Source organism: Eschrichtius robustus, chromosome 1 (genome assembly GCF_028021215.1).
Source record: "Eschrichtius robustus isolate mEscRob2 chromosome 1, mEscRob2.pri, whole genome shotgun sequence".
NCBI classification, from domain to species: domain Eukaryota; kingdom Metazoa; phylum Chordata; class Mammalia; order Artiodactyla; family Eschrichtiidae; genus Eschrichtius; species Eschrichtius robustus.
This window is the reverse complement of record NC_090824.1, coordinates 196,072,831-197,206,231: the sequence shown is the minus strand read 5'-3', so window position 1 is coordinate 197,206,231 and position 1,133,401 is coordinate 196,072,831. Positions and strand designations below refer to the sequence as shown.

Below are 1,133,401 nucleotides of genomic sequence, written 5' to 3'. Positions count from 1 at the left end.
GCTAATTAATTGCTGCAGGACCTTAAATAAGTCACTGCAACCCTCTAGTTTACTCATCTGTCTAATGAGAATGATTCATACCCTGTGGGCTATTGAGAGGGTTCAATGAAATCACACACAAAATGCCGACCTCATTATGTAGCACCAAGCACATTCTGTCAACCGCTGGTTATTGATTTCTAAACGTTCCAGGAACCACGGTAAATAAGAGACGCTCTCCCCTCTAGTGAGCAGGGCAGGCTTTAAAACAAATACTTGCATAACTAGGCATCTAGTAAATGTTGGAGCCATTCCACATTCATATAAGAAGCCATCCCCTTCATCGTGTGTGTGCAGATACATGTGAACGGGAATGAGTCCCATTTCCCATGAGATGTTTCATTCTTACAGAGGCATCTATAAAAAAATAACTTCTGTGGTGACTGTAAGTCTGCTCCAATTTGAGAAATGCCTTCATGGTTTTCCAAATCAAACAAATAAAGACTCTAGTCAAGGTCAACCAACCAAGAAATAATTGTTGTACTTCAGGTAAGAATAATGCCCAGGGCTGGACACCATGGGAAATAGAGGAAAGCATGAAATCCATGGCCTTCAGGTATCAGGTGCTTTTAAAAATAAGCCATTATGAATGTCTGACTTGGGCATGTTTTGGTTTCTTTTCCCTTCCTGTGGATGTGAGGTGTATAGTCTAGGTTGGGAGATTGATGAACAATTTGCTATTCATCTCTGAGACTTATGGTCTGTAAACTTTAACATGGAAGACTGCCTGATAGCTAATCCTGTCATATTTTATGTAACTAATTTGTTCTATAATATAAACAAGCACTATGACCAAGAAAGATCTTAAGACCTGAAAATCAGTGCAATGAATTCTAACAGGAAAAGAAGGGTCCTGATATCTGACAGCAGCCCCGTCTGGGACATCTCTCCAGGCTCCTAGGACTTTCCTAACTTCTCGGAGTCAATTCTTCTCTGTGAAGCAGGGATAATATCCTCTTCTTCTCAGGGCCTGGGGGTGGGGGTTAAAAGAGACAATGGATGTTCACACTGAGTGAATGAGAGCTATTTCAATCACCATCCCCCTTCTCTGGTGCAGTTTGAAGTCACCCATTTCAACCCCCAGCTCTTTGTTCCGATTCTGGCCTGTTCTTGCCTGGGTTCCTGCGACAGCCTCCTTGCTGATCTCACGCCAAACCATTCCCTATCCTGCTGCTGAAATAATGTTCCACAACCTCTTACACAGCAACTTAAGAGACTTTCAACATCTTCTTTTATGAAGGTATTACTTACATGCAGTCGAATTCATGTATTTTAAGGTATTTGACGAATTTTGGTAATTGTGTGTAATTGTGTAACTGCCATCACAATAGTCCCCCAAAACGCACCAACTGCCCCTCTGTAGTTGGGTGCCTCTCCCTACCCCCTCCTCTAGGCAAACATTACCTTTATTTATTTATTTATTTATTTATTTATTTTTGGCTGCGTCGGGTCTTCGTTGCTGTGCGTGGGCTTTCTCTAGTTGAGGCGAGCGGGGGCTACTCTTCGTTGCTGTGTGCGGGCCTCTCATTGCGGTGGCTTTTCTTGTTGTGGAGCATGGGCTCCAGGCACATGGCCTTCAGTAGTTGCAGCACGCAGGCTCAGTAGTTGCGGCATGCAGGCTCAGTAGTTGCGGCATGCAGGACCTAGAGCATGCGGGCTTCAGTAGTTGTGGCTTGGGGGCTCAGTAGTTGTGGCTCATGGGCTCTAGAGCACAGGCTCAGTAGTTGTGGAGCACGGGCTTAGCTGCTCCGCGGCATGTGGGATCTTCCTGGACCAGGGATCGAACCCATGTCCCCCGCGTTGGCAGGCGGATTCTCAAGCACTGTGCCACCAGGGAAGCCCCAGCTTCCCATTACCGTTAACAAATAAACTTTAAAATTTTAGATTTACCAAAAAATTGCAGAGCTAATACAAAGAGTTTTCATATACCCCAGACCCATTTTCCCCATCACTAACAACGTACATTAATATGGCATATCTGTTATAATTAACAAACCAATATCAATACATTATTATTAACTAAAATTCATGCTTTATTCAGGTTTCCTTAGTTTTTACCTAATACCCTTTTACTGTTCCAGGATCCCATCCAGGACACCACATGACAGTTGTTCGTCATATTTCCTTGGGCTCCTATTGACTGTGACGAGTTCTTAGACTTTCCTTGTTTTTGGTGATCTTGACACTTCTCCTCATTCCTTTTTAATTTTAGATACATATTCATTTTTAATTGTGGTCTTGGAGGCCCTCTGATAGCCTATCCTACCTGTATTAGATTACTAGGGCTGCTATAACAAGGTATCACAGGCTGGGTGACTTGGCAATTTATTTCTCACAGTTCTGGAGGCCCGAAGTCCAAGATCAAAGTGTCAGCAGGTTGGTTTCTTTTGGGGCCCCTCTCCTTGGCTTGCAGACGGCCACCTTCTCAACGTGTCTTCACAAGGCTTTTCCTCTGTGTACACACATGCCTGGCGTCCCTCTGTGTGTCCAAATTTCCTCTTGCTATAAGGACACCAGTCAGATTGGATTTGAGCCCACTTTTCTGGCCTCATTTCAACTGAATAACTTCTTTAAAGACCCCATCTCCAAATACAGTCACACTGTGAGGTCCTGAGGGTTAGGGCTTCACCTGTGGATTTGAGAGGGACACAACTCTGCCTGCAACATTACCTTTCACTCTGCCTCTAGCCCCAGCCCCACATTCCTCGCTCCTTTCTCCAGCATCCATCTCCAAGCTGCCCCAAGTTTAGCAGCTTTTCCACCAGTAAAGCTGACCTAGAGGAGAAACAGGTCACTTCTGCCCTGCGGCCACCACCAGTCAGTGTGCAGTGTCACTTAGAACTTCCTAAGAAATGGCTTTATTTATCTCTTGGCGAAAGGAGGCACTTCTGAATACAGAATCGCCATTCTTCTTGTTTGCCAAGCCATAAAATGCAACTACCTAGTCCTTGGAAAGTGTACTACAATTACCTTTTGTATAATTTATGTTGCTGTTTCTTTGCGGGTATCCTGAACTCATGGTCTTTCCTGGATTCAACTTGTCCTAACTACATTAACGATAACGTGCATTGTTCCAGAGGCTGTTTTCACAGTGGGAGACTCTTTAAAGCAAGTTGTTTTGCCCTTGAGCTCTGTTTCTCGCCTCCTTAAAGGCATCCTTGTTTTTTGGCAAAACATGATGTTCCAAAACCGTCCTGATTTTTCTCGTCCCAAGACATGGAATCAGGTACCCTCCAGGATTCCTTTCTCCTATTAGTAGAGGATAATATTAGGGCCCAACAGTTGTGATTAAGTAAATAAATAAGCTGCCATTGCTGTGGGACCAGATTTAATTGTGACAGAGCTAGAAAATATATGTCTTTTTTAAAGCCAGTGTCCATGATGATTTTTCCATCTTTACATCTGTTACTACACTTTCCTTTTCTTATCAGCAGGGAGTTTCATCTTCGTGTAGCGAAGAAAAGCCACTCCTTAGCAACAAGAAGGAAAATCTCATTCTAACTGCTGAAAATTCAATTCGCCAAAACCACTCCTGGGGAACATTACCTCCTCCAAAATCATCCATTTTGACTTCTTAGCCTATTTAATTAAACCAGTACCATAACTGGAGCATTCTGAACTCTCTGGGGCCGAAGATCATCTCCAAAATCAGTGCACGACCGCTGTCAGTGTTACCATAACCAAGCTTAAATGATTTTCCCTCTGTTTTCTAGGGACCTTGGGAGTGCAAGCAATGAAAATTTTAGCTTGCACAAAGGTTTTGCAGACGGTTCTCAATTCTCATTGAAGGGCTTTGTGTCCTCTTAATTTGGGGTTTCTTAATTATCCAAAGGCTGAACGCTCTGAATCATTCACATGTCTCTTTCATAACATTAAAAATTGAACACTTCCATTTTTAGAGCAGGCAATTTACTTCTATTGGCATTTCTTGGGTAGTCTCCCAGCCTTCAGGACAAGTGACTTACTTTAGCTCTGTTTCTGGCCTCCTTACAGGTATTCTTGTTTTTTGGCAAAACATGATGTTCCAAAACCATCCTGATTTTTCTTGCCCCGAGACGTGGAATCAGGTACTAACTGAGATCACAGCCACATTCTCAACTGTGAGCTTCCATTCCTGTGAGTTGCCCAGACAGGGGGCACTCTTCAGCCTGTCAACACACATTTATTGAGCCTTTATGACACTCCTGGCCCAAATATATATAGGAAATAGAGGTTGGGAGATGAAAACCATTTTTTTCTTTCCTCTAAGACACCTCTAAAAGCTAGCCTAGCCTTTCAGAGCCAAGGATGCAGTACAATACTTCTACGAGGACCAGTTCAACTGCTCAGTGTTCCGTGGGAATGGGGTCAGTCCTCACGATGACTCATGGTTTCAATCTGGCCTTGGATAGATCAGCAGTGGCCCTGATTGTGTGTTTGTTATACAGTGGGAGGAAAAAGAAAGGGGAGATGCGGAATAAGGAGGGAAGTCAGGAAGTGAAAGGACCACAGACATCCAGACAGGCCCTTCCTGGAGGGATTTGAACGCCAGATCTGGCCCGTGGAGGACCCCTTGGACCACACTGAAACAGACTCAGAACCCCAAGGCTGGAGCTCTTTTCCCATCCAGGGAAAGCTGATCGGAGGCTCATCTCATTCCATTCTATTTCACATGAGTCCAGGCAGCTGCTCACACTAGCACCGCCTCTTTCCTGGGATCAATACTGCACCTGCCGAGAGTGTGTTTCCTTGCACTCGGAGTGTTTAGGGAGCTAGTAGGAGAACTAGTGTTTCAGACACCAAAGAAATTGTGTTTGTTTCAGAAACAAGTTTCAGCATTTAATCCTTTGGTATCTCCAGATGATGATCTTCTCTTCCTTACATTTATTCCTTCACTAATTCATTGACTTAGCAAATTTTTTTTTTTAATTTGAAAGTTGAATTGTTTCATTCTTATTTATTTATTTATTTATTTATTTATTTATTTATTTATTTATGGCTGTGTTGGGTCTTCGTTTCTGTGCGAGGGCTTTCTCTAGTTGTGGCAAGCGGGGGCCACTCTTCATTGCGGTGTGCGGGCCTCTCACTATCGCGGCCTCTCCTGTTGTGGAGCACAGGCTCCAGATGCGCAGGCTCAGTAATTGTGGCTCACGGGCCCAGTTGCTCCGCGGCATGTGGGATCCTCCCAGACCAGGGCCCGAACCCGTGTCCCTGCATTGGCAGGCAGATTCCCAACCACTGCGCCACCAGGGAAGCCCCTGACTTAGCAAATATTTATCAAGATCTTTATGTGCACAGAGCAGTAATTAAGAAGCTAAGGTATTAACAAGAGCAAAATGTATTCTGTACATAGGTAACAGCAGGAATTATAGAGTGTGACAAACCCACAATTTAGGGACAACTTTTGACAGTGACATTCTCCGAATTTGAAGTTAATTCGAACAAAACATAAAGTGCATAAGATTAGCCATCGATAGAAGTTACTCCACCTGGATGATATGGATGTATCTGTCTCCCCTGAAATGTCCACTATAACTGTAACTTTATTTGTGACTTGGGGAAACAGAACACGAGGCTGTGTTGTAATGCTGTAATGACAGAAGCATTAGTGTCTGGGAAAAAAAGTTGGAAAAGAAAAGTATTTACCCGCGTGACTCCAGTGCTGTCCAGGGAAGAGGAAATCATACATGAATATTCATTATCTAGATGGAGGTACCTCCAGAGACAAGGCTAATAACGCTTGCAGAGTGCTTTAGTCTATGAAGTGGCTTCGTGTACATTATCTCTTTCAACATTCACAATTGCCCCATAAACTCAGTGCCATTATCAGTTCTGTTTTATTGAGGTGGAAATGGAGGCTGGGAAGCTAAGTGACTTTCCAAGGTCACACTGCTTGGGGGGAGCAGACTATGAGTGATCTGACTTCACAGCAAGACTACTCTCCACCACCCCTTAGCTGTCTAACATGCACCAGAAAACCCCACCACCCTAAGTTACTGGGACACGCGCAGCTTCTTGGCAACACCCAACTTCCTATCTAGGCTCACCAAGTCACCTTTTGATCAGTAATTTGGACTCTTGGGAGAGGCCAACCTCCAGAAGATTATCATTGCACTCAGGACATGCTTCATGGGTATATAACCAGTATAGTTCCCCAGGGCTCTGTGCTTGGAAAGGCCTCTTGGTTTAATGCTTTGCTGTCACTGTCCTGAAATTTTTAAGGATTTTTGAACAAGGGGCCCAGTATTTCCATGTTTTCACCAGATCCCACAGATTAGGTTGCTGGTCCTGACTGCACAAATGATGGCTTCCGTCTGGGCATGGGTCCCTGGGTCATCAACCAATGCCTTGGGAATTTAAGGGAATGTGGGATTTAGGAATGAGGACGGGAGAGGAAGTGGAGGACAGTCTTGCTGGGGGAGAAACTTTGGGAAGGCCGAGTGATAGAGCTGACAAGCCATGTTCTCAGCAGTAATACCATGTTGCAGGCTTGCTCCCTTTGGTTCATTCCAAAATATCACTGACAGAAGAGTTCTCACAGCAGGTCTGTATGCTTACTCCTTACATGTCTCCAAAGGAACCATGATTGACCTTTGACCAACACCTAGGAATGCGACCCCTGGAATCTTCTTTATGTTAGCCATTGATAATTTTGTTATATATGCTTGGAGATAATGGGTCATGCTATACTGGCTGGTCAGGTTGCTTTGCACAGATCTCAAGAGTGATGATGTACACCTGTGTTGATGAGTCTTGATGTTGGTTGTCATGGCTGTTTGTGTAGCAGAATATACTTATGTGACCTGCCCCCTATAAAGGGACAGGGACATTCCACATAATCCCAAACAGCTCGGCCAGAGAGAAAGTGGTCCTGTGTGATCTTCAGGGAAAGACATCAGAAGCCTGTGCTGAACCTCTCTGGACACACGGATGCACATCTGTTTCCTGCTGCTTTAGCTCTGCATGCTTTGCTGTAATACATTTTAGCCATGAGTGTAACCTGCCACTGAGTCTTATGAATTCTTCTGGTGAGTCACCAAACAAAACAGTCTTCTACTAACTTCAAAAACAGTTTGTGCACCATGAAAAAATGCTCAACATGACTAATTATTAGAGAAATGCAAATCAAAACCACAATGAAGTACCACCTCATGCCAGTCAGAATAGCCATCATTAAAAAGTCTACAAATAATAAATGCTGGAGAGGGTGTGGAGAAAAAGGAACCCTCCTACACTGTTGGTGGGAATGTAAATTGGTGCAGCCATGGAAAACAGTATGGCGGTTTCTCAAAAAAATAAAAATAGAGTTGCCATATGATCCAGCAATCCCACTCCTGGGCATATACACAGACAAAACTATAATTTGAAAAGATGCATGCGCCCCTATGTTCATAGCAGCACTATTTACAATAACCAAGACATGGAAACAACCTAAATGTCCATGGACAGATGAATGGATAAAGAAGATGTGGTATGTATATTTAATGGAATAGTACTCAGCCATTAAAAAGAATAAAACAATGCCATTTTCAGCAACATGGATGCAACTAGAGATTATCACACTAAATGAAGTAAGTCAGAAAGAGAAAGACAAATGCCATATGATATCACTTATATGTGGAATCTAAAATACGACACAAATGAACATATCTACGAAACAAAAAGAGACACCAACGTAGAGAACAGACTTGTAGCTGCCAACGGGGAGGGAAGGTAGGGGAGAGGGGTGGGAGTTTGGGATTAGCAGATGCAAACTATTATATATAGGATGGATAAACAACAAGGTCCTACTGTCTAGCACAGGGAACTATATTCAATACCCTGTGATAAACCATGATGGAAAAGAATATGAAAAAGAATATCTGTATATATGCATAACTGAGTCACTTTGCTGTACAGCAGAAATTAAATACAACATTGTAAATCAACTATACGTCAGTGAAGTTTTAGAAAACAGTTTGTGGGCTATTTTCTGCTTTTTTAGTGACAGAGTCATGTGTTTTTATGGAATATAGTGATTTAATCATACTAAAAACAGATAAGGGCAATATTTATAAATTATAAACTTTAATCCCAATGTATCTTTTCCCTTAAACCCCTTTCTAAACTTTGAAAATTGTTTGTTTTACTGAAGATTTTTAGAGTCCGGTTGGATTTGAAATGATTTTAAAAGACCTAAAAAAAAACAAAACCTATAAGATTCAGATGCCATTTGACCACTTGGAGAGTATCTTTCATTTTGCAGACATGTGCACTTGCTAAAATAGACTTGGAACAGCTCACAGAGCACATACCTTTGTGTCCTCTTGGGTTGATTACTGCCATTCTTTCTTCTCCAACATTCCAGAGGTACTGACTCATAGATTACAAGTGTTTCAAAATTCTATCACATACTTCCCTGCCAACCATAGCTTAATTTGTCTATCTTTGCAAAAACTTGGCCTCTAATGAGGTCTTAGGTTTATTTTATAATCCCTTTAGTTAAAAATAACGAGTTAAATTTCCTTTATAAAATATTTGTCTCTATACTTAGCTCTTATATCAATAGTATCAGTTAAGACTACAATTAAAAAACCTAAAGGTATATTTAGAAAAGGTCTAATGTCTAAGTCTTCAAAGTTAATTTCTTTCACTCTATCTCGCCTGGCCATCAGGGATGCTCTTATTGATATTACGTATATGGCTATTTTACAATTTTAACACCTTTAAAACTTCTTACTGAGAGACTTCCCTGGTGGCGCAGTGGATTAGAATCCGCCTGCCAATGCAGGGGACACGGGTTCGAGCCCTGCTCGGGGAAGATCCCACATGCCGTGGAGCAACTAAGCCTGTGCGCCACAACTACTGAGCCCGCGCACCACAACTACTGAAGCCTGCCCGTGTTCCACAACAAGAGAAGCCACCACAATGAGAAGGCCACGTACCACAACGAAGAGTAGCCCCTGCTCACCGCAGCTAGAGAAAGCCCGCACACAGCAACGAAGACCCAACGCAGCCTAAATAAATAAATAAAATAAATAAATTTATTAAAAAAAAAAAAACTTCTTACTGAGTGTTGAAATAGATATATATATATATATATATATATATATATATATATATATATATATTCCTTGCTTTGCAGAATATGTGTATTGTAATCAGTTGACTATTAAAGGCAAGTTTCTGTAAACTAAATAGAATCTTTATACTTTCATCATCACAGCTGAGGTCTGTGTAGAATGCTCACTATTTTACTTGATCTCTCAACTATCCTAGGAGTCAGGCGTTACGTGAAGTGAAGGAAATTGCCACTGCCCAGTGGTCATTCACTGGAGAAGCTGAAGTTCATTTTGCTATCTTGTAATTCAGAAATCTTCAAAGGCTCTCCATTTCCGAGCAAATCAAGTTGGAACTCCTCTGCTATGATTTTTTTAAAATAAATTTACTTATGTATTTATTTTTGGCTGCGCTGGGTCTTTGTTGCTGCGCACGGGCTTTATCTAGTTGCGGTGAGCAGGGGCTACTCTTTGTTGCGGTGCGCAGGCTTCTCTTGTTGTGGAACATGGGCTCTAGGCACGCGGGCTTTAGTAGTTGTGGCACGCGGGCTCAGTAGTTGTGGCGCACGGGCTTAGCTGCTCCGCGGCATGTGGGATCTTCCCCGAGCAGGGCTCGAACCCGTGTCCCCTGCATTGGCAGGTGGATTCTTAACCACTGCTATGACTTTTAATATCTTCTGTAATCTGGCCCCATCCAACCTCCTTGACCTCATTGCTAACCATTTCCCGACATGGGCATTTAGCTCCTCGTTGTGCTTAGAACAATGCTGAGTACATAGTAAGTGTTCAGTAAATGCACACTTATTGATGGATTTTTAAAGGTAAAAACAAGATATTCCTATAGGCTATCAATGAGATACAACTCTGAGGCTATTTTGAAATATATTTCTAAGACAATTGGGACAAGTTGAGCTTTGACTAAATGTTTGATATTAAGAGATTACTGTTACTATTTTTTCTTTCATTTTTTAAAAAATTGAGGTATAGTTGATGTACAGTATTATATAACTTTCAGGTGTACACCATAGTGATTCACAATATTTAAAGGTTATATTCCATTTATAGTTATTATAAGATATTGGCTATATTCCCTATATTTCCGTGTAGCTTATTTATTTTATACATAGTAGTTGGTACCTCTGTTGTTAGTATTTTTAGGTGCGATAATGGTATTGTGTTTACATTTTAAAAATCGTTGTATTTTGGACTGAACTGTGTTCCCCCCAAATCCCTGCCTTGAAGCCTTAACTTCCATGAGAAGATAGGGCATTTAAGGAGGTAATTAGGATCAAATGAAGTCATAAGGATGGGGTCCTAGTTCAGTAGGACTGGTGTCCTTATAAGAAAAGGAAGAGACACCAGAAATGCACAGAGGAAAGGCCATGTGAAGACACAGTGAGAAGGAGGTCGTCTGCAAGCCAGGGAGAGAGGTCCCACCAGAAACCAACCTGTCGGCATCTTGATCTTAGACTTCCAGCCTCCAGGACTGTAAGAAAATGAGTTTCTGTTTAAGCCACCCAGTCTGTGGTATTCTGTTGCGGCAACTTGAGCAGACTAATGTACCTGTTTTTAAGATATCTACCTATTTATCTATCTACCTATCTATCTACCTACCTACCTACCTACCTATCATCTGTCTAAATGGTGTGATGTCTGGGATTTGCTTCAAAATGCTTGTTGGAGTAGATGGTGATAGATGAGACATCATTGATAACTCTTAAACCTGAGGGATGGATACTTGGGAGTTAATTATACTGTTCCTTCTCCTTCTGTTTATCTTTAGAAATTTTATTTTAAAAGTTTTTAAATTTTGGCAAAAATGAAAAACTAGCAACAAAAACTTGTGACTGAGAGGAGGCTGCACTTGTTCCCAGGCCAGTGATATAGGCAGAGAGTGGGGAGCTGGGCAGCGAAGACTATGGGACTTTGTGGCTTTGGAGACTATCAAAACTCACCTGGCTCTAGGAGGTCCTTTTTCTCAGTGATCCCCCTTGCTCCTCCCTATATCTTTTTGTAGGCCTTTCTCCTGATTCCATCCAATCATTATGAGATGGAATAATGGAACTGGCTTGACCTATCAGTGAAATAGTTGGATACTTAAGAGGTAGGTCAGAAAGACCACGTCACCAAAATAAAAAAAACCACTTTGCTTTGCTCTGTCATCATGCCTGAAGTTCCCTGAACTAAAGCACTAGCACCAATCAACGGGCTGCCTTCAATAAAAATAACACACACATACACAAGCACAATCATACAAGGTATAACTTGCTTCTCCCCTTTAGGGCACAAATACAGTCTTGTCACATGTGTACAGTTGATTGCTTCCACACCTACACGCTCCACTCATAACGTCTTCTTAAGGACCCTTCCCACCTCCAGGTGTTCAAATCCCCCAACTTCTGAAGTACCATCCCCCGACACACACACACATACACACACACACACCTGCATTCATGCCAGGCAGAGGGGGAGTTGGAGACTCCACAGTCCCTCTCCCCATCCCACCCCTCCCCCACTGCTCCTTGCAGCCTCCCTGTGTTGTAACTGAAGGCTGGCCAACTGTAGTTTGGCAGAAAATGGTTGTCGACCATTACTGGGATGACTCCATTGGTTCATATTTCTGCCCGAGCCTCAGATGCACCGCCACATTGGAGGCTAATGACTCTTCTTAGTGAACACTCTTCTCCTCAGCCATTGCTCCCCAAGGCACAAATTGCCAAGGTGACTAGGCCTGGAGTTGCTTTGAACAGCAACCACGTGCTGGGTTGTGTATAGTTTTCCCACCGTCCCCACATGCTGAGCTTGAGTTTCCAACCTGGACGTGTGTCCTTGTCAAGTTTTTTTTATTTAAACCATCTCCTGGCTCTTCTCTGGACCCACCTCGATCCACTCCAACCAGCCTCTCCAACACTGACCTTTGAGGATCAGGGAATGGATGACCAGGCCACACCAAACCCAAGACAAACACTGAGCTCCTCAACTGGTCTACCACCATCTCCCAAATATTTTTATATCAATGGAGAGAAGTTTGGGAGGGAGGGTCAGCTTTGTTAATTCAAGGAAGAGATCCACTTGAACTCTGAACTCAGGACCAAGAGATCCTGCTGAACATTATTATTGCAAAACTAAAAGGGCCACTGAAGTGACCTTCACACAACCTAGAGGTTCTGCTTCATGGTGAATTTCTGTTTCTCTCTATACAAAGAATGTCTGCCACCTTCATTCAAGAAAACAAGCAGGACTTCCCTGGTGGCATAATTGTTAAGAATCTGCCTGCCAATGCCGGGGACATGGGTTCGATCCCTGGTCCGGGAAGATCCCACATGCCTCAGAGCAACAAAGCCCGTGTGCCACAACTACTGAGCCTGCACTCTAGAGCCCGTGAGCCACAACTACTGAGCCCGCATGCCACAACTACTGAAGTGCCTAGAGCCCGTGCTCCACAACAAGAGAACCACTGCAACGAGAAGCCCACGCACCACAGTGAAGAGTAGCCCCTGCTCGCCGCAACTAGAGAAAGCCCGCGTGCGGCAACAAAGACCCAACGCAGCCCAAAAATAAATTTAAAAATAAATAAATAAAAAAGAAAACAAGGAAGAATTATTAGAGAAATGCAAATCAAAACAATAACTAAGTAGCACCTCACACTGGTCAGAATGACCATCATCAAAAGGTCTGCAAATAACAAATGCTGGAGAGGGTGTGGAGAAAAGGGAACCCTTCTACACTGTTGGTGGGAATATAAATTGGTGCAGCCACTATGGAGAACAGTATGGAGGTTCCTTAAAAAACTAAAAATAGAACTACCATATGATCCAGCAATCCCACTCCTGGACATATACCCAGACAAAACTATAATTTGAAAAGATACATGCATCCCTATGTTCATAGCAGCACTATTCACAATAGCCAAGACATGGAAACAACTTAAATGTCCATCAATAGATGATGGATAAAGAAGATGTGGTACATATATACAATGAATACTACTCAGCGATAAAAAAAGAATGAAATAATGCCATTTGCAGCAACATGGATACAACTAGAGATTATCATACTAACTGAAGTAAATCAGAAAGAGAAAGACAAATACCATATGATATCACTTATATGTGGAACCTAAAATACGACACAAATGAATATATCTATGAAACAGAAACAGACTCAGAGACATAGAGAACAGACTGTGACTGCCAAGGGGGAGGGAGGGTGGGGGAGGGACGGACTGGGAGTTTGGGATGAGCAGATGCAAACTATTATATATAGAGAACGGATAAACAACAACGTCCTACTGTATAGCACAGGGAACTATATTCAATATCGTGTGATAAACCATCATGGAAAAGAATATATTAAAAAAGACTGTATGTATATGTATAACTGAATCACTTTGCTGTACAGCAGAAGTTAACACAACATTGTAAAGCAATTATACTTCAATAAAATTTTAAAAAATGAGAACAAACAAAACTTATTCTGTTTATAAATATGAAGGATATACCTACCACATCATCCTATCTAAAGAGTGGGTTTACAGGTGATTTTTATTTTTCTTGCCCGTACTTTCTGATTTTTTTCTTTGATGACCATGTATTTCTCATGAAATAAAAAGTCAGTATAAAAGAAATTTGAAGCAAGCAGGCCTTAAAAGGAAGACAAGAGGATTCCAGATAACCAGCGAGGTCCTACTGTAGCATAGGGAACTCTACTCAATCTTCTGTAATGACAGACATGAAAAGAATTTGAAAAAGAATAGGTACATGTCTAAGTATAATTGAATCACTTCGGTGTACACCTGAAACTAACACAACATTGTTAATGAACTATACTCCAATCGAAAATAAAAATTAAAGGGACTTCCCTGGTGGTCCAGTGGTTAGGACTCTGCACTCTCACTGCCTGGTGCCCAGGTTCAATCCCTGGTCAGGGAACTATGATCCCGCAAGCCACGTGGTGGGACCATAGATAGATAGATAATAAAATTTTTTTGAAAAGAGGATTCCAGAAACACAGTGTGAGTACTCTTGAGCTCTGCTTGGTAAGCAAAGGTCTCTACAAAACGTCTTCTCTATACAAATAAGCTATAACCATCCAGGAAACAAGACTGCTTGTTGGTGGAGAAAGAGAATGCAAAGTCCAGCTATTAATGGTGTCAAAATTCGTATTCTGAAGAGAATTCTGGATTGCTTCTTGCCCAAAACAAAACTAAAATGAAGAATAAAAATTCAATAAACTTTCCCTAGACAACTTTACACCTGGAACCTCTTTCAAGTCCCATTTCAGGTTTCATTTTTTAAAAATAGAACCTTGCTTTGCCTTTTTTCAACGCATTCTTTTCTACTCAAACCTAGTGTTTTGGCTCTAAAATTTAATCCCATGGGCAATGAAAGAGATTCCAGGCCCAGAGGTTTTTATCAGGTGGATCCGGAAACTGCTCCTTTTTGTTCTTTTCTAAATACCGGAGGACTATGATTCAACCAAAGCAACAAAACAAAAACCAAAAACCAAAAAAGCCCACTCCACCAAATGAAAACATAAATGTCCCTTTGCTGCAGTTTTGTTTATATTGTGCTTACTTACTATCTGCAAAGAGCCATGATATTCAAAGTGTTGTCTTAGGGATAAAACGCAATTTAACTCGAGCTGTTAGACACCAAGACAAACCAGGATGCTCTGGGCGTCGGTTGTCAGGAGCCAAGTGGTGGCTTTTGCTTCCCACCAGAGAGGCACCACCTCCCTAGGGGAAGCATTCGGTGCCAGGGAGCCCTGAGAACTGACAGACCTAGGCCCTGGTGGGCACCCAAATGGGAAAGCGAGTCCTTTTGCACCATGGCTTTTGGTAGGGGAACCTCGGCTGAACAATGGTGATTGTAGCTAAAGTAGATGGTAACACGCCCCTGGGGAGTCCTTGCCAGGGAAAGTGCCCCCCAACCCGACAAGGGGAGAGAGTATACGGCTGTCTTTGTTCATGAATCTTTTAAGCTTACGGGGGAACTGGCTGACCTGCTGGAGGCTGGTCTCTGGGTGGGAGTGTATGGGAGGTGGCCCAGAAGGAAGAGGACAGACACAGCATTAGCTGTTTGGATAAGCACAGATATTGAGAGGGGATTCTGAAGGCAAAGACTGGAGCTGATTGTCTTTTTGTTTTTACTTACAAAAATACAGCACAACACAAGGGATACATGTGAACCTGTATTGTTACTTAATGGGGGTTAAGCTTTCGATTCTGTGATTGTCTTATTTTACTTACTATTTCTTACTAGAAACCCTCAGATATCACAGAAAAACAAATTTCAAAGGAAGAAATTTTGAAAAAAAAAAAAAGATGCTTTTTCCTACATCCTACTTACTCTTTGAAGTTAGACAAAGAGGGAGGTGGCTTTTGATCAAGTTGGGATCAAACGGCACCTTAAAGTCACTAAGCTGGATATTGTGAACAGTGCTGCTATGAACATAAGGGTGCAAACTTTATCTAGAGAATGGATAAGCAACAAGGTCCTACTGTGTAGCATAGGGAACTATATTCAATATCCTGTGATAAACCATAATGGAAAAGAATATTTTAAAAAGTCAAAAACTGAGTCACTTCGCTGTACAGTAGTAATTCACACAACATTGTAAATCAACTAGACTTCAATAAAAAAAAAAGTCACCAAGCTGGGAGCCAGTACAGCACTTCAAGGGCAAAACTTGGTGCTTAGATATTTAACACAGGGACAATGGGAACGTTGAAAAGAAGATGTAACACTACTTTGTCTTTTCAGTGTTCCTCTGAGTCATTACTTTATGTCTTTTTCTACCTACAAAGATGGATTTACATGTGTCAAAGCTATCTCCTTGTTTGACTTGGGCACAAGCTCTTTGTGGCAACCCCCAGACCTGTCAGTGTCATGATGATTCATGTGACGTGTCCAGGAGGGCTGGCGGTCCACCTTGGGAAGAACGGACCTGCCGGCTCAGACGTGCTGGTTTGGTTCAACGTGGTACATACTTATTAAGCCACTACTAGGTGCCAAGGCTGACTGTGGAGAGAAATTTAAAAGATTAGTAACATGCTTCTCAATGGAGACAAAGGAAGGAAAGGCTAGTTTGGGGTAGAACAGTTGGGCAAGATTTTACAGATTTGAGCTGGTCCCTGAAGGGTGACTAGGGTCCCAGCCGGCAGAGGAAGAGAATGCCCTGAGATGCCTTTGGGGTGTGGTCAGAAGCCTTGCAGGTTCCAGGGATTCCTGGTGAGAGGGAAGGCAGCAGAGATTAGGATGTAGTACACTTTATGTATCTCAAGGCTTTGGGGCACGGTAAAGAGTAGGCTCACCTCCGCAGGGGACCTCTGTGCTCCTGAGGTCGTGATTAAGGTAGGATCCAGGACCTGGCTGGCTGAGTTAAGGAAGGAAGGGGTAGATGTTCACCAAGCAGGAGCAAGATGCTGCCAGGACCTGAGAGCCTGGATCCCTTCCCCCCTGAGACCCAGCATCGTTTCTTTCCTTGGGCTCCATGAGACACTTGTACCCTGGAATAAGTTTCTCTTTGCTTTAGCTAGTTTGAGTTGGGGATCACATACACCTTATCAATCCAGTATCATTGTTTTCTCTCATAAGTCAACAATTAAATCCAAGCTCTGATGCCTTTTCATCTCTTTTTTTTTTTCTCTTTAATCACATTTCAAATATATTCACCCGGCTAGAGAATCACGTTGATCACTCATGGCCTTGGGCCGTGGGAATGCAGAGTGACAAATAGCCCCAATATGGGAAGGGTGGGCAGTACATAGAGAGCTCTCAGCTTTGGGGGTCACACAGAGCCAGGGATCCTTTCTGAAAAGTGTGCTTGGGTAGGGCTCCATAATATGGGACATATCCTGGGACTCTAACAAAAAATACTTAGTTGCATGAAGAATTATCCTGTCTTCTAACATACACACACTACTATATATAAAACAGATAACCAACAAGGACCTACTGTAGTACAGGGAACTCTACCCAATACCCTGTAATGACCTATATAGGAAAAGAATCTGAAAAAGAACAGATACATGTATATGTATAACTGAATCACTTTGCTGTACACCTGCAATTAACACAACATTGTAAATCAACTATACTCCAATGTAAAATTTAAAAAAAAATTTTAATGGGAATTCCCTGGTGGTGCAGTGGTTAAGAATCCACCTGCCAGTGCATGGGACACAGGTTCGAGCCCTGGTCCGGGAAGATCCCACATGCCTTGGAGCAACTAAGCCCATGCACCACAACTACTGAGCCTGCACTCTAGAGCCCGAGAGCCACAACTACTGAGCCCGCGTAACACAACTACTGAAGCCTGTGAGCCTAGAACCCATGCTCCGCAGCAAGAGAAGCCACCGCAATGAGAAGCCCGCACACCAGGCTTCCCTGGTGGTGCAGTGGTTGGGAGTCTGCCCATCAAGGCAGGGGACACGAGCTCAAGCCCTGGTCTGGGAAGATCCCACATGCCATGGAGCAACTAGGCCTGCGTGCTACAACTGCTGAGCCTGCGCTCTAGAGCCCACGAGCCACAACTACTGAGCCCGCGTGCCGCAACTACTGAAGCCTGTGCACCTAGAGCCCATGCTCCACAGCAAGAGAAGCCACCACAATGAAGAGTAGCCCCAACTAGAGAAAGCCCGCATGCAGCAACGAAGACCCAACACAGCCAAAAATAAATAAATAAATAATAAATTAATTAAAAAAAAATTTTAAATGAAAATAATAAAGTCCACTGATTAGAAACCTTAAAAAAAGAACATTAAAAATATAAAAATCTGAAAAAAAAAAAAATATAAAAATCTGTTCCATAAAAAAGAAGGATTCTCTTCTAAACTACTTTACAGTTCCTCCCTTGCCCCAACTTGCTCCTCCCCGTCCCCCAGGGATTCTCAACAAAGGCTGAGTCTCAAAGACCCTTGAGACAAAGGCCTATTCACCAATGCAGTGGGAAAGGCAGCAATCTAGGCATTTGCATGAGTGAAGAAAATAATTGTTTGTGTGAATTTTTAACCTTTCAAATCTGTTTGTGTTGCCATGCAGACACAATCTCACTGGTGCCCCTTAGTTCTCAGACTTGAAGAATTGAAAAAGAAGTTTTTGTATCTTCTTATCTCTGCTATTGTAAATTTCAACATGGGTCATTTTCAATTTGATCTCATTAACTTACAGCCGTGAATTTTTTAAAAAAATTCTTAAGTGATCATAGCATTCAATATTTTTCTCTCATTTATTCTCTACGGTTTCATTATTTGTCAAGACCAAACTCTTGTTTCTTATTCATCAGTTCCTGTAGCATTTTCTAAGATCTTGACTGTTCATGGGCTTTTATTTTCTGTCTTCTTCTCTTACCCTCAGCAACATGCTTTTGAGAACACACTTTATCAAGAATGCAACTCACAATGCCAAGAGACAACTCCAAAAGTACTGTGTAAAATCACCATAGGTTTAGTCCAACCTTTTCCCCAAGTCTGATGGTTAAAGAAGTATCCTTACCTAGACCTGGCCAAACATTACCCAGCACTCTCTCTGAAAGGCAATTAATGAAACAAAAGGAACTTGCAGCTTCAAATGACACAGAAGAGCTTGGATAAGATCCTGATGACCCAGCTCTGCCTGATTCTGGTCCAGGCACCAGATCCCAGGTCCCTGCATTACTCCTGAGTTTATGATCCATATAAGTACTTCTCTAATTCTTCTAAGCAGATGTCCAGGTTATCATTTGTAGGTCCAGGTATCACTGAAGAGCCAGAACTAGCCTGTCCATACCCAACAGGTGTACAATACAAGCTTTGTCAAGGGCTTTTTTTCAGGAGCGCTCACATTTGTGGCCTTGTGCCCAGACTGCTTCTGCCTAAATGAGCTATTATTGCCAAATAAACTTTTAGTCTTAGAGGCTTAGTTTAGCCTCTCCCAGACGCTTAATATATTGGCCTGGTTTCCTGCAGTTACTTCCCAGCCCTTAGCCTTACATCACGAATCCTCACGGAGATTTTTTTTCCCTCCTCCTACTTGTGGTCAAACAATCCACCTTTTCTATGTGAGTGGTGAGTGGTTTTCAATCACATATTTACTTCTGCTTATCGCTTCATACATGCAGGGTTGTCTCCCCAGATACAGTCTAAATTGCCTGTGGGAAGGGATCCTGGGTGTGTTGTTTATATCTCTCTGCCACATCTTGCGTGGGTACATCTGATGGCCAGTTAAGGGGAGACATCTTTCCAGTGGAAGAAAATATTGGATAGACAAAGAAATAAAGAAAACCTTTCTAACAGCTGAAGAACAGAGATAGCTAGAAAGGGAAATTAAGGACAGGGGAGGCAATAAAAAGAGAAAAGAAAAGAGAAAAATACACCTTTATTCCTTGGACCACTAGAATTCTTCCTCATCTGAGAGTTAATCTAGTAGGTGCTCTGTCATAATAAACAAAATGTTCAAGCTTCCTATATTTTATAGTCCATTTCTAAGGCATTTTAATGTTTACTCCCACTTTAATTTCTATGTGATGTTGATTGTAAAGGTCCCCCTTTCACTATTCACTACAGCAGGAAACACAATTTTGTTCTTGAATAAAAATTGAATCGGGGCTTCCCTGGTGGTGCATTGGTTAAGAATCCGCCTGCCAGTGCAGGGGACATGGGTTCAATCCCTGGTCCGGGAAGATCCCACACGCCGTGGAGCAACTAAGCCCATGCGCCACAACTACTGAGCCTGCACTCCAGAACCCACATGCCACAACTACTGAAGCCCATGCGCCTATACCCCATGCTCCGCAACAAGAGAAGCCACCGCAATGAGAAGCCCATGGACCGCAGTGAAGACCCAACACAGCCAAAAATAAATAAATAAATAAATTTATTAAAAAAAAAAGAATCATTCTTTTTCAACACACATATCTTGGTAGCATAGTATGAGGGCATATATTGGATAGTCTCAGTATATCTCATTCCTATAACATGTTTAATAAAAGCAATGCAGGTATAGAAAGTACTTTCTAGTATCATAAAATAAAAGATAATAAACCATAACGGAAAATAATATAAAAAAGAATGTCTACATGTGTCTAACTGAGTCACTTTGCTGTACAGCAGAAATTAACACAATACTGTAAATCAACTATACTTCAATAAAAAAAAATTTTTTAAAGGTAAGCATTAAAGACCTAGTTGTTATTAAATTCAATTTTGTATTCTTTTTTGCAGTAGGGATTTCTCATAATTGTGGTTATATATAACATATAACTATAGCTAATACAATAGCTCTTTACTTTGACCTATGTATAAAGTGTTGCCTATAGTTCCAAATATTCACATGCTAAAAATGCAAAGTGTCAAAAAAATGCCATGTCATTTCTAAAATCAGTACTGTAACTCGGAGACAATTGAAATTGATCTCTTACATGTCACATCCAAGGCAGGTAAGAGCATGGACACATTTCTCACAAAGATGCATTGAAACACAGGGCTGCCTTTCTTTTCATATCCATTTTAAAGCATCTATTCAGAATCCAGCTCCGTGCTCTGGATTGGAGTCAGTTTTTGTCACCGATATGGGTGAAAGGCTCGTCACTATTTATCCAGGATCTTTGACAAGTGAACCATATCCAAGAAAGTGCTGGCAGAAATCAAAGATTATTTGGAACACCCTGGAAGAAAGCTAAAGACTTGGATGTAATTTTTAACCGGAAGAAAATTCCTCTTCACCAAACATTCCAAGTTCTTACACTATTATTTATCAATATAGTCAGAGAAAGATCTTTTCACCTATTTAATTTCATTCAACTTTCCATTTTTTAAGTTCAGAGAATGTCTATTTCTATTATGTGTGTGGATATCAAGGGCACCCACTGAAGACATGCAGGAAAAACAACTAAGGATTTAAAATTATGGAGCTGAGGTTATCGCTGATTCAATGTTAATTAAGTACCTTCTTCTTATTTTTTCTTTACCAGCACAAAGATGATAAACAGTGGTTCTAGCCCCAGGTCCAGAGGTGAAGGAAGGGAGTTGATCAGACAGCTCTGCTAGGAAGTTTGTCTGCAAATAGGAAGGTTATTTTTACCAACAATTACAGACGCCAGAGCATATATTTTGACTGTATTTTCTGGGTGTGTAGGTGTGAAATCGAGCAGGACACTGTGGGGTCCTCCAGGGTACAAAAGCCCCTCTGTGTCCCCCATTTCTTGTTTGTAGAAAAAGGCTTTAGTCTCCTAGGCCTTCCCTGAGTTCCAAAGAGCAGACTCAAGCAGTTACTAATTAGGGAAGTGAGGGATTGCAGAAACAAAGGAAAAGCAGGTAAGCAAAAAAAGTAATGATACCTTAAACAATAGTTCAGAAATAAAACAGAATTCCTCCTCAAGAGATATATATTATCAGTCTTATGCATCTCTTTGAGTTGTTCTTCAGAAACTAAGACTCCCGCCCATGTGGAAGATGCTGACTACATGCTGACAACAAGCACACAGACCCCAGACTGGTTGGAACCAGAAGGTTGATGGTTAAGATTTCTGAAACATTGCCCTGTTACCTCACCACCAGCCAATCAGAAGAAAGTCCACAAGCTGCAACCCTCACCCCAAATGCTGCCTTTAAAAACACTTCCCCAGGGACTTCACAATGGTTAAGAATCCACCTGTCAATGCAGGGTACACGAGTTCAATCCCTGGTCTGGGAAAACCCCCATGCTGCGGAGCAACTAAGCCCGTGCACCACAACTACTGAGCCTGCACTCTACAGCCCACGAGCCACAACTACTGAGCCCACGAGCCACAACTACTGAAGTCCATGCACCTAGAGCCCATGCTCCGCAACAAGAGAAACCACCGCAATGAGATGCCCACGCACTACAACGAAGAGTAGCCCCCGCTCGCCGCAACTAGAGAAAGCCTGTGCACAGCAACAAAGACCCAATGCAACCAAAAAAAACCAAAAACCAAAAAACCCTTCCCTGAAAGCCATTGGGGATTTTGGGTCTTTTAAGCATTAGCTGCCCATTCTCCTTGCTTGGCACCCTGCAATAAATACTGTACTTTCCTTCACCACAACCTGGTGTCAGCAGATTGGCTTTGCCAGGCAGCAGGTGAGTGGACCCCAGTTTGGTTCAGTAACAGACGGTCTGGGTAGAGCTATTTTCCTCTTTTGCTCAGGTCCCACTGTCATCCAATACATAATATGTGGTCCTGAACACAGTCTTGTCTGTGACTCTAACGAGGATCCAACTCATGACCTTGACCTCCTGGACATAAGGGTCTAGAGCTGTGCTGACCCATACTGCAGTCACTAACCACTTGTGGTTATTTACACTTCAGTTAAATTTAAAACTTCAGTTTCCAGTACCACATTTCAAGTGCCCCACAGGCAAATATGATTATGGCTCATGGCTACTGTATTGAACAGTGCAGATACAGAAGATTTCCATCATCACGGGAAGTTCTGCTGGACTGTGCTAGCTAGATCCTGGGGACTCAAAGTCTGTGAACCAGCAGCAGTGGCATCGCCCAGGAGCTTGTTAGAAATGCAGAGTCTCAGTTACCCCCAAATCTACTGAGTCATAATCTGCAGTTTACAAAGACTGCCAGGTGATTTATGCACCATTCAAGTTTGAGATGCATTGCTCTAGACAGTGAAGGAAGCAGAGCCTCAGGTTTAGAACAAGGACAGAACTGTATCCAGGTTGGGTTCACGAGGTACAGGGTCACTTCCTGCAGGAAGATGTGTTACTGTGGCTTATTAACACCAGGAAGAACATAAGGTTACTTCCAGCCGTAATTTAACAATCAACATCCCTACCAATTGCTGGTGTTGATACATGCCTTCCTTCCTCTTGATCCCCTCAAAAGAACCAAACATTGATTAATCCCTTACTCTGAGCTATACCTTGTTCTAGGTGTCTCATATGTTTTGATTCATTAATCCTCACAAACAACCCAATAGGTGGCTTATGTTATTAACCTCATTTTACAAATGAGGATTTTCGAGGTGCAGAGAATGGAAGTAAGCTAAGGTCACCATGGCCAAGCCAGGGTTCCATGGAACTCACACAAGAGGGTCTCTCCAGGCTGCTGGCAGTTCCTGGAAAACTACAACTTTGGGGGTTCTTACCAGGTGCTCTGAGCTCCAAAGCCAAAGGGGTGGAAAAGATTACTTGTTTGTCCTGTGTTCCTCTTGGTTCCACTTATCTCCCTGAGAGGCTCCGCAGTTCAGATTTGCTGTCACCTACTTTAAGGTGATGGCTGGCAAAACCCCACATTTCCTTCCTATTTGTCTAGCTTAGCTCATCCGAGTGCTCAACTCTCTCTCCCCAAATTCCCAGGAAGAACCCAAGAAAGATGGAGAGCTGCAGTTAAACTCCTGCCAAGACCCTAATGCAACCTGCCCACCAGGGGATGCAGGCCCCGCCTAGAATCAGCTGCTTCCTGCCCTACCTAATGGCTCAGCGTGAGTCATCACTCTCCCCAGCCCCACTAGGGCGTGGCTCCTCTGATCCCTTACCAATAAGGGATCAGTAAGGCCGCCCAGTATGGCTGGAGAGCCAGCTATTTCTCCTTTGCCTCTCATGAATTTAAAATGACTGCACTTAAAGCCCCAAAGTGCCCACAGAGCTGAAATTAACTCTGTCGGCCTTTGGCAGACACCAAACGACCTGCATGCATTAAAGCCCAATGAGGGGTAACTGGGGGCTTGCCAGGGCCTTGCCTCTCACATGGCTACAGAGGGACCTGCCTCAGCATCAGCCTTGTGTGGTTATTCACAGTGTCAAGTTTTGTGGAACCAATAGGACACACCACCCAGGACCTTAGTTTCCTCCCCTCCTGTACTCTGCTTGGCTTGCTTTCAGTAGGAAATGGTACGTTCTGGAAGGACAGAGATTGTGTCTCTGTACCCCGTGGGTGTCCAGCAGAGGGCCCTGCATGCAGTGGGTGCTCAATAGATGTTTATTAAGAGAAGGAATGCAAATGAATGGGGATTCCAATGATTGCTGTTACTACTCAATAGCCAATAAGAGCAGCACGACACTCTGTAGCCCTCTAGGAGCCTTCTGCAATAAACTTAAAGTACTCTATAAAATTTCAGGTGATAAATGCATATACTAGTCTTATCTGATAACCGGGAAGGCTGATGTTAAGTGAGGTTATGATGTGGCTACCATCGAACCTGGCAGAATAAAATTCAGTCTTTTTTGTTTGTACCTTGAACCTCTATAGTCCAGGAGGAACTGAGGTCTAAGAGGAAAAAGGGTATCATAAACAGTCACTGCGGCCGACTGATTTATGTCCGTCTGAGGGTGACCTGAGACAAGACCACTGGATTTGCTAATAAAAAGGGTACAAATGAACTTATCTACAAAACAGAAATAGAGTCACAGATATAGAAAACAAACTTATGGTTACCAGGGGATAAGGGCGGGGGGATAAATTGGGAGATTGGAATTGACATATACACACTACTATATATAAAATAGATAACTAATAAGGACCTACTGTATAGTACGGGAACCTCTACTCAATACTCTTTGATGACCTATATGGGAAAAGAATCTGAAAAAGAGTGGATATATGTATATGTATAACTGATTCACTTTGCTGTACACCTGAAACTAACATCACTGTAAATCAACTATACCCCAATAAAAAAAAAAGAACATTGGATTTGCTCTGTGGCTGCAGAATGTTTCAGGGGCAGAAACAAAGCCAAGGGGCAGGGCCTCCAGAGTTGGTGTGGACTGCTGCATTTTTCAGCCTGGAAAGGAAGAAGGGTGAGAGGTCGGGGTGGAGTAAACCAGTGAGATTCCGATGTCACCTTTGGAGGGCACAGGCCAGGGCTGGGCCCCGTGGCATCCGTCTCTGCCCGGACACGCTCTAGAGCACCAGTGAATGGATTCTGACGAGAGCACTTATCTGAAATATTTGCCAACAACTTCACCCTCCTTGGAAACTGAGAGGAAATACTCTAGGGAGGAGGTGATTACATCATGCTGGCTTCTGCCCTCTTCCTGGCTCTGAGGGCTGCGCCCTGTATTGTCACCCCGCATTCTGCCAACACCCACGTCTCACTTTTCCCTTCAAGCTGGTGAGATGGGATAAATGGATTCTTTTATGTCCGGAGAGGCGTCTGATCCTTAAAGGACCTCATTGAAGAGAAAGCATTTTTTGACAGTCATTGAGTTTAATGGGTCTTTATGTAAAGACGGACTTTCCAAAATCCCTCCTGAAGAAGGCCATTTGCACCACTGTCTTGAATATTGGTGTCCTCAGTACAGCCTCTGAGGAACTGACTGTGGATGAGGTCAGTGGGTGACAGAGACCACAGGGGACTTTCCACCGCAGAGAGGACGCAGGTCTTTGCATGATGGCTTACAGATGACTTGGACCTTTTATTTTATCTTACTTATTAAAAGTACTAAAAGTAACATGGTTAATTATTAGAGAAATGTAAATCAAAACTACAATGAGGTACCACCTCACATCAGTCAGAATGGCCATCATCAAAAAGTCTACAAATAATAAATGCTGGAGAGGGTGTGGAGAAAAGGGAACCCTCTTGCACTCTTGGTGGGAATGTAAATTGGTACAACCACTATGGAGAACAATATGGAGGGCCCTTAAAAAAACTAAAAATAGAGCTACCATATGATCCAGCAATCCCACTCTTGGGCATATATCTGGAAAAGACAAAAACTCTAATATGAAAAGATACATGCACCCCAATGTTCACAACAGCACTATTTACAATAGCCAAGACATGGAAGCAACCTAAATGTCCATCAACAGATGAATGGCTAAAGAAGATGTGGTACATATATACAATGGAATATTACTCAGCCATTAAAAAGAGTAAAATAATGCCATTTGCAACAACATGGATGGACCTAGAGATGATCATACTAAGTGAAGTAAGTCAGACAGAGAAAGACAAATACCATATGATATCACTTATATGTGGAATCTAAAAAAATGATACAAATAACTTATTTAAAAAATAGAAATAGACTCACAAACATAGAAAACAAACTTATGGTTGGTTACCAAAGGGGAAAGGGGAGGGGAAGGATAAATTAGGAGTTTGGGATTAACAGACACACACTACCATATATAAAATAGATAAACAACAAGGACCTACTGTATAGCACAGGGTATTATAACCTATATTATATATTATATTATATATAATTATATAATATTATATATTATAACCTATAATATCTTGTAATTTTATGTATTTTGTAATTATATTATTACAACCTATGTATCTTGTAATTATATTATTATATTATAACCTATAATATCTTGTAATAACCTATAATGGAAAAGAATCTGAAAAAGAATATATATATATATCTGAATCACTGTTCTGTACACCTGAAACTAACACAACATTGTAAATCAACTGTACTTTTAAAAAAGAAGTACTAAGAGTGTAAATTGTGATGATGATGTAGCAGCAACCATCATACGTAGCACTTTATTTTTTCAAAGTCCTGAGGTATTATAGCATTCCTCTCCTTCTTTAACCCCAGGAAGAATCAGCCCTGTCTTATGTGTCCTAAGAGGACATATCTCTAGCTGGGATGAAGGAGAGAGGGCACTGAAGTTAAATGAGGTCCTGAGTTTGCATCCTGACTGTCACTGACCAGTTGTGGGGCCCTGAGCAAAATATTTCATCCTCTGAGCCTTGGTTTAATTATCCGTAAAGATAATCATAAAATTTATCTCAAAGAGTCATTCTGAGGACTATATGGGATCTCAAGTGAGAAGTTAAGCTTTCAGCAAATACTTGATGGGAGAATTAACTACACTGTCATAATTCATGGGTCACACGCCTCAACAGCAGTGTAACCTTCCTGCCAGTGATGGAACAGATCTCACTCATCTGTGTACACCCGGCACCCAGCCAGAGCCCCACCCATTACAGTGCTGAATAAATGTTACTGAATAAATGAATGAATGAGTCATATAGCTCATGTTGTTTCTAGGACCACTGGGCTGACCAGTGTTGTCAAGAGCTCTGCTGGGCTGGAGGGGCTTCCCTGGCGGTCCAGTGGTTAGGATTCCATGCTTCCACTGCAGCGAGCTCGGGGTCCATCCCTGGTCGGGGAACTAAGATCCCGCATGAGAGAGCTCTGCTGAGCTGGAGAGAGCTGGACTGCCAGGTGTCTTTTGGAGCAACCGATTAGGCCAGTGAAAGTAACGGTGAAAGTCACAGTCAAGGCTTTGATTACTCACTGCCATAGAAGAAGTAGGAGGCTGGGTTGGAGAGTGAGCTGGTGCCTCCTGTTCCATTTCCCCCTGAACAGCACCAAGTGAGGGTCAGGAGTAGCAGCACAGATGGGGCATTTCTCACTACTGGGAAAGCCCTGAGCCAAAGGTGCCTGCAGTTTTGTGGACCCGGGCTGGGATGGGGGTCGGCGTGGAACAGTTCTGAATACTAAGTCAGCATGGAGAGGCGTCTTCAAGGTTTCTCTATTAGGAGGGCTTAGCAGTCTCCTGAAGAAGACATCTGCCGAAGGCTCCCAGTAAAGATGCCTCCAAATAGAGACATCTGGCCTGGGAATACAGATGAGTGCAAGTGCAAGTGCAAGGCCAGGGCACGGAGTCCTTCAGTTCAGCTCCCTCGGAGGCTGCAATGCTCGAGGCCTGGCAGGTAGAGCCTGAGGGTCAGGCCTAAAACCCACATGTGGGTGTTTGGTCAAGAGGTAGACTCTTCCTCCAGTTTGCCACATCAGACACATAAAGTAGAGGGAGACACAAGACTTTAGCTGTCTTGTCTAGGTTCACCTGATCTGGCAGGTGCAGAGCTGGGATCAGAAGAGAGTTCCTTCGGTTCTACCTTGATTATTTCACACTGGACCAGCAGTGGATAAGTGAGCACTTGCAGCCCCCAGTATCACAGGAAGTTGCTTCTGCTTTGGGAGGTTGTCCAACCCTAACCAGAATAGCCGTCGACTTCCAAAGTCTGTTGGGGTAGGCAGAATTTTGACCCCATGATCTTTGCCCCTAGTGTTAGCCTGTGTACTTCATTACACAGCAAATGGGACTTTGCAGATGTAATTAAGGTCATTAATCAGTCGACCTTCAAATAAGGAGATTATCCTGAACTATCTAGACGGGCCCAAGGTAATTCCATGAGTCGTTAGCATAAGAGGAAAGCAGGAAGTCAGAGAGAGAGGTCTGAGGCTTGATGAGGATTTAATGCACTGGTGCTGGTTTGAAGATGGAGAGGACCATGAGCCAGCGACGCGGGTGGGCTCTAGATGCTGGGAATGGCTCCCGGCTGACAGCTGACCAAGACACAGGACGTCAGTCCTAAAATGCACAAGAAGGGACTAAGTTCTGTCAACAACCTCAGTGAGTCTGGAAGCAAATTCTCCCCCAGGACCTCCAGATAAGAGCCCAGGCTGGCGACCCCTTGATTTCAGCCTCATGAGACCCTAAGCCTGGTTAAGTCCACCTGGACAGGTGGCCTAGAGAAACTGAGATAATAAATGGGTGCTGTTTTAAGCCACTAAGTTTGTGGTAATTTGCAGCAATAGAAATCTACCACGTGGGCTTCACAGATAACTAATAAGGATCGACTGTATAGCACAGGGAACTCTACTCAATACTCTGCAATGACCTCTATGGGAAAAGAATCTAAAAAAAGAGTGGATATATGTATATGTATAACTGAGTCACTTTGCTGCACAGCAGAAACTAACACAACACTGTAAATCAACTAGACTCCAATAAAAATTTTTTTAAAAAGCGCAGTGTGACGACCCATCCTGCCCCCTCCTCCTCATCCCCTCACTACCACCTGGTAACCACTCCCTTGGTCAGTAGGTCTGGGGACCCTGGGGACAGGCTGTTGCCAAGCCCAGTGTACACGTTCATGAGTGTAGCTCAAAGTTCATTTTAAGCTTGTGGGTTAGGAAGGCACTGGGACTACTTCTCTGATGTCAGGACACTTCATGATGGTATCTTTATCCCTTCTGTCTGTGTGACATCTCAGTGGAAAGCTTTCAGGTCAAAGAACTAGGGTTGCCAGGTAAAATACAGGCTACCCTGTTAAACTGCAATTTCAGATTAAAGAACAAGTAATTTTTTAGTATGCCCCAAATATTGCATGGGACATACTTTTACTAAAAAAAATAATAGATATTTTAAAGTCTGCCAACCCTATAAGCAGCAGACATTAAAAATTAGAGTTTTCCAGAGCAAGTAGCACTGACTAGGAAAGTATGAAGTGGTGATGTAGATTTGACCTGGCCTCCCTTTTCTGGGACCAGTGCCCTTTTGTGCCTGTCGCAACCAAATCTGGTATCAGGAAAGGACCTCATATCAGGTATTCACACTTCAGTGGGAATTGTCAGCAGGCGTGTCTGCCTCTTTTTTTTTTTTTTTTTTTAAATATTTATTTATTTATTTATTTTTGGCTGTGTTGGGTCTTCGTTTCTGTGCGAGGGCTTTCTCTAGTTGCGGCAAGCAGGGGCCACTCTTCATCGTGGTGCGCGGGCCTCTCACTATCACGGGCTCTCTTATTGCGGAGCACAGGCTCCAGACGCGCAGGCTCAGTAGTTGTGGCTCACGGGCCTAGTTGCTCCGCGGCATGTGGGATCTTCCCAGACCAGGGCTCGAACCCATGTGCCCTGCATTGGCAGGCAGATTCTCAACCGCTGCGCCACCAGGGAAGCCCCTGTCTGCCTCTTTAATGTTCTAATGTGGAGCGAAGGAAGGACCCTGCCTCCTGTTAAAAGTGAAGTGGGGCATCACTGAGCAGGGGGTGATAGATCTTTGGTCTGAGTTCCTTCCCAAGACAGGAGGTAGGGGGAAGACGTGGACTTTCAGAGTCAGATGGTCTTCAGATCCTGGCCTGTTTCTTCCTGCTTTGTGATTTGCAGTCAATTATTTCTCAGTGCATTTATTCTCACCTATACTACATTTACCTTCAGGGTTATCGTGAGGATTGATTGAGTCTATACATGTGAAGTATCTGGCACATAGTAGATGCTCAGTAAATATTATTTATCTTTTTTTCCCCTGAACTCTGACCTTGTAGCCATGTGCTTATTCTATGTACTGGCAAAGACGACCATGTCTATCTGAGGCTATCTGTAGGTACCTATCTAAAATGCTAACCTGGAATGTTACTCAGCCATAAAAAAGAACAAAATAATGCCATTGGCAGCAACCTGGAAGGACCTAGAGATTGTCATACTGAGTGAAGTAAGTCAGACAGAGAAAGACAAATATCATATGATATCGTTTATATGAGGAATCTAAAGTAATGGTACAAATGAACTTATTTACAAGACAGAAATAGAGTCACAGATGTAGAAAACAAACTTATGGTTACTGGGGGGATGGGGGAGGGATAAATTGGGAGATTGGGATTGACATATACACACTACTCTATATGAAATACAGAACTAATAAGGACCTACTGTATAGCACAGGGAACTCTACTCAATACTCTGCAATGCCCTATATGGGAAAAGATTCTAAAAAAGAGTGGATATATGTATATGTATACCTGATTCACTTTGTTGTACAGCAGAAACTAACACAACATTGTAAATCAACTATACTCCAATAAAAATTAAAAAGAAAATAATAAAAAGCTAACCTGGGGGGTCTTCCCTGGTGGCACAGTGGTTGAGAGTCTGCCTGCCAATGCAGGGGACAGGGGTTTGAGCCCTGGTCTGGGAAGATCCCACATGCCGCGGAGCAACGAAGCCCGTGTGCCACAACTACTGAGCCTGCGCGTCTGAAGCCTGTGCTCCGCAACAAGAGAGGCCGCGATAGTGAGAGGGCTGCGACAGTGAGAGGCCCGCGCACCGCGATGAAGAGTGGCGCCCGCTTGCCACAACTAGAGAAAGCCCTCGCACAGAAACGAAGACCCAACACAGCCAAAAATAAATAAATAAATAAATAACCAAAAAAAAAGAAAAAGAAAAAAAAAAAGCTAACCTGGGGACTTCCCTGGTGGCTCAGTGGTTAAGAATCCACCTGCCAATGCAGGGGACATGGGTTCAATCCCTGGTTGGGGAAGATCCCACCTGCCACGGAGCAGCTAAGCCCGTGTGCCACAACTACTGAAGCTGGTACGCCTAGAGCCCGTGCTCCGCAACAAGAGAAGCCACCGCAATGAGAAGCCCGTGCACTGCAACGAAGAGTAGCCCCCGCTCGCCACAACTAGAGAAAGCCCGAGTGCGGCAACAAAGACCCAACGCAGCCAAAAATAAATAAATAAATAGAGTAAATAAGTAAGTAAATAAATAAATAAATTTATTTTTAAAAAAGAAAAGAAATATTATCTTTTTCAAAAAAAAATGCTAACCTGTAGGGTTAAAGACCACATATAGAATTACATAAAAGGGACAACTCTTCCCCTAATAATACATTCCTACAAACCGTTTATTGGACACTTACTATAAGAATGGTAGAAAACACGTATAAAGGACATATTATGTGCTTAGGATGGTTCTAGATGCTTCACACATATTAACTCATTGGATACCCAAAACAGCTCTATGAGGAGACACTATTATTATCATTTCCACCCCATTTTGGATGAGGAAATGGGAGGCACTGAAAGGTCAAGTCACTAACTCTACTCACCTGCCTAGTAAATGGTAGAAACAGATTTTTGATGCAGGTAATTGGAACGAGCATCCCTACCATGAACTACCTCTTTCTACTGCTTTCTGTGGGCTGGATCTCTGATCCATGCCCCTTCTCTCATTTAAAACCCATGAAGTAGAGATTCCTAAAATCTTTCCCAATTTATAGTTTGACCAGCTGCTGGTTAGTGGCAGAGCCCATCTCTGAGAACAATCAAGAAGATGGTATGTGGGCTCTCCTGGTGGCGCAGTGGTTGAGAATCTGCCTGCCAATGCAGGGGACACGGGTTCGAGTCCTGGTCTGGGAACATCCCACATGCCGCGGAGCAACTAGGCCCGTGAGCCACAACTACTGAGCCTGCGCGTCTGGAGCCTGTGCTCCGCAACAAGAGAGGCTGCGACAGTGAGAGGCCCGTGCACCGTGATGAAGAGTGGCCCCCACTCGCCGCAACTAGAGAAAGCCCTCGCACAGAAACGAAGACCCAACACAGCCAAAAATAAATAAATAAATAAATAAATTTATTTAAAAAAAAAAAAGATGGTATGTATGTATTCAAAACACTTTGAATCTTAATATTGTTATATCTGATACTGTTGAATTGTGGACGTTTCATCCTAGAGATGGTGAACCTCCCAGAACTGACACAGTTAGGTGCTCTCATGTGTCAGGACATCGTCTGTTCAAGAACGTTCCCCTGGGGTCTCAGAGAACCTCCATCCAACCCCTGGGAGGGGCTGCCTTTCTGGGCTTTTCTCTGACGCCTTCTTCTCAGCACACAGGGTGATCAGCTGTGTGCTGAGAAATAGGATCCCAGGACGGAGGTTTTGTCCAAATCCTCTGATGCAGCACTCTGGGTTTTTTTTTGGTGACAAGTGAATCAGGTTTCCATTAAAAACACTGATGCCGAGAGAGAGAAAGAGAGGAAAAAAAAAAACAACCTCCGACATCATTTTGGAGGGTGATTCTTTGTCTTAATCCTGGAACCCAGAATGGAAAATTGGCAGCTCAGCCTGAAAGATGAGAGTGCGTCAGGCAGCTGCACGGCCAGGAGATAAAAAACCACAAAACGGGGGCAACTCGCTTAATCTGAACTTGGATGGGTGGGTGGAGGAGGGGTGGCGAGAAGTAAGCGCCACGTTAGAATCCAGGTCTCAGCCTCCCAGGGTGGTAATCATGTTGCCTAATCATGACATCACTCAAGTCATTCCCACGCCTTTGGCCCACTTTTGAAATTACTTAGCAATGGGCACTGAAGCCAAATTGGAAAGAAATTACCATATGACTCAGACTGTTCATCTCTGTTTTGATAACCAACAGCAAATCATTGGAACTTAGCTTCTAATTGGTATGAAAATATCCTAATGCGTTGCAAAGTTCTCCTTAATTTACCCCCTGCCTCAAGAAACTGCCAGTTGTGTGCAGGTGAAAAAGCAGATTCACGTGCATTGGGGGAAAATAGCTAGGATTCCTCTTCAGCAGAAAGCCTTGGGGAAGAAGCTGAGAATGCAGCCTCTGGCATCAGATCCACATTTGAATACGGGCTCTCCACCCCAGTGCCCTCCTCTGCAGGTGGCAATGATCATATGACCCACTTCGAAGGGCTGCTGGAGTGATCCAACGAGATGAAAATTTCTGGCATGGTAGGCATACAGAAAAGGGAGGCAATTGTTATTTATACTTCTGTTTGTAAACACATAGTTCAGAGCAAAAAAAAAAAAAAAACCCCAAAAACAAAAAAGAAGAGGAAGTCGTTGATCCTGTTGGTTATAATTTCATGCAGGTGGGGGGTTTTATAGCTACCTCTTCACAATGAAGCCCTGAACACCTGGGAGTTTCTGGAAAGCGTGTCGAACCCTCCACCCAAGTCATTTAATAGGAGTGTTGTATACCCGGCCTCCCCTTAGAGGCTGTGGGATCTACGGTCCAGGGACATCTTCTTTCTCTGATACAAGTGACTGTGAGATGCAAGAATTAAACTCACACCAGGTGGCCTTCACCGTGTTTCCTCCAGTGACACAGACTCACATCACTCCACCCTCTCCCCTCTGCTTTCTTCCTTTTACTGTTGTTATTTCTCTGCCTGTTTATCCATCTGATTTGGCTCTCAGCTTTGTGTTATCTGAAGATTGGTCCATGAAGCAAAAACAGTTTCCTATGGTTTTCACCTTGTCTTTCCTCTAACCAGAAATTAAATCATTCACGTTTACTGCCTGCCTACAACTTGCTTGGGTTTCTGAATTCCAAAAGGGAATTCACAAAAATTCTTCAAAGTTCCAAGGAACTCTTTTGACTCTTACCTCAAATACCTCCCTGAAAGCTGGATGGGTTCCCCTCCTGGGCCTGAAGGAGCTTTGACCCGGAGCCATTTGCCAGCCCTGCTGCTTCCTCTCCTATTTCTGTTATTTACCCTCCTACCTCTTTTGTGCCCTGTTCTATGTCTTTTGTGGTCTTTCTCTCTGCGATACTATGATTTATAAAAAAATATATATTTGGTCATTCAGATGACAAACATATATTTTTCATCTATGTTTGGTCTTCGGCCACAGCTCCTGGTTTGCAGCTCCTCAAACCCTTGGAATATCCTGTGTTGAGAGTGATAAAGGTGTCATGTGAATGAGGTGACTTTTAGAAGCATCTAAGTGGGGACTTGTTGCCAGGAGAACCAACCCTGTGATTAGAGGGTTGGAACTTTCCTTGATTTCCAGGGAGGGGAATCAATCATCAGTGGCCAATGATTTAGTCAATTATGACTACGTAATGATGCCTCCATTAAAAAAAAAAAACACAACAAAACCCAAAGACAGTTTTCTGGCTCTTTTTTTTTGGAGAGCTTCCACATGGGGGAATCAGAGCACCTCCACGTGCCACCGTGCTGGCCTCACACTCCACCAGGACAGGAGCTCTTTTGTTCAGGACCTCACCCTATGGGTCTCTTCATCTGGCTGTTGACTAGTATCCTTCAACATCCTTTTATAATAAATCAGTAATCTAGGGAGTAAATGGGTTTTCCTGAGTTCCGTGAGCCGTTCTAGCAAATTAATTGAACCCAAAGAGAGGGTCGGGGGAACCTCTGATTTATAGCCAGTGGGTTAGAAGTACAGGTAACAACCCAAGCTTGCGACAGCATCTGTAATAGAGGGTGGTCCTGTGGGACTGGGCCCCTTACCTGTGAAATCCAATTCTATCCCAGGGTAGATGGTGTCAGAATCGAGCTGCATTCTCAGACAAGCTGCTGGCATCCACGAATTGCTTGCTGGTGTGGGTAAGCCTCCAGACACACGGAATTAGGTCCAGGAACCCTATTTACCCTCCTTTCAAAACCTTATCATCCCCTCACCCCTATAATCCTTGTAAGACAACTGGATACTCTGCAGTGGACATCTAATATATTTGCCACCCAGCATTTCTCCCTTCTGCTAACAGCACTTCCCTCCCATTTGGTGGGTGGGGAAGGGGAGGGGCAGGCTGTCAGTCACAATAGCCCACCTCCTGACCACAGTAATGGGCCCAGGATGGGCATGTGACAGGACAGGTCAATCAGGGTCCTTTCCTGGGGTGTTGCATTTATGTAGGTAAATAGATAGGTAGATAGATAGATAGGTAGATGGGTAGGTAGATAGACAGGTAGGTAGGTAGATAGATTAGATAGATAGATAGATAGATAGATAGATAGATAGATAGATAGATAGATAGATAGATAGATATAGATGGCTAGCTAGATAGGTAGATAGGTATAGATAGACAGGTAGATAGATAGGGATAGATGATAGATAGATAGATAGGTATAGATAGGTAGATAGAGATAGATGATAGATAAATAGATACAGATAGGTAGATAGATAGATTTAGATGGCTAGCTAGATACGTAGATAGATAGCTAGATAGATATAGATGGCTAGCTAGCTAGATAGAGATAGAGATAGATGATAGAGATAGATGATAGAGATAGATGATAGACAGACAGATATAGATAGGTAGATAGATATAGAAGATAGATAGATATAGATAGATAGATAAAGATGATAGATAGATAGAGAGATAGAGAGAGAGAGAGATAGACAGACAGAACCCCTTGTCTCTTGGATCTACAGCTCTAAGATGGTTACTCTTTAGTCATGTCCCTTGAAGGAAGCCTGGCTACTACAGGACAAAATGAGACCACTTCACAGAGAGAAGAAAAACTAAGAGATGAAGTTATGTGAGCTAGTAAATTTCTGGTTTGCTTAAACTGGCTGGATTCAGATTTCTGTCACTTACAGCCCCAAAAGTCCTGATTAAGATATAACCTTCTCACGAATTTGAGCTATTTGTAGTGAGGTGGATGGACCTAGAGTCTGTCATGCAGAGTGAAGTAAGTCAGAAAGAGAAAAATGAATATCGTATGCTAACACATATATATGGAATCTAAAAAAAAAAAGAAAAAGGTTCTGATGAACCTAGGGGCAGGACAGGAATAAAGATGCAGACGTAGAGAATGGACTTGAGGACACGGGGAGGGAGAAGGGTAAGCTGGGATGAAATGAGAGAGTAGCATTGACATATATACACTACCGAATGTAAAATAGATAGCTAGTGGAAAGCAGCTGCATAGCACACGGAGATCAGTTCGGTGCTTTGTGACCACCTAGAGGGTTGGGATAGGGAGGGTGGGAGGGAGATACAAGAGGGAGGGGATATGGGGATATATGTATACATATAGCTGATTCACTTCGTTATACAGCAGAAACTAACACAACATTGTAAAGCAATTATATTCCAATAAAGATGTTTAAAAAAAGATATAACCTTCTCATTTTTAAGAATGTCTACTGCCTTCCATTCATATGTTATCATGATGTCCTATATTCACTTTGTAAAAAAACTTTTAATTTCGAAATACAGTCTGTCCTTGAACAACATGGGTTTGAACTGCACGGGTCCAATGATATGCAGTTTTTTTCAATAGTAAGTACAGTACTACCCTTTCCACAGTTAGTTGAATCTGAGGATGTGGAACCCCAAATATTGAGGGCCAATGATTGGACTTGATTATCCATGGATTTTGGTGTCTGCTGCGGGTACTGGAACCAATCTCCCATAGATACCGAGGGGCAACTATAATTATACATTCACGGGAAGTTGTAAAGATAGTAAAAGGAAGTCTGTGTACCCTTCACCCAGTTTTCCTCAATGGTTACATCTTCTGTAGCTATAGTGCAATACAATATCAAAACCAGAAAATTTACGTTATTGTAATGTGCATGTGTGTAGTCCTATGTCATTTTACCACATGTGTAGACTCATATCATCACTGCAATCAAGATATAGAAGTATTTAATCACTACAAAATCTCTCTTGTGCTAATCCTCTATATGCATAACTTATCACAGTCTACTGATATCAAGATTTAACCAGTTTGAGTGAAGTGTACAAACTTCACCTCCCTTTACTTCCCTTTACTCTTCCCCATTATAGAATTGTCTTGAATATTTCCACTACATACACTGAGAACCATATCAGACAGTGTTATATTTCTTGCTTCAACTGTCAAACAAAATTTAGAAAATTCCAGAGGAGAAGGAAAGTTTATGATATGTACCCATATTTTTACTCTTTCTGTTCTCTTTTCTTTCCTGATGTTCCAATATTCTATCATTTCCTGTTTAGAGAACTTTCTTTAGCCCTGCTTTTAGAGCAGTTCTGCTAGTTTAAAATTTTCTTAGTTTTCTTTCATTTGAGAATGTCTTGATTTCCCTTTCATTCCTGAAGGGACTTTTCACTGGATATAGAATTCTGGGTTGACAGTTCTTTTCTGTCAGCACCTGAAAAATGTGGTGCCACTTTCTCCTAGCTTCCATGGTTTCTGGTGAGAAATCTGCTGTTACTCCATTTGTTTCTCTCTTATAGGTAAGGTGTTTCTCTCTCTCCTTGCTCTCACATTTTCCGCTTGTCTTTAGTTTTCAGAAGTTTGACTGTAATGTGTCTTGGTGTGGATTTCTTTGAGTTTTTCCTGTTTGGGATCTCTCAGATTCTTGAATCTGTCAGTTTATGTCTTTTGCCAAATTTGAGGATATTTCAGCCATTATTTCTTTAAATATTTTTCTAGCCTCATCCTTTTCCTCCTCTCCTGGGACTTGGTTGACATAAATCTTTTGGTGTTTTCCCACAGGTCCTTGAGGCTCTGTTCATTTTTTCTCTCTCTGGTGTTCAGATTGGGTGATTTCCATTGTTTTACCTTCTGGTTCACTGATTCTTACCTCTGTCCCTGAATTCTTCTGTTGAGCCCATTCAATGAGGTTTTCATTTTGGTTATTGTGGTTTTGGTTCTAAAATTTCCAGTTTGTTCTTCATTATAGCTTCTATTTCTTTACTCAGACTATTTTTCATTTATTTGGGGCATGTTTGTAATTGCTCTTTGAAGCATATTTATCATGGCTGTTTAAAATCTTTGTCAGATAATTCTAACGTCTGTGTAAAGTTGGTGTTGGCCTGTTGATTGTCTTTTCTCATCCAAGTCAAGATATTCCTGGTTCTTGGTATGATGAGTGATTCTCCACTGAAGCCTGGACGTTTTAGGTATTATGATGGGAAACTCTGGATCTTATTTATTTGTGTTTGTGTATATATATATATATATATATATGTATATATTTTAAGATTCCACATATAAGTGATATCATATGATATTTGTCTTTCTCTTTCTGACTTACTTCACTTAGTATGACAATCTCTAGGTCCATCCATGTTGTTGCAAATGGCATTATTTCATTCTTTTTTTTTTTTATGGCTGAGTAATATTGGATCTTATTTAAATCTTCTGTTTTAGCAGGCCCCTCTGACACTGCCCTGGGGTTGAAGTTCAGGTTTTCCACTGTTTCTCCCTTGACACCTGGGGGAGAGGGGATCCCTGCTACTGCAGAGCAGGAGTGGGAGTTTAGGCCCCCGCTAGTCCTCCCTGATACCACCCTGGGTAGGAGGCAGAGGGATGCCTTGTTACTCTCCCTGTGTGTCCCCTAATGAGACCAGGACGGGTGACCTCATTACCTCTGGGCAGGGGTGAAAGTTTTGACTCTCTGATGGGCTTCCTCTGACACCACCCCAGGAGGTGTCTCATTACCCCAAACCCGGGAAGGGTAGTAGTCTAGGCTCCCCACTCAGCCTTTGCTGGTGGGAGTGAAGGTGGAACCACAGTTTCCTCTGTAGTGTTTGGCTGGAATTGAGTGGTCACTTTCTGCAAGCTTTCTGTCTTGCCAGACTGCCCCCTTTTCTGTTTCACTTCTACTGATTGATCTGTTCAAGTTACCTATTTCTTCTTGATTTGGTTTTGATGGGCTCTATGTTTCTAGAAAGTTGTCCATTTCTTCTAGGTTGTCGAATTTGTTAGCTCTAGCCTCCTCTTTTCATTCATGACTCCTCCGTGAGCAGGGACTGTCTCCCCCGGGCTCCTTTTTCAGGACCTTTCCCCCATCAGCTTCCCATGAGCCATTGCAGCAGATGGTCAGGGCCCCAAGCTCTACCTTTTCAAAGGCCCCTAGAGTTTTCCACATCTTAATGTGTAGTCATTCTGGGGACACTTGGAGAAACGGCAGGTCAGCTCACCGAGTGATGAGGGTCATGCAGGCAGCCAGCTACCTTATTGGGCACAAGACCAAGCCCAGATGTGACCTTCATTCTCTGATTTTGTGGCTAGTTCTTTTAATTGGTAGCTAAATGTAAGCAGTGCCTTTTTTTTTTTTTTCTGATTTGGATAGCACAAAAAGCATTTGGGATAAACAACAAGGTCCTACTGTATAGCACAGGGAACTATATTCAATATCCTATGATAAACCATAATGAAAAGAATATGGAAAAGAATGTATATATGTGTATAACCAAGTCACTTTGCTGTACAGCAGTAATTAACACAACATTGTAATTCAACTATACTTCAATAAAACAAACTTTTCAAAAAAAGGCATTTGAAGGGCTGTAAGCTGTTATACGGTCTGTAATTTATTTTTAAGTACTTCAGCAAAGGTGGGGTTTGTGTGTGTGTGTGTGTGAATTTTGATCTTCACCATTCCTTTTTTTTCTTAAAGATTTTTTTGATGTGGACTATTTTTAAAGTCTTTATTGCATTTATTACAATACTGCTTCTGGGTTTTTTTATGTTTTGGTTTTTTGGCCACTAGGCATGTGGGATCTTAGCTCCCCAACCAGGGATCAAACTCGCACCCCGTGCATTGGAAGGCGAAGTCTTAACCACTGGACTGCCAGGGAAGTCCCTGATCTTCACCACTCTTAACTGGGGTTTCGATTGAGGGGTGTTTATTTAGTTTGAAAGACTAATCAGAAGCCCATATTCCAGAGAGGAAATCTCTAGGCCTTTCAGTTAGCTTTCTCTCTGATCATCATGGGGCTTTGATAATTAGCATAATGGGTTTTATAACTGACTTGACTTTGGTGAAATGACTGGGGTGAAGCCACGTGGACCGGCTTCCAACATCGTGGCCTTGCTGGGACCCTCCTGCCCCTGCCAGCCTGTTGCTGCATACTTTGGAACAGAGCCCAAGGTTCCAGACGCAGTCCTGTGTCCAGGCTTCCGGACACCCGGTCCTGACCACGTCTGCCGAATCCTCCTGCTAGGATATCATGGAGCCTGCCTTAGGCAAACTTTTCATGCAAGGTCCTGGATGGTGTGTCTCAGAGAACAGAGCTGCCATTTCATGGAACTTACAGAACAGGCTCCGCGACCAGGATTTGCCAGCTCGCTAGTAAATATTTGTAGGTGTGACAGTTCTCTGAGACTTGCCTTTATTGTAACCACCTGCTTGATAGATAGTGGTGTTATGGAACAAACTCACCTACCTCTGTCTTTGTGTGATGACCCACAGCCATGAATCCTTACAAGGGCCTGATGATTATGAATGGCCAATTTGTCTCAGGTAGGTCACAACATAAACAATCTCAAAAATGTTTCTTCTTCTTTTTCTTCTTTTTTTTTGGCCACGCACGCAGCTTGTAGGATCTTAGTTCCCCGACCAGGGATTGAACCCGGGCCCTTAGCAGTGAAAGCGCAGAGTCCTAAGCACAGGACCACCAGGGAATTCCAAAAAATGTTTCTTCTAGACTTGCCCACCCTCCAACAGAGTTGGATCAGCCCTGAGGGAACCTCCTGGAAAAGAGGAGATGCTACAGCCAGCATCAGTTGCCCAGAGGTGCCCAACCCCACCCTACCCCAGAGAACCTAAACCTGTAACTGCAACGCTGGCCCGTGGGCTTTCTGGGAAAGAACACGAGGCCACCTGCGTGTGTGTGGTCATCTATCCCGATGACCAGAAAAAAGCAGAAACTGGAACAAAATTTCAAAAGAGTTCTGCATCACACTTTTGGGAACATACAGGACGTCAAGGACCTTAACTGGGTTCAAAAGCAATTCCCAGGAGTTTGGGGTTGGTAGACGCAAACTATTAAATTTAGAATGGATAAACAACAAGGTCCTACTGTAGAACACAGGGAACTATACCCAGTCTCCTGGGATAAACTATAATGGAAAAGAATATTAAAAAAAGAACGTCTATATATGTACAACTGAGTCACTTTGCTGTACAGCAGAAATTGACACAACACTGTAAATCAACTACACTTCAATTAAAAAAAACACAACAATTCCTGGGTTTGCTTGGTGGGGCCCGGGCTTGGGTAGGTGGAGGGATGGTAGAATGAATATGGTTTAATGAAATTTGAAGAAAAATGTGGGTCAACCTACTTCTCTAAATAATATAATAAGGAAGATACTTCGTGTGCTTCTCATGTGCCAGGAATTGTGCCGAGCGCCTGAAATGGATTATTTAATTCAATCCTCCCAACAAACGAAGGAGGTATGTGCCATTTTCTTCTCTCTTGCTGGAGGATAAAACTGAGTGGGTTCGTCAGTTGCCTCGGTCACAGAGACGACAAGTGCGAGAATCAGGACTCAGACTCAGGAACGTCTCATCCCGGAGTCCAGGCTCCCAGTTCCTGCTTCTGAAAGAATTGAAGCCACGGGTATTCAGAGGGCAGAGTAAGCTGAGTCCTTGGAGACTTTCACCAGCAAAACCACACAGAATCTTGTCTAAAACCTGCTACTGTGTTGTTCCATCAAGTATCTGAGTCACAGGGAATGAGGGTGTGGGGAGGGTCCTAGCTGCTGGTGAATCAATGACGTCTGTGTGGCCTCTTCTCTGCCCGCTGTGTGTGTTAGGGGTGGGCTGGGGAAGGGTGTGGAGCCTCTTGATGACCGGGCGGCTGGGGATGGCAGTGCCCCAGGAGCGTTTGCTCATCCTTCTCAGGTGAGAGTAGGAGCAATGTCCGGCCCGAAGCCACTTCCCAAGAGAGAAGCAGAGAATGAGGAAGATCAGAGGGAGAGACCCTGAGGAGGAGGGACAGCTGTGAATGGAAGGGTGTTAAGGAAGGAGAGCTTTGCCCGCAAGGTGAAGCTTTAATGGTCTTGCTTTAATGGTCAGGAGTTAACACCTGGCGATATTTTGGTCCTCCCCAGGCTGGCATCTGAAGCACTTTGACCACTTCTCCTTCAGTTACACCCTTGCTAAGCCCGGCCATGAAACATGACATACGTTGCTCTCTACAAGGTCGGCAAAGACTGGATCGGGTACCCCAGACTCTTTGCCCATCTCTTGTCTGCATTCAGTAGTTAGCACTATAGTGTTAGTTTAAACCTGTGGCTTGATATAGTCCAGCAATCCCATTCCTGGGCATATACCTGGAGAAAACTCTAATTTGAAAAGATAATGCCCCCCAATGTTCAAAGCAGCACTATTTACAATAGCCAAGACATGGAAGCAACCTAAGTGTCCATCAACAGATGAATGGGTAAAGAAGATGTGGTACATGTATACAATGGAATATTACTCAGCCATAAAAAAAGAATGAAATAATGCCATTTGCAGCAACATGGATGGACCTAGAGATGATCATACTAAGTGAAGTAAGTCAGACAGAGAAAGACAAATACCATATGATATCACTGATATGTGGAATCTAAAATATGATACAAATGACCTTATTTACAAAACAGAAATAGACTCACGGACATAGGAAACAAACTTATGGTTACCAAAGGGGAAAGCGGGGGAGGGATAAATTAGGAGTTTGGGATAAGCAGATACAAACTGCTATATATAAAATAGATAAACAGCAAGGTCATACTACAGGGGAACTATAGTATGTACAGGGAACTATATTCAATATCCTGTAATAAACCATAATGGAAAAGAACATGAAAAGAATCACTTTGCTGAATCACTTTGCTGTACACCAGAAACTAACACAACATTGTAAATCAACTGTTCTTCAATTAGAAAAACCCATGTGGCTTGGATGGTTTTGCTGGTATTTGCAATGTCATCTCCAATTATGGAATGAAATACCTAAAGTTTTTATTGTCACTGGAGTGGATGGAAGAGCAACACGTGGGGAGAGGAGACGGGGATTCCTTCCCAGGTTAGAGACAGTCTAGGTCATGCAGCAGGGGGCAGCCCATTGGTCGAGGCAGGGGTGTATTCAGCAGGCATACACCGTAGACACAAGAACCACAGGGAAAGCTGCAGGCAAACGCAGGGATGAAGAACATCTCCTTGGAGCCACACCTTGTCTCTGAGCACCAACACAGCCCCAAGCCCCGGAGCCTCTCCCATGATGTGCGCACACTGAACAGTCTCCTGGCCACAGCTTGCGTGCACCTCCCGCCCCAGGGGAGCGGGAGGGGCCAGAGACTGATGCGGAGAAAGGAGGTGATCTGTACTTAACTATAGAGCTGCTGACTGACAGTCCTCATAGAAACCAACCAGAGCCGCCCAACGAGAGGGAGGCTTAACACGTAAATGTTATTATTATAAGCTGCTGATCACAGCAGAGAAGAGACAAAAAGAAAACCCGAGACGTGGTCATGCTGACAAGTGTTAGTCTCTGGGCTTTGACGTTGGTAATAGATCTTCTTAGAGTAGATCTATCTCTGGGCAATGGGGCGTTTTGTTCCAGGGAAATTTACTGAGTTTCTTGTTTGCGTTACGTTAGTATGTGGGATGCGAAGTTACCAACAAAGTCTTTGACCCCAAGGAACATACAGTCTAGTCGGGGAGACAAAACACATGACTACTGTGTAAGGTAGAATTTAAGACTTGAAGCATTTAAGGATTAAGAGGAGAAAAGAAGGTAGTCAGGAAAGGCTTCAGGGAGGAGGTGAGGTTTCCGCTGAGCCTTGAAGATGAGCACGCTTTTAACAGAAAGAGGTGGGCGAAGCCGAAGGTAAAGTGAGCAGTTTAGTCTGATTCACAGAAAGAAGGAGAAACCCCGAAAAGGTAGTTGGGGGGCAGGTCACAAGGAGGCTGAAAGCCAGGCAGTGGAATCGGTGCTTCGTTCTGCAGGCGGTAAGAGCCACTGCAGGCTTTTTCAGGGATCCGGGTGCAGTGACTGGCCGGAGGGCCACTGTGGGCAAAGGGGTCCCCCTACTGCTGCGGACGCTGCAGAGGCTGTGGACCACGCCTGAGAACTGACCTCCCACCCCCCAGGCTGGGGAAGGTGGTGTGTTTATCCCCCATCGCCCCTCCCCCCGGCCACGGGCTGAGGGTCGCTGCTGGGCTTTAACTCTGAGGCAAAGCTCACAGGGAAGCCCTGTCGTAGGGAACTTGTCTGTAAGGGACCTCTGGGGTTTGCGGAGTGTGTGCGCGCGTGTGCTTGTGAGCGTGAGATGGGGAGGTCCCGCCAGGGTCGGCTGCGGGCCGAGGAGGCTCTTTGGGTCCGGAAAGGGAATCCGAGAGCCTGGTGCTGGGCACACCCGTGGGCCGGAGGGGAGCACAGAGCTCGGCACAGAGGCGGCCCTGGGGGAACCCGCCGGGCTGCTCTGCGGGGATGGTCCCCACGTGCCCAGGGAACCAGCCTGAAAATGTACCGGGTGGTGAGAAGGGAGCGAGGGACTCGGGAAACAAGCAGATTATCCATCATGATCAGATTTCATTTCCAGCTTCCTGGAAGTCACCTGATTTGCGGGAAGATTGGGATTGAGGAAGGTTTTGTTTTATTTATTTTATTATTATTATTTTTTGGGGGGGGTTACTTTTTTTAAAAGAGTAGTGTCATGTTCACAGCCAAACGGAGAGGAAGGTGCAGAGATTCCCACGTGCCACCTGCGCCACAGTCAACATCACTCACCAGCAGGCACGTTTTTTTACTAAGGATGAACCTACACCGACACATCATTATCACCCAAAGTCCAGAGTTTCCATTAGGGTTCACGCTCGGTGTTGTACACGCTATGGGTTTGGACAAATGTATAACGACACGTATCCACCATTATAGCATCATACAGAGCGTTTTCACTGCCCTAAAAATCCCCTGTGCTGCACCTGTTCATCCCTGCCCCACCAAACCCTGGCAACCACTGAACTTCTCACTGTTTCCATAGTTTCTTCTCTCCCAGGAACATCATATAGTTGGAATCATACAGGATAGAGCCTTTTCAGATTGGCTTCTTTCACTTAGTAATATGAATTTAAGGTTCCTGAGGGGAGATCTTTTTCACTTTGAAATATCGAAAAGAGGAACCTGTGGGAATTTCCTGGCCATCCAGTAGTTAGGACTCTACCCTCTCACGGCCAAGGGCCCGGGTTCGATCCCTGGAACTAAAATCCCACAAGCCGCGTGGCATGGCCAAAAAAAAAAAAAAAAGAGGAACCTAAGAAAAGTTAGGATCCACAGTCATATTGCTTCTGGTAAATGAAAACCTCAAAGTGTATCATTGAGTATTTACCTGTGAGACTTGGGAAGCAGACGACCAAACATCACGATGTAAACAGCCTGCCAGTCTCAGCATCACACATGGTTTACCTTTAAGGGTTCCAGCGGCGTTCCCTGCATCAAGAATACCTTCCCAGGCTTCCCTGGTGGCACAGTGGTTGAGAATCCGCCTGCCAATGCAGGGGACACGGGATCGAGCCCTGGTCCGGGAAGATCCCATATGCCACGGAGCAACTAAGCCCACACACCACAACTACTGAGCCTGCGCTCTAGAGCCCGTGAACCACAGCTACTGAGCCCATGCGCCACAACTACTGAAGCCCACGAGCCTAGAGCCCGTGCTCCGCAACAAGAGAAGCCACCGCAATGAGAAGGCCGCACACCACAACGAAGAGTAGCCCCCGCTCGCCGCAACTAGAGAAAAGCCCGCGCAGCAACGAAGACCCAACGCAGCCAAAAATAAATAAATAAATAAATTAATTAATTAAAGAAGAAAAAAAGAATACCTTCCCAACGTGGGGTGACCCACACCAGCCCGTCAGGGAACTGCAGGACGAGGAGCCCAAATGGTTGCTAGGCGAGAAGCCCTTGATGGGTAGAAAGATGCCAGCTGGAAACTTCACATCCACAGAATCAGCTACTGCTCAGGCAGCCCCTGCAGGGCTGGGGGCAGGGACACAAGAGGAGTTAGTTCTCCCACTGTGGCCACAAGGCCACAGAAATGGTGTTCCGGGGCCCAGCCCAGGACAGGCCGGCCTCCTCACTGCCAATCACTTACTAACCTAACCCTGGCGGGAGCAGCCACCTGATTATGCTTGAAGGATGATCTGACTACGAGCAATTCCTATCTAGGTCTGAGTTGAGGCACCTGCTGAAATCCACATGACACGAGATGAGGATCGCCTCCATTTCTCTGAAATCCACCACGTACAGGAGCACAGTATCTAACATGCTGTTCTACGCTGTTCTATGCGGTACTTTGTAATCCTATCAAAGAAATCTGGTTAATTTAACACGATGTATTGTCTAATTGGGAAAATGCTGTCTCCTTCATTTCACGTGGTTCCTGTCAAGGTGATTATAGAATCAATATCTTATTTTCCCAGCTCCTGAGGTTAAACTAATTGACTTTATTTTCCCGGATTTTTTTTCTCCTTCTTTCCTTTAATTTGCCCTTTTCAAATACCTTTTTTAAAAATCTATGCTCCAAAAAAACTTAGTCAAAGGGATTTATGATCCTGGCTTCCAGGATGGACATTTGCCAGGTCCATTACAGTTTTACCCCTAAAGATTCCAAATCCATCAATAAATAGTCAAGATGCAGCAGAACCCTGTTATTGTACCAGGGAGAGAGGCCCAGGACAGCAGTTCCATCCCAGGCCTCAGCATCCCAGGCGAGCCTGTGTGGCACACAGGGCAGGACATGAAGCTGGAGGCCCAGAGGCAGGTACCACTGATAAGTTGTGGTACCCTGGAGTTAAGTTAACCTCAGGGTTTCAGTCTCTACCTGTAAAATGAGAAAACTGGATTAAATCATCTCAAATATCTACATGTCTAAAGTAGCTAAATATACAATTGGGAGGTAGACTGTGATGTAATTTCTGGTTTTGATTTAGAAGGAGAAGTCTACAGTAATAGTGACTTTAGGAAAAAAATTCCCCAGAAATCTGTCCTGAAAAACAAGCACAGTTCCCTCTGAGGAAAGACACGTCATTTGAGCATCTGCTGGAAATGTGAGTAGGTCAGGGAAGAAATAACTTTCAGCTAAAGGTTTGTCAAGAGGAAAACCCACACGTGTCTTGCTTAGGCTCAAGGGAGGAGAGTAGAGGACGCAATCATATATGATGTGGTCTCTGCCTCAAGAAGCTTATTTTAGGGGCTTCCCTGGTGGCACAGTGGTTGAGAATCCACCTGCCAACGCAGGGGACACGAGTTCGAGCCCTGGTCTGGGAAGATCCCACATGCCGCGGAGCAACTAAGCCCGTGTGCCACAACTACTGAAGCCTGCACGCCTAGAGCCCACGTGCCGCAACTACTGAGCCCGCGTGCTGCAACTACTGAAGCCTGTGTGCCTAGAGCCCGTGTTCCGCAACAAGAGAAGCCACCGCAATGAGAAGCCCGCCCACCACAAAAAAGAGTAACCCCCACTCGTCACAACCAGAGAAAGCCCGTGCGCAGCAATGAGACCCAACGCAGCCAAAATAAATAAATAAATTTGTATTAAAAAAGAAGCTTATTATAGAACCATCATTCATCATCATCACCATCATCATCATCATCATAGCTACCCTTTGGGAAATTCTTACGTTCCAGGCAATGTTTATATCTGTTAATTCATTTAATTTACATGGTCATGGAAAAAGGTTCTCACATCTGCGAGTCTTTGAACTCCCCAATTCTGTATCCCTCTCTTGCTTTTTCTCTCTTCTACTTACATATAAATTTACAAGAAGCTTCTCTTTTGCTTTTCATCCTCTGCTCGTGAAGACAAGTTACAGCAGTGACATAGTCATAACAAAGAAGACTGGGGGAGACTGGAAGATGTAAAGAAATCAACTGCTTATGGCAATGCTTGGCAAAACTTAGGCCCTTAAAATTCTTTAGTTTCCTTTCTTTTTCTTACCACCGTTTTGGCTGTGTCTGCACTAATCATTCATGACACTAGATGGCAGACTTTTGGCCTAAAATCTACTCTGACAAATTCATACCTTAAAAGATTTCTTGGGTTCTCCCTACCTGTAATACATGGTGGCTTTTGATGTGCCAAAGTAATATAAATCTATTTGTTTGTGTCCCAAATAATGGCAAACGTAAATATGTAGGCAGCAAAGAGCTGTTAGGTGGGAAAACTGTCTAAAGCTATGCCCTGGCCGGTACCAAGCACATAATTCTGCACAGGAGGAGTGATCTCTGTTTATTGGGTGTTAAATGTCTGTTTATCTCACAATGTCTTCAGCGTTAACTGGTGACAGTGCTTATTTCAGGTTTAAGAGCTAACCGTATTTGCAGGAATATATATATATATATATATATATTTTTTTTTTTTTTAGGAATATATTCTTTGAAGTAATTATGTTGGGGAGATTGCTGACCACAGACAACTCAGTTACCTTTCTCCTGATGGAAGGAGTACCATCAGGAGTTCTTGGAGTCACACTGTGCTTTGGTTATGGGTAACCTGAAACAGTTACATTCGTAAGCTGAAGCTAAGATGCCTTTGGTACCCTTAGAACCATGACGGATGCCCTCATATCATGGGGATTTTCCCAGCCTTCTTTGTGGCAGCCCAGTAGTCCCACCTTGTGGGCCATGGAGGGAGAGGCAAGAGGCAGGTTCTTTAGCAGGAGGCCTGTTTGCCTGGAAACAAGACCGAAATTCAGAGAGTAATCCTGCCCCTTGGTGAGCTTGGGCTAAATCTGGTCATAGTGTATCTGTACTTAGTTCTATAGACAGTTTTAGTGGTGATCTTTTTTTTTTTATTAATTTTTTTTGGAGTATGGTTGCTTTACACTGTTGTGTTGGCCTCCACTGCACAACAAAATGAATCAGCCAGACACATACAGATATCCCTTCCCTTTTGGATTTCCCTCCCATTTAGGTCACCCCAGTGCATTAGGTAGAGTTCCCTGTGCTCTACAGTATGTTCCCATCAGTTGTCTACTTTATACACAGTATCGATAGTGTATATGTGTCAATCCCAGCCTCCCAATTCCTCCCACCGCCCCCCCTTCCCCCTTGGTATCCATACATTTGTTCTCTGCGTCTGGTGTCTATGTCTTATAGACAGTTTTAAATGGGCTTCTTAGTGGGGAACAAAAGCCAGAATTGCTGGCTCGGGTCTACCCGAGTCCCCCAGGCCTGACCCAACAATCTTCGGCTCTCTGCAGGAGCATACAGTAGTGCATTAGGATGCTTTAGAGCACCTCGGGGACTTCCCTGGCGGCCCGGTGGTTAAGACTCCACGCTTTCACTGCCGGGGGCCCGGGTTGGATCCCTGGTCAGGAAACTAAGATCCCACAAGCCAAGAGATGGGTCCAAAAAAAAAAAAGCAAAAGATGCTTTAGGTGTTCAACATGTGATCGCCAGTCTGGAAACGTGGTAGAAATGCACCAGGCCCCACTGAATCAGATACTTTGCAGGTGGGGTCCAGCAACCCGTGTTTTTACAAGTCCTCTAGGGGATTCTGATGCCCTGGAAAGTTTGAGAACTGCTGCGTTCGATTTTGAGAATGGAGTTGAACTGTAACGGAGAGAACGGGTCAAGGCTCTAGCTGCTGCCCTGGGAGTGTGCTGTTTCCAACCCTCTCTGCAAGCCCACCTCCCTGCGTTGAGGGCAAGCCTGCCTCTTTGAGAGCAGTAAGATGCGGGGAAACACGGATGTGGGTGGGTAGGATTCCACTAGCATAAAAGGCAGAAATGGAGCCAAGAGTTACCTTATTGCCCTAAACCTGGCAGCTCCTGGTGGAGAGGAACGAGGGCAGAGACACCTCGAGCCAGTCCCACGTGAGGCTCCCATGCACCGAGATCCAGTCACGCCTCATCCAGAGATAGACCCCTTCCTGCCCTGCCCTTAGAGTGGGGGGTTGGCTGATTATGCTGTTTGGTTTTCCGGACAAACTGATTTCAAGAGCTAAATCTGACTTTAAAATGTGACCTCCGTGGTAAACACGCTTTAAAAGGCAGCTGTTGTCTATTTCTGTTTTGGTAAATCAAAAACAGAATTGATCTTCTTATCCCGCAGAAATGCAAGAGGGTGGAAACAGCTGTTCCGTGTTGGCCTTAAAAAAGCGCTGGTCCTCGTAAAGGGCTGCACAGCTGTGGGGTTTGCTGGGTCAGCTCTTAAACCTACTCCTGTCCTGCTTTTCCGTGGACATATGCCACCGTTTGTGGGATAAAAGTGAACGTGGACAAAGGCCACAGGAAAACGTGGAGGAAGAGGGCGGGGATGAGCAAGATAAAGCAAACGAGTGACTGAGGCTGGCACATCATTAACAGAAAGGTGGGAAGAGCCCTGTGTGCCCCGGGCAGCGCTTCTCATGCTCTGATGTGCATCCCAGCCACCGGGGAGCCTGTCACGGTACAGATTCTGATTCTGTGGGTCTCGGGGGAGCCCCAGAGCCTGCATTTCTAATAAGCACCCTGATGGCGACAATGCTGCTGGTCCAAGGGCTGCACTACACCAGGCAAGCTCTAAAGATGTCAAGTGCATGTGATGAGGTTGCCCTCTAGTGATAACCCCGTGCAAGGCCACTTGAACAGAGAACCAGGTCAATCAAGGTGTTGCTTTTTTTTTTAAATTAAGATTGTTAAAACAACAAGGTCCTACTGTATAGCACAGAGAACTATTTTCAATATCCTATGATAAACCATAATGGGAAAGAATATAAAAAAGGGGGACTTCCCTGGTGGTCCAGTGGTTAAGACTCTGCACTCCTAATGCAGGGGGCCCGGGAACTAGATCCCACATGCATGCCACAACTAAAGATCCCATGTGCCACAACTAAGACCCGGCGCAGCCAAATAAATAAATAAATTTATTTTTGAAACAAAGAATGTATCTATCTATCTATCTATCTATATAACTGAATCACTTTGCTGGACAGCAGTAATTAACACAACACTGTAAATCAACTATACTTCAATAAATAAATATATATAAAAGATTGTTACCACCAAATTAATTAGAAATTTACTCAACTTTACAGAAAAAGAATCAACGTCAATCTTGTTGCTATTTACATTACTTCAAACTCCCCTTTACTGTATAAATGGAGAATCATTCACTCTCAATCTTCTGCCACTTTTCAAGACTGGGAATGCAGAAGCCAACTTTATCCCACATTCATCTTTGTCCAAATGGTCACCACAACTTCCGGTAATACTGTTGTCATCAAATTGTTTCTTGAAAAACATTCTGCAGCTCTCCTTAGACACAGCGTGAAGTTCAAACGCCAGTCTGGTAGCAGAGCCTTGACAACACGGCTCTAATCCTCTCCAGCCTCGTTGGAGTTGGATTGTTACACACACATCATAATTTTACAATACTCTCTTTAGTGTGTATATCCCGTACAAATGTGTTCTATTATCACGTGTGTAGTGAGCACCATGCCTGCCAGGTGCCAGGGGCTGTAGAGCTGGGGCCACAGGATCTTGCCATCAAGTAATTTACTTTTTTTTTTTTGGTCGCGCCCTGTGGCATGTGGGATCTCAGTTCCCCGACTAGGGATCGAACCCGCGTCCCCTGTAGTGGAAGCGCGGAGTCTTAACCACTGGACCACCAGGGAAGCCCCTATATTTTTTTTTTATTCTGCTCTTTTTCATGTACTATTGGTTTATAGAAACACTCCTAGGCATTGACACAGCCCATTGTGTAACTACATAGAGTGTTCGGAATGTTTTGATGTTATTAATGTGCTGTTATGTACACATATCTTTTCTTCTAGTTTTTTAAATTGAAGTATAGTTAATTTACAATGTTGTGTTAGTTTCAAGTGTACAGCAAAGTGATTCAGTTATACATATATATTTATATTCTTTTTCAGATTCTTTTCCATTATAGGTTACTATAAGGTATTGAATATAATTCCCTGTGCTCTACAGTAGGTCCTTGCTGTTTATCTGTTTTATATATAGTAGTGTGTATATGTTCATCCCCAGAGGCACATCTTTGTGTAAGAAAAAGATGCCCTTCCTGTGGATGCATGCAGCCCCACGACAGGCAAGAGGATTAGTGGTGGGAGCCTGGGCTGGACTTCAGCCCCCTTCTCGCATCTTCAAAGTGCACAGCCTGACTCTTCATCTGTGGGGCTGTGCGTTTATTTAACAAACATTTTGAATCTCTGCTAAAATAGGTAAAATCATAACCTTAATGCAAATATATAAAAACACATTTCAAAGTTTTTTTCCAATTCATTAATTAATGAGGAATCCAGGAAGATGTTAATAATGGCTCCAGGAGCATTTGCAGAGCGGGGCACTTACAGGCAATTTAATAAAGGATTTTTAGGATGAAATTGCTGGGTTAGATTAAAAACTGTTTAATATGCTACAGGGCAATAGACTGGAACTTGTGGTTATCTTTTCCACCAGACAGATTATTTGCATCACTACCAGACCTCTTTAGGTTCACCTTTAAAGAGTTGCAAAACAGCCCAATCAATAGAAAGAAAATCAAAGGGCAAACCTAGCACTGCACTGAAAGAACACCCAGAAATCTCTTTTGTCTGTTTTCAAGTTTTGCATAAATATTCTGACAGTTTCCCTCACTTGCAATCAGAAATAATGGCCAAAGATTGTTTTCGATCCGAGAAAGCTGGTCTCATTAGATTTGCTTGGCTTAATTATTTACGTGCGTGTAGCGAGAAAATTAATTACCTATCAGGCCAACTTGAGTTTACTCTGCAACCCAGAACCATACACTACTGGGCAACTACCACTCCTAAGACACTCTAGTTACCAGATTTCACCAGCAACACCTATTTAGACCTGACTGAATCAGAATCGTTCTCAAATAGAGCACTCTGGATATGATCCTGATTGCACAAGTGAGTTTTCCATTATTTTCTGGTAAAAAGGAGGACAAATTATTATTAAACCTATACAAATAATGGTAGTATAAAGAGAGAGGTGATTCAGTAAAAGCGTTTTCTGAATTCTGAGTGGTGAGTGAGAATCAGATACCATTAAAAACGTACAAAAGTTTGAAAAAGTTTGTACATTAAAAATGTACAAATGTTTCAGTTTACCAAAGCATGGGATACTAAATTGAGAGCTATAACTTAAAAAGATAGAGACAGGGCTTCCTACTCTTTGCATGGAAATTAGAGTATTAAAACTAATACCAGCAATATTCTAAACAAAATACCAGAGTGAAATTTCCCTCAGTTCAGTCCTATGGAATTGATTCTTACGTGGCTGGGTCTGGGGTCGGCAATCTGCTTTCATAGGTATGTCTGCATGGATTAAAAAGAGTCCTGGAGGGACTGCCCTGGTGGCGTAGTGGTTAAGAATCCACCTGCCAACGCAGGGGACACGGGTTCGAGCCCTTGTCCAGGAAGATCCCACATGTCGCGGAGCAACTAAGCCCGTGCGCCACAACTACTGAGCCCATGTGCCGCAACTACTGAAGCCCACGTGCCTAGAGCCCGTGCTCCGCAACAAGAGAAGCCACCGCGATGAGAAGCACACACACCGCAACGAAAAGTAGCCCCCGCTCGCCAGAGAAAGCCCTCACGCAGCAACAAAGACCCAACGCAGCCAAAAATAAATAAATTAAAAAAAAAAAAAAAAAAAAGAGTCCTGGAAACCCCCGCTGAGTTCACTGAATCTTTTGCATGTTATCTAAGCAACGCCAGCTCACAAGCCTGTACACAGCCATCTAGTCTTTGAATTATCAATAGTTTATAAGTACCAATTACAGTCCTTTCCATAGGACTCTGCAACTGTCATTTCATGAGGAACAAATCCTGTCTTATCTCTGAGCCTTCAGACAAGCATCTGAGGGAAGCAGACACCTGTATGATCATGAGACCAAATAGCTGTGGTTAAAAGATTACCGTAAACATGGTATCAGGATGGAGGAAAGTAAAGTTCTCTATGGGGGTCAGTACCTTACTATTTCATCAAGATTTAATCCGTGCTTCCCCTGAAAGTAAGAATACAATAGAGATACTGAGGGCATTTATAAATCTCCAAGACCTTCCCATTAAACATCCAAATTCCAGAATACGGATAGTAATGACATTTTACTGATACAAACTTAACGTAGGGAAGGCTGAACATCTCTTCTGATTTGACGGTTTATTCCATGCAGTTCTTACAATAGTGTTGAGCTAATAAAGAAATACGGAGGGGAAGGATGGGCTGGGAGTTTGGAATTAGCAGATACAAACTATTATATATAGGATGGATAAACAACAAGGTCCTACTGTAGAGCACAGAGAACTATATACAATGTCCTGTGATAAACCATAATGGAAAAGAATACTAAAGAAAGAATGTATATATATATATATGTATATATATATATATATATACATATATATATATATATATATATATAAAACTGAATCACTTTGCTGTGCAGCAGAAATTAACACAACACTGTAGATCAACTATACTTCAATTAAATTTTTTTTAATTAAAAAAATATGGAGCATATCGAGCAAACAATTATTTCTCCTTTTGTAAGGTGAAAAGAATACATCTTTGTGATGTCCTAGGGTCATCTAGGAGATATCAAAAATAGTTTAAGTGTAAAAGATATCTCCCCCTTTTTAAAATTTTAAGGCTTGATTTTCGAAAGACAAAATCAAAAGAATAAGAAGAAGATATTTGGATACTTTACTGAGATAGGATCACAGGGAGCCTGAGAATCATTTCTCAGTTACTTATTTAACTAACGTGAAAATATTTAAAAATAAACATGGAAGAAAGCTCAGGATTGTAAGGAACCTTGGCTCTTTCACAAGTGAGGAACATTTTGTGTTTTGTTTTGAATAATCAAGGACATTATTCTGGTAAGCTATGGAATTCGAGCAGATTTCCGAGAAGGTAAAGGGTAACCTTTTTAACCCCCCAGAGCCCCTGGCACGAGCTCTAGGACCACTCTCTCATGCAACAGGTAGCAAACCATGTCCTAGTTGTGCATCAATAGAACTTATGAAAGTAAACATCTCGTGATGCTCCCCCACGTCTACACAGTTATTTAGTGAATAAACCTGTCAAAACTGGCAAAGTTTGTCAAAATTTAACATGTATCATGGTGTCTTTTCAGACTCAGGGAGTATAAACTAAGGCAAGTAAACTCCCTTCACATGCTCAGCAACTGGTTACTCACTCAAACTGTATCTTTCATCATATTCATGTATTCTGAAACAAAGTTTTACTTTTAAGACAAAACTACTCTCTTTTTTCTTTGAAAACAAAAACTCATCTAATTACTTTGCATACACGCTTGTAATTTTCTGTCACTATTGCCGCTAGTGTAGTCTTAGCCATGAATATCAATTATAACTTTTTTTAAAAAATATTTTTATTTATTTATTTATTTATTTTTATATTTATTTTTGGCTGTGTTGAGTCTTCGTTTCTGTGCGAGGGCTTTAGTTGCAGCAAGCAGGGGCCACTCCTCATTGCGGTGCGCGGGCCTCTTCACTATCGCGGCCTCTGTTGTTGCAGAGCACAGGCTCCAGACACGCAGGCTCAGTAGTTGTGGCTCACGGGCCCAGTCGCTCTGCGGCATGTGGGATCTTCCCAGACCAGGGCTCGAACCCGTGTCCCCTGCATTAGCAGGCAGACTCTCAACCACTGCGCCACCAGGGAAGCCCCAGTTATAACTTTTAACTAAAGTAACTAAATTGTATTTCAAATAGAAAACTGGGAGCTAGGTAACAGAGACCTGTTTGTTACAAATAAGCATTTCAGTGACTAGCAAAGCTCACTGATATACATAACACAACTCTCTATAGCCACATACATACACCTTATTAAAGCAGCAAAATGAACACATTTTTTAACACAACCCAAAGATATAACCACTCGTGCATTAAAAAAGAACCCCAAAAGTAAAACCCCAAAACTTAAAATCATGCTTATTAATTGGTGTTCACTATTCAGTCTTACTTCGAAATTATTCAGGTATCAAAAAATAATTCATTAATCAAATGGATTTATTAATCCAAGTTCTTAAGTTACCTAAGGATCTTGGAAATGATGTTTAAGCTGACATACTATAAAACATAATTACTGTTATAAAAACATTAGTCAAAATTATGATTCAGTTTAGTTGACTACAAACACACATTTTAATAATCTTAAACAGTATATAGGAGTAATGTTAGCTTATTTGATGAGTAACCAATATAAGAAATTTATGAAGTTCAAGTTAACTAATCTCTCTATGACAAAATAAACCTAAATGGGACTTCCCAGGTGGCACAGTGGTTGAGAATCCGCCTGCCAATGCAGGGGACATGGGTTTCATCCCTGGTCCAGGAAGATCCCACATGCCACCGAGCAACTAGGCCCCTGCACCAAAGCTACTGAGCCTGCGCTCTAGAGCCTGCGAGCCGCAACTACTGAAGCCCACGCGCCTAGAGCCCATGCTCCGCAACAAGAGAAGCCACCGCAGTGAGAAGCCCGTGCACCGCAACGAAGAGTAGCCCCCGCTCGCTACAACTAGAGAAAAGCCTGTGTGCAGCAACAAAGACCCAACGCAGCCAAAAATAAATAAATAAAATTAAAATTAAAAAAACCTAAATCTTATGAAAAAGTAAAATGTATGCTTATAGTTTACTTAGTACTGATTTTATCTTTCTGTTTCCCTCCTTGTACACTCTGAATTCATCTACTTGGAAATCACTCCTGGAATGAAATATGGGCATTTAATAAATACTTTTGTTTCTGTTATTTGCATGTACTTAACAGACAGCTTTTGTCACTTGTATTCTCACATATGTAATTTCTTGACTGTTGTTTTCTTTTTGACGTGTACAAAATATGTTCCATTATGCGATTATATATCTTTAAAATATCCAAACATCTTAGAACTGATAATAACTTTGACTTGTTCATTCATAAGTTTATTTATCTTTTCCAGCTGGTTGTGCTAGTGCTTTATAGATTTTATATATTTTAATTTTTTTTAAATCCACTTGTAATAGTTTGCAGTTTGGGGACTCAGACAGATTTGTCCATCTGCTACCCAGCTGTAGACTTGTTCCAACAGTATTTATTAGTTTCCTTTTCCCCTCTGCTGTGGTACTCCTGGGTTTATAATTCCCTACATCCAAGTAATGGTTGAAGTTAATTTCTGGAGAGCCTTGTTTAGTCTTAATTGTGATTTTAAAGTACAGGCAGGGGCTTCCCTGGTGGCACAGTGGTTGGGAATCTGCCTGCCAATGCAGGGGACACGGGTTCGAGCCCTGGTCTGGGAAGATCCCACATGCCGCGGAGCGACTAAGCCTGTGAGCCACAACTACTGAGCCTGCGCGTCTGGAGCCTGTGCTCCGCAACAAGAGAGGCCGCGACAGTGAGAGGCCCGCGCACCGCGATGAAGAGTGGCCCCCACTCGCCACAACTGGAGAAAGCCCTCGCACAGAAACGAAGACCCAATACAGCCAAAAGTAAATAAATAAATAAATAGATAAATTTATAAAGTACAGTCAGCCCTTCGTATCTTCAGGTTCCACATCCACAGATTCAACCAACTGCGGACTGAAAGTATTCAGAAAAAAAATCCAGAAAGTGCCAAAAATCAGTACTTGAATTTTCTGTGCACTGACAACTATTTACATAGCATTGACATTGTATAAGCTATTACAAGGAATCTAGAGGCGATTTAAAGTATAAGGGAGCATGTATGTAGATCGTATGCAAATATACACCATTTTATATCAGGAACTTGAACATCCACAGATTTTGGTATCTCCAAGGGGTCCTGAAACCAATCCCCCCAGATGCCGAGAGAAGACGTGATTTTTCTCTTTGTAGTATTCATTTTAATTAAAATTCTCAAAGAATATTTTCTAGAACTTTATAAATTTGTGATGAGGTTTATCCAGAAAAAACAAGAAAGAATATTAAATATTTTTCTATACTCTAATGAGGATGGACTCGGTTTAAAAGTCTCCACTTTGATTTTGCAGTTTTCATTGATTAGCTCTCTTGGTTCCTAAGTTAAATTAATGCCCAAGTATTTTGAGTCTTATTTTGGTGGCAGTAAGGTCATCACTGTGAATGAAATCTTACCTTTTAATTATATCTTTTAGCTGTATTTCATTGACAGGAAGACTGTGTGATAGGTTTTCTAGTTTCACGGGCAGGAGACTCTGCTTAAGGTATAAACCCAAGATATGACACCAAAGCTCTCCTCCCAATTAGAGGCAGTGCAGAAGGCAGTCAGGAGTCCCCAGGTCTGAGTGCTGACTCTGCCCTGTCCGACTTTCAGCAAATCAGTAAATTAGTAAACTTCTCTGTGCCTTGGTTTCCTCAGCTAAAAAGTATGAATAATAATAGTACTTGCCTCATACGATTGTCTAGAGGATTGAGAAAATATATGCATAGCTCTGAGGCCATATCTGGCTCATAGCACACACTCAATAAATATTAGTTACTACTACTATTATTATTATTAAGGTTTACCTAACCCTTAGGTGAGGGCAAAGAAACAGAGAAGCACTGCAGCTGATGAGAGAATTGTATGTCTTTGGTGATTGGGCCCTAAACAGCCAGATTTGCCTTGAGTATTTAACGTGCAAGATCTGCACCAGGTTGTCACAAACACCTTCCAGAAACCAGAGAAAATCTTGAGTAGAATCCTTTTTATGATCCTTATTGCTGTTTCCATAACCAGTGAATTTTTACCTTACAATGCAATTTAGTAAACATTCCTTATTTTGCTTTGTGCATTCTACTTAAAAAAAAACAAAAAAGAATTGGCCACATGTTCCAAGAAGAAAACTTGATTTTATTCTCCATATGCAAAGCTGCTATCACAGCCACTGGTTTTGCCAGTGTTCATTATGCGTTCTGTTTTGCTTCGATTGGCATAATTTCATGCTACATTAGCCCTAGGAGGAGGATTCATGGCGAATGATATCCAGCAGTTTCAATTAGCAAAGATGCCAGGTGTGTGGTGTTGGAAAATTGTAATGGGAAGATTCTAACCTTGTTCACAGAGCACCCTCATTGCCCAAAACATTATTTTAACATCTGTTCAAGTCACATTCATCAGCAGGCATTTGCAGTATTGTGAATGGAATACTGATTTCCAAAGACAAGGCAATCAACAGTTGCTTGATTTGGAAACCAAACAGTTCCTGTTATTTTGCATGACAGTGTCATCCTGTGGCTGCAAAGAATGCTGTTCTGGTTTGCCTAAGAGAAAGCGGCGCTGACTGCAGGATTCTCTAGAAATCTGGTAGGTTTGTGGGAAGGGCTGGAGAGGGCCTTCCCTTGCGCTGTGTCTCCCAGCCGCCACGGAGCCAGCTTTTCCACTGGCCCAGCGTGCCATCTGCCCACCCTCTCCTCGTTCTGCCCAGCTGTGGCCGCATCAGTTCCCACGTGGGCTGCTACACAGCTGCCTGTCACTCCTGCTTGTAGCCTTGTTCCCTCCAGTGGTTTCTCCACGTGGCTCCTGCCTGAGTGAACTTTCTAACATGCAGATTGTTTCGCCTCCCAGAACAAAATCATTCAGCGGCTCTCCGCCAGCCACAATGAGGCAAGTGAAAATGTGGCGCTTGGCACGCTAGGCCCTCAGGGTTCCTTCCTGTGAAGCCTCATCCCCCTCTGTCCCCATCCAGAAACTTCATTCCCTCTCGTCACCCTTCACCTTTCTGCTCAATTGCTTTCCTCCTGAAAGAGTTCCGGACACCCCCCACCCCACCCCCCCCCGCCCCCCCCCCCGGCAGACCCACTTCCCTGTGCTCCTATAGCACTTTGTAATGTCAACCAAAACAATAATGCAAGAGGCTGCAGATCAGAAGAGTTTACTGGGGATCTTAAGAACTGCAATTCGGAAGACAGATTCGGGTAACCACAAAAGAGTGTTCTGGGGAAGAGAAAGAGTCAGGAGCTTATAAAGACAAAAAGCCGTGAAGTTGTTAAAAGTTGCCTGACAATAATTGTGATGGACTGTGGCGTAGGTCAGAAAATATATTGTCCCTAAGGAATCACAGGTGGTTTTAGGATAGGTGTCTGATAAACAGAAAGACTGTCATGAGTTATTATTTTAGGATAAGTGTCCGACAAGTTGGTAGGTTGTCGGGAGTTTCTGGCAGATGTTCTGGATGACTTCATCAGGTCAAAAGGTCAGATTCCATCCAGGCTGAGACACGCATAGGTCACCTTCTCTTGATGGCCTCCTGGCTCCGTCTCAGAGAGCTCTCTTGCCAATACTCACTCCATTTGTACTTTCCTTTCAAAGTACATAGTCCATAATAAGAAATAAAACATTGTGACGTCACTAGTTGTTTAGTATCTCTTTCTCTCCACTAAAATGAAAGCTTCTTGAAAGCAGGGGCTATTTCCTTCATTCTCATCTTTGAATTCCCATGGCCTGGCATGCTACAGGCAGGCAATATCTATTTGTTGGGTCAACTTTAAATTGTAAATAAATAGTATAAATGTATAATTTCACCATAATTTAATTAAAAAAATAAGTTAAAATGTTTAAAACATAGTAGCTACCTTTCATTGTGTGTTTACTATTTGCAGGCACTTGGGTAAATATTTTTTGTTTATTTATTTTTTCATATTTTAAAAAATTTATTTATTATTATTTTTGGATGCATTGGTTCTTCATTGCTGCGCACAGGCTTTCCTTAGTTGCGGCGAGCTGGGGGTACTCTTTGTTGTGGTGCGTGGCCTTCTCATTGCGGTGGCTTTTCTTGTTGCGGAGTACGGGCTCTAGGCGCGCGGGTTCAGTAGCTGTGGCACATAGGCTCAGTACTTGTGGCTCACGGGCCTTAGAGCGTAGGCTCAGTAGTCGTGGCACACGGGCTTAGTTGCTCCACGGCATGTGGGATCTTCCTGGACCAGGGCTCGAACCCGTGTCCCCAGCATTGGCAGGCGGATTCTTAACCACTGCACCACCAGGGAAGTCCCAATACTTTTTATTTTGTTTTGTCAGTGTTTCCCAAATTTCAATGTGTACATTTTTTTAATTTGATTCATGTTTACTAATATAAATGTATTTTAAAAGAAAAATGTATATGACTACCACATGTGAAAAAAATAGCATCACTTGCCATAAACAAACATAAAGAAATAAGCCATGTAATATAAGCAGAAGTGTATTTAATCAATTTGTCAAAATGTTCTCCAATGAAAAGAAGAAAAGTGTTTAAGATCAGTCAGGAAATAAATATTCAGTTCAGTTTCTCATAGCTTAAGAAAAAAGTATGAGGATCTACAGTAATGTTTCAGTTTTGATGTAAACTTGCACCAAGAATTCTATTTCACGTGCATTCATAGTTTGAGAGGTGATTACATATAATTATTCTTTTGACAGTTCCTAACAAAAGTGATGAAAGCGATTTTTGTTCAACAAATTTTAGTTAAGAGAAGCCATATGGGGCTTCCCTGGTGGCGCAGTGGTTGAGAATCTGCCTGCCAATGCAGGGGACACGGGTTCGAGCCCTGGTCTGGGAAGATCCCATATGCCGCGGAGCAACTAAGCCCGTGAGCCACAACTACTGAGCCTGCGCGTCTGAAGCCTGTGCTCCGCAACAGGAGAGGCCGCGGCAGTGAGAGGCCCGCGCACCGCGATGAAGAGTGGCCCCCGCTCACCGCAACTGGAGAAAGCCCTCGCATAGAAACGAAGACTCAACACAGCTAAAAATAAATTAATTAATTAATTTTAAAAAATTGCAACACTTAAAAAAAAAATTAGAAAAATTGTTGGAGAAAAAATGTATAATCTTGGTGACGGAAAGCACTTTTTCAGAAAGATGAAATCCATAAGACATAAAGGAAAGGCTGACAGGCCTGAGGGTGAAACATCCTGCACAATATTCCTGTCAGTGAAAGAAGTGGCATCACTAGGTTGCACTCCTCGTGAGTTTCCAATTTTGAGAGACGTTGTCACGTTGTCTTCTAAATAAGAAGTGCGTGTTTCCATTTTAAAATGAACAAAGGGGCTTCCCTGGTGGTCCAGTGGTTATGACTCTGCCTTCCAATGCAGGAGGTGCAGGTTCGATCCCTGGTCGGGGCGCTAAGATCCCACATGGCTCACGGCCAAAAAACCAAGACATAAAACAGAAGCAATATTGTAAGAAATTCAATAAAGACTTAAAAAAAAAAAAAAGAACAACAACAACATCAAGTAACTAGCTGCCTTCTTGAGGGCCTTGAAGGAAGGTCGGGGACCAGAGGTTAGACCCCAGACAACCACGAAGCACTAGAGATGCTGAACATATTTCAGAGAGAGAAGGATAAAATTCTCCCATTATGATTCTGCCAGGGTCAGCCCTGGGTTGAGGTGATATGATGGGGCCTTGGAACCACATGTCAACATGTGCCCATCCTCAGGAGTCTAAAGACATATGGCAGTTTCTCAGTAGAATAACCATAGAATTACCATTTGATCCAGCAGTTCCACTTCTGGGTATACATAGAATAAACTGAAAGCAGAGACTCAAACAGATTCCTGTACACAGTGTTCATTATTCACAATAGCCAAAAGATGGGAAAAACCAAATGTCCCTCAACAGATGAATAAATAGGACTTCCCTGGTGGTCCAGTGGTTAAGAATCCGCCTGCCAATGCAGGGGACACAGGTTCAAGCCCTGGTCTGGGAAGATCCACATGCCACAGAGCAACTAAGCCCATGTGCCACAACTACTGAGCCCACATGCCACAACTACTGAAGCCTGCGTGCCACAACTATTGAAGCCCGTGTGCCTAGAGCCCATGCTCCACAACAAGAGAAGCCACTGCAATGAGAAGCCCGCGCACCGCAACAAAGAGTAGCCCCCACTCGCCGCAACTAGAGAAAGCCCACATGCAGCAACAAAGACCCAACGCAGCCAAAAATAAATAAATAAATATATATTTTTTAAAAGATGAATAAATAAACTAAATGTGGTATATACATACAATGGAATGTTATTTGAGCTTAAAAAGGAATGAAATTCTGATCATGCTATAACACGGGTGAACCTTGAGGACATTATACTAAGCAAAATAAGCCAGACACAAAAGAACAAATACTGTCTGATCCCTCTTTCATGATGTTATAGACTGAACTGAGTCCTCCCACGGTTCTCATGTTGAAGCGCCAACCCCCAATCTGACTGTATTTGGAGATGAGGCCTTGATGAAGGTAATTAAGGTTAAATGAGAGGAAAAAAGGGGATTTCCCTGGTGGTCCAGTGGTTAAGACTCCACGCTCCCAATGCAGAGGGCATGGGTTCAATCCCTGGTCGGGGAACTAAGATCCCGCATGCTGCATGGCGTGGCCTTAAAAAAATAAAAAGGTTAAATGAGGTAATAAGGGTGGGGCCCTAATCCAATAAGATTAGTGTTCTTATAAGACACCAGCTAGTTCTCTCTCTCTCTCCTTCTCTCTCTCCTTCCCTCCCCTACTCCTTACCAGGTGTGGACATAGTGAGAAGGTGGCCATCTGCACGTCAGGAAGAGAGCCCTCACTAGAAACATCCTGGCACCCTGATCTCAGACTTCCAGCCTCCAGAGCCATGAAAAAATCAATGTCTATTGTATAAGCCATCCAGTCTGTGGTCATTTGTTATGGTGGCCTGAGCTGACGAAGACATATGGGGTATCTAGGTAGTCAAATTCATAGAGATAGAGAGCAGAACAGTGGTTACCAGGGGCTGGGGGGAGGGGAAGTGGGAGTTCTCATTTGATTGGTACAGAGTTTCAGTTTAGGAAGATGAAAAAGTTCTGGAGCTGCATAGTGGTGATGGTTGCACAACAATGTGAATGTACTTCATGCCACTGAACTATATGCTTAAAAAAATAATTAAAATGGTAAATTTTGTTATGTATATTTTACCACAATTAAAAAAGTAAAAATTTTTTAAAATAGGAGGAAAATCTCCAACAACCTTAGCAACTAAAGAATCTCAGGGGCCTCTTGTGGCCTTTCTGAAACCCTGATTCTGCACGATCATCCAAGGCCAAGGTGCCATCTCTCCCACGGCCATGGACACAGTGAAGGTGCCCCGCTACTAGGGCCTGTGGAAGGCACAAAGTTCAGCAGATAACAAACTGGAGAACAGTTTAAGTTCTTTCCGAATGGGCTCTGGAGCTCCGCTGTCACTGAACTGAAAAGTCTTTTTCCCAAGAGGGAAAGAAAACTTAAGAAGAAAAATATGTTCGCAGCTGGAGCCTGAATTAGCAGTTTTGTCTCCAAAGACCGGAAGGCACCTGGTCCCAGCAGACTTTCTATTGAATTTTATATGGCTTTCAAAAATAGACTCATTCTGAGCTGACTGGCAAGATTTCGTTCTGTTTGGTTGTCTAACACAATTTTATCTAAGCTCAAGCCATCACACAACATTTTATTTATTTTTTAGCAGGGAGAAGGCTACACAAAATTACTGTCATAGCTTTCCTAGATTGAGCTGTAGTTTTGAGAACTCAGGAAGCTTAGAACAGAGCAAAACACATGGTATCAGAGAACAAAGCAGTCAGGGGTACAACGGACCAACACCGCATACCAGGGAAACCTGCTTTTCTGAGCAGGTTCTGTGTCAGGCAATATTTGCATGTTCTCAGAGCTTGTTGGAAATGCAGGACCTTCCACCCAGACCCACTGAATCAGAATGTGCATTTTAACAATTTCCTAGGGCTTCCCTGGTGGCGCAGTGGTTGAGAGTCTGCCTGCCAATGCAGGGGACACGGGTTCGAGCCCTGGTCTGGAAGGATCCCACATGCCACGGAGCAACTGGGCCCGTGAGCCACAATTGCTGAGCCTGCGCGTCTGGAGCCTGTGCTCCGCAACAAGAGAGACTGCGATGGTGAGAGGCCCGTGCACCGCGATGAAGAGTGGCCCCCACTTGCTGCAATTAGAGAAAGCCCTCGCACAGAAACGAAGACCCAACACAGCCATAAATAAGTAAATAAATAAATAAAGCTAAAAAAAAAAAAAACAAACCCCAATTCCCTAGGAATGCATGTTAAAGTTTGAGAAGCACTGCTCCTCAGAAGGTGTTCTTCAGACCCCCCTCAGCCAAATTCCCTGGGAATATTTATTAAAAATGCTTCTTCCACATACCTGGACAAAACTCTAATTCGAAAAGATCCATGCACCCCAATGTTCACAGCAACACTGTTCACAATAGCCAAGACATGGAAGCAACCTAAATGTCCATTGACACAGGAATGGATAAAGATGTGGTACATATATACAATGGAATACGACTCAGCCATAAAAAAGAATGAAATAATGCCATTTGCAGCCCCATGGATGGACCTAGAGATTATCACACTAAGTGAAGTGTAAGTCAGACAAAGACAAATATCATGTGATATCACTTATATGTGGAATCTAAAATACGACACAAATGAACATATCTACAAAACAGAAACAGACTCATAGAGAACAGACATGTGGTTGCCAAGGGGGAGGGGGTGTGGGGGAGGGATGGAGTGGGAGTTTGGGGATTAGCAGATGCAAACTAGTATATATAGGATGGATAAACAATGAGGTTCTACTGTAGAGCACAGGGAACTATATCCAATATCCTATAATAAACCATAATGGAAAAGAATATGAAAAAGAGTGTGTGTATATATAAGTATAACCGAGTCACTTTGCTGTACAGCAGAAATTAACACGACATTGTAAATCAACTATACTCTAATAAAAAAAAATTTTTTTTAATGCCCCTTTTTGGATCCTGCCCAAAAACTAGGAGAATTACCTCTTATGATTATTAGGCAAAGCAGTGTGAGAACTGTTGCTGTAGTTCTCCCACAAAAGCAGCTTAAAAACTCGCTGGAGGATTCGGCTTCCCCTACTCCCAGCCCAGCCCTCCCCTTTGGGAACGGGGTTCTAGAATGTGAGGTCTCCTGAGGGGGGAGGGGGGAGGGAGAAGTGAAACTGTGCAGGCGGGATTCTAGGTGGCGCTGACTCTACACACCCGGTTTGGATGGATTTTTAAGGACGTTTCTGTCTCTCTCATTTCATTCTCTGAATCTCAAGGTCTCTTTCTCATGCATATGCGCGCGCGCACACACACACACACACACACACACGCTGACACACACACACGCTCACACTCACACATACGCTCACACGCTCACACACTCCCAGCAGGGTTGAGATAAGAAAGGGAGTCGGGGGAGACCTCTGCACGCCAGGCTTTGAGGGATAAACTGCCGTGAGGCTCAGACCGTCCCCCCGCGGATCTCCGAGTCGCTGACTGTTGTCCCCGGGACCGGGTGTGGCTGTCACTGCGGCCTCCTCCCCGCTTTCTGCAGTGATGGTGTCACCGGCCTGGCAGCTGCTTCCTCCGAGGGTTGGCCTGGAGTAAAGACAAGTGCGCGGTGAGACCTGAGGGGCCCGGAAGGTCCTCCCACATTTGGCAGTGGTGTCCGGCCCGCCTCACCCCCCGCCCCAGTGCCCCTCGTCCCTGCTCCGCGCTTGGCACGTGCAAACGTCCTGGGGCCTCCACTGTGCAGGAGGCCTTGGCCCCGGCTGCAGAGTGGGCTGGTCGCTAGGGCCCTCTGGGCCGGGCACTAGCTGAGAGCGTGATCCTCGTGGCTCGAGAGAAAGGCCGGGAGCCTGGGGTACCGGGGGGGCCTACGGATAAGAGGGAAAGGACACGAGGAGAGATGCCACTTCCTTGGTGGATTCTGAAGACCAGCCTTGGTGGGCTTGGAGGAAAGCACATCCTGGACCGCCTTTCACGCCACCACCCCAGCCGCCGCGGGGCCTGGGTGACGCGAGTGACCAGCACGGGATGCTGGGGCTAGAACAGGATGGCAGTGTCTGTCCTGCCCGGGGTGCTGCAGGTGAGGGTCCCGACGCCCCAGAGCCCCGGGCGGCCTCCGTGAGCCCAGGGTGCCGTGCAAGTGTGGGGAAGGAGGTCTCGGAGAGGACGTGACCTCCAGGTGACCTGCACGTGGACCGGCCAGTCGGACGCTGCTCACGCCTCCGCTGTCCTGGGACTGTGCCTTCCGCCTACTCTTCCCCCGCGAGCAGCGGTTTGGAGGAGGAAGCCTTGAGAGTGCGCGGGTGTTGAGACCATCTGGCCTGAATACCTGACTGAGTCCCCTAAGGCCTGTCTGGTGGGTGGGCGTGGAGCTCTTCTTGACTTTATGCTTGGCGCCCGAGACCAGCCTCTATGTAAGTTCCCTGCTTGTTGCACCTGACGCCAACCAGTCTGGAGCGGTCCCCTGTTTCTTCGCTCTCAGGGGTACCTGATGCAGCTGGTCCACACTTACAGTAGCGAAGATATAAAATGCGTGCTTACCAAGTGGGAGACTTAAATTTTTTTAATTTGTAACTTAAAATATTGAAATAATTTTGTATTTTCAAAAAAGTTGCAAAACATAGTGCAAAGAAGTCCTAGAGGCTCCCTACCTAGCTTTCCCAAATGTTAACACTACACATGTAATCATAGTTCAATTATCACAATAAGGACTTTTTCTTTCTTTCTTTTTTTTCTGTGCCGTGTAGCATGGCTTGCGGATTCTTAGTTCCCTGACCAGGGATGGAACCCAGGCCCTCGGCAGTGAAAGCTCGGAGTCCTAACCACTGGACTGCCAAGGAATTCCTATCAAGGACGTTTACGTTGAAATATAGCTGATGTACAATATTATGTTAGTTTCAGGTGTACAACATAGTGATTTGACATTTGTATACATTATGAAATGATCACCACGGTATAGTAACCATCTGTGCCCATACAAAGTTATTACAATATTGTGGACCGTATTCCAAAACAAGGACATTGACATGGAAACAATACTATTAACGAATCTTCAGACATTTTTCAAATGCCTCACGAATATCCTTTTCCTGGACCAGGATCCATCCAGGAGCACATATCACACTTAATTGTCCTGCCCCTTCAGTTTCCTTTGACCAGGGACAGAGTCAATGAGAGCCTTTCAGTGACAGATGGCTATGACAACAATCACGACCCACTTGAATTTCTGGCTCATCTTTGAATTCACGCGGTTCTCAAACATCAGTGTTCATAAGAAACACCTGGGGAGCTTGTTTAGCACGTGCACTCCCAGAGAAACTGAATCTGTAGGGTTTGGGTGACGTTTGGGAATGTGCATTTTTAAAAAAATGTTTATTTATTTATTTAGGCTGCATGGGGTCTTTAGTTGCAGCATGCGAACTCTTAGTTGCAGCATGCATGTGGGATCTAGTTCCCTGACCAGGGATTGAACCCGGACCCCTGCATTGGGAGCGAGAATCTTACCCACTGGACCACCAGGGAAGCCCCCGGAATGTGCATTTTTATCAGCGTACTGGGGACTATGATGCAGGCCGTCGGATGGAGGACGAGACTTTGAGAAACATGCCCAGGTGAGGCTGGCACAGCTGCAGTTAACACTTGCAGTGCAATCCTCCTTCTACAAGGACAAGCTGCCTCTATTTCTTAAAAACATTTTCTGAAGCGTTACGTTGACTCAGCACATTTCTAGAGACAGTGTAGACCTGCGTCCCACCACTGCCCCCATTCATAACATAAGTGCCAGAGCAGCACACATAAGTGCCAGAGCAGCAGGTCACCCTGTTCTGCGCTTGTTGTTGTCACCTTTCCTTTTCCGCGTCTTCTGGGCAGTTGGGGGTTTGCTCTTTTGCAAAGTTTGCCACAAGGGGGCACCAGTGACTTCCTCCTAGTGCTAATATAATAATAGCGCTCATCAAAGTTGCCAAATTAGCAAACAAGTAGCAAGTCTTTGAAGAAAGAGTCATAGGACACCTTATCAGCCGGACTTTACCACCTATGTCCTCAACGATCCGGATCTTTTTGCCTTTGGTGGCATTAGGATGAATCCAGAACCACTTGCTTTGGGCCGTCTCTCCGCTGATAATAGAGAGATCTATTTGCATAGAGCTGGGTGTGCAGGCTTAGTTTGGTTTGCAGGGTTTGATCTGGGCTGTCCTGGGCAGCAAGGCCACTGTGAGTAATGCAGCAGTTGTGTAGAGGCTGAGACACAGAACTGCAGGCTTGACACACTCTCCCCATCAGGTCCTTGTGATCTTTTTCTTTTTACATCCCTTTCCCCTGGGGCCAGTGGCAGAAGTAAAGCTCTTCACACGTCTCAACACTCACCCTCATTATCCCGAGCACTGTGCCGGTGGAGAGTTTATCGTTCAGCGGCAGACAGGACTGAGACCAGCATCTCTGCTGAGCCTCGTGGTGGCAGGTACATATTCAGCAACCAGCACTCCAAACAAACAATTTTTAGTGTTTCCCAATTTCTGCGGGGGGTAAATACTCCCATCATGGCCGATTTCAAGCTATCAACGAGATGTCCTTGAACGCCGAGTTGGGAAGTGATGTGCAGAGGCCCAGCTGTACATAGTAGGTCTACCTCATAAACACAGTAGAAGTAACCTCAAGAGTGTAAACTGGGTAGAGCGAAGTAACTAGGAAATGATGAGGTCTGTTTGTTTATTACCTTTGATTTAAAAAAAATTTTGTGATAAAACACACGATATAAAATTTACCATCTTAACCATTTATTTCAGTAGCGTTAAGTATATTTACATTGCTGTGCAAGCCCCAGAACTGTTCTCATCTTGTAAAACCCAGTCTCTGTACCCATTGAAGAATATCTCCCCATGTCTCCCTTCCCCCAGCCCCTGACAACCACCATTCTACTTTGTTTCTATGAGTTTGACTACTTTGGATACTTTATGTAAGTGGAATCATACCGTATTTGTCTTTTTGTGGTGGGTTTATTTCACTTAGCATAATGTCCTCAAGATTCATTCATGTTGTAGCATATGACAGGATTTCCTACTTTCTAAAGGCTGAATAGTATTTCATTGTATGTATATAGCACGTCTTCTTTATCCATTCTTCTGTTGATGAACACTTGGTAGTTTCCACCTCTTGGTTATTGTGAATAATGCTGCTGTAAATGTGGGTGTACAAATAGCTCTTCTAGACTCTGCTTTCAATTTCTTATACATATGTGCCCAGAAGTAGAATTGCTGGGTCATATGGTAGTTCTGTTTTTAGTCTTTGGAGGGACTATCACACTGTTCTTTTAGCATTTGAACCACTTTACATCCCCACCAACAGTGCACAAGGGTTCACATTCCTCCGTGTCCTCACCAACACTTGTTATTTTCTGTTTTTTCTTTTTTTTTTTTTAATAGTCATTATCCTAATGGGTATGAGATGGTAGTATCTCATTCTGGTTTGGGTTTGCATTTCTCTAATGGTTAGGCATGTTGAGCATCTTTTCATACGCTTGTGGCTATTTGTAATCTTCTTTGGAGAAATGTCTTATTCAAATCATTCACCCATTTTTTTTATTGGGTTATTTTGTTGTTAAGTTATAGGAGTTCTTTATATATTCTTTTATTTAAAAAATACTTTTTAATTGAAGTATAGTTGATTTACAATGTTGTGTTAGTTTCATGTGTACAGCAAGGTGAATCAGTTATACATATATACATATATCCATTCTTTTTCAGATTCTTTTCCCATATAGGTTATTACAAAATATTGAGTAGAGTTCCCTGTGCTACACAGTAGGTCCTTGTTGTTTATGTATTTTATATATAGTAGTGTATATATGTTACTCCCAAATTCCTAACTTATCCCTCCCCCCACACCTTTCCCCTTTGGTAACCACAAGTTTGTTTCCTATGTCTGTGAGTCTGTTTGTTTTGTAAATAAGTTCGTTTGTATCAGTTTTTTAGATTCCACATATAACTGATCTCGTATGATATTTGTCTTTCTCTGTCTGGCTTATTTCACTTAGTATGATAATCTCCAGGTCCACCTATGTTGCTGCAAATGGCATTATTTCATTCTTTTTTATGGCTGAGTAGTATTCCATTGTATATATACCACATCTTCTTCATTCATTCATCTGTTGATGGACATATAGGTTGTTTCCATGTCTTGGCTATTGTAAATAGTGTTGCAATGGACATTGGGGTGCATGTATCTTTTTGAATTATGGTTTTCTCCAGATATATGCCCAGGAGTGGGATTGCTGGATCACAGAGCTTTGTGGTAAGTTTTAAAATCAGGAAATGTGAGACCTCCAACTTTGTTCAAGATAGTTTTGGCTCTTCAGGGTTCCTTGAGATTCTATATGAATTTTAGGATGGATTTTTTTCTATTTCTGCAAAAATTGCCATTGGGATTTTGATAGGGATTGCTTTGAATCTGTAGGTTGTTTGGGGTTGAACTGACATCTTAACAATATTAAGTCTTCCAATCCATGAACACAGGCTCTCTTTCCATTTATTGATGTCTTTATTTCAGCAACGTTTTGTAGTTTTCAGTGTATGTCTTTCATTTCCTTGTTTAAGTTTATTCCTAAGTATTGTATTCTTTTTGATGCTATTGTAAGTGGAATTCGTTTCCAATTTCCTTTTCAGATTGTTCATTGTTGGTGTGTAAAAACACTACTTATTTTTGTGTTTTGATCTTGTATCATGCAACTTTGCTACTTTTGTGTATTAGTTCCAATAGGTGTTTTTGAGAAATCTTTAGGGGTTTCTCTATGTAAGGTCATGTCATCTGTTACAGAGATAGTTTTACTATTTCTTTTCCAATTTGCATGCCTTTTATTTCTTTTTCTTGCTTAATTGCTCTGGCCAGGACTTCCAGTACTGTGTTGAATAGGAGTGGTGAAAGCAGGCATCCTTGTTTTGTTTCTGATCTTAGAGGAAAAGCTTTCAGTCTTTCACCACTGAGTACGATGTTTGCTCTGAGGTTGTCCTATAGGCCTTTATTATGTTGAGATAGTTTTCTTCTATTCGTAGTTTGTTGAGTGTTTGTATCGTGAAAAAGCATCACATTTTGTCAAATGCTTTTTCTGCGTCAGTTGAGATGATCATGTGGGTTTCTTCCGTCATTCTGTTAATGTGGTGCATTATATTGATTGACTTGTATATTAAACCCTCATTGCATTTCAGGTTACTTGGTCATAGTGTATAATTCTTTTAATGTGCTATTGAATTCTGTTTGCTCATATTTTGTTGAAGATTTTGCATTAATATTCATCAGGGATATTGTTCTGTAGTTTTCTTTTCTTGTATCATTATCCTTGTTTTTATGTAATTTATTTATTTGTAAGTTTATATAATTTACTTTCTAATAATGGCTGTTTAAGAACCAGTTCATAAAATCCCCAAAAATTTAACAGTTGATTCTCATGAGTCAATGTGAGCTGGCTCCAGTATATTACTGTCCAGACTTTTCATGTGTCTTTTCCTTTTGCAATTTAGGCCACAGTAGATTGAGAGACTTACTTAATTTCTCATAATAATAGGAAGGGCAAGAAACGAAGGGTACCTCTGTGTGTCAAGTTATTTGGCAAAAAATAACAAAAAACAAAACCCCAGAACAAGTATTAAGCTGTGAGTTATTTTCCCAGTTCCCACCTGACTGCATCGTCTTGACAAAATGAAATTTAATTCTTTTTAGGGGAAGGCACTACATTCTTTATCTTTTTTTTTTTTTTTTTGAACACTGGCCTGAGTGAGTACTGTACTTGCATGGTCTCATTTAAATCTCCCAACAATGTAGGTGCTATTATTTTCCTTGTTTTAGAGATGAAGACACTGGGAGAGGTTAAGTAACTTACACAACGTTACACAGTTAGGCGTACAGCCAGAATTTGAACCAGGGCTGCCTGGGCTTCAGTTGTCATCTGAACACAGATTGGCACATGCTAGGATATATGGGGCCCCATCTGATCCTTGGTTGCTGATACAGAACTGTGTCCCTCGTCCTCTGGTGCTGACTCTCTACAGCTCTGGCTCCATCTAAGTAAGCTCTATCCACACCTCCTTAGAAGCATGGGGTAAATTTCAGCTGCTTTACGATACCACTCCTGGACCATGAGAAACTATGTAGGTATCTCAGGCATTAGTCACCTAGATATGGCACACAGTCATTTTTGATTCTTACTGGTCATAATGTCGTATCATTTGTATATATTGTTGCAATTGACTTGCTAAAAAATGTTAAGCATTTTTTGTGTCAATGTTCATGAGGCACATTAACCTGTAGTTTTCTTTTGTTGTAGTTTTTTGTTTTTGTTTTTAAATCTATTTCTTCTGGAGAGAGCTTTGGTAATTTGTGTCTTTTAAGGGACTTTTCCATTTCACCTAAGTTGTCACATTTATTGGCATATAGTTTTTAATGTTTCCTTGTATTTTAATTTCAGTAGAATCTGTAGTAATGTTTCCTCTTATACTCCTGATATTGGTAAATTCTATCTTCTTTTTATTCTAATTTGTCTGGCTAGAGGTTTATCAATCTTATTGATCTACTCGGAGAACCAGCTTTTGGTTTCACTGGTTTTCTCTATTGTTTCACTTTTTAAATTTTCCTTCCATTCTGATCTTCATCATTTCCTTTCTTCTCTCTGCTTTAGGTTTAATTTGCACTTCTTATTCTAGTTTTGTAAGGAGGTAGAAGTTTAGGTTATTGATTTATTTCTTAATTTTTGGTATAAATTTCCTTCAAGTGCTGATTTAGTTACATCTCACAACTGTTGATATGTATACTTCCATTTTCCATAGTTTTCCAGTGTCCATAGTTCAAAATATGTTCTAACGCCCCTTTTGATTTCTGCTTTGACCCATATGATATTTAGAAGTTTGTTATTAGGTTCCAAATATTTAAGGGCTTTCTAGATCTGTTAATAATACTAACTTTATTCTAGTCAGAGCAAATACATTGTATGATTTAAATCCTTTTAAATTTATTGAGATTCTCTTTATGGCCCACAGTACGGTGTACCTTGCTAAACATTTCATTTGCATTTGAAGCAAATGTGTATTCTGCATTTGTTGGATAGAGTGTTCTAAAAATGTCAATTAGGGCAACTTAGTTGATAACGTGGTTCAAGCCCTCACTGATTTTCTGTCTACTTGCTCTATCAAGTATTGGAAAGGGGATACTGAAACCTCTAATTTTAATTGTATATTTGCCTATTTCTCCTTTTAATTCCATCACTTTTGTTTCATGTATTTTTGAATTTCTGTAATTAGATGAATAAATGTTTAAGAATGTTATGTCTTCTTGATAAAGTGATCCTTCTATCATTATGAAGTGACCTTTTAAAATTCCTGGTAATATTCTTTGCTCTGAAATGTACTGTCTGATATTAATACAGCCACTCTAGATCCTGATGAGTGTTAACATGGTATATCCTTCTCCATCCTTTTACTTTTGTCCTATTTGTGTCTTTAGATTTGCAGTGGGTTTCTTGAAGGCAGTATATAGACGGGTTTTTCTTTTTTTATACCATCTGACAATCTTTGCCTTTCACTTGGGTTGTTTAGACCATTAGCATTTAATATTATTATTGATGTGGCTGGGTTTAAATCTACCATGTTCATATTTGTTTTCTATTTACTCTGTCCTCTGTTTCCTTTTTCTTTTTCTGTTTTCTTTTGGGTCAATAGAATATTTTTTACGATTTTACTTTCTTTTCTTTCCTGCTTATTAGCCGTACCTCTTTGTTTTGTGATTTTAGTGGTTGCTTTAGGACTTGAGTATACATCCTTAACTTACCACAGTCTACCTTCAAGGGATATTATACCATTCTGAGTGTAGGATCAGGCCCTTAGGCCCTCTTCCTTCCCTGACCTTTGTGCTACTGTTCTCATATATGTTCCTTCTCCTTGTGTTACAATGCCATAATACACTCTTATTATTTTTGCTTCAAAAAGCCGATTCTTTTAAAGACTTAAAAGATCAGGAAAAGAGTTTTAATGCATACACATATATTTACCATTCCTGATGGTCTTTTGTTTGCGTGCACCCAGATCTCTGATACCACTTTCATCTGCTTCAAGGACATCCTTTAACATTCTGGTATCGGACGTCTGCTTGCGATGAATTCTGTCAGATTTTGTATGTATGAAGAAATATTTCACCTTCGTTTTTGAAAAACAATGTTGCAAGGTTTAGAATTCTAGGTTGAGAGTTTTTTTGTTCAGTAAGGGTATTGCTCCACTGCCTCTCAGCTTGCATGTCTTCCAGTGAACATCTGCCGTCATTCTTATTTTTCTCTGTAATACGTCTTTTTAAAAATCAGTTATTTTTAAGATTTTTCTCTTAATCATCGATATTTAGCAATTTGATTATATGCTTTAACAAATTTTCTTCGTGTGTGTGCTTGTGGTTCGTTGATTTCCTGAGGTCTGTGGACTGTCTTCATCACATTTGGAGAAATTTTGGTCCTTTACTGTATTCTGAACACCTAAGCCAGAGTGAGCCTGTTCTAACCACATCACTCCTCTGCTCCAAAATCCTAAGTCCTTAAAGTCACCTATCAGGCCCGCCACGAGCAGCCTCCCCGATGCCCTCTGACCTTACCTACTCCGCTCCTCTTTGCCTGTGCACCAGAGCCACACTGCTGTTCCTTCAGCAAACCAGGCACGCCCCAACCCTTGTATGTATCCTCTCCACCCCCCTGCCCCATCATCTCTGTGGGCGCTTCTCTGCCCACCCTACCGGAAACGGCAACCTCCACCCCATCCTGGCACTGCTTCTCCCCTCTCCTTGCTTTACTTTCCCCCCAAATACTCACCATAATACAATTTAAATTTTACATATTCATCTTGTTTTTATCACTCAATGAAATTATAAATTCCATGGTCATAGAATGGGCAGGAATTTTTTTCACTGTAGTGGACCTAAAACAGTCCCAAGCATACTAGGTAATCATTCAATAAATAATTGTTGAGAAAAATGAACTGGAAAGTAATTGCTCACGTTCCCATGACCGGCCCTGCCCCCCGCTTTACTGAATGATTTTAATTAAAGTCACACAAAAGTTCTTGGGTTGAAAATAAAAGCAAAAGACCACTACACATTAGTTTGTCAACATGTAATGCCCTGGGTTTATTTTGTGAGAATTCTATCACAATTTTTCCAGGTGGGATTAAAAACCTTAAGGATAATGTATGCCATTGGACTGGGCATTCAGACTTCGGTACTGACAAAGCACTAGTAGTAGTCTGTTAAGTACCATTCTCTTCACAGAAGAGAGGTCAAATATTTCCAAAGGAAGGCACCCGATATTTGTGGTTCTGGCCTCGCAGCCTTCTGGAGAATCTTAAAAGGAAAAAAGCTGGCTGGCTGTTTTTAGAAACTGGAATGATGATACACGTACAGCAATTACTGCATTCTTCTCCCTTATATCCTTTTTGTAAGAACAAGTAAAGAATGAAGTCTTTGAAACAATTCGACAATAAAAAAGTACAATTTTTTTCTTGTGCTAAAAAAAGGGCAAGACAACATAAACTCCAGTTGTAAGGACTCCATTTGCATACTTGATTTAACACTTTCTGGTGTGGAAGGAAATGGGACTACTGGGCTGTTTGCAGAGCAGCAACATAACATTAGTGCTTTAAGTACCAGAAACTACCCACAGCTCCGTGGGCAGGTGGGGATGGGAAGATTCAAGAGACTTCATTTTTAGCTCGTTACTTGTCCTAATGATAGTAGACCAGGAAGATCCCCATTTAACAGTACATTCCCCATTTTTAAAAAACTGATGCCTTTTTTTTTTTTTTTGTAAAATTCTGTATGTATGTCACCATTTTTTTTCACATGATACACAGAAAACTCAGGGACCCAGAGGGGAACCAAGTTATGTTATACCATTTACAAAATACCAAGGAGTCCACAGCTACCTAACACATTCACTACAGCACAGGAACCAATGAAGGTACAGTGTACAAAACTGTAAACACGGCACAATAAATAGATAAAACAGCAGGCTCTGCACCATGCACATGATGGGATGACACCTCATCTCTACACACTCTCACATCATCTCACACTCTTTGTTGCAATTTATTTCCCTCCCCCCCCCACCCCCAAGTGCAAAGCATCACAAATGAACATCTCTGTATTCAAGTAACATATATACAAGGGTATTACAAATATGCAGTACTGTACAGATAATTGCTGTATTCTTAATTTACAGATGTTGATTTTTTTCCCTATTAACAGTAAGAAAAGAAAAATGGAAGCATGAGAGATGAGCATTGCTGTCGAGTCCCCACAGCTGCCACAGAAACGCACGTGCTGCGTTCCATCATCCCTTGCATTCAAAATGCTACTGATGCATAGCACCTAATCAAGTCCCCAGGCTGCGGCTCCACTCCTGAGGAAGCTACGTCACCTCCATCGCTACTGTATTGTCTGCTATGTTGTTTAGTGCTGGCTTTTCTGATTCATGATTCTCCCTGTTGAAAAAAGTTCAATAAATTACTTATCTGCAATCAATTTAACAAATCAAGATGATCTTCCCAATAAAAAGTTTAAATGTTTTTAATAATAGAAAGAGATCTGACTCTTTTGGGACAGGATAGCAAGTAGAGGAATATGAACTTTTATGGTTTATCATTCGGAACACACAACCGGAAGTCAGGCTTGTGTCCGCTGCACATTCCATGGTCAACTACATTACCAACAAACCTGTTGTAGCACCCAAGCAACCTAGGTGTTACAACACATAAAGAATAACCAAGCTTTAGTTTATAGTTTCAATCTCCTCCTCTATTAAACCTTTCCTAAGAGTTTTAAAAAGGAACAATGTGAGTGAAGGTCATTCATGTCAGGACTTTGAAGTCCGAGTTCTTTCTCTACGTGGAGCTGAGCAATCAGAAGACCAGGGTCCCCGCTGCCCCTGCCCCTCGACTGCCGACGTGCTCGCAGAGCTCAGTTCCCTCATCTTTATTTATTTATTTTTAAAATTTTATTTTATTTATTTTTTTATACAGCACGTTCTTATTAGTCATCCATTTTACACAGATCAGCGTATACATGTCAACCCCAATCTCCCAATTCATCACACCACCACCCCACCCCCCCGCTGCTTTCCCCCCTTGGCGTCCATACGTTTGTCCTCTACATCTGTGTCTCAGTCTCTGCCCTGCACACTCAGTTCCCTCATCTTTAAACAGAGGAGCTAAAGTAAGTGATGCGAACGTTTCCCTTACACTTCGAGTCTCCCGCGGTTATATAATTCTGTAGCGATGAAAACCACGTATTATATATTTAAGTAAGAGCTATAGTTGTTTGGCTAGCTATGACTAGACCCAGAATATTAAGAATGCATGAGCACTGAGCAGACGTGACTACCACTTAAGTTCAGAAGCAGAAGGGATGCACGGGTCCAGAAACTAATAGCTGCAGTCCGTTGCTACAAAGCCTGCTCCCTGCCCTGGGCCACTCCCAGCTGAGGAAGCCTACGTGTCAGAGCGGCAGCCAAGACGCCTCAAAGTCCGGCCGCCAACCACTCCAACTTCTACCACTAATCTTCCCAAATCTCTAGACAAACTAGGTTACTTGTTAACCTCTGAAACACATACGTATTTCCCCAACTCTTTTTTCTTCCTCCCTTCTGCCCAGCCAAGATGAAATCTGATTTTTTTTTTTTTTTTGGTAGAACATTCCCAGAATATCCCTGGTGTAAAAAATATCTCTTATATTGAAATTATAGCCATACTCTATACATGCTAATTTGACAAGCATATTATACTTTGTGATACCTCTAGAACAATTTTTACCTATCACTTACAATTAATATTACTTAACTTTTCACACTTTTATGCTCATCTTCTAACTCAGCTGAAAACCCCTGTCTTTCTCTTTTTGTTTCCCCTCAAGTAGACAGCAAGATTTGAATTCCCGTTAATATTTAAAACAGAATAGAGCCTGAGCAAACATTCTAAACCGTCTACTGAAACCTAAGAAAACAAGTTAGCACAGAAAATAATGGTTTGATTAAAAGTTGACCTGGCATGAATACTGTAACCCTTTACATTATTTACATTATTAAGAGAGCCTTAATTAGTGTACTAGCCATGGTGGGTTTTATTAATTCTGTCTACGTGAGAAGCTGTGGAAGAAATTATAAGCAAAAGAAACATTCTAAAGACAACTCCTTCGATCCAAAGGTCAAATAAAGAGTGAGAACACTATAAGCTCTTATTAGACTAAGTCATGTCCCAATCATACATGCAATATTCACTATACTCCCTTTAAAGTTCAAATTCTCAGCAATATTGAATTACAACATTTATCTGTTTATTTCTTACATAAATAAGGAATTCTCATCTATACATTTTTAATGTATATAAGGAAAAGAGCAAAAAACACCAAGAAATAAGTAGAGAGCAATGCCAGAGAATTTAAGTCAGATTTCATATTTTTCAAACACTTTGGGCTCAAATAACTACTCACCGTGGAACTGCATCTACAGAGGATGAAGACGGGACCTTGGAAACTTGACAGTTTGCTGCGGCAGCCAGCTTTAAGGCAGACGATGGGACAGCACTTAAAGTCCTAGGTATGTGTCGTGCGTTTATGGGGGCAAGAGAGTTTACAGTGGCGACTGATGAAGGTACAGTTAATCGGATGTTGTTCCCAATCAGAACCTGAGTTGTTGCAGAACCGGCAGCAGTCCCTGGGTGACTCGGCCCACTGTGGGAACCCGCTGTCTGGGTCATGTTCGCAGGCTGTAGCAAAGCTGGCCCTGCCGTCGACGGACTCGTGTGGACAAGTGCCGGGGGTGTAGTACTACTGAGGTGTAAGCCCTTGTATACTCCTACGGAAAAGGAAAGAAGCAGTTGAACAACCGCCAACTCTGCTCCTTGTTTATTACAGACGTACGTTACAGACATTATCAAAACACCTTAAACGTCTTTACCCTTACCTGAGGTTGGAAGGACGCCGTTCACCCCAATTCCAAGCACCACATCCTCCTTCATCTTGAATCCCATCAGCTGTTCTGATGTCACCAAAGCAGAAGCAGCAAATTGAGCGCTAGCAGAATCCAAAGTCTTGGAAACAAAACCCTAAAAAGAAAATACAAATCTAATCAGCATCACTTAGTCTCAAATTATTATTAAAGCTACACAGGTTACCAAAATCAGTCTGAATATAAATGACAGTCGCAAACCACTGAAATATCTTCATCTCTCCGACAGGCATAAATTTGATTAATGTTCAAATCATCTTATAACTCAACGATTATGAATTTTGATCTTCTTATGTGACAATATATAATATGGAATTACCAAAATAAACCTTTTATAATGTGGAAACAGTAAACATCCAACACAAAGTGTTGGACAAGAAATATGCTAGTAAAACAATTTCAGTGATTTGCAATGAATGAATCAATGAATGAATAAATTCATATAATTTGAATAAGTAAGTATGTAAAACTTCCTTCATCTAACTTACACATACATATACACACGTGACCAAAGGCACCTTTGGGACAGTAAGATAACTATCCCTTTAGAAGAGAAGGAACAAAACATCACATTCTAACTCAGCCTAGAAATTAAGAAGCCCCTTGAATTTTTTTAAACGAATTTTTCCTCTAAGATGCTTAGAGACACGAATCTCAGCCTTTAGTTAAGCCTTAAATATGTTTAAATGGCACACATTTATCATGCTTTAAGTTCACAAGTGATTTCTTTTAATAGTAAAAGAGGTTATTTTAGCATAAATTTTAATAATAATTCAAACGCTCCACATAGAGAGCTGGGTGGGGTTGTATATTAAAGAGGTACATTCACAGACTACAGGTCAGACTTGAAGACAGGGTCTCCATCTCATCGGACTATGCTTTTTAGTTTTACTTTTTAAAAGAGGGAGCAGGGGGGCAACAGCTTCTATACTCACCTGTAACGTTCTTTCTAAACCCTGTATAGAATGGCTATGATGTAGATTCAGGTGAAAGCCACTTTTCTGCTGGTTAGATGCAAGGCTCTATGGCAACAGTTGGTAATTAGAGATGAACTCTGGTGGGAAACCACGAGGGATAATCATAAGACAGACAAATCCCTCACCTGTGACGTGGCGGTGGAGGAATGACTACTTGCTTGCTGTTGCTGAATTTGTGCAAGCTGCTGTTTCTGCATGAGCGCCAGCTGATGCTGGTGCTGCTGGTATTGTTCGGCTGTAAATGCTGAACATAAAATGAGAAGACACTTTACAAAAGGGCACGGCTGTCACACACATCTTACAGTACACTAAGACAAATTTTAGCATTTAAGAAAAAACTAAAGCATTTTAGCATCCCGTTAAAGATCACTTCCGAACGGAAATTTCAGCATTTTTATAACCACACTTAACGAGAGTGGCGTGAGTTTAAAGAAAAACAACATGAAACTTTCCGAGTTGCACAGAGGAAAGAGAAGTGCTCACTTCCCACGTTTCAAAACCATTATTTTTTGTAAGCTGTGACACTTGTGCTAGACAGTGTGTAAAAGGTAATACCAGCTTTTTTCATCCGCGTATTTGAAATTCAACGTTGCACTGAGCTTGAGAAGAAATCTGATAATCACCATTTAGTTTCTAGTTTATTCATACTACTGTCCCAATGCATTCAGATGATCCCTAGCAGTTCTGTGTAGAAATACTAATTGTTCTACATATTTTCTAATTTTAGTCATTACAAAAATTTCCTTCATATGAAATATAAGGTTGTTGGTTTATCACTTTTTTTTTTAAAAAAGAACCCATCCTTTAAGTTTAACAGGAAGAAAAGAGGCTCCAAAGGTTAATTAATTTTCCCCACCCAATTAACCCACCTGGAAAAAATCCAGTCAATAAGAACGGAGATGTTTATGTTGGTTTACTGTACAGAATGATGTCTGAGGAAAGACACTGTGTTATGCTACTTATGTTTGTCTATGGAGAGCTCAGTTCTAAAAAAAACAAACAAAAAAATGTTCATTTATTACTCCCCCAAAAAGTGTGTGCAGTTTTTAAAAAGGAAACCTTTTTCTTTTTCTTTTTTTTTTTTTTTGCCAATTTAAAAAAAAGAAAAAAAAAAAAGCACATACAATCACAACATCTGACTTTAAGGCTTCTTTTAAGAAGCCTGTGACGGTTGGGTAAGAACTATTTAAAACAGAAAAAAAAGGGTTATCATGCATCCCTGGGTACTAGGGAATCTATAAATCATGCATATTTCCTCAATCTAAAGTTTAATGTTTTCAAAATACTGCCAGCTAATTTGTTGTTGTCTTTAGTTAAAGACATTTTGATAATTTCTTTAGAATATTACTTCATCAAGTTTTACAATTTGCACTTGTAACTCATAAGAACCTTTATCCCCCAGGATACAGCTTCTGCCTAGGACAACTACAAAATGCTTAGACAGATGTTAAGTAGAAATTCTACCACATTTTGAACGAATCAGAAAACTGTGAAATAATATTTAAGAAAACCTCAGAAGTTATTAGTATTTACACAGGCTTTTATACTTGCACTGAACTAATTTCTTGGGTTACAAAGGCAAAAAATAATTTCTTGTTGGAAAAATTCTACTTTTCATTTTCTTATTTTGGGTGTTACAAATCTGTTTAGTTGATATATGCCCTTTGATGAGTTTCTCTTCCTACTATGTTTATAATTCTCAGATCTGAATTCTACTGGAAAAAGCTTTTATTGATAATAGGATAATCCCTAAATACTGACATAAACTTTCTGTCAACGTGACCATTTCCATATAACAGAAACGTGTTAAACCAGAACTTGAAGGAAAAAAAAAAAAAAAATGCTGCCCTGAAAGAGTGATTATAATTAAAACAATATCTCTATGTTGAAAAAAAATCCATAAAAGCAATTGTTTAAAACTAAAGATCCTTAATTTATTAGATGGGTTTGCTAATATGTTTTTGCGATTTCTACTTTAATTTCCTAAGCTTGAGTGCGTTGCCTAAATCTTGAATTTCCTGGTAGGAGATATTTAATAAACTTAAAAAAAGACAAAAAAAAAAAAAAAAAGGACCATTTCTGGAAGGTCACGTCATTACACATCTAGAAAACAATAATTTAGCATTCACTGTAAAGATCTATATACAAAACTCCATTTATATGAATGAAAATATTCTTTTGCAGAATTCTGCTGGTGTTTGTTTTAATTTAAACATTAGCAATATTAAACTGGAAATCGACTTGAATAAAGGTTCCAAATATTTTTGCCCTGTTTAAATCAACATTTCAGTCCTTAGTCTCTGAGGGTTTTGTGAATTTCACTTTTTTTAAACAACTGTTAACTTCCTTCAAATACAGATTTAGAAATAAAAATGCAACTGACATTTTAGATCACTAACGCTCATTGAGATTTTGGATCCCTATGTTAGCCTATTTCTTACATATCTCTATACTCCAGAGACCAGTTATAAAAATTTCCCTTGGACATTTTTGATAAATGTTCTAGAAGAAATGCACAGAGTAACATATAAGCTAGAAGTGATGGTAATAAAAACCATGGGTCTAGGGGCCAAGAGATCTTGATTTTTTCTTTCATTCTCAGCTCCGTCATAACTGGCTGAGTTCACCTGAGCAAGTTATTTAATCTTTTGGGGCTCAGTATGTTCATCTGAAATACACGAGATTAAATTAGGTCATCATTAAAGTCCTTTTCAAGCCATGAGATGCTAAGATTTTATATTTCTTCTGAGAAATAAAATTCCAATCCAAAAGGCTGTATGAATGAGTAGGAAAGCTTGGACAAAGGTAAGGCAGTAAATTTGGGCAAATAAAATCTGAGCTGGGTTTTGCACTATTACTTACACAGGAAACTGAGAAGACCTTGGATGTCATTATAATTCAAAGTCTAACCAAATGCTAAGTGGAAATAAACCAAAATGAGCATATTTCCCTGTATCTCTATCAAGGTGACGTTTTTAGGTTGTATGTCTACCTCCAGATATCGTGTGGCCGTCAAGTTTGCAGTTCACATAGAGATGGACACGGTGGTTTTGTGGACAGATCACCAGACCCAGAATCAGAATCATTTCAAAGGACCAAAAAATTTTAGATCAGGAGGGATTCTTGGAGATTTCCTTCTATAATCTCATACTAGAGATGAAGAAACTTTCATGTGAGGTCACAAAGATATTCAGTAGTGGAAGGGGAAACAAAACTACCCCCAAACCAATGAGATTTTAAATATAAAAAGAAATAGACAAAAGTCTGTTTTAGATTTAATATTATTTACAAAAAGTAATCAAACTTTTTATGTACCAACAGTGTGCATCATGCTTTAAAAGAAATCTCATCTATAGAGCATCTGACAGACAGGGGTCTAGGGAGGGGAGCAGAGTCACGGGAGGCACAAGATTAAAAGCTGAGAACAGGGAAGGAGCACGACAGGACTTCAGATATCTGGAGGACACTATGATGTGGGAGAGCAAGAAAACTTACTCAGTGTGCTTCCAAGGGCAAACAGGACCTGCGGGTTTAAATTTAAGGAGGCAGCTTTTGCTCGATATATGGACAAACTTTCTAAACAAGACTCCCAACTGCAGAATAACCTGATCTAGAAAGTTGCTGAATTTTAATCTGCCCCTAGAGGTGCCGAGGCAGAAGCCAGAAACCACCGCTGTGTGGGTAGCTTCTAACAATCCTCTGGGGTAGGAATTTAGATGAAATAATCTAAAACTTTACGAGTCCACGCCTTACGCAAGGACCTATCACGTGGTAGGTACACCAGCGCCGGGAATGGCCTAGTGTTCAGCCTGCTGGCCTTTAAGTCACATTCCTGGAGCTGGAGCAGATCAATGGAATGACTGGGGGCGGCAGGGCTGTGGGGGGCAGGAGGTGACAGGTACTTAAGAAAAAGTAAACAATTTGAAAATTCAGTTTGAGAAGATGGATTCCAGATTACCAAAATGTATATTTTGTTAAAAAAAAAAAAAAAAAAACACCAACAAACCCAAACACCTGTTTTAAAAGATACTCCTCAATTAGAAATTTCTCTGAGCAGTACACAGGCAGAAAATTATTTTAATACAGGAGAGAAGGGTAACTATAAAGAAACAAACATAAGCTGAAATGACTGCAGACAGTATTACAGTGTGACCGCCTAATCAGTAAGCCTGAATTGATAGTCTGGAGGTTCATGAGCCCTTATCAGTTACCTAAAACATCCAATCTGAAAACAAAAGTTTGTTGTAATTCATATGCCAGCAAAACACGACCAAACCTGAATTCATCTGGCTGCAAACGTCTTGAACGTCAGGTTATTTGTGGTCAAACTTTCCACTGAGTGTGACTATTCTCGCACTTCACTACACAACTGTAAAACTATTAATGTATTTCACTATGGGTGTTACTCCAGAATCTGCTGAGGAAGTAATTCCGAGTTTTGAAACACATCTGGGTAAGGATAAGGTCCCACAAATCTATAAAATCTAACAATGAAAATATTCAGTGTTCAAATCTAGAGTTCCTTTTTTACCATAATATTAAAATTTTATGCTAATAAGGACCTGTGTAGAGCACAGGGAACTCTCCTCAATACTCTGTAATGACCTATATGGGAAAAGAATCTAAAAAAGAGTAGATACATGTGTATGTATAACTGAGTCACTTTGCTGTACAGCAGAAACTAACACAACATTGTTAATCAATTATATACTCCAATAAAAATTAAAAAAAAAAATTTATGCTACAAGTAGAAGTAAACTGCACTGCTGAGTAAGCTATAGATATTGAGACTTATTAGAACCTATCATTCTTGCTACAATTTCTTATTGACTTATGAAAATAAACCAAATCTATACTGTAGATATGGGAGTTTGGAAAAATGACTTAAAATGCTGATGAAATTTCACTGGGAACTAGGAATTCAAATCCTGAACATATAATGGTTTTAAAATCACTTTTCTGTTTTCAGTCTTTCTGAATTACAGAGTCCTTCCTAATTATGAAAAAAGGTATTAATTCTGAATCTGATATCCCCTCAAACACATGCAAATGAATACTTAGTCACTGAACAAACACTAAGCTTTCAAAGATTTTTTTTATAAAGTTTTTTTTTTTTTTCCTTTTCTCTTTTGGCTGCACCACCCAGCTTGTGGGATTTTAGTTCCCCGAGCAGGGATTGAACCCGGGCCCTCGGCAGGGAGAGAGTGCGAAGTCCTAACCACTGGACCGCCTGGGAATTCCCCAAAGATATTTTTGTAGATAAGAAAAAATTAGAAAAATGTATTTGGAAACTGTCCAAATCACATATTAACTAAAGATTATTTCAAATACACAATTTATCCTTAAGTACTAAATCGAGTCCTAAAAATTCTAACACTGCGTCATTCTGCTGTACAGTATCCAGAGGCCCAAGCACTCTAGCACTGACTAACCAGGCTACTGGTCTGACTGCACAACTCTGCAAAATGGTCAAGACAGGGAAGCAAGCACAAAAGACTCCAAGCAGCAGCTGACACAGAGGCTACGAGAGCTGGTGTGATAAAGCTCAGGCCCTTTACCAAAAACAACGGCTCCTGACAGCCTCATTAGAATTTCCTATTTCAAAGTGAGAACAGGCCCTTATAGAGGCTTATTTAGAAAAGGGATAATCAGTCCAGAGGGCATCACTATGTCACAGCATACACATAAATATTAGTATTTAAAACAATGATAGAATAATCAAAAATGGCTAAATCAAAACCCACATATTTGGCTTAGGCGGCAGGCAAGTATATCAGCTGACTCGTAGGTCATATAATGACTGGTTAAGTTCTAAAGTCAGTGTGGTAAAAATTAGGCCTTAAAAATTCCTTTAGCGTGTACCACGACGGGTCCACCTCCTCCTTTCAACAAGCCCGACACGGCCGCGTTGCCTCTGGCATCACACTAGATCGGAGCTTCTGTGGCTGAATACCAGACGGAGCAGTTTGGTTTGTACCTGGGGGCTATACCAAATGAAAAAAAAAATCTTTAAAACTACAACTACATCGACAAGATGAGATGCTTAAGAGCAAGGCAGCAATGCAGGCACTGACGCTGCAAGAGGAACAGTAATAGACTCACTTCTCCCGTTCCCAGCGTGGCTCACTCTTTTAGTTCAACAGTACTTAGAATCCTGTATAATATCTGAACTGCTAAAATTTTAATTTTTTCTCCAGGGGCCTATAGCTGAATTCCCTTAAGTTAAAGCTATACATGATATCAGTCCATTGTTACATACTTTATAGAGCACGAAGAGAAAAGCTTTAGGTTTCTGGAATGTTCACAAACATGAAAGAATGAAGCATTATCCTAAAGCAACCTGCAGGTAATCTATTCTCTAAGTATACAGGAAGATCTAGTAAAATTTAAGGGAAAATTGAAAACAATTAGATGCAACAGAAAAAAACTGATAAACCCATTTAATTTTGTCACATATACAGGGGAAGGAAATGATTAAAAAGAAAATTATATGGTTATTAAAGATTTTTTTTCAGCTATACTTTTGGTAATACTACTGTTCCATGTTCACCTTTTAATATTCTTTGGCAAACACAAATCAAGTAAGTTTTACAGTATCAATGCTTACTTAAGTAGTATGGCAAAACAATTTACATTAAAAAAATCACTGTAAGAGCCTTAGGATAGTTATATGACTTTATTTTAAGAGGTGGAGAAGATGAGGAATTGACAGGACAAGCCAATTTTCTACGTCTAGTCTCAAAAGAATTTTAAACAACTTAAAAATCTTTATCAGGGAAACATATTACAAGTTTATACTATTAAAATCTCTACACTCACACCAATATATAAGTCCTCCTTCGTACTGAAAAATTCTTCATTTTGATTTTTAAGACTATAAAAGCAGAGAGAAACTGACTCTTCATGATATAGACTCTGAAATTAATGGGATTATAAATAATCTGTTAGGTAGGCCTCAGAATAAGTTAGATTATCTTCTACTTGATTTCTGAAATGTTATTATTTTTCTTATGAGCTGAAAGACTTCCGCTTCGCAGAAGTACTTTATTTCTAACCACAAAGTAAATTAGTTTATTAGACCTTTTAAATTAGTTTATTAGACCTTTTCTGAAGGTCTTTAAGAATAAGAAACACATTTTCATATTTATTAGGTTTAACTGTAGCCTTACAGATTAATTAGGGGGACAGAATCAACATCTTTATAAAAATCTGTATGACAATTTTAACAGTGAATTTCTATAATCTACATGCCTCAAACAACAGATATTTGCTTTAAAATAGAAAACTAAAATTTGAGGAATATTTTAAGTAGATGGCATTTATTTTAGACACATTGCACAATGTAGGCATAATGCTAAAGTAGGTATTACCTGAAAATGTTTCCAAAATTATTAAAATAATCCTTACACAAACGTTGTTCTTTGAAAAATTAGTTTCCCTCTTACAAATTATTCTGAATGACTGTGTAAGCAGAGAAAGCTTGTATATCTATCGACTTGCTGGCTTACTTTAAAGCAGTCTAAGTAAAAGACCAGAAAAGTGTCCAAATATAAAACACTATCAATTTATGGTCCATTTTCTTTTTTTTATTATTTGAAACATAATAGTTGAATCTTGGTTGGTAGTTCACAAAGTGTATCCAGGAAACAAATGTCATATATTAAATAGCAATAAACATCTTACGTATGCAGAAATGTTTAAATGAAGACACACGTACAATCAGGACTCAAATAAATACTTAAACCTAGATTGTTAAAAAATACTATTTTAAGAGGAAAGGACTTTTAGCTGTAAGTATAATAGACCACATATTCCAAAAACTGATGAACCCAATGCTTCTACAGAAACGCACGTCATAATGAATGAACATACCAAAGTGCGCTGAGCCACTGCCGCTTTTACTCTGCGCAGAGGCGCTGCATGTCTGGGTCCCGGGTTGTGCTGCTCCTGTTCGACTTACATTCCGATACCATTTTCTACAGGAGACTCCATCACTGTCACTGTCACGTAGGGATGGTGTCCGAGGCCTAAAATGCCGCCATCTACATGATTTGATATTGACTAGTATCTGACTGAGGTCTTTAGAGAAAGATTTGTCCGAGGTATTTGTTTCTGAGGTATTGGCAATCTGATTGACTGGAGAATGTTGTGGTGAGGAAAGCATTTCCAAATCCAGATGGCGAAACATGCTGTCATAGTCCGAGTGAGCTCTGTCCAGTAAGACCCTGTTAAAAATAAGGCACAAACAGACATGTAAAACAGCTACTCCCCCAAGTCCCCAAAAGCCACCTCATACTGAATATTTAAGAGCTATAAATTTGATGATTTCGTTATTTGGCTCTATGGGCTAAAATCTCAATTTCTGTTAAGGTTCTTCCACTTTATAATGATTCGATTAAAGAAGAAAGTAATCCGCCTTAAAGAATAAGGTATACTATCCATCTTACAACAGCTAGAGTCTTCTAACAGTTCTACGGTTGGCTTTACTGTCACCATACAAGAGAATCTGATTTTTCACTTCCATTATAAAGCACCAAAACATTCATGAAATATTGCTAACATATCTGTTCTTTATTTAAGCAAAAACTTCATTTTTTTTTTTTTTTGGAGGGGGTAGGTAGGAGAAAAGCAGTAAAAGGTATGTGATCTTTGGATATTTACACTACTTAAATTTTTTATAGACAAAATATTTGAAGCTACCACTCGAGAGGATATATTTTCATTTTATTTATATAAACTTTATAAATGATTCCATCTTAAGATGTTAACACTGACTCATGCTAGTATCGAATAAAATATAGCCCATGTAGAGGATTTTCACTACTATGATGTCAACATAATGATGGGGTTGAAAAAGCGCTCAATAAAATGTATTTTAGTGACTGGATAATTCTAAACTAACGGTGAAGTGATCATAACTGCCCTCAAGATTCAAAAATGAAAAGAAACGTGTACAAGTCATTAACTGACCGTAAATTATACCCTTAGCTTTCTTCCTCAAAGCACCCTGATCATTTATCTGTTTTGCCTTTTAATTTCTTTTCACTAATATTATACGAGTGTCTTTCTTTTCCTTCGCTTTCATGTGTTCTGCAACTCCTCCCCCCTCCCACACACAACTTCTCACATAAAGGCATCCAGAGTATGAAGGGCTCTATCAAGGTCTCAACAAAGGCAGGCGTCCTGACAAGCTGATGTCAAGATCAGGTCCTGCATGGACCCTGGAGCCTTTCCACTGACGAGTTAACTCAGTGTACCAGTTATATGACATTTCTTAGCTTACTTAATCCTTTTTCTCAATATCTCCCAGAACTCCTAAAACGATTTTTTGTAATCCTGATTTACACTTGCCTTCATCTATCTCTGAGGCTTTCGATCTTGGAAAGAAAAGCAGATCCATTAGGGAACCATTAGTTATGCATTAAAAGCTACGGTTGTATAAGAAACAGGTAATAAAGTGGTGAAGTACCTCAGTCAAAAAAATCAGTTAAGAATAGCAGACAGGAACAAAACGAGCTCTTTAGGAGGATCACCTCACTTTAAGCTTTAGATGCCATCGCCCACCAGCTAAAACATCCCTCTGCTAGGAACACAGAAACGCCTTACCTTCCACCGCGCCCAACCCGTCTCCGCGCAAATCCGATACACCGCTGGGGCACGCTCAGGGTGGTCAAGCAGTAGCGGTATCGCGCGTCCCCTAACCCTCCGTCGCTAGGACTGGTCCAAGGCCAGTTGCCAGTTTGGTCTAAGTGAGGCTTAAAAAGAAAAATCTGAATTATTTTTTGTTTTGTCAGCTCCAGGTAAACAGTTTGTTACTTAAAAAGAGAACCGGAAACTTACAGCATAGTACTGACAGCCTGCCTTCCTACGGAAAGCAAAAGGACCATCGGGATCATTCTCTTCCTCAGCCTCCGAAGAGCCAGACAGAACCTTGAAATAAAAGGAAGTGAGTCAGAACATGTGCCTTCCTCCATTCCTCCTCTGCGTTCATGAGAAATCAGAAATCCTTCCACTCACCTGGGAGAGAGGTTCTTCGTCCGAGCTGGGAAAGTCATACTGGTTCAGGTCTTTAGCGTTGAAGACGGGCAGCGTGGCGGGGCCGGCCTGTTGAGGGGCAGCAGCAGCGGACGGAGGTAAGACTTTGGGCTTCTTCTCATATTTACGTTTAGGTCGGGTAAGGTCGGCCTTATCTGGCTGCAATACAGTCACGAATTACACACTAGCAACCATGTTCAACAAACTGAAAGTCTGGGGGGAGTTTTAAAAATAAGTTTACTGCTAAAATGAAGGCATTCCCACTCATAAGAGATACAAGACCCTTGGCATTTTGTCATCTTCTATTGTAAAGTCTTAGAGGTTGGTCTCTGTGAAAACAGGAATATGTTTCTACAACCTACACATAATCATAATCAAGTAAAAGAAGAGAACAGAAGTTCTCCAGCTGCTGAAATCCTTTAACAACAATGAGTCTTTACTGCTGGCTCCTGTATCTGTTTCTTAATTTTCTATGAAAATTCTAGGAGAGAATTTTTAAAAAGGGATGTCTAGTCTTTATTCTAAAGAATTAACAAATCAATATTGGGAAAGTAATAATGAAAACATATACACAAAGCAAACTTCAGATAACTGTGAACATAGTGAAAAATAAATCCATAATGCTGAGATATTAAAAAAAATAAAGAGTAGTAAGGACTTGCTAGCTGAACAATGAAAGTGAATTGTGAGCCGTTTTAGAGGATAAAGATACGAAATCATTAAATAGAGAAACAACACGGGAATAAAACACAGAGGCAAGAGTGACAGAGCAATGAACACAGTGCATGTCAGAAATATGTATGGCAGGTGAGGGCAGAGCCTAGGAGAGGTATGAATTTGAGGTACAGGCAACAGGCAAGAAAGATCAGAGGCAGAAATGATATTTGTTAGGAAGAAAAAGATCACGGCAGGTATCACGGTTGACATAAATATTTATACCAAGTTTTATGCAGTTTATGGCATTACGGTTTTTAAAGAAAAGTTAATTATTAAACTGTAAGGTATCTCTCTTTACAAGTTCTACTGCTATATCCACAGGCCAGTCTTAAATCAAACGCTGGCTTTCACGGTAGGGTTTATATACATATTTTTTCTATTTCACTCTGAATCTAGTGATAAAATACCACTCAACATGATCAGCTACTACTGCCCACAGAAATTTTTATCACCTTATTAGCTTTAAACTCCTTCACGTCCATGGCTTCCTGGTGTTTGAACTGGCCGCTGTTGGTGAGGGCGACGACGGGGATGGAGTAAGCAGGTTTCATGGGCTGTCTCTGCGCCATGACCTCAGACACGATCTCGCCACTGTAGTCACCCAGACTATACCTGAAACGGCAAAGAAAGGAAGTCGAAAAAGTTAGTTCAGGAAGTACTCATCCTCGTGACGACTACTAACTAACTGAGCTATAACTACAAACCCTGATTAGACCTAAGGTAACACTGCAGGTAAACTACTTGCTGAATGCTTATTAAAACTAAAGATTACATAATTCCTATTGTTTCTTTCTTTTGCTTTTTGGCTTATAGCTTTATCTTGGCACCATGAATAGATAACTGTGGGAAAGAAAACAAAGGTTTAAATTTTAACCACCAGCAATTTTGGTGAAAGATTTGGTGGAGATGTTGAAATTCATGCCTAAAATGGTGCTGAGGAACTTTCTGCTAATTTGAGTTGCCTGGGCTATAAAACTAACTTTTCTGAAATGAATCACAATAAACTGATTAGTGGTTTTCTTTGGGAACAGGGGCTACGAAATCGGGGAGTGAGGCTTGACGTTTTCACTGTGCTCCCGCTAAAGGATTACCTGAGTGGTAAGATTATGGGCCTCGCCCTCTCCCCTTCTTATACTTCCCTGTTAAAAAGCCCAGTTAAGTGTTAAGAAAAAATTCAGTAGCATCTAGTAAATAAAATAAAAACTTTAGAAGTGACAAATGTTCTCTCCCTCACAGCCCTGCACACAACTCAAGTAAGGGCAAAAGAATATGATTTCAAAATGTAAATACCTGGCATAACTTAATAACTTAATTTTACTGAACCCAGTCACTTTAAAAGTGAAAATAAAGAGAAGAACGTATGTAAAATTATACAAAGCACACCATAGCACACATTTCAGTAGTCTCTATTATTAAAAGAATATATTTCTGGAGTTACAGATAATTGCTTAGGACACAAATTAACTCTACACAAAATTCTAATGGTACCACGCTGCTAATGCTATTAAAATATACTTTACCTCTTTTCCATAATTTCCAGTGTTAAATGCAATAGCTCTCTTTTACTCTTTTCTCTTCTTTTTATCATCTCTAGAATAGTCACAGCCCGACTCAGATCTCGACGCAGCTTAAGCATTTTTTCATAAGAGGCCTCATCATTTTTGCGATTCTGCAAATAGGAATTTGCTTTGTTTATGTCAGTAAGCATTTCTGACTACTGGCATTCTGAGTATGGCTAGTGATATGTTAAGAATATATATATTTGAAGGGTGAGATTAGAATTTAAAGACACTGAAAGGGAACATGGATTACCAGGAAATCAATTTTGAATATGGTTTTTAATGGATTAACATTAAAGTATATGATTAATAACTCTAATGAATTTTAAGGCTGACATTTTAAATTAATATTTTTCATTACAATATATAGAAAGTCTGTCGAAACACAAATTAAAACACAGCCTTCAGATACTGAGATACTCATAATTATAAATAAATTTTCTTACATCAAAAAAAATTACAAAAAAATTTCCCCAGGTTCTCTTACTTTTCGAGTCTGCATTTTTTCAGTACGTCTTCTAAAAGCCACATAAGGATCATTTGTGCTGGAACCATCTCGCTTCTCTTGTTTTACTGATGGGATAAGAGATGGCCCTCGACAGTTTTTTCTCTTTTTAATCCAGTATTCATAAACTTCTCTAATTAATTCATCGTCTTCTTTTAGCAGTAGTTTGGCTTCCTGCAGACTGACTGGCTAAATGTAAAATCACTATGTCATTTTCACATAATACAAATAAAAGGCTCAAAAGTACTTCCAAAGTTAAATGACAATAATCAAAATAACAGCATTAACAACAACAGACATGCTGAGTACCTTGTACGTGTCAGACCATGAGCTAGATGCTTTATATAAATTATTTAATTTTCGCAACAATCCTGCAATGTTTATCCATCTATTTTACAGATGGGGAAAGAGAGGCACAGAGAAATTGAAACATACTGAATATTACACAGGCCAGTAATGGGCAGAGATAAGATATGAATTCATGCTTGTCCACAGCCTGCTCGCTTACCCTCTCCCCAGCATTACACTGTTTCCATATGGAAGCGATATTTATATAGACATACACACACACTTAATATATATACAGTGAAGCTGTACCTGCTGACCACTGCCTTTTTCTAGACGGTCGATCATCTCCTCAAATTGCAGTGGGCAGATGTCCATTTTCTTCTTCAGTTTATTCACAAATACTTCATCTTCAGAATCCAAATCATAATCGGGCTGTTCAGCATCCAAACTAAAAGCTGACAGAAGAAACCATAAGCAATCGTTTACTGTGTGAATACATGGACAAAACCTCTCACGGATGTCTGGATAATCTCTAAAGAAATAGGAAAGATTTTTGAAAGATTTTGTTTTCAGACTCACAAACAATCGAAGCTTCCCACACTTAAAGTTTAAGAAAAAAGGGACTTCCCTGGTGGCGCAGTGGTTAAGAATCCGCCTGCCAATGCAGGGGACACGGGTTCGAGCCCTGGTCCCGGAAGATCCCACATGCCGCGGAGCAGCTAAGCCCGTGCGCCACAACTACTGAGCCTGCGCTCTAGAGCCCGTGAGCCACAACTACTGAGCCCGCGAGCCACAACTACTGAGCCCACGAGCCACAACTACTGAAGCCCGCACACTTAGAGCTCGTGCTCCGCAACAAAAGAAGCCACCGCAATGAGAAGCCCGTGCACCGCAACGAAGAGTAGCCCCCGCTCGCCGCAACTAGAGAAAGCCCGCGCACAGCAACGAAGACCCAATGCAGCCAAAAATAAATAAATTAATAAATTTATTTAAAAAAAAACAAAAAAAAGCCTTTTCTAGGTCACTCCCCTTCTTACTTTACAATCTTATTTGTTAAGCATTCGAATGTGCTTGATCTCCCAGAGAGGAAGCATTGTGTCTTATCCATCTCTGTACATCAGTGCAGAGGCAGTAAACATGTTCATCTTGTATGCCAACTCTGCACGCAGTACTCTACTGAAAAGCATTTGGATTTTGACTCTATTCAAGTGGGAAAAAACCCTGAAAACACCTGCAGTCGGCGTGGTGACGTCTGTGACAGGAACAGGTTGGGGGGGACTCTGCCTGCCCAACATGTGCCATCCCTGCTTCAAGACTAACATAGTACCTGGCCCATAGGAACCCAACGAATATTTGTGGAACTATAACGCTATGTTTCATTTTCATTTTGACCTCTATCACACTTCTGTAACATTCCTAGTTAAAATAAATGAATATTCAGATCCTTCATAAAAATCTCTATACATTACCCTCTCTGCACCCATGTTTCCTGCACCATCGGCCCTTCAGTGATTTTCCACCATCTAATTCTGTTTGCTGTTGCTATGTAAACAGAGATTTTGGAGATTCCCAAGTGGTTTAAAACCGCTGGATTAAACACACTTGTTGTTTTGTCCCTAACCAAAAAAAACCACATCTGTGGAGTAACCACTAGCCATGTGTGACCAATTAGATTTAAATTAACTTAATGCAAAATTCAGTAGCCACATTTCAAGTGCTAAGTATTACATGTGGCTAGTGGTTACTGCTGCTACCAGATGCTACAGATTATAAAAACATTTCCATCATCATTGAAAGTTCTATTAAAGAGTGGTGATCCAATAATCCAGAAAGCCAAACTGATAGGGGCCAACTATCAATGTTCTGCCTCCTTAAGGGTGTATTTTATACATGTTTAGGGTCTTGTTTATACATTGCTTTGGCACCCTCCACTATAAAATTTATTTTTCTTTAGAGCAAATCACATTTACAAAGCTTAATGATTCATAAAAATGAAACAAGCCTGCCTAGTATCACTTTACTTATGCACTATCAAAATACACTTGACATACTTCTGGCATACCTTATATCATCAGTGACAAGTCACATCCAACAAATTAAGGAACAGAATGGAGATGGGAAAGGAAGAGTCCCACCCTAGGGAGCTCCATGTCTTTGCCACTGAGGTTAGCAAGTACCTGAGCGGCTGCTCTTGCCTCTGCCAGAAGCTTTTCTTTAGTTAATGCAAACACATCTAAGACCTTCACATATGAGGAGAACCAAATCTTGTTCAGATATAAAATATTAAAACCCTAGAGAAACACTAACATGTAAAAACTCACTTTAGGATTTCATTTGACCAAAAAACCACAGCCAATGATTGAAGTGTAATTTGGCTTCAGCCAAATGTCCAACTCACAGCTCAGCTGCAGCTGATAAAGATGTAACGTATGTATCATGGTTCTAGAAACAGGAGTATTTTCAAATTTTCTGGGCCATGTTACTGAGCGCAGAAAACAAGGCCTAAAGAGAAACAGGCAAATGAGTTGCCTCTTCTAATTGAGTTCTACCAATTACAGTGAGCCCTAGTTAGCCAATGATTGTTAAAACAAGGGGAGCCATACTGCAGAAGCTGACTCCGTTTAAAACATTCTGCTAGAGATAAACCCAGATATGTATACGGCTAAACAAAATACAGTATTCTATAAAGACGGAGGAGAAAATTCTACAGAAAATAAACCTCATAAAAAGAACACAACAGTAGACGTAAATTGATTATATTATTTTAAAGGAGAAACAAAGTGGTACAAACCCCTGTGCTTAGAGTCCAGTAGTAGAGGTGAAATGCACATAAATGTCTACGTAACAAATGCCATATTACGGCTCAGACTAAGTGTGCACAGGTGGGTATGTCCATAACTCCAAGCAGCATTTTTAAATTACAGGAAGCAAAGAGTGAAAGGGTATTTGGGTCCACAAAATGGCCCAAAATGTAGACTGGGAACAGAATATAACTCCTGATGGAAAGGAAGGCACACTATTCAAGGCTGAGGAGAAACTTCCCACAGCAGGGATGGCACACAGGTTTCCGCTCAAGCACTAGGCTCCCCATGACTGGTAACATCTACTTGCAAAGACCCTGGAATAAATTCTGGGCAGCAGAAAAGACCATCGTAACAGTGGTATTTACTGTGGGGTGGTAGGTATTTGACATCCTTGCTTGGACCTAAGAAGACAAAAGCGATCACTGGCTAGCTAGATCATGAAATTCTTCAACTTCTTTATACTTATAAACTACAGAGTCACTTCTAGAATGTACCTGGGGAGAGTAAACAGAGAATCCCAGATCTGAAAGATTTGAAATCCTACATATGAAGTCCTCTGTAGATAAAGTTCTGCTGTATCTGCATGGTTGGTGCTATGGATTTTATCTGTGAGAAAGCAGAACCAGGAGAATAAAGGGGAAAGGGAAGGAGCAAATGTAATGTTTCAGATTCAGGGCATAAAGAAAGGATACATCTGTTCTGAGAGGTAACAAAAAAAGGAGGCTCTACAAGGATCTATTTTTTTTAAATCTTTTAATTTATAAATAAATTCAAACTTATAAAAGCCTCCAAATAAAAACAGCACAAGGGACACCTGCATATCCTGTACCCAGATTCACCTGCTGTTAAAATTGTACTCCATTTGCTTTATCACTTGCATGTGTGTGTCCTCTCCCCTCTCCATGTGTATATACACACACACACTGCACACATATACACATCCCACACAGACTATTTTTTTGAGCCACCAGAGGGTAAATTACCTTCATAAGGGCTCTTTCCTGCTAAATACTTCAGAGTGTGTTTCCACATAATCACAGTACACTCATCAACTTTATATTCCACTTTTGCCAGCTGATCCAATAATTCATAACATTTCCCACTACAGTACAGGACCACTCTGGGATCAGGTATTATTTTTACTGCCGTCTCTTTAGCCTCCTTTACTCTGGAACATTTCCACAGCCTTTCGCTGTCTTTTAGGACACTGACGATGTCTGTTTCAGGAGTATTACCATTCCCACCACTAGCAGGTCGCTCACTCTGCGTCGGTGGGATTTTCCCCACTGTGATTAGGTTATTCTCTCTTAGCTGCCACACCACTCGACTTTATTCTTAGTCCTTCCCAGGGCCTCACACCTAGAGGCACACGATGTTCATCTGTTTCTCCTAAGTGGTGATAACTGTGGCCACCAGTCAAGATATTGCCCCATTACCCCGCCGTATAACTGCCGCCCCCGCCTGCCGCCGTAACTAATGAGCAGTTTGTGGGGAGAGTTCAAGGCCACGGAAGTGTCCTGCCCCTCATGAGAATTTCCGCTTACAGCGAGCACACACTGGCGATTCTTGTGCAGCTCAATCTCGGTCGCGCTTAGTGCGAAGATGTTTCTCCAGCGCTCCCTTCCCACAGCACCGTTCAGCTCTTGGCATTCTGTACTGTAAAACCACAAGACTACACTTCTCCCCCATTTAGCACGGCTTATTACCAGTATGGACTCATGAATTCCTACTTTTTCCATGTTTATAAGTCGTTCTTGTACCCAATTATTCCACTGCTTAAAATGTCCCCAAATTAGCCAGTGGAAACTCCTATGTCCCCCTGTGATATGCCTCTGCCATTTTTGTGAGTTCTTAATTTCTGGCATAACAAGATGTTCCAGGTTTATCTTGTACTTACCCTGCCCCAGCCCTGGGATCAGACATTTCTCTGCGTATTCTTGGCCCTATTTAGTGGGGAACAGATCAGGGAATAGGTGCTAGGTGTGCTTATTGCTACTGAATATTTTTCGCTTCTTGGCTCCACCAGTGGACAGAACTGGAAATGCACAGATCTGTTATCTATACACACACATATATACATATTCAAATATACACCAAGACTGCCTGTTAAAAAACGATTTCCTTTGAGGATTAACAGGAGAACCTTGAGACCCAAGCGCAAGGGGAAGGGAGAGACAGAATTGTTCCTGCCTATTCTGGTCAGAACTGTTTTTGTCCTTTCTGCCAGCATGAATAGGAAAGGAGAAGTCCTAGCTGTACAATCCAGAAGCCTTCCAGATCACCAATCAAAAGAGAAACAACATTAAGACCCTTTGGAGCAGGAGATGTTGAATAGCACTCTGAAATAGTTTAGAAAGTAACCACAGTTTGGAACTATAAGAAGGGGATGATGGTTTTAATACAGGTTTCTTCCTTTACAGCTCTGACAGGAGAAAATTATGCTCTCTTTCCTAAGCCTGTTAAAGACAAGAAAAACGTTGAGATTTTCCAAATAAATGTTCAATGAAATGTTAACAGATAATATGTAATGAATATATTTGGAAAATGCTGGGTTAAAACTTTCTTTTTTAACTGCAAGATTCCCAGAGCCTATAAGTAATGTGCATTGTAACTCCGGGGGGTGGAAGGAGAATATAACAGGCAATAATTCTCAAACGTGTTTATCATTACTTTTTTAGGCAATACTAATTACCATCTTAAAAACTCCAAGGAGCAGTTTGTGTAAATTAGTTTAAGAGTTTTACAAAATAGAAATTATGAGAATTGAAATGAACCGGTCTACATACATAATTCAAGGCAATGTACCCTTCATAAGCAACTTGTTAGACCACCTGGCATTCAAGATTCAATTTTAACTTTGCAGAAATTTGAAGTATAACTTGCCTTTTCTTGTGTATTGTAGTATACTAAAAGCCAATACCAATTTTTAAAGAATTAACATCAATTTTACACAATTTCTTCCAGAAAATAAGAGGGAACACTTCCCAACTTGTTTTATGAGGCCAGTATTACCCTGATACCAAAACCTGACAAGGCAGAGCACACACACACAAACAAAAGACTACCAACCAACATCTTTCATGAATTTAGATGCAAAACTCCTCAATAAAATCCCACCCAACAATGTATGAAAAAAATAATACCCCACAGCCAAGTGGGATTTATTCCAGGTATGCAAGGCTGGTGCAATATTTGAAAACCAACCAGTGCAACCTATCATATCAAAGGCTAAAGAAGGAAAAAAAAAATCACATGGCCTTATCAATTGATGCAGAAAAAGCATCTGACAAATTCAACAGTCATGATACAAACTCCCAGTACCCTAGGAATACAGGGGAACTTCCTCAATCTCATAGAAGCAACTACAAAAAAAAAAAAAAACACCCTACAGGTGACATAATACTTAATGGTGAAAGACTGAATTCTTTCCCTCTAAGATCAGGAACAAGGCAAGGATGTCTGCTCTCACCATTCTTATTTTAAAATCATATTCAAGTTCTAACCACTATACTAAGGCAAGAAAGAACAATTAAAGACATACAGGTTGGAAAGGAAAAACAAAACCATTTCTATTTGCAGACTACGACATGATTTTCCATTCAGAAAATCCCAAAGAATCTGCAAACATCTCCTAGAACTAACATGTAATTTCAGTTAAGGCCACAGGACACAAGCTCAACATACAATTAAGCTGCATTTCTGTATACAGACAATGAAAAAGTGGAAACCAAAATCAAAAGTGCAATACCGTTTTCAATTGTTCCAAAGAAAACAGGTATAAATCTAAAAAAAAAAAAGTACTAAAACACCATGGCTCTCTATGATGAAAATTATAAAGTGTCAACTTTATAAAAGAAATCAAAGAAGACCTAAATACTTGGAGGGTCACACGGTGGTCATGGACTGGAAGACTCACACAGAAAAGATGTCAGTTCTCCCCACAACGATCTATAGGGTTAAATGCAGTTCCTATCAAAACCTCAGCAGGCTTCTTTGCAGATACAAACTTGTTGTAATATTTACAGGGAAAAGCCCTAGAATACCCAAAACAATCTTGAAGGAGAAAAATAAAGGAGGAAGTACTCTTCCTGATGTTAAGGATTATCATATAGCTGCAGTAATCAGGACAGTGGTACTGTCTTGGGAAAAACACAGAAATCAGTGGAATAGAATACAGAAGCCAGAAATAGAGACACATCAACATGCATAATTTATTTCTGGCCAAGAAGCAAAAGCAATCAATGGAGGAGGGATCACTTTTTCAATAAATGGTGCTGGAACAATTAGATACTCAGAATGGGGGCAGGGGGAACACCGTGACCTAAACCTCACACTCAAAATTGATCACACACTTAAATGTAAAAGGTAGGGACTTCCCTGGTGGCGCAGTGGTTAAGAATCTGCCTGCCAATGCAGGGGACACGGGTTCGAGCCCTGGTCCGGGAAGATCCCACATGCCGAGGAGCAACTAAGCCCGTGAGCCACAACTACTGAGCCTGCGCTCTAGAGCCCACGAGCCACAACTACTGAGCCCACATGCCACAACTACTGAAGCCCGTGCACCTAGAGCCCATGTTCCACAACAAGAGAAGCCACCGCAGTGAGAAGCCTGCGCACCGCAACGACGAGTAGCCCCCGCTCGCTGCAACTAGACAAAGAAGAGTAACCCCCGCTTGCTGCAACTAAACGAAGACCCAACGCAGCCAAAAATAAATAAATTTTAAAAAATGTAAAATGTAAAACTGTGAAACTTCTAGAACAGGTCATAGGAGAAAATCTTTGGACCCCAAGCAAAACAAAGAGTATTCTTAGAGTTGATACCAAAATCATGATCTGTAAGAGGAAAATTGGTAAATGGATCTCATCAAAATTAAAAACTTCTGCTCTGTGAAAAACTGTTAAGAGAATGAAAAGACAAATTATATACTGGGAGAAAATATTTCCAGATCACATATGACAAAGGCGTGTGTCTAGGATACATAAACAAAACAAAATCCTCAAAACTCAACATTAAACAATCTAATTAGAAAATGGGCAAAAGACCTGTGCAATGATTTCACCAAATAGGATATATAGATGGCAAACACATGAGAAGACGTTTAACATATTAGCCATTTAGAGAAACACAAATTTAAAGTACAATGAGATATCACTGCACACCTATTAGAATGGCTAAAATTAAAAAGTAATAACCTCAAGTGCTGGCAAGGATACAGGAGAAACTGGATCACACATACACTGCTGATGATCATGTAAAACAGTACCGCTACTCTGGGATACAGTGTAGACGTTCTTGTCAAACCAAAAATGGATGACCCAGCAACTACTCTTATGGTATTTAAGCCAGAGAAATAAAAATTTATGTTCACTCAAAAATCTGTACATGAACACTCATAGCAGCTTTATTTGAAATATCAGTAGTTAAAATCTGGACACTACCCAAATGTCTTTCAGTGGGTGAGCAGTGAGACATGCGGTGCACGTGGATCACGGAAGACTGCTCAGCAAGAGCAAAGAAGGATGACTGATACATGCAACAGCTTGGATGAACGCCAAGGAGGCTATGCTAAGAGGAAACAGTCAATCTCAGAAGGATATATACTGCATGATTCCATCTATGTTACCTTCATCAACAAACATAATTACAGAGATGGAGAACAGATCAGTGGTTGCCAGGGGCTAGGGGTGCATTTAAAGGAGCAACAAGATGGAGTCTTGTGGTGATGGTACAATTGAGTATCTTAACTGCGGTGGTGATTATACAAGGCTTCACATGTTCTGTGACTCTATAACCATCCAAGACAAAATGTTAAAAGAAATCCAAAGGCAGCTAACACTAATTTAGCTTATTAACATTCCAATGTAATACATCTTTCCAAATTTGTACTGATGCAAAAAATTTTTTCCCAAATAATTTACAATTCTGCTCCCATTTTATTACTATTATTTGATTACAATGTCAGCAAAGTCAATTCCTTTTTAAATACAGTCCCTTTTGACTCTTCTGACCACAATTTAATCCATGAGCTACGAATAAAATGTGGTTTGTGAATTTTGGTCAATAAGCAACTATTTGTAAAACATGCATTCGAATTTTTTTTTCTGATAGTAATGATAATGTAAATTGATTAATGTAATTTTATCTTGCTCAATGCTGCTTTAACCTAAAAGCCTATATTCGTGAGATAATAGAGCCTGTGGCTGTGGAACGCAATGTGGTTCTAGTTAACACGTAGAGGAAGGATCAGCTCTGGAACTTTCACACTGACATGATTTTCCAGAGAACTAATTTTTACGTCCTAATATTGGTCAAAATTGTTACGATGTCTGTGTCTTACATGTTATTAAACATGTGAGTGGGCAAGAAAACACATGCCACTTGTTTGGTTCACTTCAAAGTAGCCTTTAATAAATTGGAAAAATTTCTCTTTTTTCTAAAGGAAGTCAGTAAGGTTAGGTACAAGTCAGAGGTAAAGATGAAAAAACATTACAAGTTAAAAATATCAAATGCCAATACAGAACTGGTAAGAGTCAATACAGGCATTATGTTTACTTTTAGTTTTCGTACTCAAGAAATAGTTAAAAAAAAAAAAAAAAAAAAATGCTTAGAATCCAGGACAGGAACTAGATCATATGGAGAGAGGTTAAATGAGTCAGAAAAGTAGTTAATAAGTTGGAAACTGGTTAAAGCTAGTTTCTCTATGTCCCTAGAAAGAACAATAAAGACAAAACAGATTTATATTGTCCTGAGAAAAAGCTGAGGCAGGCCCCCGGAAAAACCTCTTGATGATAAAGGTCAGCAAGACCACAATGAAAGCTGTAGCAATTTTACCTTAGTAACCTTTCAATTATGTGTTTAAGTTGTCCACTACTTGGGGACTGAGTGAATGAAATACATTCCCCTAAGTCTACAAGCTCTCAGCTGTTCATCATCAAGTGTGATTAGCTATCCAAGGATCACTTCCAATGAAGAGCCTATCAGTACCAAGTGAGACAAGTTACCAATTAAAAACGCTAAATTTTTAAAAATTAGGGGAATTCTCTGGCGGTCCGGTGGTAAGGACTCAGCACTTTCACTGCCAAGGGTCCGGGTTCGATCCCTGGTTAGGGAACTAAGATCCCACAAGCCGCGCAGCTCGGCCAAAAAAGAAAAAAATTAGTAGAAACACAGACGGGGTTGGTAAACTACAGCCCGTAGGCCAATACTGGGTTGCCATCTGTTTTAGTCAATAGAGTTTTATTGGAACACAGAGTAAATAGCTGTGACAGAGCCTGAACGACCCACAAAGCCTGAAATACTTACAGAAAAGGTTTGCTGACTTCTGACTTCTATTGAGAAATTCTTTAAGGCAATTAACATTACTATTTCTGAAGAGTAAGAAAATGATTTCTACATCTAAGGTATATTCTTTATCCTACTCATCTCCAGTAGCATAAGGTCCCATGTTGAGATGAAGCTAAAAATCTAGGATGAAAATGCTATCTTTCCTGTCAGGCAGAGAGCTCAAGCACAATTATAAAAGGTGAAAATGGGTTCTAATAACTCTCAAGCTGGTTCCGGTCGGTGAAATGGGTACTGAAAATGGCCCCGAACTGATAAAAACCTGTCGAGAGTTACAGAAGAAGAGACTGCAAAGTACAGCTACCAAAAGAGGAATTACTTACGCTGTATGTGAATGAGCTGCTTTGGCATCCTGAACTCCCCGGGGTAAATGGACTCGTAGTACGCGATGTTGCTCTCCGCCTCCGGGACTGGAATAACCATGTTGTCCCTCTTCTCGCCATACACCTGCTGTGCCGAGATAGCCCGCTGAAGATGGTGTTCCTGAGGAGAGGGAAAAGGACGTAAGCTACGTTTTAAAAAACCAGCAAACAGAACATACAGCCTCAGGAAGAGGTGTTCATTTGTTTTTAAAATAGAGGGATTTTAGTAGCCTTGCAAGGATGCTAACAATACAGTTGTGGTAAAAACAATTTGAATAGAAACAAGAGTTGGTTACATACACTGTATATTTCCGCAATTTAAGAAGAGGTACTACACCGAAATTGAGAGTTAAATTATACAAAAGATTCCGAAAACTGACAACACTGTTACTAAAGTTTGCTTTTTACAGGGACTTCCCTGGTGGCGCAGTGGTTAAGAATCGGCCCGCCAATGCAGGGGACACGAGTTCGAGCCCTGGTCCGGGAAGATCCCACATGCCGCGGAGCAACCGGGCCCGTGAGCCACGATTACTGAGCCTGCGCGTCTGGAGCCTGTGCTCCGCAACGAGAGAGGCCGCGACGGTGAGAGGCCCGCGCACCGCAACAAGAGAGGCCACTGCAATGAGAAGCGTGCGCACCGCAACAAAGAGCAGACCCCGGTCGCAGCAAGTAGAGAAAGCCCATGCGCAGCAATGAAGACCCAATGCAGCCAAAAATAAATAAATTAATTAATTAAAAAAAAAAAAGTTTGCATTCTACAGCTGAGACTTTTTTAAAAAGAGGGTTAAGGGCTTCCCTGGCGGCGCAGTGGTTGAGAATCTGCCTGCCAATGCAGGGGACACGGGTTCGAGCCTTGGTCTGGGAAGATCCCACGTGCCGCGGAGCAACTGGGCCCGTGAGCCACAACTGCTGAGCCTGTGCGTCTGGAGCCTGTGCTCCGCAACAGGAGAGGCCGCGACAGTGAGAGGCCCGCGCACCGCGATGAGGAGTGGCCCCCGCTTGCCGCAACTGGAGAAAGCCCTCGTGCGGAAACGAAGACCCAGCACAGCCATAAATAAATAAATTAAAAAAAAAAAATCAGAAGATTCCTACATTACAAGTGTATATGAATTTAAAAAAAAAAGAGGGTTAAAACAGTCGAACGTACTGTATGACAAAAGCAGGCTATGTATAAAAAATATTTTATCGATTCTAATTGCTTATTCATACAGTGTTTCATAAATGTCATACAAATCAACTAATATGATCATTCCAAAGAAGGGTACAGATTATTGTCTCCATTTTTCATTCACGAAGCTGACACAGATTCAAACCTCGTCTTTGTCTCGAGTAATAACCTTTCTTCTGAATTTCCAGAGCCCTTTTTGAACAGTAGTAAAGTACAGGGATTGAAGGCAAAGGCTCCAGAGTTTGTGACTCCTGGCAAGACACTTCATTCTTCTAAATCTGTTTCCTCCAGGAAAAGAAAAATAGAATCTTCCACGGATGGTTGGAGATTTAAGTAAGATAAATGTGTATTAAATGTTTAGTACAATGCCTGGCATGTTACAGGTGCTCAAAATAAGCTTTGGTTGAGTTGACACACAAAGATTTTTACCAGCTGCCACAGAAAAATATCTGTTCTCAACCCACCCCATCATCACTGAATTTTGGTAAACATTTCATTAAATTTAAGCTAGTTTTTAAAATACTATATATAAAATACAAGTTGAGGGATGAAAAACATTCCAACAGTATGAAAACAAAAAATTCCAGCCTTCATAATAAGTAGCCTCTGTTAATTTTATATATACGTATATATCAATTCACAGCTAGGATTCTGCTGCGCAACATACAGCGCTTTATCCCTAGGGCGTTGGTCCCTCGACATACCTTGGAGATTTCTCCATCCTGATACTTTCACTACCATTTTTGCAACAGCTGCATTGTATTCCACTATGTGGATGTACCATAACTTATTTAACCAGACACGAATTGATAGGGAAAGAAACCTGGGAGCAACTTAAATGCCTATCCTTCTCCCTGAACGCTGCAAAAACCAATCCTGTACTACTATATATATGAGACACCTTTGTGAGCCCGTGAAAGCATCTGTAGGACAAGAGACGGAAGCACTCAAAGGGTATATGAAGTTACAGCACATATTCCTACCACTCCTTGTAGTAACTCCTTAACATCTCTTTTCAATTTTAAAATGACCCATCTTGTTATTTTAGGTTAATTTCTTTACAATGAGTTTTTCTTCCCTTACGTGTTGCTGTTTGCTCATTTTCAAAAGTGCTGCTTTTCTTTTTCTCATTGATGTTTTTTAAATATGTGGATTATTTTCCTTTTCAATATTAAGGAAATTAGCCCCCATGTAATAAAATTGACAACTATTTTCCTAAAGTTTGACTTCTGACTTTGTTTAGAGTATTTTTTCCACGCAGGAAAGTTCTATTAGTCAAATTTATTAACCTTTTCCTTTATGATTCTGTCACCCTTAGTAACAGGTATAAATCGTATAGTCACAAACTAGGGTGTGTAAACAAAACCTTTCATTTTTATAACTCATCTTTGATTCAGGCTGCCTTGTGGCTCCTGGGAGCTGGTAGAAACTCAGTGTGAAGGGGCGGGAGGGGTGACTCCGAAAGCCTGTGGGCATGTGTACTGGCCCTTGTGCCCTCTGACACAGGGTGCTTCTGAGCCCCAGCTGGGAAATCAATCACAGGTGTACTCTTCTCCTCTCAGATACCCTCAAAGAGCGAGAGAAATGTTCTGTGACCTACGCCCCCTACTTACATCAAACTCAAGGAGGCAGCGGGGGAGCGGGGAGCGAGGCACACTACATTCTTCATTTGCATTTTGTCCTGAATCCATTAGCATTTCTCTGTGTAGGTGAACATGTGAGAGACGGTTTATCTATTTTTGTGTATAAGGAGAGATAGCAAGCCACCTCAAAGGGTATGTGAACGTCATGCATAAAGTCACCTATTCCCCTTAATGACTAAAAATGTCCCTTTCTCAGAAATTCCACTTGCACTTGGGAGTATTTCCAAGTTCTTTTGCCCTCCTCTACTCAACTGCCTCCTATGCTAGTATTTAATGTGTTTTTAAAAGTGCAGCCTCAGACTACATTTTATTATCTAGTGCTGACCAGATACTAAATTCACTCCTCACAATTCTTTTTCAGAAATTTCCTGGCTACTTCATTCATTTCTCTAGATGAACCACAATGAAAATTACTTTCTAGGTGTGAAGTGGGACCACTAGGGGCTTTAGATTTTTTATAGGCACTGTGGTATGGTGGTTAAGAACATGATTTGTAATCAGAATCAGGATTTGTAATCATGATTTGTAATTTGCTCTGGATTTGAATGTTGGCTCCACGGTTTACTAGCTCCATGACTTTGGGACTTGGGACAAGATATTCATACCAGCAAGTTTTATTACCTATAAATGTACACTGTGTACCTACCATATGGGATTGTGGTTAAGATAAAATGCCTGAGACACACTACCTACCTAAAACATGGTAGCAAATGTGTACCTTTCATTACTAGAGAAGCTGAAGATTTACCATATGCTTGTTACCATTCATATTCTTCCTCGTGTTAACAGCATTCTGTAGAAAGACTTCCTTATCTTTATATCCATTTTTCTATAATCGTGAAATCAAACTTTTTATCATATTACAGTAAATACTGCTTTAAAAAAATCTTACATGTGTTTTATAAAATATTTGACAAAATTTCCTCATAAGGAACGTAAGGAACCAAGATGTGTACAATATACAACAAATATGTCCTTCTAAGCCTTAAAAATCACTCCTCAACAACTGGTGTGTAACTATAACCTTAAACCTTCCTATTTACTGTAGCCCTGTGTATGTGCAAAGACTCGAGGATAGGAAGGAGACCACACACAGGTGCCGGTGTGGCTGGAGCACGGGGAGTGAGGGTGCACAGGGCGTCGGGATCAAATCACGCAGGGACATGGGGCATGCTAAGGATTTGTCCTTGTACTAAGAGCGACAGTGGCTGAAGGACTTTAAAGGTCACCCTGGCTGCTGTCTAGAAAACGGACCATATTCTAGAAAACGGAACATGCATAGCCTTTAAATGGTTCAGAATAATATTTAATGAAATGGAAAAACCCATCAATTTATTAAGTAAAAAGACAGATCTGAAAATTGTATGTTCAGGATATTTGTATTTAATCTTTTTTAAAAGCAAAAGACATAACTGAACACACACAAATATAGGAAAAAGTCCAAAAGTAGCTAAACACGTATTTAACAATCCTTCTCTCTATGCCCCTTTATTCTATTCACTGCTATATTTTTCCAAAGCTCTTACAGTCCTCTGACATGTCATATCCTTGGTTTGTTTACTGTTGTCACCCCTTCCTCCCCACCCCAATCTAAGCATCGTGAGGGCAGGGATTTTTGTCTATTCTGTTCACTGCTAAATAACCACCCGAAAACAGTGCCGAGTACAAAGCATGGTGCTTAAATATTTGTTGAATAAATGAATATGTATGTAGGTATCTGTGTATGTACACACACACACACACACACACACACACACACACACCACAGATGCAAGCAGGCACACATATGTGTCAAGTTTCAAAGTATGTACACCAAACAGTTAACAGATCACCTCCTGGTGATATAATTTTGAAATAGTCTTCTATAATTTTCTTTATTTCCCTTATTTTCTAAAATTCTTTGTAATTCTTTTTGACAAAAAATATTTGAGTATATCTCACTACATGATTTTCTAGAACAAAGGTAATTTCTGAAAGACACTATTTAGTTCAGTAAAACCCTTCCCATTTAAGTCAAGTTTAGTTCCAGAGTAAAAACATTACACTTGCAGCTTTCCAGGTAAAGAACGTATTTTTAAAACCCCAAACTATATACATCTATTTCCAAGAAAAAAACATTAAATTATAAGTGAAAATGACATTTTTGCTTTGAGTAGGAAGCTGTGAAATGGTGAAGCCAAGTAATACATGAAATAAATTAGAATAAGATGAGCTATGAATTCAACTCAATAATTACTTATTGAATGCCTTGACTAAATAACTAAGATGATCCGATCCTAAATTACAATTATATAAAATGCCAGATGTTCCTGGAAGATAATATCTGTCAATGAAACTTCTAGATACATCTACTTGCAGCACTGAATAAGCCAGCCTTCCCAAACTGTGTTCACTGGAATATTTAATTTCAAATTATCAATAGGTAGTCCAATAATGAGTTTGACAGTTAAAAAAAAAAGAGAGAGCGTTGGATTTTTAAACTTTTGGAATGAAAGCTTTTAACACGCCAATGTAAACTGTGGTTGCTCATGACGGAGGGTTCAGTCATTCCAAATCTATGACCACAGAATCATTTTTTCAGAAAGTATCCATTAATAGCTCATGGAGAACTTTTGTAATGCAGTTTGGGACATGCTGGTATAGGACAACAAGTGGAGATACAGGGCAGAACATCTGGGCTTAAGCTTCTCATTAACTAACTTAGTCTATACTTACTGACTGCCCACTATGTGCCTCTCCTGGGAACACAATGGTAAATAAAATAGGACAGTTCCTGACACTGTAGTAGAGAGGACAGACACTAATAAAACAGCCCTAAAAATAAACTGTAAAGTGTGATAAGTGCTGTGAAGGAAAAGAACAATGTGTTAATGGGAAATATAAATAGGAAAGGGATTTCAAGGACAGTATCACTTTCACTACTGCCAAGTGACATTTAAGCTAGAACAGGAGTTAAAAGATTATTTTAAGAAAAGGAAATAGCTGTGTGTGAAGACCACTTACTTGCTTGACACCTTGGGAGGGTAAAGTTTCTTTATATCATAGAATATTTATAATAATTAGGCTCAGTTGCAATTTAAGAGTTAATCATCAAAACACCAGGATCAATTCCCATTTTTCATAAAATAACAGAGGCATACCCTCTCAAATAAATCTGATCTTACAGGGAACAAAGTAAATACTATTAAATAATCTAAAGAATTTTAAGATATTCAACCTTACATAAAATGGAATCAGATGAATCGTAACTTACAATTAAGCAAATGACTTTAAAAGCCTCTTGCGCTGCAAGTAATGATAGATCATGTTTTCTATACATAGCAATGTGAACAATAAAAAAGAGGATCAGAAAAGACTGAACGATGATCTTCGGGAAGTTCAGAGGCACACTTTCGTGTCCCCATGAACCCTGCAACTGCAGGCTCCGAAGATTCACTTTTGTTACTTCAGCCCACCTGGTGCACTGCAAGAGCGTGGGCTTTAGAGACAGAAACCCAAGCAGGAATCTTAGCTTCCTCCTCAGACCCGAAGTCCAGCAAGCCACTCTGCTACTTATTTTTATTATTTGTTTCACATACATATATCTTTTTTTTTCTTACCCATCTTTCCCTCTTTCCTTTCCAGCACTTAATGTTTTTTCTTTTACTTTCCCCTTTGTTATTTCTGCTTACCCCTAGAAAATTTCTGCCTTTTCAGGTGGTAATGGTCTCTTTGATAAAAGCATTGGTAATTAATGCAAAATGGTTAACTGGTTATAAACAGGGCATATCACATATTTGAGAGGTCAGAAAATATCATTTTTATTGATTAAGAGTGACATTAAGTATCGGTAGATAAGACCCATCCGAAGGGCCAGTACTGTGTCTTAAACATCTGTTGTGTGCCTTTGCTCACACAGATGGACCATACGCCAGCCCCACCCCCAAGAAAATTCCCATTTGTTCTTCAAAGTCTGGTTTAAAATGATCTTTCTTTTTGTCTTGTTTATAGTTTCCTTTGCTGTGCAAAAGCTTTTAAGTTTCATTAGGTCCCATTTGTTTATTTTTGTTTTTATTCCCATTCCTCTAGGAGGCGGGTCACAAAAGATCTTGCTGTGGTTTATGTCAAAAAGCGTTTTTCCTATGTTTTCCTCTAAGAGTTTTATAGTGTCTGGCCTTACATTTAGGTCTTTACTCCATGTGGAGTTTATTTTTGTGTCTGGTGTTAGGGAGTGTTCTAGTTTCATTCTTTTACATGTAGCTGTCCAGTTTTCCCAGCCCCACTTATGGAAGAGGCTGTCTTTTCTCCAGTGGATGTTCTTGCCTCCTCTGCCGTCACCATCATTAATCATTAGAGGAATGCACATCAAAACCACAATGAGGCCATCATCAGAAAATCTACAAACAATAAATGCTGGAGAGGGTGTGGAGAAAAGGGAACCCTCTTGCACTGCAGGTGGGAATGTAAACTGATACAGCCACTATGGAGAACAGTATGGAGGCTCCTTAAAAAACTAAAAATAGGGCTTCCCTGGTGGCGCAGTGGTTGAGAATCTGCCTGCCAGTGCAGGGGACACGGGTTCGAGCCCTGGTCTGGGAAGATCCCACACGCCGCGGAGCGACTAGGCCCGTGAGCCACAACTACTGAGCCTGCGCGTCTGGAGCCTGCGCTCCGCAACAAGAGAGGCCGCGATAGTGAGAGGCCGGCGCACCGCGATGAAGAGTGGCCCCCGCTTGCCGCAACTGGAGAAAGCCCTCGCACAGAAACGAAGACCCAACAGCTAAAAATAAATAAATAAATAAATTAATTAATTAATTAAAAAAAAAAAAGGACACATGCACACGCCACAACTACTGAAGCCCGCGTGCCTAGAGCCCGTGCTCCACAAGAGAAGCCACCGCAATGAGAAGCCTGTGCACCGCAACGAAGAGTAACCCCCGCTCGCCGCAACTAGAGAAAGCCTGTGCGCAGCAATGAAGACCCAACGCAGCCAAAAATAAATAAATTAAATAGATTAATTAAAAAAAAAAAAAAGAAATGCTAAAGAAAGTTCTTCAGATGGAAGGGAAACAATAGCAGATGCAAACAGATTTATCAGGAGCGAACAAAGAACCAAATTATGGGTAAATATAAAAGACTGTTTCCCTTTTCTTAAAATGCATGTGACTGTTTAAAGCAACAATATAACAATAAACTGCGGGTTTGTAACAACAACAAAAAAAGACACATGCACCCCAATGTTCATTGCAGCTCTATTTACAATAGCCAGGACATGGAAGCAACCTAAATGCCCATCAACAGATGAATGGATAAAGAAGATGTGGCACATATATACAATGGAATATTACTCAGCCATAAAAAGAAACGAAATTGAGTTACTTGTAGTGAGGTGGATGGACCTAGAGACTGTCATACAGAGTGAAGTAAGTCAGAAAGAGAAAAACAAATACCGTATGCTAACACATATATATGGAATCTAAAAAAAAAAATGGTTCTGAAGAACCTAGGGGCAGGACAGGAATAAAGAGACAGACACAGAAAATGGACTTGAGGACACGGGGTTGGAAGGCGAAGCTGGGGCGAAGTGAGAGTGGCATGGACATATATACACTACCGAACGTAAAATAGTTGGCTGGTGGGAAGCAGCCACAGAGCACAGGGAGATCAGCTCGGTGCTTTGTGTCAACCTAGAGGGGTGGCATAGGGAGGGTGGGAGGGAGGCTCAAGAGGGAGGGGATACGGGGATACATGTATGCATATGGCTGATTCACTTTGCTGTACAACAGAAACTAAGATAGTATTGTGAAGTAATTATACTCCAATAAAGATCTATTAAAAAAAATAAAATAAAATGATCTTCCCTCCGCTTCCCCTATCTGTGCTTTTACAGCACTACATTCTCTACTTAAGAAATCGTGCTGTAATCATTTATTTGTCTACATACTGATATCCAAAATGTTATTAAGTTCCTTAACATTAGATGCTATGTCTAACTAACCTTTATATCTTTTCCTTTAAAAGATGTATTCTCTTATAGTATGGGGAACTCTAAATTCTTTTAAGGATGAGGACTAAACAAGATTGTCTTTGTAACCTACTTAGCAGCTAGAACTATATTTTCCTTACTGCAGGTACCCAGTATTTTATAAAGTATCATTATAGAAAAATAAGGATAAGTCTAAATTGAATGAAAAAAATGAAAAAGGTATTTCTACCTGCTCTATAGTAAGTTCTAATAAATATTACCAAACCAGAAAGAGTTATTCAAGGTTATACTGGGCAAATTCCTAAACAAAGATTAAATTATATTAACTTATTCATTAAGTATTTATTTAAGCAAATAATGGCCTTAACGGTCGGTCAGCCATAACAACAATTAAGACCACATTTAGACCTTTTGGGTTACTGAATTAAAAACAGGTTATTGAAAGCAACAATATTGTATAAGATTTCTTATGGGTAAATAAGTGATGACTAATTTGTAAAAAGCCACTTAAGAAGTTACTGAACCCCTGCTTACTTATGCATGGAGGGCTAGACTCCACTGCTACCACAACAGAAGGGCTGAGCCAAATCACTTCCTCTGCTGCTTCCTAATGACATCCTAAGAACCAGACATCCATGCCTATTCAGGAACAGTGCTCCAGCAAGGGCTCCCAGGTTCTGCATCCAAACACCCAACTCTTGCCTGGCGCATTACGACAGCCTTCTGACTGGTTTCCCTGCTTCCATTTCTGTCTGTCTTCATGCAATAATCAGAGTAATCTGTTAATATACAAGTCAGAACCATGCCATTCTTCCGTTAGAACATTCCAATTATTTCCCACCTCACTCAGAATAAAAGCCAAAGTTCTTAAAACTGCTTACAAGGTCCAACAGGATTTGCAAATTCCCCTTCCTTGTTGTGCCCAGGCAACCCTTACTTCCATTCTGCTCTTGTCATACGAGATTCCCTGCTCTCTGTCAAACTCAGAATGGCTTGCTTCCTCACTTTCTTCAAGTCTTTGTTCCGAAGTCCGCTTTGCAGACAGAGCATTCTTTACCAGCTCTTCCACTCTACAGCCCCCAGAATGGCTACAACTGAAAAGGCTGACCACGCCGTACGATGGTGAGGATGCGGAACAACTTCAACTCTCAGGCACGGTTAGTGAGAAAAAGGGGCGGCAGATCTCACGAAACCAAACATACACGTTCCACACAGCCCAGCAATCCCACTCCTAGGTATTTACCTAGGAGAAATGAGGACGCAAGCCCACAAAAAAACCTGAATAAGAATGTTCATACGGTTTTATTCATAATAGCCCCAAAGTGGAAACAGCCCCAACGTCCATCATCAGGGGGACTGGTGCACAAACTGTGGCTTGGTGACACAGTGGAGGACCACCCAGCAACACAAAGGAACAATCCACCTACACACAACACGGGCAAGTCCCCACAACACTGGGGTGAGGGAAAATAGCTCCGCACAAGAGAGTCCATACTCTGAGTCCATTTATGTGACGTTTCAAAACAAGCAACATTAACCTATGGTAAAAAAAAAAAAAAAAAAAGAAAAAAGAAAAAATCAAAACAGTAGCTGCTTCTGAGGCCTGGGGGCAAGGATTGACTGGAATGGGAATGAAAGAATTTTCTGGGCCGACGGTAACGTTCCATATCTTGTTGGGGGCTGGGTTATACAAGTAGGCGAATTTGTCAAAATCCAGCTAATATACGCCAAGTATTTGTGAATTTCTTTGCATGTAAATTTTACCTCAGAAGAAAAAAAACAGTAAATAAATGCTGAACTCTAATTAATGATATGTATGCTGAAGTATTTAGGGGAACAGGCACTGATGTCTGTAATTTACTTAGAAATGCATCAAAACAAGAAGGATTGATAGATGGAGAGACGAACAGACGTGTGATAAAGCAAAGCAGAGTAAAATGTTAATGGTGGAGTCTAGCCACGGGGTACATGGGTGGTCACTATAAAATGCTTGCAACCTCACTGTACGTTTGAAATTTTTCATAGTAAAATGTTGCAAAAAATATGGAATCTCTCCCCCTCAACCCTATTCTATCCCCCTACCCTGCTTTATTTTCCTGGGGAGCACGTCCCTCCTCACAGACTACTGAATTTACTTATTGTTTCATTCATTGTCTGTCTCTTCTCCCCAGAATGTAAGATGCACGAAGATAGGAATTTTTGTTTTGCTTTGTTTACCCCAGATCCAGTATTGTGCCTAACACATACAAGTATACAATAAATGTTTGTTGAATAAATGTGCCAGTGAGACTACAACAGTTATTTAAGGTCCACAAACTGTTCTGGTTTGGAATGGACTTCCTTAAAAAAAAAATAAAATTAAATTTCATAAAAGCAAAAAAAAAAAAAAAAAAAAAAGACAAATACATCTTGCTTTTGTGCTTAAAATACTCAGGGTAAACACTTAAAATAGTTGAAGACAGATTAGACTATTTGGCAAGAAAAAGAGCAGTTCAATCCTTATATTTTCTACAAGAAATAAATGGTAAAAGATTCTATTACTCTCTACTCCTCTCACTTAAAGCTCAGTACTCTGAAATTGCTTTTACTTCTAGACTATGAAACAGTAAAGGAAGACCTTTGCTAAGGTATGGGTAAAACTGTCCAGTCTTGTTGTTTCTCGTCAGTGTGAAGTATTTGTCAATTTAGTACTTTCCTTGTAACATATTCAGGACTTAAAGTTGCTAAGTAGCACAGGAAAGGCAGCCCTAGGCAAAATTCAGTTTAATTTTGATCTCACCTTCTCATGTCCCTTATTTGTACCCCTGACATCCCTTTCGACGTGGGCCGTTAGTGCTGTGCTTATTAAGAGCCTGCCTGCCCAGTGTGATGTTTGGCAATGTGAAAGGGAAGGAACTGAAATTACGTTTCTTTCTACTCTCATAAAATTACAGTCTAATCAGAATGTTTCCCTAAAAATTAAAGTTAAAACAGCTCAAAAAGCTCTTGTTTTTGTTTATAATCTTTATGCTGAGGATTTCTGCACCTCCAATGTACCCCAGAGAGCTAGTCACCTGCCGTTATTTAATACCTTTTAACCCATGCAGTCAAATAAAATACAAAGATGTTTCTCATTTTGGGGGGTTAGACCCTAAAGCAACAGCACTGAATAAACTGAACATCTAATTTAAACTTATCTAAAACTAAACATGTTTACATAAGCTAATCCAAACAAATGCTCTACCAAGGCTTAGTCCTTAGCCCTGTACATACTCACTCTCGCAATTTCATCCACTACCATGGCTTTAACTACCATCTGCACGCTGATGACACGATTCAAAATCTTACTCTCCAGCACAGATTTCTGTTGAACGTGAGGCACATGTAGAAGACCTCTTACTATACGTTCCACTGACATATCTCGTGTAACATCAACATCCCCGTCTGCCGGCTCTCCAAACCTGTCCCTCCCTGTGTCTTGCCAAGTTCAGTGACTCGCACCGTCATACATCCAGTCACCCAGTCAGAAGCCTTGATTTCCCAGCTCCCTCTTGCTTCCTACGTCCCCATTTCCAAATCAGGCACCGGATCTTATAAATTCCTCCTTCATGTCTAGAAATCATTCAGTGCTCTCTCATCCCACTGTCACATCCAGGCTGCAGCTAGCCTTCCCACCTCCAGCATCACACTATTCTCCACTTCCCTTCTGTAGCTACTGTCAGTGGTCTTTCTCAAAAAGTATGGGGAACTCCCTGGCGGTCCAGTGGTTAAGACTCTGAGAGTCCACTGCAGGGGGCACGCGTCTGACCCCTGGTCAGGGAACTAAGATCCTGCAGGCCACGTGGTACGGCCAAAAAAAAAAAGAAGAAGTATGATCACGACACTGTCACACTGAATCCTTGGCTCTCTGTTGCCTTTACGATCTTGGCCTGGCAAAATGGGGTCCCTGATGGCCGAGCTCTAGCTAATTCTGCCAGTCCAACACCATACCACTTTCTACCCTGAACTTCACGCTCCAGCCATAGGGAACTTTCTAGTAACATCTGTATGTGATGCTGCTTCCTGTGTTTTAAGTCCATCTCAACCTCTCTCATCTCTTTATAATTCTACTAGCATGTCTACCCCTCTTTTAGAAAGTCTTTGACGACAGTTACAGGAGACTATCACAGTGGTAACAAAGAAAACAGGTACAGCTGATTTTTAAAATGTCTGTTCAATTAAGATCTTTATGAAATTGGAAACCAAACAACTCTGAATCCAGAAAGAATATTTCCTGATAGTGGTTTCACCCCTTAACTTCCTGTCTCACACATACCAGAAGGGACAGGGTACAGCAGGTAGGAAAGAACACCAAGACAAAGAACAAACTCAGTAAGAAGATACTTTAAAAACACATTCATCTTGGATAAAATGTTAATCTTCGTGGAAGAAATGACTTCGGGAAGTCTTTTTTAGCTTTGGGTTATAAAGCCTTAGGCTTTATTACTATGCCTATTAATTCGTATTTCCAGAACTAAAATAATAGCTGACATTTGCTAAGCATTTATTACATGCCAGGCCTGAGCTTCACATTATTTCATTGTTTCATTTAAAGCTCATAAACAGATAGACAGATAGATAAAGAGATGGCAACAACCTCCCCTATTTCACAGATAATAAACTTGCCTATGTTCATACAGTTAGCTGGATTCGAACCCAGCTGTGACTTGAGTATATATAAGCTCTTAACAACTTTACTACATCGACTCTCAAAAGGATGTAGATTCCCCACAGATTACTTATTAATTCAAGGGAAAACTAGCAACTATACAGTGGAGACACTGGGCCACACCTTGACTGGGTGATCAAAATTAACATTACCAATGAGGGGCAGAGAGATATATGTGCCTCCTGATGTGATGCCATGAGAATATAACATCATTTATAAAATGTGCTAGCTGGGAATGCAACACCTGAATCTAACTGAGAAAACATGAGACAAACCCAAAATGGGATCACCCTATTCAAAAAAAATCAAAGGGACTCTAATCTTCAAAAATGTCCACATCATAAAAGATGAAACACTTGCTGAAAATTTAGGGGTAAAGGGCCATGATATAGGCAACTAATCTCAAATGGTCTGGAAAAAAAAAATACATGCGTGTGCATGTGTGTGTATGACAGAATGGGTGTATGGAAAAACATAAACAAAGCAAATGGGACACAATGGTAACAATCAGTATACATGGGTGTACTCCTCTTTTTCTTGCAACTTTTCTGTAAGTTTGAAATTATTTCCAAATACAGTTGACGACCCTTGAACAACTCGGGGGCTAGGAGCATCGACCCTGCCCCCCCCATCAGTCGAATATCTGAGTATAACTTTACAGTGGGCTCCCTGCATCTGCAGTTCTGCATCCATGGTTTCAACCAACCACGGATCTGTAGTGGTGTAGTTTTTTTTTTTTTTTTGGGCCACTTGGCATGGCATGTGGGATCATAGTTCTCTGACCAGGGATCGAACCCGTGCCCCCTGCAATAGGAGCACAGAGTCTTAACAACTGGACCGCCAGGGAAGGCCTGTAGTGGTGTAGTTTTTATAGAAAAAAGTCCATGTATAAGTGGATCTGCACAGTTCAAACCTATGTTGTTCAAGGGTCAACTGTAATAGTTGTTTTCTTTAAGCTAAGAGCAGAAGGAAATTGGGGGGGGAAATAGTAGACTATACGCAAGAGCAAGAGATGTAAATTCTTCTTCCAGAATTGCTGCTAAGTAACTGCATGATCTCCTAAGTCAGTGAGACCAGAGAGCCTCAGAATATCGTCTTCTGAATATAGGTCTAGGGACATAATTAGGTGTTCTATGAGGAGTTCTGTGATCAAATAATTTTGGAAAACGCATAGACAGTAACAGACAACGTTGAACAGTTTCTTTACAGAAGCACCCTCAGTGGTTTCGCATTTGCCAAAATGCACCATGATTTTTCCTAATGAGTAATACAGAAGTCAACATTTCCTAATTATGTACTGACCACTGTTAGTGTGATTTATATAAATGTTTGGTGGGACCAAGCCTTTAATTTTCAGTATTAAAAAGTAAGGTTGGGGGGTGGTGGTGGTGGTGGGATGAACTGGGAGATTGGGACTGACATGTATACACTGATGTGTATAAAACAGCTAACTAATAAGAACCTGCTGTAGAAAAATAAATAAAATAAAATTCAAAAAACCAGAAAGAGTAAGGTAAATATTAAAATAAAGTTGCAGTTAAACAGTGGTACAGGAAACACTCTCTTCTACAATAACAGACTTTATCCGTTTGGGGAAATATAACCTCCTGACTCCACTGTTCAACTCATAGTGAGGTAAGTTCACTAAATTTATTTTTAAAAAGGAGGGCTGTATTAAGATGTAAGACTATGAAATCTCTGGCAATAGGTCTCCCTTGTAGGGACAATAATATACGGACGAGGGTTTGGCAAGCTGTCGCCGGCGGGGCAAATCTGGCCCACCACCTGTTTCTGTAAATACTGTATTAGAACACAGCCGCACGTGCTCATTTACATATTGCCCGCGGCTGCTCTGCTCCATGACAGCAGAAGAGCTGTGACAGAGACTGCAAGGCCTGCAAAGCCTAAAATATTACTATCTGACTCTCCACAGAAAGTCTGCAGCCTCTTCATGCAGATACAGTTATTTACGCTCTGTTTAATGCTTGAGATTCAGCAGTCTGGTGGATCGCTGGCACACACAGAGCACGCTCTACTATTTACACGATGAACACGACAAAAGAGGGAAGCTCATTAAGTAAAAAAACTTATCACTATATTAGACCCTATATTAGACACTTAGTCTTCATTCTGAAGGTGTATTATTATAATACCTATTTCGCAGGGAAAGTGAAGCTCAGTAAGGTAAGTCACTTGCCCGAAGTGCTGGAAGTAGGATTTGGACTGAGGTCTGACTCCAGAACCCCATGGTCTTTCTACTGTAGTTTAATTCCTCCTTCTTGTCTTCTGCCTTTCCCATGAATGGCTGAGCTCTGGCTGGTACTCAGGGGAGGACTCAGAATACTAAGAGAGAAGCAGAAAGGACTTTAAACAGCTGCAGAAATGAGTGACAGCATCGTGGGTACAAGGATCGTGGGGAAGCTACAACCAGGTAAGTTAAGGAAGCAAGGGCAGATTTCCTCGCTTCCCTTGCAGGATTCTCTTCCGAGTACTTTACTAGATGGCAGCTCATGAAGCTTAACAGCGGACACCACCCAGGCACCTGGATATGCAGGATGGAGCCGAGGAAGATTAAGCCACAGGAGAGCCTAGACCGGGTACCTATGCTCCCCGGTGTAACTAACTACTCTTAATCGCCCACATATACAGAGGTTCATAGTAAAGGGTAAAGTATAGTCTTCTCTAATAAGTATTGTTTTACCTTGCTGTATGGGCAATAGGAAGAGCATTAAAATTTGTTACTTCTTCCCCTGGACTTCCAACACTTTTGCTTACTGTTATCTTCGACACCACATATACCAAATGCGGAGCCAAAGTAATCTTCTTTTTATAGAAATAATTAGTAATATGAGTTTCCCTCAAAGAAGGGAATCAGCTTTCAGTTAAAAGGAAATTATGAAGGACTCACTTGGCTTTAGAAGTACTTTGTTTAGGTACGATTATATAATCTACTATAAAAGTAGTCGGAGGATACCGAATGATTTACCACCCCAGAGAGCTAAGGACTCCCTGATGGACTAAGAAGGCTGAAACAAAGTCACAAATTTAGACCACACCGGACCATCCCCTGTTCTTCTATCAAAAATAACAGATTTACCTATTGTAGTTTCCTACCAGTCAATGTAGCAATCAAGACTTGGCTGTTGATACACTGCTTTTATTAATACTCTGTTTTACCCATCAAAAGTGTAAAACTTTAAATAGACTCACAGACATAGAAAACAAACTTATGGTTACCAAAGGGGATAGCAGAGAGGGGAGAGAGATAAATTAGGAGTTTGGGATTAACATATACACACTACTATACATAAACAACAAGGTCCTACTGTATAGCACAGGGAATTATATTCAGTATCTTGTAATAACCTGTAATAAAAATGAATGAATCTGAAAAAGAATATATATGCATTATATATATATATATATATATATATATATATATATATATATATATATATATATATATATATAAAACGGAATCACTTTGCTGTATACCTGAAACTAAGACAACACTGTAAATTAACCATACTTCAACTTAAAAAATGGTTAAAAAAGAACATACACAAAACTACTTTAGGGCTTGTAGGAATGCTAAGATTTGTCCAAGTTTAAGGTAATTGTGGAAAATACTATAACATGGTTAGTACGGGAAGAAGTGATAGTTCATACATTGTACTTATTATTCACTTAGGACCAAAGCTAAAAATAATCTTACAAAATTTCCTTCCTTTTCTTAACTAAAATCAAGTCCCCTGGTTTTACCAAAACCATAAAACTCCCGTGTAATTTCTGAAGTTGTGTCTTCTGGAGTGGCTAAAAAATAGAAGGGGCTCTGATAATCTCAAAACTTTTTTGTTTAATGTTTGTTTCCCTCACTTAAACTCACTCCTTTATTTAAAGGAACAAACACATTGATAAGACGAAAATAAATATTTCATAATTTCAAGTGATTTTGATTAATTTAATGTTATTTGGTACCATAAATTATTTTCTTATATAAAACATACAGTACAGAAGAAAAATTTCTGACTTTATTAGAATATGCTATCGGGATTCCCTGGCGGTCCAGTGGTTCGGACTCAGTGCTTTCACTGCTGGGGGGGGGGGGGGGGGCGCCCTGGTTCAGTCCCTGCTCAGGGAACTGGGATCCTGCAAGCCACACGGCACGGCCCAAAAAAGAAAAAAAAAAAAGAAAGAATACTCTATCAAAAAAAAAAAAGACATAAAAGGTCATACTATTTAAGAGCACACATTCTTCTATGTCAGAAACCTGGATTAGAATCCCAATCCTGCCCTTTACTAATTGTGACTTAACATCCCTAAATTCTAATTTCCTTATTAGTGAAATGAGGGAACTGCCATTATAAGGATAAAATGAGATAAGACATGCAGGGAAACCTCTTAGCACAGAACCCAGCACCCACTTATTAGCTCTTTGTACTATAAATAATGAAACCAATTTAACCTTCTTTCCTACTAGTAAAGTGCAGAAAAAGCTACCTACCTGACCAGGTTGCACTGAGGACTAAATGAAGTTATATCCATAAAGCCCTGGGTCATTATTATTGTTAACAGGCAAATTATAACAACAACTTAAATTAGTAATAGAAATTATTTTACTGTAGCTACATACATGAATTAGTAAATTAATAATAAGCCGAATTCCAAATTTACCGTGTGTGTGTGTGTTTTAAACCCTATAAAGGCAAACTAGCTGCTGAAGTTACACCTCTGTCTTCACAAATGTCTTCTAAACATGAGAAGCCAGCACACCGCCAACAATGCAGGGAGTTATAGGATGTAATTTACAATAAATACCCTCTTTTCTTCATCTTCAAAGATGAACACCGAACGTGTAATAGACAGCCTCTAGTTTTGGTCACCAAATCATTTCTGGCCTCCTGTACATGCTGGGGCTAGGTGACTAATGCTGGCCATTGAGTTGTGAGTCAAAGCGACTTACGTTACTCCTGGACCAGAGTATTTAACTGCTGGTGGAAGATGCAAATTTTTCAAAGCGCTCCTCCCGCCTGTCCCCACGTTGGAGACCTCTGCTGCATTAGCTTGGCTGCCCAGCTGATCCATGAGAAAATGGGACACAAACAAGAACGAAACTTTTGAGACTGTCTGTAATCACACATCATAACCTGGCTATCCTGACTGACATAAACTGGTCCCAGAAGTGGGGTACTATTACAACACAAAGACTAAAATACATGCCATTAGCTTGGGGGTCAGGCAGCAAGGAAACTTCTCAGAGGCTGAAAGGGTGGCATTCCATAGTAGGCAGTACAAAATATTTGGTAAAAGTCAGTTACCATGACTTGGAAAGCAGATCATGTAATTAATAAACTTGTAGCTCTAGAAGAGGTTAAAAAACCTGGACGTTAAAATGGTGTGTTGGTTGCTTTGTTTGGTATTACAAGAAAGAAGCAAATTTAAAAACTGACTAGTTTGTAAGCAGGAATAAAAGAGAAGAGGCCAAATATCTGAGGATTTGCAGTGCTTGAAGAGTGCTTCTCAACTCAACCCGTAAATTAACAAACCAAGAAGAAGGCCTTTGACTAACAAAGATGGTAAGGTTTAAACCAAGGTATGGCCGGGATACCCACGGTTAAAACACACGAATGGATTAGCGTCTCAGAGCAGAGACCCAGATAAAACTGGACACACAGTTAAGTGCTTTCAGTTGAACAAAATGCTCAGAGGAAAAAGAGAGACAGAGACAGACACTAAGGATGCAGCTCTTCCAGCAAAAGCTAACAGGCTTCTGGGATCAGCATTCAGGAGACAGACACACACCTGTAAAGAACTGAGAGGACAGGCCATCTTGCACACTGAGCTAAACGGAACCACGTTACGAGCCTACAATGTCGTGCTGCCAACAAACAAGCAAAACTCAAGAGCCCAGATTGATTTAAAAGTACCTCAGGTCTCCTAGCTTCTACAGGAAGGGAGCAGGCGGTGAAGGGCTCTGGCCCCCAATACCTACTTCAGAGGAGGCTAAGAAGATGATGGAAAGAAAGGAAGCATCTCCTGGGTATCAGTGCCAAGAGCCACACAAACCAGTGGACTGGGAGCCCCTCCAGGAGCCTGTACTTGGTACCGACGTAGGAACATTCCTCACATCCAGGGAAAGGGGACCCCTATAAAGCCAGCCTGGTGGGAGTCTGGAGTTGCTATGCGTCAGGAACTGCTGTTTCCATCAGCCAAAGGGGAGCGTCACTGTGGTGATCATGCCTCTGTTTTTCCAAAGTAAACTGGATGGGGGGCGGGGGGGGGGGGGGCAGATAATATTTTCACTCACAGATCTCCAGGTCAAGGGGAAGCACATCCAAACCTGACCCAGGGAAATATGTGTATCACCTGGAAATCCTAATATTCCACGCTTGATGCTGTCTAGCTGGTTTCTTGCAGGCTGGGTTCACGGGGGAGGAGATGAGTATACTTTGTCTGTGGGAAGGACATTGATCCAAATCTTTGGTTGACCAAGAGGGCTGATCTGTCATTAACTGCTGTTTGCCAACTATTTCTGTTCTTTGCCATCTGGTCATCATGGCAGGACTGTATCTCCTGGTCAACGATACGGTTAGGTGGAGCCATGTAACTCGCTCTGGCCAACGAGTTGTGAGCTGAGGTGATGAAACCCTCAGGTCTGGCTTCTGGCCAGAGCATGTGAGTAACTGATACAAGACAGGAGACCTCCCAGAGCTCTTCCCTCTAGTAGAGTGCCCAGCAAGGCTCAGAATGGAGGCTGTCCTGTCAGCTGGGTCCTGGAATGGGGGCACATAAAACAGAACCCCCAAATCAACCCAGGTGACAGTGCAGTTAGAAGCCAGTCTTTGTTATAATGCCACTAAGGTTTCACGGCTGTGTGTTCACAGTACAACCCTGCCTACCCTGTCTGATAAATGGAGGGAAACCCTTAACGCCGCTGAACACGTGAGTCAGAGGCAAACTTAGAGATCAACTAGTTCAGGTTCCTTCTACAACTGATAAACACGAGGTCTGCCGTTAAGTGACTTGTCTGATCACAAAGTAATCACATGGTAGAAGAATTTGATGGAACCATCATTATCCTCATGGAATTCTAAATTACAGAGGGAGTTATGTTCTAATCTCTAAACACAGCTCTGGGATAGACTGAACTGGAAACATATGAATAAATTAGCAATAGGCCAATCCAGTCATTCACTCAACAAGTAATGGTGGCATTAAGCTCCAATGCTGAAAGGTACTGGGAGCTCCGAGTCATGTGGTAAAGACTAATCAAACATCTCCATAAATGGACCGGAAGTTCACAAAAGTAAATTGCTAAGAACGATACTATGGGAGCATGTAACCGACCTCTCTTAATGGGTAGATATCTAAGCAAGTGACCTTGAGAGGAGATCTGAGAGATCACTGGGAGAGTACTAAGCCAACCCGCAGGGGAATAATGTTTCCGTACATGGGATAAATGAGGAATGATCCTGTTGTTGGAGGGAACCTGAAGGCTTTGGAGGAACAAAACGGAGGCAGGGGCCAGATTACATAAGGCCTCACAGATAAGCCACTTCAAGAGCAATGGAAACCCTTTACAGGTCTTTCGCAGGAAGTGACACAATGAGATTTCAGTTTTCAAAGGACGCCTGGTTGTGCTAAGAATATCAGGGAAGCAGCAACTGTACTCTTGGGAAGACCTGTTAGGAAGGTACTGAAATCTAGGCAAGAGATGTTAGTACCCTGAATTAGGGAAGTGCCACTGAAGATGATAACATGTGAACTATTTAGGAAATTAAATACCACTACACTGGAATTTTTATTCAAGATATTTTAAACTCTTGCTAGCCTCTCTGAACTTTCATCCTAGTTCTCTAATTTCTCCACTCTGATTCACAGTAAATCCAAATACATTAAACTGAGTGAAAAGACAGCATGACACCAACATGATACGGCTGGCATAACACATTTATGTCACGAGATACCTCTCCAACAGGCCCCAGAAGCACTTTAAAAAGATACACATATTACATTCCATTGTTTCCCACATGGTAAGGCAGGCTACTTAGTGAAAACTTTCTAGACCAGAATCTTAGAAAGCACAGATTTTTAAAGTTCAAATGTAAGATTTATTCCAGGAAGGACTTAAAATGGCTGGGTCCAGAAATTAAGGGACATTATAGTTTTAAAATTGGCCTCTGGCTAGTGATCCAATGTATAAGGCACCCCTGAGAAACAGTTTTAGATATGAATAAGAGTTAAGGTTCAACTGAGAAATTTTACATGGAAAAAAACCAGGCCTAAAAATAGAAAGATGAGGAAAAAAAAAAAATGTTAATCCTATCACAAGCATTTCTTTCTTCTGTCCATCTTCAAAAAAACAGAACAAAAATGTTTCATCAACTACAAAAAGATAGGAAGAATTTCTGAGGTATATTCCACAAAATCACAGCCTAAAAGTTCAGACGATACATAAAGTAGAACTCAACAGATGTTTTTAAATGGTGGATGGAAAAACTCAAGACAAAGGAATCAAGGAACATATTTTTATGGAATTGATTCTATGATACTTCCTGGTATACAGAAAAAAAAAAAAAAAAAAAGATGGCTTTTATTTCATTGGAATTGCAATACAAAGGAAAAATTCACCAAGGCAAAAAAAAGTTCATAAAGAATTTTCACAAATAGTGTCAAGATACCACTACGATAGATGAAAAGGAAAATTCAAAGACGGTGATAAAAACATAAGTGCAACCAAAATTTTGGTTTTCAAGCCACTTTCACATCAGAGAGAAAGAATTTTAATGTAAAAACTTACTTTTAATGTAAAAAACTTTAATGTAAAAATGTTAATGTAAAAACTTTCGGTAAAATAATTGATTTTGATTTTTGCATGATTCTACCTATATTTACTTCAAATGGGGGGACGAAAAAAGAGATGACTTTCCAGGAACTCAATGTTAGAAGTTGGCTTACACAGTTTTGTTAGACTCTGAGTGATAACGTACAAATTTACCCAAAGTAAAAATAGACATTTCTGATCTTTACAACAAGGACTTAAAACGACTGCCTCAGATTATGGTTTATTTACCACATGAACTCCAAGCTCCTTAAAGGAAAAGACATGTCTGTGGACCCCATAATATTTAGCATTATACTTTGTAAGTATAAGTTTACAAATATTTGATACATCAACACCACATAAAATAAGTGCTTTTAGCAGAGCATTTCACAAAACTTACTTCTGGAAAGGCCAAGACATTTTCTCTGGCTTAACATTTTGGATTATTAGAATGTCTCATGTCCCTCGCGATCGCAGAGAAAAACATGCAAAGCCGTAGCTTAAATCCTACTTTTACTAGCCTACTCCAAAAGCTCAAAGGCAGGTAAAGCAGGTAACTGACCACCATTTTAGAGTGCAGATAATCATAAAGTACACCTAGATTTTTCCAGAACTATATAAACACTGATTAAAGAAACATCTGTGCCAGAACAGTGTTAAGTTTCTGAGCTACAACAGTTTCTGCTTTCAGAGGGCTTCAAGTGCAATGAAAGCAACAGTCATATAACTGAATTTGTTCTCTAAAACTCCCGGCGAGGTCACTCGGGGAGGTAAGTCAAGAAGGGCCTCAGAAAAGCTGAGTAAACGTGGGGCCCGGAAAGGCACGCGGGGTCAGGGGGCGCAGCGAGCAGGCGCGGACGAGAGGAGCTGCAAGAGCGTGGACCCGCCTTACCGAGCAGCCGGCCTCCAGGCGGTCCAGGCACGTCCTGGTCCTCACACCCTGGGGCGGCCCTCCCGCCGTACCAGGGCGGGCCTGTGTGACCCGGGGCTGTGGCCCAGGTGATGGCGGCCACGCCCAGGGCGCTCCCGAGTCCGAGTCCGGCGGCGCGCTCCCACCCGCCTCCGCACACCTGCTCCTGGCCGGCCAGCTGGGGGGCGCGGGGCGGGCAGGTGTCAGGCTGTGCGGACACGCGGGAGGGAGTCACAGAGAGGCCCGGCGATGGCTGCAATGCCATCAGCTTCTGCCGACACCGGGCCACCCGGTGAAGTCGCTCCCAGAGTCGGGACCCTCAGAAGCCGGGACCAGTGTCTGCTGCCGTGAGCGGCTCAACTCTGGGTAAGCAGTCACGCGGCAACGGACGGCGCGCACACACGTGGGTACAGAGTCTCACTGACTAACACAACCCTGAACTGCTGGAGGGGTCGGGCACGGGGCCCCGGTCTCCGAGGACAGTGTCGGGGAAGAAGCTGCTCATAAAGCCCTGTGGTGTTTCACGGGGCGAGGCGAACGTCCCTGGAAGCCAGAGGAAGGGGTCTCCCTGTCAGCAAGGCGCACACAGTTTACCGACCCTGACCCCGAGCCCGTCAGTTCTGTGAAAAGTGGAAAATCCACCTCACGAGCTGGGTGATTTAGCTACTGAGGAGGTTTTCCACCCTCTGAGGGCCGGAAGCCCTGCCTTGTTCTTCTGCTACACATGGTGGAAATGAGACGATGAAGTGAAGAACGTTACAGAGGAGCCAGGACTCGACGGTTTGGACGATATGCCGTCTCCCCAGACTGAAGACGGGGCTCAAATCCAGAAATGGATTCTGACCCAAGATCAAAGCCAGGGCTCCGACAGAAAAACGCGGCCTAAAAACTACGCTGGGGGAGTGACGAGAAAACCCTCTGTTGAGACCTCCGAAAGACCCAAGATGGCGTCTCAGAGTGCTGTTCGGTCAGACAAAAGGCCTGCTAACCAGAACTACGGGCTTCAGAGCTTCTCTCGGCCGTGAGGAAGCTTAAGGGCGTTGCCTCAGCGGGAGCTCGAGGTAGTAAAAGGCTTACCTCAGAGAGGTTCATGGGTGTGGCTTTTGGCTAATGGAATAAAATTCAATAGAAGACCAATACAACGCAGGGAAGACCCACAAAGCTTTTAAAAGAATTATATAGACAGAAACATTAGCAGCTTGACCTAATGGAGACAAGAGACAATACAAAATGAAAAGAGGCCTTCAGAGTCCTAAAAGCAAGTTAAGGGCTTTGCTGGCAGGAAGCAAGTTAAGAAAACCCAGTAGCAAACAGGTTCTACCTTCCTGAAAAGGGAAGGGTGAACCAAATGCCCAAAGGGCAAAAGTGACACCTTGCGTGAATTATACCCAGGAGCTGACACTCAACCAAGGAGTTACCATCATTTTGCCTGACTGGATTTCAGAAATGCTGTGGACCAGGGACTCCCCTCGAATAGGAACGCTTTATAGCGGTTATCCCAAGCCTGAGCCAACACTCTATACTGGTGGTGGCACAGGGTGGGAGCAGATGTCTCTAGCTTCACAGGTTGAGAGGAATTTGTACCTGAGAAGCTATACGTAATGAACTGCATTTGAGACGCCTCAGCTGTACCTGAAACCAATCTGGATGAGACCCTTATGCTGTAACGGGGCGAGACTTTTGGGGGCTCTGGGAGGGGGGAGGGACAACATTCTGCATGTGGTCAACTGCGGTAGCCAGCCTCCAATGATCCCTGTCTCCTGGCATGCACAGCCTTGTGAGGCGCCCCCCACACTTACCAGGGTTGGTGTGTGTGACCAACAGCAAGAGACAGAAGTGACGATGTGTAACTTCCAAAACTAGGTCACAGGAGACTGTGTGTTCTCCCTCTCTTTTGGACCCATTCCTCTGGGGGAAGCCTGCTGCAGCCCTACTGGGCTGCTGTCCCAACAGCTTTGCTGGGACTCTGTGAAAGACCCGGGGCCAGTATCACCCACGTAAGCTGCTCCTAAGGTTCCTAGCCCTCAGAAGCTGTGTGAGAGAGTTAAGCGTTGGTTGTTTCAAGCTACTAAGTTTGGGAGTAATCTGTTATGCAGCAACAAACAACGAATACAGGGCTGAAGGAGGGGAAAGGGGAAAGACTGGGGATGGAGGCAGCGGTCACATCCTGCAGGGCCCAGGGAACCCCACTGAAAGGTTTTTGCATTTTATTCTATCAGAAAAAGGAGCAATTTAAGAATTTTAGATAGCAAAATAACAACCAGACTCACACTTAAAAATATCATCCTGACAACTTTGAGGGGGGTGTAAATTTGAAAACTAGAGTAGGGAGACCAGTTAAAAAGCAATTATAAACCTTTCAGAATTAGAGTACATTCTAATCTTTTAACAGAAATTCTTAGACCCAGATGCATGGATGTACGTGAAAGAGCAGCCTCAAGAACTAAAAATCTGTACAGCACAGAGAACTATATGCAATATCCTATGATAAACCATAATGGGAAAGAATATATTTTAAAAAATAATGTGTGTGTGTGCGTGTGTGTATATATATATATACACACATATATTTATATATATATATATATATACGTACACACACATATATATAACTGAATCGCTTTGCTGTACAGCAGAAATTAACACTGTAAATCGACCATACTTCAATAAAAAAATTGATTAAAAACGTCTAAACATTTTTTAAAAACAGAACCAAAAATCACTAAAATGTACAGAACCTGTTAAAAAGTACAGAAAACGATTTTTTCCAGCAAATTCTTTGAAACACATTTCATACATCTGAGGCTGGGAAACCAAGCATGTATTTAAGTTGAGAAAATAATCCATTTGAGTTGACTTCCTTGACACGACTTAAGACCTTGTTTTTTGATACCTTGCTTATTATCTCACATTCTGTCATAAATACAACTAGATACGTATAAAAACCATACCCACTATCAAAACACTCCATATCAAAAATCATTTGCGGGGCTTCCCTGGTGGCGCAGTGGTTGAGAGTCCGCCTGCCAGTGCAGGGGACACGGGTTCGAGCCCTGGTCTGGGAGGATCCCACATGCCGCGGAGCAGCTGGGCCCGTGAGCCACAACTACTGAGCCTGCGCGTCTGGAGCCTGTGCTCCGCAACAAGAGAGGCCACGATAGTGAGAGGCCCGCGCACCGCGATGAGGAGTGGCCCCCGCTCGCCGCAACTAGAGAAAGCCCTCGCACAGAAACGAAGACCCAACGCAGCCATAAATAAATAAATAAATAAATAAAATTAAAAAAAAAAAAATCATTTGCTATCATGGAAATCTGTTGAAATTTTAAAATCCTATCTAAAAAACACATTTCCATCCTTCAAGGACAAAAATTAAACTAAAATAATAAGTAAAAAAGATCCGAGCACTTACTATAAGTAAAGCACCATGCTATACACTTTACACAGGCTCATTTCATTCTCATACCACACTTAGAGAGACCTGGGGTAAATATAAGTAGCACAGCCAGAACTTAGCTCGTGTTCTGAACCCAGCAGAACAGCTGTTTTCAACCCTGTCAGACCCAATGCTCCCTTTTTTCAAATTACTCCACTCTTCTACTTATGCACGTTTTCATATAATCAATCCAAGGATCTAACTGCAAAACCAAGTAGAAATTAAAGGAAAGTTAAGTTATAATAAAATACTATGTGTTTCAACATGTAAATAATTGGGATATGTACCCAGGAAGACAAAACGAAGTAACTACAGAAGCTTACATGTCTACAGAGAGCTAAAAAACCAGACTTTTTGCAGGCCTATACTACTGTTGACTCAAATACCACTAACAGTGTTGATAAAGTTATTACTATGTCCAAAACGGTAACAGTGACTGCAAAAGTTCTCAACAAAATAAAGTACAACATTCCCTTACTTTATACACAGTTGCAGCCCTGGAAATTTTAGCGTATACCAAAACTATACCAAAAACACTTTACAAGTAAAATGGAATTAGGTTCTTGACTGAGATAATCTGTAAATGGAACCTCACCAACTGGAATGTTCTGTGGGACAGTCAAAAAGTCAAACAGGCAATTTTTTGTTTTGCCAGGCTGTCCTCTGCGTGGTGGCACTTGCATTGTTCCTGGCCCGCACAGCACCTCCCCCAAACCTGTGACAATCAAAAACACCCCCCCCCCAATTTTCCAGAATGTTCTGAGGGTGAGCGACTGGTGCAGTGTCGAGAAGCACTGCAGAGGAGGGAGAGTTCTCAGGCGCGCAGTAACAACCGTAAAGGCCCATTTCCTGGGTCCTGAAACAAGCGTGCTGTACAAAAGCTCTTCTCTGTACAGATTATTACACACCTGAGCGGCAGGAGTGACCGGCCTCGGCGTTCATCGAGCCACCAGTGTCTGTCTAGTGGGGCCGCCCGTCCTTTGGGCTCTCACCCCACCCCCAGCGGCAGGAAGGTATTCTGAGCCACCTGTGCCTCTGAGGTTGGCTGGATAAACCCCATCATTCTTCACATCCGTTACCAACCGAGTTCACGACTGGACAGCATCACTCTAGCTCTTGCTACCGTTCTGATCTAATGTCCCCTAATCTGACCCAATCTTCTGCTCTTCCCCACCCTCCCGAACACTTCCACTCTGTTCTCTAGAATAAAGATGTATCAGTAAACTCCTCTTCACAGTCTCAGCCTCTTTCAACGTTCCCTCACCCCCTTGCTCTATTTTAAGCCTGGCAGTGTCTTCCAGAAACAGCACTCCCTGGAGCCCTTCCAAGCAGAAGCTGTGTATCTTCCCTCGTCCCACACACTTACAGACGGGCTAAGTGTTCTCCTTGCCCCCCACTGCCAGGCCACACCATTTCCTCTCCACTGTCCTTTCAGAAACCCTAACCCCTCAGATGTTCACACCCTCACTCCCTCTCCCCAGAGCTGCCGTACCCACTGTGTTGCTCAGTCAGAGCTCACGGTCTTCTTCTCAACTATTCCCACACGTTCGGCATCACTGAGTAACGACGTCTACGTGGACGATACACCGCTGAAATCGAAACTCAAGCATCTCACTCTTTAACTGGCACCCTCCTGGCTCAGGCTCCCCCAGTTCCAGCACGGCACCCCTCCCCCCGCAGAGCCATCCCGGTGTGTCCGACCACTTCCCCGGTCCGCACCAGCTCCCTGAGGCCTTCCTTTCCCTGCTTAACCAGTTTGGATCCCAGGTCTATCATGATCATCTACCTCACACATACTTTTAATGCCCTCATCCCTCTTTCCCCCCTTTGTACTTGCTGGGCAAACCTCAACCCTAGAAAAACCTTATTATATACCTACTTTATTCTTGAACTCAAGGTGAATGCTTGCATTCAACTGCCCAAGTGAGCAGACTGGTCTCACTTCAAATGATCACAAACCCTGAGCCCCCAGCTAGCCCATCAGTCCTGTTACACTTCTCTAGCAGGTGAGCTTCCCACACATACCTTCGTCTCAAGGCCCCCCCTTGCTCTGAGGTGATGATGTCACCTCATACTGCATAGAGGCAATAGAATCATAGGATAAATTCTCCACCCTCCCACTGCCAACTCTACCACTGGTCATATCATACTCTTCCTTACTTCTAAAAAGGAAAAAGTACTTCTGCTTAAATCAGTGACCAAGCCCTCCATGAAATCAATCCAGGAAAAGATAGGAAACAGTTTTTAGGAACAAAGTCCTCGAGTAGGAGAGGAAATAGGATTATTTCATCCTTTTTAATGGTATTCCAACGATTACACTAGTTCTAATAACTTATTTATCTACAATAGCCATTTTAACATTTTTGTCTACTAACTCTATTACCTGGGTATTTCTACATCTCTTTCTGTTGTTTAACTTTTTCCTTAGTTATTGGTTAGATTTTCCAGCATCTTTGCATACCTGGTGATTTTTTTTTTAATTGGATGCCAAACACTGAGTTTTATGTTGTAGGATCTTTTAGTATTTCTCTAAACATGGTGGGGCTTTACTCTGGGACACAGTTATCCGAAATTAGTTGGCTCCTTTTGAGGCTAGTGTTTAGTCTTTATTAGGGTAAGTCCAGAACAGTTTAGTCTAGAGCTAATTTGGCCCTACCACTAAGGAAATGACCCTCTGAGAACTCTTGTCTGATGCCCTCTGCATTAGGAGGTCTTTCCACTCTGGTCACTGAGGACGTAACATATTCCCAGCCCTGTGTGAGCTCCCAGAAATGTCCCTCCTACTTCTTTCCAGGTGCTTTCCTCCCCCACCCCCCACCAGACAGGCTCAGACCAGTTTTCGGCTAGAGACTCCAGGGGACCTCTCTGCAGACCTCGGTGCATCTCTGGTACCTAAGCCTGAAGCCACTGTAGCCTCCCCAAACTGAATTCTCTGCCTCTACAACTCCAGGAGGTTGGCAGGCTCTATCCGGGGCCTCCCCTACCTGTGCCTGTAGCCTGGAAACTCTCTAGGTAGTGGCCGGGGCAATGGAGGACTCAGCTTTGCTTCCCTCTTTGCGTCTGCCTGAACTTTGTAACTAATTTTTAAAAGAAATGATTTGTTGATGCCCCCAATCCCCCTCAGCTATTTTTTCAGTGCCTCTTCCCAGCACAACTATTCCAAGGAGTCGTCTATACTTGCTCTGACCCTTTTATTTATCTTTCAGTATTTCTTCAATTCCACTCAGGCTTTCCTTCCCACTATGCCATCAAAATAGGCCAATGGCACATACCTAATCAAATCAAACGGTCACTTTCCCCTCACTCATCTTCTCAGTGGACGGACTTAACCAATGTCCTTCCTTCTTGAGACACCTTTATCCTTTCTTCTTAATTCTCTAATAGCTCCTCCTCTTCTTGAGCCTTAATGCTTTAAAAACACCTGTAACCCAAAGACCTTCAAATTTATCGTACAGCCCATGACTTCTGAATTGTGCACCTCTAGTGCAGACTGCTCTAATGCTTACATTCTTGCGTATCCAGCTAAACACAAATGAGTAAGAGGCACTTCAAACTGAGTAATAAGTCCATCCTTTATATACCCTCCCTCCTCCAATTTTCCCTACATCAGGAAGCAGGGGCCTAATCACCCATCCACCCAGCTGCTCAAGGTAAAGATCAGGGATTAATCCTTGATTCTTTCTCTCCATCTAGTACACTCTAATCTGTCAGCCAAGTTCTGTTGGTGCTACCCTCAAAATATACCTCAAGTTCATCCATTTCTCTTCTTCCCCCCCACCACCCTAGTTAGAGCCACTCTTGCCCGTACGACTCATTCTGCACATGGTAGTGAGAATAACCTTGAAAAGACATACATCGGATCATGGCACTGCCTTGCCTGAACCTCTCTAAAGGCTTATTACTTGACCTCAAAACACCCCAAGCTCCGTGTAGTAGCCTGCACCGCCTCACCAGGTACGCACCCCCGGCGGGGTCCTCTGCGCCCTCGCACTGCGCAACCCTCTTCGCCTCCCTCTAGCACGCTGGCCTTCAGCTCCTGGCCTGGGCTCCCTGCATCTGCAGTCTCTCTGCCTGGCATGTTCTCCATGCAGCCCTTCGCAGGGCTGGCCCCTCCCACTGCAAGTTTCAGGGCCAGCGTTCCTTGACCCTCTACACAAAGACATCTCTGTCCTCCTCCTGCCACCTGAAATTCTATACGGTCTTGATCCACCGCCACTTTCATTCATTCGCTTTTTGTCTCTGTTTTCCCATTAGAAGTCAGTCATTCAACTAAACAAATACTGAACACTTACTATGTGTCAGGCACTATTTCAGGCGCTGAAAAAACATCAGTGAACAAAGCAAACAAAAAGTCCTGCCCTCATAGAGCCTAGGTGCTAGAATATGAGATCCATGAAAAAGGGAACTGCTTGCTGACTGTCGGATCCACAGGGCCTAGAAGAGTCCTTAGTTCACTGTAAGTGCACAATAAATATTTGCTACAAAAGTGAATGAAATTGGATTTATCTATATTTTCTTAGTCTTTGTACAATATACCTCAAAAATCTTCACTTAGCCATTAGAACAATGATCAAATTCTTGCTTTAGACTTCAAAACAGCCATATTTATATTTTGTTTCCCCTTCAGACTCTTATTATCTTATAGATAAAGCACAAATTTGCAACCATCAATACAGTATTCTGATTCTAATTTCAAACTCTCATAACAATAAAAGCATTCTGTGACTACTGCAACCGACTTATATTCTTTAAGTGCTTTAAAACATAAGCCTTCTAGACTAAACTGGAACCAATTATCCATGCATCCAGGTTACTTACTTCTGTGTAAACTGTGTCTATGTAGAGTGCAAATGAAGCCATCAACTAATTAAAGATTTAATGATTATTCTATAAACACATAAAATACATAAGTTAACAGACCTAAATGCATTGGTAACATAATATGCTCATTACTACAGGAAACTATCACGGCCCTACTTCATCTTGCAGTTAAGAAAACCCGGGTGTGTGAGAGCACGCAAGCACGCGTGTGTACACACAGTCAGAAGCTGGACGAGGTCTTAGCTCTAGTAACTCCCAGCTTGATGCTTTTCCCAATTAATAATTACCTAAATTTAAAGACACAACTTTTCACAACTACATCATACGACTCTCTGAGGATAGACAACACATCTAACACATTTATACCAGACAATCCTAAATACAAGGGATTGTACAAATGTAAGTAGTTTTGAACAGCAACAAAAAGCAAGGCCACCGTGAACATTCACTTAGTATTTGGTAATAATGAAATGCATGTGTACAGCATTTTCACAGATACCGTCTGACTCACTCCCCAGAGCTATACCTCCCACATAAGGTAGGTCAGGAGAGCATTGGCACATGAAGAAACTAAAGTTCATCCAGTAAGCTTAAGTGACTTGTCAAATGCCACAAATGCCGAAGTACCTTCCTCTCAGAGGATATACAACTGGTACTTGCGATTCTAAGATAATCAAAATAATTCATCCCAATATAGAAAGAAGATTTGAACCTCTAGTAAATCACCCACAGGATATTTCAAACCTCAGTTTACCTTTGCCCCTGGATTTACCCTAAGGCTGCGTTGTACTTCTTCAGCCAGCACTTGCCATACTGAAGGAAATTCAACCAAAATGATTTGCTTTAATAATGTGTTGCAAAGCTCAGCAAACTGTCACCATGCGTATCTGAAGCTGAACCAACTTCTTAAGGATAACCTCCATGACAACAAATAATCGAAGAAGGGCTTTATCTTTTAAAGAACTGATTATATCCCTACTCATTAAAGAGACAACTCAGACCATGGGTCGCAGTAGATTTATTAACAGCACGTTTGTTTTTGGTTTTCATCTACCTACAGTGGGGCTGGTGGATGAAATTCAATTCATACATTTAAAGGTGCAAAGTTAAGTATCCACTCTGCTTAAAATACTGAAATTGCTCAAAATCATTAACTATTATCAGAGGCTTTAGCAAATTTGACCAAGATAATAGGCAGAAGTCAACAGTTAGCTTCAAGTAATTCACTGAAAAGTAGTTCTAGCAAGTTGTTTAAAACATCTGAATCGCTTCTCTTCCTGGTGATTTCCCTGTAAATTGATTTATTCTTACAGAGGAGTTATTGTAACGTATTAATATAAGTCACACTTCAAGGGTTCAAAAGCTTACTTTAAAAGTAAAAGACACTATCTAGTTCTGCCTATGTATTTCATACTTTCATACTGCTTTTGCACTTGGAAACTCAGAAGTCATTTTATTCCCAAATTACAATATAAAATTCTCATTTCCTTGTGGGTTGTCTTCTCCTAAGAAATAGAATCACAAACCATACCATCATTCCATTATATAAAATGCTACCCTCTACTTTAAAATTATGTTTTAACCAATCGCTGATAACAAGTACCCTTAACTTTTCAGAAAAATGGAATCCCACAGTCAGAATCCACACCTTCATCTCTTGCCATTATGTACGTATGTAGATCCACATACATCTTCCATCTGTTTCTCTCCCACTACTACTACTACAGACCACGATATAGTAGAATGCAATATACAGACTAAACTAAAACCTAGTCTTAGATACTATTAGGAATAGCTAGTTTAATATTTAATCCTAGCCACAAATTCATGAACCCGTAAGCACAGGTTATTATTCCTTATTTACAAGATTTAAGCTCTCCTGTATTTAGATGGCACTTTTAATTAAGTCCTGTTGATTAACAGAAAGAAAAGGTAGTTCTGCACAAATTCCATTACAGATCACAAGCACCCACAAAACACCATTCGACACGTAAGCCCATTAGTTTTCATTACTGTTTTATAAGAAAATGAAGTCTAAGTACAAATGGTACTAATCCAAAATCTTAAATATCAAACAGCACACCGAAACAAGAGCTAATATTAACACTTTAGGCACCAGGCCCTACAGTTTTCAAGAGGCTCCTTTTGTAGGTAAGAGTGCTCAGTCTTCCCGAGTTGCCGATTAATTTTTCAATTTTTCTTCTCTGATTAAGTCTATGTAATAACTTCCATACTGATGAAACCAAAATGACTGTTGAAATTTCTAGAACGGCAAATCTTAACCTTGGGCTTTCTGCCTTTATCAATACCTTGAGAAACTGATGACAAATACGAATTTTCTCCCCAGAAAAATATACTGTCACAAAACTGTATATGCGTATCACGGGAATTCACTACTTCTAGCATCATTTCCGCATAACCCTCAGAACCCAGCTGACACACTCAAAAATATCTTGGGCAGGATAGAAAGTTGGAACTAGACTTTATTATTGCTTCTCAATTATCTTTGACTTTAATTATTTGCTACTTAATGGAAAACCCCAAATATCCTCAATTCCTTTCTAATTCAAACTAGCTGTAAAAATTAAGCTTTGCTTCTAGTACAGTGGCGACTTCACATATTTCTTTTCACTTCCAATGCAGTGGACAGAATGGAGGAATCTAGATTAAGGACTAAGAAATCTTGGTTTACAAAATTTTAAAGGAAAAAAGGATTCTTAGTTTCTTTAAAAAAAATGAGAAATTGAACTTTTAGACTTATCACTTAAAGTGATTTAAGCTTGTTTTTATAAAACAAACTAGATTTTTATCATTTTGAAAGTGTAGTGCTTAACTACTTTTCCTCTGAACAGAGATATGTACGTATTTCCACTTTAACCCCTAACTGAAAACAAAAAACACCTACCTGTCTACTTTACAAACCTGGTTTTCATAACGTTGTATACTGGCCACTAATGAAGGATACAGTTTGAAGAGAGGAAAGACAGGGGTATTGAGACTACATGCCTGATTAGAACCCTATTAAAACCAGGTGTTGGACTGCGATGGCTGGGCCCGACACCCCACAGTCCCAAAGGTGGCTGCGTAGGGCAGTAACAAGGCGGTATCATCATTGACGTTCTAATCACCGATGTCCTCCCCGTCCTCCCCTTCGTCTGGAGAAGCGAGGTTAAGCCTCCACCCCTTACACTGAATGGAGTCACACACTCTGGCATCCCAATGAAAACAGTTCAACTACTAGAGGAACCAAGCAGCTCCACTTTGTTGAGTATCACTTTAAAACCAACTTTTTCAGAATGTCTTTCCTAAAGTGAGAAGTATCCATAAAGGAAAACGTAAAGCTCCAACTGTAACGAAAACATTCAATTGTACTGATATCTTGGGAAAACTACCCTTTCATTGAAAGGTGAAGCCATGGCACTAAGTAGTATTTCAACATTTCTAACCTTAAAGATTGTAATCTTAAAATTAAAATGTTAAAAAATTATAATGGGGCAACCTCTGCCCCCCCCCAATGTGTTTAAATTAAGGTACTTATTTATTTCATATTTAGAGCTGACAGCCTATTGATTTCCCATGATGTGAAAATTACTTGCTATTCATTAAATCAAAGCCTTTATCAACTGTTGCTTTTTGATGTAGCAAGTTACAATGTATCCCATTATACCAATTGAGACACTGAATCTCTAACATCTATGTCTCAGTCAAGTCCTTCAGTTTATTACAATCTGGAGTTATTTCTCAATCCTCATCAAAAAAGGACTAACAACTAAGTTCTAAAGTTGAGTAAAATTCATGTTTGGAGGGGAGGAGGGGACTTCTACTTAAAGTTGTTTCTTAAAAATTAAGAGGCATTTCTAATTAAGGCAGTGCTTTCAGCTTATTATATTAAAATTAGTTAAATGGGAATATTTTAATAAGTGTTATTTTCCCTGTGTTTAGACCTAGCATTTCTGCCACGTTTACCACAGAAACAAAATATGGTAACAGTTAGCAGGTACAGTTCACATGACAATTTTCCAGATATATTTGATCATAAAATGCCTTCTTAATGAGGTGACATATATGCAATACTGTCCTCATCTAATTATGCCCTATCTTTCATGATCAACATAGGATTACACGTTTTCTAAACTAGACACTCAATTCAGGTTCTAGATCGCTCCTGACCCTGACGTGTCAATAGGAGGCATAAGTTCGTCTTTATAAGAAGCACATCATTCTTGAGCAAATTATCAAAAAGTGTGTTCTTCTCAGGCTATAACCCGTAATTCAATTACCTTTATTTGTGCTTGGTATACATTTCAGGGCTAACACGCTACTTTCAATCCTGTGATCTACAGAGCCTCCTCCCCCCGCCAGCACGCGCCGCAGGACTGGAGAGCAGCTGTTTGCCTGGGACTGTTTACATTCTTCTGTTCAGTTCAGTGTCTATTCCTGAAGTCTATGTTTCACTGGTCATAGTTTTGGTTGGATGTGAAGTGAAACAAATTCTACACGGACGATGGGAAAAGGTAGTCTGAAGGGGGAAAAAAAAAAATCCCTCAAAAATAGGGACTCCGCATGTTAGAAAACAATGAACTACAAAACGTCAAAATCATTTCAGTGAACAGAAATGATCCGTAAAAACTTCATAAGCCTTGATACTTCAGTTGAGCTCAGCTCTGATTTCAGGTTGGGGCCCTTGGGACAGTCCAAAGTGTTCCGAGGAACAAGAGTTCACTGAATTTCTAAGGTGTGCTGCAGTGGTATCTGTTCTTATCAAAGCTCTCCCCTTTCTTGGCTGCAGAACAGGAACTACCAATTAATTTCCAGGGCAGTGTTACCGTCGACACCCCAACTTGAAAGTATTATCTGGAAAACTTGGAAACAAAAATAAAACCAAAAGACGAGATTCTGCAGTCACAAGTACTTTAATTCTTAAAAACAAATCACTTATTTAAAAATAAACAAGCGGCACCATTCTACTCTGCCGCTGATACAAGTGCAACAAGTCGAGAGGTGGTGTCTCACAGGCAACGTGCTAAAGGTCGGGACCGCGCTGGACAATCTCAACTACTCCACACGCTAAGACACTACTCTCGGAAGGAACATGCGACGGTCACCACTATTCGACTTTGAAAGGTCAAACAACCCAAAGAGTTTAAACAGCTTTATTTTTCGAAATCGACATTACAGAGCAGGATTTCTGCATTTTAAAAATTCTTACAGCACCAAACACAGGTATGACAGAACGATTTTCCGCCACAAAACTGTAGCACCAATCCAGCGACTCCTCGACTTCCTGGAACTGTCAACACACTGCCCCCTGTTTAAGTGGCTGTACCTGAAAACCAAGGTATGCAATTCCTTAGGGTGAGAAGCCATCAAGCGACCCTGCCAAGGACCTGGGGGAACGAGGGGAAGAGCCTATTATCCGTGGGTCTGAGCCCAACTTCCACGAGCGGGGAGAGACGCAGCTGCGGTACGGCGTCCGGGAGCCGTCGACACTTACATGCCGAAACCCCCCCAACCGAAACACCTCCAGGTTAAGATTTCTAGGAAGGGGTTCACTTAACCTGAGTTCGGTGGCGGGTTAAGAAAGCCCTCTTCCAACAGGTATATCTCTTAACACCTGCTTACATCGGGGCCTTTCTCCCCTAGCTCGAGAAACCCAGCCATCGGGCGGACTCAGGTTCTATTAGGAAAGCAACTAATAACGTTACAGGCTCCAGAAGAGCCACGTAGTACCCCGCCCCCCAAAATCCGCAACATATTCTCAAGGATCAAAGGAAAAGTCAGGAGGAGGAGGAGTCGTCCGACCAGGTAGGACTGGGGAGGGATGGAGGCACAAGTCCCACAAAGAGGACGCAGCACCTAAGTCGGCTCCGGGCGGCTCGGGGGCCGCGACCTTCCGCGGCAGGGCTCCCACCGCCCCCGCCCGGCCCCTCGGCGGCTCCACGTGGGCCGCGCCGGCCCCGCCAGCCTCCCCGGCCGCCGGGAGAGCACGGCCCCCAAGCGCCCGGAACCTGCGCTGCCGGCGCCGGCGGCGCGCGAAGGCCGAGCCGGCCCCAGAGCGCCACCCAGCGGCCCGCGGAGAGGCCTGCAGGCGGGGCCTCCGCGGCCCGGCCGCCGCATCCCCCGCCGCCCGCCCGCCCGCCCGCTCCCTCTCCGGATGCACAAGGCCCAGCCCAAGCACTCCGACCACAAAATGGCTGCCGGCAGCCTCGTCACGTGACCCCTTTGTGCCTTGCGGGCGCCCGAACTCCGCGGGGCCCGGGTCCGAGGGGCCGGGGTCGGCGGGTGGCACGAGAGGAGGCCCCGCCGGGCCGCGGCGGCCGGGGGGGGAGGCCGGGGGCGGCGGGGTAAAGGCCCCGCCGGCGACGGGAGTCGGCGGCGGAGAGAAGATGGCGGCCATTTTGTGTGGGTCTGCGCTCCGCCGCCGCCGCCGCAGGCAGCGGAGGGAGCGGGGCCCGGCGGCGGGTCGGGCAAGGGAGTTAACACGTACCGACTCCTCTTCCTTCTCCATTCCGGTGGGCATCTGCGGCACGGCCCGGTTTATCGAGGCGTATTCGTGCAGGTCGGGCAGATCCTCACAGCGGAAAACCGGCAGCGGCTTCGAGGCGTCTAGCGCCCGCGCCCGAAACGACAGTTTACTCATCTCAGGCGCAGCAGATACCTCTCCGCTCTGGGGAAACGGCCCCGGCCAGCGGGATCATGGAGAACCGGGGGTTCGGTCCCCACTCGCCCGCCGCTGCCGGGGACTGGAGGGGCGGAGCGCGGAGCCCGCCGTCCGGGCACTCAGAGCCGCCGGGAGGTGGGAGGCCGAGCCGCTCCGCTCCTCTCTCGCTCGCTCTCCTCAATACGCCATGGCCAACATGGCGGACATTAAAACTCCACTGTGCGCTCTTCAGCCAACCCCAGCCATTCCCCACACTGCATCGCGCAGCGGCGCGGGCACGCGGGGGGGGGGGGCGCGGGCTCGAGGCCGGGCGCCGGCACGGAGCGCGCGTCCCGCCAACCCCCGGCGCCCGGCCCCGCTCCCCGCGCCGGGCCGCCCGGCCCCCGCCCCCGCGGCCGCCGAGAGGCCGGGCCGGGACGCGCGGGGCGCTCGGACGCCGGGGTCCACGGCCGGCCTTCCCGCCCCGCGCGCCCGCTGCCCGCCGCCCGCGCTCGCTCCCGCCCGGCGCCGTTGGCTGACAGGCGAGGGTGCAGGGAAGCGACCGCCCCTCGCGCGCCGGCTTTCGGCGCGGCGGCGGCTGCCCGGGCACCTGTCACCGCCGGCGGCCCGGCCCGGGAGTGGGAGAGCGGGCGTCCCCAGCCCGGGCCGGCGCGGCGCTTCACGTCTTATAACGAAAATGCAGACGGCATTCGGAGCAGGATGCTACTTTGCGGGAACTTTTACCAGCCATTATCTTTACGTCTAACGAAACTCTGGATTGCATTTGATGGGCTCCGCGTGGATCCTGGGTCAGTTCCCATCATTGCGCTCCGTGTAAACAGGAGGCGTCCTACGTTGCTCCAAAGTAGGGTTTTGATGGGGTTTTTTTTTTTTTTTTTTCATCCTGCATTTTATCGACCCGCACTCTTTTACTGTCATCGAAGCAAAGGGAATAATTATTGGACACCGTAACCTTCAGGGAAAATTTTTTTAAAGCAAGACACTGTTCAGAATTTGAGAGCCGGATGATTTTTCTACACTGGAAGAAAATGCTGCTTCAACATAGCCATGGGTTGACACTTACCATTTGTCCTCTGAAAAACTTTATACAACTGAATTATATGAAGACCTATAGTGCTCCTGTCAAACCAAAAAGAGAAAACTTAAAAAAAAAAAAGGAAAAGATGTATTGTTAGAAGAGATTTAGATGGATGTGATGGCTACCATGTGGCTTATATTACACACGAAAATGAGTATCCAGAGAGCTCTTTGCAGTAGAATATTTTATAAATCCGAAAGACTGTTGCGGTGGGTTTAATAGGTTTGACAGCAAATTTTCAAATATTTGCCGAGACACAAAAATGTCCTGTATCTCCACTTTTCTCCCCGGGGGATACCTAGTAAAAATAATCACTATTCTTAAATACTGGATTGGATGGGAACTGTTATCGGCTTAAGGCACAGAAGCAAAGTGCTGTCTTTCAGGCTGGCTTCGCTACCACCCTCTGGGGTGGGGAGAAAACAGATTGCAGGTCGCCAAAATTATCCTCAAGCTCTAATACTGACAGCTCACCTCCCATGCGGCAGATGGACATTCATCTACATGTCCTATTCTAAGACGATGCATTTATTCATTCAATGAGCAAACATTTTTTGAGACTTCACGGCCCTCTAAGTATGCTGCTAATTACTCAGCACCCACAGGACTCCCGGAGGAGATTACACGGTGGGAGCAGGACCGGTGGATGGCAACTGCCACACCTGGGGTAAGTGTGAGGGCGAGAGCTCAGGCTATTTGGAAACAGGCAGGAGTGGCACCCAATCCGTGGGGAGTGAGTGGCTCTAATGAAAGCATTCAGGAGAGGCTTTTTGGAGGAGATGATATCGGGGTAAAAACTGTGTAGGGTAAGTATGGGTCAAGGTTGCAAAAATGAAGAGAAGAAAGGTATCTTGGGCCAGGGGAGCAGCACGTGGGAAGACCCAGAGCCCGGCGAGGGTGTGTCACATTCTGGGATCCTCACCGCACTGCGGACCGTGACACTTAATTAGCCAGGTTGAACAGTTCTGAAAATGCTGGATATTAGTACAGTAAACCTCGCCAGCCTGCTATATTAGATTTCTGAAAATCCTAGTAGTAGAATTCGGTTGATTGAGGAACCTAAGAACTAAAATAGAGTCTTAAGTCATGAGTGAACCACCAAGAAAGTGAATATAAAAAATATATAAAACCTTCATTAAAATAACAGCCTATTGATAACATTCTCCATATCCTACACTAGTAATAATGGGCACTATACAACTAAGTTCCTTGTTCTCTAGAAATTCTAGACTCACCCTCCGTGGCAGTTTCAGAGACATGCTTACCAATCAAGCTTGCCTTTTGCAGGTGATCTGCCTGCCGAGAGACATTTTCTTTCTACCACCGGTACCCATCCAGCTCAGTGCCCTGGATTTCTGACTTGTAGGTCTTACTTGGTTCCCACAGACCCACAGGCTGGAGTCCCAAGCCTCTTACATTCAGTTCACTTCCCTCCCTCCTATGGGGCAGGAGTGCAGCAATAAAGGCTCCGGTTTACTTTTCCTCAGCATCCTTTATCCAACCAAAAGGTCCCTTGCAAAAATGGCTAATCCTGCACTGTCTTTCACTTTTTCTATTCCCAACTCAAACTTCCCTTTTTTTCTAAGTACCCCCAACAAGAGTGAGATGAAATTCGCAATGTTGCAAAAGATACATACTAATGTAAAGCTGTATATACTAGCCTTTCCCCAAAGGGAAGCTTTTGGTTGGGAAGGAACTTGCAGTATTTAAAATAGTTTTCATTCACGCCACAAATCTTTATTGAATAAGTAGGCAACACACAGTACCATCATGGCGGGGGATACAAATAAGATCCTGCTAAGGGGTCACCCCGTTAACAAAATGACCAGGACCAGGCAGGATGGTGGCATGCAGTGCTCTGGGAGTTCAGAAAGAAGGCAGTCAGTTCCAGGTGGGTTGATCAGACATTATGGGGAAGATAGCGTGTGATTTGGTTCTGAAGGATGGCTAATATTCCAACTGGTAACGGGAGTGAAATGGTAGAAGAAAAGGTCTTTGTGGGAGAGGGCAACTCTATGGACAGAAAGCGGGGCAGAGGCACCTGCCAGGTGTGTGTGGAGATGAGAAGGTTGACTTGGCCAGGGTTCAGTAGGAGATGATAACAACACAGGTATAAGATAAAACTGGCAAGAACTTGGGTGGAGGGAGAAGGAGTAGAAAGGAAGGAGACATATGTTTTAACAGTAATAATAATCACTCATAAGCTCATCACCTTGAAACATGATTCATTGCGATTGATTTCACATACGAAACGTCTGCTTAAACAACAACGAGAATATGTCAAATGCTAGAGCTCCGACGCTGCACTTTGCTATATATGGTAAACCTGAAATACAGCTCTGGATACTAGTTTATGCCCAGTATGTGCCCAAGTCCCATTAAATGCTCTTTGAAATTGTTTCTAGGATTTGCCTCCTTATTTCCTTTCCCGCTGTCTTCACCGTCACCTCAGCTTTCATCCCATCCCACCTAGAAACAACCTCCAAGTCCAAGTCTCCTTGATTTCGCTCCTTCCTTCAATAAGCCTCGATGAAACTCCTACTTTATAGGCGACGGGGCTACCGCTCTCCTAACAGTGGCTGCTGGGAACCAACGGTGGCTTGTCGAGGCTGTGGGTCCCTGGGGATATGAAGATACAGAACAGACCGCCCTTCAGGCATTCACGGTGCGGTGCAGGCCCCCAAATCAGTAAGCCTGAAGCCCCATTTCCATCTGTATCCTCCCTTCCCCAAGTCACTGATTGATTTTGCTCATTAGCTACGGCCAATTTTTCTTTTTTTTTTGGCATGGTTGTCGAGGCCTCATAATTTTGCCTCACTCTCTCCAACATCATTTCTCCTTACTGCTTAAGACAAAAAAGCTCTTCACTCTGGATTTTACATCTCATCACCAGCTTTAGAAATCGGCCAAGTTTTTCCTGTCTCCAGGTTTTTTCTTTATTCCTTTCTCTCTATTCTCCCTGTCCAGCTTCAGACCATCTACTTCTAGCTACTGAAATGCTACTTCACAGGAATGTTTTGAAGATCAAATGAAACAATCCATGTCAAGCATTTATACGGTCTCCGGTCCACAGTAAACATTCAATAGATGTTAAGCTACTGTTGTTATCCTTCAAAATGCAACTCAGTGATCTTCCTTCATGAAATTTTGACGGCGTCACTTCTCTGGGTTCTAATTTCCTAATCTGAAGAATGAGTAAGTAGTTAGGTGAATTCAAAATAATTTTTAAGCCTTCGTCAATCTTTCTCATCTCTGAACTCCTATTAGAGTGTTCAATCAGTGAGAACGATAACTACCACTTATCGAACGTTTACTGTGTGCCAGGCAGCGCAGAAGTACATTTTAAACGCATCATCTCACTTAATTTTCAATATCTATGAGGTGCGTCCTGTTAAGAGAGGTTGCAAGTCCTGCCTCTCAAAGCTGGTGAGAGGCAACGCTGAGACCAGAATCCCTGAGGTCTGACTCCAGAGTGGAGCCCCAGAAACCAGATGATAAAGTGAAGTGAGGAGTGAGCTGGGAGTGAGCCGAGAGAGAGGCTTGGCAATCAGGGCAGGAGGAAGAGAGAAAGAAAGGGGGACGTATCTGGCCACCAGTTTCGTTGTTTTTGAAGGTGGGAGAGATGTGGGCATGTTTGTTTGCTGACAGCAAAGAATCGTGTAAATGGATTAACTTTAGGACCGACTTCCTCTGAGGTTAAATTCTCAGAGAAGAATTCCAAAGAAGATAAACTCTCATTGATGGGACAATAGATTAAAAATAATAATAATAATAATAATAATAAATCCTGATACCAGTTTGGGTAGCAGGAGTCCAGATTCCTCCTCCTTCAAGCATTCAACAAATATTTCCTGGATGTTTACAGACAGCTAGGCAAAGCTGTTTGTGCAGAAGAACAATAATAAACCAGACATGATCCCTGTAGCCTCACAGAGCTAAGAATAAAGTAAGATACTGCGTTTGTATTTACTTGGGAAATGTGCAATTAATCTCTTTAAGACATGTGATGCACAATGATCTCAACATTAAAAAAAAATGATACAGTGCTCTAGTTGAGAGCATTGTGCAAAAGTACTAAATACATCTTCACCTGCAGTAATCATTTTCCTTCACTTTCTTTTTATTTTCATAATAAGCTATAAAGAAATGGCATCAAGTAATTCTTCCAAAATAACATTTAGGAAAATAAAAACTGGAAGCCCTTTAGGATGTGTTGTATGTTAGAAAGTAAATGTTGCAATTGCGTTGCAGCATATTTAATAGGGTGTCACAGAAGCAATATCTGAACTGCTGATTTCTCTACAGAGTTGATTTATGCATTGGATTCAGTACATAATATTTAAGAACTATGTTTTGTATAAAATAAAAAAGTTCAGAATATATCCAGAAACAGTCTGCCTCTACCTTAAAAGAATAAAAGGCGAGGGCTTCCCTGGTGGCACAGTGGTTAAGAATCCGCCTGCCAGTGCAGGGGACACGGGTTCGAGCCCTGGTCCGGGAAGATCCCACATGCCGCGGAGCAACTAAGCCCGTGCGCCACAACTACTGAGCCTGCGCTCTAGAGCCCGCGAGCCACAACTACTGAGCCCACGTGCCACAATTACTGAAGCCCGCACACCTAAAGCCCGTGCTCCCACGCACCGCAACTAAGAGTAGCCCCCGCTCACAGCAACTAGAGAAAACCCATGCGCAGCAACGAAGACCCAGCATAGGCAAACATAAATAAAATAAATAAATTAAAAAAAAAAAGAATAAAAGGCAAATGATTAATCCTAGCAAACTACAGCAGGACAGACTCAAAATTATTTCAATTTAACTGTGTCTCCAATATACATGACTGAAACCAAACAGGTCTGTCTGAGAATGAGTTAGAATTTTTAAAAATCCACAGAATGGTTCCAGCAGTATTGGGGTTAGAAGAAAAAAAGAAAAGATAATGAAATATGATACATCTTATCGTGTAATGTAAAATCCTAAATTTATAGAAAACCTACTCCTAGCACAGCAAGGATTTTGCCAATATTTAGACCACCATCCTGCTCGGGGTGGGGGGCAGGTGGTGATCGGTTAAGTCTGACCATTTTTAGGCCTGGCCTTTCGTAATTCCCAGGTCCCCTAAATCATCCGATCTTTTCCTCACCGTCCTGGTGGGCAGCTGATGAGACCTCTGTGGCAGCATTTTAATGAGGACACGACTAGATGCAGTTCGGGAAGTGGTGGGACTCATAAATAGGAAATCATTTGGAACTCGAACAGTAACAATTTAGTACTTGAGAGGAATGTCATATATTCCAACAATTAATTTTCCAGAAGAATAAAAGTACATCTTAGAAAATAAGAAAAATTGAAAAAAAGTAAACCACATATATTAAAAATATGTATTTCGTAGTATTTATCTAAACTGGATTATGTTAAATTACTGTTTTTTTAATAAATTTATTTATTTATTTTTGGCTACGTTGGGTCTTTGTTGCTGCGCACGGGCTTTCTCTAGTTGCAGCGAGCGGGGGCTACTCTGTTGCGGTGCGCGGGCTTCTCATTGCAGTGGCTTCCTGTCATTGCGCACCGGCTCTAGGTGCACGGGCTTCAGTAGTTGTGGCTCATGGGCTCAGTAGTTGTGGCTCGGGGGCTCTAGAGCGCAGGCTCAGTAGTTGTGGCGTACGGGCTTAGTGGCTCCGTGACATGTGGGATCCTCCCGGATCAGGGCTCGAACCCGTGTCCCCTGCATTAGCAGGCGGATTCTTAACCACTGCGCTGCCAGGGAGGCCCCTTAAATTACTGTTGCCTTATTTAATCCAGTGACTGGCACTTACTGACAGACACTGTAGCCTACGTGTGGGTCCAATGTTGTAAGGGCAGAAGGACAAAAACGAGAGGGAGGAGAGAAGGAAATGTAGGAACCTTTAGGTGCCCTACAATCTTGAGCATATGAAACATACTACTTCAGTGTTACACAGGTCAGTATGGTATAAATGGTACATGAGGGGTGAAGGGATGAAACTTAGAGGAACAAGAAAAAAAGCTCTTTAATGAAGTAGAAATTTATGTTGAAATGTTGCAGTCAAAGTTACCAGTGGGTGGTGGACAAAGAGACCTTGACAGAGAAGAAAGCATTCAAGAGGGAGACTGTGTGAACTGCCTTTGCTCCTATGACTCAAGGAAGGAAATTACTTCTATATTCATCTGAAACGTAATATTAGGGAAAGAAAAGTTTTACTTTCACTACATGTATTCTTCTTTACGATACTTTGAGTAACGTTGTGCCGATTGCTGAGATAAGCACTCTGGGTCCGGTTCCTCCTCTCTTCCAGAGATGCGAAGGGCAAGTGAATGGTCTCAAACCTGAGGAGTGTGGTTATGGGTGTGAAGAATGATTCATGGAATGAAGAGGAGGGTCTGGGGATGGAACCGCGGGGAACACCAACATCTAGAAGACAGCAGAGGCGGAAGGGCCGGGAGAAGATCAGAGGAGGCTGGGAGAAGCCAGATGACTATTCAAGGAGGTGATCAATGAGGAGGCCCCTGGAGACGCAGCAATCCCGACTGCCACAGGACAACGTGGGCGGAAAACTCACTCTGGTGAGTTGAGGCGCGAGCTGAAGGAGTCACGGGCTGAGCAGTGCCTGAAACGTGTTAATCAGTCATTTCCCAGGCAAGTCAAGCGAGGTCAAGTAACGAAGTGCCTTGTGAGACTTTTCTAGGTTCTCGCTCACAGGTGCGAGAGCATCTTGAAGGCAAAGCTTAGCCTCAGGACACAGCCAGGGACACATCATCAGCACCGCCCCACAACATTACACGTTAGAAGAGAATATATTGCGCTATTTCTCAAGTCCTCACAAAATCCTGGTGACAGGAGGAAGTGAACCACATCTTCCATCTTTAAAGCTGCAGAAATAGTAAACAAATGACCAACCTGACTTGTTTAAGTGAGTTACTGACAAGAGCATACGCCACACCCAGATCTTAAAATTTCTTCTGCATTAGGTTTCCCAAACACTAGACTACACTATTAGGTACAAGCGACACAAGGACACTGTGGTAACACATATATCTGGATATATATTTTGGTGTTAATAGATTTATTCATAAGCCAGTTAAATTTTTGATGTTTTTATTCCCTCCAGTCTTTCTGGCTTTGTTTTTGTTTTTCACTTTCTTATTTTATAACATTGGAATAATACTGTATATTATTTTGTGGTCCTCACTTCTCAGTATAATTTGAGATAGTCCCACCTCATTAAATATTCTTCCCAAATGTTAGCTTAGCGTTTTTCAGAAGTATGGTTCATAAAACACTAACCCCAGAAGTTATGTTCTGAGATGAGAGTTCCATAAAGAGTTACATATAAAACCGATAAGTCAGGGAAATATTGCCTATTATATCTTTCTCTTTAAAATACATATAGGCTCACAATGTATAGGCTCAAAGAAGTCCTGCAGAAATTTATTTACTTAGAACAGTGTTTTCCAAAGTTATCTCACCTTGCAACCCCTTACCATGCATGTACTATCAATTATTACCTTTAGTTTTTTAAAAGCGTACCTTGGGAAATTCTAACCTAGGCAATTCAAGGAAAGAGAAGTTTTATCTGATCAAGTTATCTAATTACTTAAGAAGTCTTACATGTGAACTTTGAAAAAACATAAAGTTCTTATAAATGTAAAAATGTATCTTTATTAACACTTAAGATTTTTATCCTGGTAAAAACAGTGCAAATAAGACAGGCACTAGAATTGAGCAGGTCGCTATACTTTGGCAATATATTTGGTGTTTAATACTAAATTAACTAAAATGTTTAGCTACATTTCTTTCCAAAAGTGTCTCCACTAAAAAGGGCATGTTGAACTTTGATTCAGAGAGTTTTTTTATTTTATTTTATTTTTTTTTACTCTTACTTATGCTCTTGGAGCTGCAGTTTCTCCATGCATAAGATAGGAATCATGATGCAATCTATCACCTATGTTGTTACATTGATTCAATGAAATCATTAATGCAAAGAGTTTAGCAGGGACCTGACACAAAAGTCAGGATCAACCCACATGAGCTATTTTTTTAAGGATATTTTTTATTCTATTCCTTTGAATAGGTCATTCTACTTTTCTGAGCTTTACTTTTGTACATACAGTCTAAAACATAACACTCATTGTAAAGGCTTCAAAACTCTTAGCTAAGGAAACAAAACTAAGAAACCCTCAAATGAAACCAGAGACCGATACATATATAAACTAATCTATGTAAACTCTTACACTCATCTTTTTGTTTTGTTTCCATTTCGGAGTTTTGTTTCCTCTGTTGAAATCTACAAGGACCTCTGCTGTACCCCCTCCCCCCATTGCCAATTGATTGACCAGGCGGTGGCCCAGTGACTGCTTAATCTCCAGATCTGGTCAAGCCACCTCCCCAGGGGGTCAGGGCCTCTCTGCACAGGTTGTTAGGGTTTCTCTCAGGGTGAGCCTATGTGAAAAAAGAGTCCAATGCTATGTAACATTTTGTATTAAAAGTAGCAACATAGTGTAGTGAGACACAGCATTACATACTGGAAGGAACACTGGCTTCCATGTTGGAAGATGCAGATGCTCATCTAAGGCCCACCATTTACCAGCAGCACGAGCCTATAGAAATGATTTCATTACTGGGCCTTGAGCTTCTCGTATGCTTTATCTAAGAGAATACTTTTTCTCCTCCCCTCATAGACCATTATGAAGAACAAATAAGATAGTATTGTGTGTTCATTGCAGCTCTATTTACAATAGCCAGGACCTGGAAGCAACCTAAGTGTCCATCGACAGATGAATGGATAAAGATGTGGCACATGTGTACAATGGAATACTACTCAGCCATAAAAAGAAATGAAATTGAGTTATTTGTAGTGAGGTGGATGGACCTAGCGACTGTCATACAGAGTGAAGTAAGTCAGAAAGAAAAATAAATACCGTATGCTAACACATATATATGGAATCTAAAAAAAAAAAAAGGTGGTCATGAAGAACCTAGGGGCAGGACGGGAATAAAGACACAGACCTACTAGAGAATGGACTTGAGGACATGGGGAGGGGGAAGGGTAAGCTGGGACAAAGTGAGAGAGCGGCATGGACATATATACACTACCAAATGTAAAACCGATAGCTAGTGGGAAGCAGCCGCGTAGCACAGGGAGATCAGCTCGGTGCTTTGTGACCACCTAGAGGGGTGGGATAGGGAGGGTGGGAAGGAGGGAGACGCTAGAGGGAAGAGATATGGGGATATATGTATATGTATAGCTGATTCACTTTGTTATAAAGCAGAAACTAACACACCATTGTAAAGCAATTATACTCCAATAAAGATGTTAAAAAAAAAGGAGATAGTATTGTGAAAAATCTTTGACAATTGCAAAGTGCCATATAAATATAAGGAAGAATATGTTATTTAATTTCAGTTTCACCATAGTTGGTTAGGAAGGGCATAGGTGTATTTGCCCCCAAATAACACATTGAAACAGAACATCTATCAGCTGTTCAAATCGTGCAGTTGATCACAGAAGATTTTATTGCTAGTCTAGGGCCCTTTAGACATTTTCTTAAATAGGAAATCTTCAAGACAACACCAAAATTCACCCACTTTATTTAGTTTTCAATAGTCTTTCTTTCACCACTTTTAATTTATCTTGCCATATTTTTTCAGTTATTCTAGAGAGAGTGTCTAGCACAAGATAAAAATTTAGGAAATCTATGATAAGTTTGAATTATTTTGAGATAAAAAATGTACCTGTATTATATTTTTTATGGTTATAAATTTTTATAGTTTTCTCAAATTTTTCCTTATCTAAACCCCCATTTAGAACAGAAAATAAAAATGTTTTCTTGGCTTTGTTCACTAATTTACCTTTAAAGCAGCATTCAAGGTTTCTGGCAGATGATGATACGGAGGAGATTTAAGAACAATTGTTAAAAGAGTGTAATATAGTGGTTAAAAGTGCTGCCTCCAGAGTCAGACACGATTTGGGTTTGAATCTCAACTCTGCTCTTTCCTAGCTCTGTGAATCTGGATAAAATTCTTAACTTCCACACTACACTGAGATAGTGCATACTTCCAAGTATTGTTTGGAATAGATAAACAAGCCACATAAACAAATTTACTGAGTTCTTACTTTGGCCTGTGTGCTTTACTTGCATGATCTCATTTAATCCTTACAAAATCTTACAAGATGGCTTCAGTTCCTGTCATGATACTAAGATTTCAATAAGTGTTAGATATTATTTCACCAAAAAACCTGAGTGTTTTTCTTATAGACTAAGAAATAGTTTCCAGTGGAGGGTGGAAAATTGGTTGCTCAGGTAGGGTGACCCAGGTCCTAATTACCTTCATTTTAACATAAACGCTACACTGGGTTTACACTAGCTGTTTAGTCCTCCTTTCTCTTGAACAAAAACATTCAAAACCCAAACCTTAAAAAAAAGAAATGCTATCTAAATAAAAAAGTGTTCCCTCTTGAATAATTTTCCAACCCCCATCCTTTCTCATTCCCTTCACAAAAATACCAGTGCCCGTGGGCGCATGCATGCACACACATACACACTTTTTCACATCAGGCTTGTAGGGGACACTATTGCGTGTTTCTCCAGCATCTGTTATCCTCCTTCCATCTTAACAGAATTCTCTTTGCCTTTATTTTCTTGGGTTGTTCCATAGCCTGTGGTTTTTTTGAATAACTAAACTTTCACGCTCTCCTTGAAAAACAATGATTCTTCAGCATTAATTTTTAACAATATTCTATATAATGGTCTTTCTTAATTCCCCATGGGAATAAAAAACAAAACAATTTTAAGTATACAGGAAATAGTCTAATTTTATAATAATATCGCCTCCATTATGTGAGTTTTTAAGACTAGTTTTTAAAAGCAAAGAGCTTTTTAAGCCATGTTACATTTTTATAATTGAGTCATCAATGAATTAAAAAATAATTCACACTAGGCTATCTCATCTGTATTAAATATTTATTTATTAGCATTTTACTTTAAAAGATGTAGGTTCCAATCCTGGCTTTGCCACCAACTAGCTGTGTGATCTTGATCTTAATTTCCCTGGACCTCAGTATCTTCGACTTTGAAAAAAAGGCCTAAGACTTATGCTTCCAACTCTCAAATTTTATGATTATCTCCCCATTGCCGTAGTTGGTCGGAAAAAAATGGGGATACATGAAATTTTCTAAATGTAAAAAGCTAAGAAAAGAAAATTAAATTTGAGATATGTGATTTCCATGGAAACTATGCCTTCAGCATTTCCTGACTATATGTTTACATAGTATAGAAGGCCCTTATGAAGAGTATGAGAGCAAATAAAGTCCTAGAAGATATGCCTTAGGGAGAGTAATTTCAATGAGTGAGTCAAGATGTTATACTGTGTTAGTTGATAATTAGTAACACTTGATGATTAAACAAAAAGTTCTTAAAGGATGCTTAGTAGAAGCAGTCTTGCCATAAGTGTGGTCAAATGTGATCTGAGAAATCCATGTAGCTTACAAATACATCATTAAAACTGGAAAAGATTCAGAATTAATATGGAAAGAAAGATAAAAACTTTGAAGCAAAAGCTGAAGCAGAAATGGTCAAAATAATTAAGTCTGGTAATAAAACATCTGCAGTTAGTCTGATATTATCACTGGGAAAGTGCAGGGAATTTCTATGTAATAAATTAAGAAAGTAATTGACACAATATTATTGTCCAAGCACTGAGAAGAAAATACCAAACAGCAACAATAACAACAATAATAGTAACAATTTAACCAATAACAATTTGAAAAGTATGATGAAAGTATGAAGAGTACGTTTAAATATTACATCAGAAAACTAGGTTACATTTTATATACTTTAATAAGTTTTCCTAACATTGTTTCATTTATGGGGCTCCATCTCTGTGCAAGCATTGTATTACGAACCATGGGAGATACAAAGAAAAAGATGGTATTGTCCTTAATGAACTTAATTTGTGTAAAAACAAACAGGGTATGCCCTGTGTGCATATTCTGGAATACCCTGGTTTGAAAGGAACATTTAAAATAATTTTATATCTTTATATTTTCAGATTTACAAATGATTGAAATAAAGTATACTGGAAATGTTTCATAAATTTACTTTACAAAGTGGTTTATTTTCATCTCTTTCCATGATATTTAAGAACTAATTTTCAGGTTAACTATCTTAAACAGAAAGTTTATTCATCATTTCAGATTTTCCATAATGAAGTTGGAAATCAATATTCAACCATCTTGGAATAGTCAGCCATCAATTTATGTGACTATTCATCATTAAAAACTCTACAAATAACAAATGCTGGAGAGGGTGTGGAGAAAAGGGAACCCTCTTATGCTGTTGGTGGGAATGTAAATTGATACAGCCACTATGGAGAACAGTATGGAGGTTCCTTGAAAAACTAAAAATAGAACTACCATACGACCCAGCAATCCCACTCCTGGGCATATATCCAGACAAAACTCTAATTCAAAAAGATACATGCACCCCTATGTTCATAGCAGGACTATTTACAATAGCCAAGACATGGAAACAACCTAAATGTCCATGGACAGATGAATGGATAAAGAAGATGTGGAACATATATACAATGGAATACTACTCAGCCATAAAAAAGAACAAAATAATGCCATTTGCAGCAACATGGATGCAACTAGAGATTATCATACTAAGTGAAGTAAATCAGAAAGAGAAGACAAATGCCATGATATCACTTATATGTGGAATCTGAAATATGACACAAATGAACCTATCTTCGAAACAGAAACAGACTCACAGACATAGAGAACGGACTTGTGGTTGCCAAAGGAAAGGGGGTCGGGAGAGGGATGGAGTGGGAGGTTGGGGTGAGCAGATGTAAGCTATTAGATACAGAATGGATAAACAACAACACATACTGTATAGCACAGAGAACTATATCCAATATCCTACGATAAACCATAATGGAAAGAATATTTTAAAAAGAATTTATATCTATCTATCTATCTGAATCACTGCTGTACAGCAGAAATTAACACAACCTTGTAAAGCAACTATACTTCATTAAAAAAAGTAATTTATGTATCTATTAAAGTGACAATGGTGTTATGGCAGTACATGGAAAGAAGCACCTGCAGCAAAGGTGAAACGAGGGGGCAAAGAGTAGTACATGAGGAACCCACACAGGGATCACGACCCCCTAAACATCTACGATGGACAATGAGAGAATCACGAAGGAACAGAGAGGAGAAAGTTCCTCCCTAAGTGTGTGAAGCAGTGTGATACCACCTTCCTCACACACCTGAGAGAGAGAGAGAGTTTCTCTGTTGGGTGTCATGTAGCATTTGCAACGGTAAATTCCAGAGCTAAAAAGAAACTACCTGGAAATTTCCAATTTTCCACTCTTAACATCACTAACCATCCAAACCTTTAAAAAGTTTAGTGTGAGGTGGATTACGCCAGAAAAATCTTATGAAATTTAGTGTAGCTAATCTTGAATTTTAGATCTAAAGAATAAACAGTTTTAAAATAAAATTTCATAATCATAAAAACCCAAAATTTGAAATTCCATATATTTGGTATGTCAAATAGAATGTGTATTTAAAATTTCTATTCATTGTTTAACTCAGATTTTATTTTCAAGATTTCCCCCACTGTTTCACTAGTTCCTTTAACATAGTGTGGTTGAACAAGTGTGCTTCCAAAAAAATGCAAAATCTTAGAGTCAAAGATGTGTTTCCAATTGAAATGTATACTTTTAAATTTTATACGAAATTTGAGTTCCCATACATTTGGAAAGGAAATAATACATAGACAACCGTCTATTTTTATGGTCTCAAATGAAGAGCAATGTCATTCTGCCATTAGCCAGCCTGTTATTTTTCTTCTTTTCTCTTTACATTTCTATTCATTTGGGGAAAAAGAATACTAAGTTATTATCAATACAAGTAGCCTTAAAGATACAAACTCGTAATTGTCAAGAAATAGTAAACAAAAGCAAATAAATCCCTTATGCATTCTTGCAATTCTTCAGTGCCCTCATGCTGCCCCCTGCTGCCCAGTGTCCACACTTAACTGAAAATTGTCCCAGACTTTCAACCTATTTTACTTCTCTTTACTCTTCCCATCAAAACTTATCTGGCCGGAGATCCAGACCACTGGAGTTTTCCTCTACCAGCCTAATGGGTAAACAGGTTTATATAACAAAGAAGTAGCTCCTCCCTATTTATCCCATCACCATTTTCTGGCCAGTTACAAGCACTTGAACTGATGTTTGATGGGCAATGACTGACATCCAGGTTCCCAAGCTTGGGATTCCAAGTCCTCCCTGTGCTGTTTCCCAGCTACCATCATGGGTCTATCTCCCCCCAGTCTCTAGTCCCACGCATTACAGCTTACTGTCTACCCACACTGGACTTCTAGCTGGTATTCCCAAGTGCCATAGTGTTTTCTCTCCTCCTTGCCTATGCTCACACTGCTTTCTTTACCCGAATGTCTTCTCTCAATTTCTACATGTTGAAAGCCTATCCACCTTCCAAGGTTCTGGTCAAAATTACCTGCTCCACGAAGTTTACCCCAATTCCCAAATCTTTCTCTTCTGTTCTCCCTTTAATCCTTTAAGGCTCTGCACAATATAGTTGTTGTTTTAATGTAGTAGAAGCTCAATAAGGATTTATTTAATGAGTGAAGAGCAGTTAGCAAAGGAAACTTAATTCTTGGAGAGGCTAGCTGACTCCCTGACTTTTTGTAGAGGACCTGGGAGAGGACAAAGGGAGCCTCTCTAATATTGCAACAACCTTCCATCTGAATGGAGTGATCTTTTTAATTCCCATCACACCAAGTAAGGCTGATTTTGATCCCTAAAATCAGGAGTGACTGTGAAAAAATGAACTTAAAGCTCATACTGAGTGCTTATGTCATGTCAGGCACTATTCTAGGTGCTTTAGATGCATGAACCCCACTGTAATCTCACAGCAGCCAAGTGAGTAAGTATATCACTTTGATTCATAGAAGAGAAAACTGGGGTTCTGGACAGTTAAGTAACTGGCCAAAGGTTATACACGTTGTAAAGGGCACACCGAGGAACTCAGATTGGTCAAAGCTGTGTATTTAAAGTGTTCTCATAATGTCTTCAACAGAAATGTGTATGGAGAGACTTCCAGTCAGCTATCTGGAAGTTAAAAAAAAACCTTGTCAATAGAATCGCCTTGGAAATTGTGACCACATAGTCAGACCAAAGCCATGAGAGAGATTCAGTGTCAGTTAAATCTGTTAATATCTGCAAGAGTTGATTGTCCTACAAGACAGAATGTGAAAGAATGTAGGAGCCTGCAAGAATTATTGATTTCTTGACTGGAATATTCTATATTTGTTTAAACTAAAGCGAGCCTAATGATGCTATATGTACATTTTTATTTATTTTGTTTCTTGGTATTTTTATTATATGACTTGCTCTGAGCTGTATGCTATGGCATTTTGTTTTCTTGATTAAGAAAAGTAACATCAAATAGTATAGGGTTTTTTGGGTTTTGGTGTTTTCCCCCCATAATAGGATAACCGGAGGTTTTTTTGGCCTTTTTCTTTTTCATTTACATCTTCCACATTTTAATACTACTTTATGAAGATAACCTGGAACGGGAGGGACTTCTGAGTTCTTTGAGTGCTTGTAGCTTGTAGCAGTGGTTAAGAGCAGGGGTTCCAAGGCAGGCTGCCTGCATTGCAATCTTGGCTCCCCTGTTCCCTAATTCTGTGGCTCTTGAGACAGTACTTCTCTAAGCCTCCATGTTCCTCTCTGGAAATTGGGGGCACGGTAGTATTCACAGGACTTTGAGGGTTACACGGCATAATTCACTTTAAGCCCTTAGCACAGTGCCTGAAACACAGTAAAGCTCAATAAATGGTAGCTATTATTTCTATTATTATGATGATTGTTATTTTTCACAGGAATGGGTATAAGTAGCCAGCTCTTAAGTTTTCTCATAACTGTAATTGAATAGTTACTTATAAGTAACGCCTGCCTTTTCTACCGAGCTACATCTATTATCAAATGCCATTTTTGGCAGATGGGAAGTAAAACAAGATTGTCCCCATGGGGAGTGTTCTTATGTGGTGGGGGAAACTGAAATCCTTAAATCTGAAACATGTTTATTTGTATCTACACAAAATAAAATTATTAAGAGAACTAAAAAAAAAAAAAAGAATGTAGAAGCCTGCCAAGTTCAAAGGTCTCTAAGGGACAGTTATATATTCTAAAAGATTAAGAAATACGAAATCCAAATATTTGTCAGTTGATGTAGCCACTTGTACGGGGACCAATGATTCTGACCTGACTTGAAAAAAAGGTAAAGATATGACTCAATATCTCAGGGAAGTAGGCTTTGAGAATAGTTTTTGTTTTGTGTTTTTTTTTGGTACAGTGAACATAAATAAGGCTCATTGTGTCACATCAGTGTCTCAGACAAGGATCTAATTGTGTTCTAATCAAAATCTCTGGTCATCAAGAAACTTCAATTAGCTGAGAAGGCAGACAAAAAATAAACTTGAGAAGGCAACACCACAAATTGTTTGGTAGGATAACTCTTTTCTTAGTAGGTAAGAATCTTTTAACTTCAGAAAGATTTAGAATAAGTACAGAAATGTTTTTTAGTCTATGTAATTGTTCTGTTTCAGAACATTTGACCTAGTGGAGTAAGAGGTTAGCTTATTACACATTTAAGTAGAACTCCTACTAAGTTATATGAAGTATAAACATTAAAGAGAACTTAAGAATCACCATATTTAGAAGTTCAATTTATGAGATAGGTAAGGCTTTCTTAACTTCTTAAAAATGTATGCTAAAGTACCAAAGTAGGCAATCAGATGTAGTAAATGTATAAATGTATATAAAAAGTTGGGAGGTGTTTGTATAAGTGAGACCGAAAGTCCTTCAGTATACAAGACTATCTATAGTCTTTCAATATACAAGACTCACTCTTGAGGTCATCAAGTAACTTGTAACTGAAGAGTGGCAGTTGATCCATTTTTCTTCCAACTAAAGTTGTTCATTAGGCAATCAGCATATGTTGACAGAACTGGTTGGACTGTCCAGTTATTCTTTCAGTTTGAACCTTCCTCACTTCCTAGAAGATGGATTGTAGCTTTTGAAAGATTGAGACGAGAGAAGAAGTAGCAACACTATCTACTGACCACCCCAATTTTTGGTTTAGTGGCTCTCTTCCATAGTGTCACTCAGCAATTCTCTACCCTGGCTACATATTATTGATAGAATCACGTGGACAGCTTTTGGAAAATACTTACGCCTAGATTCCACCCAGATCAGCTAGAACCTCTGAGGATGGGGTGCAGGCATTTTATTTTTAAGTTTCTGGTTGATTCTAAGTGCAGAGTTGAGAACCACTGGTCTACAGTGTGAGCCTACCGTGGTCTGAAGTTCCAAGAGAACTTTCCACAACTATGGACATTGCTGCAGACTGAATGTTTATGTCCTCCCCCCCCCATCCAATTCATATATTGAAATCCTAGCCCCCGATGTGATGGCATTTGGAGGTGGGGCCTTTGGGAGGTGATTAGGTCATGAGGGTGGAGCCTTCATGAATGGGATTGGTGCCCTTGTAAAAGAGACCCCAGAGAGCTCCTTCTCCCCTTCTGCCATGCGAGGACACATCTATGAACCAGGAAGTGGACCCTCACCAGACACAGAATCTGCCGGCACCTTGATCTTGGATGTCCTAGCTTCCAGAACTGTGAGAAATAAATTTCGGTTGTTTATAAGCCACCCAGTTTATGATATTCTGTCACGGCAACTTGAACGACTAAGACAGAAACATTCCATAAATCTGTTGTCCAATAACCACCAGCCAGGTGTAGCCACTGAATGTTTAATTTTAATTACTTCAAATTTAAATTCACATAGCCACATGTGGCTAGTGACCACTGTTCTGGACAGCACAGTTCTGGCAGTTCTGGCCATTTTAAATGATGTGTGTCTGTCATTACATAGGTGCTAAGTGACGCTTTTTGATACTGGACAAAACCAGTACAAACCTGCCTCTTCGGGGTACTTCATCCCAGCTTCTTGGCAAGGCCTCCAGTGGATACAAGGATAGCTCAACGCTTATACAGGCTTCTGGAAATGTTAAGGACATTGAATTGGCTGACTGTTTTTTACTCATTTATGTGGGAGGTTTGTTTCTTGGACTTTATACTTTAATGAAAAATGAGCAAAAGCCTTCAGAGCTAAATTATTTCTTTTTTTTAAATAAATTCATTTATTTATTTTTGGCTGCGTTTTGGTGCGCAGGCTTCTCATTGCGGTGGCTTCTCTCCTTGCGGAGCACGGGTTCTAGGCGTGCGGGCTTCAGTAGTTAGAGCACACGGGCTCGGTAGTTGTGGCACACGGGCTTAGTTGCTCCGCGGCATGTGGGATCTTCCCGGACCAGGGATCGAACCCGTGCCCCCTGCATTAGCAGGCGGATTCTTAACCACTGCGCCACCAGGGAAGTCCCTAACTTGTTTCTTAAGTCTCAAAGCAGTGAAGCAGTTAAACTCTTGGAAAGGCCCTCTTGGCTCCTTGGCACGTGAGAGTGTTTTTCAGCTGGAGGTTGTGACCTCTGTCTTGAGAGGATGGAGGGTTTCCAGTGCATTGGGGCAGCGGCCTGAGTTTCAGAGCTAAATATAGGTCATTGGCATGACGGCCTCTCTTTCTCAGTCTCATCGAAACTGTGTCCTTTTAATGAAAGTGGGGCTTTAGTGGCTGGTGGGATAAAATCTTGAGAAAAACCATCAAAATGCCACAGATACACAAGTCCTTTTCAGATGTAACTTGCTACCGAGTACAACTAAGTTCTATTTTTACTTGCTTTTAAAAATAATTGGTAAATTATGGATTACTTTTTTTTAAGTTAAAAATACACACATATATGAACTGATGGAAAAGTAAGTCTCAAATCTGTTGTTCATGCTGAGGCATAAGAGGAATCCTCCTTCAAGTCATCGCTCAGCTCTCAAGCAGGCTATCCTGACCAACTATTCAATCCTGCATATGTATTTATTCATATATTCGCCACTTATGAAATGACATCCTTTACAGTTTGGCACATTTCAAGCCAGCATATTTACCTTGGCAGGTACCATCTGATCCTCTAGAGCAACATCTCAAAGGCTGGTCTCTGGACTGAGAGCATCGCAGCATGTGGGGGCTGGCAACCTCTCAGGCCCCACCCCGGACCCACTGATCCTGGAACCCCAGGTGTGGGCCCAGACGCCTGGGTTTCAGGTGATTCTGGTGCACACTCAAGTTGGAGATCCACTGATCCAGAGTACACTGAATCCCCCAAAAATATCCCAGAGGGGAAAACTTCCATACATCCCAAAGGTGGAAAAGATGGAAACATTTTGTACATAAAATTGACCTTGTAAGTTGTGAAATAGGAGCCAGTATTCTCTTTCGACCTAGTGTTATGAATCATGAATTTACCCACTTCAACAAAGCCTCACTGACTCTCTACTCTCTGATCTTTTTTTCCCTATAGAAATGCAACTTATAAAAGAATTTCATGAGATGTTCCTGACGAGATGAGATGCAGTACATGTGCCTTCAGCAAATTCAACATACAAAAATTCAGATATGTACAACTGATAAATTAGGTAAGCACTACTCATCTTAAGAAAAGATTATTAGATTTATAAAATTAGTCACTAGAGGATTCATTTAAACAGGGGTATCGTACAGTGCATTTAAAATATGCCAATTTACAGAACATAAATTCACAAATATCCAGTGTGACAGTATAGAAGAATAGGTAGTTATACAGGCTCTGATTTCAGACTTTCCAGGTTCAAACTCCAGCTTTTTCATTTACTGTGTAACCTGGGCCAAACCTCTCTAAGCCTCAGTTTCCTCATTTGTAAAATGGGTATAATAATTATCCTATCCCCAAAGTTTGTGTGAGGATTTAAGGAGATATTTAATAAAGGTAGCATTTAACCTAGAGGCTGGGACATAGTAAGCTCTAATTAAATGTTTATTTTTTCTAAATTAGCTGCATCCATGAGCAGTCTGGTCTCTATGAAAACAGATATTCATGTTTTATCACTGAAGAATGTTTTTACAAAGCCATTAAAGTTTATACAAAGCAAATGGGAGCTAGCCACATTGAGCACTGGCTACTCAGCAGGTGTTCACCTTTCGAAAAGCTCCTCCCTAGCTAAACTGATTAAGGTAACTTCAATCTCCAGGTCAGTGAAAGGGTTTAGGTATGAGCATTTCCTACAAACCTGGCCAAAGAACTGTAAGAAGCAGTGTGCTGTGGGCCTCTGGGAAAGAATTTCTTCCCTTCTAAAAAGATACATAAGAGAAACTCTCCTCCCTCTGGAAATTGTAATATCAGGATGTGATGCTTGGAGCTGCAGCAGCCATCTTGTGACTATGAGGAAAGACACTGCTGACATTACGGCAGTGTAAAAGAATGGAACCTACCAAGGAACTTGATAACATTGTTGAGCTATTGAACCAAACCTAGAACTGGCTTGCCTCCTGATTATTAATTTAGTTGAAATAATAAATTTCATTTTTTCACACCATTATCAGTAGGATCCTATGTTAGTACAAAAGCAAACTATATGATATAATACATTTAGTATCTTAATTGGCTGTATGACAAAATAATTTGGTGACTTTATTCTGGAGGTGATCTTAAACCACGCGTAGAGATTTAATGAAGAGTTCCTTCCCTTCCAATTCATCTGTATATAACAGCAGTCTTACTTTCCTGCTCCATATCTGATGTACTTAACTAATTACCCGTTAGCTAAATGTCTAATTATATTACCTTCATAAATTAAAATACAAATGGTTATTATAAAAATTTCTGTTACATAAATATCATTAAAATTTTCAGAAGGTTTCAAAATAAAAATAATTATCTTAATTCTAATGTAATCCTTCAACACTATAATTGTATTTCCCTGCTTCATCTCACAATTTTTATTGACATTGACATTTATTTCATGACAAGGGGAGCAAAATGTACAAAATGAGGCTTCACCACGTTAAAAAAAAAGTTTTCATTAAATGGACCTCACAAGGACACATCCAAAATTCCTACGACCAGAGTGATCCCCGTCTCCTTTATTCTCAAACGAATAAGTTAATATTTTATTTCTCAGTTTGCAAAAGGAATTTGCATTAGCTAACCAGCTATTTATATAGCATCTGTTTGGGCTATATCTAAAATCTGAGGGCTATCTTCCCCTCACTGTGTCCCAAATAATGGTCCTTCAGTAGAAGGACAGAAGGACACTTGTTAAATCCTATATAAATAGATTAAAAAAATTTTTTTTAAGTTTTTACCCCAGAAATCTTATTTTGCCTTTATTCTCAGATGGGAACCTCCCACATCCAAGACCTTAGATTTAAGTATCTTTAAAATGTTGAACCACATTGGACTGTAAACTCCCTGAGAGCAGGGATCCTTGCCTCTTTGTCTTAATATTGTATCTCAGCCTTTTAGCATCATAGCACATAATAGGAGGAAAAACTAGAACAAACAAACCCCCCAAAAGAAAAAAGTGTTGAATAAATCAAGTATAAAGGATACTCCTTTCATCTTTTTCTTCAAGAAATCATTATCTTTGCTTTACTTTCCCTTTAGAGTCTCCATTTGAGAATCTTTTGGGAAAGACAAAAAACAATGTCATAACACAAACACCCATTTGGTCTCTTATTTTCTTTCCCCGTCTCTCCCTTTGCAAAACATGTAATATGTCCAAGAAATAGCACAGGTAAGTACGCACAAAAAGAGGGTGGAATTAGAAATATATACAGTTTCATGTCTGTATTGAACTTGGTTTTCAGAAGGCAAAATTTTTAGCTATTTTTCCTTCTTTTAAAAAAATTTATTCCAAGGTATATTAGATTGGTTCTGGCTAATATTGATCTTTTCAGCATTTTATGATGTCATCTTAATATTACTGTAAATGTTTCTTCCCTTTGTTACTTCATCTTTCCTAATAGGTTTGCTAACCTGAAAATTTCCCCAATCTTTAGCAATAGTAATGCATACAAATTAATAAATTAGGAAATTATGTTGGTTCACTAAATGAAGTCTTAATAAAATTTTCAGTTTATTTCCATTATTGACCAAGCTCATAATTTCAAGTTCATATTTCTGAGGTTTATTGTTTGGAATTTGATTTACAGATTTTCCGTGTCTTTGGCATTATTTATTTCTTCTTTCTGCAAACTGTTTTTTGGCCATTTCACTACTCATTGACCCCTCCCCCTCCATGAGAGGGATGGGCAGGGTGAAAAAAATGATAACGATATTTTAACATAGTCAGTTTTGCTACTTGCTACTATCTCTGATAAAAAGGTGTGCAAGAAAAAAAATAAGTGTGTAATTGTTGACTGAAATGACATTTCAAGATTAAAAAAATAATTCTTTATTGTTCATGATCTAGCAACTGTTACTATGAAAAACTGAGTTAGTTCCCTATACACTACATTTAATAAATAAAGATTTTTTCTGATAAAACATAGTTTATTATAATCATTCTAATCATAATCTCACCAAACTCAAACTAAATGCCTACAAAATGTTGTCAATAAAAAAAAAAAAAAAATTAATGTCTAAAGAATCAAGAGCTAAAATGAAGCCCAAGGTGGATTTAAAAATGGAGAATAATATAAAACAATGAATTGTTTTTGCCTCATAGATTTAAACCTCCTTATTTAGTGATGTAAGAGTCACAGATAGAAGAATATCTTTAACATAAATATCTATGGGTGATTTTAAAAAGTGAAGATGTAACTATAATGGTTACTCATAATCAATGATGTAATAGTCAATGATATAGGAGAACAAAGAACATTGCATAGCTACATATGGACTTCACAGCATCAGTCTGTTTTTAAAAGGGGGGGGCTACATTATATAAACATTTTTAGTTTTCACAAATTAAAATGAAAAAAGTCACCAGCTGAATAACAGAATATTTTAGCAATAAACATATTGGGCAGTATATTTTATTCAGTAGATTAACTTCAGGGAACTAAACTCCAGCACAATCAGGGGGTTAGATAATATATTTATACCTGCAGTATTTCATTCTATAAATAATCTATAATGTCAAAACCAGTCTTGATGGGGGCATTTAAATTTTATGAAGAGATAAAATGTTACAGTGAACATTTTCAAATTTTTATAGCAGAGTATAAACAAAACAAAGGCATAATATATAATTATTTTTGAAGTTCAAGGAAAGGGTCCTACACAGATAAATAAATTATAGGGACACAAAAATCGGAAATACTATTCCTAGTCATTTTCACACATTCTTTTACTTCAAAATTTTAATGATTAGTGAAATGAGCATTTACATATTTCAAAGTGAATAAAACCACTTAATAATAACTCCAGAAATTTTTACTCAAGAAATCATCTCTACAATCATATGAAAAGGTGGTTTAGGATACTATCTCAGTTTTTTTGTTTGTTTTATTTGGCAAAATAATGTGTTTTTAGGTACAATGACTGATTTCTCCCACTTTCTTTTTCAATTAAGGACATACTTACTATCTTCATAAACAACTAAAATGTTCACAGAGACCAGCAAAAACTATGTCATATCATAATATACATTTTTGGTCTTGGGAGGCTTTGGGCCTAAATCCCATATTCTCTAATCAGATAACTCCCAATAAGAACAAAGATGGAAAAGATTTACCCTGCATTTAGATATGCAAATACCAATATTTTAAAAGTTAAAAGCAGTTGTATCCATATTCTTAAAAAAATTATCCTATTCCAAAATATTTGCTCTTTTTAAAACAAGGATGTACATAAATTCAACTGAAGTATCACTTCAAAATAAAACAAACAACAATGTAGGCATTCTAATATGTCAAACTCCTAGAAAATTCCCAGGAGAAACTTAGAATAGTTATTTAAGAAATTCCTAGGTTCAAAATGAAATTCAACTTTTACAACGTTCAGTGAGCTAAAACGCAAAACGTTTTGTTCAATTGAAGACATTAGCAATGGATGATATTGTAACAGAAGGAAAACGCAAAATGTTACTGAGGAAAGAGGGGGTAAGCTGACAGCTTACTATTGAAAATTTTCTGATCTAGAGATAATCAGATCAGAAAAACACAACTGCAAACTGCATGCTCGGCCCTACTGCTCCCCGGACGGGCTGTGACGACGTGTCTCTTCTCACCCTTCACAGTTCACAGAAAACATTAAACTAATACAACTGAATAATTTCCTCTGACCAAAACGAACTTTCTTTAAGGAAATAAAGGGAGAGGATAATAGATCAAATCTTGCCCCACCTCTTTTTTTTTTCCTCCTTTTTTCTTTTAGTGAAACTGACGTAAATTGTTGAGGAGAGCTATACAGCGCCACCAGCACAGATCCATGCAAAACAAAAAAGATCGCCCACCGTGTGCAAAAAGAGAAAAAAAAAAACTAGAAAAATGCCAAAAATTACAAAATGTCTCCCAAATATACCTTTTTGGAGAAAAAACAAGATAGATCTGCAAAGATTATCTAATGAGGAGCCTCAGAGAATTACTATCATGGAACACAAGTTTAGATCTCATCAGCAAATAAAAGATCCACTATTTAGTAACAGCCATAACTTAATATAAACCCGGTTATGTCAATCTCCACCTTCATTATACCAAGGGCAGCTTTTCTGTAGTTTGTCTCCAAGTAATCCATCAAGAAAACCACAATAGGCCTATTTCAAACCAAACTACATCCATAGTTTGCCTGCTAATCATTTAGTCCTGGACAGATTAGGTAATACATCATTTTTATAAAGAGGATATGCACATATTTGGCATTACCAACACTGCTGGCACAAAACAAGTCCATCTTGAAATAGCTGAGTTTCCCTTAGCTCACAGTAATTAAAGTATAATTTATATCATAAATATTTAGCTTTAGTCATGGGGTTAAAAAAACCACGACAAAACACTAATTTTTTTTTTCTTTTGGTAAAAATTAGCCAGACAAGATTAGCTGGAAATGTGCAGAGATCAAAGCTCAAGAAAAATACAAAGATTGGTTTTGTTAGAAGAAACACAATGAAAATCCTTCTTAGCTGGCGGCTCGTTCAAAGATGTAATGACATAAATGTTTAAAATTACAAACTTACCATCAGCGGAGGCGAAGAAGGAGCCAGTTCTGGAAAAAGAATTGTAACAATATAGGCTGGACACTTGTGTCCCTAGAAACAACGGCCTCCAGACGGCACACGGATCTTCCAACATCTTCACAATATTGGGTAAATAAAAAGTCATACTTTCTTCCCTGATCGGTGGCTGCTCGCGGTGGCTTCTCCAGGATCTGTGGGCGTTTGGGAGAAATCGGAGAAACATCCGCGGAAGATTAAAAGCAGAGGAGGCCGAGGCAGCCTTAGAAGACTCTGGGGTTAACAACTTTGCGATGGCAAGCAGGCGGGCTCTGATTGGCTGGGAGGCCAGTGTCCCCCGCTCCTCCCGCCTCCTGCAGCTCGGAAAAAAATGCAGTGTGAGTGCCATTTTACACTGGGCTTTTAAACACACAGCCCCCCAAATGACAAAGTCTGAGCTCGCTACGAAGTGACACTGCAAAACAATAGCGCCCACGACCGCCCGTGAGCTCAGGAAAATGTCCCTTTGACGATCCGGCAACGCTCTTATTTCTTGCATGTGGGTTTTTAGGGAATAGCATGCTTTTCTTAAGCAGATGGTCATTCACCGACAGCGATGTCTAATTTGGATACCAATGTGGCCAGTGAAAAATGATTCCCATCAAAACATTTTTTTTTCTTTTTCCATTGGACGTCCTGAAGGTACCTAAAGAAGCCTTGCACAAAATTCATGTCGTTTGCAGCTTTAACTCCTTGGGGAAAAAAAAAAAAAAATAGAATTGGTTAGCCACAACAACTTCCATTTGTGCAGAAAATAAAAATAAAATGATGATTTTTAGCGGCTACATTACAAACAATAGGCATACTTTTTTTTTTTTTTTTCCTTCTTAAAAATTGTTTCAGAAACCTTTGCCGGCTGATAGAATTCTACCAGTCTGCCTTACAAACAAAATGGCTGTGGTACTGAGTTTTTTTGGATCCTCCCACTGTGGCTTCTCCAGGCCTCCAGGAAGTGGTAAAAATCCGAAATAAATACAGTACTAAAAGTACATTGTGCAGGCTGAACTCCGGTGAAGCCTTGGGGGCCTGGGGGGGGGGTGTCTTAGAAATGTGCTGCTTTTCATTAGTTCTTTTAAAAAACTGTTTTGAAAAGAACATCAATCACTAGAGATTTACTTGACTGTAATTTGAACTTCCTGTTTTACATATTTATAAGGCCTTTCACCTATCTTGGCAGGCTTTCAAATTAAGTGGGCTGGGAAATTTGACGCTCTGTGTCTAGCTGTGAGCTGAGTCAGGTATTTGGTGGTTGCAACTGGGCTTTTAAATAAAAACGAAGTTGAAAACTTTAAAAAAGGATTAACATTAAATGAACGCTAGAGTATGATTGATTGCAAATGTAAAGCCACGAAAGTCAGCAAATATGGAAATATGTCAAATACTGCATACATGTGTTAATTGAACACATTCGGTGTAAAATTCTTTGCCAGCTAAATTTCTAGTGAGCCAAGGGTAGAACCAGGTTTAAAGAAATCGGCTGAAGAAAGGAGTGGGCAAGTGCCTGCATTCTACATATCCCTCCCCCAACCCCATACACACACACACACACACACACACACACACACACGCTCGGTCTGGTATCCCTATTCCCGCCTGGCATTTAATAGGTAACATTCTTAGAGAGCAATAGCTAGGGTGACTATACAATTTATTGTCTAAACCAGGACATTTTTTGAACGTTTTATTCTGTAATCTCATCAGTAGTTACCTGATGAGAGTCGATTTCAACGACATTTATGTGATCACAGTCAGGAAAACATCCTTAAGAAGTCATCCAGTGAGGAGAGTAGACTACAATTCTTGAGAAATTGTTAAGCAGTTTTCCTTCCAACAGAAAAAAAATTGCTAGGGGCCATTTTCACTATATACTATTTTGTCTATCCACCTCCCCAGCCCCGTCCTTTTCTCTCCCATCCCTTCCCCCACTCTTACATATGCACACAGATTCATATATGTATATATACATACAGTTATACATGTAAATATAAGTATATATGTACATCCATATATAAGTATATGGGTGTGCATGTCCATATATACTTTTATTACCTGTAGATTAGAATATTCTATGCATTTTCCACAATACACCTATTTCAAGTTATGTACTTCCCAAAGGCAGAATTTTCTTCAGAGTTTTTGAGACAATATTCATGATAGACGTGATCTGAGCATCTTTTGTTTTGGTAAAAGTCAAACGTAGAGTGAGATGTTTTGGAAAAATTATCACTGAAAGACATAGGATAAATAATTCTCATGTTGTTTATTCAAATAGTTCTTGAGAGCTTAGGGTGTGCCAGGCATGATGCTTGGTGCTACATACACATTAATGGACAAGCAGGAAGTTCCTCTCCTTCATGAAGCTCACAGTCTCGTGGGAAGACAGAGAAACAAGCAAGTAAACAAATACATAATTGCAAATTATAATTGCTACTAAGAAATAAACAGAGTGCAGTCTTCCAGAATAACAGGGAGGGAAAGACATAGATAAGAGGGTAAGGAAAGTTATTTCTAAGAACATGGCATTGATGATAGACTTGAAGGATGAGAAGCAGCCAAACTTGAAAAATGCATGAGAAATAGCAGACCTGGAAGTGGTTACAGCGTGTGCAAAGGCTGTGAGGCAGAGTGGAGCTTGGAGTATTCCAGGAAGTAAAATGAGCTCAATGGCCCTGCAGCATATTGAGAGAAAGGGAAAATGACAACAGAGGAGGTCAGAAATGGAGTGACATCCTGCCAGAAGTTTTTAAGTTACAGAGAGGAGTTCCACATTGAAGAAAGTGAATCTTATTTAGAGAGTAAAATGTTGGAATTTGAGAGTTTGAAGGCTTCAGTGTGGGTAAGATCCAGAGCAGCTGTGGTGAAGTGACAAAAAAAAAATCCACGCTAATTTTGAATTCACATAGCTGTATCACAGTGTTTTGGTATTATATTTTTAAAAATCCACACTTCATTTGCATTGTTGCAGACATTGATTATGACTATGTTCATGAAGAAATATGAGCAAGAAACAAATATCTAAGATCATACACATTACTAGTAAAACCAAAAGGAAGAATTAAGGCAACTGTGTGCCTCAGTTTTGTGCTTCTCTTTAATAGTGTCGATTCTGGTATTTTTTATTCAAAAAACCTCACATTTCATATCAGTTGAACGAAGCTCAATTAACACTTTTTTTTAAACAAATGAGGCAAAGCATTATTAAAGCTAGAATTTAACTCATATAGTTGGAATAAAAACAGTTATTGTTTTTGAATTTACTAACTGGTTGTTAGCAAACAAAATCCTATGCACACATGGGCAGAAACGATGTGTTCAATTTCTCAGATTCTAAGACTTAGAACAGCAGGTTCTTAGACTTTAAAAGCAGGTCAAATCAATGATATGTAATCCCTTGAATGAGCTTTGATAGTAATAGGAATCTCTAAACAAATCAAATTGTGAACCAATTAGGTAATGCAGTTTTTAAGATCTCTACCTCTCAGAACTGTGTGGGGAAGCAAGATTTGTTTTGGAACTCAGATTTTTAAAATAATTAAAAAATAGTAATATGATGCATTATCATAATCACCCCATAATCAAATACAATAATATATTGTAATGAAATATGTGATCAGTCACACTAAATGAGGTAAAGACAGACCATAAGAAGCCCTATATTAGATCAGGTCAGCTTTTGTCACCAAACAGATACTACAACTTTTGAGGAAGCTTTCAGTTTTCAAAGATATGGAGAATTCTTGACTGTGGATAAGGGATTGTGCAACCATGGACTTTAATCCCATTCCAGTTGTTTCTTAAAAAAATATTCTTAGCTTAAATCAAAGCTCATAATCCTAATGATTATAAACAGAGTTACAAAACAACAAGGTCGTACTGTATAGCACAGGGAAACATATCCAATAAAAAGAAATAAACAAAATTACAGTTTGGAAATGGTCAGATTTCCATTTGTGGGCCCTAATAAATGAATGTACTCTGTACTAACAAATTACTTTAGTTATTTGTTCGGTCTTGGACAAATCCTCTAAATTTTACCCTCTGTGGTTTTCCCCATACTTTCCTTCTTAAGAATAGTGAGATTCACTTTGCTGTACAGCAGAAGCTAACACAACATTGTAAATCAACTATACTTCAATTAAAAAAAAAAAGGAATTGGGGCTTCCCTGGTGGCGCAGTGGTTGAGAGTCCGCCTGCCAATGCAGGGGACACGGGTTCGAGCCCTGGTCCGGGAAGATCCCACACGCCGCGGAGCGACTAGGCCCGTGAGCCACAACTACTGAGCCCGCGCGTCTGGAGCCTGTGCTCCGCAACAAGAGAGGCCGCGACGGTGAGAGGCCCGCGCACCGCCATGAAGAGTGGCCCCCGCTTGCCGCAACTAGAGAAAGCCCTCGCACAGAAACGAAGACCCAACACAGCCATAAATAAATAAATTAAAAAAAAAAAAAAAAAGGAATAGTGAAAGTTATGCCTTTTTGGCCAAGTATTTTAAAGCAGCACCACATCAGACCTTTTCTTTCCCAAATGTTTGAATATTATGTCTTTGGCAGAGAGGCTAAGAGTGTTTACTTCAGATCTCTTTACCCATTGTGGGATGACTTTAGATCGCATTCATCCACCGCAAGCCAAGTGGCATTTTCTAGAAGGGTCATTCCCGGGAGCAGTTTGTAGACCATCAGTGTGGCCGAGACTGCTCGCTGACTAACCAATATCCATCCTCCCTTTCTTTCTTCCTAATAAAATTGGATTTTATATTGGATTTGCCACCCAGACCTGTGTTTCTCACACAGGTTTAAACAGTGAGGTTTAATCAGAGGTCCATTGGTTGAGCTGCTGAGAAAGCCTGTGAAGGGGGCTGACTCAGCGGGAGGCGCCTTTTGCTCCTCACCTTTGCCCTCTTGTTGCTGGGAGTGTGGTCACCACACCTGGGTGGAGTCAGGAGTTCTAATTTTGACAACCGGGAGGAGAGCTCAAGGCCAAGGGTAGCTGAACAGAAAGAAGCTAGGCTCCCTGCAGCCTTCCTACCATCTGGATCTTTTTTTACATGAGAGAAAAAAAAAAAAAAAGAAAACCACCAATTTGTTTAAAGCACTGCTTTGTGGGGTCTCTTCCTCATAACTAAATGCAATTCCTAGTACAATTAATGTGAGTAATCTTCAAAGTATTTTCTCTGTTAAATTCATCTACTTTTTTCCCCATTTTTTGGCCGTGCCGCGCAGCACGTGAGATCTTATTTTCCCAGCCAGGAATCGAACCTGCGCCCCCTGCAGTGGAAGTGTGGAGTCTTAACCACTGGACCACCAGGGAAGTCCCTAAATTCATCTACTTTTTAAATGCTTTGTAGTACCAGGCTGAGAAGGAGAATGAGGGGACTTCAGGGAATGCAAGAAATCTGTCTTAATCTGGGTTGTGATTACATAGATATGAGATATGAATTTATCTATGTCCATGTATGTGTCATATATGTACACGTATATCATATATGTAAAAATGATTGAGCTGTACATTGATGCGTGCACTGAATGTGTTTTATTGTATGTTATCCCTTAATTAATGAGAGCTATTTTAATGTGTTACAGAGTGATGATGAAACTGAAACTGAACGCCTCAGATGGGATTCGAAACCAGCCAAAACTCAGTTTCGGACCTGAACCCTTGGGCTGGGACTCGAACCCACTGTCTTTGAATTAAAATCACTCGCCTGGGGTCAGCACTTACTGAAGCTCAGGTCCTTTATGTCTTGGCGAAGTAGGAACTCAGCAAGAGGCAAAGTGATTGATAGGTAAGAAGTGGATTTATTAGTATCATTTGCAAAGAGTTTGCAGGATAATGGGGCATGAGAGGATGATTATGTCCCAGGTCTCAGGTGAGCCCCTGGGGTGGGCCGCCAAGTGAGGGCCCTTTGCTTCCTGCAGGAAAGAGTTCAAGGACGAGCCATAACAAAGTGAAAGCGGGTTTCCTGAGAGAGAAACATACTCCATAGACAGGCTGCAGTCTGTCTCAGAAGGTGAGACCGGCCTGAAATATGGGGTGGTTAGTTTTTTTGGGCTTTGGAATTCCATAGGCTAAGGAGTGGGAGGATTATTCCAACTATTTTGGAGAAGGGGCGGGGATTTCCAGGAATTGGGCCACTGCCCACTTTTTGGCCTTTTATCATCAGCCTTGGAACCATCATGGTGCCTGTGGTGTGTCATTTAGGTGCTGATGTGTTGCAATGAGCGTATAATGAGGCTTAAGGTCCGCTGGAAGTCGAAACTTCCGCCATCTTGGGCCTAATTTGTTCTGACCACTTTTTGTTGTATCCAGTTTTTCTCAATGGCTGTGTCATTCTTTAAGGGTTGTGCCCTACCCCCTTCCCTCCTGTCTCAGTGGGATCTGATAATTTGAATATAGACCCTGTAAAAGAGCTGGACAGATACAATTCTTTCAAAAAATATTCAATAATCTCTTTGATCTAAGTGCCTAAGACAACTGCCCATTTCCCCCATTTAAAGTTGGTTCTCGGGCTTCCCTGGTGGCGCAGTGGTTGAGAATCCGCCTGCCAATGCAGGGGACACGGGTTCGTGCCCCGGTCCGGGAGGATCCCGCATGCTGTGGAGCGGCTAGGCCCGTGAGCCACAACTACTGAGCCTGCGCGTCTGGAGCCTCCGCAACAAGAGAGGCCGCGACAGTGAGAGGCCCGCGCACCGCGATGAAGGGTGGCCCCCGCTCGCCGCAACTGGAGAAAGCCCTAGCACAGAAACGAAGACCCAACACAGCCAAAAGTGAATAAAAAACTTTTATAAAGTTGGTTCTCTTGGGACTGCCCTGGTGGTCCAGTGGTTAAGAATCCGCCTTCCATCGCAGGGGATGCGGGTTCGATCCCTGGTCGGGGAACTAAGATCCCACATGCTGTGGGGAAACTAAGCCCACGCGCCACAACTGCTGAGCCCATGCGCCTTAACTAGAGAGCCTGCGTGCCACAAACTACAGAGCCCACGCGCTCTGGATCCCGTGTGCCACAACTAGAGAGAAGCCCCCGCGCCACAACAAAAAGATCCCACATGCCGCGACTAAGATCCCGATGCAGCCAAAATAAATAAATAAATAAATGTAAAAAAATCGTTAGCTTACATTTCTACTTGTTTCCCTGTAATCACGTTGCTGACACAGTGTTCTAGAGCCACATATTCCATCACTACTCCCTCTCTGAATATTCTTTTTCTTATATTCTTCTTTGAGAGCAACGTGCACATCTCCATCAGCAGCAGTCATCTTCATTTTATGAACCCTAAGTCTTGGGCCACTCAGATTTCTTATTCCTGTACGGCTTATCAGAATTCCAGGCTCTGTGGTAACTGACCTATCGTGGACCTAGTGAAATGGTTCAACAGCAAAACCTCGGGTTGGAGTTTTTTTGTAGTATGGTATTGGAAGTATCATAGTAAAAACACAACAAAGGAATTTTTCATCTAGTATTCAATATGAAAGTTATTCTTTTTGCTGTTAAAAAACTGGACTGTCTAGAACTCCCTCCCTGACCGCCCCACCCCACGCTGGACTGCAGGGTAGTGATGATAAAAAAAAAAATCGTACATTGACAGAGACCATACTGCTTAAAACTTCAGCATTGCTTATCATCAGAGAAATGCAAATCAAAACCACAGTGAGATATCACCTCACACCCGTCAGAATCATTATCATCAAAAAGTCTACAAATAACAAGTGTTGGCCAGGGTGTGGAGAAAAGGGAACCTTTGTGCACTGTTGGTGGGAATGTAAATTAGTGCAGCCACTATGGAGAACAGTTTGGAGGTTTTTCAAAAATTAAAAAATGGAACTACCATATGATCCAGCAATTCCATTCCTGGGTATATAGCCAAAGAAAATTTAAACACTATTTTGAAAAGACCCATGCACCCCAATGTTCATAGCAGCTCTATTTACAATAGCCAACAACATATGGAAGCAACCTAAATGTCCAACAATAGATGAATGGATAAAGAAGATGCGATATACACACAATGGAATATTATTCAGCCATAAAAAAAAGAGAAATTCTGTCATTTGCAGCAACGTGGATGGACCTAGAGGGTATTATGCTTAGTGAAATAAATCAGAGTAAGACAAATACTGTATGATATCACTCATATGTGGAATCTAAACAAAATTTTTTTAATGAATGAATATAACGAAACAGAAACGTACTCACAGATATAGAGAACAAACTAGTGGTTACCGTGGAGAGAGGGAAGGGGAGAGGGGCAAGATAAAGGTAAGGGATTAAGAGACACAAACTCCTGTGTATAAAATAAATAAGCAACAAGGATATATTGTACAGCACAGGGAAATATAGCCATTATTTTGTAATAACTTTAAATTGAGTACAATCTATAAAAATGTCAAATCACTATGTTGTACACCTGAATCGAATATTGTAAATCAACTACACTTCAAAAAAGTGAGTCTTACTTGCTAAAACTATTTCAGCATTGCGTGGATTTATGAGGTCAAAAGGGACTGGAATAGCTGTAGCAATAGAAACACAGTTGGTAAAGCCTCTGGATTAAAGTATGAACCTGAACAATCATAGAAAGAGAGACGAGAATTTTCTGTAAGAGATCACTACAGCTTCCATACAAGAAAGACCGTTCACTGTCACGGAACATGAATCATTATTGGAATAAAAAAAGCGTCAGCAAGTAATTCAGGCCTAGGATGACAAAGGAAGAGGAATTTAATAGGATCAAATTGTAAATTATTTCCCTAGCTCTATCTAGCTAAGAATTCTTCTAAGTCCTTCGTGTGGAGGGAGTAGGGGTGGATGTTAATGACAGAATCTACACAGGGGGTTTAGTGTATCTTAATATTTAGTCGGTTATTCTTAATGGATCCTACTGTCTATATTGTATAACATTAAAAGAACACGATAGGCACCGTTATAAGTTAGATTTGGGGACTGAAGAACTCTCGACTGGCAACTGCCATCAGAACTCTGGTGCTCAGAGTGGTGGTGAAGAGAAGCAGAACCTCTTACAGACAATGTGCTTTTACAAGGCTTATTCCTGCCTGACTGGGTTAACACCTTACGGGGCCTTACACTGGAAAGCAGGGGCCTTGATTTTGCTAATTAAGTGTAACTAGTAAAAGAGAAACAGTTTTTGCAAAGCTGGATTGCTAGTGTGATAATTCATTTCAATCTTTTGACCATTGAATGAATCATTATTTGACACATATGTGAGATAAATAAGTAAGTAAGTAAATAAATAAATAAATAAATATATATATATATATATTTATACTCAACAGACTATTATCCAATCTCAAATCTAGCTTTCAGATTTTCTTATTGATAAAAATAAGCAATAGTCTAAGGGACCTTTACTCTTTTCTTGCATATTATTCTCTTCCATTGTATTTATTTTCTTTCCCAGATGGTGAAAGTAATATAAACTCATTACCAGCCATTTGGAAAAGGTGGAAATGTGTAATGAAGACCATACTAACCACTTGTAGTCCTGCTTCTTTGGATCTCTTTCCAGTGTCTTTCCTTGTACTTCTTTTTGTGTTGGCAAACTTTCAGAATAAAGGGTGCCAAGTCAGAGATCCCTATTATGTAATTGAACAAGTATATATAATAGCAGTCACAAAAATAACTCAGACAGAAATGATTACATAATTAACACAGTTGCACCCTGCCTTGATAAAGGGCAGAGATTTTGCAAGAACTGTCCCTTCTATAGCTCTAAATCATTTGTAAAATCACAAGTACAAACTACTTTATTTATTTTTAACATTTATTTATTTATTTGTCTATTTTGGCTGCTCTGGGTCTTAGTTGCGGCATGTAGGATCTATCGTTGCAGCATGCGGACTCTTAGTTACGGCATGCATGCGGGATCTAATTCCCTACCAGGGATCGAACCCGGGCCCCCTGCATTGGGAGCATGGAGTCTCACCCACTGGACCACCAGGGAAGTCCCAGTACAAACTGCTTTAAAAGAAATAATCAGATTGCTCTTTTGCTTCCTAATCATTTACCAAGATCATCTGTTAGCTGAATGAATGGGGTTACATGGGAGTGAATGTTGAAGAGAGGGATAACTTTGGGGCAATAAACACTTGGAAAACAGGGAAAGATAGCCAATGGGCAAAAATGAAGATAGGGAATTCCTTGGGGATGAGGGAGAAGAGGTGTCAGGAGAGGGAGCTGGGGCATAAAATAATATGGGATGGTGCCAGATAGGGTGACCAGATAGAGTAAAACCCAGAACATTTTCAAGAGTGAAAATGGCACCATCAGTAATTGCGCTGGGGCAACAGGCTGGATTGTACAGGGTAAATCAGGAAATATGGTCATTTTATATAAACTTTAAAAAAACAAACCTACAGCTCTGGTGGCAGTCAACCGTTGGCTGCTCTTACCATATATAGGACAAGTTTGATATTACCATCCTTAATGTTTTTTATAAATTTATTTATTTATTTTTGGCTGTGTTGGGTCTTTGTTGCTGTGCTTTCTCTACTTGCGGCGAGTGGGGGCTACTCTTCGTTGCGGTCCGCGGGCTTCTCATTGCGGTGGCTTCTCTCCTTGCAGAGCACGGGCTCTAGGTGCACAGGCTTCAGTAGTTGTGGCACGTGGGCTCAGTAGTTATGGCTCACAGGCTCTAGAGCGCAGGCTCAGTAGTTGTGGCGCACGGGCTTAGTTGCTCCGCGGCATGTGGGATCTTCCGGGACCAGGGCTCAAACCCGTGTCCCCTACATCGGCAGGCGGATTCTTAACCACTGCGCCACCAGGGAAGTCCCACCATCCTTAATTTTTGACCCCCCATCATTCACCTCTTATCTATTTTCACAAACAAGGAAATGCCAGGTGGGTTCTGTGGATCCTCACTGAGGGTCCTTTAAAGAGATTGTTTATCTAGAAGTTAGTGTAAAAGGTTGATGAGGCCAAGATCAGGGTTCGGTCGTCATGAGAGTGAGTTAGAGTCACTCTATTTTAGGGTCCAGACTTCACTCTCAGAACTGCTAGTAAAGATCTGTGCTATTGGCTCTTTATTTATGGTAATTTTGGGCCAGAAGCTGGCACGATGGACTCTGTCTCGGCCTCTCTGTAGTGACTGTTGCAATATATTCAGTGTCATCATACAAGTCTTAAAATGTAATGTCCACTAACAGATATCTTAAGCTGTTTGTATTTTCAAACCAGTTTGCTGGGTCCATTGTGCATGTTTGGAAACCAGTACATCAAACCTGAGTTTGCAAACCATAATTTGAGGGATACATGCAATTGGAAACAAGACTAAATTCTTTTCTGCTTTGAGCCAATCCTGAAGCAGTGCTTCTGGACCAGCTTTCACCCTGGGAAGCTGAGGAATAGAGGCTGAACTAACAGGGATAGGGTCGCAATAATTACAGAGAGGTCCTCAGGTCACCTGCTTTTTTAGGAATACCCTGTAGTGGGATTTCTCATTGAGAGCTGCAACCCGTTAGGCTTGGGCCTCTGAGCGGCTGTGATGCAGGGAATTGGCTGCTGCCAAAAGAACCCCAAAGAGCCTTCGGTAACCCCGAGCCCCTTGGGCCAGCGTGTGGCAACTGGTACCATCAGGAGAGATGTATTGTAGACGTATCTCTTCCTGCTGTTCCTCTCTTTCCCCGGTGGTCTGTATCACAATAGGACTCACTCTAGCTGGATTCCCCACCTCCAGGTGCCCCAGAGAGCCGAGGGTGCACGGGAGAAAGGGCTGGAACCGTGAAGGAGTATGGATGGAACTTGGGAGACTTTCCACTCTTCCTAGCTGGAAATGCTCCAGGGCTTTCTGTCAGGCAACAGACTGGGATAGGATTGAACATCAGATTATTTAGAAGTCATCTGCTCACCTGCTTTTTAAAGAATATTCTGTAGTGGGATTTCTCAAACTAGAGATTCTGGTGTCTGTGAGCTCTCCGTGAAAATTTTTTAATTTTCCATTTTCATTTAAATAATAACTTAAAAGATAATATAAGCAGGTTCTGGATCATCTAAATGATTTCCCTATAACCAAGCGCTACCCTGCAAGTTTAGTCTTGGGTTTGTGTTTGTAATTCAGTTAGCACTGAGCAGTTCTATTTTAATCAGGGAGCTAATGAGAAAGAACCAAAGCAGATTTAACATGCAAATGATGCATTTATGCCAAGCGAAGGCCACATAATATCACAACAGGCTGTAGGAATAAATGGTTTACAGTGATTTGAATGAAAAAAAAGTGATGGAGAATTGTCATCTCACAGTACCTGGTCGTCACCTGGTGACGAGGAAATTCATGCTACAACTGTTGATGAGGAAAACAATATCATCTGTCACATTAAATTAAGCTTTTAAAACTTTCTGGTTTTATTGCTTGGTGTATATTCACTTTATAGACTGGTACTTTTTATAGTCACATAAGCTCTATAAGTAGGAGTTTACATCTAGTTGCATGTGAGGACCAGGATGGTTAAAGGGCATGAACTCGGGGCCAAATTTCTGGATATCAGTCTCAGCTCTGAGTAACCTTGGGGACGCTCGACCTCTTTGTAACCCAGTTTCTTCATCTGAATGGGGATAATGATAGCACCTACTATTATTCTGAGGAGTAATTGAATGCATTTAAATTATTAGTATAGTGCCTGGGCCTGCTAGGTATTCCTATGGTAAAAATAATTTAGCTCATTAGCATGCTAAGTGAAGTAAGTCGGAAAGAGAAAGACAAATACCATATGATATCACTTATATGTGGAATCTAAACTATGTCACAAATCAACATACCTATGAGACAGAAACAGACTCACAGACATAGAGAACAGACTTGTGGTTGCCAAGGGGGAAGAGGGGTGGAGGAGGGATGGATTGGGAGTTTGGAATTAGCAGATGCAAACTATTATATATATATATATATATATATATATATAGAATGGATAAACAACAAAGTCTTACAGTATAGCGCAGGGAACTGAGGTCAATATCCTGTGATGAACCGTCATGGAAAAGAATATGAAAAAGAGTGTATATATATGTATAACTGAGTCACATTGCTGTACAGCAGAAAGTAAGACAACACTGTATATCCACTATTCTTCAATAAAATAAATTTTTAAAAAATTTAGCTCAGAAATAAGTGAAGATCCAACAGTGTGAGAAGCCTTCTCTGTTAGATAAATTAAGGTATATAAAATAATAAGTAACACAAATGACATCACGTTTATAAGAAAACTTTTTCAAATATATTATTCTACTTAGCCTTCAACATCTACCCTGGAAGCTAGATATTTTTGTTGTTGTTATAAAGATGAGGAGACTAAAGCTTGGGCAGTTGAAGTGATATGCCCTGAAAAACATGTTTGCCATGAGCATTTGATATTTTTTTCCCTCATGGAGAATGAAGGAATATTTTGTAACTGAACATTTTCCCCATTTTCTTTTGGGTTGCTAGGAGGCCCAGAGCTAATTTTGTAGTTGGTCCACATTAGTACTTGTAGAGTACTTATTGGTCTGGACAGCTATGTTAGATTTTCTCTCCTGGTCTTGATTTTCTGTTCTAATTTATATCTTCTCTGATTCTGAAGATTTATGCATTGTTTTATTATTTGGAATTCTTATAATCTGCCTCATGTGCATATTGGAAAACTTTGAGCATAAACAAATAAACTGATCCATGGTTACATAACTAGTAAGCTTCAGATCTTGACCTGAGCTCTTTCGGCTTTGCGGGGAAGTCACATTTATTTAGCATCTAGTATGTCCCGGTGCTTTATATGCATAATCTTATGCAATCCACCCATTAGCTGGTGTTAGGTCGCTCAGTCACTGCTGTCTTTATTTTCAGATGAAGATACTGAAGCTTATAAAAGTTTGAAGACGTTCCCAAGGTTAATAAACGTTGTTCTAACTTCTGGTTCTATAAATTGTTGACAATTTAAACGAAAACACGCAGTGCCTCTCCTACAGCCAGATCTTTATATCCATCTCCCCATCCTCCGCGCCCCCCACGCCCCTCCCCTACCCCTGCCTCTCCACCGCACGGTTTTTCCTCTTAAGGCTTTGCCAAGAACAAAATTACCATTCCAACTATCTGCTGTTTAAATAAGCTATTTATCATTTTTTACTTAGATTAATACTTGCTATGACAGCAGTAACACAAATATCCAGCAAAGATGGTCCCCAACTTACAGTATCCTTAGTGGGCTTTCAGGGTTTCCCAGAGCACTGCTCTTTTTGTCACGGTTGTACACTTGCCCAGGACACCTTCTAGAAAGAGCCGGAAAAGAGGGAAACTCAGAGACTGGGGTTCCAAGGGTGAGGTGGCATGTACATCTATGCCCCCTGATCCTGGCCAACTTGCCTGTTTCTTTATTAGGGTTAATTTTCCGGCCTTTACAGGACTTGAAGTCTGTCACCCAGATCGGCCCCTGTCAACGTATTCCCTGGCCGTTGCAAACCTGTGATAGGATTTCTTCTCTAATCGCCAGCCAGCGACGAGGGTGGTGAAGTCAGCCCTTGGCTGGATTAAGGCAGAACAGAAAGTGTAGGATTGGCTCTTGCCATTGTGACCTAGATCTAAATCACAAGGAGGCACAGGAAGTACCATTAGGTATCATCCAGAGAATAGAGTTAATGACAGTGGAATCTCAGTAGCCCAGCCATAATTATTCACCAATCTCTATAGTGTTTCCCAGAGAGTGAGGTTTCATAGACTTCAGTCATTTGATTGTCACAGTTTTTGCCATATCCTCATATCATCTTTACTATAATATATTTCAATGTTCTTAAACGATAGTTTTACTTAAATATGTTATTGTAAAGGGAGACTTTATGTTGCCACCATTAATGAGAGAACAGTTTCACTTACTATGATAGAAGATTATCTTAAAACTAAATATAATGATGATAAAACAATACTATTAAATTCTTTGCAGACACAGGGATTAGGAATTAGGAGGCCTGTTGTTTATTTCTAACCATCACATAAACTGCTACGTAAACTAGCACTGTAACGTTCTGTGCCATCGCTTTCCCCATTTGAAAAAGCTTCAAAACCATTTACCTTCTTCATCACAGGCCATTATCTGTGAGCAAAAGCAGAGAGAGTTCCCTTTGCCAGTTGCAAGAAGTAACCGGAGACTGTAGGGCATTAGGCTATGGAGGGAAGGGGCCAGTAGAGGTTTGAAACCACAAGGGAGGACCACTAGCCGACACAGAGCTGAGTCCAGGGGATACCAAGTTTGGTGACCCCTACTTGCAGATTCTGAGTAGTAAGACCGGTAAAGAAACGCAAAAACAGTGTCAGTTTAGAACAAAGGGCTTAGAAGCTGTTCAGATGAGGAGAGGAATCACAGCAGTGGAGAAATTAAAAGTGGAAGAAAAAAGGATAATAAATGTTCTTGGTGGGAAAAATGACAAGTCCTGATTCCTAAGCAAAATTCTGCTTCATTTCACATTCATCTATTGATTTTGGAAATATACACACATCCTGAAGGGTTTCTTTACTTTTTTTCTTTTTTTTTTCTAGCCTCGTCATGCAGCATGCCGGATCTTATTTCCCCCACCAGGGATCGAACCCGTGCCCCCTGCAGTGGAAGTGTGGAGCCCTAACCACTGGACCGCCAGGGAAGTCCCTCTTTCCTTTTTTTTTATAGGCTTATAAAATACTACCTGGGTTGCTTAGGTGGTAGCTACACTTGTGGATATTATTGATCACTGGATGAGCAAAGAAAGGCCAAGAAGTCTCTTAGGAAATGTACGCAGATCATGGTACCATTCTAAATATAATTTTTTATTCAAGAAAGTTCAAATAAATCATCTATTGACCAAATATAGGGATTGTTTTATGAGAGCCCTGATTAAAATGCAATTGGGAATGAGTTTCAGACATATTCATTCAAGGATTCCGCTGCCAAGAATGAAGGAACATAACTTGGTTAAACCTTGGATGACTTGCCATGGAAGTGGTAACTTGTGATTTATTTTGGAAGAAATATATGGAGAACAAATGAAAATCGCTAGTTAGATATTATAGCAATTCTATGAATTGGGCTGAGAATAAGGCATGGTTACAAATAATTATGAACGGAAAAAGAGCTGCAAAGATGACATAGTAGCAATGAAAAAATGTTAGAAAGTCTCTTTAAATCAGTTGAGCAAGATCTGGGTGTGGGGACTTCCCTGGCGGTCCAGTGGTTAAGATTCCACGCTTCCACTGCAGGTGGCACGGGTTTGATCCCTGGTCAGGGAACTAAGATCCGGCATGCCGCCCAGCCAAAAAAAAAAAAAAAAAAAAACTAGGTGTAAATGAATGTGACGATAATAATGATAAGAATAAGCCACCAACCTTGAGCACTTTATTACAGAGCAGTGCTGCTGTGAACATATCAGCAGCCGCATACCTCCATTAAGTGTGGATCTAGGGAACAGTTAAGTACATGTTACCTTAAGATTAAATTGCTTCCTAGAAAGCTAAGTGAGAGTTCAAAAACTTTTCTGTGATTAACATTTTTTGCATCCTGCGGCAAAGGACGAGATAAAGAAAGAAATCTCATTTTTCTTTTTCCCCTTCTCCAAAGTGACAGAAATCCAAATGTCCCCCACCAGTTTAGGTCCCATAGCTATAAGTGTGGTTGCAGGCTCCCATCATTTTGAAGGGGCAAAGAATCTCTTGGGGAATGGGGGGCTTTCAAAAATATCTGCTACGTTAAGACTAAAAGATGGGATACGAGCTCAGGATCTCAGTACGATTGAATTTAATCTAAAGTTCAACATTTTAAAGAAGACAGTTGACTTTTCCTGCCTTCTGGCAGTGTCCAGCTGTCATCATTGGGTGTCACCACCTCCTCAGGGTGAGCAGTCTTGATACTGAGGAGGCTTTTAATCACATTATCAGCAAATTTGACTTGGGTCAGTTTTCTCAAAAATATGGGTATAAGCATGAAGGCTCCTCACCTCCAAAGGTGCTCTAGCCACAGAATGGTACCCACTTGGTATCAGAGGTACCTGATTCAAATATATAAAGCTAAGGCTTACTGGAGTAAGCTGACATTGGGACAGATGAAAAGACCACTGCCATAGCCGGGGACATAAAGAATTCTGACTTTTCCTGGATATGTTAGCAAGTGACCTATGAATGGTCTTTTGTCCCCCAAAACTTGTGGATACCCTTAAGCATCGATGGTGTTTCACTCAAGGAGTCTTTTGAGTCATACTTACTTTACTGAATTTAACATACATACTAAAATATATATATATATATAAATTTAAGAGTATATCCTGATGAAATTTTAAAAAATGAACAAGACACAGATGAAGAAATAAGATGCTATTAGAATTCTGGAAATCCTCATTACACCCTCTTTCAGTTACTCCTCGACAAGTAACAACTATCCTTACTTCTAACACAAAAGACTGGTTTTGTCTATGTTTGAACCTTATGTAAACCGAATCATACAATGTGTGCTTTCATGTTTGGTTATGTTTGTGAGATTCATTCGTGTTGTTGCATTATTCATTGCTGAATAATATTCCACTCTGGAATCGATCACAATTTATTTATCAATTCTGCTGTTGGTGGACAGATGGGCACCATTTTGATCACTTACTAGATAGACTTGGCCCAGAAATTTGACTTCTGGACTTTAAAGGAACACTTCTAAAAGTTGGCTTAGATAAGATATCGTTTGAGGAAGGCTTAGATGAAAGATTAGCTGTGAGCCAAGGAGGGTCCAGGTTATCGTCAGGATTTGCTAAGTCCTCTCTGTCTAAGAGGAAGTAAAGAACATTATTCATATATTGGAATCCTGCTGAGGTCTTCCAAGCATAATCAAATATTCATACCCCACACATGTCTGTAAGGTAATTTCCTACCTTTCTCCAAATGCAGCTATGCGACCTTTAGAACTTTGTAAATCGCAGAGCCTGTTATACATCATTACTACCCTGAAAAAGTCAGAAACCATCACTATTTATGTCTAAAAAGAATACCAAGACCTTTCCCAGGGAGGATGAAGGCCTGAGAACCCTTTATAAAGGTATTCTTGTCTTTATATTTGGTCCCCAAGAGCCTGAGCTTCCCTTAGAAAAGCTTCAGTGGGGAAGCATTGTTCTTGGCATCTTGTGTAGGCTTCTTTTAACACAGCTACGGTGGCAGGGTGGTTGATCACGGACGAGCACGTGAGCATGAATTAGGAGACATGTAACCGTGGAGCCCGAAAGGGGACACTGCGGTGGCACCGGCAGCAACATCCTCAACCATAACCTCATTGTCTGTAGCAGAGCCTCCATAGTTCTCCTTGAGGCCGCAGTGAACAGGAGCTTTGTGTTGCTGCAACAAGCACAGACAGTTGACTCTCCATTTCTCTTCCTACGTGGCGTTGGGAAACAGTATTGAACCCTTCCCTTTGAGTAAGCCTTGGTTGTTTTTGAACAATCTGTAGGTGAGAAGCCTTTAGATGGAATTAGTGCCTTTCTCCTTCCCTCTCTCCCTCCCTCCCTTCCTTCCTTCCCTCCTTCTTTTGTTTGTTTGTTCATTCGTTCTTTCATTCGTCCATTCGTTCCTTCCTTCTTTCCTTCCTTCCAATTCTGTCACTCTTTCTCCCCATTCTCCTCCCTCATGGAGCCCCTGGAGGCTGAGGAGGCAGCTGGCATGGTAGACGGATCAATTACACGCAGGGACATTGAGCAAATAAATACACACCGTTTCTCCCTGTTGGAGAAGGGACTTACAAATATGGAAGGAGAGAGGCTGAAGAGAACCCTGAGGTGCTGGATTGGAGCTGAAAGCATTGGTGTGTAAACTAATCAGTTGAAAAAATAGATACACTGAGAGGTAGGGAAACATAGCTGTCTGTGGAGTCTGTGTGTCTGTGGGTCTGTGTGCACACACGCATATATTTCCTAGCTCGAGTCTCTGAGAGGTTTACAAACGACAGCCCAGTAGAAATAAACGTTCTGAGTGCCCAGATCTTGGTTTCCAAATATCAGTATCCACTAAAAGGAACCAGGACTTGTTGGAAATGGTTGGGCTCAGGATTGAAGCAGAGGAAGTACAAGATGATTGTGGATCTCCTGCTGCTCAAGAAAGTAAGGAAATGCTCAAGGAATCATGGACACTTGTCAAAGAACAGAAGCCAGCTTGAAGGGATCCCCACTGGCCAAATCCGGATCATTTTAAGCATCAAAGTTAAGTAGTGGTAGTAATAGATTACAACACATTAAATAAAATAGGAATCCACATATCCACACAGAGGTAAATACATAAATATGTAAGGAGAAGGAAAGCTTTTCCTTACAGTAGAATGTCAAATTTTCTGTAAATCTGAAATTATTTCAAAAAAGGTAATCTATGCACTGTAATCAAATAGTGTTTCTAACACGAATAGAGTTCCAACATTGTACAATCTTAAAAACACAACAAAGTGAAAATTGGCAGGATTCCAAGAAACACAGTCACAGAAAAACAACTCCTAGATGAGATTAAAGGGGCATATGTTACTTTTTCAGGAGGAACAGGGCCTTTCTTCCTCTTGCACTGAGAGGTCCCAGCAGAGATTCCTTCCATGCAGCCCCCCACTAACACTAGTACCCCGCTTTCAGCAAATATCACTCATGGCGAGAAAAACGAAGGGCTATATTATCATTTCCTTTAGACACATGAGGGAGAAGGCAAGTAAACATTGAGCTATTTACTTACTTAAAAAAAAGGAGAAGTTGCCGGACTTTGAGCTAAAATAGCAGGAGAGAGAGAAAACGAGAGGAAGAGAGACAGAGCGAGGAGAGGGAAGCTTATTTCTCGTTTGTGCCCTGAGGTGCAAATATACCGGCCGTATTAGTTACAAGTCCTGATGCGGGTGTGGACCACTGGGGTTAATGCGGTAGCTGGAAGAAGCCTCCTCTCTCCCCACCGGCGGAGGCTCGGTTTGGTGCTATGAGTCGGTGGAAAGGGGGAGAGAAGCATGAGCTTGCAGCGGGTAGTGCCCCAGCGCCAGGAGGCTGCACGTTGTCAGGCAGAGGTCCACCGCCTCGTGTGCAAATGTGTGCAAGCTCTCGTCCCTGTTTACCGCCTCAGCCTCACTCTCACCACGCTAGGCTCCAGCCGTCCTGAACGACTTGCAGTTCTAGCATATGGTATATCCTTGTCACCTCCTTCAGAAGGCGGCAGGCTCTGTTACCCTTCCCAGTACCTAAAATTCTCTCCCTGAACTTGCCTGGTTGCCAGGACTTCCAGAAGAAAGAGTCCCCACGTGCCTCGGTGTATTTCTGAGTAACACTTGCTCTGTCTTCCTCATTGCTGAGGGCCACCACCCATCTCGACAGCCTGTGCTGAATTCATCTGGGTTCTGTTGACTGTGACCACGAGCTCCCGTGGGACCCTGCACCTCTTAGGGCACTTCCCATGCCTTCGATTATTTAACGTCGGTCTTTGCCTTGAGCTCTGGGAAAGCGATGACTGCCTTGTTTCCTACTCTGGTTTTAGGCTTAGCACAATACCTGTGCTACGGTATTATGACAGATATTCAGGAAATTCAATGTGGACCGAATTTTCTAGTACCTGAGAAGGGCTGTGTTCTTCCACTGTCTGTCCCACATCATTGGTGGTTGGGCTCCAGATGCCAACCTTGTCCAGTCTGTTGTGCTACCTGGAGAAACTGTGACTTACCTGGCTGTGTTCTGTAGTCGGAAAGCTACAAAGACGGCATCAGAGATCAGATTCTGATTACCTGAACCACTACTGTAGTTTCAAAACAACTGACTTCTGGAAAGTAACCCTGTGATTCTTTTTTAAATGTATTGATTGATTTTTTGGCTGCGTTGGGTCTATCGTTGTGGTGCGTGGGCTTCTCATTGCGGTGGCTTCTCTTGTTGAGAAGCACGGGCTCTAGGTGTAGTGGGCTCAGTAGTTGTGGTGTGTGGGCTCCGGAGCCGTGGCTCGTGGGCTCAGTTGCTCCGCGGCATGTGGGATCTTCCCGGACCAGGGATCGAACCCGTGTCCCCTGCATTGGCAGGTGGATTCGTAACCGCTGCGCCACCAGGGAAGTTCCTACCCTGTGATTCTTATTAAGGCTGAAAAGGATGTTTGCCAAGAGATTCAATCTGATCAAGAGGATTTTAAACTGAATATTGAGGGAGAGAGAGAGAAAATAATTACTTATGTAATTAAAATAGTTAACTAATATTAATAGCTACTATTATCCAGCGCTAGGTACTGTCCTAAGTGATTTACATGCATTAACTATTTAATCCTTGCGGTAACCACATGAGTTGAGGATTCTTATTATGCCCATTTTAAAGATGGAGAAAACCAAGCCATTTGAGTAACTTGTCCAAGGTCAAGTCAGATGCTAGTTGGGATTCAAATTGGGGCAGTCTGGAGTCTGTGCTTGTAACCTCTGTACTAGTCTGCCTTTCAAAACTGCAAAGCTTAATGCTCTGAAAAAAACATTGTGTGATAGAGACAAAAAAATTAATATTTCTCAGAGAAAGATAAATACTGTATGATTTCACTTATATGTGTAACCTTAAAAAACAACAACAACAAACTTGTAGTAACAAAGAGTAGAATGGTGGTTACCAGGGGTTGGGGGATGGGGGAAATGAATAGATGTTGGGCAAAGAGTACGAAGTGCCAGTTGAAAGGTGAGTAAGTTCTGGGGATCTAGTGCACAGTACTGTGTTCATAGCTAATAAGATTGTATTATATACCTGAAGGCTTCTAAGAGAGTAATCTTAAACGTTTTCACTACAAAAAGGAAATGGTAATTATGTGACAAGATGGAGGTGTTAGCTGAGGCTATGGTGGTAATTATAGTGGGGTGTGTAAGTGTATCAATTCAATAGATTGTGCACCTTAAAGTTACACAATGTTATATGTCAATTATCTCAGTAAAGCTGGGGAAAAACATTGTAACTATAGTTGTGCAGCAAGGAAACATTGATCATTAAAAATCTTTCAAAATCATCATTAATATGTTTTAAAAATTGATCTATTCTGCTGATGATTTAGAAAAGGCTATGTGATAGCTTTGAAATAGTAAGTTACTAGGCTATGATGTGTGAACTTTCACTGCTTTCATCTTTTCTAGATGCTTTAGGCAGAGGCCTATACCTATGCAAGAAGGGACGTACAATATGCTTTCAGGTTGGTATTTCTGTTAATAGTGTTTACCTTTACAGTCACTTTTAGTAATGTAGAAGGCAAATGTGATTGACAGGGAGAGTGTAAACACTACCAGAGGACACTTAAAATAAGAAAAAATGTATTTACATAGAAACAGTTAATGGAGTAAAATCTATTTGCAGTCATAATGCCTGGATGCTTCCATGTAAAGCGTATTTTCAGAGGCAGTTTTACTAAGTATAATATATTAATTATTATTCAGAAAATATTCACTCTACCCATCTCCACTCTCTGTCCATTGACTTCCTCACTCCATTGACATTGGACTTGGTCAAAAGTCTTCCACTGGTTGATTCAATAGGGCGAAAGTGATAGCCCGCCAGTTCCAAGTACAAGTTAAGAGATGTTATGCTTACTGTTTTTCCCCTCGGGCTCCTACCACCTGCCGCGCTCTAGGTATCATTTAACCTGAGCTCCAGAATGAGAAGATACGGGAGGCACGCTTGATCCCAACCTTCAGCCTGGAGCCACGTCCAGATAACTTAGCCAAGTGTATCTGAACCAGAACAGACCTGTGGACCTGAGAGTGAGAATTGAGTGTTCATTATTGTAAGCCACTGCAACTTGGGGGTTGTTTGTGATGCAGCATTATCACAGCAAAACCTGATGAATACATTTCCCCAAATTTAGTAGTATCTTTTCTATTTTTATTAAAAGAAAAAAACAAACAAACAAAGAAACAGAGGACTTGTTCCAGTTGTTAGTTCTTCCTTAAACTTATTTTCACACATGACCTATAAAATAGTAGTCAGTCTTCTCCATGCTGGATACCATCTGTTTGCCCCTCCAAATGCACTCTCCCTTCTCTCCCACCAGGCTCTGCGCTTTAAGAGGCTTAACGTCACGTTTGGCCAATGGGGAGCATTGACAGAGAATGGGAGTGGGAATTTTTAATTCCTGAACATTCCCCCTGCTGGGTCGCTGCAAACTGGCTGCTTCCAGTGGCCAAAGCACATAGTCTCAGCCAGGCAGCCCTCTCTCTCTGCATTTCAGTCACAGCTCACTCCCTTTGTCCACGGGGGTGGGGGGTGGGGCCTTGGGGTGGTTAAATCCTGGTCACTAGCCCCAAGGTGCTGCACTGTCCCTTGTGGTTTCCTTATACCCTGCCCTCACCTCCACAAAGAACCCCTTCTTAAACTTCCTTCAAAGTGCTCAGTTGGAGTGTGACATCCATTTCCTGCTGTGATCTTGACAATACAACTTCCTTGGTTAAATTTTATAAGAAGTATTGAAGTGGTGGAAGTTCAATTTAATCTGGTGTTCTGACTGACACACTTTATATCAAAAAGAAAACTGAAGCCCACCTATGTGGAAAATGTGCATGGCTCCCAGCCTTATTTTATTCTCCCCTGGAGACTCATTTTGTACTTGATCAGGCACGTGAGACCTTTTTCAGGGGCCCCCTTTTCTGTCAGGCACCTTGATATTACTTCCAGCTCCAAAAGTTTATGCTAATTCACTCAAACTCTCATAGCTTTTCGCTGTAATTTACTCCATAATTGCTAGACTAACTTAGCTTTCAAATTTCTTCTCAGGATTCATAAATGAGAAAGACAAGTGAAGCTAGAGTGGGGGAGGTAGAAGAATAGTTCTTCTCTTAATTCTCTAAACTTTCGTTGTAATGACCCTCTTTTTTTTCCCAGTAATAGGCAATACTATTTTCCTAGGCTGCAGATCAGCTGTGAGACCTTAGGCAACATATTTGTCCTTTCTATACCCCAGTTTCTTCAGGACTAGCATGTCAAAATCAGTACTAGAATATCTACTTTCAGGTTTATTGTGAGAATTTAATACAACATATGTAGAAGTGATGAACCTGTATGGGGACCCAACAAATGCCCATTTATTCTTTCTTCCAACTGCATACTTTAAAATAATGCATTTCATGTACTTTTAAAGTTCATTCAGTCCTTCTGCAACTGCTTTTCAGAAAGTCTGGGTACTTGGAGGACTTCCTTTTTTCCCCCTTACTTAATATTTTTTTTAATTGTGGAAAAATATACATAACATAACATTTACCCTCATAAACATTTTAAAGTATATGGGTTCAGTATTGTAAAGTATATTCACATTGTTGTGCAGCCAATCTCCAGAACTTTTTCATTTTGCAGTTTTGAAACTCTATACCAATTAAATAACAATTGCCCATATCCCTCTTCCCCAGCTCCTGGCAACCATGACTCCACTTTTTTTTTTTTCCCCAAAACTAGAGTCTTTTTTTAAAAAACTGAATGGTAGTTGATTTACAATGCTGTGTTAGTTTCAGGTGTACAGCGCAGTGTTTCAGTTATACATATATATAACTGAATATATATACACATACACATACACACACACACACACACACACACACACACACACATATACTTTTTCAGATTCTTTTCCCTTATAGGTTATTACAAAATATTGAGTATAGTCCCCTTTGCTCTACAGTAGGTCTTTGTTGGCTATCTATTTTTTTTTTTATATTTTATTTATTTATTTATTTAATTATTTTTTTGGCTATCTATTTCATGTATAGTCGTGTGTATCTGTTAATCTCAAACTCCTAATTTATCCCTACCCCCTCCTTTACCCTTTGGTAACTATAAGTTTGTTTTCTATGTCTGTGGGTCTATTTCTCTTTTGTAAAGAAGTTCATTTGTATCTTTTGTTTTTAGAATACACATAGAAGTGATATCATATAATATTTGCATTCTACTTTCTGTTTCTATACATTTGACTATTCTAGATACCTTAGGTAAATGAAATCACAGTGTTAGTCTTTTTGTGACCAGCGTATTTCACTTATCATAATGTCCTCAAGGTTCATCCATGTTGTAGCATATGTCAGAATTTCCTTTGGTGGACTTCCTTTTTTTTTTTTAATTTTTTGGCCACGTTGCGCGGCATGTTGGATTTTAGATCCCCCACCAGGGATTGAACCCGCACCCCCTGCATTGGAAGTGCTGACTCTTAACCACTTGACTGCCAGAGATTGGTGGACTTCCTTTTAAAAGTGAATTTTCTAAGATATACTTACCAAAATTCCTACGTATCATTTAATATTACATTTCTTCATGTGTTGAAAGTGCCCCCAATGCTGCATTATGGTGAAACTGCAGAAAGTGTAATATGTCCTTAGAAAGCATCCTTTAGTTACTAATATACTCCTTATGAATATCCCATTTTGTTTGGTAAGTGTCCACATGGGGATACGTATTATCCTGAATCAGCCAGCATTCTCTTCCACAGCCTCTTCTCCATCAGCGCTCTTGCTTAGAATTGTTTAATGAACAAAAAGGATTTCTCTAAAAAAGCATATTTCAAACATTAACTATGTAGACCCTCCATTGACTCTGGAATTCCTGAGCAATTTTAATTTAAAATGCTCATTTTCCGCACTCATGCCTCCAGTGACTAGATTCCTTTCCAGGCTCCACTTCAAGCCTGGATTTCCGTATTCTTTCTCCCTGTTTGGAAAGTTCAGCTTCCCAGCGTTCCTGGAACTCTTCCGAATGTGAAGATTTGGGTCTCTTCCAAGACCTTCGCTGAATGCAGATGCGCCACTAACTTCTCCAGAGCCCGCCCCTGGGAAACAGGCACAAGGCAGTCTTGGTGGTGAGTAGAAAATACTCTCTCGGAGTCAACCTAGAGCAACTGTTATTCACTCTTTGTAGCTGTGGGAACAATTTCTGTTCTCTCTCTGCTTCATGAGGAAGTGGAGGTGCAGTGTGCAGAGGAGGGTGATCCAGCTGTGGAGAATGCCCCAAATAGGGTCAACGTTGCCCCTTCCCCAGTTTTATTGAGATATAGTTGACATATATCATTGTATTACCTTAGGGTTTGAACACGATGATTTGAAATATCTGTATATTGTGAAATGATTACCACAGTAAATTCAGCTAACATCCACTGCCTCACATAATCACAACTTTTTCCCCTTGGGATGAGAACTTTTAAGATTTATTCCCTTAGCAACTTTCAAATATACAAGAGTATTGTTAACTACAGTCACCATGCTGTACATCACATCCCCAGAACTTACTTGTCTTATAACTGGAACTTTGTACCTTTTGACCCCCTCCACGGCCACCTCATGCCTCTAAGCACCCATCTGTCATCTGTTTCCACGAGTTGGATTTTTTAAGATTCTACGTATCAGTGAGATTGTACAGTATTTGCCTTTCTCTGTCTGACTGATTTCACTTAGCCGAATGCCCTTAAGGTTCATTCGTGTTGTCACAAATGGCAGGATTTCCTTCTTTTTTTATGGCAGAGAAAAAAATCTATATCATATATATATGTATATACACACACACATATATAGAATCTCACATTTTGTTTATTCATTCATGTGTCCATTGATGGACACTTAGGTTGTTTCCATGTCTTGGCTATTGTGAGTTATGCTGCAGTGAACGTGGGGTGCTTGTATCTCTTTGAGATACTGATTTTGTTTCCTTTAGACATACACCCAGAAGTGGGATTGCTGGGTCATATGGCAGTTCTATTTTTAACTTTTTCAGGAACCTACATGCTGTTTTTCATAGTGGCTGCACCAATTTCTATTCCCACCCACAGTGCACAAGCTTCCTTTTTCTCCACACCCGCACCGACACTTGGTATCTCTTATCTTTTTGATGACAGCCGTTCTAACAGCTGTGAGGCCATATCTCATTATGGTTTTGATTTTTGTTTTCCTGATTACTAGTGATGTTCAGCATTTTTTCATGTACCTGTTGGCCATTTGTATATCTTTGTTGGAAAAAAGTCTATTCAGTTTTTAATCAGATTGTTGTTTTTGTGTGTTTTATGAGTTCCTTATATATATACTTGGATATTAACCCCTTATTAGAGATATGATTTGCAAACATTTTCTCCCTTTTCATTTTGCTGATGGTTTCCTTTGCTGTGCAGAAGATTTTTTGTTTGCTGTGGTCCCACTTCTTTATTTTTGTTTTTGGTTGCCTTTGCTTTTGGTGTCATATCCAAAAATCACTGCCAAAACACATGTCAGGAAGTTTACTCCCATGTTTTCTTCTAGGAGTTTGTGGTTTCAGGTCTTACACTGAAGTCTTTAATCCATTTTGAATTTGGGGGGGAAGGATGATCTAGCTGTGGAGAATTTTCCAAGTGGGACCAACATTATGTGTCTTATACTTTATGTCTCTTAAACGTTCCTAAGTTTCCCAGTTTTAAGAGTTAATTTATTTTTAAAAACTTTTTTTAAATTAATGACCTTTATCCCTGGCCCTCTACCACAGCCCCACTTTTCGTTTTCTTTTAGACTTGCCACAAAAGGTGTTTTCCTCATTCAGAATAACTTACCCAAGTGCCTCTCTACCATTCCGCAGGTTTCCCGTCCTTTAAATTCATCTAAAACTCACCTACCTCAGGGATCTTTCCCTAATTAAAAGGCACTGCTCTCTGTAGTAATCTGTTTACAAGGAAGTGCATTATACTTTATATAAGAGAACGATTCCTGAAATGCTTGCAAATTACTTTCTTTATAGATGCAGTATTTTAATGCACTGTCAAGCTCTGTGCTTAAAAGAGCTCTATAATGGGATTAATCACCCTTTTAATTTCTCTGTTGTGTTGTAGGAATGTATACATATGTATATATAACTTAAATATAGATGTTTATACGTATATATCTTAAAGTTAATTATAATGAAAATTAATTAGTAGTACTTGTGTTGAATACTCTTGAGATAAACTGCCTTGTAAATATTTTGGTTGTGATATGTGATTAAGTGCAAGGACTCTGCTACTTTTTTGTGTTCCTCAAAAGCAACTGGCACACTGCTCAGGCTATGGTGGACGCCTAATCCCGTAAATTTTTTGTTAACAATTGCTTTATTTTAACCAAATTTTTAAAAAGTTTATTTATTTATTTTTGGCTGCACTGGGCTTTCTCTAGTTGCGGCGAGCGGGGGCTACTCTTCGTTGCAGGTGTGAGGGCTTCTCATTGCGGTGGCTTCTCTTGTTGTGGAGCACGGGCTCTAGGCGCGTGGGCTTCAGTACTTGTGGCACGTGGGCTCAGTAGTTGTGGCACACGGGCTTAGTTGCTCCACGGCATGTGGGGTCTTCCCAGACGAGAGATTGAACCCACGTCCCCTGCATTGGCAGGCGGACTCTTAACCACTGCACCACCAGGGAAGTCCCTAGATTATAACGAGTTGAAGGTAAATGACAGGTAAGGAACTCAAGATGGTAAATGTAGATTATTCTTTGGATTATAAAATGAAAAAGGCATAAAAAGTATTAACTAGAGGAAAACTGAAGTTGGAAAGGAAGGGGTGTGTTAAGGTAGGAAAATTCCTGAAGAGACAGAATAATTGAATGAGTAAATGATCAATGTTTAGACTCACCAGTCACGAATAATTAGGTTGAAATAGTCCTCTGCCACTTACTGCTTATATGATGTTAGGCAAGTTATAAAACCTCACGATAGCACAGTTTGCTTATTTGTAATATGGGGATAAGAATAATAATATTTACCTCATAGGCAGGCATAGATCCCGGTTTTGTGGGACCTTGGAATTCATACAATTTGGGGGGTCTTTTAAAGAAAAGGAATAAAAGATAAAAAATTAAAAATTAGACAATGCTTTGAATGACTTGTGCAATTGAATGCTTTGAAGTTTAAGGTTCATTAGTCTCACAGTAAATCTGCCACTGCTCATAAAGTTTAATCTCAGAGGATTAAATGCTATAATGAAGCAGACCATAGCCTAATGCCTGGCACCTAGAAAAGGCTCAATAAATGTTGCTGTGACTATTATTTGAACCTGTTTATAGAGTGGTGGGTAGAACCTCTTTAAACGGAGAGCGTGAAGATACAAGTGAGAGAGTGAGATAGAGACAGAGAGAGTGAGAGAGACAGAGAATCACCAATGGAGGAAGACACAGGTGGAAATGAGATGTTAGAAAAGAGAGGCAGGTGAAGAGGATAAGTTTTCAGAGGGCAGTTCTTAGTTTGCTGAAAAGGAGTTTACATGTATGCACAAATAAAGTTTTTAGGTGTATAGGAGCTCTTGATTCAAGAAACTCACGATTAATTGCCTCTGTCTTATCTGCAGGTTAGAGGCAAAATCACCTGTTGTGCGTAGAAGAACCCAGGTTGATGATACTTTGCTTTAAAGAGAACCTGTATTAGTTTCTTATTGCTGCCATAATGAACTACCACAAATGTAGTGGCTTAAGACAACACAGATTTAATATTTTGTAATCTGCAGGTCAGAAGTCTGAAATGCATCTGCAGGGCTGTGTTCCCTCTGGGGGCTCAGGGAAGCATCTGTTCATTGCCTTTTCCAGCTTCTAGAGGCTGCCTGCCTCCCTTAGCTCGTGGCCACGGCACTCTGGCTTCCATCATCACATCACCTTTTCTGATTCTGACCCTCCAGCCTCCCTATTATAAGGACCTTTATGATTACACTGGGACTTCCTGGTTAATCCAGGATGATCTCCCCATTTTAAGGGTCCTTAACTTAATCTCACCTGCAAAATCCCTTTGCCATTCACAGGTTCTGGAGATTAGGACATGGACATCTTTGTGAGGGGGAGAGGGGGCTATTATTCAACCTACCACATCATCTAGCTGAAACAATAATCAATATTGATTGACTACTGACCCACTAAAAACATAACCCAACAAAACGGCTTGTTTGTAAACTTTCCATTTGTGTTCTATTTGTCCTTTTTTAAAATTGCCCTCCAAATGTAAATAAACCTATTAGAGAACAGTTCTGCTATAGCTCATTCTTTGTTGCAATTTACAAAAACTTTCATACGTAGTACATAATCTTATTTAATTCCTAGGGTAGAACTCCATTGTCAGAAGAAACACGCACCACAAGTATAAAATTCTGGAAGATAACGAGTAATGCATAAGGCTCCCCAAAGACGGAAGTGTTCCAGACATCTCTAGAAAAGAGTTGAATTAAAATGATTACAATAACAAATCATCTCCATGATTTATGTAAGTTAATAGGTAGGAAGGCAGAAATATGGGTGTAAATACTGGTGGGTCCATAGAAAGTTGGAATTTCTTCTTGATTCTTTCTTCCCCTGTCCTCATGCATCCACCTAAGTCACTAGGTCCCACCGAATGCCATGTGTTAAATGTCTTTCACATCTACCCACCTCCCTCTGACCCCATTGCCTGGATTACTGGAACTGCATTCTGATAGGTTTTTCTGCCTCTGTTCTTGCATCAATTGGAGACCTTTTCCCACAGTCATCTGGCATGATCTTTTAAAAATGTTACATGAATCTGAGCCTGTTACTCTTCTGCTTTGAAACTGCTTAATGACTTGCCATTGGCCTGAGATGAAGTTCTTCCTTGCTTACCAGGGCTAACAGGAAACTTCAAAATTAGGGCTGGGGCTCTCTCTCTCTCCATGCTATACTCTTGCCACTCAACCCCTCCCATACTATGTACCAGCTTTGTACACGACAATTCCTTCTGCCTGGAATATTCTCATTTTGGTCTTTTCCTCTTCCTCCCCAGTGTCCCTCACCCCTCCTGCCTGGTTAACTCCAAGTCAGCTTTCTGGTTTTAATGTAACCATCTCCTCTGGGAGGCCACGTCTCCTTTCTGAGAGGTTTCTGTGCTCTTTGATTCAGTTTTAGATTAGATTAAATTAGATTTTCTTGCCATTTCCTCTGCCTTGCACCCCATATTGCCCTAGTTTTAACATTCATCATCTTTTTCACTGCTTAATAATTTTCTCTACTTCCAAAATAGACTGTGAACTCTATGAAGGCAGTTGACTGTTTTCTCTGGCTGCTCTGCCTGAGTACCCAATGCAATGCTTGTTGCTTACTGACCCTAAATAAATACTTGCTGGATATGAATGATAAACTATTCTTATTGGTTCCGTTATTCACCTATCAATATATACCGAGTGCCTAATATGTGCTAGGTACTGCCCTAAGGCTGGGTCTACAAAGGTAAGTAAGACTGACATGGAACTTAATGTTAGTTTTCATCGTAGCCTGACCTATATTTTGGGTAATTATTTAAGTGACTCCATCTCTGCCACCGTGACTACTTCTTTCATGTGCCCATTGTGCCAGGCATGGGGTGGCTGAAGACAAAGGCTGGCTAACATCAATGGGCTGAATCATTCTGTCCAGTAAGTTGTTCAGTGCTTCCTCGGTGGTGGATGCCTTCTGGTAGGCAATTACATGTGATGTGAAAATTTTCATATGTCCATCCACATGCCTCTGCCTAAGATCTTGTCTCTGACCTTTCAGTCTGTTTTGTTCCATGCCCTTGATGAGCAGGCCAAGCAGTTTGCTGCCACCCAGGAGTCAATATATAGTCTCATCTTGAGCCACTTCCTCCATGCAAAGTGGGTAGCAAATACACTGCTCACAGATTCTCTCATCAGGAAAAATTTCCCTTGACACAGTCATTCAAGGTCACCCCTAACTATGACTGTAGTCCCACCACTATCTATTTTTGTTTTCTACCCACATACCTAGACAACTGAACTGAAAACCAACCTCTAAATTTTTCTTCTCATTCAGCTGGTAGTAGAAAACCCCGAAAGAGCCAGAGATGTGAGCTGAGGGAGAAGCACTGGTGCAACTGTGGTGGGTGACATGGGGGTACAGGTTACTTCCTTGTGTAGATTGCTCTTGTTCATGCTTAATCCCAGATGTACCTTTTCCATCTCATGATGGGTTGCTGCTGGGTTCACGTGTATTTATGACTTGGTGGATCTAACAGAACCCAGTTTGTGATGGGCATTTTTTTTTTTTTAACTTGCTAAAGGAAGCTTTATTGACTACCAAGAATTGACAACATTTTCTCTAGGGTAATCAGATGGGTCATCATACTGTATGTGACATTCTTCCAGATGAATGGGAAGATACTATCGATAATGCTATTGATTGCCCAGATAGAGATTATATTTCGGTAACAGCAAGACAAGAGGACAGACCTTTTTCTCAGACTTGCTCATTTTTCCAGACAGATATTTAACGCCTTCTCTTCTCAGAGAGTACTTGGCACACGCTCTCTCTTGTGTATCACATTAATTGCTTTGAGATCTCTCTGCCAGGGAGTGCAGCCTGCTGTAAGTATTTTGCTGCGTTGGTCTAACCTCCTCAGGAACTCTCTCAGCCACTAAGGCTTGGCCGAATCGTTGGTTTGGTTTCCCACATTTCCAGGTCCATAATCTTTCGACTTGTAACCTCCAGACTTGCAAGCTCCATCATCTCCACCGATGAGGAGACAGTAGGTCCCAGCTTCCTTTTCCAGGGGGACCTGAGGAGCTGCTTGTACTGCAGTTTCTGGCCCTCGGTCTCGGTTCTGACCTGGTGCAGCTGCTCCTCCAGGGCCCCGATCTGAGGCCGGATCCGGGCGAGCCGAGCACAGTAGCTGCCCTTGGTGTAACAGGCATTTTCTGACACTTACGTTCTGGGGTGGGGTGGGTGGGGAGATAAGCTCTTCAAGACTCTGGGACCCACCACTTCAGTAAATACCTTAGAGGTCAGGGGCACGTTGGTACATCCTCTCCAAAGGATGTCATTTTTTGTTCCGTCTTCCCTTACAATACATTGATTTTCAAGCTTGTTGTCATTAATGCCCTGCTAAGGAAACTTTTAAGATATTTTTTTTGTCTAACAACTTCCCCATAATGGAATATTAACAGTACAGGTATACTGTATATTTGTTGAGGTTACTGTGGCCTTTGGAGGACCACAAACCATTGTATGGTAAACATTTTTCGCCCCCTTAGAACCACCTTTTGCCCCCATTACGATGACATCACCCCCAGTAATAATGCACACACTACTACAAAGAAGGAATTACAGTATCTGGCTGGTCTCTTTGGCTTCTGGTGGCGACACGTCCTACAACTCCGAGTACTGACCCAGCACGTCAAGCATGTGACGTGGAAGACGGCCACATTTGAATTGGGCCTTGGGCAGAAAAGGGGTCTGCATCGCAGGTCCAGGCTGTGATGTAAGCTGTATTGCTGCTTGGGCAATACAATCTGTCTTTCTTTATGGATTTGGAACTGTTAGTGATGGCAAAAGATGCAGTGTGGAGATGATGGCGAGCCCAGGGGGGACAGCCACAAATTTGAGGGGGTGCTCTCAGGGCTCACACGTGAGAGCGAGGGCCTCCTTACGGGGTGCACACTAGGGGCCTCTCTTGCCTCATTATAATCCTAGTAATCCATAGTCCCAGGGGTCAAGTTCTCTTGACTGCTCCTCTGACCTTGTTAGCTGTAGGGTAACTCTGGTTACTCCTATGTTTTATTCTAGAAGCTTTATAGATATAGATTTTACATTTAGGGAGGTCTAGGATCCATTCTGAGTTAATATGTACTTATGGAGGTTAGTCTCCCGATGAATTGAGATTGATAGATTTCCAGCCTTTCCTAGACTTTTTTTTTCCTAATCCTCTCATGCCTTCTTCATGAAATTAAATATTGAGAAATAGGGTTTTTATGTTTTTTTTGGGGGGGGGTAAAAGGAAAGTTTTGGAGCATCACAAATTGAGATTAAGATTATATGATTAGATCTAAGATTTTGTTTTGCTCTCCCCACATTGGGGGCCATATCACCCCATCGAGAACACAAAACCCCAATGACCCTTATATGGGTGTATTCTTATAGGGGGCTTCTTCTTCGTTTTTTTAAAGCTTACATTTTCTTTTTATTTATTGATTTAGGCCACACCGCATGGCATGCGGGATCTTAGTCCCCCCACCAGGGATTGAACCCAGGCCCCCAGCAGTGGAAGCATGGAGTTATAGGTGTCTTCTTTTGCTTAGGCGATATGTATTTACTATGCCAACTTCAGATCTGTAATATGGACCAACTTTAGAACACCAAGAGACCTCGTCATCAACATAACCGTCACTTCAGTAATGTCTAGCCAAAGATTGTCTAAATGTCCTCAGCACTGTTCACAAGTGCTGAACTAGTGAACTAATGTCCAGCAAATACAAATAAATGCTTTATCAGCACTTCCTTTCTCTGGTTTACAGAGCTATCCGTCCATTTATTCATCTACTCCTTCAATATTTGAGCGCTTCTTACATGGTAGGCACTGGGTCTGCAGCAGTGAGGTAAAGTCTCTACCTTCTCAGAGTTTACAATCTAGTGCCCCTTGTTCCTTCCTCTCCCTTTTCTCCTAGATATCGATTCCAAACATTATTGGTGCTGTGGTCACAATCTTGAGGTTGCAAAAATTCCTTTGGAAATGGCTGGACTAGACATTTTGCTGATCACTTTCAGATGATTTAGCCACAGAAGAATTCCATAAATTTACTGAAGAAATATGCCGTGGTGGAAAGAGTAGGTATTGGTTTTAGAAGCCAGGTGGCTACGGTCTTTATCCTGACGTTCTCACTCATTGTGAGAGAGTGTATCATACTTTTAAAAACACCTCCGTGTGAGATTTAAAGAGAAAAAGACTTAAGAAAAAACTTCCTACAGTTCTGTGTTAATGACAACGGTGTGTTTCAAAAAACACTGTCTCGGAGACAGAATTATTTCTAGTTTCCTATTCAATCATAGGAAACTCTGCGACTTTCATTAGGTCCCTTCTCCCTTTGAATCTTTCCTCACCTGTAACACAAAGACTACGCCAAAGGTCTCCCGAGCTTTAAAGTAGAAATCAGTTCCGATACAGGGAACCTGTTAGTGTTATTCAACTAATTGTAAAAACTACCTGTGCGTTTTAAAGTTTTACCTGAGCATGTATGGATATTACAAGACCATTAACCCAGCTTTTAAAAATGTGAATAATGTTGTTTATTCACAACTGAAGTCAGACCAGCAAGCCTAAGAGAGGGAAGGTAATTTCAGAAAATCAAAGGGTGGATGATAGGCCCAAATAAATTCTGGTTTCATTCTTTCTTTGGAGGTCACCTAGCAGGTAACTGATTGACTCCTCACCTTATTCAGGCTAGCACGACTCAACCCTCCCCAATTGGCACCCAGCTCTGCCTGCCCACCTCCGCCCGACAGCTGGCCCTGTTTGCAGGTCCCGGAGGCAGCTCCTCCTCCTCCATCCCCTTAAAGCGCCCGCCCAGGCCCGCTGCACGTGGATGCGCCGCGGGCGGAGCTGGGAAACTCCGGAGACGTGACGTAGCGGCAATCTGCGGCTGCGGATTGGAGGGCAGGGGAAGGAGGGGTGGGCCGCATTGCCGGAAGTGACGCATGACGGAAGCGGCTTTCTGCCGAGAAACAGGGGCCGAGAGACTGGAGATTAGGCCGCGGTGTTCCCAGCCTGGTTTCCACATCTCTGCCCAGTTCACGGCGGATTTCACTCCTCACGGCTCTTTTTTTTCTTCTCTGCAACGTGAGTGGCATTGCCTCGCAGTGATTTCCGTGGGCGTCGCTAAAGAAGGCCCTGGGAGGAGAGGAAGCCGCTCCAAACTGGCCAAGCTCCAGAAGGCGTGGAAGATTTCTCCGCGTTTCCCATTTTAACTCGGCGTGAGCAGCGCGCTCTTCCCGGGCATCGGTGGTCCCGGCACGTTGTGGGTGGGATTCATTGCCCAGACGCTCCGTGTAATTCGGAGAGAGAAAAACCACCGTTTTCCAGCATTTCTCGTGGAGGAGGAGAACTAAGCGATAGGAAAATGTCTGTTTTCCCTAAAATATCTTTGAGACTTGAGGTTGAAAACTATCTGAAAGCGGGCTTTATGAATGAGGAGGTAGGTCAGATAAACACGTTAGATGCTATTTGCAAAAATTCAAATATGTACACGCTCTAGAGAAACAGAAAAATAATCTAAAAGGCAATCAAATGTTTACAGCCGTTGTTTCTTAGTATTCGTCTTTCCGAATGTAAAATATGCTAGTACCTTTCTGCAGGTATTTAATGAATGCTTTCCGAGCTAAGAGGTGTATGGGGTGTATGTTTTAACATTTAGGAATGGGAAAGGAGGGAGGGGGAAAAAGCGGTTGTGTGTCTGGCGGCAGGAATGCACTGAAAGGATTACAAGGGTGAGCAAGACAAGATCCCCGTCTCCGAGAATTTAAGTCCTGTAGAGAAGAAACGCCTGTACTCTTACAGCGCCTGCCTTGGCACTCAGGTGGAAGGTTTACTATCATTCAGTGAGTGCTTCTTAAATGCCACCAGTTGTGCTAGATGAACTGCAGACCTTTACATCTCAATCTGCGCAGTCTTTTTTTGGTAGAGATTTCCTCCCCATTTTTTATAGATGAGAGAACTGAGGGTCCAAAGAGCGACGTTACTGAATCAAATTGACACCGCTGTCATGTAACAGTGTCGAAATGTGAAGGTAAAGAGCTCAGGTCGAATGGGAAAAGGAATGGATTTGGGACCCCAAGCCCCTGGTTTGCATCCCAGGGCTTTGAGTCAGTTACTTCACATCCCTTAACCTTTCTTTCATTTTCTGTGAAATTTGAGGACGGTTAACAGTACTAAATTTTCAAGGTGGTTGTTTTAACGACGTATTAATCATAAGTGCAAGCACCTGGCATCGCTTTGGCGCCTAATAGGTCCTCCACAAATGCTCCTTCTGTGTGCTGTTGGCCGTGCAGAGCACAGAAGTCCTCAATGAATGTTGATTGTCTTTTATTGCCAAGCCTGTGCTCTCTCCACCTTTCCACCGCCCCTGTAGGCAACTTTGTATTTTCCAAATCTTTGGTTTTCTATTCGAAGTGAAGCCGCATAAATGTTACTCATTTTCAGAGATGTTGGTGAAGCCATGACTTCTAGGTTTGATTTCTACATTTTATTTCCAGAGATTATGTTAAGGGGCAAGACAGTATGGGAGAGAAAATATCTTCTTGACTTAAAAGAACTTATACTATAAGGAGCGTATTAAGAGAAATAGAGGCGGTCAGCAGTTTTTTTCCCCCAGCAGTTTTAAAAATGGTTAACATTGTTTTATAAAAGAAGATTCAAATGTCTGTCTTTGACACCACTTCTGCCTCAAACCCACTAACTATACGATTTTACAAAAAGAAAAACCATCCCTTTGTAAAAAGTATCAAAGGTAATGGAATATTCAGTTAAAAAAAACCTTGAGAGAGTACTAATATTTTTAGGCTAGTGGATTATTAGGCTGGCAAGTGGTTTATGAAGATTCTGTGAGGCAGGGTATAGTCAAAGATGACAAAAAATGGGGAAATACGTGTCTCAAAAGCTTTAGTTAATTACAAGGAAACTTGGTCGTTTGAGTTTAACTTTATATCTGACGGGTATCTTGCTACCTGTCCTTTTTGGGACAATATCTATCTGTTACATTTAATAATACCATATTAAGAAGCTGATGTTACGGGGGATCTTTGGGTGACGGTATCAGTGTTACTTATTCTTCAAATATTGGTGTTTTAAAACGTTACTAACCAATTTGCTCTAGGATACGAGGTTAGCAAGGAACTAGTTCTACAGAAGTGATGTAACAGTTAATGTTTTTAGAAATAAGTAGAGTGAAATCCTGAATTTATATGAGTAAATGTAGCAGAGATGTTAAAATGTTAATAATGCTTTGAAGTGAGGCAGTGTTTTTAAAAAGTTTTTTTAAATTATTATTTTTATTTTTGGCTACGTAGGGTCTTCGTTGCTGTGCGCGGGCTTTCTCTAGTTGCTGCGAGCGGGGGCTGCTCTTTGCTGCCGTGCGCGGGCTTCTCATTGCGGTGGCTTTTCTTGTTGCGGAGCACGGGCTCTAGGTGCACGGGCTTCAGTAGTTGTGGCTCGCGGGCTCTAGAGCACAGGCTCAGTAGTTGTGGCGCACGGGCTTAGTTGCTCCGCGGCATGTGGGATCTTTCCAGACCAGGGCTCGAACCTGTGTTCCCTGCATTGGCAGGCAGATTCTCAACCACTGCACCACGAGGGAAGCCCGAGGCAGGGTTTTCTAAGCCCTTTTTGTCTGGTGTTTCACTAGGTGTTTATTAGCATAACCCTGTGAAATATCGCGATTCCCTTAGTGTTATTAACACATAAACAATACAGAAAAGTGAAATGGAACCGAACAATTGCCAAATGATGTTTCATTAGTTGGAACAAATGTATAGACATATAGCCTGCTTAATATTTTTAATTTGTATAATGAAACTGAAACATTAACTTGTTCTTTTCTTCTTTTCAGGTTGTATCTGCTTTAGGTAAAGAAGAAGCAGAAAGGAAGTTTGAAACTCTGTTACATAAGTTGTCCCACCCTCCATCATTCACTACTGTCAGAGTAAATACGCATCTAGCCTCAGTACAACATGTGAAAAATCTGTTATTTGATGAGCTTCAGAAGGTTTGTGCACATTTTTGTCATTATGTACAGAATTAGATTTCTACAATCTATGTCATGTCACTCCTCACTAATATCATGTGAACGATATACTATTACAAGTTTATAGGTGAGGAAATTGAGGATCACGAATGTTGTTCAAGGTTACATAGTGAGTGCTCATGCTAGAACTTGAACCTAGTACTTCTGATTCTGAATTAATTTAGTGACTGGATAGGTCACTCAACTCCTCCGGGCCTCCGTTGCTTTGTCATTAAAATACATAAGCGGTCCATTCTAACCCTAAAAGTCTGTGATATTGTAATAAGCCGCATATAACGACCATGAGGGCAGGTCAGATAGCCAAGGTGAGCCCAGAGGTAAGGAGGTGCCTACTGATTACCTGTAGGATTATATTTTTTATTTTAATATAATAATTTAATTAAATATAATAAAAGCAGGAAATTAAATAATGTAAAGGTATATTTTAAAGATAAAACAACACAAATTTTTTTGTTCAATAAAATAGTTTTGGCATAATACTCATTTTCTATAAGTGAGAACAGTATTATAAAATGGCATTTTTAAAGTTCAAGCAGAAAAATAATATCGGAATTTTCTTGTTTATATTGTCTTCTTTGCTTTCAAAAGCTGTAAATTTTATAAGTGAAATAAGTCACATAGTGAAAGATAAATACTGCATGGTATCACTTATATGTGGAATCTAAAAAATACAACTAACTAGTGAATATAACAAAAAAGAAGCAGACTCACAGGTACAGAGAACAAACGAGTGGTTACCAGTGGGGAGGGGGGGAGGGCAGTATAGGGGTGGGGAGTGGGAGGGACAAACTGTTGGGTGTAGGACAGGCTCAAGGATGTGTTGTACAACATGGGAATACAGCCAATATTTTGTAGTAACTGTAAATGAAAGGTAACCTTTGAAAATTGTATTAAAATTTTTTTTAAACCAGAAAGAAAACCCCAAAGCTGTGCATTTTGTGTTTCATACACTGTGCACTGAAACTTGCCTCCAAAGAAATGTAAGATGGAGGAAAACAGATGCTTGAAGGGGGTACTTCAAGTTGCATTTTGTAGTTATTAAATCTCTTCTAACAAATAACCATGATAGGTGTCAGCAGACCTATTTCTACCTAATTACTGCCTAAACGAAAAGGAAGAGGTAAGCATGCTTAAAAGACTTGCATTTGTATATCACAGGCTGCGTTGTCAGTTTACTCTGGATATAACTTACAGAAATTTTCAGAGAATTTTCACTGGTATTCTTTTTTAAAAATTTTATTGATGTATAGTTGATTTACAAGGTTGTGTTAATTTCTGCTGTACAGCAAAATGACTCAGTTATGCATATAAATATTCTTTTTCATATTCTTTTCCATTATGGTTTATTACAGGATATTGAATATAGTTCCCTGTGTGTACAAATAGGACCTTGTTGTTTGATTCATTTATTTTTTGTCTTTAATCTCATTACATTTATGGAATGTTTATCATACTCTCTTTAAGAGCAATTCTATGAACTTCAAGTTGTGAGGAGATGACCAGGTTATAAGAAGAACCAGCTACGATTTCTGGCTGTATGAGAGCAAAACTTAGTATAATAATTTTAAATAAGACTTGGAGAAAGGTTAATGTGATTTTTAATAAGAGTGGAAATTTTATTGAGAGTAATGGCATTAGGCATAAAATATAAGCAGTTCCTCTAAGCAACTAAGATTATTACTTTTATGTAGTCATGCATGTAGGTTTTCAGTATGAAGGAAACTGTTCTGAGGCCTGTAAGGTGTCCATAACTTAGGCAGATCCAGATTGTTTTCTTTTCTAGCAAATTATTCCTAGAGCTTAGATAATCTAGGAGCCCACTCTGATGGGAATAGAAGATCTCAGGGGTTGTATCTAAGATCAGGCAGACGAAATCACTCCGGGCTTTTGAGGCCCTTTCCTTGAAGGTTAAGATAAGACTGAGGAGGTTGGGTCATGGGCACTAGGTAAGAATCTGGTGGTTTGAGCAGTGCCTGTGTCTAGCAGGAAAAGAGATCCGCAGGAGGTTTTAGATCGTACATCTCCTTTCTTTTGCCATGTCCCAAGCTCATGTGTGTCCTAAAGACATACCCTGACGGTATATGAGTGGGTGCTTTGTCTCCAAATATTTGTGTCACATATTGAAATTTAATCATTTAAAACTTCATTTGACTGGTGAAGGATGTGGAGAAACTGGAACCTTTATACGTTGCAGGTGGGCAAGTCAAGTGGTTTGGTTTCTTTGGAAGACAGTTTGGTGGTCTCTTGAAAAGTTAAACATAAATTTACTGTACAACCCAGCAATTCCACTCCTAGGTGTCTACCCAAGAGACATGAAAACATACGTCCATGCAAAGGCTTGGGCATGAACATTAATAGCAGCATTGTTCATAATCACCAAAAGGGAGAAGCTATCCAAATGTCCATTGACTGGTGAATAGAAAAACAAAACGTGGTATGTTGACACAGTGGAACAGTACAGCAATGAAAGTGGTGAACTGATACATGCTACCACTTGGGTGAACCTCAGAAACTCTGTAGTGAGTGAAAGAAGCCACACACAAGACAGTCTGCATTGTATGATCCTGTTTATATGAGATGTCTCGAAAAGGCAGATTTCCAGAGAAAGTAGGTTAGTGGTTGCCTGGGGTTGGAGCTGGGAACAGGGATTGGCTGCAGATGAGCATTAGGAATCATAGTGTGTTGACGGACGGGATCTAAAATTGGATTCTAGTGATGGTCGCACACTTCTGTAAATTTACTAAAAATCATTGAATTGTGCATTTAAAATGGGTACATTTTATGGTATGTAAATTAACCTCACTAAGGCTGTTTTCAAAAGGGCATGGGGTGGAAACAAACAGAAAAACAAGCAGGTGATATGCTTGGTTTAAAAAAAAGTTTGTGGTGTCTTATGGAAGTTACAGACGTGTGGTTTTATAAAAGTTTTATTTCTGTATCATTTTAATATCTGATAAAAAGGGAGAGAAGGAAAACCTTGGCCTGAAGAGGATTGAGCTCTATGTAGAATATTTCTATAGTATAAAGAAATAGTACTTCCAAAGCAAAACAAAAACAAATGGCAAAATTCATTCTCTTCTCCTTGGAAGGATCCATAGTCTGGATGCTGTAAGGTATCAAACAATGAGAGAACGTGAGGGAGAGAGGGGAAAAAAAAAGGGAGAGAGGTTTGTTTGAATGAGTTTGCCCTTAAGATTCCTTACTATTCTGTTGGATATGGTTAGTTCACAATATCCTTTGCCTGGAAGAAGCAGAAGGCAGAAGAGCTGTTGACTTGGTAGAAATATAGTTAGATTTCTGAAATCTGAAGAATCTTTTTTTCTCTTATCAACTTAGAAATAGGTTGATTTGGGAAGTTTTCTGTAGGTAGTGTATGGATGCTACAAGGCAATGCAAATATCTATTATGGTCACTGCTCTTTGGTGTATTACGTGAACATGAGTGAGTTGATAATCCCTAGCCTACACGGCGGAGACTTGTTCTCCAGTATTTGCGTGTTGCCCTCTGACAGGGTACACAGCCCTTGCTGTCCAGTCCACTCTTCCGCGTGGAGTGCCCAGTTGTCTTCCGCCTGCAGCTGTGGTGTGCTGGTACATCCTGCACAACCCACTTTCTGGGAAAAATAACGCTGGTGTGTGGTGTTTGCTGAGTTTTGTGGTATAAATGTCCCACTCTGGTTGATTTCAAGCTACCAGCATGACCATGGCGTTGGGAAGAGCTGCACAGAGTTGGCTCCCATGAGACTGGGAGTTGGCCCCAGCACCTATGCCACTGGCCCTGCACTTATTTCCAGTCTGAAGGCCAAGTATGGTAGAGGATACTGAAAATCCTGAGCCTTTGCCAGAAAGCATCATCCAACTGACATGGCAGCCAGTGTTGATAATATATAATAAATAGCATTTAATAATCTCAATCTTTAATGTCCTATTCATGCAATTCTATATTGGATACGTGTTTTCAGAGTAAGTCACTTAAGGCCAAAATAGTTCGTGCTTACAAAGTCAAACAGTAAGCAAAATTGAGCCTTTTACTTGTAAAGAAGTCAAGATACTTGAGAATCAAATTGTAGAGAAAACGTTGTTGTTTTGAAGTCTTTGAATTTTTATAGTATCCCGTGGAATAAAGTGAAAATACCCTAAATCACGCTCATTACCATGCTCTGCTAGGTAATGACACTGAAAAGCTCTGTAATTTGAAATTTAACCAGTATATTGATTGCTTTGTAATCCTATGTGTTTATTTTTAACAGCAGTTTAATGGATTAAGTTTTCCTATTCTTCAACATCCAGACCTTCAGGATGTCTTACTTATTCCTGTTATTGGACCTAGGTTTGTAACTATTTCATTTTCAAATTGTATTCTTCTAAGTAAAAATGTCACAGGTTCTTTTTTACTGTTTGGTGAAAGTACTAAGTTTCTCCATTATTAGCCATTTTATTTAGATAGGGATTCACAAACTTGATAAATGCTGACTCTATAGTCTTTCATGGAAAATATTACACAAGAACACTAGGAATGGGCCCAGGTACCTTGAGAGTAATGCATTGTAGTTGCATTTAGTGCAGTGATTGATTTTTTTTTTCTGTGTTATATCACGTTTTCTTTTTTTTTTTTAAACATCTTTATTGGAGTATAATTGCTTTACAATGTTGTGTTAGTTTCTGCTGTGCAGTGATTGATTTTTTTCCATTCTGTAAGAAAATTACGTTTGTTTACTTGTATATCTTGATTCCACTGCTAAATTAAAACTTTTTTGAGCTACAACAAAAATACAAAGCAACGTTTCCTACTTTCATAATTGATATGTTTGTAAAATTTTATTAATTCACAGTTATGTTAAATTACTGTGTTTGTTCTCTGAGTAGAACAGATACTGTGTGTTTGGAAGGGATGTGTTTAAAAATTGAAAAAATAGGCTTTCATATTATAATGGGAGTTGTATTGAAAATCCCTAATTGTGATAAAATTTTTTAATACCCCTGAGACTTATAATAAACATAAAAATGCTCATTTTGTTAAAGCTTTAAAGTAATTTAGTGGTCAACAGTAGAGCAGTGGTTTTTGGTTTATCCACGCAGTGGAATGTTACATGGCCTTTATTATTATTATTTTTTATATGACCTTTAATGTGGGAGAATTATATGTACAAATAAAAGGTAATGTTCTCGATAAATTAAATACCAAAAGCATGTTGCTCTGTGTAGGAATGTAGGAAATCACATTTGTTTTGCAATTAAAAAACACACACAACTACAGATTTATATATATTTATTTATATACGGAAAAAAGTCTGGAAGGGTATAACATACCCAACTGTTGACAGGGATTAACTCTGAGGAAGTTGGATTGGGAGAAACTGGGTAAGAGGAGATTTTCACTTGTAACATTTCTGTCTTATTTTTTTTAACTGGAAGCACGTATTACTTCTGCAATTAAAAAAATTGATTTTGTAAACTCTTTTTTTTTTGGCTGTGTCGGGTCTTAGTTGTGGCACGCGGGATCTTCGTTGAGGCTTGCGGGATCTTTCGTTGCGGCACGGGGGCTTCTCTCTAGTTGTGGTGCATGGGATCTGTAGTTTGCAGCACGCGGGCTCTCGTTGAGGTGTGCGAGCTCTGTAGTTGTGGTGCGTGGGCTTAGTTGCCCCGCGGCATGTGGGATCTTAGTTCCCCAACCAGGGATTGAAACCGCGTCCCCTGCGTTGTAAGGCGGATTCTTTACCACTGGACCACCAGGCAAGTCCTGATTTTGTAAACTCCTTCTTCTAGCTCATTGTTAAGGGGGAATTTGCATTAGTGAAATGCAGAGATCTTAACTAAGTGTACTATTTGCTGAGTTTTGGTAAATTCATACAACTGTGTAGTGAAGACTTACCCCCTTCAAGATATACACCATTTCCATCACCCAGAAAATTCTCTGCATTCTGCCCGCTACCAGGAAACCACTGTTCTGATTTCTTTCATCTCCTAGTTTTAAACTAATTAGTTACTACAGTTGATAACAGTCACAGGTCTTTTGAGACCTGCGATTCATTTCAGAATGTACTGTGGACTCCATAGTTTTCCATAATCCTATATAACATTATTTCATTCTTTTTACTGGCTACGTAATAATCCTTTCATCTGTTCTTTGTAGTGAGCTAAACTACTCATTAAAACATTAGTGGGGACTTCCCTGGTGGTGCAGTGGTTAAGAATCAGCCTGCTAACGGAGGGGACATGGGTTTGAGCCCTGGTCTGGGAAGATCCCACATGCCGCGGAGCAGCTAAGCCTGTGCGCCACAACTACTGCACCTGTGCTCTAGAGCCCGTGCGCCACAACTACTGAAGCCCATGCCCGTAGATCCCGTGCGCCACAACAAGAGAAGCCTGAGCACCGCAACAAAGAGTAGCTCCCGCTCACTCCAACTAAAGAAAGCCTGCGCGCAGCAACGAAGACCAAAAACGCAGCCGAAAGTGAATAAAAAGTTAAAAAAAGTTAAAGCGTTAGTGAACTATAAAACACAAATGGTGAGTTACTACAGGAAAGCACTAAGAAATCTTTTAGGATTGTGGATTCATATACCTACCTTTCGTTTCTAAAAGGAGCAGTTCGGCTCTTTTTTGCCTTTTAAACTCATCATCACTTTTATTAGGTATCTTTTGACTTTCCACTATGAAAATTGAAGAAATTCTTATGCTTAAATTTGCCCTAAAACCTCCACCAACCAATTTTTATTTACTGTTAGTTTTTTAACATTGTAAAGCCTTGTAACATTTTTATTCTACAAGCATAATTCAAATGAATGCAGTGCTTGCTTGTAGCCCTATTGGCAGTTTATTTCTGAGTTCTTTATCTTAATTGATCTCTTGGTTGATCGAATAGCGTCATTTAGCAGGTCTCCAGCGCCTGCTTCCCTTCTCCCAAGTATGTCTCTTGTACGCTCTGTTTCCTTTCTCGCTTGAGAACTGCTTGTTGCCTTTATGTTTAAACAACAACTTATAGGCTGATTATAGTCATTTCAGGTCACATGTTATTTCCCTCAGCCCTTTGTAGACACTGCTTCTACAATCTTATGGCCTCACGTGTCGCTATGAAGAAATCTGAGGCCAAAAAATATTTTCCCCCTTACAACAGAATCTTGATTTTTCACTTGGAGATCTATGGGATTCTTAGGCACTGGACTTTAGAAACTTCGCTGGGATATACCTTATAATAATAATTATTATTATTAATACTTATTATAATAATTATTATTCTCCTTAGTTTTCATTGAAATGCAATGTAATTTTTAAATTACAAGTCTTCTGGTAGTTCTTTGAATATTTTTCTGTTCCATATTTCTGCCCTCTCTGCTAGGAGGACGCTGGTACTCTGCATGTTGGATTTCCAGTACAGATGCTCCCTGTTTTGGGACACCCCCAGGCAGCCCAGGGTCTTGTGACGGGCTGGAAGGACTCACGGGACTCAGCGTCTAGTCGGGCTCATGGCGGGGATTTATTACACGAAAGGGGTACAAAAGCAGAATCAGCAGAGGGAGAAGGCATGCGGGGTAAAGTCTGGAGGAAACCAGGCGCAAGCTTCCAGGAGTCTCTCCCCATGCAGCTACCAGGACAGGCTTCATCCCTCCAGCAGTCAGTTGTGACGTGTGTAGAACCATTGTCTATGAGAGGAGCCCATTAGAGACCCAGCACCCAAGGTTTTAGTTGGGTGCTGGTCATCTGGGCGCCCTCTGCCTGGCATGTAACGAAATTCCAGGCTCCCAAAAGGAAAGCAGGTGTTCAGCATAACCACGCTGCTTGGACGAACAGTTTAGGAACAGTAATTCACTCTTATAAGAGGTGGTTTTATATCAGCGCTGGGAACTGTTTGCCAGTCAAGTTTCCAGATGCTGGCCAAGGGCCAACCTTCCAAGCTGGCCTTTCTAAGAATAGCTGTTGCAAGCCTGTTACATTAACTGTTTAATTTCTGAGGATTTACTATCCTTTACTTGCTGAGCTTGGCTAGTTCACTTTTGTTCTTTATTTTTTTAATCTTGTTGTTGTTATATCCCTTTTTTAAGGTTCTTTTTAATTTCTTTGAAACTCTAGAGAGTTTATTTGAAATTCTGCGCTTTTTTAGTCTGTACATTTTGTACTGCCTTTTGTTTATTACAACTTTGTTTAGTACTACGGATGTCCCTTGGTATCCATGGGAGATTGGTTCCAGGATACCCACCCCCTCCACCCCAACATACCAATAATCACAGATGCTCAAGTCTCATATAAAATGGTGTAGTGTTTGCATATAACTCATGCACATCCTTCAGTATGCTTTAAATCATTTCTAGATTACTTAACAATACTTAATACTATGTACGTAGTTGCCAGTGCACAGCAAATTCAAGTTTTGCTTTTAGGAATTTTCTGGAATTAGAAAAAAATTTTTTTTTCGTCTGTGGTTGGTTGAATCCATGGATGCAGAACCTGAGGGTAGACAGGGCCATCTGTATCTACACATAGTTCCCAGTTTGAATGAATCCTTGAATGAAAACTTTCACATAGATTCACCTAGTTTGCACTTCGGGTCAAGTGTATGCCTAGACAACTCATCAGATGTGTCTTTCAGAAACACTTTCACCAGGTCTTTCCTAGTGGCACAACTCTAGTCCTGGTGAGCTGAGCTGAAGAAGACTAAGGCTCCGTGTGAGGGGGTCCAGCTCATAGCTTTTCTGTTGGGGGCTTTAATTTTTGTTTATGCTTAGTGAACTCAGGGGAGGAGTGACAGAGTTGGGTGCACTTTCCCTTCTCTTCCCTTAGCTACTTCTAGGCAGTTTGTCCAGTCTTGTTACAGAAAACACAGATTGTCTGCTTGTGCCAATTTTGCCAGTCCAGATCCTCTTTCATCTTTATCTGTAGGGAACAGGACACTGACAAGACATTCCCAGATTCTCCTTTTTTCTATCTGACCCTCTGGTCCTGGATCTAAGCAGTAGATATTTGTTTAGGCGCCCAGAAGCCTTTCCTTTTCAGAAGCATTCATACCCTGTTGAGGAACTAGGTTTGATCCAAATTTTACTGTGTTAGCTAATTATTCTCAATCATTTGGGTAATAGCTGTTTCTTAGTTTTCTTGCAAATGGAATTTTCTTTCAGATTTTTCTTTCCCCATTTCTGTGGGCTTTAGAAAAAGGAATATATTTATACTTTTACTCTTTGACTAATCTTTTACTAGAAGCTCAACATCATCCAATTATTTAAGATATCAAAACATAGGTTAAACTATTTATAGACAGTAAACAATTTAAAAAGTAATTTCTCACCATAAAATTCAGGTTCCCTCATTTTATTTAACATGCTATTTAATTTACTGATCAAATATATTTTAATGTTAGGAAGGTTTTATCACTGGTAATTAGATTGAACATAAGGTTGTAATGCTGATTTTGATGGTATCAATGTCAACTTTATTGAAAAACTTAAAGAGAAAATTGAATGCCAGGCTTCTCTTGATACAAGAGTATTTTTTATTTTTTATTTTTTTATCAAATTATAGTTGATTTACAATGTGTTGTTAGTTTCAGGTGTACAGCAAAGTGATTCAGTTAAATATTCCTTTTCAGATTCTTTTCCCTTATAAGCTATTACAAAATATTGAGTATAGTTCCCTGTGCTATACAGTAGGCCCTTGTTGGTTGTCTGTTTTATATATAGTAGTGTGTATATGTTAATCCCAAACTCCTAATGCATTCCCCCCACTCCCAATACAAGAGTATTTTTTAAAAAAATTTTTATTGGAGTATAGTTGATTTACAATGTTGTGTTAGTTTCTGCTGTACAGCAAAGTGAATCAGGTATACATCTACATATATCCACTCTTTTTTAGATTCTTTTCCCATATAGGTCATTACAGTGTATTGAGTAGAGTTCCCTGTGTATACAGCAGGTTCTTATTAGTTATCTATTTTATATATAGTAGTATGTGTATGTCAATCCCAATCTCCCAGTTTATCGTTCCTCTCCCCCCCATGACCGTAAGTTTGTTGTCTACATCGATACAAGAGTATTTTTTAAAAAATGTTTATTTTACTATTTATTTTTATTTTTGGCTGTGTGCAATTAAGTACCTTCTTACTATTTTTCCTCCAATCTTTATTACTGTTCAATTGGAAAATCATCTTTCTTTAATGTTGTTGCTTCACTCCTTTATTTAGAAACAGTTCAATAAAAATCAAGCTTTTAGTATTTTTTATGGCCCTACGTCAACTTTTACATTTCCTCGCTAAAATTTCCGTGAAGCTGACGTACACCTTGCCACTTGCATATGCTATCTTACATTTTTATACAATTACTTCTTGTGTTGAGGGATCCCCAAGACCACTCCCTGGCTCTGTGATTCCCTGGGAGGACTCAGAGGACTCAGCATATAATCGTATGCGTGACTATGATTTAATCAGGGAAAGAATCTGAAGGAAAATCAACAAAACAAAAGGTGCATGGGATGAGGTCTAGGGAAAACCATGTGCAAGCTGTAGGGTCTTTTTCCAGTGGAGTCATACAGGGTGCACTTAAGTCCCTCAGTAAACAAGGATGACAACATATATGTGAGATGTCACCAACCAGGGAAGCTCTAATGAGACACGGCATCCAGGATTTTCATTCAGGGCAGGTTGTGTGGGTACCTCCTGCCTGGTATGTACCCAAATTCCAGCCTCCCAGAATGAGAGTCAGTGTCCACCATAAACCATATTATTTGTTTACAAATACATTGTTACAGACAGTGTAGGCACAGTGAGCTACCCTTATCAGTTAATAGTGGGAACTCCCCTGATTCTAAGTTCCAAAACACTAGCCGAGGACCAGCCTTGTCACCAGGCCTCCCAAAGAAAGGGTAGCAGTTCTGGCCCACTATGTTAAGACTCATCTTTGTGGTCTCCCATTCTCTTCTCGCCATGAAATGGTTTTTCTCATAAAAACTTTCTGATTAACACTACAAGGTTCCATTTCACAGGATATTCTTTGAATTGGTGCTATGTGTGAGACGCGAAGACGTTACAAAGATGGATGAAACATAGTTTCTAAAAGCAGGGAATATTGGTACAAGTCAAACTGCAATAGATGCCATGGTAGGGGTGTGAATTAAATACTGTTAGAGCGTAGAAGAAGAAGGGCTGAGTGCGAAGAAGTGGGTAAAGATTTTCTCCAAATAGATGTTACTTCAGTTGAGCCTTGAAGGTGAGTAAGAATGAGGTGGATGAGGAGATAAAGTAGGTAAGGGTATGCGAGATAGAGAGAAAACATATGCAGAAAGTACAGAGGTGTGAAAATAGATGGTGGTTCACGACAAAAGTGATCGGGTTTGGCTAATGAGTTCTCAGAGAGACGGGTGAAAGAAGATGCTGAAGTAGTTAGGAGAGGTAGACTGTGAAATGTGAAGGGCTTTTGCTTTTAAACTAAGGAGTGTTTTGTTTTTTGCATAGAATATAGGAGCCAAATAATTTTTATTACAGTCATGATTTTAGAAATACAATACTGGTAGTAGCATACAGGTATGTTTTCCAAACTGCGTGTAGATCATGACCCATTAGTAGGTTGTGAAATCAATTTAATCGGTTTTTTTTTTAATATAATGGAGTATTTTGCATTTTTTGTTTAAAAGGAATTACTTTATTTTTATTTTATTTATTTATTTATTTATTTTTGGCTGTGTTGGGTCTTTGTTTCTGTGCGAGGGCTTTCTCTAGTTGTGGCAAGCGGGGGCCACTCTTCATCGCGGTGCGCGGCCTCTCACTATCGCGGCCTCTCTTGTTGCGGAGCACAGGCTCCAGATGCGCAGGCTCAGTAGTTGTGGCTCACAGGCCTGGTTGCTCCGCGGCATGTGGGATCTTCCCAGACCAGGGCTCGAACCCGTGTCCCCTGCACTGGCAGGCGGATTCTCAACCACTGCGCCACTAGGGAAGCCCAATTTAATTGGTGTTTTTTTTTTTTTTTTTAAAACGTCTTTATTGGAGTATAATTGCTTTACAATGGTGTGTTAGTTTCTGCTTTATAACAAAGTGAATCAGTTATACATATACATATGTTCCCATATCTCTTCCCTCTTGCATCTCCCTCCCTCCCACCCTCCCTATCCCACCCCTCTAGGTGGTCACAAAGCACCGAGCTGATCTCCCTGTGCTATGCAGCTGCTTCCCACTAGCTATCTATTTTACATTTGGTAGTGTATATATGTCCATGCCACTCTCTCACCCTGTCGCATCTCACCCCACCCCCTCCCCATATCCTCAAGTCCATTCTCTAGTAGATCTGTGTCTTTATTCCCGTCTTGCCACTAGGTTCTTCATGACCTTTTTTTTTTTTTTCCCCCTTAGATTCCATATATATGTGTTAGCATACTGTATTTGTTTTTCTCTTTCTGACTTACTTCACTCTGTATGACAGACTCTAGGCCCATCCACCTCACACAAATAACTCAATTTCATTTCTTTTTATGGCTGAGTAATATTCCATTGTATATATGTGCCACATCTTCTTTATCCATTCATCCGATGATGGACACTTAGGTTGCTTCCATGTCCTGGCTATTGTAAATAGAGCTGCCATGAACATTTTGGTACATGACTCTTTTTGAATTATGGTTTTCTCAGGGTATATGCCCAGTAGTGGGATTGCTGGGTCGTATGGTAGTTCTATTTTTAGTTTTTTAAGGAACCTCCATACTGTTCTCCATAGTGGCTGTATCAATTTACATTCCCACCAACAGTGCAAGAGTGTTCCCTTTTCTCCACACCCTCTCCAGCATTTATTGTTTCTAGATTTTTTGATGATGGCCATTCTGACCGGTGTGAGATGATATCTCATTGTAGTTTTGATTTGCATTTCTCTAATGATTAATGATGTTAAGCATTCTTTCATGTGTCTGTTGGCAATCTGTATATCTTCTTTGGAGAAATGTCTATTTAGGTCTTCTGCCCATTTTTGGATTGGGTTGTTTGTTTTTTTGTTATTGAGCTGCATGAGCTGATCGTAAATCTTGGAGATTAATCCTTTGTCAGTTGCTTCATTTGCAAATATTTTCTCCCTTTCTGAGGGTTGTCTTTTGGTCTTGTTTATGGTTTCCTTTGCTGTGCAAAAGCTTTTAAGTTTCATGAGGTCCCATTTGTTTATTTTTGTTTTTATTTCCATTTCTCTAGGAGCTGGGTCAAAAAGGATCTTGCTGTGATTTATGTCATAGAGTGTTCTGCGTATGTTTTCCTCTAAGAGTTTGATAGTGTCTGGCCTTACACTTAGGTCTTTAATCCATTTTGAGTTTATTTTTGTGTATGGTGTCAGGGAGTGTTCTAATTTCATACTTTTACATGTACCTGTCCAGTTTTCCCAGCACCACTTATTGAAGAGGCTGTCTTTTCTCCACTGTATATGCTTGCCTCCTTTATCAAAGATAAGGTGACCATATGTGCATGGGTTTATCTCTGGGCTTTCTATCCTGTTCCATTGATCTATGTTTCTGTTTTTGTGCCAGTACCAAACTGTCTTGATTACTGTAGCTTTGTAATATAGTCTGAAGTCAGGGAGCCTGAGTCCTCCAGCTCCATTTTTCGTTCTCAATATTGCTTTGGCTATTCGGGGCCTTTTGTGTTTCCATACAAATTGTGAAATTTTTTGTTCTAGTTCTGTGAAAAATGCCAGTGGTAGTTTGATAGGGATTGCATTGAATCTGTAGATTGCTTTGGGTAGTAGAGTCATTTTCACAATGTTGATTCTTCCAATCCAAGAACATGGTATATCTCTCCATCTATTTGTATCATCTTTAATTTCTTTCATCAGTGTCTTATAATTTTCTACATACAGGTCTTTTGTCTCCTTAGGTAGGTTTATTCCTAGATATTTTATTCTTTTTGTTGCAATGGTAGACGGGAGTGTTTTCTTAATTTCACTTTCAGATTTTTCATCATTAGTGTATAGAAATGCAAGAGATGTCTGCATTAATTTTGTATCCTGCTACTTTACCAAATTCATTGATTAGCTCTAGTAGTTTTCTGGTAGCATCTTTAGGATTCTCTATGTTAATTGGTTTTTTATGGGCTTTTTTTTTTTTTTTAAAGAAATGGGGTATTTTATAATATATTGGATTGTACATAGTAAGGTATTTCGTGAAATGTTTGCTATAAATGTATGTGTGTGTATACACACGTGTACTGGGATGTGATTTAAGTGCATTTCTTACCCTGGGTTACAGCCCAAAAAGCTTAAACACTTTTTTCAAAAGAAGATGAATTGCAAAACTGGAGCCGAGTTAGGGAACTACTTCAGTCTTTTATTCCCAGCAATACGGTGAACTAGATAACTTGAGGATGTTTCTGCTACATAGGACTAGGAATACTGACTTAAAAATAGGTCATAAAATGCACAGTGGAGTGATTAAGAACATAAGTGAAATATTCAGTGGTTAGAATGAAGAGTAACTGAAAACAGAGCAGTAAGTGTGTGAGCTAAGATTAAGGGTTGGGGGATTTGAGGGAGAAAATGCTTGGTCCCCTGAATTTAGGGGCTTTGGTTTTTAAAAAAAATTTAATTAATTAATTTTTGGCTGCATTGGGTCTTTTATTGCTGCACACAGGCTTTCTCTAGTTGTGGCGAGAGAGGGCTACTCTTCATTGCGGTGCGCGGGCTTCTCATTGTGGTGGCTTCTCTTGTTGTGGAGCATGGGCTCTAGGCACATGGGCTCGGTAGTTGTGGCTCACAGGCTCTAGAGCTTAGGCTCAGTAGTTGTGGCTGGCGGGCTCTAGAGCCACAGGCTCAGTAGTTGCGGCGCACGGGCTTAGTTGCTCTGCGGCATGTGGGATCTTCCCGGATCAGGGCTTGAACCCATGTCCCCTGCATTGGCAGGCAGATTCTTAACTACTGTGCCACCAGGGAAGTCCCTGGGTGGGGGCTTTGGTTTTAACAAGAGGATTCTAGTGCTAGGCGGTGAGAAACATCCAGTAGTCAGTACAAGGCAGTAATTAGGAGTTGGATCTCTCTTGCCTTGGAGTTTTTAGTTGGAGGAAAAAAAATCTCTGAGATGCAGAATTCAGAGGTTTCATACCTATAAGGGCTTGGAATTCAAATTCATATCACCCAAGTGGTCTGGAAACCTGCAGTTTGGGAAATTAACATAAAAATTGGACCCTAAGCCAGTTCCTGAGATGCTTGAAACCACTCTGGAGTGGCACCCGTCAGCCCAGGCCATGCACCTTTCTCACAGTTAGAAGCCGCACTAAGAATCAAACCACCACTAGTGAGGACCAGTGTATACAACAAACTGAAGGGATTAGATTCCCCCAGAACTGTAGCAAATAGAGCTAACTGGTAGAGACTGTAAAATCAGTCTCCTTGAAATGATAAAAAACAAAGGAAGAATCTAAAACATAAAAGACCCTAAGAGGGAAAAAAAGAATTGAAAAAGAATTTCTAGAAATAAAAATATCATTAAAATTAAAAACTCATTCAATGAGCTAAACTGAAGATTAGACCCAACAGATGAGAGAATTAATGAACTAGAGGATGACTCATAGGAAATTACCCAGAATACAGCAGGTAAAGAAAGTAAAGCAGTTGAAAGTATGAAACTGAGTCATGGAAAAAAGAATGAAAAGGCACTACACGTTTCTAATGAGTCCCAGATGTATAGATTAGAAATAATGGGGAGAGACAATATTCAAAAATATAATGACAAAGAATTCTCCAGAACTGATGAAAGTCAAATTTCAGAAATACAATGTCTGAAGCCAAAAGTAAAGATAAATCCATATCTAGGTACCTCAGAATGGAACTGAAGAACTCCAGAGACATCAGGAGGATCTGAAAGCAATCAGAGATAAAACGTGGAAGCTACTCAGTGATCAGGTTAAGAGGCGATGCACGTCTGATGTCAGGGGATGGGCCCCGAAGACCTGTCAGAGAGTTAGAGGTGGCATCACTTGGTAACTCAGTGAATGTTCGAAGTTTTCGGAAGAAGAGATTTAAGGTGATGCCAGGCTTTCCAGTCTGGCTATTCAGATAGATAATGGCACTTTGTTCAAGACTGGAGACACAGGAGGATGAAAAGCATTGGGGTGTTACCAAGGATTTGAGGAGTGGGTCAGAGAATCATAACATTGTTCAGGACTTGTTGAGTTTGAAATAACTGTGGGACATGTATATATAGCTACCTGCAGGTAATCAGTCTGGAAAGGCTAATCATTAGAATATGTGGGTTAATAACAAGGTCCTGAAAACATAGGAAGAACACTCTTTGACATAAATCACAGCAAGATCTTTGTGGATCCACCTCCTAGAGTAATGGAAATAAAAACAAAAATAAACAAATGGGACCTAATGAAACTTCAAAGCTTTTGCACAGCAAAGGAAACCATAAACAAGACCCATAAACAGGACGAAAAGACAACCCTCAGAATGGGAGAAAATATTTGCAAACGAATCAACGGACAAAGGATTAATCTCCAAAATATATAAACAGCTCATGCAGCTCAATATTAAAAGAAGCAAACAACCCAATCCAAAAATGGGCAGAAAAACTAAATAGACATTTCTCCAAAGAAGACATACAGATGGCCAAGAGACATATGAAAAGCTGCTCAACATCACTAATCATGAGAGAAATGCAAATCAAAACTACAATGAGGTATCACCTCACACCAGTTAGAATGGGCATCATCAGAAAGTCTACAAACAACAAATGCTGGAGAGAGTGTGAAGAAAAGGGAACACTCTTGCACTGTTGGTGGGAATGTAAATTGATACAGCCACTATGGAGAACAGTATGGAGGTTCCTTAAAAAACTAAAAATAGAACTACCATACGACCCAGCAATCCCACTACTGGGCATATACCCAGAGAAAACCATAATTCAAAAAGACACATGCACCACAGTGTTCATTGCAGCACTATTTACAATAGCCAGGTCATGGAAGCAACCTAAATGCCCATCGACAGACGAATGGATAAAGAAGTTGTGGTACATATATACAATAGTATATTACTCAGCCATAAAAAAGAACGAAATTGGGTTATTTGTTGAGACATGGATGGATCTAGAGACTGTCATACAGAGTGAAGTAAGTCAGAAAGAAAAGCAAATATCGTATATTAACGCATGTATGTGGAACCTGGAAAAATGGTACAGATGAACCGGTTTGCAGGGCAGAAATTGAGACACAGATGTAGAGAACAAACGTATGGACACCGAGGGGGGAAAGCGGCGGGGGGGTGGTGGTGGTGGTGTGATGAATTGGGCGATTGGGATTGACGTGTATACACTGATGCGTATAAAATGGGTGACTAATAAGAACCTGCTGTATAAAAAAAAAATGTGCTGTGTTGATAAAATGTTTAAAGAAAAATAACAAGGTCCTACTGTATAGCACAGGGAGCTATATTCAGTATCCTCTGATAAACCATAATGGAAAAGAATATGTATGTGTATAACTGAATCACTTTGCTATACAGCAGAAATTAGCACAATGTTGTAAATCAAATATACTTCAATAAAATTAAAAAAAAATATGTGGGTAATTTTTGTGATTATTGAAATCCTGAGATTGCCAAGATTTAGGGTTCAGAGTGAGATGAGCTGCCTGGCATGCTTTAGCACCTGGGGGAGTGCACCTCTTCTAGAGATAGCTAGAGAACGGGCAGTGAGAGTGTGGGACCAGGAAGGAGGATAAAGCTGAGAAGTTTACTGAGGTTTGATCATTTCGAGATCATGGGAAGAAAACGCACTTAATTCCCCCAGCAAGGAGTTACGACAGCACGTGTGAAATGTTGCCAACCAGGGAAGCCCATCAGACATGCAGTGCTCAAGATGTTTGTTTGGGGTAATCACACAGGCACCGCTGACCTTTGAAAAAGGCCGCTCTGAGTGTTGGAAGTGATACCCAGGCTTCAGTGATTTGAGGAATGGATGGGAGGTGAGAAATTGGAGAACACTCAAAAAAGCTGGATAGCAAAGGAAGAGAAAAAGACTTACCTTTGTCTAGTTTGAAATATTAATAACTTACTGTGCACCAATCTACCACTTTAGAAATATTTTTGAATTCCTCATATGTTGTCTATTTTAGTCTTTGAAGGCAGGGACTTTATTTCTCTTCTCTCCTAATGCTGTTATGAAACAGTATGAAACAGTAATGCTTGTTAAATGGTGAAGCAGTTTTTTTTTTTTTCCTTTGGGGGTTGTGATTTTAATCCACATAAAGCTTCATTGGGTGATTAGAATAGAAACACTTGATCATGTCCATTCTAACATGAAACGCATCAGAGCTGGTGATGGCAGATACCAGTCTGAGCCCCAAGGGGTCCCTTTTCCTGTTCTACCCTGTGTGTCATTTCCTGTGACCTCAGTCCCGCCTAATTACTTTAAATTGAGGTATAGCTGATGTACAATATAGGTTACATGTGTACAGTATAGTGATTCACAATTTTTAAAGGTTATGCTCCATTTATAGTTATAAAATATTGTCTATACCATTGGCTACTTTGCTGAAATAATGCCATTTGCAGCAACATGGATGGACCTAGAGATGATCATACTAAGTGAAGTTAAGTGAGAAAGAGAAAGACAAATATCATATGATACCACTTACGTGTGGAATCTAAAAAAAAATGATACAAATGAATTTATTTACAAAATGGAAATAGACTTAGAGACATAGAAAACAAATTTATGGTTACCAAAGGGTAAGGGGGTGGGCGAGGGATAAGTCAGGAGTTTGGGATGAACAGATACACACTACTGTATATAAAATAGATAACAAGGTCCTACTGTATAGCATAGTGAACTATATTCAGTATCTTGTAATAACCTGTATGGGAAAAGAATCTGAAAAAGAAATATTTATATCTGTATATCTATATATATAAAACTGAATCACTTTGCTGTACACCTGAAACTAACTCAACATTGTAAATCAACTATACTTCAATAAAGAAAAAAATATTGGCTATATTCCCTGTATCATATAATAGATCCTTGTAGCTTATTTTATACATAATAGTTTGTACCTATTAATCCCCTACTCCTTTCTTGCCCTTCCCCACTTCCCTCTCCCCACTGGTAGCCACTAGTTTGGTCTTTATATCTGTGGGTCTGCTTCTTTTTTGTTATATTCACTAGTTTGTTGTATCTGATGAAGCAGTTTTTGGTGCCACTTACTATCTTGCAATAGGATCCTCTTTCTATTTTCTTTTTCTCAAGTGTCCATCTTCTTTGTAATTTTTTTAAAAAACTATTTCTTCCGTATTTATCTTTTTTCAGCTTTTTCTCATTTATTCATTAGTGGCAGTCCCATGGGACAGTTGAAGACCATAGAGGTTATTTACTTAAGGTTCAGATTGAAACACTGAAAAGGTTGATAGGCGCTGGAGGTGTATCACTGTTCACTTTCTCTCATCTTGCATCCCTAGGAAGAATATAAAACAACAGCCCTGTGAAGTTATTGTTGGAGCCCAGTGTGGCAATGCAGTCTTACGAGGAGCCCACGTCTATGTTCCAGGAATCGTGTCAGCCTCAAAATGTGAGTATAATGTTCAGGTTTCTCTGTAGAACAGCCACTAAAATTTATGTGTATCATCAAATGGAGAATTTATTAAATCATCACGCAGGTATATTTCAGATTTACTTTAATAAAGATATTTTCCAAGTTTTGCATTTAGTATAGCCGGTTGAGGGGTATATCTGATAAGGACTAACAAGTGAGGCATCCGTATATGGGTTTTGTGCCCATTTCTTTTATTCCCTTTGAGGACGTGTGTGATGTTTAGAGGATCAGGACTGATGAATAGAGCGTAAGATGTCAGTGAAATTTTGTTTCATATTCTTTACTCTGTTGCCCTAAAACCTCAGGCTGCTGTCCTGTCATTTGTGAGGGGAACATTCGGAACCTGGAATCTTAAATATTGGGATGAATCTCAGTATTCTTAATTTACTCTTTTAGGGAATGTTAGGTTTGGGAAAAATAATTTAAATAGAAGATATCCTTCCTTTTCTGCTCAGCTAAAGACTTCCAGCTGAGGTCAGATGTTTTGAAGACTGTTCTGTATCTTTGTTTTCCTAGGGGAAAAAAAGCATCAATTCGATTTATTGGCAAATGTTTGAAAGTAAAAAGTTACATTTTCTATTAGGGGTTACAGTGAGACAGGTTAGTCTGCTTCATGCCCACTACTGATGCCCCTAGGCGTCCCCAGTCTTAAAGCTTGAAGGCTTAAAGCTTAAAGAATTTTCACTATTCTGCCAAAGTACAGATAGATCAGTGTGATATGATTTTCTTCTTTCTCTAGTTATGAAAGGTGGAGATGTTGTTTCCGTGTACTCTGATATTAAAGGCAAATGTAAGAAAGGAGCCAAAGAATTTGATGGAACAAAAATATTTCTTGGAAATGGGATTTCTGAACTAAGCCGCAAAGAGATCTTCAGCAGGCTCCCTGAACTGAAGTATGTCGGCAAATGCCATTTGGGGGAAATAAGCATCCTTTCTGTGGTTCAAAGAAAATGAAAAACAATGTAAAAAATGTATCTAGAAAACTTTAATGATCAAAGGGCTTTTTAGTCCAGACATAGATGTGGCTGCCTTAACTCTGTTTTCTATTAACGGAAATATACTTCACTGACCTTAAAAAAAATATATATATATATCTAGTTGCATTATATGAATGATTTTTTTTTTAGTGTAAATTCAACTGGAAAATACTTTTTTAACCCATATTGCCATTTTTGGGGGGGACATATCCTTTTAGGTAAAAGAGTAAATGCTCAGATTAAGGAGCCTATTGTATATTAAGTTGAAAAGTTTTGTATCTTTGGAAAACATTACTTATCTTGATAAAGGATGAATTAGACCACCTCTCCAGATCTTTTTTTAACAGTCTGTGTGAAAAGAAAAGCTTATGGTTTTAATATTAAAAAGAAAAAAAAAATTAACTAAAAAGTTTACCAGAAAGCCAGTACTCACATGAATACTTGTGGTCAAAAATTAATGTTTGGACTTACACCGAATTAAAATCCAAGTTATGTTAAAATCATCTCCGGTTGCTACAGGTGCTGAATAAATTAAATTGGTGGACAATCCAGTTTCTTATAATTTTTAAAAACTGAAGTATAGTTGATTTATAATGTGTTAATTTCTGCTGTACAGCAAAGTGACTCAGTTATACATATACATTCTTTTTTATATTCTTTTCCATGATGGTTCATCACAGGATGTTGAATATGGTTCCCTGTGCTCTACAGTAGGACCTTGTTGTTTATCCATCCTGTATGTAATAGCTCACATCTGCTCACCCCAAACTCCCAGTCCGCCCCCTCCCCAATCCCCTCCCCCTGGGCAACCACAAGGCTGTTCTCCATGTCTATGAGTCTGTTTGTATTTTGTAGGTAGGTTCATTTGTGTCTTATTTCGCTTAGTGTTTTCAGGCTGTTTTAGGAATCCTGTGGACAGCTCTGTTACTCCGCAGTTGACAGCTGATGGAAACATGCTGAAAGCTGTGAATTTATCCTGCTAGGACAGAGCCACATCTCTGATTCCTGGGACAGTTTTTTATATTAAAGCCATTTGGATTTATAGTTGAAATTAGTTCTTCTAAAGAAATAGGCTAGTCTCTCCACCTAGAGACCGCAGTACTTTCCAAATGGCCAAGAACAAATATTTTCTTCTCCTTCTGAAGGAAGCACCTTCTGAAGATTATGCATACATCTGCTGTGTTAACCTTTGGGTCTGTAATGGGGAGTTGATAGCTTGACTGCTTCCTTTAGTTCGTTATTAGTCGTACTCGCTTTATCCTCTTATTTGACATGGTGGTTCCAGTAACTGGGTCCACAGATTTCTGGGTACTGTTTTCTTTGTTGGTGGGAGTAGGAGGCAGCCATCTTTTAAGAAACTGTTGAGTTTAAAAAAAAAATTTATTTTTTATTGGAGTACAGTTGATTTACAATGTTGAGTTAGTTTCAGGTGACAGCAAAGTGATTCAGTTATACATATACACATATCTATTCTTTTCCAGACTTTCTTCCCATGTAGGTTATTACAGAGTATTGAGCAGAGTCCCCTGTGCTATGCAGTAGGTCCTTGTTGGTTATCTGTTTTAGACATAGTGGTGGGTGCATGGTAATCCCAACCTTCCAATCTTTCCCTCCCCCACACCTTTCCCCTCTGGTAACCGTAGGGCATTCTCTAAGTCTGTGAGTCTGTTTCTGTTTTGTAAATAAGTTCATTTGTATAATTTTTTTAGATTCCACATATAAGTGATATATGAAATTTGTCTTTCTCTGTGTGACGTACTTCACTTAGTATGATAATTTCTAGGTCCATCAATGTTGCTGTAAATGTCATTATTTCATTTTTTTAATGGCTGAGTAATATTCCATTGTATATATGTGCCACGTCTTCTTTATCCATTCATCTGTCAGTGGACACTTAGGTTGCTTCTATGCCTTGGCTATTGTAAATAGTGCTGCAACGAATATTGGGGCGCATGTACCTTTTTGAAGAATGAGTTCCTCCAGATACATGCCCAGGAGTGGGATTGCTGGATCATATGGTGGCTCTATTTTTAGTTTTTTAAGGAACCTCCATACTGTTCTCCATAGTGGTTGCACCAATTTACATTCCCACCAACAGTGCAAGAGGGTTCCCTTTTCACCACACCCTCTCCGGCAGTTATTGTTTGTAGACTTTTTGATGATGGCCATTCTGACTGGTGTGAGGTGGTACCTCATTGTAGTTTTGATTTCTCTAATAATTAATGATGTTGAGCGTCTTTTCATGGCCATTGGTATGTCATCTTTGGAGAAATGTCTGTTTAGATCTTCCCATTTTTTGAATGGGTTGTTTGTTTTTTTTGATATAGAGCTGCATGAGCTGTTTGTGTATTTTGGAGATTAATCCCTTGTCTGTTGCATCATTTGCAAATACTTTCTCCCATTTTGTGGGTTGTCTTTTCATTTTGTTTATGGTTTCCTTTGCTGTGCAAAAGCTTTTAGGTTTCATTAGGTCCCATTTGTTTATTTTTGTTTTTATTTTCATTACTGTAGGAGGCGGATCCACAAAGATATTGCTGTGATTTATGTCAAAGAGTATTCTTCCTATGTTTTCCTCTAAGAGTTTTATAGTATCAGGTCTTACATTTAGGTCTTTAATCCATTTTGAGTTTATTTTAGTATATGGTGTTAAAAAATGTTCTAATTTCATTCTTTTACATGTAGCTGTCCAGTATTCCCAGCACCACCTATTGAAGAGACTGTATTTTCTCGATTGTATTGTCTTGCCTCCTTTGTCATAGAATAATTGACCATAGTTGCTTGGGTTTATTTCTGAGCTTTCAATCCTGTTCCTTTGATCTACAAGTCTGTCTTTGTGTCAGTATCGTATAGCTTTGATGACTGTAGCTTTGTAGTATAGTCTCAAGTTAGGGTGTCTGATTCTTCCAGATCCGTTTTCCTTTTTCAGGATTGCTTTGGCTATTTGGGGTCTTTTGTGTTTCCATATAAATTTTAAAATTTATTGTTCTGGTTCTGTGAAAAATGCCATTGGTAATTTGATAGGGATTGCATTGAATCTGTAGATTGCCTTGGGTAGTATAGTCATTTTGACAGTATTGATTATTCCAACTCAAGAGCATGGTGTATCTTCCTATCTGTGTCATCTTCAATTTCTTTCATCAATGTCTTATAGTTTTCAGAGTACAAGTCTTTTGCCTCCTTAGGTAGGTTTATCCTTAGATATTTTATTCATTTTGTTGCAAGGGTAAATGGGATTGTTTTGTTAATTTCTCTTTCTGATCTTTTGTTGTTAGTGTGTAGGAACGCAAGAGATTTTTGCATATGAATTTTGTATCCTGCAACTTTACTGAATTCCTTGATGAGCTCTGGTATTTTTCTGGTGGCATCTTTAGGATTTTCTATGTATAGTATCATGTCATCTGCAAACAGTGACAGTTTTACTACTTCTTTTCCAATTTGGATTCCATTTATTTGTTTATTTTGGATTCTGTTTATTTATTTATTCATTCATTCATTCTTCTCTGATTGCTGTGGCCAGGACCTCCAAAACTATGTTGAATAAAAGTGGTGAGAGTGGACATCCTTGTCTTATTCCTGATCTTAGAGGAAATGCTTTCCACTTTTCACCATTGAGAATGTGTTAGCTGTGGGTTTGTCGTATGTGGCCTTTATTATGTTGAGATAGGTTCCCTCTATGCCCACTTTCTGGAGAGTTTTTATCATAAATGGGTTATCATAAATTTTGTCAAAAGCTTTTTCTGCATCTATTGAGATGATCATATGGTTTTTATTCTTCAATTTGTTAATGTGGTGTATCACACTAATTGATTTGCAGATATTGAAAAATCCTTGCATCCCTGGGATAAATCCCACTTGATCGTGGTGTATGATCCTTTTAATGTATTGTTGGATTTGGTTTGCTAGTATTTTGTTCAGGATTTTTTGCATGTATGTTCATTAGTGATAATTGGCCTGTAATTTTCTTTTTTTTTGTGGTATCTTTGTCTGGTTTTAGTATCATGGTGACGGTGGCCTTGTAGAATGAACTTGGGAGTGTTCCTTCCTCTGCAGTTTTTTGGAAGAGTTTCAGAAGGATAAGTGTTAACTCTTACGAAAATGTTTGATAGAATTTGCCTGTGAAGCCATCTGGTCCTGGCCTTTTGTTTGTTGGAAGTTTTTAAATCACAGTTTCAATTTCAGTACTTGTGATTGGTCTGTTCATATTTTCTGTTTCTTCCTGGTTCAGTCCTGGGAGATTGTACCTTTATAGGAATTTGTCCATTTCTTCTAGGTTGTCTGTTTTATTGGCATATATAGTTGCTTGTAGTAGTCTCTTATGATCCTTTGTATTTCTGTAGTGTCCATTGTAACTTCTCCTTTGTCATTTCTGATTTTATTGATTTGAGCCCTCTCCATCTTTTTCTTGATGAGTCTGGCCGAAGGTTTATCAATTTTGTTTATCTTTTCAAAGAACCAGCTTTCAGTTTCATTGATCTTTCCTTTTGTTTTCTTTGTCTCTATTTCATTTATTTCTGCTCTGATCTTTATGGTTTCTTTCCTTCTATTAACTTTGGGTTTTCTTCTTTCTCTAGTTGCTTTAGGTGTATGGTTAGGTTGTTTATTTGAGATTTTTCTTGTTTCCTGAGGTAAGATTGTCCCTCTTTGAACTGCTTTTGATGTGTCCCATAGGTTTTGGATCGTTGTGCTTTTGTTTTCATTTGTCTCTAGGTAGTTTTTGATTTTCTCTTTGATTTCTTCAGTGATCCATTAGGTTGTTTAGTAACATATTGTTTAGCCTCCACGTGTTTGTGTTTTTACAGTTTTTTTTCTTTATTTCTAATCTCATAGCGTTGTGGTCAGAAAAGATGCTTGATATGATTTCAATTTTCTTCAGTTTACTGAGGCTTCATTTATGGCCCAGCATGTGATTAATCCTGGAGATTGTTCCATGTGCACATGAAAAGGATGTATATTCTGCTGCTTTCGGATGGAATGCTCTGTACATAATCAAGTCCATCTGGTTTAATGTGTCATTTAAGGCCTGTTTTTCCTTATTGATTTTCTGTCTGGATGATCTGTCTGTTGATGAAAGTGGGGTGTTAAAGTCCCCTACTATTATTGTGTTACTGTCGAGTTCTCCTTTTATGGCCGTTAGCATTTGCCTTATATATTGTGGTGCTCCAGTGTTGGGTGAATATATATTTACAATTGTTATATCTTCTTCTTGGATTGATCCCTTGATCATTATGTAGTGTCCTTTTTTGTCTCTTGTAACAGTCTTTATTTTAAAGTCTATTTTGTTTGATATGAGTATCACTACTCCAGCTTTCTTTTGATTTCCATTTGCATGCAATACCTTTTTCCATCCCCTCTCATTCAGTCTGTATGTATCCTTAGATCTGAAGTGGTTCTCTTGTAGACAGCGTATGTATGGGTCTTGTTTTTGTATTCATTCAGCCAGTCTGTGTCTTTTGGTTGGAGCTTTTAATCTACTTACATTTAAGGTAATTATCGATATGTATGTTCTTATTGCCATTTTGTTAATTGTTTTGGATTTGTTTTTGTAGGTCTTTTTTCTTACCTTCTTTTGTTCTTTTCTCTTGTGATTTGATGACCATCTTTAATGTTGTGTTTGGATTGCTTTTTCTTTTTTGTGTGTGTATCTATTGTAGATTTTTGGTTTGCAGTTCCCATGACTTTTATATATATACACAAGATTGTTTTAAGTTGCTGGTCTCTTAATTTCCAGTGCATTTCCGGTATCTGGCATTTGTACTCTCCTCACGATTGGTGGTTTTGATATCATATTTGTGTCTGGATGATTTCCTACCTTTATGTTTGCTTTTACTGGTGAGCTTTTCGATTAGTAATTTTCTTGTTTCTAGTTGTGGCTTCTGTTCCATCTAGAGAAGTTCCTTTAGCATTTGTTGTAAAGCTGGTTTGGTGGTGCTGAATTCTCGTAGCTTTTGATTGTCTGTCAAATCTGAATGAGATTGTTTGCTGAGTAGAGTATTCTTGGTTGTAGGTTTTTCCCTTTCATCACTTTAAATATATTGTGCCACTCCCTTCTGGCCTGCAGAGTTTCTCCTGAAAAATCAGTTGATAACCTTATGGGGAATTCCCTTGTATTTTATTTGTTGCTCTTCCCTTTTTACTTTTAATATTTTCTCTGTCTTTAATTTTTGGCAGTTTGATTAATATGTGTCTCGGCGTGTTCCTCCTTGGGTTTATCCTGTATGGGACTCTGTGCTTCCTGGACTTGGGTGACTGTTTTCTTTCCCATGTTAGGGAAAGTTTCAGGTGTTATCTCTTCAAATATTTTCTCAGGTCCTTTCTTTCTCTCTTCTCCTTCTGCGGCCCCTATAATGTGAATGTTGGTGTTTTTAATGTTGTCCCAGAGGTCTCTGAAACATTCTTTTTTCGTTTCCATGGCAGTGCTTTACACCATTCTGTCTTCCAGCTCACTTATCCGTTCTTCTTCGTCATTGTTCAACTCGGTTGTTTAAATCTGTTGGCTCTTTCTTAAACATTTCTTGTATCTTCTTGGTCTGTGCCACCATTCTTTTTCCAAGATCTTGTATCATCTTTACTGTCACTACTATGAATTCTTTTCCTGTCTCCACTTCACTTAGTTGTTCTTCTGGCGTTTTATCTCGTTCCTTTGTCTGGAACATATTCGTCTGCTGTCTCATTTTGTGTAGCTCTCTGTGTTTGCAGTCCCACAGGCTGCAGGATTGTAGTTCCTCTAGGTGTGTGCCACCTCGTGGGTGCAGCTGGTCTAAGAGGCTTGTGCAGGCTTCCTGGTGGGAGGGACTGGTGCCTGCCCACTGGTGGGTGGAGCTGGGTGTTGTCCCTCTGGTGGGCAGGGCATGTCCGGTGTTGTGTTTAGAGGTGACTGTGGCTCAGGATGACTTTAAACAGTCTGTCTGCAGATGGCTGGGGCTGTATTCCCACCCTGCTTGTTTTTTGGCCTGAGGAATCCCAGTACTATATCCTAAGGGCTGTTGGGTGGGGTCAGGTCTTGGCTTCAAAATGGCGGCCTCCAGGACAGCTCATGCCAATGAGTGCTCCCCAGTACCTCTGCCACCAGTGTCCTTGTCCCCACAGTGAGCCACAAGTGCCCCCTCCCTCCCCAGGAGACCCTCCAAGACCAGCGGGTAGGTCTGGCCCAGGCTCCTATGAAGTCACCTCTTTTTCCCTTGGGTCTCGGTGTGTATGAGACCTTGTGTGTGCCCTCCAAGAGTGGCGTTTCTGTTTCCCTCAGTCCTGTGGAGTTCCTGTGATCAAGCCCCACTGGCCTTCAAAGCCAAATGCTCTGGCCTCTCTTCCTCTTGATGCCAGACCCCCAGACTGGGGAGCCTGACATGGGGTTCAGAACTCTCACTCCTGTGGGAGAACCTCTGTGATATAATTATTTTCCAGTTTCTGTATCACCCACCCAGCGGGTACGGGATTTGATTGTATCATGAACGTGCCCCTCCTGCTGTCTCGCTGTGGCTTCTTCTTTGTCTTTGGAAGTAGTATATCTTTATTGGTAGGTTCTGGCCCTTTTTTGTCGATGGTTGTTAAGCAGTTAGTTGTGATTTTGATGTTTTCATGAGAGAAGGTGAGCTCAGGTCCTACTGCTTCTCCATCTTGTTAGGAAACCAAGATACTGTGGATTTTTAAACTCAGCATTCAGGTAGGCCGTTACGATTTCTTTCTCTGCCTATGTGAGAAAAAGCATGCTTCTACAACAAAGAAATGTAGCATTTAGACACTGTTTATTATTTATATTCTTTTAAAACTTAGGACCAACTCTTTTAACAGTACATTTGTACAGTCAGTCAGTGAATTTGTGCCCTTTGGTTTCTTGAATGCCAGCTGAGTTGAATCACTAGTAGACTCAGAGATAGATTAGTTTACTAACAGATTGTTCATCCTATGAGGTGTCGTATTTTGCATTATTATATGGAGGTATATGGTACAGAAATAGTTTTAAAGGAAACATGTCAGCCCATACCTGAACAATAACTGGCTCAAATTATTCTTTGTCATGTTACTTTAAATTAAATACCGTACAGATGGACACTCTTGTGCTGGTAGGCGTGGTCAGTGGGAGGTAGTCCAAGGGGAACCAGAACTTGAAGCCCTGGTGGGAACTGGGTTAGGGAGGCAGGCGTATAAGCGTTCGTTTCAGTATTTTGCAGAGGGCTGGAGCCCTGCAGGTTAGAGTCACTTGAGTGATGATTCAGGGCATTGAGTAATGGGTCTAAATGCTGGTGCTGGGGGCAAGGTGTTGATCAAGGTTGGTGCCCCAGTTGTCTCAACAAAGGACTGACTTTTGAACGTGAGGCAGTGACATTTCGCAAGTTCCTTTTGTGTATTTTCTGCTCAGGGGCAAGAACTATTTAACTAAGAAGTGGTTTGATTAGATCCTGACTGGAACAAGGACGAGGCTTAACTCTGATTAAAGGTGCAGATTTGGAGATACCAGGAGTTGCACAGATGAGTGAGGGTAAAAGGCATGGGAAGAAGAAGAAAGGAGTTAACACTGGTAGTCAGACCCACCGCAGTGACAGGCCACAAATGCCTGCAGAAATTATTTCACTCTTAAAGGTCAGCATAAACCTGCTCTGCTGTGGCATAATAAGAAATACATAAATAATTTGATCTATGTCCCAGGTTGCTGGCATACAGACCCAAAGCCCTTGGAATCTCAGGAGTGGTAAGAGTGCTTCTGTACCCCCGCCCGGCAGCTTCAGGATGGGGCTGTTGGCCGGAGCAGCCAAGCACGTGATCAGAGGCTGGCACTTGTGCCTCATCCCAGACCTCCAGGGAAGAGAGAGGGCCTGGAGACTGAGCTAGCCACCAGTGCCCGTGATTTAATCAGTCATGCCCATGTGATGACACCTCCCTAAAAGCCACTGCACGAGGGGCTTGGACAGCTTCCAGGTTGGTTAACACATCTAGGTGCTGGGAGGGTGGTGTATCCATGCCCCCTCTCACACCTTGCCCGATGCATCCCTTCTGTTTGGCTGTTTCCCCAGTTGTATCCTTCATAGTAAACTGGTGACCGTAAGTGAAGTCACCAGTTTTTTTTTTTTTTTTTTTTTTTTACAGAAAAGAAAAACTTATTTAATGAAAAACTAGAATTAATAAAAATTAGCAAATACACACACACGAAATATACACACACAGCAGCACTGTGTATTGACTCACATAGGGGAAAAGCAGTGGTCCAAGACCTCTCAACATGGCTTGTCAGTTAAAGAAAAAAAGACCCAAGCACACACACACGCGCGCGCGCACACAAAAAAACAAAACAGAAAACAAGAACCCAATATTTTTCAACAGTAAACTCAATCTACAACCAACACAAATTCAGAATTATTTTACAATGCTTCCTTTCTTAATACAAAAGATGCCCATCTTGGGTGTGTATATATATATATATTTTTTTTTTTTTCAGTGGTTTACTGTTGACTTATTTTTAAATACATTAGTGTTACTGCATGCAACTGTTTCCTGTATTTTAATAGCCTTTCCTTTTATTTGCCTTCATGTGTCAAAAGCTTCCGGTTGGTAGGCAGACAGGTAAATTGTTTTCCTGAGTTCTGTGAGTCATCCTGGTGAATTGTCGAAGCTGAGGAGGGAGTCTAGGAGCCTCCAAATTCATAGCCGGTCAGTCACAAGGCCAGGTGGCAGCCTGGGAGGTGCAGCTGGCACCTGGAGCAGGGCCAGTCTTGTTGGACTGAACCTGTGGATTCTGACGATGACCCCAGGCAGTCTGTCAGAAGTTAAGTGAATTGTAGGACACCCACTTGGTGTCCAGAGAGGTGGAGAGTTGGTGGGTGAGGGAGAAGCCCACACATGTGGTGTCAGAAGTGTTGTGAGTAAAATTAGCCCATCTACATCACGTAGGGTACACACCGTCTTTGTAGGTGTTTCTTTGCCACGGTCAGTTCATAGACTCTGAACTTACCTGCGTGCCGTGTCTGCGGGCCCCCTTCTTCTTTCCGTGCCCCTTTAATCCCTGGAACAGCACGTTGATTTTCCCGTTTTCTCGCTGTCTCTCGTGTGGCCTGTGCAGCTGGCCATGCTTGGCTTTTCTCTAACAGTGTGCTTGTGTACCTTCTCTCCCCTTGGACAGCCTCTCTGACTGCGATGTTTGTCTTAGTGGATCCCCGTCCACCAGGCCATCCTGGGCCCTGGCCCTTCCCGCTCCGATCAGGTCCACTGCCACTCACAGTTGGGGACAGAGGTGGCAAAGGTCATCCTGTGGATGGTGTCAGTACTGGGCAGTTACTCTCTAACGAGATGAGAGGGAAGCAGTGTGGCACGTTTGTCATGGCTTATCACCAGCATGATTCTTAACATATGTTTTTATTTTTCATACAAGTACCGAGCACAGTGCCTGGCAAACTGAAGGGATCACAAAATGTTTGTTGAATTGAAAGGCTAATAACAGTGGTCATAAATCTGTTACCAGAAAGATGAGAATGCATCAGTGCATAAAGACTCAGATGGTCTTCACTTTTGGTCTTCACTTTTTAGTCTGTGCAGATCTCTAAAGGAATGCAGTGGTGCTTAAATGAAAATTTTATGTAACTTTATCCTTTTTAGTGCTCCCAGTGGCCTACTCTCCTGTGGGTAAAAATCCAGAAACACTTCACAGGAATACTTTTAAGTATTTTGGTGTTGAGTAAAAAAGGTTTTAAAAAGGCACAACATCTTATATTTGACATGTTACTTGTGTATATTCTTAGAAATGGAGATTGTGTAGATTGTCTAATTTATACTGAGTAATGTTAGATGTCCTGTTTTTCAGAGGCATAGGCATAAGAATGACAGACCCAGTGTATCTGAGCCCCTCATTTGACAACGTACTGCCTAGCTACTTATTTTTACAAGTAAGTATTTGTGAAAGCAAAATATTTAGTGACATTGAAATATATACTTCAATGAATTATTTGAAATCTAAGGGTTTGTTTTTTCGCTTCTATTAACTTTTTTTTTTTTTTTTGCAGTGTATTCATATGTTTTCTGATCTACCTTCGGTTAAGTAGTAAGGAAAAGCTTAGTAAGCACTTTCTCTTTTTCTCAAGTGATTGACTACCTCTCCTCCCTTCCTTTGCCCAGCGGTGCTTATTGTAGGGTAATAAGGAGGATGAGAAGGCGTGCACAGGGGTGCTGATGTGATTGCCGCTCACCCTTAGGAGAGGAGAGGCTCCGCCATGTGGGACGGCGGGGTCTGTGTCGTTTCTCTCGGGCACCAGTTCTGAGCTTTAGTTTGAGAGCTTCTTCCTGAATGTGCTTTCCTCCCTCTTTCCTTCCTACCGTCAAGTTTAATAAATGTGGTTGTACTTTTCTTACTATAAAATAAATGTCTGTAACTGCTGTAAAAAAAAAAAAAAAAACTACTTACTGTAGCTTATTGTAATGGTTGCTTTCCATTTCCACTATTAATCCCTAAATAAAGCATGCACTTGCTATACATGTACGTGGTCCATGTGTAACTCTGAGTGAGTTTCAGATGGTTTACTACTAGCAGATTTTGGTCAGATGGTTATCAATTTCTGTGATATAACAAGTAATTTGTTTTCCCTTGTCCAGTTTATGATGTACTTTCATGTACATTAGCTCATATGATTTGTTACAGTCTGCTTGTTAGGTGGTATTTTTATTATTTTATTATTAGTAGTATTACCAATGTAACATGAAGATACTGAAGACCGGGTCTGGTCGGGTTCTTGAATAAGGTCGCACAATTGGTAGGTAGTAGCATCTGTACCCTAACTTAAGCGTAGATGACATTTGCTTTCTGCTCTGCTTAGTATGTAACCAGAAGTCATTTTATAAATCCAGAGGTTAATTCTGGGGTGAACAAATAGAAAAACAGATTTACGTTTGTCATCTGATTCTACATTAGTGATGATGTAGACCATTAGGACGCATAACCTAATATAAAGTCATACGCGGTTATATAGAATCTTCTTCAGTAGTCTTTGCCAGCCTTTTTTATTTCTTTCTGTTTTTTTTTTTTTTTTATTTATTTTTGGCTGTGTTGGGTCTTCGTTTCTGTGCGAGGGCTTTCTCTAGTTGCGGCAAGTGGGGGCCACTCTTCATTGCGGTGCGCGGGCCTCTCACTATCGCGGCTTCTCTTGTTGCGGAGCACAGGCTTCAGACGCACAGGCTCAGTAATTGTGGCTCACGGGCCTAGTCGCTCCGCGGCATGTGGGATCTTCCCAGACCAGGGCTCAAACCCATGTCCCCTGCATTAGTAGGCAGACTCTCAACCACTGCGCCACCAGGGAAGCCCTATTTCTTTCTACTTTATTTTTATTTTTTAATTTTTTTTTTTAGAGAAACAGTTCCCAAGACTGCTCTTCTTTTTTAAAAGAAATTTATTTATTTTGTTTATTATTTATCTTTGGCTGCGTTGGGTCTTTGTTGCTGCATGCAGGCTTTCTCTAGTTGCAGCGAGCGGGGGCTACTGGTGGTTGCAGTGCACAGGCTTCTCATTGCGGTGGCTTCTCTTGTTGAGGAGCTCGGGCTCTAGCTGCATGGGCTTCAGTAGTTGTGGCACGTGGGCTCAGTAGTTGTGGCTCACGGGCTCTAGAGAGCAGGCTCAGTAGTTGTGGCGCACGGGCTTAGTTGCTCCGCGGCATGTGGGATTTTCCCGGACCAGAGCTCAAACCTGTGTCCCCTGCATTGGCAGGTGGATTCTTAACCACTACGCCACTAGGGCAGTCCTGCCAGCCTTTTAAAAAGTGTGGTGGTGTGCTGGGCTCTTTGAATATATTATCACAAGCCTGCACTGACTGTAACTGAAGAACACTGATACCATTTCTTGAATGATGTTCAGCAACCTCTTAACTTGTGAAGATGAGGTAGTTCGTAGGGTGATTGGCTCTATACCTTGTAAGCCCCAGAGTTAGGCAACTAGTAGTTTGTCCATTCTGTGTGATTATTGAAGGTACTTTACAGATAGGTAGAATTATATACTTGGGAAAATCCCTGGTGAAATTTGTGGGGTGTTTTTTTTTTTTTTTTTTTTTTTTTTTTGATGCCTCTTGCCTTGCCTTTCTCTGGAAACCATTATCCCCAAATCTGTACTGTTACTTGTTTGCAGCAGCTAACGTGGAAGCTTCACATTGTGGGTTCCTTGTTGAGGAGAGAAGGTTGTAAAGGGCTGGTGATAATTGATTATTTCTCATGTTAACACTTGAAGTTACACAAGGATGTACTTTATAAAGTTAATTGGAGTGTTGCACAGAATCATTAAAATCACGAATGTGCAATATTGTTTGGTTTTTCAAAACCACAAAGGAAACTTTTGATGTGCCTGACCACAATCCACAGAAGTACAGAAATGCCTTTGATGTCTTTCGCAACTGAAATGATTGACAGTGAAAGGTTTAACACTTAAATATTTACAACAGCTGTTTTCAGTTATAGTCTAATTACGTTCTAGGTTATCTGGAATCAAAAATGGTGCTCAAAAGTTGATCTTTTCATTGCCTGGTTTCTTGGAAATGATTGATTTAAAAGCCAGATGAGGTTGGGTAATCTGAGAGCTTTAAATACATACTGCTGCCTGGACTCTACCATAGGAATGGGTTTTAGTTGGTCTGGCTGGGGTGGGGCTTGGGTCAGGATGGTGCAAAGCTCTCCCAGGTGGTTCTAGTTTGCAGCTAAGGTTGAGAATGGCTGTAGCGTAGCAAGGGTGCACAGCTAGCTGCACGTTAGAAGCACCTGGGGAGATCGTAAAAACACTGATGCCTGGCCCTGTTGCCAGAAATTCTGATTTAACTGTTCTAGATGACTGCACATTAAAAAACAGCAAAAGACAGAACTCACCGGGTGATTCTGTCATGCAGCCAGGATTGAGAATACTGTAGAGAAAGGTAGTAGATGAAATTGTTTTAGGGAAACTTTGTCATCATCTAAATATTTAATGAAGCCTCTTCACTGGGACTATTTCATGCTTTCAACTGATTGCATACCAGAAGGTTCTTAATGTATTACGTTGGATTGGAAATTTGTCATCTTTGGCCATTACATTAACGTTATCTTTGTTAGGGGTGAAGCATCACTATCATCTCTAGATGGAGAATCACTGAATCTTCAGTGGCCACATACGTGTTTTAGTGTCTTTATATTAGAGTTCAGTGTTTAATGTGTCGTGCATGTGTGTGGCTGTCCTGTGAGATCGTAGGACACCCTGGGAAATTGTTAATATCGCGACACTGGTATGTCTACAGAAAACATACTCTTGGCCAAGGACGCTGTACTGGGTTACCTCCAAAGATTTCTTTACATCCTCTGATTCTGAAACTTAAAATGATCTCTTGTCACTGATAACAAATTATTATTTTTTTCCTTATAGAATTTGCCGTCTGCTGTAGTAAGTCATGTTCTGGATCCTCAGCCTGGAGAGAAGATTCTAGATTTGTGTGCGGCCCCCGGAGGCAAAACAACACACATTGCAGCGCTGATGCACGATCAGGTGAGGCCGTCGTCACGCAGAGCTGCTCTTGATACACTGCGTGTCTCAGTGATGGAGGTGGGAGTATGTGTGACTTATGGAACATTATACAGACATTCATAATCTGGTCGATTTCGATTCAGCCAAAGAGAAGGCTGCTCAGTAATGTCATGCATCACATATTAAGTTCAGTAGACCATTGTCATTTGTGAAGACTATCTCAAGGCCTTCTTGAATCCCAGATTTGCCTAATACATTCATGGAATAGAATTTTTCCCTCAAATAATTAAGTCTAAATGAAACACTTAAGAGAGCTTTTCATGTTCTTAATTACGGGACTTGACACTTTTTAAACTATTCAAATAAATTCTACCACCGAAAGTTAATTTGGCAGTCCATTATTAAAGTGTCCAAATATATATTGTTGATATATATGCAAATATAAAGATGATAATAAATATATTGGGTTGGCCAAAATGTTCGTTTGGGTTTCTCTGTAAGATGTTTTTGGCCAACTGAATACATGCACACATACTGAACATCTGTATGTGTCCGTGTCCTTCTTGCCTTGGGGTTCATAAAAACCATGATTTGGCTTAATTAATAAAGCCTGCTTCATTGTCACAAAAGAAAAGTCTGTCCTTGGATAACTTTAGCTCAGATATTACTGCTTTTTCCTATGTATGCATATTTGCTGATGTGTTTTCTTGCATCGTGCGCTAGTTTTATCTGTGTTCTAAGCTGTGTGGCCTTGTAACCACTCTGCTTCAACTGAGATTCTTCAGCTCGAGAAGGATACGGCCAGTTGATGCTATCTTTCCGGTTTGTTTCAAATTCTGTAAAACCAAATGGTTCCTAAAATATTTGCACATGCTAGTAGCTTCACCTACAGTAGCTTTCTTGATCTAGAGTCAGATTTTAATTGATGGACTGATTTAAAAAATATTGATTTATTCTTACTGTGTGCCAAGTACTGGCGTACAGCAGTAAACCATAGTGACCACCGTTTCCTTCTTCATGGAGCTTACATTCCAGTAAAAGGACACAGATGAGAAACAAATGAGTGAGTAAAAGATAAGGCATATATAGCTGTGGGAGGGGTTTGGGATTGGGAATACTGGGGAAGGGAGAGTGAGTTTGCAGTTTGAAGTGGGTGGCGAGGGAGAAGCCCAGTGGGAAGCTGGCATTTAGGGAAGACTTACAGGTGGGAAGAATGTACCAGCCAGAGGAGACGTAAGTGCGAACGCTCTGAGGCTGGACGCTGCCGACTTGCTAGGGAAACGGGTTGGGGGGGACCGTGGTAGTTTTGCGGCGTAGACTAAGTGAGGAGCGGGGTTGTGGGGGGAAGAGATCAGAGAGTGGGGACCGGGGCATGGGCAGAGCAGCTTCGCGGGCTCTCCCGGGACTTCACGTCCGCTCCAGCGATGGGACGTCCTTGGAGGTTTGGGGCAGAAGAGCGACATAAGCTTGCATGCTCCTTACCTTGGCTGCGGTGTTGCAGACAGGCTGCAAGAGGACAACGGCGGAAGCAGAGAGACCGCTTAGGAGACAGCAGTTCAGGGGCGTCATGGAGGTGGTAAGAAGTTGATCAGATTCTGGGTGTGTTTCGAAGCTGGGGCTGTTAGGAGTTGTTGGTGGATTGGACGTGGGTTGTGAAAATGAGAGGCCAGCGCAGCGTGACTCCTTAGGTTTTTGGCCAGAGGACCTGGAAGGATGGAGCTGCCGGGTCTGGAGGACTACGGGAGGGGCACGTTTTGCAGGGAAAAATCAGCCATTTAGTTTTGGTTCTATTACAGTGCGGTCCCATTAGACAGCCGGGTGGTTCTATTACAGTGCGGTCCCATTAGGCAGCCGGGTGGTTCTATTACAGTGCGGTCCCATTAGGCAGCCGGGTGGTTCTATTACAGTGCGGTCCCATTAGGCAGCCGGGTGGTTCTATTACAGTGCGGTCCCATTAGGCAGCCGGGTGGTTCTATTACAGTGCGGTCCCATTAGGCAGCCAGGAGATGACGTGGAGCAGGCAATGGGATATTTGAGTCCAGGGTACAGGGGAGAGGTCTGCATTGGAAATGGAAGTCTGGAAGTCGTCAACACATGGATAAAACATGCGAGGCCGTGAGGCTGACGCGGGGCGGTAGAAGGTAGGGGAGGCTGGAAGGCGAGCCTCGGTGCTGCGGAGCGCCGACACTCGGGGCTCGGGGAACCAGGAGCAACGGCCACTGATGCGGCAGGACCACCAGAGGCCCGTGATGCCCTGGGCGCCGCGCCAGGAAGGGGTCGAAAGGGGACGGAGCGAGCAGCTGGGTGAAACGTCCCGGCTGGGCCAGTGAGGTCCTCCCCGTGGACTCAGCACCTCGTAGGTGATGGGCGTGAGTGGAAATGCCTGCTTGGATAGAAAATGAGAGGAAGCAAAGAAAGTGAATCAGGACAACTCCTTTGCGGGGGCAGGGCACGTTTGTACCGGAGGGCAGAGAAATGGGGCACTGCTTGGAGAGTGGACTCGGGGAGTCCTTTTTTAAGATGAGGGAAATAGCAGTGTATGCTGATGGAGAAGAGAGATTAAAAGGGGAAATTGGTTACCCCCGAGGGAACAGGAAAATGGCTGGAACAGGACCTTGGGGTAGGTGAAATGGGACAGGATTTGATGCACAGTGGCTTTAGATGGTGGCATGAGACAGTTTGTCCATGGAAATAGGAGGTGAGGCCGAGGATATGGGTAGAGGTGTTGGTGGGCTGGTACACGTGGTGGGAGACTGGGAGTTGGCTTCTGGTTGTTCCAGTTTTCTCTGAAAAGGAGAATGGGGATGGGAATGGGGATGGGGAAGGGGAAGGCAGGGGGTCAGGGGTTTGAGAAGACAGGAAGTATCTTCAGATACTTCAGATGGGAATGGGGATGGGGAAGGGGAAGGCAGGGGGTCAGGGGTTTGAGAAGACAGGAAGTATCGATCTAGGATAAGGAGTGAGAATGGCCTACGGATGCGTCATGCGAATTCAATTTTGCCCCAAGGGCCCCATGAGTACAGCAGTCATGGATTTAGAGTGAGATGAGTTGGGCTAGTGATGTGCTTTTTGGCTGCGTGGGGATAGACAGGAAGTTGGCGAAGGCCTGGGTTTAATCACAGCTGAGGTTTTGTCCCTTGGATGTGTGAGAAGCAGACGCACGTGAGTTGAGGATGTATATACGGGAGTGTATGTAACGTGCCGTAGAATCTCAGCCGGGTGAAGGGCAGAGCAGGGACACGAGAATAGTGAGGGCCGGGTATCTGCTGTCGCTTTTCTAATTTAGCTCAGATTTATTCAGCAGTACAAATGCTTACGTGCCTAGGAAACTCAGCGGTTTTCTTCCTAGTACTAATTTATAAATAAGAAAAAATTACCTACTGAGGTAAGACTTTCTGGCATGGAAACCTCCATGAGGCTGATGTAGCCAAAAGCCTTTGCTCCAGCTAATTTGCCTGATAAAAGATACAGTATTTCCCACTCTCGCAAGTGCCAGTTGTTGGACTTTATCAGGTGATACATTTTTAATCCATATTTGATGATGCTTAGGACTGTCAAGGGATTTACAAGCAGTCTTGCACAGAAAATAGTTGGAACTTGTACTGTGTCAGGATGAAATTGTAACTTTTCCCTTTCATTAGTGCAGATAACTTTAATTGTCCGAAGACTTCTGATGAAAATTGTCATTTCTTACACATGCATATTTCACACTATTAGAATTTCTGAAACATTCACAATGTCACAAATGGGGATAAAAATATATAAATATAAAATTGTATATTTTCAGTAAATACACTGAAGGCCTAAACCCGTCATCTCTGCATTATAAATGTGTGTGTGTATATGTGTGTAAAATCCATACACTGTCTATATGCTCGTCACATATACACAGACACTTGCAATAGCACTAGCATAACCTCAATGAGCAGCCTTAAATCTAAGAAAGATCTCCAATAGAAAAAGGTATTTGTTGTTTAAATATCGTGGAATTGATACCCATGGTTCATTAGAGGAGATAAACTTGCCTATTAACTTACACTACTGTTTGTCGAAAAAGAATTTAAGGTGGTAACAGTAAAAAAAAAAAAAAAAAAACTCTAGGGCAAAAATGCACTAAATACCACCAGTGTGTAAAATGAACACAAAACAGAAGGGTTCATTTTATGGAGTTGTGGTATTTAATGCAAATCATTTTTCAGTTTTCCTGAAAGCTCAAATGTAAAGATTATATGCTTTGAGGAAGTGATAATTATCCCCCTTACTTACGGTATGATATTTATTGTGTTTGCTTAAAAGTATATTCACTCAGGTATTTTCTGCTCTCCCGTAAGAAGTCTTTCAAAAGAGAGGCTGGATATTAGAGGTGTGTGCATTCTCTGCTGGTTTTATAACGCTGTGTGAAAACAACCACACAGCCTCGGTGGCACTGCGTCACCTCCAGAGTCTGGGGTTCAGTCGATGGCCCCCAGCCTGACTCTGGCACCTGGTCAGCTGTGGGTTGGCCGGAGTTTCTCGTGACCTTGGGTGGGCTCACTCACTTGGGTTCCTGCATCTCTTACCCTCCTGTGGGGCTAGGACACTAGCACAGCAGAGCGCAGTAGGTGAGGGTCAGCAGTGGCAGAGGACAAAGCAGAGCAAGGCCAGCGTTCTGCGTCTCTCCTTGCATCACTCCTACTGTCATCCCGTTGGCCAGTGCAAACCAGGTGGCCGAGCCTGACTCGGACCAGCCAGGTGTTGCAAGGTCAACGGCAGAGGGTGGGGATACATGGAGACTTGAAGAATTGGGGCCATTTAGGCAATCTCCCAGTGGGCCAGCACCTAGGAACCTGAACAGAAATATTTGAGCCAGAATTGAATCCCAGATTTTGTTAATACTTTCAATTTGTCATTGTTGTTGATTTTTTTTTTTTTTTGTAGTTAAGCAGAATTTTGTATAAGTGAGGCTTCCAGTCTTGTACTGTTGTAAGAGCAGCCTTCAGCCAGTGCAGTTTCTCCTTCACTGTAGTTACAGTGGAACCTTATTCTGGTGGGTTTTGCCTACTTTTCCAGTTCAACTCACTTGAAATGGTTTCCCTGTCCGTCAAGGTATTAACTGGAACTATGCTGGCCACTGAACCTGGTGTCACATTCAAGAACATAATCAGCAAATCTTCAGTATTGTAGTCTATGCAGTCAATGCGTATGTCACAACAAAGAGGAACAAAAGCCAAAAAAAATACATTGAAACGTTTACATCACCATCTCTGCAGAACATTTCATAGTATGTTTTAAAATACCATGTGACTATCACAACTCATTCACAAAACTGTAGCCTCTTGTCTTTATTGACTTTGGCTTAATTGAAGTGTTCCCATGTAAAATTATTTTTGAAATACTACCAGTGCAGAACATTTTGCTGTGATATACAGGCTTCTATTTTTCTGTCTTTAGTTGTCAGAATACACATGAACTTTGTTATATGTATGTATCTCAGGAAGTATTGGGCTGAGGATTGATTTTACAAGTAACATTCGTCTGTATCTCAGAGGACCAGATGGCAAATGTCTCAGAACGTTAGTTCATGCTCTTCCAGAGGTGAGCAAGGCACATCAAATTGGCGATTTTTTAATATTTATCTCAAATGGGTATTTTAAAGTTTCTTTAGAAGATTGCAAACACTGCTTTTGCTTTTGAGTTTTGCGGATTAAAAGTAGATGGGCATTATAAGAAAATTATCTGGCAAGATTGTGTCCTTTAAAAGGTAAGACTTCAGTATTGGATGTAACTTTGATATTCATTTGGATGATGACTTCAGCTTTAAAACTGGGGATAGGAGGAAAGTGGGGAAGACTAAAATTGTCCGTTTTTCTCATTATTAATAACTTTCATGACTGCTTTGGAAGTTCACTTTTTTATGTGTTTGTTTTGTTTTTTTAGGGAGAAGTGATAGCACTGGATAAAATATCCAACAAAGTAGAAAAAATAAAGCAGAATGCGTTACTGTTAGGGCTAAATTCCATCAGGGCATTTTGCTTCGATGGAACAAAGGCCCTTAAACTTGATATGGTTAAGGACACAGATGGTGAGTTAAATTTTATCTTTTTTTTTTTTTTTAATTTTTAATTTATTATTTATTTATTATTTTTATTTTTGGCTGTGTTGGGTCTTCGTTTCTGTGCGAGGGCTTTCTCCAGTTGCAGCAAGCGGGGTCCACTCTTCATCGCGGTGCACGGGCCTTTCACTATCGCGGCCTCTCTTGTTGCGGAGCAGAGGCTCCAGACGCTCAGGCTCAGTAGTTGTGGCTCACGGGCCCAGTTGCTCCACGGTATGTGGGATCTTCCCAGACCAGGGCTCGAACCCATGTCCCCTGCATTGGCAGGCAGATTCTCAACCACTGCGCCACCAGGGAAGCCCGAAATTTTATCTTTTAAAGGCTTTTATAATTGGCATTTACAAACAGATTGTCAGATTTTGCTACCTATGTTCTAGCCGCTAAATATCCATAGGGCCTTGGCATGGATCTAAGGTATTTTGCCATAATAGATGTCTTTTTGCTTTTCATCTCATCTTTGAATATCAAGTTTTTAATACAGAATCAAACCTCCAAGACTTGATCAAACTCTTTGTTCTTAACCTATTTGTTTTATTTTTTTATTGAAGTATAGTTGATTTGCAGTGTTCTGTTAATTTCTGCTGTACAGCAAAGTGATTCAATTATACATATATATACATTTTTTTTTTAATATTCTTTTCCATTATGGTTTACCACAGGATACTGAATATAGTTCTTTGTGCTATACAGTAGGATCTTGTTGTTTATCCATTCTATATATAAAAGCTTACATCTACTAAGCCCAATCTCCCACTCCATCCCTCCCCCAGCCCCTCCCTTTTGGCAACCACAAGTCTGTTCTCTGTGTTTGTGAGTCTGTTTTGTAGATAGGTTCATTTGCGTCATATTTTAGATTCCACATTTAAGTGATACTATATGGTATTTGCTTTCTGACTTACTTCACTTAGTATGATAATCTCTAGTTGCATCCATGTTGCTGCAAATGGCATTGTTTCATTCTTTTTCTATGGCTGAATAGTATTCCATTGTATATATATATATGTACCACATCTTCTTTATCCATTCCTCTGTCAGGGGACATTTAGGTTGTTTCCATGTGTTGGCTGTTGTGAATAGTGCTGCTAGGAACATAGGGGTGCGTGTATCTCTTTGGATTAGAGTTTTCTCTGGATATATGCCCAGGGGTGGGATTGCTGGATCATATGGTGGCTCTATTTTTGGTTTCTGAGGAATCTCCATACTGTTCTCCACAGTGGCTGCACCAATTTACATTTCTACCAACTGTGTAGGAGGGTTCCCTTTCTCCATATCCTCTCCAGCATTTGTTATTTGTAGAGGTTTTAATGATGGCCATTCTGACTGGTGTGAGGTGGTACCTCATTGTAGTTTTGATTTACATTTCTCTAATAGTTTAGCAATGTTGAGCATCTTTTCATGTGCCTACTGTCCATTTGTATTTCTTCTTTGGAGAAATGTCTATTTAGGTCTTCTGCCCATTTTTCGATTGGGTTGTTTGTTTTCTTTTTGTTGTTGAGTTGTTTGAGCTGTTTGTATATTTTGGAAATTAAACCCTTGTTGGTTGCATCATTTGCAAATATTTTCTCCCATTCCGTAGGTTGTCTTTTCGTTTTGTTGATTGTTTCCTTTGCTGTGCAAAAGCTTGTAAGTTTGATTAGGTCCCATTTGTTTATTTTTGTTTTTATTTCTATAACCTTGGGAGACTGACCAAAGAAAACATTGGTACGATTTACGTCAGAGAATGTTTTGCCTATGATCTCTTCTAGGAGTTTTATGGTGTCACGTCTTATGTTTAAGTCCTTAAGCCATTTTGAGTTTATTTTTGCGTATGATGTGAGGGAGTGTTCTAACGTCATTGATTTACATGTGGCTGTCTAACTTTCCCAGCACCACTTGCTGAAGAGACTGTCTTTTTCCCATTGTATATTCTTGCCTCATGTGTCGAAGCTGTGTGATTGACCGTAGTTGTGTGGGTTTATTTCTGGGCTCTCTGTTCTGTTCCATTGATCCATATGTCAGTTTTTTGTGCCAATACCATGCTGTTTTGATTACTGTAGCTTTGTAGTATTGTCTGAAGTCTGGGAGGGTTATGCCTTCTGCTTTGTTCTTTTTCTTCATGATTGCTTTGGCAATTCTGGGTCTTTCATGGTTCCATATGAATTTTAGGATTATTTGTTCTAATTTTGTGAAAAATGTCATGAGTAATTTGATAGGGATCGCATTAAATCTGTAGATTGCTTTGGGTAGTATGGCCATTTTAACAATATTAAATCTTCTCATCCAAGAGCATGGGATGTCTTTCCATTTCTTTGAATCATCTTCAGTTTACTTTTTTAATGTTTTATAGTTCTCAGTGTATAAGTCTTTCACCTCCTTGGTCAGGTTTATTTAGTATTTTATTTTTGAGGGTGTGATTTTGAAAGGTATTGGTTTTATTTATTTATTTTTTACATTCCCTTTCTGCTATTTTGTTGTTAGTGTAAAGAAATGCAACCGACTTCTGTATGTTAATCTTTTATCCTGCTAACTTGCTGAATTTGTTTATCAGTTCTAGTAGTTTTTGTGTGGAGTTTTTAGGGTTTTCTGTATATAGAATCACGTCATTTGCATATAACGACAGTTTTCTCTCTTCCGCTCCAATTTGGATACCTTTTATTTCTTTTTCTTGTCTGATTGCTGTGGCTAAGACTTCCAGTACTATGTTGAACAGAAGTGGTGAGAGTGGGCATCCTTGTCTTGTTCCAGATTTTAGTGGGAAGGCTGTCTGTCAGCTTTTCACTGTTGAGTATTATATTGGCTGTGGGTTTGTCATAAATAGCTTTTATTATGTTGAGATATGTTCCCTCTGTACCCACTTTGGTAAGAGTTTTTATCATGAATGCATGTTGAATTTTGTTAGATGCTTTTTCTGCATGTATTGAGATGATCATGTGGTTTTTGTTTTTTCTGTTGTTGATGTGGTGTATCACATTGATTTGCATATATTGGACCATCCTTGTGAACTTGGGATGAATCCCACTTGGTCGTGGTGTATTATCTGTTTTATGTGTTGTGGATTCAGTTTGCTAATATTTTGTTGAGAATTTTTGCATCTATATTCATCAAAGATATTGGCCTGTAATTTTCTTTTTTAGTGGTTTTCATATCAGGGTGATGGTGGCTTCATAGAATGTCTTTGGGAGTGTTCCCTCCTCTGCAATTTTTTGGAAGAGTTGGAGAAGGATCGGTAAGAGTTCTTCTTTGTATGTTTGGTAGAATTCACCTATGAAGCCACCTGGTTCTGGACTTCTGTTTGTAGGCAGTTTTAAAATTACAGATTCTATTGATATTTCACTTCTAGTGATCAATCTGTTCAAATTATCTATTTCTTGATTCAGTTTTGGTGGGCTGTATGTTTCTAGAAAGTTGTCCATTTCTTCTAGGTTGTTGAATTTGTTGGCATATAATTGTTCATAGTATTCCCTCATGTTTTTTTGTATTTCTATGGTGTCGGTTGTTATGTCTCCTTTTTCACTTCTTATTTAGTTTATTTGGGTTCTCTCTCTTTTCTTCTTGGTGAGCCTGGCCAGAGGTTTGTCAATCTTGTTTATTACCCTTCAAAGAACCAGCTCTTGGTTTTATTGATTTTTTTCTATTGTTTTTAATCTCTATTTTATTTATTTCCCCTCTGATCTTTATTATTTCCTTCCTAATGCTGACTTTAGGTTTTGTTTGTTCTTCTTTTTCTAATTCTTTTAAGTGTTAACCTATTTGTTTTAGTTTAATATTACAGCTCAGAAAGCTGAGATTTGAGACAAGCCTTTCAGTTTTATGATTCTTCGTTTTTCATTTTTCTTGAGGAATTGGGGATATAGAGCCGGAGGGGAAAAACTGCCACATATCTTGTTTTGTAATAAAATAATACATTAGTTAAATTGCTGTATTTCTCTCTCTTTGTCTCTATTTAGATTTGGTTTAATAAAGTATTCGAGAAACTTGCATATTTTAATGAACTAATTGGCGTTAGTTTTTCTAGAATGTTCATTGATTAAAGATGCTATTTGATTCATGATGACTTTAAAAAATTAATTTACTTATTTATTTTTTTATTTTCTTTTATATTGGAGTATATTTGATTTACAATGTTGTGTTAGTTTCAGGTGTACAGCAAAGTGATTTAGTTATACATACACATGTATTTATTCTTTCCCAGGATTCATGATGACTTTTAAAACGCCTGCTACATCAGTAGTAATGTGAAAATCCACATGCCTTTAAGAAATTATTTTGTAACTTCTGCGTAATATGTAGTAAGTCACACGTGATTAAAAAGCCAAAATAAATGAAGCACATGGAATACTTGCCAGAAGAACAGGGAATATCCTGAAGAAGAGTGGGAGCAGGTCGGATTGAATTGCCTAATTACATGACAACAATGTGTCATGTCAGTGGCTTGTCAGCCCTAAAGTGTTAGCCAGGGGTTTGCAGGAGTTTATATCAGTGTGTAGGCTAGGGGACTGTACCGGAGAGACCGAAAATACAGTGACTTAGAAAAGATAGGAGTGTTTTTTGGTTTTCTTGTTTATTTTTGTCTCACTGAAAAATTAAAGAGGTGGACCTCCAGTGCTGGGAGCTTCATCTCTGGGTCCAAGACAGCTGTTCCAGTTTTTTCCCAGGGGGTAGGGAAAGGGACTGGGAGATGCACAAGACCTGGAAGTGGGGTGCATCTCCCGCTGGCCACAACTTAGTCGTTTGATCAACTTAGCTGCAGGGGGGGCTGGAAAACGTAGTCTTCAGCTGTGTTGCCTTGTGCCCAGTTCACACCATTTCTATAGAAAAAGAGGATAATTGTTACTGAAGAACAAATAGTCTGTCAGAAGCTTTGTACTATTAAAAGTGGAGATGGTGACTGTTTCCATTTTTTTCTTTTATTCATCAGTAAAATTTTTCTTCCCCCTTTAAAGTAAGTAAAAGAGCTTGAAAGCCTCTGAGTGGGTAAGTGAGGTGCATAGTATAAGGTGCAAGGAGTGACCCAGTAATTGTATGCTAGCATCAAGCTATGTGGTAGTTTTCCTACACAATTTGTTCTGGTTATGTTCTGCTGTTATCCCACATCATGCCACCACTTAGTGATGAAAACCACAGTAATCATTTCATTATTATTCCTCATAATTCTGGGGGCTGACCAGACCCTCAGGTAGATGGTTCTTACTCGCAGTATCTCGTGCAGTTGCGGTCATGTGGTAGTTGAGGGAGATGTCATCTTGAAGGTGCTCTCTTTCACATACACGTCGGGAGGATGATGGTGGCTCTCTGCTGGGACCTCTCCACGTGTCCTGGATACTCTCAGCGTGTTGATTGGTTGGGTTTTGAGGGCGAATGTTGGAATACCCCAGGCAGCAGCCACGTCCCCATTTATGACCTATTCCAGACGTCACTTAGCATCGATTCTGCTGTTGCCCAGAATAAAGGAGACGGAATATTACATCCCACCTCTTGTGTCACTATGATGAGCGTCAGTGTCAAATTGTAAGAATGTATGGAATGGACGATATTGTGGCAGCCATCTTTGGGAAGTATAATTGCTTTCACAGCCGTAAACTATTTTTATTAAAAAAAAAATTTATTTATTTGGCTGCGCCGGGTCTTTAGTTGTGGCACACAGGATCTTTAGTTGCGGTGTGTGGGATCTTTGGTTGCGGCATGCGGGATCTTAGTTGTGACATGCGGATCTAGTTCCCTGACCAGGGTTCGGACTCAGGCCCCCTGCCTTGGGAGCATGGAGTCTTAACTGCTGGACCACCAGGGAAGTCCCAGATTATTTTTATTTTTGGTTATACATTTTTATATGCATAATGGATTGTTAGCTGAACACAGGAAGGATAAGGAATACTGACTTGAAAATGCAAGAGTGTAAAAGTAGTAATGATTCTGCAAATTTACATCAAGGTGATTTTCACCAGTTCTGTAGATTGCAGTAAATATGATTAAAATTCTTATATAGCATTCTAAGGTGATTTCAATACTACAGAAAATCTAAAAAGAGAGAATAGAATGAGCTATATGTTCAGTTGGGCTTTTATTTATTAGGAGTAGAGGTTAGCCACGCCTGTAATGTTTTAGTTACTTATAAGGGGCAGCCTGAATCCAGTCTTGTCCCTCAGAAGGAAACAAGTTGTTTTCTAGTACCTAATGTAAGTACTCCAAACATTAGTCCTTGGCAGTTTTTATTTTTGATGCTGAGGCGAACGTTTGTCATATTTAACGTTTTTGAAAAATTACTCTTTTTCTTTCGTAATTTTAAATTATGTCAAACTATATCACTTGTTAAATGGGAGAAAAAATATTTTTTTCTTCATATTCAAGGATGAGTAATGTTCTAGTGTATGGATAATACCACATTTTATTTATTCATTCATCAGTTGATGGACATTTGGGTTCTTTCCTTTTTTTGTCTGTTATGAATAATGTTGCTATGAACATTTGTGTATAAGTTTTAGTGTGTCTTATCTCTTGAGTATATACCTAGAATTGGGATTGCTGGATCATATGGTAACCCTCTGTTTAACCTTTTAACAGAATTGTCAAGACTGTTTTACAAAGCAGTTTGCAGCCTTTTTCAATCCACTAGCAATGCACTGAGGGTTCATATTTCTCCATATCCTCACCAGTACTTAATATCTATCTTTTTGGTTATTGCTATCTTGGTAAGTGTGAAGTGGGATCTCACTGTGGTTTTCATTTTTATTTACTAGAAGCAGATTTCCCAGATGGCTAATAATGTTAATCATCTTTTCATGTGTTTATTGACCATTTTACATCTACTTGTCCATTCAGATCCTTTGCCCATGTTTTAATTGGGTTGTGTTTTTATTATCAGGTTGTAAGAGTTCTTATATATTCTAGCTATAAGTCCCTTATTAGATATATAATTTACAAATATTTTATGCCATTTTGTCAGTTGTCCATTTACTTTCTTGATGATGTCATTTGTAGCACAAAGGTTTTCAAGGATGTCCATTTTATCTATTTTATCTTTTATTGCTTGTACTTTTGGTGTCAGATTCTAAGAGTTTTGTAGTATGACCTCTTACATATAGATGTAGAATTCGTATTGAATTAAATTTTGTATATGGTGTGAGAAAAGAATCCAACTTTATTCTTTTTCATGAAGATATCCAGTTGCCCCAGCATGGTTTGTTGAAAAGACTATTTTGCTCCATTGAATTGTCTCGGTACACTTTTCGAAAATCAGTTGACCGGCAATGTAAGGGTTCATTTCTGGACTCTCCGTTCTCTTGCATTGATTGATATTTCTGTCCTTAAGCTGATAACACTGCCTTAATTACAGTAGCTTTGTAGTAAATTTTCATCTGCAAATAGAGGTAGGTCAGTTTCTTCTTTGCTAACCTGGATGCCTTTTGTTTCATTCTGTTGCCTCATTGCCCTTGCTAGAACCTTAGTACAGTGTTGAATAGAAGTGGTAACAGAGGACATCCATGTCTGATGTTCCTGATCAGTCTTTTTTCAAGTGGCTTAGAACTGTAGGTTTGTCATAGATAGCCTTTATCAGGTTGAGAAATTACATGACTATTTCTGGTTTGTTGGATGTTTTAGATCATGAAATGGTATTGGATTTTGCCAAGTGCTTCTTCTGTCTTATTCAGACGATAATGTGGTTTTTGACCTTTATTCAGTTAATTTTCAGATTTGGAATCCACCTTGCATTCCTGAGATAAATCCCACTTGGTCATAGTGTATAATCTTTTTCATCTATTGGTGGATTACGTTTGCTTGTATTTTATTGAGGATATTTGTTCCATATTTGTAAGAGATACCGGTCTGTGGTTTTCATTCTTGTGATATCTTTGTCGGGTTTTGGTTTCAGAGTAAGACTGGTCTCATAGACTGAGTTGGAAATTATTCTTTTCACTTATGTTTCTGAAAGAATTTGTGAAGACTTGGTATTATTTAAAAGTTTGGTGGATTCATCAGTGAAGTCAGCTGGGCCTGGGTTTTTCTTTGTGGGATTTAAAAAAGTTACTGATTCAGCCTCTTTACTTACTATAGGTTTATTCAGATTTTCTCTTTCTTCTTGTATCAATTTTGATAGTTTGTATCTTTCTAGTAATTTGTCTATTTCATTTATCTATACAGTTTATAGTATTCCTTTATAATCCCTTTTCTTTCTGTAAGATCAGTAGCAATATCCCCCGTTAATTATTGATTTTAGTATTTCGAGTCTTCTCTCTTGGTCAGTCTAATTAAAGTTTTGTCAATGTTGTTGATTTTTTTTCAAAGAACCAATTTTCAGTTTTGTTGATTCTTGTTTTTCTTTACTCTATTTCGTTAATTTCTGCTCTAATGTTTTTGTTTTATTTAAAATTTTTAATTTTATATCGGACTATAGTTGATTTCCAATGTTGTGTTAGTTTCAGGTGTACAGCAGAGTGATTCAGTTATACATATACATATATCTATTCTTTTCAAATTCTCTTCCCATTTAGGTTATTACAGAATATTGAGCAGAGTTCCCAGTGCTATACAGTAGGACCTTGTTATCTATTTTAAATATAGTAGTGTGTATATGTCAATCCCAAACTCCCAATCTATCCGTCCCCCCACCTTTCCCCTTTGGTAACTGTAAGTTTGTTTTCGAAGTCTGTGAGTCTGTTTCTGTTCTGTAAACAACTTCATTTGTATCATTTTTTTTTAAGATTCCACATGTAAGTGATATCATATATTTGTCTTTCTCTGTCTGACGTACCTCACTTAGTATGATAATATCCAGGTCCATCCATGTTGCTGCAAATGGCATTATTTCATTCTTTTTAATGGCTGAGTAATAGTCTGTTGTATATATGTACCACATCTTCTTCTTTTTTTTTTAATTTAAAGAAAAAATTTGTTGAAGATCTGAAAAACAATTTCTAAAAGATTGACTTTTCCAGAAAACTGTAGCTACACAATGCACTGTGTCTATCATGTTAAAACCCGCATTAGACACAAATACAGAAGCCATGAAACAAGCCACCATTCTTCAACAATCTGAGCAAAGATAAAATGCCTAAGGAACAACATGGATGACTTGCAAAGGATGGGCTCTTTAAGCACCATTAAAAAAAAGGGGGGAGCGCAAATGGACGAGTGTTTTCAGTTATACACACTGAATTGAACCTTTGGCACTAGGAATCAGGGCGTTTTGTCATACAGCATTAACACATTATAAAAGTGTGTGGTGGCAAAGGAATAGAGCCACCAGCATTCAAATGCAGCTTTGTCAACTAAGCAATAAAATACAGTATGTCTTTCTGTTGTCCATCATTGAATACACTGGTAGCAACTTTGAAATGAAAGAAAAGAAAAAAGGAGCTGTAATTCCTTTCATTTTCTCTGTTTAAATATCAAACAGAAAACAGACATCAATTCTATTATACACTGACATTTCCAAAGTACCTCATTTGTACAAGAGAAGGACTAAGAAACAAAAATGCATTTACAGACATCCAAACGTAAGTGAGTATAAGCACCTCACACAGCTTTCCGATGGTACTCAGGGGGAGCCACTTCGTTAATCGCTGGCACTAAGCAGAGTTGCAGAGTTCTTTGCCAGGTGTTTTAGGAAATCATGAAGATAATTCAGTAATACAGCAAGGCTCTTCTCATCCAGAGGTGTGTGGGCCAACATTGCTCCAGTTTGTACAGATAATCTCAGTAGATGCGGCGCTCCGTGCACGTGGGACATGGGCGTCATCAGGGTGATCTGCGAGGATTTCAGCATACTGTGGTCTCTCATATTTGCAGAGCAGCTGAGTGCCCAGCATTACATTGAAGTATTCCTTTATCCCTGCCACAACTTCATTAACAGCATACTCCTTGTTATCTGTGTTTCCTTGCGATTTCTTGTGATTTGCATAGTCCGCTAGAATGGAATCCACGTTCTTCTTGGCAGGAAGATAAAGAGCCGTTTTTGCCGGGTAATTAAGTCCCAGTCATCAACAGGCCTCGGTTTTAGTTCTTCAGGAATCTTTACTGTAACTTCAGCTCGGTTCGTGAATGTTTCCTCATTGTCAACCATAGGATCTACCTGGGGCCTTTTCTTGTAGGAGGCTGAGGTGTCTCACTGGTACTGCCACTATCTCCATTTCCAGGTGTTTTCTGTTTGTTCTTTTTTGTTTTCACTTCAGCATTTTTCTGTTGCAGACCAGAAGTCTTCTTTCCAGGGGCAGCCCCTTTCATCTTCCCCTCTGCGTACTGCTCCTGATTGGCTTTTTGAAGTTCTCGTTGTTTGGTGTAGATTGGTGTCCACGTATTTGAGTACTCTGCTTTCTAGAACCCATTCATCTCAATTTGTATTCCAACCACTGTAATGTATAAAGTATTACACTTGTTTATCCTTTATGGCAACCTTTACACACTTTGCTTCATAAAGAAGAGGCCCATGGAAGCACAGCACTCTTTCACCCTCCTGGAATTGAGGCTTTGGGTCCTGCTTCAGTGCCATTTATAAGTGATCGCTGCTGCCTCCTCCTCCCGCCATCCCCGACTGCTGCCCCCTACTCTCGACCCCACCCAACTCTGTGTCAGACGTGCCGTCAGGCACTGCCAGCTCTACATCCACATCTTCTTTATCCATTCTTCTGTCGATGAACATTTAGGTTGCTTCCATGTCTTGGCGATTGTAAACAGTGCTGCAGTGAACATTGGGGTGCATGTATCCTTTTGAACCATGTTTTTGTCTGGATATATGTCCAGTAGTGGGATTGCTGGGTCATATGGTAGTTCTCTTTTTAGTTTTTTAAGGCACCTCCATACTGTTCTCCATAGTGGTTGTACCAGTTTACTTCCCACCAACAGTGTAGGAGGGTTCCCTTTGCTCCACACCCTCTCCGGCATTTGTTTGTAGACTTTTTTTAAAAAAAATTATTTATTTATTTGGTTGTGCCGGGTCTTAGTTGTGGCAGGTGGGCTCCTTAGTTGTGGCATGCGAACTCTTAGTTGTGGCATGCATGTGGGATCTAGTTCCCTGACCTGGGATCCAACCCGGGCCCCCTGCATTGGGAGCATGGAGTCTTAACTACTGCGCCACCAGGGAAGTCCCTGTTTGTAGACTTTGATCATGGCCATTCTGACTGGTGTGAGGTGATAACTCATTGTAGTTTTGATTTGCATTTCTCTGATAATTACTGATGTTGAGCATCTTTTCATGTGCTTTTTGGCCATCTGTACGTCTTTGGAGAAATGTCTATTGAGATCTTCTGCCCATTTTTTGATTGGGTTGTTTGTTTTTTTGACATAGAGCTGCATGAGCTGTTTTTGTATTTTGGAGATTAATCCCTGTCGGTCACATCATTTACAAACATTTTCTCCCATTCTGTGGGTTATCTTTTTGTTTTGTTGATGGTTTCCTTTGCTGTGCAGAAGCTTTTGAGTTTAATTAGGTCCCATTTGTTTGTTTTTGTTTTTATTTCTATTACTCTAGGAGACGGATCAAAAAAGATATTGCTTCAATTTATGTCAAAGAGTATTCTTACTATGTTTGCCTCCAAGAGTTTTATAGTATCTGGTCTTACATTTAGGTCTTTAACTCATTTTGAGTTTATTTTTGTGCATGGTGTTAGAAAATGTTCTAATTTCATTTTTTACATGTAGCTGTCCAGTTTTCCCAGCACCATTTATTGAAGACGCTGTCTTTTCTCCATTGTATAGTCTTGCCTCCTTTGTCGTAGATTAACTGATCATAGGTGCATGGGTTTATTTCTGGACTTTCTGTCTTCTTCCATTGATCTGTATTTCTGTTTTTGTGCCAGTTCCATACTGTTTTGATTACTGTAGCTTTGTAGTATAGTGTGAAGTCAGGGAGCCTGATTCTTCCAACTTTGTTTTTCTTTGTCAAGATTGCTTTGGCTATTCAGAGTTTTTTGTGTCTCCATAGAAATTTAAAATTTTTTTGTTTTAGTTCTGTGAAAAATGCCATTGGTAATTTGATAGGGATTGCACTGAATCTGTAGATTGCCTTGGGTTGTATAGTCATTCTGACAATATTGATTCTTCCAACCCAAGAATATGGTATATCTTTCCTCTGTTTGTATCATCTTCGATTTCTTTCATCAGTTTTTCATAGTTTTCAGAGTACAGGTCTTTGTCTCCTTAGGTAAGTTTATCCGTAGGTATTTTATTCTTTTTGATGAGATGGTAAATGGGATTGTTTCTTTAATTTCTGTTTCTGGACTTTCATTGTTAGTGTATAGAAATGGAATAGATTCAATGTTTTAATTTTGTATTCTGCAGCTTTACCGAATTCATTAATGAGCTCTAGTAGTTTTCTGGTAGTATCTTTAGGATTTTCTATGTATAGTATCATGTCATCTGCAAACAGTGACGGTTTTACTTCTTCTTTTCCAATTTGGATGCCTTTTATTTCTTTTTCTTCTCTGATTGCCGTGGCTAGGACTTCCAAAACTATGTTGAGTAACAGTGGTGAGATTGGACATCCTTGTCTTGTTCCTGATCTTAGAGGAAATGCTTTCAGCTTTTCACCTTTGAGAATGATGTTTGCTGTGGATTTGTCATATATAGCCTTTACTATGTTGAAGTGAGTTCCCTCTATGCCCACTTTCTGGAGAGTTTTCATCATAAATGGGTGTTGAATTTTGTCAAAAGCTTTTTCTGCATCTATTGAGATGATCATACGGTTTTTATTTTTCCCTTTGTTAATGTGGTGTATCACACTGATTGATTTACAGATGTTGAAGAATCCTTACATCCCTGGGATAAATCCCATTTGGTCATGGTGTGTGATCCTTTTAATGTATTGTTGGATTTGGTTTGCTAGTATATTTGTTGAGGACTTTTGCATCTATATTCATCAGTGATATTGGTCTGTAATTTTTTTTTCTTTTCTTTTTTCTTTTTTTGGTGGTATCTTTGTCTGGTTTTAGTATCAGAGTGATGGTGGCCTCATAGAATGAGCTTGGGAGTGTTCCTTCCTCTTCAGTTTTTTGCAATAGTTCCAGAAGGATAGGTGTTAGCTCTTCTGTAAATGTTTGATATAATTTGCCTGTGAATCCATCTGGTCCTCTACTTTTTTTTTTTTAAATAAATAAATACATTTATTTATTTATTTATCTGTTTATTTTTGGCTGCATTGGGTCTGCGTTGCTGTGCGTGGGCTTTCTCTAGTTGCGGCGAGCGGGCTTCAGTAGTTGCAGCACATGGGCTCAGTAGTTGTGGCTCGCAGGCTCTAGAGCGCAGGCTCAGTAGTTGTGGTGCATGGGCTTAGTTGCTCCGTGGCATATGGGATCTTCCTGCACCAGGGCTCGAACCCACGTCCCCTGCATTGGCAGGCAGATTGTCAACCATTGCGCCACCAGGGAAGCCCCTTGACTTTTGTTTGTTGGGAGGTTTCAATCACAGTTTCAATTTCCGTACTTGTGATTGGTCTGTTCATATTTTCTCTTTCTTCCTGGTTCAGTCTTGGGAGATTGTGTTTTTCTAAGAGTTTGTCCATTTCTTCTAGTTTGTCCATTTTATTGGCATATAGTTGATTGTAGTAGTCTCCTATGATACTTTATATTTCTGTGGTGTCCATTGCAACTTCTCCTTTTTTATTTCTGAGTTTATTGATCTGAGCCCTCTCCCCTTTTTCTTGACGAGTCTGGCTAAAGATCTATTCTGCCATCTTGTCTCAACACCCCTCAAAAATTGAAAAAAAAAAAAAAAAGTGCTTGTTACTGGTTCTTGTTTCCTCATCTCTCAAGCTGAGAACCAGTTTCCAGTAGGGCCTTGAGCCCACTGGTCAGGGCTACACGGTTTCCCTAGCTGAGCTTTGAGGTGAGAGGGAAAATCCACCCTTCTTCAATCCTCTGTTCTCTTCCCCACAACGATTGCGGTGTGGGGTGATTGGCACTGGGGTTGGAGACACACCTCTGGAGCCCCTTTTACCCCTGAGGGCCGCAGGCCAAGCTGAAGCGACTGCGGCCCTGGCGTCGGGGGAGCCTCTCTGCTCTAATTTTTATTATTTTCTTCCTCTGCTTCATTTTTAGTTTGCTCATCTTTTTTCAGTGTCTTAAAAATGGAAGCCTAGTCTGGAGCCTGTGCTCTGCAACAAGAGACGCCGCGATAATGAGAGGCCCGCGCACCGCGATGAAGAGTGGCCCCCACTTGCCACAACTAGAGAAAGCCCTCGCACAGAAACGAAGACCCAACACAGCCATAAATAAATAAATAAATAAACCCAAAAGTTAAAAAAAAAAAAAGACTCTCTTGAGGTTGTTGATGGAGAGCAATTTAAAAAAAAAAAAAAGAAGCCTAGGTTATTACGTTGAGACTTTTCTTTTTTCTCTTTTTTAAAAAAAATAAATTTATCTATTTATTTTTGGCTGTGTTGGGTCTTCGTCGCTGCGCAGACTTTCTCTAGTTGTGGCGAGCAGGGACTGCTCTCCATTGCGGTGCGCAGGCTTCTCATTGAGGTGGCTTCTCTTGTTGCAGAGCACGGGCTCTAGGCGTGTGGGCTTCAGTGGTTGTGGCACATGGGCTCAGTAGTTGCAGCACATGGGCTCTAGAGCGCAGGCTCAGTAGTTGTGGCACACGGGCTTAGTTGCTCCATGGCATTCAGGATCTTCCTGGACCGGGACTCGAACCCATGTCCCCTGCATTGGCAGGTGGATTCTTAACCACTGCACCACCAGGGAGGTCCTGAGACTTTTCTTTTTAATGTACTTATTTACAGCTGTAAATGTCCCTCTAAGCACTATTTCAGTACTTCCCATAAGATTTGGTACATTGTGTTTTGTTTTCGTTCACGTCACAGCATTTTAGGATTTACCTGTGATTTCTTTGACCCACGGTTATTTAGGAACATGTTTTTAAATTTCCACATGCTTGGAATTTTCCAGATTTCTTTCTATTACTAACTTCTGTTTTCATTCCATTTTGGTGGGAGAAGAAACGTTGTATGAGTTTAACCTTTTTCAGATTTACTCAGCTTTGTCTTATGGCCTTGCATATGGTTTGTCTCCACATGCACTGGAGAGGAATATGCATTCTGCTGTTACATAGTGTTTTCTATTAGGTCTAGTTGGTTTATAATGTTGAAGTGTTCTGTTTCCTGGTTGGTCTTCTGCCTCTTTGTTCTTTTCATTAGTAGTAGTTCTGTTTTTAATTTTATGAGGAACTTCCATACTGTTTTCCATGGTGGTTGCACCAGTTTACATTCCCACCAGCAGTGCATGAGGGTTCCCTTTTCTCCACATCCTCATCAACGCCTATTATCTCTTGTCTTTTTGATGACCTGTGGTTTTGATTTGCATTTCCCTGATGATTAGTGCTGTTGGGCATCTTTTCATGTGCCTGTTGGCCATCTATATGTCTCCTTTGGAAAAATGCCTGTTCAGGTTCTCTGCCCATTTTTTAATCGGGTGGTTTTGTTTTTTTGATACTGAGTTTTGTGAGTTCATTATATACTTTGGATATGATATTAACCCTTATCAGGCAGATCATTTGCTACCATTCTATAGATTGTCTTTTGGTTTTGTTGGTGGTTTCTTTCACTGTGCAAAAGCTTTTAGGTTTGATTAGGTGCCAGTTGTTTATTTTTGCTTTTGTTTTCCTTACCTGAGGTGAAACAGAATTGCTGAGACTTCTGTAAAGAAGTGTGCTGCCTCTGTTTTCTTCTAGTTGGTGTATGGTTTCTGGTCTTACATTTAGGACTTCTGTCCATTTTGATTTTATTTTTATATATGGTGTGAGAAAATGTTCTAACTTCATTCTTTTGCATATAGTTGTCCAGTTTTCCCCAAATCTCTTATTGAAGACTGCCTTTTCCCCCACTGTGTACTTTTGCTTCCCTTGTCATAGATTAATTGACTATAAGTGTGTGGATTTATTTCTGGGCGCTCCAGAAGTTTAGGGGCAAGGCTCCCTGGAGCTGGGATTCAGAGCTCTAAGGAAGGGGGTTTTACCTAGCTGCTGTGCTACTCAGGGTCCAGAGCAGGTGACTGCAGTGAGCTGGGACTTACAGCTTGAGAGAGGGCTCTGTCCACTTCAGACTGATACTTAAGGGAAGAAGCTGGAAACTGTACCTGTCAAGGCGAAGGGCTGTTACTGGGATTGTTTTGACAGAAACAACAAGCCATCAGGAAGGATCAAGTCCTGTTCTCTACCCCTTTTATCTTTCATCCTCTTCCCACCCCCATCACTTCTCTGCCTCCTGTTGGTGAATCTTGAAGCCAACAGGCAGAGCAGAATTGTAGTTCACAGAGTTCCCGCCTCAGCATCACACAGCAGAGTAGAGGAGGGTAAACTTGGAGCTCAGAAGAATATAGCTTAATAACTAGCATATTTGGAGCAGAACAGATAGTCCTTGAAATAGGTTCAAATGTATACTAAAATTTCGTATATGATAAAATTAGCATTGCAAACCTAGAGGGAAAAGTAAATTAATAAATAGCTCTAAGATGATTTTTTTGTTTGGAGGGTTGGGGGAAAGGTTTATGCACAAAAGTAACTTTAGGATGGATTAATGTTTACTGTCAAGAATTAAACGGAAAGTAACTAGAAGCAGGTATAGATGAACATTTATTTGACTTCATAATGGGGAAGATTTTAAAGCATGAAAGCCAAGCTAGAACTCAAAAGAAAAAAGATAAATTTAATACTCAACATTTATGTATGTAAAAAAAAAACTGTGGCAGATGGCAAATAGTGGGAAGTATTTGTAAAATAGTTAAGAAAGGTGAGATTACTATTTTTGATGTACAAAGAGCTCTTCTAATCAATACAAAATAGACAAGTCTCAGTAGAAAACCAGCAAAGACGATGTGACCATCTAAACAAAAAAATACAAATGGTCAATAACATAATTATCAACTTCGATGAGGATTTTGGGGAAAGTACACTCATGACACTGGAAGTGTAAATTGCATATAGTCTTTCTACAGGATTTTATCAGTATGTATTAAAAACCTTAAAAATAATTGCTTACTTTGAAAAGATATTTCTTTGGAGGCAGTCGATAAGAAAGCAAGGATGGTTGTGGATGGAGATGAGTTAAATTGATAAGAGCTTGTGTCTCACAGTTTTGCAGTCAGGAAAGCAGGTTATCTTGGGGTGAGACCCAGAACACTGCTGTGGGCACTGTAGGAAAGCAGTCTGCAGTAATATCTTGCCTACAGTTAGGTACCATAACTATATGAGCAGACCTGCTTGGTTTCATGATTTTCTCCAGTAACCTTAAGTAGCTGAGAAGCTGGAGTGGAGAAAGTTATGTAAGCAAAGGCAGAGGGAAACCTGTGGAAGATTGGATTCGGGGCTATGTGGACTCGTTGTAGAGCATAGCCTTGCTGACGGCCACGGAAGTAAGGAGGCCGAGGAACCATAGATCCAGGATGTTTGCCTAGAACCTAAAAGGTAGTCTCTTTTTCTGGGGCTTGTCTGCAATAAGATTTCCTAAGAAAAATACCAGCTCTTAGAATGACTAGAGTTAATTTCATGTCCTAGCTCTGATGAAGTGTGGCTTCTGACATTGGGGGTACTGGTCTTGTTTGATTAGGCCTTGGCTTGCGCTACATCAGTTAATCCTATAATAATCACATCTTTAACCTCTTTTACCTGTAAGTCAGTTAGCTTAACCAGCTACCTGATGGAATGGAGGAATTGTTATGCATTACTTTCTATTCTAGATTATGATGTTAAATTCCGATAATTGCATCTGTTTCAGGAGTTTTCTGTGCTAATAGGGCAGAGAGCAAATAATGTTTAAAATTCTCTTTATAGGAGAACCTCCGTTCTTACCAGAATCTTTTGACCGAATTCTTCTGGATGCTCCCTGCAGTGGAATGGGACAGAGACCAAACATGGCTTGTACTTGGACTTTGAAGGAAGTGACATCATATCAACCATTACAGCGAAAACTCTTCACTGTGGTATGTGATGATCTTTTGCTCTGGGAGAAAGGTGACCTTTACTAGTTTGATCTTTTAAAGACTGAGAGCAGAATTCATAGCAGCATTATTCACAGTAACCGAAATGTGGAAAAAGCCCAGGTGTCCATCAGCAGATGAAGGGAGAAGTAAAACGTGGTACGTCCACACAACGGAATATTGCCCAGCCTTAAAAAGGAATGCGATTCTGATACACGCTACAACGTGGATGAAGTTTGAACACATTATGCTACGTTATATAAGCCAGACACAAAAGGACCACATGGTGTGTGATTCCGTTGATCTGAGTATCAAGAATAGGCAAATTCATGGAGATGGAAAGTAGAATAGAGGTCACCAGAGGCTGGAGGGACAGCAGAACGAATGGGGAGTCCCTGTTTCAGGGGGTCCAGAGTTTCAGTTTGGGGTGATGAAAAAGTTCGGGAGATGGGATAATGGTGATGGTTGTAAACAGTGTGAGTGTACTTAATGCCATTGAATTGTACACTTAAAAATGGTTAAAATGGTAAATTTTATATACGCTGTACCACACATACAGAACACCAGAGACCTGGTTTTCCTTAATGTTGACTCACTCTTTCATCTCAGGCAATAGTAGAATTTCTTCTCTGAGACATTTAAGGAATTTCAAACATTCTGCTCTGTCTTAAAAATAGAGCGTTGTTGGGACTTCCCTGGCGGTCCAGTGGTTAGGACTCCGTGCTTCCACTGCTGCAGGGGGCCCGGGTTCGATCCCTGGTCGGGGAACTAAGATCCCGCACGCCGCATGGCATGGCCAAAAATAAAGGGGGGGTTGTTAACATAGTTACTAATTGATGTAAAACATTTGGGTGTAAAATAAATTACTTTTTTATAGGGTTCTTGGATCATCTTAGTGAATTAAAAGTGGGAAATCCAATAGAGGCGAACACATTCATAAGATTGGGAAGTGACAGCATCCAGTGTCAGATATAGAAGGACCATAAAAATGTAGCAAATCTAACTGGTCTACAGTATGTTGCAGAAGAAGCCCAGATGGAACATGTGAGAATTTCTGTCAGTCTTGCCAACATGATTTCATAGGATGTAGACAGCATTTGATCAGAGATGATCCCACCATTTCCTCTGAGTTCTCTAATTATAAATACACAGGCTGCAGCAACAGTGGATATGCTCTGATGATTCCGTCTCTGAAGCTGTCTTTAAGTACATTTCTTTTCAGCACTCCTGGTGTCTCCTTTCCTACACAAAAGTGGCACTAAGAGTGGATTGTTTAAACTTCTATTGTATATGGTCTTCAGAGAACACATCCTGGAAGTTAAAACAGCAAGCAGCAAAAAAAAGAAGCTTTGCTTATAGCTGCAACCCAGTTTGATGTGAGGGTAAAATTAGGACCCTGTTTTAAGAGACCTGGCTCTTTGTTCTTTTTAGCTCATAGCAAAAAGACATTTTAAGAGGCTACTTGGGAGGAGATGTGTTGGTCTCAGTGACAAGGAGCAGCTGACCGTGTGCAAGAGAGAGTGTAGAATCTAGTGGGTGTGCCATTGGGTGAGGGTAGGAGTTGAGACCGTGGACACAGTGCCTCCACATAAGTTACTCTAGGTACCTGGGTTCCCATATGGGAGAAGTGGGTAGGGTAACTCCCCCTGATGGGGCTACAGTTCTCACGGCGGTTATAAGATTTGTTGAGAAGAGCCGTGTCATGTGCTTAGAACAGCAGCTGGCACCCAGTAGCAAAGTTTAAATTTTGATCAGTGTACTGTGGTTAAGAAAGCATAGTATATGCTTTTTTTTTTTTTTTTTTTTAAGATTTTCATTAACATTTTTAAAAAATCTGGGGATTTGAAAAGAGAAACTTTAGTTATTTGGGACAAGTTCATTTTCATATTACACCTTATTTCCTGGACAAATACTCATTGGGCACCTCCTATATGTAATACACAACTCTAGGTGCCGATGACATGCGAGTCAACCCCTGACCTTTTACATGGGGTTTCTGTTCTAACTGGGGAGGAAAATAAACAGCCAGTTGAGTTAGAGATTTCTTGTATTCCAAGGCAGTGACCCAATGAAGCAAACTTTAGAGAGGAAGGGGGATGGGAGCGCCTGATCGGAACAGTTGAAAAGTGTACATGGGCTGGGCAGGGAGGGCGCTGCTGAGACGCCGAAGTAGAAACAAAGATAAGAGGGTGGGGGGCTTCCCTGGTGGCGCAGTGGTTGAGAATCTGCCTGCCAATGCAGGGGACACGGGTTCGAGCCCTGGTCTGGGAAGATCCCACATGCCACGGAGCAACTAAGCCCGTGTGCCACAACTACTGAGCCTGCGCGTCTGGAGCCTGTGCTCCGCAACAAGAGAGGCCGCGATAGTGAGAGGCCCGCACACGACGATGAAGAGTGGGCCCCGCTCGCCGCAACTAGAGAAAGTCCTCACACAGAAACAAAGACCCAACACAGCCATAAATGAATGAATAAATAAATAAATGAATAAAAAAAAAAAAAAAGGTAAGAGGGTGGTGAGGAGGGAGCGAGCACTGCAGGGACGGAGCAGAGCTTTCGGGCTGGTGCAGAGGTCCTGAGGTCGGTGTGTGCCATGCACATTCCAGAACAACAGAGGCAGGTGGTGCTCAAGCAGGGCAAGCCAGGCGCACGAGAAGGGAAGGCCGCGAGGGGCCTGCTGTACGCAGGGCCTCGAAGGCCACTCTGAGGACGTGGGCTTTGACTCCAAGGGATGACGGGAACATTGGAAGGGTTTTTTTGTTTTGTTTTTTGGCTGTGCCATGCGGCTTGTGGGATCTCAGTTCCCTGGCCAGGGATTGAACCTTGGCCGTGGCAGTGAAAGCCTGGGATCCTAACCACTAGGCCCCCAGGGAACTCAGCATGGAAGGGTTTTGAGCTGAGAAGCCACTGATCTGGCTGCTGTGTTGAGAATAGATGGTAGGAGGGCAGGGAATGAAGCAGGTAGGAAACCGTTTGAATAATCCAGGCGAAAAATCATGAAGCTTGGAGCAGAATGATAGCAGTGGAAGTTGGTGAGAAGTAGCCAACTTCTGGATATATTTTGAAGGTAGAGCCGATGGCATTTGCTTGATGACTGGGGAACGTGAGAGCAGGAGGCATAAAGGATAATCTGAGATTGGGGCCTGCACCCCCGGGGAGGACGGGAGTCCGGCTCCAGGAGGTTTCAGAGGAAGAAGGTAGGAGTTCAGTTTGGGATGTGTCACATCTGAGGGTAAAAATATTGAGAATGCAGTTGAACATATGGGTACAGAATTCAAAAAGGAGTCTCACCTAAAAATGTAAATTGGTGAGTTTTCAGCATAAAAATGGTATCTAAAGCTGTGAAACTGAATAGTCATATTTGGGAAAGGCTTGGTCCAGATGGACTAAAACAGCTCCAAGATAATGGAATGCATCTGGCCTGGAACACTCTAATTAAAGAGGGAGTCCTGGTCATACAGACCATCACGTATTTATCCCAGACACTTGAAAAAGGTATCATATATGTTTATATTTTTTCTTTATACATCTTTATTTTGTACACATTTATAAATGTGTGTTACAACAAGCCTGACTTACTCTTCCCATTTAAAAAATAAACCATAAATAATATAAAGGAATCATGGTCCTTTTGTCCTTTTATAAATCCTACCCATGAGTCTTTTTTTTTAAATAACTTTTTTTGGAGTATAGTTGATTTACAATGTTATGTTAGTTTCATGTATACAGCAAAGTGATTCAGTTATACATATATCCATTCTTTTTCAGATTCTTTTCCTATATAGGTTATAACAGAATACTGAATAGAGTTCCCTGTGCTATACAGTAGGTCCTTGTTGGCTATCTGTTTTATACATAGTAGTGTATATGTGTTAATCCCAAACTCCTAGTTTATCTCTCCCCCATACTGTTATCCCCTTTGATAACCATAACTTTTTTTTCTATGTCTGTGAGTCTATTTCCGTTTTGTAAATAAGTTCATTTGTATCATTTTTTTTTAGCTTCCACATATAAGTGATATTATGTGATATTTGTCTTTCTCTGTCTGACTTGACTTCACTTAGTATGATAGTCTCTAGGTCCATCCATGTTGCTGCAAATGGCATTATTTCATTGTTTTTTTATGGCCGAGTAATATTCCGTTGTACATATATACCACATCTTCTTTATCCATTCCTCTGTCGATGGACATAGGTTGCTTCCATGTCTTGGCTATTGTAAATGGTGCTGCTATGAACACTGGGGTGTGTGTATCTTTTTTTTTTTTAATTTTTATTTTATATTGGAGTAGAGTTGATTTACAGTGTTGTGTTAGTTTCAAGTGTGCAGCAAAGTGACTCATTTATACATATACATATATCCATTCTTCTTCAGATTCTTTTCCCATATATAGGTTATTACAGAATATTGAGTAGAGTTCCCTGTGCTATATAGTAGGTCCTTGTTGATTATCTATTTATATATATGGTAGTGTGTATATGTTAATTCCTAACTCCTAATTTATCCCTCCCTGCCACCTTTCCCCTTTGGTAACTATAAGTTTGTTTTCTATGTCTGTGAATCTGTTTCTGTTTTGTAAATAAGTTCATTTGTATCATTTTTTTAGATTCCACATATAAGTGGTATCATATGATTTTTGTCTTTGGCTTATTTCACTTAGTATGATAATCTCTAGGTCCATCCATGTTGCTGCAGATGGCATTATTTCATTCTTTTTTTATGGCTGAGTAATATTCCATTGTATATATGCACCACATCTTCTTTATCCATTCATCTGTGGATAGACATTTAGGTTTTTTTCATGTCCTGGCTATTGTAAATAGTGCTGCAGTGAACGTTGGGGTGCATCTATCTTTTGTAATTATGGTTTTGTCCAGATATATGCCCAGTAGTGGGATTGCTGGATCATATGGCAACTCTATTTTTAGTTTTTTAAGGAACCTCCATACTGTTCTCCATAGTGGCTGTATCAATTTACATTCCCACCAACAGTGCAAGAGGGTTCCCTTTTCTCCACACCCTCTCCAGCATTTATTGTTTGTAGGCTTTTTGACGATGGCCATTCTGCCTGGTGTGAGGTGGTACCTCACTGTAGTTTTGATTTACATTTCTCTGATAATTAGTGAAGTTGAGCATCTTTTCATGTGCTTTTTGGACATCTGTATGTCTTCTTTGGAGAAGTGTCTGTTTAGATCTTCTGCCCATTTTTTGATTGGGTTGTTTGTTTTTTTGACATAGAGCTGCACGAGCTGTTTGTATATTTTGGAGATTAATCCCCTGTCGGTCACTTTGTTTGCAAATATTTTCTCCCATTTTGTGGGGTGTCTTTTCGATTTGTTGATGGTTTCCTTTGCTGTGCAAAAGCTTGTAAGTTTAATTAGGTCCCATTTGTTTATTTTTGTTTTTATTTTCATTACTGTAGGAGGTGGGTCCACAAAAATATTGCTGTGATTTATATCAAACAGTGTTCTACCTATGTTTTCCTCTAAGAGTTTTATAGTGTCTGGCCTTACATTTAGGTCTTTAATCCATTTTGAGTTTATTTTTGTGTGTGGTGTTAGAGAATGTTCTAATTTCATTCTTTTACATGTAGCTGTCCAATTTTCCCAGCACCACTATTGAAGAGACTGTCTTTTCTCCATAGTATATTCTTGCCTCCTTTGTCACAGATTAATTTTCCATAGGTGTGGGGTTTATTTCTGGGCTTTCTATCCTCTTCCATTGATCTATGAGTCTGTTTTTGTGCCAGTACCATATTGTTTTGATGACTGTAGCTTTGTATTGTATTCTGAAGTCCGGGTCTCTGATTGATTCCTCCAGCTCCATTTTTCTTTCTCAAGGTTGCTTCTGCTATTCGGGGTCATTTGTGTCTCCATACAAATTTTGGTGTCAGGGTGATGGTGGCCTCATAGAATGAGTTTGGGAGTGTTTCTTCCTCTGCAGTTTTTGGGAAGAATTTCAGAAGGATAGGCGTTAACTCTCCTGTAAACGTTTGATAAGGTTCACCAGTGAAGCCATCTGATCCTGGACTTTTGTTTGTTGGAAGATTTTTAATCACAGTTTTTTTTTTTTTAAATAAATTTATTTATTTTATTTATTTTTATTTTTGACTGCATTGTGTCTTTGTTGCTGTGTGCAGGCTTTCTCTAGTTGTGGCGAGTGAGGGCTACTCTTGGTTGCGGTGCGCGGGCTTCTCACTGCAGTGGCTTCTCTTGTTGCGGAGCGCGGGCTCTAGGCGCGCGGGCTTCAGTAGTTGTGGCTCGCGGGCTCTAGAGCGCAGGCTCAGTAGTTGTGGCGCACGGCCTCAGTTGCTCTGAGGCATGTGGGATCTTCCCAGACCAGGGCTTGAACCCGTGTCCCCTGCATCGGCAGGCGGATTCTTAACCACTGCGCCACCAAGGAAGCCCTAATCACAGTTTTAATTTCAGTACCTGTGATTGGTCTGTTCATATTTTCTATTGCTTCCTGGTTCAGTCTTGGGAAATTGTACCTTTCTAAGAATTTGTCCATTTCTTCTAGGTTGTCCATTTTATTGGCATATATGTGTTCATAGTAGTCTCTTATGACTCTTTGTATTTCTGTGGTGTCCATTGTAACTTCTCCTTTTTCATTTTTCATTTTATTAACTTGAGCCCTCTCCCTCTTTTTCTTGATGAGTCTGGCTAAAAGGTTATCAATTTTATCTTTTCAAAGAACCAGCTTTTAGTTTCATTGATCTTTTCTATTGTTTTCTTCATCTCTATTTCATTTATTTCTGCTCTGATCTTTATGTTTTCTTTCCTTCTGCTAATTTTGGGTTTTGTTTTTCCTTTCTGTGGTTGCTGGTGTAAAGTTAGGTTGTTGATTTGAGATTTTCTTGTTTCCTGAGGTAAGATTGTATTGCTGTAAACTTCCCTCTTAAAACTGCTTTTGCTGCATCCCATAGGTTTTGGGTCGTCGTGTTTTCATTGTCATTTGTCTCCAGATAGCTTTTGATTTCCTCTTTGATTTCTTCTGTGACCCATTGATTTTTTAGTAACATATTGTTTAGCTTCCATGTGTTCATGTTTCTTACAGTTTTTTCCCTGTAATTGATTTCTAATCTCATAGCATTGTGGTCGGAAAACATGCTTGATATGATTTCAACTTTCTGAAATTTACTGAGGCTTGATTTGTGGCCCAAGATATGATCTATCCCGGAGAATGTTGCATGTGCACTTGAGAAGAATGTGTATTCCGCTTTCGGATAGAATGTTCTACACATATGTGAATTAAGTTCATCTTGTCTAGTGTGTCATTTAAGGCCTTTATTGATTTTCTTTATTGATTTTCTTTCTGGATGATCTGTCTGTTGATGAATGTGGGGTGTTAAAGCCCCCCAGTATTATTGTGTTATTGTCGATTTGTCCTTTTATGGCTGTTAGCATTTGCCTTATATACTGAGGTGCTCTTATGTTGGATGCATATATATTTACAGTTGTTATATCTTCTTCTTGGATTGATCCCTTGATCATTATGTGTAGTGTCCTTCTTTGTCTCTTGTAACAGTCTTTATTTTAAAGTCTATTTTGTCTGTTATGAGTATTGCTTCTCCAGCTTTCTTTTGATTTCCATTTACATGGAATACCTTTTTCCATCCCCTCACTTTCAGTCTGTACATGTCCTTAGATCTGAGGTGGTTGTCTTGTAGACAGCATATATATCGGTCTTGTTTTTGTATCCATTCAGCCAGTCTGTGTCTTTTGGTTGGAGTATTTAATCCATTTACAATTAAGGTAATTATCAATATTGTGTTCTTATTGCCATTTTTGTAAATTGTTTTGGATTTGTTTTTGTAGGTCTTTTTTCTTCCCTTCCTCTTTTGTTCTCTTCTCTTGTGATTTGATGGCTATCTTTAGTGTTGTGTTTGGATTGCTTTTTCTTTTTTGTGTGTGTCTATTGTAGATTTTTGGTTTGTGGTTCCCGTGAGGTTCTGATACAGCAGTTTATATATATACAAGCTTGTTTTAAGTTTCTGGTCTCTTAATTTCCAGTACATTTCCAGTATCTTGCATTTCTACTCTCCTCATGATTGCTGGTTTGGATATCATATTTGTGTTTGGATGATTTCCTACCGTTACTTTATGTTTGCCTTTACCAGTGAGCTTTTCCATTTGTAATTTTCTTATTTCTACTTGTGGCCTTTTCTTTTCTGTCTAGAGAATTTCCTGTAGCATTTGTTGTAAAGCTGGTCTGGTGGTGCTGAATTCTTTAAGCTTTTGCTTGTCTCTGAAGCTTTTGAGTTTTCCATCAAATCTGAATGTCGTATCTGAATGAGGGCATTGCTGAGCAAAGTATTCTTGTAGTAGGTTTTTCCCTTTCATCACTTTAAATATACTGTGCCTCTCCCTTCTGACTTGCAGAGTTTCTGCTGAAAAATCTGCTGATAACCTTATGGGGATTTCTTTTTATGTTATTTGTTCCTTTTAATATTTTTTCTTTGTCTTTAATTTTTGTCAGTTTGATTAATGTGTGTCTTGGCATGTTCCTCCTTGGGTTAATCTTGTATGGGACTCTCAGCGCTTCCTGGACTTGAGTGAGTGTTTCCTTTCTCACGTTAGGGAAGTTTTTGCTATAATCTCTTCAAATATTTTCTCAGACCCTTTCCCTCTCTCTTCTCCTCCTCGGACCCCTATAATGTGAATGTTGGTTCATTTAATGTTGTCCCAGAAGTCTCTGAAATTGTCCTCATTTCCTTTCATTCTTTTTTCTTTATTCTGTTCTGTGGCAGTGATTTCTACCACTGTCTTCCAGCTCACTTATTTGTTCTTCTGCCTCATTTATTCTGTTATTGATTCCTTCTAGTGTATTTTTCATTGCAGTTATTGTATTGTTCATCTCTGTTTGTTCTTTAAATCTTCTAGCTCTTTGTTAAACATTTCTTCTGTCTTCTTGGTCTGTAGCTCCATTCTTTTTCCGATATCTCGGATCATCTCTACTACTGTTACTGTAAATTCATTCTCAGGTAGATTGCCTGTCTCCACTTCACTTAGTTTTTCTTTTTGGTTTTTATCTTGTTCCTTCTTCTGGAACATATTTCTCTGCCATCTCATTTTGTCTAACTGTATGTGTTTGTGGTCTCCGTTTCTCAGGCTGCAGGACTGTAGCTCCTCTTGTTCCTGGTTTCTGCCCCCTGGTGGGTGAGGTTGGTCCTGGGGCTTGTGCAGGCTTCCTGGTGGGAGGTGCCTGCCCACTGGTGGATGGAGCTGGGTCTCATCCCTCTGGTGGGCAGGTTCATGTCAAGTGGTGTGTTTAGATGTGGCTGTGAACTCAGTATGGCTTTAGGCAGCCTGTCTGCTGATGGTTGGGGCTGTGTTCCTATCCCACTGGTTGTATGGTCTGAGGTGTTCTAGCACTGGAGCCTGTAGGCTGTTGGGTAGGGCTTGGTGTTGGTGCCAAAATGGCAACCTACTGGAGAACTCAGGCCAATCAATATTCCCTGGGACCTCTGCCACCAGTGACCTTGCTCCCATTAGTGAGCCACAGTCAACCCCTGCCTCCCCAGGAGACCCTCCGAAACCCACAGGTAGGTCTAGCCCAGGTTTCTATGGAGTCACTGCTTTGCGCTTGGTCCCAGTGCATGTGAAATCTTGTGTGCGCCCTCCAAGACTGGAGTCTTTGTTTCCCCTCGTCCTCTGGAGGTCCTGCACTTAAGCCCTGCTGGTCTTCAAAGCCAAATGCTCTGGAGGTTCCTCCTCTCGATGCCAGACCCTCAGGCTGGGGAGCCTGACCAGGGGCCCAGAACTTTAACTCTTGTGGGAGAACCTTGCGCTGTAATTATTTTCCACTTTGTGGGTTGCCCACCCGGCGGGTATGGGATTTGCTTTTATCGTGAAAGCGTCCCTCCTACTATCTCATCGTGGCTTTTTCTTTGTCTGTGGATATATTGTAACAAACTGTCTTTTTTGGTAGGTTCCGATCTGTTTTTGTTGATGGTTGTTCAGCATTTAGGTGTGATTTTGGTGTTTTCGTGAGAGGAGGTGAGGTCAGGTCCTTCTACTCCGCCATCTTCTCTGGAATCGAGGGCTGCTTTTGGTCTGGATGCTTGCTGCCTCTTTCCTCAGTGTGCGCTGGCCGTTACCCACTTGATACGGGGTGTGCAGGTGCGGTGGCCTGTGCGCGCTCCCGGTACGGCTGGGGCAGCCGTTGGCACCCTCTCCCATGTCTCCCAGTGGTAGCAGCGGCCCGCATGCTCCTGGGGATAGCGGGGGCGGCGACGGGAGCCCACTTGCGGGTCTCTTAGTGGTGGTAGTGGCCTGTGCCTGCCTCTGGAGCCCATGATGGCAGTGGCGGCTCGTGCCCGCCCCTGGAGCCTTGTGTAGGCCGTGTCCTGTTGCCTCGGAGCGCGTGTAGGGAAAGACGCTCCTGTGGTTTTCCCACCCCTCTCCTCGCGTGCCCCACCCAACAGTGGTGCCTTGCCGTCTCTCATGGGCCCAGGCTTCTTCTGAGTGCAGCCTCAGTTGCGATTCTGCAGCCTCTTCAAGGTGTCTTCTCACAGCCAACCCTGGTCCTCTCCCTGGGACTGTCTCTGAAGCCAAAGCTTCAGCACCCAGCGCCCCGCCTCCCCATACCGGCAGCTGAGTCTCAGGCTGGGGAGCGCAGGGCAGCGGGACAGACCGCCTGTGCAGGTCACTGTCCGTTTTGCCTTCCGCAGGCTGGTTGCTGCGTTCATCTCCGGGGCTCCAAAGCTCCGCTTCCATCCAGGCTGGTCCTCCTGCCGATAAGGGGACTTCCCAGGGTGCAGGGAACTTTCCTTCTGCACAGCTCCCTCCCAGGGGCGCAGGTCCAGTCCTGATTCCTTTCTGTCTCTCTTTTTCTTTTTTCTTTTGTCCTGCCTGGTTATGTGGAGGTTTTCTGGCCCTTCCAGAAGTCTGAGGTCTTCTGCGAGCATGCAGTAGATGTTCTGTGAGAATCGTTTCACTTATAGATGTATTTCGTGTATATATTTGTTTACATACATTATATTTAAAATGTTCACTTGCTCTTGCGATACTCATCATTCGATCACACCTGTCTTTAGGCAGCTGAGCTGCTGAAGCCGGGGGGTGTGCTGGTGTATAGCACGTGCACTGTCACCCTAGCAGAAAACGAAGAACAGGTCGCCTGGGCCCTCGAGACGTTTCCTCACCTTCAGCTTCAGCACCAGGTGAGGGCCATTGCCATTGTCTCTGGGTGATCCGGTAAGTCGTGGGAACTTAAGCATGTTGATAAACACAGAGAGTGATAACGAAGAGACGTGTCAAGTAAAACTTCTGAAACAGATCTTGTGGTACACAGGGTTTCTCTAATGAGAGCTGTTCCAGACAGGCCCCTAGAGGATTTTCACATCCTGACCCAGTTTTTCCAGGCCTTCACTCTCTACAGTTGTGTTAAAATGCCACAGAGCTCAGGGGGATTTTTGTTACATGTTTATTTGACTTGTGGCTCTTGTTCATGTTACTCAGAATTTTGTTTCTAAAACCCTTCCTCCACCCCTCAGTCCTATCATTTTTCTGATAAGGCAAATGTTGAGCAGTTTTCTCATATCACACCACAGCCCAAAGAGGCTTTAATAACTGGGATATCAAAAGACTAGCCAAGGGGGGAAAATGGTTCAGGATTATTGCTTCCTTCTGGATTCTTATATAAGATAGGGAACATTTAAAAAGGTTTCTTGTACTTTATTTTACCTAGCACTGTCTTTCTGTTCTGGTTTTTATTAAAACTATATTTATGACTAGATTTTTTAGCCCGTGATGTTTGAGATTAGGTTTAAATCTGTGGTAATGCTCACATTCATTCAGATAAACTGAACATCTAATGTCAGTTTTTCCAGTACAGAATTCTAGTAAGTAATTGGAATATATAAACAGAAGGCAATCCAGAGATGGTTTCTAGACTCAGAAATTAAGATAAGTGCATTGTAGATGAAAAGAAGACTTGAGAATTCACTTGAATTTGATGTGTGTGTATATACATATACACTCAGTATGTACCTAAAAGAGATGGAACTCCCCTCACACACACATGGGTTAATAAACAATAGGTTTTCAGATATAAACCTAAGAAAATATATCTTCAGTAACACAAACATTTGTGAAATGGTGACTTAAGTTAGGCTTATGCATCTTTTGTAGTAGTGGTTTGCACGGATCACTCAGTTCCTTATGATTCTGTATTCCTCTAAAACTAATCGAGGCAGCTTTAGTTTTCTCATCTCCTTTAATATCCTAGTACATTTAAAAACAACAACAAAAAAAGAGGACTTTTATCATCCAATAGGTATGGGCCAGAGAGAGGCATCTTCAGATGCCCAAGAAGCTCCTGTCAGTTTTGGGGAGTCTGACAAAGAAAGCTGGGTTTTCACCTCCTGCTGTAACTGATAATAATGTTCCACTTGCTAAGTGCCCACTCTGTGCCAGGCCCGATACCACCTTACTTACTTAAGCCTCAGATCAGAGTATTTCACCTGTTTCGTAGATGAGGAAGCAGGTAAGGTAAGTTACTTTCCTAAAGTCACACAGCTACGCTGTGGCAGAGCTGTGATGTGAATCCACGTGCTTCGAAGTGTGGAGCCCAGGTCTCTTCTGCATGTCGTGGGCCTTGATAAGCATAAGGGCCACCCTAGGGACTCAGACGTCAAGTGGCTGCATGTTACCACCCTCCCACTCTACTACCAGGAAAAGCAGCGTGTCCATTTCACAAAAATAAAAGGTATTTACTCATTTTTCTGTTTCTGGAATTGGTGGTAGGTACAGCTCAGTTTGTCCTTTTACGTAAATGGTACACAGGCACACTTCCCGACGTGAGGATGTTTGTCTGTGTTTATTTGTCTCTCCGAGCAGGACCCTCAGGTTGGAGGAGAAGGGATGCTGGGAGCCGGCCTGTCATCTGAACAACTGAAACGGCTGCAGCGATTCGATCCCTGCGTGGTGCCGTCACAGGACAGTGACACTGGTTCTCTCAGAGACGCCAGGATAGAAGACACGATTTGGCTCGCAAATAAGGATTGTATAGGCTTTTTCATTGCAAAATTTGTAAAATGCAAAAGCACCTAGGAGAAGGATCCTTAGAGATGAAAGTTCCAAACGTTTTACATGTTTTTTTTTTTTAAACCAAAAACTGTTGTCAGGCCACATAATTGATGCCGTGATTGCTGAGGAAACAGAAAAGGCTGCCGGCTGTCCCACCAGGAATCAAGAGACTGTACTTCACAGAGGAGGTAGCCGGGGGGTGGAGAGGGGGCACTTTGAGACTGTATCTTGTGTGTTTAAAATACTTTTCCTTTATGGATTTAGCAGAGTATAAAGAAAAGGAGATGCCTGAAGATGTCTGGAACATATTTTCATTTGGGGTCTTTGTTTTAATTCGTAAAGAATGCAAGTCATTTTTAATGTTAAAATCAGTGGATTTAACAAAAGGAATAAAATTAGCAGTATTTAATTTGGTTATAAAACACGTTTTCCGTTATTGAGTTCCTTCAGAATTCAGGGTGTGGGAACTGTAACTTATTTATCAAGTGCCAGGAACAGAGCTGGGGATTTTACGTGACTTTTTCTGTTTACTATTTGGTAAATCAACCCTCTTTCAAATGAATTCTGGACTACTCCCAATGACAGTCTCCCTTCACTATGTTGACTTTTTTTTCTTCTGTCATATTTTAAACTAAAAACTAAAATGAATTTTTTTAGAATTCTGTAGATTAAAAATGAGACTGTCGCACAGTTCGGGTACCTTTTATCATCTAACGGAATACATGCAAATTCTTCGAGATGTGATTGGTGAGAAAGCCATCTTGTGAGAGCTGGGAAGTGGCCGCTCTCAGCCAAGCCTTGGTGTTCTCCCTCTGAACAGAAGCGACTCCACAACACCTTCCCCAGGCCAAGCAGCTGTGACTACATCACAAGGAAACAAGACCACTTCACCATCAAACCTGAAATCGCCCAGACTGCACAAGTGACCAAACATCACCCATGGTGGCCAGTATAAGTGGATGGCCTCTTTAAAATGAATTGTAACTGTAGGCTTGCTTTTCATCCTACCTGCTTTTTAGATAAAATATATTAAAATACCCAGCCATAGTTTAAAAGCTATCTCATGTCGTGTTAAATACATCTCTTTTGTTAATTCAAATCACCTCAACATTCCTGAGCCTCGGGCAGTTGCCTAACGGTTTTTTTTTCCTTCATAGGTCTCGGTCTCCGTTAGGAATTTCTTGCAACTTCCTTGGATCCGTGAAGAATGCTAATCTCACCTCGGATCAGGTGAGATCTTCAGAGGCCTCTCCTCTGAGGAAGCCTCTCTTGCAGACCCTTCTCTGGGGCTGGTCGGGCATGTCTCTCTCTACACCCCTCGTACCTCTGTCTCCTCCTGTCACGGCACTTGACACATCACTGTAGTGTACGAGGCATGCCCTGGACCGCTGCCCCCAAGCTTGGGAACATTCCAGAGGCAGGACTGTGCTTTCTGTACAGCTTCAGAGCAGATCATTGTTACACGCTTATTGAACGCGGGAAAAACCCTGTCAAGCTCCCTAAGATTCAAACACGTGACTGACTGCTTTCCATCCCTCATTCTGCCTGATATCCAGTAGATGTCATCTGCCTAAAGAGAAACACTGTTCACCTGTGGTACTTCTGCTTCTAGGGCTCAGCATACTTCCTCGAACTTTCAATACGTTTTTGAAAAATACAAAAAATCCATCCCTTCTTATGCTCTCTGCAGAGCCTTAGGTGCTAGGCTGGGATGGAAATGGTAGGGAAGGAGCCTAGTAGCAAATGTGTGAAGTTTTGATTAGTACCAACAAATATCAAAATACAAGCAATACAGGCAAAACAGAAGAAAAATAATTTGCATATTGAAAACAGGACAAATAAAAAATATTGCTAAAATTCGTTTCTTTAACATAGACATTTTTCAGTGGGTTTCTTTCTTTCAAAAAAATAAAACAAATTGGAAAATAAAACACATTCAATCTTAAGGAACACAGACATTTAAGAAAAAATATGATAAAAGGACAAAAATCAGGGAAATGTGGAAGAGAATGAATATATTCTCTTTTAACATATTTAATGTTACCATAGTTATATCTGTGAAACAGAAGCATTTTAATTCAACAGTGAGTACGTTTTACTTCAAAACCGTGTATCACATTTTAAACAGTAAAGTACAAATAGTTAAAAATATAACACGATTCAACAACTGACCCAGAGCCCTCTGATTGCCTGTTTTCTCCAACAGCATGACTCTTGACGCGTTAGTGAAATTATCCAGGGCTAGCAGCATCGTGTCACTGAGCAAAGGGCGAGGAATTACATTTGTCATCAGAAGGGATCTCCATTTTAGAGAGGAAAAGTACAGTTCAGCATCGGAGGCAAGAATTGCAGAACATATAGGATGAAGGTGGGAGAAAGTTGGCTTTGCCGTGCTCAGGCCTTCAGAGGCCTTTGACCTGCCGGAAGCTGTCACTTCTCAGATGTCGTGGGGAGATGACCACAACCCATCAGTGACGGGCAGCACCCCCCAGGATGAGGCGCCACACACAGGAAGTGCAGGTGAGTATTTTACATACTTTCAGCTGTAAGAATCATTCCTAAAATGGCACTTAATACGACTAATAGTAGACAGTGCAGAAGCCAGCTCTTTATTTGTTTGATATGAATGGATGACTTTAAACCAGGCTTGTTGAACAGTTCAGTGTAGCTGACAGTGAAGGTTTAACATGAATGCAGAGCAGACCATGTTAAAATGTGGCATTGTCCCAAAGTACAGAATAACTAAGACATCCTACATTTAGCAGCACCTTTTTGTAACAGTAACTTAAATGAGCAGTAGAGAAAGAGCAGAGGAAAGGCTGAAATGGGTGTGACAAAAAAGACAGAGAACTATTCGAAACATTTCCAGCATTTTCTAGGTTAACTACAACAATCATTCTACAACTGAGTCGGTTAAGATTAAACCTTTGCTGTGTGAAAAGACTAGAATTTTACATTCCACAAGTCAGTGAATATCCCATTGTCCTTGGGATTATTTCTTCAATTACATATTTAGTACACACCGTTTACACATATGCCCACTCTACAGTTTTCACTTATGGGTGCTCTAAGTACTGCAGTAGAGATTTTGCAGAATACTCTGATTTGGACTAATGTGTTTCACAGTAAAGTGAGAAACGAAGAGTCCAAGTCAAAATTTAAAAAATGGAATCCGTTAGCATGATTCTTTGAAAGGGATTAATGGTAGCAGCAAAAAAGATACATACCAGTTGTACTTCAAGAATTTACATATTCCAAAGTCATGAACTGGGATGAAACTTTGTATAGGAAAGGTCGGGGCTGGTGATCATCGATATGGTACCGTGATGGACAGTTGATGGGAAGTATTTTATAAAAGTAACTTTAATTGGAATACGGTTTCCCAATGATGTGAATATTTTACATCAAAAATTTATATATTATGACTACTGTTTTTATATTCAATAAATAAAGGTATGTCAACAGTACAGAGCTAATTAACAAAGAGATTGAGGGAAATGGTTCCTATATTAGCTGATAAAACACTATATATGTTAACTCATTTTTACAACTCTGAGTTTTCTTTGGGGGAGAGGAATAAGGAGTTAGATGTGAAACAGTTGTACTTATAAAGGTCCAAGAATATTTGGCAAGAACCTGGAATAATCAAAGAAGCGAAACAAAAAATAGCTTAACTTATTTAACAAAATAGTAATTTTTAATGTCCAGGTCTGAAGGTAGGCAATCAAGACAGGCGTTTTCCAGGGACAGACTTCAAGTGCCAGGTACTTGCACGCCTAATACTGTCTGTCTTACCTGTCCAGTCATAGCTGGACAGACGGACACTTAGGAGAGACAGAGGAGGTTTCAGGCTCAGCGTGACCACCACCTCGTGGGCTGCGTTCGGCAGTGTCCCTGACGCAGGGCCACAGCATCTTCTGGCGTCCCCTCAGAGCAGGTGTCTGACGCAGGAAAACCTCCTCAACGTCTTGTTCACTTCAAGTCACCTCATTTTGCCCTGATTTCTTCCGAAGAGCAGAAGCTTTGGTTATAAGAAGCACTTGGAGATTGTGACGGACAGTGAAAAGTGTCGGAGAGGGCAGCGCGGGGGACACAGCAGGCACAGCGGGCGAGGTGAGAAGAGGAGATGGGGGAGTCGGGAGCATCTGTGTAAACGCTTCTCCCTCAGACGAGAGGTCGTCGGACATTTCCAGTGAAACACTCAGTCAGAGTGGCCCGTACGGTCCCTCTCCAGGAGCCAGCGGGGGGCAGCTCTCCAGGGCGTCCCCTCTGGCGGTGAGCGCCCTCCTGGGCCCTGACGGCTCGGCCCCGGGCTGGCTGCCGCAGTCGTCAGCGGGCACGCCCGTCACTGGCTCGTGCGCACGTGGCTCCCAGACCCCAGTGCCGTGACCTGAGACACTGGCTATGCAGGACGAGGCTGTCACACTCATCAGTGTGAACTGCACGGAGCGGAGCAACCCTTGGAGTTTGGTTATATTTCCCCGAATTTATGGTCACGAGTAACGTACAGGGATGGTGAAACATTCAGAAATCAAACCTTTTCAAGTCAGGCGGTCACACGTATTTACAGTATGTACAGACTCTCTACTAGAACGGGAACAGGTGTCTAGACGACGTTATTACAAATTTCCTGAAGGTGGGCATTTCTAGTCCCTGTAATTCAGAAAGCAAATCTGCTGGCTTGGCATTAAGACTCTAAAATAGTGTGATCAAACTGATTGATTGATATATATATATATATTATATATAATTGTCATAAGAAGGTGTTTGCAGAAATAACATTTACAAACTGTCTATACAGTACACAATACTAGTACATAGAAAATAGATTCTGACTTTGATCCCCTTTGTGTAAGGCAAGACAATCTGTCCCCAAATTTAGTCAGTCAGCCAGAGGTACAAGCAAGAAACAGTGGTCCATGGACGAATAGCAAATCAGGTGCCTACATATTTAAAAATCAGGAGAATCAAGAAATTCCACGTTTTATGTGGGCCGATTGATTCTGGCCCGCTGGATACATCAACCATATTTTCGAAAACATCAGCTATGCTTCTTATAATCCTGATGCCACCTGGATGGCAACAGACGATATTGTTCAAGGGGCAGCGACCCTAGACAGTTTTCAAAGTCCAGTAGACAACCAGAGGACTGCAGCCTTTCCAGGCGAATTTATATAGCACTTACTTACAAAAGGAAAAAAAAAAGTATATTCTCTATTTCATGCTGTTGCTATCCAAGCAACAGCAGTACAAAATATACAAGACAGATCACATATGATTGCAATGTAGACCCCCAAGATTGAGTTGGAGGGTGGTGGTATACAAGACTTGAAAACCAACGACACAAAAGGGCGAAAGTCACTGGCGGATGTAAACCTCCCTGTTCCAGTCCCCAGCCTCGTGCCGTCTCCTGGACACCCCTTCCCCCTCCCTGTCACAGTAGCGATCCTTGGATTTGTGGCGGCTCCACTGTTTGTCGCCCTCGTTGTGGTCCTGCTCTCGATCCGGGTCCCGCGAGCGGTGCCGGGACTCCCTGTGTCTGCGCTCCCCACCCCCGTGGGTTTCCTCTCGGTGGCTGTGATCTCGGTGCGGGGCACAGTGGTCCGCGTGTTCGTGGGAATAATCTTCCTTGGGCTCCGCGTACGCGGAGTCGCGACTCTCCTGCGTTTCTGAATCCAAGGTCTCCTGCCTGGAGAGGCCTCGGCTGGCCCCGCTGCGATGGCTGTGGTGCTGGGGTTTCTTGACCGGGTCTGGGCAGGGTTCTTCTTCAGCTTGGGAGGCAGAACGGGCGGCAGCCGCGCGATCGGTCCTCGGATCCCCTTGAGAACCCTGGAGGCGAAGGAGCAGACACAGGTCTCAGCCAAGGTCGGGGTCTGGGGAGCTGTCACGAAGGCCAGTCCATAGAAGTCTAGTCCCTTTTCAAAGTCTCTAACGTGCTGAAATGAAATCTCACCTAGCTCGGTTGCTTAATTTGTTCGATAACATCCCGTAGCATTTATATTGTGTTGGACTTTCTGTTAATCTGTAAGCGCCTAGAACAGCACACAGAGTAACTTTATTTTTTTAAATGAATGAATGAAGGAGGGAGGGCATTCTTTTATATGTTCTCTTGTGGTTCAAATATAGATACAGGTGCCTGAGATCTGTCTGCACATGGGTGGACACTTAACCACCTCTGCTCGAATACAGGTGGGAAGATTAAAAATTCGTAGGATGTTGGCTTTAAGGGAAGAAAATGATAAAATGTCAAATGCTTAAGTGGCACTTAATATGAGACCAGCAGTGTTATGAGACAGTCGCGTATATTGACTGATTGATTAAATACAACAACCCTGTAAGCCAATCTCATGAGAAAAGTCACATGACAGCCCCACGAGGTAGGGTCATTGGTATTCCTGAGGCAAAGGGCAGGTAAGGATTTTATCCAAGGTTAAACCCCTGGGAAGGGGTGGAGAGGGAATTGAACCCAGGTAGTCTGAGTCCACAGTCTGTGCTGCCGGCCACATAGAACGTTCCTCTATCCTGGCCCTAACAGAATATGGGGAGAGCGGATTTTACGGTTTATATACAGTAAGTCCCCTACATACAGACCTTCAGGTTGTGAACTTTCAAAGATGCAAACATAGCTTCGCATGTCGAATCACGTAAGTTAGATCATTTGTCTGGCGTACATTGTCATGTGCGTGCATCCTCTACAAGTGGTTGTGCTTTTGTGTTCTTTACTGTACCGTATAGGGTACGGTAGTACAGTATCTTTATATCAAGCCCAGGATGGTCGGAAGCGAGCGTAAAAGCAGTGGTGACCTAGCGGGTACTACTGTCCTTTTCAAGGGACTGTACTGTAAGGTTAAAAATGTTTTATCTTTTGTTTTTTCTGTATTATTTGTGTGCAAGGTATGATAAACCTGTCACAGGACAGTACTATAGAGCTGATTGGGTTAGTGGGTAGCCTAGGCTAACTTTGCTGGACTTAGGAACGAATTCTCGGAACGGAACTCGTTCGTATATGGGGGACTTACGGTACTTCACAGGATGCTGTTTACACTCCTTCTCTTACAGGTGCCTGGCTCACGCTGGAGACACTTAAGGGACCCGGTGTTCCACCTCATTCTGGACAGGGCTGCCCAACCGGAACGAGCCCGGGACCCCAGTGACGCGAGCGGAGAAGGGAGCGCCCCTCACCTGTGAGCTGGGGACCAGAGCAGGGCTGACGGGCAGGGTCGAGGTGGCCAAGGTACGGCTGAGGAGAGGGTTGGGGAGGCTGCTGCTGGGAGGGTGGGTGGCCTTCCAGTAGGCCTCCAGGTAGTCGGCAAGGTGCTCACAGGCGTCCTCGAGCTGGTTCTCATCCAGAATCACATCGAACAGCTCCTGCAGGGGCAGACAGTGCAGACGGCACGCTGACGGCAGCCAGGGCCCGCCCGGCGCCTCCCCGCACGCGCGGGGCAAGGAGGGCGCCCGAGAGCTGCGTGCCGCGTCCCTGCCCGAGGCGACGGGCTCCTCCTTCCTCCTCGCCTTGGCGGGCCATCCACTAAGGTCAGGTTATGCGCGTCTGGCCTCAGGTCGCTGTGGAGGACACGGCTGCTTCGCCGTGTGAATGACCAGGAAGTGAGCAGGTGTGATAACAGTTGTTAGGGCCACCAGAGAAAAGTGGCCCACACTGAAAAAAGGAACTGATCCTATGCTAGGGGAGAGACGTAGAAAAGAAAATGAGACTATAAGCCAAACACACAGTACAGGAAGAAGCCTGTCTTTGACAGAGACTATGAAAAGCTGAACCTTGGAAATGACTGAGGTGAGGTGAAGACATGAGGAAGCCGAAGCCTCTAATGATTTGATGTGGTCCAGACTGCAAAACAGTTCAGAGTTCTTATAAATGTTAACGTACTCCCAGTAATGACACGTGGATCTGATCATAGTTCATAAGGCTTCTGAGATACCTTCATTTTAAAAAAGCCAGAACAAAAGCCAGAAGCATACGGTCCCAAAGCGTGGTATGCAGAGCAAGGGATTCGAGGTAGGAATGTGTCCAGGGGTCAGAATCTGGTTACTGAGTGCTTTAGAAATGGTCTCAGATCAATTTCTTAGATGGTGATGAAGAGCCAGCAACTTGCTCCCTGATTAGAAGTGAATAATAAACCAACCCCAAACAGAGCCGTCTTTTAAACCAAAGTTTTTAAACAACGATTGTGTTTCATGTAAGATACTAACACTGAGGTGTTAGATTAACAAAGCGAGGTCACCACGGAACACACCGTAGCTGTTCGTAAGCCACGACCATGACCTAGACAAGTGCTTGTGCTCGTGGTAAGAGGTAGACCGTTCCCGTCTTTGGGAGGAAACCCACTGTTAATGGGCAGGGTTCTCTCCCTGGACAGGCGTTTACCTGTCCGTCTGGTTTTTGTTAACAGAATGTGGGTCTGAAGCCTTCAAGTGGATTATACTGCAGAGAGAGACTTACCGGAGGGCACTGAGCCAGCTTATCTGCTGCTACCATCTGAACATTGAGGTGTTTAGCTTGAGATTTCCCTCGAGATTTTATTAACCTTTGTAAAACCTGTAAAAGATGAGATTCTTAAACTGGGGTATCTGCACTCAGGTAAACAAACAACAAGGTTCATTATTCATTCCTTTCTCTGGGGTCTTTTGCATACAGCACTAATGGTTTACAAGTAGACTGAGCTAGAAAACAGAATCTTCAAGATGATCAGCAAAATTAACACGTTAACATAAATCTCAGTCGCAAGCTTCAAAAATCACCAGCGTGGAGGTTTTTATGAGTCTTGTCTTTTTTCAAGGCTAGCAGTTCTCAAACTCTGTCTCATGATTTATGTGTTTAAAACCTTTGGAGAACTCCCAAGAGCTTTTTATGTGAACTGTAATAGTTAGTTACATATTAGAAATTAAAACTGAAAAATTCATTTAAGAATGACCAGTAAACCTCTTATATGTTAACATGTCACACATTCGGATAAAAATAGCTAAATTATTTGCAGGTTTCTCTAATGCCCGGCTTCACAGAAGCTAGCTGATGTTCCCTGCTTCTACAACATTTAATCTACCACAGTATATTGTTTGAAACAGGCAAAGAAAATCCACTCCCCTATAGATATGTAATTCAGAAAAGGAGTATTTTAGTAGCCTTTTCAGATAATTGTGGATATCTTTCTTTGATACTACAGTAAACAAGTGGTAGCTTTTTAAAGACTAGCTCTCATGTGAAATCTAAACCCCTATCAATGAACTTTCCTTACTCTGTTACATTAAATTCCATTGATCTGTCCTGAAATTTGAAGGACATGTCAGTTGTTCTTTCCAATAAAAATGGTGTTCCAGGATGAAAGTGGCTACTTTGGTTTATGACTTGAAGAATCACACTGGTACCTGCCCTCAAGATAACAAACAAACAGACTTCGAGTACGTAGCTAAAGAACTTGAAGAAGTGTACTTCCCATTTCGTTACATAGAATATTAGAAAGGTTTGTACTGAAGAGTCAAAATTTAAGCATTTTTACTACTTCATCAGGACATTCTTAAGTGAAACTGGGTTGTGTGTTTGTTTGTTTTTTTAACCTGGGAGTGCATGGGGAGGGAGAATGCCACAGCTGCTACTGCTACTGTGGTCTTGATTCCTGCTTAGACATCACCCACCACTGCTTCTGCACCATTGGTGCAAAGGTCAAACCAGTGAAAAAGGGGGAGGATGTCTGAGTATTAGATAATGCTTAGATAATAATCATCATGGAAATGGTTCTGACCTCATGGACCCTCTAAAAGTGTTTCAGAACCTCCCCCACCAGGAATCCATGGACCACACTTTGGGAATCACTCTCCTAAGCCATGAAACTCATCATCATGCTCGCTTATATGAATCTTAACAATTCTCGGCTACCACATCTCTCTTCAGACCCTTTGTGATGGATAAAGACACAGCCAGTTTATAATTGGAAAGCAGACTATAAATACACATTTTAGTAAAGTTCCATTACAGAGCAAACAGTAACAACCCTACTTACCTTAGGAGAAGAAATCTTGACATACACTATAATAGGGGCCAGAGAGGTTTTACTAAGTTGTGCTGGATGATTAATAGTATCTGCATCAAGGACCACCAGTTGCAGTGTTCTTGCAAGTTCAAAAATCCTTTCAATTTCACTCTGAACTTCCGCTGTAAAAGGTTAAGCAGAGTTTGATTACTTGACGTACAGCATTTTTAGACCAGATTGAGACAAAGTAAAACGGTACTCAGGTAGGTGAGGTTGATGTCAACAGGTAAGAGAGCTGGTAACAGGTATCCTTTGGAGAGAGCCGTTCCTTCACAATACCTCTAGCATTTAGGGAATTCCTCTCTCAACCAGACATCTAACAAACAAACACGATGTTTGTGAGAGTCAACATTTCTGGCTCTCTGTGCTGACGTGTTTTTGGTGCTATAAAACTTCACTCCATTAGGTCATTTCACTAAAGTGTTGTGAAATAGAAACTTGAAGAGAGGTCTTCCCTGTGTTTGTTTCTGACCACACTAGCCTAGCACCCATCACCAGCCTTCCTGTCACGCTTATCTGTGTTTATATGCCACCTATTGGTACCCCTTCTGGAGATGATTGATAGAGTCTAGAGATGCTTATTATTACCAAGCTGAACTACAACAGAAAACTGGAGAGATTTTAAGAGTGTCTACAACAAACTTGTCCAAAAACACGCTTCTCATATTTCCCACCAACAACAGAACAGCCCTGTAACATTCATGCTTTAAAAGGGCGGTTATATATTAGAGACAGCATTACAGAAATACAAACTATATAAACATCCAAAAATCTACGTGAATGCCAAAGAAATTTTATGCATTTCATCTGCTTCTCCATTTCTGTACCACTGCTGTCCAGTATGGTAGCCACAACCCTCATATGCCTGTGGAGCACCTGAAATGTAGCACTTGTGAATGAATGAATAAATTTCTGAAATTTAATTTAAATAAGTAAAATAGCCAGAAACTACTAGACATCATAGGTCTATAAAGCATAATATGTATTTTACAGTCCCCACTGCAGTCATGAAGGGCCAATTCCATGAGATTCCTAGACCTACAGAATACCATTTCATTCTTCTTACGCATTTGCATCCATGCAGAAGATGCCTGGAGATAATTTTAACTAGTACATTATTCCAGAAAAGGCAAGTCACTATTGTCTGCCTCACAGTATGTTATGACTAGAGTCCTTTCATTCAACCTGGCTGTCTTTAAAATCAGGGCCCAAACCACTTGAGATACTGGCTTTAAAATAATTGGTCACATTACCACCCATGACATAGTTTTGCTAAAAGGAAAAAAAAAAAAACCCATTGAGCTTCTGGAGCTATCAGTTTATAAGAAATACAGGGAACAGACAATTATATATAAACTATGCCAGTGTAATGCAGTTAGCAAAATTCACTCTCTGAAAACCCTGCAGAATAAGTGACCCAGTTTCTTCAAAAAATTACAAGGAAATAAAAAAGATATATTGAAAACTAGATTAAGAGATTTAAGGACCTAGGAAACATTTGCAATGTATGGACTTTATTTGGATCCTGATTCAAACAAATAGTAATTTATATATTTATAATGCATAAAGTGAATATAATGCATATAAGTGAATAAAATGTTTATATATAGAATACTTACATATATAAAATGTATGTGTGTATATGTATAATACATGACAGTTGGGAAATGATACATGGCTGAGTGGCAACCTGATGATATTAGGGATGTACTGTTAAGGCCTATCGATAATGGCATTATGGTTTAAATAAAAAGGGTCTTCAATGTTTAGAAATACATACTGAAACATTTACAGATAACATCATATGATGTCTGGGATTAGCTTCAAAATAATTCAGAGACAGGAGAGGAAGGCAGGGGGAAGACTGGAAATGAAACCAGACTGGCCATGAATAGATGATAGTTGAAACTAGGTGATGAGTACCTGAGGTTTCCTAGAACATTCTTTACTTCATATATATTGGAATTCCCTTAAACAACAGTTTTAGAAATAAAAGTGGCCTTTTGATCATTTCTTTCACAATAGAGTTCTAAAACATTACTGACACTCTTATTTGCTCTCTTTTCTCGTGCTCTTTAAAATTTTATTCCAATATAACCTTGCTGCTTTGTGCCCTAAAAATGTTTTCACAGCCACTGATCCCCAACAGTCAAGTTCTGATCTAAGTTAGTATTTATTGTAAGCATTAAGAAATTTGATTAGTCCACAGCCAACACCACACTCAATGGAAATGCTGAAAGCTTTTCCTCTAAGATCAGGAACGACACAGGGATGCCCACTCTCACCACTTCTTTCAACATAGTATTGAAAGTCCTAGCCAGAGCAGTTTGGCAAGAAACAAATAAAAGGCATATAAATTGGAAAGGAAGTAAAACTCTCACTGTTTGTAGATGACATGATAGTATATACAGAAAACTCTTAAAGACTCCACCAAAAGACCGTTAGAACTAATAAGCGAATTCAGTAAAGTTGCAGGATACAAAATTAGCTTACAAAAATCTGTTGCGTTCCTGTACACTAATAATGAACTATCAGAAAGAGGAAGTAAGAAAACAATCCCATTTACAGTTGCATCAAAAAGAATACCTAGGAATAAATAAAACCAAGGAGGTGAAAGACCTGTACTCTGAAAACTGTAAGACACTGATGAAAGAAACTGAAGACACAAATAAATAGATATTCCATGCTCATGGATTGGAAGAATTATATTGTCAAAATGTCCATACTACCCAAGTGATCCACAGATTTATTGCAATCCCTATCGAATATCTAATGGCATTTTTCACAGATACAGAACAATCCTAAAATTTGTATGGAATCACAAAAGACCCCAAACAGCCAAAGCAATCTTGAGAAAGAACAAAGCTGGAGGAATCATGCTTCCTGACTTCAAACTATATCACAAAACTATAATAAAATAGTATGGTACTGGCGTTAAAAACAGATCCATAGATCAGTGGAACAGACTAGAAGAGCCCAGAAGTAAACCCATGCGTATATGGTCAATTAATTCATGACAAAGGAGCCAAGAACATACAGTGGGGAAAAGGACAGTCTCTTCAATAATTGTGCTGGGTGAAAACGACAGCCATGTGCGTAAGAGTGAAACTGGACCACTATCTTACACCATACATGAAAATCAGCTCAAAATGGATTAAAGGCTTAAATGTATATCCCGAAACCATAAAACTCCTAGAAAAAAACAAAGGTGGTAAGTTCCTTGACATTTGTCTTGGCAATGCTTTTTTGGATTTGACACCAAAAGCAAACACAAGAAAACCCAAAGTAAACAAGTGAGACTACATCAAACTAAAAAGCTTCTGCACAGCAAAGGAAACCATCAACAAAATGAAAAGGCAACCTGCCAAATGGGAGAAAATATTTGCAAATCATATATACAGGCATATATCAGAGATATTGCAGGTTTGGTTCCAGACTACCACAATAAAGCAAGTCACATGAACTTTTTGGTTTCCCAGTGCATATAAAAGTTATGTTTACACTAAATTGTAGTTTATTAAGTGTGCAAAAGCATTATGTCTTATAAAATCCATGTACATAATTAAAAAATACTTGATTGCTAAAAAATGCTAACCATCATCTGACCCTTCAGAGAGTCATAGTAGTAATGAAGATCACTGATCACAGATCACCATAGCAAATATAATGAAAAAGTTTGAAATATTGTGAGAATAACCAGAATGTAACACAAAAACACGAAGCGAGCAATGTTAGAAAAATGGTGCCAATAGACTTGCTCAAGGCAGGGTTGCCACAAACCTTCAATTTGTGAAAAACACAATATCTGCAAAGTGCAATAAAGTGAAAAGCACAGTAAAATGAGGCATGCTTGTATAGGATGAGTTAATTTCCAAAATATATAAAGAACTCTTACAGCTTAATAGCAAAAACCAAACAGTCCAATTAACAAATGGGAAGAAGACCTGAATAGACATTTTTCCAAAGACGACATACAGATGGCCAACAGGTATATGAAAAGGTGCTCAACATCCCTAACCATCAGGGAAATGCAAATCAAAACCCCAATGAGATATCACCTCACACCTGTTAGGATGGCTATCATCAAAAAGATAATAACAAGTGCTGTGGTGATAATGTGGAGAAAAGGGAACCCTCCTGCACTGTTGGTGGGAATGTGAACTGGTGCTGTCACTATGGAAAATGATATGGAGGTTCCTCCAAAAATTAAAAAGAGAGCTACCATGGGATCCAGTGATAGAATCTTGACTGAAATGTGGAATTGGAGGAAAAAAAAAAAAAGCATAGGTAAAAAGAACAGATTGGGGGTAGCCAGAGGTGGAAAGTGGGGGGTGGGTGAGGGTGGTCAAAAGCACAAGTAAGTCCCACGGATGTGATGCACAGCGTGGTGACTATAGTTACTAATACTGTATATTTGAAAGTTGCTAAGAGAGTGGATCTTAGGAGTTCTCCTCACAAGAAAAAAACTCGTAACTGTTTGTACATAAATTTGTAACTAGACTTTCTGTGATCATAACACAATATATACATGGGTCAAGTCATGTTGTATACCTGAAATAGTCTAATGGTATATTTCAGGAATGTCTCAATGAAAAGAAATTTGATCACAAAGATTTTCATCCATGTACTCAGTTAAGTAACAGTTAATCACACAGAGTCCCACACCTTAAAAAAACTTCATTTTTCTTAGCGGTTTGAATACTATGAAAAAAAAAGATTATAAATGTAATACTTGTTCATTGCATAAAATCTGAGTAACAGATAAACATAAAAGAAAATAATCCATTATCTTATTATGTATCCAAAAATTACTCCTATCAACATATGTCAATTTCTTAATATATGTATCATGTATATATGTGTATATATATGCATATATTTATATCTTCTAGTATTCTTACATACACAAATATCTTAACACTTTTTAAATTAAGGGGGGAAATGAGATATTCATTTTAAAATTTAAAGGAGATTTTTTTCAGAATCCCAGTGCAACATATTAGTAAGTAAACCTTAAAAAAAGATGACCAATGAATTATGAAGAAAATCCTTTTAACTTCCAAGTAAAAATGATGCTTCAAAAAGAAATGTATCCATACTAGTGGTTTTTCTTTGACAGAGTACATCATGCTTAGAATTTATTTCAAAAAAGAAATGTCAAAGACAGCTGATGTTCATTTCTGAAACTGAAAAGCCTTATTCAAACCTGTCCAAATTGCAGTCACTTAACAGCCATTGAATTAAAACTGGTGCTGATACTATGGAAAACAGTGTGGAGGTTCCTCAAAAAGCTAAAAATAGGGCTTCCCTGGTGGCGCAGTGGTTGAGAATCTGCCTGCCAATGCAGGGGACACGGGTTCGCGCCCTGGTCTGGGAGGATCCCACATGCCGCGGAGCAACTAGGCCCGTGAGCCACAACTGCTGAGCCTGCGCGTCTGGAACCTGTGCTCCGCAACAAGAGAGGCCGCGATAGTGAGAGGCCCGCACACCGTGATGAAGAGTGGCCCCCGCTTGCCGCAACTAGAGAAAGCCCTCACACAGAAGCGAGGACCCAGCACAGCCATAGATAAATAAATAAGTAAAAATAGCTTTAAAAAAAAAAAAAAGCTAAAAATAGAGTTGCCATATGATCCTGCAGTCCAACTCCTGGGCATATACACAGACAAAACTATAATTCAAAAAGAGACATGCGCCTCTATGTACATAGCAGCACTACTCACAATAGCCAAGACATGGAAACAACCTAAATGCCCATCAACAGATGAATGGCTAAAGAGGATGCGGTACATATATACAATGGAATACTACTCAGCCATAAAAAAGAATGAAATAATGCCATTTGCAGTAACATGGATAGACCTAGAGATGATCATACTAAGTGAAGTAAGTCAGAAAGAGAAAGACAAATACCATATGATATCACTTACATGTGGAATCTAAAATATGACACAAATGAACTTTTCTAGGAAGCAAATGGACTCACAGAACAGACTTGCGGTTGCCAAGGGGGAGGGTGGTGGGGGAGAGAAGCACTGGGAGTTTGGGATGAGCAGAGGCAAACTAGTATATATGGGATGGATAAACAACAAGGTCCTCCCGTATAGCACAGGGAACTGTATTCAATATCTTGTGATAAACCATAATGGAAAAGAATATTAAAAAATGTACATATATGTATAACTGAATCACTTTGCTGTACAGCAGAAATTAACACAACATTGTTAAATCAACTGTACTTCAACTAAAAAAAAAAAACTCAGCTCAGAAACAATCATGTTTTCTGGAAGATGAGAAAGAAGGGAAGTGCGTTCGTTTGGAAAGACATTTCTATAATTGAACAATACTGTAAAAACAGGCGGTTGTTACACTTTGTAGCTAGCATTGGACGACATCCAAGCGGTCAGTCGAGAATTAATAAGACTTGCGATGGCTCTGGTATCAGTGATGTAATGGTAATTCCAACGCCATTTCATAATCACTAAGCACAGAATTCTACTTTTGACAAGTTCCTTACTTATCCTAAAAAACGAAATCTGTAAAGCCCCCTCTAAGCCTCTTTTCCTTTCCCCAGGCCCAGGGAGGTCTGCCTCTGGGCACCCAGTCCCAGGCACCAAAGTGGCTTCCTCACTTCATAGAGTGTGTGATCCTTGGGTGACAGGCTTCATTTCTTGGAGCCCCCTAAGTGTTCTTTTTTGGAAAATGGAAATGAGGACTAAGTGAGCCAACGTGCAAAGCATTTATTGTGGTGCCTGGCCCAGAGTAAATACTTAATAAATGTCAAGTATTGCTTTGTGCCTACCTCTGTTAACATTTATTGCATTGTATTTTGATGATATGATTGAAAACTTTTCCAACAGGCAGTGAACTGATAGAAAACTGGCAACAGTACATAATTACTTCCATTCCTTCCCTCAGTACAGTGCTTGGTACATGCTTGGCACTCAAAAACTGTGTTGAAAGAATGTGTTAAAAAGGCAAAGAAAAAATATAATCATTCAATATATATATAATGTAACATTTTTTTGCCTTTTTAATTGACTATGTATTAGGTAGAAAGAAGCTGCTGTTGTAGAAAAAAATTCATTAAATAAATCTTCAAAAACATGAATAATGAATTTGACTGCCAAAATATATTTAGATGAAGAACTCCCTTTGGGTAGAAATATTGCTATAGCTGCGCCATTGGAGCAATCTTGTGGAACAAAAAGTGCTAATTTATTAAGACAGACATAGCTACGCTGGTAATGGATAGGTCACGAGGAGGGAAGAAATGAGATTGAAAACATCAATAGTCCCGTAAATTTCACATCAATTCGCAAGGCTAGTTTTAGAGTCTATATCATCCGCCCTTCATTCTCCATAAATTATTTTTTTCTCTTCCTCAGAGAAGGCAGAGATGTAATTAGCATCACGACACTGCTCAATGGACAAAATCCTGGAGTGGCAGTCAGGACACCCAGGGTCTAGCCTTAGCCTTATTCGTTAGTAGGTGCCTTACCCACACTACATAGATCCCTTCACTTCCTATGGCTCTCAGATCCTTCACTGAACAGTGATGGGCTTGAACCAGATCGGTAGTTCTCAAACTCTGGCATATGGTAGAATCACCAGGCAGGCTTGTTAAACCAGAGATTGTAGGGTCCCACCTCCAGAGTTCCTGATTTTATAGGTTTGGATGGGGCCTGAGAATGTTCAGTCTTCACTATTGCCCCCATGATGCTGATACTGTTGATTTGGAGACCACACCTGAGAAGCAAATAAGGGGTGCCCTCTCTGGTGTGTCATCCCCGTTCCACAGTCCCTGGTGCTACCAACATAAATGATGAACTTTTCTTTAATCGACGCTTCTGTTGAGATAACTGCAGGTTCACAAGCAGTTGTAAGAGATAACAGAGAACCCTGTGCCCTTTACCCAGTTTTCCTCAATGGGAACATCTTGCAAAACTGTAGTGCGATATCACAACCAGGATATTAATACAATCCACCCATCTTATTCAGATTTCCCCAGTTTTATGTACTCATCTGTGTGTGTGTGTGTGTGTGTGTGTGTGTGTGTGTGTGTGTGTGTGTGTGTGTGTGTGTGTGTGTGTGTGTGTGTGTGTGTGTGTACTGAGCTCTATGCAGTTTTATCATGTGTAGGTTCCTGTATTCATCACCACAGTTTAGAGACAGAACAGTTCCATCAGGACAAGGTGAAAGAGACAGACTTTTAACAAATTATCTCAGCTGACTCCTCAATTGGACTAACAACATTTACCAAGTTGTAAACATTATTATCTGACCACCTAGTTGCTAATATACAAAGTAAATGCCTTCCCCTGCTCCCTGTGTGTTATCTGTCAGTTACAACTGTTGCCATGTGCATGGCTAAATCTAGCTTCACTTCCTTTACTCTCTTATTTGCTGATATTTTCCCACTTTCAGTACATAGTTTTCGCTATTGTATGACACAAATAGATCCCACAACCGCAGAGTTGTGTACAAACGGGTGCAAAGATGTAGCATAGTTTCCTAAATTGATTTGTCCCTGGAAAATTGCTTGGGGTAAAACCAAGCCACAATTTGCAGACAGTATAAAGTTGGGCAGATTAAAGAAACTCTGAGGTGAATTATTTTATAAATATTATTTTTTTATTATTTTATTAAGTGTCTGAGTTTATTAGTTTTAAAAGTTTGGATTTGGAATTGGCAAATAACTGTATTACCAGGCCCTTTACTATTTTAATTTAATATTTTTGCTTCTAAGACTATAATGTAATTTATGTGCATAGCTAATGTAGATATTTTAAATTATGATGCTTGACCAATATTACAACTGAGAAAAAAGGTGAGAAGTTTTTTGAGCCCATATAAAGCCATCCATACAGGCAAAGAAGTCCTGTACCACTCCAAAAACCTGAGTATGTACTTAAAGCTACAAAATTTTCAGGTTTTTTTTCATGATGTCACACAGTGGTACATTAGCATAATCAACTCCAAATGCAACATACTATACTTTCGTTTATGCAATGAAAGTTTTCTAAAATCTCATGTATAAAGCAAATTTTTACCTATCAAATTATATCTTCAATATACAGGATCTTTCATCCTATCAAATTATATCTTCAATATACAGGATCTTTCATCCTTTCATAAAAGAAATAATTGCTGTAATTGATCTCGTCTATTAAATTTGAGGTAAATTTTCTCTAATTTTTTACTAAATGTATACAAGAAAACGATGCTTTTGAAGTAAACTCCCCGGGACTTCCCTGGTGGTCCAGTAAGACTCTGTGCTCCCAACGCAGGGGGCCCGGGTTCCATCCCTGGTCGGGGAACTAGATCCCACGTGCCGAAACTCAGAGGTCACGTGCCACAACTCAGAGCTCGCATGCCGCAACTAAGAAGTCCACATGCTGCAAGTAAGATCCTGCGTGCTGCAACTAAGACCTGGGGCAGCCAAAACAAGTAAATATTAAAATAAAAAATAAACTCCCCCGTTTGCCCCTACCTGCCCTTGGGTTGAAAGAACTTCCAGGATAATAAGTAATGCTTGAAAGAAGAAGTTCTTAGCAGTTGTTTCTGCCCCCAAACTCAGTGTCTGGTTTACCTTTCCTCCAGCATACACTTTCCAGCAGTTCACAAACACTGGAACATAAGCACTGCTTTAATTTGACTTAGATCTTTGAAATGCTAATACTCTTTAAAAATAAAGCAACATTGCAGAGAACTTATTGTGCAGACTGAGGAAAATATGCTACATAGAAACTGGTTTAAAGGGTAAGAAAAACTGACTTCAATAAAAGCAAAGATTGGAGTGTTGATACTTTAATACAGACAGTTTATCCTCTTATGGGGCAATATAGCAGCAATAATTCTCTTACCCCCCCAACTTTAATATATCGTTAATGTCAGCAAAACTACAGCTTAAAAGAATACCACGATAGAGAATAACTTGTTTTCCCTGGAGAAAATGCAGATTTGTGATGTACAACAAACACTGAATGCAAAGCCATTTTCCAAGTTTGCATAAACACAGAGGACAGAAAATCAAGGTGTGGTGCATTCGGGGAGAGAGGCAGTGTCAAGGTGTGACTACCCACTTATCGCATATTTTTTTACTAAGCACCTACTTTGTGCCAGTCAGTGTGGGATGTACCGGGGAAGCAATAATGAGCCAAAAGAGATCCAATCTCTGAGCTCACAGGGCTTATCATCGAGTGGGGGAGACAGGCATCAATAATGCACTCACGCAGTGAGGGTACCATGGCGGCCCTTCCCATGATTCAAAGGGGGTGTCAGGAAAGGAGGGAACAGCAGGTGCAAAGGCCCCGCAGCAGACAAAGGACTGAGTGAAAGGCAATGTTATGGATTGAACCGTGTCCTCCCCCCACCAATTTCCTATGTTGAAGTCCCAACCCCCAGTACCTCAGAATGGAACCCTATTTGGTGATAGAGCCTTTCAAGAGGTAAAGTTAAATGTGGTCCTACAGGTGGGCTCCCATCCATGTGACTGTATGTGGCCACAGGGCCTTCAAAGAGGTGATTAAGCTAAAATGAGGCCAGTAGGATGGGGTGGGCTACATCAGTGTGACTGGTGTCTTCATAAGACGAGAGAGAGAGAGAGACACCAGGGAGGTGCAGACACAGGAGAGGTCATGTGAGGACACAGCAAGAAGGCGGCTGTCGGCAAGCCAAGGAGAGAGGCCTCAGGAGAAACAGACCTGCTGACCCCTTGATCTTGAACTTCCAGCCTCTAGAAATGTGAGAAATAAGTTTGTTTCCGCCTCCTGGTCTGTATGATTTTGTTACTGCAGCCGTGGAAGGTGAGTGCAGACGGTGTGGGTTAAGTGGCAGGAGCGAGGCAGAGCAGTGTGAGGTGAGGCTAAGAGCTGTGGACACTTGGAGTCCAGGGCCAGGTCCAGGTCGAGGAGTTCTGCTGTCGTCCGAGAACAGTGCAGAGACATTTACAGTTTGAAGCAGGGATGTGTCCGGAACAGATCTGCTCTTTGAAAAGATTTTTTTGGCTGTGGCATGAAGAACTAAGGGATGCAGGTCAAAATAGGTGTGAAGCACTTACGGTGCCTCGGGGCCCTTGGACTGGAGCAGTGGTGTAAACACTGCACGTGATGAGACAGATGGGACAGAAATTCAGGAGGCGAAACTGACAAGACCTGGGGATGTGCTGGGGAAGGAAGTGCGGGAGCTCACGTATCAAGAGGGCTACAGAGTCTCCTGGTTCTCAAAACGGAGATGAGCATCCCGACTGTTGTGACTCAGATAAGAAGCCCTGGGAAATTATCAGAACACGGGAAAGATGATAAATTCTCTTTAGCATGTGCTAAGTTTGAGGAATATACAAGGCAACACCGTCAAGTAGGATGTATAACTGGAGTGGAAAGCCACTGTCAGCTTGGGATACAAACTGTGAGCTCTCTGCATATAGGAAGTAACTGGAGCCAGTGGTATGAATAGTTGTGCTGAGAGAGAGGGACCAGAGAGAGGACCCAAGAGGAACAGTTAAGAACTCCTCACAGTCTAAAGAAGATGTGGCCTACATGTATATATACATATTGCTCAGCCATTAAAAAGAATGAAATAACGCCATCTGCAGCAACATGGATGGACCTAGGGATTATCACAGTGAGTGAAGTAAGTCCGAAAGAGAAAGACAGAGACCATGTGATATCACTTCTATGGGGAATCTAACATACGACACAAATGAACTTATCTACGAAACAAACAGACTCACAGCCATAGAGAACAGACTTGTGGTTACTGAGTGGGAGGGGGGTGAGGGAGGGAAGGAATGGGAGTTTGGGATGAGCAGCTGCCAACTCACTAGTATATAGAGGATGGATCAACAACAAGGTCCTACTCTATAGCACAGAGAACTATATTCAATATCCTGTGATAAACCATAATGGAAAAGAATATGAAAAATGTATATATATGTGTAACTGAGTCACTTTCTGAACAGCAAAATTAACATTGTAAATCAACTCCACGTCAATAAAATTAAAAAAAAAAAGAACTCACATTCAAAAGCCACATAGCATAAGCCTGCAAAAAAAGGAAAGGCAGGAGGGCCAGAATCAGTGCTGTTGAGGAATCCAAGAGAAGGGGTGCTTCAAGGAGAGGGGGACAAATGTCCTCCAAATGTCACTGCAACGTCACGTAAAACAGACTGCAACATGTCCACTGGACTAGTGACAGGGAGGTTACTGGTAACTTCTTTATAAACAAATTTGGAGCCAGCTGGAGAGTGAATAATAGTGACTGAAATGGGGACACTAAGTTTGGAAAACTTAGATTTTGGGGGGCTGTGTTCAGTCAGGTGGTGGGGACAGAGAGAGAGGTCGAGGCCACTGAAGGGACTCTGTGGGTCAGGGCAGGGTATTTTATGGCATTTAAATTTTTAAATGGAATTAAATTAATTATTGAAAAAAAAAGATCCATAATTTAGGAAAAACCCCAGTTGATAGCACCAAAACACTGAGAAGCTGGCGGGGGATAGGGAAAAGCGAATTTTCTTCTCCAACTGCTTTTCTTACAATGCTTATTTCTCACAATTCTATAGAAGCAGCTTCAAGTGTGTTTTTATGTTAATTTTAAAATTCATGTGCAGTGGGGAACTCCCTGGCGGTCCAGTGGTTAGGTGTCTGCATTCTCACTGCCAAGGGCCCGGGTTCAGTCCCTGGTGGGGGAACTAAGATCCCACAAGCCGCACAGGGCGACCCCCCCCCCCGCCCAGAAAAAAAGAAAAAAAAAGATTGAATTAATGTGCAGTGAAATTGACTTTTTGAGGGGTGTCCAGCTATATGGATTTTCACGCGAGTACCCATTTGTGTAACCTCCAACTCCATCGCTTCCCAAACTGCTATCCCTTTGTGCTCACACCCTCCCCCACGTAACCACAGCTGTTTGTCACTAGAGTTTTGGCTTTTCTAGGACGTCATATACACAGAACCATACAGTATTTGACCTTTCCAGACTGGCATCCTTAACTCAGCATAAGACCTTTGAAATTCACCCAAGCTGTTGCGTGATGCAATAGTTGTTCCGTGTTATTGCTAGGTAGTACTATTTTATTGCATAGATATACCACAGTTCATATATTCACCCACTGAAAGACATATGGGTTGTTTGCAGGCTTCAGCTATTATGAATAGAGCTTCTATAATCATTTGTGTGTAAGAATTTATGTGATTTCTCTGGGGTAAACAGCTAGGAGTATGATTTCTGGATCATATGGAAGGTTATATTTTTAAAAACAGCTTTATGAAACATTAAACTGGACATATTTAAAATGGACAGTTATGTAAAATTTGACATTTGTATACATCCACAAAACCAACAACACAACGAAAGTAGTGAGATATCTATCACTCTCCCAAGTTTCCCTGCACTGCTTTGTAATCTCTCCTTCCTACCCTTTTCTGGCATGCCTCTCCAAGCCCAGGAAGTCCCAGATCTGCTTTCTGTGGCTCTAGATTAGTTTGCTTTTCTCAGAGTTTTACATACATGGAATCACACAGTAGATACTCTTTTTAGTTTGACTTCTTTCACTCATGATTCTTACGAGATTCATCAGTGTGTATACCAATAGCACAGTGATTTTCCATTGTCTGGATATACCACGATTTGTTTATCCATCCACCTGTTCGTGGCATTTGGGTTGTTTCCAGTTTTTGATTACTGCCAATAAAGCTGCTATGAACATATGTGTTCACATCTTTATGTCCAATATACTTTTGTTTTTCTCTTGGGTGAATACTTATTAGTGGGGTGAGTGGATCATAAGGTGGGTGTATCTTTAACGTTTTAAGACGCTGACAGATTTTCCAGAGTGGCTGTACCATTTTGCATTCCCACCAGCAATGTGTGAGAGTTCCAGCTGTTCTGTACCCTCACCCTCGCCAGCGCAAAGTATATATTTTTTCTTTTTTCTTTTTGTACCATCTTTGTTCAATTTTGGTATAAGGGTAATAGGGACCTCATAAAATAAGTTGCAAAGTGTTTTTCTCCCCTTTTTTGAAAGATGTTGTGTAGAAATGGAATTATTTCTTTTTTAAATGTTTGGTAGAATTCATCAGTGAAATCATCTGGGCTTGGAAATTTCTTTTTCTGTAAAATTTTTAGCGGCAAACTTAATTTTAAAAATAGTTACAAGACTACTCAGTTTATCTATTCCATCGAGGGTGAGTATTGGTCATTTGTAGCTTTCAAGGAATGGTGCATCTCATCTAAATGGTCAATTTTATGTTTGTAGAATTGTATACTTTTCATGGCTGTGGGGAAGCGTGTAGTGTTACTTGCTTTCTTGTTCATTATGCGGTAATTTGTGTCTTCTCTCTTTTTTCTTTGTCAGTCTAGCTAGAGGTTTGTCAGTTTTATTTATCTTTTCAGAGAACCTGCATTTGGTTTCATTGATTTTTCTCTACTAATTTTTTTATTTTCAATTTCACCGATTTCTGCTCATTTTAAAATCATCTCCTTTGTGGTTGCTTTAGGTTTATTTTGCTCTTTTAGTTTCTTAAGATTTTATTATTGACATAGGACCTTTCTTCTTTTCTAATAGGAACATTTAATGCTGTAAGTATCCCTCTAGGGACTGCTTTGGCTGTGTCACACAAATTGATATATTGTTATTTTCATTTGTGTTTAGTTCAACATATTTTATAAATTCTCTTGAGATGTCTTCTTTGATTTGTGGGTTATTTAGAAGCATCCTGCTTGATTTCAAAGTACTTCTAGAATTTCCTATTATCTTTCTGTTATTGGTTTCTAGTTTAATTCAATTATGGTCAGAGAACATACTCTGCAAGATTTTAATTCTTTAAATTTGTTAAGGTTTGTTTCATATCCCTGGATATGGTCTATCTTGGTGAATGTTCCATGTGAACTTAAGAAGAATGTGCATTTTACTTTTGTTGAATGGAATGCTCTATAAATGTCAATTAAATACAGTTGGCCAATGATGCTGTTCAGTTCTTCTATATCCTTGCTGATTTTTCAGTCTACTACTGCTATAGATTACTGAGAAAGGAGTATTGAAATCTCTCCCTATGATTGTGGATTTATCCTTTCAGTTCCATTAGAGTTTGTTTCAAATATTTTGATGATCTGTTGTTAGGTGCAGACATACTTGGGATCATTCTGTCTTCTTGGTGAATTTACACTTTTATCATTATGAATGTCCCTCTTTACCTCTGGTAATCTTCTTTGCTCTGGAGTCTAGTGTGTCCGATATTAATACAACCACTCCATCTTTCGTTTGACTAGTGTTTGCATGGCATACATCTTTTCATCCTTTTATTTTTATCCTACATATATCATTATATTTGAAATGAGTTTCTTGTAGACAGCATATAATTGGGTTACATTCTTTTAATCCATACTTACAATGTATTTTAATTGGTTTGTTCAGACCATTTACATTTACTGTATTTATGGATATGTTTAAATTTCCACCTACTATTTTATTATTTGCTTTCTGTTTATACCCTTTGTTTTTCTTTCTTCTGTTTCCCCTTTCCTGCTATCTTTTGGGTTAAACATTTTCAGTATTCCATTTGAATATATCTATTGTGGTTTTGTTTTTTTTTTTTCTTTTTTTTACTGTATCTCTTCCAATCATTTTTTTTAGTGGTTGCTCTAGGGATTACAATATGTATACTTAACTTTTCATTATCTATTTAGGATCAATATTTTATGACTTCATTTGGAAATTATAGGGCCATATAGATAGATCCCTTTGCTTTCCCTTCCTTCTGTTTAATTGTCTTCTAATATACCCACGTACATTGAAAAATCTCATCAGACGATGTTATACTTTTTGCTTTGAACTGTCAAACATATTTTAAAGAACTCAACAGAGTTAGGTTAGGTTATTACATTTACCCAGACAGTTACCATTTCGGTTACTTCATTCATGATCTTTTAGGTTGCCCTCGGACATAATTTCATTTCTTTCTAGGACTTCCAGCGGTAATTCTTACAGAGCAGGTCTGCTGGCAATGCAGATTCTTCTAGGATTCTATCACCTGACAGTGTCTTAATTTCTCCTTTATTCCTGAAGGATCTTTTTGCTGAGCATACAATTCTGAGTCCACACCACTTTCAGCAGATTGTTCCACGTCCTTCTGTTCTCTATGGTTTCTGATGAGAAACTGACAGTTGCTTGAATTGTTTCCCCATCAGTTATGTGTCATTTTTCTCTGTTCACTTTTAATTTTCTCCTTTGGCTAGTTTTCAGTGGTTGGTTATGACATGGCTAGGCATGGAGTTCTTTGGGTTTCTCCTATTTGAGGTTAGCTCACCTTCTTCAACCTGTAGGTTTATGTCTTTTGCCAAGCTTGTAAAGTTCTAAGCCATTATTTCTTCGAGTATATTTTCAGCCCCACACTCTTTCTCCTCTCCTTCTGGTACTTCGATGACATGGATGCTAGATTTTTTTGGAACTGTTCCACAAGTTTCTGGGGCTTTTTTTTGTTATTATTTTCAATCTTTCTCTTTCTGTTGTTCAGATTGGATAATTTCAATTGATCTGTTTTCAGAGTTCATTGACTCTTTCCTCTGTCATCTCCATTCTTGAGGTTTGTTTGTTTTTTAATTTAGCTACTTATTTACTTACTAGTTATTAAATTTTTCAGTTCTAAGATATAGTTCTTTTTATCAGATCTAAATTCACATCTTATATACTTTAGTTAATGAGTAAAAAATAAGAGAATTATATAACCTATGCACTGTGTTTGAAAAATTAGAACTAAAACTACTAATAATAGCAGCCACCATAAACTGATCTGCTACTACATACCACAAACTGTATCATGTGCTTCTCACAATACTCCTAAGAGATATCTTGACAGTATCACCATTTTAGAGATGGGAAATGGACTCAAAGACTAAATAACTGCTAGTTTAAAATCAGTAAGAAGGATAGGAAAGACTTAAGAAAAGCAAGAAGAATAAAATAAAGACAGCAAAATTTACAAAGCAAAAAACAGGAAAAATGGTAGCATTTAGAACTATGCACAGTCTTAACAAAGAGCATCTACACATATACTTACATACCTGGAGTACTAAAGTATCAGTTTTGTACAAAGTTAGAACATGTTTCCTATAGGGTCCACCTAACACCCATAACATGTTATTTAACATGTTTTACTGGCAGGGGAGAGAGAATCCTCTGACCATTCTCCTACCGCTATATTTTTTCTTTGTACAGTCATGTATTCCTCGTACTACCCTAGGAAAAACTAAAAATCCTCATACTTACAAAGAATTAGTTAATATATAATACATACAACACATTCCCCTTCTTTAGAAACTATTAGAAAGCACGCATGCATATTGCATTTCCTAGGAGAACAGATGACACGTATGCCTGTGTGGATCCCCTACCCATCCTCTGGGCTCTGGCCCCAGGCCACCTTCCACATGGTCTAAGGACTCTGCCCTCTGAATCCCCCTGCTTTGTTTGAGCAGAGCTCTAAGTCAAGGATGGAAGTTCCCTGTCAGCAAAATCAATGGATATGGCCAGTCGTTGTCTTCTTTGATCTTTCTGTAGCACCTGGAACACTAAACCTTCTCTCTCCTCACTGTGGCCCTTCTCTTCCATGGTTTTCCCTGTCCTGCTCTGGCAGCTCTTCTTTTTTTTTTTTTTTTTTTTTTGGCTGTGTTGGGTCTTCGTTGCTGCACACGGGCTTTCTCTAGTTGCGGTGAGCGGGGGCTACTCTTCGTTGCGGTGTGCATGCTTCTCACTGCGGTGGCTTCTCTTGTTGCAGAGCATGGGCTCTGGGCGTGCAGGCTTCAGTAGTTGTGGCACGTAGGCTCAGTAGTTGTGGCTCACGGGCTCTAGAGCGCAAGGCTCAGTAGTTGTGGCTCACGGGCTTAGTTGCTCCACGGCATGTGGGATCTTCCCGGACCAGGGATCGAACCTGCGTCCCCTGCATTGGCAGGTGGATTCTTAACCACTGTGCCACCAGGGAAGTCCCTGGCAGCTCTTCTTGTTCCCAAGGCTTTTGCAGTCATTCAGGACGCACATGCACGTGGTGGCAGAACACTGGAGTCCCTCAATGCACACATTCTCAGCTGAGGTCAAACAAGTTGACGCTCTGCCCTCTGGTTTCAGCTCTCATGCTGTAAACTTGTGTTCTTCTTGTGGTCTATTTAGTGCCAGGTTCTTCTCGTTTTTGTGCCTTTTAAAAATTTCACTGTTGAAAACAACCTCCACATGTAGGGCTGAAGTACCATCTAGTGTTCCTGATGGCAAGAAGGCTAAAATATGCCTTATGGAGAAAAAGCTTCGCTGAGCTTTATTCAGGCGTGATTTATAGAGCTGGTAGCTGTGAGTTCCATGTTAAGGGATCAACAATATCCATCAATTCAGGTGTCTTTAAATAGAAACATGCATCCAACCAAGTGATGTACGGGTCAGTGGATGAAAACGTGGGGACCAGAGGCTTGCAGGAACCTAACTCTGCATTCCCCCGGAAGCAGTGGCTTGGGATTCACGAGTTCAGTGTTTGCGGTGACTTCATAGACCATAACTCCCATGAATACCGAGAATCCACTGCATGTTAAGCCCTGTCCCCTCTGTGGAGTTCCGGCTCTGTGTGTACAATTTCCTGCTGGATATCTGGATGTTCCATAATATTGCAAATCCAGCATGTGTACAAACGGAGCCGTCATCTTCCTTATCCCCCTCCCCGACCCCTACCCTCCTCCTTCCCTCTGCCACCGTCTTATTTAAGGCATCTCTTATTCTCTAACTTGAATGAAGACAAGTGTCCTAGGTGACCTCCTGTCCAGGTCTTTGTCCCACCTCCACCCTGCTGTAGGGATTATTCTAAAGGCACCACTTTTAAAAAATTCAAGTATAGCTGCTGTACAATATTATGTAAGTTACAGGTGTACAATAGGTTGATTCACAATTTTGAAAGGTTAACTCCATTTATAGTTATTATAAAATATTGGCTCTATTCCCCGTGTTGTACAATAGACCCTTGTAGCTTATTTTATACCTAATAGTTTGTACTACCTCTTAATCCCCTCCCCCTCTATTGCCCCTCCCCCCTTCCGTCTCCCCACCAGTAACCACTAGTTTGTTCTTTGTATCTGTGAGCCTGTAAAGGTGCCAGTTTTATTGTGCAGAGTGCACTATTTCTCTCTGAAGCTGCTTCAACAGAATCTAAATTTCCCCTCACCTCACTCCTGCCCTGTTCCTTTCCCTTCTCCACAGTGCTGTCAGTGATCCTTCTAAAATGTACGTCACCTCGTGTCACCTCTCTGCTTCCCTGCATCTTCCTATTACATCCACGATAAAAGGCCTAAAAGTGCTACCTGATCAGGCCCTCCACTGTCTCTCTGACCTCATCCCCCCCGATCATTCCACTCCAGTCACACCAGCTTCCCTGCTACCCCTTCAACCCAACCCATTCAGACACACTCCTACCTCGGGGCCTTTGCACCTATCGCCCCCTCTGCCCAGAACTTCTCTCTTTTCTCAGGTAGCTGCAAGGCTAAAGAATTCACAACACAAATGATTCTGCTAAAATGGCACCTTCTCAGGGAGGTCTCACCTGACTTCCCCATATAAAATCACACCCTCCTCCTCAGCTGACTCTCTACCTGCTGCTTCTACCAGGACTCATCAACCACTGACTGACTATCTCTAACTGTTATCTGTCTACAGCTACTTCTATTAGCTTCTGTCCACACCTTCTCTGTGGAATGAGAGCTGTATGAGCGTGAGGATGTGCTGTCCTTCACGTCTGTGTCCCCGGCACTTACAGTGATGCCCAGCACATGGGTGGTTCTCAAGTGTTCGTCGATGGATGAATAAATGCCTAAAATCTAGTCATGGTTCCGTCGAGCCTTAAGGATAAGCCCCAAATTCCTTAATATCCCCCCCACCCCATCCCCGCCCCTTATCTCTCTGGTGTCATCTCCCACTTCTCTCTTTTTTAAATCATACACTCTGTCAAAGTAAAGCACGTATGTTTTCCAGAAGCCTCTGTGGCTCTTGAAATCCCTATCATGCCCTTCACTCTGTTGCCCTTTTTCCTTGGCTAAACCCTATCACGTTTTAGGTCTCAGCTCGGGCTTTGCTCCTTGGAGAAGCTGTTCTGGGTGGCTACACCTTCCTGCAGCCTTAGGTCTTCAGCAAGCAGTTCAACGCACGAACAGCTTTCCCAATCACCCTCCATTTCAATGAGCTGACAACTTATTGGTCTTATTGCTACAAGCTCCTTCATTTTTTTGTTCCCAGACTTTAGCATGATAGTCACTGTCTAGTGTATGCTCACTACTATGGAGTGCAGGAGTCACTGAACAGTAATATATAGTTGGTAGTTTCACAAAAGCCTTGGCAACCAACACGAATCTGTGAAGCCATTGATTCAAATGATGAGTCTAAACAAATTACCTGACTTCGTTCATCAGTTGAAACAATGGAATGAGCATTTTGTAACTATTACTGTGAGCATCAAAAATGTATACAAAGAGTTTTAAGGGTCACAGATGATAAGGATAGGAAATCACTATAAACAAAATGTAGGATCCCACCCCCCAAATATGTTTCTAAAGCTGGATGACTGAAGTTTAGTTAATGAGGGGCTGCTGGGGGAACAAAACTGGGTTCTATAAGGTATTATACTCATCACAGATAAGGGTTATTGTTTTCAATAGTTTCTCTATTTTTTATAGAATATACTTCAGAGTTAACTAAAAAGTTTGACGCTAAAAGCCAGTTTCTCAAAGATCAAAGATCTCACACACCATAAAAAAATTTACTTTATAAGAATAGAAACCTAATGCTCAGTAAGCTACATGTGTAACAGCAATTAATCTAAAACTTCAAGCAGGTGCCAAACAGATGAAATAGTTGCCAAAGCTCTTTCACTTGATCAAATTAGTACATGATAATACACAGTGTTCAAACACAACCCTGTAGACATGTTAACTAAAATCTCCAAATTGTTTTTACAAATGAAACAAAAATATTGCTATCACTACGATACAATTATATTTCTTGATATAATTCAAGTATTAAGGGATTTGGGATCATAGCCATTATTTATGGAAGTCATACTATGTTTAATCCTTCTAATAATTCTACAGTTAGTTACTATTCTCTCTCTTTTGCTGTTTAGATGAAGAAATGAAACCGTATACAAGCCCCATATCCCTGTCCTTTGAAGTCAAAGGCTTTTGCTTTAGTCTCCCAGGCCTCCCTTGAGTCTCTAAAGGCTGGCTCAAGAGTTAATAATTAGGAATGTCAAGATGTAAAAACAAAGAATAGCTGTTAGGCTGGAAAACTGGTAAAGATTTAGACTATAAATCCACCACATAGCAGAGCCACCAAACTCCCAGTTCCCTGCAAGATAGAGATAAAGGCCTGACACATATCCCTTAGTTGTTTTTAAGCAAGCAGACCCCCTCCAGATGAAAACTGCTGACAGCAAGAACGAGAAGGTTGAAACCAGAAGGTTGATGGTGCTTGAAACTTGATGCCAACCAATCCAAGAATTGTGCATGAGCTGATCACACACCCTAGGGCCCCCTCCCTTACACTGCCTTTAAAACCCCCTCCCTGGAAGCCATTGGGGAGTTCGGATCTTTTGAGCATGAGCTGCCCGTTCTCCTTGTTTGGCACCCTGCAATAAATGCTGTACTTTCCTTCACCTCAACCTGATGTCAGTAGACTGGCTTCACCACATGCAGGCAAGGGGACCCAAGTTTGGTTCGGTAACAGAAACTGGGCCTTAAAGAGGCTGATGACATTGCTTGTGGTAACAATGATGCAAAGCCAGGAGTTTTTAGAGTCTGCAGACACCAGAGCTCACGTCCGTGAAAAGAGACCACAGCCAAAACATTCATGCTGACAGCCTGTGGAATTTTTAACTCAAAACTTTCAAAACAAATCCTTCCATACCATGAAATCACTAAGACGGCAGCAGTGGCTACTGGTGACACGTGTCTGTATTGTCTCTGCGCTATGACACATAGAATTATCATCTAGTTAGATCTGCTCACCAGCAGCCTCAGGAGAGAAGGGTTTAAATGGCTTCAGCTCATCGGCGATGCACACACTTACCTAAACTTGACCTTGTGTTGGATCTTTCTATTATGGCGTGTTTACTGGGATTGTTCAAGACAGAGCGTTTGGCCAATGAGATGTCAGCAGTGACCCTTGTGATGGAAATCCTGTTGGGGAAAAAGCAACAGAGGACTCTGAGGTTATTCATTGAATAAAAGGGGACAAAAGTGCATGCCCCGAACTCATCCAAGTATTTTATATATATATATATATACATATATATATATGTGTGTGTGTGTATATATATACATATATATATATATGTATATATATACACACACACACACACACACACACACACACACACAAGTACATACACAGTGACCATATTTTCAACCCAAAAAATGTTGGGGCACTTAATCGTTCATTTCTTAAAAATCCTGCACTTACGTAACTTAGCATTTATTGGTTGCTTATCAAGTGCCAGGCATGCACTCAGCATTATTTCATTACCCAGACTATCTCATTAAATCATTCCAAAAACTTTATTTATTTTTAAAAAAATTTATTTATTTATTTGTTTTTATTTTTGGCTGCCTTGGGTCTTCACTGCTGTGCGCAGGCTTTCTCTAGTTGCGGCGAGCGGGGGCTACTCTTTGTTGCGGTGCGTGGGCTTCTCATTGTCGTGGCTTCTCTTGTTGCGGAGTGTGGGCTCTAGGCACGTGGGCTTCAGTAGCTGTGGCATGCAGGCTCAGTAGTTGTGGCTCGCAGGCTCTAGAGTGCAGGCTCAGTAGTTGTGGCACACAGGCTTAGCTGCTCTGTGGCATGTGGGATCTTCCCGGGGCAGGGATTGAACCCGTGTCTCCTACATTGGCAGGTGGATTCTTAACCACTGCACCACCAGGGAAGCCCAATCATTCCAAAAACTTCAGCGGAGAGGATATCCTCCCACTTTTGCTGGTGAAAAAAAGTGACCCATAGGTGGATCGTTTCTCCACGGCTATATATTTACAAAAAGTGGTGAACCTGGGATTTGAACCCAGAACTCCCGACAGCCTATATTCTTAGGCCCTGTGCTATAATCCCTCCCACAGTATGGTGCTGTGATAGCCATGAGGAATAAGTAAGAACAAGACAAACAAGGTCTTCCTCAGTGCTGAGAGTCTAGTAGCAGATATGGGTCATAAATAAGAAAAGAAATTAATAAAATGATTACAGGTTAAGATGGCTGTTCAGAAGAGGACACAGAGGGTGCTGTGACAGACAGTCATGAGTTGTGGGGGTCATTTTAGACAGGCTAGAAATGAGAGCAACAAAATCTGGGAGCTGGAAAGAGTAGATGACTTAGACTGGAGACTTAGCCGAATAAACAAGCCAGCAGTAGGGAAAGTGCAGAGCAAAACAGGGGACTCACAAAACCTCTGAAGAAGAAGGTGAAGGGGGGACTAAAAACAAGAGATTTGGTTAGAAGTCTGTTTCATAGTTAGATCCCTCCACCTCCCCTCCACTACATCAAGCCACAAGGTGGCCATCCTTTTCCCGTGTGGTGTGAGACCATAAGTTTAGTCTCTCCAGGCAACAAAACAGAGGGCATCTGACCAGGGGATGCTATGCAGAGCAGGGACAGAGAGAAGAAAGGATGCTAAATGTTGAGCCCCTAGCTCTCTTCCTCATCCTAGAATTTTGGTAGCTAAGTTTATATCATCCAGGTGTCAAGCATGGAAGATTCTTCTCTGGGGAATCTGACCACCAAACAGAAAAGACCCAAAGATAAGGACTTTGGTGGTTTCCTATGTAGATTGTCCAGTGAGGTTGTCCTACAGGGAGACCCAAAGGGGACAAGCTGTACCTATGAGCACAGAATTTCCAGTTGATTCTTTGATGCCCTGTTCTTAAATTTGAGCACAGCAGTGTTCCTTGGGCATCTTAGGAAAACTTCTAAAATGAGAGACCAAAACAAACAGAAAAAAATCAATTATGACTAACACCTAAAGTTGAAAGCTAAGAGATGATTATATCTATGAAACTAGAACAAACTTCTATTTAAAGACTCAGACTAAGAAAGAGTTTTTGGAAACTAAAAATATAACAGTAGAAATGAAAATTCAAAAGAGGGGCTTAGAAGACAAAGTTAAGGAAATCTGCTAAAGAGTAAAACAGAAAAGGCAAACAGATGGAAAATCAGAGAAGAAAGGCATAAAAACTAGAGAATAACCCAGGAGGTTTAACTTCCAAATAACAAGAGTTCCAGAAATAAGACAATAAAGAAAACGCAAGAGAAGTAAAAAAAAAAAAAAAAAAAAAAAAATTCTAGAATTAAGAGTTTGATTTTCCAAATGGAAAGGGGGAGTCCAGCACAAAGGATGAAACTTCCGTATCCAGACATATTCTTATAAATTTCATGACACTGGGGACAAAGAAAAACCTAAAAGCTTCCAGAGGAAAAGGCAGGTCCCATACAAAGGGTCAGGAATGGAAATGCCTGTACTTCTCAACAGCAAGAATAATTAACACAACACTGTAAATCAACTGCAATAAAAAAATATTAAAACTGAAAACAAAACAAAACAAAAAACACAGCAACAATGGAAGACAGAAGGCAATGGAGCAAAAATCCTTGAAAATTCTGGGGGAGAATTTTCTAATCAGAATTCCATAACTATTTTAGCTATCAATTAAATGGGAAGGTTGATTAAAGGCACTTTAAGACATTCAGGGTCTCAAAAAGTTTTAATGTCCTCTTTCTAAGGAAACTATTGGAGGATGTTTTTGACAGAACTGATGGGAGTAAACCTTGAAAGAGATCAAGTGATCTAGGAAAAAGGGGTTCACACCCCAAAAGAAGTTGAAAGGCATCCCAAGGATAATGAGGAGAGATGTCTCAGAATGACAGATGTGCACTCAGCACAGAGACACACCATCCAGACCCGAGCAGGACAGAACATTCCTGGAGAGAGGTTCAAGAAGGCACAGCTGAGGGACTACTGGATGTGTATGAATATATCGTGAGGAACTTGAGACAACCAGGGGAGAATGTGGGTGTGGGGCTCGACTGGTGCCAACTATATAGAAAATTAAGCATGTGTAAAAAGTAAAATTATTAATCGCACAGAGACCACAAAGAAAACACACAAGAAAAAAGTAATGTGAGTGTACAACATGGCTCATTGAAATTTTATTTACATGGTCATAATGCATCCAATATACGGAACCAGCCAAAATTATGACTTAACTGTTGGGAGACTGGAGGATGAGATGGATGCAGGTGCGTGTATGTGAGAGCGGAAGGAGGAATATGCACGAGAGAGCTAAACAGTCTTCACGGCAGGAAGCCCAGAGATAATGCCTAGCAGTGAAAACTCAAGCAGCAAATGAAGCACATGATTTAGAGGCAAAGAATAAATACCAAAAGATACAGTTAAAAGAGTTAAAACTAGTTGCCCTCTGAGAGCAGGACATTCAGTAAAGTGTGGAAAGGGAATTACTGGCTTTTGCAAAAAAAAAAAAAAAAAAAAAGAAAAAGATCTGTTGATCTATATACTGTAAAATCCATCCTTTACTGTGTACACTTCCCTGAATTTGGACCAATTCATAAAGTCCTGTATCCGCCAACACATTCATGACGCAGGACAGTTCCATTGCCTGCCCCACGCCTCCCCTGTCAACCACGGAGCTGTTTTCCATCCCTATGGTTTTGCCTTTTCCAGAGCATCACTGTAGCCTTTGGAGCTGCACCTCTTGCACTTTGCATAATGGATCTGAGATTCATCCACGACGTTGTGTGTATCAATAGTTCATTCCTTTTTATCGTGGAGCGGGACTCCTATTTATAAAAAGTAAGTCTATTTGATTAAGCTTTTTGTACTTTGATGACAGTATTACTTAACGTGGAAAAAATGATAACCAGAAAAGAGATACTAAACACATCAACTTAAACATATTTAGTTTCATTATGACTTCCCATGGCATTCACAAGTGAAACCAGACTGCTTACGTGGTTCGTTCTGTAGGCTGTGGAAGGACAGCCACGGTTCTATTGCAACTCCTTAAGTCATTACTAGAAGTTCTGCCAAAAAACAGACCTTGAATGTCTTAAGGGCCAAATTCTGGGGACAATTCACTGTAGAGGAGCGGTCCTCAACCCTCACAGTGTATCGAAGTTGCCAGAAAAGATTTTACAGTTACATGAAGTCCCATCCTAGACACTGGGTTTCACTTAATCACAGGTGGGATATAAGTCTTTGGTGGGTTTTTTGTTTGTTTGTTTTTGTTTTTAAACCTCTGCAGATGATTCTAATATGCAGCCAGGGTAGATAACCACTGGTTTAGAAGAAGCTGTCTCACATCCAAGTACATTTCCCACCTGACAAAGTGATGTAATGTTTTCCAGGATGACTGATTTCCAGGAATATTCCTTCACACAAGGTCATGGACCCATCCCTACAGAATTCAGTATGCATTCTGAACGCTTCTGTGTCAAGAGCTGACATTTTCAAAATCACTGGAGAGGACAACCGAATTCATCACTGATGGTGGCTTTCCTTCTTGCCCCCGATTTTCTTGTTAATTTACCTGTCGTGCTACTAGGTGAACAGGAAGATTGCTTTGTTCACGGGATGACACAGTTGTTTAGGGTGGATCCGACTGTAAATGGGCTCCTCTACTGCACATAACAGAAAGGATAATGATTCATCATCTCTTCTTTGACCTGACACACTTAATGCTATTTTAACAACGAGGATCATGATTCTGACAACTCTCCAGGGCTTCCACAAATGAACCTAACCGGGTTTCAGACAGAAAAGAATTCCTGTCAAGAATCTTTTCATCCCCAGCCCTTCCTTTCCTATTTTCTCCCTCTTGGGCTTTACATTTTTTTAAAAAATAAATTTTGTTTATTTAATAGATAATTCAGGAGTCATTCATTTTTCCCTTCTAGAATTACATGTCTATTTAGAATTGGACACACCTGATACTTGTGATGAATTTCCACCCTCTGCTGCTGTCTGGCTGGCCAAAAGCAGACACTGAATGATTCAGTAACTCTGGATGTCTTGCCTTGAGTAAAAAAGTCAAAGTTTTTTGCACGGCTTTTTGAAATTCTCCCTTATGGACCCTATTACTTCCTTTGAGGATCTTTAATTGGTGATCACAGGTCTAGAGTGTTGAACTCCAGTTTTATGAGTTCAGATGAGCCAGGGCAGATCCACTCATAAAGCCATATGGAAATTACTTCTGTCCAGAAACAAAAGACTGATACAACATTGAGATATTGCCTTTGTTTGTTTCTTAAATGAAATCAATCTGGATGGCTGATACTTTAGAACATGGGTCCAAGGTACACCCTATGGCTGGAATCTATCTTCCAAGTTCAAAATTTAGGTTGAAATAGAAGTGGTAAGTCAGGAAACCCCATCTCATTTCCCCATCTTTGGCATTTAGAAAAGGACAGTGGGTAAACTCGGGCACGGAAAGCAAAGTGCCTAGTCTAGCAGAATTTTCTGGGTAAGCACACTTGTGTAGACAATTCCAAATGGTGATAAATGACAAAGTCAAGAATAAAGAGGTGAAAGCTCTACATGGGCCCGATTAGAGGTATGCCTTTTATACGTGGCCAGAGCCTGATAGCCTTGGATCAAGCCAAAGGTCCAAGGACCAAGCTGTGTTTCCTGGCATGAAATAAATTATATTTCATAAAGTTATGAAAAACAAAAATATCTAATTAGGAGCATTTGGTTAGGTAGACTTTGACTCTAAAGTCTTTTTTTGAAACATAGATTCTATTTTTTTCTTGAAACATAGATTCTATTTTTTGTTTTCTATCTCTCTGTCCTTTGCTTGATGACTAACAATATTTATCCTGCTATAAAAGTTTCCCTCTTTGCCCGCCTCCCCTCCTGACTCCTGCTGTGGAACAGCTGGAAGAAGGACTTTGGTCCTTGTCTTCTTTGAAGAAAGAATTCAGCAAAGAGACAGTGTTTATTAGAAGCAAAGTACGTGTGGAAGAGCACACGGGTGAACTTGGCGTGAGCTTTGTGCAACTGGGGTGGCTGAGGTTGCTTATATGGGGGCAGTTTTCCGGGTTGTCTCTGGCCAATCCTCTTGCTTGTGCCCATCTTTGGTCTGTCAAAGGGCAGTGGGCAACCAGATGCGGCTGCTCAACCTGGGGCCTGTCTATCTCCTACCTCATGACCAGAAGTCAGTATAAATCAGAAACAGTTGTAGGAGCCTGTGTGGTCAAGGAAGAAAGTAGTCAACTGAGAAATCTAAAAGAACAGTGAAACCTACAGATTCCATCTACTGTACTCGTAACTGTCAGGTTGGAGAAGAAAAGGAATGTGGAGAAGAGAGGCACCCAACTTGTCTCATTCAAAATACAGAAGTATACCCTCGCTCTTTGTGCTCCCAGGTCCCCGATAATCTATTCTGAGTTTAAATTTGGAAGTTTCCATTTTAGACTCCAATCCTATCTTTGATGCTTCAGGAGTTGGCTTAACCTTTACTATGGTGCCCACTGGTTATTCGATTCAAGGCTTCCTTTCAATAGACCCTAAGTAAACTCCATGAAGCCAAGGCTGTCGTCTGATTTTGCGTCTCACGACGCTTGGCTCATAGAATATGCTCAGTAAGTATCTGCTGAAGGGATGGAGAGGGAAAGGACTGGACTAAGTCCAAGCTGATTAACATGACACACTAAAGATGGGCCTGGCTTTGTTACTGGTCACCCCCTACCCTAGGGACTTCACCTGAAGACCTCTAGGTGGCTTCCAGGATGCTGTGTCACACCTTGATGGCTGCACACACTTTAGACCCTCTACTGGACATGACCTTCTCCTCCTAACTCACTTGGTAGAATCTTAGGCACCATTTAAAACGCTTCCTGGATGCTGACATCCCTAAGTCAGTGTTAATCCGTCTTCCCTTTATGCTGCTGTACCTCGGACACATACGTGCCGAGCTGTCTTTTCCTTCACTTCATATTTTACTGCTCAAGGTTTCAGTTTATGGTTTACACATGAGCTCCTCACAGGCAGACACGGTGAATGGCTTCAACACCTCTGCATCCCTCTAGCAGACATGCTTTCAACATCCATCCATTCATTGTTCACACTGAGGACTGTTCTAGGCCTTGAGAACACCACCGTTCACAAAACAGATTAAAACCCTTGCCCTCGTGGAGCTTATAGTCTAATTGTGGGAGAATGACAACAAAGGAAATTAATTAATAAAACTCATAAAAGAGTTACGGGGAAAAAGTCAGGGAAGGAAGAGAGAACGTGTGTTTGTGTGTGTGCGCGCGCGCACATATACCAAGGAGAATATCTGAGGGAAAGTTCCTAGCACAGGAGCTGCAAGTGCAAAGGCCCCGAGGTGGGCATGCATCTACTGTCTGGAACACTCATAGGACAGCAAGGAAGTAAGAGGCAGGAAGAGAATGAGCAAAGGGAAGTGGAGTACGAGATACAGTCAAACATAAGGAGGGGGTGGGGATGTGGATGGTCAGACCATACGGGGCCGTGTAGGCCACTAGAAGGACTTTGATTTTCACTCTGAGGGAAAGAGAAGCCACCTGACGGATCCGAACAAAGGAGTGATGAGATCCAGCTCACAGTGTGACAGGGTCGTGAATTGAGAGCAGACTTGAAGGAAGCAAAGCTGGAAGCAAGGATACAAGTTAGGAGGCTATTTATTGCACTAATCTTGGGAGGGGACGATGGTGTCTCAGACCAAATGGATAGCAGAGGATGCGTGAGAAGTGGGGAGATTCTTGATATATTCTGAAGAGACAGACAACAGCATTTGGATGTGGAACGTAAGGGGAAAAGAACAGTCAAGGACGAGGCCATGTTCCAGGGCTGAAGGTCTTGGGACTGAGAGACGAAGAGGTATGGATGGAGAGATGGAAGACGGAAAGGGGCAGATCGGGGATGGGGGGAGTTGGGAGGTCAAACTTGAGAAGTCCATGAGACACCTCAGTGATGATATTGCACAGACAGTAGGACATATGGGTCTGGGATTCAGACGAGAGACCAGCAAAGAAATGCTATTTAAAAGTCCAACGTCGAATGGAATCACCAAAGGAGGGAGTGTGGATAGAGGAGAGAAGACAAAGGACAGCCCTGGGCTCTCCAAGATGTCAAGCTGATGATGAAGAGCCAGCCAAGGAGACAACGGAGCTGCTAATCAGACAGAAGAAACCCGGAAAAGTGTGGCTCTAGAAACCAAGCAAATGAAGTATTTAAAAGAGGATGGAGTAGGCCGCCATGTCGATTAGGAGGAGGGCTGAAGATCCCCTCCTGGATTTATCAACGTGAAGGTCACTGGTGATCTGACGTGACTAGTTTGGGGTAAGTGATGGGGAGGTAACTGGGGTAGGTTCAAGAGGCTCAGGAGAGAGCAAGTACACACAACTTGTTCAAGGAGAGTTGCTCTAAAGAAAAGAAGGAAAACGGGACAGCTAGAGGGGCATATGAGGTCAAATTTTGCCGAAGGGGTAACAACTCCATTTTAATATGCTGATGGTGTTTCCATTAGAAGGAGAAATACTGCCGAGGAGAGAGGGCAGGGCTGTGATAGCTGTGTTGGTGTGGGGATGGGGAAATGGGATCTAGCACCCAGGTAGGGGGTTGGTCATTGCTCACAGTAACAGGAGAAAAGGCAGAGCATTCAGGCAAATACACAAGGGGGGATGGGTGTGGTGGTGGGATCGCTTGGACCGTCTCCTCTGTTTCCCTCTGTTTTCTCAATGAAATAGGAAGCAAGTTCCCGGGAGAGCTCGAGAGGAGAAGGGTTTGATGAGAGAGGAAATGGTGTGAAAGCCTTTTAGAAGAGTAGAAAAGCGCATGGAAGAGGCATATAGAGTATGATTTCTGGGCAGCATTGAGGGCCAGCTGATCATGAATTTAGGGTGAGATTCGTCAGCAGGGGTTTGGCCAAGTTCAGCTTACGGATGCAGGTGTAAGAAGAGAGAGCTGACGATGTGCCAAGCAAATACGACAAATACTGACTGAATCCGATCGAACTGAACGGAACTTTCTTCCTGTCACCACAGAGACTTCAGAAGCGAGTTTCCTCTTGGGATCACATGCCTGTCCCACCCAGGTTTCATCACCTTCACAACAAAAATCCACAAAACCCAGAATTCTGAAATACTCACCGCCCTTCGAATCTGTGTTTTAAAAAATCGAACAATGCTTTTTGCATCATATCTGTGACCTGCAATTGAGTAAGCAATAAGAGACAATAAAATATTACTAATTATGATAAAACAATTTTACTACCTTTAAGAATGTCTGAAAACCTGGGCTTTCCACTGGGAAAAAGTAGCATGTGAGGTCACCCCTGTTTTCCATTGCTGAGCTCTGATACAGTAACAATCAAAAAGACAGAGTTCCCCAAACTCACTCTCGGAGTGACAATTAATGACATTGCAAGGGGTTTCAGTCACTCTCCATTTGATACTCTGTCTCCAGACTGAGTCAACTGTAGCTCACAAGGCAACAGCCAAGAAAACAAAATAGAACAGAACAGGTAGCAAGGTACACTGTGGCTTGAAAACAACATGCTTTGCTGCCCCAGCTCTTTTCTAAGTTCAAGAGTCAGGAGAGGGAGGTGGAGTTGCAAAGCAGTTCAGCATGCAAAGTCAAGGGTACTCCAGAGGGCAGCTACCTACCTCGTACCCCTTCAGAGAGGGGCCCACCAGGACCACAGGTCGCATAGAAGGGACCACGTCATAAGGAGAGGTGTGCTCTGTCTGCAGAGAGAGAGGAGATGCCTTCAGATGGTTAAAAGGCAGCAGCAACTCAAATATTTTAGGTATAACCTGTTCTGTCTCAACTCTGCTATACGAAGCACTACCTTTCCAGACATTTCCTTTTTTTTTTTTTTTTCACTTGCCTCTTTTTCTAAATAAACCCAATCCGAGACTGGGTGGGTTTATTTCCCTCACGTTTCGAAGTGATTGAGTTCTCTACAGTTTTCTGGCTCTCCTTAAAAAATGCTCCTGACGTTCCTAAAGCAGGAGGGTCTGCTTTTGAACAGAAGCCAGTTGGTAGAACAGACAGAAACATGCCTCATGCAGGAGAGGTGCTTATAGGCTTGACTGGAGGTTAATATTGCTTTTCAGATGGCATTTGAGTTTTCTCAAGAGTCGAGCGATCAGACCTCCCGTGGTTAATTACAAAGAAAAGAATTTGGGTCTTAGATGCTGGTCTTACCTGGATAAAACCTCATTTCAAAACATTACCAAATACTTGATAGTTTCTATTTTGCTGTGAGAGTTTAGATGAGCCCATGTGCTTGTTCCAGTAGATGGAATCACGATCACTATTCACAGCTGAGGGATTCACATTTTGAGATTTTTGGAACTTAAACACTCACAATGTAAGGTTTATGTGCCTTGGAGGGAAGGTGGTTCACGTGTGTGTGATAATATATCCAAGCAGGCCTCCGTGCCCTCAAAAGGTTCACTGTCATCTTGCACATCTCATATGCTTCTTAAGAACCGTTTAGGAGGCGCTTCTGTTACATAACTAATTCATGCCCTCCCACAATAATTTATTTCTTTTTTAGAAGAGCAGGGGGAGGACCGAATTTTGTAGCAATTTCTAAAACTTGCAACAATTTTCAGCTCTCCTGCTTCCAATAAAATAATGAAAATAAAGCTTTTTCCAAAAATTAGATAACTCATTTGTTTGATGATCTTAAAATCCGCTATTTTAATAGCAGAAAATGTTAAAGTGACCCAAAAAATGACTTTTTTTTTTTTTTTTAAATGTAGAAGAAAGAGCTATGGCCTGAGACACTGGGATAAACAAATCATGGTGACAGACAGGAATGTTCGTGCATTGAAGAGTGTCTGAAAAAATATATATTTTAAGAATCACACAGACCCAGAGAAAAATCTTCTCTGAACTATTTGAAGAATTTGATACACATCGCAAATGTGAATGTCATTATTGCACCAGGCGGGTGCTCAAGAACATGTCACTGATGCTTAAAATGGCCCTTTACGAACTTTCTGACTTTGATCGAATTTAACTCGCTGGGGGGAAGGGGGAGGGGATGAAAAAGCATTTCAAATTCAAAAAGTTCCGTCTGAGCTTTTGCCAATAGTCACAGACAATCTAATCCGAGGCGAGAAAATATTACTGTGACTGTGCTGTCAGATTTTACTGCTGAAAACTTTAGTGTTCAAAATGAATTTTAATAGACACAATCAAGGTAGAATACATTTTTAAACAGAAGAAAAAAAAAACCAAGACAAACATAATACAGTGACAGCACAAATGCCACACAAGCACCACTCTAAAAGCAACCTAAAACATGGAAAACAATCTTATCATTGCATCTCAGTTTGTTTCTTTTGGTTTCTGAACTCTACATTGAAGCTGACCACATCATCAATAACATAAGAAGAATGAATACCAGTGCCGAAGGCATCATAAGCATATTCATGAAATGATTACATTAAATTAATTCATCAAATTAATTCATGAAATTATTGCATTTATACCACCTGGGATCATGTTGAAAGTGTTTAGAAACCAAGTCCTTATAACTATGCAGTCTAAGAATACCTTTTCCACTGTTATAAGTTGCACGCATTTTAGGAACAGCTCCCAAGAAATTTTATTTCAAGTCTTTAAATATGCAGTGGCCCAGTATTGGACAGGTCTTGGGTTCCTTCGATTTGTGACTGCAAACTAGCAAAGTGTCACCCATGCTGGTAATCAATCAGCCTCTTTATCAGTAGGGTAGCAGAAATTACCTTATTTGATGGAATATTGGTACTTTGTGCTCTATGGGTCATGACACCATCCTTTTTATCTATCCTTTCCTGCTAAGTGTAATGTGTTCCAATTATTTAGTGGAAGAACTACGATAAACATTTTTCAAATTTTGGAATTTAAGAGTCAGCAAACTTCAAAAACCTGTCAGCGAACGTGGTTTTCGTTCCTGTCGCTGTTCTGTAAAGCCCAGAGCAGCCGAGCAATGCTGAGTTTCTAGGTTTCTGCTGCTCTGAACACTGGTAGTCATGTGGCTGCATGTTTTAGCCGTGACAAGAAGACAGGACCACAGAAATGGACCCACTGTCGTAGATGGACATCCAGCTGGGGCTCTCGGTGTTCACACAAAAATCCAGGTGTCTCAGTTTGTGCCTGGAGTGGCTAGGTCTTCCATGATGAAAGCAACCATAATTTACTTAAAAAAAAACAAAACCGAAACACAGTTCAGCATCTGACACCTCACTGATGACTCAGAGTTCCTCCACAGGGCAGAATCCTTGTGCACAGAGAAGAGCTCAGGGCGTGGACAGTTGAAGGGGGAGTAGACTCTACTCCACCCCTGCGTGTCATGAGAGGTTGTGCCGGACTTGCTGACGTCACAAAGAATAACTCTAAAAAGACAGCGCAGCACAGCGGGCGGTGGGCAGTGGTGTGTAAAAGAAGGGAAGGAAAGAAGGGGATTGTAGGGGAGGTATCCTTAGAAAATAGTGCTTTGGAGCTACAAAATGTGCTGGAGGAAACAGACTTTGGAATCCGTGGAGCGCAGCAATACCCCAGTTTCCAGTCAGGAGACAAAGAACATCACTGGGTAGCATCTTGGTCAGCCAGTGGCAAAGGCTCTATGCATAGCCACCGCGCCGCCGTCCGATGGGGGACACTGAGGTCTGAGTAACATCGGGGGAGGGTTTATATATGACAATAGGAGAAACTCACAGTAAACCGCCAAAACAAGCCTGCAGTTTCCCACTGGTCTTGTTCATCGGCAGATTTTGCACCTAGTGCGTCAGAAGTCTAAATGCTGACTAAACTAAAAATTGAAGAATTGAAAAAAATGTTTTAGTACAAGCTATGTATCTGGATATCATAAATCAGAATCTAATGATGGTTTTAATAGGCTTGATGATCAGTTAAATTTCTGCAGAAAAGAGAGACAGAGACAGAAGCATGCACAAGAGAGGTGCATTTCATGGAGGTGTCAGCGTTTGACGTTCCTTGAATGTTGGAACGAATGCCCTTGGGGGGTAGATATTATTCCATCAAAAAGGCTAAGTACTGCAATGGTGCTTTCACAGGTCACTCACTGAATTTAGTTGGTTGGAAAATGCATGGACTCAGTTAGCGGCTTGGTAGGTTCTTTTCATAGGACAGAACTGATTGTATTGAATAAAACTGTGGGATTGAATGCTAATGATGCCAGGGGCAGGATAAACACAGCTTATGTCAATCTGAACTTACCGATTTCTGCTTCTGCTTAGCTACAGCAGCATGGAAAAGAAACAAAGAATAACAAAGCATGCATGTTATTGGCTTTATCAAGGACGCAGACAGTCCACAGGACTAGAAATGTGACGTAGTGCAGTCGAGCACGTGGACAGACGCAAGCTTGGAAGTTCATGTTACCTTCTTAAAGAAGGGCATTCTTTTCTCTTTGGAGTGGGGTGACGTTACACTGTTTGCACTGGGTTTAGGGGAGCGGTGGTTTGCTGGAATATCATTGTCTTCTGCATCTAAGCCAGTTGCATCTATGTCTATAGCTATATACAGACAAACAATTCAAAAATCATCAGGTAGACAGGAGAGGAAAAATCGGTTATCAAAAAAATAAAACGAAAAGCAAACAAAACTAACCACAGTCAGAGATCTATCATGAGTGCTCAGCACAGTAAACAAAGTAAAATTTCAAGGTAAAGCACATGAAGAACATAATCAAATCAAACAGAAAGATGCTCTCATAATATCTGTGTGCTTGGACACATCAGTTTCATGCTAAATCTCTCGAGTAAGATTTTTCAGAGAAACGAGTTTTTAATTTGTAGTTTTGTTTCAAATATAATATTGATATTTTCCAAATCAACTGTCTATGAGTAACAGGACAGAACACCTTCACTTCTTCCCAGAGCTTAAACCAGCTTTCAGATAATCAGCAACTACATGGGAAACCTTTATCACATTGTGCCTCTGATTTCTTATTGCGCTCGGTTTTGTGTGAAAATAAGGGCAGTGTGAAAAGGTTCACCGAAATTACAACAGGCTCTTGAGGGAAAGAGAGAATAGAAAATCCTAAACCCAGCAACACAAAGAAGTTATACACAAGGCAAATGATTCTGGAGGGACCAGGATGGACCAGATTAAAATGATTTCACGATAATGTGGGCACCTCCGAGGCAGGCCTGATTGAAGACTAATTAGAAACCACTGGATCCAATGATGTCCAAATGAAATGAATCTTATACAACGACCTAAGGCGCCTCCCGATGATGTTATATAAACTCACTGGGTTTACATGAGAGGCAGTGCAGAAGGGCAGGTAGACCCGAGAGAATATGCCACCGACCTCCTCATCTGGAGAATGAGGGGTTTAGATTTGTGGTTCCACGTGTTTTCAACTTTATAACTCACGGGCCCTGAAAACAGAGCACTGGAGAATTAAGTCTCCAATGAAAAAAGATCCAGCATCTCACTGTGAGGTTTATACAGTGCATCCACACGCGATCAGTAGAGAATTTGATACTCGGTAGAATCAGAGCTGGAAGGCATTTGAGAAAATCAACTGCAACTCTCTTATATTTCAAGATTGAAAAGAAATTCTCAGAGTTGAAGGGACTTGTTTTTGGTGAAAACTTGGAATCTAGCTCTTCTGCCTCTGTGATGCTGTACGACTCTCCGGCCGAGGTCCTGCCGCAATCCCGGTGCCCTCATCCAATTCCCTAAGCTTCCCAAGTGGGCTCGTGTCCTCAGTGTCAGGATTCAGGAAGATATTACAGAGCTGAGCTCACTAGAAAATTATTGTGTCCTTTAGGTGAGGTCAAGTAGAAGAAGAGAAGAAGAAATCTACTCGCCCCAGGAAAGCATCATATCACACATGTAGTAGCTCTCTTTAACAAAAACCACAGTACATTGAGACTTAAGGACCAAATGACTATTGTGAAAGGACGGACGGCTCAGAGTTGCAAAACCTTAGCTTCCATTCCCTGTGAAACATAAGCTGCCCTGGTGCTCATGACAGCCGCCCTGAACCTTTCCAAATGACTGGAGATCATCTGACAGGCATCACGTTATTTTTCAGTGTTGAAGTTATTACGGATATTAGATGATTCACTCAGCCTTTCGAAAACTAGGCTCTCCTGTTGAATTGTTCCGCTTCGTTTGATTAGGTCGAAACGCCGGGATGGAGCGAACACCTGACATTGTTAGCACAGTGTTGCAAATGTCAGCTCTTGCTTGCATGAAGATGAGGTAAGGACGCTTTTCCTCCAGTGACAGTCATAACAGAATGAGTTCATTTCAGGTATATAGTTAGGCATACCTGGCAAATATGCCTTTCTCCTTGCCCCATCTATGCCTTTGCATAAGCTAAGAGGTTCAGCACGTGTTGTACAGTGGAGACATTATGAAATGTGCCCAGTGGTTTGAACTGATGCTGACTTGTATACCACCCGATGATGCTTTTCCTTGAATCCCAATTTAGGGAGCATGTTATTCATGTCTTCCTGGATAAGATGGAGAGGATCTGGCTCAGTTTTTCATTATTCCTATTGTATGCCTTAAGCCAAATCAAACAAGTTTCCCTTTTGGTGGTCAATTCCCACATGCTTCTACCTTTCTAGTCTTTTATGGGGCTTATAAAGGCCACATTCAAGGGACAGTCCCCTTGAGAGCCTCTCTGAAATTAAGGATACCTAATGGCCTGTCAGCGTTGACAGGACCCTGGGATGGCAAAGTTCATGAACTGAATTTTATGATTTGTCCATTGGGTTTTTTATTTAAAGGAAGAGTGGAAACGCGTAGTAAGTTGAGCTGCGCCATTGCCCAGATATTTGGCTGCCCCCTCACATAGCCTGAGTCAGGTTTGAAATTTACCTGTATTTGGACACAAGGGCTCAAAATCCCAAACTGAGGACTTTGCAATTTACTAGTCCTGATTTTGGTTAACTGAAATCTAAAAGCATCTGGGTTTGCCCCGAGACACAGAATCCTAAAACATTTGGCTACTTTCAGAACACGTTAAAGAAGTTTACTATGCGTTAAGAAGCACCTTCAACTCTTTTCATAGTTCTGTATACTTTATTAGGCTCAGATGGTTCTCCTTATACTGAGAGATGTGAGATGTTCCCCTTTCTAATTTCATACTTGCATTGGCATACCTTGGCAAACCTTAGTACTTACTTGGGAAAAACTGCTTCCTTTAAAAAATAGCTTCTTTTCTTCACTAGCACGCTTTAGTTTAAAAATTATTTATTTATTTATTTATCTGGGCAGAGACCCTTGGGAACATTTTTTGAACTCTAAATTTAAACGTAATCTTAGACAGTTGGGTCGAGTTGAGTGGCATGCTGGGGCAGCGCGTGCAGACACATGTGTAGGTATGGGGCATGCGCTGTGCAACCAGCTACTACCTCATTCCCCAGGGGTGAGGTGGAAATTTTTCCTTTTCCACATCCTGGAGAACCTCCAATTATATTTACTCCGGGCAAATGCTTCTGTTCTTTAGTCTCGCAATGAGTGAGGTGAATCGTAGGTAGGGCCTCGGGAAACAAAGATGATAATGATAATCGGAGGCCATCCACATTTGATAGATTAGGCAGGTTTCCCTGCAGGCGGGATGGAGGACTCTCTCTGTAGAATTTTCTGATGTCTTCAGTTAAGTAAGTTGTAGTATTGATACGAAAGTTATAGCAGGAGCCTGATGGACCTATTATACATTTTGCAGTTGGTTAATATTTCCTGTTCACTTAGTCACAGTGTTTTCTACTCTTGGGATTCAGAAAAGTGATTCCAAAGTCCTGTCTCTGTATAAAACTCCGGGAGTGAAGTTTACAACCTCTTTTTTTTCTTTACACTGTGGTTTTTATTTTTTTACCAAGTAAAAATGTCAACACTTCCACATTGTAAGGCAAAGATGATGGAGAGATTGTTTTCCAAAAACAAAAATTATCCATGTTTTAAGGAACATAATTCGTAGTTAACTTGTCTTTTTTTAAATTGAAGTATAGTTGGTTTACTATGTTGTGTTAATTTCTGCTGTACAGCAAAGTGATTCCGTTATACATATATATATCTATATCTATATATCTATATATCTATATATCTATATCTATATCCTCTTTTATATTCTTTTCCACTATGGTTGATCTCAGGACATTGAAATAAAAAATCATCTGTATTATATGAAACTCTTAATTGAACTTGATGTTTAGGAATGACTAACATCTGGCTACAAAAATGAAATGTTATTTTCCAAACACACTAACTTATCCTTCAAGATGCACGTGCCAGGTCTCGTTATGCGGCCGAAACGATGAGAAGGCTACATTTCGCTTAAAGGGAATGGAAAACCCCTCCTGGGTGACGGAAGTGGGGTTGACAATCTGGGGGTGGAGCTGCTACTTTATCACAATGTGAACTGGCATTTTCCCATTTCTGGAGCCTCGTGACAGTCCTCAGGACTCTCCGGGACAGTTTTGAAGACATAGAGGAAGAGTATAAGGTTTGTATCATAATCCCTGCAACTCCACCCATTTGAGAAGGAGCAGAGATAAGCCCCCTTTCGCCTGGGCATTCAGGCAATATCTACTCACCAGCCATCAAGAGAAGACATCAACCTCACATCATACCTAAAGGATCTCGATGCTTCATTTCAAACATACTATTTTACTTAATTTTGGGCAACTCAGAATTATTGCTAGTTGTAAGTACATGGTTTTGGAAATCAGGATGCCTTCTAAAACTATTTCTTATTGTGCTCAGATTTTGCTCACTCCACAGGTCCTCTAGTTTTTACTAAGAAGCCCGGGATTGTCTCTAAAAGCTGCCAGCATCCAGGAACAAGGCACGATCGTCAGTAACCAGGGGGATCCTGCTCTTAAGGCAGTCAGATTGCAACTACGTTGTTCCTTGACTTCTCCACAGATGCATGCTTCTCTGTCTTTGACCTCTTCCCACTTCCAGCTTCCTAGAAATACACAAAAGCTCCACTGGCCAACCCTTATCATGTTACTCTGACTCTCAATTGCACCTCTTCGCAAACTAAGACTCTGATCATGGGTTTTCATCCAATTCGACCAATTCATCTCCTATGTATATAGAAGTCCAAGTTCAACACAGAATGGCAGAGTTGCCAGATTGAGCAAATACAAATTCAGTTAATGAATTTCAGCTAGACAATGAAGAAATTTTCAAGTATGTCTTGTACAATATTGACTTATACTAAAAGTATTATTCATTGTTTATCTGAAATTCACATGTATGTTGGTGACCTTCTTCAGCACTTTGGAAAGAAAACAGTACTCACTCTTCCTACAAGCGTGGTTGTAGGTGGATGTTCATCCATTTACTGCCCATGACACTGCCGGGGACCATGGCGGAGGGCAGGGCTAGAAAGTCAAATCCGCTCATCACTTTGATCATCTAAGCAGTGAACACACTGACACCATTTCTTTTCTTTCAAAGCCAGAAAAAAAGGTGCCCAAATTGTTCCTACCTCCAGGTGGCCATTCTCATTTCTGATCCCTTTGAACATCTCAAGGGTTAACCTAGTGATTCAGTCTATGGAAACTCACACAACTAGGTAAAGATGGAGGAAAGCATGAAATGCAGTATGTACTGTTCAGCACTTACTACCTACTTACCAGATGATGGAGGTGTAGATTTTCTGGAACTAGGTACTATGTCACCCAAACTGGATGATGAATTTCCTCCTGATTTACTGGAGTAAAGCAAAAATTTATATTACAACTGACACTTATTTCGGAGATTAAAACATTTGTAATGCTCAATAAACATGATTACTCATTATGTTTTTATTGAACTTTAAATCTGTCTTGCCTCCAAGGAGGCAAAGAGTAATTTCCCAGTGGAGACTCCTAGAGTGCTCGACACAGCCGTGTCAAGGTCTCTGTTGCAAATTCAAGGATTAATTTGAAAAGGCCCTGAGAGAATGGAAGAAAACTTGGGTACTTGCTGCAGTCCTCAAATTCTCTGCCAGGATCCCAGACAGATAAGAGCAAAGATTTCCTCTGCTTCTTATTTTCAAGACTCTCAGAAGCAGTGCACAAACCTGCAGGCTAACAGCCAAACTTCTTGTTTAACTCTTGTTGGGTTCCTGCTCCTTTGTCTTAGCTGGCTTCTTTTTTAGTGTACTAAGATGGAAAGTATTCAAGTTTTTACAAGCAACCTATTAAAAAATCCCCAACAACACAGCTATGCTAAAACCTGCCAACCTTTAAAAGACACACGAGGGAACACGAGAAAGTGTTCTATGATTTAACCCTCAGAGTGTATCTGGAACATTCCTCAAGCATGGCTGAACGTGGAGGATTCAGCTTGGTTCATTTAGGAACCATCTGAACAGCGTATACTTCAGAACTACCAAATTCTACCATTAATCCAAGACACGCTTCAATGTCTTAGAAACTTTGGGGTTAATATTAGAACAGTGGCATTTATGTTTTTACCAGTGGCCAGCGTGCTAAATAATACACCACACGGCCCCTTCATAGAGGTGGATGGAAAGGAACATTTTAAAAGAGTGACACAGAATTTCAGCAAGACAGTCTCATGGCCAAATATTTATTGTCATAGCCAAGCCAGGGTCTAGTGGAAAGAATCCGCTACAGTGTCTATGCATCCAAGGGTCATATTTAATATTTTGTAAATATATACATGTATTTACTATTTCATGAATATTAGTATGAAAATATAAGTTCCACTAAAATACCAGTGACAGGCTGAATTTTACTGCTACCATTCTGGCATTTTAATGTATAAAAAAGACAACCATCAAAAGCTTTAAGCAAGAACCAGGAGCCCTCTGTATCTTTTTAAGGTTCTTAAAAGATATCCCAGCACGTTTAATAAGGATACCAGATGATATGTAAAAGTAATAAACAGTGGTATTTAGAGAAGCCATTTCTGGCAGTTATACAAGAATACCCATTACCAAGACCAAAGCATTTTCTTCCACAAGTTTTTTTTTTTTCTTTTTCTAAACTGCTAAGTCTAATTCCAGTTCAAACTTGGGTTTGTTTTACATTCTCTTCGAATTTCCGTAACAGTCAAAGTATTATTTGAATTGTGTAAAATTGTGACAAACATTGCAAAGAGTTAAAACGTTCAGAATGCAAATTTGCCCTTCATGTCTAATTCTATAAAAATGCTATGTTCTTGAGCTGTGCTCCAATTCTACTGCCTTTGATTTCTGCTGATTTTTTATAATTTACACATCTGAGTTTTATAATACTGCTGAATTCTAGTTATGCCCTCAAAACATAAGTGTATTTAAAATGTTCGGAGACAAATGTAAAAACCTCTGAAAACAAGAAGAAGTATTTTCCCCTATGTAGGCAAAAGCTTAGGTTAAAGAGACAGGACAAAATAAAATCCAGAAAATCAAAGGAAAATGAATATGGTTATAGGAAAGGTAAACGAATTCCTTAGAACAGGTATGAGGTGTTACACTACGCAAATACAGATAATTTATAGTTCTTTAAGGAAAAAATGCAATAGCAAAACAATACGGCTAATACAGTAAATAATAACAGATGGCAATAATAATAACGATTTGTTCTGTGCTTGCTTGGTCAGGCCCTGGTTGCACGATTTCACAGCACAAAGGCCTCTGAGGTCAAGCTACAGACAGATTGATTTTGTTTACATCCTGATTCTACCTTACTTGCTGTGCAGCCTTGGCCAAGTTCCCTAAATTCTCTTAGCCTGTTTCCTCATCTGCGAAGAGGAGGCCCAAATACCTGCCATTCCTGTAGGTTCTTATAAAGCTGAGCTGATCGCTAACGGCTAGACCAGGGATTCCCCAGCTGGGAGGCAAAGGAAACCCTGCCTTCTTAACAATTTGGCAAAAATGTCTCCCATCCTACTCCTTGAGAAGTAGTTTTCCTTTCTCAGTTTGTATATGAAGAAGCACAGAAAGATTTTATTAACTAGTATTAAGAAACCACTATCAATACAGAGAATAGAAAAAGATACAATAAAGCCAATACAAGACTAGAAATCAAATAAAGGGTATCAGATCTACAACGTCCTACAAGAAAAATGCCCAAGCTTTGTATATCTACACGCATCTACTTTTATATGACTAAATGCATTCACAATCTGAGGGTCCTCAATAACCCAGGGATTAATACAAGTCAAATATGGGCTAGAGGTCTTGAAAAAGGGAAGAATCCATCTGAACTAAAAGAGCCTGAGAGTTATAAAATACTAGTGAATGAAGATGGGTGTTCCAAACCACAAAGCATCTTCTATTTGACTTGTTTGTGGGCACTTGGAAAAGTTCTTGCTAACACTGATATATGGTCATTGACAAAGGATTTTGCATTACTGTGGAAAAAAATAAAATGTAACCTTCAGAAAACAGAAGGCTAGCTACTCACATTAAAGAAAAGACTTGCCAGTAACACATCCTTTCACAGGGAAAAGCAAACCATGTTCTTGGACTTGTCTGCAGGGGGCTCAATTTAAAATTCACTCCATATTTGAGGAGCCCTTCTAATTATTCTAGTGAGGGGCACACAGCCTCAAGAATCCCAGGAAAAAAATCATTTGGCCCCAGCCTATTACATAACTCGTCTAATTGCTATCTGCAATGACAATTTACTAAGTTTCCCTTTAAGTGTTGAGCAGTGGGTAGTACTGAAAATTGAGTTTCTTAAGTGAAAATGAAATTAAAAGACCACGAGAGCTGCTCTTTGCTGAAATCTGAGATGGTCATTTCTGAAACGTCTTTCGGCCATGCCAGGCAGCTGTGGACATTGGGATTAGTCACCAGGATTGCTCGATGCCAGAGTATTTTCAGCAAAAGATTAAACTTCAGAATTTCCTCTGCACTGAAGCCTGAATTTAATACTCTATGACCTTAGCTCTTTTCATTCATGATAATACTTAATTTGACTCTCTCCAGAAGGGGATGAAAATGAGAGGCTGGATGAAGTTTTTTAAATGCAGGATTTGTGATGCTCTCACCAGTCTGCTTTTTAACACATAATAAAGATTGTAGAATACAGCAACTGACAGTACACGAATGATAGTACAGTCTGAACTCTGACATAAACACTTGATATTTTTCTCCTACCTGGAGTAGAATTTCCCTTGCTTGGCTCTCTGTTCATGCTGTAGCCTCATATTTTCTAGCTTGACTGGGCTTGGAATGAATCCGATTTCACAGCCTTCTTTAACCAATCGCCCTATCCACCAGTCATTGTTAAATTTCTAAACGGAAAATCAAAATTGTTAAAATCAGTGCACAGAAGTTAAACAAATCTTCACATCCTTTTTCTTCCCCATTAACCATTTTCACTGGAGATAAGTATTATGGCAATTACAATTTATAATGACCACAGTCCGGCGTTCACAAATGACTTCTCCACTTATGTGGATGTTGGCAATTTCTCTCTTGTGCCTGGAATACCTATCCTAAATCTTTAGGATACGGTTTGATGTCCCTCGGCTGAATAGTATTTTTCAAGCCTGTTCTCGAACATTTCAAAGAAGAATATCCACTCTGTTTTTCTTTTCCTTCTTCTCTAAGCATCAGCCCTTGGGGATGAGAGCCTGGATTCATCTAACTTCCTGTTGTAAAGTGAGATTCTAGGCATGCCATACTTCAGAAATTTTTTTCTGTCTTCCCTTCCTGGCCAAATAGAAATAACAGCTCTTTTGAAAAGTTAAAGAAATGGCAGGCTCTACATTCTCTTGTCTCTTTTCATTGGCGGTTATCACCTCTTGCTTACAGCCTTTAGTGCCTGAGCAGTTAAACCGACATATGCTCCATCCTATATATGATAGTTTGCCCCTGCTAATCCCAAACTCCCATTCCTTCCCTCCCTTACTCCCTCTCCAAGAATATTACAAAGAATATATATATGTGTATAATGGAATCACTTTGCTGTACGGAAGAAATTAACACAACATTGTAAATCAATTATACTTCAATAAAATTTTTTAAAAAATCCTTAGAACCGTAAAAAATTTTTTTACAAATGTTCCCTAGGAGAGACTGTCCCCCAGATGGAAGAGCCCCAATTGTAAATTCCTGCAGGTTCAAGAAAACCTCATACTCACACACCTAGAACATCATGTAAGGGGAATTTCTGGCCATTTCATACAGTGTTCTGCAAAGCAGGCATTTGATAAATGTTGACTCAAAATAAACCTTAATTAAGAGTGAATTTTTCCAATTTACAGATTGAGTCATTGTTAACAAAAAGTGGAGGCTTTTGGCATGGTGGAAAAGGGATGTTCCTGATATCTGTTTCTTGCCTTGTTGGCTCTGATTGCATCCATTTCCCCTTCCCCTGCAGAAATTTACCACCAAAGAAGGAGAATGGGCAAAAGTGGCCTGAGTTTAGACCCTGCTGGCAGAGAGGAGAGATCATGAATGCTAGATACTATTATTAAACCCTCCCCAGATGGTTAAACTTGGGACACGAGGGGAAAATGACACACGGTCAAGGTTAAACATTAACACAAAAAGTACAGGTTAAGTATAAAAAAAGGATCGTCTACTGCAGTGGTTCTCAATTTCTGGGTCACAGAGCCCAGGGGAGCCTTGAGGTTATTCCAAGAGGCCTGTGACTTTTTCTTCTTTAAAAAGGTTATATTTATATTAGAAAAGCTTGAGAGGCACTGATTTCATGTGTATGTTATCCAACCGCAGCTACACGCCATGCTATTTCACAGCAATGAGAAGTAAGAAATGATGCTTCAAGGTAAAAAATTCATGTGGACAGAAATTCCAATTATTCTCCTTACTTCCTTAACATGCAGAAAATCTTTTGCTTCGAATGAGATGGCCATGCCTGGCACCGGGATGTCGTCTTCATGGGCTGCACTGTAGCTGACGTTTGTCCGGACTGCAAATGCAACGGGCTTTGTCTAAAATGGGAAAAGGGAGAAAAAAATTAAAAAAAAGAAAAAACAGTGTTCCCTCTCTTTTCCCCTCAAAGTACAAACATACACTGAATAACTGTTGTCACTTTTGTTGCTTTTCCCAACTTTGGTTCTTTATCACAAAACAGCTTATTAGTATTTACAAACCTTCGAGCGCTCAGCTATATATACTACCCATTTCCGAAATAGAAAAAGGCCGCTGTGCTCTTTGAAAGCATTACAAGTAATGAAGGTGAAGATGAACTACTGAAATATGAGTTTACAACATAATAGCTTGTAGCAAATGGAAATCAGGAAAAATACACAGGATTGAAATGCCCAATTCTTGTGTTTCAGTGAAAAAGACTTAGCCACTGCCATCTCCACCCCAAACATGTACTTTAATTAATAATAAATGGCATAATTCCAAAAAGTACAATGTTTTGGATGAAGAAAGAACCACGGAATATATCTTATGACTACAAACTCTATATTCATGGCTGCCGGGCATCATGAAAGCAATGACCTTTTATTCTATTATTTTTCCTCCTTGAGTTCACTCAGCCACTAAAGATGATAACATTCATTAAGCTATCCTTCATTATTTGATGCTTTGCAAATATACAGATACATATTTGTCCTCTATCTAGGCAACACCTGTTTAATCACAAGGTGAAAAAACAGGCAAACTCAGAAACGGTGAAAAGAGGTATTGCTCTAACTGGCACTGTGTTTCTTTCGCATTGTGGGCAAGTGGATTTCTTCTGAGCAGGTTCTTCCTATTCAAAGAGCTCTTCATCGGGACTGCTCACGAAGGACAAGAGGGAATTAGAACAGAAAGAGCCCATCTTCACTTCGGAATCTTCAGAATTAATCCATTCTAGCTGACTACTGTCTGGGTTGAGGACTGAGCTCATAAGAGCCACGGAGTTACTCAGATCCATGCACACTATGCAGAGTGGGAAAGCAGGACCAGGTTCTAGACATGGGCACAGTAGACAGGAAGTGGACTGAAGACATGAAATGCAATTCTTGGCATCCCTTACGATTTTTTATTAAAAATATAAGAGGGGCTGCTCCTCATATGGAAATACAAAACTTAAAAAAATAGAAATAGGGCTTCCCTGGTGGCGCAGTGGTTGAGAATCTGCCTGCCAATACAGGGGACACGGGTTCGAGCCCTGGTCTGGGAAGACCCCACATGCCGCAGAGCGACTGGGCCCGTGAGCCACAATTGCTGAGCCCGCGCGTCTGGAGCCTGTGCTCCACGACAAGAGAGGCCACGATAGTGAGAGGCCCGTGCACCGCGATGAAGAGTGGCCCCCACTTGCCACAACTAGAGAAAGCCCTCACACAGAAACGAAGACCCAACACAGCCATAAATAAATAAATAAAATTAAAAAAAAAAACTTAAAAAAAAAAAGTGGGGGCTTCCCTGGTGGTGCAGTGGTTAGGAATCCGCCTGCCACTGCAGGGGACGCGGGTTCGAGCCCTGGTCCGGGAAGATCCCACATGCCGCGGAGCAACTAAGCCCATGCGCCACAACTACTGAGCCTGCGCCGTAGAGCCCGTGAACCACAACTACTGAAGCCCTCACGCCTAGAGCCCGTGCTCTGCAACAAAGAGAAGCCACTGCAACGAGAAGCCCTCGCACCGCAACAAAGAATAGCCCCTGCTCACCGCAGCTAAAGAAAGCCCACACGCAGCAACGAAGACCCAATGCAGCCAAAAACAAAGAAATAAATTTATATATAAAAAAAAAAGTGGATGACATTAAAAAAAAAAAATAGAAATAAAAGTTGCCTATAGTTCTACCACTGAAACACAATTCTTGATAGTGTGATAGTATTTCCATATTTTCCTGAAATTAAAAAAATTTTTTTGATTCCCATAGCTATAATCTTAATATTTTACCCAATTCTTACCCGATTTTTACCCAATTCTTAACATAGTAGTTTTTCAGGTGATACACTTTTTTATTTTTTTTAATTTTTAAATTTTTATTTATTTTTTTTAGGGCATCATTCTCTATTTTAAACAAAAATAACTGAGGGCATATTTTGAAGAGAGGGCTGAGCCACTTATCACGCATCTGGTTTTAACAGATGATAGACTTAAAAAAATCTACCATTTAGAAAATTACCTCAACCATTCAAAACTTTTTTTTGACATCTGGGTTTAAAATTTTTTTCACTATGATAAATATTCTGCTTTGAAAAATCTCTGTATGAAAAGCCTCTTTCTATTTAGAATTCTTTCCTTGGGACACATTCCCAGAGGTAGCATGAGCAAGCCATGGGTTATCAAGACCTTTTAAAATTCTGTTCCAAACTACTGTCCAGATGGGCTGTGCCATTTTAAACTGCAAGCAGCAGTATATGTTGGTGCCTTTCTCCATAAGATGCAGTCTTAATCAGACTCAGTTTTACTACTAGAAATAGCATTTTCTTGAGTATATTGATCCATTATTCAAGAGAGTTTCTGATCCCAAAAATATAAATCCAAGATTTTTTTCTATGACATGATCTCTCGTCTCTCTCAGGGACCTTTTAAAAAATTTTAAAAAGATACAGAGCTTAAGTGTAGCCTATATATATATATATATATATATATATATATATATATATTTTTTTTTTTTTTTAACCACTGGAAGACATAAATTTTAAATGTACATCTCTACAGAGGATCCCATGAAAATCTCTTGTCTTTTATCCAAAGACCAACTTTTCAGACTCTTCAGGAGTAGGAAGAGGGAACACTGAGAAAAAAAAAATAAAGGGGTGGTAAAGGTTAGCCTATAATAAGCGGGGCCACAGACAATGATTTTATGTTCTTAGATTAAGACTTCAATTCAGAATGTGGAATTCCCTTCTTGGCTCACCTCCTATCATCAACCATGCTCCCCTTAGACAAGGAGCTTCATACAGGAATCAGCTTTACAGAGCATACGGGTAGGAGAGAAGAAAGCAGAACCCCGTCCCTCAATGTCTTTACTTCAGGAACTATATTTCTAACTTAGAATGGAGAATAGACAGAGTGGAGAGAAGATAAGAAGGCTTATCAGCTTGAGAGAAAGAGGCAGGATGCTGACCAAAGGGGATCAATCGACGACGTCATTTTTGATTCACTGAACTCACTTCAGCTCCATCTAGCTTAAGCAGCACATCTATGATATGGAAGATATTATCTACATCAATTCCACTCATGTGGCTTCAAGAACAGAGGGTTTTAGATGAACCTGGGTTTGAATGTTGATTCATTTACAGGGAGCGTGGTCTGAACAGATTCCTTTAATCTCACGGAGCGTGTTTCCAAGGCTAGGCTACTGATTGGTACATAGAGTGAGCTCAGCACATGAGCATTTTCTCTAGACTAAAAGAACGACCATACGTACATGAATGTTTCCCAATAGTCACTCATCTATTAAGGCTCAGAACCAGTGGTTTCCCCTGTGCTCTGCACTGCAACACACCTCACACCAAACTAGTTAACACAGGTTAATGCCTGCCACGGGATGCACGCTAAACCACTCATATTCAAGATATAGCCAAGAATTCTCTCCAGCATGGACTCTTCAGTTAACACAGGTTAATGCCTGCCACGGGATGCATGCTAAACCACTCTCATATTCAAGATATAGCCAAGAATTCTCTCCAGCATGGACTCTTTAGTTAACACAGGTTAATGCCTGCCACGGGATGCATGCTAAACCACTCTCATATTCAAGATATAGCCAAGAATTCTCTCCAGCATGGACCCTTTCACATTCTCTCAGGTATGAGAAACGGTATGGTTTCCCATATTCATGCTGCGTATAGGACCCTCTCTGCTTGCTGTGTCCGATCTGTCTAGTTCTGATTTTCTTTGCTAGCCCTTAGACACAGAGGCTTCTTTTTCTTTGAAAGCAACCTGAAGTCCCAAGGGAACATCCCTTACAGACTCTTTGAATTTTTAAGCCCATGAAACTATTTTTCATCAAACGTATCCTGATTTAAGTTGACATCTGCATTTTTGGCCGACTCAGTATATGCTCAAGGTCTTCATAGGACTTTCTCCTGCCGTCATTCAGGGCTCTCCCCCCACTGGCTGCCCCTCACTGGCTCACTTTCGGTCCGGAAGCCTGCCGTACTGTTTTGGTTTTCCAGTATCACTTCTCTCATCAGGGCCCTGGGACCACTTCCCTCTCATGTCGTCCATCCTAACAATTGGTGACTCTCATGGATGCTCGGGGCATTTATTTTTTGAGGCCAGTGGCCATTTACTCTCTTTTTTTGCTCCCTTATTAAGATAAAGCAAAGTCCTGAGACGCAAGAACAAATAAGAGCCCAGAAACCTTGGGTCCTTACAGAGGCCTCATGAGAACACCAGGTCAGAGTGGACCGTGGTGACTGACCAGAGCTCTAACACGTGCTGGGACCCAGAAGGTGTTCTGGGCACTGAGGGAAGCGAAGTTGGTCCAGACCCCAGGACTGAAAGTAACCGCGAGCCCCAAGCAGCGGGTCCTGCCCCAGGTCATAGGTCCCCCTGCTTCGAGGGGTCCTTTGTCCACCCTCTAAAACTCCAGGGCTTCCCAGGTTTGTCTGAAAGGCTTGATCATGGCTGGAGGGGAAGAAAGGCAGAAAACCTAAATATAAAGATGGCTCTCAGCCCTAGGCAGGGTCCCATCAGGACTGACTATTGTGAATGGTACTTAAATCCAAATTCAGATTCAGATTTAGATTCATCCGACTCTACAGAATCATTAGGATACCGAGGAGAAAATATGGCCCCCTTAATTCCACTGTCTTTCTTTTCAGTCGATCCCCTTCATATCCTGGGAACTTTATTCTCAGGCCAGTGCCCTAGTCGGAGTCTATTTTGCTCTCTCCTTCTACCTGGGTTCCTGGCTAACTTGTCTTGTAGCTGTGGAGGACCGGATACGTGATGGAGAGGCACACAATTCTATCAGCCTTTGCTTCTCCCTCTCCTGTGCCAACGAAAAAGGGAACAGATTGGTTCTCTGCCTTTTCTGGTACCTCCCATCCAGTATACGTTACGTAGCCTCAGGGTGGTTGGTAAACCACCTACCTGTACCTGGTAGTCTACCTTTTGACACAGAATTAAACGTTCACTGCCACTTAGCTTGTAGACTAAAGTGCCAATAAATACCAACTTACAGAAGAGGAGCATCTCGTTATCCGGACAGTAATGCAAAAGTGCTTTAAAAACTCTAAGGCTGTGTCATTTCACCCTGGTGTCTGCAGTCTGTTTTCAAATAACATTTCAGAAGAAGGCAATGAGTGAGTGACACAGGTGTAAAGATGTCCTTACTCTCCTCTTCCAGGTCCTTCTTTGTCTTTGACATGGCACGACTTACGATGAAATGATAAAAGCTACTACTTTGGATGTCTGCGAAGTGCCGTGCTGTGTATTATGCACAGATTTTTGCATTTAATTTAATCCCGGCAACAACCATTCCTCCCAGATGAGGAAACTGAGTTTCAGAAAAACTTCTCCAGGGCCACAAGCAATGGAGGTGATCTTCAAATCCAACTATCTCATCTGAAAGCCTGAGTTCCTTCTGCAGTCCTCGCCTGCTTTTCATTCAAAGGGCTACATGGATGGCAATTTTTGAGCATTTAGATGTCTGTGTGAAATTTGTGAATGCTGGAAAGTAATAATTTACAGAATGCTACAAATTGTTTGGTACCAAAAAAAGGGAAAAATGTAGGCCTAAGTCTGCCTTGTAGCCTAATTTAGTCCATTTTTTAAAATGTAAAACATTCAACGAGCAGTGTCACATGTTAGAACTCCAGGCATTCATTATAAAGGCCATGTATTGCTGTATCTTTGCCCTTCAATCAGTTTGTGGTCCAGTAAACAATATCAAATCATGATTTTTATTTATTTAGATGTGACTTTTCTTTTTTCACGTCTCTTCTTCACAATACGTAAAGCTCTCTTTCATTCAAAGAGGACTGAGATAGTAAAATACACGTGGTTTCATAGTTTCTAAAAGTGCCACCAAGGACGCTGCACTGGGAGAATTAAAGCCCTCGGCTACTACAGTCCTAAAAAGGTAAGAAAAAGTCACTCCAAGTTCCTTACGGTGAAATGTTTCGTGGGCTAACTTTAAGGATTTTTAAGTAGCCTGAGAGTTATTTTGGGAACATTCCAAGTTGGCTTAGTCAGTTTATGACTCTTGGTTTATGGTTCTCAGGATGGACTTCGTTTGATGGACGACTGCACTTAGTTACAAATACAGCAGGAGGCTGCCGAGGATGCAAACCCCCTGCTTTCCTCATCTCCCTCCTCCTTCCGACTCCAGCACCAATATATTCTGGCCCAGCAATGTCCACTGAACCCTCCCAAACTTTCCTGATGTTTCTGCTCTGACTCAGGCCCTCTAGCCCCCATTCTGACTCTCACCATGCTGCCACTTGCTCTACTCTGCCTAGAGAGCGACATCTGAGCCAGTCATTAACAGACGTGCAGGGGAGCCCATCTGGGAAGTTCGGGGGGGATGCTTGTGGACAGCTCTGGGGCCACATGACTTGCTATTTCTCACAACCCAAAGAAGTTCCATCAGCACCATGGAGGCCTGGCCTATGGAAGCTCATAGGCTCCTGTCAGAGATACGTTTGAAGTTTATAGCAGGAACCATCTTTATTTTCTCACAATCTTCTACAATCACTAGACCTAAGGCTGTCAGAAAACAATAATTGTAAGTAGGAGATAATTAACTTAAGAAGATCTCTTTGGATCCATCAATTCCACTTCTGGGCATACATCCAAAGGAAGCAAAAACACTATGCTAAAGCGATATCTAGACCCCATGTTCACAGCAGTGTCATTTACAATAGTCAAGACAGGGAAACACCCTAAGTGTCCACCAACAGATGAATGGATAAAGAAGATGTGAGATACACACACACACACACACGAATATTATTCAGCCATGAGAAAGAAGGAAATCCTGCCATTTGCAAAAACATGGACGGACTTTGAGAGGATCATGCTAAGTGAAATAAGAGAAAGACGAACACTGTCTGATCTCACTTATATGTGGAATCTCAAAAGCGAAACAAAACAAAACCCCAAAATTTCTGGTCATGAAGTAAGATAAGACAAATTATCACAAATTCATGGCACTCTTGAGTTTTCTTCCTAAACAACGACTTAATGAGTTAAGAGGGAAGCTAATCATCTTAATGGATACAACAAATGTTTACCTTTCATTTATTAAAAATGTGCTAATGAATGATGGAATACTTACTGTTAAAAAGCAAAATGAAATTCACTCAAATAAGAATAAAAATAGAATTCTGATCATGATTAATAGCTACTTGAATTTTCATGCATCGATTTCTTCATTTCTTAATACAGATGCATTTTATTATGCTGAATAGCAAAGTATGTTTTTCCATTTTCATTTGGAGACCATTAATAGCTAATAACATACAAGGAAAATCCATAATTTGTTTTAATGTCTACAATGGATTGTCTTAAATATTAACTACTCCCAACTTATAGTATTTTCTTAAAGAAATGGAAAGAAAAATGTAAAGAATTTAAATGAGCCAGGTTCCTATTATAAGAGACTACAGAAAAGAGAGCTTAAAAATCTAATGAGATTTTGATCCATTTTCTTGTACACAATAATTTCCTATAAAACTTGCTATGCTTTTCTATGATTTTAAATGACTCAAATGGGAGTGTAGCCATTGAGTCTTACAATGGAAATACTCAGACAAAGAGAGGGTGAGGTACTTTCAGGAATAAGATCAGAGCTATCTGCTTTATTTATTACGTATTAATACTTGCCGATCATTGAACTTTTCGAAAATCTTTGCTTAATTTATTATAAAGTATCGAGGGTAGTCTGAGAATTCTTTAATAGTAAACCAAAGGAAACCACAGTGATAAAAAGAATGTAACAACCAATTATGTATCCTGCTAACTGAACACTGAATCAGACTGAATAAGCAAATAATCACAGATTTGTCATAAGATAAAATTTATATAGGCAGTTAACTGATTTGAGAAATTCAAATTTCTTGTCTAGAATGGATTCACTTAATGAATATTTATTAAGTACATGCTTACTATCTCAAGTTCTTATGCTCACACAGTTTAACTTATATTCTAGTAGAGGAGATATCATAAGTAAGATAATTGATAATTTCCAATAATGAATAAAGTAAAACAAAGTTTTGTGAGTACAGAGGAACCACAAGTGAAGGATGGATTGGCAATGTGAAATGGGGTGTTTAGGGAAAGCCTCTTTTGAGTTCTTAATGATCTCTTCATCCATCCATCCATCCATCCATCCATCATTTATGTTTCAGGTACTGTTTTGGACCGTTGGGCTACATCAGTGACCAAAAGAAACTAAAATTCCCTGCCCTCTAAGAGCTTACTTCTAGACGGGAGAGACATATCATAAGTAATAGACATAATAAACAAAGTATCTAACATGTTAGGAGGTGACAAATTCTGTGGAAAAAGAAAAAGAAAAACAAGGTAAGGAAAGCCACAGTGTCAGATGACAGGGCAGGGACAGTTTCACATGGGAGTGGAGGTAGTTTGCCTTGAGGAGGTAACATTTGGACAAAAGCATGAAGAGGTGAGGGAATGCAGGTGCCTGAACTCCGGGCGGAGGGACGAGCCAGTGCAGAGGCCCCAGCGTGGGAGCAGGCCAGACGGGCTGGGAGAGGACAAGGAGGTCAGAATGGCTGAGTGGAGGGGACCAGAGAAAGGAACAAAAGATGAGGTCAGAGCTCTCAGGTGATGCCTGGCTTTGCAGGTCAGAGTCAGGACTTGTGGCTTTTGTTCTAAGTGAGATGAGAACTCACTGGAGGGTTTCCAGCAGAGGAGTGATGGGTCTGACATGTTCAAAGGGCTATGATGGCTGTTGAACTGAAAAGAGGCTTTGGGGACTTTGAAGTGGAAACAGGGGAATCAGCTGGAGATGCTTACAGTGACCCAAGTGGAGAGATGATGGTGGTTAAATCAGGGCGACAGCAATGGAGGTGGAAAAAATAAATGGTCCAATTCTGCATACATTTTCAAAGTAGAGTCAACCAAATTTGCTGATAGATTTGATGAGGGCGTGAAAGAGAGTGAACGACGATGCCAAATGTTCTGGGTCTGAGTGATTAGAAGGTTGATGTACCCATCAAGTGATACGGGGCGGCGGGGGGGGCGGGGGGCGGGGCAGGAAGAGGGCTACAGTGCTCAGAAGGCAAAAATAAAAAATTTTACGTTTCTTTTAAATTGAAGTATGGTTGACTTACGATATAGTAGTTTCAAGCGTACAACACAGTGGTCTAATATTTTTATAGATGACACAAAAATGTTACACGTTTTGAACATGTAAAGTTTGAGATCGTATGAAACATCCAAGTAGAATTTGGAAGAGGGCTCAAGGTCTGAAAGTTTGACAGAAAGATCTGGGCTAAAGCTATAAGGTGTCAGGGACTTTCCTGGCAGTTCAGTGGTTAAGACTGCACTTCCACTGCAGGGGGCACGGGTTCGATCCCTGGTCAGGCAACTAAGATCCCACATGCCACGTGGAGTGGCCAAAGAATAAAAAAATTGAAAAAATATAAAGTAGTAAGTCTTAGGCATGCTGGTGACATTTAGAGGCATGAGTCTGGATGATACTGCAGAGGAGATCAACGTACGTGGTGGCACTCCAACTACAAAAGAGCCTCAAATACAAAAGAGTGGAGAATGACGGCTAAGACCTTGGTTTCCAGGAAGTGTCTCAAGGAGCAGGAAGTGGCCAGCTGTATCAGATACTGCTAATGGGTCAAGTACGATGAGGCCTGACACGTGCCATGTGGATTTCACAACCTAGAGGTCGCTTTTGACAAGAGCCCATTCAGCTGCTTGCTGGGGATGAAAGTCATATTGGAGTTAAAAGAGATTAAAAGGAGAGGAATTGGATATGGTTAAGTATAGACCATTCTTTTAAGGAATTTTGCTATATAGGGAAGGAAGAAATGTGACGGGTGGTAGGAGAAGTGAGTCAAGATTTTTTTCATTTAAAGTAGGGGAAATAGGCTTCCCTGGTGGCGCAGTGGTTAAGAATCCTCCTGCCAATGCAGGGGACACGGGTTCCATCCCTGGTCCAGGAAGATCCCACATGCCGCAGAGCAACTAAGCCCGTGGGCCACAACTACTGAGCCTGAGCTCTAGAGCCCATGAGCCACAACTACTGAGCCCGCGTGCCACAACTACTGAGCCCGTGTGCCGCAACTACTGAAGCCCACATGCCTAGAGCCCATGCTCCGCAACAAGAGAAGCCACCGCAGTGAGAAGCCTGCGCATCATGAAGAGTAGCCCCCACTCGCCACAACTAGAAAAAGCCCGCGCACAGCAATGAAGACCCAACGCAGCCAAAAATAAAATAAATAAAAATAAATTAATTAGAAAAAAGGTAGGAGAAATAACAAAAATCGAAGCTGATGGGAATGAGTAGAGAGGAAAAAAACACGATGGTGTATGAGCCAGTGGATAGAACTGCTAGAGCAACGTTTCCGCTTTGGCAGACGAGACAGTGGGATCCAGTGTTTAAGCAGAGGACGTGGCCTTAGACGGAGGCAAGGAGGCAGCATGAACAAGGGCAGATACCAGCTATGGAGGTGAAGGAATGTCCACATTCCCAGTGGAACAGGAAGGTGGGAGTAAAGACAGGGAAGAAGGTATTAGAGGCTGAGAAGGGAGGAAAGAACTCAAGACAGTCACCCACGAGTGCGGAAGATTAAATGAACAAGGGAAGTATGGTGGGATTGCCCGGCAGTATTAAAGGCCCGCTTGAGAGTCAAGGTCATGGATTTATAGTAAGCTAGCCATGCCACGTGAGAATGTCAGGGCATCATCACAGAGGTAACGGAGTTAAAGCCATCATCCTTCAGCTCTAAAAGATCATGGCCTTCAAACTACCTTTTCCCATCTTGCTTTGATTCTTCCACGGCAATTTCATAGAAATGCCTATTACGCTATATATTCTGATACAAATAGAGTCTATATATTTGGGAGCATTTTAACCTACTTTTCTGATTGATCTCTCAACTAGGTTATAACCCTTTTCAGGTAAATGATTTATACTCCTATTTACTTTTTATGTCAGCCTCCAAGCCTTTACCGCAGTGCTAGGTATACATTAATAACTGTTAAAGGACTCAATTAAGGGATTGATTCCTTTCTGTTAGAGGAATCAATTATCAGGAGCTTATCCAGCACCTGCTCTAGGCAAAGTTCTGTTACCATGGCTCCAGGGCCCATAAAAATCAAATGGCTGAGTTATTACTGTAGTAAGGTTGATCTCATCAGGATTTTGTTTTATATGATTAATATGCATATATGTAAGTGCAAGTGTACATATATATTTATGAAATTGAAACTAGCTATATTAATTAAGAATCAAGCAAAGGAGCAAATATTTAAAACAAAATTTGAAATAGTATCATCCTAAAGGCTACTGAAATGACTTACAATCTCCATATAAGTTAAATTTATGTGTGAAGCAAAAAGATAAGGCATATCTGTTTGTTTGTTTTTTTTTCTTTTTCAGTAGATGATTAAAAAGTAGATAAGCTCTTGCAAAAGTGTTTTGGGGAGTGAATAATGGTAATTTAAAAAATATTATACCGACCCTAAAAAGCTGAATTGAAATACAACATTTATGAATGCTGAAATCAAGGTAGTACTCAAAGTTACAGAATCAACATGCAAGGTGAAGATTAGAATAATAATGACATACAGATCTATCTATCTGTGTAGAAAGAAACATAGCACCCTTTCAATTTGTTTATCAGAGAAATCTTCACTTGGGATCTGAGGTCTTCAACTAAGGTTTATAAAGGATTAATTACCAGTCACCAGGAAAAGCAAGCATCCATGGAAAAATTTATCAAAGGAGAAACCCTATACGAAGAAGAGAGACACTATCTGAGATTTTGGTGCAGCCTGCTATCATTTAGCGTTAGCAGAGCGTTCTCTTTCAGCAAGAGCGTACTGAGTTCATTTCCCCGGTGGAGCTGTCTCTCCCCAGAGCAGTGTCTTCAAAAGGCACTGCAACTCTTCCAGGCCACTGGGAAAGAAACCAATACGGCGAGAACGTGCTTGATTTTATTTATTCTGGGTTATGAATATCTGTCTCCTTGCCTTAGAAGAAAGGTGAAGTCATTTTCAATCAAGTCAGCCTCTTAAGAAGAACAGAACTGTTTATATTTAATTTTACTATTGATTAGTCTTACCAAGCAGGATAACAGTAGTTCTCAGGTTATTTAGGAGCTAATGGTATAATTCAGGGGCAAGCAATTTTTACTTTAGGCGTGTTGTAAAAACAAAACAAAACAAAAAACCCCAAAGCCCAGATGTGTTTTCTTCTTCAGTTGTTGTTATGGACTCAGTGTTTGATTAGAGAAGGTCATAGGGGTGTGGCCTTAATCCAAAGGGATTGGTATCCTTAGAAGAGGAAGAGGAGACACCAGAGACGTCTCTCTGGGCGCACACAGAGGAAAGTCCATGTGAAGATGCAGGGAGAAGGCGGCCACCTACAAGCCAAGGAGAGAGGCCTCACCAGAAACGGACCCTCACCAGAAACAGACTGTGGTCAGAACTGTGAGAGCATCAACTTCTGCTGTTGAAGCCACACAGACTATGGCATTTTGTTATGGCAGCCCGAGTAGACTAAAATAGTTACCTTCACCAAATCAATATGATGGGTCTATATTGCTAATGAAAAACACAGGTTTAATCTATATTATTTTGATATCGAAGTCATTCGCAACCAAAGATTATTTCTTTATCCAAAATTCCTATAAATGTTTCAGAGAAAATTAGGAAAATGTCAAGCCAATAAAACTTCACTCCTTTTTTCTAACATATGTTTACTTACCATCTATTTTGTTTAAAATCCAGCATTGGACACTTCAAAGGACAGGATGCTACAGGATACAGGGTTTCCTTCCTTAAGCCCACTGAGATGCTAGTCAGGGAGCTTGTGTCTACACCAGGCCAAACAACTTCAGCTAAGAGGTGGCTGAGTTCAAACATGCGTGTTTACTCTCTTTGGCTATTGTTTGGCTACATCTTTTGTGCAGCTGCTGCTTCCAAGTCCTGAATAACAACCTCACATTTCCATTCTTTCTCTTTGCTTATCTGTTAGATTTCACACACATAGCTGTCCCATTTCTTAGCTGGTTTTCCCTACTTCATACTAGTTCTATTTTTCTGAAAGTACAAACATTTAAAACACAAAATAAAAAGCGTGGTGATGTAGGACCACCTCAACAGGGACCAAGCACAACATTCTATGAAGCACCTCAGTCCACAACGGACAGCTCAGCAACATCCAGAACCTCAAAATCCAAGTGGTTTTATGTGTCACCATCATGGTTCTGCTCAGTACTTTTGTTCCACGACAAGGATAGGAATGAAAGAGTTAAGAGGAACCAACAGTGGTATCCCTTCCAAACTACTGCATTGCATTTATTTAATTTTTTAACATCTTTATTGGAGTATAATTGCTTTACAATGGTGTGTTAGTTTCTGCTGTATAACAAAGTGAATCAGCTATATGTATACATATATCCACATATCTCCTCCCTCTTGCGTTTCCCTCCCACCCTCCCTATCCCACCCCTCTAGGTGGTCACAAAGCACCGAGCTGATCTCCCTGTGCTATGCAGCTGCTTCCCACTAGCTATCTATTTTACATTTGGTAGTGTATATATGTCCATGCTACTTCCTCACTTCGTCCCAGCTTACCCTTCCCCCTCCCCGTGTCCTCAAGTCCATTCTCTACATCTGCATCTTTATTCATGTCCTGCCCCTAATGCCTTCAGAATCATTTTTTTTTAGATTCCATATATACGTGTTAGCATACAGTATTTTTCTCTTTCTGACTTACTTCACTCTGTAGGACAGACTCTAGGTCCATCCACCTCACTACAAATAACTCAATTTCGTTTCTTTTTATGGCTGAGTAATATTCCATTGTATATATGTGCCACATCTTCTTTATCCATTCACCTGTCAAGGGACACTTAGGTTGCTTCCATGTCCTGGCTATTGTAAACAGAGCTGCAGTGAACACTGTGGTACATGACTTTTTCTGAATTATGGTTTTCTCAGGGTATATGCCCAGTAGTGGAATTGCTGGGTTGTATGGTAGTTCTATTTTTAGTTTTCTAAGGAACCTCCATACTGTTCTCCATAGTGGCTGTATCAATTTACATTCCCACCAACAGTGCAAGAGGGTTCCCTTTTCTCCACACCCTCTCCAGCATTTATTGTTTCTAGATTTTTTGATGATGGCCATTCTGACTGGTGTGAGGTGATACCTCATTGTAGCTTTGATTTGCATTTCTCTAATGATTAGTGATGTTGAGCATTCTTTCATGTGTTTGTTGGCAATCTGTATATCTTCTTTGAAGAAATGTCTATTTAGGTCTTTTGCCCATTTTGGCATTGGGTTGTTTGTTTTTTTGATATTGAGTTATATGAGCTGCTTGTAAATTTTGGAGGTTACTCCTTTGCCAGTTGGTTCATTTGCAAATATTTTCTCCCATTTGGAGGGCTGTGTGTTTGTCTTGTTTATGGTTTCCTTTCGTGTGCAAAAGCTTTTAAGTTTCACTAGGTCCCATTTGTTTATTTTTGTTTTTATTTCCATTTCTCTAGGAGGTGGGTCAAAAATGATCTTGCTGTGATTTATGTCATAGAGTGTTCTCCCTATGTTTTCCTCTAAGAGTTTTATAGTGTCTGGCCTTACATTTAGGTCTTTAATCCATTTTGAGTTTATTTTTGTGTATGGTGTTAGGGAGTGTTCTAATTTCATTCTTTTACATGTAGCTGTCCAGTTTTCCCAGCACCACTTATTGAAGAGGCTGACTTTTCTCCACTGTATATTCTTGCTTCCTTTATCAAAGATAAGGTGACCATATGTGCATGGGTTTATCTCTGGGCTTTCTATCCTGTTCCATTGATCTATATTTCTGTTTCTGTGCCCGTACCATACTGTGTTGATTACTGTAGCTTTGTAGTATAGTCTGAGGTCTGGGAGCCTGATTCCTCCAGCTCCGTTTTTCCTTCTCAAGATTGCTTTGGCTATTCGGGGTCTTTTGTGTTTCCATACAAATTAAATTTTTTGTCCTAGTTCTGTGAAAAATGCCATTGGTAGTTTGAGAGGGATTGAACTGAATCTGTAGATTGCTTTGGGTAGTATAGTCATTGTCACAATGTTGATTCTTCCAATCCAAGAACATGGTATATCTCTCCAACTGTATCATCTTTAATTTCTTTCATCAGTGTCTTATAGTTTTCTGCATACAGGTCTTTTGTCTCCTTAGGTAGGTTTATTCCTAGGTGTTTTATTCTTTTTGTTGCAATGGTAAATGGGAGTGTTTCCTTAATTTCACTTTTAGATTTTTCATCATTAGTGTATAGGAATGCAAGAGATTTCTGTGCATTAATTTTGTATCCTGCTACTTTACCAAATTCACTGATTAGCTTTAGTAGTTTTCTGGTAGCATCTTTAGGATTCTCTATGTATAGTATCATGTCATCTGCAAACAGTGACAGCTTTACTTCCTCTTTTCCTATTTGGATTCCTTTTATTTCTTTTTCTTCTCTGATTCCTGTGGCTAAAACTTCCAAAACTATGTTGAATAATAGTGGTGAGAGTGGACAACCTTGTCTTGTTCCTGATCTTAGAGGAAATGGTTTCAGTTTTTCACCATTGAGAAAGATGTCGGCTGTGGGTTTGTCATACATGGACTTTATTATGTTGAGGTAAGTTCCCTCTATGCCTACTTTCTGGAGGGTTTTTTTTTTTTTATCATAAATGGGTGTTGAATTTCGTCGAAAGCTTTTTCTGCATCTATTGAGATTACCATATGGTTTTTATCCTTCAATTTGTTAATATAGTGTATCACATTGATTGATTTGTGTATATTGAAGAATCCTTGCATTCCTGGGATAAATCCCACTTGATCATGGTGTATGATCCTTTTAGTGTGCTGTTGGATTCTGTTTGCTAGTATTTTGTTGAGGATTTTTGCATCTATGTTCATCAGAGATATTGGCTTGTAGTTTTCTTTTTCTGCGACATCTTTGTCTGGTTTTGGTATCAGGGTGATGGTGGCCTCGTAGAATGAGTTTGGGAGTGTTCCTCCCTCTGCTATATTTTGGAAGAGTTTGAGAAGGATAGGTGTTAGCTCTTCTCTAAATGTTTGATAGAATTCGCCTGTGAAGCCATGTGGTCCTGGGCTTTTGTTTGTTGGAAGATTTTTAATCACAGTTTCAATTTCAGTGCTTGTGATTGGTCTGTTTATATTTTTTATTTCTTCCTGGTTCAGTCTCAGAAGGTTGTGCTTTTCTAAGAATTTGTTCATGTCTTCCAGGTTGTCCATTTTATTGGCATATAGTTGCTTGTAGTAATCTCTCATGATCCTTTGTATTTCTGCAGTGTCAGTTGTTACTTCTTCTTTTTCATTTCTAATTCTATTGATTTGAGTCTTCTCCCTTTTTTTCTTGATGAGTTGACCTAATGGTTTATCAATTTTGTTTATCTTCTCAAAGAACCAGCTTTTAGTTTTATTGATCTTTGCTATTGTTTCCTTCATTTCTTTTTCATTTATTTCTGATCTGATCTTTATGATTTCTTTCCTTCTGCTAACTTTGTGGGGTTTTTTTTCTTCTTTCTCTAATTGCTTTAGGTGTAAGGTTAGGTTGTTTCTTTGAGATGTTTCTTGTTTCTTGAGGTAGGATAGTTCTGCTGTAAACTTCCCTCTTATAACTGCTTTTGCTGCATCCCATAGGTTTTGGGTCATCATGTTTTCATTGTCATTTGTTTCTAGGTATTTTTTGATTTCCTCTTTGATTTTTTCAGTGATCTCTTGGTTATTTAGTAGTGTGTTGTTTGGCCTCCATGTGTTTGTATTTTTTACAGACTTTATCCTGTAATGGCTATCTAGTCTCAGAGCGTTGTGGTCGGAAAAGATACTTGATACGATTTCAATTTTCTTAAATTTACCAAGGCTTGATTTATGACCCAAGATATGATCTATCGTGGAGAATGTTCCATGAGCACTTGAGAAGAAAGTGTATTCTGTTGTTTTTGGATGGAATGTCCTATAAATATCAATTAAGTCCATCTTGTTTAATGTATCATTTAAAGCTTGTGTTTCTTTATTCATTTTCATTTTGGATGATCTGTCCATTGGTGAAAGTGGGGTGTTGAAGTCCCCTACTGTTATTGTGTTACTCTCGATTTCCCCTTTTATGGCTGTTAGTATTTGCCTTATGTATTGAGGTGCTCCTTTGTTGGGTGCATAAATATTTACAATTGTTATATCTTCTTCCTGGATTGATCCCTTGATCATTATGTAGTGTCCTTCTTTGTCTCTTGTAATAGTCTTTATTTTAAAGTCTATTTTGTCTGATAGGAGAATTGCTACTCCAGTTTTCTTCTGGCTTACATTTGCATGGAATACCTTCTTCCATCCCCTTATTTTCAGCCTGTATGTGTCCCTAGGTCTGAAGTGGGTCTCTTGTAGACAGCATATATACGGGTCTTGCTTTTGGATCCATTCAGCCAGTCTATGTCTTTTGGTTGGAGCATTTAATCCATTTACATTTAAGGTAGTTATCAATATGTATGTTTCCAATACCATTTTAATTGTTTTGGGATTGTTATTGTAGGTCTTTTCCTTCTCTTGTGTTTCCTGCCTAGAGAAGTTCCTTTAGCATTTGTTGTAAAGCTGGTTTGTTGGTGCTGAATTCTCTTAGCTTTTGCTTGTCTGTAAAGGTTTTAATTTCTCTGTCAAATCTGAATGAGATCCTTGCTGGGTAGAGTAATCTTGGTTGTAGGTTTTTCTTCCTTCATCACTTTAAATATGTCCTGCCACTCCCTTCTGGCTTGCAGAGTTTATCCTGAAAGATCAGGTGTTAACCTTATGGGTATTCCTTTGTATGTTATTTGTTGTTTTTCCCTTGTTGTTTTTAATATTTTTTCTTTGCATTTAATTTTTGATAGTTTGATTAATATGTGTCTTGGCGTGTTTCTCCTTGGACTTATCCTGTATGGGACTCTCTGCACTTCCTGGACTTGATTGACTATTTCCTTTCCCATATTAGGGAAGTTTTCAACTATAATCTCTTCAAATATTTTCTCACTGCCTTTTTTTTTCCCTCTTCTTCTTCTGGGACCCCTATAATTCGAATGTTGGTGCATTTAATGTTGTCCCAGAGGTCTCTGAGACTTTCCTCAATTCTTTTCATTCTTTTTTCTTTATTCTGCTCTGCAGTAGTTATTTCCACTATTTTATCTTCCAGGTCACTTATCCGTTCTTCTGCTTCAGTTATTCTGCTACTGATTCCTTCTAGAGAATTTTTAATTTCATTTATTGTGTTGTTCATCATTGTTTGTTTGCTCTTTAGTTCTTCTAGGTCCTTGTTAAACATTTCTTGTATTTTCTCCATTCTATTTCCAAGATTTTGGATCATCTTTACTATCATTACTCTGAATTCTTTTTCAGGTAGACTGCCTATTTCCTCTTCATTTGTTTGGTCTGGTGGGTTTTTACCTTGCTCCTTCATCTGCTGCATATTTCTCTGTCTTCTCCTTTTGCTTAACTTACCGTGTTTGGGGTCTCCTTTTTGCAGGCTGCAGGTTCGTAGTTCCCGTTGTTTCTGGTGTCTGCCCCCAGTGGGTAAGGTTGGGTCAGTGGGTTGTGTAGGCTTCCTGGTGGAGGGGACTGGTGCCTGTGTTCTGGTGGATGAGGCTGGATCTTGTCTTTCTGGTGGGCAGGACCATGCCTGGTGGTGTGTTTTGGGCTGTCTGTAGCCTTATTATGATTTTAGGCAGCCTCTCTGCTAATGGGTGGGGTTGTGTTCCTGTCTTGCTAGTTGTTTGGCATGGGTTGTCCAGCACTGGACCTTGCTGGTCGTTGAGTGGAGCTGGGTCTTAGTGTTGAGATGGAGATCTCTGGGAGAGCTTTCGCCATTTGATATTACGTGAGCTGGGAGGTTTCTGGTGGTCCAATGTCCCGAACTCAGCTCTGCCACCTCGGAGGCTCAGGCCTGACACCCGGCCGGAGCACCAAGACCCTGTCAGCCACACGGCCAGGTACATGGGGAGTTTCTTGCCTTTTGGGAAGTCTGAGATCTTCTGCCAGCGTTCAGTAGGTATTCTGTAGGAGTTGTTCCACACGTAGATGTATTTCTGACGTATTTGTGGGGAGGAAGTTGATCTCCTCGTCTTACTCCTCCGCCATCTTGAAGGTCTCTGGAAACTACACTTCAGCGCCGCTGAGCTCGCCAGACCTGTCCGAGCGCCCGGCCAGCTCCCGGTCCTTGCATTTAAACTGTTATAAAAATGTCTATTCTGTACTGATTTAGAAAATTATACACTACAAAGAATTTCCAAAGAAGCATTCTAAACAAACACAAGGAAAGCCTTTACAAAGTACAGGCTGACAAACAAGGAGAGACATGTTATATTTTGTTTTCATCCTGCAATCTTCACTTTCTTCTTCACTCCAACAGCTGTGATTTTAGCTAAGGCCACACAGTTCTAGGGATCAAAAGTTATGCAACCCTGTTTTGTGCTTTTGCTTCTCTTCAACAGAGAAGAAGAAGAAAAAACAACCCACAACAGAGCAGAGGATCTCTAGGACCGAAACCAAATGTTGTGGCAGGGAATAAATCAGTTCAGAGAGCTGTGGGTGCCAAGTTCTAAACATGAGACCCGGTCTGATCTCTCTCTAGAAACTTTGAAAATGTGTGTTGCTACCCGGACTTCACTGCTGTAAGACTCTCCAAAGTAAAGCTTTGTGGCCGACTGCAGCACTGTGCTGGAGAGGGCAGAACAGGGTCCTAGGGGTTCCTACTGAAGTTGGGCAGAAGTCAGCTTAACGGATGAATATTTTTCTAATCATGACAAATGCTGACTATTGACTGAGTTGTCTTTTTAGATGCAAAGTTATCATCTGAACACCTACTATTAAACTCTGACAGTAACCTGTGTCACAAGAGAAACTGAAGCACATCAAAATTTTCACGTTTTTATTTGAGCAAACATCGAATCAGATCAGGTAGCACCAAATCAAAAGTGATTAGGGACACTCCACCAACAGAAGCTAAGGGAAAGGCTTTTAGAGAGAAGACAGAGAAGCAAAGCAAGGAAATTATTTGGTTGGCTACAGCTTTAGTGGTTGCCTTGTTTGGGAAAACCTTGTTGGCTGTTTGTGATTGAGTGTTCTTAAATTTTATTTTCTGGGAAAGCCTGCACTCAGAGGTGTTAGGCTCTGGCTTAGGTTTTGGTGTGCTTACGTTGGTTACCAAGGCATTAGAGACACCCCCGTCTAATGCCTCCTGGTTTAATTACTTTAGCACTTGTAATTACTCTAAAGGTCTTTACTAAAGGCACCTCAAATATCTGCTCAAGACATTTTCAAGCAAGTCAGGGGATATATCCAACTTCCTGATGGCTTTCTGTGAGTCAAGGTTTCAGAGAATGCAGTTGGCTCTTGGGTGCAAATGAAGAAGTATCAACTTTGATTTACTTGAGCATATACGTGGCAGTAGAAAGATACAGCTTAGCTTGGTAAACAGACTTATTTTCTCAAATATTATCAGACCATAATAATTAATAATTGCCTGAATTCATTGAGTACTTACTATGTAGAAGAAATTGGGCTTAAAGGTCTCTTTCAGTCTCCATAAAAACCTTATAGTCATGAGTCTAGTAAGTGAGGATCCAGGATTCAAATCTAGGTATTTGTTGGCTACAAAAGCACATGTTCTTACAGCCACTGTACTGCCATCAAGACAGACCACAGCCTCTTCTGTAACACTTTCATTTTCATTTATTTCTACTCATTCTTAAATTTTCCCTGAGATCCTATTATATGTCCCAATATCCCATGGAAATACTGTAAAGTTTACTTATTTCGTAACTTCTCATAAAGTTTCACTAATTCGTATTTATGATAACTCAATTTAAATTCAGTGTTCCTTCCTTAGGGCTTTTACATTTGTTTCTATTTCCCAGTTGAAATTCTTACCAAAAAAATACAAAACTGAATTTTCGCTTTAAAAAACTTAACTGCAAACCAAAGAAAGTAAATGTCATCTATAATTCAATCACATAGCTAACTTTTTAGAGATTATACAAAAGCTTTTTAAAAAACAAAAATACTATCATATTAAACGTACAATTTTGTAACTGGTTTTTTTCACTTCAAAAGCTGTTGTCTTTCCACATCGTTTTTAATGGCTGTAAAAATCCACTGAATAAATAATAGGTCTTATTTAACCCATTAGATAACCTCTCAGTTCCCCAGGAAGGAGGAGCTGAGGCTAAGTGTTTATAAAGGAGAGCAATTCCAGGGAACAGACGTGAGGGACCAGAGTAAAGCAAAGAAGAAGAGAACGAAACAAGAGGACCCATTATTGACCTGGCCGCCACTAGGTATGATGGATTGCTCAATCCTTCTGGACCATCCTCTGAGAAGCCACTTTTACCATATCTTGGGACAGTCTGTCAAAAGGAGGGGGCTATTTAACTGCTCTGATCACCCACTGGTCAAAGGTGTGCCCCTTAGAGGTGTGACTCTCCTGTGGTTCCGTGGACCTGACATGATGAGGACGATGATTCTACCCTAGGACACCTTGCTGTCATCCAAAGGGACAACCTGGAGTGGGGACAGAAGAGAACACCAGGAAGAGTCCTCTCTTCTTCTGCATGGGAAGAGCCCATGAAGAGGGACTGCACAGAGATGGACGGAACAAGAGGCAGGTGAGGCTGAGAGCAACTCCAGGGGTACAGAAGAGGCACCTACACTATTAGCAGACTTTTTTTTTTTTTTTTTTTTTTTTTTTTGCTGTTTAAAAAACCATTATCTTAGTTCAGGCTGCTGTAACAAAATACCATAAACTGGGTGGCTTATCAACAACAGAAATTTATTTCCCACTCTACTGGAAGTTGGAAGTCTGAGATCAGGATGCCAGCATGGGTGGCTTCCAGTGAGAGCACTCTTCCAGTGGCAGGCGGCCATCTTGTTTCCTCATGCAGCCCAAAAGAGGGCGAGAGAACTCTCTGTGGTCCCTTTGATAAGGGCCCTAATCCCATTCACGAGGGCTTCACCCTTATGACCTAATCAACTCCCAAAGGCCCTACCTCTTTTATTTATTTATTTAATTGGAGTAAAATTGCTTTACAATGTTGTGTTAGTTTCTGCTGTACAATGAAGTGAATCAGCTATGTGTATACATATATCCCTTCTCTCTTGGACCTCCCTCCCATCCTCCCACCCCCCATCCCACCCATCTAGGTCGTCACAGAGCACCGAGCTGAGCTCCCTGTGCTTTATAGCATGTTCCCACTGGCTATCTATTTTTACGCATGGTAATGTATATATGTCCATCGTAATCTCCCAATTTGTCCCACCCTCCCCTTCCCACCCCGTGTCCACATGTCCGTTCTCTACATCTATGTCTCTATTCCTGCACTGCACATAGGTTCATCTGTACCATTTTTCTAGAGTCCACATATATGCATTAATATACGATATTTGTTTTTCTCTTTCTGGATTACTTCACTCTGTATATCAGACTCTAGGTCCATCCACGTCTCTACAAATGACCCAATTTCATTCCTTTTTATGGCTGAGTAATATTCCATTGTATATATGTATCACATCTTCTTTACCATTCATCTGTCGTTGGACATTTAGGTTGGTTCCATGACCTGGCTATTGTAAATAGTGCTGCAATGAACAGTGGGGTACATGTGTCCTTTTGAATTATGGTTTTCTCAGGGTATATGCCCAGTAGTGGGATTGCTGGGTCATATGGTAGTTCTATTTTTAGTTTTTTAAGAAACCTCCATACTGTTCTCCACAGTGGCTGTATCAATTTACATTCCCACTGTAGGGGGAATGTAGGAGGGTTCCCTTTTCTCCACACCCTCTCCAGCATTTATTGTTTGTAGATTTTTTTGATGATAGGCCCTACCTCTTAATAACTTCACACTGTGGGTCTAGGGTTTCAACATATAAATGTGGGGAGAGGGGACAAAAAATTCAGTCCATTGCACACACCTGAAGTACTTCATCCTTAATTATTTCCTTACATACATTTTTAGATCAAGGGGCATTCATATCCAAAAAGATTTGATGCACATTAACAAATTTCCTTCCAGAAAGGTGTGTTAATTCTCTTGCCCACAAACAGGGGATGAGATTATCGATTTCCTCTTAGCCCTGACTATAGATCCTAAGCTCTAGGAATCAAGATGATAGGCTAGAGATATAAAAATTCTGAATTTTGTTATCTGCAGCTGAGCTACTTACACTTCGTAGAATTAGCTCAGTAATCAAATAATTTCTTCTTTAACTGATCATGTATTTATTGAGTTCTTCTATGAGCAATATGCCCTCTTTACGGAGCTCAAGAGAGAGAAGCGTTTTGCTCTGTGAGGCTGATACCCTAGCAGGAGAGAAACAATGAAGTAATAACAACATTATTCACAGCACTTGTGATAAGTTTTAGAAAGGAGTTGCGTTATATGTGATGGTACATACCATAGTTAGCGCTTCAACAGAAGAACTCACCTTATTCTAGAGGGTCAAGGAGAATCAGCCTTTTAGTAACCAGATTGGTAACCAAAAGAGAAAAAAAATCCCCACACTTCTAATATTTAAAATACAAATTAAAAAATGAGCTGTGATCCTCAAATAATCACAGTAATTTTTTTTCTAATCGAGCATATATAAACTATCCAAGTTGGTTGTGACGCCTTCAAGAAGGTATTCTTGGAAAAAAATGTACATTTATTCCAGAGTTCCTTCCACTGTTTGAAATTATTTAAAATTCAATTTTTTGAAAGTGTCAACAAAATCAAACGTATACTATTTTGAATGCCCTAAATATTGATAACTCACTTTCCTTTGCGGACAAGTTAGTTTATCTGGAATAGCCCAGAGTCATTCAAAGCCAAGTTTAATGGATTGTGACCAACCTAGGAGATAAACTTTTAAAATGAAAAACAGTGCTTGACTCTTAATGAGTCCTCCTTGTGTACTTCAAGCGTTGCCTCGGAGGACAGTCCTAATAATCTGTCAACACCTTTTGAGAGAAAGTCAGTCCCTACCATGGGTCCCTGAAGTTTTCTTCATTTTTTATTCTCATGAAGCTGTCTTCTTGGGAATTTTTATTAAGAATTGCAGGTTTGCCTGCAGAAATTTATCAGCACAGGGGATCATAGACTCTTGTGGTTATTTGTGTTTACTCCTGGCAGAAAAAAAATCAGGGAAAGTGTTTCAGAAATATACATATATAAAGAGATCTACATCTATATCTATACCTTTATCCATCCAACAAAATTACATCTTTCTACATTTAAAAAGAAATGCTACATATTAGCCACAATTTAAAGCATCCAAGTGGTCATAGATTTACAGGATTTTTTACACCTCCCATGTGCAGTAGAAGAATTTGGGAGAAGTAGTAATGCAGAAACGAATTACAAAGTATGTCTTTCCTTTTGTGTATCTTGCTCATTTGATTTAAATTCAGGTGTACTAGGTTTCTCATAATTGTTTAGGCTAATAAGTACTTTGTAGTGCACCCATGGAGGGAACAGCCTTGAAGAGAGTTTTCTTTTCTAAGCACCTCTTTATTTAAAATTCCAACTTTATTGAGGTATAGTTGACAAATAAAATTGTAAGATACTGAAAGTGTACAACACCATGATTTGATATACATACACATTGTGAAAGGATTTCCCCATCAAGTTAATCAACACACCTATCACCTCTCATATTTACTTTTTTTTTTTTTTTTGAGAACATTTAAGTTCTACTCTCTTAGCAAGTTTCAATTCTACAATACTGCGTTGTCAACTAGAGTCACCATGTTATACATGAGACCCTTAGGCCGTATTCAACTTACAACCGAAGGTTTGTACGCTTTTAGCAACCTCTCCCTATTTCTCCCACCCCTCACCCCCAAATGGCACTTCTTAATGGGTGGGCCCACTATGAGCTCCGGAATAGCTACTGATAGTCCTGCAGGGAACTTTTAACCTGGATCTTCCTATAGACAACGAAAGAATTAAGAAAAATGGAACCTCCATTATGGAATGAAAAATATGTCCAACATATCTTGTTGCAACATAAGAATGATCATATGTAAATAAATTGCAAATGGTGTATTGCAGGGTTTGATATTAATTGCCACTTATTCCTTCTATGGGCAGATGGCTCAGAAATCTTCTATCCTGATCCAATATAATGCTGCCTTTTCTCACAAGTCTAGGCTCAGCTGACACATCTCTGTTCAGGATGACAGCTTTTCTCTGTCTATAAGGCCCCTTAATACAATAGCAGCCTATCTGCAATTGTCTGAAGTTCACTATAAATCTACACTTTAGCAAATTTATGCAAAAAAGGTGTTTCTTTCCAGGGTTCTCTCTTAAAAAGCAAAAACAAAACCTGATCCAATTACTCAGAAACCAGAGAATGTCTTTCTTTTCTACTGTGTGGTCCTTATCTCTTCTTCTACTCTGTGTTCTTCTCATATTCCATGGTCTGTCTCAAGCTTAAAAATAGCCCTAGTTGTATCCATACGCTGCCTGTCTTGTGGGAAGAGGAGATTCCCAACTGGGTCACACATGGATTAAAACACGGAGGCCACCATCGCAGGGCTCCCAACTAACAGCCTCCCCTTATGAGAACATAAAGTCACTACTCATGCAGTTCATGCTCTAAATCAAGTGGCTGTGCCAGCATGCCACCTATCATTCACTGTAAACACTTAAAATATCCTAATGGATACCTTAAAATACCCAGCAGTCCCACTCCTGGGCACATATCCAGAGAAAACCATAATTCGAAAAGATACCTGCGTCCCAACGTTCACAGCAGCACTATTCACAACAGCCAAGACACGGAAGCAACCTAAATGTCCATTGACAGAGGGATGGATAAAGAAGATGTGGCACATATACACAATGGAATATTACTCAGCCATGAAAAAGAAGGAAATAATGCCATTTGCAGCAACATGGATGGACCTAGAGATTATCATACTAAGTGAAGTAAGTCAGAAAGAGAAGACAAATACCATATGATATCACTTATATGTGGAATCTAAAAAAAATGATATACATGAACTTATTTATAAAACAAAAACAGACTCACAGACTTCAAAAACAAACTTATGGTTACCAAAGGGGAAAGGGGGGGAGGGGTAACTTAGGAGTTTGGGGTTAACATACACACACTACTATATATAAAATAGATAATCAACAGGGACCTACTGTATAGCACAGGGAACTCTACTCAATATTCTGTGATACTCTATATGGGAAAAGAATGTGAAAAAGAATGAATACATGTATATGTATAACTGAATCACTTTGCTGTACACCTGAAACTAACACAACATGGTAAATCAACTAGACTCCAATATAAAATAAAATAAAAATTAAAAAAAAAAAATTATAGCCCTACTTCTAGAACGTGAACCAGGGAATCCCCAGTGGTCCAGTGGTTAGGAGTCCACGCTCTCACTGCTGAGGGCCCAGGTCTGATCCCTGGTCAGGGAACTAAAATCCCACAAGCCACATGGAGCAGAGAGAAAAAAAAAAAAAAAAAAGAATGTGGTCCCTGGCTGAGCACGCACCCCAACATTTAGTAGGCGCCACTAGGCTAGCAAAGCCAGCATTGAGTCTGATCTTCCAAAGGGCAAGTTGGATGCTTCCCTCTGCTTCCCAGCTGCAAGCCCATCCCACCCCCCCAGCCCCCAGGCCTTCTGTCCTGGGACAGTGGCACAGTCCCCGAGTAAGAGGGCATGAAGGAGGAAAACGGGGTGAGCTGGCATCCCCTCACCTTCGTACAGCCTAACAGTTCACACTGGTTGACTCACGGTGCCTTAGTTCACGAGCTTGACTAAGCCCCTGGCCTGGTACCAGGAACTGAGGACAGGACAGAGTCCCCAGTCCCTGGATATCACCCTGCCTCCCTGTCCCTCACGCCCCCGTATGTGGGCTAACAGCTCTGCAGGTGCTCCTGAGTTCTACCACGAGCTGATCCTGCGAGCTGCGGCCGGGTCCAGATTCGCAAGGTTCCTCTCCCCCTCCGCGAGAGCTCCTTCCTACTCAGAAAGTCTCATTATATATTTTTCAAAGGCCCATTTTCTACGTGAGAAACTTCAGTGAAATATCTTGAAACATAATGTTTCATCATCTTGATGTGTAGAGCTAGAAGAGCCTTTGTCCAGCAAATCCAAGCCTCGCATTTTCAAAAAGAAAAGACGAAGCACAGCAATTTGGGGTCTCGCTCAAGGTCACGGATCATCGAATGGCAGGAAACTGCATGTGGGGCTCCGAGCCCCTCATCCAGTGACACCCCGACTCTGGTTATGACAACACGGAAAACACAGGAGAAACCTCAGGAGACGATTTTTAACTTCACGTGGTAGTTTTCCACTGCTATTTTACAGTCAGAAAAAGATAAGTATTTTGAAGAAGCAAGAACAACTGAAAAGTCAATCTCCTTCCCCACTTTGGCTATTTAAAGCAAGCTGTGTTAATTCTCCATGCAGCTCTGTACTGACAGGGAAGGCATACAATTCTGGCATCACTTCCTAGCACAACAGTGCCCCAGATGAGTACTGACTGACAGCTTCAGACAACTAATAAGTCCAGGGTCTGTTCCTCGGAAAATGCTTTGCATGCGTCATTAAGGCTATTTTAGGGCTTGCTGTCTTGAACTGAATGTAAACTAGCACTGGTGATTCTGAATTTAGATGTGATTTCATTGAGGGAAGAAACAAGCATAAACTACTATTTGCAGGGACTGGTGGTAGCAATATGGAAAAAAAAAAAAAAGAACTGGTAGTAAATCTATAGACTTTTATAAGATATTACATCTATACATTCTTTAAATAACAACTCCAGTATTGCCCTTACATTTACTAACATATTAACTTAAATCAAATTGGAATACTGCTATCCCAAGCATGCATTTATTTCTACTGCAGATGTATCATACCATAGTATGCCAAAGAGAATCACCTGTGGTAATTTTCTTCTTTTTTTTATTGGAGTAAAATTGCTTTACAATGTTGTGTTAGTTTTTCCTGTACAACGAAGTGAATCAGCTATAAGTATACCTAGATCCCCTCCCTCTTGGACCTCCCTCCCACCCTTCCCCCCCATCTAGGTCATTACAGAGCACCAAGCTGATCTCCCTGTGCTCTACAGCATCACCTGTGATACTGATACTTTTAAAGACCTAAAGGTGCTGGACCCCACCTGAAAACTACTGCACTGAATTGCCAGCAGGTGGAGCCAAACCGTGGATATTTTTCATCAGTGACCTTAAAAAGCACCATGGCTGACCCTCACACATCTTCAGTTATGTGATCCCTAGAACACAACGCAAATTTTCCTTTACCATGTTACCATCTCCCCATGTTCAGGAATGGGAATCTCCACCTGAAGAGAGAATGTATTCTACGGCAGTCATGCTCAAATTTTGTTTTGCATCAGATTCAGTTGCTGGGGGGGTGGGGCTTGGTAAAAGTACAAATGGCAGGTCTGCCCCAAACCTAAAAAACTGCATTTTTAACAAAGCTATACAGAATACTCAGAAGCACACAGAGTTGAAGGACTAAAGCTTTCTGGAAGATTTCCTAAAAGGCCACATGGTTTCTAAACATTGAACCGAAGATGGTAAACCCAGAAGGTTATTAAGGAGATGTAACTGTGTCAGACCTAATTGAAACCAAGGTCACTAAAGCTCTTCTGTCAATTCCCCACACCCTCACTCTCTGTGTTAAGAGGTTAAGGACGTGGCTAACATCATGGAACCAAGGGGGGCAGGTGGAATGCAAGGATGGTTTGAGTGTCCAAGAAATTGAAACTCCTTATTCAAAAATGGCTCAGCTGGTCAATCATGGGGTTTAAGAAGGTAGAAAAGGAAGTGAAGCCAGGAAGGTCTGTTCCATCCAAGAAAATGGAGGAACCTATACTTCTAAAGTGCATCTGAGAAAGAATAGTTATGGGGCTGCCCTGGCAGTCCAGTGGTTAAGACTCCGCACTTCCACTTCAGGGGGCGTGGGTTTGATCCCTGGGTGGGGAACTGAGATCCCACAAGCCGTGCAGTGGCATGGCCAAAAAAAAAAAAAAGATATATATATAAATGGATCACTTTGCTGTACGCCTGAAACTAACACGACATTCGAAGTCAACTAGACTACAAGATAAAATAAAAATTAAAAAAATACAAAAGTAAAAAATACAAAAGAAAAATGAGAGTCAGAATAAAAAAAGTACATCTGAGATCCAAGAGCTGATGTAGTAGCCAATGGGTGTGAAGGAGCCATACAGAGACAAGTGGGTAGCTAAACAGGGAGATACTAGAGTTTAACACATCTGGGCTGGGACATATTTCTACTTTATAGAAAGCAGTCATGGAAGTACTCCAAAGGCAGTTAAGCAGAAAACAAATGTGTCACGTGTTATGATGTTGGGACATGATGTCTGTAGAGGAACTGGGACTCCTAAGACATCTTACAATTTCATCCTTTACTGCACACATCTCTCTACCCAGCCATTTCTTCTGTGCCTCGATCGATCGTGAATTGCAAACTTCAAGATCCCTTCTGAGTCAGAACGTGAAACACTTTCGGTGGGTAAATGAAGTATTATTACTTCCACTTTGCAAATGAAGAAAATCAGAGGGCAGGCCTAAAATCGCATGGCTCGATGTGGCAGAGATCAAATTCTAACCCATAATTCCAACTCCAGTGCACCATGATTTCTGCTAACTAGTGCTCCAGAGGAAGTGGAAAATCCAGAGGGTTAAACTAAGGGCGATTTAATAAAGACCAGTGACAGCCAGATAACAGCTTCTTATCCTGCAGCAGATAATACTAACAAGAAGAAATGGTTAAGACGTTACGATACATATTTTAATAACGTCTTGTAAGGGAAAAGGCAGTCCTTTTTTATCGTGTGCAAAGAATTCCTTACTTCTAAGGTCTTCCGGAAATACTCATTTGACCAACTTTCCAATCCTTACACCTAACACCTTACTGTTGGCCACGTGATGTGGGCGGGGCTTGGAGTGGTGTCCGTCCTACCATGAAAGTTCCTAGCTGAAGCCAGGAGAATGGAAGCTGACATGTCTGGCTCCTCGACCAGACTGAGTCCCTTTGACGGCCGATGGTGTTTCCATTATCTTTTCATTCTGCCACCACCACTACCCTTCGCACCAGCATTCAGCAAAGATTTCAACCAACACTGACTCTTGTGAGCCAGACCCTGAAGACAAGCTCAGTGCTTGGGAAAATCAGTCTAAGAAGTGAACAGCCACAGGGTCAGAGAATCTGCTGAACTATACAGTTTTGGTGTGAACAAACAGAGGGAGGCTCAGAGAAGAAGAAAAGGCCAGAGGAAAGAACTCTGAACCATATTACTGTATCCAGCCTGTGCCACATTTGAGAAGTTTATATTTAATGTAATGTATATTTAATGTACACATACATACATAAATAATAGACACTGATGTGCAGAAATGGAGACGGCAGTTTTAAATACATGAAACAAAGTATTGAACATTCATTTGAGAAAACCCAACAGGGAACTCCCTGGCAGTCCAGTGGCTGGGACTCCGTGCTTTCACGGCCACGGGCCCGGGTTCGAGCCCTGGTTGGGGAACTAAGATGCTGTGAGCCACGTGGAGCAGCCAAAAACAAAGAAAGAAACAAACAAATAAACAAAAAACAAAACCCAACAAGTCGTAAGATGAATATTCACATCATTACTTAGCGTCCTCGATGTATCATTGGCATTTTACCCCCCAAAGATGCTATCTTTCACTGAAAAATTTAAGCTACACTTTGTATTTATGTTAAGGCCATTCATATAGTCATATATAATTTAGCAGAAGTTTTTCTCCTGCATACACTTAAAAAAGAAAAAGCCTGGACTCTTTTGACTAGTGTAAGCGTATGGCTTCCTCAGATAAAGAAAATGCATTCCATAAATTTATATCCAGGTGGCAATTCCTAAGCTGAACACTTTAAATGTGCATTTATTAATTCACATACATTTTTGACTGCAAAATGGATTTATAGTATGACAAGGCAAAAAACATTAAGCACATTCTATGCTGAAGCTGTTGGGCTCATACAAAAAATCAATAGATCCCAGAATCTCAACCTCAAGATACCTGCGACTTGTCAGGGTCGGAAAAAATGTTCATCAGTGAGCACAGATGTGATGAAGGTTTTAATAAAGCACATGGGGAATTGAGAGAAATTGCACCAACCACTAAATTGATTCTGTTTTTTTAGAAGGCACTCTATATTTATTGAAAAAACTACTCAATAAATAAGTGAAATGAAGGAATAAGGCATTTCCATAGTAGGAAATATTCGTTAGAAATTTTGATAAAATTCTCTTCCTTCAAATCTAAGCCAGAGTCCCCCTGCATCCTGCCTGTTCCTTTCCCCAGTGTACAACTCCTTCACTGAATTCATAAACTCCTCCGCAATACTCACAGCTTCATTTTTGTTCTAATTGCTCCATATATGGCTTATCTGCTCAAGTAAATTAGAAGCTCAAGAGCGAGAGCCATGTTCGGGTTTTTCAATCCTCCCCCATGACTGGCAGAGAACAAAGCACACCAAAGGTATTCAGGAGATAAATGCTTCTTGACTTAATTCCATCTCTGCATTTCATGACCCCTCCTATATCATTCTCACTATGATACCTATGTTACTTTTTTTTTGAATTTTATTTTATATATTTTTAAACAGCAGGTTCTTATTAGCTATCCATTTTATACATATTAGTGTATATATGTAAATCCCAATCTCCCAGTTCATCACACCACCACCACCACCCCTCGCCACTTTCCCCCCTTGGTGTCCATATGTTTGTTCTCTACATCTGTGTCTCAATTTCTGCCCTGCAAATCAGTTCAATTGTACCATTTTTCTAGGTTCCACATATATGCGTTAATATATGATATTTGTTTTTCTCCTTCTGACTTACTTCACTCTGTATGACAGTCACTAGATTCATCCACGTCTCTACAAATGACTCAATTTCGTTCCTTTTTATGGCTGAGTAATATTCCATTGTATATATATGTACCACATCTTCTTTATACATTTGTTTTGTCGATGGGCATTTAGGTTGCTTCCATGACCTGGCTATTGTAAACAGTGCTGCAATGAACATTGGGGTGCATGTGTCTTTTTGAATTATGGTTTTCTCTGGGTATATGCCCAGTAGTGGGATTGCTGGATCATATGGTAATTCTATTTTTAGTTTTTTAAGGAACCTCCATACTGTTCTCCACAGTGGCTGTATCAATTTACACTCCCACCAACAGTGCAAGAGGGTTCCCTTTTCTCCACACCCTCTCCAGCATTTGTTGTTTGTAGATTTTCTGATGATGCCCATTGTAACCGGTGTGAGGTGATACCTCATTGTAGTTTTGATTTGCATTTCTCTAATAATTAGTGATGTTGAGCAGCTTTTCATGTGCTTCTTGGCCATCTGTATGTCTTCTTTGGAGAAATGTCTATTTAGGTCTTCTGCCCATTTTTGGATTGGGTTGTTTGTGTTTTTAATATTGAGCTGCATTAGCTGTTTTATATTTTGAGAGATTAATCCTTTGTCCGTTGATTCATTTGCAAATATTTTCTCCATTCTGAGGGTTGTCTTTTCGTCTTGTTTGTAGTTTCCTTTGCTTTGCAAAAGCTTTTAAGTTTCATTAGGTCCCATTTGTTTATTTTTGTTTTTATTTCCATTACTCTAGGAGGTGGATCAAAAAAGATCTCGCTGTGATTTATGTCAAAGAGTGTTCTTCCTATGTTTTCCTCTAAGAGTTTTATAGTGTCTGGTCTTACATTTAGGTCTCTAATCCATTTTGAGTTTATTTTTGTGTATGGTGTTAGGGAGTGTTCTAATTTCATTCTTTTACATGTAGCTGTCCAGTTTTCCCAGTGCCACCTATTGAAGAGACTGTCTTTTCTCCATTGTATATCCTTGCCTCCTTTGTCATACATGTGTGGGTTTATCTCTGGGCTTTCTATCCTGTTCCATTGATCTATATTTCTGTTTTTGTGCCAGTACCATATTGTCTTGATTACTGTAGCTTTGTAGTAGAGTCTGAAGTCAGGGAGCCTGATTCCTCCAGCTCTGTTTTCTTTTCCCTCAAGACTGCTTTGGCTGTTCGGGGTCTTTTGTGTCTCCATACAAATTTTAAGATTTTTTGTTCTAGTTCTGTAAAAAATGCCATTGGTAATTTGATAGGGATTGCACTGAATCTGTAGATTGCTTTGGGTAGTATAGTCATTTTCACAATATTGATTCTTCCAATCTAAGAACATGGTATATCTCTCCATCTGTTGGTATCATCTTTAATTTCTTTCAGCAGTGTCTTATAGTTTTCTGCATACAGGTCTTTTGTCCTCTTAGGTAGATTTATTCCTGGGTATTTTATTCTTTTTGTTGCAATGGTAAATGGAAGTGTTTCCTGAATTTCTCTTTCAGCTTTTTCATTAGTGTATAGGAATGCAAGAGATTTCTGTGCATTAATTTTGTATCCTGCAACTTTACCAAATTCATTGATTAGCTCTAGTAGTTTTCTGGTGGCATCTTTAGGATTCTCTATGTATAGTATCATGCCATCTGCAAACAGTGACAGTTTTACTTCTTCTTTTCCAAATTGTATTTCTTTTTCTTCTCTGATTGCCATGGCTAGGACTTCCAAAACTATGTTGAATAATAGTGGTGAGAGTGGACATCCTTGTCTCGTTCCTGATCTTAGAGGAAATGCTTTCAGTTTTTCACCATTGAGAATGATGTTTGCTGTGGGTTTGTCGTATATGGCCTTTATTATGTTGAGGTAGGTTCCCTCTATGCCCACTTTCTGGGGAGTTTTTATCATAAATGGGTGTTGAATTTTGTCAAAAGCTTTTTCTGCATCTACTGAGATGATCATATGGTTTTTATTCTTCAATTTGTTAATATGGTGTACCACACTGATTGATTTGCATATACTGAAGAACCCTTGCATTCCTGGGATAAACCCCACTTGATCGTGGTGTATGATCCCTTTAATGTGCTGTTGGATTCTGTTTGCTAGTATTTTGTTGAAGATTTTTGCATCTATATTCATCAGTGATATTGGTCTTTAATTTTCTTTTTTTGTAGTATCTTTGTCTGGTTTTGGTATCAGGGTGATGGTGGCCTCATAGAATGAGTTTGGGAGTGTTCCTTCCTCTGCAATTTTTTTGGAAGAGTTTGAGAAGGATGGGTGTTAGCTCTTCTCTAAATGTTTGATAGAATTCACCTGTGAAGCCATCTGGTCCTGGACTTTTGTTTGCTGGAAGATTTTTAATCACAGTTTCAATTTCAGTGCTTGTGACTGGTCTGTTCATATTTTCTATTTCTTCCTGGTTCAGTCTTGGAAGGTTATACCTTTCTAAGAATTTGTCCATTTCTTCCAGGTTGTCCATTTTATTGGCATAGAGTTGCTTGTAGTAGTCTCTTAGGAGGCTTTGTATTTCTGCGGTGTCTGTTGTAACCTCTCCTTTTTCATTTCTAATTTTATTGAATAGTCCTCTCCCTCTTTTTCTTGATGAGTATGGCTAACGGTTTATCAATTTTGTTTATCTTCTGAAAGAACCAGTTTTTAGTTTTATTGATTTTTGCTATTGTCTTCTTTGTTTCTATTTCATTTATTTCTGCTCTGATCTTTATGATTTCTTTCCTTCTAGTAACTTTGGGTTTTGTTTGTTCTTCTTTCTCTAGTTCCTTTAGGTGTAAGGTTAGATTGTTTACTTGAGATTTTTCTTGTTTCTTGAGGTAGGCTTGTATAGCTATAAACTTCCCTCTTAGAACCGCTTTTGCTGCATCCCATAGGTTTTGGATCATCGTATTTTTGTTGTCATTTGTCTCTAGGTATTTTCTGAGTTCCTCTTTGATCTCTTCAGTGATCTCTTAGTCATTTAGTAACGTATGGTTTAGCCTCCAAGTGTTTGTGTCTTATATATTTTATCCCCTGTAGTTGATTTCTAATCTCATAGTGTTGTGGTCAGAAAAGATGCTTGATATGATTTCAATGTTCTTAAATTTACTGAGGCTTGATTTGTGACCCAAGATGTGATCTATCCTGGAGAATGTTCCGTGCGCACTTGAGAAGAACGTGTAATCTGCTGTTTTTGGATGGAATGTCCTATAAATATCAATGAAATCTATCTGTTCTATTGTGTCATTTAAAGCTTCTGTTTCCTTATTTATTTTCATTTTGGATGATCTGTCCATTGGTGTAAGTGAGGTGTTAAAGTCCCCCACTATTACTGTGTTACTGTCGATTTCCTCTTTTATAGCTGTTAGCAGTTGCCTTATGTATTGAGGTGTTCCTATGTTGGGTGCATGTATATTTATAATTGTTATATCTTCTTCTTGGATTGATCCCTTGATCATTATGTAGTGTCCTTCCTTGTCTCTTGTAACATTCTTTATTTTAAAGTGTATTTTATCTGATATGAGTATTGCTACTCCAGCTTTCTTTTGATTTCCATTTGCGTGGAATATCTTTTTCCATCCCCTCACTTTCAGTCTGAATGTGTCCCTAGGTCTGAAGTGGGTCTCTTGTAGACAGCGTATATATGGGTCTTGTTTTTGTATCCATTCAGAAAGCCTGTGTCTTTTGGTTGGAGCACTTAATCCATTCACGTTTAAGGTAATTATCGATATGTATGTTCCTATGACCATTTTCTTAATTATTTTGGGTTTGTTTTTGTAGGTCCTTTTCTTCTCTTATGTTTCCCACTTAGAGAAGTTCCTTTAGCATTTGTTGTAAAGCTAGTTTGGTGGTGCTGAATTCTCTTAGCTTTTGCTTGTCTGTAAAGTTTTTGATTTCTCCATCGAATCTGAATGAGATCCTTGCTGGGTTGAGTAATCTTGGTTGTAGGTTCTTCCCTTTCATCACTTTAAATATGTCATGCCACTCCCTTCTGGCTTGTAGAGTTTCTGCTGAGAAATCAGCTGTTAACCTTATGGGAGTTCCCTTGTATGCTATTTGTCGTTTTTCCCTTGATGCTTTCAGTAATTTTTCTTTGTCTTTAATTTTTGCCAATTTGATTACTATGGGTCTCGGCGTGTTTCTCCTTGGGTTTATCCTGTATGGGACTCTGTGCACTTCCTGTACTTGGGTGGCTATTTCCTTTCCCATGTTAGGGAAGTTTTTGACTATAATCTCTTCAAATATTTTCTCGGGTCCTTTCTCTCTCTCTTCTCCTTCTGGGACCCCTACAATGCGAATGTTGCTGCGTTTAATGTTGTCCCAGAGGTCTCTTAGGCTGTCTTCATTTCTTTCATTCTTTTTTCTTTATTCTGTTCTGCAGCAGTGAATTCCACCATTCTGTCTTCCAGGTCACTTATCCTTTCTTCTGCCTCAGTTATTCTGCTATTGATTCCTTCTAGTGTATTTTTCATTTCCGTTATTGTACTGTTCATCTCTGTTTGTTTGTTCTTTAATTCTTCTAGGTCTTTGTTAAACATTTCTTGCATCTTCTCGATCTTTGCCTCCATTCTTTTTCCGAGGTCCTGGATCACTTCATTATCATTATTCTGTATTCTTTTTCTGGAAGGTTGCCTATCTCCACTTCATTTAGTTGTTTTTCTGGGGTTTTGTCTTGTTCCTTCATCTGGTACATAGCCCTCTGCCTTTTCATCTTGTCTATCTTTCTGTGAATGTGGTTTTTGTTCCACAGGCTGCAGGACTGTAGTTCTTCTTGCTTCTGCTGTCTGCCCTCTGGTGGATGAGGCTATCTAAGAGGCTTGTGCAAGTTTCCTGATGGGAGGGACTGGTGGTGGGTAGAGCTGGCTGTTGCTCTGGTGGGCAGAGCTCAGTAAAACTGTAATCCACTTGTCTGCTGATGAGTGGGGCTGGGTTCCCTCCCTGTTGGTTGTTTGGCCTGAGGTGACCCAACACTGGAGCCTACCCACGCTCTTTGGTGCAGCTAATGGTGGACTCTGGGAGGGCTCACGCCCAGGAGTACTTCCCAGAACTTCTGCTGCCAGTGTCCTTGTCCTCACGGTGAGACACAGCTACCTCCCGCCTCTGCAGGAGACCCTCCAACACTAGCAGGTAGGTCTGGTTCAGTCTCCTATGGGGTCACTGCTCCTTCCCCTGGGTCCCGATGTGCACACTACTTTGTGTGTGCCGTCCAAGAGTGGAGTCTCTGTTTCCCCCAGTCCTGTCAAAGTCCTGCAATCAAATCCCACTAGCCTTCAAAGTCTGATTCTCTAGGAATTCCTCCTCCCATTGCCAGACCCCCTGGTTGGGAAGCCTGACATGGGGCTCAGAACCTTCACTCCAGTGGGTGGACTTCTGTGGTATAAGTGTTCTCCAGTTGTGAGTCACCCACCCAGCAGTTATGGGATTTGATTTGATTGTGATTGCGCTCCTCGTACTGTCTCATTGTGGCTTCTCCTTTGTCTTTGGATGTGGGGTATCTTTTTTGGTGAGTTCCAGTGTCTTCCTGTCGATGATTGTTCAGTAGTTAGTTGTGATTCTGGTGCTCTCGCAAGAGGGAATGAGAACACGTCCTTCTACTCCGCCATCCTGAACCAATCCTCTCTTAAACTGATTCTTACTAGGAACCAGATAATTCCTTCCACAGATATAGTTAAGATTTTATAGTAATTGCTGGTTCAAAGCATGAGAATTCTATTGAATTTGGTTTATTAACAGTAATTCTCCAACTTAGGAAAATCATTAAATCTAATTCTCAGTTTGCTTAAATGTAAAATAAAGGGGTTAGAACAAAACTATCTGTCATCTCTTCTAAAGTAATTCTATGAAGCCCCTACTTAGGGTCAGACTTCTAGGTTTTGGTATGTTTTGGAAATTGGCCAGAAGTAAGCAAAAGAGCCTTAGGGCACCTAAAATAGCTTTTTAAAAAGCCTCTCAAATCCATGACTTTGATTTTCATTCAAAATATAGTTGCTAAGAACATTTCCTCACACCATATACCAAAAAAACTAAAAAATGCATTAAAACAATAAATACTGGAGAGGGTGTAAAAACCAAAACAAAACAAAAACAACAAAAACAAAATATAGTTGCTAACACGTTGGGTTATCTGTTGTCCTAGCCAATAGCATATTAAAAACAATATGATATATGGTGATGGAGGTTAGTTAGATTTGTCGTGGTGATAATTTGCAGTATATACCAATATCCATACATTATGTGTATACCTGAAAATATAACGTTATATGTCAGTTATACCTCAATTAAAAAAAAGCAATATGTAAGATGTCACAAGAGAGGCAGAAATATTAGTGACATAACAGTGATGTCAGGGGATAGGTTAGCTGATACACTGACATGAAGCAAGGAATGAGAAAAACCAAGACATCCAGTGGTGACGTACACGGTGCTGACCCTGAACTCCCAAGAGCAAGACCAAACTATCCACGGCACTTTTTACTTAAGAAGGCAGGAGGGAATTTTACATACACTTCCATCAAAATTTTAAATACTTATATGCTTGTTCACAGCCGCCAGGACCAGTTATCTATAAAACCAGTATGGAACACCTCATTCCCAAAGACGTCAACTAAATAAGATATCCTTTTTAAAAAAATTTTTAAAATTTTATTTTGGAGTATAGTTGATTAACATAAATAAGATATTCTTGTCTGTCAGTGATTCTCAACCTTGGCGGTACATCACCTAAGTAGGGAGCTTGAAAAAAAATCAGATGCCCAGGTCTCATGCTTTGAGATTCAGACTTATTAAGTTTGGAGTGAGTCTATGTTATCCATATATTTAGAAGTTTTAAGTAACTCTGAGGTACAGTGAGATGTGAGAACTCCTATTCTATGGGCTACTTAATTTTCTTTATTTCTGACGACGATGTGCCTGATAAAGGTCCTTGTTTTACTGATTTAAAAATGCAACGTTGTAACCTTCCTTCAGGGCTCATCTTGTATCTTGTGAATTCATTCATTTTTCTATTCACTCAGGCAAGAAACACTTTCTGGGGGGCCACTCACAATATTCTAGGTACTACATGGGGCAGGAGGGCTTCAGAGATGAACGAGACAAAACCTACAGTCTCCATGAGATCAGAATCTCGAAAGAGAGACAGATGTGCCAACAACTGCAATGCATCCCAGGTTCTTCAGTACAGTTAAGAAGAAAGAACAGAGGTGTCAGTGCTGCAGAGAAGGGATGGATCAACTCTGCCTGGTGAGGGGTTTAGAAGAGGAGCAGGTTGATAGAAAAGCTCCATTAGGTGAAGCCACTTGAGTGGGGTGAGAAGTCAAATAAACAGGGCCCCCAGGCTCCTGGCTGCTGCTTCTGGTTGGAATAAATTATTCCCCAACCACTCTTACGTAGCCCACCAGATTCTCCCCGCTGGGAAATCCTGTAGCATTTTATATGTATGCTACTCCATTGGTAGCTGGCACTGACCTGTTTGTAATGCTCTGTATCGTCTATGCAGGTCTTGTCTTACTAGACTGCAAACGGTAAGGCTGTAGAGGTAGGAACCACCTCTTTTTCATCATTGTGTTCCCAGTGGCTGGCACAGGCCGGGCACTCAGTTAATATTTCTTGAGCTCAACGTTCGACTTAATGCTCCCCGAGAATACGTATGGTCTTCAAGTGTGAAGCATCTAATACTGAAGTTTTAAATACGAGTGCTGACCACCATCAGTAAAGATTTGATGTTTGTGATCAAAGGAGATTGCAATGTGAATTTATCATTTCAACGGAACGGTTTTAGGATGGATTATTTCAGATTCTCAAAAAATAAGAATGCCTTTCTATGTCATCTTCTCCCACTTAAAACATTATGTCACCATTATTTTCATGTTATGTAAATTCCACATTTTGTTTAGACTTATTTAAACCCAGGGTCCAGTTTATGAACATGTTTCTAATAGTTGTTGATCTAGAACTTTCCCTACCACCAGTAAACCAGACTTTTTAGATGAAGATTGTGAAGTCCCATTAAAGTGAGTCTCTTACTCCTTCAGCAATTGCTAATAGCCATGGTGGATGACCAAATTAAGTGGCTACAAAGGAATCTAATTTTCTTCCTTCTGCCAAAACTCCAGGATAGACCCTTCCACGTGGGACTTTCATACAATTCAAAAATTAGCAGCCATACTCATAAAATGAAGCTTATCAGGAGCATGGGTGAAAGAGACAAAAAGAGACCCCAGTTTTAGTGCCTGGATGTTAGAATTAGTTTGACGGCTGAAAGGTTTTGTTTGCCGCTTCGAGATTCTTGGCTTCGTGCACCATAACGAGAATGCCAGATAAGTCATCCCCAGGGGAGGGAGGTGTAACTGTATTTGTTTGTCAAGTGCTGTCACTCTCCTGTTAGGTCCAGATAATTGAAGATGATTGAGCGCCAAAGTGTTCAACAACAAAACCCTTATAAAGAAAGGGAACATACGTGCTTATCTTTGTGCATAACAGGCTGAAAAGGTACACGGGACACCATGTTTCATTTTGCACGCATCCTGGGGAGGGGACAGCCAGGGGTAAATGGAGGGGGTGTGCAACTGGGAGGAGAGGAGACATGGGGACTTGGGTCTGAAAGAAGAAACAGAGGAGAGATACAAGGACTCAACCACAGGCTCAGAAGCAGGACTGACACTGTTGTTTTCTCAGCTATACATCTTCCCCAGGTGATTTCATCACTTCCATGGCTTCAGGTATAACCTGTAATGGATGATTCTTATGTTTGTATACTCAGCCCTGAAAGTTTGGTTCTAGTTGTCTATATCCAACTGCTTCCAAGAATATCCATCAGCTTATCCACAGCTTGTTATGTCCAAGGATCAAGTCGTCTAGTCAAAACCTTCATAATTTCCCCATGTTCCTTAATGGCACCTTAGCCTGGACTCCTTCCTCTCAGTTCTTTCCCACTTCCCACCGGCTTACTATAGTCTGTCTGTCCTACTTGCTTAATATATATATATATATATATATTTATATATATAAATATTTATAGTATATATAATATATACTATAAATATAATAGATAAATATAATTTATAATACAAATAGAAATATATAAAAATATTAATATATTAACCATAATATATACTTATTAATATATATTCATTGCATTATATATTTATATATTAATAAATACATACAAATATTAATATTATAAATATAATATAATAAATATTAATATATAAAATATATTATATATTTATAATTACATATATAATTATATATAATATAATAACATAATACATTAAATAAATAAATATAAATTATTAATTTATTTGTAATAATATAAATATAATATAATAAATATTAATAATGTATAAAAATATATATTTAGTGTATCCCCCTCCTCTCCTATTCCTACTGTCCTTGCTTAAATACAGATGCCGCCAATTTTCTCTAGTTTTACTTCTTTAACAAGGTGGAAAGGAGCAAGAATAGGAGCAGAATCCAGATGAGAGATGACGGTGACTTGGATTCGTGCGGCAGTGGTAAAGCGGGGTACAGAGACGGAAACGAGAGGACATGCTGGGGGCTGAGGCCATTCCTGAATCGGAGAACTTGAGAGAGCCACCCGTTGGGCCGTAGAGGTGGGCGATCAAGTGCTCTGATGTGGACAAGTTGAGTCTGAGCTCTGTGTGAACACGTAAGTGGAGAAGCTATAGAGGAACTTGCAAAGATCGACCGGAACTCAGAGTGGAGAGAAAAGAAAGAGCCAAGTTCTGAGTGCTGGAGAATTCCAACTTTGAGAGGCCGAGAGGGAGGGGCCCACCCCACCGCCCAAAAAAAGAAAACTGGCAAGGGATGGCCAAGAAACATGGTGTCACAGAAGCCAAGAGCAGACATTTCAAGCTGGAGAGCCATCAACCGTGCTGAATGCTGCTGACAGCCTGAGAAGGGCAACACAGAGCTTATGACTTGTTCGACAGCACAGAGATTGCTGACCTCGCTTGGAGCAACTTGTTGGGGTCGTTGCCACTGCGGGGGTGAAGTGTGGACTGGTGAGGGGCGGGGAGGGGCGAGGTTACGTGCACACCGCTGGTTTGAGAAAGTCTGGCTGGGAAGCGGGGTGGAGATATGAAGCTGTGGCTGGAGGGTCTGGGATGCAGGGTTTCCGACTTTTAGGATGGGCGCCTCTGTACCACGTCATACGGATGGAAAGGTCCAGTAGAGAGGAAAGACTGGATGCTACAGGACAGAGAAGACGCTGAAAGCAGGAAGTTCTCGGAAGGTGGGAAACAGGACAAGAGGATTCTGACAGCAGGAGAGATACCTCTTCTGTTCTCGCAGGAAGGAAGGAGGGAAACACGACGCGGAAGGAAGGAGGGAAACACGGACGCAGAACGAGACTGGTGGTGATAAGATGACGGCGTCACCACCTGCGAACTTGTGTTTTCTCAGTGAGGTGTGCGGCGAGGGATGAGCTAAATAAGTGAGAAGTATTAAAAAAAACAAGCAAACTAAAAGTGAAGGAGTGTAAGAAGACTGAGGAGAGAGGAGGTGGGAAAATCATCTCGAACTATACGAAAGTGAACTATCTTGCTTAATCAAGAGCTCTTACTTGCTGTCTTATGGGCAGGGTGAGAGCTACTTCTGTTTTTATACATTCTCATAGTTTCCTATTGTAAATCTTCTGTCCCAGGAGCCTTGGACATTGTGCAGGGTTCTGGAAAAAGGCTGTGCCATCAAGGCTGCTGGGAATCTCATGCTACTGGTTTCTGCACGTGGAAAATGGCCAAGATGGAGTATTAATTCCCCAGAACTGGATGACTTCTTGACTGTGAGGGTGGAGAGGTATCTCTTTCTGGAATGAGTGAACATCCCAGATGGGAAGAAAATGAAACCCGAGCCCTCTCTCCAGAGCTCCAGGAAGATTTCAGCACTCTGAGACAGCTACGTCTGAACTCCTTGCTGGGATGACACGGGCTAGATTGGGACCATTGGCTTTTCCCACCCATTCTGTCTGAGGAGTTCCAGACTTGGGTAGAAGTATCATGACCCCCAAACGGAGATTTTTATCAATATGCTGAAAACCAAGGACATACAGTCTGAAGATCTAAATTTATCTAAATAGAATCAAGAGGGAAAACATGGACACTTGATTCAAAGGGAACTAGATAGGGGGAATGCTCTCAGACAAGGAAGTAAAATTTTAAAAGGGGTCAATCCAGAGAGGAATATGTCCACACCCACACATCATTCTGGACAAAGGTCAGAGGAGATGGCCGGACCATCCCCAGCACCCTGAGGGGTGTGGTCTGTAGAAATGAGGGTCATTGGAGAAGGGACTCCAGGGATGAGAAGTAGAACAACCACAGGGGTCCAATCTCAGGAGAGGGTTTCAGACACATCATCATCTGCCGAGAAGAGAATTCTACCTGGAATGACGGCTGAACTCAGTCCCCACACGTGTGTGCATCAGAACTCCCACAGGAAAAAAAGATGAATAACTTGAAATATTCCTACAGATACTTTTAAAAACAATCAGTCCTACTTAAACATCAGAGCTGTGACTGCATAAATCCTATATAGTAATGAAGTTGGGAAAGCCTTCCCTCAAAACTAATTCCTACCCAACCTCTGAGAACTCATCACTGAGATGAAGACTACAGATGTGGAAGCAGAGTCCAGCCTATCAGGCTAGAAAACCAGCTCCAGTTCTCCCCAACCTGCTTTATGTTAATATTTCGAGAGCCACAAACAGGGAAGTAAAACGTGAATTAACACAACACTCCTGATTTCTCTCACACCCTCCTTTTATGCCTTATGGATTTCCGTGATTTCATTTGCCATTAGAGAAGACATATATATGTATGTGTGTATCTATACATGCGTATATGTACGTCTGTATATGTGTGTATGTATATGTGCGTATACATATATTTTATTTATATATATACACACACAATAAAATGTGATTTTCTGAAAAGAACCCCTGAATATGTTAGTACTCTAATTTTGCAAAATGCTGGGGAGTAAGAACTGCCCAATTTATTATGCACAGTGTCTAGAATATTATGGATATTTTAAATTAGGAATAAATGGATAACAACATAAAAGGGTGAAAAGATTATTTGCTACGTTTGGTGAATTTCATTCTAACCTTGGTCATGGAACGCTGCCCAGGTAAAGGATTTTTGTCTCCTGGGCTGGCAGCATTATTGCATGGCCCTCCAAAACCTGAAGGATTTGGTATGCCATGGCACAGAGGTGATCTGTCAGCTGGGGTCGCCTGCCTCCCGCTTCTAATAAAAAGGTCAGAGCCCAGAAAAGTACATGTCCAGTTGGATGATCTGGGCCACCTCTTTCCTTTAGAACTGTTCCAGAGGACAGTGACATTTCTGCAGAAGAAAGAGCCCATCAGGAGCGATAGGGTTAGCAAAGTTAGCTGGGAGGGGCAAAAGATAATCGGTCTCAAGTTCCTAATGCCATCAATGTATGCCATTTTAGTATCCACAGCTGCAGGTGTGAACTTAAGGCAGCAATAGCCCTCTTTTCAGAAAAGCCCAAACTACAGGTTTTTTTAAAAAGTCACATAAAAATTCATAAAGAGAGTCAATCTGCAATGCTAAGTTACCATCAAGAACAAAAAATTTTTAAAGAGCTTAGTAAAAGTTCACCTTCTTAACTTCTTTCAAACTAGCAAGAGTAGGCCTTGAACTAGCTGGTGATCACAGGATGATAATAAAAAGTGGAAAAAAAATCAATTTTATGGGTATTATATTACTTAGGCCCTTTGTAATTTTTTGGGTCTTATATAGGACATTTCTTAAAATTCCGTTTATTAATTTCACTTTAAGGCATACAGAAAGTCTACACAAGAGTTTCCAAATCACACTGCTAGGATAATTCATTGGTTTGTATCCAGGATCTAATTAGTACCTACTGTGTGCAATAAACAAAACAGACAAAATCCCCATCTTTGTGGAGTTTACACAACCACTTAGAATCAATGCAAGTAGAAATTCACTACGTGAAAATGAGTAGTGGAACATGAAAGTGGTTGTTAGGTTAAAGTTTTCACATGTTTTCTAGACTTACACACTTACTTGTTTTACCAAATATTTTCCAATAGGAGCTCAATATTCTATCTTGAATTGCTACTGTCTAGGAGGATATGAATTCGCCTGCAACTGAACACCTTACGGGACTTTTTTATTTTTAAACGTAAATGTTTGCACAGCCTAAAATGCTTGTACACACTTAAAGGGAATGTTTCATAAAAGCCAATAAAGTTCCAGAATTGGTAAAATGGTTCCCTTCGGCATCATTAAAATACTTCAAAAATAGTTGGCTGACTCAGTGAAATGTATTTGTAGTCCAAGATTGGTGATTAACTAAAACAATCAGCCGTGTTGAGAACAATATAATCAACTAAAAATAAGTTGTTTTTTATATTTAGTTCTCCTAACATTTTCCCCTAATTTTCTTCCACTCTATAAATAAGTGGCTGAAAAAGATCATTATTCTGCCAGGGAAGCTGGTACATATTTAAATTGAGAAGTACTGTTACCTAGCGGCATTTTAAAATGAGGCATTACATTGTGTAGGAGGAACTCAATTTATGCCATACAGTCTAAGGTAAGATAGCCTAACTTTTCAGAATATAATTAATAGAGCTTCCTTTAAAAGTTCCCGGAGGTATATTTGTACACTCATGTTCATAGTAGCATTATTCACAATTGCCAAAAAGTAGAAATAACCCAAGTGTCCATTGACAGATGAATGGATAAACAAAATGTGGTATATACATACAATGGAAGATTATTCAGCTTTAAAAAGAAAGGGAATTCTGATACATGCTAAAACATGGATGGACCTTGAAGACATTATGCTAAGTGAAATAAGCTAGTCACAAAAGAATATTGTATGACTCCATTTATATGAAATACCTAGAACAGTCAAATTTATAGAAGCAGAAAAAAGAATGGTGGTTGTTGGTTGTTGGCAGTGGGGGGTAGGGGAATGGGGAGTCAGTATTTAATGGGTACAGGGTTTTAGTTGGAGAACATGAAAAGGTCTGGAGATGGATGGAGGTGATGATTGCACAACCATGAGAATATACTTAATGGCACTGAACAGTATACTTAAAAATGGTTAAAGACATAAATTTTGTTATGTATATTTTACCACGATAAAAAATTGCACCGCCCAACATTATAGAAAAATGAAAAAAAAATTCTTTTCTTTTTTTTTTTCCAGCTGCACCATGCCACTTGCAGGATCTTAGTCCCCGACCAGGGATCGAACCTGCGTCCCCCGCAGTGGAAGTACAGAGCCCTAACCACTGGACCGCCAGGGAATTTCCACCCCCCCACAAAAAACTTCTTAGAGGTGAGTCATCATGTTAATAATCTGCGAACTTGTAAGCAAGGGGAAAATTTTCCTAAGGGACAAACTGTGTCTAGACGCTCATCCAAACAACTGGTGTCCAATGTCGTTTCTCATTTGTTAGTTAAGTGCTCAAATAACAAATGAGATTTATGTAACATCCATTTATTTAGTGCAGTCATCACGACACATATCTAGTGTGTCAATGTACACAGCAGCAAGCCATCTCAAGGGCTGGAACACTGGCTGTGTTAAAACTTGCTAAGTCTTAAAAGAACTCAGGAGGTTAATTTATACAGTATCAAAGGAAGACTAAGTAGGGTGACAACTACAAATTCAAGCCCTGCTAGAACTCAGAGTAAGGGGTGTTCACTTTGTTTTGAAGTTAGTATGAAAAGGATTCATTACATATGTAATAAGCCCAGATCTGTACATAGAATATGCCCAGTAATAGAAGGCAGAGGTCGGGGCACTAGAAGAAAGAAGAGTAGGAAGGCTGTAAACATGTGACCGGGGAGATATTGGGGGTGCAGCTAAAGGGAACAGGCATTAAGGAAAAGAAACGGATTAGACCTTAGAGTTTGTGTTTGGAAAGAATAGTGAAAAGGAAAGCCTTCATTAGAGAGTAACGTGGGTCAGCCACTTAATGAGTTCAGCAGTCTGCGGGCAATACGGATTAGCAGGAAGTAATCACCATCAAAGTGATGATTTACATTAATCTGTCAAGAAAGTGACGATGACACTAAATAGCAGAGGAAGAATAACTGGCAACAAGGAAGCTGATTAAGTAGGAAATGGAATAAGAGTAAAGGATGTAGGAACCCTCCTACACTGTTGGTGGGAATGTACATTGGTGCAGCCACTACGGAAAACAGTATGGAGGTTCCTCAGAAAACTAAAAATAGAGCTGCCATATGACCCAGCAATCCCACTCCTGGGCATATATCTGCATAAAGCTGTAATTCGAAAAGATACATGCACCCCAGTGTTCATAGCAGGACTATTCACAATAACCAAGACTTTGAAGCAACCTAAGTGTCCATCGACAGGTGAATGGATAAAGAAGATGTGGTATGTGCACACAATGGAATATTACTCAGCCACAAAAAAGAATGAAATAACACCATTTGCAGCAACATGGATGCAACTACAGATTATCCTACTAAGTGAAATAAGTCAGAAAGAGAAAGATGAATACCATATGATATCACTTATACGTGGAATCTAAAATATGACACAAATGAACCTATCTATGAAACAGAAACAGACTCATAGACATAGAGAACAGACTTGTGGTTGCCAAGGGGGAGGGGGGTGGGGGAGGGATGGATTGGGAGTTTGGGATGAGCACATGCAAACTATTACATAGAGAATGAATAAACAACGAGGTCCTACTGTACAGCACAGGAACTATATTCAATATCCTGGGATAAACCATAATGGAAAAGAATAAAAAAGAGAATGTATACATATGTATAACTGAGTCACTTTGCTGTACAGCAGAAAGTAACACGTTACTTCAATAAAAAATAACACAACTATATGTCAACAAAAGATAAATAAAAAAAAAAGCAAAGGATGTATATATCTGTAAAACCAGTAAGTATCTTGTCTCTTGTAGAACTGCAAAAACTATCCTTGGTATAAATAGGAACATCAGCTTTAAAGGAACTAAACGTCACCCTTGCTGAGCATCTTTCATGGACCATCAGGCTAAGTCATGCCTCATTTCACTGCACATCGGTAAAGCTCCATTCCACTTGGCTAATGAAATTCTGCTAAAAGGACAGAATTAGAAGTCCACCGCTTCTTGGGGGTTATGCCCTTCTTATTATGATAATGAAGCAGAATCCATTGGCAGTTGCCAAATAACAGCCAGAATACAAATGGAGCCTACAAAGTTAAACCATTTAACCAACCTTAATGCTTCAACCTTCTTAAAATTCCTGAAAGATAAGCTAGTGGAAAGCACTGAGATATAATTTGCCCTTGGGCTAACTTCCACGATTAAGAACTCCTCCCCCACCATTTGCCACTCTCACGCTATACAATCTTTACCCTCCAAGGAACAGCCACTTGGTATTTACCTGTTTTAATGAACAGAATTGTTCCAAACAGAACTCACCTCCAGCTATAGTGACAGTAGGGTGTAAGCCAGACTACCTGCTCTTTCTCTGAAAACGTTTTCTTATCTCCATGCACCTTCCACACAGAGCTCTCCTACCCCTAATTCTTCCAGGTAAATCGAGCAGCACTCATTTACCTAATAATTTAATTACCATTTCTAAATCATCTCTTAGGCAACACCTTCTTACTAAGTCATCTTCCCAACATATCACGAAGGACTCTCAGAATCAACCAGCCCCCATGTGTTCCTTTCCAAACTGTGCATTTGTCTGTCACATTTTTCCCTAAAAATACAAGTTCCTCTGATGCAGCCTTTAACGCTCTTGTTCATATATTGGAGGATATTATTATGTGAACGCTTGTTATGATTTTAACAGTGACTTTCCACTTCAATGAACGCATATATCACATTTAAAACAAATTTCATCCCTTTGTCCTCCAATGGAAAAAAAAAAAACCACTTTTTTTTTTTTTTTAAAGAAAACAGTACCTAGTCCATTGGACATTTAAAGAGCAAGTACTACAAAGACGTATCCACTGCATTTTCTTCAAAACTTGGTCCTATGATTTATATTAAATGGTTTAATACGTACATTTTTAAAAATAGATCTTTATTGGAGTATAATTGCTTCACAATACCGTGTTAGTTTCTGTTGCACAACAAAGCAAATCAGCCATGTGCATCCCCATATCCCGTCCCTCTTAAGCCTCCCTCCCACCCTCCCTATCCCACCCCTCTAGGTCATCGCAAAACACTGAGCCGGACCTCCCTGTGCTATGCGGCTGCTTCCCACCAGTCAACTATTTTACACTCGGTAGTGGTTTAATACATACATCTTCAATGGGGGAAATTTCACCTACAAGAGGGTAAAAATTTGGTCTTAGCAGATGAAAAAAATTACTCTTTTTCTGTACAAAGCATAGATCTACATAGAATACATAAACAGATACACAGTATATTTGTGGTATAAAATTTCAGTGGGAAGAGGAGATAGTGATTAGGGAAAAATTTGTCTAGAAAAGGCTCCTCCTCAAGGGGGTCATGAAAAAAAGGTTGAAAAACACTGCTTTGATGTAAATATTCTGAGAAATTCATTGGTAACGCTGTAACCTCCAATATAGTTGTTTATTTGTGAGCCTTGAAATCTCTAGACAACATTTCCTCGCGGAAGCTTCCTCTCACGCCTAAGTATTTGGTGCTACTTCTCCAGGACACTCCTAGGAGGCGGTATCCTTTCCCCATCATAGCACCCGTCGTGCTATATTACAACTGCCCACTGGACTTCATCCCCTCATTCCTCTGTTGACTTCAAGAGAAGGGAGACCATGAAGATAGTCTCTCGTAAGAAAGGCGCTGGGCTCAGCCCTGGAAGGACAGTGACAAGTGAGCCACATTAGGACACTGGTCTCCCTTAAGCATCTTCATTACCCACATTTCTTCATCCCAATGAAAACAGCGTGGTTTCTAGAAAGAGACCTCTATGTCAATGCTCAGTTCCGTAGAGCTAGCACCTGCGTTAGGTTTTATTTCCCCCGTCCATAACACAGAGACAGGGCCGCCAACCCTGCAGGGATAACGGATCAGGTATCAGGTGTGTGTGAGCCCCGGAAAAGGTGGACGGAGGTAGAGCAGTTAGCAGAGCCATGCGATTGCAGGGTTGTCTGGCAGCAATCACCGGTTAGTTTTCTTTACATAGCTCTGTATTACTTGATTTGTGAAAAAAATTACTTTCGTAATTTACAAAAATTATATAAATTAAAAAAATCAAATAAAGGAAGAAACATGTTAAAAAAAAAAGGACACTGGCCTCCTGGAACTCACATCCTACTTGGGACCAAGACAGATGAGAAAGGGGGAGCCACACACAGGACACGATCATAAGCTACCCTGGGAAGGTTCTGTGGCGGAAATTACAGAGTGGGAGGAAAGTCAGTGCTGGAGAAGAAACCTCTGAGGTGGCGACAACTAGTTGGGACTTAGAGGGTGAGGGGGAGCTGGCCGTGTGACAGGGCCACGAGACTCCAAGCCTGAGGGACAGAGTCTGGGCAGCCGGCTGCGGAGACAGGGACGGGAGACCGCTGGTGTGGAGGGTGATTTAGGGGCTGAGAGGCAATGACACTGGACAGTCAGGCCGATGGAAGCCGTTCTTATCCTAGGGAAACTTCTGTTGTCCTTATCCTAGGGACTTTCTGACAAGGAAATTCTGGTAAACATGGCATCTTTAAATGATATCAGTAGAGATGTGTGTATGAAGTGGCTGGGATTATTTGAAATGCGGTAATTAAATATTTGGCAGAAATATCTCAACTTCTCCCTCCCCCCAACTATTAATATAAATTCCTTACCAATTTATTAGGGAAACAAATCATCTGCAAAACTTGCAGCAGCCTATCTCAAAGGCAAGCAAGCGATTAAGAAAAATACTCTGAAATTTGAAAATTCAATTAGTTGAGGTGGCGAAGTTAAAGTTGAATTTTATGACGAGATGAAGCTTCACAATAAAGACGACCAGGACCAGAAGATAACACAGAGCAGTCGCTTTACTAGAGGAGCGGTTCCCAAACATCAGTGTAGATTAAAGTCCCCTGGAGGGTTTGTTAAAACACAGAGGGCTCGGCCTCACCCCGAGTTCCAGCTTCAGCACACCTGGGGTGGGGGCCCAAGAGCTGATGTTTGTAACAAGTTCCTGAGTGATGCCGCGGCTACTGGTCTGGGGGCCACGCTTTGAGGACCACTGTACCGGAGAAAATGTTAGGTTGAGGATAAACATCAGCTGAACCACTGTTTGGATTTGACCTAAGAGTGAACATTGCCAGAAAAGTAAAATTGGGTGTTATTGAGTTGTTTGACCAAAAAGCTCATGTGCACGTGCAAAATGTATACAACTGCCGAATTTAAAAAAAAAAATTTTTTTTTTGTTTGTTTTAAATGTAGTCTATGATACAGGAACGGAGAAGAAAAGGATATTTCTTCTTTTTCTTGAGGTTACCTTTGTTTCACAATATGGGATCTGCTGGGCTTTTCCCCAAAGTATGAATTTCTGTAACATCAAGGCCTGAATGTAATCCAAGGTACAGAGAAGATAAATCTGGCAGTCTCTGACTAGGTTGTCTTGGTCCCCTCACCAAGCCTGATGTCAGGGTGAAGCCCTCCTGAATGGGACACTAGCGTCTTTATAAGAGACCCCAGAGAACTGTTTTGCCCTCTTACTGCCATGTGAGCATAGAGTAAGGAAATGGCCATGTGCAACCAAGAAGAGGGTTCTCACCAGAACCTAATCATGCTGGCACCAAGATCTCAGACTCCCAGCCTCCAGAACTGGAAGAAATAAATGTTTGTTGTTCATAAGCCACCCATAAATGGTATTCTGTTATAGGAGCCCGAACGGACTAACATACAGGGATGGGAACGGGAGTACTGCTGGAAAAAAGGTGTTCATGTGTGTGTGGGGACAGGGGGCAGTAAAGCCAGATGTGAGGTTGGACCACCTCTTTTACCCTTGGTGACCTGAATTTATACAGATGCTAAAAAGTTGAAATGAAAACCACAATAGACTACAAAAAACACAAAAGGGTATAACAAATCGGGCCCAATCTGGATGTGGACCGTGACATTATGACCTGGTATTCTATTGGATACATACTTGCCTTCAAAGCTAAATGCAATGAAAATGCAGGTTTCACTAGCCTGTCTGTATCTGTCGTGCTGATAATGCACTAGGTGGCCATCGGTGGTTGTGAGGGGCAGAAATGTTTCCCCGACAGACAGAGCTACGACAGGGCAGAGTATGTAGGTGGAGGAGACTTCGGGGTGAAGGGCTCGTACTTGTGAATAGCTTCCCTCGTCTATGGGAGAAAAGTAGTGAAGAATATGGTCAAACATTTTCTGTCGGGGGAAAAGGTGTTTTAGCGGAAGAACACAGTTTGAAAGCCATTTGGTTTCTTAATAAATACTGAATCAAGAAAGCTTGGAGCTTCTCTGGTGGCGCAGTGGTTGAGAGTCTGCCTGCCGATGCAGGGGACATGGGTTCGAGCCCTGGTCCGGGAAGATCCCACATGCCGCGGAGCAACTAAGCCCGTGCGCCACAACTACTGAGCCTGCGCGTCTGGAGCCTGTGCTCCGCAACGAGAGGCTGCGACAGTGAGAGGCCCGCGCACCGCGATGAAGAGCGGCCCCCGCTTGCCACAACTGGAGAAAGCCCTCGCACAGAAACGAAGAACCAACACAGCCAAAAATAAATAAATAAATAAATAAATAAATTTATATAAAAAAAAAGAAAGCTTCACATTGAACAAATCTTACTCAATCCAGTTTAAAACAGTGCTAAATCGACATGACAGATTGGTCGTATCTTGATGACAGAAACACTCAACCCATGACCACACCATCTACAAACAAAATTTGAAACAAAGCTGGGGACAAGTGGGAACTTTTGGGTCTAATTGGTTCAGTAATGCTAGACCCGCTAGAATGACTGTAAACCTTTTCTTAGAATCGCAGCTGAAAATTTATAAGATTAAACCACCCAGATGGCTGCTTCTTCATTTCTGATTCCTCCACTAAGCAGGGTGGGATGAGAGGCAAGGAGAATCTCAAGAAAATGGAGGAAATGCTCAAATGTTCCCAAGTCCTACTCATCCCTCAAATCCCTGCCCAACAGGAATCCCCCCCACCCCCTGCAAAATCTAATCCAGGACACAAATGATCTCTTAACTTGATAGATCTTTACCACGTTTATGATCGAGACGACAAAATTTGCCATTGATTCCCTAACTGTGTGCTACGATAGCTGCAGAAATATGTCCCACTTTCTATGTTGAAGTATGAGGAGTGATTCTTTTTCCCCTCAAAAAAAAAAAGAAAACGGGGGTGGGCTGTGGGAGGGACGGACTGGGAGTTTGGGGTCAGTAGAGGCAAACTATTACATATAGGATGGATAAACAACAAGGTCCTACTGTGTAGCACAGGGAACTATATTCAACCTCCTGGGATAAACCACAATGGAGAAGAATATGAAAAAGGATGTATATATGTGTACAACTGAGTCATTTTGCTGTACGGCAGAAATTAACATTGTAAATCAACTGCACTTCATTAAAAATAAAATAAAAAAACAAATAAATAAAAAACATTATTTTGCTCCCTCCTGCTTACGCTAAAATGCTTTCATAACAGGAAGTGAGAAGGGGCACCCAAATCTTGGGGTTCCCTTGCCGCCCACATTCTACCTTCAGCTGCAACTCTGTGAGCTACGTCATCACAGGACTCACCGCATTCTCTACGTATTCTTTCTCAATAAATTCCTAAAAGCACTGGTTTTTAGGTGAGGAGGTAAAATGCATCCAAAAATCCAGCAAGAAAATGAGAGAACTGAGGTAGTGAAAGAGACTGCTCTTCTCAACTACTACTAGCTGAAACACTCTCAGCCTCATTCGACGTGTTGCTGGTCCCGGGGTAGGAAGAAGCATTTTCTCCATTTAAACCCCATGATTCAGTATCGCTGGACTTTTATTTTCAAAAGGACAGATATAAAGAGAAATGTAGCACGGGGGTGTGTTTTAAACCAATCACTCCTTAGGACTGTAGGAGTTGTGTGTTAATAGTCTAGTTCTGGAGTTTACAGAATTCTTAACTTGAGAAGTACATAGACGCAAGGGACAGACGGAGAAAACAGACGTTTTTACACTGAAGAGAACTGGTGTCTCTGGGTGGAGGAAATGCTCCCCTACCTAATGCCCCCCGCCCTGCCCTTCCATTCTGGTGAGAAGGGGCTCTTTTGAGGGCTCTGGATCTGTACTACGAGTCGTTCTGTCCCATCCTGCCCCCTGTCCCAGACCCAGGCACTGGAGCGTGACACTGCAAGGGGCCCCTTCTCTACACTGACGGTGCATGCCCACCAATCGTGTCCAGGTAACTGCAGCTCGGGAACAATCCAGTAAGATGGAGCGCAGCCCCTGGGGTGCACCCCAAAGCCAGCCCCTGGGGCGCCCATTCTCCTCATCAGGCACTGGCTCCTGGGGAAGGGGCCCAGCAAAAGGATGATGGAAAGTCAAACCGCCAAATCAGCTCGGTGAGGTTCTGTCAAGCTCCCCAGAGACTGCGCTTGAATTCCATGCCTGGCTTCATCATCTACTAATCGTGTGAACTTGGAAAACTACTTCATTTCTCACGACCTCATTTCTTTAACTGTAAAATGGGTATAACAGTACCCACCTCAAAGGGTCCCTGTGAGGATGAAAAAGAGTTAATACATGCAAAGTGCGGGGGAAGGCCTTGCTAGTCTCGTCAGACCCGCCTCTCACTCCGCCTCTGCTGAAACAGCAATTCAGCCTAATCACATCAATTCCCTCATGACTTCCTGTAGTAAAGGCTGCGGGCTCTCTTATTCTTTTTAACTACAGGAGCTTGGATGGTACCCATGATACCAATTCTAGTCCACAGGACCCCACAATCATGACCCATTTCACACAAGACCCATTCATTCCACTCATGCCCACCGCAGGGGACCAGAATATGCCACCCTGAATATGTCATGCTTGGCAAAAGGGTTCCTTAGAGCTCGAGGTACATGAGAGTCAACAGAGGCAGAAAGATGCCTTCTTGGAGCTTCCCTTAAGTGACTAAAGGTAGAAACTTTGGAAAAATAGGGCCTGCCATAAATCCCCTCTTCCAGGGAAGCTCTAGGGCCATGAAGATGATGGAAAGTTGGTGCCAAAATGGACCTGCACAAACAAACCTTACTGCATTAGCTTTCCCATATATATTTACCTTCCCACAATTCGTCACCCTAGAAACTCAAACCCTTTTCCTCTGTCTTGTCATTTCTCTGAAAATCTATTGTTCTTTTGTTCAGATGCCATTTAAGCCCAAGTTCTTATTGCCCCTTGGAGTTAGTCTTAACTGAGGTTTCTCCCGTGTGGTGTGTACTGCACATGCTTTTCTCTCATGAATCTGTCTTTTGTCAACCTAATTTTATAGGGCCCCAGTGGGAGAACCTAGGAGAGTAGAAGGAAGGAGAATTTCCCTCCCCTACACCAGCTTCCTTAATGGTTTCAGCACTGGGCTCAGAGGCTTTTCTCCTATCCAGTCCATCTTTATGGTCATAACTTCAAGATCCACAGTGTCAACTTTGTGGATTCTACTACATATTCTTCAATTCCAGAAGCTGGCATCACTGTTCTTTCCCTACTTCAAATTTTTATGTGTCTTTGCTTTTTCTTCAAGTTTTATGTGACTTTATTCTCTGTTTCTTCCTTCACGTCTGGTCATTTTCTGACAAAAATGTGTCTTCTCTCTCTCCCAAGGCTCACCTTCCACCTGCAACCTGGGTTCTACCTTCTCCCTTCTCTAGAGCAGAGGTTCGCGGATTGTGGTCCTCAGATCAACAGCACCAGGAGCACATGGGAACCTGTCGGAAATGCTAATTCTTGAGCCCCCAGATCTACTGAATCCAAAAACTCTAGCGTTTGGGGGCTGTGGTTTTGTTTTTTTTTTTTTTTTTTTTTAAAAAGAATGTGATTTTATCTTTTAAAATATTTACTTATTTATTTATTTGGTTGCACTGGGTCTTAGTTGCAGCAGGCTGGCTCCTTAGTTGCGGCTCGCCAGCTCCTTTGTTGCGGCATGCGAACTCTTGGTTGGGGCACGCGTGTGGGATCTAGTTCTCTGACCAGGGATCGAACCTGGGCCCCCAGCATTGGGAACGGGGAGTCTTACCCACTGCGCCGCAAGGGAAGTCCTGAGGGCTGTGTTTTTAACAAGACCTCTAGAGATTCTGATGCAGGCCAACGTTCAAGAACTTCTGATCCCAGGAACTTAGTGGTAAAGCAAGTATTTCCCCACCCCCACTGCTCCTTCTTTTCTTCTACTTAATCATGTTCAGGTGTCCCACAACCTTAGAGAAAAGTCTGAGTCCTACTCCTCCTAAAACTTCCATTAAATACTTATTTCATTGATGGCATTCTCTACACAAGGAATATGATGTACTTTCTATTCATGCTTTCTCTTTAAGTCACCCCAAGACTCCTTAAACAGGGCTTCCATCTCTATCACGTTCTATTCAAACTGTTCTTTCCGAGGCCAGTAACTTATTTTCCAAATTAAAGCTCTCCTTCTTCCTCCGTCTCTCTGCAACATTTGATACTGCTGAACACTTCCTGAGCCTTGAAAATCCCATCCTCATTTCCTAAAGGAGAAAGATCCCAATTCTCCTTCTGACCATCCTTTTTCAGCCTCTGTTGCCACTCCTCTCTCTTCTTCTATCCCACAGATGTCTCCCAAAGTTCTCTCTTCCATACTGATCTCACCTTTGTGGATTCAATGATCATCTCTAGACGATAACTTCAAATTCATCTTCCTACCCAAACCTCTCCTCTTAGCTGAAGTTCCAGGAAACATGCAAGCTTCTAGATGCCTCCAACTTGCCTGGTCTCTGGCACCTCAAATTTAACACCTCCTAATGTCAATGTTATTTATCATTCTAGTCCAACCAAATTCTCACTCCAGTCTTCCAGTTTTTATTGATCACATCACCATTCTCCAAATGTAGTAGAGCACGTCCCAAAATAACGTTTCCGAAAAGGCAAGATTTTTTAGAAATCCATTAAAAAAAAGATGTTTCTATGGACAAATAAATTTAGGGAAGAGGACAAGACCATCTTCTTCTAGGAGATTCACAGCGCATGTTAGCATATTAGAAGCTCTGAGAGAGGAGATAGAGAAGAAAACACACAGGCAATTGCAACTTGATTTGGGCAAGGTCTTAATTTCTTTGGTGATGCTAAGTAATGTCTTGGAGAACATCTACCAATACACATTCAGGAAGGCTACCTTTATCACCTGTCTCGTCTCTGCCTCTTACATCTGATTATTTGCCCAGGCTGGTTGATCTTTCCTTGCAGAGATCTCATTCCCAGTCCTGTGGTCGCCTCCCCAGGTCAGGCCTCTGCTTTCTCATCCAAGCAATGCATCACCTCACTTTCATCCCCTTGAACTTTCAAGGCAGCCTAATGTTTTGAGGTCAGGTTACTTTGCTTCAAGTACAGCTTAGATCATTTCACTCCCTGGTTCAACATCTTCTCTAGACTAAAGAATAACTGTCATTATACAGAAAGCACGTTCACCGTCCTTTCTAACCTAGTATAACCCCCTGTTTGCCATCCGTGTCCCTCCCTCCATCCTTCAGTTCCCTGTGTTTCATCTAATATGGACCCTGACCTTCACCTTGCCTCACATCCATGCTCTGGATCACACTATTCTCCTGCTGTATGGTGAGAAGCTCTCCAAAAACATTGCGGTTTCTCAAACACAACCTCTTCTCCCCAGCTCAGCTACAACACCACCGCTTCTGGGAACTTTCCTGATGTCCCCGCCATCAACTGTCACTACTCCTTCTGAAATCCCATAGCACTGCGTTCGTCGCACTTGCTCTATCTGTCTCCTGTCTTCAGAACAAGGCACGGTAAGGACATAAACTCTCTCTCATACATATTTATCTCCCCAGCTGTACCTAATGCAGTGCCTTGTTCAGAGAGCTCTAGAAATAACCGGAACAAGGATCAAATGATAATGATCTGTCCATAGAAAAGGAAAGGAACGCTCTTAAATTCAGAACCAATGACACTGGAAAGTCCTTTACCAAAATGTGACCAGAACACGTGTGATGGAAAAGAAAATTCTCCACGTTCTTCCCTCAAGTGCAAGCCTCTTTTGAATACTAAGTCTGCAATTCTGTTAAATTGAGGCTCTGTTGCTAGCTGTAAACACCATAGCTCAAGATAAACTATCAGACACAGCAATTTGCACCAGTTCTCGGAGTGCCAGCTGCTAGGAAATGCCCTCTCCTGTCCCTGAGAGGGATCGGATGGGGTCAGTTTCCCAATAAAACTTGACACTAAACTGAAAAAGAACAGAAGCATGTTAACAGATTATTTTTTACCAAAACCACCATGGGCAGAGGCAAAACATACAAGTGATTCCACGTTTATCCTCATTACACGAGACGCTTCTGATATGGAGAAATTGGGACGAATTCAATGTTATATAACAAACGAGCCACAGATACTAGGGTAAAAACAAAACCCCAGGGCTTCCCTGGTGGCGCAGTGGTTGAGAATCTGCCTGCCAATGCAGGGGACACGGGTTCGAGCCCTGGTCTGGGAAGATCCCACATGCCGCGGAGCAACTAGGCCCGTGAGCCACAACTACTGAGCCTGCGCGTCTGGAGCCTGCGCTCCGCAACAAGAGAGGCCGTGATAGTGAGAGGCCCGCGCACCGCGATGAAGAGTGGCCCCCACTTGCCGCAACTAGAGAAAGCCCTCGCACAGAAACGAAGACCCAACACAGCCAAAAATAAATAGTAAAAAAAAAAAAAAAAAAAAAAAGAATATAAAAACAAAACCCCAAACTTGGAATTACTAGTTCAACAAGAGTTTTGAAACTTTCTAAAACACAAAGGGTCAAACAAGGGAAACTTAGTTAAACGGTTAGACAAAAGTCCAAAGAAGTCTGCTCTTTTTGGTCTGTTTCTCATGACGTCGTTGTTTACGCTTTGCTCCCTCAAGTTATGATTCCAAGCACCGTGATCTTTCACCAATACTTCAGCCAGTATATTTGTCACTTTATCCTGTAAATCTACATTTATTTACATATTTACATATTACATACATCCTCTAAATATATATGTATTTATAAATATACATATTTACATATATAATGTGTACACATTATATATGTATCTATATTTATACCTATCTATGTATGAATTGATGAAATATAAGGAGAAAAGGAAGCTAACACTTACTGAATTCTCACAACAACCACTGTCAAGTAGTTATTATTTTAAAGAGTCCAAAAATCCACACCAGAACAGCAGGGTGGATAAGCGCACTAACTCCGGGGGCAAACATGTGGATTCAAATCCTGCTTACTTAGTTACCAGATGTGTGATTTTGAGCAAGTCACTTAACAATCCTCCTCTTGAAAACCAGAATACTAAAACGTTAAGTAATTTAACTGCTAAGTATCTGAAATATTTTTCTCTTAAATCACATTTTGGAGTAAAGGTAAAATTTACATGGGGTTTTATTTATTTACTTATATTAATTAAACATTTTAATTAATTAATTTCTGAATTGAAGTATAATTGATTTACAATGCTGTGTCAATTACCACTGTACAGCAAAGTGACTTAGCCATACGCACATATGTGTATATATATATATATATATATATATATATATATATAGAATTCTTTTTTAATATTCTTTTCCATTATAGTTTATCATAGGATACTGAATATAGTTCCCTGTGCTATACAGTAGGACCTTGTTGTTTATCCATCCTATATATACTAGTTTGCATCTGCTAATCCCAAACTCCCACTCCATCCCTCCTCCGGACTCCCCCTCCCCCTTGACAACCACAAGTCCATTCTCTACGTCTGTGAGTCCGTTTCTGTTTTGTAGATAAGTTCATTTCTTCGTATTTTAGATTCCATATGTTAGTGATATCATATGGTATTTGTCTTTCTCTTTCCAATTTACCTCCCTTAGTATGATAATTCTAGTTGCATCTATGTTGCTACAAATGGCATTTAAATTTTTTTTTATTGAAGTACAGTTGATTTATAATGTGTTAGTTTCCAGTGTACAGCAAAGTGATTCAGTTATATATCTACCTATCTATATATATATATCTACTCTTTTTCAGATTCTTCTCCAATATAGGTTATTACAAGATATTAAATACAGTTCCCTGTGCTACACAGTAGGTCCTTGTTGGTTATCTATTTTATATATAGTAGTGTGTATCTGTTAATCTCAAATTCCTAATTTATCCCCTCACCCTTTCCCCTTTGGTAACCATAAATTTGTTTTCTGTGTCTGTGGGTCTATTTCTGTTTGTAAATAAGTTCACTTGCATCATTTTTTACATGGGGTTTTAAAATGAAACATTTCACAAGAAATGAACTCTTTCAGGGGGCCCACTCCCTCTGTGTGCCCAGCCCCCGCTGCTCCTCTGCTCGTGTCCGCACATCCGACAGGTCTGAGGCGCCACAGAGTAGGGTGCTGGGATCATCAAGGGACCTCAGAGAGATGAAGAGGGACCCTTTTCCAGGGTCTGGGCTAATGTGATGCATACACGAGCGGAATCATCTCGTTAGTTTGCTGCACCCAGGTGCGGGACAGAACAGTATCTTTGGATGTTATACTGGATTTTCTTGGAAGGCTAAAGAGCATGTTTGTTCTCGCCAGGATGATATTTACTCAAATGGGTTGATGCCCTTCAAGGCTACCTAGAGAGTTGGGTCTACTACTTCCCCTTTAGCTGTTCAGGAAACACAACAAAACAACAGACGAACAACAGCAGAAGCCCAGGAGAGACACAAAGTGCTAGGAAGACTCCCTGGGCTCCTGCTGGCGCCACACGTGACTCACCACTTCTCCGAAGCCTCGGGGGTCACCCAGTCTACCTGCCAATGAGCCTGGGGGACGCCAGGTCAACTTTGGGGGCCGCCATCGCGGTGCCTCTCACCTGGAAATGCCTTCTTCCTTCTGCCCCGCTGGGATGCTGGCTAACTTGCCCCTGGCTGCACAGACTCACTGATTCACCCTGAGTTTAGCACCTGTTATGACCCAGCCACTCCGCTGGGGACACAAACATCCACAAGACCTACTTCAGCCCCCTCGAGACCTCACGGTCAGGTGAAATGCAGGCTCCAGTAAAAGAAAAACGGGTAGAAAAGGAAATAAGATTTGTTGAGCCCTGAAGTTGCAGGAACTGAATATACTTAAGCTTTAAAATTTTCTGCACTGCATTTATTTCTCAGAGAAACACTGTCGCCTTCATTTTATGCACAAGAAAACGGAGTCTAATAGGAAGAGCCACGTTCAATCCAGGAGTGTCTGCCAGCAAGGGCAGGCCCTTTCTGCTCCCTCACATTGGCTTTGTCTGCCCACCTCATTCAGAGGACTGGCTTTCCAATCACAGAATGTTCTAGAAGGAATTAGGAGGAGACTAGCTTGAAGGTACTTAAGAAAATAAAATCACAATTGCTAGGCGTCAGCAAATGTTGATGAACAACAAGCCTCATTAAGCAAATCTTATTCTCTTTTTGAATGGTTACGTAGTTGGTAGGCCAAGGAACATGCTAAACATAGTTGTCTGGACAACTAGTTCGTTGCTTGACTGTTTCCTGCTCCACACTTGCTCCCGATTCCACAGGCTTTCCCACAAAACAGCCAGCGCTTTGCTTTGCTCTTTTCTTTTCCTCCCTCCCTCTGTCCCTCCCTTAAAATTTACTAATTAAATCAGATCACATCCCTTTCTCGCTCAACACCTTCCACTGGACACGACAACACTCACAGGAAAGCCCGAAGCCTTCCCCGCGGCCTGCGAGCCCCCATGTGACCTGTGACCCACCTGCCTTTGTCGTTCCCTCTGCCCGTTAACACGATCCACCAGACACCCACACGCACACCCTCACCCCATCCAGGTTTCTGCTCAAGTGCTACCTCCTCAGAGAAGTCGTTTTTGATCATTCCCCAAACTCCTTACCCTCTTGCTTTTCTTAATGTGGTTTTTAGCACTTCCTACTAGAGCACAGTATGTATGTATGTGTTTGGGTGTGGCCTGCTCGTCCCCAGTAGACCATAATCCCCCTGAGGGCAGGGACTTTGTTTAGTTTACAGCTATTCCTGGTGACTGGGACAGGGCTTGGCACACACTAAGCTGAATGAATGAATGAAGAATGAATGAGTCTGCATTTCAGTCAAGTGTCAGATGAGACCTCTTACCCTTGTGGAGAAGCTGACAGAAGCTGAATGACTAACTAATCAAGCTGACTTATAACCGTAGAAACCAGAGAACCTCCAGGATCCTAATTCATGATGTGATCATCTGAAGAGAGATTCAGAGCACGATTTTGAAGGCGGTAGTGAGAGGCTGGGGGCTTATGCCCCCAGAGGAAAGCAGTACAGAATCACTGGAATGGGGGGCTGGGGGTAACAGGCATCAAATTATACCTTGAAGGGAATCAGAAAACGTTGCTCCAAAATATGCCGCTTTGGCATAAGGATTATTTCGAGATGAAGGCAATCCAGCACCAGCAGGTACGGGAAGAATCAGCTCTCTGCTCTCCCCTTGCCTGCCCAAACTCAGGGTGTAAATTCTCCTTGTGAAGGTGTCTCCCTCTCCCAAACCAGGAACAGGAGAGAAACTCATCCCCAGACGTGGAGCCTTGGCCCCAAGATGAGTCTACACAAACAAACCCGACTAAAACAGCTTTATCTTCCATTAGGGTCCCCTATTTGTTTCTTAGTCACTTCCCCCTATTTTATTGGGAGCCCAAACCCCCTTTCCGTTGTTGAAAATGGCATATAAGCCCTTGAGTCTGACCACTTCCTTTCTGTGAACTCTCATGCACGTGAAATTAATAAAACTGGATGCCTTTTCTGTTAGTCTGTCTTTTGCTAGTTTAATTTGCAGGTCCCCGGAATGTAACCCTAAGAGGATAGAGGAAAGGTTATTCCTCCCCAACAACCTTCACTTCATCACCAATCCACGTGTCTTCCTCGTCCATTTGATTTAGTGCTTGGCCAGATCATGACAAAAGTATTTAATTCAACACGTGCTCTGCTTTGTAAGAGGTATATTTATAGCACATTCAGACAGGAGGAGTCAGAAGAGGGGCACAGAAACATGTCATATGAAGACTTGGGGATCCTTAGCTTGGAAAAGAAAAGGTCTAAAGAAGGAGGTGATCATATACGCCACAGGCCCACAGGGGCGAGAACCGGCATCAAAGAGTTTATGTTAAAGCAAGTCAGACTTCACTGTACATAAACCAGAACTTTCTAACAGAACTGTTGCCAGAAGATCCTGGCTCCTGGCCAAGAGGAGAAGCGATGACCTTTTGGAGAGATGTGGGGCAGGACAGCAGATGGATGCCTGGCCTGGATCACTGAAGGCGGACAGTATAAACACAGGCAGTGCACAGGTGATCTGGGAAGGTGGGGTCTCAGCTAACACACGCTACCACCACCAATCTGGGCATCAGGTCCCTCATCACTAAAGCAAGGTGGCTTTTTTTTTTTTTTTTTTAACTACTAACATTTACTTTATTTTTCTTTAATGTAAGTATTTATTTATTTATTTTTACATATACATGTATCTATCCTTTTTCAAATTCTTCTGCCATGTAGGTATTACAGAATATTGAGCAGAGTTCCCTGTGCTATACAGTAGGTCCTTGGTGGTTATCTATTTTATATACAGCAGTGTGTACATGTCAATCCCAAACTCCCAGTCTATCTCTCCCCCCCCACCCATCCCCCCAGTAACGGTAAGTTCATTCTTTAAGTCTGTTTCTGTTTTGTAAATAAGTTCATTTTTATCATTTTTTTTGAGATTCCGCATATAAGTAATATCATATGATATCTGCCTTTCTCTGTCTGACTTACTTCACTTAGTATGATAGTCTCCAGGTCCATCCATGTTGCTGCAAATGGCATTATTTCATTCTTTTTTATGGCTGAGTCATATTCTGTTGTATATATGCACCACATCTTCTTTATCCATCCATCTGTCGATGGACATTTAGGTTGCTTCCTTGTCTTGGCTATTGTAAACAGTGCTTCAGTGAACACTGGGGAGTATGTATCCTTTCGAACCATGTTTTTCTCCAGATATATGCCCAGGAGTGGGACTGCTGGATCATATGGTTGCTCTATTTCAGTGGTTGGCAAACCCAGTTCCTCAGAACCCAAGGTTCAGAGGCAATGGCTCAGGGATGCTTTAGTGGTAGATGGAGAGAGGAATCCAACTGGACAAGGCTCCAGGTCCTCTTCCCTGAGTACAGCCATCTTACCTGGCTTACCATTGGAGGTTTCATAGAAGATTTCATTCAGAAGGGGGAAAAAAAGTATTATACTAACAAGAAGAGTTTAAAAGCCACTGGAGTAGATCTATGTCCCTTTCACTTCTGAAATTCTATTCTTTGATGTCATTAAACCAGATAACAGTTTTGAAAGAATATGGAACTTAAACAATAATTTTTTGAAAATAGAATTTAAAATAATTAAACAGACATTCACTCATTATAGTTTAATGCAACTATATTGAAAAGTCAGTTTTACTACATTTTCATGTTATTTCTATGTCAATTTCTCTTGATTACACAAACCCTTTTAAAATCTAGTCATAAATGATTTTCTGTGATTTGGGAGTTTTGAGGCAACTGTGATATGCGATGGTGGAGCAGTGGTTGAGAATCCGCCTGCCAATGCAGGAGACACTGGTTCGAGCCCTGGTCTGGGAAGATCCCAAATGCCACGGAACAACTAAGCCCGTGCGCCACAACTACTGAGCCTGTGCTCTAGAGCCCGTGTGCCAAAACTACTGAGCCTGCGCGCCTAGAGCCCACATGCCACAACTACTGAGCCTGCGCTCTAGAGCCCATGAGCCACAACTACTGAGCCTGCGCTCTAGAGCCCGCACGCCACAACTACTGAGCCTGCGCTCTAGAGCCTGCGCGCCACAACTACTGAAGCCTGTGAGCCACTACTGAAGCCTGCGCGCCCAGAGCCCATGCTCCCAACGAAAGAAGCCACCACAATGAGAAGCCTGCACACTGCAATGAAGAGTAGCCCCCGCTCGCCGCAACCAGAGAAAGCCCGCGTGCAGCTATGAAGACCCAACGCAGCCAAAAATAAAAGAAATAAAATAAAATAAATAAATTTATCTAAAAAAAAGATATTGTGCTTTATAATAAGAAATATTGATATGTATTTGGTTTTCATCCCAGTTCCTGGCATGGAGCTCCTAAAACCCTTAGCATTTTCTAAGTGAAGAGCAGTAACTATGCCTTTGTTAGGTTAATGAGGTGACTTCTGGAAAGATCCAGGTAATCTAAGGATGGAGACTGGTTGCCAAGGGTAACCAGTCAGCCCCATCCCTCCTGACCACTAGGTAGAGGAAAGGGGCTAGAGATCAAATTCGATCACCAATGGCCAATGATTTAATCAATCATGCCTCTGTAATAAACCCTCCATAAACCCCCCAAATAATGGGGTTTGAAGAGTTTTGGGGTTGGTGAACAAATGGAAATTCTGGGAAAGAGTGGCACTTCTGGAGAGCATGGAAGCTCCCAGCCCCTCCCCCATCCTTTGCTCTATGCATCTCTTCCATCTGGCTGGTCCTGAGTTACATCCTTTTGTAATGAACTGTTCATCTAGTAACTAAACTATTTCAGATTAATCAAACCTGAGCATGGGAACCTCTGCTCCATAGCCTGTTGGTCAGAAGCACAGGTGACAACCTGGACTTGGTCAGCTAGCATCTGATGTGAAGGAGGTTGGGTGGTCTTGTAGCACTGAGCCTTGAACTTGTGGGATCTGATGACATCTCCAGGCAAACAGCGTTAGAGCTGATTTAACTGCTTGATGGTGTTGAATACCACCGCCCCCCAACACACACATACATATACTGGAATGCCCAGAGAATGAGATTCCAAGTATGAGCTCACATTTTACAAATGACAAATTTAAACCTCTTTTTGGCCAACTCTTAGCATCACAGAAGACAGTCAAATGCTGTAACATAGACTCTAGATGTTCCCTGACCCCTGCTTTCTTCCTCAGGATCTGAACAGCTCCATTTCTAGCCTTCCCTGTAGTTAGGTGGAGCCCAGGTGACTGAGTTGCAGCCAGTGGAATGTGAGAATTGATGTCTGCCATTTTCCAGCCTGGCAGTAAAATAACTCATGGCCTTACAAGTTGTTTCTCTTTCTTTATAGCAGGTCTGGAAGCTATGTGTTAAAGATGGCAGTGTTGGGCCTCCCTGGTGGCGCAGTGGTTGAGAGTCTGCCTGCCAATGCAGGGCACACGGGTTCGAGCCCTGGTCTGGGAAGATCCCACATGCCGCGGAGCAACTGGGCCCGTGAGCCACAACTACTGAGCCTGCGCGTCTGGAGCCTGTGCTCCGCAACAAGAGAGGCCGCGATAGTGAGAGGCCCGTGCACCGCGATGAAGAGTGGCCCCCGCTCACCGCAACTAGAGAAAGCCCTCACACAGAAACGAAGACCCAACACAGCTAAAAATAAATAAATAAATTTATAAAAAAAAAAAAAAGATGGCAGTGTTGCTGGAAAGATATCCCATGCTCTTGGATTGGAAGAATTAATAATGTTAAAACAGCCATATGACCCAAAGCAATCTACAGATTTAATGGCATCCCTATCAAATTACCCATGGATTTTTTCACAGAACTAGAACAAATAATCCTGAAATTTATATGGAACCATAAAAGACCCAGAATTGCCAAAGCAATCCTGAAGAAAAAGAACAAAGCAGGAGGTATAACCCTCCCAAACTTCAGACAATACTACAAAGCTACAGTAATCAAAACAGTGTGGTACTGGCACAAAAACGGACATACAGATCAATGGAACAGAATAGAGAGCCCAGAAATAAACCCACACAGCTATGGTCAATTAATCTTCGACAAAGGAGGCAAGAATATACAACTGGGAAAAAGACAGTCTCTTCAGCAAGTGGTGCTGCGAAAGTTGGACAGCTGCATGTAAATCAATGACGTTAGAACACACCCTCACACCATATACAAAAAAAAAAAAAACCACACTGAAAATGGCTTAAAGACCTAAACATAAGACATAACACCGTAAAACTCCTAGAAGAGATCATAGGCAAAATATTCTCTGATATAAATCATACCAATGTTTTCTTAGATCAGTCTCCCAAGACAATAGAAATAAAAGCAAATAAACAAACGGGACCTAATCAATCGTACAAACTTTTGCATAGCAAAGGAAAGCATAAATAAAACAAAAAGACAACCTACAGAATGGGAGAAAATATTTGCCAACAACGCGACAGACAAGGGCTTAATTTCCAAAATATACAAACAGCTCATACAACTCAACAACAAAATAAAAAATAACGCAATTGAAAAATAGGCAGCATACCTAAGTAGACATTTCTCCAAAGAAGAAATACAGATGGCCAATAGGCACATGAAAAGATGCTCAACATTGCTAACTATTAGAGAAATGAAAATCAAAACTACAATGAGGTACCACCTCACATTGATCAGAAATGGCCATCATTAAAAACTCTACAAACAATAAATGCTGGAGAGGGTGTGGAGAAAAGGGAACCCTCCTACATTGTTGGTGGGAATGTAAGTTGGTGCAGCCACTATGGAGAACAGTATGGAGGTTCCTCAGAAAACTAAATATAGAATTACCATATGATCCTGCAATCCCACTTCTGGGCATATTCTAAACTCTAATCCAAAAAGATACATGCACCCCTACGTTCACAGCAACACTATTCACAATAGCCAAGACATGGAAACAACCTAAATGTCCATCAACAGATGAATGGCTAAAGAAGATGTGGTACATATATACAATGGAATACTACTCAGCCATAAAAAAGGAACGAAATAATGTCATTTGAAGCAACATGGATGCAACTAGAAATTATCATACTAAGTGGAGTAAGGCAGAAAGAGAAAGACAAATACCATACGATATCACTTATATGTGGAATCTAAACTGTGACACAAATGAACCTATTTACGAAACAGAAGCAGACTCATGGACATAGAGAACAGACTTGTGGTTGCCAAAGAGGAGGGGGTTGGGGGAGGAATGGAGTGGGAAGTTGGGGTTAACAGATGCAAACTATTATATATATCGATAGAATGGATAAACAACAAGATCCTACTGTAGAGCACAGGGAACTATATCTAATATCCTATGATAAACAATAATGGAAAAGAATATATAAAAAAGAATGTACACATATGTATAACTGAATCACTTTGCTGTACAGCACAAATTAACACAACATTGTAAAACAACTATATTTCAATAAAAAATAAAAAAAGATGGCAGTATTGCAAAACAGAGTCTGCACCCCCATGCCAATGCTTGGAGGAGAGTCACTCAGTGGATGCTGGATTGTGACATACATGAGAAGTTAATCTTCACTGGTTTAGACCAATGAGATACCTAGGATCATTTGTTAGAGCAGATAGCATTACCTGTCCCAACAGAAATGTCTACTTAAAATATAGTTACACACACTATTTAAATATCACATTATATATAAATATACAAACATAGAAATATTCATCTTTCCAAACCCTTATTCAGATTTCATAAAACAACCTTTTGTAAACTTTACACCTGTCTCATGGACATCAGTAGAGACACAGACTCCTCTAATCCCTTTCCAGAGGAAACTTCCATCCAAGTTGTTGGAAACAATACTTTTTGGAGTCCTTAAGTTCACCATAGCCCATATTTATCATTGTGAGGTCATATTCCCAGAAATAAATGTTAAATTTCTATTTAAATTTTTAAGTCCAATTTTCAGGTGACTTATATAAACACCCACCCAAAAGATCAATCAAAAAGATTGATCCAGGCCAATGTATTTTCAGCAAACAATGCATTGTTATTCAAAAGAAAGTAATTGAGAATGTGCTCCCTGCACCAGCAAAGTTAGTGAGGGTTCAACTATAAGGTGACTCTCTTTTCTGAGGAATAATTTTCTGGGAAGAAGCTTCATCTTATATCCAGGGCATATGGGGGTAATCTTTGGCAAATTTATATTTCTGAACATTTATTTTTGCAAATTCTCTTTCTAAGTGAATATGGGAAAAAGAAACACGATTTGTTTTTGTTCAGTTGTATAAGCTCATTTAGTTTTGGCATCTCCATGGAGTGGGAACCTAGTAACATTATGTATGTATAAGAATCTCTGATTATTTTGTCAGGTGCCTTTGTGTTTAAAAAATACCAAATTTGCTTTGCAAGCAACAGTACTTCTGATTATAAAGCCATATATGTCAGAGAGAATTAATTCACACATGTATATGGTCTAAGTAGCCCTTTCAAGGACCAAATGTTACCCACAAATCCTGTTCTAATTTTTCTTTACTGGTAGAGGGCAGGCAATGATTAACAGAAAGGAAATAGCACTATTTTGGTTGGATGATTAGTTTTTATTTATTAGTTAGTCTCTGCTTTGTTCACCATGAATAAATTATTCCTGAAGGTTCAAATTTATACTTTCCTGCCAAAATTGCTGGCTTAGCAAAGTATGCTTGAAATGGTTTCTAACATTTTGTTCAAATTTGAAATAAATAGACATTTCTCAACTTCTCTACCAAAGAGAGGAAAACTCTTTTTTTAAGTAGACTAATCATCAATGAACATAAAATGTAAATTAATTCACTACCTGTGCCTTACTCTTCTTTTATTGAAACTGGCTTACAGTTTTTCAAGGTAATATCTATTTAACTCTTATCCTTTGAAACATTCTTGATCGAAGGTATGATATTCATTTTCATTCTGAAATACTCTTTTTATTAACCTTACTGATTCTCTAAAAATGACCTAAGAACACTCTAGATTTTTATGATGCTTAAAGAGTTATTCTACACTCAAGGCCTAACCTACAGGACAAGGGCTAATATTCTGGCCTCACCGACGCTACAGGTTCTCGAAATAGGACCAGAATTTGTTGGGCTCTAAATAGATCTCAATGATTTTGATGTGTGTCTGCAGCACATACACAAATATGTACACACAAAAACAAAATTTCAGGAGAGATAAATCTACTGAAAATTTCTGGTGAAAATAGTGAAAGATTTATTAGGTCATTATTTCATAGCTTTATTTCTGTCAAAGACTGAGGCAAAAGGGTGATAATTGGGAAGGACTCTGGGAAATTTATGAAATAGCAAGGACCCTACCCTCATAGAAATGACCCTTCACGTAGCTGCTATCATGTCAAATCAGGTGGATTTTCATGGCTTTAAAATGAAATGTTGTGTTGGATTATCTGTTGCCAATTCAGCCCTTCCCCATACTCTCCCATATGTCAAAGGGCATGGATGCCTGGGAATTATATTTACAGAACTCTGCCAGCAAGGAACCTGGTTGGATTCCCGCAATGAAAGGTACTTGTGTGAGATGCAGAAGGCAGGAGAGAAGCCATATTATTGTTCTACCACCAGCCATTGAGAGGTTTTCCAGTAAAATAGGCCAGCAGTTCTCAACATGTGGTTCAGGAACCCGAAGAAGTCCCTGAGACCCTCTTAGGGAGTCCACAGGTCAAAACTATTTTCATAACCACACTAAGACATTATTTGCCTTTTTACACTTTCATCCTCTTCCCACTGTACAGTGGAATTGAGACAGGCTGGAACCTGGGATCCTTTGCTGCAGTGCTTGCACCTGGACAAACGTCTCCTCCAGCAAAAAATACAAAGAAACTGTAAGGGACTAAAAATAACTGTGTGCATGCACAGTTGGGGCAAATTATGGACAAGAAGATACAAAAAGACCAAAACCCCAACTGCCAATTCTGAGGAGCCGGGAGCAAAAGCAGGATACTGAGCATGCCCCCTGCACTCAACCCCACCAAGGGGGTGGGCAGACCACCTAAGCCACGCCTCTGGCCCGACCCCTGGACACACCCCTACCCTCACACCATATAAGGAAGCAGCTCACCCCCCTCGGGAAGGGAACCTCGACCAAGGGAACCTGTTGCTTGTTCTCGCTCCCCGCTGCTGCAGCAGGAGCTCCAGGAAAGCCTTGCCTGAATTTCTTGTCTGGCCTCTTATCAGTTTCTGTTGATTAGGGAAGGCCAAGAACCCTGGTCGGTAACAGAATTTTCCAGAGGCTACATGACCTGTGATGACATCTTGCCTCTGAAGGCTACGGGAATGGAATGTATATTTGTGTTTTCTTTCTTTCTACATTTTTCTTTTCATTTTTAATGCAATCAATATCAATAGATGTAACCTATATACACAAAAGTTCTTTGAGGTGTTCAATTTTTAAGATGATAAAGGGGCTGTGTCCTGAGAATCACCCACTTGGTGCCTCAGGCAGCTGCAGTTATCAGTGGTGATTTTCTGCTATTTCAGCAATTTCTTAATTCTCCCAAAGCTACTGGCAAACCTGAGAACTGGTAGCTTTCTCTAACTTCATTTCTTTAGTTCCTTTACATTTTGTAAATTTTTAATTCCCTGTATTAACTTCTTCCCTCCATGAAATATTTAAAGTGGTTTTTGTTTTCTTGACCAAACCATGATAGGATTGAATTGATGCTCAATGCAAGGTACTATGAATTTATTTTAAATAAATCTATAAAATCATACCATGTGGGAAATCTCTTTCCATCCTCCACCTCTATCCCCACTACGAATTAAAAGAACCTCCCCTCAAAACATTTCCTTTTCAACTTGATGGCCAAAACTCTCATTGTTCTCTGTTTTAAAATGGTTATTCCATATTAAACACTCTATGTGCCTATCAGAGAAAGCTCAAAATTAACTGAAAAGCTTTACAGGCAGGCAACTCTACCAGAGTTCTTGTTGAAATGGATATGAATACTGTAACACAGTGTGTTCTAACACAGTAGTTACATTTCAAGCCATTCCATGTTACTAAAAAAACAAACATCTGATTAAAAACAATAGTTTTGATTGTGGAAAAAAGAACTGAGGCTAGAAAGTGTCCAACTTGCCATAACAAATTTATTCTTCCCAGTGGGTATTTATATAAGCTTAAAAGTTTAACCACAAATACCACTCACAACCCATCATCTGATTACATCTGTCATTTGCAAAAGAAAGGGCTTTTCTTGGCTTATCAATACCAGCCAGCCTCTGCATATATGGAGTCTTAGACATTCTTCCCACTCCTGACCCATTTTCTGATAAACAAACCCAGTTCAAACAAAGCTGCTGAGTGGTAAAAAACAGCAGCTATTTTTTTTTTTTTTTTTACATGCTTGGTCTTGATCACCACAACAATACTATCAAGAGGTATCTACACAATGCAGACCCTGATGCTTCATCACATGGTTTCCAATAAAATTGAGTTACAAGAAATGTTGGGTAACTTTACAAAACAGAAACTGGTTCTTGGGGTCTCTCATACAGTTATATTAAACTGCTGTTCCTAAAACCAATCTTCCTCTCTTGGGAGCACGCTGGTCCCCTTGCATGAAATATACTACCTTGATCATCTTTGTATCTATCTGCAGCACTGCACACTGTCTAGTAACAAATAGACTCTCAAATAAATAGGTAAATGTACACACATACACATATATGTGTGTGTGTTTGTATACATATTTTTTAAATAAATAAATAGTATTATCTAAACAGTTACACTCTAATGAGGTCAAAAAATAACAAGCACAGCATCATGTAGCCCAAAGGGAAGAGATGCTTGGACAGCAGTATTAAGAAGAGGTTGACACAGGTCGTCTTTTCTCTCAATGGTGTTAAAACATTTATTTTGGTTGTATTCCCTGTTGTTTTTGAAACACAGCACCAATGAATTTCTTCTTCCTAGAGACTTCTGAAATTGTTGTTTCTGAAAACTTATTTTTATATTTTTGTTTTTAACAGTTGTACTGAGGCCTAAGTGGTGTACAATTACACACACACACACAGAGTACAATTTGGTAAGTTTTAACTTTTGTATCTAATACATGTAACTACTGCAATCAAGATAAGCATAAGGTATCAGGAGGCACAAGAAGGAAGGATGAAAAAGGAGCAAGAGGAAACTTCTGGGGGAGACAAATAATGACCATTTTTATATTTAAAATTTTAAATCTGACTTCAAATAGAAAATATGTGGTATTTTTGTTCAATCTGTGGCTAGTTTCAGAGTTTAGGGAAAGTCTTAGTGAGTAGCTTGACATTTTGGATGATTAAAGAGTTTTCATTTTTTTCCCCACAAGGCTTAGAATCACATTGCTATTTCTAAAATGAATCTATTCTTCCTTAAAAAGATAAATAATGGTCTTGTGACAGATATATGTCCATAGAAAGGAGATGTTACAGGATTAACAAAAATATACTTGGGGCTTATCCCTTTTGTTTCTTGACTTTTATCAGATGCACAGACAGTAGTTTTGTCTCGGTTAATTTCCTTGATTTTTTTGGCTTTTTCAAGGAGCAAAATATGCTATTTACGTGTCAAGCTTTTAGGCAAAGGGAAAAAACATGGTTAGCTCTTTATTTGTCACATCATGGATTATCAGAAGGAAAGCCTGTATTTAAGTTGACATTTTCACTAACTCCATGGAAGTACATTCCTGATTTAAATACAATATATTTGCTCTTAGAAGCAATAACCATAGGAAAAGGCCAAATGGGTTTTTTAGGCAGTGTTGGGAAATTGATAAAAAGAGCTCAGAGCCTACTGCAGGCATCAGGATAGAAGCAGACTCATTTTATTCCCACAGACAAATGTAAATGGATGGGGAAGGCAAACAAGACATTGACTGTAGGTTGTTAAAAGTACCTAAAATCTCAGAAAAGGACACAACCACATATAAATAGAAAAATAGAAGCATCTGACCAAACCCAGATATAAATGATTAGAGATTATCTACTTAAATTCTCCATTTGGTTAACATGAAATACAAATTTATAAATGCTTTTCATGGGGATAAATAGGAATCAAATACATATGTACTTAAGCACACTCCCCCAGCTCATTTATACATCAGAATCCCATCTACTCTTCTTGGTCATTTCTTTTTGGAAATATGTCTCAACAACTCAAATCACAGGTCACAGCACTTCATACTGCCTAGTGTCAGTTGAGACACTGAACTCTAATGAAATACTTTTAGAAGGTGACCAGCAACCACTAAAAAAATAACTCTTATATGTAAACGTTCTGTGCGACTATGAAGTTCTAAGGCAGGTTTATGGATTACTCTGACTTGGACTTATCATTTTAGAGCAGGCTTGATCTCTGCTCATATTAGTCCCGACCTACTTAAACAGTTTCTTTTTCCCCATTTTTTTTGGGTACTAGGACCCTTTTAAAAAATATTCTTGATTTTCTGTTTAGGCAGATAAATAATTATAAAGTAAAAAGAGGATTTTACCAAAATTCAGATGCAATAAAGTAGCATTTCTCCCAACTCTGGCAATGAGACAAACTTGACATTTGGACAACCATTCCACCAAAGAATAGCTAACAATGCTAGATTAATTATTACTTTTTTGAACTTTTCAGAGATAACTGTTGAGAATTTTCCATTAGTAAAATACTCGAATCCTCTGATTTAAGAGAACAATGAATTCCAAACAGAATTGAAAAAAAAAAAAAGGAAAATCTGCATCTTGACAGAACATAGTGACACTGCAGAACAGCAAAGACAGAGAGAGGATCTCAGAGCAGCAAGGAGAAAAAGAAAGTGCATACAAAGAATTGACAGTCACGCTGAGAATTGGCTTCTCAACAGCCAGAAGCCAAGAGATGGTAAAATAGCACCATCCAAGTGCTAGGAAAAAATATCAACCTAAAATTGTTTTCAAGCAAAACTGTCTTTCATAAATGAGTTTTTTTTTTTTTTACAGAAAAATAAAGAGACTTCCTCATCAAGAATGTTCTCATGGAAGAAACTCAGAAATGATCAACTTCAAGAATAACAATGGTATCAGAAGAATCCTTAATACCCGAAGGAAATGATGAACAAAGACAGGAGTAGTGAAATGCATAAATCAAAACAAATACACAACTGTTTTTAAAAGATAAATAGTAATAATACTACTACTATCTACTATGTAGGATTAAAAAGCAGATAAAATGAAATTATTAGCAGAAATATGTTAGGAAGGAGTTATCAGGTTTAAATGTTCTAAAGTCCTTATATTGTCCAAAAGGAGGGCTAAATTACTGATTAACTTTAGATTATTTTAAGAATTCATGCTGAAATTTCCAAGGTAGCCACTAAAAAACCAGAACTATAACGTACAACTTGCAAACTAGTAAAGAGTAAAAACAGATTTAAAAAAGAAATTCAATCATCTCAAAAGACAGAAAAAAATATTGAGATGGGAGATAGAATAGAAGACTGAAACATACTAAAAGCACAAAGTAAGACTGTGGTGCAAAATAAGTACAAATATGTATAATCTCAAAGTAAGAAGATAAACTGCTATATTTTAAAAAGACAAAAATTGTCACGTTGAACCAAATAAATAAAACTGAGCCATGTCCCATTTGAAATAGACCTAAAATCAAAGGACAGAGAAAGGACAACAGTAAGATAACCTGCACATATGTGGGAATTAGCAAATTCCTGAATAATTCACAGCTCAAATAAGGAATCAAAATGAAAACACTTAAAACTGAACAATAATGAAATCCTACATGTCAAAATTTGTGGAATACAGAAAATACGGTTCTTCAATAGAAATGTAAAAAGCATATATGATTAACAGAGGAGAGGATGAGAAATAATGAGCTAAGTGCCTGACTTGAATTAAAAAAGAAATTAGAAGGAAATTTTTTAATAGGGAGAAATTAATGAAATAGAAAACAGAGAATTAGAAACTAAATTTTATTCTCTGAAAATATTAATCAAATAGATAAATATTACTGAAATTAAGTAAAAAATTGAAAGGGAAAAAGAAAATGTAACTATAGATACTGCAGAGATTAAATAAAATAATGAGAACATTACGAATAAGTTTATGGCTAAAAACATCTGAAAACACAGATGAAGTGGAAAAAGAATTAGAAAGGTTTATTTTAACAAAAGATAGATTAATTTTAATTAGAAAGATATTCTATAATAAAGAATTTAAATCAATAATTAAAAAATCTTCCCATCAAAAAACAAAAACCACAGCATGTATAGAAATTTTCCCAGTGAATTCTAGAAAATATTCAAGGAAGAAATATCAGAACATAACATAAATGCTTCCAGGGAAGAGAAATTAAAAGGAAAAAAAAAAAAAAAAACACACCAAAAAACAAACCAATTTCATGCGAGTAACAAACTTCAATCTCAAACCACATAATAACAGTAAAAAATAGGGAAAAATAGGGGTGTTTCCCTTGCAACCACACATACAACAAATACACGCACACACACACACACACACACACACATCTTAGAAAGTTAAATCCAGCAAGATATTAAAACAGGTAGAACATTGTAAAAATGTTGTTTATCCCAGTATGCAAAGTCATTTTAATGTAGAAAATCTATTAATATAATTAACTATAATGAGAAATTTAAAGAAAAAAAATCACATAATGATTATCTTAAAAGATGCAAAAAGGGTTATTTGATAAAATTCAATACCAATTCATGATTTTTTTTAACCCAACAAACTAGAACCAGAAGAAATCTTCCTGTTAAAGTCTATCTGTAGAAAACCCACAACAAATATTTTACCTAACAGTAAAATAAAAGCATTCTCTTTAAAAACTCACAAACACCAGGATGCCTATCATTACCATGTATAATACAACCAACATTGCAGTGGAGGGTCTAGTCAGTGCAATAAGATGAGAACAAACTGAAAAGTTAAAAGAACTGGGGAGGAAGAAACAGAATTTTCAGTATTCATACGACAAGACTGCCCTATCTATGCCTGATAGAAAACCCAAGAATCTATAGAAAATTTATTAGCATTTATTAATTGCTAGAAAGACTGATGAATGTAAAGATTTTTCATAGAAAATCAACTACATTTCCATACATTAGCAAACAGAAACTAGAGCTTGAGAGATAGAGAGAGAAAGGGAAAATGTGAGATGAATGGACTGTAATGGTGACTAAAAAAAAAAAAAAAAAAAGATACCTAGGAACAAATACAAAAAGTGTAAGCATGGACCTTTTGACCTTTATGGACAAAATTATAAAACATTCAAGAACTGAATTAATGGAGAGATATTTCATATGCATGGATAAGATGACTCAATATTACAACAAAGGCCTTTTACCCCAAATTAGTTTACAGACAAATGCAATCTCAAATCTCAGTTGAGTATGTTTGTATTTGTTTCTTTTTTCTTTTTCAGCTGAATTTCACACATGTTATCTAAAATTTATATAGAAGAGAAAAGTCCAAGAATAGTCAACTCTGTCCTGAAGAATATTAATGGGTTGACATGCCCAATGTTTATTTTAACACTACAGTAATTAAGTAGTATGGCGCTGACACAGGAAAAAAAGCCCAGAAATAGACCTACTCATATGTTGAAAATTGCTTTGTGACCAAGCAGGCATTTTAGACCAGCAAGGAGAGAATACTCTAATCAATAAATAGCTCTGGAACAAACAGATGTCTTAAATGAAATCAGATCCCTATCTCACGCCATATACAAAAGTTAATTCCAGAAAGATTAAGAGCTTAAATATGAAAAGACAAAATTTCAAAACTGTTAGAAATAAAGTTAGAAGAATTCTTTAGGAATTCTTCAGGGTAGGGAAGAATTTCTTAAACAAGATCCCCAAAGCACAAACAGTGACAGAAAGGATGGATAAACCTCAATTATAATTAAGAAAGCTATAAAAATGTAAGAAGAGCAGCTATAAGCCAAAATCTTTCAGCAAAATAAATAACCAGTAAAATAATCAGATACAAAATATATAAAATACTCCTATAAATGAACAGAAAAAGACAACTTGATCAAAAGTCCAAAGCTATGCACAGCCACGTCATAGAATTAGAAAACAGAGGTCAATAAATATATTTAAAGTATTCCATTTTCTAAGTAATCATGGAAATACAAATAACACCACCCTGAGACTTTTAATTTTTCACCTGCTAGATTGGCAGAAAATAAATATATAAATCTGATGATATTAAATGCTGTAGAGGACGTGGAACAAAAGGAACTCTCCTACCACAATGGTAGGATTGTAAATTAAGACAACCTCTTTAAACACCAACTACCGCTATCCAGGAAAGGTAAAAACACACATACCTTATAAGCCAACAATTCCACTGCTAGTTATACATATCCTAGAGAAATTCTTGCACACATGGACCAAGAGACAAGTGCAAAAATTTCCACAGCAGGACTGTTTGTAGTCACTTAAATGTCCATTGACAGGAGAACAGATCAACTCAGGCAATTCCTATACTGGGATACCATATATTGGTAAAAGTGAATAAATTACTGTGACAAAACAACAAGGTCCTACTGTATAGCACAGGGAACTATATTCAATATCCTGTGATAAACCATAATGGAAAAGAATATGAAAAAGAATGATATATATGTATAACGGAATCACTTTGCTGTACAGCAGAAATTAACACAACACTGTAAATCAACTATACTTCAATAAAACTTTTTTAAAAACTTACTGTGACAAAAATCAACATGAATGAATTTTATGCAGGTAACCTTGAGCAAAAAAAAGCAAGTTACCAGAAAACCACCGTAATAGGATGCCATTTAAATAATGGTTCAAAAACACAAAAATGAAGCAGTATGTTGTACGGAATATAAACATAAGTGATATGACAAAATACAATGAAAAGAAAGGGAATGAGAAACACCATGGGTACATAAGTTTTTACCTTACTGTTATAAGTACTCTTTTATACATACTATTATTTAATTTATTGAAAAATATAATTGAGAATCTGACATCCTAATTTTAATACATGTTTATTTTGTGATCATATATTTATAGTTAACACCTGCAAAAAATGTCACTATTGCATATCACTCTTCAATTAGAGCATACTTATCAGTACATAAGGGACAAACTCTTTCCAATGACCATGAAGTCACGTAATTGTAATTTTTTCATCAGCTGTATTCCCACGTTACAGAAGCAAATTGAATTATCTGATAGGCTGCGCATGGGAGTACTTAGCCATTTTAATGTCTTATGTTTGAGTCCTTCATATTACTGTCTTTCCTCTTCACTAATTACTCCAAAAAGGACAACAATTAGACTTCAAAGGGACCAAGAATTCTGGACATCTGTTTGTGGAAGACACACAGTAGATTTTATATATAGACCTCATTTTACAGGAAAGATACCCCAATTTATAGTACAGGACAGCTCCGCAGAAACTGAGCTGGAATAGACCCTTGCCCAAGACAGGGAACAGAAAGCCTGAGCAGCTGCTAGTTGGGAATCTGGCTTCGGAGAGGGACCCCTTTCTCCTGCGAAGACCACCTCTGCTCAGGTGTGGTTCCTGCTTTCATCCCATGCCTTGTGCAGCAGCACTGGGGGTGGGGGGGACTCTATGAAACAGAACATTTTCTGAAAAGTCTTCTTCATGTTATCTTCAGCCAAGACTATTCAATGATTGTTATTTACTAAAAAATGCCCTAAAGTAACCCAAAGTCATTCTTCATATCACTCCCTATACTAGCTGGAGGGAGACAGAAATGAACTACACATCCTGATTCCCCCCTCTGAGGTCACATGTAGTTGTAGAGACAAGACAGAACCTCATAGAATAGTTAAGTTACAAGACGCAGGTGGCAAAATGTGATTACATCCAAAGGCTTAGGGTTCCCTTTGCACATTTCCTATTACTCAGTAGATCATGTGATTCATTGAGTCCACAAATATTTATCCCACCTCTACCAAGGAGTCAAATTGCTAAGTGTCAACCGGGTAAGTCTCAGTCCAAGGTGCTCCCGGTTTACATGTTGGAGAAGAGAAACATATGGTCTGATAAAGGCCTCAAGAAGCAAGGATAAGTTATTTGGGGCAGGAGGTGACAGGTGAGGACACAGGGAGGGTTGATGGGACAGAGCAATGGACCACGCCAGACCAAAGCACATAGCTGCTGAATAAAAGGGAACCTCTCAATGGAATCCTAAATCTTTGGGCAGGAGAACGTCCTGCTCCTGGGAACATTTAATATGTCGTTTTTTTCCAAGAAGCCAGAAAGACGGCAGGAGATTTCTGTCTAATCAAGGGAAAAAGAACAATCAGGCAACAGATAGCCTTAATGTTCTGTAATCTGCAGGTAGGGTCTCCTCCACACATCTAGTCAACGTCCTGGTTATCCCAATCCAACAGGTAATCTAAGCAACAATAAACAAGAGCCAATACGTAGATGATATTTTGAGAGTTAACACAAGACAAAGCACGTCAGAAACTCACAGACCAGTACATCAACCACAGAAAGATTCGCTCCCACTATCTGCTAAACTTGAAAGGACTTTTCAGTTCTGTGTCCCTTCATACAGGCCATTGGAAAATCTGAAAACAAAACACAACATTGAAATCACTCATCATTGACAACTGTTTAAACTAGAACATCCTTTATGGTCATATAACACATGAAAGTATTTACAGAGTATCATATATCTGCCCAGCCTCCGCTTCCACACTAGACTAAACACTATAGCTGAAATAAGAATTCCAAGAAGAATGTATGTGGTCATCGCCTCAAGTATCTGAGAGCAAAGGAAAAACACTTCCCAGATTTAGGGCAACGTCCCACAGTTTTTAAGGCATCAGCCATTCTAACTGAAGGAAGACTGGGATTCTTAACAAAGGTTCTTGTACTTTGTAAACCCTTAGGGTACATGGATTTGTTTCAGGGGTCTATGAAGGCCACCATCAATTTCCTCATTTATAAAATGGGGTAAACATATCTGTCCTCCCTTCCCCATGAAGTAGTTGCAAGGACCAAGCAAAGTAATACACAGGGAATTTCAACACTGAGACACTGAATAAACATGAGCTACTACTTGCTGATGGTACGTAAGCTGACTGTTCCTCTGGAAAAGGCTCGAAGATTTCATCATATATTCAAAGGCATTCATGATCCAGAAAAGATGAAGAAATAGTTTTTTAAAATCCTTAAAAAAAGGCTCCATGTTGATGATGTTAACAATAAACATTTTTTTTTCAGCCAAGGAAGTACCATATATATTTCAGGGAAATATAAAAAATTACTTCAAGAGCTAAGATTACAAGGTACCCTATTTGTCTAAGTCAAATGGATAGTTTTTCTTGGACCGCAGTTAACAAGTGTGACTGACCTTTATTAGTATCAACACATTTTACGTAGACAGGAATTTTTAGGGAAAAAAAAAATTCAAACTCCTTTTTTATAGAGTTACTACAATTTACCAAATGCCTGATTTTTCATTTTACCAAAACATTTAGCAAAAGTATAAGAATGGAAACAAATGGTTCATGTTTTGTAAAACTAAGGTATTCAGGAGAAATTTAACGTTATCGTTTTGAGGTATAAACATGACAATGTTTTAAAATTAAAAATGCTTTTCAGTTCCAAATCCCTTTGGATAGGGTCAAACTCCAACACCAGGCTAAATTCTATACTGAAGACGGTTGTCTGGGTATAGCTGAGACTTCAAGTAGCTGATTCATGCTCAAAGAACAGGCCTTGGTATTATAGCAAAATATTAGTGAAGTGTACATTTCTTAATGTGTTAAGCTTAAATAAAATATTTAAGGTTGCGATACATCCCTTTAGCGGAGTTTTGATCATTTGGATAAGAGGATATGCTGAGGCACTGCCCCCTCTGAGATGCCGACTCAGATGCAGATCACGTGGTAAAACAGACGCAAAACATAAGGCAGCTCGTAAACTCTAGTGCACGGTCCGGAGTTGCTGCAGGACCTGGGCTTCAGGGTGATCAACTTCTCTCTTTCATTTTAAAGTGAGGAGGTGAAGAAGATAGCATTGTACATTACCATGGGGCTACTAGTTAAATGTCCTTTTAGACTGCACTCCTGATGATTAGGGATCAAGGCTTAATCATTTTATATCCTCTAGCATCACCCATACCGCAAGGGAGGTGATCAAATATAGGTGTGTTGAATGAATAATGCCTTCATTTAGCATGTGGAGATTTTTGTCTACTCAAAGGATTTTTATACTTCATTGTGTATATCCATTATAGGATTATTATATGTTTCAGATTACTTAAACGCACAGAATTAAGCTAGTAGCATATGCCAATGATCTGCTTTAATTCTGCGTGACTGTGTGTGATACAGGGTTGCCTTGTAAACCAACGTGTAACGACTTGCATCTGCAAGGAATGTTGGTTGACTCAAATGTAGGGTTACAATGGGTCCAATAAATATTTCATTCAAGGAAGACCACAGTTCCTCTAAGAAGAGGAAAGTAAGAGTTAAGGTGTTTAAAATTCAGCGAATGGATCTAGAAAGCAGAAAGACTGGACAACTTGATTGATGATTGACTGCTGACATTTTTGCTTCCTTCCTGCCAAACACACTTCCTGGTCCCATCTTGGGAGGTAGGGTGAGCAGAGTATTAACCTCACTTTTTTTTAAAGTGAGGAGAAGGACTTTTTTTTTTTTTTTTTTTTTTAAAGCAATCAATGTTAATCTTGCAAATATCAGTAGAAAAAACTCTTAGTAGGGAACCACTAGATCAAAAATAACTTTCCCAGCTAATGTCATCCATCTTCCTTCCTTAAGACAGGATTTAGTTAAAATAAATGAACACTTTCTCAAGCCACACAAGTTTCTTTAAAACCATCACTAAGGCAGTTTCCTAGTTTTTCTTTACAACACATTCTCATCTCTCTCAAGTCAATTATAACATCTAACTTTACATTTTTGGCTGCTATAATTTTTAGACCATTCCTTTCACCATTTTTTTTCCTTAGGAGGAGACAACACTTATGAAATCTCTTTTCAAATAGCTTCATTGTAATTTCAATCCTCTCTCCCTTGACCTACTTAAACTCAATTTCTTCAGCATTCTTCATCCAACCTGTTTCCTAGATATTTGATTATTTTTCCATTTCTCTATAGGAAGACCCTATTCAAACATTTTTAGGCACATCCCATTTGCATCTCCGTTTAGCCAAGAATACAGTACACAATATATCCTGAAAGTTGTGGTTGTTTTTTTTTTTTTTTTGGCCACACCACGTGGCATGCGGGATCTTAGTTCCCCGACCAGGGATCAAACCCAGGTCCCCCTGTAGTGGATGCGTGGAGTCAACCACTGGACCGCCAGGGAAGTCCCCTGAAAGCTCCTCCTTTAATAACATATTAGATTGAAGAAATTTTAGCTCAAAATTTTTGTTTAAAGGATATTAAAATGTAAACAAGCACTCATTCCAATCAGTGGCATAAGTACCATAAGGTAAACTCTAATTGTACTATCTGGATGCAATAGCTAAATAAAAAAAAAAAAAAAGAAGCAGAGGTGGTGTTTTTATTTTTAAATTTGTTTTAATAGTTGCCACGCTGGGGTCTTTTTTGCTTTTGTTATTTAAGAAAAAAAAAAGTTTGATTCCTTTAATCCCTCCAGAACATGTAACAAAGAGGCAGCATTATTAGTGCATTGTCAGTTTATCCTTCTAAGGGGGGCTCACTGATTAGGTGAAAGAACGTAGGACAGAATTCTACCAAACAGAAGCCTGGGTCCTTGTCCTAATTCTGCCACTTAAGAGCTCAATGAGCTTGAACAAGACTCTTCAATATCCACCATCAATTTCTTCATAAAATGGGGTAACCACACCTGCCCTCCTTTCCCCACTGAGTAGTTGCGAAGACCAAGCAAAGTTATACTTTGGGATACTGGGGACTGCAACACTGAGACACTACATAAACATAAGCTACTAATGGCTGATGGTACAGCGTAACAGCATCATTAAATAAAAGTCCAGGATACACACACACACACACACACACACAAAATTCTTTACAGCATTATTCACAGGAGCCAAGAGGTGGAAGCAGCCCAAATGTCCCTCAGCAGATGAATGAATAAAGAAAATGTGGTTTACCTACATAATGGAATATTATTTGGCCTTGAAAAAGAAGGAAATTCTGTCACATGCTACAACATGGATGAGCCTTCAGGTCATGATGCTAAGTAAAAGAAACCAGTCACAAAAGGACCAGTACAGTATGATTCCATTTATATGAGGTACCTCGGGTAGTCAAAATCATGGAAACAGAAACTAGAATGGTAGTTGCCAGGGACTGGGGGGAGGAGGAAACAAAGAGATATTGGCCAACAGGTAGAGAGTTTCAGGTTTGCAAGCTGAGAAAGTTCTAGAGATGCAACACAACAACCGTAACATAGTCAACACGACTGAACTGTACACTTCAAAATGGTTAAGAGGATTAATAAAATCCACTCTGGTGTGGTTAGTTTAAGGTAAATTGCAATTAGATGGGATTTAAACAAAATTAAACCAAAATAACAGCTTTTGTTGGACCCTCAGTTAGCAATCTTGATAACCTTAGAAAAAAGCACATCACTGGATAGCAAAGGCTCTATCCCCAAAGAGACATCCACTTCATGGTGGGGCATCTATTCCAGCCCTCCCCCACCCCAGCAGTATCTCCCATCCACCTACTTCCCATTCCTACGGCCTTTGGCTCACTGCTGTTAGCCCATCACTTATCACCTTATGCTCCGTCAGGACACACATGTCTGGCATCATCATTAATTAGACCAGGAGCTTCTTGAGGGAGAAACCACATCTAGCAGATCTTTGATACTCCTTCTTCTAGCTCCTAGCTCAATAGCACAACACCACCCATCAAATGTTTGCTAATTGAATAAATTCTACTGTCTTACAGTTTTCAACATCCTTCCTTTAGTTGTTGGTGGGGCAAAAACTCAAGAGCAGAGAGAAGTTGAGTGTTTTAACTGCCTAAAGGTCTTTGTGCTGTTCCCCGTTCATATCTGGTAGAGAGAAAAAGAGGGAAGAATCGTGTATTTATAGCTGTGTTTATAAAGATACCACAAAGATGTTCAGTTACAGCTCTCAATGAAAAAGAAGGCTTGAGCAGCAAAGTTTACAATAATCCTTCCCCAATCCATTTATGGTTTTGAAACAGCCAGAAGTCTGTATTATATTAACAGTCCTTAAAAGGGTTCTTACACAAGAGTGCAGTTTGAATGTGGGCAAACCTCAGCACCCTAGAACTCCCATTAATAAAACCCATAAATCCACTGTAAGAGAGTGTTGAATTAGAGTATCGGGTTCCCTTTAATACATGTAACTCTTATCCATTAGAAACTTAAAACTCACTCCTGGGTAGATTGCCAAGATAAATATAGCCATAAGGAAACAGGGAACGATATGTAATTTTATTCCTAAAATACTCAGGTGTTACTCAGAAGAGAAAACGTGAGAAGAGCAAGAGAGCATTGTGTTAACTTGCTCTTGATAATGGAGACACGAATCTACAGCCACAAGATTAAGAAGCACAGAGCCTGCCTTTACTCTCAAGGGGCTCAAAGTCTAGTGCAGGGGACAGGACACTGCCTCTGTCCCGGGGATGGATAGGGGTGCGATTGGACCTGATCGATGAGCTGCTGTCAACATCACGTAATAGTCCAAATGCCACTCAGGGCAGCTGTCACTGGACAGTACAGATGTGCCACCCAGCACTCACTACCGAGTCAGAAACAACTCCAAGACAGTAGTGACCACGTAACGGAGCAGAGCCCTATGGGGCCTTCCCAGGACAGAACCCCCCACCCCAAGTCCTCTGCCTGCCTCGTCTGTAGAAAAACTTGAGCCAAAGGATACGTTTCATCAGAGAAGTGAGAAAATGCAGATACAAAGGAAAACCGTCAAACAAAACAAAACAATAATAATTTAGTCATTAAACAAAGTCAAGGACCTTTAGTTCCTCTTCAAGGGCTACGGATAATATTCTGAGGCGGATAATGTCCTGTGAGCTGTTGTGCAGATACTGAAACCCCACCAGGTGGAAGAAGTTAACTACATGATGACCAGACTGTAGCCACGACATAAGCTGCCACAATGCCAAAGAAACGGGAACAAACCAATCCTGGAACTGAAGACTAACTGTACTTAAAACAATCAAGATGACGCTGATCAGACCCCCCCATGACCAAATGCAAGATGACTGTCAGAACTGACTGTGCTGTCCTGCATGAAGCCCCCTCCCTCTACCTACACACCCCTGAAACTCCCCTTGAAAAGCTCTTGCCCCCGATTGGCAATGGGGAGTTGGTTCTTTGGGACGTGAGTCCACCTTCTCCCCAGGACTGCTGGCCTCCTCAATAAAGCTATCTTTCCTTTTACCCAACACTTGTGTCTCAGTACTGGATTCTTGAGCAACAAGCAGTCGAACCTGAGTTTGGTAACAACCATATATAATGGTGTATGGTGACCTTGCACAACTAAAAAGGGAATGAAAATAGCAGTTTCATTGCTTCTAATACAGACTCCCCATTAGACACTGAATCTGAAGGCAGGAGCAGTGTGTACCAGCCACCTGTGCCCACCCCAGTCCCCTATCTGGGAACTCTGGACTGGACGTGTACAGCTCATGCAGTTATCACTGGAACCAAGAGTGTCACATATAACTTATCAAAAGGTCAAGCAGCCAGTCTACGGCAGAGATGGAATCCAAATCCAGGCTTTCCTGAGTTGAGCAGTTGTGACAGAGACCACATGACCAGCAGCACCTTAAACATCTCCTATCTGACCCTTTACAGAAAAAAACCTTCTGACCCCTGGACCAAGGCTTTGAGCTTGGGAGGATGAAATTAACATTGACGGAAATAAGAAAATGCAGAGAAGAAAGGGTTTGAAGGACAAAAATGGGGAGCTCCATTTTAAACGTCAGAACTGATAGAGATGCCGTAGAAAGGAAGATGTGAGATACTAACACTAGGGAGAGAGGCCAAGGGCAGAGGTGCAGACTTAAAGTGATGATGAAGCAGTGAGAAGGACGAGATGGTAAAAGGAAAGATGGCAGTGGTTTAAAACTCGTTATGGACATGAAGCTCTCTATTCAAAAGGAGAACTTACACTGAAGTCCCAATATGTCAAACAAGAAAAAAAAAAAAAAAAAAGAGAGAGCTGCTTTGGCTGAATCTAGGAAGAATACACCAGAACTCAAGCTGCTGGGCAGCCCTCTGCCTCTGTAGCAGCTCCCAAGAATCCACCAGTTTGTAAACCAAAGGCATGCCTCCAACGATAAAAGCCAGAAGGTCAAGGTTGGTGCATTTGGCTGGATGAACTTCCACACTTTGGTGGAGGGAAACAGTGGAAGAGATTGAAAAGGAACAACCAGAGAGGTAGTAGAAATAGGCTTATGTTGTAGCCAGGACCTGCCCGACAAAACTGAACACAGTAGAGAAGAACAACCCTGAGACCAGTGTGAGAAAGAGCCAGCCAGCCTGCTGGGGGATGGGGGACCACCCAGAGGAGAAGGAGCCACCCAAGCTGACAGCTGCCAACCTACAGACACAGGCAAGAGGCCATCCCAGATCAGCCAGTCACCAGCTCACCTGCCAGCTGGCCAGTGATGCATGGAAGAGCATCGTGACCTAAGCCACTAAACGGAGAGCAGTTTGTTCTGATGTAAAAGACAGTACAGGAGTTGATGCTGTATGTACTGCGTGATCATAACTGCTCTAGAGGATTTCAAAAAGCTTTGCTTTTTCCTCTTCTATCTTTCAAATTGGCTATCATGAACAGTAATCACTCAGTAAGTGTTGTCAGGACTGTGTTATTACTATTATTGTCAATTAACACTGGAGATGGGTGGAATTACAGCACCAGCGTATATGACTGCACCTACCCAGCGATGTTTATGAGTTACGCAGAGGCCTAACAGGTGCACAGGGCTTTCACATACTTTTGCTTTCTTACAGGTAGAAAAAAATGCAACCTAAGTTAATATGTATTTCAACAATAAATGAACTCACAATGTTGGAAATTAGACATATTTTGCCAGTTTTCTAGCTGTATTTGGAAGGTAGTTGCTATGAGCAAAAGAGGGCTGACGGTGGTTCAATGCAAAAATCAAGAGACAACATTAAAATCAACAATGGGAAAATAATTTGAGCCTAAAATATTTTCCAGAGAATGTCTCCCATACTTCATGTTTTTGGTGATGAGACCTCTCTACTGGATTTTATTTCTTACCAATTAAATGTGTTATTTTTCCCCCTATGTGTAGCCATCTAGTTTCAATACCTGCCACATGTTCTTGGGATTTTATCCAATAGTCTATTTTGTGGGTTTAAGAGAGTATGTGATACAGGCATACACACATACTTCTCTCCTACCCCCCACGTGATTTTCCCAGTAAGATTCATTTTTAAAAACATGTCTAATGTTTCTTGAATAAAAAATTCATCTTTGGGTTGAAGGTGAATAACCACATTCCTGTTTCTTCTTTCTTCTGAAAAGGCCAGGTAGGGGAATATTTCCAACTGGGTAGGATTCTCCCAGTGTCTAAGGCATTTATGGACTAAGGTAATATGAGAAACATTTCTTTCCTCTTTTATAGTATGTTTATTGATAAATGTGGGGAATAAAAACATGGTCAACTGAACAAATGCTTCCTCCTGAAAGTTTTTTTTTTTCTTTTTAAAGTCTAAACCCATAGATGCAAAGAACAAAAAATGAAATGGGAGTAGACTAAAACGTAGGGTAGAGAAAACAATAGGCAGTGGCAATTCACAGAGTAGAAAGAGTGAGAACTAAAGTATCAAGAGACTGTGGACTCCTTTGGGGACACTGTTCAGATGAAAAGAAAAGCCACCCCCCACCACCACCCTATAAAAGACCAGCAGTCAAGAAGCTTCTGGTCAGCTTTATGTCATGCTCCTAATTATGAATGGATAACCCCAAATCAAACTTCTGAAGAAAGTCTCCAGATGCAAGAATAAAATCCAAATAAAAAGTTTAAAAAACACTGACAGTACAGAAAAATCTTTAAAAGATAATCTTAAGAGATATAAGAGAAAATACTATAGCCATGGAATAAGGACAAGAAGCTATAAAAGGGGAGATAAGAGGAAAGCTCTTGGGAATTAGACATTTTCAAAAATAAAAATTTCAATAGGTAGGTTAAAAGTGGAGAAGAACTCGGTTAGTAGTACAAAAAGACAGAGGGATAGTAGGGAAAAAATGAGTAGAGAAGAAAACTCTAATCAGACACGTGAAAAACTAGAGAACCAGAAAGAAGAGGAAAGAACGGGGGAAGAAATTATCAAAAACAAGTAAGTAGACAAATAAACAAATAACACACTTTCCAGAAGTAAGTGACTGGCCCTTCACACTGAACATTCACACGAAGAGCCGGGCACAAGAAATAATAAGCCTCACACCAAGGCGAAATTTCAAAATTCCAAGGGAAGAACAGTTCTCAAAATATTAGAGAAAATTATATAGAAATCGAACTCAGAGACAGAATGACATGGGCAGTCACAACAGCAGTGCTGGATGCCAGAAGAAAACAAAACAATGCCTTTAAAATTCTGAAGAAAAACGCTTTTCATACATCAATACTATACCCAGCCAAACTAGTAATTAAATGTGAGGCTAGAATAAAGACATCTTCAAGTTGGTAAGGTCTCAGAAAAGTAACCTTCCTCTGGAAGGTTCCATGTTTTCTGGCTGCTGAGCCTTTCCTAATGTTAGCCATTACTCACATTACTTATCAGGCCTTCCCTCTTCTCCACTCCCCACTTCCTACTTTACAAGCTAAACTCCATCCTGGAAGGTATAGTTCGAAGCCATCACCACCTCCAGGAAAGATTTTCTGTTCCTGCCAGCAGGGGGCAGTCTATTCCTCTGGAGACTCACAGACCTCTTTACTCCCCTAAAATACTTCTGCTTCTGACTAGTGTGATTTAAGGCCACGACTTTTCTCCCTAAACAAATACTAGAAGTTTTCTACAGCAAAATAATCTGCCTGTTTTTTTCTTGTGGCTCTGGTCTTGCAATGCCTTCCCTACTCCCAACTGTGACTAATACACTTTCTTCAATATAGTAGACATTTACTGATAAGAGAGCAATTGACTTAAAGTTTAGCATTAATCCATTCTTCTAAGAATACCACTCCAAACCTATTTCATCTCTGCTCCAATGCCTTCCACAATCAGATTTCCCAACTCAGAGTCTCTGCACGTAGGGCAGGAAGGATCATTTTTGGGGAGTGAAAAGGAAAAGAAACAAAAAATTCTTTCAATTAAAAAAAAATGATCTTAGGACCCAGCAACATCCATGCAAAAATTTGTAAATGAATGTTTGTAAGAGCATTATCCACAATAGCTTAAAGATGGAAACAACCCAAATGTCCACCAACTGATAAATGGGTAAATAAAATGTGATATATACATACAATGGAATATTACTCGACAAGGAAAAGGAATGGAGTACTGATACATGCTATAACAGGAATGAACGTTGAAAACGTTATGTAAGTGAAAGCAGCCAATCACAACAGACCTCCTACTGCATGATTTCATTTACATGCAATAACCAGAACAGACAAATCTATAGAGACAGAAAGTTGAATAGTGGTTGCCTAGGGCTGAGGTGGGTGGGGAGAATGGACATGACCACTAATTTAGAACACGGGACTTCTTTAGGGGACAATGAAAATGTTCTAAAGTTGATTATAGTGATGGTTGCACCATGCTAAATATTCTAAAAATCACTGAATTATACACTTTATTTTTTAAAAAATATCTATTTATTTATTTATTTAATTTTGTCTGCTCTGGGTCTTAATTGCTGCATGCGGGATCTTTTTTTTTTTTTTTTTTTTTTTTCAGTTGTGGCACGTGGGCTTCTTAGTTGCGGTATGCATGTGGGATCTATTTCCCCGACCAGGGATAGAACCTGGGTCCCCTGGATTGGGAGCACACAGCCTTACCCACTCGACCATCAGGGAAGTCCCGAATTGTACACTTTAAATGAGTGAACTATGTCTCAATAAACCTATTCTAATAAAAAATGTGGGAATAAATTAAATTTCATCAATGAAATAAATTTATGATGAAATTTATGATGAAATTAAATTTCATCAATGTGGGAATAAATTAAATTCCTATATTATTTGTGTTTAAGACAATATTATTTGTGTTTAAGAGCACTAGCTTAAATAGGCCAGGCTTTGTAAAGTACGGCAAACCTGAACAAGATCAAAATGTGCATCTGGGATCAGAAAACACCAAGTTGAAAAACAAGGTCATATCAGTTACTTGCCTCAAAATAAATATTTAATCTGTTCACTGTAGAGCTTACTAGTTTAAGAGAAGCCATAATAAAGCAGTAGTGAAAACTACTGGGTTTTATGGGAATCACAGACGGCCTGGTTATATAACCTTACATAGGTCACTAAATTTCAAAAGGTATTTTCTCTAGTTTCACTCCTTGCCAATCACCTTATTTCATGGGTGTATTCTTGGCAATTAATGGATAATATATTTCATATTTACAGAGTGTCAGGATATGAAAGCACTGTTGAGGTTTATTCCAGGCATTTGCACACACTTAGGGCATGGGATCTTCAGGGTTGGTAAGTTAAAGCACCCACTTAGAAAGGCTTCCTGTTTGAGGGATGCAATCATAGTTACAAAACAAATGTAGAAGAGGTCTGAGTCTTCCAAAATGAATGGAAAAAGTGTTTGAAACTCTCTGAAAAGTAAATAATGATTTCATATATTTTTGAACTTTAAGGTTTCATTTTGAAATAGGTCCCACAAAGGCACAATGACATACTGGTGGAGGAAAGTAGATTAAAAATAGCCTAATGAATGACCCATCTACAATCCTTCTTTTGTACACCTTCTTCAAAGATATCAGAATTAAGAAATCAGACCTACCAAACCATGATTTTAACTAAAAGTAAACTTAAATCCGATTCTTTGTATCTTCTTTCAGAACATATTCCAATTCTCACTCACCCTAGTGTAACTCATTTGAATACATCAGAGGTTTAAGATATGGGCCTAATTTTAAAGAAGAAAAATGGATGTAGGTAAACTATTTTCATTAAACATACGATATAGCCCTTCAATTATTTTGCCTTTGTTTTAAATTCTCTTCATTTTCTTTCATCTTCTACTTCACTTGTAACTATAAGCTTTTTTAGTCTGTATGACAAATAACACGAATCTGGTTTGATTTAGGAATAATATTATGATCCACGCTGGGTTGAAAAATATTTAAAAGTTCTATGCAGCTGTGTCACTGAACTCAGAACTTACAGCAGTGAGAGACAAAAATGCACCAATCGGATAACTAAAGACTTTGTGGTTTGTGAAAAGCAAACCTACAAGATATTGGGTTGTATGATGATGTGATATGAGCCTGTGAAACTGTTTAATTTTGGTCTGTGAAAAAATCACATGAATAAACGAGTGCAAATAGAACACTCTTATTTCTGGAATACAGACTCTTATTTACTTTTCTTGACTTTTCTTTGCACCCAGGTGCAAAATATAGAGTGTAGAATTCAGATTCTAAATTGCAACTTATATTAGCTACACCGCAAATTTGGGGCAATTAACTTCACTAGTCATACATTCATTATTTAATTTCAACTTCATAATTTTTCTATTGTAGTAAGAACATTTAACAAGAAATTTGCCCTCTTAACAATTTCTAAATGTAGAGCAGAGGATTGTGAACTGCAGGCACAGAGTTGTACAGGAGATCTCTAGGACTTATTCATCTTACATAACTGAAACTTTCTCTCCGGGGAATAGCAGCTCCCCATATCCTCCTCTAGCCCCAGGCAACCTCCATCCTGCTCTCTGCTTCTAGGAGTTTGACTACTTATGATACCTCGTATCAGTGGAATCATAAAGTGTCTGTCCTTCCGTGATCGGCTTATTTCACTCAGCATATGTCCTCCACTTTCATCCATATTGTCACAGCATAATGTTTGAAATGGTTCACTTGGGTAGAGCAGATTAGTTGGTGGCAACTGGGCCACACCTTGCTGTATAAGTTTCCTGCCTCTGCCCTTTATGAATCCTCTCGCAGTCAAGACTGTGTCACACTTGGAGATGACTTCCCTGCTCGCTGAGGTGAGAACATTGTTTTGATGTCCGGAAGTCCTGCTGTTTTTTTTTTAAAAGTCAAGGTCTCCTGGCAGCTCCTCTGCAAACTACTATGGCAGCTGGGCTACAGGTCACATGCATATTACATAACGGCAGTCCATGCATTCAAACGAGTATCTCCAAGCCACGATTTCCATAGCAACACACAGAGATTTTACTCATCTCAGAGATGAAGCAGCCAGCAGAAGTATTCTAATGTTAGTTACCCTTGATTTTCTTTTCTTTTCTTTTTTTTTTTTTTTAAGCAAGATCAACACAGCACTTTTTTCGAAGCAGTCATTTTTTCAAAAGAAAACCGATGAAAACTGTGTTAAAATATGTTCATTTAAAAGTTACCGAGTATCACACACACCAAGGCCCTTTGAACATGAACAACAGTCTATGCTTTAGAAATAGCTGCTATTTGAACGAATGCATGGGACAAAGAATCCAAATCATGACCATTAGTGAAACGAGACAGTCTCAGCTAAATTCTGTACTTCTACGTTTCATATGTCTTTTCCAGCCCCCCCCCTCCCCCTCCATATATATGCACTTTATTGTTGTGGGATGGAGAAGAAAGTGCTCCAAGGGAACAATTTTAATTAATAAAATCCTTTCTTGCTTTATTTTTGAAAAGCATAATGCAATCCATTTTTTAAATATAAGAAAAATGCCATCATAAAACACCTAGGGAGTAAAATTTGGGAGAAAGATTGTTGACTAAGAGAATAAACATTAGCTTGAAGAATGTTTGTTTTTCTGAGCAGAGAAATGGTTTCCTGAAAAAACTGAAGTAAAATCCTTTTGACATTAGAAGGAGTTTTTCCTCTTTGTATATTCAGGGATCCTTTTTGTGTGTCTAAATAAAGCATCCACCCACGGAAACAAGTTGCTTGGATTATAAAACAACATAAAAGGCAAGACCACTCTTATATATCACACTGCCTTTCTCTGCCAAGGGAAGAAAGTACATTCCATTTCTTGTACCTCTTTTCCGCCAGAGAGACCACATGTGCACTTCAGGAGGAACTTCCACAGGTGGCCCATCACGGACCCAGCATGACATGCAAAGAGCCTGACAGAGAACGGAGGGTTTTACCTTTGCTTTCTCCAGCTGGGCCTGGGCCTGTCGTCGTGCTTCTCTGCGCACCGTCTCCCGATCTTCCTCCAAAGAAACATCTGAATCGGACGGACGGCTGGTGTAGGAGTCTGCCGAACCCTGGAGAGGGAAATTGACCTTTTAAAAGAGATTGCGTCTATGAGGTTTGCAATGGACACGTCTCACTGACACGGCAGTCAGCTTCCTAGACCGTGCTATCCATTCCTGAAAAGAGGAGAAAATAATCCACCTGGTGGCAAACCAGCTCCGCACATCACGCTCTGGTCTGCAGACCACGCAACTAGGAGAGCTGTGCCTTCCAAGTTACCATTCCTTCCCAAATCGTACGGGCCAGTTAGCGGCAGCCTTTCTGGAAGCCAGAACAAGTTCTTTGTATCACCAAACCAGCTCTGTGCTGCAGTGCAGCGTAGGGCACAGACGGGTTTCAAGGAGAGCTTCAAGAACAGTCTACAGCTACAGCAAGAATTTACAATTAGAAAGAAGCCAGGCTAATAAAACATACAGGAAAGTCGAACGAGTTATCAACTTGAACTCTCTGAAATGTCACTACCATAGATGTCACCCGCTTTCATCTTAAGCATCCTTTTGTACCTACCTCTGTATTCACCTGATGCCTTCTCTGACAAAACTGTAATGCAATACCCGCCAGCTTCCCTCAATCTTTAAGCAACGCATTTTTTTTCAATCCCTTTAAATAGAGATTTCATCAAAGCTGTCTACAGAAAACACCTGCCCGGGAGAGCTCCTAGGGCGATAAATCACAGCATAGGAAAAGGAGCCCAGAGGATTAGAGGATTAGAGGACTCTCTCCGGCTCCCTCTCCAGCAATCAACATATTACTCATCACCGGCGCCCCGGACAAGCCTCACTGTACCAGCAGCAGAAACAACGACAAAATAACGTCTCCCCTCAACGAGAGCCCTGGAGCTTACACAGATGTCCGAATTCTTCAGCCTTCCTCCCTTGGCGCGTTTCAGAAGCCTGATCCAGGTGGCCTTCATCAGCCAGACAGCGCCCTTCCCGTCCGCAGCTGCAGCCCCGGGCACCGGTCCTCAGTGCGCGCTGAGCCCCGCAGAACCCCTTCTCTGTTCCCGTCCATGCTCTGGGCAAACCCCTCCTCTCCGTCCCTTTCTGCCTCCGGGGCTTTCACTTCCTACCCCGGAGGACTCCAGTCCAAGGAGATTCTTATTTTCCCATCCCAGCCAGTGGGGAGGGGAAACAAACACTCGAATGATTTCGATTGCTTGAAAGATAACACTTCAAGCGCATCCAAAGGCATCAACTCGTCCTAAACTTCATGCATCTTATTACCCTATTCTCTTCCCGACTCTTGGATCGTTAAAAGACGTTAGTTGTAAGAGAGCCTTTAAAACACACGCACACACATACACACACAAACCAACCTAGTGCAAAACGTATGCAGTGACATTTGCAAGTGCAAAGGTCAAGCCTTATCTTCAGAGATCTGGAGGGGGAGGGCGGAGGACGCGCTCACCGCACTGGGCATGCTCCGTGTGTAGCCTTTTTACGCAGACGCTCACATCACATGGTTAGTCTCTGTCAAATTGCCGTTTTGCATCCAAAGTGTAAACATCTGGAAAGGGCTTTTTACTTCTATAGTAACAGGCACCTGGAATGTTTGGCATGTTTTTACTTCAGATCAAACATTCTCTCAAAAAATAAAGTGTAATCTCTCGCTCCCTCTTTTTCTTTTTTTTTTCATTTAAGGATCACTTTCCATTAATCTGCTGCAGAAAGTATATCCTATGCCACTGGACAATTCGTAGATAATAAATGTGATATACATTGATGGGCAACCGGAATCAAATCACGCTCATCCATCCTAATATCAAGCCGCTCTTGATGGCTCTTGATTTCCAAAACAAAATGTGAGAGATTTGCCCATCGAATTAGGACTTGAAAGTAATCACAGCGCTAAGCAATGCGTTTAACTGAGCTCAAAATGACGTCGAACTGCTTCTGCAACTGAGAAACTACCTTTCCAAATAAAGTCACTGGAATAAATAACAGTGTGAATTGTTATCACGTAATTATGAAGAAACTTCAAAGCTTGGTTGATTTATTAGGTGGAGTTAAGATTCATAGAACAAACTCTTCTTACAAATAAAGCGATTGGGGCTTGGGAAAGAAAGATACTTATTCATTTCCACTACTAATGGAATTACATTTTCGAAAGTTTATGAAGAAACACACACTTCCAGGTTTCTTAAACATAAAATACTATCACTGCATTCCGAACTACATTTCTGTTTGAGTGTCCTGGTGGGGATTGTTTTGTAAATTCTCATGCGAATGAAAGAAAGGATTCTTATGAAAATCTTCCTTACTTTCCCTCCCTCCCTCCGTCCCTTCCTAACCCTCCCCACCCCCATTCCTTTCATTTCTAGGCTAAGACCAATCTTCATGACTTAAATGCCGGAAAATACAGTAGAATAGAGGCTTTAGAATAAACGTTGTAGATCAAATGCACCCTCATTGTGGTATCATAACATAAATTAATAAATAGATTACCTACCTTGTTATCAAGTGAATGTAAAATGCATGAGGAATAGAAAATGCATTTCAAGTTTTTCATTCTAGTACAATTCACAAGGGAGATAGGGGTTTTTCTACACCAACACACAGGCTAGGGGATTCCTAACTTTCCCAGAGGGTTTCCTATAGCAGGGATAGTACAGTAGAAAATTACCATGAAGCACGATTATATCCCATAAAGGACGTCAGGCCCCATAGTCACAAGTGCTGGCATTTTAAACCCAGTCACCCTGCCATAGGGTCAGGTCACGCCTCAGTGAAGATACGAAGTTTCTGTCATTAAGAAGCCCAAAATGAGAGGAAGAGAGTAACACACACACACACACACACACACACACACATAATTGTGTGTGATCTCATTCCCTTTTGAACAAAATAAGATTTAAAAAATCCTTTGCTCATAATCAGATGTAGCTTTTAATTACATGGTCATTTTGAGTCCTGTTTCCAGGTTGAAATAATTAAGTAGTTTAAAAGGCCCTCTCCACTGAGTTTTGGCAATGATCTTTTTTTTTTTCTTATATATTTTTTAACATCTTTATTGGAGTATAATTGCTTTACGATGGTGTGTTAGTTTCTGCTTTATAACTGCAATGATCTTTTGAATATTTGCAACAATATATTAACCTTTGACTACTTAACGATATGAGGTGTGACTTGAACTGATGTCCACGTGACTTTCATTCCTTGGATATGTGAAGTACACACTTTCCAAATACTTTTCATTATAGAAGTTACATGTATCCATTATAGGACAAGAGACACACAGATAACATTTACTTTAAATTCTCCCATCCAAAGAGACTCACTATTAAATGGTAGCGCTGTTTAGCTTCCAGAGTTCTTGCATTTTTGAAAGTCACCCTCCAAATGTGTGTGCCTTACAATTAATCTCCTTCCTTTCGGGAGTGTGGATTTATGCAGTTAGAAGTGGTCTATCTAATTAAGCTTTCGCCTTTGGTACCACATGGACTTTCTGGGCCATACTGCCTCAAGTAGTCTTCAATCAGGAAGAGCTGGCAGTCATTTCCGTAAATCCAGAAAATGTTATCACAAGATGTACCCCTGATCTCTCGGGTTCCTGCAACATGATTAGCTGAACTTTTGTAGTATTTGTCCTGGCAGGTACATCACAGATTTCCTTTTCCACATCTTAATATTCTCATTCCTTATCATACAGTTCCAAAATGCAACCTGCAGCTAATGTCTACCAACAGCTCACCTGGGATCATTTACTTTTATCCGCAGGAGTCTCACTCCCAATTGTGTTCTTTGCTTATAGGAGACTTTAGTTAATTGGATTAATTGATGCTTCTATCTATTATTCAGTTTCTGGCGTTTTCCAACTTATGCCAAATATTTACACACAAAGCATCACGCTTTTCCTTTAACACTTTTTTTTGCTATTTATAATGTTTGCTTTTTTCATGCTGTACTCTACGGTTTCAATCATGTCTATTCCCAGGATTGTTTTTCTTGAGTGTTCTTGTACTTCCTCTTTTAAAGCCAAAAGGGTAAGAGTCATCAGGCTATTGAAGACTAGCATCTTGGACCCCAAGTGGGTCATCCATTTCTGTAGGAACTCTTCATATGAAGCCTAAAGCAATGCTCTTGGGCAAAATCAATTTCTCATAGTATCCCAAGGCTACCTCAATTTTAGACAAAGCTGTGTCCCATCCAAAATACTCAAGACTTCAAATATATAGGACTCATGCATAGGACTCCTCGTGTACAGGACTCTGCTAAGTTCAAAAATGACACAGGCTATTCAGATGAAGCCCATTTTCATTAATATTGTATACTCTGGTTTGCCAATGTCACAAAATTACTATTCAAATCCATTCAATCGTGAAAATCTCAGATGTGACTGGCCTGCCATTTGGCGAAACTTGAAAATATCAACAGAGGTGATGGTAATAAATCTATGCAAGTTCATCCCTGGTATGATTAAGTAAAAGCTAAAATATTAGCTTCAATTTTCTCAGGAGCATAGGAAAATTTGTAAACTTTGTGTAAGTTTCATAAGTACTGGCGAAGAGATTAAATTTGGCCCCGAAACTAAACCAAACCAAACCGAACAAAAACACACACCATATGCATCTATTCAGTACTTACTACTTTGGAACCATAAGTGCTATAACTGTAAGTTAAATGCTGGGACTATGATTTTGTTTCCATCATGGAGCTTGATACTCTAGTGAAGAAGACCAATTAAAATAATCATCAGAAGAATAATTACAGTGAGAAAACAGTGAACAGGCTGAGATGAGAGAATGATGATGGGAAGACGCTACTTTAGTTGGGAAGACAAGATGATCAGCTGAGATGATATTTAAGCTGAAATATCCCAAAAGATAAAGAAAAGACAAGTTAGCCTTTGGATGTGCTGAGAAAAGCAACACAGGAAAAGGGAATGGGATATGCTAAGGCCCCGAGGACAAGGAATGCTTCGCAGTTTGAGGACTTGAACAGAGATCAGTGAGGCTAATGTGCTATCTTGCAGGTGTATTTATTTAAGCCTCCTCTCCTTTCCCTTTTTTTTCTCTCTGCAGTTGACACACCTGGAATACGTATTCTGGGAATCCTTTTCATTCATTTATGTGGCATTACCTCACAGAAAAACTCCTTATACATGTTTGATTTTCTTAATTAGAAGTGGTATTTAAGTTGTCAGTAAATTCCACATTATTGGGAAAATCATGTCTTCCGAGGTTTAAACGCAGTTCTCTGAATTTCTTCCTTCTAAATCCAGGGCTATCTCTTAAAGGCTAACATCGGTATAGTTTTGAGATTGTTCTATATTACATTAATTCGAGCAATCAATTTATTAAGGCTAGACTATGTAGACGAGTGATAAGAATTGCTAATTTTTAATGAATGCTTACACTGTACTAGGCACTGTGCTGATTCGCCAGTGTTACATAATTTAATAATTAATTTTCTCCATTTTTCACTGAGGAAGAAACCGACACAGAGAAGTTAAGTTACCTGAGTGAGGTTACAAAGCTAAAAATCGATGGGGGTAGGAATCAACCTTCAGCAATCTGAATTTAAGTTCCATGCATGCATCAGTTCAGAAAATTAAAAGCCAGAACAAATCCCTACATGCAACTGATGTTTCTATTAATCAAAAACATTTTTCCTTTTTTTTTTAAATTGAAGTATAGTTGATTTACAATGTTGTGTTAGTTTCAGCTGTCCGGCAAAGTGATTCAGTTTATTTATACACACACACACATACTATATACATATTCTTTTTCAGATTCTTTTCCAGTATAAGTTATTACAAGATATTGAATATGGTTCCCTGTGCTATAGAAAACATCTTTTTCTGTCTGCCAGGCACACGTATAAACTTTTCTAAAGGTCGTAATGTGTCATGACGACTTCCAAGTTCTCATCTCTATCTCTGCTGAGCTTGGCGCCCTCCCCCACTTCCTTTCTGCCCGTCCCTCTCCCTTCCCCATCCCCTCACTCAGCCCCCACACATATACATCTTCACAGATTCTCAAATTTTATCTTTCTCAAAGGCACAATGAAGGTGCAATGAAACAGATAATTTCTCATTCATCAATGTAACACAGTTTTGTGAAAAGTTGCCTGATACCCTGAAATCTTCCTCACTTCAGAGTATCTCAGTTGTAAAGCATTCTTTTTTTACTTATCTGCAATGGAACGTAGATAAGTAGAATAGGAAAACAATGGAAGTCAAGAAAGCAGGTATTTAAGTTTTCCCCTTTTCCCTGAAAATGAACATAACTTTGGCAAGCTGGCTTTCAGCAGCCTCTTTGGCAGCTACTCTGGCCTGAAGCTGGCTGGAATTCAAGGGTCTCCTGACTAATCTTTCAGTTCATAGGAACAGTTGCTAGTTTTCAGCACTGAAACTAAAGTTACTACAGAGTAGAAATGATAGGTCCAAGTCTCAGAGATGTGACTAACTTACATATTTTTAAAAGTAATATATTAAAACACCATTATTACCAAATTATTCCTCGAATTGAGGGTATGATGGATGTTTACGTTTCGTAGAAGAGTCCCATATTTGTAAAATGTGACACTGTTAAAAAGAACCACCATGAAAAAGCTAATATTAGATGGGAAATTTAACATTATTTTGAGTTTAGGATAAATAGGATAGGATAGGATAAATAAGCGTAAGATAAATAATTTCCCTTCACAATTACAACAGTGTTTGTGTATGTTGGGGGAGTTTTTTAGCCTATAATATACATTTATATACTATATACATATATTATATAATATATAGCCTATAATATATATTTCAGCCTATAATATATATTTACTGATGGTGATAGATTACAAGTGTTTTTTCATGCTAATATAATTTCTTTCTTTTTTTTTTTTTTTTTTACATGGATGACCACAACAAAAGCAACAATGATTGCAATTACCAAACATGAAACACACTCATACTATGTCATAATATTGACATTCAGTCCAGTAATCCTCCACTGTAACAGCTCCTTTACTTTGCAGTGAAAATTGATTTGTATATTCTTTGCCTCTGAGTCCTTGTTGGATTTTTTTTTTTTTAATTCAGACAGAAAGTCACAAAAATTATACTCATCCTCATCAGTTCACTCAGTCCCAGGTAATTAAATTTTTTTTTTTCATCTTGATCTTTTGTTAGCACTTTTATGAGTTCATCAGTTTTTCATTAGAGTTCTGAAAATGCTTATTCATTCAGTTCAGCAGTACAGTAAAAAATAAATAAATAATTTATTTTTCATCCATGAGAATAAAAATGAACAGGTAAGAAGAAGAAGAAAATTAGTGGCCTGGGATAGTTGGACTTACTCAAAATATTGCTGAAAAAAATTAAAGGAGTGAATGAAGCACACACAGGAAATTCTGGGTATAGGAATTCTTGATGGGTATGGATATAGCAAGAAACTCTGAGCGGGCATCACAACCTTTAGTCTTCTACTGAATCATTCCACTCAGCATACACACATGTTATTATTTCCCTCTGCCTAATCAATCAATGTGATACACCACATCTACAAAAGAAAAAAAACCACATGATCATCTCAACAGATGCAGAAAAAGCATTTGATAAAATTCAACATCCATCCGTGATAAAAACTCTTACCAAAGTGGGTTTAGAGGGAACATATCTAATAAAATAATAGCTAAATAGATATAAAATAATAATAGATAAATCAATATAAATAAATAATAAATATAAAATAATAATAGGGAAATAATAAGAAATATTAATAATAGGGAAATAACAGGAAAAATAATCATAATAGGGAAATAATAAAAGCTATTTATGACAAAACCACAGCCAATATAATGCTCAACGATGAAAACCTGAGAGCCTTCCAGCTAAAGTCTGGAATAAGACAAGGATGCCCACTTTCACCACTTCTATTCAACACAGTATTGGAAGTCCTGGCCACAGCTATCAGACAAGAAAAAGAAATAAAAGGTATCCAAATTGGAAGGGAAGAGGTAAAATTGTCATTATATGCAGATGACATGATACTATTATTTCCCTCTACCTAAGAAAACCTCCCCTGGACTTCATTTTCTCTGCCAGCTTTCACCCAATTTCTTTGCTCTCCTTTGCAGAAAAAAAAAAAGCCTAAAAGAAGTTGCCCATGCTCACTTCAGTTCTTCTCTGCGGATCTCTCTTAAGCCTACTCTCTCCCACTGCTGTCCCCAAAACTGCTCAAGGTCATCAGCAATGAATCGAATCCCAGGGCCAATTCTCAGTGCTCATCTTAACCTACCGGTAGCATTTAGCCTGGTTGTTTAATATCACTCTCCACCCTTTATTCACTCACTCAAAGTTGCTTTCTCAAAGCACTCTCTCTCGGTCTTTCTCTTACCCACTGGCTGCTCCTTCGGAGTCTGCTTGGCTGGGATCTCCTCTTCCACCCCTCTCCTCCACCCTCCCCTCTCACACACAACCTCCTTCTTTCTGCTCCAACCTCACTGATGCCCCTCACAGGCACCAGGAAAGCTCTCTCCCTAGATTTCCACACGATGATCACTTCCTTCAAGTCTTCGCTCAGTTGGCGCCTTTTCGATGAAGACTTCCTCTACCATCCTATTTAAAACTGCAATCCCCACTGCCCTCCAGCATCGCTCGTCTCACTTACCATGTTCAACTTTTTAAAAATAGTGCTTTTACCTCCTAGTATACAATATAATTTACTTATTATGTTTATTGTTTAGTGTCTATCTCCCTCCACTAGAATACAACATCCATGAGGGCAGAGATTTTTTTTTCTGTTTCATTTACTCATTTATCCCAAGTGCCTAGAATAGTGCCTGGCACAGAATACATGCTCTATAAACATGTGTTGAATGAATGAATAGGGTTACCAGAGAGAGAGAGAGAGCCTTTGCTTCCTCACATCCTAGATCCTGAAGCTCTTCTGCTGTACAGGGTCCTCCTTAGCATTCCTGAACATTTCTAAACATTCCTAACTATTCTCATGTCTCTTCCTTACTAAAAAAAACCCAACCAAACAAAAAATAAAACGAAACAAAATAAAAAACACCAACATCAATCTTACCCATAGTTAATGTCAATAAATATTTGCTATGATGAGTAGAAGAATAAAACAAAAACGTCAGCCTGAAGATATACTTGGTATTTTATCATAAACCTCAATAAATACCAAGTTCATTAACGTAGTATAAATGTCAACTGTCTGATGATTAAATAAACATGTTCCATAACAAGCAAGCTACTAAAAAGAAAAGTCATTACACTTAAAACTTATATGGTATCCTTCCAAGAAATGTAAGAGAGATTTTGACATTTTAAAAATGTAATTAAAGCTTATTTTCTATGAAGCGTCTTCTTTTCCCATTAATTGCACTTCTTCATTCCAGGGACTTAAATTTCCAATCCTAACACTGCTAATGACTCATTGTGTAGCCACAGGCAAGTCATGTAAATATTCCCCAGGCTAATTCCCCCTCTGAAAAATGAGTACAGTAAATCAAAGCTACCAGAAGGAATATTCTTGAGAATTTCCTTACAGATGGTTGAAAATACATTGTAAATATGACATATTCAAATAGACTGTTTACAGACTGTTACTTCTCATACACTGCTCCTGCTGGTCCTATGAGAATAGAGTTTAAATTCACAGCAGAAAAAAAAACGTGACTGTACATATAACTTCTAGTAAGATGGAATGTTTAAAAAATCAAGCCAGCACAGGAGGAGGATATTTCTTCAAGCAATTTTGGATCATATATTTAAAAGGAAAGCAACTATTAACTGGACAAATACACAACTCTGGAACATCTTAACTACTGGCTCTCTACTACTAAATAAAGATCACATCAAAAGATGGCATGTCCAGCTGCGAGCTTTTTCTTGAGTGGCAGAACAATCAAACAATGAATCTTGGATCCTGCCTTCCAGAGAGAATTCTCCCATGTGGCAATGAACCATCAATCCACAGACATTAAAGGATAGTCAGCATGTGTATCCTCCAGGGAACCCCAGAGCTGTGATAAGGGATACGGCTTCAGTCCTTAAAGATTGTACCCTCTAAAATTTTCTTTGCATATACCTAAGTCTTTCTCATTGATACGAAACCCAGTAAGAGAACAATAGACACAAGCAGACAAAGGTTATGGATACAAGATTCACAAAAAAAATCAGTTACCCACAAGCATCTGGAAAAAATGTTCAGTCTCACTAAATTAGACACAATACCATTTCCTCATTAAACGAGTACTCTCTGCCAAGTGCCAATTCACAATGTTATGAGGACACATTACAACCAATGCTTTCACATCTTGTTCATAGTTTTACTTTAGTACAACCCTTTGGGAAAACCAGGTTCTTTTTGTTTGTATCTAGATATGTATCTAGACTAATATGTATCTAGATTAATGATTTCACTTCTGGGACCTGTCTTTAAAAAATTCTTAAATTATGGTTCATAAACTTAGATTATTATACAACCTTAATAATTGTTACAGAGACTAAAGGGCATTATAGGCAAATGTTTATCATGATCGTATTTGGTAAAAAAAAAAAAAAACAAAGAAAGAAAAAAAAAACCTGAATCATTTCTATAAATACATCCATTCATGTATGTAAAAACACTGGGAGTACACAAAAATAACAGGAGATGGAGGACTAGATTCATTTTTTTTTTTTAATCCAGGGAACTAATTTTAATTTTTTTCTGTAATGTTACCATTTTTGTGATTAGAAGTAAAAAGCTCATGCTTGTTGCAATTGAAATGTCTAACAAAACACTCTGAAATATTTTTGGTGTTGCAAAAAGAGTGTTTGCAGATTCATATTTTCCCTAATTTGTTGCTTTAACCTTGATAGTTTTTTGCCTGTGGGGAAGGGAAGCAAACTTGGGATCTTCTGAAAAACTCCTGATTCAAGTCAAAAAAAAAAAAAAAAAAAAGAAATAGAGTAAATGTTGATGCAGGAATTGTATCAGGAAAGAAACAAGAATTAAAAGAAAAATATTTCCACATGAAATGTTAACATTTTAAAGTATTACATTTCTCTGTAGACAATGTATTAAAATGATTATTTGAAGTCTCCACTGAAACACTGGGCTTTTCTCATATGACTGGTTAAATGATTTTTGGTACTAGGTTAGATACTTAAGCAGGCCAAATGACTCAGTAATTTGGTAATACATTATTAATATACTGTTCTAAAAGTCTAACCTTCCAGAAAGATATGACTTTGGTTCAGAGAGATTTAATATTAAAAATAGGCTACACGATCAGGGAGTTGACAGGAAAAGGGCCGGTGGTGTGTAGCACTTGGTGATAAAGCACCACAAAGTACCCTACTGACCTAAAATAGTTAACGCATCCTTTAAGCAGCTAACCTACCTTCGGGAGGTGATTTAAGAACTAGAGACAATTTGGTTCATTACAAATCTATGTTTAGAAATATGCTGCAAATTTTAGATTGGTTAGCTGGAGATGTGCCGTTGGTTATATTAATATATTATTAATGTTAGAAAATCCAGACTCTATTCAGAATGTTTCCCAAAACACTGAACATATACAGTTGGTAAAAAGCAATTCATGTAATATTTCCTGTCTCACAAATAAGAAAGCTTTTTTTTTTGGCCACACTGCGTGGCTTGCGGGACCTCAGTTCCCCAGCCAGGGACTGAACCCAGGCCACAGCAGTGCAAGCCTGGAACCCTAATCACTAGGCCACCAGGGAACTCCCAAGAAAGCATTTTTTTAATTGCAAATATTCAATACATGGTGCCATTGGCTGAATGCTTGTGTCCCCCCCAAATTCATATGTTGAAACTGGATCCCCAAGGTGATGGTATTAGGAGGTGGGGCTTTGGGGAGGTAAAAAATCATGAGGGTGGAGCCCTTATGAGTAGGATTAGTGCCCTTGTAAAAGAGACCCCAGAGAGCTCCCTTGCCCCTCTAACAAGTGAGGACATAATGAAAAGATGGCCATCTATGAACCAGGAACTAGACTCTCTGCCAGCGCCTTAATCTTAGACTTCCAGCCCCGAGAACTGTGAGAAATTTCTGTTGTTTATAAGCCACTCAGTCTGTGGTATTTTGTGATAGCAGCCCGAATGGACTAAGACACGTGGAAATACACGCTCTGCTTTAAGTTTAAAAGTATAATGAACTTCAACGATGATAAAACTTCTATCAGGCAGGGCAACACATGGCTTGACAGTTTGGTAAGAAGAGAGTTTGGTAAAGGTTAGAAAAGACCTGGTGACTGCTGGCCATGCCTCTGACCCTTGACCTTTGGCCTGGTGACACTGTTTCATAGATGCTACAGCATGCTTATGCTACATGCCAGAGGCTTCTACTGTTAGAACAGACAGCAAACTCGGGCCCTCCAAACCAAAGCTAAACCGACTCTGTCTTTCACCTCATTTAAATGACAGTCATTCAATATTGTGGACAGTTAAATACTATTATCCTCCCTCTCCAACGCACACATACATTAGAATGTAATGTCCATGAGGAGGGCAGGGATTTTTTTTTTTTTTCACCTCCGTACCCTCGGCGCCAGTGTGTATGAGACGAGCTGGGACCCGGGACCCTTGGCTGCAGTGCTGGCACCTGGACAGACTCCTCCTTGAGCCACAAAATACAAAGAAACTATAAGGGGCTAAAAATAACTGAGTGCATGTGCAGCTGGGGCAAATTATGGACAACAAGATACGAAAAGACCAAAAAGCCAACTGCCACTTCTGAAGATCCAGGAGCAAAAGCAGGGTGGGCAAAAGCATGGTACTGTATACGACCCCTGCACACAACACCACCAAAGGGGTGGGCAAGCCACCTAAGCTGCCCCTCCAACTCAACCCCTGGACCTGCCCCTACCCTCACCCTTTATAAGGAACCCACTCGCCGCCCCCCCTTCCCCCAGGACCGAGTGAGCCAGGGAACCTGTTACTTGTTCTCGTTCCCCTCTGCTGCACCAGGAGCCCCAGTAAAGCCTTGCCTGAATTTCTTGTCTAGCCTCTTATCAATTTCTATTGATTAAGGAGGCCAAGAACCTCGGTCGGTGACATATACATCAGGGAAGAAGACAAGATTGGGGGCCTTTACATTCCAGAGAGGGAGACAGATGTGACACAGGTAAATAACACAAAAATTATTTTATGACTGCCATATCATACAAGGTAGCTCTACATGGTCTGGGTACTAGAGACCCTGGGATTCTCTGGCCAAATGGCCATGAGCCCATTTCTCAGGACTGTCTGGGCCTCTTCTCACGTTCATCCTTCTCAGGATATACTTCCCCACCTGCGTGCGCACCCCGAAACCCAGGGGTGGCCAAGGGCAGCTGTCTGCTGAGGGGGGAGTGATGAACAGGAGCTTGAATGCATAGGCTTGGCTGTCCACTCACATCAGGCACCTTGACCGAGCCCACCGGGATATGGGGCCTGCGTGCTGGCTCTCTCCCCACTGCCGCGTTCCCACGGAGAACTTCAAGGACAGTTCTAAACTCAGACTGGCCTTCTCAGTCATTAGAAAGGTATGCACTCCGCTGGTCCTCTTGCCCCCATCCAGCAGAGGCCGTCTACCACAATGCCAAGGACTTTGCTGTGTTAATATCTGGATCTTCCGCTCCTGGCTGATGACCTGCCACTCACCCTGGTGCACACCAGGTGCTCAATAAGTTATTTTGGGTAAATGAATACAGTGTATGTCTATCATATCAAACGCTGGGTGATACTGGGTGTTCAACAGGTACAAAGTTAATTTCGTGACCTCGGTAAATGTTCCAAAAATTGTTTGGCCCATAAGATAGCATCTATATTTCCTGCCAACGGGGCATCCAATCATGGGTAAAACAACACCTGCACCATCCCATGGTCTGAGAAAACACAGAGGAAAGACACCAAGCAAGCTCAACAAGGAATCTTCAGTGCAGAGAAAAGAGAAAACTGCAGTAAGCAGAGAGGAAACCAGTTCCTGACGTGATAGGCATTTGCAAAGCCCATCAGAGGAGACAATCCTCCTGAAAAATCTGGCAAAATCTGGATGATGCTAGAAGACAGGAGATCCAGACTGAGGCTGGGCATGGTCTTTTTCCTTTCCTTTTCTTTTCCTTTCTTTTCTTTTTTCTCTCTCCTCCCTCCCCTTCCTTCCTCCCTTCCCCCCTTCCTTCCTTCCTTTCCCTAAGAGTTTTAGCCTTCTTTAATACGCTTTAAGAAGGCTTTAATAGCCTTCTTTAAAACACAGATTAATATCAGAGCCCCACTTTATATTATTTATACTTGTACGTAATTTTTTTTGAGGACCATATGCTAAAAATACACGAAAGCAAACAAACAAACAAACAAACAAAAAACTCGAAAAGCCTCACTCCGTAATGGAAGTTCAATCCTGTTCAAGTCATCCTTTCGTGATGTCCATGAAGCACTAAAGAATGTTTCCACATAGTATGCAGAGAGATGCCTGGAATGGGCAGGGCCTCTGTGCCTGAGGCCGGCAGGATTTCAGAGCGCTGGGTGAGACACACCACGAACGCGTGGCTGTCCATGTAAACTGTGTATATTTCATGAAGGCCAGGCTGACGAGTATGATTCTAGCCCTCCACGTTCCCACCTCTGCAGGCAACTAAATCACAGTAAAACCAACCTCCTCTTAGGGAGGAGGGGTGCGGGCTCCTGCCTGTGATTCCCGACAACGCAACCAAAGGACAGCAGCTGGCAGTATAATTTCCCCAGTGGGCACTGCCTCCGAAGATGTGGTCTTAGCAGTGAGGATTAACAGCTCTGTTGATCTCACTTCTTTCTACTTTCAGAGAACCCGCTGCTCTCATTCTCAGATTGGCTTCTGGGGGGGCTTACAAGTAAGGCCGCCCACCATGAGAGGGAAATGCGCTAATTAATATAAAGTTTGGATTGCATGGAGAAAAGTCTATACATTTTCTTTTTTTTTTTTTTTTTAAACATCTTTATTGGAGTATAATTGCTTTACAATGGTGTGTTAGTTTCTGCTTTATAACAAAGTGAATCAGTTATACACATACATCTGTTCCCATATCTCTTCCCTCTTGCATCTCCCTCCCTCCCACCCTCCCTATCCCACCCCTCTAGGTGGTCACAAACCACTGAGCTGATCTCCCTGTGCTATGCGGCTGCTTCCCACTAGCTATCTATTTTACACTTGGTAGTGTATATATGTCCATGCCACTCTCTCACCCTATACATTTTCTAAAAGTGGGATTCTCCCAGTTGGGATATTATTTCTTCGCCTTCCTATTCATCTTTTCTTTAGTGATCTAAAACGTTAAGACTAGCCTGATGCGTCTTCCTCTAAAAATAACCTGCAAAAATTAGCGTTTCTAATGAATCATTTCTCACTTACTTTGAAAAATAATTGAAATCAGGAACATTCTCAAAATAGTTCTTGACCCCCATGCAAAGAGTGAACTTTGATTTTCACAGTTAGTTGTAATACTCAAGGGTTTTCAACCAATAAATCCTTTCATTTTTTTGGCTAAAGCAAAGACAAAATGAAAATGTGGCTTGGTGATTCAGTCAACATTAAAATATATATATATATTTTAAAGGAATTAGGAATACTGTTGTTCTTGAGATAAAAGCTTGAACCTGACTGAATTAAAACTAAAATTTTTAATTTAAAAAATTAAAAAAAATGTAAAAACATGGTTTTTTGTTGGTTTTTCTTTTTTCAATAAATCTTGAAGCTATTATGCTGAGTGAAAGAAGCCAATCACAAAAGGGTAAATGCTGTATGGTTCTACTTCCACGAGGTACCAACAGTAGTCACATCCATAGGGACAGAACGTAGAATGGTGGGTATCAAGAGCTGGGGACGAGAGGGGGTGGGGAATTCGTGTGTAATGAATGCACTTGATGCCATAGAATTGTACACTTAAAAAAAATGGTTAAAATGGAAAATTTTGTTACGTATATTTTACCACAATAAAAAAAATTACCAAAAACCCCCCAACGTGGTTTCTGGTAGGGAAATCCTCATTAAGCTTCCAAACTTAAAAAAAAAAGTGACAGAGAGTGAGAAATTCTATTAAGCCGACAAATATAACAAAGTCAGCTCCTGGGATTGACACATATACACTACTGATACTCTGTATAAACTAGACAACTACTGAGAACCTGCCGTAGAGCACAGGGAACTCTCTACTCGATGCTCTGTGGTGACCTAAATGGGAAGGAAACCCAAAAAAGAGGGGGGTATATGTATACGTATAGCCGATTCACTCTGCTGTGCAGTAGAAACGAACAAAACATTGTAAAGCAACAATACTCCAATAAAAAAGCAAAACAAAACAAACCCCACCAAAGTCAGCTCCAGGAAAGCAAGGCCTGCTCTCTGCTTTTTTTGTTCCAGGGGGTTTGGAGGGGAAGGGAGGAAGGGGAGATACTTTTTTGTTTTCTAAGTTGAAGTTTGAAATTCCAACCAGCCTCAAACTGTTCCTACACTGCTTCAGGAAGATTCTTACTACCAAAGTCACCGTGGCATCTAATAATTATGGTTCTGAATTAGTAATTGATCTAAAGCGTGTGCCTCAAATACATTCTGTATAAAGCAATCACATCTAGAGAAAGAAATTCTGCGTGTGCTATATAATTATAAAAATCAGAGACCTTCGGGATGTGTCAGTGTTTTAGGTAACAAATAATTTCAGCACTAAGATACCCAATTAACACTCATTCAGAATTAAAATGTTGACATATCACCAAGTATGCTGTCGTGAGTGGAGGAGAATAATTCAAATATAAAAATTGACACTTTTCAGGATTTGTATTCAGGCCTACCAAGAAGTTTACTATAATTACTGGCTGGGTTTTCTTTGTCACTGGTCCCTGTAATTTCATCCTTCCAGGTTTCTTCTCCTGCACAACCACTCCGCATCCCCATTCCGCCGTGAAACACACACACACACACACACACACACACACACACACAGGCTCTTGACTAGACCATTTCTCTAACAAGAATACCTTTCACAAGCAGCAGAAGCATCATGTCCCTGCATCCTAATTAACATAAAGACAATGACCCAATCAAACAGCCAAAGGAAGGAGTTCAAGGACCCTGTGTATTTCATAATCACCATTTTCATTCAGTTCCTGGATCTGGGTGGAAACTGAAACATAACATCTGAATTAGGAGCAAAGGGTGTTTGAGTTGGCAAATATAATTTTCAGAAACCTCAAAAAAATAGCTACCTACCGAGGGACTCCTATAGTACATTCCCAAATTTTATACCAGGCTCAAGGAGAAAGCATTACACGTTTCCTCATATAAAAATATCTTCAGGGTTCTAACCACACAGATTCTAGCAGGGACCAGCCAGCCCGCTGCCTCTTTTTGTACGCCTTGTGAGCTAAGAATAATGTTCATGTTTTTAAGTAGTTAAAAACAATCAACAGAACAATATCTCATGATGTGAAAATTACATGAAGCTCCAAGTTCCGTGCCCATAAATAAAAACTTTATTGGCACATAATCACACTCAGTCAATTCCACATTTCCTCTGGCTGCTTTTGTGCTACAAAAGCAAAGCTGAGTGGTTAAGACAGAGAATGTATGGCCTGAAAGCCAAAAATATTAATATTTCCTATCTGGCCTTTACAGAAAGTTTGTCAACTTCTGTATTACGTGATAACGCCAGGCTTAAAATTACATAGCTTGCATAGTAGTGATATCTAATTAATCAAATTATTCTGTACTCCAATTCCTTTTTTTTTTTTAAATTTTTTACAAGAGCAACTGAAGGGTTTATTTTTGGAGGACATCTGTGTGGCACAAGAAATTTCCTGCCCTTTATAGACATTCCCTAATCAAAATTATTTATACTTAAACTAGCATCTTAGTACAGTTGGTTTTCAAACCAGTGACTACGTCAATGGATGAGAAAAGAGTTTTCTTCTCCAAATCCACGTCCAAGGCATGTGGAAGCAGCTTCATGGTAGTTTTCAGCACATTAAGAAACCAGGAAAATTAAAGCATCCTTCAGACAGAGATACAGGCAACACCATTCATTGAGGCATTCAGTGTGCACATCTGCTGATAATCATGTCCAGGCCCCTGAACATCAAGGCCGTCACTCAGCGCACGGGCCCCTGTGCATCCCCACTAAAGGTCAAGGAGAACTGAATTTTCACTTGCTCACTAGCAGTATTTTGTGACAAATATTGCCTTCCGTTTCCCAGTTTCAAGGAACTAGAATACTTAGGAAAAAGTTTTTGTTTGAGGTCTTCATCGATTAAAAGCTGCGTTTTCTAATTTCAATTGCCTGACATTTTCCCAGTGCGCAGCTTCTGAAAGCTGGATCCAAAGAGTAAACAACATCTCTCAGAGGATTTAGAAAATGATTAATTTAACGATGGACTTCATCCCCATTAGCACATTGAGATTGTCTTTACTTTAATAAAGATACACGGACCTTTCTCCTTTCCTGCACTGATACACAACGGGGGTAGGGGTGAAATCACAGGACAAAATAAAAGACAACAGGATGCATCAAAACACCCACCTCTCTATTACTTTCGGGCTCTAATATCACGGAAAGTAGGAACTGCTCCCCAGGCTACCTCTGAGACACAGCCTTTCTGTCTTTACTAAAGGACCTTTTTTAAATAAAATTTTTTATTTTCATTGAAGTCTAGTTGATTTACAATGTCGTGTTAATTTCTGCTGTACAGCAAAGTGACTCCGTTAGACATATATATATTCTTTTTCATACTCTTTTCCATGATGGTTTATCACAGGATATTGAATATAGTTTTCTGTACTATACAGTAGGAACTTGTTGTTTATCCATCCTATATATGCTAGTTTGCATCTGCTAATCCCAAACTCCCACTCCATCCCTCCCCCCAACTCCCCTCCCCCTTGACAACCACAAGTCTGTTCTCTATGTCTGTGAGTCTGTTTCTGTTGCATAGATAAGCTCATTTGTGCCATTATTTTAGATTCCACTTATAAGTGATATCATATGGTATTTGCCTTTCTCTTTCTGACCTACTTCGCTCAGTATGATCATCTCTAGGTCCATCCATGTTGCTGCAAATGGCATGATTTCATTCTTTTTTATGGCTGAGTAATATTCCACTGTATATATATATATACCACTTCTTCTTTATCCATTCATCTTAAAGGAACTTTTCTTTAGGGAGCAGTGTAACAGATATTAAATTGGACACTTCTTTGTTGGGTGGTGTTGGACAAGCTATAGAACATCTTTAAGGCTGAGTGTCTTTATCTGGAAAATGGGAAGGAGACAGCACTCCAGGCAAAGAGTTGTTGTGATGCTAAATAATGCTTGAAGAGGGCAGTGCGGGTGCAGAGGTGCTCAGGAACTGAGCGCCATGTAGCCTGCTCTGTTCTTGTTGTACAGGACATGAAAGGCTAAGTAAGGCATCGAGAGCGCTAAGCACTTTACACAGCAAAGAAAACCTACCTGGGTGACAAAGGATGTCCTTTGAAACACAGCTCAGCAATTCATGAGCTTTGACTAACCTGATATGGCCTCAGTTTTATCTCTCAAGCCACCCCATTCTCCTTCACTCCAAACCAAGGAGACACCTCTCTTCCTTATTAATTCAGGATTAACCCCTCAGTTAAGGGTGATCACCAGTTAAGGGTGATCTTGTGATTCTATCTGCCCCCTATCCCCCAGTTCTACCTGGCACCTCTTAGCCACGGACCCTCCCCTAAGCCCTCTCTACCTTCCGGAAACCTGAGATAACATCTCATGCTCAAGTCGTTCTCATTCATCAACTGTCCTGCTTAGTAAGGCGTTCTGGGTGATCTCTGCATCTCTTTTAATGTCCATTGAAACATGACTTTATGTTTTGTGTCTCTATATAGTTTCCTTTTCCTCTGTCATTCTGTCGATCCTGAGTCATAACTCACCCTGATGTACCTGTAATTATTTGTTTTTTCTCTAAATCAATGCAGGAATTAAGATGAAAATGGGCGGAGGGAAGGAGGGAGGTTACTTATTATTATTATTATTTATTTATTTATTTTTTACAGTCACTTCTATTCCCCTCAGGGTTGAACATCAGTATTACCTTGGAGAGAACACCAATACGAGTGTGTACCAATGACACATGGACTTCTTAGAGCTCTATGGGATAAATACTTCCCCCAAAGGAAATCACAGACCGACTGGCTTAACAATTCTAACACATTAACCATCATATAAAAACAAAACAAACTCTAAGGAAAAATCTGAAGGAGCATATAGGCTAACCCCAAAGGCTTAAGAAAGCGAATGGAGAAACCACGAGAGGAGCAGCACAGAGCAATGGAGGGCTTGGATTTTGCCATCAGGTTGACTCAAGCTTGAATTCCGGTTCTACCTCTTACTAGCTATGTCATCTTGGGTACCTGTTTAAACTCTCCAAACTCGGTTTCCTCATCTGTAAATTGTGGATGGTAAAAAAATTGTTTTGAATAATTACTATATGTAAATCACTTAAATTAATGCCTTACACATAAATATTCCATTAATAATAGCAGCTGTCTTCCTCCCCATCCTCCCCCTCCTCCTCCCATCCTTCCCCTCCCCCTCCCCTTCTTTCCCTCCTCCTCCCCTTCCCCTTCCTCCCCCCTTCCCCCTCCTTCCCCTCCTCCTCCCCCCTCCTCCTCCCCCAAACCAAACCAGTGGCTCTAGGGTGCTTCCTGAACCATCCACAGTGAAAACCTCCAGGGAGAGCTGCACGCAATTTGGAGCTGCACGCAGGATGGTGGTCCTGTTAAGAAGGCGCTCAGCGGCTCCCAAGAAAGAGATGGCTGTAGCAGAGGATGCTGGAGGTCTCACGGGTAGGTTCCTTCCCTCGGGAATCATAACAGCAAAGTATGGTGTCTGGGGAGCACTGAGGGACTTGGAATTTCTGAAGTCAGTTGCACAGAACCAAGTCAGGATTGGGAAACTTTTCATTTAACGAAGTTCCTTTCTGGTTCATGGGTCATAGGGTGGGTAAAAGCAAAAGTTCTCAGTCCATTAGGAGACACCCCCCTGCCCCCCGCTGGGTGGTGTGCAGTCATTGAAAAGGCAACACTCCTGGGAGAGTGGGATTAGCAGATGCAAATTGGTATATATAGGATGGATAAACAACAAGGTCCTACTGTATAGCACAGCAAACTATATTCAATACCCTGTGATAAACCATAATGGAAAAGAATATGAAAAAGAATGTATATATATGTATAACTGGGTCATTTTGCTGTACAGCAGTAATTAATATAACATTGTAATTCAACTATACTTCAATAAAAAATAAATTAAAAAAAAGAAAGATAACACTCCTGGGGGGGAGGGATAAATTGGGAGATTGGCACTGACATATACACACTACTATATTGAAAACAGAAACCAACAAGGACCTACTGTATAGCACAGGGAACTCTGCTCAGTATTCTGTAATAACCTAAATGGGAAAAGAATCTGAAAAAGAATGGATATATGTATAACTGAATCACTTTGCTGTACACCTGACACAACGTTGTAAATCAACTCTAGTCCAATAAATAAAAATCTAAAAAAAAAAAAAGATAAGGCAACACTCCTAAAATGTCAGGTAGGCCTTTTGACCATACATGCCCCTGATGATCGGGATTATGATCCTAGCAGCCAGCATGTAACATCTGTCGTGTGCAAAATTACCGCCCTAGGTGATTTACACGTAGATTAACTACCTTAATCCTCACAACAACCCATGAGGGAGGTACTACTACTGTCCCTGTTTTACAGGTCAACTGAGTGTGCCTGAGATGTTACACAGCTAGTAAGTGACAGAGCCAGGGTCTGAACTCAGGCCAGATGGCTCCAGAGTCTACTTCAACCACCATGCTTACATCAATCTATTTTTAAAATTGATATATAATTGACATATAAGATTGTATTCATTGTAAATGTACAACATAATGATTTCATATACACATCTATTGTGAGTTTAATTAACATCCATCACCACACGTTGTTACAATTTTTTTCTTGCGATGAGAAATTTTCAGATCTACTCTCTTAGCCAGTTTCAAACAGACAATAAAGTAATGTTAACTAGAGTCTCTATGCTGTACACTATACCCGCAGGACTTATTTATGTTCTAACTGGAAGTCTGTACCTTTGGATCACCTTCACCCGTTTCACACCCCATCCCACGCCTGCCCCCCCGCCCCCCCACTCCCGTCTCTGGCAACTACCAATCTGTACTCTCTATCTATGAGTTCAGGTTTTTGTTTTTTTTAAGACTCCACATGTAAGTGAGATCATTTGTCTTCTTTGTCTGACTTATTTCACTTAGCGTAATGCCCTCAAGGTCCATCCATGTTGCCGCCAATGGCAGGATTTCCTACTTTTTTATGTATGAATATTATTCCATTGCATCAAATTAACCTTTTTAAAAATGACAGTCGGATAAAGAAGATGTGGTACATATATACAATGGAAAATTACTCAGCCATAAAAAAGAATGAAATAATGCCATTTGCAGCAACATGGACGGACCTAGAGATTGTCATACTGAGTGATGTAAGTCAGACACAGAAAGACGAATATCATATGATATAGCTTATATGTGCAATCTAAAAATATGGTACAAATGAACTTATTTACAAAACAGAACGAGAGCCACAGATGTAAAAGAACAAACTTATGGTTATCAGGGGGGAAAAAGAGGGGAGGGATAAATTGGGAGATTGGGATTGACATATACACACTACTGTATATAAAATAGGTAACTAATAAGGACCTACTGTATAGCACAGGGAACTCTAGTCAATACTCTGTAATGACCTATATGGAAAAAGAATAAAAAAAAGAGTGGCTATATGTATATGTATAACTGATTCACTTTGCTGTACAGCAGAAACTAACACAACATTGTAAATCAACTATACTCCAATAAAAATTTAAAAAATAAAACAATAACAATGATAGTCAATATTACAGTGACATGAACTCAAACACTGTTGGCGGACATCTAAATCAGTGCAACGTTTCTGAAAAGCAGTTTGGAAAGACATATTCCTCTTCTAAAAGTACATATTCAGTAAATCTGTTTTTTAGAATCTACGTTAAGGAAATAAAGATGCAGAAGAAATAGTTATGTACGAGAATGTTCACCATGGGATGATACACACACACACACGCATGTGTGTACATATACGTACCCGTGTATGTGTGTGCAAAGCAATCTAAACGTGCAACAATGAGAGAATGGTTAAATTATAGAAAGTACTTTGAAAATTATATTGTATAAGCATGGATGACTTTTTTAGTGCCAGAAGAATGATGGGAATTTTAAATAAGTATGAGCTTTTATTTTTAACTAGCAGACTACTCCCACCCTCACTCAGACTAGCTCCCTGATGAAACTCCGTTTAATAGAGATGAAAACTTGTGACTAATAGCTTGAGCTCACCCTGGGTTCATTCTTTTTAAAATAGAATTTGCTGAAAAGGAAATTCTGGCTATATTCCAAAGAAGGCCTGCCAGACACATCCTTCCACATCTTGCAAGCAGGAGGGCAGAACTTCACTTTGCTATGGCCCCAACCATGAGTTATAGAGGGGGGCAGAATTTATAAGACATTTTACTGGCTGTCTGGGGGGACTCCATAAACTCTAAGAGGGGAAGGCAAAGAGGAATTTTAAAGGAACCGAGAAGCGGCTGCTACGCTCTGGTCTCCAGTTTAAGGACCCTTTGATAGTTCAAAGATGCTGAGTCATTATTTCTCACTTTATTTATTAACATCTTTATTGGAGTATAATTGCTTTACAATACTGTGTTAGTTTCTGTTGTATAACAAAGTGAATCAGCGATACGTATACCTATAACCCCATATCCCCTCCCTCTTGCGTCTCCCTCCCACCCTCACTATCCCACCCCTCTAGGTGGTCAAAAAGCACCGAGCTGATCTCCCTGTGCTATGCGGCTGCTTCCCACTAGCTATCTATTTTACATTTGGTAGTGTATATATGTCCATGCCACTCTCTCACTTCGTCCCAGCTTACCCTTCCTCCTCCCCGTGTCCTCAAGTCCATTCTCTATGTCTGCATCTTTATTCCTGTCCTGCCTCTAGGTTCATCAGAACCAATTTATTTTTTAGAGTCCATATATATGTGTTAGCATATGGTATTTGTTTTTCTCTTTCTGACTTACTTCACTCTGTAGGACAGACTCTGGGCCCATCCACCTCACTACAAATAACTCGATTTCGTTTCTTTTTTATGGCTGAGTAATATTCCATTGTGTATATGTGCCACATCTTCTTTATCCATTCATCTGTCGATGGACACTTAGGTTGCTTCCATGTCCTGGCTATTGTAAATAGAACTGCAATGAACATTTTGGTACATGACTCTTTTTGAATTATGGATTTCTCAGGGTATGTGCCCAGTAGTGGGATTGCTGGGTCGTATAGTAGTTCTATTTTTAGTTTTTTAAGGAACCTCCATACTGTTCTCCATAGTGGCTGTATCAATTTACATTCCCACCAACAGTGCAAGAGGGTTCCCTTTTCTCCACACCCTCTCCAGCATTGACTGTTTGTAGATTTTTTGATGATGGCCATTCTGCCTTATCCCAGGAATGCAAGGATTCTTCAGTATATGCAAATCAATCAGTGTGATACACCATATTAACAAACTGAAGGAGAAAAACCATATGATCATCTCAATAGATGCAGAAAAAGCTTTTGACAAAATTCAACACCCATTTATTTCTCACTTTAATCCTAAATATATAATATGCAAAAATATCACACCAGAAGACTTCAGACCCTCTTTTCTTTAAGACAGGTAACCTTCATTTGAGACTTTGCAAAGTCAATTTAGATTTGGAAGAACAACATACCCAATCATCTAAGCCTGCTAAGTTTAGCCTGCCTGCCTTACTTTGAAAGGCACAATGTTATGTAATATGCATTAACAACAAGATGAGTTAAAACCATCCTTTACTGAGGGTTTACTCTGTGTGTAAACACTTTGCAAACATTATGTCAGTTCATCTTCCTGGCAGCCAGACAGGTACCATTTCATGAGCACCCCATTCTTACAGAAGGGGAGCTGAGCCTTCTACAGGTTGATTTACCCAAAGTCACTTAAAGCCAACAAGTGGCATAGCTGGGTTCCATCTTCTTGTCTAACCTCAAAGTCTATACTCTTAACCTCTCTTTGAATGCCAATAATTAACTTCTCTGAAATGAAAGAATTGTAGACCTGAAGAAGTTGGAACGCTCATGTCATCTAACCATCCAGTCTGTGTAAGAATGCCTTTGAGACCAGCTCTGCTAAATGATAATGCGCTTATGAATCGCCCGGGGAATCTTGCTAAAATGTGGATTCTGTTTCAGTAGGTCTGAGGTGGGGCCTGAGACTCTGCATTTCTAATAAGCTCTGAGGTGATGCTGAAAATTGGTCCACGGATCACACTCGGAGAAGAAACGAGTCTAGTAGAAGCCATTTAGATTTACTTACAAATTCAGTTCTTCAGTTGCCACATTTCAAGTGCTCAACAGCCACGCGTGGCTAGTGGCTGCCATATTGGACAGCATCAGTATAGAGAATTTCCATCATCAGGAAAAGTTTTACTGAACAGCACTGGCTAGAGCATGACAAAAGCAGGATACAATACTTCCTAGAAATGGGAAGTTGGTGGCTCATTTCTTAGTGGGTTCACTTATTATTTTCTAAACTGAAAAGCAACACACCTTCCCCTTTCCTCCAGCTTCCACTACTGGCCCCAGTTCCAACCTCTACCAAGACACGACAAGGAAATATACCTTCCTAAATCAGGTGGTCCTCTCAAATGTAGCATCTTAAAATATATTTCTTATTAACATATGGTTCTTATTAAAAATAAAACCACATTAGGGAGTTTGGGATTAACATATACATACTATTATATATAAAATAGATAATCGACAAGGACCTACTGTATAGCACAGGGAACTCTACTCAGTATTCTGTAATAACCTATATGGAAAAAGAATCTGAAAAAGAATAGATATATGTATATATATAACTGAATCACTTTGTTGTATACCTGAAACTAACATAACATTGTAAATAAACTATACTCCAATATAAAATAAAAATTTTAAAAAACATCATATCAATGATCTTAAAGGAAAATGGCAATATCACTTTCTCACAAAAATAAAAATTCTGATATGGATGCATTAAAAATATCAAAGTTTAGACTACTGCTACCTATACAATACAAAGTACAGAACATTTTCAATAATAATGACTCATCTGCAAAAAAAATATTAGTGGCACAGACAGCATATTTGATTGACAGGGAGAAAAGCAGAAGGACTTTGGACTTAAAATAAATGGAAAACAATTTATTTTTTTAATGCATATAACTGTTCTTTATGACTTCAGTAAAATTAACCAGTTCTGGCAAACTATAAAACCTAGAAAAATTACCAGGGTCAATTTTTGAAATAAGTTATGTAGATCTCATCTTACAGAACAAACACACTCAAATCTAAGTAGTCAAAGAATATTCTGATCTAGTTTTCAGATTTTTAAAAACATTTCAATACTTAACACAAGAAATGTTCCAAATTTGGTCTCAATAACCAAAACGGCCTAAATTAATGAATTTACAGTGACTTTAAATTAATAGCATATTTCAGATGAGCATTATATCCTTTAAGTCTCTGTTGTCACATTTAGAGCAGCATTTTTAAAAAAATATAGTGACTCATGCTGTAACTGTTTAACATGATCGCATACATTAAATATTCTTTTCTTCATTGTAGAGCATATGGTTTCTTAAATTATGTAGAAAATGATGCAAATTATTCATGAAAAAACTGGCTCCTGTGCATAATCACATACAACAGGTGCGTATTTTAAACACATGGTGGGTAATTCATGAATGTTTATATTCCTAAAATACTCTTTGGGGTGTATTCTAGGAAATAACTTCTGCATTCATTTATACTCTTTGTTAAAAAAATCATGAAAACCTGGAACTCCTTTTCAGGAATGCTTTCTTTAAAACGTTACCATCATTCCTCAAGATACTTTTCCTGTTTGACAGCATATGCTTGCGTGCAACTCTTAGGTAGCTTGAAAATTCTGCCTGAGCCACGTGCAATGGAGACGATAACAGTGGAAAGTGACCCTTCAATACTGGACGCAGTTCTGCATTATTTATTTAGTAGGAGTTTCACATGTGTCATTCTGAAAATTTTTAACTTGGCAACCACTTTAAATTCCTGGGAATATTCGAATGGAGCCATACCCCAATCTTTAAAAAAAAATTTGCTTATTATGATGGTGACCTGAGAGCAAAGAACAAGAGACAAAAATAATTTTTCTTATTTATAAGAATTTATTAGGTATTATAACTTATAATGTGTTATACATAATTATTTTATTATTAAAAGTAATGGCCATATCAGAGAAGACCATTTTGAAATTTCTAACAAAAACCCTCAACTCTCATTCTGAAATGCTATCTATCGTAAGAATCCTATTCCGAGGGATGAAAGGAGGAAATCCCATGAAATAGAAAAGTGTGTGATTTCAACTTGCTGTGTTTAGAGTTCAGTTGCTTTTTGGGAAATTTCTTCCCTCCTCCCTATCTGACAAGAAGTGAAATCACCTCCCTCTATTGTGCTCCTATGCACACCTAACAGGGAATTTGGTTTTCAGTAGACAATGACCAGAAAGCCAAAATTCATTTTTTCATACAGGGTTATTTCTTGACAGTTAAACTGTGGTATTCTTAACTTTGAGCTTATACATCTTTCTAAAATTAGATCAAATTATCATCAAAATTCATCAAGATATTAAGGAATCAGTGCACTCTTTATAAATGATCCAAAGAAATCTAAAAACACGATACAAGTGAACTTATTTCAAAACAGAAACAGACTCATAGACATACAAAAAAGCTTAGAGTTCCCAAAGGGAAAAAGTAGGGTGGGAGGGATAAATTAGGAGTTTGGGATTAACATATACACACTACAGTATATAAAACTGATAAGCAACAAGTACCTACTGTATAGCACAGGGAACTCTACTCAATACCTTATAATAACCTATAATGGAAAAGAATCTGTAAAAGAATAGATATATAGATATATGTATAACTGAATCACTTTGCTGTACACCCGAAACTAACAGAATATTGTAAATCAACTATACTCCAACATAAAATAAAAATTAAAAAAATAAATGATCCAAAGAAAGTTTTACCACATATAAAGATTCTCAATTCGATTACTTTCAATTATGTTTAACAGATACAATTTCACCAGGGAATCAATTTCTTTTTTAAAAGAATCTAAATTGCCTTGTAAGGACTTTTTAAAAAACCTTTTTAAAAGATGTGATAAGATATTGATAAGTATTTCAAATCCAAGTTCAGGTACAAAAACGATCTCAAGTACAACAGATAATAAAATTACAAAGTATGTTCGTTACTTTCAAACTTTGAACTGTTTCAACATTTGTGCTAGTCCCTCAGAAACAGGCTATTTGTTTTAAATTACTGTTAGTGACACCAAGCACTTGGGAGGAAAGTTTAAAAACAAATTCTGAAACGATTTAAAAAACTGATGAAAAATGCTAGATGTCAATGAGCAGGAAAAGAGTTTCTTACCACTTCAGAATGCTCACTGCCATCATCGTACGTGTTTCATACACACCGCGGCCACAAAGAAGCCCTTTTATAGGCAGCTCGGGTGCATTATCACAGTGATACTGTTTCCACAGCAGGAATACAGTGCGATTAGTTTCCCGTGCTTGGCAATGCTCTTCAAATAGGCTCTCAGACACCAAAAGACAAAAAAATGACTTTTTGTAAGCACTTCAGGAAATGATGGGTCTGGCAAATTGAGTGAAAATTCCACAACCAAACAATTCAGTTTTTGATGTAATATATCCACTGATTCCTAAAAGCAAACAGACCAAAAAAAATTGCTGGGCCAGGGGACATTCATTCATATTTCTGTTAAGTGGCTTGATCACATGACCCAGTATTCAATGGGGGGCTAGCCAACATTATAATAATTATAAAACATTACAGTAAGAATGTACTGAGCAAGATTAATTTCCCATTTATTTAAAGAAGTAGAAAGAGTTCCTAGGAATTTAAAGGAAATTTGAGTGTTAGTTTGGGTAAAATTAAAGGACTTAGTAACTTACTGGATTTTATATCCCGCACAAACCAAATTATCTAACATATTCCTATCATTCTTATCTCAACAAAGATACTTCTATACATTTCTTTTCTTTCTGCATCTGCATTTGCTTCAAATTGTGAATAATTTGTGTGGGAAGGCTTACAAAGAAATCCATGAATGATTAATACTACACTGGTCCTTAAACAAAGAAGAAAGTGGCTCCTTTGTCCCCTTTCAGGTATAATACAAATGTCACACTGTTCTGTCTCAACATTATGATCCAAAGAAAATATTTCAACAAAACATTTCATTTTCCTACAGGCTTTTGAAAAATAGTAATACAAACCTTGCCAAGCACCCTTGTAGTACAAGGACAGGATTTCTGCCAAGGAAGCTGTTATGTTTTAATTAGAAATAATTTAACCAAATACTGGACAAGCTTAATTGGTTGTACAGACTGAAATACAGTAATGTCGCAAAAGAAGTTCAATCTTGGGTGGCACTGAAAGAAACACAAAGGCAAACCACGTGTAAGAAGCCAACTCACCTTGTACTAGTAAATAATTGGCCATCAGAAAGTTGTTAAATATGATGAAAGAAGTTTGAGAATTATAAAGATGCCCTGAAGAGTAGATGGTCCTCTCATTTCCTGATGAGGATCTCAAGGACAAGGAGGTTAAATACCTTCTCCAAAGCCAATCAGCTCGACTGCCTGCTGGGAACAAACTAACCCCTAGATAATGTCCTTAACTAAACTCTAGGATGGGAAACACAATACAGTGGCTAGCAAAAGTGAAAAGAAACAAGCATGGGCTGAACTCCCAAAACAGTCTTAACTATCAACACAATCGGTAATCAACTTTGAGATCCAGGGCAAGTCACTTAACTCTCTGGACATTTGCTTTCAACCCTAAACCAAGCAGACTGGATTTGAGTTTATCTCCCTCCTGCTACCTCTAAGCTCCCAAAATTCTGTGCATACAAATAAAAAAGCACTTGCCTAAAATGCTACCGTAAAAAAACAATATAGACGGAGTGGGAGTTTGGGGTTAGCAGATGTAAGCTATTACATACAGAATGGATAAACAACAAGGTCCTACTCTATAGCACAGGGAACTATATTCAGTATCCTATGATAAACCGTAATGGAAAATATAAAAAAAAGAATGTAAAAAAATAATGAATAAAAATAAAAGGTCATTGCCAAACACACACACACACACACACACACACGCAATAAAAACGGTAAAGACTTCTGGATTTTATGGGAATTCTTTAATCTCCTGTCAGTTTTAAACCCTATTATTACATAACAGCAAGAAAGAAAGCTAAAGAAGAAGAAGAAAGAAATACTGCATGGGAAATGAGATTTGACAGAAAGGAAAATTGGGAAAGAAGAAAGAGAGAGAGAAAGCAAGGAGAGGAAAGTAGATCGACACACATGGGAAAAAGATGCAGGTCACAGGCAACAGTATGTAGAGCAGGCAGGGGAGAAAAGATTAGGCTGAGGAGGTTGAAACAGAAGAGAGACCAGAAGAATAAACTGCACCGAAGGCCACTTTATTTCAAATAGCATTAACAAAAATACTGCCAATATTAACACTATATAGCAGCTTATGAAGGAGATTGTATAATACTTCCTCCAAACTGTTTCCTTGTTCTTAAACCAAGCGTACTCATTTGGTATTATTATCCTTATTATTCTACAAAAAAAGGAATTGATATTCAGAGGTTTTAGATATCATAGCCAAAGTTGCATATAGGTTCTTGGAGTACATAAAGCAAGGATGTGAGTTCAGACTTTCTGGCTCAAATATTTGAGCTACCATATCATGCTGCCTGTCTAGTTATAGCTCTTAAAAAAGCATGCTCTTAAACACTATATGACTAGTACTTACTAGTACTAGTAGTACTCAGGCTCAGTACTAGTAGTACTCAGTGACCTTCAGAGAATACACACTCTTTGACAACCCGAGATGGAAACATGTCGGCAAATGACTAGCAAGACAAACAGTAAAGAGAGCTCAGCAACATAGGATGGGCCTCCATGGGGAACAGAGAAGATCCCAAGAAGGAACAGAATTTGAGCCAGGCCTAGGGAGAAAGCTAGGGTAATCGGTACAAGATATTCTTAAGTGAATAGACTTGCAGGGTAGTAGCCAACCATTCATTCATTCAATCAATCAGTCAGTCAATCAGTTAAAAGTCTGTACAGGAACCACAGATATTACATCTGAAAAGCCTGAGCCACCCATCCTGGTGAGAGCCCAGAGTGCCACCCTAAGCTTGAAATTTATCCTATAAATAATAAGGAGCCATCCATGATCTTAAAACAGGGGGTTGAGATATTAGAATCTTTACTTAGGAAATCTATTCTGCTGTTTCCAGGAAAAATGGCCTACGAAGCAGAAAGGCCAGGGAGGAGACTCTGAGATGTGTCAGAAACCAGATGGGGGAAAGGAGCAATGTGTGAATGTGAACAAGAAAGGGGATGGGCAGTAAACTCAGACCAGCAGCCTTTTCCTCACTGGCAAAACCAACCAGCACCTAGTTTATGAACTCACTTAATGAAGAGTTCACTGAAGATTCTATTCTCATTAGCCATATTTTAGCAACATTTAGCAATCTTATGTTATAGCAGTATTTTTATGGACTTTACTTTTTTAAACATCTTTATGGGAGTACAGTTGCTTTACAATGGTGTGTTAGTTTCTGCTGTATAACAAAGTGAATCAGCTATATGCATACGTATATCCCCATATCCCCTCCCTCTTGCGTCTCCCTCCCACCCTCCCTATCCCACCCCTCTAGGTGGTCACAAAGCACCGAGCTGATCTCCCTGTGCTATGCGGCTGCTTCCCACCAGCTATCTATTTTACATTTGGTAGTGTATATATGTATGGACTTTATTTTTTGTGGACTTTAAAATCTACTACCTCACAGGTTATTATTTTTGCTATCATTTTTATTTCAAGAATTTTAAGATCTATTCTCTTAGCAATTTTCAAATACACAATGCAGTTATTTTTAACTCTAGTCACCATACTGTACATTACAACCCCAGGACTTAGATATTTTATAACTGGAAGTTTGTACCTTTTGACCCCCTTCACCCATGTCTTCACCCATTTATTGAGAGAGTATATCTTAAAAGTTCTCATGGCAAGGAAAAAAAATTGTTACTATGTGTGGTGATGGATGTTAATTAGACTTACCTTGGTAGTCATTTCACAGTATATACATATGTAATCGTTATGTTGTACACCTGAAACTAATGTAAGGTTATGCGTCAAATATATCTCAATTAAAAAAAAATTTTTTTAATCAATTCCCTTAAGGCTACTTCTGTGTTAAATCTCTAAAATGACTAGAATAGAGTCTTCATATAATCACTTCGGGAAAAAAAAACAAGGAGAAAATTGTCATCACAGAGTGTAAAGGAATAATTAGATAAAACTAGTCAAAGTTCTATGAATTTTACAAGTATTTATTGCTACGAACAAAACATTTGGAAGAAAAGGTCTTCAGAGAAACATCTTTTAAGCAGTTATTCAAAACAAAAATACCCACAGTGCTAATTGGATCAGTACTTTTCTGAAACACAAATTAAGTTGAATTTTTTTTTTTTTTTTAACAAACATGTTTAAGTCCTTCCAAGCCCAAAAGATGGCTAAAAAGAAGAGGATACCTGGATGGATACAGAAACAACACTTCTTAAAAAGAGGCTTAAATCATTAGGTGAATCATCATCAGATAAACCAATCATTCCTTGTTAATGAAACTGACCTAGTCTTGGGTAAACATGTAGTAATAATAATATGGACATTAGAAACGGAGTCAGTTTGGCATGATTCCTGAGTGTATGCTTCCTGCACTCAGTGGAGCTTACTGGGAAAGAACAATTAAGAATTTTGCCTCAAACATGCTAACATGGAGCAATCATGGAGAGATGTACAACAAGCCATTGCACTTATATGACTGGGTTATTTTTTTAAAGTTCTATTAAAGGCAGGCTATGTAAAGGTGACGGTTGAATCCAGGGAGTAGATGAGAACTCCGCAAGACAGGTTCCCACAGCAGATAAAAAATAGCGAGTTTAAGATGAAACGTCTGGGAACACTCACAGTTAGTAGATGGGGGGAAAAGCCAGCCACGAGGGAGAAGTTATTCTCAGAGAAGGAGGCAAGAAAAAACAGAACCTGGTGAAAGAAGATGAGCTCAGGGCTGAAAAGAAAGATTAAGAGGCGTGAGGATTGTGGACAACAGCCCTTGGCTTTGATGATCAGAAGACATTCACGTCTCACTACAATCAGTAGAGAATTCACTGGGTTTGCAGCAGAGGATGGTGGAAACGACGTGGACTTTGAAATCAGACAACTTTACTCCGTTACTTGCCAGCTGTGTATCCAGCAGGTCCCTCACCTAACACCTGAGATGCAGTGTCGCCTAGTAGTTTAAGGGGACAAGCTCTGAAGTCTGCTTCCTTGAGTCACGCCCTACCCCTTCATAATCTTAGCTCTGTACCAAAGCCGGCACTTAAAGTTCTGCACCTCGGTTTGCTTATCTGTAAAATGGCAATACAGACCCATTTCCCATGACTCTCATAAGGGATAAATGAGTAATTATAAGCACACAGTAAATGTTCGTTTAAAAAACCAAACTCTTTAAGCCTCAGTTTCCTTCTTGATACAGCAGAGAATAAATACCACCTGTTTCTGAGGTTGTTTGGAGAACTGACATCAAAGACATTTCAGTTTTCATTCTCTTATCCTTCCAATGTTGACTCACCATCCATTTATTAAAGTAATAAATCTTTCCTGAGTGCCCATCCTGCAATACACTGCACAACTTCACGCTCCTGCGATGTTGTTACCCCCAGCATAAGATCCTGTTGCAGTACTGATGGCTCACTTTGAATACAGAAGAGTTTAGTTTGCTGTTTGTGCTGGAGACTCAAATTTACAACCCTGGGCTCTTCAGTGCCACTCACAATGGCAGAAAGCATGAAAGTCAATCTCAGCATCAGAAGAATTCAGGGAATAATATTTAAAATTCAAGAGTTGTGGCCAAGAAACATGCCAGTTTAAGAGGGACATGACTTGTTAATTCCAAATATCATTTGAAACTGACATCTACCCTTCATTGGGGCAGGCAGGCTTCTTGAAGGGCTCTGGCCATTTTAGTTGTAGGTTGTTCCAGCAAAATAGGTCTCCAAATAATCCACAAGTGAGAAAAAGGGAATGGCAGCCAGAGTTTTAATGGGTTGTTAAGACCCCCAAAATGTTTCTTTTCAGTTGTGTCATTTTTTTTTTTCAGTTCCTTTAGGGCATACAGTATATTAAAGCTGACCTAACATCTCCCACTGAAGTTTCCAGAATTGCAAGCAAGAACATTCAACTTCTAACACTCGCATTCAGCTATTGCCAACTTCCCTCAGTCCCTTTTGGCTCCCAGATTGATTGGCATCTTGCTGAGGGACTGCTTCAACAGAGGATAGTGGTGAGTCAAAGCAAATACTACATAAATGTGAAAATAAAATGCTCAAATGGATGCCTCAACACTCAGGTTTACAACTTAACCTAATTTCAAGGAGGCACATCCACTGCGTCTTAACACACCGACTATGTAAAAGGTATCGTGCAGGGGAAAACGGCCACTGAAAGCACTTCCATTATTGTACATATATGAGAGCAATAACAACATTTTCTGGATTTAAATGTTTTGGTCCTTGATAACTAAGTTATTTTCAGGCTCTCATTTTATTAGATTGTTTCTCAAGCACCACTCACAATTCTGTCACCAACCTGACTTCTTTCCACTGCTTTTTATCCCCTACCCAGCTTTCTTCCCTCAATTGACTTAACTATATATGGTCAGCATTCTGAATTAAAGAAAACTGGATGCACCAAAATTACAGTCATATAGGATATCTAGGTGTACTGCAGTCATGAAGTAGTTCCATATATGGAGACAGAGCAAGTTCTTTAGAGCAGGGAATTTGTCTCATTAACTGCTGTGTTCTTAGGTCCTAGAACAGCACCTGGCCCATATATGAGTTGCTCAGTAAACATTTATTAGTTGAATGGATGAATGCATTTCCCTGTTTCCACGTTTTCCCTTTCATTTATCCATCCATCCACTCTTTCACTCATTCCTGCCTGAAATATTTGTCCTGCACTGCTATCATAAACAACATTTGCTAGACGTCAAGGCTTCTACAGTTCAAGGCAAACATGGTGCCTGCACTCAGTGGAGCTTATAGTCTAGATGGGTCATTCCAAAAAGAATGTTCCAGAAATCTGTTGCAGCATTTTTGGTTGTCTCAACAATTGAGGGACTTTACAGGCTGTTTGTGGACAGTGGCCAAGAATATAAATGTCCTGAATTGGGCACAACAGTCCTGTGTAATAATAAAATGGGTATACATCCCTCATGCCCTTTGACAGTCCTGCTGGAGTTCAGGCAGGAGAAAAATCTGTTTATAAAATGACCTGAACCTAGAATCTAACCCTATTTTGCATATAGGCACAAAGTTTTGTATAGTTGTTAAATATATTGAATTTTCTACAGGTGCAAGTACTGTGTAAACCGATGGAAGATTGGCTTTTGTTTGGAACTTTACCAAGAATTGTTAACCATGGTCTCCCATAGCCACACACCTGTGTCACACAACTCTGTTAATGTGCACTTACAACTGCCCCATCCACGCTGCCTACCTATAGGGGCAGGCAGGTGACTACCTCATCCCGTCTTCCAGAGTGGACATGCCTGCACAACCACAAATTGAAAAAAATGCTACTCAGAATAAAAAAAATAATTACTTTTTGAGGTTTACAAGTTTTGTATCTGTTGTTTGCATTAACTAGGAATTTCATTTGAGGATCAGGAAGGAGGCATGCTGACGTACTTGTAAAGGAAATGGAGTCTGCTAGAAGTAAGAGCCACTAGTCTAGACCATACAGAAGCCAAAGAGTTACATTTGCAAGAAGCAAAGAAATAGGGGTCTGTGATAGAGACTAAGGGAGGAACCACTTTATAGAGGGTAGGTGGGGAAAAGCTTTCTGAGGACTGAAGTTTAACTGAGACCTTAAGAACCCGAGGAAGGTACAGGAAAAACATCCCAGGAAAAAGAATAGCATGTGCAAAGGCCGGGAGGCTGGTTAGAATTTGGCTTGTTGGAGGAATTGGAAAAAAATCAATGATGATAAAATACAGAGAGTCAGAGGGGGCATGACACTGCAGATGACAGCTTCCTGGTGGTACCCAGAATAAGCAGGACCCAAAGGGGTGATTTTGGATTGGCTAGGGATATCTGGATGAATTGGGCAGCAGTGTGGCAGAAACCAGCTGGGTAGAGGTCCAGACCATGATGGCGCTCGTGGGTTCCTGGAGCTCCAACCTATAAAGTCAGGGTGATATGCAAGCAACACCACAGGCATGAACAGCCTGCAGAATCCAGTCTTCTGGGATTTAGAGGGGGCACTGCAGGCCTGGTGTACCAGAAGTATTCTTGTGAAAACCTTCCAGAAAGGTGGTTGTTTTGTTTTGCTCTTTCATAATTTACCTGTTAGTTAATTCAGACACCACAGAAGAGAAAGAAAAAATCAGATCAGACTCTGGGAGCCTCAGTAGCTGGGTTTGCACCAGGTACTTCTTTGATTATAACTAGAGCTCTTGGCTTGGGCGGAGGCTCTGCTGTAGTATAAAAAGAAATAAAATCAAGGCTACATTTTTTCAAGTGTTCTACTCATTCGTGTGATATCACTTATCATCCCAAGAACAAATCACATGTAAAATTAACGCCAAATGGTGAGTGACATATGAAAACCCCAGTTTTTAAAAACTTTTTTTTTTAACCTAATGACTTTTCTAAGTAGATTCATACCTAGAAATGAATAGCTAGAAGTAAGATTTACAAAAGGTAAGCTCCTTATCCAGAATCCAAAAATCAGAAAAGTTCAAATACCATGAGGTGTTAGAAGTATTATGTTAAGCACCGTGAAACACTGTTAATATCTTCCCTTCAGAAGTGACTTCTGCAAAAAGGAAGCACATGTGGTTCTAACAGTTGTGTTATATTTTCATTCTCTGAACTCTCCCAATCCATGTGTAGAATATGTAGATAACTAACCTATGTTCACATTCAAAGAAGCTAGTTCCTACTCTTTGCTCTACCTTACTTCTTGTAAGTACCCCATTCCTCTGCTCTTGGGCCTTTGGCCCCATTGTGTCTTGAGACAGTTCTAAAGATGGTCCCCTCCTCCCTGGGGCCCTAATTGCAAAACAAATGAATAAACATTAACAGTGTCAGCAAAATACAAATAAACAGAATGACTCTGGCTTTCTTTTCAGCCTTAATCCTCTGTGGCCTTGGTTGCACCCAACACAGTTGACTACCCTGTTATACTATTCAGCCCACCCTTAGGCCCCATTACAACTGTCTTGTCGTGGCCGCCATTTTTCTCTCCTTAGGACCCTTTCAACAGCTTTTGGGACTTTTCAAAGACTGAGCGAACTGGTAGAGGGATAGAAGGGGTGGAGGGTGAATTGGGGGTTGGGACCAGGCACGATGGAAGTTCTCATGGGACTTTATTGAGGGAACTGTTCCCAAGAGAGGTCAGATCTCCAGGCAGGAAGTTTGTGCTTTACTATTTTCAAGATTTTCACATATATTAGATTTGATCCTTGAGGTCAAGAGGGCTCATATCATTATTCCTTCAATTGCAAAGATAAGGCAACTGACTGTCAGAGATACTGGGGAATGCGTCCAGCGTCACTCATCTAATTGAGGCCTATTCCATTTTCTTTTTTTTCAAAGAAACATAAATTCCACCGTAATCCTAATCAAGTACTCACCAGCTTACCAGCCACTTGCTGGTATTAATAAATATCAAGAGCCAAAATATTAACCAGAATACTTAAGAGTTTGACCAGTGCCTAGAAAGGTTTATTGTTTATCCGAGGAATACAACTTTGCTTGTAATATTTCATAATCATGCCTTTGGGCAAAGAAAAAGATAATGGCTGTTGTCAGAGTTAACAGGCTAAGCAGACATTCTAGGATAAATATGATTAACGCAAAGCCCTCACCTTTCACAGAGCAGTATAAGGGAATTTTTCTTAAGAACTAGGTGGGAAATCTAAATTCATACTATCAATCTAGATTCCTGTGAATAAGAAATGTCAATAGTTCATAATCCCTGGAGTATTACATTCTCTCTCACCAAGCATTTGCTTTCTTTTTCCCTTCAATTAGTTTTAGATGTCTTTGTGGTTCATTTTACTTTGATGTGGACCTTACACTGAATGAACACAGATCAGTCAACTGTCAAGAAAAGAAATGCTTACACAGTTCATATCGTAAAATTATTAAGCGAGAAACAGTTGAGAAGAGTCATGCCCTTAACGAAGATTTTTCTAAGAACATAAAAATAGAGATTTCCTACACAATCATAAAATTTTTGAAGTCCAATGCTAATTTTAAAACATACGATCATCTAGAATTAAAGTGTAAGCCATATTATTGTTTAGGAATCATGTTCCTCTAAAAAAAACAAGATTTTTCTTTCATTTCTTTTTTTTAACTGAACAGATCACATTTTTGTCCTACTGAACATCTTATAGCATTTCATGAATAAGAAAAATAACCTTATTAAAATATTATTGTAATTTACAACTTTACTAGAGATGACATTCATATGTTTGATATATTCAGAATATGCCAGGACAGGAATAAAGACGCAGATGTAGAGAATGGACTTGAGGACACGGGGAGGGGGAAGGGTAAGCTGGGACGAAGTGAGAGAGTGGCATGGACACATATACACTACCAAATGTAAAATAGATAGCTAGTGGGAAGCAGCCGCATAGCACAGGGAGATCAGCTTGGTGCTTTGTGACCACCTAGAGGGGGGTGGGGTAGGGAGGGTAGGAGGGAAGGTGACCCAAGAGGGAGGGGATATGGGGATATACGTATGCATATGGCTGATTCCCTTGGTTGTACAGCAGCAACTAACACAACATTGTGAAACAATTATACTCCAATAAAGATATTTTTTAAAAAAATGCCCCCATATTCCATTGACAGATTTTATTGATACAAATGGACATGTTCTTTCTTTTGCTCAGAAGATGAGAAAATGCAATATACTAGCTGATCATTTCCAATGGTGCTAAATCTTACATGTAAACACTCTCCCTTAAAAACAGCTATGAAATGCTATGAAGAAATGGCTCCTTTCTGTATGACTTGAAACACAGGTCTGCGACTAAGCCCATGTTTTCCCTTGTCCTTCATATAACAATTAGTACATACTTTTAAAAAATGACGAATATAATTAAGAGAAACTCTTCCAAGGCAACAAACGGGGAGCAAAATAAAGTAAATAAGAGTTCTGATAAATGAAACTCCAGGAATGCTTTTAAGCCGTGTACTTGCTTATCATTTGCTGACTGTTACTGGCTTCTCTTCTCTTTCGCAATTTATCAATCTGACTGTTGGCTATTTCAGTACACATCCATGATAACGTTAGTCACTGACCAAATTCCATAACCTAAGAGCATTCATACAGTGATGACATGTGCTATCTTCATTGTCCCTTGTGATAAACCAATTACATCCTCCCGGTGTTGTTAAGAATTAACAGCCCCAGATGCCATGTTTTCCCTGCTTCACAGAGGAGCTCTGTAATAGGACACGACGCATAAAAGTCACCTCAATTCATGCCATTGGAAAGAACACATGTACACCAAATAAAGAGGCATTATCTTTCGTAAGGGTAAGCATGAAGTATAATGAGATTGACTTGGGTGCTGAAATGGTCCTTTTAGGCTGAATTCTCCATCGGTGAATAAGGCCCATCTAGCCTGTCGGCTCAGGACTTGCACTGAATACACTGAAAGAACAGACCTGTAAAAATATCATCTGTCAGAGCCCGGCAAGCAGGTCAAACGCCTTATTAGGAGAAACTGAACTGGCCTTGAGAAAGCATCAGGAGGGTAGAGGATTTGAAATTCTGCGTGTCTATTTTTGTATTTTAAATGTCATAAGTATTTTTCTCAGGTTTGTGAAAACTGTCAGCATTCTGACTGGCTGAATTGAACTCATCAGGAAAAAGCTTGGAGTAGAAATCGCATTTTACAAGCGATGCAACGACTTTGAAAGGAACGTGAGCGTGGAATCGTTGAGGTTAAAAAGTTTCCTAATTCTGTAATTAAGAACTTGATTTAATTCATTACCTTGGCCTATTCTTTTGTATTCAAGTTCATCACCTTGCCCAATTAAAAAATATAGGTAGATGGGACTTCCCGGGTGGTCCAGTGGTTAAGAATCTGCACTTCCACTTCAGGGGGCCCGGGTTCGATCCCTGGTCGGGGAACTAAGATCCCACACGTTGTGCGTGGCCAAAAAAAAAAAAAAAAAAAAAGTAGAGAAATGTAAAGAGGCAACGGTCAGTAGGTCGCAGAATCAGCAAAATCTCTGACTCAGTCCAATTCCCCTAAGCACCTTATTCCTTGTTTTATAAAACTAATTGTATCACAGAACGGTCTTCTAATCTGTAATCCAACAGGATGATGGGATATAGAACATACCTGGTTCAAAGCCAGCAATTGCAAAATAAACGAATCGAAACAAAATCAAAACAAAAATGAACCAAAAAACCCCTCAGGTGAAATCTGGTTAGAAACACAGATTTCAGCAATGAAAAATGGAAAAGGGAAAGAAATGGTACATATGTATTCTTTACGAAAATATCCTTACTTGGCTTTTACATATATTCCCTTTTGGAAATGAGTCTATGCTCTGTTTTTTTTTTCTGAAAAGTAGCTGGGACATATGATAAGGGGGAAAAAAAGCTCTTCTTTAAAAAAATTAAAAATAAATTTCTAATGGACCTTTCTAGAAGATAAAAAACACCATTTTATTAGAAGTGGCTTGTTTAGAGAGGGTTAAGTGATTTTCAGAGAACAAGTTAATTTTGAGAACCATCTCGGGAGCAAGCCGATTGGGTGATTTTCATGGATTCTGCCTAAGAAGCCAGGACGCAGCTGGCTTTGGGTTTTGTTGCTGGAAAGGCCGGTCGGGCCTGGCTGACTTCTGGAGCGTTGGGGGAATGGCCTCACCTGCTACAGGACACTCAGGGCTCAAATGTCAAGGAGGAGCCCCGAGAACCCTGGTCCCTCTTCCTAAAGAAAGGCAGCAGTAGTGGTGTCAGTCTGAACACTTAGAGCCCAATTATCACAGGGGGAAAAAAAAAAAGGAAGCCATGCACAGACAGGTGTGTGTGTACATGGCAGGCTGAATGCTGGGCTGCCATCCCAGCTTCCACCACCGTCCCCTGAGTGGACTTAGACTTGTGACGTTCCTGCCCGTGCTCAGACCAGATTCTTCATCTATAAATTACAGATAATAATGTGTCTCCTGCACTAGGTTGCTACGAGGAGTAAATAAGATAATACATAGAAAGCACCTGGCCTCATGCAACATACATACGCACTAAAGACTTTTTTTAATTGATTTTTAAAAATTGTAGTAAAATAGACACAACATACAGTGTGCCATTTGAGCTATTTTTCGGTGTACAGTTCAGTGGCGTTAAGTCCATTCACACAGTTAGGCAACAATCACCACCAGCCATCTGCAGAACTCCTGCATCATCGGAAACTCTGTCCCCCTTAAACACTCACTCCCCGTTTCCCACTCCCCACAGCTCCTGGCAACTAGTGTTATACTCTCTGTCTCTATCAGTCTGACTATTCCAGGTACCTTGTATAAATGAAATCACATAGTATCTGCCCTTTTGTGACTGGTTGATTTTCCATAGCATAATGTCTTCGACTTTAATGGCGTTATGAGTGCTAAGAATGAAAAACGCTGCTAGAATGAAAAGCAGTCCCAGAGAAGGCAAGTACTCTCACTCAGCTATAGAAATTAAACAAATTAAAGAAATTATAGAAATTAAAGAAATACATATTTTCTCAACGCAAGAGCAGATACTGCATCAGGAATGGGGAACTTTTATCATTCACACAGATGCTCTCTTATTATCTCTTATTAACATGGAGCTCCATGACAGCTGTCCTTTTTGGGCCTCTTTAAAGAAACAACCTTCAGCGTTTCCACCAATGAACTGTTCCAGCTACAGTATCACAGCTCTCAAAAGTTATGTAGAAGCAGTGAAGTGATGGCTCTCAGGGGAACTCTGAATCCTATCACACTTTCTATGATGGCCTGTGAATTCCTACCCTTCCTATGAAATACAAAGCAGAGGGAGCAGGTGGGAGAACTGTTTAAAACAGAAACTTCTACTGAGCTCTAATTCAGCCACGTTAATCATCTTGGACCTCCGTATTCTAGCTCTACATAGTTGAACTAAATCATATTAAAGAGACAGTTGACAAACCTATTCTTTCATGGTTGTTAAACTGAACTGAATTCCATAACTTCCGAATTTTCAACCAATCCTTTACCCTGAGAATTCTCTAAACATGTGTGCTGACCATAATCTAGAGATTTATGTTTCTTTATTCCTCAATATTTGCACAGAGGCATACATACTTTTTATCTTATGTTATCTGAATAAATAATAATTTCCCCAACAATAGAGACCACATTTAATCTCACCTGGGTAGTACTCAACACATATCATGTGTAGGTGATTGATACTTTTGTTCAATATCATGAAGTCACTTCCTTTTCATACTGCTATATATGAGTGCATATGGAAACTTAAAAAAAAGAAAACCCAAACATCAAATTAGTATTAATTATTCACAGCCTGCTGTGAAAGCCCATCGTAAAAGCCTTGGAAGCAGAGCTATGAAGGATGCACAGAACCCCCTCATGTGGAACTTGGCCTTGGAAAGTTCCAAGCATGTACATGTTTTTAGTGAGCATTAAACCTTATTAAACTGAGTTATGAAAATGGTCATAAACCTGGACCCAACAGGAAGGATCTTGGGCTCATCAGGTTTCAAGCTGCAGAAACACCTGTGTTGGTACCAAGACAGGAGAGGCCCAAAAAGAAAAAAAGGAAAGAAAAATGCAAAGAAAAAGAAAAAGACCTGAGGTTAAAATACTTGACTGAAGACATACTGATATTGAAAGCACATTCTTCAAACAGTGACTAGGGCTTCAAAGGAAAGACAAAACTATAAACAGCTGTTCTGAGATGCTTTAAGAATTTAGCATCGCCCCCTATGGGCCTTCAGAGGCTCCCATAAAGAGTGATGGAGAGATAAGAATGATTACTTTCATTTTACAGGTGATAAAGCAAGCCTAGAGTAACTAAGAAGACTAGGAGACCCAGGATGGTACAACATCGACTTTGTAAAGGGGGCACTGGTATCAGAGGGTGGGAACCTTCTGGAATGTGGCAGATCTATTTTACATGCTAGTTGCATGATAAGGATCTTAGATATGACTGCAGGGGTCAGAGTTTTCTCTTTTCTGATGCCTAAAATGCCACTAACAGGTAACAAAACTGCTATATAATTGGACCAAGACTTAAAGGCATGTAACTAAATAACAAATGCTGGAGAGGGTGCGGAGAAAAGGGAACCCTCCTACACTGTTGGTGGGAATGTAAGTTGGTGCAGCCATTATGGAAAACAGTATGGCGGTTCCTCAGAAAACTAAAAATAGAGCTACCATATGATCCAACAATCCCACTCCTGGGCATACTCTAAACTCTAATTCAAAACTATACATGCACCCCTATGTTCATAGCAGCACTATTCACAATAGCCAAGACATGGAAACAACCTAAATGTCCATCAACAGATGAATGGCTAAAGAAGATGTGGTACATACATACAATGGAGTATTACTCAGCCATGGAAAAGAATGAAATAATGCCATTTGCAGCAGCATGGATGAACCCAGAGATTATCATACTAAGTGAAGTAAGTCAGAAAGAGAAAGACAAAGACCATATGATATCACTTATATGTGGAATCTAAAATATGACACAAATGAACTTATCTACAAAACAGAAACAGACTCACAGACATAGAGAACAGACTTGTGGTTGCCAAGCGGCAGAAGGGGTGGGTAGAGGAATGGAGTAGGAGTTTGTGGTTAGTTGACGTAAGCTTTTATGTATAGAACGGATAAACAGCAAGATCCTACTGTATAGCACAGGGAACTATATTCAATATCTTATGATAAAGCATAATGGAAAAGAACATTAAAAAAAGAAGGTATATATATGTATAACTGAGTCACTTTGCTGTAAGGCAGAAATTAACACAACATTGTAAATCAGCTATACGTCAATAAAAAATAAATAAAAAAAAATAAAGGCATGTAAGTACCGTTTGTAAGGTTCACAAAGGACATCAGATTACATTAAGGTCAAAATGACGCTTCCCTTACCAAGAAAGAGTATAGAAAATTCCAGTTCTCTAACCCTAGGGGAGGGGGGAGAGACAGGTCCTGAATGACCACTGGAAGGGAGAGCCGCACAGGAAGCTATCAGGGTGCAGGGTTCCTTCTGAGCTGCGACAGCCCTGATGTGTAAACAAAGAAAACGAAGAGCGTTGCCCACCACCCAAGTTCTAGGAGGACTAAGTCATTTTCCACTGCAGCCGCCGACTGACCATGCACCCTGAGAAGAATTCAGGATGAAAAACAGGGTGAGGCAACATGCGCTTTGGAAAAACAGGCCCCTTGGATAGTTAGATGTATCTTTCAGGGATAATTTTAATGAGCACAGATTCTTGCATCTTCCCGTACATAGGTGAAGCACTAAAGTCATTAACTGGAAATACCTGTTCTTTGTGACTAGCAGTAATCTTTTACCAAGATGTACGCTTAACTGTATGTATCCCTGAGCCAAAACTCATGTAGAAACTGGCTTCTTCCCCACCTCTTTGAAGCTGTCTTTCGAGGCTGTCTCCCAGGCTATAGTCCTCAGTATGGTCCCCGAATAAAACTTCAACTCACAACTCTTCTGTTGTGCATTTTTCCTTAGGTCAACAGAATCAACAACAACTTGACAATCTATTGGTCCTTGCTGTCCTTAATGCAAAATCTATGACCCTCAAGGTGAGACAGGACACAGTTTTCGTATGAACTACAGCTTGAGTCAGATGTGGTCTTTTTCTTATTTGTATAACAGTTATTAGCTCTCTGCAGAAAATAAGGTAGATATCTGAATAAAGTCAAAAGCTTTGTGTCCTACTTTCCAAAATGAAGGCTTAATTCTTTGACTGGTCTAGTGTCAATTTCTAATCAAACTAATACTCTGTTGTCTTACACTAATGTACCCTCTAGTGATATGAGCAGGGTGTCACAATACAAATATCAGATTCGTTTTTATGAGAGGAAATATTTTGATAGGTGAGACTGGATAGGGGAAAACTGTCTAATAGTTTATTCTTTAAAGAGGTACTCTTACTATCTAACAAATAAACTTAATACTGTAATCTAATACAAATTTCTGATAAATATAGACCTTTGCTAGTTAATCTACTAAACAGAAATTAAAGTGATGCTGTGTAGTTATTTACATTTGAAGGCAATTATTAACACCTAATGTGGGGTGTATTGTGACAAAATTAGCATAATAATAATATTATGTTCTTACTGTCGACTGATATAATCATTTTGAAAAGAATGATGGAAAGGCATAGCCAGAGACATAAGAACATTCAATCCCACTCACTTGCGCAAATAATTCCACATCCGAGAACTTATCCCAAAGAAGTTATTTGTTAAAAACCATATGCTCAAAATTGTTATGATAGATTTATTTATCTATAAAAACAACATTATGGAATTAACTAAAAGTCTAACAATCAATGTCCACTCTCTTTGGAAGAGCTATGGTAAATCCACACCATGCTGTATCGTTCTATGATTAGAAAGTGACTTCAAAATACAGTTGAAGGAAAAGGGCAGCATCCTAAACAGTCTGTGCACTGTAGTTACAACTATAAAAGTATGTATGCTTGTGGAGAAGGAATGGGATGTGATTTGCCAGAAGAAAAATATCTGACCCAAAGCAGTGAGATTCTGGAGTGTTCCTACGCACATTTCCTCTAAAATTTCTTGTATTTTTAATACGAATAACTTTTAATTAATTACTTTGACATGGAAAGCCCTCTCTCAAGAGTTTTCAATTTTAACAATAAAAATAACTTGGCAAATCTCTTTGGTATTTCAGAAAAAAAATTTTTTTTTTTTTGTATAAGCCCATCTGATTTATTTATTTACTTACTTACTTAGTTTTTTAGAGGGAAGGATTATTTATTTATTTTTGGCTGTGTTGGGTCTTCGTTTCTGTGCGAGGGCTTTCTCCAGTTGCGGAGAGCGGGGGCCACTCTTCATCGCGGTGCGCGGGCCTCTCACTGTCGCGGCCTCTCCCGCTGCGGAGCACAGGCTCCAGACGCGCAGGCTCAGTAGTTGTGGCTCACGGGCTTAGTTGCTCCGCGGCATGTGGGATCTTCCCAGACCAGGGCTCGAACCCGTGTTCCCCTGCATTGGCAGGCAGATTCTCAACCACTGCGTCACCAGGGAAGCCCTCAGAAAATTTTTATTTCCACAAATTGATTGTTTTATGTGGGCAAACATTCTGGCATTTCCAGGTGATAAATCACACATTCCCGTGTTCACCCTTTAAAGAATCCTTACATATACTAGCCCCCAAGCCTTTCTAACATTATACATCCATTTAAATACAAATGAGACCTGAAAAATGGTGCAGAAATCTGTAGCCTTAGACCACTATTTGTTTTATAATATATGGGAATACACAGACTCACATCAGTTTCCTTTTTTCCTCCTAAACTGATGAACGATATAAAGGTAAAGAGAAATAAAGAGTTTGAAAATTATTAGACTTCTTAGAATATTTAACCTCCATCATATTTTTTGTTCTCTAGGGCTTATTCCCATTCAAGAGCTCTGGTTCTTGACCATTTGGGAGTTGAGGGCCACTTGGAGAATCTCCTGATGCTAGAAGACTCTATACACATAGACTCAAATATGTGCATATAGTTTCGGAGGGTTTATACTTGCCTTCTGCCCTCCCAGCCCTCTGATACTGGATCCACAGATATCCTATTAGGAGTACCACTTCACAGGGTTGTTATTTACTTTAATCTTTCTTTCTTCTAATATGCAAACAAGAAACAACTCACAACTTTCCCCTGCTGCCTCTCCTAGATATCATAGTTTGGGATCTCAGAGCTAAGTTCTTTTATTATTAGCCACTGCAGAAAATGTAGGTGGGTATGTGCATCCCCTTAATAACTGTAGGTATTATGCTAAGCAGTCTATATGCACAGGGATTTTTAAAAAATTCTCACAAATATCTAGAAACATAGATATCAATTTTCCTAATTTTACAGATAATGAAATTGAGGCTCAGAGAAGATAACACTTGCCAAATTAGAGAGTTGTTAAGGGGATGGTGTAGCATTCAAAGTCAGGTCTCACTGTATCCAAGCACTTGCTTTTTTTTCATTTTAATACTTTTTATTTTTTATTTTTTTAATTTTTATTTTATATTGGAGTAGAGTTGATTAACAATGTTGTGTTAGTTTCAGGTGTACAGCAAAGTGATTCAGTTATACATACACATGTATCTATTCTTTTTCATATTCTTTTCCCATGTAGGTTATTACAGAGTATTGAGCAGAGTTCCAAACACTTGCTCTTAATCACAGTCAGAAAAAGCTGAAATCATGGGTAACAGAACTAAATAAATGGAAAAACCTGCACAAATCTGAGAGGTCATTTTTATTTGGAGGAAGGAAAGGAGACAGAGGGAGTGGCCATCTTGGTCTAAAAAAAATGGCACACATTTTAGTCATAAAGGATATTATGCTGAAGAAACTTACAACGCAATAATACCAGAATTCATAAAAAGATAACAAGTATACTTAATACTAGTTGGAGTCATATTTTTTTAATTTGAATTTTATTTTATTTATTTTTATACAGCAGGTTCTTATCAGTTATCTATTTTATACATACTAGTGTATATATGTCAATCTCAGTCTCCCAATTCACAGTGTCATATTTTTTTTTGCCCTTGGCAATGAAAAAGTAATTACCTCTACCAAACTGCACTGGTTTATTCATTGTATTTTAATGCAAGATGAGAATTAACTGTATAATTTCCAAATGTGCTTTTTATGCATTTGGGGTTTGTAGTGACTTCAGAAAGTACAAGTGATAGAAAAACTGAAACCATACATGATTAGAACAAAAAAAGACCACCTAATTTATTCAGCATCCTAAAAAATTATTCTATAATACATATACATACACACACAAAATATACACATGTGTATTTTAAAAAATTCTCTCCCATTTATATTATTGTCCGAATTGAAAGAAAAGTCTCTGTCATTGGGGAACTTTGCGAATGACTAAATGAAAAGTGTTACATGGGGACAGAATAAAGTATTTATTCAAGTACAGCTGACTTAATATACTATTTTAGTTTCAGGTGTACAACATAGAGATTCAATATTTTTATAGACTATATGCCATACAACATTATTATAAAATATTGACTGTATTCCCTGTGCTATATATTATATCCCTGTGACTTATTTTTTTATAACTGGACTTAATACCTCTTAATCCCCTAGAATAAAGTCTTTATAAAGACTTATTTTACACCTTAACCATTAAAACAAAAATCCATGTATTTATCAGCCCTATTCAAACACAAGTGTTAGTTAAAATGAGGCGTGACTAGGCCTTAGGAAATAAAAATCTAGATTTGGGAAAGAGGAGGTAGCTTAAAAGGGTGAATGTTCTTGGGCAGATTCTCCATAATACTTCAAAACCGAACTGAAATTAACTAAAGGAGAAATTATTCAGGTAGCTATTCTAGAATCATACAGACTGACATTCCAATTTTAAAAACTGTGACATTTTTTGTGCCCAATTTCATGGCTGAAAATATTCAAAATGATGGGTGGAATATATTTGGCAGTTCGGATACTTGGCAGTCTGGGTTATGGATTAAACATTTTTCAAGTTCATAATAGAAATCCTCGGAAGAAATGACTGTAGCAGCTATTTAGCGTCTGATAATATTCTTAGAAAGTGGGCAAGTTTATGGAAAACGATGATTCCAGATGCCCTTCAAAGCAAAGAGGTACTGAACAATTTCTGAATTAAACTTGAGTGGCACTTGAAAAGCTCAGAAACTTGTGAAGTATCTAACATCCCAAAATCCTTTATAATTAGTGTATATGTTGCCAGCCATGTCAGAGCCTAAAGAAATATAATTGAGGTATACAAAGTCTAATGGGGGCCAACACAAGCAAGGAAAACTGTCTCTCTGGAAAATTTTAAATTTTATATATATATGAGATAAACAACAAGGTCCTACTGTATAGCACAGGGAACTATATTCAATATCCTGTGATACTGGAGAAGAATATGAAAAAGAATGTATATATATATGTATAAGTGACTTTGCTGTACAGCAGAAATTAATACAACATTGTAAATCAACTATACTCCAATAAAGTAAATTTAAAAAATAAAACAAGGGCTTCCCTGGTGGCGTGGTGGTTAAGAATCCGCCTGCCAATGCAGGGGACATGGGTTCGATCCCTGGTTGGGGAAGATCCCACATGCTGTGAAGCAACTAAGCCCGTGCACCACCACTACTGAGCCTGTGCTGTAGAGCCCACGAGCCACAACTACTGAGCCCATGTGCCACAACTACTGAAGCTCACGCGCCTAGAGCCCGTGCTCCACAACAAGAGAAGCCATTGCAATGAGAAGCCCACGCACCGCAACGAAGAGTAGCCCCCGCTCGCCGCAACTAGAGAAAGCCCGTGCGCAGCAATGAAGACCAAACACAGCCAAAAAAACCCCAAAAAACCAAAAACGCAATATAATAAAAGATCATTGAAATCCAACAGATTAAGCAAAGCATCTCACCATTTACTGACTGTGCTATACTTTTATATGATCCAACCCAAAAGAAATGATTACCGAAGTACAGATATTTTTCTCTGCAAGCATTTTTTTTCTCTGTTAAACTAAATTTAGTGAAGGTTGGTACAACTGGAAACAAAAGAGGTAACCTGGAAAGAATTTTTAGACAAGCTGTACTTTATTGATTCTACAATGATATTTTCGTGTCCAATTAGCACAGATATCTGTAACTGTATGAGTTTTATAGGCTACGATTTACATTTGGGTTCTAGAATTTTTTATTTTTTCCCCCAAAGCCTTCCCTGGAAGGGTACCAATAATGATAGGATCTTTTCTTTAAAAGTTCTAAACCAAGTCCAAAGACGCAAACATCCATTCTTTGTGAGGTAAAGCTCTCTGCTTAAGTATTTTAAACAGTAGACTCTCATTTCTGTACTTCATTACATTAAAAAAACTTTTAGTGTGACAAATAGCAATCAAATCTTAATTTACAGCAGCACGGGAAGTCACATCATTCTGAGTTACACAGAAAAGCCTCAGAAACAAAAAAAGCTCAGTGGCTGGGCTGTCCGTGAAGCGACAAGTGACAGCCGACAGCTGGAAAAAGCATTTTCAATTTCCACCAAGTTTCCCCGCCTCCCTCTTTCTCTTCCCATCTACTAAGTCGATCTCAGTAAGATACACTTTAAAACCAAAGCTCCAGTTTTACTTGCTTCAGCTCCCTGGACATTTATGTATTCACACTGTGAATGACAGCATTTCTGGCAAGCTAAGAAAAGCTTTGAAAAAGTGAAGCCACCGACGTGATTTGCTCGAGTCCCTTCACAAGGCAGTACATCCCTGCTTTCTTTCCACCACACCGTGCATCTGGCCTGACTCCCTGCCCACAAGCTTACCCCAGGAAGAAGGCACTTAGTTTGAGGAGACATGAGGCGTCTGTCAAACATAGCAGCCCGGTTCCAAATGAGCCCAGCTCTCCAGAGGCCTTCACAGGAGCAAGAACTCAGTAACAAAGCTCCAGGCAGCCAAGTCTTGTTTTCCTGACCAGCATTTCAACTGCTTTCCTTCTTCCTCGCTGTCTTGGGGGGGTGTGCAGTCTTGGACAGGGTGACTTTCGAAAGTTCTTCAGATTACAACTGTGCTCTCTGGTCCAGAACCACTTAGCCAGGCAGAGGAGCCCATCAAAGTCAATTAACCAGTGCAAGTGGGAGGGGCTTTTTCTACTCTGAATGACGTCAGCTGGCTTGCAATTGAGAAGCCTGCAAACTTGTGAAAGCCAAGTAACGTTTCATGAATATCAGATGCACGCCTTTGGGCAGCTCTGTTCAAGACAGCACTTAAAAGACACTGCCTTCACTAGAGAACTGCAGGTTGCAAAACTGTTAGCCTTCAAGGAAATGAGTGGAACTGAAAAAGAGTCTGGAATAAAAGTGAGGAACATTCTACTTCCGCCCAATGAAGAAATATTTCCTCTTTTCGCACCCAGGAGAGCGGTATCTTCCTTTTGTGGTTACCTTTCACATTCTCAAGGTGTATGAAAAATATAAAATTTTTTTCACAGTCAAGTAAGTATCACTTGGATACATTTAGGGTTTTTTTTTAAATTAAAAAATTTTTCATTGCGAAAAAATTCCAAAACAATTACAATGGTAACATTAAAGATCACAGATCACCATAACAAATATAATAATAATGAAAATATCTGAAATGTTGCAAGAATTACCAAAATGTGACAGAGATATGAAATGAGCAAATGCTGATAGAAAACTGGTGCCGACAGAGTTGCTCAATGCAATACTGTGAAGCACAATAAAGCCAAGTGCGATAAAACTAGGTATGCCTGCGGCTGTAGTACTACACTTATCTTACTATTAGCAGTCCTTGGTCACAGTGAAGCCCTCCAGACAAATGTTAAACCTTTCCTGGCTCTCAGTCACTTCAGTCTTAAGATTCCTATTTACTACCCACCCTTAAAGTCAGCCTCCCACAGTTTAACATGTTTAAATGTCCTCTAGTTTCTTCATGTGCTTTAGTCTTCTTTTTTTGATACATTTAGCTTTAATTTGAAAACTTTTCATCAAAAGATACCTTTCAAAAGTGAAATGGTAACCACAATACTCTGAGAACATTTGCAAACCATACAACAAAGGATTCCTAGCCAGAGAATAGAAAGAACTTCTATAAGTCAATAAATAAAAGACACACAATCTAAAATACATATATATGGGGAAAAAAAAACCCCACAAAGAGATAAATCATTGAAGAGAAAATCCTAGTGGCCAATAAACATGATAAAATGTTTGACTTCACACTAATCAGGAGTACAAACTAAATTCACAGTTTACCATTTCCTACCCAGGAGAGTGGAAACATTGAAGGTATCTGAAAATTCCAGATCTTGGAGAGGATGTCAAGCAAGGGTTGGCAAATTATGACCAGGTGACGAATCTATCCAGCCATCTGTTTTGCATAACCCACAAGCTAAGACTGTGTTTCGTATTTTTAAATGGTTGGGAAAAAAATCAAAAGAAGAATTGTATTTTGGGACACATGAAAATGATATGAAGTTCAAATTTCAGTGTCCTTAGATAAAGGTTTATTAGAACATTGCCAGGCTCATTCACTTAGGAATTGTCCATGGCTGATTTTGTGTTCAGTAGCAGAGCTGAGTAGTTGTGACAGAGACCGTGTATGTAGCGCACCAAGGCTTAAAGCTTTCCTATTTGGTCCTTCACAGAGAAGGTCTGCCAACTCCTGACGTAGAGCTACCAGACTTTCGTGCACTGTGGGTGGGAGTATAAATTGGTACAGTCAGGTAAAGGACTTAGCAGAGTGTTGTAGAGGGCAGATGTGAGTTCCCATTGATGGGCATCCCACTCCTCAATATGTGCCCAGAGAAACCCTCGCACAAGTACACAGGGAGATGTAGGTACAGAATGTCCCTAGCAACACGGGGGTTATAGTAAAAAATGGAAACCAACCTCCATGTGTATCAACAGGAAAGTGGATAAACACAGCTGTAGACAGTACCCAGCACTAAAAGTGAATGAATTCTAAGTGACTACAGGGATAGCTCTCCACAAACGTAAGGTGGATAGAAAAAAGCAAGTTGCAGAATCTTAATACCTTAAGAACCTGTGATATAATTTGTACAAAGTTTGAAAATATGCAAAAATACCATATACTTTATGTAGGAGCTACAAGTATAAAGATAAATATGAAAACAAGTACCAAACCCAGAGCAGTGGTTCCATCTGGATAGGAGTACATTTGGAAGGTATTTAATTGGGGGAGGGGGCAACTCTATGAGCGATATTTTATTTCTTAAACTAGGTTGTATCTATACCATTGGTCATTATATTGCTGTCTACGCTATTTTGTATTCTGAAAAAGTTCATAATAAAGAAATGAATGAGGAAAAAGAGTGAAAAGAATCATGATATAAAAAGTGCCAAATCATTATAGAGATATTAAAATCATAGACATAGGATATGATCTTTGAGAGTAAGGAAAAGAAAAAAAAGTAGCCTGCCAATTTTTTTTCACAATAATCACTCCACTGTTAAAAATATTTAGAGGGGCTTCCCTGGTGGTGCAGTGGTTAAGAATCCGCCTGCCAATGCAGGGGACATGGGTTCGAGCCCTGGTCCGGGAAGATCCCACATGCCACAGAGCAACTAAGCCCGTGCACCACAACTACTGAGCCTACACTCTAGAGCCCGCGAGCCACAACTACTGAGCCCGTGTGCCACAACTACTGAAGCCCACGTGCCTAGAGCCCCTGCTCCGCAACAAGAGAAGCCACCGCAATGAGAAGTCCGTGCACCATAATGAAGAGTAACCCCTGCTCACCGCAACTAGAGAACGCCCGTGCGCAGCAATGAAGACCCAACACAGCCAAAAATGAATAAATAAAATAGATACAACATTAAAGAAATTTTAAAAAATGTTTAAAAAATATTTAGAAAAACAGTTGTAAGAAAACATGAATTCTATTTATAGTGGTTGCATCTGGGTAGTGGTTTTGAGCATGGTTATTTTCTCTCCTTTTTAAAAACTTAGTGTTTTTAAAACTTTCTACAATAAATAGGCTTATATTACTTTTCCAACCTCAAAAAAAGTTTTCTTAAGCATTTAACAGGCAACCAAGGATTGTCTAACTTTTGAGGGAAATTAGAAACGTTTGTTTAGCTCAGTAATTACTATGGATTAGGATATTTTATATCTCTGTGAGAGTAGATATCAACTTGTAGAAAACTGATAGAAATGCAAATGAATTTGTCCAGCAGACGTGGATCTGTCTAATGCTAATGGTTTCTGTACAAAAGATAACCACCCAAATTATTATTTTATCGCCCTGCAGAGCATCAACCAGTTGTGTATCTAATTTAACAATCTTAGCCCAGTATTCTTTCTTAGAATAGCTATAAGTACTTATGTCTCTCCCATAGTCTTTTAAATGGGCTTTACCATCTTGCTGGTTCCCTCAATGAATTAAGAAAAAAACAAACTTTAGCTCATATTCATTCTCTATTTGTTTGAGAGAAATGGTCTAAAATTTTGGGAAAGTTATACGTGGACACCAGTTTTCAATTTGAAACACAGTTTCTTTTCTGACAATGGCATATATGATGGCTAGCTCTCCAAGTCTTGCCCCACATTAATATATAATGCCACTAAAATGCCACTACAATGGAAAAATATCTAACCAACATTGATGTCAGGCAAGCAAAAAACACCTGGGGTTTGAATAAGAGAAGGATGACGATGGAGATTCTGAATGGACCATACAGGGATTTCAATGCCTTTCCAAGCATCTATAAACTTTGTAATACAAAACAACAGTATTTTCTTGTTACAGGTATAGCATTCTTTTCACACATTAAATAGGACTTTTTTCTTGCTTTCAAAATGGGATTGAGGGATATTTTCTTGTGATCTCTGGAAAGAGGATGAAGAGAAAAGCTGAAAAAGCGAGATTAAGGAAGCAGTGTAGACATCAATGACAAATAGACTACTGAGAAAGAAAAAGAGGCTTGGGGATAATTGAGGTATAAATTAACGGGAGTAACTGTGAGTAATTTCTCTGGTTATAATCCATTTTCATTGTTGGGTACTGGAAAATAAAGAAGGACCCAAAAAATAAAACTGAAAAACACCACCACCACTATCCTTGCCATCCCTCAGGTTTCCAATCTATAAAAAGGAGATAAAGGCTTCAAACGATAATGATCTGGATTACATAAAATATCTAGTCTATATCTGGCACATCAGAGATGCCAGATAAATATTAGTTTTCCTTGCTATAACTCAGTGGTTCTCAACTGGGGGTGATTTCATCCCCCAGAGACATTTAGCAATGACTAGGGACATTTTTGATTGCCCCATGGGGAGGGGTGGGGAGCTTACTGGCATCTGGTGGGTAGAAGCCAAGGATGCTACGATGCCCAGCTCACTTCCACAACAAAGAATTATCCGGCTCAACACGGCAACAGTGAGGAATTTGAGTAACTTGAAGGTGCCCTTTGCGTCAACGCCGTGGATGTGAAGAACTTTAAATTATAACCCAAGGTGACACGATGTGAGATTCCAATCAGGTTGTCTGAATGCGGGCGAGGGGGCTGGAGAGGCAAAGGGGAGGGACAGGAGAAGAAGACCACTGTGACTTTGCAGCAACTCAGAAGCAGCCCCTGCGCGCTCAGCCGTGTGCCAGGTGATCCTATGATTCTCTACGGGAGGAGCCCCCAGAGATCACTGGAGTTGCTCGGCATCAGATTTCAGATGGAAGGACCTGAGCTTTCTGCAGTCCCTACCGGCACCCACACCCCTAATACTTTGCCTTAAACTTGCTTCCAATCCCCTTCCACCGCACCCCGAGCTTGACCTCCAAGTCTTTGCTAAACTGTGAAAAAAGCTTAATGAAAATGACATTACCACCAGAGAGCTCCTCAAGTGCTATTTTTATAACTAAAGAGGCATGCTCACTAATCCTCCAAGAGAAAGGTTCTTTTTATTGCTGCATTTGTATTCCAAATTGTTATTGTCTGTCTATGTAAACAGAAAAGGCAGGGAGGGCAGCTTCAGCTGTACCAAATCCTCATTCGGAGACAACTTTCCCATGTGTTGTTTTCAAATCTAAAACAGCAGCAGACCTTTCTGGATGAGGAGGTGGTGGCCAAAGGATAAATATGTTTTGTTGCCAGGAGTCAAAAAACAATGTGGAGTTTTTCAGGTCACATATTTCGAATGGCCACTCCAAACTTCAAAGTCCAGACTGTTTACCTAACAGGCAAGGACTGTGAAAAAAAATTCCCTTGATCACACCCCAGTTTAGAGCTTATGCCTTCAATAGCATTGTCTTTGATTACAAAAGGCCATGATATGTGTACAAATATGGATAATTATGGCATGCATTAACCAGACAGTGAATCGTAACAGCAAAACAAATCTCTAGCCTGTGTGGATACTCTAAGCCTCACAATGTGTTTTTTGTAAATAACAGCCAAACACATGGTTTTCTCAAGAAGTAAAAATAGCAAACAATTCCAAATGTCAGAGTAAACAAAACAAAAAAACCCCCAAAAAACGAAAAACAAAATGAAAATAGTCTCATCCTCAACTGAGTTTTCTTTCCACCTAAGAAGTTACTAATAAATTAAAAAAAATTTTTTTATTGGAGTAGAGTTAGTAATAATTTTTTTTTTTTTTTTTTTTTTTTACTTCATGGCACAATTCCAACAGAGCTATCAGTTATTGACTGAGAAGACTGTAAGCAACAGCAAAGTAATTTTGTCCCAAAGCTATACTATTTAACCCAAGTACTTGTACTATTGAATCTCCTTCTTCAGACTTTATTCTTCTAAGTAACCCATTATCGACTTTGCTCCCAATTCATCTAAGTGCAGATGAGGAGAAAATCTTTATTTAAATCAGAGCCACTCAAATCAATAAAGGCCTTCTCTTTTTATTTTATAAAAAATTTAGCAGTGAGAAGAACTCAGCTGGCTTTCGGCCCCTCTTTTCACCTTGATAAAATAGCTGCCTTTTTCCCATATCATGGGCTTTATCACTAGTTAAGAATTTACACTGGCTGAACAACTTCCTTTTTGAGACATGTTAATTTCAAACACATTACAACCAACTGACCACAAGCACTGAAAGGGACTCTCTCCTGCAGCCCCCCTCCCACTTCCCTATGACTAGATAAGATATACTTGAAAATACACTTGAGTATTGTTATTAAGGAGAAGCCACAGTAACTTGAAGTCAAAGCTGCCGCTTTGAACAATTCTAGGAATAATGGAAGGAGGAGAAGGTGTTTTGGGGGGCCCTTTGACCTCTTTATCCCTCAATGGATCTGTTCCATTGTGAATCTGACCCTGAAAGGTATAGTGTGTAATTTTTTGGTACTTACAACCTGCACTTAACATAGTAAAACTCTCTTCCCATATCATTAAACGTCTTTCCATGGATAACGATAAAAGAAAAATTGCTAGCATTATTTACAATTGTCAAGACATGGAAGCAACCTAAGTGTCCATCAACAGATGAATGAATAAAGAAGATGTGGTACATACATACAATGGAATACTACTCAGACATAAAAAAGAATGAAATAATGCCATTTGCAGCAACATGGATGGAGCTGGAGGGTATTATGCTAAGAGAAGCGAGACAGCGAAAGACAAATACCGTATGATATCCCTTATATGTGGAATCTAAAAAATACAACAAAGTAGTGAATATAACAAAAAAGCAGCAGCCTGAGAGATATAGAGAACAAACAAGTGGTTACCAGTGGGGGGGGGAGGGGCAGTATAGGGTGGGGGAGTGGGAGGGACAAACTATTGGACAAACTATTTGTCCAGGCTCAAGGATCTGTTGTACAACACGGGGACTATAGCCAATATTCTGTAGTAACTCTGAATGGAAAGTAACCTTTAAAAATTGTATAAAATTTTTTAAAAATTCAGGAAAAAAAAGGAAAAATGGCTAATTATTTTCTCTAGTAGTTGAATGCATCTATGTAAGTCAGTGCACTATGCTGAATGTTTCAGTATTTCCCCTTAATACAACTGTCATTGAATTATTCACTGTGAGGTGTGTCCTGGGGGGATCAGGAAGGTTACATGACGTGTTGGGTTTTTTCCCCACTGTTTTGAGATATCCCCTCTGGTCCCACTTCCCAATCCTCTTCCCCCAGCCCTTCTTTATCTTGCTATCTTAAGGGTTTTCCTCCTGAAATTTCCACTTCTCACCTGTGTTGAAGGAATAATTATTTCCTACTCCTGGATCTCCTTCTCTCAGTTTCTGTGACGTGTGGTCCTAAATACTCTAGCTTCTGAGTACCAGGCTCTTGGATGTGACGCCAACTAGATACCTTCCCATGGCTTTCCAGCAGCCTTCTCAGGCCTTATGTGCTTCCGAAAGAACTACTGATTCTTCCCCCGACGTGGCAGTCCTGCACACTACAGTGAACAGAACCCCTACCCACTCCTGTGATCCAGACCAAACTCTCATCAGTGAGTCCCGTCCACTCTAGCGGCCAACCTTCATCATCTCTCTCATGATGTCCTTAGCGAGAGCCCCTAACTTATTGCAGGGCTGCTGGTCCGATCCCCATAGAGCAGCCAGTGGTCTTTTTTAAAGCATGGATTCACTTCTCTCACTCTGCTGCTTAAAATCTCCTAATGGGGGCCTTCCCTGGTGGTCCAGTGGTTAAGATTCTGTGCTTCCACTGCAGGGGACATGGGGTCGATCCCTGGTGGTTGGGGAACTAAGATCCCGCATGCTGCACAGCACGGCCAAAAAAAAAAAAATCTCCTAATAGCTTCTCACTGCAACTGATAAAACCATCATGTGCAGGGCCTGGTGAGAACTGGCTCCTGGCCACATCCCTGACCTCATCTCCCTCGCTCTGCCCTGTCCCTGCCATGCTGCCACCACACCGGCCTTCCTTCTGTCTGCAGACCACGCCAAGCACGTGCCTGTGTCAGGGCTCTGCACTTGCCCTTCATCGGCTTGGAAAGCTTTCCCTGTTGACATGAGCCTGGCTACCTCTTTTTCACACCATTCAGGTCTCACTTCAAAACTCATCTCCTCGAAGAAGCCCTGAGCTCCCCAGGACTGAGGTGGAACTACTCTCCATCACTTTACCTTATTTAATTTTCTTTAGAGCAATAGCAAGAGTTGAAGGCACCTCATACACTGATTTCTACACCATGTTTGCCTTCGTATTTGGATGAGGGTAGAATTTACAGCCTGTCAACTAGGCTGGTTTCAGCTTTAACGCCCCCACCATGAATGCGCTCTCGTGTTGCTGTTACAGCCACGATCCCGTGCACAGCGCAGCAAAACCGGGATGTACGTTCAGGAAAGTGGAGAGTATGCTGGACTCAGAGACAGGAGAACTGAGTAAGTTCCCACTCTGCTGCCGCAAACTAACTGGTTAAGTGACTTGACATGCCTGAGGCTCAGAGTCTTCCAGGGCAGAGAGAGGTCGTTCAACTAGTCACTCAAACTACAGGTTAATCACTTGGACCACTGTTAGCAATTCTAAAACTATTATTCTGTTAAACGTGTTCGATGAAAAAGACTTTAGGCGATACTCTCAGAACTGCCAATGATAATCTCTAGGACATTCACAATCAATTCAGGTTAAAAAAAAAAATTGGTCAGAATAACTAGTACTTGCTTGGTTAACTGAACTTTCACCTAATTTTTATTTAAATGAAAGCTCTTGTAAGTCAGAAAGGGAAAAACAAATATCACATGCTAATGCATATAGATGGAATCTAGAAAAATGGTACAGATGAACCCAGTGGCAGGGCAGGAATAAAGACGCAAAAGTAGAGAATGGACTTGAGGACACAGTGGGGGAAGGGGAGGCTGGGACAAAGTGAGAGAGTGGCATGGACATATATACACTACCAAATGTAAAATAGATAGCTAGTGGGAAGCAGCCGCATAGCACAGGGAGATCAGCTCAATGCTTTGTGACCACCTAGAGGGGTGGGATAGGGAGGGTGGGAGGGAGACGCAAGAGGGAGGAGATATGGGGATATATGTATATGTATAGCTGATTCACTTCTTTAAAAAATTATTTTATTTTATTTATTTTTGGCTGCGTTGGGTCTTCGTTGCTGCGCGTGGGCTTTCTCTAGCTGTGGCGAGCGGGCTTCTCACTGTGGTGGCTTCTCTTGTTGCAGAGCACCAGCTCTAGGCACGAAGGTTTCAGTAGTTGTGGCACGCGGGCTCAGCAGTTGTGGCTCGCAGGCTCTAGAGCACAGGCTCAGGAGTTGTGGAGCACGGGCTTAGTTGCTCCGCGGAATGTAGGCTCTTCCAGGACCAGGGCTCGAACCCATGTCCCCTGTATTGGCAGGTGGATTCTTAACCACTGCATCACCAGGGAAGCCCCACTTTGTTGTACAGCAGAAACTAACCCAACATTGTAAAGCAATTATACTCCAATAAAGATTAAAAAAAAAAAGGAAAAAGAAAAAGAAAAAAAAAGCTGTTGACATAGTGAGTCCTGAAAGGAGTATACCTGATGTCTAGCTGCGTTTGCATTTGATTATATAATATATATGCATATGGAGCCTGTCAAACATTTTAAGTATTAAATAAGGAATGTTATTTTAATGATTTATTTGCATTATCATTAAAAAGAACCTCGAATTCTTTTAAAATTTCAGCTTTACTGACGTATAATTGACATATAAAATTGTAAGATATTTAAATTGTACATCTTGGAGATTTGATATACACATACTTTTTTATTGAAATATAGTCGACATACAATATTATGTTAGTTTCAGGTGTATTACAGAGTGATTTGACGTTTATTATTACACAGTGATTTGACCATTGTGAAATGGTCACCACAGTAAGTCTAGTAACCATCTGTCCCCATACAAAGTTATCACAGTATTATTGGCCATATTCCTTATGCTGTATTTTATATCCTATTGGCTTATTTATTTTATAACTGGAGGTCTGCCCCTCTTCATCCCCTTCGTCTGTTTCTCTAAGCTCCCACTCCCACCCCTCCGGCAACCAACAGTTTGTTCTCTGTATCTGAGTCTGTTTTTTATTTTGTTTGTTTTGTTTTTTAGATTCCACATATCAATGCAATCATACAGTATTAGTCTTTCTCTGCCTGACTTATTTCACTTAGCATAATACCTTCTAGATCCATCCATCACATCACATATGGCGAGATTTCATTTTTTGTTTTTTTTATGGCCGAGTAATATTCCACTGTATATATACACCACATCTTCTTTTTTTAAAAATTTTTATTGGAATTTAGTTGATTTACAATGTTGTGTTGTTTCTGCTGTACTCAAAGAGAATCAGTCATACATATACATGTATCCACTCTTTTTTAGATTCTTTTCCCATATAGGTCATTACAGAGTATTGAGCAGAGTTCCCTGTGCTAGGGAACTCTAGCACAGGCAACAGTAGGTCCTTATTAGTTACCTATTTTATATATAGTAGTGTATACACCATATCTTCTTGATCCATTCATCTATCGATAGACACTTAGGGTGCACACCAATGTTCTCTGCAGCACTATTTACAATAGCCAAGACATACACAAACATTGTGAAAGGATTCCCTCCACCAGGTTAATTAACATATCTTTTCTCTCTCACATTTACCTCTTTTTTGGGGGGGGAGGCATGAGAACATTTGAGTTCCACTCTCTTAAGAAATTTCAATGATACAGTACAGCCTTATCAACTATGGTTGCCACGTTTTACATGAGATCCCAGGCCTTATTCATCTTAGAGCTGAAATTTTGTACTCTTTTATCAACCTCTCCCCATTTCCCTCACCCCCCCAGCCCCTGGGAGCCACCATTCTACTCTCTGATGAACCTCTAAGTTTTAAAAGCATGAATTTATGAATTCAATATAATCGAATAAAATAAAGACAAAGAAAATAGATCTGGGGGAAACAATGAATTCGGGATAAAGGTACTACAGAAAAGAATATATAGGACTGCTGAAAATAAGCTCATGAGCTAAAATGTAATAGTTCTTACCATGTGATTTCACTTTACTAATTCTCCAGTGAAGTAGTGAAACTAATCCTACTTTCTAGACATAAATTTATGTAAATCACAAAAATGTGATTGTTTGCTCCCTGATTTTGACTACAAACACATATATTTTTTAAGCTTCTATCTCCCCCATACCACTGTTTTTATAGTAAGAGATGATTTAGGAGTACCAGCTCTAAGAAAAAAAATATTCCAACCATATTTCATCAATAAAAACACTAGAGACATGATTCATCATTTGCTTTTTTGAGAAGAAAAACTTGAGACTCTTTGTTTTGTTTGTGGAACTTTGGGATGTATTACAAGCTGAACCTTTCATGTTTTAAAATGTGATGAACAACTGCTTAGGACTTCATTTGGGCGAATGTTTTTTCCTGAGTGTTTATCATTCTTTTTTGTAATACAGTTGTGTATCCACATCAATAGTATTTATTTCTAAATGGCCCAGAGTACACACATTTAATCTGAATGTATCCTGGACCATAGCTGAGTGACGAAAGGATTAGGGAGGCAATTAAAAATAAAACTAAACTCCTCACAAGTGAATGACAGAGCACATATTCCTACCACAAGTGAAAACTGGAAAATATTTCTGTGTGTGGATTTGGAGTCCTGACTTCTTTCAAGATGCACATTCCTCAGGTCAGTGGTTCTCAAAGTGGGGTCTGAGGACCCTGAGACCATCTCAGAAGGTCTGTGGAGTCAAAGCTATTCTCTGAGTATCAGATGAAAAACTGGAGATACTGTAAAAACAAGTATTTGGGAGAGGTGAAGGATTTTGTTTCTTTATTCTCTAAATATCAAATGAGTTCATATATTACAAATCTCCAACCTAGGGTTTGGTCCATACAAATAGGTCAGGAGCCCTGCAGCTTGCCTAACCCCAGATAATAGTGATTTATTTCATTGAACCCCAGACCTACTTCAATATAAGGAGTCTCTTAGGATAAATGTCTTAGTATTCCACACTGGCCTTTTTTTTTTTTTTTTTTTTAAAGTATAGTTGATTTACAATATTGTATTAGTTTCAGGTATACAGTATAGTGATTCAGTTATTTTTTTCTGATTATATCCCGTTATAGGTTATTACCAGGTATTGAATAAAATTCCCTGTGTTATACGGTAAATCCTTGTTGCTTATCTATTTTATATATAGTAGTTTGTATCTGTTAATCCCATACTCCTAATTTGTCCCTCCCCACCTCCCCTTTGGTAACCATAAGTTTGTTTTCTATGTCTGTGAGTCTGTTTCTGTTTTTGTATACAGATTCATTTGTATTATTTTTTAGAGTCCACATATAAGTGATATCATATAGCATCTGTCTTTCCTTGTCTGACTTACTTCGCTAAGTATAATATTCTCTAGGTCCATCCATGTTGCTGCAAACGGCAATATTTCATTCTTTTATATATATATGTGAGATATATATATATATACATACACACCACATCTCCTTAAACCATTGGTCTGTGGATGGGCACTGGGTTGTTTCCATGTCTTGGCTAATGTAAACATGCAATGAACATTGGAGTGGATGTATCTTTTCTAATTAGAGGGTTTTTTTGTTTTTTTTTTCAGGATATATACTCCTTTTAAATTAGGGTGTCAGATTAGCTGTTCCTTACGGAAGTCCCAGTCTTTGATGATGTGTGTTGAGACCTAGTTAGCAGAACTCCTTAAGCGTATGTGTAGACCAACCACGTAAGTGTAACTTAAGTAAAAGTATTCTTAAATCTAATAGTGGTCAGCCTGTGAATTACGATGCGTAGGATACACAGGTGGACAAACCAGGCCAAAAGAATCCAGGTAAACACTTCCACTTGCCTGAAACCAGTGGTCCTCAGCCTGGTTACTAAGTGGAATCACTGGTGCCTGCGTCCCAGCCCCTGAGATTCTGACTTAATTGGTCTGGGATGCAACTCGGGCAGATGGAGTTTGCAAAGCTCCCCAGGTCATTCTGATAGGCAGCCAAGGTCGGGAACTACTGTTTCAGGGCCAGGTAGATTCTCCTGGCCTTTGTGGGGTGCAGTGCAAAATGAAAATGTGGTGCCCTTTGTTCAAAATTATTAAGAATTTCCGAAAAGCACTGATAGAGTATCAACCCTCAGGTAGGACCTTTCTAAATAAGCACAGGTCACATACCTGGAGGCACTAACTGTACATCTTTCATGGGGCTAGTGTGAGGAATACATCAGTAACATACGTAAAGTGCTAAGCACGGTGTCTGGCACCCATAAGTTCCCAATCAACAGTAACTATTTAACAAATATTATTTCTGTTGCTCTGTATTCTTCTTCCCGATTGGCTTACTTATTTCTCCTTGAACATTCCTTCATCACAACCATCCATTCATTCCATAAGTATTTGTGATGGCAATGACAGCAACATTACTTCACTGTAGGATGGACCTCCCCCTCGGACTCCCTGGGCTGAGGCCAACCCACATTTTAAGACCCAATTCAAGCTTCGCTTCCTTTCAGAAGATCTCTGATCTTCTCAGAGAGAGAACTTCCCTTTGTTGTCTACTGCATATTCCTCTGTCATAGCACCAATTACTCTGTATAGGCAAACAGTTATCTCATATGCTTCTCTTCTCCATAAGTCAGTAGCATGTCATGAGGAGAAACTCTGTTTACACATATTAGTGTCGCTGTGGTCTAACACATAGCTGGTGCCTAATTAATACACGATGAATGAATGAATGAATGGCCTATTAATTCTTTGTAAGCTAGAGTATTATCCAAGATTCATTCACCTCCCTTGTCATTACCTTCACTCATAGGCTCAGTTAGATGTTTAAACTAGCATTTCTTCCTACCCTTGTATATGGCATCTTGTATATTCCCCTACATTGTACCATTGCGCAGAATGTTCTGTCTGCTATGTATCAGCAGGTTATTGATGGCACGCAATGTGTCGTTTTCTATAAATGCCTTTAAGATTGAGATAACTGGATTGATGCTGTCTGACTTGGACGTGTTTGAAGATCTGTGATCATACTGCAACTCCTTAAAAACATGCCTGAAATAAATTCAATACTATGATTTTCTGGGTGGAAAAATAAAAGGATAGGAAAATCTATTAGCAAAATGCAGCTTCCTAGCCTTCTGCTTCCCAGTGCAGTGTAGTTACTGAACGTAATTACATCTTTTCATTAGGACATTCTAAGTAAGCGAACTTTCTGGTATTGAGTCACTCTCTTACGTGCTCAAAAATATCATGTTTAGATGCGTTCTAATGTAAATAATCTCCAATGCCATATATCCTTATATCAAATATATGGAAACCGAGTGCACCTTTTCTTGATGACTCAGGTTCATAATTATAAACATTAATTATTGCACTATGATTTTATTAAGACTCAGAAACTAGAAACAGCTCAAATGTTCCCAGCAGAAGTGGATACATAAATTTTCTGGTGAGTTCCCTGGTGGCGCAGAGGTTAAGAACCTGCCTGCCAATGCAGGGCACACGGGTTCGAGCCCTGGTCCGGGAAGATCCCACATGCCGCGGAGCAACTAAGCCCGTGCGCCACAACTACTGAGCCTGCACTCTAGAGCCCGTGCTCCGCAGCAAGAGAGGCCACCTCAATGAGAAGCCTGCGCACCGCAACCAAGAGTAGACCCCACTCGCTGCAACTAAAGAAAGCCCGTGCGCAACAACAAAGACCCAACACAGCCCAAAATAAATAATAAATAAATAAATTTAAAAAAAAAGATATCCATACTTTATTAAAAAATTTTTTTCTAATATAGGTTCTACAATGGAATATTTTGTAAACAAACATCATAGACCAATCTTGGAAATGTAATATTTAGCGAAAAAAAAAAAAAACAAGTCTTCAAAGTATATATACCCAGAGTATGATTTCATTTATATAAAAAGTGCAAAAAAGGGGCAAAACAACTCTATAGTGCCTAAGGCTGTGTGCAGGAGTGGTAAAATGACAAAAAGTGAAGTGTTTATCACCATCGAAGTCAGGATCGTGATTACCTCTAGGCAGTGGGGACCTTGTAGTGATTAGAAAAGATAAGGAGGTGGAGGGTTATTTCCGAGGGCTAATGGGAAATGTTCTATTTTTTAGATTTTTTAAAGGGGAAGTTACATGAGAGTTATATTTAATAAATTTATGACTACTGCACATATAAAAACATTAAAAGTGTATTAACCTAAATGACTTAGCCAGCTGTGGTCTCTAATGCAAAAATAAGCCATTTAAAGAATTTATTCCTTTAATGCCGTGTTTTGACAATGCGTCATCTCCTGAGGCTGTAGGCTCACAAATATAGTCATTATTTCTCTCACGTTGATTCATTTTTGAAATCAGAGAGTAATATAACTAACATAAAATACCATTCCATTTTCTTTAGAAGAAATAAAATCATTGCAGTAGTTAGAGATATTTCATAGCCCTCAAATCATTGTCTCTAATCTGCTTACTCCACCTCATCCAAGGTCATTTTGTAAAATTAGAGAAATGCAGGATCTTTAGTAGGACTGAGGAATTGTTACAAATAAACAAACGAAACACTGGCTGAGTCAGTGAACAGCAAAGAACCTTAATAATCAACAAGTACGAACCACAAAACATCTGCCCACTGTCTGCTCATCATAAATCATGAGGTTTCAGCCGTGAAAGATGAGTCACATTCTTTTCCGGGTGTTATTCAGCTGCGTTTAATGATTCTTGCCATTAGCTTTGCTCTCTTGGAAAGCAAAGCTTACTACTCTCAAGGGACTTCTGTGTTCTAGAAAGGTCTCTCACTATTGACAATCCCCAACTCCCCCAAAAATTTAAAAAGAAAGAGCAGAGAGCAAAAGGTGCTTAGTTAATCAGCCAAAACGCCTAAGAGGTCGCGGCGCCTGTTGTCGGCCCTCATCTGGACTATTAAAGTGACAGAAACACGGAAAAACAATCGCCTTCTGGGTCACTAATTTGCCACATTCCTGGCAGCTAGTGGAAGAACTTCATTAAATTCTCAAGGTACAGTGGCATTCCTGAATGCATGCAAAGACCCCCCAAAACATGCTAAGACAATCTCCCCAAGTCTGGTTGCATCGCTGCACTTCACTCGCAAGTTGCTCTAATAACGAATGGGACTGGCTGTGTTGGGGGGGCGGGGGAGGGGCGGCGGTTGAAACTGCAGGGACTCAATACCAACTTCTCGCTGGTCTGAGAAAATGTCTCCGGACCTGCACGGATGCATCAGAGTTCCGCAGCTCGAAAACAAGGGCCATTCTTGCCTTTCCAATTCCCTCTGTTTCTAAGACACATGTTCCTCCAGGCTTGCTCTTTAGGAATTTCTGCAGTTTGTGGTACGTGCAGCAAAGAGTTTACTAACAGTCCCCTTAGAAGGAAAAATGTGAGCTTTCTGTTGCCCTTCAGTGCTGTCGACAGTAGTTCTAACCACAAATCAAGTAAATTGAGTGAGGCGATGATTCTTTTAGTCAAACCCTTAGTTTCTTGGCTATGGTGATTCTACTCGTAAAGAAACGACTTTTGAGGGCACTCCAAAACTTGCTAAAAATCAAACAAGGATCGCTTGACACGTACATGAAAGTCAAGTACACTCCATTTATAAACTAACAGTGTGCAAAGTTTTTCAGCCTATCAGTAAAGAAGAGCCAATAGCTATGGAGTTCTATGTTCTTTGCTAGTACTTCATATGCATTTAATCACTCAACCTAAAGAAATAACCCTATGGGATGCATACAACTATCCTCATTTTACAGATGAGAAAACAAAGGCACGAGAGGTTAAGGAACTTGCCCAAGGTCGCAGTTAGTAAGTAGCAGGGCTGGGATTTTGTCCCAGAAGTCTAGGTCCAGACTTCAGCTCTCAAACATTATATTCTACTGTTTCTCATCAACATGTCCTTTTTTTGTGTGCAAGGACTTAATTTTGTAAGTTATGCTTGAAGCACTAGTTTTTTTCATATTTTGCTAGGACAAAATTCTTTAGTTAAAGACTCACTTATTCAATTAAACAAACACATTAAAAAAACATTTATTTTGTACTTGTATATCAAAGAACCAAAACCCAAAGAAGAACAACAAGAAAGCCGTTGTCCCTGCTGAAGAGTAAATAAGATGAACTCCTGTACTCAAGAAGCTTCCAGGATGATTGAAAAATTGAAGAGTACATAAGGTCTGGGTATAAAAGGGTCAACAGAGTTTTATGTAAGAACCAAAGAGGAGGAAATTGGTTCTAACTGATGAGTAATCATTTTATGGAGAAACTGACATAGAGTCCTGGGGGGAGGGCATAAAGAGAAGGACCAGGGGCTGACGGAAGGGAAGGACATTTAGTGGAAGATGCCCTTGGAGGAGACCAAAGGGCAGAGCTATAGGAGTGGAACCACAAATCTAACCGCTGCCTGCCTGTCTGACCTCATGTGCTGCCATCCCCGCCACTGGCCTTCTACTCTAGCTACCCTGGCCGTTCTGTTCCTGAATTAAACAAGGCTCGGCCCTCCTCAGAGCCTTTGCACTTGTGTCTACCTGCAACACTCTACCACTCAGATCAGTGAGTGATGACTTTTCCTTGTCTTTCAGGTCTTAGTTCAAAGGTCACCTCCTTAGAGAAGCCTTCACTTTACTAAACAATCTGTTGATTTTTTTCGTTGTATTTATTTGCTATCTTTCTCAGTTAAAGGAGAAGCTTTAAGAGACAAAGACCTTGTCTGTCTTATTCGTGGCTTATTTCCCAATGTCCAGAGTGATGGCTGGCTCTGAGGAGAATGCAATAAGTATTTGGTGAACGAGCAAACAGTTAAACGTAGGAAATTGTTGGGACTTCCCTGGCAGTCCAGTGGTTAAGACTCTGTGCTTCCACTGCAGGGGTCATGGGTTCGATCCCTGGTCAGGGAACTCAGAACCCGCATGCCACGCAGCGCGGCCAAAAAAATAAAATAAAATAAAATTTAAAAAAATGATACAGTTTTTTTAAAAAGTAGGAAATTTTCAAGAAAGAATGGGTGTTTGTTAGGGTCAAACGCTAGGAGGAGATCTGGTAGGATGTAGCCTGAAAGAAGTCATTAGATTAAGCAAGGAGAACAGGCTTGGAGACCTTTGTGAGGACAGCTTTGGTAAAGTGGGCTGTGGGGTAGACGGGGAACAAAAGCATATTGCTGTGGGTTCAAGAGAGCCTGGGGGAGGTTGTTGCCTTCAACTCCTACTAGGTTGAGGAAGGGGCAGAAGTAAAAAGGAGCATTTGTTCCTGGAAAGGAAGCTCACCTTTTCTCTTCTTTACTCTCCTAAGAAATATGGCCTCCCTTGGTGGAGGTAATTATCAAAAGTAACACCTCAGAATGAAGTTGGGAGCGTCTGCTAGGGCCACGGGTCCCTTTAGACTCTGCATGACGCTGGGAAGGAAACGTGCAGACAATCTAGGGAGGACCTTTGATTTATTCTCATGGGATTCGTATGCAGGTTAAGACCTTCTCTATTCACTGATATGGATTAAAAAAAAATTTTTTTTTAATTTTTATTGAAGTATAGTTGATTTCCAATGTTGTATGAGTTTCAGGTATACAGCAAAGTGATACTGATAGAGATTTTTAATTCAGAGATAATTTGAGGTAATACCAGCAGGGGCAAACTGAACTTTCCGTTGGTTTACTGGGCCTATTGTTCACATTTTTAAGATCAGTCAGCTACCCAGAATTTATTGAGAACTTAGTACATGCAGGTTCCTTTTTTATGCACTAGGCCTATAGAAGTAAACAAACGTACACTAAGAATGCAAGGAAATCACTTTAAAATACTTGGGAAATAAATGTTTCAAATACCTATTAACCTTTTAGAAAACTTACATATAATTGGAAAAATCTTAGCGTGTTCTTGGAGCTGGCCTGGATGATTGTTAAAATTTCAGGAATTTTGAGGGCCAATTGTCAAGTACAGCCATTACTACACATTCAATGATAAAACTTACAACTACTTAAAATAAATAAAAACAAAGATAATAAATACTCGAAACATAATTTCATGATTATTTTACTACACTTTGCTACTATCTATACTCTTAAGGTTATGTCTATTGTACCTGTATGATGGAAATACAATAGTATTCATAGCATTAGACGTAATGTGTGCTAGTGAGTAACTCTTTTCAGCTCCATTTCAGAGAAGTCACAATTGTAGCCTGAAAGTGGCCACAGCGGGAGTGTTTACACCACAGAAATTGGCAAATGCTACAAATCAGAACTTTTTTTTGATAGCTTCATATTAAACATTTACCAGCACATCACCGTCTCTACATAGAAAAAGCTTTTTATTATATAGTAATTTTTTTGTTGTGTTTGCTGTTGTTTTTCTGTAGGGTTTATGCGTATTGAGAAACATGTTACTTTATGGTAAAAAGTACTTGAGAGGTAACTGAGAGCAAAGGTAATTCATTGGTTTGGTAATTTTGGATGAATGTTTAGTGGCTCACATATTTTTTTCCCATGAATGTGGGAAGATGAACTGTGGAGTTTCAATTGTCTAAATATGTTTTCACCTTCCGGCAAGCAATTTTTCAGACTTGAACAAGGAGGAAAAACAGAAAAAAACCCACAAACCTCATCTTGACTGATATAGCAATTTCCTGAATAACATCTTTGAAGTCTTCTCATCCACACTGAACAATTTTACTAACATTCAAATTCACTAACAAGAGAAATATTCCTTGGGATAATTTTATGATGGGTTGATCAATTAAATCATTCTTTCTTTCCCCACATCCCAATTTTTAACAGTGGTACACAATGCTTTTATAACAACTCCCTTTTCTAGAACGCAATTAACTACACTATTGGGATTATTTTATGATAATAATAAATATAGAGTTTCCATGTGATAAAATCCAACATATACTTATGTTCATTCATCCATTCACTCAATATTCAATATTTACTGATTATAAAAAGCTAATAACACTCTAAGGCTACCGTGTAATCATAGGATGTTTTACACTTCAAATTAAAATATGTATTGGTTGTCTGGAAGCCTCTAGTTAATTGATTCCTTTCGTCAAAAACTTGCAATATTTCAATGAAGAGCAATTAATTTTATTATAAATAGATGACCTGCAGGTCATTATTTTTGTAGTAACCACAAATAGAAATAGCTCTTTGAAAATGATTAACTAGAAAAATATGACGTTTTGCATTAGTGTGGGAACTTACCACCTCCCTCAATGGAATATATCTGCAATTCTCTTAACCAGCAACAAACTTGAGAAGCAAAGTCAGACTTACAAGAAGTGCTACCTGATGGGTTATGGGAAACATTTCCCCCAATAGGTTGATTATTAATTTAAATAAAGCTTTGAATTTAATCTCAATTACACTCTCATCTTTAGAGCCTGAGCTTGGGAGAAAAAGGAAGTGATGACATATTCCATCCTGCTTTTAGGGCAAAAGATAGAACGCTCCAAAAATAGACACCAAGTTCAGAGAAGCAAAAAGGAAAATACTTTTTAAAAAAACTACCCAAATTGGTACCATTATAAAACAGTGGTTCCCAACCAGGGGTGGTTTTGCCCTCCCCAGAAGACATCTGGCAAGGTCTGGAGACATTTGGGGTTGTCACAACTAGAGAGGGGCTGCTACTGATGTCTAGTGGGTAGGGGCCAGGGATTCTGCTAAACCTTCTACAGGGCAAGGGACAGCCCTCCACAGTGAAGAACTATCCAGCCCCCAATGCCAACACTGCTAAGGCTGAGAAACTCTGCTAGAAAGCTAAATTATTATTGTAATCATACTAATAAAATATAACTCAAAACAAAGGAGAAGATACGGGAGACATAAAACACCAACTATCTAAACAGACACATAAAAGTTTCTCTCTCATCTAAATATGAATAATTTTTATCGACAGCACTTTACCTAACATAGCCAGAATAAATAAGAGTCATTATCACTTGGTAGTCCTTAGTACGGAATACATACTGCGTTATGCACTTGACTTGCATTATCCTGACTCGAATTCATTAAAGCCATATGATGTCAGTGCTGTTATTAATACAGAAAAAATATCATTTATTGCATTAAGTATCCTCTAGAGGTCAGCAGTCACTTGCTCTGCTTCTATCAGTAATTGTCAGCAGTGTGACCTTGGATATTGTGACAGAAAAGTCAGTGTTATGAGAGCTCTCTAGAACTCAGTTGGATATCATCTGAACACCCTCCAAGAGTTGTGTGGTCCTAAGTATTCTAAAGTACGTGAAAAGGAGGAAGGTTTTATCAAAGGTATTTAGAGTTAGATGGAAAGGCATACACAAATCTCAAAAGCTACAGAAAGGCAAAAATCCAACCCCATGCACACAGGAGGTACACCATGGAGCAGAGGAAGGATTTGGACAACGTGGGTTCGAAGAACACTTCCCCTAAGTCAGACAGAGAAAGACAAATATCATACGACATCGCTTCTATGTGGAATCTAAAAATAAATGGTACAAATGAACATATTTACAAAACAGAAATAGAGTCACAGATGTAGAAAACAATCATATGGTTACCAGGGGGGGAAAGGGGAGGGATAAACTGGGAGATTGGGATTGACATATACACAGTACTATATATAAAATAGATAACTCATAAGGACCTACTGTAGAGCACAGGGAACTCTACTCAATACTCTGCAATGACCTATAATGGGGAAAGAATCTAAAAAAGAGTGGATATATCTATACGTATACCTGATTCACTTTGCTGTACAGCAGAAATTAACACAACTTTGTAAATCAACTGTAATCTAATAAAAACAAAACAAAACACTTCCCCGTCCTATCCCACACCCTCATGCCCCCAAACACATACATTTAAAGGACATTGATAAAGTGACCTAGAAAGCTAAGCATGTCTCATTGTAATTGTTGACGAAGATTCATTTAGAATATGGGCCAATATTTCTGGTTGTTATATAATCTTAAGTGGTCAAGATGGGATGATATAAATTATTTTCTTGGTGGGTGAACCTAGAAAAATTTAGAATTCAAATGAGAATCATTTCACTGACTAAACAAATATAATTAATATTTTGTTGCAAAGGAGGTTGTGCCTATTTCATATTGTATATATTTTTAAAGTTTAAGAGAATTTGGCTCAGTACAAACAGATGAGCCTTTTCATTCCGATCTAAAATATACAACTGAGTAATTGGTTTAGACTTGGGATTTTGAGTTGAAAATTTATTAAGTTTACGGACGATACTGGATATTTAGGAGACCTTAAATTTCACCATATTTATAATTTTACTGTATTTCATAAGATTTTCTTGGAAAGTTTATGGCAGACAACATACATACTTAAAAAAGACAAGGGGTATTAAATATATAAATGCGTTTTAAAAGGTGTTGGGATGGAAGCACTTTAAGGTAAATACTGACATCCTCAAAAGCGTGGAAAAGCTCTATTGTAGCGGAAGAAAAAAATAGGTCTTCCCAGGAGTGAACTACACTAAGTGCTCCATCTCCAAGAGTTAAAGCCTTCCTAACTTGGGCGATTGTGGGGTTCCTCCCTGGTGGTTCCCTGATTACACACCCTACAGGGAAGCCTGACTGCCACTGAATCCTACCCATCATTGCAGAACCCCGGCTGGCCCTGCCATTCAGAGATAATGGGCCTATTGGGGAAACAAAACTAAAAACTTACAGGCAGACCCTGGAGATACTGCAGGTTTGGTTCCAGACCACTGCAATAAAGTGAGTATTGCAATAAAGCAAGTCACAAGAATTTTTTTGTTTCCCGGTGCATATAAACGTTGTGCTTACACTATACTGTAGTCTATTAATGGGGAACAGCATTATGCCGAAAAAAAAATCAATGTACAAAATTAAAAAATACAAATCAAAAAATCAGTTACCATAGTAACATCAAAGATCATTGATCACAGATCACCACAACAAATACAATAATAATGAAAAAGTTGGAAGCACTGCAAGAACTACCAAAATGTGACACAGAGACAGGAAGTGAACAAATGGTGTTGGAAAAATGGCACTGATAGACTTGCTGGAAGCAGGGTTGTCACAAACCTTCAACTTGTAAAAAAACGCAGTATCTGCGAAGCGCAATAAAGTGAAATGCAGTAAAACGAGGTCTGCCCATGCCACCTGCCTATATGAAGCAATGGAGGTAATCACTCACAAATATGAATGAGTGAATAAGTAAAACCAGACATGTGAAATATAAAGAAAAAGAACAGGCTAAAAGAGACGATGCAAAATAAACAAATAGGAAAACTGACCTTTGTGGAAACATAAATAAAGCAAAGTTGAACATAAGCAGATTGAAACAAAACAAAAATGCCAAATTAGTATCTTCAGAGCCAAGAGATGATTGCATTTATAAGAACAAGAAGCTATTAAAAAGTGCCCATGAGGCAATAAGAATATCCTTGGAAAGTAAAGTATACTTGCCAGCATACAAAAATTCAACAGGATAATTAATAAAATGGATGTGTTTGAAGACCAAAGTGGAGGTATATAAAATCATAACAAAAATTGATAGAAAATATGAAAGAGATTAAGAAATATGGATAGCTCCTGGTGTTTCAACATTTATCTTCTAAGTGAATGAAGAAAATGTAAGAAACATAGATGTATTTGGATTGAAATCTCTTCCCAGTGCTAAACAGCATGACTGAGAAAAACACTCATGCCTAGACTTGTCCTGATGAGAAGGTGAAATTCAAGAATTAAAGGTAAAATATGAAAAGCTCCTAGAGAGGAAAAAATAAAGCAAGAAACAAAAGGAAAGGATCAGGTTGATATAGGTTTCTTATCAGCAACCCTGCCTCAGTGAAGAAAGACAATGAAAAAAAGTTCTGAGGGAAAAAATATATTTTGAAATTATAATTCCATACCTAGATAAAGTATTAATCAAGTACAAGATCAAAAGGAAAAAATTTTTGAAAGTACACACACTATATATATATTTAATTTATATATAGTATAAATATACATATTTACATACAAATATAAACATATTTTTAATTATTAAAGGTTTTCCAGCAAACCAAAAAAGAATCCAAGAATAAAGACCTAATGGGATAGCAACCACATTATCAGCTGAATGGGACTAAGTAGAGGAAACTTGAAAGAAAATAAAAGAGAACCTGGCTGGAGGCAGCTTTTAATGACATTAGATTACATTTCCTTCTCCAAGGATGCCATATATAAATGATATTCTCATAATCATGATCTTGTAAATGCTGTCTATTAGTTTTCAATTAAAAACATCATACAACAGAATGAAACTAAAGGCTTAATTCCAGTTTCAAAACAGAGTATAACTGATATGAAAAAAATAACTACCAGAAACTGGGAGTTATGAGAAGTAGGAGGTAGTATATTTCAAATTCCTCATCTTTCAAAGTGTCTGAAGTTAGTAAATTACTAAGTGGGGGATAAATGATAATATATTTTTTTATTTTGTTATTTTTTTGAAATTTTTATTTATTTATTTTAAAATTTTTATTGGCATATAGTTGCTTTACAATGTTGTGTTAGTTTCTGCTATACAGCAAAGTGAATCAGCTATACGTATATATATGTCCCCTCTTTTTTGGGTTTCCTTCCCATTTAGGTCACCACAGAGCATTGAGTAGAGTTCCCTGGCCTGCACACTAGGTTCTCATTAGTTATCTATTTTATACATAGTAAATGATACTATTTAAATCTATACTAGTAATTACTATATGAATTAAAATTTATAAATAATTTTATAAATTATGAAATTTATAAACAGTGTTTTTTTCCCTGAGGAGTAAAACCGAGAGAGGGGACTGTATGGTGAAAGAAGATATTTGCTTTTCATTTCATATCCTTTTGTTCTATTTGGACATTTTCCTTCCATTGCATGCATTGTGGCCAGAATTTAAAAAAAAAAAAATAGGCAAGAAAAAAAATATATAGTGTAAGAACAGAAAAAGTTGAGAGACAAAAACTTTCAGAAAAGGGTGACTGGATAAATAACCCACATATTTTACATATCTAACTTAAAAATTAAAAAAAAAACTTTTTCTATGGCATGTTTTTCTTGGCTTACACAGACTAAACCTACTCATTACCATGAAAGTCAACTTAATTTCAGAGAGAATAAAAAAAAAGTTGTTTTGGGGGATTCCCTGGTGGCGCAGTGGTTGAGAGTCTGCCTGCCAATGCAGGGGACACGGGTTCCAGCCCTGGTCTGGGAAGATCCCACGTGCCGCGGAGCAGCTGGGCCCGTGAGCCACAACTACTGATCCTGCGCGTCTGGAGCCTGTGCTCCGCAACAAGAGAGGCCACGATAGTCAGAGGCCCCCGCACCGCGATGAAGAGTGGCCCCCGCTTGCCGCAACGAGAGAAAGCCCTCGCACAGAAACGAAGACCCAACACAGCCAAAAATAAATAAATTAATTAATTTTTTAAAAAAAGAAAAATGTTGTTTTGGAACTATAAAATCCAACCGTAATTGGCAAATTCTAGAATTTCCAAGATTGAGATTTAAAACACATTTCTGAAAATCCAGTAGAAAAAAAGAAAAAGCTGTACTACTCAAAGTTCAGAATAAACTATTTGAAAATAAAACAGATATTAGAAACTTATAACTTAGTATTCTACCAACAGGCTTGGAATGAGTCACACTGCCGTCATTTTGGAATATTATCAGAATCATGCATCAAATTCCAGCTTCCTGGAGCAAGCGTTCATGTGTGTGGTCAAATGGTACCTTAGCAAGAGAGGCCTTCTCTGAATACCCTTTAGAGAAATGCATCCCAAGCCGCCCCCATCATCATTTTTAATCTCCTTACCCTGCTTCCTCTGTCTTTAATACCTGCCATACTACATATGTACTTGTGTGTTTCTCTCGTGCCTTCCCCAGCCCACAGAAGAATGTAAGCCCCTTGAGAGCCAAGACTTTGCCACTGATTTCTCAAGACTCAGAGCAGGTACTCAGTAGTTATCAGGTGGATAGATAAAATAAATATTCTTATAATATTTCTTCATATAACAACTAGTCTCAGAGATATCTCTCTGTTTTATTTATTTCAAACTGGCAAATCACATGTTAATTTCAGATTACTTTTCTAGCTCCATCCTAATTGTCTAACCAATAATCCATATATTATATGCATGATTAAAAACAGATGCCTGCCTCATTCTCAGTGGACTGTTTGTCAGGACATCCATTCTGAAACAAATAGAAATTCCTGGGTCAAATAAAATCAGTGGCTTCTTAAGGGTCTACCATGTTCAAGGCCTTGGATGGGGGATGAGAGCCCCACGTGGCTCTGACCCAGAAGCTCTTGTCTTCCGATTCGAGGGGAAAGCTTAACTTCCTAGTCAAGTTCTATCATCAATGTAAACAGTCTTGGCAGCTGGTATTAATGTAACTGCTGGGGATATATTGACATTGTCTTTCTCCCTGTTTCAGAATATTCCTCTATTTTCCCTCTCTTTAGAAAATCCAGGACTCACTCTCATTTCTCCCTTATATATATATAAAGCATAAAAGACTTAGTCTAGAAAGTTACCATCCAATATTGTAAAATTTGGGGACCATGTCAGACAACAGTTTTATACAGATGGCCAACAAACACATGAAAAGATGCTCAACATCACTAATTATTAGAGAAATGCAAATCAAAACTACAATGAGGTATCACCTCACACTGGTCAGAATGGCCATCATCAAAAAATCTACAAACAATAAATGGTGGAGAGGGTGTGGAGAAAAGGGAACCCTCTTGCACTGTTGGTGGGAATGTAAATTGATACAGCCACTATGGAGAACAGTATGGAGGTTCCCTAAAAAACTAAAAATAGAACTACCATATGACCCAGCAATCCCACTACTGGGCATATACCCGGAGAAAACCATAATTCAAAAAGATACATGCACCCCATTGTTCACTGTAGCACTACTTACAATAGCCAGGACATGGAAGCAACCTAAATGTCCATCAACAGAAGAATGGATAAAGAAGATGTGGTACATATATACAATGGAATATCACTCAGCCATAAAAAGGAACAAAATTGCGCAATTTGCAGAGATGTGGATGGACCTAGAGACTGTCATACAGAGTGAAGTAAGTCAGAAAGAGAGAAATAAATATCGTGTAATATCGCTTATTTGTGGAATCTATAAAAATGATACAGATAAACTTATTTGCAAAGAAGAAATAGAGACAGAGACGTAGAGAAGAGATCCATGGATACCGGGGGGGGGGGACGGGTGCGGAAGAGGCGGGGGATGAATTGGGAGATTGGGATTGACATATACACGCTACTATACATAAAATAGATAACTAATGAGAACCTACTGTATAGCACAGGGAACTCTACTCAGTGCTCTGCGGTGACTTCAATGGGAAGGAAATCCAAAAAACAGAGTATATACGTAATAGCTGATTCACTCTGCTGTACAGCAGAAGCTAACACAACATTGTAAAGCAACTGGACTCCAATAAAAATTAATAATAATAATAGTAATAATAAAAGAGTTTTACTTTAATCCTGAAAGTGCTAGTTTTAGTGAAAAAAGTGGTTGACAATAAGGGGAAAAATACAATCCTATCACTCACAGGGCATAAACTTAAATTAAAAAATAAGTAAAGGCAATTCTGCTATGCTTTCAAACCAAATGAGAATCGGAGTAAGTTCATGTGCATATATTACTCTTGCGTTAAAATGACATTTTAGAAAGTGCTTCATTTTCTGGCTGACATCAGCAAATACACATCTGTAAGCTGATGACATTTCATACAAAAGGGACAACCTGTTCACCCAAGAAAGTTGTCAAGTCATACCCTTGACTCATTTTGCCAAGAGCCAAAGGTGTCCAGCATACCGTCTGCCTTCTGTAAGTTTGCTGGCTCCTATACTTAGGGTTGTTTTTGGCAGGCTGGTACATATCCAACTCACAATCATTATGACCCCGACAACCAGATCCCATGTATTGTTGAACGTGACCTTAGGGCAAAACTCAACGGTCACCCAAGAAATCCCTGTGACTGCTTCTACAGAGTAACAGTTTAAAAATATATTTCCCATTTTATAATGATCTTCCAAGGATGTGAAACTCTAAAATGCTGGTGTATGGCAAATATCTGCAGGGTAGCAAATGTCTGAATTAATCGTATTTCTTTTCCTATAACTGATTGGACATTTTTCTCTTTTATGTTTTTATCGAGAGACAAGCTCTTTCCTGCCACTTCCACAACATTTCCCACTCCTTAAAGTCAGTGACGTCACATCTTTTTAAGCCCATGACATCAAATTATGTGACCCTCCCCCCCCTTTCCACCTCCGCTGCTGCCTTTTAATTTGTGTAACATATACTTATCGGCCATGTTTGCTAGGAACCATCACTGTGCTGGGAACTAGGTATTATATTCAGTGGTGAAAAAAATAGATAAAATATAATCTTTGTCTCCAATTTAGCAGAGAAGAGGGATATAAAAAACAAACAATTTGTACATGACTGCAAATTATGTCAAGTGCCATGAAATAAAAGTATGGTGTCCATTTACCAATTTTGGAGGCATTTCCCCAGGTTTTTCAAACACTGTTTTACTTGGCTTGGTTTTCCTCTCCACTATGTTCTCTGTCATCATCCACGAGGTCCGAGGCAAAATTCTGTCCTTAGGTCCCTGGCTCTACTTTGCTAAAAAGACTTTCACAGCCTCACCCGAAATCCACTTTGCATAACTCTTACCTCTTCTTTTTTTTTAAATTGAAGTATAGTTGATTTATGATATTATATTAGTTTTGGGTGTATAGCATAGTGACTCAGTATTTTTACAGGTTATACTCCATTAAAAGTTATCACAAGATAATGGCTATATTTCTGTGCTGCACACTATAGTCTTGTTGCTTATCTACTTTATACACAGTAGTTTGCACCTCTTAATCCCATACCCCTATCTTGCCCCTTCCTCCCTTCCCTATCCCCACTCGTTTGTTCTCTATATCTGTGAGTCTGTTTCTGTTTTGCTGTATATATTCATTTGATTTATTTTTTAGATCCCACATATAAGTGATATTATACAGTACTTGTCTTTCTCTGTCTGACTTATTTCACTAAGCAGAAATAAGTGAATACTCAATGAATATGTGAAGTTTGTGTGTGTGGTTAATGCCATGAATTTTGAGTTGATATTTGAATTGACATGTCTTATTTGGAGTACAGTAAGTCCCCTACATACGGATTTTCAAGGTGCGAACTTTCAAAGGTGCAAACGTGCGTTCGCATGTCCAATCATGTAAGTTAGTTCACGCATCTGGCATTATGTTGTCACGTGCGTGCATCCTCTACATGTGGTCTCTAGGTCCATCCACATAGCTGCAAAGGGCAGAATTTCATTCTTTTTTATGGCTGAGTAAATACCTCTTCTTGATTTTACCCCACACTGTTTTCATGAAGGGACCTCAAACCCTGAAACTTTCTCTGATCATAACCTGTTTTGCTCTTACCTCGTCTGCTCCTCCTCTTACTACAAACTTACCCTTCGCCTTCCCATGACACCGAGTTCTTTCACATCTCTGCAGAAGCTTCGGTCTCCTAACCTCCTCTTGGAATCACTTGCTTCTCTCCCTCACTTCCAAGGTCCAACACTGCAGCAATTACAATCTTTAGCCACTCAGGAGCCCTCACTCCTTAACTATCTTCAGCTTCTACCTATTAACTATATAGAAAATTTCAGTCATTTTCTCCAGGGTTACTGCAAATTGCTGGAGATATTCAATACATATCATCTCACCCAATTTCCCCAGGACTCTCCATGATGCTCACAGTGACTTCATAACAGATGTTTGTTTCCTATTCTTCCTCCTACTTCACCCTCTCTCCCTCATTTTCCAAGGACCTCACCTCTACAGTAAGTCCCCTACATACGAACGAGTTCTGTTCCGAGAGTGTGCTCGTAAGTCCAATTTGTTCTTAAGTCCAACAAAGCTAGCCTAGGTACCCAACTAACACAATCAGCTATATAGTGCCGTACTGTACTTTTCACACAAATAATACGTAAAAAACAAACACAAAAAAAAGAATACATTTTTAATCTTACAGTACAGTACCTTGAAAAGGACAGTAGTACCAGCTACATCACCACTGCTTTTACGCTTGCTTCTGGCCATCCTGGGCTTGAAATAAAGATACTGTACTACTGTACTCTATACAGTACTGTAAAGTACACAAAAGCACAACCACTTCTAGAGGATGCACACACGTGACAACGTATGCCAGACACATGAACTAACTTACATGACTGGACAGGTGAATGCACGTTTGCATCTTTGAAATTTTGCACCTTGAAGATTTGTACGTAGGGGACTTACTGTACTCCAAATAAAACATGTCAACTCAAATGTCAACTCAAAATTCATGGCATTAACCACACACACAAACTTCACATATTCATCGAGATGTTCTGCTTCCCTTTACAGTCTTAATTCTTTCAAAGATTAACCCTAGACCTCTGTATTTGGTCTCATCTTCTTCTTTTTGTTCCAGAAATGTGTTCTCTATCTACAGATATGCCCACATCGTCCCTCAAATTACTTCCGCTCCAGTGATTGTGGTCTACTTCCTCCTTCTGGAAAATGTAAGCTATATTTTGCTTGTTTCTAGTCTTCATCACCCACACATTCTTTGTAACTCATTGCATTTGTACTGGACTGTCACCAACCCCTTGAAATTCCTTTTCTAAGATCACCAGTGATCACCAACGCCCTTTCACTAAAGCCACTTTGGTCCCAGTGGATTCCACTCCTCTTCCTCCTGAAAACTCTCCATCCTTAGTTACTATGGTGTCAAAGAGGATCCCGTTTCTTGTCTTACCTCCGTCAGTTTTATTTGCAACCTCTTAACATGTGAGAATTCCTTACGATTCCCCCACCAGCCCTCTTCTCTTCTCCCCCTATATCGGGGGTCATGAATGGCAAACATGAGCATATTCTGGCTTCATGTATCAGGTTTGTAAGTTTTTACTGACGTCAACACTTATAAATTAGGAGATTGCACATAAAATATGCAGTTCCAGTTTGTCTTGACAATCCATAATATATACCGACCACAAAATAAAGATAAAAGAAAGAAGAATGTCAAATAGATATAAATGACTGTTTGACAGCTAAGTAATAATAAAAGACTTGCTTCCTCCATCACATGGGAACCAAAACGCATGTTCATTACAGATGCTGAGGATTTAAGCTGCTTCCCACCAATACTATAAGTTCATTCTATCAGTGTTCTAGTCCCATCTTTGTCAGACTTTTCACATCTTCACTTCAATCGTCACAGTTACTTGCTTTATCTTATTCTCCAATCTTATTTCAAAGAGGATTTGATTCAGAGTTCTTTAGTTTACTTTTCCTCGGAATATTGAATTTACCTAATAAAATCTGAACAATGAAACAAGTGAGATAATAAAACAGTAGAAGATATAAGTTTTAAACTCCAAATTCTTTTCCAGTCACATAGTCTGTTTAGTTCATGAAGTAAGTGATAAGGAAAACCTTTGGATTACATATTCTTTTTTTAAAATTTATTTTATTTTTTTATATCTTTATTGTAGTATAATTGCTTTACACTGTTGTGCTACTTTCTGTTGTACAACAAAGTGAATCAGCTATATGTATATGTATATCCCCATATATCCTCCCTCTTGAGCGTCCCTCCCACCCTCCCTATCCCACCCCTCTAGGCTGTCACAAAGCACCGAGCTGATCTCCCTGTGCTATGCGGCTGCTTCCCACTAGCTATCTGTTTTACATTTGGTAGTGTATATATGACCATGCCACTCTCTCACTTCGTCCCAGCTTCCCCTCCCCACCGTATCCTCAAGTCCATTCTCTACTTGTACGTCTTTATTCCTGCTCTGCCACTAGGTTCATCAGTACCGTTTTTTTTAGATTCCATACACATGCGTTAGCATACGGTATTTGTTCTTCTCCTTCTGATTTACTTCACTCTGTATGACTCTTCACTCTAATGAGTCCATCCATCTCATTACAAATAACTCAATTTCATTCTTTTTTATGGCCGAGCAATACTCCATTGCAAATATGTGTCACATCTTCCTTATCCATTCATCCATCGATGGACACCTAGGTTGCTTCCACGTCCTGGCAATTGTAAATAGCACTGCAATGAACATTGTGGTACATGTCTCTTTTTGAATTATGGTTTTCTCAGGGTATATGCCCAGTAGTGGGATTGCTGGGTCATATGGTAGTTCTATCTCTAGTTTTTTAAGAAACGTCCACACTGTTCCCATAGTGGCTGTATCAATCCACATTCCCACCAACAGTGCAAGAGGGTTCCCTTTTCTCCACACCCTCTCCAGCATTTATTGTTTGTAGATTTTTTGATAATGGCCATTCTGACCAGTGTGAGGTGATACCTCATCGTGGCTCTGACCTGCACTTCTCTAATGATTAGTGATGTTGAGCATCCTTTCATGTGTTTGTTGGCAATCTGTATATCTTCCCCAGAGAAATGTCCATTTAGGTCTTCTGCTCATTTTTGGATTGGGTTGTTTGTTTTTTTTGATATTGACCTGCATGAGCTGCTTGTATATTCTGGTGATTAATCCTTTGTCTGTTTCTTCATTTGCAAATATTTTCTCCCATTCTGAGGGTGTCTTTTCATCTTGTTCATGGTTTTCTTTGCTGTGCAAAAGCTTCCAAGCTCCATTAGGTCTCATTTGTTCATTTTTGATCTTATTTCCATTACTCTAGGAGGTGGGTCAGAAAAGATCTTGCTGTGATTTATGTCAAAGAGAGTTCTGCCTATGTTTTCCTCTAAGAGTTTTATAGTGTCTGGCCTTACATTTAGATCTTTAATCCATTTCAAGTTTATTTTTGTGTATGCTGTTAGGAAGTGTTCTAATTTCATTCTTTTACATGTAGCTGTCCAGTTTTCCTGGCTCCACTTATTAAAGAGGCTGTCTTTTCTCCATTGTATATTCTTGCTTCCTTTGTCAAAGATAAGGTGACCATATGTGCGTGGGTTTATCTCTGGGCTTTCTATCCTGTTCCATTGATCTATATTTCTGTTTTTGTGCCAGTACCATACTGTCTTGATTACTGTAGCTTTGTAGTATATCTGAAGTCAGGGAGCCTGATTCCTCCAAGCTCCGTTTTTCTTTCTCAAGATTGCTTTGGCTATTCGGGATCTTTTGTGTTTCCATACAAATTGTAAAAGTTTTTGTTCTAGTTCTGTGAAAAATGCCATTGGTAATTTGATAGGGATTGCACTGAATCTGTAGATTGCTTTGGGTAGTATAGTCATTTTCACAATGTTGACTCTTCCAATCCAAGAACATGGTATATCTTTCCATCTGTTTGTATCGTCCTTGATTTCTTTCATCAGTGTCTTATAGTTTTCTGCATACAGGTCTTTTGCCTCCTTAGGTAGGTTTATTCCTAGGTATTTTATTCTTTTTGCCACACAGACCATTTTGGAATCCCAGTATTATGTTCTATGCATACAGCACATTTCTTCAGTGAAGGATCAGACAGGGTCATCTGCACAGTGCAGTGCTGTGTAAGAACAGAAATTTCAGTACCACTAATAGCAGAGTAACCCTGCATGGAGCTTACCCTCTACCTCTACCTTGAATAAAGAAATTCATTACATGTCAGAGTTGAAGAAATTTTAGAAAAGAAATTTTAGACTTTAAGTCTGTGGGCCACATATTCATAGACATTTTTGTGGATTATATATTATTAATTTTGGAGGTGATAAAGTTTCTATGGGGAAGAATATAAGAAAACGGTGGAAAGGTAGAAAACTCTGCATACGAAAAGTCATTTTAATTCATTTTCCTTTTTACTCCCTTGTACCAGATTCAAAAATCTGGCAGTAATTAATCCTAAACCTCTATTTCCCAATGTTGACATGTCAGTTTCCATTACATCTTATTCCAAGAATAACATATACATTTCTCTGCAGAGGAAATAAAAAGTGAGAGTGAAAAGTACAACATGACCTACAAGGAAAAGAACTACCCCTGTTTTAATTAAGGAAGAGCAGAGATTGACTTCTCCTTTGTACTTATTCAACTACATCAAAATGTTACCTAATATGCCATGATTTTAAAACTCCTAATAGCACTGAGCTTACATCTTGAAAGATTTACTTATGTTTTGAAAATAAAAATCCATGCAAAACACATGGAGAATGAATTTTCTGTCCAACGGAAGCATAAATCACAGTTTTGTTAGCTGCATTTGATTTCTTCCTTTGGTGCCTTGCTAGCCCACTAAGCCTGGTTGCCAGGCAACCATGGCAGCTTTGCTGAATATAGATATTAACAGGTTTAGGTTATACTGAAAAACATGGAATGGAAATGAGCACAGACTTATCCTTCACCTGGAAATCTGGGGGAAACGAGCAATCTTTTCAACTCAATATTTGAAACAAATGCATTTATTATCTTTTCTTACACTCCATTCTCCGAGCTGGTCATGGGAGCTCATTTCCTCATAGTGGGGAATACACTTGCCCACTGTCTATTAAGAAATAACCTTGTCCATTGCCACCATGCCTTGCAATTCTGTGTTTAAAAACACTGGTGGTTTTTCTCGAAACACAGTCTCATTTTCATCAAATAAGAACACGTTTATAATGTTTTACAGTGTCAAGACACAGAGATCATTTGGCACAATCTGAGGTGAACAGGATAGAGATCACTCCCCACGTGGATCAGACTAGAAAACTGTCTTCATAAAGATGAGTAACTAGTGCCCCAAACGGTCAAGGGCAGAGCTGGGACGTGCGCTCAAAACAGATAGCCTGTCTCAAGAGGCAGTCCTCTGACAGAGCTCTCTACGGTATTTTTACAAGATTATTGAGAAAGTGGCAGGAAATGAAGACACTCATGTGAACTGTCAACAGCTTCTGAGGCTTCAGTATCAGCTCTAATGAAGCAAGTGTGTCATCTGAGACCGGTGGCACTGAGATGCGTTTCTTCTTTATTTTTTCCTTCTCTTAAACATTTCTCACACCCCTCTTTTTCTGTCTGTCCTCCTGCACAGCCTTTAGGGGAAAACAAAAACATAAATAAACTCTCTCTATTCCTGTATCTCCGGAGGTGGCAGCAGTGGCCAACAAGGCGATGACTCAACTTCCTTTACTTGGTCCACCATGGGACCAAGGACGCCAGAGAGACCCCGTGGAGTTTCAAAGTTTGAAGGACACCTGTTTACTGGTATGGACCTATAAGAAAGCTTATGACGAGAGCAGGCTGTGTCCATTTAACCCAGATTGCACCAGGCTACAATCCGTCTGCCAGTCTAGAAAAGTCTGCCCCACACCTGACTGTCACTCACATTTTAAAATATGTGCTTTCTGCAGCCACTATGGAAAAGAGTATGGAGGTTCCTCAAAAAACTAAAAACAGAATCACCATATGATCCAGCAATCCCACTCCAGGGCATGTATCCGGACAGAGCTGTAATTCAAAAAGATACACACACCCTATGTTCACAGCAGTGCTATTCATAATAGCTAAGACATGGAAGCAACCTAAATGTCCATGGACAGATGAATGGATAAAGAAGATGCGGTACATATATACAATGGAATACTACTCAGCCATAAAAAAGAATGAAATAATGCCATTTGCAGCAACATGGATGACCTAGAGATTATCATACTAAGTGAAGTAAGTCAGAAGAAAGACAAATACCATATGATATCACTTATATGTGGAATCTAAAATATGCCACAAATGAACTTATCTATGAAACAGAAACAGACTCACAGGCATAGAGAAAAGACTTGTGGTTGCCAAGGGGGAGGAGATTAGGGAAGGGTCGCACTGGCCATTTGGGATTAGCAGATGCAAACTATTATATATAGAATGGATAAACAACAAGGTCCTACTGTATAGCACAGGGAACTATATTCAATATCCTGAGATAAACCATAATGGAAAAGAATATAAAAAAGAATATGTGTGTGTGTGTATATATATATTCACACCCACACATATATATATCTGAATCACTTTGCTGTGAAGCGGATATTAACACAACATTGTAAATCAACTATACTTCAATTAAAAAAAAAACAGGGGCTTCCCTGGTGGCGCAGTGGTTGGGAATCTGCCTGCCAATGCGGGGGACACGGGTTCGAGCCCTGGTCTGGGAAGATCCCACATGCTGCGGAGCAGCTGGGCCCGTGAGCCACAATTGCTGAGCCTGCGCGTCTGGAGCCCGTGCTCCGCAACAAGAGAGGCCGCGATAGTGAGAGGCCCGCGCACCGCGATGAAGAGTGGCCCCCGCTTGCCGCAGCTGGAGGAAGCCCTCGTACAGAAACGGGGACCCAACACAGCCATAAATAAATAAATAAATAAATAAATAAATAAAATTAAAAAAAAACAAATAAAAATGTGTGCTTTCATTGCTGCTCCTGCTGGTCACATCTGCAAGCAGCTAAGAAGATCGCTGTGGTAATAAGAGCCCTAGCCAACTACTCCGACACAGTTGTGTAGGTTCCAGGGATCACTGTGATAATATCTCAGAATCCTAATTCCATTATGATTTCCCTTGTGTCAAGCTGGGATGCCTGATGCTGGTGATTTTGAGAAATCTATGACAGTGTGATTTCTTCCTTCTGCTTTGATAGGTTGGGAGCATTTTTAGTTCCCGCCTTTCTTGAGGCTATGCTAATTTAAACACAAGGCATAACTTGGGTTCTTCTCTCGGGCCCCAGGAAAGGTGAGATATTCACATCCTTTCTAGGCACCAGGTCAAGGCTCACTAAGTCCGCTGTGTGGAGCTTGTTTCACCAGTGGAACAGACGGACGAACCCTGTCACCCTGGCGCCTTCCTTCACGCGGGCAGGGCTGTCAGCTCATTTCACTCTCTTGATTTGACTTGGGAAGTTAATAATGATCATTAATGTAAGAGCTAAGAAGGAACAAACTGTGTCAAGATAAAAATACCAAACCTCCACGGTGAGGCGAATACTGATACGTTTGCACTCCTGAACTCGTGAGCCTCCTTTTATGAAAGGTTTGGGGGCTTTCTTGGCATTTTGAGAGTCTCCACCTCACCTTAATTTTTTTGGTAGAATGCAAATTGAAATAGTGCTCTTCCCTCACTTATTGTCTCATTTTCTTGGATTAGCCTTAGTCCTTAGGAGGAATCCCACTTTTCTTTCCTCCCCAGAGTATTCTGAATAACCTGTTAATTTTTTTTCCAGAAGTCATTGTATCATTGCTGATGATAAAAGTGAACAGATTTTGGTTGCATTTCAAACGTGTTAATTATCGATGACATAATAAACACGTAGAATTTTGAAATTTGTTATAGTATGTTCTACCAGTATGAATGACTTAAATGCAAACTTCCTTTACACAAGGGTGAAGGTAACTCTAATGATCTCTTTTACTTCACATGGCCTTTTCCAACAAGACTTAGTTTGGAACTTGGCTCAGAAATAGTAGCAATTAAGTGTCAGGGGTGTGAGAGTCAACGCAGCAGGGAACAGAGGCACAGCGGTGTGAATGCACCACGTGCGTTCGGAAAAGTTGAGGTTCCTCTGTCTATGGAAGTGGCAGGGAACTGGGCCAGAAACTTACACTGGGACTGGACCAGACCTGACATTCTTTAAGGTCAGGCTAAGAAATCTAGATTGGCAGCAGAGGTAACTTCATGCAGCATGGCCAGGTAAAAATCCTTGCCAACTCTTCTTTCTTATGACATGGCTCATCCCCATCCCATATCTTCCTTTCATTCTTAGGAGTACTCCTCACAACCATGTGAGGTAAGTACAATGATTCTCATTTCGCAGGTAAAGAAAGGGATCCCTGAAGAGGTTAATTCACCTGCCCAAAGACACAGGGCTGATGCCTGCCTGTCTGACACCAGGTTAGTCCATTGGTGTACCTGCACTTCCCTCCTCAGGCTGAACTTCAAGCTTGCATTTTCCCAGTCCTTCTTTTCCCCACGCCCCTCCACCCTAATCATTCATTCATACTCTGTTGTAACAATGAGAGGGGCCGTGTAATTTGTTGTCCAAATCAGAATACTTCTGTGGATGAAAGAAGACACGATTAATAATTGTGAGGCAAGAGGCCTAATTTGGGACTTCTGGTCACCCTAGTTTGAAAGAAGCCTTGAAACAGGATTAGCATTGATTTGATAACTTAATTTGGAATCGCTCACACTGGAATCTCTCCAACCTGTTCTCCAAAGGTAGCGTCCCTGAACTTGACTCCATCTAACTGCTCCAAGGGGCGGCCCATCCCCACCCCACACAGCAGTTTTCTCAGGGTGGAAGTAACCACCCCATCCTCATCACTTCCGCTTACCTTTTACTTGTATAGGAGGAGGGCTGCCACACTTGCCATGGGATTGTGGGGGTGTGGCATATTTTCCCTGAAAGGCTTGCTGCTCACAGCGGCTGTCACTCACAGCCAGCTTGCACTAAGGCCAGGGCAGTAAGAACAAAGTCCCCCAACTGGGCACCGACTCAGATCCCTGTGAACAGACTGGGATTTGGTAACCCACTGCAAATTATGTCACCTCTTGATTTTAGGGAACCATTCACAATTGGCCCTCCCATTCCTGCACCCTCAAAGCCTCAGATGTGCCATCGAAGATGAACTATGATATAGATCAACACCTCCTCCCTGAAATGTCACACTTCTTGTTTAGTATGGATACAGCACTCTCAAGTTTAGATTTTCCATGATATCTTTCATGCACCTGCTTGAGCACGCTTTCTCTCTCTCTCTTCTTTTTTAACTTTCACCCAAATAGAAAAAGGGGAAGATTTCAGCAAAAATACTTAATGACTTACAGATGATTATTTGATTTTCCTCACCCTTCCCGATCCACATTCTGTCGGCCTTCAGTCATGATGTTTAGACTCAGGAATACCTGGGCAGAGATGCTAGCCCCGAGCGCAGGGTGAACCTCTGCATGAAGCGATGGCGTACCCCAACCGGAGCTCAATCTCTCCCTCACTCTCAGACATTAGCTCCATAAGGACCAAGGACGTCCTCCCAGGAAACGGGAAGAGAAAGAAGTTCCACCAGCTGGAAGCTCATCTTGTCCAAGCCCAAGGCTCAAACCCACAGGAAAGGAGCCAGAGGAGAGAGCAGAGGGCCCTTTGGCTCCATCCTGCCCCTGATTCCAGACCTCTCAGTTGTCTTCTTTGTGAAAGGAATCAGTTGACCTCAGGAAGGTTTAACTTTATCTATGGATGGTGAGGCATCTATAAAGGATTTGATCTGCCAGAAAACTGATGAAAATCTAGGTTTAAGGGAGCTTACTGACTAGGAGAAGCATTTGGAATGGACTGGAGAGGGGAAAGTTTGGAAGTTAGTGCTCAATATGGAGGCTGCGATGGGTAAGGATCTAGTAGATACAAAAAATCCCTGAATTAGTGCTATAGCAGTGGGATTGGAAAGGAAAGGACAGAGGAAGGGAGGAAATTGGAATTGAACACATTACTTGTGAGTGCTAGCAGTATGATTAGCACTTTACACACATTATTTTTAAAATACTCCTAAGGGAAAAGTTTTATTATCCCCATTTTATAGACGAATAAACTAACTCTCAGTGGTTAATAACTTCTTCAAGATCTCACAGCTAGTGGAAGTACCAGAATTTAACAGAATATTACTAAGCCATGAAAAAGAATGAAATCATGCCATTTGCAGCAACATGCCTGGACCTAGAGATTATCGTACTAAGTGAAGTAAGTCAGAAAGAGAAAGACAAATACCATATGATATCACTTATAGGTGGAATCTAAAATACGACACAAATGAACTTATCTACAAAACAGAAACAGACTCACAGACATAGAGAACACACTTGTGGTTGCCAAGGGGGGGAGGGGGGTGGGGGAGGGATGGATTGGGAGTTTGGGGTGAGCAGTTGCAAACTATTATATATAGAATGGATAAACAACAAGGTCTTACTGTACAGCACAGGGAACTATATTCAATATCCTGTGATAAACCATAACGGAAAAGAACATGAAAAGAATATATATGTATAACTGAGTCATTTTGCTGTACAGCAGAAATTAACACAACATTGTAAATCAACTATACTTCAATAAAATTTAAAAAAAAAGAACTGGGAAACAGGAAAGCTGGGGAAAATGGTTAGTTTGGAGGCAGCAAATGATGATTTCCTCCCTTTTAAACGTATGGGAATGCTCTAAGATTATTTTTATAGGGTATGCATTTTAATATTAAAAAATATAATTAACAATAGCAGGCTTCATGCAAGTACACCCTTTTTAATGCTTCTTGGCTCACTATATAAAGCACCACGCATCCATATTTACTAGAACCACCTGGTGGAATCTCTCAGGTTTTCCAAGCCGAGATACAGAGTCCATTTATTGAGTGAAAAAAATATTCATTGGAAGAAGAAAAAACTGTCCTCATGTGTGAATTTCTGGAAGAATCTTAGCAGCTGTGAGCAAATGTAAATAATTTATCTGTATCACCAGGCACCCTGATTTCCTGTCAACTGTGAGTGAAGTTGAAAAAACAAATAAAACCTGCACAGGTGTTGGAAATACGTAAACCCTTTAATGTATCCCAACAAGGAAAGAGAGGAGAGAAAACAAGAGGGAAAGAGTATTTCTGATGACACTGGTATATGTTTGGAGCAGAAAAAGGAAAAGATAAAATTGGATATTTTCAGAAACTGTTATTGTCTGAAACCAGTAATCTAGATGCTGCAGTGAAACATACATATCAAATGAAGCACAACCAATGAGAGGTAAATCTCTGACAGTCATAACTTAATGCCATTCGGCCTTAGGTTCATCAAGACAGACTCACATATCTACAGTGATCAGACAGGTTAAAAAAATGAGAGGAACAGTGATTCTTGACAATTTGAGAGAGACATCTACATGGAAATAAGATGAAACATCTATGTTGGAGTCAATGACCAAGGAAAGGAGGTATTCCTTCCCTGCAGGACACCTTTTCCACTTCAGAAGTGAGCCAGTGTCCCATTCTACATGGAGAGTGTTGAATTTTCATGTTAGTCTTTTAGCCAATTTCTAGTAACATCTATTTTATAATAGAATAACATGCACATAATAATGCATTTGCTAGAAGCATCTGTAGAAAGCAGACCCCAAAGTTCTGAGTTCTTATTTAACCTCAAGTACTCGGTTATAGGATTGTAACTCCTTTACATTCTTTATAGCCTCTCTTTATTTTCTTAAATGAATTTTATTAGTTTCTTATGGCCCATAATCAAAAATGGAAAAGCAGCTAATGAAATATACTCTACACAAATAGTAATCATTACATATAGGACCACAGATTTGGAATACCAGAAAGTTCAGTATGATTGATTTCAGATCTTGAAGATTAAAAGAACAGCAAGGGAGTTTGCACCACGACAGGATCCAAAATGGGATGTTATTTTTGTATTTCCAGGGTGAAATGACTTTTCAACAAAGTAGGTCAGCCTGGCATAAAGTCCGATCTACAGTCTTAAGGGGACCCTACAGCTTTCATGAACAAATGTCCACAAGACCACGTCCCCCAAAACAGACTTTTGGAAGGGCTTTTTATGGTCCAAGAATACATGGAGATTCCACGATAAAGTTCTGTATTGCGTACTTGAGTACTCACAAAAAGTAAGAATTGCTCTTGGAAAAGCTGTGTTCCCTAAATCTGGATCCTTACTCCTAAATCCTCTTTCTTAATTCTATCTGTAACATTACTTTAAAATTTATTCTAATTTCTGTTATTCCAGAGCAATATCATCACGCTCCTCCGTGAAACTGTCTCAACAACATTAAAAAATAATTAAAAAACAACTTGTCAACTCTTAAGGGCCACATGTAAAGCATGAGTGTGTCATGATGACCTGTCCTCTCTCCGTCCTTCCTGCTGCCTGTCACCTTGCTGGTTGTACAGGTGCCGGGTGTGCTGTCCCGTGAAGCCTCTATGTACCTACTCTCTGGGGATTGGAAGGGAGGGATGTCGAGGTGCCTTGGAATCCCCAAGGAAGCAATTACAACAATAGGCAAGTGCGCACAAGAGACTCAAGGAAATTCCAAGAACGTAACCACAGTCCGGCCACACTGGCCTTCCCACACTCCTCACACGCTCCAGGCTCAGGACCTCGCACCTTGAAATCTTCTTTGCTGGAAATGCTCAATTGCTACGTTTCCCCTATGGCTGACTCTGTTACCTACTTCACATCTTCGCTCAAATAGCTGGACCAAAAAATGTGCAACACCCCCTCCCAATTCCCAGCACTTTCTAACCCATCTCCTGTTTGACTTTTGTTTTTAAATTGAAGTATAGCTGACTTACAATGTTGTGTTAATTTCTGTTGTAAAGTGATTCAGTTATATGCATATATATATATATATATATACACACAATACATATATGTATATACACACACCTTCTTTTTTATATTCTTTTCCATTACGGTTTATCACAGGATATTGAATATAGTTCCCTGTGCTATACAGTAGGACCTTGTTGTTTATCCATCCTGTATATACCTGTTTGCATCTGCTAACCCCAAACTCCCAATCCATCCCTCCCCTATTCCCCCTCCCCCTAAGTAACCACAAGTCTGCTCTCTATGTCTGTGGGTCTGTTTCTGTTTCACAGATAAGTTCATGTCTCCCGCTTGACCTTATTCTCATGCATCTCCTATCTCCCTTCACTAGAATGTCAGCTCTTTGAGGACAGGGATTTTCGAGTATCTTACTCACTGCTGTTTGCTCAGTGCCGAGAATATCACAGAAGAGGCAATCGATAAACATCTGTTGATTGACTGTTGAAGCCTTATAGCAAGATGACTTGCCAAACCTCACTGCATCTCAGAGAAATAGGTAGTTAACTACCCTCTTGTTCATCTTACAGCCAGGAGACCTCTCAGTCACGTTTAACCAGACACCCAGATCAGATACCACGCTGCCAGAGAGTGTGCACCCGGAAAAGAAAAGTGGTGTTTCGCCCTGAGCTTGTGATGTTCGTATTTGTGTTTATCACTGCGGGCAAAGTATGTCTAAGGAATATTCTAGAGGAACCAGGGATAGAGAGATACATGACCTATTCTCACCACTGCGAGGTTCACGATGTAGTTCGAGATGAGATGAATCATTTCATTCTCCTCTTGAACTCAAGTCTAAATGAATGTTCAAGTGAAAACTGGCAATGGCAAAGGCAGGAATACTGGGTACATTTCACTCCACACAGTCAAAGAACTCAGAGAAATGTCATTCAACGCCTAAAACAACCACAACTGATTGAAATTGAAGCGATGGCCAACATTTGAAAGTGTCTCTCTACACCCTCTATTCAAAATAAGGCATTTTATAATATTCATAAACATTGATTATTCATTCCTTGCACAAAAAACACACACCATCCAAATTACAATATTCCTTGTAAGGCAACAGTCATTAAATTTCTAAACTTTGCTTTCGACAAACTCTGGTACGGAGACAAGTGTAATCAAATGGAATATACCAGGAACATTCTAACCTAAGAAAATACAAGTATTCTGACTCTATTAAAAGAATTGCTTCCAAAATTTTAGCCAACAACTTGAACTTTTCAAAAAATACTAGCATCACTGAGTCCAAAGGAAACCAAACCTAATGGTGGTCTAAGATTCTAAAATGTTTCAAGTTTTGCCCTCATGGCAGGCACTGCTTTGGGAGAATTAATCTTTTACGAGGATTAAACAGATGAAGGAAGGGATATACTTTTGAAACTACTCCTTTCTTTGGTGTTTATATACCAGGAGAAAGTGGCAGACACCCCTATGGGCATCAGAATTAGCTGCGGGAGCCACCTGTAGAGGAAGGGAACGAAAACTCACTGGTTAGGCCAAGGGTCCCTGAATCCTATTTCTTGATTATACTAGGCGGCAGGGAGGATAAAAAAGCAACAGTAACAATAATATCAAGACAAGAAATATTAATTTTTAATAATGAATAACATGGAAAATTTTGGAAATAATTTTGGGAGTTGTGCTCTAAATTAAGATACATGTCTTTTCATTAAGTACTCTAAAGAATATCTACCCATAATAGAAAAAATCACAATCACTGTTTTCAGACAAATCGTGCTACATCATGTAAAGTAAGAATAACCTAAATAGTGAATTTCAAGTTAAGGTAGTCAAAATGATTTCTTTAACCAAAAAGATGGAATCATTTATTTTTCTGTTATCTTAAGAAAACTGAAATCATAATCATACATGTCAAATTCTGTGACAAGTATGGTTGGGTTGTATGTGCCTGTACCAGCTAAAACATCGCTGTTAGAGACAAGTTTATTTGGAGAGTACAAGGGAATCATTTGGTCTGTTAATTTTAATATACCAAGCTCAGTAAATATGATACCAGGGAACTAAAGCCACTCTTTTGGGTTTTTTTTTTAGGAGTTTACAGACTGTTCTCATTATATTGAGCTCAATCTATTTTATATTTTTGGTAGGAAACTAACCTGAGACAACATTAAAGAGTTAAATTCGATTAGGAGTAACATATTGTTATCCCTGGAATGTTAAACTTTCACTACACATGTCTATTATGGATTGACAGAAATTAGATGTGAAACTGACAAATATCTATTGCTATCTTGTTCCTAAGATAATAGGAACATAACAACAATATCCCCAAATAATGAAAACTCTGCACATCCTACCTTTAACATTGGACTTAATGACCCCCAAAGAAATCAACACTATCGTTATTGAACCTAAAGAATTCTGGAGTTAAAAGCATCTTAAAATCATAACCTTGACTTTGGATTCATATATTTTAAGTTCCGTGTGTAGATGTGACTATGAAACAACTTAAAAATGCCAAAACAAGCGAAGAGTTTACGTCCTATAGTTCATATTTTAGCAAACACACTGTCATGTTTTTCCAAAGGATTTCTGACAAGTATAAAGCTCTTTATATGCTTTCCTAAGGCAAATACTTTCTGAAGTTCTCTCAAACATGAAACTCCTAGATGCCTTTAAGTTCTCAAATTATGCGTTTCTGCTTAAAATATATTTTGAAGAGACAGGAAATCATCCTCTACTTACCCAGGAGACATTTTTACCCTTAGGTGTCTTTAGCATGGCAACATGCAGTGCTGAGGTGGCCAACAGCAATTTCACCAACATGGACAATCCAATGAAGTAGATTCCAAAGGTCTCTGTCACCCAAACGCAAAAAGTTCCCTGGTTTGCCAGACACAGATATCATAAGTAAAAATAAAGATCACCTTCAGAGAACCCATTTTTCTTCGCAGGGCTAAGCATGTAAACAAACACATCACAGATCACCGCTGTAATCACCCAGTCTATGGAGGCAGACGCTGTCACATGGGTATCTTCTCTACCTCTGCAAAATCCAGAGTGGAGTCTTTCCTGAAAAAACAGACTTGATTCCAGGTGGAAACGTCCCAGCTCACAGAGGAATTCTTCCCTCCGCTGCTAAACTGCAATTCCCAAGGACCCCCCAAGATTGAACAAAAAACTCGGTAGTGATGTTTGGCTATTACCTAGCAGGAAAAAGAGGAAAAGCAAGTAGCATTTAGAAGACTTCGTAGGTTAGCTGCTGGTGGCATCCATCTTAAGAGGCGCCAGACTCCAGGGCTGCCCCGAGGATAAAGAGAAAGCCGAGCTCAGTTTCAATAAATAATACAGAGTCTCAGGTACAGCGTGTACCTGGCGGGACCTTCTGCGCAGCCCCGAGCCTCCGCGTCCACCTGCTGTCGGTGAGGATGCGCTGTGAAAAGCTGGTCTCCTAACAACCAGGAACATTTGTTTATAAGGGAAGAAAAAGAAAAGCCCCAGAGGGGAGCAAATGAGACGCTCCAGATGGAAGAGCAAGGCTGCAAATCAGTGCCGGTCTCCTCCCCTTGCTTCTGTGTCCTTGTGTCCCGTTTCTTCTACCTCCTGTCAATCTAGATTAACTAAGCAGATCCAGGCTAAATTTTGCTACTATCAGTAGTGATTAGTTTGAGTTGAGGAAATCGGATTATGCAGGCGGGCCTCTGCCTTCTCCCCCGGCAAGCCACACCACGCGACTGGAAAGCCTGTTGTCCTTCTCTTCACCCGACTAGAGCATTCTGGAAGGTTCTGCCGGGGGAGTTGGCTCCCAAGAGAAAACCTGGCCACATGAAGCTGCTCAGACACAAACAGAGGGGGATGAAACCAGCTATCTCACTTTGTACTTTGGTATTCTTCCAAATTCTAATGTTCTCTCAGATGGAAGGTTAAATTACTACAGGGAAAAAAAAAAACAAAAAACGCATAGCATTTTTCCATTTCGTCAACATTCTTTTTCCTGGCAGGGTGACTACTTTGACCAAGAGATGGAGGTCATGGGAGACCACGGAAGGTGCTTCACTGGAAGTCACTTTTTTTGAGCAGCTATTATATGCCAGGAACGGCCTGAGGAAATTTATATATTCTCAGACCAAGCAATCCTGGAAGTAGGGATAGAACTTTAAAGAGGAAGAAACTAAGATTTAGAGATGTTAAATGCCTCTCAAGGACGATGTGTTGAGCCAAACCAATGCTGTTTCGATTCCTCTCTCAGTGAAATCAAACGGCATCTGGATTTTCTTCCTTGGATCTTTTCCAATCTACTATTATATATATATATATATATATATATATATATATATATATATATATTAGAATTAAAAAAATTTTTTTCCTTCCAGTTTTATTGAGATATAATTGGCATACAACACCGTATAAGTTTAAGGGGTACAACACAGTGATTTGACTTACATACACCATGAAATGATTACCACAATGACTTCAGTGAACACGCATCATCTTACATAGATACAAAATTAAAGAAATAGAAAAAAAAGGTTTTCCTTGTGAGGAGAACTCAAGGGAAACAAAAGCAAAACTAAATTGTGTGTGTGTGTATTTTAAGGACCATATGTTGCCCTTAAGTGTTTAAGAATTCTCTGGAATTATGGTTCCTACTTATTTTGAAAATAATAATGTTGTAGGGCTTGTCATAAGAAATATTTTGGGGGACTCCCCTGGTGGTGCAGTGGTTAAGAATCCGCCTGCCAATGCAGGAGACACGGGTTCAGACCTTGGTCCGGGAAGATCCCACATGCCGCGGAGCAACTAAGCCCGTGCGCCACAACTACTAAGCCTGCGAGCCACAACTACTGAAGCCCGTGCACCTAGAGCCCGTGCTCCGCAACAAGAGAAGCCACCGCAATGAGAAGCCTGCGCACCGCAACGAAGAGTAGCCCCCGCTTGACGCAACTAGAGAAAGCCCGCTCGCAGCAACGAAGACCCAACACAGCCAAAAATAAATAAATTTATTTTTTTAAAAAAGAAATATTTTGGATCAAATTTTTGTAAAGTATAAAATAGCTCAAGTGGGGCTATACAGTTAACCATGTAAATATCAGTGCTGCGAGCAGAGGGTGTGACTGATGATTTTGTGCTGGATCTTCAACAGGTATGTCAATAATAATTGCTGACATTTATTGAAAATGTGGTAAGTATGTTACCTTTCTGATCTTACTCAAGACAACAATCACCTCATGAGGGGGATTTCAAATGATTTTGGTAAAGTTACTATTAATCGATATCGAATTTTAAAAAACCCTGATATTGCAATTAAAATTACAGATATGAACTAAAATTTCCACCCATTCAAAATCAGAAGAAAAATTAAAATAGACACAGACGTGGAGATAAAAGGATTTTTTAAATGAAAGATTTCCTTTATTGTGAGTACCCTGTGTGTGAGTCTGTGTGTCTGTGTGTGTGTTTGTGTGTGTGTGTGTAAATCTCATCTGCCTTATGATGCTAGAACTCCTTAAGGACATGGTCCATGTCTACTACATTTTTTCTCTTATGGGAAATAGTACTCATTGTTGTTCAGTAGCTGTTGTTGACTAATTAGTTGCTGTTCCATTATGAATTTTAAAATGGTTCTTTGAATATAATTTTCTGTTAAAATTTTTTGCAGTATAATACTATGGAGAAAGAGATAAAGCAACGTGAAACCCAATGTTTTGACTAAAACATGAACACTAGGGATTCCTTATTTAAATGTGTGTTTTTATATTTTATATTTCCTAAAACTCATGAAGGGCTATTCAGCACAAGTTGAGTGTTGGAGAAGGGAGTTGTAGAAAACTAAGACCAGACTATGTAACTCCAGACATATTTAATTTCAGATCCACCTAGAAATATTTGGTTTCAAACTACAACTAAACTTTTGTTCTTTTGAATCATCATAGTTTGATGTTGTTATGGGTTGAATTATGTTCCTGTAAAAAGATATGGTTAAGTTCTAACCCCCGGTACTTCACAATATGACCTTATTTGGACATAAAGTCTTTACAGAGGTAGTGAAGTTAAAATGAGGTCATTAGGGTGGACCCTAATCCAAACTGACTGCTGTCCTTACAAAAAGGGGACATTTGAATGAAGAGACAGACGTGCATGGAGAGAAGATGATGGAAGACACACAGGGAGAAGACAGTCATGAGACTGAAGTGATGCATCTCCAAGCTAAAAAATGCCGAGGATTGCTAGCAAACACCAGAAACTAGAAGAGGCAAAGGAGTGTTCTCCAGAGCCATCAGAGAAAGCGTGGCCCTGCAGATACGTCAATTTCAGACTTCTAGCTTCTAGAACTATGAGACCACATATTTCTTACTGTTGTAAACCACCCAGTTTTTGGTACTTACAAAAGGCTTAGCAAACTAATTTAGATGTCAATTCAATAATTCTTCCTTTCTTTTTCTTTTCAATGACGCTTTGGAGTATTCCAAGCTTCTTTCATTAATTTCCCTACAAAATCCTAAAGGTAGAAATGTCAGAATTTATTTTTAAAACTTGAGTTTTAAAGTATACCTATATTATTTTACATAGTTGACTTCAATTTTCACTTAATTTGTAGACTATCTGCACATTTCACATAGTAGGTCTCCTTAACCTATGGCCCTTAGATCCCAAGGAGTCTATGGGTAGAATTTAAGAAGTTCACGACCTTGAATGGAAAAAAAATGACATCTTATTTTCAGTAATAAACTTCAGACAAAAAATTGGCATTTCTTTCCATTATGAATGTCAGCAAAAAACCATAATAATGTTGGCAGTACCTATGAGGAGGCCAGCAATAGAAATCACAGATATTTTCATATCAGGTTATAATTGTTTCAGATAGTTTGAAATACGTCCATATTCTAGTTTATGATATACATGCTGAGTTATTTAGGGGAAACCTGCAATTTGCTTTGCAATTTACACTGACATGCATAAAAACATTAGGATGGTTTGATGATGCGAGGCTGGCTGGCTAGATGGATATGTGATAAAGCAAGTATATTAAATGTTAATGGGAGAATCTAGAGAGAGTACATGAGTATTCTCTGAAAGGTCATTAGTATTATTATTTAATACATAATAATAAGTACACACATTATCATATCAAAGATTTGGTTTTTAATATATTTTGCAAACTATATCATCATATGATTAATTTCCCTTGTAATTCTACAGATTTCATATTATGCGCTTAAAAATACTGTTACAAGAAATACTCCCTTGGGATTGACCAGACTACAAAGGGTCCAAGGCACACTAAATTTAAGGATTTCATCTATATGGCCAATAGGCACATGAAAAGATGGTCTTAATCGTTGATTATTAGAGAAATGCAAATCAAAACTACAAATAGAGCTACCATATGATCCAGCAATCCCACTCCTGGGCATATATCCAGAGAAAACCATGGTTTGAAAGAATACATGCATCCCAATGTTCATTGCAATGCTGTTTACAAAGCCAAGACATGGACGCAACCTAAATGTCCATTGACACATGAATGGATAAAGAAGATGTGGTATGTATATATGATGGAATATTATTCAGCCATTAAAAATAATGAAATATTGCCATTTGTAGCAAGATGGACGGAACTGGAGATCATCATACTAAATGAAGTAAGTCAGACAAAGACAAATATCGTATGATATCCCTTATATGCAGAATCTTAACAAAAATGATGCAAATGAACTTATCTACCAAAGAGAAACAGACTCAAAGACTTAGAAAACAAACTTATGGTTACCAAATGGGAAGGGGGGGGCATAAATTGGGAGTTTGAGATTGAAATATACACACTATTATATTTAAAATAGATAAACAACAAGGACCTACTATATAGCACAGGGAACTCTGCTCAATATCCTGTAATAACCTAAACAGGAAAAGAACTTGAAAAAGAATAGATACATGTATATGTATAATTGAATCACTTTGCTATACACTTGAACATAGCACAACACTGTTAAATCAACTAGAGTCCAATAATAAAAAAAAACAAACCACAATGAGATATCACCTCACACCAGTCAGAATGGCTATCATTAAAAAGTCTACAAATAATAAATGCTGGAGAAGATATGGAGAAAAGGGAACCCTCTTACACTGTTGGTGGGAATGTAAATTGGTGCAGCCACTATGGAAAACACTATGGAGGTTCCTCAAAAAACTAAAAATAGAGTTGCCAAATGATCCAGCAATTCCACTCCTGGGCGTATACCCAGACAACACTATAATTCAAAAAGATACATGCACCCCAATGTTCATAGCAGCACTATTTACAATAGCCAGGATATGGTAACAACCTAAATGTCCATCGACAGATGAATGGATAAAGAAGATGTGGTACATATATACAATGGAATATGACTCAGCCATAAAAACGAATGAAATAATGCCATTTGCAGCAACAAGGATGGACCTAGAGATTATCGTACTAAGTGAAGTAAGTCAGACAGAGAAAGACAAATACCATACAATACCACTTATACGTGGAATCTAAAATATGACACAAATGAACATATCTACGAAACAGAAAAAGACTCACAGAAATAAAGAACAGACTTGTGGTGGCCAAGGGGGAGGGTGGGTGGGGGAGGGAGGGACTGGGAGTTTGGGATGAGCAGATGCAAACTATTAAATGTAGGATGGATAAACAACAAGGTCCTACTATATAGCATAGGGAACTATATTCAATATCCTGTGATAAACCATAATGGAAAAGAATATGAAAAAATATATCTATGTATAACTGAGTCACTTTGCTGTGCAGCAGAAAGGAACACAACATTGTAAATCAACTACACTTCAATAAAAAAAGAATTTCATCTATGAAGTTATCATGAGGAAACTGATAAAGCAACAATATTATTCCACAAAGCTATTTCAAAGGGTTGACTTTAGGGTAAGAAAAATGTAAGAAAATTGAATCTTTAAATTGTCATGTAACAACCATGTGTGGAATTAAAACCTGGCTGATATCTAAGAAATACTTGATTTATATTCTGTGCCAGTTAAGGACTGACGTGTAACAAATATTCCAAAACTTAATGGCTTAAGCAACAATTTACTATCTCTCATGGTTCTGCGGGGTCATGGGGCTCAGCTGTGCAGTTTCCGTTTGGGGGACTCCGATGTGGTTATGGTCAGTTGGTTGCTGGGCTGAATCAGCTGAAGCCTTGACTGGGTCGGACATCCCAGATGGCTCACCCACATGCCTAACAGATGACGTTGGCCATCAGCTGGGACCTCAGCTGGGGCTGGTGACCACAGAAAAACATGTGACCTCTCCATGTGGCTGGAGTGTCTCACAGTATGCCATCTAGGTTCCAAGAGCAAGCATTCCAAGATACCCTGGGGGGGGAGCTGCAAAGATTCTTTCCTAACCTTGAAAATCACACAACACTACTTCCACCATAGTCTACATGTCAAAACTGAGTCACAGGACCAGCCCAGATTCTGAGGGAGGGGACTATACAAGGGCATGAATACTGGCCATGTGGCTCATGGTGAGGGCAGAGGGGCATCTGTGGACACCAGCTACAACACATCCAGAAACCACCATACACAGCTGGGTGAAGAACTGAGGATAATTCTGTATTTGATTAGCATGAGACTTCTGCAAGTCATGCTCACCTGTGTCTCCAACTTAGCTAATTGATATTTAGCTAATTATTTCTCACAGAGCCCCAAATGAATTCCTTTCCAGTTGAATTTCTTATTTTGGCCTTGGATAGGTGAAAATGGGGCCAAATATGTGATTTAGTACTCCCTAGTTTCCCATTATCTCTAAAAGTTCAACCATTCTCATTTAACTCCTTCAATAAGTGCGATCTGTCTTGAAGACAAGAGATTCATTATTGGTTGTTGTTTTTTTTCTTCTTCATACCCTTTCCATATGAAAGACCAAGCATACTGCCTAGTACCCAGAAGTCCCCCCAAAATAAACAATTTTCATCATCATAAAATTAAGATGTGCAAAGCTCTTATGGCCTTGGAAGTGGGTTAGGGGAATAAAACAGAAGTTATCATCAATATGAACTCACAACCCGTATGAACTCACATGCCAACTCTCCTGGCTCTAGTTTCTGAGGAAAGAATGAGAGGAAGTTTTACTCCTTGATGTGGTTTAGCATTTTTCTTTCAGGGCATGTATTTGCAATAAAGGATTTGAACTTTATTGTGTCCAACCAGGTATGTCCCATTGGTCAAGGATACCTCAGCAGATTAATCTCTTAACTGACCTTTTAGTAGAATTTTAAAAAGTAGAAACAGATAAACTAGGTGAATTAACAAGTTAGACTATAAAGAAAAAAAAATGAAAAATAAACTCCCGTTCCAGTCAATACAGGTCTTTCAGGGTCTGTATTTCCCCAAAGATTCAGAACTCACTAAGAATTCTATAAAACATCATCTCATTGAATTAATTAGTCTTCTTAATAACCTATATGGCAGGGACTGTTACTCTTTCCAGTTTATAGGAAATGTCAAGTGACCACCACTGGCAACACCTGTACAGTCTGATGCCAACATCTGCTCGCTTGGTTGGTGTATCTTTCAGTTATAATAAGAACAGCTGACCAGTGCTGCCACCCACTGTGGGCCCTGAGACAGGTTCATAGCATCCTATTCTCTCAACCCACCTCTGATTTCAGCCACAACTGCCATTTACTCTGTGTCCTACTTCAAGCCCAAGACAGGCAACTTCCCACTCTCTGCTCGAGTCTTAGATCCTGCAAACATCTGCTCAGTCTGACAGCCAGCACAGAAGTGTGGGGGGACTCACTGACCCTAGAGTCAACTCTCAATGAACAGCAGACAGGAGCTGGTGAATACATGCTCCTGACGGCCATCATCCTGAGAGTGGACAATTCTGGGAGGTTTTGGTATAGTTCTCAGGGAGGTTGGAGGAATCTAGCCCCCTTTGCCTGCAACCTTGATAATGATCTTTTATATTGGTTTTTCCTCCTTTCCTGTCTCCCAGAGACCACCAGCCCAATAAACTGCCTACACTGAATCCTTGTCTCAGGCTCTGCGTTGGGGAAACAAGGTCTGTTATTATTAGATGCATCCACTCTATTCAGTGGAGAGAATGGAGTACACATTCCAAATCTGTGTTTCTTCTGTGAATTCACTAAGTGAGCCCCTTCTGAAAGAGGTCTTTGGAGATTACTGAGTAGCTGTAGTTTTCACATCCAGGCCCTTTAGTTATCTCTCTAATTAGATGGTGATCCCCTTGAGGATAAGTGCTTTGACTTTGAGTCATTTCTCACATTGCACACAAATGGCTGCTTGGCATTTAACAGGTGCTCAATTACTACAGGCTGACTAAGTAAGTGGTTCTCCCCCTTGAAAGTGTTACCTCTTTAAGTCCTCATCTATTAAAAATGCAAGCAGTATCTCCCTAGTGTATCCTCCATAGGAAATTTTCTCTGACTAAGCAGTGCTTTTTCCTAAACTCCAACTATCCAACACTAATGAGTGTTATTTTGTAAGGACATGACTAACAGTCAGATAGACTCAATAGAGATGAAGTAAGCGTGGCAGAAAGAGCATAGATTTGGAGTCAGACAGACCCGGGTTGCATTCCGACACCTCCATTTACAAAATATGGAAACTGGGGCAAGGTAATTAACATTATCGGACCTGTGTCCTTATCCACATAAAGATTCAAGTGATACCAACCCTGCAGAGCTTTTGTGAGCATTTTATGAAATCACGTGTAAAGAGTGTTGGAAAGGAAAGCACACCGTAGCTCAGTACCTGGGATCTACCTGCTCCTGGGTTCATGCTTGGTTTTCATGAGGTACTTATTGTGTGATCAATATATAAACCTGTTTGAGTCTTAGGTTTCTCTTTTGTAAGGGAAGGATAATTAATAACTTTCATGTTTACCAAATATGGCTGAAGCCAACATCAAATAAAATCATGCATGTGAAAGTTACTTGAGATTTGCAAAAGTAATGATGGGTAGTGGAGGAAGTGGGGGTGAGGCTGTCATGCACAGTGGTACAGTCTGTGCACTGCACAAAGGCCCTTCAAAATTGATTACTGTGAAGTAATCTTTCAACATAAAATTTATGTCTATTCAAAACGAATCTATGAGAACACATGTTTTTTGAGTGAGGCCAGTTAACAATGTATACATTTGTTTTTCTTAATTATTAATGAATAGTATAATGAATAAATTGATGGACTAATGAAACATACACGTTATAAAAACTTGGCTCTGATGATTTGAAACAGCTGTCAAATTTTTTTTTCTCTTCGATAGGAAATTGTTTTGTTTAGCTCAAGTCAGGGCTATTAGTACCAATGACTTTGAAGAGCTCTGTATTTAGTTTAGATCAATCTGAGTATTTCTTCCAATGTTTACTTTTTTATTTAAATTGGGGTTTTGTCACAAATAGATACCCAGCTATTGCACAAGAATCTCAGTTGTGTTCATATCTTGCATATCTGGAAAAAAAAATCATTTGGCAGGGAAATAAAATCCACCCAGAATTACGGTAAATGCACCCATTTATTTATTCATCCAGCATGTAGTAAGCATGCCATGGGCCATGCCTTTCCAACTGGAATACTAATAAGTTGCCTAAAATTCTGTCAGTGGGTCATGAGACTTCTTACAAGAATTTGTCATCCTCTGATGACTTATCAACTAAATGCTGACCTTTTGTGGATGACAAATTCTTCAAGGGCAAGAACCATATCCATCATTTTTATATATACTACTATAACATATCATATACAAAAAAATGTTGGCTGAAATGATAATCCAAGCGCCTGCCAAGTGAACTTCAAAGACGCATCCCAGTAGAGCACTCTGCAGTCACATCACCCAGAGAGGACAAGGACATGGCAAATGTCATAAAACAATGACTTCTTAAGCAAGGGTCTAACCACAGCATCCCGTCCCCTTGAAGGGACTCATCAATAATGACTTGTCATTCGATAATGGTCACAAAGCCATTTTCTGGCTCTTTCTGACTGAACACTGGGAGGGGAGGGGAAAAAGGGAAATGGGGGAGGGTCAGGGAGGGAGGGGGGTGTCTGAACTTCTTCCAGGAAGAACAGAACCATTTGTTTGTACCAGTTCTGGGACAGCTTTCAAAAAGAGAGCCAAAGCCATTCAGATTTTATTAATTTGGCCAACTCAATTAAAACGTCCTTGATAAGAAAAAGGTGAAGGAATGGCTATAGAGGATTCATGAGCTTTGCAAGCATCCTTCATTTCAACCCAAACTTACTAGGGATTAAAAAAAAAAACAAAACCTATTTTCAGAGGCAATTAACCCAAAATACATTGTGAAAAGCAGAGTGACTATCTGTGGCTACAGATATCTGTGGCCATTTTGTATTTTCATTTCCTTTATTACAGATGCAATTTTATCTAAATAAACTATGTTTTATGAATAAAAACAAGAAAAATTAGAATCTCCGTATTTTAGTTTCATTTTTTTTCCTTCTGTCAACAGCCCCCATCGCTGAGACTCTTATCTTTTTATCATGTCATCTCGAAAACATATGAGAGTGTGGTCCTCCTGACCTTCCCCATCCAAGTCTAACTGTCTAAGCTGCCAAAAGAGCCTTCCTTGAGTGCCTCTGTTCACATCAGTGTAGATTTACGATCATGAATAAGGCAGCTTTTTATTTCTTCCCATATCAAGTCTTAATCCAAATCCTCCATCTCTTTGGTTGTGATGTATACGTAGCAGTTCTATGATTAGGCTTGAAATTAATCTGTGTAGTGACAGTAATATTAAAACAATCATTTTCTTCTTATTAGATATATGGGTACACAAATCTTCACAATAGCCAGAAAATCATCTATTTCTGGATAGGACTCAGGCTATGGACTTAAATCCAGGAGTTGAGCCAAAACTTATGCATCAATAGCCACATTATATTAGAACTGGTTATAGGAAACTGGTTCCCAAATCCCCATAGAAGATCTGCCTTAGTGAGGATAACAGTCTGGGGATTCAAAAACAGTATGTTTTTTTTTTTTTTTGAAATGAAAGAGATGTAATTTTATTCCATGTTATATATTATAAATTCTTTGAGGAAAGGGACTATTTAATTCATCTTTATATTCCCCCAAATAACAGAGTACCTGATATGTGCTAGGCACTAGATAAATATTGAATAAATGAATAAACCTAAACATTATTAAGCTAAAAATTAAATGTTTCGATTTGCAGTGCATGAGATATCATGCTTTGATTATCATCCTTATTCTCTGAACCTCTTCATAAATATTTCATCTCTACCTTACATGTCATATCATTTAAGTTTATGCTAACATTTGGCGTTCACTCTTATCTCCTCAATCAATCAAGTTTTTTCCTTGTTTTATTTGGTTGAAAAGGACAGAGATCACTGAAACCTCCATCCTGCCCCCCAAGTGGCGGGGCCTTAACTAAAGGATACACATTGGGAGGAACTCAGAAAACCTGAACAATCAGACTGCAGCAAGGCCAGGAACCATTTCAGATCTTCAATCTCACGCTTCCGCAAAGCTCTGTTTTCCCTACCCTGGGCCACTATGACCATTTGCTCCTTTTCCTACATATGCTCCTTCCCACAGAGCTTCTGCCTCCTTATAGTATCAATGCTTTTACCAAAAACTTGGGGTTGGCCACGAGTCCAAATGACTATGACTCTCATCTGTGACAATTTTTCAGCTCTTGCTCCCAATGGTAACTGAATCTGTGGGTTCCCCACTCAAATTTCTAAACCAAAGTTCTCATCTTAATCCAACACATTTTGGCTTCCTGTTGGGGTAGGGGGAGAGTGCAGTCCATGTGGGTCACAGGGGGCTGCCCTTTGGCAGGAACGACGGGCTCAGCAATTTCACAGCGCCGAAGGCTATAGGCTGGCAAGTACGTGACTGAAATTCTAATAAGCTGACATAATTATTCACTTCATTATATTGCTTATATCAGTTTCACTCTTTGCTTCTAAGATTAAGCTATTATGAAATTGTCTGAGTTCATTGTTTTTGTGCCCTAAGTGTGCAACCATTCTAATCTTTCACATTATGTGAACCTGAAAATGCATAGAACACTGATGTTCTGTATTTATTGATTAGTTATTATTTGGAATGACTATAAAATATGTTTTAATACTTTGACTTATTGACATTTATGAAGGACTGGCCAAGAACGAAGAAAAGTTGAATCATAAGTTCTTGATTTAATCTGAACAAAGTCTCATTCTCTGGTTGCAATTAAGTCACATACTTTGAAACCAGAGAAATCAGTTCATATTACTACTAATAAAAGCTGATGTGGAAGCTTTACTCTGAAATTTAAAATCTTGAGCTTAGTTGGACTGCATGGTAATTTAGACACCATTAATAAAAACATTTATTGTGTTAGTCTAGGTTTTACAAAAAGCAGAGCCATTATTTAAAATCAATAAAATTGAAAAACCATTCTTGCATGGGAGACAATGAACAGACTTTATTTTCTTCCTGCAGCAATTCATCTACCATGAGAATACTTCTCTGTGCATACCCTTTCATCAGCTTCTAGAAGCTGAGTTTCAAAAACACATGTGTCTGCAGTCTCCTGTATCTAGTCCCTTATTATGAGGCTAACCTTTTCCCTTAACGAAGAAGTGCTTGCATTAACAGGATAATGTTGGGAAATGAATTCGGAAAGCTAGTATTTAGATGGCACATCAGTACTTACATCTGACCCTTCAAAGCTCTAGCAGTTAACTAAGATCTATAGCCTGAAATCTAACCACAGATGAAACTGTACCAATTACAAATGAATGCCATTTTCTCCAGATAGTAATGGAGCAAAGCTGTCAGAGAGAAATCCTCAGCGACTTAACGAGAATATAAAATGCCATGGAGAAGTGCCAGTCTCATCAAGGACTTAAAAAGTAGAGTAAATATGGAATATCCAGTCAACTCAGAAAAAAAAGCCAGATTGTCATCTCATTTTTCATGAAACTGTAACGTGAAGAGAACCCAAATCAGTGTCTTTTAAGAGTATTCTTTAATCCAATTGTACTGCCAATCAGGGCTCAAGAGTCAAGTTCAATGGAAAAAATAGTGCAATAAGGGATCATACAAGAAAATTCAGAGAAGTACCCTCCAGCAGTGATGGCTTTTCCCTTTGAAGTGGAGACACATTTCAAAATTTTAAGTGCTTCTTGGCTGGTAGAAATAAGAATTCTATTATTTTTAAATGGTAATGAGCACATAATAACTAGCGTTCAGAAATGAAAATTCTATGAAATTGGTTGCATCAAGAGGGATTGACCAAGAGTTCTTTAAAAGAATACATTTTTAAAACCAGAAGAGGGACTTCGTTGGTGGCACAGTGGTTAAGAATCCGCTTGCCAATGCAGCAGACACGGGTTCGGGCCCTTCTCCGGGAAGATCCCACATGCCACGGAGCAACCAAGCCCGTGCGCCACAACTATTGAGCCTACACTCTAGAGCCCAAGAGCCACAACCACTGAGCTCACGTGCCACAACTACTGAAGCCTGCACACCTAGAGCCTGTGCTCCGCAACAAGAGAAGCCACAGCAATGAGAAGCTCGCGCACCACAATGAAGAGCAGCCCCCGCTCTCAGCAACTAGAAGAAAGCCCACGCACAGCAATGAAGACCCAATGCAGCCAAAAATAAATAAAATAAAATAAAACATTTTAAAAAACCCAAGAATTTAACTGAAGCGGAGGTCTACCCTATAAGATTAAAAAAAAAAAAAAATACACAGATTTCTCTTTTAGAATGTTTGTGACCCCAAAGGAAGAGAGGCCATGACAGGGGAAGCTTTGACCTCTGTACCCACCTTCAATCAGACAAAACTTAATAGGCAAACTTTGCTGAGAGCCCTCATATACAAGATTACAAGTTCTAAGGTCTGTCTGTATTGCTGTCTTATTCAAATTTGGGGAGTAGACATTTGGAAGTTGGTTCAGGAAACTTCTGCATGTAATTAAATCACTCTTTAAGACATATTCAGTGCTCTTACAGAAAAAAGAAAGATGCTGAGATACTGATTGTTACTCATAATTTGAAACAATTTTGTAAACTCTCTTTCTTATGCCTTCCCAGTTCAGATGCCTTCTCTCCCTTCTCTATTTTTCTAGAACTGAAATTGATTTTCATCAAAATAAGTGGACAGGTTGGAAAGCTGCCCATATGTTTTCCCAGTGTAGCCCATCACACCAAAAATAGATATCCTACTTCTTTCTGCGGCATCTATAATGATTTCACAATTAGAGGTCATTAAGACTCCCAAAGAGAAGAGCTTCCTAGAAATACAAAATCCACATTATATCTTTCATGGTAGACATTTACCAAAACTGTGTCTGCACAGACCCACGGTTCCAATAAGGTCAGTGGTGCACAAGTAGAAATTAACGGCATGAACCGGATCAAGCAATAAAAGTTGTACCTTAGAAGGAGACAATTAATACGTTATTTTGTGTTAGATCTTTTACTGATAGACTCCTCACAGCATTGCTTAACTGATTCTGTAAACTTCAATTGTAATTTAATATTATAATTCAATAAGTTGCCAATATTTACAGAATGTCTGAATAAAATCTTTACTGTCATTATTAGTTATTTAGATCGATTCAAATACTAGGTCTTTACTCTTGACAAGTTGTTATCAGGCACTAATTCTCCTGGAAAGGCAATTCTGGATTTTTCCTACAAACTCGCATTGCCATGAGCTACCTTGTCCATAATCCCCGTTTATGTAACTGAGAAACACCAGCATTGCTAAGCTTGAAGGTCATGCTTTACTTTCTAAGCTTTAACCACAGGAGAGTGTGGTTCGTTAAAACAAAAATCTTATGACTGTGTTCTTTGTATGTGTAAACATCACCCGTGGTTTCTGCCATCCAGGATCTATTCTTTTTTCTAGAAACAAGACGTGGATTTTCCTTTGGAAATTCTCTTCCTCCATCGTATGCTGGCTTGATGAGAGTCTGTCAAGTCATCTTCCCCTCTTCTGGCCTGAGAAGATCCTCTGGGGTCATCTCTCCCAGGAAGTGAACCTTGAGTAACTTGACACAAGTCAACTTGAGGTGAGTCACACTCATCTCAGAGGAAGGACTCTGAAGAGCCCAGCCATGATTCCCGACACTCCAATCCTGACTTTCAAATGTTCTGTGATTCTCTGAGCTCTCCACAAACAATTTTGTGCACAGAAATCAAACTGAGAGATGACCAAACATTAAATGAAGATGACCCATCCCTGAGATGCAGATTCTATGGGTCTGGGATGGTTCCAGGGACCTGCATTTTTTTGGACAAACGTCCCCAAGAATTCTTATGCCAGTGACTCAAAGAACACACTGAAAAACATTAGTGTAAATTGCCAATGAATTCTATGTTTAAATTAAAAAGAGGTGATTTTTATTGTGTATCACCAAATGATCTTAATCACTCTTTATAAAGCTTTGAAAAGTGATGATTATTATAGAGGTGTGTTACCTTGGGAGAGAAGAGAGATTCCAGATCTTTTGAGTGGATTCTTTTTTTTAAACTCCCCCTTCCCTGCCATCCTGCCCTTGCCCCCTTCAACCAGAACCCTTGAAAAATTGTGAAGAAGCTTCTATTCCTGATGAGAGCGTGTCCTATTAATCTTTGTACAGAAAAAAGGTTGCGATCCACCACTTCTGAATGACTATCACTTTGTTTCATAGTCTGAAATCCACCCAAAAGAACAACCTGATTTTCCCGATAATGAAATTACCAAAGAGGACTCAATGACTCATTTGGGGAAAGCTTCAAAGAATAACTAAGAACATTACCAAAAAAAAAAAAAAAAAATAGTGAGAGACAGAAACTTCAACATACCCACGGGCTTAGAAATGGCTTTGCCTCTTAGTCCTTTATTCTATTCTACATTGCTGTTTGGAAATCAGAGTGGATTATATAAATTATTCCTTTGGTGATGGAGAGGAGAAAGGTGATTGGTTCATCACAAAAGTGCAAGGGGAGAAGATGGTGGAAGAGTGAGATGTGGAGATCAACTTCCTCCCCACAAATACATCAGAAATACATCTACATGTGGAACAACTCCTACAGAACACCTACTGAACGCTGGCAGAAGACCTCAGACCTCCCAAAAGGCAAGAAACTCCCCACGTCCTTGGGTAGGGCAAAAGAAAACAGAAAAAACAGAGACAAAAGAATAGGGACGGGACCTGCACCTCTGGAGGGAGCTGTGAAGGAGGAAAGGTTTCCACACACTAGGAAGCCCCTTCGCGGGTGGAAAGACTGCGGGTGGCGGAGGGGGGACGCTTCGGAGCCACGGAGGAGAGCGCAGCCACAGGGGCGCGGAGGACAAAGCGGAGAGATTCCCGCACAGAGGATCGGTGCCAACCAGCACTCACCAGCCCGAGAGGCTTGTCTGCTCACCCGCCAGGGGCGGGCGGGGCTGGGAGCTGAGGCACAGGCTTCGGTCGGATCGCAGGGAGAGGACTGGGGTTGGCGGCGTGAACACAGCCTGAACGGGGCTAGTGCACCACAGCTAGCTGGGAGGGAGTCCGGGAAAAAGTCTGCAGCTGCCGAAGAGGCAAGAGACCACTGTTTCCTGGGGCGCAAGGAGAGAGGATGAAGAGCGCCGCTTATAGGAGTTCCAGAGACGGGCGCGAGCCACGGCTACCAGCGCGGACCCCAGAGACGGGCATGGGATGCTAAGGCTGCTGCTGCCGCCACCAGGAAGCCTGTGTGCGAGCACAGGTCACTCTCCACACCTCCCCTCCCGGGAGCCTGTGCAGCCCGCCACGGCCAGGGTCCCGTGATCCAGGGACAACTTCCCCGGGAGAACGCACGGCGCGCCTCGGGCTGGTGCAACGTCACGCCGGCCTCTGCTGCCGCAGGCTCGCCCCACATCCGTACCCCTCCCTCCCGCCGGCCTGAGTGAGCCAGAGCCCCCGAATAAGCTGCTCCTTTAACCCCGTCCTGTGTGAGCGAAGAACAGACGCCCTCAGGGGACCTACACGCAGAGGTGGGGCCACATCCAAAGCTGAACCCCAGGAGATGTGCGAACAAAGAAGAGAAAGGGAAATCTCTCCCAGCAGCCTCAGGAGCAGCGGATTAAATCTCCACAGTCAACTTGATGTACCTGCATCTGTGGAATACCTGAATAGACAACGAATCATCCCAAACTGAGGTGGACTTTGGGAGCAACGATATATATATATATTTTTCCTTTTTCTCTTTTTGTGAATGTGTATGTGTATGCTTCTGTGTGTGATTTTGTCTGTATAGCATTGCTTTTACCATTTGTCCTAGGGTTCTGTCTGTTTTTTTGTTTTTTGTTTTTTTTTAGTATAGTTTTTAGTGCTTGTTATCAATGGTGGATTTGCTTTTTGGTTTGGTTGCTCTCTTCTTTCTTTTTTATTTTATTACTTAAAAAATTCTTTTTAATAATTATTTTTTATTTTAATAACTTTTTTTATTTTCTTTTTTCTTTCTCTTTTTCTCCCTTTTCTTCTGAGCCATGTGGATGACAGGGTCTTGGTGCTCCGGCTGGGCATCAGGACTGTGTCTCTGAGGTGGGAGAGCTGAGTTCAGGATATTGGTCCACCAGAGACCTCCCAGCTCCACATAATATCAAATGGCAAAAATCTCCCAGAGATCTCCATCTCAACTCCAAGACCCAGCTCCACTCAACGACCAGCAAGGTCCACTGCTGGACACCCTATGCCAAAAAACTAGCAAGAGAGGAACACAACCCCACCCATTACCAAAGAGGCTGCCTACAATCATAATAAGGTCACAGACACCCCAAAACACACCACCAGAGGCAGACTTGCCCATGAGAAAGACAAGATCCAGCTTCATCCACCAGAACACAGGCACTAGTCCCCTCCACCAGGAAGCCTACACAACCCACTGAACCAACCTTATCCATTGGGAGCGACACCAAAAACAACGGGAACTACGAACCTGAAGCCTGCAAAAAGGAGACCCCAAACACAGTAAGTTAAGCAAAATGAGAAGACAGAGAAACACACAGCAGATGAAGGAGCAAGGTAAAAACCCACCAGACCAAACAAATGAAGAGGAAATAGGCAGTCTACCTGAAAAAGAATTCAGAATAATGATAGTAAAGATGAACCAAAATCTTGGAAATAGAATGGAGAAAATACAAGAAACGTTTAACAAGGACCTAGAAGAACTAAAGAGCAAACAAACAATGATGGACAACACAATAAATGAAATTAAAAATTCTCTAGAAGGAATCAATAGCAGAATAACTGAGGCAGAAGAATGGATAAGTGACCTGGTAGATAAAAGAGTGGAAATAACTACTGCAGAGCAGAATAAAGAAAGAAGAATGAAAAGAATTGAGGACAATCTCAGAGACCTCGGGGACAACATGAAACACACCAACATCTGAATTATAGGCGTCCCAGAAGAAGAAGAGAGAAAGAAAGGGACTAAGAAAATATTTGAAGAGATTATAGCTGAAAACTTCCCTAATATGGGAAAGGAAATAGTTAATCAAGTCCAGGAAGCGCAGAGAGTCCCATACAGGATAAGTCCAAGGAGAAACACGCCAAGATACATGTTAATCAAACTATCAAAAACTAAATACAAAGAAAAAATATTAAAAGCAGCAAGGGAAAAACAACAAATAACATACAAGGGAAACTCCATAAGGTTAACAACTGATCTTTCCGCAGAAACTCTGCAAGCCAGAAGGGAGTGGCAGGACATATTTAAAGTGATGAAAGGGAAAAACCTACAACCAGGATTACTCTACCCAGCAAGGATCTCATTCAGATTTGACAGACAAATTAAAACCTTTACAGGCAAGCAAAAGCTAAGACAATTCAGCACCACCAAACCAGCTTTACAACAAATGCTAAAGGAACTTCTCTCGGCAGGCAACACAAGAGAAGTAAAAGACCTACAGTAACAAACCCAAAACAGTTAAGAAAATGGTAATAGGAACATACATATTGATAATTACCTTAAATGTAAATGGATTAAGTGCTCCAACTAAAAGACATAGACTGGCTGAATGGATACAAAAACAAGACCCCGTATACATGCTGTCTACAAGAGACCCACTTCAGACCTAGGGACACATACAGGCTGAAAGTAAGGGGATGGAAAAAGATATTTCATGCAAATGGAAATCAAAAGAAGGCTGGAGTAGCAATTCTCACATCAGACAAAAAAGACTTTAAAACAAAGACTATCAAAAGAGACAAAGAAGGACATTACATAATGATCAAGGGATCAATCCAAGTAGAAGATAAAACAATTGTAAATATTTATGCACCCAAGATAGGAGCACTTCAATACTTAAGGCAAATGCTAACAGCCATAAAAGGGGAAATCGACAGTAACACGATAATAGTAGGGGACTTTAACACCCCACTTTCACCAATGGACAGATCATCCAAACAGAAAATAAGGAAACACAAGCTTTAAATGATACATTAAACAAGATGGACTTAATTGATATTTATAGGACATTCCATCCAAAAACAACAGAATACACTTTCTTCTCAAGTGCTCATGGAACATTCTCCAGGATAGAGCATATCTTGGGTCACAAATCAAGCCTTGGTAAATTTAAGAAAATTGAAATCGTGTCAAGTATCTTTTCTGACTACAATGCTCTGAGACTAGATATCAATTACAGGAAAAAATCTGTAAAAAATACAAACACATGGAGGCTAAACAATACACTACCTAATAACCAAGAGATCACTGAAGAAATCAGAGGAAATCAAAAAATACCTAGAAACAAATGACAGTGAAAACACGACGACCCAGAACCTATGGGATGCAGCAAAAGCAGTTCTAAGAGGGAAGTTTATAGCAATACAATCCTACCTTACGAAACAAGAAGCTTCTCAAATAGACAACCTAACCTTACACCTAAAGCAATTAGAGAAAGAAGAACACAAAGTTAGCAGAAGGAAAGAAATCATAAAGATCAGATCAGAAATAAATGAAAAAGAAATGAAGGAAACAATAGCAAAGATCAATAAAACTAAAAGCTGGTTCTTTGAGAAGATAAACAAAATTGATAAACCATTAGCCAGACTCATCAAGAAAAAAAGGGAGAAGACTCAGATCAATAGAATTAGAAATGAAAAAGGGGAAGTAACAACTGACACTGCAGAAATACAAAGGATCATGAGAAATTACTACAAGCAACTATATGCCAATAAAATGGACAATCTGGAAGAAATGGACAAATTCTTAGAAAAGCACAACCTTCTGAGACTGAGCCAGGAAGAAACAGAACATATAAATAGACCAATCACAAGCACTGAAATTGAAACTGTGATTAAAAATATTCCAACAAACAAAAGCCCAGGACCAGATGGCTTCACAGGCGAATCATATCAAACATTTAGAGAAGCGCTAACACCTATCCTTCTCAAACTCTTCCAAAATATAGCAGAGGGAGGAACACTCCCAAAATCATTCTACGAGGCCACCATCACCCTGATACCAAAACCAGACAAAGATGTCACAAAGAAAGACAACTACAGGCCAATATCACTGATGAACATAGATGCAAAAATCCTCAACAAAATACTAGCAAACAGAATCCAACAGCACATTAAAAGTATCATACACCATGATCAAGTGGGGTTTATCCCAGGAATGCAAGGATTCTTCAATATATGCAAATAAACCAATGTGATACACCATATTAACAAATTGAAGAATAAAAACCATATGATCATCTCAATAGATGCAGAAAAAGCTTTTGACAAAATTCAACACCTATTTATGATAAAAACCCTCCAGAAAGTAGGCATAGAGGGAACTTACCTCAACATAATAGAGGCCATATATGACAAACCCAACAGCCAACATCGTTCTCAATGGTGAAAAACTGAAACCATTTCCACTAAGATCAGGAACAAGACAAGGTTGCCCACTCTCACCAGTATTATTCAACATTGTTTTGGAAGTTTTAGCCACAGCAATCAGAGAAGAAAAAGAAATAAATCAGAAAAGAAGAAGTAAAGCTGTCACTGTTTGCAGATGACATGATACTATAAATAGAGAATCCTAAAGATGCTACCAGAAAACTACTAGAGCTAATCAATGAATTTGGTAAAGTAGCAGGATACAAAATTAATGCACAGAAATCTCTTGCAATCCTATACACTAATGATGAAAAATCTGAAAGTGAAATTAAGGAAACACTCCCATTTACCACTGCAACAAAAAGAATAAAATACCTAGGAATAAACCTACCTAAGAGACAAAAGACCTGTATGCAGAAAACTATAAGACAATGATGAAAGAAATTAAAGATGATACAAATAGATGGAGAGATATACCATGTTCTTGGATTGCAAGAATCAACATTGTGAAAATGACTATACTCTCCTCCAAAGCAATCTACAGATTCAGTGCAATCCCTATCAAACTACCAATGGTATTTTTCACAGAACTAGAACAAAAAGTTTCACAATATGTATGGAAACATAAAAGACCCCGAATAGCCAAAGCAATCTTGTGAAAGAAAAACGGAGCTGGAAGAATCAGGTTCCCTGAGTTCAGACTATACTACAAAGCTATAGTAATCAACACAGTATGGTACTGGCACAAAAATAGAAATATAGATCAATGGAACAGGATAGAAAGCCCAGAGATAAACCCATGCACATACGATCGCCTTATTTTTGATAAAGGAGGCAAGAATAAACAAAGGGGAAAAGACAGCCTCTTCAATAAGTGGTGCTGGGAAAACTGGACAGCTACATGTAAAAGAATGAAATTACAACACTCCCTAACACCATACACAAAAATAAACTCAAAATGGATTAAAGACCTAAATGTAAGGCCAGACACTAAAACTGTTAGAGGGAAACATAGGCAGAATACCCTATGACATAAATCACAGCAAGATCCTTTTGGGCCCACCTCCTAGAGAAATGGAAATAAAAAACAAAAATAAACAAATGGGACCTAATGAAACTGAAAAGCTTTTGCACACGAAAGGAAACCATAAACAAGACGAAAAGACAACCCTTAGAATAGGAGAAAATATTTGCAAATTAAGCAACTGACAAAGCATTAATCTCCAAAATTTACAAGCAGCTCATGCAGCTCAATATCAAAAAAACAAAAAACCCAATCCAAATATGGGCAGAAGACCTAAATAGATATTTCTCCAAAGAAGAGGTACTGATTGCCAACAAACACATGTAAGGATGCTCAACATTACTAATTAGAGAAATGCAAATCAAAACTCCATTGAGGTATCACGTCACACCAGTCAGAATGGTCATCATCAAAAAATCTACAAACAATAAATGCTGGAGAGGGTGTGGAACCCTCTTGCACTTTTAGTGGGAATATAAAGTGATATAGCCACTATGGGGAACAGTATGGAGGTTCCTTAGAAAAGTAAAAATAGAACTACCGTACGAAGCTGCAATTCCACTCCTGGGCATATACCTTGAGAAAACCATAATTCAAAAAGAATCATGTACCACAATGTTCATTGCAGCTCTATTTACAATAGCCAGGACATGGAAGCAACCTAAGTGTCCATCGACAGATGAATGGATAAAGAAGATGTGGCACATATATACAAAGGAATATTACTCAGCCATAAAAAGAAATGAAATTGAGTCATTTGTAGTGAGGTGGATGGACCTAGCGTCTGTCATATAGAGTGGAGTAAGTCAGAAGGAGAAAAACAAATACCGTATGCTAACACATATATATGGAATCTAAAAAAAAAAAAAATCGTCATGAAGAACCTAAGGGCAGGATGGGAATAAAGATGCGGACCTACTAGAGAATGGACTTGAGAACACGGGGAGGGGGAAGGGTAAGCTGGGACAAAATGAGAGAGTGGCATGTACATATATACACTACCAAATGTAAAATAGATAGCTAGTGGGAAGCAGCTGCACAGGGAGATCACCTCGGTGCTTTGTGACCACCTAGAGGGGTGGGATAGGGAGGGTGGGAGGGAGGGAGATGCAAGAGGGAAGAGATATGGGGATACACGTATATGTATAGCTGATTCACTCTGTTATAAAGCAGAAACGAACACACCATTGTAAAGCAATTATACTCCAATAAAGATGTTAAAAAAAAAAAAAGAGTGCAACGGGAAAAAAACCCAGTAAACAAAATTGAGGCTACTTCTGATGATTCAAACAGAAGAGAACTGGCTGTTATCTCAATGTAATACCAAGAAAGAGAACAAACAGAAGACTCTGGCTCAATGGCAAGCAGATCTATTCAGCAGAAAGGTTGTCTGGCAATAGAAGGTCTCTAAACCAACAACACAAAAGGCTGCATCAGAGCACCGCTACCTGAGCTTCGACAGGGGATGTAGGAGGAATGAGGCATCTCCTAAAACAGGTGCCCCTAAGTTATATATGGGAAAGATGTTAGGGCAGCTTTCAATACATAGAGCTGTTAAAGCCTTTAATTCAAGGCTTCAAAAAATAATATGGCGGTACTTTCATTTTTCAATGGCTGTGCTTAAAGATACTTTTAAAATATTTTAAAAAACATATTTACCTATTTGGTAACCAGTGGTTTTTGTTTGTTTGTTTGTTTTGTTTTCGTCTGCGGAGCTTACAGGATCTTAGTTCCCAGACCAGGGATGGAACCCATGCCCCCTGCAGTGGAAGCACGGAGTCCTAACCGCCAGACCACCAGGGAATTCCTGGTAACCAGTGTTTTTAAATGAAGCTAGTTTGTAGGTTTGGGTTAATTTCATCATTGAAATCAAGCTCAGGTCTCTGCGGCACTGGAGCAGGTCCTTGCCATGGGTAAATGAGCTGGTTCTTGCTTTAGATCCTTAAAAGAAATATCCAGAATCTAATCTAAACAATGAAGGGAGGTCTAAAGAGTAAATGATTGCATAGTTTCAAACTCTTGCAACAAAATTTACCTTCTGCTTTGTAAACATGGAAGAGACCAAGGAACCTAACTTTATATCACAAAACCCTGTTGTGTGTGCGCGCGTGCGCATGTATATGTGTGTTTACACACGCATATACACATACATAATGAACTTTATGTAAATATAAAATTAAAATTGCATATTATAATGACTAGTGGGAAGAGAAGGGTGTTCATGGAAAAGTAAGAATTTGATAATATTTCTCCAGCACGATTTATTTATTTATTCAACAAATATGTCTTGAACATTGGCCAAAGGCCAGGCATTCTTCCTGGACAACAGGGATGCAACAAGGCAAAGGGAACTAAGGGAACGTAGAGTTCAAAGGAGGTGGGCAGACAAGTAAAGGAGTAATTATGAGAAGGTATAGGAAGTGCTACCGTCCGAAAAGAGCAAGGATGCCTGACCTGGACTTGGGAACAGACTCTATGAGGAGGAGAGGCAAAAGGTGTTGGGAAGTCAATGACAGTCAATGCCATTGGGACTTCAGAGTGTGAAGGTGCTAAGGGTTAAGGCCCAGGAGGCAAACAAAGGCTTGATCAAGAAGGGCCTTGTACCATGTTGCTTGGATTGTCCTGATATTCTCAGAGAATGGGAATCCACTGAGGATTTTAGGCAAGGAAATAACATGATTGCCTTTGAGAAAAATCACAACGGCGGCTGCAATGTGGAGAAAGGATTGTTGCAGGACGAAGACTAGGACAGGGAGACCATTCAGGAGGTTGCTGCAGCAATTTGGGAGGAAAATAACTGGAGCCTCGACTAGGGTCAAGCTGGGTGGAGTAGAGAAGAGTATAGATTACAGAGCTCTTGAGGGAGAAGTGATTGAAAGGGATGAGTGATTGGATCTGAGAGTCAAGAGAAACGACAATGATTCGTTTCTGGCTTGGGCAACTGGGAGGATAGTGGCGCCTTTTAATCTGACCAATACGGTGGAAGTAGACACAGGTTTTGGTGGGAGAGTGGAAGGAAGAGGCAGAGGTGAGGAGGACCAGGACAAAGACGACTGAATTCAGTCTTGCATTGGTTGTGTCTGCGGTGCCCGTGGTGTTTCCAGATGAAGATATCGAAAGGCTTTTGCATGGTTATATGGGTCTGCAACTTGGAGGAAGGATCTGAGCTGGACATACCGATTTAGGGGCCATCAGCACAGACATGGAACAGTTTTCCTTCAGTCATTTTGGCCATTTCTTCTAAGGCTACTTTTCTTTAGGTTTCCCTTCTTTTAACCATTCCTCAGATGCATGTTGGTATTCATCGGCTTCTCTAAGAATTGACTACCTGACGGAATACCAATATAAATCAGAAAATGAAGGTATCGTATGTATAGGAGAAGGAATAAGAAGAGATATATGGAAACAGGCAAACGAGGCAACACAGAAGCGAAGAAAAAGATGGTTCAAGACACTTGGATAGGGCCATGACCAACAGATCTGACTCTCTTGACCATTTTGTCTGGAGGGAGATGACTCACCAGGCCAGCATAAATTAATGGAAATATCTCCTAAGATGATTTATGTTCCTCTGCTCAGACCTTATACATCCCTTCAGACCTTCATTTACTTAGGAAGTATGCTAACAATAAAGGCATGCCAGAGTGCAAATGAATTCAAAAGGATGTGACCATCCTTCATGAAACAGTTCTTAGCCTGCAAAGCAAAGCATTAGCACCCTCTCCCATATTTGAGCACATGTGCACATCACACCCCTGAAGGACAGGCCTAAAGAACCAGCCAAAATCTACCCTTCTTGTTTCAAAGTACTTGGAGTACATATGAAAACTTCTCAACTAACAGGTTCCTCCATTTCTGGATTATTTTCCCTCCATGCATTTCAAGTTGAGTGCTTTCTAACGAGCAAAGATGTGCATTATGTACATTAATTTATATTTTATAAGCCTTTCTGGAAGAAAGTGAGGGATAAATTAATTTAAAGGCATTTGCCACATTCAATATCTATTACAAAAATACAACATACTTATTGAAAAACGTCTAGTGATATAAACAGTAAAATCCCACCTGGTCCTTGATAAGCCCACTTCTGTAAGATGCCCATACATTGGAAGAGCCTTCTAGGCGTCTTCTTAAACACCCATATAGACATAAACACAAATACCCATAAAGAAATAAACACACGGACAGTGTAAGTGATTATACTATATACAATGCTCTGCAACTTAATTTGTAAGTAACAGATTCTCAGAACGTAGACCTCCTTCTGTGTTGGTCTGTACAGATCCAGCTCTTTAATGCCGGTGTGGTATTATTCCCTGGTACAGGTGGTATGCCATTTGTTGTTTTCCTACTGTTGGATATTCTCGTTAGGTCAAACACTGCAATATTCCCATAAACTCAGGTATCTCCAGCATCAGGCTAGGCCTTCCTGAGGGTGGGGATTAGGGGTTCAATTCCTCTCTGTATTTTGAACTTTCAGGATAGCCCTGGGCAGAGAGCAGGCGCTGAGTGACTGCTGCACGAATGGATGGGAGGAGGACGATCACAGCTCTTCGTAACTAAATAAACTTTACAGAAGCTTTCTTTAAAACAATGAACTCACCCTTCCAAAAGTGATGGCTCTTTCTCAGCCACTTTTTTACCCCAGAAGTAGTGCTCAGATGCAGAGGGAGATGGGAATAACAATAATTAAAATAGTTCACACTTAACTGAGTACGTACTACAAGCCAAGTGTTTTCATCGTTTGACCCATGGAATGTATATGGCCAGCCTGTGAGTAAGGTTCTGTGGTTATTCCTCATTTAACAGAAAGGGAAATCGAGGCACAGAGTGATGGAGTGACTTGCCCAAAGGTCTACAATGTACAGAGCCTGTGCCCATGCTCCAGTCTGTCATACACGTATTAAACCACATCTTCATGCTCCCATGTTTATCGCAGAATTATTCACAATAGGCAAGGTAGGAAACAGCCTAAGTGTCCCTCAATGGATGAATGGATAAAGATGTGGAATATCTATGTACACACACACCCCACTGGATAATTAAGATGTGGTACATATATATACACAATAGAGTATTATTCAGCCATGAGAAAGAAGGAAATCTTGCCATTTGTGACAACATAGCTGGATCTTGAGGGCATTATGCTAAGTGAAATAAGTCAGACAGAGAAAGACAGATACTATATGGTATCACTTACATGTGTAATCGAAAAAAAAAAAGTCAAACTCACAGAAACAGAGAATAGTAAAGTGGTTGCCAGGGGCTGGGGAGTGAGGGAAATAGGGAGAGGTTGGTAATAGGGTACAAGCTTTCAGCTCTAAGATGAATAAGCTCTGTGGATCTAATGAATAACATGGTGACGTGAGTTGATAACACTGTACTGTAGAATTGAAATTTGCCAAAAAGAGTGGAATTTGAATGTCCTCATCAAAAAAAAAAAAAAGAAAGAAGATAAATATGTGATGGATGATGTGTTTATTAACTAGATGGAAGGAATCTTTCACGATGTAGACATTTATCAAATCATCACGAGGTATACTTTAAATATCTCATAATTTTATTTGTCAATTATACCTCAAAAAAACTGAAAAAAAATTTAAATGCTATCTTCCTAAAAATAAGCACACAAACAAAACTGCCTCTCCAGTGGGAAGAAAAGCATTGAGTGATAAAGGGATGAGCTGAGAACACTCGAAAGCAACTAGAGGGTCCCACGTCTCTGAAAATTCATCAACAAGCTTATTTTCAGTACACGCCCAGAGGTTGCAAACTGCTAACTCAACTTCATCTTCCCCCTCTGTACTCCTTAACACTAACAGGCCTGCTCATCTTTCTCATTTTCTATTAATAAAATGTCCTCATGTGCTGAAGCTTATAATTAAAGCAAAATTTAAAGCTCTGAAAAAAATGAAGTCGTCAAGTAGCATTTTTATTGTGGAATATCTTAAATACTCATGGTCGTCATTTCTGAAGCTGTGGTCTACTGCTCTGATGTAAGCATTTACCGTCTAAGGATATTTTCACATCTTAGAAAGATGCACATGAGTTAAAATTTTTTTTAGAATTAACGGCACTTGACAAATTTGAAGGATCGAATTAAGGATTTTAATAGGGCCAAGATTAAAAACTATTAAAAACACATGCAGTCCCAAATGTTGAGAAAATACCTTTAAGAGTAGACCAGGCAAAATATGTATAAATTTGACTTTTCAAGACACAGGTCTTAAAAGCCAAATAGTACCCTTCAAGGACATCTTAAGACATGTCTGGAAAAGCACCACGTTATTTAAGGTATATAATATATAAATATGGGTGTAATATATACGTATGTATATATATATATACCTATATTAAAACCACTAATGCTTATGAACCTTATTCCTTTATCTGTTGGAGAACAAAATTGATGCCTCTCAAAACTCTTTAAAAAGTCTTGTGCCGGACTTCCCTGGTGGCACAGTGGTTAAGAATCCGCCTGCCAATGCACGGGACGCGGGTTTGATCCCTGGTCCGGGAAGATCCCACATGCCGCGGAACAACTAAGCCCGTGAGCCACAACTACTGAGCCCACGTGCCACAACTACTGAAGCCCGCACGCCTGAAGCCCATGCTCCGCAACAAGAGAAGCCACCGCAATGAGAAGCCCACTCACCACAACAAAGAGTAGCCCCTGCTCACCACAACTAGAGAAAGCCCGCATGCAGCAACAAAGACCCAACGCAGCCAAAAATAAATAAATTAATTTAAAAAAAAAAGTCTTGTGCCATAAAAATATATTTTCCAGAACATATATAATAAGTGTATAGCTTAAACTTATTTCCCCTAATAAGACAATTATGATAATTTGGAAAAAAGTATGAATTGTGAGAAAAAAACTATAATTCATAAAATATATTACCTACAATTCTGCTAAGCAGAAATCTCTATTACTGGCACTTTAGTACAATACTTCTCAAGTTCAATGATAATTGAGTTTTATACTCAAAAGCACTACAAAAATTTAGCATTAATTAAATGTAATTATAATCCCATTATTTTAACTTAGAACTACATTCCAAACAAGATGCACAAAACATGGCATGTGGAATAAAAATAAATTTCAGTTTGAATCTCAGCTTGGCCCCATCAGATCCTGTGGCCTGTGGTGATACAGTTTACTTCTCTCGTCTGAAGTTTTCTCATCTATAAAATTGTGTTATCATCACTTGCCTTGTTTTTTTGTACTCTTAAACATTGTTGTAACGTCAAATGACACGATGGGCCTAGAAGTATTTTGTAATGGATAAAGAACATGTGGTGTGTGTGTGTATATGTGTGTGTGTGTTTGTATATGTGTGTGTGTGTGTATACACACACACATACATACATACAATGGAATATTACTCAGACATGAAATGTTGCCATTTGCAGCAACATGGATGAACCTGGAGGGTGCTATGCTCAGTGAAATAAGTCAGACAGAGAAACACAAATACCATGTGTTATCACTTACATGCGGAATCTAAAAAACGAAAGAAACGAGTGAATATAACAAAGCAGAAAGAGACTTACAGAGAACAAACCAGTGGTTACCAGCGGGGAGAGGGAAGGGGGGAGGGAAAATAAAAGAGTAGGGGATTAAGGAGCACAAACTACTATGTATAAAATAAATAAGCTACAAGGATATATTGTCTAGCACAGGGAATATAGACCATATTTTATAATAACTTTAAATGAAGTATAATCTAGAAAAATATTGAATCACTATGTTGTATGCCTGAAACTAATATAATATTGTAAATCAACTATACTTCCACGTTAAAAAGAGCAGTTATCTACCATTTTCCTCCCTCCCATCCCCTCCTGCTCTCTTCCTATAGTTTCTCCATCTCATGATCTGGTAGGGGTTGACAAACAACATTTCAGTTTTTAAAAAAAATTTTTTACTGAACTATAGTTGATTTACAATGCTGTAGCACAACATTTCACTTTATTTACTTTTGGGTTTTTTTGTTGTTTTCTCTGGTTTGTTTTTGTCAACACTTCGTTTTAACTCTCAAAAAAACCCTTCAAGCTTGCCCTATTTTCCCAATTATACAGATGAGAAAGCTGAGACTAAGAAAAAAAAAAAAAAGCAACTCCCCACTATCATGCAGTAAATAAACAAACACCAAGAATCACACCTAGATTGGTCTGATTCCACATTCTAATTATGTCTGTATACACCATTTTGTCTCTAGTCACTTTACTATGCTAACCATCAATACCTTTTTTCCTTGTATGTTCTTTTTTGAACAAAAAAGCCTCAAAAGACAGAGAACCTAACAGAAAAAGAATCAAGAGACTTAAACAGGGGCTTCCCTGGTGGGCCAGTGGTTAAGAAACCACCTTCCAATGCAGGGGACGCGGGTTTGATCCCTGGTTGGGGAACTAAGATCCCACACGCCATGGGGCAACTAAGCCCATGCGCCACAACTACTGAGCCTGCGCTCTAGAGCCCACGAGCCACAACTACTGAGCCTGCGCTCTAGAGCCCACGAGCCACAACTACTGAGCCTGCGCTCTAGAGCCCACGAGCCACAACTACTGAGCCTGCGCTCTAGAGCCCACGAGCCACAACTACTGAGCCTGCGCTCTAGAGCCCACGAGCCACAACTACTGAGCCTGCGCTCTAGAGCCCACGAGCCACAACTACTGAGCCTGCGCTCTAGAGCCCACGAGCCACAACTACTGAGCCTGCGCTCTAGAGCCCACGAGCCACAACTACTGAGCCTGCGCTCTAGAGCCCACGAGCCACAACTACTGAGCCTGCGCTCTAGAGCCCACGAGCCACAACTACTGAGCCTGCGCTCTAGAGCCCACGAGCCACAACTACTGAGCCTGCGCTCTAGAGCCCACGAGCCACAACTACTGAGCCTGCGCTCTAGAGCCCACGAGCCACAACTACTGAGCCTGCGCTCTAGAGCCCACGAGCCACAACTACTGAGCCTGCGCTCTAGAGCCCACGAGCCACAACTACTGAGCCTGCGCTCTAGAGCCCACGAGCCACAACTACTGAGCCTGCACTCTAGAGCCCGCATGCTGCAACGAAAGATCCTGCATGCTGCAACGAAGCTGCTGCGTGCCACAACTAAGACCCGACGTAGCCAAATAAATAAATAAATAAATATTAAAAAGAAAATTCTTCAAAATCTCTACTGTATGAAAATCCAAAATATATTAAAAAAGAGAGACTCAAACAGGTACTTCACCAAAGAGGCTATCCAACTGGCCAATAAATATATAAAGAAGGTACTTGATTTCAATAGTCATCAGAGAAACACCAAGTCAAACCATACATGGGGTACTTGTACACATTTACCAGACTGGCTAAAATGTAAAAGACAACATCAAGTTTTGGTGAGGCACTGCTGGTGAGAGTGTAAATCGACTGAACCACTTTGGAAAGCTCTTTCCCAGTATTGACTTAAGCTGAATATATGTATAAGCCCCATGACTTGGCAATTTCATTCCTAGCTTTATATCTAACAGAAATGCATATGTAAGCATCAATAAAAGAACACGGTACACACATTTATAACAGCAGTATTTACAATAGCTCCCAACTGGAGACTACCCAAATGCATCTCAACAGTATGGAAAATTAAATTACGGTCTAGTCACATAATGGAATACTATACAGCCATGAGAGTTAGCAGACTACAGCTATAACTACGTGCAACCACATGGGTTAATCTCATAAATAAAATGATAACAAGATCAGCTGAACAAAAAGGAATATATATGGAATGAGTCCATTTGTATAAAATTCAGAAACAGGAAAAAGCCAAATTGGGGGTACCGTGGAGGAGGGGGGAGCTGATTGGTGAGTGGAAGGTAGGATAAGAGTTCTGACATTGCTTGGTTTCTTGAATTTTGTGTTGGTTACACAAATTTGTTCACTCTGAGAACTTTCATCAAACTCAACACTTAAGATTTCTCCATTTTTCTGCATGTGTGCTATACTTCAATAGAGTTTACCCCAAAAGAGTTAGTATCAATCTGTGCTCCCCCAAAGCATGCAAATGTCAATATTTTAGAAGTGTTGCATAGAGATGCACACAGAACTTATCAGGCTTCTATATCCTTTTAAGTGTAAGAGTATTTATTCAGCTGACAGATTTTCATGTCATTTAATAAAATAAAAATAGCAGGACAGTTGAGATAAAAGTAGGAATTACGTCTAAGATGCGAAGCTGGGTTCTAAAAGGATGATTGTTTGGTATAAATAAAATAACGAAGACTAGCTCTTGAGTTCAAATACTCAATAATGCCAAAAAGAGAGGCTTATGAATTGCATCTTACAGAGAACAAGAGGGGCCACAGCCTACAGGGCGCTCATGGGACAATTTCTGAATATGAAGGCAACGTGACATGAGTTAGGGGAGGGCGCCTAATAAAGGTGACAGCCACGGAAGGTAAAAACCTAGAAACAAAAGGACTATGGAATATGTACATGACTTTATTCAGAACCCACAGAACTTTCATATTCTTTCTGAGAGACGATGTGAGACTAGGAAGAATCCTTGAGAAAACTGCTGTACTAAAAAAAGGTATAAGAACTAGTGGATGATTACACATACACATACACCATGCCAACTGAATTATATATTATACCTCGTACATATATATATTTCTTTATATATACCCCCTTTCAATTCCTAAGCTTTAGTTGGAATTTAGTACTAGCCTGATCTAAGTTATCATTGCATCAAATTGATAACAAATTGGAGAAAGGACACCGAGACAGTCCACTTAATGGACAAGGCCTCCATCACTTGTGATACACATGGGTTCGGGCGCCCTTTGCCCTGTTCTCCACCTGTTTATTCACCGAGCAGCTTCCAGACTCCACGTGTTGTCTGCTTTGCAGGCAAATGAGAGTTCTCATTGCCAGATATATACTTAGAGGTTCTTTTCCTCCAAGGAAATGCAATATGTTTCAGATTTAACATACTACAGCATTGGGTTGACTATCTATAAAGAAAACTGCAATCCATGTATTCAACTGCCAGAGAAAAGAGGCTAAAATAGCAGCAGGTGGGTTACAGGTTAGAGTTCCCAAGAGATAAATGTTCTAAAATAAAGGAAGATCTGTTTCTAGTGACCAAGATATATGAATTTCTTTTATCTTTAAGGTATATTTGTGCTATATGTTTTGTAGTTCCTTCACCAAAACACAGGGTAAAAAAGTTTGAGAATTAACAGATGAATCAATTCTTCTAACCTTTCAGTCAAGACTCCAGAAAATACAGTTTTTGCTGTCTCTTCTATTTGTTTACATGTTCAATGTCAGGAAAAGGACAAAAATAAGTTGGGGGAAAAAAGACTGCTTGCTTTGAGGTTTTCTTTCAGAATTCCTCTAGCCAGCAGGCTACACAACCACAGATTTCCTCTAATTTATTATATAAGAATAAACAGAAATATATGAAACTATGGAATTGTCAATCTTCATGAATCTATAAAAAATATGGATTTTAAACTTCAAATGATTTCTATTTTTAATTTAAGATTTTTCTTTATGTGGATAATTTTAGACTTTAGAAACTTTCTAATACTTATTCCCAAATCCTATTAAAAAGCAATTAATTTTTCTACTGAAAAAAATATCTATTTCTGCAGATGTTGTCTTTAAAAATCTTTGCTGGCTACCTCACTACTACATTTATTCCTCACATGTCAACTGTTGCATTCAAAAGACAAATGACCCTGAATAGATAACCGTTACAAAAATCTGTAAGTTAATGGGGCTTTTTATGCTTTTAATTATTTAATAAAATTGAATATTCTCTTTAAGATTTGATAGGAATATAATTATCCCTTTCCCATCTTCCCACCTTCCTGGTCTCCAACTTTATTAAGTAGATTGTATCAGATTTTGACCTTGTTTGTCCTGGAAGTGTCACATATATCTCTTGTAGTGGCCAGTTTTCCAAGGTCACAGATTTCTCTACACTATACCCTTAAGTATTGATTAGCTCTCTTTGCAGATTTTCTATTTGTTTTGCAGCCAGGAATCTCAGATCAGTGCTAAGCAATTCAGCACTGCAGTTTGTCCAGCCTGCATAAGCCTCTTGCTTCCTTTCACATCACTCCCTGAAAATCAAGTAGCCACACGCAAAAGGAGGGTGAAAATAAAGCGAGCGTTTCCTCCGAGCTTGTCAGCTAGCATACTGCGTGGCATCTTTCAATTAGCATCCAATCATTTTAAGTAGTGATACTTCAGTGTTTGTGTAAGCCTGCCTTGTAGAATTTAATACTCAGACAGCCATTTTGCAAAGCACAGCAGGTCCATGAAATAAGGGCTATTTCAGTGAAAGAGTCATAGAATGATAAAGCTGCCGTAAATGCTGGCGTAACTGCAACAGCTGTGTCATCCATCTACTATTTTTCTAAAGCTGTTCAAAATAGCATTTAAAGGGAGCTTCTGTGGCTATCTTTAATTTGACAAACTCCGTGGTATTTCTCCCTAAAAAAGATTCTTTTCATGCCATAATTCAAAGATGAAAACAGGACTCTACGTAAAAGAGAATATCAACTGGTTTGAACTGATACAGACCTCTGAGACAATGCACTTCCCAAGCGATCCCAGGGCAAGTTATTTTCGACCTTATCAAAGTAACAGCGCACGAAAGATACATAAAAAAAAACATCTCCGGAAAAACTCAGAATCTCAGATACCTCAGGTGGCTTGAAAACTCGTTGTACACATGGTTGATTCTCTGGCTGATCCCCAGCACAGGGATTAAAAACATCTGAAAGAGGCACCACGCACCAGACAGACACGAATAGTATTTTCAGCCCCTAGCTGCAACGTACGGCAACAGAAACTTACATAGGACACCCGGGCTCGCCTCCGGTGCACCAGCCCACAGCACTGCATGAAGAGCCGTGCAGAACGCAGTCAGCGTGTGGTTTCACCAAGCTGCACTGTACCTCCTCTTTTGAGCAGACCCACTGTCCATTTCTTCCCACCTTCCACTCCCAGGTAGGAGGCACCGGCAAATCAACACTTAGCTTCTGCCTCCCAGGTAGTTTCTAAAGATACCTCCGTTCCTGCGGGCATGCCCAAACTTTGTTCTTCCCTGTTTTTCTTTGCTCGGGCGGGAATCCGATCTCTTCTGCTTCAGGGAAGAAACTGACCAGAAATCTACCCACAGTATCATTTATTTTCCTGAAGTGACTATGGCTAACATACAGTTGTGACGGTCTGGATCGTTAGAGTTTCTTGGCAACGTTTTGACGGTAGCCATTCTCACCTGGGGAGATTTTCAAAGAGCAGAGCATCTTTGCCTTTCACAAGCCGGCAGTCTCCTGCTTTATGACAAGAGGAGGCCTTCTCCTGCTGCTGTTCCTAACCCTCTGAGAACGCAGCTGCTCTGCCATCACTGCCTTGAAGCCTCCCCAGACCGGCAACAGGATCCTCGCTTCAGTGTTGCCTCCGTATCACTTTGGCCATATCTGATCTGTGATTTCTCCCTCCTCCCCCTTTCCTCTGAAAAATAACAGAGTCTAGACTTTAATTCACTCCGGATTCCTAGGACTACAGAACCAGCCTCCAAATTGTCAGACGCTTCATCTTGCAGTACGTGTTTCACATGAATTGTAGGAAGGACTGGCCTCAGGACCCAACTCACCCAGCCACTACAGCTACACGGGTTTTTGTGTGCTTTTTAGTTTTGCTCGCTGCCAAATGCTCATTTTCTACGTGAAAGCACATTAAATAAACATAACTCCGGCAAGCAGATCTGATCTGAGTCAGACTTCATTAATTAATTAGCTAATATATCACCTCTGGTTTAATACAAGAAACTCAATAAGCCTGCTTTCCAAGCCCCAGATCTCACAAATGAATACTCCTTGTAAGCTGTACTTTACATCTTTTTTCTAAAAGACACAGTTTGCAGAGAGGGAGCTGATTGCAACATTCTTTCTAAAAGGCCCTGTACATGTCACACCTGAAAAGATGAATGATTAAGGCATTTGGGGATAAAACTACTAATTTATATGGTATCAACCGTTCTAATAAGCAATGGTTTATATAGCCACAGCTATTGATCCATGTTTGTCCCCATGCCCACGTCATTCCATATACTGTTGTCACCTGAGAAGATATTTTAACTATTTCATGTCACAGATTGAGATCACACACCATTAAGTTCTTTAGGCCCATGGAAAGTGCAAGCCCATTAATTCTCAGCACTTTACCATTCTTTCCTGAAAACCTATGATTTAAAGTAACAACTCTTATTATTATTCATAGTCTAACAGGCTGAGCTGAAAAAACCTGCCTTAGTTCAATGTTCTTATTTGACTAATAAAAGAACTGAGGCCCAAATGGTCAAGTGCTTTGTCTGTAAGTAACATAAGCAATCATATTACTAATATCTAGTAATTCATATAATTGGAATAGTCTGTGAAAATTCTATGGTTTTTATCCTATACTGATTAATGTCCCACATGGTTGAAGATCCAAAACGGAATCATGGATAGGCTATGGACAAACAGTAAGGTTCCTTTTGGGATTACGTCAGGAACCCAAAGTAAAATAAAATTTTTGAATCAGGTTGTAAATTGCCTTTTGAAGTAAGTCCTGGAAAAAAATTCAACATTTCCTGGACCACACAAGATTGATTTCTAGTAAGCAGGATATCACTTTGGTTTTTGAAATCAACTTTACTGAGACATACAGGAACTAATATAAGAGAACATATCATTCAAATTCAAGCTTTTTCTTAAGGCCCCTTCATCACCCTCAGCCAGAACACATTTACTAGGATAACTGAATAAAAATAAAAAATAAAAACAAACTCAAAGTTAGAACAAGATGAAAGCATTGGAAACACGATCTCTTCTATGAATTTGATTTGGAATTCACTTAACTTCTTATCAACTGTGATATTATTATACACAATATGAGAGAGTTCCCCAGTTCATTAAAGAGTCCATTCATTTTGCCTTTCCAGAATCCACAACAGGAGGCCAAGCACTAATTTGATTTGGCAAACATTTATCCAGCATCTTCTATTCGCTTTGGCACTGTCCTAGGTGCTGGGGATAGGACATGAATAAAACACAGTCCATACCTGCCTCCAAGCACTGATAACAAAACAGAGGAAAGAGAACACAGCATCTGAGCACTGTGGGAACACTAATGACACAACTCCTACCTGTTCCTGGAAGGAATGCTGAAGGCTTAGCAAAGGTGGGAACTCTTGGGCTACTCTTTGCAGAGTGGGTAGAATTGCATCCAGTGGAAATGGGGGGCAGAAAGAATCCAGGGAAGGGGGGCAGAAAATGCAAAAGCACAGAAGATTATATACAGATTAAATACAGAATAAATTCTGTTTATATAGAACGTAAAGAAGAATGTATATAGATTCAGTTATCTATGATACATTGAGACAACAGGGATTTACCCCAAATCTCTCCAACTGTACTGGTTTCTCCCCCAAATCCAGTCCTTATTCATCTCTCTATCCTTAGCACTTAGCACAGTAACATAGACATGGTAGGTATGACAAAGATTCGGACTCCCCTCATCACACATTCTCTAGTTCATCTGGAGTAACAGAAATGGACCTGGGGCTGCTGGGCTAAGTTAGAGAAATATCTCAGCTTCCCTTGCAACTTGGTACAGCCATGTGACCGACATGCGTTCAACAGGATAGGAGCGGAAATGACACCTTATGACACCAACACCTTAGTCATGTTCTTTCCCCTTTCTCGTCTTCCCTTTCTTGCTAGCTTGAGTGGAGGTAGACTGCTGGCAGCTGGAAGAGCCGACTATATTGAAGGATGCTGCATATTCAGGAGAAAAGAGCAACAGACAGAAAAAGCCTGTGTCTTGTAGGACACAGTGTTGCTACCAAGGTACAGGTAGGACGGTGCCGCTACCAAGCCAGCTCCACATCGCTTACATTTGGACTCTATTTTCTTTTTCTTTCTTTTTTTTTGGTTAGTTTTCGTTTGTTTTATTTTATTATTTTTTATCAAAATTTTAAATTGAAGTATAGTTGATTTACAATGTTGTGTTAATTTCTAACGTACAGCAAAGTGACTCAGTTATACATATACATGTATCTATTCTTTTTCAGATTCTTTTCCCATATAGGTTATTAAAGAGCACTGAGTACAGTTCCCTGTGCTCTACAGTACATAAGACAGAAACAAACTCCTATGCAGGCAGACCTCAGAGATATTGGGGGTTCGCTTCCAGATCACCGCAATAAAACGAATATGGCAGCAAAGTCAGTCCCAGGAGTTTGTTGGTTTCCCAGTGCATATAAAAGTTATGTTAACACTACACTGTAGTCTGTTAAGTGTGCAATAGCATTATGTCTAAAAAGCAATGTATGTACCTTAATGAAAAATACTTTATTGCTAAAAAATGCTAACCAACATCTAAGCCTTCAGTGAGTCAGAGCTGCAACATCAAAGATCGTTGATCATACATCACCATAACAGACTGAATAATAATGAAAAAGTCTGAAATAAAGTGAAAATTATCAAAATGTGACACTGAGACACAAAGCAAATGCTGTTGGAAAAATGGCACCAACAGACTTGCAGGGTTGCCCCAAACCTTCAATTTGTAAAAACACCATATCTGTGAAGTGCAATAAAATGAGGTCTGCCTGTATTGTTTAAGTGACTTTGAGTCCGACGCCAGTTATAGAAGCTAAACCTGTATTTAAAAGTACCTCATGGGACTTCCCTGGTGGCGCAGTGGTTAAGAATCCGCCTGCCAACGCAGGGGACACAGGTTCGAGTCCTGGCCCGGGAAGATCCCACATGCTGCGGAGCAACTAAGCCCGTGTGCCACAACTACTGAGCCTGTGCTCTAGAGCCCGTGAGCCACAACTACTGAAGCCTGCATGCCACAACTACTGAGCCCGCGGGCCTAGAGCCCATGCTCCACAACAAGAGAAGCCACTGCAATGAGAAGCCCGCGCACCACAACAAAGAGTAGCCCCCACTCGCCGCAACTAGAGAAAGCCTGTGCACAGCAATGAAGACCAAACACAGCCAAAAATAAATAAATAAATAAATAAATTTATTAAAAAAGAAAAAAAAGTACCTCAAAGCGTTTCTGGAATGAATGCTTAATTCACAGACTCTAAGATTGTGGAGGAGGCTGGGGAAGTAGGAGCAGGAAAAAGTGACAAGAAGCCAGGGGAGGGACAGGAGAACAGGCTGGGACTAGACCGTGAAGCTCCTTGAACGTCACAGCACAGAGTTCAGACTTTATCTTGAAGGACACACAGAACCACTGAAGCCTTTAAATGTGAAAATTTCCGTGGCTGTATTAAGAAATAGGAAAAAAAACACAACTCCATACTGTTTGTTTGTAAAAACTAGTCAATCGTTCTCTATTAGTGAGAAATTTGAAGTTATTGAACTTCTATAGTTGTCTGAAATTAAATGTCTGTCTACTCAATAATGAAATCAAATCAAGTCAATAAAACTAGCTGTTTGGTTCATGTAGCCAAATCGGAAACCTAATGAACTGTTAAATTTGCTAGGTTGTTAACACGCGAGATATATTAAAAGTAAAATATTACAAAGTGACAACAAGAGGTAGAATAACACAAGCAACACGTTCAATATAATTACAGAGAAATGCCTATGATCTCAACGTCAGGAATTTTAAAAGTCCCAAGAGATTTATTTCTGGGCCGTCTTTATAAAGGATGAGAATTCAAGTTTATTTACTACTCACTTTCTACATTACTAGTAGTTATGAGGGATAAAGTACACAGAGGGTGTTGAACAGGATAAAGCACTTCCTTGGAGCAGTCTTTGATGACAAAGAATTAAACTGTATCTAGAGAAACCTTTGGTAGAGCAGCTGAAGGTCTCTTGTCAGGGCTGATGCTGCCCGAGGGCTTACAGTTCTTTGGGGGGCTGTGGTTTCAGGAAATGAGAGGCCCTCCTCTCACAGATAGTGCAGCCCATATACCTACTCACTGAACTCTTTCTTCAGCGTATGTTGTTGTAACTGCACCCATGCAGAGCCTAGTGTTCTTAAGTGCACCAAAAACAACTTCTCCACTCATTTTTTTCTCTTTTTTTAATTTTTAAAAAAGTTTTAAAAAGTTATTTATTTTTATTGAAGTGTAGTTGATTTACAATGTTGTGTTAGTTTCAGGCACACAGCAAAGTGATTCAGATATATATGTATATATACATATATTGATATATACATGTGTATATATATTGATATACATATGTGTATATATTATGTACACATATATGTTCTTTTTTTAATAGATCTTTATTGGAGTATAACTGCTTTACAATACTGTGTTAGTTTCTGTTGTACAACAAAGTGCATCAGCCAAATGTATACATATATCCCCACATCTCCTCTCTCTTGAGCCTCCCTCCCACGCTCCCTGTCCCACCCTGCTAAGTCATCACAAAGCACCGAGCTGATCTCCCTGTGCTACGCAGCTGCTTCCCACTAGCTATCTATTTTACATTCAGTAGTGTATATATGTTGATGCTACTCTCACTTCGCCCAGCTTACCCCTCCCACTCTGTGTCCTCAAGTCCATTCTCTATGTCTACATCTTAATGATTGCCCTGCAAGTAGGTTCATCAGAACCTTTTTTTTTTTTTTTAAGATTCCATATATATGTGTTAGCATACGGTATTTGTCTTTCTCTTTCTGACTTGCTTCACTCTGTATGACAGACTCTAGGTCGATCCACCTCACTACAAATAACTCAGTTTCGTTTCTTTTTATGGCTGAGTAATATTCCATTGTATATATGTGCCACATCTTCTTTATCCATTCATCTGTCGATGGACATTTAGGGTGGTTCCATGTCCTGGCTATTGTAAACAGTCCTGCAATGAACATTGGGGTACATGTCTCTTTTTGAATTATGGTTTTCTCAGGGTATATGCCCAGTAGTGGGATTGCTGGGTCATATGGTAGTTCTATTTTTAGTTTTTTAAGGAACCTCCATACTGTTTTCCATAGTGGTTGTATCAATTTACATTTCCACCAACAGTGCAAGAGGGTTCCCTTTTCACCACACCCCTTCCAGCGTTTACTGTTTCCAGATTTTTTGATAATGGCCATTCTGACTGGTGTGAGGTGATACCTCATTGCAGTTTTGATTTGCATTTCTCTAATAATTAGTGATGTTGAGCATCCTTTCATGTGTTTGTTGGCAATCTGTATAACTTCTTTGGAGAAATATCTATTTAGGTCTTCTGCCCATTTTTGGATTGGGTTGTTTGTTTTTTTGATATTCAGCTGCATGAGCTGCTTGTAAATTTTGGAGATTAATCCTTTGTCAGTTGCTTCATTTGCAAATATTTTCTCCCATTCTGAGGGATGTCTTTTTGTCTTGCTTATGGTTTCCTTTGCTGTGCAAAAGCTTTTAAGTTTAATTAAGTCCCATTTGTTTATTTATGTTTTTATTTGCGTTACTCTAGGAGGTGGGTCAAAAAAGATCTTGCTGTGGTTTACGTCAGAGTGTTTTTCCTATGTTTTCCTCTAAGAGTTTTATAGTGTCTGGCCTTACATTCTGGTATTTAATCCATTTTGAGTTTATTTTGCACATGGTGTTAGGGAGTGTTCTAATTTCATTCTTTTACATGTAGCTGTCCAGTTTTCCCAGCACTACTTATTGAAGAGGCTGTCTCTTCTCCATTGTATGTTCTTACCTCCTTTGACATAAACTAGGTGACCATATGTGCGTGGGTTTATCTCTGGGCATTCTATCATGTACCATTGATCTATATTTCTGTTTTTGTGCCAGTACCATACTGTCTTGATTACTGTAGCTTTGTGGTATAGTTTGAAGTTGGGGAGCCTGATTCCTCCAGCTCCATTTTTCTTCCTCAATATTGCTTTGGCTATTTGTGGTCTTTTGTGTTTCCATACGAATTGTAAAATTTTTTGTGCTAATGCTGTGAAGAATGCCCTTGGTAGTTTGATAGGGATTATACTGAATCTGTAGATTGCTTCGGGTAGTACAGTCATTTTCACAATATTGATTCTTCCAATCCAAGAACATGGTATATTTCTCCAACTGTTTATGTCATCTTTGATTTCTTTCATCAGTGTTTTATAGTTTTCTGAGTACAAGTCTTCCGCCTCCTTAGGCAGGTTTATTCCTAGGTATTTTATTCTTTTTGTTGCTATGGTAAATGGGAGACTTTCCTTAATCTCTTTTTCTGATTTTTCATTGTTGGTGTACAGGAATGCCAGAGATTTCTGTGCACTAATTTTGTATCCTGCAACCTTACCAAATTCATTGATTAGTTCTAGTAAGTTTTCTGGTGGCATCTTTAGCATTTTCTATGTATAGTATCATGTCATCTGCAAACAGTGACAGTTTTACTTCTTCTTTTCCAATTTGTATTCCTTTTATTTCTTTTTCTTCTCTTATTGATGTGGCTAGGACTTCCAAAACAATGTTGAATAAAAGTGGCAAGAGTGGACATCCTTGTCTTGTTCCTGATCTTAGTGGAAATGCTTTCAGTTTTTCTTCATTGAGTATGATGCTTGCTGTGGGTTTGTCATATATAGCCTTTATTATGTTGAGGTAGGTTCCCTCTATGCCCATTTTCTGGAGAGCTTTTATCACAGATTGGTGTTGAATTTTGTCAAAAGCTTTCTCTGCATCTACTGAGATGATCACATGGTTTTCATTCCTTATTTGTTAATGTGGTGTACCACATTGATTGATTTGCGTATATTGAAGAATCCTTGCATTCCTGGGATAAACCCCACTTGATCATGGTGTATGATCCTTTTAATGTGCTGCTGGATTCTGTTTGCTAGTATTTTGTTGAGGATTTTTGCATCTATGTTCATCAGAGATACTGGTCTAAAATTTTCTTTTTTTGTGGTATCTTTTTCTGGTTTTGGTATCAGGGTGGTGGTGGCTTCGGAGAATGAATTTGGGAGTGTTTCTCTCTCTGCAATTTTTTGGAAGAGTTTGAGAAGGATTGGTGTTAGCTCTTCTCTAAATGTTTGATAGAATTCGCCTGTGAAGCCATCGGGTCCTGGACTTTTGTTTGTTGGAAGATTATTAGTTACGGTTTCAATTTCATTACTTGTGATAGGTCTGTTTATATTTTCTAATTCTTCCTGGTTCAGTCTTGGAAAATTGTACCTTTCCAAGAATTTGTCCATTTCTTCGTGGTTGTCCATTTTATTGGCATATAGTTGTTTGTAGTAGTCTCTTATAGTCCTTTGTATTTCTGCAGTCTCAGTTGTGATTTCTCCTTTTTTGTTTCTAAGTTTATTGATTTGCATCCTCTCCCTTTTTTTCTTGATGAGTCTTGCTAAGGGTTTATCAATTTTGTTTATCTTCTCAGAACCAGCTTTTAGCTTTATTGATCTTTGCTATTGTTTTCTTTGTTTCAATTTCATTTATTTCTGCTCTGATCTTTATGATTTCTTTCCTTCTACTGACTTTGGGTTTTCTTTGTTCTTCTTTCTCTAGTTGTTTTAAGTGTAGGGTTAGATTATTTATTTAAGATTTGTCTTGTTGCTTGAGGTGAGACTGAATTGCTATAAACTTCCCTCTTAGAACTGCTTTTGCTCTATCCCATAGGTTTTGGGTCGTTGTGTTTTCATTGTCATTTGTTTCTATGTATTTTTTTTATTTCTTCAGTGATCTCTTGGTTATTTAGTAGCACACAGTTTAGCCTCCATGTATTTATGTTTTTTACAGTTTTTTTCCTGCAATTGATTTCCAATCTCATAGTGTTGCGGTCAGAAAAGATGCTTGATACGATTTCAATTTTCTTAAATTTTCCGAGGCTGATTTGTGCCCCAAGATGTGATCAATCCTTGAGAATGTCCCATGTGCACTTGAGAAGAAAGTGTATTCTGCCACTTTTGGGTGGAATGTTCTATAAACATCAATTAAATCTATCTGGTCTATTGTGTCATTTAAAGCTTGTGTTTCCTTATTTATTTTCTCTTTGGATGATCTGTCCATTGGTGTAAGTGGGGTGTTAAAGTCCCCTACTAGTATTGTGTTACTGTCGATTTCTCCTTTCCAGGTTGTTAACATTTGCGTTATGTATTGAGGTGCTCCTGTGTTGGGTGCATAAATATTTACAATTGTTATATCTTCTTCTTGGATTGATCCTTTGACCATTATGTAGTGTCCCTCCTTATCTCTTGTAACAATCTTTATTTTAGTCTATTTTATCTGATACGAGTATTGCTACTCCAGCTTTCTTTTGATTTCCATTTGCGTGGAGTATCTTTTTCCATCCCTTCACGTTCAGTCTGTATGTGTCCCTAGGTCTGAAGTGGGTCTCTTGTAGACAGCATATATATGGGTCTTGTTTTTGTATCCATTCAGCCAGTCTGTGTCTTTTGGTTGGGGCATTTAATCCATTTACATTCAAGGTTATTATCAATATGTATGCTCCTATTACCATTTTCTCAATTGTTTTGGGTTTGTTTTTGTGGGTCTTTTTCTTGTGTTTCCCGCCTAGAGAAGTTCCTTTAGCATTTGTTGTAAAGCTGGTTTGGTGGTGCTGAATTCTCTTAGCTTTCGTTTGTCTGAAAAGCTTTTGATTTCTTCATCAAATCTGAATGAGATCCTTGCTGGGTAGAGTAATCTTGGTTTTAAGTTTTTCTCTTTCATCACTTTAAGTATATTCTGCCACCCTCTTCTGGCCTGCAGAGTTTCTGCTGAAAAATCAGCTGATAACCTTATGGGGATTCCTTTGTATGTTATTTTTTGTTTTTCCCTTGCTGTTTTTAATATTTTTTCTTTGAATTTAATTTTTGTTAGTTTGATTAATATGTGTCTTGGTGTGTTCTTCCTAGGGTTTATACTGTATGGGACTCTCTGTGCTTCCTGGACTTGGGTGACTGTTTCCTTTCCCATGTTAGGGAAGTTTTTGACTATAATCCCTTCAAATATTTTCTCAGACCCTTTCTATTTCTCTTCTTCTTCTGGGACCCCTATAATTTGAATGTTGGTGCATTTTGTGTTGTCTCAGAGGTCTCTAAGATTGTCTTCAATTCTTTTTATTCCTTTTTCTTTATTCTGCTCCTCAGCAGTTATTTCCACCATTTTGTCTTCCAGCTCACTTATTCGTTCTTCTGCCTCAGTTATTCTGTTATTGATTCCTTCCAGTGTATTTTTGATTTCAGTTATTGTGTTGTTCATCTCTGTTTCTTTGTTCTGTAGTTCTTCTAGATCTTTGTTAAACATCTCTTGTATTTTCTCAATTCGTGCCTCCATTCTATTTCCGAGATTCTGGATCATCTTTACTATCATTACTCTGAATTCTTTTTCAGGTAGGTTGCCTATTTCCTCTTCATTTATTTGGTCTTGTAGGTTTTTATCTTGTTCCTTCATCTGTGACATATTTTTTTGCCATCTCATTTTTTTTTTTTCTTATGAGTGGGATTGTGTTCCTGTCTTACTGGTTGTTTGGCCTGAGGCTTCCAACACTGGAGTCTGTAGGCTGGTGGGTAGATCTGGGTCTTGGTGCTGAGATGAGGACCTCCGTTGAGACCTCACTCTGATGAATATTCCCTGGGTTCTGAGGTTCTCTGTTAGTCCAGTGATTCAGACTTGGAGCCCCCAATGCAGGAGATTTGGCCCGACCCTAGGCTTGTGAACCAAGATCCTGCAAGCCGCATGGGGTGGCAAAAAAAAAAAGAAAGAAAGAAAGAAAAAGAGAACAATAACAAAGTAAAAAATAAAATTAGACTAGGAAACTAACAGATATGTTAGAAAGAATATAAAAATAAAAATATAGATAAATCAACAACCAGAGGTACATCAGTACCACAATAATAAAAAAGAGGAGGAGGGAAAAGAAAAAAAAAAGTAGGAAAGAAAAAAAAGGGGGGAAAGGCCTTGGCTGGGGAGGGCAGGGCCTAAGCAAGGGTGAGGTTTGGGCGGTGGGTGGGATCTATGCTCAGGACCCACAGGGCTGGAAAAGGCCCGGGGGCTGTGGGGGGTGGGGCTTAGGCTCAAGGAACAGAAGGGGCCCAGGCGTGACCCCCCACCCCTGGTCTCAGAGGGCAGGGGACCTCAGCTGGGAGCCCAGCAGGCTTCCTAGGCTCCAGTGGGCGGGGCAAACGCCCTCCTCTCCTCTTCTGCTCCTCTGGTCCTGGAGGGCCCCTCCTGCCTGCCTCTCCTGATCTCCCGGGCCTCCCTCCTTTGACCCCAGGACCAATGCAGCCAGGGGGATAGGGGGCCTTGGAGGGCAGGGCACCCGCCTGGGAGCTCAGCAGGCGTCCTGGGCCCAAGTGGGTGGAGCAAACGCCCTCCGCTCCTCCCAAATGGCTCCTCCCACCTGCCTCTCCTGATGCCCCCGGCCTCCCTCCTATGCCCCCAAGGACCCACACGGCCTGGAGAAGGCTTTGGAGGGCAGGGGATCGGCCTGGGAGCTCAGCAGCCTCCCTGGGCCCCAGTGGGCGGAGCAATAACCCTCCACTCCTCACCCACTCCTCCCGGATGGCCCCTCCTGCCTGCCACTCCTGATCTCCCCTGCCTCCCTCCTGATCTCCCCTGCCTCCCTCCTGTTCCCTCAAGGACACACACAGCCTGGAGGGGGCTTTGGAGAGGGGGTACCGGCCTGGGAGCTCAGCAGGCTCCCCAGGCCTGCGTGGGCCAGGGGAACGCCCTCCACTCCTCTCCCGCTCTTCCTGGAGGGTCCCTCCCGCCAGCCTCTCCTGGTCTCCCCTGGCCTCAGCGGCGCCAATCCTGTCTGGCCTCCATTTCTCCTCCCCCCTCAATCCCCCCACGTTCTACTGGTTCACTTGGGGGTTCCTCCCATCTCCTTGGCCTCAGGGTCCCCCACCAGCGGCCGGCAGGTGCCCTATTTGTGGGGAGACACTAATTCGGTGTCTTCCCACACCACCATCTTGACTCCGCTCCCCATATATATTCTTTTTCAGATCCTTTTCCCATATAGTTTATCCACTAATTTCAGTAAAAACAAAAACAACAAAAAGGACCAAGCATCTACATTCACCCATTAGGCCAACAATATCAATTGAGCTCTATTCACCACATGCAAGTGTCTGCCAGGTCTTAGTGATAAAAGGACCAGTGAAGTAACCATGCTTCTTGATGACAGGGAGGGGAAAAGACAAGTTGAATCAATAATCGAATAAACATATAATTACACACTGGTTAAGTTCTTTGAAAGTACAGAATACTGTGAAAATGTAGAGCAAGTGGACATCTTCCAGAATCACAGGAGGCAGAAAAAGCTTCCCTGAAGAGCAGCTGAGTTGAGGTCTGAAGGCTGGGAAGGAGTTAACCAAGTGGAGGGGGGCTGAGGCAGGGACAGGGAACAGAGCAGCCCTGCCCATGGAAGGATCATCACTTACAAAGGTCTTTTTGTCAGAAGGGAGAATGCTGCATTTAAACAGCTGGAGGACAAAGGAAGAGGGAGAGTGGGACAAAATGAAGACAGAAAGGCAGATGACTGCCAGATCAGGAGAACTGAGCTGAGGATTCTTATCTTTACATTACGAGTGGTGGGATTCCATTCATATAGTCAAGAGGCATGATCAAGTTTGCATCATTTAAAACACACCCTGGTAATGGAGCTGAAACTAGATGGGAAGATGGCCAGAGAAGGAACAGGGAGACCAGCTAGGAAGCTGTTATAACTATGCAAGTGAAAGCTGACGGCACCTTGTACAAGGGGTGGAGGTGGAAAGTAAGGCGAGTGGAGAACCTACGAGATATTTAGGCAATAAAAACAGGTAAGTACAGAAAACAGAAAAAGAAACCCGATGGAAAAGACACATGTTCCCCAATTCTTTCCATTCTGGATGCTGCCATCCATTGTGATGTTCAGTTTCCTGTAGCACAATCCATGATACATCTTTATTTTCATGTCACTTCCAATTTGCTTCTCTTCTTGGCCAGTCCTTATTTCTCTCCTTAGCATCCTGAGCAGAATCTCTATCTGGTCCTTTGCACTTCCACTGAACTCGACTCCTTTACCACCAAAATGCACCACTGTATTTTATTTCAGTTTCCATAGATTAAAAGTCTTCTCTCTTTATTTCTCACCAAGGTGTCTGGGTTCTCTTCTTATGCACTGTTCTTTTTGTTTGTTTGTTTTTGTTGTTATTGTCTTTCAGACCAACAATGACACATTTCTTCCCAGTAAGGACACTATCATCATTTGTTTATTCTACCCATTATACAGAGAGGAGTGGAAGTAAATAAAATAACTACATGCCACGTAATTGGAGGCGATCGAGCCATACTTTAAAAATGAATAATAATCATGAAATGTGTACTGAACTTAAACAACAAGTTTAAACCATATTTTGTGTTACAGAGTTAGAGTATACATGGTGCAAGACTGTGAGAAAACTATGTAACCCTAATAAATCCCAGGTTGCTCATAGCTCAGTCATATTGAAAGAAATGCAGTCCAACAACAAAAAGTAAATGAACATCAAAAGCCAATCTTTCATTGCATAGCTCAAAGAACATAAGAGAGAATCCTATAACCCCCAGCAACATTTCTCAAAAATCCCTTTCCCTCCCTCCCTGATTCCCTTCTACCCTAAAGCCACTGGTGAGCCTGCCTTCAATTTCTTTTTTTTTTTTTTTAACATCTTTATTGGAGTAAAATTGCTTTACAATGGTGTGTCAGTTTCTGCTTTATAACAGTGATTCAGTTATACATATACATATGTCCCCATATCTCTTCCCTCTTGCATCTCCCTCCCTCCCACCCTCCCTATCCCACCCCTCTAGGTGGTCACAAAGCACCGAGCTGATCTCCCTGTGCTATGCGGCTGCTTCCCACTAGCTATCTATTTTACGTATGGTAGTGTATATATGTCCATGCCGCTCTCTCACTTCGTCCTAGCTTCCCCTTCCCCCTCCCCGTGCTCTCAAGGCCATTCTCTAGTAGGTCTGCATCTTTATTCCCATCTTGCCCCTAGGTTCTTCATGACCTTTTTTTCATTTTTTTTTTTTAGATTCCATATATATGTGTTAGGGTATGATATTGGTTTTTCTCTTTCTGACTTACTTCACTCTGTATGACAGTCTCTAGGTCCATCCACCTCACTACAAATAACTCAGTTTCGTTCCTTTTTATGGCTGAGTAATATTCCATTGTATATATGTGCCACATCTTCTTTATCCACTCATCTGTTGATGTATACTTAGGTTGCTTCCATGTCCTGGCTATTGTAAACAGTCCTGCAATGAACATTTTGGTACATGACTCTTTTTGAATTATGGTTTTCTCAGGGTATATGCCCAGTAGTGGGATTGCTGGGTCATATGGTAGTTCTATTTTTAGTTTTTTAAGGAACAGAACGTCCATACTGTTCTCCATAGTGGCTGTATCAATTTACTATCCCACCAACAGTGCAAGAGGGTTCCCTTTTCACCACACCCCTTCCAGCATTTACTGTTTCCAGATTTTTTGATAATGGCCATTCTGACTGGTGTGAGATGATATCTCATTGTAGTTTTGATTTGCATTTCTCTAATGAGTAATGATGTTGAGCATTCTTTCATGTGTCTGTTGGCAATCTGTATATCTTCTTTGGAGAAATGTCTATTTAGGTCTTCTGCCCATTTTTGGATTGGGTTGTTTGATTTTTTAATGTTGAGCTGCATGAGCTGCTTGTCAATTTTGGAGATTAATCCTTTGTCAGTTGCTTCATTTGCAAATATTTTCTCCCATTCTGAGGGTTGTCTTTTGATCTTGTTTATGGTTTCCTTTGCTGTGCAAAAGCTTTTAAGTTTCATTAGGTCCCATTTGTTTATTTTTGTTTTTATTTCCATTTCTCTAGGAGTTGGGTCAAAAACGATCTTGCTGTGATTTATGTCATAGAGTGTTCTGCCTATGTTTTCCTCTAAGAGTTTTATAGTGTCTGGCCTTACATTTAGGTCATTAATCCATTTTGAGTTTATTTTTGTGTATGGTGTTAGGGAGTGTTCTAATTTCATTCTTTTACATGTAGCTGTCCAGTTTTCCTGGCTCCACTTATTGAAGAGGCTGTCTTTTCTCCATTATATATTCTTGCCTCCTTTATCAAAGATAAGGTGACCATATGTGCGTGGGTTTATCTCTGGGCTTTCTATCCTGTTCCATTGATCTATATTTCTGTTTCTGTGCCAGTACCATACTGTCTTGATTACTGTAGCTTTGTAGTATATCTGAAGTCAGGGAGCCTGATTCCTCCAGCTCTGTTTTACTTTCTCAAGATTGCTTTCTTTCTTCAATTTCTGACACAAACAGAAACATCAGAAAATTCCCTTCCCAGGCCCTCAGTTTCCTTATTTTCTCTCCCTCAACCTGTATCCCCCAGCCTTATATTTGGCAGATCTGCTTAATTTCTGTAGCTTTTTACTCTCTTTCAACACTGAATAGGCCAAACACATTCTCTTTATATTGGGAGGCAGAGGAATTGAGGAAGGAGAATGGGCAAGAGCATTTACACGTTAAATTTTTCCATACAACACTATTTTTTCAGAAAATACATTTGATCAATCAATTCCTTTCACTCATTATAGATCTAAGGAAATAGAACATGTATATAAGAAAGAAAACACTGACTGTTGGGTGGAAAAAGGCAAGACACACTATTCATGGTGTCATGTTTCCTGAACAAATCTATGATGTTAACACGATAGAATATTTCACAGAAGCTATTTTGCTTTCCTGTTTGTTTGGAAAGACCAAGAAAGAAAAACACACATTTTCTCTGAAGTTGCCATGAACCACTCATGATAGATTTGGGAATTCTGTACCACATATATATTTTATTGCCATCACCACTCTCTGACCAGCCCTACTATGCGATACATTTACAAAACTGACAAGTGGCATCTTTTTGAAAATCCTTGGGCTCCAATGGAAAAGATAAAGAAGAATAATAGTTAATATGCATTGACTCCTACCAAATGCCAGTCACTATTCTAAACTCTTGGTACGTGTATATTATCCTTTGATTTCCCTGAGAACCCTATGAGGTAAGTACTAGTTTGATCTCCATTTTATAAACAAAGAAATTGAGGAACAATGAAGTTAAGTAAATTGCCCAAGGAAATGGCAGAGCCAGGATTTCTATCCAGGAGTTTGACTCCTGAGCCCACAGTCATCCTATGCTCTCTATGAAAGGTTAAAAATTCTTTTTATAAACTGACCCTGGGGTTGTACACAATGATTAAGTTAATTAACTAATCCAATCATACAAGACACTTCTCCACCAAGAGCTCAGTGGCTCCCCTACTGGTTTCCCAAATCAAACTTATATTCCAGCAAAAAACATTCCCATCCTTGAACCAATTCCTTTCTCTTTCATGCAAAATCTTAAAATTTTACCCATTGGAAAATTCTTTTTCTATAACAAGTATCTTCTTACAAAAGTTAAATATCTTTTAAATATACAAGCTACAAGCCATTTACACAGGTTAAATTATTGAAAGCCTTAGTTTATACATCTGTATCTATTTTTCTACCTGTGCATTACTCATCTTGCTTCAGAAATAATTTTAGGCAATTTACAAGAATAAATTTTAAAGTAACATTTAATTTGCATGAAACGGAAGAAGGATTAAAAGAAAAAACAGAATAATAAAGACAGGGACACAAAATGCATCCCATAGTAATTGATGCACTGCCAACAAATGAGCCATACATTTGGCTCTAAGCTTTCTAGCAGCCAACTCAAAAAGGGAAACTCAGTCAGTTATATAATTTACTGTCCATGAGCTTAAAATAAACTAAATTGCTCAAGAGAACGTCTCTGCTTGGCACTGACACTGGACCCTGAATTTTCCTGGAGGTCCCCATAAAAAGGAACATTGTTGGAAAGTGATAAAGAGTGCTCCTGGCGGTGTCCTTATAGGAAATGCTACCGTGGGTGGTAAAGAGATGCTTCTTAGACTAACCTTCCCTGGAAACTAAGTCTCACACCACAGCGACATTCAATAAAATAATCCAGGGGAATCAGGGGAGACTGGGCTCCACCAGATACCTAAACCCATACAGATGTGTCTTGATCCATGAGTATTAACAACAGCAATAACCAAAAGAGTTAACATCTACTGATGCAGACGTGAGGAAGCACTATTCCTTTAATCCTCATATCAGCTCTGAAGAAGGTATGGTTATTATTTATCCCTGGGTTACAAAGGAGGAAACAGACAAGAGTTTAGGTCCTATAACTCATAAGCAGTAGAAATGTGAATTCAGATCTGTTGAACTCCAAAGCACTTGCTCCTAAACACTAGGCCTCCAGAGTTTTAGACAGTGATGGACTCTGTGTCCTTCAAACAATTCCACTGAATACTGTTTCTCATTGAAGAGCTTGTGATAAAAATGAAATGACAATGACCTTAAGACTGATTTTCAGTGGCTTGTTCAACACAGATCCAATAATCAAGCTGGAAGTACAATGAAGGACGAGAACACTTAAGACAAGGCCACCCCCCCTCGGTTTGCAGTTGTAGTTGAAGCCAATGGCTTTTCTTCCAAACACCTAATTATCATGGAAACATTTCAGAGAACGGAAGAGGAGGAGCAGGTGGCTTCAGTGAATGGACACTTGGAGAATAAGAACAGACCTGGGAGGAGCTGGAGCATGATGTTGGGTCTTTGGATGAGGGCTTCAGAGAGTAGAGATGGGGAGATGGAAACAGAGGAAGCCCAAGATCAAGGTGTCTAGTTCAAAAGCAATTTGCCTGGTTTTTTGTTCTACACTCAACTATGGTGTGTAGTTGTACGATGCTCACAACCATCTGGGTATCTTTAATCTTTAGTTTGTCCAAAAGTAGAAGACCTTCTTCTGCAGCCATTGCTTGCTGAAGGCTCTCCACATTTAGAATGGACAACTTCAAAAATGATAAGCTAAAACCGAGGGCAGACTCGCCCGAAGGACTAGTTCAGAAAAGATGTGTTAAGATGGTCAGACAGTAACTGCCTTGCACATGTCATTAAATTGGCCAGTTTTTTGCAGTTCTTTAAGACTGTTTATGGAGGATTAGACAGGAGCAGATGCTAAAAAAAGGCACAGCAAAGTGTCTGTCTGTCTGCGTTTTAGGAGAAATGAAATTACGTCAAAAATTACTAACGAGTCTATATTAGAATAAATGTTCAAAATCACTCAGCAAGTTCTCTAAAAAACAGACTACTGTATTAGGCGTTAATATCACCTTGGGTTCATTTTCTATTTAATAGTTTTAATGTGCTCTTTTAGTTCATCTTCCCCTCAAAGGAAAGCATGTAGTATTATTCTTTTCTATCCTAATATGAAACTGAGTGCTTCCAGGTTAATTTAATTACTTTAGAAGATGAAAGGATTGCTCTGGTAGGCCCCATCCAGTTCAAGAAGATTACTGGATACCTCCTATGTATGTGAGCCAAGAAGAGGTGATAATTGGCCAAATGGGGTAGCCAAGAGTCTGTATATATTCACTTAAGCGAGACTTCAGATCGTTCCACAAAATCCAAATTTTTCCATTTAGAAATAAAGTAAGAAAATAACATTTAGAGCCAAATTTTGCATAGACTCTGTTAAGAGTTTGTTGAGGATTTCATGGAAATATTCTCCCAGATTGCCAAACTCTGTTTTCTACTAAGCTCAAGTCTGAAAATAAATGGATATTTTTACTATTATTGTGTCCTTTTCAAATTATGCTGTGAGTACATAATAGGGTTTCAATAATTGTTTTTTTTGGTTACATAAATGAATGAATAAATACCCTGAAATATTCCTTGACATTGAAAACACCAGGCCAATGTCCAGACATCAAGAATAATATACAAAACAAAGTTAGTGAGAAAAAAATCCCTTTAGAGAAAATAAATGTAAAAGAAAGAAGAAAGGAAAAAGATAAAGAATAGTGTTTATATTAAAATATAGAGAATAGGCAGAAATGAACTGATAATGAGAAATTTTAAAAAATAGAAAATTTGACATGTCCATAAAAAATACAGGAAAAATTAAATCCATTAAGACAACTGGTTAGACATTGGTCTAATGCTGAGTTTCCTAACTTATTCCTAAAAATATTCAAAACCTGGGGAGAGATTAGGGAAGAAATGCAAAGCTGAAGTTGAAGAATAAGGCTTTGGGGAAAGACAAAATTAACTGGGGTTACCAACCTAAGCTAAGACTTAATTGCTGTCTCCAATTATTTGCTGAGCAAATAATAAGAATTCATTAGCTTTTTCCATTCACTCAACTACTATCTCTTGAGTACCTTCTGTGCATCAAGCCCCATTCCAGACAGTGGAGTTACACTGGTGAACAACTCAAAATCTCTACTTTCATGGAACTAGGCAGGCAATGGAAATGGAAAGAATTGTTAAAAAGTGTCAACATGCATTTTTTTCTGCATTGCGTGAAGTGGGATAAAGAAGGGAGGAGGGGTGAGTTTCTACTTTATATAAGTTGGTCAGGGAAAGCCTTTTAGAAAGATGAGCCTTGAGCAGAATAAAGGGTTGGAGTGAGACATGTCACCACCTGGGGGAAAAAATCCAGGCAAATGCCATGAGAGGGAATGTCCTGGGCCCACAGGAGGAAGAGCAAGAAGTCGCCTGCAGCTGGAGCCCAATGAGTGGCCAGGGGCTTGATCACTTAGGATCATCAGGTCAATGCAGGACTGGATTTTATTCGAATTGTGAAGAGAAGCCACTGGAGGGCTTTGAAAACAACACGTGATTTGATTTACATCTTACAAGTGGCCTTCTGTCTGCTGTATGAAGACACCAGGGAGCTAAGGTAGATAGAGATCATTTCTGAGATTACTGCAATAGTCCAGGTGAGAGGGGCTTGGTCTAAAGCATCAGTGGGGGGAAATATTGAGAAGTGGTAGGATTCTGGATATACTTTAAAGGTAAGGTTTTCTCTGGATATATGTCCAGAAGTGGGATTGCTGGATCATATGGTAGCTCTATTTTTAGTTTCTTAAGGAACCTCCATACTGTTCTCCATAGTGGCGGTACCATTTACATTCCCACCAACAGTATAGGTTTGAAAGGATACATGCACCCCAATGTTCACTGCCGCACTGTTTACAATAGTCAAGACATGGAAGCAACCTAAATGTCCATCAACAGACGAATGGCTAAAGAAGATGTGGTAGATATATACAATGGAATATTACACAGCCATAAAAAGGAATGAAGTTGGGTCATTTCTAGAGACGTGGATGGAACTAGAGAGTGTCATACCAAGTGAAGTAAGTCAGAAAGAGAAAAACAAATATCGTAAAATAACACATATATGTGGAATCTAGAAAAATAGTATAGATGATCTTATTTGCAAAGCAGAAATAGAGACAGAGACGTAGAGAACAAATGTATAGATACCAAGGGGGAAAGGGGGGGGGGAGGAATTGGGAGACTGGGATTGACACATATACATTATTGATACTCTGTATAAAATAGACAACTGATGGGAACATACTGCATAGCATAGGGAACTCTACCTAATGCACTGTGGTAACCTAAATGGGAGGGAAGTCCAAAAGGGAGGGGATATCTGTATGTGTGTGGCTGATTCATTCTGTTGTGCAGTGGAGGCTAACACAACACTGTAAAGCAACCATACTCCAATTTAAAAAAAAAAAAAGACGTGGTACATATATATACTATGGAATACTACTCAGCCATTAAAAAGAATGAAATAATGCCATTTGCAGCAACATGGATAGACCAGGAGATTATCATACTAAGTGAAGTAAGTCAGACAGAGAAAGACAAATACCATATGATATCGCTTATATGCAGAATCTTTTAAAAAAAAATGATACAAATGAACTTATAAAACAGAAACAGACACACAGACTTAGAAAACAAACTTATGGTTACCAAAAGGGAAAGATGTTGGGGGAAGAGATAGATTGGGAGTTTGGAATTGACATGTACCCACTGCTATATTTAGTGATAACCAACAGGGACCTACTGTATAGCACAGGGAACTCTGCTTAATATTCTGTAATAACCTAAATGCGAAAATAACTTGAAAAAGAATAGATACTTGGATATGTATAACTGAATCACTTTGCTGTACACCTGAAACTAACACGACATTGTAAACCAGCTATACCCCAATATAAAAGAAAAATTAAAAAAATAAAATAAAGGTAAAGTGACAGAATAGACCTAGAATGTTGTGTTGGAGGGGGAAAAAAAAGGAGGCTGGAATGAGCCCAATTTGGGAGGGGGGGCAGATGAGGGCTGGACAACCGTGTGAGTGGTAGTTGCATTTACTGAGAAGAGGAACACTTAGGGAGGAGCAGGCTTGGAGGAGAAAACAAAAAATAGTTTTGTGGGATATGAATTTTGAGAGATCTATAGGACATCAACATGGAGATGTCAAGTAGGCAATCTAGTATTAATGAAAGAGTTTTGGGTTGAGCTACAAACTCGGAAGTCAGCTTATAGATGGTCTTTAAAACCATGACCTTTAGTGAAATTCCCTAGAGAATATGGACAGAGAAGGGGTCTGGAAACTGATTCCTGGGGCATTGCACCATTGAGGGTTCAGAAGGAAAGGAGAAGCCAGTAAAGGAGTGAGCAGTGAGGGAGGGAGAAAACTGGAGAGAGTGGTGTTCTGTAAAGAGGGGAGTGATTGGCTTTGTCCAACACCAACCAAGGTCAAGTTAGACGTAGACTAGTCTGAGAACCGACCATCAGATCTACTCAGGTGGAGGCTCCTGATGATGAGAAGAGATTGGATCTGATGGAGGGGCTCTGTCAAAAGTCTGATCAAAATAAATTCAATCAAGAGAGGGACGGAAAACTTGATACAGTGAGTAGAGAGAACTTTTTCAAGGAGATTTTCTTTAGCAAAGAAAAAGGAAAACACAGCTGCAATAAAATGTGGGAATAAGGATTTTTTTCCCCTTGAATGGGAGGTATTACAGGAACGAGAAGGGGGGGGGGGAAGGATGCTTCAAGAGAGACCACAGTTAATAGTAGGAGCAAAGTCCTTGGTTGGGCTAGAGGGGATGGGACCCCGTGCACAAGCAAGGCGTTTGGCTGAGATGGACTCTTGGTCAGTTCACCTGCTGTAACAGGAAGGAGGGCAGAGGGTTTGGGTTCCACTAGATTTAATGGAAGGAGAAGTAGGAAGGACTTTTGGGAGAGTTTTTATTTTCTCAATGAAATTAGAATAAAGGCCATTAACAGAATGAGAAGATGGGAGAAAGTGTTGGAGATTGAGGACAAGGTAGAATATGTGAAAGAGGCATCTCAGGAGTGGTCAAGTGGGAGGACCAGGAAAACAGGATTGATGGGTAGTTCTGAGCAGGTTGACATTTGTGTCAGGAACTTAAGGAAGACTGTCCCTATAGTGTGGTTCTTCCCTCCACCATATTCATCTGCTAAAGTTCAACAGCAGAGTCCATGAGAATCAGATTTAGCTTGGCTTGGGAGTTCCCAGGAGTACTAGACAGAGGGAGAGAGAGAGAGAGAGAGAGAGTTAAGAATGTTTGCATGAATTATGGCACCTACACAGACAGGAGGAAAGTGAGGACAATGGGGGGGGCAGTGAGGGACTATGAAAAGATGTTGGTTATAAAGATATAAAATTATAGAACAGAATGACAGGAAGAATTTCAGACATGTCAAATGAGATCACAGACATTCTTTTCTAAGATGCCTTCAAATGAAGTTCATCTTTCCATAATACTGTGCTAACAATGGAACAACATGGAGCAAAGAACTGGATGAGACAATCTCATTTTTTCCCCTTTCCCTGTCTGATTTAATAAGTTGTGAACCCTACAAGAAAGCTAGATGGAACAGAAAAACGGTCTTTCAATTTTAAGATCAGAAAGAGTGAAATCTGGGGAGAGTCATCTGGTTAGGGATAAAGTACTTCCAAAATAATCATGTATTTGCCCAACTATTTTTTTTTACTATCAGACCACAGAAGTATTTTATTCTTCTCATTTATGAACCAGACGGTTCCAAAGGCAAAATAATTGAACTATGAATTTTCCTTTTTTGAAAGAACCAACTCATTATGTTTGATATAAACATTTTTCCTCTTTCATAAGGAATAGTTCATTTGGGTGCTAACATGAACTTAATTGGCTCTGGAGAAATGAGGCTTTCTATTGACTTTTTTTTTTTTTTTAATTTTATATTGGAGCATAGTTGTATGACAATGTTGTGTTAGTTTCAGGTGTACAGCAAAGTGATTCGGTTATACAGACACATGTATCCTTTTTCAAAATCTTTTCCCATTTAGGCTATTACAGAATGTTGGGCAGCGTTCCCTGTCTACTGACTTTCAAAGCTTAAGTTTATAGATTTGGATTTCATTTTTCTCATTCGGTAGATTTATTTTGGAAAGTACCAACAGATATGCCTACAATCTTAGTGTATGATGTTTTTAAAAGGTGGGCTGGAAAGAATGGAATCGTTTGAACTATTTGACACCCCTAACAATCTTCCGATATCCAACACTTCGTATCCCAAATTGGGCAACTCTAAAGCAAATAAGACATTGACTTCTCTGCCCTTTGGTTCTATTTGGCTTATTATGAGGGGGAGGAGCAAAAATATGCTTGAATGTTCTTTGACTGGGAGTTGGTATTAGTTGGAAAAGAGGATGCAGAGGGTCTGAGGGATTTGGGGGCTGATCAAAGAAAAAGATATGACCCCAAGGTCACACAAGCTTTATGAGGTGACTCTGACAGATTTGCATTTGGGGGATGTCCCTCCCAGCAGGTGTTGGTCCAGAGTCTGTGGCACACAGGGGTTGCTGCTCAGAAGGAGAGGACGACAGGGGAACTCCCAAGGGAGCGGGGGATGGAAGAGGGCTTACAGTGTCTGGCTGATGTCTCTCAGAGGCATGGCGAGGAGTCTCTGGGTCAGAGACCTCGAAGGGCTGTAGCCTCCTGGAGCCGTGTAACCGCAAGGCTCTATCTTATCTATGGCCAGCAGATGTGGGGTGAGATTTCATCAGTTATGCAAACCAGGCAGGCCCGAAAGCGCTAAAAATCTGCTCGTGTGGGCTATGTTTAAAACAATTGGATATATAAAAATCTGAATTTGGCACCAGCCTGCGTTTGAGCTAACAGATTTCAGCCCTCAGTGAGGAAATAAACAACGTTGGGGTCAATAAACGAGGGGCATCTTTGGCTCATTTATGTGACAGAGGAAGCAGGGAAAATATCGTAAAAAAATTTTTTTTAAAGAAATAGAAGACTAGGAGTTTATTGGTTCTCCTTTTCAAAACACTTTTTGTGTGTGTGTGATCAAGAAGACTTTATTCAAAAATCCCAATTTTTATGCCTGGCAAGTCTCACCCATCTTGAGATCAGAGATACATTTATCTATCTTTTCTTCTAAGGGTAGATACTAATCTTTCTGTCAAAATTCTGATGTTTCCTAAGGATGTCGTAATTATAGTAATCGTTTAACATTTATGGAGTGCTTACTATGTACTAAGCACTTACCCTTTTTTTCCTTGTAATTTTCACACCAATCTTTTAAACTAGTATTTTTGTACCCATTTACCCCATGGGAACACTGAGCACAGAGAAGTTACCTAACTGGCTTAAGCTCACACAGCGAGGGGAAGTGGAGTGGGGCTTCAATGCCAGGAAGTCTGAATGGAGAGCTGGTGTGTTTAACCACTAGAGATCTAGCCATTCATCTAAGACTTTTTCCCTTCGGGACCCAGGGGACACTGCAGTTTTTGACTTAGAGCCATTCTCTGAACCCTTGGAGTGGAAGAGCCAACAGAGAATCCCTTCTGAACATTTGTTCCTAGGGTCACAGTGAATGCTCCCACTCCACATCCTCTCCACCAGCACCTCCCCAGGGATGCTGATAGATTGCTTCCCAACTCCTGATTAATATAAGAACAATGCATATTTGAAAGCAAAGTCAAAATAAAAATAAATGCAAGTTCATGTTGTATTAAGGAACGTAGGAACACTTCCTACCCCATACCTTTACCTCCTCAGGATTCTGAACCTCTCTTAAATTAAAATTCTAGGCTCTGCCCCAGAAGATACCTTGCTGGAGAGGATAATGGCTGGTAGCAGGCGACCTTCTCACTTCTTGGTGGAGGAGAGGTAACCACCTGGCTAACTCCAAAGGCTAAACACATTCTGTATAGTTTTGGCAAAAATAAAAAGGAACACGGGCAACAACATTGCAGGTTTACTTCAGGCAGTTCCAGCCTGGTTCACCTAGAAACACACAACAGACACACAGTGGGCGGTTTTACATACCGTGTGCTTGTATTAGTTTCCTGTTGCTGCTGTAACAAATGACCACAAATATATCGGCTTAAAACCACGCAGATTTATTATCTAACTGTTCTGGAGGTCAGAAGTCTGAAATGAATCTCACTGGGAAAACATAAAGGTGTCAGCAGGGCTGTGTCCCTTCTGGAGACTCGAGGGGAAAATCTGTTTCCTTGCCTTTTCCAACTTTTAGAGGCTGCTGCATTCTTTGTCTCCTGGTCCCTTTCTAACTTCAAAGCCAGCCATCACATCCCTCTGACCTCTGCTTCTATTGTCACCATCCCTTTCTCAGATTCTGAGTCTCCTGTCACCGTTGTGATTACATTAGACCCACTGGGATAATCCAGGATAATCTTCCCAGTTCAAGGTCCTTAACAAGATCACAACTGCAAAGTCCCTTTGGCCACGTAAGGTAACATACTCATGGGTTGAGGGCTTTGGATGTGGACCCCTTTGTCTGCCACTGGGCTTGTGTGTGCTGGGTAGGGAGTCCTTCTTTCTCCAAGGATGCTTCTCTGTCAAACCCTAACAACACTCAAGTCCTCCTAGATAAGGCTGACAAAAGGATCCGGAAGGTTGTTCAGAAATGTGACCTTAACTAATGAAATCAAAACGCCCAGATAAAACTGCTGAGGCGCACTTAACGGAGGTCTCTGCTCTGGGCATGAATGAGTATCACGTTTTGCCTGCAGAAGCATAGAGATTTTTTAAAAAGAGACATTACATTGCACATTAGGAAAAGTCACATCCTTCAGGGACCCCCCATTGCCACCAACATACAGAAGTTAGGAAATGGTTTCACGATTTTAATTTGAGTTTTTAAAAGATTTTTGTTCAAAAGTAAAATTTTGATGTTTGAAATTCATTGCTGAATTCCACGGTCTTACTTCATATGGAACTCAGCAAAGAAACCAGACATCTGTGGTTCTAAAGGAACTCTTTTGTGATGGGGTTTTAAAAGTCGTAAAATCCCTTCTGATGATGTAATAGCCTTGTAGCCAAGGTCATTGCAGCAGACAGCAAGGACATCGTACTATGGAGAAGCCAGTTGGCTCTTCCTAATTAGCACATTAAAACAGTCAGTGACAAAAGGCAGGAACTTCCACTGTGCATCGTTTCTCTCCCCAACAACGCAGCCCTGCTGGTAGTACTAACTCAGTTTCACAACTGAGGAAACAGGATTCCGAGGGCAAAGTGATAGGTCTAATGACACACTGCTGGTGAGTGCCAGAGCTAGGATTCCAGCTCAAAGCCCTCGGACACCAAAACCCTTGCTCTTTAAACTCTGCCAGGTTGTCTTAGGTTGTGACCTCTTTCATCTTCCTGTTTCCACAATCTCCAGTGTGGTCCCAGTAAGGAGCCAGGGTGGCCTTACCACTAAACACAAAATTTCCTCACTCGCTATCTAGGAGTCTTATGAATCACCATTTTTTTTTTAAACTTAAATAAATATTTTAACAGCAACTTTGTGTTTAGTCTTTGTCATAATTAATACAACAGTGAGTCCAGACTGCTCTTGAAGTTGAAGGAATTTATCTTAGTAGTCCTGCAAGTTCTATAACAATTTCTTTTCATAGCTACCAGGATGTTTGATAAATTTGCTTCAATTTCATTGAAAGTATAACAATGTTGATAATTTATAAAGTCAAAAAATATTTGTCTCTATCTCAATATATGGAGTTGGAGATTTTTTTTCATATTTAAAAAGAAATTTAGCTATTTTTCCTTAATTGCATTAATAGCACAGATACTTTTGAATTCAATTCCCCTGTTGCTGCAGCCTTACCAATTTAATAGAAACTACTGATGCGATGTTTTGATTCCCTTTCCTGGACTATCTTTCCATTTTATGTTTTCTTGGTATGCAGCTTAATATTTTAAAATAACCATGTGATAGGCTTTGTGAATTTTTCCTATCACATCAAAACTGAGACAGGAGGGCGGAGTCAAGATGGCGTACTAGGAGGACGTGCAATTTGTGTCTCCTCACAACGAGGGCACCTACCAGGTGCCGGTGGGGGACCACAGACACCTAAGGGCACGGGAGGACCCCCAGCGACCGGGTAGGACGTGGGGCGTGGGAGGAGTGAAGGGGGAGGAGAAGTGGAGGCGGGAAGGGACTGGCATCCCTGAGGGGTGGCTGGGGGAGGGAAAGGGATCCCACACCCGAAGGGGAAACTGGGGGACCACTGGAAGGGCAGAGGATCAAAAGGGAGCGTGGCCAGGTTTCCCCTCCCCACTTGGGCTCCCAGGAACCTGCTGAGATCCTGGGCCTGATCCTCTGCCCACCGAGGCCCCCTCCAGCCACGCAGGTCCTGAGGGAGTGGGAGGGAGGGAAGGGGGAGCAAAAGTAAAGGACGGACCTCCCGGACGGCACCCCTGAGGGGCGGCTGGGGGAGGGGTGGAGTTCCTACACCCAGCGGGACCCACCCACGGTTAGGGGTCCAGCGGGGATGGGGGAGACCCTGGGGGAGGGGCACGAAGGAATGGAAGGGAACGGGGCCAGCGCTCTCCCTGTCCACTTAGGCACCGGGGAGCCTGCTGGGCTCCTGGGCCTAATCCTCTGCCCTCGGAGCCTCCCTCCTGCCGCAAAAAGCCCAAGCCCCGCCTCCACACCCCCACCCAGGGCCCCACCTCTACACTCGGAGACCCCCTCTGAGACCCCCTCCATTGCACTGGGCCTAAACCCCACCCACACACCCACACTCAGGGCCTTGCCTCCAAACCCCGGAACTCCATACGCCAGAGACCTTCCTTTCCACGGGCTGCCTCTCCCCTTCTGGCAGGTCCTAAGAAGAGGCCCCGCCCCACGCTCAAACATCACCCCCCATCCGCCTAGGTCCCGCCCCACCCTAAACCCCACCCCTGCCTAAGTTCCACCCCACCTAAGCTCTGCCCCCAGAGCAGCACAGAGAGCACCATTCAGGATAAATCAAAAGAGAAACATAACGAGACATATTAATCAAACTATCAAAAATTAAATACAAAGAAAAAATATTAAAGACAGCAAGGGAAAAGCAACAAATAACATATAAGAGAATCCCCATAAGGTTAACAGCTGATTTTTCAGCAGAAACGCTGCAGGCCAGAAGGGAGCGGCAGGACATATTTAATGTGATGAAAGGGAAAAACCTACAACTAAGATTACTCTACCCGGCAAGGATCTCATTCAGATTTGACAGACAAATTAAAACCTTTACAGACAAGCAAAAGCTAAGAGAATTCAGCACCACCAAACCAACTTTACAACAAATGCTAAAGGAACTTGTCTCGGCAGGAAACACAAGAGAAGGAAAAGACCTACAATAACAAACCCAAAACAATTAAGAAAATGGTAAGAGGAACACACATATCGATAATTACCTTAAATGTAAATGGATTAAATGCTCTAACCAAAAGACATAGACTGGCTGAATGGATACAAAAACAAGACTGCGTATATATGCTGTCTACAAGAGACCCACTTCAGACCTAGGGACACATACAGACTGAAAGTGAGGGGATGGAAAAAGATATTCCATGCAAATGGAAATCAAAAGAAAGCTGGAGTAGCAATTCTCCTATCACACAAAATAGACTTTAAAATAAAGACTATTACAGGAGACAAAGAAGGACACTACATAATGATCAAGGGATCAATCCAAGAAGACGATATAACAATTGTAAATATTTAAGCACCCAACATACGAGCGCCACAATACACAAGGCTAATGCTAACAGCCATAAAAGGGGAAATCGACAGTAACACGATAATAGTAGGGGACTTCAACACCCCAATTTCACCAATGGACAGATCATCCAAACAGAAAATAAATAAGGAAACACAAGCTTTAAATGATACATTAAATAAGATGGACTTAATTGATATTTATAGGACATTCCATCCAAAAACAACAGAATACACTTTCTTCTCAAGTGCTCATGGAACATTCTCCAGGATAGACCATATCTTGGGTCACAAATCAAGCCTTGGTAAATTTAAGAAAATTGAAATCGTATCAAGCATCTTTTCAGACCACAACACTATGAGACTAGATATTGATTACAGGAAAAAAAACTGTAAAAAATACAAACACATGGAGGCTAAACAATATGCTACTAAAAAACCAAGAGATCACTGAAGAAACCAAAAAGGAAATCAAAAAATACCTAGAAACAAATGACAATGAAAACATGATGACCCAAAACCTATGGGATGCAGCAAAAGCAGTTCTAAGAGGGAAGTTTATAGCAATACAATCCTAAAGAAAAATCTCCAATAAACAACCTAATCTTACACGTAAAGCAGTTAGAGAAAGAAGAACAAAAAAACCCCCAAAGTTAGCAGAAGGAAATAAATCATAAAGATCAGATCAGAAATAAATGAAAAAGAAATGAAGGAAACAACAGCAAAGATCAATAAAACTAAAAGATGGTTCTTTGAGAAGATAAACAAAATTGATAAACCATTAGCCAGACTCATCAAGAAAAAAAGGGAAAAGACTCAAATCAACAGAATTAGAAATGAAAAAGGAGAAGTAATAACTGACGCTGCAGAAATACAAAGGATCATGAGAGATTACTACAAGCAACTATATGCCATTAAAATGGACAACCTGGAAGAAATGGACAAACTCTTAGAAAAGCACAACCTTCCAAGACTGAGCCAGGAAGAAATAGAAAATATAAACAGACCAATCACAAGCACTGAAATTGAAACTGTGATTAAAAATCTTCCAACAAACAAAAGCCCAGGACCAGATGGCTTCACAGGCGAATCATATCAAACATTTAGAGAAGAACTAACACCTATCCTTCTCAAACTCTTCCAAAATATAGCAGAGGGAGGAACACTCCCAAAATCATTCTACGAGGCCACCATCACCCTGATACCAAAACCAGACAAAGATGTCACAGAAAAAGAAAACTACAAGCCAATATCTCTGATGAACATAGATGCAAAAATCCTCAACAAAATACTAGCAAACAGAATCCAACAGCACATTAAAAGGATCATACACCATGATCAAGTGGGGTTTATCCCAGGAATGCAAGGATTCTTCAATATACGCAAATCAATCAATGTGATACACTATATTAACAAATTGAAGGATAAAAACCATATGATAATCTCAACAGATGCAGAAAAAGCTTTTGACAAAATTCAATAGACGTTTATGATAAAAACTCTCCAGAAAGTAGGCATAGAGGGAACTTACCTCAATATAATAAAGGCCAGATATGACAAACCCACAGCCAACATCGTTCTCAATGGTGAAAAACTGAAACCATTTCCACTAAAATCAGGAACAAGACAAGGTTGCCCACTCTCACCACTATTTTTCAACATAGTTTTGGAAGTTTTAGCCACAGCAATCAGAGAAGAAAAAGAAATAAAAGGAATCCAAATCAGAAAAGAAGTAGTAAAACTGTCACTGTTTGCAGATGACCTGATACTATACATACAAAATCCTAAAGATGTTACCAGAAAACTACTAGAGCTAATCAATGAATTTGGTAGAGTAGCAGGATACAAAATTAATGCACAGAAATCTCTTGAATTCCTATACACTAATGATGAAAAATCTGAAAGAGAAATTAAGGAAACACTCCCATTTACCACTGCAACAAAAAGAATAAAATACCTAGGAATAAACCTACCTAAGGAGACAAGACCTCTATGCAGAAAACTATAAGACACTGATGAAAGAAATTAAAGATGATACAAACAGATGTGGAGAGATACTATGTTCTTGGATTGGAAGAATCAACCTTGTGAAAATGACTATACTACCCAAAGCAATCTACAGATTCAATGCAATCCCTATCAAACTACCAATGGCATGTTTCACAGAACTAGAACAAAAAATTGCACAATTTGTAAGGAAACACAAAAGACCCCGAATAGCCACACAATCTTGAGAGAGAAAAACGGAGCTGGAGAAATCAGGCTCCCGGACTTGGGACTATACTACAAAGATACAGTAATCAAGACAGTATGATACTGGCACAAAAACAGAAATACAGATCAATGGAACAGGATAGAAAGCCCAGAGATAAACCCATGCAGCGATGGTCACCTTATCTTTGATAAAGGAGGCAAGAATATATACAATGGAGAAAAGACAGCCTCTTCTATAAGTAGTGCTGGGAAAACTGGACAGCTATATGTAAAAGAATGAAATTAGAACACTCGCTAACACCATACACAAAAATAAACTCAAAATGGATTAATGACCTAAATGTAAGGCCAGACACTATCAAACTCTTAGAGGAAAACATAGCAGAACACTCCATGACATAAATCACAGCAAGATCCCTTTTGACCCACCTCCTAGAGAAATGGAAATAACAAAAATAAACAAATGGGGCCTAATGAAACTTAAAAGCTTTTGCACAGCAAAGGAAACCATAAACAAGACCAAAAGGCAACCCTCAGAATGGGAGAAAATATTTGCAAATGAAGCAACTGACAAAGGATTAATCTCCAAAATTTACAAGCAGCTCATGCAGCTCAATATCAAAAACACAAACAACCCAATCCAAAAATGGGCAGAAGACCTAAATAAACATTTCTCCAAAGAAGACATACAGACGGCCACGAAGCACATGAAAAGATGCTCAACATCACTAATTATTAGAGAAATGCAAATCAAAACTACAGTGAGGTATCACCTCACACCAGTTAGAATGGGCATCATCAGAAAATCTACAAACAACAAATGCTGGAGAGGGTGTGGAGAAAAGGGAACCCTCTTGCACTGTTGGTGGGAATGTAAATTGGTGCAGCCACTATGGAGACCAGTATGGAGGTTCCTTAAAAAACTAAAAATAGAACTACCATACAACCCAGCAATCCCACTACTGGGCATATACCCTGAGAAAACCATAATTCTAAAAAAGTCATGTACCACAATGTTCAGTGCAGCTCTATTTCCAATAGCCAGGACATGGAAGCAACCTAAGTGTCCATCGATAGATGAATGGATAAAGAAGATGTGGCGCATATATACAATGGAATATTACTCAGCCATAAAAAGAAGTGTAACTGTTATTTGTAGTGAGATGGATGGACTTAGAGTCTGTCATACAGGGTGAAGTAAGTCAGAAAAAGAAAAACAAATACCATATGCTAACACATATATATGGAATCTAAAAAAAAAATGGTTCTGAAGAACCTAGGGGCAGGACAGGAATAAAGATGCAGACGTAGAGAATGGACTTCAGGACATGGGGAGCGGGAAAGTAAGCTGGGACAAAGTGAGAGAGTAGCATGGACATATATACACTACCAAATGTAAAATAGATAGCTAGTGGGAAGCAGCTGCATGGCACAGGGAGAGATCAGCTCGGTGCTTTGCGACCACCTAGAGGGGTGGGATAAGGAGGGTGGGAGGGAGACACAAGAGGGAGGGGATATGGGGATATATATATGCATATAGCCGATTCACTTTGTTATATAGCAGAAACTAACACAACACTGTAAAGCAGTTATACTCCAGTAAAGATGTTTTAAAAAACCCCATAATTCTCAAAAAAAAAAAAAAACCCACCAAAAAACGAGAAAGACTATTTAATCTTTCCATTGTCCTGATAAATCAACACTTTTATTCTAATCCTGATTTATTTTATATTAAACTCTTTCCCCAAGGACTGTTCTATTCAACTCTTAAATTGGTTTTGACATAAGGTGTGAATCTAATTTTTTTAAGTAGCTAACTTCTTATTCCAACACAGTTTTTACATTAATTGTTAAATACTCTTACTCTCTTGCTTTACTGTATACTTTTTAATATATTACATAAATTGAAGGCTAGTTGGGCGTTTTCTTGAATGTCCTGTTGGTATATTATTTGTTCAAGGCAGCCCTCTCTTTTGTGTTTTGTTGCTTGAATATATTATAATAACCAAAAAGACGAATCTGCTTGCTACACTCTTCTCTTTCAAAATATTACATGATGTGGAAGCTCATTTTAGCTGATAATTACTATTTGTATAAGCATTTCAAAAGTCATTTCTCTGGGTTTTCAGTAAAATAGATGTATAAAATTAAAAATTCAGTAAAAGTAGATATAAATAAAAGTAATTAAAATGTCATGCAAATTGCTCAGTTTGACTGCAAAATCTAGTTAGTGAACCACAGAAATGTACCAGGTAGTAAGTAGGACACATTTCCCTTTGTGTTTTAGCTAGAGAAGAGGATCTGTGTTGCTAAATACTTGTAACATTCCTGCAATTTCTGAGCTGTGTTGTTATAAAACCCGTGCTGCCTGACCCACCATAAGAAGCCGCACTGCATAGATCATAGTGGTTATTCACCTAGAGTGTAGAGCAAGAAAAACTCCGCCCACTGATTAAAAATAGCATAAGTGAGTAACTTCCTGTTCCACTACCTTTATATTCCCATATTGTTAAAATATTTCAATTTTTAGAGATTTTTCTTTTTATTTTATGAAGAATACCTTTGTGATTTTGATAGGGGTGAACTAAATCTACAAATCTACTTGGATGCAGTATGATCTCTCTATTTAGTATTCTCATCTAGGTTCTTGTAATACTTCTCTACCCAAGTCTACCTGTATTTCAATATTTTATCTTTATAATTTAAAAAGTAAAAAGAATAGAATAATAATTATCTATAATTCTACCACCCAGTTACCCATCTGACAACATCTTGTCATATTTACTTTCGGTCTTTTTTAAAAAGTAGATTTCTCCCTCTAGTTTTTGTAAAAATGATATTGACACATTAAAAAACAATTTTAAAACATAGAAAAGTACAAAGATGGCAGATTTTAAAAAATCCATCTAAATACCAGTACCCATAAAGAAATAGTGTAATCATTTCAGACAATGATTTTTGCAATTAGATGGATAGAAACAAATGTTTCTAAAATAGAATCAACTTAAATGCTATTTTTAATAGAAACTTTTAAATTAAATTTCACTCATTTCAGTAAGTTAAGAAAAGAAATAAATAAAAATAAATGAATTGTTGAACTTCTAATAATGATTGCTTCACACAATAGATAGTATTTCCTAAATCCCTCTATAGTTAAGAAGGAAAGTAGGGGGAAAATAAGACATTCTTCTTTTGTAACTACAGGCTTTGATTCTGGAGAGCAGAAATCATCGTCTTTTCATATAACCTGAGGCTATTAGCAATCTTATACTTCCTTTTATTTTCCCATTCCTCACTTTTTATTTCTTTATACTATTATTTTTATATCCTAATGCTTAATAACATACTTTCTGTTGTTATGTAACGTACTTCTCTTTGGTATCAGTTCTACATTTAAATTAATTCAGTGCTTATTATAGACCTTTTCCCATAGTGTCTTTTTGTTTTTTTTTTCTTGAGTTCTCTCTTTTGATGCAAGTATGAAATGGCTGGATTTTATTGACAAAACGGTTTCTCAAAAAAGGCTCATGGATAATATATTCTTCGAGGCTTCTCACATTTGGCATTATACTGGATGGACATGTCAAATGGGAACAATATACTTTGATCACATGCTTTTACCCTCAGAACTTTGTAGAGAATGTTCCATTGTTCTCTGGCATTAAGAGGCATATATTTTTTTAATCCTTGAAGTTCAATAGGTATTCTGTATAATATTTTTATGGAATACAGCAGACTCTTGCAATCTCCATATTTTTCTTCATTTCAAATGATACACCCTGTGTCCTATTCATTGGGTCCCTTCCCCCAATATCAATTATCCTTGTGTTGGCTCATCTTTGTTTGCCTTCTGTATCCACTAGTTTCTCTCTAATTGCTTTTAATATTAGTCTTTTTCATCTGAAGTCACTATGATTAGCCCAAGCCTTTCCTCTGTGTGTCAGTAATTCAGTTTTCAAGGGTATATCATCTTTTCTTTGCTGATCTGATGGATACACTAGTTTGGAAATACAGTGTTTCAATCCATTATTTCCTTAGATCTGCCATTTCCCTTTTTAAAATTCTATTGTTTTTTCATGTTCTCCGTGAGTGGCTATCTTATTAAATCCATGTTCTTCTCAGTCACACCACGTTACCATGAGGTAATTGTGAAAAATTTCTTTCTGCACCTTGATATTTCTTTGGTTGTGGGTTCTTTTTCTTTTGCATTGTATGTCTGTGTGTTTGTGTGTTTGTGTGTGTGTGTGTGTGTGTGTGTGTGTTTACATGGTTTTGGACGTAGTCTTTTGCTTCTTTTTCTTTTTCTTTTTTTTTTTTTTTTGGTTCATGCTTAGGTAGCAGCTCTGCCCAATCATTTTATATTTGTTATAGGGTGAGCAAATTGACTCTTTTTCTATGATACTTCAGATCAGTTTGTTTTTACCTCTGAGTTACGCCTCAAGGGGTAGGCATATCATATTCTATCTACTATTTATGAAATTATAGCATGTGAGTGTTTGTGTGTGGTTGGGATAGAGGTCAACTAAGTAGCAGGAAGTCTCTGTTATAAATGCCTGGGCTCTGTTCTCCCTTCTGAGGTTTTGCTACTTATCACACGATGGAGTGACCCCTTTCCCTTGCTTTGGAAAACTTCAATTCATTACGTAAGTTTGAAGGTTTCATTTCTGCAGAAAGTGTTGATCCTACTGTTTACTTTCTGTTTCACCCATTTCTCAGTATTTTCCATGACTCCTTACTTTTAAGGAAAATATAAGGGTATGTGTGGGAATTCTCAGGGTTGTTGACTCATTAGAATTGAGATGTACGACATGCCTCTGCTCTACAATCTTCTGTTTCCTTAGATGCCAGTTTTTGAAGATAACTGCTTTAGATTATGCCCCTTTCCTTACTTGGTTGCTGTAGATAAAATTTTTTTTTTTTGCCTTTTTAATGAACTTTTGCTTATTTCTCTAGGCATTGGGAAAGGGATCTTCTGTGATGCGGTTTTAATCCACCATTTTCGTCTCCAGTGGAATCTAACTCATTTTCTTTGCACACACCGTAGCTGAAAAGATAGCTTTGTGCTTTCTAGGGCAAGCCACCTGTGACAGCTGACCCTTCATTGTCCAGTGAGGTCCATTCAGCCAATGTTCCCATCCCCCTCCAAGTCTTATATTCATCTACCCTAAAGAAGGAAGGGGCCCTGATGGAAGATGCTTATCTTCTAGTGTAACTACAGCATACACACCTCTCTTTAAGTTTATCTTTGGGAATTTCAAATACATCTTAGTTTTTAAATCTGTTTTCCCTTGCCTCATCTTAATACCTATTGTTCATTAATTTTTAATTTCTGTTTTCCAAGTATCTTTTTATAGGTCACCTGTATATTTAATGGAACAAAGTAGAGCACACATAAAAAAGTAAACATTTTCTGTTGTTACTCCAGATGTAGTGTTTTCAGTGAATTTTTACAACTCCATTGCAGTAGTACCTCATGTATTTTTTCTTACACCTATCTCTGTTGAAACATTTTTTACTCTAAAATGCCTTTCACTTGATGGATTTTATTTTTTTAGTTTTACATATGGTAGGATCATCCACGTCTTTCCGATATCCATTTTTATTTGTAATTCATGTCTCGTTGCATTGTCTGAAATTTCAAAAACAGTATTAAAAATAACAACGATTTTGGGTAGCTTTAACTTTTTCCTAGATTTAAAGAGAGTGCCTCTTGTGTGAGAGTACAGAGACTGGGTTCGCATCCTAGGTCGACCACTTATAAGCTCTGTGACCTTGGACAAGTCTCTTTACCACTCTGTTCCTCAGCAGTTTCAGCTCCAAAACTGGGGGCTAAAATAACACCTACCTTACATGCTTGTTAGGCTGGGTTTTTTTGCTGTTTTTTCTTTTTGCTTTTTGATAACAAACACATAAATGCTTTCAAGAGAAACCAAGGTTATCAAGAATGACTCTCAGGTTCCTGATTTGTGTAACTATGTAATGGGTTAGCGAGAACTTCCATTTTCTAAGGGAGAAAAGACTGTAAATGAGCCAGGTCTAGGGGAAACAAGACCACAGGTTCAGTTTTGAACATGACTAAGTCTGAGGTGTCTTTGAGAAAAATCAAGAGGAGATGTCCAGAAAGCAGTTGGATTTGTTCCCAGGAACAAAAGATGAACAATCAGTTACCTGGTTATGCCCTCCACTTTCTCATCATCTCACTGCAGGCAAGTTATCAAAAAGCAGAGCAGGGCAGTGATCCTTTTGAGTAGGAAAAAACTCTCTGCAAAGACTTTAATCATCTTTTTGGTTAAATTTTACAAATGCAAGAGAAGATGTTTAGCTATTTGAGTCACTGCAAATCTTTTGCAACATGTTTTTTTGGACTGTTGACTAATGTTGTCCAAGAGAGGGTCCAAGTGGAACCAAGAAAAATGTCGAATAGAATATGGTTTTAGGCATCTGTCTAATGTCAGGAGAATACTCATACTATGAGTATTCAGAGCATGATCTATTCTTATGATTCCAGTCATTCAATATTTTTATGAAGATAATACTTGACCCTTCATGCTTAAAGTTTTCAAATACTTTTTAGAATCTGAAGCTACTCAAGGGTCATATAAGGTTGCTGCAGAGATGACGCAGCTGTCTACGTCAGACTCTAAAGGGATCCACAAAGCAAAGATAATGTACACATGCCCTGACATGTGACTCAGGCCCTAGAGTCACTAGGACCTTCTATTCCTTCTCTGAGACAAATAAAAGGATTCAGTGCTTAATAAGATTTGGGGCCAGGGTGGGGGGGTGGAGTGGAGGGTGGAGAGGCGGTTGTCTAGAAACTAAAAATAGAATTTGGAAAAAGGAAAGATCCAGATTCACTGGTATTTCGAACAGTTTCCTACTTTTAAAATAGACTCAAGGTTTTAAAACTGAGTATAATAATTGTACTCGATGGTCAATTAAACTTAGTAAGGGGTTCAACTATATAAAGACTTTCAGTCTTTGTGGCCACTAGGTGGCAGACTTCGCCAAAGAATATGGCCACCATTGAAAAGATTTTTTACAAGGTTCAAACCTTACTAAAAGCATTTGGGTTACAGCTGTCATCAAATGTTAAAATATTTCCTCAGAGTTCACACTGCTTCTGTAATTAACAAAGAAACTCAGGATTGCACAACTGTAGACTTTAGAAACACCCTAATCAGACCCTCTTTCGCTGTCTGTAAAACTGAGGCCAAAAGAACGGTTTGCTCTTGTGTTAGCTGATGGCAGAAATGGGGTTCAGACTCTGGCCTCTGCTGTCTCCCTTTAGTACTTTTTTCCACACTGTTTTAAAAATTATAGCACTGTAACAGTTACTATTATCTGAATGAAGCTATTCTGGGCAAATATGACATCATTCTTAGAGGAGATCAGGAAGGAATTTCCACTCTACTGCCCTACCCCTTGGCAGTCAACTCATTCATGCCTCACTATTTAGAACAACTTAGAAATGGTCCTTTCAGAAATTTTAGCAAATAGTTCCTTAGATTACGTTTAGATTTTTTTTCAGGTTCAGGTTAGGTGGAAAACGTATTAGAAAAGATTTGGAAATATCATTAATCAAATAATGAGAAAAATGAAAAGACAGAGTGGGTTTTTGATAAGAAAATAAGAATTGAAAAACTGAACCAAGGTTAGGACCTCAAAACCCTGGCTTTCCACAGTGCAGACTAAGCGCACATGTAGGAAGGCAATCTTGGAAGACTAGCTATCAGATGTTTTGGTTTTGTTAAGCGAGGCCCGGACTAGAATTGGAAGTGTTTCATGAAACAGTGCCAAGAATCTGAGAAACAAAACAGATTTTTAATCACGGTTTGGATCTCAGCACACTCTATGCCAATCATAAGGTTGTGTCTGGGGTGGACAGGAGTTGCTATATCAAACCAGATGCCGAATGCAAGGAACTGGGATGTTTCAGAAAACAGTCTCCATATTTCCAGGCTGAAAGTCAGCCTACATCTGGCCCAGGCTTCCGTCTGGAAGACCTCGAGGGCAAGGCAACATCAGGTCCAAACTAGGATATGCGCTGAGCTACAGAACGAGCGGCACGTCGAGTGTGAGAGGCTGCGAGTGTCTTTTCACAATCACTCAGCATGAAACCCTCAGTGAATCAAGTCCAGACTGCTACGCATGGCATACACACCCTCTGCGGGCTGATTCCTGCCTATCCTTACACCACCATTCCCGGTCACAGCTCCGCTCTGCCCTTGGTACCAGAGGGTACACCAGTGGACCCCAGTATGCCAGTGCCCCAGTGGGGCACCCCTTTCTGAGCGGCTCTTATTTTTCCTCTGCCCCACATCTTCCTGTCTTTGCTCATCCGCCTGCAGAACTACTCTCTCCAAGGGGCGAAGGGGAGAATCTATTCCACGCCTTTCTCTTAGCTTCTGGAGTTGCTCGTGGTCCTTGACTTTCCTTGGCTTGTAGATTTCTGCCGCCATCTTCACGTGGCCATCTCCTTTGTTTGCGTCTGCGCCTCAGTTTTCTCTTCTTGTAAAGATGTCGATCACGTTGGATGAGGGCCCACTCGCATGGAGTATGACCTCATCTTAATTTGATTACAGCTGCAGAGACTCCTTCCAAATAAGGTCACATTCCCAGGTCCCGGGAATTGGGACTTCGACCCATCTTTTTGGGGGACACAATTCACTTAGTGTCTTTCCCTATCTCTCTCCTCAATAGTTAGTTGCTACTTTTTCGCTCTGGGCCTTTCTTCATATCCCTGCAGCATCTGTAACCACAGGTGCCCACACCCCTTAGCCTGTGACATCCCCAGGTCAGCAGGGCCTCTTTCTTTCCCATTTTCCATTTTTGTGTCTGCCTTGCTTGGCACTGTGCCTGATGCACAGTATTCTGGGCCCATGAATGAGCATAATTCTCAGCAGTTGGGCTCTGGAATAGATCCAGTTCCTTGGCACGTTCTCTATTTGATAAGCTGCAACGTCAGAATGAAACATTCCCCTCAAGGAGATCTTAGCTGAAGGATGGGCTCAGGCTGCAAGGTTCTGGGTAAGAAAGAGTGAGGGTGGGGAGACAGGTGTCTGGATCACTGAAGACAGCATCTCCAAGGATGCTGATGGCCTCAGGTGGTAGCAGGGAACGCTGGAGGGTGAGTAGGCCGCAAACCAGAGCCTACCATTTTGGGGGTACTGGGGTTTTTTAAAATTTTATTTTATAATTGGAGTATCGTTGATTTGGTACTAGTTTTGTGTGTGTGTGTGTGTGTGTGTGTGTGTGTGTGTGTGGCATGAATACATGTCTCCTAAGAGAATATATCTTTTCTGCAACAGCTTGATCCCAAACGACTAGACTTCATTCTCTTTATACACTTTTAACTAATACTGACACTTGGCTTTCTGTAGAAGGTGGCCCCCTGCTCTTGGGGGTACCTCCTGAGATGGCTCTGGACATAAGGGGAAGATGAAGGATTGTCCGGGGAGGGAGCTGGGAGGCGCTAAAACACCTGCAGAGTGCCTGTACCGCCTCTGTTCCGCATGGATTCATCATGTCTCACCCGTGCAGAAACGTCTATCCCTTGCGCTCGTCCTCATCCCTTCCATTTTAGGGATCTAGGCGGTGCTGTAGCAACCAGGCTTGCACGTGGACTGAATGATGTGATGGTACAGACCAGGATTAGGGTCAGGATCAGAAGCCCTGACCAGTGTACCACTCCCCAGCCAGCATCTCATCGCCCCTCTTGTTGACTCAGTCACAGCAAGACAACCTGAGGTCTGGGGCAGCTCAGGGCAGGACCGAGCAGGGCCAGCGTGGTCCAGCTGACGTGCCTTTGGCTGTTGACAGGTACAGAGCAGCAGTGTCCCCCCAGCCTGAACCAACCTCCAATCTCCACCAGTTTGTATTATGTCCTCTCAGTTGAATCAAAGAGACCCCTCCTCTCTCCTGGAAAAGGAGGCTGCATTCTTTTCTGAATCCACCCTCCTGTCTTCTTCCTCCGTGAATCTGACTGCTCTAGGTACCTCCTAAGAACGGAATCATACAGCATTTGTCCTTTTGCCACTGGTTTATTGCACTGAACATAATGTCTTCAAGATTCATCCGTGTTGTAGCCTGTGTCAGAGTTTCCTTCCTTTTTTAAGGCTGAATAATATTCCATTGTATGGGTGGACCACATTTTGTTTATCCGCTCATCCATCGATGGACACCTGGGATGCTTTCAGGTTTTGACTATCGAGAATCATGCTGCTATGAACATGGGTATTCCAAGATCTCTTTGAGTCCCTACTTTCATTCTTTTGTGTGTACACCCAGAGGTGGGATTGTTGGATCATACGGTAACTCCATAGTTAATTTTTTTGAGGAACCACCATACTGTATTCCACAGTGGCTGCACCATTTATATCCCCACCAAGGCTGCATTTTTTATTCTCATTTAAGATATACTGAAGATAAAAAGTGATCCATACACCCTCACTGGGTACAAAGCACATCAGAAAACGAGACCCTGACCGTATCCTCTGACAAACTCAGGCCAATGTAGGAGAACATGTGTCTCTCCTAGATAACTTGGATAAGTTATAGATATTCGATAACCTCTAAGGCACAGATCTAATTTCACAGCCTGCGATCCACGGCCAAGCCCTGCCTGCCTCAGGTCTCTGATGTGTCTTTAATGCCAGCAAACGGGGATGCCTATCCTCCCCTTTAGGTGTGCCCCGCCCTGTGCTCACGGTAGCAGGGGCCTCTGAAGCTCTGAGCAGGAACACACTGGAGGTTTGGGGGGTTTCGGCTGGTCTGATGGACACCCAGTGACAGAAGCCCTCTCTGCCCAGGACATGGACACTGGCTGATCTTCCTGAGCTCGGCCCCCAGCAGGGCACCCGCTGGCCATGTTTATTACAGGTGTGGAGACAGAAGAAGGGACATGAAAATAATTTTTAAACCCAAGTTACTACTGAAATGATTTTTCAAACAAGATCTGTTGTAATATAGGCGGCCGACGCGTTGGTGGATAATCTCTGGGAGAAGGGATCTTCTCTTATACTCTTCTGTACCCCACCGAATCTAGGGTAGTACTTTTTTCACACATAGTTGGAGCTCAAAAGATGCCTGCTGATAAAAGGCATATACCTGGAGAAACCCATAATTTCAAAAGATACATGCACTCCAATATTCATTGCAGCACTATTCACAATAGCCAGGACATGGAAACAACCTAAAGGTCCATCAACAGAGGAATGGATAAAGAAGATGTGGTACATATATACAATGGAATATTCGTCAGCCATAAAAAAGAATGAAATAATGCCATTTGCAGCAACATGGATGGACCTAGAGATTGTGATACTGAGTGAAGTAAGTCAGACACAGAAAGACAAATATCATATGATATCACTTATATATGGAATCTTTAAAAAAAGGGTACAAATGAACATATTCACAAAACAGAAATAGAGTCACAGATGTAGCAAACAATCTTATGGTTACCGGGGGGGGGAAAAGAGGGGGGATAAATTGGGAGATTGGGATTGACGTATACACACTGCTATATATAAAATAGATAACTAATAAGAACCTACTGTATAGCACAGGGAACTCCACTCAGTACTCTGTAATGGCCTGTATAGGAAAAGAATCTAAAACAAAAAAGAGCGGATACATGTAGATGTATAACCGATTCACTTTGCTGTACAGCAGAAACTAACACAACACTGTAAATCACCTATACTCCAATGAAAAAAAAAAGAACATCTCAATAGCACAATGCCTACCAGTAAACGCTCAGGAACCGCCTGGCTCTTTTAACAGTGACCCTCGAAGAGCTGACCTGACTCTCTTCCTTAGAGCCACAGTGTTGGCAGAGCCTGAGATCAAACCCTAATCCTCATCTCCCAGGGCAGGGTCCCCCCCCACCCCCGCTTTTTTCCTTTTTTAGGACATTATCCCTTTCTTAACCTAACAGAAAGAAACGTAGATAGACACAGTAATAGAAACAAACAGATGTTTCCACTAGAGACTAGCTCCGAAGTCTCAAGTGCTTACAAGTTTTTAAAGCAACACACAAAAATTACAACTGAAGGTCACTAAACACATAGAAGTGGCAGCAGCACTAATAAATTCGAGAGAGTCTCCATCCTCCAGTGTAAACTGCGGTGCGGGAAGCTGCCTGTGCGACTTCAGTGTCCTCTGGAACGACGGTCATCCCCAGAGCAGGGCAGTCGATGCTACCATGATGCGTGGGCGTGGCTGCCATGCCAGACTCTGGCCAATTTCAGGTCAAAAACACGTGTGGGGGGCGTATCTTTGGGTTTTTCCCAAGCCCTACAAACTATGTAAAAGACACTGGGAAACTCGGCCTTAGGTTTTTAACGAATACACTAAAGAATTATTATTTTTTTAAGCTTTCCAAAAATTGCAGTAGGCGAAGGTGGCATTACATAAGTCAGCTCTGCCACCGGGTGACACAAACCCACTCTGAGGACAACAGCCAACAATTCAAGTATGAGATTAGTATAATGTTAACCTCGCCCCCCCGCAACAACAGCATATTTTTATAGATTCACAGGTAACTCAATAAACTTTTTATCCTCACTAAAGCAAACATTGCAAACCATGGATTTGAGATTGAAATGATTCTTTTCCTATACTTTTTGTCCATTCAAGGGCTGTATGTACACTGGTTAAGCCCATTGCCTATGGAGACAGGGTTGAACTCCAGATCATGGCTGAGGAACTGTGGATGAGTTACTTGACTCCTTCTGTTTCTAAATTCCCTCTCCTGTAAAATGAGAATGATAATAATAACCTTCTGCATAGGGAGGTTGTGAGAATTAGGTGAGTGATTACATATAAAGTGCCATGGGCAGTATTACTGATATCCGTCCCTCTTCTCCCTTCCAGGTTAATTCTTCTTACTAAGCTTCTAAAAATTTCCTTCCATTACTAACCCCCAAAGGAAAACAAAATCATAAAACATGTATCACCGTTATCTTCAAAAGAGAGCTTGAAGTGTTTTGTAGAAATACCTTTGTGGTCGTTTTTATGTGCTTGGGGAAGGAAAATAAAATGAAACCACTAGAGGAAAACTTCCAAAATAAGGCACTAGTATATTTTATATGGGGGTTTGGCCCATTCCAAGTATGTATTTTTGCAGATAGTATCACTATCATGGCTGAGACTTTTACAAAAGAAAAGAAATGTCTCTTGTTGCTTACAAAGAGCTTTATGTTAGGGAAGTATTGAGGGCTGTAACTCCTAGTTTAAGTCTTTTTTTTTAATCCCACTGCCCCCTCCCACTTGGTATCCACATGTTTGTTCTCTACGTCTGTGTCTCTATTTCTGCTTTGTAAATAAGATCGTCTATTAAGTCTTGAATAAAAGACACAGAAAGGAATCAGAACTCCCAGAGAGAGTCAGTGAGAGAATCTGATTTAGAAAGGTATGTCTTCATCATGCTTTACCTTTGAATCACATAGCTAAGGAACATAAAGTTTCTATTTTAAAGGTGCAGTTATCAATCAACAACTAATAAATCATCAAGTTTTTAAGAAGTTACATTACTATATTTAAAATAGATAACCAACAAGGACCTACTGTATAGCACAGGGAGCTCTCCTCAATATTTTGTAAGAAACTAAATGGGAATCGAATTTGAAAAAGAATAGATACTTGTATATGTATAACTGAATCACTTTGCTGTACACCTGAAACTAACACAGTATTGTTAATCAACGATACTCCAATATAAAATAAAAAAATAAAAAATAAAGATGTGCCACTTAAGGTGCCAGGTAAGGTGCAATGGATAGGAAACAGACTGTAATATACAGCAGAGGCCCTAAAAGAGACGGCAGTCTAGTTTAGACAGGATTCAAATACATACAAGATAAAACAGGTGACTACAACACCATGAGCCATGCATTACCAAATCCCTAGAATTTGGGACAGTAGTTTTCACTTTGCATTTAGACTATTGCTAACCAGACCTATTTCCATACCTGTTGTTAGAATATTAAAAACAAAAACAAACAAAAACTGAGGTTCTCAGAAGTATCCTTTCACTCCAGCCAAACTAATCTTCTTCCTGATTTTTCCCTCACTGAAGTTCCTTGAGGAACTTCCAGCTCACTTTAATCTCTTCATGTACAGAACCGTTGACTAGAAGTTTCAAAAACATAACGCAACTTGCCCCAACACTGGACCTCTTTCCCCTGGTTTAGTTCCACTTCACATGGGACTTGAAATGATAATTTATCACTTTAATTAAGGAAATAAAGAATATCTCCTCACCTAGTAAGATGAGGAGGTTTGACTAAATGATGTCCAAGATTCCTTCTAGATCTAAATGTCTATGATTCTTTAAGAATCACGTGTTTTGCTTGTCATCATTTATAGATTTTTTTCCAACAGAAAGCTAGCTTTTTCTCCTGATTTCTCTGTCCCTTATTACTATTTAGTACCATATATCTTGAAAATGTTCTTAAATCTCAAGAAACCAACACATACACTAATGTTATTGAATGTCTTTATTTACTGGAAATTGTTCCAATCAGACCACAGTTGATAAACTTTCCCCCATATTATATTCATTTGTTTAAGAATCATATAAAAAATATCGGGGTAACAGATGCGTGTGATAGAGGATGGTCTCTCCACAAGACGGAGCTCATTCTTTTTGCTTTTATTTTCTAACTTCAAGGAGATTGTACATTATCGCAGAAATGGATGCTGTTGATTTCAGATGTTTTTGAGAGTTCTACCACTTTTCCCCTACCTATTCCATATTGGATGGCATTGCCTGTGTTGGGGAATGAGGGAGTTTGGGACGCTGTGAACTTCTCCCACCTTCCCTCCAATAATAAGTTAGTCCCTTTGAACTTACTACATAAAATGTGATGCCAGCAATTTCCTCTGTTAGGTACTGAGAGTGGCTAGTCTTGGAACATGACGAATGAATGAAGAATTGGTCTTTGAGGGATTCAGGTTAAAATAACTGCTGTCAACTGAAGTCACACACTCTAGGAAGATAGGAGGCTGACTTGCAGAGACTAAATCACAAGATTCTTCTTTGCTTTTTAAAAAAAATTTTTTTTTGCTTTGAGAGTAGGTGCCTAGTTTCAATTCTGAAGGAGCTACATTCCATAATCCAGTTTTCCCAAATGGTAGAACTAAAGCTACACCTCATCTTATTTTATTAAACCTTAACTCAAGTTTATTTAACTACAGGAAAAGAAATAACTAGATCATAGACACCCTTTCAAAAAGTGTTCTAACATCACAGCTTTTCTTTAAAAAAAAAATCTTACTGAAGTATAATTGATTTACAATGTATTAATTTCTGCTGTACAGCAAAGTGATTCAGTTATACATACATATATTCTTTTTCATATTCTTTTCCATTATGGTTTATCACAGGATATTGAATACAGTTTCCTGTGCTATACAGTAGGACCTGGTTGTTTATCCACCCTATATATAATAGTTTGGACCTGCTAATCCCCAACTCCCAATCCTTCCCTCCCCTCCCCCCCACCCCTTGGCAACCACAAGGTCTGTTCTCTACGTCTGTGAGTTTGTTTCTGTTGCATAGATACAACATCACAACTTTAACACTAGTCATTGCCACACATAACTACCAACTAAATTATAAGTGTAGAAATCCAAAGCTAAGAATTAGGAACGTCTACTACAAAGAGGAGTGTTTTCTTTTGATGTAGCCAATAGGATACCCACTAAAGAAATTCCTTTAAAGAAAAATCTCTCATTTTGTTAATGTTTTCATATTTAATACATTTTTCACGATGCCAAATATTTTAAGTATCATTATCATAAAAATGTAAATACGTTCTTCAAATGATTTTGATACCTTACCAAATAAAACAAACCAAAAAACCTGTTTAAAAGTGCACTTTCTATTTGCTTTGTACAGTGCTGCCTTAAACTATTTAACTCCATGAACTTTAAAATCCCACATTAAATTTGGCTGGGTACATATCTGTGGTCTTATAAGACTAATTTTAGATCTCTGCTATTTTCCCAAGCAGAAATACAACTAAAGTTTTGAACTTCTGCCTCAACCCCTGAATATGGGAATGATCATTCCTGTTTTCTAAGAATAAATAAATAAAATCATGTAACTGAAATTGGATTTAGTCTTCAGATTAGCAACATTCTGGCCTTTTTTCTTCATTCATATACCAATATTACCCATACTAATGAATAAAACTAAGGTCTCATACTAATTATACCAACATTATTCACATGAGTATATAAGAAACACAACTGGGGTATTTTATCTTACATATACATATTTTTTCCCACTGTAAAAATGCTTTTTAAAAGTACAAAGAAATCCTTTAAATGAAGAAAGAAAAAGGGAAAGGGGTGAAAATTAGGCACTTCATTTAAAGCACAATGGGCAGAGGATTGAACTGTAAATCACAGATTAATCCTTGTCCCCAAGCACACTTCCAAGTGTTGTGACCACACCGTGTAATATACCCAAGGTCACATTGCGAGCACACAGCAGAGCTGGGATTCCAGTGGAGGAATTTTGTCTCTTGAGGTCCTATCCTTCCTGCTACCCTACACTGCCTTGAAGGGTGAACAGGACGCTTTCCAACTGAGCCTAAAAAAGTCATCAAATAATCCAACCTTTGATTGTAAGGTTTGCATGTGTCTCCAGAACAATACTCAGTGGGAAGGCTGTCTTCTCTTTTGAAAGAACGTAAAAATGTTGAGGGCTGACATTTCCTCTTTGTGGAAGGTACCTTGAAGCTACCACTCACCACCTCTCACTCTTGCTAAACAGGTTTATTATGACGGAATTAAGTACAGAATTGAGAGAACGTTAGTATCCCATTTCTGGGCTTTCCTCTGTCAGTCGACCTTCCCAACTGGGTCATGATTCTCATCCATCCTTTTGGTCATGTAACCTCTGGCATGGAAGCTTCCAGGGGCTTCAGCCACTCCCCCACCGACACTTCCTTCCTGCCCTGCACTCCTGAACCCTCCCTTCTCTAGCACGCCCCTGAGTGTGTCTCCTATTCCTCTCCCAGGAAGAGACAGTCTTGCCTCTTATCCCCCCTCTTGCTTCAGATAAATCCTGACTCCCTAACTGAGACCCAGTTCCAACGGCAACACCTCTGTGAAGCCTTACTGACCCCGTTATATCATGAAATATAGAACTCTTACTAAACCTTCAAGAAATGTGTTATCCTCATAGTCTTTTCAAAAGGAAGGTTTCCTCTTCTACCTCTAATGTGGCTATTTTTTTAAATTTATTTTTTATTGAAGTATAGTTGAATTACAGTGTTGTGTTTAACGTGGCTATTAATGCCATCCTTAGAGCTCTGGGCGAAGAAATGGTTTCACTGAAGTGGCCATTCTCTTGGTTTCAAAATCACAGCTACTAAGTAACCCCCCTCCCTTCCCTCTTTTTTCTTAATTCCCAGGCTGGACAGTAGCATCATCTGAAAGAAAGCCAGGAACACAGGAGCTTTACAGTATCATAAACCTTGGAGTCAGAAGACAGGAGTGTCCTGACCCTACTGGGCAGTCTGTTCTGCATGTGAAGGAGGGTTGGTTGTGACATCCCTGTGTTCCTGGGTCAGATTTAAATGAGATTATAGCTGTGAAAGCTCTTTGTAAACCATAAAACAATATGCAAATTCAAGCCACAGAATAGCCACTCAATCAATGTTTATGGAGTTAATTTACTAGTGATCATTTGACCGACCACACACATTCATGAATCTTAAGAAATGCTGGCAGATGATACAAACAAAGAACACGGGAAGATCACGTTTTAAACCCCGCCTCTGCCACTCACCAGCTAGGAAGGGTCAGAGCAAATTAAGGAGTGGGAAGCAGAGGACTGGTCTATAAGGAGTGTTAAAGCAGGGCTAAAATAATTTGGGAAAAGATCTCAGATCTCTCGGTAACTCTTAGAAAGCTAACAAAATGAGTCCAACTCCTGCTGAAATGGTCAGTGCCAGTGAATGGAGATCGAAAAGCATCCCTCATCATTGCCAGCCTGCTCCCTGCTACGAACATGTGTTAAATGTTTGAATATTACTTGAAGGAGGATCCGTGTCACAAATCCTGAGTCTGTCCCTACTCAGGTCACATTTCCCAGAATGCTCGTTTCCTGTTCTGTAAAGTGGGGGATAGAATATTTATTGTGAAAGACTACTGCAATATGTTGAGATGACATATAAAACACTTGTACTGAATATGGATTTAATGGAGGTGTTTTTTAAGCTACTTACCATATTTCTATTCTCTTTACCCTCCACCTGCATCTCACCCTGCTAGGGATTGTGTAATATCCAATATTAAAAAGATCCCATTGAAATGCAAATCAAAACCACAATGAGCTATCACCTCACACCTGTCAGCATGGCCATCATCAAGAAATCTACAAACAATAAATGCTGGAGAGGGTGTGGAGGAAAGGGAACCCTCGTGCACTGTTGGTGGGAATGTAAATTGGTGCAGCCGCTATGGAGAACAGTATGGAGGTTTCTCAAAAAACTTAATAAATTACCATATGATCAGCAATTCCACCCCCAGGTAGATCCAAAAAAGAAAAAAACAAAAACACTAATTCAAAAAGATACATGCACCCCAAAGTTCACGGCACCATTATTTACAACTGCCAAGATATGGAAACAACCTAAGTGTCCATCGACAGATGAATGGATAAAAAAAGATGTGGTACAGATATACAGTGGAATATTACTTATCCATAAAAAAGAATGAAATTTTGCCATCTGCAGCAACATGGATGGTCTTGGAAGGTATTATGCTGAGTGAAATAAATCAGACAGAGAAAGACAAATACTGTATGATATCACTAATATGTGGAATCTAAAAATACAACAAACTAGTGAATATAACAGTAAAGAAGCAGACTGAGAGATAGAGAGAACAAATGAGTGGTTACCAGTGCGGAGGGAGTGGGAGGGACAAACTATTGGATGCAGTACAGGCTCAAGGATGTGTTGTACAACACGGGGAAGACAGCCAATATTTTGTAATAACTGTAAATGGAAAGTAACCTTTAAAATTGTATAGAAAATAATAAAACTTAAAAAAATGTCCCACTGACTCTTCCCAACATGGAGCAATATAATGGATCACATTTAAGAAAAAAGTCTATCCTGCAAAGCCAGTGCCTGAGCAATAGTGGGACACGTAAAATGAAGGAAACAGAACGTCCATGCTAAGTGACCGTCTACCCTTGGCCTTGAGCAGAGAAGCTTGGCTGACATCAGAAAAGAACAAAGATTTTAAAGGACATGAGTGAAACACGCCGATGTTTTTGGTGCCCACACTCAGCTCATCGGGACAAAGGTAGTGCAAGGTGATGGGCTGGGGTGTAGGTGAGTGTGTGGGTCAGGATGCAGATGAGTCAAGGCAGAGTGGGAGGGTCAGGCCATTTAACCTATTTCTGCCCCTGTGGCCCCAAGACGTGGCTTGACTTCAGTTCAGCTCTGTAGACCATGGGAGCCTTCATAAAGTTATTACCTTGGAAGACTGAACTCCAAGAAACACTGGGTTGGTCACGGTTGTGGGACATGGGCCTCCTGTCCCCAAGCATAACCTCTGAGTGTGTGACACAGGAGGATGGGGGTCACGGGGTCCCATTCTCATCTAGGCTCTGTCAAGGTCAAGCTCTTCAACCTGAACCAAACTGCATCACCGCCTAAGTCTCATTAAATGAGAAGATTAACGTCTGTTCCAATCTCTTATGGGTTAGACAAAGAAATCCCTTGGAAAGTGTAAAGCAGCCACAAAATGAGGGACCATAGGAGTCAAGCAATCCTATCACATGGAATGGAATGCCTTTAATTTTGTACAAAACTCACTGCTCAAAATTCACTTCTCTAGTAGTGTAAGCCTTTTTCCTATTTGCCTGTTGAGCTCTGAGACTAGAAAGCAATTAGAAATTTCCTTTGAAAGGAGAAATTGGGAGAGAGAAGAAGAGAGAGAGGGAAGGCACAAAGAAGGTGGGTCTTCACAGTGGTGAAGCCCAACGGGACTGAGCTCAAAAGTTTTGCTGTGTTTCAAGTAAAAGACATATGATGGCTTGCTCCAGATTTTGGTAGCTACTCAATGCAAAGAGGACAAAATTCAGTAGTGGCATTAATCGAGCATGGTTTAGGGAAGGAAAGCATTGCAAAGGAGTAGTATTTTATTTCTTTATTTTATATCTTGGTAAAATTTGTTCCTATTACTAATCTTTAGGTCCATCTAAAAGGATGACTTAACAAGCTAAACCTATTACTAGAAATTACAATAGGCCTACTGTTCTCAGGGCAAAAAATGAATATAAATAAATTTAAAAAATTTTAAAATAGCCCTCTTCCTTCAAGGTGTTGTCATATGCTGCCAGAAAGTGGTGACTGTGCTTGCAGTCTGTTTTTGTATACATTTCACCAGGTAGAACAGTTCCCATTTTCTAGAAAGCTTCAAAGTTACTGTTTTAATAAAGAAAAAACAATACCAAGAGGAAATTTCAAAGAAAAACATTCATGTGATGGGATTCTATCTCTAAAATTGAAGACAGGAATGTTTCTTAATGTGAGTGTAACTTTGTTTTTACAAAGACTAAAAAGAAATAAAAATGGTAATAGCAGTTGTGTCTGGTAATAGAATAAAGACTTCCTTGGTACTTTTGATTTTTTCACTAGTGATTATGTAACATTTTTATTAAAGAAAAAAATGTTTATTAAAAAGTTTCTTAATGTAAAAAAAGGAATATGGAACATTCTAATTGCTTTTTCTGTAGAAGTATTAAAAAGTACTCTTAAATTATAATGATTACTCTTAAAAATCTTGTAAAATATGTTAATCAGTAATTACTGAACAAGAGGAATGTATTAAAAGTATAATATTCTTTGGCTTTCACAACGAGTTTAAAATAGTACTAAAGAAAATTTCATTTCTTCATTTAACAAATACTGGCTGCATGCTTATTGCTGGCTGGCCTCTTTAAGGGTATGATATCTACAGAGGTGTGTGGACTTGTAATTATTTATATCAATTATCAATATTCAGTGTTACATAAATAGAAGTGTTGAGTAAATGATCAAACTATCATCCATAGTTGAAGACCAGATACATGAAAATTAAGGAGAAAAAGTATCAAAATAAAAGAATTTTGAAGCAAAACTAGTAATTCTTAGAATCCTATTTAAATGGTTTCATTTGTCTGTGTGTGATGCCTGTAACAGATGCATGTGATTGACAGCAAAACATCAAGCGTTCTCCAGACTTGCGGTTGCCAAGGGCGAGGGGGGGCGGTAGGTGAGGGAAGGACTGGGAGTTTGGGATTAGCAGATGCAAACTAGTATCTATAGCATGGATAAACAACAAGGTCCTACTGTATAGCATGGAGAACTATATTCAATATCCTGTGATGAACCATAATGGAAAAGAATATGAAAAAGAATATATATGTATGTATAACTGAGTCATTTTGCTATACAGCAGAAATTAAACACAACATTGTAAATCAACTATACTTCAATAACATTTTTTTAAAAATCAAGCATCTCAAGTTGGGTGAGATGGGATTTATGAAACATATAACATGCAGAACACCCAAAGGCAATAAGTTAACAATGGAAAGCATAATTTTGAGACAAATTTCCCATAAGTTGTATTCCATGTCCTTTTTGACTTCAATACGACTTGTTTTCAATTCATTCATGAATCTTTCAGCATGGATCTCTAAAAGATTGGAGCTACTTAAAAAGAACCTAATAACAACCATTGTCGCACACTAAAAAGTTAACAGTGATTCTTTAACATTAGCAAATGTCCCGTCTGTGTTCACTTTTCCCCTATTGTCTCATAACATTTGTTTTTTAACCTTTTGTTTAAATCAGGATCTAAATGAGGTCGAGACAGTGCAATGGGTGCTGGCTCTGACATTTCTTTCGCCCACAGATTCTCTACCATCCCTTTTCATCATCTCCCTTGCAACTTGGTTATAAAGATAACTGGCCATTTGTCCTGGGGAATTTTACACATTCTGGATTTGGCACCCCTGTATTTTCATCTTACATGCTCCAGTGTAGATGGCTAGTGAGATCTAGAGGCTTGATCCGATTCCTATCTGACTTTGGCAAGGACTCTTCATATTTGTACTGTGTACTCCCACCAGGAGGAATGTCATGCCAGGTCCTCCCTTTCTCTGTAAAGGTAGCAACTAGTGGTATCCGGCCTACAGCCCATCAGTCATCAGGACTGAAAAACGATGAAACTCAAATTCTTTGATCCCATCTTCATTTATTAGCTGGAATGCTTCTACTGATATAAAGAGCGACTCTGTCTCAATGGCGATTTGGTCCGTGCTACTTTTAGAAAGTAAACATTGCACTTTGGGATGAAGATAAGACACAAAATGCAGTCCAAGATTCTGTATTGGCTTCAATGAAGAAAAGGAAAACTATATTAGGGGAGAAAGAGAGAACTTTTTCAAACTTTTTACTTCTTTTTAATGGATTTATAAAGGTCTTTTAAAGTGCTTTTAAGTGCTCACAAGCAAAAAGTGTCCTTAATGGAAACTTGTGAAATATCTAATGAATTCTAAGAGAAGAAAACAATAGTTCCAGGAATTAGCAGATGGCAGTAGGGCATGAGTACCGGTAAATTCTTCATTTCCATATTGCTTCATGACACAGTCAATAATATTGTTACTTGTCCGTGGAATGAGTTTTATTCTTGCACTGGAATAGAAACAGGTATCAAGTTCTGAAAATTCTAAAGACTAAAGGAAAAAGGATGAAGACCTTTGGGAGCCTCTGCAAGGGACCAGCAAGTTGCCTGGGATTCAGTCTTTCCTTTCTAACTAGAGCAAAGCAGCCAGCCAGGCAGAGCTGCCCTATGCCCCATCCAGGTTAATATCTCTGTATCACAAGCGAGACTGTATTTTCCTATAAAAGGGAAAAATTCAAACTTCATCCTTTAGGATCCTCTAGACTAGAGAAATAAACGTAGATAATGAGATCCAATAAGGAGATAGTTAAGAAGAGAAGCTAAGATGGAAAGTAAAATTGCTCAGAGATAAGGTGAATAATAGAAGCTACTGAACTTTAGGGAAATGCAAATGTGAAAAATGATTAGGATATAATACCTGAATTTCCCCCAAAGTTTTATATTCCAAAGGATGCCCCAACTGGCTATTTAATCTAGATGTGATACACAGAGCCACACACAATTTCTTTTATGTCTTCTGTGCTGGTTCACTTCTGTCTCTGACAATTTGTTTCAGGGCTAGATACGTCAAGAGGAACATGGCAGAAGAATCAGGAAGTGCATTTTCTAGTAACTATATTTAAAAGTTGACAATATCCAGTCCTTAGAGCCTGACCTTTCTGAGAAGGTCAAATGTCTTTGCCAACTGTACCAGGAAACTGAATGATCAGGTCATCTGATTCTGTTTTTCACCACCAGCTCAAATCAATTATTACCACCCCCCCTGCCTCCCCCTCCCCCACAAAGAGCAGTGACTGCTGAATCATTTTATATTTGAGGCAAAGAAGGAACAAGTTATAAACAACAAATCTCTGAAACTCACTTGTCTTCTTGTAAGAACAGGAGCGGAAAAGTACCATTCTGAATTCTGGAGGTAGAATTTACAGTAAGAGATAAATTTCACACACACACACACACACACACAGCTGATTGAATGGTTGTGCTGTACACCAGAAAAAACTCTCTGAGCTATGGAATAAAAAAGTTACAACAGAGAATAGCTCATGTCCCTTGGAATCTATACTTTTACGAGTTCAAATTAATCAAACTGCATGAGATTCAATGAGGATCAATATAGCAGGAAAACCAATCTCTGTCTATTTGACTTAATCAATAGGTCATTTAGTTGAACTGATTAGCCAAAATGATAGATTGCCATCCCATTAATGGCAAAAACAGCTTCAGGGTTTAGTAAGGGAAGCTCTAACAAAGAATTTACATTTGTTACAGGTTAGTCAAACAAGACGTATTTCTATTAGATTGCTAATGCCAGGCTTTTGCCATCCCAGCCCCAGAGGGGACAGTCCCTTACAATTCAGCCCTCCCCCAAACCTTTAGAAGGTCCCAGAAAATGTAACCCAGGGGATAAAAGGCACATCAATCATGACACAGAATGATACTAAAGATACAAGGGGCTCTTCATAATAATGTGAAATTCCTACTGAAAACTAGAATATGCTCAACCATCTCAAGCAAGGAAAGTCCATTAAAGGTGATTTAGGTAGGGGCAGGCATTTCCTGGGGTGGAGAAAGGGTAACAAGAAATGTTTTAGCATATGTGCTGGCCTGGCTCCTTACTCACCTCATCTCCTACCCGCTGTCTCCCTCACTCTCTCTGCCCCAGCCACGTGGTCTTCTAGGTGTTTCTGGACCCACCAGGCAAACTTTCTCCTTAGGCCTTTGCAGTGGCTGTTCCCTCTGCCTGGATATGTACATGACTTCTTTCTCAAGTCTACCTTTGCTCAAACTATACTCTCTCAACCAGGACTATCCCAGCCTCCATCAGCTCATCCATCTCCCTTATCCTGATTGCCATGTTTTTTCTACAACATTTCCAAGCTTCCACCATATTAAACAATGGACTTATTAGGTTTATGGTTTATTGCTGTATCTCCCATTAAAATGTAAACCCATGTGGGCAAGCAATTTCCTGGGATGGATACAGGATAACAAGACATATTTGTCCACTGATGCATCCCATGTGGCTGGCTCATACCACATGCTAAGTAAATATTTGTTCAATGAATATATGAAGAAGTGAATGAAGATCAAGGATCTATTTACAGCCCAGGAAGGATCTCTTGGTTATCTCTAGGAATTGGTGTACTTGGTCCAAATCAGTGAGCTGGTTAAAGAAATGTACCTCCATCTTGACTGGGTTATGTTGTCACTGGCCCCATAACCCAGGCAGAAATCTAAAAACCAATATATGGATTTTTTGCTAGCTTTTAGGAAGCTTTTCATGAGAAATTTGTGTTGGAATTTGGAGAGGAATGGCTGAATTTCAAATAATGGATTTTTTTTTTTTTAACTACAAGAAGGGTTTTGTGAAAAAAGGGAAGGAACCAGCAGATGGCACTTCAGCCTGCTTCCCCCAACCCGAACTAACACAAGATGCGCGTTTATGCTATTCTGTACAAGTTTCAAAAAAAAAAAAAATATATATATATATATGTGTGTGTGTGTGTGTGTGTCTACAACAACTGAATGTAGATGAGACAGAGGCATCCTAGCACTCAGTATCTGACATCACTAACCAAGTCAGCTGCCAATAATGGCTCAACGAGTTGTCATCCTAAGACATGCCCACTAGTGATGAAATAACTATGTAGTTTTCACTTTTGCTTAAAACTGAAGGGACTGAAGAGACCTATGAAAAAGCTCTTCTGACAGACTCTGCAAGAGAGAGGGCCACCCCCAAGACTTATTTTAAATGAAAATAAAAAGAGAATTCTAGAATGAGAGCAACTGGGAATTTCAAAGGTCCACATTAGCACAAGCTCAACTGTGCACAGCCCAGCAGGAGTTGCTCTAAATAAGACACAATAAAAACATCTCCTTGCCACCAACATTAGACTAAAACCAGAAACAGAAACAGTGGTTTACAGGCCATTCTTAAATATCTATAAGGCCTCAGAGGTGGGTGATGGTGGGGGGAGTGTTCAGGAGTGTGGGGTGGGCAGGATTGGTAGCAAACCTTTTTAAAAAGATTCTTCTCTTTCAATAAACCCTGAGGAAACCATAATTCAAAAAGAGGACTGTACCACAATGTTCATTGCAGCTCTATTTACAATAGCCAGGACATGGAAGCAACCTAAGTGTCCATCGACAGATGAATGGATAAAGAAGATGTGGTACATATATACAATGGAATATTACTCAGCCATAAAAAGAAACAAAATTGAGTTATGTGTAATAAGGTGGATGGACCTAGAGTCTGTCATACAGAGTGAAGTAAGTCAGAAAGAGAAAAACAAATACCGTATGCTAACACATATATATGGAATCTAAAAAGAAAAAAATTGGTTCTCAAGAACCTAGGGGCAGGACAGGAATAAAGACGCAGACGTAGAGAATGGACTTGAGGACACGGGGAGGGGGAAGGGTAAGCTGGGACGAAGTGAGAGAGTGGCATGGACATATACACACTACCAAATGTAAAATAGATAGCTAGCGGTAATCAGCCGCATAGCACAGGGAGATCAGCTCGGTGCTTTGTGACCACCTAGAGGAGTGGAATAGGGAGGGTGGGAGGGAGATGCAAGAGGGAGGGGATATGGGGATAGATGTATACATATAGCTGATTCGCTTTGTTATACAGCAGAAACTAACACACCATTGTAAAGCAATTATACTCCAATAAAGATGTTAAAAAAAAAAAAAGATTCTTCTCTCTCAAACTCACTCAATTCCTCTGTACTGTGCTCACCAAAAAGTACAAATAAAATACATATTCATGAAGTCCTAGGCATAAAAAAAAAAATCTGATAATGAGCAGCAAACTTCAGAACACATATAAACATAAAAGATTTTGGTGTGTTTTCATTTTTATTCCTTAAGAGCTTTGCACTCCCATCTAATTCAAAACGACCGTTTTTGTCAAAATGCATTAGGAGAAAAGGCCGGTCTTAAGCCTCTACCCCCTTTTTATTAAAAGTGGTTTTGGGCTCACTTGAAATGCTTTGCAAATCCTCAGATTGGTCCCAGAAGTGCCTTATTCCCAGGGAGCCTCTGAGCTAAGTACTGTGTGGCAGGGGGCCAGAATACAAGAAGATGTCTGGCCTCCCAGGCCAACCTGCCCCAGTGGTCATGAAAATCTGGAACAGACGAGGCCCCTGACTTAGATTAATGGGATGGGTTTCAAAAATGGTGAAAGTCAGGCCCCAGATGAAGTCAAGCGTGTAAGCTACTCCTTCTTCTTCTTTTTTTTTTTTCAGGGGCAACTTTTTTTTTTAAGACTGTTATAAACAAACCACTTTAAACAGCTGACATACATTGTCTGATTTAATCTTTGTAACTTACCTGGTGAGTTATGCAATAATATCTCTCTTTTATAATAAGGAAATTAAAAATAAGAGAAGTTCTAATCTCAGTGTTAGAAACATGATTCAATCCAGCTCTATCTGATTTCTTTTTTTTTTTTTCAGAGTTATAAACTTTTTATTCATATAGCTGTCTCATAAGGTATCTCCTAGGTTTTTTTTTTTTTTATTGAAGTATAGTTGATTTACAATGTTGCGTTAATTTCTGCTGTACAGCAAAGTGACTCAGTTAGACATATGTATACATTCTTTTTTATATACTTTTCCATTATGGTTTATTCCAGGAGATTGGATGTAGTGCCCTGTGCTACACAGTAGGACCTTGTTGTTTATCCATCCTATATATACTAGCTTACATCTACTAACCCCAAACTCCCACTCCATCCCTCCCCCAGCCCCCTCCCCCTTGGCAACCACCAGTCTGTTCTCTATATCTGTGATTCTGTTTGTTTCACAGATAGGCTCATTTGTGTCATATTTCAGATTCCACATATAAGTGATATCATATGGTGTTTCTCTTTCTGATTTACTTCACTTGGTATGATCATCTCTAGTTGCACCTAGGCTACTTCTGAAATAAACACACTTAGTTCAGAGTCACTGCTGTCTTGGGGCGGTGGGGGGCGACACTAGATGTCACTGCTCTCATGAAACGGTGAAACGCCAGGAACCTGAAAGGAACATGAGAGGTTCCAACAGACCTTTAATCTCCCACTGTCATGATTTTGGTGCTGCAGGGTTACTGCACAACCAAGAAGGCCCAGGGATTTTTCACCAATTTTTTCTTTCTTAAAAACTCAAGCCATGTAAGTAATAAGGATGACTTTTTCTGTGATCATCAGTGTTCGATACCACTTTCCTCCCATCACAGTCTGGATAAACTAGCCTGGAGAGGATGTGACACGTGGCCACGGAGCCAGTATCCACGGGCCCAGCCCTACTAGCTGCTGCAATATTGAGGCAATTCCTTAATCGGTTCATAGAGAGTTACCACTCCAAGCCTCCCCCGCAGTTCTGGTCACATCAGCTGCCCCCAAATTCCCTCCAGACCCAACAACTGAGTTACAGGCTGTCTCAGCAAGGCTGTGGTGGGCGACCTCCCTGATCAGCTGTCAAATATTTTTCAGCGCATCTCTGTGTACGGTAAAAATGGCTGCACAAGTTCAGGTTCTCTGTTTTTAATCCAATCCAGGAAGAAACACTCGTTTCCAAGTGAATTCCAGGATCCTCCGCAATTTTATTTAAAAAAAATGAATTTGAGATAAGTCTTGGAGGGTGAAATGTAGGTACCTTTCTGGAGAAGGTTGAGTGCTTCCTCGGAAATATTCAAGCAAAAGATATAGGGATGAAATGAAAGGTTAAGTGTATAAATAACAGTAGAAGTGAGAGCAATGGTATTCTTACCAGGGACAAGCGATGCAAGCAAAAATCTTGGAAATGCATTTACGTGATCTCCTGTGTGTCTGTGTGTAGAAGAAGAAGCGGCAGAGATATATAACCTCTCAATCTTGGTTATAGGCCTACAAGTAATTCATTTCTCTGGTTCACCAATTTTAAAGTTCTTTAAGAAACCTAGGCAGCTAACTATTTTTAAGGACATTTATAGATATATGCAATTTTACTTTGTTCATCAGAACACAAAATGAACCATTTATTTAAATTTACCCCTACCTACTTGGGGGAAAAAAGGACGAATTTTAATGTAAGTACAAATATGTAACAGGAAAAATACAATGTACTAAGACTAGTTCATGAACGACATATATTTTGAAGTTTGATGTGGCGTTTGGAAAATAACCCACTTTATCATTAACTAAATTCTTCTGTGTTCCCAGGTTGCTAACCCCTAATCAGAGAATGACAGGACATGAATAATGGATGAGCATAGGTTTATACCGCATCTGTAGGAATTAGATTTTTATTAACAGAAATTTAAAAGAATATTTCTTGTTCAGAGAGGAAAAGGATAATCTGAGGAAGTTATCAGGAATTCATCTTTTACTTACACATATTTCATAGGCAGGCTTTTATGTACTTCAGTCCATAATACTAGGAAAGAAATCCTTATAAAAATGTAACATTAAAAGAAGAACTTAGGACAAGAATGATTGCATGGAAAATATGCAAGTTTAATGGCAGGGAATCTATATTCACTTGCTAGATAAATCTAATACACAGTTTACTGTGTTGAAATTTTAAAAAAACCAAAATGTACTATGTTGAATAAAATATGTAATTTTTTTATCGTTCTTTATAGTGTTTAACAGAGAGTCAACTTTATGTTCCCAAACATCTGCCTCTATAACAAAGATGACCCTAAATTCAGTAAGTTTTGTTTACTAACACATAGAACTGTGTACTATACATCTTGGAAATTTTGCTATTTTAAAAAGGAAGTTAAAAATTCTGAGAATCTGAACTACCCATAAAATTATTGACTCATCCCACGTAACTGAGATCTTGTAGAAAGACGACAAATTTTACTGACTCTTAAGCAAGAAAAATACAACTTGATATGTAAGAAGGATTGTAGAATCCTTGGAGCTTTCTCCTTGTTTAGTATTTATTGCACATGTGGAACAAATATCTTTAACATTTTAGTCCAGTGTGTGTTTCCTCACACCTGTGTCATTAGATGACAGTTCATATTTGTATTTTATTTATATGCTTACTATAAAAGAGACATACTACTTTGTATCTTATTGGATAAATGGACTTTGTTTTCATACCCAACTTCACTTCTAAACCATGACATTCATAGGTAAGCAAGCCATCAGGTTCATCCCTAGCACCAAAGAGAAGGTAAAGGATGCTCAGATGTTGAAGGTAAGCTAGGGAGCCACCTGTCAATCCCAGGTTCCCTCTTTGGACAATTTCTTCCCATCTGATAAACATGCCTTCCTACAAGAAGCTACATATGCTCCTTAACTTCATGTATTCCCTCTGCTTTTTTAAAAAAAAAATCTGCTTCTCGCATTTCCATGTTCATTGTCAGTTTCTTCCTTCTTTTTTTTTAACATCTTTATTGGAGTATAATTGCTTTACAATGGTGTGTTAGTTTCTGCTGTATAACAAAGTGAATCAGCTATACATATACATATATCACCATATTTCCTCCCTCTTGCGTCTCCCTCCCACCCTCCCTATCCCACCCCTCTAGGTGGTCACAAAGCACCAAGCTGATCTCCCTGTGCTATGCGGCTGCTTCCCACTAGCTATCTGTTTTACATTTGGTAGTGTATACATGTCCATGCCACTCTCTCACTTTGTCCCAGCTTCCCCTTCCCCTTCCCCGTGTCCTCAAGTCCATTCTCTACATCTACGTCTTTATTCCTATCCTGCCCCTAGGTTCTTCAGAACCATTTTCTTCTTTTTTTTTAGATTCCATATATATGTGTTAGCATACGGTATTTGTTTTTCACTATCTGACTTACTTCGCTCTGTATGACAGTCACTAGGTCCATCCACCACATTACAAATAACTCAATTTCGTTTCGTTTTACAGCTGAGTAATATTCCATTGTATATATGTGCCACATCTTCTTTATCCATTCGTCTGTCGATGGACACTTAGGTTGCTTCCATGTCCTGGCTATTGTAAATAGAGCTGCAATGAACATTGTGGTACATGACTCTTTTTGAATTATGGTTTCCTCAGGTATATGCCCAGGAGTGGGATTGCAGGGTTGTATGGCAGTTCTATTTTTAGTTTTTTAAGGAACCTCCATACTGTTCTCCATAGTGGCTGTATCAATTTACATTCCCACCAACAGAGCAGGATGGTTCCCTTTTCTCCACACCCTCCCCAGCATTTATTGTTTGTAGATTTTTTGATGATGGCCATTCTGACCAGTGTGAGATGATACCTCATTGTAGTTTTGATTTGCATTTCTCTAATGATTAATGATGTTGAGCATTCTTTCATGTGCCTGTTGGCAATCTGTATATCTTCTTTGGAGAAATGTCTATTTAGGTCTTCTGCCCATTTTTGGATTGGGTTGTTTGTTTTTTTGATATTGAGCTGCATGAGCTGCCTGTATATTTTGGAGATTACTCCTTTGTCAGTTGCTTCATTTCCAAATATCTTCTCCCATTCTGAGGGTTGTCTTTTCGTCCTGTTTATGGTTTCCTTTGCTGTGCAAAAGCTTTTAAGTTTCATTAGGTCCTATTTGTTTATTTGTGTTTTTATTTCCATTTCTCTAGAAGGTGGGTCAACAGGGATCTTGCTGTGATTTATGTCACAGAGTGTTCTGTCTATGTTTTCCTCTAAGAGTTTTATAGTGTCTGGCCTTACATTTAGGTCTTTAATCCATTTCAAGTTTATTTTTGTGTATGGTGTTAGGGAGTGTTCTAATTTCATTCTTTTACATGTAGCTGTCCAGTTTTCCCAGCACCACTTATTGAAGAGGCTGTCTTTTCTCCATTGTATATATTCCTGACTCCTTTATCAAAGATAAGGTGACCATATGTGTGTGGGTTTATCTCTGGGCTTTCTATCCTGTTCCATTGATCTATATTTCTGTTTTTGTGCCAGTACCATACTGTCTTGATTACTGTAGCTTTTTAGTATAGTCTGAAGTCAGGGAGCCTGATTCCTCCAGCTCCGTTTTTCCTTCTCAAGACTGCTTTGGCTATTCGGGGTCTTTTGTGTTTCCACACAAATTGTGAAATGTTTTGTTCCGGCTCTGTGAACAATGCCACTGGTAGTTTGATAGGGATTGCAATGAATCAGCAGATTGTTTAGGGTAGTATAGTCATTTTCACAATGTTGATTCTTGTAATCCAAGAACATGGTATATCTCTCCATCTGTTTGTATCATCTTTAATTTCTTTCATCAGTGTCTTATAGTTTTCTGCCTACAGGTTTTCATCTCCTTAGGTAGATTTATTCCTAGGTATTTTATTCTTTTTGTTGCAGTGGTAAATGGGAGTGTTTCCTTAATATCTCTTTCAGATTTTTCATCATTAGTGTATAGGAATGCAAGAGATTTCTGTGCATTAATTTTGTATCCTGCTACTCTACCAAATTCATTGATTAGCTCTAGTAGTTTCCTGGTAGCATCTTTCGGATTCTCCATGTATAGTATCATGTCATGTGCAAACAGTGACAGTTTTACGTCTTCTTTTCCGATTTGAATTCCTTTTATTTCTTTTTCTTCTATGATTGCTGTGGCTAAAACTTCCAAAACTATGTTGAATAATAGTGGTGAGAGTGGGCAACCTTGTCTTGTTCCCGATCTTAGTGGAAATGGTTTCAGTTTTTCACCACTGAGAACGATGTAGGCTGTGGGTTTGTCGTATATGGCCCTTATTATGTTGAGGTAAGTTCCCTCTATGCCTACTTTCTGGAGAGTTTTTATCATAAATAGGTGTTGAATTTTGTCGAAAGCTTTTTCTGCATCTATTGAGATGATCATATGGTTTTTCACCTTCAATTTTTTAATATGGTGTATCGCATTAATTGATTTGCATATACTGAAGAATCCTTGCATTACTGGAATAAACCCCACTTGATCATGGTGTATGATCCTTTTAATGTGCTGTTGGATTCTGTTTGCTAGTAGTTTGTTGAGGATTTTTGCATCTATGTTCATCAGTGATATTGGTCTGTAGATTTCATTTCTTGTGACATCTTTGTCTGGTTTTGGTATCAGGGTGATGGTGGCCTCACAGAATGAGTTTGGGAGTGTTCCTCCCTCTGCTATATTTTGGAAGAGTGAGAAGGATAGGTGTTAGTTCTTCTCTAAATGTTCAATAGAATTCACCTGTGAAGCCATCTGGTCCTGGGCTTTTGTTTGTTGGAAGATTTTAAATCACAGTTTCAATTTCAGTGCTTGTGATTGGTCTATTTATATTTTCTATTTCTTCCTGGCTCAGTCTTGGAAGGTTGTGCTTCTCTAAGAATTTGTCCATTTCTTCCAGATTGACAATTTTATTGGCATACAGTTGCTTGTAGTAATCTCTCATGATCCTTTGTATTTCTGCAGTGTCAGTTGTTACTTCTCCTTTTTCATTTCTAATTCTATTGATTTGAGTCTTCTCCATTTTTTTCTTGATAAGTCTGAATAGTGGTTTATCAATTTTGTTTATCTTCTCAAAGAACCAGCTTTCAGTTTTGTTGATCTTAGCTATTGTTTCCTTCATTTTCTATTCATTTATTTCTGATCTGATCTTTATGATTCTTTCCTTCTGCTAACTTTGGCTTTTGTTTGTTCTTCTTTCTCTAGTTGCTTTAGGTGTAAGGTTAGGTTGTTTGAGATTTTTCTTGTTTCTTGAGGTAGGATTGTATTGCTATAAACTTCCCCCTTAGAACTGCTTTTGCTGCATCCCATAGGTTTTGGGTTGTCGTGTTTTCATTGTCATTTGTTTCTAGGTATTTTTTGATTTCCTCTTTGATTTCTTCGGTGATCTCTTGGTTATTTAGTAGTGTACTGTTTAGCCTCCATGTGTTTGTATTTTTCATAGATATTTTCCTGTAATTGATATCTAGTCTCATAGCGTTGTGGTCAGAAAAGATACTTGGTATGATTTCAATTTTCTTAAATTTACCAAGGCTTGATTTGTGACCCAGGATATGATCTATCTTGGAAAATGTTCCATGAGCACTTGAGAAGAAAGTGTATTCTGTTGTTTTTGGATGGAATGTCCTATAAATATCAATTAAGTCCATCTTGTTTAATGTATCATTTAAAGCTTGTGTTTCTTTATTTACTTTCATTTTGGATGATCTGTCCATTGGTGAAAGTGGGGTGTTAAGTCCCCTACTATGATTGTGTTACTGTCGATTTCCCCTTTTATGGCTGTTAGCATTTGTCTTATGTATTGAGGTGCTCGTATGTTGGGTGCATAAATATTTCCAATTGTTATATCTTCTTCTTGGATTGATCCCTTGATCATTATGTAGTGTCCTTCTTTGTCTCTTGCAATAGTCTTTGTTTTAAAGTCTATTTTGTGTGATAGGAGAATTGCTACTCCAGCTTTCTTTTGATTTCCATTTGCATGGAATATCTTTTTCCAACCCGTCACTTTCAGTCTGTATGTGTCCCTAGGTCTGAAGTGGGTCTCTTGTAGACAGCATATATATGGGTCTTGTTTTTGTATCCATTCAGCCAGTGTATGTCTTTTGGTTGGAGCATTTAATCCATTTACATTTAAGGTAATTATCGATATGTATGTTCCTATTACCATTTTCTTAATTGTTTTGGGTTTGTTACTGTAGGTCTTTTCCTTCTCTTGTGTTTCCTGCCTAGAGAAGTTCCTTTAGCCTTTGTTGTAAAGTTGGTTTGGTGGTGCTGAATTCTGTTAGCTTTTGCTTGTCTGTGAAGGTTTTAATTTCTCCGTCGAATCTGAATGAGATCCTTGCTGGGTAGAGTAATCTTGGCTGCAGGCTTTTCCCTTCCATCACTTTAAATATGTCCTGCCTCTCCCTTCTGGCTTGCAGAGTTTCTGCTGAAAGATCAGCTGTTAACCTTATGGGGATTCCCTTATATGTTATTGGTTGCTTTTCCCTTGCTTCTTTCAATATTTTTACTTTGTATTTAATTTTTGATAGTTTGATTAATATGTGTCTTGGCATGTTTCTCCTTGGATTTATTCTGTATGGTATTCTCTGCGCTTCCTGGAGTTGACTATTTCCTTTCCCATATTAGGGCAGTTTTCAACTATAAACTCTTCAAATATTTTCTCAGTCTCTTTTTTTTTCTCTTCTTCTGGGACCCCTATAATTTGAATGTTGGTGCATTTAATGTTGTCCCAGAGGCCTCTGAAACTGTCCTCAATTCTTTTCATTCTTTTTTCTTTATTCTGCTCTGCAGTAGTTATTTCCACCATTTTATCTTCCAAGTCACTTACCCGTTCTTCTGCCTCAGTTATTCTGCTATTGATTCCTTCTAGAGAATTTTAAATTTCATTTATTCATTTATTTGTTCATCATTGTTTGTTTGCTCTTTAGTTCTTCTAGGTCCTTGTTAAACATTTCTTGTATTTTCTTCATTCTATTTCCAAGATTTTGGATCATCTTTACTATCATTACTCTGAATTCTTTTTCAGGTAGACTGCCTATTTCCTCTTCATTTGTTTGACCTGGTGGGTTTTTACCTTGCTCCTTCATCTGCTGTGTATTTCTCTGTCTTCTCATTTTGCTGAACTTACTGTGTTTGGGGTCTCCTTTTTGCAGGCTTCAGGTTCGTAGTTCCTGTTGTTTTTGGTGTCTGCTCCCAATGGATAAGGTTGGTTCAGTGGGTTGTGTAGGCTTCCTGGTGGAGGGGACTAGTGCCTGTGTTCTGGTGGATGAGGCTGGATCTTGTCTTTCTCATGGGCAAGTCCGCCTCCAGTGGTGTGTTCTGGGGTGTCTGTGACCTTATTATGATTTTAGGCAGCCTCTCTGCTAATGGGTGGCGTTGTGTTCCTGTCTTGCTAGTTGTTTGGCATAGGGTGTCCAGCACTGTAGGTTGCTGGTCATTGAGTGGAGCTGGGTCTTCACGTTGAGATGGAGATCTCTGGGAGAGCTTTCGCTGATTGATATTACATGGAGCCGGGAGGTGTCTGGTGGACCAATGTCCTGAACTCGGCTCTCCCCCCTCAGAGGCACAGGCCTGACACCCGACTGGAACACCAAGACCTTGTCAGCCACACGATTCAGAAGAAAAGGGAGGACAAAAGTAAGAAAGAAAAATAAAATAAAATAAAATAAAATAAAATAACAGTTATTAAAATAAAAAATAAAAATATATCATTAAAAATAAAATTAAAAAGTAATTTAAAAAAAGAAAGAAAGAAAGGAGACACCAAACCAAAAAACAAATCTACCAATGATAACAAGCGCTAAAAACTATACTTAAAAAAAAAAGCAAAAAACGGACAGACAGAACCCTAGGATAAGTGATAAAAGCAAAGCTATACAGACAAAAATCACACAAAGAAGCACATACATACACACTCACAAAAGGAGAAAAAGGGTAAAAAAAAAAAAATATATATATATATATATATATATATATAAAAGGAAGAGAGCAACCAAATCAATAAACAAATCTACAAATGATAATAAGCTCTAAATACTAAACTAAGATAAACATAAAACCAGAAACAAATTAGATGCGCAAACCAAACCCCAAGTCTACAGTTGCTCCCAAAGTCCACTTCCTCAATTTGGGGTGATTCGTTGTCTATTCAGGTATTCCACAGATGCAGGTACATCAAGTTGACTGTGGAGATTTAATCCGCTGCTCCTGAGGCTGCTGGGAGAGATTTCCCTTTCTCTTCTTTGTTGGCACAGCTCCCGGGGTTCCGCTTTGGATTTGGACCCGCCTCTGCATGTACGTCGCCTGAGAGTGTCTGTTCTTCGCTCAGACAGAACGGGGTTAAAGGAGCAGCTTATTCGGGGGCTCTGGCTCACTCAGGCGGGGGGGAGGGAGGGGTACGGATGCGGGGTGAGCCTGCGGCGGCAGCGGCCAGCATGATGTTGCACCAGCCTGAGGCGCGCCGTGCGTTCTCCTGGGGAAGTTGTCCCTGGATCATGGGAGCCTGGCAGTGGCGGGCTGCACAGGCTCCGGGAGGGGCGGTGTGGATAGTGACCTGTGCTGGCACACAGGCTTCTTGGTGGCGGCAGCAGCAGCCTTAGCGTCTCCTGCCCGTCTCTGGGGTCCGCGCTGATAACCGCGGCTCGCGCCCGTCTCTGGAGCTCCTTTAGGTGGCGCTCTGAATCCCCTCTCCTTTCGCACCCTGAAACAATGGTCTCTTGCCTCTTCGGCAGGTCCAAACTTTTTCCTGGACTCCCTCCCGGCTAGCTGTGGCACACTAGCCCCTTCAGGCTGTGTTCACGCCTCCAACCCCAGTCCTCTCCCTGGGATCGACCGAAGCCCGAGCCTCAGCTCCCAGCCCCGCCCGCCCCGGCGGGGGAGCAGACAAGCCTCTCGGGCTGGTGAGTGCTGGTCGGCGCCGAGCCTCTGTGCGGGAATCTCTCCGCTTTGCCCTCCGCACCCCTGTGTCTGCGCTCTCCCCCGTGGCTCCGAAGCTCCCCCCTCCGCCACCCCCTGTCTCTGCCCACGAAGGGGCTCCTAGTGTGTGGAAACCTTTCCTCCTTCACAGCTCCCTCCCAGAGGTGCCGGTCCCGTCCTTATTCCTTTGTCTCTGTTTTTCCTTTTTTCTTTTGCCCTACCCAGGTACGTGGGGAGTTTCTTGCCTTTTGGGAGGTCTGAGGTCTTCTTCCAGCATTCAGTAGGTGTTCTGTAGGAGCTGTTCCACGTGTAGATGTATCTCTGATGTATTTGTGGGGAGGAAGTTGATCTCCATGTCTTACTCCTCCACCAACTTGAAGCTATCCTCAAAATATGTAATTTTAACAGCCAAGATGGCACATGCAAATGAGGTAGAGTTGACCTCTTAGGAGTGGTTCCACTATAGTATGATGAAAATCAAGAAGTCTCACGTAACATTTTTTTTTTGGTCTGAACTCTTGGCTTTTTGTTTTGTTTTATTTGAGTCTGCAAAAACTGAGTGACAATTACTTTCTTTTCCTGTGTAGTCACAAGGACACCCCCCACTTGGTCCAGCAGCCTCACCCTGCATGCACCTGTGAAGATTCTTCCCTGTCTACCCTATTACCTGGGAAAGAGGAGTCAGGCCTGGGAGAAACAATAATAAAGAATTTTGTAACATTATTTACGTATAAGAGATGGACCCTCCTTTATCACACACACATTAAAATGTGTCTTTTGGACATCGACCTTCCAAACAATTTTTGGATTATATGACATACAAAATAGGTGAATATTATAAAAGAAGTTTTATAAACTTATCTATCTTTCCAGTCAGTTTTCACCACCTATAAATAATAAAAAGAGGACTCTTTTTAAAGATAAAATCTGATCCAGATCAAGTACGTGCTATAAGCCAATAATATTAACTCTGTGTACAGAAACTTAGAGTATTGGGAAATAAAATGGGAAAAGTCTATGGTCAGTGGGTAAAGAGTTCAGTGTGAGTTAGATGATTTTTAATTTAATAGAGAAAAATAAGTCAAGAATCATGAAAATACATCAATAATAATATAAGTAGCTAGCAAGTGACCACACAACTTAGCGTTTTACATGTTACCTTATTGAAAATTCAGAGCCATGTGGATGAATTACTCTTATTATTTCATAGAAAAAAGAATAAACTAAGGCTTAAAGAAGAAGTTAATTTAATTCCACAGGGTCCTCCTCCTAGCTTGCAATCATTGAAACCCTGATCTGAGCCCAAATGGTTCTCTTGGCCATTAGACTGTATTTCTTCACAAGTAGCCTAAAAGATATATTTTGGGGGTGTGTATGACCACAGTGTTATAAATGAAAGAATAATTTCCCACCCCGTTCTCTACAGCAATGTCACTCAGAAACTCACAAAATTTGATGTGTGTTGCTGAAATTACATCAGTAAAGCTGAACACATGTCCACCAGGAGAGAGTTTTACCCAAGTCCTTTTGCTTGTAGGATAATCTCCATTATGGAATGAAGTGGGGAAATTTTTCAAAAAATAGTACTTTGGAGCCTTCTAAAATGAACAGTTATTCCAAATGTGACTTTCAGCCATTATAAAATGAAACAGCACCAATTTTTGAAAGCGTAAAGACAACAGATTCAGAAAGCCACGGGACAGGCTCCCTGGTTCTACGGCGACTGATGCTATACACAACCGCACACCACACACTCGCGAAAACCAAAGACACGAGAAAGCGGCTGCTCAGTGTTGCTTAACAGATGCGGAAACCAAGGTCAAAGAGGTTGAGGACTCACTTTACTGAGCTGAGTCCCTGCCACCTCAAGGGTCTACCATGCCTCAGTCCCCTCGATGGGGCAAACAGCCCCATAGGTTTCCTCTGCATCCAGGCTTTAAGCCATGCTTTGAGGCTTTGACCTGCTACCAAGAGCCACAGATGAACAAACCAGAAATGAGTTCTGACCACATTGCTCCCACACGTGACCCTCTAGCTGCATGAGGTGATCATTTATAGAGGCAGGGTCTTCTATTCCCTTTCTTCCTCATGGGCTTTACCACAAACTCCCAAAGTGGAGGAATCTGAACTTGGGCTCAAAGCCAAAAAGTCTAACACTTTTGACCTAGATCATATATACTGTACATACTATTGGACAGGACCAGAGCACTCCCGCTCAATCTGGTTCAGAACTCAAGTCTTCCTACTTCCAACCCAGTGATTTTCATTTCAAAAGGAAGAATTCTAGGTTTTTTTCCTGAAGATCTCTTTTCAAAATCAAAATTTAGCAAACTTAAAAAATAAAATCAGAATCGGTGCTTGTTATTTTGACAGAGTTGTCCTTTGCTGATCCGGGGGTGCGGGGGGGAAAGATGACCATGTGATAAAGGGCCCTGGAACAATTCATTATCCAAGCAGAAAACATACAATTAGATTCCTACCTCCTATCATAAACACAAATAAGCAAAAACTGAAAAAAAAATTATAAGTAAACATAAGAAGAGTATTTTTATGCCCTTCTATTACTAGGGAAGCATTTCTTACAAGATGAGAAATGGAAAACATAAAGGAAAAAACTGTTAAAGTTGACAACATCACAATTTAAAACTTACAAGTGTCCAAAAAAAGTGAAAAACAACTTACCGACTGAGAGCAGATATTTGCAGCACTTAGAACTGACTAAAGGTTACTATAAGGAATATATAACTCAATATGAATCTATATACAAAACAGAAACAGATTCAGACATAGAAAACAAACTTACGGTTACCAAAGCGGAAAGGGACGGAGGGAGGGACAAATTAGGAGTATGGGATTAACAGATACAAACTGCTATATGTAAAAGAGATAAGCAACAAGGATTTACTGCATGGCACAGGGAATTATATTCAATACCTTGTAATAACCTATAATGGAATCTGAAAAAAAACCGAATCGCTATGCTGTACACCTGAAACTAACACAATACTGTAAATGAATTATACTTCAATTTAAAAAAACCCAATACAACTCAATACAAAATGCAAGCAACGCAACAGATATATGGCAAAAGATATAAAGGAGAGGTATAAAAGCAAAAGTGAATCAGATGGACAAAAATGTGAAAAATCCAACATTTCCAAGCATTGATGAGGATGTGGGGGAATGAGAACCCTTATATACTGCTGGTTGGGATGTAGAAATGGCACAGCTATTTGGGATAACAATTTGACAACGTCTAACAAAGTTAAAAAATATGTGCACCCTACAGCTAAGCCATTCCACTCCAAAGTTTACCTTGAGCAGAGCTCCTCAATCAATCTACTGAGGTCTGGAAGCTTGGGCCAGTTCCTGCAGCTGTGAACAGCCTGCAAAAATATTATTTTCTACGTATCCCATAACTCAGAGAAGGTTGGGAAAGCATTGCCCTAGATAAACTCCTGCACATTTGTACCAGGGCTCATGTACCATTGTTGTTTGTCATAGCCAAAAGAAAAAAAAGGAGAAACTACCTAAATGCTCATCTACAGAAGAAGGAGTAAATGAATCGTGCTAAATTCACATAATACAATACTCTACTGCATGAAAAGGAGTGAACCATCCCTATGTGTAAAATTATGGATGAAACACAGCCATAATGTTTAGCAGGAAAAAAAAAAGTGTCAGAAGCATACTGTAGTATTCTACTCTTTATACAAAACTAAAACATGCAAATATAATCTCACAGGAAATCATGTAAGAATACTCACTGGTGTACATTCCTTAAAGATAGATAGGTACATAATAAAAATGTGAAAAATTCATGGAACTGATTTCAGAAATTGAGGGTTGTGATTTCTGCCAGTAGGGGAAGGGAGGTCTACACAAAGAGAATCAAGTGTGTTGGTAATAAAAAAAATGAATCCGGTTTATGAAGCTGGGTGATGGTGATGGGTATACAATATTTTATTATTCTTTATGCCTTTTGGTATGTCTTTAAAATTGCATGATAAATTTTTAAAAAAAGAAAGTCAATTATTTCCTAATAAATGTTTATCTAAGGAATAGAGAATTATGCATTTCAAAGACTAACGTTCCAGAGATGATTCCAATGCCTAAGCAGAAAGTCACATGTGCATCTACCGTCACACTTCAAAACCAGCTAAGTACATATTCATAGTACATGGGACGCTAAAAACAAACCTAGGAGGTAGAGTCCTTTATTATCATTGATTTTTAGCCAAGGAAACCAAGGTTTAGGAAAGGTAAGTAAGTATGACCCAGAGTTACAGATCATGAGTTGCAGAGCCAATGCTGAAATCCAGGTTCTCTGTACAATCCAAAAGCCCAGGTTCTTAATAACAATGACACTCCATTTATTGACTCCACAGATCCACATCCCACCCCAATCTCCACCAACTCTCAAAGACTATGGGAAAAAAAGTCATCACCTTTGTTCAAAGAGGACTAAATTAAGAGTGGTGTACAGTAACTAATCTTAATCAATTCGCATGCTATTGATAACTATTATAAAATTGTTACGTGTATACATACACACATAGACATACACAGGCATATATTATGCGTGTGTTTATATTTCTTTCCACAGAACTATAGAGAGCTGCATTATCCCCTTGACATGCTTATGCTGGCTTAAAATTGACTGCAGTCACCAACCTGAGTATACTTCAATACAGTCTAAAAGCCTGAGTGCTCGCCTGGCAGGTCCCAACCCTGCCACGCTCCCAAATGGAGCCACCAGAAATGTGTCCAAGGGAGGAAGAACAGTTCACTTTCAAACTGAGGGATGAAACATTCTCTCCTTCTGTAAACCTAGAGGGGATTTTTTTTCATCAACTTTAGCAAAGCTTAAGTGCCTGATGGTATTCAAAAAAGACATCCTTTTTTCTTCCTCTATCCATTTCAAAACTTAGACATTTATAAATAGCTCCTGATAGTTTATCAATGACAAAATACTATTCTCTTTTGCAGATCCAAACTAATTTAATATTTTTATCTTCACAAAAAATAAAGGTCTTGAAAGAGTTTTTTTTTTTCAGATTACATTTGATTTTTCCTGTTCAGTATGTCCAGAGTAATATTCAGCACATAAACTGCTCAAGAAAATTAATGATTTTGGAAATACTAGTTTCTAAGGTGAAAACAAAAAACAAACAAAAAAAACTATATCATGTTGCCCTTAAGACAAATTTGTTGGCACTAATTAAAACAATATAATGTTCAAAACATTAAGTTTGAACAGGCTATATATAAATATAATCAATACCTAATATGTATCAGTTCTCCCCAACTCAATAAAGCAGAAATATGTGAAAAGATTGCCATGTTTTTACAAATTTGCGTGTAGATCTTTTCATTGTCAGCGTAATACAGCTCAAAATTAGGTATGAGCTTATAAAATCACTCAGTTCATGAAAAGATGGAAACATCTGGAAAAGCACATCCTTACTTCAATTTCCTGCTGTAGAAGTCAAAAATAGGTAAACTTGAGAGTTAAAAGAAGGCCTTCCTTGAAAAATGTAATAACCATTTGTCAGTTAAAGCAGAAGGTCCCTCAAGAACCACACCCATCCACAAAAGAACAGTTTTAGGGCTCCATGCAGTTGACTTTGCCATTAAACTCTTTCTTGCCCAAGGCATGTGATTTAAAAAAAAAAAAATTGAGCCACATTTTTGTGAGTGTGATGAAAGGTCATTGTTAAGGCAGATCGCCCTGGAAACATGAATAAGGCATAACGTTTATGTTATTTTTCATATGCGGTCAAGCCCAAGACCCACACAGGCAAAGGAAGCAGTTCTGCAGGTCATGTGAAAAGGCAGCTAATCTGGAAGAGATTAAGTTGGTTTTGCATGGCATATTTCGGCTTCTGTTTCAATATGGGCATTCTCCAGTTGAGATCAAGTGATTTCATTGTCAACAAACAAAACAATGGCACATACCATGGAATTCCGCAGAGGAGAAGCGCCCTGGGTTAGTATGCAGTGGTCCATTTATCCATTCCTTAGAATTCCTGAGAACTTGTCTGTGTTCAGTGGCTTTCTCTCTCTAAACATGGTACCTTCGGCAGCTTAGACCCTCTCAAAAATAGTAAGCTTGAAAGCTGCCTTTCCAATAGCTAAGATAACTGTGGAAAAGGCCTTGAGACCTGCCTCATGCTGGACTCCAGTCTATTTGCTGACTAAAATTTAACAAACGAGGTGATCAAAAAATAAGAAATGAAGATTAGCAACAGATTCATTTAAAGAACGGCCTTGGGGCTTCCCTGGTGGCGCAGTGGTTGAGAATCTGCCTGCCAATGCAGGGGACACGGGTTCGAGCCCTGGTCTGGGAAGATCCCACATGCCGCGGAGCAACTAGGCCCGTGAGCCACAACTACTGGGCCTGCGCGTCTGGAGCCTGTGCTCCGCAACAAGAGAGGCTGCGACAGTGAGAGGCCCGCGCACCGCGATGAAGAGTGGCCCCCACTTGCCGCAACTAGAGAAAGCCCTCGCACAGAAACGAAGACCCAACACAGCCAAATAAATAAATAAATAAATAAATAAATTTAAAGAACAGCCTTTTTGGAGCACCTCATAAATGATCAAGAAAAAAAGCTTACACCTTTATATGTCTGGATCTTAGTATTTGTGTTCAACTGTTATTTTAGTGTCCTTTTGACTTTAAAATGCATCTAATATTTGTATCTTTTAAAAATTCAGGGCTTTGAAAAGAAACAAGATTTTTTTAAAAAAGCAGCGCACACAAAATATGCATGCATCAACTTGCTATGCTGAATTTGACATCAAAGCAATTAATAATTTGCTTTTTTCCCCCCTGCTGGTACAATGATAACTTTGTTTCACAGTAATTATTCTTCAGTAACAAATGAAGCTGAAGTTCCTTCCATATGAAATGCAACATAGTATATCATGCTGATTAGAATGTACATGTTCAATATATTTGAAAAGACAGAACACTGAATGAAGAGCCAAAAGGTAAATGAATGTGTTCAAATGATTTTCTAAGCTTTCCAGGACTGCAGGTGCTTGCATTAAAGCTTTAAGTGCCATATGGCTTCCATATGTCATAAACTTTAATTTTTGGTAAAGGATAACTCTGTGTGTTGTAACGCTCTAGGATACAATGTTTATTAACTAAGATATACCAGTCCCTGTGCAGAATAGACTTTTTAATTTTACTGATATATATATGTGAGCACGTCTTACTTGATCTGCCAACAGGAAAAGGAGATGGGCATCTCCATCCTGAGCCTTTGCCTGACCAGGGGCAGTGCCAGCAGGAAGCACTTTCCCCCATCCGCACCCCTCCACGCACCCCCTTTGGAGAGGGGCAGAGCGTGTTGGGGGATTCATGGGAGAGTCCGGAGATTGGGGCAAGTACATGGACACAGCCCGTGTCTTGCTTCTACATTTCCATGGAAATGAATTAAAGGAGGGGGAAGGCACTTCGGAGCAGCTGTTGCCAACAGGGAATAAAGAGAACATGGCAGAGAAGGGGGTGGGGGGGACCAGGGAGAGGAGGAGCAGGGCTGCAGGGCAGGACCAGTTCCCTGGTTCCATGTTGGCAGCTGCTGGAAGGATGCCTTAGCAGCAGACCAAGGAAGTTGATTTCCACTTGGGAAGGAAGTTGGGGAAGAAGACTGCTTGCAGGCGTCAAAAGGAGAGAGCTGCCCTTCTGAGAATCCTCGTCTATGGAAGGGACGTGGGGAAACTGAAGACCAGGAGTACCCTCTCCCTGGGATCCACCCGCAGCCCTCAGCCTCCACAGATGGAACCAGACCAGACCAGAGCAAGACCAAGGACGTCTTCCCACGTCTCAAAGATGATATAAAATCTTCGCTACCCTGAGTTCTCATCTAAACCACGGGAGTCAGCCTTTGATGAGGGACAGGAAAGAATTAAACACCACCCTCTCCCTCCCAACTCCAAGGAGCTGGAGTGGAGGGAAGAGTAGATAACAGACCAAGCCCCATCCAATTCCAAGACTCAGGAGTCTGCGCTGGAGGTTATAGGGACCAGACTGAAGCCCATCTGGGATTTTAAACCACATGGGACTTTTTAAAATAGCCCCAAATGACTGGTGAGTTATAGAATATGCCAAAGGTTATTAAGAGCTCCTTACCCAGTGGAAAAGTAAGAGCTGGCACAGCACATTTAGAGACATTGAATAGAAACATGAAATGATAAAACCCACAGATGTGTGACTTCTCAACAAACTAGATGCAAGCTCATCCTCTCTGCACACATAGAGAATAACAGCTACCATTTATGGAGCTCTCACTCAGCTAATTGCTGTACTTAGTACTTTATGAATCTCGTTTAATTCTCACAGCAACTGTAAGAGGTAGGTATTATTATTCCCACTATACAGATGAGAAAACAGAGGCTAGTGATGGGAAGTAGCTTTCCCAATGGTGCAGAGGTAGTACATTTACACCTGAGTCTGTCTGATTCAAAGTTTTGTGCTTCTAGCCTTAGATAGACAACTGTCTTGTTAATAATGTACCTTGAAAAGAAAGATCAGGAAATTTATATTCAAATATGCATACCTTCACATGCAAACCAAAAACAAAACAAAAAAACCGCTTGAGATCTACAGATTAGTAAAAGAGAATTTGGAATACAGAATCGCAGAATCCCAAGGATGAAAGCCAAATCTTTGTAAAGTGTACAGAATCCAGCCAGAAGTGAAGCATTTTACCACTATTAGGAATAAAATAAATATTTGTTGAATTAAAATGAAACAAGGCATATTCTTGAAATTAACACAGAAACTTTAGCAGGAGATGCCCGAGTGATCGGAAGCCATGGCCTGTGTATTCATCCACTCAACAAGTACTTTTGAGTGTTTACTATGTTCCAGCCTCTTTTTCTAGATACTGAATTGGGCTCTGAATGTACAAGGATAATCAAAACAGGCCATATATCTGCACTCCTGGAGCTTACCCTATATACATCTATTATGCCACAGTTTCGTTATCTCATTAAATCCAGAGGCTAAATGACTGGCCTAAGGCCACACATCAAATGTCAGAACAAAAATTGTAATGCAGGAATTCTGAATCCTATTACAGATTTAACTTTCAGTAGATCTTGTATCTTACAAGAAAAAACTATCACTTTTAAGAAAAAAAAAAAAAGATTCCACCTCTGTGAATTTGAGCAAGTTTTCTTTGTCACATTAAAGTTTCAAATAGCCCGGTTAACAAATGCACAGTGATATCTACAAATGATTTTAGGTTCACCTATTCTACTTAGTAACTGATGTTTAGTGGTCATGCATCATTTCACGCTACACTGTTGGTTAATGCGTAATCGATAGGCTTCATTATAAGGTCAGTCATGAAAAACATAAATGACGCTTGATACAAAAGTTTATGTGCAGCAACCCCAAACACACCATAGCAACAGAGAGAGATTGATGAAAAAGGTTTGGTTTCTATAGCAACTATCGCGTGGACCATCTGTAAGCCGAACCAGAGCAGTGGAAGCAAAATGAGCACTTGTAACATCTACAGTAGGTCCCTTTGTCTATTTCAACATAAGGTTAAAATTTAATATTTTTTTCTCCTATAAGGATAAGCTCCTCCTGTATTTGCTGTTTTGCAATCTGATTGCTTTTTTGTTTGAATGAACCTGTTTTTATTGAGCCTTATAAATCTAACCTTTACAAAAATGACTGTATTTTCCTGCTGAAACTTTTATGCATAAAGGAAAAAGCACAAACACAATGGACAATTGGCAGAAGCAGAGAAACACGGATTGTAAAAAGTTTTTATAATATTTCCAAAGACAGAGTCTATAAAATGCTATAATAAAACGACAGTTCTTTGTTTATTTAGTGTTTTATATTCCAACAACCAGCTTTTCATAATAGCTGTCACTGGCAAAAAAAAAAAAAAAGCAGAGTAGGGAAATTACAACACGATTACCGTTCCTTCTTCATTACCATATACGTAATTGTCCTGCTCACTCTCTAGCCTCTGCTAAACTAATCAACGATCATTCACATGTCACTTTTAAATTTCTCTCTCTATAGATACACATACATATGTACACTTGGATTTTGTATATGTATATATGTGTGGGTCTTCACTTATTTATGCTTTCTCCCTCACTGTGTCATCTTTTTTTTTTGAAGGAATTAGTTGAGGTCATATGGAAAATAACAAAACCTTTCAATCTCGAATAAAACTACTACCTTTGTAATGAAAGCTTTCCTGCCCTCATTCATGGTGTGTTACCCAAAGGAAAGGAGAAAGCCATCAAACAAGGAAAAAACAGCTATTTCAACCACATGGATGGAGCTTGAGGATATTATGCTAAGTGAGATAAGTCAGACAGAGAAAGACAAACATACTGTATGATATCTCTTCTAGGTGGAATCTAAAAAACCAAATTTGGCACTTTTGCCTTCCAAGACAGACGGCATTCTTCCTTTGGAATATGTATCTCTCTAAATAAACTTGCTTTCACTTTAAAAATAAATAAATTAAAAAACAAAAAACCCAGCGTGAAAAAACAGAGAGTGGAATGGTAGCTACCAGGGGCTGGGGGTGGGGGGAATAGGAGAGATTTTTTTTAAGGGCATAAATGTGCAATCAGTAGATAAATAAATCCTGGAGCTCTAGTACACAGTTCAGGGATTATAGACAACAAATTTGTATTATAAACATTAAACTTGCTAAGTGACTAAATCTTAATTGTTCCACCACTAGAAGAAATGATAATTATGTGATTCGACAGAGGTGACAGATAAGACTACAGTGGCAATCATATTGCAATACACACGCATCAAATTGGCGTGTTGTGCGCCTTAAACTTACTGTAAGTTCCATGTCAATTACATCTCAATAAAAAAGGGGAAGGCTAATTACCAGCCAAGGTGCAAACCCCTTTTTCAATCGCGGGTTCACGCTTAGCACCATCCCCATCAATCTGCTGGCTTGTAAAGGTGCTCTGCCTCTGGCCTCAAGCTTGCCCACTGTGCGACTTCTCTGTGGTCCCACTCCATCACAGTTCCCCCCTCTCTAGGGTCAGCCTGACTATGTCTACATCCTGCAGTTGAGTGGAACACAGAAGAAGGAGCCAAGTTTTCGCTGAGAATCGGATCTGAATGCTGTGGCCAGAGGGCACGTGCTTATTTCCTGGTGCCTCCTGTGTACCCACGAGACACTGCAGAATATTGCCAAAGCCTGATCCCGTGCTGCATGGTCTGATATTTTCAGAGGGTGAGTGACAGAAGCTTAAAGCATCAATGGAGGCAGTGTTCAGTGATGGCTCTGTTAATGAGCACCTTGTTTACAGCTTTCTAATCAATAGAAACCTTGTCTTATTTAATAACAGAGACAATATGAAACCGAGCTAATCACAAGGTCAGTATATAGGTCGAGACAATGTTTCAATGTAAAAACCTCATAGGTTACAAGGTGAATGCCTCTTGAGACAAGGTCAGCAGGGGCAAAGAACCTCCTGCTTCTAGGAGCTACAATATTTCAGATGGAGGTTACACTGCACAGGCATCACACAGCATGGATCAGCGTGCCCCAGGGGCACCTGAATGTGATTCTGGAGCTGTGGACTCTGGTCCAACCTTCTCAGCTCATTCTCTTTGGCTGCTGTTCATGGAGTGGATCCTCTGTTCCAGGCACTACGCTAAATCCATAATCTACATTATCTCTATTTTTGGAAATCCTTAGAGACTGTGTATTGTTATCTTCACTTTACAAAGGAGGAAAGGAAGGCTTGGAGGACTTAAGAAATAACTTGCAGTAAATGGCAGAGCTGATTTTCAGACCAGGTCTCTCTGACTCTAAAGAGACTCTCAACATTTATAGCATTTTGTGTTTTCTTAGTCCATTTAGGGGCTGCTATAACAAAAATACCAGAGACTGGGTAGTTTATTTCTACCAGTTCTGCAGGTTGGGAAGTCCACGATTGGGGTGCCAGCATGGCCCAGTAAAGGCTCTCTTTCTGGTTCACAGTCAGTCTTCTCTCTGTGTCCTCACATGGTAGAAGGGGCTAGGGAGCCCTGTGGGATCTCCTTTATAAGGGCACTAATCCCATTCATGAGGGCTGCATCCTCATGACCTAATCACCTCCCAAAGGCCCCATGTATTAATACCATCACCTTTGGGAGTTACGGTTTCAACATGTGAATTTTGAGGGGAGAATTCAGACCACAGCAGGTGCCGCATTTGAGAGTTGAAGAAACTTAAGGCACAAGCAAGATAGTTATAAGTACTCAATCATCACCAGAGAAGAAACTAGAAATGAGATCTGTTTACCCTGAGAACACTTGTCTTCCAAACCATGCAAGATGACCTTCTTCGCAGTCCTGTTCGATCCCACCCAAAGGAATCAATAAAGTTATACTGGCAATGTTGTGAAGCCATCCACAATCAACTTTTTTTTTTTTTTTTTGGTCTTGCCAGGTAACTGTTTCATTGACTTCCTTCATCCAACAAAAGTAATTCTACCTTCTATTTCAGGAGACCAAAGCACGTACTCTCTCTCCCTTCTCCAACCCAACCACCACCAAACTGGGGAACCATCTATGAACACTGATCAGGTGAAATTTTCGTGAAAGAGTCCTTCAATCCAAATTAGTATTTTAATCATTTTCTATTTCACGATATAATGAAAGATTTTGTCACTTGTCAAAGAAAATCTGAGAATCAAAGCAGATGAACAGACACAGAGCAGGGAGGCTTGAAATTCCACCTGTTCTGTTCTACCTGGTCCTCAGATTGTACAAGAGTTTGAAAATGATACTTGAGCCTGTTACAAGGCAGTAGGTGAGAAATCTAACAGGCCCACTGTTTTGAAAGTTCTAATAAACAAGCAAACACAGTCGCTAGAAAAAGATAGTCCTCAATACCAAATGAATAAAATAGTAATAATGCAGAGATAAACTGCTCCAAGAAGTAAGTTAATAAGTAATAAGTAAACAAATAATAACTCCCCTAAAGGGACATCAAAAAATTATCATCCAACAGATTGAGTTTGGCCATAAAACCACAGCCAGTGAACAATCAGCCTGATTATCCCATCAAAACCAAAATCTTACCCCATCGTAAAGAGTCTGTATGAATGTCATGGAGGTGAATCTCAGTGAAAAAATATATGTAGTGCAAAAATCTGCTGTTTCTAGAAGCAAGGTGTTCTAGATGGAGGTTACCATGGGCATGGAGGCATGAGGAAACAATTTCTAAATGGCAATCTAAATGGCATTTCCTCATCCCTTAAATTGTCCCTACTTAAGAAATAGGGATAACAAATAATTCCTGCTTGACAATTATAAAATTATTGTAAAAATTCATGAATTTGATAAAGTTCTGAGTTTCTTAGAAAAATCTGGTGTAAGAATACAAAATGTCTCATTTTGTAAGCAGTATCTTATCAGGGGGAAAAAAAAACTGAACCAATTCATTTAAATAGGTAAAATGATGAATAATCAAATACTACAGAAAACATGCCTAAAAGTTATAAAAACAAAGGATCATTTTTATAGGAGTTTTAGATTTTAATATTTTAAAGTATTTATGTTCATTCTTGTGTACTCATTCAAGCAAATTTCCCCTTTCTTTTATCAATGGAAAGGAGACATACTCAAATTTCAGACAAGCCTGATGACATACCAAAGATTATACTGAGCAGGATGAATTTTAAAAGCCGGTACAATATATGGATTATATAAATCAAAATACTCTCAATTTATTCATGACTCCTACAATGAAGATTTTTCAACATAGCAAAATTTCTGAAGTGTAATTAATGCAATGTAACAAAAAGATGTCTAAATTATAGAGATTTAGGAACGGCAAACAGTGTCACAAATGCAAATGATCACTCTAAGTCTGCTTTGATTTTATTTTGTCACTTACTTAGTATTTTTAAATAATCTTGGAACTTTTGTACACGTTTTCATAACCATCCATCATTTAAAATGTTCACTGTTCAGAAGTGTTTATTCGATTTTTTAAAACCATAAACTAAGTATTCTATGTGACGAGAATAGACTTCTGGTTGCCGAGGGGGAGGGGGAGGAGGGAGGGGAGAATTGGGAGTTGAGGATTAGCAGATGCAAACTATTATCTATGGGATGGATAAACCACAAGGTCTTACTGTAGAGCACAGGGAACTATATTCAATATCCTGCGATAAACCATCATGGAAAAGAATATGAAAAAGAATACATACGTGTGTATAACTGAGTCACTTTGCTGTACAGCAGAAATCAACACAACACTGTAAATCAACTGGACTTCAATAAAATTTTTTTAAAAAGTATTCTATTTGAAAAGCCACTATTATCTCACTAGACTTTGACTCTCTTTTTTATTTATCTTCATTAATAATCACACACACGTCCAATCCATCAGCACATCCTGCCACCTCTACCTCCAAAGGACATGCACAGAATCCAACCACTTCACCCCAGCTTCACCACCAACATTCTACCCCAGGCTGCCCTCATTCTTCCCTGTTCTTCTACAACAGCCTCCTCTCTGGTCTTCTTCCTTCCAATCAGGCTCCCAGAAACTCTCTTCTCCACACAAAAGACAAAGTGATTCTTGCAAAATGTAAATCATGTCCGGCCACTACCCTGATCGAAGTCCTTCAAAGCCCTCCTGCATCATTTAAAATAAAACTGAATTTCAGGTATGGCCCTCAAGGCCCTACATTATCCACAGTCTGGCGCCCTGGATACTTCCACCTCCCATCCCTCCTTCTCCAGCGGTGCCCTCCAACCATGCTATAGCCTTCTTGCTTGCCCTCAAGCATGCCAAGCAAGGTTTCTCCCCAGGGCTTCTGCTCTGGAGGTTCCCTCTGTCCCATATCATCCCCTGGGGCACGATTCAGGACTTTGATTTGAAGCCTTCCCTGCTAACTCCACCTTCAAAATATCAGCCCACTGTCCTCTTATCCTCCTTTGTTTTTCTTCCAGCAGTTGGCATGCCTGACATTTTACTATATATTAATTGGCTTGTCTCTCTACTAGAAATGCAAGCTCATTGAGGGAAGAGACATTGGTGATTCATTGCTGTAAGTTCCAGAACCATGAACAGCACCTGATACATAGTAGGTTATCCACTAATATTTGTGCTACTGATTTTCAAATTGCTGGACAGAACCTTCATATTTTCAATGCCTTCACCATGCTTCTTTGCTACCACTTTTCTCGGCGGGCACATGTAAAGTATGCAATGAGCACTGACCAATTGCAAGACAGTAACTTAGATATTAGGAGGATCGTGAATGCATATATATCTTTGATTTTACCTTTAGGGAGAAAAGAAAAAGAAATTCCAATGAAAAATCATTCAGTGTTACAAAGCAACATGTGTGGAGTGCCATGCTATCTTCATAAATGCTATAGATTTGAGAATAGAGGAAGACTGATTCAAAGCAGAGTGGTCATAAAATGCTTCAGAGAGAACAATTTATGGTGGATCTTGAACGCAAGGTTAGGACTTTGATATGCACAGAGGAGAGCAATTATCCCAGGTGGAGAAAATGAAAGTTCAAGAGCAATGGTATGAACCAACATTAACAGAGGATAATTAGCAAACCCATTTGGCCAAAGCCCAGCTGTCTTATCAGTTCAGGCTGCTGTAACAAATTATCGTAGACTAGGTGACCTATAAACAACAGAAAGGTATTCTTCACAGTTCTGGTGGCTAGAAGTCTGAGACTAGGCGCCAGCCTGGTTGACTTCTGGTGAGGACCCTCTTCTGATTGCAGATGGCCTTCTTCTCATTGCATCCTCATGTAGCAGAAAGGAGATGAGACAGCTCTCTGGGGCTTCTTCCATAAGGGCACTAATCCCATTCATGAGAGCTCCACCCTCATGACCTAATTATCAACCAAAGGCCCCACCTCCTAATACCATCAAATTGGGGGTTAGGATTTCAACATGTGAATTTGAGGGGGACACAAACATTTGTTCATAGCACCAGCTTTAGTACGCAAGAGAAGTGGGTGATGGATCGGCAAGAATAAAATGGGATTATCTTCACTGGAGGCTTAAATGTCAGAATATTTTCCAGGAGGCATTGGGGAATTAGTTAATGTCTTCATCAGTGTTGTATCATAAATGTCATGTTTCAGAGAGATTAATCTAGTGGCTTTATATGGAAAGGACTAGAAGGAGGGAGGATCCAGAGGGAGGGACAGCAATTAGGAAGCTTTGCGGAGCCCAGTGGGCTGAATATTAATGGCTACGACCCCCCCAAATCCATCCCCCTTCTCAGCAGTACCCCCAAGTTTATTCGGCTTTCTATCTATCCTCCATAAGAGGCCAACTTCAGGAGAAGTGATCCAGCTGTATTTTCATCTCAAAGTAATCCCTTCCTTCATGCCATGGCCTGGTTCCCAAATCCAGCTGTAAACGATTCAGAATTCGGCAATCCTCTGGCTTCAAGAACTGGTTCACGGACAGATCTGTGAGCCAATCCAAAGCAATGAAATGCAAAGTGATATTTCCTAGACGTTTCCAGGAAAAGCGCACTCTGAAGACACAGGTTGGAGGTCGCTGTGGTTGGATTTGAGGATCTGAATCCTTATAATCACCACGCTGCTGGCCGAAGGAGGACAGGGCCAAGAGAATCAGAAAGAAAAACTGCAGTGCTTGGATGAAGCCCATCTCAGGGCCTGCTTTGTCTTTGGACTTCCCGTTCTGTCAGCCAATAAAATTCCTTACTGCCTAAGCCAGGTTGAGTTGTCTTTGCTGTTACTTGCAGGCAACAATATTCTAACTTATATACCTTCGGCATGAAATAATGACCAGTGTCTGGGGTAGGTTATTGGCAGAGGAAAAGAAGGAAGGGGAAGGAAGGGATTTGCTCATTCAGTAAACATTTATGGAGTGTTCCCTATGTGCCAGGCCCAAAAGCTACGTGCTAGATGAACAAAGAAGATGAATGAGACGCAGTCCCTGCCATTAAAGAACTCTGAAAATTACTGACCAATGTCATGATCATTATCATAGCGCAATGCCTAGGTAGCAATGAGGCAGAATGGGGTGCCCAATAAGGAATGAAACAAGAGAGGAAAGGGGAGGGGAGGGAATCCTAGTAGAGCATCCTAAACCCAGGAATAGCAAGAAAGACTCAGAATAGGATGGAAACAAAAGCCTCTGTACTGGAAAAATCAGGAACATAGAGAAACTGGTCATTTAAGCATGGTTGCCTGGAAGAAAACTGTTCTAAAGCCTTCCCCAATTAACTTCAGAACAAAGTGGGCCACACATACGAAGGCATTTCATTCACAGTGGTGGCATAAAAGAAGAGATAGGGTACCCCTCTGTTGGGAAGATGAGTTTGTTTTAGACACCCCTGAGATGAGATGACATTGAAAAAGGCAAGTCTTGCTTTACCAAGTGATCGACACCAAGGACGCACTCAAAAATGTGTTCTTCTTGTCGTGGTTATCTGTTTTGTGTGGTTGAACAGCTTTGTATAGTGGGTGCAACTTCACATCAGATTGTGGGATTTTAAGCCATGGAATCTCTCTGTGTCCCATCTGTAAACGAGGATGGTCATACTAATCATAGCTTCCTTCGGACAGGGTTCCTTTGAGGGTCAAATGAGTTTATATATGTAAAACCTGCAAACCCCAGCCTGGAATGTAGGAAGTGCTTAAAAAGTGTCAGCTGTTACTAGTGTTACTCTTGCTACTTTTTGTGCTGTGAATAGGAGGAGCTAGGAACCCGGAATTTGAAAAAGGCCTCGCAGAGATGACAGATGAAAGCTGCTTTTCAAGAATACCAATGCACTTTAATGAACAAGGAATAGGCTGCTGTGCCCCAGAAGAGGGGCTCATGTGGTCAATTCAAGTTCATGGATGTTACACAGGAAGCAGCAGTAGCTTTTACTCCGTGTTCCTTTTGCGGCAGCAGCTCTGGGTGAAACTGACCATTGTCAGTTTCTCCCAGAGCCATAGGGAGGGGTGAGCTCCCAAGCTCACCACCAAAGGCAGGTGTCACTCTCGGCAAGGGCCGTCCCCACCGCGTGAGGCAAGGATGGTCTGAACAGAGGACATTCTTGGCACGTCTGTCCCAGGGCTGTGAAGCTTCCCTCTGGCCGGGAGCCAGCAGCTCATGACCCACACTCTCTTGTTGAGTGGAATGCTTTTATGAGCTATTTACCAGGATCTGAGACATCATCTGTGACCGCAGAACAAAGTGAATCGAGCTGACCCCTGGGGACCTAGAAGCGGGACCTGGCCTCTGGGCCCCTCCTGCTAACCTGAAGAGATGCAGCACCCAGAACTCTCTTTAACTGCTGGGGTGAGTTGGCTTGTGTTCGTGACCTTGTACATGTAAGCATTTCCTCCCCTGGAATGAGGGACCGTGCTGGGCGCTTCCGTTTGAAGCACCGATTTTGTTCTCCTCTGTTTACAGTGGAACTTCTCCTGTGGCATTTAAAGCCTCCAAATATGCAGCTTTATATAAACTGACTAAACTGGCTAACAATTGTTTAATGACTGCCTAAAATAACTGAAGTGAAAAAGAGCAAACCCCATTACATTTTGGGAAAGTATTTCGGAGAAGATCTTGAAGTCCTCCTTTGCAATAGCAGGATATTTAAAGAAATGATATTTAAAGCAACATCTTGTCTTCATTATATTGAGCCATATATTTTCAAATTCAAAAAAATTAAATAAAATTTAGAGACCACAAACATACTGATCATCAGACTACATGCCGTTCTCTAAATGCTGAATGTCAAGCTACAAGTTTAAAATGGGAAGCAAATTTTATTTCCGAAACGAACCATCTTCTGACAGACTCGAAATCAGCCATCGCTGTAAAGCGAACCCACATCATGAAATCTATGTCTTATTCCCCTGCTTCCCACGATGGGGACTACTAAAAGCATAATGATAGGTATGTTCATTTCATAATGCACACGTGAACATTATGAATATATGTTCAGTATAGAATAGTGGAAGGTCGGTAAAGATGAAGTCCAATCTGGTTACAGCCTTAGAATCCTCTTTCAAGTGTAAATCTCCTGATGACAACATGATTACAAGCCCATCTCTGCCATACTCCCCACGCCTCGCTATGGTCTCCTGTCTCAAAATGAACAGGTAAGGAGGGAACTGCACAGAGAAACCCGGCCAGCTTCAAGCCTTTGTTGGGGGCTCTCAGGGCACAACACCAGAAGTGCAGGGGGCGTCTGAGAATTACAAATGATCTGAACTCTTAGCTGTAAATATGTCTAAAATCTTCTAGAAGTTCCTTCCAGAGGAGAGAGTAAAAACAAAAACAAAAACACACACAAAAAACTCAAATCCCTAGCAAATCCAGTGATGGCCTACAGGTCTTTACAACTCTGAGTCTCCATCTCAGTTAAACTGGGAAACTTTTGTTCCTTCACACCTGGCTTCCTGCATCCCAGGGACCTAGGGTTGCTCAAGGCCCTGATGTGCTCAGTCTTCACCATCGCTTATCAGCTTGTCATAACTAGAAACACCTGTGTGTCAGCTGAGCAAGGTGGGGCAGACAGATGAGCATCAAAAGATGACTGAGTCCATCGACAGATGAATGGATAAAGAAGATGCGGTACCTATATACACTGGAATATTACTCAGCCATGAAAAAGAATGAAATAACGCCATTTGCAGCAACATGGATGGACCTAGAGATTATCATACTAAGTGAAGTAAGTCAGACAGAGAAAGACAAATATCACATATCAGTTATATGTGGACTCTAAAAAAATGACACAAATGAACTTATTTACTAAACAAAAACAGACTCACAGACACAGAAAACAAACTTACAGTTACCAAAGGGGAAAGAAGAGGGGAGGGATAAATTAGGAATTTGGGATTAACGGATACACACTACTATGTATAAAATAAACAACAAGGACCTACTGTATAGCACAGGGAACTATACTCAATAGCTTGTAATAACGTATAATGGGAAAGAATCTGAAAAAGAATAGATAGATATTATAACTGAATTGTTTTGCTGTGTACCTGAAGCTACCACAACATTGTAAATCAACTATACTTCAATTAAAGAAAATATGACCAAGAAAATGAAAAACCTGAAGAAGTGGGGACTAAGACGTCACTTACTAGCAGAACCAGAGCAGCAGGGAGGATCTCGGACCAGCTGGGTAAATGTCTGGATTCAGAGAATCACTCCACACTAAGCTCCCTCCAGTCTGTGCTCAATTGCCAGCTCCTCAAAAGCGTCTACCCTGCTATCCTATTTAGTACTTCAAACTGCCCCCCATCCCAACTCTCCAGAACCTTCTTACCATACTCTACTTTTTCTTTTTTTTCCATAGCACTTATCACCTTCTAACAAACTATATAATTTACTTATTACACTTAATTGTTCTCTGTCTATCTCCCTCTACCAGAATGAAAGCTCATGAAAGCAAGGAAATGTATCTATTTCAGTCACTGATGGATCGTGAGTAACTAGAAGAATGCCTGGTACATCATAGATGATTCACAAATATTTATTGCATAAATGAATGAATCTAAGACGACCTGTTTGTCCAGAAAGCTTTGGCTTCCTTCCTACAAACCTTCCTCGCTTGTCTGCCAACTCATCCCACCTTCAAGGAGAGAGAACAGGAGTGAGTCCCTCACAGGCGAAACCTCCACCCTCCATGCTAGAGTGGGGAGATCACAAGGCCAGACCAAGGGACTGAAGTCCTGAGTTCCAGAAGGAATTCTTTTTAAGGTCCTTCTAGGATCAATCTCCTTGAAGATTTCTTTTCCTCCTGGCAAAATAAGGTTGTCCTTATTTCCTTTCTGCTTCAAGGGGGCTCTTTCTGCAAGTAGAAACCAGGAATGGCCTAATACAAAGAAGCCATTTATACTTCACACCCACTATAATGACTATTATAATTTAAAAAAAAAAACAGAAAATAACAAGTGTTGGCATGATGGGGAGAAAATGGAACACTTGTACATCACTGTACAATGTTCGTCCACCATAAAAAACAGTATGGTGGTTCCTCAAAAGTTACACATACAATTACTATACAATCTTGCAATTCTATTCCTAGGTCTGTACCTAAAAGAATTGAAAACGTGTACTTAAACAAGTATACATACTTGCATGTTCATAGCAGTGCTGGTCACAATGACCAAAAGGTGGAAATAGCCCAAACGTCTATCAATAGACAAATGGATAAAAAAACTGTGATACATCCATATAATGGAATATTATTCAACTATGAAAAGGAATAAAGTGTTCATTCATGCTACAGTGTGTATGACTCTAAAACATTATGCTAAATGAAAGAAGCCAGACACAAAAGGCAATATATTGTATGACTGCATTTATATGAAATATCCAAAATAGATAAATCCATGGAGACAGAAGGCAGATTAGTGGTTGCCAGGGGCTGGGGGGAGAGAAGGAGGATGGGCAGAAACTGCTTAAGAGGGAAGGGGTTTTACTTTGGAGGGATGAAAATAAGTTGGAACCAGGGAGAGATGGTAGTTGCACAACACTATGAATGTATTAAATGCCACTGAATTGTTCACTTCAAAACAGTTTGTTCTAGGTTTTGTGAATTTTACCTCAGTGAGTTATTTTTTAAGCAAAATTTAAAAAATGAAGCCACTTAGTACAGACAAAAAGTCCTTGACGGTTCAAGTCATCAGATCCACTGGGGTTTTGGTTCAAAGCCCAGATGAGTAACACAGGGGGCCTTTGGCCTTGTTCTCTGCCTCTGGACCCACTGGGCATCAGTGAAAGCAGTGTGTGGATGGGGAAGGTAGCTGTTCAGGATTCAGGATCTAACCTCCTAGATCCCTGCCTCAAGACTAGTTATCTCAAGTGCATCCTGTAGGGAACATGTTAATCCTTTTAACATGTGGAGGTCAAGAAAACCAGATTTGGAGGTGTTTCATTTTCCCCCAACCTCACTCAGTCACTGAAACAAGAAGCGCAGGATTGTGAAAGAAGCAATACAACAGGGCAGCTGCTCTCAAGTTCTAGTTCCTGTACCAGCTCCCTGACATTGTCATCAGACACGTCATTCAACGTCTCTGAACCTGTTTCTTCAATCATGAAATATAGATAAGAATTCCCATTTTACTTGTCTACAGAGTTATTTCAACTGTCAAACGAGAAGAGGAATATAAAAGTACTTTGCAAGTACCCAGCTACCCAGTCCTGTCCATTCTTCCTTTCAGTATTTTGCAAACCCATCTATTTTTTTCACCTTCACGTTCACTGACCTGTTCATGACATCATCATAATCCTGCACGTGGTTGACCTTAACCTTCTAAGGAAGGTCTCTGCTGCTTCCACTGTGCACTCTTCCCGTGCATTCTCTGCTCTGCCACCAGATGATCTTTCAAAACCAGACCCAAGGATGCCCCACACCTGCTTAAAACCCTTCCAGAGTTTCCCATTGCCCTTGGGGCAAACTCCTTAACTGGCTTTAAGACCTTTTATGATACATCCGCATCTTGTCTCTCCTGCTCTTCTCTCATCCACACTTAACATTCAGTCTTTGGAACACACTATGCTGCATGAGAGAGTTTCCCCATCTCTCCACCTCCCTCAAATCCCCACACCCCCCCACTCGCACTACTGCCACCTTCTCCAAGCCTTTGCCTGGATACGTTCTATCAAATTCTATCATAAAGTTTCAGTAAGACATTGCCTCTTTCAGGAAATCTTCCATGACATCCTCCCTCCCCTACCAAGTCTCCCACACTTAATCCAGGGGGGTCACTTAGATGGGTTAGATCTCAGGAGCAGATAGAGAAAACATGGTAGGTAGGTGGCTGGACCTTCTCCTCTTTTCTTTTTTTTAATTAATTTTTTATTTTTTGGCCACGCCACATGCCATGTGGGATCTTAGTTCCCCGACCAGGGATCAAACCCATGCCCCTTGCATTGGAAGTGCAGAGTCTTAACCACTGGACCGCCAGGGAAGTCCCTGGGTCTTCTCCCACTGAAAGGGTAGCTGGAGGGAATACCCTTGAGGGATTAGAAGCTACTCCTATACCATCATATTCTTGGACCATCCATATCTGGGAAAACCCATGTGAATATGTCTATATTATTGCACGGCTCTTCTTGCCCCCTGGGTCATGGTACAAAGCCAATGTAAGAGTCCCTTTAGTATTTGTTGAGAGCCTGCTATTCTAAGAAGTGCAGAGGATACACATGTGATTTAAACAGGCTGGGACCTCACAGAGCTCCAACAATGAAGGGGCTCAGGGGGTAAGAAGGTCATCCCAGGGCTTCTCTGTAAGTTACCACATTCCCACCGCTCATCTGAGCTTTATAGGAGCCTTCACACACACACACACACACACACACACACACTTAAAATGGTTTTCAATGAGGGTCTCTGAACAGGACCATTACCAGTACGTACAGTAGCCTTGTTTCAATCAGCAGTGTTGACCCCCTCCAGGGAAACTGATTAGAAAGAAGCAAGCCTTCCTTTAGAGCAGCCAGAGGGACAGGTCAATTTCAAGACCCACTTGCGGACCTTAGCAGGTCTCTTGTGTAGGAGCCAACTGGCATGACCAACACAACCATGTGCAGTAGACAAGCCTTGATGGACCTGTCTGACCCACATCCCATTTCATCTGTGACCACTGACCCATAATCCCACACGAAGAGGAGTACGTGTGGTGCTCAAGGTTTTCAACCCACAGTTGGAAGGAAAGAGGGACCTGGAGTGAGTCTTCCCTCAAACAGGGATAAAGTGTTATCACTGCCTACAAGAAACCGCCTCCCCTTGTAGACCTATTAATGATGGAGACTTGGGCTCATTTTGAAAGCTGCAGCTCATTCCATCTCTTTTTATTCTATCTCTTTTTTTTTTTATTTGTAGGGATGTATTCTGTCCCTGTTGAACAAATGCCAATTCCTGGAGTTTAACACCAATGAGATAAAAATCATTATCTCCATCCTCAGGGCCAACTGTCCTGTCTTCGTTTATATAAGATACAAGAAAACTTGTCCAAAGATCACTGATGCTGACTGCATCTCCACATCACCTGCTTCCTTTCCCAGCACCATGCCTTTCCAACAGTGTTGGACCCAAGTGCACTCCCTAAAAAATACAATAAACCTACTAACCCAACTAAACTCTGTCTCAGAGTCTGCCTCGCAGAGAACCCAACCTGTGACGTTGACTATGGTCCCATTTCATCAACTTATCAGCTAGTTTGGGAAAAGAACACTACCCTGTAGAATAAGGTCATAGGTTCAAAACCCATGTGAATCACTCATTTCACATTAAAAGAAAGACTTATTCAAGGAACATAGATCAAAACCTCTTCCATAGAAGAATGGCTCCCCTCAAAGCATCTCCTCCCACAGGGACACCCACATCTCTTGTAGGCAGTGGGTCAGGATCATCACCTTCACAGGCACGGGAAAGCAGGGAGGCAGAGATGGCCACATGAAGTGTTGGGAAATATAGGGAAAATAAATGTCATCTACGACTTCTAAGAATTATGCACACATAAAAATGTAATTCTTAGAAGAACCAAGTGGGAGGAAAAGAACCCTAGGAAGAGAGAAATACTTAAAAGGTGATGGTATCAATTAAAGAATATTTCCACAAGGGTCACCTTTATACCCCATTCCCCAGCCCCAATATTCATCTTTACCAAAGGGGATGCTTCAGCTTGTTCAATTGTTTTGATCTAAAGTTTGTCCACATCTTGGGTGTATTTGTACGGTGGAAGGGGAGAAGTTGATATCCTTCCTTGCAGGTTGACATGCTCAGCTACAAGGGGCAAGCAAGAGGCATGACACCAACAAACATACTTTCCTTGGAGCTCTGCAATCACCTCTAACTTGAAGCAAGCCAGTTTACCTTTCCATGTCTTAGATTCCAAATATGTGAATATGGGGCAAGATGTCCTAAAGCTCCCCTACTTATAGGATTCTATAGCCCTTAAATATGAGCAAAAGCTGAAATTTGGAAATTGAAAAAAATTTTTCATAAAATTTAACTTAAATCTTTTAATGGCAAATCACATAATCTCCTCAAATTCCAATGATTACTACTAAATGTAGATAGAATATAGATTCAGAAATTGGACAGTTTGATTGTTTGTTGTGTACGATGGGAACACACTCTCAGAAAGAATAAGTTTCCAATTGAGTGGCATGAACACCCATCATGATGCTGAAGGAAATATGAACAAGTTCAAGTTTCCAACGCTCCCTTTCCCATTCTCCACTATCAGAATCTGAAGTCACCGCCATCTTGTTTGCAACATGTGCTTGGGGTCTTCATCCAAGTGCTGAGGTTTAACAGAATATGCCTCCAGGTTTTCCATGAACAATTGTCAAATGAATTGCGTAAAAAATACGGTATCAAAATGAGCAGGATATAGGGAAACTAAAGCCAACAGACATTTTCTTTGCCTAGTAGGTAGGCAAGAATTTAATAGAATGACAACATCCAATGTTGATGAAGATGTGAAAGAAAATGTGGGGGCAGTGTGTCCACCGTTCCAGGAGGATAAGTTGGCAATAAAACAAAAGCTTTAAAAAATATTCGTACTCAAAATGCTGAACAATTCAACTTCTAGAAAGGTATCTCCAGGCGATAATCTGATACCACTATTCACCACTATACTCCTTGTAAGAATGGGAAAAAATGAAGACAACCCAAATGTTTTTACAACAAAAATTGCTTAAACTACAGTACTACTAGAGAACCAAATACTCTACAGCCACTGGAAATCCTAATAGAAAATTTTGTTGAGCGAAATGGAAAAAGGTACACAATATTCAACTTAATGAGGAAAGTAAGCAACAGTATTACGCAAAAAATATGAAATAATTTTGTGTAAAAATACACACATTCTCTACATCTGCATTCTTATTCCTGTCCTGCCCCTAGGTTCTTCAGAACCTTTCTTTTTTTTTTTTACCAAATGAAAAATAGATAGCTAGTGGGAAGCAGCCGCATGGCACAGGGAGATCAGCTCGGTGCTTTGTGACCACCTAGAGGGGTGGGATAGGGAGCGCGGGAGGGAGACGCAAGAGGGAGGGGATATGGGGATATATGTATACGTATAGCTGATTCACTTTGTTATACAGCAGAAACTAACACAACAATGTAAAGCAATTATACTCCAACAAAGATGTTAAAAAAAAAATACACACATACACACTCGAATATGTGCATCCGAAAAGTAAGGAAGGATATAAAAATACATTATCTGAGGAGTTGTGTCATGTGTGCTTACCTCCTTTTTGTTCTATTTATTTTCAAATCCCTCTTCAATTAATATGAATTATTGGTTCAATAATTTAGTAACTATTTTAATGGACTATTCATAAGCATTAAGTTCTCTTCCAAAGTAAGGCCCTCAAAGCCCCCAACCAAAACTATGAAATTAGCCAGTTTGAAAAGATCAGAATATTATCAAAATGGGAAAGCCCAAGCTTTTCAAGATGCAGCTACTTTGAAGAACTGTGTTTCTTTACTAGACAATCCTCTAAAGTATATTCCTTAACCCTTCAAGTTTTATAACATGAAACACACACGCAGAGCAGAAATAACCCCATATCTTAACAGTGGCTATCTCATTACATATTACCTTTCTTTTCTGTACTAAGCATACATTGTTATTTCTTTTAATTTTTATTTTATATTGGAGTATAGTTGATATACAATGTTGTGTTAGTTTCAGGTGTACAGTAAAGCGATTCACTTATACGTATACATATATCGATTCCTTTTCAGATTCTTTTCCCTTATAGCTTATCACAGAATATTGAGAAGAGCTCCCTGTGCTATACAGTAGGTCCTTGTTGATTACCTATTTTATATATAGTTGTGGTATATGTTAATCCCAACCTCTATATATTATTTTTATAATCAGAAAAAATAATAAAACTATTTTCATTTAAATAGCCTTTCCATAGGCTATAAGGAGATATTAGGGATGATGTTAGATATTTGTCTCCTTTTACTTTCCTGTATTCCCCAAAATTTCCAAAATAAGCACATATGACTTTCATAATAAAAAAACTGATCAGAAATATACAAACAAGATGGTCCTCAGTCTCAAAGTTGATCAAAATTTTGAAGCTTCAGAAAGAAGAATTTAAATAATAATTGGAATTTTGGGGGGTGTGTTTGTTGTTGTTTTAACTAATGAAAATCTGAAACTGAGTATGCAGATGTCACTAGACAAGGTCTGCTGTCTACCTGCATGAAAGGGTCATAATCCAAACATGATTTGAACAGTCCTAGAAACTCACACCACCCCCCTCCCCCTGGCATCATTAACCACCACCACTGGGGTGAGCCCTTCATTTAATACGACTCCACAATCACATCTTGATTTTCCTAAAAAGGCAGAAACATTTTAAAAGCCAGAGAGATTAGGCATTTTTGCATCCTTAGCAAAAGCACTGTTCAGTCTTTATAAAGTCATTGGACTTTTGAGTGTGCCATATCAAAACAGTCTTAAAAGTTGATGCACAGCATTAAGTAACTGAATGTACTAGAGGAAAAGCTTTAAACAAAGATAATTCATTATATTAGATTAAAAAACATTCCCTGAGGGCTATTTTGCCTCTAAGAACCATATTGTATAATACAACCCAACGTCTCCTCTAAAATTTCCCTTACCACTATTTTTTTGAAAAAGGAAAGAAAAAAAAAAAAGAACCCTTTACGCCTTGAGTTATAGACTGTCTTCCTAAAAAGAATCTATTTTTTTTCTTATTAACACAATCATTTAAAAAACCCTGTCATGTGATCTATCTCTTCTAATTCTTGGCTACTCGAACCAGGAAGCAAAAAGTTGATTCGTAATAGGACATTCTAGTTATTTTTGCAAAATCGAAAGTACACTCTAAATTCCGAATGTCCAAGCAAGTCAACTGGATGGCCTTTTTCAGATGAACTTACTTTCATGTGCTACCATTTACTGGGTATTTATAGTGATCATAAGAATAGCCATTTTCCAGAATATGACGGCATCAAGTGACGGAGAACTTCCTCTTACTTGCATGTAACTGATGTCTTAGGTGCTGCCGTCACTGCAGATTTCTCTCATAATTCTCCCTGGTTCCTGGTACCCAGGATCCTTCGCCTTCCTCCCAAGCCCTCTTCACTTCTGTCCATTCCACCTCTTCTGTTGCCTCTCAGTTTGTGTCCCTTCCTCAAGGAAGCCTTCCCTGACCACCCAATTAGGCTGGCTTCCTCTCCTCCCCTCTTACGCCTCACAGCAACCTGCGCCCTTCCTTCCCAGCCCTTCTCGCAGTTTGTCACTAAAGGACTTATTGTTAATTAATTAACACCCTGTTCCCACTCAAGGCAGGAAGTTCCTTGGAAGCCAGGACGGTGTATCCTACTGACCATTAAGTCCCCAGAGCAGTGCACAGGGACAGCTGTATACAAACTACTGCATTTTTTGGGACTGATTTTGATTGAATGAACTTCATTCCCAAGAGAACTTCCATGTTGTAGACATACGTTCAATCAAATATATATGTGTCTCTGCTGAGATGTCAACTCAAAGAGGTCTTTCTGGAACACATCATGAACGATTCTGTATCACCTGAGCCCATTTTATGCTTTTTCGAACCACTTATTACCCCTGACACACACTGATCTCTTTACTGTCTGTCTACACCACCACTACATCAGCACCATGAGAATCTGGTTTCATCTGCTTTGCTCTTTGCTGCATCCCAAGCACCAAGAACAGAGTCTGGCATGTGGTAGGCACTGAATAAAGATTTGTGAATGAATGAATGTGCTAAGTATGCAGGGAAAGATGCACACATGGGAGTCCCACTCACACACCCTGATTCTACTTTCTGATCATCTCTGCCCATCTGTTGCCAGCCTTTCGTCAAGGTAAAAGATGTATTTCCATTTTCCTTTCTGTATTCCAAATGCAAGCTACTCTGACATCAGTACTATTTCAGTTAGTATATAAAAACAAGTACCCTGCTAGAAACTGTGTCCAAAACAGTCGAAGATGCCAGAACAAATTCATTCCTTTCAACATTTCCAGGGTAACAGCAAACCCAAGATGACCTTCTGGGTCCCTTTTGCCAAAATGCATTATAACTCTGCTCAAATCAATGCTCTCCAGAAGCAGCTGAGCTCACCATATAAATGGAATTTAAATAACACGTTTCCTATGTGGAAGTACTCTGTATACAATTTAAGTCACATGATTTGGTTAATAAATTTTAAGTTGAACAAAATCAAGTTACCCAAGGACTCTCTTAAATTTAGCTGGCTGTACACTTGCAAAGGGTGACTCTTAGTGGCATGTGAATGAAATCTCCATTTAAAAAAATCCCACTCGAGGAACATTCCACAAAGTACATGAGTGGTACTCCTCAGAACTGTCAAAGTCATCAAAAACAAATTAAGTCTGAGAAACCATCACAGCCAAGATGACCCTAAGGCAACTGAATAGAACCTCTCACTAACCCCCTCACAACTCTGTGGTGTGTGGGGAGATGCTGGTATCTGCAATTTACAGAGGAGAAAAGGGAGAGCCAAAAAAGGTCCTTCCACCATCAGATAATACTTTGCTGGATTCAAACATAGGTCTGTCCAGACGCACAGACTCTCAACCACCTTGCTCTGCTGTCTCTTATTAGTGAAAAAAATAAAAGGATAACTACAGTTCTGTTTGTACACTGTTTCCCCAACTGCTACACACGTGTGTAACAATCACATATATGTGAATGCATGTGAGGGAGAGGTAAAAGGATTTGGGCAGAAAGATCCCAAGATATTAGTAATGGTTATACCCTTAGGTGGAGGGAATTCTGAGTGATTTTTATTTTCCTCTTGAAACTTTTTTCGACTTTTCTCACATTCTCTATTATGAGGATTTGTGACGTGTATGCTTGGAAAAAAAGCAATATAGCAAATTATGACTGAATGCTTGGAAAGTTTACATTATGTTTCTAAAAAATTTTATCAAGCTTAGGTACCTCTTCTACTTAGGTTCAAAAATGGTAAACAAGCACTCCAGACACAAGTGGGCCAAAGGGAAGACGGCCCATGGGCTACTCAGGGGAGGCTGTTCCCCCAGTCACCCAGTGGACCCCTACTAGCTTTATACCATCTGTCACTCCCCCGCAGACCTACTCTTTGATACTAAAATCAGCCTGTAAATTGGTGCAGCCACTATGGAGAACAGTATGGAGGTTCCTTAAAAAACTAAAAATAGAGCTGCCATATGACCCACCGATCCCACTCCTGAGCATATATCCAGAAAAGGTGAAAACTGTAATTCGAAAAGATCCATGCACCCCAATGTTCATAGCAGCTCTATTCACAACAGCCAGGACATGGAAACAACCTAAATGTCCATCGACAGATGAATGGGTAAAGAAGACGTTGTACATATATACAATGGAATATGACTCAGCCATAAAAAAGAATGAAATCATGCCATTTGCAGCAACATGAATGGACCTGGAGATTATCATACTAAGTGAAGTAAGTCAGACAGAGAAAGACAAATATATGATATCACTTATATGTGGAATCTAAACTATGACACAAATGAACTTATCTATGAAACAGAAACAGACTCACAGACATAGAAAACAAACTTATGGTTACCAAAGGGGAAAGCGGGGGGAGGGATAAATTGGGGATTTGGGATTAACAGATAACACACTACTATATATAAAATAGATAAACAACAAGGATGTATAGCAGAGGGAAGTATATTCAATATCTTGTAATAAACTATAATGGGAAAGAATCTGAAAAAGAATATATCTGAATCACTTTGCTGGCTACCTGAAACTGACACAACACTGTAAATCAACTACACTTCAAAAAAAAAAAAGGGAAAAAATCAAATCAAATCAGCCTGTACAACAAAGACACACAGTGTGCTATAAAATGCCCACAGGGGCCACTAGGCCTTCTTAGGATTCATCTGGCTTCTGTTTAAGTTAACCTCAAATTTCAAAACTCTGACTCCTGGCCATATAAGAATGGCAAATGAGCACTCCTAGCAGGTTATTTTCTCTAAAGGCTAAAACTTAGCCGAATACTGTCAGCAAAGGTACCAAATGCCACAAAGGGAAAGAGGTTTAACCAAAGCTATGGGCTTACATCTACTCACTATTAAGATTCTGTTTACCAACTGTGAGAATCTCTTCAAGTCTCAGCTTTGCTTTTACCTGGAGGGAAGGTTCATGGGAGACGGGAGGAGACTGAGGCGAGGTCCTCCTAATCTAGGTACTTACTCAGATGGAGAATTTAAAGGACAAGATGACCCTTGGAGGCCAGGTGCAGAGGCAGAAGGGAAATGGATCCCAAAGATACATTTGGTCTCTTTTTTTCCAACTTGGCTAAAAACCTTAATGTGGATCCTTGAGGAAAAGATTGTCTATGCTCCATTTACTTTTATTTCTCGGGAGTTTTCAGGATTTGATCAGCACCTGCTCTGTGCCAGACTTTGCTTCTGGTTTATATTATCCTTGCCCCTCATAACTGCCCTGTGAGGGGAGGATGTAAATTTCCCATTCTGCAGATGACAAAACTGGAGACTGGGGAGACTGACCTTTACAATATCACCAGATTCGTGACTGCAGGACCCAAGATGAAAGGCCAGTCTTATCTGGCCCGTGTTCTTTCCATGACATCAACCTCCCTGCCCTGGCATCATTATGGGAAATCACTGGCCTCAATGAAACCATCCATGCCTCTGGGAATGAGCGGGAATTTGAGGTGTTGTCCACCTGCAAAAGGAACGGAAGATTTAATCTAGTGCCACTGACAGCAGCCCTGTTATCTGGGACAAGTCCCCTGTCAGTCATCCGTGGACGATTCTTCTCCCTGTGTAGACTCTGCCTCGTGCCATGCTTCCGTCACCTGTGATTTCAGCAAAGCTGGAGTAATGTGTCTTGTCACTCCATTCCCGTTCCATTTCTGTGTTGGCAAAATATAATATCACTCTTCTGCCTCCAGAATATGCAGAAGGCAAATGAGGCTACTAGGTTTCTAAACTACAGTCTTATATGGCCTCGGAGCTCTCCCTTGCATAAATACACGCTGATACGCTAACTCAGAAGCCAAGAAAAGACACTATAAATAGCCCGGGTTCCAGCCAGCAGAGGAAGCGGACCCCGTAGTCATGCCAACTTGTGCATACAAGCATAAGGATGGGACCTTCAGGACGCGTCTTTTCTTAGAGCCGCATCTATACCCAAGGAGTATACCATGGAGAGAATCAGCTTCGCCAACGATGAGCTAAAGGGATTTTTTTATGAAATTAATGCAAGTTAGAGAAAGCTGAAACCCCCAAGGGAGACTCCTGGAGGGGAAATGCAGTTTGGATGACTCGTCTGAATGCAAAGACTTTTAAAGTCCTTCTTTGCTGTTAAAGTACCTTTTAAACATATGTGCGCATATGTTCACTAATAAGAGCAAGAAAATCACCAGTATCCAAGAAGGCATCAGGCAAACATGTGAGCCCCAAACTCAAACACAAATGCCTCAACTCAAGTACTCGGAAGAAATTCTTGAGTTCTGTCTTGAAAAACCTACTGATGTGAGCTTCGCTTTGTCCAAAGATGTCAAGAAATTGAAGGAAAGGAGATAAATAGGCATGGCTGATTAGGGCACGTTCTAGATCGCAAAAGAGCATATATGACCCCAAACACCAAAGTTTCATTCAACAAGAGCGAGCAGGTGTGTCAGAGACTAAATGGAGAGGAGGAGGTGGCGGAGATGGGGTGCAGGGGGCAAGGGCGGTGGGAAGAAAGACCAACGACGCCAGTTCTCCGCAGATGAGCGGATCCGACCACCACCATGCACCCCGCCCCTTTGACCCCGAGGCACGGAGGACCCTTCTTAATGGTTGTCGGATAACTAGCCATTTTCTACAACAATTTACAAGGTAGCAAGGGCTACTGTCCTGGCTGTTTATGAGCTTTCTCACTCCAGACCTCACAGTAAGATCATCTTGTTCTCTGACATTCTGCTAAAAGGAGGTGAGAAGATTAAACTCCCTGACATTTATTTCCTGGTAATTACACTGCAATGGAAATGTTGGTAGTTATTCAATTGGTACAAATCCATTCGAAAGCAAAGCCTAGAGAATTATCATTTGTTTACTTGCACGTCTCTACTAGAACACATAGATGCCAGAAGGTCTCTGTCTCTCTCTTTAAAAAGGTAGAGTGAAGAGCTCGATGCTGCTCTATATTTTGGTCACTCCCTTGGCCCCTTCCCTGCAGGGTTTGGTACTTGAAACACCCAAGGAGCCCCCCTGGGATCCATTACCGGCCACTTCCCTTTGGCTCAAAGGTTCTCGGAGTTTCAAAGAGACTTGCTAATGGTAGCTCCTTCTAAGTCCCTATCCCCATGGCAACACCAAGGCTAGTCCTTACCAACTTCAGAAAGAGAATGCACTACAGGCAAGAAGGCTGATTCAGATTTCTCACCTGAATTTCTGCTAGCCCTTCCATAGAAAGGATCTATGCACCCTCACCCCCAATATTCTCACCTTCAGCCAAAGATGCTTCTATCATCCATGCTGAATGAAACAAGAAAAAGGGGAAAGACCCCTCCACCCCCATCACAATCTTTGTGTGTGTGTGTGTGTGTGTGTGTGTGACCTTATCTTACCCTGATGAAATAAATAAGAGTAACATGAAGCGAAAAAGAAGAGATTCTGTTGGTCAAGCGGATCCTTGAGGACATGACCCCTGTCTGATGAATCCCTGTGACTTTCAGGGTCTGGCGTATATTTAAATGATGATAGGCATGTACCAAAAAGATATTTAATGAACGTTTCCTGAACGAGAATGAATCTGAGACGTTTCATTACTACTTAAGCTCTATCAAAGACTCATAAGGTATGCTTAATGCTTAAAGTACCATGTGAAATGGTTTAAAAATCACTATGAAGACCACTGACAGCAAGTATCACACATACACACAAAGAATCATGTGCCCTGGCTTTATGACAAAGATCAAGCCCTCAATCCCTACAGACTTACGACTGAAAGAGAGAACAAATACAGCAAAGTCACATCCTCGCCACGATTTCCAAATTCAACTCTGCGTCCTCAACAACAACCACTAAACAACGGAGAGGTAGGATGATGACGAGTACGTGTCCCCCTGGGAATCTGAGATGGGGGATGAGGTACCACATCCTGCCATCACTCTCATAGCTTCTGTCCTCCCAGGATGGTCGCCTTGCCCTGTTAGACGGGAGTTTAGCTTCAAAATACACACAATATGCCTCCGAAATACAAGCCAGCTACTTTCTGTATACCGGATGAATTCAGTGCTATATATACATTCTGTATCTTACAGGGGATTTGTAGGACTCTAAAGCGTACTTCTGCTTCTGTATTTTTCTCTTCACCAAATGTCTTTACAACCTAAATCCCAGGTACAGGGAGACTGCGATGTGAGTGGAACGGTTTTCCCCAGTCGCTGCCTGAAACAGAGGGCATCTCCCCCACCCACCTCTATCCCCTTTCTCACTGTCATTTTTATCAAGTTCTGGAATTCTTTACTCCTAACCAAAATCCCCACTCAGCCGCTCCCTATTTTCCCCTCACTTTCTCTCTGTCCCCTGAAAACTCTGGGCTGAAATGGACAGATTTCCCCACATCCCTCACCTGTTAAGCTGAAGCGTGCCCAGCCTTCTCTGAGTTAAGGCTGCTCCTACCGGACCCCCTCTATCGCAGCCCCCACGCAAACGGAGAAGGTACTTCCAGACCATCTGTCTCCAGCCTCTAAATTCTAATTCTTTCATCTGGCATTCTATCTGTCCACCATTTCCTTCAGCCCACCTTTCTACACCTGCCTGCCACGAATTCTTAGTGTTCCCTGAACACCAGGTAAAAAGATTCCTCACTATTCTTCTACAGAAATCATGCTTCTCCTGCTGCCACATCTGTGTCTCCCTGGCCCCTACTCCTAGAATGCCTTTCCTTCCCACTGTTGGAGGATCACATCTAATTTCTCCTGCACTCCTTTTGTGATTCCCTGGTAGGAACACAATCTTCAAAAAAAAAAAAAGAACACCATCTTCCAACACTCAAGTCCTGAAGCACATTCTCTGTTTCCCTGTTTAAGACACTTCCACTCTCTTCTATTAAGCACACTCTTCGCATATTTTAGCTTCTATGGAATCTCTAAGCTTCCTGGGATCAGAGACCCAATCAGGCAGTGTCCTCTGTTGGGTATTGGGTGGTAGGTCCTTGTCAATCCCCCTCACAATCACTGAGGCTTTCCCTTTCCTTAGCCTGCTTGTACAGAGCCAAATATGCAGACACTCATGTAATAATACGAGGAAACATTATGTGGTCATGCATCGAAGTGCACAATTTTCCTTGGCTCGTACGAGGAATGACTCTGATGAAGACAAAAAATGTGTCCCCATCTCTAATGTGCTGAATTCAGAATTCAATCCACTCTCAATGCTCTGAAAGTATCTGCTGCAAGTACAATAGCAAGAACTCGCTCCCCACCCTAAGTTTCTACTGGAAAAGCATACACCGTGCTTGCTTTCTACTGACACCACAAGAATTGGTGGGGGGGGGACATGTTTTGAATTTAAAAAACAGGAAGACTGGAGCCCCCAGTCCTCTGGCAGTGGCTCCGCATATGTACAGACGTGTGTGTGTGTGTGTGTGTTTGTGTGTGTAGAGAGATTTCCAAAGACTTACCAAATAGGAACCTTAACTTCAACAAAATGAACGCTCCTCCTAAAACTTTTGGTACTGAATGTTGATTTAACATTTCAATCATTCTCATTTTTTCTTCATACGTAATAGCTTTATTCTGACCCAATCCTTTGACTTGCATCCACCTTGCTCATTTAATATGCAACAAAGTCAGCCGGTACAGGGTAAGGTGACCAAGGATGTGTTCGAGGGGATAGATCTTTCTGTTCAAGTCTCTGCCTACTTCACTGAGGCCTTCAGTCAAAGGAGACCCCTCATGACCACACTGGCACCAATGTGGAAACTAACAGCAGAGACTGACTTTTTTTTTTTTTTAAATAAGTTTATTTATTTATTTATTTACTTATTTATTTATGGCTGTGTTGGGTCTTTGTTGCTGTGTGAGGGCTTTCTCTAGTTGTGGCAAGCGGGGGCCACTCTTCATCGCGGTGCGCGGGCCTCTCACTATCGCGGCCTCTCTTGCTGCAGAGCACAGGCTCCAGACGCGCAGGCTCAGTAGTTGTGGCTCACGGGCCCAGCTGCTCCGCGGCATGTGGGATCTTCCCAGACCAGGGCTCGAACCCGTGTCCCCTGCATTGGCAGGCAGACTCTCAACCCCTGCGCCACCAGGGAAGCCCAGAGACTGGCTTCTTAAACATGTATTGCAGGCAGCACGATGCAAAGGCTGACACTGATCTACATAATTACATTGTGTTTAATATTAAGAGTTGTGGAAAACCCAAAAATTCTATAGATTTATTTAAAAGGATTTAAAAACAAGACCCTATTGAGAGGTAAATGCTCATCAGCCAGATAAAAAAATTTTTTTTAATTTTTACCAAAATATAGCTGATTTACAATGTTGTGTTAGTTTCAGGTGTACAGCAAAGTGATTCAGTTATATATATATATTTTTTTCTTTGTTTACAATCTCTTCCATTATAGGTTATTACAAGATATTGAGTAGAGTTCCCCGTGCTATACAGTAGGTCCTTGTTGATTATCTATTTTATATATAATAGTGTGTATATGTTAATCCCAACCTCCTAATTGATCTCTCCCCCCCTTTCCCTTTGGTAACCACAAGTTTGTTTTCTATGTCAGTGAGTCTATTTCTGTTTAGTAAATAAGTTCATTTGTACCATTTTTTTTTAGATTCCACATATGAGTGATACCATATGATATTTGTCTTTGGCTTACTTCACTAGTATGATCATCTCTAGGTCCATCCATGTTGCTGCATATGTATCAATCTCTGGATGAAGATGGTTAATAGAGCATGTTTAAAGGTTATTTTATTGATATATCATATATTGATATTTTATTTATAAATAATTGTGTGACACTGATGCTCTAACACTCTTCATTTTGATTTGTGTTCCTAAATTTGATTTTTAAGTCTTAAAATCAAAGTGAAAAGTCTCAATTCTCTAAGATGAATTTGTTTTTTTAAACATTTGTATTAGCCCAAGGGAAAAACAATCTAAAGCCCGTGCTCAACGAATCTAAATTCTATTGAAATCTGGATGAATGTTAGAAAGAACAGCCATCTGGCTCACATACTCACGGTGGTGCCTGAATCAAGGAAAACAAAGCAAATCTGAAGTCAGAAATAAAAGTGTCTCAAAGCCCCACTTCCAAAGGTGCTAAATTTTTATTCTCTCAAATAATGGCCAAATTAAACAAAGACAAGGCACCTTTTCAAAGCATTTCGAAGGTAACTATTATAGAACAGAGTCTCCATCCAGTAGCTATTATAGAATAGTCTCTTTTTCACTTTCTACAACTTTCTATTACTAAATTTGTACTAATCAAATTTAGTACAAATTTACTCATTTCATAGAGGCCGTTCCAGACTCAGCAGCTTTGCTTTCTGCTGGAAAACTACTCTGAGCTTACTAATTTGCAAGGATGCTTGTGACACGTGATGGAAATGTAAAATCCAAACATTTGAAAGTCTCAGTGAATCGCTAAGCATTTTAAAATCCTACAAAAATGTAACAAGACACAGCCCGACCATGGGATACAAACATCTGAACATCCACAAGACACACCATGTCCTTGCTTTTCGTGCAAGAAAACGTGTCGTGGAAAACATGTTCGACAGTTGGAAGCATGTCTCCCCACATTCAGAAACCTCAGTGACTCCCCACCTATCTCCAAATTCAAAGGCAGAAAACATTAAACCACAAACTTGCTTTTTTAAGGACTCCTAACCCACCTCCGAAAGTCAAAATCAAACCTAAAGTTCCTATGGCCTACAGCTCTTAGGAAACCTTTCTTAACATGTTCCAGACTCTTTCCATCACAAATACATCTCTCACCTGTGGGTATCCTGTAAAGATATGTACACTGACCTAAAATAAGCCGCTGACCCGAATCTGTTATTAGCACCTTTCAAGCCAATATTCATACATTCACCCTGTACCAGTGAGGGAGGGTGCTAATGTAAATCAGAATATTTGATGAATTATCTTTCCTTCATCTCCATCAGCTTTTCCATTTCTCGAAACAGCTTTATAAGATAGGTCTTATCATTTTTCCCATTTGAAGAGAGACTGAAACTCACAAAGGTTAAGTTACTTGCCTGAAGTCAGAGAACTAGAGAGTTTGGACTTGAATTCGGGCAGTCCGATTCCAGAGTCTGTGCTCAAAATGGCTAGGTGATCCTGCCACTAAATGACTGACATAAACACACTAGTCTTAACGCTTGTTGATTAAGACACACGTTGAAGGTAAAGTAAAATAGGTGTAGGCTTTTAGCAGTGAATACTCGTGACACTAAGATGAAAACAGAACCTAACAACCAAGAGAGCCTAGTGTGGTGTGGTGAGCACCGGAGTTAAGCCCTGCCTCTGCCCTTTCCTAGCTCTGGGACCTTGGGCCAAATTTCTCTGAACTTCTATTTCCATACCTTCAGAAGAGACTATAGTTGGAAAGAAATGGTGTATGAAAACATGCCTGGGAAACTAGAAAGCCCAATGTGAATGGAACCTAAGGGGAAGAGTGAAATCCAAGATAAAAGCATTTTCGATCAACGACTCAGATGGAAGGGCTAGCTTTTCACACCTTGAAAGATGTTGGTTATGTAATTCCCCGAGAGAGTAGATCTTTTAACCTTCCACCTTGCTCGATCCTTCTTCTGGATCTGTGCCTCCAGTGAGGCTCCGTTACTTCATGGGGAAGACAGAAAGTGTGATAAAGGACCCGTGTCTCTGAGATGTCTGCTTTCCGAAGAGGCACTCATACGAGCGTCGTGGGTAACAGAAGTCAACTCTTTCCACAGATAACTGGCTTGCCCCGCACTCCTTTTTGACGTCTTTGGATAGCAACCCACACCCTCCTTCCTTGGTCTGTCCTTCCCCCACTGTAACCACGCCATCTGCCCACCCTTGACACACACATTGGAGCCAAACTGGCCCACCATACTACTTCATCCTTGTCCACAGAGACTGGTCCAAAAGGCGGTACCTGAACTAAAGCAGGTCAATTAAGAGTCCCTCTCGGTGGTACTTTGAAATGCAATTAGAAAGGGCAAACAGGAAGCAACAGCCTTTTATTCGTATCTAAGATGGCAGGAAGGGAGCCTGGGGCTTCCAATTGTTATGTCCCGGCCTACACGGTGAAATCTGGTCTGTGGTAGGAGAGACTCCAACACCTAGGCAGGAGACACAGTCCTACCAGCATCTTATCATTTCTAATAACATCCAGGCCTTGGACAGGTATGAGTGGAAACAAATTCCCTTTTGCTTATGTGAGTTTCAGATGGGATTCTGACATTCACAACCAAAAAATCCTTACCCCAGAGATCTGAGAACAAGAACAACAGTTTTCTCTGGATGGGTGCCGCGGGTACTTTTAATGACAAAGCCAATAGTAACACACGCTGTGTTGAACACCTCACAGATTGGCAAATGAAACCTTCCTTTCCACTGAATTAAGATCCCAAGCAAAAGTTATGATTACTCCTTAAAAAAAATACAATCTCAATCTTAATATCTTAATTTGCCCCAATTAGTAAGATCCTCAAACATCTCATTAAATTCCCTTAAGGTGTCTAGTCTTGTGGTAAAACCTGACAATACTATATTCAAGCTAAAAAAAAAAAAAAAAAAAATCAAGAACACAACTTCTTGGTTTCTAAAACCAGCCGAACTCTCTCCTCTGCCTTGAGCACATCAGCACCACTCAAATTTTATTAAGACCATAATAATTAGATTTAGCCAGACCTCTGGTCCCCACATGGGCTTTTTCAACACACATATATAACGCACACATACGCCACCGAAACATTCTAATTTTACACTGGTAACTGGAGTGGTTTTATAACAAAGACTAAGATTTGATACTTTCAAAATTATAGGGGCAGCACACACGCTCATGAACACATATTTCTAGACACATAAATGTACATACATATTTCCAGGAAGATATCTTTTCTCAGACTCACTCATTCCCACTAGGAATCCACTTGCTTCTAGATGGGAGAAAGCATAGTACGGTTGGAAGAAGGCTTGAGGGGTTCCAATGATTTCTTCTTGCACCTACACCTGGGGTATGGTGTTTTCCTGAGCCCCCCCCCCCCAGGAACCTGAGAGCTCACAGGTCTAAAGGCTTCATTCATCCTCTGAAGTGGACCTCAGCTCTTTTCGCCACCATCCTAACCCCAGCCACTCTTCCCCTGGTAACAGCTCTTGGATATTCCCCTGGAAGTCACCACTTTTCTCCCTCCTAGTCCACGTGCCTTATGGGGAGTTGACTTTTCCCCCTCCCTCCTTAGCCTCCCGAGTGAGCACGCAGCTTGGGTCTGGCCCATCAGTGGATCAGAGACCACAGCCAGAGCTCTTCTTCCACGGCTGCACAATCACTCAGTCACAGTCAATGGGGGGCAACGGAACATGAACTTGGAAGGATGGAAGCCTGATGCTGTCGGGCACCATCTCGCCACCACCTAGAGCTGAGCATGAAGCACACATCGGGGAGGGCAGAGGCGAGAGATGGAGAGAAACCAGGAGCCCAAGGACAGAGGTGCCATTCCAGTCACTGACGCCTGGGCCGGAAAGTTCAATGAGCCCCAAACCTCCTTTCTGCTTAAGCCAGCCTGGGTCCTGTGTGCAGGTTCCTGCCACAGAGGATTCTAACCGATGTCCCTTCCAGAAAGAAGGATCTTTCCGAAGATTAACACAGGGAAACTGGAGGGGAGATGTGAACAAAGGGGAAGAACGGGTCCATAAGTACAAATGAAGACCAAGGAAACAAATGCTGTGATCCAAGAAGTAAAAGTTTCTAATAAAGGAGTCAGTCTGCACTACCTTGTATAAAATATCCACCTTATAAAATACAAGCATTTGGTCAAAAGTCTAAAATCGATTGAGTAAAGTCCTCCAAACGGAAGTTGCACTCAATCAGAGGACTTTATTCAGAGGGCAATATTGTCACCATATCTTTTACCACAAATTCTCCACATGTTATTTTAAAATGTAAATAGATCTGGGTCATGGAATCATGGGCAATCTTTCTTTTCTGAATTATTTTTAAGTGAGCATATATTAATTTTATATTCAGAGAAAACCACCTGCATTTAATCAGAAAACAAGAATGATGAAGGCCGTTGGGCGGGGGTCTGGCCGGTGCTCCGCAGCTGTCTGTGTGACACCCAGAGCCCGCGGGCCGCCTCGGCCCCCAGAGAGCCCGGCGTGGTGCGCATGGGCACCGTGGGGTCCCATCTCCCTGCGTCCGGCTTGGACATCTTTGGGGACCCGAGGAAGATGAACAAGCGCCAGCTCTATTACCAGGTCTTAAACTTCGCCACGATTGTGTTTTCTGCGCTTGTGATCTGGAAAGGCCTGATGGTCCTCACTGGCAGCGAGAGTTCCATCGTGGTGGTGCTCAGTGACCGCATGGGCCAGCCTTTCACAGGGTCACCTTCTGTTCCCAGCAAACTCCCTGGAACACCCGATTAGAGCTGCTGAAATCGTTGTTTTTAAAGTCGAAAGACAAGACATTCCAATAGTTCACAGAGTAATCAAAGCTCATGAAAAAGATAATGGAGACATCAAATTTCTGACCAGGGGAGATAATAATGAAGTTGGGGATAGAGGCTAGTACAAAGAAGGCCAGAGCTGGCTCCAAAAGAGGGACATGGTGGAGAGAGCCAGAGGGTTTTTACCATAGGTTGGTATGGTCACCATAATAATGAACGACCATCCAAAATTCAAGTGTGCTCTTTTGGTTGTAATGGGTGCATACGTGTTACTAAAACGTGAACCCTAAAATGAAAGGCAGTTCCTGGGAACAGACTGAAATAAATCCTGTTGAAAAAGAGAAAAGGTAATATATTTGAAATGTTCCTCTTTCTGTATAAAAGGAAACACTGTCGAGACATTTTTGTCTTGTTCGAATAAATGATTCAACAGTGGAAAAAAAACCCAAAAAACAAGAATGATAACAACAGATATTTTCAGCAGGTTTTAAAAAAATATTGAATATTTTATTATTTATTTAATATATCATATAATATAATTTATAAGTAGATTGTATTTATCAATTATATTGTATTTCTAATACAATATAATAAATATAATTTATAAATTGCATTTATAAATTATAGTATTATAAACATATAAATATTATATTTGTATTTTATGATTTATTTGAAACATAAAACAAGGATGATGATAGCAGATATTTGAAGTGCAATCACCTGGTAAACATGTAGATGTCCTCATGCACAACAGGACATATTTTTTCTAATACAGGTCACATTTATCCAATAAAAGGAGCTAGTTTTTTTTAAAAAACTGCCACCAATGACCCAGCATTATCACTCCTGAATTTCCTTGAGATTCTATGCTACTGCAGTTATTATTGGTATAATAAGGTTATTTAGGCTAATCTGGGTGCCCAATCACCATTTATCATGTATACTTAAGATGCGGATTCTGAATGAACTAAACAGAAGAAAATCGTTGTTCTTAAAAATCTCTTGGCTGTGAATAGACTGTGGAAAAGTAACAAGTCTCCAGATTAAGTAGGTTTTATCAGGTCTTTGCAGGGAAACCCAAGCCCTGGTCAAATCATCACCACTGGCCTATGTAAAGGCACCACAGTTAAAAATCATTCTCCAGGTGCTTACGTTTGGGGAAAATAATACATTTGCTTTTCAAACTGGATTTCTGTGGTCCAACTAATTTTCCACTAAATCACCTAGGCCAATCTTCCATGGTAACACAGCACCTGAAGAAGAAAGCACGTTGATAAAAAGAACTGGGAGTTTGTATTCAATGTCTGAGTAAAATGGGGAAAACTGAATGGACAAAATGGATCTTTTAGCTCCTGAGGCAGAGAATGAAAAAAATGGCAGTGAAAAGTGATTGATGGATTCTAAATATAGCTTCAGGGGAAAAAAAAAAAAAAAGAAGGGGGGATTCAAATCTAGACTAAGATATCACACAGAAATCACATTTTTGCTGAATGAAGGCCCTTTGATGCTTTGCTCAAAATCAATTTCTGGGGGAAAAAAATCACATTGTCTGTTGATTAAAAACTCTCCTAGTAGCTGATTTATTCAGCAGCGGTGCCTCCGGCCTGATTACCAGCCTCCTGAGCCGCCTTTGACAAAGGAAGTAAAAAAACAGGCAAACAACAACAATTAAAAAAAAATCCAGCTCCAGGGAATATGGAATGTCTGCATGATTGTTTCTTAGATGTGGAGGCGTCACAAATGGTTCTCCCAGAATTTCCACACCAAAGGGGCTTAGAACAAACACTGCTTGGAACAGGTGGTGGGTGGGGACCTGGGGGAGGAGCCTCATTTGCTCGGCTAAGCAGGTAGTTTTGCACTCAGGTCCTTTGATATGACACCTGGCTTAAAGCTGCAATCACTTAGTGAATGTTTTGTCTTCCCTCAGAGTATAGATGTGTTTGTGACCAAGCTGAATGCCTTCCCCTACCAGTTGTGTATTATTATCCTTCCCAGAGGACCTGAGAGTTCTAGTAACTTTACCAGGTCACAGAGGTTCGGAGTAACAGAGCCTCAATGAGAATAAACATATAAATATTATATTTGTATTTTATGATTTATTTGAAACATAAACCAAGGATGATGATAGCAGATATTTGAAGTGGAATCACCTGGTAAACATGCAGATGTCCTCATGCACAACGGGACATATTTTTTCTAATACAGGTCACACTTATCAAACAAAAGGAGCTAGTTTTTAAAAAAAAAACTGCCACCAATGACCCAGTATTATCACTCCTGAATTTCCTTGAGATTCTATGCTATTGCAGTTATTATTGGTATAATAAGGTTATTTAGGCTAATCTGTTCCACAGTCAACTTCCACAGTCAACGCAAGCATTTCTGAGACGAGCTACAGGGTTGAGTAGCCAGTGAGAAAGAAAACACCTGGTGTGCCCCCCAGGCTCTGGCAATCCCCTCTCCCACCATCCCCAATCTGTTGCATTGTTTCCTTAGCAAAGGATTCTAGGCAAATTTCCATTTAAAAACAGGATGGGGGTGGGGTAACAGGGGACTGGGGAGGCCTGGCCTCAGGGCTCTAGAAACTTTCCGGTTTTAGTCTCAGCAACTGGGAAGGAAAATGGGAAGCCACGGGGATCTAGAAGTTTGGGAGAATTCAAAGTACTTCCCAGCTCTGTTCATTTCTTTCCTTCTCTGCCACTCTGTGGAGGTCTGGGGACCCTCAACACTTTTTCCCTCCTCTTTACCGCTGGGGACTAGACCTCTTCAGGCGAAAGAACTGGTGCACAAATAACTATCCTCAAAGTAAGAAAGTGTACATAATTTCCTAAACACATAACCAGGAAGAGTTATGTTTGGAGATTAAAATAAAGGAACTCCTAAAGAGATGTGCTTATCAATTAATTCAGATTTGAACTGCTTTGATTTTTTACGATTGATCACTGCTAACTTACAACACAAATACTTATGACCTTAATAGTAATGTTAGATTATATATATTATCCCGAAGGTCATACACAGAAGGAAATGTGTACACATTTACACATATATATGTACATATATAGTCATATATTATGGATATAAGCTCAACTTCTATTTAGAGCCCACTTTTTAAATTATACAACTTTCTCAAGAGATCATTTTTGACATGAAATATAAAACAAAACACATTTTTGACCCAGAAACCTACAACTCTTCAAATCACAGAAATGTAAACATCCACCGTCAACCTAACATCAGTTTGAAGGTAAGTAAGAAGGCATATGGCATTTGTTAATATCCATCTTGCCCTTTAAAATGTCCCACACATAAAGAGAGAGCTAAGAGAGAAAACCCTTTTTTGGTGCTTGTTGAGATGTAGTAGGTTCTGAACAGTTTATGCAGAACCGATGGATGTGAAGAAGGTACTGGAAAGATGCGGAAACGTGTCCTCTGGGACAGAAGCGGTCCTGGCGGGAAAAGCCAGATGACCCACAGGTGTACTCCAGGGGGCGCACGGGGCAGGGATGCTGGTTCCTCCATAGACTTGTTTGGCCTCATCTCCCACCCACCAGTCACAGCAGATGGGACGTGCCATTTTTCTGCCCTTTCTTCTGCCTTGACACAGGACGAGCTTTCTCAGCCTGGCGCATCCTTCCCAGTTTCTCCCCCTAGAACATTTCTCCCCACCTTTCGACATCCAGCTCAAACCGGACCTCCTTTGTGACATGTCCTCCATTTCCCATGATAGAATTCATCAGTTCCTCACCCCCTGCCCCATGTACCCAACACATTTTGCAAGCACCTCTATTACCAAACTCCTAACAGTGGACTTGAAAGCACTAATACATTTAACAAAATGCTTTAATATTTTAACCTAAGCACCTTGTTATTTTATTGAGATATAATCGACGCATCACATCGGATTCATTTTAGGGGTACCGCATAATGATTCGATGCACGTATATATTGTGAAATGATCACCACAGTAAGTCTACTTAACATCTACCACCACATAAAGTTACAATTTTGTTTTCTTCGTGACGAAAATGTTGAAAACTTACTGTTAGCAGCTTTCAAATATACACGACGGTATTGTTAATGACAGTCACCGTGCTGTACATTACATCCCTAGACTTATTTATCTTAAAACTGGAAAGAACCTGGTTACTTTATTCTCTGTCTGGCCCAGTGCCTGGCAAAAGACATGCCACACGTTGGTGAATAAATGAATCAATGAATGAACAAGCAGCTTTGGGTAAATGAGGGCCAGTAAAGAGAACTTAGCACAAATAAAGTCTAGCAGAGTCAGGAAGTACAGATATATCAATACCTGGTCTGTTTTCCATGTAGTTTTCATAAACAACCAAAAGTTAGTCAGAGACATCATTTCATAAGAAAGTGTAGATACCTTCAAACCTTGAATCCAGAGTTGCTTTTCTGCTTTGAATAAAAAGGACTAAACACTGGTGTGTGGTCCTGAAACGACTGTGTTTGAAAATCAGGCTACATGCAATCTTCTTTTTTTTTTTTAATCATTAAAATACAGTTTATTTTATTTGTATGACACATCACATCTTCAGGATGCTGACGTCTCCTGTATTAACTGCGATCGAGGGCAACTGTGGAAAAGGCTAGTAAAACTGTTTTGACCTGTTTTATGGGAATATTGTAAACGGCTCCCCAAAGACCATTAGCATGCAGAGCTGTCTAACAGACACTAAGCAATTCTCCTTCCAAAAGAGGGTAATTAGATAGGGCAAAGGGCAGTGTCTCTCGGTAACCAAACAACCTAATTTTCTCAAATGACTGCTCTCCCGCAAACACATGGCCTGAGGCAGAGAGAGAATGGCTGATTCTCAACATCTACGAGCTAACTACTTCTACTCCAGGGGAAACGGCTGTTCGTCGCAGCACTGGTTTAGAAGGGTTTGCACACATTCACTGAAAAAGCCACAACATGACATTAAGAGAAGCAGCTGTCTGGGGCTATGACCCCTCAAGCCTTCTTCAGCTTGATGATGAAGAGGAAAACCTATTTATATTGTGTTGGCATGTGGTTTTATTTTATCTACTGGAAAACTCTTAACAGATTTAAAAAAATGCAAAACCCTAATAAGGTTGCCAGTAGAAAAACATCAGCCTCTGCCTCTAGCTGTGCTCTGTCAGGTCCTTCAGCCCAGAAACCTCTCTGGAGAGGCGGAGAGGCAGGCAGGCCGGCCACAGCTATGGAACCTCTGAGAGTGCGACTTTGCTCGTTCTCCGTGTGCCGGTGGGGCAGGTGTTCACCAAGCAGCCCCTCTCAGCAGAGCCTCACCCTGGGGTCCCCGTCTCTCTCACAAGAGCTTCTGCCCTTCACTTGACCTCGCACCCTGCCCACTCCCACCCACCCTACGTCTTCCTCTTGCCCCTAGCTATTTTGAAATTTCTCAAACCTATGGAAAAATGTAAAGACAGGTACGGTTAGTAATACCTGCATAAATCAAAACAACAAAGAGGTACCACCTCACACCGGTCACAATGGCCATCATTAAAGAGTCTACAAATAACAAATGCTGGAGAGGGTGTGGAGAAAAGGGAACCCTCCTACACTGTTGGTGGAAATGTAAATTGGTGCAGCCACTATGGAGAGTAAAAAACTAAAAATAGAGCTACCGTATGATCCAGCAATCCCACTCCTGGGCATATATCCAGACAAAACTGTAATTCGAAAGATCCATGCACCCCTTTGTTCATAGCAGCACTATTCACAACAGCCAAGATATGGAAACAACCTAACTGTCCATAACAGGTGAATGGATAAAGAAGAGGTGGTACATATATACAATGGAATATGACTCAGCCATAAAAAAGAATGAAATCATGCCATTTGCAGCAACATGGATGGACCTAGAGATTATCATACTAAGTGAAGTAAGTCAGAGGAAGACAAATACCATATGATATCACTTATATGTGGAATCTAAAGTATGTCACAAATCAACATACCTATGAGACAGAAACAGACTCACAGACACAGAGAACAGACTTGTGGGGGAGAGGGCGTGGGGGAGGGATGGATTGGGAGTTTGGAATTAGCAGATACAAACTATTATATAGAGAATGGATAAACAACAAGGTCCTACTGTATAGCACAGGGAACTATACTCAATATCCTGTGATAAACCATAATGGAAAAGAATATGAAAAAGAATGTATAGATGTATAACTGAATCACTTTGCTGTGCAGCAGAAGTTAAACACAACATTGTAAATCAACTATACGTCAATAAAATTAAAAAAAAAAAAAACCTGCATAACCTCCACTCAGATGTCCTAACTGTGAACACCTCTCTCTCTTCATATGTGCTCAGCACTAAAGAGGTGGCCCTCCTGAGTCTTTGATGGTGCTGGACCCTGAGGCCACCTCAGCCCTTGGGACTCACTCCTATGTCCAGCTCTAGCAGAGTCTTGGCTCGGTGGCTGGACCCCACGCCTTACACCAAGAGTCAATAGTCACAGTCGCTGCCTTTGGCCCAATGACCCAGAACCGCCATGCCACCTTCTCCCAGATTTTGAGACAATCATCACTATTGTCTGAAGTTTCTCATTGCCCAACAAACACCTAGACATTCCCAAGAGGACACCAATTTGACATAATAAATACTATGTACTTTTTAAGTGTATGAACTTGAGCAAATTATTAATCTTTGTAGGCCTCAACTCATCAGCTCTTAAATGGGGATACTAACGGTGCCCACCTCAGTGAGTTGTGCTAATGATGAAATAAAGTGCTTATCAGAGTGGCTGGCACATTGTCAGCATTCAATAAACATTAGCGGTCACTATCATCTTTACTCAAATAGTTTCTTTGACACCAGTTGCTTTTCCAATTAGCCAACCCATCAGTGCGTTCTTGCAAACCTTTCCCCACCCCAGGACGTGGCATCACAACCCATCATGGCACAGGGGCGTCTGGGATCTGGTGGCCTCCTGAGGCAGGAGAGAGCTGGGCCCCAGGCTGAGTAGTTGCAACCGGTCTCTTGTTGCCACTTAAGAGATAAAGATACCACAGGGGCAGAGCCCTGCTTGAGTAAAAGATAAGGCGACCACATTTTTCTCATTCTCATGGTCAAGGAGACCTCCCAGACCACACGTGCACAGAAAAGTTCCTCAGGGGTCAGAGAAAGGAAGGGGTGTCAGCCCATAATATGTCCTGCCAACCTCCCAGAAACCCTTGCACTGGAATCCATCTTGGCTGAAAGATGCATGTGCCAATCTGAGTCAGAACAAATATGGGCATGAATGAGATAATTGGCCAAAGGGAACTCGGAAAACTGCCCCCATATAAGCAATCTCAGCCACCCCTATTGGGCTCGACTCACTCCAAGTCTGCCCGTGTGTTCTTCCACACGTACTTTGCTTCCAGTAAACACTTTATCTGCTTCACAATCTCTGTCTCTTTGCTGAATTCTTTCTTCAAAGAAGACAAGGTCCTGCTTCAAGCCACCACACCCCACGGCCCCCCAAGATCACTCCTTTGTTCCCAACTTCATCTCCCGTCCATCTCTCCATACGCCCCGGTTCCATGCACATGGGTTCCATGCACATGGGTACTTACCATCCCAGAAACACACTGCACACTTACACTTTAGGTTTCAAATTATTAATTTAAAATTTCAATTTTAAATTGTTACATTTAAGTTGGAATTTTAAATTGAAAACTATTTGGGGGGATAAATGCTCAGATGCTATCTCTCCTTACTATTCAGATTAAAACGTCACTTCCTCAGGGCTCACACAGGACTTTCTTCTGTTCTTCTACTATAGTATATACTTCAAGTTCAGGAATGGTCATTCATAAGTCAGTAAGTTGTGCCTTGGTTTACTACTTCCCTAGTAGCCACTAGCTACCTAATTTTTTTTCTTTATGATACATTCTGATCCCTTGATCCCTTTCAGGTAATAGTGCTTAATCATAAGTGGCCATTAGAATCCCTTGTGAACTGTTTCCAAAATGCACATGTCTAGCTGTTGATCCTAACAACACACTTGACTGTGAAACCTTTAATAGAGATTTCTAATCCGGACTCCTTACACACAGTCTGCTTCCTAAAGGAACATCACTTGAAATAAGACCTTGAAAAGCGTAATGTTCTTCTGTATAAGCCCCACCTTGGCGAACCAGTAAGCATCTTCAAATAAATCAGCAAGAGACAACCTACGATCTTTGATTTTTTTTCCCCACAAGTAACTAACACATAGCAGGGCATTCTGACCCACCATGTGGTTTTTCTCCTTGCTGCAGCTCTCCTTGTAATTGTCAGAGAGAAAGATTAAGTGAGGATGTTATTTCCTCATTCTTCTTGCTATTAAACGTCTATAAGCTTGAAGTCATAACTGCAAGAACGCAATGGACAATAATTCACTGTGAGAAATTCAAGTACAAAAATTATTTTAAACCAGTAGCTCCAATCTTGACACATATGATTCAGGCATAAAATTGCATTTTAAAATACAGCTCTGTTTTTAAATATGAGAGGGAAAAGGGTAAAAGAAAAACTTAGAAGCCACAGAATACATACTCACACACACATATATGCATAAATGTCTGTATGTGTGTGTACTCATGGCCGTCCTGAAGCTGAGTGCAAAGAAAACATTTACTGTAGATGTGCAACAGTTCATATGCATTTTACCCATATGCTAAAGTGAGAACCAGATTCTGGATTACGCTGATGAGTTTAATGTTTAAAAGCCTCAAGCCTTTTAAATGTTTTACAAACTTCTGACATGTCCCTAGGTATAAGTGATCAAGGCCTTAGGAAGAGATTTTATACTTTGAAGAAATTGATTATTCTAAATAAAAGATCATATGATAAAGAAAATTAAAGTGGGTTCATAACTGAGATATTAGTTTAATGGGCTGATTACAAAAATACATAGTTGTTTCATTTCTATATGGACCACTGACATATGTGAGGGAAATGCACCTTTCTATTCTTTTAATACTCTAGTAAAAGATGTTTTTCTGTTCATTTTGGGGTCAGTGCTTTTTAGTGTAAGTCTATCATCATGTTAAACACTTAAGGTATAAGGAAACAAATTATATATGATGCTAATTATAACAGAGTGACCACCTGTTATGGGTTGGATTACGCCCCTGCCAAATTCATATGTTGACGTCCTAAGCCCCAGTACCTCAGAATATGACTTTATTTGGATATAGGGTCTTTATAGAGGTACCTAAATTAAAATGAGGTCATTAGGATGGGCCCGAATCTGACACGACTGGTGTCCTTATAAAAAGGGGAATTGCAGACAAACACACAACAGAGAGAACACCATGTGAACATGAAGATAGCCACCTACAAGCCAAGGAAAGAGGCCTGGGACAGATCTTTCCTTCCCTGCCAGTACCTTGATCTCAGAGTTTTAGCCTCCAGAACAGGTGACAATAAATTTCTGTTATTTGGGACTTCCCTGGTGGTGCAGTGGTTAAGAATCCGTCTGCCAATGCAGGGGACATGGGTTCGAACCCTGGTCCGGGAAGATCCCACATGCCACGGAGCAACTAAGCCCGTGAGCCACAACTACTGAGCCTGCATGCTGCAACTACTGAAGCCCGCGCACCTAGAGCCCGTGCTCCGCAACAAGAGAAGTCACCGCAGTAAGAAGCCCGTGCACCGCAACGAAGAGTAGCCCCCGCTCGCCGCAACTAGAGGAAGCCCGCGCGCAGCAACGAAGACCCAACGCAGCCAAAAATGAATGAATGAATGAATGAATAAATAAATAAAATAAAAATTTAAAAATAAATAAATCTCCGTTGTTTAAGCTGCCCAGTTTGCAGTACTTTGTTACAACAGCTCTAGCGAACGAATACACCATCTATGTTATTTTTCTTTCAAATGAAAATTTTGTTTTGGTTGGCGGGGGTTGCTTTAAAGAAGCGGTTGGCCATTTTCCAGTTTTCAGATACAGCACCTGGGCCAAAGAGAAGTGGACAAATCCTTCCATGGGTGTGAGACATCTGAATGGGAGTAAACTTCAAGGTCACACCTACACGAAAAAGAGGACCCCTGGCTCAGAGAAAATAGCACTTTCTAGGAAAGAAGAACTGGTGAGGTCACAATGCCCAGACACTCAGGATGGAGAGGAGAAAGCAGAGTCTAGGCCACGTGTCCTTGTCAGAAAGTCCAAACAGTCAAGCTGTCCCCTGGGCTCGCCTGTCACCAGCTGTCACGTACAAGAAGGAATGGAAGCTGGTACTTTTCTACGTGTATCAAGGACATAAGGAAATATGAAGGGAAATGTAAAGCCCTAAGCCAAGATAAGTCTCTAAAACTCGAGGACTATTTTACAGGAATGACACAGATGGTGAGATGGTAGCAAGGGACTTCCTGAAGAACTTTATATTTTCTCCCAGTTATGAGTCAATAGAAGACTCTATAAAAGTTTTTCCCTCCCCCAGTGACCATCTTCCTGGTTTGTTTTTTTTTTTCCCTCCTTTATCCTCAAACTCTAAAATAAGCAGAGGGTGACACTGGGATCAATGACAAAAGTGGGGTAGTCCTAAAGTCTCTCATTTAGCGAGCACCTACTACATGCCAGGCACTGAGCTAAACGTTCTAAAGACACCATCTTGAATACCTGCAACCCTCCTAAAAGTTCTCATCATTATACCCGTCGTGTACATGCAGAACAGAGACGTTGGTCCCCTTTCTCCCTTTTACTCTTGTCCATCTTCACTCTGAGTGGAGAGGGAATCTTTAACATAACACATCAAAGTCACACTAGCTAATATAACGTTTATCAGGAGCAAGGCATTGTTTCAAATCGGGGTTTCTCAACCACATCACTGTTGACATGCCGGGTTGGGTAATTCTTTGCTGGGGGGCTGTTCTGTGCATCGTAGGATGTTTAGCAGCAACCCTGGACTCCACCCACTGGATAAATGCCAGTAGCATTCCTCCTCCAGCTGTTACAACCAGCAGCATCTCCAGCCATTGCCAGATGTTCTTGGGGGACAAAATTGACCCCAGTTGAGAACCACTATTCTAAATGTTTTACAAATAAACTCATAAAAACTCTAAAAAAATAAATAAATAAGCAGAGGGTGAAAGGAAGCATCATGATAAGATCTGGGGCAGGGGTGGGAGAAACCGTTCCTTTTCTCCATCTCAGGTCTTTGCAGTAAAGACACAGGCTTGGTCATGAACGTGGAAAAATGATGAGATAAGATGGGAATACTTGTTGAATTGAACTATTGCAAATATTTCTGAGACATCAGCCAAACTCTCAAAAAGGACTTCTTTAGCATCTGATAATCATCAGGCATGAAGATTTCCAGAAACAAATTAATAGAGAACAAAGAGAAGCTGACGATATTTACATCTATGAAAGACAGAATAGGAAAGAGAGAACTATTCCTTGGCTGGATCAGCCTGCTATCTTGGGTATGACGCCTGTGAAGACCTGAGACACGTGAACAGCTAACCTGGAGGGAAGTAACTGACCTTCACTTCAGCACGACTCGGAAAAGTTATTGAAAGTTCACTGTTTAATGGAACCCCATTTTCTTAGCCATACTAATTACTCCATATTAGATCACCTGTACGTTTTCAATTAATTTAGTGGGGCTGATTTAGCTAGGACTTCCCATGGATTGGCCAAGCAGAAGATGAATAATAATGGAAGAAAACGGGGCATAAGTGGAAAGTATATTATAATTTGAAATATATCTGAGAGTCTAAAAATTAAAAACACCTACAGAAATGATTCTGGGTTGTAAAGTGATATTTTTTTTATCTCAGTGGAAAAAAGGCAGGCAAAGATAAAAAAATGCATCAATCTCCAAAATTATTTTAATAATGAGGAAACCTAATCAAAACTAGTTTAGAGGGTAGGTGTTCCAAATACATGAAAACAATCTGAAAATGAGGAAGGTTGGTATATAACCATGCCCTTGTTCTCCTACAAAAATTATGTTCAAAAAGACATGTTAAAGCTCATGATATGGTGAAGTACAAAATAGAACTTTAAAAAAATACTTTGTAAAGTACTTACGTCAACTAAAAGAAAGAAGTAAAACATTCTCAGTAACATAAAAGCCTACACCATGGAAAGAATGGACTTTTTGAAGAGCTCGATATTTTTATACTGATATATTTAAGAAGAGTTCTTCAGAGGACTCAGAAAAGTTTCTGCCATTCACAAAATCTAAATGAATGCCTAATAAGATAGAAAGACATTTACAGGAAATCACAGTGGCAATAAATCTACTGCATTATTATTTATAGTTGTGTTTGTGACGAATACAGCCTAACACGGCAACAAGCCAGTATTTAAGGGCTGAAAGATTTATCCAACCTTAAACATATCAGTCTATGCAGGCCTGGAGTCTGTAATCATTATCACAGTTTAATCTGCCTTTTGCAAAACAAAACTAAAAAATAGACTGTGTGTCTCTGTGATTAATCATTTGTATTTAAAGCCAATCTGAACGAAGAAGAGGTCCAAAAAAGCAGCCCCGAGAACATGGTACTGGAAAGCAATGGAATGTGTTTAGAATACCATGTTCTGAAAAGTGTCGTGCAACCTTCTGTTAAGTATTTGGTTCATTCCATTTTGTCATTCCGATTTGTATCCTGGAAGCCCTTAGACGCGACAGGATTACTTCCTGACAATGGCAACATAAATTGGTGAGCAAAATCCCAGATCAGTTGCAAAGTTCTTCCCCGTGAACCCCACCAAAATAATGGTGCTTGCAAAGTCCAAGAAGAGTTGTTGATTTCTAAGGCTCAACTTTCGGCACAAAGGACTCCAGCTGGTACCACTGGGAGACCTATCAGAATTATCAGTGGAGACAGTTGGTGAGTCCTGGCTACACTCAGCAGAGCATAGAAGAGAGCTCAGATCACGGGGTACCCTGAACACTGAATGAAAGCTGCCAGGCTGTGGGATCATCGAAATAAAGCAAACTGGCAGTCATCCCCTTAGCATTTGGTGTTCGTCTTAGGAATACTGCCAGGTACATACACGTAGCCAGGGAGAACACATCTTTAAGAAAATGAAGAAATTGAAAAAAGAGAGAAGAGGAGAGGAGGATAGAAGAGAGGAGTAATGGGACTGACAAGCAGTTACCAACATTGCCCTCACCGCACCCCACAAGCTGCTTTAACTTTGATGACCAGCTCTTCTTTGCAGATGCACATAGTTTCCCCGACCTTGGCAGAATCAAAGAATTTATACAGTTAGCAGTTCTTGCACAATCTCCTGAAAAGAACGGCACAAATGTTCTATCCTTCAATGCCAGGTGGGCCTTGCTAATCCTAGCCTCCTGTTTTCTTCCAGTAAATTAATTTACTTGCTTAGGTACTGGTGCGAAAATAAACACCTAGTTCACCTCGTCTCTCTCCTTCTCCATGTCTGACAACAAATCTCGGGGATTTTTTTTCCCCTTTCTTTGGATGAAGTTGGGGGGAAGAGCTAAATTCTATGAAAACTGAATTATCTTCATCAACTAGAAATGTATGCCGGGCATGAAATGCAAAGGATTTTAAGAACTGTAGCCTTTCCAGGTTTATTATTATGAGAAATGAAGTTCTCTTATTGATAGCTCCGTTCACAGCACAGAGCCAAAGACTACAAAGAATTTATACTACAATCAAAGACAGCCTGGATATCTTCATATCTTAATAATAAATCCAAGATAACCACAGCCTGATGTATTAAATACCTTTTAGGACATGAACAATTTGAACAAGAATCTTCATTAATTCTAATTACGGTGCCTATAAGTCATGTTTAACACCTTCCACCCCTCAATAAATTAAAATTAAAGTGCCTATTTACAAAGCGCAAGCCCTAATGAACCAAAAAATCATTTCTAAAGGGGTCTGATGTTAAACCCAGGTGCTGTGTATACATGTCTAACTTCACCCAGATTCATGGGCCAACATCAGCGTCAGTCAAACCTCGAAACCAACCAGTGTGACACTGCAGGTGATGCAGACTTGAGTTCACTTCCAAGTTCATTTTAAAAAAAAAAAAGAAAAAAAGGACTTTCACAACTCCAAAAAGTTTGTGTTTCTTTGACTTTCACGGGAGAAAGGAAAAAATAAACACTCTTCCAATTATACTTCTCTACTTCTCAGGACCAATAACAGCGACAGAGTCTGCTAAAATGGTGGCACCAACTGGGAATCTGAGCAACTTCTGATGAAAGAAGTAAAGAACTGATACTTAATGTTTTCTTTTTAAAATCACGATGCTAGGGAAAACTGTCAGCGCTAGAGACATCCTCAACTTCCTACAAGGAAAGAAGTTAAAAGAATAATTTGTAAGTGTTTATCCTAAAAACACTGGTTGGAGTCTTTCTCCAAGTCTTTCTTAGCTGAAAGAACTAAACATGTGAAATTGATTTTCACTTATTCATGGCATTTGTTACAAAGGAGTGCAGCATAACCCAGGACAGCAAGGATCTAGTCAGCCCCCTGGATTCAAATTCTGACTCCAACTTTACCTGTTGTGTGACTGTGGACAAGTTACTGCTCTGTGTCTTAATGGTCTCATCTGTAAAATGGAGCCACAGACAGAAGATACAGCAAGTAACCATAACAGTCAATAACCATGATTGTTACTTCCTCTGCCATGGTCTACTTCTTATTCAGGTTTTAACTAATGTTCTAAATAGGCAATGATATTTATAAGTAAGAATAACACACTCTTAAATAGTATTAACTAGGTAGCGGGTACCATTCTAAGCAATTTACAAGTTTTAACTCATGTAATCCTTACGACCAACTTTTGAGGTGGCCACTATTTCGCAGATGCTGCTGAAATGGAGGTACAGAGAGATTACATCACTTGTCCAAGAGCCAACTGATAAATAAACGGCAGAGGCAGAATCCAGACGCAGGTAGACTGGCTTCAGCGTCCAGGCTCTTTTCACTACGCTGCTTCTTGAAGAAAAACCTTTGAAATAAATCTCCTAACATCCTAATTCACATAAAAAAGAACTAGGGAAATTCTAAGTTCAGTATGTAGTGAACCTCTATTGCACCCAGGTGACATTTTAAGCGCAACATAAAGGAACGAGACTTTAAAAGCAAACAGATAAACCACAATGAACTTTCTTTCTAATTTAGGCTCCTCCTTGCCGTTTCCAAAAATAAGCTCTGTCTTTGAAGTAGCTGACATACGAGGTGAGCTAGGCTGTGACTTCGCAACAACCTTACGGAGAGTAGGACCAACAGCAAGCTGGTTTCCCACAGCCCATCCATGGGAAGCCGCGTGAACATCTGCCGCGCGCAGCCAGCAATCCCCGTGGGCCGTGCCGGTCGCGCATCACTTGCTGGTCAGAACTCAGCCCCTCCCCTGAGCCCCGGTATGGAAACCACGTCCTGGGGGAAATTAACTAAGCTCACGAGGGAAGGCATTCTCTCATCGCCATCTCTGAAATACCACTGACTGATGATGTGAAGAACCAGAAGATGGGTTACTTGGTTAGCTTACAGTGAACTGGTCAACTCCCAAAACGGAACCTTGATCTAGAATACAAAAGTTCTTTTACAGCAGCTGTTGTCCCGCTTGAGGGCCTAAAGCAGAAACATATCTGTAAGCAATCTTTCCTTAAGACTAATGAATCTTCCGAAAGAATTAGTTAGAGCGACACAAACACATGATGGCTAGAAATACACAGCCAAAAGTTTGGAAAAAAATAAAACCGTGCCTTTTACCCTTTTTACTTGTAGCCTTCACTCACGCTCATGTTCTAATGGATTCAGTATGTTCCAACATATTCCAACCTGTAGTTATGATATAATTTTCCAACAAATAGCCATAGGCCAAATTACAAGGCCTAATGGGCTATTTACCATAGAGAGTAATAAAATACTTTCATATCATAAGATCTTTCAGAGTCTAAATTTACATACATATTATATATTTTATATAATATATATACACTTATAAATATATATATTATATATCACACAATGCTCCCTAGATCCAGCCACAGGTAAACTGTAGCTTAGTTATCAGGGAAATGGATTATTAATACCACAATAAGTTCTGACTACACTGTCATAAGAACCACTGAAATGAAAAACCATCGACAATACCAAGTGTGGGCAAAGCTATGAAACAACTAAAACTGTTCTCCACTGCTTGAGGGAGTAAAAACTAGTTCACCACTTTGGAAAAGTGTTCTGCAGTGTTTACTTGACTTGAACACATGACCCAGCGTTCCACTCTATTCATTGAACAAAAACTGCATTCATGTGTAGACCACAGGTAGACACAAGAATGCATGTCACAGCATGGCTCTCAATAAACCCAACTGGAAACAACTCAATGTCTAGCAACAGTAGGGAGATAAATCAGTTGTGGTATGTTCACCCAATGGAAGGCTGTCCAGCAAAGAAAATGAACCAGTTACTGAAACATACAACATAGATGAATATAACAATGGTAAGGATGAGTGAAAGAATTCAGACATAAAATGATTCCATTTCTATAAAATCTGCATAACAGGCCAAGTGAATTTATGGTCTCAGAAGTAGGGATAGTGGTTGGTTACCTTTAGTGAGGAAGGAGGGAGTAATGATTGGCAAGGGTCAAAGGGGGCACCTCGGGTGCTGCTAATACCTATTTCTTGACCTGGCGGTTGGTTATATAGGAGTGTTTACTTTGTGAAATCTCATCCGACTGAACACTTTATAATTTGTGCATTTTTCAGCATATATGTTATGTATCAATAAGAATGTTTATTTGTTTATTTTATTTTATTTTATTTTAGACCATGTCACACAGCTTGTGGGATCTTAGTTCCCCAACCAGGGACTGAACCCTGGCCCTTGGCAGTTAAAGTGTGGAGTCCTAACCACTGGACCACCAGGGAATTCCCAAGAGTATTTTAAAAGTTAAAAAAATTGGCCTACTTCCAAGCCCAATTGTGTACATATCTGTATTAGTTTACTAGGGCTGCTGTAACAGAACAACAGAAATATATTTTCTCACAGTCTGGAGGCTTGAAGTCCAAGGCCATGGTGCTGGCAGGGTTGGTTCCTGGTGAGACCTCTCTCCTTGGCTCGGGGCCAGCTATCTTCTCCCCCCTATCCTCTCAATGGCCTATTTTTTTGTGCATGCACATTCTTGGTGTCTCTTCTTTGTAGGGACACTGGTTCTACGAGATTAGGGCCCCATTCTTATGACCTCATTTAACCTTAACTACCTCTTTAAAGACCCTATCTCCAAGTACAGTCACACTGGGGGTTAGGGCTTCAACATATGGATTTGGGAAGGGTCCCCAATTCGATCTATAACAAACTCTCTTGGTTATTAAAAAAATAAAAATTCCTTCTCTTTATGTAAACTGTTCACATTTTCAACCTCTAAAATACTTAAATCTCATTATTATTAAGACCACCTAAAAGGACCAAGTTTAAAAAGTCTTAATAATATACAGTTTGTGAAAATGTAAGTCTAAGATTTTCAAAATTATATGGAAAGTATTTTTAATTCAAGGGCAGAAATAAAAACTAATTACATTTTTAAACAGAACCCAGTGATATGGACCAAACACCATTCCAATACCAATTATACACATGCCCTAGCCACAGACAAGTAATATATACAGATGCATGTCACCTGTTTAACAAAACAATTACTGATGATAAAAAAACATTCAAAAGGAGTGCTTTCAAATGATTTAATCTAACATATACTTATTGTTACTACCTACCCCGCATTTCTGCAGATCCTCTGATGAAACCATAATCTATTAAATATTTAGCTATGCCATAGTGGCTTTTGCTTATTTTTCAAATGGTAGCAAAATATGAACGTGGTTCTAACAGGATAGAGATTAAATTACCAAAGGAAAAATACGGTGTTTGACTCAGCCTTCTTGCCAAAGACTCTGGTTTTCCTTCTGTGATAGAAACAAGCTGGCACTTCAGGGTTCATGATGCCTGTATAATCAGAACCCCAAATCCAGGCCACGGCAAGCACCTCATTATACTGAGATTCAACGAGCTGGGTTTATTGTTTCAAGGAGATGGACCTTTATTTCAAGGAGACAGACTTTTAGGATAGATTTTTTTCAGTCTTCTGACATGCCAAAACATGGCAATATATATCTAAATTGATAGTAAGCCGTTTCCTAGCTCTCTTTATCATTTATAACTGTGTTTCACACACAGAATCTCATACGTCACCAAGAACACAAAGTCAGAAGGAAATTATGACAAGGAAAAACAAATTCCAGTTACCATACACAGTGTAGCAATCCCTCCTAACCTTCCGGATTAAGTTATCAAAACTCCAGGACAGGAGAATTCACAGCCAACAAGACAACTGGAAAATGGCACCCGGCGATTGCCTTTGAAAGACATTTTTACAGAGCTCAATGAGCCCTAATTTATTCCTATCACAACATCCTGCTCACTTGAAACATGGCGGTTTTTCTTTCCACGCAGTTTCAACCAGCTGCCTGTCATTTTGTGTGGCTTTGCTGCAGTCTCTATGTGTCCTAAAAAGCTTATTTGTTTCTGCTTCAGGTACTCCAGCGTTCAGTCCTGACATGACGACTCCCCAGGGTCAATCTCCCGGTCCCAGAGGCAGAATAAATATGGAAGCTTGAAATGGGAAAGGCCTTGAGCGACCTTCCTTTAAGAGGCCCACCTAAGCTAAGTCACTATTTCTCAAGGCTCTTCACTCAGACCCAGGACCCTGATGCCTGAATTCTGCCCGCGACAAGCTCAGGCCCACGCACACACCTTTAGTGCCCCTCGCACCCCTCCCAGCTCCTCTGCCACCATCAGAACATGGCTCCAGGGTGGGCCCTCCCGTGCCTTCATCTTCCTTTCTCTTTCCAAATGTCTCTTAGCCAAACCAAAGCTCCTCTCCTTCTTAACCAGCTGTCTGTTTCCACCTTTCCACAACCGAAACAATCCCAACGAGCAGAGACCACAACCAACGTTTTTCCTGCAAGTTACTCAGACTTACCGTTGGCGCCCTTGATGTTGCGAGGAGGCAACAGACGGCTGGAGTTGGGTCATCGTTTGTCTGTGTTGGGAAAGTGGAAGGAGGCAGCCACGAGCCAAGGACAAGATCCTCACGGATGCTACAGGTCGACACGTTTGGGCTGAACTGCTGCTAACTAACTGGGGGGACAGACGAGGGGAAAGGACCCCCAAAGCACTGGGGAAAATGGCTTCCTTTCCAGCAGGGAGGGAGCAGCCCGTGCAGTGGCCAGCCATCGTCTCGAGGAGCCAGTGCTCACAGACCAGGGATGATGTTACGAGCCTGCTAGCCAGAAAGGGGTGGTCCTTCAGCCGGGAAAGCAGGTTCTCTCCAGCGCGCTCCTCCCCCATTTCCTCTCCACCCAGAAGCATCAGATGAAGACACCTACACCTGATGAGACTTTAGCCTCACCTGTAACCTAGTATGCTCAGAGATCTGGCTGCCTCTACTCTTCCTCTGGGAATGAAAGTCCTTTCTGTAACCATGGATGGCAGCGTTTCCATGTCAGGGATCCTGACACCGCCTAGGGGGCAGTTCCAAACTCCTGGGCAGGAATCCACCTTAACTAAGACGAAGGCTCTGCCTCCAAAGCAGTTTCAGTTATGCCTCCAAGATACCATGTGCTCTATTTGACCTTCGTAGCCTCGACCGTTTCAAGAGCAGAGCCAATCTTCTCTTTTACAATTCAAGCCCCAGGTGGGAAGAAGAAAACTCCAGCTGGAGGAAGACCAGTATCTCAACTTTACCGCTGGTGGTACGGACGCCCACCGCCTGTCTCCCTACCTCCACCCGCCCCCCCCCCACAAACCCCCCAAGCCTGGAATCATTCCTCCTGGGGTTCATTCATGCTGTTCTGAAGAAATCCTTTGCAATGAAGTTTGCGTTTCTCTTTCCCCAACTTGCCGGGAAAGAGGGTAATTATGACACATACGGTCTCACTTAAAATTTAAATATATTAATTAGGACATTCAACGGCACAACTTTCACTTCGACTAAAAGCAAGTACAATAATACTATATAAATCATAGGGATGACGCTGTAAGACCACCTCTAAAAGAACCAAAAGTGAATTCATTTTCATAGACTTCGCCAAACCATGAATTTAAGAGCCCCCTTACCTGACGAACGAAACTATTTGAGGTAGTGTCAGAAGAAGTGCTCCCATCGGATCCTTTAAATCTGTTTTTCCGTCTGGCTCCTTTTCCATATGACTACAAAAAAGAAAACAGAAAGACAAATGAGATTATTATTAGACTCCCACACAGGAATCTAGACCTAGCTCTAGACAATGTTCTAGATCAAGACAAAGAACGGGTTGTCATCATATGGGCATGATTATAAAGTCATTGGTGACCATATGATATCACTTATATGTGGAATCTAAAATATGACACAATGAACTTATCTACGAAACAGAAACAGAGTCACAGACATGGAGAACAGACTTGTGGTTGTGGGGGGGTGAGAGGGGTGGGGGAGGGATGGAGTGGGAGTTTGGGATTAGCAGAGGCAAACTATTATATGTAGGATGGATAAACAACAAGGTCCTACTGTCTAGCACAGGGAACTACATCCAATCTCCTGGGATAAACCATCACGGAAAAGAATGTGAAAAAGAATGTATATATATGTCTAACTGAGTCACTTGGCTGTAGAGCGGAAATTAACGCAACATTGTAAGTCAACTATACTTCAATAAAATAAAAATTTAGAAAAGTTATTGGTGGAATCACAAATATTTATTTCAAATCAGTGAGTTGATAGGGAGGAGAGGTTTCTGGAAAAAGCAATCCATAACTGGTGAATTAAAACAATTTATGCTCTCTGTTAGCATATCTGTGGTTAAGAGGCAAAGGCCACAAAAGATAAGGCATTAAAAAAAATAAGCGTTTCTGTGCAGAAGGGACTGTGGCAGTTGTACTGAGAGAGGAGAGTAACTGGTCAGAACCCTTCAGAGAGCATGAAGGCAGCAGATTCGTGCATAACGAGGTACTGTTCCCAGTGGTGCTGAACAGCCAGCTTTTGCTTCTTTTCATGTCTTAATTTGTAATTCCACAGGTATTCCTGTACTGGGGTGGTCCTTGCACCTGGTGGCTGAGGAACATTTTACAGTATGGACTCTGATTACCTTTACATAGGTAGATAGATAGATAGTTGATAGATGATAGATAGATTAGATAGTTGAGAGATAGATGACAGATAGATGGATAGATAGATAGTTGATAGATAGATAGATGGATGGATAGAGTGATCTAGATGGAATATGAATGAAGCCCGGTGCCAATTCTTCACATTATTGGATGGATCTAGAGGATGTTTTGAGAGATGTTGAAACAGCTATAGAAGTGGTAGCGAATTACACAAAATTAAAATACTTTGTACAATTCTCTGGCCCATTGTTGTAATGTTTGAATATGAAGTGAAAAGATTGTGGGGTTTTTTTTTTTATTATTAATAGGAGTAGAAAAGAGTTTTATTTGAGCCAAACTGAGGACTAGAGCCTGAAAGACAGCCTCTCAGATAGCTCTGAGGAACTGCTCTGGAAAAGCATGGTTTTCAACACAGTTTATTTATTTTTTTTATTTTATTGAAGTATAGTCGATTTACAACATTGTGTTGATTTCTGCTGTACAGCAAAGTGACTCAGTTATACATATACATATTCTTTTTCATATTCTTTTCCATGATGGTTTATCAGAGGATACTGAACATAGTTCCCTGTGCTAGACAGTAGGACCCTGTTGTTTATCCAAAAAGCTTGCTTTTTAACCACTTAATTATTTTGCTGAGAAGGCAAAAAATAAATTGTATGGAATAGTAATAATAATAATAAGAAGAAAGCATTTAAGAACAGGATGTTAAAGGTAAGACAATTTGTCTCAGTAATAGGTTAGGGCCAAGCACAAACATCTACAAATGAACTTGCTTCTTCTAATATACCTACAGCTTACACTGAGGGCAGCACTAAGACTAAACTATGCATTCATCTATGGTTAATTCTAGGCATGGATAAAGTTACTGAGAAAACTACACATTAAAATGTACGTGAAAAATAGCTCAACACCGAGCTTTCCAGATAAATATACACAGGCGGGAATCCTACTATAGCTGACCTTAAAAATGGGGATATTAAGGCTTGCCTCCCAGGGTGGTTTTAGGTATTAAACGAAGGAATGTATTTATAGCATTTAGTATAAGACCTAGCACACGGTAAGGGCTCAAAATAATATTTTAAAAAGTGATACCCACATAAGAGTGAGAAGAGTAGAGAAAAACTGTGCTAAAATGTATAACGTGTTTAGAGGGATTAGGCCCACAGAGACTTCGTTAGATGATCCGAATTTACAAAGTTTGCTTTTTTGAAAAGCACCATGTCCAGATTTTAAAAATGAGACTTTTGTTATATTTTATACATTCATATGGTTTTCATTAAAATGGAAATATCTTATAAACCATAATATACGTAGCACTTAGGCAAGCCGAAATCTCTTACAAACATTTGTGTTGTGAGCAATTTAGATGAATTTGCAATCAGTGAGAGGGGTGGTGTAATTTTAAAGCAAAAATTTGTCTTAAATATGTTTGTTCTCTTCCAAGTATCGAAGGGATTTATATAATACATATGTGTTTCCATGGCATTTAATTAACTCGGCTTCATAAAAGGAAAGACAATCTAGGCTGGGCTTTCATAATACAAGGTTCTCTTCACGTAACAGCATATTCTTCTTACTTCTGTAAACATTATTCCGTAAACTGTTGAAAAATAACATTCTTTCAACAATGTTCTTCCTTTTCCAATTTTTACAGAAAGGTTTAGACAAATGTGTCTTCCAAGGCCTACAACGTTTAAAGTCTGAAAGTTTCCTTAAAATTAAAAAAAAACTTTTTTATATTATTCCATATGGAAAAATACTTATTACCTGGAAAGCATTTTCAAGGCCTAACATGTTTCCTTGGGGGAAGCTGAGGGCAAATCTGTGTCAAATACACTACGTATCTTCATTTGGAGCATAAATTATTTTTGAGAACAAAGACGAAATATTCTCTCATCCCAATATCCCCGTGGCCTGCCAGCATCATTTGGACATGGATGGAAAAAGCTTCTTTGAAATTCCATCATTATCATTTATTTCGGATTTTTAATCCAAATGTTTTTACTAGTAAAAATAAATATAAATAAAAATAAATTTTTATAAATAAAAATAAAAATAAACACACTAAAAAAAAAAGTATGTTTTTACTATTCAGCTGCTTTGGAGTATAAACTTTTTCATGGCTGCAGACATTGCCCGGCAGCCACTGTGAGAACCACACAATATTTAAGACAGCCAGTCCCAGGGGAGGCTGCAGTTCTCTGCAAAAAAATGAGACACATTTAAAAAGTCACTTTAATTTTTCCAGGCCCCTGGGAACACTGTTCACAAACATTGTTTCAGGTGCACTTAGCTACCAACGCAATGTGTCTACATTGGAGTATCACAGGTTTCAACCGTGCTAAGAAACAGAAAAAAATGATGGCATACTGAACTGCACACAAACTGGTGATAGTTTTGAGAAAAAATATCTTGTTCTTCAATCACTGAAATGTAGGAGGGATGATTTATTCAAAGCGTTTCTGCTTAACGGTGTTAAAGCAAATTCTTATTCATTATATATATTTATTTAAAACCAAAATAGATATGCTTAATTACACCTCTGTTCTATTTACTAATTTCAGCAGTAATTTCTCTCTTATAATCTCCTTTTTAAAAAAAATTTAACTGTCAAGTGACACCTCAATGACTAGTTACTTTTTATAACAATATCCAGGATCAAGAAGAAGCAAAGTTAAAGCAACTTTTGCAAAGTTAATAGTCCATTTTTATGTACTTTAAAAAAGGCTGGTGAAAATTTATACCACCATTACCAAATGAAGTTGCCTTTAATTCCATGCATATTTAAAATTAAGTCCATCTGACTAAAATGACTTGTGTATTAGTTATTCAAAATTCTGGAAAATAAGGACCAGAGCGTTTCATACGAAGGAATTAAAAAAAAAAAAAAAAAAAAAAAGTGAAGGCCAACCCTCACCCAAACAATAAAAGACAGGAAAGATTAAGTATTCAAATATTTAGTTGCCTAAATGTGGAAAAGAAGTATAGTTTTCTTAACTGGCTACTTCAAATGCAGCTACTTTTACGACTAATGGGGTTTCTAAAATTTTTTTTTAACAACACTAAGTATATAAACATCTGATATATGAAACAATTAATAATTAGCCCCAGAGTTTCAGGAAGTAAAAGGAAGAAGAGACAGGGGGTGTGTCCAGAGGGCTAAGTGTAACCCATAATACTCTCCATGATATATGCAGACCCCTACATCCTTATGGAACACAGTGTGAAAAGTCACTAATTCCCACTCAATTGCCTCTTGGTTATATACAGCTTAATAAAAAACCAGTGAAGTCACCACAGCAAATAGGAAAAAAGAAAACCATACGTTTGAATTCCTTTACTTCTCCTAAAACATCAGCCAAGTTAAGTAAGATTTCAGAAACTAGAAAGAAATTTAAGAAATTGCCACAAATATATAAATGACTTACTAAAAAGATCTCCACCATTCATCCTGATGTTAATATCAGTTTCATGTGAATGACTGTCTTCTTTGATACTAAATACTTTTCAAATTGGACTGTAATCTTAAAAATCAGCAAATAAATGGTCACACTTCCACAGGGAGTTGAAATCTAATTTCTGTATGACTGAAGTAGACGGTAATAGTTAATTACAGAAGTTGCCAGTTAAGTGGAGACTTCAGCCCAGGCTTGCACACAAAGTTGGCTTGGCGGCCCCTGGGGGCAGCTTTAAAAATGTCACTTCTGTGGTTGATGAATAAGGTGACAGTTCTCCTACCTATGAATTGCTCCCCATGAGCATAATGCTGATGCCTGAAATTAATTTCTATCCCTCTTGATCAGAATTCATTGATATTTATCCCTTCGAACTGCAGACTTTCCTCATTTTAGAGTCAGAAGCGAAGGAAGCCGAAACTAAATGGAGAGGAATTAGACATGAAATGTCCTCATTTATCAAGTTTAGTGTGAACGAGGCTGTCAGATCTTTCACTAGGGGAGAAGTCACTGAGATTCCTCCCCTAGAAAGGGGAATACAGCAAGTTCTCTATATGGATCAGTTTACACAAAAGCAGAAAGGACTCAAGAAGCAGCATAAATAGCGCTCTTTTGGGGGTCTGGCAGGTAGAGAAGGGAGGGGGGACGAGGCCAGGGCGGGAGATGCCCAGGGGCCAAGCTTGCCTTTTTCACAATCTATACCTCCAGCCAGTTTTGGAAAGAATTCTAAAACAGGCCCAGTCACTTAATGAAGGTGTCATAATTAACCCGAACTCCCTGTTATTGAGAAAGTCCGTGTGTGCCATAGACTCTCGGTAGGATAGAGATATGTCCCCATGGTCACAGAACCAAAGAGGGCCACCCCCTACCCACCCCCACCCAGGGTTAACATATTTTGCTCAGCTTCTCTTGAAAGGATCGAGCCTACAGACTGCATAATTCAATGCAATCAAGTAGAGCAGCAGGTAAGCTAATTCTTTACACAAAAGGAAAGACAAAAAAGAACAGGAACATAAAACCGCACGGCCAACTAAACCTCCAATCACTCAAATCGTCAGATATTACGTCTCGCATTTTAAAACACACTCAGAAATTCTGCCGAGCAGGTTTTAACATTTCTCCCGGGCAAAATCCCAGAACAAAATCCCACTGAAGAGGCAAGTGATGGGGGGGTCAGGAGCGAAGGGTGCAGCAAAACATAAAGCCCAGTACCCATGTCCATTATGCTGAGAGACCGCAAAGATGGAATTGGACCTCGAAAGGGTCTGGCAAAGTTTCTGGAAAGTGGTATTGACCTGGGGGGAGGGCTGCTGCTCTTTTCAGATAAAGCGCCTGGCTCCACGGTTCAGGCTGCAGCCAGGAGCAAAACAAACAGGCCGTCTGCTTACTGTCTGTTCACCTCCAGGTGCGATGGCAGGTGCTGGTTACCATCTCTTTAAGGCCTGAAGTGCTGAGATACTGCTCTCCTTCTCACTCCTCTCCTCCTCTGCTGCCATCCTAGACTCAGTTCCTCTCACCCAGATTTTGCAGCCACCCAGCCTCCATCCAGCTCTGTCCAACTCCCTGGAGAATTCCCAGGGCTGTACTTTAGACTAATGCTGTCCAATAGAAATAGAAGTCACGTACGTAAGGGGAATTTTGTAGTAGCTCTGTGAAAAAGGTAAAAGGCAACAGGTCAAATGAATTGTAATAGTGTATCTGACTTAACCTAACATATCAAAACTATTATCATTGTGACGCACAGTTGACGTAAGAGTACTCATGACATGCAGAATATTCTTTGTTTCCTACGACGTCTCTGAAATCCGTATTTTATATTTTTATCTTATCTGCATTTTTACTTGATCTGTAATCCGTGTACTTATTTTACCTGTATTTTTATGTATTTCAAAATGTGTATTTTATATTTATAGCACATCTCAGTTCAGACTAGCCACATTTCGAGTGCTCAGAAGCCACATGTGACTAGTGGCTATACCGTGGTGGACAGTACAGACTTGGAGCTTTGGAGGGACGGCGTTCAGTTAGCACCTTGACTTCGGAGGCAGACTGTGTCCAAGTTTGCCCTGAAACTGTTCAACAGGTTACCTAAAAGAGGGATGCAATTTGTTTAGATCTGAGCTTTCAGGAATTTGCCGTTAGATCGTCACTCACTTCTTATGCAGGAAATAGATCTGTTTTGTTTATGACCGTGTGCTGGGAGGAAGGGGTTGGAGTGTATGAGGGGGCCCCCTCCCTAGGCGGGATTTTTTGACATAAAAAAGAACAACGGGCAGTCTGTGAAGCTCCGTCTTTTGCATTGCTCATATACGACCCCCAATGTACTCCAGAGGTGAAAGAGAAAGGGTTCTTAAAACCCATGATTGCTGAGAGACACTGTTTGCAAATGAAACTCCCATGTCTCAGGAGAATTACTATGACTTGGTGTCACAAAACAGAGACATGCTCCAGAGACAGCCTTTTTTTCCTCAGGCCGTTTTACTGCTGGCCTGGCCCGCCCAGAGACACGGACGAGATGCCTTGCCAAGTTTTCACTGCGCTGTGATGTCATGATTTATGAGATCGCAAATAAACAAGGCCATGTTTCCCTCAAATAATGGCTGTGATATGAACACGATTCAAGGAAAACTGCTTTCATGTCTGGAAGGTAGAGAGGGCAAGGAGATAGACGCTGATGCAGCTGAATATTTATAGCTCTCACCTGCTTCTAATACGCATTCCTCCCTCCCTCTCTCATTCCATCACTTCCAATTCCTGTGGCCTGGGTCTCTGGAATGTGTCCATCTGTAGTCCTGCCCTATCTATTATCTCTTCTCTCTTTTCAGTTTAGACCTCATTACCTCTTGTCCAAACTGTTACAGCAATCTCCGTTCTGGCAGCTCCACCTCTAGACTTCCAAGACCCCAAACTACCTTACAGAACGCTCCCAGGAGACTCTTCCCCACAAGCTCTTATACTGCTCCTTCCCTGAACCCCTTCCAAGGTTCTCTGGTTTTCAATACATTGCAGGTTCCAAAGCCTCCAAGATGTGGCCTCAAATTGCCACAAGCTGTCAGACTTCTGCTTGATTATACCCAATCTGTACCTGTCCACGCTCTTTCCAAACTAGGGATTACAAACGTATCAGACTTCTAACTGCTGTGACTTGGCATCCTGAAGAGCTCCTCACCATCTCTCTGAAAAATCTGTTGAAATCTGACCCATCCTTCAAATCCCTTCTCAAACGCCGCTTCTTGCATGAAGCCCTTCCAGATTACTCCCAAGGGAGTACTTGTGTTCTCGACTCCTTTGCAACCATCTAAGATTCAGTACTTCTCTTAGCGTCCCATGCCGTATGACTGTCATCCATTTGTCACCCTTGCAGCTACTGGAAAGTACGTTCTTTGAAGGCAGAAAGTGTGTCTTCTTGCATCTGAATCATTTCCGTGTGACAGCTGCATCACAAATACTTGTTGCCTTACATTTAACTACATAAATCACGAAGTAAATTAGTATCTCTTATCTGAATGCCGTCATGCTTTCTGTCTGCCCTAACTTTGATCTCCAGGAATTCAGGAACTCTATTTTTATCATAAGAATAAAAACGCAAAACAAAACAAAACCCCAAAAACCCTTGAAGGAAGATCAAAGAGAAAAGAGGGTTTAAAAGTCCTTTCCTCTATCAGTATTCAAGACCTTCATCCTAGAATAACGGAAGTCCCTGAGTGCACTTCTCTCTCTCTCATCTAACCCGGTGAGTATCTAGATAAAATCAGGAGTCTAGAACAAACGTGACAGGGGTTGGTAAGAATTCAGGTCCTCTGGCAGAGGCTAGATGGAAATGTAGGTGGTTAGTTACATGCCCCCACTGGGCTTGTGCAGCCAAACAGCCCGAGGCTGACTAAAATCTAGCTGTTTTTACCTCTAGGAAAGAAAGGAATTCCTCTATGAAAGATATGGATTTCTGATGATACAAGTGATTGCCTTCTACATTTTTCTCCGTCTCAACTCAAAATGAATGATGTGTTTTAAGTCTGCACTCTTAACTCCCAGTGGTAAAAGAAAGTTCAACAAAGCTCCAAGATCATGCCACCAGGACCAACATTATTAACAGTACCAAAATAGCTAAAGCAGTCGATTTCTACCACCTATCAAAACAAAAAAGCAGCAAAACATTTTATCATCACTGTGGCCCACTCCTGCCCCCGGAACTACAGTAAATAAGACTAACACGCTCTCTCGAGCATATACAAATATAAAATATATAAATTATGTATTTAGAAGTTTTACATAAATATAAAGCTACATAATCTTCCCACAATTTCCAATCTAGCAAACGGAGGCTTGAAATCAACGAGGCAATATCACTAAGCAAAGAAGACACGCTTCTCCAAAAAGCGATGCCTGAAAGGTAACCGTACCCTCTTCACCACGGCTCGCCAAGCAGCCCACCGTTAAGGAGTCTCAAGTCGTTCCCCTGCTAGGATAGAAGTTGAGAGACTCCTTACCGCTGAGAACTGGAGGCGTCTGCAATCCAAACGGTACCTGCCAAAGCCTTCCGTAAAAGCCACCTTATCCGTGCCCAGCGCCTGCAACTCACATCTCCTATTTCACGACGAGCAGCAAACCGGAATCTCCCCAGAAACCGCTAACACTCGTCGGAGGGGAAGGTGGTCCCGGAGCTCCCCGACACGGCTCACATTGCAGGGCCAAGGGAAAAATAAAAACTTTCGCGTCCCCAGCGCGCTCTCTTCGGCAGGGGCCGAGGGGTCCAGGCGAGCCCTGGCCAGGGCCACGAGGGGAGCGGAGCCGGCCGCGCGGCGCAACGCCCAGGTGCCGAGGCGGGTCACGGGGGAGGCAGGGGCGGAGCGTCCCCTCCCACGCCCCCCACTCCCACCCCGGCTCACAGCCGGTCCGGCGGGGTCGGCGTCGGAGCGGGGCTGCGGAAGCCGAGCCCCTCCCGGCCCCCGCCCCGCACTCACGATCTTGAGCAGGTCCAGTCCGCTCGCCTGGTCCATGGCTCTCCATGTGCCTCTCCCGGGAAGGGGCGACGAGGGCTGGCCGCGGCAGCCTCCGAGGACCCCGAGGTCTCCCCCGCCCCTTCCCTCCCTCGGGCTTCGGGGAAGCCGAGGAAAATGGAAGCCGGAGAAGAGCCCGGGGCGGAGGGGGGGCGGGGGGGGGGGGAGGAAGGCGGAGAGGGGCAGGGGCGCCGGCGCCCGCAGGGGAGAAGCGGGTGGCCACGCGCGGGGGGAGGAGAAGGCGGCGGAGGAGGAGACCCAGGCCGGAGCGGGCGGCCGGGCGAGGGATCCGGGCAGAGGCGGCGCCGCGAGAGACGGAGCCCGGCGCCCGGGCGGCTCACAAAGAAAGGGGCGGGCGCGGCGCTCTCGCTACCTGTGCGGCCGCTCCGAGCGCCCCCGCGGGAGCCGCGTTCTCCGGCAGGTCCATCGGGATCTCTTGCGCCACCGCCGCCGCCGCTGTGGGAGGCGACTTGGACAGGTCGCTCTGGACCATTGGCTAGCGGTCGGCCGGGAGCCAGCAGCCGGCCCCCGGCGGCGGGTCCCCTCCTCCGTTCCCCGCCCCCCGCTGCAGGGGCCGCCCGGGGCTCGCGGCGCTCAGGGCGCGGGGCGCGGCCGGGCCAGGTTGCGAGCGAGGCGCGGGGGAGCCGGGCGGCGGGGGGCGCGGGCAGGGCGAGCGCCGAGCGGGCACTGGATCCGCGGCGCCGGGGCAGGTCCTCGCCGAGAGGGAGGGCGCTCCGGCCGCGCGAGCCCAGGGGGAGGCGCGTCGGCCGGCGAGAGTGACAGGCCACCGAAGGGCCGAAAAGTTGCCCGCGGGAGGCGCGGGCCGCCGGGGCCCCGGCGCAGCCGCTGCGCGTCGCCGTGGCACGCGCGCTGGAAAGTTTTCAAAGCCGCGGAAGCCAGGCCTCGCGCCCGGGGGCTTCCTTTCTCCGGCGGCCGAGCTCCAGCCCCTCGGCTCCCCACGAGCCCGCGGGCGGGAACAGGTCGCTCGCCTGGGAGACCCGGGAGGCTCCGCTCCTCCCCTGCACGCCCGAAATCTGTCAAGGCCTCGGGCGGCCCCGGGGAGCAAGTGTCTGCAGAGGACCTCCCATCCCCATCGACCGCTGGAGCCCCTGGACGGCGGCGGTAACGAGGAGCCAGCAGAGAAACGCCGCTGCTGACCCGAGCATTGCGGTCCCGCCCGAGTCTGCAGCTGGCCTGGGCTCTTGGGTCCAAATCGACCCACTTCCAAATCCGAACTTTTCCCTTTATGGCTCCGGGTTGTCTTCATCTTTGCCAACTGCTTCTTCACTTTTTCTGTAGAGTTGAGAAGTCTTAATATCCCATTTTGGACGTGTAAGCATTTCCTTAGGATTCTGAACTGTTGATAAGAGAGTAGCAGCCGTAGCAAGAATGTTCCCTTTACGGCATAACGTTCAGCTATTCCTAATACGACGTATTTTTTGTATTACAGGGTAGCTCGTATTTCAACAACTTTTACTACAGTGGAACTTTCTGTAGAACAAGTTTTCCCGGCATCAGTGTGGTTTTGTAACCACTGAATGTAGACACTTCTGGAAACTGAAATATACATACCGAAATTTACTACCATAGGCTTCAGCTGCCTTTTATATTTTGCCACGGTGTATTAAATTATTATGGGATACAGTCCTTGTTCTTCTCAAAGATAAACGCATCCACCGCCATCATACAGTGATTTGAGTCAGGCTTCAAGAACAGGTGTTGGTTAGGCATATCCAAAATGTCACTGATTTTCTTAATCTTCGGGGTTAAAATTGTCATTTTTACTTAAGTGTGACTGAAGCCTCAAAAACAAACTCACAGAATAAGAGACTAGATGTGGGGTTACCAGAGGGTTAGCTGAAGGCAGTCAAAGGTGAAAACTCCCAGTTATAAGATATCTAAGTACTAGGGATGGTAATGTACAGTGTGATAAATGTAATGAACACTGCTGTCTGTTGTTATATACGAAAGTTGTCGGGAGGGTAAACCCTAAGAGTTCTCATCACAAGGAAAATTTTTTTCCTGTTTTTAAAATTTTGTATCTATACGAGATGATGGATATTCACTAAACTTACTGTGATCATCATTTCATGGAGTATGTAACTCGCATCATTATGCTGTACACCTTAAACTTATGCAGTGTTGCATTTCAATTAAATCGCAATAAAAATGGAAGAAAAATACATACATACATACATACATACATACATACATATTTCCAAAATAGGGGGGAAAACCTGAGTGTTAAACAGAAGCAGTGAGAAATTGGTTAACAACAACGACGATAATAATAAAAGTCACATTTTGAAAAGCAACAGACAGGGGAGCTGGGAAGCTGTTGTTTAGGATGTGGGTGGGTGGCCAGCCAGCCAGGGAAGGGGGCACCCTCTGCTTTGTAGCCATGGCTAATAGCCTTCCCAAAACCCTGGCTAAGATTTGTTAAAAAAAAAAAAAAAAAAGCAATCAGCAGTGCTTTTGCATGTGTGTGTGTATATATATATATATATATATATATATATATATATATATATGCATGTATGTACATACAAAAGTGGAAAAGACATTGTATTTAAAGTTTTGAAGTCATTATTTTATTTTAGTTCCACAATTCGCCGATGGCATCACTCTTCTAGGTCCATTCATCTAATGAAACTGTTCAGTTTTCTTAAGAGAGTGTTTAAATCTCTCCTAAGAGCATTAAAGACTAGGGATAACGTTAAATCTGGTTCTAGATTAGAGTGTAAGCTCTGTGGGGACAGGAGCCATGCTTATTCACCAGGGCACACTCAGAATCTGGCTGCTCCCCCTGAATTCTTTCAATATCCATCCAATCAAGCATATATCAAGCTTCCACTGTTGCCACTGGATGAGCACAGACAACAAAAACCAGAAATCTTGGAGCTTAAAGTCTAGTTAGTAAGCACTTAGAAACCAATGAATACATTGGAATACATTCATTCTTGAATGAATGAATGACAGATGAATTCTAACACTGTTTTAAAAAATGCCAGGTTTGCTGAAACAGTGTTTCCCCATGACATGTTTGATTTCTTATAGTATACTTAAATATCCGTGCATTCGCTTTCAATTACGACCATTTGGGAAGTTAAATTTTATCTTTCATCAGATTTTTTTTTTTTTGCAGAGACCACAAAACAGCAAAACAACCTTGAAAATCATTTAAAATAATGCTAATACTTATAGCCAAGCCAAGTTTGAATTAAAGGTTCAAATGTGATAGAGTATATTTTATTCATTTCATTAATTTATGATACTCAACTCTTTGTTTTTATGTTTCTCTCTGCCATGAGGCAGAGTTCCTTGGGGGCAGCCGATTGGGTCTTACTCATTTTATCATCCCCCATCCAGCATGGTGTCTGGCACTTAGTTGGAGCCTGAAAACTCCTGTTGCACAAATGAATGAGTGAATGAATGAATGCTCTGTCTTCACATGCCTTAAAACATAGCATATAACTTTGCAAATTTTAACGTACAAAGACATTTACCTAATCACGACTCCCCTGAAAGGATTATATTAATTCTTTCCTTATAACCTGCTCTCATTTAATTAGCCTGCATTGAGCAGTAACACGATACAATGTACCCGTTCAGACTCTAGTCGACTTGTAAAAGTTTTCAAGTAAAAAGTAACACAATGTTACCCCTACCTGAAAAAGGGAACAATGTCAGAATAAATATAGAGGGATAAATGCTTGGGAAACTTACGGTGGATGTTTTCTATCATGGTCAGTTTTGTTTGTAACCTACCTTGACTTGGGCAGTACTTAAAAGCCACAGATAAAAACTAAAATTTGATATGGAAAGCCTAATTCTTTTCAATGTTAAAAGGTATGCAGATGCACCCCAGTAATAATGGATGTACAATCATCAGCCAAGGCATTTAAATGCAGATGACTAATTTGTTCAAGCTGTACGTGAACTCCGGTATGCTTATTAGTCTTTGTAATGGACAGGCATATTCTGGGCATTATTAATGTTCTAAAATGAGAACAGAGGCTGGTAAGAAACTTTGGCCAAGGAAGCCAGAAGTTTAAAAGAGTTGGGGTGTTTTTTTCCCCTGTAAGTAGAAGAACCAGTGATTATAATTACTTTACTTCTCCTCTCTTGCTTGTAGATTTGTAGATTTGTGATTGTATTTAAGACCTTGGAGTAAGAGTTCTTTAGGACAGATATGCACCAGTGTGATTTCTTATCTTACTTAGTAAACCATTTTTCACCTCATTCACGGTTCTGGATCTCCACCATTATTAACAGCATTTTCATAAGGATATACCTGTATCAGCCACTGGCCTAACTTGGTATGATAATTCCACTAAGTTATACATTTGCTTTTTGGAAATGTATGCTATAAAATGAATTCCTTGAATTACAGATTGTTACTTAAAAGTATTTAAAGTAGCATTGACATATATACACTACCAAATGTAAAATAGACAGCTAGTGGGAAGCAGCCACATGGCACAGGGAGATCAGCTCGGTGCTTTGTGACGACCTAGAGGGGTGGGATAGGGAGGGTGGGAGGGAGACGCAAGAGGGAGGAGATATGGGGATATAGGTATACATATAACTGATTCACTTTATTGTACAACAGAAACTAACATTGTAACAACATTGTAAAGCAATTATACTCCAATAAAGATGTGGGGAAAGAAAAGTATATAAAGATGCAAGCACATCCCGTATAAGAGGGTTGTGTGTGTGCATGTGTATAGTGAATCTCAGTGTATACAACTGAGATACTGAAGTGGTCAAGGAAAGCTTAACTTCACTTCCAAAATAAAGGCTTCACAGAAGTAATAAGATTTCATGAGTTCTTAAAATCACCCAGGAGACAGAGGTCTGGAATATCCAATACTGTATAGCACTTTCTAGTTTCTAAAGCACATTCATTTATGATTTGACTGATTTCTCATCCAAATCATAACTATAACAACTGGTACTTTGGTTTACATACAAGGTGCCAGGCTCTGTGCTAAGGTTTTATGTATATCATCTCATCTATGAAGTAGGTATCAGGACAGGTCACATTGCGGTAACAAATAAGCCCTAGGTATTTAGTGGATTAGGGGACAAGAAATGCATTCCTTTGATGTTGGGTAGCTGTTCACCATCAGAAGGAGCTTCTGCTTCATGCTGACATTTAGGAACCAAGTCCTGAGTTACGATCCACTGTTTTGAAAATGTGGCCATGGAACGTACATTGTGGAAGATGGTGGAGCTTGCAAATTTTTATTGGCCAAGCTTGGAAGTGGTATAAAACTCTCCTACTTATTATGTTTTACTGGCTAAAACTCTATCCCATGAAAAACCTACAAGCCAAGCTGAGAACCATGGTCCAGTCAGGTGCCTTAAGAAGAAAAAGAGAGTGAATTTTGACGAACAGCTAGCAAAGACTGACTTAACCAAGGCTGAATAGCTGATGAGTGGCAGGACTTAAACACGTGCCCAACTCTAAGACCTGTTTTCAGTTCAACACAGTTGCCTGTCTGGTGGACTTCAAAGAGCTCTGCCACCCAGGTTAAGGCTGCATTTCTGGTTGGAGGAACAGATTTACATATTTCTATTGCTTGTGCGCTGTGATGACCACATTCATGTACTTGCTAGAATTAGGCCTGCTGTGAATAGCAGAAATGATATTAATCCAAGTCATTGTGTGTGTGTGTGTGTGTGTGTGCACGCGCGCACGTGTGCACTATAATCCAGGGCAACAGAGATACTGGCATTGAACAAGGTATGGCTTCTGTACTTATTGAATACACAGTAGATTAGGCAACATATGGATAAAGTATGATGAATATGAGTGAAAAATAATTTGGGAAGAACTTGAAAAGATCAGGGGAAAATGTTCCAGGCAAAAAGAATAGAAAATACAAAGATGGAAGGTGAAGAAATTCAGTACAGCTGGAAAATAGGGTTGGGAGGTGAGGGGGCAGGCAGATAATGATAATGAAAAATATCTAATTGACTCTTTTGCTCTCCTATGGCCCCATTCTCTTGATAAGAACGCCTCATTTCTAAGCAAAGCCTTTGGCCTCTCCTGCCTTTTCTTTTCAAACCATCTTCACTTCTTTATGGGAGGCACACGCACGTATGTTCATGTGTCGTGGGACTATAGAAAATGAGACCTGCTCTATCAAGAAAAGCACCTGAATTTACACATTCACAGTAGTCAGCTTATTTGTAGCTGAGATTGCTAGTTGCCCATACCTCCTTTTTATGGAACCCCTGTTTTTAGCTGGACACATTGGCACCTGGAGTAAAAGACTATATACAGTAGTACTTCCTCTAGCAGCTACATGCAACTACGGGGCTGCATTCTGTTGACCGTAAGCAAAGTGGGTGAAGAATTTCTGGGATGTACCCATAAAAGGGAGAGAAGTGCTTTGATTTCCTTTCTTTTCCTGCTGACCAGATTGTGGATATATTGGTTAAACCATGAGTGGAGGTTTTAGACAGGGAGGCCATAGGAAAGCCACTTGCTGAGGTTGAATGAGCATAAAAAAAGCACCGGGGCCATTGATAGTACCATAAAACCACCACACCAGCTCTGGATTGCCTACTTTCAGACTTCTTTTAAGTGAGGCAGAGAGAAGCATTTATATTGCTTAAGCTTCTCTTACTTTAGGTTTTTTGGAGATAAATCCTACCAAACCTAACCAAACCTAGTAACCATTTCATTACTCAAAACATTTTTTTTCTTTTTAAATTAACTTTCTTGAATGAAATAATGCCATTTGCAGCAACATGGATGGACGCAGAGATCATCATACTAAGTGAAGTCAGACAGAGAAAAATATTATATGATATCACTTATGTGTGGAATCTAAAAAAAATGATACAAATGAACTTATTTACAAAACAGAAATAGGCTCACAGACATAGACAAACAAACTTATGGTTACCAAAGGGAAGGTAAAAAGGGGGAGGGGAAGGGATATATCAGGAATCTGCGATTGACATATACACACTACTATATGTAAAATAGATAAAGAACAAGGACCCACTGTACAGCACAGGGAACTCTACTCAATATTTTATAATAACCCATATGGGAAAAGAATCTGAAAAAGATATATATATATATATATATATATATATATATATATATATATATATACACACACACACATATATATATGTGAATCACTTTGCTGTACACCTGAAACTACCACAGCATGATAAATCAACTATACTTCCATTTTAAAAAATTAAATTAACTTTCTTAAGGTATAATTTATCTTAACTTGATTTTTAGATTATGGGAATGCTGGCTTCATAAAGTGAGGGCAGGTGTTGGGAAGTGTCTCCTCCTATTCTATTTTTGGGAGGAGTTTCTATAGAATTACTAATACTTATATCATAAATATTTGTAAGAATTCACTAGTGGGTCAGGAGTTTTCTTTGTGGGAAAACTTTTAAGTATCAGTTCAATTTCTTTAATTGATATGGGACTATGCAGGTTTTCTATTTCTTCTTAAACTTTGATAGTTGGTGTTTCTCAAAGAATCTGTCCATTTCATTTTACTTATCAGTTTTATTGGCATAAAGATGTTATTCATATTTTCTCATTACCTTTTGAATGTTTGTGGGTTCTATAATGACCGTTCTTTTTTGTTCCTCATATTAACAAGTTCTGCATCCTTTCTTTTTCTCTTGATTAGTCTGACTAGGGGTTTTTAAATTTTATTGATCTTTTCTACAAGCCAGCTTTATGTTTCATTGATTTTCTTAATTGTTTTTCTGTCCTCTATTTTTTAAAAAAGTTTCTTCTCTTATATTTATTATTTCCTTCCTTCTGATTGCTTTGGGTTTACTTTTTTCTCTTCTTTTTTTCCTAGTTTCTTAAGGTGGAAGTTTAGATCATTCTTTTTATATATGGTAAAAATACATATTTTTATATCTGTTCTAATTGAATCATTTGATGGTATACATTTCCCTTTAAGCACCAGTTTATCTGCATCCACAAATTTTGACTTGTATTTTTCCTTTCATGTGAATCAAAATATTTTCTAACTTTCTGGGCGATTTCCTATTTAACCCATGGGTTATGTAGCAGTGAGTTTTTAAAGTTCTAAATGTATGGGAGACTTTCTAGATCTTTTTCTGCTTTTAATTTATACTTTAATTCCACGTTAATCAGAGAATATACTTTGTATACTTTCAATCATTTTAATTTTAATGAAATCTGTTTTAGGTTCAAAAATCATCTACTCGGTGAATTTTTTTGTGTATATGTGAAAATAAGTTGTTTTCTTCTGTTGTCGGGTAGAATGTTAGATAAATGTAAATCAGATCAAGCTGCGTGCAGTGTTTTTCAGTTATTCCATATTTGTACTGATTTATTTTTTGTCTGCTTAATCTATCAATTAATGAAAAGGCATGTTGGGCTTCCCTGGTGGTGCAGTGGTTAAGAATCCGCCTGCCAATGCAGAGGACACGGGTTCAATCCCTGGTCCGGGAAGATCCCACAGGCTGCGGAGCAACAAAGCCCGCAAGACGCAACTACTGAAGCCCGCGAGACACAACTACTGAAGCCCGTGCGCCTAGAGCCCGTGCTCCGCAACAAGAGAAGCCACCGCAATGAGAAGCCCGTGCACCACAATGAAGAGCAGCCCCCTCTTGCAGCAACTAGAGAAAGCCCACGCACAGCAACGAAGACCCAACACAGACAAAAATAAATAAATAAAATAAAAAATTTTTTTAATTAAAAAAAAAGGAGTGTTGAAGTCTACAAGTATAATTTTGGATTTTTTAAATTAACTATGTCTTTTTCTTTTTTTCAAAAATTTTTTTTTTACTGTGGTAAAATACATAGTATGTGAAATTTACCATCGTAACGATTTTTAAGTGCACAGCTCAGCGGCATTAAGCACATTCATGCTGTTGTGCTGCATCAGCACTCTCCCCCTTCAGACCTTTCCCATCTTCCCGAACTGAAACCCTATACCCACTGAACAATAACTCTCCATCCTCGCCTCCCCCTACTCCTTGGCAACCACCATCCTACTTTCTGTCTCAGTGAATTGGACTACCCTACATACCTCATGTAAGTGCAGTCATACAGGCTTTGTCCTTTGCGTCTGGCTCATTACACTTAGCATAATGTCCTCAAAGTTCCTTGTACCATGCGTCCACACTTCCTACCATTTTAAGGCTGAATAGTCTTTCACTGTATGTCTCCACGACAGCTTGTTTATCCATTCATCTGTCAATGGACACTTGAGTTGTTCCCACATTTTAGCTCTTGTGAATAATGCTGCTATGAACAAGGGTGTGGTTAATTCTTTTTTTTTTTTTTTTTCTGGGCTTTTCTTTTCAACCACATGTCATTCACTTTCTGAACTCTGTTTATTGTATGCTTAATTGTGAACAAAGAGATCCTGAGAAGTTCATCTGTTTCCACTTGTGGCTACATTTTGAAATTTGGAATATTGGGTCTCTATGGAATGCTCACCTTCAGAAAGACTTTTCCCTGGGTCTCACAGGATATGTTTTATGTCAGTTTAGGAGAGGAATGAGTATCTTTTAATGGTACTCAGGAGCTTTTGATGGGTAGATGACCACCAACAAGTGGCAGGAGTCAGTTCTGCAGGTGTTACGAGAAACCAACAAATTTCCTCTTAGGTCATTATTAAGTCAAAGTGATATAAATAGTATGATTAATTCTTAAGTATTTCATTTTATTTCCTTGATGCTAGTATAATTGGAGTTGTCTTCTCAATTTCCTTTTCAGAATGTTCATTGTTAGTGTATAGAAATGCAACTGATTTTTGTGTGCTGTCTTTTTATCCTGATACTTTACTGAATTTGTTTACTAGTTCTAACAGTCTTTCTGTGGAATCTTTAGGGTTTTAGACATATACAATTATATCATCTGTGAATAGAGATAGATAATTTTACTTCTTCTTTTCTAATTTGTATACCTTTTATTTCTTTTTCTTGCCTAACTGCTCTGGCTAGGACTTCCAGTACCTTGCTGAATGGAAGTGGTGAAAGCAGTCTTTCACCATTAAATATGATGTTGTTGTGGGTTTTTCATATATAGCTTTTATTATGTTAATGTAGGTTGTTGAGTGTTTTTGTCATGAAAAAGTGTTGAATTTTGTCAAGTGTTTTCTCTGCATCAATTGAGATGGTCAGGTGGGTTTTTTTCCTCATTCCTTATGGTAATGTGGTGTATTACATTGATTGACTTTCATATTTTCTTATTCCTTGCATTTCAGGAATAAATCTCACTTGGTGTACAATCCTTTTAGTATACTGTTGAATTCAGGTTGTTAGTATTTTGTTGAGGATTTTTGCATCAATGTTCAGAAGGAATATTATTCTGTCGTTTTCTTGTAGTGTCTTTGGCTTTGGTATCAGGGTAATTCTGGCTTCACAGAGTGAGTTGGGAAGTGTTCCCTCTTCTTCAGTTTTTTGGGGAAAAGTTTGAGAAGGATTGATGTTAATCCTTCTTTAAATGTTTGATAGAATTCACCAGTGAATCCATTGGGTCCAGAACTTTCCTTGTCAGGAGATTTTTGAATACTGAGTCAATCTCCTTGTAAGTTCTAGGCCTATTCAGAGTGTCTATTTCTATTTCTTTGTGAAGTCGCTTTCACTGCTGAAAACCCCACACGCTCTGAAGCAGTGTCCACCACCAGCATTAGCAGTGACATGGGGAGTTAGTGTTTCTTATTTCAAAGATCTAGAACAAGAGATGGGGGGAAGTCTTATCTTAGGCTGTGAATGGTGTTAGTCATGAGAGAAGATGTTTTAATCTGTGCTGTGCCAGTGCTGAGTATAGAATCCTATGGGCATTGTCCAGGTGTAAGGGTGGCCTTGGTAGTCTTATGGCCAAAATCCTATAGCCGCTGGCAGAAGCATATGAAATGCCTGTCTACATGGATGTGCCCTAAACTCAACCATCACAAGACTGCTATTATAAAGCCTTAATGAGCATGAACTCCAATACCAAAATTAAAACACACAAGAAAACAAGCCACCATAAGAGAAAGTCAGCAGAGCAACAAAAAGTAGAAATAGACTCTTAGGAACATCATAAAATGGGAGAAGAATCATTAGTAATAGATAAAGAATTCCACTTGAAGTGAACTTTTATTTTTTAAAGTGGTAGAATTTCATTATCCAGCCCTTGTATATATGTATTTTGTGGGCAAAGAAGCATCTGGATGGGCCTTATCTTTTCGTCCAGTGTTAACCTATATGATGATCTTTAGGAACTAGTAATCCAAAAAATTCTCCAATCAGATAAGACTTTAGGGAGACTATTATTGAAAAAAACAGGTCCTTTTCCTCATATTCTGGAGCAGCCTAATATTCTCTGCAGGCCTCATCATGGAGCTTGAGTTGGGGGAAGAAAATTGGTACTTCCCCAACCTAACACCCTCATAGTTTTCTTTGTGTTATGGTTTATCTGTGTAATTTTTACGAAGTTTTGTGTACTGCACCTAGCAAACTGGGTTGAAAAATACTGTTGCCCTTTTAATTAACTACTCCTAGGAGGATACAACATATTCCACTTTTGAAATCCCGTATGAACAGTGACAGCAGTGGTTCTGCATTTCAAGCATATCTTTACCCAAGTTTTCTACTAGAAGCCACATTTCATCACATGCTTAATTTGTACCAAGCACCATACTAAGTGCTTTACCTCGATTATTTCATTTACTGCACACAACAATTCTAAGATGTTAGTTTTATTGTTCCCATTTGATGGAAAAGTAAATTAAGGCTCAGAAATTAACTAACCTCCTGAAAATCACTCAGGTAGTAACTGACTAATGCTTCTAAATGTACAAGTTTGAACATTTGAAGTTCTTTTTCATCGCTGGGCAGTTACTCAAATCTCACTGTTTCATGCTTGATCATTCTGCCCTCTGACTGGAAGTTCATACCTCCTAATTCACTTGGCTAACTCCAATTTCTTTTAAAATTCTGTCCCAGGAAGCTTACCCTCACTAACCTGGTGTAGGATGAAATTCCTTCCCCTCCTTTTTAAATTATTATTATTATTATTTTTGCACTTACCAGCTTGAAGGAAAATGACAATTCGTCTGTCTTCTGCACAAGACTAGCCTCTTCTGTTCATATTTTTTAAATTTTTTAATTTTATATTGGAACACAGTTGATTAACAATGTTGTGTTAGTTTCAGATGTACAGCAAAGTGATTCAGTTATACATATACAAATATTTATTCTTTTTCAAATTCTTTTCCTATTTAGGTTATTACAGAATATTGAGCAGAGTTCCCTGTGCTCTACAGTAGGTCCTTCTGTAATGTGTTTGTCTTCATACTCATAGATCCCTAGTGCCACACTTGCTAAAGAGTCATTAAAGCAAACTGTGTGAACATAGCTGTTCAGAAGCAGCTAAACAGATATCATTTCAGACTGATCAACCCTCTTATTAATATGTTACCACACTGTAAATGAAGTCAATATTTGATTCTTATTCTTTGTCTGCTCTTTGGCATATATGATTTAATCTTTAGGGTATTGCTCAATAAATAGGGGAATAGGAAGAAGGACTACTGGTAGCTCTTTTGCACTTGGTAAATATAATCTTCAACCTCTAACATTCCTGCTGAGGAAAAAAATTCATTTGGCCTTAGGATATGGTAATGCAAACATTTTTTTAAAGTTCTGAGATAAAATCATATTTTTCTCTCGAACACAGATGCTTCTTTGTTCACTGCTCTTTCACCACTCCCACCCGACATCACTCCTTTCAATATTTCTCTCCTCCCTTCATTCTTTCCTGCCTCACTCTTGGCCTTTCCAGCCAGAAATAAACACATCTCAGAGAGCAAACCAAGCTTTCCTTCCTCTGGTTCTCTTTGAGGTCCATGAACAGGTATTCTCTGGACCTCTGCAATAGAGTAGCTCGTTTTAACACTCCTAGCTTGTCATATTATCAGACTGAGGAAGGTCTTTTGAATACGTGCCCTCCACAGTGGTCCATTAGCACCATTTAAGATGTGCCTACCTTGTGTGGGGTGTTACTTCTCACCTCAACAGACTAATTGCTCCAGGGGAAAAGTGCTACAGAGCTGTCCTAGCCAATTCAGTAGCCCCTAGTCTAGTGAGTCCTTGAAAGGTAACTAGGGCCACCTTTAAACCTTTTTAAACCAAAGCAATGTACCCCCAAAAGACTAAAATATCCTATAAATAATTGTATATTGACTCTATGCTGAAATGATCTATGTTGAGTATGCTGTGTTAAATACAATAGATGTTATGGTATTAAAATAATTCAAGTTAACTATTTTTTTTTTAATTAATTATTTATTTATTTATGGCTGTGTTGGGTCTTCGTTTCTGTGCGAGGGCTTTCTCTAGTTGCGGCGAGCGGGGGCCACTCTTCATCGCGGTGCGCGGGCCTCTCACCGTCGCGGCCTCTCTTGTTGCGGAGCACAGGCTCCAGACGCGCAGGCTCAGTAGTTGTGGCTCACGGGCCCAGTTGCTCCGCGGCACGTGGGATCTTCCCAGACCAGGGCTCGAACCCGTGTCCCCTGCATTGGCAGGCGGATTCTCAACCACTGCGCCACCAGGGAAGCCCCAAGTTAACTATTAAAATCAATTTTACCTTCTTCTTTTTACTTCTGAAATATAATTACCCAAAAAAAAAAACTTGAATTGCTTCTATCATGACGAACGTGGCTTGCATTACATTTCTGCTAGACAGTGCTGTCTGAGAGTATTGCGGATTACCTGCTTGGATTCCCTAAGAAAAGCAAAGATTCTTGAACTCTAAGTTATGGTCTATTACTGCTGTTATTTTTTTTTTCCATTGGGATGAACCTCTTAGTATACACATGAAGTTTTTTTTTTTTATTATTGTGGTAAAATCTATAGAGCATATAATTTATCACTTTAAATATTTTTAAGTGTACACTTCAGGGGCATTAAGTACATTCACACTGCTGTGCAGCCATCAACATTATCCATCTTCAGAGATTTTCTTCATCTTCCTAGACTGAAACTCCATACTCAGTAAACAATAACCCCCTATTCTCCCCTCCCCCTACTCCTTGGCAGCCGCCATCCTACTTTCCGTCTCTATGAATTGACTCCTCTAGGTAGCTTACATTAGTGGAATTATACAGTATTTGTCCTTTTGTGACTGGCTTATTTCACTTAGCATAATACCTTCAAGGTTCATCCAGGTCATAGCATGTGTCAGAATTTCCTTCTTTTTTAACACTGAATAATATTCCATTGTTTGTATCTACTACGTTTATCCATTTATCCATCAATGGACACTTGGCTTGCTTTCACCTTGTGCTATTGTGAATAATGCTGCTGTGAACATTGGTGTACAGATACCTCTTTGAGTCCTTGCTTTTAGTTCTTTTGTGTATATACCCAGAAGTGGAGTTGCTGGATCATATAGTCATTGCATTTTTAATTTTTTGGGGGAACTGCCGTACTGCTTTCCATAGCGGCTGCACCAATTTACATTCTCACCAACAGGGCACAGAGCTTCCAATTTTTCCACATCCTCACAATCACTTGTTATTTTCTTTTTCTTTCTTTCTTCCTTTCTTTCTTTTTTAGTACCATCCTAATGGGTGTGAAGTGGTATCTCATTGTGATTTTCACTTGTATTTCCCTAACGATTAGTGGTGTTGAGAATCTTTTCATGTGCTTGTTGGCCATTTGTCTTATCTTCTGTGAGGAATGTTTATTCAAGTCCTTTGCCCATTTTTAAACGGGTTTTTGGTTTTTGTTGTCGTTGTTGTGAATTGTAGGAGTTCCTTATGTATTCCAGATCTTAATCCCTTACCAGACATGTGATTTGCAACTATTTCCTCCCATTCCATGGGTTGCCTTTTCACTCTGTTGGTAGTATCCTTTGATGCACAGAAGTTTGTAATTTTGATGAAGTCCAATTTATCTATTTTTTCTTTTATTGACTGTGGCCAAATCTAATGGCATGAAACTTTTCCCCTCTGTTTTTGTTGAAGAGTTTTACAGTTTTAGGTCATACCTTGAGGTCTTTGATTCATTTTGAGTTAATTTTGTACACGGCGTGACGTAAGAGTCCGACTTTTGGATTCCCAGTGTTCAGTACTGTATCTTCTTAGATGATTAAATAATTAGAAAATCATATTCACAACAAACAGCAATAGGAATGTGCTTATACGGAGATGCCCTTTGATGAGAATCTTTAACGGTAGGAAGAATTTTATATGGAGTAGCCCACTCCTTAAACCACAGAAAAGGCTCATGTTTAGTTTCAAAGCTCCCTGGTACTTTTCCTTAAAAAACTCCCATTTTCAAAACTTAGGGAACTCCTCCTTCCACCTCTCCCTGAAAGAGACCTAAAACACGGAGCAAATATTAAACAGAAATCTCAGTGAGATGGCTTTAGGATACAGAGGGTCTTCTTTTAAATGTCTGATAGCTGTTTACTCTGTGCCAGGCAGTCTCCTTTACATAAATGATCTACTGTGATGCTTCCCACTCGTGTGGAAGAGGATATTGTTACCTCCATCTCATAGCTGAGAAAACTGAGGCTCAGAAAAGTTAAATCACCACAGTGCATTAAGTAGAGTGCCCTGTGCTATACCCAAAAAAGAGGGGATATACGTATATGTGTAGCGGATTCATTTTGTTGTACAGTAGAAACTAACACAACATTGTAAAGCAACTATACTCCAATAAAAATTAATTTAAAAATATAAATAAATAAAAAAAGAAAAGGTAAGTGATGCAGGATCTCAGCTCCATACACGTTTCCAATTCTGGGCTCAGATACTTAGTTAATATCTGTCTCCAAATATTTAGTTAATAACCAGTAAAATTCTTGTAAAATTAAGCAAAATATGAATCCTTATTTCAATAGGACTGGAAGAAATACTAGTGTAAACAATGAAAAGAACTTCTCTTTAGAATTCAACCTCAATCTTATTACAGATGTGTCCTTACCATTTGTTATGATTCCTTCATCGTGTCTATTTTTAACTGTTCCCACATTTCTATTGGCAAGCAGGTCCGCAGTAAAATGCCACTCAAGATGTCAGAGTCATACTCTTAATTTTTCTCTTATGTTTGTACTTTCGGTTACTGCCATTCTAGTGCTTTTAGCTGATTATTCTTCACTTAGCTTCAGGTCTTTGTCTTTATAAAAGGATACAGAAACAAACGCTTACCATTTTCTAAATCTCTAACACATATTTAGAACAAAAATTTTCCAGCAATTTCTACACTATTTAGTGACATATTTGTGAACCTCCCTTTTTTATTTTAGACTAGCACATCATTTGGTACTTCAGTGATCTCTTTTTTATTAAGGTAAAATTCCTATAAGATAAAATTAACCATTTTAAAGTACACAATTCAGTGGCATTTAGTACATTCACAATATTGTGTAACATCACCTCTATCTAGTTGAAAAATGTTTTCATTTCTCCAAATGGAAACTCTGTACCATTAAATAATAATTTACCCTTTCTCCCTCCTCCCAGCCCTTGGTAGCCCCTAATCTTCTTTCTATTTCCCTGAATTTGCCTATTCTAGATATTTCATATAAGTGGAATCATACAATATTTATCCCTTTGTGTCTGACATTTCACATAGTACAATATTTTGAAGGTTCATCCACGTTGTAACATGTTTCAGAACTGTATCCCTTTTTATGGTTGAATAATAGTCCATTGCATGTATAAATCACATTTTGTTTATCCATTTATCCATTATGGACATTTGGGCTATTTTCACTTTGGGGCTGTTGTGAATAGTGCTGCTGTGAACATTCATGTACAAGTTTTTGTTTGAACACCTCTTTTCAAGTCTTTTGGGTACATACTTTGGAGTGGGTTGTTGGGTGAAATGGTACTTCTAGGTTTAACATTTTGAGGTACCACAAAGTGTTTTCCACGGTGGCTGTACCATTTTACATTCCCAAAAGCAACGTGCAAGGGTTCAAATTTCTCCACATCCACACCAACACTTACAATTTTCCATTGTTTTGATTATAGCTATCCTAATAGGTGTCAAGTGGTAGTTCATTATGGTTTTGATTTGCATTTCCCTCATGACTAGTGATGTTTAACATTTTTTCATGTGTGCTTTGACCATTTCTATATCTTCTTTGGAGAACTGTCTATGTAAGTTCTTTTCTCGTTTATAATTGCGTTGTCTTTTTGCTGTTGATTTGTAAGAGTCCTTTATGTATTCTGGATGCTAAATATTTTCTCCCGTTCAGGAGGTTGTCTTTTCATTTTCTTGATAGTATCCTTTGCTGCACAAAATTTTTACATTTTGGTCAAGTCTAAATTATCTATTTTACGTTTAGTTGCTTGTGCTTTTGGTATCTTATCTAAGAGTCCATTACCAAATGTATGTGGCCTTTGTGTATCTGGCCTATGTTTATAATTTAACAGAAAGCTCTCTGAATCACATTGAACTCGGGTGGCCTCGGCCTGCAGCGGCTTGAAGCAGGGTTTCGGTTCCCGGCCAGTGACTGAGGTCGGGTCGTGGTGGTGAGAGCACAGAATCCTAGGCACTAGACCAGTGGTCAGTGACAAAGCCCTGGCCCTGTGGCTTTGCAGAAGAAGAATTCCCGCAAAGATAGAAAGTAGTGAAACAAGTAAAGTATTTATTAGGAGAAAAAAGAAGTACAGTACGTGTGGATAGACGCACGGGAGGGCTCAGGGAGAGAGTTGAGCCCTCGTGGCAGTTTGAATCACTTTTATGGGGCATTCCTTCTGGGTTTCCTTTGGCCAATTTTTTTTTTTTTTTAACTTTGAAAAATGGCCAATCATTTTGATTTGCCTGGTTCAAAGCCCTTATTTGGTGTATCTCTGGATTTTCCCATGCGTGTGCGCGCATCTCTTAGCCAAGAGGGATTCTACCGAAGAGGCCTATGGGTAGACTTAGCCACTTAGCGTCACTCCCCTTTTGACCGCCAAGGAGCCTTTCTGCACATGTGTAGTCGGGGAGGTCTCCTGACTTTGCGAATGAGGAATATGTGCTCTCTTATCTTTTATCTGGGCCGGGACCAGCCTCCTCTCTCAATTGTCCTGTTATTTCCGTCTCGGAGCGCTGGTCCACGAGGAATGAACTCAAACCATTTGTCCTGAGGGCCCATCTGTCTCCTGCCTCAACGTATTTAAGGAAAGTATCTCACTCATACTTGAAGAGGCACCTAAAGGGGCTTTATAATTAGAGTACTAAAAATAGTATTTTTTTTTTTTTTTTTTTTTTACCAAGATGGTACACTAAATCCAAGCATTCCAAAGAACTTTACAAATAATTGAAGCCTAACAACATTTTGGCCAAGAGGTGTCGTTCTGCACATTGAGGACTTTGAGAGGAATGATGTGCTTTCGTCACATAAACCGTAGACATGAAACAGACGCAAAATGCCATTCTTTCATCCTAAAAGATCTCAAAGGGTTTTATAAATGGAAACGAATAGGCTTAAGCACAGACCCACGTAGAGAGAACACAAGTGTGCTTTGACCGCACACAGGAAGGCCAGATAACAATTTGGGAGGGGTCGTCTACTTGGCTCCAGTATAAGTACCCCAGCAAGAGGAAGGGCAGGCTAGATGTGGGTTACTAGAGGTAATCTTGTAGAAAAGGAAGTAGGCAAGTTAAACCCTAGGCAACAGAAATACAATACTTCAATGAAGTGTATGCACAATTTGAACTTTTTACATTATACTACATGCTTACTACGTACCAGCGACCATGCAAGAGCTTCACACATTATTTAATTTCATCCTCGCAACAGTTCTGTGAGGTGGGTTCCATTATTATCCCACTTTATAAAGAGGAAGAGACTTTTAGGAAGTTGAAAAATCCCACCCAAGGCTAAGCAGATAATGGTGGCGAGTAATGATTATAGATATGTATGTATGTGTATACTGTGTGTATATATAGATGTATGTACGTATGTATATTGATTGCAATATAATCATTTCTACTATTGGTATTAGAGATTTGTCTTGGAATCATCTAACTGTAAAATGGATAAACAAATAGTAATTCAACATGGGGAATTTGCCACCATCTGGCAGTGTACATGTATTTTAACCTATGAAATAAAGATAATGACTCAGAAGGAGGGAAGGAGGGAGGGAGGGAGGGAGGGAGGGAGGGAAGGAGAGAAGGAGGGAAGGAGGGAGGAAAGAGAATGACTTGCTGAAATCCTGTCAGATCAAGGCAGTTATTTAATGAACCTCATTATGAAATGAGCCTGGCTCTAAACAGGCCATGTAATCTGAGTCCTCTATTATAAATCAAACTCTACAATTTTAAAAATGGCTAAATGCTTCAGGGCACTGGCTAAAGTGTTGCACTGGCCTTGGTTTGAATACCCACAAACACCATCCTGCTCTGAGGGGCTTTGGAGAAATCCTTCATCCTCTCTGAAGATCAGACTTCTTGTCAGAAAAGTAGGAAAAATAATCTCTACTTCCTGAAGCTGTAGGGACTAAATGTACTAAAAAGCATAGAGTTTGACAAATGGTAACCAGTCCATAAATAGTAATCCCTCTTCTCTTATGCTTTCTTATTGGCAGAGAGAGAATGAGTGGTATTCCCCAAGGTTTGGTTAACTTTCACTTATATGCAGCAGCAGTGAAGGGGCAGCAGGTGTGAAAGAAATACACAGTCGAAAGCTCTTATTAATAATTCTGTTACAATTATTTCCTTCAATGTCTTTGCTGAAAGCATTAGCTGGCAGCTGTGACTCCTTCAAATGCTGAGTTCTTTATGCAGTGATTCTGAGTCCTATTTGCCAGTTGTTTGCAGGATAAGGGCACTGCCTCTTGCTTCGTGCCCAGTAATGAATGTGACTGCCCAAATCTCTCTCTCTCACACACACACTCACACAATCCAGAAGAAAGAGAGGAAACAAAGACATTCATAAAAAGTAGAGATCTGATACGCTAATATTTTTCCCACCCCAAAGCTATACCACTAAGCCAGACACCAAGTAATTGTGAAGAGATAACATTCATTTTAATTAAAATACTATCATGGGAGTTCTAGAATCAGAACACAAAATATCACATCTATATCTTCTTGCTGATGAACAAATCCAGCTCTGATGGGAACGTAGATTAATGCAGCCACTGTGGAAAATAGTGTGGAGATTTCTCAAAAAACTAAAAATAGAGCTACCATATGACCCAGCAATTCCACTCCTGGGCATATATCTGAAAAAAACAAAAACACTAATTTGAAAAGATACATGTACCCCAGTGTTCACAGTGGCATTGTTTACAATTGTCAAGATATGGGAGCAACCCAAGTGTCCATCGCCAGATGAATGGATAAAGAAAATGCAGTACATGTATACAATAGAATACTACTCAGCCATAAAAAAAATGAGATAATGCCATTTGCAGCAACATGGATGGACTTGGAGGGTATTATGCTAAGTGAAATAAGTCAGAGAAAGACAAATACTGCATGATATCACTTATATATGGAATCTAAAAAATGTAACAGACTAGTGAATATAACAAAAAGGAAGAAGACTCACAGATATAGAGAACAAACTAGTGGTTACCAGTGGGAAGAGGGAAGGGGGAGGGGCATTATAGGGGTAGAGGACTGAGAGGTACAAACTATTAGGGATAAAATAAGCTACAAGGATATATTGGACAACACAGGAATAGAGTCAATGTATTACAATAACTATAAATGGAGTATAACCTCTAAAAATTGTGACTCACTATATTGTACACTTGTAACTTCTATAATATTCTACAGCAACTATACTTCAATAAAAAACAAAACAAACAAAAAAGAAAATAAAACCAAGAAGCCTGAATATATATCTAAAATATATATGTGAATACAAGCTAAAATATAGCTTGTTGCCAAATCTCTTGATTTCCTTCTCCACAATGGAAATACTATTCTAACCGCTTCAGCTGGAACCCTGCACGTTACCTTTCTCCTCTTTCATCTTTCTATCCGATCAGATAGGAAATGACATTAATTTTTCCTTAACAAATATCTTTCAAAGCAATTCTGGTTTTCTCTTCTCACTGTCATCATCCTAGTCAACAATACCAAATCTGGCTTTCTCACTTTCCATCTGGAAACCTCTGCAGTGTGCTGGTCCGGAGGCCCCTTCCGCTCTCCATTCACATCTGAGCACTGCCACTAGATTCATTTAAAAAACAAAACAAAAACACCACTGGTGCCAAGTCCCTCTGGTGTGGACAAAACTTTCTATGGAGTTCGAGTTCTCTCTGCTGGTCCCATGGAGGGCCTTTCCCATTCTCACTCTTCCTCCCAAACTCTTATGCCCTTGAGCCTTGAAATCTCTACTCCCACCCCCCTGTCTCCCTGCCTCTTTGTGTCTAGCGTTGTGTCTACCATACAACCATCATACATACAGCTTAGTTTGTGAACGAGTAAATTAGCCCATCCTTCAGACCATCCAAATAGAAAGAGAAAAAGCCTTTGAACCTTTTCTGAATATACAAAAGAAGATCTCACACGCGATTACCTCATGTGGCCATGTGTCTACTCTTTAACTTAATAACTATGAATTGGGGGGACAATAACAGAACAACTTATAAATGTTTTGGCTAGTACATTATTTTATTGTCTTAACAAACCATGTGCTATTTTAACAGAAAATTTTCTAAGAGGGGAGCTTGTAAACGCAGATGCATATAATTTATATAGCACTTTAGAAGTATTCATTATTATTCATGAATCTTTGTGACAGTAAAACCAAAATAAACAAGGGAACCAAAACTCTGTCAAAAAAGAACAGATTGAACCTTATGAAGGATATCTGATGGGCTCTCAGAGAATTCAGAAATCTGTCTTGTTCCTACCATGGCATGTTTGGTTAATGGTTGAAGCCCTTAACATGGAATGCTTGCGTTAGTATAGCATATGGAACATTGGTTCTCCAAAGGCAATTTTTAAAGATTACTTAATCCTGGATAGGCCCATTTTGGGTGTCTCATACCAATTCCAAAGCAAACTTTTAAAAAATTGATTTTATTACCTCAGGTATATTATACATCTCTTGACTTAACCTGTAACCTAGTAAAAATTCTCCCAAAACTACTCTTTTTTACATGATAGTTTGCACATTCAAATGGTCAAAATTCTTTCATTTGTACTTTAATATCTTCTCAAAAATGGTTGTTAAGCTTTCTTCAACAGTAAAAATTAGAACTATATATGAAGAATCTCCCCTACCCTGCCCCCACTAAACACCCACCAAAGCAGAGAGCTTTAAAGTGGCACATCAGAAACAGTGTTATAGGAGATAGAATTATTTCTGCTTCTTCGGTATTCTGGTGTAAGAATAAACTCTAGCCTCAACAAATAAGGATTTTTAAATAGAGCCAATTAACATAAGCTTCTTTAAAATGTGTTGCAGTTAATTCTGTCCTTCACACTTAGATAAGCTTGGGTTAACTTTCTGTGTTGTTACCTTCCTTTAACAATGTTAAATGGCAAACGAGTCAGAACACAAATGAGCAAGTATGAGGAGTAATCCATAATTTCTTAAGTTTTGCAGCAGGTTTTGAGGGAATGGTGATTATTTCCATTCAGTTTTCACTTAAAAATTACCCTTCAAATTCTTCCTATAATGTGCTGTCATTTCACAAATTACATCTGCTAGGTTTATTTTGCTACAAGGGTGGTTGATAATGTAATCTGTAATGCTCTTGAAAGTCATGAACTTTAAAGTTCATGCTGGGGTTGGGGCTACGTGTAGAGTTCAAGGGCTGTAAAACATCATGGGTTCATTGAGAAGATTAAATGGAATCATACCCATCAATGACTAAGATTGCTTTGAACATACTAAGCCCTCAGTAAAGGTTATTTATTATCATTATTTAAGTTATTATTACTAAAGGTATGCCTGGGATTTTTCTTTTTTTTCCTAGAGAATCTTTTTTTTTTTTAATTTTTTTTGCAGTATAGTTGATTTACAATGTTGTGTTAGTTTCAGCTGTACAGCAAAGTGAATCAGTTATACGTATACATCTATCCAAGCGTTTTTAGATTCTTTTCCCATACAGGCCATTACAGAGTATTGAGTAGAGTTCCCTGTGCTATCCAGTAGGTCCTTATTAGTTATCTGTTCTATATACAGCAGTGTGCTTATATCAGTCTCAGTTTCCCAATTTATCCCTCCCCCCCTTTACCCCCCGGTAACCGTAATTTTGTTTTCTACATCTGTGACTCTATTTCTGTTTTGTAAATAAGTTCATTTGTGCCATTTTTTTAGATTCCACATATAAGCCATATCATATGATATTTGTCTTACTTTGTCTGACTTACTTCTCTCAGTATGACAATCTCTAGGTCCATCCATGTGCTGCAAACGGCATTATTTCATTCTTTTTTATGACTGACTAATATTCCATTGTATATTTGTACCACAACTTCTTTATTCATTCATCTGTTGATGGACATTTAGGTTGCTTCCATGTCCTGGCTATTGTAAATAGTGCTGCAGTGAACATTGCGGTGCATGTATCTTTTCGAATTATGGTTTTCTCCAGATATATGTCCAGGAGTGGAATTGCTGGATCATATGGCAGCTCTATTTTTAGTTTTTTAAGGAACCTCCATACTGTTCTCCATAGTGGCTGTACCAGTTTACATAGACAGTCTTCAATTAAGTAAATTTCTTATTTTTTGTCTTAATGAATATACTCTGAATCAGTATGACTCACCCTATATAACGTATTTCAACTTTTCAAAAAATAATGAAAATTATAGAGTATGCATGAAGACATATAAACATTAAATCGTTTCATTTTAAAGCAATTTTAGTACTATGATTGTTGTTTTTTTGATGGAGTTTCTGAATTCTGCCCTCCAAACCCAATGGAGCTTGAAATTATGCTCCGTTTAGTCTTGAATAAGATAATATTAGATAGAATTATTATCTTGAGGTAACTTCATATGTTAAGTAAAAGGCCTCAGAGTTGTGATTTCTGTCTTTTTACTGACGTATAGTATACATGTAGGAAAGTGCACAAGTCATGAGTCTATAGCTTAGCACATTTTCACATAATGAACACACATTTGCATAACCAGTATTCAGGTTAAGGAAGAGAACATTATTAGCACCTTCGAAGTACCTCAGTACCCCACGCCTTTTACTAACCAATGACAAAGAAAATCACTGTCATGACGTTTAACACTATATACTAGCTTTCCTATTTTGGAATATACCACTGGTATATGCACTGGTTTGTATGTTGCTTCTTCCACTCAGTGTTATGTTGGCAAAGTTTCCCCAAGTTGCTGTGTGTAATTGTAGTTTGTTTATGCTCATTTCTGTGTAGTATTTCATTGTATGAATACACAACAATTTACCTGTCCATGCTACTGTTGATGGACATTTGGGTTGTTTTCTACTGGGGGCAATTGTGAAGAGTGTGCCTAGGATCATTCTTGTATGTGTCTTTTAGTAAACATATGGATACATTTCTATTGGGAATAGAAATGTATTGGATTCTATACAAACCCAGGAGAGGAATTTACTGAGTCATGGCATATGACGTTCAGCTTTAGCTTAGAACAGCTTGAGGTTTTCAACTGTTTCTCAGTTTCCCAAAGTGGATGTGCCTATTTACAATCCCAAAAGGAAGAGTTCTAACTGCTACACATAACTACCAATAGTTGGTATCAAGCATCTTTTTATTTTCAGCAATTCCAGAGGATGCAAAGTATCAAGAACTATAAAGGACTAGGATTTATAATCTCTACTCAAATTAGTTACTTACTCCAATTGCATAGGCCTTAGAAGAAGATACAATATTCCCGGGTCAGAGCTGAAGGACATTTTATTACTTCACATCAATTACAGTAACCAGACTATCAACTTGTCTGAATGTGTACCCTGAGCCTCAGTTCCCACAGAGCAATGCAAATAAAGCCAGATGGCACCTGCATGAGTAGTCAGGTGCATTACGGGAGAGCAATCCTGGCCTTAGGGAAGTCAAATTTTTTATAGTGGGCAGTAAGCGGGCCTGCTTTGCTCCAGAAGGAGATACTACCTCTATCTTCCAAGGCTGTACACTATATTATATAAACATCAGTGAAAAGGTAATCAGGAACAAAAGCAGGTTCTCAAAGCAGAGTATTATCTCTGCTTGCAAGACATGCAGAAATACAAGAGACCCATGGAGAATGATCTCTCAATATTAGTATAAGTTCATTAGGATTTTAATTTCTACTTCACTGATAATATGGGGGGGGGGGGGGAAATGAATCTTGATCCCTACCTCACACCATAACATAAAATCAATCTTAAATGGAGTATAGATACACATATGAAAGGCAAAACAATAAAGCTTTTAGAAGGAACGCAGGAGACTATCTTTGTGACTCTGAGACAGGCCAAGATTTATTGAAAAGGATCACCATACATTAATTGTAAAGGAAAAATTGATAAATCTGACTACATTAAAGTTAAAACTTGGAATTATCGAATTGAGTCTTATATAGGCATCAAGTTTAAAGAAAATACATACTTACTGAGACATTTTTTTCTATATTTTTCTTTCCAGGACCCTTTTCAGTACAACAGCAAACATAGGTTTGAAGAGAAAGGAGAAGGTATAAGAAGCAGCTTATAACCTCAGAATGTAACTCCAATAGCCTAGAAGATAGGGCATTACAATAATGGAGGCTTTCTATACCTTGCTAACGAGAAAGAAACCCTAGAAACCTAGATAGTTTTCTTTATTAGCGGACTCACTGTTTTTCCTGTTGCCAATGTGATCAGATAAATAAACATATCTACAGATTTTCTGACCTGCAAATTAGTACTTGATGTACACACCACGTTTTAATCAGGCTTTTGTTGCAATGAAACATCTCACACAAGTTAAATGGGGTTTATTTTCAGGATGCTTATTAACTTGAAAAAAGATCTGAACACTGTTGGAAACCAAGCCTGTGTAGTGATTAGCAGGAAAGGGTTTTCTGTAAACTCAATAAAGCTTAAACTTCAAGATCTGTGACTGGCTTGGATCTTTACCAAGAATCTGGGAGAGATTCTAGTAATTGTATGTTTGTCATTTTATATTCTTTTTCTTATATAAGACTCTTAGAATTGTGTAACTTTCAGACTTGAATACCTGGGTCTACCCCCATTGGCCAGTTAACCTTCTCATTTCTTAGGCAGTGAAGCTTCTCTAGTGTGGGTTAATGGTCTTCTTTCCATCAGCTGGTGTCCTAGGATTACCTATAATTTCTGCTTCCTCATGAACTCAGCACCCTGGCCACGCTTGTTTTCATCATGACTTCAGATGCTCTTGCATTAGTAAGTGCCTAATTATTTCAATTTTGCCCAGTTAAAATACAAGAGGAGGATAGGGATTGGTCCAGCTTCTGCTTTTGTACTAGACCCCATCACAAATCACCAATCAACCTAAGAAACGACTGCCCTGTGTCAGGTGTCTAGTCCAGATACAGGAGGATCCCACTGCCTACTTCTTCAACAGGGGTACTGATTGCCATCTCTAACACACACACAGGGCGTCAAAAGCTAAGGCAACAGAGAACCTCAGCTCTGGGGTGAAAGTTGAGAGACTGAAACATGGGATGTGCAAGGCTCACTGCATAAGTTAGATAAGGATGTGGCAAGAACCCTGCAACATTTACACACATAAGAGGAAGCTCCAGATCCGTAGAAGTTCGGTATCAGCTTGGATTCTCTGAGCCAGTTGCTGGTCTCAGAATCCCTGAATTAGGGAAATCTTAAAAGAGCCTCACACCAGCTCTTCTGTGGAATCCATGGCTTGCCCTGTGCTCCTGACCTGAAAGGAACGGGGGGAATGATGGTTTTTCCCAGAGCAGCCAAATTTACAGAGTGTGCCACTCATTCCTGGGCCCAGAGTCATCAAAAATCAGACACACTGATAACAGGTGAGACGTATCAATGATTACTATATTATCTTTAAGGTAGTTTAGCGGTGGTCTGATCTGCTTCATTATTAAAGATTTAGGCCAAATATTTTTTTTTTTTGATAATGAAGATACTTAATTACTAGGAAATGTGAGGAAGAGAAGTTTAGAATGCCTCTATACTAGGCCAGTTCTCACCAGTGTTTAGAACAGGCTTTCTAGACATGGAACAGAAAGAGAACTCATTTAGCAACACAAAGTACACTCAAGTTTTATAAGGAAAATAGAAAGCTTGTCCTACAGAGGAAATCAATCCCTGTGTGTGTGGGTGGAGAGACAGTTGAGAACATAGGGACAGAGCCAAAGAGAGGAAAACACTGCAGCATCAGAAGAGAGGGAGGGAAAGTGGGCAGAAAAACAACCCATCCATCAGCAATAAAGCCACCGGGGACAGAGGACTTTGGTTGACGGACAGCTAGGTTACCCTGAAAACTGCAGGGCTACTCCATGTGAGGCAGGGACAGAGAACACAGCATTTCCCTCCCTGCTGGGCTTTTATTTGTCCCAAAATTGAACAATAAAGTTCCACAAAGTTTCATACGTTCTCTCTCTCTCTCTCTCTCTTTTTTCTCTCTCTCTCCCCCTACTGCTTTCTTCTCTTCTTATGAAAATAATGTTGGGGGAATTAATGGAATGAACTAGAGTACAATATGGTATAGACAGAAGAGAGAGGGAAGAAGAAAATTTAAGAAGTATGCATTCTTTTCTTTTCTACATCAATGAAAGAGCAAACAAGTCCATACACATTCAGTGAACACTGACCGTGAACAAAGCATTGTGCTCATTCGGGAAAACAGTGATAATAAAGATGAACCAATGAAGCCAGCGGTTATGTGTTAGAGTCTGCATCCTCTCACCCAAAATGAGGATCCCAAAACGTGGCCATCTCTCTCCTCTTTTATCCCTCTCCACCCCTCCTTCTGGAATCATCGCCGCCAGCACACAAACATACTTTCACCTTAAACAAACAAGGAAACAAACCAACCAACAAGTTCCCCTTCAACCCACTTCCTATAACTCCAGTTTCCGACCAGTTTCTCTGCTCCCTTTAGCAAACATCCTTAACAGGTCTGTCAACCCTCACAGTTGTCAGTTCCTCTCCTCCCGTGGTCTCTGAAGCACATTTCCATCAGGTCTTCCCCCCCCCCACCAGCCTACAGACACTGCTCCTGTGTCCCAGTCCTCAGTTTTTGACATAGTCAGTCACCTCACTTGACTTCCAGGACAATCTCCTGGGTTTCCCCATAACTTGCTGGTAGCTCATCGGTCTCCTTTGCCGGTTTGCCCTTGTGTCTTGACCAGCAATGGTGGAAGATGGCAGGTCCTCTTTTCTTCTCTGTTGACTCTCATGCCCACGGCCCTGTAATCCACTCACTTGGCTTTAAATACCATCTCCACACTCATCATGCCCCCATTTTTATCTCCAAATGTTGAAGAGACATCTCTAATTCATCATGTTCAAAACTGAGATACTGAGAGTCTCAAACTTATGCCATCCACAGTCTTTCTTCTATCAGTTTAAAGAAAGCCTGACCTTCCTAGGATTTGCTCAGACCCAAATCCGAAAAGTCTTCCTTGGCTTCTCTTTTTCAAATTCCTCTTGACTCTACCCTCCATTCGTATCCAGAATCTGACCACGTTTCATGCTCTGAAATCCTGTTACGCGGGTCCTCACCACCGTCTTACCTCAATTATTGTAACACGTTCCCCTGCTCCTCATCCGTGTACTCTTACGGTCAGTTCTCAACACGGCAGCCTGACTGATCCTTCTGAAAGGTAAGTCAGAGCGTGTCTGTCTGCACTGAACACCTTGAAGGGGTTTCTCACGTCACGTGGAGTAAAAGCCAAAGCCTTTGTGACGTCAAGGCCCTGGATGATATAGTTCCCACAACCTCTCCAAACTTCCCTCTGGCCACCCTCACCCCCTCTACTCCAGCCACACCAGAATGGTGCCCTTCATCCAAAATGCCCAGTGGCTCCCACCTGGGGTTCTTTACTGTGACGTGACTGTCCTATCTTTCTGGATGCTTTTCTCCTAGGTACAGCCAAGGCTAAGTCCTCCCCCTCTTTCTGGTTTTGCTTGAAACTCTCCTTCTCAATGAGCTGACCTTGTCCGCTGGATCTAAAATTGTACTCTGCCCCTCCAGTACTCCAGATCTCTTTACATTCTTTCATTTTTTTCTGTAACATTTATGACCTTCTCACATAGTCTGTAATTTACTTAATTAGAATGCTATTGCTCTCTAATTCAAAAAGGTACATACACCCCAATGTTCATAGCAGTACTATTTACAATAGCCAAGACATGGAAGCAACCTAAATGTCCATGGACAGAGGAATGGATAAAGAAGGTGTGGTACATATATACAATGGAATATTACTCAGCCATCAAAAAGAATGAAAAAATGCCATCTGCAGCAACATGGATGGACCTAGAGATTATCATACTAAGTGAAGTAAGTCATACAGAGAAAGAAAAATATCATATGATATCACTTATATGTGGAAACTTAAAAATGATACAAATGAACTTATTTACAAAACAGAAACAGACTCAAACTTACAAACTTACAGTTACCAAAGAGGAAAGGAGGGGGTGACAAATTAGGGGTTTGGGATTAACATATGCACACTACTATATATAAAATATATAAAATATAAAAAATAGATAACCAACAAGGACTTACTATATCACACAGGGAACTATACTCAATTTCTTGTAATAACTTATAATGGAAAAAATATGAAAAAGAACATATAAATATATATAACTGAATCACTTTGCTGTACACCTGAAACCAACACAACATTGTAAATTAACAACACTTAACAAAAAAAAAATTTTTTTTTAAAGAATGCTATTGTTTACTGTCTGTGTCCCTTGACCAGAATGTAAGCTCCCTGAAGCACAGGCATTTTCATCTGCTTTCTTCACCGATCACTTCTAAGTACTCTGAACACAGCCTGGCACATAGTACAATTCAATTTTTAATTACGGAATTAGTGGATTCCTGTCTTTGAGGAGCTCACATTCTAGTGTAAGAGAATGTACAGGCACAGTTCGTGCGTTCAAAGTGTTTTGAGAATATAGAAAAGGGAGTCATTTACTGTGTTGGGTGTGGGGATTGGTGAGAGCTTCAAATAAAAGAGGGATCTTGGAGTTACACCTCAGCGATGAACCGGTAAAGCTGAAAAGCTAGACCAGAAGCCCAGGGAAAGGGCAGAGCATTCAAAGTAGAGAGTTCACACGTGAAGAGCACAACAGTACAAGGTTATAAGGTATATTGGTGTGAGAGAGGCCAAAATATGAAGCTTACGAACTTACAGCCTCTGTTATCTTTATTCACCACTCCCACTCCCCAACCACCCCATCTTCTCTCATCTTTTTTTGTTTGTTTCTTTGTTTATTCTTCTGCTTAGATACTGGACTCTTTTGGGTTGACTTGTTAGAACTCTAATTCCTGAATTGAAGAATGGGCCAAAATTTACCGCACGCACGAGATGAGAACAGAAAGACATCCAGGGGGACAGATCCAGGAAGGTGAATGAGGCCGGGGGTGAGGGTAGGGACAGAGGTGAAAAGAGGAAGAGGGGAGGCTGGGGAGATTCTGAACAGCTGCCATGAAGACCGGAACTTTAGAAAGAAAATGTTTCTCTGAGTTACGCAAAGGGATTTCTCTCTTGACCAGAAAACATGAGTAAAGAACAACATTGCAGTCGGTGCTTTGGGGAGTACATTTTTGTTGGTTTTCAATAACCCTCGGCCCCAAAGCACTTCTACAAAAAAATGAGGGTTGAGGAACTTCCCGGGTGGTCCAGTGGTAAAGAATCCGCCTTCCAATGCAGGGGATGAGGGTTCGATCCCTGGTGGGGGAACTAAGATCCCACATGTCGCAGGGCAACTAAGCCCACGTGCCACAACTAGAGAGAGAAAAAATCCACATGCCACAACTAGAGAGAAGCCCGTGTGCTGCAACAAAAGAGCCCGCCTGCTGCAACAAAGACCCGACACAGCCAAATAAATAAATATGTAAAAAAAAAAAAAAAAAAAAAAGAGAGAGTTGATTTAGAAGTAGGGTTGACGGGTGCGTCGACTTAGAAGATCGGGTTCAGAATGACTCTGAGGTTATTAAGCTAGAGATTTCGGGTAGAGGGTGACACTCCCGGCCAATGAGAGGAACTCAGGCGAGCAGGTTAGCAACTAAGAGAGAGGGGCTTAAAAATAATGTGTCCAGATTTCAAAATGTTGAGTTTGAAAAGACTAAGGGACATTTGAGGGAGATGCCCAAAGAGCCACTGGCATACAAATCTGAAGCTCAGGAGAGCTGAAAATAGAGATTCTGGTGCCATCAGCAGACGTGTGAGTGCTGAAACCATGGACACGAATGGAGGTGATCGTCTAGGGATGGTGTGGAGAAGGAAACAAGAAATTCAGGGACGGGTTGAAGAGGGGAGGGCAGGGAAAATGGAGCAGCAAGCAGGGAGAAAGGAGTGTAAAGACCAAAAGTTATCTAGAAGTTGAATCATCTCAGGATGATTCATGTCTCTGACTTTGCCTCTGTGTCTCTTATACACACACACACACACACACACACACACACTCCCTTCCTTTTATGATCAAATGAGGTCCAGAGTCCAAGCACCGAAGGCTGTAAAAGAACACTCCCTTCTTTTGCCTATCCAGCCAATACCTTCTTAACATTTTAGCTAACTCCAGAGTGCCAGATTCTTAGTAGGGACGAGGAAATAATAATGACAATAAAAACTAACCTTCGTTAAGGGCCAGTTACTGAGCTAAGATTTTACATAGATTATCTCATCTCATCCTCATAACAACTCTATGTGGGTTTTAAAATTTCTATTGAATATGCAAAAAATTAGACTCAAACACTTGAATAATGGCCAGTGATCAAAGACCCGAGGCAGTGGCCAAACTGGGATTTAAATCTGAACAGCTCATTGGTCCTTGCTTTGCATTCCATCACAATAAATTTCTATGCTTCTCGTTTCCTGATGAGAAAGATTAAGAATCTTATTTAATAAACTTTCTTAGCAGGAAAGTTGGAAGATTGGAAACAAGATTTAAAAATTCACAGTGGGACTTCCCTGGTGGTGCAGTGGTTAAGAATCTGCCTGCCAATGCAGGGGACACGGGTTCAAGCCCTGGTCTGGGAAGATCCCACATGCCACGGAGCAACTAAGCCCGTGTGCCACAACTACTGAGCCTGTGCCCTAATGCCCGCAAGCCACAACTACTGAGCCCATGTGCCACAACTACTGAAGCCTGTGCGCCTAGAGCCCGTGCTCCACAACAAAAGAAGCCACCGCATGAGAAGCCCGTGCACCGCAACGAAGAGCAGCCCCCGCTTGCCGCAACTAGAGAAAACCTGCACGCAGCAACGAAGACCCAACACAGCCAAAAAAATTAAACAAAAAAAATTCACAGTGAAAGAAGGCTGTTGGTAATCAACAAACCTGAGTGTAAAAAAGAGATTTTAAAACATGAGCAGATTACGAAGGGGCCAGAGTAATATAAATAATCCCAAGTGTTGGAGAGTATTTATTTATTGTATTAGAGACATAGAAATACACATCTGAAAAGCACTCAGAAAAGAAAGATGGTCTTCATTCCTATCCTGTAGATCACTTCTAACCACACGGCTTTTTCTCTTCTCCTTGTTAAACTCCTAATCCAGATAAATGTTTAGTCATTTTCAATTTATCAGAGAATGTCCAAGTACCTGCACTTAAATCCTCACTACATTTCCAAAAAAGGATCACATTTCCTGTGTTATGCTGGCTATTTCTGATAGCGGAATCTTCAGATATGTTCTCTACTGGTCTCATGATCTAAGTCTGTTTTTAGAAGGACATTTTTCAGTTTAAATAAATTAAGAGCAATTTAATTTCATCTGTTATTAAAGATTCTGAGTTTTTTTTTCAGGACCCAAACTGCACTCTATAAGATTTTACCTCTCAAGACTAAATTGAGCTTTGGGTTTATGGGCAATCTTAATGTACTAAATTTGTTACTGAATGTCCCCACCTTAATGGGGTGAAACACACTGGGGGGAAAGCCAGTCATTATAAAATCCTCCATTTTCCAGATCACAAGATGTCTAAAAATAACTCTACTTTTTATGGTATAGAAAATAGAGTAAGCTATACTGCAGTTTCTTGTCAAATATAAACCAATCTAAGAAGTAGATTTATGTAGTTTTGCTAATTTTTAAATCCTTTACTCTCTTCAAGGCCACCTTTTCCACTTTCTGCTTTCTTACTAAACCATAATAGATAACAAAAACACACTTTTAAAAATCCGCCCCCCCCCCAAAAATGGAAAAGAAAGATACCAGTCATCCAGCCTTGCACTGTATCACTCAAATCCGACTGTGAGAGCAGATGAGAAGAGGGTGAGTGACATTTGGTCCTGGTCAACCTGGGTGGGGTGTAGAAGAGGGGGCACATTTGCTGAAAGTCAAAAAACCGAGCTTCGTTTCTGGGTTTGTTCCGTAAGTAATTGTGTGACCTTGGTCAAGTAGTAACCGTTGGTTTTACAAGGTGCAGAAACAGATTTACTCATCCATTCAACTATTCATTCAACAAACATTTCATCACCTGCTGTACACTAACTACTTTGCTAGCCGTCGGTGATAAGCTTTGGTTGGTTTCTGGTAGATCTGTATCCAAGCATGACTTCTCCGTAGAGTGAGTCTTGTTTCTCAGTCTCTCCTACAATGGCAGATCCCCAAATATCCAAGCTCTACTGCTGGGAAATAGCAAGTGGAGTATTTATTTATTTATTTTTTTAGAAATTCACGTTCTTATTTATTTATTGATTGATTGATTGCTGTGTTGGGTCTTCGTTTCTGTGCGAGGGCTTTCTCTAGTTGCGGCAAGTGGGGACCACTCTTCATCGCGTTGCGCGCGCCTCTCACTATCGCGGCCTCTCTCGTTGCGGAGCACAGGCTCCAGACGCGCAGGCTCAGTAATTTGTGGCTCACGGGCCCAGTTGCTCCGCGGCATGCGGGATCTTCCCAGACCAGGGCTCGAACCCGTGTCCCCTGCATTGGCAGGCAGATTCTCAACCACTGCGCCACCAGGGAAGCCCGCAAGTGTTGTATTAATATATTCCAGTATAAACCTTTCTCTAATAATAAAAATAAATGATAAAATGAATTCTTTACCGCAAGCGTATTTTTTTCTAAAGTTTGACCTTCCCCTCATACTTTTATTTATTTATTTGCTACAGTAAGGAAGACAAAAATGGATGGCATAAGGAACACAACAGAACATTTTAGGACTCAGAGAACTAATTAAGACTTTTAAGCAGGCACTGGCTATATCTCCTCTCAGTAAGTTGGAAGTCATTGAGTTTTTCACTTATGATAAATCCAGAATCAGGACACTCTTTAACATAAATCATAGCAATATTTTTTTTGGCTCTTTCTCCTAAGGCAAAAGAAACAAAAAGCAAAAATAAACAAATGGGACCTAATTAAACTTAAAAGCTTTTGCACAGCAAAGGAAACCATCAACAAAATGAAAAGATAATCTATTGAATGGGAGAAGATATTTGCAAATGATATGACCAATAAGGGATTAATATCCAAAATATATAAACAGCTCATACAATTCAATATCAAAAAAGGAAACAAGGTGATTAAAAATGGGCACAAGACCTGAATAGACATTTTCCAAAGAAGAAATACAGATGGCCAACAGGTACATGAAAAGATGCTCAACATCTCTAATCATCAGAGAAATGCAAATCAAAGCTACAATGAAGTATCACCTCACACCTGTCAGAATGGCTATCATCAAAATGTCTAAGAATAACAATTGTTGGCAAGAATGTGGAGAAAAGGGAGCACTCCTACACTGTTAGTGGGAATGTAATTGGTGCAGCCACTGTGGAAAACAATATGGAGTTTCCTCAAATAACTAAAAACAGAACTACCATATGATCCAGCAATTCCACTCCTGGGTATATATCTGAAGAAAACAAAAACACTAATTCGAAAAGATGCACGAACCACAATGTTCATAGCAACATTATTTACAATTGCCAAGATATGGAAGCAACCGAAGTGTCTATCAACAGACGAATGAATAAAAAATATGTGGTATATATACACAATGGAATATTACTCAGCCACGAACAAGAATGAAATTCTGCCATCTGCAACAATGTGGAGGGACCTAGAGGGTATTAGCTTAGTGAAATATGTCAGACAGAGAGAGAAAAATACTCTATGTTGTCACTAATATACAGAATCTAAAATTACAACAAACTAGTGAATATAACAAAAGAGAAATAAGACTCACAGATATAGAGAACAAACTAGTGGTTACCAATGGGGATAGGGAAGTGGAGAGGGGCAAGATAGGGGTAGAGGATTAAGACATACAAACTACTATGTATAAAACAAATAAGCAACAAGAATATATTGTACACCACAGGGAAATATAGCCATTATTTTGTGATAGCTTTAAATGGAGTATAATCTATAAAAATATCGAATCACTATGATGTATACCTGAAACTAATATACTATTCTAAATAAATTATACTTTAATAATAAATAAATATATTAATAAATTTTAAAAACAGGGGAATACAAGGAAAAATCCAGAACCAAGGGGAAAATTCCAATGTGAAATTTTTATTGAAAAACAGCTATAGATAACTTGGAGTCATGGACATGTTAAGACAAAACACAAAAACAAAAAGAAACCCCCCCTCCAAAAATCAGTGAGTCAGAAAGGTATATTCTACCCAAGCGTAACAGAAAAACAGGTTGAACTAAGCAATTATTAATGCAAGTTATTAACGAGAAAAGATGCCTAAGCAATTGTATGCATTTAGTCTTGCTTTAAATGGTTTTATAAATATATTATGGTTTCCTAATTGAAGAGTAAAAAAACACTGAATCCTGTTAACGACAGAACCAAGCATAATGGGTTGGAAAACTATGAAGTTCCTTGATTCAGTGAACCAACGCCTTTGGACCAAGATCCCCCTGAATGACAATTGCTCGAACATCAGAAAAGTGAAATAACCAGGAAGAAATAACAGTCCCCCTGGGATTCTGATCTTGCAGCTGCAAACCTGAAAAGTATAGTTAAAGACAAAGGCTCCTGTCTCAGGCCTTTGCTTACCTTCTCGATATCAATCTTTTCTCTGACCTCATATCACATGCATTCCTAGAATTACCTGAAAGACCTTTGGGTTAAATTTTGACCATACTTTTGATGCAATTGCAAATGATTCATTTGTTATTCTTTACGTTTTAAGCCACTAAATTATATTGCTGACACGGTTTGTTCAAGCAAGGAATCTTGGTCAGAAGGCACAGAATATCAAGATTATTAGAAATTGGACTGCTGTTCTAACGATTGAGAATGTCTCTATAACTGTACATTAAAACATTGGGCTTAACCATTCACCACATTTTATCTACATGTTCCAGACAAACAATAGGACAGGCCCACACTCAAAAGAAATGTGGAGTGTCACAAACCTACAGGGCTAAATATTTGTGATAAATGCATGAAGACCAGGATGGGGTCTTTTTCTTACAGCAAGAGAAAGTAGGATCCATAGTCATGACCAGGAAGACCACCAACATCATCATTACTCAAATGTGGGCATATTCACCTCTTCTATAATTACTAGCTTACTAGACCATCCGACTGGAAACTTCTTTAGAGCAGCGATTTGTTCGTTATTATATTCTCAGTGCCTGCATTGCCTAGTAAATGCTCCACCAGTGTTGAATAAATGGCATTTTGGGGATATACTTGCGGATTCCATTGGGAGAGCTGTAATCAATGGTCAAATCCAGAGGAGGAATCTAAAGTTTCCCTTCCTAGCATCTTCAAGAATTTTTCATTTTCCCTATCAGCAAGTACAGGCCAGGCCAGCAGAGGGCAGTGTGACAGATCACAGAACTAATTTCAGGGAGGACTTTTTAATAAACGACACTGGGATACTAAGAGTTTGTTGGTATATGAGACCCCAGGTTATTGTCATTTGTCTACTGCAGAATAGGTAGTGTTCAGTCTTTTTTCTTAAAAATAGTTTTGACACATGATACCAGTGTGCTTTCATATAAACAGTAGGATGTTCAAGAAAGGGGACCCCCAGTTTCTGGCTGAATGTCAAGTCAAGTGGAAGGCATCACCTCCCCAAAGTGACCTGGGTTCTTCAAGGCCATGAGATGCACATACAAATGGCCACCACAAATTAACATATTGCAATATGGGTCTTTCACTGAAAGCATTCCCCAGGTTCCAAAGAGAGATTCCATGCTCATAAAAACAGGACCAAAAATAGAAGAAGTTACTTCAAACAATCCTGAATGATTTACTGTGTTTCTGACAAGGGGAAAGACAGAGGGCATTTATTTTCCCCGCCATGAACACCAGAAGGTATTAACATTATTTTTGGCAACGTGGAAGTAAATGCAAGTCATTGCCGTAGTGCATCCTCAAAACCCTATGTGACCATTCATTTTCTAGAACATGTGCAAGTATTTTGATCATCCTCTTTGGGACAAAGTACCAAAGGTCATTCTGAAAGCAAATATAGACTTGAATGTATTATTAATTTATAACAACTTCTACTGATTACACTTAAAAAAAATTTTTACCACCTCATTTTAATAATTATGGAAATGTTAAAAAACCTGACATTGGAGGCAATGTACCTTTTAGAGCACTCCTTAATACCCTCAATACAATCAACATTTATTTCTTATTTACAATGCATTATACACTCTGCTAGTCTCATTTGTTCCTGTCTTCAAGGAACTCTGTCTTGTTTCTTAACACCTAGAATGAGTGTATAGAAAACAGAAGTTGAGCTGATGGAGTTCATTGTCACCCTCTTGCTGCCTCAAGATTTTATTGTCCCTGGCTCTGGACAGGGATGATAAAATTAATAAAATAAGATTAATAAAAAATTAATTTCAGCAATGTTTATTGATTTCTTACTATATGGAAGTGCATTAAAGGAGCTTAGAACTTGTTCAGCCTTAGAGAAATTCTGCAAACTTGGGGTCAAAGAATTAGCAGATAACAGAGTCTAAAGTTGCTTCACTACAATATGGAGAGTATACTGTGATGGTTAATTTTATATGTCAACTTGCCTGGGCCACAGGGTGCCCAGATATTTTGTCAAACATCATTCTGGGTGTGTCTGTAAGATTGTTTTTGGATGAGATTGAATCAGTGGACTGAGCAAAGCAGATTGCCCTCCCTAATGTGGGTGGGCCTCATCTAATCAGTTGAAGGCCTGAATAGAACAAAAAAATAGACCCTCCCATGAATAAGAGGGAACTCTTCCTGCCTGACTGCCTTTGAACAGGGACATTGGGGTTTTTTGTTTTTGTTTTTGTTTTCATGCTTTCAGACTTGAACTGAAATATCAGTTCTTTTTGAGTCTCAAGCCTGTTAGCCTTTGGACTGGAATTATATCATTGCCTCTCTGGTGTCTCCAGATCGATCGATCTATCTATCTATCATCTATCATCTATCTATCTCAAATATATATATATATAATTGACCTTTGAACAACGCAGATTTGAACTATGTGGGTACACTTAATATGCAGATTTTTTTCCAGTAAATATGTACTACAGTATTACACCATCCACAGTTGGTTGAATCCACAGATGTGGAACTGCAGATCCAGAGGGCCAACAATAAGTTATATATGGATTTTCGACTGTGCAGAGGGTAGCACCCCAACCCCCATGTTGTTCAAGGGTCAACTGTAAACGTACATCTTATTGGTTCCGTTTCTCTGGAAAACACTGACTAATACATATACCCAGGCCAAGACTGGAGGAATTAGGTCATTCACTGCCTATCTAAGAGGAACTCAGCATTCTTGTCTCAGATTGAAATTGAGAAAGGCAATTACTTGGGGCAAATCGGATGGCTTTTTCTTCCCGTATTCACCATAATGCATCTACTTTAATAATTGAGAATGCCATGTACCAAAAATCCAAATCAATCTCCAGAGTTCATCAATAATAGATCAAGGAGATTTTTCTCTATTAAAAACTAAAAGGATTTAAAATGTAGCCAATCTGGCTTTGGGGGTTTTGTTTCATTTTGGGTTTTGAACCCACACAGATTTTAATAGATTGATGTTCTTATCATTATGTTTAATGTACAGAGAATTGAGAGTTCAAGCAATTAAATGGAAAACTTGGCAGTCCACAAAATCAGCTAATGTCCCCAAAATTGTCTATGCCCCTGCAAAGTCAGTTAGGCCCCTCGATCAGCTTGCCTGAAACAGAATTTTGTCTTGACAGCTAAAGAAAATACTGTGTGTGTATCTGTGTGTGTGTGTGTGTGGTGTGTGTGTGTGTGTGTGTGTGTGTGTGTGTGTGTGTGGTGGATCAAAGAAAGTGCTGGAAACTTGTTCTTTGCCCAGTCAGCAGTGTCCAAAGAATAACTGAAGACACAAAGAATTATCTTAGGGTTTACACATACTCAGCCTGTTACTGGAAATTTCGGCTGTAATCTTCTCCCAGTTCTTGATACTTATTTTAGGTTCTTCTAAAAGAGAAAAATCTTTTTCTTTTTTTTAAAAGAAATCCGTCCTTGTTTCTGAAAGTTCTAGCTTTCTAAATTTTTATTGAAAGGTCAAGACACTCCAGCAATAATTTCAGATACCATATTACCTGCCAACAATTTCTAATCTTGAGGAATAATCTGTATGTGAAGGAGGAGGTGTAAGTAGTAATAAGATGAGTTCTGACATTAGATAGACTTGGATTTTAATCCTGGGTCTACTGTCTAACTGTGTGCACTTGAGTAGGTTGCTTATCCTGTCTAACCCTCAGTTTCCTCTTCTAGAAAATAGGTTTACAATAGTAACAACCTCACAGTTATTATGAGAAAGAATTGAGACCATGTATCTATGTGTTTAGTATAGAGTGGACATGTGGTAGGCATTCAGTAAGTGTTAATGATGACAAAAATGTTGTCTGCAAAATAAAACTTACGCATAGTGACAAATAGACAACTTTATAAAACATAAGAACGTGTCACTGGACATGGTACTCCCCAACCTCTCCTTAACTTAAGAAGTCACATACCATATTCTCAACTCTACTGTCTCTCATTTAGTATTTTTAATTGACAGATAAATTTAGCTTTGGCATAAACAATAATATTTGTGAATCACAGATTTAATGTGTTAGTTAGGTTTTCTCTAATAAACAACATAAAACTAAAGCTATTAAAATATTTGTCTGTGTATCACTTAGGACCATCTCATGTCTCCCCAACATTCCATATACAGCATTTTAGGAATAAAGAAATGACAAATAAGGGACTATAAAGAAAAGTAGATAAACATATACCGAGGAAGGCTTTGTGGAGGAGGTGGAATTGAGAAGGGGCTTGAGGATAAGGAAAATCAAATGATCAGATAAGAAATGATAGTAAATGAATGAACTAATCAGTGTATCACCATGTCAACTAGACCTTCATACATCAACAGGGCAAGGGAATAGAACATGCACAAATCCTTGTTAATGTTCTTGACTTGATCTGTGGTCCCATAGCTGATCAGAAACAGACTCCCATTTGCAGAAAACTTACAGACATTTTACTCTTTCTTTTTATGTGGGATCACTGAAAATTAAAAAAAAACCAAACACCTAATAATTTGTATAAATACTCTGCAATTCTGCCACTTTCTCAAAATGTGTCCTAGGCAAGTTATTTTCTCTCTCTAAGCCTTTGTTTCCTCATCCATAAAATGGAGACAATACTTGCTTCAGAAGTATTTATTATGTGGGTTAAATGAGGTAATATGTAAGGTGTTTCTCACTGCCCCATTGAGTTCTCAATAAATGGTGACTATTATTATAATTATTATAACAATTTATCACAGTTGTACCTGTAAGTTTTAACAATTAATTACAAAGAAAAATGCAACAGAGAATCCATATCTGGCAAAGGAAATATTCCTATCGACTCTATGTAAGTACTCGAGGATGAAGGTAAGAAAACTTAGTTGCCTCTGAAAGAATACAATGGTTAATCGTCACGCTTCTGATGCATCAATAAAATATGAGATCATGTTCACCCTCTTCTCTAGAGGACCTCAGGTACTTTTAAATGGACATCCTGCTTAGAAAATAATATATTATGCAACTGAATGTGTTCATATTTGCTTTGCACCCTGAGGGATTCACTCAGATTTTATAACAGAAACTCCATTCATGGATGCAGCAAGATAACGGTTCTCCAGAACCTCTAAGAAGTTGATAAACCGGCAAGAAATATGGGTGACTCACATGAGCTCAGGGGACAATTTCTAGTGGACACAATTACCATTCCTATTTCAATTTGGTAGCTGACGTGAAAAAGCAGCCTCTTTTTGCTGTTCTTAGTTTTCACGAACTACCATAAGCCTGAAAATTCACTTAAAGGGAATCGTCAGAAGCAAGAGAATAAGACCTTAAAATCTGAGAAAATCTACATGTACAAATAATGGTTTAATGGGAAAAGAGTATTTTACTAATATGTTAAACACACACACACACACACACACACACACACACACACACACACACAATCTCTTAGTATTTCCAGAGCTTCCTTCTCTGAAGGACTCAAAATATTTTGTGGAGGGAAAAAAGCTTTTAAGATTTCTGCAAGATAGATATGAAGACAATACTCCTATTTTGTAAAGGAGAGCAATTATGTGATTTTCTACAATCTTTATTTACCTCCCTCCAGAGCTGAATAGTTTGAGAAATATGTTGCCTATAGCAACTGTTTAAATCTCAGTGATTGAAGACATTCACCAGCATGAGCAAGGGACCGTCACCTCTTTCAATGAGGTTAGGGCAACTTTTGTGGTCTTTCTTCCAATGCAAGAGAGCATCCAGCCTCGGGCTCGACATCACCTTGTTTGTGAAAGACTTATTCTCCCAGAAATCTTCTTTCCTTTCCTTTTTCTTCTTTTTAAAACAGCCCCACTCAGCATCGTCCCATGACCACAAATCACTCATTTTTCTAACAGGTGAGGAAAGAGTACACAAAGTCAAATCACATCACTATTTCAGGGTGTTTAAAACGTCACACAAACAAGGTCCTCACAGCACCACCAGCGAAGCCTCTTCTCACCCCTCTCAACTAGGGAGGCTTAGTGGCCTTGCAGCAAGTGTCGATGTGAAGGATGAATGGTCCTGACATAGAGCGCTCTTGGTCGTGCCTGAAAATCCTTTTAAAACGTGACCTTCTCATGGACATTCTGGAAATTCTTTTCCTAGCCCTGGCTTTGATGCCACTCCCTGAAATAGCAATGTTTACAGATAGTCCCAGGAAGAGAAAAGGTCTGTGAGCAGGGCCGTGGCATTACGCTGTGTAAGTCAACATCACAGGAAAATAACTAGGGACAGAAAACTCACACTGAGTCATCCAGGCTGATGAGGAGGAGGTGTGTATTCTCAGCTAAAGGCAATTTTGTGGGTAGGAGTCAAATACATGAGTAGTTGTAGGGGTGACAGAGTCCCGAGGCTGAGTCCACCTGCCACAAACAAATTCAGAATGTACTGGCATTGAAGAGTGAGTACAAGAGACAGCACTGACTCCCCCTTCCTTCGTCATTCTTCTATGTAGATGCTCAAAGGTTAGAACCCCTGTGCCAGAGAGTTAGTCAGGAACCAATGGGCACAGACTGTTGATCAGTCAGGATGCTTTTATTACTGCAGTAGTGCCAAAGAAGGTTAGAAAAGAAGAAAGCAAGACCATTGCCACTGAGAACCACGTGTCTTTCCCTGGAAAGATACAAACCTAATTACAGAAAGACAGGAGAACCCAAGCCCCAAATCCTTTCTTTTTTGTTATGCCCCTAAAAAAAAAAAGTTACTGTTTGGAAATCCCATATTTCCTTTTTCTAAAAATCCACTTGTAGGATCTCAGATCTAGTTGATTCTCCTGAGCTGGCCATTAGAGGGGGCAGTGGAAATCACACTGAACATCTACCATCTGCCAAGTTCTGTAAATTATCTTTATTTTCTCTCTCTCTCTCTCATCTATCTATCTATCTATCTATCTATCTATCTATCTATCCATTCATCTATCTATCTATCTATCTATCTATCTATCTATCTATCTATCTATCATCTCTCTCCAAGGTTAGCATATTATTTCAACATCTCATGTAGAAGGCATCGCTAGGGAGGTTAAGAATTGACTGTATTTTACACAGTCGGTAAGGCATGGAGCTGGGGAGGAAAGACATATCTGTTTGACCTCACACTTCTTGTTATTTTCACCTGGCCACAGGGGCACCTCTGATTTTGGTATTCGTGGCTGAGATGCCTCTAGTAAGCGTTCCATACCTGTAGGGTAAAGCCAACGGGGTGGTAATTCCCAGTGAATGAAGGATTGAATGAAGCTTGCACAAAGAAAAGGACAGAGGACCTTAGAGTCTGAGAAAAGACCTGAGGTTTTCCTGCCAGAGCAATACACTGACCCCTGCTCCTTCACCACTGTCCTCACGGAGAGTCCTTGAAGAACCAAACCATCTTTGTCTCCATTTGCACAAGTGTCACTCAGTGAACATGGAGAGAGGGGGGATCTTTCCCCCCCGACATAGAAATGACATTGCTACTTTATTTCAAAAAGAGTATTTTTATACTAGGCAAGTAAAGGATTCTCAGTTACTCTGACAATGTTGGACCATGCCTACAAAGAGGTTAGTGGTCTATTCATCAATCTATGGAAGGACTTCTTCTGAGGAGAAAAGTTCTAATAGATAGATAGATAGATAGATAGATAGATAGATAGATAGATAGATAGATAGATAGATAGATCGATCGATCAATTGATGGGTAGGTGGCGGGCTGGATAGATGGATAGACTAGACAGATAGGCAGGCAGGCAGATAGGTAGGTAGGTCAATAGATAGGTAGATGAATATATCAGATAGAACAATAGATGGATAGATGGATGAATATATCAGATAAATAATTAGATAATGTAGATAGATGTAAATATTTATAATTTTATTTCGGAGAACTTGATTTAACTTTCAAATGATAAGGTAAATCTAAATTAAAACTTGGCTGATATAATCAGCAGATTTAGGGGGTCCTTGCTATGATTTCATGAAACTCATAAAGATCTCCAATCTGACAATTATCACACTGTGTTATAATTATCTATTTACCTGTGTTACTTGTTGGTACCCAGATCTTCCCCTTTCTGGGATTACTCTTTCTTTTCATATTCAAATAAAATACCTTAAGACAATTTCTTTGTGAAATTGTCTAGCGCATATTCCCAAGAATTCTGTGGAGAATCCAGGTGAAGGATGATCGTTTTCATGGTCATCTCTTCTAACTACTGATATATTCTCACTATTTATCTTTCTTTGTTCACAGTCTACACAGATTTTCTCAAAGTGTGGCCACCATCTTACCTCCTATGTTGCTGCTCCTTTGTTAAAGGATAATGTTTAAAAATTAAATTGTGATGCTCATACAAATATAAAATGAACTGATGCCAAAGATTTTACTTAACTTATTGTTGAGGGAACCAGTAGGATGTTACCACTGCTTCAAATAAGAATTTTTGAAAATACGTGCATATACGCTGAAAAAAAATTTTGCACATCAAAGCAAAAGTGGTCAATACCACATGGCGATAATCAACTGTATGTCCCCACAATTTGCACTTTTGTGAACAAGAATCATTTGCATTGCTGCTGCCATTCTAGCTAGCAGGGTTGTCAAACAGCTCAAAGACAACGGAAGCTGGTGATAGCAGAGAGGACACTCTGGACATTCAGTAATCATCTTTCCCATCACAAAATCTTTCATAATTTTTCCGGATATGTTTTCCTCCTTCGCTCTCCAAAGAAAGTTGTTATTTTTAATATATTTTATTGAAGTTTAGGATTATTAAAACCTGAGACAGTAACAGACAATAGCACATCTTAGAAAAGCAGGAGATAACCCGGAACTGAATATCCAGAGTCACTTGACATTGAACCCTCAGTCATCTGTAGCAAAGACACTTTCTCATTGGCCATCTTTCTCCTCAGAGAAAGGCTGTCCTCACCAACCTCAGCTCTTCTCTCCATCCAGACATTTTCCTTCTTTTATCTACAAGGAAGCCCTCCCTTCTCTCCCTCCTTCATCCAGACTAACTCTGAAATTTATTCACAGCATCTAAAGGTCTGTTAGATGTTTTCCCACATAAAGACAGTTTTTTTTTTTACGTAAGCAGTATTCTGTCCCTCTAGGGCAGTCTGTCCAAAACTCTGTCAGCTTTGACAATAAGAGCATTTTTCTTCTGCTCACACAAACATTTAGGCTCTTTGAGAATATTCTTGAAATTTTCAACACTTAGCCCGCAGTGAGCCTTCGATAAAATCCTGTTCGTTTATAACTTAGGTAAACAAAACCGAAGAAGTTCAATCTGAACTGAGAAGCCTTCCTTCCTTTTGAATTCCGAAGCCCTCATCTTCCCACATCAAGATCTGATCTGGCTCACGACTCTTTCTGACTCTGAGGGTGCACTGTTCTTACTGAGGAGAATTACTCTCAATGGATGTGAAAAAGACCTCTTCTCCTCCAGCTCAAGTACCCTTTCAAGAGTTGGCCTTCCTTGCCTAGCCTTCGGGTGGGTAAAGGTTACACAGGAAACCTGGCTGATGATTTGAAAAAATGACAATCAGAAGACTAATGAATAACTCAAATCCAGTGTGTCTTGTTCGTTAAATCATGGCTATTTGATGACTTTCCAGAATGTAATGTGCTAAACACTCAAGCTTTCTACTTTTGTAAAAAAAAAAAAAAAGAAACAGAAAACAAACAAGAAACTCACTTAGGAAAAGATGAATTTGCTTACAAGATAACTGCAGCAAATACAGAGACATCCTTGATAAGAAGGCCAAATGAAGGCCTGGTAAGAAGAAGAGTCACTGGGAACCAAGGACTGTATTTACTTCCAGGATACAGAAGTGTGCGCCTTCTTTTTTTTTAGTGTGTGTGTGTGTGTGTGTGTGTGTGTGTGTGTGTGTGTGTTGCAAACGCTAACATCTGTGGGGGTGAGGACTGCAGACAGGAAAATTAAGTGTGTAAAGTGGGGCTGGGGGAAGGTATTTGTACCACATGGTATAAGTCCCGGGATGATGGCACTGTAATTTGAAGGGCAAATGCCTCCTGAAAAGTCTATGGCTTGTACTTGGCAATAGTTGACATGGTCTATGATTTAGGACTAAACATTCCATGGATTCTCTAGGTTTTCACAACCTTTCTGAAGGGAGAAAAGGAAAGGGGTCCTATAGCCTAGGAATTCTCACTTATATTTGATCCTCACAATTATCTTAGGGAGCATTCTTATCTTAAATTTGCAGATAATAAGAAGTTAACTCAGAAGAGTTAACTGGGTTTGTCCAAGGTCAGTCTACAAAGATCCCAGGTTGGGATACAGGTTCGTATGACTCTAAATCACATATTCTCATCCTATTTTCTATTATATGCTGCAGCTAGTAGATGGGTCCAAACAGATGCAATCTTAAAAGTGCTCAGAAATTCAGAAAACATTATGTTACAGGGTCTGTAGACCATAACGTTGTAGGGAGAAGGAACAACAGGAAGTCATCATTAACAGTTCTTATAGTCAGTCACTGTAAGTGGTTTTCTATTTAGTTTCCTTTCACTTATTTCAACGAGCTGACCTAATCTCTACTCCCATTGTCATCCCAGCCCAAGCCCCACTCGCTAGATGCCTGAATTGCTAAAGCCACTTCTCCATGGGCTCTGTGACCCAACCCAAGCCAACCCTTCCTGCTCCACCAACACACATCGCCTGCCTCAGATCGCTGGGCTCCCCTCCTCATATATTACCACAATGTTGCTCATTAAAATTTACAACTAAATGCTGAGTGATAATAGATCATGACTGTATTTTACGCACCTTTAAAGGAAGGTTAAAGGACAAGTTAGGGGAATCTCTTAGGATATCAAGTTAAATTCGAATGAAGACATTTTCGTTTGCCCCTTCCCAACTTCATACATTTCCAAACCAGTCATCCAGTCTGAAATCTGCATATGCATCGAGTCAGAATCCTATCATTTGGGGGAAAATTCCATTATGGGAGTTGATATACAACTGCTCCTTTCTACATAAAACCGTTGTTTTTATTACTCTGTAATTTCTAAAGCTATTATATTTTGCTAAGCCCACCCCCAAAATACAGCTTGGGTACCCCTGATGATTAAAGCAAGAGAGACATGGAGACCAGCATCTTCTGAAATATTTGGAGATCAGGTCACTAGGCAAAGCACCCCCAGTCTTTTCTGCAATGATGGCCCTTTATCTACTGGTTCTCCCAATCTGCTCAGAAAGGGAGCTTTGAACTCTTGCCTTGGGCACACTTCCCAGGAGTTCCAAATATCTTCCCCGGCCATGGGCCAACAAACGACAGCTCAAGGATGAGGTTGGGCTGTGTTTGTTTGAAGTGTTCTGTGAATTCTGGCTCCGCATTCTGGGTTGTCCACCATGAGTTGAGCTCTCTTTCCAGCCAATTGGAGGTCTTTTTCCTGAGAACAGTTTTGGCCAACGAATCAGAGGTCAGGTTCCAAGGCTGTCTTTACCTTCCTTCATATTCAATAGTTACTGAAAGTTCCAGAGAAAGTAACAGCTGGGTTTCCACATTAAATTAAGTGCCTGTGATAAGTTGTCAGGCTCCGTGGTGAAACATTTCCTTTAAGAACAGAACGTATCCTTCAGGCCATGATCAGCAAATGCTACACTTTGAAACGAACAAACAGTCTCAGCCAAAAAACAAGGTGGGACTAGGGCCCCCCACTAACAGTACTGGCTTGACAGGAACTGACATGTGAAAAAATATAAAAATGTTTTAAAAAAGGATAAACAACAAGGTCCTACTGTAGAGCACAGGGAACTCTATTCAATATCCTGTGATAAACCATAATGGAAAAGAATATGAAAAAGAATTTATCTATCTGTATAACTGAGTCACTTTGCTGTACAGCAGAAATTAAACACTACATTGTAAATCAACTATACCTCAATAAAATTAAAAAGATATATAAATGTGCAATGTGAAACTGAATAATATTATTTGAGACATATTGCTATTCAAATCTTAGTCTATCAATGACTTGCCTTTTATGGCATTTTTTAAAACAGTTACTCACTCATCACGGTTTGACCAACTTGCAAAAGTAACGCATCTACTTCCTGCCGCTATTTTGTCCCAAAGGAGGTCAAGCTGCCCACGAGATTCTCCCGAGTGAAAAATAGGTTCCCTAGACCCTCTACCACCTCCATATTTGTTTGGATCAACAAGCTCACCTTTCAAGCTGCAAACAACCTGTGGGGAGAATAAACATAGCAGACGTTTTGCACGTAGCGTCCACAGAGCTAACACGCTCTGCGAATTCGGTTGCCCTGAGGAAAAGGAGGTGATGATGGGAGGGACTCTTGACACAGAACATCTGGGAGGGGGCTGCCCCCTGAGGCTCTGACTAGTGCAAAGGAATCAGCACACTTCCTCACAAGGAGCTTCTGGGATGGAGAGAGAAAGGCATAAGGAGGCGGAAGGGGGAGGTGGAGCCCTTTCAGGGCAAAGCCTGTCTTCCTTGACGTCTCCCTAGGTCCCTGCTGGCTGCCATCTTTCCCCCTTAGCAGCCCCAGGAAGACAGCCTCCCGATTGTTTTCTATAAGCAGAGAAGTTATTCTTTAAGTTTCGGTGACTGATACAGAGCTTCCCAAAGTTCACCGAGAAGGTAACTCTCAAGCAAAGTAGAGTGAAGGATGTGCCACGTGGCTGTCTGGGGAATGAGCTTTCCGGGCAAGTTGGGTTTTACTAAAGCAACTCAATGTTCATCTCCAACCAAACACTGCTTTGTGTCTGGTCATAGCAGAAATAGGGTAAACTTGGACTCAGAAGTTGATCTGCCTAAACATTTATCATCCCTGGAAGGAACAAGTGTACAGACAGGTATGAAGAATGCAGAGGTCGGGCTCGAGAAGGAAGGTCGGACCTTGAAGAGCCCAGGATGTGACAGTCAGGGCGTGGGTGTCTACTCTGAGTGAGATGGGAAGCATTGGAGGGTTTTGAGCAGAGGAGGAGTCTTGCTCTGACATGGACTTCAAGAAGTTCCTCCTGCTGTGTTGATGACAGTCTTTCAGTAAGAACTTGGGAGGAATTGCTTTTACTCTATTAAAACCCAAATCAGCTCACAGTATCCATGCAAGATGTTATTCTTTAGCTACTCCAAGAACGTGTATCTCAAAAGCACCCAAACTAAGTACAAATCATGTTATATACTGTGAATATTTGAATATCTACGTTTCTATCAATTGACTAAGTAAGGTATTGGGAATATTAAACCTAGTTTGTCATTATATAAACCTGGATAATAATCTGGTCTCAGTTTCCTTATTCATCAGCGGAGGCATTTGAACTAGTGTATTCATTCTTTCATTTTATCACATGTTTGTAGATAAATATAGTGGAAAAAGAACTATGGTGGGGAAAGATCACACTTCTCTTCAAGGAGATCATATTCTACTAGTGAGAGACCAGAACAAGTCCAAAGAAGGAAGGTATGTGCTTTGTTTGGTTTTGATGCATAGAACTGAGGGTTTTTAAAATTCTGTTGGAAAGGAACTATAAAATAGGAAGACATGGGAGATTCAGGTGAGAAAGAAGAAAATCTGTAGATTGTACTCGATGAAAAGGAGGGCCCTTGGTCCCCCTGAGGCCAGAGAGAAAGGGGCATTCCTTTGTGATAAAAGGTTTAATAAAAATACATGAAGATCATAGGTTTTCAGGTTGGAAGGTAAGATAATGGTCATTAAAAAAAGCTTCAATTTTCCCTCAGAAGAAGGTAAAGTCACTGGTTAAGAGGGAGGGGGATTCTGTGGGGTAGAAAGATTGAGGAAAACAGGGAAGTCTTGAAATAGCCACTGTGGAGAAAGGACAATGAGAACCTGGGGGTTAATGCCTAGTTGTGCCAATCTGTACTTTGTGATGTTTTTTCCAGAGGGTAGGAGTGAGTGGAGAACACAAACAATCTAGCTGGTTCAAAGTTGAGGAAACTGCTGCCGAGCATGATATGAAGACCGTGGAAGCAGGGGCTGGAGAAAATTGGGAAAGAGTATTTGACATGAAGAAACATTTGTTCTTGTCTGAATAGGGAGGTAAGAGAGGACCTGAGGAGGTGAAGGTAGCAGTGGCAGTTGGGGTCAGGGAGGTGAAGGAACCAGGTACCTTGACGAGACAGGGGCAGGTGTAGCGGGATCAGGGTGAGGGATCGGGGATGGGGGCCAGGTATAGAGAACACAAAGTTTGATGTTCAGGTTTTATAAAGGAGGCAGATGGAGTGACGTGTGATCTGGCGTGTGATGGGGTGGAATGTGACAGAAGGAGGAGGGTACTGGAATTCAGGTGGTACAAGAACCGAGAGCTTAGGGTGTGGGATGTATGGATGCTGATGTGGGGATTGAAGGTCACTGGGATTTTGGCAGGGTTGGGTGAAGAGGTCCTTGTAGCCCTAACATCATATTATTTGGATTTAGTATAAGAGGAAACAACAATTAAGTCAGTGGTGTCTTTTAGTGAAGTTCAGTGAATAATACTGGATAACGATTGGTTAAGAATGTCTTTATTTTATTAAAGCAACTCAATGTTCATCTTCAATCAGATATTGTTGTGTGTCATGTCATAGTGGGAATAGGGTAAACTTTGATTCAGAAATCGATCCGACCAGCCATTTATCAGCTGTGTGGCTTAACGTCTCCAAGAATCTTTCCTTATTTGTAAAGTCGGAGTAGTAATATTGTCCACCTAAGACTGTTGAGATTTTCACATACTGGGACATAGATAAAATGGATGCCTAAGATGACTTGCCTGGTAGAGCCTCGTTCCTCCCCACCCCTGCCTGTCCTGCCCTGGGTCCACGTGGGAGCTACTGCATTGAGACAAAATGCCCCTTTCCCTGGTCCCAGTTGATTAGTTTCAGGTGAAACCAACACGTACCCGCCAACACTTTGTACTCAAACCAGAATGAGTGTGGTCTGTCTTCCTCCCAAGGCTGAAATCCTGGGGTGAAAAATACAAAAAGTGTGAGTTTTTGGAGCGAAACGGAGCTGATCTGCAGAGAGGTGCCAGGGAATCTCCTCTTTTGCCTCAATGGCAGAGGTGGATTTTTTTTGGAAAGTGCCAGCAGATACGCTGTGTGGACATCCATGGCGGAGTACCTGACAGAGTTTGCAGGTTCCATAACTGCTCTGATTTTGTTTCAAGGTGTTTTGTGGGATAGAGGTTAGGAGTCAAAAGAAATCTACGTGATTTATGAGACACTGCTCTGGAGTATGTGCATGGGTGCATGAGAGAGAGACAGAGACAGAGACAGAAGGGGAGGAATTGGGAGGCTGGCAGAGGAGAGAGGGGAGGATATGAGACATAACCTCTGAGAAGAGTCCCAGCTAAAGAACCAACTTATCTTTAGTCAATAACACCCCCCAAACAACCAGAACCTGCTTCCTGTCTCCACGCTGTACTTCAAGCCCAAGTTGGAAATACTCCTGGGAAGAGGCAACAACAACATCAGATTATCTTAAAACCAGAAGGAAATGAGTGAAGAAACAGCGATCTGGAGGTGGAGCTCAGCCCCAAGGAGCCAGAAAGCGGAGGACGGTGACTGTTCTGCTGCAAAGTGGACCTTCTGATCCAAAGAGCTTAGTCACCAGGCTGAGGACAGACAACGAGAGTGGGAGGAAGGACTGGGGAGTGTGGGGAAACATCTCAGAAAGCTCTGCAGTCCTGAGGCGTTGAGCGCAGAGCTCTCGACAAACTCGCAGTCTTCTGGAAGCCTCAGAAAACCAACTCAGGGGATAAAGCAAACAGCCCTATGGGGGATTTCACAGTGTAAAGCTAACTAACACCCATCGGACAGAGGCTCTGAACAGTGGAGATGGTTCAGAAAGCACCTTCTACCACTGGCCATGATTATATTCGATCCTCGAATAATCTGTAAAACGTGGCTCCATTTTGACAATCACCATTTCGTGCCTAAGTGGCCTGGTTAAAAAATCGGCTCCAACATGGGAAGGGGAAGGGTGAGCTGGGACGAAGTGAGAGAGTGGCGTGGACATACATACACTACCAAATGTAAAATAGATAGCTAGTGGGAAGCAGCTGCATGGCACAGGGAGATCAGCTCGGTGTTTTGTGGCCACCTAGAGGGGTGGGATAGGGAGGGTGAGAGAGAAAAGCAAGAGGGAGGGGATATGGGGATATAGGTATACGTATAGCTGATTCACTTTGTTATACAGCAGAAACTAACACACCATTGTAAAGCAATTATACTCCAATAAAGATGTTAAAAAAAAAAAATCGGCTCCACTATTTCACTCAGTCTAAGGTCCCTTAGAGCTCTAACCACAAGCTTAAGAAAAACGACATTCATTTTTTTAAACGGCTCTGCAGGGGATGAGTAAACACAGAAACTGATGTGGGCGCTCAAACCACCTGTTAACACTAGGTTATAAGCACTCAGATGAGTCAATTCTTATTTTAACGTTATACCTTATCATCAAAATGAAGATCCAAACTTTAAAAAATGTTTATCGAGAAATGAATAGATCCCTGAGAAGGTGTCACCAAGCCCCTCCAGATCTGTGGACCCCAGTGCTTGGTAGGCGGAGCCATGTCAGGCAAGGTGATCTGACCATTGCTTCCTGGCTCTGTGGAGGGTGAACTCGGTGAGTGAGGGGGAGAGCGGAGACCACGTCTTCAGTAGCCATGGAAATAGTTGAGGCAGAAGGTGAAAGGACTGAAAGACAGGAAGGGGAGGAAAGAAAAGGAGGGGACAACCTTGAGGGAAGGAAGGGAGGAAGGCTAAATGGATCCTCGTGGTTACTAGAGGGAGAAAACAGAGAGAAGAAGTCCATAGTGTCTCTAACTAGAAAACGCATCCATACTTAGGTTCCAAGTATCCCAATCAGGACTCTCTTCTGCGGAGACAAGCTTCTGCGCACAAGTGATTCAACAAAACTCTACAGAAGGAACACTTAGTCCCATGTCAAGCGGGATTCGCGATTAGAAGCCTTGGGTCCTCTTCTCAACTCTGCTAAGTGTGGAAACTGGAGGGCATGATCCCACAGGCAGCTGTTTCCTGGTCTGCAAAATGGTGGGCGGGTGGGTGAGTGGACAAAATGCTCAAAGAAAATCCCAGAGCAGCCTGACCGAAAGACCCAGAAAAAAAAAAAAAAATGGTACCAGACAAAAATTAAGTCTGGAAATCCCTTTGTAAATGGTCTGAGCTCAAATGAACCTAGCCTTGAGCAGAGCAAAAGATGCAGTCAGAGATAAGGTTTCGGAAAGTGATTTCCAATAATCGCTCTGTTCTCTGCCGAGGGGAGTAGGCAGCTTGGCTTTGAGAAGAAATGGCCATGTAACCGCCTAACAGGGCCACCTGCACAGGCACCCCAATTGCCCACATACACTCGGGTCTGTTCAAAGACACAGAAAGAATTTTCATACAAAAGAATCTTCTGGCATTAGCAGCAGTTGAGTCAGACTGTGATGGAAGATCAACACATTTATATTACTGTCACACCGAGCTTTGATTTTTCTACTGGCACAAAGTATTCTGAAAACGAATGGAAAATTACCCCTGTTTACTTCAAAGAGCACTGCTGATTTCCTCGAAAGCTGTAGCCCTTCGGTGTTACTCAGGGCAACCGGTTTAATTCGAAGAGCGCCTGCCTGTGATTGACAGCTTAAGAAAAGTCAAGTTTATTTGCAAGAGATTTGAGATCAGATTATAATAGGGGTGTAGAAAGATATCAAGCAGTTAGGAGAACAAGAGCAGATTTTAGATATGTTTAGCAAGTTACGAAAAGTCTATTACATAAAGCCTGAGTTCTTGTGAGAATTTGCTTGCAAGCTATTGGATGACTTCTAAGAAAAATATTAACCGGAGGCATAGAAATAACTAAACAAATCTGGTGAATGAATTTTCACACAAGGAGCAGATGTCACGCCATAAAATCCAATCCAAAACATTTGATCAAAAGGCTCCTTCTCAGACAAGGTTAGAAGTAAGTCAGACACAGGTGTTTAGAATACATATCCGTTGGTGCAACAGACAGTTGAAGCAGACTTTGGAAATTCCACTGAATCCCTCAAATCCCTAATTTTATATACACTTTTTTACAGTGATATATTACTGGGTATGAGTATAGTCACTATCATTTTGTTGGTTTACTTTCCTTTTGAAGAAAATAAGCAACTGGTAAAACTTTCAAAGACATGCATTTTCAACCCAAGTAACATCTCAAAATGAATTGTTTATTGAACAAAGCTTCCTTCTGGTGAGTTCTCGTTGGCTACATCTGCTGTTTGACAAGAGTCATTACTGAGTCACAGACTGACTCTGATTTCAGATTGTCCTCCGACCTTGTCAGAAGCCATGTATTGTGTTACATGTGTTGCTAGGACAAAATAGATAATTTATCCTCTTGAATTCCTTTTGTATCATGTACTTATATTATAGTACCTATGGCGTTGTATTTCACTGAATTTTCTTCTATATTTGTCTCCCACTTGCTTGAAAGCCTTCAAGAGCAAAGAGTATGCCTCATCCCTCTATTTTTAGCTCCTGGACAAGTGCCTGGCATACCAGTAGCCCTCAATAAAAATTTATTGAATGAATGAATAAAGGAATGAATAAGAGCTTTCTTCAATTTTTGCTGATCTTTACACATCAAAACCTAATACAGTTTTAGAAAGCCATTGAAGGGAATCAGAATATGCCCTCCCCAAATATGCCACTTAGGCAAAAAGATTATTTTGAGCTGGAGACAATTCATAATCAACGGATGCAAGAAAAATTCCCTGACCTTCCCTCCTCTGCCAAAAAGGAGGGCATTAATTTCCATGTGTGAAGGTGTCCCCCCCTCTCTTCCCTACCTTTCTCTGTAGCGTAAAGAGAAGATCAACTCATATCACTGGAGACAGGGGAGTCAACATCCCCCTAAAATAACCCTTACCTTCCATTAGTTCTCCCATATGTTTTTCCTAGTTTCTTCCCCGTGATTTGCCATCCTTTGAAGCCCAGCTCCCTGCCCTTTCTGTTAAAAGGGTATATAAGCCCCTGAGTCTAACCACTTCTTTGAATTTCACTTCTTTTCTATGAACTTTTGTGCACATAAATATTAATGAAAATTGTGTGCCTTTTCTCCTGCTAATCTGCCTTTTGTTAGCTTAATTTGCAAGCCCCCAGGAACTCACTGTAAGAGGATAAAGATTTTCCTACCTGACCTTATTATATTTATTCATATTTCTCTTTATATCTGTCAAAGAAATATTTCTCCTGGCTATATTCACTTTATTTCTTATCTTTTCTCTCCTCTGTTAACATTTCAAAGTATAGTATAAAAGCAAGAAACTTCTACCTTGACCACATGGGACTCTTTTTAAAGGCTTTTCATTCCTGTTAATGTCTCAGCCACAAAAATAAACTCCAGAGGTTTCCACTTTTCAGCCCCTGCCTTTATTAATTACTCCATTTTCTATACTCAGGGACTGCAAGCACATTTTCATCCTTATATTATTTTTGTCTGTTATTCTGTCAATTTTCACTGTCTTAGAGTATTTTTGATTATAGATTTGGCAAAGTAATTTTCTTCTTTCCAAAGTTTACCCCAAACTCTCATCTTTGTTCAGGGTAACAAAACTCTATCCTTGACCAAACTTTGGTTGGGTTGCTTCAAACACTCTTTTCAAGAAGGACTCTACTCTTGGACTCCTGTGTCTATCTTGGCCTTGCCCAATTTTACCAAAAGCCCTGCTAAGCCAGGTAAGAGAATTCTCCCACCCTCCATATCTGATCACTTTGATATCTGATTAAATTCCTCACCCACCACCATTCCCCAGGTGATGTCTGATCACCCCGGCCTGCCTTCAGCGAGAATGTCAGGTTGGTTTAACCAGAATCCCCTTCATCCTGGATGTTTTCTCTTGTAATGTTCCATCCGCAGACCCCCACCCTGCTCCTTGTCTACAAATATCCACTTGTTCTTGCTGTCTTCAGAATTGAGCCCAGTTCTAGGCTGCGGTCTCTCGTCCTCTCGTGCAATAGCCCCTGAATAAAATCTGTTCTTACCACTTTACCATCAGACTCTGATTTTTCTTTCACAAGTTGTATAGGGACCAGTATCTCAAAAAGGACCTCTTGCAAAGGAGCCTCCTTTTATTTGTCACTCGCTTTGCCCTGTAACTTAAGAAAAACTAAAAACATGACTCTCAATCCTCTCCATCATCCATCTGGTAAGAATCACTAGAAAGACCATAAAACCAAATCCCTCACTGCTGCAACCAAGTGGAAATGACTTAGTGGCCTTGCATGAACTAGAATCAAAACCAAACATATACATACTAAAAAAAAAACCCAAACAGTAGAGAGCATAAAAGAACCTACAGAAGCCGAGAGTCAGCAAAGTTAAAGCTCTACTGCTTTTTGTTATTCACACTGGGAGCCAAGAAAAGACAAGCCTGGGCTTATGTAGCCTATGAGCTTCACGTCTCAAGCAATGCACTGTACCGGGCTTCCAGGTGAGTCCCCAGAAGTGTTGCATGGCAGCCTCCAAAATTTCTAAAGTATAGCTTTTTAATGTTAAAAATGTGCATCTCATGCATCAGTCAAAAATGAGCATGTGTCCAAGATTTTAACCAACTTGGTAATTAATGAAGGAACCAGTAAGATACTAAGACTAGTTCAAAAGACACTTTGGATGGATGGATGGATGGATAGATAGATAGATAGATAGATGTAAACAGTTGGTTAAGAATGGTAAAATTTGTTAATAGATGCAAAACAGGTTAATATCTTATGGGGCAATTAAATGTAATCTTTGAGATTATCTTTTGTATCTTTATTGTAGAAATGAATTATTTCTCTAGTGAAACAAAATTTATTTGCCTTGTTGTGGGCAAGAATCAACTGCATTGCTATCAGTTTTTGCACGATAACTTCTTCTCTTATATCGCTTAGATATAAAATTACCTAGATATAAAAGTCAGCCAGAGGTGCACAGCCCTATAGAATTAGATAATCTCCAAAGGGGTTTCCAGCCCTTTGCTGAAAGGACACTCTGTAATCGTTTTCCCCCATTTCCAAATCTTGGACAATTTCTCCTGACTTCCTTTGGAATTTTATTTATCTTCCCTCCCTTTCTCTCTCCCTTCATTATTTCTTTCCTTCTTTCCTCTTCAGATATTTATTGATCATTTATTGTATTCTAGATCAGCACTGACCAATAGAACTTTTTTTTTCTCTGATGTGGACCATTTTTAAAGTCTTTATTGAACTTGTTACAATATTGCTTCTGTTTTATGCTTTGGTTTTTTGGCTGCGAGGCATGTGGGATCTTAGCTCCCTGACCAGGGATCGAACCCGCACCCCTTGCATTGGAAGGCGAAGTCCTAACCACTGGACCGCCATGGATGTCCCAGAACTTTCAATGATGACAGAAAGTTCTATGTCCCTGCTTTCCAGTACGGTAGCCACTAACTACGTGTGGCAATTGAATAGTTGAAATTTGGCCAGGAGGACTAAAGAGTTTTTAATTGATTTAATTTTGACTAGTTAAAATCTAAATAGCCACATGTGACACTGGGGACCATCATGGAAGGCACAGTTCTGACGCTGTGTGCGATTCATCAATACGTAAGGTTCCGTGTCCCTCACCTCCCATCCCTCCTGCCCCCTAAGGTTTATGTGCTCACAGAGAGTTTAAGGCAGGTATGAATGCACTGTTCTAGAAGGCATTTGATGCTCTGTGGTCTCGGAGAGGAGACTATGTCTCTCTGGGCTGGTCTGTAAAGGCTTTAGACAACAGTGGATGAAACTTCATCTTGCCAAGGTGTCAGAGAAAGACCTTCCAGGATGAGGGGACAGGATGCCCAAAGTCAGGAGGCAGGTAGATGTTTAGGGACCGAGGAGTCGTCCTGACAGGCCACCGCCCGAAGCTCAAATAGGCAAGCTGGGAAATCTCAAGCTTTCTAGAAAGGAAAGGGGCTTGGAAACAGCCTGTAAAGTCCTCTGAAATCACTGATGATCTCAGGACCTTCTCCTGTAAAAGTTCTGGGAAATCACTAAACGCCTGGGGGTGGGGGTGGGCATGGACAGGACCAGATCTTTATTATTAAAAAGCTCCATAAAGACAGCATGGAAGATGGATTGGAAGGCAGGAGCCAGCGACGTGCAGGAGAAGGGTTGGAAGGCTGTTAAAAATCGACGTGTCATACAGAGTGAAGTAAGTCAGAAAGAGAAAAACAAATACCGTATGCTAACACATATATATGGAACCAAAAAAAAAAAAAAAAAAAGATTCTGAAGAACCTAGGGGCAGGACAGGAATAAAGACGCAGATGTAGAGGATGGACTTGAGGACACGGGGAGGGGGAAGGGTAAGTTGGGATGAAGTGAGAGAGTGGCACGGACACATATACACTACCAAATGTAAACTAGATAGCTAGTGGGAAGCAGACGCATAGCACAGGGAGATCAGCTCGGTGCTCTGTGACCACCTAGAGGGGTGGGATAGGGAGGGTGCGAGGGAGACGCAAGAAGGCGGGGATATGGGGATATATGTATACGTATAGGTGATTCACTTTGTTATACAGCAGAAAATAACACACCATTGTAAAACAGTTATACTCCAATAAAGACGGTAAAAAAAAAAAATCATCGACGTGAGAGGTAATAGGGTCTGCATCAGAAGGGTGGTAACCAATGAGGTGGGATACATCCATCTGACGTTGCTATAGCCCAGGAAGGGGTTTATTTTTTATAAATATAAATTATATTTATATAAGTATATGTATGTCTCTGTGTGTATATATATATACACACATATATATTTATATATATTTGTATAATATATAGTTACATATAAATATATTTATATATTTCTGTATTCACGTATATTTATATTTATATATTTATGTATATAATACATATATTTATATTATAATATATTTATGTATAAATAATATATATTTATGTATACTGATAGACATATAAAGAATGTATTATATATATATATTTGGAATAACACATTTCTTCAAGTGCTTTTTGAACAGAATGACTATTGGGAGTGTACTTAGACATGACAACCCTGGGTCTGACCATAAACAAGTGAGAGGAAGAATTACTTTAGGTTCTAAAGCCAGCTTTGTGAATCTCTATGAGATTCTCAGAACAGGCTTTTGATGACATATACAGGGTCAACCCTGGACAAAATTGTTACATATTAAACATTTTAGAGTATTCGGCATTCCTTTTCCCTATCTACCCTGCATAACTAACACGGATTTAATTTATTAACTCATTATGTACCTGGCACTTCTTTAGGGTCTTTAAATATTTTATTAGTTTTCTGTTAGTTTGTGTTCGTTTTCTAGAGCTGGTGTAACAAATTACCACCAGTTCAAAGGCTTTAAAACAACACAAATGTATTATCTTACAGTTATGAAGGTTAGAAATCTGACACAGTTCTCATGGGGCTAAAATCAAGGTATCAGCAGGGCTGTGTCTCTTTCTGGAAGCTCTGGGGGGGATCCATTTCCTTGCCTTTTCCAGCTTCTCGAGGCTGCCGGTATTCCTGGTCTCTTTGCCCCTTCCTTCATTGTAAAGAGAGCAATGGTAGGTCAAGTTCTTCTCCCAATACGTCACATCACTTTGACCTCCTCTTCCGCCTCCTTCTTTCACTTCTAAGGATCCTTCTGAGTACAGTAGATCCACACAGATAATCCCAGATCATCTCCCTATTTCAATAATCTCCCTGATTTGCAACCTTAATTCCATCAGCAACCTAATTCGCCTTTGCCATCTCCCCACCTCAAGGTCCTTAAAGGTAATCAACTGCAAAGTCCCTTTCAACACGTAAGGTGACACATTCACAGATTCCTGGGATTAGGATGTGGGCATCTTTGGGGAACATTATTCTGCTTCCTACAAATGTATTATTTCCTTTGATTCTCACCACACTGTTAGTATGATTATCCCCATTCTACAGAATCTCATTGCACTAGTACAGTGATTCTTCTGTGCTGTGGATAATGAACCCAATGCTTAGGGAAGTTGAAGGCAGCGACCTGTAGCACACTCAGCTTGTACAGTGGCAGTGCTAGGATTGGAACCCATGTGTGTCTCTCATGCTTAACCTCTTCACCACTAAACCACACTAATTCTCACAAATGTCACTTTCTCCTGATTACTCCTTTTCTCCCTCAGAGTTTTATTCTCTCTAACCTACCCCAGAAAATCATTACACCCAGAAGGTATGTCAAACTTGTTGCATTTTTAAAGCATCATGCTTCAAATGATACCTTTCTAGGGGTACTTGCTTTTGCCAACATGAAGGTCTAGGAACAAAGGTCAGAAGTTGGTGGAGAAACTAGCAAATACGGAAGGGATACTTTGAGCTTGGGGCTTTCTCAGCACTTCTGGGCTATAGATGATTGTCTGCTTTGCTTCCTGAAAGGAGAGCCTGGATCCCATGCAAAGGTTGCTTGAGAAGAAGGGGTGACAAGATTTCGAGAGTGATTTAGAGTAAATTCAGATGGCGCCTTGCTGCCCTTCTCCTCCTGGGAGCCATCCACTTACAGTATCAAAAGACAAACTGGCCACATATATTCAACATTAGTTCCCTTTTTTAAAAAAAAATTAAGTTTATTTTTAAAAAAGAGAGAAAAGCTAAAATGCTAGGATGAATCGCATTATCAGACATCTGCACAGAGATTAGATGAGCTCATTATGGAAATTCAAGAGTATCAGGCACATTTGGAAGCTCATTTCTGAAAAGGTATAGTCCTGTTACTAAGGTAAAAATGTATCGTGCTATGGTCCATTTGTTTGTTCTTTTGCCTTGACCTCCTTCATCAGCTAAAAGTACAACCAATCCAGATAGGTTCTGCTGGGTAGCATTTGGTCTTTTGATGTGAAAGCTGGTTGGGCAGGTGTGTTGAACTTGGGAGATTTAATTGAGCTGTACACTTATGATCTGTGTGCTTTCTGTGTACTGCAGGCTAATCAATAAAAAAGGCACTAATGACAGAGTGAGAACGAGGAAACAATCTCAATAAAGGAAGCAGGACTGCTGGGGAGCAGAGTCTGATTTATCCTGAAGTTATGAGGCTTAGTTTCTGGGTCCCTCACCACCCCTCTGGGTTCCAATCAATGTCAGGGGTAGCTGGGAGCAGTTGAGTTTTCTATGTGGGAGGGGAAGCCAGATTGCAATTGGAAATTTCTTAAAGAAAGAGATAAGGAATTCATTTTTAAGAATCCAGTGATTTCTTTCTTTATTTAAACACATATTCACATTTTGATTTTAAAAAGCAAACCAACAGGACTTCTCTGGTGGCGCAGTGGTTAAGAATCTGCCTGCCGATGCAGGGGACACATGTTCGAGCCCTGGTCCAGGAAGATCCCACATGCCACAGAGCAACTAAGCCCGTGTGCCACAACTACTGAGCCTGAGCTCTAGAGCCCATGAGCCACAACTACTGAGCCTGCATGCCACAACTACTGAAGCCTGCACGCCTAGAGCCTGTGCTCCGCAACAAGAGAAGCCACCACAATGAGAAGCCCGTGCACCGCAACGAAGAGCAGCCCCCGCTCGCCACAACTAGAGAAAGCCCGCGTGCAGCAACAAAGACCCAATGCAGCCAAAAATAAATAAATAAATAAATAAATTTATCTATATGTTTAAAAAAAAAAGCAAACCAACAAAAACAAATGAACTCACCACTTGCCCTTGTAGAAATCACAATGCTGTGACAGAAGCAGCCCTGCATGGAGGAGGAGGAGGAGGAAAGACTACATTGAAATCCACGTGAAGCAGGAAAGACAAATAATTTGAACCACTGCTGCATTGATTTCCAAACAGAAAAGTGCCAAAGGTCCTGGGAGGTTCTTGTGGATCGTAATGTCTTTTGAAATCCCTACCCTCATGGAATTTACTTTCTAAAGTCGGGGTGGAGAAAGACTGGCAAAACCAAAAATAAGCACAAATATCTAGCACTTAAAAGGGAACAAGTGCTATGGAGAAAAATAAACCAGGGAACTAGGAAAGGGAGGGTGGTGGTGGTGGTCCTAGAAGTGTGGTGTGATTTTTTAAATGAGGTCAACAGGTAAGTCTTCACTGAAAGATGAAATTTAAGCAAACCCCTGAAAAATTAGAGTCCTGTGGTCATCTGTGGGGATGCATCAAGGTAAGGGGAATAGCAGGTGCAAAGGCCCAGAGGCAGGAGTCCAGAAGCAGCCAGTAGCTAGAGCAGAGTTGAGGAGGGGTGAGTGGAAGGAAAAGTGTTTACGGAGTGAGCAGATCTCATAGGTTTCCTAAGCCATTGCGAGGAGTTTGGCTTTTACTCTGAGTGGTTTGGGGAGAATTTGATCAGAGGAGTGGTATAATCCAATTGTAACTCAGTAACAGCAACATAATTTAAAAATGGACCAAGGATTTTAATAGACATTGCCCTAAAGAAGATACACAAATGGCCAACAAACACATAGAAAGAGGCTCAACATAAATCAGCCATTAAGGAAATGGAAATCAAACCCATTGAATCTTTCTGGTATTGTACAAATTGAGAAGAGACAGTCTGAGGGTAGGTGTGGAAGCAGGGAAAAGAGTTAGGAGCCTAAGCAATAAGCCAGGTAAAAGATGATAGTGCTGTTGGTGAGAGTGTAAAATGGTGCAGCTATTTTGGAAAACAGCTTGGGATTTTCTCAAAATTTAAGCATGGAGTTACCATATGATGCAGCAATTTGATTCCTAGGTATATAACCAAGAGCACTGAAAACTGTTCATACAAAAACATGTACGTGAATGTTCATGGAAGCATCGTTCAAGATAGTAAAAAGTGGAAACAACGCAAACAGCTATCAACTGACGGATGATAAACAAAATATGGCATATCCATACAAATGGAATATTATTTGGCAACAAAAATACTACATAATACGGTACATACACCAACATGGATGAACCTTGAAAATGTTACGCTAAGCCAGTCATGAAAGATCGCATATTGTATGATTCTATTTAAGTGAAATGTTCAGAATAGGTAAATCCGTAGAGACAGAAAGTAGATTAGTAGTTTCCAGGGGTTTGGGGAAGGGGGAAAGGGAGAGTAACTACTAATAGGTACAAAGTTTCTCTTTGGGGGGAATAAAAAGGTTCTGATCAGAGAGTGGTGATGGCTGCAAATATACTAAAAACCACTGAATTATACATTTTAAAAGAGTATGTTTAATGGTATGTGTGAATTGTATCTTAATTTTAAAAAGAAAAAGAAAAAAAAAAAGAATGAAGGTTCTCAAAAGCTAAGTTATTCTTAAAAGAAGATCTATAAGGGGGACATGTATCAATTATTAAGACTTACCATATAGTCACAGTAATAACAGTACGGCAGCAAAGCAGACCAACAGAACAGAAAAAAGAGGTCAGAGGCAGATTCATGTATAGAGGGGAACTTAGTGTATAGTAAAATGGCATCATTAATCAATGGAGAAAGGATCCATTATCTAGCAGCTAGTATTAGGAAGAAAAACAAACCTGAATTAATATCTAGCACCGGATAGGTGGACACCAAATGGATTAAAGACCTAAAGTTATTAGAAAACACAGAGGAATATTTTTTGTGACTTGAAAGGGGGAAAATTCTTAAAATCTCAGAGGTGCAAACAATAAAGCTAAAACTTGATGTGTTTGATCACATCAAAATTATGAATTTCTGTTCAGCAAAGAACATCATGGACAAAACTAATAGACTGACAGAATGGAAAAGTTATCTGTAATGCCTGACACTGACGAAGGATTAATATTCCTGAATACAAGAGACACTTTCATATGAACCAAGAAAAAGATAACAACTCTAACAGAAAAAGTCAACAAAGGGTACAAAGAGGCAGTTTATAGCAGAGGAAAGTCACATGACTATAATATAAGCATATGAAACAAGGTTGAAACACAGTAGACAGAAAAGCACAAATTAAAACAACAAGGAGGCACTGCCTAATAAATTGATTGGAAAAGTTAGAAAGTTGGAAAATGATAAATGTTAACCGGAATGTAAGGATACCTGAATCCTCATGCACTGCTGGAAAAAAATGTAGACTGATACCATCGTTCTGGGGAGTGACCAGGCACTTATAATGCCTGACCTAGGAATCGCATTCCAGATATATATTCAAAGAAATCCTCATATGAGTCCATAAGAAGTATTTGAGCATAATTATTGCAGGTTTTTTGGGGGGGTATCAGGAAGGTATAGGCAATCTTGCTCTATCTCACTGGGAGAGTAGATAAGTAAAATGTACTCTTTCTAAGATTCACATGCACCCATGTGCGTACACGCACTTACATACAAGGCGTTAAGTGCTCCATAGCCTGAAGAATAAATCTTTCTTTCTGTAAATCTGATTTGTCTAAGCCTATTCCTAATTCTAATCACAGACAATCTCATGTTTTTCTTAGGTCACAGCTCACCTACCCCACATATCACTTATCACACCAGGTACCACACCATGGAACATGGTTTCTAAAACCTACACTCTCCTAAAACACACAGGTCATAAGAGCTATGCTTTTGCATCTTTCCACATTCTGAATTTGTAACGCAGGAACAAGCTGGTTCCTCTGTTATCCTGAGAGCCCTGAAGTCACACTTGATTCTTAGCAGTTTTCCTTCCAAGAGACTAGACCTCCTTTCAAAATCAGAGCCTAAGCAGGAGCTCTTGTTCTACTGACAGACTTCCTGTGATGGCTGCCCACGTAAAATTCAGAGCATCAGTTTTCTGGATCTTACTTCCTTTCCTTTCAAGTTGAGCCCCTTGTAATTCAGCTCATATACTCACCAGCTCTTGACTTTGATCAGGACAGGAGCCTGCCAAGTTCCACTAGACCTTGAATTTTGCCTACTGAGATGAAGCCTAACTGGCACCTAGGCACGTTCTTTATTCAGTACCTTGATCTAGATGGCTCACCTGTTGTCAGGTCCCGGCCACCTCTATCCGCCTTTCATTCTTACTTAAAGAGTGGACCACAGTGCCCAGTGCAGTAGGCTAAAGAATGGCCCCCGTCTTAAGTCTTTGACCTATTCCTGGGACCTGGGAATGTTACCTTATATGGCAAAAGGGACTTTGCAGATGTGACTAACTTAGAGATCTTTAGAGGAGGGGTGTTGTCTTGGATTATACAATGGGCCCAGTGTAATCACAATGGTCCCCAGAAGAGGGATGAAGGAAGAGTCCAAGGAGGAGGAGATATAATGATGCAGGCAGAGACTGCAGTGACGCTGTCTGAAGATCAGCGAGGGGCCACGAGCCAAGGGATATAGGCAGCCACTCAAAGTTGAAACACCCAGGGAAACAGCAGAGCCCCGGGAGGAACCAGGTCTGTCAACACATTGACTTTAGCCCAGTGACACTGACTGTGAAGTTCTGACCTTCAGAACAGTGAGAGAATTAATTTAAGCCAGTAAGTCTGTGGTAATTTGTTACAGCAGCAATGGGAAACTAATACACCAATAATCACTCTCAGAGTGTTATACTGGAGACCTCCTAATCATAAAACTGAAGGATCTTTTCCTTTTCTCCTTCCTTCCCAATGTCTCTTGGGATTTTAAGGGGAAACACTCAGATCTGGTTCTAATTAGTGTTTCCATGCAAGAATTCTTTCTTGGCATTCCTCAGAAAATTTATGTTTTCCTAAATCCTGAGAAAAATCAGTTGAGAAATTGGGGAAAGGGGGAAAGTATTATCATCCTCCAGCAAGAATTAAAGCTTAACGGTCAATGTCGGAGAGGAGAATTTACGATCTAATCAGTCTTGCTTGTAGCAGTTGCCATATTATAAGTGTTTGCTTCTGGCCCTGTCTGCTGCTAACAGAGAGTCATTCTGGCACATAAAATAAATATTAATAAGCTTATACACATTGTATGCTTTATTTAAATCCTATGAAGAATGATTTAAGAAATAGCAAGTTTTAGAAGCAAATAAATCCTTAAATTGACAGTTTCTACACAAGATTCTTTGACATTCTATTAATCTTGCTAAGAGATCCAAACATTACATTATTTGAATATAAGCCAATACTGTTTGCTGGCATTTCCAGTGTTTGAACATTCACTATATAAATTCTACTAAATTTAATATTTGTTTATTGAACAAAAATTTTTAGATATCCATAATAATGAGTTAAGTATATAAAGAACGTTGGAAGTATTTTAAGAATAAGTTATGATTTGGGTGAATTCTTGAGAAATTCTGTAAATTATGGTATCTCGTCCCTGAACCCCCCAAATTTGTATCTATCAGGACTTTGGAAGCACTAGTTCAAATCCCTCCTCTATCATTTTACTAGTTGCACAGTCTTGGGCAAATTACAATTTTGAGCTTAAATGTCCTCATCAATCAAAAGGGGACAATATTGCCATATAGGTTTGCTGCAAGAATTAAATAACATTATATATGGAAAGCGCCTGAGACATAAGTCTTCAAAAAAAAGTTCAAGAAACCATAGGGGTACATTTTTATAATCTTGGACTTGGCAACGGATTTTTAGATACAACACCAAAACACAAGCAACTAAAGATAAACTAGATAAACTGAACTTCAGCAAAATTAAAAACTTTGTGCATCAAAAGACATTGCCAAGAAAGTGAAAATACAACTGACAGACTGGGAGAAAATACTTGCAAATTGTATCTCTGGTATACCTGACCATATTTCCAGAATATATAACGAGATTCTAATTTTCAACAATGAAACAACAAACCACCCAACTGTTAAAAGGCAAAGGACTTGAATAGATATTTCTACAAAGAAGATATACAAATGACCAATAAGCACATGAAAAGATGCTCTCAGTGTCCTTCATCATTAGGGAAATGCAAATCAAAACCACAATGAGATACCATTTTACACCCACTAGGATGGAAATAATAATAATAATTTTTTAAATGGAGAATAATGTGTTGGTGAGGATGTGGAGAAATTAGAACCCTACTACACTGCTGGTGGGAACATAAAATGGAGCAACTCTTGTTGAAAACATTTTGTCAATTCCTCAAAAAGCTAAACGTAGTATCACCATATGACCTAGCAATTCCCCTCCTGGGTATATACCCAAAAGAATTGAAAGCAGGGATCCGAACAGACACTTATATGACAATATTCACTGCATCACTATTCACAAGTGCCAAAATGTGGAAGCAACCCAGGTGTCCATTGATGGGTGAATAGAAAAGCAAAATATGGCATATCCAAACAATTGAATATTATTCAGTCATAGAAAGGAGTGAAGTTCTGATACATGCTACAACTTGGATGAATCTTGAAAGTGTTAAGCTGAGTGAAATAAGCCAGACACAAAAGGACAAATCCTGTATCATTACGTTTATATGAAACCTCTAGAATAGACGAATTCAGAGCCAGAGAGTAGACTAGAGTTTAGCCAGGCTGCCAGGACATGGGGAGTTATTGCTCTAGGGTTTCTGTTGCGGTGATGAAAGAAGTTTGAAGTTTAAGTGATGATGGTAGCACAATACTGTAAGTAATGCCACTGAATTGTACACTTAGAAATGGTTAAAATGGCAAATTTTATGTTAAATATATTTTATAATAACAACAACAAAAAAGAAGGATTTGGGGAAAAAACCCATAAAACGAAACCCCCTACATGGTTCAACAGGCTAATGAATTTGAAATGTAGTTTAAAACCTTTTTCTCATCCTTGCTCTAGGGCAGAGACACAAGTCCCATGGGTCTTAGCCCAGCTTTCTGAGGAAAAGCAGACCTTGAGACAAGGCATTTCTCAAAGGTATTTATTTTGGGAAGGGATCCCAGGAAATAGGAGGGGAATAGTGCAGAGAATGAAACAGAAAATAAGGGCAGCAGTTCCATAAGTACATTCTGGGCTCAGTCGTGCTGGACACTCCTAGGAGCTGTGGAGACTGCTACCCAGAGGGTAGCATTTATCGCCCACATCCTTCCCCATGGGGGACAGGTTACCGTACGGGTGAATGTTCTTGCACGTCCAGGCTGGCAGGATGGGGTATCTGCGAGGGGCCTTCCCTCCCATCCTGCTGCAGCGTCAGAGAAGTGCCAGGCCAGAAAATGCAAAAGATAGCTGAAGCCGAAGCAAGTGCCACCAGGTGACATCTGGGGTAACAGTGGGCCATTAGAGGGGCCCCAAAGAAGCATAGTGCACCCAGATGTGGGATTATAATCCTCCCCATGCTGCAAAGCCCTTGTCAGGAAAGCTTGAACATATTTAGATCAGAAATCTATAGTAACTCCATCCTATCTGTCAAGTGAAGTTTAAAACTATTAAATGAGATTTCTGAAGCCTCCACAATTTTACCTCAGTTTATCCATCCACAATTCTTTGATGACTCACCTCTATGTATGTCTGTGTTCCAGCCCCACTACTCAGCATTTCCCAAACACGGGACAATTTCCTTCATTTGCACGTTTGCTTGGCTCATTCCTACCATTTAGAAATCCCTTCTATCTTTTAAATACCATCTGCTCTTAGAGGAATAGATCAAATCTCTCCTCTACCAAAAAGTCCTTTCTGAGAACAGGACAGAGGTGAATCAAGGCGTGGCTAATGACTTGGGGCGTGGCTAATAAGGGCGTGGCTAATGTATAAGGCATGGCTGGCCAGGCGGGTTTCCTGGAGCTCTGGACAGAGTAGTACAGGATGAACCCTACTGTACATACAGTGTATGGAGTCAGGAGGTCAAGATGTCACAGGGCAGGCATGAGAAAAACGGTTCAAAGAAAAATAGCTAAGAAGTTTAAATGGAGAGGCAGGAAAGCACAGCATTAAATAAGGTGGAAAACCCAGAGGATGTGATAAGCAAGGAACCAGAGCTGAAAGAATGGGGCTCCAGCCAGTGGACAGATTGATTTAAAGGGGCGGAGCTGGAACTGAGTCTCTGGCCGGAAGTTCCCTCTTCCTACTTTTTAGCCCATCGCAATCCACATCCGTCCTATGTCTCTCGACACACCTTGCATCAAGATGATAGCTATTTGCACATTTGCTTTATCTCCCCTTACAGATGGTAAGTTCCTTGAGAACTAGTATCATGCTTTTTCTACGCTACACAGTAAAAGGCACAGTGTCTTTCCAAGTGGAAGTTCAACAGATACATGTTGGACTGGATTAACATTACACACCAAAATAATTTTGGCAAAACAAAACGTAGAGTTAGATTTATAATCCCTTTCCAAATTTCAATTAGTCAGATAGGAAATACTATAAATAATAGCTGTCTGGGGTATTCAGAAGCAAGCAGGGCAGAACTGATATTTTAAGTATTGTCTATATGTCAAACTCTGTGCTACGTGTGTTTATATATCTTATTTAATTTAATCCTAGTGGTTGTACTATTTTACAGATGGGGAAACTGATGGTCTAGACGCTATCCAGAGTTATCCAGGTAGAAAGTGGCTATCTGATCCCAAAGACTCTGATCTCATTAGCACCAAAGATGTTCATATAAGATGTCAGTGAAAAAATGCATAAACAACTGTCTTCCATCTTTGAGATAATCACGTAGCTGAGATAACTCTGAAACAGAAAAACCAAAAATAATGGCTGCAACGTCAGGGTCATGTGATTGTAGGTGACTTTTGTAAAATAAAAGTTCCAAACAGTCTGCAATCATGTTGCATTTCTGGTAAAATTTAATGCAAAAGAAGAGGCCGAGGGCAATCCTCCTCATCGATAGTAAAATATCTTACTCATGACGTTTTGTTCTATTTTATGAGCCAAGCAGCACCAAGGACAGCAAAATGAGGGACCTTTGAACTTCATTCCTCAAAATTCTGCTTTGCTCTGCTGGTGCTCTGATCAGCTCCAGCCCAAGCCCATTTCAAGAGGTATATGGGGCGGTACCCTCAAAGGAGGTTAGAATTAACAGGCATCTTGGCAATCAGCAAACTCAGCCTCCTTATTTTATAGATGAGGACTCCGGGAACAAGTGACCCTCAGTGAGGCAGGAGCCAGGAGTAAATGACGGCCTGAGGCCAGGGATAATGGCCTCTGATATTCCAGAGACATCAGCCTTGTGAAAGGCTGGGGGGAGGGGTGTGACATCCCCCACCTTATCTGTGTCCATAGCCTTAGACTCCGGTTCCCTCTCCCAGTTCTTGCAAATCACTGAGACATCAGAGTCCCTAGTACACACAACTGCTTGGTTTTTTTAGTGAAAAGGTAAAAAGAAAAATAAACCAAGTATAGAGGAGGAGAAAATAAGCCACAGAAGACCCCAAAGTGGGAAAAAGACAGGACATGCCTGCAGTTGGCTAATCTGCAATATATGGGGTGGTTGGGTGTTATGGATTGAATGTTTGTGTCCTCCCAAAATTCATATGTTGAAATCCTAACCCCTAAGGTGATGGTATTAGGAGATAGGGCTTTGGGGGAGGTAAGTGGGTCATGAGGGTGGAGCCCTCATGAATGAGATTAGTTCCCTTACTAAAGAGACCCCAGGGAGCTCCATCGCCCCTTCTGCCATGTGAGGACACAGAGAGAAGGCTGTGTATTGTCTGCAACCGGGAAGAGGGCCCTCATCAGAAGCCAGTTGTACTGGTGCCCTGATCTTGGACATCCAGCCTCCAAAGCCATGAGGAGGAAATTTCTGTTGGTTGTAAACTACCCAGTCCATGGAACTTTGGACCAAGACACTGGGGATGCGAGGAGACCCCAGGTAGAATCTCTTCTCTGGCTGATCCAAAATGACATGGGAGCTGAGAGGAGAGGAAGAAAAATAACAGATGGACTTCCAGCTGTGACTCTTCTGGACCAACCCCCAACACTCCTCTGCAAACTGAGTCAAGCAGGAGGTGCTGTGTGCCAAAGCACATTGATCACCACACACTATTCTCACCTGAACGCTCATCAGCAGAGGAGAGAACAAGCCCCCAGGTATGAAATGATTTGCTCGGTACCATTCAAGCTATGGCAGAACTGGAGCCGGAACCCGAGGCTGCGTGCTCCCTTTATATCCAGACGCTTCCCTAGCTCTGCTCCTCAAAGCCTCAGGTGTTTCCCAGGGGTGCCATTCATAAGTGTTCCACTCAACACCCTCCTTGAGCCAGAAAACTCCCTGTTAAGGTGGGGCTTCCTCATGAGATTTTGCTTGAAGAAAGGGGTCCGAGGCTGGGATACTCGGAAGCCACTTTCCCACTCGGTCCTGTCCCTGGAGTACTAAGTACCCCCTGGCTCAACAAAGACATATTTTTTCCTGCACCCAATGAGGTTTCTTTTATTGTTTAATGTTTCTCAGAAGCAAAGAAGACCTGCAAATAGAACATACAGAAAATTTCCACCACTCAGCCCCACAAGCGTCAGGAGCTATCACGCCAGCTGCAGAAGGGAATCAGAGAGCCCTACGCTGCCTGCCCCCCGGTCCCCTGCAAGCCCTGGGTCCTAAATTAAGGCAGGAGGAAGGGGCAGGCTAGACGCCTGAACAGTGTGTGAGATAGGAAGAGTATTCTCAGTCATATCTGAAGGGCAGCCGTTAAGTCTGGCAAAGTGGGAGAATGCTAGAAGGAAGATGTAGCCACTCTCTTGGTTTTTCCCTTCCTATTCAGAAGTTCTTCAGGACACCCTGGTTAGGGGAAGGGGGGGGGGAGGAGGGGAGTGGGCTTGAGTTGGCCATGACAAGGCAAAGGTGTGAGTCCTGGGCCCTGCGCCGCACCCCCGGCTGGTTGACCTTCCCCTTAGATGTTCCTCACAAGGGGTTCGTTGTCACGGGAGAGCCGGAGCCAGGGGATCTGTCACCATAAAGCACTAACACGAGGCAGGGCCCGCTGCAGAGTTAACCTTATCTGAAAGGCATTATGTGATCAAGGGAGACTTGGCAATCCTCGTGAGGCCTGCTCAGCAGAAAGGGCCCAAGTGCCGGCTGGCTCTGCCCCAGCGCGGTTCGACTCCGCGAAATGAAGGGCTGGCAAACATCCTGTCGGTGTGATGACTGAAGGGACACAGACCAGACCCAGGCTTGCTAAGTTAAGTCCATTCAAAGGAGAAATATTTATATTTTACATTTTAAATAGTCCCCGAGGGATGCACAATATGTTTTTCATCTCGCCTGGGTTTAAGAACTAAGCGTCCCTGAGAAGCAAAGCAGGCCCCGCGAGCGGCGGTTTCAAGTGAGAGTGGTGTTCTTATCGTGGAGATCAAGATCACAGCCTTCCAAGACGCACGAGGCTTTCCGCGCAGACACACGCCACAGCGGTTACACAGAAGAAAAGGTAAACGATGGCCTAACGAGGGGCGCGCGTCCCATCACACCCCGGGCTGTCTGGACGCAAGCAGCTAAAACGTCACCTGTGCCCCCATGCTTCTTCTGTATGATCATGTGGCACTAATGCCCATTTCCAGGAATGCGTTTCTTGAGACTGTGGGGGAATGATTCACAGATTTGTGCAGAGGGAGGAACATTCTAGGAAAACCCACAAAGAGAGGGCGGAAAGGCAGGTAAACTTCTGATCCGGGTTGACCTGCTACATACAGTGTGGAAGGAAATTGGGCTGCTTCAGACAGGAAGGTTCTTGAGAGAGAAGGGTGACCAGGTCCCTATGGGATCAGAGAGAGACTGGTGTAGCCCAGTTGCTCTGCGGAGAGAGAAAGGACCACCCAAGCGGATGAACAGAGCGAGACCTGGATGTTAGGGCACTGGACGAAGTCGGTATCTAAAGAAATGAGGGAAAGAGCCAACATGCAGGATGTCTCAGCGGGTGAATCACTCTCCTCCTCTCCATCACGGGTACAGCCTTCAGCTCTGTGAGAAATACCAGGACCGTCTGCCACAAGCTTCACGCGAGGCCTGCAGGAGCCCTGCCAGGGTGTGGGTCCCAGCTTCCTCGCCCTCCAGCTGTGTGACCTTGGCCAAGTCATTTTATCTCTGGGAGTCAGCGTCCCTATCTGAGAAATGGGGGAAAGGACAGTATTTATCTTTTTAAATTTAAGTAAGCATGTATAGCACTTACTAGGTGCCAGAAACTATTCCAGCTACTTACAAGTATTTACGCATTGATTCATTACATTTAAATAGGTAGCAAAGGTTGTTGTGAGGGTTAAATGAAATAACAGAGGTAATTATTGATAAAACAGCACCCAAGATATAGAAAGTGCTTGGCAAATGTTGCTAATGTTGTTTTTGAATGGACTCAGTTTAAGCTGGTAACTGGTCTGATAAAAAAAATCTTATTAACGGAAGTGACATAATAATAGCTCTCATTTATGGACTGCCCATTACATGCCAGGAACTAAGGTGCGTTGCTTACACAGATCATTGACCTGGCGAGGCAGAAAGCGCTACATCCACGATGAGGACTGAGGCTCAGAGAAGTTAAGGAACTGGTTCAAGTAAACACAGCAAGTAAGTGTCAGAGGCAGGCCTCAAAGCCCAGGCTCTTTCAATACTCCAGGCTATGGAAGGAAGGATAAACACATTTTGTTATTGGTGAACAGACTGCATGAAGAAGTAGACTCGTTTGAACCGCTGAATGATCCCTAGATGTGGGTATGTGTGTTCTGTAATCAGTGTACTCACGTCAGAGTAACTACCCCCAAGTAATGGATATCCTCACAGGGCCTGATGTAGTGCCTGGTATACAGTCGGCGCCTGACAAATGCAGGTGGTGCTCCTAGTGCTGGCACTGGGTTGGGGGTTCCCTATTTCCATTACGTGAGTGATTGCAGACGTGGAATGCTCCCCAACCTCTCATTCTCCCAATTATAGAGTTACACAAATCATACTGTTAATCCTTTTGCAAGAAAAGTTTTTGCTGAAGAAAGAGACAAATGAGATCCAGGAAAGAAGACCATAGCCAAAGGTAGACTCGACACATCCAGGCAGCGTGGAGGCTGGAGGAGGGGTCGGGAGAGCTGGATTCTGGGCTCAGCTCTGCCACTCACCAATGGCAGCATCTCGGCCGGGCCCGTCCTGCTGCCTCAGATTCCGATTCCTGGATTCCCAAGTCCTTTGATGAGCCAATAGTACAGTCAGACTTGGGAGTAGCGTTGGAATTCAGACACACTGGTCTAAGCCTGAGATGCAGTGACCCAGCCATACTCCTGGTCAGAGCCTGGACCCCCAGCCCACCCGACTCTGCTGTCTGGATTCCTTGATGCCATATGGAGGGAAGGCTTCAGGAATTAGGGTTGAGGCTGTGACACTCTTTCCAATATTGTGTCTGGACAGCTTCTTCTCTCTCTCTCAACTCCTTTTCCCCAAAGCAAAGTCAGTTTCTCCAAACCCCTTTCCATAGCTTTCTCTCCTCTGTTACTAACCCTTTGTCATCCAGAACTTGCTTCTGATCTGATCATACATTAAGCCAGCCTCCTGTTGTTTTGAGTTCCACCTTTGGAAAGTAAAGAAATTGGGCTTGAATCCATCAAAGTTTCCTACCAGACCTAGCATCCTATGATTCTGTACATGAAGGTATATATACTCACAGCTAGTGTCTATTTCAGAGAAGAATTCTGTTTGACAGTTAAGGCTCTGAGTTACCAAGTCAACAATAGTCTTTTTTTCTTTTTAGATTTTTTTTTTTTGATGTGGACCATTATTAAAGTCTTTATTGAATTTGTTACAATATTGCTCCTGTTTTATGTTTTGGTTTTTTGGCCCTGAGGCATGTGGGATCTTAGCTCCCTGACCAGGGATCAAACCCACACTCCCTGCATTGGAAGGTGAAGTCTTAACCACTGGACCACCGGGGAAGTCCCAACAATAATCTTGATATAGAACATAATTGGATAATCAGACAAACATTATTACATATGCTCAAATTTGAGTGTCTCCTCTTGAAATAAGTTGTCAGGAATAAAACCACCTATTTGTATAGAGATTTACTGTTTGAAAACACTCTCAAATGCATTTTCTCATCCTCCTTATACTAACCCTAAAAGAGGGATGGAATTAACCCCTCATCAATATCTTACAAACATCAGTGTACTTACGTAAGAATAGCCACCTCAAACTTGCATTGAGGGTTAAAGGAGAGATATTTATAATGCCAGGAATAGTGTCTGGTACACAGCTGGTGCTTAACAAATGAAGATGCAGTCCTAGTGCCAGCAGTGTTTTGGGGGATAGTTATTCTCATTATGTCATATAATGTAGTGTGGAATGCTCCTCCAAACCTCACTTCTAATATAAAATTACTATCTTCTAAAAAAGACAACTAAACAGAGATCGTATCATATTTTTTACCTATTTTTTCATGTTAGTCATAAAGGAAACACCTGAACAGTGATAAGTCAACAGTTGAGTTCTGGAGCAAGCAGTATACTCTGAATTTGACTAAAGAATTGGTCATTCACTACCAAAAAAGAAAATTACAGGCCAATGTCTTTGATGAATATAGATGCAAAAAAATTCTCAATAAAATACTAGCAAACCAAATCCAACAAGATATAAAAAAGAACATACACCATGACCAATTTGGATTCATACCAGGGTCACAAGGATGGTTCAACATAGGCAAATCAGTCAATGTGATAAACTACATCAACAAAAGAAACTACAAAAACCACATAATCATCTCGGTAGATGTAGAAAAAGCATTTAATAAAAGTCAACATCCATTCATGATAAAAAACTCTTACCGAAGTGGGTATAGAGGGAACATATCTCAACATAATAAGTTATTTATGACAAACCCACAGCTAATATAATACTCAACAGTGAAAAACTGAAAGCCTTCCCACTAAAACCTAGAAGAAGACAAGGATGCCCACTCTCACCATTCTTATTTAACATAGTATTGGAAGTCCTAGCCACAGTAATCAGACAAGAAAAAGAAATAAAAAGAAGGGAAAAGGTAAAATCCTCATTATATGCAGATAACATGATACTATATATAGAAAACACTAAAGACTGCACAAAAACTGCTAGAACTGATAAACGAACTCAGCAAGGTAGCAGGATACAAGACTAACATACAGAAATTGGTTGCATTTCTTTACACTAACAATGAAATATCAGAAAGGGAATGTAAAAAGACAATGCCTTTTACAATCATATAAAAAAAATACTTAGGAATAAACCTGACCAACAAGGTGAAAGACTTATATGATAAGAACTATAAAACATTAATGAAGGAAATTGAGATGATTCAAAGAAATGGAAAGATATCCCATGCTCTTGGACTGGAAGAATTAATGTTGTTAAAATGTCCATACTACCCAAAGCAATCTACAGATTTAACATGATCCCTATCAAATTACCCATGACATTTCTTCACAGAACTAGAACAAATATTCCTAAAATTTATATGCCAAAGCAATTCTGAGGAAAAAGAACAAAGCAGGAGGCCTAACTCCCCCAGGCTTCAGACAATATGACAAAGCTACAGTAATCAAAACAGCATGGTATTAACACAAAAACAGACATATGGATCAATGGAACAGAATAGAGAGCCCAGAAATAAACCCAGACACCTATGGTCAATTAATCTTTGACAAAGGAGGTAAGAATATACAACAGAGAAAAGACAGTCTCTTAAGCAAGTGATGCTGGGAAAGTTGGACAGCCACATGTAAATAAATCAATGAAGTTAGAACACACCTTCACACCATACACAAAAATAAACTCAAAATAGCTTAAAGACTTAAATATAAGACATGACACCGTAAAACTCTTAGAAGAGAACATAGGCAAAACATTCTCCGACATAAATCGTACCAATGTTTTCTTTGTTCAGTCTCCCAAGGTGATAGAAATAAAAACAAAAATAAACAAATGGGACCTAATCAAACTTACAAGCTTTTGCACAGCAAAGGAAACAATCAACAAAACGAAAAGACAACCTACGGAATGGGAGAAAATATTTGCAAATGATGTGACTGACAAGGGCTTAATTTCCAGAATATACAAACAGCTCATACAACTCAACAACAACAACAAAAAAAAAAAACCAACTGAAAAATGGGCATAAGATCTAAATAGACATTCCTCCAAAGAAAACATACAGATGACCAATAGGCTCGTGAAAAGATGCTCAACATCGTTAATTATTAGAGAAATGTAAATCAAAACTATAATGAGGTACCATCTCACACTGGTCAGAATGGCCATTGTTAAAATGTCTACAAATAACAAACGCTGGAGAGGGTGTGGAGAAAAGGGAACCCTCCTACACTGTTGGTAGGAATGTAAATTGGTGCAGGAACTATGGAAAACAGTATGGAGGTTCCTCAAAAACTAAAAATAGAGTTGCCATATGATCCTGCGACCCCACTCCTGGGCATATATCGGACAAAACTATAATTTAAAAAGATGCATGCACCCCAATGTTCATTGCAGCACTATTTACAATAGCTAAGACATGGAAGTAACCTAAATGTCCATCGACAGATGAATGGATAAAGAAGATGTGGTATATATATATTATATATATATATATATATATATATTATGTATATATATATAATGGAGATCTACTCAGCTACCAAAAAGAATGAAATAATGTCATGTGCAGCAACATGGATGGACCTAGAGATTATCATATTAAATGAAGTAAGTCAGAAAGAGAAAGACAAATACCATGTGATACCATTTATAAGTGGAATCTAAAGTGTGACACAAATGAACCTATCTATGAAACAGAAACGGACCCACAGACATAGAGCACAGACTTGTGGTTGCCAAGGAGGAGGGGGAGTGGGGGGAGGGATGGATTGGGAGTTTGGGATTAGCAGATGCAAACTACTATATATAGAATGGATAAACAACAAGGTCCTACTGTATAGCACAGGGTAATATATTCAATATCATGTGATAAACCATAATGGAAAAGAATATGAAAAACAATGTATATGTTTATATATATATATATATGACTGAATCCCTTTTCTGTACAATAGAAATTAACACAACATTGTAAATCAACTATATTTCATTAAAATAAATAAATAAATGAAAAGAATCGGTCATTGACTTATTATCACAGCCTTTTTTGAAAAAGCTGTCTTAGTCTGTTAGTGATGTTGTAGCAAAATACCATAAACTGGGTGGCTTATAAACAACACAAATTGATTTCTCACTGTTCTGGAGGTTGGGAAGTCCAAGCCCAAGATGCCGGCAGATTTGGTGTTTGGTGAGGGGCCACTTCCTGGTTTGTAGATGGCGCCTTCTCACTGTGTCCTCACATGGTGGGAGGGGCAAGGGAGCTCTCTGGGGTCTCTTTTATAAGGGCACTAACCCCATTCATGAGGGTTCCACTCTCATGACCTAATCACCTCCCTACCTCCAAATATTATCACTTTGAGGATTGGGATTTCAACATATGAATTTGGAGGGGGGACGCAAACAACATTCAGTCTGTAGCACAAGTCTAATAATCTTTATCCACCTTGTGACATTGTTAGAATATTAACAAAAAGAATTTTTAAATAATTCACAAAAAAAGAGACTCATGCTTGTACACCTATGGGTAAATACTTCAGATGTCTTATTTGTTATCCCATCCGAAAAGTTAGTCTGGCATTTCATTAGATTGGCCTCTTATTTTTTACTCAACAAGGTTTCAGATATGGAGGGAGATTTACAATTTTTGATTGATTCAGTTGCTCATCAAATAGTAACTCAATGCCTTTTGTAGATCAGGTAAAGATCAAGCTTCTGGAAATATCCAGATGCATGAGAAAATGCAGAGATAGCTCTCTGGTGGGAAATAGGGTGATCTTTACTGTAATAAACCACAGAGCTCCAGGAGCCATGATAGAGGTTTGATGGGAACATAAAAGATGGTGACATCATCCCCCTGGGCTTGGTGAGACCTAGGAGAATGAGGGAAGAACTTGCAGAAGAACTCGTGCCTGAGGCAAGCCAGGCAGAGGGAACCTCCTTGCAGATACACGGAGGTGAGGAAGAGCAAGAGGACGAGGAAAATATGCAAGCAGTCTGATTTGGTTGGTGCCTAAAACACAAAGAAGGAGGAGACAAAAATGCAACAGGAGAAGTAGAAAGAGGACAAATCACAGTCTTTACTCCATGTTAAGTAACTTAGACATTTTCATGGAGGCAATAGGGAGAAACAAAATATTTTTTTTCAATTTATTCATTTATTTTTGGCTGTGTTGGGTCTTCGTTGCTGCGCGTGGGGTTCTCTCTAGTTGCGGCGAACGGGGGCCACTCTTTGCTGTGGTGCGTGGGCTTCTCACTGCAGTGGCTTTTCTTGTTGCGGAGCACGGACTGTAGGCGCACGGGCTTCAGTAGTTGTGGCACACGGGCTCAGTAGTTGTGGCTCACAGGCTCTAGAGCGCAGGGTCAGTAGTTGTGGTGCACAGGCCTAGTTGCTCCAAGGCATGTGGGATCTTCCTGGACCAGGGATCGAACCCTCGTTCCCTGCATTGGCAGGTGGATTCTTAACCACTGCGCCACCAGGGAAGTCCCACAGACAAAATATTTTGAATAGAGGAATGACTTGATTTGGCGTTTAGACAGTTCATTTTGACAAATTTTTATTTAGCAGCTTTGGGGCAGTAGGCTAAGTTAGAAGAGTACAAAAGTTAATAAGAGCTAGCATTTTACCCTGAAAGAACGAAAGTTGAGGGAAAAAGATAGACAAGGAAAGACGTCACTTCAAAACACTTGCTGAGGGCTTCCCTGGTGGCGCAGTGGTTGAGAATCTGCCTGCCAATGCAGGGGACACGGGTTCGAGCCCTGGTCTGGGAAGATCCCACACGCCGCGGAGCGACTAGGCCCGTGAGCCACAACTACTGAGCCTGCGCGTCTGGAGCCTGTGCTCCGCAACAAGAGAGGCCGCGACAGTGAGAGGCCCGCGCACCGCGATGAAGAGCGGCCCCCACTTGCCACAACTAGAGAAGGCCCTCGCACAGAAACGAAGACCCAACACAGCCATAAATAAATTAATTAATTAATTAAAAAAAAAAAACACTTGCTGAATACTCTGATGACCTGGATATTTGCAAAAAGAACACCCTGATACAGTTGGCGAACCCAAAACACCTCCAAAAATAGATGGGAAAATGCTCCTCTTTCCTGAGTTGTACATAGTATGTTTGAGTCTTTGCAACACGAGTACATTGTCTTTCTTTATTCCTTGCAACAAAATGCCCCTGCACAGGCATCAGCTCCCAGACTTGGTGGGGGGCCTTAGAAGTCATCTAGTTTCATATCTCTTTAATAACAGCCTTCCTCAGCTGTTATTAAACCACTCAAGTCAGTTTGTTCCACTGTTGGAAGTAGATATGTCAAAAAGGTGATTCCTGCATAATATTTCAGAGTTTCCTCTTCCAGTAATGTCTTTCCTGTTCTTTTAACTCTCGTTTGAGGCAGCGTGTGTAACGAGAAAGACCCCAGACCAGAGAATCACAGTGGCTCTGCCACTTACTAGCTGTGTGGTCTTGGGTAAGTTACTTAAACTTTCTGACTCAAGTTTCTCATCTCTAAAATGGTTTAATATGGGACTTACACGATAAGAAATATAGGTAAAGCAATAAGCAATTCCCTTGTATAATAAAGTTCAGTAAATAACAGCTGTTACTATGATGATTAAAACATCATTTCTGGATGTGCCTGTGCCCTCACTTCTTTAAAAAAAAAAAAAAACAAAAATGAAAAAAAAAGCAAAACTTCCATGAACTCTCTCCAAATGTTGGTCCCAGTATTGAGCTCATTACCTGGGTTCATCACAGGTAATACGGTCACAGAATACTGCCTCTCTTGGGCAGAAAAATATATATATTAGGCAATTTCAGACATTGATTTCCAACTATTCTCTACTGTAGAGAGCTGAGCTGGGTGACTTAGTCCCTAGAAGAGCTTCACCTCTTCCAGTTTGGCCTGATGACCAGGTAGTTCTCTGTGCATTTTTTTAAGGGTGATGCATTTAAAACTCCAAATGAGACCCATTCCTTACCCATAATAATCACAGTAGGTGACCTTGTGTATCTAACGTTTCACAGTTGCTTCCTGGATTGGTCAGAAACTCAAGATGAATAAATAGTTTCTGATTCAAGGTGGTGACGTAGCAGGATCCTGAACTCACCTCCTCCCACAGACACACTGACTCTACAGCTACATAAGGAACGATTTCCTCATGAAAACAAACCCAAAACTAGCTGAGGGACTCCTACACCTTGGACGAACGAGAAGAAAACCCACATGGAAGCGGGTAGGAGGGGCTGAGGCACAAGCTCACCATAAACCCCACCAGCCACACGGTGACCCCCCACAATCTGGAGGAAACTCAGAAGCCCAAGCTTCTCCCCAAGGAGCAAAGCATTTGACCCCCATATCAGGCACCCAACTCTTCAGACCTGCACCTGAGAGGTGAGCCCCCGCAAACATCTAGCTTAGAAGGCCAACAGGGCTTGTTCCACGAGACCCGTAGATGACTGCAAACTGAGGAACAACTCTTAAGGGGCTCACATGCTGGGACTCTCCCCCCAGGGACCAGGCAGAGGCAGAAACTGAGAGGAGCCCAGACTTTCTACAACAGAGGCTTATTGCTTATTCGTTTATCTTAAAGCATCATCCCAACGGGGCAGGTATCCAATTTAACAGACATTTACAGTTGGCTGAAATACTCTCCAGACAGAGGCCAGCGGCTGCCATCTCCGCGCTCTCCCTCTTCCTCACTCCAGGTGGCTGGTGTCACCCCAAAAGGAGCTTCTCACTTGTGTGGCACCCTGAATTGTGCAACTGCTGCCCGGGAGACTCATCTGCATCTCCTGGCTCTGGTGCCCAGCGGCACTTACACTAGTGGGTCCCATAGGATCACAACCAATGGAGAAAGAATTCTTAACCAGCTGACACTCCAGGGACACAGCAGAAAGGCAGCAGACTGGGGTACCCAGTGTCTCTGTGAAAGAGACCTGTTAGCTTATCTTCAGCGCTGCAGCTGGAGGGTCAGGCTTCTACTCAACACGCCTCTGAGGGCGGACTTCAATCCTCTCCAGAGACCTTGGAGGGTGGATTCTACCTCTGCACTTTCCTTCTGTTGTGCTCCGGAGGGCCAGTCTCTCCCAGAGGGGAGCTTGGACACACAGCTGGTGCCCAGGTTTTCTGGCTACTTCCCAGGGGATTCTCCTTGATCATCTGGTTGTGCCGACCAGCAGGGTTTGCACTCATGGGACTGGAACAGATGGAAAGACAGTTCTTGGCCTCCCCCCACCCCAGGGCACAATGCAGACAGCAGACTGAAACACACCCCCAGTCTTTCAGTGAAGGAAGCCCATTTACCTGTCTGGGGCCAGGCTTTGGGTCTGGCACACTTATAGGGGCCTGCGAAGGTGCTTTCCAGGGATGGAGGCTGGGCGCCAGCTTTGCGCTCTCCCTCTGCCCCACTCCAACTTGCTGGTGCCTCCCATAAAGGAGCTTCTACACTGGTCTGGTGTCCCAATCCTTGCTGCTAATGCCCAGGGGGCACATCTTGATCTCCTGGCTCTGGTGACCAATGGGGCTTACGTTCGTGGGTCCCACAGGACAGTAACAAATACAGAAAGAGTTCTTAACCAGCTCCCACCCCCAGCGCAGGACAAGAGGTAACAGTGAGGCCCCCAGTCTCTCTGTATAAGAACCTTATTAGTATATATTCATTCCGTGGCCTGACGGGCAGGCTTCTAACTAAACAAGCATCTAAGGGCTGATTGCAATCCTCTCCAGAGACCCTGGAGGGTGGGTGCTCTCTTCCACTCTCCCTCTGCTGCACCTCTAGCTCCCAGAGGAAAGTTTGTACGTGATCCTGGTGCCCTGGGTTATGTCTGGTGCCCCAGTTTTTGTGGCTGTTGCCCAGGGATGCCCCTGATCACCTGGCCCTGGTGGCCCACGGGGCTTGTGTTCATGGGTCCCCTTAGACTACGACAAATGCAGAGGCTGTTCTCCGCTGGCTACCACTGCATCCCAGGATACAGCATGGAGACAGCAGACTGAAACATACCCCCAGTTTTTCTGTGAAAAGGCCTATTTGCTTCTTCTGGAGCTTTGGCCTGAGGGTCAGGTTTCTAATTAAACAGAGGCCTAAGGGCTGACTGCAGTCCTCTCCAGAGACCCTGGAGGGTGGGTGCGTCTCTCTGTGCTCTCCCTCTGCTGCACTGGTATCTCCCACAGGGGAGCTTATACACGCTTCTACTGCCCCGGTTTATGTCTGGTGCCCCAGTGTATGTGGCTGCTGCCCAGGGATGCCCCTTGATCTGGTGGCCAGTGGGGCTTGTGTGTGTGGGTCTCCTCGGACTGTAACAAATGCAGAGACAGTTCTTGGCTGGCTACCACCCCAGGGCCCAGTGCAGAGACAGCAGGCTGAAACACACCCCCAGTCCTTCTGTGAAAGAGGCCTATTTGTTTGTCTTGGAGCTTTGGCCTGAGTGGAAGGCTTCTGGTTTGGTGCACATCTAGGGGTCTACTGAGGTGCACTCCAGGGATGGAGCCTGGTGGGTACCACCTCTGTGCCCTCCCTCTGCCTCCTTCTCCCTCTGGGTTGCTCGAATCTGTGGAAGAGGACTATTAGTGTATCTTCATTGCTGTGGGCTGAGGGGCAGGGCTCTAATTAAGCACAAATCAAGGGGCCAACTACAATCCTCATTAGGGACCAGGGAGGCCAGCAAGTTCCATCCTTGCACCCTCCCTCTGGGCTGCCCCAGATCATTGGTTCTGTGAAAAAGAAGCTCTGTACACATATGGTGCCCTGGCTTTTGTGTCTGCTGCCCAGGTGGACACATCCACTGAAAGCCTGGCTCTGGTGACCAGTAGGGCTTGTGTTCATGGGTTCAATAGGACAGTAGCAAAGAGAAAAAGACAGTTCTTAATTGGCTCTCACACCAGTTTTCAGCACACAGGGAGCAGACAGAAACAGTCATCTCCCAGTCCTCCTCTGAAAGAGGAATATTTGCATATCTGAAAAGCTGCTGCATGAAGGTCTGGCATCCAATCAGCCTGAATCTAGGTGCTGACAGAGATCTTCCTCTCTGGTACAATGACAGGTCTCAGCACACCCTCAACTACTGGGAGCCCCTAAAAGTAAAGTAGTCTGCTTAGACAATCACAAAGGTTTGAGACACAACCAAGACCTAGGGCAACATTGAATAATAAGTTTCATTTCCTACATGAGGCCGCTCCTTAAGCCTGAGAGAAGTGACTGTTTTATCTAATGCATCTAATGCAAAGCGTTAAAGAAAAAAAAGATGATATGGAGGAATATGTTCCAAATGAAAGAACAAGATACAACCTCAGAAAAAGACCTCAGTGAAATGGAGATATGTGATTTACCTGATCAAAAGTTCACAATAATTGTCATAAAGATACTCACTGAGCTTGGGAGAAGAATGGATGAACAGAGTGAGAATTTCAACAAAGAGACAGAAAATATAAGAAAGTACCAAACAGAAGTCACAGAATTGAAGAATATAATAACTCAACTGAAAGATATAATAGAAGGGTTCAACAACAGACCAGATGAAGCAAAAGAAAGGATCAATGAACTCGAAAGCAGGGCATTGGAATTCAACCAGTTAGAACAGCGAAAAGAAGAAGGAATGAAAAAGAGTGAAGACAGCTTACGGGATGTATGGGACACTATCAAGCAGACCAACATTCACATTATGGGAGTCCCAGGAGGAGAAGAGAGAGAGAAAGTGGCAGAAAAATTATTTGAAGAAATAACGGCTCAAAATGTTTCTAACCTGGGAAAGGAAACAGACATCCAGATCCAGGAAGCCCAGAGAGTTCCAAAACAGATGAACTCAAAGAGACCCACACCATGACACATTATAATTAAGTGTCAAAAGTTAAAGACAAAGAGAGAATCTTAAAAGCAGCAAGAGAAAAACAGCTTGTTATAAACAAGGGAACCCCCATAAGACCATCAGCAGATTTTTTTCAGCAGACATCTTGCAGGCCAGAAGGAAGTGGCATGATATATTTAAAGAGCTAAAACAAAACAAAACAAAACAAAACACTGTCAAACAAGACTACTCTACCCGACAAAGTTGTTGTTCAGTGTTGAAGGCAAGATAAAATTTTGCAGCCAAGCAAAAGCTAAAGGAATGCATCACCACTAGACCAGCCTTACAAGAATTGTTAAAGGCACTTCTTTGAGCTGAGCAAAAGGGCACCAATTAGGAACAGGAAAACATATGAAGGTACAAATCTCACTGGTAAAGGTAAATGTATAGTAAAATTCAAAATAATCTAACGTAAAGGTGGTGTGTTGATGACTTAAAAACTATATGAAGTTTAAAAGACAAAAGTAGTAAAAAAACATAATTACAATAATTTGTTAATGGATACACAGATGTACACTGTGACATCAAAAACATAAAACATGGGTGGGGGAAGTAAAAATGTAGAGCTTTAGAATGCATTCCAACTTAAGCTGTTATCAACTTAATATGTATTGTTACAAATATAAGTTGTTTTAGGTAAGCCTCATGGTAACCATAAAGCAAAAACCAATTGTAGATACACAAAAGATCAAAAGAAAGATACCTAAACTTATCACTACGGAAAACCATCAAATCACAAAGGAAAAGGGCAAGGGAAGAAGAAAGAAACAGAGGAATTAAAAACAATCAGAAAAGAATTAACAAAATGTCAATAAGTACAGTTGACCCTTGAACAACGTGGGGATTAGGGGCACTGACCCTCCACGCAGTCAAAACTCTGCATAAAACTTAGAGTCAGCCATCTGTATTTGTGGTTCCTCCACATCCACAGTTCCTCTGTGTCCACAGTTCCACATCCAAGGATTCAACCAACCACAGATCGTGTAGTAGTATAGCTTTTACTACTGAAAAAATTCCACACATAAGTGGACCCATACAGTTGAAACCCACATTTTTCAAGGGTCGAATGTACATACCTGTCAATTACTTTACCTGTAAATGGACTAAAATTCTCTAATCAAAAGACATAGAGTGGCTGAATGGATAAAACAACAAGACCCATCTATATGCAGCCTACAGGAGATTCACTTCAGATGTAAGGACACACACAGACTGAAAGTGAAGGGGTGGAAAAAGATATTTCATGCAAATGGAAAACAAAGGAAAGCTCAGGCACCTATACAAATATCAGACAAAATACATTTTAAGACAAAGATGGTAAGAAGAGACAAAGAAGGTCATTATATAATGATAAAGGGGTCAATTCAACAAGAAGATATAACATTTGTAAATATTTACACACCTGACTTAGGAGCACATAAATATATAAAGCAAATACTAACAGACCTAAAGGGAGAAACAGACAGCAATACAATAATAGTAGAGGACTTCAACACCCTACTTTCATCAAATGGATAGATCATTCACACAGAAAATCAGGAAGAAATTATCAGCCTTAAATGACACGTTAGACAACATGAATTTATCAAACACATACAGAACATTTCATTGAAAAGCAACAAAATATACATTCTTCTCCAGCATAGATGAAATATTCTCCAGGTTAGACCATGTGTTAGGCCCAAGTCTTAATAAATTTAAGAATAATGAAATCATATCAAGCATTTTTTCCAATTACAATGGTATGAAACTAGAAATCAATTACAAGAAGAAAGCTGAAAAATTTACAAATACGTGAAGGTTAAACAACATGCTACTGAACAACAAATAGGTCAAAGAAGAAATCAAAGAAAATTCAAAAAAATACCTTGAAACAAATTAGAATGGAAATACCACACACCAAAACTTATGGGATGCAGAAAAAGCAGTTCTAAGAGGGAAGTTCCTAGTGCCTACATCAAGAAACTAGAAAAATATCAGTTAAACAACCTAACCTCATACCTCAAGGAACTAGAAAAAGAAAGACAAATAAATTCCAAAGTTAGTAGAAGGAAAGAAATAACAAGATCAGAGTGGGAATTTCATAGTAAAATAGACACTAAAAAGACAACAGAAAATATCAGTGAAACTGTAACAGAGAGAAACAAACCTGACTCCATATTGAATCTATTCCCTTAGCTCTAACTTTTGTGCTCTGTTGCCTGTGCTTAGTCATGCTGGTTCTGCACCTTTCAGAAAAGAATGTTGCTTATAACCTGAAATATACAGTCTAGCTTTCAGCTTCTCAAAGCTCTGACCTTTAAAGGTATAACACTTTTCCATTCATATAGAGATAAAAAGTTACAGAACAAAGAATAACATTTGTCTTGTTGGAGGTTTATAGAAACATTGTGACCAGACTTACTTGGACAGCTGCAAGAATAAAGGATTCTGGTACCAAGAAGTTTGCAACAAACAGCCACACTCCCTCCCCTTTTAGTATAAAACAAGCCTGAATTCTAACTTGGGTAAGATAGCTCTTTGGGACACTAGTCTACCGTCTTTTTGACCTGCTGGCTTTCTGAATAAAGTCACTATTCGTTGCCCCAACAATTCATCTCTTGATTTACCGGCCTGTCGTGGGGTGACAGTAGGAGCTTGGACTCAGTAATAAAACTAAGTGTTGGTTCTTTCAAAAGATAAACACAACTGACAAATCTTTAGCTTGACTCACCAAGAAAAAATGAGAGACAAATCATATAAATAAAATCAGAAATAAAGAAGATATTACAAGTGTTACCACAGAAAAACAAAGGATCAGAAGAGACTACTATGAACAATTATTGGACAACACTGGAGAAGTGGGTAAATTGCTAGAAACATATAACATATCAAGACTGAATCATGAAGAACAGAATATCTGAACAGACTGATTCCTAGTAAGGAGATTCAATTAGAAATCAAAAACCTTCCAACAAACAAAAGTCCAGGACCAGATGGCTTCACTGATGATTCTACCAAACATTTAAAGATGAATTAATACCACTCCTCAAACTCTTCAAAAAAATAGAAGAGGAGGGAACAAACTTTTTTCTCAAGATGAGCATTACTCTGATATGAAAAGCCAGACAAGGATGCCACAAGAAAAGAAAATTACAGGCCAATATCCCTGATGAACATGTACAAGAATCTTCAACAAAATATTAGCAAGCCAAATTCCACAATACATTAAAAGATCATACACCAGCATCAAGTGGGATTAATTCCAGGGATGCAAGGATGGTTAAACAACCACAGATCAATCAATGTGATACATCACATTAACAAAACAAAGAATAAAAACCACACGATCATCCCAACAGATTCAGAAAAAGCACTTGACAAAATTTAACAACCATTTTTTAAAATAAAATCTCTCAACAAAGTGGGTGTAGAGGAAACATACCTAAACATAATTCAGGCCATATATGGCAAGCCCCAAACTAACATTATACTCAATGGTGAAAAAGCTAAAAGCTTTTCCTCTAATATTAGGAACAAGACAAGGATGCCTACACTTATCACTTTATTCAACATAATATTGGAGTCCTGGCCAGAGAAATTAGGCAAAAAAAAAAAAAAAAAAAAGGAAAGGAATAAAGACAGGGAGGAAGGGAGGAAGGGAGGGAGGGAGGAAGGAAGAAAAGGTATCTAAATCAGAAAGGAAGAATTTAAACTGCCACTATTTGCAGACGACATGAGATTACAAAGAGAACACCCTGAAGACTGGTAGAACTAAAAGTGGATTAAGTACTGTTGCAGGACACAAAATCAACATACAAAAATCAGTTGCATTTCTATACACTAACAACAAGCTATCAGAAAGAGCAATTAAGAAAGCAATCCCATTTACAATAGCATTAAAAATATTTAGGGATAAATATAACCAAGGAGGTGAAAGACTTGTACACTGATAACTATAAAACATTGATGAAAGAAATTGAAGACATAAATAAATGGAAAGATACTCCACGGTCATGGATTAGAAGAATTAATATTGTTACAATGTCCATACCACCCAAAACAATCTACAGATCCAATGCAATCTCTATCAAACCCAATGGCATTTTTCCCCAGAAATAGAAGAAACAGTCCTAAAATTTGTATAGATCCACAAAAGACCCTGAACAGCTAAAGCAATTGTGAGAAAGAATAAAGCTAGAGGCATCACACTTCCTGATTCCAAACTACTTTACGAAGCTGTAGTAATCAAAACAGTATGCTATTGGCATAAAAACAGATCAAAGGAACAGAATAGAGAGCCCAGAAATAAACCCATGCATATAGGGTCAATTAATTTATGACAAAGAAGCCAAGAATATACAATGGGGAAAGGACAGTCTCTTGAATAAACAGTCTGGGAAAACTGGACCACCACATGCAAAAGAATGAAACTGGACCACTACCTTACAAAATACACAAAAATTAACTCAAAATGGATTAAAAACTTGAATGTAAGCCCTGAAACCATAAAACTCCTAGAAGAAAATGTAGGCAATAAGCTCTTTGACATCAGTCTTAGTGATGATTTTTTGGATTTGACACAAAAAGCAAAGGCAACAAAAGCAAAGATAAACAAGTGGAACTACGTCAAACCAAAAGACATCCGCACAGCAAAGGAAACTATCAACAAAATGAAAGTGAACCTACCAAATGAGAGGAAATATTTGCAAATCATATATCTAATAAAGGATATGATTAGACATCTTCCCAAAGAAGACATATAGATGGCCAACAGGCACATGAAAAGGTGCTCAATATCACTATTTATCAGGGAAATGCAAAGCAAAACCATAATGAGATATCACCTTACATCTGTTAGAATGGCTATTAGTTTTAAAAAATGACAAGCGTTGGTGAGAATGTGTAGAAAAGGGAATCATTGTGCACTGTTGGCTGGAAGGTCAGTTGCTACAGTCAGTGTGGAAACCAGTATGGAGGTTCTTCGAATATCACTACCATATGATCCAAGATTCCACTTCTGGTATTTATCTGAAGGCAACAAAAACACTAACTTAAAAAGATGTCTAGGGACTTCCCTGGTGGCACAGTGGTTGAGAATCCGCCTGCCAATGCAGGGGACACATGTTTGAGCCCTGGTCCGGGAAGATCCCACATGCCGCGGAGCAGCTAAACCCGTGCGCCACAACTGCTGAGCCTGTGCTCTACACCCCATGAGCCACAACTGCCGAGCTTGCGTGCCACATCTACTGAAGCCCGCGTGCCTAGAGCCTGTGCTCCGCAACAAGAGAAGCCACCGCAATGAGAAGCCTGCGCACCGCAGCAAAGAGTAGCCCTCTCTGATGCAACTAGAGAAAGCCTGCGCGCAGCAACGGAGACCCAACGCAGCCAAAATAAATAAATAAATTTATTTATTTAAAAAAAAGATATCTCTACACTCATGTTCACTGCAGCCCTGTTTACAATAACAAAGATATGGAGGCAACCTAAGTGTCCCTGATGGACAAATGGATAAAGAAGATGTGATATATATGTATATACCTATGTACAATGAAATATATTCAGCCATAAAAAAGAATGAAATATTGCCATTTGCAATAAAATGGACTAACCTTGAGGGCAGTACACTAAATGAAAGAGGTCAGACAGAGAAATATAAGTACCATATGATCTCATTTATATGTGAAATCTAAAAACAAAAACAAAAACAAAAACAATGAGCTCATAGATACAGAGAACAGATTAGTGGTTGCCAGAGGCGGGGGGGGGGGGTAAGGGGTGGGCAAAATAGGCAAAGGGTGTCAAACTTTTAGTTATAAAATAAATAAGTTATGGGACGTAGTACAGCATGGTGACTATAGTTAATAATACTGTATTGTGTACTTGAAACTTGCTAAGAGAGTAGATCCTACATGTTCTCATCACAAGAAATTAAGAAGTTGTAACTACTATGGTGATGGGTGCTAACTAGACTTGCTGTGGTGGATTGTTTAGCAATACGCACAGACGTTGAATCATTATGTTGTACACCAGAAACTAATAATGTAATATATCAATTATATTTTAACAAAAAAATCCTTAAGCCTAGAAACCTTTTGGAATTTTACAACTTAAAGATTTCATTTGTTAAATGATGTTAAGTTGTACGAAAATCATAACTTCCATTAACAAAAAAAAAACATGCTGCATAGACTGTAGATCCTCATGGGAAGAAATGAACATGAACAAGAATAGGCAAAGCCACCTTAAATGACTGAGACCTTAGAGAGGAGAAGGGTTGACTGGGACCAGAGAGGATGGTAAAAATTGTTAAGATTGCTGGACCAGAAGTCTGAGATCTCGAGCTGAGTCCTTGGTCAACTCCTTTACAGAGATAAGAGCTTGGGCTAACATTTAGACTCTCCAAACCTCAATTTTTTCTCTATAGAGGCTGTGTGTTGCAGGGATTGAGGTCACAGATTCTGGAGCCAGCCTGCCTTAGCTCTGTAACCTTGGGCAAGTTAACTGACCCCTCTGGGCCTCAGTTTCTTCATCTGTAAAAGGGGGATGAAAAGAGTGTTTCACCTATACTTCCAGGGTTCTGAAGATAATTAAATGAGTCTTATAAAGCACCTTTAATAGTATCTGGCACCTAGTAAGCGCTATAAAAATATTTGCTATTACATCACCATTATAAAATCAAAGAGTTGAATTAAATCTCTGAGGTTGGTTCTTGCACCAGCACGATGGGATGTTGTGGGCTTAGTCTAGGGGCACTCTGCATAGCTATGTTAGGGAATTGCTGAGATCGTGAAACAAAACTAATCCATAAACCAGAAATCCTGGATACTTTCCAAAATTCTGTGTAAAGTCAAGGGTAGGGATGGGAATTGGTGAGAGCCTAGGTGGGTCCCAGATGGCAGCACCTGTCTCTGTGGGCAGGGGAAGAGGAAGATCTTTCTCTTTTTATATTGTTCAATATGACTAGGGAGATGGAGGGATTTATCATACAAAGGAAGAAAGCCTCTGAGAAGCAAGAGGCTTTGCAGAGCGGGTTAAGCAGCGGTGGCGGGATGGGCTGGGAGGTGGGGGGAAGGTCCGTATGATAAAGTCTGTCTCTGAGACATGAACACTGTGGTAGGGGGAGGGCAGGTGTGCAAGTACATTTCACAGGCCCTTCACATGGGGTAAGATCACTTTGGATTTGGGAAACTCTCTTTGGCTTCTCAAACTTCCTATGATTTCCGGTGGGTTTTGAGATGTGCCCATGGAGGTAAAAGCTTGACCATGGGGGGCTCATTGCCCCACACACATGGGTGCTAGGGCAGGTAGGAACATCCGCTGGGTGAGTTGGCGCCGCTGTCCATGGTGCCCTCGTTGCCCAGGGCGGCTGTGGGTACCTCCAGCTGGAGGGCATCTGCCCTGTTTGAACAAGCCAGCACTCCCGAGGGTGATGCCTCAGGGACCCCGGACTCTTTTCAGAGCTGGTCACATTCCTTCAGCAGCAGGTGCAACAGGTACATTGGCAACAGGGGCTGTGGGTTGAACTCCTTTGGGCTCTGAATTGAAATCAAGTTGTGACCATAGCCATGGTCTCAGACAGGTTCCTCTCCATCAGCTTCCCTTATTCAACCTCCAGATCCTCAGAAGTGTGATCAGAGTGGAACATAATAGGTTTTGCTTATAGTTAGGGAGTTTGGGATTGACATATACCTACTACTATATATAAGGTAGAAAACCAACAAGGACCTGCTGCATAGCACAGGGAACTCTGCTCAATGTTATGTAACAACCTAAATGGGAAAAAGATTTGAAATAGAATGGATACATGTATATGTATAACTGAATCACTTTGCTGTACACCTGAAACTAACACAACTGTGTTAATCGACTATGCGCCATATAAAATAAAAAGTTTAAAATAAAATAAAGTGAGTGCCTCTGGGCAACAGGAATAAATAAATAAGATAAAGAATAAGAGAGAGGGGCTCACGCTGGGTGTAAGCATTATGACACTTGGAGGGAGGCTTCCCAGAGGAGATGGCAGACTGGGGTCAACCAGAGGGCCCCCCCCCCCATCATCTCTCTGGCTCTGGAAGTGAGTCAAGGTGAAAAAACAGTAAGGAAATATTTGAGTGACTGGTTTGGAGGCTTGAGTAGAAGATTGTAAAGACATAAAAAGGTTTGGTCTCCATTCCCTACCAAGAAAAGACATCTCCATGAGCTGAGGTACAGCCCTGAGAGGTAAACTGTGAAAATGTGATAAAAGAAGGGGATCCTGATGATGATGATGGTGGCGATGATGTTGATTTAATATTTATGGAGCCTTCAGTATTCTCCAGGCACTGTGCTTCAGGAACAGTAAGCATCTCATACTGACCCCACCACAATCTCATGAGGTAGGGTCTATTTTTAGCCCTATTTTACAGAAATAAAAATTGCTCAAAGAAGTTGTAAGTTTATTAAGTGGCATTTCTGGGATTTGAACCAAGATTCCAGTTTAGCGCCTGAATTCTTAATGCACACAAGAGCCCCAACCTGATTGGTCCAGTCTACCCTAGCAACCAGCATCGTCACAATCCAACCCTTCCCCTCCAGCTTTGAAGAGGAACGGAAGTTGTCAAAGTGCAGTATCATGAGAGGTGCGTCTTACAGAGAGAGGCACAGTCGCATCTCCAAAGTCTGGCTTCTGGAAGGGGTGGCGGAGGGGTGGTCATGGCTGTAATTTATGGGCATATTTATATCACACCCTGGTCCTGGTCAGCACACGGCAGTGGAACCACCTTCCCAGGCCCTGAATTCTGCCTCACAGTAACATGATACCAATTCTCCTTTCCCTAAAGAGGGCTCTGTCAGTGGGTGACGGATGCTCAAGTAAGAATTCTGTATGACTTGCTCCTTGGTTTTTATGACTCCGGGAGCATTTCTAGTTCAGTGACTGAAAAACAAATCAATCACCGAGTAGAAATACAGTGGAATCCTAAATTTAGGCCTACCAAACAGAAACACTCTAACGTTATTGTGAAATCTGGTTTCAAGGAAAACACCATTACCCCAAAGCTCAGTGAGTAACATATAACTTAGATGACTGAAAGGGATGACCATGGTCTGCCACCCCAAATTTAGACTCTGTCCATATTTAGAAGGCAAAAAGTCGTCATAATATTTTTATCATTTTGAGGAAAAGAGAATTTCTATCAATTTTTAAGATTGCTCGAGGCTGGAGGTCCAGCTCAGGCTGTTGGGGTGCTGATAGGGATTAACAAAGAGCCAGGTGTGAGGTAGCATGGGGGGAGGGATGGCCAGCCTAGAAAGGTACCCTCAGGAGCCACTACATCCTATTCTTAGGATGACCCTTGCAGATGACCTCTGATGGCCAGGTTTTTGCTTACAACCAGAGCACACTGGGGCTGGGTTGCAAAATACTCACTGAAAACGTCCCTCCAAATCCTTCCAACAGCTGAGTCCTTTTAGTCCCTCTACACCACCTCATCCAACGGTCAAATTAAACCCGCTCTAGATTAGCAGATGCAAACTAGTATATATAGAATGGGTAAACAACAAGGTCCTACTGTACAGCACAGGGAACTATAGTCAATACCCTGTGATAAACCATAATGGAAAAGAATATGAAAAAGAATATATATGTGTGTAACTGAGTCACTTTGCTGTGCAGCAGAAATGAACACAACATTGTAAATCAACTAGACTTCAATAAAATTTAAAAAGAAATTAAACCCACTCTAGATTAGCAGATGCAAACTAGTACATATAGGATGGGTAAACAACAAGGTCCTACTGTAGAGCACAGGGAACTATACTCAATACCCTGTGATAAACCATCATGGGAAAGAATATGAAAAAGAATATATATGTATAACTGGGTCACTTTGCTGTGCAGCAGAAATGAACACAACATTGTAAATCAACTAGACTTCAATAAAATTTAAAAAGAAATTAAACCCACTCTAACTTGAAGGTTACAGAGTAGCTCACATCAAGATGTTTACTTTAGCCAAGCCCCAAACTACTCTAAACTTGAACTGGGAACAAATTCATCCATCAGAGCTGTGTTAACTAAACTGCCTTAAGTTAAGGCTTCACGCCAAAATCAGAATGTGCTCGTAGAAACCCAAACACGGTTGGTGCCAGGTGCTTCTTCTGCGTAACCTCCGCACCACGTCGACCGGTACAAAGGGGGTTTTGTTCAGCTACGTATTATTCTCCAATAAAAGGACGACAAAGCTCTGCGTGTCGGGGCCGCTTACCTCTCAAGGCAAAGATGAATCAAAGTGCTAACCTGCGGACTCTTCTTCATCCGGTGACTCCCGCGACTGAACCGACGCTCACAAGCAAGGCGGAAAGAGCGGAGGCTTTCGACCTAGGAACTCAGGTCGAGCGTGAGGCTTGCCGGGCGTTCATCAGCTTAATGGGGCAAGAGCCGTGCGCCTGCGCTCTCCTGACGCCAGGTGTGTCTGATCTCCATCACGCCCGTGAAGCTCGGGCTGGGGTGGGGTGGGGGTGGGGCGGGGGGCGGGGCATCCAACCAGCAGCATCAACATCAGTATCACCTGGAGGCAGTTCCAAATCAAGCCCCACCGCAGACTTACAGCCTCAGAAACTCTAGGGACGAAGCCCATCGGTCTACCCTGTGATAATCCTCCGTCGGTCCTAATGTCTGCCCGAGTCAGAGCACTATTGCATTATGTCGTGATGCTCCCTTAAACGAAGCTCTGAAGACAACTGAAGGAGAAACCCCCCTCGTTCTGAAATCAAAGAAAGGCTGAAGAAGATTGTGTCTGGGTGCACGTGGCAAGGACTATCTACTGGTAAGTGAATAAGTAGGAGAGACGTATTTGATGCAGTGCCATGAGTCATTCTTGGCAGTAAAATGGGCTTTTTTCCCCTTGTCAAGATATCTCATTAAAAAATAAGAAAAAGAGTAGGCATCTGTTTTCCAAGAAAAGTGACTAAAGCCAGAGTTATCTTCTATTTTAATGATTTTGCTAGGTTATCAGGAATGTTGCTTGTACATTTCATGAACTTACCTACTTAAATAATGTTTAGGGTTCTATATTTCCTCAGACAGAGCATAAAAATATGCTTCACTTAGTAATATTATTCTCATAAGCACACTCTGTTAAATCTGTGACACTTTACGCGTTAAATCTACTGCCCGGCTCAAGTTTTATGTTAACATTTTTTGAATTTCATCTTTTGTTTCCAGTTTTCTCTGCCGAGAACAGATTTCCTTTGGTGCTTATAGAGAAGAGTGCTGACACAGTAGCCTTTAAACTTCCCAAGTTTGCTTATTTATGAGCATTTCTGAGCCAGTGGGTCACACTTTCAGGTGAACTATGCTATATATTTTTTTTTCTTTTTAGCGTTCATTCAGAATCTGACATCCAGTAACAGAAGGTAATACAAACCATCACATTACAACAAGACTTTATTACATTTGTTTGTAGTTTCGTTTGCTTATGGTTTATAATCTCACATACATACAAAAAATATATTATTGACATCAAAGAAGTCACAGCAGATTTTAACCCAACACACATCTGTCCACTTCAAATACTACAAACAAACATCCTTTACTAGGGAAAAAATGTTTTTTGAAAGTTTACTAGAATTTAGAGTGTATGAGTTACTAAAAAGGTGTGAGTTCCATCACAGTGTTGGAAACTAACAACAAAAATTCAGTTAAGTACAACCTGACATTTATACACTATAGAAACAAAATTGCATTATAAAATCAGTAAGTTAATGAACGAAAAGACACACACTTCACCTAAGATAAAAATATTTAATTTATAAATCACTACAGAATACAACAAAAGAAACAAAATGACGCCATAGAAATTGACTTTTGAAGGATTTTGAGACTCAACTTATATTTTAATATTTTGTTCATATATAGCCAAGAGTAAGAGGGAAAGCCAACCTAGGGTCAGTCCAAAGTTCTGCAGGAGAAACATGAACCACGGTCGCTGTGTTTGAACATGAGTCATTTCAGGAAGCTAAAAAAAGAATAAAAAACCAGAATAAGATCCAGATATATTCACTGCTGGGAAAAGTTTGGTGGGAAAACATGAGAGACTCTGTTATTCAGAACTTAATAACCTTTCAAATTCCCCAAACAGTTACAAAATGTTTAATACCTACTCTTACCAAAATTCTAAAACATTAGATAAATTAAGCCATTTGATCGTGTTTAGAAGGATCTTAGTGATACCAGAAATCTTAAAGTGACAGAGCTATCCACTGAAAGCAAACCCAACTCTTCTTATTTTTATTTTTGGAAAATGCTTAAATGTGCCATAGATAATAAATGAAAGGTATCACTTTTGATCGTTCTGTTAGGTTTATGAAGTTGCTAAATTCACTGGCTATTACAAAGCATATACTTGTTTCTTTTCAAAATGATGACCAAGGTCTTCCTGACCTCTGCAACAGTAAAGGCATCATCTCCTAAGGCTATGTTTTATTCTCAGAGAGAGAAATGCCAACCGCTTTATGTTTGTGAAATGCCGTAACGCCATTTAGAGGGAAACGTTCACTCAAGCATCTGTGTGAAGTGCCTCAATGTGTTTGTCTCACATTCTTTCGAATCCCTCACCCTGAGAAGGTCAGAGTGACTATATCTCTCTCGTGACAGTCATTTCTATTGGAGCACAGGCTCAGGTCAACATGGATTGGAGACTGAACTCCGCCTTGGCAGTGCTGACATTTGGGGCTGGATAATTCTTCGTTGTGGGAGTTCTCCTGTGTATTGAAGGATGTTTAGCCGCATCACTGATTTCTATCCACTAGATGTCAGTTGTAAGTCTGCCCCTAGTCATGACAACCAAGAATGTCTCCAGACATTGTCAAATGTCCCCTGGGGGCTAAAAATCACCTCTGATTGAGAACTACTGGATGCTTTTACCTAGCAAGAGAAAGGTCAAACATATAAAACATGCAAGGGCTTTAGATTTATGGCAGCGGAAAACAGGCTGACGTATTTTTTCATGCCTGTATGGGAGCATCCGGTATATACATACCTTTTCAGATTCTTTTCCCTTATAGGTTATTACAAAATATTGAGTAGAGTTCCCTGTGCTATGCAGTAGGCCCTGTTGGTTATCTATTTTATATATAGTAGTGTGTACATGTTAATCCCAAACTCCTCATTTATCCCTCCCGCCACCTCCCTTTCCTGGTTGGTAACCGTAAGTTTGTTTTCTATATCTGTGAGTCTCTTTCTGTTTTGTAAATAAGTTCCTTTGTATCATTTTTTTAGATTCCACATATAAGTGATATCATATGGTATTTGTCTTTCTCTGTCTGGCTTACTTCACTTCGTATGATAATCTCTAGGTCCATCCATATTGCTGCAAATGGTATCCCTTGCTTTTTTTTTAAATCAAAATAATTGGCTGTGTGATAACTTGCCATCCATTCGGGGGTACCTTCTAGCAGCTCATCTTTCCCTCGAGGTCTTTCAGGATGCTCTGGCAGAAGGTCTTATGGAACATTTACTTTCATTTACATCCATTTTATCATGCCCTTTCTTATATCTTTCCCCCTCTCCTGTTTACTCCTCATAACCCTGTAAGAGGTAAAATTATTAACTCCTTTCAGTTATGAGGAAACACTGGCTCAAGGAGAATGATGACTTATCCAAAAGCACACAGACGTGATGTCAGAACCAAGACAAGGAGCCAGGTCATGTCATTATTGTAGAGGATACACAAACACCTACAAAGACCAGCTTTCTATCTGAAATTCACCTCTGTCTATTATGGCCGATACATTTCTAACTAATTAGAAAAAAATAGAAAATGCAAACACTAAAAATGTCCAATTAGGCATAAACTAGCCATTGCATGTGATAAAAATATGTAGTAGAATATACAGATATCACACTGCCTTTGTCATAAAAGACATCACATTACTGATTCTGTTTTTCAGACAGACAATATGCACTGGAAAAAAAGCTATAACAGGCTAACTTTGTACACCTATAGAAACAGACAAACAATGCAAATCAACATTTCAAAACACTTTAAGGAGATTCTCACCCTGATATGGAAGCTTTGATCTTAATTTGGGTGGCCTGTCTGAACATCCCATGTCCACGTGGTTTGGTAAGAAAACCCAGCTAAGCTTGCTTTTGAGGCAATACTTGGCCCTCTTTTGGATGACTATGGATGATATATGAACCATAATATCTCTTGGGTACATACCAAAATACCAGAGAGTTCTGCAGAAAGTCTTTCCAAAAGATACAAGCATAAAATGCCAAAGCTCAGGCCACATCTGATCACAGTATTTCACTTGCTCGGAATCTACCCACATTTAAAAAAAATTTTTATTTCTATTTTATTTATTTATTTTTGGCTGCGTTGGGTCTTCGTTGCTGCACGCGGACTTTCTCTAGTTGCGGCGAGCGGGGGCTACTCTTCATTGTGTGCGGGCTTCTCTTGTTGCGGAGCACAGGCTCTAGGCACACGGGCTTCAGTAGTTGTGGCGCACGGGCTCAATAGTTGTGGCTCGCAGGCTCTAGAGCTCAGGCTCAGTAGTTGTGGCACATGGGCTTCATTGCTCCACAACATGTGGGATCTTCCCGGACCAGGGCTTGAACCCGTGTCCCCTGCATTGGCAGGTGGATTCTTAACCACTGCGCCACCAGGGAAGTCCTACTCACATTTTTAAAATAATTTCAGTCAGCAAATTTTGAAGGAAAATAAAGGTCCATGTGAATTAATTTTCAAGAGCATTTATTGTTCTTTTCCTCTTTTTAAAATGCCCAAAAAGAGGTTAAATGCCACCATTTTTCCCTGGCTTTCAAGTGAGAAAAGTCCCCTTTTCCTCCAGGGCAATTAAATTCTGTTATTGAGGGCTTCCCTGGTGGCGCAGTGGTTGAGAATCTGCCTGCCAATGCAGGGGACACGGGTTCGAGCCCTGGTCTGGGAAGATCCCACATGCCGCGGAGCAACTAGGCCCGTGAGCCACAACTACTGAGCCTGCGCGTCTGGAGCCTGTGCTCCGCAACAAGAGAGGCCCGTGCACCGCGATGAAGAGTGGCCCCCGCTTGCCACAACTAGAGAAAGCCCTCGCACAGAAACGAAGACCCAACACAGCCAAAAATAAATAAATAAATTAAAATGCTGATAGTTAATTTAAAAAAAAAAATTCTGTTATTGAACAGTTTTACAGATGTTGATCTATACCCTAAGACCAGAGGGGGTGAAATGATGGATAGAGTGTGTTAACATTGAAGTGAAAGGTAGAAAAAAAAGACGAGAAATGTTAGTAAAACAGCCTTGCCCAGAGATAGCACTAGGAGAAATGTTCTTTAGATTTCTTCCAGATATTCGGAAACCTTGAAGTAGAAAGTCCTTCCTTTTTAACCTCCATGCTTGGCAAGTTCCCCAAGTCAGATCAGTGAATGTCAAGACATGATAGTCAAGGTGTTGTAATCTTCTGGAAAATAATCTTTAACTAAGATGTGACTCTTTAACATACCACTAAGTTCTTTTTTTAAATTTTCAATCAGGCACAGGAAAGAAATTCCCTGAGATGCACAAAGTCCACATATTGACGGTGATTTTTCTACAGATAATGGTCCTTGCAAGTTCTGTTAACTAATTCAGATGTAGTTATGATGGTCAACTGCTGACTAGGATTTCTGAACGTTTTAGAAAGTGATAGTAAATAAATGTTTTACACTTGAGTCCATCCCGATAATTGTATCCTTAGTCAAACTGAAGCTTTAAAATGAATGTTCACAGAGAAGTTAGGACACATCAGGAAGGAAAGTGGATAAATACTAATATCATGTACCATGTAGTAATTATATACTAGGGAGGACTTGTCACAAAAAAAGGGTGGTCTGTAAAATATCCTCTGAAACTAAGATTCTGTCTCTCCTTCTTGTACATCTAAGGTTCACACTCCCAGGCCATACAAGGACTTCTCTGTCCATTTCCGTTGGTATTCTGAAAATGGTTTCTTGTTGGTGTCATTAAAGATCAATTACTGGATATTGCAACATTTACCTTCATTATGGTTCATAAATGTACATACTGAAAAAGAAATCTCAGTGTCCAATATTTCTATTGATATAATACACTAAAAATTTCAAAGGCCTTTCATTATTAACAATGTACAATTCAAATATAGAAATTCAACATTCATTTGTTGAAGACACTTGGTGATATCTCTTATGAAGGTAAAATTGTAATGCAAATATTTTTCCCCTCTCAGGAATCCATAGCTTTTGGCGTCACCAACTTTCAAGAGAAATGATGTGTTTCTCCATTCATGAAGCACAATTAACAACTGGTTTATGCCATCTTCTTTTCAGAGGGACCTTAAAACCCATCGTGCACACTGAGTCAGGTATATATTTGCCTTTGGTAAGAAGAACCATGCTTATTCCTAAGAAATATGATGAGGAAAAAACCCTCAGAAGCCTTTTTGTAGGGTATCCTAATAATGTTTAAACTCTTTAGGGGCACATATGCAATGGGTTGGTCTAACTGTCACATTTGTAAATGGCCTAATTTTGTCCTTGCAGAAGATTCACACCTAAAAACAAAATGGAAACTTGTTAATGGAAGTCCTCATTTGGTTGGCAAATCTGCAATGATCTGTTTGCATGTGCAACTGTATACTTAATAGTTGTGCCACCTACAAATTGGCACTTGCCATCTACCTCTAAGGATTAAATTATGAGCCGCTGCAGCTGCTGACCTTCAACACCTCCTGAAAGGAGTTCAGGGTGGAGATCAGAAATGAGGCACGCTCTGTGCTCTGGAAAAAACTGGCAGAACAGGTCTTCAGATAATTAGATATTTTCAGGAGATGATTTTATGAGCCCAATTCTTGCATCTCCTCATATCTAGAAAAACACTAAAATCCTTCATGCTGACATTTGCTCCTCGTGACTAGCTAATCATGAGATTAGCAGAAACCTTCTGCAAAAAACATGTGCTTGATGGCATGTACTCCCCCTTCACTAAAACCACATATATACTGACCTTCCCCCCACATCTTTGAAGCAGTTTCTCAGAGCTATCTGAAATGCTGTCTCCTGGGCTATAGTCCTCATTTTGCCCCAATAAAACTTAATTCACAACTCTCACGTTGTGCATTTTTTTCCCGTTGACATTTGAACATCGAAGACTTCTGGATTCTGGTATGGCATGTAAGGAGATTACAAGTCACCAATTCATCCTAACAAGTGAAAAACTGAACAATTCATCCTAACAAGTGAAAAACTGAACTAACTCAAAGATCAACAAGCCTTCTTAGGTATGTCAGAGAAGTGAGGTCACAGGGCAAACTGCTGGTCTGCATATTGAAAGACAAGAAGACACAGAGAATCACAATTTACTGGAGCAGAAACCACAAGCAGAAACTTTTGTAGGAACCAGTGCCAGGATAGGGAAACTGGAGCTGTAACTGATGGATCGTTAGAGGCTGAGTGTAGACAAGCCTAAGCATTAAAAGCTTCAGGGGGAACCAGTCTTAGGGAGGCCTCCCACCCACACACTTTTGTGAATTTTACCGTGAGGAGCTCTACCAGATTCTCACAGTGAATATTGGAGAAAAATGCCGTCAAGCTTCCAGCAAGAGGAGGATTAAAAGAGCCATTTTTTAAATATGCCAGAGCTTTTTGTTATTTTTAACAAAGCCTGCCCTCAGGAGAAACTACTTTACCAGAGCCTAACCTACCTGGAGAAGGGAATTACCCAACTTTAGCCCCCTTTTAGCCATTCTGTCCCACCTAAGCAGGGAGAAATCCATGGTCCATGGGCACAGGCTCACCAACAGATGGAGACCTAATCACAGGCCTATAGAACTCTCTCCCTCCCCCCATGCCTCACACTGCATTACTAAAGCCCTATTTACCACCATTCCTTTCCCCAGTACACTATGCCATCCTTTCAACAAAAATAATACGGAATACTACACAGCAAAAAACAGTTTTCTGAAGAGACTGAACAAGCATCAGACCTAGAGTCAGGTATGGTAAGAAGGTTGGCTTTATCAGTGTAGAAATTTTTAAAAACTGTAACTAAAATGCTAAGGGCTTTCTGAAAAGAAGGCAACATATGCAATAGCAGATGGGTAAAATAATCAGAGAGATGAAAATTCCAAGAAAGAATGAAAAAGAAATGTTAGAGATCAAAAGCACTCTAACAGAAATGAAGAATGCGTTGGATGGGCTCATTAGTAGACTGCATATGGCTGAGGAAAAACTCTCTGAACTTGAGAATATGACAATAGAAACTTCTGAAACTGAAAAGCAACGTGAAAAAAGACTGGGAAAAGAAACAGAACACAATATCCAAGAACCATGGGGCGACTACAAAAGATGTAACTTATGTGTAATGGGAATACCAGAAAAAGAAAGAGAGAAAGGAACAGAAGTAATATTTGAAGAATAATGCCTGAGAATTTCCTCCAAATTAATGTCAGACATCAAACCACAGATCCAGGAAGCTCAGAGAAAATGCCCCCAGGATGACATATAGGCATATCATCTTCAGAAAATTAAAGATAAAAAAAAATCCTGAAAGAATTCAGAGGGAAAAAATATCTTATCTATAGAGGAGCAAGGATAAGAATTACATCTAAATCTTTCTCAGAAACTACGCAAGCAAAAAGAGACTGAAATGAAATGTTTAAAGTGTTGAGAGAGAAAAACCACCAATCTAGAATTCTGTACCCCCAAAATTATCCTTTGAAAGTAAAGGGGAAAATAAGGCTTTCACAGACAAACAAAAATTGAGGAAATTTGTTGCCAGTAGATCTGCCTTGCAAGAAGTGTTAAAAGAAGTTCTTCAGAGAGAGGAAAATAATATAGATCGGAAACTGGAATCTACATAAGGAAAGGAAGAGTGTTCAAAAAATTGAGTAAGTAAAGGTAAAATAAAAGCTTTATTTTTTCTTATTCTTAATTGATCTAACAGATAAAAATTTGTTCAAAATAATAATAGCAACAATGTATTTGATTATGCATTCTTGTGTGTGTGTGTCTGTATGTGTGCGTGTGCATATGTGTGCTTACGTAATAGTGAAAGGAATGACAGCATTGACACAAGGGATGGGACAGATGGTTTAGAAATATTTTGTTATTATAAGGTACTTACATTGCCCAATAAGCAGTACAGTGTTATCTCAAAGTGGATCTGGATTAGTTATAAACATATATTGAAAATTTTAGGGCAACTGCTTAAAAAACTAAAAAAAGAAGTACAATTAATATGCTAAGAAATGAGTGAAAGTGGAATCAAATAAATTGCTCAAAACCACAAAAGGTAGAAAAGTGTAGAAAACAGAAATAACAACAAAAAATAAGGGTAACAATTAGAAAATGGTAACAAATATGGTAGATATTAATCTAGCTATATCAATAATCACTGTAAATATCGACAGTTAAATATACCCACTAAAAGACAGAGATTATCAGACTGGATCAAAAACCAAGACTCAGCTATATGCTGTCTACAAGAAACCCACTGTAAATACAAAGATACATGTGGATTAAAAACAAAGGGATGGGGGAAGATATACCATGCTAACACTAATCAAAAGAAAGCAAGAGTAGCTATATAAATTTCAAACAGAGCAGACTTCAGAGCAAGGAAAATAATCAGGGGAAAAGGTGGGCATTAGATAAGGAAAAAAGAGTCAATGCTCCAAGAAGACATAACAGTCCTTAATGTGTATGCACCTAACAACAGCATGTCAAAATACATGAGGCAAAAACTGATAAAATTGAAAGAAGAACTAGATGGATCCACTATTATAGTTGGAGACTTTAGCACGCCTCTTTCAGAAATGGACAGATCCAGGAGGCAAAATATCAGTAAGATCAAAGTGGAACAAAAGGGCACCATCAATCAGTTGGATAAAATTGACATCTACAGACTGCTCCATCCAATCACAGCAGAACACACATTCTTCTCAAGCTCACATGGAACAGTCACCAAGATAGACCACATTCTGGGCCATAAAGCTTAATAAACTTAAAAGAATAGGAATCATGCAATGCCTGATCTCAGATCACAATGGAATTAAACTAGAAATTAATGACAGAAAAATAGCTGGAAAATCCCAAAATACTGAAGATTAAACAACACAGTTCTAAATAACATGAGTCAAGAAGAAATCTCAGGAGAAATTAATATTTTGAACTAGATGAAAATGAAAATCAGCTTATCAAAATTAGTGGGATTCAGTGAACAGAGTGAATAGAGGGAAATTTATGACTGAATGTATATGTTAGAAAAAAAGAAAGATCTAAAATCAATAATCTAAGCTTCCAATTTAGGAAACTAGAAGAAGAATAGCAAATTAAATCCAAAGAAAGAAGAAGAAAAGAAATAATAAAAATTAGAGCAGAAATCAATGAAATTGAAAACAGGAAATCAATAGAGAAAAATCGACAAAACCAAAAGTTGATTCCATGAAAAGAGCAATAAAACGGATTAGCCTCTTCCAGGCTAACTAAGAAATAAAGACAGAAGACACAAATTACCAATATCAGAAATGAAAGAGGGGACATCACTAAAAAAATCCATGGGCAATAAAAGGATAATAAAGGAATATTATGAATAACTCTATGCCTGCAAATTTGATAACCTAGATGAAATATACAAATTCCTTGAAAGACACAATCTGCTAAAACTAACACAAAAAGAAATAGACCATCTGAATAGGCCTATTTCTATTAAATAAATTGAATCAATAATTAACAACCTTCCAAAGCACCAGACCCAGATGTATTCACTGGTGAATTCTATCAAATATTTAATGAAGAAATTGTGTCAATTCTCTACAATCTCTTCCCAAAGAAAGAACCTGAGGAAATACTTTCTAATTCATTCTAAGAGGCCAGCATTGTCTTAACGCCAAAACCAGACAGAGATATTACAAGAAAAGAAAAATATAGAGCAATATTTCTCATGAACAGAGTTGTAAAAATCCTCAACAAAATATTAGCAACTCAAATCCAACAATGTATAAGAAGAATTATATACCACAAAAAAGTGGGATTTACCCCAGTCATATACAAGCCTGGTTTAACATTCAAAAATCAATTAATGTAATCTACATTCCAATATCAACAGGCTAAAGAAAAGTCACATGATACTATCTATAGATGCATAAAAAGCATTGACAGAATTCAACACCCATTTATGATAAAAACTCCCAGTAAACTAGGAATAGAGGGAAACTTCCTCACATTCACTATGAGCATCTATAAAAAGCTTACAGCTAACATCTCACTCAATGGTGAGAAACTCAAAGCTTTCCCATAAGATCAGACACAAAGCAAGGATGTCCCCTCCCGCCACTGCTTTTCAACATCGTATTGGAAGTCCTAGCGAATGCAGTAAGAGAAGAAAAGGAAATAAAAGGTACACAGATTGGGAAAGTGAAAATAAGACTGTGTTTATTTGCACTTGACATGATCATCTATGTAGAAAATCCAAAAGAACCAACAGCAAAGCTCCTGGAACTAATACAAGGTTAATATACAAAAGTCAATTGCTTTTCTGTTTACCAGGAATGAACAAGCGGAGTTTGAATTAAAAACATATTGCCATTTATATTAGTACTCAAAATGAAATACTCAGGTATAAATCTAACCAAATATGTGCAAGATCTATATGAGGAAAACTATAAAGCTCAAACAAAAGATGTCAAGGAAAAACTGAATAAATGGAGAGATATTGCATGTTTATGAATAGGAAGACTCAATATTGTCAAGATGTCAGATCTTCACAACTCGATCTACAGATTCAATGCAATCCAAATCAAAATAAAAATCCCAGCAAGTTATTTTGTGGATATTGACAAAGTGATTCTAAAGTTTATATGGAGAGGCAGAAGAGACAGAATAGCCTACACAATATTGAAGGAGAAGAATAAAGTTGGAGAAGAACTTCAAGACTTACTATAAAGCTACAGTAATTAAGACAGTGTGGTACTGGCAAAAGAATAGACAAACAGATCAATGGAACAGAGCAGAGAGCTCAGAAATAGACCCACATAAATATAGTCAACTGATCTTTGACAGAAGAGCAAAAGTAATAAAATGGAACAAAGTCTTTTAAACAAATGGTGTTGGAACTATTGGATATGCACATGCAAAAAAAAATGAATCTATACACAGAACTTTCATAAAAATTAAGTCAAGATGAATCACAGATTTAAATGAAAAACACAAAATTATAAAACTACTGGAAGATAATATAGGTGAAACCTAGATGACCTTGGGTTTGGTAATGCCTTTTTAGATACAACGTCAAAAACATGATCCATGCATATATACACTACCAAATGTAAAATAGATAGCTAGTGGGAAGCAGCCGCATAGCACAGGGAGATCAGCTCAGTGCTTTGTGACCACCTAGAGGGGTGGGATAGGGAGGGTGGGAGGGAGGGAGATGCAAGAGGGAAGAGATATGGGAACATATGTATATGTATAACTGATTCACTTTGTTATAAAGCAGAAACTAACACACCATTGTAAAGCAATTATACTCCAATAAAGATGTCTAAAAAAAAAAAACATGATCAATGAATGAACTCATTGACAAGCCGAACTTCATTTAAATTAAAAACTTCTCTTGGTAACATCAAGAGAATGAAAAGATAAGCCAGAGACTGGGAGAAAATATTTGTAAAAGACACATCTAATAAAAGACTATTTAAAATATACAAAGAACTCTTAAAATTCGACAATAAGAAAACAAACAACCCAATATTTAAAATGGGCAAAAGAGCTGAAAAGACACCTCCCCAAAGGAGGTAGAAGGTATACAGATGGCAAATAATCATATGAAAAGATGTTAAACATCATACGACTTCAGGGAATTTCAGATTAAAACGGCAATGAGATACTACTGCACACCTATTAGAATGGCCCAGATCCAAAAAACTGACAACACCAAATACTGGCAAGGATCTGAAGCAACAGGGACTCTCATTCATTGCTGGTGGGAATGCAAAATGGTGCAGCCACTTTGGAAGACATTTGGCATATTTTTTGCAGAACTAAACGTTCTCTTATCGTTAAGATCCAGAAATCGCATTCCTCAGTATTTGCCCAAATATTTTGGAAACGTATGTTAACAGAAGAACTTGCACATGGATGTTTACAGCAGTTTTATTCATAATTTCCAAAACTTGGAAGTAACCAAGGCATCCTTCAGTAGGTAGATGGATAGGTAAATGGTGGTACATCCAGATAACTGAATATTATTCAAAGCTAAAAAAAAAAAAAAAAGCTATCAAGACATGGGGAAAATGTAAATGTATATTACTAAGTGAAAGAACAGGCAAAACTATGGAAACAGTAAAAAGATTAGTGGTTGCCAGGAGTTAACGGAAAGGGAGGCATGAATAGGGGATCACAGAGGATTTTTAGGGCAGGGAAACTATTCTGTCTGATACTACAGTGGTGGAATACGTGTCATTTGTCAGAACCCAGAGAATGTACAACACCAAGCACGAATCCTCGTGTAAATATTGACTTTGGATGCTAATGATGTATCAGTGTAGTTTCATCAATCGTCACAAACATGTTATTACTGTGTTGTGGGATGTTCATAGTGGCGGAAGGTGTGTGTGTGGGAGTCAGATGTCATGTGGGAATTTTCTGTAGTTTCTACTCAATACTGCCATGAACCTAAAACTGCTCTAAACAATAAAGTTCATTAATTTAAAAAAATCCATTTCCTAGTTACACTAACCACATTTCAAGCACTCAGCGTAGTCACATGTGGGTGTGGCCACCATCATAGACGATGCAGACAAAAAAAATTTTTTTTTATTATCTAAGCCCAGTGTACATTGAAGAAACACTCAGCATGGCCTATAGGCTTTACTGGGAGAAACATTATCACGGTTATGTATCATCTGGTATTGATTATGAATCTAATGATATTTCTTCTGTTCCACCTACACATTCCTATTTTCTAAGAGTAAAAATAGAGAAAAAAGAGAAGGAAAAACTAAAGAATATTTTGAGTTACTGGATGGTTTGGTGGCTACGGCCAAACTAGAGAGTGCCATTTCAAAGTCTTTTATTTGTACTCGGGACAGGAAGATGTTTTTCCCAAATATTTTCCATAGTCTCATAACACTAATACACTTAGATTTTTTTTAATCATCACTGCTATGAAGAGCCACTGGAACAGCTCTATGTTGTCTAGCACATGAGAGAAAATTAACTTTTTGAATATTCACCCATTCACATATTTATACCAATGTTAATTTTTCAGTTTTTCTCTTGACTTTTGAAGGGTCATTTGATGATTGTTCATTGGTAACATGTTGTCTAAAAAATGATTACAAAGAGACATGTAGGAGTTCTGTTAAATAGATAGGTAGATAGATTACCGTTTTTAATGACACCCCAAAAGTTTATCCAGTGTTTGCAAAACCTAATAACTCAGTCTGTATAATCTTTTGTCTATGCACTGTCTCCAAGAAAATTTTCTGAAGATGTCATCCATGAGATCACAACTTGCTGAAAAACTGGTAAAGCAGAAAGACTATTTGGCCTTTACGAATCCAAGAAATAGATGTACTGCTTTTGTCTGTCTGTCTTCTCCCATGTGTTGGCTGAACAACTTACTTGTGTTAGTAAGTATTCCACCATAGACACAATCACATTACCTTTTTGCTTTTCTTTCAGATTGTTGACAACATACATAGGCTGGCTCTTCATAGCCGTGATCACCTCATACATTCAATAAACTTTAGATGAATAGTAACAACCTATGTTACTCCTGATGAGCAAACAAGATTGTATATGGCATTCACTGTCATAAACTTTATAAAAAACACCAGGGAAGTTGCTCTAGTGAATGAAAAAAAATCACACGAGGATCAAATTTGTCATTCAGTCCTCAGCAAGAATTTAGGAATATATCATCATTTCTAACTTTGAAAAGCAATAGAGATTTCTTTTATTTACTTATTGTCATCAACATAGGTTTATCTATTCATATAACTTAAAATTGAGGAAGAAGAGAAAACAGTGGATAGAATTGCAGCAGATTTCTGTTTCAGTGAGCTTAAAAACAAAAGAAGAGAAATGGGCTTATGTGATTAATGATGGAATCCTTTTGACTTGTAAATGTCTTTAACTTACACAATTTTATTCACCATAGAATTACATTAAAAAATTACTGCTTATGAAACATGTCTTTCCATAAGCAAAAATTTGTTACCCAGTACTAATATATATTTTTTTACTCTCAAGATTTTAAAATACAATTGAAAAATTCAGCAAAGTTGTAACATATAAAACCAACACACAAAAATCCATTGTGCTTCTATATCCAAACAATGAACAATCTGAAGAGGAGGGATATTAAGGAAACAACTCCATTTGCAACAGTACTGAAAAGAATAAAATACTTAGAAATAAACATAACCAAGAAGGCACAAATAAAGGGAATGACATCCTATGTTCATGGATTGGAAGACTTAATATTGTTAAGGTATCACTACTAGGTAAAGTAATCTACAGATTTAATGCAATTCCTATGAAAATACTAATGAATTTTTTTTTTTTTTTTTTGCAGAAACAGAAAAATCCATCCTAAAATTCATATAAATCTCTAGGGACACCAAAGAGTAAAAACAATCTTGAAAAAGAACAAATTTAGAGGTCTTGCACTGCCTGATTTCAAAATTTACTACAAACCTACAATAATCAAAGGAGTGTTGTCTTGGCATGAAGACAGACATATAGGTGAATAAAATACAATAGAGAGCCCAGAAATATATTCTTGCATACACAGCCAACTGATTTTCAACAAGAGTGCCAAGACAACTTGATGGGGCAAGAACAGTCCTTTCAACGAATGGGGAAAACTGGATATCCACACACAAAAGAATGAAGCCAGACTCCTACCTTACACCATCTACAAAAATTAACCCAAAGTGAATCAAAGACCTAAATGTAAGAACTAAAACTATAAAACTCTTAGAAGAAAACATAGGGGGACATCTTTGTAACATTGGATTTGGCAGTGATTTATTAGATATGTCACTAAAAGCTTAGGCAACGCAAGAAAAACATAAGTAAGTTTGACTTCATCAAAATTTAAAACTTTTATGCAACAAAGGACATTACAGAGTGAAAAGGCAATCCATGGAATGGAGAAAATATTTGCAAATCATATATCTGATAAAGGGTTAATATCCAGAACATATAAAGAACTCCTATAACTCACAACCAAAAAACAAACAACCCAATTACAAAATGAGCAAGTGACTTGAATAGACATATTTCCAAAGAAAAGATATACAAATGGCCAATAAGCACATGAAAAGATGCTTAACGTCACTAATCATTAGGGAAATGCAAATGAAAACCACAATGAGATACCACTTCACACCCATTAGGATCACTACTATCAAAATAACAGAAAATAACAAGTGTTGGTGAGGATGTGGAGAAACTGGAACGCTGACTACCATTGGTAGAAATGTAAAATTGTGCAGATACTATGGAAAACAGTATGACAGTTTCTAAAATAATTAAAAATAGAATTATATGATTTAGCAACTCCATTTCTGGATATATACACAAAAGAATTGAAGCAAGGGCTCAAACAGATATTTATACACCCGTGTTCATAGCAGCATTATTCACAATAGTCAAAAGGTGAAAGCAAGCCAAGTATCCATTGATAGATAAATGGATAAACAAAATGTGATATACATACAATGGAATATTATTCAACATTAAAAAAGAAGGAAGCTCTGACACATGCTATGACACAGATGAGCCTTGAAGATATTATGTGAGGTGAACTCAGCCAATCACAAAAGGACAAATACTGCATGATTCCACTAATGTGAGGTACCTACAGTAAGGGGTCAAATTCATAGAGAAGAAAGCAGAATGGTGGTTACCAGGGGCTGGGTGTAGGGGGTATTATTGTTTAATGAGTATGGAGTTTCAGTATGAAAAGATTTTTTTTAAGTTCTGGAGATGGATGGTGATGAAGGTTGCACAGCAATGTGAATGTACTTAATGCCATTGAACTGTACACCTAAAATGGTTAGAATGGCAAATTTTATGTTATGAATATTTTACCACAATGAACACACACACATTCACTCACTCCAAGGTTTCAAAAACTTTGCTTTGATTAATTCTTCAGCTCTTTAGCTTACTGTAATATTACAATAAGTAGCATCTACATTACATCTAAGAAAATATATGGTAGGAAGAGGTGTCATTTACTAAGGATTTATTGCATTCACTTTGTACTGAGAAACATGAAGTTCTGGGTTATGTTTAGATCTCCAAGTCCCAGAGCATAAAATGTCATGTTATGAATGTTTTTGTCCCCTCTCAAAATTCATATGTTGAAACCCTACCGCCAAATGTGATGTTATTAGGAGGTGGGGCCTTTGGGACATAATTAGGATTCGATGAGGTCATGAGAACAGAGCCCACATGAGTAGAATTAGTGTCCTCAACACAAATTACTCTGTTGACCCAACAATATCCTGAAATTGGGAGATTTGTTCCCACTGACACAAGTCCTATTTCGATCTTAGGTCTTTTAAAATTAGTAGCTATGTTTGTAAAACAACTTAATACAGTAGTTTTAACTTTCCTTACCAAGCAAGAAAGCAAGGGCCACAGCTCTCAGTGTGTCTGAGATCACCAAACTGGAGGCTTATAAGGTTCTTTCTAAAAATTCAGCATTAGATATTTTATTTGTTAAATATTCAAATACAAGATATTATAGGTTTCTACCTTCTCAGTGGTATCCCAAGGGAATTCATGAAGCCATTTGCAACAGAAGATAAATGAAAATTTCTCTTTTGAAAACTGAGTTGTAAGACAAAGACCACATCATTGTCACATATAATTCAGAGAGACAAAGATGTTACCTGTTTTTAACTTGTATTTAACAATTCACTTCTCCATTTTTTTCCTTAGGGGAAGCAATTAAGTTAGACAAACTCTTAATTGTATAGCTCAGCAAAGAGAGTCATCAGCCAGCTGTAATATTTTCCTAAGAAATGGATTGCTTTGGAAGATGTGTGTGTGTATGTATGTGTGTACACATGCACATATGGTTTGAGAAACTAGTTAGAAGAAAAGAAACATGAAGAGCAAAAAATACAAACATTTCTGGTGGCCAATTTTTAAAAATTACAGAGCTCAGCGTTCATCAGAGTTGAGCCTATTGATCATTTTCTCAGTAGAAAATATCTAAGTGTAGGGTTTGACTGATTTTTAGAGAAATCTCTTTTTTTTACAGATAGAGAATGGAAATCTTTCAAAATTGTTGGTAAGAATGATTTTCATACTTCTTGCTTTTGTGAAGAAATAATTGCGAATGTTAAATTATATTCATTGTGCTGCCTGAAATGGTTTTTAAATGCTTCTCATTTTTTCACAGCAAAAGAGTGTTTAAACGATGTCAGTTACACACATTGATTTCAAGTACAGTATTTGTTGAAAGCAAATATTCATATCAAGATTATTTTATGTCTTTTCTAACAAAATATCCCTTTTCTATAGATGAATATTGTTTAAAGGTCATTACACCTAGATATTGCCAAACTTCAAAGAAAGGATAGCTTACTAGTTTTTTTGGATAAAGGATTCATTTACCAGAGCCAACTTGGGATTATAGATTATTGATTGAATTGCACTGGATTTATTTAAAGTTCTCTGAGAAAGAAAGACTCAATCAAATGCAATAAATTGGAAGATAAAGAAAGCATGATGGAAACAGGGAATAGGACCAATATCCTAAACGTGTAGGAATAGCTTAATATTACAGTTACCTGCTTTTAAAGAGATGAGAAACCTAGCTAGGAGGGTGGCCCTTTTGTCAGTCAATTTACGTTCTTTTTACCCAATTCACAATCTTAAAGCTGTTATAGTTACTGAACTAAAATAATTGTAGAGAGGCCAATGAATGCCCTTCATCTGGACTGTTGATAATCCTATTTACTGAGTGGGTTTCATAGATGGATCTTATTTTTCTGTGTTTGGGTATATTTTCAAAGCAGAGGATCTGAGTTCAAAAATTCAAAATATTCTTTACCTTGCCTTTCATACAAAGAAAATTATCTGGTAATTGGAAAATGCTCCAGGCAAAAGGGTGGCTGTGATATTACTTGGAGGATATTATTTCCAGAAGAAGGTAGATAAGCAAATTGCTCTAAGTGATTCCTCTTCAATCTTACCGTTTCCTCTCCATTATTATGTCAGTGAAAAGAAGTTTTAAAAGAGCATCAAAACCAAAAAACCAAACACGAACAAACAAAAAACCCAAGTGCAGAGCAGAAGAGGAAGCAACCCAGAGATTTATGTAGTGAGAAAGACTGGTGGTGGGAGAGGGCTGGAAATAAGGTATATTCTCAATTAATTCACTGTGATGTACACGGAGGGGGCATGGGAGTTTCTTTTGCTTTGGCATGAATTGGTAGGCACTTCCTTCTTCTGTACCCAATTCTCTGAGTTACAGCTCCTCCACTATCAGCTTGGATGCTATTAACATACTAGATCCTAGGCAGCTGTGCACTTATCCCCATTCTAGAGACATCTCCAGTCATATCCATCATGATAGCCCCTTGAGATTTCTATGGGCTTGTTGCTATGGAAACAGTTTTGCAGGATTTAAAACCTCAGGAAAAGTGCCTAAAGGTTTGAATCTTGTTTCAGATCCAAAATAAACCTTTCCTTGGCATAACCTACATAATGCTCTTCAAAATGAATTAACTTAGTCTTTAAATAATAAATCGTATCGTTAAAAATAAAGTCTCTCTTATCCAAACTGCTGAAAAAAACAGTACTTCCAGGACTGGTCTTTTCCTTCTATTTGAGAGATTTTCGTAAACTTTAGAGATGGTGGCTATGAGAAATCTTCCTGATTTTTTTAGTTCTGGGAATTTTCTTAGAAGGAATTTTCAGTTCTCAGACAGAATGAGAAGCCCCTACATAGCTGCCTCTGTTCCCGAGCACATCTAAACCAAGGTTAGTAGCACAGAGACATATTAGTTTTCTATGGCTGCTGTTAACAAATCACTACTAACCTGGTGGTTTAAAACAACACAAATTTATCTTACAGTTCTGTAGGTCAGAAATTTGACTTGGGTCTCACCAGGCTAAAATCAATGTGTTTGGAACCGAGCAGAACCCTGTGGGCCCCCTCCCCCCAAGTAAAAAGGCCCCTCCATGTCCTCTGCCTCTTGTTCGTAGAAAAGCTGACATCTCCCAGGCCTTCCTGGGTCACAAAAGAGCAGCTTCAAGCAGTTAATGATTAGGATAATGGGGTCACAGACAGTGTCTGACGCCCATTCCTGAGTTGTTTTACAGATACTGTAATTGCCACAAGAGGGAAGAGCTAACTGCATGATGCCCAGACTGCAGTCATGACATAAGCTTCTCCATCTTGAGCAGAACTGAATCTATAGCTTGCACAATTCCAAGCACTGGCCTTAAGAGAATGGGATTAACGCTATTGCTCATAATAATCTGTATCTTTGTAGGCATCAAAATAATTGTAGCTTTTTCTGCTCCTATATGTAAACGGGCAACTGAAGCTGTCAGCCAAGAGATGCTTCAAACCCATGTCAATATCTTTCACACTAAGACCTCGAGGCCCTTTCACAGCATGAAGCAGCTACAGAAGACAGACCTTCATCCCTAATCCCATAGAAATGGAATGATATCTGAGTGGGGGGTGGGGATTTGTAAACAGCTCTTTGCAGGAAACCCCCTTTCTTGTCAACTCAGCAAAGCTACACTGTAACTAACTTTTCAATCAGGCACCCCCATGCCCTACTCATCTCCAGCCCTAGCACACCTGTCAGATCTTGTGCTCACACAATACCTTGCCTGACTTCTTGGTTCTTTCTGTAGATCAAAGAAGTAGAAATGAAGAATAAGTAATTAACAGGTGACCAGATCTCTTCCCTTGCTTCCCCTTCAGCTAACTCGTGAACAAACAGTGTGGACAAACTGTGTGAACAAGACAGCATCTAAAGAAAGATCACAAGAAACCAACAAGCCTGCAAGCAGCGGGGAATGGTGACGACTCTGACCCCCATCTCAACGATTAACTGAGATTACCTCCTTTTTTCCCTTTAGAAACTTTCATGGCCAAGCAGATGGTTTTTGGGGGACACTGAGTCAATCATCTCCCCAGATCACCAGCATTCTGATTAAAAGCAATTTTCCTTTCTACCAACAACTGCCTCTCGGGTATTGATTTTCCAGCGGCGAGCAGCCAGACCTGAATTTGGTAACATATTTTTCCATTTTGGATTCTTTAGGGGAGAATCTGTTTCTTTGCCTTTTCCAGCTTCTAGAGGCTGCCTGCATTCCTTGGCTCCTGGTCCCCTTCCTCCAATTTCAAATTCAGCAACATCAAATCTCTCTGACCTTTCTGTCATCACATATCTTTGTCTGACCACAGCTGGGGAAGGTTTTCCACTTTTAAGAACTGGTGATTAGTTTGGGACCACCCAGATAATCCAGGGTGATCTTCCCATTTCTGGGTTCTAAACCTTAATCACACCTGCATAGTCTCTTTTCATATGTGAGATAACATATTCACAAGCTTCCAAGACTAGGACATGTATATCTTTCAGGGGCTATTATATCTATCAAGAACAAATCTCATGAAATCTTTGTAGCAAACATGGGAGTATGAAAAAGATCACAAACCAATAGATTTGTTATAAATAAGATTTAGGGAAATAAGATAAACAAGATACATGGATATTAACATATTAATCACACTGCTGATTGTATCAGACATTTCTCCTGTTACGTCACTTCAAATACTCTTTCAAAGCCCTACCACCTACTTTCCATATTCTGTGCAAATAGTAAGCAGGAAAGCAGGTGTGACTATATTAACATCAGGCAAAGGAGACTTAGGACAAGGACTTTTACCAGAGATAAAGAGGAATCGTTCATGGTGATAAAAGTATCAATTCAATTAATGAGACGTAGCAGCCCTATATATGCATGCATCTAATATCAGAGTGTCAAATGCATGAAGCAAAATTGATAGAACTAAGAAAGAAATAGGGAAACCCACAAAGTTAGGTCTGTATTCTAACTCCCTCAATCATTCCCTCAATAATTAACAGAACTAGTGGAGAAAAAAATCATTATGGAATTTGAAAATATGAATAACACTATCAACCAGCCTGACTTAATTGACATTCACAGAATCCCTCACCCAACAGCAGTCGCACTCATGTACTTTTCAAGTGCACATGGGGCCATTCACCAGGATAGACCATATTCTGGGCCATAAGAAAAGTCTCAGAATATTTCAAAGGGCTAAAGTAATACAAAGTATATTCTCTGACTATGCAAGAGTTAAAATAAATAACTAAAAGATATTTTTTAAAGCTATAAATATTGAGAAATTAGGCAACATACTTCCATATAGTACATGGGTCAAATAAGAAAAAATCATGAGGTGTTGTGAATGATTAAAAACATTTCAAAATGATCATTACTGGAAACAGAACATATTAAAATACATGAGATTCAGCAAAGCAGTGCTTAGAGGGGAATCTACAGCTTTAAATGCTTATACTAGGAAAGGAGAAAACATTTAAAATCAAAGATACATCGTTCCATCTCATGAAGCCAGAAAATGATGAGAAAATTAAATGCAAAGTGAGTAGAAGGAAGAAATAATAGAAATAAGAGCAGAAACAATAAGCAAAATCATGAAGCAATGGTATATAATCATTGCCAGTTTTTCTGCTTTTAGAATTTGTGCTTCCTGTTCCTGCAAACTTTAGCACCATCAGATCACACAGATCCTTGTTCTTGAGGAGAATACACCAGGGAATGTTTCCACTGAACTTGAAGTTATGTCTACCTCCTGGTCACTTGAGCATCTCATGCCAATAGATCAACCAATAGAGAAAAAAGTTATTATGCTGATGGGAACAATTGTCAGTGGTTACCATGAGGAGTAGGGTGATTGCTACACAATGGAGTAAGCAAGGACTGTATCTGGAAACCTGAGAATTCCTTGGAGCCTTTCTTGGTGCTTCCGTGCCTGGTGACAATGGTGAACAGGCAACCACAGGAACTATGGCCTGACAAGGACAAAGCGGATCCCTCAGGGAAGATCTGGGTGTCCCTACCAGGAGTGAAATCGAGGTCAGCCAAAGTGCTGCCTGAAGGTGGGGAGAATCAAGATTGTCTGCTGGAAGGACATAGATCATGAATATCAAAGAAGACCAGTAGGGTTTAGAGATTGTTTCCACTAACTACGTTGTATTAAGTCTTTGTGGAGTTTTTTGCTGTCTACCGCTCTGCAGGGGCTTTGGTATAGATGGAATTCCAAAGTGAAGGAGACCAGGAGCATATTTGAGTGGTGGAAGGGGCCAACTGTTAATGGCCAGCACGTGTGTGCTATTTCATATTCTTTCAGCCCATCTCTCACCACAGCTACTGCTGCAGAGACCATTTCCAAGAGGGCGTTAACTAGTCCTGCACGAAGCCTTGTTTCAGGTCTCTACTACATTCCTCTTTCTCTTGCCCCGGGCTCCTCAGTGTGATGGCATGGGACTGCCAGGGAACTCCCTTGGCACTCAGGCATGTATCACCTGAAATGTGGGAGGTGATGCTTATGGGACCAACGAACAATGGGGACAGAAGCCCCCTCAGTAGGTCCCGTGTGGTGGACGCCCCATGGTGGTATTGAACTTAATAAAAACCCATTGTTTTATTGACTTTTTTTTCCTTCTCTGTTTCACTCCACCTGCCCTTCAGTCCTGTTCCCTGGGATCACCTCCCAAGCTGACTGACTTCACACACGCCTTTGTCTTAGACTCTGCTTTGGGGAAACCCAGTCTAGCACATGGATCTTTACCATAGAGAATGAATTTCCTCTGGCCACCCAGAGCTGCAGTCATTCTTAACTTACTTTAGAAACTATTCAGTGGAACTGAGAGGTGGTGTGTTTGGATAAGGCAATGCCACTTTGGAGAATTTCAGGCTGGCAGACTTCCCTAGTGAAGACTTTCTGCTTTGCTGGCATCATTATTAATGGCCCCATTTTTGCCCCCAGCTCTTTTCCTTTTAGGAGTTTGAAATAACACACCCAATTTCTTTGAAACAAATAAGCAAAGCAAAAATCTAGCTAATCTTTTCACATTAACCCTGCTCAGAAGATGCCTGGTAGATTTCCAGAATTTGGTAAATAGCCAGTGAATGAAAGTATTCTCCCTTACCCTTTAGTTGCTGTCATTTATTTTCTTTGCTGTTGTACAGAGTCTTGAAACCTTGTTTTCTTCCCTTGAAATGACAAAAAAAGTATTTTCTTTGGCATGGCCCCAGAGTACAACAGTTAAACTTGCCACTATGTGAAGGAGCTGTATTTGTTTAGAAGTTACTCAAAAGGCCGTGAGAGCAGGTGACCTGGATTATAGCAAGTCGCCCCAGGAAACTCAGAGTATTTTCTTTCCTGTCTTTTTGCCAGGGCGCTGATTTTTCTTTGGCCAATAGTAATTTGCAATAAGGTCAGGATTTCTTCTAGTTAGAATTTCATAGGATGTCAGCCACATTGTTTTCTTAGAAGCAATTCTTTATCCTTACAAGACCGGGAGAAGAAACATTGAGGGGAAAATGATGTCTTTAGCTTAGGGCTCAAATGGTTCTTGATCATCTTTTCAGGTCAATTTTAGGAGACAAAGAGAAAGGACTAACTACGTACATACACATCCATCATACTTGAAGAGAGACTACACCGTGTTAAAACACAAAATCTACTTCAAAAGAATATAGCAACTGCCCCCAACGAACTCCTAAAGAAAAAAGGAATTAGAAATGCAAAGCTGTTGTGACCACCTAGAGGGGTGGGATAGGGAGGGTGGGAGGGAGGGAGACGCAAGAGAGAAGAGATATGGGGACATATGTATATGTATAACGGATTCACTTTGTTATACAGCAGAAACTAACACACCATTGTAAAGCAATTATACTCCAATAAAGATGTTTAAAAAAAAAAAAAGAAACACAAAGCTGAAAATCAGGAGGCTCCAGAGTGAACTTAAGGATGGATCTACAGACATTTTAAATAAAAGGTAGCTCACGACATTCAGTGATGAGTGGCCGTGTGCTTTCTAAGTCACACAAGGCGAGAAATCCAGATTTCTCAAACTGGAAGGATGGTGCAGTTCTCTAACACTGATTGAGGGTTGGGGACTGGGGTTCAGAGAAGATGGGTAGAATCAGCTGCACCTTTGACTATATTCACTATCAAGATTAGGGAATTTCCCGAGTATCATAGACAATATGTAAGAACATTTCCAAATATGAAAGTACATTTTGGTGTTTACCTCATATACTTGAATCTCATGAGAATTAAGAAAGACCACCAAAAAGTCAGAAGCACTTACAGTGGGTTTCTTTTTTTTTTTTTGGCTGTGCCCCGACAGGCATGGGGGATCTTAGTTCCCTGACCAGGGATTGAACCTGTGCCTCCCCACCCAAGCCCCAGCAGTAGAAGCGTGGAGTCCTCACCACTGGACTGCCAGGGAAGTCCCTACAGCACAGTTTAAGATGGTGGTTTTACTTGAAGAGTCCCCTTCTTGAATTCTGCTTATAGAATGCGCTGTTCTGGTTATATAAGCCCAGGTTCCTGCGTCCCAGATTTTTTCCCTTATGAAACAGTCTCTTTACTTACTTCCAGGACAATCGCTGGTTTTTGCCAAATCACTAGTCAACCCCAATGGTCCTGTTCCATATATGACCTTCAAGATTGTGTATTTTACATTTCTGCTCCAGGATGCATGTAATCACATGTTTTATTTCTGATCAGATTGGCTTTCTATTGATTTTAAGTCTTAAATATTTCTTTTGTTGGGACTTCCCTGGTGGTCCAGTGGTTAAGACTTTTCCTTCCAATGCAGGGGGCGCGGGTTCATTCCCTGGTTGGGGAGCTAAGATCCCACATGCCTCGTGGCCAAAAAACCAAACTATAAAACAGAAGCAATACTGTAACAAATTCAATAAAGACTTCTTTTAAAAAATGGGTGATTTTAAAAATATATATTTCTTTTGTTAATTTATGCCATTTTAATTTGCCTTATTCCCTCCCATGAGACAGGAAAATCATTATGACTTTTATTTTAAGACATGTAAGTTGTAGGGGATTCCCTGGTGGTCCAGTGGTTAGGACTTGGCACTTTCACAGCCGGAGCCCAGGTTCAATCCCTGGTCGGGAACTAAAATCTCCAAGCCCCATGGCGCAGCCAAAAAAAAAAAAAAAAGACATGTAAGTTGTAAACAATCTAATAGAAGGTGACCTTAAAAAACTGGTTTATCTTGCAAAGAACAGAACTTAAGAGGCAAAAAAAAAAGTGAAATTTCCCAGGTTCAATTCAGATTCTAGGGGATGAAACGTGATGATTGAATTAACCATTAATGTCATCAAGGACCTCTTCAGGAAAAATATATTGCAATTTTAGAGACTCAATACTATAATAATCTTTCTCATTTCACCAGCATGATAGCGCTTTGGCAACTTAAAGATGGGTTGGTTCATTAAGCCAAAGAGCTCTTTAATTTAATGACAAATTCAGTTGAAATATTTTCTAACGTATAAACAAAACAACTGGCTGTTTAACAGAACTTTTCATTTTTCAGCTGGAAGTATAGGCATCTTTTATAGATGCAAAGCTGGAGCAGAATGAAATGACAATCACTTTTTGACAATTATAAAGGTTTCAATCATTCCACTTAATTTCATTTAACAGAATGTCAATATTCTCTGAATCTCAAATTACGTTTCTTCTGCCTACCGCTTACTTTCTTGGATTGCACAGAATACTTCCCTACTCTTTTATACTTTTGTCTATATTCTTCTCTTCTCCCCATCGATCCTTCCGTTTTGCCGCTTTTTCTCTGTTTTGCATTTTTAGTGTTTGGAAAAACAAAATAGAAAAACCACAAAGCTTACCATTTCCACCAAGGACAAATATAAGAACATCCCAGCAGTAATTGTTAAGATCCAGTTCTGAATACATGGATCCGTGGATACCGAGAGACCAATATACAGTCCTATGAAGGCAGTTAAAGCACTTATAAAATTCATCAGGATGGCAATCTTAATAGGAAGTCCAGAGCTTAAGAGCACAGCAAAGTCTCCTGAAATTTAAGGGAAAAGAAAACAGAATTATCATTTAACTGATGATGGCTTTATTCAACTCGTGTGCTATTCGTTTGTTTCAAATTTCAGCAACTGGGGCCAATTTTATAAGTAAAATTGAATGATCAGTTAATAAAACACTTTCCTATATTTCTCTAGCATTTAGAGCCTAACTCATTATACTTTAGGAAGTTACATTTCAAGAGTTCTGTTCCTTTTACTGCTCTGGAAGATAGTATATACAGAGAGAACTGTGACATACTCTTTACTTCCTAATGTCCTGTGACATATTCAACTTAGACAAATGCAAAATAAAGTACTTGCTGCCCTGGGATTTCTAAAGCTTTTTACCTGGAAACTTGCCAGGCAAAATCCCAAGGTAGTAAACATTATATGGGCTTTTCTTTTTTTACTTAGGCAGGAACTGCTATGGAGAAAGAGAAAATGACTTAAGGAGATTTTTAAATCATGGCAAAAGTTGGTTAGGAAAACAGATTTTTCCTTTAGAAAATGTTTTACTGCCTTAATGATTATAGAAAAACGACCTTATTCCCTCTACACTTTTCCTCCAAAAGAAGAATGATCTTGTAATCTGAGGGGCTCTATTTCTTAGTTTTGGGATTGAGAAGAGGCTGGAGTTCAATAAAGAGACATAATGGAAAAGAATATAAAAAAGAATGTCTATATGTGTATAACTGAGTCAGTTTGCTATGCAGCAGAAATTGACACAACATTGTAAATCAACTATACTTCAATAAAAAATTTAAAAAAAGAGACAGCCTGGGGACTCAGTTTCCTAGTTCTCTTGCGTAATTAATACTATGAACAGATCTTCAGACATTTTTGCTGGCCTGTCGCAGACTGTCACCCACCTCTGTTGGGTTTTATTATAGTAGCTAAAATAGGACCATACAATATGGCCCCCAGACCAGGTATGTCTTAACGGATTCAGGAAGGACCTTGGATAAACTCCTCAGAGAGGAATGGGTCAGTGATGATGAGTGACAGGACTCTGGGCAATAGACACAGAACCCAAGAGGTCAGGGGTGGCCCAAGTGGGCAAAGTAAATGTGAAAGTGAGATAAGAAAGACTGACTGCCAAGAGTCCTCTCTCTAGGGCACGCGTGTGCCTCGGACCAGCCTCTCCTCTTTCTGGACCTGTTTCAGAAATGTCTATTCCGTCTCCTCTTGGTTCCTGGGAGGCAGGATTTGAATTACATGGGTGATTAAGATTATCCAGAAAAAGTGTCTTATATGAATCTGATACCATACGCCTGTCATTTCAATGTTACACTTGGCTTTAGACATTTTGTATAAATCAGGTTGATGAAACCATGGTTTGGCTTTAATTTAAATGTTATTTTATCTCATTGGCCTGTTTGCTGACATAATGGATCAAAAGTTCTCCTATTAATGTTTTGCCCACATTTAATACGCAGATTTTAAAGTTTTTGCTGAAGTTCTTTTTAAAAAAATTTAAAGTATTTTTTATTATGCCAGTATTTTTATTTTTATTTATTTTTAAATTTAATTTTTATTTTGTATTGGGGTATAGTTGATTTACAATGCTGTGTTAGTCTCAGTTGTACAGCAAAGTGGTTCACTTATACATATACACACATCCATTGTTTTTTAGATTCTTTTCCCATATAGGTTATTACAGAGTATTGAGCAGAGTTCCCTGTGCTATACAGTAGGTCCTTGTAGATTATCTATTTTATATATAGTAGTGTGTATATCTTAATCCAACCTCCTAATTTATCCCTTCCCCCCACCTTTAATGACTGTCTCCCATATAGAATTCTCCAGAATCCAAAAAGAGTCACTTCTGGATCCAGGAAATATCATAAAGGGGTCTAATTGAATTCTATCTTGAGGTACAGGAATGTTTTTTCTAGTTCTTTGCTTTTGATGGTTCAAATAAATTATGAACAGAAAGTATTCATCTTTCAATCATGTGTTGGAAAAAGAAGCCTAGTAAACCATGGCTAGAAATATATTATGATTTTCTCAGCAAGCAGGAAGAGTGATTCTACCGTCAGACTTACCCATTTCGTGGGGAATTTCATGACACAAGATAGCAATTGTTGTGGTCACTCCTGACTCGGATGAAGATGAGAAGGCTGCTCCTATGACTAGACCATCTGCAAAATTATGCAGGCTGTCCCCAACCAGGATCATTATTGCTAACAAGCTAATGGTTTTGCCTAAAGAACCAAAAAAAAGGTGCAAGAAGCATGAACAGAGCACTACATAGTTCATGGAATCCTTCAGTTACGACCAACTTTCCCCTCCAGCCTCGACATCCTTAAATTGCACCAGATTAAGTAACTCCACTTTGTCTCAGCTTTCAAAATAGGTCAGGACCGGAGATGCGAATACGGCAACCGACATGGCACACTTGGATTTATGGTCACCATTTTTCTAATGGGTCTGACTAATTATGAGATAAGTTAGGGCATTCGCTCTTCTGTCCCCCTGTTCAGCTGTGCCAAAAGAAGATAAAAATAACACTGTTAATAACTTTCCAAAATACATTCGATGACCTTTCCACATAATGTCTTTTGTGAAGCATTTTTAAATAATTTAAGACCCTCGGGGCAGAATGCCATTAAAATGGAGTCTATTTTCTGAAACTGTCCCCTGAGTCAGACTGCCCCTCGTGTCAGTCTCCTGGAGTCACCTGTCAACCTCCTGCCACTTTGTGATCGTTCCACTTTCTGGTTGGTGCTAACCACCCTCCCACACTGCCTCCTTCGCTCCCCAAATGTGACCACGGCAGAACCGCTTCCATCCCTTCCGATCTCAAAGTTAGCTTTGGAACATTTACTGAATGTTCTGTCTTTCTGACTAGACCAACTAGATGTTGAATGAAATAAAGAGAAGCTGTCTTCATGCGATTCTATTACATTATATACATTATCTGATTAGTAGACAGCCAATGAGATAAACTGGACCATAATGGGTTTAATTAATGAAATAATTAGATCACAGCTGGGTTCAAGTTTTTGACGGACAGAATTTCTGTTTTGAAAAATCTAAAACTGTGTATTAGTATTATGGGTTGGAACCGTTAACAAATACAAAAAGTATTCCAGGGATAACACATATTCTGACAGTGAACTACCTAGGTATACCACTTGATAAGAACAGCCAGTAAAATCAATTGCTGTAGTCTAATTACTCAGTTGATGTATGCTGTGTGACAGGTGTTAGGAGTTGCTATTGTTACTATTAGAACTGCCCACAATATTCTAATAACTGGACACTCAAAAATAGGAAGAGGTTACCTTCTGGCTTCTGTTACCTGGTCTAAGACTGTGGAGAGACTGTATTGTAATATGGTTTACTGGGGGGATATGATTTGACTTATTTCATAGCCCACACTGTGAAATAAGGAACTTCAGTAAACAACAGATCTAGCCCAGACTATCAGCCAGGAGATAAATGTATTGCCTGTGTTGGAAAGACATCCCATGCATTTTACTTCTCAAAATCATGCTTTATTTAGAACCATCACGGTGAGACTCAGTTCTATCGTTCTGGTGGTTTCCTAATTCATTTCAGTCTTTAACAAAAATGAGAAGATTTTAGGCAACAGTCATAAAAATACAGAATAAATATCAAAGTATTGAATTCAGAGAGTTCTTATTGGCATTGCCTGGAAGCTCTCTGAGCCTAAAAATGCAAACAGGTCACTCAGCTGTTCCTGCCGATTTTCAGAAGTAAAGCTCTTCTTTGTGGAAATAAAATCAAATAATTTAAAGTAATCCATGTGACAACATTGCAGCATACAAATAAATTGTGATTTCCAATCCATGCCTGTGTGTATGCCTCCATACAGTTTTGATATTAACAGCATATATTTGGATGGAAAACATTTACCCAATTTATACTTTGCCAAGAAACACTGCAGCCTATTTTTGTTGCCAATTATTTTGTTATCTCTGATGATGGGTTTCTAAATGTCAGCTCATGACCATGTAACAAGCCACAAGGCAAATATACATATTTGCATATAAACAACAAGGAGCACATTGTGCATGTTGTTTAAGACAATTGAAACATTACTCAGTGGAAGATAAGACAAGCGTTCACTGGCAAATCAATGTACTCATTACAGAACTATCAATAATATTTTACCTTTCCTTCGGTACATGGAAGTCATTTTGAGCTCCACATTTTTGACTTATCAGAGGTTTTCCATGGTAATACCCAGGCTGGATCTTGTATCATGTTGCTTTTTGTTTATTTAAATCAGACTGTGGATAGGACTCTCACCTCCTGAGTTCCACCAATGAGGTAATATGAAACAAGTAATCAAATATTTGAAGCTAATTCAATATGTCCCTGGCAAAAAGGGCAGTTGCGTAATCAAATTTGGATTTGTTCACTAATCATTCTGTATGCCAAGATTGATATCTGAAGTAGAAAGATATGAGGTCTACAAAATATTTGAATAAGACCATCATTATTACTTCCACTTCCATTATGACGACCACTCTCTGCTCCTAATTTGACTAGGTGTAGCCTTCTTTCCACTTCCTTTCTTCTAAAAACAAATACAAAGAAATGTCTCTGATATACCTTCTAGGTGCCAGGCATTCTAAAACTTCTCCTGTAACTAAAGATTTAGAAGGAAAAATATCAGTACCAATGTCCTGAAAAAAGAATTGGACAGACTACGTAATTACATATTTTGAATCATATAAATAAATTACAGGCGTGAAAACATCAAACACATTCAGAACAGTGATTGTTACTACCTTGTTTGTTCTTATTAGCATTTATATCCTCAACCACATTGCAAACTAGGGATAAAGACCATTCCTAATTTTATTCCCCAGTGCAATCACAGCACCTAAAACATGCTCAAACATTTTTTTTAAATTCATTTATTTTATTTATTTATTATTTTTGGCTGCGTTGGGTCTTCGTTGCTGTCTGTGAGCTTTCTCTAGTTGTGGTGAGCGGGCTACTCTTTGTTGCGGTGCACGGGCTTCTCATTGAGGTGGCTTCTCTTGTTGCGGAGCACCGGCTCTAGGTGCGTGGGCTTCAGTAGTTGTGGCTCGTGGGTTCTAGAGCACAGGCTCAGTAGTTGTGGCGCACGGGCCTAGTTGCTCCGTGGCATGTGGGATCTTCCTGGACCAGGGCTCGAACCTGTGTCCCCTGCATTGGCAGGCGGGTTCTTAACCACTGCGCCACCCAAGAAGCCCAAACATTTCTTGAATGAATGAAAGAATGTGAAAAAATACAGGGATGCATGCCTGAATGAATGATCACAAGGAAATTGTTGCTGCATTAGCATTTCTTAGTTCCTCAATGCTAGAGTTTAGTAGCTATGTAGTCCTGGGCAGTGACTTACCCTCTCTAATGAGTGGTCTCTTCATTTGTGTAATTTGGATATTAATTATTCTTACTTCAGTAAAGTGTAAGAGGATTAAATGAGATAATCCATGTCATGTGTTTAGCATTGTGCCTGGCATATAATAAGTATTCAATAAATACCTCTTTTTCTCCTCAGGTAACTAACCTATTCTGATAGAATGGGCATAACTAATCATGACTGCTTAACATTAAACTATTGAGAAGTGTGTTTACAAAAGAGTAATACCAGTGAGAAAAATGGGGCAAGGATTCAGGAGCAACTGATGAAAACCAACACAGGCTTTTAAAAAAAAAAAGTTCTAAGAATTATTCAGAAGCATGAGCAAAAGGGAATAAAGTCCTAACCAAAATTGGTTAATCAAATTCAGAAATAGGGGGGCTTTCCTGGTGGCGCAGTGGTTGAGAATCTGCCTGCCGATGCAGGGCATACGGGTTCGAGCCCTGGTCTGGGAAGATCCCACATGCTGCGGAGCAACTAGGCCCGTGAGCCACAGCTACTGAACCTGCGCGTCTGGAGCCTGTGCTCCGCAACAAGAGGGGCTGTGACAGTGAGAGGCCCGCGCACCGCGATGGAGAGTGGCCCCCGCTCGCCACAACTAGAGAAAGCCCTTGCACAGAAACGAAGACCCAACACAGCCAAAAATAAAAATTAATTAATTAATTAATTAATTTTAAAAAATCACACACACAAAAAAATTCAGAAATAGGGAAAATCATAGAAAGAAGAAGACTGGATGCAAATTATACAAACAAATGAGTTATAGCATAAGATGTGAATAATGAGATAGCACTGATTTGAACTCCACCATGTTAACGACAATATCATAAAGGAGATAGACATTTGTGATGAATTATCAGTAGACTGTGATAGAAGACAAAAAAACAGTACTGTCTCCAGACTTCATGGGAAGTAAAAGGCTCAAATCATCATGTAAGCAGGATTTTAAACGAGCCTTGATAACCACGTAAGTATTTACACTAATCGAAGTTTCCAGAGGATCAGTTTTAAGCCATTGGGGAAAACATTTTTAAAGAATGAAGTAACACTGATATTAATGTGTAGTAGGTTTCAAAGACTGATAGGGATGAGCCCTTATTAAAAATTTCACTGCAAAAGTTTTAATAATGAAATACATACCCAACATGAAATTTACATGGTTTTCACATATTTATTTCAAAACAGATATAACTTCTTTCTATGGCACTTTCTATATTTAATGTTTGGATTTTTAAAATTGGTACTCACATTTTCTGTTGGGGGCATTCAGACTGCCTATAGGAATTTCAGCTGCCTGTGCATCTTCTGGGCCTTTCTATTTTAAATTAAAAAATAAAATATGAATGATAAGCAATAGTCATCATTTTATTGAAAAATGAAACATGAAGAGTTATGTTGATTATCAAAAGATATTTTGATCCTCCAGAGTATATTAGAACTTCTCAATTTCATAGACAAACACAGAAGGTAGAGCCAAGAGTCTGCAAGCATGTTTTTCCCACTGTCTACATGCAGGTGAAAATAGCACTCTTACGTAGCTCAGAGTCTTCCATAGAGAGCTAGAGGCTACTTAGATAGTCTGTAATTCATTATTAAATTATGGAAGTCTTTATGAAACCCAAAAGCCGTAGGAAAAAAAAATGATTCTTGATTCTTGACCTCAGTTGGCCCTGCTCCTGTACAGTAGACTGTGGATCTAGAATTCTCTTCTGATCTTTAAGTAGATTGTGGAGAAGAAACCATTGCAAACCCAACACTTCATTTCATTCATCATAGCATAAGATGCTGTTTCTGTTGCGTTTCCAGTTAGGAAAAAAACAAAAACAAAAAAAACCTTGCTGACTAAGAAAGGAGATCAACAAACTTACAAAAGAATACAATTTTAAAAGATTTTTCATCCTTTCACATGACAGGAAGGTGAGATTTTGGAATTGACTTCTACAAGTTGAGATGATATGATTTTATTTCAGAGACTGACTCATGGTTCAATTTCAGGAAAGACACTTTCCCTCCCTAGGCCTAAGATTCTTGTTCTATTGTGTGAAAAGAATACTTCTTATCTGTCTATGGAACATGTCATTTTAGAAGCATATTCCTATCACCCAAAATTGTGGAAACTTTGAGACAAATTTAATGTGAGACATAAGCATCTTTTTTTTAATGTAAACAGAGAAAGTAAACTTAACATTCACGTGTTAGAATAACAGCAGTTATTCAAAAGATGTAACGATAGGCTATTTTTGGAGAAGGATGGCTGAGAAGGTAGGATCTGAAGGATACAGGATTAGAAGAGGTAGACAGGCCTCTTGCCTGAAATTGGTGGATCTAGAAACAAAAGAAAAATGTGGGGTTTTTAAAAATTACGTTATATCAAAAGCCTGATTAAGATCAAAAGACTATTAAAAGACAGGAGTTCAGATATTTATTCCAGGATTTTTTTTTTTCCCCAAAAAGCTATATATTGTCACAGTATGTAAAGGAATTTAGAGGCAAATATCTAAAACTCCTTTGATGACTGGAAAGATTTGTGAGTTCCTCTTCCTTAAAAAATTTCCTTAAAAAACAGGGAATTCAAAATGTATATCTCAGAAATAACTAAAAAAACAAAAACAAAAACAAAACAGGAAATTGGACCCATCAAACAATCCTAAAAGTTCATATTATTTCTATTTCTCTTTAGGTTGATCTTGCAGCTTAAATAACAAAAGAAATGGTGAGTATATTATTAGTGAGCTAGAGAAGTCAAATCGTTCTAAACTCATTGAATTAGCATCCGAGATGTGTTTACATCTTGGGGCTCTGGACCCTTCATTCACACAGAAGAAATGAGGTCAGCATTAAAGTGATTTAAAAACTAATCTCAGCCTGGAGTTATCTTCTTTCAAACCACATGTGACGTATCTAAATAATAAACACAATAAGGTTTTTGTACAGAAATATTTTTTGTTCACATCCCTGAGTTAGCTCTAGCTCTGCAATCTACTGCCAGACTTGTATTTTGCCAGGTTAATGTGTCAGGAATAGCTTACTTCTCTCTACTCAGGAATCTACTCTTGAACTGTAACCCCCTCCCCCAAGGCCATGGTTATAGGAGGCACGTTTTCTAACTATGTTATATATTTTCATATTTTTCCGGTCCCTTTATTTATGACTTTAAGAATTAAAATGGGAATATTGTTTTGAACCTGATTGGAGGTTGTGTTTTGAGAATTCACACAGAAGATTTTTGTTGTGGAAAACTCAGTGTAACAGAAGGCATTTACTATGAGACATCTCCTTGAACAGAATCACTCTCTCCTACATTACGAAATGAACCCTCCACTCTTAGGTCCTCTAACTAATTCCTTGCTCAACATTTATTTGGCCTCACCTAGTCATGACTAAGGATTTCTCAGACTGGAGAAACCTCAAGGTCGGCTGGTTTATGAAAACTTGTAAACAGAGTGATTAAGGTTATGTTTATTATGTCAATCTGATCCACATGTGTTTCAAAGAGGTGCAGAGAGCAGTGACTTGAATCTGTGGAAAATGCATTTTACCCTTGAAAACAGCCTTCAGGTGTTTGGCAAAGTTTTCCAAATAGGATTTATCATGATCAAGAACAGGCAAATCAGGAGTGGATTCTATTAATACTTATCTAGCCTACTGATTCTCATCTATTTATCAAGGAATAAAGGAAAGAAGGTAATCAAATCAGTAGAATACTTCAGGTCAGTAACCAACCAACTGGATAGTTGAAGCAGATTTGCCTCTGCCTGACTGGTCACTTGATTCAGTGTTGAATGCAAGATGACGGGAATGTCCCATATGCCCATTAACCAGTGACATGCCCTGCTGGATGAGGATGGTTTAAAATTAGTGCTGAAGCCAGAAGAACACAGGTGTAGCCTTTGTCAGTACCACAGTTCTATTTAACATTTTGCTTATTGGCCAAAGGGGTGGATGAGGGTACTGGGAGAATTTCATCAGGATAAATACTTGCTAAAACGAATGTTTTAGGGCATAGGACTGCCCTAAAACATCATGCATAGTCTAAATGCTTTAAGAATGCAACCTCAAATTTGGGGTTAGCAGATGCAAACTAATGTATATAGTATGGATAAACAACAAGGTCCTACTGTATAGCACAGGGAACTATATTCAATATCCTGTGATAAACCATAACAGGAAAGAATATGAAAATGAATATATGTATGTATAACTGAGTCACTTTGCTGTACAGCAGAAATTAATACAACATTGTAAATCGATTATTCTTCAATTAAAAAAAAAAGAATGCAACCTCAAAAATTCTAGTTATGATTTACAAAGGCATGAACGGTGGTAATTTTATATTGTCTATTAAATTGTGAGTTCTTTCTGATGGAGATACCAAAAGGATGATCATCGAAATTGTATTGTACCCTATAACCACTAAATGAATATCTCCAGAAAGATATTCACCAAAGTACTTGTAGCTTCTAAAATATTCACATTCCTTTTCTTTTACACAATATCATGAATCTTAAAATTATGTTCTTAAAACTCATTTTAAGTTCCCTGACAAGTCCAAGGACCATCTGAAAAAAGTATAATTTTTGAATGTTCAGAATTTATTTCACTCATTTCCATCTGGTTACATTTCTAATTATTATGCATAAGTTGATACGTTGGCTTTCTGAATTAGTTTTTCCAGTCCATGAATGCTAGTCTATTGTGTATAAATGGGGATCTTATTATTGTCTTTAATGCTTAGTTAGATTAGAACTCCTTTTGTGGAGGTTAAGTTCCTAAATTTTTAGAGAAAGTGGGATTCCTAAGTTTTTAAGAAAGCATTGGGATTGAAACTGTCATTCCTAATTCCTGAATTACTATAGTACCCTAGCTTGGGCCCCAGGCCAAAGAACAACCCTGATTCATTAAAACAGAAAAAATTTCTACAGAATTTTGTTTAAAATCTATCTATTGTGAAAAGTTTCAAATATACAAAAAAGCTAAACGAACTGTGATGTCAACACTCAGATATTCACTCCCTAGATCCTACCATTGACATTTTATTACACCTAGTTTATCACCCATCTATCTACCATCCTTCTATCCATCCATAAACCACCTTATTTTTGATGCATGAAATAGAATTTTTGAATAAATTTAGGGAGGATAATAAACAACAAGTGCTGATATTTTAAAAGATAGTAGTCTTTTAAAAGACTTTTAAAAGATAGTATACCAAAATGTTCATTGCAGCTCTATTTACAATAGCCAGGACATGGAAGCAACCTAAGTGTCCATCAACAGATGAATGGATAAAGAAGATGTGGTACATATATACAATGGAACATTACTCAGCCATAAAAAGAAACGAAATTGAGTTATTTGTAGTGAGGTGGATGGACCTAGAGTCTGTCATACAGAGTGAAGTAAGTCAGAAAGAGAAACACAAATACCATATGCTAACACATGTAAATGGAATCTAAAAAAAAAAATGGTCATGAAGAACCTAGGGGCAAGACAGGAATAAAGACACAGACCTACTAGAGAATGGACTTGAGGACACAGGGAGGGGGAAGGGTAAGCTGGGACAAAGTGAGAGAGCGGCATGGACATATATACACTACCAAATGTAAAATAGATAGCTAGTGGGAAGCAGCCGCATAGCACAGGGAGATCAGCTCGGTGCTTTGTGACCACCTAGAGGGGTGGCAGGGAGACGCAAGAGGGAGGGGATATGGGGATATAGGTATATGTATAGCTGATTCACTTTGTTATAAAGCAGAAACTAACACACCATTGTAAAGCAATTATACTCCAATAAAGATGTTCAAAAAAATATATCAATAGCATCAGTTACTCAAGGAAAATGACTATAACATATATTGCTTCTGCTTATACCTACAATACCTAATTAATAGAAATTAATAAAGACTTGTTTTCTGACTAAAAAAAAAAAAAAAAACAGATAGTAGTGTTTGCCCTGAGTACAAGCATTTTATAGTATGTGAATGGGAAGAAAGTCAGGGAATAAGTAGAAAACCATGAAGACTGCAGAATCCCAGGACTTTGTAGGGAAAGTTTACTTTAGTCTCCTGGAGTTTTGTTTTGTTTTGTTTTGTTTTACAAGCATTTATGTTTTTAACTATCCCACAAAACTGTTCATCTATTTTCTTATAGGGTAATATATAAGAGCAAAAAGAAACAAAATCTAAAAATAAGCCACACTGCATTTTACATTTCATCATATATGTAGAAATTGATCAAATGCAGGCACAATGAAAGCAATTATTCAAGCTGAAAAAAAGATTTGCTGGAATTCCCACTCCTGAGCTTCTTGTTTGTATAATTTTAAATGTCCTTAAGATAGAAAACGATGCATAATTTTCGGAATTTTCAAAGTTTTTGTTTGCTTGTTAATTTGTTTTGGGTTAAGAAAGACACCCAAAACACAGATTGGTAGCTAAGCCTTTAAATCCCTTCATTCTCAGACATGAAATATTCGCCTGTTTCTAAACTAGCCAGGGAGGTCAAATAGGAGGTTGTAATAAGTATAGTAATGGGCCAGCAACAGATGTTTGAAAAATTAATAATCATGCTTATAGGGAAGCTCTCAGTCAGAATGATCTGTGTGTCCTAGAAATCAGAGTCCCATCCCTTAAATAGACAACCTCATGAAGATGTTAATTACTTTTGAACAAGTATTTCTGAAATAAAAGACAAATATCATGAAGCCCTAACATAAAAGATAAACAAAATTTAAAATATACCTCGGCACTTGGTGATACAAGAAGAATAAAACATTTTTCTATTAAGAAGAATCCATGGATGCCTCCAATTAATCCCAACAGTTTCCAAATATGGCCCTTGTTTTCATGGAAATGTCCAAACTCTGAGGCTTCCTGCTTATGTAAACCAAGAACCTAAAAAGAAAAGAGATGGAAAGAAATAACTTTTGATGACTTAAATATTATTTAGTAGGTGCACTGTTGAAAATATATTCAATTTCCATTCTGGGGAACCCCATGACAACACCTGAATTCATTCAAAGCCCAGTTTGCTTTTAGATGTATGAATACTTCCACTATATGATTTAATCAGGGCCAAATAAGATGTGAAAAAAGAAAGGAGAACTTTGAAAAGCTTCTGCTAATGAGTAGACTAAAGCCTAAGCTTATTTCAGCAAGTGGCCTAAATTTTCATACATTCTCAGTCCTTTAGCTGAATTTTTTTCCAGTTTAATCCATCCCAATTTGCACAGCAATGCTTACGACAAATCAATGTTTTTTATATCCAGAACAAATATAAAGATACATTTCATCCAGGGTTTATTCTCCCCATGCCCCATAGCAATTAAAGAAAACTTTTAATAAATGTTCAAATAAGTAAGAAATCCACCTGAAGGACTTTTTCCATCGAGTGCATCCTGTATGCCCAGCAATACTGTCAGCTCTCTGGGACACAAAACGATACTAGAAAAGCATTAGGAATTTTCCTCTAGTTGACTCATCCCACTGGTTGTCTCATCCATTTGTTGACCTCATGATTTCTTGTGAGCTAGTAAATCATGATGCATCATATTCCCTCCCCAGGAGAAGACAGTTTGAGAAATAGCTCGGTGGTTTCCATATTTAGGATATTACTAACCATTACATTTAGAAAAGAAAAAAATTATATGTGTATATGTTCATATAAATAGTGTATAGATATTTATGTACATATGCATATACATATTGATACATATGTATACATGTGTGAGTATATGTATGGATCTCCATATACACATTGAGTGTATGGACATAACTAAAGACATATACACATTAGTCCACTTTTTCTTTTGGTAAAGACTTAAAAGGACAGCCACCTAATATTTGGAATTACCATTATGTCACAAAACAGAGGATGTTGTCGTGTCAGAAAAGAAAACAGAGGAAAACCTCACAATTTCAGAATAAAATGTAGATCTTCAAGTTGAATCAATGTAGCTAGTTAAAAGAGGAAATCGTGACAGTGGGATTTTTCTCATTTCCGTGCAGACCTTTAAACACTTGCCTTGGATCACGTTCAGAAACCACTGATTTTTCTAGCATTCCACCCCACCTGTACGGCATCTATCTTCCTCTTCCCATAACTTATGTCCTCCTCTCTTTCCTCAAGTAAAGCAACTGCCTTCTAAGTGAAACCCAGCTAAGTTCCCCTCTGTAATATGTCTCTGTAGGGCCGGTGGACAGTCCCACTCCCCCCAACGTCCACCCCTGCTGCCTTGGGCTGTGTACTCTCCCACTCGGGGAGACCCAGGCAGCCTTAAGATCCTGTTGCTATTTCCCAGGATCCTGGGCAATGAACAGCTCTGCAGCCACTGCAGTGACCTAGAAACAGGCTTCGGCCACCGCCTCAAGCCAGTAAGCCCTGAAATATTTCCAGAAAATTAGATTATAAGGGAAATTAAAACTAATAATGGTTTGTTTCATTTCTCCAATGCTCACTTTGCAATTTTCAGAACATGTAATAATTTTTGAGCCTCTAAGCAACAAGAGGGACCCTGCAGGAAATTGCCAGAGGCTTGTGGAGAATTTTAACATCTCAGACTTTGTGAGAGGTGGGGGAAATCATTTGCTCATCATTATCTACCATAAGAGATTTCAGAAGGGATACATAACCTCATCTGAAGACCCGCCTCCCTGAACTCTTTTGCATCTCTGGTCCTAATCCTTTCTTCTCTGACAAATAAAGAGCCTCCGAAGACTTCAGCAAAGAACCAGCTTCCTGGAGATTGCATGTTTCTTAAAGGAAATCTAGATGCTAATAGTTGGGCAAGAAAGAGAAATTCATTTTGATGGTTCAAACGAAGAGAGGTTAATGGTGGTGCTATGACAGAGGTGTGGGCAGGTGTCAAGGGTATGAACGAGGGATAATGAGACACCCGGAAACTGGCAACCCCAGGGAACCATTATCACTCTTAGGGCTGAAAGGGCAAAGGGCAAAGGTGGGAAATAACTGAAGCTCAATTACTGAAGCTCAGTGGGAGATGAAGTTAGGGAGGAGGTCTCCTGCAGGAGGTGTATTACTGAGGGTAATCAGCTGCTTCTAGAGCCAGTGCTGGAGGGAGGGAGCGGGGAAGAGATACCCCTGTCACTCTCTCCTCCTGCCCTGGCTTTTCTGTTGTGCACCCACTGGGGGAACTCAAACAACAGTCCAGCCTGCAAGGGAGCTGAGGAGGTGCCATCTTCAGGGGCAGAAAAGACAGCAGAGAAGAGCAGAGCATGGATCTGATGAGGGCTGGGGGCCACCGGAGAAAAACCAGTACATCTTATGGCCCATTCGTTTTTATTTATAGATACGTACACTTCCTGAACTTTTGTTAATAGGAATCCATATCTGATCACATAGTTTTAAATTTCAAAAATAAGAATAACCTGGTGGATCTAATGATTAATCATCTCTTTACTCCTACCAGGGCTTTGGGGAAATAATACTGATTATCAAGGAAAACACTGGCCACTGTATCTATGCATCCACGCCACTGTGAAATTCTGCATAAACACCTCCAGTGGCGCAAAGTAAAGAGAAATTAGCAACACTCCATCTGAAACGGAAAATAGCCGCTTACCTGAGGGATCAAATGCAGAAGAGCATCCCCAGAAAGTGTCCCAACAGCCAGACCCACAAACAGCTGTAAAATGAGCCTGTAGTTCTCCTCGCAGCAGTGGAAAAGGATCAGGGTCGTCCCGAGCATGGAGCCCAGCGTGAGCAGCGTTACTGCCATGGTGCTGTAGCCGTATTCTGAGCCCAAAAGGAGATTGCAAAAGAGTCAGAGCCCCTGTGAGGGCCTCTGCCAGCGAACATGCTAGAAGAACCCAGCCTATACTATAACCGATAGGGATACAAAATCGTTTTGTGAGTGCTATATTGGGTAAAAGGTTTCAAGGCTTTAATTTGCAAGGAAAAGAATGAAAAGACTTTCTCCAAATTACTCCGTTGCTTTGAAGTTATCCTGACTACCCCTTATGAAAAAAATCACCATAGCAAGCAAGGAGCTAGCTTACCTCCTACCCCCAAAGAAAATAATTTCTCTCACTTTAAACTACAACCTCTATTGACAGACACTGGTAATATTTGTCATTTCATTTCATTGAAACATTTCGAAGGCAAGGAAGCAGTGTTACAGAAGGAGCATATAGTTTGGGCCACTGTAGATCAATATTTGTGGACAAAATGAGTACTTTCTTACAAAAATTCTCAAAATTATTTGTAATGTCGGAAGTGTTTATTATTCTCAGTGACTAAAACAAGCGATTGTATTGGTAAAAACTGATCAGTCAATGTGTAATGGATGACAATATAAATTTGGACAGCCTACCTTTTGGATTATTGCAGTAAGTTTTTATAACCCCTAAAATTTATTCTGTATTTCTAAGCTTCTAGATTTTTTAAATGTTCAGAAAGTGCAATTTTTTACAATTATTCAAACAGAAACAAATATGTAGGAGGGGAGAAGAAATAAAAGGGTAAAGGAAGAAAGGAAAGAGAAAGATTAAGAGGAAGAAATGGCTTTCAGAGTCAAGTATATATGATTTGGGGATAAACAATATTCACACACCATTTTCCTTTGGTTGCAGATATTCAGAGCGAATACTCTGTTTCAACTTAGAAGTTACTAATGTCAGGCCAAACGGTTTGTAAACAATGAAGGTAGGTAATTACAAAATTAAAGTATCATTTCCTTTCATGACCACAGATGGATAAAAAATCAAACAATTTCAGCTATCATACTATTGCACTTACAGCCCATTGTGGATTTTAAGAAATTACCATCTTAAAATGTGTTATAATTGAAGATGTTGCATTCTCATCATTCTTATACTTTTCTGGGACATTCGTTCTCCACAGTAGGTCATGTGAATGACACTAGCTGGTAAGATGACAATAGGCTTGTGATGTGAAGAGGACCCTTATCGAATTATAAGCTCTAAATTATACAGAGATCGCACATTAAAATAAAGTTGGTAGTGTACTCAGAGGAGGCAAAAAAACTTTCACACCTTGATTTTTCCCACTCTCACCACTACTCCTTTGCTGCTAGGGAAATCTATAAAACGGCTGTTGTTCAACAGATACAGAGTTTCAGTTTTGCAAGATGAGACATTTCTAGAGATCTGTTGCAGAGCAATGTGAAAATATTCAATACTACCGAACCGTACACTTAAAAGGGTTGAGATGGTAAATTGCATGTATTTTTTACGACATGAAAAAAAAATAACAGAAATAGTCTGGAATGATCATACCCCTGCCTAGAGGTTTTATTTTGCTCTAATTTAATACCTATGTTATTAGAAAATCCCTAGAGATATTTAACCAAGTTTCACATCCCATTCTTCCACAAATAGACTCTCAGTGGGAAAGTGATTCTTCTTGACTAACAGATAAATTAAAGACATTTGAAGTTTAACATGAGCACCTGGGTGCCTAATAAAGTTCAAAGTTGCCACATTTTTATGGTGGCTACAAAAGATTAGGAAATGTCAGGAACTCAACAAGGACAAATTAGGGGCTGACATTTCCCAGGCAAAAGGCCAAGTTTCAAGTTCTTCAATTCTTCTACTTTCTCCATTGTCCTGAGGACAGCTACAATGTGGTTTTGGAAGAGAAAGGATGTTTCATTCCTTGGGAGCTTGTAAATCTTCCTAGGTCTCTTGTGAGTCCGTTTTACCCGCTCTTGTGTGGCAAGAACAGTCTGAAAACCACAAAATCTCTGACTTTCGTGGTCACCAGACTCGGCTGACTTACTCTAGTCCCCTACATAGTGTCATGGCATCTTGATTGGAGTCAGATTTGATATAAATCTTTCCCATCCTTACAACAGAACTGGACCTACCAACTAAATTCTTAACCAATCCTGAGCAGCTCCTTTGAACAGGTCTGAAACGATTTCTACACGGCCATAGCGTTCTTTCCTGGAAGTTCAGTTGAAGGTGGTGCTTAGGGGTTGAGTTTCAGCGTACTGAACACTGTGTTCTTAATAACGTCTCCCTGTGTCTTCCCCCTCTTTAACATTTTACATTCCTTTAATTTCAAAAGGCCAACAACACAAACCTTTCTCCTTAGTTATATGATGCAACATTTTAAATTGAGGACGGTGGTGTTTTTCTAGGTTCTTTAGTGAGTATGACTTGTTTGGATTTTTCTCAGGAAGACTATTTCCTAGAAGGGTCTAGAAGTTAATTTAAAAGGGAATTAAGCTTTTTTCATGGATCTTCAGTCCAAAACCCTGTTCCCAATTGGCCTGTATAACCAGACCCCGTGCCGGGGAGGTGTCTGGTTATACAGATCCATTTTTGAGCCATCACTGACCACAAGGTATTGAATTATTTAGCTGCTCACTTTGAATGAAGCTTTTTTTCCTCTTAGTGAACGTGGAGTCTTAGATATATAGGCCTGGCATGTTTTTGTTCACAATCTTCAAATGAATCACTCGATGTAGAATCCATTATGAGTTAGAAATAAGTAACTGAACAATTCTGCTATGATGGGCATTGCAGACCACCTCAAAGAGAAAGAAAAGCAGTTCTGAAAACTATGTAAGGCCCTCAGATCAATGGTAATATTTTAAATATAGTTAAATGTCATATTTTTACTATCCATCATAGATGTTCTTAGGCCACCATTTTTTTTCTTTTTTTCTTTTTGCCTTTTAAATGGCAGGTGCTTTGAATTTACAGAATGCATTTTTGTACGCATTAGCCCATTGGAACTTCACTGGTATACTGTGAAGTCTTAACAGCAGTGCTCACCTACTGCAGTGATGTTATGGGTCACAGGTGAGTGTAAATACTGATCCTTTCACTTCCTGACACTGCCAACCACAACCCAGAGGCTGGTACCTCCTTGCACTGGTCACCTCCATCCCAGAACAGACTCTTTGGTTTACCCCAATGTGCCTTCATTTTTACTGTGTGCCATAATGTGGAAATGGATAGGAAGCCCTGTAATATCACTGCTTCCCACTGTGCAGAGAAAGAGACGGGCTTGGGATATAAAGAGATTGCTGAAGATATATGATATATGCCAACAGAGTTGGCTGGAGAAAGAAGGCATGACTCAGCTCTGCCTTTCTGACCCCAACACTGATGTTCTTTCTCATATAACATGCCACATCTCAACTATGGACTTCGAAGCTGGTCCATGCTTGAGTCAAATACAGGGAACAAACTTGATTTATATAAGTTATACACAAAATATAAAATATTCGTTGAAAGGCAGTATAGCATAGGTGGTTAAAAACAGCCTGTCTGGGTTTGAATCCCAGCTCTATCACTTACCAGCTGTGTGTCCGCGGGCAAGTCACTTAACTTCTATGTGCTTCAGTTTCCTCATCTCTAAAGTGAGGATAATAATAATAATTTCTAGCTGGTAGCACCGTGTGAGGACTCAATGAGCTGATCAATGTAAAATGCTTAGAGCGGTGCCTGGTATATGGTACGTATCCTTCACTCACCGTCATTATTGCATACACTGTGTGCATTAGCTTTCCGAGTGAAGAACCAGAACTTACTCTCCGGAGTGGGGGGTGGCAGCTTTGCTTGTTGGTCCTGGGGCAGCTGGCAAGAACAGCTCAGTAATTGCTGGATGATTCCTGGACTCATTTGCTTAAAGTCCTCCTTAGAAATGGCTGAAAGCTTGTTCTGTAGAAATATCTCCACCAATTGTCCAGCAGAGAAGCAAGTCTGTAAGAGGAAGAACATACACTGTTACCATCCTCAGCACTGAACCAAATTCCCCATTGACTACCATTCTTGAGGAGTCAGAACGAAGTGGAAGGGTTCAAGTCAACCCTTCCACCCGAAGCCATTACTATGTGTGTCTCCCTGAAGACTTTTGTCCATAAATAATTCCCCAGGATTATCTTTCATCTCTGATTAAAGCAGCTGTATCTCACTTTCATTCTGAGTATTATATAGTAGGAGTTTTGCACACTTTTTTCTTTCTTGAAGAGATGCACCGTGTTTTACAATGTGTTGGACAGTGTTCTAACCAGCAGCCTAAGGAAACCTTGAGGGCGGATGGCTTTGTATTAGTAACAAAGCTAAAACTTCACAGGATAAACAGGAGCTCTGAGGTATGAGGTCATCGTCTTTAATATTCTCTGATTTAGTAAGCCTTTGTAGGCAACATGCACTTTCAAAAGCAATAAAAGTAAAGGTAATATTTTAAAAAGTGAATGCTGTATCAACTCGCTGGTGTGTAAACACTGAACGATATGGCTACCTCTGTCCCTTGACAGCCTTCCACCACAAAAACAACGGAAATCACTGCTATTGCCTACTGATTTCACTAATTTTTATCTAGATCTTTGTGATTTTTTTCATATTGTATAGGGATATTTATGAGATAAGAAGTAGAAGCAAACAACAAATGAAACGGGTCTCTAAAAATTGCCTCAAAGCATCTGTCCATTTCAGAAGTGTTAAGGGCTGACATTTTGTGCATCAAAAATTACACTGAAAAGTTTTCATATGTGGATGAGAAGGGTGTATAGTTTCCCTAGCACAAATGGGTGTCTTCTATTGAAATAAGACCTCAATGCAAGATCAGCGTGATCTTTAGTTACAGTAAGGTATCTTTAAAAAAGTCAGTGATGTATACAAGGATTGTCTGATCTGCCATGCTGTAGAAAGTGGGGATTTTAAACAAAGGCACATGGCTAATCAGAAAATAATGATGACACGTTTGCTGGTTTCTCCCATACAAAAAATCCTTTGGGGGCTTCCCTGGTGGCGCAGTGGTTGAGAATCTGCCTGCCAATGCAGGGGACACGGGTTCGAGCCCTGGTCTGGGAAGATCCCACATGCCGCGGAGCGACTGAGCCCGTGAGCCACAACTACTGAGCTTGCGCGTCTGGAGCCTGTGCTCCGCAACAAGAGAGGCCACGATAGTGAGAGGCCCGCGCACCGTGATGAAGAGTGGCCCCCACTTGCCGCAACTAGAGAAAGCCCTCGCACAGAAACGAAGACCCAACATAGCAATCAATCGATCAATCAATTAATCAATAAAATAAATCTTTAAAAAAAAAAATCCTTTGGGATGATTCCAAGGGTTAAAGAGCTTTATCTTGATTGGGAGATGTTTGGCTGCATGGAAAAGAACCTACTCAAACAAACAGACACCAAGAGGAGGATGCAAGAAGCTTACAGAGGATGTCTGAGATGGGAAGCACAGCCACATTTCAAGAGGAACTGAACCGGAAGCTGGAAAATTAGAACCAATGACTTTTCTCTGTCTTTTTTGGGGCTTAGTATTTTCTTCTTTCTGTTTCCCTCTGCAGACATCTACTTCCTTTCAAAGTCTGGTCTTCTCTCTTTAATAAACACATGGCCATAGAAGCCCTGACCCTAAAGTGACCTTTCCATCCAAGAACCCAAGACTGGATTGAGTCTCTAAATCCTGACAGATCTGATTGGTTCCGCAAAGCTATAGATGGGTTTTCTTGGTCAAATACCCATTTGATTCCATCAATTTTGCCCCCGAGATAGGAGGTGGGACCATGCTCTTCAAACATGGCTGCTGGACCCAGCACTGTGGGTGAGAAAGCCATTTCTCAGAAAGGGATTGGGCAAGAACTCCAAAAGTTTTCTACTACAAGAAGCAGCAGCAGAAAGCTAAACTTGTGATCTTTTTCCCTTTATCAAAATAATTTACACCAAAGACAATAGTCTCTTTTGCTTCATTTATTAATCATGGAATAGAATTACTTCATCATTAAAAATACTGGCAACAATAAAGGGAAACTAACAACAAACTTCTGATAATGAATCCTTCCTAATAAACATTCTCATTGAAAATATGCCTGCCTGGGAAGTAAGAGAGTGGAAAGATAAACATGAAAAGAATGCCATGCATCTTCCCGCAGTTCATTGTCAAGGAATTGAATAGTTTCTAGTTTTAGAATACCTTCTCATAGAGTAAGGTTATTCTATTATAAGCTTCTATGCCCTTGATATTTACTTGCTGTTCCTATACTATTTAGGTATTGTTGCATTAAATTTCTTCTGAAATCACTAACACAAATGTCCTTAAAGGGGATTCATTACATCCTATAAAATTTTGGTAGACAAAATGTTCTTAATGAAGAAGAAAATAGAATGGAAATTTAGATTATCCAGTCCATAACCTTTGAAATAGCTTTATTCCTTCACATAAAACTTCAACATACTTGTACACTTGTGTTGAAATCATCAGATTTCTGTGGAAACTTTACAAACACATTCTGAAGTGTTGCTTCTTGAACTTTAGTTTTGAGAATCCCTTGGAGGGCTTGTTACAAGACAGGGTGATGAGCTCCACAATTGAAGGGTATAATTCAGTAGATTCCGGGGTGGGACCTGAGAATTTCCATTTCCAACAAAGTCCCAGGTGCAGCCGACACTGCTGGTCCAGGGACAACGCTTTGAGAATCACTGGCCTAAATAATACAGGCAGGATCTCCAGATCCTCTCCTCTCTTACCTTAGGGTCCCCTCAAAAGTCACAAAGAAAGTGACATGTTGGAACAGAGAAGAATTGGGAAAGAGGTTGTTTTCTTTATCTTGCAGAGTCAGCACAGAAAATGATTACTGTTCTTAGAAGATGCATGCCTTAAGTAGGTAACCCCTAAATTTTGAGAAATAACCTTCATTCTTTACGCAAATAGGGTCTCTGTCAGACAAATGGGTTCCCTTCTAAGAGCTGGCCCTGAAGAGATATTTAAAGAGACTTCACAAACAAGGATTAATACAGGCATCAACTCTTGTTACCTTCAGTTGAATACACTGTGAGTTTGAAAGAATCAGCTTTAATTGATGCTTTTGATATGTGGCCTAATTAATAGAAATTCACTTTTTAAAATATAGCATAGCAAAAATATGTGATAATGCCCAATCATTCACAACTTACAGGAACAACCTTCACTGTTGTTAGGAATATGTAAGGAATTTTGCTCTTTTAAAATACAGATTGTGTTTAATAGGAATATTAACTCATCCAAGATATAAATAACAAAAATAGTTTTATTTCTTTAAATCAACATTTCTCAAACAGCATAGTTGTTCAGAGCACAGAATATGCCATCAGACAACCTATGTATATACCTCAGTTTCTGTGAACTTAAGCAACTACTTATTAGCTCCATGCCTCAATTTCCTAATCTGTAGGATGCAATCATATAACCTAACTTCATACAGCTGTTGTAATAATTACATGAAGAATGCAGGTGAAATTGTGCAGCGTCTAATACATAGTATTAATTTACTCATTAAATGTAAGCCATTATCATGGAATATCAACTTTTCAAGATTTTAAATAATAAGGGCAGGGAAGGTTTCTATGTGTAACAGAGTCTGAAAAATGCTGGATTCAATAAGATTAAAGAATCTTATTTACTAATGGACCTCCCCAGACACATTAATATGCTACAGTGCAATATGCATCTTCAGTATTTCCCAATCAGATTTGACCATAGCACCCCTTTTCAAGAAGTATCTAGGTAGACTAGTGAATGTACTTTGGAACACAACTTTAGGAAATAAGAATATGAACATGTTTATAGGCTCATATATCACCTTTTCTCAAAAACCTTCTCAGTGTTACCTACTATACAAATATTTCTCTGTTGCTCACAATCCAAAGTAATCTCTTCATAATCTAATCTAACTTTAACGTGTTCATTCATCACTGTAAGTTTTTATATAATGTCTATATCCTCCCACTACCCTGTTAGCTCCATAGGAGCCGTGCCTATTTTTGTTCAATTATCTATCCCTGGTGCCCATGATGGTGACTAGCACATAGTAAATGCTCAAAGGTTTGTTGAATTAATTATTCATGCATTCAGTATGGACCCAGTGGAGGAAAGAGTAATATATATCATTCTCCTAAATATCTTGACCTCAAGTTTATGTCTATAGAGACCCACTTGTAAAAAGAAAAAACCCTGCCCACACTGTGGAAATAGAATATTTTTACATTTAAGGAAATCTACATTATCCTTTAACTTTTCAACAACTCTTAGAGAATGTTCACAGCTACTTCCTTTGACAATAGCAAATGATGGTACAAGAGGAATAATGACAATACCTGATCCCAGGAAATTGGACTGTCATCTGATTCTGGGTCCTCGGATGCAGATAGATTAGGGTAGGCCCAATCATGGATTGTTAGGTTGTTTTGTTTCCTTTGAAGTTGATGGATTCTATCTTTTCTGATACAGGTATTTTTAGTCCAGAGAGTATTGAGGAGTTGGTCTAGTTCTAGAAATTTCAAACAAAATCTGGTGTCACATAGAATGAAGAGAGGCCAGCTTCAGAATAATCACAATTTCACACGGCCACAGCATAGATATTTACTAAGTAAATTTCTAAGTTCTAATGAAAAGCCAAGGTTTTACTCTGAACAAGAATAGAGAGCATTTAGGGACTTCCCTGGTGGTCCAGTGGTTAAGACTCTGTGCTTCCAATACAAAGGGTACAGGTTCAATCCCTGGTCAGGGAACTAAGATCCCACATGCTGCATGGTGTGGCCAAAAAAAAGAATAAAGAGTATTTATACTTCACATGGTTAATGATTCTCTCACAAGATCTTGAGATCTTAGGGCTGAACCACGATGAAATGAGCAATTCCAAAAATGGAGTGCCTTCTGGTAAGTCAACTAATTCTTTTTCTAGGTGTTCCCTATACAAATGTAAACAAAAGATGAAACTGATTTAATCCTTAGAAAATTTATTCCCTTTAGGCACTATACATCCTTAGTAGATTAACTATAACTTTAATGTAAAGTCAATCTAATCATTTTCCTCTTCAGTGTTTAATGCAGGAGAGAAACAGGAATTGAAAAGCAGCTGAGATTACTGAGACAAATGAGACTTCATTTTCTAATGCTACTGTGGTATGGTTGTCAGTTTACAGACTGCAGTTTAGTTTCCCTTGGTACAGCTGTAGCCTTAAAAAACGATTGACAATTTTCACTGCAAAGTAAGGGAGCTGCTACAGTGGAGGATTACTGGACTGAATGTCAATATTATGACATGGTATGAGTGTGTTTCATGTTTGGTAATTGCAATCATTGTTGCTTTTGTTGTGGTCATCCATGTACAATGCTTGATGCCAGTCTATTTATCTCTTGTAAAAATAAAATACAGTGTGTGTGTGTGTGTGTGTGTGTGTGTGGGAAAAAAAAAAATGATTGATACAGAGAACAATTGAATATTATGGTGAATTTCTTGGGATTTATTTATCTTTCTACTTGTGAAAAAAGTACCTCTGGTGTTTTCCTAAATGTTACCGTCAGTAGTAGACTACAAACTAGAATTACTACAATATTTTATTTTAAATGGCCAGTTTCAACAACAACAAAAAAAAAACAAAAAAAGAGAGAGAGAGACCTGCAAAGAAATGCGGAAGTGTGACTCAGAGTCAGGGAAAAAAGCAGTCAATAAATATGTATCCGAGTATTCCCAGATGTTGGATTTACCAGACAAAGACTTCAAAGCGGTCATTATAAGTATGTTCAAGGAACTAAAGAGAATAATATTTGAGAAATTAAAGGAAAGTATGACAATAATAAATTAATAAATAGCAATTTTCAATCAGGAGATCAAAACTATATAAAAGTCTAAATGGAAATTCTGGAGTAGAAGAACAGAATAAATGAAGTGAAGAACTCACTAGAGGAGTGCAACAGCATATTGAGATGGTAGAAGAAAGAATTGCTGAATATGGGGATAAATTAATAGAAATAATCTAATCTGAAGAACAAAGAGAAAAAGAAAGAACAAGTCTCAGAGACCTGTGGGAAACAGCAAATATACTGACCCATATGTAGTGGCAGTCACTTGGAGAGAAGAAAGAGAAAGAAGTAGAAAAAGATATTGGAGAAAATAATGGCTAAAAACTTTCTGAATTTGATGTAAAGCCTTAATCTACAATGTTCAAGAAATTCATCAGAGGGAATTCCCTAGTGGTCCAGTGGCTAGGACTCCATGCTCTCACTGTCAAGATCCCAGGTTGGGGAAATAATATGGGGTGTGGTCAAAAAACAAACAAACAAAACAAAACAAAAAGAAGCTCATCAGACATCAAGTAGGATAAATATAAAAGATCCAAACCCAGACAAAGTCAAACAGTTGAAAGTCAAAGACAAAGATATATCTTGAAAGCAGTGATGGAAAAATGACTCATCACATACCAGGGAGCATTGATACAATCAATAGCTGACTTCCCATCTGAAATATAGAGGCCAGAAAGTAGTGGAATAAGATGTTCAAAATGCTGAAAGAAAAAACGGTCAATTAAGGATTTAATATCCAGCAAAACAACCCTTCAAAATGAAGGTGAGGAAGCAACCTAGGTGTCCATCGACAGACGAATGGATAAAGATGTGGCACATATATACAATGGAATATTACTCAGCCATAAAAAGAAATTAAATTGAGTTATTTGTAGTGAGGTGGATGGACCTAGAGTCTGTCATACGGAGTGAAGTAAGTCAGAAAGAGAAAAACAAATACCGTATGCTAACACATATATATGGAATCTAAAAAAAAAAAAGGTCCTGAAGAACCTAGGAGCAGGACAGGAATAAAGATGCAGACGTAGAGAATAGACTTGAGGACACGGGGAGGGGGAAGGGTAAGCTGGGACGAAGTGAAAGAGTGGCATGGACATATATACACTACTAAATGTAAAACAGATAGCTAGTGGGAAGCAGCCGCATAGCACAGGGAGATCAGCTCGGTGCTTTGTGACCACCTAGAGGTGTGGGATAGGGAGGGTGGGAGGGAGACACAAGAGGGAGGGGATATGGGGATTTATGTATACATATAGCTGATTTATTTTGTTATACAGCAGAAACTAACGCACCATTGTAAAGCAATTATACTCCAATAAAGATGTTAAAAAAATAATATAAATAATAAATGAATTTAAAAAATGAAGGTGAAATAAAATTATTCCCAGATAAACAATGAATGGAGAATTCATTGGTAGCAGAACTGTCTTACAAGAAACACTAGATGAAGTTATTTAAGCTGAAAAGAAATGATCTGAATAGTAAGTCAAGTCCACAGGAAGAAATGAAGAGTACTAGAAATGTAAATATGTGGGTTAATATAAAAGACTATAAATATATTTCTTTATCATTGTTCTCTCAACTCAATGAGGAAACAAACTTTTCTTTCAAATTCTAAAACATGATAAGGGTACAGACCATTCTCAAAATATTTACCATTATATTGGGGTTATTAAGCAATGTAACTAGATGACAAAGAAAAGAGACACAGGAATTGAAAAAGAGGAGGCAAAACTGTCTGAAAATGCTAAAAATATTAGGGCAAAAGAAAATAAAAGATTTAATCATGGAACAGGTTATAAAATTAATCTAAAAAAAATCACTAACCTTCACATAGACAAAGACCAGTTAGAAGCTGTAATGAAAGAGAGGACCCCAGGTAAGGGAGACAAAAGGAAAGTTAAATGCCTAGGTATAAATGTACCAGGAAATGCCTAAAACCTATGTGAGGGAAATAACAAAACACTCCACAAAAGCACACATGTAGATATGCACAAATAGAAATACTATGGGATATAAAAATGCAACATCTTATAAATATCATTTCTAAGTTATTATAATTATTTTGCAATTATAATAAAATTATCACAGGGTTATTTTTTCCTAGAGCTTGACAGTTAGGTGATATTTGTTAGGAAGGGTGAACAAGCCAGGAAGACCCTGAAAAGAAGAGCAATGAAGAAGGATAGCTCTATCAGAAATTAAAATATACTATAAAGCCACTATAAGTAAAACAGTACAGTACTGGCACATGGATAGACAAGTGGGCCAATAAAACAGAATGGAAAACAGAAATAGACCTGATTGCATTTATCATTTTATTATATAAAAGCAGCATCTCAAACCAGTGGAGGAAATAATTTCCACTTCATTTTAAATAAAAGGTATAAAGAAAACTGCATAGTCATATAGAGAAAATAAACTGGATCTAATCCTCACAACATGCACCAGAATTAATCCTAAATGGATCAGAAATGCAAACATACAAGTACTAGAAGAAAACACGAGTAACTTCTTCTATAACCTGGGAATGTGGGAAACTTTCTTAACTCTAACTCAAAATCTGAAAGCAATAAGAGAAAAGTTTGATTAATTGGTTTATATAAAGATAAAAAATATTTGGAGAAACAATTATCCCAGGTTACGCAGAAAATGTACAAGATGAACCTGGAATATTTTATATTGGAGAGCAAGGGAGATATAAAATGTATTAAGGGTTTTGACAAAAGGACTTACAGCCACCTTGAATAAGATTCCACTTGTCAAAGAGGGAACGATCTGAGTACCAAAAGGATAATAATGACAATAGATTGAGAGATAAGAAATCATAATGATATAAAAAGAAAAGCTCATTGTTCCTTGAAGGATGCAAGGAAACTATGTTATTATTTTGTAAAGTGGTAAATTAAAGAATCAAGAGTTTATCCTTACTTTCCTTTAAGAACCTCAATAAAATGAAATTGTGGTGAGGGAAAGATTTTCCACTATAGAATTATTACACTGAAACATGAAGAAGAACTGAGAGAATTAGAAGATCACCACTGTGTAAGCCCCAAACACTTGATCAATCTAGGCAATGACCATCAATAGCTTATAACTTCTCAGAAAGAGACAACCAGATGTTATGTGCTGCCGATGGAAGATACCAACAATCAGACTGTAGCCCCAAATAAATAAACAACCTAAAACTAATCAAACCTCTACGTATAAAAATCAATATACATGAAACACGGTGCATAGAAACACATGTAAGGGACTTCCCTGGTGGCGCAGTGGTTAAGAATCTGCCTGACAATGCAGGGGACAAGGGTTCGTGCCCTGGTCCGGGAAGATCCCACATGCCATGGAGCAACTAAGCCCGTGTGCCACGACTATTGAGCCTGCACTCTAGAGACCACGAGCCACAACTACTGAGCCCACGCGCCACAACTACTGAAGACCGCGTGCCTAGAGTTCATGCTCCTCAACAAGAGAAGCCACCAAAATGAGAAGCCCGCGCACAGCAACGAAGACCCAGGGCAGCCAAAAATAAATTAATTAATTAATTTAAAAAAAAAAGAAACACATGTAAAATGAGTAGGAATGCAATCAGCAAAATCCAGATGGGATCAATGATCCCTTTTCTTTTTTTCAACAAAAAATTTACAACAAAATAGAATGGAGGGGAAGGGCGTGACACCTATCAAAAGTAAAATGTCAGAGACATATCAATGATTCACATTTATGGACCTTATTTAGATCCTGGTTCAATAAAAACGAAAAATATTTTTTAAAAAGCAGAAAAATGTGAACATGAAGGAAAATTTTATGATATTAAGGAATCATTCATTTTTTTTAGCTGTGATATTTGTAATAGATGCTTTTTAAAAAATCCTCCTCTTTTAGAGATTCATACAGAAATATGTACAGGTTGATTATTTGCTTCAAAATAATCAAGTGATTGGGAGAGGATGGAGGCAAATATAAGATTATCCAGTTGCTGTTAATTGTTAAGGCTGGGGACTGCGTACCTGGGGGTACACTATTTTATTGTTTCTACTTTTATTTTTAACAATCTCTGTAATAAAAACATTTAAAAAAATTTTTTTAAATACCATACTATCTCCCCCCTACCCCAAAATACAGTTAGTATCAGTAGAGCCCTAGCTCAGAGGCAGTTGTTAGAAAAAAATGCCTTGGGGCCTCTGGAATAAGCATCTAATTGCACTGGAATGGGATGGAATTCTGACTTCTCAAATGCAAAAGTGGCTGCTTTGTGCTCAAGTGGGTGATACTGAACACCTCTCACAAACAATTATTTTAGTTTTTTTATCCAGGGTCCATGATGGTCAATATCTAGACAACTTGTCTTCATCTTACAGTACAGCTTGCCTCTAACTGTATTCTGTATTCCGGTCTGATGGCTCTTCCTATTTCTTAGAGTGATTGAGCCTTCAAGTGGCATACATTTTTATTTGAAAAGGGAAATCATTGCATTCCTTTGGTTGATATGGAAACTGTCCTGTTAAAACTCAATCACTCAAAATCTGAATTTAGCAATTCCTGTTTCCTACATCAAAATCATTCTCAGCGTAGCATGTTTTTCCCCGGCCTATTTCCTAGTGATGACATCTACGTAACACAATTGATTTATACTTCAACTTTCATCTTAATAAAGATTTCTTTCTCTCATTTCTTAAAGCAAATACAAACGAATTGCAGAAAAACACACCTGTCGTTCAGTGGGTTAGACAAACAAGTCAGTTCTGCATGGAACTGTATGATTCCTAGCTCTTGATCCCTTTCAGAGTTGGAAGATTTATCTAGATCATGAGGGTGTTGCTGGTACCTTGGAAAATTTGTATTTCTCTTCTATGTTGTGACTTCCCAAGAGGAAGTATGTGGCCTTGGTGTGTGTGCAAAGCAGGGCATTCTGATGCAGATGAAAAAATAAGTCATTTCACTCTTAATGTCTTGTCAAGTACAAAGAAATGTGTGAAACAAACATTCTGATTCCTTTCGTGATGTCTTATTTTACCTCAGATCCCTAAAATGCTGGCAGTCATGAATGTAGCCAGGATGCATATTTTACAGTACTTTTATTTAACATTAAATGACTTACTTTTATGGTTCCAAGCAAACTGCTACCAAGCCTCTTGCACCCTTTAGAATACTATTTTATCTTTCTACATGATACTCTGTCCCCCCGGGCCCAGCACTTTGTACCAAACAGGAAAGTGTTCAGTTAGTACTAGTAGCAGATCATAAAAATCTCTCCCTTTGGCTCTCCATCCACAATTTTATCATCCCTGCTCAAATGAGCTGAGTGCATATTTTTGCCTTATCACCACATACATATCATAGCATGTCTGCCTTGAAAAGGCCCCCTGGGCTGTCTCACCACATGCTGAGATTAAAAGGGTGTTTAAAACATACCTGGACAAATTCAGTCTTCGCAATGATTCTGCTTTTGTTTTTGGCACAGTTTATGTTTAGTAGGTGTGACGGGGAAGTGAAATTCATGAAAAGCATCCTTACCTGATAGATGGAGAGCATTTGTACTATTCAAGGAACTGAAAATATATTCTGTAAAATAGTCTGGGGACGGCAAGTTTCTTTGTCCCAGACAAACACCTTGGAGGGACAAAGCAATGATTGTCTCCGCCAACTGAGGAAGTGTATTTTCATCGGCACCATCACTGCTGGAGACACCAGATTTTTTCTGCAGCACTTTGGTTTCCATACACTGAAATCAGATACAAAGTAAAAAGAAAATTTTAACTTTTGAAATTATTCTGATTAGAACATCTCTAGGATTTCCCAAAAAGACAAGGAATCATTCTTCTAAAAGAAGAGCGAATTGTTTGTGGGAATGTGCCTACCATCATTCTCTAGTCTCAGATAGAGCTCTATCTGGAAAATACTTGTTTCTTTCATTTGCCATGATACTGAATTTTCTAACTCCCATCCCATTGATTCTTATTTGTCTAATCTTTCTCACTGTCCTACTGTACAGCACAGGGAACTATATGCAACATCCTATGATAAAACATAATGGAAAAGAATATGAAAAAGAATACACACATATATATGTATAACTGAGTCACTTTGCTGTACAGCAGAAATTAACACCACATTGTAAATCAACTACACTTCAATAAAATCTAAAAAATAAATTTCCCCTTAAGGCCCCAGAGAACCCACTGAATATTATAAACAAGAGAATCGTACAATAAGGTAGGTTACAGAAATGTCACTCAGGTGGCAAAGTAGTAAATGGATTGACAGAGTTAGAACTTGAGGGCAAGAAGCCTAGTTAAGAAGTTATTGATGAATCCAAAATATCTCGTGACCTAAGATGGTAGCACTAGACATGGAAAGAAGCAGATGCATTTGAAGACTATTAAGAAGTTAGCCTTGGAAGGACTTGGAAGAAAATGTGAAGGAGTGGAGTCAAAAATGACTCAGGTTTCTGAATTGACAACTGTATAATGGTAATACCTCCCACTATCCCACAAATTCTCCCCCCAAATACCCAGTATATATCTGGTGCTTCCCTAGGTACTGGAAGTGCAGTGGTGACCAAAACCAAAAGCAATCCCTGCCTGCCCTGGAGCTTAAAGTTCACTATTGTTAATAAAACAATAATGTAATCAAATGTAAGTTGATAACTTTGGCAACTGCTTTGAAGGAGAGGTACATGGTACAATGATGTAAAAATAGACAGCTATTTGACCCAGTCAGGCAGATCCAAGAAGGCTTCCTTGGGATTGTGGCGCACACACACACACACACACACACACACACACACACACACACTGATCTGAAGGAGTGGGAGAAAGGCATAGCCCAGGCAGGAGACACAGCATATGCAAAGCTTCTGTGGCAGGAAGAAGGATGGCAGATATGCACAGCTGGAAGGAGGGCAGTCACTGGAGTGGGTGAAGTAAGGGGAGCATGGTGAAAGTTGAAGGTCTATTGGCACTTAGCGGAGTTTGCCCTTTATCCTAAAATCAACTGGAAGCCAAAGGGGAATTTTGAGCAAGGTTTGGGAATGGGGGTTATAGGACTGGATGTGCGTTTTGACAAATTCACTCTGGCTACCTGGTGGAGCACAAATAGACTGGAAAGAGAGTCAGTGCTTCCTAGTAGCACAGTAAGAAGGCTAGTACTGTAGTCCAGGTACAAGACAGTGATGATGAAAATGGACTAAGTCTACAGGTTAGGGATCTCTTCAGGAGGTAATAGCAGTAGGACTTGGATCAGATATAAAGGGGGAAGAAATTTGGAAAATAAAATTTCTAGTTGGGCATTTGACTGGATGATGATGTTATTTGCTGACCTATGAAGTGATACATGAAGACTGGATCTCGTTGGGTTGATTTATGACCTTGATTTTGGATACTTTAAGTGTGAGGTGTCTTTACCATATCCTTAAAGAAAAGATGTTGTATAGTCTATGTGGGTCTGGAGTGCAGGGAAGAGGTCTGGGATGGAGATACACTCTGGTGAGTCATCTTTAAGTATAGATGTGCTACCCCAGAGAAAGCATATAGAATGATGGGGGCTAAGACCACACCTGAAAGAGCACTAATGCTTAAAATCTACACAGAGAAAGAGAAGAGCCTGCAAAGGTGAAAATGTGGGTCAGAGAGGAAAAAAAAAACAGGAATGTGCAGCATATACAAGCCAAAGTAGAGACTATTTCAAGAGCTACATAAGCAACATCAAAGAAAGAACAGGTTCAGGAATAGAAATATGACTTTTGATTTTAATATTGAGTTTCAAGTGCTGAGGAAATATACACATGGAGATTTTAAAAGATGGGTGTATATATGAGTCAAAAGAGAAATCTGGGCCGGCTTGCAACAGAATTGAAAGTCATCAGTGTTTAGGAGTACTTGACGTTGTGAGAGCGTCTCACTCAACAAGAATATGTAGGGTGAGGAGAGGGAAAACCACAGTTGGGGCCAAGGAGGATGCCATGATTTAAGGGATGGCAGGTCAAGTGGATCCTTCAAAGGAACTTGATACAGAATAGCTGGACAAGTGAGAAGAAACCAGGAGATGGGGGTGATGAGAATGGGAAAAAAACATGAAGTATGGGCTGACAGAAATCAAAGAGCAAAAGAGAGCTTCATGGAGGCAAAACTTGACAAAAGTGAGAGAGCAAAGAGAAGGACAGAGATGGTTGAGAAATACAATGTACAGGAGTGTGGGAAGGAGGAAGTATGTTCATCCAATGAGGACTCAAGGGAAGGTTGCTATGTCAATGTTGCCTTCTTGTGACATAGGACAAGGTGGGAAAAGTGCGGATCAGATTTATTTATTTATTTATCTATCTATCTACCTACCTACCTATCTATTTATCTTATTGAAGTATAATTGACTTACAATGTTGTATTTAATTTCTGCTGTACAGCAAAGTCACTCAGCTATACATACGTGTATATATATACATATATATATATGTATATATATATTCTGTTTCATACTCTTTTCCATTATGGTTTAGGGAGCTATATTCAATATCCTGGATTTATTTCTTTTTTAAGTTTGTAATGGGTGAGCTTGGCAAGAGCCTATTCATAGCTATGGTGGGGAGCAGCGGGGAAGGCAGAGAGGCAGTTACCAAAATTTTAACAAATTTGGAGAAGTAGCCAGAAGATTCATGGATGACAATAACAAGTTAAAATAACAGAGAGTGTGAACCTCATAGAAGTGTGAGTTTTTCATGGAGGGTGTGAAAGAGTAACGTCTCAATGTGCCACTGAGGACAAAGGAGGATTCTAATCATTGTTTCCAATCCCAAAGTCCTTAGGATGTGGTCACGAATACCCGTTCTCCATATAAGAGACAGGACTAGTAGAGCACCATGTACATTTACCATGGAAACAGCAAAAGAGTGGAAAGAATGGAGAGAGGTGGTTGCATTAAGAGATTGAGTCAGGAAGATAAAACAGAGTAGGAAGAGAAGGAAAGAATAGAGGGATATTTAGATTCTGGACCATTAGGGAGGGTCGCTAGATCAGAATATGATGGTGTAAGTTTGTTTCTCTTAGTGAGCTGGTTAAGGCCCGCCTGGAGATGCTGTTAGTGGCTTGACCTATGGAGGTTGAGTCCCATGAAAGCAAGACCTAGAAATGCTAGTCGTGGTGGGCCTGGACCACCAGCATCTTCTGTGACCTTACACCCTCTAGTCAGAGAGAGCAGCAGCCTGCAGTGAGGTGCCAAGAGGCCTCTTGCAAAAGTCTAGAATGACTGACTTCCTAGTGGAAGCCTACCCCAAGGGCATGGGCCACAGGACCCTTCCCAGGAACTGGTGACAGTGGTATCCTCCAGGAGATAGTTGTTCTAAGGCCTAGCACAGGGTTATGACTCATCAGTAGCTCACTTCTTCTTGACTGAATAGATGAATAAAGTGGGTCTACACATAATATTGAATTAGTTTATTCTGTTCTAGGAACGTTTAATCTCACATACTTTCGGAAGCCCAGGTATTTGCAGTATATGTTGGATAACCATAAATCTACATTAAATATATATACTCCATCTGCCTTTAAGTGCTGGATTTGCATTTGTATTTAACCTGTATCAAGACAGTAACACATAGGGTGACTAAAATCCTAGTGGCTAGTTTGAACCGATCTTACATTACGCAGACGTTGAACTGAGGAAATTCTAGGTAGGCACACCTCCCTATTTAAGCAGAAAACTGAATTCTATAAAGGAACCCCATTTTATCCCTTGGAAATAGAAAGAAAAAATATAACCAAAGTTTGAGAGCCACAAGATTAGAGTTACTGAAGTGATATCCACAAAGTCCTTAGTAAACAGTCTTTCCATTTGTTCTGCCAATTACAAGAGAAATTGAACCTATTTACAGCAAACTGGAGGATATGTCTGCTGGCATTAAGTTGCAGCATGATTGCACAGATACCTTTGAACTCCTAGAAACCAGAATTGGGCCAAGAATCAAATTTATCACTATATGTTGTTATAGAATGAATGTTTGTGTCACCCCCCAAAATTTGCATGTTGAAATCCTAATTATTAATGTGATGGTATTAGGAGGTGGGGCTTTTAGGAGGTGATTAGGTCATGAGGGTGGAGCTCTCATGAATGGAATTAGTGCCCTTGTATAAGGATCCCAAGAGCTCCCTTGCTCCTTCCACCAGGTGAGGACACAACAAAAAGATGACCATCTGTTAACCAAAAAGTAGCCTCTCACCAGACACCAAATCTGCCCAGCACCTTGATCTTGGACTTCCCAGCCTCCAGAACTATGAGAATAAATTTCCGTTGTTTATAAACCACCCAGTTTATGGCATTTATATCAGCCCAAACAGACTAAGACACATGTCAATGAACAATTCAAGAGAAAAAAAAAAAAAAAAAAAAACACGTTCTGCCACACTCTTCAAAATGTGCTGGTGACTCCTCAACTCATTCTTTAAGAAAATATAGCTTAAAAAAACCCATGTTCAGAGAACGTTATCAGCTCAAACTTCCCATCGCAAAGCAGAAAGCAAAAAGGTAATTGAAAGGCCAGCTTTTGCTGGAATAGTAATGAAGGCAACAAGACGCTCATTTCCTAAGAGTGGGAACTGTGAGAAAAGAAAAGCACTTGGGACCCCTGAACACATGCAGCACCAATTACAAGCCACAAAAGAGATAATGTCTGTGCTGTCATGAATAATGCTTTTTGCAAGCTGCATCCTCAGGGAACTAACTAATGATTAATTCATCTCTCGCCAACTCTTACTGCGTAATCCTTCCCTGGCCAGAAGGCAAGGCAAATAGACACACTGCTCTCACCGCTATAGTTCAGTCCTTGGAGACTGATCAAAAGCCATGAGTCACACTCACTTTAGTGCTCAGGGGGACTCAGAACAGAGCTGCCCTGTCACCTGGTCTGCCCGCCCACCCACCCACCCACCCAGCTTCCGCCTAAAACTCATCTGACAACTGATTAGTCATTACATCCACCCCCTTTCTTTTTTCTTTAAAAACAAAACAGCTTTGTTGAGGTTTATTCTGAATTATTTTAAACAAAATAAAAAATAAAGAAATATTTTTGTACAATCATGTGATTAGTCGTTACATTTCCCCCTTCAGACTCGGAATTTTAAATTACATCACTTAACATCCCATCACTAAAAACCACAATTACTTACCTCTCAGAAGTTTTTGAGTATCCTAGAAATGAATTAGTGACAAAAAATCATGCTTTGAGACTGTATCTTAGCCGCAGAGCTAGTTAGCAATTCTGACTTTCTTACCTGGCTTCTGGAAGTGTCAAAGTACTGCCTGGTGAAAGCCAGGATATCTTCCGTCTCATTCTGTGAAAGGAAATAGGAGTCTTCATCCTGCCTGAGGCTGAGAAGGCTGTGTAGGTAAAATGTATACTCCTTATTACTCATGTTGAGCTTGGAAGAGCAGATCTCTTCCTGATGAATGATGTAATAGAGGAGGAGAAGAGAAACTCTCTGGACCACTTCCTCTCTGAGCTGATCCTCGAAATCTCCTCCAGCTATTAGTAACAGGGCATCTGGATCGAAGCACTGTGCAAAAAAACCCCACAAAATAATAATAAAAAATAAAAAACAGAAACAAAGCTTGACAAATAGTCCCAGAACATTAACAACCACAGAGTCTCTGTTGCTAATTATTTTATGAATAGGAGGGGAAAGTGGGCAGCCTCAATAGCCCAATTCAAGTAAGACAATCACGGTTGGACTTTTATATAAAAAGGATGTCCTCCCAGAAGCCCTTATTCCCTAAATGCAACCCTTCTATCTCCAACTATAGTAACGCAAGCTGTCACTTTGCTGCCTTGATTAACACCAGCTGACTTTGGCTTTTAAAGTGATGCCTCATTGCATTTAGAATGAAATCAAAGCTCCTTATAATTTTCTCCTCAGTCTGGCTTCTGCCCATCCTACCTCTCCTACCTTATCTTAGCCTCCCTCCACCTCTCTCACTCAACTTCTGCCCCTGTGATTTTCTGTCAGTTCCACCAGGCTCTTTCCCACCTGATTTCTCAGGTCTCAGTTTCAAGTGCCACTTCCTCAGGGATGCCTTCCCAGATACCATTTCCAAAGTCCAAAGTCCCCATCCCTGCCCCGTGTTCTCCGGCACAGCGTCGTTCAACGAAAATATCACACAGGCTACAAATGTGAGGCACGTTTTAAATTTTCTAGTAGCCACATTTTAAACCGCAAAAAGAAACAGGTGAAATTAATGTGAATAATATATTTTCTTGAAATACATGTGCACGATATGATCATTTCAACACATAATCAAAACTCTAAAAAAGTATTAATGAGCTATTTGATGTTCTTTTTGTCACACTAAGTCTTTGAAATCTGCTGTGTGTCTTATGCTTATCAGCATTTCTCAACTGGGATGAGCCACATATTAAGTGCCTAACAGCCACAGGCAGCTCTAGCATTATCATTTTTCCTTTTTTTCATAGAACTAGGATTCTAAGATTACTATGTCTCCTTGTTTCTTTTCTATTTCCTCTTGAAGACAACTGGCTCATTAAGGCTGGATTTTGTCTGCTTTGCGCACAGGTCTATCCTCAGCCTCTAGCACCATGCCTGGCACTTAAGAAGAGTAAAAATGGAATGAACGAGTACCATCTGCTTCTCTCTTAGCCTGCCTAAGAGAATTGATGTCAGTCCTTTCTGAGACGCAATCAGTTACCACATCCTGCTATTAACAGAAATGTTGGTGGTTCGAGAATTACTAAAAATGCTTCCATGATGCTTTGTTTCACAACCCACAGATAGACAGCTGGCTTGTCTAATCTGGGAAGTTTACATGGCAGAGGAAGGTGTTTGGGGTAATGTGTTGGGACAGTGAGAAAAAGATAGACACAGGGGTTGTGGAAGAGAAGCTCTCCCAGCAAGATAAGAGCTGTGTTTCTTCAAAGACAGTTGGGTAGCTTCTGGGAATGCTCCCAGGATCTGAGAAGCAGCTCATGACATGGCACCAGCCTCAGAGTGAAGGTGTCAAGAGATGCCTATCTGAAGGACTTCCCTGGTGGTCCTGTGGTTAAGAGTCTGCTCTTCCAATGCAGGGGACGCAGATTTGATCCCTGGTTGGGGAACTAGGATCCCACATGCTGCGTGGTCTGGCCAGTAAATACATACATACATACATACATACATACATAAATACATACATACATAAAATATGCCTGTCTTGAGCCCCAGGGGAGTTGTCTCACTGTGGGATAATCTACTATGAAATCTTTTCATCTGTTCTCTGAGGTGGAAGTTTCAGGGGTCCTAATTCCATGTCTGCTGTGTGTCCCACTGGGTAACATCTGGAAAATACCATCTGAGCCAGAAAGAAACATGTCATCCATCTGTAAAGCAAAGCATTAATCACATTCTTCACAAGCCACACAGATTCCAATTTCTCCCCAACTCAACTGCGAGAAGCCAAAAACTCAGCAAACAGATGCAGGCTTCCCAACAAGATCAACTCTGAGTGTCAATATTAAACTCAACCACCAAAACCACAGCAGCCCTTTTCTGTTCCCTACTCAGCCCTAGAGAAAAGTCCATGGGTTGGTAGCTGTTAGATGGGACTGACACCAGGACCCAGGGAGGTGAATCAGCTGAATCAAGCTTTGTGCCAAATAACCTCCTGAAACTAAAGTATCGGGAAAACTATTGGTCATATCAGCTACCATTTATCGGAAGCCATGTGTCCAAGACAGTGCTAAGTATCTTCCGTATCAAGGCATCCCTCAGAGTATAAATCTAATTGGGTCTGGAAAAGGTGTCGGATAATCAATTTTTCAATGGGGGGAAACTTATTGCATTATTTTAAATGGAAAAACAAAAGCCCATATCATAATCCACCAAATATTTCTGCACAATCAAAAGCATTCAGAATACCAATTACCCAATTACTTAATGCATAATGAATTAATTAAGAGGTACATATATACGCAGTATGCAAAGATCCTGCACAGAATTAAGTATGAAGTATGTTTTCCTTCTATGAGGAAAATATACCCTTAGTATATGTGTAAGCCAAGTTTAAGAGAGGGTGAGTAACGTACCTAAAGCCACACAGTTAATAGTGGTTGCCCAGCCTTAATTCCTGCTCTGCCATTGATAGACTTTGTACTTGCTGTGCAGCCCCTCACCAGGTAACTTTCTCTCCCTCCTGTTTGCTAGGAAGAGATCTGGTCAATTAGGAGGCTAGGGGATTGGTAAGGTTATAATATCCATCAGTGAGGACATGGTACAGCCAGCGGGTTGAGCAAGTTCACCTTCAGAGACTTCCAAGTGCTATTCAGGTCGTCTGATGGCGCCGGGTACGTGGGAATAAGAGCGCCAAGAACACGTAGGACCTCTGTGAGGCCACTAGACCACGTTTATGTGGCCCAGGTGTGGTTGTGTGCTGGTTGCACACAGCAGTGTCTGTGGCCACCCTGTATCCCATCCAAGCAGCCCGAGACCCTTGTCCACTCGTGGCTCCTTCTCCAGGCTTTTGCTCTGTGCCTTTCTAGGGGTGAGGCAGGAGGTAGCAGAGAAGAGGGTAAGATAGAGTCCCCTCTCCTATCAGGCTAGATAGAATACCCGGAATACAATCAGGCAGATGTTCACTCCAGAATTTTTTTGTAAAATGCTTACATCTTGGAAGGTAAATCAGTTTCTGACTTGGAAAAGTTTAAATAAGTTGTGGAAGCAGCTCATTTTATCTCGCTAGAGATTTTGGTCATCTGGAATGAACAGAGGTAGGCTACCCCTTGCTGAAGTTTTTTGAGGCCTGCTGAAATGAAACTTAATGGTGATCAGAGGACCCTGTGGTGAAAACTCTGTGCTCTGATATTTGAGTCTTTGACAAGTTACCTTACTGCAGAAGGTGGTGGCTTGAGGACAGAGCGCTGCAGGGAGAATCGCAAGCGCTAACATAAGGTAAATTCTCTTCTGGGTGTGGACGTGACAAAAATTGCTATGGGGGTTGGTGGGGGGACTTGGATTTTCAGTTCATCGCCACTAGATTTGTTTCAGTTGTTACAGTTTTCCGAAGTGGCTCAGTTGTGGTTTGGGAGGGGATGTTTAGCAAAATTTTGCAAATACTGGCGCCCCATAAGCATCAGATCGGTCCGAGGCTCTGACTCCAGTAAAGTGATTCTTTGTTGAAGAAGAATGGACTCATTCAGAAATAATCCATTGACTTCCTTTGAATCTTGTCAGGTGGAGGCATAAGGTTTAAGAGGAAAAGAAAAACACAGATCCTGGGAATTAGTTTTTCAACTTCATAAGGAAATAAACTTTGGTAAAAAGACTAGTCAAATTGTGAGAAGTCCTCTCTACTAAGCTAAATGGACTACTCAGATGTTTGGTAGTAATTTTCTATGACACCTGGAGCCAAATCAGATCGCCTTTTCCCAGCTGCTTAATTCAGCTTTGTTTACTGCTTGTGTATTTCAGGCAAGAGCCTCAGCGACAGAGCTATATGAAATCTTCTGTGTTAATAAGGCAGTTGTCAGAACCTGCAGGATAAGCTTTAGGAAATTTAGACCAAGAGATGTTTAGAATTTGATTTTGGGTTATGCGTAAATCAACTGCCTTCTTCTAAGTTCTTAGATTTTTTAAGTTCTGTTTTAGGAGGGGGCAGGGTTGCTAACGATTGACTATAGGACACAAGAGGGAAATTATATTTCTTCCTTTTCCTCCCAAACAAAGATCTGGAAGGATGTCAGCTGATGACGGGCGCTAGCTTTTTGTGGGTCTGTACTAGACTTAGTGGCATTTCTAAGTGACAGAAAGGAAAGTCTTAACTGAGAAGAGTTCAGATAAACTTTCTCGATAAACAAGTTAAGATAAAGCTTGATGCTTTTCACACTTTATCCCATGACCATTGTGACAACTCGGGGAAGGGGAGGGAATTAAATGCAGGACCTTAAAGCATTGATTCTCTCTGAATGTGTCTGAGAATCGCCTGGAAATCTCGGTTAAAAACCCCAAACCTCTGGGGACAGTTGAGGTGGGCGGGGCCGGGGCACGAGCAGGAGGGGGCTGCAGAGGAAAGTCTTGTTTTCTCAGTAGCACTGAAGGTCCTTCACAAAAGCTGCTCCAGTGACCTGGAAAAGGGGGGACTGGACATTTCCGCGGATATAAGCAGGGGAAGAGAGCTTGAGCTCGTATGCACTCATAGATGGTCATGTGACCTCACAGGGAGCCCCCTGAGAAGGGAATCAGCATCTCGGCATCCTAACAGCTAGACGGTGCCAGAACAAGGATACGGACCCAGTGCCGACTGACTCCAAACCAGATTCTTTTCCCTTCACCACGCCTGGAACCCATGCAGGCTCATGGTTCTCATCATTACTGAAGTGGAATTTATTCTTTTGGAGTTAATTAATCCCTCATTAAATGTATTAAAACCCCCTTCTCACCCTTCTCATTAAAAAAGAAAAAAAAGAAAAAGGAAAGCCATGATCAGGCAAGAGTATCCATATTCAAAGGCGGCAGATTGAATGGATTTATTTTTAAATGTGCAGTGCTCTTAAAAACTTCAGATCAGTTGTTTTGAAAATTCAGTTTTTACCTAGATCCGAAATAAAATTGGGAACTTTTTTTTTTCCTCCCCCCAAATTCAGGATACACACTGATCTCTTTTTTTCAGACATTTAAGGACCTGAACTCACTCCCTTGCCCTCTTTTTATCACAGAACTTGTGATAGGTACCCTGCCTCCTAGTAGACAAAGTCCCTAAGAAGACAAAAAAGGATTCAAGAACATGGTGAAGACTTCTGGTTTGCACCAGAATGTGGGTGTTTGTAAAACCAGGGTGTTTCTCCCTGGTTGTTGTGAATTGACACTGAGAGATTCCGTGGGCTCCTTGCTTAGATTGTAGTGATTCGGGTAAATTGGAGACTTCTGAGCAGGTGAAGCTGAGATTAGCCTTTTTTTTAAACCTTAGTCTCTTAGAGAAAAAGAAACAGCAGCAGCAGGAGGGTGAAGTTATTACAGACAGTGTTTCACTTCCTAGGAATGGAACAGAAACTAAACTGGCCAAATACTTGTTAATGTCATAGAAATCAAAAAAAATGTACAAAACAACCCATTCCCCCCCCAAAAAAATGGAGAATAATCTTGCCTGTTTACACCCCCCTCCAAGCTAAACTAATATTCAACCAGCCTTAATAAGGCACTTCATGTCATTAGAGAACGTTTCTCTGAAGCAAATTCTCAGAGGACATTAATAAGATATGACTCCTAGTTATTTCCGGTGGGAAGTCTTCTGTTGCTATATATATAAATTAATGTCATCACAGATGAGTTGCCTTTACAACACATGTTTTCTCTGGGAACCCTTGGGAGTTTTACTAATTACTGAATTATTTACTGTTTGCACAGAGCAGAGAAAAATTCTGTTAGCAAGACCCTTCTGTGAAGAAAACAAAAACAAAAAACAAAACATGTGGCCAAGAAACGTTTCCCCCAGAACAAAGCGTGATTGAGAAGATATGCTAAAATTTATTTTGGGGAGAAATGATTCGCTTCTCTTATTTAGTTAGTTATGTCTTCATTTATTTACTTATTTATTTGTGAGTGAGTTCATTCTGAAAAATCTCATCTCAGGAAAGGGATGTTCAGAGTGTTTTGGTCTGTTTTTTGTCTGAAGTCATTTTAAGACATGGGCTCTTACCTCTGGGGCTGCTCTGGTCATTACCCATCCCCCCACCCAATGGAGACATTCTGATTTTACATTAAATGTTGATTTTACAGTAATGCTGACTTTTACATTAAAGCGGCCCGCAGAGATTTTTAAAAATACCATCCAGGGCAAGTGAAATCTCAATCTCTGGAGAAGGAAGCTCCAGCCTGGGTATTTTGTGAAACCTGGCCAGGTGATGCTGATGGATAGCCAGGATTTGAGAGTCACTTGATAGACTAGGAAATGCCTGGAAAATGGGTTTCTGGGGCCCATTTCAGCCCCACTGGTAGCACTTCCCTTCCCCAGCTTAGAGTCCTCATTTTTAAGAAGACGATAATCCAATTCCTTAACTCCCCACGATGCAAAATATTAGAACACACCTACCAATATCCGGGAGAAAGTACTTAAAAATTCAACATTAGACAAATATCAGGTTGTTATTATTATGCCTCAGAAAACAAATGGCATCTATCTAACCAATCATGTTCAAGGTCATTGCAAGCTCATAAAAAGGATTAGTCAATCAGAAAGAAAAGGAGACTAGACGTGCATACCTGCAAATAAATACCTCTAAACCTGCAGAAGCGTTGTAGAAAGACTTACAGAAGCATTACCATTTTAATAAAAACAAGTTCTCCCTGTCTCTAAATGCCATATGCAGAATGCTGTATGATTTGTCATATCCCAAATATGGGAGTTATTACACCATAATGCATTGCCCACTCGGATATTGGAAGGTTTGCAATGGATTTTCCTTTCCTAAAGTAAGCGGCTAAGGAATGCATGGGTCTCTTTGGAAAATGCCCTTGTCCCTGATCCCATTCTATGGCACTAACCAGATTGCAATCTCCTTGCCTTCCGTCTGTCCTCCGTGGGCACCCGGTTTTCTCTAGCAGAGTTCTGATGAGGCTTCTCGAGTGGTTCAGGGGGGTGGGCTCTTGTGCAGAGAGAACATGTAGAATTTCCGTCAGTTGCCCTGGACTCCAAGTGCCGCTGCTGTCTGGAGTTGAGGGTTTTTCTGTCTCAGTCAAGGGAATCAGGCTGAGTAGAAGGAACCATGGCACCCAGAATACAGAAAGCTTTCTCCAGAAGCACATTTCCACTCTTCCTTCAGCCCGAGTCTGCCTCTGATGGAGCTGGGTGGGTTGGCGTTCACGGTGTCAACTCGTAACTGGAGGAATGTCTGTGGAAAGAGGAAAAATAAAGCCCTTAATTACTGTGCCTGCAACAGGTTTGCAAGGATTCATTAATTGGGTGGCTAAGCTGATTGGCAATGACAAGCTGTTTCTGAACAACAGGGGGTCTATAGCTCGTTTATAACTCCCACCGGCAGGAAATTATGGTGGGTGTAGACTTTCAAACTGTACAACAGCCAAGAAGTGTGTTATATTGTCTGTCTCTGAAATAGAGTCAAAAATTAGGAAGAATGCGTTTCACTGTTTATCCTGAAGGTGCTACAGGTCATAAGACCCGGGGCAGGAAGCACCCTCATTTATCTTTTTTATTGAAGTAGAGTTGATTTACAATGTTGTGTTAGTTTCAAGTGTACAGCAAAGTGATTCGGTTATACATACATATATTTTTTTTTTCAGATTCTTTTCTATTATATAGTTTATTACAAGATATTGAGTATAGTTCCCTGTGCTATACCGTAGGTCCTTGCTGTTTACCTATTTTATGTATAGTGGTGTGTATACATTAAGCCCAAACTCCTAATTTATCTCTCCACCCCCGCCAACAGGAAACGCCCTCATTTTATCCCATTGATTTATGGGCCTCATCAGTGAAGTAAGTAAATAAAAGTAAACAGAAAATAAATTTGAGTAAATCACAGCTATCATGTTGAGTTAGAAGATTTTTTGATAAGGAAGGGACTAAAAGAAAATAGTAACATCCAGAACATACTGGTTAGTTTTTAGTTTTCAGTTGATTAAAAGTATGAACTATCTTGGAAAAACAAGAGAGTTTCAAGGCCGCAGGAGCCATGATAAATCCACATATTCAGGCCTCAGGAAAGAAGTGAAAGGACAGCTTGAGAACCAATCAGCTTTCTGGAAAAAAATTAATATCTTCAACCAATTGCTTAAGGAGTGCAAAATGTTAACAGCATCTCATGGCAGATCTTGGCCCAGAGATGAGCTAATAATGACTGTGGGGTAGTGAGAAAAATACTAGGATTACTTTCATGGTTTAAAAAAAAAAGAGAGAGAGAGAGAGTTTAAGATTCTTATGTTAGCATCTAAAAAATGACAGACGATGATACAAACATTTCTAAACCCAGTGCTTACCTTCAGACGAAAGACAAATGATTATTTATCTGGAGCTCTGTGGCCTTTTAAATCTCAGAGAGTATTTCATGGTTACAAAGTCCTCTGATTTTAAAATTCCTTGACTGTGCGCTGGGAGCTAGAGAGGATTATTTCAGCCCAGAACAGTTTTCAGTTGCTATGGAGAGTAACAATGAAGGTGGATAAAAGTGAGAACTTTCTGTCTGGCCGATTTTCAGGAAAACCAAATTAGTGTCGCTAATGAACCTGACTTTTTATATCACTATTGACCAATTGTCTTAGAATTCTGAGAAAAACCTTAGAATTTCTTACAGCCACTTGCCCTTTAAAGGACAGAGCTAGGTCAAACGAGTTCCCCTTGTAGAATGGAAAGGCTTTCCTGTTAGATCAAGACTTTTTTTTTCCCCAGAGGATTCTGTGATAATTGTTTTATCCACATCTCAAACCAACGATTTGTTGAAAAGATAGGCTCATTAGAATTTTATTTTATAAGGTGCAGAGGTTTAAACGATTTCAGGCATTCGTAAATTCATAAATAGATTTTTCAAACAAAAAGTGTTTGCTGGAGGAATAAAGTTCTTACCTGGGACGTAAGTGGGAAACTTTAAGCAGCTGTATATATTCTGATCCCAGAGCCTGTGGTAGAGGTCATTGCATAAGGCCCTCGGGTCCTGTGAAAAGAGCTCTCACTAAGTTATTGGGGAATAAATGACTGAAAGAACAAATGAAGTGGTGAATTTTATAGGAGGTAAGAGACGTCGAGACCCAAGATTTCAAAGTGGACAGTGTACGTGGAAACAGCACACAGGCTATAGACACACCAAGTGAATCCGAAGAGTGTAGGAAATGGGGAGAGGCTTGAGTCTGCTGCTAAGGTGGTAGCTGGGTAAGGAGGGAAAGGAAATACAGAGAGAAGGAAGGCGGCATCATGAGTCTCCTCAGTTGCTCATTGGATATGAAAATTGGGAACAACAGGGTGAGATAATCCTAGGCCCACGCTGATAACCCTTTCAGAACTACGGAAGGCTGACACTCCCAGAAAATGCCCGGCTGCTCTGAATTACACAGCACGGAGCACTCGGGTTTACCTAAACTGTCAAGGGAAGGGCCTTGGCCCGTTTCTCACGAGCTCTGTGGGGAGATTACCTGGAGTTCGAGTCCAGAACCAGCAGCCCAACAGGAGAGCGAGGAGGTGGTCAAGCCCTTCCAGCCGTGGGTCCAGTGGACGCAGAGAAGCAAGCGGACTCAGGACCAGAGGGGGACACTGGCGAAGCTCCCTGCAGGCTCCTGCTCCTGGCCTGTTGCCATCCCCCCAGCGGGGACCACCTGAGCGTCATTCCAGGCTCCACCCTAGCTCAGTCTCGGGCACTTGGTTAGGAGGTAACTAAGGGAACGTAGCCCAAAACCCACTGAGCAAATTATCCAGTCCTGCCATCACCTGCTACTATTAAGAACCTCAGCTTTGCTTTATTTCTGGAACTAAGCCTTTGCTTCCTGGCCCACCTCCAATTAGCAGGTCCCCAAATGGGCCCTCCCTGCCCAAGTCCCACTACATAACCTTCTCGGTTTCGGCACAACTGGATCTTGATTGGCTGTGACCAGTGGTCGCAGGACAGCGCCCTCTGCTGGGACTTTGGTGTCCTTTTCCTGATTCCCTGATGGACGTCCAGGCTGGAAGTCCCGTATTTCCTAGTCTGAGATGCCCTGTGCCTAGAGAGCCCCTCCTCATTGGGCCCCAGCAAGTTATCTCCTGCAGAAATTCTTAAACACCCATAACTAGTCTCAGCTGATCCCAGCACCTCCGCCAGCCCAGCCACAAGCCAGGAGGCCCCCAACTACGCGAACTTCCCCCCCAGGGCACAGCCTGTATCATTTGCCCCCTAAGGCTTGCTCTCCCCTCACAGTCATACCTAAGTCAGCTAACAATCAGGTTCCTCGTCCTGTCCCAGGGTGAGACAGCCATTAGGAGCGGGCAAGGAGAAGCCTGGAAGGCAGGCAGATCCCAGGGAAGAAGGAGGAGGCACTTGGCTGAACACGGGGGTGTGGCTTCCTTAGCCTGGTGTGGGTGGTAGCCGTAACTCTACATCCCCAGCCTGCCTGCTTCCCCAGCAAGCCTGAAATCAACCTTCCTTAAACACCATTATACTTGCAATCCAAACCAACCTCTAGGGGTAATGAGCTTCATGTGTGAACTAACCCACTGTACAAAGAAGGAGCTCATTGACTCCTGATTGACATTTACAAGGATTTAACCCGCATTTGGGACCAGTCTCATCTGATGCAGTATCTCCTGATATACAGACCGTTTTTTTGTGCTAACGCAGGAAGATGTAGTGGATGGGAGGTGGGAGGGAAGCAGGAAGACTGATTAATCCATCCTTCCTTCAGCTCCGATTCTTTGCCTTTTGGGGTGGCCTGAGTTTCAAACTTCTACCTCATGTCAATATAATGTATTTACATGTGTACTCTGCCTTGACCTGGAAAGAATTTAAAGGGGCCCACCAGGTAAAAAGAAATACAAGATGGCAACTGCTTAAGAAGAGACTGAAACGAGTAGAACCATCGTGTATCGTTCAGGGCCGCCATGTACAGTTTTGCAGGTTGCGTACTGTACAACTCTAGGGCTCATCATTCACTTCTGTAATCGCCACAGATTTATAGATTTATTACAACACTTTTCCAGCAAATGTTCTGAGGAAAGGAGGCTCTGAGCTTGTGGTAGGACTGCGCGTGTTCCTCTTCCTCAGCATCCAGCCTACCGCTGGTGGGGCCATCTCTGGCTGTAAGATGAGGTACTACAATCTGAGCTACCTCTGGGCCTTGCTTCTCCCCATGTCCTCCCTTTATGCTGTCTTCTTCCCTCTTTTCCAAGACTCTAACCTCTCTAAGTCATAATTATAATAATGTTTATTAACATTTTTGGAGTGTCTTTAATGCCTAGGCACTGGGCTAAGTAACCTTACATGTAATTTCAACTGAACCTAATGAACTTCTCACTGTACATTTCAGAAATCCCCGGGGTCACACAGCTAGTAGATGCCACCAGAAATCCAGGCCTGTCCACATCAAACTTGGTGCTTATACCACCAGGCAACTGTCTGTTGCGATGTGATCCCATGTTTTTATTTGTAAGTCCAAGCTTCTTTTTACAATGAAACCTGGGATACACAAAAGAAGCAGGCAAGAGTTCATCATAAAGAAAAGAATCCTTTTCCATATACGTCATTACATAGTATTGAGTAGAGTTTAAAAATTTTTTTAAATTAAAAAATTTTTAAATAAAAAATTCATGTGATACAGATAGATTAGAAAAAATAATAATAATCTGCTACTTTGTGATTTTTGCATTCTCCCCAAACCCCCTTCAGCCCAAAAGTTCTCAGGAAAAAAATTTTTCAGAAAAAAAGTAGAACTTTAAAATAAATAGATCCTCAGGTTCTCCTTTTCTGTAATACTTCTTAACAGGACTACCCACTAGGCATTTGAAACAAATGCTACTCCTTCTTAAACTGTTTTCTCAGAGGAAAAACAGAATATTCAATTAACAAGGCAGCATCTACAGGGTAAATACTAGTTTTGTTCATGTCCTGATTCTACGACATCACTGTATTTCCAACAATTAGAAAATGTCAATTGTTTTAAATGTAGACATTTAGATTATCTTTGATTTGGAAACTGATAGTAAACATGATTTTTTAAAAAACACACATTTTATGTGCAACTCTCAAACAACATTTTTTTCTCCTTATGAAAACCATGTATGATTACTAATTTAAAAAAACTGTATAAAATACCTAAGAGCATAAAAAAAAAGAGGGTGGCCTCTCCACCAGAGATAACAGATGGATTATGTTATATGAATGCTTTGAAAGCTCATTGTTTGTACTCATTATACAGTGTCGGTCCTGCTAGAAATGTATTTATTTTATTAGTCATTTCAAAAATTCACCTTTCAGTTTGGTTTTGATGATCCTCATTATAGCTGGCTTTCCACATCATTAATTTCCACTCTTCTTATTTCCTGTCTTCTTTTTTTCCTGTCTTTCCATAGTTCTTTCTGTGGGAAAGGAGCTTTGAGTGCAGACGTTGCTAGAGGTCTACCCAATATCCATTCCTCCTGCTTTCATTTGTTGGGCAGCAAAGTGCCCAGCTAAAAACTCTCGCTTCTCCAGACTCTTTAGAAGAAGACACATGACACAGCTTGGAGATGATGTGAGTGGCAGGCTGCTGGGGGCGTCAGAGAGGCCCTCCTGCCTGAGATGCAGAAGTGACATCACACGTGTCCCCGGGTGAGGTAAGGAGCAGGAGAACAAGAGCCTCCCCCTTCAAGTTGAAGCAGGAGGACAGAAGAAGGGGAGCCTGGGCCCAAGAAGTATCATCCAGGTCACCCCAGGAGCCCTGGTTGCCTATCCTTGGAGTGTTGGTTGAGTGAAATCCATAAGCCCCTATCTGTGAAATCCTTTTTGTCCAATTCTCTGTTGATTTGCACCAAATGCAAACACTGGTACCCCTTGAGACAACAATGATATGTCTTGCCATCTTTCTCTGCTTCTGGAAATGACATTTGCAGACATGGAGAAAGCGCATGGAAATGGAGAGTTGGAATGAGGGGGCCTGGTGGCCAATTAATTTCCCAGCTACTTCCTGAGTCACTCTGGGTGAATCACTGTGTGAACAGGTATATGAGTCATCGACTTCTGTACCACAGGTTACCACAAGCTTGGGCTATGAACAGGACACGTTTATTACCCCACAGCTGCTGTGGGTCAGGAGTCCAGGCATGGTTCACGTGGGTCGTCCACTCCCAGCCTGGTTTCATCAGGCTGCAATCCAGGTGGCAGCCAGGGCTGGGGTTTCTTTTGAAGACCGGACTGCAGAGGATCCCCTTTCAAGCTCACGTGGCCCTTGGCAATCTAATGAATTCTAATCACAGGGTGACACCCCCCATTGAACTGGTCAGAAGTAAATTACAGGTTCAGCCCACACTCGAGGGGAGGGGATACCCTAAGGGTGTGAGTACCAAGAGGTGGGGATGACTGGAGGCCATAAGTTATCAAAGGGAGCAGAGTAGAATCACTGTGCTGTACACCTGAAACTAACACAATATTGTAAATCAACTCTACTTCCATTTACAAAGTGAGAAGCGTGGGAGATGATGTGGGTGAATATGATAACTAACATTCCAGAAGCTGTGGTTTGCATCCGTATTCTTTTCTGAGGAGGTAGGGAAGATGGTACTTCTGACATCTTTCTTCATCTCCTAATCACTCTCCAACTGGTTTCAAAGTCCTCCTGGAGTTAGCTACAGATATTACCAATCAAAGGCTGTATTTAACATTTCATATTTACTCAGAATCTTGAGTACCAGTCTAAATCACTGGGAATTGTGTTGGTTTTATTTTAAATTTAACTTCACGTTTGTTTGATCCTAAAATTGAGAACTTATCCTTTGTCATTTGAGAAAGGATATTCGATAAAGTATATAACCATCAAACATATTTTTTTACTCCACACGCTAAAAACATTGCAGTTTCTAGAATATTTTTAGGAAAACAGCAGAATCCTTATTGAACACGTTATTCTGCTTTTAAGATTGAGACTTTGGCATTCATTGTTAAATATGTCAAATTATGTGACTTGGGCTGAAATTTCTATCTTTTGAATATCCTTTAACATGATGACTTTTTAAAACAATTTCAACTCAAATATTGCCAAGAAAAAATGATTCAACATTTATGTTGATTAAACTAATGCCATTCAAGAGCATTTTGTAAACTAAATTGTTCAGTGCTTATTATTCAATGGATTTTAGTCTCAGCATGAAAAATATCTCATATTTCTAATATTTGTGCAATCTTTAGGCACATGATATAATTTTAAAAGTTATTATTTAAGCATTTATGTACAATATTATATAGATCACAACTATGTCAAATATATTCATGGCAAAAATATTGACTATAAAGTATTAATAGTAGTTCCCCACTGGTGGTAGGAATATAGGTGATTTTTCTTTCCATTTTCAATATTTTCCAAAGTTTCTATAAACATGTATAATTTTGCCCAACAGGGAAAAAAAGAGTCATTTTTAAAAGAGAGAATTTGACTAAATCCATGGTTTTCCTTTTTAAATTATTTGTTTTAGCAACAAAACTCTTCTTTTAAAAGAAATTCTTAGAAGTAACCACATATGTAAATCTGAGAAGAGTGATGATTGTGTTTTGGAGGTGTTCTGTCTTGTTTCTGGAACTCCACAACATCCAAGGGTTCTTCAGAACACATTTTTAAAACCCCTAGACCAGACAGTTTCTAGAATTTCTTAGAGCGGGCTGCAGTGGTAATAGGAGCCTGACAGACCTGGGGGAAAGGATACTGGCCCCAAGTAGGACTTCTTACGGGATCTCGGAGCCTTTTTCTCTTCATTTTTAAGATGGATGTATCATCTGCCCTCAGGGCATTGGGTACATGGCACGTTTATGAGCTCAGTAAATAGACTGCCATCACAGTGCAATCATTATATAAGCCCTCTGGTGTAATTCCATGAAAAGTCACTCTCCGGTCCCTGTCTCTTTGGCTCCTTCTCCAGGCCACTGAATTTCCCCAGGTTCTAGTATTCATGATATTCTCTCAGGCTGAAATGGTCCCTTCTCCCCTCAGCTGATGAATCTATAGTTAGTTTTGTTTTAAGACCCAACTCAAATACCACTGCTTTTGAAAAGCCTTCCATGGGTCCCATGTGTTAGGTAGAATGCCCATCATCTGTGCCTTGGGATACTCTTTTATCCTACTTGTCCAATGGCGTGTTAATTCACATGTCTATATCTTGTTTATGCCTTAGCTCACCCATTAATGGGGCACGAGTCTTCATCATTTTTATATTGCTAGCATTACACACTGTATTTGATAAGTAGTGAGGACCGTCAATAGAAAACAGTGGCCACAAGCAGTGAACAGTAATACAGCCATTTTACTCCACCAGATATAAGATTATTAGCAGTTGAAAACAAAGAGAGGAATCTACTGATCAACGTAGTATCAGAGTATGTCTGTCTATGATTGAACGGACTTCCTACTGTCAGGGACAGGGCAGGAACTGGCAGTGGAAGATGCCGGCGTAGGCAAGATACAAAAGTACAGAAGTGCACTTGCGTCCTGAAGGTGGGCAAAAGTCCCAGCCTTTGGAAATACACCTCAAACCAATCCAGCGAGCAATTTTCCCCACGGGGTGTTAAAATGTAAGCCATCGAGGAATGAGAACATACTGTCCAGTTAATTTGTTAAGCTTACCTATCCAATATTGAGGAAAACCATTACTTTTCCAAATGGTTTAAATTGTTCAGTCGCTAATTACTCACAAAGCTATTGAAAGCCCGAGTAGCATACGTGTGTGTGAGAAATATGGCTTTTCTTTATCTTCTTATGTCAACTTCAGCCTCCAGGTCGACTGGCTGCAGAGAAATTCTATCCTAAGCTGGGGCAAAAGTCCCAGGTCAAACACCCGGGAAGCCCTCTAATCAGTGGTACACTCTGGTAATTGTTAAGAATCTTCTCATCCTAATTCCTGTGGTCTGCTTTTGTTTACTGCCTCTCCTGTTTCCATTCTGCATCTGGGGCTCAGAATCTTTGCTGAGACTGAAGCCTTTCTGTCTCAGTTTGAGGCACTCCTCTGATGTCTTGTCACCCCAAGAGAGCAAATTCTCCCTTCCTTTGCCTTTTTGTCAGCAGATTGAACGATGATCCCTACCCGCATTAAGGAGGGCAACCTGCTTAACTCAGCCTACTGATTCAAACGCTGATCTCATCCAGAAACATCTTCGCAGACACACCCAGAAAAACGTTGAACCGACTATCTGGGTACCCTGCAGCCCTGTCAAGTTGAGGCATAATATAATAGTAACTACCATATCGACATCTGATAGCTTATTATTGAAACCCAGCTTCCTATTACGTTAGAACTTCTGGAAACTCAGCTTCTCTTGGGGGCTATGTAGCATTTCCCATGTGAACTTCTTTAGAGTTTAAGAGAGTGTAAATCTCAATCTATTGAGGGCCTGAGTAAAACAAAAAAGGCAAAGGAAGGGAGAGTTTGCTCTCTCTATGTGACAATCTCTGAGCTGGGCCATTGGTTCTTTGATATCCTGAGGCTTGGCACCGTGGAATACGCTTGGTTGAAGACAGTCCAAAAGAACACAGTGGCTTGGATTCTCTGAAGATCAGCTTCAGGAAAGGCTACCTGATACTGTCTGGCCTCCCCAGACTTGTATTCCTTGCTCCTCTCTGCCCGCATGGAAACCCCAGAGGATCGAGATTTTGCTGCTTGTCAAGGAAGAGACGTGGCTTTGAAACATGAGCCAGGAGGAAGCGAAACAAGCCCAGTGACTCTACACATCTTGAAGATGAGCTCCGAGGCAAACAGCAGCTTCACAGGTTCCAGTTGGCCAAGGCCTCTCGGAGTCTGTCCCAGATTCTCTGTCGTCTGGCAGTGGAGTACGCATCAGCTGCTCAGGCTGAGGTCCCGAACTGGGTCTGCTTCCTTCATGCTCTGCAAGTCTGGCTTGGGTGTCCTCATTGGGTGGGGAGTGGCCCTGTGGATAGTCAAAGCAGGAGTCTCGGTTCCTGCTTTGTGATACATCCACCGTAGGTGCTTGAGACCAGCACAGGTGTATCTGGCCGGGCTGCAGTACATATGGGGAGGTGGCTCACAGCACAGGTAGGGGGCTGGCGGGGTACCTAGGATATGGAAAAAGACTCCCGACGAAAGCAATTCTTACGTAATCCATCTCTAGTTACAGCCTACCGACACATGGCAGCAAAGGCCCAGACAGGAGCCCGGACATGCCCAGAGAAAACTGCAACTTTTTATTATAAGACCCAAGATCAATAACACAAACACAGAGAGACTGTAGGGGTTTAGCCCATCTTGCAAGCTGGTGTTTCCTGGATGGAGTCAAACCTTGCCAGGTAAAGGGAACGCCATATGCAGAGAAGTAGGTCCCTGGAGACTATCAATCCCACACCCTCCTTTCTTCTTCATTGGATACTTCAAATTCCCCTCCTGTGTCCCCACCAGTTCAAGAGCCAGGGCCTTTGAGTTTTGGAATTAAGCCCCAGGGTGGCACATGGCAGTCAGCAGAACACATTCCAGGACAAGCTGGAATTCATTTGATAACCTGTCTCTGTGCCTGGCATTTGATAGGTACTTAATCAGTTTCCCTATTAGAGCCTTATTATTATTATTATTATTATTATTATTATTTCCTTTAGAGCCAAGTGTTACTCTGATTTCCAGAAAACTTGGGCAAAATAAGAGACAAAATCCTCTTTGAAAGATTTATGGCAATTTTTCTCACAGAAGCAGATGAAGTTTCTTTCGCTCTTTCACTTCTCAAGAGAACAAAGCTGGATTACAGAGTTAAGATGGTCATGAGCATGAGAAGTTTCCCATTTACTTCCTTTTAGAAGCTGAGCAAACTCTGACCCAAGGAAACTGACATTTCCATGAGGTGAGAGTCTCTATGGTGATAAACAGTTTTCTGTTATCGCCAACAGTGTAGAGAAATGGTTCTTTCCACAAAGATCTAGGGTTCTGCCCAGGACAACATAATGTCTGGCCTTTCCCCTCCTTGAGTTTATGTTCTAAGACTGGATAAGAGGGACAAATTGTCAACTCACACATAGTCATTCATGGTGATTGTGAAGGGAACGTATAAACACTACAGCATTGGGAGAAGGTCTTAACCCATTTGGGCTTCTATAACAAGATATATGGTGGTTTATAAACAACAGAAATTTATTTCTCACCGTTCTGGAGGCTGGGAAGTCCAAGATCAAGGCACCAGCAGATTCAGTGTCTGCTGACAATCTGCTTCCTGGTTCATAGATGGCCATCTTCTCTCTGTGTCCTCACATGATGGAAGGGGCAGGAAGCTCTGTGGGGTCTCTTTTATTTTATTTTTTAATATTTATTTATTTATTTACTTATTTATTTATTTTCGCTGCTTTGGGTCTTTGTTGCTGCACGCAGGCTTTCTCTAGTTGAGGCGAGCAGGGGCTACTCTTTGTTGCGGTGCGCAGGCTTCTCCTTGCGGTGGCTTCTCTTGTTGCGGAGCACGGGCTCTAGGTGCACGGGCTTCAGTAGTTGCAGCACACAGGCTCAGTAGTTGCGGCACACAGGCCCTAGAGCACACGAGCTTCAGTAGTTGTGGCTCGTGGGCTTAGTTGCTCCATGGCATGTGGGATCTTCCTGCACCAGGGATCAAACCTGTGTCCCCTGCATTGGCAGGAGGATTCTTAACCACTGCGCTACCAGGGAAGTCCCTGTGGGGTCTCTTTTACAAGGGCACTAATCCCATTCATGGGGGTTCCACTCTCATGACCTAATCACCTCCCAAAGACCTCACCCATACCATCACCTTGGGGGTTAGGTCTCACATATGGATTTTGGGGGACACAAACATTCAGACAATAGCAGAGGATATAAGGGAGTTCAGAAAAGAAGTGAAGAAGTGGATTTTAGCACCTACAGTTCCTGATTAAGTAACAGAAAGAATAGAAAAACTGCAGCTTTCGTTAACTCCCATGCTGTTTGGCTATAACGCTTTGACCTCACGGATTATGGGAGATTTCTAATAGCTTTGGGGAAAATGAAACCTCAATGTAAAGTGATTCCAGAATAGAGGGCTCATCAAAATCACAGCCTGAGGGCATCAGAATCCCTTGGGATGCATGTTGAAATGCAGATTCCAGGATTGGACCCAGGTCTACTTAATCAGAATTGCAAGCATGGGCCCAGAGGAATTGGTACTTTGAATAAGCTCTCCGTGTGACTCTTATCCCCATCAAAGTTTGAGAACCCTGCCAAAACCCCAAATCAGGACCAAGCCCAGGCAGTCTTGAACTTTCTTGCCCTTAAAGAAAACAAATTAAGTCAACAGAAAAGAGAACATGGTAGCTTCGTAGGTTTCTTGAAAACTAGAGAACTGTATGTACATGAGCTGTAACCAGACCCATAGGAGAAAGGTTTTCTCAACCCGCAGAGCGAGTTGAATGAGATCAGTAGTTTTTGCCAAAACCTAATCCTGCAGACCTGCCATGAATAACTTTAATATTTTAAAGCCCTCACAGCACAGCCAGGATCCCCAACCAATTCAGAAAGCCTTTCCAATGTTAGGGTCACCTTTTGCTGAAAGAAGTTGCCTGTCAGGGGTCCCTTCTAAATGAAAAACATTATTTACAGAATGCTAAAGAAATTCTAATACCAAAATATGTGCTCCTGGTATGTTGTTGAGAGGTTTGGGCAACGTTTCCAGTAGAAGTCGTCTTCTAAAACATTTTTATGATAACATTTAAAATCCAAAACAATGTTTTAAGGAAATTGTCTTATTTGATAGTTGGAGACAATAAGAAAAACCAGAAGTATGAAGAAACAAATTATAATGTTACTATTTGGGGTCATATCTTCTCTTTGGTAACAAATTAAAAAGTAAATTAAAAAAATAAAATTATATTAAGGGTAGCTTTTCTATATGAGAAAATTCACCAACTGCTCTCCCATAGCTGTGAGTCGTATTACTGTATTCAGGGTCTCAAGAATTTTGACCTAATAAGGAATCCTGAATAATTAACCTTCTCAATAGTACTATTTAACATCATTTCTTCATCACCAAATTCATGGGAAGTTCTTATCTGTTTGCTCTGTTCTGTTTTGCTAGTCAAGCCAATGCCTGAGTACCACACCTAGATTCTAGTTTCATGGGTCTGGGGTGAGGTTCAGGTGATTACAATGTATAATCAATGTTGAGACACCCATTTATAGCCAATGCAATAGGTTTTCCTTAAGTTATTAGAAGATAAATTCTCAGCAATATAGGTGATTTACATTCCCAATAATACAAAGGTTTCTAAATTCAGATAGGACTCTCCACCTCCAATTTTGTTATGGAGACAAGCCAATAATTGTTCTATGCATCCCACAGTTATATGACCTAAGTCTCGGGGGGAGGTGGGTCTCTGAGCCTAATTCTTACCAAGTTTACTAGAGTAACTTAAAAGCTCCAAATTTGAGTGTCTCGGTAAAAAAGAGTGTTATTTCTGAGGGCCTCTCTAAATGAAGCCAAGTCACACATGCAGCTTTGATTTTGTGTGTTTTAAAGCAAAGAAGTAGTTAGACACGTCGTCAGGTCAAGTGGACAGAGCCTGACGTGACATCAGGACGCTGTGAATGCAGGTCAAGCAGAGGCAGGACCAAACAGCACATGACTTCCTGTCAGTAGCTGAGCCAGTTCCTAAACTCCAGCCCCTGCCCACATGCATCTCACTTTCCTCCCTAATGACAATGAGCTGTTTCTCATCTCAGTGGCTTTGCTCAAGTTCTTCCTCTCTCTGGCATCCATTCCTACCTTCCCTCCTTACCCCTCGAGATACTTTCTATCATCCCATCAGACTCTGCTCAGTCTCTACTCAGATGCCACCTCTCAGCACCTGTTCCTGACACTCAACGTGGTTCCATAGGGAAGCGAATAAAACTTAAGCTTTGGGGACCCTCACTCGCATGGGTCCCTTCCAAACCCCTGGGAGGGGCCCCAGAAGTGTTTTCATGTGGTCATGTTTCTTAAATAAAATCTGCAGAAGTAAGACATTTTAACCATAATTGTTTCAGACTCTCCACTTCAACTACACTTCTGTCAAACTTCCTCTTGTGTTAAGTCCTGTTAGAGTGACCATGAGAAATTTTGAGACTCAGGGTAACCCCAAACTCCTACTCCATGCCTCTCCCATCTGGGGTTAGCAGATGCAAACTATTATATATAGAATGGATAAACAACAAGGTCCTACTGTATAGCACAGCGAACTGTATTCAATATTCTGTGATAAACCATAATGGAAAAGAATATAAAAAAAAGAATGTAGATATACGTATAACTGAATCACTTTGCTGTACGGCAGAAATTAACACAACATTGTAAATCAACTATATTTCAATTTAAAAAATAATTTAAAAAAGATAGAATCATGGTAAATGGACATTGAATTTGGAATACATGCAGTTTAGGTTTAGTGGAGTAATATGTTTACTAATAATATAACTAGTGGTATCAGTATAAGAATGGCATGTCAGTCAGGATTCAGAGAAATAGAACCAGTAGAAAATATTAACACAGACAGATTGATGATACGTAATTGATAGATAGATGATAGATAGATAGACAGAAAGATAGATAGTTAGAGGCAGGAAGATGTATATAGAGAAACTACAAGAAATTGCTTTATGCAATTGTGCCAGACTGGCCCAGCAAGTTAAGAGGACAGGCCATCAGAAAGGGAAGGTCAGGAGCAAGCTGAAACCTCATGGGCCAAAGCTGTTAGCTACAGCAGTAGTCTCTCCCGCCAAAAAAAAAAAAGCTTAAGCCCAATTTTAAGACCATTTAACTGATTAAGTTGGGCCCACCCAGAATAATCTCCCTAATTTAAAGTCAGTTGATTAGGGATTTTAATTCCTTCTGCAAAATCCTTTCCCAGAGCTCCTCGATTCATGTTTGATTAACTGAGCACTGTAGTTCAGCCTAGTGAAATTGACACACCAAAAAGTCACCTCACAAATAGCTTCCAGTAATATACCTAATCCACTGTACCAAATTATCCAGCCTTGACTGAAAGGTTGAGGACCAGGGTTTACACGGCAATATAAGTGTATTGTAATGTACACGGGACCAAAGTAAGTTGCAGTTAGAGGAGAAACAATGAAATACATGAAACCAGAAGCTAGTCTATAGAAATTCTTTCAATTTCCAGAGTGTAAAAAATGTAAGTAGAAATTTCAGTTATCATCAATGCCTAGTCAAAATGGAAGATCTAAGTAACATAGTATATACAATGAGAAAAGAACTACACTTATTTTCTTTTTTGATAGAAATGTGGTATTGGAGCTTTACCAAATATACGACTTGGAATATGTAACTGGGAAAACATTTTTGGAACATTTCAATGAAACAGTTGACAAATTCTTCCATAGACACTGGCAGACTGCAGATTTGGATGTATAGAAAATATACTTTATTTTGTCATTTTAAAATTTATTTATTAAATAATTAGGAGAAAATGCAAGTTAATTAAAGGTAATATGAAATAAAGCAAAAACCTAGCCACAAAGCCAATAGAAATTATTCTGAGATCAGGATAGAAACAGGAACAAGAGAATTTTCAGATAACTCCAAAACAATAATTTATAAACAGGAAGAGCTAAATTTCAAATTGAAGTAGGGAAGAGACTCATAGGTTTTATGGCAACTTAGTTAATGAAGGGAATGAAGAAAAGTGAATCATATGAACATATTCGAAAAAGATTTCAATTTTTACTGATTTGACACAAAATACCAACCTCACCAAAATATGCCATTAGAAAAACAATATCAACAAACTGATTAGTGAGTGTCATCAAATTCAAAGGTATTTGAGATTACTCATCGCACAAAAAAGAAAAAAAATCTCAAAATGAGTGCGCTGAAATTTAGCATATGAATATTTAGAAATATTAGAAGATGAATATGTATATGAATGAAATTTAATAGAAATGTTCCCATATTTGACCATAATCCTAAAAATTTATATCATGTTATCAATAGCAAGTTGTATGGTTAAAAGAACCTTTTCTAAACTATCAAAGATTTTTTAAAAATTCTGATCGATTGTACTAAAGACTGCATCATCTTTCTTTTCCCTTTATAAAAAAAAATTACAAAACCATTGCCATATAAAGTGGTGTGATGGTTAATTTTATGTGTCACCTTGGCTGGGCCCTGGTGCCCAGATATTTGGTCAAGCATTATTCTGGTTGTTTCTGTGAGGGTGTGTGTTTGGATGAGATTAACATTTAAACAGGTGGACTTTTAGTAAAGCAGATTACCTTCCATAGTGTGGATGAGCCTCATCTAATCAGCTGAAGCACTGAAGAGAATGAAGAGCCAGAAGAATTCTGCTACCAGACTGCCTTTGGGCTCAAACTGTAACTCTTCCTTGGGTCTTCAGCCTGCTGGCCTCTCCTGTATATTTGGGACTTACCAAGCTCCACAGTTGCAAGAGCCAATTCTTTAAATAAATCTATAGAGTATATAGGTAAGTAGATAAAAAGATGATAGATGATAGATAGATAGATAGATAGATAGATAGATAGATAGATAGATAGATAGATATAGATAGATGACAGATAGACACAGATAATTGATGGATAGATGTATAGATAGACCCTTTGGTTCCACTTCTCTGGAGAACCCTAAAATACAAGGGACAATCAAAAAAAGCATTATAGAAGTATGTTATGGGCTGAATTGTGTCCCCCCCAAAATTCATATGTTGAAGCCCTAACACATAGAACCTCAGAATGTGACTGTATTCAGAGATAGTGTCTTTAAAGACTACATTACATTAAAAATGAGGTTTTGGAAGCTCATATAACTCAACATCCAAAAAACAAACAACCTGATTAAAATGGGCAAAAGGCCTGAATAGACATTTTTCCAAAGAGGAAATACAGATGGCCAACAGGCATACGAAAAGATGTTCAATGTTGCTAATCATCAGGGAAATGCAAATCAAAACCACAATGAGCTATCACCTCACACCTGTCAGAATGGCCATGATCAAAAAGAACACAAATAGCAAATGTTGGTGAGGATGTGGAGAAAAGGGAATCCTTATACACTGTTGTTGGGAATGTAAACTGGTGCAGCCAGTGTGGAAAACAGTATGGAGGTTTCTCAAAAAACTGAAACAGAACTACCATATGACCCAGCAATTCCACTCCTGGGTATATATCCCAAAAAAGAGAGAAAACACTAATTCTGAAAGATACCTGCACCCCAATGTTCAAACCAGCATTATTTACAATTGCCAAGATACAGAAGCAACCTAAGTGCCTGTCAACAGATGAATTCATAAAGAAGATGTGGTATAAATACACAATGGAATATTATTCAGCCTTAAAAAAGAATGAAATTTTGCCATCTGCAACAATACAGATGGACTTGGAGAGCATTATTCTAAGTAATAAGTCAGATAGAGAATGAAAAATATTGTACGGTATTACTTACCAGTGGAATCTAAAATATACAACAAACTAGTGAACATAACAAAAAAGAAGCAGACTCACAGATATCGAGAACAAACTAGTGGTTACAGGCTGGGGGGCAATATAAGGGTAGGGGATTAAGAGGTACAAACAATTAGGTATAAAATAAGCTACAGGGATATACTGTACAACATTGGGAATATAGCCAACATTTTATAATAACTATAAATGGAGTATAATCTTTAAAAATTGTGAATCACTATATTGAACACCTGTAATTTATATAATAGTGTACATCAAGTATACATCAATAAAAAATCCCCCCAAAATGATCTTTTGTGTCTGGACCTGCACTAGACTGTGCACTTCTTGTGGACAAGCACTGCTTCTCACCCATATTTGAATCTCCGGGACCTAGTTCAACGCCTGGCATATGTACTAGATGCTCATGGAATACTTGATGAACTAATGGGTAAATGTACAAACAGATGGCTGAGTGAACACTGAAAATGGATGAAGCAAGAGATTACCAGTCTCTCGAGATATCATCTTTAATTTTAGAGTTCAAGTTACAGACTATTCACATTGTTTTGAGTTCACCTGGGAAAAAAATATCCTCAAGAATTTTCTGGCTGCGGAATTCTGATGAAAACAAGTGCAAAGCCACTGAGGAGAGCACTTAAACATTTAATCCCCAGAAAGAATTTCCGGTTAAAAAACAAAAACAGGGGCTTCCCTGGTGGCGCAGTGGTTAAGAATCCACCTGCCAATGTAGGGGACACGGGTTCGAGCCCTGGTCTGGGAAGATCCCACATGCCACAGAGCAGCTAAGCCCGTGCACCACAACTGCTGAGCCTGCGCTCTAGAGCCCACGAGGCACAACTACTGAGCCCGTGAGCCACAACTACTGAAGCCTATGCACCTAGAGCCCGTGCTCCACAACAAGAGAAGCCACTGCAAAGAGAAGCCCGCGCACCCCAACAAAGAGTAGCTCCCGCTCGCCTCAACTAGAGAAAGCCTGCGTGCAGCAATGAAGACCCAACGCAGCCAAAAATAAATAAATAAAATAAATAAATTTATTTAAACAGAAACAAAAACAAATCAACTACAACAACCAAAACCAAAAAGAAACGCAAAAAAGCAAACAAAACAAAAACTGCTCTTCTCTGCTTTACAAAACTTCCCCCCCTCCAAAAAAAAATGCTTATTAATATGTTACTACTGAATTTGGGTACATATATAGATACAGATGACTTATCTATTTGATTGTATGTTTGAGTGGATAACGTGAGGGTGTGAAGCATAAAACTCAGCACCCTGCCGAATACAGTTTCTTGAAAGGATAAGACATTTAAGTCTGAGATATATGTTGCTTGAAGTCCAAAATATTTTCTGCAAAAACGCAGCTCTGAGTTATGATGAAAATGACTTGTGTAAAGAACTTGTAAATCGTGCCCACTCATACACTCCTCTTTCACAGTTCTAATTCTCTTCTGTATCTTTCTCTTGTATCTTAAAAGAAAAAAATATGTATATATGAAGATTTTTTTCAGTATAATTAACCACATTCTCCTTTGACACCATAGCCATTGTTTCCACTGGAACTTCCTCTAATGGAATATGTTGTGTTCTTACCAGGAAAATAAAAGCAATTTGTTTTCTATTGTCTGAAGCATGAGAGTGGTTTGTTCTCAGCAAGCTTTCCCACAATTGCCCACCTCTCTCATCCTGTTTCTTTCTACCTGTCACCTATCTAAGGTGGGGTATTGCAAACCTCACCTTACCTCCTACACAGTACACTACTTCTTAGTCCTTTCTGAATTACAGACTCTCTTGAAAATCTAGCTATTTTCTTCCCAGAAAGAAAAAAAAAAAAAAGCATAAACACAAATAGAGACATTTCGCATATAATTTGGGGGGCCTTCATAGACCCCTTAATGCCATCTAAGGAGTCCTGTTTAGGGACCTCAGGTAAGGAATTTCTGCCCGTGAGCAACCCCTTGGGAAAGGCAAGAATGAGCTGGGAGCATGGTACCTGTGTGAGATGTGACACCTCCAATGTATTTCACAATGTACATAAAGCTTTATCCAAGGCAAACCTTTTTAAGCAAAAAGGAATTGTTAAAGTGAGAAAATGATATTAGAGACCTAATTCCCAATAACAGTGCCTTTGATTGTTGAATTCTGAAATAAGTCAGTGTTACAGGGGAAAGATCCAGGGAAATTGGCCAAGTCATTACGGTAAAAAATTCATTTTATGCACAGTGTTTTAACAATCTTTTTTTCCCAAAGAGATGAAGAGTTTAAAGATTTCCTCTACTAATAATATCATTTATTTTCAGAGTACAATGAAGTGTAAAGTAAATGGATAAATAAATCTCAGTTAAAAGAAAATTTACACTTACCAAGATCACCAAAATACAAATCCATTAAAAATAGACCTTGTTTTTGATGTCTATTTCACATTATCTAAATACATCCAGTTATGCAAATTTACATTTTTATTTCACATCTTTGCATTCTTGATATACATAAAACAGGACAAAGAACACATATGCAGTATTCAGCCTGGAAAATCCTGCTTGGGGCAAACAAGATTCTCAGCTGCCTTATTCCTTCCGCACATGTAAAAATATAATTCTAAATCACTGGAGTAAAAATCAAGATCGGTATAAGAAAAAAAGTGACTAAATTTTTGTGTCACCTGTGGTTATTTGTACTTGGCTTTTAAAATGGTCGTCTAATTACTGAATAACTATTCAATGGGTAACAATTCTTTGGGAGCTCCTTAAATGATTTCAAGAAGCTTAGCTGGTTGTTTCTGGGGTTCTTGTAATCTGTATGCAGTTGACACTAGCTACACACCAATGCTGTATATTCACCGAAGATCTTTTTAAACATAGTAGTCAATGTTACTATCCCTCTTTTGTGAAAATATCTTGCCAGGCTAGAAAACGAACAATTATTTTTTCCATGAGGCAAAGGAAAAGGACAGACCAGTGTAATACGGTACTAATTTGAAAGGAAATAATCACATTGAATGAAAGACTTTACCATTTTAGTTATAATCTTATGAAATTCAAATATACCGAAATCACACCATGATTCTAGACGACTGCGTGTTCATTCTGTTCAATGTTGCCCATGAGATCTTTTGTATCACTAGTTCCTGGACTCGATCCACTGTTAAAATAGAGAGTGTTCTCAAAAGTGTCCTCTCGAGGGAAATGCACACGTCTTTTCTTATAAAAGAAATACGCAGCGAAGCCAGCACCCGTTATAATCAGGAGGATCACGATGACTACCACTCCTGCCACGTTGGAAGATGGTTTGGAAGGGCCCATCTTCCTTGGGTCAGCTATAAATAAATAAACATATTAGGAAACGAGTTAAGGGGAGGCAGAGAGTAGAATGCTATGGAAACAATACAACTTTCTTCTTAGGAAAACTAAAATTCATAAATTTTCTTTCCAGTGACATTTGCCAAACAGAATGCAGGACATGAAAACAGAAGTCCATGTGACACAGAAGATTATTTTACATGTTAAGGTGATTACGCAATTGCAAGAATATTTCATGTATCTATGTAGCCCTGAACTAGTATAATATTTTATTTTATTTTATTTATTTTTTGTGTGTGTGTTCATGTGACCCTTATTTTATTTAATAATGGCCCCAAAGCCCAAGAGTAGTGACGCTGGCAACTCCAATATGCCTAAGAGAAGCCATAAAGTGTTTCCTTTAAGTGAAAAGGTAAAAGTTCTCAACTTAATAAGGAAAGAAAAAAAAGTTTGCTGAGGTTGCTGAGATCTACAGTGGGAATGAATCTTCCATCTACGAAATTGTGAAACAGTAAGAAAGTTGTGCTAGTTTTACAGTTGCGCCTCAAACTGCAAAAGTTACGACCACGGTGCAATATTTTAAAATTTTAAAATATTTACATCTGTTTCAAAATAATTCGGGAAAAAAGAAAGTGAGTGGTGGAAATTTGAACACATGAGTATTAGTTCACAAACAGCACTTATGAAGTTAATAAGGGGGCTTTAGGCAAGCTATAAATCTCACTTTGAGTTTTTTTAGCAGCAAACAACATGAGTGAAAGAGGATCAGTTCCTTATTCAAGCTGTCCATAAAATTAAAATTTAAAACATTGCTTAAAAAAAAAAAAGAAAAGAAAAAAATCATAGGGATTCCTAAGAGAAATTTCCTCCATGGGTTCTCATAGGGCACCCCTTTGTAACAGAGCAATCAATGTCCTCAGTAAGATCTATAAAAACACCCACCTGACTCCAAGGCCTGCTTTTCTAGGGCATCATTTAAGGAAGGTCGATGTCACAATGACAAAGGCTAGTATAGCTCAAGAAATGCGACTGAGAGTGCAGGGTGGGTAGGAAGGGATTATTGTGGTTTTTAAAACAAACAAATTTGATTGATATATTACTAATATGGAAATTAAAATTTCAAAATGGTTTTACCTTTTGTTGTAACTAATGTATGAGTAGGTTCAGCATCAACAACTGTTTGTAAAATAAGAAAATAATTAAATACTGTTTGTAAAATAAGAAAATAATTAAATACTTATTAAAAACCCATAATAATTGCATGTAGATAGTGAGCATTATTTGGTTTACAAATACATCAAATCATCCATGCTGGATTTATGGTGATATATGATATAGATAGACAATAAATAGATAGATAGATAGATGATGGATGATTGACTGATAGATAAAATATGCATATTTATACAGATTGATCTATCTATCTATCCTATAACAGCATCCTATAGCTGCATGATGAGTTTGAATACATTGGAAGATCTGAAAACATGATCTCCCCAGTTGCATTTGAGCCACTGATACTCACCCTCAAAATCTACCCAATCTACCCATAAATAATATATCGTAGGCTAGCAGTTTTGAAAAGGGCTCACTGAAGCATAAGGTATTACAAGGCATTTGAATGAAAAATAAAATAAGATTCCAACATTGCACCAAAGGGTGTGGTATCTTAGAACAGACCTTTCAAAGAATGAAGAACTATGCAATTCTAAAATAAAATAAAATCTACTGGGGATGGAGTGTTAATTTATCCAACTCATTTATTTAAATCTCTTATCTAATTTATAATTTTGTCTCTTGGGAAAGATATTACATGAAGTAGAATGGCATAAAACATTATGGATGTCCAGAGAGTATCACAGCATGGGCATATAATATTATTAATTCCCCCAGCCCCTGTCCTGACATGGTCTGTCATTCAATCTCAGAAGGAAACTTAATTGGTCTTACATGATTTATTCCTTAATAAATTCTCATTCCTCCCCACCGTCCACTTTGGTTTGGCCAGGGTAAGTATTTCACCCCTTTTTCTCTCACGCCATAGGCCTGGCTCTCCAAACTGCTCACAACTTTGCAAATCCATATGCATGGATATCCCATTATAAATGTATTGATATACCAAAATCATTATGTCAGTTAAGCAGAAAGAGAGTGCTTTGTGCTCACTCAAAACTGCAGACAGCAACTGATCACCACGGCAGATTGGATTTCTCACTTATAAGGAGGGAGAGGTTGCAAGGAACCTGTAATCGCATTATATTGATAATTACACACCTGATATCTTAATATTTGAAAGAGACGGGAGCCTGGAAACACACATACCATAGGACAAATTCTAACTTACATTTTGGCCTTTTACAAATGTATCCTTTGTAGGAAGAACAGTGAATATTACTCCAAAATCCAGAAGATGCATATAAAGCGACACAATCATTTCTTTCACCAGAGGGATCTCCTGTTTTCCAGTTGACAAAGGAGAGTGGGTTGTTGTTTATCCATAGCCACATTCCTGATTATCAGAGAAAGTCAATAAAAATAGAAGTTAAAAATAACTTGCCTTAAAATAAATTCAACTTATTCATGTAAAATTTCTAAGCATGTTATTTTATACTGCAATCAACAGTTGTTTACAACCAAACTTTTCACAGGCAAGATAATAGTAACTAGTTGTTACAGGGAAACTGAGAATGTGTTTCTCATGTAGTTTTAGTTGAAAATTTATTCCTAATTAGTATAAATATGTAAACTTATCTTCCCCTGATTGTTTTTTTCCCGGCAAAAGATAGAAAATATGTTTTAAAACTTCTTCAACTTAGCTACAGTAGATATTCTTTAATTAGCAACTTTCAAGACAGCCTAATATGTGAGTCATTTAAATTTTCACTTCTTACCTCAAATGAAAATATGAGTCTGAATTTTCAAACTCTTCACAAATTAATCATTACTTAAGGCAAGACTTTCTAGGACTGAAAACTTCTTTTACCTACAACATTTTGAAATGTTTGTGATTCAATAATCATGCTGCAAAAATTACCTTCAACATTTCTATACAATCCTATCCAAAAGTTGGCTTTGCTTTGAAGTGGCTCAACTCGATATGACAGGAAACTCGATTCAGCAGCACTTTCAATGGTAACCAGAGAGGAACCTGCAGAGTACAAAAGAATAAATATGATGGCAGTATATTTAAGTAGTTGAAAATATTTTTATAATGATAGTATTGATATTAAGAGCAATAAAAATCATCCCACTATCTCCACTTAAGGAGAAGAATTTGAAAGAGTGGCCATTTGGCTTCTAAGAATTTGTTTCCATTCTGAAAATATTATTTTTTAAGCATCATTTGTGTACAAGCACTTAACGACTCACTGCAGGATATACAAAGATGAGTAGGACAGAATGTTTAAGAAGGTTATGGTTCAGTGGGTAGTAATGAGTTGAGAGTATAAAGAAATGTATTGGGAGAATATTTGTTTTAGGGGAAGCAACTAAACGGGAGCATGGAGGACACAGAATTTAAGATACGTCTTAAATTCTGTGTCCTCCATGCTCCCGTTTAGTTGCTTGGATGTTGCTTGGATGGACAAATAAGGATGTTTTATAATGATTAAAGTTTTAATTCATCAAGAAGATATGACAAATATAGACATATATGCACCGAACAATAAAGCCTCGAAATACATGAAGCAAAAGCTGACAAAGTAGACTTCTCCTGACTCAGAATTTAAAGTAAAAACTCATAGGGAGTTTTAAAACTCCCTGTGGCAACATAGAAGCCTCCTGAAATTCCCTTCTCCCACATACACACCAGTGAACACCTACACATGGCGCAATTCTCTCAGTAAAATCCAGAAACTCAGTGACTCCTACATACAGGGCAACTGAGAAAACACAAACATCTAAATGAGTAGGAAAGGCTGAGACACACTCTCTTCATAAACCCCACCCATGGCACAGTGCCGTATAATCAGGAGGGAGCCCCTAATTGCCAGCTTCTCCCTGAATAGAGAAGGGTTTCAGCCATACATCTAGCACCCCAAATTTTTAGGCTCCTGTTCCTCTATTTGAAGGAATAGGCGCCCCAAATGCCTAACTCTGGAAGCTAATGGGGTTTGCAGCCACGAGACCCACAGGACCACAGAAAACAAAGCAGCAGTTCTTAATGGACACCAAACACTTGCCATGGCTATTCTCCCAGGGCTCAGCTAAGAGGGAACAGATAAAAATGCCTATCTCTCAGTCTTTCCCTAGAAGGGGACTGACTGCATACTTTACAACCTGCTGCCTGGGGGGTCCAGCTGCTAATTTGCATGCAGCAAGGGGCTAGCTGTGAACCTCCTGGGGGAGCTGGTGGGCCCTTCTGCCACCTTCTTCCTCCGACTTGCTGCAATGATAAAATCAGGTCACCAACAAGTCTCTGGAAGGAGCTTAGACACACACCTGGCTTATGTACTCTCCCAGGTGCTGCCTGAGGGGCCAGCTTCTAATCAGTCTGCTCTTATGTGCTAACTGTGATCCTCTCCTTTGGGATGTCATCAGGTACTGGCACACCCTCAACCACTGGGAGCCACTAAAAACAAAGACGACAGCTTGTATAACCACAAAGTTTTGAGTGACAAACAGGAACTTGGGCTGGATTGACTGATGAGGTTCATCTCCCACACAAGACCACTCTCAAGACTGGGAGAGGTGTCTCTTTTATCTAATGTGCAGAAACCAACACAGAGAGTCAAGGAAAATAAAGAAAAAGCAAAATATTTTCCAAGCAAAAGAACAAGATACATCTCTAAACTGATATTAATAAAACAGACACAAGTTATTTACCCAATAGAGAGTTCCAGAATAACAGCTATCAAGATACTCAATGAGGTCAGGAAAGTAATGCATGAACAAAATAAGAATTTGAACAAAGAGAGAGAAAATATTAAAAAGTACCAGAGAGAAATCACAAAGCTGAAGAACACAATAACTTAAATGAAAAGTTCAATAGAGGTGTTCGACAGCAGACTAGAATAAACTGGAAGAAAGAAACAGTAAACTCAAAGAAAGGGCAGTCAAATATATCCTGAGAAGCAAAAAGAAAAAAGAATCAAAAAGAGGCAAGCTAGCTTAAAGGACTTATGAGACAACAGCAAGAGGATCAATCTACACATTACAGGAATTCAAGGAGAAGAGAGAGATGGGGGCAGAAAGCTTATTCAAAGAACTAATGGCTGATAATTTCCCTAACCTTGGGGAAAGAAACAGACATCTAGATCCAGGAAGCATAAGGAGTACCAAATATAATGAATATAGAGAGACAAACACTGAGACACATTATATTAAATTGTCAAAAATTAAAGACAAAGAGAGATTCTTAACAGCAAAAGAAAAGCAACTTGTTACATAAAAGGGAACCCTTGTAAGACAAAACAAATTTTTCAGGAGAAACTTTGCAGGCTGGAAGGGAGTGAGAAGATATATTTAAAGTGCTTAGAGATAAAAGCTTCCAACCAAGAATACTCTACCTAGCAAAACTGTCATTCAGAATTAAATGAGAGATAAAGAGTTTTCCAGACAAACAAAAGCTGAAAGAGTTCATCACCAATAGACCAGCCTTATAAGAAATGTCAAGGGGAATTCTTCAAGCTAAAATGAAAGGACACTAATTAGTAATATGAAAATATTTGAAAATATAAAACTCAATGGTAAATGTATAGGAAAATCCAGAATATTCTGATATTATAATGGTAGTAAGTAAATCACCTATAACTTGTATAAAGGTTAAAAGACAAAAGTATTAAAAATAACTATAAATACAGTAATTTGTTAATATATACACAATATAAAACGATGTAAATTGTGACATCAAAAATATAAAAGGTCGGGGGAATGTAAAAATACAGACCGTTTGCATACATTCAAAGTTAAGTTGTTATCAGCTTTAAGTACACTGTTATAACTATAAGATGTTTCATGTAATCTTCACAATAACCACACAACAAAACCTATAGTAGATACACAAAATAAAAGGAAAAGAATCTAAGTAATACTACTGAGAAACCATCAAATCACAAAGGAAGTGAGCAGAGAGGAAGAAAGGAACAAAGGAAGGTCAGGACAGACAGAAAACAATTAACAAAATGGCAATATTAAGTGCATACCTACCAATAATTTCTATAAATATAAATGGACTAAATTCTCCAATCAAAAAACATAGAGTGGCTTAATAGATTAAAAAAGAAAAAGAAAAAAAAAAACCAAGACAACTATATGCTGTCTACAAGAGACTCAGTCCAACTTTAGGACATACATAGGCTTAAAGTGAAGGAATTAAAAAAAATTATTCCATGCAAATGATGTTGAGAAAACTAGACAGCCACATGCAATAGAATACAACTGGTCCACTATCTAACACTATACAGAAAAATCAACTCAAAATGCTTAAAGACTTGAATGTAAAACCTGAAATCATAAAAATCCTAGAAGAAAACACAGGCAATAAACTCCTCGACATTAATCTTTTTGTATTTGACACTAACAGCAAAGGGAAAAAAAGCAAAAATAAACAAATGGGATTACATCAACCTAAAAAGGTTCTGCATAGCAAAGGCAACCATCAGCAAAACGAAAATGCAACCTCCTGAATGGGAGAAAATTTCTGCAAACCACATGTCTTAATAGAGGTTTAATATCTAAAATATACAAGGAACTTATACAACTCAATAGCAAAAAAATAACCCAATTCAAAAAATGAGCAAAGGACCTGAATAGATTTTTTTTTCCAAAGAAGACTTACAAATGGCTAAGGAGTACATGAAAAGGTGCTCAACATCACTAATCATCAGGGAAATGCAAATCAAAACCGCAATGAGATATCACCTCACACTTGTTTAGGCTAGCTATTATTAAAAAGATAAGAGATAACAAATGATGCAGAGGATGAAGAGAAAAGGGGACCCTGGTAATGTGAATGTAAATTGGTACAGTCCTTTTGGAAAACAGTGTTGGAGGTTCCTCAAAAAATTAAAAATAGAACTACCATATGATCCAGCAATCCCACTTCTTGGTATATATCCAAAGGAAATGAAATCACTATCTCGAAAAGATAGCTGCACTCCATGTTCATTGCAGCATTGTTTATTATAGCCAAGACATGGAAACAACCTAAGTGTCCATCAACAGATGAATGATTAAGAAAATGTAGTATGTATATACAATGGAATATTATTCAGCCTTTTAAAAGAGGGAAATTCTGCCATTTGCAACAGCATTGATTAACCTGGAGGGCATTATTCTAAGGAAATAAACCAGACAGAGACAGACAAGTACTACATGATATTACTTATAGGTGGAATTTAAAAGTCAAACTCACAGAAACAGAGGGTAGAATGGTGGTTGTCAGGGAGTTGGGGGGTGGGAGAAATAGAGAGATGCTGGTAAAAGGGTACAAACTTTCAGTTATATGATGAATAAGGTCTTAGGATCTAATGTTTAATATAGTGACTACAGTTGATAATACTGTATGGTATCACTGAAATTTGCTAAGAGATTAGAATTTAAGTGTTCCCACCTTAAAAAAAAAAAAGGTAAATATGTGACGTGATGGTCATGTTAACTTGACGGTTAGGAATCCTTTCCCAACAAATATGTGTATCAAATCATCATCTCTTACACTTTAAATGGATTACAATTTTATGTCAACTACACCTCAATAAAACTGAAGAAAAAAACTAAACATAAAAGTAAAAAGACGTGAAAACTCCAGACTGACTTTTGAATGAACCTGAAGGAAATGAGCATGTAACCCTTGCTCGCCACTGTTGAATGAAGAGCCCTGACTTAGGGCATAATCAAAATTTAGTCACAAAGCAATTCAGTGAAGTATTCAGTGGGATTTAATTAAGTAGATTTTTAAATGCACCCCGAAAAGTTCACTTTATTTGACATTTTTATTTCAGGAGGGAAATTGTTCATCTATGTCATGTCACTTGAGTTTTGTTTCGTATTTATTCACAAAGATAACCAGATCTAAATGCTTTTCTATTCATGGGAAAGCAAAATGGTTCCTGGGCACTTGTGAAGCCTGAGCCGATCAGTGATAAAAGATGAACACAACACTCTGAATAATAATCCTAACAATTTAGAATATTAGGGCAGAAAGACTTGTTCAGCGAGTCACTGCTTTCTGCCAGAATTCTTTCACCTTTTGAGGCTACAATGTTAGAAATTACATTTGGGGGGCATGATGTTGACCTTTCTGTTACCATATAAATTATTAAGACAAAGAAACAGGTATTTTTACTTTCCTTAGGTTTTTAATATACAGTGTTACTAGTATCCTGGTAATCTAAATAGATGATTGTGGGATTTTCTGACAGTAAATGTGGCACTTACCCATTCGAAGACATTCCAGAGAAGCTTGGCCCCAGTTCCTTGTATATGAAGACTCGATATAGTAGCAGTGACCATGGAAAGGAATCCACGCTGTGTGCTCTGACTCGGGGCATCTACCAGGCAGCTGTGGAGGTTCAGTGGCAGGGATTTCTGTTAATAAAAAGACATTTCAAATAAAGTAAGACCTGAAGTTTCTTTAGTAAATAGAATAATATATCAGCCATTAAGGAAATTTTCATCGCCTATCATTATTTTTTTTTAAGCTCTAATGGTAATCATTTGGATATGCCATTTCTATTATTGAGTATTCTTTTTACTTTATCATTTTTTTTTCATTTAAAATGTATTTCCATAGAAGGTACTATGGTATAACAGCAGTCAATCACATTCATAATTAAGCATGTAGATCTATAGATACCTACGAAGACGTTAATAAGTTCCCCTAAAAGGTCAACCAGAAATAATTTGCAAAGGCAGTCTTCCTTCTAGACACTTTTCCTTTTCTAGGATCCTAGCCCCTATAAAACCTTCTTAGCTATGACTGACATTGATGTTATAACTAAATGGTATAGGGAGAATTCTAGGACTTTACCACTGTCGGACTCTATAACTGTATTCTAGGACTGTATCACTGTAATATCACTGACTCTGATGAACCTACACATATTCTGATAAAATTATTTTGATATAGCTGTGCTGTCAACATCAAAAGTAATCATCATTTCCTGAGGACTCTGACATCATAGATTCAGAGGCTTATCCCAATAATAAAAATTCAGAAACGTATAAAGAGGAAATAAACTCTAGCAATGAAGAAAATTTTCTCTCTCTGTTATGTTGATCTATGTATATTTGTTTATTGCCAGGTCAGTCTTTGGTTAGGTGAAGGAATATGTTTTATTTTATCCTTAAGCTACCCCAAAACATGTGACTGTTTAAGAATATCAACGGTGGCTTGTATTAGTTTATTGAGAAAATTTCAAATCCCTTGATTGTTTTTGTGGATTCAATTACCGTCTGATCTTTTGCAGAGAAAATAAAAACTTTCATTGCAATGTGCTGTCTTCCAATAGCCGTCAAGATCCATATAAACACATGCTGACTTCAGTCTGGGCTCATCAGTGGCCCAATTAGTGTACCTCACCCTCCATTTATCGGTCCAAACATATTCATTATTGGTCTGCAAGGACAAAAACAACCATTAACATGGAGCCTGGCTTCGTTTAGAAAATACCAAAAGAACCCAGCAAGGAGTAAAAAGTATATTTAAGACTGTGATTTGACAAAGAACCTTCAACATTTGGGAATAAAAAGAACATTATAAATTATTTCTACCAACTCAAATTCAGGAAATGCAGCCTTTTTTAAGAAAAAACTACTTCTTCAAGCTCCCCATGAAGACATCGCTGGAAGCTATTCTGAAAAACACAGACTTAAAAACCTATGTCTTATTCTAGAAAACTCTCTTTATTTGCAGGCCCTCAGTGCAAAAGAGGGGTTTTACCTTCGGAACAAATAAAACACATATTATATTATCATTGAAATGATAATAAAAACTAAGTCATTTTCATTGAACTCATGGATCCCTGAGAGAAACACTTATCTCTTCTAATCTTCTTACTGTTTGGCTGTTGAAACAGGGCCAATGACAAATGACTTATGCAAGGTGACATGGGTGGATAAGAGAGGAGCCTAGGTCTCTTACCTTCCAGTTAGGTGGTCTTTCAACCAAAATGAATCTGATGGCATCTTTTAAAGATAATTGTTTTATTCAATTTGCATACTTCTTATTAAATTTATTTGGGCAAATTTATGGTCACATACAAATTAATTGACAACATCAAAAAGATTACTTATCAATAATGTTCTTTTGACAGTCTAAAAGAAATTTTACAGGTAAAGCCTCACAACAGATGCTGTATAACTTTCAGAGACAAGTGAATTTTTAAACCATTCAAACAGCTGTCCCCTTTTTAACTGCATTATTTAATTTACCAAAGCAATTACCAAAGATTTAATGACAAAATCAAAAGCATGCATTATCTCAAGTTAGAATTTTGTAGTATTCTACCATATTTAATCAAATAATGCTGGCATAATCATTAACTCCATAGATGTAATAAATATAACAGTATTGTTTTAGTTATAAATGTTGGGATAATGGAAAGCTATTTAATCTTTCTAACAATAAATAAAAGCCTATTTTAAACTCGTAAGAGAATTGGGACCATATTTGTGAGAAGAAAATATATGAATTATCAAGAGAATTAGTTACTAAAAATAGATTCAACATAGAAGTAAAAATGCCGTGCTTAAGTTTAAACACAGAAATCATTGTGTAACTACTTACTTTTAAATGTTCACTAACCTACTTAGGAAATACTCATTGCAAGAAGTGTAAATGTTGATCTCTGCATCATAGTAGAAGAAGTTCTACAAAGTCTGGCACCAGTCTACTTTCCAGCTATATCCCCTTATCTCCTTTTATTTCTTCTTGGTACTCCTTTCTTATGAGCCACCATCCTAGACCACATCTATAAAGTTTGACTTTCTCCGAGAAGCCCTGTTGGTCCTCTCCCCTTGCACAAATGATCGCTTTTCTCTCCTCTCCCAGCACTTTGTATATACCTCTCTTTGACACTGTATTATCTCTTAATTACTTGTTGACATCTCTATTTATTGTACTAAGAAGTTTGCTGATTGACTAGTTAGATGGATGTATGGATGGATGGAGGACAGATGGATCCCCTGGCAACAGAGAAGACTCATTTTAGGAAAATTTTGGCAACTCCCACACCGCTCTTAGTTCTGTGCCTCAACCCTCACTCTACACCATCTTTTGCCAACCTTCCTTCTCTGTTATGGAATACAGGGAATTGACCGCAATGAAATCTGTCACACACGGATGGAAGCTGCACAGCTTCAGAACAGATAGCAACTCTAGAATGACTTTTCACAAAAAATAAGGAATATCCTCATCGCCCAGGAACTATGCCCCTGACGCTTTCTTAATTCCTGTGGCATAGTTGTAATCATGACACTAGAAAGAAATAAGTTAATCAATAAAACTGTTTAGATGCAGAACTTAATTTTCGTATTCAAAATATACAGTAACACTGTATATTAAAAACCTAAGGAAAGTAACAATAATAATATCACTTAGGTAAGTCTTAGTTTGGTTTCTGACATAACATCACTAACTTGCTAGATCCTTCCACTGGGTCCTAGAGGGATTGGGTCTTGTACATGTCAGTATCATTTCCAAAGCCCAGCAGGTTTTTACACACAACAAGTATTCAACAGAATGAACAGAACAGAATCATATTCAATCACAATTTATCAATCATGTCAAGTCGCACATGTTTCCAGCATCTTACCAAGTTACTGTTCAGGGCGATCCACACAGGTTCATTCAGGGTTTGCATCTGCATCCATGCAAATGCATTACTATAGGGATGTAGAATGCTAGCAATCAGGGAAGTGTGAAGCTTGCAATAATCATCTGCTTCATGCCACTGCAGCTTTAATTTCATGAGTGAATAGCTACTTTCGCCGTATTTAATAAAGCCATCTGTTGGAATTGTTGTTGGAGAACTAGGCAAGGAAGGGTCTGGAATAAAACATTATTTCCATTAATATTAAACATTACCTGAGTGCCATCAGTACATGACTTCTATACCTCATACATCCTAAAAAGAATCTGAACAGCACAATTCAAACCGTCAGGTGTTAAACATATTTTCATGAGCCATTTCACACCAGAACACACAGTTCTATTTTTTAATCAGTATGCCTGATTGAATTAAGTCATTTCCAAACTCTATTTAGAATACTAAGGTAAATACAGGATCAAGTTTCTAAACTATAAAACCAAAAAGACTTGCAAATACTATGAGATCTAGTATCTGGATGAAAGACACGCCACAGTTTAATCCCATAAATTAAAGAAGATCTATCATCCTGTCAACACGAATCTTTTTTTTTTTTCCATATTGGTCAAATTTTAAGGTCAAGAACAGTCTTCCTCTCCTTCCCTTCCCCCCCGACCCTGTTCCATTCCACCCATGAATTTGCATCTATTTGTATCTATTTGACTTCACCTGTGAATCACGTACCTTCAAGAAATTGGTTTATGCTCTGGAATGAAGCCATATAACAGTTCCCACTTCATTTAACCTTGATCTCAGGATCAAGCTTTAATCTTATGATGATTTCCCATGTGAACGCCATATCTTATCCAAACTGAAGCCTTTGCAAGCTGGCGTCACTCTGGCTTTCTGATCTTTCCTCCTCAATCTCTCAGCATGCGTTTCTAATAACTACTCTAGACCTACCCATACTTTGGGCCACTTACTGTCAAGACCCAAAAAATCTTGTTTCTGGGCGCCTTATAGCTGATGCCTTAGGGCAGAACAGAGGTCAGCGGATGACAGCCAGAGGGTGAAATCTAGCCTGTTGTCTGTTTTTGTAGCCCATGAGTTTTTAAATGGTTGGGGAAAAACAAACAATGAAAAATATTTTGTGACATGTAAACAATACATGAAATTCAAATCTGTGTCCATAAATAAAGTTTCAGTGGAACTCGGCCATGCTCATTTGTTTACGTACTGTCTATGATTGTCTGTGATCACAGCAGAGTTAAGTCATTGCAACAAAAACTTTATGGTCTACAAAGCCTGCAATATTTATAATCTGTCTCTTACAGAAAAAGGTTGCCAACCCCTGGTCTAGGGTCCTAGATGTCCCTGCCTACCGATGCTGCCTTGGCCAATTCTCCAACCTGTTCCACTGTACACCAACCCAACCCACCATGTGCCTTGTTCTGTCACTCCAAGAATGCCAAACTTTCTTTTGAAGACTCTGGTAAGGCAACAATTTTAATTCAGCTAGGAGGGCAGCCTTCCCTTTCTTCTGCTGTTGCTGCCACCGTGTGTTGATAGAATAGCATTAAACCAAGAGACCCAGCCCCGGATCCTTCCATTTTACAGCCGGTAGGAAGTAGAGTCTCATCATTTCCCAGCTTGGAGAGAGCTGGGCTTGTCTTAACAAGACAGGAAAAGTTTTGGACTGCTAAAAGTGGCCAGTGAAGCCTGAGATAAAGCTTTAAGAAGCTTCACCAAAGGCTATATGCAGCCAGGAAATTAGCTCATTTATCCAATTAGCTTGTTTATTAAAACACTCAGAAAAAATTATAAGGAAAAACTGAATTACTGAGAGGTTATTTTCAGGTGGTTAGATTTTGGGTAATTTTTTCTCTTTATGCTTGTCTGTATTTTCTAAAATTTCATCAAGGGACATGTGTTTCATCAAGGGATTGTTTTTAAGTGTTTTATATTCATATGTATTCATTCATGTTTTTATTTACGTATCTTTATATATTTACATGAATCCATATACACTCATTCATACATACTCATATATATGAATAAAAACAACACTGTTTTATTTCTTATTTATTTAATTTTATTCTTTTGGCCACGCTGCACAGATTGCGGGATCTTAGTTCCCCAACCAGGGATCAAACCCAGGCCCCGGCAGTGAAAGCCCTGAGTCCTAACCACTGGACCACCAGGGACTGCCTGAAAACAACACTGTTTTAAAAAAATACTGAACACACATTCTTTGTTGAAATTTTAGAAAATATAGAAAAGCATAAAAATGAGAAAAAAATTACTTAGAATCTAACCACCTCAATATTTTAGTGTTTCCTCATAATTGTTATAGAGAGATATATATAGATGTATAGCCATATTATATATAATATAAATGCAAATATATATACATAGAGAGAGAGCATTAGAAAGAGACAGTTTTTGACAAATGAAGAAAAATACAATAGTACAATGAAAGAACTAAAGGTCTTAATCCCACGATGCAAACATATCCACTATTCCTACTTTGATGCATTTCCATGACCTTCTTGTTCTTTTTTTTTAAGGGGGTTCAAAGTGTTTTTTGCATCATCAGTAGTCTACAAAATTTCATATTCTGCCTTTTTCACATTAACACTGTCAACCTTTCCCGAAACCTAAGTCATTAAAAATTGTCAAAATATCTTTTGTCAGCAGCAAATATTCTATCCCTTGCGTTTACAGGAAGAAGAAAAAGAATTTTAAACAAGTTTAGGAATCATCATTCCCTCCTGGAAGGGGACTCCCTTCTTTCCCCAAAGATTGGAAGCACAGATGCATTACCAGTGGCCTAAGATTCTGGTGCTCGAAGGGTGTAGCAGAGAGAGAAAGGCGGCATGGCCTGGACCTCCTTTTGGATCAATAGGAGGTTAGAATTCCTGCAGGACTTTGCAGTCATCTGAAAATATCTTCAGTGATTTTCAGTCATTGCCATGAATTGATATCGGTTCCCTGATTCCCCAGAAAGTATAGAAAAATTTGTTAGATCCGGGAGATCAAGTAGCTTCTGATTCAAGCTCCTCTGAGAGCTCTGCTCAGGGTGACCACAACCCACCTCATCTTCAACCCTCATCTCTAATCTATCTTTTATTTTCTGAACCTCTTCTTATGTGGCCAAACGTTTCTATTCTAATTTCACTCGAAACTAAAATGCACACGACCATAATCTTGATTCTTGGTCGATATCCACATATCTGTTTTATTTTCCTTGCACCATAGTTATTAGGCTTCCTAAGATGAAAAAAGGACCACAAATAAGACATCTACATTTTTAGAGACACAGAATACATAACAAGTAATGAGGCATATAGGGTGTTTTGGGGCAATGGTTCTCAAATTACACAAATTGAAGTGAGGTATCCCTACTCTGACATTTTTTTTTTTTTTAAGGTAGAGGTAAGCAAACATCCCAAATTTCTAACAAAATTAGAAAAAGTTTCAACCTCTAGTTTAATCTGTGCAAACCTTCTGGTAATGGATGAGGGGGCACATTCATGAATAAATTACAGAAAATATCCTTTTTGTCTGTCACAGGCATCCATGGATGAAAGAGAGAATCAAATAAACATGTTGATGGGGACTTCCCTGGTGGTCCAGTGATTAAGACTCTGTGCTTCCACTGCAGGGGGTGCAGGTTCGATCCTTCGTCGGGGAACTAATATCCCACATGCCACAGGGCACGGCCCCCCCAGAAATTTAATTATTTAATTTTAAAAAATTTTTAAAAACGTGTTGATGTGCAAGGGAAGGGTCACTTTTTTAAAACAAAACTTTTTTTTTTAGAGCAGTTTAAGGCTCACAGCAAAACTGAGAAGAATGTCACTTTTTAAAAAGTACGGAAAAACCCCACCTCTTACAGCCCAGCGAGGTCCGGTAGGACTTACCGGGAAGTGTCTGGCATATGTAACCTCGCTTACTGTCACAGGTGTCATCCATCCATTTTCCTGCATCCCTTGACTTCCCTCCGATAATAAGAACACAGTCAGCCTGTATATTCACGGAGAAGAAAAAAAAAGCCAAATGTGGATCGATAATTATTTAAACCAATTCATTAACAAGCAAAAAAAAAAAAAATCCTTTATCCCTAACCTCCAACTTTTAGGATAGTCCTAATTCATTTACAGCATGTTCAATTCATCCCTACTTTCCACGCTACTGGCCAACTTCCATGCAGATCCCTCACTGAACCCTTGCCATTTTAATTGAAAATTAAGCAGAGTTGGATAAATTTTGGCGCTGGTTCTGAGAAACGCTGCTGTCAGAAATCTCATTAATTCCCTGAAAGCTACCACAGCTTTCACCAGGGCCAGAGCCGTATTCTCAGCCTCCAGCCTCAGGATCCCATGAGCCTCAACTATCAGGAACCCCTAACCGTACATTTCAAAGATTCTCTGCTCAGCCCCATCTCCCCTCTTAGCTACTCTTACCTTTCATTATCCTGGCTCAGCATCTTCGCTCTAAACCAGGAAACCTACACAGAACAAGCATGTTTCCACTACACAATGCATGTGAACATTTCTCTCCCACTCTCTTTATCAAACTATATTTAACCCTCTTCATTTTACAAGTCCTGAAATTGTAACAACACCATATATGTGTTTTGATTCCAGTTTTGTGGAATACAAGCTTTATATTTTTACACACGCTAAGACAAAAATTTAGGAATAAAACCAACAAAACTTAACAGTGTTTTTTTTTTTTTCCTGGAAGGTGAGTTTACAGATTTTGTTTGTTTCTGTTGTTTCTCCTTTTCATTGTGTTCTAAAAACAAAAAGCTTGCGCAACAATGAATTTTTTTGTTTTAAATGAAACTTACCACTCATCCACGAAATCTTTCTAAGCAAACCCTATCTCACTCCAGTCTACTTTTCAGCCCTCATTTATGTAAAAAGGATTGAAAGAATTTCTCCCCAGAAAGTCACTTACCCACAACCAGAATATATCTACCCTACATATCTAGCTATGTAGCTACCAAATTAATTATCATAAAGATGCCACCTTCATGAGATTGTTTTTCTGCTCAAACCTTTTTTTTTTTTTTTTTTTTTTTGATGCCTATCTGACAAAGTCCAAACTCTTTCTTAGGGCATCTAAATTTCTCTGAATTCTGCTTTCCACGTTCTAAAGTTGACGCCTACTTCTCTTCTGCATGAAACTCCTACTATATCTAAAGCTCTTTACTTCCGCCCAAACCCATCTTGTGCCTTCTTCTTAAAGACTTTAGTCACCTTTCCCACTTAACGCGACCTTCCCCATCCTCTTGCCATGATCCCCTAATCATGATGTTTTAAACTTCTTGGGAAGAAGACTCACAGCTGATTCTTCTTCACATGCCTTCTTTCCATCAAATGAAGAGCTCCACAGATATGTGCTGCCTGATTAGATCACTACATCCCATAGTAAGTTTCTTTCCTCCTAACTACTATCATGCTTTATAGCTGATCTTCTCATTACACACTTTCATTTTGTTCCTGTCGTCTTTCTTGTAGAAGACTTGGGATCTAGCTTAGGTATAAGCTTCTTCAAGGTAAGAATAAAATCTTATGTGCCTTCATGTATTCCACAATGCCTAGTATGGTGTTTAACACTGATTAGTTGGCTTCAATGATATAAGATTAAAAATAGTGAAATAAAGAAGCAATTGTCATGTACCACAATGTTCATTGCAGCTCTATTTACAACAGCCAGGACACGGAAGCAACCTAAGTGTCCATCGACAGATGAATGGATAAAGAAGATGCGGCACATATATACAATGGAATATTACTCAGCCATAAAAAGAAATGAAATTGAGTTATTTGTAGTGAGGTGGATGGACCTAGAGTCTGTCATACAGAGTGAAGTAAGTCAGAAAGAGAAAAACAAATACCGTATGCTAACACATATATATGGAATGTACAAAAAAAAAATGGTCATGAAGAACCTAGGGGCAGGACGGGAACAAAGACACAGACCTACTAGAGAATGGACTTGAGGACATGGGGAGGGGAAGGGTAAGCTGGGACGAAGTGAGAGAGTAGCACTGACAATATATACACTACTAAATGTCAAATGGATAGATAGTGGGAAGCAGCTGCATAGCACAGGGAGATCAGCTCGGTGCTTTGTGACCCCCTAGAGGGGTGGGATAGGGAGGGTGGGAGGGAGAAGCAAGAGGGAGGGGATATGGGGATACATGTATATGTATAGCTGAGTCACTTTGTTATACAGCAGAAACTAACACACCATTGTAAAGCAATTATACTCCAATAAAGATGTTAAAATAAATAAATAAATAAATAAATAATTTTTTAAAAAAGAAGAAATTGTCTGTCTCTTAGGTTAATGCACTTAGCACCTAGCAGAGTGTATGACGCATAGTAAGCACTCTGCAAACAGTAGCTCAATCATGATGATGATGATGGCGACGATAACTTTAGAAGGAGCTTGCAGAACTGCACCCCAAATACTACAACAGTTCCAAGAGGTTAGGGGCAGCTGGTGCAAAGAACATTGCTAACTCTGGGTTCAAGTGCACACGCTGAGTACAACATGCGCCCATACTGGAGCTGGCTTTCCCTGTCCCTCACTACTACCACCATCTAGGTCCTCCCACCCCCAGCCCAAAGACGAAGAGTTCTTAACTGAATGTATACCCCTTCCTTCAAGGCTGGCTCAGTCTGAAACGGTTAAAATGTGCAAGAATGAATCAGATCAAGAAGTAGTCTGGCAGAATTTTTCACAGAAGATCAATCACTAATATGTTGACCTGAAGCAAACCGAGAGTGGAGGGAGAGGTGACCTGAAAGTGATACTTACATCTTCATAAGAAAGACTGCTCCTCCTCCCACCAGGGTAACCTTTCCCCCAGTTTGTGTAATGAACTCCTCGTCCATCCGTCCAGAGGAAGGTGTGCTCTGAATTGACATCATTCAGCCCGGTCCAGGTGTTAAAAGTGGAGTTCTTCATGTGATATGTAAGGAATGCTGAAAGAAAGTTTCACAAGATAACTGTGAACTTTGAGGGGAAAGACTCCAATATCAAAGATACTCAGAATACATTAATTTACAAATACCGAGCCTGTGATCAATGTCTTTATTATCATTTAAAAGCACTTACCATGAAAACAAACACATTCTAACCTGAGCAGCATGTTATCACTTCAGCTTTGGACTTTGAAAAGTTCCTCATAATAAAAGTCTAGGTTTTACCTGGGTCACTGCAGATAGTTGCACAGGTTGTGCCCTACCCAAGGACACTGGGGCGCTGGGGAGGCTGAAGTCCACCCTATGCCCCACTCTCCTTTTTATACACCCAGATCTGGGTTGTGGCTACCTACCATCCTGCAGGAAGAGGCACATTTTTCTGATTCACGCCCGGTCACCCTGTGAGTGAGCAGGTGTCCTGTGTCTATAGATAAGATAACCTGATTATATACTGGGGGTGGCCAAAAAGTTCGTTCGGGTTCTTCCATAAGATGTTAGGGAAGAACCCGAACGAACTTTTTGGCCGACATAATAATAACTAGGGGCCAAAGAGAGCTCTTGATCTTAAAAAAGTTCTGAAAATAAAAACTATTTGTCAAAACGAAAAAGCATTAGGCTGTCAAATGATCACCACCTTGGACTGCCAAACCAAAAGAGCTACCCAACTGGAACTCCTCCGGGGCAGCCAGTTCCTAGGGGTCAGCGGCCATCCACGTCCACTGCGCATGCTTGGACCCAGGCGGCATCCTGGTGCTAAGTGCTCACATCACTGGGAGAGAAATTCAGAGAAGGCAGGACAAATATGGCCTCTTGCTTCTTTATCAATTCTGTGGCAGAGAGGATGGTGGCAAATATCCAGAAACTGCAAAAGGCTTAAGTGTACACGTTCCCCATCCGTTCTCCAGCAGCCCATCCCCATGCCTGCCACACCACGGCAGCTGCCTTCTGAGGCCAGCAACCTCACCTGCCAGGAGCTGTGGACACCAAGGACACTAGATGGACACCGAGTGAATGAGCACGGACTCTACAGGACAATTTCCAAACTCTGCTTAAACACGACTCCTGAATGCAAATAGGAAACCAAATGACTAAGCACTTGGGTTACTAATAGAAAATGTAAAATAGAAAGAAGGCCACAGAGATTATCTGTTTATTCATGAACAAACAGTTCCGCAGAAGGGTCATTGCTGCGTGCTTACTCTTCGGCAGAGTAATAGACGCCACTACACTGCTCAGAGATTTGCTTATTTCTCAATTAACTCAAAGTAAAAAAAAAAAGAAAAGAAAAGAAATTTCTTATAATATTTTTCAGAAAGAAAAGAGCATGGGTAGATATTTACTTTGTTTTCTTATTTATTTCCTAAATAAGATCATAACTCTTGCCATATCCCCAACTTGAAATGAAATGTGGAAAAGCTCTACCTGCCAATATTTCAACACTGACTTGTTTTCTGCCAAGAACCACAAAAAGAATTCAACAGTGTGTGCCTGTGGTGCCAGGAATAATGTTAGTTTATCTGAAAATTGTTCCCTTCTGCACATCTCTATGACCCAGGTTCTAATTTTGTTATGGTAAGAATCAGCTCTTTGTGGTTAAGAGAGGGAATCAATTATTGTGTTTCTCTGCTGGGTAGCTAAGCCCAGAATGTGGTAGACCAGTCAGAGAAATGTGAGTATTATATTCCTGAATTTTTTTTATTGTGTGCTATGGTTTGACACTTTTCTTCCAGTGTCTGGCAAGCTGCTGAACTTGTCAAAGGTTCTCAGTGAAAGCTTGGTTGATTTACTGTAGAACGTGTTCCAAGAAAGCACATGGTAGCATTTAGGGAGTGAAATTAACATTTAGGAGAGTGCCACACAGCGTTCCAAGGTCTCTCTTCTTTCTTATCTTTTTTGAGGTATATCATTTTTTTCCAGTAAATGATTTTGGAAGTCAAAGAACCTCAGAACCAAAAGGGAACTTAGAAATCATCCAGTCTACATCTTTCCCCAACGACATCACATAAATTCCTACACACAACAAATATGTATTGAGCAACTTCCATGCTACATACCAATCAACATATGTGACTCTGCAGCACCCATTTCAGTACTTTCCAACAAAAGCATTTTCACAGCCCTTTAAAAAAACTCACGAAGCATCCCATCCAATTAGTTCTAATTGTTAGAATAACCTCCTAATTTTGAGCCTAAATTTGTTTCCCTGTAACTGCCACTCATGGGTTCTAAGTCTTCCTTCTTGAGTGGGACGATCCTTCAAAGTTCACATCCTCTTTTCCAGGCTGTGAAACCTAGAGTCTTTCAAACCGTCCTCACTCGCTGCTGGCTGTGGTTTCCAAACCTTCATCAGTTTAGCTGCTGTCGTCTGAAAGGCCCGCAGTTGGTCAACATCATTTTTAAAGTAACTAATTTAACCTAATATCTACTTCAAGTAAGGTGGCCCCAAAAAGACCATGTGAAAGGGGTCAAGTACCTTTCTCTTGACCACAATATAATGAATTTTACAACTTGCTATATGGAGATGGTGTGTTTCTTCATCCTGTTCTTCAAAGCTCTGGCTTATCCCTATGTTTTATCAAATTTTTTTTCTCAATTTGTTCCAAGTTCATATTGAAAAATTAGTTTTATTGCATTATAAATTCTATATCAAGTGACAAGAAGAGCAGTACATGGAAAATGAGCAATTTTTAATTTTATTCCTGGAACTACTCTTCTTCTTTGACTCTTTGGTGAGAAAACTGGTTTGGCAGAAACAGATGGAATTGAAGCTGGAAGACCCAGTTTGATTCCCAGTCCTACCCCTTACTCTCTAAGCTCCCTGATCTAAGTCTCCCTGAACACATTTCCTCATTCACAAGGGACTAATGATTCCTGCTTCACAGACTTGTTATGAAAATGGAAAGGCAATTTACATGTAAAACGCTCAGCATAAGGCCTACAACTAGTAAAATAGCTCCCAATATGTGCTTGTTTTCCCTTCCTAGTCTTTACTCTGGAACACCAAAAAGTCATTTACTATAAGCAACATTCTACCATTTTAGGGAAAAAAGTTACATATTTATTCGCATCACTGACTGTAAAACGGCCCACACACCTTGCTCTTTTTCACTGTGTATGGACGCCAGATTTCCTCCAAATCCTATGCAAGCTTTTCGTGCCTCTTGCCAATTTTTTCTTTCTTCTTCAACAAATCCAAAGATTTTGAAACACTCGGATGGAAGGAGAAAAAAAATCATAGGGATTACGTAAAGATAACAGTATTTGCTCTAAAGAAATCAAAATGATCCATGAAGATTAGAGCTAAATACACATTCGCTCACAACCAAATAGAAATGCAAAAAATTGTTAGTTTTATTACCCATCAGCTTTCTTTGCAAAGTTTTTTCTCCCTTGGGACAAAGGGCACAACTATTTGGGTAATACCGTCAAGTCTACTATCAATTCCCACAGAGAATTTAACATGGAATTTCCACGTATTCTTGCCTAAAATTTTTTAAAGTGACGAGGCAAGCAAACATTAACTTGAAGCTGAAAGATTTGCATTGCCACTCTCCACACTAGTCAGCGACATGACTACAACTAAGTTTTCTTAGTACCTTGTAATTATAAAAATTCCAACCTTCCTTACAACCTCCTGGGACCGAGGGTGTGGTAGGGAGAGCCGTGGCATTGATACTACTGTTATGGCGTTGACAAATGAAGGCATTTGGAGAACCACAGTTAATGTCATTCCAGAACCCTGACAAAGAACAGAATAGTTAAATTAGATTTACACGCTTAAAAACACTGTTTTTTAAAAACACTTTTTTAAAAACACCTTTGTATTGAAGTACAGTTGATTTACAATGTTGTGTTAGTTTTGGGTGTAAAGCACAGTGACTCAGTTATATATATCAGATTCTTTTCCATTATAGGTTATTACAAGATATTGAATACAGTTTTCTGTGCCATACAGTAGGTCCTTGTGGTTTATCTATTTTATATATAGGAGTTAAAAACACTTTTTAAAATGTATTTAGTTTATAATAGCCAAGACATGGAAGCAACCTAAATGTCCATCAACAGAGGAATGGACAAAGGAGTTGTGGTACATATATACAATGGAATATTACTCAGCCACGAAAAAGAATAAAATAATGCCATTTGCAGCAAACTGGATGGACCTAGAGACTGTCATACTGAGTAAAATAAGTCAGGCAGAGAAAGAGAAATATCATATGATACTGTTTATATGCAGAATCTAAAAAAAAAATGATACAAACAAACTTATTTACAAAACAGAAACAGACTCACAGACTTAGAAAATGAACTTATGGTTACCAGGGGGGAAGGGGGAGGGGGATAGTTAGCGAGTTTGGTATTGATATGTACACACTGCTATATTTAAAATAAATAACCAACAAGGAAAAAAAAGATAATAAAAAGCTTACCCCCCAAAAAAAATAAAAAATAAAAATGTGTTTATATTTTATAAGGATTCTCAAAAATGGTTTATACTACAAACATCATTTTTACACAAGAGACAAGAAAGATCTATGTGACACCCTTTTGCGCTTTCTCTTAAACAAATAATAGTTCAACTTCATAGAGAGTTTACTATGAGCAAAGCACATACCAGATGTTGCAGGTTATTATCTAAATAGCCAGTAATTGCTAATAATAATAATCTAATAAACTTTATATATGAAGCACTTGCTTAGTGTTTTCGATGTATTATCTCCTTAATCTTCTCGACAACTGATACATTCTGTTATTATTCCCATTTTACAGATAAAGACATAGAGATAAAGGAGATAGATAAACATTCTGGATATTTTCCTCATTCAGAACATGAAAAAATGTTTCATAAAATGAGAAGAAGTGAGAAGATTGTGTCATTTAATTAGAGTAAATGTTAAGCATCCATTCTCCTTACAAATTGAACAGTTATGTTGCTAAAATTAGAATTCTCCTTCATTCTCTCTCCTTTTCTTGTCTGATTTAAGCACACAACTTGCTACTTTTAGCCTAAGGATGTAGCAAATGACACATCACACCACAAGGCAGATTCAAGGAGATTGTGATCTTGTCTACCTGAATTTGAATACATGGTTACACAGTTTTCATCATCATTTGCAAAATTGGGTTCACCTGTGGCCCAAGCCACATAATCCACTTTGCTTCCGTCCATCCAACTGGAAAAGAAAATTCAGCCATTTAGCAAAAATCCCATCAGAGGAGTTGGCTACAGCCTAGTGGTGGGAACAGGCAAGTCAATCAAGATGAAGACAGCACAGCATCCGAAGCAAAGAGAAGAGAGGTTTCTAGAGAGAGCAGCTGGAAACCCCCAGAGGTCATCGGTGCTCCCCGGGGCACTGAGATCTCCTGCAGTAACTGGATGCCTGGCTAGTCTGCCTTCTTTTCCCTCCCTGGAAGAAGTACTTTTAGTCTTGATGTGAGAGAAGAAATGGAGATCCCAGTTACCCTGGAAGTGGACCAGAAGTAAACATCCTCCCATAGGACTTCTTAGGCATGAGTCCCACAAAACAAAACCACCCACAGAGAGACGGAGAATACAGAGTTTCTCATTGGGCCTGTTCTCTGATTTTCATGTTTACTCTGGTTTCTCCTAAGGTAGGTGAGCCAATACTCACTTTCATAAATTACGGAAATTCGGGGGCCGTTCGTTAGCTGGAAGGAGACCAGGAGATCATCGAATTCGACCCTCTCATTTGGGGGGTGGTTAAAATGGATGCTTGTCCAAAGGAGCATCAAACATTTGTGGTCTTTAAAAATAATGAGGGTGAGTTTGGGTCCTTCCTGCCAAAAATGGCAATAGCGGTCACATGGAACATATGTGGTTAATACATCTACGGAGGAGCCAGGAAGACATACTTGCTCTTCAAACTTAGAAGAACATGGGTACTAATGAACAAGGAAAGAAACCCCCCAAAATGTACTAATTTCCTCCCTCCTGCAGCTTTTGCTGGCCCCTGAACCTAATGAAAAACAGTACAGTCATTCCTTTGAAGGGAAAGCATTTCAGGCAGTTGAAAGAATACTTCAAAGCAGTGCTCCGAAAGCAGCAAGTGGGGCAACATGAAAGGCCCCTTTGGTTCTAGGCACCAAGGACAGTCCAAATGGGAATACTTTTTCAAATAAATTCAATATTCATATCTGTATAATACATCTTCCTAGCAGACGATTTACTAACAGTTGATGACCTCCTGAAACAAAGGGAGGTGACATTTTGCAAGATTCAATCAGAGTCTGAGTTGTTTGAGATTTATAATGTCGAAATATTTAACAGGACTTTTAAAAATTGGTTTTTGTTTTTAAGATGTTTTGTAGACTGAGAGCCCAGCAGGATTTTTTTTACATTCATTCAGCAGAACCAAAGTCTGAAAATCACTTTTTGTTGCCCGTCAGAGCACTGCCCTAAGCAAAGTTGTTTTATTTTGATTTACTCACGTAAATTTTTTATCCAAGCTGATCAATAAACCAATAAAATATGCTGGCTGTGCATCATTCCTGTTTACCTAGAACATGGAAGTTTACATATAGTTCAATCTGTACTTACATGATAAGCAAATTCTTAAATAAAACCTACAGATTAATGAGGCAGGCTATTTGGGGACTTTTCTAAGGAGGCATTCAGACAGAAACTTTGTTGTATATTCAATGGTTTTCATAGAAATAAAAGGAAAAATATGCACATTATATAACAACATGCATTTATATAGCAAATACCTTAAGACATTCTCTGTAACATCAGATGCCATTAGTAACTAGACACTATTAAAGATGTTCTTTAAAACAAAGTAGCCATTTGGGATTATGTGTCTAAGGAAAGACTTCTCCACCCACATATATACTGGTGCAATATTAGGAAATATCTTGAGAATTTCAAACCATGGTATATCTACGAAGATGGAGATAAGTCATGCTACACTGCAATACCTTTGTGATCAAATGAATTTTTATTCTTTCGTTACTGTTGAACTTATTTTTTTCCTTCTCTCCCTCTTACCTCCTTTCTGGAAAACAATAAACATGCCATGAAGATTTTTAAAGAGAAAGATCAAGCCAAGGACGCTTGGAAAAAAACCAATTATACCTTCATTGTTAGCTGACAATTTTGGTACAACCAAAAAAGAGTTTTATATGAATAATCAAGCTGTACTATCTATTAACCAAGAATCTGGTTAAGATTAAGACATAAATTATAATCAACTTGCACTAAACACAAAGGGTCCAGGATTGATATATAACAACTAGTTAAGAATGAGAATTTTTGAAAATCAAATTAGTGAACTCAAAGCCATCAAGTCTGGATTCTCCCAAAGCCCAGGCTAAACACTGTTTCTGGGTTCTCTGATTCTCCACTGAATACTCCAGCAATCAGGTCATTCACTTCCGCGATGGTCAATACCCAGCACCCCTGCCCTGACACTCACATCTTTACCCCTGACCTTAGGAGGTTCAAATTCAGCACATAATTGGAAATTGCACCATGGGGTAGCAATCGTAGACATTGTCTTTGCTTAGCACATGTCACTGTTCCATTCTTAAATTAATCATATTCTTACATATTTCCATAGAAACTTCTTTTCGCTTTCACTTCGGATAGAAACAAGATCACCAAAATTCCTCTTGCAAAATTCTCGTGCCTTGTCCATGGTTTCCTTCTCTTTGCTAAAATAATACTGGTAGTCTTTGTAAATAGCCCACCCATCGTCAGTGACTGGTGGATCTGAAAAATTAGTGAAAAAAAGGTGATGAATTTTATTTAGACAAATTCAAGAATCTGGTATGTGTGCTACACAAAAGTGAAAAGAGCAGAGTAGCCCTATCATAGGTACCTGCAACTCTGAGAACTCAGAAGGAGCAGGATGTTGATGCCAACCAATACAGACTGAACTACCTAAATCCAAATATCTACCTTCCACTAACTGTGTACAAACGAGTTACCTTTCTTCTCAGCTAAGTTCCATGTATCTTCATTGGGTAAAAGAACTCCCAATGTTACAATCATCAATAGGAGCTGGAATGATTGACATACATGCACCCATGATGTTTTAGGTTCAAAGAGTGGAAACTGTGAGAAAGCAGCTTTCATCTTAATCTAACAAAGAACTTGTAAAAGATGGACTTGGGTGCTTCAATGTGTAATTGAAGAACCAAGGAATTCAGGGACCAGGAGGGCTCCGAAGGCTTTTTCCCAACTATGGAATTCTATGGTTCCGTGCTATAGTAGGCTGAGTAAAAGCCCCAAAGATGCCCAGGTCTTAATCTCTGGAATCTTTGACTGTTATACGGAAAAACGTACTTTGTAGACGTGATTAAGTTAAGAACCTTCAGATGGAGAGATTACCCTAAATTATCTGGGCGGGCCCTAAATGTAAATCCTAAGTATCCTTACAGAGGGAGATGTGAGTACAGAAGAAGGTGGTGATGTGACAAACGAAGGAAGATAGTACACTGCTGGTTTTGAAGATAAAGGGAGGGGCCATGAACCAACAAATGCAAGGAATGCAGCTCTAGAAGCTTGTGACAAGGAAGTAGATTCACCCTTAGAGGCTCTGGAGGGAGCATGGTCCTGCCTATCCCTTGACTTCAGCCCAGGGAAACTGAGCTCACATTTCTGACCTCCAGAACTGTAAGGGAATAAATGTGTGTAGCTTTAAGCCACCAAGTTTGTGGTAATTTGTTACAGCAGCCATAGGAAACGAATACATGAGGGCCTTGGATTTGATTCATGAAAGCTGAGACGTGATATTAACATGCCTTATGTTGTGCATGGAAGTATATGTCTGGAGGAGTAGATCCAAACTTTCATGAGATTCTCGAAGATATTAAGAACGTCTTCTCTCCACCTTCTTAGGGTAAGGTTTTTTGTTTGTTTTTGTTTTTGTTTGTTTGTTTTTCCATTGAGAAAGGAAAGAGGAAGAAAAGGAATCTATTTTCTATTTCTATCAATATAGAAATCAGGGAAAAAGGAAACACCTACTGTCTTGAGGAGCTGGGGTTGGCTCAGGCTTTGGTGTTTGTCCTGGAAAACAAAAGAAAATTAGGTATAAACAGTGCTTGAACTTGTGCTATTCCATATCCTTCTTGTTTCACTATTTTCACGGGTCAGTATAGCTAAAAACTTCACTGTTCTCTCTTTCTCTTCCTCCCTCCCAATCTTCAATTCTCCTATCAGTTGTGGGGAAGAAGAATAAAGAGAAACAGAATTAGGAGTTAAGAGTTAAACAGATCAGGTCCAACAATACCACCAGAAATTGGAAGACAGTTTTTTAGGCCCAAAAAGTAACATCATAAAAAAGAAAGAAAAGAACATGAGTTTTGGAATCAGAAAGTCTAAGTTCAAATCCCAGTTTGGTGTTTAAATGTCTTACCCTTAACTTTCTCAACTGCAAAAAGGAGTTAGTCACATACATAAAGAGATGGGGTAAAATATGAGAGTTACTTGTATTTAGAAAGTGCTCAATAGATGTTAGTTTTACAGTGGTGCACCTTATAATGAGCTGTGAAAGTACTTCAATTTTCATTATTTGAAACCATTAAATACGAACTATTTATTTACAAAATATAGTTTCTTCAAAAAACTTATTATTGGGGCTTCCCTGGTGGTGCAGTGATTAAGAATCCACCTGCCGATGCAGGGGACACGGGTTCAAGCCCCGGTCCAGGAAGATCCCACATGCCGCGGAGCAACTAAGCCCGTGCGCCACAACTACTGAGCCTACGCTCTAGAGCCTGCGTGCCACAACTACTGAGCCTGCGCTCTAGAGCCCGCGAGCCACAACTACTGAGCCCGCAAGCCACAACTACTGAGCCCATGTGCCACAACTACTGAAGCCCGTGCACCTAGAGCCCGTGCTCCGCAACAAGAGAAGCCACCGCAATGAGAAGCCCGCGCACCGCAACGAAGAGTAGCCCCTGCTCGCGGCAACTAGAGAAAGCCCGCACGCAGCAACGAAGACCCAACGCAGCCAAAAATAAATTAAAAAGAAAAAACCACTTATTCTTACTAAATGTTTGTTTTATGAAACATTACATAAAATATTTTTCTTTCCAAGTAGTTACTAATACTTGGACTTTGCTGGAATCCGATAAAAGGACTCAAGTTACGTAGCTTTTGGTTTAATGAATTTAACATCTGTAAGAACAGAGCTACTAATAATACAAAAGAAAATTAGTCTTTGGCAGCTAAGAGACTTTTAAAGGAAAACTGGCCACTATTTATTCCTCCATTCTGAAAACACTGTAAACACTCCTCTAAGCAAGAGTAAGGAAAATAAGCGGACAGACAGCAGGAGAGCAACACAGCATCTTTAGCGATGGAGCTGGAACAGTAGGCAAGGATCCCCGACAGCAGGGGGCGACGTGGTCCCATTTATCTGCCCACAGAGGAAGAAGTGATACATATGTTGGTTCAAGGGTGGACCTGTTTGTTTATCTGAAAAGAATCTGACTTGGACACGTGGAACTTTCTGAGTCACGAATCATGACAGATAAGTATGCATTGATCATTTGGGGCCATCAGTAACATGGTGGGTCTTACAGCATCAGGGGCCTCCAAATGGTGCCAGTTCTTTGATTGAACATTTCCTTGAGAAATCCATAAGCAGCATTTTCAGACTGAGGGAGACTTTCACCTATTGGATGACTAACGTGGGTCAGAGGGTGAAAATGCCCAAACGGAAACTGCACCCTCGTTCCTCTGCTTACAGAGTAGAACACCCACCCAGTGCCATGCCTATAGGACCTGAGCAGGAACTGCAGCTCGTGGGAGTTATTTTGGAGGACGTGACTCTGGTCCAGGATTCCCGGGTGGCCTTTTGATCTTCTGTTCCTTTGGAACATTTATCTGTGCTCAGCGACTTCATTCTTATCCTGTGAAATGATGGCCCCTGCCAATTCCCTTATTTTGTTATTTTGTTTGTTTGGTTCCGCAGATAAAGGGAAGATATTGGGATCACTGGAGGTTAGTTCTCCAATCTGAGATAAAGGGGAGGACAGATCATCATACCTTTTCGTATCTGGCAAATCCAGTTGTTAAGATGTTCACAGTTAATATCGTTCCAGGACATACCAGGGTCACCTTTCAACTCACCACAATACTCAACATTTTGATAATTATTAGGTTCTCCATAAGCCCAATTTTCATATGAAACCTATGTTAGAAACATTACATTACAACCATTAGCCATTTTTATCAGGCCAATGCCAATCAACCATCCAAACACAAAAGGAAAGATGTTTACATTTTTTAATTGCTTCAGTTTTTTTCACAATAGGTTTGCTTTGCAAACAAGTTTTATGAACACAGCTGGGAAAGAAATAGCTTTCATTATATGGAAACTTTTAAAGTCAAATAGAGTATGCTATTAAGTATTATAAAATTTTCTTTCCCCCTTATTAAATAGAATGGATCCAGGGCCATGAAAGTGGGATTTTTATACAGGAAAAACCTGGCAAAAAGTTCCACTTCTCAGTATTGGGAGTTCCTCAATTTATAACTCATTCTTAAGGGATAGTATTTCATTGTGATACTGGAAACTTTCTTTTTACTAGAGGGGTAGGAGAGAGAAATATAATTAGTTCTCCTTATAAAAGAAAAGACTTATGAAATGTTACTAAGGAAGCTACCAAACGTTGCCAAAGTGAAGAGTGGAAATAAATGGAGGGCTGGGATTAGGTCCTCTACGGAGTTCTCAGAGTGGAATCATAGCCCACAAGGTTTTAGAATAAGCATCATGATCTATTTTCCAGAGATCTAAATATAAAATCCTTGTTATCAATGGAGCCATCAAGTAATCCACCCTACCGAGCACCTTGAAAAGTTGCTGATGGGTTGGGACAGGAGGTAGAACTGAAAGTACACAAAATCACTTCCTGTGATGACGGCCAGCACGTGCCACAGCCCCTCACTTCCCCGTTCCTGAGAATGGAGAAGTCTGACAAAGCCTAATGGTTTCTAATGGAATATCAAAAGTTGTTTCCATACCTCCTAGTCTATAAGAGGTCATAAAACACTCAATTTTTAAGAAGTTTAGCTACTTGCATACCAATTTGTCAGGAGAGAATGAAGACATTATTTTATATCAATTAGAGGAATGAGTTTCCTAATTTTTTTTCATCCATTCCACCATGTTCCACTTTGGGTGAACAGGAGAACTGTACTGGGACAGGGGCAGAATAATGGTCCTAAAATAGCATTCATTTTGCATATAAAAAGGTCTCCAGCTCTCATAATAACCCATCTTACCAAAAATTTGGAGTAAGCCAAAAGGTTAATATCAGAATAAATACATGATAAAGTAAGAAAATGATCTGTTAAGTCAAATTACTCACAGGAGATCCATCACTCCAAGTAAAGCCCTCAGAAGGACTTCCATATGTCAGTCCCAACCAAAACAGTTCGTGGTAGCTTCCACTAGCTCTGCAACATACAAGATATAAAGGTAGCTTATGAACCAAGTTCGGTTACCTATGAGTCCTAATCAAATTTGAAAATGACCCCCAAAACATAAATTAGTTAGTACAAAGGTAAAGGGATTCAATGACTAAATGTAAGCTTTATGCAACAGTTGTGCATTTTGGTACAACCTGTAAATATCCTGAAAACAAGCTGCTGTTTGAAAGAATTGTAAAGCATTGGAAGGTACTCATTCATTTATTCATTTAACAATATGTACTGAGTGTCTTATACGTTTACAGAGCAATTCATCACAGGATTTATATCTATAAAATTAAAGCATTTAGAGGTGAAACTAGATCAAAAAGTGCCCACAGATTCAGGATACGATATATGTATCCAAAGCAGCATAAGGAGTCAACAATTTTGGAAATATGAGAATTTTCTCAACATCATTAACACCCAGCGGGTCAAAGAAAGGAGAATTGTATAGAAAAGCTACTTACGTTATTAATCGCCATATTGTTTGCTGTTCCTCCTTATTATTGATACTAGCTAGATCTCCACCCAGAGCTCTACAAAAATCTCGAGATTCAAACCATGTTTTCTTCTCATGTTTTCCTTTTGTAAACAGCTAAAGGTGATACAGATTCAGAGTTTATTTTACAGTTCATAGCTTATCAAACCAAGAGAAATAATCTACTTTTGATGAGATTTCATTTATAGAAAAGCAAGACATTACAATGGCCCCAAACAATGTAATTCTCTTGGCTGAAAATCAACTTGTGAGTGAATATTTGGGTAACAAAATTTGGGGGACGATTTTGTTGAGAAAACCTTAGAAAATGAAATTATTTTATAGCACTGGAGAAGTTAGATTAAAAGCTTTAGGCGCATGGGTTTGGCATACAGCTTCTTGTAGAAGATAGGATTAATTTGGTTAAGTGTAAAAGGTGGCATTGAGATGGGAGAGAATGAAAGAAACCTGATACAGAGAAAGTAAACATGAATTTAAAAAAATTTAAGGGTAATAACCTCCCTAAGATTGCACCACAGTTTGTTATCCTGTTTAGCTTAAACAGTGAATAACCCGGCAGGCTTCCAACACTTTGTTGTTATGTTCTTAAAACTGCCTTTTCCTTTTTCCTCATGGATGTATATTTTAGCAACGATTGGAGAACACGTCATGACAGACACTTATCGGGGAGAGCATCTAAAAAGATGGGATATAAGCTAAACTAAAGCTAAGATTTATAGAATTTAGAGACTATGTCATATTATCCACAGTGATAGTATGGGAAATATCCATCAGTATGCAAACAGTAAAGGAGTTAATTGTATCCACCAACTTTTATAATTTTCATTCACTGTTTCTCATGAGACGTGGCCCCCACCATTGCAGGCTTGTAGAAAAAGGGATTTGCTTCCAGTGGACTGTGGTTGCCCAGTTGTCATCGAGCAACCCAAGGCAGTCTTCACCTTGACCTTACTTGAGTTATCTGGATACAGGTAACTTGAGCAACTTTCCACTGCAGTAATTCTCAAGACTCCTGTGAATATCTCAAGTTGTTAGATGGTGATATAAGATTTTATTTTCTTAAATCAATTTACTAACAGCTGAATTTTATTACTAATTCTCACATCTGAATGTGTACAAAGATGGTCTATATGTTTTCAAACAAACCCTACCCCAAGCACCTCTAAAACCATAATTTCTAGGGAAGCACATATTTGGATTCGTTGAACATCCACCTGGATAACATCTTCTGGAACCCCTGGTTCACTTCCCAGCTCTGGAGAATTCTGCTCCTTCTCTCAAAAGATTCTGCAGCTAATCTCCATAGCCTGCCACCCTCAGGTGAATGGCTGTGCATAGGCCAAACCTGGCCTTTGTGCAATAACTCAAAAGTTTCCAGAGGCAGCAATCAAATACCTGATTGGCTTTGTATTAGTCCTCAATCCATTTGTAAAATCCTCTCCTGTCTTGGCTCAATATGTTCCCTTCTATGTAAATTATGCTTTTAGCTTTGACTGGCTAATCTGGATTGAACAGCTAATGAGTCTCTGTTGCTGCTAAGTGGAAGTTACCAGCTCAGCTAGCCCTTGAGTTAGAGGAGACTAAACAACCTCATTCTGACACATGTTAGTAACTCAAGTTCTTCATCAGCTTTGCCTAACTGTCTTACAAAACATGCCAGGGCCATATGCCTCAAAGGACTGAACAAAAGAAGTCCAGAGAACTGGCCTTTAGAGAATAATGTCATTAAGTGGTAGATAAGTACATTGCTATATTTGGCTAAACCCAACCTTCTCTAGAATGAATATGATTTACAAGAGAGAAAAAAAACCCCAAATGCTTAATTCATTGGGGTATGGGGTATGTTTTTTGTTTGGGTGAGCTTGATTGCATAAGGAGAAAATGGATGGTCCAGTCTAGGAATGTATTGATTGATAGCAGGATATCAAATTATCATTTATAGGTCACTCAACGGCCATGTGCCCCTACGGGAAGTCTTTCATCTCCCATCAGGCATAATAATCAGGGGTTAAATCAGAACAAGGGAGTATTCTCTCTAGAATCCCTGTGTGACATGATCGCAGATTCGTTTATCAGTTCACGTAGCCTAAAGCTTGGGCTCCAAGAACACAGCCAAAATGGGATGCAACAGGCTAGCATGAGGGGGAGCAGAAATTTTCATTAAGATAAAAAGAAGTGCGAGCTCATACTAGGGCAAGCAAGCATGGGAGAGAGGAAAGACGCCAAGAGTGGGAGGTGAGGAAGGCAAAGCAGGCGAAGAAAGGCTGCTGCGAGTTGTGTTTGTGATATGGGTTGTGTTGTTTGCTGGTCTAAAAGCAACTGGTCCGTAGCAATCCACCCAAGGAGAGCTCTTTAAAAACAGTGGATGCCCAAGCCCCCTGCCAGATCAATAAAATCAGAATTTCTACAGGTGGAGCCTGGGCATTGGTTTTGTTTTAATTCCTTAGGTGATTCTTTAGGCTGAAGCATATCCCAAATTCTTTAAGAGCTTAGCAATTGAGACTTACCTTGAAACACAAGCTTGTTTTACTGGAGGTGCCCCAATCCTCTGGACACTTGGGTTCCGGGGTGGTTGTAGGCTCTGGTGGGCGAGTTACTCCTTCTGCCCAGTGTTTGCACACAAATTTTGCCTTTTCTTCACATCTCAAGACATCCCACAAGCCCCCTGCAACCCCAGTTCTCATGGCAACACACCCGGCTTTCCGTCCTGCAGGTAACAAAGCAGAATTCACTCAACAAGTGATTGTGAAAGCCAGCTATGTTCACAGAAGACAGTTCAAACCTGAGCCACAAGCTGTGGGATCAAATCTACATGTGATGAGAAAATGTAGAGGAGAGATCCTGCAGCATTTGGCAGTTGATTTGTGCTATTTTTGAACCATTATTTACCTTTTATTTGTGTGGCCTGTATCCCCAACTGAATTATAATCTCAAATGTCAGGGTTTTGGTAACATTTTGTATTTCTAATAACTGGCAGGGTGCCCCCCTCAACACAGACATCTAACAGTACAATAGTTTTAGTATGATAAAATTTACCATAATGACAAAAATAATGTTTTGGGTTTTTTTTTACCAAGGAAGTTGATTTTTTTTTTAATTTAATTTTTATTTTATATCGGAGTCTAGTTGATTTACAATGTTGTGTTAGTTTCAGATGTACAGCAAAGTGATTCAGTTATACACATACATATACCCAAAAATAATGGGTTTTTGATGTTTCTTTCTTTTTTTAAAAAAAAATTATTTAAGATCTGTTATTTTTCCCCCTTGGGTCCATGTAGATATCCGAGAACAGAAGTTCTTTGGACTTCAAAATGAGACACGCCTGAGCTAGAGATTTTAGATCAATTACTCAACTACTGTGAACCCATTTCCTCGTCTTAAAATGCAAATACTGCTACCTACCTTACAGAGTTGTGATGCATGCCAGCTTTAATGGATAAAAAAGTACATAAAAGGCAGTGTGGACTATACTAAGCTTCATGGTTTGAAGCTTTCTGTTTTACCGTCATGATTATTTCAAAATAGTAATTAAGACAGAGCTTTGCAAACATTAGGATTCCTTGCTGCTAAGATGAGATAGTCTTTGATTGCTGTCCTTTTAAAGGCAGTAAATGTTTAGAAGTAACTCTCAAAGTTCTGGGGAGGTATATTTTTCCCAAAATATTTTCTGTAAGATTGCTAATTCCCTATGACTCTGGTTTGATCCATTTTTATTCCCTAAGGATGTTCCAGGATTAATCTCTCAGAATCCTACTGCTAAATGATCAACACCAGTGAAATTAAAGAGTTTTGCCTGGAGAGTAAGAATTACCGCCCTTCAAAAAAACAAAAATGTGCACACAGCTCTTAATATACTGCCCTGTTCTTTCAAAATAAACTGAAGTCTTACTATTTTTCAGAATGTTCAATAATTAAACAAAAAATCACACTATCCAAATTACTGATCTCTTTTCCTTATTGACAGCTGAGGATACAAATTTTTAAAACTTCTGAAGATTAGAACTTATTAGGCCAAGTAGTTAATTTGTGCCCTTAAGCTATATTATCCCTTCTTCAGCTTTTTATCCAGGCACAATGAAACACTTGCTATAAGGATGTTGAATTTCCTAAGTGCAGTCATACTGAATTATGTCATAGGCTACGACACCAGTGCATAAAGAAAGCAAAGAATCTCTCAGAGTCTACTTCAGAAACTTCTTGTTAAAGAAGGCAAATCAAAATTTATAGGGAGGGAGGGTGATCTTAGTGCAAACAGCCTGGATTTGGAAATTACAGAGATTAGTCTAAATCCGTGCTTATAAATTTTTCAAGTTCCAGTTTCCACCTCTTTACAATGAGGATACTTAAACTTACCTTGCAGGTTTCCTATAAGGATAAAATTAAATCCAAGGCATATAAAGGGCTAAACGGGGTAGCCCATTCAAGATATTGAAATAATGAGTTCCACATAAGCACTAAATCTTGTTCCAGATTTAGCGCAGTCATAATTCTATTCATAGTTACATTGAAAAGTTTTATACCCCTTGAGGACAATTTTAAGTTCTCAGAAGTAAGTTAACCATTTGGAATCTTTATGACCATTTAGGATTTCATCACTATTTCATAAATACTTCAAATAGAGCGGTACCAGATAACCTAGCAGTTTTCTCTTCCTTTTTTTAGACCACTGCAAACTAATGGGAACATTTTTAAAAGAAAAGCAGAAAGAGAATGAAATATAAGATAATAAAATCTAAAAAGCACAATTAATTTACATAAGTCTGTTTGGAAAGGTGCCATGAAGGAATTACAGGCTTGGCCTGATGGACGTGTAGGGTAAATGGAAACCCAAGACCAAAGTGCTGGGACTTCGCTGGCGGTCCAGTGGTTAAGAATCCACGCTTCCACTGCAGAGGGCAGGGGTTCCATCCCTGCTCAGGGAACTAAGATCCCTCATGCCACATGGTGCGGCCAAAAAAGAAGAAAAAAGAACACAGATTCTTGGTCCCCTCTCCAGACCACCTGAAACAAGACGGAAGCTCTGAACATACCTGGCATATCTGAATTCCAGTGGGTAAACTGAACCCCTTCCGCGATGGTCCACTGAAAAGTTCCTTTGTTTTGTACATCTGAAAGTCCTATCCAAAAATATCTTTCAGGCCTCAATCCAACCAAACTAGTCAGAAAGGCTTGTTCATATCTTAAAAAAAAAAAAAATTAACTAAATTTTAGAAAAATGTGAATTTTTCTAATTATCCACATGAAAAGTATCTCAATTGTATGCCTGAGCTATGCTTTAGTTGGCAAATCAAACCTATTGTGTTCTATTTACATGTCATTTAAATAATGCAAATTTTCACTAAGGAAATGTGATCTTATGAAGGAAAAATATCATACAGCTGATTGAATAAAATCATTCAAATGTACCCAAACCATTTTTCTCTATTGCTCCCCAGCCCCTCTGCTCCTGCTCAAAGTGAAAGAGAACTCCGAAAATGCAAAGGAGAAAACTATCGCCTTTTAAAATACATTGTTTGAAAATCAGTCCACTTTTCAAATATTTCAAATGCTCTACACAATTCTTGGTGAAGTAAATGGAGAGGTTGTAACATTATCGAGGACAATACAATTAAAAAATCTGTGTGGATTTCCCCCTCAATTTCATTCTCATTTCTCAGCTCTGAAACAAAAGAGAAAATTATCAAGAAATACAGAGAACTAGAGATTCAATCTCTAGAAAGAACTGGGAGCAGAATCACAAATTCCAGCGTTTGCTCTCCTCTGGATCCCGTCCTTATATTTGGCGTAATCTGGTAATAATACAATGTAGTTGGTAAGGCAAACAAAATTTGTCTTAATTGATAAACAGACAAGGACGCAGCAACATATGCAAAAAAAAAATCTCTTTGGAGCAAAAGAAAAGTGATGTCCGAAGTTTCCAGGAACAAAGGGAGCTGTAGATAGCGCCAGCGAGAATAGAGAGGGAAATGGAGAGAAAGCCACAATAACAGAACATTTGTTTGACCCTAGTCTGAATAATTTCATTCCCTAAACTGAACAAACCAAAAAAATTAAAAAGTAACAACTCAATTTTTCTTAAATCCCCAAAACCAAATTGAACCACAGAGTTAGTGAGTTCCTGAACACAAGTATCACAGAAAACACATAAAGAAAAGCAAACTTAAAACAGAAAATCTAGGGAAATCTCTGTTCCAGTAGACCCAAAAACCAACAGTACAGATCAGAACATGCTCCCACAGTACTTAAAAATGTATAGCTCACTTCCAGGTCATAAGATAAAAAGTATCTATGTTCTTATTTTCAGAGGTTAGCATTGTATCAGGGTATTACAATGTATCAGACATTTAATTATACATGAAAAAAGAATGTTGAAAAACAAGCTCTTTTATAAAGACTATGTGAATTCTCTGACATCTTTCATTTTATCAAAAAATTTTAATATCAATAGCATCCTCTACATTTTAGTGGGTCTGCCTTGAAAGGTCAACTGTATTAAAGCTCAATAATTTTTACCTATTTACTTCCAATCAAGTGGACATTTTTTAAAATTTCTTTTAAGTTTGTTCTGTGCCTGATCCAGTACTTTGCAAAAAGCAGGAGAAAAATAAATACTAAAACCTCAAAGAAGGATGGTACTCTAGATGTTAAAAGTTACATAAAATTCTCTGTGTCCACATCATTTTCTGGACCTATTAATCTAGTAAACCTAGCAAAGCAAAGCAAAACAAAGAATGGAAGACTGGAAAGAATGAGTAAAATATTCAGTAAATCTCTCTGCCTTCCTTTTTGTTGGAGGTGGTAGTAAAGATAGAAAGTTTGATTTTTGAGATGACAAATTTTACTTACTTTTTTTGCTTTAAAAAATTTGAGATCTGCTACATTTTTAAAAAGTTAGATCTCTCATGGAGCTCAATATCAAAAAAACAAACAACCCAATTAAAAAATGGGCAGAAGACCTAAATAGACATTTCCCCAAAGAAGACATACAGATGGCCAACAAGCACATGAAAAGCTGCTCAACATCACTAATCATTACAGAAATGCAAATCAAAACTACAATGAGGTATCACCTCACACCAGTCAGAATGGCCATCATCAAAAAATCTACAAACAGTAAATGCTGGAGAGGGTGTGGAGAAAAGGGAACCCTTCTGCACTGTTGGTGGGAGTGTAAATTGATACAGCCACTATGGAGAACAGTATGGAGGTTCCTTATAAAACTAAACATAGAACTATCAAATGACCCAGCAATCCCACTACTGGGCATATACCCTGAGAAAACCATAATTCAAAAGGACACATGCACCCCAATGTTCATTGCAGCTCTATTTACAATAGCCAGGACATGGAAACAACCTAAATGGCCATCGACAGACAAATGGATAAAGAAGATGTGGTACCTATATACAGTGGAATATTACTCAGCCATAACAAGGAACAAAATTTGGTCATTTGTAGAGACGTGGATGGTCCTAGAGTCTGTCATACAGAGTGAAGTAAGCCAGAAAAAGAAAAACAAATATCGTATATTAACGCATATATGTGGAATCTAGAAAAATGGTACAGATGAACCTATTTGTAGGGAAGGAATAGAGATGTAGAGGTAGAGAACGGACCTGTGGACACGGGGGGGAAGGGGAGGGTGGGACAAATTGGGAGATTAGGTTTGACATAAATACACTACCATGTGTAAAATAGCTAGCTAGTGGGAACCTGCTGTATAGCATGGGGAGCTCAGCTCAGTGCTCTGTAACGACCAAGACGGGTGGAATGGGGGGCGGTGGGAGAGAGGTCCAAGAGGGAGGGGATATAGGTATACATATAGCTGATTCACTTCCTTGTACAGCAGAAACTAACACAACATTGTAAAGCAATTATACTCCAATAAATAAATAAATAAATAAAGTTAGATCTATAAACAACATTTACCAGAGCATTAGCAAACTGTTCTGAACATTGTTTTATGGTACTAAAAGTAGCAAAATATTTTATTGTGTTTTCAATGAAGAATCCAAATAAAAATATGATTTTTAATGCTCCTATATTTACAAACCATACTTCAAGATTCAATGTAATTTACTCAGAAATTTAGAGCACATTGATATGCTTTTTTGGAAATGGTTCATTATTTGATACATTTTTTTAAAAACATGAAAATAGTTGCATACCTGTCTTCAATAGTTGTTAGGTAAGCCTTCTCATTCACACAGGTTTGGTTTGCTTCTGTAAATGTTGAAAGTGTGTGTCCAATCAAATAGCAGTAGAAGCCATGTCTTTTCCAGCCCTATTGATGTTATGAAGCAGATTATCATGCATATTTATTATATAATATTATTTTAATAATTCCTCTATGGTGAAACACAAATTGATAAACAATAGAAGTGTGTAAAGAACACAAATATGAATAATTTGACATGCAATGAAAATTTATGTGAATTAGGAAAACAGGAGTGCATTGTTCCTCAAATGGCAATTATGATACAAAATGGGGGTGAGGGGAGTCATTCTCTCCACTTCTGATGCAACTTCCAACAAAAATGATTTGTGACATGTTTCCCCAAGAAACTGAACAAAATGGCTAAGATCTCAGTTTTAGAATAGGTAACCACAGGAAATAATTTGCAGAATAACAAGCCTAGTCACCTATTGAAGCCAGTAGTAGATGGTGAGTATAAAGCTGTACCATCTGGTCACAGGATAGTACTTATCAAACTTTTGGCAACATGATTTGATGTGCTTCCTCTCCCACACTTCAAACACACAGAAATAAAAGCATGCTAAATAAAAACATAACAATAAAGAGAAAATCCATACTAGAGTTCGGGAGAAAGAAGGGGAAATCTCCAGGTATCAAAAATAAATACTAGAAAACTAAAAAGCTGGAATGGAAAATGTACAAGCTGAGACTGTAGTTGCCCAGTTATGTATCAGACCAAGATTAAGGTCCTAGAGTCTAGGGGCTGGGGTATTAATGTCCATACAGATTAGGATATTTGGCCATCAGTCCACCTGAGGCAGGGAGATAGAACTGAAGTCCTTGCGTAAAGATGATACCCTCTAAGGGTAGCCCCTCTTTGAAAGGAGAGTGAGAAAACTCCACCCACAGAAGGAGAAAATGACAGAGGCTCTTGTCACCTGCCTGGGGTTCTGGGTGAAGGAAGAAAAAAAATTCTTCTGTTTGAAAATAAATACCAAGTCTGTGCCATAGATGGGTGCCAGTCCCAACTTTACACTATCCACATTGTATGAGAATCTACAGCCCCAAAAATAAAAAATAAAATGTAGTCTACAGAAGGAGAATTTTGCAGGCACTTTGAGAAGTAAAATGTAAAACCACATGACAGAAATATTTCCACAATCCAGGTCATGTAAGACCATGACATTTGAGGGTCAGGGTGGGGATGGGATGGGGATGAATTCACAATCAAAAATTATAAACCATGTGAGAAAAATGTCTCATTTTAAGGGAGAGTCAACAGTTTAACATAATAAAACAACCTGGAAAAAATATAAAAAGAAGCATGTTGAGATGATTTAAGTGACAAAAGAAGAAACAGAATCAATGATGAAAGATCAAAATACTATGAACAAAGAACAAGAAGATTCAAACACACACAAAAAAGAATTTCTAGAAAAGAAAACTCAATGGCCAGATTAAATATAGAAAATATGGTTTCAGAAAGATTAGTAAATTGACTGAATGTAGAAGAGAGATGAGAATATGAAAAGATGTTTTAAAAATCATATTGATAGAAAATATAAATGATAGAATGAAAAGGTTGAAAATCAACCTGAGAGAAGTTTCAGAAACACTGAATAAAATTAATGACTGCTAATTTTCAAGAATGGAAAGATACAAATCCTCAAAATGAAGAGTCACACTCAATACCAAATGGAACCAATAAAATAAATCCAAAACTGAACACATTGTACTTACAGACAGAGAAAATGAGATCTTAAAATCAATCAGAGAGAAAATACAGAGTATCCACTTTTTAAAAAAAGAAGATTTGGTCTAGTAGGAACTCCAATGGCAAAAATAAAGGCCAGGAGAAAATGAAGTAATATGTAAAGTGCTGTCAGAAAACAGCTATCAATCTAGGATTCTAAAATGACCTACCTAAATTACTATGCAGGGTGAAGATGAATTCAAGAGATTTTCAAACAAAGACAGAGAGTTTTCCGCTCCCAAATCCCAGGGAAAGAACTTCGAAAAGATTTACTTTGGCAAGAAAGGAAAGCCAAGAGGAGTAAGTGGGCTAAAAGTCTACGCTGAGCAAAGAAGTCGATAAATGTCAGTAAATCCAGGTCTAACTGCCTGGACAAATAGCAAAGATACCTAATTGGCGGTGGGAAGTTAAAGAATGGAATAGTAATAAGATCTGTAGTTTGGTCAATAATATTGTATCCATGCCGACTACCTGTAGTGATCATGTACTCTGGTTAGAGAAGATGCTGTCATTGGCTGAAGTGGAGTGGATGATACAGGGGAATTCTCGGTACTCTTTTTTTCAACTTCTTGTGAGTCTAACATTACTTCAAAATTTGAAAAATTTTGAATGTTTGAGTGGAATAATTAACATTCATTTTGTTCATGAGGCAGAGAGAGATATTGGTTAACTTCAAGTCAGGAATGCATGTTAAAAATATAAGGGTAACCATTTTTTTTAAAAAAAGAGTAAGAATATATAACTTCCAAACCTGCACAGGAGGAAAATGGAATAAATATGTTCAATAGAACCAATGTCATGCACAAAAACTGGTGTTTACCAGTTAAAAGCCAGAGTTCCTCAAATTAGATTAAAAATGAAGATGTAGATATTTATTTATAAGAGCCATTCCTAAAATATAACAACACATTAATGATTAAAAGCAAGCAGCTGGAGAAAGAGGTTCCAGGGAAATACCAAGCAAAAGGTAGTTTCTGTGGCAATATTAATATTATTTAAAATTGACTTTATGATAAAAAAGCATTATGAATGAAGAAAATAATTACATAGTTGAAGGACTGATTCACCAAGAAGATATAATACAGATCAAAGTACATAAATCAAAACTTGATACAATTGCAAGGAGAATATTTTGTCAAGCAGACAAAATATTAGAAATATAGAATATCTGGATGATATAATTGTTAAGTTTTATCTAGTCACCATATATAGACCCCTGAACCCCCAGATCAAAGATCATTCTGTTCAAGCACAGATGGAATATTTATAAAAACTGACTATGAACTAGATAATGAAGAAAATCTCAACAAATAACAACAAAAACTTTATATGAGCACAATGCAGTGAAATTTAAATCAACAGTAGCTCCCAATTATTTAGAAACTAAAACACAAACAAAACCCCATCACTACCAGCAAATTCTACCACTATGAAAACACACACACACACACATTTCTAAATAATTCATGGGTCAAAAAAATCTTACTGGAAATAAAAAATATTTATAATTTAATCATGTGAAAACACCACATAAAACTTGGTGGCTGGTCCATGGTTTCAATTCCACCTTTTATTTCTGTAAGCATTTTAAAACACATTCACTTTAATGTCATATCCATTAATTCCACCACCTAAGCTCCTGGTGGTATGTTTTATAATTTTGGATTTCAAACTCATCTGTGGGATTCCCAATCAGCCTGGGAAGGAGGACTTCTGTATAAAGAGGATTTACATTTGCGTCTGTCAGACATCCAAGAATATTAGCAACTTGGGACCATTTCATGTTAATTTCTTAGATCAAGGTTTCCCATACAGGTAGCAATGAATTGAAAACTGAATCCCAGATCTTTATGACAGAAGGCCTGTAGTTTTGAATTCTCAGAAATACCCCTACACCACCAAGTACCCAGGCCCAGACAAAAAAAACGTTATCTTCCTTTGTTGACAAGTAGATCTTTTTTCTAGACTTTCCAGCAATTTGAGGAAATCAGTGCCTAGAGCATGTGTTTTTAAACTGGCTAAATTAATATCTCTGAGTTCTTGTATCTTCTCCTGTCTAGTTAGAAACGTAATGTTTATCTTTTAAGATCATTGAAAGCATAATAACCACACTCAACAAACAGTTGGCTGATATTTCTTCTTTTTCTTATTTAACCTAATGATTAAATTGGATTTTATCATTGTAGACATGACAGTTCACAGAAAAAATATACACAAAATTTTGATTGTGTAGAAGTAATAAAATTTGAGGATTGGTTTATTACTTATAGAAGATTACAATAATACACAATCTCCTGTACCTGCATATGATTAGGCAAAGAATATGTAAGTGTACTGGTAGTGAAACCAGCAGTGAAAGTGTACTTGGCAGGCGACTTGGGTTCTAGCCTTACCTCTGTGTGACTCGTAAAAAGTTATCACTTCTCTGGGCTGAAATTTCCAGAACGCAAAAATTAAAAGGGGGTTTTCAAGCATCACTAAGATCCTTTCTATCTCTCACATTGTATGACTTTCTGTGTTTGCTCTATTTTTCTTTATGGTTTAATTGTTCAGTACTCAATTATGTTTCACGAATTCTGGTGTTTGTTATGATTTGATCACAACTTGACACCCTTGGCCAGAAAATCAGTTTCTACTTTATTTTTATCCAAGAGAAGTGAGAAAGGAAAAAAGAGGAAGATGGGCAACTCAGTGATCAAACAGGAAAATGATAACCATACGCCCCATATTTTGCAGCTTCTTTATGCTTTTAGAAACAGCTCCACAGAAATCACTTACTTTAACCTCAAAGAAAGATAAGACCTGCGGGGAGGTATCACTAACTGTGGTGCAGGTGAGAATAAAGCACGATAGGATTGCATGGTTTGACTTGGTTTAACTGAGTTACTACCTGGTACTACCAACTAGAGTCTAGACCTCCTGCCTCCCAGACCCTCAGGGATCTACTGAGAAGACTCCCCACCAGAAACAGGCTCACCAGAAATATTATAAATGGAAAAAATGACTAAGGATTGTTTGCTATCTGCAAATTAAGGTTATCCACTGGAAATGTCCTTGATGACCCTTGGCGTCATAGACTACCACTACCTGTAAGGTGAAGCAGTTGGCCCCTATTATTAAGTACCTTCACAGACAAAAATAAAGCTATCACATCATATTTGCTGATATGAAACCACTGCGTGCGTTCTGTACTCACTCTGCGGCAGCCTGTTTCCACTTCCACTATTCCTGGAGTTTGGGCTTGTGATTTCATCTTACAGATGTAGCCAAGAGACTGTTCACAGGCTCGATCTGCCCAGTACCCATCCTGCAGAAAGCAAAGGAAAAAAAAAAAAACCTCAATGATCATCAGTTGTTTGGTGCTATTTCCTCATAACTGCACCTCTGAAAAGGGAAATAAAGATTCGAGGTTATTAAGAGAAAAAGGCATCTATGAAAAGGAAAGGTAAATGGACGTTTTACCAGGAAACTGCAAATTTGACTTTGGCTACAAAGATATAAAGAGATTGTAGCCCCAGTATGTTTTTTATATCTTCGCTGTCAAGCCACTCTGGAGGGGGATCGAGAGAGAAATGAAAAATGCTCATAAGCCCTTAAGAGATGGTCCCAACAGAAGGTTTGCCTCCTCATCCATCCCTATGGGCAGCTGTTTTCAAGTTAACTGAGTACGTTTAAAGCCACCCAGAAAGAAGGCCCCAAGCAACATGCCCAACCTGAAAACACACCTGAAACCAGTTTTCTTCCCTCTATTCTTCCCATTTCTATTGATGAGGGTCCCCCCGGAGCTAAGGTACCATATTTCACTCTACTTCAAATTCCACCCTTTCTGCCTTCCTTAGAGATTTCACGTTAAATGACTTCTCTTCTCCTTCCCTTAACTGCTAAACACCTTGAAAAATGTTTTCCGTACCCACTACAACCTGGTACTCAACCCTTCAGCCAGTGTAATATTTGCAAATTGCAGATTAGGTTTGGCTACTCCCAGGCTAATGCATGTTTTGTCATGGCCAGTATTTTCCCTACACACCCCTCTGCCTCTTACTCCATGCTTTCAGCCATACTGTCTTTTGAGTTCCCTACAAGTAGGATGCTCTCTGGTTTCCCCTTCCCAGGTCACACTTCTGCCTATTCTTTCAATAATTAACACATACTCTTTTCTTAAGCTTTCAATTTATCACCATAATAACAACCACAATGATAAAAACAGTAGCTAATACTTATTGAACAGGAAGTTTGGGCCAGGCACAGTGCACGTTATACACCTTAACCCATTTAATCCTTATACCCACCATATGAGCTGGGTACGATTATTATTATTATTTTACAAATGAGGAAATAAGCCATGCATCAAAACCAAGCCTCTTAACCACCATCTTCATTCTCTATTAACAAAAGATTACTTGAAGATATACTTCAGTCGCTAAAGTGATATTTAAGACATGGAAGCCATTTTTTCATATTTGGCACCTCTTTGTAACCTAAAAAAAAAGCTGTAGCTCTCCAAGCACAGACTCTAGGCTGTTGGACCCAGAGTAGATCTATCTAGGTCTCCATCCACTCAGAGCAACCAGCTAAAAGTAGGACCAAAGCTCTGAATTGATTAATCAAGTCATGTAAAACCATGTGCCACCACCTGTGGAGAAAAGGGAACCCTCCTACACCATTGGTGGGAATGTAAATTGGTGCAGCCACTATGGAGAACAGTACGGAGGTTCCTCCAAAAACCAAAAATAAAACTCCCATATGACCCAGCAATCCCACTCCTAGGCATATACCCAGAGAAAACCATAATTTGATACCTGCACCCCAATGTTCACTGCAGCACTATTTACAATGGCCAGGACATGGAACCAACCTAAATGTCCATCGACAGAGGAATGGATAAAAAAGATGTGGTACATATATACAACAGAATATTAGCCATAAAAAATAACAAAATAATGCCAATTGCAGCAACATGGATGGACCTGGAGATTGTCATACTGAGTGAAGTAAGTCAGACACAGAAAGACAAATATATATCACTTATACGTGGAATCTAAAAAAAGTGTACAAATAAACTTATTTACAAAACAGAAGCAGAGTCACAGATGTAGAAAACATATGGTTATCCGGGGGAAAGGGGGGAGATAAATTGGGAGATTGGGATTGACCTATACACACTACTATAAATAAAATAGATAACTAATAAGGACCTGCTGTATATAGCACAGGGAACTCTACTTAATACTCTGCAATGACCTATATGGGAATAGAATCTAAAAAAGAGCGGATAACTGATTCAATTTGCTGTACAGTAGACACTAACACAACACTGAAAATCAACTATACTCCAATAAAAATTTAAAAAAAAACAAACTTAGAACCAAGCATAGGAATGATATGAGCGTTGGTTATTGGTTAATTTCATCTTTGAAATGAAAGTTTCTGTCTGTTGCTTTTCTAGTCCTCTTGAGAATTTGGGTGTGCCAGACAATTGAGAGAGACTCAAAACACTGAATCTGAGTTCTCGTTCAACCTTGATCTATGTCAATTAAGTAGAATAGAAACAATGGAAACAATCGTATGTAATAAGTGAGACAGAAGGAAAATTTCCCTGTGGCTTTTGCTAGATATCAGTAACTAAAGTTGCCTTACTTTGCCTTTCATCACCACACAGTCTTCCTGCCTATTGTTTTCATGACTTGGTTCTCCACGAAGCCATTTGGTAAATGTTACAGGGGCTCCATCACTCCATTCAAAGTACATTTGAATCTTGATGTCATTTAAGCCAATCCATAACTCATCACTTGGCTCTAAACAGGAAGAAAAACACAGAAGTCATTTACCCAAACTTTTCTTTCTAAACATCAGAAGGTTATCAGGAAAGGAAGACCCGTTCTTTATCAACAGCTCCCTTGATATTATCACTAGCATGAAAGACCATCCTCTTGAGCTTTAAACGGATCTACCTCTGTAGACTGAGATGTCAACTACATTTTATGTTGTCAATTTTAGTTTAAAATGTGTAATGTATTCTTCACATTGTGAATGTGACTATATTCTGTTGTTGTGCTACTGCAAATTCTATCTCCTGGGAGTTGTTAAACGGAAACTGAAGTAGATCTATCCTTACCCTCTATCTTGTGAAGCTGCTTTTTTGTTATAAATAATTTACCATACCAACCACACTCATGGTGCTGGAAATATGGTAGCTTATTTATACATAAATCTATTTGACTACTATTAAATCTTATGAATGTTTTAAAATAATAAAAATTAAAAACCACTCCTATTTTACTGATGATGTCATCAAGAACATTCTAGGTGCTTCTGTTAAAGTTTAATCACTGTAATAGGAGTGAAAATGAACCATACAGTGAGAAGATATATAAACTGAAGGGTTGGGCTGTCTTCTGGCATTTAGCACTTATTTATCAGTCTATGTATATGAATGAATCTGCCACCATTTTCTCTGTGAAACACCAGAAAAACCCAAATAACAAACAAAAGTTAAAATAAAAACAACCAGGTATAGATATAAAAGATGATCATTCTGTTTTGAAAATTCTATGAAGAGCATTATTGATTTATCAGTAGTTTTAGTTCTAAGAATTCTAAATATCATAAGTAAAAATGGGACAAAATAGGCCTGAGGTCTCATGGCTAAAATCATACACATTTCCATATTTTAAAAATTGAAGGACTACACAATTCAATATCTATTTAAGTTTCATATGTTCTTTAAACAGTTAAACTAAATTACTTGCCAAAAGTTTGTAAAGATGATGTTGTAGTAGAAAATGAGAAATATGCCGCATCATATAGGAATTTCCCTAAATGGTTTAGTCTCTTCCTCCTAAAAGTTGTCACTCAACTTTGCTTTTGGAGAAGTCCCTGACTGGCCTGGTGCCAGTCCCAGCAGATGTTTCATGCACCAAGAAACATGAATGGCATTACCAGGATGATCCCTTTTCCTTTCACTTAATCTGGCAGATCATGTTCTTTGGGCAGCAAATATAGGCTCCAAAATGACCTCATGTACCCCTCAAGGTTTTTAGGTTCAAGACCAAAGAAAACCTAAACTCCCAAGTCCCACAATTATAATAAAGTATTAAGAGATTCTGATAAACATTTTTCTCACTAAACTGTTCTCCCCCTCTAGCTTTTGTATGCACAAGCTTGATCCTCCAAAAATATATAAGATGTGAGCATAAAGTTGTTAGACGGACTTATCAATGTTAGGGAAGCTGTCTTTGTTGATGGAGTCATAACTTATATGTGTAGGTCCCAATTTATCCACTGTATTTCCATGATTAACATGAAAGATATCAACTCAACTAGCTAAAAAATGGTTTTCTAGGCTTCTGACTTAGAAACAATGATTTTAATTTTATAACTTTCCTTTACCTTTATCAATATTATTTGTATTGTTTTACATAAATAAATCTTTATCAATAATAAAAAAGAGGTTTCCATAGTGAAAGTTTACTAATTCTCCAGGTGAGTTTAAAAGCAACCTTCGTCATCCAAACTCCCAAAATAACTATAGCAATAAATATATAAGGTTCTCCTATTACTAGACCATATTATATATAAAGTAGAGCAAAATTTGCACGTTAGCCCTACAGCCTCTTAACTAATGTGTTTTCCACTGATTCACTTGCAAACTTTATTCCCTACTATAAGTATCATGCCATCTATGTCATGATATTATTCAAATACATTGGTTCTGATTACATTATTATCGTGTAGTCCAGATGCTCCAGGATAGGTAAATGTAGAATAATCAAGAAATTATTTATGGGCTGTAGCAGAATATCATCATCACCCTACCAAACTCAGTGAGGAGAGCGAAGGAGAAACGATTCCATTCAGCACTGGCACTCAGAGCAGCAGTGTTGGGGATATTTTCCATCTTTCTCTGAGACTACTCTATTTTTCTCATCTATTTGTTCATTGTTTTTTTCTTCTCCCCTATCCCCGTGCCTATCAATTTTCAGGCAGGAAGTGTCAGGAAGCAGTCCCCACCATCACCACCATCCATTTCCTCTTGTTTTGCTCTCTGGAAATGAAAAGGTCCAGCTATTCTGCAGTCTCATAAGTGGAAGCAGAAAATGGTCATCATTTAATCAGCAAGTACCACTGAGTGCCCGTCATCATTACTTCCTTCCTCGCCCTCCTCCTCTTCAGGATAAGCATTCCCAACTCGTTTTACTCACTTTTTAAATGTTTTTGATAGGGCCAATCTTTTAAAACTTTACAATATTTAGTTACTACATTTTCTCTTTGTCTCTTATAGTCCTAAAATGGAGATGCAATTAGGCCACCATCTAACCACTCCAGTCAAATAAATTCTTTCTTTCTCTGCTCATCGTTCTAGCAGCCTTAGCTAGATTAATAAAGAAAATACAATTCAAAGGATGAGATGGTTCATTTAGAGACCTCTCCTGTGAGACAAAATATGGGCCTTAAAAGAGAAAATACGTCCATACACATAACTAATTCCAACTAGTGAAACACTGTTCACAAATTTAAGGTAGACTGCTCTGAATCCAGATTATATACAGAAACACAGGATTTTTAAAACTATGCATAAGTTGATTCCATATTAAAAAAACTCAAATGTTCTCTTAGTGGTAAAAATTCTTTAAATTGTTACATAATTTTAATATTTTAGGCATGATTAATATTTGTTACTAAATTGTCCATTGAATTGTTAACTTGAATTTATTAGATTATTAGATTGAACATTTATGATTAAATTTTCCAAAGATGGGTGGTAAGTCAGGAAGATGAGAATCAAGTGTATTACAGATGAAGTTCTTACCATAGCCCAGCTGGGAGATAATGAAGTCAAATTCCTCGATGCTGTGGATACTTGCTAGGTCACCGCCTTCCTTCCTACATGCAATCAAGGCATCTCTTTGGATTTTCTTCTCTTCTCTGTAAATCTTGTAACAGTGACCTGCATACGGCCACCACTGACTTGGACAGTTGGTAGGCACATCACTTTCTAGAAAAAAAAAAAAAGAGTTTGGAAAACATTTAAAAGGAGCTTTTTTTATTGTTTTCAAAATTTTTTAATTTAATAATATTTTCTATCATTCTCTATAGGAAACAGTCATAGTCATAGGCAAATATAGCTAATATTTATTTTTCCATTTTTTGGCATAGGTAGTCACAAAAGATAGACGAGATTGTGTTTGCTTTTAGACTAAAGATGATATGGAAGTCATCTTTCATTTTAAAATAAAGCCAGATGAGAAATCTGTTCTTATTTTCAACTGTACCTACAACAAGGCCACAGTAAGATACAATAGACGGTCTCATTTCGTCTGCATTTTATCATCGGCAGACCTGTCCTAAGCATGTTCTATAAATACTGGAAGCACGAGAGCTTTGTCATATAATGTATTCATTCCTCAAAAGATTTCAATTTACCTCTATTCTACAGACATTAGGAAGCCATCCATTCCTCAGAGGATGGGCAAGACTCACAAGGCAGGCAGGAGAAAGACGTGCTGACACAGGGCCTAGAATGGGTGGGGGGCAGGAGGGGGGGTCACCGAGGAGCTTCTGAAACCATGGCAGTGTGAGCCGGACACCTGTGCCTTTGAACTAACCCATTGCCGTGGACTTGCTCTCAAAAGATGACACAAAACAGTGCAGAAATCACAGGGACTTCGATTCCAAAGTCTTTCAGGCAAAATCTGAATCTGCCACAAGCTGTGTGATGTTGGGCCAGTCACATCACATGAACCAAACTATCCATGTATGTAAAAAATTGTAAATAATATTAATACTAGTACTAATATTAAACTACCCATCCTCACTGCGTTCTTCTGCACTTGAGATAATACGACTGTAAATTACAAATACGACAACAATGTTTATTTAATCAAACGAGTAACAGTGACCAATGTCCTGATTATTGCTACTAGTAGTCAGGGCCAAATTTCATGACCTTGACTATACATTACAAACATGCACTGACAGTAATGAGCTAGGGGAAGTGACAGTAACAACGTTCGAAGGCAAGAGACTCGCTTTATTCATCCTCATATAGGCCCTGAAATGGCACAGGGCCTGGCACAGAGTAAGTGTCATGAATCGTTGGTCAAGAAAAAGAATTGAAGTTATACTTACTATACAACAGCTTATTATGACTATTTTATGGATATTATATCAAACAGCAATTGAGCAATATATCTTGCTTAAAGAGGGACTATATTGCCAAATGAATGTCAATTTCTATATTGAAGTTTGATACTAAATGTTCTCAAATGTGCTGCCTTAGTAAAGGTTCAGTATAGGGCACCTTTGTTATCCGTTTCATGTATCAGTTCCATAGTCTCTCAAAGTCTGGGAATGTCTGCATCACCTTTGTATAAAAGCTCAAGATTCTGTGTACAGTCATTCAAGTAAATAGGCAGTCCTGAGATCCAAACACTGTATTATTATAACAGAAAAATGCATATTTTTAGAAAATCTATTCCTTCTATACAGTTCCAGTGGTTACCAAAAAAAAAAAAAAAGAAAACAGGTTAGTATCACTCTGGAGCCCTCTTGTGGGATATTTTAATTTTGCTGCTCAAGAAGCTGAAAATGATGCCAGCACAGGCTGAGGGCTTCAAAAACTAAACAGATGCACTTTTAAAATATTTCAAAACATGAAAACAACCAATGAAGAGGCGTCCCCTGGGGCAGCCACAAAAAGTGGCTTATTCCTGTACAGCAACACTGTCTGACTGAAATATAACATAATCCACAAATGGGAGCCACGTATGGAATTATAAATGGGAGCCACGTATGGAATTACAAATGGGAGCCACGTATGGAATTATACATTTGCCAGTTGCCATGTTAAATACAAGTCTCAAGAGAGACAGGTAACTTTCATTATAACAATACATCATATTTAACCCAATATATCCAAAATATTATCATATCAATATGTAATCAATTAAAAAATAATGAGATCGTTTACTTTTGTTTTTCATGCTATGTCTTGTGAGTCCAGTGTGTATTTTACACTCACAGCAAATCTCTGTTGGAACTAGCCGCATTTCATGTGCTCAGTGGTCACATGTGGTTAGTGGCTACTGAGCTGGACAGTGTAGCTCTAGCAACCTAGGGATCATGGACGAACAGGGTGGCATTGCAAAGACAAACAGGGGACGAGGTGGAACCCTTGTCCGAGAGAGTCACCAATAATGTATGCTTCATAATCCTAACTCTGATATGCTTTTCCACGCTCTGGTTTATTTGAGTTTATAGAAAAGATAGAATGATTAATCCAGGAAGTATAGAGAAATTCAAAAACCAATGGGAAGTGAAAGTTAGCAAGTGAAGCAAGTAAGGCATGTAACCGAGCAGGACACTAGGGGGCCTTCCTGGGACAGACCCCCTCCCCCATATCCTCTGCTGTAGCTCCTCTCTGAAGTACCCAGATAATAGTATCTGATGGACATTTCCTGAGTTGTTTTACAGATGCTAAAACCACCACCAAATGGAAGAAATTAACTACTTGATGATCATGAGCGTGTTGGCACCTAAGGATTGATAACATTAACCCCTGGGACACTGCCCTGTTCCCTCACCATCAACCAATCACAGAATTGTGCACAAGCTGATCACATACCCTGCAACCCACCTCCCTCACCTGGCCTTTACAAATGCTTTCCTGAAACCCATAGGGGAGTTCAGTGTTTCGAGCACTAGCTGCCCTGGACTCCTTGCTTGGCACCTGCAATAAACCCTGCAATTCCCTTCACCACAAGCCGGTGTCAGTAGATTGGCTTTACTGCACGCAGACCAGCAGACCCAAGTTTGGTTCAGTAACAGGCATAGCAGAGAAATAAGAATAATGGACTGAGTGCTTGACAATATGAACAAACATTCACAGGAAGAACAAGTGTTAGTATCTCCACTTAATAGATAGGAAACTAAAACTGGGGGGTTAAGGAACAAGGCCAAGTTACAGAATTCCGTCTCCTTACCTCAGATATGATAAAACCACCATTCTCCTCATCCCCTAAGTGGTAATTCCAAATCTTCTGAAGAAGAATTATATGAGCTCTTCCAAGAGGGAAGGATTATATCAGTACCATTTCTCGTATGGGAGGAATAGAGGAGATGAAATACAAAAATGACTGAGGTCTCCCTGAGGCGTGCCCACAGCCATAAGGGTGACCCTGTAAAGTATAATCAAACCCAATAATGGGACCCTCATCTATATCCATTGGAGAGCTCCGCCATATTTGTATCCATTAAAATGGCAAACACACCCACTCTTTGATCTGGCAGTTCCACTTCTAGGAATAATCACACACATCAAATGACATATGTATAAAGTAACTCACTGTGGCATTGTTTGTAATAATAAAAAATTGGAAGTAAACTAAAGTTCCATTAATAGGGGACTGGTTAAAAAAAAATATGGTCTCTCCCTGCAATGGCTAATGTACAGCCATAAAAATGAACGCAGAAGCCACCTATGTACTGTATGGAATGATGCCCAAAATATTTATTAAGTGAAAAAAGTAGAGCAAAGTGTATCATATACTGCCATTTGTATAAAACAGACAAAAAGAATTACAAACATATTTATTCATATATTCATAGAATAACTAGGTAAGAATATACACCCAGACACAGTTATTCAGAGAGGAACTGCAAATTTGAAGTAAGAACTGGAAGAAATTATTAATATTTATCATGTTGTACCTTGGACTTTCTAGCCATGTCGATCATATTTTAAAATAAATGAAATTGCTTTTAAAAGTCAAGGAGCAAAAAAAGTAAAGAATGCCACGCTGTCAGATTTTCCAAGCAGAATATATATATACATACATAAATGACCTTTAAGTATTAAGTGTCTCTCCAAAAACAGCTGATGGTGAAAAAAATGTATCACTAGTTAGTTTGCTTTCTGTCAACTTGAAGAAAAAAATGCATTCTGGGCTTAGTAGCTTAATTCTTCTATAAAATTATAATAGAGAGCATAATTGCATTTTTTTTCCCCGCTGGTCTAGCCTATATATAAAATTCAGTGACTACTTCTGGGATGTTTTATTCCATTTTGGTGAAGACTTCAGTGTATATGTTAAACTAAATAACACTGGCGCCCAGATGGGCCATTAAATAGTGAGGACATAATAAAAACATCCCTTTCAGATACTGATTTCCTAGCTTGGATTCCAGTTTTGTCACATGTGCGAGTTTTTTATATCCTCTGAATATCTTTTTCCTCATCTAAAATGTGTGAATAATAATACCTACCTCATAGGGCAGCTGTGAAGATAAAATTTTTATTAATGCTGTGTCAAAGGCTTTGCTCATGCCCAAACACTCCAGAACACTCAGGAAAGGTTAGCAACCAACAAAAAGACATTCTGTAGGAATATCATTAAGTTGATACCATAAATGATCAACAAAACCTGTCATTGCCTACAGTTAGGACTAGACTGTAATTTGATCTTTAAATTATAATATTTTATACACTTCAGATCAAATAGATCACTTACCTGAGGGGATAACAAAAGAATTCAAAGTTGTGTTGCCCTTTTTACAAATATAGCCTAGTTTCTGAACACATTGCAGATTTTCCCATTTAGCACTTTTCCCAGGATTTAGTGACACACAGCTTTTTCCTGGTTCTGCTGATGGACTTCCTTTGGGGAAAAGAAAAAATAAAAGTGGGACTATTATATGAATTACAAGTAGATAGACCCCCCAGAGCCTCGTGTGTTTATCCTTGGCATTTAATGGATCCCCACCCTTTCTGCTACACATTCACAAATAAATATTTACTGCCTGCAGAGCAAAAGACATGTTGCGTGTCTATTTGCTTTCTCATTGTTGGATCATTCCAATACCTGAAATGTTGATTATATAAGTTTACTTCTTTGAAATAACTTTTTCCCCACAATATCAAACGATAAAGCTAAACCTCAAACCCTGAACAATCTTCACAGTGGGTTATTTTATGTATGATAGGGAGGTAAATAACAAAAGAATACACGATGTTCCAAATCAGCCATATTCAACATTGTCGATACCTCCCCAAAAACCTAAGTCAAGCTAACTGTGAGGACCAGCCAGAGAATTTCTGGACATGGGAAAGCTTTCTCCAGTTAGAAAGAAGAGGCAGGAAAGAAGGCAATGGGAGGAGAAAGAGAAGGAACTCCCAGAGCTCAGACTCTCTCTCAAGATTTTCAACTCAGCCTACTGAAGAAAAGTTTTAGCAGCTAACCTCTCATCTCATTGCTTACTGGAAACTGATTAAAGAACCAGGTCAAGTCAACTTTCTTAATGCAATCGATACATGCATCGATACCCACATTTCTCATGCTTTTCCACCACTTTAATAAATGATTTTGAAACCAGTGCTCTAAAGACTTGCTCCATCTCACAAGAGAAGACAGGGTGATGAGTCACATTTTGCCAATGATTCTGCTTTGTGACCTCTGACATGTTTACAACCTGGACCTGGACCACACTTTCCCTTCCCGAAAGATGGGAATCACATCACCTGCTCCATAAAGCCTTTGTCAAAAATTTTTGGAAGTTGCTTGAATAGCACACAAAGAAAAAATTGTTAGTGATAAGGATAAAGATGTTTTTTAAATGTGTTGATAGTATGACCAAACTTCCAGTATAACTGAACTAACAGATAAGGTACCAGTACTAGAAAGAAATTTTCGGAAACAATAATGTATTTTACAGCTAACGGTTATTATTTAATATATGAGCTGGTAAATCATAGTAATACAGTTATTTATCAACAGAACACCAATACCTACTTTAATATATCAACTCTTTGTCTTTAAATGGTTACTATAGTTATATATTTGAATTCACACTTCTATACCATTTGTGTAAAATATCCTCACTTCAAATGTAGATGTGTTTTAATAGATGCTTTACTTGGTAAGTACTCAATTGAAGGCTGATTGAACAATTTATACAATAACAACTTCTAATGTTCCACAAGGTTTCTAATTTTCATTTGAAGAAACTCTCATATTATTTCAGAAGGTGATTTAATTTTGCACCTACTTCTCAGGAATTGGTTTAATAAGGAAGGAGATTTCTTTTCCTTTCTCATTAATATTCCAATTGTATTCCTCACTTTCACAGAATCTAGACCTCTCAATTTTCTCACTGAACTCTCAGAATGCAAGTGGTTAAATATTACAATAGGGCTTCCTTGGTGGCGCAGTGGTTGAGAATCTGCCTGCCAGTGCAGGGGACATGGGTTCGAGCCCTGGTCTGGGAAGATCCCACATGCCACGGAGCAACTGGGCCCGTGAGCCACAATTGCTGAGCCTGCGCGTCTGGAGCCTGTGCTCCGCAACAAGAGAGGCCGCGATGGTGAGAGGCCCGCGCACCGCGATGAAGAGTGGCCCCCGCTTGCCGCAACTGGAGAAAGCCCTCGCACAGAAACGAAGACCCAACACAGCCATAAATAAATAAATAAATAAGTAAAAATTAAAAAAAAAAAAAGCAACAGTCTTTAAAGATTATCTTTTAAAAAAAAATTACAATAATCATCCCTTAAAATTGAGTAACAAATAAAATGATCTGCCTACAATAATTAAGCAGCAAAGAATAAACTCTAATCCCCCAATAAATGATTATTATTGTCTAATGATCTGACTAAGCCAACTGGCATTCTCCAATTTAGTGTGACTGAGTCAGTAAGCAGACAAATCAAATTCTCACTCATAAATAGCACACCTTATATTCCCTTGCAGCAGTGTTTACTTACCATATTCCAGAGGAAAGCAGAGCTGACTCTTAGTGACAGCCCTGTAAACATCATGCATTGAAGGGGTACATTGAAAGTCAAATTTCATAGTAAAATCGAATCAGTTTAAACCAACGTATAGCCTCTAAAAATTCCCTCTCATGTTTTAGCATATTCCGAATATTATCTATTTATTTCAAAGTTTTTCTTTTTCTTTTTAATACCATAAGTCGGTAACATGGAAAATGGAGAGTTTAATTTTCTAAGGCAAATGCAAAAACCATTCAATGGCTTTAAAAAAGAAGTCTGACCATATGAAGAAACACCACACCAGTATTTTCCACAGCAGAACTGGTAAATGAAAATGTGACCCGTCCTTTCCCACACCCACGGCAGACATCACTAATCCTTACCTGTACGCTTTCCTAATAAATCAAGATTAGTACAGGATGGGGCCTGGGTTGGGAGTGAAGAATCGTACTCAGCAGAGTGCCTTAAGCAGCCACTAACAATGGTTGGTATTGGTGAATAAGATGAAGACTTTTTGTCATCATTGGTCCTTTTGTTTTCTCAGAATAATTTCTGTATACGTAAAACATCTTTATCATCTAGTCTCCTTTTATGTTCTGTTACCTCTATGTTACAACAATATAGAAATAATTAGCTCAGAGCATTTTCTGTCCTCCAAATAATGGGAAAGCCGTTGAAGGCTTGATCATCCCCTGTGTTTTTCTACAACGAAACTGCAAACTGTCAACAAAACTGCTCATGAAGGATAATGCTAGTACGGAGTATTACAATCTGTGGCTGGTATTATTTTTAATCCAACTCTAGTCGATTAAAAATAGGAGAAAATGGCGTCAACGTAGACCTTCAGATCATTATAACGATGACAGAAATATTGCAAATATCTCATGGCTCAAGACAATGAGAAATTCTCCAGCCCAAAACAATTTAAATTTCTTAAATTCATAGTGTGTGTGTAGATATAAATAAATATGTATAAAATCTTTGAATATACTATGTAGCATTATAATATTATATATATATATATATCATAAATATAAAATCAAATTTTTGAATATAATACCTAGCAAATCAAGGATGCTCTGAGAATATATACTTTAACAGAGTCCTCTATTGACGTGTGTGATTATCCTTCCAGACAAGTCCTTTTCCCAGAAATCTGGAATAACCTTTTGGTGTTAGAGTATTCAAATCTAGTTGGCAGGTTTCAAAGCAAGGTGAGAAATAAACTGTACTTGATGAAATCTCCCAATTCTTCTCTTTGAGATCTACATGTGAGCTGATGAAGGTCTCCATGGTACCTAGCTAAGTTAAATGCAGACGAATTCAACCCGCTTAACCCCACCAAGTTAATCAGATGAGCTTAACCCTACCTGGTAACCAGTTCAAATATCGGAACGGACTGCCCCCGCTCCACTGCCATCCACTGTTGAAACTCAGACTGTTCAGTCCAATCCAGAGTCCTGAGGTCAAGGAACTGGTTAACCCTTTACGACAAAAGCAAAACAAAAACAAAACTGACATTCAGAAAAGATGGTGAAATCAAATTCAGAATTAGGTACTTGAATCAAAATGTACTAGAGAGAAGTAATGAAAATCATGCCAAGCATGTCTCCCTTGATCCTCCCATCAGCGGGAAGCAAGTACAACCATTACCTCCATCGGCATGTAAAGAAACTGAGATGAGAACACAGATAAGCCAGGAATGGTCTTGCTAATTCTTGCTAAGGGTCTAACCCAGATGTGACCAGGCTTCAGCCCCCAGCATCTTGATGACTTCTGTAGGATCGTGTGAATGTGCTTCTAATTTGGAGAAGACTCTCTTTGACTATCATCAAACAAAAACATGTTTACTTCATTTTAGAGTAAAACTAAGATTTATTTTGTGTCAAAGTCACCATTTTCTATCATGAAAAACTTTAATACACATTTCAATCTATATCACTCTCATAAGTTATTACCCTGACCTCATATTTTAGAGCTTACTCTCAGAATTTTATTCGATGACATTTTAAAAAATCCATTTTTTTCCTCATTAAGATGATGATTAAAATCTAAACACTAAGTGCTTGTGCTACTATGAATAACACTTTACTTAGGCAGCTAATAAATCATAATTACAATGTTTCAAAGTCTGTGCTAGGCCTGAGATGCAATAAAAAACAAAACAGAAGCAACATGGACTGCAGCCCACCCAGGTTAAACAACTCTAATGTGCTATTACGTATAACTTTATAAACCATGGATTTGCTGTTCTCTCTATATTCTTTTTAGTTGATTTAAAAGAATTAATGAAAAGGAAAACTATCCTTTGTCTTAAATAAAATACCAACCTGAAGTGTCTATAAACATAAAGGGTAATCATAAAGGACCACTTTATGTTTACTGTTCTCTAGAGGATATATTCCCCAGTCAGATCTTTTCAATGGTGAGAATAACCACTTACTATATTCAGGGCACTGTTTTCGCTCGTTTTCAATCCTCACAAACTCTAATTAGGTACCGCCATCTCCATTGTACAGATTAGGAATTTGACACCCAAAGAGTTTAGATGTCATGTGCAGAGTTGAAATTTAAACCTAGGTTCTTTTGGGGATTTAATTCCCCGACCAGGGACCAAACCCACGCCCCTGCATCGGAAGCACGGAGTCTTAACCACTGGACCGCCAGGGAAGTCCCTAAACCTGGGTTCTTATGACATCAAATCCCAGACCCTTTAGTTCTGATGCAACCAACTAAGCTATCCAAATTCACCGAAATTTTCCCCAATTTTTCATTAGCTGATATAGACACACATTCATGTCACAAATTCAAATGAAAGGGGATTACAGTGACTCGATGCCCCAGAATCATATCTCACATTTTTTGCTCCCCAATCCCATAAAAGCACAGATCACATTCTTGGAGAAATGTGACCTGAATGCTGTTAGTTTATTCAGCATCTGGCAGAAAGGCACTGACAAAGGGAGAACCCACTTGAGGAGATTGACTAGGTTGATATTGATTAGGTAGGTTGATGCTTAATGAACTGAACTGAATCCAATACTGGAGTTATTGACTGAAAAGTAAACCCTATTGTGCAATTTCTTTCAATAAAGTAATAAAAACGGGATGAAATTAACTACTAGCATGTAAAAAGTCAGTGAAATTTAATTCAGATTCACTTATCTTTATCAAGTGTTCTAGAAAAAAAAGTCTGAGTTAGTACAGCTCTTGCCCTTAGGTACTTTATACACCTTGAGAGGTATCTCGTCCAGTGCCTTCATTTTACAGATGAAGACACTGAGGACAGAGAAAGAAGTTAAGAAACTTGTGGAGAGTGAAACAGAGGATTAGTAAATTAGGACTTGCACCCAGGGTTCACTTTGGTGTTTCCAGTGAATTCAACCCTTGTTTAAATTAAATTTGCCTGTGAGTTACTATTATTGATATAATACACTTTCCAGATAAGTTTAGATGTTAGAGCACCTTTAAGTAAAGAACCATGAACTAAAAAGATATATCTGATAAATGTCATCCCTCCCCAAACAATAGCCCATGGCAGAACTCACTCTGGTTACCTGTGAAGACTCAGCATTTGGTTCTCCAAAGTTGGAATTTTACCAAAAAATAATATACTTATTACAAGCTATGTCAAGGAAATGACATTATCAAAAGGGAAAATCTTAATATTTCTTTAGTCTTAAATCTCTGCAATGAGCATCATCGACTATGACTGCATTCATTAAAAAGAAAATACTGATAATGAAGTGATAGAAATTCATTCATAGTAAATCAATTTTATAGTTATTCATCTCACTGATGGTTTCCCTTTAGTTTATTAATTATTTTACATAGTTATTAAAACTCTTTTGAGTACTAAACTATTACTTATGTCTCTTTAGGGTAAATTAAAGAAACCAACAAAAACTGCCATCTCACCTCATTCATGTAAATAGATAACTTATAAGGTGTCAGGAGGAGATGCCTGTCTACTAGTCTGTACCTTAGAAATGTCATTCTGGGATCAGTGTCATGTTGATACTATATTTTATGTTAATAATTATTCTATTAAATACCACTGAACATTGATTTTTTTCATAAATTATTTTTCTTATTGAAATATAGTTGACATACAATATTACATTAGTTTCAGGTATACTACATAGCGATCTGACATTGCATACATTATGAAATGATCTCCACAATGTCCAGTAACCATCTGTGCCCATACAAAGTTATTACAATATAATTGACCATATTCCTTATGCTGTGTATTATATGCCAATACTTTTTTATATAACTGGAAGGCTGTACCTCTTAATCCTCTTTAACTATTTCACCTACTCCCCAACCCGCCCTCCCTTCTGGCAGCCACCCATTTGTTCTCTGTATCTATGCATCTGTTTTCATTTTGTTTTGTTTTCTAGATTCCATACATAAGTGAGATCAAGAGGTATTCATTTGTCTCTGACTTATTTCACTTAGCATAATACCGTCTAGAGTCACCCATGTTGTCACAAATGGCAAATTTTCATTTTTTTATGGTTGAGTAATATTCCATTGTGTGTATGTATACATACCACATCTTCTTTATCCATTTGTCTATCAATGGACACTTATGTTGTATCCATATCTTGGCTATTGTAAATAATGCTGCAATGAACACTGGAATGCATATGTCTTTTTGAATTAGTGTTTTTGGTTTTTCTCAGGTAAATAATCAGAAGTAAAACCGCTGGATCACATGGTAGCTCTATTTCTAATTTTTTGAGGACCCTCCATACGGTTCTCCATAGTGGCTGCACCAGTTCACATCCCCACTGACAGCACACGAGGGTTCTCTTTTCTCCACATCTTTGCCAACACTTGTTATTTGTTGTCTTTTTGATAATAGCCACTCTAACCGGTGTGAAGTGGTATCTCACAGTGGTTGTGATTTGCATTTCCCTGATGATTAATGATGTTGAGCATCTTTTCACGTGTATGTTTTCTTTGAGAAAATGTCTCTTCAAGTTTTTTTGGTTTTTCTCAGGCTTTGGGGGTCTATTTTTGATGTTGGGTTGTATGAGTTCCTTGTATATGTTGGATATAGCTATTCCCCAAAATCAAATATTCTGGTATGTTTTAAAACTTACAATAAAATACGCATATCTAAGTTTTCAAAACTATGAAGTTTTGAACAGAACTGTAGGAATAAATAAATTAGATTTTGCCTGAGATTGCTTAATTAAATTATTATGTTTGGCATGATGAGAAAAGATGATCACTCTTTAAGGAAATTATCCTTTGAGACTCTCCTTATCTACTCTAGGTACTCCTAGGCTTGTTTTGAAGAATTAAATTAAGTAATACTTCTTAAAACAGGGCCTAATACACAGTATATGCCCAATAAATGTAAGCTATTGCTATTATTAATATTATTATTATTGTTATTACTCCATGTTGAATTCAGGTTGGCAAAAAGTGTGATTTACAAACAAATTTCAAGCTTTGTGTTAAATATATCACTTAAAGCTGATAAGTGTCGTCCACAATTTTTTCTCTAATGTGTTTGTAATTTTATAAAGAAGATGACCAAATTTTTTTAGTATTATTACACAAAGCATCAATTCCACATGCTAAACTTTTTAATGTTGTAATTTTCCTGCATGTATCGTCTGAAACAGTTTATACCTACTTTTGAACTTAGTTGTAATAGAAGACGTATTACTGTCCAATAGTACACTGTATTGTTCTTTTCTATACTGTGGTCCAATTTGTTCTCCACCCAGCACCATATGGAAACTGGCAAAAACAATCAAAGTAACTAGCCAATTTCACTTCCTATATCTTATTTCAGTTCTATAAATCCTAATCCTGCACATATGTAGTTATAAATCTGATTCAGGAACTGAGGATTCAATAGGGTGTCCCAATATTTTTGAGGGTAGAAGAAGAAGAGATGATGAAATGACTCTGGGTGATATAAGAATTGGCCGCTGGGTAGAAGCCGTTAACCCAGCAGATAATGTGAAATCAGATTGCCAGTTTAGAATAAATTTACTGGAGCAAGGAGCTGCTGACATCTAAATTAAAGGTTCTCTTTAGTGCTTTGGGGGCCACCAGATCCTTGCTTATTTTTAAGTGAGACCCAGGCAGAGCGTAATGGAAAGACAGTGCTGAATTCCAATTCAGTGATTTTCTGAACATGCGGCATTAGGCACAATTCCTAACTTCTCCCTCCTAATCTGTTATCTATAAAGTGGGGACAATATTACTCATTTACAAGGTTGGTGTCAGCTTTAGAAATAAAGCTCAGTGTCTGACACACAACAGCTGTTTAATAAATAACAGCTAATTTGATCTCAGAGTCATAAGAGGCTTATATCTTTTTGAAAAATGAAATTTACTACTCAAAATTCTCACATAAAAGAAATCATATTTTAAAAGGGTAACTTTGTGTGGTTTTTAAAAAATGTTAGCGCCCTATTTTCCAGAATGGAGTAGATGACAATCCTTCACTCACACCAGGATTTTCTAGTCTTCCCCAATACACGCCATTAAATCCCAAATGTCATGAATATCTTCCCTCTAGAAAACAAAAGTCTGGTTTATTTTTTAAATTCCCCGTCAGACTTTTTTTGTCCCCTAATGCATGACATTTCTGACTTAAAGAAAAGCAGGAAATATTACAAATCTCATTCGAGAAGTCATTCCTACCCGGATTTCAGTTAAAATTTGCTGACTGAAATTCCGGAGGCTTGGATAAGATTCAAATAAGTATCTGAGGTGAACTCAGCCTCCCAATCTCTTAGGGCTTGTTTGCGCTCCTGGGGACACAGTAATAGCCCTTGCTGATTAGAGAAGCATTTCCTGCAGCCAGAAGCCTGATAGCGGAGCCAGGAATGAGGAAGTGAGTGGAGGGCCCAGAGATGCTGTCCTGCTCACATAGCCCCTTTCCCCTAGCAACTGGGGAAGAGTTCACAAGTAAACTGTGCTCTGTCCCTTGGCTTCCAGAAAGCCAGAAAACAAGCAAAACTCAGAAGAGTCAAGATAACACAACCCGCAAACAGATTCCTTCAAAAAAAAAAAAGCCAAGTGAAACCATTTCAACTCTGAGTTTTCTCTAAACCGTGCAAGCCAGCACAAATCACACCAGGATTGTCTCAACTCATTCTCTCTCTTCCTTAATCACCTACGTAAATTTTGTCTTATCTCTGTCTCTGTTTTCCTCTCTTTCTCCTTATTTTTACACATGGCTGCAAATATTGGTCCCTCTGTACTTTGCCCCAATACTGCATACAAAGGTCCCAAGGACCAACACAAAACAGAATCACTGGGCAGATGGAGACATAATCCCATCTCTGAGTTCACGAATGCCCATAGTGAGGTCGTATTGCTTTTCTATTGTCAATCTCTTTAATGATGGCCGAAAGAAAATGGTGGCTTGCAGCCTATACTGAAAGCGGAAAATTTTTAAATGTTATACTTGGTACAAGAAAGATTTCATTACAGTGGAGCTAGTATTCATGATGTAGTCCTCAGAAATGGCCTAGAAGTAGAAAAATCTTTCTTACCTAATAACGCTTTGTGTATTTCACAAGGTGGTGCTAAAAAAAATTCATGTTACATTTTTTTCTGCCCAAAATAGAACGCAATCAACATCTTCAAATTCAATGAAAAAATAATAACTTATAGGAGAAGTGTGTTCCAATTCATGGAGAGGATCATCCGAAAAGAGCTGGAGAAAGGGAATCCCAGGTGATGAGACAAGGCTGGGGGCGGCTCTGTCCCTGGTACCAGTTCACACGCACTCTCCCACTACAGCATAGCAGCCTCGGGTAATCGCCCCCAAGGTCCCCCGGCTTCACAGAGCTGGGGCCCAGGCAGTCAGGCTCCTGAGTCTATGCTCCTTACTCCTGAGCTCTGCTGCCTGCTGTCCCGGCAGATGCAATCTGTAGGCATTGCTGATACAGCAGGTACTGTACACAGTGCTTTGCCAAGTGTGGTCCCCATCCACTTGCCCTAGAATCACCTGGAAACTTGATAACATGCAGATTCCAGGACCCCACATCATACCTACTGATCTACAGTCTCTGGGGTTTGCACCCAGGCAGCTTCGCTTTAACAAAGTTCCCTGGTGATTGATAAGCAACTTCACACTTAAGAACCACTGTCTTCTCGCCATGAACTGACCACGGGTCCAAACGTGAGGCTGAATTTCTAAATAATGGTTTTTCTTGTGTTGCATCCTCATTTGTCAGTCAGCAAACATTCTTTGAGACTGTCTTCCCGGAAGATTCTGTGTGAATCTCGTTAGGGGTGGGGAGGACATACATATTCACAAGACAGTCCTCACTTTCAGCCATCTGCCCTCAAATCCATTCTCCACACAGCCTTTAATTTGCTTTTCTCATGGCACTTAACTGTAATTTGTGTTTATTTGCTCATTTTCTTGTCTATGTGTTTTCCCCACTGGACTTTAAGCTCCACGTGGACAGGACACGGCAGGCTTTGGTCACCGCTGTGTCCCCAGGAGCTAGCACGATGCCTCACACAGAGAAACCACCCATCTTGTAGAATGAATGAATGAATGAATAAAAAACGAATGTATTTACAGTCTTGTAGGGGAAGTGGGACATATGTAAGTAACCACTGTAAAAGTGGTAAACAAATAAGAGAAAGGCAGATGGAAAGAGAGAAGACTGCATTTCAACTGTATAAAATGTGGGGAATTCCAGGTACAAGAAATGCCACGGGGACAGATGTGGAGGAGAGAAAGTATGAGACATAGATGAGGAACCCAAAAGTTTTCTTTTGTCAAGACTGCGAAATGCACAAAGGGGAAGAGCAGTCAGTGGACAGGTGAGAGCCCTTGCATGTCAGGCAAAGGTGTGCTGTTAATTATTTGATAGGAAGTGAGAAGCCACTAAGAGTCTTGGAACATGGTGGTCGCTGGATCAGAGATACTTTCAGCTAGTAGCAGGGTCGGGGTGAACTGCAGGCAGGGATTAGAGCAGGGAACTGAGGATGCTCTTTCTCCCACACTCGTTTCTGGTCTTGATCTCTCTGTTCCTCAAGTGTGGATTGCAGACGCTAAAACAGACCCTCTCATCTCAAGCAAACACTAGCTCTTTTCATCTTCACAACCTTATAAGAACAAATGCTAAAAAAACAAACATTGTAGAAAGAGTATCAATAAGACCTGAAAACCATTAGAGTCTGGGGGTTTGAAAGACAGGAGGCAAAAGGACAGCCCTTCACTTGTCCCTGTTTGTGGTGGCAGCTCTTCAGTTTATCACGTTAAATTCTCCCACGCTAATGGAAAACCAATGACTTCAAGCTAGACCTCGAATATTTGACCAGTATGGCACCCGTGTCTTGTGTCCAAGAACGGCATCGCTAATTGATTGTAGCATCTTCTACTCTGAGTCCAAATAAATCCGCCGAATCATTCTCAGCACAAGTTATAGACACTGACACAACTGATAGAAGAAAGTTGGCTCATGAGGTGAAAACTATTTGCCATCCCAGGGGCCTTTTTCAGGATGCACATTTGTCAAACCCTCTGCACCATCTGTTTAGGACTGACTCTATCATGATGTTAGATAGAGTTAGATAGATTATCTAGATAGATAATTCTATCTAGAATTATTCGTGTTGTATGCTTTTAAGTTAAACTATACAGAAATAAAATAACATGATTTCACAACTTTGTTTTCTTTTCACATCTTTACCTGTCAGGTATGTCTGCTCATGTATCTCTGTGACGCTCAGGAGTTCAGCATTCTGTTGTTGGCAGCTCTTCCTCGCCTGGTGCCAAGTTAAAGCAGATTTGGAATTTATCTGGTAGGAAATGCTGGTCAATGGATCTTTATTCCATAAGCTTTCACTGCCCTCAACTGTAAAAGAAGTCAAAAGGAATTGACTACATTATGCATGGAAAGAATTTTCAGTGAACAATATTTTTTAAACAATCTTGGTAGCATTATTGCCTAAAGCATTATCTTTTCCTTTTTTTCTTTCTTTTAATCAGTTTTAAAGTGACTATGAGATTTTCTTTACTCCTGAAATGAAGAGGGGGAGTTTTCAAGGCTCGACCACATTCCATCTCCTTCATGTGCCTCCAGAAAGACAGGGACTCACCATCTCTATTTTTCCATTAGGACATTTGAGATCAGATGAGTTGGGAAGTGAAGCAAATACATAGACTAAGAATAGAGATGCCAGCCCAACTTCCTTAATCTAGAAAAACAATAATAAAGGGAGAAGAGAAAATAAATATGTCTTCTCTCAGCAACGGATATTTCACCTGCACATTCTAGTTTGGTCTTTTTAGACCAAAGACACAGGCATTAGAGGGGAAGGTCATAGATTCCACAGACAGACTGACCAGGACCTGCCTCCAGACTCTGTCACTCACTGGTGATTCAACCTTAGTTAAATTGTTAACCACCTCTGGAGTCTCATGTTCTTATCTCTAGCATGTATTAAACATAGGTAGCTCCTGGCAATAGCTGATTGTTAGTTTTTCTTCCCTCAGAGGAAAACACTTTTTAATTTAAATTTTTTTTTTAATTTTTTAAATTTTTACCTTATTTTTTCCTTTGCTATTTTATGACTCCCAATATACTCTATAAACTTGGCTATAGTCTATGAAAGGCCAATAATATAGATGGATAAATATTATTGATTGCATTTTACACATAAGATGTTTGAGAAATGAGTCAACAAATGAAATATTTTTGTGTGCTTCATGATATAAAAACTTCTCTTTTGTCTTTTTAATAACATAAAATTCTACTTACAAGTCATGTGAAGTCATAATCCTTTCATTTATTTATAAGGAAGAGAAAAGATTATGTAAATTCTCAAATTTTCTGAGGAGTATTCAACTGGCTACCAAATTGGACAGTTGTCCGTGTGTATAGAGCCTACACCATATATATGCATACAGCCAACATTATATATACACATATAGCCCACACTTTATATATGCATGTAATTGTGATTCTTTGTATCTGACAAGGAAGTGACCTTTTTCATATACTTACCACACACTATGATATGAAATTTGTGGTTCATGAAACACCAAAGAGGAAGAAAAATATATCAACATTTCATCTGGGCAACAGCATAGACATTTCTAAGATGTTTCAACTATAAAATTATTATATATTCACATAAAAAATATATTTGAATTAGTAATGTTAAATTTAAATTACCACAATCTGAGGTCTTACTAGTTTAACGTGCAAATGGATTCTTCACCATGTAAGTGAGATCACTCAAATGAGACTGGTTTGAGGTTTATTTGAAGACGGAGCTATTTTAAATAAATAGTTTTAGAAATTTGGAGGTTTTGCTTGTAAAGTGTGAGATATAAAAAGAAGGGGGGGATGATTTTCTCATCCAGAAATGAAGGAAAGGGCTACAGATGACCAAAGAAAGAAATGCAATTTGATGCTTCTCTTCATTTAAATAAAGTATATTTTGCATTTTAAATCAAGGAATTAAGACCTATTTCTCAATGCATGCATAGGTTTGCTGACTCTATATCTCTCCAAATTGTTCAAATTCCCACAGTAAACCAGCACAACTGACGCTGAAAGCTAAAATTGCAAGCTATGGGGAATTGAGAGAAAGGAGTCTTTTCCTTTTCCTGTTCTCCTGATACTTGAAAATAAATGTCTAAATAGAAGGAAAACACTACAATAAACAATACAAAGCACAATGAGGAGCATATACTAAGTGTCACTAGGTCAATAGCTGGGACCTCATCTTCCTGTATTGAATCTGCTAGTTTAAGGCTAACATAAAATAAAGTGTTCTTTTGAAAAAAACACAAAGCAAAGACAATGAAAGAGTTTGGGAAACTGCAAAGCCCTTCAAGAAAGGCATGGAATGTATAAAATGTGCTTTAAAATTGTAATGCATATTGAAATCAAAAGTGTTTTAAATTTCCAGTTATTTTACTTTTACAATTAACTGGGCCAAATATATAATTTGCTTTGGAAGACATAAATTGGAACCAATGAGACTAAAAGCTTATTCTAGAGCCTACCCAGTTTATCCCTAAAACACATGTCTAGCCAAGGTGTTGTTTTTTTTATGATTAGTGGCTGGCCATTTGTCCTCCATTTAATGATTCATTAAATCATACATGCAGCCAACAACGTCCCTGTCAACACCATGTAAGTGCAGGATGTTATAGCTGGACCCATGAGATCTGTAGCCCCAAGACACTGCATGATAACGGATTTAGAAAATACCATTCCTACAAAGTCCAGAGGAAGATGTGCCTCAATCACTGAAAAATAAGTCTTGCTTTATCTTATGAGGAAAAAGTTCAGTTTTGTTTCCAGACAAAAAGCCTTCTAATATAGAGATCAGACATCAGTCAACCTTTCATGGGAATCAAACCTTTAAAAGTTGTTATAAAACAGAAATGCATTTACCTCACCCAAGACTGGGAGAGCGGTTCCACCATGAACACAGGAAGACTGAGTTTTTGTGGGTATTCACCCAGAACTGAGGGACTGGACCCAGAGGGGACTTACAATAATCTATGGGGCTGAGAACTCAAATTAATTTTTAGTAAGATGTTTAGGGATTAAAAATCAAAAGAGATAAATAAGCACAATTCTTGGAATTCTGTCTTTAACTTGACAAACTAAGATATGTTTGTAAATTGGACTGTTTTTTACAATAACGCTTGGAATACCGTGATGGTATGTGGATGTGTGATCCTGAAAGTTTAGTGGGGTAAGCAGCACTATTGCAATGCAGGTGGTCTCACAATCAGCCCAGACTGTATCTGAGGCTCTGCCCCAGTGCCCGCCCCTTGGCAGCACAGCAGGAAACAGGCGCCCTGATCCACAGAGTCTGAAGTAGCAAGAGGTTGGGGGTAAGAAGTTCAGGGGAAGAAAAGGAAGGCAGGTGCTGGCAGCAAGAGGAGGATGTGGGGTGATGGGGAGAGGGAAGCGAAGAACTCTTCCTTCTCTGTTTTCTTCAGCCCCATCCCTGCCTTCCAACACGAATGCCCTCCTCCACCCCACCCAAAACCTGCTGCCCTGCTTCTTTATAAATTCTTGAGCATGGAAAGGACACCAAGAATTTTTATGGCCCCCTCACTTCAATACAATGCAATGTCACTTATTTTGCATCATTGCAATAAGACTTACATTTTCATTTTAAAACCCCTTCAAGCATAGACATAACTCACTTCCATTGAAGCTATGTTAAATTAAATAATACTCTTCTTAAACTTAATTTAAGAAGAGTAGCATTACTATCATTTTCACAGTGAGGAACCCTTTTCATTACATTGGCACAAAATTCAGGAGCCACTCACATCTCTCTCTCTCTCTCTCTCTCTCTCTCTCTCTCTCCATCAAAACCAATGCTGTGGCATTGCTTAAATTCTGTTTTTGATCTATAGTGTAATAAAGGTAAATCATTGGGGGGGTTAGAAAATGGGATGCCCACCTGTGGCATTAAGTATATATTGCATCATATACAGTATAATTTGCCCTAAAGTCTTAGAAAATAACTGCCAGTAACAGTGGAATTTGAGGAGAAGTAGCAGTTAGTGAAAATAAAGGGGTCACTTGATGCAGCCTAGGGCTGAGAGTCAGAAGATCTGTGTTCTTGTCTTTAGCCAATACGGATTACTCCCTCCATTATAAAATGGGGACAATGACATCTGCAGAGGGTTGTGGTGGAGTATGATGAGAGAGTAAATGAGAAATCACTTGGAGGAAGAAATGCTCTCGATTAACACAAAGTCTTATCACTAGGTTGCCATACTAAACGTGCCAAAATTGTCTTGATGATAAAGTTACTTACATTTCAATGGACAATATCCAAATAGCCGATCCATGTCATAATCTGTAGTGGTTCCACACCAGAGCCATCCGTCTGATCGCCCAGCAGTTGTGCAATCCGCATACCACTTGTTTTCGAACTTGAATGGAAATGCACAGGTTGCCCCGTTGGCATTGCCCAGGAGCGTGTACATGGCTAGAAGAGACACATTGACTTGTGCTTAGAATGGATGTGAATCTCCTGAATGATCACTCTCCAATCAGAAGGTTACTGCAAGGATCAGTCTTACGCTTCTAATCACACCTCTTACACTAACACAGGGAATTCCTTTGTATTTCCCTTCTCTGGCAACCCCTGTCTTTTGCTGGATACATGTGTCCTCGGGAAAAACTCTAGCACCACTTCTGTTCTGCTGTCTTGTGCAATAGATTTTCCTCTTTGCTCTCATGAGCCAAAAGCAGTCAGCTCTACTGACAACAACTTTGACTTCTGCATTTCCTCCAAATAGAGAAAAGGCCATTCTTCCCCTTGGTTGGAATCAGAGAATTACTGAATCTCTAAATTGAAAAATAACCTTATAGCTGTGTAACCCAAACACACAGTCAAAACTTCAATCCCCTCCAACCACTCCTGTCAAGCCAGACTCCACTTGAGTCCCTCAACAATGGCTACGAGAAAGGGTAGGAACTTTAGCATAAATCTCTAATTCACATCATAGAAAGAAATCACTTAAAACCCTTAGATACTATCTATAATCAGTATTTGTCTTTTTTTTAAAAAATGAGTCCAAACAGATCAAAATGTGAAGCTCTAGGTTCACCTAGAAAGGAAAGTTGAGACAAATATAGAATTGTGGACTTCCCTGGTGGCGCAATGGTTAAGAATCCGCCTGCCAATGCAGGAGACATGGGTTCGAGCACTGGTCCGGGAAGATCCCACATGCCATGGAGCAACTAAGACCATGCGCCACAACTACTGAGCCTGCGAGCCACAACTACTGCAGCCCTCGCGCCTAGAGCGTGTGCTCCGCAACAAGGGAAGCCACCACAATGAGAAGCCTGTGCACCGCAACAGGCAAGAGCAGCCCCTGCTCGCCGCAACTAGAGAAAGCCCGCACACAGCAATAAAGACCCAACACCGCCCAAGTAAATTAATTAATTAATTTAAAAAGAAATAGAGAGAATCGTTATGGATCACAGTTTGGCTTAAGTCAAAAGGAAGCTCATATCTCCATTGACAACCAAACCGCTCAAGTAGCTAAATGCTCCAGTATGTTCAGTCTACCTTTGTAGGGATGCCTCTTTGGGAGATAATGATCCTCTATATTGAAATATTCAGTCTCTTGCGACAAGTTTATATTCAGAATGTTTTCTAGGTAGGAATACTCTTTTCCTAATTAAGTTTCATAGATTCTATGACTTTAAAAAGTTCTTTAAAGACAGCTTGAAAGTCATTAAGATAATATAACATTTGTAAAACACATAGCACAGCATCTAACATATGTAAAGAGCGCACTTACCTCCTTTCCTTTTCCTTTGCTCGTACTTATTTTGTCCACCTTAAAAGCTAGGTTTATTCTCAGTTCCCTCAAAATGACTCTTTTGCCAATTGCCTAGCTGTTAGTAACTTTAAAATGTGATTCTAGCTTTTGTTGCACTAAGTTACAGGACTAGTTTTCCGAATCATAGATTGTATAAAGAACATGCTGGATTTGTAATAATTACACCGTTGTTCCTTCATATGGAGAAAACGTGATAAGACCACCTAGGCCTAGTGGTACTGTTCATTCAGCTAGCCAAGGAATTCTCAGTGCTCGATTTACAGATGTCAATCAGAAATGGCTTTTTAAGAACTAACTTGATTTATTAAACAAAGCACTGATGAGGCCAATTTGACTAACAAATCATGTCACTGCATTCAACTGACTCTTCCTCTTGTGGGCCACACTTCCAGACAATCCTCAGATCCGTCCAAGTCTACAAAATCTGAGTTGATCACTCAAAATTAAATCCTTGGCCTCAGACAGTTTTCTTCCCCAAGTTTTCTTTAGAGAGACAAAGACTCTGCATACATCCTCTCTGCATTGTCTTTACTTCTAATGCATATTCCAATGAATCAATTCCAAGATCACTCTGAAGGGCTAGATCTTCTAGCAGGAATATCTTAAGTATTGGGAGAGAGTTAGGGAGTATGCAAAGTGTGGTCAATGGACCATCTGCATCCAACCACACAGTATTGATAAAAATAATTCAATAGATCCCTAGGCCCTTCCCCCAATATGCTAATTTAGAATCTAGGTGAGGGGGGACCTTGGGATCTGTATTTTTAACAAGCTCTCCAGACGATTATTAAGCATATTAAAGTTTGAGAACAACTATCCTAAATCCTATGCATATTTTTCTCAAAGCAAACAGAAGACCAGAAAGTAGAGGCAGGGGGTGGAGAGAGGACTACAGAACTTCAGCGATATCTTTTAAAATAAAATGAGAATTCTGATCTCTTAGCACCAAACTTCCCTGTGTTGGATTCCTCAATTAGAACTATTGTCCCACCTGTGGAATTTGACTCAGTCAAGTTTGGTTCACCCTTGTCCTGCCCTATAATTTTCCGACAAGTTTCTCCTGAAATGCTGTGCTACTTAGGTTGCCTCTTAGGTAATTTCTAAACCTACATTATGTTCAATAAAAGCCTTGGGATAACTTCTTTCTGAGCCCTCCTTCTCACTCTTCTTCAGTTCCTACTCTCTTCTTCTCTTTATAGAACATAGAAGGAAAATGGAAAGCTGACAAATCATCACCTTGCAAAGAGCTGAACTCCGATGATCTGCGTACCTGCCATAAGCTAAGTTCAACCAACCTTTGCAGCCTCAGTAACATAGTAATTTTGCAAACAGCTAGCTAAGTTCAACCAACCTTTGCAGCCTCAGTAACATAGTATTTTGCAAACAGCTTTATCTCTTGCCCCAAGAGGCAGGCTCTTTCTCTGACCTTGAGGTCGTTCTAGATAACACTTTACAGAAATCAAGTGTCCAAACCTGGAAAGTGGTTACAACATCATCTGACTCAAGAAGCCTTTGTAAAGGGCTTCAAGTTCTTTTTTTGTTTTTTGTTTTATCTTTTTTCTGTGCAGCCGCTAGAGAATGAAATTTGACCAAGATGAGAGAAGACTAGATACTCTGGTTTTATTTAACCTTCAAGAGCTGAAGTAACCAACTACATATACAATTATTTCCTGCCCCACAGGTGCTACCACTTTCTAAAACAGCAGACTAAAGACGCTGAAGGTTAGATTATAAACTAATTCCTTAGCTTTTCTAATTTGCTGATTATTACATAATGTCTCTAAATACCCATAAGGTAACAAATTAGAAACATTTAGAAATCAAAATTGTCAAGATTTCATTTTACACGTCTGAATTGGTAAAGAATGTTGTTCCACAGGTCATTGGTTTAGAGGTAATGTAAACCAAAGGAAAAGAAACATTTCGTCAAACTCTTTTATCAGGACAGTCATACAATGTAAAATGGAAGACACTGGGTCAAAGACTACAGTGAAAAGTAATTTCTAAAAACGGTAACCCACTGTTAAAAAAAAAATCTTAGCAAAAGTTACAAGAAATGTCTTCCCATTAATTACAGATAGCTAAAGTATCATTTAGGACTTTGTACCACATTTACTCATTCACAGAACACAGAATAGTTCCAAACACAAAAGTAATCAATTAATACTTCTAGTACAGACTAAACAAGAATATGCTTATTTTCTTGAATTAGTTTCCAACTAAGAGGATGAGAAAGACTTGACAGAAAGGAAAAAAAAAAAAAAATTCCAAGCTTCTTACCTTCATAACCTCTAGAGCATAGATCATCTGTGGTTCCATAAACTTTCCATCTGCTCCATAAACCTGATCCCTTGTAAAGCATAATGTTCTTTTCTTGTCTGTTGCCGTAGTTAAAAAATAAATCTTCTCCCTTGATTCCCAAAAGCGTGTCGTTTTTGCACTCCCACTTCTGAAATTCACTCTTGGCGTCACAGGCATACAGAGTGACAACAACCCAATCAGTTTTTGATGGCACCCCTAAGCATAACTTAAAGGCAACACTCATGATCTGCGATTCAGACACCCATCGGAATTTCTGAGCCTCGTTGTCTTGGTTGCAAACTGCAGTTTGAACTGCACTGGGAGTTAATGCTTCCACGCAGCGCTTGTGGTCTTCATTGTATATTAAAAATTGCCTAGTGTCTGTTAAAAAAAGAAAGAAAGGATGCTTAAGTGGATACATAGGACAAAGACAATATTTTAGGTCAAAAGTTCTCAATGTTTCCATTTCCGGAAAGAACTGTGATCACAGGAAAAGGGTTGAAATTGACTCAGCCTGGGCCAGCTCTGCTCCCTCCGTGGGTCCCTGAAGCTGGAGAGAGACTGGATTGAGGGGCCTCTTGGGAGCATGTGGCTGGAAATCTTTAAGATGTCCTAGTTCAGACAACGAACCTTATGAAAAGACTTAAATGCCTTAAATGCACACAAATTGTAGTGGAGTAAACATAAAAGGTAGGTAACAGAGGAAGAAATAATACTCATCTGAGAAAAGCAAATTTGGGGATGAATACAATAAGCTGTAAAATTAAATACTTGTGTATCCTGGAATAGAATTTTGAAGTCCGACTATCCCTACCATTTTTGAGATAGATGAAACCTATATACAATGATTCTAACTATAACATTAGGAAGGTTTTTTGTATTTAAAAAAACAACTTTATTTTAGGAAATTTTACATTCATTTAATGTCCAGCAAATTTGTGAGCTAAGTGTCTTCTGGGAAGCCCAGAGGTCTGGACAACTAGAGAAGTTTTTTTGTTTTCTTTCCCATCCAACAATAGGTAACTTGGGGATCTAGTGTCCTTCATTTCATTGGCATATTCAACCTAACCTTTGCATAACAAAAAGATACAAAAATGCATTTGATAGTGTTATAATTTGTGAAGTTTGCAGTAAAGGTTGAATAAATGTAGGTTTTATATCATTTAAGGTAGTATTTATGAGAGTAACTTTATAAATAACAGTTTTTTTATACTTGTAATTTGGGGCTGGTACTTTAAATAAGTATGTATAGATAATTTTTGCTTATAGTACATAGCTGCTAGCTGGCAAAACTCAACTTCCTCTTGACAAAAAGAAAAAAGGAATAAAAAGATCTGGTAAGCATATTTTTGTCCTTTAAATCAAAATTGAATTCATGTTTCATCATGTAAAGTTTTCTTCTTTTTTGTCTATTTTTTAATAGACAAATGAAAGGAACTGACTCTATTTTTGTGGCACAAATATAAATTAAACACTTTTTGTGAAGTTTGACTAAATTCTTTCTACTTAAGAGGTTCTTTCAAAATGAGCTGGTATAGTATTACAGATGTTTGAGTGTCTGGCTGAATGAGCTTGGTATTTTTTTTACACTTGATTTCAACTTCGATGTATTTTTTTTAATTGATTTTATGGAAGTATAAATTGATTTACAATGTTGTGCTACTTTCTGCTGTACAGCAAAGTGACTCAGTTATACATATATATACATTCTTTTTCATATTCTTTTCCATGCTGGTTTATCACAGGATATTGAATATGGTTCCCTGAGCTATACAGTAGGACCTTGTTGTTTATCCATCCTATATACAATAGTTTGCATCTGCTAATCCCGATTTCAGTCAGGTCATCCCAGTGAAATTATCAAAGTAATCACAGTGCCACTAAGAGAGGCCTTTGCTGCTACAGGCCAAATTCTATCTACTGTCCTCAGCACCCCGTGGGGTTGGCTCCACTTACACTCGGAGATCAGTCTTGGACTATCAACTTCAAGGTTATAATGGATCTTTGCCTCAAAAGAATATGTTCTCCAGCTGTATCTGCTCTTGTCTACACTTGTTAGAGACCTCTTGCCTCTGTCTTGCCTGGGTTCCTAATTCAGTGCTACTTCGAACCTCTGCCTAGATTCCTTGGCTGGGTTTCTCATGTCTGCTGGTTTGATTTCTTGGAATCGGGACTCACTAGAGCCTGAATTCAGAACATCTGCTTCTGCTGGCATCTTTGGAATTGACGCCTGTCAACAGAACATGCAGTGTCGACCCAATCTCCTCCCATCTAACTGAAGGCCTTCCCAAGCTTGATCTTTGTGAGGCAAAATGAGTATCTCTGTGCGTTGGTAATAAAATTAAAATGTTAATAATATTTTGTTTTATTCACAGTAAAACCCAGGAAATAAGAAGATAAAATGTTCTTTAGAAACAGTTATAGGATAATTTACCATACACAAATGTAAATCTGCTAATCTAAAAAGGTACTGAACTCTGAAAATGTTACCATAGATATCTGTAGACTCAGCCATATTGCCCTTTACATTTCATTTGTGTTGGCTATTCCACCTGTTATTTTCCTATCTAGACTTACCTTCCACATTTCACAGTTTTTCTCAGTACCATCCCAACAATAAATCTATCTTCCACCTCCTACTTCAGCCATTTGATTTTACTGTTGAGTGGCCAACACTTAGTAACTGTCTAAATTCAGTCAACCAACCAGTTGGTAACCAACCATTTAAGGTAAGGTGCTTGGAAGTCTTATTGCATGAATAGTGTTCCTCTTTCAGAATTTTTATACTTACCTGACTGTTATTTCAGGTACTTAATTTTTGTCTGTAGTTCCATCTTAATTTCACTCTAAATATGATGGTATTTAATGAGCAAACATCCAATATTCTCTTTTTCGTTAATGGCACCATCATCTACCTAGATCCATAAGCCAAAAACCTAGGAGTCATCTAGATTTCCAGCTTTCCTTCACTTTCTAGGACAAAAGTAGAATCTGTTGGCTCTACCCCAACACATACCATGATGGTTGCTTTTATGTGTCAAATTGGCTAGGACATGGAATGCAAACATTTGGTCAAATACCAGTCTGGATGTTGCTGTGAGGTTGTTTTGGGAGGTTTTTGGTTTTTTGTTCTTGTTCTAGATAAGGTTAACATTTAAAGCAGTAGACTTTTAGTAAAGCAGATTACAGTCCATAATGTAGGTGGGCCTTATCCAATCAGTTGAAGGCCTTCAGAGGAAACAGACTGAGGTCCCCTCAAGAAGAGGAAATTCTATCTCTAGATTGTCTTTGGACCTGAACTGCAGTATCAACTCTTTCTTGAGTTACCAGCCTGCCAGCCTCCATCACTGCACGAGGCAATTCCTTAAAATAAATCTCTCCAAAAAGATATTGATAGATAGATGACAGATAGATGATAGATGACAGATAGATAGACAGATAGATTATAGATAGATGATAGATAGATAGATAATAGGTAGAGAGATGATACGTAGAGAGAGAGACACACAGAGATACACACACACACACACACACACCCTACTGGTTCTGTTTCTCCAGAGAAACTTGACTAATACAAATACCCTAATCCATTCTTTTCTCTTCATCTCCACTGCCACACCCCAGACTAAGCCACAATTCTTCCTCTGATCTTCCTTGCTTTGAAACGGAATCATCAGAGATAATGCCTGATCTCCCAGTTTCCTGGTTGAGATGGGCTTAACATGTCACCTGACTCCAAACTGTAAACCCTACCTAATGTCATGGAATGTTTCTACTTAGCCATATAAAAGAGTCAGATTTCTCTCTGTTTTGCCATCTCTTTAGCAGATCGACCGTGCATATCACAGTCTGCTTGAATAGTTATTCAATAATAAAATTATTTTCTTTTTCTTCTACTTTCAGGGAGAGGTTTTCTAGGTTGGGAGAGATTTTGCTTTTTACCGTATCTCTTCCCAAATTTAAACCCTTCAAGAGGACCACTGCACACGTGGGAACAAAACCCTCCAGTCTCCAGGTCACAGCTTACTAGATGGGGCTCGATCCAGCCCTGCTGACCCTCTGCTCTCACCTCCTCCCACCCTTGTTCTCACTCACCACCTTCCAGCCACAAAGCCTTTCTGCTCCTCAAGAACTTTAAGCTCATTTTCACTGTAGAGACTTTGTATTTCAAGTTCCCTCTTCTTGAAATACTCATTAAGGTTCCAACTCAAGTGCCAAATCCTTAGTGAGCTAACAATCCAAATTTTACTCTTTTATTTTCTATATATTATTCATAACCATCTTAAAATATATATTGCTAAAAATTTGTTTACTTGTGTTTTGTCTGTACCCCTACAGGAATGTAAATTCGCTGAGTAGAAAGACTTATCTTTCCAATCCAGTGCTGTATTCTCTCTTTTTGGAGCATAATAGTCCCTCAACAAATATTAGTTGAATGAATAAAAGAATAGTTATTAAATCTGAAGCATCTCCTGACTGTTAACCCAGTTACATTCTTTTATTTAATAGTTGATTAATGATGATGGGTCTATTTCATACGACTTTTTCCCTTGAAATTTTATTTTTACCAAAGAGTGATTTATAAATGTTTATACTTATAAAAGGAGTACTTGGGGACTTCCCTGGTGCCACAGCTAAGGAGCTGGAGAGGCACAACTAAGGAGCCCACAAGCCGCAACTAAGGAGGCCAACTCAACCAAATAAATAAATAAATAAATAAATAAATAATTTTTTTTAAAAAAAAGGAGTACTTGGAAATGAAAAGCTTCTATTTCAATACAAACTTATCTCTTCTTGTTTCCTTTATTTATCTTTGACATTAGGAAGCAGTGCAAGTTTGATATTGCCTTTGCCAGACAATACAAGGAAATGTAAAATCATCGCTTTATGATCCTGCATTCATACATTATTCTTCTCCTCAACTAGTCAACATGTAAGTTTGGCTTTTATCACTGTCTCTGTGCAATGTCTCTGAGTTAAAATGTCATACTTCTTCCTCTGAAAGTGATTCAAGACCTTGACCAAAAGACAGCTTGTGGCATTTTTGTCACTATTAACCAGACCAATGTTTCATTTGGATAAACATTCAATTTTTGTTTTCTATACTAATTATGTTTTTGTAACAGAAGTATTGCAAAGCTGAACAAATGATAACAGATGATACTTACACATCAGAAATGTATTTACAGGACTGAAGAGACCCGCCATCCATCTTAACTCAGTCTTACTAACCTCACATTTATTTTTCAACAAATAGGTGCCAGGCACCATGCTAGCGACAATGCAAAGACAAACCAGACACAAATTCCCTGCCACAAGGAGCCCACACTTCAAGAGGAGAAATATCAAAGGTCAAAATACATTTAGGAAAGAAGCAAGAAGTTTCCACACCATGCCTCAGGTTAAAAATGGCTGAAACCTAGATATCCAATAGCACAGGTACAAATTTTCTTTTAAGCACATTTTAACCATTTTAAAATGATAACATTGAGCAAGTCATTAAATTTCCAAACTTACTGGCAAAGAAAGTTAGGTTACTAAAAGTGACAAGTTAGAGATATTAACTATTATATGCTGTACTTCCTTATATATTTTTAGGCTTTCCCCCCATCAATACATAAAATGCTGACATGAAAGCATAAAAGCTAGTAACTTCTGGAAGAAAGAGAAGCTGGATAAGAGGAGAATAAGTGGGTATTCTGTAGCAGGTGCTACCGGAACCATTTCTTCCTGCCTTTTGCCATTTCAGTGAGCGCCAGCCCCACTTCCCAATGGCATCACCACACCGCTGGGCCCGGGGGCATTTTCTGGCCATCAGAGAACGCTTCACACACTGCGAAGACCAGTAGGGTCAGAGAACGAACGCCTCCTAGGAGTAGCCCTTTACCAGTGACCAATGGCTATAGACGAATTAACAGCCCCAATCTTTGCACCGTGGGCAGGATGATTCTGGGGCGCACATCCTACATTGTCACCCAGGGCGCCTAGCAAGGCTGAGCTACAGCTGTCCACAGGGGTCACCGGACCCACCATGGACCAGCGGCCTTTCTTCTGGTCTCACGTCTGCACCCTTCAGCTAGTCTTTCCCAGGACTGGCTCTCAAATAAACTACTTCACTCAAATCATTGTCAGAGGTCACCACCTTGAGCCATCCAAACTAAGAATCTATCCATTAGCCCCTATAAGTGAATGTACACCCACAGATGTGTCTCCAAAGAACTGAAATTAAGTTAATAGATAAATATTTATTTTTATAAAGTTATAATGTTTATAAGTTAAAAATAAATATCTATTATGCACCTAGTATATGCAAAAAAAAAAAAAAAGAAACTACAACAAGTGCTGGGGGCAGGGGAGAAAACTAAGGATCACACTATTAGGTTTAGCGATGTTGAACAAAAGGATAAAGGAAAAATTGAGAATGATTTTATTTACCACTTCAATCCTTCATTCATTCATCAAATCTCCAGAGAACCTACTAATTTAAGTCACTGCATTTGGCTATCTGGGGAGGTCCAAGTATGAATCCAATATGGGTTGTGACCTCAAGGAAAGAATAGAGGCTGGGATAAGGAACTCTGCCAACTTCCTGCCTCCCCTCCTAAAGACAGGAGTATCTACACCCTCCCTGGGTTCGTTCACTCCCATCTCAGTAGCTCTCCCTCAGCCTGCTAACCCCTTTACCTGTGTCCTGGATTCCATCCCCTCCTGAGGCTCTACTCACTATCCTTCCCTTTCTCCCCTATATCCTCTACCTCAGAATGCCAGCCTCTCCCCCAATTTCAAGACAAACAAACAAAACCTGTAGGTAAGACGCTGACACTACACAACTTTTTCTTCTTCCACTCACAACCACACTAATTAATCATCATGTATCATGTCCACCTGATTGTGACATAATCACAGCTCTACTGCTCACTGGCTGTGTGACCTTGGTCAAGTTTCTAAACTACTCTGTGCTGCCTTTTCCCCCCCCCAAAGAATAAGGAGGAAAGCACAGGACCGGCTAGTTGTTGTGAGAATTAAATGAGATCATCTAAATAAAGCGCTGAGAACAGTTCCTGACACAGAAATTGCTTGATACATGTAAGTGTATTCTTATCACTAACTTGGGAAAATCAGTCTTAAAGGCAATGTGAAACAGTCCAGAACAGGATGAAACTGGAGAAACAGAGAACCGTTGCAGCAGCCCAAAGAGAAGGACAGAAGGACACAGACAATGGAGACCCCCAGAGTTTCCAGGTGATGTGGTGGAGAGAGGTATATTCTTCCGGGTCAGCAAACTTGCAGGCAAATGCTGGTTCCACCATTCACTAGCTGTGTTGCCTTAGTTAAATTAATCATTCTAGTCTCAACTCCTGATCTGTAAAATGAGGATAATAATGTTCTCTGATAGAGTTGCTGTGAACTTTCTAAGTGAGATAATTTAAGCAAAGCACCCAGCATATCATTTTGCAGAGAGTAAACCTTCAAATGTTAGTGTCCTCTTTCCCATCTCCAAGTGAAAAGTCTAAACAATTGATACAAAGAGAGGGACTAAGTCCTTCTTTGACATACTGTTGTCTTGAAGCACGTTTTTGTCTTTCCTGATGGACACACTCCAGCTGGTAAATTACACCTACTTCTTAGCCTCAGAGCCAGAAGACCATGGTCAAGAATTAGCTCTGGTCCTTAATGGCTAGCTGACTTCCAAGCCTCAGTTTCCTCCTGTAGTAAAATGTGGATTGTAACACCCACCCAACCCATCTCACTGGGTTGTTCTAAGGATCTGATTAAGGATCTGAAAGCAATTACTTAAAGTGATTAAAGATCTGAAAGGGCTCTGTGACCTTAACTTGGTCTGTAATTAGAAGAATCTGTCCAACAGTGCTTACTTCTCTTTCATTTTCAATTCTTTTTGAAAGGGCACTTGCCTTCCTATCTCCTTCTACTTTCACTTTTACTCTCCTGATTTCCACTAGTTCCCTCTATGGGCCAATGTAACCATACGGTATTTCCATTCAACAATGCTTGATGGTCGCCAAGAGGCAAGAGGACACTGCCGTTCTCACATCGACATCAGTTTCCCTCTCTCTCTGCCATGCAGATAACAAACCACTTCGGAAGCTACTTTCCTGTGCAACTCCCCTTGTGATCTGTGATCTCCTGGTTCTCCCTTAGCTGCTCAAGATTCAGTCTCAGACCAGGTTTCAGGATCAGTGTCATCACTGTAATCTCCAGGTCCCTTTGAAGACAAGGGTCTTTGTCTTAACTGAGGTTGACTGTATTTGATTCTTTTTTTTTTTTTTTGACAGGTTACCTTCTGTATTTTCTTATTTTAAAACTTATTGAAGTCTAGTTGATTTGCAATGTTGTGCTAATTTCTGCTGCACACAGTAATTCAGTTATACATATATATATATATTCTTTTTCATATTCTTTTCCATTATGGTTTATCACAGGATATTGAATATAGTTCCCTGTGCTAGACAGTAGGACCTTGTTGTTTATCCATTCTCTATATACTAGTTTGCATCTGCTAATCCCAAACTCCCAATCCCTCCCTCCCCCATCCCCCCTCCCCCTTGGCAACCACAAGTCTGTTCTCTATGTCTGTGAGTCTGTTTCTGTTTCATAGATAAGTTCATTTGTGTCATATTTTAGATTCCACATATAAGTGCTATCATCTGGTATTAGTCTTTCTCTTTCTGACTTATTTCAAGCGTATTTGATTCTTGAAAGCTCACATTTAACCAGTGGTGACTCTTCCTACCTAGAAATTAGGTCCAACACCCTCAGAAGGCACTGAAATGTCACTCAACAAAGCAATTGTCTTCTTTACCTGTATCTGGAATATCCTACATCCACAGATCTTCATATCTGAATTATAGAAAAATCAGAGGTCATTTGGGACAACAACATGAAAAATAGACAACTATAAGAGCAATTGAAAAAAGAAAGATGACAAAAACTTGGTTTTGGTCAACAATGTCAGAAAGTATGTCTTAAATCTGGTATCCAAAACAAGTCATATGTATGAAGGAAGAAATGAGAGACTAGAAATAAAGAAAAGAAAAGAAAAGAAAAGAAAAGAAAGAAAGAAAGAAAGAAAGAAAGAAAGAAAGAAAGAAAGAAAGAAAGAAAGAAAGGAAGGAAGGAAGGAAGGAAGGGAGAAAGAAAAGAAGAAAAATAGAAATATTATAAGGAAAATTTTATGAAAAATGAAAACGAGTAAGGGAACAGGCAGTGGGCAACTGTTCCTTGAAGACGTCCAACATTGGTGTTAAACCAATCATTTGCTGAGCAAAAACGCATTGCTTCTGTTTAATAGGAAGAACATGGCCCTGGGAGTCAGCAGTCCTGAGCATTCAGCAGGTTGTGCCACTAACCAGTGAGACCCTGGAAAGATCACTTAATCTGTCAGGACCTCAGTTTTCTTACCCACAAACAAGGAGGTTGGACGCAGCACAGCAGTGTGCTAGAGGTCACATTCACTCTGTTTGGTTTTGCTTTTTTTCACCCTCACAGGCCAGCGAGTGCCTCTTACTGGCACCTCTTCCCAGCTCTGCTTCCAGTGGCATCACGCTGGTAGTTTGAAATCAACCACGGTGGGAGTCTCACACCATGGAAATCACTCCATGCCACAAATCAGTGCTTTTTCTCTCCTGAGAACCAACTGTTAAGTTTACCGCCACTGCACTGCCTGTGAGCCAAACCGTCCCAACTTCAAGCTAAACTTCTGTGCCTGAGCAACTCTCACTGTATCTCTACCACGGTTATATCCCCATTGAGGTCTAAACGTTGGCACTGAATGCGGTTCTTCCTGCTAAAGAGATAGCAGGGCAAGAGCAAGAAGTCACTCTCCCTCTGCTGTGCTTGGCCACCCCGGCCCCGTCCAGGTACAACGAGGGGTCTTGTGGCGTTGATGATGCGGGACGTTCTCAGGGAAGTGGGAGAAAGGGGTCTGGGTTGGAAAGAAACCACAGGAAGCGGGGAGATCTTTTTTGTGGGTTATATAAATGGGAAGGGAGTCCAGAGGAGGGGGTACAGAGAGTTCGCATATTCTTTATTCTACTGCTAACTAAGTAGGTGCTGTTTTTATCCAGACACCTCTGTTCATGTGCCACTTGGCCCAAGAAAAGGTCAAATAAGAATTAAAGGCTCTCAAGTTAATAAAAAATTTTCTGGAAAGAGCTCCCTTATACGTGTTTTTGTTTTTGTTTTGCTTTTATTCTTTAAGTAAAGATTCTTCAGCACCCTCCTGCTTCTCCCATAGTTGTGTCTATGAAGAGGAAGACATTCATCACAGCAAGGCATCCTGCCGTCTCCAGGAGGGAAAACTTCCTACGCAAAGTGAGAAAGACTTTTTGCCCCCAAAACATTAAGAGCAAGTTTAAGGAAACTTCAGGAATTCCCTGGCGGTCCAGCGGTTAGGACTCTGCACTCTCACTGCCGAGGGCCCTGGTTCAACCCCTGGTCTGGGAACTGAGATCCCACAAGCCACGCAGTGTGGTCAAAAAAAGAAGAAGAAGAAGAAGAAAAAAATAAATTCAGGGGCTGTATCTGTGGTATCTGTGCTGCCCAGTATGGTAGCTATTAGCCCCAAGGGTCTATTGTACACTTGAAATGAAGCCAGTCTGAATTGAGATGCCCTGTAAGTATAAAATGCACATTGGATGTTGAAATTTTAATTTTAAAAAATGAACGTAAAAATATCCCAGTAAGTTTTATATTGATGAATGTTGACTAATAATATTTTAGATACATTGGGTTAAACAAAACATATTCATAAAATCAGTGTTTCTTTTTACTTTTTTAAAGGTGGCTGCATGATGTGGCCGATGATGCAGCTATTGGACGGCGCTGGGTTAGGGTCCAGGTCCCATCCAGGGTCTGTCCGAAGACGTTTAGTGACACGGAACTTACCCCTAAGCAGAACATTCTATTTGAGACAGCGCAACCGTTAGAAGATTTTCACTGCTCTTAGTTTTAACCTTCGGGATCACAAAGAATATAGTAATCCGCTTGCACAAGACAGTTTTTCAAGATGAAGACTGGGGTGATGTGGGGCTCACCCTGCCATCCTGTCACACCCCTCCTTACTCTCTGAGGGATGCACTCTGTAGCCAGGACTCAGGTACAATGTCTCCTCGGACTCCAGGACTCTTTCCTCGCCATTGTTTTTTGGGAAACCTCTCCTTTAAATGCTAACTCTACTACTTGTATTGAACAACTGATTGCTATCATGGGAAGAAAAAAAAAAGTCACTGCTATTGATAGCTGACACTTAGGACGCAACCACTCTGGGTCATATTATGTTCTAAATATTTTACACAGTTCAACTCATTGAATCATTGCAACAACTGATGAGGCAAGTAATACAGTGCTCCTTACTTTACACACAGAAAAATTCAAGCACCAAGAAATTAAGCAGCTTCCTGGCAGGGGCCAGGTGCAAACCATACTGCCTTTGCTTGTGTGTTTATAATCCCCACTACTTCAGGCTCATGGTGAGTTAATGCTTTCTGTGCTGGAACACTCTCCCTGGGAGGCTTCCTGGGGGTGGGGAGTTTCCGTCTCCTCCGTGGCCCCTACTCCCACCCGCCTCCAACTCAACAGGGCATGGAGCGCCCTTTCGCACAGGCTGGGCGCAGACAGCGTTTGCTGATTTGAGAGGAATGACGGGGGATCGGGGAGCCAACATTTCAAAGTGGAAATCCCGTTCATCTCATGTCAAAAGAGACCTGGAAATAAAAATTCCTACAGGCACTCTCATTCCAAGGGTAAAGCAGGTTAAGACTGAAGAAACAGAAGAGAGAGACTCCGTAATGTCTTTGGGCTTCTGAAAAGCTCTGAATCTATGCCTCATGAGTAATCATCAATCTCCAGGAAAAAAAAAAAGGGTGAGGGTGGAGAGGAATAAATCAATTTGAAGAACTTAGAACAGAGATAAGGATCAACGTAGAACATAGATAAGGATGAACTCTCTAGCAGTAAAAGCTACAGCAAACGGTTCATTCACTACTGAGGGAAGTAAGTCAGAGAAAGACAAATATCAAACGACCTCGCTTATATATGGAATCTAAAAACAGGGTACAAATGAACTTATCTACAAAACAGAAATAGAGTTACAGATGTAGAAAACAAAAGTATGGCTACCAGGGGGTAAAGGGGGGCGAGGGATAAATTGGGAGGCTGGGACCGACATAAGCACACTGCTGTATATAGGAGAGATAACTAATAAGGACCTACTGGATAGCACAGGGAACTCTACTCTGTAATGGCCCATATGGGAAAAGAATCTAAAGACGAGTGGATCTGTGTAGATGTAAAACTGATTCACTTTGCTGTACACCTGAAACGAACACAACATTGTAAATCAACTATAATCCAATTTAAAACAAAATTAATGGCTCATTCACAGAAAAAAAGATGAGTTATAAAACTCCCATGGAATCTTTGGGCGGGGGGACGATCTGCGATCCATCCTTAGACCTACCATGAAGAGAGACGCCAGTGCCGCCTTCCTTTTGGCCAAAAACACTCAGAAGTCGTTGGTTGGGGGTTAGGTAGAAACTGTAAACTAGAATCGGCCAACCACAGAGGAAATCGCTCTAAGAATAAAGCAGGGAAGAGGCGACGGCAGATGAGAGAAGAGGTAAGAGGAAGATGGGGCTCCGTGGCGCTCAGGTCAGGCGGCCCCTCTGACCTGCCAAGCGGCCGCCTCCTCCGGGTGCCCGGCTTCCAGGCCTGGGGACCAGGCGGAGGTTTGCCGCAGAGCTGGCGGTGCGGAAGCCCTGTTTTCTCTTCCCCGCAGGTGTGGAAGAAATCCCTCAACCCTGACCCAGAGGGGAGGGGGCACCCCAGGCCCCAAGTCAGAAAGCTTCCAGGTCAGAGCCGACTTACCCAGGAGCTGCACGGCAACCGGAAGGAGAGAGAGGAAAGCCAGGAGCGCAGACAGCTTCATGGCCCAGAGTTGATCCTCTTCTTGCAAGGGTGGAGAGGAGAGAGCCGGGAGAACCAAGACAGTGAGGGCGCCGGCTCGCCCTGCCCCTCCTCCCAGCTCTGAACGCCCGGCTGAAAAGACGTTTGGAGGGAGGGCCCACTTTTAAAGGGCTTCTGAAATTAGGGAAAACCTCCAATAAGGAGATATCCTGTCACATGAGGGCAGTTGGAAAAACAGGAATTCAAAGTTACAGCTTTGCTTTGTAAGCTAACTTCTGAGAAGAGCAGACACAGGGGAAGGGGAGAGAGGGACACGTGGGGGGAGAGGGATGAGGAAGAGGGGGGAGGCGAGAGGGGGCCGGTGAGAAGTGAGGAGCCGGGCCGGCCTGCAGGGAAGTGGGAAGTGAAACGTCTCCGGACCTCCTGGCCCTCCGTGGAGGGTGGGGCCATGGGGAGGGCAAGCTGGAGGCCACTACCTGGCCCTCCGTGGAGGGTGGGGCCATGGGGAGGGCAAGCTGGAGGCCACTACCTGGCCCTCCGTGGAGGGTGGGGCCATGGGGAGGGCAAGCTGGAGGCCACTACCTGGCCCTCCGTGGAGGGTGGGGCCATGGGGAGGGCAAGCTGGAGGCCAGTACCTGGCCCTCCGTGGAGGGTGGGGCCATGGGGAGGGCAAGCTGGAGGCCACTACCTGGCCCTCCGTGGAGGATGGGGCCATGGGGAGGGCAAGCTGGAGGCCAGTACCTGGCCTGGAAAAGTCAGGTTTCCTCTGGGAAGCCGCTGAATCAGGGGACCCTCGGCAGACAGATCCCACCGGAACATGGTAGAGAGGGCAGGCACTAAAAAGGACAGTTTTCTGGGGGAAACATCCTCTTAAGAGCTGAAACGGACCCACCTCTTTCTCCATATTCGGTGCTTAGAGCCTCCTTTTTCCTTAGAAATCTTCAAAAGAAACTTCACGTGGAGCTTTCTTCCTTTTGGCTAGAAGAAAAGTGAAATAGAGACTAAGCCTAGGAAAGAATCTCAGTCATAAAAGGAGGGAGAAAGTTCTAGAAGTCTTTTTCTAGAAACTTCTCTAGAGAGCCAGCGAAAACAGTGACAGGATTTGCAGTAAAGCCTCGCTGCCCATCCTCGACCATAGTGATCTTCTTCAGGTTCACAAGGGTCCTCTTGCTGGGAGAAAACCTACTCATTTGGTCAAAAAGATGTATATTCATTACAAGATAGGCAGAATACTTTCTTTTAAAAAAATGGAAACAGGTATTTCATTAAGCACCATATTAACCCTAAACATCTATTTTGTTATTTTTTCAGAAGTAAAATATGAATTAAGAACATTTTGAAGCAGATATTAGTAATTAGATAGCCAACCCACAACTGGCGTGTGGGAAATGTTAGCCAGTCAGAAAGAAGCTACTGGAAACATTGTATTCTTTGAAATTTTAAAAGAATAGTTTGTCTTCAAGTGGAAAGCTCCAAGATTCACACCTCTGTGATAATGTTATAAACTTTGCTTCCTAATGAAAAATGTGACATCGTTCTCTTACTGATTTTTTTTTAGCATTCTAAATTTAAGATTATTCAGACAGGATAAAAAAGATGGTAAAAATGTAGGGCACAAGAAAAATGTTTCTTTTCTCGTTAAGCTAACGCCACACTGACATAAAAAAGTTGGTTACAAAACAGAGCAGATGAAACAAAATGTTGTTTTCTAAAACAGTACTTCACTGATTTATCATGAGAAAAACAAATATTTTAAATGAGGCATTCATGGTTTTTAAATGTAAATCAATTCTATAAATTAAAAAAGTTTGGCCTAATATGGATTTCTATTAATTTTAGAAGCAAATAAAACTTAACTGAATTCTCTCTACACTCACATTCAGGGTTTTTTAAATTACACAAGTGTGTCATATGGCCAACCAGGATCAGTGGTAGAATCTGTGACTTTGAAACAAAAGAAGGCCAATTGTCCCACAAAGAATTTATCCCATGACATTGACCTTACTGAAACAAAGATTTAACTGGCTAAAAGAAAAAGAAATCCAGCTCTTGGGGGAGTGAAGGTGGAATTGGAAGCTCTAGAAATCCATCATTCTACCTCGACAGCTACTGAATTGGCAGAAAGTGTCTGGAGGAACTATTTTGGAACTCTAGACTCTAGTGGAAACCTGGGAGCATCCAGTGGAGAGCTTGGTGGAGAGGCTGCTAAACATCAGTGAGTTTCAACCTCTCCCCTGTGGTAGTGGCCACCATCCTCCACTCCCCCATCTTTGTGGCAGGTGACAGTGAGGGTGGCAGACTGTTTGGTGCAGCTTGCCGGAACCAGGACAGACTGTCAGGAACTTGTCCTCCAAATATCAGACTTGTGTGTTCTGAAGGCTGACTGCGCTCTTCATTGCTTTCACCACTTCTGTTCAACATAGTACTGAAAGTTCCAGCCAGAGCAATTAAGCAAGAAAAAAAAAAAAAAAAAAAAGCATCCAAGAAGATGTGGCACATATGTACAATGGAATATTACTCAGCCATAAAAAGGAACGGAATTGAGTTATTTGTAGTGAGGTGGATGGACCTAGAGTCTGTCATACAGAGTGAAGTAAGTCAGAAAGAGAAAAACAAATACTGTATGCTAACACATATATATGGAGTCTAAAAAAGAAAATGGTTCTAAAGAACCTAGGGGCAGGACAGGAATAAAGATGCAGATGTAGGGAATGGACTTAAGGATGCAGGGAGGGGGAAGGGTAAGCTGGGATGAAGTGAGAGAGTGGCATGGACATATATATACTACCAAATGTAAAATAGATAAGCCCGTGGGAAGCAGCCACATAGCACAGGGAGATCAGCTCGGTGCTTTGTGACCACCTAGAGTGGTGGGATAGGGAGGGTGGAAGGGAAAGCAAGAGAGAGGGGATATGGGGATATGCGTATGCATATAACTGATTCACCTTGTTATACAGCAGAAACACACCATTGTAAAGCAATTATACTCCAATAAAGATGTTAAAAATAAAAAAATAAAAATAAAAGCATCCAAATTGGAAAGAAAGGAGAAAAAGTATCTCTCTTCACAGATGGCATTATTTTATGTGTGGAAAACCCTAAAGCTTCTACAAAAAACAAAAACAAAAAAAACCCCGCTAAAGCTAATAATCAAATACAACAAAGTTGAAGAATATAAAATCAAAACACAAAAATCAGTTATGTTTCTATACACTATTAATGAAAAACCTGAAAAGGAAATTAAGAAAACAATTCTATTTACAATAGCGTCAAAAAGAATAAAGTACTCAGGAATAAATTTCACCAAGGAGACAAAAGACTTATACAATGAAAACTACAAAACATTGCTGAAAGAAATTAAAGAAGACCTAAATAAATGGAAAGCTATCCCATGTTCATAGAATGGTAAACAAAGTACTGTTAAGATGACAATACTACCTTATCTCTTAGAATACTATCTCTTACAATACTATCTCTTAGAATACTACCCTAAGAGATCTACAGGTTCAATGCAATCCCTATCAAAATCCCAATGATTTTTTTTGCAGAAATAGAAAAACCCATCTTAAAATTCATAAGAAATCCCATTTAGCCAAAACAGTTTTGAGAAAGAACAAAATTGGAGATTTCACACTTCCTGATTTCAAAACTTACTACAAAGCTACAGTAATCAAATAGTGTGGTACTGGCATAAATGAGTCATAACGACTAATAGAATAGAAAAGAGAGGCCAGAAATAAACCCTCATATATGCATTCAATTGATTTTTTTACAAAGGTACCAAGACCATTCAATGCAGAAAGGATTCAAAATGGATCAAAACCTAAAGTTAAGAGCTAAACTATAAAATTTTTATAAGAAAACATCAGGAAAAAAACTTCATGACATTAGATTTGGCAAATGATTTTTTCTTTTTGGACACGACACCAAAAGCAGAGCAACAAAAGAAAAAAGTAGATAAATTGGGCTTCATCAAAATTAAAAACTTGTGTATCAAAGGATACTATCAAAAGAGTGAAAAGCCGACTCACAGAATGAGAGAAAATATTTGCAAATCATACGCCTAATAAGGGATTAAGATCCAGAATATATAAAGAAATACAACTCAACAGCAACAGCAAAGCAACTTATTCTTAAAATGGGCAATGGACTTGAATAGACATTCCTCCAAAGAAAATATACAAGTAGCCAATAAGCATGTGAACAGATGCTCAATATCATTAGTCATCAGAAAAGTGCAAACAAAACCACAATGGTATAACGCTTCGCATCCATTAGGATAGCTATTATCAAAAAACAAAAACAGAAAATAACAAGCATTGATGAAGATGTGGAGAAATTGGAACACTTGTGTATTGCTGGTGGCAATGTAAAATGGTATAGCCACTGTGGAAAACAGTTTGGCAGGTCCTTAAAAAGTTAAATGTGGAATTGCCCTATCATCCAGCAATTCCACTTCTAGGTATATACACAAAAGAATTAAAACCACAGACTCAAACAAATATTTGTACACCAATGTTTATTGCAGCATTATTCATAGTAGCCGAAAGGTGAAAGCAATACAAGTGTCTAACAGTAGACGAATGAATAAACAAAATGTGGTATATATATACAATGGAATATTATTCAGCCATAAAAAGGAATTCTGATACGTGCTACAGCGTGTACAATCTTGAAGTAATACAGACACAAGAGGACCAATATTGCACGATTCCACTTCTATGATGAATGTAGAATAGGCAAATTCATAGAGACAGGAAAAATAGAGGTTACTGGGGACTGGTGTGGGAGGGGAGAATGAGTGCTATTGTTTAATGGGTTCAGAGGTTCTCTTTGGGATGATGAAAAGTTCTGAAAATAGTGGTGATAGTTGCACAACATTGTGAATATACTTGCAACCACTGAATTGTACATGAAAAATGATAAATTTTATGTTATGTATATTTTACCACATTAAAATGAAATCCAACTCTTACCATCCTCTTTATACCCTTCTACTAAGTTTTGGTTCTGGTTTTTGGTTTGCTATTGATGACAGTGGTTGTTTTCAACCAGTACTTCCTTCAAGCTAAAGAAGGATTTCTATAAAATAAAGGAAATCCTCATTTTTTCTAATTGGTAAGACAATTGCTGAACTATTTCATTTCCTGTTAGACTTTCTCTTCACACCCACTCAATTCCATATAAGATGAACTTAGTGACTCCTTTCTTCTGAAACAATTTCAAGAAAATTAGCTCCACAAATTATTTGGTAACCTGTTCTACCATTTCTCCTAGTTAAAACTGGTGATTGATGCAGAAGTTTGTTTTGTTTAACCATCTCTATCTTTTAATGGGCAAATTTGCTCAAATGATAACAAGATAATTTCAACTCAGAAGGAAAAAAGAAGATACAATGACGCAGTTAAGTAAAAACTTTAAAAATGTAAAGACAGAAAACTGGTTTTTTATGTTCTTATTCCTCGATTTTCCAATCCTATCAAAATACATCAAAACACCAATAATGCATCTGCAATTTAATAGAAAATAAGTACCTTATAGCAATCAAAAACTCTTTGTATTGGATTATTTATCTAAAATTTGACTTTAATTTGTAATTCTCTTCAGATGGTATATTTAGATTCACTGTAATCTACAGTATATGCAGACTATTTGAAGAGCCTGTGAGTTTTATAGTTTTGCAATCAATGTGTGGTTTTGTATTGTTTGGCATGGCATACATCTTTATAATATATTGGGTGGGCCAAAAAGCCTTCAGTTTTTTAAGTAAAAATAAAAGACACATTTTTCATTTTCACCACGAACTTTACTGAACAATGTATTCACCCTTTTGTTCCACTACTTTCTGCCATTTTTCAGGCAACTTCATAATTCCATCTTCCCAAAACTTTTTATCTTTTTGAGCAAAGAACTGTTCCAGGTGCCTTTTACAGTCTTCCAGGGAATTGAAATTTTTTCCACTAAGAGAATTTTGTAAAGACTGAAATAAATGGAAATCTGAAGGCGCAATGCCTGGTGAGTACAGCAGATGAATCATAACTTCCCAGCCAAGGTGTAACAGTTTTTGCCTGGTCATCAAAGAAACATGCAGCCTTGCGTTATCCTGATGGAAGATTATGCGTTTTCTCTTGACTAATTCTGGATGCTTTTCGTCGAGTGCCACTTTCATTTGGTCTAATTGGGAGCCGTACTTGTTGGAATTAATGTTTGGTTTTCTGGAAGGAGCTCATAATAGATAACTCCCTTCCAATCCCACCATATACACAACATCACCTTCTTTGGATGAAGACCGGCCTTTGGTGTGGTTGGTGGTGGTTCATTTCGCTTGCCCCACGATCACTTCCATTCCACACTGTTGTACAGTATCCACTTTCCATTGCCCGTCACAATTTGTTTTAAAAACAGAACATTGTCATTACATTTAAGTAGAGAATTGCATGTGGAAATATGGTCAAGAAGGTTTTTTTCACTTAACTTCTGTGGAAGCCAAACATCAAAGCAATTCACATAACCAAGCTGGTGCAAATGATCTTCAACGCTTGATTTGGATATTTTGAGTATGTCGGCTATCTCCCGCGTGGTATAACGTTGATTGTCCGCAATTATTGTTTCGATTGATCGCTATCAACGTCAACTGGTCTACCCAACCGTGGAGCACCGTCCAGCGAGAAATCTCCAGCACGAAACTTTGCAAAGCACTTTTGACACGTTCGATCAGTCACAGCACCTTCTCCATACACTGCACAAATCTTTTTTTTTGCGTTTCAGTTGCATTTTCACCTTTCTTGAAATAATAAAGCATAATATGCCAAAAACGTTGCTTTTTATCTTCCATCTTCAATATTAAAATGGCTACACAAAAATTCACCAGTTTTGATAAGTCTTTTTTTAAATGCACGCTAACAAAATTGTTTCCAATGAAGTTAAAGACAACTAAGTGCTACCAGAGCCATCTTACAGAAAAAACCGAATGAACATTTTGGTCCACCCAATACTTATTTAACATTACAAAAAAATTTAAGTATAAGACTATGTGACCCATTTAATATTTGAAAAAAATTTAAGAATCAGACAAAAAATGTATTTTTATGATCTAAAAATGACCCAAATTTTATAGATGGAAATCAAGACCAATAATAGTAGGCATCTTCTTCAGAATTTCACCAAATATGTAACACTACCTATAATTTTTAGCTATTTAGAAGGTAATATTTTTTATTTATTCATTAAAATATTCTGGAAAATCTATTCCCTCAGGTATCTACATCTTTAAAAAGAAATATAAAGAAATGCATTGTAGAGAAAGAAGGCTTTTCTGAAAAATCCATTAATATTCCAATTTCAATGCAAGGACAATTATGAGATTTTTAATAGGCTCATTCTGGAAAATTAAGATTTGTGAATGTGTAAATGCAAATTTTCACAGCAAATAGTACTTTAGTAATTATACCTAAAACATATAACATCATTTTTTATATATTTACGACTACGCTACTTCTTTAAAACATCTTTATTGAAGTATAATTGCTTTACATTGTTGTGTTAGTTTCTGCTGTACAGCAAAGTGAATCAGCTATACGTATACATATATCCCCATATCCCCTCCCTCTTGCTTTTCTCTCCCACCCTCCCTATCCCACCCCTCTAGGTGGTCACAAAGCACCTAGCTGATCTCCCTGTGCTATGCGGCTGCTTCCCACTAGCTATCTATTTTACATTTGACTACTTTTTTAAAAAAGACTATTTTTTTAGAGCAGTTTTAGGTTTACAATAAAATTGAGAGGAAGTTACAAGACTTCCCCATCTCCTCCCCTGCTCCCACACATGACAGCCTCCCTCATTTTCAACATCCTCTGAACTCTTCCTGTTCATCTCTTTTCCCTCCCCACCCCACCCCAACTACTGATTTTTTTATTGTCTCTACAGTTTCACCTTTTCCAGAATGTCACATAGTTTTGAACCATATAGTAGGTAGTCTTCTCCAATTGGCTTCTTTCACTTACTAGTATACAGTTAAACTTCCTCCATGTTTTTTCAAGGCCTTATAGCTGATTCTTGTCTAGAACTGAATGATATTCCATTGTCTGGATGTACCAAAGTTGATTTATCTATTCCCCTACCAAAGGACATCTTGGTTGTTTCTAAGTTTGGGGAATTAAGAATAAAGCAGCTAGAAACATCCACATTCAGGTTTTTGCATGGACATAAGCTCCCAACTGCTTTGGGTAAATGTTTAAGGAGCATGACTGCTGGATCAGATGGTAACAGTATGTTTAGTTTTGTAAGAAACCATCAAATTGTCTTCCAAAGTAGCTGCACCATTTTGCATTCCCACCAACAATGAATGAAAGTTCCTGTTGCTCCACATCCTTACTAGCGATTGGTGTTGTCAGTACTTTGATTTTGGCCATTCTAATTGGTATGTAGTGGCATCTCATTGTTGGTTTAATTTGCATTTCCCTGATGACATATGATTTGGAGCATCTTTTCATATGCTAATTTCCCATCTGTATATCTTCTTTGATGAGGTGTCTGTTCAGGTCTTTTTTCCATTTTTAAATTGGATTGCTTGTTTTCTTATTGTTGAAATTCAAGTGTTATTTGTATACTTTGGATAACAGTCTTTATCGATTTGTCTTCTGTAAATATTTTCTCCCAGTCTGTGGTTTGTTTTCTACTTCTTTTGATATTGTTTTTCACTGAGCAGATGGTTTTTAATATTAATGAAGTCCAGCTTATCGATTATGCCTTTCATGGATCATATCTTTGGTGTTATATTTTAAAAGGCATCACTATATCCAAGGTTACTAGGTTTTCTCCTATGTTTTCTTCTAGAAGTTCTATAGTTTTGTGTTTTCCACCAGGCTTGCACACCTGGGATAAATCCCACTAAATTATGGTGTGTAATTCTTTTTATAGCTTTTTTTAAAATTGGAGTATAATTGCTTTAAAATGTTGTGTTAGTTTCTGCTGTACAATGAAGTGAATCAGCTATATGTATAACTATATCCCCTCCCTCTTGGACCTCCCTCCCACCCACCCCCATCCCACCAATCTAGGTCATCACCGAGCACTGAGCTGAGCTCCCCATGCTATACAGCATGTTCCCACCAGCTATCTATTTCACACATGGTAGTGAATTTATGTCAAACTTAATCTCCCAGTTGGTCTCACTCTCCCCTCCCCCCCCGTGTCCACATGTCCATTCTCTACATCTACGTCTCTATTCCTGTCCTGCAAATAGGTTCGTCTGTACCATTTATCTAGATTCCACATATATGCATTAATATACGATATTAGTTTTTCTCTTTCTGGCTTACTTCACTCTGTATGACAGATGCTTGGTCTATCCACATATCTACAAATTACCCAATTTCGTTCCTTTTATGGCTGAGTACTAGTCCATTGTATATATGTATCACATCTTCTGTATCAATTCATCTGCCGTTGGATATTTAGGTTTTTTCCATATCCTGGCTGTTGTAAATAGTGGTGCAATGAACATTGGGGTACATGTGTCCTTTTGAATTATGGTTTTCTCAGGGTATATGTCCAGTAGTGGGATTGCTGGGTCATATGGTAGTTCTATTTTTAGTTTTTTAAGGAACCTCCGTACTGTTCTCCATAGTGGCTGTATCAATTTACATTCCCACCAACAGTGCAAAAGGGTTCCCTTTTCTCCACACCCTCTCCAACAGTAAATGTTTGTAGATTTTTTGATGATGGCCATTCTGACTGCTTTGAGGTAATACCTCACTGTAGTTTTGATTTGCATTTCTCTAATAATTAGTGATGTTAAGCATCTTTTCATGTGCCTCTTGGCCATCTGTATGTCTTCTTTGGCGAAATGTCTTTTTAGGTCTTCCGCCCATTTTTTGATTGGGTTGTTTTTTTGATAATGAGCTCCATGAGCTGTTTGTATATTTTAGAGATTAACCCTTTGTCCGTTGCTTCATTTGCAAATATTTTCTCCCATTCTGAGGGTTGTCCTTTTGTCTTGTTTATGGTTTCCTTTGTTGTGCAAAAGCTTTTAAGTTTCATTAGGTCCCATTTGTTTATTTTTGTTTTTATTTCCATAACTCTAGGAGGTGGGTCAAAAAAGATCTTGCTGTGATTTATGTCAAAGAGTATTCTGCCTATGTTTTCCTCTAAGAGTTTTATAGTGTCTGGTCTTACATTTAGGTCTTTAATCCACTTTGAGTTTATTTTTGTGTATGGTGTTAGGGAGTGTTCTAATTTCATTCTTTTACATGTAGCTGTCCAGTTTTCCCAGCACCACTTATGGAAGAGGCTGTCTTTTCTCCATTGTATATTCTTGCCTCCTTTATCAAAAATAAGGTGACCATATGTGCGTGGGTTTATCTCTGGGATTTCTATCCTGTCCCATTGATCTATATTTCTGTTTTTGTGCCAGTACCATACTGTCTTGATTACTGTAGCTTTGTAGTATAGTTTGAAGTTGGGGAGCCTGATTCCTCCAGCTCCGTTTTTCCTTCTCAGTATTGCTTTGGCTATTCGGGGTCCTTTGTGTTTCCATACGAATTGTAAAATTTTTTGTTCTAATTCTGTGAAGAATGCCATTGGTAGTTTGATAGGGATTGCATTGAATCTGTAGATTGCTTTGGGTAGTATAGTCATTTTCACAATATTTATTTTGCAATCCAAGGACATGGTATATTTCTCCATCTGTTTATGTCATCTTTGATCTCTTTCATCAGTGTTTTATAGTTTTCTGAGTACAAGTCTTTTGCCTCCTTAGGTAGGTTTATTCCTAGGTATTTTATTATTTTTGTTGCAATGGTAAATAGTATTGTTTCCTTAATTTCTCTTTCTGATTTTTCGTTGTTAGTATATAGGAATGCAAGAGATTTCTGTGCATTAATTTTGTAACCTGCAACCTTACCAATTTCATTGATTAGTTCTAGTAGTTTTCTGGTGGCATCTTTAGGATTTTCTATGTATAGTGTCATGTCATCTGCAAACAGTGACAGTTTTACTTCTTCTTTTCCAATTTGTATTCCTTTTATTTCTTTTTCTTCTCTGATTGCCATGGCTAGGACTTCCAAAACTATGTTGAATAAGAGTGGTGAGAGTGGACATCCTTGTCTTGTTCCTGATCTGACATGATATGCTTTCAGTTTTTCACCATTAACATTTGCTGTGGGTTTGTCATATATGGCCTTTACTATGTTGAGGTAGGTTACCTCTATGCCCTTTTTCTGGAAAGTTTTTATCATAAATCGGTGTTGAATTTTGTCAAAAGGTTTTTCTGCATCTATTGAGATGATCGTATGGTTTTTATTCCTTAATTTGTTAATATGGTTTATCACACTGATTGATTTGCATATATTGAAGAATTCTTGCATTCCTGGGATAAACCCCCCTTGATCATGGTGTATGATCCTTCTAATGTGTTGTTGGATTCTGTTTGCTAGTATTTTATTGAGGACTTTTGCATCTATGTTCATCAGTGATACTAGTCTGTAAATTTCTTTTTTGGGATATCTTTGTCTGGTTTTGGTATCACAGTGAACGTAGCCTCATAGAACAAATTTGGGAGTGTTCCTCCCTCTGCAATTTTTTGGAAGAGTTTGAGAAGGATGGGTGTTAGCGCTTCTCTAAATGTTTGATAGAATTCTCCTGTGAAGCCATCTGTTTGAGGACATTTGTTTCTTGGAAGATTTTTAATTACAGTTTCAATGTCATTACTTGTGGTAGGTCAGTTTATATTTTCTAATTCTTCCTGGTTCAGTCTTGGAAAATTGTACCTTTCCAAGAATTTGTCCATTTCTTCCCGGTTGTCCATTTTATTGGCATACAGTTGTTTGTAATGGTCTCTTAAAATCCTTTCTATTTCTGCTGTGTCAGTTGTGATTTCTCCTTTTTCATTTCTAATTTTACTGATTGAGTCCTCTCCCTTTTTTTCTTGGTGAGTCTGGCTAAAGGTTTATCAATCAATTTTGTTTATCTTCTCAAAGAACCAACTTTTAGTTTTATTGATCTTTGCTATTGTTTTCTTCATTTCTATTTCATTATTTCTGCTCTGATCTTTATGATTTCTTTCCTTCTACTGACTTTGTGTTTTCTTTGTTCTTCTTTCTCTAGTTGCTTTAGGTGTAAGGATAGATTGTTTATTTGAGATTTTTCTTGTTTCTTGAGGTAGGATTGAATTGCTATAAACTTCCCTCTTAGAACTGCTTTTGCTGCATCCCATAGGTTTTGGGTCATTGTGTTTTCATTGCCATTTCTTTCTAGGTATTTTTTAATTTCTTCTTTGACTTCTTCAGTGATCTCTTGGTTATTTAGTAGTGCACTGTTTAGCTTCCATATATTTGTGTTTTTTACATTTTTTTCCCTGTAATCAATTTCTAATCTCATAGCATTGTGGTCAGAAAAGATGCTTGATACGATTTTAATTTTCTTAAATTTTCTGATGCTTGATTTGTGGCCCAAGATGTGATCTATCCTGGAGAATGTTCCATGTGCACTTGAGAAGAAAGTGTATTCTGCCACTTTTGAGTGGAATGTTCTATAAACATCAATTAAATCTATCTGGTCTATTGTGTCATTTAAAGCTTATGTTTCCTTATTTATTTTCTGTTTGGATGATCTGTCCATTGGCGTAAGTGGGGTGTTAAAGTCCCCTACCATTATTGTGTTACTGTCAATTTCCCCTTTCATGGTTGTTAGCATTTGCCTTATGTATTGAGGTGCTCCTATGTTGGGTGCATAAATATTTACAATTGTTATATCTTCTTCTTGGATTGATCCCTTGATCATTATGTAGTGTCCTTCTTTGTCTCTTGTAATAGTCTTTATTTTATTTTTTTTATTTTTTATTTTTTTCATACTTTTTTTTTTTAATTTATTTTTGGCTGCATTGGGTCTTTTTTTTTTTTCACACACACACACTGTATTTTATTTTTACAAGAGATAAATAGACTGACACCAAGCATTGTACATGGATGACCACAACAAAAGCAACAATGATTGCAATTACCAAACATGAAACACACTCATACTATGTCATAATACTGACATTCAGTCCAGTAATCCTCCACTGTAACAGCTCCTTTACTTTGCAGTGAAAATTGATTTGTATATTCTTTGCCTCTGAGTCCTTGTGGGATTTTTTTTTTTTTTTAATTCAGACAGAAAGTCACAAAAATTATACTCATCCTCATCAGTTCACCCAGTCCCATGTAATTAATTTTTTTTCATCTTGATCTTTTGTTAGCACTTTTATGAGTTCATCAGTTTTTCATTAGAGTTCTGAAAATGCTTATTCATTCAGTTCAGCAGTACAGTCAGTTACCAGAAACCTGTACTTGTCAGAGTCTTTTCCATGAATTTCTTGAAGATGAAACCCTTTTATAGGAACATATTTGCAAAATCATCAGAGTACACCCAGAACTGTCTGTAAATGACAAAAGACTTAAAAATGACCACGGTTAAAGATTTGATGAGAGTTCATAATAATGCAGTTGACAAGAAAATTAGTTATTTCTGAGATATACATTTTAAAGTAATAACTAGGATTATTACTTATAACATTATACCAGAACATATAAGATTTTTAGAAATTTCATGTAATGTCTGAAACATTTATATTAACATATTTCCATACATATTTCCATACAAATACAAGATTTTTAGAAATTTCATGTAATGTCTGAAACATTTATATTAACATATTTCCATACATATTTCCATACAAATACAAATATAAGATTTTTAGAAATTTCATGTAATGTCTGAAACATTTATATTAACATATTTCCATACAAATAACCCAATGAAAGTTTAGTATTAGTTGTTTTGTTTGTTTGTTTTTTTATACTGCAGGTTCTTATTAGGCATCAATTTTATACACATCAGTGTATACATGTCAATCCCAATCGCCCAATTCAGCACACCACCATCCCCACCTCACCGCAGTTTTCCCCCCTTGGTGTCCATATGTCCATTCTCTACATCTGTGTCTCAACTTCTGCCCTGCAAACTGGCTCATCTGTACCATTTTTCTAGGTTCCACATACATGCATTAATATACGATATTTGTTTTTCTCTTTCTGACTTACTTCACTCTGTATGACAGTCTCTAGATCCATCCACATCTCAACAAATGACTCAATTTCGTTCCTTTTTATGGCTGAGTAATATTCCATTGTATATATGTACCATTTCTTCTTTATCCATTCGTCTGTTGATGGGCATTTAGGTTGCTTCCATGACCTGGCTATTGTAAATAGTGCCGCAATGAACATTCGGGTGCATGTGTCTTTTTGAATTACGGTTTTCTCTGGGTATATGCCCAGTAGTGGGATTGCTGGGTCATATGGTAATTCTATTTTTCGTTTTTTAAGGAACCTCCATACTGTTCTCCATAGTGGCTGTATCAATTTACATTCCCACCAACAGTGCAAGAGGGTTCCCTTTTCTCCACACCCTCTCCAGCATTTGTTGTTTGTAGATTTTCTGATGATGCCCATTCTAACAGGAGTGAGGTGATACCTCATTGTAGTTTTGATTTGCATTTCTCTAATAATTAGTGATGTTGAGCATCTTTTCATGTGCTTCGTGGCTGTCTGTATGTCTTCTTTGGAGAAATGTCTATTTAGGTCTTCTGCCCATTTTTGGATTGGGGTGTTTGTTTCTTTGATATTGAGCTGAATGAGCTGTTTATATATTTTGGAGATTAATCCTTTGTCCGTTGATTCATTTGCAAATATTTTCTCCCATTCTGAGGGTTGTCTTTTCGTCTTGTTTATGGTTTCCTTTGCTGTGCAAAAGCTTTGAAGTTTCATTAGGTCCCACTTGTTTATTTTTGTTATTTCCATTACTCTAGGAGGTGGATCAAAAAAGATCTTGCTGTGATTTATGTCAAAGAGTGTTCTTCCTATGTTTTCCTCTAAGAGTTTTATAGTGTCCAGTCTTATATTTAGGTCTCTAATCCATTTTGAGTTTATTTTTGTGTATGGTGTTAGGGAGTATTCTAATTTCATTCTTTTACATGTAGCTGTCCAGTTTTCCCAGCACCACTTATTGAAGAGACTGTCTTTTCTCCATTGTATATCTTTGCCTCCTTTGTCATAGATTAGTTGACCATAGGTGCGTGGGTTAATCTCTGGGCTTTCTATCTTGTTCCATTGATCTATGTTTCTGTTTTTGTGCCAGTACCATATTGTCTTGATTACTGTAGCTTTGTAGTATAGTCTGAAGTCAGGGAGTCTGATTCCTCCAGCTCCATTTTTTTGCCTCAAGACTGCTTTGGCTATTCGGGGTCTTTTGTGTCTCCATACAAATTTTAAGATGATTTGTTCTAGCTCTGTAAAAAATGCCATTGGTAATTTGATAGGGATTGCATTGAATCTGTAGATTGCTTTGGGTAGTATACTCATTTTCACAATGTTGATTCTTCCAATCCAAGAACATGGTATATCTCTCCATCTGTTGGTATCATCTTTAATTTCTTTCATCAGTGTCTTATAGTTTTCTGCATACAGGTCTTTTGTCTCCCTAGGTAGGTTTATTCCTAGGTATTTTATTCTTTTTGTTGCAATGGTAAATGGGAGTGTTTCCATAATTTCTCTTTCAGATTTTTCATCATTAGTGTATAGGAATGCAAGAGATTTCTGTGCATTAATTTTGTATCCTGCAACTTTACCATATTCATTAATTAGCTCTAGCAGTTTTCTGGTGGCAGTTTTAGGATTCTCTATGTATAGTATCATGTCATCCGCAAACAGTGACAGTTTTACTTCTTCTTTTCCAATTTGTATTCCTTTTATTTCTTTTTCTTCTCTGATTGCTGTGGCTAGGACTTCCAGAACTATGTTGAATAATAGTGGTGAGAGTGGACATCCTTGTCTCGTTCCTGATCTTAGAGGAAATGCTTTCAGTTTTTCACCATTGAGAATGATGTTTGCTGTGGGTTTGTCATATATGGCCTTTATTATGTTGAGGTAGCTTCCCTCTATGCCCACTTTCTGGAGAGTTTTTATCAGAAATGGGTGTTGAATTTTGTCAAAAGCTTTTTCTGCATCTATTGAGATGATCATATGGTTTTTATTCTTCAATTTGTTAATATGGTGTATCACATTGATTGATTTGCGTATATTGAAGAATCCTTGCATCCCTGGGATAAATCCCACTTGATCGTGGTGTATGATCCTTTTAATGTGTTGTTGGATTCTGTTTGCTAGTATTTTGTTGAGGATTTTTGCATCTATATTCATCAGTGATATTGGTCTGTAATTTTCTTTTTTTGTAGTGTCTTTGTCTGGTTTTGGTATCAGGGTGATGGTGGCCTCATAGAATGAGTTTGGGAGTGTTCCTTCCTCTGCAATTTTTTGGAAGAGTTTGAGAAGGATGGGTGTTAGCTCTTCTCTAAATGTTTGATAGAATTCACCTGTGAAGCCATCTGGTCCTGGACTTTTGTTTGTTGGAAGATTTTTAATCACAGTTTCAATTTCATTACTTGTGATTGGTCTGTTCATATTTTCTGTTTCTTCCTGATTCAGTCTTGGAAGGTTATACCTTTCTAAGAATTTGTCCATTTCTTCCAGGTTGTCCATTTTATTGGCATAAAGTTGCTTGTAGTAGTCTCTTAGGATGCTTTGTATTTCTGCGGTGTCTGTTGTAACTTCTCCTTTTTCATTTCTGATTTTATTGATTTGAGTCCTCTCCCTCTTTTTCTTGATGAGTCTGGCTAATGGCTTATCAATTTTGTTTATCTTCTCAAAGAACCAACTTTTAGTTTTATTGATCTTTGCTATTGTTTTCTTTGTTTCTATTTCATTTATTTCTGCTCTGATCTTTATGATTTCTTTCCTTCTGCTGACTTTGGGTTTTGTTTGTTCTTCTTTCTCTAGTTTCTTTAGGTGTAAGGTTAGATTGTTTACTTGAGATTTTTCTTGTTTCTTGAGGTAGGCTTGTATAGCTATAAACTTCCCTCTTAGAACCGCTTTTGCTGCATCCCATAGGTTTTGGGTCGTCGTGTTTTCATTGTCATTTGTCTCTAGGTATTTTTTTATTTCCTCTTTGATTTCTTCAGTGATCTCTTGGTTATTTAGTAACGTATTGTTTAGCCTCCATGTGTTTGTCTTTTTTACGTTTTTTTCCCTGTAATTCATTTCTAATCTCATAGCGTTGTGGTCAGAAAAGATGCTTGATATGATTTCAATTTTCTTAAATTTACTGAGGCTTGATTTGTGACCCAAGATGTGATCTATCCTGGAGAATGTTCCGTGCGCACTTGAGAAGAACGTGTAATCTGCTGTTTTTGGATGGAATGTCCTATATATATCAATTAAATCTATCTGGTCTATTGTGTCATTTAAAGCTTCTGTTTCCTTATTTATTTTCATCTTGGGTGATCTGTCCATTGGTGTAAGTGAGGTGTTAAAGTCCCCCACTATTATTGTGTTACTGTCGATTTTCTCTTTTATAGCTGTTAGCAGTTGCCTTATGTATTGAGGTGCTCCTATGTTGGGTGCCTATATATTTATAATTGTTATATCTTCTTCTTGGATTGATCCCTGGATCATTATGTAGTGTCCTTCCTTGTCTCTTGTAACATTCTTTATTTTAAAGTCTATTTTATCTGATATGAGTATAGCTACTCCAGCTTTCTTTTGATTTCCATTTGCATGGAATATCTTTTTCCATCCCCTCACTTTCAGTCTGTATGTGTCCCTAGGTCTAAAGTGGGTCTCTTGTAGACAGCATATATATGGGTCTTGTTTTTGTATCCATTCAGCCAGTCTATGTCTTTTGGTTGGGGCATTTAATCCATTCACGTTTAAGGTAATTATCGATATGTATGTTCCTATGACCATTTTCTTAATTGTTTTGGGTTTGTTTTTGTAGGTCCTTTTCTTCTCTTGTGTTTCCCACTTAGAGAAGTTCCTTTAGCATTTGTTGTAGAGCTGGTTTGGTGGTGCTGAATTCTCTTAGCTTTTGCTTGTCTGTAAAGCTTTTGATTTCTCCATCAAATCTAAATGAGATCCTTGCCGGGTAGAGTAATCTTGGTTGTAGGTTCTTCCCTTTCATCACTTTAAGTATATCATGCCACTCCCTTCTGGCTTGCAGAGTTTCTACTGAGAAATCAGCTGTTAACCTTATGGGAGTTCCCTTGTATGTTATTTGTCGTTTTTCCCTCGCTGCTTTCAATAATTTTTCTTTGTCTTTAATTTTTGCCACTTTGATTACTATGTGTCTCGGCGTGTTTCTCCTTGGGTTTATTCTGTATGGGACTCTCTGAGCTTCCTGGACTTGGGTGGCTATTTCCTTTCCCATGTTAGGGAAGTTTTCGACTATAATCTCTTCAAATATTTTCTCTGGTCCTTTCTCTGTCTCTTCTCCTTCTGGGACCCCTATAATGCGAATGTTGTTGCGTTTAATGTTGTCCCAGAGGTCTCTTAGGCTGTCTTCATTTCTTTTCATTCTTTTTTCTTTAGTCTGTTCCGCAGCAGTGAATTCCACCATTCTGTCTTCCAGGTCACTTATCCGTTCTTCCGCCTCAGTTATTCTGCTATTGATTCCTTCTAGTGTAGTTTTCATTTCAGTTATTGTATTGGTCATCTCTGTTTGTTTGTTCTTTAATTCTTCTAGGTCTTTGTTAATCATTTCTTGCATCTTCTCGATCTCTGCCTCCATTCTTATTCCGAGGTCCTGGATCATCTTCACTATCATTATTCTGAATTCTTTTTCTGGAAGGTTGCCTATCTCCACTTCATTTAGTTGTTTTTCTGGGGTTTTTTCTTGTTCCTTCATCTGGTACATAGCCCTCTGCCTTTTCATCTTCTCTATCTTTCTGTAACTGTCAATAGTCTTTATTTTAATGTCTATTTTGTCTGATATGACAATTGCTACTCCAGCCTTCTTTTGATTTCCATTTGCATGGAATATGTTTTTCCATCCCCTCACTTTCAGTCTGTATGTGTCCCTAGGTCTGAAGTGGGTCTCTTGTAGACAGCATATATACGGGTCTTGTTTATGTATCCATTCAGCCAGTCTGTGTCTTTTGGTTGGAGCATTTAATCCAATTACATTCAAGGTTATTATTGATATGTATGTTCCTATTACCATTTTCTTAACTGTTTTGGCTTTGTTTTTGTGGGTCTTTTTCTTCTCTTCTGTTTCCCACCTAGAGAAATTCCTTTAGCATTTGTTGTAAAGCTGGTTTGGTGGTGCTCCATTCTCTTAGCTTTTGCTTGTCTGTAAAGCTTCTGATTTCTCCATCGAATCTGAGTGAGATCCTTGCTGGGTAGAATAATCTTGGTTGTAGGTTTTTCTTTTTCATCACTTTAAGTATGTCCTGCCACTCCCTTCTAGCCTGCAGAATTTCTGCTGAAAAATCAGCTGATAACCTTACAGGGATTCCATTGTATGTTATTTTTTGCTTTTCCCTTGCTACTTTTAATATTTTTTCTTTGAATTTAATGTTTGTTAGTTTGATTAATATGTGTCTTGGTATGTTCCTCCTAGGGTATATCCTGTATGAGACTCTCTGTGCTTCCTGGACTTGGGTGACTATTTCTTTTCCCATGTTAGGGAAGTTTTCTACTATAATCTCTTTGAAAATTTTCTCAGACCCTTTCTTTTTCTCTTCTTCTTCTGGGACCCGTATGATTCGAATGTTGGTGCGTTTAGGGTTGTCCCAGAGGTCTCTGAGATTGTCTTCAATTTTTTTCATTCTTTTTTCTTTTTCTGCTCCTCAGCAGTTATTTCCACCATTCTGTCTTCCAGTTCACTTATTCGTTTTTCTGCCTCAGGTATTTTGTTATTGATTCCTTCTAGTGTATTTTTCATTTCAGTTATTGTCTTGTTCATCTCTGTTTGTTTGTTCTTTAGTTCTTCTAGACCTTTTTAAAACATTTTTTGTACTTTCTCGAGCCGTGCCTCTATTCTGTTTCTGAGATTCTGGATCATCTTTACTGTCATTATTCTAAATTCTTTTTCAGGTAGATTGCTTATTTCCTCTTCATTTATTTGGTCTTATAGGTTTTACCTTGTTCCTTCATCTGTAACCCTTTTTTTGTGGTCTCTCTTTTTTTTTTTTTTTTTTTTTTTGATGGGTGGGTTTGTGTTCCTGTCTTACTGGTTGTTTGGCCTGAGGCTTCCAGCACTGGAGTTTGTAGGCTGTTGGGTAGAGCTCAGTCTTGGTGCCGAGATGAGGATCTCCAGGAGACCTCACTCCAATGAATATTCCCTGGGGTCTGAGGTTCTCTGCTAGTCCAGTGGTCCTGACTTGGAGCTCGCACCAGAGGAGCTCAGGCCCGACCCCTTGCTTGTGGACCAAGATCCTGCAAATAGTACAGAGCAGCAAAAAAAAAAAAAGGAGCAAAACAATAACAAAGGGAAAAAAATAAAATTAGAAAACTAACAGATATGTTAGAAAAAATAAAAATATAGATTAAACAACTACTGGAAGGTAAAACAGAATCACAATAGGAAAAAAGAGGAAAAAAAAAGAAAGCTGAATAAGGCCTTGGCTGTGGGGGGCGGGGCTTAGGCAGGGGCGAGGTTTAGGCAGTGGGCAGGGCCTATGTTTAGGACCCATGGGGCCAGAAAAGGCCCTGGGGGCTGGGGGGGGGGGTGGGGCTTAGTCTCAACGTGCAGGAAGGGCCCAGGAGTGCCTCTGGCCTTGGAGGGTAAAGGACCAGGTCTGGGACCCCAGCAGGCTCCCTGGGCCCGAGTGGGCAGGGGAGACGCCCTCTGCACCTCCCCTGATCCTCCAATCCTGGAGGGCCCCTCTCCAACCACCTCTCCTCTGCTCCCCCACCCCCATCTCCCTCCTAGGCCCCAAGGACCCAGGCAGCCCATAGTGGGCCCTCAGAGGGTGGAGGACCTGGCCCAGGAGCCCAGCAGCCTTCCCAGAGCTGATCGGGCAGGGGACATACTAGGCACACTCCTCCCTTATCCTCCGAGCTCCCCCAGGGTCCCTTCAGACATGGGAAACCCTTCCCTCTCCCAGCCACCCCTCGGGGCACCAGTCCCGTACAGCCTCCACTTCTCCTCCTCCCTCACTTCCCCCCATGTCCTACCCAGTCTCTCGGGGGTTCCTCCCATCTCCTTGGGTGCTGAGGTCCCCCACCAGCAACCGGCAGGTGCCCTACTTGTGGGAAGACAGGAACTCTGCGTCCTTCCATGCAGCCATCTTGACTCCGCCTCCCCCTTTTTATATCTTTTTGTATTTGATTTGCTAATATTTCATTGAGGATTTTTGCCTCAATGTTCATGAGAGATTTTGTTCTGTAGTTTTCTTGTAATATTTTTGTCTGGTTTTAGTATTAGGATAATGCTGGCTGCGTGGAATGAGTTAGGAAATATTCCTTCCTCTTCTGTCCTCTTAAAAGAGATTGCAGAGAATTGGTATAATTTCTTCCTTAAAAGTTAAGTAGAATTCACCAGTGAATCCATCTGTACCTGTTGCTTTCTGTTTTGGAAGGATATTAATTATTGATTCAATTTCTTTAATTGGTATAGGCCTATTCAGATCATCTATTTCTTCCTGTGTGAGTTTTGACGGATTGTTTCTTTCAAGGAGTTGATCCATTTTGTCTAGGTCATCTAATTTGTGGACACAGAATTGTTCATAGCATTCCTTTGTTATCCTTCTAATTTCAGTGAGATCTGTAGTGATGTCCTCTCTTTAATTTCTGATGTTGCTAATTTGTGTCTTCTCTTTTTTTCTTAGTTTGCATGGCTAGAGGAATAACAGTTTTATCAATCTTTTCAAAGAGCCAGGTTGTAGTTTTATTGATTTCTCTATTGATTTTCTGTTTTCAATTTCACTGATTTCTGCTCTAATTCTTATTATTTATTTTCCTCCCCTTACATGGCATTTCATTTGCTCTCCTTTTTCTAGTTTCCCAAGGTGGAAACTTAATTTATTGACTGTAGATCTTCCTTTTCTAATATGTGCATTCAATATTATAAGTTTCCATCTAAGCACTGCTTATGCTACATTCTACACATTTTGATGTTTTGTTTTCGTTTTTATTTACTCTAAAATATATTTTAATTTCTCTTGGGATTTCTTCTTTGACCCATGTGTTATTTAGAAATGTTTAATATCCACATAATTGGAGATTTTTCTATTACCTGTCTGTTACTGATTTTTAATTTAATGCCATTATGAGAACAGACATTATATTATTTCTATTCTTTTAAATTTGTTAGTTTCTGTTATGCCCCAGAATGTGGTTTATTTTGGTAAATGTTTCTTGTGAGCTTGAGAAGAATGTGTATTCTGCTTTTGTCAGATGAAGTAGACTGTAGATGTCAATTATATCCAGTTGATCGATAGTGTCATTGAGTTCAACTATGTCTTTACTGATTTTCTGACTGCTGGAACTGTCCACTTCTGAGAGAGGGGTGTTGAAATTTCCAGCTATAATAGTGGTTTCATCTATTTCTCTGCATTTCTATCAGTTTTTGCCTTATGTGGTTTGATGCTCTGTTGGTAGGTGTATGCACACTAAGGATTATGTCTCCTTGGAGAACTGACTCCTTTATTATTATGTAATGATGCCTTTCTTAACCCTTGAAAAATTTCCTTACTTTGAAATCTGGTCTGTCTGAAATGAATATAAGTACTTCTACTTTCTTCTGATTAATATTAGCCTGGTATATTTTTCTCCATCCATTTAATTTTAATCTATATGTAAGTTAACTTCATAACTTTTTATAAGGACACAAAAGCTACATGGGTCTTAATACCAAAATCCATTAGAAGCAATGAGAATTACAATATAATTTTAATAGCATAACGTTTAATCACACAGTGTAGAACTACCAATGTTTCATTAGCATAATTTGCTGCAATGCCTATTAAATACCATAGACTTGAACTTTATAAACATGTGTACACCCTTAGTAAACTATTAAATTAAATTACATACTCAATAATTTTCCTCCTACATGGAGCCTTTTGTACACTCCTTCATTATTTATACAAAGTGTTGCAACTTTCCAAAATATCAGGCGTATTCATATTCAAATATTAGATACAAAATGCATTCAAATATTAGATACAAAATGCATTCTAAACTCAAATAAGTAATACTTTTCAGCTTATCTGAGCATTGTTCACTCTATAAATTCTAATATAAAGATAAATATAAATGTATGTAAAATATTTTCATATTTAAGAATATTAGAGTGGGCTACTTGGTTATAAATTCTTCTTCATAAAGATTATCATGGTATTACTTGAAAGAAATTATTTATATGATAATATTTTTAGAATTATAAGTATTGTAAGTTTCCGTAGGATTGACAGAAGAAGATAAAGATGCATTGTTAAACAAGATATCCTCCGGCCTTTCTTTAAGGGATTTAAAGATTAATGGGGAACTCAGAAAAGTAAACACATAATGAAAGTCTTTAAAAAGTGCTATAGTTAGGGTTCTATGAGAACTCATAAGAGGGACACTCCAATGCCTGATGAATGAATACTTATATACTTCAACTTTAATGTGTATATTCAGTAGATTACTCACTTCTGGACATAATACTACTTGATGAAAAATTATGGTCTGAGGTAATCTGAAGATTTTGTATTTTACTTTTCACAAATGCATGATTTAAATTATTATTCCCAGAGGGTAAGTAGAACACAGAAAAGAATAAAACAGGAAAATTTAAACAATGCTTTAAAAAAGCTACCTGTTTCTCTATAGGGTACAATTAAAATACTTAGTATTCATCGGGTTATTATAGTTTGCCAGACAATGTAATGAGAACATTCCCTATCTTGGTTAATCCTCTCAACCTTATAAAGTACTATTTAACCCTATTAAAGTATTAGTAATATGCTCATCTTTTAGATGTGGAAACTGGGGTTTACAGTAGTCAAAGAATTTGCCCCAAGTCATAAAGCCAGAAGCTAAGCTTTCAACAACTGTGAATAGACCTCCTCTTATGGTGTAAGGAAAAACCATAAAGCATAGGGGGAGAGTGAGATTGGGGGATTTGGTGGAGTGGCAGGCAAGTTCAGTTATCCATTCTTTAGGCTATTTGTTATCACAGATCACTGCAGAGAATGCCTATGTTAAACATTGCTCTGCACACATAAGCCTCTCAGAAATCTTTCTAGCATCTGAAAATGTATGCAGAATGGAGAGCCCCTGCTATGAGTATCTGAGAGCATCCCAACATATGAAAGCAAATCACATAATTCTGTATCTAATTATTTAACATCAGGATAACCATTATTTACTATCACATAAGACACTAATGCATTTGCTTTTATATTCGTAAGTTGAACTTCTAATTTTCAACAGGGCTTGTACCTGACTGTTTTCATGATGGTATCCAATTCCGCAAATAAGATATTCTTTTACTTTGAAATCTCCCTCTTCAATTAATGGCTTCCTATTATAAAACTTTATCTAGGTCTTACTGGTGTACCTTGACTTCATTATATTAAACTGAGTCAACTGTCTGAAACTAAATTTACTGCTTTCTATGCTGAAATCAATTGATTACATAAAAGTCGCTTGCCACAGCGGAATAAAAAGAGCATAATTCCATATTTGAAGGAGACCCTAAAACTACAAATCAAATGTTTTTAAAGAACCTAAACATTATTCCATAATTACAAGTGTATTTCCTAAAGTTAATTTTAACTAATTAATTCTTGTGATGTACTTTATATAAACAAAAAAATTTCACTCTTGGACTAACTTAGTGGGAAAACATGTTCTAATTTTTAAGAGGCTTTATTGAAGGGTGCTTTTAGAAAAAGTGCAGAATATGTAACTAAAATTAACTATTAACATTTTCTGGAGATCAAGGGGAACCAACTTAGAAGACTATAACTTTGCTTAAATTTAGCACCATTTGTATACATTTAAAAAATTGACATGCTACAGTTTTTAAAAATAGTTTTTTTCTCTAGCATTTATTATTCATTTCTTCCTATAGTGCAAAAACTTATCCCTGCCCCCAAAAAAGATTACAAACGCGCACATGTGCGTAACAAAGAGGTTTGACTATGGGACATTTCCTTGTTAAAAAGATGTCTCAAAGGTAGAGAAAATCCTGAATTTGGTTAAGTAATTGAAGTAAACATAAGAGAGAGTCACGAGTACGTTTTTACAAAGGCCCAAGACGGGTGTGATCGTTCCCAGGACAATGATTAAACTAAGTCTAACAAAGATAAAGGGTAGATCCTGGAGCACGATGCCCAGGGAATTCAGAAGAGGGTTCTGGGGAGTCAGTATCATTCGAAGAAGAGAAATGAAACTGAAGATGTAGACGGGGTAGACCCAGCCTGACTTGTACACGTCGTGGTGCCCGGCCACCCGCACCATCTCTATGGTGTCGTACCACAGCAGAAAGCTCCAGAGGAAGATCTCAGAGCGCACGTCCCACTGTGACATCGTTCTCAGGACTCCCTGCTCGAAGGTGGGCTCCTGGGGTCCCTCTAGCTCAGGAGTGGAGCCCCCTGTGGTGGCTCCTGGCAGCCGCGGCAGGCGGGTGCTCCCGGCTGGCTGCGAAGGTGTCAGGTTTTCTTCATTTTGCCTCAATTCAAGCGTAACAGTTTTTATTTGCCACAAACTGGTCATGTGGATGTGCCTGTCTTCGTCACCTGCAATAAATTGATTTATTTACATTTTAACTTTAAATTTTTATTTAGAATTTAACTTTTCTTCTAATTTTAGTTACATTTAAATTTTAAATTTTTTATTTAAATTTTAAATATTTATTTAGAATTTAACTTTTCTTTCAATTTCATTAAAATGGAAAATTTTAATTGTTATTTAAATTAAATCTTAATTGTTATTTAAGTTTAAATTTAAATTTCATTAAAATGTAAAATTTTAATTATTTAAATTAAAATTTAATTGTTATTTAAATTAAATTTTAAATTTTATTTAACTGTGAGTTTTAAAATTTTTATTTAAAGTGAGATATTTAAATTGTTTATGTAAATTTAAATTTTTATTTAAATTTAAAAATGAAATTTAAGTGTTCTCTTATTTGAGGTCTGTTTCACACATGGAATTTCAAGATAGCAATGAGTAGCACAGCGCAAAAAATACAGAGGCGGGGAAGGCTCTTTGTGTCTTTGTACTTCCCTGGGTATGGATCCTAAGTCATTTTTACCATTTCAGAATAACAGCCATTACTGGTTACTGAGTTAAGTAAGCACTTTCACACATGATCTCATTTAATCCTCAGAAAAAAAGTTGAGAGATAGGGATTACTATCCCATTCGATAAATATGAAATTGGAGTACAAGAGGTGAAATGATGCCCAAATTCAAATACACAGTTAGGAAGGGGCAGAGCTGGAATTCACACCCAGACTTGTTTGACCCCAGTTGACAATCCCTTAACTTTATGGCTGCTAGCACTTTCTAGAGGCAATACATCACATGCTAATTATAAAACAGACACATATCATAAAATCAAATGAATCAAAAGTTCAATGGTCCAATCTTATTTTATAAGACGCCCACAGAGATCACTACAACCCAGATCGCCAAGCTTAGAGTCTGGTGCTAAGAGGGTCTTTTTTGAGCATGAGAGAGTCTTAGTGAAGGGTAACATTCTGTATCCAAGATTCTTAAGCTGTTCTTTCCCCCAGAGGTTTTGAACTCATCAGTGCGATGGGTTAGACTAAAGTATCTCATTTGTGACCGTGAAGCTGTGGCTGGTCAACATGTCAGTCATCTGAATGAGTAGGGTGTTTCCTCATGAACATCATAGAGTGAGTGTGTGGTGTGTGTGTGTGTGTGTGTGTGTGTGTGTGTGTGTGTGTGTGTGTGTGAGAGAGAGAGAGAGAGAGACAGAGAAAGGGAGAGAGAGAGAGAGAGAACGTGTGCGTCTCTCCGTATACACATGGGTGTTGAGGTTGGGGTTATGAAGGAAGCTCAAATCTCAGAACTTACTAATTGTTGATGGTATGATTTTTCTACACGAAAGGACTAGCACATTATTTTCCAAATATTTGAACACTTAAGCACCGTTTTCGTTGCAAAGAATTTCTCAGGTCTTGACAAAGTTTACTCAGCAAATGTGCTGAGCTGCCACATTACTTGATAAGACAAAATTTAAAGGGAGTCATTAGATGGAATAGCTCTAAAGGTTAAAGACACAAAGTCAATAAAAGTTGTTGAGATGTATTGAGCTGAAGTGAAAACATTTTAAAACAAATAAGTTATTATGATTAATGACTAACAAAAGGCTTGATTACTATAAGTAGGAGTTGTTTAAAGGACAAACCTCAGTTTTCTTTCTATACAATTATTTTTAAATTTTAAGTGTGAATTGAGTACATTTATCAACTAAAAAAATAATTAAATTCTTGATGAGATATTATTTACTTCTGGTATGAATCATTCATCAATAAATGTTAGGAACCATGACCCTTAGAAACTTCCTTATCAAACTTAGATGTCACAGTGGCATGAGTAGGAATCATTTTTTTAATTGGAATATAGTTGATTTATAATGTTTTGTCAGTTCAGGTGTACAGCAAAGTCATCCAGATATATATATATATATATATATATATATATATATATATATATATATATATATATATATTCATTCCTTTTCAGATTCTTTTCCCATATAGGTTATTACAGAATATTGAGTAGAGTTCCCTGTGCTCTAGTAGGTCCCTGTGCTCAGTAGGTCCTTGTTAGTTATCTATTTTATATACAGTAGTGTGTATCTGTTAATCCCAATTTCATAATTTATCCCTTTCCCCTACGTTTCCCTTTTGGTAACCATAAGTTTGACTTTGAGATCTGTGAGTCTGTTTCTGTTTTGTAAATAAGTTCATTTGTGTCATTTTTAAAATTAGATTCCACACATAAGTGATATCATATGACAACAGAATATTACTCAGCCATAAAAAATAAATTAAAAAAAAGAAAAAAATAATGCCATTTGCAGCAACATGGATGGACCTAGAGATTATCATACTTAATGAATTAAGTCAGACAGAGAAAGGAATCATTCTGATAAATTACATTCAAGAGAGAAAAATATATGCTAATTACTATTATTTTAACAATCATAATATCATCTGTTTTAAAACTCAGATGCTCACTTGCATCAATTGTATCTCTTATTTTACCAAAAAAAAAAATCAATATAGAAAATACGTTTCTTAGAGTGTGTCATGTCTTAGAGCACTCTCCTTCACCTCTCGTAGCAGATCAAGGTGTTCAAATGAAAATCCAAATTCCTTTGTCGATATGAGGAACAAAGCATATAATTTGGGCTCTTGAGGATGATTGCAAATTCAGCATTGTTTCAAAGCCAGGAAGTGCAATCTAAGAAGTGACACATTAACATTTTTTAAACAGTCATTGAGAGTCGCAATATCTGAGGATAAGAGCTGTTGGTACAAACAACGAATTCTTAGCTAGGGTTCATTTTTAATGAAATACAAAAGCCCTAACCCACGTGTATTTGGTAAAATAATCCTCATATTTCTCCACGGCTCATTAAGGACTAGTTTAGATTTGGGGACAAGTTTAGGGTTTCTGCTGTCCTCTTTCCAAGTAAGAAGCATTATAACTATGAGCTGGAAAGCTCTCCTGGCCTCCCAAAGGGCAGGGTAGAGCTGAGGATGTCAAGAATTCATTTGGTCATTAGAACAGACCAGCAAGTTTATCCTACAGTCACATAAACCTTCATGTATTCAATACTATTTCCTTCGGCTCCATGATTAGTTTCCCTCCAAATTATTATTTTTAAAATTTCCACTTATAGCTGGAATTCTTTTTATTGCTGCTGTTAGTTGTCAGGGTTCTATTTGAGGAAAATTATATTTATTTGTGCAAAATCTGTAAAAGATATTAACACAAAGAGCGCAATCTACTCACTTCCTTAAAGGCTCACGTTGCCCTGTAAAAAGTAAAGGACTTCCCTGGTCCGCCTGCCAATGCAGGGAACACAGGTTTGAACCCTGGACCGGGAAGATCCCACATGCCACGGAGCAACTAAGCCCGTGCGCCACAACTACTGAGCCTACTCTCTAGAGTCCGAGAGCCACAAGTACTGAGCTGGCGTGCCACAACTACTGAAGCCCGTGTGCCTAGAAGCCCGTGCTCCGCAACAAGAGAAGCCACTGCAATGAGAAGCCCACGCACCGCAACGAAGAGCAGCCCCCGCTCGCCACAACTAGAGAAAGCCCGTGCACAGCAATGAAGACCCAAAGCAGCCAAAAAATTAATTAATTAATTAATTAAAAAAGAAAGAAATACAACACATACAAAATAAAAAGTAAAAATAGCAGGCCTGCTGCGTAGTTCCCCACGGCTGATGCCAGCTGCCAAAACAACTTTTTATCCTCACCGTGCACGCCAAATAATTAAGGAAATGCAATTTTGATAACAGATAAATGTTTAAGTAGGTAACTCACACCTCTTTTGCTTTATTATTTCTTCATACTGATGTATTTCTATCTCTAACTTGTTCCCCAAAAGTTTTAGATCACTTACAGGGAAAATGTAAGTACAACATAACAAATCAGTAGTGAGGAATTTTCTAGAGTGAGCATGTAATCCTCTTGCAAAAAGAAAAAGAAAGCAATAAAAGTTATTTAAATAAAAAGAGAGCAAAATGAGAGAGGAGAACCACAAAATAGGGTACCTAAAAACAAGACAGGAATGACGCTGCTACTAAAAATGCACTTTTTAAATGAAATCAACATTGTAATTTTATTCATTCAAAAATTTCACCGTATAAAGGCAACTTGGAAAAGGGAAATCTCAGCTTAGGGGTAAAATGGCCTTTTTGAGGGGGAAGAGGGCTGGACTCAAGTGCCAACAGCAGGCGAGTGCTAGGTAGCGCCGTTAGTAGGGGGACAGGCTTCAAAACTGCCTCTCCAAACAACAGCTTCAAAACCGCTCCTGATGGGGGCTTCCCTGGTGGTTCAGTGGTTAAGACTTCACCTTCCACTGCAGGGGGCACAGGTTCGATCCCTGGTTGGGGAGCTAAGATCCCCGCATGGCGCAGCCAAAAGACTGCTCCTGATGTTGGTTAAGGGCTAGAACACTTGGACACCCAAGCTGTCTGCTGTTAGCAGACACACTGTAGAGTGTGGTTCCACGCTTAGGCTGGGCATTGAGAATGATGCAGCGGATAATGTCTCCGCCTTCACCACTCCATCCCCTGGATCAGGGAAGTGACAGTTAAGCAGAGACTGAAGAATAAATAGGAATGAATTATGTGAGAATGAAGAAAGGAACTTTCCAGGTGGTAGGGAGAGTAGGTGTAAAGCTCCTTCAGCTAAAATGAGCTGAAAGGAGGAGAGCGTGGTGAGGGGCTGGGGGTGGGGCAAGAGAGGGAAGAAGAGGAGAGAAGCTAAGGCTTACTAAGTGTCTTCTCCATATCAGGTGCTGTTCTAAGCCCTTTCTATGCATCCATTCACTTCATCCTTAGAAAAACTCTATGATGTGGCTAACAAAGGGGAAAGGTGTGGGGGGAGATAAATTAGGAATATGAGATTAACAGATACAAACTACTATATATAAAATAGATAAGCAGTAAGGATTTACCATAGAGCACAGGGAACTATATTCAACATCTTATAATAACCTATTACAGAAAAGAATCTGAAATATATACAATATATATAACTGAATCACTTTGCTATACACCTGAAACTAACACAATATTATAAATCAACTATACTTCAATATAATAATAATAATAAAAAACCTCTATGATGTAGATACTATTATGTTCCCATTTTAAAGATGAGTAAGCTAAGGCAGAGGGAGATTAAGGATTGTTTCCAGGGTCACACAGCGAGCAAGGAGAGGGATGGAGCGTGAACCTCAGACCCTTAAGCACTGTCCGTGGCAAAGCCAGATGATGTAGAGCTTATGGGCCAAGGTTTTGGACTTGATTCTAAGTTGACTCTAAGTTCACCAAAGATGAGGACAGTGCAGGGCACGGGAGCTAGAGAGGACCTGGGGATTCATCAAAGAGGCTCTTGAGGCCGTCAAGGCAGCTGATGTGAAATGAGGTTGTTACTCAACTCACAGCAACCAGAAGATCAAATTAAAGACTCATTCAGAAAAAGTATGACTAGTCTTGATGCACAGTCCCCAAAATCAATTTTTCCCTGAGAGGAAAATGGTCTAGAGAAAGAAAAATGCTAATGATTTAAATATAACATGCTGAGAGAAAAAAAAAAATCTGGAATAGAAGACAAGTCACACAGTCTTATGAAAAATTTTTACAAAGCATATGAAGCACACAAAGTACTTTCAGTCATAGTACTTTTAGAGATTAAAAAAATAATAAGGAGGACCTTCAAGATGGCAGAGGAGTAAACCGTGGAAATCACCTTCCTCCACAAAAATACATCTACATGTGGAACAATGCCTACAGAACACATACTGAAGACTGGCAGAAGACCTCAGACTCCCCAAAAGGCAAGAAACTCCCCACGTACCTGGGTAGGGCAAAAGAAAAAAAAAACAAGGACAAAAGAATAGGGATGGGACCTGCCCCTCTGGGAGGGAGCTGGGAAGGAGGAAAGGTTACCACACACTAGAATAGAAGCCCCTGCACTGGTGGAGATGGGGGGTGGGCGAGGGGGGGAAGCTTCGGAGCCACGGAGGAGAGCTCAGCAACAGGGGTGCGGAGGGCAAAGCGGAGAGGTTCCCGCACGGAGGAGCGGTGCCGACCAGCACTCACCAGCCCGAGAGGCTTGTCTGCTCACCTGCTGGGACGGGCGGGGGCTGGGAGCTGAGGCTCGGGCTTTGGTCGGATCGCAGGGAGAGGACTGGGGTTGGCGGCGTGAACACAGCCTGGAGGGGGATAGTGCGCCACGGCTAGCCGGGAGGGAGTCCGGGGAAAAGTCTGGAGCTGCCGAACAGGCAAGAAACCATTGTTTCGGGGTGCGTGAGGAGAGGGGATTCAGAGTGCCGCCTAAATGAGCTCCAGAGACGGGCGTGAGCCGCGGCTATCACTGCGGACCCCAGAGACGGGCATGGGACGCTAAGGCTGCTGCTGCCGCCAGCAGGAAGCCTGTGTGCGAGCCCAGGTCACTCTCCACACCTCCCCTCCCGGGAGCCGGTGCAGCCCGCCACTGCCAGGCTCCCGTGATCCAGGGACAACTTCCCCGGGAGAACGCACGGCGCGCCTCAGGCTGGTGCAACGTCACACCGGCCTCTGCTGCCGCAGGCTCGCCCCGCATCCGTACCCCTCCCTCCCCCCGGCCTGAGTGAGTCAGAGCCCCCGAATAAACTGCTCCTTTAACCCCGTCCTGTCTGAGCGAAGAACAGATGCCCTCAGGCAACCTACACGCCGAGGCGGGTCCAAATCCAAAGGTGAACCCCAGGAGCTGTGCGAACAAAGAAGAGAAAGGGAAATTCCTCCCAGCAGCCTCAGGAGCAGCGGATTAAATCTCCACAGTCAACCTGATGTACCCTGCATATGTGGAATACCTGAATAGACAACGAATCATCCCAAATTGAGGAGGTGGACTTTGGGAGTAACTGTAGACATGGGGTTTGCTGTATGCGACTGACTAGTTTCTGAGTTTATATGTTTATCTTAGTTTAGTTTTTAGCGCTTGTTATCATTGGTGGATTTGTTTATTGGTTTGGTTGCTCTCTTATTATTTTAATTGCTTTTTTATTTTTTATTTTAATAACTTTTATTTTATTTATTTCTTTTTTTTTTCTCCCTTTTCTTCTGAGCCATGTGGCTAACAGGGTCTTGCTGCTTCGGCGGGGTGTCAGGCCTAGGCCCTGGAGATGGGAGAGCCGAGTTCAGGATATTGGTCCACCAGAGACCTCCCAGCCCCACGTAATATCAATTGGCGAGAGCTCTCCCAGAGATCTCCATCTCAATGTTAAGATCCAGCTCCACTCAACGACCAGCAGGCTACAGTGCTGGACACCCCATGCCAAGCAACTAGCAACACAGGAACACAACACCACCCATTACCAGAGAGGATGCCTAAAATCATAATAAGGTCAGAGACACCCCAAAACATACCACCAAACTCGGACCTGCCCACCAGAAAAACAAGCTCCAGCCTCATCCACCAGAACAAAGGCATCAGTCCCCTCCACCAGGAAGCCTACACAACCCACTGAACCAGCCTTACCCACTGGGGGCAGACACCAAAAACAACAGGAACTATGAACCTGCAGGCAGTGAAAAGGAGACCCCCAAACACAGTAAGTTAAGCAAAATGGGAAGACAGAGAAACATGCAGCAGATGAAGGAGCAAGGTAAAAACCTACCAGACCAAACAAATGAAGAGGAAATAGGCAGTCTACCTGAAAAAGAATTCAGGGTAATGATAGTAAAGATGATCCAAAATCTTGGAAATAGAATGGAGAAAATACAAGAAACGTTTAACAAGGACCTAGAAGAACTAAAGAGCAAACAATGATGAACAACACAAAAAATGAAATTAAAAATTCTCTAGAAGGAATCAATAGCAGAATAACTGAGGCAGAAGAACGGATAAGTGACCTGGAAGATAAAATTGTGGAAATAACTACCACAGAGCAGAATAAAGAAAAAAGAATGAAAAGAATTGAGGACACTCTCAGAGACCTCTGGGACAACATTAAATGCACCAGCATTCAAATTATAGGGGTCCCAGAAGAAGAAGAGAAAAAGAAGGGGACTGAGAAAATATTTGAAGAGATTACAGTTGAAAACTTCTCTAATATGGGAGAGGAAATAGTCAATCAAGTCCAGGAAGTGCAGAGAGTCCCATACAGGATAAATCCAAGGAGAAGCACGCCAAGACACATATTAATCAAACTATCAAAAATTAAACACAAAGAAAAATATTAAAAGCAGCACAGGAAAAGCAACAAATAACATACAAGGGAATCCCCATAAGGTGAACAGCAGATCTTTCAGCAGAAGCTTTGCAAGCCAGAAGGGAGTGGCAGGACATACTTAAAGTGATGAAAGGGAAAAAGCTACAACCCAGATTACTCTACCAAGCAAGGATCTCATTCAGATTTGACAGAGAAATTAAAACCTTTACAGACAAGCAAAAGAAGAGAATTCAGCACCACCAAACCAGCTTTAAAACAAATGCTAACAGAACTTCTCTAGGCAGGAAACACAAGAGAAGGAAAAGACCTACAATAACAAACCCAAAACTATTAAGAAAACGGTAATAGGAACATAACATATCGATAATTACCTTAAATGTAAACGCATTAAATACTCCAACCAAAAGACATAGAGTGGCTGAATGGATCCAAAAACAAGACCCATATATATGCTGTTTACAAGAGACCCACTTCAGACCTAGGGACACATACAGACTGAAAGTGAGGGGATGGAAAAAGATATTCCATGCAAATGGAAATCAAAAGAAGGCTGGAGTAGCAATTCTCATATCAGACAAAATAGACTTTAAAATAAAGACTATTACAAGAGACAAAGAAGGACACTACATAATGATCAAGGGATCAATCCAAGAAGATATAACAATTGTAAATATTTATGCACCCAACATAGGAGCACCTCAATACATAAGGCAAATGCTAACAGCCATAAAAAGGGGAAATCGACAGCAACACAAGCATAGTAGGGGACTTTAACACCCCACTTTCACCAATGGACAGATCAAACAAAATGAAAATAAATAAGGAAACACAAGCTTTAAATGATACATTAAACAAGATGGACTTAATTGATATTTATAGGACATTCCATCCAAAAACACCAGAATACACTTTCTTCTCAAGGGCTCATGGAACATTCTGCAGGATAGATCATATCTTGGGTCACAAATCAAGCCTTGGTAAATTTAAGAAAACTGAAATCGTATCAAGTATCTTTTCTGACCACAATGTTATGACACTAGGTATCAATTACAGGAAAAAAACCTGTAAAAAATACAAACACATGGAAGCTAAACAATACGCTACTAAATAACCAGGAGATCACTGAAGAAATCAAAGAGGAAATCAAAAAATACCTAGAAACAGACGACAGTGAAAACACGATGGCCTAAAACCTATGGGATGCAGCAAAAGCAGTTCTAAGAGGGAACTTTATAGCAATAAAATCCTACCTCAAGAAACAAGAAACATCTCAAATAAACAACCTAATCTTACACCTAAAGCAATTAGAGACAGGAGAACAAAAAAACCCCCAAAGTTAGCAGAAGGAAAGAAATCATAAAGATCAGATCAGAAATAAATGTAAAAGAAATGAAGGAAATGATAGCAAAGATCAATAAAACTAAAACCTGGTTCTTTGAGAAGATAAACAAATTTGATAAACCACTGGCCAGACTCATCAAGAAAAAAAGGGAGAAGACTCAAGTCAACAGAATTAGAAATGAAAACGGAGGAGTAACAACAAACACTGAAGAAATACAAAGGATCATAAGAGATTACTACAAGCAACTCTATGCCAATAAAATGGACAACCTGGAAGAAATGGACAAATTCTTAGAAAAGCACAACCTTCCAAGACTGAACCAGGAAGAAATAGAAAATATAAACAGACCAATCACAAGCACTGAAATTGAAACTGTGATTAAAAATCTTCCAACAAACAAAAGCCCAGGTCCAGATGGCTTCACAGGCGAATTCTATCAAACATTTAGAGAAGAGCTAATACCCATCCTTCTCAAACTCTTCCAAAATATAGCAGAGGGAGGAACATTCCCAAACTCATTCTACGAGGCCACCATCACCCTGATACCAAAACCAGACAAAGATGTCACAAAGAAAGAAAACTACAGGCCAATATCACTGATGAACATAGATGCGAAAAACCTCAACAAAATACTAGCAAACAGAATCCAGCAGCACATTAAAAGGATCATACACCATGATCGAGTGGGGTTTATCCCAGGAATGCAAGGATTCTTCAGTATACGCAAATTAATCAATATGATACACCATATTAACAAATTGAAGGATAAAAACCATATGATCATCTCAATAGACGCAGAAAAAGCTTTCAACAAAATTCAACACCCATTTATGATAAAAACTCTCCAGAAAGTAGGCATAGAGGGAACTTACCTCAACATAACAAAGGCCATATATGACAAACCCACAGCCAACATTGTCCTCAATGGTGAAAAACTGAAACCATTTCCACTAAGATCAGGAACAAGACAAGGTTGCCCACTCACTATTATTCAACATAGTTTTGGAAGTGTTAGCCACAGCAATCAGAGAAGAAAAAGAAATGAAAGGAATCCAAATCGGAAAAGAAGAAGTAAAGCTGTCACTGTTTGCAGGTGACATGATACTATACATAGAGAGTCCTAAAGATGCTACCAGAAAACTACTAGAGCTAATCAATGAATTTGGTAAAGTAGCAGGATACAAAATTAATGCACAGAAATCTCTTGCACTCCTATATACTAATGATGAAAAATCTGAAAGTGAAATTAAGAAAACACTCCCGTTTACCATTGCAACAAAAAGAATAAAATATCTAGGAATAAACCTACCTAAGGAGACAAAAGACCTGTATGCAGAAAACTATAAGACACTGATGAAAGAAATTAAAGATGATACAAATAGATGGAGAGATATACCATGTTCTTGGATTGGAAGAATCAACATTATGAAAATGACTCTACTATCCAAAGCAATCTACAGATTCAATGCAATCCCTATCAAACTACCACTGGCATTTTTCACAGAACTAGAACAAAAAATTTCACAATTTGTATGGAAACACAAAGGACCCCGAATAGCCAAAGCAATCTTGAGAACGAAAAATGGAGCTGGAGGAATCAGGCTCCCTGACTTCAGACTATATTACAAAGCTACAGTAATCAAGATAGTTTGGTACTGGCACAAAAACAGAAATATAGATCGATGGAACAGGACAGAAAGCCCAGAGATAAACCCATGCACATATGGTCACCTTATCTTTGATAAAGGAGGCAAGCATATAAAGTGGAGAAAAGACAGCCTCTTCAATAAGTGGTGCTGGGAAAACTGGACAGGTACATGTAAAAGTACAAAATTAGAACACTCCCTGACACCATACACAAAAATAAACTCAAAATGGATTAAAGACCTAAGTGTAAGGCCAGACACTATCAAACTCTTAGAGGAAAACATAGGCAGAACACTCTATGACATAAATCACAGCAAGATCCTTTTTGACCCAGCTCCTAGAGAAATGAAAATAAAAACACAAATAAACAAATGGGACCTAATGAAACTTAAAAGCTTTTGCACAGCAAAGGAAACCATAAACAAGACCAAAAGACAACCCTCAGAATGGGAGAAAATATTTGCAAATGAAGCAACTGACAAAGGATTAATCTCCAAGATTTACAAGCAGCTCATGCAGCTCAAAAACAAAAAAACCAACAACCCAATCCAAAAATGGGCAGAAGACCTAAATAGACATTTCTCCAAAGAAGATATACAGATTGCCAACAAACACATGAAAGAATGCTCAACATCATTAATCATCAGAGAAATGCAAACCAAAACTACAATGAGATATCATTTCACACCGGTCAGAATGGCCAGCATCAAAAAATCTAGAAACAATAAATGCTGGAGAGGGTGTGGAGAAAAGGGAACACTCTTGCACTGTTGGTGGGAATGTAAATTGATACAGCCACTATGGAGAACAGTATGGAGGTTCCTGAAAAAACTAAAAATAGAACTACCATATGACCCAGCAATCCCACTACTGGGCATATACCCTGAGAAAACCATAATTCAAAAAGAGTCATGTACCACAATGTTCATGGCAGCTCTATTTACAATAGCCAGGACATGGAAGCAACCTAAGTGTCCATCAACAGATGAATGGATAAAGAAGATGTGGCACATATATACAATGGAATATTACTCAGCCATAAAAAGAAATGAAATGGAAGTATTTGTAGTGAGGTGGATGGAGTTAGAGTCTGTCATACAGAGTGAAGTAAGTCAGAAAGAGAAAAACAAATACAGTATGCTAACACATATATATGGAATCTAAGGAAAAAAAAAAAAAGGTCATGAAGAACCTAGCGGCAAGACGGGAATACAGACACAGACCTACTAGAGAATGGACTTGAGGATATGGGGAGGCGGAGGAGTGAGATGTGACAGGGTGAGAGAGTGGCATGGACATATATACACTACCAAATGTAAAATAGATAGCTAGTGGGAAGCAGCTGCATAGCACAGGGAGATCAGCTCGGTGCTTTGTGACCACCTAGAGGGGTGGGATAGGGAGGGTGGGAGGGAGGGAGATGCAAGAGGGAAGAGATATGGGAACATATGTATATGTATAACTGATTCAGTTTGTTATAAAGCAGAAACTAACACACCATTGTAAAGCAATTATACTCCAATAAAGACGTTTAACAAAAAAAAACAAAACAAAAAAACTGGCAAATGCTACTAATCAGGGCTTCCCCAGCTCCCCCACCAGGAGAGACAGTTGTTTAAACACTGACCAGCATACTATTCTCTGTGCTCAAAACTGTATGCAAGGTTTCATCAAATAATAATAATCAGTAATACTAATGAATTCAACCTATCATCAGTTCTGCAGGACCTCTTGGGCATACATTCTCAGCTGTGAGACAACTGTGACAACTTCCTTTAAAAAAGGCATTGTATTGTGATCCGGTAAATCCAAAAGCCCTCAGATTCAGTTCCAGTTCCCTGCTAGGCATTGCATAAATCTGACAAGAAATAAATTCATTTCTGAATTTTAGGCAATGTGAAATTCTAAGAGAATTCTTTTGTCTGAGGACACGGCAGGAAGGCTTGGTAGTTTAAAGACCATCTTTCCCTCTATAGATTCATCTAATACTGGACAAGAATTGCTAAAAACTGACAATATTATCGATTCTTAAAAATGCCATTTGTTAAGGTTGAGAAAACTTTCTTCATTTTCTAATCTTCAGCTTTTCATTTGGGATATTCTGGTCCTTCTCCTCTTTGATATGTGTTTATATCAGAGAATGTAATTAATTTATTTTTTTAATTTATCTTTTTACCCTTTTTTTAACATCTTTATTGGAGTATAATTGCTTTACATTGTTGTGCTAGTTTCTGCTGTATAACAAAGTGAATCAGCTATACGTATACATCTATCCCCATATCCCCGCTCTCTTGTATCTCCCTCCCACCCTCCCTATTCCACCCCTCTAGGTGGTCACAAAGCCCTGAGCTGATCTCCCTGTGCTATGGCACTAGATATCTATTTTACATTTGGTAGTGTGTACATGTCAATGCCACTCTCCCACTTCGTCCCAGCTTACCCTTCCCCCTCCCTGTGTCCTCAAGTCCATTCTCTACCTCTGCATCTTTATTCCTGTCCTGCCCCTAGGTTCTTCAGAACCATTTTTTTTTTGTAGATTCCATATATATGTGTTAGCATACGGTATTTATTTTTGAGAGAATGTAATTTAATTTACAGTACATAAGTAGAAAATTTATTTTTCTACATTTATATTAATATAGTATGTATACTATAATAATGATAATATGAATTATGCTAACAATGTAATAAGTATATAATATATAATATGTATATATTAATATACACAATAAATAATTCTAGATTTCGAAGTGGTTTGCAATTCCTCTAGTAGTTAAGTGCTTGGATATAGACCAGAGCTAGGAACCCCAGCGTGAGCCCAATCAGGGTGACAAAAATGGACATATGTGGGAATGAGCCTGATTTGTTGCCTTCAGAGCCCTTACCTCAGCTTTAATTATAGGTATTTGTTAGTGTCGTTCAGAAACGTGGTACCACACCCACTAGACGGTGAGCTCCATGCAATGGGGGCTCTGCCTGTTTTCACCCACCATTTCACCCCCAGAGCCTAGTGGAGTGTCTGGTACGGAACAGATCCTCCATAAAGATTTGCTGCAAAAAAGATGGGAGGAATACCTGTTCCGGAGACTGTGAGCATGATGGAGCCACGCGCATTCTGGAGGAAAAAAAAATCTGCACTAAGGCAAGTAAGCCAAAGCGTCAAAACAAGGCTGAATAATACCCGCCCTCCCACCAACCCCGGCCCCCATGCTCTCAATCCCCTCCCATCATAGGAAGACTTGGGAATCCTGCATAGACTATCCTCTGGCCTGGGTCCTAGATGGAGCCCTTTAAGCGAGACCACGGACTGATCTGGTAAAGAAGCCCTGAAAGGCATTTGGAGCTCCTGGCAGCGCAGCCTGGGGACCGTGCAGCTCAACGGTAAGGGAAGACCACTGGCTGTGGGCCCAGTCGAGTGTGCGCATGCGCGGCGCGGCGCCTGCACAGCCCCTGGACTCGGGCCGGCATCCCCAGGCGTGGCTCAAGGGATTCAAAAGCCTCCCGGGCCCTGGCAGCAGTAGGAGGCACCAGGCAGGGGACGAAAGCGCCAATGCGAGGTTCCCAGAAGAAAGCGTTTGTGAGTTCACAGGAAGCATACTTTGGAACGGGGATCCCCAACACCCGGGCCACAGACGGGTACAGGTCCTCGGCCTGTTAGGAACCGGGCCACACAGCAGGAGGTGAGCGGCGGGCGAGCGAGGGAAGCTTCATCTGCCGCTCCCCACGGGGCCATGGAAAAACTGTCTTCCACCAAACCGGTCCCTGGTGCCAAAAAGGTTGGGGACCGCTGCTTTAGAACACCCATCCCACCTGAAATGGGGGGACTTGGGGGCCTAAAATCTCCCGTGAAAGCAGAGTCTGAGCACACTGGTGTCCCTATGCACTGGACGGTACCACTAATGTATACGCGATGTAAACAAAAGGCTGTCTGGCCGTCAGCTCAGCAACCTGTGTCACTCTCTTCAATCTTGCGCAAGGAAATCAAGATACTGAAAATCAGTGACCTATGCCTTTAATTTCTTGCTGGGGCCATAAAATTTTGTTGCTATTATAAAGTAATGCATGCTGAATTCTTTAGGTTCCCTTACTCTTAGAGTCCTTGAAAATATTTATTTTGAAAATATCTTGCAATTCTCAAAAATCTCACTTTATATATTAAAATTGTTCATACATTTTATTTCCTCCCTAGGAAAAAATTAACAATGAAATGCCAAATTGTTACAATCATGGAAAGCTGTCCTAATTAAAGGGAGTCCTAACTCAGTTCTGGCAGCACCTGATGCCCCATGCCTTTTGACACAGGGACCCACTGCAGTCTAGTTTCTGGCCCGGTCTACACTGTCCTAATCCTGACAGCTGGTCCCTCTTTAGAAGGTATAAATCAGAAATTCTACCCTTCTCTCACTCCCAATCTGGTAAATGGCTACTTGTTTCTTGAGAAGGGGAAAAAATCCTAGAGCTGACATACTTTCCTGAAACTTCCTTCTTCTAAATAGCAAAGGGAGGGTTTAAAAGGAAATGCTCCCCCTTCTTGGTGTGGCCGCGAACACTGTTCCTCACACGTACTCTCTAACCACAGTGCAAAACACATTATGGAAACCCAGCTCACATACTGGGTTCAGATTGTATGATAAGCTTTTTCTGAAAAAGAAGCAAAGGGGGACTCAAAATGCCATTCATTTTATTCAGAGAAAAGTAGTGTCTCCCCTTTTTTTTTTTCTTTTACCTTCTGTGACGTCTCTTACACTCTATTTGGTTACAGAGTGATGAGTTCCATTCCAAGGAAATCTGGAAAGGAGGTTCCTTTAGGAATTTGGATTTCATCTCTCGGCTTTTAACTTGCTTTCGTCTCAGTTCCTAATGTATAATTAAAGGCTCTCAATCAAGGTGGGCATCAGAATTGCTTAGAGAACTTTAAAAAATTACAGATGCCAGCCTTAAAACCTTGCATATCCTTTGAGCCCGAAGTCGCACACGGAGGCATTTCACCTAAAGAAATAATCATCTGTGCTGCCGGAGTCCCTGCAGCACTTGGTTCAAGTCTCTGAGGCTACACAGAAGGAACTGGAGTTCCTTCAGGGCCACTGAGAGCAGATTTAGTTGAAAACCTTACGCTGCACCTGTTACTGATGTGACGATGGAAACCGCCTCCTCTGCAGAGCTATGACGGTTTCCACTCAAACAGCCTGTCGATCTCACTTCTAGCCAGTCACGTCTGACTATGCAGATAGCCCTAATGTCGCCAAACCATCTTGCCACCCCCTTGGTACGACCCCCTGCGACCCCCTCTGTGTTTGTCCTCATGAGCAGCCAGTCCATAATTGTCCCTTTCTTCTGGCAAGCGTTGTTGCCAAGGAGTCTGGGCATGTGCGGATACTCAGGGTCTTCTGAGGACACTGTCTATGGTCATCATCCAGACATCATTCGGCTGCCGTCCAGCAGCAGTTAACTCTGTCCCCAGCCTCTGCTTGGCTAGTTACCTCGCACAGTGGCTGATGACTCCCATACACAGCTCAGGGTCCCTGTAAACATAGACCCCCTGCACCATCCACACTTGTGTCCTCTAACCTGGCTTGTCTCCCCTGCCCAACTCAAACAAACACCACCTTACTCATCTTAACCACATCCTTGTCCTTTTCTTCTCAACCCTTCTCACTTCCGAACAAGTCATTAACAGTCGTGTTTACAATAGCTCAAAACTAGGGGGAAAATCTAGTTGTCCAACAATAAGTTAATAAGTCATGGCTCATTAATACACGGAAATATTTTTCAGCCAACAAAAATGATGCAGTGGAAGATGTAATAACAAGGAATATCCACCAATTTTTAACAAGAATGATACCCACCACATATTGTTGAGAAAAAAAAGTTATAAAGTAGGTTTTCTTAAGTAAAGAACACCCATCAAGATACTATCAGTTATGGATCTCTAGTGTGTAGAGCTCTGGTTGATTTCCATTTTCTTCTTTTTTGTTTATGTCTGTTTGATGATCCTTAAATAAATATGTATTATTTTGGAGAAACAGAAAACATTGGACATTTTAAAAATTCAAAAGTGGAATGTTAAAAATGTTATCTGGCTTTTGTATGTGTTGGGCCTCAAACCTGTGTGTACTCCACCGGGATGACCCAGCTCTGTCTGCAAAGCTGAATTGCACTGTATTAGATGGGACTGGATTGCGTTGCATCGTCTCATACCCCAGAGCAGCAACAGTCACAAGACCTTGGAGGGGGTCACATTTTTCTCTAGACTGTGCAGTGTCATCATGGGACTAATGGCTGGAGATGCTGAGAATTGGCTGGATATAGGTACAGCCAACAACTCTAAATGAGGTCCTACGTTGATTTGCAGACATTTAGCAGAAGCATTTTTTCCAGTGAAATCTTACATAAAACACTAACTCCTAAGCAAACAAAAGTTGTGTTTCTCTGGTTGAAGAGTAGGAATTGGGGCATCCAGAGACCCCAGTTCAGCCTCCCCCTCCTGCTCTCCCCAGCTCCAGAAGATCTTTACAGTAGCTCTTGGAGCAGCTTTGGAGGTTTCCAAATTGACTATTTGAAAAGCAAACAGTAGCTGGTCTTAAGAAGGCAACTTCCGTTCCAGCGCTAGGTTTGCCCAGTCAGGGTGAGAAATGCAGCCGAAGTTATTTTTGCTTCCCAAACATGCCCATTTATTACATGGACACCTGAGTTTCTAGAGACCCAACCTTCCTTCTGTGGAGAAAGCTTTCTTCACCATGTCTGCCTACAAACTCCTACAAATTCCAGGTATTCCCCTTAGTCTTTTCTGACCTCCAGCACCTTAGATAAAATGAAGTTTGCCGTCACCTGGGGCCCTACAGTCCTTTAACCACGATACGCTATTATACCGCTTTGCAATATGGCGCCCAGGCTGGGTTCACGCTATTCTAATGAGTCCTGCGGGGAGGACTGAAAACTCACTTCGTAGCCACAGACTCCCTTAGCTGTCTGTCTGCAGTCACTGGTTTATACGGGAGTTAAGGAATCTTGGTGGGGGCAGGGAGGAGAATCTAACGGTGACCATGATTTGGGGTTCAGACAATAAAGGTGAGGCTGATGTAAGGAGAAACGATGAGGCGCCTCAGAAAAAAAGCCACTCCCAAAGAAGAAGGAGTCCAGCTCTACCAGAATCAGACATAAGATCTAGTGGTAGGAGAGGAAACAGTGGTTTCCAGTGGATTGAATGGCCATTACCTGAAATCATCAAAGCCCAGACAGTCTGTGATTCCATATACGTTCTGGGGATAAAAGGGTTGTGTTTCTAAGTGAAAATAGCTATTCCATGACTCTGTGTGGGACTTTTCTAGGAACGTAGAACTCAGGGGAGGGAAGTCAGTACTCCAATGGCAGAGGAAAGGTAATCAATTCAAAACACCAGCAGAACATCAAGCAATATCCCAGAGGCAAGAAACAGCAGTACTAAGGGTGTCTGGAGCAGAGTCGAGCAGGGGTGGTGGGAAAACAGCACACCAAGTTGTTTGAACATGAGAAAGACAGCTGAGAGGAAAGCAGGGGCAAGAGGATATTCAACAGTCTGGACCAACAAATGAGACCACGGGAGACCCATCTAGGGTCTCATTTAAAAATGGGAGAGAGGGGCTTCCCTGGTGGCACAGTGGTTAAGAATCCGCCTGCCAATGCAGGGGACACGGGTTCGAGCCCTGGTCCGGGAAGATCCCACATGCCACGGAGCAACTAAGCCTGTGTGCCACAGCTACTGAGCCAGCGCTCTAGAGCCCGCAAGCCACAACCACTGAGCCCATGAGCCACAACTACTGGAGCCCGTGTTCTGCAATGAGAGGCCACCGCAATGAGAAGCCCGCACACCACAACTAAGAGTAGCCCCTGCTTGCTGCAACTAGAGAGAGCGCACGCGCAGCAACGAAGACCCAAAACGCAGCCAAAAAAATTTAAAAATGGGAGAGAGAACGATATGGGAGAGGAAGAGAAATGGAGGTCCAGTCACTAACAGGCTGGGATTGAGCTAGCAAAATTCAGATGGAAATGTAAAAGTGTGTTCATTTGTACCCACATACTAGTAAGAGCGGGGGACATGCAGGCTATATATTGTATTCTTATTATTTGTTCTCATGACCGGGATTTGACACTATTAGGTGCTATGTGCATCTGTGAGATTGCCATGCCTCAGAGATCCTTGTTCCAAAATATATTCCCAAGTGAGCCCCAGTCTACAGAAAATGATCCGCTTAAACGTTACGGCTTGGTAATCACTTGATACTTAGGTATTTCAGCTGGTAGTATGAAGTTAGCAGAAAGGATTCTTTGGGCCAGGAAAGATTGCTTTAAGCATATGTCAAATATAGAACTTTTATTTTTAAATTTAGAAGAAGAAAAGCTACACAAAGATCAAACTTTGGTAGCTTGGAATTAAGATAGTATAGTTAGGAGGGGGTGTGGGTGAGGATGGACTGGGAGTGTGGGGTTAGCAGATGCAAACTATTATATATAGAGAATGGATAAACAACAAGGTCTTACTGTACAGCACAGGGAACTCTATTCAATATGCTGTAGTAAACCATCATGGAAAAGAATATATAAAAAAAGAATGTTTATATATGTACAACTGAACCCCTTTGCTGTACAGCAGAAATTAACACAGCATTGTAAATCAACTGTACTTCCATTAAGATTTTTTTTAAAATATATTGATGCGACAACAACAACAAAAGGTAGGGTAGTGCAAGTGTGTCCATAAATCCAAGCATTGTAGAGTACCTTAGTTTCATCTAGTATAAAGTGAAAACTGCTATAAGTTGACTAGTGTGGATGCATGTCAAACTATCTGGATAGCAAAGAAGAGAAGGTATTTCTTTCTGAACATTTTCTAAAGGGAGACAAATTATTCTAAACTTTGCTGTCACACACCCCTACCCTACTGCTTTGATTCTGAGGTAGCACATGCAGTGAAACTGTATTTATAGCATACTTGCTTATATTCAGATTTATGTATTATAATTTATGTTTATGAGTTTATGTATTAATTTACGTTCCAGAGGATAAATGAGAATACCCCATCGGTTAAAAATTCACAGAATTGATTTTATTAGTATGCCTGTTAAAATGAGTATAGGAGACTAACTGAGTTCAAAGTTTGCACAAAAATTAAATACACATATAATTAATATTTACAAAGGTATTTTGAATGAATGCTAGTGTTTTAAAGTGTGATTTTAGTAAATGGTGGCGCTTTTTAACCAGACATTAACCTTCCTAAGTTTGAGCAGAGACGAGCTCAAGAAGGAGGCACTTCAACTAAGAAGCAGCAATTGAACAAGATGTTCTAGAGTCTTCTCCCCAAGACTGACATCTTCCTTGTGATTCCCAAGAATATACATGTGCATTTTTTAAAAGAGAACTTTCACGAAAAACTTAGCAACTTCACATTAACATGGAAAATACAGACTCATTAAAAACAGTCCAATTTCAAAATGGGCTTGTGTCATTAAGGAGTCTACAGAAGTAGTAAAGGGTTTGGCGATTCCCAAATATCCTCAGTTTAAGACAAACACACTTGTCTGTGGAGGGCAGATGTACCTTGGGAGTACCTTTTCTTCAACAGACTCATTGGCTGCCATCTTCTCTACCTTGTCACCTGTGTTATGTTAAACTTAACAGTCTATCATCCACCACCCAAGGGCAAAGTGCAAAATATGAAGCTCAGAGTCTCAGGTTTCCTGGTGGCCTCCAACTCAGTTTTGCTTTTCAATCTGAGGAGCAAGAGTGACTGGAGGGGTGATGGCTCATAAGAAATGAGTCTAGCGTTTTCCTTCCTGATTGTAGTAGTCGCCCTATTACCCCAAAGCGTTCTCCTATGACTCACTCAATTTATCCCATCCACTCTGTCAGGGAATGATTAACAAAACCTACACATTTCAAAGACAAAATCTTTGCCATACAATAACCATACCATGCAAATACTGTAAATCAAACACAGATACCATCACATAAAATTAAATGAATGTTGAGGGAATTTTTGACTGACCAAACAAAATATTCAATTAACAAAATAGTTTTTTTAAAGGCCAACCAATATTTAGTTTCAACTGCTCCCTTTGGAAGAATGTGGCATATCTTGGTTTTGAGTGTGATCTTTAGCTTTTTGACAATCCATGATTAAAAACACAGAAATCTCTAGGACATATCTGCAGCAGTCATATTAATCCCTGTATCAAAGGTATCCAGACTAAACTCTCTATTTATTCATCTCAACTTAAGGTTTTGAGAGAGTTCCTAAAAATACAAATCTATAATAATTTACTTAGGTAATTTTCATGTTAGAGTAAACATTAAAGATTTAGTATTAAATATTTAGTAACTTTATTCATTTGTCAGTACTATCAAAATCAAAAAAGAAATAAGAATAACTGTATAGCTATCAAAGGAGCTATAATTATATTTGGATATCTTCATTTGTAATCTTCTATCTGTAATGTTAGCTCTTAAAAAATATCATTAAGCATGTCAACAGACAAGAGTGGGAGAAAGGTGAACTATATGTGAAACTTTAAAAAGTATTTGTATTTAAAAGAATACTTACTCTTTTGCCTCCCTCTAAGAGGATATGTCCTGAGTTTCTCAATAATATCAACCACGATCAAGCAGGTCAGAACCAAAGAGACTGGCAGGTCAGGTAACGTATTCGGTAAGATATCACTGGAACCATTAATATTCTTTTGAACCTGTTTTCAGAAGACCATTTAGAAGCATTAAATTTTTGTACTTTCTTTGTTCACAATTCTTTGAGGAGTTTGAAAGCAGTGCTAAATTAATTATACATACATTTACTAAAAGACTAGAAGCTTGGCTTTCAGCTTTTTAGGTGTTCAACCCCACAAGGTTGTGAACCATTTCTAAAGATGTAATACGGATTCATATCAATGGAAGAGCTTTCAGTTAAAGACAGAGCTTGGCAAATGTGCGTAAAAAGTTAACAGTAGGCTCCTGGAATAGTGGAATGGGGAATCTCTCCCAATCCAACTGCTAAGCAGAGCCTCTGAGAGTCCTAGCTCAAAGAACTAGGGGGACAAACATTAGAGTGTTGGGTCTCCCAAGAAGAGAGAGCTGGGTAAACCCAGCTCGGCTTTGGAGCACTTCCTTCATCTGTTTAAGGTATCTACAAAAAAGGCTATGGCAAACATCATGTTAATGGTGATATGTTAAGAGCTTTCCCTCTGAGATCAACAATAAGACAAAGGTTACATCATGACCACTTCTATTCAACACTGTACTAGAGGTCCTAGCCAGTGTAACAAGGCAAGAGAAAGAAATAAAATGTAAGTATTGAAAAGAAAATCAAACTGTCATTATTCATAGACTATATGATTATAAATGGGACAATCTCCCCAAAATGGATAAATTATTCCTACATACCAAAAACAAAGAGTTAGAAAATAAGATTTTTTAAAATGATACAATTTGATACAACCTCAATCAAAATTCCAACTTTTCTGTGGAAAATGACAAGCTGATTCTAAGATGAATATGAGAATACCAAGTGCAAGCCATTCTAGAAGAAAAAGAAGATAGGAATATTTACTTTTCTGGATATAAAGAGCTATTATAAAGCTACAAGAATTAAGACAGTGTGGTGTTGGCACAGGAATAGAAAAGTAGGCAGTACAGAACAGAAAGCTCAGAATAGACCAGGTATACACACATCTGATTTATAACAAAGGCAGCACTGCAGATAAATGTGGCAAGGGCAGACTTTTTAATAAACGGTACTCGGTTCATTAGATATTATTTGGGGAAACATGCTTGATTCCCTACTGCACAACATATACAAAAATTAGTTCCAGGTGGATTGTGAATCTAAAAGAGAATGGCAAAATAATATAGCCTCCAAAATATAATATAGGAGAGTATCTTCAGGACCTCAAGGTTCAGATTCACAATATGACAAAATGGTCTCAAACAAGTAACCAAAAGAACTATCCATAAAGAAAAGAAATTGATGCATTGGACTCTTAAAATTAAGAGCTTCTCTCCATCAAAAGATACCATGAAGACTACGAAGTCACAGAGTGAGAAGGTATTTGCAATACATATAATCAAAAAAGGGCTTGAAATCTGAATATACAAATAATTCTTCCAAATCAATTTTTAAAGATAAGCAAGACATTAGGAAAAAATGGGCAAGATGAAGAATATGCTCAATCTCATTAATTATTGGGGAAATGCAATTGAAAACTACAATGAAATTCAAGAATATACTCACCAGAACGGTTAAAATAAAAAAGACTTAAAATCCAACTGCTGCTGAGGATGAGGAACACCAAGACTGCTCATTCTCTGCTAGTGGAAGTCTAAATTAGTATACTCTCTTTGAAGAACTGACATTGTCAGTTACAACTGAGTACTTGAACATCTTGTGACCCATCAGTTCTACTCCTACACATTTAACCAGCTGAAATGCTTGCGCATGGGCACCAAGAGACATGTTCAAGGATATTCACAGCAGCAAAAACTGGAAACTGAAATGGCCATTAAGAGCAGAACTGATGATGTATATGCATAGCTGATTCACTTTGCTGGACAGTAGAAACTAACACAACATTGTAAAGAAACTATACTCCAATAAAAATTAATTAAAAAAAAAAAAAACAACAAAAAAATTTTAACCACTCTTGTGGGTAGGTAGTAGTATCACATTGTGTTTTACCTTACATTTTTCTGATGACCAATAATGTTCAGCATATTTTTATGTGCTTGTTTGCTATTTGTAGATCTTCTTTGTGAAAAGTCTATTAAACTATTTTGCCCATTTAACAAAAAGGAGTAGAACTGATGAATAAAGTGTGATATATTCATAAAATGAAATACTGTATAGGAATGAAAATGAAGGAACTACAGCTAACCAGAAAAACATGAATGAATCATACTTTTGAATCAAAGGAGCCAGATACAAATTAGATAGATAGATAGACAGATAGATAGATAGATAGATAATAGATAATTTGATTTCCCTTTATAAAACTTTCAAAAACAGATAAACTACCCTGTGGTACCTGTGGTATTAGGAGTTAAGATAGAAGTTACCTTTGGGTTGGAAGGAAAGGTAGTCACTGGAAGTGGCTTTTAGGGAGTTGACAAAGTTTTATTTTTTGACCTGAGTAGTGTTTCCATGGGGGTTTGCTTTGTGGTATTCCACTGACATTGTGTATTTATGTTGTGTGAACTTTTCTGTTCGTGTGTTGCACTTCAGTGAAAAATAAGAAAAAAGGAAAGAAAAATATGCAACAGTGGGTGAGACATAACGGGAAAGAATCCCAAAAAGGGCAATCAAACTGTAGATAGAGCATCATCTGTGATAGTGGTGTTCCTTGAAAGTGTTGTACACTGAATTTTCAAAGCTCTTGGGAACCTCCCGAGTGCTTTACAAGGTCTTTGGGGAGGAAGGAGAAAAAGATAAATCTAGATTAAAATATTTGTGTGTTGCAATTTGATGCAAAGTTCATCTGTATGGCTTTCTGAGGTTATTCTGTGTGTTCATACATTGTCCTAATGCTACATGTAGGACATCTCCCAACAGTCATGTAATTTCTAATGATGTCATCCACTACCTGGTACTCACCTCTCTCACAGAACTGATCATACCTATTCTAACTGCCTGTTTATTTTTCTCTCTACTGTCAATAAAAAATTATTGAAGGCCAGAGACTGTCAAATTTTCTAAGTGCTCTATCCTCAGTTTCTAACACAGTACCTGGCAATGTAATAAGCACTTAATGACTACCTACTCAACATGTAAATGAAAATCTTATAAATAAATAAATAAATAAAATTACATCTTTCACAGCACCTTGAAAATTAATAAGATTAGCAGGGCATTCTGCTTTGAACTCTCTGGGTAATAGCGTTCTCACAGGCCGAAAGTTCTGCCTATAGTATTCCTGCCCTGCAGATGTCCATTCATCAGAGTCCCTTTGTAGCTGCATTTATTGAAACATAAACTCAAATTTATTTTCAAATAAACATCGTGTACAAATTATTTGTCAATGGAATCTTATCAAAGCTTTAGCATGTGAGTGGTTGTTCCCTTGGATATTGATTGGATAGTCCATTTAGAGCCGAGGACACTCATGAAAAACATCAGGTTAGAGGAAACACATGTGGATCTACTCTCAAATTCCTTGCTTTTTTATTATTTTCAAATAACATTCCTTTCTCACACATACAAACACAGAAGCAATTTTTTTAATTGGCTGCTATACTTTCCTCCACAATCACAGAGGTAACAATGATCTTAGTACCTTAAATATATATATTGCAACTTAGAATAAGACTGGAGATAATAAACTTCGGGAAATTTGCTTGGGCACACCACTCTATGAAATTTTAATAACCGAGGACATTTTAAAAACTCAAAATCTTGCAGGACAAGAAATCAAAATTCCATACCTTGGTCACTGCTATAGAAAAGCTGAAGCTGGGAAGCGTGGTGAGGACTACACACATCATCATAACAGGTCTCCTAGCAAAGGAGAAAAAATAAGCAAAAGCAATAATGTACAAGATCAACAGTTCCTGTTACATTTTGCCAATTTTGCAGTTCCTGTTCCATTCATCTATAGTTTTTCTAAGAAGCTACTACTTCCCTATTTCCATTTCCCAAATGTTTGAGTATGGCAAAGGGGAACACACACAAAAGCCAGAATGCTTTTCTAGAACAAAGGGGTGAGAGGTTTCCAAATAATTAGCAAACCATCGACTGCTAAAAGCATCACAGTACAAGACAAATGACATTCAATATTTTCAAAATTCATTCATCAGAATCCTGTCCAAGAGTTCAGGGTCTGGTGACCAACTGAAAAAAAGCACAGCATGACCTTCTCAAGTGATACTATACCCCATGTTGTAAAACTGATTTTTCAAAAAATATATTTAGAAACAATATACTGTTAGATAGTTAAAGATGACTTAGAGTGAAAACACCTGGATTTTTTTACTTGAACCACCCCCCCAAAAAAATCATATAGACATAAAAATCACAGTTTTTTTTAAAAATTTTTATTTATTTATTTATTTATTTATTTATTTATTTATTTTTGGCTGTGTTGAGCCTTCGTTTCTGTGCGAGGGCTTTCTCTAGTTGCGGCAAGCGGGGGCCACTCTTCATCGCGGTGCGCGGGCCTCTCATTATCGCGGCCTCTCTTGTTGCGGAGCACAGGCTCCAGACGCGCAGGCTCAGTAATTGTGGCTCACGGGCCTAGTTGCCTCGCGGCATGTGGGATCTTCCCAGACCAGGGCTCGAACCCGTGTCCCCTGCATTGGCAGGCAGATTCTCAACCACTGCGCCACCAGGGAAGCCCCAATCACATAGTTTTTAAATGTTTTTGGACCACTTTTTAAGCCTTGTATGATCAAGCAATCAAATAGTTATTGAGATATAATATATAATAGTCTATCATGACAGAGAGAATTAAAATATATATTCAACATCACTAATTTATGGGAAGATAAAACATACTCAGAGGTTTTCTATAGTGAAATATTTACCCCCTCTTTCCTTAGTTAAATACGTATTATACGAATTACATATATAGGATAGTATGTGTTTAAGTTCAAAAAGTATTGTTGGAGTCTTACAAATGACTAAGAAGTCTTCTTGGTCCCACCATTTCACTCTACCCCAGTCCCATCCTAGATGTTCTAGGTATAGACATAAGATAGGGCGTTGGATAGCCCATCTCTCATAGCCAGACTCAGTACAACCTGCTAAAACCAGAGGTAAGATGGAATTTTAAATTGGTAGCTTTGCCTCCTTCTCTGAGCCCAGATCCAGATTCCTGCAGCACTCAGCTCTCTGAGGCTAGCTGGGGCATTCACAGAGTCCTCTTCTCAGCTTGATCTCTAAAAAATAAGAGTGCCCCAGGGATTATTCCTGCACCCCTTATTTATCTATATTATCTCCCTTGATGATCTCAGCCAATCCCATCGCTTTAAACACCACCCACTTGCCCATGACTCACAAACAGATTATAGTATATATACACTGGCCTCTATCCTGAGCTCTGGACTTGGACACCCAACTATCTATTTGGCACCTCCACTCAGATGTCTAATAGGCAACTCAGACTTAACACGCCTAAAAAAGAACCCATACCCATTCCAATCATCATCAAATGCTGCCTGATGATTTAATGCCAAAATGCATTTTGAACCAACCTCTGCTAACACCGTGGTTCACTCACTATCATATCTCATCTGCAGTGTTTCATTACCAGTTTCCTGTTAGTGTCCCTCTTCTTGCCTAGCACTATGTTTGTTCTCCATAGAGCAAACGTCTGATTTTTCAAATGTAAAACACCTCTTGTTACTGCCCTGCTCAAAAATCACCAAAGCTGGGAGGAGTGGGGAATGGGGAGTTACTGTTTAATGGCTACAGAGGTTCAGTTTTGCCAGATGAAGAGGGTTCTGTGGATGGATGGTGGCGATGGTAGCACACCAATGTGCACGTACTTAATGCCAATGAGCTGTGCACTTAAAAATGGTTAAGATGGTAAATTTTATGCTAGGTGTATTTTACCACAAAATACACTTATTTGTATATTTTAGAGATTTTTAAAATATTTTCAATGTATGACTAATGTAATTAGAATAAAATTGAAACCTATCACTGTTGCCTAAGTGTTCTACGTGATGTGGTTTCTCTTATTTCTCCTACTCTCTTCACTTAGAATGACCTGCCTCTTCCCCACCATCCACTTAATCCTGCCATATTAGCACTCTGGTTATTCTGTGATCACACCAAGCTTGCCCCACCTTCGAGGCTTACACTGGCTCTTCCTTTTTTGCCAGGGCATCTCTAGATCGTAGACCTAAATCTAGATCATAGATCTTCCATGTCTGGCTCCTGTGTGCTTATCCCCAAGGTAAGTTCCACGGGACTACGTACCTTATCTGAATTGTTCATTACTTTAGCTCCAGCATTTAGAACAATGTTTCTAAATCTTTTTTGTACAATAAACTTTCTGGGAATCTGCTAAATCCTATGGACCCTTCTCAGAATAGAATTTTTAAATGCACAAAATACATAGACTTACAAAACAAAGCAATTATATTGAAATACAGTTATCCACATTCTTTTAAAGTTTTGATTTAGTAATATATACACTTATCTAAGAATACAGTGTCTTCTTATTTTCTTTGGAGCATTCAAGATCTAGTGGAAACTGTAGTCTCTCATAATTTCAAGGTAGTGAAGATCATAAACCGTAATCTGAAGTATCTGCAACAATTGTAATGTGATATGAAGAAAAATCTATGTAATAAAATTACAGGTCCTGCTAATACTACTGTGGTTTGTTACCAACATTCATAATGGAAAGAGATGCCATCTTTCAATCAGAGGTTATCGAAAATAGAGATGTAACTTGTTTCTCATCCAAGTTCAAGAACCCCATAACCCTGGAGAATGTCTGGCACAGAGCAGGAATTCAATAAATGCTAAATGAATGAACAGAATAGTTAATAAGTGAATACTAATCCAAATCTGTGTTTTATCTAAGCAGAAATAATGATAACCTGTATTTGAAAATCTTGACTTACTGCTAACATATGCTTCTAATTTATTAATGAGTGGTATGGGTTGCATTGTGTCCTCCCTAAAAGACATGCTGAAGTTCCAACCCCCAGGACCTCAGAATATAACCTTATTTGGAAATAGGGTCTTTACAGAGGTAATAAGTTAAAATGAGGTCATTAGGTCAGGCCCCCATCCAATAAGACCAGTGGCCGTATATAAAAGGAAATTTGGAGACAGATATGTACAGAAGGAAGATTACATGAAGAAACACAGGAAGACACCATGTGAAGATGAAGACAGAAATCAGGGTGATGCATCTATAAGCCAAGGAATGCCGAAGATTGCCAGCACACCATCAGAAGCTAGAAGAGAGACTTCCCTGGTGGCACAGTGGATAAGAATCTGCCTGCCAATGCAGGAGACACGTATTCGATCCCTGGTTCAGGAAGATCCCACGTGCTGTGGAGCAACTAAGCCTGTGCGTCACAACTACTGATCCTGTGCTTGAGAGCCCACAAGCCACAACTACTGAGCCTGCGTGCTGCAACTACTGAAGCCCACATGCCTAGAGCCCACGCTCTGCAACAAGACAAGCCACCACAGTGAGAAGCCCGCGCACTGCAATGAAGAGTAGCCCCCTCTCGCCGCAACTAGAGAAAATTCACACACAGCAGCGAAGACCCAACACAGCCAAAAATAAATTTTTTTTAAAAAATGTTAAAAAAAAAAAAGAAGCTGGAAGAGAGGCTTGGACTGGATTCTCCCTCATAGCCCTCAGAAGGAACCAAGCCTTCCAACACTTTAATCTCAAACTTCTAGCTTCCAGAACTGTGACACAATAAATTTCTGTTGTTTAAACCACCCAGTTAGAAGTACTTCGTTATGGCAGTCTTAGGAAACTAACACAGATTTTGCTATAGGGAAGCGAGATACTGCTGTAACAAATACCCAAAATGTGGAAGTGGCTTTGGAATTGGGTAATAGATAGTCTGGAAGAGTCTGAAGATGCAGGATAGAAAAAGGCTAGATTACCCAGAAGAGAATGTTAGTGGAAATATGGAAGTTAAAGGAGATTCTGGGGAGAGCTCAGAAAGAGGAGAGCTGTGCAGAAAGCCTCTACCATTCTAGAGAATACATATATTATTATGAACAGAATGTTGCTAAAAATATGAATATTAAAAGTCCTTTTGGTGAGGTCTCTGACAGAAATGAAGACTGTGTTACTGGAAACTGGAGGAGCGGTGATCCTTTTTATACAGTGACAGAGAACTTGGCTGAAATGTGTTCTGTTGAGTAGAAAGGCGAACTTGTAAGCAATGAGCTCAGACGCTTAGCTAAGCGGATTTCTAAGCAAAGTGTTGAAGGCACTGCCTGGTTTCTCCTTGTTGACTAGAGTAAAACGCAAGAGGAGAGAGAGAAATTGAAGAAGGAATTGTTAAACAAAAAGAAGCCCCATCTTGAAGATTCAGAAAATTCTCACCCTATCCATATTGCAAAAGATGCAAAAAATGAGAAAGCATGTTCTGGAGAGAACAGTAAGGGTGTGGCTTGTGAATCCAATGAACCATCTCAGCAGAAACCCTGACAGCTTGCACTGAAGGGGGACAGAGATGGGACAAAATGAAGAAAGGCTGTGAGACTTCTGGGTACGATCGGCAGGAAACAGGCTAAAACAGAGCTATACGGCTGCAAATATGTACTATCCTTCAAGAAAAGGGAAGAATGACTCTCATGATGCTTCAGAGGCCAGGGAAGCTGCCGCTGTCACCACAGGCCCAGGGGTTCCCTCCTCAGATCCAGAGCGCAGGGCTGCTGCCCAAGGCCAGGAGGGTGGAGCCACCACCGTGATGAGCCCTGAGGACAAAGTGTCCAGACACAGAGGTTTATTGTCAAGCCTTAAAACTTAGAACTCTTGGCTAAAACCAATATACAGGCAGACCTCGTTTTGCCACGTTTCGCGTTATTGTGCTTTGTAATAAATTGAAGGTGTGTGGTATCAGTGAGACCCCACTCAGACATTAACAAGCCAGGCAGCATCCCAAGGAGGCATCCCAAAGAGTAGAAGGTCCAGAAATCATAAGACAAGAAATACTGATGGAGCCTGGCCACTGGAGAAGAGAAGATGTAGCAGACTGGATGGGATGTGGCTGAGATGGCAGCGAAGAGGCCATCTTCAAATATTTGAAAAGCTTCAGTGTCGACACAGTGAGCTCAGAGAAGAGGTCACCCCTAGAGACACAACGTGGGAGTCGTCATTGTACAAGTGACAGTTTCTGAGAGCCGACGATAGTGCTCGAAAAGCAATAAAGAGGGACATATGTATACGTAGAGCTGATGCACTTTGCTGTACGCCTGAAACTAACACAACACTGTACATCAACTAGACTCCCATAAAATTTTTTTAAAAAAAGAAAGAAATGCGCTTATGCTACTGAGAGTGACCATTATATGGGGCTAATTAATTGCTTGTAGCCATGCTAGTGTAATTTCATAACAAGGACAGTACTCTGAAATTGGTTAAGTGTTGAATCACTGAAAATTGATTGATTGATTGATGAGGCCAAATTTTTCTATGCAAGTTGAAGTATGCAACGTCCGAATTAAAATGCTTGACACATCTTGGGGGGCGGGGGGTAGGGGGTGAGGGGGTGGGATGAACTGGGAGAATTGGATTGACATATATACACGAATATGTATAAAATAGATAACTAATAAGAACCTGCTGCATAGCACAGGGAACTCCACTTTGCTGTACAGTAGAAACTAACACAACATTGTAAAACAACTATACCCCAATTTTAAAAAACTCAAAAAAATATTCAAGAAAAATAAATAAAATACTTGATGCATCTTATAAAAAAAAAAAAAAAGGAAAGCAATAAAAAGGGGAAATCAGGGGGCAATGGGTAGAGCTCCCAGCCATGGCCAAATTCACTGGCATATAAAGGGGGGCAGAGGATGCGACATGTACAAGGAAGATTGGAAGGAAGCTACATGATGGCAGAGTTTATTTCAATACAAGGAAATATGGAAGGCTCTTCTCATATTTAGAGACACAAAAAGTCATAAATTCCCTTTAAAATCAGAGGCAGACTGTCTTGTGAGAAATAGTGCCCTAGATGAACGCTAAGGTGCCTTCCAGCTGCAGAATGATGCCGACACTGAATTCTACAAGCAAGGGGAAGCGTAGAGTTTTAAAGGTGGAACTGACATGCAGACACCATTTTTCAAGAAGATTATGACTCTGTCAACAAGGACTGGGAGGGAATGAGGGGGACAGAGAGGCCAAAGGCAAGGACAGCAGCTGGTGAAGGCTGCCAGAGCACCAGCAGGTTAATAAAATGCTCTTCATGCCTCCTTTTGAACACAAGCGACCAGAACAAGGGATCTGACGCTGGACCTGAATAGGTGAAAAGTTGGGGAACTATGCCAGAACCTCAAGTGTACACCTCCAGGTGGCCCTGGAAATCAGCGCCTGACTGGGGAGAGGAAAACAGCCACGGAGGGCAAGGTCCTGAATGAAAGAGAAAGAGATGAAAGAGAAAGAACTCATGGAATCTGGCGACATTGCATATGCAGCCGAGAAAAGCAAAAGTGAATCCACTCACGCCGCTGTACTGGAGATGGTGGGACAAGCAGAGAAAGCCTGTAATCAAGGAGGAGAAAATGATCAGTCCTGAGTGTTTCAGAAGATGACAGACAGACTGAAAGAAAGGGGATGCTCTGGGAAGAGGTAACTGTTAAGCACCAGGGTTTAGTTCGTGGTAACTCGCCGATGACCTCCTCAGAGGTGCTGAGAAGAGCAAGCCCTCCCTCCTCGGGTTAGCCTGTCACTCCTGTGTGTCCCTGTGGACCATTCAGGGGCTCAGACCCCAGACACCCTGGGGTTGGTCTTGGCTCCCTACTCACTGGCTGGGTCGTCTTGTAACCTCTGTGCCCCAATTTCCTCACTTGTTAAATGCGCACTGTAAGTGTTCTTCTTCAAAAAGCTTAGAGAATTAACTAAAATAATACAGGCAATGTGTTTACAACGCTACTTGGTACATAGTAATTGTTCAGTCAGTATTTGCTCTTATTTTACTATGGTGACAGCTATAACTATTACTGCTGCTACTACCACTGCCACCTGAAACAAATCAACAGCAAATCTGGGGGCATATGTTAAGGATGTAAACAAGGTAAAATGTTCCAAAATGTTGGAGTCTTTCTAACTTAGCACTGTCCGGGATAGCCCTGACTTTCAAAGCAGTCTGGGAATCCCCAAAAGTCCTCCAGGATTATTTTGCCCCAAGGTACCCTCTCTGAGGAAATCTGCTTCAGTTTCCGGCTAGTTTGTCAATGTTTTCACCTATTCACTGATATCCCAGGCAAAGATTCCTCTTATTTACTGGGATATAAAATTTGGTGTGGATATAAATAGCTTTTCTTCGTTCCTCAAACCAGCTCCCTAGTCTATTATAAATTATGACAGGCAACCCTAAAAAGGAACAATCATTCCAAAAGAATGAGGAAGTGTTTAACAAGAATAAAGGAAAGAACACCGGATAAAAGTTCAGACTACTTTTGGTTTAGTGTGTGTCTTAAGCTCTCTGACATTGTTTCCTGCCTTATAAAATGGCAATTATATCCATTCCCTCAACTTTACAATGCAGGTCAAGCGAGAAAATGAAAAATAAAACACACACTGTAGAGAACAGACTTGTGGTTGCCGAGGGGGAGATGGGGGAGGGTAAGGGATGGACTGGGAGTTTGGGGTGAGCAGATGCAAACTATTACCTACAGAATGGATCAACAATGAGGTCCTACTGTAGAGCACGGGGAACTACATTCAGTATCCTGAGATAAACCATCATGGAAAAGAATATTAAAAAATGTATATATATGTATAACTGAATCACTTCACCATGTGGCAGAAATTAACACACATGATAAATCAACTATACTTCAATTTAAAAAAAGTAAAAAATAAATAAAAGCATGTTATGTATATATGCAAAATACTTTATAAGATATTCATGATACCACTTTATTGACCCTCATTACTCTCAGAGGATAAAAGAGACCAACAAGATTCTCCAGATACGCAGAGTATCACTTATAACATAGAATTTTCTTCAGTTTTATCACTTTTATCATCACTTCTACCACTTCTCAGAGTCATTCTGAGGATTACCCCAGATCACGTTTTCAATGGAAACATGATTCAGTCTGAGGTAACAACACTAATATTCACTGGGTCCTTACTATGTGCCAGGCACTGTGCTCAGAACTTTACACGCATAATCTTATTCAGTTTCTTAAAACAACCCAGTAAAGAAACTAGGTCGTCCCTGTTCTGCTCATGAGAAAACTAAAATTTAAAAAATTTAAAGAACTCACACACGGTCTCCCAATCAGGGTCAATGCTGGGATTTGAACTCAGGTCTGCAACTCTCAGCCATATTGTCAGGGCTTCACTAGCTGGCTGACTCACTCTCTCCTGAATACCAGCCTCACAGGGCCCATGACGCCAACGTGGACATACAGAGAGGTTCTCAAATAGGCCCATCAACAGTGTATCTGTGAGTGCTAAGAATCTATGAAATCTCACATAAACAACTATTTATCTAAGTATTCTTCAAAAATAATTCATACTTTCAATCCCTACTTTCTATAGTAGCAATAATTTTCGCATCATCTTCATCTAGGAATCAGGTTATATGACACACGCATGCTATGTTACCACATATATTAAAATATCCTATACACGTTTTTGGGACTCATATATAACATCCAAATATACATCTTTAGGGGAAATGTATCCTAATGACACTAGAAGAATTGCATTTTTCTTGAAACACACTTAGCATTCAAAGTCAGAAAAAATACAGGAGAAGTTGCATAAGTTAGAAGAAACAGCACACAATAAGATCAGTCTGGGCTCACCAATCCCAGCTCCACCAGTTATAAGCTTTATCACTAGACAAAGTTAATCACATGTTCAAGTTTCCATTTCTTCATCTATAAAACAAGAATACTAGTGCATACCTACTAGGTTGTCATAAAGTTTAAGTTTAACAGTACGGAATGTGTAAGGCTCCTAGACTAGTACTCAGTAACAATTTCTTCTTTTCTAGCCAGTGAGAGATAATAATGGCTCATAAAAGAGGTCATGAGGGAACAGTTTCACAGTTTCACTGAAATCATAGATAACCTGTCCTCTATCTAAAACTATTTAGAACACTCATGGCCGGCCACACCCACAAATAGAAACAAAAGACTGGAAGAGGATTTCCCAAAAGAAATCACTGGAAGATGTAATTGTTGTGACAGCCGAAGACAACTTAGCACAAGGGGAGTAGCTGGACCAGATGTACAGACAAAAACAGCAAACAAACACAAACACTAGGGGGTAGAAATGAAAGACTACTCTCTTCCTTACTTTCAATTGCCCCCAGAGACTGGGACCTCATCCTTCAAAGAAGCAGTTTCGGGTAGTGGTTAGAAGTACCGATTACAGAATCAGATGGACCTAGGTCCAAAGTATAGTCCTTTCACTCACTTGTCAATTGACTGGGTAAGTTTCTTAACCTCTCTAATCATCAGTTTCGTCTTGGGAATAATAATGATAAGCTCATAAAAAATACATACTTCACAAGGTGGTATGGGATGAAATGAAATTCATACATAAATTTTATAGTACATAATAAGTGATCAGTAAAGAAGCAATTATAGCTTAATCACAATAACAATAATAGTATATTAATAATAGTAAGCAACATGGGAAGGTTTGCTGCCTGAATGATATTCAGACCTAAGGTCCTAGGGATTGAGCCAATGTAAAAAAACCTCAAAGAGCACCTTCCTGGGCATGACCAGCTTGCCACTGATTTACTCCTGTACTCATTTACACATTCCCCAGCCTGGCCAGGAGTCTTCAACAGTCGAAGCCACACCTAGCGGGTGTGAGGGGTGGAGGGCCCAGCTCAGCTTCAGACCCACCCCTTAGTTGATGCTGAGGATTTGGGTCAAGTGTTGGAAAACACCTAAACCCCATTGATGCTAGCCACATGATTTATTTTCGGAAACCTCACAGGAGCTCTGCCCTCGGGGAACTGAAAGTCCCCTGGTGAGATTGGGGGTGACACCCAGTGTCAGCACCTAAGGAGCCCTTCCTGCGCCCCACGCTTCATGCCTCCCCTGCCACACCCTCCCAACAGGATTTCTCGCTATACTGCTGTGTCTATTACTTTTACATTTCTGCCTTTGCTTGGGTTAAAATTCCCGACTCCTTGCTTTTCAAATGTGTTCTGTGTTGTCCAACTTTATTTTTCTTGGCCACACCGTGTGGCTTGTGGAATCTTAGTTCCCTGACCAGGGATCAAACCCAGGCCCCCTGCAGTGGAAGCACAGAGTCCTAACCACGGAATCGCCAGGGAAGTCCTATGTTGTTCAACTACTATGTTGCCACAACTACTGAGCCTGCACTCTAGAGCCTGCGAGCCACAACTACTGAGCCCATGTGCCACAACTACTGAAGCCCATGCGCCTAGAGTCTGTGCTCCGCAACAAGAGAAGCCACCGCAATGAGAAGCCCACGCACCGCGACAAAGAGTAGCCCCTGCTCGCTGCAACTAGAGAAAGCCCGTGCGCAGCAACGAAGACCAATGCAGCCAAAAAAAAAAAAAAAAAAATCAGTATGAAAGAAAAATTTAACTTATCAAAGAAAACAAAGAAATCCCAGATGGCAAGAACCAGATCTGAAGATTTAAAAGGAAAAATATATGAGGATCAGAGGTTATATGTTCTCATTACCTTTACTTGGATCAATACAGTCATTAGTTAAACTGAGTTCAATCCATATTAAACCTTGATTTATTTAAAATATTTCTGTGTTATTATTTGAAGTACTTACCCCTCCCCTCACCAAGGTAATAGAATTTACCAACATAGCAAAGTATTATTTTTTTTAAATCTAAGTAAAGGAACCAATTTGCTTAAAAATCTCAGTTGGTTAATGCTCAAAGGATGCCTTAGAGCTACAAAATAATGCAATGTAAACATTTTAACATAGACATTGCTTTCAGTTTTACACAAAAGAAAAAATTCTATATTAGAACCTTACAATTATGATTTCTGTAAATTAACTGTGATAACTTTGTGCGGTTCAGTGTACAGAGGAATTAGTACAACAACAATTACTACTCAGAGTATCAGAGATTCATGCTAACTCTTAGGAACACATGTCAGTAAAAAATGACCCGATAAAAAATATGGAAGATACCATAATAGGAACACATTTATATAAAGTGATTATTACTTCTCCTTAATCTCACATTATGTACCTGTGTGCTACACTAACATCCTTACCCAGGGTACATGAGAAAATCTCTTTGAAAGCATCCCAGGGGTTCCCTGCTAAAGAATTCTTTTACTTACCATCCTTTGATTTTTTGGTAAAGATGACGTTTCCTGTACAAGAGAACTTTCACGGGAACCCAAATCAAAAGAGTCACTGAAGATACGTAGGCGATGGAACAGGAAACAATCAGCCAATAATGCGTTTTGTCGGGTGTACCACTTGCGCTTTGGTAGGCATCAGCAAACTGTTCCATTATCACCAGCGTGGGGACAGAGAAAGCAGCAAGCTCAAGCAGCTCAAAAACCAGCAGCTTCACGAGTCTTCCGGAAGCCATCCTGGAAGGGGCGAGCGCCTGGGGCAAAGGCTCCCTCTCTGACTGCGAGCAGCATATGGGCACACAAACACTGAACTGGGATCAAGTTCCTTGTACTCGAATCACTAACCGGTGACTTTTTATTCTTTTATTGACCCTCATATGGTTCAATGAACTTCCAACTTAACAACCGAGGTCTCTTAAAGAAACAGAGGAGTTGTGGAAGTGATCACTTAATGTGTTTGCACATCCGTTACTAGAAGTCAAATGAATTTCAGAATATGCTTTGGAGCATCGGTGAAAGCGGGGTCTTTTAATGTAGTCTTTATTGTGAATTTGAGCACAAAAAAAATTTATGTAATATTTAACACCTGTTAAGTAGAACCATTGCAATAATATAATTTTAGAGTTAAAGGGGAAGAAGAGACATAATCCAATCCCCTATTTTTATATCTAAGCAAAGTCAGGCAAAGAGAAATACCCAAAATCTGAGACTTCATCTAGGAGAATGACCCCTCATTTTTCTTCAAAGTGCTTGAAGAGGGAGTTTGGATTCACTTTGCCAGTTTCCTAACCAGACTTCTTCCTGCTACTTGAAATATTTATTTGTTCTTGCACATTAATTGCTATGCGACGCAGACCAGCATTATTTTTACTTTGCAGGTCAGGAAGCTAACATGGCGATACGAGGAACCGGTTATCAGGATCGACACACAAAGAGTTATCTATATCTAGTCCAAAAGCAAATATTGAAAAGACAACAGAGGTCCCCATGAATATCCCTCCTTTGCAAACCGCTTTGGAGCAGCCGCGACGAGCACCCTGCTGGGTGTGGGGTGTGACAATGAATGAGGGACAAAGGTTCCTGCCCTGAAAAAGCTCACAATCCATGGAGGAAACAAACCTACGGGCAACAAAAAATTAACCGAGGTCAGAAGTATAGCCTAAATGCCACGGTACCCCAGAGAACTTCCTCTTTGGGCTGTGGGAAGGGGAGGGAAAGATGATGAGGAGGCCCGAAGGTGGGTGTTGGGGTGTCAGTGACATTTCAGGCAGGCGAAGAAGCAAGGAGGGAGGAATGGTGGTGAGAGTCTGGTGTGTATGGCAGGACCCAGGGGAAAGTGATGCTAGAAAAATCGGCTGGGGTCAGAACTCCACGTCCCATGAAGGATTTGGGGCGTGTGTGTGTGCGTGTGTGTGCGCGTGCGTGTCTGTGTCAAAAGGCATTTTCTGAACAGAGGAGTCACTTGAACACCTGGAAAGGAGGGGCGGTGCTGATGCGAAGGCAGGGCAGGAGTGGTATTAACCTAGAGACAGGGGAGCCACCTGGGCGCCACAGAGGAGCCTGATACATCAAGTGCAGGAGTGACGAGGAGAGTCCAGCACCCACACACGCTGACCCAACCCCTCCTACCTGCTGGCTTTGTCAGATGCCACCCCACCTCACCACCCGACCCCTGTGTGCATTTCTCTCAGCTTCTCTCCCCTGAGGCCCTTCGCAGAAGGGACCCCAGGGCTGCCTGGCTCTCGGGATGCACCTAGGATTCTGGGGGTGGCCCCGAGGATTCACACCTCCTGCCCTCCCACTGCAGGATAATCAGACAGGCGGCTCCTCTAGCGGTCAAGTTACTCTCTCTGACCTCGGATCCACTGACGTGTAGCAGAAGCCCTCACAAATGAAAGAAGAGACTTGGAAGAAGGACAGCAAGAATACGAAAAGGATGGGGCAGAAAACCGTCCGAGCAGCGGTTCTGTTAAGACAACTATTTCTAATAGCATACCATTGACATCAATTCTCTGTATCATCCCTGACAAAATTTCTGTTTAAATGATACTAGATACAAACTAGATTTTAACCTCCTAACCCTCGGTCTTGAGTCATCTAGTGCTACAATGCATTATAATTTCTTCCACAAATTTTGTGTATTAATAGAAATTGTGATCTGAGCGTTTGAAGACAGGTGTCGAGTAAAAACAGCCTGGCTCTTACCTGGACTGTAATTCCATTTATTTCCATGTACGGGAATTTAAAACTGAGACTCACTTTATATTTCTCGCCTCTAATCTTCCTCCGGTTCCTATTCTATCTTCACTTTTACCTTCAAAGATAAGACCAAGAGTGTTACATTCACGTGATGGGACCAGCTGTTCTCCACCACAGGGAACGCCCTGATACTAGCTGTGCTTTCCTTGAGTGGCAGGGAGTTTTTGACTGTCGTCCTCTGCCCACAACGAGCCCAACTCCATGTAAAGGAAAGACTGATTGTGTTACCCTTGTAACATCATGGTACATCATGGTAGAGGCTTAGTGAGTGACTTACGCTTTGGTAGGGAGATGACACAGACACACAGGTAGGACCTAAGAAGGTGTACGGAGTGAGCTGGACAGCCCTACCCTGCCCAGGCCTCCACCACCCTCCTCTAGCCACATCTGGACGAACAGGCACGGGGCCACAGAAGGTCCAGCCGTCTAAACGTGGCCTGGCATAACCTAGGCCAATCACTTTCTCACCCTTAGGAATTTGAACTAAAAAACGTGGAGAATTTGACAAGTGGAGTTAAAGGAGGCCATGATTTTGAGTCAGGATCAGAGCGGCTCAAACTGTATGTGCTAGAACCACCCCTGACATGTGGTCAAACTCAGTAATTAGCTGAATGAATGAGTGAGTGAGTGAATGAATGAATGAGTGAATGAATGAATGAACAAATGGAAGCCAAATGGTGAGGGAATAGGAGGTCAATCCAGAGAGTGAGCTGACTGGGACAGATGGATGGGGCGATGCAAGCACACAAAGAAAGACCAGTCCCCCAGCTGCTCGACTCTCCAGGTCACCTGTATTCTAACAAAACAGGGCCTTCATTCTTTGCAACCAAAGGGCTTGAGTATAAGACAAAAGAAAAGAAAAATGTGTTCATGAGCAGGGGCCAAATATCATACAGAAACAATATGTAAAACTACTGGATGATTCAGAGGAGAGGATTGAAAAAAAAATCAAAGTCGAGTTGATTAGAGAAGGTGAATTTTGGCCTGTATTGATTTTTCTTTTCTTTTCTTTTCTTTTTGGTTTCACAGGGGAATTTTAAGAAATCTTTATTTTTAAAAAAATTTTTATCGGAGGATAGTTGATTTACAATGTTGTGTTACTTTCTGCTGTACGGCAAAGTGAATCAGTTACGCATATACATACATCCACTCTTTTTTAGATTCTTTCCCATGATATCGCTTATATATGGAATCTAAAAAAAAAAAATGGTACAAATGAACGTATGTATCGATTTTTCTATCGACTCAAAGCAAGATCTATATATTGTTACAGCAATCTTCTCCATATAGTATAATTATATTTTCTTTGAAAAATAATTTTAAGAATTTTCATGATGCAGTGAGGTGGGGAGAGGGGTGGGAGAGAGAAGAACTGGATGTTTGTTCTGAAATACTATAGTTGTAGATTTAAATGTAAATTTAAGATCCAGAAAGATAATCCACCAAACTGTTAAAAGAGTGCTATCCCTGGGGAATGGGTGAGTTGGGGCAGAGGGGGTTTTTGTGTTTTTTTAAATTAATATTTGCATAGTTGTAATATTTCACAAGCATAAAAATTAGAAAATAATTTTAGACTAATAAAAGTCAATTGAACAAAGAAATTCCAGCTTAATAAAAATGTTGTGCTCTTTTAGAATCTTCCCTCCACAAATTTGTTTTCCCTCACTTCCAAGCAGAAGCAAAATGAACAAATTTCACTCCCACTTATCCCTGCAGTGGCTGTACTAAACAGCAGTGAAATAGCCAAGAGGCAAGCAGGAGATGGGGGAATGCCCTGAAGAACTGTTTCCTTGCTGGGCAGTTAGGGTTGTATTTGAATGTCTTCTCCTGACCTCAAAGGAGAGTGTGAATAAGTGTAGTCTTCACCCTTCAGCCCCAGATTAAGGGTTTTAGCCTCTGTGAAACCTTTCCTTACTCTCCTTCTCCAAGTAGAAGCGAGTATTTCCTCCTGTATGTAAAACAGCTTTCAAATACTACCACTGGAGCACTTGTCTCCCTACAATGTTTGCACACTGGTTTCCCTACAAAACCGCAAGCTCCTTGAAGGCAGAGAACGTCTGCTTTCATCCTTGTACCATCATTTCTCAGCACAATGCCTGGCACATAATAGGCCCTTAGTACATACTTGGGAAAGGAAGGAATGAACAGATGAAGGGTAAGAGAAGTGGTGGGCAGCAGGGAGAATGTGCTAGGCTGTGAAAATGGCTAACTCGTCTTTTATTCCAAGAGAATGCAGTTCCTACACTGACCCTTCAGAAGGAGAAGTCATGTACTACCTGTCCCAATACAATCTGTTCACTCAGCTCATGAGTTTCAATGTCCTTGAGTGGTCCCAATGACAGCCGCCATGTCTCCTTCCTAGACAGCCATGGCTCCAAGGACAAAGCCCCTGGGGATTGCAGAGCTTGATAATCTCACGATGCGTGTTCGGAAAAGACTACGCCCCTTGCAAGCATTCACAAAGACTTTATAGGTCCCAATGTTACAATGCCTTTCCCAACATTTTCCAACCCACATGCCCTCAAGAATTCATATCCATGATGGATTTGCATCGTTAATGAAGGAGGTTGGAGAGGACTGTCTGGTAATTGTCTGGTCCGAGGCACAGCCTTTAATCATTTCAGGGTCCTCAGCCCTTCCAAAGTATCATTTGTCTAAATTTTCCAGAACAGATTGGGAGGCAGGGAAGTTTCCTTCATGAGGGATAGAGTAACCAGCGAGTTTATCAAAGAAAAAGCAAGCCATGATGCCAGCATTAAGCTACTGGGGAAAAAATAATGCCACACCCCTGACTCGGAGACAAAGGGATACAAGAGAGGGTTTACGATCACCTACCCCTTCAGCTGGGACCAGTTTATGCCAATCCTGATTCTTTCCCTTCTAAGTCCCCTGATGAGTCCGCCATGCAATTGCACTGCCAGTAATTAGAAGGACACGGAGGGGGGACATTTTCAAACCACCCAAACTCTTTACTTGGATTTTTGTCCAAGACTGATCTGAAGAACTCTGTCCCTGGGTCTGCTCTTTAAGGCTGGCTTTAACAACTTCCTGGTAGGAAACAGATTTGGTTTTCTGAAGCTGGGTCTGTGGTGGAAAGACTGAGTCTTGTGGTTAGAACTCACTTCCACACAGGAGTGTTGATGCAGTGTTTTTTATTTTAGTAAGCAGAAGATATCATGCTGTCCAGGGTAGCACCTGTTCTCCACACTTCCAACTGTCATTTCCTTCCTGCAGGCAGGAAGCCAAAAATTGAAAGTCTCTTAAATTGTTTGTAAGATCATTTGTAATCTCAAGTTTTGCTCATTGTTTTTGACATTTCATTCTGTGAAACAAAATGTACAAACTGCCAGGAATGTTCTGGCATATCCGTGGCTTGTTTCCTGTGATCATGTGGTGTTGATATGCAAAAAGGCAGGATCTGGTGGCAGTGAAACTGCTCTCGGGATCAAGCTGGATCTACGAAGAGCCCAGGGAAGAGGCAAAAGTGTGTCCCTACGCCTAATTTACTGATTATTTATCATTTCCAAAGAGTATTTCCAAAATACATTACTGATCCTCATAAGACGATGTCATCAAATAAATCACCTGAAGTAAACTCAGTAAGATTATGTTACCATGTGATATAAGCCCCTTTACTAATGTTATGCTGTCATAGTCCAGACTATACAAATTCATATTACAGGGAAAGGATTAATTTCATCTCTCTGGCTATTTATAAATAAACAACTTTGTAAGAACAAAGATGACAGCGTATTCACTCTTGTAACCCTTTTAATATCTGGTATCTAGTGACTTTACTCTTCAAATTAACAAATTGTATAGAATGTCCTTACTTTTTTTTTTAAATGAATTTATTTATTTATTTTTGGCTTCGTTGGGTCTTTGTTGCTGCACGCGGGCTTTCTCTAGTTGCGGTGAGCGGGGGCTGCTCTTCATTGCAGTGCACGGGCTTCTCATTGCAGCGGAGCACAGGCTCTAGGCATGCGGGCTTCAGTAGTTATGGTGTGTGGGATCAGTAGTTGTGGCGCACAGGCTTAGTTGCTCCGCAGCATGTGGGATCTTCCCGGACCAGGGCTTGAACCTGTGTCCCCTGCGTTGGCAGGCAGGTTCTTAACCACTGCGCCACCAGGGAAACCCTAGAATGTCCTTACTTTTTAAAAGTAATGGTGCTCTCTTGTAAAATGTTTTCTATCATAATTGTCCAGATCTCAAAACAGCAAGAAAGCAGGAAGGAAAGGAAGAACTGAAACTTCCCACTCCTGCTATATAAACATCACACAAATTGTGTGGAGTGGTATATAAATGGGACCTAAGAATTAGAAATAGAATATTAAAGAGGGGCAGGAAGTCACTTCATTCTTTACAATAATTCTCAGCTTTTATTTTTTAAGGGACTACAGTAATCTAGTTGACCTTTGAGTATTCCAAAGTGACAAATTTAAGCAAAGAAATAAAATCCATTTGAGTGTAGATGCAGCCCTAATTAATTACCGTATATTCATCCCAAAGTTCACAAGAATGATTTAACCTAAATTTCCCAAATCTTCATGGTTAAGGATATGATGGTAAGTTTGCAGCACTCCAATTGTTCCTTACTTAAGATAAAATAACTTGAGAACAATGTTAGTAGATATACCCGTATCTTCAGAAAGTATGCAGAAGTGACGATTATCTAGTTATTTTGGTTAATCTAGCTAGATCAAAATCTCTAAGTGGTTGGCCTAAATGCAATGTTCCCTAACTCCACTGCACGGTGCAGGTTTGTTTTGGTTTGTTTTAAGGGGATAGTTTTAAAGATATTGTGGGTTTGGAATCTTCTAACCTAAATTACCATTTAGACTATAAATGTACATAATTAATATGTCTTCTTGGACTATTTAGTTTGATAAACATTTAATGAAGTAAGTCAGTTGATCTCTTCACTGTCAAAAGCCCCCCATTGGCTTCCCATCTCATTTAGAGTAAAAGCCCAAGGCTTTACCAGAATTTTCAAGGCCCTACCACTCAGCACATTTCTCTCTGACTTCATTTCCTATTACTCTCTCTCAATATTCTTCAAACACACCAGGGATCAAGGCTTCCCCCAGCCTTCCTCCTTGCTGTTGTCTCCTACAGAAGACAAAGAGCCAACTACCTCACTTTCTTTAGGCCTTTACTTAAATGACACTTTCTCAGTGAGACTGCTTATCCAAAATTCCAATATTCTCCCTCTTCAATTTCTTATCCTTCTCCCTACTTTTTCTTTTTACTTATTAATAGCATAATGTTTATTTGACTTATTTATTACGTTAATTGTCTGTTCCCCCAACTAGAAGGTAAGTTTATTTAGGGCAGGAATTTTTACCAATTTTGCTCTCTGTTATATACTCATACTAGGCTAGTGCTTAGCACATAGTAAGATCTCAATAATTATTCGTTGAATGAGTGACAGAATGAATTCACAAATGAACTGAGTGGACTCTCTATGCTAGCTACTATGCTAATGCAAGGGTACAAAGATGACCAAGACATGATGCCCTCTGCCCTTACAGGCTTACGATCTGGTTGAAGAGACGGATAGAGCCATGAATCATTTCAGTACCAGTGCAATGAGAGATGCGTGTCCGAGTCATCTCCAGTGCAGAGAGGAAGGGGACATGGTCAACCCAGAGGTTCAGGTAAAGTTTCCTGAATAAAAGCAGGCACATTCTCGAGCTCAAGAAACTAGTCTAGCTAGAGAAACAGAATACTCCTTCAAAGGTCTTAATGGAATAGACTCTTAAGTCTGCTCCAAGGTGTGACACCTGCAAGACGGTGGAATGGGAAGTCCCCAGCCCTAGTCTCCCAACAGAAACACCAGTTTAGCAACTATCCATGGACAAGAATGCCTTCTTGAGAATTCCAGAACCCAGGGATGAGGCTACAGCACCCCAGTAGAGCATGAAAACTAAGAAAGATCACATTTAAAAGGAATGTTCTTATAAGAACTGTTCTTATAAGAAGAACAGTTTCACTTTGTCTGCATTGCCCCCCAATGCCCCCCAAGCCGGCACATCAGCACCGAGAAGGATCCCCTTTGGCCCATTTCTCTAGTGGAGAAAAGAGAGACCAAGGTGCATATCCAACTTTCCCAGCGTTTCAGGGCACTCCTCAAGAGGCCCACTTCTGTCTCACCTCATGCAGAAAACTGAAGAAACTGGCACAGCTAGACCACCTGGAGACGGTTAAGAAGTTAACAAGAGGTCGGGGTTTTCAGTGGCTAGTGCACACAGATCTCAGAGATGGCATCGCAGCCACACAGACAACCCCACCTGACCACAGAGCTCCGCCAGCCGGCCCCACTCAACTAGCCAGTCCTGCCCAATCACAAACCCCACAAGCACTGTTGAACTACAGACCCCAAGGACCCTGGAAGTGAACCTCCCCTGCCTGTGGATGCCACCAAAATCCAGAATCCCAGGATCCCAGGCCAGGCTGAGTCATACTGATGAAGTCCTGTCCCTTTTGGAGCCAGCCTGTTGAGACGGTCTTGAAATTCACAGACACCAACAAAGGAAACAAACATCACAAGGAATCAGGGAAACATAACACCACCAAAGGAAACATTTACTTCTAGTTACTGACCCTAAAGAAATGGAGTTCCACAAACTGACAAAGAATTCAAACTAATCATCTTAAAAAGCCCAATGGACTACAAGAGAACACAGATAAACAACTAAGCAAAATCAGGAAAACACAGGAACAAAATGGAATGGACTAACGTCAGCAAGATGGCAGTATTAGAATCTCCAGTGCCCATCCTTTCCCAGAAACATCCGCTGGAACAACTGTCCACATGTAAAAATACCTTCAGGGGCTTCCCTGGTGGCGCAGTGGTTGAGAATCCGCCTGCCAATGCAGGGGACACGGGTTCGAGCCCTGGTCTGGGAAGATTCCACATGCCACAGAGCAACTGGGCCCGTGAGCCATGATTGCTGAGCCTGCGCGTCTGGAGCCTGTGCTCCGCAACGAGAGGCCGCGATAGTGAGAGGCCCGCGCACCGCGATGAAGAGTGGCCCCCACTTGCCGCAACTATAGAAAGCCCTCGCACAGAAACGAAGACCCAACGCAGCCATAAATAAATAAATAAAATTAAAAAATACCTTCAGAAGAGCTAAGAGTTCCAGGTGAGGGATTACAGCACCTGGATGGAGCACAGAAATAAGAAAAGAGCCACTGAAGATGGCAGGAAAGATAATCACATTATGTGAAGTTATCTAAACTTGGGCAGCCCACTGGGGAAACAGACATCCTTCCCGTGGCAGGAGAATGAAGTGAGCACCCAGCTTCACTGCAGACCCCAGCACTGCCAGCTTCCACAGCCCCAGGTGGCTCCTGTGGCGTCAGGCTTCCGGTGGGCTCCTGTAAACCCAGGATCCCAGCCCATCCCAGCACTGGCACCAGCCTGGCCCCCATGAACCCAGGCTCCCAGCCAGGCCCAGTGCCAGGTCTGCTATCACAGACCCAGGCTCCCAACCCAGCCCAGCACCACGCTAGCTCCATGAAGCCAGCTGCCCAGCCTAGCAGCAAGCCAGCACTTGCAGACCCAGACACTGGGCTCACCCCAGGTTCACAGCACTTAGCTGGCTCTGTGGAGCCAGGATCCAGGCTTGACCACAAGGACTCAGGCACCAAGCCTGCCCATCTGCTGACCCAGGCACCAGAGCTGCCAGCCCAGGGCCTCCATCAGCAAGGCCAACCACAGACACCACCAGATGGGTCACCTGGAATGTCTCACTAGTAAAGGGCTTTCCCTGCTGAAGCCAATCTGTAAAGACCGGAAGAGGTGCCTACTTCCTCAAATGCACAGAAACCAACACAAAGCCACAGGATCACTAATAATCAAGGTAACATGATTAGCTCCAGTGACTGACCCTAAAGATAGGGAGCTCTATGAACTGTCTCACAAAGAATTCAAAATAACCCTCTTAAGGCAGGGACAACTAAAGGACACTAGGAAAACAGTGCATGAACAATATAAGAAGTTCAACAAAGAAACAGAAACTATTAAAAAAAAATCCTAGAGTTGAAGAATAAAATGAACTGAATAACTCAATAGAGAGCTTTGATAGCAGACTTGATCACACAATAGAAAAAATTAGTAAACTAGAATTTAGATCATTTGAAATCCTTCAGTCAGAGCAGCATAAGAAAAAAGAATGAAAAAGAGTGAACAAATCCTCCAAGAACTGTGGGACACCATTGAGAGAAATGATCTACACATTATTGGAGTCCCAGAAGAAAAGAGGGAGAAATGGCAGAAAGCTCATTAAAAGAAGTAATGGCTGAGAACTTCTCAATCTGGAGGGAGATTTGGACACCCAAGTTCATGAAGCTAACAGGTCATCCCGAAATTTCAATTCAAAAAGATTTTCTCCAAGATACATTATAATAAAACAGCCTAAAATCAAAGACAAAGAGACAATTAAAAAAAAAAAAAGATAAATAAATTCCTCACATATAAGGGCCCACATAAGTCCATCAGCAAATTTCTCAGCAGAAACCTTGCCGGCCAAGAGAGGGTCAGATGATATATTCAGTGTGTTGGGGAAACAAACAAACAAACAAACAAAAAAACCCTGCCAAACAAGAACACTTTACCCAACAAAGTTGTCTTTCAGAAATGAAGGAAAGATCAAGACTTCCTCAAAAAACAAAATCTGAAAGATTTCATCACCATTAGCTCTGCCCTATAAGAAATACTAAAAGTAGTTCTTCCAAGTTTTTTTTTCATCAAGGAAAGGATGCTAATCAGTAACTTGAAAACATGAAAATATAAAACACTGGTAAAGTATATAATCCAATTTGAAATACTCTAATACTGTAATATGGTAGTGTGTTAATCATTTTTGCTAGTATAAAGGTTAAAGCATAAGAGTATTAAAAAGACAGAGAATTCCCCGGCAATTCAGTGGTTAGGACGCTGCGCTTTCACTGCCATGGCCCGGGTTTGATCCCTGGTCAGGAACTAAGATCCGCAAGCTGCACGGCACAGCCAAAAAAAAAAAAAACCAAAAAAAAATTGTAGACACAATAATTTGTTAATGTATATACAATATTAAAAGAGATAAACAGTGACATCAAAAACATAAAGTGGGGGGAAGTAAAAGGGTAGAATTTCTATAAGTCATCAAACTTATCAGCTTAAAATAGACTTTTATATTTTTAAGATGTTTTACCTCATGGTAACCACAAAGCAAAATCTAACAGTAGATACAAAAAAGATAAAGAAGAGGGAAATCAAAGCATACCACTATGGAAAATCATCAGTTCACAAAGAAATACATCAAGACATATCATGACAGCAAAACAATAATAGTAGGAGACTATGATACTGCATTTTCAACAATGGATGTATCTTTCAGATGGCAGATGAATAATTAAACAGCAGACTTGCACAACACTATAAACCAATTTGACTTAACAGCATATACAGAATATTCCAAACCACGAGCAGTGGAATATATACTCTTTTCAAGCATACATGGAACATTTTCTGGGATAGATCACATGCTAAGTCACAAAACAAGTCACTGCAAATTTAAGAAGACTGAAATCTTTTTTACTTTATTTCATTGCATTCTTCCATGAAATAAAACTAGAAATCAATAACAAAAGGAAATCAGGAAAACACACAAATACATGGAAATTAACTCTTGAACAACCACTAGGTCAAAGAAGAAGTCAAAAGGGAAATTTAAAAATATCTTGATACAAATGAAAAAAAAGAACAGACTATACCAAAGCTTAGGGGATACAGCAAAAGCAGTACTGAGAAGGAAGCTTTTAGTGACAAACACCTACATTAAGAAAGAAGAAAGATCTCATACAACCTAACTTTACACCTCAAGTAAATAGAAGAAGAACAAACTAAGCTCAAAATTAGCATAAAGAAGGAGATAATAAGGACTAGAGCAGAAACTGATGAAATGAAATAAAGAATAGAAAACAATACAAAAAACAGATAAAACTAAGTTCGTTTTTTGAAAAGATAAACATATCAACAAACCATCAGCTGAAATAACTGAAAAAAAGGAGAGAAGACTCAAAATCAGAAATAAAAGAGGAGGCATTACAGCTGATGTCACAGAAATTTAAAAAAAGAAATAAGGGACTACTATGAACAATTATATATCAACAAGTTGGATAACTTAGAAGAAACGTTAAAAACTACCACGACTGAGTCAAGAAGAAATAGAAAGACTGAACAGATCAATAACAAATAATGAGATTGGATGAATAATCAAGAATCTCCCAACAACTGAAAAAAAGCCCAGGACCAGAGGGCTTCATAGGTAAATTCTATCATCAAGATTTAAGAAGAATTAGTAACAGTCCTTCTCAAACTCTTCTAAAAATAGAAGAGAGAACACATCCAAACTCCTTTTATTAGGCCAGCATCATCTTAATAGGAGAGCCAGACAAAACCACCACAAGAGAAAAACAAAAAACTACAGGCTAATATTCCTGATGAACATGGATATAAAAAGTCCTCAACAAAATATTAGCAAACTTAATTCAACAGCACATTAAAAGGATCATAAACCATGACCAAGTGGGACTCATCCCTAGGATGTAAGGATAGTTCAACATATGCAATTCGATGTGACAACATCACATTAACAGAATGAAGGACCAAAAAATCATGTGATTATTTCAATACATGCAGAAAAAAGTATTTGACAATATTCAGTGCTTTTTCATGGCACTCTAAAAATTATATCAAGTATAGAAGAACTTACTTCTGTGAACACAATAGAGGCTATATATGAAAAGCCCACAGCTAACATCATACTCAATGTGAAAGAGCAAAATTTTTCCTCCAAAATCTGGAACAAGACAACACCTGTTGAGATGTCTATTATCCACAAAAAAAAAAAAAAAAAAGATAAGTGTTGGCGAGGAGAGATATTGAAAAATTGGAATTTTTGTTGTACACCGTTGGTGGGAACGTAAAATGGAAAATAGTATGGATCATCCTCAGAATATTAAAAATACATCTACCAGACTTACTAGGAATTCAGTCAATGTTTATTAATAAATGAATTACTGAATTAAAAAAAAAAAATACATCTACCAGATGATCCAGCAATCCCACTTCTGGGATGGAACTGAAATCAGGATCTTGAAGAGGTGTCTTCACTCCTGCATTCACTGCAGCCTTATTCGTAACAGCCAAGAAATGAAAACAACCCGAATGTCCACTAGCACGAATGGATATGGAAATCGTGGTATATACATACAACGGAATATTATTCTGCCTTAAAAAAATGAAGGAAGCCCTACTCTTTGCAACAACACTGAAGACATGATAAGTGAAACAAGTCAGTCACAGAAGGACAAATGTCGTGTGATTCCTTTTATATGAGGCATCTAATATAGCCAGACACATAGAAGTAGACAATATAATGGTGGTACCAGGAGATGGAGAAATGGGAAGTTGTTGTGCGATGGGCATAAAGCTAGTTACACGAGATGGGTAAGTTCCAGAGATGGGCTCTAAAACGTTGTGCCAGTAGTTACTAATAAAGTATTATGCACTTAAAAGTTTAAGAGGGTAAATCTCACATTAAGTGTTTTTACCACAAAAACAAAACCAAGGGACACAAGGACAACTTGGAGATGACGGATATAGTTATCACCTTGATTGTGGTGATGGTAACATGAGTATGTACATACGTCCAAACTCACAAAAGGGTGTACGTTCATTACGTGGGGTTTTTTGTGTACCGATTATTACCACAATAAAATTGAAGAAAAAATTTTGCTCCAAAACACTGAAATGACTAAAGCCTGTACCTAACTCCCCAGTTGCAATATTAGCCCTTATCTCTTCTTATAGCACTGAATGCCTTACTAAATTCTACCTCGTGCTGTAGTTTTAAATGTACATGTTTTCTTTCCTTACACATTCAATACCTCCTTTAAGGCACTGACAGGATCTTGTTGTGTTGTAGGGACCCCAATGCCACCTGCAGTTTTGACGATTCACTAGGAGGCCTCTCGGAGCTCAGCATACTGTACCCATGGCTGTAATTTATTGCACTGAAAGGACTTGAAGCAAAACCAGCAAGGGGAAAAGGCACGTAGGGGGACGTCCAGGGAAACCAGGTACAAGCTTCTGAGAGTCCTCGGTCCAGAGTCACACAGGACGAGTTTAATTCCCCCAGCAACAAGCTGTGACAACACATGTGAAATGTTGCCAACCAGGAAAGCTCTCTAGACTCAGTGCCTGGGGTTTTTACTGGGGCTGATCATGTAGGTACTCTCTACCTGACATGTCCCCAAATTCCAGACTCCCAGAAGGAAAGCAGGTGTTCAGCATAAACCACATCTTTTGTGCAAATAGTTTAGGCCCAGTGAGCCACTCTTATCTGTTGTGACAATGGTGGGAACCCTCCTCAAATCCAAGTTCCCAAATGCCAGCCAAGGGCCAACCTTGGAAACAGGACTTTCAAAAAAATGGCAGTCAGGCCCGCTATGCCAACTTTTTTTCTGTCCACTTAGTAGCTGTTAGAACCCGCTGGTGCTCAAACATCTGCTGAATTCCATCTTCAACTTTACACTATTGTTAAAATGAGATGATGGGAAATAAGTAAATGAAAATTTCATATATACAAAGAACTATGTTTACATTTTAAAACTCTGCATGTGTTTTTAAAAACTTTGTCTTGCCACTCAACATGAGTTTTTTTTTTTCCCCTGTATTACTTAAGCTTGGATAAACCAATTTTACATAAACAGCTAGCTAAGCATTATAATAAATATAGAAGTGAACACAATGTAGTGGTTAAATCACCATCACAGAGGTAATGGCCCAGATATGATTTCCATTTTTAATATCTATTTGGGATCTGACCTAAGGTATTGGAATTAGTCTATAGACCTTCCTCTGTAATGATAACAATACTTTGAACTTATATTACAGTCAGTAGTAAACGGCTAAGTTGATTCAGACTAGCAACAAACCTATTAGTCTCAATAATAAAAAGAAAACTTTGAGTGACTTGACAGCTCTGCTGGTAGAATCCAGGCCTGGTGATGCCAAAGGATGTTTTGGTAAAAGACTGGAGAAGCCTGACGTGAGCCTTCATGCTTCACCACGGTGCTGCCAGAATACCTTTCCCCGTGGTACACCATGGCCCTAAAATTATGCTCAAAATAAAAGGCTTGTCTTTGAGTCTAGAAGAAAGTGGCTTAACAGGTCAACGCAATCTCCTTTACCATTTTTTTTTTTCCTGGAAGATGCCAATGATGCAAAATCTGAAATCCTGCCTAGATCATTTCCTCAATAGACTGTATTCTGTAGTATGAAGAACTCACATAGGCTGTACAGAAACCATACGGGTTCTTTGATTTCAATTTTTCCATTATGGTCAAGAACATAATCTATAAAATCTGTTCATCTTCACACCTCCCGAGTTATGATGGAAATAATGGGGCAAAAGGGTCCATCAGTGGGGTGGGCCGAGGTTAGGGGAAGCCTCGATATCTAGACTGAGGAGTTTTAAACTGATTCTATAGGACAGGGGTTCATAAAATAGCCTATATAGATGGACTCTAAATATCTATGAGGGACTTCCCTGGCGGTCCAGTGGTTAAGACTTCGCCTTCCAATGCAGGGGGTGCGGGTTCGATCCCTGTTCAGGGAGCTAAGATCCCACATGCCTCGCGGCCAAAAACCCAAAACATAAAACAGAAGCAATATTGTAACAAATTCAATAAAGACTTTAAAAACAATAGTCCACATCAAATAAATAAATAAATACAAATAAATATCTCTGAAGCACCTGAAATTACATATAACACTCTAGGTGGGAGAATTTTTCTGGGGAGAAGATCCATAGCTTTCTTCACCTTTTCAAAGGTGACTGTGTCCCCAGAATGTTTGTGAAAACTCAGGCCACGTGTATAAGGAAACTCAGGCCAGAAGAAGAAGGCTGCATATTGTCAGCATTTTCCAAACCAGTGTGACCACAAGGATTGCTTGGGGCACTTGTTAAATTGCATCTAATTCTCTTCTCCAGGAAATTAAAACTGGACCATTTAAAAAATCTTGATGCACATTTTGATGCATTGCTTATATCTCAAAGCAATGAATCAAGAAGGCAATAGTTAATCCCCAGTACAGCATGTCAGAAAATGATCTATAACATGCCTATCCTTCAGATTCTGTGGAGACACATCCATTGCTGCTCCTTTGTTGGGCAAATCCAGAATATTCCACATATTACGTAAATCAAAATTCTAAAAATCAATGCTTTTGAGATGTCATGAAAAACAACAAGTCAGAAATTGACGGCTCTGCCACATTCTTTCCCACATAACCTGTGTGAATCCTAATCTTTCAGTTAAGTGTCTGGATTCAATCTCAGCAGCACCACCTACTGATAATTTATTTTATTTATTTTTGGCTACATTGGGTCTTCGTTGCTGCGTGCGGGCTTTTTCTAGTTGCAGCAAGCGGGGGGAGCGGGGGCTACTCTTCGTTGCGGTGTGCAGGCTTCTCATTGCGGTGGCTTCTCTTGTGGCGAAGCACGGGCTCTAGGCACGTGGGCTTCAGCAGTTGTGGCTCACAGGCTCAGTAGTTGTGGCTCGCGGGCTTAGTTGTTCCACAGCATGTGGGATCTTCCCGGACCAGGGCTCGAACCCGTGTCCCCTGCCGTTGGCAGGTGGATTCTTAAACCATTGTGCCACCAGGGAAGCCCCACCTACTGATAATTTAAATTCAGTACTTTATGTAAACTCTTAGCAATGTGAATATTAAACGATTAACTGGAAAACACCTAGAACATGTTTGGCTTTTCATAAAATATGTAATAATATAATTGATAGAGGAAAATTTTTAATATTTTTGCAAGCAGTGAATCAAATTGCTTTCAATGACAATGCACGCTTCAATCATGCTATAGATCGAATGCCTATGTCCCCGCAAAATTCATGTTGAAATTCGAAGCCCCAGTGTGATGGTGTCTGGAGGTGGGGTCTTTGGGAGGCGATTAGGTCATGAGGGCAGAGCTCTCATGAATGGGATTAGTGCCCTTATAAGAGAGACCCCAAGGAGCTGCCTACCTCCTTCCTTCTGCCGTTAGAGGTTATAGTGAGAAGACAGCTATGAACCAGGAAGCAGGCCCTCACAAACTGACTCTGCCAGCGTCTTGACCTTGGACTTCCCAGCTTCCAGAACTGTGAGAAATAAATTTCTGTTACTTATAAGGCACCCGGTCTATGGCATTCTGTGATAGCAGCCTGAATGGACTAAGACACATCCAGATATGTTTCTCCCATGCTGGCTGTTCTCCATTTGTCCCCCCACACGGATGTCCCCATCATTCTGTATTCCAGTTGGGTTCAGCCAATGAGAGGCCCAGCAGGAGATCAGAGGGCAGCAGGGGACACTAGGGTATTCACTCCCCTTGCGCCTCTTTCCTGCCTGCTGTGCCAGTCACAGCTCTGTCCGTCTGTCCCTCCTCCAATTAGTCCAGCTCTCACTGGGCTCCGTGCATTGCTATGGAGCACTTACCCCTTTTGACTCAGGGGTCCTGACGGTAGAGGATGCCTCAACTTCCCTTCCTCGTTCCCTTAGTCTTCAGTAAGTAGTTCTTTCACGAAAGCTTGTGCAGTTGACCTCCTGAGTGTAATTCGACCTCCTGGCAGGTCCCTGACAGACACAGAGCTCTCTGCAGAATCATCTTGCACACTGTAAAACTGAATTGATCATTCACTCAACACTTAAGTGAATACAATGGGAAAAATATTATTTTAGGTACAGTACAGATAAAAAGATGAAAAAGATTCCATTCTGATCCTCAAGAAGCTCATATTAACATACATACAGGGGATTTGGTTTGACTAAGAACTTTTAAGGTAAATGATTCAGCATAACTATTTTAATTTCTACACATATCATTAATCTTAGGTATCAATTAAGTAGGCCTTTTGACTATCGTGTCTCCATAGTCCCCTGAAAGAATCTCACCTAGTTTACCACCATTAGATTAGAACCCTGTGGTTTATTTAAACCATCTTAAATAAACCAGTTAGAAACGTGGACCCAATTACTTAACCTGAAAATGTATACTTTTACATTCTAATGTGGTAGTCTCACAAATATCTACCTTGGAGTCCTTCTGTGGGATACACACACTCACTCACACACACATGAGTACAAATTCCTCCCTTAGTGAGAAGATTCTGGAGAGCAGGGGCCTGCCTCATTCTCCACTGCTGCATCCAGAGTTTCCACACAGTACAGAGTGAATCAACGTTTCAATGACAAACTGATGGACAAGAGTGCAACCTTTACCTAGGTTTGAGCCCCAGCTTCGCCTTCATCTGGCTGGATGACCTTGAGCAAATGACCAAACTCTCTGCCTCAGTTTCCTCACCTCCAGCATCACCCTAGTTTAAATGAGTTATCTGAAAAGCACTTAGAGTGGTACCCACCCCACAGTAAGAAGGACGCAAGTGCTTGCTAAATAAATAAAATTAAAGTGATGCTGTTTTTCACATCACCTGGAGGAAGTGCAGCTGGAACAGAACTTAAGAGACATAACTCACTTTATAGATGATAAAACTGAGGACCAGGAAAAGTGAATGCGATAAGCCAGTGTAGATGTGACCGACACGGATAACCTCACCCCTAGGAAGACTCGCTCATTTACACAGCATGCTTTAGAAATAAATGGAGGAATTTTGTCCAACAAAACAAAAATCTGTTGATGTCAAAATGAACATGTAAATAACCTGTATTTATATTTTCTGATTTGTAAAAGTACGTAAATATTTAAATAAATATCTACTATATTTAGTGCTGCGAAATAGGTAAAAATTTAGAAATCAGTTAGTAAACCTTGAAAACCTGGTACACATTCAAAAGTCAGCCAACTGAAGGACAAATTAATAGTGAATTTTTAAAAATCAATGGAAATAATGGCATGATGGCTATGCCCACTTAACTCAGAATATAATGGTTTTCCTTAATTTTCCTCTTTCTTTTTTGGGAGGGCAAGATTGTAGGGCATATATTCTATAATTAAGCAAAACGCATAATTCTTTGAATTTGAATGTGCTCACATGCTCAACTGGGATCCTTTCTGATCTAGTAGGGGGAAAGAAAGCTTTGTATCCTAGATATCCATAATTCTTATCAATCGCTTAAAAGTATAAAAGGTATTTTTTTTAAGTTAGAAATTAATAGTGACTAGCCACTCATTCTCCATCTCTAAATGACTTTGAGAGTCAGTTTTGATATAATGACTGTTTGGAAAACAAAAGCTTGTTGCAGGAGATGACACTAGGGAACAATGTGAGCAAAATGCAAATTTCAGTTTGCGTGGCTTTGTCCAGGAGAAATGGTAGGACGTGTAGAAAACTGCACCCAGCTAAACTGAGCACAAGAACACACAAAACACACGCAGGAATAGGCAAAACACACACGCGTGCACACCTCACACCACCAGCGCCCTCAGCTCACCCAGGTCTGGTGTCACAACTGCCCTCCGACACCAGCAGGCCCTCCGCCCACCTTTACTCAATCCACAAATACAACCCTTCCCACTCCCACTCCCATAGGCATGCCTCAGGTCTTTTTCAAGGTAAATTGCTATATTTATTGTAATATTCATGTATCTAGAAACCATTTAACATGTGAAACAGTTAATACTGTTTATATTAGATTTTTCATTTTTTTTTGGCCATTAGTATGTCATTGCTGAAGTTTTGGAATGTTGTGCCTCTAACCAGTTTTCCCCACAAAACCTAAGGCTTCTTTATTTTGCAGTTATGCACAGCACAGTGATTTTTAGAACACATACATGAATGACAGCAGAATTCCCTGTATTCTATTATGAGCTCCAGGTCACCAAAATTACAACAATTCAAGTCCAATATACAGGAGTCATCTGCTAGACAACGTTAAGGTTGCCCTTGAATTGATTTCAAACATTATGTATAGAATTTTACATTTCTCAGACAACAGCTCTTGTTGTAAATACCCAGAAAAAAATGAGTTATACACAGCATTTGATTAATAAGCTGTGAATTACTAGATAAAAAGAATATTTAGAAATATGACTTTCAAAACATACTACACACAGCAATTTAGATCACAGTAGTCAATTTTAATGTAATGACGCTTACCTCTTCATCAAAAATGGAAAATAATACTTCAAAGTTTTTAATCTCGAAGTGTTTTTGACAAAACTGTTAGAAACAAATATGTTTTATGCCTAAACTCAGCTCCTTTAGTTATTAATCTATCCTTCTCTGCTTAATTTTTGAGAACAATTTCCCTGACCATTGTGAATTATAACATACATAAAACAAACATTTAGTATAAACTGGATACTTACTCAATGTTAATGTTCCCCACTGAAAGCATAAACAGAGTCATGTTGCAAATAAAATAAAATTTGGGGGTGTTTTTTGCTTTTCGAATAGGTCCGCATAGTTAAATATATACAAATGCTGGAAAAGAGTTAAAATAAAAACAGAACTTTGCTCCTATCATGTTAAAAACCTTAAAGAAATTCTCTTTCAAATAAACGAAAGGCATGCAGAGACAAAATATTCCTTAGTTTAATGGAGTTAAGCAACAGCACAATAATTTAACTTGCAGCCTAATATAGTTCCATTCCAGATACTTAGAAGTCTTCCTATTTAAAATACATACTTAAGTTAACCTGAAAGGAATCCACTGGCCTACCTGCTCCTCCTCCAAGCAAATTAACATTTGGCAACCATGAATGAAATTAAATTATCCTGATGTTTTGATATTAAATCATTTCAATAAGACCAATCTGAATCTAAGTAATCTTTTAAAAATAAAAAAACATTATCTGTACAAACACAAAATTGATTTTTACTATGACATAAGATAAAGAACTTTCTTTTGTTTGCTTGTTTCTTTGTTTTGGTAAAACTCAACCAGTATTCACTCACGGAATTATTCTTGAAAAAATTAGCATGAGACAGCAAAAAAAGATTCTGAAAAGTCAGTGACTACTCCTGCCTACAAAGGGAGAATATGACACAACCAGTGATAACAATTGGAAATTTTGTTTTTCCCCTCCTCTGAAAAAGCTTATCTACCTTATTGAATACTTGATATAAGCCTTTTTTATCAGATTCAGCATAAACTAATTTTGGAAAGAATTTTCTTTAATGCCAGCAGGGTATGTAATTTCCTAAAGTGCAAACAAGAAAACTAAAAAATATATATTTTACCCTTGGAATTGTTTTATATAACTATATAAAATAACAGACACATGTAACTGACTGACATACAAGAAAAAAGTTGTTGACTAGAAAAACAACTTTAACGGCTAATGTTTATGTGTATTAATATTAATAACTTGTAACAATGTATAATGACATTTTTCTAGGCCAAATATTTGTGATGTAAAACAATGCCATTGCTGATTGTGTACCTTATTTGGAATATCAGAAAAAGACTCGCTCGGCCAGCCTCAAAGATGGAAACTGCTAGTTTCCATAGTTCTCTAACATTTCAGGTAATCTGCTTACTTAGTAAATAAAACAGCAAAAGGATGGCAAGTATAGTATGTTGGCTTCATCATAATTTTCACGTCAATAAACACAACTCTGCCTACAAGAACATCAAAAATGGTAAAATTTCATATAGTCCAATGCTACCTCTCTCCTTTAGCTTGAAGCAAGATATGAAAACTGTATATGCTTCAGAGTCGTAATTATTTAATTCTTCCCCCAATGAAAGTGAAAGTACTATCAAACGAAAGCGCTTCTACTCAAAGCGCAGATGTTCCTGGTGGGGTCACTCAAACATCAACAAAAGGCTCAGGAGCTTACTAATGGACATCAGGCATCCCCAGATTACTCACAGGGAATATACTGTTATGACCATGTGCTGGAAACATGTTCCCGAGTTTCAGTACCTTTTCCTTCTCTGAGCTATGAGGTAATTGCAGTGGCACAGATGAGTTATTCAGGCTGAACGGCAGGGAGGCTGGGGATCTGAAGCACAGAATTTCTGCAAGCGTCAAAGGATCATGTGACAGTTACACTAACACTACAATTTATAAATAAGTAGAAGGCCCAAGAGACTCATGGAACTGCCTAGGATCACATATCTAGCAAGATATTCTTTTGAGAAAAGATATATCTGGGTTAAAATCTAAATTCCTAGGGCAATGAACTGAAATTTCCACTTCATAGCAGAATAGAACTCCAATAAACTCCCATAACATAATTTAGTTCTTATTCTTTTCTTCAACCGAAAGTATTACCACATCCTTTACAAAAAACCCATGTGGTCAAAATGGATACATTTTACAAGGCAAATACTGAAATCTTTCCTTTTATCCTGTGCCAACTGCCATTTATAGAAATGGACTTGTTATAATGAAGCTTCTTTGGTAAATATTAAATGAATTTACCTGTATTCTTCACTACAACTTCTTCAGTCATGTTTCACAACTAAGTGTTATCATTGTATTTTTAAATTACAGAATATCAAAGATATTAAATGGAAACTTTTTTTTCTCTGAGGGAAAAGGAACAAAATCCAAAACCAGTATATAGGTCTTTTTTGTGTGTTTTTAGTTCTGAGGAAAATAATCATACCGTATGGATGTTTCACATTTGGCATCTTAAATGCCTAACATAATATTACACATAATTAATCAAAAACATTCTCAATTGTTTACATATCTCTTTTTAAAGTAACAAGATATGTAATTATCCTGCACTTAAGAAACTTCATATATCCTGCCACAGAAACAATGGATTCCAAACATTTATTCTATTTTTTTAAAAGCCATTAACCAACTGAAATAATGTAAGGGCTTAAACAAGCTATTTCACAACCTGATAGTGTACATTATTGTAACTTGCATGTGTTTCTAACTTGACTGTGGGTATAAATTTTAGTCGGCCTGATTCCAATTTGGCAACCAATTTGAGGAAAATAAGTAAAAACTAGAACTTTTAAAAAGAAAGGATTTCCCTTCCTCTGAAGTGATTTCAATATCTTAATAGAAGATACGACTAAAAGGTAAAGAGAAGTCTTTTTAAACAAACATGCCAAAATGTACACATCCCAAAACAAAGTCCTATAATTGTTGATGACATTTCTAAAATACCTAAAAGCCATCCAGAGTGAATCAGGTACATGAACAAGCTTGAGAAAAGCTCATTTGGGTTTGAATGGTGGAGAAGGGGAGCTAATTATTTTTTTCAAGGGCACAAATTTTCTTCAGGTACTCTGAATGCAATTTGAAACGAAGAACACAAAACTGTACTGAGCCATGGCAGCATCGATGGCCTGAGCACACGGTCTCTTCTACAGAATAACCATACTTTAGGCTAACAACGTTCATTTATATGTACAGTTTTCTGATACGAGCTTGGAAAATTTAGATTCATCCCCTGTAACCGTAAGTCACATAGTTCTGACTGCAATTTGGGGGGATTAATTAATAATAAAGAGTTACTATAATGAGAACCGTGCATCAAGTTAATTAAATAACATCATAAAGAAAGACGAGATAAATCCAGAATGTGGGACACACTATGAGACAACTGGTGTAGATCTTTAAAAAGGCAGGGAAAAAAAGAAGAGATCAATCCAGATTAATAGAGAATAAATGGACATTAAAAATGTGATATATTTCCTGGATTTTTAAAAAACTGTACCTATAAAACAGTTTGGGGATGTTTGGTGAGAATAATATTACAGAATTACTGTTAATTTTCTTAGATGTGACAAAGGTTTAGGTTATGAAGGAATATGTACTTATCCTTACAAAATACATGATGAAATGCTTAGGTGTATGGTTTAGTGCGAAGTCTGAAACTTTGTTTATTCACACAATAAAGTATACGTGCATATGCACATACAGACACACCTAGACACAAACATGGATACACACACACACACACGTATATATAAACATACATAAACAGATAAAGCAAATGTGACAAAATGGTAATGATTAGTCAATCAAGACAAAGAGTACTCAGGTGTTCAATGCATTATTTCAATCTTTCTGTAAGTCTGAAAATTCTCAACATAAGAGTTGCTGGGAAAAGCACCACCTGTAGCATCAGATACTGACTTCAAAGGGCCAACTTAGTAACATCGTACTCCCCTCTGCTTAATCTTAACCTCTAAAACAGTGGTCTCCAAATCGGGCATACACATCCTAGGGCACAGACTAAATGAACCAGAGATACGGGAAGAAAATATTAGAATTTCTATTAATAATTTACCTCTTGCCCTGTAAGACTTCTATTTTTGGTGTGTTTCATAATGTACTATATGTATTACTACAGTAGAACTTCTATAATTTGTAAATACATAGACACATTTTGAGGCTATAAACTCAAAAGATATTTGTTACTGATGAGGGCAGCAGATCAACGAATTTGTATATACTCTTATGAGGGCAGCAGATCAGCGAATTTGTATATACTCTTTTCTAAAATAGACATAACTTTTTTAAGTCTCTGAACATCAAACGATTATTAGAACCAGTTCCTTTCGCGTTTATACAAGGGCTTACCGACACAATAATTTAATCTTCAATCTTTATCAGAAACTCTTGACTCTAAAAGAAGCAGGAAACAGAGAATAAAGGCAGAGGGAAGTATTAACATAAAGCTAGGGAGTTGAAATATCAACAAAGAACAAACAGTATGATCACAAGTTATCACCAATAAAATGTTAGGTTTTGTTCAATAAGGAAATCTAATATTTTAAACACTGAGATTTAACATGCTCTAGAATATTATAAGGAAAAAATATTGCTGAAGCTAGAAAAACTTCAGGGAAAAAAATTACTAAGTATTATAATTTCAAAGGAAGACCACACTAAAAAAGAATATATAAAACTCAAGGCAGCTTTGCTTAAAAACCAGGGGGGCATGTAATTATAAACAGCATAGAAAATAATCTAGATATTTGACTAGAACACTTAATCGAACCATGATTCTAAAATAAAAGATAACTGAACATAAGGTCTTTGAGAAAATATTTAGGTAAGTTTCTTTTATATATTTATTCTAAAGGCTGCAAGGATTCATCGACAATGAAAAAGATTTTTAAAAATTAGAAAATGATATGAGTGAAGAATTTAAACTATAATTTTGTTATTAAATATTTAAAGAGTTATATAACAGGATGCTATATAATTGTTAATACAATCAGTAAGATGAGAAAAAGAAAACAGTAATTTTAATGTATTAAAGAAATGAAAATTTGACCAATTATACCAATGGACCTCATTTTAGAAAATAATTATATAGCTTTTGCAGTTGCATGGTTTACCATATAGGACACTAATTTATCTTGTATAAACTTGAAGCTTGGGACTGAAGATAGTTTCATGCTGAATTATACATATGTCATATATGAAAATTGTATCTATCAGAAAAGAATGTTAGGGGTCTATTAAGCATTCTAATTACAAAAATTAAGAGGTATAGAAACAAGGTCCAGAAGTTTTTAATATAAAGAAGGGAATCTCTGGGCACAGGAAAACGTTCATCACTGAGTAGGAGAGACAGGTAACAGTGGAGCAGGACCAGGGAGTTAGAAAAGACTGCAAAATCATGGTAAGGACATACTACATATTATTCCTACTAGGTAGGTTTAGGGCACTGATATATTGCCCATCCAACTGACTGTGGGGTTTGTTGGCTACTCAAGCTAGATAGTATATAACTGGGCTGAATTTTTCCATTCAAATGTCACTCGCTTATGGATACACAAACTTTATAAAGGAAATAAACTGAGAAGTAAAATTTGCTTCACAGAAATTCATATTATAGTTAGTTCTTTTTATAAATAATCCTATTCCCTTTAAAAAGGGACAGCTATCTTTCAAAGAAAGATTTTACGGAAGTGCAACACATACACTGGTTGCAGAACAAAATCACTGTGCTCCTAACTGGTCCTTTCCTATTTCCGTCCTTGCTATGTCATCTGAAAGATGAAAAATCCAGTGGTTCCTTTCCAGTGGAATTTTTTCCGTCTGCTATTTTTATACCTAATAAGTGAAAACTGCAAACTAATATAGTATCAGTTTTAAGTATTCATCATTTAAATCTTTATAAAGGTAAAGAAACTTGCATATGCATTGTAATAAGGGTAGTCTTTTTTCATTTCACCATTCTTTGACTTTTACAGGGCAAAACACATACTAGAGAATATATCATTGATTTTACATCATGAAGCATATCAAAATACAATGGTAAAAATGATACATTTGCCATTGGTAAACAGGAATTCATCAAAAGACAAAGAGAAAAATACAATATGACTTGAGACGAAATGTATCACTTTAACTAGAGTATTCAAATTGGAATGAGAAAGAGTACAATGTTTTGACAACGTTCATCAAAAAACAACGTATTAAAAAAATTTTAATGTAAAGTTTGAATTCAAATTTTAAAACTACTATTTGAGGGCAACGTACTCTAAACTCAGGAAAACACAACACTAGGGTGAAACACCCTAAGTTGAAGATGAGGATTTAAATTTGAACCTACCTTGCCAAAGATGGAATCATTTGTCAAAAGGAAAGCAAGTATCTGATCATAATAGTCTGAGAAAATACAAATTAAATCTTCATTTATGGTGTGACACCTGTTACTAAATCAATTCATTTACTACGACGCTCAACTCAATTTTTCAGTTGTTTAAATAACAGCGTTAAATAATAGCACAAGACTAGGGAAATTATAAATATTTAAGGAGATTAAAATGTCAGTAGAAAACATATTACATAAGGATTAAAAGAAAAGCATTCATTCAAACTACTCCTGAATAAGAAGCCAAAATAATTCCATTTAGAACTTTAAAAGAGAGAGAGCAGCCCATAAATCCCCTTTGAAAGACAAGAATAAATAAACAAACTGTTAAGCAAAGCCAGGAATCTAGATGACTTTGAAACATCCACTTACATCCATTTTAATGAAGAATTAAAGGATACACTGTGTTAAAGACATATTTAAAAGACTAGCAGTGGAATAAGACAGATGAATCAAATTTTGTTATAGCCTAAATAATTACAAGAGACTTTGAAAACGTAGTGTAATTCATGTTTTCTTTCCAGTTTCAAAGCTTCTATCCAATGCCTCTATCTTTGGTGTCACTGCCACCAATAAACACAGTATACAGCTTAGAAACCTAATTACTATCTTCAACTAGGAAAAAGTAAATTAACATTATTTCTTTAAAAGTAAGATATAAAGAATGTGGTCCAACTTAATTTTGTCTCATGGTCCCACAGTATTCTGAAATATCATGCCAAAATGTAAAAGTTTAAAAGGGAACATCATCATTTCCTATAAATGCACCAAAAATTTAGCTACTGTACGCTGGTGTGATGACAGCTAGTAGTATGCAGAGGCCACACAACGACATAACATACGTGTGTTCAGCGCACAATTACTCCAAGGAAGGTTCAGTTTAATGGGAAACTGAAACATGGACAACATAATGCCTTCATGTACATATGCTAAAGCGTTGTTCTCTTGCAGTTCAAAAGGACAGTGTAATTCTCTTAAATTTACACAAAACATTATGAAACATGGTAGTTGCTCATGATTAAAATAAAACAGCAATGTCAATTAAGTTAACAGTGTTAAATATATTCACATGATCACCACCGTGATTCAAAGTGGCCACGAGTGAAGTTACACAGCGATCTATGCACACATCTGCCACAACGGTGCTTGCCAGTTTGACTTTCTGCAGACCAGGTAATTTTACGAGACAAATAATCTTGCACTGATTCTTTCATATTACGAAAGGAATCAGATGTTGTAAGTAGTTTCATTCCTCTGGGGGAGGGGGAGGGGAGGACCTCTAAAAAGTCAGTGCAAATTGAAGAGAGGTCTCCCTTCTTGAATATTGGAACTTGCTGACCAAGATACGATTCCTATAAGCTGAGGATAAACAAATCTTAAGATATCAAAGAATCTCATAACATTGTCATCGGCGTTTAGCAGGTATTTGCCACAAAGAGGAATCCCAGCCCTACAGCAGGGCCTTCGGAGAGTATGGCTGCTGGGGCGGAGGCGGCTGGGGCAGCGCTGACGTTAAAGTGTAGTTCGGCACCTGGGACAGGCTGCTGCCTGCGTTCTGGTACATGGCGACGTCGGGGGCGGCAGCGGCGGCAGGAGGGGGACTGTACACTGAAGGCTGGCTGGGATACGTGCCTCCTGGAACGGAAGTGCCCATCGTGCTGTGGAGCGGAAGGAACACTCGGTTAGATCAACAGTGACTTACCCAGCCGCTTAGAGACAAACAGGAAAGCTGTTCATGATACAGTTACTCATTCATGCAACGCATTCAATAAATACTTAGTAAATAGCTATAACGTGCCAAACACTGTTATTTGAGGCACGGGGATATCATCAAGAAAGAAGGGGGAAACGTCCCTACCATCATGGAGCTTACATCCTAAAAGGAGAAAAAAGATGATAAAAAATGTATAATATATCAAGAGGTAGTAACAAGAGGTGGTATAAAGAAACATAAAGCATCGTAGGAGAACCACGAGTTCCTGGGACAAGAGGTTCCAGGGTGGTCCCCGAGGCTGCTCAGACACAGCTACACTGAAGCAGCGACCTGGAAAGAGGGGGAGGGAGTGATACCGATTATCTAGGAAAACAGGCTTTCAGGCCAAGAGAAAAGCAGGCCCTGGAGAAGAGAGAAGGCCAGGCACGTTCAAGGAACTGGAGGAGGCCTTGAGGGCTGGGGCAGCGCGAGCAGAGCGGAGAGTGGCACGGAGCCAGGCGGCAGAGCCAGAGGGCAGAGGAGCCTCGGGGTACGTGGCCGTGCGGACTCTGGCGAGGACTGTGGCGTGCATTTGAGTGGGACGGAGACACACTGGTTGGTTGCGGACACCAGAGCAACGCGACGTGACTTGGCTTTAACAGGCTCACCCGGGCCCAGGACAGAAGCCAGGTGACCTGACCGGGGGCTGCTGTAATCGTCCCTGTGAGAGCCGTCGGGCAGCTGGCGAGAGCCATGGAGGAAAGGGGAGGGAAGGGTCCGATTTTGAAGGAAGTTCCATCAAAGGAAGTTTACGTCATGTCTGAGGTAAAATCTTAGAACTAAGTTCTACTCTACTCAGGTAGAGCAGCCATCCACTGAAAAGGAAAAGACTACAGATAAGGGCCACGGCAGATTGGGGGAGGGAAAATCAAAGCACAGTTTTGGACATGTCAAGTGAGGTACCTAGGAGATTCCCAAGAAATGACAGTCAGCAGGCGGTCAGCTATGCGGGTCTGGAGCCCAGCACAGAGGTGAGGGCTAGCAGCTTGAATTCGGGCGTCATCAGCACACACAGGCGGCGTTCAGGGTCAGGGACCTGAATGACATCCCCCAGGGAGCGACTGCAGACAGAGGAAAAGGCACTCCGTGTTTTGAGCTCTAGAGCTAGAAGTCAGGGAGATAAAGAGGCACTAGGCAAAGAAGGCTGAAGAGTGGCAATAAGGCAGAAGGAAAACTAAGAGAGCATGGTCACGGCCAAGTGAAGAAAGTATTTCAAAAAGGAAGTGACCACTGGGTCTGGCCACATGGAAATGGCTGGTCCCTAAGAGCAGTGCTGGAAGACTAGGGGAGATGAAGACCTGATATCCTCCTTTCTCTTATTCCCTGAAAACAGAGAAGCAAATAACAGAGACCTTCTCTCTACTCCCACTAACACACTTACCCACTGTCTGCACCCACACCCACGGTACATCCTGCCTTGCCTCCTGCTGGAACTGCCCACCTGCCAGTGCTCCCCTCACTGTGCACTGACCCCCCATCCCACCAACCAGAACTCCTTCGAGCTGTCTTGATTCATGTCTTGGCTTCCTCTCTTCCCATCCCCAACCTGACAGTCGAGTTTCTACCATGTGTAAGACACCAGGATATATAAAGAGAAATACTAGGAGCTTTAACAAGCAGATTTCCCCCCCACCTCTCTGTGAAAAATGTAAAACAAGCTATACAATGGGCAATTGCCTAAAATTTTCAAAATACTGCCTATTTTTAAACTTTTCTTCAATTCCTATATTGTTTATAAATCAATGTTGGTAAATTCAATACTCTTGTACTTTGCACAAATTAAACCAATTCCCTATTATAACAGATAGTCATTTGCTGCTACATTCCACCAACTAATGTAACCACGTAAGTCATGCTTAAAGGCATCACCCATTATCATTCCACAAGTGTTGTGCTGTGAAATATAAAGTATTACAAGGACTCAGGTTTCGTGCTATTGGTCACATCGATAAGGGTCACAATAATGCTATTATATCATATTGAGACCAAGTGCTAAGCTCTGGTGCCAAAATGCCTAGTTTTGTATCTTGGCTAAATGGGACCTTAGCCGTCGTTCCCTGCCTCAATTTCCTCATCTATAAAATGGGGATAATAGTGTACCTACTTCAGGGGTTATTACCATCAATGAGTTAACACACATAAAGCATACAGCGCAACACCTAGTGCTTACTATCCCATAAATGTTAGCTATTACTGTAATCATTCCCACTTTGTACTATATTCCTCATCTCAACTTAAAAGTTCTACCATCCACCCAGTTGTTCAAGGGTTAAAACCCAGCAATTCTCTCATATCTCTGCTCTGCACTATCTCCCCACCGTGTTACCCATAGGCAATCATTTGCTCATCTCTAAATAACTCTTTTCTCATCCCTATCTTGCAGTTAGACACTCATCATTTCTTGCCTAATATACTAGCCTCCCAGCTCCTAATCTAGTCCCTATGAATCCATCAACACTATCACCATCTGAAGCTCTTTTTGGGCTTTCCCAGACAAGACCCAAGCTCCTTAACATGGTATCTAGGACCATCCATTATCCTTGTCAATAAGTCCAAGCGTCTCTCTCACCTCTCCCCCGCAGAGACTTTAACCCTTTAGTAACACTGCACCACTGGTAATGCCCAACATGCACCGTGCGTTTTCACTGCTCCCCATCTCACCCATTCCATGGGTACCATGCATTTCGTAGCACGTCAAGTCAACAAAAACATGAGAACCACGTCTTTGTTCATGACAGACAATCATTCTTACTTTTTCCTCCAGTCTTAAGAGCATATTTTTCTTGGAAATCTTCCCTGAACCCTGAGGCTCCTCAAGCACCCTGCATATACCTTTCTTTGTAATTTGTGTTGTAACAACATACTTTGTGTGTGTTTGCCTCCATTAGCCCCTAAGAACCTTGAGGCTCAGAAACTCCAAATCAATGGTCAACTAATATCTGACAAGGGAGCCAAGAATACTCAATGGGGAAAGGATAGTCTCCTCAACAAACGGTGTTGGGAGAACTGGATAACCACATACAGAAGAAAGAAAAAGGACCCCTGTCTTACACCACACACAAAAATGAACTTGAAATGGAATAAAAACTTAAATTTAAGACCTGAAACTGTAAAACTCCTAGAAGAAAACACAGGGTAAAAAGGTTGTTGAGACTGGTCTTGGCTGCGGTTTCCTGAATATACAGCAAAAACACAAGCAATAAAAGCAAAAATCAGTAAGTGGGACTACATCAAACTAAAAACTACAGCAAAGAAAACCATCAACAAAACCAAAAGGCAACCTATGAAATGGGAGAAAATATTTGCAAATCACAATATCTGATAAGGAGTAAATATCCAAAATACATAAAGAACTCATACAATTCAATGGCAAAAAACCTAACAATCCATCGCTTAAATAAATCATCACTTTGCTTTCTTGACCTCCCTCTCTGTCTCTGAATTCTTTCTGCCACAAGAACCTACCATGGGAACCATCCTTGTTGGAGCCATTCAGGAGAATTCAGGAGGACCTTCAAGATGGCGGAGGAGTAAGATGTGGAAGTCACCTTCCTCCCCACAAATACATCGGAAATACACCTACATGTGGAACAACTCCTACAGAACACCTACTGAACGCTGGTAGAAGACCTCAGACTTCCCAAAAGGCAACCAACTCCCCACATACCTGGGCAGGGCAAAAGAAAAAAGAAAAAACAGAGACAAAAGGATAGGGATGGGACCTGCACCTCTGGGAGGGAGCTGTGAAGGAGGAAAAGTTTCCACACACTAGGAAGCCCCTTCTCTGGCGGAGACGGGAGTGGCAGGGGGGAAGCTTTGGAGCCACGGAGGAGAGCGCAGCAACAGGGGTGCAGAGGGCAAAGCGGAGAGATTCCCACACGGAGGATCGGTGCCGACCAGCACTGACCAGCCCGAGAGACTTGTCTGCTCACCCGCCGGAGAAGCTGGGGGCTGGGAGCTGAGGCTCCGGCTTCGGAGGTCAGACCCCAGGGAGAGGACTGGGGTTGGCTGCGTGAACACAGCCTGAAGGGGTCTAGTGCGCCACAGCTAGCAGGGAGGGAGTCCGGGAAAAAGTCTGGAACTGCCGAAGAGGCAAGAGACCATTGTTTCGGGGTGCGCGAGGAGAGGGGATGCAGAGCACCGCCTAAACGAGCTCCAGAGACGGGCGCGAGCCGCGGCTATCACCGCGGACCCCAGAGACAGGCATGAGACGCTAAGGCTGCTGCTGCCGCCACCAAGAAGCCTGTGTGCAAGCACAGGTCACTATCCACACCGCCCCTCCCGGGAGCCTGTGCAGCCCGCCACTGCCAGGGTCCCGTGATCCAGGGACAACTTCCCCAGGAGAACACACGGCGCGCCTCAGGCTGGTGCAACGTCATGCCGGCCTCTGCCGCCACAGGCTCGCTCCGCATTCTGTACCCCTCCTTCCCGCCGGGAGGCCCTAATCAGCCGTTCCTTTAACCCTGTCCTGGCTGGGCAGGGAACAGATGACCTCAGGTGACCTACACGCAGAGCTGGGGCCAAATCCAAAGCTGAACCCCAGGAGCTGTGCGAACAAAGAAGAGAAAGGGAAATCCCTCCCAGCAGCCTGAGGAGCAGCAGACTACATCTCCGCAATCAACTTGATGTACCTGCATCTGTGGAATACCTGAATAGACAACGAATCATCCCAAAATTGAGGCGATGGACTTTGGGAGCAACTGTAGAGACTTGGGGTTTGCTGTATGCGACTGACTAGTTTCTGATTTATATGTTTATCTTAGTTTAGTGTTTAGCGCTTGTTATCATTGGTGGATTTGTTTATTGGTTTGGTTGCTCTCTTATTATTTTAATTGCTTTTTTATTTTTTACTTTAATAACTTTTATTTTATTTATTTATTTATTTATTTTTTCCCCCTTTTCTTCTGAGCCATGTGGCTGACAGGGTCGCGGTGCTTCGGCGGGGTGTCAGGCCTAGGCCTTGGAGGTGGGAGAGCCGAGTTCAGGATATTGGTCCACCAGAGACCTCCCAGCCCCACGTAATATCAATCGGCGAGAGCTCTCCCAGAGATCTCCATCTCAACGTTAAGATCCAGCTCCACTCAATGACCAGCAAGCTACAGTGCTGGACACCCCATGCCAAGCAACTAGCAACACAGGAACACAACCCCACCCATTACCAGAGAGGCTGCCTAAAATCATAATATGGTCAGAGACACCCCAAAACACACCACCAAACTCGGACCTGCCCACCAGAAAAACAAGCTCCAGTCTCATCCACCAGAACAAAGGCATCAGTCCCCTCCACCAGGAAGCCTACACAACCCACTGAACCAGCCTTACCCACTGGGGGCAGACACCAAAAACAACAGGAACTCTGAACCTGCAGGCAGTGAAAAGGAGACCCCCAAACACAGTAAGTTAAGCAAAATGGGAAGACAGAGAAACATGCAGCAGATGAAGGAGCAAGGTAAAAACCCACCAGACCAAACAAATGAAGAGGAAATAGGCAGTCTACCTGAAAAAGAATTCAGAGTAATGATAGTAAAGATGATCCAAAATCTTGGAAATAGAATGGAGAAAATACAAGAAACGTTCAACAAGGACCTAGAAGAACTAAAGAGCAAACAATGATGAACAACACAAAAAATGAAATTAAAAATTCTCTAGAAGGAATCAATAGCAGAATAACTGAGGCAGAAGAACGGATAAGTGACCTGGAAGATAAAATTGTGGAAATAACTACCACAGAGCAGAATAAAGAAAAAAGAATGAAAAGAATTGAGGACACTCTCAGAGACCTCTGGGACAACATTAAATGCACCAGCATTCAAATTATAGGGGTCCCAGAAGAAGAAGAGAAAAAGAAGGGGACTGAGAAAATATTTGAAGAGATTACAGTTGAAAACTCCTCTAATATGGGAGAGGAAATAGTCAATCAAGTCCAGGAAGTGCAGAGAGTCCCATACAGGATAAATCCAAGGAGAAGCACGCCAAGACACATATTAATCAAACCATCAAAAATTAAACACAAAGAAAAATATTAAAAGCAACACAGGAAAAGCAACAAATAACATACAAGGGAATCTCCATAAGGTGAACAGCAGATCTTTCAGCAGAAGCTTTGCAAGCCAGAAGGGAGTGGCAGGACATACTTAAAGTGATGAAAGGGAAAAAGCTACAACCCAGATTACTCTACCAAGCAAGGATCTCATTCAGATTCGACAGAGAAATTAAAACCTTTACAGACAAGCAAAAGAAGAGAATTCAGCACCACCAAACCAGCTTTAGAACAAATGCTAACGGAACTTCTCTAGGCAGGAAACACGAGAGAAGGAAAAGACCTACAATAATAAACCCAAAACTATTAAGAAAACGGTAATAGGAACATAACATATCGATAATTACCTTAAATGTAAACCCATTAAATACTCCAACCAAAAGACAGACTGGCTGAATGGATCCCAAAACAAGACCCGTATATATGCTGTCTACAAGAGACCCACTTCAGACCTAGGGACACATACAGACTGAAAGTGAGGGAATGGAAAAACATATTCCATGCAAATGGAAATCAAAAGAAGGCTGGAGTAGCAATTCTCCTATCAGACAAAATAGACTTTAAAATAAAGACTATTACAAGAGACAAAGAAGGACACTACATAATGATCAAGGGATCAATTCAAGAAGATATAACAATTGTAAATATTTATGCACCGAACATAGGAGCATCTCAATACATAAGGCAAATGCTAACAGCCATAAAAGGGGAAATCGACAGTAACACAATCATAGTAGGGGATTTTAACACCCCACTTTCACCAATGGACAAATCAAACAAAATGAAAGTAAATAAGGAAACACAAGCTTTAAATGATACATTATACAAGATGGACTTAATTGATATTTATAGGACATTCCATCCAAAAACACCAGAATACACTTTCTTCTCAAATGCTCACGGAAAATCCTCCAGGATAGATCATATCTTGGGTCACAAATCAAGCCTTGGTAAATTTAAGAAAAGCGAAATCATATCAAGTATCGTTTCCGATCACAACGCGATGAGACTAGATATCAATTACAGGAAAAAATCTGTAAAAAATACAAACACATGGAAGCTAAACAATACACTACTAAATAACCAAGAAAACACTGAAGAAATCAAAGAGGAAATCAAAATATACCTAGAAACAATGATAATGAAAACACGATGGCCCAAAACCTATGGGATGCAGCAAAAGCAGTTCTAAGAGGGAAGTTTATAGCAATACAATCCTACCTCAAGAAACAAGAAACATCTCAAATAAACAACCTAACCTTACACCTAAAGCAATTAGAAAAGAAGAACAAGGGAACCCAAAAGTTAGCAGAAGGAAAGAAATCATAAAGATCAGATCAGAAATAAATGTAAAAGAAATGAAGAAAACGATAGCAAAGATCAATAAAACAAAAAGCTGGTTTTTGAGAAGATAAACAAAATTGATAAGCCATTAGCCAGACTCACCAAGATAAAAAGGGAGAAGACTCAAATCAACAGAATTAGAAATCAAAATGGAGAAGTAACAACTGACACTGTGTAAATAGAAAGGATTATGAGAGCTTACTACAAGCAACTACATGCCAATAAAATGGACAACCTGGAAGAAATGGACAAATTCTTAGAAAAGCACAACCTTCCGAGACTGAACCAGGAAGAAATAGAAAATATAAACAGACCAATCACAAGCACTGAAATTGAAACTGTGATTAAAAATCTTCCAACAAACTAAAGCCCAGGACCAGATGGCTTCACAGGCGAATTCTATGAAACATTTAGAGAACAGCTAACACCGATCCTTCTCAAACTCTTCCTAAACATAGCAGAGGGAGGAACATTCCCAAACTCATTCTGCGAGGCCACCATCACCCTGATACCAAAACCAGACAAAGATGTCAAAAATAAAGAAAACTATAGGCCAATATCACTGATGAACATAGATGGATAATCCTCAACAAAATACTAGCAAACAGAATCCAGCAGCACATTAAAAGGATCATACACCATGATCAAGTGGGGTTTATCCCAGGAATGCAAGGATTCTTCAGTATATGGAAATCAGTCAATGTGATACACCATATTAACAAACTGAAGGATAGAAACCATATGATCATCTCAATAGATGCAGAAAAATCTTTCGACAAAATTCAATACCCATTTATGATAAAAACTCTCCAGAAAGTAGGCATAGAGGGAATGTACCTCAACATAATAAAGGCATATATGACAAACCCACAGCCAACATCGTTCTCAGTGGTGAAAAACTGAAACCATTTCCACTAAGATTAGGAACAAGACAAGGTTGCCCACTCTCACAACTATTATTCAACATAGTTTTGGAAGTTTTAGACACAGCAATCAGAGAAGAAAAAAAAATAAAAGGAATCCAAACTGGAAAAGAAGAAGTAAAACTGTCACTGTTTGCAGATGAGATGATAGTATACATAGAGAATCCTAAAGATGCTACCAGAAAACTACTAGAGCTAATCAATGAATTTGGTAGAGTAGCAGGATACAAAATTAATGCACAGAAATCTCTTGCATTGCTATACACTAATGATGAAAAATCTGAAAGGGAAATTAAGGAAACACTCCCATTTACCATTGCAACAAAAAGAATAAAATACCTAGGAATAAACCTACCTACGGAGACAAAAGACCTGTACTCAGAAAACTATAAGACACTGATGAAAAAATTAAAGATGATACAAACAGATGGAGAGATATAGCATGTTCTTGGACTGGAAGAATCAACATTGTGAAAATGACTATACTACCCAAAGCAATCTACAGATTCAATGCAATCCCTATCAAACTACCAATGGCATTTTTCACAGAACTAGAACAAAAATTTCACAATTTGTATGGAAACACAAAAGACCCCGAAGAGCCAAAGCAATCTTGAGAAGGAAAAATGGAGCTGGAGGAATCACACTCCCTGACTTCAAACTATACTGCAAAGCTACAGTAATCAAGACAGTATGGTACTGGCACAAAAACAGAAATATAGATCAATGGAACAGGATACAAAGCCCAGAGATAAACCCACACACATATGGTCACCTTATTTTTTATAAAGGAGGCAAAAATATATAATGGAGAAAAGACAGCCTCTTCAATAAGTAGTGCTGGGAAAACTGGACAGCTACATGTAAAAGAATGAAAGTAGAACACTCCCTAACACCATACAGAAAAATAAACTCAAAATGGATTAAAGACCTAAATATAAGACCAGACACTATAAGACTCTTAGAGGAAAACATAGGCAGGACACTCTATGACATAAATCACAGCAAGATCCTTTCTGACCCACCTCCTAGAGAAATGGAAATAAAAACAAAAATAAACAAATGGGACCTAATGAAACTTAAAAGCCTTTGCACAGCAAAGGAAACCATAACCAAGACAAAAAGACAACCCTCAGAATGGGAGAAAATATTTGCCAATGAAGCAACTGACAAAAAATTAATCTCTAAAATATACAAACAGCTCATGCAGCTCAGTATCAAAAAAACAAACAACCCAATCCAAAAATGGGCAGAAGACCTAAATGGACATTTCTCCAAAGAAGATATACAGATTGCCAGCAAACACATGTAAGGATGCTCAACATCACTAATCATTAGAGAAATGCAAATCAAAACTACAATGAGGTATCACCTCACACTGGTCAGAATGGCCATCATCAAAAAGTCTACAAACAATAAATGCTGGAGAGGGTGTAGAGTAAAGGGAACCCTCTTGCACTGTTGGTGGGAATGTAAAGTGATACAGCCACTATGGAGAACAGTATGGAGGTTCCTTAGAAAACTAAAAATAGAACTACCATATGACCCAGCAATCCCACTACCGGCCATATACCCTGAGAAAACCATAATTCAAAAAGAGTCATGTACCACAATGTTCACTGCAGCTCTATTTACAATAGCCAGGACATGGAAGCAACCTAAGTGTCCATTGACAAATGAATGAATAAAGAAGATGTGGCACAGATATACAATGGAAGATTGCTCAGCCATAAAAAGAGATGAAATTGAGTTATTCGTAGTGAGGTGGATGGACCTAGAGTCTGTCATACAGAGTGAAGTAAGTCAGAAAGAGAAAAACAAATACCGTATGCTAACACATATGTGTGGAATCCAAAAAACAAAAAAAAAGGTTCTGAAGAACCTAGGGGCAGGACAGGAATAAAGACACAGACGTAGAGAATGGACTTGAGGCAATGGGGAGAGGGAAGGGTAAGCTGGGACGAAGTGAGAGAGTGGCACGGACATATATACACTACCAAATGTAAAATAGATAGCTAGTGGGAAGCAGCCGCATAGCACAGGGATATCAGCTCGGTGCTTTGTGACCACCTAGAGGGGTGGGATGGGGAGGGTGGGAGGGAGACACAAGAGGGAGGGGATACGGGGATATATGTATATGTATAGCTGATTCACTTTGTTATACAGCAGCAACTAACATAACAATGTAAAGCAATTATACTCCAATAAAGATGTTAAAAAAAAAACAAACCTAACAACCGATTAAAAAATGGGCAGAGGACCTGAATAAACATTTTTCCAGAGAAGACATACAGATGGCCAACAGGCACATGAAAAGGCGCTCAACCTCACTATCCACCAGAAAAGGAAAATCAAAACCGCAGGGTTATCACCTCACACCTGTTGGACTGGCTATGATCAAAAACACCAGAAGTAAGGACTGCTGGCGAAGATGTAGAGAAAAGAGAACACCTATGCAGTGTTGGTGCAGTCAGTATGGAAAACGGTATGGAGGTTTCTCAAAAAATTAACAATAGAGCTACCATATGATCCAGCAATGCTTCTTCTGGGCATATATCCAAAGGAACTGAAATCAGGATCTCAAAGAGATATCAGCATTCCTATGTTCACTGCATCATTACTCACAATAGCCAAGAAACGGGAAAAGTTAAGGGTCCGTCAAGGGATAAATGGGTAAAGAAGGTGTGAGGCAGAGATAGAGATACACACACACATGAATAGTACTCAGCCGTGAGAAAGAAGGAAACCTTGTCCCTGTGACAGAGGACAAATACCGTGTGATCTCACTTATACCTACAACGTCAAACTCAGACACAGAAAACATCTGTTTAACAGATGTAAAATGAAATAACTGACAAATAAGTACCTAGCTTTGGTCACCTTAGTATTATCGTGGCCACCACCACTCAGGTAGGTCTAGAAAACTGTATCAGTACCACCTTCCCCAGTTATCAGTAATATCACCCTAGGGTGACAGAAGTCTGGAAAAGTGACCACCCTAAAACCAAAATTCTATGTAACAGAATAAGAAATTGCCTCCTAGATACAAACTGAGGGACACGAAAAAACTTGCCTACCAAAAACGGGGGGAAAAAAAATTCCTCCTTGACCTTGATTTGCAGTTAGAAAGCTTGAGTAAAACATGCTGTACACCTCTATCGAGTACACTTCCACCCCCAGTTCTCACTCTTTCCAATTTTGTGAGCCGACGTTTGTTTTGCCATCAGTTTTCTCATTCAAACACACACACATATGCCCATTTACACACAACTGTTCCCAATATATCTTTTAAAAAATTGCTTCAAAGCCTGTGTGAAGTCTTTTCAAGGAACTGAAACATATATCTCACTGGCCTAACACAGCCCTTGAAATTCCCATCAAAACATTTACTGGCTTCCCTGGTGGCGCAGTGGTTGAGAATCTGCCTGCCAATGCAGGGGACACGGGTTCGAGCCCTGGTCTGGGAAGATCCCACATGCCGCAGAGCGACTAGGCCCGTGAGCCACAATTGCTGAGCCTGCGCGTCTGGAGCCTGTGCTCCGCAACAAGAGAGGCCGCGATGGTGAGAGGTCCGTGCATCGCGATGAAGAGTGGCCCCTGCCTGCCGCAACTAGAGAAAGCCCTCGCACAGAAACGAAGACCCAACACAGCCATAACTAAATAAATAAGTAAAATTTAAAAATAAACAACAAAAAAAGCCCAAAACATTTACTTATCAAATATTTACTGAGTTCCTACCAGGTGTAAAACTCTGTGCTACGCCGCGATGAAGAGTGGCCCCTGCTTGCCGCAACTAGAGAAAGCCCTAGCACAGAAACGAAGACCCAACATAGCAATCAATCAATCAATAAATAAATCTTTAAAAAAAAAAACAAAAAAACCTCTGTGCTACGTAGTGTGGCTCCTCTAAAGGTGAAAGATGCCACTTCAGCTCTCAAGATATGACGGTTTAGTGGAGATACAGAGGACAACACGATGACACGATATGCTGGGGGCCTGAGACAGCATCAGAGGAGGAACAGTGCTGGCGAGGTGGGAAGGCAAGACAGGCTTCTAGTAAAGACGAAGCTAAGCTAAGAGCTGAAGAATAAGCAGCCATTAGCCCGGCAAAGAGGGCTAGACGTTTCAAGGAAATGCTCTGCAAAAAGCACCTACTGAAATGTACTTGTGTTTCTGGAGAGGGGACATTTACAGCTACCGCACGTCAGCAGCCAGGCCCTGGAACACAGTGCGGGTCCTGCACGGGGGTCTCGCGTCCAAATGGCAGAAGAGGACAGAGCAGCCCCCAGCAAACAGCGACAAGGTGCTCTGGCTCTACAGCACGTCATGGTTTGAGAAGCTCCCAACAGAGGATCTCACTTACAAGGATAATTCCTCAAGGCTCTGAACTAAGAATGGATCCCAAGTAATCTCTGGTAATGAGGCATCCAGAGCAGCATGTGACATGGTAACAGAGGACTAGCTGGGACAGAGGTGGCACTTATGGCTAATACTGAAGTATCTGAGAGGTTCCTATATATACTACTCGTGTACACTGGCTAACTTCTCAACAATACCTACCTCTACTCACTTTGATCTAATTTTAAAGCAGCATGTTACTCTCCTAATAGTTGCTCCCTACCAATTTCTATGTAACAGTATTCGCTTTTTACCAAACTGAGACTTAAAAAAAAAAAAAAAAAAAAGAAAAGAAAAAAAAGTCCTTGGACAAACAGAGTTAGACCTAACTTTTTTCCTAAGCTATACAACCCAGTAGGGAGCGCTGTTTTCTTGTTGCTGCTGTTTGATGCCTGTAACAGGCTTCCGCATCACCATCCTTCTTAATTAAGGTCACTTCAGAATATGAGATGTGACCACAAAATCATGTTTGACAATCCCCAAGCATCCCTAGAGTGTGACTCTTTGGGGTATGAACAGTACAATAGTGAGGGCAGTACAGGAGCATTCTGGGCAACTCCACCATTGATGGAAAGGTCCCTAGAAATTGTACCTGTGCCACCAAGAAACTTCTGTTGTGAGTCAGAACATCATGACCTCTGGAGTTACACACTGCTGAACTCTTAAGCCTACCTATTCGATCCAAAGTGATGACTTCAGCTTAGATGCCCACTGAAGTAGAAAAGGCATTTATAAATTATGAATAATATAATGTATAAATATAATCATTTACATTATAGGGGCATTCTAAGTAAATGACCAGAACAATGGGCCTGTCATTTCATATTCAGCTACTCGCCCCATGAACCACAGGGGCGTACAGCTTCTTGTACTGTCTCTTTTCATGTGGTTTATTATGCTGTGATATATACTGAATTCCCACACAGGGTAAAAAGAAGGGAATATTTGTCTTTAAGAAACAGCCCAGAACTATAAATTCTAAAATAATAACCACAGGAACATTCAGCTTTTATGTGAAATTTGTGTAAAGCATTAAATTATAGTTATCAAAGTAAATTTAAGTTACATTGAAGTTCTTAACAAATATTATCACAGACGCAAATAAAAACAAAAGAAATTATGATAGGAAGGAATATAAAAAACACAAAGCTAAAACCAGAATACAGCAGTTCAAGGACTCAGCAGGACAGAGGGCTGGCTTGCTGGCTAGGACTGCAGAACTGCAGGGGGTCCTACAGAACCCACCTGCCACCACAGACGGGGCTGACCGTCTGGCATCAGTGACGACACCTACCCTGGATTTTCCTTATCCATTTTTTATGATTACAGACGACCAAGGGCACCTGAGAGTTTTAACAGCGCTGAACGCAAACAAGAGCCAATGATCACATTACTTGGGGTAGGAAGCCGGAGCCTGCTGACTGGGAAGGGCTGGGCCGGCAGGCAGCACGGCTCCTTGGCTGAGAGAAGACAGCTGCTCTGGCGGAAGGCTGTAGCTCTGGGGCTGGCTCAGCTGTGCGCTCCCTGCGACCAGGTAAGCACCACCCTGAGGAGGGCCTGGGTACACCTAGGACAGTCAGAGACAAAACACGTTAGGGTCCCTCGGATTTTAACAGGCATGCATTGTTACAAAAGAGCAACAATTACATCTCTGAAATGGTTTCCTGAGTTCCTTCTGGTGACAGGCATTTTATTTTATTTTTTTAACGTAGATTTTATTTATTTATTTATTTATTTTTAATTGGGGTACAGTTGCTTTACGATAGGCGTTTTAAAAAGTGCTTTTCAGTGAAGTGGGCTTCTGATGATTTTTGTTTTTAGGGAAACATTAGCTAAACTCGTGTCTACCTCTGTACAGAAGCAGTAAAGAAACTTACCTTGAAATTTTATACTAATATAATCCTTCTTTCCACGTTGATACTGTATCTCCCTAAAAGGAACCCCCAAAGGCTGAAGAAGTGTCTTTGAATTCACTGCATTACAGCAACAGTCTGCATTTGTTTCTAGGCATCTACACAGAGATATATCTCCTAAGTTACCGCTTACTGAACATAGAGCAAGCTATCCTCCTAAAGCAAGGTCAGCAGACTTCTTTGTCCAGGGCCCAGACAGTAAACGGGGTGGGCTTTGTGGGCCATGTGCACTCTGTTGAAACTACTGGGCTCTGCCCATAGAGAAAGCAGCCAGCAACGACGGAGAAACGAATGAGAACGGCTGTGTTCCAGTAAAAGTTTATTTAAAAAAAAGAGGTGGGAGGCTGGACTTTGCCCTTGGGCCATTGTTTGCGTACCCCTGCACCTAAAAACTATACTTGTTTCAAGCTATAGAGATTAAAGTCTTAAGTGCCCCCTGAGTCTTAAATGCACATAATACTCTAATTTTCTGTAGTATCCATCAGATCCTTCCATTTCACATGTTTGGAAACAGAACTCCACTGTCCAGGGAGCGAGACTTGCAGCAGCTGTTAGGACAGGAACACACCCATCAGGAAACAAAACAACACTCATCTGAAGGCTGCGTTAAGCCACACGAGACTCACTACACACAGAATCCAAAGGTCTTCATTATGGACGCAGCTAGTCCAGTCCTCACGAATACAGCTGTCTGTACTTTGCAAACTGAACAGGAAGGCTTGCTCTCTGTCTGCTGGCTCACACTGGCATCAAGACTCGTGGGTAGGTGTCATCCAGCCCCACAGTTCTCAGGCCTGGCTGCTCTTCTCCAGGGTTCTGGCCCCTCCCACCAGAAGTGGACTGCGTCAAAAAAAAATTCATCTGCACAAAGTTTATGCTACCCTACGTGGATAAAATGCTGTGTCTGGCTAACTACTCCCTATACCCTGAACTTAGTGAGTTTGTGGGAAATGGGCTCTTGAAATAGTTGCTGGGCATGACGAGAGGAAAAAGGGCTCTCTGTTGCGTTACACACATTCTCATGCAAAGGAACGGAAAAAATCCAGATTAAAGAAAGTCACTATAAAACTGAATATGGTAGATACTCACAAGAATTTAGTAATAATTAGAAATTTTACTCAGACAGACAAAAATTGTAGTTCTTAGCCAGATAATTAGATATGAAGCTTTAAAAATATACAGATGTTTGGGCCTCATGCCTGGATTCAATAGGTCTGGGTAGAGCCAAAGCATCTGTTGTTTTTGTTTTTTTTTAAAGCTTGAGAGTGATTGATGTGCACCCCTGCAGAAAAATAATTTTTTAGAACAAGAACTATTATTATAGCTAGCATACTACACATTGTATTTGTCAAGTGAAAAAATCTTAACTTTATTTTTACTCCAAACATCACTTTTAGAAAGTTTCACGTTTTACAAAAACACAGCTATTCCAAATAATCTCAAATATATTTGAGAATTTAAAACGAAATACTTGCATCTTTAAAAGCTTACCTGAGAACCAGAAACACCGGATGACTGAATATAATACTGCTGATTCTGTAATTTTGCATACATGGAATACATTGGATCTTCATTCATTAACTTGGTATACAAGGACAGGGCCTCCATCACTTTAACATTGAGTTCCGAGAGTTCTGAATGTTTTCTGAAATATTATACAATGATGTGACACATAACTGCTATTTAAATGATATAATGTTCTAAATAATAAGATGCATCAAAATAGCAAAGATAGCAAAGAGTGGTATAAGTAGACATTATTAAAAATTTAACCTTGTAACAAAAAAAAAATATCCTATAGTTTAGCTCCAAGGCAACCAAAACTGTTTCAGATTTAGGTGCTGTGCTGGAAGGACTCTAGCTTATTGTACTTGACTTTACCTCAAATTATCCAGGTTTCCCTCGTTAATAACAGATGGGTCATGTGTGGGCCCTGATGATGCCGCTTACAGCAAATATGATTATAATAGTTAACCCTTATTTTTAAAACGGACTAACATAGTGAACGTCAAATAAATCCTCACTTAAAAGCGGGAGGGGGGGCAGATGAGTCTAATTTTAATTCCCACATCAAGTAGAAAACAAGTGAATGAGAACTGGCATATCTTTAAAATGAAAATAAAATAAAATACAAGGCAGCTCTATTCCAATACGCAGTTTAGAGAGATCTATGGGGAAGAAGGTACACAATACAGATGGAGCACATGCTTTTTTACCTGTCAATATCTTCCAGCTTCTCATCAATGAGAGGTCCCATCTGGTGACACATGGCTAAGATGACAAGATTTAAAGAAATATAAGAAAATGCAGCAAAAGAAAGCAACCCTCTGATGGATATTCATGTAGTTTAAGGAATAAAAGATCTAACTTGGAATAATAAAAATTCTATTAATTAATCTTAGCCCACAGAACCCAAGACTGATTTTCCTAGCTATTTATAAAATCAATACTTTAGATTGATTGTATTGATCTCAGAAATTTTTAATACCAATTTTCATTTTACAACATTTTAAACGTTGAATAAAATATTTAATTTGGGTAGAAAAGTATAAGAATTTGAATTCTACCAAAGGTTTAATTAAACTGCATATAAACGTGAGACTGGTCACAGAAGAGTCAGAAATGTTAACATTGTTTATATCATTTTCAATTTGATTTAAATATAAAACCATGCTGTAACAGAACACTAGATATAACCCCTAATTATTCTTTATTTGCAAGGGAAATGGAAAGCAAGGTTTACCTTCAAGATGAAGTAACTCTGGAAGATCTGGTTGATCATCACTGGGATCTGTACTTTGCAACATCTGCAGCAATTGGTCCATTTTATCCTACAGGAATTAAACAGTTACTATAAAAAGTAACAAACCATTATGCAACAATACCTTCTCACTTCATTAGTTAGATAGTGGCTAATCCTGTAATGCACAGATAGGAAGACTTCAATTTCGCTTCTATGTATTTACTGTCTGTGTATTCTCTTTACTATCATGTGAAGTCAGAGCCCTTTTGAAACGGCTACCAGAAATTCTCTTAGATGAGAAGAAATAGAGCAACATTTAAACTTACAACATGTGAGTTCTTTAATCTCTTAAGTCATGCTAGTGGACTTCTGTGTCACTTTGTTTTGGGGCAGCTGTAGTCTTGCCATGCTGACAGGTGTAACCTCTCTCTCAAGCTGGCAGTACTTGTGACTAACAGCTCCGTTACTACTTCTCTACCAGGGAGAATATAGCAGCTGTTTCAGAAAGGCACAGCTCGGCTCTGGTACAGCTGTTCTTCTAAGTAGCACCAGAAGGATTTACTCTACATTCTCTTTCCACCAATGTTTCCCTTTGTCATCAAATAAAGGAGGAAGATTTGTGGCTTCTCTATTCTCCTATGTGAAAGGCTGGAAGGCATCTCAAAGCAATGACTCAGATCTATTTCAGAATCTTTTGCTGTAAGACCAACAGAACTAATGAAGGCATCATTACATAAATACATCTATATATTATATTAGTAGAGATGTATCTATATGTAAGTTTTAAAAAACCAAAATATACATCTCATGTACCAAAGAATATTACCGTAATAATTACAAGCTTTTCTCCATTCATGGTTTTTATATGGTTATGCTACTAAGCATAGTTACTTAGGTGAATAATTTAAAGACTACCAATTCTAAGCAAAGTAGTTATTTATACCAAAACAAAACTCAATACTCTGTACAGAAGGATAACAGTTTGAGAGATGAATTAATCACCAGAGAGTGAAAACGACACACGTATATTAAAACACTCTTCTGAAGTCAAAAGAATTCCATATTTAGAAATAGATATTATTTTTCAACGTGAAAGATTCACAATTTTCATTTTAAGTAGTCTAAAAAAGAAGGCACATGTCAGAAAAGTTTGCCTACAGCCAAAAAAAGAAGGGGAGGGGAGTAAAATGAGAGTGAGAGTCAACTAACACATGGATAATTTCTCTTCTCTTTGTTTACAGAATTCTACAACCTATTTGAAATTATCTACTATCAGAGAAATGAGGTTTCTAGATAGACCGCTAGCCTGACCCTAGAAAATGCATGCATTTTCCGATGGAATGCTATAGCCAAACCTAAATTTCCCTAACTCCAGTACATTCTCTGGGGGCTCTCAGCACAGCTTCTACAACCGTTTCGCTAAAACAGTGCTCTTCAAACTTTCTGCTTCTGGTTCCCCTAAAAAAAGGCTAAAAACCTACAAATCCCCTCACATAGTTTAAAGATGACATCTCATTTTTCATCATTAGTTTAAAATGTTACAAAGAATATAATTTCCAGAGCATTTAAAAATAAAAGTCACACACGACCTAGAGGGGTGGGATGGGGAGGGTGGGAGGGAGGCTCAAGAGGGAGGGGATATATGTATACATAGAGCTGATTCACTTTGTTGTACAGCAGAAACTAACACAACATTGTAAAGCAATTATAATCTGATAAAGATGTAAAAAAAAAAAAAAAGTCACACATTCTTTTGAATATACCCAAAAAGTCTTATTATAATAGTGTTTGTAATAGCAAAAAACACACAAAGAACTGAAAACAACCTAACCGTCCAACAACAGAATAATGAAGTCATGATAAGTCCATTCTATGGAATATTAAGCAGGAATTAAAATAATGAGGTACAACTATACGTACTGACATGGTAAGAATGGGACTAGGGAGGAACTTTCCAGGAGAATCTTTGTTTCGTCTGTATTGTTTGAAGTTGTACAACAACAAAACACATGCATTAATCAAGTACTGAATTTTTTTAAATGAGAAAAGAAAACCATTGCAACTTCAGTACTGAACGTATGATGCTCTCAGGCAGGAAACCACTCACCTCATCAATGCAGGCTTGTTCCGGCTCTGGTTCTAGCGTCTCTACCTGAACATCGTCACTAAACTGTACCGTCTTCTTCTCCGTTTTAACTGTAAAACATGTAACATTTGTCGTTTCCTTATAAATTTAACATTTTATTTAAAAGCACTTTAAGTTTAAGGAGAGAACTTGGGTTTTTCTTGTATTCCCATCAATCTGAGAAACTCAGTTTAAGGGATAATTCGGTTGCAGATTTAGGCAACCATGACAGAACATGACATTATGAAATTCTGTGAAGACTTCTTAATTTTTTCTTCTGAAGATTTTATGTTTTCCATAACAGATACTTCACTAAAAATAAGAACTATATTTCTGGAACAAAGATTAATCACCTATTACATATGAGAGTTTAGTAAACTGCTGAACAGAAAGCAAAGCTTTACAATGGCATAAATGAATTCTGCTATTGAAAATAAATCCTCTTTTCAAATTACCAGTCCTTTCAAAGAAAAATCTCCACTTTTGCACAGGCCACGCTCTTTCAATGTAATGAATTGGGAAGTTAGCTATATATTCCCCGCACGCCACTCAGTCTTTTTTTTTTTAACTAAGTGAATGACATCCAGGCCAGCGGAGAGCTTTACAAGTGGCCTTGGCAGGGATCTGAATTTTCCACTAAATCAGTCTGTATTTTTTAGTTACATCATTCTTGCAATTGAAAAGGTGGTTATTAAGGGATCTGCAAACCAGAAGCACGTATTTCTCTTGCTCAACAAAGCAATCTTTAAAAAGATTCAATGTAACATTAACCAGCAAATATAAGGTTATGATTAACATAGTAATTAATCTTCTCCAAAGTAATACTGAGAAACACATACAGCTTTAAAGGAATGAACTTCCTTTTTGGATTTTTTCATCCTGATATCAATGTAGTCAATCAGTATTCATAAAAATTAAGAATCAGGGGGATGGGAAAGGGGCAGAATTAAGGAAGGGAAATAATATTAATTAAACTATTAAATATGCTTAATGGAATATTGCATTTCCCCCAATGAATCTCCAATACAGTCCTATGAGATATGCCCATCTTGTAAATGAGGTTAGCAGTGGCTTAGAAAGATTAAAAACGCTTGCGTAGGAGAAAGCTAATAAATGGCAAAGCCTGGATTTGAATGCCAATCATTCTAGCTCTATTAGCCCACACTACTGGAATCCGGCCTGTGATTTTACTCTGAGAACAAGAAGTCATATCACTTATGTATTCTATGCTATAGAATATAAATGGAAAACAGTTTAATTTCCAATATAAGGAATATATTCATCCCACACAAGTCACCATAAAGTAAAATTCTACATACAAGACCAGTTTCAGCTGATTTCACTTTCCCATTGAAGAAAAAGAGCCATATGCTATACATATTTTTGCTTTTTATATCTTGAGCTATTAACAAGCAGAAAGCTGGGACAGCACTGCATTGGCTGCTACCCATAAGAAAACACATGGTAGACTTCACATCCTAGCAGCTGACCACGCACAAGTTTGTAGTGCTTTTTCTCTCAGGGACTAATACTGTTACTTTGTATGTATGTGTATGTTTGTGTGTATATTATGTGTATGTGTGTATAAATAATATTTTACACATACACACAGATGTGTTTATGCATATACATATATAAAATACAGTGTTTGCACGAAATCTTACTGCCTCTCCAAAACGAAAACAAGCTAAGTAGGTCAGGCACTTCTAATTGACACATTCAGTGAAATGGGCTTCTGTTTCCTCATAAAGAACGATGCTACAAGGATCTTGCTAACACTCATTTTCCAAGCTTGAGAACTGTAGCTCCACTGTATAAGCTCTGATGCTCTGGTTTCTCTTTTACATGGTCCAGAGTGAAACACATGAAAATAACTAGAATATTCATTTTAAGGCTACATTGCTATGTAATGGGAAAAAAAAGATGAGATGGCTACTTTATCTACCTGAGATCTTGGATCTCCTCTTGAATGGAAGTCCAAGACAATTCCATCCTTCCCAACAGCTATTTCAAGATTAAAAAAAAAAAAAAAAAGCCCAAACCCAAAAATCAAGCAAAATCCCTCACCACCATCAGCCCAGATTAAAAAGTAAGCACGTTATGCGCTGCCATCTAAACAAGGTTCCACAGGACGTTTTCTGAGTTTACCAAAGAGAACTTTATTAAAGGAATGGGTATCACAATCTGTCTCTATACAAGTGACACAAGACATCCCGACAATAACTAGGAGAGGGCATTACTTTATCAAAGATCTGTAACATCTGGCCTGTTATTAAAGCCTTCTCTTGAAAGAGAAGCATTTTTATGTTTTCAAAGAAAAGTGTATCTTTACTGTTAATACACAGACACTTAACGCTTCATTTATTGTATAAACATTTATATAGTCTGTACTCTGGATAAGATTCAGTACCAAGTACTGTTAGAAATAAAAAGACAACTGAGATAAAGATCTTTTCTTAAAATTCCTATAAACTGAAAATGACCAAAGCAGATCGTGATTTATAACTTTCTTTGATCTCTTCTACCTGGCATTATAGAAAGGTGAGATATTTTGCCAAGATAACTGTAGCTTACCAACTTACATACAAAATAAGTCTTAAAATTCTAACCATTTCAGTCGCTACAGAAATCCTTCTAGATTAGAACATATTTCTGTTTCCTTAAAAAGAGGAAGGTTGTGACTTAATCTTGATGCCACAAACTCATCATTATGAAGATTCATTACAGTATTGGCTAGAAATACAGTGAACTGCCTACCAACATTTCGATCAACTACTGGCAGTTAAATGTCCTGCAATGATTACGCCTGCCAGTAATATCACTTTTCCTTCTTCGCCCCACATTCTAGTCTGTTCCTCCTAGTCAGCAAAGGTTTGAAACTCAAAAAATTATTGACATGATTCGTTATGGCTCCTTCTGAATATCTGACATGGTGGCTTAGAAAAGCCATTAAGTTGCTAAGAGGCCACTGCTTCCAAATTTGGGGCTGGACACTAGGGAAATGAGCTAACCTTTGAATAGGAAGAACTCTCTATAAGGTTACACTGCATTTGTCACCCTTTCATCAACTGATGATACCAAAAATACATAATGCATAAATTCTATAACACTTCTTAATCTGCATTTTTACAATGACATATATATACATACATACATGTGTATATATATATATACACATATATATATATACACACACATATATATATATATTTTTTTTCCCTAAAGAAAAGTCCATAGTCTGTCTTAAGATAATCTTGGTAGACAGATGATTTCAATTCTTAGATGATTAGATGACTCCTCATAAATAATCTGACTGGGGAGCTGCATTTTTAATAAACACCTTGGAGGCACTAACTTCTGAGAGTCTCTGCTCCAGAAAGCTGAATTTTAGAGAGGATTGTGGATTGTCATCCACTGACAGGCTGGAAAACACTTACTCATTTCTGGTTCAGCAGTGAGATCCGCAGTCACAAAATTAGAGGGGAATAATCCCATGCCTTGATGGGTTTCACCTTTCCACCAGTTGGGGTCACTAAGAGAAACAAGAAAGAATGCTTTACTATAACAAAGAATTTTTATTTCTATGTATCTTTACCTTTTATAGTGTTTAACCTATATTATTACCAGATCTGAAGCTCACAACAATCCAATGGAGGAAGTGAATGTATCCTTATTACAAATTAGAGATGAGGCCTCAGAGAAGATAAGACGCTATTAAACACACAGTTCTTTCTCATATTCTGGAAGGCTGGCGAACGCTTCGAGGATCTAGTACAAGGCTCTGAACTCTCTCCCTCAAACAGAGGTCCCGACACTTGAAAACTGTCAACTTCCAATGTTTATAGGCTCCCGCGTGAGAATCCTTTATAATAAGATAGACAGTAGGCTCTGAATCCAGACCTCCATTCCTAAATCAGTGCTCTTTCTAGCACACATTAGGAAACTTCCCCACCCCCACAAGAGAACACACATGACAGTAACACCATTTACAGCACAAAATGTTCACAAGGAACACACTCCTGGGTGCTTACCCATGCTAACCACTGGATCCCCAGCACCTAGGATAAGGAAAGCTAGCAAGTGCTCAATAAATACTTTTTGAATGAATGAATGATCAAGGTTTTGTGCAACTTCCAGCTAACCAGCTCAAACTTTACTTCATTTTCTTCCACTCAAGAAAACATATTAGCATGTAAGTGTGATACTATAAGAATAATCTTAAATGTATTTGAATTGATCTTTAAAAACCACATCAGGGACTTCCCTGGTGGCGCAGTGGATAAGACTCCGTGCTCCCAATGCAGGGGGCCCAGGTTCAATCGCTGGTCAGGGAACTAGATTCCACACCCATGCCGCAACCAAGAGTTCACACACCACAACTAAGGAGCCCATGTGCCGCAACTAAGAAGGCCTGGAGCCACAACTAAGGAGCCCACCTGCCACAACTAAGGAGCCTGTGTGCTGCAACTAAGGAGTCAGTGAGCCACACTGAGGAGCCCGCCTGCTGCAACTAAGACCCAGTGCAACCAAATAAATAAATACATAAATATTAAAACGAAACAAATAAAAAAACCTAGTGCATTTATCCGACCTCAAAAATAAAGATTTAGGCTTCCCTGGTGGCGCAGCGGTTAAGAATCCGCCTGCCAAGGCAGGGGAGACAGGTTCGAGCCCTGGTCCGGGAAGATCCCACATGCCGTGGAGCAACTAAGCCCATGCGCCACAAGTACTGAGCCCGCTCACTAGAGCCCATGAGACACAGCTACTGAGCCCGCGTGCCACAATTACTGAAGCCTACACACCTAGAGCCCGTGCTCCACAACAAGAGAAGCCACCACAGTGAGAAGCCCACGCACCGCAACAAAGAGTAGCCCCTGCTCACCGCAACTAGAGAAAGCCCACGTGCAGCAACGAAGACCCAACGCAGCCAAAAATTAAAATAAATAAAAATATATTAAAAAAAAAAAAAACTGCCAGGTCAGCTCTCCCTTTAAAATAAATAAATAAATAAATAAAGATTTTTTTTAAAAAAACCACTTGCAAATTTTAACACTTCATTATGAGTAATAATCATCAGTAACAACTAATTTTCAAGTAAACATAAAGCTGTAGTAAAAAAACAGATGCACTGTATCACCTCCCCTATGATATAATGTATATAACACCATGTAAAATGAATTTGTTCCACACTGATATACTATTCTGTGCAAATAAATTAATTCACTATATTATGTATTTCTTTTAAATTCCATATATATAAATACATATATATATATATATATATTTGGTGTATTTTCTAAAGTCTTAACCTTTTTTTTTTTTTTTACTAATTTAACAATCTATATTATAAGATGGAACCAAAAATGAATAGAGTAAACTAGGCCTCCAAGACATATAAAACCCACTTAAATGATAGATGAGGAAAAATTAAGTTACAATATACGAATCGTGACAGTATGTCACAAGCAAAGCAACAACTGACTGTCCTACAGAGAAACTACTTGCGTCAATATTTGATTTTATTACGTTTGATAAGGCCTTCAGCAAGAATAATATGAAACACAGAATATGTTATATATTTTCAAATGAATGTTCAATTTAATAGTAACCATCACCTGTCATCAAGAACTGTAATAATTTCTCCAGCTTTAAAAGTAAGTTCGTTATCTTCAGCAGCTTCAAAGTCGTATATAGCACGAACTTTTCGGCCTTCGTGTTGGTGGTTAGTTAAGAGATTAGATGTGCTTGGATACAAACTGGAAAGGGTGGTTGACTGCTGCCTTTGTTCCTTCAGCGACAACTCAATGGCTGGAAAATAATGGGTTTAAAAAGACCCAAAATATTAATATACCCAGCAATCCTAAGCAGTACAAAAAGATATCTGAAGGTAAAAAGTATTCTTCTTCTAATAATGTAGAGGGAAACCAGGACATATCCTGATATAATATATTGAACAAAAATAATGTCATCAATTTTATTCATTCATTCACACTGAGAGCTTAAAAAATAAATAAATTTAAAAAAAAACAAAAACTGAACAGCATGATGACTATTTTTACTGAACAGGTACAATTTTAAATATTCTGGGTAATAAAAAGATATAAACTCAAATCAATTTTGTTTAATTTAGCTGCAGATATTTTATATTTTCTTTCATCTTTTCAATGTATTTCTATAGCTTAAGTTTACCAAATAATAATCAAAATCACTTCAGAAGTCCAAAGTCCCAAGCTTGAGTCCTTCACTGGGGGCTTACTAAATAGGAGTCTCAAAGGTAGTATCTGAGAACCTACATTTTATTGTTCCAAAGGTCGTTCTTAGGTAATCAGTCTAAGAACTGGAATTTGGAAATAACTACAGTAAAGTCTCACCTAACAAATTCCCCAAAATAGATTTCAAATGTGTCTGCTCTATCTCTTCCCTTAATACAGGCCATCACCATGTGTCACACAGGCTCTGTAACATAATCTTAATGAACTGACTACCCTGCTTTCAGTGCAACATATAACCCCGTCTTCCCTTCCATCTCTGTTCTAGATGAATAAAAGACCAGATGGGAAAATAAAACTTTAAAATTATCATAGAAAAATATCTTTCAGGATCCTGGGGGAGAGGAAAATATCTTAAGACATTAAAAAAAAACCCAAAATCATAAAAGAAAAGCAAAAATTTTGACTACATGAAAATTTAAAACTTGTTTAATAAAACATGCCATTATCAAAGTTAAATTGTAAGCCAAAACCCAAGAGTAGATATCTATAACAGATGTAACAGGCAAAAGATTAATATCCAAAATAAAGATGTTCTATACATCATTATTAGAAAAAAAATAGCAAGAGAGACAATGAGAACAGCTAATAAACGTACAAAAAAGGACTGAACCTCACTAGTAATAAAGAAAATAAAAATTAAAAACAATTAGGTATCATTTCAAACCCATCAGATTCACAAAAATTAAACTCTGACAATACCAAATGTCATGAGACTAAAAAGAATAAGTGAATAATAAGAGCTTTCATACACTGCTGATGGAAAAGGAAATACTACAACTATTTAGCAAAGTTAAAGATGTACCTACTCCATAAGCCAGCAATACCATGAAACAAAATCTCTCTCACACACACACACACACACACACACACACACACACAAGAGAAGGTGGACAAGGATACTCAGTGCAGCTTACTTGTTAAAGTAAAAAAAACCCAGAAAACCCAGCTGTCCATCAGTAGGAGGATAAATTACAGCAGGTATTTATTAGTTCACTGGAATATTACACAGCAGTTAAAACAGATGAACCTGATATACATGTCTCATTATGAACAGATCTCAAACATATTGTTGCATGAAAAAAACAAGTTGTAGATGATACCTAGAGTACACTATTTATGAAAAAGAATTTGTTGGACACAAAAAAGTATTTGGTATTGTTTATGGACACATAGATAGTGTAGTAAAAACATTATAGAAACATAGACTGAACGGACATACATGATAGCAGTTGCCTCGGAAGAGGAGAGGAAAAAAGTGACACTGAAGAGAGGAACAAAGGAGAACAAGAGATTTCAACTTCAGCTGTGAACTCCTATTTCTTTTATTTTTAAATATCTTGGGGGAAAATAAACATCAAGTAAGAGACCTATTTTCTTTCCATGATCAGGGACTTAAAAATGTACCTTTTGCTAAATCTTCTTCTTCTTTTTTGTTAGCCACAGTACCAGGATCCTTGGCTACCAGAGCTGGGCTTGCTTTTGCTTGTTCTGCAGCCTAACACAAAAAAAGGGAAAATGATATTTGAAAGTTGTTCTCAAATTTTCCTACCCCCAACTAATCTAAGAACTCACAAGACCCTTCCCATCAATCCACCGCAGACTTCTGAGCAAGAAAGAAATCCGGACATGAGCAGCCTCCTCTTTGAAAGGAGCCAGAGAACAGGTAGAGCTGGAGAGAACAGACTGAGAGCGTTTGTTTTCTTAGGGTTAACAGCCTAGCCACACTCTCCCAGGTCTGTGTGAAGAGGCTAAACTAGAAGCAGACACTATGCAAACCAGAGAAGACAGACTAGAGGAGATTTCAACAAAAAGGAGTTGAGAGTGGGAAGGAGATGACTACTTTAAAAGCAAGCAGTTTTTAAATTTTTTAAATATCTATTCAAGAGTTTTACTGTTTCCTTCCAGATCAAAAGTCAGGATGTTATCTTTAGGCATCCAGATTGATATACAGTAATACAAATGCTCATAAAATTATACTATTTTCTAAACCAAAATACTAGCAGCTAATTTTGACAATATATTACTGTCCCTCTTAAACATATTTTGTATATGAGGTAGTGTACAATAAATACATACATTGATTCACACTTACAGAATTACAAGCTTCTAAAGTCTTAATGGCTGCTGAGTTTTTGTGTGGCCATCAAGGCCAATCAGACTCCAGCCTCATTTTTCAACCATTCTATCAGTTACCAGAAACTGCTGGTGTACACACACACACACACACACGCTGTGACACACATTTGCTTCTACTCATGACGTCCTCCCCTCTGGCTCACTGTACTCCATCCACATTGTTTCCTAGTGAGATTCAACCCACCAGTCAGTGAACAGCTAAAAATCACTTTCTCAGTGAAACGTTCCTAAACCCTCTCATTAAGCCTTCCCTCCTCTGTGCCCCTCTGGTAACACTTTTAAACAAGGTATCATGATTCGGGTAGTTAAGGACAGTTAAGGACGCAAGCTGGGGAGTCAGGCTAATGGGGAGTCAGGCTAATGTGGTTCAAACCCCAGATGCACCACCTTCTAACGCACGAACCCTGAGCGCCTAAAAGCCTCCTTGTGCCTCAAGTTCCTCATCTACGAAATGAGGACAACAATGGCCCACACACCACAGGCTGTCGTGAGGATTAAATTAGCACACGTAGCTTCCAAAATCAGATGCAATGAGGGCCATTCAGGGTTTAAATCACAGAGTATATAACGTTGTCTCCTGGGCTTTAAAATGTATGCAGAGGTGATATATGCCACACATGTGATAACTACAGCATAAAGGATGCTAAAGTAGGGAGTAAATAAACTCTCTAGAGTTGCAAGGTTTCTACATTTTACGTGAAATAATTCGCTATTAACTCAAAATAGACTGTGACAAGTTACAAATGTATACTGTAATTCCCAAAGCCATCAATTAAGAAAAATGAAATTCTAAAAAATATTCAAATTACCAAATGCATAGCACTTAGATCATTGCCCAGTACATAGTGACAGGCAATAAATCTCAGCGCCTATTATAATTCTCTGCTTACATGTCTGTCTCCATAACCAGGCTGCATGTTCCTTGAGGGTATATGGGGCTAAATATTACAAGCGATCATAAATGATTGTTGAGTAAATGAAAGGCAAAATATTCAACATTATAGTAAATACCATTCTATAGTCTTCACTTAATATATTTATAATGTCAAACAAATACACAAGGCATTTATTTTTAGCAAAGCTGATTAGAAGAGAGCTTTTATATTCACTGAATAGAACTTCAAGCACTCTAAATCTGACCCACCTCTAGTTGTAACCTTCCTTAAATAAAAATGTTTTAATCATCATACACCTCTGAAAATTGAACGTTACGCTTCATCAGAGGCAACCTTTATCATTATATATGAATTTTTTTTTTTCACAATTTGTGAACTTCACAAAATAGACATATTGATCTTCTGTGGTCTGAGAAGGGATCTCTATTGGCCAAGAAGGAAGTGCAGAAACAAGCTATATTAAGCCCTACGTTCCTGAACCGCTCTCTTTTCAAAGTGCCTTTCTATCATCAGGTTCCAAGTGTAGCAACGCTACTTGTCTGATTAACCAGTCAAACACAGTAGCAGTGCCAGCATCACTTCGACCTCCAAAGTCAGTGCTAAGAGAACCACAGCAGCAAGAGTTAGGTGACTCAAGTATCACTTTTCTTAATATTCTTATATTATTTTCTTCTGTACTTGGATGAAAAAATATACTTTAATATACTTTAAATATACTTTAAAAAATTCTCTTGTTTCCAGAAACTTTTTTAAAAATATGCTAACAAAGGTCTAGTCTGATTAAAACGTAGTAACGGCTTAAGCAACTAAGTGACTGTAAGATTTGGAGGGACTTCTGCAGTTGATCCCAGATGATAGATTTTTTAAAAAATTAAACATGAAGCTCTTTACAAACATGGTTTTCAATGAAAACTTCTTCAGAAACTACTATTAAAAAAATCACCATTCTACCTCATCATAGGTTACTTTATACGCATTTTACATATTTCTTGTGGTCGAAAGACAGCAACTATAACAAAATGAGCTTTCACATATTTTATAAGATCTAGATGAAAAAAAGAAAAGTAACTCTGAACTGTACTACTGCTGATCTACATCCTGAATCCTTTGAACAGGAGCGTAGTCTCACATCTACACCAGTTAGCACGTAAACGCTCTTGCCAGTGTTCACTCCACTTCTGGTCCTTCAAAGCCTAGTCCGGACAGACACATATCTACTAACCTCAATATCAAACGGAAGGCAGGATCGTGTAGTGGAAGGAACACTGGACTGAGAGTCAGGAGGCCTGTGTCCTAGTTCCAGCTCTGCAACTACTAGCTGTGGCCCTGGGCAAGTCACTTAACCATTCTGGGTCTCAGTATCCTCATCTGTAAAATGAGGGGATTAGATTAGAGGATCACTAGAGTTGTTCCCACAACTATCTGAGATTCTAGGTTAACCAAACAAAGCTACGTATCAAACGGATCATTAACTCTTCTTCCTTCTCTTACAGGCACAAGTTCCTTTGTGGACTGAAATGCAGTTGTCACTTGCACTGAAAGCTGTCCTCAAGAGCAGTGCTGCTCAAAACAGTCATCGGGGGTCTTGTTAAAACGGAGACAATGAATCCACTGCTTGGAGGCACGTCTCCACCCGTGAATGAGGTGTGACAGTTCTCACAAGCTTCCAGGTGGTGATGACGATGGCCAACCAACCACACTGTAAGTAACAAGCTCCGGAACAGGGTCTCAGGATCCAGAACCTGCCATTCCACTAGGCAACTACACTCTTCAGTTCTCCATAGTGAGTCTACTCTTCGATAATTAAACATTGCTTCTATTGTCAAGGATATCTTCTTATAAGATATCTTGAATTATTCTGCATAAAATTATTCCTTAATTATACAGATTTAGAAATTATTCTGAGGTAGTAAAAATGAGCTATCAATTATGAATGACTACTTCTCAAAGATGTAATTTATCATTGTAAAACTATTCATAAGCCAAGTTTTTTCAAGTAAGAAGAAAAATACCCTCTCCTTCCTTCATCTCCAAAATATATTTCTAGGTTTTCACATCTCAAGAGTACTTAGATAAATTAGAAGTGCCTTGGGAAGAAAGTCTAGATAAGTCTGGATGAATCACTTCATAATTCCCTTGAAACGGTCAAAACCCTGAATGTGAGCCCTCTACAACTAAGAGTTTTCTGCTCATGCTTTCACATCACTCATTATATTCTACCCCAAGCCATACAGTGGGGAAAGACAGTGCAGTAAGTTACCACACACTTTAAGCCTGCTTAGTTAGCTGGGCATCCTAAAGGATGGTTACCAGAATAGAAAAAGAATAAAAGAGATAATCTTCCATTTTTTTTTCCTATATGACATAAATTAGAGATTGAGCTCATTACATAAATAATTTTTTTTTAAAGGCAAGTTAAGCCTTTTAGTCAATCATATTTATTAGGAAAAAGAAAGAAGACACTTATGTGCTGGTCAGCTCTTATTAAGGGGAACTTCTCTTCCCAATGACCCCCTTTTATCTCTCTACCATTTTTTAATACAGGTGCTCATAAATTTCATAATCCAAAGAACCTCTAAACACATCCTTAAATTTTAAGGAAACCTGATTTTTGAGCTGTCATTCTTCGTAGATAAAATTACAGCACAAAGAGCATTTAACAAGAATGTCAGTATTACCTAATAAAGCAATTTCGTCTGTATTATTAAAATTATATTAAAATTTTTTTAATTGCAAAAAGGTTAAACGAATTCATTAATAAAGAAGGAGAAACAGTGGGGAAATGGAAGTTGGAACACATTAACATTCCACTATATTTTTCTGGCAACTTTATATGCAAGATTATTATTATTAACAAAAATTCCTCTGGAGTATTAAAAACTACCTGGGTTTGGAGGAAAAAAAGAAAAATAAACATGACTACTGTAGAGAAATGAACTGTAGCACATGCACAAATTTATATAAAATACCTGAGAGCCAATAGCTGGAAACGTAACACCTTGTTCCTTAAGGTTCTTAATCATTGCTGATATTAGACTAAGCTGTGGATCATTCTTAAATTCATCCGTCCATTCAACCATAAGAGCCTTTAATTTTTCACACACTTTAGGATGACCCTTAAAAATAGAGAAAAAAATTAATAAAAAAGCACTAATTTCCTGGCAAATGATTTAATACAGATGCTGTAAATAAAAAACTTATAAAGTGGTGCAGATCTCTTTTTAAATCATAAATTATCCCTAGCTATACATGACACAGAAGAAAATACAGATGGTTACTAAAAATAAACTAGTTTTATTTCCACACTATGAAAAAAAATAGATGATACCATCACATACCTCATAACATATTAAAACACTAGATATATACTGACTTATTTTGGAGGTCAGAAAGACAGGACTTTTCAGAGTATTTTGCAACTAAGCAAGTATTGTCTATGAGGAAGACACAGAAAAGTTTGTTTTCTTTTTTGCAGACCAATGAAAAATAAGTTGGAAAGAGAGAATAAATAGTACAATTCCTTTATTCCTAATTCCTGACTTTTAATGTGCATGGCTATGATTTTACCCAGTTACTTAATTATCTGAGGCCTGGCATGAGGCCCACTATATGCCGATATTCCTGGAAACTTCATTTCTTCAAAATAACATTTCCCCCTTAAGTACAAAACCAATATGTTCACTGTAAAATATTTGAAAAATAAAGAGTTCTTTCTCCTATATGCAACTGTTTGCTTTTTAAAGTAGTTGTTCACATTACTAAATACGGAGTACAAATCTTCAATTAAGGAAAATATTACATTAGAATCTCTTCATAAACCGTTGTACATTTTGATGGACATTCAGGACATCAAAAGAATGGTAAATAATTAGCACAAAATACCTAAATATAACGGAATAACTGAATAAAGCAGAACAGGAAAAAATTATCACATAACCATGTTCTAAAAGGAGTACAGAATTTTAAATTCCTATTTATGTACTATTTCCTACTAAAATCTGGAAATACTCATTTTTTTCCAAAAAACATGAAGCATTTTCCCTTTTAACACTTAAAACATTTTTTTAATATATAATTATCCCCCCCAAAAAGGCCAGAAATAATTACCTTTAGAATGCATGAATTTTTACTGAGAAAGCTCACATATTACTTAGTAGATTAAAATTTTTAAATTCCTTAAATTGCTGGATTTCAATTTTTAACTCTACATTCAGTTAAGCAGATGACCTCTGTGACTAAAAAAAAAATGGTTATAAAAACTGTGCCTAAAGTAAACTGGTACCTCTTAATCAGATAGAGAAATACACATATTTTTCATCAGAAGAAAGGAATGGTGAAGAAAAGAGGTTAAATATATTCTAATTTGGCTTGACCAAAACCAAATCTCCAAGTTATATAAACGTGTAGTCTCTTCAGCAAAACCTAACATGGACTTACACAGGGGATAGACATAGCCTAGAAAGAGTTAAAAAAAAAAAAAAAAAAAAAGCACAGACTAGTCCTTTGTGATTTAAAATGTGAAGAACTGAACAATAAAATATATGAAGAAAGAAGACAGTGTTAATTCATTTCTAGAAATAATGTTCCTTACCTTGTTTAATACGTTGCTTACTTCACTAGCAAAATCTCTTGAACATACTTCTAAGTGAAAAATTTTGCCACAATTTGATACACATGCTCCTAGAAGCTAAAAGTATAAAATAGGGAGTTAAAAGGGCTCGATTTCGGTAGACAATTTTGCGGTAGATCTTGAAATGAAACCACTCACAGTCAGAGCCTGCATAGCAACATGAGGATCTTTATGGTTCACCCTCCTCATGATAGACCGAAGACAATCTTTAGGTCTAAAAAATGAGAAATGTAACAATTAGTAGTACATTCTACTTTTTTCCCCCTTAACTATAAAAGGCAATAGACTATGATACAAAAGGGAGAATATGGTAGAGAAGTTTAATTCTTACTAATGACACAATTGAAAAACTGTACACTAAAAAGTTCCTTTAAATTTTTCAAACAAAATTAACAGGCTCTCTTCCTTAACGATCACAGATAAGGCATTTTCGGCTAATTCTAGATGGAAAGTTTTGAAAATAAAATGACACACCAAGACTTTCACCTCCAGTCACGATGGAATAACTGGAACCAGACTTACACTCCTGTTGTAAATAATTAGAAAACTGGAAAAATATATTTAAAATACATTTGGGACATTAGGCCACAGGTAGCGCTGAATGATGATCTCTAAGAAAGAACACGAATTAGATAAAGAGACATCTGCCTCAACTTTCTACCCAGGGGCACTTTCCAGGTACCGAAATAGGCTTTCTGTCTAAAGGCAGTTTCTGGATCTCAGCGCAGAGAAGGTGATCCCAGGAAGATGGCGGTGATCTCACTGAATTGAGGGGACAGAAATCAGAATTCCGGCAGGCTGTGGGAGCTAGAATTTGCAGGACAGAGTAGAGGAGCTATATGAAGAAAGAGTGCTAGATACCTGCATGGGGTCCACTGAGGTCTGCTGCCCACCAGGCTGGACAAAAAGTGACTGAGAGCTCTACGTTGAAGGGTTCTCAAAGCTCACACAGCTGTAAGAGCTCATACCAAAGTGCACAGTCCTTGCAGCAGAGCGTTTAGGCCTTGGTGATGGGGCTACACCACCCCAAAAGACTATCCTAAATCCATCCAATAACAACTTAAAAAACAAGCCACAGAAGAATAAAATTGATCCAGACGTAACCTCTAACAGAATCAAGTCCAATATTCTTTAACAGTAGTATGAAAAAACCTGGCATTCAACAATATAAAATTCATAATACTAAGCATTCAATCAAAAATTACCAGATGTGACACGAAGCAGGAAGAAGTGACACTTAACTAGGAGAAAACTCAGTCAAATGAAAATGTGGAAATTATATAAGCTATTTTAAGTATGCTCAAGGATGTACAAGGAATCATCAACATAGCAAAGGAAAGAAGTGGTATACAAAAAAGAACCCGATAAAACTTCCAGAGAAGAAAAATATATAAAATGAACTAATTAATTAAGTAATTAACTAATTGGATGAAATTAACCTGATAGAAATGGAAGGACGTATCTAATAAGGGATTAATATCCAGAATATATAAAGGGGTCCTACCTCTCAACAACAAAAAAAATAATAATCCAATTCAAAAATAGGCAAAGGACTCAAACAGACATTTCTCCAAAGAAGATATATAAATGGCCAGAAAGCACATGAAAAACCGCTCAGCATCATTAGGGAGCGGCACATGAAATCACAGTGAGACACGATTTCGCATTAAAAAGGAAGAGGCAACCAGCCGGGGATGTGGGGAAATGGGAACCCTTATGCATAGCGGTGCCCACGGCGATGCGAAACGAAACGACACGACGTAGCCACTGTGGACAAGTCTGACAGCTTCTCACAAAGTCAGACATAAAACTGCCCCATGACCCAGGAACTCCACCACTATGTGCTGAATACGCACATAAAAGAACTGAAAGCAGGGATTCAAGCAGACATCTGTACATCCATGCTCAGAGCAGCATTATTCACAACAGCCAAATCTCCACCAACAGACGAACGGATAAACAAAATACAGTGCAATACTATTCAGCCTAAAAGAACGAAATTCTGACACATGCTACATGGGTGGACCTTGAAGACATACTTAGTGAAATAAGCCAGACACAAAAGGAGAAATATTATATGGTTCCACTTATACATGGTACTCAAAACAGGCAAATTCATGGAGATACAAAGTAGAATAGAAGTCACCAGTGGCTAAGAGAAGGGGAAAGTGGACAGTCACTATTTAACTGCATACATACAGAGCTTCCATTTCGGATGGAAGTTTAGGAAATGGACAGCTGGACACACACATACAAAAGAAAAAACCGTATCAAGTGATCGGAACAACATTGAGCCCTGGGAAAATTGGCCAGTAAGAATAATTGTCCTAAAAAATTTCTTTAAGAATTGAAAATGCAATTACTAATGATAAACAGAAAAAAGTCATTTTTAATAGGAAGATATTAGAATAAACAATAAAATTTCTGTTTCTAAGGCTGTTTCACTGCCTGTTGGGAAGCTTTCCACTTAAAGAGCATGGAAAAAAGAGGGGGAAAAATTGTATTTATGGGATACCTATTATATGTCAAGCATTCAACTCATGATTCTGCAGCTCTTATTCTACTGATTTTGTATTAAAAGTATCTAAAAGCAGCATCATTAGACTGAAGAAATAATATAACGTTATTTAGATTTTGCCTTTTTTACAGTTGGACTTAATTTAGGAGCCAGAATCTGTGACCTCATGCTAATTTTTGCAGTTGTGAAAAGCATGTTGACAAACACAAAATTATCATTTCAAAGCACTGGCAGAGGCCAAATTATTGAAATACTAACATTAAAATCATTAAAAAATAATGATCCAAAGATGATTCAGCTCAGTGAATAAAACATTTTAGAAAATAATCCTCAATACTTGCTTTACCACCAAATTTTAAATGAAATTTCTGACATATTGTTCATAAACCACATTCTTTTTTTTTTTTTTTAAAGAAAGAAATCTAAACTGTGGTGACTTCTGGAAAAGAGGATGGAGAAAGGGGCTTTGAAATGGAACTTTTTACTTTTTATTTCACTCATTTCTATACTGTTGAAATGTTTAACCACAGCCAATTTTAAAAACCAAGGCAAGGACATGTCTGGAACCAAAGCAAAGTTGGTTATTGCATCCAAAAAAAGGATAATGCCCAAAAAAGCCAACTAGAATGTTTATAAGTCCTGACGAACACTTTATGTATGCCAACAAAGCAATATCTTTTTAGGTATAATAAGCTAAAAAACAAAATCCCTTCAGAACTGTGTATAAAACTGGCGCTATTAAACAACAGAAGTGACCCACAAAAATCTAATATTTAACGACCTCATTCTGTTCCGTGTTTTTTTTCAGTTCAGCTTTTCAGTATTTCCACAAAACGATAAGTAAAATACAGAAGTGAAAGTATATTTACATACATTTCATTATAAATCTTACAATTCAACAAAAAATTATACCTAAAATATTCTTTTTAAAAAGGTTTAAGAGTTATAATTGAATTTAAAGGAGGTGTCCTATGGCTATTATCCTCTCAATGACAAATGAAAATGGACTACAAATACAGTGTCTGTGTGATTTATCATCTATACGAGTGCCCCTTTGAGAGTGAAAGGGGGTGCTAACCAGGCGTAATACAAGAACAGCAGGCACAGAGTGAAACTATCCAAGGGAAATTGGATGCAGGGTCACCCCAGCCAAAACTATGTTCATCCAAACATTATCTTTTTATGCATAGATCTCGGACACGTAGTTCATAGGAGAGTGAGAAAAAAAGGCAGTACTTCCATCTAGTTGTGGCTTCTACTGTCTTTTCCTCGAATCCTAGACCAGACAAGAAAACAGGCTTTTCATGAATGGACACAGCTGCCTTGGCATATGTCAGCTCTGATGAACTAAAGCATCAAAGTCAGTTTCATTATTCACAACATTACTCCAGGCCACCTCAATACACTGTACTGTGGGCTTCCACGAAAAGAAAGCTTTAGGAGGGGGCTCTTCTCCTCTAGACCCTCTCACTCCAGCTCCCCTCTCTCCACACCACTCTCCATCTTTCAGGTTCTATGTCTTCAACATGGCCAATGCTCAAGAAGAAGTCATTGAGCTAAATGGGAAAGACACGAATTTTCACTGTTGTACAATAATTAGTATTTAGAATAATTGAATAATCGTCATTATAAAGCTCTATTTGTTACCAACTTCTGCATCTTCTGCTGAGTTTGCTTTCTATGTGGAAAATGTACATGCACTTGCAAAATCTATTTCTGAAAAATTACGTGATGAGGGGAAAATGCACGATAAGTAGTGCTGGGAGGAGCACAGGATGTGAGGAAAGGGACTGTTGAGACATACGAATGAAGTATTTTGTAAAATTACCTGCTAAGATAAAATCTGCACGTGCATTTAGAGAAGTCTACCAACGGTTTCCACCACCAACCTTTTGTAAAGGGTAGTCCAATCCTGATCTCTCTCAAAACCCTTCCCAAAACTCCATTCTGGTATTTTAAAACATTCTGTAAGACTCATCCTCTCTCTGCCTTATCTTGAGATGCGAAAACAAAAAGATAGGAGAGGTCAAGGATACACACAAGAACAAGGGAAGAACTCTCTCTCACCCTTCCCAGTTTTCCAACCCCAAAATAACTCTCTTAACTTACCGTGTGATAAATGACCACACCACAAATCACACCACTGTAAAATGTAATGGAATTGTACTGTTTCCTGAGTTTCCAAAGTTAAGGATAACAAGGCAACAATGGCAGTTAATCAATTTTCTTTGATTAGGGAGTTACTGTTGCAGAACATACTCTGTCATCTCTCAAATATGCTCAATACAGGCAACTTCTCCTCAATTACTGAAGCAAAACTGTTATGTTGAGCACCAGGTGAAGACGATGGCTTGTATATTCAGGGCCATGTTGTTTAAGATATGTATACTCTGAGCAAGAGTCATACTCAGTGCAGGGAGATATACACACTCTGTAAGAGAAATGGGAACTGGAATTTAACACAGCACGTAGAGCTCAGTAAATGGACAGAAGAACAAGTTTTGAAGAAAAATAAAATTGAGGGGCCTGCAAAAGAATACAGTTAAATTCAGTCAGTTAAACATGCATAGGAATGTAGCTCAGATCTAGAGTTAAGAGGACCAAAGAAAACTAAAACTAATTTTGCATTCCTACAGTTTTCTTTTCAAAGAATAATGAAATTTTGAATAGCCCTGAGTACATTTCCAAAACTGTCACCACATTATTTATAAATGTCTATCTACTTGTAGGTATGTTGCTGTACAGTTATGACAGATAAATAGCTCAGCATTCATCTCTAGTCACCAGTTAGTGAGATTACCTGAAAAGGTCTTTCCACTAATATATAAGGGGAAAGCCAAAAATATTCAATGATTTTGTTGGATAAAGGAGTCAAGATTTGTGAGATCTTATGCTTTGTATAAATTTTTAAAAGCCTCTTATTTAAAAATATGTCTCATCTCTACATCTTAATTGAAAAGTACTTTTGTATTATAAAGATAACAGGTTAAACTGTGATGAGATTTTATACGCTTGAGGAAATTATTACCATTGAAAAGGCAGTGAATTCAAATACTAATTATTGCATCTATTACTAAACCAATGATTTTAGACCAATCAAATTTTCAAAATGAGGATACCACCTCTTTATCATCCCCCTCACGGGGCCTGACAGAAGAACAATAGGACATTTTCTTTAAAGTATTGTAAATATAAAAGAAAAGCAATATAAAAAAAAAGTAACAGAAATAACAGTGTATAGCACAGTTCACGAATGTGCTTGCACGGTTAACCTCTCATCACCTTTGAGGCAGGACTGAAGAGGTACAAAGATACTAGCAGTCTGTTTCTAAATAGGGGCAGAAAAATTCTTGCAGTGTAAGACTATCTGGCGTATCACATCTCTGGTCCCCGCCTAATCAATGTCAGCAGTAACCTCCTGTCAGTGTGACAACCAAAGCCACCCCAAGCAGCGCAACACCACCGGGCTGAGAACTGCTGCTGGACAAGAGCAGCGCTGTGATTCAGAAAAAAAAGATGTGAGGCTTGACAGACCTCATCTGTAAAAAGGGGCTTAAACGCTTCCTGTTCAGTATGTTATTACATTACTCCCAGAATCATGCCAGGGACTTAGAGACACTCCATGTTAGTTCTAGAAAGCACAAACATATTCTTCTATCAAGTTACTTTTACAACTTTAGCTTTCAAAGCTACTTTAGAGTGATTTAAACTTTACATTTTCTTTTTACATGCTATAAAAAGTGCTTTACTACAACTTACAATTCAAGGATGTATGTATGACCGTATTGTGGAGGGGGGAGGGTATATGTATATGTATAACTTCTATAGGTCTTAGTACCCAGCAGGCATACACTAAAAGATGTGGGACCGCAAATCTTTGCTGAACAAAGTAAAAAAAAATTTTAATTAACAGAGAATATAAACCCTGCTTGAATACTAAAGGGAGTCTAATATAGAGGGTGGCTTTCAAAAGCATAAAGGCATTACGTTAACTATAAAAGAAGTTTAATATTATAAAATGCAAAAGAAATCAGAACTGAAATGAATAATAACTGTATATTCAATGGCATATTCAAAGTGCATATTTGATTCATAATATACATTACATAAAACACAGTCTACAGAGCACAAGGGTGAAAAGGGCAAAACACTGAATACAAATATCATATTCTGATTCTGAGCTTGTTAAACAGGTATTTCTTATGAGATAACTGATGGAACATGAATATAGCCTATAAATTATGTTATCTGGCTATTTAAAGAACAAGTTCATGTGCCCGAAGGACTTCATCAGAAAAGGAGGTAAACTTCTACATACTAAATATTGAGGGTTAATGGAAGTATAGATAAGTCACTGAATACTTAAATTTAGTAATATTTTGAGTTTCCTAGATCATATAACACTGGAGTATATTTCAGTCAAACAGAATACAATGTAATATAACATATGGGAGAGAGAGGAATCACTAAAAACTTAATAAAATTGGTATATCTTGACTCATGATTTAAAAAAACATTTTTTTAATATTTATTTATTTTTTGGCTGCATCAGGTCTCAGCTGTAGCATGAGGGATCTTTCGTTGAGGCATGTGGGCTCTTTGCTGCAGTGCGCAGGCTTCTGAAAAGGCTATAACATACTATATGATCCTAATTGTATGACATTTTGGAAAAGGCGAAATTATAGAAATAGTAAAAAAAAAAAAAAAAAAAAAAAAAAGAAATTAGTGGTTGTCAGGGGTTCAGAGAGAGAAAGGAGAGGGATGAATGGGGGGAGCACAGGACATTTTAAGGATGGTGAAACTACTCTGTGTGATACTGTAATAATGTATACGTCATTATGGGCTTGTCAAAACCCATAAAACTGTATAATATAGAGTGAGTCTTAATGTAAACTACAGACTTTAGTTAATAATAATGTATCAATATTGGTTCATTACTTGTAACATAAACCACACTAATGCAAGATGTTAATAATAGGGGAAACTGCATATAAGGGGTGGGAGTGGGTTATGGAATTCTTCGTACTATCTGCTCAATTTTTTTCTAAACCTAAAATTGTATTTAAAAAAACACAAAGTCTATTAATTATAAAACAAAAAATGAAACCATAAAGAAAATATGAGATAATTCTACTAAAACCCTGGAGAAGGAAAGTCTCGTATAACTCAAAATTCTAAAAACCATAAGACTGATAAATTCAGCTATATAAAAATCAAAAATTTCTAAATGGAAAAACAACAAAGTCAGAAGAATAATGGAAGGAATTCCCTGGCGGTCCAGTGGTTAGGACTTGGCGCTTTCACTGCCAGGGCCTGGATTCGATCCCTGGTCGGGAACTAAGATCCCACAAGCTGTGCGGCGCAGCCATAAAAAACAAAAAACAAAAAAGAATAATGGAAAAATATATGCAATTCATAAAACAGACAAGATACGTCCCTAACACATCAGGGACTCCTAGAAATAAGGAAAGGATAGATACAGACAGTTCACAGAAAAGGAAGCACAAACAGCTCTTAAGTACAGAAAAAGATGTGCATCCCAGAAAACGATAAGAATGTGCCTTTGACTCTGGAAGACCACCCACCTCAAGCCTCTTCACCTTTATGGAAAGGGGTCAAAGGGAGCCCCGACCACTCCTTCCCAGGACCCCAAGGTTCCTTCTGCAGAAGTAAAGACCAAGTCTTGGGCACCCAACTTTCTCTACTATCCAGTAATTGGGAACTTGAGAACATATGCCTGTTATTCTTGTTTAGACCAGTCCCTACAAGAAGCTCCAGACTATCCTCTCCATCATTAAACAGCTCTGCATATCCATTACTTCCCAGCTTCTGAAATCTTTCCACTGGATCCTCTAGAAGTCACAGCCCATGATCAACAAAAGGCCCTACCCCTGGTCCTTTTGCTCTACAGAAAACTGGCTCTCCATAACACTTCTCCTGCAGCCACCTCAAGTGGTAGCTTTCTGTCTTCCCACGGCTCTTGTACCTCCTAAATGAAGGGTCCTCTTTGCTCCCTTTGCTACTTCGAAACCATTCTCCCTCCCTCTTTCCTAAATAAAACAGCCCAGTTCTGATCTTCTCATTTAAAAAAACCTCACTGCCCCCTCATCTTTCAATGATTGTAACTCCTGGCTCACTGCCACTCTCTCTAATGTTACGTCTGTCTTAACGGAAGTGATGCTTCCAACACCCTTGGCTTTTTGACTCCACCTTATTATTATTAACCGTCAAGGTCACATCCTAGACCATGTCATTACCAAAAACTGAAAACCCTCTGCAAACTCAATTTCAAGCATTGCAACTATCATCTTCCATGTTTCTAACTCACTCCCTCTCTTTATACCCAACTCTGTGCTTGCTTAGGGCGACTCACCTCTGCTCCAGCTAGTCTATATCTTTCAAGTTCTTAGAAAGCGCCAAGGGTCCTCTACCCTGCAGCATTCACGTGAAGGCTGTTCCCTCTGCCTGGGACCTCTGCTTGCAGCCCTTTGCTTCTTCTCAACTTTAAGATCATCGCATAAGTGTTATCCTTCACGCCTGTGCTTCCCTGAAAAACCTAAGTAGGTCTCCCTTTTATTCTCCACTAAAGCCCTCTGCTCACTATCTTCTTAGACCATTTCCTGTTTATTTCTATCGTCCACTGGCAAACTGTCACCATAGCTGATGACAAAGGCTGTACCTGCTTTATCCACCACTCTAGACCCAAAGCATGATACCCAGCCAGTACTCACTGTCTGTCAAATAAAAGCAAAAACGACTGATACAAAAAGGATGAAATGAACTGAAGTAATTCTGTGACATTAAGAAAGTGAAAGAGACCGGGAAATCAAGATCACGCTTTACAAAAAAGCCTTTAATTTTATTCCTGCTATAACTCTTCCCCTAGTTTAAATTACATTAAAAAAAAATCCTAAATATGAATCAGATTCTCATTTGTTAACTAGAAAAAACTAGAGTACCTAGAGCTGTTGTGATGATTAAATAAAATGTTTATAAGGCACTTAAACAAGACCCAGCAGATAATAAGCAGTCAATAAATGTTGGCTATTATCCTTAAAAGATTTTAAAACCTAAGGCCAGTAAATTGAGGGTATGATTATTACAAAACATATGTTGGAAGAAATCTGTTTCTAGAACTGATGCTGCCCTTCCAACTTGAAGAAGTCTAGGTCAGAGATTACTTTTCCCTTAAAAAATCAGTACATATTCTATCAACCTCCAGCTAAAGGTCAGAAATAGTCAAAGCCCGGGTCCAGGACAAGACAACATAAAGCCAATGAAAAATATTTTTAACAAACTCTTTCCCAAAGGCTTATATTTATATTTTTCACAAAATATCAGTAATGACTATCATTTTCTCCTTCTAATTCTGTACGAATAAATCAAAGACTTACTATCCAAATAGATCCCTTATCCAAGTAAAGAAAAAAGTTTATCACTTTGTCCACTCTCAGTCAACTATATTTTTGTCTAAAGCTAAACAAAGACAGTTAAGACAAAAAATAATAGCACAAATTAATCTGGATGTCAATTACAGAGTTTTAATTTTAACTTTTTATTGCGGATAATCAACACCTACCCTCACATCTATTTTTTATATATGAAATTATAATCAAATCAATCAAAACTAATAGACAAAAGCTATTTATTATGGGAAGCTATTTATTATGTTAAAGAAAACTGCTACTATTATTCTGAAAGTCCTCTTGATTCTGAACAGAGACTTTTCAGTCCCTCATATGACATCATTGGCTAAGCATTTTTCAGTACTTACGACATTGGAACTGCACACTAAAAATCACGTGAATATCTTTGGAAGTCAGAAAAAAATTTTCAGAATTTTTTTTAAAGTTTTAAGTCCAGCATATTCAAACATTTCAGGCTGACAGGATATATTAGGGAATTAAGTAATTACAAATGCAGAATAGTGTATAATATGCTCATTGTCTATTAAGGCAGGGAAAAGATACTCGTATTTGTGTAAGAAACAATGGAAAGATACAAAAGAAACAGAAGTGGTTACCTATAGAGGATGGGGGAGGGAAACAGGGACATAAGTTATTAGACTTCTCAATGTTCATCTTTGTAAACTGTTTTAAATTTTGAGCCATGTGAGTATCTATTTTTGAAACAAAAAAGTATATATTTCATAAGCATAAGTATTTCTTTAATCAACAAACATAAATACACACGTATGAGTGGCTCAAAGAACAGTAAGTTTTTTTTAAAGAGGAAGAATTAAAGAGGGTTTTTCAAAATACTGCTGGAACCATGTTTCTGGGTCACAGTTCTCTGACCAAATGAAATTTCACAATAATTGGCTCTTCATTTCCCCTTAAAAATTGAGAATATTTTCCAAACAACCATAACTCCAAAACAGATGACTCGAAAAAAAGAAAGAAAGGAAGGGAGGGAGGGAGGGAGGAAGGAAGGAAGGAAGGAAGGAAGGGAGGGAGGGAGGGAGGGAGGGAGGAAGGAATTTTTTAAAAAGGGCCAAAAGGATTTTTAAGTATTCTTTTCTTAGGGAAGAAAGACTTTAATATAAGTTACTTTATGCACTAAATAATTCTACAATATATTGCTGGTTACAAATCATTTTGTTTAAAAAAGAATCTTACTGAAATAGAAACGCTTTTCTTAAAGTTCCCTCCACCATCCCTAAATCCGTCCTCTTAAATAGATCTGTATATTTTATAAAATTACAGATTAATACCATATGGCAATGTTTTTTTTAAAAAAAAAAAAAAAACCTAGACTGTTGCCTAGTATACAAATAAACTGATGAACTGCATTCCAGTCCATAACGCCCCTCTACTTCAACCTGCCCTATCTACATTTGCCTCAGGAAAACTCATGTCTCCTTTTCCCTTTCACACCAATGACATGTCTCAATCTTTTCTAAAGCACACCAGGTACCTAGAATACTTCACTGACAACTTACAATACCGGTTCAATATTCTCATGCTACCATCAGCAACCCATATTAAACATATGTATCTAGATTCCTAGACAACATAAACCAGATTTCCGTAAGTTTTCCACATAACTAATTATGAAATGATTTAAAAACTTAAAACCGAACTGTAAGTGGTTACCAGGTTCTGGGGAAGGGGGAAGTGGTAAGCTGTTTAACAGGCAGAGCTCACTTGGGGATGATGAAAAGATCTGGAGATGGATAGTGGTGATGATCCCACAACAATGCGAATGTACTGAATGCCACAAACTTAGGTCAAAGAAAATGTTTTCATGTATAATAATACACTTGCCTTTATAATAATGCAGTCATAAAATATTTTTATTACTTTTTTATGGAGAAAGGGAACCAGGAAGACAAAAGTGCTGACGGCCCATGAAAGTCAAAATGTGGCCCTGATGCTTATTTCCTACTATGAAATCATCAAGGTACAGCAAGAAAGTGAAAATAATGTATATACAACTGGATATGTATGTAAAACATTACTTTTAAAGAGAAATCACACACATAAGCAAATTTTGTGGGTTTGATTTTTTTTAAACCCTATAATATTAGAATGGCATCTCAATTATTACACAATCCTTTTCAAACAATTCTTAATATTAACAAGAGCTATAAAGAAATATCACATTTCCATAAACAAACAAATAAATGCTTGGAAATTAACTTAATGAGAATTTAAAGGCACTAGAGAGCAAGTATTAAGGAAGATAAAATAAATGAGAGAAAAAAGGAAAAGAAGGGAAGAGGAAAGGAAAAAATATTGATTAAAAATAAATAGAACTACCTCTCCTTATTTAAATTAGCAAAGCTGAAAACACTTCCTATGTAAATTCATAGATTTAGCATAATGTCAATTAAAATCTCCAAAGTATAATGAAATACTAAGGAAAAATACTGAGAAAGAATATGTTGTCTAAAGTAAATTTGAAAAAATTAAAAAATGCGGATGTATCTAAACCTACTGATACTAGACAACAACAAAAAGCAAATAGAAAACAATTACTTAAAGCTATAAATTAGTACATTTTAAGTATACAAGGACAACATGGATGGAACCTTGAAGGCATTATGCTAAGTGAAATCAGTCAGACAGAGAAAGACAAATACTGTATGATCTCACTTATATATGGAATCTAATAAAATCAAACTCATAGAAACAGAGAACAGACTGGTGGTTGTCAGACGGGTGGAGGGGTGGGCAAAATGAATAAAATGGGTCAAAAGGTACAAACTTCCAGTTATAAGTAAGTTCTGAGGCTGTAATGTACAGCATGGAGAGTACAGTTACAATACTTTGTTGCACATTAGAAAGTTGCTGAGAGAGTAGATCTGAACAGTTCTCATCACAGGAAAAGACAGGAAAAAAATAACAAATGATCATTTCTAGTATAATAATGTTAACATGAAGAAAAACAAATTGATCTCTTTAAATCTTCATGACACATCATAGAGGATTTTTAGGTGGGTTACAAATTTATTTTTTAACTAGAAAAATATGGAATATTTCTAGTAATGAAAGGGAGTTTGTCCTTTCATTTCAAGCAATTAACCAAATTATTATAAAAAGTATCTACAAAATGAAGACTACCAAACTAAAGATAAAAAGAAAACTGATGGAGTGAAAAGAGAGAGGAGGGACTTTGCAACTGGAATGCTAGATAAAAGTTTTACCTCCAAAATACACAGGGATGGAGCTAGGTCGATACCTAGTCCTCAAAAGACAAACTGTCACAAAATATCATTTTAATCAAAAAGAGGCAGGTTTGACATAAATACACTACCATGTGTAAAACTGATAGCTAGTGGGAACCTGCAGTATAGCACAGGAAGCTCAGGTCGGTGCTTTGTGATGACCCAGATGGGCAGGATGGGAGGGAGGTCCAAGAGGGAGGGGATATATGTATACATATAGCTGATTCACTTTGTTGTACAGCAGAAACTAACACAACATTGTAAAGGCATTAAAAAGAAAAAGAGGCAGAGGTGTACCCACTTAACCATGCACCAGATACTATTATAAACACTTTATATATATTAACTAATCTAACACTCACAACAAGTCCCCTATGAAAAAGATACTATTTTTATTCTCATGTAGCAAACTAGAAAAGGAAGTTCCTATTTACCCACCAGTGACAGCTAAGCAGTCAGAGCCAGGATCTGAACGCAGGCAGTCTCACTCCAGAGGCCATGCTCTCAGCCACTCAGCTATTTGCTTTCCTCCACACAACAAAAATTCATAGACCTTTCATCCTACAAATCTAAGTCTACCAGATGTATATAAATTACTATTATACAAGGCAAAACACAAATAAGAATGGTTTTGACAGAGTGCTTTGAGGATTCAGGTTTTCGGTAATGATTTTCAGTACTAGGGATAAGGAAAGCCTTTGCGGAAGAAATAATAGCCATAGTGGGTCTGGAAGGATATGAGACACAGAGATAGGGGAAGGGAGAAGAGAATATTCGACACTGAAGGAACAGAATGACCAAAAGCATTACAATAAAGCGGAAAAGCACTGGCAACTTAAATATTTGAGTTGAAAAGTACAGTAACTACAGAAGAAGTAAATGAAAAATAAATGATTCAGAGGCCTAAGGAGGTTACTAGACTTAACTCAGTACAGAAGACAGGGGAGTAACATGGTCAGAGTTGTCATACGACCACTGGCTATAAGAACTGGACAGAAAAGAGATGGAAACAGAAAGAAACGCCAGACGTTAATTCACTAGGCTAGGCGTGGTTAAGGATGGCTCAAGTAAAGCAGGGCCAATAGAAGTAGAGAAAAAGGAACAGACACGTAACACACAGCAACTACTCAAACGTCAACTAAATTAAGGAACTAACCAGGGCGGAAGGGATGCAAAGACAACAAAGGAGATGGACACGAGGCCACAATCCTGGGAACCTGCCAGAGGGAGCACACTACGGACTAAAAAGGCCTTGAGTGATGGGGTGGAAAGGACGTAAAGACAAACTGCCCTGCCTGGTTTGACCAAGTGCAAGAACTTAACTAAGGAGACTCTATGACATCAATATCATGAGAGAGATTATGGAGGTGTGCTGACAGAATTCAGTAAAACACTAAATGCAGAGGAGAGTCTGAGGTTTTAGGTGTGAATGAAAGAATAACCTTGTCATTAACAGTGACAGGGGACAAAGGAGGGAATGTAGGTTTAAAGCAAAAGGAGACATGAGTTCAGGATTCTAGATGTGAGACCAAGGCTTATGTAGTGTGATGTTCAGAAATTATGCTGCATCCCCAATATTAGTGCTTGACTTAGGGATTCAGAGCTAAAACTATAGATGTCACATAAAGAAACTTGAAAGCTGGGAGATTTCAAAAGAAAAAGTATCAGGTAAAAAAAAATGGACCAACGAAAGTTTAAGGAACTATCTCTATTTAGAAGGGAAGGAAGAAGAGCCAGAGAAGGCACCATCAGAGAGTTAAGATTACCACCAGAAGAATCAAGCAGAATCCAGCAGTGCTCCCAAACATTCTTCACATGGAAGTATGTAAATAAGACAATATTTGTGTGGCACAAAGGGGTAGATGTGGCTACTAATCACTGGGCGTTATTAACCCAGGAATGAAGGAAACCATTACTCTGTACACCAGTCAATCCCCTTGAGGCACTGTTGAGAAAGCCCTGTATTACCAAAAAGTCTGTATGCCAGAAAGTTTACAATTCTATTTCCCTAAAACTGTCTCTCTTTCAACAGTCACTGATTAGTTGGGTCAAATGGGCAGATGTGACAAAGAAGAAAAGAACACAGAAATAACCAAAAAACTTGGTAATTGAGAAATCACTGATGACTTTAAAAATCAGTGGGAATGGAAACAACCTAAATATCCATCAACAGATGAATGGATAAAGAAGATCTGGGGAATATATATATATATATATATATATATATATATATATATATATATATACACACATATATATATAATATTCCATTGGATATATATAGCCATTGTGTGTGTGTGTGTGTGTGTGTGTGTCTACACACACACACACAATGGAACACCACTCAGCCATAAAAAAGAATGAAATAACGCCATTTGTGGCAACATGGATGGACCTAGAGAGTATCATACTAAGCGAAGTAAGTCAGAAAGAGAAAGACAAATATCATATGATATCACTTATATGTGGAATCTAAAATACAACACTAATTAACATATCTATGAAACAGAAACAGACTCACAGACATAGAGAACAGACTTGAGGTTGCCAAGGGTGGGTGGGGGGAGGGAAGGACTAGGAGTTAGGGATTAGCAGATGTAAACTATTACATAGAGAATTGATAAGCTACAAGGTCCTACTGTATAGCACAGGGAACTCTATTCAATATCCTGTGATAAACCACAATGGTAAAGAATATATGTATAACTGAATCACTTTGCTGTACAGCAGGAATTAACACAACATTGTAAATCAACTATACTTCAATAAAATTTTTTTTAAAAATCAGTGGGAGAAGTTAGATTTCAGGAGGCAATTATGGACAAGGGAGAATAATTAAAGTATCAACATTGTTACCAGTCATGTTGCCCCTTCTGGTTACAGGGAGTAACCTAAATGGGATGATTCCTCAAATCTCACTAGCAAAAACATTCTCCTTTTAAACTAAATTGTGATTGTAATATGCTTTACCTTCTAACTCTTGTTTCATTCATGTTAATAAACAGGAAGAATAAATAAAAATCCTTTGAAACTTTGCAACACTTACCCAGTGCGAGACTGACCGACTTTATCACAAATATCCAAAATGAGGCCCCAATCCTCAGCAGTATTCATCTCACTGGTTGCTTTCTCTGTATATTATAAAAAGAAATCGCAGACACATTATTTTTAAAAATCTTTAAGAGGTAAATGATCACATTCAAATTACCAAACTGTAGTATAATCAAATATTAACAAATCACAATAGGTGTCAACACCTGGTTAATGAAATATTTAAGTCCATCTTTAAAAGAAGGTAGGGCACCTTTATTACCTATCATAATTATTTTCCCCATTTATACTTCATTTGTTTGTTACTTAGTATCAAAAAAAATAGGCCACTGATTTTTTGTTATAAAAATACACCCGCAGGCGCACACACACGCGCGCACACAAATCTATCCCTTTCTGCACACAGAAAGACTAAAATAAGGAATACTTTCATTCAAATAATTCTTAGCTTTACTCGCCAGCGAAGGACCATGACTAGACACAGATCTCTATCAAAATGTTTCAGGCAATTAAATTAATTAACTATCTAGTTTTGTTGATTTTGTTGTTTGTGGGGGGAGGTGCTGAATGAAAGAAAACCAAGCTTTAACTGAATATTTTCCCTTAAGTAAAAACTTGAGAAGTTGAAAAAAACAACAGAGGTATGGCAGATTGAACCAAATCACCTAATTTAGATCCCTTTCTTAATTACAATAAAGGGACTTCTTTCTTCTTTAACACAGACACACAAGGATAAGGAAAACATGAGAAGCAATAACAGCAACAACATCTCAAAAGCTATAGGACAACATTGATACATGGTAAACTACTCAGAAGACCCAAGAAAGGTGAATCCTGTATTGGCAGTAAGAAAGAAAAGCTTAAGAACCAGCTTGGTGATTTGCGACAACCTAGAGGGGTGGGATAGCGAGGGTGGGAGGGAGGCTCAAGAGGGAAGGGATATGGGGATATATGTATGCATATGGCTGATTCACTCTAACACAGTACTGTGAAGCAATTATACTCCAGTAAAGATCTATTAAATAAATAAATATTTTAAAAAAAAAGAACCAGTATGTTGAATCCTCAGAAAATTCAAGTACTCATAGCAGAAAGAATGTCTGCAATTGAGAATGAAGAAGAAAAAGAGGACCTCCAAGTTAGCAAAATCGGTTAGTGCTGTTTGAAATGTAGGTAGTCCCTACTTTGCTTCCTTACAGGCTCTAGCAATCACCTCTCCCCCTCGGAGCAAATGAGTGATGGTTTACTTTCTGCAGGTAAAGCACATTTTTTTTTCTAGACAAGGAAATACCAGGTATAGTTGAGACTTAGGCACCAAAAATAAGCAATTACTTCCGTTTTCCAGTCCAGCACGTAAGCAGCTTGGAAGTATTCACTTCATCCTAACAAGTAAAACAGTAAACAAAGTGAAAAGTCAACAACTCTTCTTAGGTGCCTCAGAAGTGAGGTCACAGGGCAAACTGCTGCCCCCAAAATGAGACAAATAGATAGGTGGATACAGAGAATCACAGCTTAACAGAGCAGAAGCCCGTGAGCAGAAACATCTCCAGGAACCAGTACCAGGGCACAAAAATCTAAACTGAAACTGACAAACTGCCGGAGGAGAAGTGTGCACAAGTCTGAGAGTTAAAACTCCAGAGAAGCCTAGGCTTAGGGCAGTCCCCACACTTTTGTGAGCTTTTTTTTTTAAATAAATTTAGTTGTTTTATTCATTTATTTTTGGCTGCATTGGGTCTTCGTTGCTGCGTGCGGGCTTTCTCTAGTTGCCACGAGCAGGGGCTACTCTTCGTTGCTGTGCGTGGGCTTCTCATTGCGGTGGCTTCTCTTGTTGCGGAGCACGGGCTCTAGAGTGCAGGCTCAGTAGCTGTGGTGCACAGGCTTAGTTGCTCCACGGCATGTGGGATCTTCCCGGTCCAGGGCTCAAACCCGTGTCCCCTACACTGGCAGGCGGATTCTTAACCACTGCACTACCAGGGAAGCCCTTTTGTGAGTTTTACTTCCATGGGTTCTCCCAGGTTCTCAAGGTGAATATCACAGAAAATTTCTCCTATTTTTCCAGCAGGGGGAGAGAAACTGATCATTTTGAAATACACCAGAGTATTCTCTTCTTAACAAGGCCTACTCTCAAGAGAAATAATTTTACCAGCACCTAACTAACTAGAGTTTTATCAGAGATTAACCCACCTGGGGGAAGGGAAATCCCAACGCTAGCCTGCTCTAGCCTTCCAAGTGGGAGAAGGGGAATATCCAACTCCAGCCCACTGTAGCCATCCCGTCCCAACTTAAGGGAGAGCAGCACATGAAAATTCACTCCCTGGGGCAGAGGCTCACTGAGCCCTAATCACAGGACTATCAGTACCTGATCCTCACACCACTAAAGGCTGGTGTCCCTTCATCTAGTACATCGTCTCCAGCTTCCAGCAAGCCACACTCTATAATGCGAAGACCACCGTTGGAAGAGACCAGACTAGCATCAGAACCAGACTCAGACATGACAAGGATGTTGGAATTATCAGACCAGAAATTTTAAAGACTATGATTAATATGCTAATAAGAGCTCTAATGGAAAAAGGAGGTAACATGCAAGAACAGATGGACAAGGTAAGCAGAGATATGGGAATTCTAAAAAAGAATCAAAAAGAAATACTGGAGATCAAAAATAGTATAACAGAAACAAATGTCTTTGATGGGCTCATCAGCAGTCTGGACATGGCTGAGGCAAGAATCTCTGAGCCTGAGGATATGTCAACAGAAATTTCCAAAACTGAAAAGCAAAGAGAAAAAATGACTGGCAGGGGGGAAAGAAACTGGAACAGATTATCCAAGAATGTGGGAAACTATAAAAGCTGTAACAAAGGCATAATTGGAATACCAGAGAAGAAGGAGAAAAAGAAATGGAAGAAATATTTGAAGCAAGTATAACTCAGAATTTCCCCAAATTAATGTCAGACACCAAACCACAGGTCCAGGAAGCTCCAGGAACACCAAGCACAATAAATGTCAAACAAACCAACCTCTACACCTAGGCATATCACATTCAAACTGCAGAAAATCAAAGATAAAGAAAAAATTAAAAAGAAGCCAGCAGAAAAAAACACCTTTCCTGTTCAGAAGTAAACATAATGATTACACCTGACATCTCAGAAACCATGCAAACAAGGAGAGAATGTAATCAAACAGTGTGGAGAGAATGAAATCAAACAGTGTGGAGAGAAAATAACCACCAACATAGGATTATATACCCTGTGAAATTATTCCCAAGGAAAGGAGAAATAAAGACTTTATCATACTAAGAAACATTGAGGGAACCCGTTGATAGCAGACTGGCTTTGCAAGAAATGTTTTAAAAAGGTCTCCAAGGGGAGGATATAGGAGACATGTATACACGTGTGTGTGTACGGATGTGTGTGTGTGCAGGTGTGTGTATAAGTGAAATGAATCACAGCAAGAACACCAGGAACAAAAGAGAGAAATTAGGAATAGTTTGCTACTAGAAGGTGAGTTGTACTACCAGTGAAGTGGTACAATGTTATTTGAAAGTGGACTTGGACTAGTTGTAAATGTATATTGTAAACTCTGAAAGTAGAAAAAAAAAAGTATAACTGATATGCTAAAAAAAAGAGGGAAAATGGAATCATATAAAATGCTCAATTAAAACCACAAAAGGCAGGGGGGAAAGTATAAGAAACAGGAACAAAGAACAAGGGCTACAACTAGAAAAATTGTAACAGATATGGTAGATATTAATTCAACAATATCAATAATCACTTTAAATGTTAATGGTCTAAATACAGACAGAGATTGTCAGAATGATCAAAAGATGAGATCCAATTATATGTCATCTACAAGAACCCACTTTAAATATACAGATACATATAGATTAAAAATAAAGGGATGGAGAAAGATATACCATGCTAACACTAATCACAAGGAAGTGGGAGTAGCTATATTTCTGACAGAGCCAACCCTGGGGCAAGGAAAATTATCAGGGACAGAGGCATTACATAATAGTAAAGGGGTCAATTCTCAGAGAAGACAACAATCCTTAACATGCATGTGCCTAACTACAGACTGTCAAAATAACTGAAATAAAAAGTAATGGAACTGCAAAGAGAAACAGATGAAGCCACTATTATAGTTGGAGACTTCAACACCTCTCTGTCAGAAATGGACAGTTCCAGTAGACAGAAAATCAGTTTAAGGACATAGTTGAACTCAACACCACCATCAATCAATTGGATATAATTAACATCTGTAGACTATTTCATCCAACAACAACAGAATACATTCTGCTCAAGCTCACCTGGAACATAACAAAACAGACCATATTCTGGGCCATAAAACACACCATAACAAATTTAAAAAACTGGAAATCATACAATGTCTGCTCACAGGCTACAATGGAATTAAACTAGAAATCATTAACAAAAAGAGCTGGGAAATCCCCAAGTATGTGAAGATTAAATAACACACACTTCTAAATAATACACAGGTCAAAAAAAGGAGAAATATTAAAATATTATGAATTAAACAAAAATGAAAGTACAACCTATCAAAATTTGTGGGAGGCATTTGATATCAATGCTTAGTGGGAAATCTGAATTTATACAACAGAAAAGAGAATCTAAAATCTCTAACATAAACTTCCCCCTTAGGAAACTAGAAGAGGAAATTAAATCCAAAGTAAGCAAAAGGAAAAAATTTAGAGCAGAAATCAATGAAATTGAAAACAGAAAAGAGAGAAAAATCAGTACAACCAAAAATTGGTTGTTTGGAAAGATCAATGAAGTTGATAGACAGGGTAACCAAAAAAAAAAAAAAAGAATGAGAGAGAAAACACAAATTATTAACATCAGAAATGAAAGAGGGAACCTCACTACAGATTTCATGGACATAAAAAGGATATTAAATGAATATTACTATGGGTGAAGAGCACTGAGAGAATCATGGGAGCCTCCAATTTATAGCCAGTCAGTCAGAAGCACAGGTAACATCCTGGACTGGCACCTGGAGTGGGGAGTGAAGGCAGTCTTGTACGACTGAGCCCTTAACCTGTGGAATCTGATACTCTCCCTAGGTAGATAGATAGTGTCAAAACTGAGCTAAATATGTGGAACATCTAGTCAGTGTTCACTGAAAACTGAAAAACTTCTTGGTGGTGTTGAATAAAAACACATAGTAATTATCAACAACTCTATGCCCACAAATTTGATAACCTAGAAAAAAATGGGCCAAGTCCTCAAAAGACACATTTGCCAAATCACAAACAAGAAGAGGCAGACAATCTGAATAGGCGTATATCCATTAAAGAAACTGAACGAATAATTAGTAACCTTCCAAAATAGAAAGCACCAGGCACAGATAGGTTAATGGTGCATTCTACCAAACATTTAAGGAAGAAATTATACCAATTCTCTACAATCTCATCTAGAAGACAGAAGCAGAGGAAATACTTCATAACTCATTCTATGAGGACAGTATTACCCTAGTACTAAAACCAAAGACATTAGTGGAAAACGACAGTCCAATATCTCTCATGAAAATATCAATAGATGCAAAAATCCTCAACAAAATATTAGCAAATCCAATGTAGAAGAAAGCAACTTAGAACAAACAAGAGCCTATATAAGAGGAAAAAAAAACTTCAAAAAGAAATAACTGTTATCTTCTGAAACAAAAACTATACCAAAGCAGAAGGTAACCTGTCTTGACTGGAGCACTGTAATGCCAAGAACAGGTATGTTAAAAGACAGCATCTCCAAGATCTTCACTAATATTTCCATGTTTTTTAACCTGAGATGGTTTGGGGGTAGAAAGCCTGATCCATACCAAGATTCTTACCTATAATGATAGGTCTTCGTGATGAGATAACGAAATTCCTGATCCCCTATTCCCCTCAATGCCCTGCTACCTCGTTCAACAGGCAACACCTATTTCCCCATTTTGACTTACTACTGAGAGCTGGAGGTCAGTCATAGCCAGTTTAAAAGCAGAAAATACAAAGCAGCCAACTCTGTCCAAATTCTTCATAGGTTTGCAATACCTGAGCCATATCACGGTCCCAAGGGATATAGCAACACCTGCCAGTTAGTCACTGCCATGGAGAACTATCCATAGAATATAATAAGGTGGCAGTGGGTGATGACCAATGGGTAGTGGCAGATAGGGTACCTATGTCCAATTACCCTACCATTTTCTAAAAGCAGATTATTCACACAAATTAATTCCTGTTAAGAATTAACACAAATGTCCAAAACATCTGAGATCATGGTAAGGTGACTTATTTGCAGGAAATTACAAAAGCTGGACAGATAGTCAACAAAATGGAATAAGTTTCTAGTCTAGGCCAGACCCTATCTGAAGGAGCTCAGACTCTAAAAACCGAAAATGAAACCAACAGATAGAGACCTGAATATATATAGAAAAAATATCACAAGAAAAATGCAAAGCCTAAAGCAAGTTGAAAAAAAGGTAAACACCTGGGAGGAGAGAGAATGAGTATCAGGAAAGGATTCTTAATGTATTTCGAAACTAAGACAGAGGGGAACAGGATTAATAATAAACTCTTATTTCTATTTAAGTGAATACAGTAAAGTTATCAAAACAGAAGAGAAATATAAAGAAGAATGTAGGCTGGCTGAAATAGAGACTACTTTGTGAAAGGCAGGAAGCACTCTGAGACCCAAAATACAAAATGAGGCATCTGTATTAATTCAAGAAACACCAGAAAGCCTAGAAAATCTTGAGCAAGGAAACAATCTGATCAGAGCTGGACTTTTAAGAAAAAAATGAATCTATTGCCAATATGTAAAAATGGTTTGGAAGAGGGAAAAGAAGAAAATATAATGAGAAACTTAACATTACTCTGGAAGCTAAATGGGTTACTTTGAAAGCAAACGTCTAAACGCTGTTTAATTTGTTCTCGCTGGCAGGTATGCCAAGAGGATAACTGAGCCAAACTGACCTGTTCAAGCTTCCATAATTGTAAATCCCTTGAAAATAACAATTTCTACTTTGGGTAATTCTTTCAATATTCATGCTTTCAGCCTAAATGCTCAATAAGTAAGAAATCTCATCATGTAACTGCAATATGAATCCATAAAAGTCATAGAAACATAGACCTTTAATAGCATCTACTTTAATGGTTTTCAAATTTTACCTTTCCATGCAGAAACCCTCTACAATGTAATTCTGATGCTGACTACCCAGAGTTAGCACACACTTCACAGGTTGAGGGCACGGAACTCCCCAAGTCTCCCCTCACTTCAGACACAGAAACAAGCTCTGGGGTTTCCAGCCACATGCACTTCTGACCAACTGGCTACAAATTCAGGGGTTTCCACTATCCCCTCAGGTTCGATAATTCACAGAACTCAGAAAAGCATTTATAATTACAGTTTTATTATAAAAGATACAAATGACAACCAGCCAATGAAGAGAGACGCACGGGGCTAGGTCTGGGAGGATCTCAAATGCAAAGCTTCTGTGCCCTCAGGACTCACCATCCTCCTGGCACATCAGTGTGTATCACCAACCAGGAAGCTCAACGGAGGTTCGGTGTCCAGAATTTTTATTGGGGTTTCATTATGAAGGTATGGTTGATTGAATGATTGGCCACCTCCTAAAACTCAATCTCCAGGCCTCCTCCCCCTTCCTGGAGGTCTAGCTGATATTGTGTGACTCAAAGCCCCAGCCATCTTATCACAAGGTTAGTCTTTTTGGAGCCACCAGCCCCCATGCTGAGTCATCTCTCTAGCATGGACCAAGGTATTGTCCCAGGAACCCACCATGAGTTAGAAAGACGCACCTATCACTCAGGAAATTCCAACGATTTACAGGTTCCCTTCCAAAAAACAGGGACAAAGATTAGTAAAATTATTTATTATTCAACAATCTCTTTTATACGAAAAATTTGTCTTAAAGGAAACCAATATGTGAAGTAAATTCAAGCGGAATTGCTCTAACTGAGGAATCCCAGAGCCCTACCCCATAAACTCCCAATACCTTTGAAGCCCAAGAAGACTGAGTGAGTCATCCTGAACAATATCCTCCAGTCTAACATTTACAGTCCACGGATTCAGCGTCCACAGGTCAAAAATAGTCAGAAAACAAATTCCAAAAAGTTCCAAAAAGCAAAACTTGAATTTGCTGTGTGTGGGCAGCTATTCACATAGCATTTTCATTGTATTTACAAATTATTTACAAAGCATTTACATTTTATTAGGTGTTACAAGTAATCTAGAGATGATTTAAAGTATATGGGAGAAATGGGGACTTCCCTGGTGGCACAGTGGTTAAGAATCCACCTGCCAATGCAGGGGACACGGGTTCGAGCCCTGGTCCGGGAAGATCCCACATGCCGTGAAGCAAATAAGTCCATGCGCCACAACTACTGAGCCTGCGCTCTAGAGCCCGTGAGCCACAACTACTGAGCCCGCGAGCCACAACTACTGAAGCCCACGCGCCTAGAGCTCGTGCTCCACAACAAGAGAAGCCACCGCAATGAGAAGCCCGCGCACCGCAAGGAGGAGTAGCCCCCGCTTGCCACAACTAGAGAAAGCCCATGCACAGCAACAAAGACCCAATGCAGCCAAAAATAAAAAATAAAAAAAATAAAAAAAGTATACGAGAGGGGAATTCCCTGGCAGTCCAGCGGTTAGGACTCCGTGCTTCTGCTGCAGGGGGCGCGATCCCTGGTTGGGGAACTAAGATCCCACATGCTGCGACACAGCCTAAATAAATTAATTAATTAAATAAAGTTAAAAAAAATAAAAGTATATTTGAGGATGTACGTAGGTTATCTGAAAACATTATGCCATTTTATATAAGGGACTTGAACATCTGCAGTTTTGGTGTCCACGGGAGTCCTGCAGATATTGAGGGATGACTGTACTTCATCTTAGAAAAGGAAAGCAAGTTATCACTTTGATCTGGTAGTGCACTTAATTCATCATCCTCACTGACTGGTAGCCAAGCAGATTTTTTTAAAACTTAGTGCATTTTTGAAAAAGAACACACTTAAATCTTAAAACCTATCACTCTGTTTAAAAATAGTTAAGCTTATTAAAACTTAACTTATTAAAAAGTAAATAGTTAACTACAAATGACAAGCTTATGTCTGATAAAATACAAATTGTCTATTATCATAACTAAGGATGATCTGAATTAAGGCATACCCAGGAGTGTCTGGTATAGTCGTTAGCAGATATTATGCTAAACATTCTCCTATGCACAAACAGGATCAGGATCTGACTCAAACTTAAATACACAGACCAGAAATGCAACCCATTTCAGAACGCTAAAATTGTTCACATTATTTATTGATGCTGCCTCAAGATCAAGAGCTATAGCACAGTTCTTCTACGTTGTAAAACAACAAATACTTTTTAAATCAGAAAAATATAAACTACCAGTAGCAGTTCAACATGGCTTTGTGAATAGCAAATGAATTCAAAACTATTTATTTTCTAAGACAAAAACACGGTATGTGGGAAAATAACACACACTTGCTTCTAAAGAATTCGAAGCTTCATAATGATCTCATTTTATCCTCAGATTATCCTTTTCCTTATACCCAAAAAGAGGAGATTGAGAAATTTGCCTAGCAGTACCCAAAAAAAATCACACACTGAGCCTCATTTGAATTTCAGTAGTCTTCTCAATGGATTGAAGCACTTTTTTCTGATAAGCAGCTACTTTTGATTTTCTCAAAATTTATGACTGCCAAAGATTTGGGGAGGTAAGAAATGCTGAGAGGATGATTGCCCATCACATTCAGGCTACAGGAAAAAGACTGTCATTCAGTCAGTTTGGAGACATAAAAGTTCATCAAAAATGGCCAATGGAAAAAGCAAGTCCTAAAGAAATTACCCTCTTTTTGAGATCGGAATCAATTTTTCAAAAACGTTTGTTTCACCGAATATCCCTATCCCTCCTGACCACTGGAAATTCCATTGGAAGAGCAATCTGAAGCTCTTCTAACCAGAAATGGAAGTAGGTGTCAAAGCAACAGCATGAAAGCATCTCAGAAAAGAGCACAAAATAGAAATGAAAATCTAGAAGCATTAGAAAGAATAGCTTACAGGAGAAGTAAAATAAGAACAGAAGAAACAATGAGCACAAAATTTCTTAACCCAGTGGATATCAGCCCTTTAACAGACCTGTATTCTAGATTTTTACATTTTTCTCCTGAGTATGTTTTCACAGTAACTGATTCCAGCCCTTAGAATCTGAGTAGCCTCCAAAGGCTCTGAACGATGTCTGCCTTGATTATAAGAGGAGTTAAAATGTATCCCTTGCATACTACACGGCAGGTACTGGGCTAAGTGCTTTACGTGCATCATCTCCTCAAAACAACCTTAATGAGGACTAATGAAGAGAAAGGTATGGCAGCTCAGAGGATCCACAGATGAAAAAGCCGTGGTGTAAAACCAACAAGGAAATATGCCTTGAGGAAAACATTGGAGACTGAAGAGGTAAAAAAAGGAGCCACATGCTACAAGGTCTTATATGCTATGTTGAAAAGTTCAAATTCCTGTGAAAAGCTGTAGATTCACTGAACTATTTTAACCAGAGGAGCCATATGATTACATTTACATTTTAGAAATATCACTGTCACCTGGAAAATGACTGGGGACAGACTGGAGGCAGGGATAACAGAGCTACTGGACTCTCCTAAAAGAGCAAGCTAAACCTGCTGGGCAGTGGCGATGACAACAGAAAGGAGGGGAGGCCTGAACGGACGGACAGATGAATGGACTCAAGAGCTATCAGGAAGAGAAGCACACAGACTACGGCAGCACCAGAATCCTGGAGGGCAAGTTCAGGGCGGCTGGGACAGAGTAGACAGTATATATTTGCCATGGGGATGTAGAAAATTACAACTACAGAATTTAAGAAAGACTCCCAGGTTCTTGACATATCTGACTAAGTAAACTGAAGTACCAGTCATGAGAACAGAGGAAAAGCAAACTTGAGAAGAGAAATTTGAATATGAGTTTGAACATGCTGAATTGGAATATTCAAGTCCAGTAAAGAGAACGTCCTGTGCTTTTTAAGTGTTCCTCATAGCAACTCCTTGAGGTAGATATTTTTATCCCTATTCACACAAGTGGAAAGTAAACTCAGAGGGGTTCTGTACTTGCCTATGTCCATATTTTGCCCACTTACTAAGAGCAAATGCTGCACCTGCAATTTAAACCCAAAGCCCAAGCAAGGTCTTTCCATCACACTAAACTGCAGGAGAAAAATGTGACATTGACATTTACGAAGATTAAACTGGTTGTGGTTTGATATTTACTGGGCTAGCAAAACAGACTAAAAACATGTCCAATTCTGTAGGCTATGAGCCGGTCCAAAGTAGTGTGACTAGGAATGCAATGTAGTATAAAAACAAAGACATGATGATTTGGTAGAGGCAGGGTAATGATTCAAAAATTCCTCTTTGGTTTCAAATCAAGATAACTAGAACATTATAAAATAACTGCATAACGAAGGAAGAACTAGACTGGAAAGATAAGTTCAGTTTTCTGATACACTGATTTTTGATTTTTTAGGTGATACTAGAACACCAAATAGATACGCAAGACCAGAACGATAGCAAGATATCAATAACTCATCCTTTAATAAATACTTATTGAGTGCTTACTATGTACCAGGCACTGTCCCTGAAGTACGAGGAACAGAAATGAAAAGTTCTTGTCCTTGTGGAGTTTACATTCTACACAGGTGGCAATCAATCAACCAATCAATCAATCAATGTGAGGTAGTTGAGTACTATAAAGAAACAAAATGGAAGAAGGACACAGAGAGGGTAAAGATGGGTATTTTTTACAGAAGGTAATCAGGGAAAGCCTCTCTTAGAAACTCTTCTGAACAGAGTCTTGAATGATGTGATGGACATCAAGACCTTCAAATACCTGAGGGAAAAATAGAAAACAGCACAATATAGATACAGAGGCAGGAATGAGCTTGGCATATTCAGACCCAAGAAGCTTAGAATGAGAGAGAGTGTTTGGAGACTGTCATCGTATCAGAGACATAGGAAAGGGCAGACTATGGGCCACACTAAGGAACTTGCATTTCCCTGTAAGTGGGATGGGAAGCTCCTGGAAGGTTCTGAGCAGGTAAATGACAGTACCTAAGATTTTTAAAAGATCACTGACCTTTGTAAATGAGAACTGATTGTAAGGGGCAAGAGTAGTAGCAAAGAAGCCTGCTAGAAATCTCCTGCCACAGTCTATGAAAGAGAGAACGATGACTGGAGTAAGATAATAGTGATGTGAGAAGGAGAAGTGATGAGATTCTGGATATATTTTTAAAGCAGAGCCAGAAGATCTTGCTGATAGCATGGATATGAAGCATGAAGGAAAAAGAAGAATCAGTGATGACTCCTAGACATTAGAGATGAGTGACAGTAAATATCAACGGTGCCATCTACTGAAATAGGCAAGGATGAAGGAATGAGCAGGTTTGGGGAAGAAACCAAAAACTATTATTATCTCTATATCCCATGTTAAAGATAAGGAAACTGAGGCACAGAACATCTAAGCAACTAACCCAAAGTCACACTGCTGGTAAGCAGCAAACCTGGTAATTGAGTCCAGGCAGTGTAGCTTCAGAGTCTGAATTCTTAATGCAAAGCTAAATTGCCTCCTAAGACTCCAAGGGGAAAAAAAGTCTCAAAAAAGAAGTTCCAGAACTGAACATTTGGAAGTCACAAAAAGGAGAAGGCAAAAAGACTAAAAAAGAGCTAAGCAGAAAATCGGAAAAAGTTTGGTGTCCTGGAAACCAAGTGAAAAAAGTACATCAAAGAGGAGTGCTAAGAGATCAACAAAGAAATGAACTAGGAATTGACCGATGGGTTTGGCAAGACAGAAGTCACCAGGGACTCTGAAATAAAAGTTTGATGGAATGAGTTATCTTCATAATTTAAGAGTTGAACTTAGCAAGAAATATAACATCCAAAATGAGATTCATGTATTCAGTAAGTGTTTACTAAATGTTTACTAGTGCCAGAGACTGGTCTACGTGTTAGGGATACAGTAGTGAACAAACCAAACAAAAATACCTGTCCTCATGGAGCTCACATTCTAGTAACATATTTAGGCGCTTCGTCAAAGAAAAAGTGATCACCAGTATTTTATCTCTTTATATGAAATGTTACGTGGTATAAATCAGTATGTAAATTTCCAATTTACCATTTCAGTTTATCAGTTTATTGATGAATAAAGCTAAAGGCAATTAATTTTGAAGTAGTAAAAATATATGCTAATATTAAGTGATAAATATATCAAGTGAGTTAGTGGGAGTACTTTAATATCACTGACATACTCACTGATGGACAAACTAAGAAGAAATATTGTTAAATGTATTCTACATACTATATTCTACATGCTATACTAGTGAAAAATTTTAAATGGGAGTCTATTGGACTCTGTCCAAGGATGATTTGTTGGGAGTCTCTGGCAGGTCTTCTTAGATAAACTTTCACGATATTTTGATACATGGATCGTGAGGAGAGAATTGATCCAAACACTAAAACCTAACTTTAAGAAGTAAGCTTTTCTGGGAGTTCCCTGGCAGTCCAGTGGTTAAGACTCCACGCTTTCACTACCGAGGGTGCGTGCGGGTTCAATGGGGAACTAAGATCCCGCAAGCCACACAGCAGTGTGGCCAAAAACAAACAAACAAAAGCAAAACAAAAAACAAACAAAAAGTAAGCTTTTCTGGAGCAAAACAATGTTCCCACACTCAAGAAGCTTACCGTCTAACAGGCTCAATGGACACGTTCTCAATTCAACAAACTTTTATTAAGCACCTACTCTGTGTCAACCAATAAGAGTTCAGGGGCTTAACACAAGATATAACTATCTTCAATGCGAAATAATTTGGTAAAGACAAAAAGTGTCCCAGGAGTTTTGAAAAGGGTGGAGATTACAGTGGGCTAGAGCAGTGTTTCTCAACTGGAAACCATTTCGTGCCCCCAGGGGACATCTAGCTATGTCTGGAGATGTTTTAAATCATAACTGGGGTTTCGGTGGGGAGGGGTGCCACTGGCGTCTAGTGGGGAGAGGTCAGGGATGCTGCTAAACACCCTACATTGCAGAGGACAGACGCCCACGACAAAGACATTTATCTGGTCCAAACCATCCGCAGTGTCGCTAATAAGAAACCCTAGGTTAGAGTAATCAGGAAATGATTCAGGTATGAGTTGGATTCTGAGTTGACTTTTAATCATAAGTAGGTGAAGAAAGGTAGAAGAAATAATACAAGCAAAAGTATAAAAGCAAGAAGGAGCCTGTGTCTGAACTGGGTGGCATAGGTACTGGGAAAGGTGTGACATTAAGAATCCAATGGTTCTTCATGACCTTTCTTTTTTTTTTTTAGATTCCATATATATGTGTTAGCATACGGTATTTGTTTTTCTCTTTCTGACTTACTTCACTCTGTATGACAGACTCTAACTCCATCCACCTCACTACAAATAACTCAATTTCGTTTCTTTTTATGGCTGAGTAATATTCCATTGTATATATGTGCCACATCTTCTTTATCCATTCATCCGATGATGGACACTTAGGTTGCTTCCATGTCCTGGCTATTGTAAATAGAGCTGCAATGAACATTTTGGTACGACTCTTTTTGAATTATGGTTTTCTCAGGGTATATGCCCAGTAGTGGGATTGCTGGGTCGTATGGTAGTTCTATTTTTAGTTTTTTAAGGACCCTCCATACTGTTCTCCATAGTGGCTGTATCAATTTCCATTCCCACCAACAGTGCAAGAGTGTTCCCTTTTCTCCACACCCTCTCCAGCATTTATTGTTTCTAGATTTTTTGATGCTGGCCATTCTGACCGGTGTGAGATGATTATCTCATTGTAGTTTTGATTTGCATTTCTCTAATGATTAATGATGTTGAGCATTCTTTCATGTGTTTGTTGGCAATCTGTATATCTTCTTTGGAGAAATGTCTACTTAGGTCTTCTGCCCATTTTTGGATTGGGTTGTTTGTTTTTTTGTTATTGAGCTGCATGACCTGCTTGTAAATTTTGGAGATTAATCCTTTGACAGTTGCTTCATTTGCAAATATTTTCTCCCATTCTGAGGGTTGTCTTTTGGTCTTGTTTATGGTTTCCTTTGCTGTGCAAAAGCTTTTAAGTTTCATTAGGTCCCATTTGTTTATTTTTGTTTTTATTTCCATTTCTCTAGGAGCTGGGTCAAAAAGGATCTTGTTGTGATTTATGTCATAAAGTGTTCTGCCTATGTTTTCCTGGACTTGAAGATATGGGGAGGGGGAAGGGTAAGAGGTGACAAAGAGAGAGTGGCATGGACATATATACACTACCAAACGTAAAATAGATAGCTAGTAGGAAGCACCCGCATAGCACAGGGAGATCAGCTCTGTGCTTTGTGACCACCTAGAGGGGTGGGATAGGGAGGGTGGGAGGGAGGGAGATACAAGAGGGAAGAGATATGGGAACATATGTATATGTAAACTGATTCACTTTGTTATAAAGCAGAAACTAACACACCATTGTAAAGCAATTATACTCCAATAAAGATGTTAGAAAAAAAAAAAAGAATCCAATGGAAATGTGGGTTCAAAAGGCAACAGGATATAAAGGTGATTGGGTAGCTGGAAGCTAGATTACATACGACCATGAAAACTAGATCAAGGTGCTGGCAACAGAAGAAGAAGGTATTAAGAAGTTGTTTTATTGTACACATTTGCCCTGGAAATTAATGTGGTAAGTTGTAAACCTGCTTGAGAGCAGCAGCATGCTGCTTATTCATCACTCTCTTACGTCACTGAGCAGTGTCCTGTAAATAATGTGCTAAGTGCTTATTAAATTAAATGTAATTTCCCAATTATTTATTTATTAACTATTACTAGTCATCTCTAAAGTTCCATCCACTGCTAAGATTCAGGACATTCGTTTAAACTGGCACCGAAGAAAGCCATCATTTAGTCGGTACCCACCATAGAAAGGCACTGTAGGAGGCCCCTCTACACATACTATTCCACTGAACCACAAACAGAATGTGTTTTCCCTCTCTTTAAAGACGAGGACGTTGGGACTCAAAGGGCTTCAGTAACTTGCCCATGATTCCACTCTGAGCTAGGCAGTGGCAGGGATGGGATTGAACCTTTTTCTAGTCTTAACCCAAACCTTCAAGCTTCAGTGGCAGGCTGTAAGTTACAGTTAAAAAGCAAAATTCAAACCTTTTATCATTACGATATACAAAGACATGAAAAGCAACTCCATTAGGGTGTCCTTATTCTTCTTTACTCTAGCAATTAGGCACGGTATTTAACTTGCTTTCATTCCACATTCGTGTGCCCCAAATGCTAGGAGCATTCAAATCACCCCCAAATTCTCTCCCTGAAAACTCAAACTCCTGTAAGTATTACCCTCAGACCAGGAAAACACACACACACACACACACACACACACACACACACACAGACACACAAACTAACCTGTTGAACTGGTATGATCAGTACTTAAAACCGATGATTCAGAAAACCAAAAACAGACCATTTCAAATTCAGAACAAATTAGCATTTTCGGATCCCCGGTCCTCTTCCACACTTAAAGTACTGAGACCTACCCAAGGAAGGCAGCCCAGTGTCTCCGGCCCTCAATGACGTCTACACTGTTGCCAAGTACTCCATCTTCATCACTCTCTCCCAAAATCTCTGACAGTCCGCCCTGAACCAGAAGCTCTGTCCTCCCGTTACAGTTCTATCACAGATTTTAAAGTCCCCTAAGGAAGCCAACCTAAAACATTCCCGTAGTTCAGACGTCTGACATGTGTCCCGGGAAACACTCTATCCTACGGCTTATCATCCTACGCTAGCGGAGACTCCCGAGCTCTCGACTCTGTCCTCCCAGAAGCACCGTCCCAGCACCAGCTCCCGCCCCAGCTGCTCCTCGGCGGCCTTCGACACCCACCTCTCCAGCAGTTCTTTCGGAACCCACAGCCCCAGCTCAAGGCCCGTTTCCCAGACTCTCACAGTCCCCCTTCTTTCCAAGAGGATGCACCGAGCCCCCAACCTCCTCCAAACTCTTACAGAAAAGAACCTCAGGTAAGGGGCAGGACTCGCCCGGCCCGGGGGGTCCAGACCGTCCGCCGCGAGCGGGCAGAGCGGGCTCGCGGCCCGCCGGGGGTGGACAGCGGGCGGCAGAAGCACCTACCGACGTCCTGATCGAAGGGATTGGTGGCAAAGAGAGGCATCTCCACTGCGTGCTGAGGTGTCCGCAGGGACTCCCCCTCGACACCGCGGGAGTCAGGGTACGACCGAGGAACGAAGGCTCCTCAGGCAAAAACAGCGACCGAGATGGACCCCCCGGGGTCCGCGACAGCTCCTCCTCTCCCCGACCCTCAGCTACCGCGGCAACAGCAGCGGCGACGGCGGCGACGGGAGCGGAGGAGCCGCGAAGGCCCCCCGCGCGGAGCCTGTCGGGAATCTGGGCGACCTCGGCGCCGCCTGCCCAGAACCTGCCCGGAACCTGCCCCGCCCAAAGCGGCCCAACCCCAGCGCCCCCTCCGCCCGACCCCGCTTTGATTAGCCACACGGGAGAGTGGCCGTGATGCCTGCGCTTCCTGCTTTGGCCTTGGTCGGGAGCCTCCGGAGGACGGGGTCCTCCGGGCGCGCCCAAGCCGACTAGCGAGCCCAGGCGTGAATCAGAGGCTGAGTAGAAAGAAAAGGGGTCGAGGCTGGGGAGAGGTAAGACCCTTTCTCCCGCCCGTTCCGTTGGTTGTCACAACTTTCTGGTCTCTGGGGAGGGGGATGGAAGCCCCTTCACTCGGGGGCATCTAAGTAAAAGGGCTGTGAGTTCA

General features: G+C 39.8%; 7 protein-coding genes and 2 pseudogenes across 24 annotated transcripts; 2 read left to right on the top strand and 7 right to left on the bottom strand.

Moving 5' to 3' along the window:
- Positions 1 to 75,926: 75,926 nt before the first annotated feature.
- Positions 75,927 to 169,025, bottom strand: EPC1 (enhancer of polycomb homolog 1). Of its 5 annotated transcripts, none has more exons than XM_068562172.1 (15): positions 168,761 to 169,025; positions 104,377 to 104,536; positions 94,217 to 94,362; positions 93,602 to 93,808; positions 93,076 to 93,224; positions 92,008 to 92,167; positions 90,821 to 90,997; positions 90,644 to 90,733; positions 90,410 to 90,573; positions 88,676 to 89,028; positions 80,929 to 81,047; positions 80,762 to 80,848; positions 79,782 to 79,923; positions 79,310 to 79,673; positions 75,927 to 77,307 (listed from the first exon to the last, which is right to left on the bottom strand). In XM_068562172.1, the coding sequence occupies exons 1-15, from the start codon at positions 168,761 to 168,763 to the stop codon at positions 77,235 to 77,237; spliced, it is 2,394 nt and encodes a 797-aa protein (XP_068418273.1). In that variant the 5' UTR covers positions 168,764 to 169,025; the 3' UTR covers positions 75,927 to 77,234. The 5 variants fall into 5 exon arrangements, with proteins under 5 accessions (XP_068418273.1, XP_068418269.1, XP_068418270.1 ...); XM_068562168.1 differs by lacking the exon at positions 168,761 to 169,025 and adding an exon at positions 142,354 to 142,772; XM_068562169.1 differs by lacking the exon at positions 168,761 to 169,025 and adding an exon at positions 142,354 to 142,772 and having other exon boundaries at positions 90,410 to 90,558.
- Positions 169,026 to 204,167: 35,142 nt separating this feature from the next.
- NSUN6 (NOP2/Sun RNA methyltransferase 6) lies at positions 204,168 to 316,106 on the top strand. Of its 5 annotated transcripts, none has more exons than XM_068562150.1 (14): positions 204,168 to 204,626; positions 207,033 to 207,188; positions 211,477 to 211,556; positions 226,624 to 226,733; positions 227,497 to 227,650; positions 238,524 to 238,605; positions 242,085 to 242,204; positions 248,100 to 248,244; positions 266,008 to 266,156; positions 277,189 to 277,314; positions 278,993 to 280,411; positions 281,388 to 281,701; positions 286,241 to 286,415; positions 315,639 to 316,106. In XM_068562150.1, exons 1-11 carry the CDS (start codon positions 204,552 to 204,554, stop codon positions 279,203 to 279,205), a joined length of 1,410 nt encoding a protein of 469 aa, XP_068418251.1. In that variant the 5' UTR covers positions 204,168 to 204,551; the 3' UTR covers positions 279,206 to 280,411; positions 281,388 to 281,701; positions 286,241 to 286,415; positions 315,639 to 316,106. The 5 variants fall into 5 exon arrangements, with proteins under 5 accessions (XP_068418251.1, XP_068418267.1, XP_068418261.1 ...); XM_068562166.1 differs by lacking the exon at positions 315,639 to 316,106 and adding an exon at positions 287,590 to 288,490 and having other exon boundaries at positions 211,480 to 211,556; XM_068562160.1 differs by lacking the exon at positions 315,639 to 316,106 and adding an exon at positions 287,590 to 288,490 and having other exon boundaries at positions 286,241 to 286,365.
- Positions 257,764 to 258,723, bottom strand: LOC137761922 (mortality factor 4-like protein 1 pseudogene; annotated as a pseudogene).
- On the bottom strand, positions 284,540 to 700,711 carry CACNB2 (calcium voltage-gated channel auxiliary subunit beta 2). Of its 8 annotated transcripts, none has more exons than XM_068562066.1 (14): positions 700,592 to 700,711; positions 690,732 to 690,824; positions 429,428 to 429,547; positions 335,023 to 335,145; positions 333,344 to 333,480; positions 329,886 to 329,962; positions 324,658 to 324,791; positions 320,922 to 321,002; positions 320,406 to 320,464; positions 311,306 to 311,415; positions 289,195 to 289,346; positions 287,640 to 287,735; positions 286,364 to 286,549; positions 284,540 to 285,010 (listed from the first exon to the last, which is right to left on the bottom strand). In XM_068562066.1, exons 1-14 carry the CDS (start codon positions 700,709 to 700,711, stop codon positions 284,540 to 284,542), a joined length of 1,959 nt encoding a protein of 652 aa, XP_068418167.1. The 8 variants fall into 8 exon arrangements, with proteins under 8 accessions (XP_068418167.1, XP_068418202.1, XP_068418192.1 ...); XM_068562101.1 differs by lacking the exon at positions 324,658 to 324,791 and adding an exon at positions 324,493 to 324,512; XM_068562091.1 differs by lacking the exon at positions 324,658 to 324,791 and adding an exon at positions 323,971 to 324,032.
- On the top strand, positions 669,641 to 670,881 carry LOC137769226 (signal peptidase complex catalytic subunit SEC11C-like; annotated as a pseudogene).
- Positions 700,712 to 796,895: 96,184 nt separating the features above from the next.
- On the bottom strand, positions 796,896 to 865,919 carry SLC39A12 (solute carrier family 39 member 12). Of its 3 annotated transcripts, none has more exons than XM_068539033.1 (12): positions 865,659 to 865,919; positions 858,408 to 858,689; positions 852,664 to 852,871; positions 845,658 to 845,830; positions 841,103 to 841,274; positions 837,161 to 837,333; positions 834,321 to 834,473; positions 831,304 to 831,414; positions 828,829 to 828,895; positions 824,243 to 824,401; positions 822,006 to 822,193; positions 796,896 to 797,024 (listed from the first exon to the last, which is right to left on the bottom strand). In XM_068539033.1, exons 1-12 carry the CDS (start codon positions 865,917 to 865,919, stop codon positions 796,896 to 796,898), a joined length of 2,076 nt encoding a protein of 691 aa, XP_068395134.1. The 3 variants fall into 3 exon arrangements, with proteins under 3 accessions (XP_068395134.1, XP_068395143.1, XP_068395150.1); XM_068539042.1 differs by having other exon boundaries at positions 831,304 to 831,411; XM_068539049.1 differs by lacking the exon at positions 831,304 to 831,414.
- A 19,624-nt stretch (positions 865,920 to 885,543) lies between these two features.
- On the bottom strand, positions 885,544 to 975,417 carry MRC1 (mannose receptor C-type 1). Its single transcript, XM_068562053.1, has 31 exons — positions 975,390 to 975,417; positions 974,459 to 974,671; positions 961,553 to 961,954; positions 957,733 to 957,906; positions 953,622 to 953,786; positions 945,297 to 945,410; positions 941,672 to 941,818; positions 936,973 to 937,158; positions 933,801 to 933,958; positions 931,360 to 931,470; positions 926,382 to 926,497; positions 923,244 to 923,392; positions 920,717 to 920,916; positions 918,178 to 918,305; positions 917,608 to 917,695; positions 916,283 to 916,427; positions 914,255 to 914,296; positions 912,834 to 912,997; positions 911,716 to 911,783; positions 910,339 to 910,439; positions 908,862 to 909,004; positions 908,360 to 908,474; positions 905,099 to 905,265; positions 902,185 to 902,287; positions 898,268 to 898,500; positions 895,905 to 896,070; positions 894,891 to 895,040; positions 889,549 to 889,662; positions 888,859 to 889,023; positions 887,649 to 887,690; positions 885,544 to 886,531 (listed from the first exon to the last, which is right to left on the bottom strand). The coding sequence occupies exons 2-31, from the start codon at positions 974,517 to 974,519 to the stop codon at positions 886,281 to 886,283; spliced, it is 4,368 nt and encodes a 1,455-aa protein (XP_068418154.1). The 5' UTR covers positions 974,520 to 974,671; positions 975,390 to 975,417; the 3' UTR covers positions 885,544 to 886,280.
- Positions 975,418 to 999,519: 24,102 nt separating this feature from the next.
- TMEM236 (transmembrane protein 236) lies at positions 999,520 to 1,037,529 on the bottom strand. The gene is made up of 4 exons (XM_068539019.1): positions 1,037,273 to 1,037,529; positions 1,025,728 to 1,025,800; positions 1,021,865 to 1,022,006; positions 999,520 to 1,000,100 (listed from the first exon to the last, which is right to left on the bottom strand). The coding sequence occupies exons 1-4, from the start codon at positions 1,037,527 to 1,037,529 to the stop codon at positions 999,520 to 999,522; spliced, it is 1,053 nt and encodes a 350-aa protein (XP_068395120.1).
- Positions 1,037,530 to 1,064,506: 26,977 nt separating this feature from the next.
- STAM (signal transducing adaptor molecule) lies at positions 1,064,507 to 1,132,998 on the bottom strand. The gene is made up of 14 exons (XM_068562039.1): positions 1,132,756 to 1,132,998; positions 1,115,550 to 1,115,634; positions 1,099,455 to 1,099,530; positions 1,099,278 to 1,099,373; positions 1,097,656 to 1,097,802; positions 1,093,059 to 1,093,149; positions 1,090,998 to 1,091,190; positions 1,088,820 to 1,088,914; positions 1,085,365 to 1,085,453; positions 1,083,258 to 1,083,345; positions 1,082,731 to 1,082,785; positions 1,082,006 to 1,082,159; positions 1,079,996 to 1,080,168; positions 1,064,507 to 1,065,801 (listed from the first exon to the last, which is right to left on the bottom strand). Exons 1-14 carry the CDS (start codon positions 1,132,793 to 1,132,795, stop codon positions 1,065,594 to 1,065,596), a joined length of 1,590 nt encoding a protein of 529 aa, XP_068418140.1. The 5' UTR covers positions 1,132,796 to 1,132,998; the 3' UTR covers positions 1,064,507 to 1,065,593.
- Between the last annotated feature and the right edge of the window lie 403 nt (positions 1,132,999 to 1,133,401).

Excerpts from the sequence above, each read along its gene's own strand:
- EPC1 (XM_068562168.1), bottom strand. The coding sequence starts at position 142,506 with ATGAGTAAACTGTCGTTTCGGGCGCGGGCGCTAGACGCCTCGAAGCCG. Across the intron at positions 89,029-90,409 it reads CGGGTTGGGCGCGGTGGAAG|GGTCTTACTGGACAGAGCTC; the intron begins GTAAGGCGTTTC and ends TATTTTTAACAG. Across the intron at positions 80,849-80,928 it reads CCTCCACCGCCACGTCACAG|AGCCTTGCATCTAACCAGCA; the intron begins GTGAGGGATTTG and ends CTGTTGCCATAG.
- NSUN6 (XM_068562150.1), top strand. The coding sequence starts at position 204,552 with ATGTCTGTTTTCCCTAAAATATCTTTGAGACTTGAGGTTGAAAACTAT. Across the intron at positions 238,606-242,084 it reads CTAGCTACTTATTTTTACAA|AATTTGCCGTCTGCTGTAGT; the intron begins GTAAGTATTTGT and ends TTTTCCTTATAG. Across the intron at positions 242,205-248,099 it reads CAGCGCTGATGCACGATCAG|GGAGAAGTGATAGCACTGGA; the intron begins GTGAGGCCGTCG and ends TTGTTTTTTTAG.
- CACNB2 (XM_068562066.1), bottom strand. The coding sequence starts at position 700,711 with ATGGTCCAGAGCGACCTGTCCAAGTCGCCTCCCACAGCGGCGGCGGCG. Across the intron at positions 324,792-329,885 it reads ATCTACACCTCCATCATCTG|CTATAGACATAGATGCAACT; the intron begins GTAAGTAGGTAG and ends GTCTGTATATAG. Across the intron at positions 321,003-324,657 it reads GAATGCCCTTCTTTAAGAAG|ACAGAGCACACCTCTCCTTA; the intron begins GTAACATGAACT and ends CTCTCTCTGCAG.
- SLC39A12 (XM_068539033.1), bottom strand. The coding sequence starts at position 865,919 with ATGTGCTTCTGGAGAAAGCTTTCTGTATTCTGGGTGCCATGGTTCCTT. Across the intron at positions 858,690-865,658 it reads GGCAAGGAGATTGCAATCTG|TGCTTCGATCCAGATGCCCT; the intron begins GTTAGTGCCATA and ends TTTTTTGCACAG. Across the intron at positions 822,194-824,242 it reads TGAAATTCCCCACGAAATGG|GAGACTTTGCTGTGCTCTTA; the intron begins GTAAGTCTGACG and ends CTTAAATTTCAG.
- MRC1 (XM_068562053.1), bottom strand. The coding sequence starts at position 974,519 with ATGAAGCTGTCTGCGCTCCTGGCTTTCCTCTCTCTCCTTCCGGTTGCC. Across the intron at positions 961,955-974,458 it reads GGTTGCCGTGCAGCTCCTGG|ACACTAGGCAATTTTTAATA; the intron begins GTAAGTCGGCTC and ends TTTTTTTAACAG. Across the intron at positions 953,787-957,732 it reads TGGATATTGTCCATTGAAAT|TTGAGGGCAGTGAAAGCTTA; the intron begins GTAAGTAACTTT and ends CTTCTTTTACAG.
- TMEM236 (XM_068539019.1), bottom strand. The coding sequence starts at position 1,037,529 with ATGGCTTCCGGAAGACTCGTGAAGCTGCTGGTTTTTGAGCTGCTTGAG. Across the intron at positions 1,022,007-1,025,727 it reads TTTCTATAGCAGTGACCAAG|GTTCAAAAGAATATTAATGG; the intron begins GTATGGAATTTT and ends TTCTGAAAACAG. Across the intron at positions 1,000,101-1,021,864 it reads TCTTAGAGGGAGGCAAAAGA|GTGACGAAGACAGGCACATC; the intron begins GTAAGTATTCTT and ends AATTTATTGCAG.
- STAM (XM_068562039.1), bottom strand. The coding sequence starts at position 1,132,795 with ATGCCTCTCTTTGCCACCAATCCCTTCGATCAGGACGTCG. Across the intron at positions 1,099,374-1,099,454 it reads TTGCTATGCAGGCTCTGACT|CTTCTAGGAGCATGTGTATC; the intron begins GTGAGTGGTTTC and ends TTATACTTTTAG. Across the intron at positions 1,088,915-1,090,997 it reads ATTACAGTTCTTGATGACAG|TGACCCCAACTGGTGGAAAG; the intron begins GTGATGGTTACT and ends TGTTTCTCTTAG.